General features: G+C 39.2%; 2 protein-coding genes and 2 non-coding genes across 6 annotated transcripts; 3 read left to right on the top strand and 1 right to left on the bottom strand.

The window, feature by feature from the left end:
* Positions 1-9,981: 9,981 nt before the first annotated feature.
* NBEA (neurobeachin) lies at positions 9,982-673,850 on the bottom strand. 3 transcript variants are annotated; one of them, XM_056109115.1, is made up of 57 exons: positions 673,590-673,850; positions 574,589-574,820; positions 571,066-571,166; positions 570,727-570,822; positions 568,432-568,553; positions 564,740-564,866; positions 555,869-555,988; positions 552,734-552,880; positions 528,570-528,767; positions 527,705-527,838; positions 507,660-507,768; positions 496,272-496,424; positions 493,925-494,093; positions 492,138-492,217; positions 491,454-491,516; positions 491,267-491,364; positions 486,321-486,413; positions 470,725-470,833; positions 465,718-465,799; positions 465,381-465,504; positions 464,201-464,393; positions 461,176-462,189; positions 459,318-459,535; positions 456,013-456,166; positions 448,979-449,159; positions 444,960-445,090; positions 440,318-440,425; positions 434,811-434,979; positions 433,258-433,353; positions 426,615-427,053; positions 416,243-416,379; positions 414,007-414,133; positions 403,242-403,369; positions 378,323-378,384; positions 356,231-356,295; positions 329,867-329,975; positions 323,368-323,534; positions 278,231-278,355; positions 262,617-262,760; positions 232,698-232,834; positions 143,483-143,600; positions 143,076-143,178; positions 137,370-137,485; positions 124,553-124,665; positions 103,944-104,084; positions 93,490-93,609; positions 80,115-80,267; positions 63,139-63,306; positions 43,382-43,471; positions 39,771-39,963; positions 38,033-38,104; positions 35,571-35,726; positions 34,899-35,069; positions 19,394-19,495; positions 17,405-17,601; positions 16,497-16,648; positions 9,982-11,824 (listed from the first exon to the last, which is right to left on the bottom strand). In XM_056109115.1, exons 1-57 carry the CDS (start codon positions 673,848-673,850, stop codon positions 11,734-11,736), a joined length of 8,778 nt encoding a protein of 2,925 aa, XP_055965090.1. In that variant the 3' UTR covers positions 9,982-11,733. The 3 variants fall into 3 exon arrangements, with proteins under 3 accessions (XP_055965090.1, XP_055965081.1, XP_055965098.1); XM_056109106.1 differs by having other exon boundaries at positions 416,225-416,379; XM_056109123.1 differs by lacking the exon at positions 433,258-433,353 and having other exon boundaries at positions 416,225-416,379.
* MAB21L1 (mab-21 like 1) lies at positions 228,971-230,151 on the top strand. The gene has a single exon (XM_056109166.1). The coding sequence runs from the start codon at positions 229,066-229,068 to the stop codon at positions 230,143-230,145; it is 1,080 nt and encodes a 359-aa protein (XP_055965141.1). The 5' UTR covers positions 228,971-229,065; the 3' UTR covers positions 230,146-230,151.
* LOC130019456 (U6 spliceosomal RNA) lies at positions 622,106-622,212 on the top strand. Its single transcript, XR_008791785.1, has one exon. It is a non-coding gene; the product is annotated as a U6 spliceosomal RNA (small nuclear RNA).
* A 270,648-nt stretch (positions 673,851-944,498) lies between the features above and the next one.
* LOC130019587 (U5 spliceosomal RNA) lies at positions 944,499-944,611 on the top strand. Its single transcript, XR_008791873.1, has one exon. It is a non-coding gene; the product is annotated as a U5 spliceosomal RNA (small nuclear RNA).
* Positions 944,612-1,153,433: the final 208,822 nt, after the last annotated feature.

Below are 1,153,433 nucleotides of genomic sequence, written 5' to 3' on the forward strand. Positions count from 1 at the left end.
AGCAGTACTAGCATCCTTGTAAGAGGAGCCAGGAGGTAAGACTCAGTGGTAGGCCAAATGCCTGGCAGTTGTGAAGACCCGAGTTCAATCCTCGGATCATTCCACAGAGCTGGGTGTCATCCTAGTACCTTGCGGGGATTACGATCAGTGAAAACTTGGGCCACAACAAGTATGGTTTCCTTGGCACCACAACCACAGAGTTGAGGGAGGAATATGCTCAGAGACCCTCTGTTTACCTCCAGTGCTCAGAGAAAAGGCCACAAAAGGACACTCAATCTCTTACACACCTGGAAGATAGTTCACACCTGGAGACCCAGGATGCACTCAATGTTTGACTTAAAGCTTCCAGATCTTGAACAACTATATTTCCATTGCTAAATCACTGGGACTAAGATTGGTTCATCAGACTGACTGAGTTCTGTTGGAGAACCTTGACTAGGGGCTGCTCTGCAAACTTCAGCCCATGGGAAAAACCAGCCCCTTGCTCTTATTAGTCTCCTCTATTTCACTGCGCAAGAGGCCTTTATGTATGCCAGAAGCCTTCCGAACAAAACCTGAAGGGTATTTTTGTTTAGGGGGTATATCTGGCATGCTTACACTTTCTTCTCACTCTGTGCTCAGGGGTCACCACTCGCAGTGCTGGGGAACCATGCAGTTGCAGGGGTCAAACCTAGGTCTCTTGCAAGCAAAGCCAGCACATGGCCCCCAGAGCTATCTCTTCAGCTCCTGAAGAAGGTTTTAAACTTGAGAATTTGTAGAAATGGAACGAGAAATCAGACATTAGATGACTAGACACACATATGTCAGTGTAGACCATAACTACAGCATCATAATCACAAAATGAGAAATGGGGCCAGGGATACGCTCCGAGAGGAAGAGAACATAACTCTAATACATAAGGTCTTGACTTTGACCCCTGACCCTGGATAACCTCTGAGCACTTCTGGATGTTGCCCTGGTGACCTCCACAGCTCTGTGCTATCAGGCCTCTAACCACCACCCAAGCATTGCTGGGAATAAAAGGTAAAGGTAAAGGCCCTCCCGCTGATCGTCAATTTGCTCGAGCGGGCCCAGTAACGTCTCCATTGGAGACTTTGTTGTTACTGTGTCTGGCATATCGAATACTCTCGGTAGCTTGCCGGGCTCTCCGAGAGGGGCGGAGGAATCGAACTCGGGTCGGCCATGTTGGCCGCTTGTAAGGCGAACGCCCTACCGCTGTGCTATCGCTCCAGCCCTGTTGACTTCTAGTATTTGATTGATTTAAAACTTGGTTGAAAAGAAAAACAAGAGTTCTTCCCCAAGTGGGATTTAGGCTGTTCCTCTGATAAAACCTCAGTTTTGCCTATTTGTACCTCTATCTGGACGCCTAAACAACACAGAAGCAATGGGAGGTTTTGATATCAGAATGTGTTTTTCTGGCAAAAGAATTTAGTCTGAAGATGTATAATTTTAGGACTCATGTTCATGTCAATATTATTTTTTAAATTTTTTTCTAAAGTCCGTGGGTCACACTTGACTGTGCTCAGGGCTTACTCTTGGCTCTATGCTCAGACATCACTCTTGGCCAAGCTGGAGATTGAATCCAAGTTGGCTGCATGCACTATTACTCTGGTCCCTGTTTCAACATTATTTCTGAGTTCTTCAGGCACTTAAAGGAGATTTTATTTTTATTTATTCATTTATAATTTTAATTTTTTAAATTTACTCACCATAAGATAAATAGGTACAAAGCTGTTCATAATCAGGTTTCAGTCCTATAATGACCCAACACCCATCCCTCCACCCGTGTCCATTTCCCACCACCAGTGTTTCTCTCCTGCCACCCCCACCCCAGTCTGTCTCTATGGCTCTTTGGCAGGCACTTTCCTTCTCTCCCTTTTTGTGTACCCATATTTCTGTGGGCTCCTCGTGACAAAACCCAGAAAACAGCCCGATTTTTATAAATCCTCACTCCTTTCTGAAAAGCCGTGGGAAATGTAAGCAAAGCAATGATAGTTTTGTGCAGGGTCTTTTTTCCCTTCCAGTCCTGAAGGTCTTTTCATTAGACATGCACCTCACTCTTCTAGTTCTTGCTTTAGTAACAGCCACACAAAAAAGCCAGAGGGAGCAGAGTTAGAGGCCGAGACATATCAGGTTTATCGCCCAGGAAGCTTAGTAGTTTAGAACTCCTAGTTGTTTTTCTAAGACAGCTTAAAATGTGTAATACATGGCAATGGGAGGCTTTTGTTTTGGGGGTTGTTTATCTGTTTGGTGAAGCTCAGGGCTTACCCCTGGCTCTGTGTTCAAGGATCACTCCTGCCAAGGCTGGGAGACCAAATGGGATGCCAGGGAATGAACAGGGTTGGCCATGTGCAAGGCAAATGCCCTACCTGCTGTATTATGCTCCGGCCCTTGACTCTGGGATTTTCAAAAATAAATCAGATGGAATTGCGGGCATAGTCAGATGCAGCAGAGTTTCAGGAACAGAGAATGTTGTCAGAGAGATTTACACTGACCGCTGTGAGGGTGAACTGAAGCCCGAAAGGGAAGCTTCTCTCAGCTGATCAACACCTCAACCGCACCAAATCCTGAGATGAGAAATGGTACATTTAAACTATTCAGTGGCTTGGGGCTGAATCAATAGCACAGGGGGTAGGGCATTTGCCTTGCACGTAGTCAACCCCGGGGTTCAATTCCCAGCATCCCATATCATCCCCTGAGCATCACCAGGGGTAATTCCTGAGTTCAGAGTCAGGAGTAACCCCTGTGCATTGCCGGGTGTTACCCCAAAAAGAAAAAAAACCTATTCAGTGGCTTGCTTTATTTCCATTTTATATGGGGGGGGGGCTTGAAAGTTGTGGGCAGGAAGTTCAGGGGCCCCACTAACAATTCTCAGCCAACCAGGCCTTCTGTTCAGTGCAACGTCCTGAGGATTCTACATTGGTGTCTCTGTGCTACAGAGAGAAGATAATGTAAAGTCACCAGTTCCTTCACAGTCCAGGAAGGAACCAACCTCCAGACACCTCCATCTCTCATTTTAGCTCACAGAACTGTAAGAAAAAGAATGTCTATTTAACACATAAAAAATTAATAGTGAAGCCTGTATAGACCCCCATTTGTGGTACTTTGCTGTTGAAATTGGAGAAAGCTAATCCAGACACAATTCAGAACCTTTCCCCACTTAACAGAATATAACTGTCCATTACTTGATTTTCATGTTTATGTTCACCCCCCGCCCCCCACTGGACTTTCTTCTTGCTTTATTAAGACTGTGCTTGATTAGATTTATGTATGTGTATATTACAATAAAAATTTCTTCTTGTGTCTCATACTCTAACCAACCAAATATCAATATTACACATTGGAAAACTGTCCTTGTCACAAAGCTAAAGGGTTAGTTTGTCTACTGTTCATGTTTCCCCCAAAGATCTATTGCTAAGAACAGTCTCCCTCATTGTAAAATCCTTCTTCAAAGTCTACTCTTACTTTGTTTAGGTTCAAAGGTAAGACTCGGTGAGTCAGGGGACCAGCCCACAGTAGATTTTATACTCAGGACATAACTGGTCTACAGCCCATCCTTCCGTCCCTCTTTTCTTCCCTAGAAAAAACCTTCTTGTGACCGTGCAGTCAAGTTGGTTGTTTTGAGGACATGGGAGTCCAGTGTCCAGTCTCCGTGTTGCCGATACAACTCCTTCTCACCCCGCTTGCAGCAGTCCCCAGCTGTATCCCTGGACTGGCCCTTGAGTGGAGTGGAAAAGGCACCTTCTTAGTCACAGTAAGAGCTGTTGTAGATTCTAGTATTTTTCCAGGAAATGAATACATGCTCACTTGGAAGAAAGGTACCCATGCACAATTGGACATATGTCCCACGTCTAAGTTCCCAGGGTATGTTTTTGAGTGTGGTGAAGAGCAAGGAGGCTGGAGGTTGAGAAAAACTCTAGTGCAGTCCACTAGGGTGGCCTGGAGTTCTCATCAATGTAAACATATTCTTTTTATATATTTTTGTTTTTCAGGCCATACCACTGATGCTCAGGGGTTACTCCTGGCTCTGTGCTCAAGTTCTTGGGGACCATATGGGATGCTGGTGACAGAACCTGGGTTGGCTGCATTCAAGCAAATTACCTACAAGTTGTACTATAGCTTCAGGCCAGCAAACATCTTGTTTGTTTGGTTTGGTTTTTGTGCCACACCACAAGGTGCTCAGGGATTATTCTTGGCTTTGAAGTCAGGAATCATTCCTGGCAGTGCTCAGGGGACTGTATAGGATGCTGAAGATCGAACCCAGGTTCTGCCGAGTGCAAGGAAGTGTGCTATCCACTGCTCTGGCCCCCATCAGAAAACATATTCGTAAAATTGAATCTGGCCCAATGAAAGCCAATAGAAAACAGTGGAGATAGTTGGTCACTCCCTCTAACTCCAAGTCTCAGGTCAGTCTTTGTAGTTTATATCTTTAGGCCATGCCTGGAGGTGCTTAGGGATTACTCCAGGGAACCACAGTGTGTGACAGAACAAACCCAGTCCTGCAAGGCAAGTGCCCGAACTGCTGCGCTATGGCTCAGGCCCCTCAGGCCAGTCTTTTAGTTTTTCCTAACCCCAGAGGTAAAGGTAAAGGTAAAGGCCCTCCCGTTGATCGTCGATTTGCTCGAGCGGGCCCAGTAACATCTCCATTGGAGACTTTGTTGTTACTGTGTCTGGAGCGATAGCACAGCGGGGCGTTCGCCTTACAAGCGGCCAACATGGCCGACCCGAGTTCGATTCCTCCGCCCCTCTCGGAGAGCCCGGCAAGCTAATCGAGAGTATTCGATATGCCAAACCCCAGAGAGTTGTTCTAAATTGAGGGATAGGGTGGAGCAAAGAGAAGGGTAGAGTTTCAAAAATCTTTGACAATCTCTTTTACTGTCTGTCCTGCATGCCAGGGCAATTGCTCAGGTCTATATTTCAGTTTGCTAATTTTGTCTTCAGCAGATTCTTGTCTGCTGTATAAACTTTATACTAAGCTTTTTATTTTACTAAATGCATTTAAAATTTTTCCTCGAAGTTTGATTTGGTTCTATTATTTGTTTGTTGGTGGGGGGACACAGTTCAAGGTGCTTTGGACTTCCTCTTGGCTCTGTGCTCCAGTGGACACTTGATGCTGGAATGGAGAGGGATCCTTAAACTCCCCATGGATCTCTTGTGCCCGAAAGACCTGCTTCCCACTCAGGATCTGGAACCTCAGTCATCACAAGATTCAGGAAATGATTGGAGTGGAACAGTGTTTGTTGAAAGATACCAGCTAAGAGTCTCCACCTTAGTGGAGAGCACAACCTCCACTTCTTGTGGTCATGATTTCCAAAGCATCTAGATTCTCCGTTAGCACCTATGTGTGTGGGATTACCCCCAAGGCCTTTTGGTGTCAGTGGTGGGGCTTACCTGCCCTCCTGTATTTTGCGGAGTACTAACTGAGACCAACTAACACATGCGATTTCTAGGACACTGCAAGCCTCAGTCCTGCTAAGTGAACAGTTGCAACCCAGCTTTCAGCATATGTGGCTGGTGTTGACCCAAAGCACAGGAGGAGACATCTAAAGCTGTGTCTGCTTCGTCCTCTATAAGCTCTGCTCCTCTGAGTTCTTAGTGTCCCTCAAAGAAAGTTGAAAAAAAATTATGAATTTAATGGGAGGCAAACTACGTATGTGTGTTGAATCTCTCTGGACCTGAGTTTTCCGAGAGGAAGCACTGGGAATGAGAACGTCTCCTGCATGTGGTTGAGGATAAGACGTGATGCATGTAGGTCATAGAGCCAAGGGTGCCCCTGGAGGCCTGACTGTTGTTTATAATGCCCGACTGTTCCAAATTTGCTTTCCCCTTTTCTTTGGGGCTGTCAGGGGGCTCACCATGAGTGAGACATTCAGTTGAACTTCAGGGATGCAGTTATCCTATTAGTTGGCTTGTCTTCTAGGTGCCTATTGTTCTTTTCTAAGTCCTTGTCTTATGAGTCTTACATGTAATGTGAGTGTTATCCTTACTCCCAGGCCCTCTATTGGAACGCCTTCTCCTCCAACAAGGAAAGCAATGAAACAACGCCAAACCAAATGCAAATCTGCATGGAACCCTCTAACAGTCATGCCCCCATGGACCTGTGGACCTGACCAGGGTCCGGGGCCCTCACTGGCTGGGGTCTCTCTTGCCTTTTCTTTCTTTCTTTCTTTCTTTCTTTCTTTCTTTCTTTCTTTCTTTCTTTTTTTTTTTTTTTTGCTTTTTGGGTCACACCTGACAATGCACAGATGTTACTCTTGTGTCTGCACTCAGGAATCACTCCTGGCAGTGCTCGGGGACCATGGGGGATGTTGGGAATCGAACTCAGGTCAGCTGCGTGCAAGGCAAATGCCCTACCTGCTGTACTATTGCCCCAGCCCCACCTTTTTCTCGCCTGGTTCCCCAAATAACCCTTTGTAAGTGCACCAGGCTACTCCCTTCTACTCTGTGAATAGTTTCTGGAAGAAATCTTTATTTCTGGCTAGCTCAGCAATTCGTTTAAACTATGGCTCTTTTGTTTATTAAAGAGTCCAGTTGCTGGGGTTGGAGACATAGCACAGTGGATACGGCACTTGTTTTGTATGTGGCTGACCTGGGTTCAATCCTCAGAATCCTATGTGGTCCCCCAAGTACCATGAGGAATAATTTCTGAGTGCAGAGTCAGGAGTAACTCCTGAGCATCATCAGGTGTGGCCCCACAAGCAAACAAACAAATAACTCCAATAAAAAAATAGTTCAAAAGGGCATATCTACACCATTATTCATTGCAGGACTCAGTACGGTAGCTAAGATTTGGAATCAACCTAGATGTCTAACAACAGATCAGTGGATCATGAAGATAGAGTCTATATACACAATGGAATATTACAAAATTATAGAATTTGCTTAAGCATGGATGGAACTGGAAGATATTTTGTTAAGTGTAGTAGGCCAGAAGAAGGACAAAGGATGATATCACTTATATGTGGTTTTTAGAGTAAATGGATGAGGAAATGCAATGGTTTGGGAGGAGGGGGGATGCTTACATCACTCTGGCCCCAGAGTATAGGAAGGAGAAGGAAATAAATAGAGTGAAAGGGAGAGAAGAAATAGATGAGAAGCAACAGGGGCAGGGTTCAAGGAAATTCAGGTACATCAGTGGCTTTTAGGAATGATAGAGCTAAATATCTAAACTACGGTGTCAACAACACTGAAATCATTAGATCACGAGACCCAACTCTAATTACCAAATGTAAAAGGTGCCTGTCAAGGTAGCAGGCTGGGACTGGAGAGAGGTGCAGAGATGCTTGGAGGAGAACTGGGAGCACCGGTGGAGGGAAATTGACATTGGTGGCAGGTTTGGTGATAGAACATTGTATGTCGAAATCCCAACTATGAATAACTTTGTGGCTCACAGTGCTTTAAAAAAATAACATTTGGAAAAAAAATTGAAAAGGATTCCAGGTATTTCACTGGGAGGGGTCTTCCCTGAGTCTGGCCATCACACAGCCCGAAGGTGGGGAAGGATCCTTTTCAATGTCTGCTGAAGAAATCATTTTTCTGGTTCATGTTTCCTTTGTTGTCCATACAGAGGATGACAGATTTGTACCAGTTGAGAGTTGAGGCCCAAGACTCTTGGTTGACAAATGTTGGGGCTCTTTACTTTGCAGGACCTTATCGCAATCGCAAATGTGCTTTTTCTCCAGGATAGAGAATGTGGCTGCTTAGCAGTCCTGGTTTTTAACTAACAGAGTAATTACAACAGAAGAAAGAGCTGGTGCCTCTTGCTTACTCCAGAATATACAAATTTCAGGATCACAATGTGACTTAGAGGTCACAAAGCGCTTGCTTTGCACGTATGTGAAGCCCTGGGTTCGTTATTGGTACTCATGGCCTCCCAACATAGAGCTGAGAGTAGGCCCAGGGAATGCCAGGTGTGGCCCCAAAAACAAAGTATGGGGAGGAGATGGTGGAAAAAAGGAGACCATACAAATCTATACAACTTTGGGGCATGGGAACTAGTGACCCATGACTCAGGCCACCAGAATAGAGGTCTAAGCATGAGTCCTGGAAAGGACTGGGGCTGAGTGAACCACTGAAGGAAGGTGAGGATGCATCACCTCCCCAAAGATGCCTGTCAGATAAAGACAAAAAACAAAACCTGAGATGTGAGGGTGGAGGGCACGGGGCAGCTGGATGCCACCGAGACCACTTCTCTCCCAATAGGTGTTTGACACACGCTGTGAATTTTGATGCTCAAAACAACACTCTTAACATCCCCCCCCCCCCAATTTAATGGACAGATCCATTATAATTAGTTTTCGAGTGAGGAGCATATTTTACACCCTTTACTCAGGCAGCCTAAATTGGTCAGAGATGATGCAGAAGACAGGTAATACATGACCAATGGGATTCTGCTTTGAAGAGATCAGTGCATCTGTCTTCTTGAGTCCATTCTCTGTGAAAATGGCCATGAGATCACTGAAAATGGTACTGGGTTTCCTCATACTCATGGGAGAGTTTCTTAAGTGATTTTTGTACTTTCTTGTTAAAATGTCAAGGTGCTTGATCACAGGGTATCACCACAGGGGTCAGAAATTAATCTTGGGAACTGCTTTCATTGTTATAGTAAGGAGCTGTGGATGGAGGACCACCTTGATGCACTAGGAAGCCTATGCATCTCCAAAGCACTTTTGTTTAACTTGCACAAAGTCCAGGCAAAGATGCAGGCAATCTGATGAGTATTTTTTGGTAAAACATTTGAGGGCAGAAGGCATGGTGGGTGGGGGTGGTGAGGGTTGGGGTCCACAAGGACTTGTAAGCTGTAGGTTTGCTACACCCAGGGGTAAGGGTGAGAAGAATGTTTCTCTCTTGAAGGATTTCTAAGTTCTATTGAATTTGTACAGTGTCACCAATTAGTATGGGTGAAAATGTGCCCAGAGATGACCCACATAACATTACTGGAGGGATGGGAGCCCTCGATCCTGCTCTGAAACATAAGCTCAGTGTTGGAGAGATAGTACATGAGTAAGATGGTCACCTTGCACATGGCTAACCCAGGTTTGATCCCCAACACTGCAGATGGTTCCCAGAGCCCCTTCAGGAGTGATCTCTGAACACAGAGTCAAGAGTAAGTCCTGAACACCACCAGGTGTGGCCCAACCCCTTCCACAAATAAGAAGTTACCTCCTGGGGTGACGTTTCACCTTCCAGTTTTTAAGAATGTTGGGAAACCACTCAGCAGCAGATGGAAAGCTGGATGGAGCCAGTTTCCAGTAGCAGGCTGGATGCCTGGACGCTAGTCAAGAGGGGTTAAGTGAAAGTCCAGATGATGGGTTGGAAGAGGGAAGGTGGGTGGAACCACCAGACTGAAGCCAGGGTGACTGAAAAAGGCTTGTGGAGGGGGCAGGTCTGGTCTGGGATGATTGACAGGTAGGGGGAAAGGCTGGAGACTCACCCAGTTCTGGGCCCCTGCAGCCCCTGCCATTTCTGTCCCGAGAATGTGTCTGAAGGCTTGTCTGTCCCCACCACTAGCTGGAGACTAAAGCTTCCTTTGCAGGCCTGCCCGGCTTAGGCACCAGCTGCTCTGCTCCTCAGGATCTCTGCTGATGTCATGCCCAGCTGATGATCAATTCAAGTGTGTGATTCCGAGGCCTGTCTCAGGCATCCCACATGGAACAAGAAATTACACCCTTCACCATCACCTGTCCTTAGTTCCTTCTAGACAAATAAAAGGGAATGAAATGAAAATAGCTTTCAAAGTGGATTATGTGGTAGAAACAACAAAGGTTGTTTCTCTCTGGTCACTACTGCCCCAAATCTCTGCCAGATGGTCAAACAAAGTGGCTCACATTTCACCAAATTACACAACCTCATTAGGACTGTAGTTCATGGTCTTAGGCTGTTGTTGGTCATTCTAGGAGGTGATGACGACTTCTTAAAACACATTCGAGAACACAATGAGTGCACACGAGTGATGTGGCCGAGGACACGTGAAACAATCAGTGAATTCTTTGCATATTTTATTTTTCTTTTTTGATTTCCAACTCACACACATCTGGCATATTTTACATCTTTGCAATAAAACATGGTTACAATAGCTTAAGGAATTTATATATCCAAAATATTTCACCATGATCTCAAGATGAAATGAACTTGTCTTCCAGATGTTCAGTATCCTTCCAATTCTAAGCTACAAACTCAAGATATTGCGTACAGCCTGATGATGAATAACTTAATCATTACGCCGATTCCCCAGAATTTCAGAATCTCATAAATACAAACAACGATGAAGAAGGAATTCAGTGCTAAAACTTACTAGTACAAGGTGGATAACAAAGAAGTAATCACGTCAATAAATAATGATATGTTTCTGGTGCAAAGTGCCAATACAAAGAACCCATTATCTTGTTTTATCTTTTTAAATAAATGACTGCAAGTGAGTGTAAATTCTGAGAAAATTACATTCCTGTAACATGCCTCATAGCCCTACCGACACGATATGTACATCTATGACAATACAGTCACCAAATATACAAAGAAGAAACATGAATAAAGTGTATATACCCCTGGGTGTATAACTTGATCAGTACAATGTATGGAAAATCATTGGAGAGCCATCATTTTATATCAGAAAAGATGAAGTGCCTTAGGCTAAGAATGTGGCTTTAGGTGAGAATTTCACAAGAACCTAAAAGAATAATCAGTTATTGTTATAATAAAGTCCAACTTGTTATTAAAGAAACTAAGCTATTTAAGAACCAAAGAGGGTGGGGGGACCTCCAAAAAGTTAGCGTTGGATTCTCCTCTCCTAATGAACACACGTGATGCCAGTAGCCTCACACTGGAAGATATGTCCAGGATTAGGAAGTCACTTCTACGGAATTAAGGATCTTGGCTCCTATTTATACAAGAGAAAACCCAGAAGCTCATCCCCAAGCCCCTTTCTGCTGTCTCGTCAAATGATGAAGGGCAGGGCTGACTTTCCTTTGTATAAAGTACCCCCAGTGGCAGATAATGGCTTAGTATCCAAATCTTTGTGAGCAAATTTTCGCTTAGAAGGGATGAATTTAGAGTTAAAAAGTGCAAACTATATTTTGGTGAAAATGTCAAAACCCTCTGAGCCCAAACTTGACCCTTTCTCATAAGCGTTGCCCTTGGACGGGTTGTTTCCCAGTGTGATCAGCCCTGCTCCACCAAGACGTCAGGATTCAAGAACATGCAAGTTGTAACTCCACAGTAAAATTAAGAAACTTTTTTTGTTCTTTATACAAGGTTTTACTTTTACAAAAGTATCCCTTTAAATAAGATGCATCTGATGTACAAAGTATCAAACGTGTTTGTTTTGTTTTGTTTTGTTTTTCTCAGCTTGAAAAGAGGCTGGAAATGGGATGCAGGTTCGGTTCAAAGCTTCACCTTTGTGACAACTGGACACAAGGTTCCTCAGAACTGTCTGAAAGTCTCTTGTGACATGTCCTACAGCCTTTTCTCAATAAACAACGATATATGAAATAATTACCAAAACATCTCCTAATTCATATAATTTACATGATATAAGCTGGCTTGGTAGCAGCTGGTGTTCAGTTGAGAAAAAACACAAAAAGGAAAGTGGCTGCTGACTACAATGTACAGCTATTGCTGGGTGGGATGGAATGTACAAACGGAGGGCGATGGAGACTTTTTTCCACCAGAGATGTTGCCTTTCCATGCAGCTTTGTGCTCTCGGCTCTGACGTGGCTTTTGGTTCATCATCTGTCTTCAGTATCTGTTCTGATGCTCGTAATGCCACCGATTAAAATCTATATTGAAAGCTACGATACTACCAGAAGCCATGCCCGTGATCAGAGTCCTGGAAAAGCAGAGACAGGAGTTAAGAGGGACCAAAATCGCCACTGTCACGTGGTCACTTGACACTGGGCCAAACACACTCTCTATGCTCATCACATCTTAATATGGCAGGATGGAAACTGATTCCCAGCTCTCCAGAGAAAAGCCCTCTCCATCTCTCAACACCTGGACCGTCAGATCAAGTGACGTTTAACTCGGCAACTTGTTAAGGAACTTGTTAAGTACCACCTTTTGCACTTATAGCTTCAATATCTACCAATATGTACCTATGTGCATGTGTTACTACTGCAACATGCCAGGGCATTACAATACAACAGGAACTTAGATCAAGGATGAGATTAAAACTGAAGCAAAAACGAGATGAGCAGCTTTTCTTCACCCACCTTTGATATTTCCTCTGAGAGACTTTACACTTGATCTGTGAAAATTTACTTTTTATGTCTTTTAAAATTTAGTTTTTAGTTACTAATTTTTGGGTCACACCCAAGACTTATTCCTCTGTCCTCAGGGATCATTCCTGGTGATAAATGGGGGACTGGATGTTGTGCCAGGGACTGACCTTACAAGGCAAATAACATACCCACTACCCACTTGTTCTGTCTATCTGGGCCCTATTTTTCTGTATCTAAAGCATATTGCTTTACCCAACCACCCAAGCTTATTTGTTTTTTAGTTTTTTTTTTTTTTTTTTTTTTTTTTTTTTGGTGGTGGTCAGGGATACCTCTGGGCTGCTGATTAGGGGGATTGGTTGCAGAGACTGTTCACAGTGTTCACAGTTTGTGTGATGCTGGGGATCAAACCTGGGTCTACCCAATGCAAAGTGATGCTACAGCTACTTGTGCTATCTCTCTGGCCTCTAAAAACCACTATTCTCTTACAGAAGTAATACTTCATTATAAAGTTACACGTGTCTGATGCATATCATTGAAAATGAACTAAATATCCTATAGCAGTGCTCAGAGCTTACTCTTGGTCCTATCCTCAGAAATCACTTCCGCTGGTGCTCAGGGACCAAACCTGTGTTGGCTGTGTGCAATCCCTGTATCAACTTTCTGGCCCAGGAATAACATTTATTGTTGAATAGTATTCAACATTTTTTTTCTTTAATTGGTTTCTGGGCTGCACAACCTACAAAAAACTCCTTGATCTTAATGAATAAAGATTTTTCCAGAGCCTCTTTTATCTTCACCAACTCAAGAAGAGTTAATCCCATACTTCTCTGTTATTCTATTCCTGCTTTCCTCACTTGTAATTGTCCTAAATATTTCATCTCTTTTGTGTCACTAATCTCATTACACAGTCTCAATACTATGCATAGTGTTCAATCTATATTGCTGGCTACACAGACATATGAGTAAATAATAATGTCAGGGAGAGTACAGAAATTACTTTAGAAAAGTTATTTTATTTAATTAATTAATTTTTTTATGTAGGAGTAGTGCTATGTATTCAGCCACTGATTAGCTGATTGAATTGTGCATGAACTCCACCTTACTTTTTTTTCATTTTTTATAATTTTGTTTATTGAATCACCGTGAGAGCAGTTACAAAGCTTTTGGATCTAATTCTCGATCATACAATGAAACACCCGTACCTTCACCAGTGCCCATTCTCCACCCCCAACAATCCCAGTATACCCTATCCCACACCCTCCCCCGACCTGTGGGACAGATGATTTTCACATTACTCTCTCTCTACTTTGACCACATTCAATATTTTGATACCAAACCCACCATTATGCTTTGAGATTTTACCCCAACACTCAGATCTGCTGAAAAGGCAACAGTAGACAATTTGTTTTCTATTCCTGGTTATGAATAACATATGATGTCGCGTGGCTGCAGTAATGGCTGTGCGATTTTGAAATTCCAAAATTTTAACACAAATCTGGAGGGATTTCTGCCAAAGCCTGCTGGGTTCCAAGGTTTGCTCCTGAGTCTCTGGTATCATGGCCTTTAAGCAGCTTGATCAGGAGCCAGAAAGGCCGCTCGTGGGCGATGACTTGGAGTCTCGTTGGGGTGGGTAGGACAGGACCGGCTCCACCCTCATCCCGTGAGGCCCAAAATGTCTTGTCACTGTGGGCCCAAACCTGACTGTCCGATGGCCTCTGGAGGATGACGGCCACCGAGCTGCCAAGGGGGAGCAGGCGGAGTGACAACACCCTTTCCCCCCTGGGGTGGCCTGGCAACAGTAACCTACTGCATGGTCCGGACGCATTTCTGCCAAAAGCCACTGGGTTTCGAGATTTGTTTCTGAGTTTCTGGGATCATGGCCGTTAAACAGCTTTACCAGGAGCCAGAGAGGCCGTTCATGGGCGATGACTTGGGGTCTTGTTGGGGTGGGGAGGACAAGACCAGCTCCACCCTCACCTCATGAGGCCCTGTGTGTCTCGTCACTATGGGCCCAAATCTGACTGTCTGGTGGCCTCTGGAGGATGGCAGCCACTGGGCTGTCAGGGGGAACAGGCCAAGGCACTAAACCTATTCCCACCTGGGTTGGCCCAGCACCGGTAATGTACTGCAGGGACTGGACGCATTTCTGTCAAAAGCTGCTGGGTTTTGAGATTTGTTTCTGAGTCTCTGGGATCATGGCCATTAAGCAATTCAATAAGAAACCAGAGAGGCCATGCCTCCAATTATATAGCTGAGCCAGAGGTAGGTGTGGGTGTGTTTCCACATACCTAACTTTTGGCCGTTCACTTTCTTGGTAAACTTTGCCCCAAGTTTTTGGGGTCTGGCCAAAGACACAGCAGCAATTTTGGGGTATCTGGAAGTCTAATGGCGCCATCAGGCTGCTGATGCACTCACCTCACAGGTAAAGATTGACCTGCTGGCGGCACCATACCCCCAGAAAAGTTATTTAAAAAAATTTAGAAACTCACATACATGAACACATAAATACACAATAAACCATCCCCATTTATTCATGAATATGAACCACAGTATTCTGGAGTAGTCTAAATGGCCTGCATAAATTTTCTTTAAATTTTAGCCTTGCTATAAATCAGACATTCCTTCCCCAAACTAAATCACATTATTATTATTATTATTTTTTGAAAGGGGGCACACCTGGTGATGCCAGGGCTTACTCCTGGCTCTGCTGTCTGCTAGGAGTAATAATCACTCAGGAATTATTTCTGGAAATACTCAGGGGACCATGTGGGATGCAAGGGATTATTGGGTTGGCCACATGCAAGGCAAGCACCCTACGTACTCTACTATCTCTAGTAATTTTTAAAATAACTTCAGCACACCATGACTAGACTCTGATGCTACTTTGTTAAATTAATTACAAAAGTCTCAATATTTATATTTTAAGACCAACATGCTTATAAAGTACACATATATGTAGTTCACTCTGCAAAAAATGAGACATTGCCTCCATTTTAAACTTACTTTTAAAATTTAGAAATTTGATGGGGATGGAGAAAGACAAATGGATTGAGTGCAAGCTCTTCAGGGAGGAGGCCCAGGCTCTATCTCCAGTACTGCATGTGGTCCTTTGACAATCCTCAGTGAGCCAGGACTAACACTCCCCCCTCCCCCACCCCAAACTGGAGCACCATCAGCTGTGACCAAAATAAAAAAAAATAAAAGTTCCAACCTTAATACTCTAAATATTGTTTTCTCTTTAGAGTAAGTCTCCAGGCAAATTCTAGGAAAGACAAAAGTCCTTTCCAAACTGGAGAAGGATAGAAAATCGTGTCAATAAATTAAAAATGTCATTAATTATTCCCAAGGAAAGAGTTCATGTCTTAGGAAAATACACAAAAACTATACAATAACACATATGAGACATATATGAATGGGAAGATGGGGGTTATTTTAAGTAACAAGTGAGTGCCTCTAAGCTTTTAACACAAACGCTATGGCCAGATAGGGCATGCTTTTCATGAAGAAGTTTCCTGATTTTGATCCCTGGCACCAAACGCATGCTTCCCTGAACCACTGGGAGTGACCCCAAGTGGAGGGCTGGGAAGGCAGCAACTGAGACTTCGAGGTGTGGTTCCCCAAACAAAGTCAACTAAACAAGAAAAATCAAAGGTGAGTTATGTTCTGCATTTTGCTGGAAAGAGGTAGCTGAATGTATTCAGCTCAATCTCTATGGAACCTCTACTGAGGTTCCTCAACCACTACTGAAAAGCAGCTGTGTGCATCACTTAATGATGAGAAGTTCTGAGAAGTTCACTGTTAGGTGATTTTATTGTGTAAGGAGCATACAGTGTGATTAATTCTACAAACCAAGATGCTTCAGCTCATGATACACCAGGGCTATTGGATCACTGTCACAATATGTGGCACGTTGTTGACCCAAATGGCAGTAGGTGGCGGTGATAAGTGCATCTCCCTCACCCAATGTAGCCCAGGGAGCCTGACTGAGGTTAGGTGAGAATTGGAGAACAGAGAAATTCGGGCATTTCTATGTTGTGGGCTGTGTCTGGACATACCTACTCTTCCTTACACCCATTTCTCTCTCCTCCCCACACACATTCTTCTCCTCGGCTCCTCCTGACCAGAATTCTTTCTCACAGCACTTCTTGGCCTCCATTAGCCCTTTTCAATGAAGTCATTCTTCCATTTAGATGCTATTTACCGCTCATGTTCCATGGGACAGTGTCGGGAGCTTTTGAGGATGGCTCCCCAATGATGTCATTGCTCCTTAATGCGACTCACCTCTGGTCATGGGATAAGTCCATTGCTCTAATGCCAGCATCACATCCAGGGTAAATGTAGAGCTGCTTGAAGTCGCAGGCTTGCCAGACCTCTACCACGCCATTGTCCCCTCCAGTCACCAGGTTCTGGCCATCGCTACTCAGGAGAATGGCCTTCAGAAAATAAAGGAAGGTGGACATTTTACTCAGATGTTCTCATGCGGTCAATGGTCACTACTACTGAAAAGCACCCAGTGCGGTTCCTTTCAAATTATGGCCCCATTTGTTGAGGTTCTCTAAAATCCAGCTCACAGAATTTCCATTGTGAAATTCATCAAACTGCTTACATCAATAAAGGATGTGATTAAAACTAATTTATGTTATAGAATAACAGAAGTCCCAAGGAGATCACCCATCACCTCCAGGAAACCGGAACGTTCAAAATATTAACAATGTTAAGACTTGCAGAACAGATGTAGAAGCCCCCTCAAAACCATTTATTAACCATAATCCAATAACTACAAATTATTTGTGCATAAAGGGTAAACTGGTCCATTTAATTCTGGTCAAGGGTTCAAGAGATAAGACTCTAGCAATGGGAAAACTTTTAATATCATTGGGGTGCAGTGTTAAAACAGTTGCTTTTTAAAAAGGAGCTTCAGGGGAGGAGGGAAAAAAAAAGAGCTTCAAAGGAAAAAATCTCTAATCAAACAGCAATTCACTCAGATGTTCAAAATTTAATGCATTTGGTTCATTACTTAGGGTTATATGATCTTTGAGTTGTTCAAAGCAGTAACCTACATGCTTTTAAAACCAGCGTACCCTTGCCTGGAATCCCAGAGAAATTCCATTACGAATCATTTAAGGTAAAGTGGGTAAACTTAAACTCTTGCCTTCGGTCCCAAGTTAGCACACAGCATGCAGATTTACCCGTGTTGAATCACTGATCTCCATTTGAGCCAGGAGTTTCCCATTAATGCTGAAATTGCTGAATCGCCCTCGTTCGTAGTATATTATACAGTGGCCTTCACTGGAGACGGAGATCAGGCGTGGGAACAAACAGTTTTCAGGTCCTTCGAGGGCTCTGAGTAAATCTCCAGTGATGGTGTGGACGAGGCAAGGGCCCTCTGCAGGAGAGGAGACATCACAGTCAGAATCATTGGTGATGACAAGTCACACACTAGCTCTTACAAATCCTCAAACCATACTACAATATGAACAAATATTGTTGGAGGTAGGAAAAAAATATGTGGCAAGGGTCAAGAGCTGATGTCAAAAAAATAAAAAAGCTGATGTCAAACTAGAGCATATTTAATTTATCAACGCTCTTGGTTTTATTTTTGTTTGGGACCATACCCAGCAGTGTTCAAGGCTTACTCCTGACTCTGCACTCAGGCATCATTCCTGGAACTGGGTCTCGAGATTGACCTCAGATTGGCTGCATGCAAAGTAAGTGCCTGTCTGTATTATATAACTCAAGCTCATCTCCCTTACCAACTTTTTATCGTAGTAAATGCTTGGTCTTTTCTTCACAAGATAATATGAATAAAAGATACATATATATGTATATATATAGTTCATAGATTACACAAAAATTAAAGATCACCTGTTCTAGAAGTCTGCTTTTAATGTGGTTGCAGAATAGTTTCTTCCAATTTCAGTAGTTATTTAAACAATTGCTAATTTATTTAATATCATCCAAATGTTAACTTTGTACCACACAAATACAGTATCATCAAATCATAAGTTTTATGAATTGCAAAAGGTGCCTGATCAACTGATCAAGTAATCCAGAATACAAAAACATTTTTGTCTCGAAAGAAATGAATAGTGAGGTCAGACTACGGAGGCCGGGTGGGAAATGAACCTGAGGCAGATGCTTGCAAGGCAAGCACCCGGCCCACTGTACTTCCTATCTGATCCTCTGTATGGGTCACTATTCTCTCATATAACAAAAATGGAAGGAAGATATTACTACTTTCAGACACTCGATCAGTTTCTCATTAGTCCATCAGAATAAGGGCCTAAACTGCAATTCTGGTCCTTTCATTGACATGTGTAAAAAACATCAATGGCTCCTCACCATTACTGTGATAAAATAAATATCACAAACACCACCACTGGCCCTTCACCTCTTCAGTATTTTCACTCTTTCCTTCCGCACTCCCTCTCCCATGCAGCCCCTTCATCTTCAGCTTCTTGGAAGCATGCAGCTCCTTCCTGTTCAGCCTTTCCAGAGAGAACTGGTATTTGAGTCAGAATTAGAACCTATGGTCTCACTTCTTCTTGAATCCTTAGTTCTTCCATGAAAGGAGTCTGAGGAATCAAGGACTCACGCTTTCCCCTTCCTACCTTCACACAGTGCAAGCTTGCGAGGGATGACTTGTGGATGGCACAAGGCAAGAAGGCAACCTGATGAGCAACCTGATCTTCTACTCCACACAGTCTCACATCAACTTTCCTCTTGTCTTTAAAAGTTATTTTCAATAACTATATCATAGGCCATACTGAAGTTTGATTAGTTAAAAAGGCTGCTGACCACAAAGTACCACATAAAATCTCCCCCCCCCCCCCCACACAGAGAAAGCTAGTAAATACAAATAAAATGCCCAACTGTTGTAAAGAGAACAGTGGTTATGAGGAGCCTCCTAAATGAAATAAATCAGGGGTTGGATGGTGGTATAGTGGGCAAGACATTTTTGCCTTGCATGTGGCTGACCTGAATTTGATCCCTGGCATTCCATATGGTCCCTTAACCTTGCCAGGTGTGCCAGGTGTGATCCCTGAGTGCAGAGCCAGGAGTAATCCCTGAGCACTGCCAGGTGTGGCCCCAAAACAAATTAAATAGAATAAATCATCAATCAAGGCTAGCCTGCGAAGATGGTAACATTTTGAAGAAGGGAAAAAATATTTTCTGACCTTTAGCACCACTGATGACAAGTCCAAGTTCTGCGCAGACAGAAACACAGACAACTTCATGGTCATGGCCCGTGAGGACAGCTCGAGGTGCAGGATAGTCACCTGCAAGGAGATAGCATTATCAAGTCTCTCCTGACGAGTGGCAGAAATAGAACAACACCATCAGATCAGCCACTCACAATAACTGACACTGCATGTGGACAGCTTGGGTCTGTTGCCCGGAAGGTCCAAACCAAAACTTAACATTATTGTTTCTGAAGGGCATGGACTTCCCCACAACACTACGAGTCAGTTACTTAATCTCTGTTATTATTTTCTCATCTATAAAATACCTATCACACAGGTTATTTGGATGATGAGGGAAGTTGGCTAGTGTGACAAGCTTGGGACATGGTGGTGACAACTATTTTTTTTCTATTGTTATAAAACAGATATCAGACCCAGCCAGGACTTTATGAATAACTATTTAGTTAGGGCAACGTTTATATGAAGTGGATACTATTACCTCTGTTTCAAAGAGAAGGTCATAAAGGTATTCAACATGTACAAGCTCACTTATCTAAGTGTTGAGATTAGTGAGCTCGGATCTAATTAATCTTGAAACCCACCCTCTTATCCATTTAGAAGTTATCCCTAAGATCTCCCAGACAACAGGCTCAGGCATCAAATTTTGACAGGGGGTAAAGCAGCAAAGAAAAGAGATGATTGTTTTAATTTTCCATTTGAGTTAAATGAGTGCACACCATGCTAAGGTCCAACTAAATTATATGCTAGAAGTGGTCCCTAAGAAAGGTCGGAAAAGGCAGAATGTAAACTATTTAGATCACATCAAACTACCACGGAGGCGCTCAACAAGTATGAGGAAGAACAGATCTACATGTGCAGAGTTAAGGGGGTGTGGGAAGGAAAGTTGTGTATGAACAAGACAACAAGAGTATCTGATGAACCCACTGCACGAAGACAGTGAGAAATATCAGCAAAGCTGAAAATGTGTCATGCTCAACATCACCTGAGTGGGGAAAATCTTTGGAATGGAAGGAGGCATCTTGAAAATTATGGGTCACAAAAGGTGCGGAAGAAAGGAACTGATAAAGATAGAGAGGAACTTCGGACTGTGAACAGGGTATGGTGTCATTCTGGGTAGGGTTTTGAGTGCTTCTTTGGCAGAGGAGAAAAGGTCACAAACTGGGCAATACATGAGGATGGGAAGGGCCACAGACTTGCATTCCTCTGAAGGCACAGTGTTCATGATGATGGCTAATGGACCACTTCTTAACAATGCAATTAGGACCTGGAACCATCCAATCTAATTCAACAAATTCTTCTTGATGCAATGTAATACTCCATTCTTTCTAAATGGAAAAGTTTCCATTTTCCATTAATATCACACTCATTGAAGTGATATGTGGTCTATCTCTAAATTTTTAAACATTTCTAGCTGACTCATGTATTCCATGACACACTAGTTTAAAATTGAATTTTTTTTCATTTTTATTAGTGAGACATCATGAGGTACAGTTGTTGACTTACAAATTTTTGTGCTTGGGTTTCATAAAATTGAATTTTTAAGTTGATGATCTATGGTATCATCTTACAAAGAGGATCACATATAAATTTGCCTTTGTGCATATATAAAATGCCATTATTTTTAATTACCATCATCACTGACCATTCCATTTCTGTTTGAGGTCACCTGGACTTATAACTAAAACTATTCTTGCAATTCCAACAACTAAGGATTATTGGAATTTATTTAACTACACTACAGGTATTCTGGTATCTGTGGGTATTTTCTTTTTTTTTCCCTTTATTTTATTATTTTTTTTTACAGTTGTAGATTTACAATTTTTTGTGCTTTGGTTTCAATTACACAATGATCAGATACCCATCCCTCCACCAGTGCCCATTTTCCACCACCATGGATAATATCCCGCCCACCCCCATCCCCCCAGCCCCCCTGCCTCTGTGGCAGGGCAATCCCCTGTGTTCTCTCTCTCCGTTTGGGTGTTGTGGTCTGCAAAAGAGGCATTGAGTGGCAAACATGTTCAGTCCATAGTCTACTCTTGACATGCATCTTCACTCCTGGGAGGATCCTCCAAACATCCTTTATTTGGTGCTCCCTTCTCTATCTGAACTGCCCTTTCCTCTAGGATACCCGGCTGGCCTCTAAGTTATGGAGTAATCCTCCTGGTGCTGATCTCAGCTATTCTTGGGTATTAATCTCATACTTTGTTACTTTATATCCTCCAGATGAATGCAATCTTTCTATGTCTATCCCTCTCTTTCTGACTCATTTCGCTTAGCATGATACTTTCCATATTGTACCACTTGTATGTAAATTTCATGACTTCATCTTTTCTAACTGCTACATAGTACTCCATTGTGTAGATGTACCAAAGTTTCTTTAACCAGTCATCTGTTCTTGGGCATTCAGGATTCTTCCAGTTTCTGGCTATTGTAAAGAGTGCTGCAATGAACAAACAAGTGACGATGTCATTTCGACTATACATTTTTGCCTCTCTGGGATATATTCCCAGGAGTGGTATTGCTGGGTCAAATGGGAGCTCAATTTCTAATTTTTTGAGAATCGTCCATACTGTTTTCCAGAAGGGCTGAACCAGTGGACATTCCCACCAACAGTGAAGGAGGGTCCCTTTCTCGCCACATCCACGCCAGCATCGGCTGCTTTTGTTCTTTTGAATGTGGGCCAGTCTCTGAGGTGTGAGATGGTATCTCATTGTGGTTTTGATCTGCATCTCCCTGATGATTAATGATGTAGAGCATTTTCTCATGTGCTTTTTTGCCATTCGGATTTCTTCTTTGAGAAAGTTTCTGTTCATTTCATTGCCCCACTTTTTGATGGGGTTGGATGTTTTCTTCTTGTGGAGTTTAACCAGTATTTTGTATATCCTGGATATCAACCCCTTGTCAGATGTGTATTCGGTGAATATTCTTTCCCATTCTGTAGACTGTCTTTGTATTTTGGTCACTGTCTCTTTGGAGGTGCAGAAGCTTCTTAGTTTAAGATAGTACCATTTATCTATCTCTGTTTTCACTTGCTCGGCCAGTGGTGTGGCATCTTTGAAGATACCATTAGCTTCAATGTCATGGAGGGTTTTGCCCACTTTATCTTCAATGTACCTTATGGTTTCTGGTCTGATGTTGAGGTCTTTAGTCCATTTTGAGCTTACTTTTGTACATGGTGTTAGGCAGAGTTCTGAGCCTATTTTTTTGCATGTATCAGTCCAGTGATGCCAACACAATTTATTAAAGAGGCTTTCCTTACTCCACTTCACATTACTTGCACCTTTATCAAAGATTAGATGAGCATATGATTGAGGGGAGATGTCAGTGTATTCAACCCTGTTCCATTGGTCTGCAGTTCTGCCTTTGTTCCAGTACCATGCTGTTTTAATTATTACTGCTTTGTAGTACAGTTTGAAGTTCGGGAGGTTGATTCCTCCCATTTTCTTTTTCCCAAGAATTGCTTTAGCTATTCGTGGGGGCTTATTGTTCCATATAAATTTCAGGAGTGTTTGCTCCATTTCTTTGAAGAATGTCATGGGTATCCTTATAGGGATTGCATTGAATTTATACAATGCTTTCGGTAGTATTGCCATTTTGACAATGTTAAGTCTCCCGACCCATGAGCAGGGGATATCTTTCCATTTCCTCATGTCCTCTTTTATTTCCTGAAGTAGCGTTTTGGAGTTTTCTTTGTACAGGTCCTTTACTTCCTTAGTTAAGCTGATTCCTAGGTACTTGATTTTCTGGGGCACAATTGTGAACGGGATTGTTTTTTTCATGTTGCTTTCTTCTCTCTCACTGTTTGCGTATAGGAAAGCCATGGACTTTTGGGTATTGATTTTATAACCTGCAACTTTACTATACGAGTCTATTGTTTCTAGGAGTTTTTTGGTGGAAGTTATTGGGTTCTCTAAGTAGAGTATCATATCATCTGCGAATAGTGAGAGCTTGATTTCTTCCTTTCCTACCTGAATGCCCTTAATATCTTTTTCCTGCCTAACCGCTATTGCAAGTACTTCCAGTACTATATTGAACAGCAGTGGAGAGAGTGGGCATCCCTGTCTCGTCCCTGATCTTAGAGGGAAGGCTCTCAGTTTTTCCCCATTGAGGATGATGCTTGCTGTAGGCTTGTGGTAGATGGCTTTATGTTGAGGAAGGTCCCCTCTATACCCATTTTGGCTAGGGTTTTCATCATAAAGGGGTGCTGGATCTTATCAAATGCTTTCTCTGCATCTATTGATATGATCATATGCTTTTTATCTTTTCTTTTGTTGATATGGTGGATTATGTTGATTGATTTCTGAATGTTAAACCATCCTTGCATCCCTGGGATGAATCCTACTTGGTCATGGTGTATGATCTTTTTGATGAGTAGTTGGATTCTATTTGCTAGTAGTTTGTTGAGGATCTTTGCATCTGTGTTCATCAGGGATATCGGCCTGTAATTCTCTTTCTTTGTGGTATCTCTGTCTGCTTTTGGTATCAGTGTGATATTTGCTTCGTAGAAACTGTTCGGAAGTGTTTTTGATATTTCAATTTCGTGGAAAAGCTTAAAGAGCATTGGGAGTAAGTCCTCTTTAAAGATTTGGAAGAATTCACTAGTGAATCCATCCGGGCCAGGACTTTTGTGCTTGGGGAGACTTTTTATTACCATTTCAATTTCCTTGATGGTGATAGGTCTGTTCAGGTATTCCAGGTCTTCTTGGTTCAGCCTTGGGAGTCTGTAGGAGTCTAGGAATTTATCCATTTCCTCGAGGTTTTGATGTTCCGTGGCATAAAGCTTCTCAAAGTACTCCCTGAGGATCCTCTGAATTTCTGTGGTTTCTGTTGTAATGACCCCCTTTTCATTTCTGATTCGGTTTATTAGGGTTTTCTCTCTCCCTTTCTTTGTGAGTTTTGCTAGAGGCTTATCAGTCTTGTTAATTTTCTCGAAGAACCAGCTCTTGGTTTCATTGATCTTTTGGATTGTTTTTTGGGTTTCCATCTCGTTAATCTCTGCTCTGAGTTTTATTATTTCCTTTCTCCTGTTCGGGTTGTGCTCCTTTTTTTGGTCCTTCTCCAAGCTCTTAAGCTGTAAGGTTAGGTTACTTATGTGTGCTCGCTCCTCCTTCCTGAGGAATGATTGTAGAGCTATAAACTTTCCTCTTAACACAGCCTTTGCTGTGTCTCTGTGGGTATTTTATAAGGAATAAAATGTTCTATAAAAAATGTATTTCAGATTTTCACTCTGAAGATACTGTAAACCATTTGTTAACCAGAAAAAAAAGGACAAAATTCTCTTTTTTCTGAAAATACATGCTGTGACAATTTAACAATGAATTATTTTTTAAAACATAAGGTGAGTAAATTGAGTGTTTCCTAAGATACTGATCAGATCAGATGGCCCCAAAACATTCCTTTTATCAGGGTTTGGTTTTGTTAATTTTATTTTTGTTCTTTTAAAGAGGTCAGTGCATTAGTCAAATTTGAGGAACATTACTGTGAACAATTTTATTTTTCTTCCAAATTCACAAATTCAAGTTGGCATTTCTGCAGAGCTGCTGGATTTGCCTCTGCTTTTCGAATTAAATGATTTTTTAAAAAATTAGCTACACATTGACTATTTATAAGAACTGTATAAGATTAAGAGACCACAATGAAGTTCTCTATAAATCTGCTTAGATTGAGAAATGCAGAACATTGCTAGTGACCTTAATGCTCCCTTTCCTTTATCTTGGAGAATATTATGCCTCTTAAAATAAGTTCTATATGTTCCTTTTTTTGAGGGGGGGGGGGATGAAGTAGTTTTATTGAGGGAGGACATCAACTCCAAGAAGGGCGGGCGTGTGAAGTACGGGAAATCACACACCTCAAACTTGAAGCTGGATGCTGACAACTCCACCACAGGGCTGCAGGTTCTCTCCAGGATTGCCAAAGTTCTGTACGTTTTCCTTTGGCACCTTCTCTTTCCCCATGTTGCTGAGTTTATGATCTCCCACACAGACTGCTGGAGGTTCCTCTCCCTCTTAACTTGCTTTTCCTTATGATCTTATAATCCTGAGGGGGCTGACCTCCTTAACCCCCCACCGTGTCCCAGGAAAACCACCTATACTTTTGTCTTGGCTCTCCTCTCTGAGGGCTGTCTCGGAAATCCTGTGGTCGCCTCTGTGGAGGGGATGGGACAGAGATGGAAACACATCAGGGCAAGTGCGAGGAAGCGGAAATGATCATGGTTGCGAGAGATAAGGGAAGATACTGGGTAATGGAGGAGGGAAGTGAGCAGCCTAGTGGTGGCTGTGGTGTGGGAATGCTGCACGCATGAAACCCGACGACTGACAGACAGCATTAGTCACACTGTAAAGCATCATGACTAAAATGTAAACACACAAGAAGAAACAGTGATCAGGGAAAGGCCAGTCTAGCTCAGGGGAAGCTCAGTAGAAAAAAGGCATAACCTGGAGCCTCACTCAGCAAGGCAACTCATACTCTCCCCTCCAGCCCGTCAACATGTCCCTCCAACGTGCCCACTGTAGACCTAGCCATCTATTATCTCCTCAGGAATATCTCGCGAGGTTTTGTCTTAATGTGTATGTGTGTGTGTGTGTGTGTATGTGTGTGTGTGCGTGCATGCGTGTGTTTTCAGATTCATCAGCGTCCATTTTGCTTTTGCAGCATTTCTTCAGAGGAGGATGGGAGAAAAGGGTCCAGTGGCCCAAGTTAGTTTGCTATTTATTCCACATGTAAGGATATTGCTATTCTGTATTTCAACATGGTAGAGGTGGCACCTGTACTGGTCAGTCATCGTGGATTTTCCTGAAGCCCATTTGTATGATGTATGATTTATAAAAGTATTCTTCAAAGACAGCCCAAGTTCTCTGATAAAACTAAGTACTGGTACAATTTCATAGTAATATCACCATTTGTTAAGTGACAGTACCTATCTTTGAAAGAAAACTTCTGAAATTTACAAGCTCGATGAAGTTTATAGAAAGGGTTCTCCGTGCTCTGTGCCTGGTAGTGCTTGGAGCATCATATGCGCTGCCCAGGATAGAACCAGGTTTGGTCACGTGCCAGGTAAGCACCTTAACCCTATACTAAATCCAGCCCTAAAGGGTTCTCTAGACCTTTTCTGTATGTTGCAGAAAAAGTAAAAAGAAATCTAGTCCCATATTTTGAAAGGCTTTTTTACTCAAAGACAGAGAGAAAGAAAAAGAAGAAAAGTGCCTGCCAGAGACTGGCTGGGGTGGCGAAGGGGGGCAGGTGGGGAGGGAGACTGGGGACATGGGTGCCGGGAAATAGACACTGGTGAAGGGACGGGTATCAGAACACGGTTTGACTGAAAAGCAATCACGAACAGTCTTGTAACTTGCCACTCATAGAAAATGTTTAAAAATGTGGGTTTGCTTTTTCATTACAAGTTCCCAGATCATTTGGATGAATGATGATCAAGTATCTTGTTTAGGGCTTCTGAAAGCAATGACTGTCTTTAAGCTACAGAAGACCAAATAAAATGTAATTTAGTGCTTTGGAGATGAAAAATATGCAGCAGGGAAAAGTATTTTCTATCTATTTTTTTTTCACTGCCAGGGACAGATGTCACACACCCCAACAATCACTGAAAATCTTGGGAATATTCTGTCACTGTCACATCCCAATTGATGGATGGAGCGGAGGGTCAAAGGGCCCAGTGCAGAGGGAGGTGCAGGTGAAGCCCCCTAGAAGGGCCCCAGCTCCAAAACCCCTCTCTCCCTGGCCATTTACCCCCAGAGAATGTCTGTGTGAAGGAATTACTATGAAAGAAAAAGATTACTATGTGGATCCGCACATCCGATTTTGAGGCTCTTTTTTAGGGCAAGCGTTTGGAAACTTCAAATAGAAGAGGTTTAAAATAAGCAGATCCCGTCTCATTTTTATCCAGCCATTTCAACATATCTTAAATGGTTGATGGGAAATGTATACAGGCTTTTAAGGCTGCTATTCACATAGAACTGACAAGGAGAGAGCATGCACGTGAGACTGTCTGCCTTTCAGAGAAACAGAGTGGTCACTGCTGTACCTGTTACTTTAATATTCATGTGTCACTGTCACTGTCACTGTCCTCCCGTTGTTCATCGATTTGCTCGAGCGGGCCCAGTAACGTCTCCATTGTGAGACTTCTTGTTACCGTGTTTGGCATATTGGATACTCTCGGTAGCTTGCTCTCCGAGAGGGGCGGAGGAATCGAACCTGGCTCGGTCAGGCTGGCTGCGTGCAAGGCAAATGCCCTACCGCTGTGCTATCACTCCAGCCCCTCCAATATTCATGTGTGGGGCTAATAACATGCAGGGGGAGTTTTGGTCCTTATGAATTATAACTGAACATTTTTGTTATTTTTAACAGTTTCAGTGTTCTCTAATCCTCAAAATAGTTCTGTTGGAGATGGAAGATGAACCTCTAGATTGTGTACAATACTAAAATTTTGGCTAGAACTTTTTTAGTCATTTAATAATCACTGTTGAAAATACTTTCATTCTGTCTATACCTCCCTATCTGAAGTCAGATTTATAACCTTTCCCCTCAGAACAGGAGACTTAATCAAAGGGTGTAGTAGTTTCATCTACTCACATTCCAAGATTTATCTTGCCATATTGGATAAGGACTATAGAGACAGCTCAAGTGGTCGAGTACATGACAGGCGAGACAAAGTCCTGAGTTGGATCCATGGGGATACATGTCTCAATCTCCAAGCACTGTGAGATATAGCCCTGGTTGTTCCTGACACTGCTGGATGTATCCCCAATTTAAATTTTTAAATCTTGTTAAATCTTACTTGCACAGCTCAAACTGTGCCTGTGAGGAATGCTTTATCCAGGGCCTGTGTCCTCAGCCACTTGCAAAGATTTGGCCGAGGCCCAAACACAACTGGGCCCAGGTTCCCACAGGTCATAAGGCGGCTCTCCTGAAAATATGGCACTGGGGTGGCGATGGAGCACGCATGTTCGGTGGGAGACAGGGCATGCTCCCCATCTATGAGGCCTGGAGTCTAATCTGTGGCACCATAAAAAACAAAGCAAGTGAACAAACAAAAGGTATTTCAGGCTGGGCTGCAAAATCTCCCATATTTCGTTTAATCACGAGCATAGAGTACTCCATGAACAGTAGACAGATCTCGATTTCTTTCTTCTTTGTTAGTTCATTCATTCGTTCATTTCTTCCCTTCATTCCTTCCTTCTTCTTGAGTTAATACTGACTTCATTTTTTTTCAGCCTTTAGTTCTAAACCTGAATTTGGGCTGCAAGTGGGGCTCTGTATAATTCTCTCCTCTCCCCTCCCTTCCCTTCTCTTCCCCTTCCTTCCCCTCCCAGTCCTTCCCTACTCTCTTACTGCTTCATATTCAGGTCAAAGGCTCTTGCAGCCTCTGTTCTATCGATGCAAAGGAAAAGCAGGGACCAAGTCAAAAGTCTCTTTAATGGAAAGTCTACTACTGTTAGGCGTAGGGGCCAAGTTTATTCAACTGCAGTGCAGGCCCGTTCCTGGGATATGACATTCTCATCTGTTCTTCTGGAGGTGCCATAGGGAAGCTATGCTTTCTCTGACGCTGAAGGAAAGGCTGACTTAACATTTACTAAAACCTAGATAAAATTCTTCACTCTGAGAAGTGAGACAAAGTCATCTAGTTTCCATGTGTGTGGACGTGCACTCAGTGAGACGCACAAGCCCCACACTATGTGTTTTCATCTCTGGTGGTGCCACTGGTTCATGGTGGTAGCAGGAGAGTTGTTTGAAAAGCAGGGTGGATGAGAACAAAGAGAGGGATGTGGTCTGGCAGATGTTTAGTGACAGGCTGTGGCTGGCAGGAGGGTCAGTGTCCAGCGCTGAGGCACAGACAATGGGAGCCCAGGGAAGAGATGTGTGTACAGCTGGAGTCGCCTTTTCAATGGGCTCCTCATTCATAGTTTGCATAATGCTACACGTGAGCTCAAAGACTTGTTCGGAGCACAACAGCAGCGTAAACACACAAACAAAGTCAGACATATGAACGAATGAATGAATCTGTACATTTCTTTGGACAGCAAATTCTCCTTTGAAGTTTCCTATTGCTATGAGGTTTGAAATGTCATATGGATGCATTGACAAGCTCTCTCTGGAGCACTTCAAATCTGATATAAACAGTAACAGCACACAATCTAAAAGCAGATTGAATTTTGAGCTGAGGTCAGTCCAGATACAGTCTAAGTGTCTGTGTGAGAGACGACAATGTTGGTGTACTCATCTTGTGACTATCTTGTTGGAAGTGATGGCATATAATGAAAAATGTCAAGTCCCAAGATCAATGAAATTTGGGGCTCTGGGGATTCAACAGGAATAGCATTGATCCTTTTAAAGAACACCAGTCAGAGATGGGTTGTAATATATTGCAAAGAGAGGCTCTGGAGGGTAAGGGGCCAAGTCCAAGATACCAACCTGACAAAAAATTCAATCAGCTTTCCACACAAATTGCCTGCGCCACTTGCCTTTCTTCCAGGCAGTGGGCTGCTTCCAATTAAACTGCGCAAATTAATTTTTATCACTTCTAAATTAGTTTTGGAATTTGTGTAAAAGTCTGTTTCAGATGAAAGCATCTGTCCCTCACTTCTCTGCGGTCTTTTATCTCATCAGGGACCTATTTAAATCTCCAAGAAGACTTTTCTATGTTCAAAGCTTAGAGAGAGTAACAACTTAGAGAGAGTAACAAAGACATAAGATAGTCTTATAAAATATATTCAAAAATACCCAACAATAATTCAATTGGAAACTGTGCTAGATGCCCTTTGCTTATTTCTTTTATGATATGAAATTATGATAATCTGAAAAATTTCATTGTCTTGTGGCAAGTTCATCCAAGCTCTCAAAACAATTAGGAGAGGACTATTATTTCTGATATAGCAAAATTAGTTCCAACAATATATTTGGCACAATGGCTCTGTAAACTCTTTCTATTTGTATCTTAAAAATCTACAGACATTACCTATATTTTGTCTTTATGTTACCTATATATTACCTATATCTCTGTGGCTTTAATAGAGCTATACATTATAGAGAGTCATGTCCATGAAAAAGGAAAATAAGGACACTAGAGCTAGTTGTATTGATCTTGGGAAAGTTTCAGTAACTTGTACAGCAGAGAAGTCAATGAATTATTTCATGCAGGTGTACTGAATATACACAATTCAGCCTTTGCCATACAGAGCAATTCAGTGTCCACTCCAAGACTAGACTGTGCATTCTAATAACTACTGGGACATTATTTTTCATGCTGGGACTTCTCCCTTCAAGTCTAGGTTAATATATACAACCCTCAAAACCTAAGGGCATTGTGTCACATGCTTTAATATGCATTTAGACATTACTAGCTTCTCGGTCTTGCATAGCCATGTATTTTGAGACAGAAAACATATCACGCCTTATTCTCTGACCTGTGAATTGGTACTGAGAATAGATTAAACTAGAGTAGAAAAAAATTCTTTTTTTTTTCATTATGTGGATTTTCTGATGGGCAGACTAGATCTGTGTCAGCCCCCACAACTGATTCCTAATGTGACAGTGAACTGTGCTGCCTTTACAGAGAAGTGAGCTAATGGACTGGGAATGGAGCTCCGTGTAAAGCATCTGCCTTGCATACAAGGGACCTGGATTCAATTGTAAGCACTACAAAAAAATTTGACCAACATACACAGCCTCTTCAGTCATGCATATATGTTTGCTAGGTTGACGATTTTAAGAGACTGAGTCATAGATCAGTCCAGTCAAGCAAATATTGAATGTGACTAATTACGAATATACTTTGCTGTAGTCAAACAACTGGGTATGAGAGCAAGAGGGAATGTGGCTGCCACAGAGGCAGAGGGTGGGAAGGGGTGGGGGTGGCAGGAGGGACACTGGGAACAACTGGTGGTGGAGAATGGGCATTGGTGGGGGGGATGGGTACTCGAACATTGATTGAAATGTAATCATGAAAATTTTCAAGTCTGTAACTGTATCTCACTATGACTCATTAAAATAAAAAATAACAGTATTTCTACAGCCATTATAGCAAGAAGCTAAAATAAATTTTTAGAGTCATCATTTTGTACCGAAGATGTAACAATGTAACACTCAGGTGCTTACAATACCAAATATTAACTGACAGCAATTCATGACTCAGATAATGAATATACTCAGAACATTTAAGTAGGAAAGTAGTTTAGTGATCAGTTCATAATAGAAATTCTTGGAAATTGCAGAAAGTCGGAGACTTTGACTATCTAATATGTTCAGTTCTTAAGACAGTGCAAGCGCATAGTAGACATTCCAACTATGCTTGTTGTTCAAGACTAACACTAGTACTAGCGACTGAGCCTGGTTACTCTACAAGAGTACTCAACCCCTTATGTTAAAGATAATGGCTGAAACAAGGCCACTGTATTTCCCACATTATTATGTCCAAGATGGGTTTTTGGGCCACACCCAAACAGCACTGAGTGCTTACTCCTGGTTCTGTGCTCAGACATTATTCCTGGCATTGTCTGGGAGGTCATCTGTAGTATCGAGCATCAAAGTAGGGTTGCAAGTGTGCAAGACAAGTGCACACCCACTGTTTTATATATCCAGCCCTCAAAGTTTTTGACTAAAATATAAACCTCTAAAGACAGTAGAAGTACTGACAAATATCTATGGATAACATACTGTGGTAATTCGTTAAGGATATTATTTAAAGTTTAAATAAAGAGCTCTGTATTAACAAATAAATATTCACAATTTTTTCTTAAGGAGTAACACGAACATTTGTGGAATAAGTAACATGAACATTTGTCTTTACACAGCTCCTGTTATAAAGAATTTAAAATACTACAGATACTTACACTTTATTGTCAGCCAATAGAACAAAACATCATCAATTTTTAGCCATCTTAAGTTTAAAATATTATTAGGAAATACATGCATAATTATTAAAATCACAATAATCACATTCTTCTTTAAAATTACTTAATTTCTTAAGTAATTACTTAATTACTTAAGAAATATTGCTGCTACAAGATGGAAATTTAAGAAAAATAATATTTTGGAAAATAACATTTTCTGCATTTCTAAGTTTCATTTTAAAAAACGTTAACCACTTTCAAATCTATTATGCTTTAATTCTTTTAAACTAACAATACTTCTATTTTTTTTCTCAATATACATACAAGACAGTGTAGATTTGCAGCTTACTCGAACTTTTCTAAAAAAAGATATAGTACTTACAAATGCAAAAATCAAAAAATATGTGAAAATGTATGAGATAATATATCTATATATACTGTATTATACTTGAGATTAATAAAGCCATAGGTAGTGGATAAAGTGTCTTATATACACACACATTCTTCCAGGGATGACTTTTTAAAAAAGAATACAGATTTTAAGGACAGAGAATAAGGAAGTTAACTTAGTACAGAGTATGATGTTAGCTATAACCAAAAGTTGGTAGCTATAACCAAAAGTTGGTAGCTATTTTTTGATTTGGAAATGAAGCAACACTGAATATTTTTTCCTTTCAAATTGAAGCCCCATCTTAGTTCACAATTTACAGCAAAGGCTGAGCAATAACATGTACTATTCTTGTTAGCATCTCTGTCCAGTGACATTACTTCCTAGGACACTTCAATTTCTTCATCCACAGTTCTTCAGCTTCAATTTTGGGTCACAAGAATAAACGTTGATGTAACTCTAATGCGACCACCTGGTTCTATCTCTCACTATGTACCTTTTCTATATTTTCCTCTGTATTTTGATGGTTTCCTAGAATGAGCAGATGCCATTGGGCTACACTAGCACGTGACAGGGACGAATGGAGATGTTACTGGCACCTGCTCGAGCAAATTGATGAGTAATGGGATGTCAAGTGATCAAGTGATTTTGGTGGTTTCTATTTCTATATTTTTCTCTGCATTTTGATGGAGCCTTTGCTCTCGGTTTGCTGAAAGCTATTTCCCTCTTTTTAAAGAAAAAAGAAAAAAATATTCGTTTTCCGTATTTCTGGCAAAATGCATGTGCTGGGAATTGAAGGGCAACTATATGACCCTGTGTTTATTCTAAGATACCTCCTAGGTGGGACTGAAGAGATAAATATGGGTTAAGGCATATGCCTCGCAAGAGGCTGGCCCCAGTTCTATCCCTGGCGCCATAACTTCAGCTCTGGAGTTCTTAGGGCACCATTGGGGGAAGTTGAGTGCATAGTGACACTGTGTCTTCAGGTCTTCCTGCTGACACTGGCCCGGTTGGCTGAGATCACTGGGAAGGTCCCCATGGTCTCCTAAGCACCATCTGGGAGGACCCTCCCTGCAAACACATCTCACTGGCTGGCAGAGAACTGGGGAGACAGCCTCCAGTCACACAACTGGGACTGACACAACATCTCGCAAACATCTATTCTAAAGATCTTTCAGTGGCAGACACATGGAGCTCCTGAGAAATTCTTCTCTGTTGTGTCATAAATGTCCCTCAAATTCCTGGAATGACAGTTACTTTGTCAGGACCATGTATGAATTACAGTTTGAATAACCTGCCTCAGACTTGCCATTATCAACACATAACAGAACCATTCTCTTATTTTCTAGGAACTATGAACACTTAAACCACAAGAAGCCCCTGAAGTGCAAACAGTAATCATTTCTAGGCCATCCTGTATTGTGTGAGTTCGTCAGACATTTAACAGGATTTCTGGAAAACCCTGTGTGCCCATGTGCTAGGAACCAGCCACTTTTCTGAGAAAAAAGGTTTTCCTCAGAATAAGTGCCTTCAGGAGTAAGAACGGCTCTTCCATACAGGAAAGGGTTGCTGGACAAGCACTGTCAAAAACTGAGTTAATCTGGTACTGATCTGCTTGAAGATTTATTTGTGAAAGCCTTAGGATTGATTTACCATAGAGAGTGAGAGCTGTATGCAGCATTTTCCAAAAATCATGTGACTCTGGAATGCCCCCCTGCAGCCACCACCATTACTCCCCACCACAGGTAATCTTAGGGAATGCCACAGATTAAAAATAAATTATAATCATACAACATGTAGACACTATTTCAAAGAAACAATCTTTTTGTAGATCCCTAACGCTGTTGAGATATTTACTTTTCTGTATGGCACAGAGTGGCGGGTGCCCTCACTGAAGCACAAACAAAACCCTACAGATATCTGGAGAAGAAAGAGGATGTACTCAGTTGAGAGGAAAACATGGAAGATTTACCAGACCAGGTGATGTTGAGGGAAACGCCCACAGGATGGAGACGTCTGGAGCCTGAAGAAAGTCACGGGGGAGGGAAATAGTATTGCTTCGGGCCAAGGGTTAGAGCTGTTGCTCTTTTTTGACACTGAACACAGCCAAGTCCAGAGAGGATTTCTGTCACTTAAGCTTCTATAATTTAAAGTCCTTTTCACCCCGGGAAAAACAATTAGGAAAATAAAAGAGGCAATATGCACTGAAATGAATCTGGAGTCTGATGAGACGCTGCGGGGCAACACTTACTGCTGTTCGGGTTGTCCCCTATGATGTGGTGTCGGCCGCTCCAGTACCAGAGCAGCAGGGTGGCGTCGCGGGAGCCAGACACAATGTAGCAGTCGCCTCCGATGTACGACTCGGACCTGGCCAGGCAAGTGACCACATCCCAGTGGCCAAAAACAATCTGAGTCAACTTTCCTGAAACACAGAAGTGGCAGGTGGAATTTGCTTGCTCTGTTTCTTTATATGGCGATAAGCTTAACTTAATTTTACTAGATTTATGAAACGTGACTCCACAGACTGAGTTTGTAAGGTGGTTTGACTCTAGCAAAAGATGGTTCTTAAAAATGACCCATACATGTCATGGGATTCTTTGGGGGTGGAAAAAGACCTATAAAATAGCACATTCAAAATGTTTTTCTTCAGGGTTTGTGCCAGACTAAGGTGAGATTTAAAGGTGTTTTCCTGGATTTTATTTGGGGGAAAGGAGACAGTAGGCCCAATTGTTTTCCAAACTCAGGGCTCATTCTAAGACCCAGAATGAAATGCATTATAATTATTTATGGATATATATAAACATTAATTTGACTCTTGGTCACTCAGGATAAAAATGCATACACTGTTATATTTGATTTTATGTTGTTCAGGTGTAACAATAGGCCTTTTGAAGCGAATAAGGTATTGCATTATTAGGGTTACCTGTTTCTGTTGAGTAAACTCTGAAGCTCTTATCCCAGAATCCACAGATGAGAATATAACGATTATCTGCTGTGACCACAAAACAGTGCGCATTGATCTGGATGCTCTGGTCAACGAGGTCTGTGATCTGCCGTTTGTTCACACCAGAGTTATTGGCTAAACATAAAACAGAACAAAGCATTTAAACAAAGAGCCCACAAGAGTTCCACCCATCAGTTGCAGAAGGATCCTTTCTGCTATTCATTTACCTAGATTCATGTTTTTAAGGCTTCATGATGACTATTTTAGCACTTCCCTATAAGAACATACAGATTCTTAATAGCTGTGTGCGAGGCACACCACTGATTAAAAAACTGCCATAACATTCACTGGTGGCAGTACATTGGTGGAGGGATGGGTGTTGGAATATTGTATGACTTAAACCCAATCATGAACAACATGGTAACTGTGTATCTCACAGTGATTCAAAAATAAGAACACCAGAAAAAAAAGCCCTATACTTTCGATCATGTATTAAATATTTTAATATCTTATTAAATATTTTCAGTAATGTTTAAAAAAACTGTTTGAAATTAAAGTTCTTCCTCTACAACTAAATAAACTTATCTAAGGAATTCAAGATAATGGCTTTACACAAATATTTAAATGCACTTAATTCTATAGATGTGCATTGTGACCAAGTTTATTCGTGTCCAACAAATTCATTAATAATAAAAACTGTCTACGGGATGTTACATAAGGAAAAAAAATGCCTGGGATATGTATCTGCCCAGCCTGTCATTTTGGGATGGCATTCACTGTTCCTGCGAAGGGATGTGAGCAGGGTAGAGATGTGAGCAAGGGATGCTGTTATTTGGACAGCCCCGCAGGGAACTCAGGGTCAGCAGCTTTAAAGATCTGGATTGTCAACAAACAGCAGGCCCTTCCAGAATGTGCTGGCAGGGGAGGAGAAGAATAAAATAGATGGGAGGGGGCTTGGGGAGGAGGGAGTGGGGGAAGGAATCAGAGGCGAGCACTGGGACTGTATCTGAATAAAGTCAGGAACTCAGACACACTCTGATTTCCCTAGTGCCTGTCTATACGCCAGCCTGTCCCTTGCTCCGTGCCATCCTTTCAGGCGAAATCCCTGGACTGTTTTCTTAAACAGAAAAGGCAGATGTAGAAGATCACTGTGACTCTCTAACATCAATTAAGTCAAAGTACTACTCTTTGTAAATCGCCATTCGCACCAGCAGAATCATTTCCAGAGAAGGTAAATGCAACAAAAATAAAATTACACCCCTCCCTCCCAAAAAAAGGTGCAAAGAAAAAGAAAAATCTAAAGTTCTCGAGTCACTTAAAGTTATACAATTTATCCTCAATTAATTAGAATACAGTTATTAATTTTTCCATGGTTATAGCTTATCTCCAACGGACACTGTGATATCTGCCAGAGAGAAAAATAACTCAAAAGATTCCTGTTCCCAAACCTTGTATACTCACTTATAACCCTGTACAAAACATCCATATTTTGTACAGGGATATAAGTGAGTAAATGAATTGCTGGCCTTTCATCTTATTTCTGAGTTCATAGACAAATGGTGAGTTAATCTAGGGTTAATATTAACAAAGATTCTAAAATATCATTACTTGTATATGGCTCAACATCTCATACAATTTTTTTAATTTAGTCAGATTCAAAATCCCATGAAACAGGCAAATAGAAAGTTTTATAAGCTCTCTTATAGATATGAAATCGAGGCCTAGAAAAATTGAGAAATTTGTTCTGAATCCTATGGCTAATAAAATTAATGTTATTATATTAAAATATTTTTAATGTTTACAACAGAGGCATAGCTATGATTTTTTGATTTATATAAACATGTTTTAATTCTGTGGAACAAAGAGTTCTAGAAAAGATGTTTTTCAGTATTAGTTTTCTTTCAATATCTAAGTTCTTGTATTTTAAATAAAACAGAATTGAGAAAGAATGTTGTTTTTTTAAATTTTTTAAAATTTATTTATTGAATCACTGTGGGAAAAGTTACAAAGCTTTCAGGTTTAAGTCTCAGTCATGCAATGATCAAACACCTTTCCCTTCACCAGTACTTAGGGAAAGAATGTTTTTATGCTGAAGGATAGGCAGTTTGGAATTACCTTCCTTGTTTAAAATCTACGTAAATGACATCCTAAAGTGTCGCGAAAATGACACAAATAGTTGCTTTAATACTAAAAATACCAGTCAGCAATGCATACTATGATTACATGACAAATGTGTGGCATGTTGTGACCATATTATTTGTTTTCACAGACAGTTTCGAATATTTATTTACTCAACAACATGATGGTAATTTGATAACATCATCTGCACATTAAATTTGTGGCAGCAAGAGTATGATTCAGCTATATTTTGCGATAAGTAGCTACAAAGGAATTTGTAGACTGTCAGTATCCATAAAATCCAATTTTTGTTGCTGACCTACCAATTAATGGGTCCATTTCAATGGGAAGATGATGGGCTTGATCCAAGGAATATCCCGGAGCTCCCCTGAGGCCTGTGAATCAACAAGAAGAAAACATTGCCACAGAATACTCAGGAATGAGAAAATTCCACCCAAGAAGTGTTTTGTGGTCGTTAGACACAACGTATATGTGCTTCAAAATTTATCTGATAAAAAAAAACCTGTAAGAATGACTGTATTATAGTACAGGCTTTCACAAAGAGTCTTCAAATTCCATCACAATTCCAATGACTGTTTTCTGCTGAAGCCATATTAGACTGGACTGTCCTCATCCTAACAAGAGAAAACTAGGGAAAACAGAAAACCACACCATGTCCTGGGCCCACAGAGAGCTAAGGTCACCGGCAGTCCTAGAACCTGCTGAGTGGGAGCACATGGTCTGGGGGCCAGGGCAGCGGGAGTTGGGTTCCCTGCCCCAGTGAACATTCCCCAGTACAGGACAAGACAATGGAATGCAGACAAATGAGCCACACCTAAATTTTTTACCTCAGTAAGAGCTACTTGCAGCAGATTAAACTTAGGACTAGGCTGAGTCACACTTTTTTACATGTGATTATATTACATACATACATACATGATGATTTTCCACAACTCTAAAGAAAAAAAATTATTTCTTTCAAGTTTGCTCCCAATGCAAGACATCTCTAGAGGCGAAGACTTCTGAAAATAATGAAGTCCCATTTCCCCTTCAGATATTTGCTGTATATTTCTGATTGAAAGCAAGTAGTTCTACCCCAAGTTGATAACATCACACACATTTATAAAATAAGTTCATTTAGAAGCCCTATGAAGTTGAGCTAAGGTATAAATCACTGCTTATTATTTTATTTATTTATTCTTTGGGGCCACACATGTCCGCTCAGGGTTCACTCCCGGCTCTGTGTACAGGGTCATTTCTGGAGGGATTTGGAGGTTTATATGTGGTGCCAGGGATCAAATCAAGTCAGCTGCATGCAAGGCATACAAACGCCTTACCTGCTGCACTATCTCTCGAGCCCTTCTGCTTTTGTTTGTTTGTTTAAGAAAACAATGGAGAAAGACCCAAGTTGATTTTCTGGCATTTGCTTGCTCAGTCCTAAAGAGAGCAAGAGACCTGGGGCTCCCGAGAGCTCCTAAGTGGTTATCTGGGCCAACTAAATCACAGGTCACAGACATTTCCGTCCTGGTTAAACCAACACCAGGATGTCTACTTTAGAAGACACTATTATGTCATTTCAAAATACAGTCGAAAGAACTCTCAGGAATGAGGCTGGTGGAAACACAAACGAAATCACCACACTTATTAGAGTTTGTTTCTTCTCTTAGTTCTGTAAGGAGAAGGAGGGTGTTTATTCGGTTCACTGCTGTATTCCCAGCGCTCAGGACTCTTGGATGATTCAGATATTTCTACTGAGATGGAAGAAAGAGGAACTGAAGTTACCATCCAGCAAGTTCAAATTCCAACTCACTTTTATTCAGTCTGGGAAGAAAGTGGCAGGGTGGTGGCAGAGCTGGTGAGAGAAACGGCTTCAGTCTGGCAAGCGCTAAGGGGACAGCAGACCACCAAGCCCTGCCTTCTGTGAGGCACTAAAATGCATTTCGTTGGTTTCTTTTGATTGACAATTTCTTTTGGTGTACAATTTAGTCCTTGGCTCACTTATCTTACATGAACTAGTGGCTACTCTGAAGACCCTGCCAGGGACGGGCAGAACTCACGTACCCACTGTGTTGTGCCATCGGTTCACTGCAAACAGTCTGCTGCAGGTCACGGTCACCACAGCGGGGATGGTCAGGTGGGGAAGTGTGTTGGCTGCGACGTGGGTGACGGGAGAATTCGATGGGAACTTCAGCACCATGATCACATCCTGCTGCATCTGGTCCTTAAACATGAGTGGGCTCTGTGGGAGGAAACACTGTTCAATAGAAATGGGGGAGAAGAAGAAACGGGAGAAGGGTTAGCGAAGACTCTGGGCAAGGAAATGCAATGAAAGCAGATGAGGCTGAGAGACGAGACAGAGAAGAGAACGACATGCACTTGCCCGCAGTGATGGGGACCGAGAACCCTGTGCAGTCGTTGAGTGGTGGACACTCAGTGATTCACACTCAGTGCCAGCCTAAGAAGTTCAGCAGTACGTCTGTTCTCCAGGTGCGACACAGTGACTGAACGCAACTTTAAAAACCAATTTGGTGGGAAAATCGGTCTGAGCTGCTGCTCACATTGTTTATTTTACATGAAGTATAAAGTGGACTGACTGACATTCTTCGCTTGATCTGGGATCCCCGCTCCTGTCTCAGTAATGAAGACAGGCTCCCAGGACAGAACTTTGCAAACATTTGTTGTCAACTTCTGTTGGTTTATGACTTACACAATTTTTCCCCTTCTAAACTGTGAACTACTAAGCTTACTGATGGCTAATGCTATTTTTTCCTTTATAAATCTTTTTTTCTCAAACATCTTTCATCTAACTTGACAGTAAAAGGTAAAAAGGTAAAGGCCCTCCCGTTGATCGTCGATTTGCTCGAGCGGGCCCAGTAACGTCTCCATTGGAGACTTTGTTGTTACTGTGTCTGGCATATCGAATACTCTCGGTAGCTTGCCGGGCTCTCCGAGTAAGTAGACATTATAAGTATGACTAATAAAACACAACAAATGCTACACTATAAAAACAAAAAAAATGTCACTATTTAGCACTTGTACCTGTTTTGTGATTATTTTCTGTGCACATGAATTCTCTATTACATGAAATTAGAAAGCTTGGCTTTTCTTTATGAACAGTTTCATGCCAATTTAGTTTCTTAACCATCTCCCCTAGGAGAGCAATGAATTCTGACTGGGCGTTCCTCCAGGATAAACATTATTATTATTATTATTAAACAGAGAAAACTAACGTGGGAATAAAACTCTCCTGCCATTTCATAAAACAAAGTGTTAGTGACGTCCTTCTGGACAGATCGTTGGAAAGGCTTCATCTTCAGGACTGGGTGCCCAACTACATCTCCAAGTCTCGGCTGTGACTCAGTGTTGGAGTGGGTGGGAACAGCGTGTTTGGTGCCAACCTTTCTGCCCATCATGCCCAGGGACGGGCTGAGACCAGGAGCTTTCATCAGTGACTACGAAGAGTGCACGAGACTGCGTGGTCGGGCGATTATAGAGAGGAAGGCAGCACTTTCACACACAGGCGCCTTGGTTTCACTCCAAGTTTGACTCTCCGTGCCCTGAAGGTAGAGGAGATACTGTTCTCTGTTTTGGCAACGCTGAATATCATCTGCCACACAGATGGGCCTTAAGCCAAATCTTGTTAAGTGATTTGGAGAATAAGGGAAAGGTGTGAAATTGATAGAAACCACAAGATCATATGATCACAAAAGTTACAGCTAAGAATATTTGTTTACACATATAAAAGGTCTCTTTACTTTAAAACTAGGATGTTTGTTGCCAATCTAGAAAAAGGAATGAACCGCAATACCTTCTGCAGACACTTTTACTCTCTGGAGAGAGCTTGTCCAATACGCAGGTAACCTCAGCTCGACCCCTCATACTGCCAACTATGATCACTGAGCAGAGAGCCATGGATAAGCCCTAAACAGTGCCAGCTGTGCCCCCTCACCCCCCCAAAAAAACACATACATGAAAATTTAAAAGGCATTTAAAAATGTTCAAGCAATTTTTAACTTCATTTAGTCAAAAATCACAATCTAAAAAATAAACTCTAGAAGGCTTATGTAATAAAAAAAATAACCCTAGAGAGATAGTACAAGGGCTATGCACCTGCCCGCACGTGGCCACCCTGATCTGACCTCTGGCAGCCCCTGATCCCCTGAGCATCACTGGGTGTAGGCTCTGAAGTCCCTGAACACTTCAGCGTCACCTGGAAAATCCCTGGCACCACAAAGCCTGTAGCACTGTCCTCCCATTGTTCATTTATCACATTCTGGGGCTCTTGTCTTGAACAGCCAATCTGACTGGCTGAGGACTGCGGGGAAGGGCCCCAGGCTTCCTGAACACCACTTAGAAATATGCCCCCACTGTAAAAATAAAAGAAGTTTCTCTTAAAAATCGGGGAAATTGGGGGTGGCAGTGGAAAGGCAGTACAGTGGGCAGGGCACTTGCCGTGAACATCGCGGACCCAGGTTTGATCTCTGGTATCCCATATGATTCCCTGAGCACTGCCAGGAGTAATTCCTGAGAGCAGACCCAGAAATAACCCTGGAGCATTGCCACGTGTGGCTCCCCACCCCCCTAAAAAATTTGAGGTGGGGAGGGCTATTTCCAACTGTGCTCAGGTCTTACTCCCGACTCTGGGCTCAGGGGTCACTCCTAGTAGTAGCACTGTAGCACTGTCCTCCCATTGTCCATCGATTTACTTGAGTGGGCCCAGTAACGTCTCCATTGTGAGACTTGATATTGTGTTTGACATATCGAATACGTCACGGTGAGCTTGCCAGGCGTTGCCTTGTGGGTGAGATACTCTCGGGAGCTTGCCAGGCTCTCAAGAGGTGCAGAGGAATCAAACTCTGGCAAGGCAAACGTCCTACCTGCTGTGCTATCCCTCCAGCCCACTCCTAGTAGTATTCAAGGGAATATATGCGCATATGCAGTGCAGGGGATAGAACCAGGATTGGCTGCACTTACGGGAAATGCCCTGCCTGCTATACTCTCTCTCAGATGTCTTAACATTTAAAAAAATAACGCTTTCTCTCATAAAATGTGAATAAAAGTCGCTGATGGTGACATCACATCAGCTAAGACCAAGGAGATGTTGGTCTAAGTGGTGAGTACCGCGGTGAATCATTATATCCTCGGGTTGGTACCAAGGGTGCCTCTAGGTTACGGATGCTGTAAGAGAAGTTAAACACCTTGTGTAAAACACTTATGATGATGAAATATGATGATGGCTCAGATGATGGGTTGGTGTGTGACTAAAGTCTAACTCTGAAGCCCTCGCTCACAGCCCTCTGGCTTGGCTGTCTCCATGCAGTGAACATTTTTTACTTTCTCCTTCTTAAAGGAAATGACTCCTTGACTTTCCCCCCCAAAATTAAATAGGGAAAGATCACTTTCTGTTTATATTTTCACTCCAGTTTATAAGCATAATTTTGATATCGATGTCTGGGACTCTGTAGCGTATGAATGAGCAAAAGCAGAGACATAAACGATTAGAGAAGAAGACTACTTCAGTGGATGCAAACTGACTGTAAGCTTAAACATTATGCACTCAGGAGTGAAGAGTTAACCAAAAATTTCAGCACTTCTGCTAAAAGATCATAGTTTTATCTAATCAGCATCCAGATGGAATGGATGAAAACATTTCAACAAGCTGATGGTCTTACCAGGTGCATGGCGGAGCTCCGAGGCGGATGTGGCTCAATAAGCAACTGGGATGGCGTTTGACCAAAGTTTTGGATCTGTGCCTCCATGGCCTGTGGCGGGAGGAGAGCGACTGTCATGATCAATCAGGAGAGTGACTGTCACAAATAAATCAATATGCATCAACAACAGAGGTGAGCACAATCTGACAGAGCTAGTGTATCCTAAGTCAGCCATGGAAAGTCTAGAAAATTCACCAAGGCCTCTTCTCTCAGAGGGCAATGTTATCCAAGTGTTAGCATATTGGAGGCAAGTTTGATTCTCCTTCCGAACATGCTTCTATTAACCAAGACGTTCTTAAGCAGAAGCTGGGGTTAAAGGTTAACCTGTGAGGACATGCAAACAGCTGAAGATTCAAGAATACTTTCCTCATTCAGTACAACACTTATACCTTAATAAAATCCTCTGTAAGAAGGAAGGTATGGGGATCTCTAATGAAATACGCTTCCGGAATCTTCGTGGGGAAAAAAGAATGGCATATGAAAAAAATAGTCCATTAATGATGCAAAATAAAATTCAAGAAATCTGCTCCAACCAATTCAGAGGGTCACCAGTGAAAAAGAAAAAAACAACACAAGACTTTGCATATCAATTTCACTTCCTTCCCTTCCCTTCATTACGAAGTCAACATTTTCACTATGAAAATACGCTTTAACACGCTATGCTATTTTAAGGTGTATGTTGGTATATTATTTGCAAAGCACAAATTCATTTCTCTCAAAGTTTTTCTCATTTTAGAAGTCCCAAAAAGGGGCAGAAATTGTGTGGACATCCTGAGCTATATAATATAATATTATTGAAGCTAATGTAGATTTTACATTAATGAGATTTTATAGTCCCCAATGAATAACAACAGTTCTAGACCTCAAAATGTTTGGACTGCATAATATACCGTGTATGTGTGTGTGTGCATGTTGTTTGACACAAAGAAGAAATCTTTAAAAATATTTACTCATTTCTTGTCTACATAAATTCTATAGGCAAAAAAATCGCTATATTAAGCTAGACAAACAGAAGTATTTCTCTGAAATATTGTTAAATACGTAATTTAAGTCAATGAAGAGAAACATAATATTTACAATGATCATTATTCTGTTACTGTGCTAATTTTTCCTCTAAAATTGTGTGCTATTTGGTTGCACATAAAAGTGAAATACGAAACTCACTGCAGAGCCCTTAAGAGTGCAGGTAAGTTGGTAGATGGCTCCTGAGCACCGCCATGAATAGTGCCACTCTCTACAATTCTCATTTATATAGTACTTAAATTTAACAATCTGTCCTCGTAGACTGCATTTCTAGAAAATGTTTATCAATAAAAATGTGAATTTTCAAATTTATTAGCAATATTAAATGCGAATGCATCATTATGTGCCATATTTTAGCATCTGTATGTATGGAGTTTGGGTTTTCTATTTGCAGAAGCAATCGGATGAATTATTAAATCAGTTTAACTGCTGTCCGATTTTAATGTATACATATATTTTCATGTTGTCCACTGATATGCAAAATTTGACTGAATTATACTCTCACAGAATCATCAGACTTTGTTCCCCAATGCAAGATTTATGGTTATAAAGAGGGGAACAGACCATTTATGGATCACACCACGTTATTAACAATAAGCTCTTGAGGATTGTTTGATAAAAAAAAAAACAAGTTATTTTATTGCTAAAGCCCCAGTGGTTAAAAAAAATCTACTATGTACCTTAACATATCAGGCACAGCTATACTATCTTCAAGAATAGATAGTAATGTTTCTGTTTTTAATTCTCTAGAAAGAGGAAAGAGTGGAGGTGGTAAAAATGCAATATATTTCAATATCTGGATCAATGTATTTTCCCTTAATAGGAGGCCTTTAACAGTTCAAAGAAGGAGTCGCAAACATGTTTTGCTTGCTTTGTATTTTGATTCTGAAAGCAAATATGAAAACTGTATTAGAGAATGTTATGCAACACGTGTTTTCTAGAAATCTTCTGTACAGTTCTTTTCAGAATTTCCTGCCACTGACCCTCAGTGGACTGAAGTAAAGTACACAAGCATAAATATTTAAATGACTCCCAAGTGTCTCCTCATAAATTTAAACTTGTGCTTAATCTCATCCTTTCCTTAACACCCTATCCCAATCATGCAGCCCGCCTCCCTCCCTCCCTCCCTCCCTCCCTCCCTCCCTTCCTCCCTCCCTCCTTCCTTCTGTGGCATCTTTCTTGTCAATGAAAAAGATCCTTGTATGGGAAAATAGCTGCATGTTCTAAAGTGCAGTCCATTCTGCAACTGGGGAAGCATAGCAGCCGAGAGATAGTGTGTGTGTGTGTGTGTGTGTGTGTGTGTGTGTGTGTGTGTGTGTGTTCATTCCTAATCCTTGGTAGCCATCACCCTTATCAACAGGGTGAGACATTGAATAGAATTGTAAGACCCATCTCATGATCTGAGCAGCGGTTTTGTAGGTGTTTACATATAGAAACATTCTCTCTTGCTCTTCTCCAATCATTCCCACTCCCCAACATCTGCCAAGTCAACCACATTATTTTTAATGTTCATCCTCATGTTCTTTTCTTATCCGGAGCTTAAGTCACACATCCCCTATTTTGCAGGTGTTTGTGTGTGTGCATGTGTGCGTGTTTGCATGTGTGCAATAGTGGTCATGCCTTGCTGTGCTTGGGGGCCACCAGGGCTACATGTGGTGATACCTAGGGACACATGCAGTGTCAGAGGTAGAACTCAGGGTCTCGCACAGGCCAGGTACGTGCTCTACCATGGAATCTATCTCCCTGGGTGCTTTCTACCCCTGCCCTGCCTGTTTCTGATTGATTTTCATGGCAGTGATATTAGGGCTTACTATTTTAAGCATCAACTGTTTCTTTGTTGTTTTTGTGTTGTATTCCACAGAATTAGTCAATTATAATACATCAATTCTCCTCCTGGATATCTGAATAGTTTTTGTTTCATATGAATAGTTTGTTATAACGTTCTTACACACGTTTTGATGGAGAGGGTGACTTCTCATTTGTAATGTGGGGCTGGATTAGCCAAAGGTGTGGCACAGTGCTTATTCCTTTGACATTCTTCACCTCCTGCTTTATTGCTTATTAATATTTTTTTCTTTTTAAACCTTCTGGCCTTTTCTTTCCAAGCAAGAAAACTTTGCTTCTTCTGTTGATACAGATACATAGCTGTGATTAAATCCTCAAAGACAAAGCCAGATGCCATGGGTGTTGTATTACTGGTAGGCCTACTAATTTGAAAGACTTCAAAGGTGAGGTAAAATGAAATGCAGCAGTAATAGGTAAGTCATACTTGAGAACAATGTTCAAACTTATGATAAATTAAAAAAAAAACAAGGTGCCAGAGAGATAGTACAGGAGTTAGGGTGGAGGTCTTATAAGCAGCAGACCCTGGTTCTATCCATAGCATCACATGGTCCCCTGAACACTATCAGGGTGGCCAAAGAACCCTTGGACCCTCACATTGAACTCTGAACCTCATTTCTGGGAGGAGCCTGGGCTCTCTGAGAATCACGTGGGAGATATTCTCCTACCTCCCCCCCCCAATAAAATTTTAAAAGGAAAGTAGACTTTAGGTGAACTTTCGTGCTTTCTTCCTCTCTTTGAGCTCACTAGAAATCCTTATACAGAGTACTGGAAGGTGGAAATAGAGACTGTGGTTAATCTTGTCTCTTCCACAGTGCAGGTCAATTTTAACTCAGGCACATTTTTCTCCTGCAGAATTTTTACCAGTGCAGTCTTTGGTTTTAGTAAATGTAACTTATCATTGTCTTTCAGATGAAATGCAATCCAATCTATGTGCCACAAGACAAACAGTATGAGGAGGCTAAAAAGGCTATTAAGTGACTGATATCAATTATTTCCTTTGGTCTGTACAATCTCTTAAGTTATTTCTCAGAAACATCAGAATTTTGTTGAGTACCATAGGCTATGCTAACCACACTGATGAGTCTAATATCCAGTTTACTCACCAATTATTGACAATTAGGAGCTGGAGCGATAGCACAGCAGGTAGGGCGCTCGCCTTACAAGCGGCCAACATGGCCGACCCGAGTTCGATTCCTCTGCCCCTCTCGGAGAGCCCGGCAAGCTACCGAGAGTATTCGATATGCCAGACACAGTAACAACAAAGTCTCCAATGGAGACGTTACTGGGCCCGCTCGAGCAAATCGATGATCAACGGGAGGGCCTTTACCTTACCTTACCAGAAAATACAAGCAAAGTTGTAACAATAGTTATCTGGGTGGATGGAAAGTATTTTAGTTTTAATTTTCTTAGATTTGTTTATGCCACAATACAGCACTTACTTAGAATAAATTTCATACTTGAAAGTAGATTCTTTTTGTGTTTTCTAGAAAATGTAACTTTGACAATAAAAAATCTTCCATCTTCTGTTCTATTAATTCAGTACCAAATAGGAAAACATTAAAAAAATGGAATTTTGAAAAGTCTGAAATGATGAAAGGAAGGATTCCCTCCTAGTAGCAGACTGCATTTTAACCAATAAACTTTGCATCTGGTTTATTGTTGTAATAAAACAAGATCTTATAAAGCATTATTTTTTAATGCTGAAAAAATACAGTGAAAAATTAATCAAGCAAATATTATCTGCACTTTATTATTTCCTGCTTTATAAACATTAAGCTATATGAAAAATTAAAATGTATTTTTTATACTCAACTGCTTCTAGTTTTTCATTGAAAGCACAAAATAGAACAAACATTTTTCTCTTGTTTAAGCAATCAACTGCATTAAGGCTACATCTATGCTATCAAAGTTATCAGAATATGCAAATATTTGGCAACTGAAGTTAAAAAAAAAACGGTAACCCAGGGCAGTGAAAAGAGAATGATAACCATTATATTCTGTAACAAACTTTAAAAAAAGCCCTGGAAAAAACTGTGTTTTAACCATCAGCTGAAGACACAGCTCAAGAATAGAGCTCTTGCCTGGAGGCGAGGGTTTGATTCTTAGCACCATGAATTAAAAGCAACAAACAACCCAGACTATATCACATCAGCACTCCTCAACCTTTTGACATGTTCAGACCAGCAGTGATCAGTGGACAAGTGGTTGAAGAGACAGTATTTGTTAGATAATACTTGAAGGAAGGCATTCTGGCTCGTTCAGAGTTCATTTGCTAGCTTTGCTGTTTGGTTTTATTCTGGTAGCATTAACCTAAATAAATAGAAGACATAGTCCTCCTGCTTATTTCCTCACTGGAATGATGAATTATGATAATATCACATACGTGACTTAACAAATGCATGTGAAGAGAAAACGAGCACCATTCCCCCCCCCCCCCCCCCCCCCCCAGAAGAGAAAGCCCTGTCTGGAACATGTTTTCTTCAAATTAGGTCAGTGTCATCAGTATCTGTTTTGTTCGATTTTCCTACTGAAAGATAAAAATGAATCAGCCCAGGCTGGGAAAGTGCGTGTACTTTATTGTTTTGGTTCTGGGGTAGTGCGGAAGCTACTCTTCACTGTGTTCTAGGTGGCTGTTGCTGTAGGTCTCCGGAGACCATTTAGAGCTGGAAGCTGGGCCTCAGACAGACACAGGCTCTGTAAGACTCAGCCCATCTGTATCTCACTTGCCCAAGAGCGTGTATCCTAACACAATATGGAATGTTTGTTTAACCCTGATGCCTTAAGTGAGTTTGCTATTCCCAGAGCAGCTACGTCAGGGGAGCAGAGAGGTATGCTGGACGCTGGCCTTCCGGGGTGCAGCTCTGCATCGCTAGCCTGCCTGGCTCCCCGCCAGGTTCGGCCAAGGAGAGCTCAGGACAGGGCAAGGAAGGCACAGACCCCACTGCGGGATCCCTCCTGGTCAGATCCCAGATGGCAGTGGCTGAGATGCGTTTGCCCTTTCTAGCAAGGGCGCCCTCTCTTGAATCCCTGGCCCTAAAGGGAATGTCAGATTACAAAATGGTCTCCGGATGGTTAGCCATCCAGACAGAATCCCCAGCCGCTCTCCCCCATATTTTGTTTATAAAAGTACTGAGGGAGGGTTGAGTCTCACCTGGCGCCCTCGTCTCTGTGTTTAGAGACCACTGCTAGAGGGCCTTGAGGGACCATATGCAGTGACAGGACTGAAATGGAATTAGCCCTATATAAGGCAGTAAGTGCCTTGGCCCCTGTACTATCTCTCTGGTCCGTCACCTGTCCTTGTTTATCTATTTTACCCTGTGCATAGCTGTACTAATGGGGACATTATTAAACTTACTTCATTACCTCTTAAGTTGAATTGTGTCACTATCACTGTCCTCCTGTTCTTCATCAATTTGCTCAAGCGGGCACCAGTAACGTCTCCATTGTGAGATTTGTTGTTACTGTTTTTGGCATATTGAATACGTCACGGGTAGCTTGCTAGGCTTTACCGTGTGGGCGAGATACTCTCGGTAGCTTGGCAGGCTCTCCGAGAGGGGCGGAGGAATCGAACCCGGGTCAGCCATGTGCAAGGCAAACGCTTTACTTGCTATGCTACTGCACCGGCCCGAATTGTGGTAAAACACATATTACATACATACATAACATTTACCATCATACCTTTTAAAATGCACAACTATTTACATGGTTGCACAACCATCTCTAGAACTCTTTCCATCCTGCAAATCTGAAACTTTATAGTCAGTAAACAGTTCCCTATTTCTGCTTCTGCCACGTCCCTGAACACTGCCTACATAAGTGTCTTAGTAATTGGAAAAATACAGCAGTTTTCTTGCTCTAAATTGCTTATTTCACCTAGTTTAATGTCATCAAGGAAATGGTTTGGTACATATAAACCATTTTCTTTAGCCATTTGTCCTCTGAGTAACATTTGCCTCTATATTTTGATGTTACCCTCTGACTACAGTGACTACGATAACGCTAAATTAAAAATGGATATACAAAACACTTGCTTAAAATCTCACTTCCAGTTCTTTTGGATAGATGCCATAAGTGAATGTGCTTAATATAAGTTTACATATTAATATAAGGGCCAAAGAGATAATACAGTGGATAGGGTACTTGCCTTGCATGCAGCTGACTCGAGCTTGATCCCTGGCATTCTATATGGTCCCCTAAACACTGTTAGAGGTGAGCACTGAGAAACATTGGTGTGGCCCAAAAACTATAAGCTTAAACAAACATATCCCTATATAAGTTCATATTAATCTGTATTGATTCACATTTCCTGAATAGTTAGTGATGTTGAACATCTTTCCAGGAGTTTGTTGGTCACTTGCATTTCTAGTTTTTGTTTTGGGGGCCATATCTAGCAGTACTCAGTGCTTACTCTTGGATATGTGCTGAGGGATCACTCCTCGCTGGTACTGCAGGACCCCATGGCATGACAGGGATCAAACCTAGGTAAGCGACATGCAAGGCAAATGCTTTCATACCTGTACTATCTTGTCTTTCTTCTTGAAAGCCTTCCTGGGGGTTGAGAGTCTGACTAATACTAACAGAACTGGCAATGGGTAACAATGGCTAGCTTTTAATTTGAATACTGGAAAAATATGATCGCATACAATACACATTTTTACTAAGAATTCAGAATATTGAAGAGGGTGAAACAATTCTAAGTTTCCAGAGGGAGGCCATGGGTCTCTTGCAACCTATCCTGTAACAAACTAAAAGGAAGCCAAAACATTCATTTCTGGATGATTGAGAGACTAACGTTGCACAGAAGCAAGGATTTCAGTACAGGATTTCTAAGGATTCTTCCACATTTTTGGTTCTCAGTTTATTTGCGGGCTAGGCATAAGTAGTACACAAGTAGAGGGCTCAATTCAGAAGTGCTTAATGATATTTGAGAGGAATCAGTATAGCATCTGTGGCCAATTCTCCCTGGTTGAAAAAGTTTATATAAAGCAAACTCACTGCTGGCTGACTGAGGAAGTGGTAATGAGGAAGACTGGGAGCTCGCGGTTAAAAAATATAATAGAAATAGTGAGCCGATACAGATTCCTTTGGCATACAGAAGGAAATCAAGACAAAAGTACACCAGGTGGTGGTATAGATATTCCAAAATAAAATGGTACATTTTTATTCAAGTAAATTCAGATTAAAAATCAGACTGCATATATATAGCAGAACAAAAATACTCTCCTTTGATTCTGATGCAACAGGAAAAATAATTTAGATACATTAGATTAAGATTTCAAATTTAAGTAGTTTACTGTTGGTGTGTCTCATTATTAGTATGTTTAAAGCCTTTAAAAAAGGATCTTAAGCATCTATCTGGAATGCTTGGATACTTAGACTGAGTAATACTTTTGTCAATAAATTGAAGAATGAAATATGTTTTGAATAACTGCTAATTTATGCTTCGGTAATAACTGTGGAATAGAACTAAAATCTATGTTAATCGAAGATAAAGCACTCCCTCCAGGCTCTTTCTATTACAAACAGCGAGCTGCAATTTTCACCCTTCTCCTTGTGAAAACTATAGATGCTTGTGAAAGTATTTGCTGTTAATTTCTGAAAATCAATAATTAGCACCTCTCAACACCACACAATAAAAGTAACAAAGAACAGCAAACACACGTAAATGACATAGTTCCCATTTTGATGAGCTGCATTATTCATGTTTTTCTAGTGCACGATTGATGACTATGGACTGGAGAAAGCCTACAGGAATTACGAAGAGAAAGATACACCTAAATTAAAGATTTATTCACTAATCAAAATTAAATGGGTGTCATTAATTTCCTTGATACTAGTTTATATATAGAAACTTTATTCATGGAATCTCCATAATTCAGGCATTATTGCTATTAAGGAACATACTACTTCTCTTGTGTCTGCTAAGATTTTTTTAATGTAAGGAATATGAAATTTTTATGCATACTCTGAAATTTAAAAGCTCTTTTTTTTTTTGGTTTTACATTTCTTAATTTTTTCATTCTGTAAGCTTCCAGGAAGTTTTGTATGCTTTGGTGTGTGTGTGTTGGGGGCGAGGGGGGGGGCGGGATTAAGGAATCCTGGTTGGTCATTTTGTCTATCAATTATTTTAAATATATCTCTGAATAATTTTCCAGGAAAAAAACTTTAGATATTCCCCCTCTAAAGTTAATTAAGCATCATGGCTATAGTAAATGGACATCATTGGGCTGCAAACCCAATCCTACAACCCAGAAGGATACCAAGGGTGTTGGTATCCCTTGTCAGATCAAAGTTCAAATGGGGAAAGGAAAAGACAAGGATAAAGACTCACAAAATGGGAGACTCACACCCAAAAATAGTAGAGATGAATACCAGGAGGATTGCGCCACGGCTTGGAAGCTGGCCTCACATGCTGGGGGAAAAGGTAGCTCGGATAGAGAAGGGACCATCAAGTATGGGGTGCTCGGAGGGCTCGCTCGGCATGGGAGATGTGTGCTGAAAGCAGACTACAGACCGAACATGATGGCCACTTAATCCCTCTATTGCAAACCACAACACCCATAAGGAGAGAGCGAGCAAAAGGGAATGTCCTGCCACAGAGGTGAGGTGGGGGTGGGGGGTGGGGTGGGAGTGGTGGGAGGGATACTGGGATCATTGGTGGTGGAGAATGGGCACTGAATGTAATGTAATGTAATGTAATGACTGAAATGTAAGCATGAAAGTTTATGTCTGTAACTGTACCTCACAGTGACTCATTAAAAAACAAACAAAAAGAAGAGCAATGATTTTGGAAGCCACCAACACTATCACTATACACCGTCCATATTATAAGATTTCCCCCTTACACACTTTGTGAATTTATCCTTAAGGAAAATCAACAATGCAGCGACTGGGTTAAAGCCACTTCTGTCTTGTAAGCTTTTTGACGGTCCTATCATGTCAGTTCCTATAGTAGCAAAGAATAGTTCAACAAGAAAATAAAGTCAAAGCTGAATGATCTATCCGCCTTCCCAGGGGCATATTTTCACTCTACCAGATTCAAATGAATGTTTCACTATTCCTAGTAAGTCAAAGAAAGATGAAAAGAGAAAATACAATCTAAGAAGATGTAGTAATATTAGTAACAGAAAATTAAGTCTAAAAATATCACATGTATCACACTTTTATGACTACCAGTAATATTAAAATATAGTGAACTGTTTAAATATTTCTAGAATAGATAAATGGGTACATATGTATAACTAAATAATACTGTGTGGCCCATATGTTATACGAGTTTGCCAGGAAAGCAATCTTTCATGACAATTTTATGTGCAAACCATTCACTATTTAAAACATAAATAATTTAAATCATATTTAAGTTTGGCAATATCAGCTGCAGATACACCGAGATAGTTCTTTTGATGGTGATTTCAGGTAATAATGATCAATATCTCCATTATGCTTTATTGTATAACAAGTATCTTCATATATCTTTTCTCGTATTATCCTCAAATACAGTTCTACAAGTTGGGTATCTTTATTGTTATCGTTTCTTGGTTAGGGTAAATAAGGGTGACATAAAAAGAAAGGATTTCATTAACATCACTCAAATAATAATCATGGGACTCTGATATGACCAATTATCTGATTTCTATCTTTCTATCACCTAGACTGAAAGATAGAAATAGTTTGCTACAGACAATACAATCAGAGGCCAGGGCTATCAGTTTGAATAATTTTTATCTACTACCCTCAGTGTCATTAAAATTTTTGGTCATTTTTGGGGGGTTTTACTTACCCTCATTAGAAATCCCAGATTATGGGCCCGCCAGGATCACCAAGGTTTTAGAATAAAATCTTTTCTACTTATTATAAAAATACAGTAAGACACCTGTGGTATACAATTAGTAAATTCTCCTACGTAATTCCTGACTAGGGCATAATGCTGGGATTCCTTTTCAAGCAATCAGAGCAAACAATAAGCAAAATGATTCATGGAGGTTTTTTTGCTGTTTTAAGGCCACACCTGATGGTGTTCAAGGGCTACTCCCAGCTCAGTGCTTAGGGGTTAAAGGTTGCTCCCAGTGATACTCATGTGATCACCAGTGCTGCTTACTACATATAGGCCTTTGGCATGTGAAATATGCGCATGAGCCTTCTGAACTGTCTCACCAGCCCTGATACAGATTTCTTAAGATCCTCTTAAATTTCTCCTACACAAGTAACTCATTGTTTTACTTTCAGTTCATTTTGTTAAAAATGATGTATGGGCACGCGTTGTCTTTTTCCGTATTTCAATTTTTTTCTAAGGGAGCCGCATATTGCCAGGGACCCACCCTGGGCTCTCTGCAGAGAAAGCCTGAGCTCCAGCTCTTTGAGTTCTCTCAGGCCACTGAGGAAAGTCCCAACAAATTCCAAAGTATCAATATAATAGGAAAAAAATAAAAAAGCTTACCGTTGATTAAAATAGTGAAATGGAAATCCAGATAAGATTTACTTAAAAATTTTATGGATCACTTTGGAGGTAAGATTATGTTCCATAAAACTGCAAGCCTTAGTAAATCTTTTGCCACTTTGAAATTCTTTGAATGTATCGAATGGGGTGGAAGAAATCCTGACTCAAGAATTAGGATATGTCTGCTCACGGGTCGGGAGACTTAACATTGTCAAAATGGCAATACTACCGAAAGCATTGTATAAATTCAATGCAATCCCTATAAGGATACCCATGACATTCTTCAAAGAAATGGAGCAAACACTCCTGAAATTTATATGGAACAATAAGCCCCCACGAATAGCTAAAGCAATTCTTGGGAAAAAGAAAATGGGAGGAATCAACCTCCCGAACTTCAAACTGTACTACAAAGCAGTAATAATTAAAACAGCATGGTACTGGAACAAAGGCAGACCTGCAGACCAATGGAACAGGGTTGAATACACTGACATCTCCCCTCAATCATATGCTCATCTAATCTTTGATAAAGGTGCAAGTAATGTGAAGTGGAGTAAGGAAAGCCTCTTTAATAAATTGTGTTGGCATCACTGGATGGCTACATGCAAAAAAATAGGCTCAGAACTCTGCCTAACACCATGTACAAAAGTAAGATCAAAATGGATTAAAGACCTCAACATCAGACCAGAAACCATAAGGTACATTTAAGATAAAGTTGGCAAAACCCTCCATGACATTGAAGCTAATGGTATCTTCAAAGATGCCACGCCACTGGCCGAGCAAGTGAAAACAGAGATAGATAAATGGGACTATCTTAAACTAAGAAGCTTCTGCACCTCCAAAGAAACAGTGACCAAAATACAAAGACAGTCTACAGAATGGGAAAGGATATTCACCGAATACACATCTGACAAGGGGTTGATATCCAGGATATACAAAATACTGGTTAAACTCCACAAGAAGAAAACATCCAACCCCATCCAAAAATGGGGCAATGAAATGAACAGAAACTTTCTCAAAGAAGAAATCCGAATGGCAAAAAAGCACATGAGAAAATGCTCTACATCATTAATCATCAGGGAGATGCAGATCAAAACCACAATGAGATACCATCTCACACCTCAGAGACTGGCCCACATTCAAAAGAACAAAAGCAACCGATGCTGGCGTGGATGTGGCGAGAAAGGGACACTCCTTCACTGTTGGTGGGAATGTCCACTGGTTCAGCCCTTCTGGAAAACAGTATGGACGATTCTCAAAAAATTAGAAATGGAGCTCCCATTTGACCTAGCAATACCACTCCTGGGAATATATCCCAGAGAGGCAAAAATGTATAGTCGAAGTGACATCTGCACTTGTTTGTTCATTGCAGCACTCTTTACAATAGCCAGAAACTGGAAGAAACCTGAATGCCCAAGAACAGATGACTGGTTAAAGAAACTTTGGTACATCTACACAATGGAGTACTATGTAGCTCTTAGAAAAGATGAAGTCATGAAATTTACATACAAGTGGTACAATATGGAAAGTATCATGCTAAGCGAAATGAGTCAGAAAGAGAGGGATAGACATAGAAAGATTGCATTCATCTGGGGGATATAAAGTAACAAAGTATGAGATTAATACCCAAGAATAGCTGAGATCAGCACCAGGAGGATTACTCCATAACTTAGAGGCCAGCCGGGTATCCTAGAGGAAAGGGCTATTCAGATAGAGAAGGGAGCACCAAATAAAGGATGTTTGGAGGATCCTCCCAGGAGGGGAGATGCATGTCGAAAGTAGACTATGGACTGAACATGTTTGCCACTCAATGCCTCTTTTGCAGACCACAACACCCAAAAGGAGAGAGAGAACACAGGGGATTGCCCTGCCACAGAGACGGGGGGATGGGGGGATGGGGGTGGGAGGGATATTATCCATGGTGGTGGAAAATGGGCACTGGTGGAGGGATGGGTATCTGATCATTGTATAATTGAAACCAAAGCACAAAAAATTGTAAATCTACAACTTTAAAAAAAATAAAATAAAATAAAGGGGAAAAAAAAAAAATCGAACACTTCCTATACAAAAAGCAGATTTCCTCATGTGTTCGATGAATTCAGAATTTGATGATTCAGAATTTGCTTCAAATGGTCATTAAAATGAGCTTAAAGGAGAAAAAAAAAAAAAAGAAAAGATGAAGTCATGAAATTAACATACAAGTGGTACAATATGGAAAGTATCATGCTAAGCGAAATGAGTCAGAAAGAGAGGGATAGACATAGAAAGATTGCATTCATCTGGGGGATATAAAGTAACAAAGTATGAGATTAATACCCAAGAATAGCTGAGATCAGCACCAGAAGGATTACTCCATAACTTAGAGGCCAGCCCGGTATCCTAGAGGAAAGGGCAGTTCAGATAGAGAAGGGAGCACCAAATAAAGGATGTTTGGAGGATCCTCCCAGGAGGGGAGATGCATGTCGAAAGTAGACTATGGACTGAACATGTTTGCCACTCAATGCCTCTTTTGCAGACCACAACACCCAAAAGGAGAGAGAGAACACAGGGGATTGCCCTGCCACAGAGACAGGGGGGACGGGGGGATGGGGGTGGGAGGGATATTATCCATGGTGGTGGAAAATGGGCACTGGTGGAGGGATGGGTATCTGATCATTGTATAATTGAAACCAAAGCACAAAAAATTGTAAATCTACAACTGTAAAAAAAAAATAAAATAAAATAAAGGGGGAAAAAAAAAAGAATTAGGATATGTCTCCCAAAATCTGGTTTGAATCTGACACAACTGCTGTACTTGGAAACATTATTTAATAACAGTGTAGGGTTACAATCACCTAAAGTGTATATGAAATGCCTAAAGATTTTTTAAAAATTCTATTTATTTATTATTTATTTTCTTTTTGGGTCACACCTGGCGACGCACAGCGTTCACTCCTGGCTCTGCACTCAGGAACTACTCCTGGCAATGCTCAGGGGACCATATGGGATGCTGGGAATCGAACATAGGTCGGGCGCGTGCAAGGTAAGTGCCCTACATGCTGTGCTATTGCTCCAGCCCGATTTTTTTAAAAACAAAATAAATATGCTTGAATCCTCTCTCTGCATATTCTATGGGCAATGGCGGTAAAGGAGAGGGGAGAATGAAATGAACTATTAGTTTCAAGGGTGAAGCAGAATGTGGCCCAGTATTTAAAAGTGGAAGCAGGAAGAGGAATGGAGATATAGAAGAAGGAAGAATTAAAATTTTGAAATTGGGTGTACCTACATGGACTTTCATTATAGCACTTTATTTTTTGAACGTGGGGGGGGGGGAGGGATATAGAGGCTTTCCATCAGAGTTTAATACAGCCTCAGTAAATCAGTGCTCCAAATCCTGGAAAAACCTTCCTAAACACCTGATGTGACTGAGAGGCCCAGGAAGGCCTGAAAGAAATTCTAACAACTTCTCAGGGCAGACTGACACTGGTGGCCTACAGATCACATTTGAGTAGCGAGAGAAAATTTAATGATAATAATAGAAAACCATGGGACAGATAATTTAATAATAATATCCTACTTTATAGGATCACAAGATGGAGTTTCTCAATCACCATTCAGTAAGTAAATACATAAAGAAAACGTCCATAATTTATATTCTTATGTGAAACGGATAAAGAAGGACTATTCATTATCATGCTTAAAAAAATACTCCTCAAATAGCTGAGCTCATATATGAAAAAAAAAATGTCTGAAAGATTATGATGTAAGCCAAGACTTCAAACAATTTAAATAACATTTACTATCCAACAGATCTAGTGTTTACATATTAAGAAGAGCTTTGTTCCAGAACTATTCTGTCATGTTTCTGCCTAAAGGCTGTCATGATAAAGTTTGTTATCAATTACTACTTTACACGTTATAAAATCAGTTAAGCTGTCATATTTTTCTCAGCCAGAAATCCCAAGCTGTCAAAGAATGTCAATTTAAAATCTGACATGGAGAAGAAAATAATCTGTTTTCTGACCTCTAATTTTGTGACATTTTAATGCCATAATTGCTGTGGTTAGCACGGCCTCATGATTTTACCTGTCAAGGAAGAATGAATCAATAACCCAAAGCTATTTTTCAAGTTTTAGCTCTAACTCCGAAGCTCAAAGTAACAGGCTGATTGTGGATTTTTTAAGAAAGGAAAAAGACATATCCATTGATTAAGTATTTATCTTTCAAAGAAGCATACAAGCATTCAAAACACATAATGTAGTAAGTCAAGAATAGCTAGCCTTCCTTTGGTTTTCTTACAGTGAAATGATCTTTCTCAGCAAGTTGTGGCCTTTAGAACTGGAAAAAATGCTACAGTAAACATCATCAAGTGGAAAGAATGCCTTGGACTCACTGTAAGGGTTAACCTTTTGAACACTGATTTTTCTAAGGATTTGGACCCTTAGAGCTTCAGTCACAGCTCTACACTGCAGGCGTGAGAATCTCACCTTTGATGTTTCCATAAAAGGTCTACATCGCCCAGTGGGTTTCCTCACAGGGGGAGTGAGAACGTCAGGGAGTAGAATGACAACCAACTAATGAAGAAGCTATACTTCATGCCACTTATCTACAGGGTGACTTTCTTGTGACCGGAGATTCCAAATGCTTTTGTGCTGGCAAACATATGTTCTAGATTATTCGTCCCTTATATAGAGTGAGAGAGCCGTTGAGGTGGAGGGGGAGAAAATGGCTTGGCCACGTTACAATAACTCACTTGCAGATTATTCTCACGGGTGGCCCCTGCTCTGGGGCAGATTCTTAAACGTTTGTGCAGGACCTTTCTTGTGTGAAAAGGATACATTCTTGATAAAAGGAAGAAGTAGGGGAGAAGGATGATTAATTCATAGCTCCTGATAATAGAATGTAATCTGTTCTAGGGCTGGAGCACAGCGGTAGGGCGTTTGCCTTGCATGCAGCCGAGTTCGATTCCTCCGCCCCTCTCGGAGAGCCTGGCAAGCTACTGAGAGTATCTCGCCCGCATGGCAGAGTCTGGCAAGCTCCCCGTGACGTATTCGATATGCCAGGCACAGTAACAACAAAGTCTCCAAAGGAGACGTTAGTGGACCCGCTCGAGCAAATCAACGGGAGGGCCTTTACCTTTACCTTAATCTGTTCTATTTACAAGCACTACGCCATTCCCTAGTGTCCAGGAAGAGAAGAGGCTGTCCTTGTCAACAGTCCTGTGTTGACCGAGGGCCAAAGGTCAGGCTAAACGTCTCTGCTTGGGTGCGCAGCTGCCCGGGAGCGTACGCAGTCAAGTTCACAGCCTTCTGTGCTGCTTCTTCGCCTGGTATTCTGAGAACTGACACAGGAGTTACTGGGTCGAAGAGGCAGGTGAAGGACTCGAAGAGGAAGAACAATATCCAAGTCACCAAGACACTTCTCCACGGGAGCTTGACTCCTCGGCAGTTACAGAGAGTGGGAGTGCTGGGAGGAGTGGGCACTGGCTTGAGGAGCTGCACTCACCATGCTGCCTCCAACCGGGAGCTAAAACACATGGCTCAGACCACCTAGGAAAAAAACACTGTGGCTGGCTCCTCCCATCCAGAAAGCGTTTTTCAGAGAACATGTTTTCATGTCATGTTTCATCTGTTAGGAAGTCCTGCTGTCTCCCGACTAAGGCCTAAATAGAGCTGGATTTTTTTCCCCTCTCACTGTCCAAAGAAATGGTATGATGCTTTGTAGGAGCAGGTATTTTTAAATCATTTATTCTTGGTTTAAATATGAAACTTCAGGAACTGAACTTCACATGCTTCTATGGTATATAGTACTCACTACATCCACCACTGAAGTTTCAGGCCATCCATCACCTAAAAGACCCCTTTTCTCACTGCACCCCCTTTCCCTTTCATCACCATCAGTTTTTACTAATCCTGGCTCTTAGCTTTGTTGACTTTTGCCCACTCATTTGCGTTAGCTATTCATAGTCCACATACGTGTGAAACTGTTGGTAATTATTGTTTGCTGTCTTACTTCACAATCACTTCAAGGTCCAACCACTCTGTCCCAAAGGCACAATCGTTTTTAATGGCAGAGTACAATTCCACTGAGGATACAGACTTCACAGCTGCTGCTTCCATTTTTTTTTATTTTAATGGGGTTTCCCAAGCAGCTCTTAGGGAGCCTCAGGGGGCCCCTCCTGGCGATCCTGAGCCAGAAAGTTCAATACTGGGGTTCAAGAATGTGCTATAGCTCAGGTCCTGCATTTCCAGAAAGTACCAGAGCCACCGTGCAGGGCATGTGAGCCCTTCTTAAGGGCTCTCTACGGTGGGAGAGTGGGGTGCTGGGGCTTATACTGGGTCCCTTAGCTCTCTCCCTCCCACCCCCCAGTGCCTTCAGTTAGCTTTCAGAGGGCAAGCAGCCTGATCCCGTTTTTGGCGACTGTGAATAACGTTGCTATTAACACACAGGCTCAAACATGCTTTCATTTTAATGTTTCAATTTCTTTCGGATATATGCTCAGTGGTGTCCTGCTGGCTCGCATGGAATTTGAAGCAGGCATTTTCAGAGAATTCAAATAACAAATACTATGTAGAGGTAAACAAATTGCAAATTCATGTTCCAGTTTCTCTTAATTCTCCTCCATTTATTCATTTATGTATACCAAAGAAGCTGTTTTTGCAAAGTCCAATGCAGCCTTGCACTTTCGTTAGGCACATTATATTTATTTATTTATTCAGGTTCTAGGTTTTATTTATTTAAAAATTTTTTTACTAGTGAAACACCTTGAGGTACAGTTGTAGACTTACAAATTTTTGTGCTTGGTTTTCAATTATATAATGATCGAGTGCCCATCCCTCCACCAGTGCCCATTCTCCACCACCACTGATCCCAGTACCCCTCCCACCTCCCATCCCCGCCACCCCACCCTGCCTCTGTGGCAGGGCATTCCCTTTTGTAGGCACATTATATTTAAAGTATTTGTATTTCAACTGCAAGAAGGACCGACTCCCAGTTTTCATTATTAGAATAAAACCTCACAACGGCTACATATGTATGATAAAACTGTCAGGAGCAAAATGTACATAGTGCCTGAAAGTCAAAAAACAATTTAGAATTGGTCTTGGCACAGAAAGGTAAGTTATTCCAATTAATTTCTCTTTTCTGGTTCTAAAGGTATTGGCTTTAAAAAAAAGAATATAGTTCGTAGAGCACTAACAGAACTGGGCAAGACTTAATAACAGCAAAGGCTTATTATCGAGAATATAATTAAGCTCAGAATTATTTTTTATAAAATAAAATAATCGGAGCATATTTTGTAAATAACCAAGACTGGGAGAGTGCAATATGGTTTACAGTTAAAAAAAATCCCTTCTTTCATGAACCAATTTTATAATATCTGGCTTCTTTCATTCAGTCATTCTCCGTCTCTATCTTTCTCCTAGCTTCAGGCAGTAACTCCATTTCCAGGGCACAGAATATGGTATAACACAGCACCTAATCATGTGCTTGAAACCTGTTCTCTGAATATTCAGCCCTAAGGGCTCAATGATCAATGATTGTGAGGCTCTTTCCTATCTTTTCCCCTTCTCCACTCGGAGCTGTATGAATGGATTCATTTCGCTTTTATAGCGGTACATAAGAAATAACTTTATGGATGCAAATTTTTCGTGTACAGCTTAATCTCTCAAATCAAAAGTTCTCCACCTTTAAAATGAAAATAAAAACAAATTTAGAGAGCATTCCGCTGACTCAAAATGTAGAAATGATGACTTGCTTTGCATACGGCAGATGGCAGCTATCTGGTAGAAGGAAGACCAGGATCGAGCTTCCTTGAAGCAACCAGGAAGCAGCTGTTGCCTCTTACTTTTTTCACCTACCCAAAACCATTTGCAGCAATGTGGAAGTGATTTAACTAATATTTTATACGACTATTTTCACTGAAAATATGTATGTGCACATTATAGTATATAATTCCCAACTGTTTGCTATAAACACTTCAGAGTAAGAACATATGGAAATAAAATATGATCACCTCATTTATTTCATAGCTGCATTTTAAAGTATTTAGTCCAAAAGGTTGTGATTCTGTTTTTATTAAAAAACACACTGGCAGATTATTTGAAACTGAGCTCTTCTTATTTAAATATTCAACAAGGCTTCATTAATTCCTAATACTCAGGAGACACTAAGCAGATTAGCGAAGATGATGAAGTAAAACAAAGAAAACAGGGCAAGCGAAGGGCATGACATACGTCTGCAGCTTAAAAGGGATCGCATTCTGGTCTCCACTTGTTTTTGACACATAACATTCATCTTTCCACATCTGTCAAGAACCTGAAACCTATGTTTTGTGAAAAGTTATGTTGAAAGGGAACTTGCAGAAAGAGACAGAAAGCTACATTTGTGTTGAAGAGCTGGTAGAGAATTTTAGAATAATCTGAGGCGTAGTACCTACCTCCTTGAGTACGGGGTCAGTGATGCTATCCAGGTTCACAGAGCCTTCATAGGTCAGATAGTGGAAAACGTTCAGTGCACGGACTGCTTCTGGGCCTCGCTGTTTGTAGCCAAATATTAGGTCAATCCATTGATGGAGCTGGCAAGAAACAAACTCACTTTCCAAGGCCTACAAAGGGTCAAGCAAGAAATAAGACATCGGACAAACTTAGCAAAGCGCTCTGAAATATTCTATGGAGATAAGAGGGACATGATTTATGTGCCTATATTTCATTTATATGCATTAGCTGTTCTTTTTCTAAAAATAGCAGAATATCACCTCAAATAAAAACAAAGACCAAAATGAAAATTTTCTTCTAGATGGCGAAACCTGTTTTTGGTTCCTTTATATTTATTATAGGAATTTTAATACTGCATAGGTATTTTACAGACATTCATACTTAAAACAAAGATATTTTTAAATGCCCACTGTAAAGCACTTTTACAATAATTTCATTTCATTTAAAATTAAAATCAATGTCATTTATTTTATTTTGTTTCTTTGTTTTTGAGTCACACCTGGCGATGCTCAGTGATTACTCCTGACTCTGTGCTCAGGAATTACTCTTGCAGTGCTAGGTGGACCATACAGGATGTCAGGGATCGAGCCTGCGTCTGCTGTGTGCAAGGCAAACTCCCTCTCCGCTGCACTATTGTTCTGTTCCCTCGATGCCATTCATTTTATGTTAAACAATTTTGCTGGACAAGTTTGTATATGTGTATTTTCCTGCCCCAAGTCCTAACATTTACCTCTTAACACTACAGTAGGGGATGCCTTCCTTCTGCTCTCAATTAACTCTGCTGCTAACCTGTTTTTGAAGCAATGCGTAATTTTACATGTTTGCTAGCTAATACTTGTAAATACTTGTATTTTCCACTTGCTAGTAAATTACTGAGAGCTAATGACCATTCTAAGTCAATGATAATCTATCCTTTAGAGTCAGAAAAAGACTCTTTATTTCCTAAGATTCCATCATAAACTGCAACTTTTACCATCAATTCCTTCTTGATTTTAAGAGAACACTGATTTCAGCAACATGAACAAACAGTATAGAGCTTGCCTTTAAATTTCATCTCTGTAATCAAATAAACGATTTTCCAAATTACAGCTGCAATTAAATATATGAATAAAGTCTTTATGTGGCTGCATGTCCCTTATTTCTAAGGTAAAGAAATCAATCTGAAATTGACTTCGTTTATAATTACTTCTGAAATCAGTCCTCAGAAAATTGCATTTTTTAAAAAAAATCTATATCTGGATGATAATTTTTAACCTTTTCTGTTATTACGTTGAACTAATAATTTATTCTCTTCTACTTATTTTTTTCTTTCAAAGTTTTTGGTATTTTTTTATAATTACTCTGAATACTTCTCATTCCTAAATATGGAAAAAAAGATTTTTCTGGAAGGACATTTTCCACTTCTGACTAAAACATAGGAAATGAGACCAAAAAAAATGAGAGATTGGTTATACTGGTTATATGTTATATCTATATTGGTTATATATCTATAGCTACATACAGAATTGATTTGGTCAGTCTGTATAAATGATTCTGACTACTCAGAATTAACAAGTTAATGAAAATTTAATAGCCGTTTCAGTGCTTGATTTAACAAATGATAGGATAAGAGAATGAGTAAGGGCTGTCTTTCATGGGAATTCAAAATAGTTGTAAAATCAGATGTATTACTTAAGAAAGATATACAAGCTCATCAGTTAAGTGAAATTATTTCAAATAAATCCTAAAGAAACCATCAATCATACTTCAAAAGAAAGGATTGATGAAAATTCACCATTCTGTTAGAGAGTGAGACGATTATTAGATGAAATGCTTTGAGTGGGGGGTGGTGCTTCTTGAGAGAGCACGTGCCTTTTATGTTCTGGGTTTAATACCCAGTTCTGAGGGGGGGAAAGCCTAAAGATCCTTAGGCACGGAGGAAATTGCTTTTCACTATTTGAGGTTTATTTTTCTTAAATTTAAACACCACGGTTTATGAAGTTGTTCATAGCACGCTGTTTCAGGCATTCAATATTACAACACCATCCCACCACCAGTGTGACATTCCCTTCACCAATGTCCCCAGTTTACCACCCACGCCTGTCCCCTTAGCAGGCACAAACAAACTGACTTCATATTACTTGTTACAACAACAACAAAAGAGGCAAATGGAATTATCATAAAGCAGATCAACAGAAGTCAATTTTTGATCACTGTTATATCTCACTATTTTGAGGTTTGAAAATTTATGTTTTATTCTTTTTATCTCCATCTAGAACTCAACTTTCATTTATTTCTTCTACCACAAATAAGAATTATAATGTGTTCTGATGCTTCTCCATGTTTTTATTTTTTTATTTTTTTTACTTTTATTTAATTAAGTTTCACTCATACAATGATCAAGTACCCATCCCTCCACCAGTGCCCATTCTCCACCACCAATGATCCCAGTATCCCTCCCACCGCCCCCATCCTATCCCTCCCCTCCCCACCCCACCAGAACTCTGTGGCAGGGCATTCCCATTTGTTCTCTGTCTCCTTTTGGGTGTTGTGGTTTGCAATAGAGGTACTGAGTGGCCATCATGTTTGGTCTATAGTCTACTTTCAGCTCTCATCTCCATCCCGAGTGGGCACTCCAAGCACCCTTTACTTGGTGGTCCCTTCTCTATCTGAGCTCTTTTTTCCCCCCAGCATTGGCCTACTTCCAATCCATGGAGCGATCCTCCTGGTATTCATCTCTACTATTCTTGGGTGTTAGTCTCCCTATCTGTTACTTTATATTCCAAAAATGGGTGCAATCTTTCTATGTCTGTCTCTTTCTTTCTCATTCATTTCACTTAACATAACACTTTCCATGTTGATCCACTTACATGCAAATTTCATGACTTCAACTTTTCTAACAGCTGCATAGTATTCCATTGTGTAGATGTACCAAAGTTTCTTTTATCAGTCATCTGTTCTTGGGCACTCAGGTTTTTTCCAGATTCTGGCTATTGCAAACAGTGCTTGTCTGCATGCTTTTAGAAGACAATATTTATCTTTTGTGTCTATTTTTGATTTATAAAATGGTGTTTGGTTCCACATGACTTTTCTTACTTGTCAGAGTATCATTGCTTTCCAAGATTATCCTCTTATATAGTAACCCCCAGCATGTAATAGTTATAGAGAGCTCCCCGGCAGGGAACACTGCAACTTCTAAGAACGAGTCAGTGATAAACATTCTCTTTTGCATTCCTTTTTGTATTTTTTTGAGTATTTCTTTGGAACTCAGAATATGAACTGGGAACACGTCTGTGATAAACATTCTCTTTTGCATTCCCTTTTTAAAATGTTTGTGAGTGTTTCTTTGGGACTCAGAATATGGACTACCTGACAAGATGGGCATACATGTAGAGTCACTGGCACCAGGCCACTCTCCACATGATTGAAGCCCTGACTGCCACTTCTTATGGCAGCTGCAGCACACGGAGTTCTCCATACGTCCACTTCTCTTTCTACTTTTGGTATTATCTTTTACAACTTTAGCCATTCTAATAGGGGAAAAATGACTATATTATTAGTTTAATCCTTACTCCAAGGAATTTGGCATCTTTTAAATATGTATGTTGGCCTTTCCTTTTTTTGCCTATTAATTTCCTGTTTGTACCTTCTATCCATTTTTTTTTTACAAAGGTTCCTGACTTTATGTAGATACTTTGCAAAAGTTCTTTATATGTATTAGAGAATAGCTTTTTTGTTTGAAATATCTTTGCTATTAACCTCTTCACAGACGGGTATCGGGTAAATAATTTTTCCCATTCTGTGGGAAGTCTTTGTATCTTAGTCATCATTTCTTTTGAACTGCAGAAGAGTCTTAGCTTGATGTAGCCCCGTTTGTTTTTTTTTTTTTTGCTTCTGCTTGCTTGGTCAGTGGTGTTTTATCTTTAAAGATGCCTTTAGCTTCAATGGCACAGAGGGTTCTGCCTGTTTTCCTCCATGTACCTTATGGATTCAGGTCTGATACTGAGGTATTTTATTCATTCTGATCTGACTTTTGTGCCTGGCATTAGAAAGAGGTCTGAGTTCATTTCTTTGCATAAAGCTGCCCAGTTTTTCCAGCACGACTTGCTGAAGAGGCTTTCCTTACTCTACTTCATATTTCTTGCTCCTTTATCAAAGATTAAGTTATCATATATTTGAGAGTCTGGGTCAGGATATTCCACTCGTCTGCGGGTCTGTCTGATAGCATCTCACACCAAAGAGACTGGCACACATCAAAAAGAACAAGAACAACCAGCACTAGCGTGGATGTGGGGAAAAAGGGACATTCATTCATAATAAGTGGGGATGTTGACTGTTCCAGCTATTTTGGAAAACAGTATAATCATTCCTCAAAAAATTAGAAATTGAGCTCCCATTTGATTCAGCAATACCAGTTCTGGGAACAAGCCTTGGGGCCCCAAATCATACAGCAGAAACACCATCTGTACTTCTATATTCATTGCAGCACTATTTACTATGGCCAGAATCTGGAAACAATCCGAGTGCCTGAGAACAGATGACTGAATAAAGAAACTACAGAACATTTACAGAATGGAATACTGTATTCAGCCACCAGGAAAAATGAAGTAATGAAATTTGCTTATAAATGGGTGGATGTGGAGAGTATCATACTGAGAGAAGTAAGTCAAAAGGAGAGAGACAGACATAGAATGATTGGACTCATCTGTGGGATATAAATAAGTATAATATGAGACTAATACCCCTGGACAGTAGGAACAAGGTCCAGGAGCAGGAGGACTGGTCCATGGGTGGAATATTGTAGGAGGTTGCGGGCGGGGTCAGTTAGCACAGAGAAGGGACCACTAAGACAATGATAGTTGGAAATGGTTACTCTGGAAAAGAACTGAGTGCTGAAAGTAGGTAAAGGGACAAACACGATAATTTCTCAGTACCTGAATTCCCATAATTCCTAAAAGGAGAGAGAGATTGAAAGAGAGAGAGAGAGAGAGAGAGAGAGAGAGAGAGAGAAGTTGCTGCAACTTAAGGAAGTGGGGCAGAGTGTGGACAGGTGGGGAGGGGGCTGGCAGGAGGGAAACTGGGGATGCTGGTGGTGGGAAGTGTACCGGCGAAGGGATGGGCATTAGAACATTCTATGACTGAACCCCAATCGTGAACGACTTTGTAACTGTGTATCTCACAGTGATTCAATTAAAAAACTTAAATGTTTTAAAAATATCACATTATATAAGTATGACGATTTTAAAAAAAGGTTAGGGTTCACATAATAAAAGCATAAAGGCCCATATGAAACTGAAATGTGAGACTCAACAGTATTCCAAACAGTTATTAGTCTGTTTTAAATATAGTGATCTACTTATTTGTTTTTTGCTTTGGCTGTTTTCATGCACAAGCCATTTTGGATTTTGAAGACTTCAGTGAAAATCTTTTGATTGAAAAATATAAAGAAGTATTCGATCACTTAGCTATTAGGGTTATAATGGTTTTAATAGCTTGCTTTCCTCCCTACTTGTCTATCTAAAAACAGAAGCAATTGCTTTAAGCCCAGATAAACCAATTCCCAATCCATAACTCTACCCTAGGGACTCTGGGAGGAAGGAAATAGAGATTTAAAGCAGAAAGGATATCCCTTAGATGGATAATAGTTACCTAATTCCAATTTCCATATTGTCCTGTGGGTATTGGCAGGTTTAGGCTGACTCTAGGCTCATAGAATTACAAGTATGAAATAATGTAACCTTTTATTTAAGAATACTGAACTCCTGTCCCCTCTTTTAAACTAGAGCAAGAATATTTCCCAAGTGCTCCCTTTCTCTATTTGCCGCAAAAAGAAGCGTCTGATATAAAAAGAAATGATCTAAATAGAGTTGTCTATATTCAAGGAGATTATCAGAAAATGAATCAATTATTTTCAATGAAGATACCACAATTTTATATTCATTTTGGGGGGCTTAAGCGATTCAATTATGTGATGGTTTCAGGGGGGATAATGTGCAGGATTATTTTCCATTCCCACCACCCTAGCCCTTGCTCTTGGTGCGCTCTACGTGGGCCAACTACTTTCTCTAATCCAACCCATCTTGCACACGGCAGGTGGAACAGACTTCTAAAACCATCATGCTCATACTGACATCCTCTATTTCAAGTCTCCCTGGGTTCCATCTAGCATAATACGTGCAGTGTAAACTTTACCTGACCCCTAAGGCCATTCAAACCTTGATCTGACCCTCCCCCTCTATTTCTTAGAGCTTTGGGATACATATCATTGGCTCCAGTAGCACAGATCATTCCCAGCCTGGGCACAGAGCAGCTGGTGTGACCTTTGAGGCTCTGTTGCTCCTTTCTCTTTAAGATGAAAGCATTTTATCTTCTTGCTTCTTTTTCAAGTCATAGCCATCCTTCTTACTCAAGGCTAATATTGGTTTTTGAATTCTTTACCTCACGCTGATTTCTTCTATAAATTTCTATGACATTCATCATCAATACCCTCCTCTTTAATGTAGTATGATAATGCATACAAATTTACTTGTGAAAATCCATTTACATATGAATTGTGCAGTGCTATCCAGAGAGATGGGGTTATTATCAATTAGTATGTAATTGTTTCAGAGCTGCTATAATGCATTTTCAATTAGAATATAAACTTTGTGACTGGGTTTATACCTAATACACTTCTTAGGGATTATAGCTAATACTTTTGTGTTTTCCCATAGCTCCTAACCTAGCATGGTTAAATAATAAGTGTTAATAAATATTAATCAGCTAGATAATTAAGCAATGGGGAAAATGTGTTGATTACAAGAGGAAGAAAGAAATGTTAGGAAGTGAGGGTGGAGTAGGGAAAGAGCTTATTTATTCACTCAGTAAATATTGACCAACCATCTTCTCTGTGTATTCTAAGAGTTAGGGTTACAGCAGTGAGTAAAAGAATTAAAATCCCTTACATTGAACTGGGAGGAGGCTGGGGGGAAAGAAATTCAAAATTAATTAGTAAGAAATACAAGATATCAGAAGAATATGGTGAAAGTTAAGAAAAAGGGCATGGAAAAAGTTACAGAATATGTAAGAATGAGGAGGGACGTATTAATTTAGAGGAAGCAGTCATAAGTTTTCCTTAAATTTGTGAGAATTAAGGGCCATGACAAGAAAGTGAACTGTAGGGACATCTGAAAAAAAAAAAGAGGACTTCCGAGGCAAAAGTCCGTCCATTTGTTCATCCGTCCGTCCATCCATCCGTCCATCCACTGATACAGTATGTTGAACCTATTATGTGCCAGGGGCTGGAGCGATAGCACAGCAGTAGGGCGTTTGCCTTGCACGCGGCTGGCGTGGCAGAGCCGGATTTGATTCCTCTGCCCCTCTCAGAGAGCCCGTCTCGCCCATATGGCAAAGCCTGGCAAGCTACCCGTGACATATTCAATATGCCAAACACAGTAACAACAAGTCTCACAGTGGAGACGTCACTGGGCCCGCTCAAGCAAATCAATGAACAACAGGAGGACAACAGTGACAGTGATTATGTGCCAGGTACCTTTTTAGGTCTCAAGTATATTATGAGATATAAGACAAAAGTTGATCTTAAGGAGTACATCCCAATGAAATGCAAATCAAAAAGTTAGTGATAGTTTGATCTCTACATACTCCAATTATTCATCATTTACCATATGTCAGACATCAACCCTGGAAGATGTACAGAAGAATGAGTTCTATGTCCTCAAGAAGATCACAGCCACATGAACTTGGGCTTTTTTCTTATGAGTGAAATTCTGCTATAACTCTAAGCTGAATAGACAAAATATCCCTAATTCCCAGATGAATGAATACAACAGTCGGTCTACCTTTGCAATTCTCGTTCTCTCTATTCTGCACAGTTGTCCTCTCCCTGCTATCTGCTTGTGTAAGTCTAAAGTAGTCTGAGAAAAAGTGGGCCCAGCTAGAAAAATGGCAGAGGGAGGGAACTGGTCTTAACATAATAATAATAATAATAATTATTATTATTATTATTATTATTTGGTGTGTTTGTGAGGCACACACAATGGCTCACTACTAGCTCTGCCCTCAGGGATCATACCTGGCAGGCTTAGGGGCTCATATCAGGGTGCCAGGTCCGCTAAAATTAGAACAAGTGCCCCATCTGCTGTACAATATATCACTCCAGTTATTAACTTTAAAATATATACTCAGAATTGCTTCAGTTCAATGGATCTTCATAAATACCATCCCTGGACGCAGCCTCCATCATCTCTCCATCCCTTCTAGCAGTGGATTCAACACTCGCGTATCAACAATTTTCTTCGAAACTTGCAGGCAGAGTAATACATTCAAAACAGGAAACTTCTGCTCAAAGGACTGCAATGATGCCATTTCAAGTGCCTACAAAGACCTGATACCATCTGCTCCCGGGGTGGCGGGGGGATGGGTCTCAGACCTCTTCTCCTACTGTCTATCTTGTGGGTGCTTTTACCTAACTTTACCTGGTCCATTGTTTCCTTGCCAAGCACTCTTGTCTCCGGAAGTCTGCTCTGATTTTTTTTTTCCTGCCTGCAAAGCTCTTTCCTCAAGAGAGTTGCTTTGTTCCCTCAGCTCCTTCAAGTCTCCGCCTCCCAGTGAAGGAATCCTGACCGCCCTCCCCTGGCTTTCTCATCCCTTTACCTTGCAACATTTGCCCCACTATGTCATTTTTTCAACATTAGACATTTTACTTATTTAGGGACTGTTGGCTGTCTGTTTCCCCTTGGTCAAACGTAGACTTTCTGAGAGCAGGGATCCTATCCTGGAAAGAAGGCCTGGAATACTCAATAGTATCGACTATGTGAATGGGTGACAGTGATTCTCAGAATTTACTGTTTGCTTGTCTGAACTGTTAGCTATAGTATGAGATCCTGAGGGGCAGGCATGGTGTGGCTCAGTTTTGAGTTTCTGAGGCCAGGGCAGTATGCAGTATGTAACAGGGTCCTCATGACTGAGATAAATGAAGAAATTCCTCTACAGTAGCCTTTTAAAGGGAAGATCCATGTCAATCTCTGCTTGGTGGCTTTCCCTTTGACTTTTTTTGGAGCTGGCTCTCAATAATGGTTTATGAAATGAGCAAAACTCTAGTGTTTGAGATAAGACACTAAAGGTGATTTAAATGGCTCTCTTTTCCAAGATGGGACTTAAAGGAGGCTTTCAAATTCAAGGTATCTCTCTCAAGATCATGAGTTACTACAAAAGGTAGCCAACAATTCTTTTAAATTCTGATCTTGGGATCAGATCTGCCAGTGCTTGAAGGACTATTCTTGGTTCTATATGCAGATGTGACCCCTGGCAGTTCTCAGGTGATCCTAACTGGTACTGGGGTTTCAAATCAGGGTTGGCAGGATGCGAGACAAGACCCTTAATCACAGTATGATCTCCAGTCCAGGACCAACAATCCTTACATTGTGCTATTTACTTAAAATTCGTGTGTGTGTGTGTGTGTGTGTGTGTGTGTGTGTGTGTGTGTCACATTCAGAGATCCTCAGGGGTTACTCCTGCCTCTTCACTCAGGAATCACTCCTGGTGGTGCTTGGGGGAACATATGGGATGCCAGAGATTGAACTCAGGTTGGCCGCGTGCAAGGCAAATGCCCTCCCCATTGTACCATCTCTCCAGCCCTTAACATTCTCAGGGTCTGTATTGCAAACCATAATGCCCCAAAGTAGAGAGACATTATGGGAAATAATATCTGCCATGGAGGCAGGGGGAGGGTGGGAAACGGGGGTTATACTGGGGATATTGGTGGTGGGAATGTGCACTGGTGGAGGGATGGGTGTTTGATCATTGTGTGATTGTAACCCAAACATGAAAGCTTGTAACTATCTCACTGGTGGAGAGATGGGTACTCTATCATTGTGTAATTGAAACCCAAGCACAGAAATTTGTAAGTCTACAACTGTACCTCATGGTGTTTCACTAATAAAAATTAAAAAAAGTAATCATACCTACAAAAAAAATTCTTTTTAAGCAAGGTGTGTCTTAAATGGAATAGTTCCTAAAGAATGTTATCTATCTCAAAGAGACTTTTATTTTAAAATTTGTAAACAGTATAGAAGATTGAGTAAAAGCAAAACCACAGTGAGGTCCACATTTTCTTGAGTAAAAGCAAACCACAGTGAGGTCCACATTTTCTGAGATGGAGGATGGTCTGCGCTTGGTTTGGAGCTCTGGAATTCTTATGGGCCGGGCCTGGATGAGACTAGCTGTGCACAGTCATGAAAAGCCTTTCTCGAAAAGAGACTTTGAAAAAAAAAAGGGGGGGCAGATTATGATTGATGAACCCAGTATTAGGGTAACGCTATCAGGGATACTTTCTATATCTGTCCTTTTGTGAGGTCAGATTGTAATCGTGTTAGAACTGAAACAATATCTTATTGAGGTTTCATGAGTAAGTCAGTTGCAATCAGCCTAGCTGGGTGTGGAGAAATCAAACCCAATTTTGATGCATGAATTTCAGTGCATTAAGGTTTTACTAAAATGTCCACTAAAAGTATCTACAGCATTTTCCCAGGCTTCTAATGAGACCAAATTTTAATTTCAGTTCTTCAGTGAAACACATTATGTCTACAAAATATGAATGATTTAACCAATTACATATACTACTGCCCACATTAAAAAATAACTGTGGTCTAAAATATTTCAGTAAAAGTTAAGGCACTGTTTCATGTTTTTAAAAATGATGACAGGGAATTAGGTTGTAGATATGTAAAAGTTTCTACAAAAACACAAAAACAGTGAGAATTTCTCATTGAGGTATGGGATAATAAACCAATCATACATGAAACCTCCCCTCTTAAAAATATTATTTTGTCTTCTTTGGCTTGACTTTCCTAATGACAGCTTGAAAGAACAAGGGGGGATAATGATGGATACAGAATACTAATACAGAGTTGAAGGCTTTTCACCGCTGTAAATGTCATTTCTTCAGGATACATGACATATCCCTTCTATACCCTAGGCTCATTACAAAGAAATGGTTCAAATAACTGAAGATGATCCCAGTATAAATTATAAATACACTAGAGCACATTTTCTTTAAATCTGTTTCATTAGAACTACATCCTACATGAGCTACTCAGCCAGCATAGAGTTAGGAACTTTCTGTAAGACAATTCTTTAAAATGGAAAGTGTATCCCCAGAGTTCATGGAAAATTTAAACACTTTCATATTTTCTAGTACTACTTAGGCTTCGTATATTAGCGATATACTCATCAAATAAATGTTTCTGCAGCAAAAAACAACACACATGCAAAACTGGGAAAATTTTCTAGTCTTTACACAGATGCCTGGCATAATTCCCACATGCTACAGTATGACTATTTCCCATCAGATGACTGACTAATCATTAGCCAGAACAAAGGATCCTGTGAACAGAAGTGGAGTTCACTTTATAAGGTGTAGTGAGAAGTGTGTGGCTTAAGACCCTGAGGTCTAAGATTACCCTCAGGCAGCAGCTGTGGTCTGTCCATTAGCTCCAATCTTGATACAGCTAAGAACGGGGGCTACAGAGGCATGCTCTCGTTGAGATGCATGATTTTCTTTTTTTCTAGCCTGCAAAGTACCATAAAAGAAAACCCAGGCAAAGAAGCTATTTTCCAAGTCCTCTATTTTGTGCTGGTCAAGCACTTTACATGACTGAAAAAAAAAAAAAACAGCAATGCTACTCTGTGCGGCAGAGAACTAAGATTATGTCTCCTTTTCCAAATGTAAATATTTTTGTGTGAAAAAGCAAAAATATAGTTCATAAGACTTAAGGATCCAGTGACTTTTAAAAAACAGGTTTAGGTACCACCTTGCATTCTGCCAGTCCTGGTTCATTAGTGGCACCAGATGTGGTTCCTTGAGTATACCTGGGGGTCACTCCTGAGAACTGAGCAAGAAATAGGCCCTGGGCACTGCCTGCTATGGCCCCCAAACCAAAACAAACATGGCAAGCTTGAATTTTTTATAACAAAAATGTACTATTGATTTCTGAGTGTTTTATGCTATTTTCAGAGGTATGTAAGTACGTAACTGTCGTGTTTCAGTCAGCTAAAATTCAGTCGGCTATTGATTCTTTAGAATATGTGAAAGCAAATCTTTGAGAAACAGTCACTTCACCATGTTATACTATATGCAATCTTTATAGTTCTTAGTTCATGCACATACCTAGCTTGAAAAACACAGATTCACAGAGACAAGAAATAATGATATTTTCCCAGGAGTGGTATTGCTGGGTCAAATGGGAGCTCAATTTCTAATTTTTTGAGAATCGTCCATACTGTTTTCCAGAAGGGCTGAACCCAGAGAGGCAAAAATGTATAGTCGAAGTGACATCTGCACTTGTTTGTTCATTGCAGCACTCTTTACAATAGCCAGAAACTGGAAGAAATCTGAATGCCCAAGAACAGATGACTGGTTAAAAAAACTTTGGTACAGCTACACAATGGAGTACTATGTAGCTGTTAGAAAAGATGAAGTCATGAAATTAACATACAAGTGGTACAATATGGAAAGTATCATGCTAAGCGAAATGAGTCAGAAAGAGAGGGATAGACATAGAAAGATTGCATTCATCTGGGGGATATAAAGTAACAAAGTATGAGATTAATACCCAAGAATAGCTGAGATCAGCACCAGGAGGATTACTCCATAACTTAGAGGCCAGCCGGGTATCCTAGAGGAAAGGGCAGTTCAGATAGAGAAGGGAGCACCAAATAAAGGATGTTTGGAGGATCCTCCCAGGAGGGGAGATGCATGTCGAAAGTAGACTATGGACTGAACATGTTTGCCACTCAATGCCTCTTTTGCAGACCACAACACCCAAAAGGAGAGAGAACACAGGGGATTGCCCTGCCACAGAGACAGGGGGGATGGGGGGATGGGGGTGGGAGGGATATTATCCATGGTGGTGGAAAATGGGCACTGGTGGAGGGATGGGTATCTGATCATTGTGTAATTGAAACCAAAGCACAAAAAATTGTTAATTTACAACTGTAAAAAAAAATAAAATAAAATAAAATAAAATAAAAAGAAATAATGATATTTTCAAGGACTGAATTTTTTTTTTGCCTTCGTTGAAGTTTTTTTTTAACCAACATTTCAGTTGTCAAAAAGGCAAGATATGAGATAAAGGGCATATACACAAGTCAGTTTTTGAACTGACAATGTAGTATCAGGAGTAAAGGATCTCTTATACTTTATTTATGTGCAACAGACATACTTGAAGCAATTACAAACAGAAATAATTTGTTACTCAAAAATTTTCATTCATGTATTTTATTATCTCTTATTGAAATGTGACTCATATACTTCAATTTTCTTTTCTCTTTAATCTGTGAAACCATATTTAATTCAAAATACAAACAAAGTTACAAAGACTATTGTGGGTCTGAGGCACGGTACAGTCTAGGCACCTGGCAGGGTAAATGAGAAAGAAGTACTTGAGCTAAAAATTTGTGGGTCAGTGGGCCTCTCGGAGGTCAGTCTTCTCATTTGAATCATTCCCGTTTGAAACTTCTCCATGTGACTATCAAGGGGGGCATGGAAACTACTGCCCTTTCTCCCAGAGCGAGAGCTGGAGGACCTGGAACAACTGCTGCTGGCCTGTGGGAGTTGGTGTTCCTCAGCTATGCAGCTGAGGTTTTGTTGGCTGAGGAAGGGAATGTCGCAGGATGAAGGCTGAGGTAGGAATGTCAGAGGGCAGAACTGCACAGCTGTCGGAGCTAGAACATGCTGGCTTGGGGGCAATTCCTACCCATCTTTTTCTTTTCTCAGACTGACCTCACAGGACGGATCTGTGGCTAGATGACCTATTCCCTTGCCCCCTACCTTGTCCAAGTTCCTCAAGACAGCACTTACTCTGCCCTGCACACTGGATGAGAACAGTGGATAAAGTATTATTTGGCAAGACAGTTTACTTAACTGGCATTCAGGGGATAATTCTGATTTCTCAAAAGGATAAGTCTCACAAGTGATTCTAAGAAGTGAAGCATACAAGAATGAATGTGTGCTTTATGCGCCCATGCTTTTTTGGCTGTTGTTGTGGCTATTTGGGGGTCACATCTGCCTGTGCTCAGGGCTTACTCCTGACAATTACTGAGGAACCATATGCAGTGTGGGAACCTAATCTGGGTAGGCAGCATGCAAGACAAGTGTGTCTTACCCTCTGTACTATCTCTGACTCTATGATTCTACTTCAGTGAAGTCTCTGGAAAAGGGAAACCTTCAGAGAGAGAAAACAGATAAATGTTTCCCTGAGGAAACAGGGAGTATCTGCAAATGATGTTTCCAGGGTGTTGAGAATGTTCTAATATATTGTGGTGGTCATGTTAAATTCAAATATAAAACTGTAAATTTGCATAAAAATTTAATCTGTATACTGAAACAAATAGATTTTATAATACATATTTTAAAAAATAGGTCCTGAGATGTTTCAATATTTTCTGGATGATGAAGTTAATAAGTTGAAGAGCTCAAATTCAAGAACAAGACCATTTTGTTTCTTTGTTTCTGAGTCACCCCCAGAAGTGCAGGGGGAATACAATTCACAGGACTCTGGGGTCACACCTAGTTGAGCCTAAAAGGCTATACATACAGGGAAAGCATACACTCCAGTCCTTTCAGCCATTTCGCTGGTGTAAGGGCAAAACATTTTTGTTTGTTTTGCTTTTTGGGTCACACCCAGTGATGCACAGGGGTTACTCCTGGCTCACACACTCAGGAATCACTCCTGGTGGTGCTCGGGGGACCATATGGGATGCTGGGAATCAAACCCAGCTAGGCCGCGTGCAAGGTAAAATGCCCGACTTGCTGCTCCAGCCCCCAGGGCAGAATATTTTTAAACTCCACATCTTTCTCTGTACAATATACCAATTGGAATTGATTACTAGCACCCACATGAGAATGTATATTCATTCAGTCAGTTGAATTCAAACAGCATGAGGATTCATCCAGTTTGATTAACCTGAACTTAGTGAGACAACATATTGAAATCAATGGCTGTTACACAGAGATTTCATTCATTCACTCTGCAGATATTAAACTGGCATAAATACTTGTGCCAGGCAGTTCTGAGCTCTGGGAATTTTCAAGAGATACATGTAACTGAGAAATACTTATATACTAGAGGTTTTCTAGGGTTGCATTTGAGATCTGGTTCCTTATGATGATTTGTGATCAATATTCAAATACGTAAGGTTAGGGTGGTAACGGATTACCAATTCTTTCTTCCTACTCAACAGAAAAGTTTTATTTCTTGTAAGGTCAAATCGACCAAATCCAAAGCCTTACTTAACAAACAGAAGGGGCCACTTTAAGTACGAGATATTGAGATCCAAGACAGACAGTCAGGGGCAGGAGATACTTCAGCTGTAACTGGTTCATTACCAATCACCAGATTCAACTGGTAATGGCCTACGAATTCTAAAGCTAAGTTTAGATCTTCAGATGTTCACACAATGGAAAGATAAATCCTTCACATTAAACATATGAACTGAGAAACCAATATGAAATAACTTCATGTACCTGAAGGTGCTAGTTTGTAAACTGAGTTGTAGGAGCACTCTTACACAAAATTTGTGTATACATTGTAGGGAGATTACAGATTGCATGGTGCTTGAAAACAACATATGTTTTGTCAGCAGTAGCTTTCTAGGATCAAGTTTATTGAAAGAAAACTATTTCTCAGAGAAAGAAAATACACCAAACAGAAGAGATAATATGACTGAAAGTGAAGTCTAGAAAAGAGATATAAAAATCAGAGGGTAGAGGGAGGAATCTCATATGAAGTTGTTTATATTACATGTCCAGACTAGGCAAATCTGTAGAGACAGAAAGATTATTGGTAGCCTCGGGCTGCTGGGGGAAATGAGGAAATGGGGTAGTCATTAAAGGGTATTGGGTTTCTTTATGAGGTGATAAAGAAGTTCCATAATTCTTTGTGGTAGTGGTTGTGTAACCCCATGAAAAGACTAAAATTCATGGATTTTTTTATCCTTAAATGGGTGAATTATATGGCATGTGCATTACATTTGTATGATATATGTGAATTATACAGATCTTATTTTTAAATGGGATTAAGGGATATGTGAATTCCATTGCAATATGTGGACCTTACTAGAATTCTGATTTGAATAAATAAGCTGTAAAAACAAAATAAGACCTTATTTATGAGATGGCTGGAAAAAATTGGGAGTAAAATAGGTTAAAAATCTATTTTGGGTTACTGTGTTTATTTATATGATCACTCGATTGATCAAAAACAGTAATATACTAAAGAGGTGATGTTACCTTATAAAATGATTCATTTCTGTATTTCAAAACCACATTGAGATAAAAATCTTCTTAAGTATGGATAAACTGAAACATACAAAAATCCCATGTGCAGACATTCTATTTATACACTTCTTATGTGAATACCAAGACATCTGTCATACAGATTTAAAAAGTAATGAAGTCCTCTACCTATGAATGCTTCCTAGATGGGCGATATAAGTCAAGTATGTTATGTTTTTAAAATAATGTCTTATAGCTTCTACTTTCCGATATAAAAATATGATCTAAATATGAATTATTTTCCTTTGAATATTTTACAAGTGGAAAATAGTACATATTTTGTCAGTAGACAAAAGAAAAAAAATGGGCATTTACTTTCAGGCATTTTAGAGTATGCTATATTAGTCAACAGATGCTCCACTGATGGTCTTCTCCTAAGGGAACAAATGTAACCGAATTACCATTCCTTAATTAGTCCCCATGCAAAGAAAATCTACTTTACAATAAAGAACACTGTCAAGAACAACAATAAAATACTTCTTTTTCCCTTAAAAATTCAACCCTAGATTTATTTATTAAATAATGACTTGTTAATAGTTAGAAACAAAATAACTGAATATTTTTATTTCTTGATTACCATTCAAGCAAAAGCAAAATCTCTCTTACCATCCTGTTGATGCGTACAAAGTCTTCAGGCTTTTTTGCCCAAGGGGGAAGGTCAACATCATTTACCACCACTTCATCTTCTCTGACTCCGAGATTGTATCCGTTACTGTTGACAAACATCTCTGGTAGGTAATAGAACTCTGGAATTAGTTCCTGCCAGGAATGAAAAGTGTAGCATTTGAAACCATTTTAAGAATCAGTTAAAACTATTCACCATAAATAAAATTTTAAAAATGTCTTTGCTTTAAAATAACTTATTTCATTTTAGTTTTTCTTCTTAGTTAAGAGTTTAGGAAGAGAAGCAAAAGTTAAGATCTCACTTATCACAACCAGCCAAGAGAGAGGTGTATAAGAATATCAGCAGTTCGCAGAACATTAGTGGATAAATATGTAAATCTATATATATATAGGTACATAAATCTATGCTGACCCACGATCTTTAAAAATTTTTATTAATAAACCATAAGCAATTTTAAAAAGCTCTTCCAGTTGATGGTTAAAAATAATGTAGGACCTTATTTTTGATTGCTCAGTGGTTAGGGCACACACTCTGGATTCTGAGTTTGAGTTCCAGCATTATGCATCCCTACCGACCACCTGTGGGTGGCCCTAGCACCGACCACACCTTGAGTAGTCCTGTATGTTCTAGTTTTAGCCAGGATTGCCAGACCTGGGTGGTCAACTCTGCTGGCAACTATGACCCATATCTTTTTCAGAGATACTCAGTTTTATTTTGTTATTTGGCAAAGTAGGTTACTTATATAGTTATATGTAATACAATAAAGAAACTTCATGCAATATGTTAAATTAAAATTATTAACTCAACTGTCAAGTTCTTTTCTTTTTTTTCTTTGCTTTTGTTTCTGGGCCACAATCAGTGGTACACAGGGCCTGCTCCTGGCTCTGTGCACAGGAGATGACTTCTGACAGGGCCCTAGTGCCCTAGTGCTCAGGAGACCATATGTGGTATCAGGAATCGAACCCAAGTTAGCAACATGCAAGGCAAGTGACAGACCTGCTGTATCATCTATTCAGTTGAGTTACTTATACGTTATTAGCAGCTGGGTTCAAGGCAAAGTTGTACTTATTGCACAATGTCTAATATAAGTTTTAGGTTACTTCAGGATGAATATTTTATAGAAAATAACTCATTCTATGTCCCTAAAGTTTTGCTGACCCTTAAGAAATAGTTGTGAGAAAATAAAATAAAAAAGTTATGGTGGTTTTTATGCATACCATGAGTACTATGAAAAAACTACTGAAATTCCTAGTGATTAAGGTTTAATGAGTCTTAGCTACACTGTGAAAAAGTATAAGGACATTTCTTTGTGTAGTCTGACCAGCACCAATGGCATATTATTGGAGATTTGAATCTCCCTGTGGTCTTTGCCAGGGATATGCAGAAAATGCTACATAGTGAGATCTTCAAACAAAATCGATTTCTAACTTTTTTATTTTTTTGTGAAATACACCATGGGGTACAGTTGTAGATTTACAAATTTTTGTGCTTGGGTTTCGATTATACAATGATCAAATACCCATCCCTCCACCAGTGCCCATTCTCCACCACCATGGATCCCAGTATCCCTCTCACACCCATCCCCTCCCCATCCCACCCTGTCTCTGTGGCAGGCCATTCTCCTTTGTTCTCTCTCTCCTTTTGGGTGTTGTGGTCTGCAAAAGAGGCATTGAGTGGCAAACATGTTCAGTCCATAGTCTACTTTCAACATGCATCTCCCCTCCTGGGAGGATCCTCCAAACACCCTTTATTTGGTGCTCCCTTCTCTATCTGAGCTCTCCTTTCCCTTAGAATGCCTGGCTGGCCTCTAAGCTATGGAGTAATCCTCCTGGTGCTGATCTCGGCTATTCTTGGGTATTAATCTCCTATTTTGTTACTTTATATCCCCCAGATGAATGCAATCTTTCTATGTCTATCCCTCTCTTTCCTACTCATTTTGCTTAGCATGATACTTTCCATGTAGTACCACTTGTATGAGCGATTTCTAACTTTTTAAGAAAAACACACACAAGTTCTCTCTCCTGCTAAAACTAATACTCATCAGTCATTGCATTTGTAGGTGTTGATCTAGTGATGCTGCTTAAAAATATAATCTTTATAATCATTACTCACTCTTTTTCACTACTCATTTTTATGATTAATGTGAACAATCAGAAGGAAATGGAATATTTGCTTTATTTCTCATTATGGAGCATCAACAGATTCATATGAATTAACTGTTTTTTTTTCCTGAATAAGTGGAACCTATCCTAAGTTTCTTAGGAACTGCAGTTTTTCTTTTTAAATCATTCAAATGGAATTAAAAGTACATTACATACATCCCTCATATGTATATATCATATTTATATATATAAATGATCCCTCATATATTATATATTATAGAAGGGAGGTAATGTACATGTATATATGTATACATATTATTTTTCTACAGAGTAAAGATTGAGTGTCAGGCACTGTGATAAGTGCCAAGGAAACAAAAAATGAACAAGACAAAGTTCTGCCTTCAAGGAAGTCACTGTGTGGTCTAGAGTTGTAGATTATTACGTGAAAGGATATGCAGAGTGCAAGGAAGCACATAAGAGAGAAGGAACCTCTGAGAAAGTCACAAAGACTCCATTGGAGACAGGATATTTCAGCTTGACCATAGCTAATACACAGACAGGACAGAGAAGGGAACACGGAACTCTATGGGGATATTATCAAAGTGCGCAGAGAACTGAGTTTGGGTGGAGGAAAAGATATATGGGAGGGGGTGGGGCATGACACAGATCATGATGGAAAATGAGAATGTGTCGTATATAGTGACAGATGATGAAGCTTATGCAGGCTAGATTACTCGGATTTTGTGTTATCAGTAACAATTTTAGAAAAAAAATCATAACAGGATTTCTGGTTAAAATGAGGGGACAGAATAGGTAGTCGTGTGTGGGGACTGGAGGAGGCTTGGGCAACAGCAGCAGTGAGGAACACAGCGGGGAAGAGGGAAGGGCAACTGGGAGAGTGGGAAGGAAGAGGGAACATTGTGGAACTGTGTCAGAAAGGTGCTTTACAACAGAGGATGAGGAAACGCAACTGTGAATCCAAGCATGAATGAAGAGGAACGAGATGGCTCAAATGATGTGAAAGACATCAAGGCCACGATGAATTATGAGAATGAGGCAATGGGGCCGGAATGATAGCGCAGTGGGTAGGGAGTTTGCTTTGTGCACACAGCTGACTGACCTGGGGTCAATCCCCAGCATCCCATATAGTTCCCCAAGCTCTGCCAGGAGTAATCCCTGAGGCCAGAGTCAGAGGAAGTATTGAGCATAGCCTAGGTGCACCCCCCCCCCGTTATCACCCCCCCCCCCAAAAAAAGAGAGTGCAGCAGTACAGGGAAATTCATAGAATAAGAAAATTCCAGTGACTTAGATGTGAAAGTAGAAACTAAGAATAGGCTGAAGAAAAACTAAGCGGGGTGGTGGGGATGGGGGCGGAGAGACAGCACAAAAGGCAAGGTGCTTGCTCTGCAAACAGCCACTGGGTTTAGTCCCGGGCACAGCTTTTGGTCTCCTAGCACTGCCAGGAGTGAGCCCTGGGCACAGAACCAGGGAGTATGTTCAGTATCTTTCCCCATCCCCGCCTCCAAAAAAAAAAAAGAAAGAACAAGTAATTGGTAAACATCCTTACTTGCATAGCCTAGTTGGTATATAGCTCTGGAGGAATAAGAAATGCCGCCATACCACTCAGTCAACAACGGCTATGGCTGAGTTTGATTTCTGGGCTGGGTGAGTGCATGGGGACAGAAGAGAGAGCCAAAGCAGCAGTCTGGGAGGGTGTGAGGTCACTGACTAGAAAGCGACATCCAGCATCAACCAACAACATCACCCTTCTACACTCAATCAGAATGCACAGGGATGTTCCAGTGCTCCTGAAAATTCTGATGCTGAAGTCCTACCCCTGCCTCTTGATGGAATCTGGGCTTGAGGTTGTTGGAAGACAACTGGGATTAGACGAGTTCAGAGGGGGAAGCCCTCAGGAACATGGCCAGTGTTCTGTGGAGAACCCAAAATGAGACAGCAGCCTTCTAGAAACCAGCATGCAGGCCCTCATCGGACAGAGGCTCGACCACGGGGCTCCTCAATCTGAGAATTCCAGCCTCTAGAGCACTGAAAAAAAGATTCCCACAGTTTGCAGGTCACTTGGTTCATGGAAAAAAATAGCAGAGAAACCCAAGGTCACCACCATAATAACTTCAAATGATTTCCATGCGTTAGGCTGAAACATACCATTTTGTTTTCTCTTTCCTCTGTTTGGGAAAACATGGGAAGCCAGCAAAGGGAAAAACTAAAGTACTGCTAGCTGCAGACCGTCTATTGCTTCATCTGCAGCACTGAAGAGCAGCAGGAGTGCAAATACTTCGGCAGCAGGAGAGGAAGTGTCTGCGCCTGCAGTTGCGCCGTGCAGAGGGTGATTTATACGGAACAGACTCTCATAAGTCAGGGGTTTCCCTCGCTGCCTTTCATCAGTTATTTGTGTTCATGTCTTAGCTCTGGAACTAGACTAAATAAGCTTCCTAAGGACAGAGAGAGAAATATATCCACACGACATAGCAACATAGATTTATTTTTTATTTAAACAGCTCCAAGAGTCTCTATTTGTCTTTCACTGTCTCGAAGGTCTTCAATGCTTTACATGCTGACTGTGTCCCCCTCTTCCTGCGATACAGCGCCCTAGAAGGCACATGGCTACTATTACCTATCTACCGCCACAATCATACTTCACTAAATGTCATTCAATTAAGTTCAGAAAGGCAGAAGGAACCTACAATTTTGTGTTAATAATGACCTGGGCAAGAATAAGTCTACTTATGTGGAGTTTATATTTTGTCGAATCACTGTGGCTCTTGGTGCTATACTTTGCATGAAATAGGTACTCACTAAATATTAAATCACTGCATATGTTAGTTACAATTATTTTAATATCACAATATGCAGATGGCTGGAAATTTGCCTCAAGATCAGAAAAGGACCAAACAGTTTCATAGATAAAAGAATGAACCCAGAAATAAAATTTGTTCATTTTCCAGGAGACAACTTTTGCAGCTTTAAAAACAATCTTGCTAGTTAGTGGAGTTTAATTTTAAGCTTAAGACTGTATTAAGCATTCACATGCATTATCATATGCATTATTGCACTAAATACTCAAAGCATATCAACAAGATGAAAAATATATCATCTTGTTAGTCTGTGTATACACGGGTCATGAGAGTTCTACCTGAATCTATTCAAAGCTTGCTTTAAAGCTGCTGGCAAAATAGTCCCCAAACTATGTCAGTGGAGAATCTATTTTAATTTCTGTACTTTGGGACAAAGGACTTTTCTGACTGCCACCAAGAACATAGTAACAGGGAATGATGGCTCAGGATGTTCTTTGTTCTTGTTTTTGTTTGTGTTTTTATTTGGCGGAGGACCTTCCAATCCTTGCTCAGGAGGCCGGGGTGCCCTCTGCCATCTCGGATAACTGGGCATGAGGGTGTGGTGCTGCTTTGGTCTTGCAGTGTTGGGGGTTTACTGGGCCATCCTTGCAGTGCTCAGAGGCCTTCAAGCTGCACCCTAGGATGCTGGGGTGTAGGATAACACTCTTTTGTCCTTCCTCAGGTAGCTTAGGTTTGTCAGGTCACACCCATCTAAGGACACTGAACTTGTATTGTAAGCAATGTCCTTTCTGTGTGGACACAGGAAGACAGTTAATATTATGCTTTGTAACTTGGGAGTTGATTGACTCCGAATAATATTTACTTCCGGGCATCTGATTTCTTGACTCAGTTGCCCTCAGTTCCTAGCACCCCAAAAGCAGGGTCCCGACGAGGGACTTAATGAACCCAGGGCAAACAGTGAGCTACCCTGGCATCGAAATGGGCCAGGCCAAAGAGCCATGATACTCAACTATAAGTTGAGGGCATGATCATGGACATATGCTGTCATGATCCAAAAGTAAGTAACGACGAGACTAGGACCTTGCTGGAGCTAGGAAGATTAATCTGGCCTGAGGACTGCGGAATGTATAGCGAGATGCTCTCAGGAAGAACCAAACTAAATTTATATCTCTTACTGTGCTCATACAGAATGACATTGCTAGAAATATTAGAAGTACATTTATTACAACTATTTAAGTAGATTACTAAGGGAAGAACACACCCTTGTTGGGATCCCACCCTTGAGCAGATCTCCTAGTAATCTGGAGTAGTCTCTGTAGATGAGATTTTATCCTTGAGTTAATCTCCTGGAGGAGTGGTCTTACCTCTCTTTGTTGATTCGTCAGTATTCAACCCACCTTTATGTCACCGCCTTATGTGACTGCTAGATAAACTAAGACGTAAGCTCGGAAAAGAGAGAAGCGAGAGAGCTCGGGCTCCAGAGATCCAGAGTCAGAGCCAGAAGGAGAGAGCTTCCAAGACTGGGGCCCAGGAGAGAAGGAGGCAGAGAAAGACAGGAGTGAAGAGGATTGGAATAAACTACTATTAATATAGACCGGCCTGGCCCTTGTTTCTTCTTCCGTCTGCCCTTGGCCAACAGCTGTTCCGATCCAGGCCACACACAGCGGCTCAAGATCCAGGCCACACACAGCGGCTCAAGAGCAACCGAACGCAGGAGGTGAGACAGTTCGGCGTGATAAGATTTTGCACTGGGGGATCAAGTGGTGCTGGGGACGAATCCGGGCTCAGTTGCATGCCAGGCAAGCACCTTCACCCCTTTCCTATCTTTAGCCTCTGGGTGATTATTCAGAGGAGCAAGAGGAAAATGCTTGAGGAGAACTGTCCTCAAAGCTGTCACTGGGCCTGGCTACATGCTGAAGCAGCAGTGCTAAGGGCTTCAGGACAACCCCTGGAGGCAGGAGATTTCTAGAAGCCTGTCAGCCCAGCAGGGTATGATCCTACTCTGCTGTTAAGCAAGATGCAGGCAAAAGTTGTTAAGTGGCTTGATGTTCAAGGCATGAAGAAACACTCAGATTTATTCTAAAAATGCTAATGGCCACACAAGAGATATTTTGGAAGAAAATATCAAGAAAGACCCAAAGTATAGCTTACTGGCAAAGCTCTTCTACGTTTGGAAACACAACAATTTCTGAGGACCTCTGGCGGTTTGACCCTCAAGTCTAGTTTGCAACTGGGGGAAGTGCAAAGTTTGTTTCCCTAAGAGGGAGGATGAGAGTAAAAATCAAAAAACTCAAGGCAGAAGGGCCTGAGGAAGAAGAGCCAGTCAACTCAATGTTTTGGTCTTACTCCTTAAACACCTCATTTCAAAGAGTTCTAATTTAAAACTTGTACGTAAATGCAGACTATTATGCTATGATTTATATGAGCATATATTATTTAAAAGATTTGCTTGTGGGGCCAGAGATAAATTACAGGGCACAAGGCGTGTGCATTGCAAGCAGCCAATCTGAGTCTAATCCCCAGTCCCACATATGTTCCCTTGAGCTCTGGAATGATCCATGACCACTGAGCAAGGAGTAAGCTCTCAATATATCCAGTTCTGGCTCAAATCCCACTTCAACTAAATATTTCTTATTTTAAAAAACTGTAATAAGAGTATTTATCAGATTCAACTATTCTGCTGAACTGTGCTATGGCCTCTCTGCATCATGCGCTCACATTCTCTATTTTGCCTTTTTGTGTTGCTGCTTGTTTTGTTTTGGGTCATGCCACCAGGTACTCGAGGGTTATTCCCAGCAGTGCTGGGGGCCCCATTAGTAGAGAAATATTCCTAGTGGTGATTTAATCTCAAAAGAGCAGGTAGTACAGCACTATTCAAAGTGCTTCATGCTAATTTTCTGAATCTTCACAAAGCCTGCATAAGGTAGATGTCCTCATTCTTTCCATTTAACAAACAAGAACAATGAGTCCAAAAAGGGTGAATAATTTACTAACAACTACAAACAAATGATATAGTCAGATATAAGACCTAACCACTTTAAATCCAGCGTTCCGAGCTCTTACATTCCTACTTTGCCTTTTTGGGGTTTACTTTGTTTTGGGCCATGCCACCAGGTGCTCAAGGGCTGTTTCCAGCAGTGCTGGGGGTCCCATGCCATGCCACGAAACAGTGAACCCAAGTCACTCTTAGTGGGAATGTCCCCTGGTCCAGCCTCTATGGAAAAACCCTATGGAGATTTCTTTTAAAGTAAGAAGGGAGCTCCCATAGGATGCAACTATTTCATTTCTACATGTCTGTCTCTAAAACAAAGAAACATTCATTTGAAATGATCACTCTGGATAAGAGATGCATGCTAAAAGTAGGTAAGGAACAAACATGATAACCTCTCAGTACCTGTATTGCTAACTATAATGCTCAGAGAGAGACAGAGAGAAAGACAGAGAAAGGAGAGAGAGGCGAGAGAGAGACAGAGAAAGACAGAGTCAGAGAGATAGAGATAGAGACAGAGACAGAGAGAGAGAGAAAGAGAGAGAGAGAAAAGAAAAGTGCCACCATAGAGGCAGGCTGGGGTGGTGTGTCAGGTGATAGGAGGGATACTGGTGGTAGGAAACGTCCACTGATGGAGGGATGGGTATTGGGACATTGTGTGACTGAAACCCAACCACGAACAGCTTTGTAAACTGTGTATATCCTGGTGATTCAATTAAAAAACAAACAAACAAAATAACTCTGGGTATTAGCCATTAGCTGGTCTTCTTAAAACAACAGCTTGCTCCCTTCCCTGTGAAAGATTCCTGTTAATTGGTGTTTCTTTAAGGAACACTTGTTTACAATTTCCTAAATGAAAAACACTGCAGAAATACATCAAGTCTTATCAAAAGCATGTCAAGATGAATATTAACACAGGCATTTTGGGTCTGTAAATGTGATTTCTAGTTATTTTAACAGCTACACTAAAACCCCAAGGTACAGTTAATGCTATCATATGCGTTCTGTAAATAATAAGAAAATATACTCAAACACAATTTCTAATTTACAGGCTTATGACAAGTTCGAGCTGTTGGGAAATTGGACTTGAAAGTATGCCTAAGAATGATAGAAGACCACTATTAACACTATCATAATTGTATACCTATTGCATCAAATCTGACATTTCAGTTTAATATATTTTGCTGAGAGAGCATACCATTTTATGGCCTCCTAGTGAAATCAAATCCACCCCAGACATTTTCACTTTTCTAACATGATTCACTGCAAGGGTTTTAAAGCTGCCATCTAGATTTTTTTTTCCTCTCCAAAGATTGATGTCCTGGCATTCGTTAATTCCACAGGAGCTCATAATGGGTCACCAAGTCAGTGGTGAGCACCTCCATTAACTGTATTAATTTACACTGTGTCACCTTAATGACATTTTGTCACAGCTACCTTTCCAGACATCTTTATGGCTATTCAAAAGTGATATAACAACTTTTGAAGGTATTAAGAAAATTAGTGGAAGAATTTCAGTAAGTTCAGTGTCATTGTTACCAAGAGACTGCTAGAGAACAGAAAGTAAAGATGAAAGCTACTGGTATGACTTAAAGGATGTTTTGCTCTGAGAAGACCACTTCATCAACTCCCTAACTCTACCCAGTGAGTATTCATGACCATAGGAAGAGACGAACAGCGATAGAGAGCCAGAATAAAACTCTCTACCCTTTTAGACTACTCCAGAAAACCATTATTTAAGAAGTTAGGAGATACTGTGGATATACTTTTCATCACTGTCACTGTCCTCCCGTTGATCATCTATTTGCTCGAGTGGGCCCAGTAACGTCTCCATTTTTTGAGACTTGTTGTTACTGTTTTTGGCATATTGAATACGTCATGGGTAGCTTGCCAGGCTTTGCCGTGTGGGCGAGATACTCTTGGTAGATTGCCGAGCTTTCCGAGAGGGGCAGAGGAATCAAACCCTGCTCGGCCGGGCTGGCTGCGTGCAAGGCAAATGCCCTACAACTGTGCTATCGCTCCAGCCCATAGTTTTCATCAGAAATGAAAAATATTTTCTTCAAATCATATCCAGTCACTTATTTTTACAACTGAAGCTAAGAAATCAAAAGGGTTGAAACAAAGAATTAGCAAACTATCATAAGTTTCTGTAACCCGATCGTCCATGCAAAATATGGTAATTATCTCAGCAAGGATAACGCTATATGCTATAATCAATATGAAACATTTACATAAATTTAAAAACTCTTAAACTCCCATTAATCCTACCTAATGTTTCATTACTAAAGACCCCCAAATGCTAATGTATTAAAAGAAAAGATTAGAACAAACACATACAAAACCTACAGGAACAAAACTGAAATATAAAAAAAAATAGGACCAAGAAACCGTACTTGCATAGCAACTTTCTATAAATTTTAAAGTTCTTCAAGGCAATCACATTTTTTTAATCCAACTAAAAAAATGGGCAAGAGATATGAGATTTAATAAATAAGTGTTCACTTAGCTCATTCAATGAAAACCAAGCCAAAGCAAAGATAAATCCATCTTTTCACTTCCCAGATTAGCAAAGGTTACACTATTTATTATAAAAGTGATAGGAAGAAGATGTCCACATACAGTATTCTCGGGAGCAAATTGGCATATTCAGGAATGGGGGTCTAGCAAGATTATTAGAAATTAGGAATATAGAGAGCCTTTGAGTCAACTTTCCCATTAATAGCAACTGTCCTTTAGATAAGATTACTTGTTGTGTGTGCTTGGAACTGAATCCAGGTAAACTACCATTGAGCTGAGAAAGAAACAGAGAGAGAGAGAGAGAGAGAGAGAGAGAGAGAGAGAGAGAGAGAGAGAGAGAGAGAGAGAGAGCGAGCACTAGATATAGAGAGAATATCCATCCATAAGGGATTATCTCCAGGAATTACTATGTATATATAAACTATTCATCAAGTGGGACTTTCTCCATGAATAACTTTGTATACAGGCAATATGCAACTGTTCAAAAGATATGGTAGGCATGAGATATACTATTCAAGAAGTATACAAAATATGTAAGTTTAGGGGTGCTGGGAGGAGGCACCTGTAAAAGAGAGAAATCTGTGCAATGCCAATTATGAGCTTCTGAAGTAGGGGTGGGTGAAAAAAAGGTACTAGTTCACGCTCAGGGCAGCTGCTTGCGGATGAAAAAAAAATCTTCTACGTTGGTGATCTTTATTCTTGATTATGTGAGCAAGGAGCCAAAGGAATATAATTAAAAACAAAAGGTAAGAGTTTCTGAAAAGTTTCAGAACAGGAAAACGGTTGGAAGAATTCCTGGCACTTTTAGAAGAAAAGACTGGAACTAGCTTGATCACCAAGTAAACACATGGAGCTCAAATACTCAGGTACCTGGTGATCAAAAGCACCAATGATGTTCTCTGAGTAAAGAGTGAAGTCCAAACTGTATCTACACTAGTGAATTCGAATGACAGACTTCAGTAAATTGGAGATTGTGAGGGTGGATCTTTCAACTGAGTGGATTAGGATTGTGTGTGTGTGTGTGTGTGTGTGTGTGTGTGTGTGTGTGATGTCAAATTAAAGTGAGCAAACATTTTCACCTGGAATAGTTTGATATAATTTGATTATGGCTCCAAATTTAGATGTAAATACTACAGGCTTCTCCCTTTAAAAAAACTTTTAAAAAAGAGATAAAACACTCTCTTTACATATAAAGGATTTATTGAAGACTTTCAGTAAGTCTTGTGCTAATGCTAGAAGCCGTCATACGTCTCATTTTGCTATGTTAAATCTCAAAATGTTATTAAATAAGAAACGGACCCCCTCCTGACATCATCTGTTTAAATGATGGTCAAGGGGTATCTTAGAGGTGAACTCCCTAAGGAAGTTAGAAAGCAGTTAGGAGGAAAATGTGGTATCTGGAAGTTTAATGTAATAAGGAATGTAGCACTGTCCTCCCGTTGTTCATCGATTTGCTCGAACAGGTACCAGTAACACCTCTGTTGTGAGATTTGTTGTTACTGTTTTTGGCATATCAAATAAGCCAGGGGGAGCTTGCCGTGCAGGCTGGATATTCTCAGTAGCTTGGCGGGCTCTCGGAGAGGGACAGAGGAATCAAACCTGGGTCGGCCAAGTGCAAGGCAAATGCTCTACCTGCTGTACTATCGCTCCAGCCCGAATGCAGTAAGAATATATGTTAAATGATCTTAGTTCTCTATTTGAATATTCGGTATATAACATTTTTACTTATGAAAACTTTAATGATAACAGATGAAAGGAAGATCTCCTACACAGAATTTGGATATATTTTGTTTTCTGCTTGGAAAAAGAACTCAACAAAAATTGTATGCAAGTTTTCAAACAGTTCAGTAGAACTACAACTGACTTTTAAGAATGTTTGCAATAGATAAGCATAACTATTAACTATAAATAGACTTTAACTTGCCTCCTTTTGTTGAATTTGGGGCCTGAAAACTGCAATGTCATAACACTGGCATACTTATTTATCATTCCATTTTTTGAGGTACTGGGATTTAGAAAACTGGTACTCACACTTTTCATAGATACACATTTTTCAACACCATACCTATCACCACAGAGAGCTGCTTACACTGGTATATTTAATCATAGAAGTGGCAGTAAACAGGAATTTTTTTCAACAAAGTATAATAAGAACACATTTCTATGTAATACTTTGATAATGTCTTATCACCAAAATGAAAAACACAAAAGAAGAAATGTATTTTACTGCTGTAAGTACAACCCTTGTACAAAACAAAAGCTCATATAAATGAATGCCAAATCTTTGTGTTTTAACAGCAGAGGAGTAATATCCATGATAAAAGTATTCTTCTGTGCTAAATCTGAATATTGTGGATTTTGTGTGTGTGTTTGTGTGTCTGGGTTATTCCTGCATATTGTGTGCAGACTTCTGTGCTGCTTTAATCTAATGTGTATTGTTGTGTAGCACCCTCAGGCATAGTCAAGAAAAAGCTAAGGCTGTATGGAAAGCCTACATTTTAAATGGGTCTTGTCATTAATGCTTTATTAATTGCCTCAGGCTATGTAAACCCAAAGCTGGGCAAGCTATAACAATATGACACATTAAGGTCAAATCCAATTCCTGCTGTGTTTTATGGAAGGGGCCAAATATTGAGTTAACAGCAGGAAAGGCAATTTATGGGCTTTTCTTCCATCTCTTGATTATTTAATCTAAATTAGATAGGGATTTTTAAAAATAACAAAATCCCTTTAACTGAATTAACAGAAGAATAATGAATCAACTTCTGTGATGTTTAAAATGATTTCCTTTTAGATGGACCATATAATTTTAAAATATAACAAAACAGAATTGTAGCAGAAAACATATTGCCAGTTGCATTAAAAAAATCAAACTTACGACCTATCTTCAAATGAAATTAATAGCAATAAGGCAAGAGATCAAAGTGCCTACCTTTACATCAGAAGTATCTCTCTGACTAGTTCTCCAAGACCTTGAAACTGACGAGAAGGTTCGATCTGGATGGTCAAATTTTCCATCATTTGCATTGAGGAAGAAGGTTGTAAAAGGTTCCTAAGGAAAAGAAACAAGAATAGATGATGTAAGTATTCGATCCTTTAAACACAGCCATCATTTGTGGAAGATGTGTGGAAGATGGCTATCTCTGAAAGTCTTTTGTGGCAGAACGGGCAGGATTCTGAAAATACACCCACACCACAAAGTCACAAACACCACATTAAGTCCCCGCCACACTGACACTCTAGCGTGTCATGTTGCTCCTTTCTCATTTGGGGGGGGAGGGAGGGAGGGGGGAGGTTTGAGAACACAGTGATGCTCTGAGCTTACTCCTGGTTCTGTGTTTGGTACTCAGGGGATCATTCAACGTACCAGGGATGGAACCCAGATTGTCTGTATGCAAGGCATGTGCCCAACTGGTGGTACTATCCTTGGGCCCACCATGTTGCACTGTGAACTCCAGGAGATCTGTAAAATGGTGACATTCTGGTGATCAGAACTCCAGTGCACTAAGCTTTTATGCTGATTGTGCAACATTGTCAATTAATAACTCAGGTGTTCTGTCTCAGTAAGGCTGTACACAGTGGCACTGCAGTAAGGAAGTCACCTGCCACTTCACTAAGTGTGGAAAGGGCTAGGGAATGCTCCTCTAGGCTGCCTATGAAAGCCAGCTCAAGTGCTTGTATCGCTTTATGGTGCTATAACCTGGTTTTGGGTGGGGAGGCTTCTCTGTAGCGCAGAGGCTGGGGGCCATCCCTGGTGCTACCTTGCCCAGGCTGTGCCAGACCTAACTGACACCTGAGTGTTGCTGGGGACCCAAGGACCAGACCCAGGGCTGCTCAGGACCCACCAGGCCACACCAGATGGTCCTCAGAGGGGCACATGGTGCCAGGACTGAAGTTGGGCCCTTGAAAACACCACACACACTCTGTTTAGGGCTACTGCTTCTGCCTGGGCTTATCTGTTTGTTTGTGAGCCACATTTGTCTGAACTCAGGGCTTACTCCTGGCTCTGTGCTCAGGGCTTGCTCCAGGTGGGACTCTGGGAATAGTACATGGCACTGGGGATCCAAACCAGGGTCAGCCACAGACATGGAAGGGAGTGCCTTAGCCTCTGTACTATCTCTCTGGACCAAAGATATTTTTTCAAAACCAGGGGAGCAGAGAGGTCAACAGAATGGAGAACATAAGTTTTTCTGGTATTCCTATATCTTTTATTGAATCACGGTGAGATGCGCAGTTACAAAGTTGTTCATGATTGGGTTTTAGTCATACAATGTTCTAACACTTGTCCCTTCACCAGTGTATATTTCCCATCATCAATGTCTTCAGTTTACTTCCCATCGATAGCACAGCGGGTAGGGTGTTCGCCTTACAAGCGACCAACTATGGCCGACCTGAGTTCGATTCCTCCGCCCCTCTTGGAGAGCCCGGCAAGCTACCGAGAGTATTCAATATGCCAGACACAGAAACAACAAGGTCTCCAATGGAGACGTTACTGGGCCCGCTCGAGCAAATCGACGATCAACGGGAGGGCCTTTACCTGGGCTGGAGCGATAGCACAGCGGTAGGGCGTTCGCCTTACAAGCGGCCAACATGGCCGACCCGAGTTCGATTCCTCCGCCCCTCTCGGAGAGCCCGGCAAGCTACCGAGAGTATTCGATATGCCAGACACAGTAACAACAAAGTCTCCAATGGAGACGTTACTGGGCCCGCTCGAGCAAATCGACGATCAACGGGAGGGCCTTTTACACCCCACACCCCTGCGACTCCCTTTTTCCTCTCTCTCTGTCTCTCTGTCTCTCCACCCCCCCTTGGAAATTATAGTTTGTAATGCAGGTACTGAAAGCGATCATGTATATCCCGTTACCTACTTTCAGCACTTGATTCTAATTTAGAGCAATCATTTCTAACTATTATTGTCCTCGTGGTCCCTGCTTTATCCATGCCCTCCATCCGTCCCGCAACCCCCTCTCCCCTGCAATTTGTAGCTGGCTTCCAAATGTGAACCAGTCCTCCTGGGCCTTGTTTCTTCTGTCCTTGGATATTAGTCTCATACTACTTTTTTTTTTATATCCCACAAATGAGTGCTATCACTCCATGTCTGTTCCTCTTCTGATTCATTTCACTCAGTATGATACACTCCATGTCCATCTATTTATAAGCAAATTTTATGAATTCAATTTTCCTTATGGCTGCATAGTATTCCATTGTGTAGATGTACCATAGTTTTTTTTTTATCCTATTGTCTAGAGAACATAATTTTCATGTAGGGGGTCTGGACTGATCTCCAGATTTACACGGTCAGCTGCGTATCGAGGGGAGTGATGCCTGAGCTCTGAGTTAGGAGATCCTAAGCATCACAGGAGTGGCTCCCAAAGTCATCATGAGAATGTCCAGAGGACTCAATTTGTCTTGCAGGATCCTGACTGATCAGGAATCTCCTTAACTCCTAACTCTGCTCTCTCACCATCCATGACTTCACATGGATGGTCTTGTCACACGTTTTGTCCCTTCCTATCCCTGGTCATGTTTATAGTTTTGATTAATTATCCTTACTTGGCTAAGTTTTTCTTATACTATAAATCATGGTCAAAACGTTATTTTCTCCTTGAAAAGCTTTCCTGGATTTGCCAAGTTCTACAGTATGCTCAGAGAACAGCTTATATTTTCTCAAAAACCACAGAGCTTTTGTTACATGGTTTTACAGTTTAGTGTTAAATGGCCCCTTTCCTCTGAATAGGCTTCCAATACTTCGGACACTGTTGGTCCACAGAAATTGCTTTGCGTCTAATCTGTGCGAGAATAAATAAGATACATTAAGAGCAAATAGGACTAAATACTAATCCTTCTGACATTTTGTAACCATTAGCTTATGATAATGTGGAAACTTAGCAATAGTTTTATCACAAAGTCCTATTGCATTTATTTTTAATGCCTTTTCTGTAGTTTTTATGTTGGGGTAGTGACATTATTTCTGATGTCAAGGAAACTGCTTCCAAATTTAAAAGGACTAAGTAATTTGTTCTTACAATTTCTTACTGAACAATAAGTATAACAAAGATAAATATGTGTTTTCTCCTCAAGCATCTCAAACATAAAATGAATGACATGCACCTTTTGGTTCAATAATAATAATAATAATAATAATAATAATAATAATAATAATACATATATGTGAAATATTCATAGATTTTTCCCCTAAAATATACAATTCTTTGTCAAGATTTTATATCTGTAAAATACTACAAGGTTTCTTTAAACTAATTCTTCTCCACTCCCATCCTTTGCTATTAGCCATAAGGTCTGGTGGTTGGACAACAGTGACAAATACTCTTCTTCTTCAGTATCTTCATGAAATTCCTGAGGCTGCATGACATCAATTTCATAAGTGTGTAATGCATCATCAAGGACTCTTTTTCAGTGTTAAATGACACAAAAGAATGATGGAGGAGACAGATGAAGAATCACAACGTAGGTGAGCGGGAGTTGGATACTACTGATTCATCTGAGCAGTCAGAAACTTCATATTATTATTGAAGATTTTAAGTAATACTGAAAACAAATAAATGTTATCAAAAGTAAGTTAGGGGAAAAAGTTGTGAGATGCCTTTACTAGTAGTTTGCTTCATAGATTTTAAATTCACTGTTGCGATATGGCAGTAGATGAAGTAGATCTCATTATGAAATTATACTAATTAAAATGGGTCTATAAAATTTCAAGAAGTGGCTGTGATAAGTTGAATGGACTTTGACAGATCTAAGTTTGAATCTTGGTGGAACCATTTACCTCTCTTAGGAAAGTTACTTACCCTGAGTGATTGTGTTAAGTAACTGTACCTCAGTACCTTTATCTACGTTAATTGAGAATGACAATGCCTTGAGGGAAATGGCATGAATCAAAAAGGGCTAAATGATATTGAGAAAGCTTGGAATAGCCCCATGACTCAGTGATGAAACTCATTCCCAGCTTTATGCACAGTACTGCAAGATTGCTGGTTCACTGAACAACATACCAGGCACTGAGCAACTTCGTGGATTCATCGAGGTACCCTGAGCACCAAACAGAGTACTTGGTTCATAGTATTTGATAAATACTTGCAGAGCACATCTAAGCAGACAAGGCATCATCAGGAGATGGAGAATGGCTGGGTAAGAGTAAGGTCTATTTTTCCTGTTAGTCCTTAATAACGGAAAAGTTATCTTTGGAATTTATTTCATCATTCTAGGATGCTGAGGTACAGCATTTATTCTTTATCTATGGGCAGTAAGAAGAGCTGAATTCAGAGGAATCAGACGGTCTCTAAAATTTTATTAAATATATGAGTGAAGAGTCACTGATATATGAGTGAATATATGTGAGTGAATATATGTGAGCCGCTGATATGTGAGTGAATATGTGTGAGTAAAAAGCCTGCGACATCGCATCATCACAAAAAGTTGAGCTATACACCAAGTGGATGATAATGTACCCCTACAAAAAAATTTCCGTTCTGATCAAAGACATACCAAGAATTGCAGAGATGGGTAAGTGGATGAACATAGTGAAACAGTATCTGAAATCAAATAGCACTGCACTGTAGCACCGTCCTCCCATTGTTCATCAATTTCCTCAAGCGGGCACCAGGAATGTCTCCACTGTGAGACGTGTTGTTACTGTTTTTGGTATATCGAATACGTCACGGGGAGCTTGCCAGGCTTTGCTGTGCGGGCGAGATACTCTTGGTAGCTTTCTGGGCTCTCCGAGAGGGGTGGAGGAATTGAACCTGGCTTGGCCGCGTGCAAGGCCCTACCTGTCATGCTATCGCTACAGCCCCTGAAATCTAATAATTATTTTTATTTTCAATCATAAAGTTTATACATCTGGTGGTACCCCAAAGCACAGCATACTGCATAATCCCATGTTTCACAGTTTTAAGGAGCTTTTTAAAGACATCTGATGAACTGTTTTTGGAGTCATCACTGACATCTATTCTCATTATTCTTGAAAGTCTCTGGCTGCTAAGGTGGTTAGGTACTAATACAAATTGATACTCTATTTGTTATAAGCATGATCTCTTAAGCTCAGCTTACTGAGAAAATTGCCTTTTTCTATTTGTTTTTTTCCCACTAACTTCAAGGTTTTACTTTTACTAGACTCGTAACTAATAGAGAGGATGACCCAGAGCATTGTTAAGCACTAGGAAACTTCATAGTACTTCACCTAACACACGTTGACTGAACTATTTTCTATGTGTGCTTCACCGTATTTGAAAAGTCAGCATTGTACAAGAAACCCTTCAGTCTGAAAGGTAAGATGCCCAAACAACTAAATATAAAAGAGTAATTTCAGAAACAAAAATACTGGTTGGGCTTTAAGAATTGCAATATAAATGGCCAAAGGCAGAATTCTTCCTAACTTTATCTCCCATAAGATCATACCATATCTTCCAATCCCTTTTCAGTGCTAGAAAAGAAGATTAACCTGGACTGTGCTAAGTAAACTGTCCTACTGGGCTTCATAAGAACCTTTAAGAGTCTATTTCCTTTCAATGTTTACAGACCTGTTAATTCCATTCTCTTCCCTAGACAATCATTTCCCATTCCCTAGCCCATCTTCTCTTTATCCAGCTCTTTTATCCTTCTAGCTTACATGAGTTTTGTTCCATCGTCACATGAATAATTTTTCTTCTAGTTCTTATCCTTCACTTGAAACAAACCCCATCTACGGGTAACACTGGTGGAGCTGGGGACAGTAACTATCTCAAAGAAAAGATTCATTTTGATGCTACCAAAGGCAAATAAGTACCGGAAGGAAAGGAACTGATGAGTCATGGGAGTCCCTTTCTGTGCTCAGCACCGTATTATCTCAGTTAATTCCATCCTTACTATTATCCTTCATTCTTATTTTATTTTGGAAAAAATTGAGGGTCATTTTCTGAAAATTGGGGAGAGCATTTTGTTGGACTTTGCCTAACTCGTGATGTTTATTTCTAGCATTGCTCTTGAAAGAACCCAGGTGCATCATTCAGAACCTTCTGAAACTCTCAATAAACTTATCTGGGTTCTACACACCAGGCTCTTGATAAAGAACTCATCATCTTCCTCAGAGCAAGTATGCATTGTCCTTAAGCATTATTATTCAAGATAAACATGGTATTTTATTTAGCAGCATTATTTTCTGGTTTTAATTATAGTACTTCCAAAAGTGTTATCTGTGCATAACAAATATATATACATATGTACACACATAAAGATATTATGCTTACAACAGGTTTTCATAAGTTCTCAAATCACAAACTTTTAAAAGTTCCAAATTAAAAAATTTAATTTACAGGGCTAGAGAGATAGTATAGCATGTAAGATTCTTGCTTTGCATGTGGCCGATGCCGGTTTGATCCCTGACAACACATACAGGTCCCTGGGCCCAGAACCTGAAGTAAGTCCTGAACACAGCCAGTTGTGACCCAAAAACCGCAGACTCACACACACACACACACAGCCAACAACCTAATTGATAAATTACTTTTGTTGTACAAGCCACTAACTTCTAAGAATTATATGCTGACATTTCACACGTGGGTTTTGAACAGTTAGGCAGAATAAACTGAATGTGAAGGATGATTAGGTTGCTAAGAGATATACAGATCAGAGAGTAAAATTTAATCACTTCTGTGAGTATATGTTCTGCATAAGATTTAAAGTAAGATCATTTCATATAAAACATGTACTTCTATTCTAACTAGTATCTCAAAAAAAATCCAAACTCTGTTCTAATAGTTTCTTTGTCGCTTGTCTAATGGTACCAATTAATGAAGCAGTCTCTTCAGAGTTTAGACTTAAGTAGGAGTTTGTCTAAACACTAAGCTTAATTTCAAGTAATGCAATGACTTGGATATAAAATTAATTTGCCTTTTGAAGCACTGTCACACTAAGTATACTGTTGGAAAACAATGACAAACTGAAAGACTCTGGGTCTGAGAGGCTTGAAAGGCAATGGACAGAGACTTATTTTAATCTGTATTTTGTTTTCTTGAACTCATTCTTAGAGACACAAATTTTAATATACTTTCTACTTCATAAACTCCTTGGAATGAGATTGAGAAAAATCACTAATACCTGGACCATTAGGTCAATCACTTAGGAAGCTATTAGAACACGATAGTTCTGTTTAAATGAGCTGTTTGGCTAAGTGCAGCCCCATAAAAATAAGTGCTGGTGATGGCCATTTTCCATTCAGTAGAGCTGCTAGTCACAGCGGCCACTGAGAGTAGGATAACATTGGTTTGTCCTTTCTGCCTTGCCACAGGGAGCTTAGATTTCTTAGGTTACTTCCATCACAGTGCTCCCATTCCTCTATGCTTATTTGTAACCTCTTTCTTTGTGCTCTGCTCTTCCAACTGGTCAATCACCACCTCTATCTCCTAATCAGACTCTCTGAACTTGTAAATATTGCTTTTCTCTTCTCCGTAAGTGCTTTGCATAGTTAATTTAGAGCAAAGTCCTTTTTGAATAGACACAGGGAGACAGTTAGCTTTTGTAACTTGGGAGTTAATTGACTTCCAACAATCTCCACTCCTGGGCATCTGTTCTCTCGACTTAAGCCTCAGTTGCCCTTACTTCCTAGCACTGCAAATGCAGGGTCCCGACGAAGGGACTGGATGGACCCAGGGCAAGCTGTGAACTATCTTGGCATTGAAATGGACCATGCCAAAGCGCTGTAATGCTTAACTAGAAGTTAAGAGAATGATCATGGACAAATTCCGTCATGATCCAAAAAGTAACTAGATTAGGATCCTGCTAGGGTGAGGAAAGACTAATCTGACCTGAGCACTGTACTCTGAGATCTATAGAGAGATGTGCCCAGGAGAGCATTCCTACAAGCTTAATGTATCTCTTACTGTGTCCATACAAAATGACTAATATTAAGAGACAGAATTAAGAGGTTAATTAAGAAGTCAATTAAGTTACTGGACTAAGAAAAGGAGAAAAATCCCTAAGAGGCATTATGCCCTTGAGCCTGATCAGGAAGGGCTTTGATATGTTGATTGTGCTACAGGACCTAGGTGAGTGGTTGCTACTCCCCAATGCTGGGGAGAGACTAGAGAGAGACAAGGCGGCGAGTCGGAGCGTGGAGTGGAGAGATGAGCGAGGGAGACAGGAGGAGATGGGAACGAAGGGCTTAGTGAGACTGGAACAGGCACGTGGGGAGAACGGAATAAATGGCACCTGATCACCAACCCACCTGGCCCTCACTGCCTCCTCTGTTCGTCCATGGCATCAGCTGTCCTGGGTAGGGAAGCAGCACGAGACCACCGAACGCAGGCGGCGAGAGAGAGCCGCGGGATTTCCCTGGTCGCGTGGTGACTACACAATTGAGTACTTCAGACACGGTAAATTCAAACTGAATGCACTACCAATAAAACGTCTATTCTGAATTAAGACAACTTGGGCTGGTCACATGTAAACTATCTCTTTAACAATTTTATATTGGTCATATGCCCCAAATGATAACATTTTGAATACACTGGGTTACCAAATCCCTACCAAATCTGTTAAATCTCACCCTTTAAAAACCCCTAATGTGACTCCTAGACAACAGAAACTTCCCAGTAAGCAGTGTGCATTGCTGCAGACAGCACTAGAAAGGCACCTGCAGGCCTCCTGCCACACCATGGGCAGATACAGATTCATGCACGTCTCACTGGAAAATGAAATTAACCTAAGGGTGAATTGTGATTTTTGTTTTTGTTTTTGGGTCAAACCTGGCCGTTCTCAGATTTCCTCCTGGCTTTGTTCTCAGGGATCATTCCTGGCAGGGCTTGGGGGACCCTAGCAGATCAAACCCAGATCAGACTCATGCAAGGCAAGCACCCTACCCGCTGTATTAACTTTCCGGCCCCATATGATTTGTGATCTGGGTATGCTTAGCTTTTCAGGCAGGCACGGATGAATATAAAAATCAAGTCAAGCAACTGATAAGTAATTTTAAGGCCTTATCTTGTGTATCTGACATGAGGCTTATTTAATTACAAAAAAGTCAGTTTACATCTTTCAAAACACACACACAGACACACACAAACAGAGACACGGAGACACGGAGACACAGAGACACACACACACACACACACACACACACACACACACACACACACACACACACCACTCTGAACTCCATTTACCTATGAAAAGTGTTTTTATACAGTCCCAGCCCCCCCAACTTTGCCTAAGGCCCTGGCTCCCTAGCCAGGTCTGTCCCTACTGGAGCCTGGGATGAAATGGAAAGAACTTTCTCAATTAGTGTCTTTGTGTTTAAGTGCTTTCTAAAAGATTCCTTCTTTTACCATCTTCAAAGTCTTCTAAAGTGACATGACGTCACTTGATGAAGTCACACCACCCCCATAGCTTAACAATTCTATCTCCTGGGCCACGCAAGCCAGATGGGGCCTCTGGTCTCCACACAGCCTAATGGTAAACGGAAATTTAATTTTTCTAGATTTCTTTTTTACCCCTTTGGCAGATTTTTTGTTCCTTTCTATTTCACACCCGGCTACTAAATCCTTTCCATCTGCGGCACGAATGACTAGGAATTTGACTTTATAAGCGAACCTCTGAGGATTAAAGAATCAGGTTTGTTCATCTTTCTGTTTTATAATCTGCTTGTTGGTGATCCCATTAGGAAGATATTTTAGGTCCATTGTAAAGGATGCCAGCCTTTTGAATCCTGCCTCATAAATTTTTGTGTTTAGTTTTGATCTGGGGCTAAAACTGTAATATAGAAACTTTCAGTTCTTTGTATACCTGCTAAACTTTATTTCTTTTCTTTTTATCCAATTAATGTGAGCTATACAGTTACAAAGTTGTTCATGATTAGATTTCAGTCATACAAAGTTCCAACACCCAGTCCTCCACCAAGTACATTCCCACCACCAATGTTTCCCCTACCCAGCCTGTTTCTACAGCAGGCTTGCGCGCTCTCTCTCTCTCTCCCTCCCTCTCTCTCTCTCTCTCTCTCTCTCTCTCTCTCTCTCTGTCTGTATCTGTCTATCTCTCTCTCTCTCTCCCTCCCCCCCTTCTTCCCCTTTTGGGCATTATAATTTGCAATACAGATACTGAGAGGTTATCATATTTGTTCCTTTATCTACTTTCAGCACGCAGTTCTTATCTTCAATGCAGAAAAATCACCAACAATGTATGGTAAAAATTTTAAGGACTTGGTTCAGAAAGACAATACAGGGTTTAAGGTGCTTGCCTTGCATCTAACTCCCTGGCACCATGGTCCCCGGGTGCGTGAGTAGGCGACACTCCTGAGCATACAGCCAGGAACAGCCCCTCCCGAGCAATTGTGTATGGGGGAGGGAGACTCTCAAATAAAAAAAAGCCTCAGAAGTGTAACTTAATGAAGATACTCACAATCCGAACAAGCCAGGACAAGGTAGATGTTCCTGTTGAATAATGAGTATTATAGTGGTAGGGCGGGCTCTGCTCATCTTCCCAAGTCTCGTAGCGCTCTGCGTAAAACACAGCTCTCTTTGGATTCAATGCGCCAATTGGCTATTAAAGCAAATCAAGAAAAGAATCATTAAAAAGTTTAGTTGCGATATTAAAAAAGAATCAGAGAAAATTAGTTGCTATAGGATACAGCATAACTCTTTATTCTGAAAGTATGCATTATTAATTTATTTTAACCACAAAGTATGAATTATCTTGTATATTCAGAAGATCTGATTTTGCCTTTAATTACAAACATTATACTTAATAAAATAACCAAAGATGATGATTTATGTAGACATGGTTTCTGTATTTTACTAAAAAGTTCAGCAAACTGCATCACCAAAGGCAAAGTGGTGTTAACTATTAAGATAAGAATCAGTGTTTTATGATATTTTCCTCCTTACTTAACAATAATCATTTAGCGGAGGCATAGGATATCCAATGAGGATAGAGTGAAGCAGTTGACCGATATTAGACTAAACATTGTTTGAATTACCTGCTCTCAAGAGTGAGAAAGGGAATAATCACCCACATACAATTGCTGTTGGAATGTCAGGATCATTCTATTATTGCACAGATGGAGCATGAATCTTTTTCAAGTCAAATTACACAACTTGGGCTGAGAATGTACTCTATAGACAATTTGAACTAGAAAGTACTTGCTAAAGTCATAAAACCTTCCCTATCAGTACGATGACACTTTCATTTATAAGGGTAGATTCTACAACAGAGTCTACATTACATTTCTCAAAAGATAAAATATACATATATAGTCAATAAAAATATGTGGATCACTGTTTCAAATTTCTTACAACATTTACCACTAACAATTTCTAGGATTTTTAAATAGCAAACTCACTTAAGCTTTTGTTTTGATTTTGGTTTAATGGGACATGGAGTCCACTCCTAAGACCTAGTAGCTATGCTATTTTGCTTTAGATTGCATACTAGGCAAACAAAATGTTTATAGGGAAAATAAAAGATGAATACTAAGTATGATATACAACTCCTTTATTTCAAAATTTAATATTATTAGTTAACTATAAAGTTCCCCCCAAGGCTTAATTTTAACAAGAGAAGTAGTAGAGAATTAGTGTTTCAGTGGGACAAATAATGATACACAAGAGAGAAAGATTCATTTATAAATTGCTTGTAAGCTTTTTCTTTTGGTCTCCAGGGGCTAATTCAAAGAACACAATGCTGTCAGGAGTTAAAAGTCTGTTAGAATCACCATAATAAACTCCTATTTGCGAGGGTTCTTATTCTGAATATAAAAATTATTTGCATATTGTGTGTATTTTTTATTTAACTTAATTATAACCTAAGGAAGACTAAATAACAGAAGTTTTGAAACTCTGGTTAAATATATCCTTAAAACTTTTTAAAATTTCAATTTTATTTTGATTAAATCTCACTGGTTATCACTCAAATATTTTTACATATGTGAAAAATGGAACTATAATTTCATTCTTATGTAAAATAATAATATTGAAAAATAAGAGAGTAAATTGTAATTGTAATGGAGTGCATGTGAGTTACATAGCACTGACCTCCCGTTGTTCATCGATTTGCTTGAGTGGGCACCAGTAACATCTCCATTGTGAGACTTGTTGTTACTGTTTTTGGCACATCAGATACGTCACGGGGAGCTTGCCAGGCTTTACCGTGAGGGTGGAATACTTTTGGTAGCTTCCCGGGCTCTCTGAGAGGGGTGGAAGAATCGAACCCAGGTTGGCTGTGTGCAAGGCAAATGCCCTACCCCCCTACCCACTATGGTATTGCTCCGGCCCATGAGCTATATAACTATATTAAAATATATATTTTCCATTTAAGATTAATAGTATATTTTATACATTTTTACATATACAGACATGCATTTAGTAACTCAATAAGCATTGCGTTTTTCTTTTTTTTCTCCCCTTTTTTTGAGGGGGGGGCTCATACTCAGCAATGCTCAGGGGTTACTCCTGGCTTTGCACTCAGGAATTACTCCTGGCAGTGCTCAGGGGACCATATGGGATGCCGGGGATCGAACCCAGGTCAGTTGGGTGCAAGGCAAACGCCATACCCGCTGTGCTATCGCTCCGGCCCCAATAAGCATTACATTTTTCAAAGCATTTGACATGATTTATACTTTGCTGTTTTATACTTAATGTATAGATCTTTCACTTGCATAAAATAATTGTACAACCTCTCAGAAATAATTTAACTTATTATTGTTTAGTCAGGATGGCCTCACAAAATGTTCTTAGGTTTTCCTTTAATCTATTCCAACCTTACTCTAAACAACTTGCTTCATTAAAATTTTACCAAAGTCATTTTGTCTTTTACAGAATTATCCTTTGTAGAAAAGAGCTTCAATGCATTAAAATCTATATTGGTAACTAGCTAAGAAACATGTCTCAGCTTGAAATTTTTAAGACCGTTAGAAATAAATTTTGCAAAACAGAATGGAAATGACTTGATGTGTACTCATTAGCATCATTGTTTGGTTGCTAAGAATCAAGAGTCAAAACCATCTTTTGGAAAAATGATCCAAGTGTCCATTAGGAAATGAGAATACAATCATAGATGATTTATCCCGTACTTCCACCTAGAAGGTATTCCATACTTTCTTATGGAATATAAACATATGAAATTATTATCAATCTTTATCCTGATCATCATGTATGTTATCAATGAGTTACTTGTATGTATGAATTGAGATGGGTGTCAGTTTGTTTTCCTTCTGAAATTTGAGCAATTAATGCAATGTCAATTCTATCTAGGTTTGGCACATCAATAAGGTAAGAATTCTAGTGTAAAAGTATACTTCATTATATTTATCAATTTATTTTGCAATATGCCTCATGGTTATTTCCTGTTTATTTTTTACTTGAACTGTATCCTTTCTTTTATTTTCATAATAGCTGTTACATTAATTGAACCAGCAGTCCTTGGAATACACTTTGGAAAATTAGGATTAGAATATGTGTAGCACATTTTTATATTTTATAAAACCTTACACTTCTATTTTCTATTTTATAAAACCTTAGCAAGTGATGTTTATGGAATAAGTCTGTACATTAAGCAGGATAGGAAAAAATAAACACTACAATTTTAAAATAAAATTATACACTGTATAAATTACACTGTCAGAGTCATTAAAACTACTTTAGAGAACACAAAAGTCTGAGGTTGATTTTAATAAGTAAACTTTAAAATGTGAACAAATTTGAGGACCTCAAATGTGATCATTTGAGTCATGGCCAATGATATTAAACCAGATTACAATCATTGGGTCACACCCAGTGATGCTGAGGGCGTCTTCCTGGCTCTGTGCTCAGGGATTAGTCCTGGAGATGCTCAGGACTAAAATACAGTGCCGGAAATTGAAACAGGTTCTGCCCAATGCAAGGAAAATGCCTTAGTCCCTGTAATATCTCGCCTGCCCCCAGATCTTAATTTTGTGAAAAAAGAATTAGGGAGAATCAAGTTCTAATTAAAGTAATAATACTGAGCTTATTTATTTAAAATCTTGAAATTAGGCCCAGTAATGGAATGTTTCTAATACATACTGATGTGTTCAAAGATTAACTATTATTTTAGCAATTTCTAATGACAATATATAACTGCATAAGATACTGTCTTCACATTTGTTTTCTAGACTGAGAAGTCTCTGACATGGGCAAGGTATTATGATGAACCTCAATTTATGATAAAAAAACAAGTACCTTGATTTCCACTCTTTTTCTAACACTACATAACTTTTTCACTGCAAATTAGAAAATGTTGCTCTTGATAAAGATTTTTTTACTTGTTTACTTAATACTCATCAATCAGAGATTCTCAGAAATGAAACTTATAGGCTTATTAGTCTTGCTGTATTACACTATAGATGAGGACAACAAAGAAAAGTCAAATCAAGATCACTTTGCTAGTGTCTATACATTTTACAGAATAAGATGAGACCTTGTGCTGAATACAATCAAGGTGAGTAATTTTGATGGATTTGTTTCTTATTAATATTGTTTATAGTTTTCTCAACATATTTTAAAAGCAAAAATAATAATCAAGGGGCTTGAGAATACTTCAGAAAGATTTCTAGAATACTTGCCTTTAATGTTATTTATTCAATCATGAGTCACATATCATCATTCAAAACATTTTCAGTTATTACAATATAAATTTATATCTATAGATGATTATTGAGCTCAAGTAAATTTTTTTACCTCCCGCTTCTTATCTAACTTCAACTCATTCTTAAGGAAGCAGCTCAAATTTCATCTGTGAAGCCTTATATGACACCATCTGGGAACAGTTAGGCCAGTTTGTAACTTCTTTTATCTAGTAGACTAACCCTTCAAGAGATTATCCTGTTTGATTCACCTCTGGATTCTCAGCACCTAATACAGTATCTGAATTCTTTTAGATGTGCAAAAAGTGAGGAGTGAATGAAGACAGATGGATCTGATGATCCCATCTTTTACATTTCCACGTGAAATCTTAGGCAAATTTCAAAGCAAAATGTATTTACAAATATGATAAAGGGCTAGTTTCTTCAAAAATTGTTCTTAAAAAACAGTAAGAGTATTGAAGAGTAGATGCGAGCATACAGTGGAATAATGAGGCCATGCCTAGATTCCCTGTGATCCCAGTGTATCAGGAGGATTAAAAAGAGAGAAGGGCTAAGCGAAATGAGTCAGAAAGAGAGGGATAGACATAGAAAGATTGCATTCATCTGGGGGATATAAAGTAACAAAGTATGAGATTAATACCCAAGAATAGCTGAGATCAGCACCAGGAGGATTACTCCATAACTTAGAGGCCAGCCAGGTATCCTAGAGGAAAGGGCAGTTCAGATAGAGAAGGGAGCACCAAATAAAGGATGTTTGGAGGATCCTCCCAGGAATGGAGATGCATGTCGAAAGTAGACTATGGACTGAACATGTTTGCCACTCAATGCCTCTTTTGCAGACCACAACACCCAAAAGGAGAGAGAGAACACAGGGGATTGCCCTGCCACAGAGACAGGGGGGATGGGGGGATGGGGGTGGGAGGGATATTATCCATGGTGGTGGAAAATGGGCACTGGTGGAGGGATGGGTATCTGATCATTGTATAATTGAAACCAAAGCACAAAAAATTGTAAATCTACAACTTTAAAAAAAAAAAATAAAGGGGAAAAAAAAAAAAGAGAGAAGGAAGAGAGTCAAGAAGGTAAGAAAAAAGATAAAGAGGGAAGTGACTGCGGTAAACGGGCCACGGGCCTTGGGTACATTGGTAATGCCGAGGAGCGGTACACATCCACTCCTATATATCCAAAGCCTAGACTCAACAACACTGAAAATGTAATATTCAAACTACAACTACCAAACTTTAAAATGTGCCCGTGAGCTAGCAGGTTGCAGCGAGGGGAGCAGGCGGGGAGGTTAACTTGGGGACGTTGGTGGAGGGAGGCCGACACCGCGGGTGGCACTGGTGCTAGGATATTTTACGTCTAAAATTCAACCATCAGTGACCTCTGTAAACAACAGTTCTTTAAATAAACACATTTTAAAGCAAGAGTAATGAACAGTTCAGTGAAAGAAGTGAACTTAGTGAGATGAAGAGCGAACTTGGATGAACCGCAGTATACATAAGAAAAAATCAGCTATTATAATGTGACGAGTGTCTTTCCTATGTCTGGCCTGGCATTCGTTACTCCGTCCTTTCTTACATTTCTTTCCCAGTCTTGCTCTGCCTTGCTCAAGTGGGTTCACTACATTTACCTGACTCCCGGCATAGGTATATCCTCGACAGCATCACTCTCTCTATGTCGTTGGATTCCTGATGTCTCACTACCGAAAGCAGAGGCTGACTGTGAGAAAGAAGCCCATAAAGGAGAGCAATGGGAGCGGCATCCTATGACACCAGGCATATTCAATCCAAGTTTCCTGGGCCAACCCACCCCTAAATTTCTTTAAAGTTACTCAGACATATAAAAATGCGGTATTTAAAATTTAAAGGAAGTTTAGGTTGGTTTTCCATTACTTGTAAATAAGAGTCAAAAGTTCAATGATAATTCTTAACGTCAAAGAAAAACCAACTCCATTCATTAAGTTATTAAAAAATTAAGCTCTAAGATTGGCTATGGTACTGAAAGAGGGTATATCATAATATTGTTGATAGAACTATGTGTGTGTGCATACATCTGTCCATATATACGTATATAAATACACACAGTATCTTATGAGGTAACCCCATGGTTTAATGTTTTTTTAAAACTACACACTTGATTTTGATCCAAGAAATCCAAGAAGAATGTTCATTTCAGAATTTCTTTTATTTTTTGGGGGGTGGGGTAGGAGTGGGGGTGGAGGAGCTGTCTGTCTGTTTCGGAGCCACACACAACAGTGCTCAGGGATTAATCCTGACTCAGTATGGGCTCAGAGCTCACTATGTGGTATTACGGTCAAACCAGAGCAGGCGAAGTGCAAGGCAAGTGCCTCAACCCTGTACTCTCTCTCCATTATGCTCTGTATTTATTGAAATGGCAAGAAGCAAGGCGAAAACCTCAAACTGGAATGAGTCTAAATGTCTAATCAATGATGATACAGTCACACTGCTATTTACTGTGCAGCTTAATCAAGAAGGCTAACATGAAAATGTTTCAGGGTAGATTTATTCTTACTGAAAGAGGGTCTGCTAAGTGTTAACAAATTATTCTAGCTTCCTAAATAGGATAGAACAGTTGTTCTCATGAAACTTGGTTTCAAATATATGTGAGTAAATGTGTTCCAACTATGTGTATGCATACATGTGCCATCTGTCTACAGAGGCAGAAATAACGATAGCACAGCGGTAGGGCATCGGCCTTACAAGCGGCCAACATGGCCGACCCGAGTTCGATTCCTCCGCCCCTCTCGGAGAGCCCGGCAAGCTACCGAGAGTATTCGATATGCCAGACACAGTAACAACAAAGTCTCCAATGGAGACGTTACTGGGCCCGCTCGAGCAAATCGACGATCAACGGGAGGGCCATATATTAAGCAAATGAGAAAATATCAGAAAAAATTGTTCTCCTGACAAAGTAATAATACAAAGCAGTAAGACTGAAGCAACTGAGAAGCCAGTCATAGGAAACTTAGAAGTAAGAGAATTCAGTGCGGAGGAGGAAGCTAGCACAAGGGTTGGGAATGAATGGGTGACATATATTGGGGATTACAGGGGGAGGTGAGATGTCTGATTTGTGCCAGTGACAGAAAGACAGTGTGGCTAAAACAAAGTAGATAAGAAAAAGGCTTTATAAGATGCAGTTAGAAAACAAGTAAAGGCACATCGGCTTCGTAGACCGTGGTGATGAGACACAGCTTCTGCTAAGGTAGTGAAGTCACTGAGTGATTTAAAGCAGAAGAAAAACAAGGTATCTGGTAGACTTCAGGAAGGTACTGCCAAATTTTTGTCTTTTTTGAGAAGGGATTATAGGCAATATAAATTATCAGCACTGCACTGGTGCTGGAACTGAAAAAGGTTCTGCTGAAAAAAAAAATGACCACATAACATTATAAAAGTTCCTAAAAATCACATAGCATGAATGTATTTTTGCTAAGAATTTTCACAGAAAAGATTCTAAAGAGCATAGACACAAAACTGGAATAAAGTTCTAGCTTTGCTAACACCTCTGGGGAGTGACAATAATGAAGACTTTTAATGCGTTATCAATTTTACTGTCAGATCAAAACTTGGGTCAATTTAAGTCTATCATTTTTGTTTGCTTCTTAAATTATGTGATCCAGAAATATCTTTCAAAGAATTTTAAAAACTTTAATAAGCAAAATTATAATGACTATATTTAGTCATTATTTAGCAAACAATAAAGTCAATATATTTCTAAGTAAAATTTCTGCCATCAATTTTCCCTGATATTGGAATTACCACAAATTAAAACAAGATAAATGGCAATTATGAAGGATTCAAAAAGACAAATCCAGGAGGTAGATATTTTATAGGAGACTAATAAACTCTTTTCAGTAAGTTGGTATATCATATAAAAAAGGTTGAAGGAGTGGGGAGAAAGTCCAGCTTAAACAGACACTTTAGAATCAGATGTATTGTGCAATCCTCAACTGATTTCTGACTGGAACAAATCAAATTTTAAAGACATGCCACAGAGGCAGGGTGGGATCGGGGAGATGGGGAGTGGGAGGGATACCGGGATCCGTGGTGGTGGGAAATGGGCAATGGTGGAGGGATGGGTACTTGATCATTGTATAACTGAAACCCAAGCACAACAGTTTGTAAGTCTACAACTGTACCTCATGGTGTCTCACTAATAAAAATTAAAAAAAAAGACATAATAGAGATGGCTGGAAAAATTCTGAGTATGTGCATAGTGTAGAATAGTATCAGGAAATTATTAAAAACTTGTTAAGTGTGATGATGGTATTTTGATTACACAGGAAACATTTGTTGCATATTAAAGTACTATGAATAAAGTCTAATATCTTTAATTTGCTTTAAGACATTTCAGCAATACAAAAATAATAAAAGTGCTGGTAATTATACCATCTAATGTACTCTGTAAGTGAAAACTATAATTGGTACTGTCACAGAACCAAAACATAAGAATAATATAAAATTTTCAAATTTAAAGTATGTCCCTCCTAGGATGCTTATGTTTGACGTTATTTTCACAGAGAAGAACATTAGGGTTTTCTTATATGTTTTGGGTGCCTCAGGGCTTATGCTTGGCTCTGAGCTCAGGGGTCACTCCCTGTGGGGCATGGGGTACCATATGGAGACTAGAGGTCAAATCTGGGTCTGCTGCATGCAAAGCAAGCACTGAACCCAATTTACTATTTCTCTGGCCCAATAAGAACATTTTAATTCACAGATTTGCATTTCTAAAATGTGTGATTTTTTTCTCTTAAATAGATGAAACTGCCCTTTTTTGCAGGTTTATGTGAACTATTATTACATTGCCAAATATGTCCTTTTATCATTACACAAGCCTCACCTAACTATTAAACACTTTCCTTATTCTTTAGGGACGATGTAATGACGTATGAATAAAAGGAAGTGTGGGCCAGAGAGATAGGACAATGGGAATGGCAGTTGCCTTGCATGTGTCCAACCCAGGTTTGATCCCAGGTTTGATGTGCAGAATTTGTTAGCGTCTCCTATAGGTCCATGCACAGTGCAGCTGAATCTCCAGAGGGACAGAGTGACTGACTCAATGCGTCTCTTTGGTCTTTCTGCTCATATTGGACATGAGTATCCATAGCACAGGGCACACCTGAAGATGCAGGGCATTTTGGAGAAAAACTCACCTTTTGTTTCTAAGAAAACTTTAACTTTAGAATACAAATGAAAGTTTTCTATACAAAATGAATGCCTTAATATTTCAAGTGCATTAAGGCATGACAAAGAGGTCACTTTACTCCTTCACCAACATTTCAGTTTCACTTTCCCCCTCCCAATTATTATTATTTGAGGTGGGGTGGGTCAGACGGGTGACATTTAGGTACTATTCCCAGCTCTGAACACAAAAGTGATCCCTGGCAGTTTTCATGGAATGGTATGTGGTGGCGAAGATTTGAACTAAGGCTGCAGTTGTGTGCAAGCCAAGAGCCTTATCATCTATCCCAGGTCTCTGGTGCGCCTACTTACTCCCTACTAATCACGAAAAATGTCCTGATCAAATGGTATCATAACGAACACTCTAAATAAAAACAAGTCCTTTAAAGGCAACTATCTCCAGTGTTAGTTCTTGGCATAGGTGGTTTTCGTGGCATGGAGTGGTGTGGTTCAAAGTCCCCATACTGAATGCCAGTATGACTGGTCCAGCCTTTTTGGAGAACAATAAGGACGTTTCTCAAAAAAAAACTAGAAATTGAGTTCCCATTTGATGCGGCAATACCACTTCTGGGAATATACCTTGGGGGGCACAAAAGCACACAGCAGAAACACTATCCGCACTCCTGTGTTATTTGCAACACTATTCACAATAGCCAGAATCTGGAAATAACCTGAGTGTCCAAGAACAGACAAAGAGATAAAGAAACGGTGGCATATCAACACAATGGAGTACTACACAGCTGTAAGGGAAAATGAAGTCATGAAATTTGCTTATAAATGGATGAATATGGAGAGGATCGTACTGAGTGAAACGAGTCAGAAGGGGAGGGACAGATATAGATATAGAATAACTGCATTAATTTGTGGCATATAAAATATATATGTGTATATACAGTAGAATATATATGTATATATAGTAGAAGACTAATATCCATGGCCATGGAAAACAGGGGTTAGGAGGACAGGTCAATGGTTGGAACTAACCACAAGTTGTGGGGGTGAGGCTGGTAGGACAGAGAAGAGACCAGTCTGACAATAATAGCTGGGAATGATCACGCTGGACAAGATCTGAGGGTTGAAAGTAGGTAAAGGGATGTTCTTGATAACCTTTTAATATCTCAATATCTACATAGCAAACAGTGGCCAAAAGGAGGGAGGGAGGTAGGGGGAGAGAGAGAGAGAGAGAGAGAGAGAGAGAGAGAGAGAGAGAGAGAGAGAGAGAGAGAGAGAGAGAGAGAGAGAGAAGCACCTGCTAGAGGCAGGCAAGAGGTGGGGGTGATGCGAGGGAACCTGGGGACACTGGTGCTGGGTAATTTACAATGGTGGAGGGATGGGTTTTGGAACACTGTATGACTGAAATCCAATCAAGAAGAGCTTTGTAAGAGTCTATCTTACAGTGATTCAACAAAAAAATTTAAAGGCACTAGAGCCTAACTATCATTTTCAATTTCAACAAAAACAATGACAAGCCTCCCACATACTACACATCCCTCCTTGAAACCAAGGAACTGATTTAAAACATTGAAAACATCATCTCATTAACTGCCTTGGACAAATTATAAGATATAGTTTGGAAAGGCATTCAAGCACCTGAGCACTTGGTGTTGAATTTCCTTGGGCATTACCTTAATCTGAGGTTCCCTAACGAGGATGCTTTCATTTGTGACTACTGCAATTCTTTCCCACATTTTTGGTTATTTTACTTCTCACGTTTTAAACAAAAGTGCCACACATCTTAAATACTTTAGCAGAAGATACTATATCAGAATCTGTTTCTGCACACTGGATCTGTATTGGTTTTACTAAATGAAGATTCGTGTAAGTGCCTTAAGTCATTAGTGGATGAGCCTCATTCATAAAATAAAACAAAGGCTTGTTCTCACATTTCATAGCCTTCAAAGCTATAATATCTGTAACACGGCCAAACTGAGGATACAGGGGAAGGATGAAGAAAGGGAGGGAGGGAAAAGAAAGAAAGAGTGAAGAGGAGGAGGGAAGGAAAGAGAAAAAAAGAGAGGGAAGGAAGGAAATAAAGAATGAGAGAAAGAAACAGGCAGGAAGGAAAAAAGGAGAGAAAAAGAAAAAAAGATGGAAGGTAAAAAAGAAAGAAGGAATGAATGAATAACACTATTAATCTTAACAAGTCCTAAAACTAGTGCCTCTTGGACTTCTCTGCTTGTAAGGTATCTCATTATTCCGGAAAATCAAAACAGTATCTAACAACCGTCAATAAATACCTTGCCTTAACATAGTACTTCTCATTCAATGTTGCAATACAAGCATGGCTAAAAAATTTTTTTTCCACATTAGGTTATATGTCAAGGAACTAGTTAATATACGTTAAAAAAACTTTTGAATTGGGGAATATATTTTTCTGTGTGTGGTAAATGATTCAATTTACATATTCAGTTTTCTCTTCTCCAGCTTGTTTCAGCTTTATTATTTTTTTTAACTCAAACATAAGTGCCGGCTAGATAATATACTACAGTAATTCAAATGAATCACACTTTAGGTTTACTTAGGATGCAAAGGGAGATAGAAATATCTGTAGAAACTTTCACTGCGTTGCCCAGAAAAGCACTACCTACCTTAGCAGTGCAAACCCTTCTCTAAGCGGGATACAGACACTGGGCTGCAACAACCAACGGCAGAAAGTTGGACAGTGTTCACACTCCAGTGGATCTATTTGCAGTCTCACATTCTGAAGCCTCAAGGCATTATCACTTCCTTCTTTTAAATGGCATAATAATTTGGGGAAATGGTTATGCTTATCATCATCTGTCAGTCAAACAACTTCAGTGTTAACAAAATTTATTTTTTTCCACTCAATGATTGGGCGTGTGTGCGTGTAATGTCTTACATGCATGTCAATGTTAGCTGGACTTGCCTTTGTGATGATATTATTTCATTTATCAGAGGGCATGACTGGGAAATAGGAAAATACCACTTACACTTTAATGAGCAAAAGATGTACGTTTCATGTGAAAGTCATGTAACCACTGTAATTTAAGAGAAAAGTGTATGCAATTAAGTAAACCGATAATATATACCATGATTTAAGATAGATTTCACCACTAGGAAAAAATTGGTTAATCAGAGGAAAATGCCTCTACACTCTCTGTTGACTGAGTATTAAAAAGATACATCAATCACAGCTTCTTTCATTTGCAGCCAGTGATATAAAAATTACATATAAATACACTGTAAATAAAGCTTGACCTTATGATTACTAATCAAATGAGCACTTTAATTGTTCAGTTAAATGGGCAAAGGAGGGGCTGGAGCAATAGCACAGCGGATAGGGCGTTTGCCTTGCACGCAGCCGACCCGGTTCAATTCCCAGCATCCCATAGGGTCCCCTGAGCACTGCCAGGAGTAACTCCTGAGTGCAGAGCCAGGAGTAATCCCTGTGCATCGCCGGGTGTGACCCAAAAAGCTAATAAACAAATAAATAAATAAATGGGCCAAGGAATAATAAAGCATTATATATATAATAAAATTTAAATTTAAATGTATATTTCAAGTGCAAATAAACATTAATTTAACTTTAGGTTTTTGGTATTTAAGGTTTCTATAATTAAATAATTGAGTAAAATAAAAACCTTAAATAAATTAAATAAATGAAAATTCATTTCATGTTTGCTTTTGTGTTAGAAAAATTAAATATCACACTTTAACTTTTTTTTCGTTGATATGAAAGACAGTGAATCATAAGCTCACAAATCATGGAAATTTGCTTTTGGTTACTAGTCACTGCATGCCAGGCCTCTATAATGGGCATAGTAATAAATAATTTTTTACATTACTGCATTTAATAACTTCTTTGATCTTGGGGGCAGGATACACCCATAGGTACTCAAGGGCTGTTTTTGTCTCTGTATTCAGGAGTGACCCCTAGCGATACTTGGGGGATGATACTTGATCCTGGGAATGAACTGGGGTCAGCAGCATGTAAGGCTGCTGACCTTACCTCTTATACTTTTGCTCTGGTCTACATTTAGTGATTTAAAAAACTTTATTTTGCAAACACTACCTCCTCATTTATTTGTTTGGTCTCTAAATGTTTCTAGGAATTATTACTTATGTTTCAAACCAAGATGGTTGGAAAGAACTTCTTTTGGTAAAATTTTTTGTGTTCCTGATTAATAATATCATCAAATTACCTAGTTCTTCCTAAAGCCTTTGGAGGATAGCTTTTCATTTAAATTTTATTTGTGTGTTATTTAACTTGAAATGGAACTGTAAGATATCACTCCAAACCTGAAATGGGCACACAGCAAAAAGTACAGATAAAACTAGTGTTGGCATGAATATGGGGGAAATGGATCTTTATCCACTGTGAGTGAGAATGCTGACTGATTCAACCTCTGGAAAATAATATAGACTCTTCTCAAAAATACTCAGACTTAAAACTTCACCGATGAGCAATTCTGCTTCTCAGCATCTACCCAAAGACACTATTTCAAAAAAGATATTTGCGCTCTGATGTTCACTGTAGCACTGCTCAGAAGAGCCAAGGTCTGGAAACAACTTGAGTGTCTAAGAACAGATGACTGGATAAAGAAAATGGAAACACATTCAGAAATATACAAATAGGAATATACACACAGGAATACTACTCAGCTGTAAGAAAATAGGAAATCATGCAACTTGACATTGTGTAGATGGAACTGGAAGATATCTTGCTGATATCCTCTGACTAAAGTCAGTCAAAGGAGAGGCACAGATACAGAATGGTTTCTCAAAAGGACTACAGTATGGGGGTATCAACTGGTCAAAGAGAGCAGAACTTGAGAACTGGTTTACAGAACTGAGCTTACCAAGGGCAAGGGATGAGTATGGCTGGGAAGGTAACCTGAGATAATGGTGGAGGGAATGCGATACCCTGCTGCTGAATGCAGTGGAATGTTGTATGCACAAAACCCTATTATTAACAATACTGTAAATCACAATGCTTAAAATTAAAATAAAGAAAAGAAAGAAAGAAAAAGAAAAGCAGACTTTTAGACCAATGATATACAATTATGACCCTGGAAATACCCCCCGTCCCCTGCTCCAGATGTAGCCCTGTAGCACTGTAGCACTGTTCTCCTGTTCATGGATTTGCTGGAGCAGGCACCAGTAACGTCTCACAAGTTGTGAGACTTGTTGCTACTGTTTTTGGCATATCGAATATGCCACGGGGCGCTTGCCAGGCTCAGCCATGAGGGCAAGATACTCTCGGTAGCTTGCTGGGCTCTCTGAGAGGGGCGGAGGAATTGAACCCGGGTCAGCTGTGTGCAAGGCAAATGCCCTACCTGCTGTGCTATCATTCCAGATGTATGAACAGTTAATTAATGACAAAGGAGCTAGGTGTTTCAGGTAGAGGAAGGAAGGCCTCTTCAACAAATGATGTTGGGAAAACTGCATAGCTACATGCAAGAAAGGGAAACTGATCATTACCTCATTACCATCCACAAAGATTAACACAAAGTATATTAAAGATATACACATTGAATCCAAGTACATAAAATGCATCAAGGAAAACACAGGCAGAATTTCCAATGAATTCAACCTCTTAAGTTTCTTCAGTGAATGACTCAACTCCACTGGCAAAGAAAAATAAACAAATGGGACTACGTCAAACTACAACTTTATATGTATGTGCCTAGACTCTAGTTCAATGTTCAGCACAACATGGATGCCTATTATAGCTGGGTGCAGCCCTGGAGACCTCCAGAGTCTGTTGGCTGGCTCTAGTGAGCCTCAGAGCTGCAGGGACTGAACAGAAGTTCATCCTTGGACCCAAGTACTGAACCTACAGCCTGGTTACTGTACATATGGCTGAAAGAAAGAGAAAGATATTCTACCGAAAGAGAGAATATTTGCTAATCCTATGTCTGGATAGCACTCAAAATATATAAAATATTCACAAAGCTCAGCAACAACAAAAACCCTAACAATTCCACCAAAAAAAAAAAAAACGGGAGAGGAGGGGCTGGAGCAATAGTACAAATGGCACTAAGAGTACAAATGGTAGGATGCTTGCCTCCATGCAGCCGACCTTGGCTGCAAGTGTCTCTTGAGCCCGCAATGAAAGAGCCCTGAGCACAGAGCCAGGTGTAAGCCCTGAGAACCACTGTGTGCGGCCTTTTCTTTCTTAAAGAAAACAGATGGCCAATAGAATTATGAGAACATGTACATCATTACTTATTACCCAGGAAATGTAAATAAAAATGACAATGAGATATCATCTCACCAGTGAAAATGGTCCATAACAGAAATAATAGAGGGCAGGGAGACTGTATAGGCTAAGTGTTGGGTGCAGCTGTGATGACTGGGAGCCATCAGAATGACCCTGTTGGTTCCCGTTACAACAGGGCCTGAGTAGTACTGCACCCTCAGGCCCCAGCACTGATCACTGTCCTGCTGGCTGAGTATCACTGGGGACAAAAAAAAAGAGCAGAAACAGAAACACTCAGTGCTGGAGGGGATGTATGAAAACAGAACCCTCATTCCTCATTCACGGTAGGGGGAATGTCTAGTTCAGCCTCTATGGAAAAACAGTATTAAGATTCCTCAAAAATTTATGATTACAGCTCCCAAACTACCCAAAGATCCCACCCGTTGGAATCTATCCCCCCTCCTCCCATTAAGCCATTTGCATACAAATGAAAGCAACACAAATGTCAACAGGAGACAAATATACAGAGAATACGCTGTGTCTCTATTCAATGGAATACTACTGAACTACAAGAAAATATGAAATTTCATCATTTGATTCAACGTGGATGAAGTTTTATGGGTCATATTAAATGAAATAAAGCAGGGAGAAGAACAAATTCCAGATGATCACCCTCCTAGCAATATAATGAAACAAAGCAAGGGAAGGGCAGTATCCAATGGTAACAAAACCTTGGACTTTAACTACAAAACTGAGGTTAGAAGTGGTGGAAGGAAGACTGTGGTGGCGGTGAAGGAGATACAGTCTAATGTGACTTGAGGCCAATAGAGGAGGGTCTTCAACACTTTGCAGGAACATTGTACAGCACCAACACTATTGTAATCAAGTCTCCTCAATACTATTGATTGAAACTATAAAAATGTTATGCTATCTGAACATCGATTAACTGCAAATAATATTTCATGATTGGTAGTTTTTCCTTGCAATTATATTATTGTACTTCAAAATTCATTTTCCCAATAGGCACATACTATGATATATTTTCATATATTAAAATCTTGTCTAGCAATGATTTCTGTACAGGATAGTCTTGGGTTTCTAGCCCATTTGTAAGAAGTTCTTATTAAGAAATTCAATGAAGCATGGGAACAATATAAGAGTAATTTATTAACATATCAAGAGGATTTAATTTGCTAACATTTTCCTACACGGTAGTCTGATAGAATATAAAAAACAAATTGCTAAAGCATGGAACATAATACAATTGGGAAAAAATTCAGTTTTTAAAGAGTTATGGGTTCAAATAGTCACAACATAAAGAATTTTATGCTTGTAAAAGTATAGCTAATGCTCACATTTATTTATCTAGCCATTCCTACTAATTTAAGACTATATAAAATTAGGAGTGCACATGTGATCACAAGGCAAAAAGTCCTGCTGAAACGAATACTGATTAAGCAGATCAATTTAAAAGACTTGGAGAATCTATACATTCCGATTACTTTAGAAAAAGTGAATTGCATTATTTATATTTTTTACATGAATAATCTAAAAATATGCAATTTCCAGCAAATCTTTCACTACATGATTTTTATAATACGTGTTGGTCATAATAAAGACCATATATATTTTAAGCTGGGACTGTGTTTCAATAATAGTTGAGTCAAATTTCTTAGAGAACTTGAGAATTAACTACCCATTGAATATTCACTATTTCTTTCATCATAAATGCTGCCTTGAAGATTCTGGGTAACTATCTGATTTTCATCTCAGTTATGTACTGGACTCTTTTCAAGGTGATAGTGACTAGCTCTGTTCTATTAGTTATTGTTCACCCTTGTTTCAGGTACCGTTTCTAACATATAGCAAGTATGTGATACACACACACACACACACACACACTGACCTCTATATATATATCTTCTGTTTACTGAATGGCACAAGGAAGAATAAATAAGTGGAAGAAACTTTGGCCTCTAAGCTACTTTTCAACATAATATCTTAGTTTATTTAGAAGAAAAAGGACCTGCTTCCTGCTTAAAAAAATCTCAAAAAGTAATAGCATTAAATGTCAACACTATATTCATTCTACTTATAAATTTAAATTTATATTTAAATTTCTCATCGGGATTATATTTTACATTACCTATTAGATAATAGTTATTCAATTAACATAAAATATATGCACAAACAGTTTTTGTCCTTACATTGTTAAGTTAGTTTGGTTGTTTTCCACCCAAAGATTATAGCTCAACATTGGCAAGTTATATTGAAAATGAACATTTAAACCCTCTAAAATGAATATAACAGTATATTCTATCATCATTAGGAAGACAGTCGAAAGCACATAACCCATATCAGTGATTTATTACATTATCTTTATACACTAATACTGTTATGCCAGGTGCTACTTCAAATTTCTTGACTCACAAAATGCTCACAATTCAATTATCACTGTCCCCATTAAGCAGTAAAGAAACTGAGTAAAAGAAAATGTAAATAATCCTGTTAAAACACCAAAGCCAAGGCAAAATTGGGATTTGAATTCCGGCAACTTAGCTGCGAAATTCTTTTTTGTCGTAGACCACTACTATATAATATGTGTTATATTATAACTCAGGTGCTCAGGGCTTACTCCTGACTCTGTGCTCAGGGATCATTCTTTCTGAGTTTTGGGTGACCAGATGAGGGCAGACAACTGAACTCTGGTCGGCCATGTGCAAGGCAAATGCCCTACTGCTGCATTATCACTTTGGCCCCAGCAGAGTTCTTTCCACCTACTTACTGCTTCTCATATCTTTATTTATGATATAGTAACTTATTATTGACTTGTGGAGTATACTCTAATCATTCAGATAATCTCTAACTAGATTAGTTCATGAAGAGCAGGTTCCATGATATAATGCTTTTCTCTACGTGAGCCTGAATAAGTATTTGCACATGACAAATGGTTAGAGGTTTATATCCAGTTCAACTGTACTGGAAAAATTACTATCTTTGAAACCAAATTACTATATTTGAAACCATTCAACTATTTACTTTTTGTCATCTTGTGTGACTGCATTAAGAAAGAAGCCAACTGTTTCTCAGATTTCTTTAGTACTTTTACTATCAGAACAAAAATTAGCTATGAGCAGCAACTTGATTTTATTTTTTACATAAAATTAGAACAAATGTAGAGAGTAAATACAACAAATGTGAAAAATTTAGTACATAGATTTCAAAGACAAGCTGAGAAACTCTCCATGTGTAGTAAGAATAGCTAATATTATTCCACTGCTTCTTTTATTATTTCGTATTTTAAACTTACCGAGTTCATGTGATTTTACAATACTGTTAATGATGGTCTCTCCTACACATAATTCCAATACCACCCCAATTCGTAGGGTGCCCACACCCCTCCTCCATGGATCCCAACACAAGATAGCAACAAAGGGTCAAATGCAGTGCTTCCACATAACATATTCCATAAGTTACTTTCATCATCTTGATACCAGTCTGCAATCTATGTTAATCAAACCACATTTACATGTGAACCACGGTGGTACATGTCAGCATCAATGTATTAAAGGCACTCATCATTTACTCTTGATAACTGTGCCTGGTAGGATAGTATCATTCTCTTATTACAACGGAAAAAATGAGCCTAAGACAAAGGAGCCTCACGTCACATCTAGAGTGAGCAGAGAAACTGGACTGCAGTTCTCAGTGATGTACTGTAGCTAAGTTCATGTAGCCGGTCTAGGTTTTCAGAAAAAGAGAAGAGGCAAGAAAAGGTGTGCTGGATTAAAAGCCACCTGTGGGAATAATTTTATTGATTTATTCATTTATTTAAATTTTTAATGGAATCAACCTATTGAGAGAGACCCTTAGAAAGCTATTCATGACTGGATTTCAGTCATAGAGTATTCCAACCCATCCCTCCACCAGTGTACATTTCCCAGCACTGTGGGAATAATTTTTAAGTGGCCAAAATGTATACCCCCTGATTGACAGATTATGATGCTGCAACTATCCATAAGTCCTCAGCCCACCCCTCACCAAAACCAACCATAAACTCTTACTCCTATGGAAAGATGAACCAGACCACTAAGTATGAGAGAATAGAGAGAGAACTTAAGAAATACTCTAAGGTATATGTTGCTGGGACTTAACATGGCTAAAGTATAGAAGCTCTAAGACCTGGTTATGTTAGTTATTGAGGTGGGAGAGAGACTTTGGGGTTTTCAGTTGTTAGTTCTTCACTGCATTTAAAATAATTTAATTTATTCATATTTCTATAAATAAATTACTTTATTTCCACCATGTCAATGAGGCGAGAGAATGACAAATTTGCTTTTGATTGTTCCTTATCTTCCTTTTTTATGTCATTTTATTTTAAAGGCCAAACTGCTTTTTCAAAAGACAAATCTCATTATTCCTTGATCAATACATGAGTCCACATTTCTTTTTTAGAATTAAGATCCCATGGGTTGTGTATGTGTATGTGTGCATGTGTGTGTGTGTGTGTGTGTGTATGTATTTTCCAGTCAACATGTCTTATTACCTCATATATAACAGAAATAATTCGCCTCATTATGTGTGCTAGGTTTCTATCTTGAACTGCAAAGCATTGAATGAATAATCTGATTTATGAATAATCACACATCAAATATATGATTTGCTGATACTAGTACTAATTTGTAATCTTGTAGGTTAATAAAAAAAAGTCTTAGGGTCCTCCACAGCAGTGCTCTGGCTCACTAGGGAACTGCTCTACCAGCAGTGTCTGGGATGGGACAGTGTATGATGCTGGGGACCCAACTCAAGTCCTAGAGCATGAAAGACACATTCCCCACTCCTTGAGCCAATTTCTGGGTCCTATTTTTATATTAACTAAGGACCGATGGATTCTGATATAGATGCTGATACAGAAGGAGAAGATCCCAACAATAGCTGTGAGCATATAAATTTAAATAAACATATACAAATACATAAACCCTGTTAGTCATGTGTTTTAGCATACAGTTTTGTGAACATAAATTGACTTTCACATATTTACAGTTACCTTTGATAGGTCCCTGAAGTTTCCTGGAAGAGTCAAGTCCAATTCCTCTGATTCGTAGTTGGTTAATACCCAGGGAAACACAGGATACTGGTTCAGATCATTATATGTCCGTCCTAGAAGAGAGACAAACGATACATGGGTAACCCCTAAGTGCTTATAAAGCGGCTCCTCTTCTGCAAGAGATCATCCAATTACGGAATTTCAGAAACAAGTTGCATACTGAACTTTAAGTTTAATGAAAAGTACGCCAATAACGAGATTTCTTTAAAGCCGAAAGTAGCAACCAATCACTTTTCAGAATCTAAGTTTGTAGTACGTACTGCTAGTTGTTCAACATCGTTTAGTTCTCACCTCAGGACAGAACACAATGCTTAGCATTCCTTCCAAGAAGTTATGGCCGAGGGGTTTAGTTGTAAGCGGCATATGGAGAGCAGAAGTTAGAAGTGACATTTGCTGCTTGGGCCACTAGAATTTGGCCCACGAGTCCCGCCAGACACCACTTTTCTCCCTCTATGGTGAACAGTGCCATCCTGGAAGCTATGGTGAGGGTCCTGAGAGTGATGGTGGGAGGAAGTTGCTTGGCTGCCTTGCACACTGATCAACTGTGATAGTGCTCTCCGGCGGCGAGCACATTCCTCAAAGCTCTACCTCTGGCAACAGCATTTCAGAGTGAGTTTAGCACTAATCAGTGTAGACAGAAATACTCTAGTGCTAGTACATTAAAGTAGAGATGCACACGCCACAGGCATTTGACCCCACTTTTTAAAGTGGTCAACGTGAATTTTCTTTTTGTTTTGTGTTGTTTCCCTTTAAAGCAGTACACTTGGATCTGCTGTTTATTTACTTCTCTTCTGGGACTGTTCCCTGCAGTGCTGGGTGGTGTGGGCCTAATGTTTTCAATGGCTTGGTATGGGGGTGGCAGCATTTGGGAGCTACCAGAGTCATACCCAGAAGAGCATGAGTGCCAGGCAGGGCCATACCTGGCATGCTGATAAAATTATTTATTTTTGTAAAAATGCTCATGGATAACTTTATAAATTTTCAATCAGATTCCTACAAAAAAGTTATTTCACCATATTTATTTTTATGCTTTATTTATTTTGCTTTAGAGTCACATGAAGTTTTGTTCAGAGCGTACTCCTGTTCTGTGCTCAAGGATCACTCCTAGAAGTGTGTCGAGGAACATACAGAGTTCCAGGGATTGCAACAAAGTCTGCTGTGTGTAAGGCAAGTACCCTACTCACTATGCTATTGCTCTGGTACTGTATCTCACCAATATTTATTGACAAGGTTTTCCCCTATTCGTGGTGCACACATCGCTTATAGCATTAACAGCAACACAGAAATTGCATGCAATCGCTTGTTCATTATCATCATTTGACATCACACGATATCTCTTCTTGAGCACCTGGGAAATGTGGCTGTGGAACAGAAAAAAAACAAACCACAATCTAAGTCATAGCTCAGTGTGTAATAAGTATTAAATGAAATCCCCATTTCTTTAGTAGACATGTATTTGGTGACTCTCTTGTCTGATTATGGGTGTACTTAGAGTTTCCAACAAATCACATAGTTTCAGTGTGTACATCAACATGGGTATCTATTACGTGTGTTGGTGGTTGACAGAGGGCAGACTGCTGCTTTCACTTGGTGTTTCCTAATATGTGGTAACAGTAAGGTGAGGCTGGTCCCTTTGTTCTCTTGTCATTCTCCCACACTGGTACTTAGGCAGATGTGTGAGAGCTAATATGCGTCACTGTTTACGTGTCTGTCTCTCCAAAGGTTTGTAAATTCATGTAGAGTCTGGGTATTTGGTGTTCTTAAAGCTCTGTTTGGGGTACATACCATTTGCCTGTTAATGTTTACTAAAAGAGTGAAGATGATGTGATAAAAAGCCAAGCTTTTTTGAAAAATGAAACAAACATAAGTCAGATAAAGAAGAAAAATATCAGCAGAGTTGGAGGTAAGACAGCAAAAACACAGAAGCACACATAAGAGAGGGAGGGCGGGGGTGGGGGATAATTTATGAATGTCTATGTTAGACCAGCAGGAAATGTCTGCAGCTCGTAGCACAGAGAACTGAATTCTTCAATGGTGAAGAATAATGCTGAGAAAAATAAACTGGAACTAGTTTTTGTTTTTTTTCTTTTTTGCACACGAAAGTGCTAGGCTAAAGAAGCACATTATAAAATATAATATTTAAAATTATAAAATTTATTACTGATAGTTGGGGATATATTACTTCAGAACACATTATTATTTTCAGCATTTCCCCCTCTCTCTATAAATACAGAGAATGTCTGGCTTGGCTAAAAGACATTATTTTTTTGTGTTCTAACTGGGTCTATGATATGCTTAGCATGTTTTGTCATTTTTATGGGTTCACCATTCTATATAAATATCTGTGATTTCTAATGAAAAGTAGGTCTTATACTACTTAACAATATTTTTATTAGGATAAATTAATTTTATAATCTATATTTTAGTTCTAAAAATCAATAGATGAAAATTAGAATGCAGTGATTACTTTTAAATCCTTGTTTTATAAGATGTGCTAAGGGAAGAACTGTGTCAAACAATTTTCATTAAATGAGAATTTAAGTGTATCACATAAATGCTAACAGCAGAAAAATAAAGAACATACTCGAAAACACCAATCTTTTGATGAAAACTACTTTCTAATCAAGAAGAATATATAATGGTGTTTGGGGGAAGATTACATAGACTGGGGGAAAAACATTATTTTTAAAACATGCATAGCAATCAATTAATGCAATGACAGCTCATGGCAATTGTTCTGTCCCGCATTTTTGTCCTTTACTTTTAATATGCTGAAAAGGTTCTTTGAAAATAAATGCTAAGTAAAATTTAGCACTTAAAAAAATACCAAATCTCAAGACACCATTTAAATTACAATAAATACAATGAACTTTGTAAATAAATGTACTCACACAGTGTCATTATATCATTTTAAGATAAAATTTTCTACATAAGACTTACATATGTATTCATATGTACATTAGAATTTATTATGTATGTATATTAGAATTAAAAAGTACAATTTATTTATATATTAGAGTAAAAATGCATAATGTATTTAAAAATCACACAGATTAAAAATGATTAGGTGTTTCCAATTTTGTATAAGTCTTAGCATTAATTAGCATTATCACTTTATTTTATTGAACATCCTTGAGACAAAAGACTATTTATGAAACTAACGCCCCCACCCTAGGAAAAAAAAAAAGAAAAGCAAGTCATTTCCAAAGTAGTATCTTCTAGGTGCTGGCACATCTGGGTATAATTTTGTCAAAATTTTCTTTAGGCTAACTGAATTTTAATAAATAGCCCTGTGCTGTAATTGGTAGAACTGCTTTCTTTCTCAGCAGTAAATGTGCAGATTTCTCTCTCTCTCTTTCTCTCTCTCTTCCTCTCTCCCCATCTCTCTCCCTCTTTCTCTAACTATACCTACAAGGATATATCTTAAGAGGTGAATATTAAATATTGCAAATCTATGACATTAATCTACTCAAACAATAAAAGTGAAGCACAATAAATGAGATCTCAGAAACGGGATATGTTCCTTCATTTAAAAAAAAAACTTTTTAATTAAACCATCCAATTTAATGTTTTTATATGGCACTTTAGTTTTGAAGGTAAAGTGATCTAGAGACAGCTGACAAAGAAATTATAACTGCAATTCCTTGGTGAAAATGTTAATGACAGCAAAATATTGTTTAATTAGATGATTGCAGCATCTGGATTAACACTCTTTAAGAGCGATGTTCCTGTGCTTGTCTGCTTCTTCACACTTTACAGACATTTTGTCATCTCTAGGTCATTAGGAAAGAATTTTTAATGATTTTTCTAGAAGCAAGCAGTTCAAGTTACATCTAATTAGATGACAATAATAAGCCTAACACATGCAGTAGCTAAATATATACATAATTAACCAGGGAGGGCTTGTACATCACGGGGTAAAAAAGTGGAAAATGCTAAACAGGAGAAAAAGGTTGGGGTTGAAGAAGTTCTGTTGAATTCATTAGCCGATCATATGGGAAAAAAAAACAACAACTCAAAAACCTTTTTAAAAAAATCCTTGAACCCAATGGGATGATTTACACTACGCTATGGTAGCAATCACTCAATTTTTTTAAAAAAACAAGAGTGTCAGATTTTAATATCTTGTTCATAGTATAAATAATAAAGTCTAAAATGAGGTATAGGCCCTATCAGAATACAATTAAAATGAAATTGGTTCAACTCTAGGAATTGGAGGTTGAAACCCCAATTCTAGTGGAACTCTAAGCATCATTAAAATTCTTTCATAGAATCTTCAAAAACAATGTCCTTTGAAAAGCAAAAAATGATATAAAGCAAAACCCAAAATTCAAGATAATTAAATCATATCACCATCATAGCTTTTGTGCAGTTAAAAAAATCACACCATCAAAGAATATTAAATGAAATGAAGCACAAAAGTGGATGTGAACTTTTTATTATTTTTTTTCTTTTTGGGTCATACCCGGCGATGCTCAGGGGTTACTCCTGGCTCATGCACTCAGGAATTGCTCCTGGCGGTGTGCGGGGGACCATATGGGATGTTGGAAATCGAACCTGTGTCAGCCATGTTGGCTGCATGGAAGGCAAACGCCTTACTCGCTGTGCTATCACTATAGCCCCAAATGTGAACTTTTATGTATTGCAGTTTTTCAATGACAAACTGTACACAAAAAAATCACTAAAAATGTTTACTCTGGTATTTATTTATGCTGATGTGTAATTAATATTTAAAATTATACTTTTCCATAATTTACATTCAACAGTAATCACTTATTAATCTAATCTTATAAATAAAATACCGTGAACATCTTGTATTTTTAAAAAAAACTAGTTTACCTGTATACCTAACAAACTTCCAAATATATGAACATGTTATTACAAAGTCATCATACATACAGTGAAATCTGTTTGTTTATATGCGAGTATATATATATATGTACATGTTTGTGTGTGTATATATATACACATATACATAGATCACATTAGGGTATAAAAATCTAAGTAGTGCAATAATAGAGGACACTACTACAGTAAGCTTTATAAAGCATCCCTATCCCCCTCCAGCAGATCCAAATGTTCTGTTACTATAAAGCATTACTATCTACTGAATACTGAAAAGTGAACAGACGTGTGTAACTAGCACCCAGACCAAAAGGCAGTATTACCAGTATCCCATTGGCTTTCCCCCAGTTCTTTGTATTGGTCATTGCTTTGAATCTCTACCAAAAAAAAATCATTCTAAAACCAAAGATCAGTAAGTATGCATCTCTATCTCATACTAATGCAGACTTCTTTATATATGACTTCTTTTGTTCAACATTTTGTATGAATGATTCATCCATTCATCCACCCTCCAGAACTCAGGATGCTCCTCCCAGATGGGAGTATAAAATGAGGCTTCCAGAACTATGCCATCAGACTCTGTGACAAGCTGTGGGGTGGGTGAGAGCCCTCCCCACCCCAAGGGACCCAGCCCCGGCAGCCGACCTCCACTACCAACCACTGCCAAGCTCCAGGATGCTTTCCGGATGCTCAGGCTGAGCTTCACACAAGGATGAAGTCCCACGGAACCCAGATAATGTGGACCTTCATGACCTTGGACTCTGGACTCAACGGGACCCCAGAACAGAGATCCTCTACCTGCTGTCCCCAGTCTCTGGCGACTCAGGGATCACACCCATAAACTACACCCTACTGGCACCAGATAATCTCCTCATCGGCTACCCTCCAAAACTCAGGATGCTTCTCCCAGATGGGAGTATAAAAGGAATCTCCCAGAACCATGCCACCGGACTCCACACCAGGCTGTGGGGCAGGTGAGAGCCTCCCTACCCCAAGGGGCCCAGCCCCGGCAGCTGACCTCCACTGCCCAACTACCACCATGCTCCAGGATACTTTCTGGACCTTGCAGCCACAAAGCTGCCGCATGACACATTATAGGACACTTCCTACCCATTTTCCACAATTACTACACCGTAACACCGTATCTGATGGGGTTCAGACAGTAGACAATAAATCATAGAGAAGAATACATAAATATATGCCTCTCAGAGAGCCCGACAAGCTTCTGAGTATCCCACCCACACGGGCAAAGCCTGGCAAGCTCCCCGTGGCATATTCCATATTCCAAATATAGTAATAACAACAGGTCTCATTCCCCTGACCCTGAAAGAGCCTCCGATTATTGGGAAAAGACGAGTAAGAAGAGGCTGCTAAAACCTCAGGGCTGGAGAAATAGAGACTTTACTGGTGCCCACTCAAGTAAATCGACTATCAACGGGATGACAGTGACACAGTGATACAGTGATTCATCCATATAGATTCATATAGGTCAATTTTATTGCTGCCTAATATTCTATTGCATAAATGTATAATTTACTGAACCACTGCATTGTCTAACACCATTACACTGGCGTTAGGTATTTTCCAACTTGGGGGAACTAAAATAAAAGCATAACGGATGTTCCAGATGTGCTCTCAGCACGTGCTGCTGTGCATATGCTTTTAAGATGTGCTCATTAACATAGACAAGGATTTTTGTTGGGGGTATCCGCAGGAGTGAAAACGCCAGGTTCCAGAGTGGAAACACATACAGCTTTCCCACATGCTCCCTTGGAAACAGCAGAGTTATTGATGCTTCACATGTTTGCAACACTTGAGTTTGTCTGGTATATTTTTACACCTTTGTTCTTATGGTGGGTATTTTGATCATAATTTCATTATGACCTTTAACTTTTTAATGATTACCTTTTACAATAGTACCACTCGTTTTATATTGTATAGTATGTCCTAAATGATTGATAAATTATACTATGTTTCACTACTGCAAAATCCACTTTATTGCCTCTTTAATATTTATATTTGAAGTATTTCAATATCCACTTTGTATTCCTACTGAATTTCTTTAGTCATTTGTTCTCAGTGAAAGCATCTAGAAAGGAGAAAAACAAAATTGATAAGGTATGAGATATGTCAAGAAATAGAAAGCAACAGGTGGATTATAAAATGTATTTCATGCTGCAAAGATAAATCAGAGGGTAAGGCATAGTAAACAAAATAGTTTCATAGTAAACATGGATTAGCTTATATTGATGATCTTTAAAAAACATGAAACCAACATAAAATACTACTCTACTGTAAGAAAAGAAAAAGCCATACAATTTTCTGTTATGTAGATAAAACCAGAGGGCACTGGGCTGAGTGAAGTCAGTCGGAAGGAGAGGGACAGACACAGAATGATCTCTCTCATATGTGGAATATTAAAAAAAAACACAATAAGGAAATAGAAAGTGGCCAAGAGCAGTGAAACCCAGAGAAGTGGTCTACAGAACTGAGCTTACCAAGGGTGCAAAAATGGGGGTGTCTGGAAAAGGACCCTGAGACAATGGTGGAAGGAAGCGGATCCTCTGGCTGAGGGTATGTGTTTGAACACCATTTGCTATTATTAACAGTATTTCAAATCAAGATGCTTCAAATAAAATTATATGTTATATGCATTACATACCTACATTGTCTGTTAACATACAATGTATGTAGGTATATAATGTATATACTGTATATAATATACCTTATATAATGTATAAGGTATATACTGTTGACAGACATTACATGTCTATGTACACACACATATAATGCACATATAAATTTTATACATCATAATGTAGATATACATATACATTATATATATACACATAATGCTATATATAATGTCACTGTCCTCCCGTTGTTCATCAATTTGCTCGAGCGGGCCCAGTAACGTCTCCATTTTGAGACTTAATTGCTACTGTGTTCGGCATACTGAATACGTCACGGATAGCTTGCCAGGCTCTGCCGTGCGCCCGAGATACTCTCGGTAGCTTGCCGGGCTCTCTTGAGAGGGGCGGAGGAATCGAACCCGGCTCGGCTGGGTTGGCTGTGCGCAAGGCAAATGCCCTACCGCTGTGCTATCGCTCCAGCCCTTGCTATATATAATACTATAAAATATATTAATATTACATAATGTGTGGTACATTATAGATGATAATATATGATGTATATACACATATACATTTTATGTGTATAATAATGTATATAAAGTATGTATACATAAATATTTTATGATGTATGTAAATTATATATGTATAATTCATGTGTGACATATATATTATAAAATCCTCATCCAAATGTGTAAATGGAAAATACAGTCTTCTCGATCAGATTCCAATTCTTTATTTTTTCCTCTTTAATTAGAAGACTTAAAGGATTCTAGTGAATTCACATAATAGATCCACGAAATCATGTACACAATTAAAGAGTACACACATATACACATTATATTGGGTATTTACTAATAAAATCCTCCCTCCCCTCCCATCGCACCATACCAAACTTGAACATGATAAGACAAAGCTTTACGGTGTTCAGAACATGCCAACTAGACAGTGCTAGAGAAGAAGGCTACAGGAGTGTATCCCATAAAAGACCATACCACTCTGTTCTTCAGACCTTTCAAAGAATAACGGAGTAAGGCAGTTATATGCAAAACGTCGGTGCTGGACCACTGGTACCGGCCATGTGGGGACTTGTCAGAAATGAAACTCTGCATTTTAAACCAAAACCTATGTAAAGTGGACATCAGTATACGTGTCTCAGGAAGACTTCTACGTCTGTGTTGACAGTATTTGCTAGTGTTGTGGCTGATGAAGTCCAGCCAACTCCCTGTCCTGTGATAGCCCACTCACCCAAGGCCCTGTCTGCTCCCTCAGATCTTGCACCCCATTCATTCTTTAAGCCACTACTGTACCAGGAGTAGTACACCACATTTGATGGGGTCTAAAGCAGAAGGTAACCACCAATATCAATCAATCAATCAATCTATCAATCAATCACTCTATCTGTCTACATGCACATAAGGTTCAACCTATAATAACATGTTAGCAATCCTTTTGGATCATTTTTAGCATATTATTCCTAACAAGCAATACAAAATAAATTATTTAGGATCTGCCTGTGGGGCAGGCTTGGGTGATGGAGAAAAAATTTGAAATAGCAGTGGTGGGAAGGTGTGAAGGAGGTGGGGTTGGTGTTGGAATATTGAATGTAATAAATTACTGTGAACAACTTTATTAAAAAAAAGTATCACTTCAGAGCTGATAACTGCAAGCCAAGCTCTAGAATTAGAGCATCAGAATTTACAAGAGTCTCAGAACTTAAGTGCACTCAGAAGATTTTTTTGGTGAAGCAAAAATTACACAAGTTGTTTTCGAGAATTCATAGTTTGGGTATTCAGAGAGTCAAGTACTCATTCGAGTAGTTCCTGACAAGCAGTCATTCACTTCATTTGCTAACAAGACTTCTGTAAAAATCGTTTTCCAAATGATCAATGCTGGCACTCAGTACAAACACCAATCCTGATTGAACCTTGAGGATGATAGCTGGGGAAGAACTATCAGAAACATCCAGGGATGACTTCAGGATATTCACAGCTTCCTTCAATTCCATTCTACTTTTTATAAAGGCTCTTTTTGCCTGGATAATCACCTACAGATGACAGTAAGCCTTTACAACTTAATTTAAAGTTTATCTTTTCTATGAGGCTTCCCTTGATTAGACTATCTTATATTAATCTAGGAGTTCTCTAAATACACTCTTTAGCTTTTGCAACATTCACTATTTATAGATCTTACTCAACATTTAGTGTCAGCTGTTTTAACTTGTCCTTATGTATATTTTATTTACCCATCAAGTTGTAAGTGCTCTGAGTTCCGAGTTCTTGTTGTATACTTATTTTCTATTCCATAATTGACAGACTTAATGCTTACTTATCACGGTAAAGTAAATACACATACATTCTTAAAAAAATCAATGGCTGCATTTTCTTTGATTTTAAAGAGAGTAAGGAGATATTTAAATTTCCTTTACTACTTGTGTTCTCTGGCTCAAAACCCCAAAGACTGTCCAATCAGAAAATAAGGAACATAGAGATGCTCATAGGGGAGAATAAAGGATCTACATACAGTTCATAGGATACCTTTCTGAGAGGTCATAATGTGAACTCTGTGCAGAGTACAATCTTTCTAAAGTCAGAGAAAGAGATTCCCGGGAAACAAAAGACATGAAACAGGTGGTACCTATAGGTGGTATTGTACAATACACTGTGGATCAAATTTCAGTCATGAAAAAAAATCAATTGGAAGGGATGCAGACAGAAAAGTTCTTAAAAACAACTTTGTAGTGTTATCCGAAAACATAGAAAGAATCACATCTTAGAACTGAGAACCACTTAAGTGAAACCAACTGGACTGGAAGCTGAGCTGGAAGGGAACTATGTCACTCCATCTTCGGTTTTACATTGATAGCTCCTAATATCTCTAGTACCACCCAAAGAAAAAAGAAACCTAGGCTCATCCATGACTTTTAGTGGATACTGAGTCTGGGAAAAAATCATGAATAGGTCATGGAAAGGTTGAACACAGGGTATATATATATATATATATATATATATATATATATATATATATAGAAAGATACTGCAGTAGAATGTGAAGATAATGCTATTCTGAAAATTCAGAAAAAGATATATCAAGCTGATAATTTCACGCTGAGTTAACAACAAGAAAATTTAACAGCATTAATCCTTCTAAATATGCAAAGGAGTTTGAATCCTGGGGTAATAACATTGACAAGAATAAGCAATGAGGTGAAAGATCTTATCTTACATGGGAGTGACTGGACATGTCAATTCATTCTTTTTGTTCAACGTGAGAAAAAACATTAAGAGGATTCAAAAAAGCATATATATACATATATGTATGAGAATAAATAACAGGATATATAAATTCCAAATCACTAAAAAAATTAATTTAGGCATAGTTCATATGGCCAAGGAAAACAAAATTTAAATAGGAAGAAATATTAAAAAACATTAAAATGAAAAATAAAATTTTATTAAACCAAACATATCTACTGTTACAACAGATTACTAAACATATTAAACACATAGCTGTTGAAAGAGGAAATACCTAAGAGATTACAACTAAGAACTCCTCCTCTGCTCTAGAATATAAGGTTGGCAGATCTGGACTGCAGAAATACAACAGAGGGTAGGACACTTGCCTTGCATGCAGCCAACCAAGTTCAACCCCTAGAACCCCATACACCCCCTGCACTCTGCTTAGAGTGGTCCTAGGGCATAGAATAGAGAATAATCCCTGAGGACAGCTGGGTGTGACCAAAAACCAAACCAAAACAAACAAAAACGGTTGGCAAATTTGAGATTCTATTATTCTTAGCTTTGAACTTAAGCTCTTTCTGTTGCACTATACTGTTTACCTAAGCATGCTAACTAAATAAGTTCTTTACATTTCAGATACTTAAGTTCATTCTCTTTATAGGCAAATCACATGTGTTTAATAGTATGACATATTTTACATTCATACATGTATGTATATACATACACACACCCACACTTTGGGGAGAATGAATGGGTTTCTTTAAGAAAAATACATTATAAAAATAAGTATCTATAAAATACACCACAAAGGCATATGAATATAATACATTATAATGTATATAAAATCTATTATAAAATTAACATTGTATAATTGAAACCCAAGCACAAAAATGTGCAACTGCAACTGTACCTCATGATGTCTCACTATTAAAAATTAAAATAATAATAATACTTAAAAAATTAACACATGGAATAAATATGCTTTGATTGTACATCTCGTATACTCATATTAGCAAAAGAATTAACACTAGAAAATAATGATTAAAATGCAAGGGCCAGAGTTCAACTGGTTGAGAACATGCACTCCTGGCACACTATAATCCCCTGAACTCCGCTGGGTATGAGACACCCCCATCTCCCCAAAGTAAAAACCTATTTCATTTTTACTATATATATTTCACTTCTACATGTAAGTAGCATATTCACACATATACAATAGCCTAGAGGGTAAAATCATGCACTTTAATACTTAAGCAATGATTTAGAAAACACTGCTCTATATTCATGCTACTAAGCATATACAATTAAACAATAACCAAAGGAGATTTTAAGGCTCCAAGCAGTTAAAATTCTATGATCACAAAAAGCTTTTTGCAAGTCCTTATTAATAAAACTTCAGAACCAAACATAAATTATGGCTTTTAGAGAAAAACATAGGGAAAAAAAGAACTCCATACACTTCCTACTACATGTTTAACCACTATAAACAATGATATGGTAGAAAAACAAAAGCAATCCTTTCTTTTAATTCACAAGCATGGTGCTGCTGAGGCTGTTGGCAGTTACTCATCATCTAGAAGTGTAATCTGATTTTATATTTTTATTTGAAGATTCTTAAGGAAAAAAAATGTTGTAACCCAATCATGTCATAATCCAGGTGACATCTGTACTAGGCAGAATCCTGTTGTTATTCTCCTGTCTAGCTGCTATTGTTGAGAATGACAAAGTAGTGAAATTACATTTTCCCATTATTATTTCCAGACACTCTCTGCAATGGTTTGTTGACTCTAATAAACCTTCAGACAAAGCTGTCAGCAAAGGAAATGGCAGAAGGAGAGCAAGGAAAAGACTCTTCAACAGCAAATGCATCTAAAACCTTGGTACGAGCTTGTACAGCTTCTGATAACATTTAATGTGAGTGCTCCAACATTTATCCTAAGGCTATCTGAATTCTGATGAGAAAAATATATCCCATCAAGTCACATTACCAATGACTTTGATGAACATAAGCATATTATGAGATTAAAGAATGAGATGTCTTACCTGCTATCGTATTAAGAAACATCAAGTATTCGAAGTTTGAAATTTCCCTTCTTTGCCAACGCTGTGTCATGTTGGAAGATTTATAAAGCTGTCGAGGAGTGGCCAGTGATATCCTCCTAGCAATTAAATAAGTGACAACAAATAAAGCATCTTTTGCTTCATGACTTTAAGAACGCTAATCTTAACTAACACATTAGTATACTACGACTCAATATAGAATGTTCTGTTTTCCTTTTTAGATAAATTATAATCTATACTGTAACTGCAGATGTTAGTAATTTTAATATTCATTTAAAGACATATTATATGTAAATATATATATGTATATATGTACGTACTAAATGTACAAACCAGTGTAAAAGTTCCCAACTGTATAATATGGCTACACTGCGGGATTTTATCAGTCCTGTACCAAAAAGATGAAATAACGCTAATACATAAAAGTAGCTTTTAAATAATAGTACAAATCTGCTTCATGGCTGTTAGTGAGGCAAGTAGGTGGCTGGACCTGCCACTGAACTTGTAGCATCAACCTCTCCATGGAGTGTCCACATGCACATAGCACCCTCCCCCCCCCCGCCCCGAAAACAGCTCCCCCTCATGCTGGGAGAAAAAAAATAACTGAACTTCAAAAATATGAGAAAGTTCTGAAGAAGGTCCATTTGACCATATTAAAGGAAATAAACAGGATGGCTGTGTAAATGGCGAAATGTCGGAGCTTCGATGTGTTTATCAAAAACATAACAAAAGGTAGATATTCTGCAGAAAGTCTGGTCAGAGGGCTGCCTTGAATAGGATCACTATTTAAGAGAGAGTTTCCCCAACCTCCTCAATTCCTGCCATCTTCAGTTGTAGGGACTTTATTAAGTTCCACCCCCAAGTCTTGACCCCTGCCCTAGCCCAAGGTAACAAACCTGACCTATCTTTTTTTTTTTTTTTTAATGAAACAGTTTGGTCTAAACAGTTTAGTAATCACTGTTAAAAAATAGAAACACACAGGCACCACATGGCGTGCTAAGATAACCAAGATTTAACACCTAACTCTGGTCGCTCCCTGCACAGGGGCCCTCAAATCTCAGCCTCCCCAACGAAGGCAGTCTTAACCAGTTCTATGGGAATTTTCTGGATAGCACTAATTAGGGGTCAAATTTTCATTCCTCCAAGGAGACCACCTGCCACGGGACCTTTCCCAGTCCCACGGGTAGGTTCCCATGGCTGAAGAAATTCCCCTTCCTCATCCTTCTTCAGCATGCCTTTAAAAACCTTCCACCGTGTACGCCTGTTTGGGGCACCTTTCTACTTGCTAAAGAAGTGCACACTGCCCCAATCACGAATCATTTAATAAAGTCAATTAGGTATTTAAAATGAACTCAGTTGTCGTTTAACATTTGGTAATACAATTTTTAACAATTTAGTAGTGATTTGAAAATACAGTATTCAGAAACTGACATAGAAAAGGCCATTTTCAGTTGTTCAGTTGATTCTCTCTCCTTCCCTCCCTCTCCCTCTCTCCCTCTCCCCACCACTTCCCCAACCTGCCCTACCCCCCTCCTTGTCCCTCTCTCTCCCTCTCCCCCACCCCCAAGCTCCCTGCCTCCTCCAGTGTTTTCTAAATCATTGCTTAAGTATTAAAGTGCATGATTTTACCCTCTAGTGGGGTCTCAATAAGTACACATGGAATGAGTTGAATGGTTGGTCAACCATCTTAAAGAAAACATGGCTAAGGGGAAATATAAACCTGAAAATATTAAATAACACAATTATCTAAGATTAAAAAAGGGGGGGAGGAGAGTGTATCATTGGGACTGTTGAAAATATCCTATGAAAGTTTAGACATTGGAATGAAGATATTGGTATATACTTAGGCTATTACAACACATTTAGAATTGGGGCACAAGATGAAGACAAGATTTCCCTCTGCAATAAAAAATATTAAGCACTCTCTCAAATGATGACCCTACATAATAATCAGCTTTATGATTATTATGGTATATCCCTCATGAGTGAAAATGCAATTAGGTACAAGATTGTATTGATAGAATAGAAAACATACTACCAAATAATGGTAATCAGTGGAACTCTAGAAAATGGTCCAGTATGATGTGCTGACATTTTTCATCATTATGCGAGGGTGAAGATACAATTTCTAAGACAAATGGGGGTCACCGTGCCCAAAGACATGGAAACAAAAATGAAGAGTGGGCTCTAATCTTGGGCAATAACCCAATCCAAATTTTCCAACAAGTGAAATGGGATTAGAATGAATTGTATTGAGAACATGGTTACTTTAAGAATTAAGGAGACAGAACATTTCCTTCTACTATGTGAGGATGTGGTAAAAGTTGGTCATTCATCATTCAGGAAACTGACTCTCCTCAGGCACCAAACTGCAAGCACCTTGCTGTTAGATTTCCCTGGCTCCAGAACTGTGTGATATGGTTGTTGTTTATAAGTAAAAAACTAAAGAAAATAATGTGATAACACTTCTAGACTAAAATAAGTATAGGCCCTGACTCCCAGAAAGTGCTCAGTAAAACACAGTTATGGAAGTTTATTAATTAAAGGCACATTCATTTCGCTAGGATAGCCTAATGGAAATTGTCCTTTGTTCTGAATCTTTGCTCATTAAGCAACAATCTAATTTGTCACGTGATCTCTTTGTTCAACTGTGGTTCAAAAAGTGGTCCACATTATTTGTGAAGTGAATTTCTGGCGGGAGAGCTGCCTTTAAGCTTGATAATTTTGTTCATGTGAAAATCAGTCTCTGCTGGGGTTTGCTTAGAGTGAAGTCGCTCCCGCTGGAGGTACTCTGCTTAAAAGCCAAGGGCTAGGAAACAAAGCAAAGAATGAAGGCTCTGGTGATTTTGCCAAGGCATTCTCAGTTTGAGGGCTTCTACTCCGGCCAGCGAGACAGCATTCTCGTTTAACCATCCTCTAAGTAACAAGCGGCTCAAAATGACGGAGCACAAGCTGTGTGAGCGGAGGACCCCAGTTTGGTGCTCAGCACCAGCTGGGGGTGGCTGCGGCAACTTCTGATCAGCACAAGTTGACCAGCCTAAGCACTGAACGACAGAGTAGGGCCGAATACAGTTGGGGCTCCTCTCCCGGTGTCCTGAGCAGTGCTTAAGAGCCTCCCAAATGGGATAATATAAAACAAAAAAATAAACAAGATCTTGATGTCACAAACCATAAGTTTATGGACACATTTGTAGATCGATTCACTTACAGACCTGCCCACCTTACCCCTTACCTCTATCGGTACATGCACATATGTGCATACACTGTGACATGTGTGTTTATGGTTTTCGAAGTGTCCTCGGTGTATGGTCTCAAGCCATACATAAATGTGTCTTTTCAAAGATACAAGTTCCAATTGAGAGCAAATGATTATCATTCCTTTTGTGTCATGTTATTCATTTTTTCAACTAAGACATACTGCATTTCTTCTAAGAACTTCTATTACCTATGCTCCAGAAAGTAATGTCAGTCCTACACCTATTCTCAGCATCCCCATTGTTCTCATGCTCACTGCCTGACCCCCAACTGCGAGTTCTAATGAGGTCACAGAAAATACAAAAAACTGAACTTGTGAGAATATTCTTAGAAATCGAAGAATGAGTTGAGCTCTGAATGGAAAAACAAGGATACTGAAGGAAACGTTCTAGAGAATGGTTGTATAAAGTAACAACAGAAATCAAACCGCCGAACCTCTAATTTGTTTCCAGTTCCTCCACAGAGAAAAATGATCTTTCAAAATTAGTCCAAGACCAAATGTGGTTATAAGGGAATTGATACTAATAATGTTGTAAGGATGACAGTTAAAAAAAGCTTCTGGTTGTCTTAAAAAATTAAAAAAAAGCAGGCTCAGACAAGTCCAAGACTGTGGGAGGAAATTGCACATACTATTAAAAAATACTTTTTGTAATCTTGGAATAATCATAATCATTGAGAAAGATATCTGGAGACAGGAGATTATTTTCCAAAACGAAAAAGTCAGCCTTATTTGTAAGCTTTAATGTCAATCTTGGAAATATTCTTGAATTGATGATGAACCAGTTAGTAAGCACTTGGGAAAAGAAGCTGTGGTTCCTACGTATCCGTTTTACGTTCAATACAATCAAGTCTTGCAAAATTAACTTCATTTCTTTGTTTGATAGATTGAGTGCATTTTTCCCTTTCACCTAAGATTTTTTTTAAATAAGTACTTCATTATCTACCAATGTCTTAATTTAATCTTGTCATTCTGCTAGCAGATACTTTCGGCATGTACACACGTCAGTGAACTGGTCTTACACGGAAGCTTAATTTGAGAAGAGATTCTTGCAGCTCCATCTGAGTAGCACTTAGAAAGCACCTCTGCTATTAGCAACTGGGCTAGGTGTTGCTGATTAAAAGATAAGGAAGATACAGTCCCTGTCTTTTAAGTGTCTGTAGCCTATTTAAGGGAAGACAGACCCAGATTAGTCTGCCTTTCCATTCATAAAGTGCTGCTCAATAATAACCAGGGACAAATGATCTATGTGGAAGAAATGATCTGTGCTTGTTTGCCCAAAGCTGATTATCTCTTTCTTCCTTGTCAACAGAAACCCTATTATGTTCAGGTAGGAGGTGGCAAGGAGTTAAGGCTTGTTCTTTCCCCTGATTTCCAGGGGATGATTACTCAAAGACAGTAAACTCATTAGAATTTGGCAGTGACTGTTTCGTATGTGGGAAGGTGACCTCATTCTGGTCAAAGGGACTTAGGGTTTTGAGACATATATTCCTTCTTAACAAATGGAAGTTCGAGGAGAAATATTTTTGTCTTTGTACTTGCAATCAAGTATGTGAAGTGATATTTAGAGCAGTGGTGGTGATTTTCTGAATATCTCAATTCGGCTGCCAATCAAGAGTTCTCATATTGGAGATCACTTAGATTTTCAAAAAAAGGCTGAAAAGCTCTTATGCAAAACACACGTTTGGTTAAGTTTTCAGTTCCTAGGAGCCCAAACCTGACATACCATATTCCATATTTTCTATTTCCTACTTAGAGACTAGTAGCTTTGAATGAAACAATATTCAAAATGATGCTTTAAAAATATCAAAATGGGGCTGGAGAGATGTCTCAAAGGGTTGAGACAATATTCTTTACAAGGAAGTCCGGCACTCCATATTCCCGGGAACATTGCTGGGAGTGACTTTCCCTGCACTGTGCCAGAAATAGACCCCAGTACCACCAGTGTGAATCAAAGTAAAAAATAAAGAAATAAAACACCAAGTTAAAAGGTTAAAAATGAAATAGTTAAAGACGCATCCTAATTAGTGTTATCAACTACTATAAACTCTTAAGAGTTCTAGTACTTGAAGCATTTGTATACAGCCTTTATAAGAATAACATATGCTATTACACAACAATTAATCACAAATAACATAGGCTTTTGGAATGCTTCTTCCAAGATCTTAAGTAAAAATGTGTTAATTATGTGCTAGCTGTGCTATGCAATCAATTTTTTTACTTTCTCCCGTGTATGTGTTAAATTAATTATGCCTTCACTAGTCTGCAGTTCTTAGAATATCTGTTCTCATGACCTCTTTCCTATAAATGCATTACAAAGAAAGACAATTTCTTGGATCAAAAACATTATAATGATATGGCTCATTGACATTTATGGCATATTAAGATTGAAAGATGTTAACAATCACAGATAAAGTGGAATATGATATAATTACCTGGCTTGTGGCAAACCATAGCTGGTCCCTACTCCAACCCGAGGTAAGCTATAGACAACCTTTTTTACTGTTGCTTGATCAGGAAAATTAAACATAACTGAGGCTGTTGTAAGAAGGGGAAAAAAAAAGATGATTTAGAATACCATAGGAGAGCTAACCATTAGTTTCAGAAATAATTTTCAAAAGTTATTTGTAAGGTAATGAAATCTTCATGGAAAGCTTTAAAAATATGACTTAATCCATGAGAAGTCCAAGATTAACATTCTAAAGTAAGATAGTCTTTTTAATTTTTATGAGGGCATATCAAAGAGATAGAGCTTGGGAAAAGCAAGTCAGTACTGCACTATGCAAACGAATAATATCCGAATATGAGAGCATTTTTTCCTCAAATATATAAGGGGACTTACTTCGGTTTGCCATAAATACTTCCAGAGCAGTGTTTTGTAGAAGGTAACGTCTTGAAAATACAGCTCGTATCTCGCTGAACATCCATTTCCCATGAAGTCCCTCCGTGTATGCAAGAACCTAAAATAAACAGTTTCAAAGGAAGTGCCAGTCAGTAAAAGATGTCTCTAAGACTTAGCCTGACAATATCTTAGACAGCGTCATGTACAAGTCAGTAAATTAGAGGTTAGCTCCCTGAATTCACAATATATCACAACTCTGTCAATCATCTGATTCTATGTATTTGCAGATTTTTTCTTTTCTAAATTTTCTTCGTTGGCTCTTGAGAAAATGAAGGGAAAAAGTTACATATTCAAGGTGACCCAGTGATGCAAAACAGAAAAATGTGTTAGAACTTTTTAGTCTTGTATTAACTGGTTGAATCAGATGATCTGATGAGACTTCCTGTTCTTTCCACGTATCCCTTTCTCTTTATTTGCTTAAAGGAAAACTCACCCATAAATGCCCATGTGATCAACCCATGGAATGGACTATGATTTTATCTAAGCCAAATACTACTCAACTTTGTGACTGCAGTGTGGAAGCAGTAATAAACAATGTGTAGAGAAGGAAAAAAATGAGCATAGTAGCATTCCCATGAAATTTTATTAACAATGAGAGAGGTGGCTTCACTTTAGTTCTGAAAGGGTGGCTGAGCCATGGCTTAGACCAAGGGATGGCAAGGTTATGTTCTGCTTTCCCAGATTTCCTTGCCAATACGGCTGAAGACTTGTGACCTAGGCACTGGATAATGAGAAGAAAACCAAAGTCAGTCAGGATGTTTCAGTGAAGCTGATATAAAGTTATATGTAGTTGGTCCATTCTCCTTCACCTTTTTGCTTGAATGGAGATGTGATGGCAGAGAGATTGATGGCTCTAATAATGAGGAGGAAATCCAAGGGAATAGCACATAGGATGGCTCTAATATTGAGCTACTGAAACAATCTCAGCAATCACCCATATCCGGACTTCTTGTTACATGATACAGGTAAGTCACATTTGATTAAGCCACTGTAGTCAAATCTGTAACAAATTCATTCTTTTCTGATAGACCAACATAGGGTAATAATATATAAACACATTTCTATCTGCAATGGTATAGTCTGTATAATCTGCTTACCTATAATTAGTTTTCATAAAAATGGAAATTGCTGAGCTGGTATATGTTAAGCTTATATATATAAAGGTAAAGGTAAAGGCCCTCCCGTTGTTTGTCGATTTGCTCGAGCGGGCCCAGTAACGTCTCCATTGGAGACTTCGTTGTTACTGTGTCTGGCATATCGAATACGTCACGGGGGGCTTTCCAGGCTCTGCCGTGTGGGCGAGATACTCCCGGTAGCTTGCCGGGCTCTCCAAGAGGGGCGGAGGAATCAAACTTGGGTCAGCCATGTTGGCTGCGTGCAAGGCAAACGCCCTACCGCTGTGCTACTGCTCCAGCTTATATATATATATTTTGAAAATAAGTTATAAATTTCTTTCCAACGTTTATTTTCTTTACACAATTATAGATATTTATTAACTGTGATTCTATATGCATATACATGCATATGTGTGTATCTAGATATATCAATATCTACATATTGCTATACAAATGATCTGTTGGTCTTTTCATTCCTTGAAAATTACATTTTCTAACTTTCCAACTCAGTTTCTGTATTTCTCTAGGTACTGGAAGATTTTTGGAGAATGTTAGATATCTACTCAAATCCTAAAATATTTGAAGTCAGACTCCCATTTAAGTCTTAGCTCTATATTTAAAAAAAAATTTCATTAGTGAAACACCATGAGGTACAGTTGTAAACTTACAAAATTTTGTGATTGGGTTTCAGTTATACAATGATCAAGTACCCATCCCTCCACCAGTGCCCATTCTGTACCACAATGATCCCAGTATCCCTCCCACCCCTCATCTCCCCCATCCCCCCCACCCCCAGCCTCTGTGGCAGGGCATTCCCTTTTGTTCTCTCTCTCCTTTTGGGTGCTGTGGTTTGCAAAAGAGATATTGAGTGGTAATCATATTCGGTCTATAGACTACTTTCAGCATGCATCTCCCATCCTGGGAGGATCCTCCCAACACTCTTAATTTGGTGCTCCCTTCTTTATCTGAGCTGCCTTTTCCCCTAGCATGTGCAGCTGACCTCCAAGCCATGGAGTGAACCTCCTGGTACTTATCTCGGCTATTCTTGGGTATTAGTCTTCTCTTTTGTTACTTTATGTTACCCAGATGAATGCAATATTTCCATGTCTGTCCCTCTCTTTCTGACTCATTTTGTGTAGCATGATACTTTCCATGTAAGTAGCACTTATATGTAAATTTTATGACTTCAACTTTTCTAACAGCTACATAGTATTCCATTGTGTAGATGTACCAAAGTTTCTTTAACCAGTCATCTGTTCTCAGGCACTCAGTTTTTTTCCAGATTCTGGCTATTGTAAACAGTGCTGCAATGAACAAACAAGTGCAGATGTCACTTCAACTATACTTTTTTGCCTCTCTGGAATATATTCCCAGGAGTGGTATTACTGGGTCAAATGGGAGCTCAATTTCTAATTTTTTGAGGAGCGTCCATACTGTTTTCCAAAAGGGTTAAACCAGTCGGCATTCCCACTAGCAGTGTGAAGGAGGGTCCCTTTCTCACCACATCTGCGCCAGCACCAGTTGCTTTTGTTCTTTTGGATGTGGGCCAATCTCTGTGATGTGAGATGCTATCTTATTGTTGTTGTTTTGATCTACATCTCCCTGATGAATAGTAATGTAGAGCATTTTCTCATGTGCCTCTCTGCCATTTGGATTTCTTCTTTGAGAAAGTTTCTGTTCATTTCATCGTCCCATTTTTTGATGTGGTTGGATGTTTTCTTCTTGTGGAGTTCAACCAGTACTTTTATGTCCTTGATATCAACTCCTTGTCAGATATGTACAGGGCGAATATCCTTTCCCATTCTGTAGACTGTCTTTGTATTTTGCCACTGTTTCTTTGGAGGTGCAGAAGCTTCTTAGTTTAAGGTAGTCCCATTTGTCTATTTCAGTTTTCACTTGCTTGGCCAGTGGCGTGACATCTTTGAAGATACCATTAGCTTCAATGTCATGTAGTGTTTTGCCAACTTTGTCTTCAATGTACCTTATGGATTCCGGTCTGATGTTGAGGTCTTTAATCCATTTTGATCTTACTTTTGTACATGGTGTTAGGCAGAGATCTGAGCCCATTATTTCGCATGTAGCCATCCAGTTTTGCCAGTACAATTTGTTAAAGGCTTTCCTTGCTCCACTTCACATTTCTTGCTCCCTTATCAAAGATTAGATGATCATATATTTGGGGGGAGATGTCAGTATATTCAACCCTGTTCCATTGGTCTTCAGCTCTAACTTTGTTCCAGTACCATGCTGTTTTAATTATTACAGCTCTAACTTTGCTCCAGTACCATGCTGTTTTAATTATTGCTGCTTATAGTAGAGTTTGAAGTTAGGGAAGTTGATTCCTCCCATTTTTTTCTTTTTTTAAAATTAAAAAAAATTTTTTTTATTAGTGAAATACCATGAGGTACAGTTGTAGACTTACAAATTTTTGTGCTTGGGTTTCAGTTATGCAATGATCAAGTACCCATCCCTCCACCAGTGCCCATCCTCCACCACCATGGATATCAGCGTCCCTCCCACCCCCCGTCCCCCCATCCCACCCTGCCTCTGTGGCAGGGCATTCCCTTTTGTTCTCTCTCTCTCTCTCTCTCTCTCTCTCTCTCTCTCTCTCTCTCTCTCTCTCTCTCTCTCTCTCCTTTTGGGTCCTGTGGCCTGCAAGAGAGCCACTGAGTGGCAATCATGTTTGGTCTATAGTCTACTTTCACCATGCTTCTCCCATCTGGGAGGATCCTCCCAATACCCTTTATTTGGTGCTCCCTTCTCTATCTGAGCTGCCTTTTCCCCTAGCACGTGTGGCTGGCCTCCAAGTCATGGAGCAAAATTCCTGGTACTAATGTCGGCCACTCCTGGGTGTTAGTCTCCGATTTTGTTACTTTATGTTCCCCAGATGAATGCAATCTTTCTGTGTCTATTCTGTTCTTTCTGACTCATTTCACTTAACATGATCCATACTGGCCGACTGGTCCAACCCTTTTGGAAAACAGTATGGGACGATTCTCAAAAAATTAGAATTTGATCTCCCATTTGACTCAGCAATACCACTCCTGGGAATATATCCCAGAGAGGGAAAAAAGTATAGTCGAAGTGACATCTGTACTTGTTAGTTCATTGCAGCACTCTTTACAATAGCCAGGTAAAGGTAAAGGTAAAGGCCCTCCCGTTGATCGTCGATTTGCTTGAGCGGGCCCAGTAACGTCTCCATTGGAGACTTTGTTGTTACCGTGTCTGGCATATCGAATACTCTCGGTAGCTTGCCGGGCTCTCCGAGAGGGGCGGAGGAATCGAACTCGGGTCGGCCATGTTGGCCGCTTGTAAGGCAAACGCCCTACCTGCTGTGCACAATAGCCAGAATCTGGAAAAAACCTGAGTACCCAAGAACAGATGACTGGTTAAAGAAACTCTGGTACATTTACACATGGAGTACTATGTAGCTGTTAGAAAAGATGAACCCATTTTATTTTTTCCAAGAATTGCTTTAGCTATTCGTGGGATTGTGTTGAATTTATACAGTGCTTTGGGAAGTATTGCCATTTTGACAATGTTAATTCTCCTGATCCATGTACAGGGGATATTTTTCCATTTCCTCATGTCCTCTTTTATTTCCTGAAGTAGCGTTTTGTAGTTTTCTTTGTACAGGTCCTTTACTTCCTTAGTTAAGCTGATTCCTAGGTACTTGATTTTCTGGGGCACAATTGTGAACGGGATTTTTTTTTTCATGTAGCTTTCTTCTCTCTCACTGTTTGCGTATAGGAAAGCCATGGACTTTTGGGTATTGATTTTATAGCCTGCAACTTTACTATACAAGTCCATTGTTTCTAAGAGTTTCTTGGTAAAGTTTTTAGGGTTCTCTAAGTATAGTATCATATCACCTGCGAATAGTGAGAGCTTGATTTCTTCCTTTCCTACCTGAACACCCTTATTATCTTCTTCTTGCCTAACTGCTATTGCAAGTACTTCTAGTACTATATTGAACAGCAGTGGAGAGAGTGGGCATCCTTGTCTCATTCCCGATCTTAGAGTGAAGGCTATTTTTCCCATTGAGGATGATGCTTACTGTAGGCTTGTGGTAAATGGCTTTAATTATATTGAAGGAGGTCCCCTCTCTAGTCATTTTGGTGAGGGTTTTCATCATAAAAGGTGATGGATTTTGTCAAATGCTTTCTCTGCATCTATTAATATTATCATATGGTTTTATCTTTTCTTTTGTTGATATGATGGATTATGATGATTGATTTCTGAATGTTAAACCATCCTTGCATCCCCGCAATAAATCCCACTTGGTCATGGTGTATGATCTTTTTGATGAGTTGTTGAATTCTATTTGCTAGTATTTTGTTGAGAATCTTCGCATCCATGTTCATCAGGGATATCAGCTTGTAGTTTTCTTTTCTTGTGGTGGCTTTGTTTCCTTTCGGTAATAGAGAGATATGGGCTTCATAGAAACTGTTTGGGAGACTTTCTGTTTCTTCAATTTCCTGGAAAAGCTTGAGAAGAACTGGCAATAGGTTCTCTTTAAATGTTTGGAAAAATTCGCTAGTGAATCCATCTGGACCTGGGCTTTTGTTTTTGGGAAGATTTTTTTATAACAGTTTCAATTTCCTTGATGTTAATAGGTCTATTCAGGTACTCTAGATCTTCTTGATTCAGTCTTGGGAGATAAAAGGAATCTAGGAATTTATCCATTTCTTCCAGGTTCTCTTGTTTTATGGCATACAGACTTTCAAAGTAGTCTCTAACGATCTTCTGAATTTCTTTGGTTTCTGTTGTGATATCCCCCTTCTCAGTTCTGATTGGGCTTATTAGGGTTCTCTCTTTCTTTGTGATAATTGCTAGTGGTTTATCTATCTTGTTTATTTTCTCAAAGAACCAGCTCTTGGTTTCATTGATCTTTCGGTTTTTTTTTTTTTTTTTTTGGTTTCTATGTCGTTGATTTCTCCTCCAAGTTTTATGATCACTTTCCTTCTGCCCGATTTGGGCTCCTTATGTTGATCCTTTTCTAAGCTCTTGAGCTGTGAAGTCAAGTTGTTTATGTGGGCCCTTTCTTCTTGAGAAATGCTTGCAGAGCTATAAAGTTTCCCCTTAACACTACTTTAGCTGCATCCCATAGGTGCTGATAGCTCGTGTCTTCATTCTCATTTGTTTCCAGGTATCTTTTAAATTTGTCCTTGACTTCCGTCCTGAACCACTCATTGTTCAACATTGAGTTAATTTCCAGGTGTTTGATTTGGTTCTCCATGTCTATGTGTGATTCACTTCTATTCTCAGTGCATCGTGGTCTGAAAAGATTGTTGATACTATTTCTATCTTTCTGATTCCATTGAGGTATATTTCGTGTCCTGGCACATGGTCTATTTTGGAAAATGTTCCGTGTGCACTGGAAAAGAATGTGTATTCTTTCTTTTTTGGGGGTAAAGCCCATCTCTCTTTTCTATTTTTTTTCTTCAAAGCCAATGTTTCCTTGTTGAGTTTTGTTCTTGTTGATCTATCCAGAGGCTATAAGGCAATGTTGAAGTCTCCGGCTACTATTGTGTTGTTAGCAATGTTCTCCTTAAAATCTGTTAGCTGATCACAGCGCCCAGGAGGAGAGAGAGAACAGGGGGGAATGCCCTGCCACAGTGGCAGGGGGGGATGGGGGGATGGGAGGATGGGGGGGGAGGGATATTATCCTGGTGGTGGAAAATGGGCACTGGTGGAGGGATGGGTATTTGATCGGGGTATGACCGAGATCCAAGCACAAAAATTTGTAAATCTACAACTGTACCTCATGTCGTTTCACTAATAAAAAAGAAAAAAAAATCTGTTAGCAATTGTTTTAAATATTTAGCTGTTCCCTCATTAGGCATGCATACATTTAAGAGTGTGATTTCTTCCTGTTGTATGTATCCCTTGATGAATATGAATAGAAAATGGACTTCGCTGTCCCTTCTAATCTTTTTCAACCTGAAATTGATGTTGTTGGATACTAGTGGCCACCCCAGCTCTTTTGATGGAGCTGTTTGCTTGCAGGATTGTTTTTCATCCTTTAACTTTGAGTCTGTGTTTACTCTTACTGTTCAGATGAGTTTCTTGTAGGCAGCAGAATGTTGGGTTCTGTCTTTGAATCCATTTTGTCACTCTTTGTCTCTTAATTGGTGAATTTAGACCATTGACGTTGAGAGAGATTATTGTTATGGAGTTTTGTATCATCTTTCTGTAAGGGTCTGCTGTGCTTGTAGGGTTTGTCTTGTCTTATAGTAGCCCCTTTAGTCCTTATTTTAGGTTTGTTTTTGAGTCTATGACGTTCCTGAGCTGCTGTTTATCTAGGAAATAGTGTACCATTCCTTTGAGTTTGAGTGAGAGTTTAGCTGGATAGAGTATTCTTGGTGAAGCATTCATTTCAGTGAGTTTTTTCGCTATATCCAACCATTGCCTTCAGGCTTGGAGAGTTTCCTCTGATAGGCCTGCTGTGAATCGAAGGGGTGCTCCTTTGTATGTGATTTCCTTCTTTGACCTTGCAATATTGTATCTCTATCAACAGCATCGATCATTCTAACTATAATATTTCTTGGAGTGTTTTTGTTAGGGTCTCTTTTAGCTGGTACCCATTGGGCTCCTTGAATCTGGTTGGCTGCATTGTTGAGCTCTGGGAATTTTTCATCAATGATTTGTTTGACCGTGGCTTTTTCATTGGGATTGTTTCCCTGAGCTTCTGGTACTCCAGTGATTCTAATGTTGTTCCTCTTGGAATCATCTCCTATGATTCTGATTCACTCTAGAGCTATTCTGAGGTCTCTTGCCATTGTTTGTTGTTGCCTGTAGGCTTCATGTAGCTGATCTTCTAGCTCACTGATTCTGTCTTCAGCTGTGGCCATTCTACTGTTGAGGGCACAGACTGAGTTTTTTATTTCATCTATGGAATCTTTTATTCGTGACATTTCTGTGCATAGCCTTCCAATGTCTGCTCTCATTTCTTCTGTAATTTCTCGATTGTTTCTGTCATGTTACTGGATATCTGTCTGACTGTTTCACTGAGTCAATTGAACATCTTCATGACTTCATATCTGAATTCTTTCTCAGAGAGGTCTTTTAGGTGAGTAGCACCTATTGAAGCTTCTGGACTATTTTCATTGTCCTCCCCACGTGGTTGGGATTTGGTGTTGTTTCTTCATGTTCATGTGGAGGTATGGGACTGAGCTGTTACACAAGATTTCTTGGTATGACTAAACTACCTGTGGCTGCGTGAGTGTCACCCCGCCTAAAATTAGCCAACGCCCACTTCTACAGAAGCCACGCCCACTTCTGAAGAGGCCACACCCACACAGGTACGTGGGTGGTGTGTGGGGCGGTACCAGCTGGGAGGGCAAGACCCCCCAGTGTTGGGCAGGAACAGGAAGAGGCTCGGGGCTGGTGCACAACACAGGGTCCTAGAGGACACCCAGGGAGCTCGTGTGAAGAAAGCCAATTCGTGGGTTCGAGTACTGGCAGCTTAACTGACTTGGGTGGGGAAAAAGACTGGCACAGTGTTGGAGATGAACGGGAAGAAGTTCAGGTCTGGTGGGCGACCCAGGGTCCTAGAGGATACCCGTGGGGCTTGCGCGAAGAAAGCCAATTCCCGGTTCGAGTACTGGCGGCTTAACTGATCTGGGACAGGAAGAAGTTAGCTCTACTCTTTAGAAGACTTTGAAAAATGATTTAACTCAATCTGAAAAAAATGTGGCAATAATATCTATTACTGGTTAGTTTAAGTTGAGAGAATGAATGTAAAGTATATCCTTGGCTATTATATTTAAGCTCTCTGAATATTATATTTATGCTCTTACTGTAAGTGCATATGTCTTTGTTGTTGCACAAAAAGGACAACTGGTTTCTAAATCCAAATATTTTAGATATTTAACAAAAGCATTTACATCATACAATTTATATTTATAAATTCTTACTTGAGTACAAGGGCTGGAGCTGTAGCACAGCGGGTAGGGTGTTTGCCTTGCATGTGGCTGACCCGGGTTCGATTCCTTTGTCCCTCTTAGAAAGCCCGGCAAGCTACCAAGAGTATCCTGCCCCCCCACCCCCAGCAGAACCTAGCAAGCTCCCCGTGGCATATTTGATATGCCAAAAACAGTAACAACAAGTCTCACAATAGAGAGATTACTGGTGCCTGCTCAAGCAAAACAATGAACAACGGAAGGACACTGCTACAGTGCTACTTGAGAACAATATTTTCCAGAATTGAATTTCATAAACTAATATTCAAAAGGGAAAAGAGAACTAATGGGGTTGATAATTTTGGCTTTTGTCAGTAAGAAAAATGTTAAATTCATATTCTTCCTTATTTCCCTCTGTGAGAGACATCAAGCAATTAATCTGTAATCCAGTACCCTTTCCATAACCATGTTAGCTTATTTTCCTTATTATTTACCTTAGCAGAAAACTACCTTTCTGCTAAGGTAAATAATAAATACCCCGAAATTAAGACTTCTTTAATCACGATCACGATCACGACCACCCTGTTGTTCGTCGATTGCCTCGAGCAGGTGCCAGTAACGTCTTCTTCGTCCTAGCCCTGAGATTTTTTTTTTTTTTAAAGTGCCATATTCAAGGCTTTTTTCAGGGTTAGGAGAATGAGACCCATCATTGTTACTGGTATTTGGCATATTGGGTATACCACGGGGAGTTTGCCAGACTCTGCCGTGTGGGCATGTTACATTTGGTAGCCTGCCAGTTTGACCGAATTAGGAATGAGATGATAAGATGATAAGATAAGCTTCCAGGAGCTGAGTGTGATGATCTCTGGATCCTGGCCGTTGTTGGAGTTACACGGCAGTTGGTGGGTGTAACTGTCTAGTTACTGGCAGGTCCAGTCCCAAACTGTACAGGCTTGGAGATCTCAGCCCCGGGTCCCACACACCTGGGTTCCTCTGTCAGTTCTTTTATGCGTGAGGCTCATCCAAGTGTGTGGAGAGTGCTCCCAGCAAGGCCTTGGCTGGGCCTCGGTGGTCTTCAGCTGTTGGGCCCTGGTGGAGACAGTCAGGCATAGGGTAGGAGACTCTGTCTTGTTCTCTCCCAGGAGCTGAGTGTGATGATCTCTGGATCCTGGCCGTTGTTGGAGTTACACGGCAGTTGGTGGGTGTAACTGTCTAGTTACTGGCAGGTCCAGTCCCAAACTGTACAGGCTTGGAGATCTCAGCCCCGGGTCCCACACACCTGGGTTCCTCTGTCAGTTCTTTTATGCGTGAGGCTCATCCAAGTGTGTGGAGAGTGCTCCCAGCAAGGCCTTGGCTGGGCCTCGGTGGTCTTCAGCTGTTGGGCCCTGGTGGAGACAGTCAGGCATAGGGTAGGAGACTCTGTCTTGTTCTCTCCCAGGAGCTGAGTGTGATGATCTCTTTAATAACTTCTTTAATGTTCCAGATAAAACTGTCTTTCCAACTGTGCCAGTTGGTATTGTTTTTCAAATCCATCAAAACTGCCTGTTCTGTGAAAATGAATTTACACCTTTTGTTTTTCCTTTGCTAGCTTAGGGAAGGATACTGAAGAGAAAATACAGGAAGAAGGAAATTTTCGTTTTGAATCTGGTTTATCCACTCAGCAGTTCCTTTAAATCAACAGAGCCCTGAAGGGTTGATATAGACAAAAGTAGTCACTAACTAGCAGGTTTTCCCAGCACAATTCCTATCCCAGGAAGCTTTGCAGCTGAGCTTCTTCGGTGAAACTTCTCCCATGAACTGCTTGACTAACTCTGGATTACTGGAGAAGTCAGAGCTCCAGCAAGCTCTCTGACCTGGGTACCAGGATGATTTTTGCAGGAGCAAGGCTTCCCCTGCAAGGCCTGGAGGGCTTCTTCCTTGGATCCAGCATCAGCTCTCATGGCAGGGTCTGGACCTTATAGGCTGTTTCGAGATTCCTTTTCATTTCTTACTAATAATTCCCCTGTCACTCCAATCTCCTGCTATAGTTTATACTGCAACTAATTATAATAAACTTCTGTCTAAATTGCTATGTGGTTTTTTACCCCTGATTGGATCCAGACTGAAACACATACTCAGACACTTCTCCTACCACAACTTTCTTGGCTCCAGAGTGGAACCACAACAGCCCTCAGGGACCCTTGGGAGCAAGAAAAAGGAAACTGAGTAAGGCAGTAAAAAGAAAGGCAGTAAAATCTGGAACAAGGAATAAAAAGGAGATGAATAAAATTAAGGAAAGAAACAGAGTGAAAGGGAAGGGAAGAGATAGATGAGAAGCAACGGGGGCAGGGGTCAAAGGAATCAGGTACATCGGTATTGTTGAGGAATGACAGAGCTGAATATCCAAACCAGAGAGTGAACAACATTGAAATCTAAGACCCAAACTTTAATAACCAAATATAAAAGAAGCCTGTCAAGGTGGCAGGGTAGGGGTGGGAGGTGGGGTATGAGAGGGAACCCGGGAGTAATGGGGGGGAATTTGATTGACACTGTGGCGGGATTGTTGATGGAGCACTGTATGTCAAAAATCACACTATGAATAACTTTGCAACTCACAGGACTTTAATGAAATAGAATTTGGGAAAAAACTAAAATAAAATAATTTTCTCCAGCAACTAGTAAAATAGCATAGGAATCAAATTCTAAGATATAAATCCTCAAGTTCAAAGCTCTTTTGAAGAAGGGCAGCATATCTGAATAACTTTACAATTCTTATCAAGGGCAGTATGGGAAAAATGTTACTTATATATGCATATTTTTATATCACTTTATAAAACATAGCTATTTTAAAATCACCCACATTATATGTAAGTGCTAAAAATTCTCTCAGAGGGTCCAGGAATGTAGCTTAGTGGTAGAGCACGTGACTTCCATGTATGATGCCCTGGGTTTAATCCCTGGTACTACAAATTTTTTAAAAAAGGAAGAATTATTTAAAAGGACTAATAAAAGGCAGTGCTCTGAACAGATTATAATTCCTGATGGAAAATCCAACAGTATCTTTTTAAATTTTCAATCTGTCACCTGATTTTCTCTTCTTATTTCTTTCAAGAATGGCTATAGAATAAAAGTATCCCCTACTTTTTAAAATTAAAGAATGGCTTGATATCCCTTCCTATGAGCTGCCTTTCCTGGAATCCAATTTATAACCCCCCAGTTCTACTAACTACATTTAATTCTGTGCAGGGCTTGGGTCTGTCTGTCCATTCCGTCTGACATGAGAGTTCCATGAGAACAGGGCCTTCATGCATCTTGTCTGCCTTCTAACTCACAGCACCTATAACTGTATCTGGAACATGTGGGCTCACACACATTTTCTTATTGAATAAATATCTAAGAAATGAACAGAGATAATATATGGAGTGGGGGCAATTGCAAAGGCTTACAAAGTGCATACATTTTTAACTCCTTTGCAGAACTGAAAGCTTTCAAATTTGATTTACAGACTTCTCATGTTTATTATCTTCATGGTTAGACCACATTTCTAATTTTAGGTTTAATCAAGACCTAAAATAAGCAACTGAAACATAGCAAGTGGTTTCTCTTATCATATGTTGCATCCTTACAGAAATCTAGACTGGTTATAATCCATGCTGCAGAATTTTGTCACTACCAAAACAGACTTCAATCTGTAAGATTTAGGAAGGTGATAAGATAGTCATTTTGACTCTTTATGTATGATCCACCAATGGATCAATTTCCCATCACCACTGTCCATAGTTTCTTCCTGTAACTCCTTTTTATTTCTGAAAAATAACTACCACTTAAAATAGTAAGATTAACAGAGATGCTATATATACATATATATATACACACACACACATATTTGTTAAGGGGGAAAAACTCATTAAGATTCAAATACATTTTGGGATTGCCATGGGCAACCTTTGACTACAAATCACAGTGTCCTTTCCTCACCTCTGCTGATGGACACAGGGGAAGCCCCGACATACCTCCTGAGATATTACTAGCATGTTTCTGAGAAGCATGTGGAGGATGAAGTAAAGGTTTAGACAAAAGACAAAGCTCAGTATAATACAATTCCAGGTCTTAATTTATTTCTATTTCAAAAAATAAAGGGATGTCACTTAGAGTTGATTAAGTACTTGGTTTATGGTATATTTTTTCAAAAAATTGGGGTATAATCCCAGAGAGTCTCCTGCCCCCGCGCCTGGCTATCCTCACCGGGGCCCCTTGGAGGGGGGAGGGTTGAGTTTCTCTCCCCCTTCCACCTCCCCCCGCCCCAAGCAGAGCCCCAACAGCTGAGGACCTCCGGAGCCAGCCATGGCCATGCTGGGACCACTCTCCACACGTCCGGACGGGCCTCATGAATGAAAGAACTGGCAGAGGAACCCAGGCATGCGGGTCCCGGGGATGAGGTCTCCAAGCCTACTTGGATTGGGACTGGGCCTTCTCCACCCAGACCCATCTTCCAGTAGGTAGGCGTCACACCCACCAGCTGCTGCCAGCGCCAGGTTGGTCCCACCAAAGGCCAAGACGCAGAGACAATAAAACACAGCTCCCGGAAGTGCATGGCCGCATTCGCAGCCTCGCGACTACTTATTATCTTATTTTTCCTTTGGAGAACCTGGCAGGCTACCAAAAGTATCCTGCCTGCACGGCAGAGTCTGGCAAACTTCCCGTGTCGTATTCAAAATGCCAAATACCAGTAACAATGATGGGTCTCATTCTCCTAATCCTGAAAGAGCATTGTAATGGCTCTTTTAAAATCTCAGGGCTAGGAAGAAGGAGACGTTACTGGTGCCTGCTCGAGGAAATCGACGAACAACAGGATGATCGTGATCCTGAATCCCAGAGGTGAAATACACTCAAACACTGTATTTTACTTTTTACATTTTTTTCCTAAACCATGCAAGGACTTTCATCATCTTTGAGATCATGACTTTGTTATCCTTCTTAAGCCAATACTTCCATATTATCTGGATTATGCCTATCTCTTTCTCCAAATTGTTTAATATGTTCTAAAATCAAATCAACAAATACTAGTTAGCTCCCCCATATTTTTGAAAACATAATTTTTAGTACATCATATAGTCGATAAAGAAGAACCCTAAAGAATCTTGATCTCAAATCTTATAGGTTATGTAGTTTCCTTAAGTGAACACTAAAGTATTTTGAGTTAATAGCTTAATGCCCCAAAGAAAGAGGGAAGAAAGTGTTCACACTGGCTTATACCCCAAGGTCTGCCCCACACGCTTATCAATTGAAGCCCACTGGAAAGCAATAAAATAAACAAACGAACAAAAACCCAGGTATCAGAGGCCCCTGTAAACTACTTCACCTAAAAGTGCCCTTAACACATATTATTTGATAATGCAGTTGAAGACAAAGAAGGTTTCTGTGCACTCATGTGTATCAGACGTGTACATGTCACAAACATGCTTTTTTCCCATTTTAAGTTAACTAATATTGTACAATCTCCAAAAGTACTCGTTTAGCAATAGCATCTATGATCTCAAATTATCTAAAATGTACATTTGAACAAGAATTACAAATGCGTCTTTCTTTGAATAGGAAAATCTCTTTTTTGCATAAAGGAAAAGTTTCTGTTAAGACTGATGAAAAGAGGCATTCTCAGAGATACTGTGTGTGTTCATGAGGTTGTCATTGGCACCAGACACCTCCAGCTTGAACAGCTTCATTAAAGGGTTTTTACAAGCAACAAAAAGCTAGAAATGCTCATTACTTAAGTAAGTCCTATAAATGATCACTTATCCAAGAAATGTATTTGAGACGGATTAATGCCATGTATTTGAGGTTGAGTTAATGCCAACCTTAACAGTAATGTAAGGTTGGCACTCACATCTGATAGTCCGTGCTCTTTCCCCACATGCCAGCAGAGCTTGGAGGTTCTCAAGTGACCATGTAGGTCAGGTCTCACTGATAGTATGAGGATGTGAGGAGCTGCAAAGAGTGAGGTACTCAAAAGTCTTCCCAAAGGGTTCTCAGCACTGGTTCTGGTGATGCTATTTCTTTACTGAAAGCCTAAGTATAAGATATACGAAGGAATAAGAAGTGTAGCAATAACTTTTTAAGACGTCAGTCAGGAACTTAACAGAGTAAGTCTCTAGAACCTCAACTTCTGAAAACTGATTCAACTGATACTGAGCCCTCAGAGGACAAGTTCTCTATCCCATTCCCTTTGTCTCATGGTCTTAATTCTACTTAAATAAAATAAGACAAAACAAAACAAAGTCACTTTTCATGGTATATTGCTTAAGTTAGACAATCTATTGAGGATGAGGGGCATCAAATCAAGTTACTGATGCAGGAGCTGTGTACATGCCCTCAAAGACTTTATTTTTAAAAATCCTTTTGGGGCCCTGGAGATAGAACTGTGATCAGGGTACCTGCCTAGCACGAGCCCAGCCTGAGTTCATTTCCCATCACGTGGTCCCCAGCTTTGCAGGTACAACTCTGGAGGCTCCTAGCACCACCGGCTGGCCCGGGTCTTCCTGACACTCAGGGTCTGGGTCAGCATCTCCCTGGGCCTGTTTCTCACAAGAAGGAAATCTTGAAATGAACAACAGCAAACAGATCACTATTATAGTTGATTCCATTGAGTATATATGAAAAATTATGTAACAATTTTACTAGACCAATATTTAGAAAATGTTGGATGTCACATGTCATGTTTTAAAATGTTTATACTTGTAAAAAATACTACCTTAAATATGTGTGATGTGGCTTACAAATTTATAGTTTATAATTTTTTTTTTACTGGATGAAAAGTGTTAGTGACCAGTTCCACACATTAAAGAAGTATGTTGGTATCTGATGCTAAAGCCTTACCTTAGGTATTACTCGACTATAATGAATGCAATTATTGAAAATAAACCATCAAGCAAAGGGCTGGAGACCATGCTTTGCATGAGGAAGGCTCAATTTTTGGCACAGCGTGATCCCCTAAGCAGATTGAGAATGACTCCCAAACCTTTCTGGGTGTGTTTCCAAAACTACAAACCAAATGGACAAAATAATCAAAAATGTACACAGAAAATGATGAGCTATGAGGAAAGCAATAAATTCAGTAATAAGAATAAAATAATGAGAAATTACTTAAACGTGAGGTAAAAAAATGACTAAGAAATCAAGCTTACAAAATTAAGATTTTTTCACAAAGTAAATTCTCAGTCAAAATAAAACATTTTGAGAATACACAAAGTCATGATTAGTACGTGAGTTGAATTTCAGGGTCGAAATACCTTATTATATTTATAGTTTTCTTTTTTTTGGGGGGGGGGGGAGGCCACACGTGGCAGTGCTCATGGGTTACTCCTGGCTCTGTGCTTAGGGATTATTCTGGGGTTGACCCCATGGAAGGCAAAAGCATCCTAGCTACCATACTCTCTTTCCCAACCCCCCAAATACCTTAAAATTGAGAGAAATATTAGCAGCCTTGTTTTATTTTGACATTGAGAGCTTTTTATTTAAAAAGCGTCCAGTTTACTCTGATTCACCTATTTATGTACCTGAATAGGATAGATGTAAAGGCTCCTTAGACTTGGCCTCTCCTCTTAGGAGCTGTGAGAGCTCAGGTAATTTGTCAATTTTCACTTCTTTGGTTACTAATCCTAAGATTAGTAAAACGACAGTATCTAAACTTCTTGGGTAGTTTATGAGAATTGGATTAGATAACACACTCTCCCCTGCCCTCTGCCACCCCCCCACCCCTTTAAACGCTTAGTACCATGCCTGGTCCACAAGAACAGGTGAATAACACCTAATGACTGTGATTATAAACTCCTTTACTTGCATGTGATCAGAAGACACACACACGAACACTACTGCAGGTAAGGAAGCAGAAAACTAGCTGGTAATAGCAAAGGACATCAGATATCCACTTGTGGAAGTAACAATGTGTGTTGTTGGTAGTGAGGGAGCAGCAGGGAAGAAAGTGTCCTTGGAAGAAGGAACATTAAAAATGCCCAAATGGTTCTTTGTAGAATGGTTCTAGATTGTCTTCCACATATCGGCAAGAGGAAAGAAGTGAAACACAACATCAGAGTAACAGAGATGGGTGTGCCTTGGCACGAGCAGCATCATTCTTCTCTTTAAAGCTGTGTACTTTGGCCTGAAAACAGCTAGAGAGGAGAGACACTATGTCAAAGAAGAGGTGGATAATTAGGCATTAGAAACCAGGGTTGGAGGAATAGAGTAGAACCTAATTGGACTAGAGAAGAAGGGCAATGGTCCAATACACCATGCAGATGTTATTTAAAGTAAACTGCGGATACCACAAAAGAGTGCTATTTGGGGCCGGAGAGATAGTACAGCAGGTAAGGCGCTTGCCTTGCCCTCGGCTGACCCAGATTCAATCTCTTCTATCACATATTGGTCCTGCTATAAGGCAGCACCTCCAGGAGTGATAACTGAGTGCAGAGCTAGGAGAAAACCCTCAGCATTGCCATGTGACTCAAAACCAAAATTGAAACAAAAGTCTTGATGCTATTGTACCTCTCCAACAGTATCTCTCTGAAAGTGATAGGTACTAGTAAATGCATCTATTGAAGTTATATATATCCTCTTTACCAGCGTTCCTCAAGCAAGGGCCAGTCGGGATTTCCAAGGATATTCCAAGGAGTCAGGGGCCATATGATCCCTCCTGAATATTTTATAAATTCCATAAATTTCATTTCATTTATAGACTTTACAACAATTCACAAAACCCTCATAAATGAGGGGCACTTGAATAGACCTGAGATGGAGAATCAACTGGCAGGATGGGAAGGGCCAGAAAACAAGATCTGAAGGGGACCCACAGATTTTTTCACAAAGAAAGACTTGACTAAAGTGTTGCGCTCTGAGGGTGATGATGAGGTTGTATTCTGCTTTGTATTTCTTACAGAATCTGAACATGGAAAAAATCCAATCAACTTCTATTAATATATATAAACATATAATTTATATATAATACATATTTGTGTGTATATATATATAAACATAATATATAAACAAACTTTTTTGTTCCCCTCAGGAATCCTTTGTGTCCATGTCATCTTCAAAGGTGCGCCCTCGAGATTTTGGTCAAATTCTCAAATTTAAAAACAGCATCGGTCAGTGTGCTTTGTCCTTCCAGGATTGTCCCCATATGTAAGAACCATATATTTGACCATGTTCTTCTTTTCTCAACTGGTAAACTTGAAAATCTGGTACTGTTTTCTCTGTTACCACTTTTAAAAGGAAAGGGAGATATATATGTGTGCATAACTAGAAAGAAAGTAATTTCTGATTTCTAGCACTTACTTTCATTTTCAAACTGAAAATGAAACATAAACTCCCCTTGTTTATTCTGCATAGTGACCATTTTTTATTCTTTCTGCCTATCTTATGTTTAAATTTATTTTCTTCTTTATTAGGTCACTTGGGTTTTCTGGATAAGTTTCTCTCTCTCTCTCTCTCTCTCTCTCTCAAACCAAAACAGTATTAAGAATTTGATTTTTGTAGCAACGGTAAATTGTCTGCATTAAATGTTTTTTCTTTTTTGAAAATATTTTATATCAAAGTGACAGGTAGAGTCAGTAATGATTCAGGATTAGGGGTTGGGAGTTGTGTTATTAATGCAATAGTGAAATCATTCTTACGTTACAGAGCAGATGTTAAAGAAGCTTTTCACTGGAGATCTAATTAAGCTACAAGATGAATTTTTCAAACATCAAAAACATTTCACGAAAAAATTCAACACATGTGAAAGTTGGGAAAATACGTAATGAGGAGAGAAACCTTAAATTTTTTAACTTAAGGATGAAACTATTTTTCTTTGAGTCTGTTTTGTCAACCTGGAAATAACTGCGTAAAATATAAGTCACAGTGAACTTTTCAATTTATATCAGAATTTCAAGAGCTAAGCCGTATTGTACCCAATTATTTCACAAAAAATCAGGATGTATATAGAGCATATGTGCTTTTGGTAAGAAGTAGGTATATAAGAAGTGGCAACTGTGATCAGTAGTAGCATAAGATCCACTGTTTAGCCACAAATGCGTACTCTGCCCAGTTTTTAAATTCTAGCTGCCCTGAACACTCTCAGGTCCCAAATGCTCCAGGCTCTGTCACGCTTCTGTGCTTCTGCACATGGTGTTTCTTCTGCCCGGCAGACTCCTTCCTATTTTGTTGCTCTGATTAACTTCTATTAATGACTCAGCTAGAATAGCCTGCTGCCCCCTCGGCGAACCCTGTGCCCTTCTTCTCACCACACTTACCAAATCCTACTATCATCAGAGGCTTACTTGTTGGTCTCTCAGTAACCTGTGAACTCACGGGAGGCAGGAACTCCCAGAACATCTCTGCCTCTTTATTCTGAGAAGAGGCCAGCTCACAGCAGTAACTTAACAGCAGTAATTAATTCTGGTTGCATTTGTAGTTGTGTATTCAGTAATAAAATAGGCAGAAAAGTTGTCATTTTATATGACTTGTGTTCCTTGAAAGTACTCATATGAAAAGACTCTGGAGTTGATGCTCACTTCTGACCTGGATGCAGACGCTGTCTTTCCTTCTTTACTTACTTTGCACCAGGCTGACTAAGTCACTGTGGTGGCCACAATGGAATGAACCTGGACGAAGCTCTGGTATGTTAGTCACCTGGGTAGGAAAGCCATAAGGAGGCAGAAGAGCAACAGTGGCTATGAGACCCTTGTCCATCAGAGCCACATTGTCATGAATGTGGGCTGGTTCACCCAAAGAGGTAATTTTCTGTGATGATTTGAATGAGAAATATTAGGAGATTAGTGTATCAGAAAGTTGGGAAGAAGCCTGAAGGGTAAAGGTAGTCTACCAGAAATCCCAAAGCCGCAGGAAGAGGCAGCTCTAGCGCCTGCTGTCACCTCTCCTATGCTTTGGACACACATCATCATGTCATGCCATTCTGCCCTCTCTCCTGGTTCTCACCATGAAGGATTCTGTCTTTTTACAGCTGTTTTCCATCACCAAACCAATACTCATGTTCCTCTTTCTCTGTAAGCATCTTCCTTCCCAAACTGCTTGTCTACTCACCCTCGATTTTTTTCATACTTTGTTTTATCAACTGACCTCTTTTGCTAGGTAAAATCTCCCTACAGCACTCTCTTAGCATTATGCAGAAAACATGTTTCCTTCATAACGATGAACACAGGCATAATTTCCCAACTATATTACTAAAACATTTATTATTTACCCCTGATCCCTTGTTTCTGTCAATTATTGTATCCTTGTTTTTTTGCATTGGGACACTTAATGTTATACATGCTCAAGAAACAATTTGGCGAATGACTGACTTGGAGGCATATGGAGGGTCAAATCACTCTGAACTGGCAAAGAGATAAACGAAGGGATAACTGACACTGTGGTGATAGTGGCTATCCATGGTACAGGGAAGCACTAAAAATTCAACTAAAACAGTGTTACTGGAAAGCCCACTTTTTCCGAAAAAAAATTCCCAATCAGGGTCTAGGGAGATGGCTCAAAGGGCTGGAGCACATGCTTTGCCGACACAAAGCTCTGATTCAATCTCCGACCTTGCATGATTCTCTGAGCACTACCAGCAGTGATTCTAGAGCACTTGGCAAGGAGTAGCTCTTGAGCATTTCTGAGCATAACTCAACCTTTCATCCCCCCCCCCCGAAATTTCCCAATCATACTGATCTGCCATTTTCTACAATAAATTCTGCATAGAAACTACTATTTACCTTTTAAAAATCTACTTCTGCCTAGATGTACGCAGGGGCAGAGGTGCTTGGGTCATACCTGGCAGTGCTCAGGGCTTCCTCTGGGCTCTGCATTTAGGGTTTTTTTTTCTTTTTGGGTCACTCCCAGCAATGCTCAGGGGTTACTCCTGGTTACTCAGAAATTACTCCTGGCGGTGCTTGGGACTATATGGGATGCCGGGGATCGAACCCAGGTCGGCTGTGTGCAAGGCAAATGCCCTACCCGTTGTGCTATCACCCCAGCCCCCTGCATTAGGGATTTTAGGGGTTACTACTGGCAGGGCTGTTGGGGAGGGCAATATAGGTTGCTGGGATTATACGCATGTCAGCCAAGTCCAAGTCCTTACTCACTGTATATTATCAGTGATAATAGATCCCCAACTCCAGTCCAACTGATATTTTGTTTTGTTATGTTTTGGGGCCACTATTGGCAGTTCTCAGGGCTTACTCCTGGATCATTCTCCTGAACTGTCGCTCAGGGATCATTCCACTTGAAGCTCAGGGGACTGTATATGGGTCGGGGATCGAACCTTGGTCAGCCATGTGCATACAAGTGTCCTACCTGTTGTAATATTTCCCCAGCCCAACTGGTATACCCTTAAGATTCATGATAATTTGTCTTTCTCTTTTCTCTCTTCCCACCCACTAGCCATGTCCCTAAAGAGGCACAGAATGACAGCCAATCTACACACACACACACACACACACACACACACACACACACACACACACGGCCTTTCTGCTTTGGACATACTCTAAACCGACTCGATGTGAGCCCTGCCCTTGGCATAGCTCCTCCTTCAGCCTGGGTGCAACCTAAGCACATACAAACTATAAGCACTATATCTTGGTGAACTGTGATCATTTTCATATGTGCGTAGCCCATGCTGCGGAAGAAAGAACTTGGACACGAGAGGATGACAGACAAGCAGAAGTTGATGCAGCCACTTTCAAGGTGAGCAACCTAGGGACATAAATTCCCTAATACTTCCCAGCAATTTCTATTCCCGAATACACCTGTGGCAAGTCTCCTCTCAGTAAAACAAGAGCAACCGCTTTATAGGGTTGCTTTGGTATTATGGGAATACAGTATACAGTCGTAGAAAGGCAGAACATCCACATGTGTTGATTAAATAACCCCAGAGTTCTGAATCCCTGGGTCAGGAATGAGGAGAGCTGTCCTGAGTCAGGAGTGAGAACTCTCAGCCCACACCTATTTTTGTGGCGTTAGTCCCTGAGCCAAACTGTGGTTCCCGGTGGTTCAGTAAATTTGCTTATTTCCTAGAACTTCTTATACACTAGTTACATTGTGAGTTTAAAATATTCTACCTGCTGTGATTCAGATTTTATATTTAGGGGGAAAAATTATACTGTTTCGAAGAGAGACAATTCCTGTTGTCAGAATACATCTGCATTTTCAGTAAATGCACTCTGAAAACAAGAGGGGGGATACACTGGAAATCTGAGTTAAGCCTGTAGGAAGTGAAGGATGACATTTCACAGAGTTGCACGAGCAAGAAGAGAAAGGGAAAGCTAGTAGACATAACTATGAGACAGACGGAACAGGGATTGAGTGGCTTTGTCTGACTTTATGCTGAGATAAAGGAATCAAAAGAATTAAAGTTGTTGCAGGAATTTGTCTCCAGGGTTACTTGCAAATGGCTGACACAGGTTTAATCCCTGGTGCCACATATGGTCCCTAAGCCTGGGCAAGAAATGAGTCCTAAGTACAGAGGCAAGACTAAGACCTGAGCACAGTTCAGTGTGGCCCCCAAAACAAAACAAAATGGAAAAAAATATCTCCAGTAACTAAGTAAATGGTGTTCTCTGCCAGGGTCTAGGTTCAGAATTACCAGTAGGCTATGAACATAGTCAAGGCAGACCCTAGAAACTCAGAATGAAAAGGCAAGCGAAGGAGAGAAATAGAGGGTGGAAATTAGAAGGGGAAGGTTGGAGGAATCGAGAAAAAGATCCTGGACACACTGGTTAGTAGGTGTATCTGTACATATGTAAACCAGAGAGCTGTCAACACTGAGCATAGGACCCATCCACAATAGTTAAGCTTAAAAATATTTTGTTAGGGGGACTTAATGGAGGGAGTTGGAAGGAACTTGGGGACATTGACACTGACACTGGTGGTGGGATTGGTGCTGGAACACTATGCCTGGTCACCTTAGTAAATTATGAACACATCTGCAAATCATGGTGCTGAAGTCAAAACAAAATAAAACTGCACACTTTTGGAAAAAGGAAATAGACTGGAGGCTCATTGCTTCGCACTGGGTTGGGGGTGTGGTGTCACCCTGCATGGTATCACCCCCATAAATATGAACTTGTACAAAGACAACCATGAATCAACTTACATTTGGCTACTTTAAGGACTTTAGGGCTGGAGCGATAGCACAGCGGGTAGGGCGTCTGCCTTGCACGCAGCCAACATGGCCGACCTGAGTTCGATTCCTCCTCCCCTCTCGGAGAGCCCGGCAAGCTACCGAGAGTATCTCGCCCGCATGGCAGAGCCTGGCAAGCTCCCCATGACGTATTCGATATGCCAGACACAGTAACAACAAAGTCTCCAATGGAGACGTTACTGGGCCCGCTCGAGCAAATCGATGATCAACGGGAGGGCCTTTACTTTTACTTACTTTACTTTAAGGAAATGAAAATCAATGCATATATGAATTGAAGTATCTAATATTTATTACTTCGCTCCATTAATAATATAAGCAAACCTAGTTAGCATGCCTTCCGCTCTCTGGAAAGTCTGGGTCTCAATCCAAGTCACTGAACATTCCCCCACAACTCAGCATAGGAAGGGAGTGAAATGCCAATGTATGTTTGGGTAATATTCACATTTTAGTAAGAAATTAAAATTTACAACGGATACCTACTTGGAAAACTATAATAAAGAGGTACTTCTGGCAGAGAATTCTGTATTGTAAATCAACTATGTAATAATCATTTACCAATTATCTGATATCTTAAATATGGTCAAATAAGATGTCTTTAAATTTTCTTTTACAGGGGAAACTCATGGCAAAGTTCATGGTGTGATATGGCACTTGACTCAGCTGAGCTTGGAGAGTATCAGGGTCAAACTCAGTTAGCCAATCAGTGCCAGGGATGGAACTCATGGCCTCTCACGTGTTAGGCATGTTTTCTACCTTAGAGCTGTCCCACAACCAAGTTTCCTCTCAGAGCAAAAAGATGCTTATTGTGCAGGTCTGTGAATTGAAAAGACTTGCAGCTTCATCATTAATACCACTAAAGTCTGGAAGGGCATTCCATAGGGAATTAAGAAATTAATCAGGATGGGAAGCTGGGAAAAAGCAAGATACACACATAAATGCATAATTTTCATAATACACACCTAATGCACAAAAATATATACGTAAGACATACTGTACAAGTTATCCACAGTCACTTTATACAGACATTGCCATGCATACATCGCATTAAAAAGTGAAACATAAATCACAAAAAAAGAACAAATGCCTTTCTTGACTAAAATTATGATTAACTTCATCCACAACAAAAGAATTAACATTAAGTGGAGAATAGTCTCTTTTGTCCTTAAGATTTGCAACAATTAGTTTGATATTACTAAGCCTATTGTGAGAAGAACAGACACTCATGAGCCACTAGCAAAAGTGCAAATTGGTAAAGCTTATACTGAGAAAAACTGACATTAACTATCAAAATTTCAAATACACGTTACCTTTAACCCTGCCATTTCATTTCTCGAAATCTATCCTGTGGCTGTACTTCATAAAAGCAAGATGAAGAATGAGGGAGATTCTTCTTTTTTTTAACTCTTAAACTTTTATTTAAAAAATTCTTTATTTTTTATTTTATTTTTATTAGTGAGACACCATGAGAGGGAGATTATTCTTTGCAGCATTGTTTAAGTAAGTAAAGAATGGAATGACTGACCACCGATGGGGAGAGTTAAAATAAATCATGAAATAAGCTTGATGTTTCTGTTACTTGGGCTGCCTTTCTGAGAATCAACTCATACAAGTAAAATGTTAGCTGTGTAGGTTAAGGGAAAATAAAGTCTCTGCAAATGTTGAAGCCTGAGAACTTAAGTCTATTGGGCTGGAGAGATAGAATAGTCGGTGTGGCGATTTCCTTGAATGCTGCCAACCAGGGTTCAATCCCTGGCACATCATATGGTCCCCTAAGCAACTCCAGGAGTGATCCCTGAGCACGGAGCTAGGAGTAAGTCCTGAGTAAGGTGTGGACACAAAACCAAAAAAGAAAGAACAAGTCAAAGATATTTCCTCTCAGATCTCTAGAACCAAGTAAGTGAACTGAGATCTCACATTCTTGTTCGTGTGTTTGACTGTTTTAGCACTACACCCGGTGGTACGCATGGTGTACTCCTCACTTTGTGCTCAGGGATCACTCCTGGCTGGATTCAAGGGAACTAACAGAGTGCAAGGGGTTAAACTGGGATCTGCTGCAAGTGAGGCAAGGGTCTTAAACCTCAACCTCTATCACTGGCTGCTCAGCCTCCTTATTGCTTTTAATTTTTTATTACTTTAGTTTATAGGCCATACCTGGTGGTACTCAAGGATAACTCCTGGTGCGGCTTAAGGAGCCAGATGTGGAGCCAATGACTGAACCCTGGCTGTCCTGTGAATGGTAAACACCCTGCCCTCTGTACTAGCTCTCTGAGTCTGACCCCACTTACTTTAATAAAATACTTAATATCCAACATTATATTTAAATTAAAAGGCCTTTGACTAAATGATCCTTCATTATGTTTATAATTAAAAAAATACCTAATACTCAACACTATATTCAGCATTATATTTAAAAGATCTTTGGCTATTCATGGAAAAATTCATGGAAAAATACTTTACTCCCCATTTTAAAAAAATAGAAAAGATTCACATGCTTGTGTTTAGCTGTCTGAATTAACTTTGCCTGAAATGTATTTTTCATGGGATGAGGAAAATAGATCTCAAAGTCTTTTGAAATAATAAAAAAAAAGTCACCTTGTAATAAATGCCCAGCTAAACAAAAATGAAATCCAATGGAAAATCAAAACTAAATAAAAACTGCACTTCCTTCAAGTCTTTAGCTTCAAGATAAGGTTTTGAAAAGTGATATTGCAATGGACGTTTAGAATATGATAGCTGACAATCTCGAGCTAATCCCTGCTCTGCTTTCTCTTTCTTATACAAATTGAAAAGCTCTAAAGGTGGCCTAAGATGAATCTGGGGTCCAGTTCAAGCTTCTCCAGCCTAATTAAATGGTTCTAAAAAAAATATATATATATATAACGGACAAAAATATATACATATATATATATATTAAAAACACTTGCGTGCTTCACTTTTACATATGGCAAAATAAATCAGCAGAAGACTGAAAAAAAAAAAGAAGTGAGCTGTTCCACAGGGGCAGGTAAGTCTGATGCCGCTGCTTTGACTTAAACATGGTGACAGTGTGGAGGAGAGAAGCCTCACTGGCTGCTTTAATTTCTCCCTGGAATAGCTCTCTCCCAACCTTCTGCAGCACATCAAAGTCTCTGGAGCTCAATTAAAATTGGATTATATTGAAATGCTCCATCTATGGGAACCGTGTGCTCACTAACACTTTTCTCTCAGTAATACTCCAGATGACAGTTGCCCATCCCAATTTAAACAGTTGTCATAGAGACAGGGAACTAAAGCAGCAGAAACTAACAATGAAAAGGAAAGGTAAGAGCTAAGATTTCTGTGAAGGAGAAGCTTGCTTTATTCCAGCAATTCTGTTGATTACCCCCAGGACAAAATGCACCATGCCACAAACAGCTTACATTTTGTATCTCTGTGTGTGAATGAAAACAACACTAGTATGTCAATATAGAAGGTCAAACGTTTTCAATTGGGCATTCTTACTAGAAATTAAGATCAAGCGTTTATCCCAGTGGAAAACAGCTACCAGAAATTATGATAATCAAGAGAACAAGCTAGTAAGCCTGTAGTGGAATGATGTCAATATCTACTTTGTGATTTTAGGTTCAACCCAGAAAAAAATTTTTTTTTCCTTTTTTGTTGTCGTTGTTGTTGTTGTAGTTGTTTTCTAACAGTATACTGTCAAAAGTTTAAATCTGGGCTGGAAAAGGATAAATCAGATTTGTGTGTGTACATTTCAAATGCACACTGATTTGGCAAATCCAATTAGCCTTTAAAAAGAACTCCTTATCAATGACAAAGAAACACAGTTGCAAATTTAATTTTTGAATTTATTTCTTGTTTTAATTAGCAGGTATCCTATAATCCTCTATAATTTCTCTCACTGACATCAAAGCTTATCAACATGGGGGTGGGGGGACTGTCAGCTTCCTGTAAAGTCCAAGAACGAAGGTAGCTTACATTTCAGCAATGCATCTGCCAGGGCAGAATGTGAAGCATGATCCTATGTTCACATGCAGATGGCATGTTTCTGTCACTATACAAACACGGAACCTTTCTTGTCATTGCTTACCGCAAGTCCCAAGCTTGTGTACCCCACCAATTGTACAGATTGCCATGGAAATAAACTAGTCATTGCTATTTTATGGAGTTTTGTGCAGTTAATTTTTTTTTTTTCTGCTTTCGTTGGCTGCCTTTGAACAGAAATCTCAATACCTGGGATTCTTTTCCTCTTGGGAAGACTATGTTAAGATTTTTTGAAGCAGCAACAAGGCAGAATGTACAAAGTGCAGGCCAAAGGGGGAAAAAGGCAACCAAAATCTGTCAGAAAAGTCTAAAAACTGCACAGATCAAAATTTGTCAAAACAAGGCCCCGGTTTAAACCAACAAGAAGGGCCCTCATCCAGCTCGGGCCTTGACAAAGCACCCGCTTTTATTTATTTATTTATTTTTAGCTCAGCTGTAGAAAACACCATCTAATGAACCTGTCTGGAGCGGCTGTCCCTATCCTGTCAGGCATGTCAGGAAATGACAAGCACTGGGGACAGACCGCCGCCAGTCAGAGACAGGCCTGCCAGCTGGAGGGTTCAACCCCAATCTAATCACACCACCAGAAAATAACTTTCACGCTTTCAGCTTGACAGGATGGACTCGAGGAAGACGGGGGGAAAAGAAGATGGGAAACAATGCTTTGGGTTTCAATTCCATATGATTTTTGCACAGTAATTAAAAGGTATCTACCAATACACACAATCCAATTTATTTCAGATTAAAGCAGCAAAGTGTAAATATTATGAGAACAAGAGCGAGTGAGTGAGGAAGCGAGTGAGAGAAAGAGAAAGAAAGAGAGAGAGAGAGAGAGAGAGAGAGAGAGAGAGAGAGAGAGAGAGAGAACAGTTCTAATAATGCCACAGAGAAAAGGAATTGAAGACCCGTTTCACTTTTCTGTCCATGAGCTATCTTGCATGGAAAATTTAACTTTGTTTTCAATTCTGCATATTGATCCTCTCATCTCTAATTTTCAACGAATTCTCATATAAATAAAATCATTGGGTGGGAAGCAGCAGTGATCAAATTTGCTGAATTTATTACAAACCAATTATGAAGGAGGACTGTGGTGGGATACAACTAGCATTTTCACTTGGCAACCGCCTATTGTCATGTTGGTGGAAAGGACTCACTACTTGGACCACATTTCTATCACATAACTCGACACCAGGGACTAGTGAATAAAGCGCTGTGATCAAAAACCCCACATTCTGCTTAAATAAGTTATGAGAATTAGATGACTGTTTTGGTTTTATGCAAATGATTATCAAAATTTGATCTACGATCATTTGGCTCACTTTATACGTAACTTTCAAAGTAAAACTGAAAATAATCTATGATCACTGTATGTTCACTCAATCTATAACTGCTATAGAGATTTGAAATATGATCATTTAGCACACTTAATACATGACTTTTCAAAGTAAAATTGAAAATAATCCATGTTCACTGTATGTTCACTCAGTCTATGAGTGCTTGGTTCACCGTATGCTGACGTAAAAAACAAACGATTGTATAATAAAATATATCTTATAACTCCATAACATTTTCCACTTGATTGGAGGATAGCTGGCACTGAAGCCATAATAACAGTCAAATATAATACTCTTAAGAGTATTTGAACACATCTAAGTTCATAAACCAGGCTTAAAATAATGCATTCTGATTACTGAAAGTAAAATTCCACTTATATTTGAAGTTATGAAACACAGGTTTTAATAAAATAGAAGCAATGGTACTTTACCACTGTATCAATTGTAAACATCACTTTAAACATCGATGTTTTTAAATAGCAAATGCATCAAATTTGTATGAAAATAAGCACATTATTGGAAATATTTACTACTGGAAACATCAGTTTGGCATGTGATAGTCACTTACTAACCTAGCCAATTCGGTCAATCTACAAGACCTAAGTTTATTCTTCATATACAAAATGGAAAATGAAGCCTTGAGGAGGTGCTTAGGCAGTGAAAATATCACATCAAGTGCAATGTTAAGAACACAGTGCCTGGTGAACATTGTTTTCCTGAAGGGAGTCAATAGAAGAGAATACAGTTCAAAATTAGACCTCCTGTTTATAAACAGTACTCTTCATGGAGCACTATAGGCTGGATATTGCTTCTAATGCCCCCAAAACAGGTTTTTTTTTGTAATAACCTGACCACAGTTACACCATCATAATTAAACAGAAAAAGTGTAAATAAGGACTGGAATGAATATGTCTAAAAGAAGCTAAGCACCCTCTTCTTCCCAAGAAGGATCATGATGTCCTTAACGAGAATACAAGATAGGCTTTAGTCTTCTTTTCATTTTTTAACTTAAATTAAAACCATGTTTTAATTAAGGCTTTGTGATTTACATAGTTCTTCAGAGGGCAGTTTCAGGCACAGGATGCTCTAGCACTCACCCCTCCACCACTGTCAACTTTCCTCCCCCAGTGTCCCCAGGTTCCCTCCCTCACTACAACCTGCCTTCTTGACAAGCACATTTTCGGGTCTGGCTGTTGTAGTTTGGATCTTGTGCCTTCAGTGTTGCTGGCTCTATGGTTTGGATCTATAGATCCACCACCCCTATACACAACAGATGTGCGCATAGCCCCTGCCCTGCCCCTGCTACTTCCTGTCTGCCTCTCATTACTTCCTCCTTGATTTCTCTCCTTCCCTGTTCTTCTCCTTTTGATGGTTTAGGGTCAAGGGTGATAGAGGCATCTCCCCGCCCCCTTTCATACCTGGCATTCCCTCCTCCTGTTATTCTACATACCACAGATAAGTGAGATCATACTGTGTTTGTCCTTTTTTCTGACCTCAAAGCCTTACTTTTTCTTTCTCAAGATAATGGAGGGGAAGTGGACATGCATTTAAAATTCCATATTTTCTTATACAAAATACATGCCTCTAGTATATAATGACTGCATTCGAGCTTTCATGTATAATGTTGTCATTAGTTTGCTCTGTACAGCTTTATAGTATTATGTAATTCATTTCAGTCATGTAGGAGCAAGGCGAGCTATGGCCTAGTGACCTCAATTTTCACTTAAAGAAACAAATTTCCTTTCTGCAAACTAAGACAATTTTTCTCCTGTCAACCTTGTTTTAAAATATTAACCTTATTCCTATTATAGTAAATATTTATAGTTGTCATCCAGATTTGCTTACAATTGCAGCTTTAATCAAGTTATAAAATTGCTTCTGTTCATATTTTATCTATCCCAAGAAAAGATGAAATGTATGTGTTTTCAATAAGCTATCTTTGTTACTGTAAATGTACTTCAAAAAATGTCTTCTTTATTGTCTTGCCATCAACTTACATAGAAAAGTCGAGCAAACCAAGGCACTGTGCCTGATTATAGGATTACTTGATGATGACAAAATACGGTGCTTCTGAAAACTGACCTGCCCTTCTGTTAAAACCATCATATAGATGTACTCATACTCCAAGTTAAATTGTTGCATTTAAAAAAAACCTGAAAAATGAGTAGAACCTAAAAGGGGTGTGTTTGAAAAACTATAATGTAGCCACAAGCGAGTGAGCACATGGTACAGCCTGTGCCTGTAATATATCACTTGATAAGAATGGAATAATGAAAATACAGGAAGAATTTTAAGATACTGTATACATGGTCACATTGATTTGTTTTCTGTTGAATATTATTTCAAAGTGAGAGCATTTAAAACTGTTAAAATTTAAAAACGTGTATGTAATACACACATTTTATCTTTATAGGTTTTTTTTTGGTTTGTTTGGTTTTTGTTTTGTTTTCTTTTTGGGTCACACTGGGTGATGCGCAGGGGTTATTCCTGGCTCTGCACTCAGGGATTACCCCTGGTGGTGCTCAGGGGTATGGGCTGCTAGGACTCAAACCTGAGTCACCTGCGTGAAAACCAACGCCCTGCCCGCTGTGCTATTGCTCCAGCCCTATCTTTATAGGTTTACAAAGCATTTTTAAATATTCAACCTTAATCATCAGTAACTCACTATTTAAGAGGCAGATGCAGAAATATTCTTTCTAGTTTATCTGCGAGGAGGAAGCTTATTTCAAGCAAGACGGCAAAAAAAAAAAATCTGAACTCTGAAGTAGCTCAGTATCATGCTTCAGAGTTCCTAAACAGAATATGCTTTCCCAGTAACATTTGGGGCACATTTCCTAAAATTAAGTTCATTAATATAGTAATCTGTCTGTCTGTCTGTCCTCCCGTTGTTCATCGATTTGCTCAAGCGACCCAGTAACGTCTCCATTGTGAGACTCCTTGTTACTGTGTTTGGCATACTGAATACTCTCGGTAGCTTGCCAGGCTCTCCGAGAGGGGCGGAGGAATCGAACCCGGCTTGGCCGGGCTGGCTGTGCACAAGGCAAACGACCTACCACTGTGCTATCACTCGTGGCTGAGTGGCTAAGGTGATGGACTTGAAATCAATATAGTAATATGTAATAGGATTTCAATAATCATTTAGTATGTGTCTTGGGAAATATCTGATAATTTGACATGCAAGGTGGTAATGCAAAGTAAGTGCATTAAACAATTATATTTAATAGCTTTTGCTAGCACCTCATTTTAGATGAGCATTAGTTTGCTTCAAAATATTTTGCCTTTTTGGGGGTATGGTGCCACCAGCAGGTCAATCTGTGTGAGGTGAGTGCATCAGCAGCCTGATGGTGCCTTCAGACTTCCAGAAAACCCCAAAATTGTTGCTGTGCCTTTGGCCAGACCCCAAAAACTTGGGGCAAAGTTTATCAAGAAAGTCAACGGCCAAAAGTTAGGTTTGTGGGAAACACACCCACAAACCACCTCCGGCTCAGCTATATAATTGGAGGCATGGCCTCTCTGGTTCCTGATTGAACTGCTTAATGGCCATGATCCCAGAGACTCAGAAACAAATCTCGAAACCCAGTGGCTTTTGGCAGAAATGCATTCAGTCACTGCAGTAGGTTACCGGTGCTGGGCCAACCCAGGTGGGAATAGGTTTTGTGCCTTGTCCTGTTCCCCCCCGGCAGTCCAGTGGCCGCCATCCTTCAGAGGCCACTGGACAATTAGGTTTGGGCCCCCAGTGATGAGACACGAAGGGCCTCACGGGATGGGGGTGGAGCCGGTCCTGTCCTCCCCACCCCAACAAGACCCCAAGTCATCGCCCACGAATGGCCTCTCTGGCTCCTGATCAAGCTGCTTAATGGCCATGATCCCAGAGACGCAGAAACAAATCTTGAAACCCAGCGGCTTTTTGGCAGAAATGTGTCTGGAACCCACAGTAAGTTATTGTCACCAGGTCACCCCAGGGAGGAAAGGGTGTTGTCCCTCTGCCTGCTCCCCCCAGGTGGCTCGGTGGCCGTCATCCTCCAGAGGCCATTGGACAGTCAGGCTTGGGCCCGCAGTGACAAAAACAAGACTTGTTGGGACTCACGGAATGGGGGGGAACCGGGCCTGTTCTCCCCACCCCAATGAGACCCCAAGTCATCACTCACGAATGGCCTCTCTGTCTCCTGATCAAGCTGCTTAACGGTCATGATCCCAGAGACTCAGGAGCAAATCTCGAAACCCAGCGGCTTTTGGCAGAAATGCGTCCAGACCCCACAGTAGGTTACTGTCGCTGGGCCACCCCAGGGGGAAAGGGTGTTGTCCCTCTGCTTGCTCCCCCTTGGCGGCTCAGTGGCTGTCATCTCCAGAGGCCATTCGACAGTCAGGTCTGGGCCTGTAGTGACAAAACTTGTTGGGCCTCACGGGATGGGGGTGGAGCCGGGTTTGTCCTCCCCACCCCAACGAGACCCCAAGTCATCGCCCAGGAACGGCCTCACTGGCTCCTGATCAAGCTGCTCAACGGCCATGATCCCAGAGACTCAGAAACAAATCTCGAAACCCAGCGGCTTTTGGCAGAAATCCCTCCAGATTTAAGTGTTGAAATTTCAGAATTTCAAAATCACATGGCCCTACTGCAGCCAGGCGACATCATATGTTATTCATAACCAGCAATAGAATACAAATTGTCTACTGTTGCCTTTTCAGCAGATCTGAGTATTGGGGTAAAATCTCAAATAATAATGGTGGGTCTGGTGTCAAAATATTGAATGCGATCAAAGTAGAGAGAGAGTAATGTGGAAATCATCTGCCCCACAGGCAGGGGGAGGGTGTGGGATGGGGGTATACTGAGATTTTTGGTGGTGGAGAATGGGCACTGGTGAAGGTACGGGTGTTTCATTGTATGACTGAGACTTAGACCCAAAAGCTTTGTAACTGCTCTCACGGTGATTCAATAAATAAAATTATAAAAAATGAAAAAAAAAGTAAGGTGGAGTTCATGCACAATTCAATCAGCTAATCAGTGGCTGAATAAATAGCAGTGCCCCTACAATAAAAAAAAATTTTGCCTTTTCGTTTGTTTGCTTTTGCCACACACAACAGTGCTCAGGACCCTTTCCTGGAAATGCTCAAAGGATCATGAATGACCATGGACTGACCCTGCGTCCCTAAATGCAAAGTGTACATCCTCCAGCCCTTTGGGTTATTCCTCCTGGAATCCTTTTTTAAACTTATTTTTTCCTGAAATATGGTAGAAAAATAAAGAGTAATTAATAAAATTTGTCACTCACCATTTTAATAATGATATCAATTTTCTCTATAAAAGAAAAGGGAATTAGAATTGGGATTGGGCCAGATTGAGCCCTATTATTATAACACTGTTTAGATAAAGGCTTCATAATCTTCATCCAGGAAGACTATTCTCAAAATACCTTATTTTGAGAATACACTAATCAGACACATCCAGACAACTGTCTCAGCAGTGTTGCTTAACTAAGTAAATACTGAAGTAGAAGAGAGTTGCTTTATGCTTTTCTATAATATGCACATCTGTCATTATTGCTACTGAAAAAATACTTCATATTCAGATATACTAATTCATGTCAGTTTTAGTATTATAAAATTCAGTAATATAAACCCCAAACTACAAAATAAAATGCCAACAAAATCTATGTTGGCATTTCTGTTTTTCTTTGCTTTGATGGCTAAGGATGACACACTCAATGTAATACATTAGATGAAATAAATTAAAAATATTTATTTCGATGTTGGATGCCATAGAACTTGACACCCAAACTTCCTCTAATTGGAATAAATAATTGAAAACATTAATATGGTGTCACGGTGTCATGTTAGAAGGAAAAAGCAGTCTATATAGGAAATGCTACAAGTCTATATAGGAAATACTTGGAGGATGGGAGAAAGGGAATGAACAGGAGATGGGAGGTGGGTGGGAGGCCTGGGAGGCACTGCATGGTGGTCTGCTCTTCACTCAGAGCTCATTTCTCACTAGTTATTTGGAACACAGTCAGAGGATTTAATTTGTCCCTGTAATTTAATTTCTCCAAAGAGAAAAAATTTTTTCTGTACATGTAGTAATTTTTTTCATCTTTAAGCACAGTTTTGCCTTATAGATGGCTCACTGGGCAACATGTTGTGAAGAAACTAGAGGTCCTGCATTTCCCTGTAGACTGTGTTCTGAAGAAGGACCTTATTACCACAGGCATTCCAACAATTAGATGCATTTTCACTATTGTCATTCTTTTAGCAATGAGCATGGCAAAGCCTTTCTGAAACAATGAATATTAAAATAATACCAAGAAATGTGATAAAAAATAGACTGTCAACCTTTATTTGGTGTTCCCTTCTCTATCTGAACTCCTTTTTCCCCTAGCATGTGTGGGGTATTGGGAGGATCCTCTCAGGATGGGAGAAGCATGCTGAAAGTAGACTATAGACCAAACATGATTGTTACCCATTGCCTCTTTTGCAAACCACAACACCCAATAAGAGAGAGAGAACAAAAGGGAATGCCCTGCCACAGAGGCAGGGTGTGGTAGGGGGGAAGGGGGTGGGAGTGATACTGGGATCCGTGGTGGTGGGAAATGGGCACTGGTGGAGGGAAGGGTATTTGATCATTGTATAATTGAAACCCAAGCACAAAAATTTGTAAGTCTACAACTGTACCTCATGATGTCTCACTAATAAAAATAAAATAAAATAAAATATGGCTAAGTAAAAAAAAAAATACTGTCAATATGTTCTTAGTTATAAATCCTTTCGACTACCAGAAAGGAAAAAGGACACACCTGGATTTAGTACTCAACTAAATCTTAAGAGAAAAGAAAGAAGGGGTGGAGAAGGGATGGTGTGTGTGTGTGTGTGTGTGTGTGTGTGTGTGTGTGTGTGTGTGTGTAGACATGCCTTTCACATGGAATCCTGGGTTCTGTCTGGGGCATAGCAGGGGCCCCAACCCTTCAAGAACTGCCAAGGGAGACCTCCAGATAATAATAAAAAAAAGTTAAAGGAAACTACAGAATAAAAAAGTTTCAAAAACAGGACTGGAGAGAGAGACACAGTCAGTCTTAGTCTGATCCCTGGTGCCATGTTCCTGAGGTACCTCCAGGTGTGGTCCCTGACCACTGAGCCAGGAATAAGCCATGAGCACAGCCAGGTGTGGCCCACAAATTCAAACATGAAATAGTCTAAGAAAAAAAAAAGTCGACGTTTTAAAAGCCTGAATTTTGGAAAGACCAGGAACACAAAAGAACTATGGTAATATCCCCATTTAAATACACGATGAATGTCCTTTTGCAAAGAGATAAAGAGCTCATAGCTCAAAAGTGAGGCTATTTTAACTGACAGTAAAAAGCACTTCCCATTAAAGAGGAATACTCTCAAAATGGTGCACTGCACTGCACTGTCCTCCCACTATTCATTGATTTGCTCGAGCGGGCACCAATAACGTCTCACAACAAATTGTTTTTGGCATATTGAATGCGTCACGGGTAGCTTGCCAGGCTTTGACGTGTGGGCGAGATACTCTCGGTAGCTTGCCGGGCTCTCCAAGAGGGGCAGAGGAATAGAACCCAGGTCTGCAGGGTCAGCCGCGCAAGGCAAACGCGCTACCCACTGTGCTAAAAATGGTAACTATTTAAAAGTAATTTGGTTTATGATGTGATACAACTCTGAGCAGTTGCAGCAAATGAGTGGTCTCTTGAAGAGATTTCTACCACCCTAAGTTTACAGACCACAGGCCAGAGTCTGTTAGAGAACTGCAGCTAAATGTCTCACAGAAAATTCTGTGAAGATGCCTAAATTGAAATACGTCGGCTTCGAGACTACCTTTTTTTGATTTTTTTCTAAAGAAAAGTAAACTTAAGTGTCTGATCATTCTAAAACTGAGAGAAATGGGAGGGAAATATCAACTCTACATTTTATGAATTATGTCAACACATGCAGAAGTGCTTAGGTGTCAAAGACTTGTTGTAAGGCCTTGGGTAAACCTGGGAGGGTGGGGCTTTTCTTTCATAAGAAACAGAGAGGGGCCTGTGACCTGGAAGAGGATAACATGCCTAATGGCAAGTTTGGGAGCCCATGGGAATGAGGCCTTGGTTTGGTTCAAAATAATAGGTGGGGGCCAGAGAGACATTGCAGTGAGTAGGGAATTTGCATAGACCCGACCCAGGTTCCGTCCAGCATCCCAGAACGTCTCCCCAGAGCACAGTTAGTCTTGAGAAATTCCTGAGTGCAAACCAGAAGTAACCTCTGAGCATTGCTGGATGTGGCCCCAGAACAAAACAAAAAACAGTGGGTGGGACTTGGAAGTAACTCAGGCAAATAGAAGGTCTTTGAGCATTTAGGCATTTAGCTGTGGACAGATCATTTGTTTTTTTAAAAAAAAAAGCAGCAGCTTTGGTAAAGAGCCAATAAAGAGGTGAGATTCCTCCCTCACAGCTGATCTCTTGTCTCAAATCCTGAACAGAGACTCCTGGGAAGTACTGGCTGAGAAAAAGAGAAAAAGAGAAAAAGAAAAGCCATGAAACCAGGCCACAGAACCACACTCGAAGTTCCTCAGCCTCTGTGGGTCCAGGGCCTGACACTTGTACTGACCCGAACAATAGCAAAGGTGATACAAATTCCGAGAGGGACGAATTGATTAAATAAAATCATGAATGGAATGCTCTCTCACGTTTTGTTTTCCTGCAAGTATTCACGAAAAAGGCTGAGAAACAGTAAGTTGCTATTATTAGCCAAGAGAATGACACCAATACTTATAAAGTAATCAAAGTAACAAATTTGGGATTGGGTCCGAGAGATAGTACAGGGGTGAAACATCCCGCTGAGTCTGGTTTGAATCCCCAGCACCAGGTAAATCTCCCAACCATCTCCAGTGGGTCACACCTGAGCACAGAGCCAGGAGTAGATCAGAGCACCAAAATAAACAACAACTAAAATTAATCTAAATATTTTTGCTACTTTATTTCTTATATTTGACTGACAGCTAAATCTTGTTGATGACACTTCCAAAGTCTTTCTCAAATCTGCTCTCTTCTCTGTTATTTCCACTACTAATGCCATCAAGTTGGTTACTGCAGGTCTTTTGACTGGTTTTCAAATGCCCTACCAGCTTTTGGGTTTTTTTTTGGCTTTTTGGGTCACACAGGGGTTACTCCTGGCTCATGCACTCAGGAACTGCTCCTGGTGGTGCTCGGGGGACCATATGGGATGCTGAGAATCGAACCCAGGTTGGCCGCATACAAGGCAAATGCCCTACCCGCTGTGCTGTTGCTCCAGCCCACCCCCCCCCCCCCCACACCAGCTTTTAGAATGCTCCAGATTCTTACCCCAGTCTCTCTAGTTCCCCTGTTGCTGGATATCAGTCTTCATGGTGACTCCCTTCAACCCTTCCCTCACACACTCCTACGTTCATCTCTGAACCCCATGTGCTGATCCCTTCTGCCCTTGCTACGCTGGCAATCTTGTTCCTTCTATAGATATGGAATATTCTCCCTTCTTGGTCTGACTGTTGACTGGTTCATCTTTGGAGGTCCTGCCATGCATGAAACCGGGCCGGTGTTGCTTCCTTCATTAGGAAAGAAGCACTAGGATCTTTATTGGAACTGAGTTCTCAAGAGTTGTGGATCCCAAGTATAGCCCTTTTGTCTGAGAAGATTCTCCATACTCTCGGGAGTGGACCCTGTAAACCATGTAGACATGTTTGTGTCATGTGCTAGGTTCCCCCCAACAGCTGTTGTAATTTAGCTCGGGGTGAATGCCTGCTGCAGGAGCTAGTCACACAGATTCTATATCCCTGGAATCTGAAATTAGAACATGACTTGGTCTGGTTGCATCAGTCAATCCTAGAGAGCTGAGGCAGTTACTTCTGCATTCTAAGAAAGATTCAGAGAAATCTGATCCATGAAGAGAAACAATGAAGCCGAAGCAAAGAGATGACCAAGAAAGGTAGAAATTGAGGCTTTCAATCCTAGAAATCTTGGTTTTCCAATGCTGAGTTCCAGTCTTTCACCGCATTCTGACTGTATTTGTCACTGAAGGCTACGAACTACTCCCGACTGCTTAAGATAAATGATATTTTCACTTAAGCTAATTTGAGTTCTATTTCTTACAAGCAAGTGATTCCTGGCAGCTCATACTTGTCATAATAATGGAATCGGGATTAGAATTGGTGGGTGGCATTTCTCTGCTTGAATCCTTTCAAATACGGCTTTCTCCTCTAGGGTTCTTGACTTGATAATACATGACAAAGAATGATGATAAGTGTGAAACTAAGAACTAAGAAATACACTTAATAGCTGATCTTACTCTCTCTGGAAAACATCTCTGGCAAGTATTGGATTGAAAAGTTGGGTGGATTTGAGGACAGAGTGAGGCTGGTACTATTCAGCAAAACAAGAAATCTTTGTGTACACACCCCTAAATATTCCTGCATGGAAAAATTTGGCTGTGCTTTAAGGACTCGATTTAAGTTGATAATTACACAGAATAAAATGGAAGAAAACAGGCCAGCCAGCCCACCGAAAGGGATCGCTTATATCCAGATGTTCTTTCCTCATTGAATTATTGACAATGAATAGTATTATTAATCCCATCCATTGTGAATGTTTCTGGACTAATGAACAATTTAAGCTCTGGAAATAAGAACAGGAATTCCTTTCCCATGTAAAAAACCAATAAAAACCAGAGCAGAAGTTGCTTATTCTCTCTGAACAAAGCTGAGAAACTAAACAAAAGGATTTCTCCTCCAACAGAAGTCTCTCATCTGTAAAAGTCTGTCACAAAAACAGACAAGCTAGGTTTATACTACTTATAAGCAATGAATTTTAGCAGCAGGATCTTAAGCTGAAATCAATACAACATTTAGAAACTGTTGGCTTTGGAGAGATAGTGTAGTGGTTATGGTACTTGCCTTCCACACAGCTGACCCAAGTTCATTTCTTGCCACAACATATAGTCCCTTCTGAACCCTGCCAGAGTGATCCCTGAGTGTGGAGCCAGGAGTAAGCCCCAATAATCAGTGGTATGGAAAAAACTAACAAATAAAACACAGAAAAAAAACCCTGAAAACCAAAACAAAGAAGCAAAAATTGAGAACCAACCAATGAAACAAACAAAAAATAGACATTTCCATAGATTTTACACTGGTGGTAGGGAGATGAGAATTTTGAGAAGCTACACAACTATTTTCTTTTGCCCTGTGGTATCAAAAATGAAAATTAGGAAAAAGAAACATGATACTACAGGAAATGGGAGAGGGGAGTGGATTTTAGGAGTTAGCAGGGAAAACAGAAAACTGGTCTTTTAGTTGGTGTCACTGAGTGAATCATGCAACTGTAACCTCAGGGAAGTCATTACTGTCATCACTGAAATCTCTCCCCTTTCTACCTCTGTCTCAGCCCTCACCCTGCTTAAAACCTCTCAGGGCCTTGGAGTCAGGGGGAAGAAATGTTCCAATCCCACCAGCAGAAACTGATGCATAACAGGTTTTCTGTATCACCTAAGTATTGTTATATACAAGGATTGTACTTCTGTTAGGATATTAGCCACCTTTATGCAGGACTTCCCACCTAGCTAAGTCATCAGATTAAGTTATGCTTTTCATTTCTTCTGCAAAGCATACTGATTCATGTCTATAATAAACTGTATACAATTTGGAAGACAAACTGTCTTTTAAAAATAAATGTAACTAATATTTTATTCATGGGTGACTATGAAATCTGAAAGTTAAATGAGATTGATTCTCAAAAGCGTCACCTCTGAATATTTGGGAAAGTCAGTGTGATGAAACCGATTAAAGGGAGCAGTGGGTATGGTACACATAAAGGAAACCGATTAAAAGGGAGCGGAGTGATTCCACCTTTAAATTTTTATATTGAACCATAAGATTAGAATGATCTAATAGGTGCAATAATGTAAGCGGCTGAACAAAACTACAACTCTAACTTTTCTGACACTAAAGAATGTTCTTCGGTGCATTAATTAGAAGACAAGAATTTTGAAATTTGAATAATCTGAGACCAAGTGAATATTTCTACATTTCCTCTCCAAAAAGATTGGATTTGACAACAGCATACAAGAGAAGACAAAACAAGCCTTAATAATTAAGGGGCATTTATATTAAAAACAAAGAAGAAGAAAAAAATCTAAGTTTAACAAAAATCTAAGTTTGAAAGGAAAGGAAACTTGCATTTGTCAATCTATTGATGTTTACTTCTTACTTCCACAGTGACATTTGCTCAGAGCAAAGCCAGAACAGAATTCTGCCTTTTTTTTTTTTGTCATTCTGAAGAATTAAAATGGGGGTCTGGTGAGATAGCTCAAAGGGCTGAAGTTCTTACCTTCCTCAAGTGAGGTCCTGAGTTTGACCCCTGGTATTGCTTGGCCTTCTGAGGACTTTCAAGTGTCATCATGGTGGCCTCCAGTACCCCTGGTTCTGAGCAGTAGAACTTAAGGCCTGAGAACTGAACTATGAGTCCCACACAGTACAACTGAACACCACTGGTGGCAGCCCTCAAGGCCCCTGACAACTACTTGAGATGCAAAAAAAATAATTTAAAATAGAAAATCCATATGATTCAGCAGTGCCCCTCCTAGGCATAAATCCAAAAGTACAAAAATGCTAACTAAAAAGGATATTTGCACCCCTATGTTCATAGTAGGGTCGCTCATGATGGTGCAAATATGGAACCAACCTAAATAGCTCACCAATAGGTGACTGGATAAGGAGATAGCAGAATGCTAATTTGCATTTACAGAGGATGAAGCCGGGCCTTTGGGGAGAAAATGGTGGAATTTGAGGTGACTATGCTAAGTGAAGTAAGGAAATGAAAGAGGATATTTTGCACAAATGGAAATGAACTGGCAAGAAACACATCAGTCTAACTTCTAGACTCAGTGAGAACTCAGGTGATTACAGCGTAAAGGGGAGTGTGGAATGAATAATGGAAGAATGAGTAAAGGGGTCTCTGTGGGGTGGGATGACACTGGAATCGGTGGTGGGAGTGGTACCACAACCACTTTAATGTCACACATTTAATGTCACACACAGAGGCATGACATTAAATCCCTGAAGTTCTGTAATGCTGTAGACTAATGGCAAGTCAACGACATAGATAAAATAATAAAGAAAACAATCCCTTTCACTGACACATAAAGAACTATTCGGAAACACAGAAAGGCATAAAAGAAAAGAGTATTAAATAAATCTTGGATCTACACAGGTCCCTGTTACTTCATTGCTTCTGTACCACGGTGCTAGTACTTTTGACCCTAGAGCCTATTTCCACATTTGCAGAATGAAGATCAAGAGTGCCGTCCTTGTAAGAAGCTAGGATTAAAGATAATAAAGATGTAGATATTCCAAAGTAAAATAAAGTGCTCTCTAGTCCTCTTTTCCAACGTCTTCAGAGAGCATCAATATAACTGCCTGCGAATGCTGCGTATGTACTAAATTTGATTCAGGGACCAGAGTGATATACAGCAGGTAGGGTACTTGCTTTGCACGTGGTAAACCTGAGTTCTATCCCTTCACCACACAAGGTCCCCAGGATCTGTCAAGAGTGATATATGATTGCAGAGCAGGAGGAAACCCTGAGCACTGCCAGGTTTGGCCCCCACTCCCCAAACAAAACAAAACAATAAATACATGAATTTTATTTAAACCTTGCGTGAAAAGTACACTAATGACTCCGACTAAGAGGAAACTTTTGTACAGAGGACTTGTTTATGTGGTAGAGGCAGAGCTGAGTGCAGTCGCCTGGTCGGTGAAAGGCATCTTGGACAATGCCTTCTCTGACCTTAGCTCCCTCTTGGTGAAGTGGTGGTCGGGGACGCAGCTCATTTGCCTGCATGTACCAAAGCGGGTAAAATACTGCAAGTACTTCATATAGGGCCTGGTCCATGTGAAGGAGATGACAAATATTCACTTCTTTCCCCCCATTCTGTGGAAAATAAAGGGCAAAAGATACTTTTGTGAAAAAACCATTTATGGGTAATAAAAAAGATGTACATGAAAAGTAGCCAAATATGGAAAAGATCAGAGTGTGCCATAAATAATCCACTGAAAAATGAGATTCTGAATAAGAGTTTTGAAAGAGATCAGTTTTATTTCTAGGAGTATCGTTTGCAATGGAATTACTTGAATGAACTCATTTAACTTTCTCTGCTCCTTCGTTTTCCCATGTATAGACCTGAAATAGAAATTCTAGCTCTGTCCATCAAAAAATTATTTTAAGGGCCAGATACGATCATGTACAGAGGAAGAAAGTTTGACAATTATTATATGATAGAAAGTCAGTCCACATCTAGGACTTGGTAACATCGCTGCGATCTATGTTTATAATGTATCTGGAGATTAAATACTTGTTTGTTAATTGGCTATTAGCCTGGAGTGATTCTCAGTTCTCACTTATATCTAAATTCCACTCCCTTGTTACCTTTCTTGAGTATAATATCCTCTGTGTAGATAGGATAAATTTTATCCAAATTTAGGCCTCTTGTTCCCAAGATACTCTTCATCTCTGAGTGTCACCTTTGGGAACATATTTAAGCTTGTAATTTGACCACCTGACTCTCTTACTAGATCAGTACTTGGTAATACACTTTTAGAGTTTCTCCAATACTTAAAGTTAACTCTGTATCAAAAATAAATTATAGTCAGTAGGGAATTCCTGCCCCAAAAGGTTTCTTAGATTCTAGCAGAACACCTGTGTTTCAACCAGAAGGATAATAGTTGCAATATTATAATTACATCTTACTGTGTGACATAATATGGCCTTTGGAATAATTGATCAAATGGGAAAAAATACAGAAAATAAAGGAAATTTAATGAAGTCTTTGAAATATGCAAGTCTCACACAGAATAATATTTATATATATACACACATATATAGATACACATATATACATATATGTGTATATGCATATATATGTGTCTATCTATCTATCTATCTATCTACTTAAATATTGCTTTTAAGGGCATAACTGATAATGAAAGCTGCTTCCATAAAATTGAAGAAATAGTTCACTGGATTTAACGGTGGCTTCAGCGCGTTTACAGGGTGGTGATGATGTGGCTTCTGATACAAAGGGAGGTGACTAAAAAGTGTCTTGTCAGTTTTTTTTTACCCCTTTGCCAGATGCATTAAAATGCAGCTCTGAGCACCTTTCCCCGCCAGTCTGGAATTTCGGGGGCGAAGAGTACAAAAGAGCTGATGAGCAATGAATGCTTCACCCTTCCTCAATTAATCTTGTCTCTCTACCTTTGCTTTTGCTTTCCCTCTACATGAAGGTAATAATGACACCCTCATCCATTATCCTTTTATCCCTGTTATTCTCGTGAAATTGCTTAATAATATGTTACAGATTCGTCTTCACTCACATAATTCTTCCTGTCATTTGCAGTGTATCATCCTACAAACATACAGCCCACTTTCACTGGCCGGTCTTTGAAGATTATTGTCGGTGACATCTTCAGGATGCGTTTGGAATCTAGAGCATCATTTCCCTTGCAATGGGGAATTACACTGACTTATCTGTCATTGCCAAAAGCACAACAAGCAATTCAGTGTTAATGTAAAGGTAACACAGGTTTTTATCCTGCCACCAGAACAAGAGCTCTTGTAAATTTATGCTAATAAGGCCCTTTTAGAGTTTAATAACCTCTTACCCTGCTGGAAAAAGTCCCACACATACACAAATGCATAAAACTCCACCACCCCGATATTGGAAGGATGGCTGATCAACTGGTAATTATCTAAAACCATTTTCCCCCCAACTGAATGCTAATTTCACTTTGAGTATCATATAGAGACACTTCTGAAAATAACAGCAAAAGGTTGCGTTTCAGTGGAATCTTCAAACTGCTGCATGTTGAATGAGAAAAAAAAATTTGTAAGTCAAACAATTAGTCCAAGTTCCTCTATGACTGTTGTTTTCGTTAGCTTTTTCTAGCAAGAGTTCAAGACCACTACAAATGAGCAGTTTTCCCTGATTGAAGGTGGCATTCCAGAGGGACCCAGGCAATCTAGCGTTCATGCCAAGTCTGACAACACATGACAAGCTGGTCTGCGTGCAGTCATTTGACTAATTATCCCGGATTAGAGCATATTAATGCAAGCTGTTTTCGCCAGAGTTAATGACCTGCTGACTAGGTTCTGTTAGGCCCCACTAGGTCTACAGACAGCTAAAAAACAAAACCCTGTTTTGTAAGCCCTCGTCATTTCACATCAGCAAATGAGTATATCAAACAACTGAGCAGCAAAATGTAAGCGACATTTTGTCTGCTATAAACTCATGCAGCCTTCCTCAACTTTCCACCAAGGGCTTCTTTTATATAAAATTGATGTCAGTTTCTTTTTTAAAAAAATGGGGACTAGATGAGAAGTAAGTTCTGAGAGGAAAAATATTTTCAGGTGATATTTCATATGCTATTATGTAGGGGGAAGGGAGGCTGCTTTTTGGAAATCGTTTACATGAAAACAATTAATTATATATGTTAATTTTATTTACAGATAGATCTTCTGCACAAGAAGAATATGCTGTAGTCATGCATGCTTAAGAAAAATAGTAATGTAGATTAATAATTTCTCAAATTTTAATTCAAAGATATTTCTAATGTCACAAATTTTTTTAAGAAAGAATCTAGGTAAAATTACATAAATACCAAAATATACACCATCTTAACAAGTTCAAATATTTATTTCTTTGAAATAACTTCACATTGAAATGAAAACTAGCTAGGAATCTTCATTTGTTGCTGATTATAGTAAAATTGATATTATTTATCTCTACATCTTGCTTTCACAAAGACCATTAAGTAACTTAAATAGGTATGTGATGTAGGATTTAAATTAGAAATACATGGATAAACAGGTCAAAATATATCTAAAAAAGTAATCCTAGAGGTAATACTGCTAAAAAATTTTAAAACAAACCATGGAGACTTTAAACTATCTTATATTAGGTTTCCAATAGCCAGTATGAAAAAAGAAATCATAATCTCCCTAGGTTAACAGATAAACCAATTTTGGAATAAATTACACATTCATTCTTAATACCAAAGCTAAATGAATTTATGTCAAGGACTTTTACCAAATGGGTACTATATGGTATAACAGACAGTCTCATCAGTGTCCTTGTTCTTTTTCCAGGCTTATGGCACATGCCAAAGCACAACTCAGAAGCGTGAGTCCTAGAGGGAGACGGCATAAGGGACTCCGCTTGCCTTCCGAGAGACAGACTCAGGCACAGCTTCCTGGGATGCCCCTGGCCAACGAGACACTTCCCTTTAGGCAGAATCAACAGCAGCCAGTAGTTTCCTTTGCCAATACTCAACGGTTTCGGGCCTGGCTCAAGAACAGGAACAAAGTGAATGAGATTCTCTACAGAGAAGTAGAAACAGGAACCAGAGAACAGACTGCGGGAAGAGCAGCAGGCTCTGGAGCCGAAGTGTCAGCCTATAAGGTCAGGGAAACCAAGATGGAACACAGGCAAGCTGAAAATCCAGGAGAACCAAGTCTCTATAAAAGGCAGGAAACTCACTTGCTGAGGGAGAAGAAAAGGATATTCAGAGATCAGCAAACCAACTGAGTCAAGAAAGGGGGACAGAGGAAGCAAAACATCGTTAGAGTTGACTTAAGTTCTTCACTTTTTAAAGTTTAGACAAGATATACATAGATACCCTTATACAAGCGCTTATTTATTGGGGGGGTGTCTCTAGAGAAGCTCCAGGGCCAAAGGGGCCCCACCAATGACAGTCCCTCTAGTTAGGCAATTGGGCCTGGTGGTGCTGTGACCACTAGGGCTTTGTGGCTCTGGGGCTCACACCTGGGACATTTTGCATTCCGGACACGCAAACCAGTTCTTCATGGCCCACGCCTCCTGAAGTAGCTGGGATGAGGTCTAACGAATGCACTCAAAGAAGCTAAGCAGGATAGAGACCAACACGATGGTTTAAATTCATAGTTTTCCAAGTCAGTTTTAATCCAAGAGTACAGAAAATTGAGGAATGACCACACCTTTAGGAAATCCCCTAGAAATAATGTTTTCCTTGGCCAACACTTTATTTGATAGTGAAGATTTTGCTGCTAGTCATGCATCTGTAAGAACAACTGCTGATGTGTTGTGATATAAATACAACACTACTGCTTTCACTGACAGTTCAAGACAATCAAGACAAGGAGGGATGTGTTTGGCAAATTTTTCTAGAAACCCCAATCCTGTCTTGTCTAAACAGAAAGTCATTTGATTTCCGCTGGTTAAATTAAGTCTGAGTCAGCTCTAGTGCACATGTACTGAGAGTAGGGCCAGGAGCAAGTCCTGAGCACTGCTGGGGATGTTGCCAAATTTTTTTCCCCTCATCTTCACATTTACTTCCATAGCAAGCAGTCATACAGCGTTTTGCTTCCAATAAAGAATCCGCACAATAAAGACATACACTTACAGGTATTAAAGTGTCAATGGTGGACATGATTGTAAGGTTGGGTACAGGTATCTCCAGGTGGAGCAATTTCAAATCTACAGCTTCCCAGGCACCATTCTAGAGTAAGTATTTGCAAACAGTGCCTTCAGATAATTCCTCTTCTCTGTGACAACTCTAGGGTAAGTGATCCAAAACCCCTGCAGCATTGTTGCCTACCAAATCACTCTGCATAGTCTGAGTAATTCTTAACAAGAAAACCAAATCTGCCTCAAACGCATGAATAGTCTCCCTTCCTGAGGGTACTTGTAAACTTCTGAAAAGAACTTATGATCTCCCTCAAAAGTCTGTCCTTCACGCCCTACCGAGGTCACCAGTTGCCCCCCACGAGCGGCTCTCCGGCAAGGCCATGGCCCCAGAAGCACAAGGATTTAGCGCAGAAAACCAAACCAAACGCTTGGAGCAGAAAAGCAAATGGACTATGTGTTAAACCGTGCCAGCATGCCTGCCCGGAGGGGAAAGGGTGTTGCCCCATTCGCCCTGGCCTCTCTGGAAAGAAATATGGCGGCCGCACGGGAGCCTTGTGGACAGCAGGTTTGAGCCGGGGTTGGGGGCGGCAGAGACCTCATGGGAAGGGGGGTGTTCCGGTCCGTCCTTCACGCCCTACCGAGGTCACCAGTTGCCCCCCACGAGCGGCTCTCCAGCATGGCCACGAATCCAGAGCACAGAAACCAATCTCTTAACTATCTAACTTTTAATAGAAATACTTCCAGGGTTAATAAGTAAAATAGCAGAAATCCAAAACCATCATTTAATTCTTAAACCCAGCTGTAAAAAGCAAATCGTTTCACAACGGTTTTTCAGCATGGTGCATCTTTAATTGAAACAATAAATCTAGTCAAAGTAGATAGAGTGTTAACTAGAACTCACAGGAATTGGGAGGGGTGGGAGGTGGGGTTCTATTGGGGTTCATGGGTAAAACTAAGTATTGGTAAAGGGAAATGTGTTTGATATTTACATGACTGAAACCTAAACCTGAAAGCTCTGTAACTTTTCCCACAGTGATTCAATAAATAAATAAATTATAAAAAAACTAAAAAAAATAAAAAAGAACTCAGATAATAATTTCAACTCAACAAAGTTTGGCAGCAGGAGCGAGAAGTACATGGGATTTTGATCCCTGAACATTTAGATTCATTTAGAGAGAATAAAACTTTTCTTACAACTGAAAAAAAACTGATTCTTTTCATTTTTCATTGAGTTTCTGGGTGACGCCCATGATTCTCAGAGTTAATTTCTGGCTTGCAAGTGGTTGCAACATCATCGACAGGAAGAATGAGTGGAAAAACCCTAGTGGGACCATAGCTAGGTTTAAAGGGGTTGGTTTATTTCACATTTATGGATACCAGAACCAGAGCGATTGGTGGATTTTGCTTTCCCGAGGTATAGTCCTTGTTGTGGAGCTGGAACAGTGGACAGTGGCCCTCACAAGCCCAGTGCACTGGAAGGACAGTGTTTTTATGCGTCAGGAAGATAAATCAGGTTAAAAAAAAGGAAGAAAAAGAAATGACTTTTGGGCAAGGGAAAAATAAAAACCCAAAAACACAGCCAAGAAAATATAATCAAGAAACAGTGAAATCATTTCTCTGCTTCATGAAGAGAGCCTAAAACTATCCTGAAAGTTTCCTTCAAAATTCCCTTTCTTTTTAGGTGCCTTTCTCTACATGTTATCTTATTTAATATACTCCTTGTAAAATGTATTCTTGCATATGTTTGTAAATGTTGAATCAGCACTTCATGCAAATCTTTTTAGTTCTTTAGAATTAAAAATTAAAGTACATTTAAAAATATATATATTATATATTGTAAATATATATATATATATATATATATATATATATATATATATCTCAAGGGTTTTTTGTTTGCTTGGTTTGGTTTGGGGGCTGCCCAGGCTGTGCTCAGGGCTTAGTTCTTGCTCTGAGCTCAGGGATCACTCCCGTTGGGGGATGGGAAACCATAATGGGTGCTGTGGACAGAATCCCAGTTGGCTGTGTGCCAGGTAAGCACTGTCCTTGCTGTACCACCTCTCTGGGCACATAATAGATATTTTAAAAATACTTTCTTTGAAGATCTTCTCTGATCTCGCAAACCAGATTATATCCCCCAATATGACATTTAGGTGCTTAATTGTTTCCTGTATCCTCACTACACCAAGAGGGACGGATGTAATTTTTAGCTTTCTCAAGCATACAAAATGCACAAACTGGTGATTCTAAAATATTTTTTATGTATGGGGGGTTTAAAGTGATAGTACAATGGGATGGTTTTGGCTTTACTCATAGCAACCAGATTTGATCCCCATCACCATACATGCCCCCCCTGAACCTGCCAAGAGTCATTCCTGAGCACATAAACCCTGAACACTGTAGTGTGTGGCCCAAACACAAACAAAATTTTTTTCCACAAATGAACAATTTTTTTTATTGTAGAGAGATGTTTGTATGTGTATACACACAGGTTTGAACACAAACACACACACACACACACACACGGGACAGAGCCTAGCAGAAAACAAATAGTAAAATTTTAAAAGAGAAGAAATTCAGAATTTAAAAGAATTAATAACCCCATCCCCCACTCCCACTCCCACTCCCACTCCCTCATATTATTGGAATCTTGGTAGATAGAAGAGAAGTTGAGGAAATGGAGCTAGGTTGAAATGCATGGGGCTAGTATTAAATAGTCTGTCAACAACAAGAATTACATTTACCATATACTGGTTCTTGAGAATAGCAGGTGGTATTCAAAAGCAGCAAGACGTGAAAAAAATGTGAAGTGGATTATTAGCACTAGAAGTTCTTGTGTTTAAGGCTACATTATTCAAACATAAAGATGTAAGTTAGCTACTGCATATAATCTAGCCTGATTACTATCTACCAGACTCACTCTCAGTCCTCAGGAAATTTAACAGTAAAAATATGATGCTATGAGGAAATGGAAAGATATCCCCTGCTCATGGGTCGGTAGACTTAACATTGTCAAAATGGCAACACTACCGAAAGCATTGTATAAATTCAATGCAATCCCTATAAAGATATCCATGACATTCTTCAAAGAAATGGAGCAAACACTCCTGAAATTTATATGGAACAATAAGCCCCCACGAATAGCTAAAGTAATTCTTGGGAAAAAGAAAATGGGAGGAATCAACCTCCCGAACTTCAAACTGTACTACAAAGCAATAATAATTAAAACAGCATGGTACTGGAACAAAGGCAGAACTGCAGACCAATGGAACTGGGTTGAATACACTGACATCTCCCCTCAATCATATGATCATCTAATCGTTGATAAAGGTGCAAGTAATGTGAAGTGGAGTAAGGAAAGCCTCTTTAACAAATTGTGCTGGCATCACTGGACAGCTACATGCAAAAAAATGGGCTCAGAACTCTGCCTAACACCATGTACAAAAGTAACATCAAAATGGATTAAAGACCTCAACATCAGACCAGAAACCATAAGGTACATTGAAGACAAAGTTGGCAAAACCCTCCATGACATTGAAGCTAATGGTATCTTCAAAGATGCCACGCCACTGGCCGAGCAAGTGAAAACAGAGATAGATAAATGGGACTATCTTAAACTAAGAAGCTTCTGCACCTCCAAAGAAACAGTGACCAAAATACAAAGACAGTCTACAGAATGGGAAAGGATATTCGCCGAATACACATCTGACAAGGGGTTGATATCCAGGATATACAAAATACTGGTTAAACTCCACAAGAAGAAAACATCCAACCCCATCCAAAAATGGGGCAATGAAATGAACAGAAACTTTCTCAAAGAAGAAATCTGAATGGCAAAAAAGCACATGAAAAAATGCTCTACATCATTAATCATCAGGGAGATGCAGATCAAAACCACAATGAGATACCATCTCACACCTCAGAGACTGGCCCACATTCAAAAGAACAAAAGCAGCCGATGCTGGCACGGATGTGGTGAGAAAGGGACACTCCTTCACTGTTGGTGGGAATGTCGACTGTTCAGCCCTTCTGGAAAACAGTATGGACGATTCTCAAAAAATTAGAAATTGAGCTCCCATTTGACCCAGCAATACCACTCCTGGGAATATATCCCAGAGAGGCAAAAATGTATAGTCGAAGTGACATCTGCACTTGTTTGTTCATTGCAGCCCTCTTTACAATAGCCAGAAACTGGAAGAAACCTGAATGCCCAAGAACAGATGACTGGTTAAAGAAACTTTTGTACATCTACACAATGGAGTACTATGTAGCTGTTAGAAAGGATGAGGTCATGAAATTTACATACAAGTGGTACAACATGGAAAGTATCATGCTAAGCGAAATGAGTCATAAAGAGAGGGACAGACATAGAAAGATTGCATTCATCTGGGGGATATAAAGTAACAAAATATGAGATTAATACCCAAGAATAGCTGAGATCAGCACCGGGAGGATTACTCCATAGCTTAGTGGCCAGTCGGGCATTCTAGAGGAAAGGGCAGCTCAGATAGAGAAGGGAACACCAAATAAAGGGTGTTTGGAGGATTCTCCCAGGAGGGGAGATGCATGTCGAAAGTAGACTATGGACTGAACATGTTTGCCACTCAATGCCTCTTTTGCAGACCACAACACCCAAAAGGAGAGAGAGAACACAGGGGATTGCCCTGCCACAGAGGCAGGGGGGATGGGGGGATGGGGTTGGGGGGGGAATATTATCCATGGTGGTGGAAAATGGGCACTGGTGGAGGGATCATTGTATAATCGAAATCCAAGCACAAAAATTGTAAATCTACAACTGTACCTCATGGTGTTTCACTAATAAAAAAAAATATGATGCTAGAGGAAAGACATTAAAATTGAGAAAACATTTAAAATTTTAATAAAAAGTCCAAATAATATTTTTAGAATTAATGGTTATGTCACCATGACAGTAAGTTTTGAAATAGGAAAACTATGTTATTAAGAAGCAATGAAAATGGTTCACAGTACAGACAAAATATTTAGTATTTAGTGGTATTTCCAAACACTGCTCCAGTGAAAAAGGGTAAGCGGTTAAAAAAAAAGTGCTTCTGAGAGTTTTCAACCATATTGTACAGAAGTCACATCAAATTAATACTGAGGACCATTTAGAGCCTTTATTCTGGAAAGCTTTTGAAAGGGGATTAAACTATGAAAACTCTCATGATACTAAAGTACCTATTAATGGGTTGAAGAGGTAAGAAAGGAACAATGAAAGTGTTATTTTTAGTAAGTCTTTACTTTGTGTGGAGCAGTGCAAGCTCCACTGAAGGACACGGCCAGCAGTCCCTCAATGACGTCCCATGCATGGAAGTGCTGATTAGAGAACCTTGTTGTCTTTTCTTGGAAGAAAGAGGTCGCTTTCTGTAGGGCGACACAGCTAGGGACCATTGACACACATAAATAAAACTGGGATGGCAGGAACAAAATGAAACCAGAGTCATTCTAAATATTGCACTGCTGAAAAGCCGAGGACGAGCAGTCTGTTTTCTTGAGGAACAGGTAACTCATCTTTGCCAGGCTTCCAACAAAGGACTCAATGCATTTAGTTTCCAGTTCCTAGGATAATACTTTACAGGGTGACCATTTTTTTTAAAAGAAGGAAGCAGGAAATAGCACAAGGGGGTGTGAACACAAACCCAGATAGTTGTCAGCTCATCAAAAATAATGAATGCTCAAGAGGTTTCAACTTCATGTCTTCCCACCACTGGTCCAATCACAACAGGCGATCCCAAAGAGAAAAGAGGGTGAGAGCACCGGCCCTCTTCATCAGCTCCAGCTAGCACCTGTAACCTCCCAACAACTATGTACCAGCAGATTTGACAAAGCAACGACCCCCAAATTCCTGAAAATGGGGCCTGCTTGCTAAGCTTCCAGTGGGAGGGCCACAGCACATGGCCACGGCAGATGGGAGGTGTCTTTTTGTTCGTTTGTTTTTAATTTTATTGAATCGCCGTGAGATAGTTACAAGCTTTCATATTTGGGTTACAACCACACAATGATCAAACACCCATCCCTCCACCCACCACCAATACCCCCCGTATAAAGCCCCCTTTCCCACCCTCCCCCTGCCTCCATGGCAGACATGATCCCCCATAATCTCTCTCTACTTTTGGGCATGATGGTTTGCAATACAGACACCGAGAGGTTATCGTGTTTGCTTCTTTATCTCCTTTCTGGATGGGAGTTTCGAGTTTGCTCCTCCTCCACGACCCACAGCCCTGCGGCTCCGTAACCGCCTGCCAGCTAATGATGCAAACACAAAGTGTAAAGTCTCCTTAATTTGACCCTTGTTAAACTCCTAATTGGATTGGAGAGTGGAAAGCAAGCCTGGATTATGAGGGCAAGCGCTCTCCAAAATGAAGGCCAAATTACAAAGGGCTGCGCTGGCCACCGGACATCACAAAGAATGGGCAATGAATTGCAGCTGTCACTTAAGTTAAAAATCTAATCAATTGCCTTTTTCCACCAGGTAACTTTTGAACACAGTTTCTTCATTGTGATACTCTTCAGAGTCCGCTTGACCCAAATTTAATCAGCTGCTATTAAAGCAGAAGGGCAGCTGGAGCACGAACACGGGGAAAGGCCGCCGTGCATTCAGAGTCTTAATGATTTTAAAATGACTACAACCATCGCTTCATTCACGAGCAACAAAGCGCGCGCTCTCTGCCCAGCAACGTCTTAACACAAACTGTCTGGGCAGACAGCGTTCATTTGTCCTTTATGAACTCCAGGGGTCAGCCGGCATTGCTGAAGATATCCCAACGGTTTAATTGTTTCTTCTGGGCGAAATCTGTGGGAAGAAACTTAGGATTCCTGGTGTATGAAAACTAGCCTTTCTACAAGGCAACATACAGCTTAAGTACAGAGACCAGGGGAGGGAGGGAGGTGGGGGGGAGGCGGCGATGATATGCAGACAGGTGTAAAACATGAAGTAATTATAGAAGCTCAAATTAGTTCTGAGGCCCGAGGCCAAAGAGAGAACAGTGCCTTGACAAAAGGGAATAGCAAATAAGGGGAGCAAACCAAAAAAAAAGAAAAAAAAGAAAAAAGGCTTGAATGTGTAAATTAGCAAAAAAAATGAGACAGAAAAGCAGCTTTACTCTACTATTATTTCCCACATGAGAAAAGAGCAGCTGAACATGATCAAGAGGGCTCCGGAGGAGAGAGGCGGCATCACTGCAGAGGGGCAGCCGGAGTGGCAGCTCCAGGCTTTCTCCACAGCCCCTCATTATGTGCCTGCATGCTCCTGAGAAGTGCCTCTTGGACTTGACCTATCATCTTACTCCTTCTGTAAACACATAATCCCTGCTTGTTAGGTGGTGTCAACACTCACATTCATTCTCTATGGTTGTCCTTTTGTAAACAGACACTTTTGAGGTGCTGCCAAAACCAAAGCATTGACACCAAAATAAAACAATTGGAATTTCAACCAGGTAAATCCATCTTCGGCTTTTCTGCGAAAGACAACGTAAAGAGCATTGCATCAGTTTTCTCTCATTTGGAAAAACAAAACAAAATTGCCTGCTTATGACAAAACTGTATTTCCTCCAAGTGACTGGGATGGGCTGAAGCTGCCAACCGGGATGAACTATATCTAAGCACTCCAAGAGCTTCAATCCGACCACTAGAATATGATAAAAAAAATCACAACAGAGTGGGCCTAATTTACTCCAGGGGTGTAATTCATATTGAGAGTATACAGTAAATGAAACGATATTACTGAAATCCTTTTGAAAACCCTAGTCTCCAATTATGAAAACAATATCTTACAGAAGAGTGAATGTCTGGAAAAATAGATCTACATTTTGTGTTCATGTCTGTATCGTGTGTGTGTACACGTGTGTGTGTACATAGAAATCACTTGCAAGAGGCACACTTCCTCAATCACCCCACAATTTTTTTGGAATTTTGATGGAGTGACCTAAGTGACAGTGCCTGCTACTTATGAGACTGATGACTTCTGGGGAGGAGGGTTTGGGACACACATGGCTGTGCCCAGGGATCAATTTTTTGCTGGAATTCGAGCATGTTGCGTGCTGGCAGGGACTGAACTGGTAAGTTGCATGCAAGGCAAGTGCCCTACAAGTTCCTTGTCTCATCTCTTGAGATAGTGATCTGGAGGTGAGGCTCAAGACGATGGTCTGACCTTGAGGGGACTTTGGGTGTTCCTATCATTCACATCCGCTCATTCTGCATTTTTCAAGATTCTACATTAATACTCAGAAACATCTGAATTGCTACTGCACTTAATTCATAGTTTGTATGATTGGAATATTGCCTTTTAAGAGTTGCTCATATGATTCTCTAGACATTCTGGTAATTAGCGGCTAGCTTCAGAAGGGAAGGAAGAAAAAGTCAATGACGAAAAGGCAGTTTGGAAAAGGGGTTGGAGTGATAGCACACCGGGTAGGGCGTTTGCCTTGCATGCGGCTGACTCGGGTTCGATTCCCAGCATTCCACATGGTCTCCTGAGCACTGCCTGGTGTAATTCCTGAGTACAGAGTCAGGAGTAACCCTGTGCATAGCTGGGTCTGACCCAAAAAGAAAAAATTTAAGGTAAAGTTGTAAAACATGAGGAAGGTGCTAAATTTCTTTGTTGTTGTGTATCTGTTAGGGGGCAATTGTGTGTGTGTGTGTGTATGTGTGTGTACGCGTACACACACACAGGTTAGTGCACAGTCAGCAATGCTCAGAAGCTAATATTGCTCTGCTTTTAGGAGTGATCTCTGGCAATGATGGGAGTGGGGGCACATCTGTGGTGCTGAGGGTAGAATCAAGGTCAGCTGCATGCAAGGCAGGGCAAGCACCTTAACCTCTGTATTACCCCTCTGGCCACAGAAATGTCTTAAATTTGTTGGGGGGGGGGGGGTGGAAACCATGAAGTGAAGTGAAATGACCTGACTTGTTTTTGTTCGCTTTTTTTGGGTCACACCTGGCATTGCTCAGGGGTTACTGCTGGCTCTGCACTCAGGAATTACTCCTGGTGGTGCTTGGGGGACCATATGGGATGCCAGGGATCGAATCCGGGTTGACCACATGCAATGCAAATGCCCTACCCACTGTACGATGGGTCCAACCTGAGACATGGACTGACTTTGGTTCTAAATTCCACAATCTTGGAAGGGTCACAAACTACTGCTGCTATTGATGCTTTTTTAACTTGACTTTTTCAGAAAAAAAAAGAAGATATTTCATAGAAATGATGTTAATTGTTTACATAGTCAAGATGGAATCCATTTTAAGGTACCATTATGAGTTATTGCTTGAATATTCTATTAAAATACATTTAAAGAGATACAACAAAAGAAAATACAAGATTTTTTTATCTTAACGGCAAATTCTATTGGCATGTTCTTTCTTATTTTGTGCTGTAAGTTGCATCTATTTATTGGTCTGACTTTTGTACTCTGGGTGATTATATAGAAATACGCTCCTTATTATAAGAAGTAGGCTTTTATTGTATAAATTCAATGCAATCCCTATAAGGATACCCATGACATTCTTCAAAGAAATGGAGCAAACACTCTTGAAATTTATATGGAACAATAAGCCCCCACGAATAGCTAAAGCAATTCTTGGGAAAAAGAAAATGGGAGGAATCAACCTCCCGAACTTCAAACTGTACTACAAAGCAGTAATAATTAAAACAGCATGGTACTGGAACAAAGGCAGAACTGCAGACCAATGGAACAGGGTTGAATACACTGACATCTCTCCTCAATCATATGCTCATCTAATCTTTGATAAAGGTGCAAGTAATGTGAAGTGGAGTAAGGAAAGCCTCTTTAATAAATTGTGTTGGCATCACTGGACGGCTACATGCAAAAAAATAGGCTCAGAACTCTGCCTAACACCATGTACAAAAGTAAGATCAAAATGGATTAAAGACCTCAACATCAGACCAGAAACCATAAGGTACATTGAAGATAAAGTTGGCAAAACCCTCCATGACATTGAAGCTAATGGTATCTTCAAAGATGCCACGCCACTGGCTGAGCAAGTGAAAACAGAGATAGATAAATGGGACTATCTTAAACTAAGAAGCTTCTGCACCTCCAAAGAAACAGTGACCAAAATACAAAGACAGTCTACAGAATGGGAAAGGATATTCACCGAATACACATCTGACAAGGGGTTGATATCCAGGATATACAAAATACTGGTTAAACTCCACAAGAAGAAAACATCCAACCCCATCCAAAAATGGGGCAATGAAATGAACAGAAACTTTCTCAAAGAAGAAATCCGAATGGCAAAAAAGCACATGAGAAAATGCTCTACATCATTAATCATCAGGGAGATGCAGATCAAAACCACAATGAGATACCATCTCACACCTCAGAGACTGGCCCACATCAAAAAGAACAAAAGCAACCGATGCTGGCGTGGATGTGGCGAGAAAGGGACACTCCTTCACTGTTGGTGGGAATGTCCACTGGTTCAGCCCTTCTGGAAAACAGTATGGACGATTCTCAAAAAATTAGAAATTGAGCTCCCATTTGACCCAGCAATACCACTCCTGGGAATATATCCCAGAGAGGCAAAAATGTATAGTCGAAGTGACATCTGCACTTGTTTGTTCATTGCAGCCCTCTTTACAATAGCCAGAAACTGGAAGAAACCTGAATGCCCAAGAACAGATGACTGGTTAAAGAAACTTTGGTACATCTACACAATGGAGTACTATGTAGCTCTTAGAAAAGATGAAGTCATGAAATTTACATACAAGTGGTACAATATGGAAAGTATCATGCTAAGCGAAATGAGTCAGAAAGAGAGGGATAGACATAGAAAGATTGCATTCATCTGGGGGATATAAAGTAACAAAGTATGAGATTAATACCCAAGAATAGCTGAGATCAGCACCAGGAGGATTACTCCATAACTTAGAGGCCAGCCGGGTATCCTAGAGGAAAGGGCTATTCAGATAGAGAAGGGAGCACCAAATAAAGGATGTTTGGAGGATCCTCCCAGGAGGGGAGATGCATGTCGAAAGTAGACTATGGACTGAACATGTTTGCCACTCAATGCCTCTTTTGCAGACCACAACACCCAAAAGGAGAGAGAGAACACAGGGGATTGCCCTGCCACAGAGACGGGGGGATGGGGGGATGGGGGTGGGAGGGATATTATCCATGGTGGTGGAAAATGGGCACTGGTGGAGGGATGGGTATCTGATCATTGTATAATTGAAACCAAAGCACAAAAAATTGTAAATCTACAACTTTAAAAAAAATAAAATATAATAAAGGGGAAAAAAAAAAAAAAAAAAAAAAAGAAGTAGGCTTTTTAGGGGAATCCGTTAAGCCCTACCCTATTCCCATTTTTACAATCCATACCACGTCTCTTCAGTCAGTTTAAACTAGCTTAGTTTCTTTCAGTCCCAAGACACAGTTTCCGTATTATTTATTAATCTTACTGTCGAAGTATTTCAACTCAACTTTTTATACCTACATATTGATTTTCTATTACATTCCTTGTGTTGGAGAAAATTATTTGTTTGACCATAATCCCTTTATACTCATAAAAGCTTTTTAAAAAGTGACTTAAATGGATGGTTTAGCTGAACATTAATGTGCACTAGAAAAGAAAGTTGATGGATGGAATGTGTCATAGACATATGTGTTGGATCTGACTGGCTTATGTGTTCAATGTGTTGAAACTATACAAATGTTATGGGAAACTGTCTTCTTTGAATTCTGTCAGGTTTTGCTTTCTGCATTTAGATTTTATTAGATACTTAAATAACTGTTATGACTTTCCTATATATTAACTCTCTATGTTACAAAACGTCTCTATTTCTAGTGATTTTTTGTTTTTTCTTTAAGTGTATTTTTGCTCTGACTTTAGTATTACTCACTCCAGTTCTTTCATAGCTGTTGTTTCCGTGATCTATATTTTCCTTTATTTTCAACCTATCTTTCTCTTTGGATCTAAATTAAATCAATGGATCTAGTTGATAGATTACAGAGAGAGAACACATAATCAGACGTTCTTTCAGTGATGAGTCTGTGAGCCTTGCTTTTTGATTAGATTGTTTCATCATTTGACATTTCATTGTATTGATAAGGTTTGAATTTTTGTTTGTTTCTGGCAGTGCTCAGGGTTTATTCCTGGCTCCGTGCTCAGGGATACTCCTGGTGGTGCTTGGGGGACCCTGTGGGATGCCATGGAACCCGGGTTGGCTGCATGTAAGGCAAGCGCCCTAGCCCGCTATACTGTCACTCCAGTACTTTAGCTGGATTTTTGTTCGCCACTTTGCTTTATGTTTTATACAGGGTCCATGTGTCTTTTATTCATCTATTCCTAATCTAGTGTTTTCTTAGCATTAAATGCTTTATTATAAAAACTGATCCTTTTGATAATTTTTTGGGGGCTTCACACCTGGTGGTGCTTAGGGCTTTCCCTAGCTCTGCTCAGGGATCACCACTGGTGGCATTGTGGGTCCAGAAGGGGTGCTGGGGAGTGAACTCATATTGGCTTCATGCAAAGAAAGTATTTTACCCACTGCACTATCTCTCCTGGCCCCCCTCGCTGATTTTTAAAAACTGGGTCTTATTCTAGGATTAATAAAATATATCTTATCAGAAAAAAGTTATTTAAAGTATTTAAAAAAGTATTTAAAATTTTTATATTCACTTTGTTTAGCAATAGGGTTTGAGGAAGTCTTGAAGTTTTCCTTTTAAGTGTTCACCACGTCATTGAAAACATGACTGAACACAAGGGTGCTGAGTAAAAGATTTCTTAATATTTTGCCTCTATTTGGTCTACTGATTCTCTAAAATCCCTACATCCTTCTAGTGCCTTATTGACACTTATTCATGTGATGAATTGCTTCCTATTTTCTTAGTTCTTAATTTTGTTCTAATCTTGCCCATTTGCCCTTCTCAAAGCTACCAACAGACACCTGTCTTCTAAAAAGATCAACTAAAAATTTAGCTAAGAGTTATACTTTACAACATTATGAATAATATGACACAGTAACTTGTGTGTAAAAGATGAGGGATCTTTCAAGAATAAATTAAAATGTATTTCAATATAATTCATACGATAAAATAGTTCACTGCTATATTGTTGAAACATATCTCTGTATTTGATGCAATCAGCCTTCAAAGGTAATTCTGGTTTTTTTTTTTGGGGGGGGGGAACTGAAATTGAAAATACAGAGATATCAATAATTTTAGAAGGGCATGGGTATATCAGGCTTTAGAAATTATCTATTTTATGAGAGATAGCACAGCGGTAGGGCGTTTGCCTTGTGCACGGCCGGCCTGGTCAAGCCAGGTTCGATTCCTCCGCCCCTCTCAAAGAGCCCGGCAAGCTACCAAGAGTATCTCGCCCGCATGGCAAAAGCCTGGCAAGCTACCCGTGACGTATTCAATATGCCAAACACAGTAACAACAAGTCTCAAAATCGAGACGTTACTGGGCCCGCTTGAGCAAATCGATGAACAGTAACAATAGTGACAAGTATTCTGATCACGTAAGACAGAAAACTTGGGAGAGAGGTAACTGAAATTAGCTAAGATCATATAATTCATTTGAAACACAGCAACCCCTAGAATCCAAACATTTTGGTGCATGTGTGCATGCATGGATGCATGCATGTGTATGTCCCTGTAGTACCAGAGACTAACCCCAAGGCCTTCTCAGTTTCTACTCACAGGCTTTTACTATTACTACTAAGCAATCACTCTACTGAAAAAACAAGGGAAATGAAGTAATATCCAAAGACTTGCAGTCTAATGTTAGCAGTTTTACAAACCCCAAACAAAACAGCTATAACTGACTCCTCTCAAAATGAAACTGTGAGACCAGACTGCCAACCCAGGGTCAACTTCCAGCGACACACATCATCCCAGATTACCACTAGTAGTCCCTGAGCACAGAGTCAGGAGTAAAACCTGAGCGTTGCTGGGTGTAGCCCCCAAACTCCAACAAGAAGAAATGGAATTATGGGTAATGTTGTAATTTTGGGGTTGGCCTGAAATAAACTTTCATATGCATCAGGGACTTCTAAAAAAAAATCTATAAGTGCCCCAGTTACAAATCTCAACTTAGTCTAGTATTTAGCTGCTGTCAATAATAAAACTTTCATTAAGTAGTTCCAAAATACTTAGAATAAAAAGAGGAATGGTTTTGTGAAGTTGTCTTTTGGATCCCAATACATGGAACCCTCCTAAGCCTCCTCGCTTGCTTTTGAGCATGCCTCTGAGATTCAGCCAATGATTTTCTTCCCCTCCCTTTCACTCTGTTCTTCGTGTTTCTGCTTTCCCAAAAATTCTCCTTTCCATTTCCATCCCGAATCTTGTCATCACTTTGGTCTGTTACGGCCATCACTAGCCATCCTCTGTTTTATGCCGGTTTTCTGCATCCTGTCTTTAAACTGTCTTGGTAACTATCGCATGTGGAGTTTTACTACATGTATTATTCATGCTCATCTAGGTTTGCCAGCTAGTGTATAGGATATTTGTTTAGATAAACAATAAAATATTTATTTGAAATTAAAATTTAAGTGACAGTTTGTGTTCTCATATGCTAAGATTTGGGTTAGAAACGGAAAAAAAATTCTTTTTACGTGCTAACTGGAAATCCTTAATTTGCATGTACAAAACCCAGTAAGACTTAAAATTTCTTCAGCATTCTATTTTCTTTCAGGGTTATCAACTTGACTATACTTTCTTTTCTCTAGTTTAAAACTAGTCGTCTATTAGTCTACTAGTACTAATACATGGTTGGATACATACACTTTTCTTCTGCTACAGGCTCACCATAACATATACTGAAATTACTTTTTTTCACCCTCTACTAAATGGATGAGTGATATAGGTAATTAAAATTTTTTTGAATTGACTTACAGTGAGATGTACATTTATAAGTTGTTCATGATTGGGTGTCAGTTCTATAATGTTCCAACATTCATTCCTTCATCAGTGTCTATTTTTCACCACCAAAGTCCCCAAGTTTCCTTCCTGCAGTCTCCACCCCAAGGCCCCCTGCCACCTGCCTCTGTGGCAAGCACTTTTCTTCTCTCTTTCCTTGTGGATATTATGCGATGCAATACCGATTATTAAGATTATCATGTATATCCCCTTATCTGCTTTCAACATTCAGTTCTTGTCCAGAGTGATCATTTCTAACTATTACTATCATACTGGCTCCTTCTCTAATGTAGGTAATTTTGACTTCATGTAAACTGAAACTATTTCAAATTCATGATTTTCATATTGGTGGGCCTTGGATATTTCTCTCCAATATTTTACTTGTTTTTATCAGGATATAATATACTATTGTTATTGATCATTTAAACAGTCAAGTTCCTCCTCAATCCTTGCCTAAGTCCCAATACTATTTTTGAACCAAAAAACTTTAAAGCCTAACTACTCTGTATAAGCTGTTCATACTATACTTCGTCCACAATTATCTTTCATAACCCAACAGCCTCTCTCTAGCTCTCATATTTTATTTCAATTCAATGTTCTTACCTGTGTATTTATTGTTTCATGTGGAACCCAATAAGCAACAGGTAACAGTAATGACTGTACGGAGTTTACCTTCAAGAAAAACTAAGTCATCTCTCAATTGTCTGTATTCTGGAGAATTACAGCATTTCCTTCTTAGAGTCGTGGAGACGGGTACTCCTGAATTCATCCTTTCCTTTTTTTTTCTTTTCGGGTCACACCTGGCGATGCTCAGGGGTTACTCCTGGCTTTGCACTCAGGAATCACTCCTGGCAGTGCTCAGGGGACCATATGGGATGCTGGGAATCGAACCCAGGTCGGCCGTGTGCAAGGCAAATGCCCTACCCACTGTGCTATCATTCCAGCCCCTCCTTTTTTCTTTAACCTCTCTTCTATTGTTTCTTCCCACATGTCCTCTTTATGCACAAATCTCTTAAAATGTACATAATTCTATTATTATCATAACGCCTCTTGCATGTCCTTTATATTAAGTTTTCTTGAAATTATACTTCACTTTCCCCTCTTTTTGCTCTTCAACTCCACTAAAATCAGCCTTTTCTCTGTAACACTGAAACTGATGTGATAGCTTAACTGTTGTCCACAATTTTCTACGACAACTGTTTTTTTTCTTTTTTCTGGTCATTCTAGTGTTATTTCCTAGTTTTTCTCTTACTTCACTGAATGTCAATTTTTACTCATCTCCCTCCTAGCATTTTCCATGGTAGGGGTTCTTTGATAATGTTCTCAATTCTCATTTTATACTGTCATCGTAGTGTCTTTCAAATATGTTTTTAACTCTAGAAAATATTATGACAGATTTCAGATACTTCTCCAAAGATTTAGAGTTAATACACTTAGCTGCCTTCTTGCCTTTTACATATGAAAAACCCTTGATGTAACCATTAAAATTAAAACTTGTCAATCTACTCAGGACCTATTTTTACTCAATGATCTCTGTATCAATTGGTAGTTCTGTTTTTCCGTGTTCAAGGCAGAAAGAGAAGGATAAATGATCTAGTTATAAGTCAAATATACTTCTATGATTTCTCGTTTTCCTGCAGCTGCCTTTCAGAGAGGAGGATGTGAGCCTCAAATACCAAAAAAAATTATAAACATAATGGTAGAGAACAGAGGGTAGAAGGAAGAAAATAGTGTTTTCTTATGACAATAATAATAATAATGAGTTTCCAGGCTTTTTATTAAGAAAGTTTGCATTGTTTTTACATGTTCTCTCCTTTAAGATCCCTAGTAATTTCCTCTTTTCAAACACTCATTACATGATACACAGAATTCTCCTGAAGAAATGTTTTATTTCATGTTTAAGAATCTCTGCAGCTGTTTTTTTTAAAAAATTGCATTCTAAACAGAAACAACTAGAAATGGAACACATGCAGTTTTATGCTCATAGCACAGCACTGTAGCACTGTCCTCCCGTTGTTCATCAATTTGCTCGAGCGGGCACCAGTAATGTCTCACAACGAATTGTGAAACTTGTTGTTACTGTTTTTAGCATATCGAATACATAACGGGGAGCTTGCCAGGCTTTGCTGTGCAGGCGAGATACTCTCGGCAGCTTGCCGGGCTCCTCGAGAGGGGTGGAGAAATCAAACCCGGGTCAGCTGCATGCAAGGCAAATGACCTACCTGTTGTGCTGTCACTCCAGCCCTTTATGCTCATACCAAAGTAAAATGACCATCTGACATCAGCAGTCAGATGATAATTTTCGAACACTGCTTACATATATTTGATTCTGGGCATGTCATAATTACTGAAGACACTTTTTAAATCACTCAGAATTCCTTGAATAAAGACTCCAATTTGAGCTCTGTAGGAGAGTATTTTCAGGGGAAAACCAGTAGTGATAACACAAGATTCAGTGATAGGAAAGAGGTCCAAGTGTTTTTTTTTTTTTTATTGTGTAGTCCTCCGACATCAAGTTTCCAGTGGAATCTTAGGATGGCTTCAAAGAATCTTAATCTTCTTTCCCAAAATTAAAAAAAAAAAAAACTCTTAAAAAAAAAAAACAGAAGTCAACCAGATTATTTGTCTCAGTATGTAATAGTATTATAGTACTCTTTGACAAAATGGAATTATGAAAATTAGTTTGCCTAATTTGTTATCCTAGAGAAGAAATGGCTAGTGTGATCATTGCCACCAGTTTTTCATACTTAACCACTAACTGGTTCTGATGTTCTTCTCTATTTTTAATTTTACTGGTTTCTGAACCACACTGAGATGTGCTCAGAGATCACTCCTGGAAGGCTCAGGAAACCACGTGTGTTGCCAGGGATCAAATCCGGGTTGGTCCCATGCAAGGTAAGTGCCTTCCCTGCTACGCTGTCTCTCAGGTCCCTATTCTCTATTTTTTAAGAATTCACTAGAGGTATCTGATGACCAGGAGTCACTCTCGGCTGTACCTGGAGCCCTCACAAACACAAGGCCGAGGAGGCCTTTGAGTGAGCTCCCTGGCCCTTCCCTGTCTTTTTTTTTTTGATATCTTAAGATTACAATAAGTCTATCACTCAACATTTATGTATTTTTTGTGTGTGTAGTCTCTGCTACCCATTTTGAGGTAAGGGTATAAAAGTTTAGCAAAGTTTTACTATCCAAGAGTTCTGAATAGATTTTAGGGACAAAGGTATTTACTACTACAAATACTTTTTATTTGTTTGTTTTTGGGCTAGGCTGTGCTAAAGGATAATTCCCACTAATCACTAATCACTTCTAGTGGGATAGGGAGACCATATGGGAGACCAGGGATTGAACCCAGGTTGGACATGTGCAAGCCAAGAACCTTACCCGTTGTACTATCTCTCCAGCCCGTTAAATCTTAAATAAATAAATAAAATAGCATCCACCTATACTATGCAAATAGAAAAGTCAAATGGTATATGATTTACTAACTGTGAAATCTTTTGTTTTCCTTTTGGTTTTGGGGACTCACCCAGAGGTGGCCAGGGTGAGTCTCCAGCCCAATAAAAGTGGTATTAAAGACGGAATGAGAGAGTACAGCAAGCTTTGTTCTGGATTCCATCCTTGGAACTCCATGTAAGTTCTCTGAGTCCTGCCACCATGAATGACTTCAGAGTACAGAACCAGGCGTAATCCTGAGTACTGCTTGGTAGGGTCCAAACACAGACCAAAAAAAAAAAAAAAAAGACCAGTCTTGACTGTTAAAGAGGTAGAAATCAGAGAAAAAAAATCAAATTTAAGAATTGTGATTAAAAAGTTATTCCCCAAAGAAGGCAGGGACAGATATCACAAACTTACTATTGCGACAGCATGCCCTAGCCAGACCAATGCTCCTTTAATACCAAAAGAAAATTTGAGGCCCTCTTGCCCTTTTATTCTACTGAAAACTGTGGGTCAAACCACATTTTGAACAGGGACAAAGAAATAGGACAGGTGTAAGGCACATGGGTCGACCCAGTTTGATCCCTGACACCACAGGGCCCCTAGACTCACTAGGAGTGGCCCTGGGGCGGGGGGGGGGGGCACCAGCACCATAGGGGTGGTTGGGTAACTCTCTGCCCCACAGGGCGGCTGCAGCATCCCCACATCCTTGGAACCCTGCACCAGTCCTGCTGGCCTAGAGGGTCCCCTGAGCACCAACTAGAAGGGTGCCCCATAAGACGTTTAAGAATTTTGAAGAGGGGAGTAATGTGAGAGATGCGGTAAGTGAAGAAGTCAACTCAGCAACATTACAATTTTTTTTTTATTGTGAACAACAAAGGAAAAAACAGAAAGAGGAACAACAATCCCTAACAAAATGATAAAGACATGAGGTAGGATGAAGGTGGTTGGTAAGAATGAAAGTGAAAGAGCTGAAGAGTGAAAATCTATATGATGTCTTGGTAAACAGAGCACAGGGAGGAAGAGAAGGAGGAAATGAGGAAGAGGAGCTAAGCTGAAGACAAGTGAGTGCCCTGACAGTCTCTGGAATCATAAGGTTACCTCAAGTCAATGATAGAAACAGTGGGGGGATGGGGGAAACAGGCCCTGAGAAAAGCTTGCAACTTCTCGAGAGAATGAGGTAATACAGACAAGAGAGAGGGCAGGAACCTTACTCTGGACAGGGCCTACCAGGAAGCAGAAAATATACAATGCTTAACGAGGAGGTCAGAACTGTAGCTAGAGTCCTGGCACAATCTAAGCAGAGAAGAACCAAGTCTCTATGCATGAGAAGAGAAAACCTATATAGTAAACTCATACTGAAGGAGCTAAAGAAGAAAGAGAAAAGGGAGCTCAGTTAGAGATAAAAAGCCAGTCAGTGAAGAAGGGCAAGCAGGGTGCCAAAGGAAGGGAGTGAGCCAGCACAGACTTGGCGTTACAATCAAGTCCCAGTTCTCATTAGATTACCTTCAGTTGCTTCTCTGAACCTCACGTTTATTATTTCCAAACTTCAGATTAATACCCACTCCTCTGAACATTCATCTCCATCCGAGAGGCTATATATATGCTTGTTTATGTTTTTTAGCTTAGTCTTTACACTTCGAAGGGAAGTTTCAATATCTAGCCTCAGTTGCTTTTCCTTCTTTAGAACTTGGACACCTAAAAGAATATTCTACGAAGTAGAGATGCTTCTTGCTCTCAGCTCTGGGTTTCATATGCCAATTCTGGGGCCACAAGAAAAATGACATTCAACTATCTGCTACCCAGAAAATGTTATATAAGTTTCCAGTATCAGCAAACATGCAAACATAGAATGAGTTAATTCCTTTTGTCAAGAGAAAATTAAAAAAAAATACAATAAAAAAAAAAGAAGCAGAACTCAATGATGCCAAGAGCGGTTTAAGAATCATGAATTATCAAGGTATGATAATCTTTAACTATAGTCTCAAGGGTGTTATCAGAGATATAATATTCAACACAATTAACTTCTTTTTATTCCTTTCTTTTTCATATTCTCTGTCTTTACTTCTCTTTCTGTTTCCATTTATGCAGATATTAAGTATTATAAGAAAGGCCCTGTTTTAGATTCTAGGTATGCAACAATGGGAGGCAATAGTTGCCCTCATTAAGAACTTAGGTTTGGAGCGGGAGATGCAGTACTGGGCAGGGCACTTGCCTTGCACGTGGTCAATGCTGGTTTGATCCCCAGCACGTCATATGTCTGAGCACCACCAGGTGTGACCCCTGAGTACAGAGCCAAGAGTTAGCCTTGAACATCGCAGGATGTGGCACAAAAAGAACAACAAAATAACTTAGACTTCCTTGCTTGTTATTAAATCACTATTTTGTAGATAGAAAACTATTTTATTTGCTGTTACTGTACTGCACTGTAGCACTGTCCTCCATTTGCTCATCAATTTGCTTGAGCGGGCACCAGTAACATCTCACAACAAATTGTGAGAATTGTTGTTACTGTGTTTGAAATATCACATACATCACGGGTAGCTTGCCAGGCTTTGCCGTGCAGGCAAGATATTCTCGGTAGCTTGCCAGGCTCTCCGAGAGGGGTGGAGGAATCGAACCCGGGTTGGCTGCATGCAAGGCAAACACCCTACTTGCTGTGCCACTCAAACAGTCTTGTACCTCCTGTGTAATGCAAACTGTTTTATGTCTTTCATTTCAGTTTGTTTGTTTATATAACAAAGTATGTTTCTAGTAACAAGGATAAAAAGCGTAAGTTAAATTGGGGAAGGGAGATGTTAAATGTGATAAGTACACAGTGACAGTGGGAGAAGGAAAGAAGTTAAAGATAGAGGAGGGAGAATGACTAGAAGAGGACGTACTTCGATTTTGAACATGGCAAACACTTGAAGGGCAGACAGGAGAAAGGCAGGCAGATAATGCAGAAAGTTCCCTACAGAGGTATCAGAAAATGCAGAGTGGGTGCCAGTGTGCTCAATGGAGACAAAGTAATTGTGACAGCAGCAGACGATGTCAGAAGGGCAAGGATGGAAAATAGGGTGGACAGAGGCTAATTGTAGGGCTAATTGGTCATTTCAAAATTTAGACATTTACTCTGATGGGGTACCATTAGGGAATTCTGAAAGTCAGGGTGGCATGATCTGAATTTCATTTTTGGTGGGTCATTTTGGTTGTCACTTCCAGAGAAGGATGTCAGGTGTACCGCAGGAATGAGCAAAGGAAGGAAGTCAGGGTGCCACTTGAGTCACTAGTCATACACATTAGAAGTCATGGTAACTTGAACAGGAAGAAGCTATTAAGTTGGTGAGAGATGATCATATTACGGAGAATGTGTTGATGTATTAGTTGTGGGCTATGAAAACAAAAAAGCAAGAAGGGCATCAAAGATGGAAGCCAAGCTGTTGGCTTATGCCACTGGACAAAAAGAATCACCATTGGCTGAGGCCTGGGTGAGTAAGAGGAGCAGGTTGGGGCTGACAGGCAGGTATTCAGTTTGGATATATTGGGAGAAGATGTAGGGGAGACAGCTGGATAGATGAGTTTGGAGCTGAGGGGAGAGGTCTTGGCTGGAAATATAAATGTGGAATCTATCAATGTACTTTATTGGGGAGAATAGGGTGAATACTCACTCACTCACCATGGAGCATCTGTTGTGAGCTGTCAGAGCAACCAGCAAAATTAACAAATTCTTCCACTGGGAAGTGCAGGACAGATGATACTCATTTAATTATTCATTTAACAAATATATCCCTAAGCACTACGCTAGATAAGCTCAGGGGCCGAGGGACAGAAAAAGCGGTGGGGTCTTGAGTAGTAAACACACGCCAGAAATACAAGGTGAAAATGTTTCATGTACATTAGTTTATTTAATCCCTGCAAATACCTTGTGATATCGGTGTTAACATTCCTCTTTTACATGTTAGAAAATAAACTTAGAGAGGACACGCTTATTGTGGTGAGTGAGCACTGAAATTTGAACTACAAAAATGTGCCTCAAAGATTTCATTCATGAACTCCCTGAATTCTAGAGTTAGAGGCGTTACTGAACTTCTCATTTTCTCAGTTCCCTAAGACTGAAAGAAGTAAAGAGTGGCAGTATCAATTCTGAGCTGATGTTGAGAAAATGAAAGCATAATCTAAATCAGGAACGCAGAATACAATAAGAACTTAGTATTGCCTCATTTTATAACTCATTCTATGGCCCCTTTAAATGATGTCTACAAGTACAAGCAACAACAATAACCTGAACTTTTTTTGTTTGATTAATTCCTTTGAGATTCTAAGGCATTTAATTTGAGTATTTAGCTGACTTTCAGGCAATCAGTGAAATAACTGGTGAAAGAGTAACGACTAGATTCTACCAGAGCAAACAATGATTTTTTGTGTTTGTTTTGGGACTACCCCGGTGGTGCTCAGAGATCACTCCTGGTGAGGGAACCCTCTGGAGTGCCGGGGATCAAACCTACAGGTTAGAGGCATGTAAAGCAAGCACCCTACTCTTACCTTCCTCTTGCACTCTCTCTCCAGCCCACAGCAATGAATACTGCATAATGAGAAGTAACAATCTCCAACTGGTTCCTTGGTCGATACTCAAGTCAGCTGGCTACCTATAATCTACTTAAGGTATTTAAGTGAACTTAAAAGGAGAATTTGTTCTCAAGACATTTATTATCTGGGTTCTAGGGTATGCTGGATATTAAATACTAAGATCAATAGATGAAAACATTTTCTTTTACTTTTGCACCACAGCTGGCTGTGTTCAGCGCTTACTCCTAGCTCTGTGCTCAGGGAGTCACTCCTGATGGCGATCAGGGGACCATATATGGTGCTGGAGACTGAGTTGTCTGTGTGAAAGGCAAGCAACTTAACTTGCCGTACTATTTCTGCAGACCCCCAAGCAAAAATTCTAAGGGCAAATGCCGCTAAGACAAAAGGAGACCAGACAGGAGATAGGGAACAGAAATCCACTACACGAAGACTTCAGTATCTTATTTACTGAGTGTAAAAGGCTTTAATAAAGTTACAGTCTCCCTTCGTTGGCAGCTGTATCTGTCCTTGTTCTAGCATGCCCTCAGTAAGCTACAGATCTTAACCTTCACAACAAAGTGCCACTCATGGCAACAGTTAGAACAGGAAAGTAAGTTGATGGGGTTTAAAAAGTTACAGGCTGGGGAGTCTCTGCATCGAGGGTGAAGGCAGGCAGGAAATGCCATTCTCAACACTGAGGACAGTGAAACAGTATTCACGATGCAGCTTTGAAACATGATGCCTGTTCATAAAGATTTTAAAAAGTTTTCGGACTTTCCTATGAAAATTCATTCAGAAATAGAACCCCATGAATAATAATTCTCAAATATGTTGTTTGTCGGGTTTTGCTTTCCAGTTGGTATGTTTTCGTAGGGCATTCTAATCCTGTGATGTTTTCTACCCTACTAGCTACTTACAGTGCTGGAAACATTTTTAGAGAGAAACAAAAATCGAAGGTGGTGAAGAACAGACAACCCTTCAGCCAGCCCTGGGGAATGAATGAAAACATAAACTTTTAAATAGGTTTTCCTCAGTACTTCAAAATACCTCACTTATTTCTAATGCCTATCAAACATGTACCAAAATAGAGTAGCTGTGTCAACACAATGCTGGGGGAAAAATAGCTTATGATTGGAGGCAGTCTTAGGGATTAGACAAGAGGGTAAATACAAATCATTAACTGTGTTCCAGGCTTCATTAGTTCTAATTATCCCCCAAATATGCTCGGCAGAATGCACTGGGGTCAGCTGGGACTGACACACAATGGAAAAGGCAACTTATAAACTCCTCAAAGCTCAGAAAGAGTTCATAAAACAACTGCTTGCACATTTAGATGCATGTGATAACACCACTTATTGCATAAGCCACCAGATGAAACAGATGGGGCAGCTCCTCACTTGAGAATGTGCCTTTTGTAAAAAGCACTGGACTTCCTTACTCTCCATTCAGGACACAAAATGCATAAAAGCCAAGTCAGAGGCAGGCTGGCTTTGTGTTCTCTTGCCGCTATGTCACAGCAATAGGAAATTAATGAAATGAACAACAAAAAAATCGTTTTAGGGGAAAAAAGTTGGCAAATAAAACATGTGCCTTCACTTACTGAAATTTAAGGCTTTAAAATAAATCACACGCTCACAAAATTGAGGGACTTTCTATTTTAAAACAGTGAAATAAAAAATACTTTGTGTTTTCTCATTTCCTCACTTAATATGGGCTACTTTAGGTTCCTTAATCTTCTGATTATATTTTGCAGAAAACTTTTTGTTATTGAATGGAAACTTTTTCACATTCACTAATTCCCTCTAAGTTACTATATGTGCAGTTCAGGCATTCCTTTTGAAGAAAAGAATACGAACAGACTAGATCTTCTTGACAAGCTTTCAAGAACAAGTGTTTATCATACTGATTTCAACTTATGGAAGATATTCCTCTTAACAGCATTTACCTTTGCTCTACTACATAAGTCACTTTCACTATCAAAAGGTTAATTTGATTAATGAAAATAAAAGTCATCCCTATAATATTGTAAAAATCCTCTTATCCAAGTAATTTGTATTTAATATTCTTGTGCATTGTTTAAGCACTTTGAAAGCATTTGCACTCCATTTGCATACAAAGCATGTATTGTGAAAGAAAAACTGATAAATGTAAAAATATATTAAGTATTTATTTTATTCCAAATGGTGTTCGGTTATTAGCTATCTATCTGGATAAACTCATACTAAACTTGCATTAGGATTTTAAGTGCTTCTTTATTACTATTTTTGTACAGTTGGGGATGATACTCTGGCCTCACACATAGGGAGCACATACTTTTCTACTGAGCCACATACCTGATCCCAGGACTTTAAGAGTTTGGCTAAAAAAAATTGTAAAATATGGAATAGTAAATTTAATCTGTGGCTGGAGCGATAGCACAGCAGTAGGGTGTTTGCCTGGCATGCAGCCAACATGGCCGACCCGAGTTCGATTCCTCCGCCCCTCTCGGAGAGCCCGGCAAGCTACCGAGAGCATCTCGCCTGTACGGCAGAGCCTGGCAAGCTCCCCATGACGGATTCGATATGCCAGACACAGTAACAACAAAGTCTCCGATGGAGACGTTACTGGGTCCACTCGAGCAAATTGATGATCAATGGGAGGGTCTTTACTTTACTTTACTTTACTTTATTAAATACATTAGCTTGGCATACTTAGGCTTGGTAAAACTGAAAATTTGTTATAGTTAAATTCTGCCTTGCTATGAATGCTGCATATGAAGCTTATGGCAAATATTTTCAAAGGAATTTTATGCCTATTTACTATTATTTAAAACTGTGACATATAATTTGTTATTACCAGTTGAGCCATAAAAAATTAGCCAGGAGAAAAAGATAAATGAGACAGAGAAAAAATAAAAATCGTGTAATTAGTACTCCAGCAACATAAAATTAATGAAATAACTAGGATATTGGTTACTACATGGCTCATTTGTTATTTGTTTATTTGTTTATAGATGCCCCTTGTCCTCCCGCTCCCCCCCAGAGGAGAAAGCAACCTAATATGTTTTGTTTCATTTAAGCAGTGTCTCTTTCCAAGTTCATTCATCAATGTATTCTGTAAGGAATGGATTTTAGGCACAGCTGTTGAAGTAAAAGTGGTGAAAGAATCAGACCTAAAATGTGAAGTGACTTAAACTAGGCGATAGATGAAATGGTTTAAAGGTCAAAGAATATCCAACTTCGTAACTTAAATACTGAATTTAAGGAACCTACTTCTTTCTGTCAAAAGAAGACAGGGTCAGAAATATAGTAGAGCAGGTAGGGCATTTGCCTTGCATGCTTTGACCCAGGTTCGATCCCCACATGGCATATCATCCCCTGAGCAACCCTGGGGATAATTCTTGAGTGCAGAGCCAGGAGTAAGTCCTGAGCACCAGTGGGTGACGTCTACAAACAAACAAACAAAATAAAGGAAGGAAGGAGACAGAAGGAAAAATAGGCATCTAAGGGTGGATATGTGGGACCGGGGAGATGGCTTACAGGGCTGGAACATTCTGCATGCACAAAGTCCTCAGTCAGGACTCAGTGGTCTCCCAGGGCTGTCCAGGAATAACCTTGGAGCACTAAGATGGAAGGAAACCCTGAGTACCGATAGGTGTGAACCAAGGCCATCCTACTGCTCTTGCAGAAAAGAGCAAAGTTTCAAGGGAAAAAACTTTGGTTAAATATCAGGACAAGCTTTCTAACAATTGAAGCTGTCTTAATGTGCAAGAACTATCTGAGAAAAAGAATGAATTTCTCATGAAAGAATTCAACAGTAAAGGCTAGAATGATAAGAGAGTCAAGAGTTACATCATATTTTTTTCTGAAGTTCTCACCAGCCATGCTCTAAAATGACTTATGAGGTAGAATCTTCCCATTACTAGTTGCAAGATAAATTTTAATAAAGTGCTCATTGTCAGCACTGTAGCACTGTCCTCCCATTTTTCATTGATTTGCTCGAGCAGGCCCAGTAACGTCTCCATCGTGAGACTTGTTGTTACTGTGTTTGGCGTATCGAATATGTCACAGGGAGCTTGCCAGGCTCTGCCGTGTGGGCGAGATACTCTCGGTAGCTTGCCGGGCTCTCCGAGAGGGGCAGAGGAATTGAACTCGGGTGGGCCAGGTTGGCTGCATGCAAGGCAAATGCCCTATCCGCTGTACGATAGCTCCAGCCCACTCATTGTTAATTCTATAAAATTTATATATGATGAAACAGTTATAATTCATTAAGCATTTGTAATGATTAATGACTCTAAGTAGTACTTTACGATTAAAATATGCAAGGACAGAAAATTTATAATTAGATATATAGAAGGATCTTATCTAAAAAAAAATCTTACACTAAATTCCCAAAGAAAAGTTTAGTAAGAAATGATAACAACTGGGGATGGAGTGATAGCACAGCAGGCAGGGCGTTTGCCTTGCAAGCGGTTGACCTGGGTTTGATCCCCAGCAACCCATATGGTCTACTGAGCACCACCAGGAGTAATTCCTGAGTGCAAAGCCAGGAGTAACCCCTGTGCATCACCGGGTGTGACCCCAAAAAGAAAAAAAAGAAAAAGATAAATAAAAGCCAAAGCAAAAAAGAAATGAAAACAACTGACATTCACAAAAATGTCTTGGAAATCACTCTATTTCCATGTATTAACATTCATGCTAATAAGGAGTTTGTAAGATGTTTTGAATCATAATCTATACATCATTATGATTTGTATTAATGCCACAGACTGAAGACAAAAGCATAAAAAATACACTACTCAAGTAACTACTGAAGTAATCCAACACTTTTATAACTGGATTAAATTTAACTGGGTTGATAATAAAGTGGCTCTTCAGTCCAATCAGTCTAATGTGAAATTTATTAAATTCTGTATCTATACTTCTCCAGAGATGTTTCAGAGTCTCTCCCTATTCACGGGAAAATATATAACAACTCATAGGGTATTATACTAGTTACATGAAAATTATAGAATGTCTCAATATATAATTACAATCCTTGTTAAAGCACTTAATCTTTAAAATAAAATCATATTCTTAGTGTAAATTCAAGCCCGTAGTTGATTTTTTTCTCTTAGAATAATACTTATACCAATAGCAGCTGTTCAAAAATTTTTCTGGACAAAGACAGGAAATCACATATGCATTCATGCACATGCATATACACATCTAACTCTATTACACATAGTCTAAATATTATAGGGCTTACAGATTTTCCTGTTAGACAGGGCTAGTTCTGTACTTACTTGTGTGACCCTTATTAAGATACTTAACTTTTCTAAACCTCATTCTTTTTATTGCTAAATGAAAGACTTACAAAGTAATAACCACTATTCTTTATCATCTATTTCTCTCAGCTAGAGTTATCACTATTAGCTTCAATAGGGGCCAACCCAGCAGTGATGGGAGAGTCAAGGGAAGTTCTGGGGATGCCTTAAGTTTTGGTTCTAGGGCCATGTCCACTGATGTTGGATTTGGTGGATGGGACACATTGGGGCCAAATTGTACTCAGAACCTCGAACATGCGAGGCATGTGTTACACAGTTCTTGAGTCATCCCAGCCATCAGCTCAGAATTATTTTATCAAATGAGTGAACGTATATTAAAGTCTTTTGTAAATAAAAAAGTGAAAGCTGAAATTTTCAACTATTATTTCATCTAACAGGCAGTATATTCCATGTGTGTTTTTTCTGGTTAATGGTGGCTGTTATTGTTTTTAAAAAAACATAGATTAAGTGTATCATAAGAGCAAATTTCTAATGAACAAATTAGAACTTAAAGCAAAAGGTCAAGTTTGAAAATAGAAAAACAATCATTAGCAACCATTAGTCTTAATTGTTGAAATCATTCACAGATATTGAAGGAAATAAACATTTACTTGAAATAGGCTGGGACTATACACATAGCAGGAAAACAGATACTTTACCATTCAGATGATGAGAAGGGAGCCATATATGCTCCCTCAAAATCTGATTAGTCTGTTTTCTGGCCTAAACGATTTGGAAGATTTTCTCAACCATTCACTCCACTTGGTTATATGGAGTTTTTGTTTTGTTCTGTTTTGTTTTAGGGCCACAAGCAGCTGTGCTCAAGGCTTACTGCTGGCACTGCTCAGTGATCTTTTCTGGCAGGCTTGAGAGACCAGATGCAGTGACAGGGATCAAACCCAGGTCTGCTGTATGCAAGGCAAGCGTTTGCCAGCTGCACTCTCTCTGGCCCTACATACAGTCCAATTTGGTTGGGAAGTCTAGTTTACCTGGAGTTTCTCGATGAAGAACATTTATAGCATTCCAGGATAAAGCCGTGTAAATCATACAAAAATGGGGGCGGAAGGGAAGCGAGTGAGTGTTTCTGATATGGTTCTGACTTTTGTTTCTTCAAGATACAGATATTGAAACTCTCACCACTGATAATTTCATTCTGACATCAGTTTAAAAGGTTAAGTTCCTATCTGAAGAAAGGTAATCTGGTTGCCTTTCGCAGCAGCCTGCAAGCTCTGCAATCTGCATAGAGAGGGGCATTTGTCATCATTAGCTAAGCTGTGACAGCTGGTACCCAGGGTGTCCCAGAATCAAGAAGTGGCAGAGACGCTCTGGGTTTAGGTTGCCAGTAAGTACAGTAGGTTTCTGGAGGATCAAGTCTACTTTATGAAAAGCTTTGTGATGTAAGTAACAGCAGTGAACATATTTGAATTTTCCGTAACATGGATAATACAATGATAGCACATAATTAGCAGGTTGCCTCTAGACAACAAGATGCCAGATTATGGTATGAATGGTTTATCCACTGCCTGCCACTTAGGAAGCACTGTTTTCCGCACCCAAATAATTCCAGCACATTGCTTCCTGAGCTCTCCTTCCAAGGCTGGATGAGAGTGATCAATTAATTAAGGATACACAAGAAACGGAGGAAACAGATATATTTAAAATTTGGTAGCAAGAAGTGATTAAGACACCAGGAAGGAGGCAAGACTGCAGCCACCCAATATAAGACCTATCTTTTTGATAACATGTCTAAGAAACTTAAATCGCTTATACAGGTGATCATTCCCGTAGTTTGAGGGGTCTGTAACTGATGAAATAAATATTTTAAAACATTCCTCAGCAGAAGTTTAAGAGCTGAATATTTTTTAACCCCCAAAGTTCTACTCTTTGTTTGAAACAGCATGCTTGCTACATATTGAAAAGAAATCCTTAAGCTTAAAAGTTTAATAAGTGTTTATCTTATTAGTACCAAGCTACAAAAAACAAAAGAAAGTTTAAATTAAGAAATAAGTTGACCAGTTCTCTGAAAAATAAGAGTGCTTTAAATCCTTTTAAAAATCATCAATGCTTGAAAACATAATCAATAACACTCGGCTTTATATTATTATGTAAACTAGTTTTCCACAAATAAAACTAATTTTTGTGTTAATGTAAAATCTATGCAAATACATGCAGTCATTTATCAGGAAAGCTGACAAGCATTCCATATTGGAGGGGGAAATGAAACTGCCTCAAGAATAGAGGCAATTAATTATTTCTGTATTTTTTCTTCTTCTGTCTTGAGGCACAAAAGTTATCCATCCAGTTAAAACAGCAAATGAAATAAAGAGATTTTTTTTTATTTAAACACATATGGCTTTTGCCTGCAATACTGATCACCACAAGGTCTACAGATGCCCGTGGCTAAATTGTACACTGGCAGATGCACACAGGGGAAAACTGTGCTAATGCAGCGTGGAGAGCAAAACAAATGAAGAACTGAATTTGCTAGTAAAGGGGGAAAAAAACACAACAAAAACACACCAACCCCCACCCCCTAGTCTTTTCTCTGTCCCCTTGTGACTAATGCAATTTGCTTATCAAATACAGGTTCAGGTTGCAAAAAATTTAACCTTGGTCTGTTATAAAAGAGCGAAAGCCAATTCGGAATCAGGAAAATGTTTTTATATGTATGCAAACATATTATGCATAAAATATTTGTGCAGTATCTTTTGCTTTTATAGCTAGCAATATTTAAACTTTTCTATTGCACAATTAAAGGCTTATGACATTCAAGACTGCCATCCGATAGACTCCAGTATAAATGCTGTTGGAATTTCTAGTTATTATATTTGCAAAGCCCATTATGTTGGGATCTCTTACTGCATTACTGAAATCTATAAGATGCAACAATCTTACAGATGTGGTATTACTTCTGGGGGGTAACAAGAATCCTATGTTGAATAGCTGTTTCCCTTTAACAGGTGAAGACAAAAATAACATGGAGAATGATTCAGTCTTTTACTGGCTGCAACCCTGCGCTTTTCCTATGTATATGTTTTGAATGTGTGTGTCTGTGTTCGTACGCGTATATGTAAATGTAGGCTGCCTGCACAGACTGTCTTGCAAATTCCAAAGAAGGTTTAAGATTCTTTAGAAAGGAATAACTTCTATCTTAACAGGCCTGTAAACATAGATAACATCAAAATTTATTTTGTAACTACCAAATTAAAGAACAGAAAACATTTACACATAGTGGAGAAGACATAGAAGGTAAGTTGTATTATTTCAATGTATAAAAGGGAAAAAATCTTGAAAGAGCAACATTATCATGAAAATGCTTGTATTCTTCCAATTTGAGAATTCTCCTGAGTATTTATAACCACACAAATTTAAATGACACAACATATTTATATAAAATTAAGGTTATAAACATATGCTGCAAGACTGTATATGTATTAATTAATATTTGCTCTAATAAACTCCTTACATCCCCTAACTCAAAGGAAGGATTTACTGAAAATCTAAAGTCAAACATAATTTAAATACTAAGCAGATTTAATTCTCTAGTGATAGAAATCTAGTAATATTATATACCTCAAATATCACTAACATATATTAGTCCCTGTTTCTTACAATATTGATATGCAAGGTATAAATTATGTTCGTAGGAATAACATATTCTTGCAAACATAAAATTTGAAATTAACTTGAAACTGGATCTTTACCAAGTATTATAGTTTTATAACTTGATAACTAAGCAATTTTTATGCAAAGTAAAATTGATAAAGTTATTGCAGTATATCTAAACTACCGTTTTATATCTTGCCTTTTACTGTGTTTGGATTAAAGCTGGTCTTAAGATAGAAGCATGATAAAATAAATTGTTGCTTGATAAATCTACTGATTTTTGTATCGAACTAGAATAATTCAGATACTCATAAAGAATCATATAATGTACAAAAAAGAAAACAGGAACACGAGAAAACTTTTTGTGCAGGCGGAAGCATTGTGTGTCTGTGCCAGATGTGATTCAAACTATATTTGTCAGAATTTGGAGGATGACAATTTATACCAAAAATCCACAGAAGAGTACTATACACAGATTATATAGCAATAAACCTGACTTCAACTAATGAAAAATGTGTTTCATCTAAAAATAAAGCTGCACCTATTTTACTGAGTTCGCTACTTAATGTACTCAACACATTGTTTTTTTTTATTAGAAACAGAATATATTACAAATTATTCTTTCCATGCTTTTGATTTGATCTAGGTGGCTGATAAATGAATGAAGATATTGAAGACTAAAAAAAAGTATTCACCATTTACTACCACTTTTGGCTCAATATTTCTGACAACATAATAAGGAATAATGCACCTTTAATAAGTAGTACATGTTGATATACTATTAGAATGTGTAGAATAGTGAAAATATGTAAGAGTGAAAATAAAATATTATTTAGGTGATCTGTTCTCATATAATATTTGTAATTTCTCTCTATAAAGGTATAAAGACGTTTTTACTTATTAACTGATTTTCCTTTTTTCTATGAAGCATGTTATTGCACACACACACACACACACACACACACACATATATATCTAGCTAAAAGGTCTTTTATTTAATGTAATTATCACTTTAAATTGTGACTCCAGTGACTGATCATTAAAAATATAAATCCAGTTTAGCAGAATTGCTTTGTTCATTACAAAACTGAGCTTCAAAGTCATACATTAGAAATAGGAAAGGTTATTTTAGATGTACAATCACTGGAAGCTGATTATCTACATACCATCTTTTAGTCTCAAGGTCACTTTGAATATTTTCAGTGACTTAATCACATACAGTAAGAGACTGTAATGAGACCAATGTAGGCCTGATGACCTATTACAGTTATATAGATTAACAAACACTAACTGCAACTGATTTCACTGTTTTCTCTAAGCGCAATAAAACTGAAGTTTACAAAGAATACTCAGGATGTATTCATACATGCAAATGCCCATACATCCAGGTTAGCTACAGATAAAGAAATATCTGGCTTTCACATACGTAATCATGTAGAAAAGATGCATATGAACCAAATAATCTTCTCTCTATAATATCTAAATGAAAAATATAAGCAAAAAATTGGCAAAATGAGTTTTAGATTTATAGAGTGTAAACGTAACGGTGATGTTCTAAAGGGTGCCTGAGAAACTGGAATACTGGAATCAGCTTCACTGATACTCAAAAATGATGACGGATTCCAGTACCCTTAAGCATTTGGGAAGGGTTATCTGTCACAACTTATTTTGAACAATAAGACAATCTTTCAGTTGGTGATTCCCCCACCCTAATTTTTGTGTACTTAAAACATCCTAGACATATGTATTTAAATGAAGTGAGGTGTTTAAATGAAGTAAGGCTACTGAAATAATTATCTAAATGATCCAGGGTTTAATTTTCCTGGAATATCAAAATAGAATTATTCAGAATTAGCTCAAATCTGCAAATTAGGCAATGGCAAGAATTCTGTTAAGGTATGCTTACAACTACATATGTAATCTTAAAGTTATGTTCTTTCTCAAGTACATTAATACCTATCATACATTTACTGGGCAACACTTTAGGAAAAAATGTAGTTCCCACTATAAATATGAAAATGATGGATATATTTAAAAAAATAATCACAATTAGCGGGATGTTCTGGTTAAAGGAATAGAACAAGGCTTAAATGATACAAACAGTGACCTCAACCATCTACTTTTGTAAGGAACCTGGTTTTAAATATATTTTTAAGCAATTGTTGAAATTTTTGAAGTTTCCCAACTATTTTGCTTCAAGTATTCTTATACCAAGAGTCACAACAGGAAGAAAAAGGTACAGATGCCATCAAATTAGATTACCAGAAAAATTTTCTCTATTTTACTTTATTTAATGTGACACATAAAGAAAACCTCGCACAAATATCTGTCTTTAATTTCTCTAGTGTAAAAAAGGAAATATATTGGGTCTGGCAGAATGAAACAGATGAAATAGGCTGGATGAATTTTTCAAAAAAAGGAGGAGGGGAGAGAAATCAGATGCATACAATGAGCCTTCAAAGCCACTCCAGCAGTAGGGATAAATAATTTAATAAACTCAACTTCATATTTTTTTTATCTCCCCAGTGTAATAAGCACATATTAAAAAAAATAAAACTTTAAGTTCATGAATACTCGTGAATAGAATAGCAACCAGCCAGATTTTTTAAAAAATCCACAAAACAATATCTGTGTGAGCACTTAACATATGTTTGAATATTATCTAGACAAATGGTCACAATTTCTTAAATTTATGAACTTGTAATTCAAATTTAAATTAGATTTAAAAAAACAGAACTTTTCAATCCTAAATTTGTCAACATAAGAGACTTTCTTTAAACCTAATAAGGTCACTATCTGCCCATTACTTTGGTAACCCACAGGAGCTAAGTAGGTTTACAGAGGGACTATCTAAGAATTCACAGTTCAGGAAAGATTTCTTTGCTACCATTATTTTAAGTCCGTCAATATATTAAAGACTATGTATCTTAATTACATTCATTAGTAGTACTGAAATTATAGTGACCACGTGCTTCAGACTTTTTTTTTCTTTTTCTTTTTCTTTTAAATGTCCATTTTATAGCAAGGCTACCTAGCAAACTAAGAAAGGAAACTGAAAAAAAAAAAAGAACAAAAACCCTTTAGAGCTGAAAGTCTCAAATACCATTCAAACGGCGAGCATCTCAAAATATCATTAAACCAAGAGATTCCTGGGCCTTTTTCCTTCAATTAGGTCAGTTTTCTTCAATTATCTTTCTATTATTAGCTCACGTCAAAGATGCCTGCACAACACAACACTGAAAACAATTAGGCACTTATGAAGCATGGAACCCCCACAAGCTTCTAGTAGGAACTACTATACGATTCTATTTATAGTTTTTAAAAATAATATGAAACTGGGGTCATTCGAGTCGTTTCTTAAACTTTCCACGTCGGTAAACTGCTTTTCCACTCTCTCCAGGTATTTACAACCATCGGAAAGAAACAGTTCAATGGGCCCCAGCATAATTTCCAAAAACTGAACTAGAACATAGTTGTGATTCCTTTGAAAAAGTCTATTTCCCAAACTTAGGTCGAGGTCGGCGGAGCTACAGCCCCGCCTCCCAACTGTGCCAGAGTCTAAATTTCTCTCTCTAGGTCATTTCAATTAAAGACGGAAAGCAAACTCCCCGGAATAGTTTAATTTCCCCTTCAACAATGAGCGGCCGACGTCACTGAAAGGATGCAGCTCCAGAGGCAATTCATTTCACGTGCTCAGTGTAATAGAAAATCGCCGTGTTGCTGCGACAAGCAGCACTGGCGCCCGAGTATTATTCCCGGGCGCCCGGTTCACCCGGGAGGGAAGAGCGGGCTGGTGCGTCCTCTGTTATGGAAATCACTGTCGACTCCCAGGGTGAGGGTACCGAGGGAGGCAGCCCCGGAAAGGGGGAAAGAAGTCTGGGCTTCCGAGAGGCCCAATGATTTCCCTTCCCTGCAACACTCCGGGGTTAACGAGTATTTTTTTTTTTTTTGTCCTTTTCGCACCATCCATTTTTCTTCTTTAAAGTGCAAATCGTTAGTGAAGAGGCCCCAGTTACACCAATTAGTCTGCGCCGAGTGCTCCGGTGTTTAGCTCCGCTTTAACCCAATTAAGCCGCACAGCCAGCCCCGAAGATGCGCCACCTGCGCGCCTGGCTCGGGCGAGGCCGTCCCGCGTCCCCTCGCGCCCTCCCGGCGAGACCGCCCGCCCGCCCGGCCGCGCTGCCCGCCGTCCGCCACCCCAGACGGCTGGGGACCCGGTGGCGGGGAGCCCCTCGGTGGCAACTGCGGGGAGAGCGCGCTGGGCCGCACCCGCTCGCCGTCCTAGGGGGAGAGGGAGAGAGAGAGGCGGCTCAGTGCAGCCCACGTGGGGCGGGGCGGCGCGCAGGTCCAGGGGCGCGGGGACAGAAATCGGGGCCTGGCGCAAATCTGGAAAAATCGGGGACGCGGAGGAAGGTCCGAAGGAAGCTCGGACGCAGGGCAAAGCCGGCGGGAGCAGGGGGAGCGGGCGGAGAAGGCAGAGCACGGCCCGGGAGAGCGCGGGGCAGGGGCAAGGAGGCCCGTGGGGACCCGCACCGGGTGAGGTCCGACCTGGCATGCCCTGGACTGCACATCGCCTTCGCAGCTACGGCTCTCTAGGCTCTGACTCGCCTTCTCTCCCTCTTCTGGGCACGGCCTGCGGAAAGGAAGCGGAGCAAGCACCAGCGACGCCCGCAAGGTGGGGAGGGATCTGCGGGGCAGTCCCCCAAACCGCTCCTAAGGTAATGCAGGAGATTGCTGCCAAGAGCCCCAAATCTAAAGCTCTCTTTGAGGCGAAATCGGAATGGATTGCTCTTGGGTAAGGAGGAAGCAGATAATAGGGGGCTTGGTGTTGTGCTATCGGACCTCTAACAAAATAAATAAAAATAATAAAAGCAAAAGCTTGCCTGTGGCTCTGAAACAAAGTGGTCGCAACCCGCGTGCCGGAAATTTTGGTAAATTCTTTAATTCGAAAGAGATGGTAACTGAATGAAAGGTAGGCAAATTAAAAATCGACCTAGGTCTAAAACCACGGCCGAATCCCTAAGTTATCTGTTCTTTCCTTTGCTGAATATATCTGGTCAAAAAGGGGTGGGGGAGTGTTTATATAAATGAATTAACACCCTCCCCCAATCTGATGAGAAGGTTTCAACAAATGTTGATTCTTTCAAAATTTTGTCAAAATGATATTTAAACCGTAAAATCCTGCGGTAGGGGTACAAATTGTTATTCTTCTTTTTAAAAATCATGTTTCTACTTAATCAAATGAAACCCTAGAAGAGCAAAGGTCAGGTCGCCAGTGAAGATACTATCTGTACATCTGTAAACAAGCTCAACCGCCCACACGTGTATATTTCCACATAGCTGTGTGGCAGTGGGTCTCATCTCAGAGACCCTTCTGGAAGCCCATGTATTACGGTGCAGCTCATCAGAAACTCACATTTCAAATCAGGTCTTGATCACAAAGACCATTTACTTCTCAAACATTTCTGAGAGTGCTTTAAAAACAGCTCTACACTTGAAACACTGGGCGAGGCTATTGAAGAGTAAGAGAACACTGGACAGGGGAAAGGTGTTCTAAACATGTCTTGGCACCCCCCTTTCAACTGGACAGATCGCACTGAACACGCAGCAACCTTTTTCGGATTCCTTTCCAGCGCTGCCAGTGAGGAAAAAGCGGAAGCAAAACACCGCCCAATGGGTGACTTTGTAAAAAAATCATTCTAACCAACAGGAACATCCAGAAAAGCATGCAGGTACTTCCCCCCTCCTATCTAAGGACACCTTGCATATACTTGACAGGGCAAACCTGAAACCTACGTTTAAGAAGACCTCTAGGACTAACAGGCATTAATTATCCTATGGTAAATGCAAGTTAGTGACTTTTGTTCTAGAAAGCCTCCTCTAGTTCCCTCCTTGATGGATGTGCATTAATACACCTGTATTGCATTTCCACGGTAAAAAGACAAACAGGGTTTTCAGCCCAAGAAGAGAATCGCTTTGGCAAGTCTTTTCAAACTGTCAATATGCTTCAAGTTAGACCAAAGCCGCGAGATTCCTCTCGATTCCCAACACTGTCTAGGTGGCCTGGGTGGTTTTGCGCCGGCAAGCAGCCTCCCACCTTGGGTCTGTGTGCCTGTGTCCACGAGGGGGGATTAATTAGCTGGGTCGGAGCTGGAGGAGGCTGCCGTGACGAGCCCAGTGGCGATTGGCCGCCAGCCTGCCTGGCCCTGCCTTTATAATTTCCACACGAGCGCATCTGGGCTCTCAGGCAAACCAGCTTCTTCTGACATACACACAGGCACACCCGACCCGACAGGGGCTGCACACTCTTCCTCCGCCGGACGAACAGTCCTGCACACACAATGGTCACGGGGACACACAAATAAACACGGAAAGGGGCGCCTATTCTGACTGCCGGAGGAGCTCCGCGGGTCTCGGCGCAACTTCTGTTTCCTCGGCCGGGAAGGTGATCTCCCGGGAGCGCTCTCGCGGCGCGCACGCACGCAGGCCCGCGAGGACTCGTTCTCCGAGGCAAGGAGAGGGAGCCGGGGGCGGGGAGCAGCGTCTCTCCCCTAAGAGGCCGGCCGGCTCCGCGACCCGGGCCCGGGCCGGCTGCCGCTGAGCCCGCCGCGCGCGGCGCCCCTCGGCCCAGGCGGCTCTGCCTCTCGGCTGCAGCCGGTGCGCGCCGGCCGGCCGGCCGCGGGCCCGATTCTCCGCCGAAGTTGGCGCCAGCGCCCGCAGCCGCATTGGATCCCAGCGCCTACTGCGAGACTCCGGTGTACAACCCGGATCTCTGCCCCAACATGATCGCGGCGCAGGCCAAGCTGGTCTACCACCTCAACAAGTACTACAACGAGAAGTGCCAGGCGCGCAAGGCGGCCATCGCCAAGACCATCCGCGAGGTCTGCAAGGTCGTCTCCGACGTGCTCAAGGAGGTGGAGGTGCAGGAGCCGCGCTTCATCAGCTCGCTCAACGAGATGGACAACCGCTACGAGGGCCTCGAGGTCGTCTCGCCCACCGAGTTCGAGGTGGTGCTCTACCTCAACCAGATGGGCGTCTTCAACTTCGTGGACGACGGCTCGCTGCCCGGCTGCGCCGTGCTCAAGCTGAGCGACGGGCGCAAGCGGAGCATGTCCCTCTGGGTGGAGTTCATCACCGCCTCGGGCTACCTCTCGGCGCGCAAGATCCGCTCCCGCTTCCAGACGCTGGTGGCGCAGGCCGTGGACAAGTGCAGCTACCGGGACGTGGTGAAGATGGTGGCCGACACCAGCGAAGTGAAACTGCGGATCCGAGACCGGTACGTGGTGCAGATCACGCCGGCGTTCAAGTGCACGGGCATCTGGCCCCGGAGCGCCGCGCACTGGCCGCTGCCCCACATCCCCTGGCCGGGCCCCAACCGGGTGGCCGAGGTCAAGGCGGAGGGCTTCAACCTCCTGTCCAAGGAGTGCCACTCCCTGGCCGGCAAGCAGAGCTCGGCCGAGAGCGACGCCTGGGTGCTGCAGTTCGCGGAGGCGGAGAACAGGCTGCAGATGGGGGGCTGCCGGAAGAAATGCCTTTCCATCCTCAAAACCCTGCGGGACCGCCACCTAGAGCTGCCCGGCCAGCCCCTGAACAACTACCACATGAAGACGCTGGTCTCCTACGAGTGCGAGAAGCATCCCCGGGAGTCGGACTGGGACGAGTCCTGCCTGGGGGACCGGCTGAACGGGATTTTGCTGCAGCTCATCTCCTGCCTGCAGTGCCGGAGGTGCCCCCACTACTTCCTACCCAACCTAGATCTGTTCCAGGGCAAACCTCACTCGGCCCTGGAGAACGCTGCCAAGCAAACGTGGCGCCTGGCGCGGGAGATCCTGACCAACCCAAAAAGTTTGGAGAAACTTTAGACGGGGCGATTTCGTCAAGGGCCGGAATGTGATCCGGCTCCCCCGGGTCCTGATTCAATCCCACGCATCCCCGCTTCCCCGCTTCCCCTCTCCTAAGATTCCACTCGGCAGTGCAAACAATCTCTTCCTTGAAAAGGAAGAAGAATGCAAAGTTCAGGCACCATCTCTCCCACCCTCCAAGGGGGTAAAAGAAGCAGGGGCAGTGGATGGAGAAAAACCCGAGCCCACAAGTATCAGAAGAGTTCTTTACAAAGGATTTCATATCTCCCCTGAAAAACACACAATGACACCTAGACAACACCCCGGCTCTAATGGAGACCCCAGTGAACGCTCTGCCTAACTATCAAAGGATTAGAGCAATCCTTGTGATTTAGGTGCATCTGTCTGTGAGTAAACACGATTTGGAAATGCCATCAGAGGAGGAAAACTGTAATGTATATTTTGATTTGTAACAAATATCGTGATCTCACATTGTCTTTGCAAGTGTGGATGTTGGTGTTTTGTGATTTGGTGAACAGAATTCAATTCAGTTGCCATTTGGGATACTTCCAGACATTTTCCACTAACAAAGATACCATTGAAAGGTAGATTTCCTCCTGGTACTTTTATCTGTCTTTGAAATTGTCTGAACTTTTAAAAAGTTTACATTTTGTTTGAAATATATTGCTTGTTCTATTTCTAACATTCCGTAAATATACTTGAAATGTTATTTAAATATATCAAAGAAATTTGAATTCAGCTTATATAATAACGCTTGAAGAGCTGAATTATATATTTGAAAAAATGCACTTGAAATACACTGGAAAATTACTTTTGTGATTTAGATTTTAATTTCTGTTGCTGGTTTTTATTTAATTAGAAGCTAATAAATGAGTAAAATAAAAGTTGTTTGTGTCTCACTTTAAATTGTTTCTCTAGAAAACGATGTCATATTTTGTTTTGGAAACCAAGCCCACTTGAATATTTCATTCATCATGAGAAATAACCTTACGAAATTATTAAAATGAAACTTTAAATTACGAAAAGTAATTTTTGTATAGTTACAGAAGATAATGATCGCTCTCAGTTTCTGACATACAAGACTAACTCCGTTCCACAACAGACACAAAAACCTTCAAAGCTTGCCCCTCCGGGTTAGAACTCTGTAGCGTTGTTGATAATATAAGGGAAAATCTACCATGACAGTAAAGAATGCCAAGTTAGAAACCAGAAGAACAGACTGGATGAGGGCATAGGGAAATTACCAAAAACTGCAAGTGAAAATTAACTGTGCTACTAATGAAATAAATAATTACAATTTCTTACTGATTTTTGGCCAGATCTTATTTTTTATGCAGTGAGGTACCCGTTTACTAAATCAGGAATTCAAAATTCTTTCTAATTTTATAGGGCAAACTAATAAAAGACAAACTTAAATTATCAAAACCCAAATATACTACATTTGGAAACTTATCTTTAAAAATTCAGAGCTAGAAGTGAAGGAAATTTCATGTCTAGCATTTGGAGTATTTTAATAGTCAACAAGTGCTGAAGGAGCTGATCACGTGTGGGGATTAAGGAAGCTCACTGAGATGTGGGTCACTTTTAAAATTATAGCTGCTATCCCTACAGTGTATTTCATAATGCTTTATCTCTCTATATAAATTAAATAGGATAAAATTCTGAATATGAGAACATTCATCTTTACAATAACTACTCTGTAAAAAAAACTTTAAAGAAAATCATTGCAAAATAATACTGAATATATCTGACACTTAGGTTCTTGATTTTTAACGTCAGAAAGAAAGTTAACAAATTACACAGGAAGATAAAAAAATAGTAAATCTGACTTCAGAAGAAAGTGAAGAGGCACTGAATTTTAAAAGTTTTGTAACAAGACGCACTAAACAAATATTTTGTGCATTTCATCCAAACTCACATATTTCCCTGCCATACACCTACAGAAAAATATAACCTTCAAACATTGATCACTAGTATGTACAATGCACACACATTTTGAATAGAGGCTTCTCAGAGAATAGGTTTCTCTCCTTCTTTAAATTCTCATGCAAGACCCATTCTTATTTCAGTACATGAAAAATGATTGTAATAATGGAGGCAAATTTATACATAAATGGCCCCTTCTTTCCTCAAAACCTCAATGAATAACAATTCATGTTAGTCTACACTTTTCGAAATTATAAGCGATTCCAGTAAAAATAATTCCATAAGATCATTCCTACGTTTCCCAGAGAGAGAGTCTGAGATGTTTTACCCCAGGGACTCTGGAGCAATTGGCTTAACTACCAAATCCTGGTAAGTGCACATAAAGGCACTTTTAGAGAGATCTTTAAAATATGGATGCTCCGCGGATACAAAATTAACAATCCTTAATATATTCTTAGATGCTATGAAATAGAGCCTGTGTTATTTTCATTCATTCTATTTTCTGGGAAAGATGAGAATGGGATTCCCCTCCCCCCAACCCTCCACTGTCATTAAAAACCAAGCAAAACTGCAAACCACTTCCGGCCACAAAAGCCATCACTGTATACAGAATCACTTGGACTCACTTTCGTGTCGATCTTCTTGAAGGCAGGATCATCCTCATCTACCTCAAAGTAGATTTCTGTCGTGGTGATGGAGAGTGTCCCCTTGGCCACCACCACGGGAGCGATGAGCTGGGCAGGAGTGCTGAGAACCACTGGGCCTGAAAGACAAGGGCACCAGAGTCAGGTTGAACCCCTCTGCCCCCTTGGGCTCTCTTCCAGAAGGGTACCAGCGCTCTCGATTTTTTTTTTTTAAAGACGCACAGAGACACGCAAAAGGTGCCTGTTAAAGTCCTTTTCAGGTTTGATGCCACCTTTTTACACTGAACGAGATTGGAGAGAAATAATTCTGTAAAAAATCTTAGCGGTCAGGTCAGCCCATAGGAGACCCTTCCTAAAACGGGCTTGCAACCTCAGCCTAGAAATCCTACAAGGTCGGTTGGGACGCGCCTTTCAACTTAAAACGGCAGAACGGACTCCGGAAAGCTCCGGATTCTCCACTCAGCACCACCAGCTTCTCAAAAGAACCTCGGTAGTCAGCACTGCCCCCCGCACCAGTGCTGGTGCGAAGCCACTCCACTCCGCAGCGGCTTTCCCCGAGGCGGGGCAGGAGGACTGCAGATCAGGGGTGCAGAGTGTGAATACCTAAATTCCGCCGCACCAGCGGGTCTCAACCTTGCAGCTGTAGAGAGATCCGCGGCCCAGGGCTCGCCGCGTTCTTCAAGACACGCGCGCGGACCTGCAATACCTCTCCGGTGCGAAAAGGTGCCCGTCGGGGCCCAGACACGCTCGCCGAGGGCCAAAGGGGAAGAAAAGAGTCAGAAAAGACGTGTCCTCGACGCCATTTCCCAACTTTGTAAACCGGAGGGCCCGGGTGTCAATAAGGGGAGTGGGGAAGGGCGGGGGAGAAAGGTGTTGAGGGAGTGCCGGATTAAGGTGCACGTTAGGAATCCTTGAAAATGAGCTTCACTTCTGGGGATACTGGGGCACTCAAAGGGATCATCTGCCCCTTTAAGATTCCTCGAAGGGGAGGTAGTCTTTGCCGTCTGGGACTTCAAATGCTGACGTGGCGATCGGAAAGAACCTAAAGTCTTTTTTTTCTTCCCCCCCGGGCGAGGGCTCCGGGGAATCCCTTCCATCCCCCCGCCCCCGCTCCCACCCCGCCAATGCGAGTCGCGGGGAGTCGGAACTCGAGCAGGCCAAAGGCCACCACGCAGGCAGGCCCCGAGAAGATGCAGGCCCGGGGCCCTCGGTGGCCGCGCCCGCCGGGGGTCGAGTCCGCCCGCGCGGCCACGGCCACGGCCCACGGCGAGCAGGCCCGGTGCGGCCCGGCGCTGAAGACGAGGCGCCCTCCGCGCCCCACGACCCGGCCCCGAAGGCCCGGCCGCTCTCCCTGCGGGGGGACAGGGCCGGAGGCGGCTTCCGCGGCCCCCAGTCGGGGTCGGAGAAGGCGACGGGCCGGGGTCCGCCTTCCCCGGTCGCCGTCGCCCGGGGTCGGACCCCAGGCCGCGTCCTCCCGGGCCCCGGGTTTCCCTGCGCCCCCGGCCCCGGCGCCCGCCGCGGCGGGAGGCTCCAGTCCCCGGGCCGGGCTGGCCGGCGGGGGCCTCCTCGGGCGGGCGTCTCCGCCGGCCCCGCGCGCTCGGGTCCGCTCGGCTCGGCCGGGCCGGCCGTGGCCCAGGCGCGGCCGCGGTCGATCCGGAGCGCCACGTTAGAGGCTCATCAATCTTAATCTCGGTTGCTCAAGCAATTACGCCCGAATCTCTCGCACGATTACAAGTGGATTTGGGTTTCTATTCCCCAGGCCCTCCTTTGTGTTTATTGGAGAGTCTGTGTGCGCGCTCGCCGGCGCCTCCAGCCCCCCGCGCTCCGCGGAATCCCCCGACGCCGGACCGGTCCGAACCGCTCCTTTAACCCCCGAGCCGCCGGCGCTCCTCCCCGCCTTCTGGGACAAGCCAGGCGGGTCGCCGCGGGGAGAAAGGGCGTGACCCCGTTCCTTCCCTCTGGAAACGAAGGGACTCCGGTCCGGGACGGACTTGGTGAAAGGTTACACGCGCGCGCGCAGACACACACACACACACACACACACACACACACAGCAGACTGTATCCTTCTCTTGAAAGAATCTACCATGTTCAAACAATTAGACTGGGAAAACAAACAAAAACCACGGCGCACATGATCAATATCACATACAGAACTAAGGATAAAAGAAAGATTTTTATGAAGCACACGATCAATATCGCACAGAACTGCCGATAAGTATCACTGATTCTGAATACACACTTCTAACAGACAACACATTTTCCCTCCTCGATTGTCTTCATTTGAGAGGAGAGCCTATACTTCCTTTTGATTTCATTCAATCCCCTTCTACCGAATCGCGATTTTTCCAGGGTTCATCAAAGGATGGTGTCCCCTTTAAAAAAAGAGGTCACCTTGTAAAATATTCAGCTTTATTAAGAGTGTCATTTTTACCCCCTTGCTTTGGAAATCTCCAATTACAATGTCCAATTCCATGGAATGTTTCAGGAGCACTGCATCTTTGTCCTTCTGGGAGCAAACCAGCCCCAAAGAGAATTCCGAGTTAATTCACTCTAGTAATAGAGTGAGGGGATTATGTTTAATCCCTTTTGGAGGAGATTTTGGATTTGGGGACCAATATTAAAATGTTTACACAAGCCATAATCACAGACCAACGGATCTTCCATATGGATCTGGTTATTTGAAAAAGTGGATCTCTATTCAAATAAAATTAGTTTTAAAAAGGGAGGTGCCTCTTATACCAGAGAGTTGTTGCGTATGTTGACTGTGTTCCAGAAGATAACTGGGTTATTTTACTTTGTTAACAATTTTAGAATTGGTTACAAAATTACTAATTTCACTTAACTTTGCTTGGTGTAGAAAGTTGGGGACTAAATGCAGATACATTAGCCATTGAAACCACTATAACTGCAAAGAATTGGACATTAAAGTATAGTTTAACAAGTGGATGGGATTTTATTGTGATGCATACAATGGTTTAAAATCCCACCAATTAAAGATGGGGAATTAAGATGAAAGTAAATGCTATTTACTGCATAGAATTTGAGGATATAATGTCAAAGTATTACCAATTACAACTTTGAAATAACAGGAATATTACTTGCCATTATTTTTAAATGCCATTATGAAATCTGAAATAGAATATCACCTAAGTATAATGAAAAGAACCTTTAAGGGGTATGAGATTCTCTTTAGAGAAATTGCTTTTTAATCATTTGAGATGACAAACCTAGAGTAGAAATACATGTGTTTTATATTTGAAAAGAGAACTATTTTTTCACATATATTTAAAAAGTAGACTGTCAAAAATACTTGTGGGTTGGATGATTCTGCTGAAAACAAAATTCCAGGCATAGAAATTTTAATAGCAATAATACGTCAGGTTTTAAATAGAACTGTATAGTTTGTAAAGGTCTCTTTTACTTAACTATTAGTTCAGTGCTTGAAACCTTGTGATTAGGAATGTGTCAATATCCTTCGGTCAAGGTCTGTGAGGAACAAATCCATCCTTGGAAAAGTTGCATTATTGCTTACTGCAGTGAGGGAGATTTGAGAACCCTGGCCCGCTTGAGTCTGAGCGTGGCCGAAAGAACTGGTAGAATCTATGTGGGTTTTGGTTAAGTGACTTAAGGATTGTTCAAGGAAGCAGGGCTTTACTGTGAATGAGGATCTGTGAGGAAGCAGGAGATAGTTCTGTGATTGAGTCCTTAATACATCTTATCAGAGAGGAAAGCTTACATCTTGGCAACGGCTACAATTCACAAAATATAGCAGAGTCACTCACATCAACCACGATTGGGGGATGTTTGGTTTCTAGGTGCTATGCAGAGTGAGTGACCTTCTTTTTGTCTGAGCTGAGAACAAGTTACAGAGTTGACTTTTTGCCTCACATCATTAAGTACTCATGGAAGGTCACTATTCTCTGCGGCTGTTGATGTCCAATGGAACGCCACCTTCTAATTGGGAGATCCAGACCAGCTCCTGGTAACATGCAAACACCCACTCCTAATAAGCATCAGGCCAGTTTCCAGTGGTCAGGACTGCTTTTCTTTATCTCACATATAGGGTTGATAAAGAAATATAGTTCTTTGAAGAGGCAGTAAATGTAGGTATTAAAAATAAGTATGGCAATTATATTTTCACTGTCAATCTCACCAGACACAGGCACAAAGTTGAAGTTTAAAATTGGCATTATGACGATTATTCGATGGCTTTTAATTGAGTAAATTATACTGAACATGAAATTACCATGTATTTTAGAATAGTTTCAAAGCATAGTTAAATACTAATAGTAGTTCATAATAGCCATGTGTATCTTTTTTCCCACCTTAATTACTCTAAAAGCCAAACTTGGTTGCTTTTGGAACAAGGAAAGAACATTATTTTAAGGTAATAAACAGTGAATAACCTTCGTTAAACTGTTTAAACTTAAAGTCTTCCTAATCTTTTTAAATAATGAAACAAACCTAAAATCCCTTGTTTTATACAAAAGGATATCATTCCCTCCCAAAAATTGTAGGCAAAAACCTAAGAAAACAGGTTTCTATAATTTCTGTGTCGAGAAAAAATTTGCAGAAAGAAAACAGCATGATCTAAAACAAGATATAAAATATTTATAACTTCTTTGGATTTACATTGTTTTTAAGCATACCACTATGAATTTAAAGAAAAATGTTTCCTCCACAGAATTGAAAGAAAATGCTTTTTTCCAAAACATCTTAAACAAATTACTGAAGAATATAAGAAAGTTGGTATGGTACACTCGTTTGGAATCTAAGGAAAGCTTTAAGATATTAAAAAAAAAAACTTGTTTGTATAGAAGACTGGATGTGAAGAAAATGAGGAGGAAATACTGCTCAAGATCTTAGATTTCTATTATCCAGGACAGTTTCCTGGGATTCAAACATTTGAAATGCCTAAGGAGAAAGAAAGCATAGTAATAAAATCTCTACTTTACTTTATATACAACAAACATTGATTGTGGTCCAACTCTATTATCAGAAGACTGATCTTGTGGAATTCTCAAAAACTTGGAATTTTTAAAAGCTATTTCTTGTCTGAAATAGAGAATATTTTTACTTGAATCAAAAAATATTTCAATGAAAATTCAAAATACTGAATGTAATTAATTACTGTGTACTCCTTGAAAATAAAATTTTAAAAAGGCTGTAGCACTGTAGCACTGTCCTCCCATTGCTCATTGATTTGCTCGAGTGGGCCCAGTAATGTCTCCTTTTTGAGACTTGTTACTGTGTCTGGCATATTGAATATGCTACGGGTAGCTTGCCAGGCTTTGCTGTGCCGGTGCGATACTCTCGATTTGCCGGACTCTCCAAGAGGGGCGGAGGAATCGAACCCAGCTTGGCCAGGCTCTCTGCATGCAAGCAAATGCCCTACCCGCTGTGCTATTGCTCCAGCCCTTAAAAAGCTATCCTAAATCTATCTATCTGTCTATCTATCTGTCTATCTATCTGTCTATCTATCTATCTATCTATCTATCTATCTATCTATCTACACACACACACACACGCATATCTGAGCACCAGGTAAATAAATCAAATAGACTTACAGCATTAGTCCCTCCCTACTATACTCCCCAAAACTCTCCCCCTCACAAACCAGCAAGTCAAAGTAAATCTAATTTTTAAACATGTTCATTCTGCCCAAGAAGTAGTCTCCGAATGAGCTTTGGTTACTTTTTGAATACAGGCCACACTCTTTCTCTATTTTTGAATATTGGGACATACACAGTGATGCTCAGGGGCTATACTGGCTGAGTGCTTGGCAGTTACTCCAGGCAGTAGTTGGGGTCCATGAGGTGCTAGGAGTAGACCCTGATCACCTATATGCAAAACATGCTCAAGCCCACTGAACTATCTCTTTAGTCCCAATCTATCTTTAAACTGAGAATTAAAATAATCACCCCTATCATGCACTGTTTTCCTTAGACTACTAGTATACAAATAGAGTAAGTCTCTCTAAGCACATAATTCATAAAGTTCCACGGAAGCTTAAGAGCACGGTAATCATTTCTCATCTGCATAAAACAAACTCTGAAAAACCTCAACTTACCCAGGTTGAAAATAAAAATAAAACAATAAAGTTCTCTTTGTAAGAACACTGAAGATAAAAATTTAATGTAACATCTGTTCATCATAGCAGAACATATACTCATGCATAGTAACATCAATATTACCAAATGCATTATCTCATTGAACATTTGTGTGTATGAAAAGAAAAGTTTATTTGGGAAATAAGAGGACTAAAAGTAGCTGGGCAGAGAGGCAGAGGGAGACAAAGTGGGGAGAGGAAGAGGGGGAGGAGGAGGACATAAGGGAAGGAGGGCCTGAAGGAGGGTGGGGGACACGCATGGACTTCTCCAGAGTGGGAAAAACAAAGGTCACATCCCATTCTGGGATGAGCAGACCATCTCCCCAGAAAGGGGAAATGCACTTAAAATCAGGAAGCCCACATCTCAAGAACAAATGTGAGCAAATGTGCCCTTAATATGTCTATAATTGATAATTTTTGAAGTACGCAGACAACTGAGTACTTGGGCCCTCTGGTGCAGGAGATACCTGGGCCACCCCAGAGGCCCTCCTGAACCACTGTATGATATCCTGGCCCTAGAAAATCCTTGATGGTAAAATAAATTTTTTTTAAAAAGAGTGTTTTCTGCCAAGGCTATGACTTCATACAAGAAACTTTCAAATCATGCGGATTAGAAGATCAGCTACTTTCTAGCATAAACATATACTACATCAGTGGTAGTTTTACTGCTCATGCGATCACTGCACTGTCTTCTGACCCACTAGGTGAACCTGCTGAGATCTGTGTTTCTAGTTCTTCACATTCAGTTTGACATATGGAAGACATTTTTCACTTTCTAGAAAGGTATTGACTCTTTTATGGTACTGCAATATCATTTAATGACCAAGAAGAGTAAATTTCTACTAGATTAGATGATTGAATAAACCAGAAGATATGATTTAAGTCCACTAAACTCAGAGAACTGAGTCTCTGTATCCTTTGATTGGAGTGCCTTGCCTTACTGATCCCAGTTTCTTGAAGAGATCCTTATTTCAGCACTAGAATATATTGGCTCCAGCTCCATTTGTTTAGAAGTCTGTTTCTCCTACATGGCACACGTTATTTGAAGACAGGGGAATTCTTTTATTTATTTATTTTTCATCAAACACAGTATCTGTGACACAGTACAATATGTGATCTCTGTTTATGAGACTGAGTACTGAAATTGTAGCATTTATATATAACAGTACAAAGGGCCATTTAAGTAACAGATGATAACTTTTATATTATTCTGGAATTGATCTCCGATTATTCCTTAAAATTATGAAGGACAATGCATTTTAAACAAAGTATAAGTTAAAAACATGTTGAAAAGCAATGAGAATTTTTACTATCGTTGGTCATCTAGATTATTATCTTTTTAAATAAAATTAATTTCATAGCTTCCATATTTTCCCTAGAATACATAAACTGCTTCCTCTTTATAAATTACATAAGTAGAGAGACATAATGTAGTACTCATTTAAACATTTAATAAAAGTTATTCACATTTTTTGTTATGAAGAGAAAACGCACTAGTATATAAAATGTTGATTTTACCTGCAAAAAGATTATAGTATGTTGTACAGATAAAGAAATATACAGAAAAAATTATCATGATCAAAGGGTAAAAATATTTTTCTAAGAGTTATTTAAAGCATGTTTTATAAATTATTCTCACTTATTCCTTGTAACAAATTGGAGAAAAGCATGCTATTGTCTCTATATTACAAATGAGAAAATGGTAGAGTAATTGATAGGAAGTCAGATGGCTACTAAATAATGGTCTCCAGCTAGAAAATTTAACTGTTCCCAACTAAGAAAAAAATGAACAAAAATAAAATCACTGCTATTTGTAAAGCTGTGATGGTCCTGTCCGATCTTTATGGGCTGGATCTGAGATACAGTTGGAATGGGATGATGGCAGTGGTAACTGAAGTGAATATGATGAATCTGAAGGATTTGGACGGTAGATGGGAAGAAGAGCACAGTTAGTCGAGAGAACTGCTGGATAGAAGTAAGGGTAAATAAATGACCAAGGATTAGGATTGTGAAGGGGAGCAGCGTGAGATGAACCTCCAGAAAGCACACAAAGTTCTAATTTTTTGCTGTTGTTTTTGTGCCACATTTGACTGTGTTCAAAGCTGACATCTGGCTCCGTGCTCAGGGATCACTCTTAGCAGGAATCAGGGACCATACGGAGTACCAGGGAGTAAACTCAAGTTGGCCAGATACAAGGTAAGGTGCCCTACACGCTGGACAGTCACTCTGTTCCCTACCCACAAAGATTCTGAGGGTTACTCTCTAATCTAGGATTTAAGCAAACACTGAAACTTAGTAAAATGTGCAGGAGTAGTATCTTTTTTGGGGGAAGGTCACATGCATATCTCTGAGAAATATATGACACCATCCTAGAAAAATTCACATATCCATGCCGTTCATATGAAATAAATGAAAAATATTCGTGTTAGGGAAAATTAAAATGTCATCTATTTTTAAGCCTTTAAAGGTTTTACTGCATATGCGTTTATTATTCTCTAGTTTCTCCCTTTAAGAAAATAAATTTTTCATTTCTTTTCAAGCCAATTATTTTATCGGGGCATGAGTCCTTTTCTCTTCTCTCTCCTTGAACTATCTTTGTCTATCTTGGTTTGGCTTTTATATGTTATTGCCCATGATTATCATTAATTCTTCACTCATTTTTTACTTCGTGACTCCACCCTCACCCAGTACTACTTACACCAAAGTAGAGGGAAAACATGTTGCTCTTTCAATATTTTAACATTTTATTAATATCATGGAATATCATAAATATCCATTCAAAAAGCATGAACTCAGAATTCCCTGACTTTCACCAGGGCATCAGATACTCTTGTCCCTTTATTGCTGGACTTGCTTCAAGGTTTCCTGATGATGTCTCCTGCTTGGCTGCCATTAACCTTGTTGTTCCATAGGGGCTCCAAATCTCGCCCACTGATCTTCTATCTTATGCTTTCTTAAGTATCTTGGGAGATTTCAGTGGTTTTAATTGGCAACTGTAGGACCATTTGTCCCTAAATTTCAAAACTTTGCGTCATTTGGGAAACTTTAAATATTCAACATCGTTGGATGCTGATCAGATCACCTGCATCTTATTCTAAACACATTTAACAGCAACTATTCTGCTCCCAGAAATACCTCACCCTTACTTCTCACGACTGATCAACTATCACAATCTTCTACCTATTTTCTCTTATTGTTATTCTTTTCATATCACTATTATTTATTTTTAGAGTGGCCCCTACTCCTGGATCTCATTACCAGAGACTTGGACATTTATCCTCTGACTTCAATTCTGAACACCTGCATAACATAATCTATACAGTCATCATTTGAAAAAAAATAGAGTGTACCACTTCATTATCTCTAAAACTCCTCATGGTTTCACTGTGGTCTTCAGGATAAAATCCGGACGCCCCTACACACGGAAAGTGTTCTTGGCAGTTGCAGCTTTGTTGCCTTCATCATACTTTAGTGGAATTGTTTAGAACTATTACAGTTTTACATAGAAGGTGACATTTCTAACTGAATGCCATAATTCTTTAAATCTTTCTAAATCTTTGACAGATGCTTCCAGACTCAATACTGGAAACCCCTTTCCCAGGAAGACTTGCTCAAATCTGCATGGCAGCCAGGAGCCCTGTTCTGTGTTATCATGGTTTCCTTTGTATATCTATGTCTGTTTGTTTTCTTCCATTATCTATTTTTCCTCTAGACTAAAACTTCCTCAAAAGCATGAACTTTCAATCATGTGCCTTTCTACTGTAAGCACTTACCATAATGTCTTTGTATATAGTAGACATTCAATATGTATATTTGTTTTGCTGAGATAATCACACTGAAGTGAATCAAGTTTGGATTTCGTATCAGGTTAGCAGGAACCAACAGGTCCTTCCAGTTCTTATCTTTACGATGATGACTTCTGACTTTTTCTGGTTGAATATATTTATTTTTGCTTTACTTTACAAATGATGCTTGTGATAACTCACATAAGTGACTTGTTAATCCATCAATGGGTTACAACTTGGAGTGAAAAATACAGTGATAGCTGGAGCAATAGCACAGCAGGCAGGGAATTTGTCTACATGTAACCGACCCAGGTTCAATTCCTAGCATCCCATATGGTTCCCTGAGCACTGCCAGAAGAAATGCCTGAGTGCAGAGCCAGGAACTGCCCCTGTGTATTGCCAGGTGTCACCCCAAAAGAAAAAACAAACAAACAAACAAACAGACAAACAAAAAAACCACTGATGTTGTTATTTACTAATAAGGCCTTCTGGGTACACAGAGAAAAGAGTTTAATTTTTGGACTGTCTCTTTGTCTGTGACTATGAATATATACCCTAATCTCTGAACCGTAATTTTTCACATCAGAACATGGAAAAAACACCTTGTTCATTTGCTGTAATTACCCTGAGCTATTTTCTCTCAACATATATAAACTATATATTCTAGCTTTATTTGCTCTTCCATGCCAATGTTTCATTACTTTATCAAGTTTTCTTTTCTTTCTTTCTTTTTTAACTGCTTGTAAAACTGGTGAGTAGAGCATCTATCTTAGATCTAAAAGGAATTTTCTTTTTTTCAGTTTTCTGTAACAAATGATACTTAGAATTTCTGTTTTATATGTAAAATTATGTGGTATAGCATTGCACGTATTTGATTCCTCTGTCCCTCTTGGAGAGCCCGGCAAGTTACCGAGAGTATCCCGCCTGCCAGTCTGGCAAGCTCCCTGTGGTGTATCTGATGTGCCAAAAACAGTAACAACAAGTCTCACAATGGAGACATCACTGGTGCCCACTTGAGCAAATTGATGAACAACGGGAGGACAGTGCTACAGTGCTACACACACACACACACACACGCACACACACGCACACACACAAGCATTTTTGGGGGAGAGGGTTACCCAGTCACTCCCAGTGAGACTTGGCTGTGTCTACCAGTAGCTCAGTTCTAGGGCCCAAGGATGTGGTGCTTCTTGAGCCCAGTTTGATAGCTGATGGTACTCAGAGGTCTTCAGAAATGTACTCTGATATGAGTGGGAGACTACATGGCCCCAGGGATTGAACCCAGGTTGGATGCATGTCCTCTAACCCCTGTACAATCTGTACATCCCCAAAGCTACTGTATTCTGTGGTCTTATCAGTCAGTGACTTAAAATCAAGGGGGGGACCCCTAGAAATTTGAATGGAATAATCTAAAACGTTGCAATCAGTCATCTTTACAGAATAAAACTGCCCATGCATTTTATCTAGAAAAAGGTAAACAATTATGTGGGGGGCAAGCCCAGTCTGACTTTATATTCTTGATGCTGACGAAAGGTTCTAGGGCTTCTTTTTCACTAAACTATGGTGCAGTGTCCTCTGGTATCATTATTCACAAACTGACTGCCATGTACATACTTACCCTTGCTGATGACTGTTTATGTCTCAGTATACTGTGCAGGGTCTTCCTCTGGCTCTGAAGCACAATGCCACAGAAATACATGCAATGAATATTTCCAGAAAGTAGAACACCTTACTAGTCTCTGTGCACACTGCACTGTTCTAAGGCAGTGGTAGAATCAGTCTGCTGTCCGGCTTTATCGGTGCCATGGTCCTCAGGAGAGCTCCAGGGCTCCCACGTGTGCTTGTGGCAGTGACAGGGTGACAAATGCCTCTCCTCTACCTCCTCTCCAAGTTGATGACAATCAGAGTGTGGCAGTAAGAAAACAGTTTTGTTATCTATCTTTTCCCCTCAACTGTGACAAACGAGACGGCCTACACATTTCCAGTAGGTGATTAATATCCCCATCCATTCACTTTTCTAAAAACATGTTCCATGAAAGTTTAGTTCTCCACAAATAAGAGAAAGAGGGCTGATTGATGAATCAGCTGGGTTGTTTATTGCTCCAACTTTTCAGGTTCAGAGCAAGTAGAACTATAAATGTGTAGAATAATTATTTTGGCAGAAATTCTCAGTATGGAGCAAAAAGGAAAACTAAAAATCACTTTCAACTGGAATACTGTACTCAACAGAATAAATCTCAACACTGTGGTTTGTGAAATTCTCTCAGCCTAACAAAGGATAGTTTATTCTTAAAAAGAAAATGATGCTAAAATACCATATACTTAACTATAGTAGACGTCGAATAAATATAGTTGAAATACGTACTTTTATTATGTTTTAAATTCACACAGCTCTGTTAGCAGAGATGTTGTTACAACTAACAGTCCTTTAAAACTTTTTATTGACTATAAAATTCATTGTTGAAAGGGACACTTTTTTGAAATACAGAAATATGAATATAATAAAATATTTGTAGATTTTAAAATGGCATACAGAAACTTAACATAATGAAGAGGTTAGGAAGACCAGATTTTTTTCTTTATAACTATGATAACATTTAAAAATTAGGTTAGCAATTTAAATATTTTAACTTTTACAAGAAAAAGGGCTGTGTTAATATCTCGAAGAGCTTTGTGAATTCTGTTTGAAGCTGAACATGAACCTTTTGGGTATACTATTTATGACTGGCAAAGAGACTTTCTAATTCAAAGAGAGAGAAAGAAAAAAAAAACTATAAAGCCCCATAAAGCTTTTTCAACATCAAATGGCTTTTACTAAACAACATTTTGATGAGTTAAGTGTGAGTGAGTCAGGGACATATGGATTAAATTTCCCTTGAAATACACATGGGCTTAAAAATTAAAGAGAAAAATTCTGAGCAAAACGCATTTTCCAGAATTCAAAACTGTTTAAAAGACAATTTTACATTATTCATATATATGATTATGTGTGTTTGTGTGTCTATATATATTATACATATGCATGCATGCACATTTACACACCACACACTTTTATGTTAGGGTTATTCAATCTCAGCTATGTTCTATAAGTAAAACTTTATAAAAATAGTATGGGGGAAATCTCTAAGATAAAAACAAAGTACTATCCTGAAAGGCTATTTATTAGTTATATCAGAATTTCTCTACAGACTAGTTAGCTAAAACAGACATGAAGTCAGAGTTTATTGTCATCGTTATGGCACAGAATTTCTCTGAGGTATTTATTTTCTTAGTATGTTTCACATTTATAGCAAAATATTTCTGAGCTTTGGTTTATAGCTTTTCTTTTTTGAAGAACGGTTCTCTGGAAAATTCTCAGCTATTTGAATTTATGATTCCTTTAATTTTATTCCATTTTTCAAAAACTTGAATTTTTCTTCCATATCTTATCTCTATTTTGTTTTATACTTGTTTTTTAGTTCAGTTTATAGGAAAAAATCATTTACTTATAAACAAATTCATTTCTGCTACCTAAACATTCAATGTAAGAACATTTGAAGGCCCCTAAAATAAAGATCTGATCATCTTATCAACCTAGGTTTACTAGGGCAAACATACTCTCTGCCTTAGAACTGAGTTGCTGGGAGGTAGTAGTAGGGAGGCCAATTCTCCTGATGATTTCTTTTTAATCAGTACAAGTCCCTGCTTTATAAACATTCACTAATTATTCAATAAACAATAGTAAGTAAATGAGTGAGTAAAGGAAGACACAGGGAGATGCATGCACCTCCCATCATTTGAAACTTGCTTTCACTTTGACTTAGTAGAAAATAAAGTCTGGAAATAGTTTGTCCTCTAGACATCGCTGAATGTGTAGCCGGGAACTGTGATGAACATCAAGGTGAGAAAAGTAGGAGAGCTGACAGGAGAACTACCTAGTAACTAACTACTTTGTACTTCTATTAGTGAAACTCTGTATTTCTGTATTTCTCATTCTTAAATTCAGAGTGTATACATGCATACATGCACTCTGTGAATTTAAGAATGAGAAATCAAATCAAATTCTTTTGATTTCCACAAGGATGTTGGCAATTGTGTGCGTGTGCCTTTCTCTGTGTGTGTGTGTGTGCGCGCGTGCGCGTACGTACGCGCACACGCATGGACACATTTGTGTAAAAGCTGATAAATCAACAATTTTGTAAAACCCACACAGAAATTCCAACTCACTGAGAAAACTGAGTAACGTTAGATCTGAAACTATAAAATATATTGACGAAAACACAGGCAAAACAATACATGATACTACCATGTGTTTCAAGGATGCTTTAACTCCAACAGTAGGCAAAATTAAAACAAAAATAAATAAACGGGGCTATATGAAACAAAAAAAAAAGGTTTCCAAACAGTGACACTAACAACTATGAAACAAAAGGACACCCTGGTGAATGTGAGAAACTATTCACATAATAAACATTATGCAAAGGGCAAACATGCTATATAAGGAACTCTCAAAGTTCTGTAACAACAAACAACTCCATTAAAATGGGGGATTAGTTGAACAGATAGTTTACTGAAAGAAGTAGAAATGGTCAACAGGGAATGAAAAAATGCTCTATATCACTCATTGTTAAGAGAACGAAAATTAAAATAACAGTAAGTTTTATGAGAATGGACCATGGGGAGGGGGGAGAATGCCAGAAACAAGTGCTCAGGAGAGGGCAGCGCACTGCAGAGGAAAAAGAATTCGCATACACTTTTGTCGGAATGCAAGTTGGTTCAGCTTCTGTGGAAAATGGTATGGGTATTTCTAAAGACTTCAGAAACAGATCTGCCAAATAATCCACTAACTAACTCTTCTCTGAAGTCACTATTCAAAAGACAAAGCAGCGCTAGTTCTAAAGTATGTCTGCACACCTATGTTCGTCGTAGGACTATTTACCAGAGACAAGCTCTGCAAACAATCCAAGTACCAAACAGTGGATAAGCGAATCATGAAATTATGGCACTTATATACAGGAACACAACGCAGCTCTAAAAAAATATGAAATCTTGCCCTTTTTTATGGGATGGAGTGATAGCACAGCGGGTAGGGTGTCTGCCTTGCACATGGCTGACCCAGGTTCAATTCCTCTGTCCCTCTCGGAGAGCCCGGCGAGCTACTGAGAGTATCCCGTCCAGATGGCAAAGCCTGGCAAGCTCCCCGTGGCATATTTGATATGCCAAAAACAGTAACAACAAGTCTCACAATGGAGACGTTCCTGGCGCCCGCTGGAGCAAATTGATGAAAAACAGGAGGACAGTGCTACAGTGCCCTTTTTTTACAACATGGATAAAATTGCAGAGGCCTCTGATCAGTGGAGTAAGTCTGAATGAGGAAAACAAATGCCACATGGTCTCTCTCATATATGAATATAGAGAAACAAAGTAATGAAGCAGTGATAATCAAATAAGACCCTTGAACTCAGACAACAAAACTGAGATTACTAGAAAGGTATAGAGGAGAGAGGAAGAAAATGGGGAGCAATTAATGGCCTGTGAGTGGATTCTGGTAGGTATAGTGTGGTAACATACATTGGAAAAGCAATGAAACTTGATCCCTAAAACATATTTTAAGCCAACCTAACCTTAATACAAAATTTTTTAAAAAATTAAAAAATTCTCACTTATCAGACAGCGATATTTCCCCATCAAGGATGCTAGCTTACTATATTATAATTACTTTTTAAAATATCAAAATCTTTGGCATCAGAGAGAGAGAGTAAAGTTAAGGTACTTGTCTTACTTGCACCTCAGAATAGATTGCTGGCACCCTATATAGTCAGTCCCCTGAGCACCAAAACCAAGAGTTAAGTCTTGAGCACTGCCATGTGTGGCCCTGAAACAAACGATCATGATCACGATCACGACCATCCTGTTGTTCGTCAATTGCCTTGAGCAGGCCACAGTACCGTCTCCTTCGTCCTAGCCCTGAGATTTTTTAAAAAGTGCCATATTAAAAGCTCTTCCAGGGTTAGCAGAATGAGACCCATCATTGTTACTGGTATTTGGCATATTTGGTACACCACGGGGAGTTTGCCAGACTCTCCCATGTGGGCAGGTTACATTTGGTAGCCTGCCAGGTTATACAAAATAAGAATGAGATAATAAGATGTCCGGGAACTGGGTTTTATAGTCTCTGAGTCTTGGTCGTTGATGGGATTACACGGCGTCAGGGGGCCAGTTGGTGGGTGTGACCCCCGCCTGCTGGAATTTGGAGGATCTGGGTGGAGGATGCTCAGCCCCGATCCGAGCAGGCTTGGAGAGCTCAGCCTCGGGACCCGCATGCCTTTGTTCCTCTGCCAGTACCTTCATGCGTGTGGAGAGTGTTTTCAAAAAAACAAAAATATTAAAAAATCTGGGGCTGAATTATGAGGCTGGAGAGGTATCTCAACAGGCTGAATGCTTGTTCTGCAGCGAAGAGGCCTGGATTTTAACACTGACATTGTGTGGACCTTTAAGTGTTATTGGGAATAAAACCCAAAACCGGAGCTGGAGTAGTCCTTAGCACGACTATGTATGACACACCTAAAACCTAAAGAAGAAGAACAACAAAAACTCTATAATCCACTAGCTATAGAATATATTTTCCTGTGTCATGACAGAGAAAAATCGTTTAAATTCTGATGTACAGATAACGTAAAAAATTGGGAACTGAGAAGACATTTAGTTAAAAAATGACAAAATTTGCAGAACTTGAATTGGAAAAAGATTAGGATAATTGGAAAAAGATTAGGATAATTTTGGGGAGACTTGCCCTAGAAAAATCAAATAAGAGTAATCATTTGAATAATTAAAGTAGTCTGTACAAACAGTCTGACAATTTAAGCCCTATAATTATTTATTTAAAAACTTTGAAGTAAGTTTTGCTAATTGTTGGGTAAATAAATTAACTAAATAAATATCTCAGGTCTCCATTTTATTTACACTTCCTTTTGCAGTGGAACCCTCTGAAGAGCAAGTAAATCTGTTCAAAGTTTCATTCTTGTTTCACTGATAACTTTCTTTTTTTCCCCACATCTTTTCCAGTCTTGAAGGTTTCTGTCAATCTTATTGCCCTTTCAATAGATCCTTATTTAGGCTTTGCTCAGAGCTTACGTCAGGCTCTGTACTCAGGGATTCTGTGCTGGCAAAGTCTCATGTAGAAGCAGCAGAGTCTTGTGCAGGCAAATGCCTCACTCCCTTGACTGTCTCTCTGGCCACTGCAAGTATTTAAGTACTTTTAAATGCCCCTAGGAAACATTTTTCACCGTTCATGCATGAGATAGAAATAAATCATTTAATTTCTAAGTATTTGAATGGACATCCTGTGGAATCCAGTCGGTAACGGCTTTAGTCCAGCGGTCGTCTCCAAATCACATTACGAGTCCATCCCATCTGGCTGGATTCCACAGGATGTCAAAAGAACGCCTGGCCGCCCACCTATGAGATGGTTGAACTTCTCTGTCAAGACTCTGAATGGATGGTTTGATGCTCTTCGTGTTCCTGGAGTGAGCAGACACCACTGGGCTACACTAGCACGCTTCCTGGCGCCCACGTAAGCAAATCGATGAGCAATGGGGATGAAAAGTGATAAAAGTAGTAAGTAGTTGAAAATCTGTATGCTATTATATACAAAATTTTAAAATGTTCGAATCACATATTTTGTATGAATTCTATTCATTTTATTTGTGGTGAAGAGGGTTGGGCCACATCCAGTGGTGCTCAGGGATTACTCCTGGCTCTGTGCTCAGGAATCACTTATGAGTAGAGCTGGGTGAGGGTGAACATATACAGTGCCAAGGATTGAACTGAGGGTGGCTGCATGAAAGGCGAATTCCTTAATCCCCATACTATCTCGCCAGTCCCTGACTTACTTAAGAGAAAAATAAAAGAAGAAAGACAAAGGCACATAGGCTATTGAAGACACAGTTACTATCTTTGATAAATTACAGTTTCAAAGGAAATAAAATATATATGAAAACATATACAAGAATTTATGTGGTAACTGTTAAGAATGACAATAAAAATTGTATGGGATGGTTATAATAAAAGTAAGAGATAATAATGACTATTGGGATGTATTCAGAAAAAATGAGACCTGGGAACACTGCTGATGGAGAAGTAAATGATGCAGTTCTTTGGAAAACTATATAGCACAGGTCCATATAAAATTAATGTCCTTAGTAACAATCCTAAACTCCAAAAGGTTGTAACAGAAATGTCCTGTCAATGAACAGATAAACAAAATGTGACAGTACATCTATACACCACAACATTATTCATCATATTCAGGATATATGTGCTGCATCGGGGATGAACCTTGAAAACATTACGCTAATTAAAAGAAGCTAGTCAGAAAGACTGTGTGTTAAGAGTCCAGTATCTGAAATATCTAGAATCAGAAAGCCATAGAACTTAAAATAGATTGAGGGGGGATGAGAAAACTGGGAATTCAGAGTCTTAGGTTTCTTTTCTTTTAAATGTCACTGTCACTGTCACTGTCCTCCCGTTGTTCATTGACTTGCTTGAGCGGGCCCAGTAACATCTCCATTGAAGACTTTGTTGTTACTGTGTTTGGCATATCAAATACATCACGGGTAGCTTGCCAGGCTCTGCTGTGCAGAGAAATATTTATTTCTTTTAAATATTTTTGGATAATAGCGGTGTTCAGGGTTTACCTCTGGAGATGTTTGGAGAACAACATCCAGTGACAGGGGTCAAAGGTCTCACCCCCTCTGAACAGAGCTTCTCACATGAAATGGATGGGTGAAATGTTGGTAATAATAAAATCAGCATTATATATATCTACAGAATACAAATACATATGTAAGCATATGTACACAAAAAGAATTACATTGATAATTTACAGAAATGATAATGAGCACAAAAAGAATTACACGATAATTTACAGAACTGATAATGATGACACCATTTTCATTAACCCTAAAGTCCCTAAATTCTCAAAATCTGAATATTATAATAATAAAGAAAGCTGTGTGAATTTCAATCCTTTGTGAAATTTTCTATTGTTACTCTATGTATGTACAGAACTTGCATTTCTAAAAGACAACATACATTATTAGGACACAATTCCCCTCATTGAATTAAATCATTCCCTTGCCAATTCAGATACATTTTATTTAATATTAAATTTTACTTTTCAACAATTATTTGAAGATGTATTAAAAGCTACAGCTGAAATTAAATTATTTTAAATTAAAATAAGATATGATAATCAATTTCAACTTTTAAAGTAACAATTAGTAAATTGAAAATTTTTGTTATATATGGAATTGTACGTGCCAACTTAATTTTTGAATATCTATGAAGTAAAAAAAGCAAAGTAAGTGAAGTTAGGTGTTATTAATATAATAATTATGTAAGTGATTAGAATCCTTATGTGTTATAATTATATTAGAAATTTGCTGAATTTGAGTATTTAACAAGAACATATTTAACTTGCCTCTTGAGATGAACAGCTTGGGAAGTAAGCGAACTACAAGTGAAAGAGAAAACTGTATGACATTCAACGCTGTATAACTTTATGAAACATTTTACCTCAAGACTAAAAAACCCCAAAGAATATGGAGAAAAATGAGAAGGCACTAATATATTTTTTAAATTGTGCTAAAGTATTTTACTTAACAGAATTTTCTTTAGCTTACCAGAGTAACTTTTGCCACAACACACTTATAATACTAAAATTAGTTATAAGTTAATTAAATACACGCACATGCACACGCATATATAAATCATATATAAATCATAGAGTTCTATTCAGAACTGAGTATTCAGTTGAGAATATTGTTTTGACATAGAAGTCTTATATCCACATATAGAAACATACTGAAATATATTATCTGATATATGTTAGTTCAAACTATAGAGCATATATTTTAATAGAATTTTTTATGTAATATTTATAGCAAACTTTTTAGCCTCTCATAACTTTTATACTTTCACTTATAAAAAAAGGTCAATAATACTGTTGTTCTAATGATTAGTTTTTGCACATAAATTTTACCGAATTGCCTTCTTCCTAGCTTGCTATTTTTAAATGGCATGGCTAGCTATTTTTCTTTCTCATCTTCATTTTGTAAACAAAAACTGATCCAAGTATTAAGCTAAGAACAGAATCAATCTTAAATTAGTATTTCCCATTAGTTTTATAGTCTAATATATTTCCCTTTTAAATTTAATGTAACTATTAAGTGATGCTGTATGGTGACAAATTATAGTAAAAGGTTTCCTCATCTGTGGGTCTGCATCAAACAGATCTGCTTGGTTTTTTTGATGGGGGGGGGGGGTCACACCCAGGGGTTACTCTTGGCTCTGCACTCGGGAGTAACTCCTGGTAGTGCCTGGGGGATGGTATGAGATGCCTGGAATTGAATCTGGGTCGACTGTGTGCAAGGCAAGCATGTGCCCACGGGACTATTGCTCTGGTCTCAAAACCAGGGCTTGAAAAGCCAGAAAGTGAATTAGGAAATCACCAGGTTTATTCTTATTGTTATTCTTACAAAAGCGGAATATTCATTGCGACAAATATAAAATCTAAGAAATTATATCTAGTTATGTGGTTACGTTTTATATGCACATAGTTTTGGTATACACCAGTATATATTCGAAGGGAATTTCCTAGCCCCATTCGGGAGACGGAGGGGCAACTCCTGGTGACACGCCTTGGCAATGTGGGCCTGACTGTCCCTTGACTCAGTGGTGCTGGGGCTTGAACTTGAGACCTCACATATGATTTGCATGTGTTTTGCCCCTACAGGCTATTTCCCTGACCCCTCTTTTAGATGTTAAAAATGCATTTCTTCAACAAAACATAAGTAATCCATATCACTACCTTTGTTAAAAAGTTAACAGGTACTTTTCATCCAAAGGCAGGTATATCGGGACGTTCGTAAGCAGGCTCCCAAGCAGTGCTCAGGGAGCCGAGGGCCACTCTCAGGAATACTTAATTAAGTGGGCCGGAGTGTTGAATGTTTGGTCAGGGAATGTGGGGCCAGTAGGGCCGGCCAGGCCATACCTAGTGTGTTCAGTTTGGAAGGCAGTAGTATTTTCTGATTTTTAATGCGTTATTGATACTGTGCTAAGATTTTTACGACTGCATGGATTTAATTTGGATTTATACTCATCTTCTTTAGCAAAGATATTGAAGATCATTTCAGGGTGTTAGCATGACAACAAGTGATTTAGAATGGCAAATGAAAAACGAGGAAGACAACTTAAAATCTGGGAGTGGTGAAATAATTATCTGAGAAACATTTTTAGAATAATAAAAGTTCTATATTTATATGGTTGATGTGTTATTTATAGCATTTTATCTTTATAAGTAACTTATAAAAAGACTATTACGTGACATTGTCACCATCCTACCAGTTCAGATAAACAGGCCTCAGCGTTTACAAAACAAATTGATATATTCCTATAACTAGGAACACTATTTTTATGGCCCTATTAGTTTCTTTCAAAACATACATTCTCTGTATCCCTTCTTTTCTGTTGTAAGCTAAGTTTTGGCGGGGGGGGCACTTATGGCCAAGTGACTTTAGAAATGATCACTCAAAGTAGACAAACAACATTTTAAGAGACTTTGTAAGGATCTTTATATAAAAGCATCAAAAACAAAACAAACAAAAAACAAACCCCAAGTCAGAAACAGGAGGATATGAATAGATAGAGCCACTCAAAGGAAAATTCTATGAAAAGAAAGAACTGCAGGCCAGGGATAAGCCTTGAAGGCAGGAGCACCACCTCGTTCCTAAATTTCAGCAATTCCACTCGAAAGGAGAGAGATAACAAAAGGGAATGCCCTGCCACAGTGGTAGGGTGGGATGGGGGGAAGGATGATGGGAGGGATACTGGGACTGGTGGTGGAGAATGGGCATTGGTGGAGGGATAGGTATTTAATCATTGTATAATTGAAATCCAAGCACAAAAATTTGTAAGTCGGCAGACGCCTGAAGAAATGCAGCCGTGAGCTTCTGCCGTCCCCTCTTCACTCCTCACGCGGCGCCCATCTCATCTCAAACCCAGTTTTCGTAGAGGTGTGGCCTCTTCAGAAGTGGGTGTGGCTTCAGAAGTGGGCGTGGCCTATTTTCCAACCGGCGGCCGCTAACGTGGCCACAGGTTGTTTACCCATTCTAAGGAACCTAGTTCCCAAGGAATTTAGTCCCCAACCTACTTACTCAGCAATATGAAGAAACAAAGAAAATCCCCATCACAAGTGGAGGACAACAACAACAATCCAGAACATTCTGTTAATACAGCTTACCTAAGGGACCTCTCTGACATAGAATTCAGATACGAAGTCATCAAGATGTTCAATCAACTCAATGAAACAATCAGACAGACAGCCAGTAACACCACAGAAAAAATCGACAAATTACGCGAAGAAATGAGAGCAGAAATGTCACGATTAAAAGATTCCGTAGATAAAATGAGAAACTCAGTTTCTTCTCTTAAAAATAGAATGACCACAGCTGAAGAGAGAATCAGTGAGCTGGAAGATCAGCTGCGCCAAGCCAACACGCAACAACAAACAGTGGCAAGAGACCTCAAAATAACTTTACAGAAAATCAGAGTCCTAGCAGATGATTCCAAGAGGAACAACATTAGAATCATGGGACTACCTGAAGCTCAGGGAAACAATCCCAACGAAAAAAACACCGTCAAACAAATCATTGCTGAAAAATTCCCAGAGCTCCGCAATGCAGCCATTCAGGTTCAAGAAGCCCGAAGGGTGCCAGCTAAAAGAGACCCCAACAAAAACACTCCAAGACACATCATAATTAGAATTATCTATGCTGCCGATAGAGACACAATACGGCAAGCAGCAAGGGCAAAGAAGGAAATCACATACAAAGGAGCACCCCTTAGATTCACAGCAGACCTATCACAGGAAACCCTGCAAGCCCGAAGGCAGTGGCGAGATATAGTAAAAAACTCACTGAAATGAATGCTTCACCAAGAATACTCTATCCGGCTAAACTCTCCCTCAAAATCGAAGGAACAGTACACTATTTTCTAGATAAACAGCAGCTCAGGAACTTCATAGACTCAAAACCAAACCTAAAGCAAGGGCTAAAGGGGCTACTATAAGACAAGACAAACCCTACAACCACAACACACCCGCACAGAAAATGACACAAAACCCCATAACCATACTCTCTCTCAATGTCAATGGTCTAAATTCACCATTTAAGAGACACAGAGTGGCAAAATGGATACAGAGACAGAACCCAACATTCTGCTGCCTACAAGAAACTCATCTCAACAGCCAGAACAAACACAGACTCAAAGTCAAAGGATGGAAAACAATCCTGCAAGCAAACAGCTCCTTCAAAAAAGCTGGGGTGGCCATACTAGTATCCGACAACATTAATTTCACGTTGAAAAAGATTAGAAGGGACAGTGAAGGCTATTTTCTCCTCATCAAGGGATACGTACAGCAGGAAGAAATCACACTCTTAAATGTATACGCACCTAATGAGGGAACAGCTAAATATCTAAAACAACTGCTAACAGATTTTAAGGAGGACATTGCTACCAACACAATAGTACTTGGAGACTTCAACATCGCCTTATCAACTCTGGATAGATCAACAAGAACAAAACCCAGCAAGGAATTATTGGCTTTGAAAGAAGAAATAGAAGAGAAAGGGCTTATAGACCTATGTAGGGCTTTATACCCCAGAAAGAAAGAATACACATTCTTCTCCAGTGCGCACGGAACATTTTCCAAAATAGACCATGTCAAAACATACCTCAACAGAATCAGGAAGATAGAAATAGTATCAGCCATCTTTTCAGACCATGACGCACTGAGGATAGAAGTGAATCACACACTGACACGGAGAACAAAATCAAACACCTGGAAATTAAACAACTCGATGCTGAACAATGAGTGGGTAAAGAACGAAGTCAAGGACGAAATCAAAAGATACCTGGAAACAAATGAGAATGAAGACACAAACTACCAGAACTTATGGGATGCAGCGAAAGCTATATTAAGGGGAAAATTTATAGCTCTGCAAGCATATCTTAGGACTGTAGAAAGGATGCACATAAACAACTTGACCTCACAGCTCAAGACCTTAGAAAAGGATCAACAGAAAGAGCCTAAATCAGGCAGAAGGAAAGAGATCATAAAACTTAGAGCAGAAATCAACGACATGGAAAACAAAGAAACAATGCGAAAGATCAATGAAACCAAGAGCTGGTTCTTCGAGAAAATAAATAAGACAGATAAACCACTAGCAACACTCACAAAGAAACATAGAGAGAGAGCCTTAATAAATTGAATCAGAAATAAGAATGGGGATATCACAACAGAAACTAAAGAAATTCAAGAGATCATCAGAGACTACTTTGAAAGTCTGTATGCCACGAAACAAGAGAACCTAGAAGAAATGGATAAATTCCTGGATTCCTATCATCTCCCAAAGCTGAATTCCCAAAGCTTTTCCAGGAAATTGGTAAAGGTAAAGGTAAAGGCCCTCCCGTTAATCGTCGATTTGCTCGAGCAGGCCCAGTAACGTCTCCATTGGAGACTTTGTTGTTACTGTGTCTGGCATATGGAATACGCTCGGTAGTTTGCCGGGCTCTCTGAGAGGGGCGGAGGAATCGAACTCGGGTCGGCCATGTTGGCCGCTTGTAAGGCGAACGCCCTACCGCTGTGCTATCACTCCAGCTCAGGAAATTAAAAAAACGGAAACTCTCCCAAACAGTTTCTATGAAGCCCATATCTCTTTAATACCAAAAGGAAACAAAGACACCACAAGAAAAGAAAACTACAGGCCGATATCCCTGATGAACACGGATGTGAAGATTCTCAACAAAATACTAGCTAATAGAATTCAACAACTCATCAAAAAGATCAAACATCATGACCAAGTAGTATTCATCCCAGGGATGCAAGGATGGTTCAACATTCGGAAATCAATCAACATAATCCATCATATCAACAAAAAAAGATAAAAATCATATGATCATATCAATAGATGCAGAGAAAGCATTTGACAAGATCCAGCACCCACTGATGATGAAAACCCTTGCCAAAATGGGGATAGAGGGGACTTTCCTCAATATAGTTAAAGCCATCTACCACAAACCTACAGCAAACATCATCCTCAATGGGGAAAAACTGAGAGCCTTCCCCCTAAGGTCAGGGACGAGACAAGGATGCCCACTCTCTCCACTGCTGTTCAATATAGTACTGGAAGTACTTGCAATAGCGATTAGGCAAGAAAAAGATATTAAGGGCATCCAGATAGGGAAAGAAGAAATTAAGCTCTCACTATTCGCAGATGACATGATACTATACTTAGAGAACCCTAAAACCTCTACCAAGAAACTCCTAGAAACAATAGGCTTGTATAGTAAAGTGGCAGGCTATAAAATCAATACCCAAAAATCCATGGCTTTCCTATATGCAAATAGTGAAAGAGAAGAAAGTGACATGAAGAAAACAATTCCATTCACAATTGTGCCCCAGACAATCAAGTACCTAGGAATCGCCTTAACTAAGGAAGTAAAGGATCTGTACAAAGAAAACTACAAAACACTACTTCAGGAAATAAAAGAGGACACGAGGAAATGGAAAAATATCCCCTGTTCATGGATGGGGAGAATCAACATTGTCAAAATGGCAATACTTCCCAAGGCACTGTACAATTTCAATGTAATCCCTATAAGGATACCCATGACATTCTTCAAAGAAATGGAGCAAACACTCCTGAAATTTATATGGAACAATAAGCCCCCACGAATAGCTAAAGCAATTCTTGGGAAAAAGAAAATGGGAGGAATCAACCTACCTAACTTCAAGCTCTACTACAAAGCAGTAATAATAAAAACAGCATGGTACTGGAACAAAGGCAGAGTTGCAGACCAATGGAACAGAGTTGAATATAATGACATCTCCTCCCAAACATATAATCATCTAATCTTCAATAAGGGGGCAAGAAAAGTGAAATGGAGCAGGGAAAGCCTCTTTAGTAAATTGTGTTGGCAAAACTGGACGGCTACATGCAAAAAAGTGGGCTCAGATCTCTGCCTAACGCCATGCACAAAAGTAAGATCGAAATGGATTTATGACCTCAACATCAGACCGGAATCCATAACGTTTATTGAAGACAAAGTTGGCAAAACTCTCCATGATATTGAAGTTAATGGTATCTTCAAAGATGTCACACCACTGGCCAAGCAAGTGAAAACAGAGATAGACAAATGGGACTATCTTAAACTAAGAAGCTTCTGCACCTCAAAAGAAACAGTGACCAAAATACAAAGACAGCCTACAGAATGGGAAAGAATATTCACCAAATACACATCCGACAAGGGGTTGATATCAAGGATATACAAGGTACTGGTTAAACTACACAAGAAGAAATCGCCCAACCCCATCAAAAAATGGGGCGAGGAAATGAACAGAAACTTTCACAAAGAAGAAATCCAAATGGCAAAAAGGCACATGAGAAAATGCTCTACATCACTAATCATCAAAGAGATGCAGATCAAAACAACAATGAGATATCATTTCACAGCACAGAGACTGGCCCACATCCACAAAAGCAACAGGTGCTGGCGCGGATGTGGCGAGAAAGGGATCCTCCTTCACTGCTGGTGGGAATGCAGGCTGGTCCAACCCTTTTGGAAAACAATATGGACGATTCTCAAAAAATTAGAATTTGATCTCCCATTTGACCCAGCTATAGCACTCCTGGGAATATATCCCAGAGAGGCAAAAAAGTATAGTCGAAGTGACATCTGCAATTGTTTGTTCATTGCAGCACTCTTTACAATAGCCAGAATCTGGAAAAAACCTGAGTGCCCGAAAACAGATGACTGGTTAAAGAAACTTTGGTACATTTACACAATGGAGTACTATGTAGCCGTTAGAAAAGATGAAGTTATGAAATTTACATACAAGTGGTACTACATGGAAAGTATCATGTTAAGCGAAATGAGTCAGAAAGAGCGGGATAGACACAGAAAGATTGCATTCATCTGGGGAACATAAAACAATAGGAATGGCTGAGATTAGTACCAGGAATTTTGCTCCATGACTTGAAAGTCAGCCACATGTGCTAGGTGAAAAGGAAGCTCAGATAGAGAAGAGAGCACCAAATAATAGGTGTTGTGAAGACCCTCCCAGGGTGGGAGAGACATGCTGAAAGTGGTCTGTGGACCAAACATGATTGCCACTCAATGCCTCTCTTGCAGAGCACAGTACCTAAAAGAAAAGAGAGAGAACAGGGGGGAATGCCCTGCTACAGTGGCAGGGTGGAACGGAGCGGGGGGAGGATGGGGGGTGGGAGGGATGCTGGGACCCGTGGTGGGGGAGGATGGGCACTGGTGGAGGGATGGGTACTTGATAATTGTATAACTGAAACCCAAGCACAAAAATTTATAAGTCTATAAACTGTACCTCATGGTGTTTCACTAATAAAAAAATGATAAAAAAATAAAATGTTAAAAACAAAAAAAAATTGTTAAGTCTACAACTGTACCTCATGGTGTTTCACTAATAAAAATTTAAGGAAAAAAAAATTTCAGCAATTCCAGTGTGGCCCCCAAAATAAATAAATACTGATAGAGCGAATGATTTAACATTCACAGAATTTGATTTTAATTTTTAAATAATTATCTCAAATGGGCAGCAATGACAGCACAGCGGGTAGGGCGTTTGCCTTGCACGCGGACAACCTGGCCGACCCGAGTTCGATTCTTCCGCCCCTCTCGGAGAGCCCAGCAAGCTACCGAGAGGATCTCGCCCGCACGGCAGAGCCTGGCAAGCTACCCATGATGTACTCGATATGCCAAACACAGTAACAACAAGTCTCATTATGGAGACGTTACTGGGCCCGCTCGAGCAAATCAATGAACAATGTGAGAATAGTGCTAGAGCTATCTCAAATACCCCCTGTTCCTAATTAGGAACTTTCTTTTTTTCTTTTTTCTGTGTTTTCTTTTTTACTTCTCTTTTGGGGCCACACTGTGGTGCTTGCGGTTTACTCCTAGCTCTGCTCAGGGATCCCTCCTGGCAGTCTTGGGGAACTGTATGTGGTGCCAGGGATCGAAACCCAGGTAGGCTGTGAACAAGACAAGTACCCTACCCACTGTCCTGTCTCTCTGGCCCCACTTACTAGGTATTTTCCCTAATTATTTGGGGAATTTTATACATAGGCATGAATTAATAAGAACTTCAACGGGCCTATTAGTCTTTATAGGATTTTGCCTCTGGTATAATTGGGAAGATTTTATTATAACTTCAAGGGACTAGCCAAATTTTTTTCATTAATTATTTTAAGTTGCAACTAAGGATTAGAGAGTTTAAAGTCAATCTTGCAAATATTGAAAATGACCTCTGGCATATGTGAATGAGACAAGAACACGGACTAAAGGAGTAGGTAAGGAGCCCCCTTTGTGACTTTCTTTACGTTCAAGAATAAAATCAGGTGGACAGAAAAAAATTTGTGGGGAAATTTGATTTTAAATTTTAAATTATTATCTCAAGTACCCTTTGTTACTAATTAGGGATTTTCTTTTTTTTTCTTTTTTTAGATAAATTAATTTGCCTAAATTTCCAAGTGGCTTCAGTAAAACAAACACATATAAATACAAAAGAAAAGCAAAACTTAAATTTACTTAGAAATTCCAGGCAGACATTCATTCATATTTTTAATCAAAACATTTTTATGATTCAGAAATGTTATCAACAAGAGATTTATTCAGGAACTGATGTCAGGTGTTAAATTACTAATTTTTCTAGAAGGAAGAAAAATTAGCTATCTCCAGTTGAACATTATCAATAACATCTTCATTTTGACAAAGAAAATAAATTTTTTTATGGGTAGAAATATCATTTGAGGTCTCCATAAAGCATCCCGGATCACTTTCAGTAAACTTCTGGAAACAGAAATGGTATTAACTTGGGTGTATCCGGGAACTGATGCCAAGAGTTAAATTACAAATGTCTTCGAGAAGGAAGAACAATTTGGTATCTCCCCTTGGACATTATCAACAATTTCTTCATTTTGGCAAAGATGATATCTTTTTCACTGGCAGAAATATCATTTGAGGCCTTGATCAAGCATCCCAAATCCTATCTGCTCACCATACATGCTGCTCTGAGACCAGGCCAAGATGAAAACCAAAAGTGGGGAGGGACGCGAGTGGTGGAGACCAGCAGTGTGGAGATGCACATTAAGATAAGAAGGAGAGGGATATTCTAAAAAATGACAAGCTAAAAGGAAAGAGCAAATTTCGGTGATCAGATGGCTGTGGAGGTAATATTCATAAGCTGTTAGCACATCAGAATCAGATGCAAGTAAAGACTCATTAGCATCAATTTCCCATCTTGATTTTCAGGGCAGGTAATGAAAACAATTTTGCTCTACATTATCCTCTATAAAATGTTGCTCTTCATTCATAGATAGTTTTTTTTTATTTTGCTTTTTTTGGGTCGCACCCGGCTATGCACAGGGGTTACCCCTGGCTCTGCACTCAGGAATTACCCCTATGGGTGCTCAGGAAACCACATGGGATGCTGGGAATTGAACCCAGGTTGGCTGCATGCAAGGCAAACGCCCCACCCGCTGTGCTATTGCTCCAGCCCCAAATGTTTTTTGTTTATTCTTAGCAAAACACATTTGTTTGGGCAACACTCCGGGATGATTCCTGGCAGTGCCCCTATCACGTGAGAGAGAACCAACAAGGAATGTGTGCAAGTCAAGCACCTTACTCACTGTGCCATCTTTCCAGGACTTAAAATACTACTGTAGATATATATTTTCCTCTTTTTCATACCAGAAGTTAATGTCCTTTCTTCAATACCAGAAATGAGAGAAGGTAAGTTATCAACATTCACATAACCAAGAATTTCAACAATCACTACTAGTACACTTTCTCACCTAGCAGATTGAAGTTAGATTCAGTAACTTTGTGGTTATTTAGTAGCTAAGAACCAACAGACAAGAAATTAAAGACTTACCTGCAAGATTGTCGATTTCTTTCTCTTGCAGCAGACTGACTGCGTCATCATCTCCTTCCAACATAAGCTCTGTCTCCGCATTCTGATTCACTATTGCTTGACTTCTGAAAGTTTTCTTCGACTTTATTACATCTTCTTCAGTGCCTAATGACATTAAAAATATAATAACTTAGATCACTGGGAGTGTTTTGCTTCCCATATATATTAGAAACAGCTGCTTACTCTCTCTCTCTCTCTCTCTCTCTCTCTCTCTCTCTCTCTCTCTCTCTGTGTGTGTGTGTGTGTGTGTGTGTTGGGTCTTCTAAATCAGTGGTTTTCAGCTGCTGGTCTGTGGTGCTCAGCCAGTTCACAGGTGTAAGAGAATTCAAAACCACTGATCTACGAAGTCGAACTGGATTTTCATCCCTGTTCCATAGACAGTTGCTGGTCTACAGATGTATAAAGGTTAAAAACTGCTGTCATAAAAGTGAGAAAGGCAAGGGCTGTGTAATCACCTGCCCTTATTTTAATAAATAAGGAAATTGAAAATAATGATACATGATTTGTTGAGTGACCTAGTAGTTGTTGGTGATAGAGAAAGGATGACCTATAAGCCATCTCATGGACTCGGGGATCGCTGCATTTTATTAAACATGTGCACCTTCACCACAGATTTGTATGTCTGCGCCAGAGAATCATGCAGTATCATACAATTATATTTTGGTGTGAATTATATCTGAGTTATCTCCACATGGTGTGAATTAGATCCGCACGGCAAAGCCTGGCAAGCTACTCGTGATGGATTCGATATGCCAAACACAGTAACAAAAAAGTCTCACAATCGAAACGTTACTGGGCCCGCTCGAGCAAATCGATGAACTACGGGAGGACAGTGACAGTGACAGTGATTTATATCACTAATAGATGAGATATTTAAAAGGTACAGATAGGAAGAAAATAAGAAAACTTCTACATCTGAAGAGAGACGTGGCTGTCCTAGGGAAGTTACAGAACGATGGAGTTAAGAATTGATGCAAACATAAAACCTATTTCACAATACTGATTTTCTTAGTCATGGGTGAAATAAATGTAGGCTTTCTACAATGATATCTGTATGCTGCAAAGTTTAATAAAATAAAAGGCCCAAAGCCAAAAAGATAATTTAGAAACCAGAAGTACAGCAGAAATTTCACCTAGAATCAACAGGACCATCAAATATTCCAATATTTACATTTGAATACATGCTTTGGCAAGTAACAATGAATCTAGAATAATTTGAAATGGAATTAAAATTATATATAAATTATTTTCTCTTTTGAAATTTGTTAGGGGCCACAGCTGGCAAGTGCTTAGGGCTTACTCCCAGTGTGTTCAGAGGTTGCACTTGGTGATGTTCAGGGGACCATATGGAGTACCAGGGACAGAACTGGGATTGACCGTGTGCAAAGCAAGTACCTTTCTCCCTGTTCTATGTCTCTAGCTAAGAAATACTTCTATTTCGTAGTCTATTTCATATACTTGAGTTTGGAGCCAACCTGAAAGAAACGTAACCGACAGCCTTCAAGAAATAGCACTTCTTAGCATGAAATAGGAAAATATTTTCGTATCTCATTTGATATGGTAGATGCACTCTTGAAAATAGGAGCTTGATAAATCAGTTACATCTTTTCTTCCATTATAGTTTAGAGGATGCTATGTTGATGTGTATACATGCAATCTCACTTTAAATTTTATAATACCTATGGCAAAAACTCTCTCCAGTTAACGCTTTATAATACTTTCGGCCAGTTCTTGTCCTATCAGGTTAGGTCTTCTGATAGACCATAACTAGCCCTGTTGATGCTGTTCAACTATTTTCTTGGTAGTGAATCAAGCTGCCATAAAACTTATATTGTGAAATAATATTGGCTTCTTTGTGGCCTGCACACTTCTTCCTGTCAACAACTCAGATCTGATTCTGTCTTGGAAGAGCAAAAAGCACAAGCTGGGCAATGCTACTGCTCCGGTAGCACAACAGAAAGCATGTTCAAATAAGATAGGCTCTGGAACATATATTAAGTTTTCCAATTTGTCCCCTCTAGTTTTAAAACAGTCTAACCACTATGCCTTTAAAAGATCTAAACTAATCGAATCAAACACAGAGATGAGCGTTCGTGTTTAAATGTTACCAGTTTAAAGATCGGTAAACTTCCTGATTTCATGGTACTGCACCAAACATTTATCAAAATTAAAGTGTGAGAGATCCAAAGGTGCTTTTCAATCACAATATCCTTTATGAATTAGAGTTTCATTCATCAAAATTACAGGCAAAGAGAGGTAAGGTCTCAAAGGGCTGTCTCATTACAAGGCTTATAAACACTGTCCTTAGAAAGAATTGGTTTAACACCCAACAAATCAAAATCTGATTGGGAAGAGAATTTATTTGAGATCATCTATCTTCTGAAGACATGCTGGACTGAGTGCACTGCGTGGCCTCTTTAGCCATTCATCAAGAAATTAACAAGCGAATACCACAAACCACCAGAATGCCTCCGATGTGAAAATGTGAAGTATGTGTAAAGTTGGATAGGAAACACAGACAAGCTATTCTAAGAATATATTAAAATGCCTCAAACTTATAAAGGATTAGAATTTAAAAATACCACCACAGTGTGGATAAATGAAGCAAAGGCTAAATTTACAATGATACAAAGAATGAATACATATATCAGGCTTCCTAGTGTGCATGTATGTATGTATGTGTGTATGCGTGTGTGCGTATACTTGAATTTCAACATATTAAATTATTGTTGGTATAGAGTACAATTACATGAACCCAAATAAAGTTTATTTTTCCATAACATTTTATTAATAAAAAAGGATCTTTGAAATAAAATTGTTTTAAGAGTGAATAGGAAAATAAATGTTCCTATCACGTTATATCCTAGTATCAGTAATACTATGATTGTATTTTATTGTCATTTAAAATAACCTTGTTGTTTTAAATAAATATAAGTTATGCTACTCAGAGACTATATAGTTGGTTAAGTCTGTTTAATTAAAGAAAGACAGCAAAGAAAGAATAATTTCATTTGTTAATTAAATGTCCTTTCCTACTGATATAAAAAGCTCATTTAAAGAAAAAGATTATAGTAGTTTATTTAAAAAGGAGTTATTCTAGCCAAAAATCTTTTTATGGCAAAAAGTGAAAATATAAACCCATATAAGTTCCATTTTAGCACAGAATCAACTTCTTAGTAGTTTTATATTATTATTTATTTTCATTGAGTATGGAAATAGAAATATACATTTCTCAGGTGTTAGAATAGTGTATGACTGAAACCCACAATCTTGTAACTCTGTATTACATAGTGATTCAGTATAAAAAAAATTAAAGAAATATACACTTGTATGTATACTCATATCTACTTACCTACATTTTATGTGCATCACTTATGTAAAACTACACTTTTAACTTTATTTGATCTCTGTCATCAAATACACAGTTAACAACTAATAATATAGTCCCTGCATATTTACCAATCACAATATTTTGCCAATCTGATGTTGTCCCTCAGATTCCCCAAAAGCTGAATGCTGTTTCCATACATGTCATGATGTTCACACCTGTAATTCTGACACATGTAATTTCCTTTACACGGAATTCTCTTACCTGACTTGTCCTTCAACATTCAGTCTATTACTCCTTTCTCTGTATAGCCTTTGTATTTCAGAAATTAATTACAACAACTATTATGATTTGGGGGGGATTTTTAGTAAGTATTTTTATTAGTCTTTACATTCTCTGTGTCAAGTGTCAAACAAAATGATAAAAATGTTTGCTGAGTTGGTACATAAAATACATGAATATATATGAATATGAGTATTTATATATGATTAATACAGACATTACTGAAGTTAATTTTCTCTTTATGTCCTTTCTACTTTCCTAACAGATGAGGAAATAGGGCTATGTGATTTGAAATTACTTAGTTTTTTCTTCTACACCCATTAAGAAGAACAAAGACCAGAGCGAGAGTACCACAGGTAGGGAGCTTGCCTTGCACATGGCTGACGCAGGTTCAATCCCAGGCACCCCCTACAGTCCCACAGCCCCACCAGGAGTTTTCCCTAAGTGCAGAGCAGGATTAAGCCCACGTGTGACCACAAAACCAAAACAATTAAAAAAATTAAAAAAGAACATACTCTAAAAAATCTGGACCAATCTTGTAACTTCAGCCTTTCCAGTCATGAAAGAAAAATAAGTATTTATCAATTTGACTCTCACAGACCTATTGGTTTATTGAAACAACACACTCGGATGATACAGCTTTACATATTACATGCTTTCAAGATGTTAAATGTATTACTAGGAAATCCCAATGATTCTAACAGAACAGAGAAAATCAGTTTTTTCAAATAATATAATTATTTATTTTATTTTTGGTTTCTGGGCGACACCTGGCAAGTGTCTAACCTGCCATACTATCTCTCTAGGTGCAAGAAGTTACTATTTTTTTTTGAAGAAAATCTTTTCAATATATACCATCTCACAATATTATTATTTATTTATTTTTGTTTTAGGGCCACACCTGATGATGCTCAGGGATTATTCCTCCTGGCCCTGTGCTTAGGGATCTCTCCTGGATGTGCTTCAGGGTCCACATGGGATGTCAGGGGATCAAACCCAGGTCGGCTGCATGCAAGGCAAGTGCCCTACCTGCTGCACCATCTCTCCAGTCCCTTCACAATATTTTCAGTTTGTAAAATATTTTATTAAAAAAGGAACTTTATGCAAGTAAGATAAAGTATTGCAATTAATTTTCAAACCTAAATGTTTCACCCTGAAGTATGAAACATATGAGTACTTTGGGAAATTTTAAAATAAAGATTATTTTCTCACTAAAGCTCACAGCAAAACAACAAATAAATAGCTCTACCAAACAGCTTTTAGTAACTGAAACTCTATCAGTTTAATTTCCACTAAAAATGACTTTAAAATAAATATATCCTTGACAAGTTACATTAGATATGGTGACATATTTCATGCAATATGTATACACCTATAATTAATCTATTGCTAAGAAGTTACAATTTTGAAACATTGGGAAACCATGAAAGAATGCTTATCATACAGAAGTCATCTGTTAGAATATTAAATGCTGAACATAATGTGAGATAAAAGCAGTATATATGTATCTATGTATTATCTATATATAATAGCATATCTAATACAAATAATGGTTTTTATTTATTATTTTAAGAACACTTTAAGTAAAAATCTGATTAGCTACTGAATTCAAAAAGCACATGAAATTTCAACAGGTCAAGCATCAAATTCTTCTTTGATTAATTGTAGGCTTTCACTTTGAAAGCACTGCTTTAACTATGATTCCCACCTCAATTGATTTTTGTTGTTGTTGTTGACAAAGAATGATTAAATCAAGAAGAATATACACTAAGCTATCATAATATTAAATTTCCAAAATAATAGCTTTAAGTTTATATTGGACTTGATCAGAAGTTTTAATCTTCATACGAATCAATAACCCATGCTACCTTATGGTTAATTTTAAGTACATCATTTGACCCCTGAGAATACAGAATCCTTTGTTTTTTAACTAATGAGAAACTTGTATAGGCTTCTGATCTTTTACGAATCACACATAAACAGTCTATCTGTGCTAGGCTGTTCTTCGAACAGCTGGAGGAAAATATTTACACGACCTAGTTAAGTTAGAGAATTAACAATCTGGGCATTAATTAAGATAAAATGTTCACAAAAATGACTGTAAGTGGCAATTTCTTATTCAGATTATCTATCCTTGTAGATGATTTACTGGATTCTAAGAAATAAGGGAAGAAAATGGCTACCTAACATCAATAGTTATTGCTCAGTGGAAAAGGGCATCGAGGACACTTGCAAGTAAAAGAATTGGATCAATATTAACGTGATTTTCATTTCATGCTTCCCCAACTCCTGTAAGCTGACAATATACTCTGATTATGTGAACTGCCGCAGAGTAACACAGGAAAGGTTATTAGAGCAAGAGGTGGAAATGGAATGCGCTTTTTATATTGACAGGCCTGCTAATAGACTATACTGATTTTCAAAGACATGCAATGCAGTTTTACAATTTGGTCCTGGCAGCAAAAATGGAGTTTCATTTATTCCTCATTCAAAATATTCATATGTAAGCAATATTTTTAGAGAAGATCAACAAAGGGGCATTCATAAACAATCTTTTAAAACTAAAAATGCAATTAAAAAGGTGCTAGAAAATATTATTGAATTTAAGTGCAGAATTACTAAGCATGCAATGTTCATTTAATTAACTGTTTTTATGAAGTGAAAGACGGAAACTGCATTCAAATGCTTTTTAAAGTATATATGATAAACTGTTTTAAAAGTATATGTGGTAAATGTAGACTTTCTGCACTTAAGACTAGATATTAATTGATAAGATTGTATTAGCCACAAAGCTAGTCTCATTTTTAACTATTTTAACAGAATTTCATTGTAATTAAAACTGAGCATAAAGTGCTAAAACACAGAAAACTTGGACCCGTTTGTGGCCCTTTAATATCAAAGAGTACTGGAAATGAATTATTTCTCTGACTGGATACAAAGCATAGTATCTGGTCCACATGCTTAGAAAAAGAACAGTTTGAGATATAAATGCATCCTATTTTTCACCGGCTGTCTATGAGCTCTCTCTGGGAGAAAAACTTTCTCCTTTAAACTTACTTTTTGACATTTTTTTAAGAGTTACCACAAGTCTATTTCTTTTCTAGAAAGAAGGAACAGAAAAAAACAAAGAAGCCTTATAACCTTCACCAAGAGGAATTAATGGCTAATAAGTAGCAGCAAGAAAAGACCTTTGGTAACTCTTTGCACTAAAGAAAACAACAGCGCAAATTGAATAACAACTGGGTGGGGGGGAGTGGTGATTCCTTCAGCAGTGAGTGGCCTTGACCAGAAAAATTTCTTATATTCAGATTTTTGGGGATACGCCCAAAACCTCATAGGATCAAGTGGATCAAATATGAGCTCACTGCATACAGAGCATCTGTACTAGTCGGCTGAACTCTCTGGGGCCCCTTTATTATTAGCTTACAAGCAATCTCAACTCATACATTAGGAATTTATGTTTGTGTTTTATACACTGACGTCCAAACAGTTCCCAGAATGTCTCTGACAGTTAAATCCAAGTACGTGAAGTTTTTGTTATAAAGCCCGTCACAAAACTCAGTGTGGAAAATAATTGACTTTAAAACAGTGAGAAATGGAAGTGTGAGTGGTCTTGACTAGTTCAGCCAGTTAGAGAGCAACTAGTTCAGAGACAGGAATGAAAGAATCAACTAAGAAAATGCTGTCTTTAGTGAAAAACAAATAATCAGGGGACAGTCCTGGTTGATTATTTCAATCATTACAAAACCAAAGTAACTACAATGTATTCATGGGCACTGGTGGAGGGATGGGCAGTTGATCATTGTATAATTGAAACCCAAGCACAAAAATTTGTAAGTCTACAACTGTACCTCATGGTGTTTCACTAATAAAAATTAAATATAAAGAAAGTAACTACAATGCTTTTACAGATTCATGAACAGAAATAAGTTCATCGCTAAGGATCCATAACATCAATGTATTTTTATGGATGACTGGTTGCAACAATAAGACAAAATCTACTTAAAATTCTAACATAAGATTACAATGGTGGAGATATTTAATAATTTATCTTGCAGTCAAGAAAATTCCCAAAAGCAAGGGTGGGTGGGTTGAGGGGGTCCCTTGGACAACGGTGATAGTGGACACTCTGGTGGAGGGTGTGATGCTGCAACACTGAATGCATGAAACCGTTATCATTAATTGTACTGTAAATCATGTGGTCTAAATTAAAAATAGTTGTACAAATTTATCACAGCAACTCATCATTGCAAAGTAGTAGTATTCAAACAGCTTCTTTCCCATCTACGGCATGTCACTTACTTCTAGGCGTGTCATCATCTCAACTAAAACTGGGAAGAGTGCTCTCTGTGGACGCTACTTCCATAGTACAGCTGTTTCATTTTTGCATTGTCTCTCACACCACACTGTGCTCCAGTCTCCAGCCCCATTTTCCATTCCCTAGAAATTTGTGATGTGCCACATGTTTCCTTTCTCCAGATTCCCACCACTTCACCTACTGGCTTAAGAAAAATCTTCCATCGACTTTTCAAGGGAGGTGAACCTGTATTTTATCAGTCAGGTAAGTTCTTATGCTCATCTCAAACGGCACTTGGAGGGGAACGCAGTGGTCAGGAGACCAGAGAGGCAGATGGGGATTAGTAAATTTCAGCCAGTGCAGTTCAATGCAAGGACCTGAGGACACAATACAGCCAAGTGACCCACAGTGCTTGGGGACCTCCAGAACTGTGCCCAATGATACTTAGGAGGCCAGGGATTGAAAACTTAGCTCATCAGCATGAAAGGCTTTAACCCCTGTATGATCTCTCCAGCCCCCAGCTAGCACCGCACCACAAAGGCAATTGTATACATATTTTATGAAAACTAGTTTTAAAAGAATTTAAGGTTCTGAACAGTTCTATGCTATTTCGGAATAAGTTCAGCAACACGTGTTTGTCGGTTCTGACATCTTGTTTGTTAGATTTTGGGTCATGCCTGGCAGTGTTCAGGAGCTACTCCTGGCTCTGTGCTTGGGTACACTCTTGGCAGTGCTTGGGGCGCCCACGCATGCATGGGACTGAGGTCAGACGCAAACCAGGCAAGTGCCTTAAACCCTGTAATATCTCTCTGTCCCCAATTCATGTAACCTGAATGTAATTTTGTTAGTTCCTTTGTTACTTTAAGTAGAAATAAATACACGTGGAAATAAAGTACAAACTTAATTATTTTCTCCCAAATTTGAAAATACCACGTGTAGTCTTTTCTATATAGTCTATCCATCATTCAGTGCTGCCACCAAATTGGTGAATGAACAGACTTACATAAGGTTAAATTCTATGCATGTTTCTTAAGGTAAGCCAATGATCAACGACATTTGAAAAATAGCAAATGTTTCTAAGTGTACAGAATTTAGAGAACACAGATGCTCTAAGCAGAACTGACAGCAGAAACAATTCCTACCCGCAAGTATTTTCTTGACTTCAGAATCTAAAACATCTAAACCTAAGTATTTTAGGAAAATTTTAGAAAGAGACGTTCCATCGAGTGAACCCTCTGAAAGGCTGATAGCTCTCCTCACCTTTTCATTTTTCTGTATTTTATTTCAGGAAAGCACCGTGAACTAATAATTGATCCTACCACCAGGTTCTCAAGCTGCTCCACCAGATTTCCCAGGTTCCCTCTCCTAACTCCTGAACTCCTCCCCCATCCCCCAGTCTGCAGTCTGCCATCTCCAGAGGTGCTTTTTAACGTTTGACTATTGAAGTTTGGTTCTCTTGATTTCAATGCTGTTGCCTCAGTGGTTCCGATTATTTAGCTATATCATTTCTTAACATCACCTATGTACCTTGACTCTTCCTGCCGCTTCTTCTTTACCAGGGCACCTTGGTCATTTCTGTTGTTTTCTCTGCTCTTTCCTGCTCACCTGGAGAATTCCTAATCTCTCTAGGTGGATGGTTAAGTAATCTTAGGATGCCCAATCACGTGCGCTCACTGTTTCTATGTGAACTACCATCGCCCCTTTCCTTCTAAGAATACTCCACACTGCCACTGTCCCTGACCCTGTCACTGTCCTCCCGTTGTTCATCGATTTGCTCGAGCGGGCCCAGTAACGTCTCCATTGGAGACTTTGTTGTTACTGTGTCTGGCATATCGAACACGTCACGGGTAGCTTGCCAGGCTCTGCCGTGTGGGCGAGATACTCTCGGTAGCTTGCCAGGCTCTCCGAGAGGGGTGGAGGAATTGAACTCGGCTCGGCCATGTTGGCTGCATGCAAGGCAAACGCCCTACCACTGCGCTATCGCTCCAGCCCCCGTATCAAGTATTTCCAAAGAAAGTATCTGCACACTGGAGCCAGGTTTTGGTTATCACTGCTCTGAGGAAGCATCCTGTGCACAGAGGATAATCAGTCACACCACAATAGTGCATTTCTGCCTTCACAGAAGTGGATAAGTGGAAGCGCTTTAGTATAGACTAAACTGTGCTGTCAGGAGACAAAAACTGCGTCTCTGTCTCCGAATCCAGCACAGACAGGGAACACAGGAGATAAAGAGATACTTGATAAAAAAAATGCCTGCCAAAGACAGTAACAAGAAGTCTCACAATGGAGACGTTACTGGGCCCGCTCGAGCAAATCGATGAACAATGGGAGGACAGTGACAGTGACAAAAAACACAGGGTTTTGAATTTCTTGCCGTCTATTACGAACCAAAAACAGGGGAACTGGAGTCAGAAAGGCAGCATGGGGGATAATGTTTTGCATGCATAAGTCCCTGGTTCTAGTCCCAGCATCACATGGCTTCCTCGAGCACTGCCAGGCAGAGCCCCCAAGCAGGCACATCACGTCCTTCCGCCGGACACTCAACAGTCTGCCAGTTGGCTGCATATCGCTGGGAGTGGCCCAGGGTTTCCAAGCAGCGCTTGGGAGGCTGGCCCCACCTTTCCCCACAAGAGACAAGGCAACCAGGGAAGTGGCTGGGGCATCTGTTTATATGAAAATGTTGTCTAAAATCTGTTATACGTGTTTTATAAGTGCACATCATGACATTTAATATAATTCATTTATTTTAAGACTATGTCAACCATGCAGTGAAGACAAGACTGTTACATCAAAGTCAAGAGCCAGCATCAAGAGCTGCATGATGAGTTCTCTCTCTGTTTTACTCTCCCAAGTTTCTTTTAAAAAATACATTATGGTGGTAGGGGGCAAGGAAATGCTCTGATGACTAAGCATGTGTTTCGCATGCAGGAGCCCTGGGTTTGATCCCTGGCACCTCAAGAGTTTGTGAACATGCTCAGGAGTGACCTCTGGGTACCACTGGTTAGAGGCCCTCCCCCCAAAAAAATATTTTAAATGCCCGTATTAAAAATAAAACTCTTCAAAAGACTAGTTTATTATAATTAAGTTTATTATAAATGTATAAATTTTATGTTAAACTTTATAAAGTAAGTTTATAAATAAGACTAACTATAAATTAACAAATTTTGTGCCAAGTATGGAGATTCAATTAGCAATAAACCAACTAAAGGGAAGCTATTAACAATAATAAGGTATTTTAAGAACCTCTATCTAATATGTAGAATAGGTTATGAGGGAAAAAATACACAAACTTTTTCAAATGTTGGAATACATGCAAATACTTTAAAAAAAATGAAGCCAGCGGATTAGCTAGTTTTCTTTCCCTCGACAAATATGCAGGACAGAAGCATTCGTATTCTATCCTTAGAGCTTTTCCTTATTTTGATGATGGCTGGTAGCACATTCCAGTAGGCATGCATACACCATCAAAACTAATTTAATCTCAGATTCATTACAGAGCTGCTTTTTATTCATCAAGGTCATATCTTGATGGTTTCACAAGCTTAGATAAATCAGGTGTTAAGCAGACACATCTCTGAGGAACCTACGGATGCTCTCATTTGCAGCTCTCAGCATATCTTATTATTTATTGCCATAGAAATGACAGATTAACTTTGTCATCTTTGCTCCCTGTTTTTTTAAATTCCTTTCCTTAGGCTGAAGCCACCTGCCCTCTTTTGTGATGTCTGATCAGACCTATTTAAGATGATGCGTTTGATCACAGGCATGGGGAAGGCTTGTGTAGTCAGGCTTTGATGAAACATTGTTCCATTGCAATTTCATGGAATGGAAATAGAGTCTTAAATGATAATTGACAGTCAACAATGACAACCAAAGTTATTAAAATTTTGTACTATTCGTTGACAGCATAATTTCAAGTACCAGAAATGCAACAGAAATGGACTAGTCTAGGGTTTTTTTAAAAATATATAAACACTATACAATCCCCTCCCCCCCTTTTCATCTTTTACTTATTAGCTCATTTGCCCTTAAGAAGAAAATCTCAAGGACAGGAGCTGAATGCATGAGTTTTAAAATACTCTTTCATTGCCATGGCCTACAAAATTCCCATAAGCAATTAAAACTTACATGAAATTTTACTATTAGAAAACACCAAAATAACACATTCAATACATAGAAAATCAGAACATGGGATATCAGGGAAAAATTACATGCCTCTAGGTTTTTATTAATCACAGTCCAACACCAGAGGCTGAAAAGAATATCAAATCACACCAAATCTTTTGCACATGACAAGCTCATAAATTATTCAACTCATTAGTCTTACTAAGAAGCATGAAAAATCTCCATTAGTGCTAAGGATGTTTTCTAACTGAAAAAGGGTAACCAAAAGTTGTAATAATAAAATCAAAAGGAAAGCTTTTCAAAGAAAATATGATATAAGATCATTATCCTTTTATATCCTTTAAGTTATATTCAATTATGATTAATACTTAAAAAAAATAAACACTGTCAATATCTGTTTGCCGTTTCAATGTAGTTCCAAATAAATTTCCTGCAAGGAATTCCTGAAATCTAAATCATATCTAAAAGTTTTATACATCACAGGACGCTTGGCTAAATTTAGAACACAATGAAATGACTCAGTATTAACAGGTGAAATCTGCTGAATCAGTTTCATTTCTATTCCATTAAGGATAGGTTTACATCCTTGAAACACAGTAAACTCCATAATCAGATAGACTTGACCAACAGAATTGAAATCCTAGGGATTGCCTTGACAGCTATGAAAATATTCCCCATTTAAGTGAATTAAGATAATCCTCTCAGTGTGTACAAGTCCTTTAAAATCTCTGAAAACTCTGATCGCCAATTCAAAGACTTAGAGCAATAAACTTACAGTTTTCTCAAATCTATAAATTTTTGCTATAAATAAAGCTCTTTATCTATATTCACATAAAACAAAAGATTCAATTATCTGTATAACAACCTACAACATTTCCAGATTTTAAAGTAGTTGCAAGTTTAAAAGTTAATGGCAGGTAAAATGACCAGAGCTGATGGCTGCCTTATTTTTCCACTATTAATGAAAATCTTGGTAGTTTGCAAATGTAAATGCATTAAAACATATATTTTTATATATGTTTTCTTTGCAGTTATATCCATTTTCATTGGATGAAACACTTTATTATTTATTTCCTATAATGTGTTAAGGAATATTTCATAACTAGGCTACAAGTCAGAGAAGGAGAACGAAAGAAGATATGAAACTCCTTTTCTATTGGCAGTTTACAACTCCTCCTTTTTCTGTATTTTTGGAAGCACTTGCAGTCACACTTGTCACATCCACTATATTCTATTTCCTACTTTCCGCAACTCACTGGTGAAAGGCCACAGAGGTGAAATAGATTTGAAAGGTGGTAACAGTTGGAGAGGAGCAGGATTAATCCCCACTTCCATCCCAGAGTCAACCTTCCTACTGAAGGCAGTTCTCCAGCTCTTCATTTCTATTGCCACTGGCCATCTGATATTCCCCTCTGAGATTTCTGTATGTCCTGCATGAGAGAGGGATCATTTTGGGTCTTTTCCTCTCCTGCCTATTGATCTCACTTGACACAGTAATCTCAGACCTGTCCATAAAGGTAAAGGTAAAGGCCCTCCCGTTGATCGTCGATTTGCTCGAGCGGGCCCAGTAACGTCTCCATTGGAGACTTTGTTGTTACTGTGTTTATTGCAGCAAATTGCATGACTTTATCTTTTCCTATGGCCTAGTAGTAGTTCATTGTGCATAAGTACCAGTTTCTTTTCTTTTCTTTTCTTTTTTTTTTTAGTTTTTGGGTCACACCCGGTGATGCGTAGGGGTTACTACTGGTTCATGCACTCAGGATTTACTTCTGGGGGTGCTCGGGGGACCATATGGGATGCTGGGAATCAAACCTGGGTTGGCTGTATAGCTCTAGCCACAGGTACTAGTTTCTTTATCCAGTTATCTGTTCTAATTTCAAGTTGAATGCAAGACTAATTGGTGAAAAGGTCTAATTACTAGGAAAATGAACTCTTGCAAGGGCAACCCTTACCCACTGTACTTCATTTCAGTCTTGACCTGTACTTCATTTCAGTCTTGACAAAATTATTTTTAATCAACAGACACAAATATACAATAAAGGACAGTATGTGGTACAGTCCCACTACAGTAAAATCTGATGGCATATTTAACACGAATAATTCTTAAAAACTTTATTGGCAACCAATTGGAAGTTTGAGAACTTAAATGGCATATGGAATCAGGTTTCTTTTTGATTAGAAAGAATAGACTGGAATAGAATTAGAATAGCAATAATGTTAGTGATTAAACATTTGTTATAGAAAAATACAAATATGTGTGTATACATATATATATACACACGCATACTGTATACATGCATACATATATATTTATGTGGATATTTTGTAGTATAAATAAAAACGTTCTTCTTCTGGGAGCTGGTTTTTATAGTCTCTGAGTCTTGGCCGTTGATGGGATTACATGGCGCCAGGGGGCCAGTTGGTGGGTGTGACCCCCGCCTACTGGAATTTGGAGGATCTGGGTGGAGGATGCTCGGCCCAAATCCAAGTAGGCTTGGAGATCTCGGTCCCGGAACCCGCGTGACTTTGTCCCTCTGCCAGTACCTTCATGTGTGCGGAGAGTGGTCTCAGCATGGTGATCCTGCCCCGGCGCCTGACTGTCCTCACCACTGGGGCCCCTTGGAGGGGAGCGGGTTGAGCTTTCCTCCCCACCCTGACCAGGGCTCCAGCAGCCAAAGACCTCCAGGACCAGCCACCACCATGCTGAGACCACTCTCCGCACACATGAAGGTACTGGCAGAGGGACAAAGTCACGCGGGTTCCGGGGCCGAGATCTCCAAGCCTACTCGGATTTGGGCCGAGCATCCTCCACCCAGATCCTCCAAATTCCAGTAGGCGGGGGTCACACCCACCAACTGGCCCCCTGGCGCCATGTAATCCCATCAACGGCCAAGACTCAGAGACTATAAAAACCAGCTCCCGGAACCAGCATTCGCAGCCGCGCGACATCCTATTATGACATCTTATTATCTCATTCCTACTTTGGACAAACTGGCAGGCTACCAAATGTAGCCTGCCCACACGGCAGAGTCTGGCAAACTCCCTGTGTCATACCCAATATGCCAAATACCAGTAACAATGATGGGTCTCATTCTCCTAAAGAGCTTTGAATATAATCTCAGGCCTAGGATGAAGGAGACGTTACTGGGGCCTGCTCGAGGCAATCGACGATTAACAGGATGATTTGTGATTTTGTGTTTGTGAAATAAAAACGTAAGTTTCAGTATCTGGTTTAGGCTGAATATTATTTTTTATCACCTAGGACCTTGCCTGGGTCACTGAAGTTTGAAATACAAAAGATATATAGAACTAATTTTCATCTTGTTTAGGATACATGAGAACGAAATTTGGTAAAAAGCAATTAATGTGGAGTGTTTTAGTGAAAAATAGTTGAAAGATCTCAAATCAGGGAAATACAAGGTTGCGTGTAACCTAAATTTAACCTAAGTGGTGATGAAAGAGACTTTGGGAAAAATGAGCCATCATTCATGAGCATCATCTCTTAGACATACATATTTGTTGGTAAGGGGCGTTGGTACTGACCATACTCAATTGCAGCTTTCAGCAATGCTTCAGCATGAGTGGAGCCAAAGGCATTACGAACGAAACGTCTTCTTCGACGAAGGTCATCTTCCCAGTAATCCAAGCGCCAGAAATCATGCAATTGGCTAATTATGGGAAAATTGAAAAAAGAGTCATTATTACTAACAATGCATAACTAAAAACACTTTTTTAAAATTAAAGCTCTAATTGTTTTGCTCTATTGAAAAATTAAGATAATTTTTGATAATCCTGTATAGATTACAACTGGGTTTATATAAATGTTTCCCCTAAAAAGGAGCAAAACTTGAAATAGCACCATTCCTATATTTTAGGCATTATAACACTCACTCTGCTTTCTTCACAATTTTCTCCCTTGTACTACAACCATTAATCACACAGAGCTTAGTAACAAATGCAGCATCAAATTACAAGTATTAATGGCACAGTTTGCATTCTTTTACACTGTTTTTAACAAGGCTTGTAAATCATACACTAGACCTCACTACAAACAGTTTCCAACTTAATGACCAGGGTTTCTTAGTAGACTGAATTAAGAACTATAAAATATTGCTCCCCTAGATTTGGTGGAACAATGATTAAAATAATGTGCTGAAATATTCATTGAAATAATTCCCTGCTGCCCACAGCAACCTGAGAAAAGTGCAATTTTATCCATTATTAATAATACTAAATTAGGGCTGCAAAAAATTCCAGTATATGGTAATTGTCTTGGTAAATTATTACTCTAGCTCTAACAGAGTCCTAGGATGATTTTACAGTTTTCAGCTAATACAAACCATTAGCAATCATGGCCATCATTGGTAACAGTGCCAGAGCCGTGTTACATTCTAAAAAGTGTTAAAATTCCACAAGATGTGTCAGAAACTACTTAAGTATGCTCACCGTATATCAACAAAAGATTTCATGATATCATTTTCATTCTCAATTTAATTTCAATAAATATGGTGATAAATGTCACTGCTTAAGAAGTCTAATTTTCTACAGCACTTGGAATAATACACTCAAAAGATGATTTTCTAATTTTACAAGGAGTACTATTCATAAAAACTATAAAATGCCTTCTAGATTTTGTTTCACTTTCTATCTGAATGTTCTATTGCAGAATGGGATTGATTAAGGCAAGAACACTATCAATTTTGCTCATCATCTCTCTAGCAAAAGGACTTCAACAGATTGTATTTAAAATAAATATTCTATTAGTTTAACTGGTGGTACTCAGGGCTCCTGGTTCTGTGCTCAGAGATCACTCCAGGCAGGACTTGCGGGTCTATATATGGTCCTGGGATGGAAACTGGGCCAGCTGCACTCAAGCAAGTGCCTTACCTTCTGTAATATCTCTTCAGATACATAATAGGTATTTTAAAAATCACTTCTTAGAAGATCTTCCCTGATCTCACCGACCATAACATGTCCCCTGATAAGACGACACGCAGAGTCTCGACTTTGTAGATGTTTGTGTACTTAATAATTTCCTATCTCCTCACTATACCAAGACAGATGTAAATAATTTTTTATCCTTTTAAAACATATTCAAAGCACTTAGAGGTGATTCTAAGATATTTTCATAGAATGAAGAGTCCAAGGATTAGAGAGATTGTCCCATGGGTAGGCCGCTTGCCTTACACGTGACTGACCTGGATTCAATTCTCAGCATTCATACAGGCCGCAGAGCATTGCTAGGGGTTATTCCTGAGTGCAAAGTCAGGTGTAACCTCTGAGCATCTTCCGGTGGGTATGGCCCAAACATACACCCCGACCAAAAAAAAAAAAGACCAGAAACCAAACAAACCCAGACGTGTAGGATTAGTTAATTTATGACAAAGGGTCAAGCATATACAACAGGGGTGGACAGGGCAGTCTGCAACAAACGGCGCTGGGTCAACCCGACAGTCACATGCAAATGAATGAACCGAATTACTATTTCAGACATAATAAAAAAGTCAACTAAATTTTTATTAAATCTTGAATGGAAGTCCAAAAGTCATACGATTCCTAGAAGAACACATAAAGCCCTGAACACTGGTTTTGGTGATGATAGGTTTGACTTGGCACCAAACTCAAAAACAACAGAAGTGAGACTCATAAAAAGGTTCTGCACAGAAAAGTAAAAACCATCAGCAAAATGACAAAGAAAACCTGCAGAATAGGAGAAAATATTTTAAAATCATTTATCTGATAAAGAATTTTATTAGGAAGTTAAAAGAAAGATGTACTGGCACTTTGTGCCAATTTGGAGGCATTATGGTAAATGATATGTTAGAGAAAGAAAATATCATACATCTCACTTATGTGTGAAATCTAAAAACAAAAACACCAGGTGTGGCTCAAAAAATAAATAGAACAGAAAAAAGAAAAATTCCAGAGACAAGTAAAGATGGTAACTAATTAGAGAAGGGTAAATCTGTGAAGACATCGGTCTCCAGTGCATACAGAAATATAGAAATATGCACAAATGCATACATCTCTCTCTATATATATGAAAATAGAGCTACACAATTATCAAGCTAAAACAAACAGAACCAAAAGAAGCACAAGTGTGTAACTATAAGATATATGTGTATTCTCATTTTCAAACAATAGAACGTCTAGCAAAAAAAAAACCCTCAACGGAGATACAGAAAAAGCTCCATCACCATCAATCAACATTTTTAGAATACTTCAACTACCAATAGAATATTCATTGCTTCCAAGTACCTCGGAGTGGAAACCAAAGTAGATCATACTCTCGGCTATATCACAAAAGAACTGAAACCATCATGATTTCTCCTACAGATACAGAAAAGAGAAAATGCCAGAAATACAGCAGAAATATCCCCCCAAACTATAGTAGTACACTTTTAAAAAATGCCTGAGTAAAAAAAAAAATAATTCTCGAAGTACAAAAGTTACTCGATGTCAAAGAGAGTTGATTGTTAAAACCAATTATTGTCTCTTCCTCTGGACATATTTGACATTGACATGCCAATGTGGCTTCCTTCAAGTGTTATCATAAGCTCTCTTTGACATAAGTATAGCTATCAAACCATTTTACAAAAGAAATGAAATCTAGGCTGAGAAGGAATGTGCCCCAAATTAAGTAACCAGTAGGTGGCAGAGTAAGATTTTGTTCTCAGGCCATGCAACTTTCCAGCTCATGTCTACTTCCTCTATTAGAAAAGTCAGCCAAAAAGGAACTATCTAGAGGATAAAACACTGAAAGTACCAGAAGAGCAGTTTTATGTTTCTCTGGAAACAGAAATAATTACTTGATGAAAATATTAACTATGGAATACAGAGGAAACTGCTGATTAGGTTTATTCATTCCTATATCCAACCAATATGGAACATCTCCCATGAGTGAGGTTGTGGGGACGTATGAATGAATAAGCCAATATGAGTCCTGACTTGTGAAGCTTTCAGCCACTTCATCTTCTTTCTGGAAACGAGCTCAGAATCTCACATATGTAAGGCAAGTGCTCTACCAATAGAAGGACATTTCTGACCACACTTTGAGTATTTTATAATACAAATAAATAACTAGAGATGATATTTTTACTAAATATCAAGAAGAAAAAGAGATGAGGTATGGTCTTGAAAATGGGGGAACCGATTTAACACGCAGGTCAAAATTCAAATGTATGCAAATGAATAGGCTAATTAAACATGAGTGCAAAATGTGTTGATGCAAGAAACTTTGCTATTTGTTGCAAACTTAATTTTACTCCATAAAAAAACAATCAGTCCTCATAAGAGACAGGAATGGTCTTTTTTTTTCTATTTAAGGGGGGTGCATACCTGGTGGTACTGAGGGGTAACTCTTGGCTCTACACTCAAGAATTACTCCTGGCAGTGCTTCAGGAAACATATAGGATACTGGTCACTGGACCCAGGTTAAAACTGAAGGCAAGAGCCTTACCTGCTGTACTATCGCTCCAATCAGAGATGGTCACTACTTAATGATCAAGGGATAAATACAGCAAGAACCCACACTGCCAAACATATGCACCTAAGGGTGGACCATCAAGATATTTTAAAATACTGCTAAGGGATCTGAAGGGGAATGCTCACAGCAATGCAATAGGAATAGGAGAATACTACTATCTTATTTCTACTGTATAGATGATCTAGGCAAAAACTCAACTAGGAAAAACAGAGGTCAGCAGGAGGTCTTCGCAAGGGTTAGAAGCTCCAGAAGTGTGTGGGAAAAAAGGGGCAGTTAGGACAGAGATGGGATCGGTATGACAATAATACTTAGAAATAATGGGATGAAGCGATAGTACAGCGGGTAGAGTTTACCTTGCACTCGGCTGACCTGGGTTCCATTCCTCCGCCCTTCTCGGAAAGCCCGGCAAGCTACCAAAGGTACCTTGCCCGCATGGCAAAGCCTGGCAAGCTCCCCATGACGTGTTTGATATGCCAAACACAGTAACAAGATGTCTCACAATGGAGATGTTACTGGTGGCCCTCTCGAACAAATCGATGAACAACAGGAGGACAGTGCTAAAGTCAATAATACTCTGGACAAAAAAATGAGTGTTGAAAGTAGGTAAAGGGATAAACATGATAGCCTTTCACTATCTATATTGAAAACCATAATGCCTGAGAAAGAAAGAGCATACACACAAAGAGATTGAGAGAGGGGAGACTGACACAGAGGCAGGCGGAATGGGGGGGGTGGAGAACTGGGGACACTGGTGGTGGGAAATGGACCCTAGTGAAGGGATGGGAGTTAGAACATTATATAACTGAAACCAAATCACGAACAACCTTGTAACTACACTGAAAATAAAAAAAAAAGAAAAAAAACCCTTAATGATAAAATGAGAACTCCCAAAAAGACCACCAATTGGGAGCTCTTCGGCACTACTGAGAAGATGGGAAGATTTGGCAATATGAGAAGATGTCGCCCTTGACAACCAACATTGACGAGGAATACGATCGATCGACTGATTCAGCACCTCCATGATTGTGCAAGGAACGCCAAGAGAGAGATAACCACAAAAAGACGCCTGTCTTTGAAAACTCTTGAGCTCCTTTGTCAACATGGCTTCGTGCAAGCCTCAGGCAAACACAAGCGAACATTTAAGTTTCCAAAGCAATGCAGAAAAGCAATAAAGAAAGACCTCAAAGAGAGAGGAGCAGCAGTGCTGCCAGATGTGGCAGAGCGGGGAGGGGGGGGAGGGAAAGCATTTGCAATACCTGCCTGTCCTTCACCATCTACAAGACCAAGATGACTGCCCCCCGACGTCCTGACGGATTTAGCACATCTTCTAGAACGGCGATGGAGAAGATTTTTCATGCCTTGTACTCAGATCTCTTTGATGGCCATGTCTACCTGCCCACATACCAAATTCTGCAGGATGGACATGTTCTTCCTAACGTTCTCCCTTCCGAAATCTGACACACCATTTCGTCAGTAAAGAAGCGAACAGCACCTGGACCAGACAAGGTCGTACCCCCACACCTGAAGAATCTGCCCTCAGTACTCATCAATATATTGGCTCAGCTCTTCACACGCTACCTGTCTGAATGCAAGATTCCATCCCAATGGAAAACAAGCAGAACTATTCTACTGTACAAGAAGGGAGAGATCCACCACATTGGCAACTACCGTCCAATCTGTCTGTTGTCTGTCATCTATAAGCTGTTCACTCGAGTCATCCTGAATGGGATTGGTAGAACACTAGATAAAGGACAACCATGTGAGCAAGCCGGGTTCCGAAAATGATTCAGCACGATTGACCATATCCACACAATAATCAAGCTCATTGAGGTTTCTTGGGAGTTCAAGATGTCGCTCAGTCTAATGTTCATTCATTTAAAGAAGGCCTTTGATTCTGTTGAGACTAAAGTGGTCATCAAATGCGAAACAGGGCATTCAAACTCAATACATCAGTATCCTCCATGAGCTGTATTACGGATTCACCACCAGGATCTCACCAATCTACAAAGAAATGATCATCCATGTCCAGAGAGGGGTTTAGCAGGGTGATACCATTTCACCAAAACTCATCAATGCCACCCTCAAGAATGTCATGCGATGACTAGGAAGGATTGGGAGTGAAGATAGATGGTCGGCAACTACACCACCTCCGCTTCACTGATGACATTGTTCTAATAACATCAAACATTAGCCAAGCAGCACAAATGCTGGCCAACTTTGACTGTGTGTGGGGAAAAGTTGGACTACAGCTGAATCTCAGGAAGGCAATGTTTACATAAGACATTGTCATATAAGACAATATCTCATTTCTGATGTTCCATTCGCTCTCAACTGAAAGAATATCTCCGAATGCAACAGTTATGTATACCTAGGTCGAGAAGTAAACATGATGAATGACCTGGCACCTGAGTTGTGCAGGAGGAAGAGAGCAGCTTGAAAGGCATTCAAGAGCATTGAAGAAATAGCTAAGAGGTTGAAGAACCTCTGGTTCTGAGCACATCTCTTTGATTCCACTGTTCTTCCTGCATTAACATATGCGTCAGAGACCTGGGCCCTATGAAAACAGGATAAGAATGATATTCGGGTCTCCCAAAGAAGAATCAAAAGAGCTATGCTTGGAGTATCACACTTCACTCAAGTGAGAGAAAGAATTCGGCGTTCCGACCTCTGTCAACAATCGAGAATCAGGGATGCTGTCTCGTTTGCCATGGCGTCGAAAATCAGATGGGTTGGACAGTTAATGAGATTTGGAGATGACCGCTGGAGTAGAGCCATTACCGATTGGATTCCACAGGAAATCAAAGATTGCGTTGCCGCCCACCGACGAGATGATCAGACTTCTTTGTCAAGACCCTGAAAGATCGGTTTGAGGCTCTTTGTGTTCCTGGAGCAAGCAGAAGCCACTGGGCTATACCAGCATGCGACAGGGACGAATGGAGACGTTACTGGCGCCCACTCGAGCAAATCGATGAGTAACAAGATGTCAAGTGATCAAGTGAATGATAAAATACTAACCGGGAAGGAAGAAATGGAAGAGATGGGCCTGGTAGATATATACATGGCCTTTCATCTCCCAAAAGTTGAATATACGTTCTCCAGTGCACATGGGACATTCTTCTAGACAGACCACATGCTGGGTCACAAAACATACCTCCATAAAATCAAGAAAATACATAGCATGTCAATGATCCTAACAACATGATGCTTTGAAAATAGAAATTAGTCATGAACAAAAACAAGCTGAAAACCTCACTTAGAAATTAAACAAAAACTGTAAAATAAATAAGGATTTTCGGAGTCAAAATAATTATGGTAAACCCACTGAAAAAACCAAACTAGTGTCCAACAAATGGAAAAAATATAATTTATTTAGTATGTTTCGTGTACTATTCAGTCAATTGCTAGTGACAAATAACTTTTGGATGAAAGTGTTGTGCCAAAAAAAAAATAAAGTGTTGTGCCTGAGTGCAATGTGCATGCGTGCGCGCACACGCACATACACATACACCCACACCCACACCCACACCCACACACACACTCTCTCTCTCTCATGAGTCCTATTTATCTACTCATATGTTTGACATGTATCATTATTGATTCCTACTTTCAACCTTTCTTCCTGAATATCACTGAATACTTCTTCCAAGGACTTCTGTTTTTCTCACACTCTTCCATCCTGCATGAGAATGCAATTTAAATTACAAAGTGATAAGTGAAACTCCTGAAAAATCCATCAACTCTGCCCTTGGCAAATGTCCTCTCACAGTCTGACCCTTAAAGTCACTGTTCAGAAAGGCAAATCCTTGTCTTCTACACAGTCTATAAAAGCCAGGCCAGACTATTTCTCTCTTCCTGGGATTACTGAAACTGGAAAGAAAGAATCCTTACCCAGCATCCCAAAGACATCATAGGAGGTGATCTAATTTTTCACCTCCATCATTTCTTCCCAGTGGGAAATAGTTAGACTTAAAGATGAAACTTATCCAGGTCTCTGAAGCATCTGGATTCATAGACCCAAGAGAAAGAGTGACTGATGAATGTGTGTGAATGGGACAAGGCTTCGAACATACTATAATAAAACTTGAGATTTAAAATATAGTGAATACTATTAAAAGGGAAATTTAGACTGTACTAGCTATTTTTTAATTATTAATATTGGCTTTGGGCCACACCTGGTGGTGTACAGAGCTTACTCCTAGCTTTATGCTGAGGGATCTCTCCTTGGGGGACTTGACGGACAATATATGGTGTCAAGGATAGAACATAGGTCAGCTGCACGCAAGGCAACTACCTTACCCTCTGCACTTTCTCTCTGGCCCTTGCATGAGCTTTTTTTAATAATGAGAAGTTCTGCCACCATCAAGTAGTTAGACACAGTGAAGGAAAAAAGAAAAAAGAACTTTTTGCCTAAAACTTTGTTTTAATTTTAACCTGTTACTATCTAAATTTTTGCTTATGTTGTTGCTTTCTGAAATGACCCCTTCCTCCTTCTCCCCCATACAGTTTACATAAACAATGATCCATTACACTTCATGGTATCACCTTTGCTCTAATTTACTTCTTTGTGAGAAAGAGAAAAGGTAATAACATTTGCTTAAAATATGACAATATAATTTCGGTCACCTAACAAGAAAATCTAAATCTTTTGGCATAAAACATACAATCAGGACTGGTTAAAGAAACTTTGGTACATTTACACTATGTAGCTGTTAGAAAAGATGAAGCTATGAAATTTACATACAAGTGGTACTACATGGAAAGTATCATGTTAAGCGAAATGAGTCAGAAAGAGCGGGATAGACACAGAAAGATTGCATTCATCTGGGGAACATAAAGCAACAAAACGGGAGAGTAACACCCAGGAATGGCTGAGATTAGTACCAGGAATTTTGCTCCATCACTTGAAGGCCAGCCACACGTGCTAGGTGAAAAGGAAGCTCAGATAGAGAAGGGAGCACCAAATAAAGGGTGTTGTGAGGACCCTCCCAGGGTGGGAGAAGCATGCTAAAAGTAGTCTATAGACCAAACATGATTGCCACTCAATGTCTCTCTTGCAAAACACAGTACCCAAAAGAAGAGAGAGAGAACAAGGGGGAATGCCCTGCCACAGAGGCAGGGTGGGACCGGGGGGTGGGGGGATGGGGGGTGGGAGGGATGCTGGGACCCGTGGTGGTGGAGGATGGGCACTGGTGGAGGGATGGGTACTTGATCATTGTATAACTGAAACCCAAGCACAAAAATTTATAAGTCTATAACTGTACCTCATGGTGTTTCACTAATAAAAAAATAAAAAAAACATACAATCATAACAAACTATTTCCAGCTATTCACAGAGAACTTGCAAAAATCTTTAGTATAATGAGCTACAATAGACATGTAAGACTTCTTTTTGAATGTTAGAGAAATAAAAGTCCTTGATTAAGTACTGATGGTCTGGTCTAATCATTCTATTTAATTTTATTCCATTTTGTTTTCAGAAAAAGTGGATTTCTGAGAATAAAAAATGCTTAGAAGTATCGTGTTTTGCCTTTTGGCCACATCAGTATTTCCAGAAGCCAGAATTTCTGGTATTTGAAATAGGAATACAGTAAGTGTTTAAGACTCAATGTGTAAACAAGAGCTGAGGGAATTAAGTCCGTAAGTATCGGGTCAGAATCTGTCAGTTACTGAATGAAGGAGGGCAGTTAGTTACTGATGGTGGCTGTCTAGGAAACTGGCCCTGGTTCTCACAATGTAAATTTTAAATAACAAACAAGAGTGGGGAAAAAAAACAAGAGTTAAATGCACAGATAGAGCAGCAGAGTTGCTGCGTGAATTTTCATTTAACTATTTTCTTTCTGTTGTTGTTTACTTTGAGGTCACACTTGCTGGTGCTCAGGGCTTTCTTCTGGCTTTGATTAGGGATCACTCCTGGTGGGACTGGGCGGGGGGGGGGGGGGGGGCATATGGGATGTCGAGGATGGAACCCAGGTTGGAAGTGTGCAAGGCAAACTCCAAACCCACTTTCCTATCACTCCAGCCCATTGCTTTAATTATTGTCAAAGAGGAAGCTCCCCCTGGTGAGTTTCAAGTAATGAAAAATTTAGGAGGCCCGAGAAACATTTCTTATACTGGTCAAGCTTCCTTTCCCCTCTTTTGGTTATTATTTAAGCACTGTGATTTACTTATTATTTAAGCACTGCTAACCACAGAGTTCGAGGCATACAATGTTGGTCAAGTTTTTCAAAGTGGTTGCCAGGTGTAACTGCATAAGAGATTTGGTTGGAGTGAGGCTACAGAGGAGAGAGAGAGAGAGCGTTTTCAAATGTAAAAGCAAATCCTATTCCACAAGCTATGACCCAAATGACCAGCCAAATATTCACGGTTTGTCTTTGTAACCAACTCTTCTCCTGAACATCTCTCCACTTCTTCTTTAGGTAATTACTCTCTAGAGCTAAAAACTCCTTTTCCCACTTACTTTCATTCCTCTTTCAATTGAACTTGATTCTCAATTTAAAACAATCTTAAGGAAGAATAATTACTTTAATCTTAATTTTAAAAAAGTGCAAAAGTACTTGTGAAATGTCTACTCTATACAGTGATTATACCACTTCAAGAAAGTAGATTTTCTTTTTTATCCTAATAACTGCTGTGGTGAATAGGCTTAAGTAAGTTTATGCATTATATTTAAAAATATTTCTCCAGAAGACATCAGAAATTGATCATTATAAGGCAGTCAGTTTGCAGAAAAGAATTTACATAACTTTGAGAAATATCATTATGTTAAGTCACCTAATTTTCAATTATTTTAAAGTCATCCCTACAGTTAAAAATGTGCCTTTTAAATAAATCCCATAAAGCGTTTTATGTAAAAGATGTCTTATTTGTTTATGGAATATTTACTTAGTTGGTATAGCCTAAAATTTATAAGTCTAATTTTCATTACTTCATTCTCTAAGTCTCAGAGCCTTCATTTGTGAGATGAGAAGAAATAAACCTCCTTCAAAGAACTGCGGTAAAATATGCATGTAAAATGTTCAGTCCTGTGCTAGGTACATGTAAGCAGGCATCAGCAGGAACAAAAGGCAGAACAACCTGAAATACATTCAATTTCCAACACTGCTGCTTGCTAGTTAAATGACAAACCATATGAATATTTTCTTATCTATTCCAGAGTCATATTCATTACTGATGCTCTTAGTCTAAAGCTTGTTATATAATGATAATTATATAAATATTCATTATACAAGACAAGTACAATTGCTCTGGCTCTTCTATTGAACTAGAAGTATAAGCTTCCCCAAAATGTAAATCCTTCCTGTGATCTGAAATTTTCAACGCAATATTTGACTGAGATGATATATATATGCACATATATATGTATATATATAGTAGATAGACACAAAATAGAGCAAATATTTTAAAACTATTAAAATGCAGCAAAAAATTAACCTTGCCTTTCAGATTCCCTAGACTGGCCCAACTGAAACACCATCACTTCCATGGCATCCTTTCCTGCAAGTTTATGCTCCTCAACCCTCTTGTGTATTATTTCTCTCTTTAAAATTTTCATGTTTTCATAAGTCTGATTTTCATTACTTCATTCTCTAAGTCTCCACTTGACAATCAAGTGTGGACTGTTCTTCACTACGTTTCTTTGTTATCGTGTATCTTCTAAAACATTCTTTCATGTAAACTGGAAGCTAATCACTTGACTGCACTTTTAACACCTCAGACACTTAAACCTGGATTCATTTATTAGGCTGAAAAACAACACGAAATCTGAACATTTGCTTACGCAGCTCTGCAACCATATAGAACTTAGAACAGCATTAGAAAATAACAGGCACATGTGGCATTTCTATGTGCCAAAAATAGATTTAACATTGAAAAGAAAATTAAGACAAAGACAAGTCTTGGCGAAAAAGTTATTAATTATTAAGCAAGCGGGCGAATTTATACAAAACCATGTATGACGTACTTGGCTTTCTCCTTAATACACACTTGGAGTAAATTTATGTAACACACTACCGATAATGGAACCAAAAGTATCACTTTCATAGTAGCTTAGCATTCTTCTGTAGGAGGGAATGATTTGCCACTAACATATTTAACCCAAATAGGAAAATACAACATAGTAAATTAAGAACATGGTGACAATTTAGTCTGCCTTTGTAAAGTTTGCTTTAGGCTATGTAATCATTTCAGTAATCAAATGCAAGCTGGTCCATTTGTATTTGATTCTTTGTGACATTTATGAGGCATGCCAAAGAAAAATGTTTCCATCCAAAAAGTTACCTAACATATTTACTTTTGAACTAATTGAAACAACATGCTTACTAGTATTATAATTAACTTTCTATTTATAAAAGCGCTCAAGTTTGTTGACACTAAACATTTTCCATTCAGAAAACAACTAAATTGTACACCCAACCCTCCTCCACTCTGGCTCTTCCCATATAAATATTAGCCCTTAAAAATATAAAGCCAATTAAATGTAATTTTCTCATAGTGATTTATATTTGTCACACTATGAGTCTGGTAATAACAGACAAGAAAGAAGAGCACATTTAATGTTCTACCCATGCTTTCTGTTATAAACTTACATCCTCATTCTCACTAAGACATAGATAAATGTAGATAATTTAATAAACATTGTATTCACAACAGAGGAATAATTTTGCAATTACTTAAAGAAATACATTCAGGGGCTGGAAAGATAGTACAGTGGGTAGGGCACTTGCTTGACATGCAGGTGGCTCTGATTCTATCCCTGGCACCGCACATGCACCCTCCCCCTAACTTGCCAGGAGTGATCCCTGAATGTAGAGTCAGGAGTAAATCCTGTGCACTGCTAGGTGTGACACCAAACAACATATATCGACATATAATGTCTAATTTCAACTCATTTTTATTAATGTACAGTATGTTTTATAAACATGTACATTATACTAAAGTATCTATAGTACCCTATATAGAGGGTAGCAAAATGTACATTCAAATACTTCACTCAATGTTTAGATATTTACTTAGGTAGTTGGGATGAAGCAATAGCATAGTGGGTAGGGCGTTTGCCTTGTACGCGACTGACTCAGGTTCGATTCCTCTGCCCCACTCGGAGAGTCTGGCAAGCTTCCGAGAGAATTCCGCCAGCACTCCAGAGCCTGGCAAGCTCCCCAGGACATATTCGATATGCCAAAAATAAGTAACAACAAGTCTCACAATGGAGACGTTACTGGTGCCCCCTCCAGCAAATCGAGGACAGTGCTACAGTGCTATTAGGTAGTTAACATTTGGGCCACAGTTTTCAGGAGTTACTTTCAGCTCAATTCTCGGACATCTCTCCCAGAGGTGCTCAGACCAGGAAGTGCCAGGGATTGAACCTGAGGCACATGCATACAAAACCAAGTGCTCTATAAAATCTCTTTGGCCCCCAACCATAAAATTTATATTTCTGTTACTAAAATTTATTAAGACAAATTTAATTGTTATGTGATATTTGAATTAAAAAATTTACTTTTTGAGAAGTTTTACTTTTTGAGAAGTTTCAAACTCTTGTATGAACAGTTTCTTGGCACTATAGGAATTCTTCTCTTGCAAACATTAGCTTGACATGCCACTGCTTATAAACAGTGCTTGTTATAGCACCTATTTTGAGTGATAACATGGTTTTTTAAAAAATTCTGGAGTTATGCCAACAGATATTAGTGAAAAATATTCATTTAGATGCTTATAGTCTTGTAGAAAGGAGGGAAAACATATAGACAATATTATGTTGTGACTTAAATTTGTAAGTTCACACAACTTGTTCTGGGTTTCATGTTAAAGACTAAATAATTCAGCTGCAGATCAGGGAGAAATGATCCTCTGCAGGATGAAGAACCTGCAGGTGAATGAGGAGAGCAGAGGAACTCACCGGGCGCTACAGTCACACTAGAAAATGAGTGAGCCTGAGGACACACACTTAGAAAATACGACAGAATAAATTGTACCGGGGATGGAAAAAACATTGAAAAGACAAGTAGAAACCAACTAAATATCCTGTCCAATTTACAATGAGCGATAGCACAGCGGGTAGGGCGTTCGCCTTACAAGCGGCCAACATGGCCGACCCGAGTTCGATTCCTCCGCCCCTCTCGGAGAGCCCGGCAAGCTACCGAGAGTATTCGATATGCCAGACACAGTAACAACAAAAGTCTCCAACGGAGACGTTACTGGGCCCGCTCGAGCAAATCGACGATCAACGGGAGGGCCTTTTACGAAGGAGGATGCCTGATCGACCTTAACTGCTGAAGCTATGTGGCCCTAAGTCTGCTGGTCGAATGACGACAGTGTGGTTAAGCTGGAGTGACAGCACAGCGGGTAGGGAATGTGCTTTGCACGCGGCCAACCCGGATTCGATTCCCAGCATCCCATGTGGTTCCCCAGCACCGACAGGAGTGATTCCTGAGTGCAGAGCCAGGAGTAACCCTTTCGCATTGCTGGGTGTGACCCCAAAAGGGAAAAAAGAAGCGTTAAGAGTCACAGTCAAAGCAAACTGGAGAGACATAGCAGCACACAGGTTGGGTCAAGTAAGTGGGATGCCAAGGTCAGAGTTGTACTCAAGTCTCAAGGGCTGAATTCAAAGATCTCAGATGCTGAGTAAAGGGCAGAGACACAGAGAGTCTTCCAAAGTTTGATGTTGCGACTGCACACTGAAGTCCTGAGATTTTAGCAGGCACAATGGGGCTGGGACCCTTTTCCCTTTTTGCTGGTTATCTGGGACAGCCTATCTTCAGAGCTAAACCACGGTAGCTGCAATCTACAGATGTGCCTGGTAGTCCAGAATCACCAGAGGAGAGTGCTCCAACAGTGCAAATGGTAAATGAAGCACTGGGAAGATGTCAACTCTGGGGCCACTGAAGTCTTCCAAATTCACGAAGGTGCTTAACAGAGTAGATAATCTGTGTCACCAGTCAGTATGGGTGATGTGGCAAAACTCTGAATCCCAGAGATTCTGGACAGAGGATAAGTACCCTAGCCCTTGACTTAGATAGCTAAACACATCTGGCTTTGGAAGAAATTTTTACTAGAAACCTGCTTGAAAGACGTATCTGGAACTACAGACTTGATTCTGAAACGAGAAACCAGTCTGGTTTTAGTAAGAGAGGCTGAATTTTACCCTTAGGTGTTCCCCTTTCTCCTAAGATACTGATTAAGAGAATCTGCTTACAAACTGATGCCTCTCAGCGTCAACCCAAGTCCTGGAAAGCGAAACAGAAATACAGACCTTGCACCAGAGCGCCTCCTACTGAAAACCCGAAGCAAATATCAGAAATGGCAAAGTCCCATGACAGAAAGAATTGTCAGTAAAACCAGAAGGAAGATATTCAGATCATTCTGAATCTCTCTCTCTCTCTTTCTGTCTCTCTCTAACACACACACACACACACACACACACACACACCAGTATAATGAACAGTTCACTGAGAGTAACTATTGTGAGGAAAATCAATGCATTCTAATACAGAGGATAACACTGATTAAATGAGAAAGAAAATTCTTCACCCAAGAGATTAAAGTGTAAAAAAGACAACAAACATTAAAGTATATAGAATAAAATGAAAACTTCAATGAAAACCATAGCAAAAAGGATTATCTTTGAGATGAAATATAAGGAAACTCCAGATAAAATTTTGGATAGTAACAGGGCCAGAGATTTAGCTCAGCTGTAGAGCACATGCTATGCACATATGAGGCTCTGGGTTTGGTCATACTATGTTTTTTTTTAATATCTCACAAATAAGTGCAGTCATTCTATGTCTGTCTTTCTCCTTCTGGCTTATTTTACTTAGCAAGATACTCTCTATGTCCATCCATTTATAAGGAATTTTATAACTTCATTTTTTTCTAAGAGCTGGATATTATTCCATTGTGTAGATATGCCATAGTTCTTTTTTTAACCAGTCATCTGTTCTTGGGTGTGGATTTGATCAATCGCAACATTTTCCCATAGAATTCCAGCAACGATTCAAAGAGAAAAGAAAGCAATATCATTTATGAACAGTGAAGAACACTTTTTAGAATTATCATCTACCGTTAGAAGCAAAAAACATAAGTAAGATGCTTATATCAGAAAATGGAGGAGAGAAGAAGAAGAAAACAAAGCCTATTCAAAGAAAGTAATAGCAATAATTTCACAAACCTAAGGCAAGAACTAACCATGGAAATCCAATAAGAGGGATAACACCCAGAATTCTCAATGTAAAAAGATCTACATGAAGACACATCATTATAAAATTTTTAAAATCTAACAATAAAAATATGTAAGTTGCTAAAGAAATTATAACATACAACATCCTAACAAGGCCACTATCACAGTTCTTAGCAAAATTTCTGTTCTGTAGAGGAAAGTGAAATGATACAGTCAAGTATCTAACAAGTAAAACAATTCATCCAATAATACTCTATTCTCAGCATTTAAATATGATGGAAAAATAAACTTTTCTTTTTCCTTTTGCTTTTTGTGTAGCACTCGGTGATGCACTGAGGCTATTCCTGGCTTTGCAATTAGGAATCATTCCTGGCAGTGCTCAGGAGACCACCTTGGATGCTGGGAATCGAACCCACCCACTATACTCTCACTCCAGGCCAACTTTGATAAATAAAAGCTAACAGAGTTTACAAGCCTCCAGCATCAGTTTAAGAAGTGTGCATAGTTCTTTTGTGTGAAAAGAATAAAACCAGAGGATTAATTCTTGACCGTGGTGCCAAATAGTAACACAGAATCAGAAACATCAAAAGAAAAAAATAAGATCATGAAAAGAAATGAGATGGGGGAAAAAAAAAGACAAATTGATTAGACGATGATGGTGAGTCAACATGATGGCATAGCCATGTGCAAAGCAAGCCCTTGCCTTGAACATGCCGAACTTGGGTTTGATCCCTGGCATCCCTTATGGTCCTCTGAGCAAAGTCAGGAGTGACCCCTGAGCACAGAGCCAGCAGTAAGCCCCGAGGACATCTGGGCGTGGCCCCCAAACAACAACAAAAATAAAATAAAACAATTTTCAAAAAATAGTCTGAACGCTGAAATTTTGGCAAGCAATGTTTTGCTACAACGATGCATAACAATAGACCACAGATGGAAAACTGGAAAGATTTCAAACAAGTATTGACTTACCAGCATGCTTTTCTAAAATTATTAAATCAATGAGAAAAAAGTTACTCTAAAACAATAAAAATGAAGAGAAGAGCTAATAGATCCTGTAGGATACCGAAAACTCAATATGAAGAGGGAATTTCATAGTGATAGCCAAGCAGAAAAAACACCAAGAAAGAAAAGTCCTTCAAATCTATTGCAATTAAAGAATCTGAAGTTCATGTTAAAAAAAGTCCTTAATAAACAATCTAACTTGATAAGAACCAGAAGAAGAATGAATGAAATCAGAAGTCAGTAGGAAGAAAAGAATAAATTTTGAGAGAAAATGTAATCAATGCTTAAAGGGTTAAACAAAAGACTGATGAAGGACCAAAGAAACAGTATAGGGATTATGCTGCTTTGCTGTGCACATGGCTGACCCTAATTCAATTCCCTGAGCACCACCAGGAGTCTTCTCTGAGCACAAAGCCAGGACTAAGTCCCAACTGTATTCTGTATGGTGCAAAAGCAAATAAACAACCAAAACAACAAATATCAATGAAACCAATTACTATCCTTTCAAAAGCAAACCGAGGGCCATAAAAAAGGACAGGAAGTAGGGAGCTTCTCCTGTATATGGCCTACTGGGGTTTGCTCCCATCACTACATATGGTCCAGTGAGCTGCACTAGGAGTGATCCCAGAATGCAGAGCCAGATCCCAGAATGTAAACCCTGAGCACATCCAACTGTGGCCCCAAAACAAAGAAGCAAAGAAAACAAAACAAACAAGCAAAGGAGAAAGAAAAGAAAGCATTAATAGAACTGACAACCTTTGAAAGACTGAAACAAGTAAAGGGAATATAGCAATGGTGGTTCAGAAGCATATAGGCAAACCTCTCTGCTTAAGTACAACCTGAAATAAACTACATATCGTAGGAAAAAAATATTAGCCTGCCCCCGCCCCCGACACACACTTAGACATAAGAAGGTAGGTACCCAGGGCATGGAACTGGGGGAGTTGGGTGCTTAATTGGTCTGTGAAGATCATCTTATGGTGTCATGCATCAGCTATCACTACTCTTGAGTGACCTGACTCTACAAGGAGACTGAAATACAATTCAGAAGAATGCAGATCAAAGACTATGCCAGCAGGAAAAACAGCAAAAACAAACAAACATCCCTCCCTCCACCTCCCTTCCCCTCTCCCCCACATGCACCAAAGGGCGGCCAAAAAGAAAACCTGAGTTGTGATGTTTCAGGCTAGCAACAGCTGGACCAGCTGAGATCCCTCTACCCTGCAGAGTGCAAAGAATCCAGGGCAGAGCCCAGAGGCAAAGAACTGTAATGCAGACTCCTGGTAGAAATGGGGCTCAGGGCTAACTGCATCACAGGAAGGGCAGGGCACACCCTCTGGGATGCTCCACTTCACCTGCACCCTCACAAACACAGACTCCACCTGGGAACACGTTGATTCATCCAGATTTTTGCTCACCTCATCACTATTACCCTTCCCCTCCTTGCCATGGCAATGTATAGGCTAATCCCAACACTAATGTCGCACTGCCACCTGCAGGAAAATAAAAGAAATAAACCTAAATATATCAGCAGAAAAATTCTGCCAACAGTTGTAAAAATAGAATTCCTCAAAGAAAATGACTATTCTCTAGAAATTAAAATCGAAGATAATGTAACAAAGGCTTAAGAGCCATAATAATAGGGATTAAAATTAGAATCTGCTTCATATACATAATTTTTTATATACTGAGAAACCTGTCCCGTGGTTCATCGATTTGCTCGAGCGGGCACCAGTAACATCTCCATTGTGAGACTTGTTACTGTGTTTGGCATACTGAATATGCCACAGGAGCTTGCCAGGCTTTGCTGTGCAGGCGAGATACTCTCAGTAGCTTGCCGGGCTCTCCAAGAGGGGCGGAGGAATCGAACCCGAGTCAACAGGGTCGGCCACTCGCAAGGCAAGTGCCCTACCCGCTGTGCTATTGCTCCAGCCCAAGAAACCTACAGTATCTCAACTAAATACAGAAAAGCAGTTCTGACATATCAAAAAGAGTTACAAGAGCATAAAGATTTCTTCAACAAAGAAACTGAAGATCTTTTAAAAAAAATTCTAAACAGAACCAATTTCCAAACAGTGTGAGGAGGTGTGGGGAGAAGAACACCAGGACAGAAGAGAAGTAAGGACAGTGGTGGCAGGTTGTGGGCACATTGATTAAGGTGCGGAATACTGATTTCATATATTAATATGATAAAAATAATTTTTAGTACAAAAAAGTGATGATTTTTCAAAACTCTTGTCAGGCACTTTTCTAAAAATATGTACATTTGATATGCCAAACACAGTAACAAGTCTCACAATGTTACTGGGCCCACTTGAGCAAATCGAACAATGGGAGGACAGTGACAGTGACAGATATATATTAAAGAGACATAGAAACATAGCAGTCACCTTAGTAGAAGACCCCACAGCACAATTTTTCATGGATTTCTATAACAAATCACTATGAATAGAACTTTTCTAAAAATGCCATTATTTCCAACACTGATGAATTGGAAATATTAATAGTTTCAATATTAAAAATGGCTTTGCACGTGATATTCACACATTCAAGATAAGAATAACTTCCATACTATAGAAAATTAATTTATAAGATTAACAGATATGAGTAGTTAAAGAAGATTTAACTTATGGCTCAGGTTGAGAATCAATGAAAATTTTCAGTCAATAAACAGAATTTTTTAAAACTTACTATTCTGGATATTTTAACAATAATTCTTATAAAAGAATTACTCAGAGATAAAACTTCTTTTGTGAAATGCCTCCAGGCTCCACTTTTCCACGATTGTTATTTATCTATAAATACTTTATACATATGCTGTTCTAATTTGTCAGAATATCCATGTAAACTATAAATGCAGATATACTCTGATTACATTATTTTTAATCAAAGCTAGTTATTAATGTGAAGATCATTAATGAAACAAGGTAAACTTGAAGAATGCATCATAAATGTGTACTTCTGTTGTGATTTTTAGGTCACACATAGCAGTATTCAGGGCTTACTATTGACCATACTCAGGGGACAATGTGTGGTGCAGGGGTGTGAATCTGGGTCAGCTGCATGCAAAGCTAGCACTGTCTCTCCAGGCCCATGTGCAGTGTTCGATACCCTAAATCACCAGATTTTTGTTTCTTCTTTGAATATAGATCCTTCTATATCTATATAAACCAGCACATAACTTCAATAACCAACTCTCTGATACGTACAACATAAACAAGATCATTAATTCAAAAATTAGAACAGGCACATTCTTGTACTGAGTTATCCCTGGAAACCTTAAACTATACTTAAAGCTCTCTCTTGATATATGACAAGTGATGTAAAACTTGGGCTGGCGCGACAGCACAGCGGTAGGACGTTTGCCTTGCACACAGCTGGCCCGGCCGAGCCGGGTTCAATTCCTCCGCCCCTCTTGGAGAGCCCGCAAGCTTCCGCGAGTATCTCCCCCGCACGGCAAAGCCTGGCAAGCTCCCCGTGACGTATTCGATATGCCAGACACAGTAACAATTGTCACAATGGAGACGTTACTGGGCCCGCTCGAGCAAATCAATGAACAACGGGAGGACAGTGTTTGTTTAGTTTTGATGTAAAACTTGAAAATCATTGCTGCTACTCAATTAGACCTTTCTATAGAGTAACAGTATAAGAACAGTATGAACACTGATAACAAGAAATACAATAAAGCAATAATAATGTGACTTGAAAAATTTTAAAGAAATGTAAACCCACAATTTAAAAAGTATTGCTTCTTTTGTTACTTTCATTTAAAATGTTTTTCAAAAAGTTTTCTTCAAGGCCTGTATATTCAAGATACCTACTGGTACAACACAATTATTAGGTCATCTTGTTTATCAGGAAGTTGACAATTTCTAAAATAGTTTCACCATCCTCTGTTCAGTGCTTCAGACTTCTGTCTACTGTCTATTGTCTACTTGTAACACTAAGTGCTCAGTTCTTTTTCCTCTGTTTTTTTTTAAGTCATGGATTTTGTCTTTTATTTCATCTAATAAAACTTGCTATTTCGCTTGTTGCTAGTCTAGAGAAATAACATGATAATCTACAAAATTTATATCTTACAATCAATTAGTTATCATTATTTTTTGTTTTGGGGGTCACACTAAGCAATGCTCAGGGTAACTCATGACTCAGCATTCAGGAATTACTTCTGGCAGTGTAAAGGGGACCATATGGGACGTTGTGGATTGAACCTAGGTTGGCTGCATGCAAGGCAAATGCCCACCCTGCTACAGTATCACTCAGGTCCCACAATCAATTTATCTTTATTTCCTATCCAGCTCCAAATAAATGAAAATATCAAAAGAATTAAAGTGTTTTTCAAGTTCATTTACTTTTGTCTTCGAGAAATTAGGAAAGATATAAAATATATTTACTCTGAGTGCTGACTATTCTGATTTTGACAGAAAATGTATTAGCACTGAACAGGTCTTGAGTCTGCCAGTCTTCTGCCAATCAGAACTATTTTAATGGAACTAGAAGAGTAGGCACACATGTATTGAATATGATTAATAATGAATTAATTAGCCTATATATCAAAAGTTTTGAGGATAAAGTAAATTAATATAAAATGTTATCTTAGGGAAGACAGTGTACAGATGTAAGGAAAACTCAAAAACAAAGGCTACGTATGAGAGAATAGCAGTAATTACTTATTTGCAAAAGTTCCTTCTTTCAGAAAATGCTAATACATGTGTATATATACAGAAACCCTACAATAAACATACCATAGGAAAATCAAACAGAAAGGTTATTTATTTAAGCTATTATAGTTTTAGTCACAAAATTTACTAAGTGAAAGGAACTAAGATAGAAAAATAAAATTAATATGCTTAACTAGCAATGGAACCATTTACAAACCAGGACCACTTTATCGGTGCTCTTTTTTTTTTTTGCAGAATCTAATAAACTGCCATTATATTCCTTCTAAATGGTTCCATTACAAGATTCTATAACAGCAGCCTAATCTCTTGATAATTATAATAAATGCTTGTAATCAAAGTAGGCACCATTTAAAATAGGAAGGAGAGAGGCTGTTTTCCATCAAACTCATTGTAGTTTTGTGATCTTTGAAGCATTCAGCTACAGTACAGTTTTCAGCTCAATCTTGTTCGAAAGATATTTAAGAAAGGACAACGAGAATTTAGATTGAGAAATTTCAGTACTGTCTGTTTTAGATGTGTATTAACATTAAAAGGGGCATCGTTGCTTAGAGTATTAATTTTTAGATTTAAACTGATCATCATTCTCTTCAAGAGAACAAAAGCAATAATTAATTTAGAAAGCTCTGTTAGCAAGCATTCAGTGCTTATAGCTTTCAGGAAGGATGATTTTCCTAGAAGGACAGCACATCAAATCAGATAAGTTGGGAATTTATTTACTTTGAATAAAAATAATTACCTTCTAAATAATCATGTATGGAAACTGAAGTCTGATAAAGTTACAGGAAATGACTTTATATGATCAGAATGACTTTCATCTGCATTTTGTTAGACCATGCATTGATTTCACTATTCAGCTGTGAACAGCAAGAGGCCAGCTGTGGTCAGAATAGGAGCAAACTATGCAGTAGGGTTACACTGGAGGGGGAATTTTTTATAAAGCAGTTGTTCCTTTTTTTTAATGACATAGCAAAATACACACACACACACACACACACACACACACACACACACTTTACTCTTTATACTCAGAAACACACACCCAAACTCCAACCTACTCTTTGTAGTTGCTTAGAGAAACACACCACACACACACACACACACACACACACACACACACACACACCAGTTTTCACAAACTGTCAAAGTGGTGGATCTAATTTATGACAAAATGAAACATTTTTGCTCAGTTGAGGGAATAAACAGAATTATGAGAAGAAAATAAACAGAAGGAAAGTATAAAATATACTGCCTTCGAGGCAGAAACAACTACATTTTACTCTGTATTCCCGCAAGAGCTAAGAGGAAATTTATGACAGCACAATGAAAAGCAAGATTCCCTTTGTGAAACCTTTCACATTTATTTAGCTAAGCACAATCATTGAAAATGACCTTTATCCAAACCCTTCACAGCAGCCTTAAAATGATCTAAAATGACTGCCAGATATTCTTTAAATAACATTACTTAACCAAAAGTCATTACCCAAGGGCAATATTAAAGTACTGGTAAGTAAATACAGATCTATTTTCAGCAAAATATAACAGGGTTAATGAAAAATTGATAACACATTAAAATATCATTGTCAAAAGCTACAGAATAATACAAAGTACCTGAATGTTTCAGAACTCATAGGGAATATAATTTCCTTACACCCAAGGCCTCTTATTTCCTCTTACTATATATAAAACATAAAAAAAATTAAAAAGGAAAATAGCTCCATATTAACATCATAGAAGAAAACGTGCTAAAAGGCCAGAGAATGTTCTCTAAAACATGTTTAAATTAAATAAATCAAAATTGTCTGTTTCTCAGTATAGAAAATTTCATAACACTAAATATCATTTGCTGGATTCCTGCTACTCAAATAACTATGTTTGACCACCTCAGTCTTGACTTTTCTTTTTTAAATTAACATTCAGTGTAAGAATAAAGATTAGTTAGCAGACTGGGTAAGGAGTAGGAAAAACCATGGGCTGGGGATAATTGATAGCGGATTGAAAAGATAGATACTTGTGGGTTCTAATTTTTAAAAATTCCATTATTTGATAATACACTTCTGATTCGGTTAGCAAAAACTGGACAAACTGGCCGGGGGAGGGGGGCTCTCCTCTATTAAGAGGATGATTAGTTCAGTAAATCATGGCTTTGAGATACAGATGATTAGTCTATCTCCATGACGGGAAAAGGAGAAGGGTAGAGGAGGTTCATTTCACCACAAAGCAATTATGCTGCGCCAGAGCATTACCATTCATCATGGCTGAAAGATGACACTCACTGCTAGCCAAGAGAAACTGCTACTCAGATACTCCCAACGAAATCAATATACCATGTTTTTTTTTCCTAGCTAAAAGTAATTATACAACAGAAAGTTCACAATCAATACCTTCTCGAGACAACTTAAAGTAGGCTGCATGGGCTGGGAGGTATGGCACAGCCAGCTGTCACCAAGGTCTACCCCATTAAATCCAAATTAAGTCCATTTTTTCTGTGCTGTTAATCAAATCTTTCCCTGTGCTATTTCCAGTCCTTTATATTGGTTTCTTAAAAACAAAGTTGTTGCCAGGTTTTACTATTGTTACTAAAGCCACCGGGATCCTAACGATAGAAAAATTGCTATTACCCCATTGCAACTTTCAAGAAAAGAAAAAGGGAAGGCTAAGCTCGCGAGGAACAAGAAGTGAATGTCTTCGCCCAGCACAAACTAAGATATGAGCAAACGTGTTTCTGGGTCTTCCAGTTAAGGCTTTGACCGCTGGACTTCCGAGATCCATCGAGAGAAAGAGAACAATCTTTAATTTCCTATATGCAGCTGAATTTTTTCTCAAGATGAAAATCCAAGGCTGATCAAGCAGCATGCTTACTTTCTACCCACGGATGAACACAGATGTTGACAATCACTTTGAAAATCTATCCAAATGCCAATTTGACAACTGCTTTCAGTAAGATAGAACTCAGTCTTATAAACCAATCTAATACATCAAAAAAGGTTAAAGGGCATGGAAAAAAATCACTCCTGCAGTGAAAAAAATTTTGACATCCAATTTTCAAGCTGATTTATCAGTGGAAAGCTAAAATTGATAGGTTGCCATTATGGGGGAGTAGCCTGTCTAAGAAAGCCGTTACAAAACCTCTCATTTTGATTTAGCCGCATTAATCAATACAAACCTATACTGTTTCAATTTTTAAAACATTGATCTTCTGCTATAAGCTTAATTCAGCCACATTTATCAACAATCATAAAAAAGATCAATAGTTTTTGAACAAAGGTTCAGAAAATAAAATGCTCAAATGAAATTCAGGTTTACTTGCCTTGTGGATTAATCACCAATACCAAAAATAGTTTAATCTAGTTTATAGGAAAATTGAAAGAAGCCCTTTTTAAAATTTAGGAACTAGTTATACTTTGTATTTTGTTCTCAATTTTACCTAGACCAGTATCACCTCTTAGGGTTTTCATTTAGTTCCAGTTTCAAAGTAGCCTAGATTTAGTATATTGTTACTCTAAATATTTACAACAAATTGGATAATGATTACATCATTATTTAATATACAAAAATATTTTTACTTGTAAGTTGCTGAAAAATAATGGCAGAGAACAATAAAAACAATTGAAGGAATTTCAGACTATGCTGTGGAAATATTTTGGAGTCAGAGGAGAAAGATATTTTACTTCACAAAGATATGATTAAAAATTCTACTGATAAAACAGGAATTTTACTTCACCGTCTTCTGGAAAAGTAAAAGAGAGAAACATACACCTCAATATACTTTGCAAACAAAATGCAGGTCCTACCACACTAATAGTATATTTTGTGAACATTCTTTAATCTATAGGAAATATATCTATGTAACACCTTTACATTTTTCTAAATAACTGTTTTCAAATTCAAATAATGTATTTAGAAAAATTATGTATTTTGTTACATATTTAGACAGTCATATGATTTATGAAAATATAGAATACCACATAGGGCTGCACAAATTACATAAATTGTTATGGGACATAGGGAAGGATGGGGAAATGGTATACATCAAACACATTAGCTGCTGCTTATTAAAAAATTCCATTTCAAATGTGTAGGCAACTTTGGCGAGCTTTATATAAAGTCAGATAAATGGACTCAGACCCTGTCTGAAACAGACAAAACAACAAAGAAAACTTTATTGTATCAGGCAGTGAATGAAGATGAAACATTTCCAACTAAGATACTAGGCAAAAGGAAAATACTAATTTCTTTGTTTCTTTGTTTGGGGGAGGGGATTGGGGGGGGTGTTAATTTGCAGGGGGGGGGCACACCCAGTTCTGCTCACAACTTATTCCTGGATCTGCACTTAGGGATCACTCCTGGTGGGACTCAGAGAGACCATACGGGACATTGGGGTTCAAACCCAGGTAAGCAACCACAGCTATACTATCTCTTTAGCTTATATCTTAAAGGTGGAAACTTAGAAACATAATATGCATATTTTAACCAGGTATAAGTAAAACGGCTGACAAAAGATAGGCAAGACAAAATCAGTTACTTAAAAAATTTTCTGTGAAATTAAAATAAAAAAATAATTATTCTCGTCCTTCACGCCCTACCGAGGTCACGAACTGCCCCCACACCAGCGGGCTCTCCAGCATGGCCACGGCTCCAGAGGCACAAGGACTTAATGCAGAGCCCGGCAGCTTGCGGCGGAAAAGTGAATGGACTATGCGTTAATCCACCGCTCCATGGCTCTAGAGCCACAGAAACCAATCTCATAATCATCTGGCTCTCAGCAGGAATACTTCCAGGCTTATTAAGTAAAATATCAGAAATTGCTTAATAAGTAAAATATCAGAAATAAGTAAAATATCAGAAATCAGTAAAACATCAGAAATCACGCGACATCATTTGGTTCTTGTAACCAGCTGTAAAAAACAAATTATCTCACAATGCCTTTTCAGCAGGTCTGATTTGGGGGTGTAAACTATAAACAATAATGGTGCATCTTTTGTCGAAACAATGCATCTAAATCAAAGTAGATAGAATGTTAATTAGAATTCTTCTGCCTCACAGGCATTGGGAGGGCCGGGAGGGGGGTATATTGGGGTTCTTGGTAGTGAAAAATAAGTACTGGTGAAGGGAAATGTGTTTGATCATTGCATGACTGAGACTTAAACCTGAAAGCTTTGTAACTTTTCCCACAGTGATTCAATTAAAAAAAAATTATTGACTGTTAAGAGTAGCCTGAAGATATTACACGCACACATTCACACCAACTTTAACTTACTACAGTCTAAATTCATAAAGCCATCCTACTGTGAAATATCACAAAGGAATTTGCTGAGGGGCTTTTGGGGCCACATCGAATGTTGGTCAGGGCTTATTCCTGGCTTTGTGCTCAGGGGTCACTCCTGATAGGCCTAGCGTGGAGGGATATGCTCAAATCTGGGCCAGCTGCGTTTAAGGCCAGTGCTTAATATCTGCATTACCTTTCCCGTCCCAAACATATACTTAAAATTGTAATATAGCAGACTCAGGCTTAATCCTAAACAAAATTAAAGTCAAAAGAACATGTAAATTAGTGCAGAGTTTCGAGCATAAGACATCGGAAACAACAGCATCGGGGCTACTGAAAGGTTACTTAAAAATAAAAAAAAAATCTTCAAATCCAATTTTGCTTAATGCAACACTTAATTCAAGAATGGCAAAGTTACTTTCATTGCTCGTGTTGCTGGAGTCACAACTGGGAATCACATATACTTGGGTGTGAGGCTCACATCCTCGACTGTGGTGTGCACTAGGAACTGCATGCTTTAGTGGTGCTGCGTGAGCTGTGGTGTGCTGGAGATGGCACAGGTTGATGGCGGTGCCAGAGATGGCAGACGGCACTTATGCTGGGCTTGCACTCTGCATGTGTGTGGGGTCACCAGTGGAACTCAGGGACTCATGGCTGTAAGGGAAGATCTGCATCACTGAGAGTCCCCTTGCCCCCCGCAAATTACAGTCTTGTATCACCAGAAAAGATAATCTTTTTTTTCCCCCTTCGGAAGGACATAAATGAAAATGAACACATACTTTCTGTAATTCCAGACTGAAGGTGCTTTGGGTCACAAATAATATTACTGATTATTAAAAAGAGCCAAGTCATACACAAAAATAAACTATAATCTTTTCAGTCACTAAACTGTTATTCCTTAAGCACCAAACACTTTGGGAATTATGCAACATAAATCTCAAGAGTACTGCTTGAGATGTAATTTGCTGTTCAGCAATTTTTGCTAGAAGTAGAATCTACTTGGTATAAAAGTGAAGCAAGAGTAAATAATCTTCAGAACATAAAAAATACAGCATGGAGTACCGACATCAAATTAACATTTAAAATTAATACTTATAATGCTCACGGTCTTCTCTTTAAATTCTTACTCAGCAAGCTACATGTGGTTATAGTCAATAATATGTTTGAAAATTGGTCCAGAGTGTTCAAGTCTTTTTTTTTTTTTGCATTTTTCTATGATAAAGTTTTTTTTTTTCTAATTAGTGAAACACCATGAGGTACAGTTAGAGTCTTACAAATTTTTGTGCTTGGGTTCCAGTTATACAATGATCAAGTACCCATTCCTCCACCAGCGCCCATCCTCTACCACCATGGGTCCCAGCATCCTTCCCACCCCCCATCCCCCCCCCCCCCCCCCGCTTCTGTGGCAGGGCATTCCCTTTTGTTCTCTCTCTCTCTCTCTCTCTCTCTCTCTCTCTCTCTCTCTCTCTCTCTCTCTCTTGGGTCCTGTGGTTTGCAAAAGAGGCATTGAGTGGCAATCATGTTTGGTCTATAGTCTACTTTCAGCATGCTTCTCCCATCCTGGGAGGATCCTCCCAACACCCTTTATTTGGTGCTCCTTTCTCTATCTGAACTTCCTTTTCCCCTAGCACAAGTGGCTGACCTCCAAGTCATGGAGCAAAATTCCTGGTACTAATCTCGGCCACTCCCGGGTGTTAGTCTCCCATTTTGTTACTTTATGTTCCCCAGATGAATGCAATCTTTCTGTGTCTATCCCATTCTTTCTGACTCATTTCGCTTAACATGATTTTTTCAATTTTATTTCAGTTGGTTCTAGGAACCACCCTAATTCTGGGGCTTGATTTACTTTTTAGGTGGACTCACAATGTATGGTTTATTACCTGGCATGGTTGCTTTTCGCAAATACAGAAGAAAAATCTTTCTCTCCAACAGAAGAATGTTTAAATGACTAAAATTAGTTTCCTGTTCACTGAAAGAAGTTTCATCTGGACTGGAGGGAGATGGGACAGGGGAGAGAGTGCTTGCCTGGCACAATGCCAGCCCTAACCCTGCACAGCCAGGAGGGATCCCTGATGCAGAGCAGGAGTAAGCCCTGAGCACTGCAGGGAGGGGTCCTGCTCCCCGTGACCCCCAGGCCCCGACAAAAAGGTTCTATCAATATTCACAAAGGTGAAATTTAGGAAGAACTTCGATCATTTTCTCTGCTTTTTGTATATTTACTATTTCTAGCCACACAGTTCCTAGCAACCGAGCGATGTATAATAGAGCTTTTTGGTGACTGTGTCTAGGCTCAGAGTCTGTCTGTTCTAGGACAAGTCACATTTGATCACCTCAATGCCCTCACCCATGGTGGTCTCCTGGGCATTTTTTCTTGGTCTTTTCCCTGGTAGGTCTGAAAGTTCATTTAGAGACCTTCTTTCCCAGCACACACACTGACAATTCCCCTGAGTATGCAGGGCTCTGTCATTCTCTGGATTAGATTAAACTTTTAAAAATATAATTGACCCCAGTGACGTATTTTTATTATTCGTGACGGTTATGCTCTTTTACAAGACTATATGCTTTTATTTGAGCCTTACTCTATCTCATTTCACATAATTGATGTTACTTATACAATATGTTAAAGCCTGACTAGACCAACATTATTTTTGACATTAAACAAGATACTCTCTTCTAGTGTCAACTCTAGCTACTGTTAAGAAATGCTACCAGGCATCTAATGTCCCTCATTTATAAGACCACCTAATTTCCAAAGAAACTTATGTTCATATGCCTATCATTTAAGAAAACACTGAGAAAACGGAATAAAAAAAAGTCATCATGAATACATTCTATGCAGATTCTCATGGCTACTATAGAAAAACCCAGTTATCATGTCATCCAAGTTTCAGCGCAATGATAAATATCCTGACTAGTCCCCTCTATAAGATATTTCCCCTCGCATTCATCACGCAGGGATACTATATTGCTTGTTTCCTTTTCACTTATGCCCTCTGACCTCACTTTAACATTCAGTATCATATGACATGAATGCCTGTTATATCTGTCATGGCTAAAAAACAACTCTTCCCCAACTCCTCATCAATTCAGCTTTACATCTGAGCTTTAAAACACAATTACACATAGAGGAATATAATTTTTTTAAAAAAATAGTAACAAATGATTTCAGGAATATAAAGTAGCGCTATTACAATAATTAGTCAGATAAACCATTAGGGAGGGGTGGGAAATTTCATTAAGGATCAAGAAGATTACATCATTTTCCTTATGAAGTCCCAGAACTGATTCAATATCACTGCAGACAGGTCATGACCCCTCAAGACTTATTTTCTTATCTGTTAAATTGAGTTGCCTACACAACCAGGTCTAATCTTTAGCTGGGCATTCAAGATTTTCCCTGATTGAATTTGAACTCTATTTTGCATTCTTATCTTGAATTACTACCATTCTACTATTTTATTCCACATAAATGAGTGCAACAAAACAAGGCTGATTCAGCCCTATGCTAGTGCTTGGAACTGGGAAGTCTGAATATCCACTCCTTTCTTTATAAGGCATTCATCCTTGTTAATGTTCATCTCCAGTCTTACAACATATTGCATGCTATTAATCTGAGAAGTGCCTAAGAAAATGTTATGATCTCAGAAACTAGAGCATGTAGTTCTTTGGCCAAGACTGATTTGTACATATTTTTGTATTTTACACAATTTTGCTCGAGTGGTCTTCTGTTTGTCATAATATATATTAATTCAGATGAAAGAAGATATCCTGCAAGTCCCTCCTCCATGACTTATGAATGAACTACCAGTTATCAAACAAAAAGAAACCTATGTGCCAAATGTATTGTCAGACTATGGTCTCTTAAATTCTTGAGAATTTGAAAAGCTTTCTGGCTTGCCAGCCCTTCATAGGTTAATATGATTGTACCTATCAACTGAATCACTAAAGTAGTAGAAAAGAAGGAACATTATATAAACATATTAAAAAAGAAAGAGCATATCAAGATTCATATACCTATTTAAGATAATAACTTTTAACAAACCTTAAATGGACAGGAAAGTTTCTTTGGAAGCTATTATTCATCAAAAAGAAAATAAACAAAAAGAATTACTCTATAGCAAATATTGCAATTATTTGAAAACACCTAAAATTTTCCTTTTGGCATTAGAAACAAAATAAGAATGCCTGCTATGAAACTTAAGCATTGAAAGGAAGGCCCTAGTCAGTAAAGGAAGGGTTTAGAAAACATGAGAAAATGTATACTAAAAAAAAAAAACTATCATCATTTGCAAATAATATGATTATAATCACAGGAACTCATAAAGAATTAGCAAGTCCTGCAAAAGCATTGGAAAATCCTCGTGGAATTATATAACTGCTTTAAATATCAATATGAAACTCATAGTCGGGACTGGAGTGATAGCACAGTGGATAGGGTGCTTGCCTTTCATGAGGCCAACCCGGGTTCAATTCCCACTATTCCATATGGTCCCCCGGGCACCACTGGGAGTAATTCCTGAGTGCATGAGCGAGGAGTAATCCCTGTGCATCGCTGGGCGTGATCCAAAAAGCAGAAAAAACCATAACTCATAGTCAATGTTTGGTATTTTATTGGGGGCCACACTTGACAGTGCTCAAGGCTCAGTCCCTGCTGGGTTTCCAGAAATTACTTCCAGCAGTGCTCAGGTGACTATAAGATAAAGAGGCATTTATCATATAAAATGCATAATTTAAACTTCAGTATTTTAAAGATATCAATTCCCTCCAACTTATACTACCATACGGTGCAATTTTCATAGAAAATTCTGATGCTTATGCAGTTCACAGAAATTAGCAAGCTGATTGAAAAAATAAAATTGAAATGCTAATGATAAAAATCAAATCAAAACAACAGCCACATCAATAATCAGAGAGAATTACAAAGCTACATACTTTGTGATTTAATACTTAATGCTTTCCTGTGTATTAGAACCTATTTGCAAAGCAATACCAATGAAGACAGTGTGGGGGAGAGCAAGAATATACAAAAAGAACTGAAGAGAAAGTCCAAAAGAGTACAGAGACAGATCCAGACACTGTGTGTGTGTGTGTGTGTGTGTGTGTGTGTGTGTGTGTGTAGTGGGGGGGGGGGGTGGAGAAAACAACTGCAATAAATATCCTGATCAAATGGATATAGATAAGAAAAAAACATTAATCTTGACTTCTATACAACTGGACATACATAATTCCAAATGTGATTTATATATGAGTGTAAAAAGCACAGCAATACATCTTTTAGAAAACTTAGGAGAACATCTTGGTGATGATGGAAACAAAAGTCACTAACCATAAAGGGGAAATTTTTATATTTAAATATAATGTTGTAATATATTTTGAAAATAAGTTCAATATCAGCCAATATCATGTTTTGAATATAATTTTAAAACACAGTATTTGAATGTGATATTTTGAAGACGCAGCAAATAATCAAAAGTAATCTACAGTGTGAAAAGACATGCAATATATATACCCCACAATAGTATCAGATCCAGAATATTTAAAAAGGCTTTATAAATCAGTCAGAAGAGAAGATCTAATAAAATAATGAGCAAAAGACCAGCAGGGACATCTGATAAAAGGTACTAATAAAACTTGTATCATTATAAAGGGGAGTGCTAATAAAACTTTTATTATAATAATAAAGGGGACTGAATTTCTTTAGTAATCAAAATAATGTAAATCAAAACTATAATGATATATGATTTATTTCCATTCACCCAAATGGCTAAAATAGTAACTGAGAAGCTTCAAATCAACTGAACATGCTGGAAAACTATTAAAACAATGAAGAAAACAAGTTTACAAACATACCAATTCGAATCCTAGATGCTTATGCAAATATATTCATTTTAATGAAAACAAACATGCTAAGATGCCTACAGCAATAATAATCATAATAGTCAAAATATCCAAAATAGACATATTTGGGTATACTAAGAAGGCTAATTACAATTTAGCATTGTGAATAAACCATCTAAAACTGTAAAAATAAAAATAAAACTATACTAAATAATATAACTACATTTCATATGCATGATACTGAAAAAAATAAATCTTATGGTAGTGTCGATATTATATAATTCTATGTATATAAAAATGAAAATAGGCAAAAGATTTTTGTCTTTAGGATTTATGCTAATGTTTTTCCTAGTGGTCAGGTTAACTGCTAAGATACTCAAAATGCCATCTTTCTTTATGTAGTGTAATAAATGCATGAAAATCACTATTTTGAAATTTACCTAAACCTTTGAATTATGATATATTTAGTTTTTGTATGTTTCACAATTAAAAACTGCACTGTAGCACTGTCCTCCCATTGTTCATTGATTTGCTCGAGCGGGCTCAGTAACGTCCCCATTGTGAGACTTGTTACTGTGTTTGGCGTATCGAATACGTCACGGGGAGCTTGCCAGGCTTTGCCGTGCGGGTGAGATACTCTCGGTAGCTTGCCAGGCTCTCCGAGAGTGGCGGAGGAATCAAACGCAGGTCGGTCAAGCTGGCTGCATGTAAGGCAATGCCCTACGGCTGTGCTATTAAAAATAAAAACAAAATTAGTTAAGTCTTTTAGGTTATCTTCTTTCATCATGTTAATTTATGATCTATTTCATTTGATTATTTGAAATCCCAGTCTATCAATGTGATTTGCAATAAAATATAATCTACCCCAGATCTCCTCAAATCTGACTTTTGATTGAAAACCTTACCAACCAAAATGTAACTGATCAGCTTCAAGAGTTGAAACTCAACTGACTTCTGAAAGACTTTACTGACAGGGGATATTTGGCATATATCTCCCTTCACTATCTCTAATGATTAAATTTGCTTCTTTAGACTCAATCTAGCTAATGGTTCAGGCAGGAGATAGTATATTACCAGCCACTATCATAATGCTGTTTAAATACACCAAGCATTCTCCAAAATATGTTCAGAAAGGTCAAGTATATTTTCCAGAATCTTCCAGAACCTTCAAAAGATTGATCCTGTGAATTAGCAACCTGTCTCTAGTTCTTAGACTTTGGTAGTGAAAGAGACTATGTGCATGAAAAACAGACAGTTTATTACGGTTTTGTCTCTCAGAGGTCATACCAATCAACTGAACCAAAAAAAAAAAAACAGAGGCTTCTGATTGAAGCAAAAATAAATTACAATTAAATTTAATTACTATTTGTCCTTTCCTCGGTATAAGAGTCACATAGAGACAAATATCTAGATTTTGTTCGTTCTCAAGACTAGATTCGTTGTAGCTAATGAGGTGCTGCAAAGGGCTGGAGCCAGAGGCTCGGTCCATGGCAACTCATGGTCCTCAAACACCTCTGCACACAGTCTGGGAGAGTTGCAAGGTATGGCTAATGCCCTCCCCCCACAAACCCCTCAAGAGAATAAAAAAGAAGAAGATTCAATGGTTATACTTTGATCTATTAATTTTCTGTTAGTTCTCTCTCTCCTCTCTTTCTCTCTCTCTTTCTCTGTCTCTCTCTCTCTCTCTCTCTCTCTCTTCCTCTCCCTCTCCCTATCTCTCTGTGTGTTCCTAGTTTAGTGATTAGGAATCTCTTTTGATGCCCAAGACGAATGGTGCAGGGAATCAAACCTGGGGCTCGATTTCCAGCCCTTTTATCCAAATCCTTGGTATTGAACTACTCTTTAAAGTGATTAAAGAGAGTTTTGAAGGTCATGAATAAGACACGCCAGTGAAGACATCCAAATGAGTGTTTTTAAATATTGGAAGGAAGTGAGTTTATGTACTTCTGTGTATCTGTGACTTATTTGCTAGGTAAAAGAACTGTATGTAAAAGAGAGGTCATAGAGACAGGATTGGAAAAGTGGAGAGTACTGAAATTTATTGTAAAATTACTGTGAAGGCAGAAGTCAATGATGTCTCAGATGATATATTTAAAAAAATCTTAAAAATTAGACCAAGACATAAATATTAGAGACAACTAGAAGGTTTATAAAACAAGAGTCTCTCTGTGCTCTATATATGAGCTAAAGGATTTTTTAATGTTAAAAAAAAGTAATAGAAAAGTTCTAAAAGACTATGGCAGTAAGAGGCACATTAGAAAGCATGAGAGTTTCAGATATCAAGGTCTGAAAACAGTTGTATTTAGAGGATATTTACCATAGAAACTCCAGAGAACAGAGATTCTGGCTAAATGAAGAAACGATGTTCTGTCAAATCATAATACTCACAGAATAATTCTTTCCCACTGCCAAGTTTTAAAAAATGGAATTTTATTTATTTATTTACTTACTTACTTACTTATTTATCAGTGCTTTACTAGCAAGCTACCAAGGGACTGGGTTCCACAATATACTTCCTGCGTTATTTGTGTTTACACTAATTTCCTTCCTATCCTGCTATTAGTCCTTGTTGCCCATTTATCTTATGCCCTTAATCAAATTCAACAGTCTTGACATCACAGTGCCTGACCTCAGCAGCTGGGAGAGCAGGCCATCTTCTGCCAACTTTGGTAAAGAAAAGAAAAAAGAAAAGAAAAGAAAAGAAAGTCACCACCAAAGTAGTAACATCTCAAAGCATAAACCTGTTTCTGAGAAGCCCTCCCTATTTGTTAGCCCTTCACAACAAAAAAATCAAAGGGTATAAGGTCTACCACCTGATTATCACCTTCTCCCCTCTCACCAAGGATGGAAGGAAACCAGAAACCCTGCTGAGAACAACTTCAGCTCAGGGCCTCTGATGGAATGAGCTCCTCACCCTGCTAGGCAGGGAGCCAGGCAGTTAGCACTAAGCATTCTTGTGACCAAGGTACGGCACTCTACCTGCCTTAGGACATGTGCCCACCACCGGACAATATATCTCCTTAATTACTCTAATTAAGAAACCCTAAATATCCTTTTCACTCTCCAGTCGAATCATCCAAAAGGATACGCCAAATAGGGAAAACCATATTCTTTCCATCATCATTCTCATCCTAATATAATAGGCTCCTGGAAACTATTCCTAACAGGAACCCTAAACCTAACTTTAATCATAACCATAGCTCTAACCCAAACCTTACAATAATCTTAGCCGAGTCCTGGACTAAATTAAACAATAAGCCTAAAAGGTAACAATCACCCAATGCTTAAATTTCACATTAAAGGTTGGACTATGCATAAATGGAAGTATTATTCAATACTCCTACTCCAGCAGCCACAAGTCTATTGCAAGAGATAAGCACATTCCCATAGCTATAAAACACTGAGGCATAATTGCAAAATAGCAGTATCAATCATATAGCAGACACATCATTTCAAACATAAATTAGGCCATGTTACTCATGCTTTAAAGCCCTTAACTGCTTTATATGCCTTTAGGATAAAGTCACAAATCTTTAACGTAACACACAAATCATTAAATCATCTAGTTTATATGTTATTTTCCAAACTCACTTTAAGCCAGTATCATCATTGCTGACTAGGTACCAGTTACATCAGCCTCCTTTGTGTTCGTTACATTTCATGTCTGATTCTTTGTGGTATTTTTCTTCTGAACGCGTTGTACTACATCCTTTGCTTAGTCCCACTGCTTATCAACCTTCAGACTTTTTTAGGGGGTTGGGGGTTAAGGCAGGGAAACTACCTAGCTCTGCACTCAGAAATTACCCCTGGCAGGGTTCAGGGCATTATATGGGAAGCCAGGGATCAATCCAAAGCAAGAACCCTACTCACTGCATTCTCTCTCCAGCCACTTATTCCTTCAGATCTTAAAGAGTTTTGTCAAAGTAGACTTGTTTGGTCTCTAATCTAAACTAAATTCTCATATCATTTCTTAAGCACTCCTTCCGATTTTCTATACAAGAATTTATCAAGGATCATATTTATATCTTTTATCAGTCTCTGCTACCAAACTTGCAGAGAGCCTCTGTTTTGTTTACTATTGTGCTAACACTTATAGGAAATCACAGTACCTGTTCATTTACTAAGTTAAATATTAAAGCTATAACTACAAATTGTGGTTAGAGAATGATTAAATGACAAGGGAAATTTTTAAAAGGCTCTTTGGAAGAATAAAGGTGTTAAAACCTACATTAACCTGACTTCCAAATTAGTCAAAAGATACAATAATGAGGATAGACAAGGGCCAGGGATGTATCTCAGTGATAGCCTTCCTAGAAGACAATAGGAAGCCCTGGGTTTGTTTCCCAGAACCATACGGTTCCCCGGGCCCCGAGTTGGAAGTAGCACTGACTGCTGGGTGTGGCCCCCAAATAAAATAAAACAACAAAAGATGATAACAAAGAAACCAGATAAATTCTGGTTTCTAGGCAACTTATAAGTAAAACAAAGCAGGAAAGGGAAAAAAGATGCACTCCTACATGAAATGTGGGAACATCTGGACGTGTGCATGAAAATGATGTATAAAAACCTCAAAATAGATCACAGACATAAATGGTAAACTATGAAAAGATGAGAAATATGAAGCTATGAAAATATTAGAAGACATTATGAGAAAATTTATCGTGAGTTTGGTGATACATTTTAGGTACATTACCAAGGACAGGCACATTGAAAGAATAAAATTAGTAAGTTATACTTCATCAGCATTAAAAAATCCTGTTCTGAAGTAGGGTGGGATGGGAGAAGTGGAGGGTGGGAGGGATGCTGGGACCCGTGGTGGTGGAGGATGGGCGCTGGTGGAGGGATGGGTACCCGATCATTGTATAACTGAAACCCAAGCACAAAAATTTGTAAGTCTACAACTGTACCTCATTGTGTTTCACTAATAAAAAAATCCTGTTCTTTGAAAGATAGTATCAAGAAAATGGAACAACAAACCACAGATCGGAAAAATCTATAAGCTAAAGACTCATCTGTTAAAGCACTGTTAACCAAAATATACAAAGAATAAGTGTAGGACAAAAAGGATCCCATAAATGTTACTAGTGGGAAGGTAAATTGGTTCAGCCCTAAAAGAATCAGTATGAAAAATTCTCAAAATATTAACAACAGATCTACTATATGATAAAGCAATTCCACTTAGATATCTAGCCGAAGAACATGAAAATACCAAATCGTAAATATATACACAAACTTAAATTCACTGCAATACTGTTGACCATAGCCAAGACTGGCAAACTAACCAAATGCCCAATCCCTGATGAGTGGATGAAGAAAATGTGGGATATCTACAATGGGGGGCAGGAGACTGCGCTCTTCTCCTCTGGGAGCTGGTTTTTATAGTCTCAGAGTCTTGGCCGCTGATGGGATTACACGGCGCCAGGGGGCCAGTTGGTGGGTGTGACCCCTGCCTACTGGAAGATGGAGGATCTGGGTGGAGGATGCTCAGCCCAGATCCAAGGAGGCTTGGAGATTTCGGCCCCGGAACCCACGTGGCTTTGTCCCTCTGCCGGTACCTTCAGGTGTGCGGAGAGTGGTCTCAGCATGGTGGTGGCTGGTCCTGGAGGTCTTCGGCTGCCGGGGCCCTGGCCAGGGCGGGGAGGAAAGCTCAACCCGCTCCTCTCCAAGGGGCCCCAGCGAGGAATAGCCAGGCACGGGGGCAGGAGACTCTGAGACTATAAAAACCAGCTCACAGAGGAGAAGAGCGCAGTCTCCTGCCCCCGCGCCTGGCTATTCCTCGCTGGGGCCCCTTGGAGGGGAGCGGTTTGAGCTTTCCTCCCCGCCCTGGCCAGGGCCCCGGCAGCCGAAGACCTCCAGGACCAGCCACCGCCATGCTGAGACCACTCTCCGCACACCTGAAGGTACTGGCAGAGGGACAAAGCCACGTGGGTTCCGGGGACGAGATCTCCAAGCCTACTCGGATTGGAGTCGAGCATCCTCCACCCAGATCCTCCAAATTCCAGTAGGCGGGGGTCACACCCACCAACTGGTCCCCTGGCGCCGTGTAATCCCATCAGCGGCCAAGACTCTGAGACTATAAAAACCAGCTCCTGGAACCGCGCAGCCGCATTTGCGGCCACGCAACATCTTATTATAACATTGCCACGCCGTCAACGGTGTCGCCCGCGTAGCAACCTGCTAAGGTGACCTGGGCCTGGCCCAGGTCCCGCGGGAAAGGGAGGTTCGCGACCTTTGGGTCTATGCCTCCGGCGCCCCCTTTTTCTTATCCTGCTTTGTGTGCTTCTGTGGCACTTTGGTATGTGGCTCTTCTGCATCCCGGATGGAGTTTATAATGGTTGCCTGCCAATTCTACTTATAAGTTAGGTATTTAGAATTAATAGGTAGAAGCTTTGTAGTTATAGTTTGCTTTTAATCATTGTGAAATCTGTAGGAAACTAAGGAGATGTTAGGTTCGACAAAGGTCAGGAGTCATAGTGAAACCAAACAATAACAGGAGCCAGAAAAACCGCCAAATATTGTGGCTGAAACAATTAGATCCTTAGCATACAGTACAGCCCTCAATTTCAAGCAAGGGTGCCTAACATAAAAGAAAACAATAAGTTACCGTATGAGAGAATGAGGGACATTGTGAAACCTCTATCCCCCCATACAAAAACTGATTCAAGCACATACACCCTGGAGTTTATTAACAGAAAAACAAAGTGTTGCAAACCAATATATGGGAAGGTCCGAGACCCTTCCTGGATTGTGATGTGTGGTTAAGACCCTGTCAGATGAAAACAAAAGTTGCTGAAGAAAAACAATGATAAAGAACTCTGTAGAAAGGGGAACCATGGTTAGACATTAAATCCTGTGTAATCACTGTAAAGAATTCATAGGTAAATGTTTTGTCCTAATTTGAAGCAGGAAGTGTATTAAGAAAGTGTTTTTGTCCCTCGATATTTTTTGGAATATGTCACCAATAAGTGACCACGATATGATGTAATGTCCGATTGTATTTTGGCCCTTTGTTCTATGATTTTGCCTTGACTGTATAAAAAAGGAACTCTGTGCTCAGTAAAATCGCAGCAGCACTCAACCTCACTTGTGTTGGTGTCTGTCTGTCATCGCCGAATCTCCTGCTTTCCTGTAAACCTTCTCCCACGTCCCTCAGCCTGGTGGTTCCCGACCAAGCCAGTCTGCGGCATAACATCTCATTCCTACTTTGACAAACTGGCAGGCTACCAAATGTAGCCTGCCCACACGGCAGAGTCTGGCAAACTCCCTGTGGCAGTGGCGTACCCAATATGCCAAATACCAGTAACAATGATGGGTCTCATTCTCCTAAAGAGCCTTGAATATAACCTCAGGGCCAGGATGAAGGAGATGTTACTGGGGCCTCCTCGAGGCAATCGACGATTAACAGGATGATCTGTGATCTGTGATCTACAATGGAAAACCACTCATCAAGATTAAATCTTGGAAGTCTGGACCTACTTGCTTTTCCTGCAGGAACAATACCTCTCTTCCCTGAGGCTACTGCGTCCCCAAAACTCTGGGGATGCCAACATGTCACAGAGACCAAGTGGACCTCAAGTCTAGTACAGAGTGAAGGCTGCCCTGGGGGTTGGGGGGTTCTAGTGTCCAAGCTGTGTGGACATACTTTTTCCAGTCCAAACAATCTCCCTGACCCCCATCCCCCAACACCCTCTCTGTCACCTCCACAGGAAGACTGAGGGAGGCAGGACACTCCCTCTCTAGAATGTACTACCTCTCTGGTCCTCCAAAGCTCCCCCGATCACAAATGGTGAGACTACATTTTCCCTTGGTTGAGACAGATAGAATGGCAAGCGGAAGCTGTCTGGTGTCTTAGGAGTTTGGTTTGGCCATCTAAAAGGATACCCAAGTAGGTAGAAGATGTGAAATGTGTAAAATTAAGGTAAATCCAGAGTAGAGACAATGTATTTAGAGTTACTGAAAAACGTAGTTATTTTTAATGGTACCAAATTAGGAGAAATAATGCCTTAGAGCGAATAAGACAAAAAGAGAGAAGACTTATTAATCAAATACCAAAAGAGATTATGGAGTACAAAAATGACCTTCAATGATAGAGTTCAGCGACCCAATTAGGAAAGTATGTCAAGTGTTTTTCAGTTAATCAGCACTAGAATTCTTTTTCTTGCTTTTTGGAGGTCACAAGCAGTGGTGCTCCTGGTTTATTCCTGGATCTGAGCTCAGGGATCACTCCTGATGGCCTCAGAGGAACCAAATGAGGTTCCAGGGATTGGACCCCAGGCAGCCACATACAAGGTAAGGGCCCTAAATGCTGTACTATCTCCCTGGACACTGCACTGAGTGATCCTGCTCTAGTATTTCAATCCAAAAGATATTCTGACAAGATACAAAGAGCAAAGAAGAGCAGGGGGTGCATCTGACATGGCCACGTGACCATTTTTTGATGGTGAGTTTGGGTTCCTTCAGCTGTATTTCAATTACACACCAAACTCAAAGCCTAACCATGGACAGGCTATTGCGTTAAAGCAATATTCTGAATATTCACCTGAATTATTAGTAATACAAAGCTATATTACTTAACTATGCATAATAAAGCAGACACATCCAATTCATATAACACAGAAATTTATACCACATTTCTATAGCGGAGCTAAATATTCTTCTTTTATTATTAGCTTGAGTTTGGGGCAATTCTGCAGTGCTAATAGCTTATTTCTGGCTTGGGATGATGCCTGGCTGTGCTCAGGGGACCACAGGTGATGCCGGGGACTAAACTGGGCTCAGCTACATACAAGGTCTTAACTCCTCTGCTATCTCTCCAGTCCTTACCTGTTCATATTGCTCTTATTATGCCATTCTATATGATGGATATATTTCTATAAGTTAGATACATTTTAAGTGATGAACTTGGCTAGACTATGTACTCAAATATTGGTAAATACTATTCCCAAAGTTGTTGTGAAGATGATTTGAACATATAGTTAGCTTCACTTTAATAAATCAAATATTTTAATTATTTTGTGCTTTAATTCTCTCACATACAATGTGAATGGGTTGATCTAAGTAACTGAAAGTCTTAAAAGACTGAAAATCCCTAGGAAGGAAGACAGCCGCAAGATTTTAACGGAAGTCTTCCTGAGTTTGAAACCTAAGGGTCAGCTTACACACTCTGTGATCTGCACATAAATGTGAGTTAAGTCTTCACCAATAAAGCAACTGTATCTATGCCTGTATCCTATTTACAAATCCATATTCCACATATCCTACTAGTTGATTCTTTTTTACTCCAGAAAGAAGACAGTCTAAAGAAATACTCCTATTTGTGCAAGTGTGAATTATTTAAGTTTTGCTTAACCGATGTCAGCTTCAGTTTTTTTCTGAGTCATATGTAAATCATTTCTTTATCAATCTTAATGGTTGAGTTAATACATGTAGAAAGTCCTTAGTATTGTGCTTGGAATATAATAAATGTTCAGTAAATGATAGATTTCCTGATTGACTACTTTAAAAGATATTACACTATAATTTTACTTGAAATGCAAAAATAGTTACTTTTTTCCTCATCAATATTTGAAACTCCAGGACAGTTGGATACATACTATCCTGTAATACTTCAGACATTCTTTCCTAACTAACAGAATCACATTTCCCAGATTATTCTTGTAGTATCGGCACAAATTTAATTAACCTTTAACTGACACTAGTAGACTTAATAAAATATGCATTGAGATGCCAGAGTGATAGTTCAGTGGGCAAGACATTTGTCTTGCATGTAGCTAACTCTGGTTCAAACACCAGCTTTGCTTATGGTGTTCTGGGCACTGCCAAGAGTGTCACCTGCGCAGGGGGGGCAGGAAAAGTTTCCAAGCATTGCTAGGTGTGGTTTAATTCCTTCCCACTTCTCCCCCAAATACACTGTGGTTAAATAAATGCAGGTTTTTTTAAAAAATGAAGAGTATAAGCAATATATAGATAGGGTCCTGATTCTTTTAAATAACTTCAAAATACAGGAGTAAAAAAACCAGCCAAAACAGTTTAGGAAGACAGCTGCAATTCAAAAACAACCAATTTGGGCCTTACTTGTACTATAACGTATGTCATTAAAAAAAACTTTCCTAATAAAGACTGATTAGAAATAATACAGAAGAAAAACCTTTAAATAAAATCACGTCTTCATTGTGAAAGATTATTATTTTACTTTTATATAAGAAAAATTAAGAACGATGAGACTCAGCAGTGAAGAAACCCAGCAGGCATTACAGCACCACAGAATCCTCCGGGCCCCAAACTGAGCCGATATCACCGGTGTGACCCAGAGGGAGCGGGTGCAGTCTCCCCGCCTTCTCCAGATGGAATCCCAGCGACCATGAGCTTCTACAAGCATGGCTTCAGTATGTGGGGCCCAGGACTATTTCTCTGAACCCCATGGGGGCACTGAACCTGATATACAAAGTGGGCAATGGGAAACAGATGATCTAGCATCTGCCCCTACAAGGCAGGCTTGAATGGTGGTGGGAACACCCAAGTAAAATATAATGCCCAAAACTATAGAGAGAGTATCGGAACAATTGTCTGCCGTAGAGGCAGGGTAAGGACTGAGATGGAAATGGAGAGGATAATGGGGATACTGGTGGTGGAAAGTTTGTACTGGTGGAGGGATGGGAGATCGATCATTGTATAGCTGAATATCAAACATGAAAGCTTTGTAACTATATCTCACGGTGGCTTGGTTCATGCTTCTGGACTGTGACTTAAGCTACAGCCCCATGCCACCCCGGGTGGGGAAAGTGTGTTGTCCCTTTTGTTTTCTTCCCCTTGGCGGCATGGTGACCGCCATCTTTCAGAGCCTAATGGACTGTGAGGTATGCTCCTGTAGTGATGAGACACGCAGGGCCTCATGGGATGGGGGCTGGAACCAGACCTTCTCCCTGCCCCGAGGAGACCCCGAGTTACCACCCACAAACAGCTCCTCCGACTCCTGAATGGCCATGATCCCAGAGGTACACAAATAAATCTCGGAACCCAGTGGCTTTGGGGAGAATCTCTCAGGACATAATTACTAAAATATCAGAAATCTAATATGCTCTTCATTATCAACAATAGAAAACAAACTATCTAATGATGCCTTCTTGGCAGGTCTGAATGCTGGGGGAAAATTCCAAATAATAATGGTAGGTCTTCTGTTAAAAAATTGGATATAATCAAAGTAGAGAGAGAGTAAAGTGGAAATCATCTGCCCCACTGGCAGGGGGAGGGTGGTATACTGGGGTTCTTGGTGGTGGAAAATGTGCACTGGTAAAGGGATGGGTGTTTAATCACTGTATGACCGAGACTTAAACCTGAAAGCTTTGTAGCTGTTCTCATGGTGATTCAATAAAAAAAGAAGAAGAAAAAAGAATGATGAAAAGTTTGGGCCAGGAAAATAATAAAAAGGATGAATAGAGATGAATTTTTGGGTTCAATCCTGTACATCACTGGGAACATGTCTGGGAGTAGCTGAGAAAGCCCCCCCCCCCCCACACACACACACAAATACAAATATGGGTTTTTCCCTGGGAGCCATCAGCAGGTCTTCCATAGTCCCTGGTGCAGAGGGCCAAACAGAACCTCATCCCTGGGCACTAGCATCCCCTGAATAGTCTTCCAGTTGGCCCAGAATCACTGGTGCCCCTGAGTCCCCCTAAGCACCTTTTGGGAGGCCACCACCAAAAGTAATGATACAAATTTAATAAGAAACAAAAAGCCAAGAGGTTTTGAAAAAGAAATTCACCCATTCTTTTTAACATGCGTGCATGGTATATACAGGAGACAGCAGCTAGAGCTCTTTAGGGAAATACAAAATATATTCTTATGTACCATTATGAAAGCGCTTACCACCACCAGAAGTGATTCTAAAAACTGAGGCATTCTTCTAAGCCATTCTAGAGAAACATTATAAAAGACCTGGAAAAGGTCAAGTCTTCTCAGAAGAGTTTAAATTGTTTTTCAAATCATTTAACACTGGACAGCTATGGGGTGCTTGCCTTGCACATGGCCTGGGTTCGATCTATGGCACCCTATAACCTCTTCCAAATCTCTACCAGGAGAGATCCCTAAAGGCAGAGCCAGGAGGAAGCCATGAGCACAGCTGGCTGTGGTTCCCAAACCAAGAACAAATAAATTTTAAAAACGGATAGTCGCCTTTTCTTCCATTACAGTTTGCTGTGGGTATTTAGTTACTCGAAAGTCCTCACTGCTCACCTATGCGAAACTGCTCCCCAGGCCCCGTGCTTGTTGGTGAGGATATTGAGTATTTTCTGCTTCAGCTGGTTCGCAGTCACATGGTCTCGATGCTTCGCGGCGCTGATGAGGTGGTCACACATCTTCTCCTCCTCTCTGCGGTCAGCAGCATACTGGGCGCACTGTGACTATCAGAAAACATAACGCATGATGGCTGAGAAATGACACACGTCGGAGAGGTGTGAGGAAGCAACAGAACCTTACGCTAAGGGTGAATAGTGAAGTGTAAAATCATAGGTGGTAAAACCTGTGGAAGGCTCAGACAACACACCTTAAAAATATAGCATTTTTACCCTTGAAGCGAAGGAAAGAAAAAAAACAAAGACAAACCCCCAAGAGACTCCCCCATTAAAAAAACAAAAACAACCATTCTTAACACAAAGTGCAAGCCAAAGCGACAGCACAGGATTGAAGGCGCTTGCTTGCTCTCCAGCGGGAGCGACAGAAGAGCGGGCTGGGCATTTGCCTGGCATGCGGCCGACCCAGGTTTGATTCCTCTGTCCCTCTAGGAAAGCCTGGCAAGCTACCGAGAGTATCACACCGCACGGCAGAGCCTGGCAAGCTCCCCGGGGCATATTCGATATGCCAAACACAGTAACAAGTCTCACAATGGAGAGGTTACTGGTGCCCGCTCGAGCAAATCAATGAACAACGGGAGGACAGTGTTACAGTGCTCCACAGGAGGCTGATCTGGGTTTGATCCCTGGCACCGAATATGGTCCCTGAGCACTGAGCTAGGAGTAATCCCTGAGCATCATTGAGTATAGCACAAAAAGTAAAATTAAAAAATCAAAACACAAACATGTGGAACAAAGAATAAATGCATTATGTCTAAAGTTAGACAAATTATATATCTGAGAAATAAGAAAAAGAACACACATAGACCATTTACTTAAAAAGTCCCTATTTTTAATGTGCAGAGGTGATTTTTACCACAGGTTTTCTTCTTTCTAAAGAAGAAATCTTTCCATGAACCTAGAAATGTTTCCATGAGCCCAGAAGAGCAGAAGCCTTCGCTCAGTTCACAACTCCTGCCTATTCTGTAGGTCGACTCTTAATGGGAGTCTGCATATTCTGTTCATAACATATTCTAAATGTTAAATATGGTAGGGAAAGGGCACGTCTACCTGTGCTTGGGTTTACTCCAGTGCTGTGCTCAGGGATCAGACCTGTGGTGCCTGGGGATCCATGTGTTGTATCAGGGATCTAACTGTGGTCTGCTGCACATAAGGCAAGCTGGACTCTCTCCAGCCCTCATGTTTGACTTGTATCTCAGGGTCTGCATTTCTCTCACACCTAGGGGACATCCTACTTCAGTAAACCCCAGATGTAAATGCAGTATGAGCAGTCAAGGTTTTTGGAGCCAGCTGCCAAAGATAGCACTGCGTGACTTCTTAAACTTATTTCAAATGAAAATTTCACCTTATCTTTACTGAAGGTCAGTAACCTGTTTTGACAGAAAACTATAATAAACAAAATTGTGAGCTTTTATTAGTCATTTTTATTTTGAGGGCTCACATCGGGAAGTGCCCAAGGGTTACTCCAGCTGCTTACTTGGAGGTCATTCCTGGAGGTGATGGGCACTGAACCTAGGCTTCCTGCAGGCAAGGCCTGCCTTGAGACCTTCGAGTTAATGCTCACAACCATAAAAGTCTGTGCTTTAAATTAAAAAAAAAAGAAACTTTGCTTTAAAATTCAATTTCTTCTATCAAAAGTGCAGAAATGGTTTAAACTGACACTTTCAAATAGAAAAAAAGTGTGGATTTTATAGAAATATATGACAAATGTAAAATAATTTGGATAATGCTAACTAAAGTAATGACTTAAGTATTGTCTTGGTAAAAATTATGATTTTATTATATTCCAAATATAAGTTACTGTCACTGTCCTCCTGCTGTTCATCGATTTCCTCGAGCGGGCCCAGTAGCGTCTCCATTGTGAGAGTAGTTGTTACTGTGTTTGGCATACCGAATACGACACGGGGAGCTTGTCAGGCTTTGCCGTGCGGGCGAGATACTCTTGGGAGCTTGCCAGGCTCTCCGAGAGGGGCAGAGGAATCGAACCCAGGTCGGTCGGTCGGCCGGCCACGTGCAAGGCAAACGCCCATCCGCTGTGCTATCATTCCAGCCCCCAAATATAAGTATACTTGATATTTTAAATCCAGATAATATATTCAATGAAAAGAGGAATTGTGTATATGAAAATTTTATGTATGTTGATAACATTATTTATGTCTGAGAATTTATGAATGGAAATTTTGTATACAAGGAAATGTAGTAGATTAGGAGCTTTACTTCATGTATGCAAATTCTCTCTTTTTTTATTGTACTATTTTATATTTGTAAGATGAGATATGGGACAAGATTTTCTCTACAGTATTTCCCAACTGCAGAATTTAATGTCTTTAATAGTCTCTTGACAGCTATTATTTTATTCTCATGTTCTCTATCTTCACAGTAGTGACTTAACGGTGAAGTACTCATTTCTGATCAAACATACATTTTTTCTCTTACAGTATTATATGGGAGCTACGAAAAAATTCTCAAAATGTTCAAGTGGAAGACAAGGACTTTGATGAATCTTTTGTAATTTCAAAAGATTGTCCAGTCATTCTCACTGTTATTAGCAAGAGAAGAAATCAATTATTTTGTATCAAAAGATCCAACAGAAATATAAAGATGAAAGTTTCTTGGGCTGAAGAAAGTTCATGAGACTGCAGTGCCAGCTTTGAATGTGGAAGTCCATGGTTTGAGCCCCATTACCATAGGGTCCCTGAGCACTGCCACAAGGTTCCAGCACTATTCTGGGAGTAGCCCCAGGTACTACTGGGTATGGCTTTGCAAACACAAAATCTCCGAGAATATAAATATTGCTTTTAATAGTAACTATGGTATGCTATGTAACAGTATCTGTACAAGGTAAATTGATTCATATTATGTATATTTTGAATTATCAAGTGTGTAGTATGAGCCACTTAACTAGTAGGAAAAGAGGTCTGAAATATTTTAAAAATACGTATAACTATTGTACATCCATCAACGCTACATAAAAATCTATTTCATGGAGGGTATTCGAACATATCCTTTTAAAATAATGATACAGACCATGACTACAAGTCATCCTTTTCAGAAAAATAACCTAACAGCAATCTTGGAAGAATTAATTCTCCAATTTATCTTTTTGTACAGGGAATCGCCAATTAGTACGATGATCGGCTTCCATAATGAGGTCAATATTTCATTCGCTCATTGGAGAGTAAAATCAAATTTTCATTAATCTTCTTTAAGTATCACAATGTTTAACTACAAAAATACTGAACTGTTAAGTACCCATTTCTGATTAAATATGTATTTTTTTCTTTTGTTTATAGTATTATATGGGAGCTAGGAAAAAAATCTCAAAATGTCCAAGTAAAAGACAAGGACTTTGATAAATCTTTTGCAATTTCAAAGTACTATATATTTGTAAAACTAAGCACATAAATGAACTTTAAAGAACAGATGGAACAATTTTCATTAAGATATACATTCATTAAGTAAAAATAAAACTCTAAAAATCAGACTTATATTAGTATTTAATGTGTACACAATCTAAAAGAAAAAGTCTTTTTGTGGCATTCATAGCTTCTCTTCAGCTGTGACCTTGCATCCTCATAAAACAGCTATAGATGGTGAAAATGGGAATTTTACGGAGGGAGGTGAAGAAATTATTTTTCTGTATAAAGCCGAGATGCATATGCAACCAGCACACACACACACACACACACACACACATATACATATATATATATATATATATATATATATATATAACATAGGAGGCAATAACATATCACTGGATGTGAGCTAGAAATACAGTATCTGTGGGTCAGGCACTTGCTTTATATGCTGGGTGACTGGGTTCTATCCTCTGCAATGCATATGGTCCTCTGCATTCTGCTAGGTGTGATCCCTGAGCACAGAGCCAGGAGTAGTCCTGAGAAACACTGGCTGTGACCCCCCAAACAAATGAAAAATAAAAATATCACTGGGAGAGGTACGATTAGGACAGAAATTGTTTTAAAAGAATCAAAAATTGTTTTAAAATTGTTTAGTGAGGCAACAAAGAAAAAAAGGGTGGGGACACTGGCCTTATCTTAATACGCCTCCTTAGAAGTGTGTGAATGCTCATGACTAATATTTACTTTCTTGAAAATCTATTTTAAATATTTTCACATAACGGCAGAGCCTGGCAAGCTCCCCGTGACGTATTCGATATGCCAAACACAGTAACAACAAAGTCTCCAATGGAGACGTTACAGGGCCCGATCAAGGGCCTTTTAACAAATATAGATCCATTTTTACCCACTCAAATATGTTGATCTTCATGGGAAAAATACAGTTTACTTAATATTGTTCCTGCAGAGAATTTTTTTAATATTCCGAATCTTATATACTTGTGGTAAAAGTTAAATATTATTCTTCTAATTTTGGCATATATTATATTTAAACATAATTTCCAATGAACATGGCACCAATGTTTTTTGGGTTATTCTGATTATTGGATGGCGTGGCTAATATAGGGTTATCCACCATAGAATCAATATGCAACTTTATCTTGATGATGAACGGTTGTAGCATTTCTATCAGAAATTTAAAATATCTCTTATACTTTTCAGGATGCTGCTCTCCGTATGACAAGTGTGAGCCATCTCATGTAACAGGAAAATAGAGTGATGGGTATCAAAGCAACAACAGCTGCTTCCCTACCTCCACCTCTATAGCCAGGTCAGAGGTCAAGAGACCGCCGGCACTGACTTCCGCGATTAAGAGACAGGTTCACTGAGATCAAATCCTCATCGGAACTGAATCTGCGAGTGCCCTACTCCAGCCATGCACACTGCTTACGTACTGCACCAGGAGAATAAGCTGGCAGACTGACTTGTAATTTTCATGGCCACTGAGAGCCTGAGACAAATCAAACATCAGGTTACCTAAATGTTTCTAAATTAAGTTTCATTTTGCAAAACGAGTAACCAGAAGTAACCACTACATTAAGAATACTGAAATCAGGGCAATTTTTAAAATGAGAGCAATAAAAATAATGCCAAATAATTATTAACATGCAATAAACATAAAAAAAAAGTTTTTCCAAGAAAAAACCATTAGCATGAAATATATTAGCATTTTAACATTTTTTAAATTGTGTTAAAAGAGCTGTTTTGTTTTTTGGGCCACCGCTGGTGGTGCTTAGGGCTTACTCAAGGATCTGTGCTCAGGGACCACTCGGGGTGGGGCTTGAGGAACCATATGCGCTACCAGGAATGGAACCGGGGTTCACTTCATTTAAGGCAAGCACTCTGCCGACTGTACTATCACCCCAGACCCACATTTTAACATTCTTTAGTGCTGGGGTGTCAGTAGTGGGCCTGAGACTGACTAAATCCCCTGACCCTGAAAGAAAGAGCCGGCCCTGTTGACAGGGGCCCAGGGGCTTGCTTCAGCACTCCACACACATACACACTCTGGTTGAGGATGCGGGATGTAACAGTTGCCATTTGCCTGAGCTAATACACCCAGCCCTGAGAGCAGGAGGTGTAACTCATTAACATCTGCGTTGAGCCTGACAAGGTAAGCAGGATACACATGGTGTGCCCCCTGAAATGTATGCATAAAAAGCCCTGTGCGAGAGATAATAAAGGATTGCTGCTTGACCACCAGCTGGTTTCCCCCTCCACGTGGTTCTTTTTCAGACGTGGCGGGAGTCCACGGGTGCGTGGAGGGCCAGGGGAGAGGCATCTCCCCTTCCCATTCCCTCTCCTATAGGGAGGAAGTCCGGTGACCAGGGGGATGGTACTCCAGTGTGCCGGGGTCGACTGGCCAGGACCCCAACACTTGAGCTGCTTAAGATGTCATCAGGATGGGCTACTACAAGCAAGGCAAGTATCTTGACCCCTGTGCTATCTCTCCAGCCATCCTTACCTCTATCATAACTGAAAAATGAGTACACTAAAAAATACTACTAAAGTGATGAACTGAAAAAGCCATATGCCTTTAAGAGTAAGTTGAAACACTTTTACTATTCCAAGTGGTTACTCACAAGGCTGGAGTACCTCTTTCTATTTTAAGTGAGATGAAAATAAACTAGTGTTTTAAAGGTGCTTACTATTTACTTAGGTTTTATTTTTATTTGTTGAATTTAGTTAGTTTTGCTTTTTGCGTCACACCCAGCATTGCAGAGGGGTTACTCCAGGTGGTGCTCATATGTAATGCTGGGAATGGAACCTGCGTCGGCTGCGTGCAAGGCAAACACCCTACCCACTGTACTATCACTCCAGCACCTCACTTAGGTTTTAAACACAAGAAGTGACAGCCCTTCCATTCAACTCTCCTGTTTAAGAACACATAGTCTGTAAAGTCTCCACAGATGATGGCTGACTAACCATCGACAAGTACATCGAGACCCACTCCCAAGAGCTTACCTCAAACTCTGCATGTTTATGGACATCCTCAGCTCTTTGTCTGTTCAAAATAAACTCAGCTTCATTTGCAACACGGACTATGTGATCCTTCATAGCATGACATAGTAACCTAGGAAGAAAAATATCTTTTGAATTATTGTTTTGGATGATTCATTGCATTTCCACTAATTCATTGCATTTCCACTAATGCAACAGTTGCAGTAAGTAAATATCACTATTTCAAATATTATGTAACAATTTCAGGTAAAATTTTTTTAAAAAGTATAATCTGATTTATAATTAAATGACATTTTAAAGTCTTAAATTTCATAAAATTTTTCTGTTATGCTTTTAAGCCGTGTGTTCCATGAAAGACTCAATTCAATAAAAGATAATACAATAAAAATCAACAAGCTAGAGGAATCACTTTCCAAAGATTAAAACAACCGACATACTATTTAGTAAATAATTTTTATGCAAAAGCTGTATGACTAAATATCAGGGAATTGCTAGTTGTTGGAGTACACGGAGCTTAGGTTTATCAGATTGTACCCATCACAGTGCTCCCGAGTCACTCCCATTACTTTGTCTGTAACCTCTTCTATGCTCTCTTCCCCAACCAATTTGTAAGGTCTCATCCTGCTTAGACACTGAAGCTGTACTGTAAGTTAATATTGCCTTTCTCCTCTCCTTATGTCTTTTGAGCAGTTTACTTTAATGCAATGTCCTTTTGTATGGATACAGGAAGACAATTAATTAATATGCTCGGTAACTTAGGAATTGATTGGCTTTGAATATTATTCACTCCTGGGCATCTGCCTTCTCAACTTAAGCCTCAGTTGCCCTCACTTCCTAGCACCACAAGGGCAGGGGCCCGACGTGGGACTGGATGGAACCAGGGCAAGCTGGTAAGTTATGTGCTACCCTGGCATCGCGATGGGCCAGGCCAAGGTGCCACGATTCTTAACTATAAGTTAAGAGGTTGATCATAGGCAAATGATGTCATGATCCAATAGTAACGACGAGACTAGGGCCTTGCTGCTAGGAATAGGAAAGATATCTGGCCTGAGCACTGCAGTCTGAGATCGAGATGGCCCTAGGAGAGCAATTCTATAAGCCCAAAGTATTTCTTACTGTGTCCATACAAAATGATTAATATTATGTATGCTTATATGTTGGTTGGACAAGGAGAGGAGAAACACGTCCTAGAAGCAGTTTCCTGTGTGTCCTGACTAGCTTGGATGAGACTGCTTTCTCCCCTTCAAACTGTCTTCAGTAAATGATTCCAGTATATTGAGACAGTTTCCCCTTTCTCTCAGAACCCTAGCTGGTCTTAGATATGCAGATCTCAGGTGGTAGCCAGGATTGATCTTTGGGATGTAGATTCCCAGCTCTAGCCAGGCTGGTCTTTGGGATGCAAATCAAGGTGCTTGCAGCTTGTGAAAGTGCTTGTGAAAGGTTTCAGCTTGGCTTTGTATCTTCTTTCCCGAGGCCAGTATTACTGGCCTGTGGATGTAAGGAAACAATGTGGATGTAAGGAAACAATGTATGGTTTGCCGCCTCAATGTTCTTTCTGTAACTCCTTTTGATGACATCACTATATTGCGCTCTTTAGAGGTACTACGATCTATATAAGGGAGATTTCAGGGCTCTGGGGGGACACGTGCATCAGAGAATCTGGGAAGATGGGGCTGTGGAGAGAACAAAGGTGCGCACGTGCTTGAGGATTCCTGAGGCCTCCATGACATACATCTCTTCCATGTAATAAACGGCTGCTAAGACCAACCAGCTTGGCCTCGTTTCCTTCCTTCGCCTGACCATCACCATCGACCTCCCTGGAGTGGGGAAGCGGCCTGACCGCCGGCCTTTTATTTTTTGTGTGTTTACACAACTGGCGTCCCCGGGCCAGCATGAGCCTCCAACCGGTGCACAACTAAAGGTAAGAACAGCGTTCGGTACACCCCCACTCTAGAAAAGTTTAGTGGGAGAACTTAGATTTTGTGGTGCGGTGAATTAAACTGCTAGCTGTACTCCTCCACTAAGATGGGACAAAAACAGAGTCGCGTGAATTCCTCTAAAAATTCTTCACGCCAAACTGATCGTGGCCATTTTTTTATTGAATTGATTAAGCATTTTGCAAAGAGAACTGGACATAGTGTTTCTCGGGACCAACTCCGGTCCTGCCCAAAAACTGTTTACAAATTTCATCCCTGGTTTCCAGATAAGGGAACTTTGGTGCCTGAGGTTTGGGAAAAGGTTAAAGGTAATGTCTTCAGGGAATTTAAGGGAGGGGTTCAAATCCCTAAACAATTCTGGGTAACTTCGGAAGTAGTCTATTCTTAAGGCTTTGGAAGATAGCTCCGAGGAGGAGGATGTTAGATATACTATGGAAGGCTTTCCTCAGGAGCTAAACAGAGAGAATTTTAAGGTTAAGGATGAAATTAAGAAAGTTCCCACTATTGAGAGAGCCTTACCCTCGGCTCCTCCCATACCCAAGCCTAGAAAGAAGCCTGATGCTCAATGCTTGACTGCTCCTGTACCCAAGCCCCGAAAGCAGCTCAAGGCATTTCCAGTACAAACACGTTCTCAGAGCAAAAATCTCTCTGCTACTGATGAATTAACGTTCCCTACTGATATCAAGCCAGAGAGACCCCCAACTCCTCTGTACGACTCTACTTCTAGTGCGTCAGAGGAAAGTGATGCATATGATGAGCCAGCTACCACTTCCTCAGATTCTGAGTCTGAGAGCGGCTTGGTACAGATTTCTCATAGGAGCCGCCGCTCCTCAGCCAAGAGGCCTCCAGGCCGCTCGGGACACGCTCCCGATAGAAGCTTATAGCTGAAACCTCTCGACCATAAGTGGTCAATCCCACCCAGACCCCATGAGCTCCGTCTCTTTTTTTCCCATCCAGCTGGAGGAGAATCAGTCTCCGTCTTATGAAGGGTTAAGAATGGATTCACTCAGTAATTTCAAAAAGGCCTGTGCCCTGTATGGACCTACATCTCCATACTGTAAGGAGTATCTTACAGGCTGGAGTAAAAAGGCTCACTGGGTACCTCAAGATTTTCACGTGGTAGCTAAGACATGCTTAAGCCCTTCTCAGTACATCCAATGGAAGATGTGGTTCAGTGATGAGGCTAAGGCAAAACTTCAGAGCCTAGGCCATGCTGGACGAAAATTTTCAGGAATTAAATTGACTTATGAGATGTTAATAGATGAAGGGAAATGGCACGACCCTAAGAAGCAAGTTACCTTGCCTCGTGCTATTTTTGCTCATGTCCGTGACGCCGCCCTGTGGGCCTGGGAGAGGATTGATGCAGATGCTGAATTCAAGGGAAGCTATACAAAGATTATTCAGGGTGCCACAGAGCCTTATGCAGACTTCATAGGAAGGTTGATGGAAGCCATTGAAAGGAAGGTTAAGGGTAAGGAAACGCAGGAAATTTTGTCCAAACAATTGACTTTTGAAAATGCTAACGAGGATTGTCAGGCCATTCTGCGCCCCATTAAGGAGAAGGAGGACATAATGGGGTACTTGAAGGCATGGACCTCCCTGGAGTGGGGAAGCGGCCTGACCGCCGGCCTTTTATTTTTTGTGTGTTTACACAGCTAGTGTATTCTTGGTGATTTTAATGCCAAGACAGGACCAAGAAGATCAGCTGAGGAACTCCATATCGTGACCCATAGCCTAGAATGGAAAGAACAGGGTGAGAGACTGAATTCATCATGTCGACCAAGACCATCCATGGCAAGTCACAGTTCCAGAAGGCCGAACCTAAATGTTGGACATGGAAATCTCCTGGTGGATGGTTCCACAACGAAACTGACCACATCATATTCAATCGATGGTTTAGCCTGACCGATGTTGCTGTTGTCCCAAAATTCCAAACGGGATCAGAACACCATCTCCTTCATGCAAAATTCTACTTCACAGAGCAGGGAGAAAGGACAGCAAAGTTTAAGAAGAGAACTCCCAGAATGACCACCAACTGGGAGGTCTTTGGCACTATTGCTGCAACATGGGAAGATGACGTCATTAACAACATTGACGAGGAATATGATTGACTGGTTCAGCACATCCATGACTGTGCGAGGAACGCTGAAAAAGACAGTCACAAAAAGACGCCTGTCTTCGAAAACTCTCAAGCTCTTTTGTCAAAGTGGCTTGGCGCAAGCCTCAGGCAAAGACAAGCGAATGTCTGAGCTCACAAAGCAGTGCAGAGAAGCGATAAAGGAAAACCTCAAAAAGAGAAGAGCAGCAGTGCTGGCTGATGCGGCAGAAGCTGGGAAAAGCATTTCGCAATGCCCGCCTGTCCTTAGCCAACTACAAAACCAAGATGACTGCTCTCTGACATCCTGATGGATCTATCACATCTTCCAGAAGGGCAATGGAGAAGAATACTCATGACTTCTACTCGGATCTACTCAATAGCCATGTCTACCTTCCCATATACCAAATTTCGCAGGATGCATATGTCCTTCCCAACGTTCTCCCTTCCGAAATCCAACATGCCATTTCGTCAGTAAAGAAGCGAACAGCACCCGGCCGAGACTAGGTCAGACCTGAACACCTGAAGAATCTGCCGTCAGTACTCATCAATAAACTTGGCTTGGCTCTTCACAAGCTATCTGTCTGAATGCAAAGTTCCGTCCCAATGAAAAACCAGCAGGATGTTCTACTGTACAAGAAGGGAGACATCCATGACATTGACAACTATCACCCAATCTCTCTGTTGTCTGTCATTTATAAGATGTTCACTCGAGTCATCCTGAATAGGACTGGCAGAACACTAGATGGACAACCATACAATCGACCACATCCACATGACAACCAAGCTCACTGAGGTTTCTCGGGAGTTCAAGATGCCGCTCTGTCTAGTGTTCATTGATCTCACCATTCTACAAGGAAGTGACCACCCATGTCAAGAGACAGGGTGATACCATTTCAACGAAACTCTTCAGTGCCACCCTTGAGAACGTCATGTGATGAATGAAATGGGAAGGAATGGGAGTGAAGATTGATGGTCGGCAACTATACCACCTCTGTTTCACTGATGATATTGTTCTAATAACACCAAATATTAGCCAAGTGTCACAAATGCTGGCCGACTTTGAGTGGGGAAAGGTCGAACTACAGCTGAATCTCACGAAGACAATGTTTATGAGAAATGGACTTGTTCCTGATGTTCCATTCGCTCTCCATGAAATGATCATCTCCGAATGCAACAGCTATGTGTACCTAGGTCGAGAAGTCAACATGACGAATGACCTGGCACCTGAACTGCGCAGGAGAAAGAGAACGGCTTGGAATGCCTTCAGGAGGGTTGACAAAATAGCTAAGAGAATGAAGAACCTCCATTTCCAAGCACATTTCTTTGATTCCACTGTTCTTCCTGCATTAACATACACCTCAGAGATCTGGGCCCTACGAAAACAGGATGAGAACGCTATCCGGGTCTCCCAAAGAGGAATCGAAAGAGCTATGCTTGGATTATCACACTTCACTCAAGTGGGAGAAAGAATCCAGAGACCCAACCTCCATTGATGATCGAGAATCTGGGATGCTGTCTCATTTGCCAAGGTGTCAAAAATCAGATGGGCTGGACACATAATGTGATTTGGAGACAACCGCTGGACTAGAGCCATCACTGACTGGATTCCACGGGACATCAGAAGATTGCATGGCTGCCCACCTACAAGATGGTCGGACTTCTTCATCAAGACCCTGAATGATCAGTTTGAGGCTCTTTGTGTTTCTGGAACAAGCAGACCCCATTGGGCTATACTAGCATGTGACAGGGACAAATGGAGAAGTTACTGGCGCCCGCTCGAGCAAATCGATGAGTAATGGGATGTTAAGTGATCAAGTGATTCTTGAACCAATTCAGATGATGCAACTAAATACTACCTAAAACTCACTTAAATGCTAAGATCCTGAATTCTAAGTTGGAACTAGAATAAAATTAAATTAAAAAAATATAACCGTGGGGAAGGGCAACTTTATTTTATCAGTAAAATGTATCTGAGAATCAGAGAGACAGTGCAGCTGATAAGGTGCCTGCCGGCGTGGTTGTACCTCAGAGGAACTTTGTCCCAAACTTGAACTCCTTAGTGCCAGCTAGTTAGGAAAATCTGCCCTTCCCAACACTAGATTTTGACTATGTCTAATACAAGATATTATGTCTTATAGCTTTGTGTGGTCCAGGAGAGATGACAGTTGTCTAGGATGTGAGTCTGCGGCCTTCCAAAGGTCACTCGCAGCTACCAGTCTTTTTCCTACCACCTGTCTCTAGAGAGAGCAGGTCTTCCAGTAAGAGTGGTACCACACGTTCCTCTTTACAAGTTTGCCATTGCAAACTTGTTACTCTCTGCACATAGAAGAGGCGAGGGAGATTACTTGTCTTGAAATTTCTAATTTATTATTTAAATACATTTTTCAAAGCTTTTCAGGGAGCCAGTACTGAACTGACTTCTTTCTACCGTGCTCAGGTTGATTTACATAGTGCTCAAGTTTAGTAACTGTGGTTTGGGTGTCACACCTGGTAAGAGGGCCCAGGGTTACTCGCAGCTCTGTGCTTGGGAATTATTCCTAGTGGTGCTCAGGGGATGAAATGGGATACTAGGAATGAAACCCAGGTCAGCCATGTGCAAGGAAAGCAGCAACCTGCTGAACTATTGCTCTGGCCCCCAAGTTTAATACCATTTAACCAGACTATCTGGGTTTTGGCAGAACATCTACAACAAAAAACTGCACGTGAATCATCTCTATATTTTCCATTTTATTTATTTATTTTTGATTTGGGGGCCATTCCCAGGCAGTGCTCTCGGGGCTTTGTGCTAAGTGGTCACTCCTGGCAGTGGTCAGGTGCCTACATGACATCCCATGCAGCAAACCTGGGTCAGTTGTGTGCAATCAAATGCCCTAAGTGCTATCACTTGGGCCCCAGAAAGATCTCTTTATGAAATGTAATGGTGTACGTTCTTTCCGTTGTCTGTTTGGGGCCATACTGTGCTCAGTGCTTACTTCTGGCTCTGTGACCAGGGCTCCATCCAGCTTAGGAGATTGAGCCCAGGCACATGTCATGTAATGTAAAAGCTCTACCCGCCATACTATCTTTCCACCTTCCTATGATGTAATTACTAAGTAGCACTGAATTCAAGAACATTCTCAGAGACCCCTTTTGAAACTCGGCAGTTTAGGGTGTGACAGGTTTAGCTATGCCATGATAAGATGTAGATTAAGTAAAGACTCATATTCTTCGACAAGCAGAAATTGCCTAGTACGTGACATAGCAATGACATTTTATACAGCAGTAGAGTAGGTGGGAAACACAATATAAGAAAATAAGGCCACACTCTTGTTTGTTAGTTGAGAGGGCATATTTCGGTGGGGATATTACCTAGTTTTCAGCACAAAAGTTAGCATCAGAGAATACAGAGATTGGAGGAATATGTTAGAAACCAAAATGCTCGGGGTAACAAATCCCTCTATAAGCAATGCCAAAAGGCAGAGAGGCACATACTTCATCAATATAAATCACTGAGAAAGATGAATAAACAGAAGTCATTTTAAGAAAGACTGCAGAGGCTGAAGATTAGAAATAGATGTTAGAAACAGCACGCCACCAACCCGGGTTCTATTCTGGGTACACATGGTCTCTGAGCATGTCCAAGTATTGCCAGGAGGCCCCCAGCACCACAGGGATGGCTGAGGTAGTGCTGGTACCACAGGGCCCCAGCAGCATCCTCGCACCCTTGCATTGAACTGCTGGCCTGACCTGCTGAGAACCTCCTGTTGCAGGGCTGGGCCTTCTGAGCAAAGCTTGAAGAGCTCACTCAAACGCCATGCTACGAAGACAACTGGAGTAAGCTGCAAATGCTGGCTTTGGATTAAATCAGTGCTTGGCATATATCTAAGGCTTCAAAAGTGACTGAGACACTGTTACTCAATTTAATGGCTTTGCGCAGTACAGGGAGGCGGAAGAAAGTCAGGAAGCAAATCAGTGCAGATAATGAAATCTGATTAGATTAACTGAAATGGGCAGAAAGGGAAAAGGCTGGCCTGGGTCTGGCTGGTTAGCAAATACTATTCTCAGGAGCAAAACACTGGCCTGGCAAAGCCAAGGGGCTTGGTGAAAGAAGAGGGGTGGGTGGGGAACACTCTTGTATCCGAAATATCAGAGAAAAACTGCACCACTGTCTTAAAGTCTGTAATCCTGTCTGATGCATATCTACTAAAGTTTGCAGTTTGATTTCCAAGCAGATCTCACTGAACTTACTTTTCCTATCATTTCTGAGTGGCATCCATGTTAACATGGAAAAGCATTCATCTCAGTCATTCACACCTTTCTTAGGACCGAAACTCTCTGCCTCTAAGAGCCTGCAATTCTGTTCCTGCTGTAAAACATATTCCATCACTTAAAAATAAAATTAAGGCATAAATACAATACCAAATTGTAATAAAACTAGGATATAAATTAATGAACAATAAGAAAATCAGTAGTCATGGGATTTATAGTCTAGGTCTAATAATTCATTCATACTCAATTTTAAGTAATTATTAGTAAGCAAGGACCCACTTATTTTGTTATGTTTTCTATGTGTCTTATTCTTTCACTACAATTTTCTGACTATTCTTTTAATATATAAATATTTGTAATGAATAATTGTAGCTATTTCTCATTTTAAAAATTGTTTCTTATTTCCTCCCTGGCTATCTTTTAGATTTCAACCTATTAACTTTTAAAATCCTACTTTGGCTTAATACCAAGTTAATTACAACAATTAATAAATTTTGCTTTTGTAGATGTATTTATTTACCCCTGCATATGTTACTGAGACAGTATAAGCATTTTATATTGTATGTCCCCCAAATCTGTCTCAGAAATACCTTATCATGTAATTTTCTCTTAAATTATACAGGAGAAACACTGAAAACAAAAAATGCATAAATATTGATAGTATTTTTTACAGACAGTTTTCTTGTGTTCTTTATTTCTCCACATACCTTCCTGTGACTGTACAGGGTCCTTTGTTCTTAGTCTGAAGGATTTCTTTCAGTATTTCTGAAACTTCCTTGGCTTTTGTTTATATGAGAACATCTCTATTTTCTTAGTTCTGCTGGGTATAGTTCTTCTGTCTTTCAACACTTTGGACATTGTGATCCCGCTGCCTTATGTCCTTTACGGCTCCTAATGATCTCTTAATCTTATGGAAGATTCCTTGGATGTGAGCAACGTCTCTGGATGATTTTAAGATTCTCTTTGTCTTAGGCTTGAATCAAAATGAGTCTGGACCTATTTAAGCTTTTAACACTTGGGGTTCATTAAGATTCCAGAACTAGCAGATGAGTTTCATATTTGAAAAGTTTTGGATCATTATTTTCCAATAATCATCCTCCATCCTGTCTCTTCACCTGTGGAGCCTGAATGCTATGTTTGTATACTGAAGACGTATTCCACAAGATGATGCAGCATTATCCAATCTTTATACTTTTGTATTTTCCTGTTTCTTACACAGGAAAGTCTCCCAATTTCCAATTTAATCATTATTCTGCTATTCAAATTCACTGTGAACTGCATTAATAAAAAATTCACTTTTGCCTATTAAACTTTTAGATTCCAAAATTTCTATTCATTTGTTTTCCACCTCTTCATTCATAGGCTCAATTTGGTTAGATATCTCTCATGTTTCTTTAAATACATTTAATCATGGAACATTTTTGAGAGTTTGCCTAAAGTTTAATATCTTTCCTAGTTCTCCAAAATACAAAGTTTCCTTCCTCCCTTCTTCCCACCCTTCCATCCTTCTTTTCTTTCTTGTTAAAGCACCATGAAATAATTAGTTACAAAGTTGTTCATGATTGGGTTTTGATCATACAATGTTCGAATACCTGTTCCTTCACCATCTATTCTTTATTGGGAAATAGGTATAAGAAATTCTACTTGCTTTCTTTGAAGGCTTTATAATTTTTTTTGGAAACATTGACAGTGTGAATATTAGAACATCATTTGTGTCTGGAGCGACAGCACAGCGGGTAGGGCATTCGCCTTACACGCGGCCAACATGGCCGACCCGAGTTGGATTCCTTCGCCCCTCTCGGAGAGCCCAGAAAGCTACCGAGAGTATCTCGCCCGCACAGCAGAGCCTGGCAAGCTCCCCGTGACGTATTCGATATGCCAGACACAGTAACAACAAAGTCTCCAATGGAGACGTTACTGGGCCCGCTCGAGCAAATTTGTGTCTAAATATAATTTTTTCGCTCAGGATTTGTTTTTGCTGTTATTTTCTGTTAAGTGATTTTTCTGAACCAACTTTATTCAGTCTGACTTAGTTTTCATGTAAAGCCAGTGACAATTCTAGTTCTATTATGTTTGTGAAAATCTAATAATTAGAAATGTTCTCTCCTTTCAGCTTAAGCAATAAAAGTTTGTTGTGTTTTGCTTTTTTTGATCACACCACTGTGCTTAGGGCTTACACCTGACTCTGAACTGGGATCGCTCCTGGCATCGTCTGAGAGTCATATGGGATACTGGGACTACATCCAGGTCTGTCGTGCGCAAGGCAAGTGCCTTACCCACTTTACTATCTTTTCAGCTCCCAAGTAATAAAAAATGATTGAGAACTTCTGCCTCTTCACTTGAAGAAGGAACAACAGTGTCTACAATCACTGAGAAATCACATATAGACTGAAACACTCTGAAACACCTGGGTCCAAAAAGATTCTTTGCTGACTTTCAAAAAGAGTGGAGGCATCCCCCAATTTCTCAAATGATCCAGACAATGTAATATGAATCACATTATCAAATGAATTGTCTTGCTTTCTTTGATGGCAAGTCTCTTTCTGTCTCAAATAACGAAGATCCTTCAAAGGGGAACTTCAAATAAATATTATTTTTTCAAATAAATATTTACTTATTTATGTAATCCTCATGGCCTGCATTGTGCCTTTTATAAATTATGGGCTCACTAGTATTTTACAGCAAACTGTTTAATGATTAAGTAGGTGCTAGTTTACTATTTAGAAAGAAGAAGACATAGAATTCTAGTTACTGAGGTACTACTTTTCTATTTTCTTGGGGGACTCTCAAACAGTGCTCAGGGTCTGGCAACAACTGAGCTGTTGAACTGAATGCTAGGGTTCAAAAGTGCAATGTCTGGATCTTGAGGTCCCAGGGATGACCAGGGCCACCAGAGTAATACACAGAGCCCACTGGGGCTACATCTGGCAAGTTTTGGGAGTCGCATGCTGCCAGAGATCCAACTGGAGTGGTACAAATACAAGGCATTGTCCTTAACCTTTGCTTTCCTCAGATTCTGAGGTACTTTCTTTCTTTCTTTTCATTTCTTTTTTTTTTTGCTTTTTGGGTCACAGCCGGCAATGTATAGGAGTTACTCCTGGCTCTGCACTCAGAAATAACTCCTGGCGGTGCTCAGGGGACCATATGGGATGCTGGGAATCGAACCCGGGTCGGCCGCGTGCAAGGCAAATGTCCTCCCTGCTGTGCTATTGCTCCAGCCCCTGAGGTACTTTCTTAGGACTATAATATTTTGGACACTTTTAGCATGTAGAATATGAGGCAAATAAAAATATGAAATTTAACAATATTTATAACAGAACACATAATTTTCCTGCAAAATCTATGCAATAAAGTATATTAGAGGTGGTATTCAACTTTTAAAAGAAAAACATGACAAGAAAACAATTTGCTTAATCTTATTCATTCTTACTCTAAAATAATTGTTATGATTATAAAAGAGTTGTCAGAAGACCAAACATATCAAATGTTATGCAGTTTATTTCAAGTTGCTGTTCTTTGACATGACACTCTTGAAATCCTAAATTTTAAACTCAAAGAATTTCTGTCATTTGATGGAAAGATGTTAATAGAAAAGTCATTAAAAGACACTGGATAAAGTATTCTCAGCATCTGTGGATGAAGGGACAAATGGCATAACTAGATAATATTTAAGTTCTTTCTCTTTCATTAACTTTGATTAAAAGAAACAAATAATTTAAAAATTAATAAAAGGGATCTTCATTAATTCAAGACAAGCATTTTTAAGTGCCACACTTTAATGTCACTCCCTTTGACCTCAAATTCTCAAAAACAGTCTCTAGTGACCCGTCAAGGCAGAGTCTGCCCAGATTAGAGAAACTCAGTTTTTTCAGTAAGAATATTCCTTTTTTTTTTTTTGGTCTTGGTTTATTTTTGGGAGATAGCTGGTTGTGCTTAGGGGTTAGTCCTGGCTTTGTGATCGGGGATCACTCCTGGTAGTGCTCAGGAGAGCATACGGGACGCCAGGCATCAAATCTAGGTAAGCCATGTTTAAAACAAGTGCTTTATGGCTTTACTCACTGTACTACCTCTTGGTTCCTAAAATACTTTTGTTTTTATTTGGGGGCCACACCTGGCTGTGTTCAGGCTTCCGACTGGTTCTTGGAACTTGGATGAACATACGCTGGGCATAAATTCTAGATGGGCCTGTGCAAGGTAAGTGGCCCACCTGCTATATTATACCTCCAGCTGGCCCTCGTAGGCTTATTTCATTAATCGATTGTTTTAAAAATTCAAAAATATAATTTAAAAAATTTAACTGTTGGAATATGCTTACAAGCTTTGGGCTCTCTACTTTTTTCTCTCTACTATTAATCTGGTGCAAGTAAGTTAGTTTAACCTGTTACGTGTGTGTGTGTGTGTGTGTGTGTGTGTGTGCGCACGCATGCTACTATTTTTAAAACAACATGCAAAGATAGTGAGACAGAAGTGAGAGTGAAAACACAGAAGACCCACTGGGACTCCTAGAGAAAAGTTATGTTATTCTAGGTTCTCGTAGCTTTGGCCAGAATCTCCAAAACCCAGCTCAAATGCCACTTGAATATAAAAAAGAAAAATGCCATTTATTGTATTCTTCATACTAGCAGTGCTAAACATTGCTTGCTTATAGGAAAGTGCATTATAGGTATTATTTTGTTTGATTCTTACTTCATTTGACATCTTATTAGCTGCACATACAAAGAAACTAAGGTTTAGAGAGATTAAGTAACTTGCCTGACATCACAGCAACTGGCAACTTGCTTGACTTGTTCGAGAAAGGTAATCAGTTTAATGTGGCTTCTACCAGACCACTCCAATAAGTCAGAGGAAGAGTGTCAAGTTAGACTTTCATTCACTCAACAATAATTTATGATGTTGGTAAATTACAATCAAATGTAACTGGGTAAGATTAGAGAGGATTCTAGGGATAAATTTAGACTATCCAGTCATGGAGGTACAGGCCATATAAAAAAAGTCACATTAAGAGTTTAGACATGAGGACTGAAGTGATAGTACAGTGGGTAGGGCATTTGCCAAGCATGTGGTGGACCTGGGTTCAATCCCTGGCATCCCATATTGTCCCCGAGCAACACCAGAAGTAATTCCTGAGTGCAGAGCCAGGAGTAGCATTTGAACATCACTGGGTGTGACCCAAAAAGTGAAAAACAAAAGGAAAAAAAAACCAGTTTGGAAGGTACCTCAGTCCCCTGGGTAGCCATACCAAAACAAATCACTGTATCACTGTCATCCCATTGTTCACTGATTTCCTCGAGCAGGCACCAGTAATGTCTCCATTCGTCCTAGCCCTGAGATTTTAGCAAGTGCCACATTGGAGGCTCTTTCAGGGTCAGGGGAATGAGACCCATCACTGTTACTGGGTTTCGGCGTATCAAATACACCAATGGGTAGCTTGCCAGACTCTGCCGTGAGTGCAGGATACTCTCAGTAGCCTGCCGGGTTCTCCGAGAGCGAGAACTAGACGATAAGAGGTCTTCTGGGAGCTGGGTTTTATAGTCTCTGGGTCTTGGTCATTGATGGGATTACACGGCACCAGGACCAGTTGGTGGGTGTAACTGCCTACCTACTGAAAGACGGGGGATCTGGGTGGAAGAGGCCCAGTCCTGATCCGAGCAGCCTTGGAGATCTCAGCCCCAGGTCCCGCACACCTGGGTTGCTCTGTCGGTTCCTTCGCGCGTAAAGCTCATCCAAGCGAGTGGAGATTGGTCTTAAGCATGGCTGTGGCTGGTTCCAGAGTCTTCAGCTGCCAGGGCTCTTCTCGAGGTGGGGAGGGAAACTCAACACGCCCCTTTCCAAGGGACCCCGGTGAGGACAGGCAGGCATGGGGCAGGAGACTCTGCTTTGTTCTCTTGCGGGAGCTTGGGTTTATAATCTCTGTAATCCCCTGTTGATGGGATTACACGGCACCGGGGGCAGTTTGTGGGTGCAATGCCTAGCAACTGGAAGATGGGGGATCTGGGTGGAGGAGGCCCGATACCAAAATAAAATATAATTTAAAAAAAGACTTTAGTCATAGACACGATCCACACCCTTCTCATCTTTTCTTATAGTTCAGTGGGATTCATTAGTTTTCCACAACTTCTTTAGTTATTCACCCATATTTGGGATTTGGTGGGTTGTTGCCATATTCTGACTACTTCATTTAGTACTGCAATGGACCTAAGTGAGCATATATCTTTCTGAATTAATGCCATTGTTTTTTGGGTTGGATTAGATGCCAAGAAGTGAAATTTCTGGGTTATAAGGAAGCACCATTTTTACTATTTTGAGAAGTTTCCATAATGTCTTCTATAAAGAATGAACCAGATGCCATTCTAAACAGCAAAAGTATCCTTTTTCATCAGATTTTCAGCTAGCTGTAGTTGCTTCTAGTTTTCGGATAAAGGCCATTCTCAATGGTATGAAGTGATATTTCACCATCATTATAGTTTGTATTCCTGCAAGTCAGTGTTGCTAAACAGTTTTTCATATGTGTGTTGGCTATCAATATGTCTCATTTCCCCTCCCAATATTTTGATGGTGTTGCCTGTTATTTTGTTGAGTTTCATTTTCTCCACCCCTAAATATGGTCCCCCAAGTACCTCCAGGAGTGATTCATGAGCACCGATCCAGAGTAAACCATGAGCATGTCCAGGCACATTCCCCCCCGAGTCCCTAGCCCCAAACAAACAAACAACAAAAAAGGTGGACATTGGAGAGATACACAGTGGCTAAGGTGCTTGCCTAACCTGGATTTAGTCCTTTATCACAGCGGGTAGGGTGTTTGCCTTGCACACAGCCAACATGGCCGACCAAAGATCGATTCCTCTGCCCCCTCAGAGAACCGGGCAAGCAACCGAGAGTATCTCCCCGCACTGCAAAGCCTGGCTAGCTCCCCATGACGTATTCGATATGCCAAACACAGTAACAACAAGTCTCACAATGGAGACGTTACTGGGCCCGCTAGAGCAAATCAATGAACAAGGGGAGGACAGTGACAGTGACATATATAAAAGCACACAAGTATTTTCTTATATTCAATCACTTGATCACTTGTCATCCCACTGTTCATCGATTTGCTCGAGCGGGCTCTAGTAACGTCTCTATTCGTCCCTGTCACATGATAGTGTAGCCCAATGGCATATTGGGGGCTCTTTCAGGGTCAGGGGAATGAGACCCATTATTGTTACTGTTTTTGGCATATCAAATACACCACGGGTAGCTTGCCAGGCTCTGCCATGTGCGATACTCTTGGTACCTTGCCGTGCTCTCTGAGAGGGATGTAGGTGTTGAGGGCAGCCTCAAATCTTATATTCAATAGAAAGTCTTAATTTTAGCAGTTTTTTCTTTTACTCTGCAAAACCTTCTTAGTTTGACATAGTTCCATTTGCTTATTTTTGCGTGTTTTCTTTGCCAGTCACTTCAAATATTTAAAAATATCTCTGGAAGTAATATAATTACTATCATTTCTTTATTCAGTCATCTGTTAATGGGCATTTAGGTTGATTCTAAAGTCTGACTGCTGTGAATAAAGATGCAATAAATATAAGGATGCAAATATCCTTGATATTCAAATTTTTTGAAATTTCATATTCTTTGGAGAATGGTAGATATTCTAAACAAAGTTTTTAAAATAAGGGCACAGTGCTAAGGATACCGTGCAAGGGTTCAGGTCTATGCACTGGTTCTAGGTTTAATCCTGGCACCACGTGGCCTGCCAAGGTGTCCCTAACCATCTCCTGGAATCGCCCTGGTAGTCACCTTATTACAGACCAAACAACACCGTATCCACAGACTCAAGTACTGAATCATAGACAGTTTGGCCAAGTATCACAGGAGTGGCCCTGAGGTTCCTGAGCAGTGATTGGAAGGCAGTGGCCAAATCAAAACAAAAATAAAGACACAGATCATTTGTACTTTGGCATTCCTTGAAATAAATGAATAAAGAACAACAGTAAAAATTAGAAACAGGAGGATGTAGTAAAAAAATAAAAACACCAAGGGGTGGAGAGATCGGAACTCTCCCTTTTTCCCTCCCTCCCTCCCTCCCCTTCTGGGCATTATGGATTGCAATATTAGTACCAAGAGGTTATCTTACGAAAGTTTAAAAAAATTTTACCTAGGAAGAAAGCACCAAGTTCACTCTCACAAAAAAAACTAATAAATATATGCTTATACAAATATACTTTAAACATAATTGCAAATGTAATACAAATAAAATATAGAACCTCTAAATTCCGAGGTATATTCCCAATTGCTAAAATCCAGCCAATATTAAATGGCACTTGTTTATTTGATTTTAGATAAAGTAATATTAGATTTGTCAGAATATTCAAGATTATGCCGATAAAACAGCATTATTGTTTACAAGCTAAAAAATAATTCTGAACAAGAATTACAGGTTTTCTAAAATCATATCAATCTATAAAATTGGTTATTTTAATTATTGCAACAACAGAGTAGTAAAAGCATATAAATTCTGTAAGAGAGTCTTTTCCAGATTAAACCAGAATTTTGACTCTTAAGAATAAAAGAGTTCTTTCTTTTATTAATGGAAGTCACTGTTTTCTAAATACACTTGTTTGTCAAATTGAAGACATGAAACATTCAAGCAAACCAGAATATATGTTTTATTGTCAAAAAGCCTTCCAAATTAAATAAGCCATTTGTACATGTTATTTGGATACTTTTTATTTCTTTCTCAGAAAAAACAACTAAGATAGGAAAGCTATATGTTTTCCTTACTTTAAAGAACCAACTTAAAAATCTTGTGAAATCTTGTGAATTTTGGGTTAAATTCAGTGCTAAACACAAACTTATCATGTCTTGTACGGGTATTCACTAATTATCTTCTCTATGCTTACAGAGAGATAAAGGTTTATTTTAGGTAAATGATTAATTTATTTCAAAATATCACTCAAATTCCATAATCCAAGTCATTCTTATTTGCTTTATAGTTCAATTCATATTTTAATAATTTAAAATCCAATTATTATTGCCAAGATATTACAGGCAATTTTACATCTCATTAACCTTGCTTTGTTTTAATTATAAAGATCCTTTGTTAGATTCCTTTAAATGATCCAGTTATAATTTTAGCCTGTCCTAGGGAGTACTTTAATTCAGCTGCACATTCATCAACTGTTTTTGTCCTGTTAATTGTAGTCAACTGCACAATTGCTTTCTCCAGCTATGATTGATGAATTATATTCCTGTTAAGTAGGATAAACATTTATAACAATTTCCACTTAAAGATTTTTATCTTCCTATCCACAAGGACAAATTAAAGGCTGATATTCTAACAACCCAGAGTGCTGCTGTTTTATTCTAAATTAGAAAATAAAATTAAAAATGATGCTCACGCATGTGAATGGTACAGAAGCACGTATGAAGTTACCTTCTTCACACCTAACAGCAGGCTGCAGAAAGTAAAGGCCAGAGAAGCAGAGTATGATGCTCCTTTACAATAATGGCATCTCAACTGCCTAAACATATTTTTAACTAAACATTCCAATTAAAACTTTATGAAAGAAGAACCAAATATAATTGCCACTCAACGTCTCCTTTGTAAACCACAACATCCAAAGGGAGAGAGAGAACAGAGGGGAATTCCCTGCCACAGAGGCAGGGTGGAACGGGGGGGGGGGGGGGGTGAGAGAGATACTGGGATCCGTGGTGGTGGAGAATGGGCACTGGTGGAGGGATGGGTATTTGATCATTGTATAATTGAAACCCAAGCGAAAAATTTCTAAGTCTACAACTGTACCTCATGGTGTCTCACTAATAAAAATTAAAAAAAAAAGAAAAAAGAAAAAAAAACTTTATGAAAGCACTAAATTGAAGCGATAAATGAATCGAATTAGAGGACAGTGTCAGTGAAATCATAAAGATATGTAGTAACAAAAAGATCTTCGAGTTTTAAATAGGTATTGTTGTATTAGGTTTAGTGAGGCAAGAAAGATGTCACACAATTCCACAAATTGAAACAATAAGGGAGATAGGAACTGGTCTCTGGTCTATAAGAGGATTGGCACTTAAATTTGGTACATGGCATATAAATATACCCTATACCTATACAGGCATTACGGGAATTAAATTCCCTGCCAATTAATAGGCACTGCACTAAAGCGTGATAAGCATAAACCAGGAGAAAAGGAAACTGTCACCAAAACAGAGTGTGTGTCTTAAACAAATGGCCACGTTAGCACTGCAGAATGCTGAAGAAAAGACAGCGAGTGATGCCCTCAATCAGGTTCCCCAAGGATTGTGGCAAGTCCCCTAAATTTCTCAGTATCTTTTCCTTCCCTGTTCCTCTTCACCATTCATCTTCAATATCCTCCAATAGGACATCCAGCTCCCCAAATTTCCTTCATTCTCTGCAAGTGGTTCTGCCTACCACTCTGCAGAGAAAAATGGGGGAGACCTGATCCAAGAACCCCTCTGCGTCCTGACACAAACTGAACTGCCGCATCTTTGTTCTGTACTCCTTCCATGAAAACCAATCCTTGAAGCTTTGTTCTACCCCCTCAAGGTCTATTTTCTCAGTAGAGCAGAAAAAGTCCCTCTTTCCATCCTACGATAGTTGGCTTTTGTTCCCCACAGTGTCAAAAAACACTTAGGTCTTTGTGTGTGTGTGTGTGTGTGTGTGTGTGTGTGTGTGTGTGTTCGTGCGCGCCCCGTCTCTAACCAATAAAACTAAAGGCCTTATCCCCCTCCTGCATCCCCCTACCTTAAATTTTTTTTGGTCACAAGTCTCATCACCGTGTGTAGTTGGACTCATTTTACACTCACTCTTCACCTTAAAGCCATGAATCCCCAACAATCTATTTAAATCACTCTTTTAAAATGCGTTCCCCTCAACTATCTGCTCCCAAAGCATTTTCTGCTTGTCCTGCTGACATATCTCTTCTCATTAAAATGGTTGGAATCTGTGATCTTTAACTGTATCCATAGCATTTCCCTTTCTAAAATTTCACATACTTCAAGTCATGCAGCATGTGCCTTTGCATACTGCATTCTTCATTCAGTAATAGGCAACCAGTCATTTGCTTGCTTACCTACTAATGCTAAATACGTTACATTTTCTAGATGTATCATAAAAACTAATTGATATTTATTCATTTCCCTATTGAAAGACATGCTGGTTGATCCCAAATTATGAGACTCATGAATAGAGCTGCTATAGTATAAACTTCCGTGTAAAATACACGTTTTCAACTTCTTTATATAGATGACAAGAAGGGTAACTGCTGTAGACTGTGGAAAAGATCATTTAGTTTTTAGATTTTGTTTGGTTTCGGAGGTGGGGGGCGGGGGAGGTCACACCTCTGGTGCAGGGGTGGGGGAGAGGGAGGGCTGCTCTCAGTGACTGTGCCTGGGGGAACTCTGCAGTGTCAGCAATTAAAGTAAGGCCTCCAGCAGGCAAAAATGCTATGCGCATGCTCAGCCCATTCTCTCTCTGGTCCTGTACTTAGCTTTTTCTCTTTTTTCTCTTTAAACAAACTGTGGCTGGAATCTGACTTTCCAAGTGGCTCTCCCTGTTTGCCTTTCCACCAGGAGTGAATGAGAAAGTCGCTCCTGCTCCCCAACCCTGAACAGCATTTGGTGCTGATGTTCCAAATTGCTGCTATTCTAACAGATGTGTAGTGGGATCTCAGTGTTGAAATTCGCCTTTTCCCGCTGATATATGTATGATTTGCGCACCTTCCCCGTACATAGTCACCACGTGTAGATTATGTTGAAGTGTCTGTTAAGGCTTTGGGCCAATTTTTAAGCAGGCTTTCTGATTCCTTACTACTCAGTTTGGAGAGGTTTGGGGAATAGTTTCAGAACAATCCTTCTGCTTCTATTGCACATGTATTCTCTGACGGTGGCTTGACCTGGATTCTCTTGGCAGTGCCTTTCTTTCATGGAGCAGAAGTGTTATATCTTAATGATGTCTAGATCATCAATTCTTTCTTGCATCCAGTCATTGGTGACATCATTTAAGCATCACTAGACCTGTGACTAAGTTTCCTCCTCGGTCATCACCTGGGGCAGCTATAATTTTTGAAATTTACCTGTAGGTCTGTGATCAAATTTTTAGCTGTTAAAAATATAAATTGTATACATGTGCAAGTGTACAAACATATATACACAGATACAAAATATTTAATGATTTTTTAAAAAATACTGTTATAGAAAATTTTTTTTGTTTCCACATCTTGGCTACTATAAGTCACTCTGAAATGATCATAGATATGCATTATCTATGCCCCTTAGTGTTTCTGTATTCTTGGGATTGGTATAGAAGCACAGACTCTTATAGTCCTTGGTATTTCTGTGGTAGCTGTGGAAAACACGTGCTTCCATTTTCTGATCATATGTATTAGGAATTTTTCTTTTCTCTTTGAGTCTAGCTAAGAGTATTCAAGTGTTTCAAGGGGACACCCAGTCATGCTCAGGAGCTGCTTGGACCATTTGGGGCTGGGGCTGAATGCAGGGCTCCTGCACCCAAAGCTGTCTCCAGCCCTCTTGTTTATTATGTCAAAGAGGTACATCTTGGTTTCACTGACTTGCTTTTTAACACCTTATTAAAATTTTGACCTCACTTATTACTGCTAGAATTTTTATTTCCTTTCTTCTATTGACTGAGCTTCACACATTGTTTTCCAGTGCCATAAGGTGGGAGGTAGATAATTTATTTTCTTGCTTTGTAATGAACTCCCTCTTAAGTAATGCTTATGCTATGTTCAGTATGTTGATCATTTGTGTCTTCATTCCTACTTGTTTCCATGGATATATTTACTCCACTTTTTCTTTCTACACTGACTTAATATTCAATAGCATGTTGTTTTGTCTCAAAATGTTGAGTGTGACCAAGCTTTCATTTCCTGATGAATTTCTACCCTCCTAACACTGTGAGATGAAAACACACTTGGCATAATTGTCATCTTCCTGATTTACTGACACAAAAATCTATTGTTTTGTGTTACAGCATGTGGTTTATCCTGAAGAGTCCTACATGGACTGGAGATCTGGGTTTGGGGAAGATGGGGAAGATCACTGAACCATCTTTTAAACAACTTTACACAAACATATGAAACATCTTTAAGCAACCCCTTACTTAAGATGGTTGTTTTCTTTTTCTTTTTTTTTTTCTTTGGCTTTCTGGGTCACACCTGGCAATGCTCAAGGGTGACTCCTGGCTCTGCATTCAGGAATTACTCCTGGCTATGCTCAGTGGTTGATATGGGATACTGGGAACTGAACCCAGGTCGGCTGCTTGCAAGGCAAACACCCTACCCGCTGTGCTATCGATCCCGCTCCAGGTTGTTTACTGATCTGTTCAATGGTAAAAGTGGAGTGAGTATTAAAATATCCTACTACTTTTGTGTTGCTGTCAATGTTTCTCTTTAGTTCTGGTAGTATTTGCTTTAGGTATATTGATGTCCCTTCATTTTGTACATACATATATGTTAATGACAGTGAAATCTTCTTGGTGTACTGATCTCTTATTAACTATATAATGCCCATCCCTGACCCTGATTCTGTTTTGTATAGGTATGGCTGTCTCTTCCATTTTCAGATTGCTGTTTGCCTGTAAAATAAAAATAATTTTATTTTGAACATATTTTTTTTAAAGTGTAAGTTTTATGGCTGAAATTTGTAGGTTTCTTGTAAACAGCAGAGTTGGGTCTTTTTTTTGTAAAGTGAATCACTGGGTTTGGGTAGTTGGTTCTGGCTATTCACATAAGTTATGATTATCAATATAAAGGAATCTGTTTTAATTTTTCTATATGGATTCATAAAGCTTTAATAAATATTTTTTGCCTTCTATCTTTTCCCCCTATGTACTTTAGTCTCTGCCAAGTAGGCAGTGAGAAATTTTCATATGTATCTCCTAATTTCTTTCTAAATAGTTGGCTTTTTGGAGTGAGAGACCTATAAATGTCTATTAAGATCAGATATTGCAATTTCTCATTTAAGGCTATTGTTTTGCTATTGATTTTGTCTCTAGCTGATCCATTTAATGGTGAGATATAAAGTCTTCAACTATTATAGTGTCGCCTTCAAGATATCTCATCAGGCCTGTTAACAGTTGCTTAATATATTTTGATGCTTTTTTATTTGGTATATTTAGTTAACAAGTTTTACGTCCTCTTGTAGTATTGATCCCTTAGTGAATATATAAAATCCATCCCTGTCTCATTAAATTTTTCAAACTGAAATCTCTTTTGTCATGCAAGTATGGCTATGGAGGCCTTTTATGCAGTCAACTGTTTGCCTGTACTACTGCTTTCTACTCTGGGCATTGAAGGTCAAGTGTTTGTTCCCCAAGCAGCAAAAAGTTGCAAAAGGCAGAGTGGTCAGATCAGAAAACGAAAGCTAATCTTCTACTCTTTCTTAATTTATTTTCTGCTACTGAATGTTATTTCCGTGCTATTTGTTGAATTATTTGAGAATTTTTGTTCCATTGTATTAGTTTTGCTTGGATGTACTTTTCGAATATTCTAATAATTCTATCACCTAGAAAATGAACCATGTATTATTAAGTCCCGAGTTTTATAGTGGTGTCTATATATGTGTGTGTGTATTCATTTATATTAGAGAAGAACAGAAATTAGTAAAAATTTATTGTGATATATATATATATACCGCCTCTAATACAGTAATTTTTTATTAATTTCTTTGTTAATCTCATTTGTTTTCTCTTCAAAGGGCAGAAACATGTTCAGCTCAAACTCCTTTCTTCAAAGAAAACAAACTCCAGTTTCATTCATGTTGTAGCAAGCAAATTGTATGACTTCATCATTCCTTATAGCTGTGTAGCATTCCATGTTAAATGACTTCATCATTCCTTATAGCTGTGTAGTATTCCACGTTAAACTCAGAATAATATCACTTATATGTGGTATTCAGAATAACTGGGTGAGGGAACCTAATGCTTTAAAGGGAGGATGCGTACATCAACCTTGCTCCCAGAGTATAAGGGAGGAGAGGGAAGAAAGAATGGAGAGAAGTGAGAGAAGAGGCAGATGAGAAGCAATGGGGGCCAGATCAGGGGATTAAGGTACAATGGTGACAATAAGGAATGACAGAGTCAAATATCTAAACCACCAAGTGAACATCACTGAAATCAAGAGACCGAAACTTTAGCAACCCAATTGAGAAAGGTGTTTTTTTTAAAAAAAATTAAATCACCATGAGCTACAGTCACAAAGCTTTCCTGTTTGGGTTTCAGCCATACAACGCTTGACCACCCATCCCGCCATCAGTGTACATTTTGCACCACCAATGTCCCCATTATCCCCCCCCCCCCAACTCTTCCCCCGTCTCTATGGCAGACAATTTACTTCTTCCTCTCTCTCTACTTTCGGGCACCATGGTTTGCAACACAGATACTGGGAGGTCATCACGTTTGGTCCTTTATCTACTTTCAGCACACATCTCCCATCCTGAGCGATCCCTCCAGCCATCATTGACTTTGGGATGCCTTCTCCGCTGCAGCTGCCTTCTCCCCCAGCTCAGGAGGCAGGTTTCCAACCATGGAGCCATCCTCCTGGCCTGTGTTTCTGCTGACCTGGGTTGTTAGTTTCATATTGTGCTTGTCAAGAGGGCAGGCTGGAGCGGGTGGGGAATATGGGAGGGAACCCGGAAGATTGGTAGACGTGACACTGGTGGTGGGATTGGTGCTGCAATATTGTTATGTCTAAAACTCAACTATGAATAACTTTGTAAGTCATGGCGCTTTCATAAAAAAATAACTACAGTGAAAAATACAGTAGCAAATTTCCTTCCTCTTGATTTAAGACAATAAATATAATCTAAAATGATCTCTAACATTCTGTGTTAAGTAACTCTTTAGTAAGGCATTTCTGAGTTTACTTTCAACGAAATAAATTAGCAATATTAACAATATGTAAATTCAGATATTTATGAATATAAAACTATTACGACTATGAGTACTCTGGGAAGTGCTTATTTAATGACCTAAACTGTCAACGTCACTGGCCTCCCGCTGTTCATTGATTTGCTCGAGCGGGCCCAGTAACATCTCCATTGTGAGACTTGCTGTTACTGTGTGTGGCATATCAAATGCGCCACGGGTAGCTTGCCAGGCTTTGCCATGTGGGCGAGATACTCTCGGTAGCTTGCCAGGCTCTCTGAGAGGGGCGGAGGAATCGAATCTGGGTTGGCCTAAACATGAATAAATAATCTTATCAATCCTATGGGACTCTTCTGTCTTTGCGGTGCTGAGAATAAAACCAGTCTTATGCTTTCCGGGGGGGAAAGCATCCGCTGCTGCTCCACGTCTTCGCCTTTCTTAGAAAAAGCTTCAGTCAAAAATGTTTTAAAACAGATCATGTTATTTTGATGCAAATTTCATGCTTTTTATAAAAACTTGTATTTCCTGCAAGACAACTGACAACTTTCAGAGTGAGAGTAAAGTGACTGTTACAAAATGGTATGTGCGTAAATTTTTTCTTTGGTTTTGGGACCACGCCATGTGGTCCAAAGAATGGGCCCCTCCTGCTACTCCTGGCTCTGTGCCGCAGGGCCATGCCTTGTGGTGCTCAGGCTTTATGTGGTGCCAAAATTCACCCAGGATTATGTGGTGCCAAGGTTCAAAGCAGTGGCTTGGCCATAGCCACATGCTAGGTAAGTACCTTAATCTTTGTTCTCTTTTGAGCTCTATTTTGATAAATTTTATAAAACGGGATATTTCTCAGAATATTGATAAAAGCATTGATGTTAAGAAGCCCCAACCGCTGTGCTATCACTCCAGCCCTGAGAAGCATTCATGTTAATAAAATATTATATAACATATCTACTTTGCAACTATCCGAATTCGATTCCTCCGCCCCTCTCGGAGAGCCCGGCAAGCTACCGAGAGTATCTCGCCCGCACAGCAGAGCCTGGCAAGCTCCCTGTGACGTATTCGATATGCCAAACACAGTAACAACAAAGTCTCCAATGGAAACGTTACTGGGCCCACTCGAGCAAATCGATGATCAACAGGAGGGCCTTTACTTTTACTTTACTTTGCAACTATATGTAACAATATAATGTATATGGTTATTTAAATAGGTTATAGACATATATGTATAACACATACACACACATATGTTACTGTGAAATACCCAGGGTTGTTCAGGTAGTCTCAAGGGACCATATGAGGTGCTGGGAATTGAGCCCTGGTAGACTGTGTGCAAAAGAAAAAACTTTACGGAACATTTTATACCATATTTTTTCATAACACCTTCCTTAATCAACTTATATACAAAGAGCATTATTTTTAACCAATTTCATTAAATCAGATTTCAAATAAGAAACAGATAAATTCATCTATTTCAAGTAAGAAATAGATAAACTGAAATAGATAAATTCTATTTTTCAAAGAATAGCCTATGGCAGACGAGAAACCCGAGCTGTTAAGGATGCAGGCCTTTGGCTCACAGAAGTTCTACATATCAAAATGCTGAGCATTACATCTGCCTTAATGTGTCCTCCGCCAAGAAAATATAAAAAATATCATAGTGAACAACTGTCAGAGAGTGATAAATACAACAGCGTGCTCTCACATAATTCTACTTACAGCATCATTTTAACAATGATACATGCAATTTCCTTACCAGACGCTAGTTTCCTATATTTAACATCCTTGACATTTTCAGCTGGATACCAGATAGCATGACACTGTCAGATCAAACTCTTTCGCATGATCTGATATGTGCTGAGGAAGTAAACACTGAGCCTGGCTCTGCAGACAGATGGAGCGGCAGATGGGGCTGCGGATTGGGTTCATTTGATCTGTATAAAACAACTTTCCTACTCTGTAAGATGAGGCTCCAATCTCAAAAAAAAAAAAAAAAACTTAAGAAGTTTAGACTTGTATTTCATGTTGTTTTCTATACCCCCCAAAATATTTAACACGTCTAACTTAGTTTTCCTTTAAAATTTCACTACTTATGTGGACATTATTTAACTATATTTTCAGACACATCTTTGGAACAGATGGCAAGAAAAAGCAGTCGGTCACCCAAAGGAATAAAATGTACACTGATTAAAAATCGTAAAATTAATTACCTTCCTTCATTGATGAGTTCAATAAATGCAAGTCCTGCATTTTTCTGAATAGAATTCTGCCATTCCTAAAAAGAAAAAGCAAACCAAGTGTAAGAAAAATGAGCATGTACATGGAAGTAGCATCTGGTTTAAAGAACACACTGACAATTCTAGTGACTGCTACTTATTATTCCTATATATTTCCTCAATATTTTAAACAAATGTTACTTTATAAGAAACAAAGCACCGAAAGAAACCCAATATTTACTTATTTTTAACAATGCTTTTGAATTTCCTGTAACTTGACAACTTGATGCAAAGTGAGATCACACCTACCAGTTTCCTTCCAAAAGATAACAAATGATTGGCAATGTAACTCTGCAACTTACAGATCTACCTGGAATAGAATTTAGTTCCTAATACAGATGTTTTTAAATAGTGAAATGAACAGCTGAAACAAAAATAAGCTCATTTATATTAATTTGTGACTCAAATTACTTTATATGAGCAATTCAAATGAATGAAAACTACTAAGGAAAAGGTTATTAAAAAACTTTTAAAATGTGTAAGAAAAAAAGTAACATTAAAAGAATATCACAGGGGCTGGAACGATAGCACAGCAGGCAAGACATTTGCCTTGCACGCGGCCGACCCGGGTTTGATACCCAGCATCCCATATGGTCCCCTGAGCACCGCCAGGAGTAATTCCTGAGCACATGAGCTAAAAGTAACCCCTGTGCAACAACGCCGGGTGTGACCCAAAAAGAAAAAAAAGGTACATCACAAGGCCAGAGGAACAGAACAGAGGGTAAGCCACTTGCATTCCATGCAGCCTCTATGGTCATAGCCCGCTCAACACCACTAGCAGTGGTCCCTGAGCAGAGGGAGTCAGGAGTAAGTCCTGAGCACTGTTGGGTGCAGCCCAACCCCACCTCCAAAAAATGTATAGATACATAAAATCTCTCTTTTCTGAATTATATTCCAATTTTATTTTCCAAATTAAGTTAACACTGCTTTTTAAATTTTTTTTGGGGGGGTCATGTATTGGGCGATATCTGGTGGTATTCAGGGTTTACTTCTAGCTTTGTGCTCATGGATCATGCCTAGCAGGGCTGTCTGCACCATATGAAGTGTCAAGGATCAAACGTGGGTTGTCTGCATGCAAGTCAGGTGCCATCCACAACCACTATCCTATCTCATCTGCCCCAAGACTGCTTTACAAGAGTAAATATTTATGTTTCAGGTTGCTGCACCACACCCATATATTTGAGAATCTGTCAGTTCCATTATTTTGTTATTGCAAGTGACTGCTATACAGTGTTGTGTTAGGCAAGGATATCGTTTGTTCTGCACTATTTCTATGGCTCAGTTATACACTATTTGGGGGGAGGGATGAACGGCTCATTTTCAAAATCTTTTCATAGCTGGTAAATTAAAAAGTTAAACTGAAAATCATTTCATTGACTTCCCAAATATGTTCTCTGTGAAAACTGTATTGATCGCCCATGCCACACTTGAAGATATGCATTTGTACATATTTTTAACCAGCTAAAGTGCTGGCTACAGAAAGATGATAAGCTGTCTACACACAATTCAGCTTTAGAGGAAAGTTTCCAGGTCAATAAGTCACTCTACTACTGTTCACCTTCCCATTTAGTTTTTGAACACAAAATAAGAATAAATGCAGTACCCAAAGCAGCTACTTTCTATGTAAATAGCTTCTGCTCTAAGAAAAAGTGTGAAGAATTATAGGAGGATTATGGAATCATAAATCTGTATTTCCTAAGGAGAACAAAGAATTTAAGAAAAGAGATGTATAGCAGCCTGGGGACAGTAAAGATTCCATAAGAGATAAAATGACATTTTCAGCAAAGTCACTGCTTTCTAGGTGTTGTAATATGCAACTAAAATTCATCAGAAGACAAGACTGTTACTGTACTTTACAAAGCTCTTTTAAGCTTTCCATCATTTAAAAATCAATTCTAGAGAACCTTCTGGCATTTTTAAAAAATGACTTAATATCTTTAGATAGATACAAGTTTATTACATATTGGTCATTTATAATAATTTACAATCTCACAATAAGCACATCAAATGTAAAAAATTCTCAGGAATACTACTGTGATGCTAGATTTAAAAAAATTTTCTTACCTAACAATACCAACGCCTGTTAAGACCTTCCTGAGTATGATTCACTATATTACTTAGCTTGTTTTGTGTTTGTTTGTTTTTTATTGAACTGCTGTGAGATCGTTAGAAAGTTGTTCATGATTCAGTGTCAAAGAATATTCCAATACTGATCCCTTCATCAGAGTACATTTCCCACCATCAATGTCTCTAGCTTCTTCCTGGCACCCTCCCTATCTGACCCCTGACCCCCACTCCAGCCTGCCTCTATGGCAGGCACTTTAGTTTTATTTCTCTCTCTCATACACACACTCTTTGTCTCTTTCCTTATGGGCGTTACGGTTTGCAATGTAGGTACTGAGAAGCTATTAAAGATATCCCTTTATCTACTTTCACTCAGTTCTTGTCCAGAGTAATCATTTCCAATATCCTAATCCCCCCCCCCCATTGACATTACTGTTTCTCAAAGCTCTTTTTTTATCAATATAAATATGAACGGACTTCAAAAAATACAGATTAAACCTTATATATTAATTAAAACGTATCAATATAACCACACCAGCATGCAATCATAAAATTTTATAATACCAGGGTTCAGGATAAAGCTAACAAGAAAAAATATTTATATATACAGCGAAACATGAACCACAATGACACTAGACTTCTGAATAGTAAAGCTGGATGTTAGAAGAAAGAGAATACTATGGAAATTATGAAGCATCACTTCTGAACACATAATCTGGTCAAACTATAAAATAAGATGGGAAGAAGAGTTACATCTTTGGACATGCATAAACATTTTTTCTCCATCCATTTCTTCAAGAAACTTCTCACAGTGTGCTTCCTCAAAATGTGAAAATACAAGTCACAAGAAAGATGGGATAAAACTATGACATAGTTCCCCCAATATCAAGGACTTAAAAACAAAACTACACTACAGCCCAGGTTCCATCCATGACCTCTGGCTATGCGTCTTCATCCCCTCCTACTCAGGAAGCCAGAAGATAATCACTTAATCACTTAACTTCCCGTTAGTCATCGATTTGCTCGAGCAGGCGCCAGTAACGTCTCCATTTGTCCCTGTTGCGTGCTAGTGTAGCCCAATGTTATCTGTTCGCTCCAGGAACATGAAGGGCCTCAAACGATCGTTCATGATCTTGACGAAGAAGTCTGACCATCTGGTAGGTGGGCGGCCACGCAGTCTTTTGACATCCCATGGAATCCAGTCGGTAACAGCTCTAGTCCAGCGGTCGTCTTGGTCGTCTTTAAATCTCATTACGTGACCAGCTCATCTGATGTTCGACACCTTGGCAAATGAGACAGCGTCCCTGATTCTTGATCGTCAACGGATGTCAGAACTCCGGATTCTTTCTCTCATTTGAGTGAAACGTGATATTCCAAGCATAGCTCTTTCTATTCTTCTTTGGGAGACCTGAATGGCGTTCTCATCTTGTTTGCGTAGGGCCCAGGTCTCTGAGGCTTATGTTAATGCAGGAAGAACAGTGGAATCAAAGAGATGTGCCCAGAGCCGGAGGTTCTTCGTCCTCTTAGCTATTTCTTCGACGTTCTTGAAGGTTCCAAGCCGCTCTCTTCCTCCTGCGCAGCTCGGGTGCCAGGTCATTTGTCATGTTGACCTCTCGACCTAGGTACACATAGCTGTTGCATTCGGAGAGGGTCATTCCATTGAGAGCGAATGGGGCGTCAGGAACAAGGCTGTTTCTCATAAACATTGTCTTCGTAAGATTCAGCTGTAGTCCTACCTTTCCACACTCACGGTCAAAGTTGGCCAGCATTTGTGCCGCTTGGCTGATGTTTGGTGTTATTAAAACAATGTCATCAGCAAAGCGGAGGTGGTGTAGTTGCCGACCATCTATCTTCACTCCTATTCCTTCCCATTCCAGTCGTCACATGATGTTCTCGAGGGTGGCACTGAAGAGTTTCGGTGAAATGGTATCACCCTGCCGCACCCCTCTCTTGACATCAACGATCACTTCTTTGTAGAATGGTGAGATCCTGGTAGTGAATCCGCAATACAGCTCACGGAGGATCCTGATGTAGTGGGCTTGAATGCCCTGATTGGCTAGGGCTTCAATGACCGCTTCCGTCTCAACAGAATCAAAGGCCTTCTTTAAATCAATGAACGTTAAACAGAGCGGCATCTTGAACTCCCGAGAAAACTCAATGAGCTTGGTTATTGCGTGGATATGGTCGATGGTGCTGAATCCTTTGCGGAACCCGGCTTGCTTGCATGGTTGTCCTTCATCTAGTGTTCTGCCAATCCTATTTAAGATGACTCGAGTGAACAACTTGTAGATGACAGACAATAGGCAGATCGGGCGATAGTTGCCAATGTCATGGATGTCTCCCTTCTTGAACAGTAGTACGGTCCTGCTGGTTTTCCATTGGGACGGAACCTTGCATTCAGACAGGTAGCGAGTGAAGAGCCGAGCCAGTGTATTGATGAGTACTGACGGCAGGTTCTTCAGGTGTTCAGGTCTGACCTTGTCTGGGCTGGGTGCTGTTTGTTTCTTTACCGACGAAATGGCGTGTCGGATTTCGGAAGGGAGAACATTGGGAACGACATATCCATCCTGTGGAATTTGGTATGTCGGCAAGTGGACATGGCTATCGAAGAGATTTGAGTAGAAGTCATGGATAATCTTCTCCATTGCCATTCTGGAGGATGTGATGGATCCATCAGGACGTCGGAGGGCAGTCATCTTGGTCTTATAGTTGGCGAAGGACAGGCAGGCGTTACGAATACTTTTCCCGGCTTCTGCCGCATCTACCAGTACTTCTGCTCTTCTCTCTTTGAGGTCTTCCTTGATCGCATCTCTGCACTGCTTTGCGAGCTCGGACGTTAGCTTGCGGTTGCCTGAGGCATGCGCCAAACCACGCTGGCGAATTAGCTCAAGAGTTTTCAAAGATAGGCGATTTTTTGTGGCTATCTCTCTCTTGGCGCTCCTCGCACATTCATGGAGGTGCTGAACCAGTCGATCGTATTCCTCGTCAATGTTGTCAACAATGGCATCTTCCCATGTTGCCGCAATAGTACCAAAGAGTTCCCAGTTGGTGTTCATTCTGGGAGTTCTCTTTTTGAACTTTGCAGCCCTTTCTCCCTGCTCTGTGAAGTAGAATTTTGCATGAAGGAGACGGTGGTCCGATCCCTTTCGAAATTTTGGGACAACAGCGACATCAGTCAGGCAAAACCGTCAATTGAATATGATGTGGTCTATTTCATGTGGAATCGTCCACCGGGAGACTCCCATGTCCATCATTTAGATTCTGCCTCCTGGAACTGTGAGTTACCATGAATGGTCTTGGTCGACATGATGAACTCAGACAGTCTCTCACCCTGTTCATTCCATTCTAGGCCATGGGTCCCGATGTGAAGTTCTTCAGCTGATCTTCTCGGTCCTATCTTGGCATTAAAATCACCCACAATGATCTTGTAGAAGGTGTGGTCTTCTTTATAGAACTTCTCCAGCTCCATGTAGAACTTCTCGATTTCTCTTTCATCATAATGAGATGTTGGTTTGTAGACAACGAAGATAGAAACTGCAGGCAGTGAGTCACAGTGGACACTACTTCCACTACCCAGCCATTGCCACACTCCAGGACGCTTTCTGGATCCGCGCGGCCGCTTACACATCATAAGCACTAAATACCTGTCTTCCGGAATTGTTGTACCATATTTGATAGGGTTCAAATATGGTAACACCTACAAGGGTGATTAGAGGTCGCCCCAAAAGCCTCTATCCCTCTCGGAAAGACTGGCAAGCTACCGAGAGTATTCCGCCCGCACGGAAGAGCCTGGCAAGCTATCCGCTGTGTATTCGATATGCCAAAACCAGTAACTACAACTGGTCTCATTCACCTGACTCTGAAGGCTTCACCGACATGGCAGCACTGAGAAGGATGAGAAAGGAGAGGCCGACAAAATCTCAAGGCCGACGTAGGTTGCCTCAACGAAGGAAGACAAAAATGATCGTCTGTACTTCAAATGCACGTACGCTAGCATCAGATGCATCCATTGAGGACCTGATGGTACAAGCGCGAATGATCAAGTACGACATCATTGGTCTGACCCAGACAAGAAGGCATGAATCTCACCATGCCGTTTTCGACACTGGAGAAGAATTGTTCCTCGGAACATGCGATAAAAGAGGTGTTGGAGGCGTCGGTGTCCTTGTCAACACAAACTTGGCCATGAGCATTGATTCATTCGAATGCCTAACAACCCGAATTGGACGTTTACATCTGAATAGATGTGACTCACTGCCCAGAAGATAAATATACAGATAATGATTTAGATGAAGGGAGAACAAGATGGGTTTAAGCTTCACTGTGGTCTTCTGACTTAGATATCCTGAATTACATAGTAATGCCATTTAAAATCCTAAAATCATTTTAGCATTGGTTTTTTGCAGAAAGGTAAATAATATAAGGTAATATTCATTAGTGAAAACAGTATTAGCGATTTTGTGGGTAAGCTGTAATTCACCTCTCATTAGACAAGAGGTGATCTAATAGAGACTCAGTATATCACGGATATCACGGTCCTCCCGTTGTTCATCGATTTGCTTGAGCGGGCCCAGTAACGTCTCCGTCATGAGACTTTGGCATATCAAATACGTCACAGGGAGCTTTCCAGGTTCTGTGGTGCAGGCTCGATACTCTCGGTAGCTTGCCGGGCTCTCCGAGAGGGGCGGAGGAATCGAACTCGGCTCGGCCATGTTGGCTGCGTGCAAGGCAAACGCCCTACGGCTGTGCTATCACTCCAGCCCAATAGAGACTAAAGTTTCTTAAAATGTTTCCACGGTGTACCTTAGTTTCTTTAACCAGTTGTCTGTTCTCCAGCGCTTGGGTTGTTTCCAGATTCTGGCTATTGTGAACAGTGCTGCAATGAACATACAAGTGCAGATGTCTTTTCTGCTGTGTATTTTTGCACCCCTGGGGTACATTCCATGAAGTGGTATTGCTGTGCCATATGTAAGCTCAATTCCTAGTTTTTTGAGGAATGCCCATATTGTTTTCCAAAAAAGGCTGGACCAGTCAACACTTCCACCAACAATGAATGAGAATTGCATTCTCCCCGCATAATTCTATAACTTAGGAAAAAAGAAGTCATGAAATTAATTTATAAATGAATAGACATGGAGAGTATCATGCTGAGTGAAATGAGTTAGAAGGAGATCGACAGGCATAGAACGACTGCACTCATTTGTGGGATATAAAAAACACAATAGTATGAGACTAACACCCAAGGACAATAGAAACAAGGGCCAGGAGGATTGGTCCAGTGTTGGAAGCCTGCCTCACGTTCTGGGGAAGAAGGCAGTGGGATAGAGAAGAGACCACTATGACACTGATGGTTGGATGGGATCTCTCTGCGGATGGGAGATGTATGCTGAAAGTGGGTAAAGGACCAAACGTGATGGCCTCTCATTATCTGTATTGCAAACCATAATGTCTGAAAGTAGAGAGAGGGAGAAAGAGAGACAGAGAGAGAGAGAAAGAAGAAGTGTTTGGCATAGAGGCAGGCTAGGAGAGGAAGGGTGCTGGGAGAGAAACTGAGGGTGGTGGGAAATTTACACTACTGAACTGATGGTGTTGAAACATTGTGTGACTGAAACTAAATCAAAACAGCTTTGTAACTGTGTATCTCACAGTGATTCAATTAAAAAAAAAAGTTTCCATGGTGGGGAGTAGGGGTGTCTGCAGAGAACACCCAGCAGAAGCTGTGGTGTTCCAATGTTGATTGCATGAAATCCATCATGAACAGGATTGCAATTCACAGTACCTCAAATAAAATAAGTAAAAAAGAATGTTTCTACTAGGGATGCTTATCACTGGTTTTACATCAGCTGATTTTTCAAATATAAGAATCTGACATTAGCTAAGTATTTCCCATAGGTCGCTAAAACCTGCTTACTTTTTATTTTATTGTGCACATTGCATGATAAAATTTTAAGTACCATATGGTTAAGGAAGAGCCATTTTATATTCACCCAAGGTAACTGTAGGGCCAGAAGAAATAGCTGACATGATTTCACAGAAAATAAATCGCAGCATTAAGGCAACACAAATTTAATCCTATAAGTTTGCTAATTTGAAATAGAAAAGTTCCTCATGATGAAAGTTTCTTATTTAGTAACACAAATATATCTCATCTAGTATTAGGTTCTATTCATTATTTGTCAAACAATAGTATTTTCCTACTGTGAAAGTTTACAGTTTAATGCAGTAATGTGAATGGCTGGGCATACCAGAGCAGTTTTATACACCATTATATAAATAAGGGCCTACATTGATATCACCTAACAGTAACAGAGTGTAAGTTAGTTTTGGAATGTTTTCAAAATTACTGCTCAAATAGCCAATCTGCATAATTTCAACTTAAATCAATTTTGTTTAAATCATTAACAACTTTCACGTTTTAAAATTGTTGACAATTGTTCTTTTAAGAAAGAAGGTTAGCATTTTTATTTTAAAAACTGGGTATAAGATATAAAAGTCCATGGAGAAGATGTGGGAAGGAAGACTCTCATCTATACGTGCCTGCTTCCCTCCTTCCTTTGTTCTTGTATGTACAGATGGACACATTGTCCTGGTATCAGAAAGGGGAAAACATTTAGCGATGTTGTTCACACCAATTAGCAAAGGTGTAATAACAAAGTGTAGATCTTAAAGCATGAGGACCCTCCTTCGGTAGAAGAGATACCATAATTCAGATGAGTGTTATCAAACCTAGACATTCAAACAATTCCCATTAGCTATTTTCCGGGATTTCACTAGAAGGCTCTCATTGTGTACGTGAATTTTAAATAAATGGATCTTGAAAGGCAAATAAGAAAACACAAGATTACTTAACTATAAAAAATTAAAATGGAATAAAAAAGGAAAACAAGGCATTCCAAAAAAAGGTATACATTCATTTCTAGATCTAATATGGCCTATAAAGCTTGTTCAGTAACTGCTGAGTGATGGTAAGTGATTAGTTGAAATGACCTATTTCTTTGCAGTCGTTGGAATGTAAAGCACAGTGAACAGCAAAGAGTAGGAAATAAAAATTTGCAAGCACAAAGGAAAACTTGGATGCGAAAGAAAAAGCAATCTAGAGAAAAGAACATTAAAACTTTTTGATAGAAATGTGTCCCCTTCTTATCCCAAGGAACGGATTTTTTTTTTCATTACTCTTGTGGAAAGGGCAATACCATAACAATTTATTTTTAGCATTTTAGTTATTCTAATAGATACTAGAGCATGTAATACAAGTCTAATACTTTGGAAATGGGATCTAATCTAGTTATTTTTCTGAGTATGTAGCATTAGCTTTAGTATCCACAGAAAGTTACCTCCAAAATAACGTTTTTCATTTGTAGAGATCTCTGTTTGTATCTGTCTCCCACTATGTCATAAGTTCCTTAATGAAGGGAAGGCTCTTCCATACTCAATGAGGTAAAATAATTTCACATGGACAGTATATGGCTCTCAATTCAGGCTGAATGAGAGTCAAAGGAAGAATTTTTGAAAAATGAAATTTTATCATAACAATCTCTAAGTACAGTGCCCTGGCATTGGAATTAGCATTTTCCAAATGATTTTGATGTGAAGTTGGTATTGAGAACTATAGAGATAAGTCATTTCTCTCTCCCAGTTGGACTGTATGTATGTAAAACTCAACAGTTGCTAACAAGAATAGGGTAATATCATTGTTACAAAATGATGTGTAGTTTCCTTCGAGCTATTTGGTTATTTTAACTTTCTTCTATTCATTTGTAAAATAGTATGCTACCATATATAATTACACTGCTAGAATAAGGTCATTCTTAAGATCTTGGCAATTGCCTTGCATTCTCTTGAGTGTAATTTCAGTAGCACTATAGTACTGTCTTCCTGCTGTTCATCAATTTGCTCGCGCAGGTACCAGCAATGTCTCCATTGTGAGACTTGTTGTTACTGGTTTTGGCATATCGAATACACCACGGGGAGTTTGCCAGGCTCTGCCTTGTAGGTGGGATACTCTCGGTAGCTTGCCAGGCTCTCCGAGAGGGATAGAGGTATCGAACCCGGGTTGGCTGTGTGCAAGGCAAATGCCGTACCCGCTGTGCTATAAATGATAAAATTGTAATGAATGTATAAATGTGAAAAGATGAATTAAGTTAGGTACCTAATACCTTATTTATACATTTATACTGACAAACGTTTGTCTTTGTAATCTGAAAATTTTTTCTTAAACGCTTGTCACTATGCAGCTGATTTCAGGAATTTGATCTTTGGGTCATTTGTCTTTGGGAAGGCCACACCCAGCTGTGCTTAAGGCTTACTTCCAGCTGTGTACTCAGGGATCACAACTGGTGGGGACTGGGAGGGGGGGGCATATGAGGTGCCAAGGACAGAACCCAAGTCGGCCACGTGCAAGGCAAACACTTTAATATGGTTCCTGGCCCATGCTTCTAAGAATCTGAAAGGAATAATTAGGTAAAATATTTAAAAGGGAGATATGCAAAATTTCACAATATGAAAAGCATTGTGTATGGTGGATGGGGAATTAACAATTTGTCTTCTCTGTAACTGCTGAGATATAAACTACAGTGAAAGCTCCTAAACACACAGGAATGGAATACTCCTAGAAATCACAGTTCTCCTTTAGGTCTGAGTGTAGCCTGAGAGAAATGACTTAAAGCAAGGGAAACGAATATAAAAGAATGGACACAGAGTCAATCAAAATTACTGTCATATAGACAAAGAAAACATCTTTGTAAAGACAGAAAAAAGAACCATTCAGAAACCTGATGTGCAAATCATTTCAGAAAGGTTTTGCCACTTGAGAAAACAGTCACAGACATACTCAGTCCACTACAAAAGAAAACGTAAAGTCACAAGAAAAGCGTAAATTAAACATGAGCATCACAGCTTTATTTTCATGAGGAAACATAGTAAACTGTGTTTGAGTGCTTATAGAGAGCAGTCAAGTTTTTAGACAATTGAGTCACAATTTTTTCAAGTTTCCTACATGGCTGCATGAAAATTTCCTCAAGATGAAGGACTTTTTCAAAGAATTGGGTATCAAGTTAAAGATCCTTTGAAATTAAATACTTTGAAGAGAAATAGGTTCCAGAAGGATGACAATGAACTCCCTATGTTTTCTTCACAATCACTTTATGGTAGTTAGATTACCTAGCAAAAATCTCAGATCCAGGACATTTTTCCCCACTACTTGTTCTTCCTATATGTCAACTCAATGCACATTTTTAATTCCATTTGCTGTGCTTACAATTAAGTAAGCCAATTTGGTGTATCTTTAGAAATTCAATCCATGTAAAATTTTGTGAAAATACAGAAAATATCTGAAGGTAAAAGTTAGAGGTTAATTCAAGATTTTAATTCTTCTTGAACACCAGTTGACATTGTACTTCCTATTTTCTTAATGACTAATTATCATAAACTGCCACTAAAAGAAGTTTGATCATCAAATGTCTTCATTTTGAGAGTTAGTAACTCACATACTAAAAATTCTGTGCAGTAATTTAGAGAAGTTAATAAAAATTGAGGAAAATAACATTCTATATAGCCTAGGTATCATTAAAAATTTGACAGCCTATTTTATGAGTTGTAAAAAGGTATGAAAATTAATGCTAAACACTAATAAAACAGTATTTTTTTACATGAAGGTCAACCATAAAATAACATTAGATAACAAGGAAAGTCAGTTGGTCACTGACTGAACATTATATCAAGAAAGAATAAACCTAAGGAAGTTTCACAAGTTATTAATATATTGTTAAATTATGTCAGAATACTTAGCACTTTAAAAAAGAGAATGTTCCTCTCTTTGAAAATCATGCTACAGATCCACAATATTTAATAATGAAATTGAATCCTTATCTCACACCATATGAAACTTCAACTGAAAATGGACCAAAATCCAAATTTAAAACCAAAAATCTATGCAGGAACTGGAGATAAATATCCATGAGTCAGTATTTAGTCATGAGTTCACAGATGTGCTATAAACACACACGCAACATCAGCAACAACAAAAGAGATAAACTGAATGCTGTCAAAATTTAAAACGTTAGGGGCTGGAGAGACAGCACAGCGATTAAGGCATTTGCCTTGCACGCGGCCAACCCGGGTTCGATTCCCAGCATCACATATGGTCCCCTGAGCACCACAAGGAATAACTCCTGAGTGCAGTGCCAGGAGTAACCCTTGTGCATCACTGGGTGTGACCCAAAAAGCAAAAAAAAAAAAATTAAAACATTAATGAATCAATGGATTCTGTCAAGAGAATTAAAAATGACTCTCAGAATAGGTGAAAATCTTTGCAACTAATATGGATCAAATAAGGGTTAATAGAGGATCAACATCACTGAACATTAAGGAAATACAACTTATACTAAAACCATAATATGATATACACTTAGTGCACTTGGAAACTATTCCGTCTCTCCAGAATGGTGACAGTTAAAACAATAACAATTAGGTTTTGAAAGCATAATAGGAAACTACAAGTATCAGAGAAAGTGTGAATAAACTGGAGAACTTGCTCATTCTTAACAAAATTTTAAATCTGTGCAGATACTTAAGGTTAGAAAAACAGCACAGCAGGCAGGGCACTCGCCTGGCACATGGCTGACCCAGAATCGATCCCTTGCATTTCATATGGTCCCCAAGCCAACTGGAGTTACCTCTGAACACAGGGTCAGGAATAAACCCAGAGCACTGATGTATGTGTCCCCAAACCAAACCCAACAAATTAAACAAAATAGAGCTGCTGCTGTAGAAAGATAAAAAAAAAATATCACACATCAGGAACTGTACTCCCAGATATATGTCAAAAATAATTGAAAACGGAATCTCAAATATTCACAGGGTGTTAACAGAATTATCGACAGTAGCCAGAAAGACAAAACAACTTGAATTCATAAAAAAGTAAGTGGATAAACAAAATGCAGTATTACATATAGAGTGCAATATCACTCTACCATGAAAAAAGCATAAAGTCTTCTTTATCACAAGCAGCAATAACTCAAGTTTTGGACAGGGTATGAGAAAAAAGATTCTAATTTGCTTTTCGGAATGTAAACTTCTGCAATTATTCTGGAAAACATTATAAAGCATCCTGTTGTAACAAAAAATAGAATTATCACCTGATCCAGAAAACCCACTTTTGGGTATAAAACTGAATGTTAGAAAATATGAATACAAATAACCATACAAATCCATGTTTACATTATATACAACATTATAGAAAAGAACAAAATATGGAAGCAATTGATAGACGGCTAAATGGAGATTTATACGATGGTATACTTTTGCTATAAAAAAGATGAAATTTTATTATTTGCAACAAAACGGAAGAGGCTTATGAGAATTATGTAAAGCAAAACAAGGAAGCGAATTCTTGGATGATTTTTACCAATGTATGCAATATAAGACTATAAAACTGATGAACAGGCAAAATAAAAATATATCCCAGTGAACAGAAGTAACAGAAGTAGCAGAAGGAAGAGCTACTGAGAAGGAGGCGGGGGTAAGAAAGGTGAAGATGCAAAAATAATTCTGGAAAACAGTAATAAAATTTGCGTACATGTTACACTGGATGAATCCAAAAATATAAAGTGAAATAAACGACATAACAGCACTTAATGTAAGATTATACATGAAATACTGAGAAGAGGAAAATCACAAAGACTAACCCAAAATGCATTAGCAACAGCAGGAAAGCTTAGGGACTTAGTCCTGAGTGATAAGGAAGCTTTGAATAAGGAAGATACAATGCTTTGGGAATAAAAATGGAAAAGGTTATACAATACTAACAATATATGAAACCTCCTAAATGTATTTTAAGAATATACATATAAAATAGTTGAAAGGCACAATTCATATTATAGATGTTTTATGACAAAATATATCTATGTATAAAAACTGTTCGGTCAGGGGTTAGAGACTTGGCTCCGTGGGTTGAGTCACTTCAAAGCAGTTTCACATGCTGGAGGACCCAGGTAGGAATCCCAGTCATCAAAGGTCCTCTGAGCACAGCAGGGTGCGAACCCCAGCAGAGGCCAGAGTGGCACCCAAGCATAGTAGGTGGCCCCAAAGCAACAGAACAATCTATTGAATCATTTTAAGGACTGTATTTTCCTTTGATTCAGAGAGTCATTTAGAATGAATAAATACCTGTGCAATATATGTGCTAGCAGAAGATGCCAGGGGCAACAGGTCTTGAACACAAATCACGATCACGAATCATGACCATCCTGTTATTCATCGATTGCCTCGAGCAGGCCCCAGTAACGTCTCCTTCATCCTAGCCCTGAGATTTTTAAGAAAGTGCTATATTCAAGGCTCTTTAGGAGAATGAGACCCATCATTGTTATTGGTATTTGGCATATTGGGTACGCCACGGGGAGTTTGCCAGACTCTGCCGTGTGGGCAGGTTACATTCGGAAGCCTGCCAGTTTGTCCAAAGTAGGAATGAGATAATAAGATGTCATAATAAGATGTCTGGTTCCGGGAGCTGGTTTTTATAGTCTCTGAGGAACAGAAGCAAGCGGGTCCCAGGGCCGAGATCTCCAAGTCTACTCAGATCGGGGCTGAGCATCCTCCACCCAGATCCTCCAAATTCCAGTAGGCGGGGGTCACACCCACCAACTGGCCCCCTGGCGCCGTGAACATCAATTTTGCTCTGGTATAAATGTGTAACTGAAGTGAACAGCATCCACAAAATGACCTTGGGCAACTATAAAGCTCTACGGCATCCTTAAGTTGCTTCCTTTTTGAATTGTTCTAAATAAATATTCTATGATTTAAAATACTCTCAAGAAACACCAAGTAAGTATACTAATGAGACAAAATAAGAAAATTAAGCCTTCTCTCCTATATATAAGCAGGTATCTATATTTTCTATCTAGACTTATGCCTTTTAAATATTAAGGGGATGGATGGAATAACACAAATAACAATAATCCAAAAAATAATATAGTCAAGGCTTCATGAAACAAAGCGTTTGGAATAATTGGGGGGAAAATCACAGCAGTAATTTTGTATTTTTACAACAGTGGTTGGTTACATCAATGCAAGCCACTCAGAACTGTGCAAATAGATCAAAGCATGTTAACAGTATTGAAAAATGAGAAACATTTGCAGTCTTTTGTTTGTTTTAGCTCCTGGGATCATATGGAATGCCGGGAGAAGAAGCTGGGCCCATTGCATGCAAGGCAAGCACCCTATTCACTGTACTAACACTCCAGGCACTGCAACCTTTTTAACAATAATGTCTCAACATTAATTTCCTGGTTTTCACACTATATTTCATTCACATATGACAGTCCACTGAAGGAACCTAGGCAAAGGTAATGGGACTTCCTATACAAACGGGCAGCTTTTAGTGACCCTGTGATTATTTAAACTACAAAACCACAGGAAACCATCCTCAGGGTGGAAAGTGCAGCGGAAGAATAAAAAGTCACCTGAGCATTACGTCAATGAACATAAGCACACTGACATATACATTCGAAAGGGAAAACAAATCTACCAAAAGCAAGAGAATGCAGAACAGTATTACTGAGAAATAAAAACACAATCATTTTACTATGATTCCAAAGCTGTTATAATGTGCCTAAAAGAATGTATGTGAACAGAAAATTACAAGCAAGTAGAAACAAGCAAAAATAACAGGAAAGAAAGCAAAAACAGTGGAAATAACCAAAGACACGAAATGGGCATTTGAGGTCAGGGTGATGGTCTGTCAGAGGTCTAGAAAATTTGTTTACGTTAGAATCGACTTCATTTCCTCTTCTCTCCAAAAGAAATGGCACCGTAAGGATTATCCTACAAGTGGACAAGACTCACTGAAATTTTGGGGTGTGTGAATCCCATCTTTCATAGAAATAAGGGAATTCACATATAAAGGCCTCTTGTCATTCTTTTATAATTTTCACATTTTTAAATTGAATTTTAAATTTTTTAAATTTTTGATTCATCTACCTTTGTCTGTTTATAATTTGGATTGATATAAATGTGAATGAGTACAAATAAGAACAAATATGTAAAGACTGAAATTTTTTAACATAGCTGGAGCAATAGCACAGCGGTAGGGCGTTTGCCTTGCATGCAGCCAACATGGCCGACCCGAGTTCGATTCCTCCGCCCCTCTCGGAGAGCCCGGCAAGCTACCGAGAGTATCTCGCCCGCACGGCAGAGCCTGGCAAGCTCCCGTGATGTATTCGATATGCCAAACACAGTAACAACAAAGTCTCCAATGGAGACGTTACTGGGCCCGCTCGAGCAAATCGATGATCAACGGGAGGGCCTTTACTTTACTTTTTACTTTATCTGGGAAACAAACATATTACAGGTAGTTTAAAAACGTAAAAGTGGGGCTGGAGCAATAGTACAGTGGGTAATGCACTTGTCTAGCTGGCGGCCCACCTGGGTTTCATCCCCAGCATGTCCTATTGTCCCCTGAGCACCACCAGGAGTGATCCCTGAGCACAGAGCTAAGAATAATGGGCACAGTCAGGTATGGCCCCCAAACTGAAACAAAGCAAAACAAAACATAATAATCAAAAGTGCCCTGAATTAAATGCTCTTTAAATAATGATTAAAATTTCTGAGTGAGATGCTACGAGATAACTGTGTAAGTAAGAGAATTGAGTCTGTCCTCCTCTCCTGCTACCATTCTTCAGCAGGCATTCTCTCTAAACACATAAAAGAGAAATCTTCTGTTTCTTTCACATTTATGTTCTTCAGTCTTTCAAAATATCTACAATTAATCATCTCTATATTTTATAAGAATTTTGTGAAATACAATAAAACAGTATGATCCATACTGACAATTTTTATGTGCCATCGCACTTTCAATCTCCTGCTTAATGTTTGCTTATGCTCAGGAGCTATTATAGACTTTATAGTTTGCAGTACAGTAGAATCATAATAACTTCAAAAAGCTTTAATGAAAAACAACCAATTTGCTCTTTTAACTTTGAGATGATATTATGCCGCAGAAAGGAATTGGACTGTTTCAAATTCATGCCTAATCCCCTACCCCCGAACCCCCATGCCCAAAACAGTCTTCATTCCTTCTAAACAGGCAGAGCAACAGTAAAAGAAACACTATGAATACAAGTTACAAATTTCTCATCACTCTTAGTTCAATCCTACTAACACACTATATTAAAATACTGTTCCACGTATTCTAGGAAGTGGGCAGTTCTCAGCAAACAGAAATTCAGATAAATGTATTATCTGGATCCTGAACTGCTGATGTGCTCCAAAGGAAGCTGGTTACTGTGTTATACATGGGGAACAGGTTCATTTTCTTGATCTTTGCTCATACTGGTTCTTTAGTCTGACATTTATCCTGTTTATTCTGTGTAGGAACACTTATTAGCATTAAGGGTGTACTTCAATAAAGCCTTCTAGGAAAATCTCATTGCTGGTTCATAGGATCGATTTTATAAACAATCTATAAAATCGTCTTTAATGTAAAAATATTATATCACAAGGCCGAAAACATAGTACAGCACTCAGGGTGCTTGGCTTGTATGTACCAGATTGGGTTCAATCCCTTGCATCACATATGGTCCCCCAAGAACTGGCAGGTATACTCCTAAGCACAGAGCCAGGAGTGAGCCCTGAGCGCTCATGGCGTGGCCCTCTCCACAAAATATAGCCAAACAAACCAAAAAACCTAAAACATTACATCACAACTTTTAAATTCTTTAATTATTTCAAATTCATGGGTATGTTTTTATAGACCTTTAAAAATATAAGAATAAAATAAAAATATAAGAACGTAGAGACATCACAAATATAAGCAAAAAATCACTAGGTTATTAAAAATTAAAGATGATGTAATTTCACATAATTTAGGATTTCATGTTTACAAAAATGTTTGGGAAAAATCTAGTCTGCCCCTAATTTATTTAAATGTTTGATTCCTAAATACATGATTAAACACAGCAAAAATCTTTTCAATTCATGGGTTTTAACTTACAAATTAAAAAAGGTTAGAAGGCCTGAAAATTCATCTCTTCTATGTTTTTGTATCTCAACTCTCAGTTTGTCACAGGGAAAAAGTATGTCTTTTTTCTTTTGTGCTGTACAAGTAAACTGTATCAAATGGGAGAAAAATGAAAAAAATATAAATGTTCAAAGACCAAATCATCTGAAAGGAAGACTACTCTTCAGTTGTGGTTCTTTTTTTAAGTGCTGTGTTCAGAAGTCCTGGTCTTGATCACATCAGTGAAATCACCAAAATCTCTTTTATTTAAGTCTACTAAATACTTAAAAAAGAATAAAGTCAAACAAAGCCACAAAATAATTTATGTAAGTAACTTCATACACAGATCCCAAGGAGACTTCAAGGCTGACTTTTATTTTATGTTACTTATATATTTGGATTTTTTCTATATGAATAAAAATGATTTATTAAGCATACATTTGCTTAATCAATGCTTTAAGTCAGAAAGTACTTAAGTACTGAGACATTAATTTTTACATAGAAGTTTCCCAATTTATAAAAAGTTTTCTATTGACAGATAAGGCGTAGAAAAATGCAAGTGACATCTGCTAAGCTTTACTTATAAAAACTTAAAGAAATCCTATGGGATAACATCACTCAATTTTTCCTGGAGAACCTCTGAAGGAGACTTCCTAAAAAATCTGGAAATAATTACAAACTATTATAGTACCTACAAAAGTTTGCTTGAAAACTAAATCTGCTATTCATCAAAGAACACAATACAGTCATAATAATGTAATGGAAAAATAAGATAAACATATAGAATCATGTAAAATATCTCAAGCACATCTGATTGTAAACAGTTTAAAAGTCAGAAGGCAGTAACAGAATTGTGAAGAATCCAGTAAGTAACTTTGTGCCTATATTTAAAAAAATATATATATATATAAAATTTTGCTTCAGTTCATTTTAATTCCAAATAAAGGGAAATGTTTCATATATATGTATATATACATACATGTATGTATATGTATGTGTATATATATTTTATCTGTGCTGTGTGCAACTTAAACACAGAGAGAAGGACAGTAAATCTTTGTGTCATAAGATCTACATGTAAAAGAAGATGATACAAAATAGCAAATAAAGTAAAAGAAATTAAATTGTTATTAAATATTATCAGCTTCTTAAAATTAATTTTTGTTTTTAGAGAGACCTAAAATTCCACTAGGGAGCAGACTGGATAGCATGTCCCCCGGAGTGTAAAAGGCTGCCCATATGAACTGCATTATCCTTGACAACTACCTTCAGACACTTGTAAGATGATCTCATGTAAATTTAGACCATATTTTGCACACAAACTTTCACCAACAGTAAGTTTATCGAGAAGCTCAGATAAGATGAAAATGTGATACCCTTGGCAATATGCACTATTATCAATATAAAATTTTGAAATGGAAAACATAAACTAGAAAATCATCTAATTTGTTGTAGCAAATAAAAGAAAAAATTCAAGAGTTGCTCCATTTTTCTTTTCCATTTTGATTTTTAGCTGCCCAACCCTTTCCAAACAAAAGGTTTATCTAAATTTGAAACAAAGGAAAGCACTATTTAAGCAAAAAAATAAATGGGCAAATCCCATTTGCACTGAAAGCTTATTTTAACCAAGAAACAAAACACAGATTTTTTTCCCACAGATATACTTTTTAATGTGAGAAAATACAATAATTATATTTAAAAATATATATGCAGCATTATCAAGGTCATTATTCAAATTTTATACTATTTTAAAATAACTGTCCATGATAATATCAAGCTATCAATATTTACAAGGGCTGCTTGAAACAAAAAAACAATTGAGAACTTGGCAAGCTCTCAAGGTTCCTTAGGACTGCTTCTGCCCTGGCACAAAGAGCTCCTAGACTGAGCTAATTCTACAGGGATCATCTGAAGAGATGCATTAAGGTCCATAGAAGAAACCCAACTTTGGAAAGTGCTATGCCAAGCAATCTCCATCACACCATTAGCATTATTTATTTTTCTTTATCAGATATCAGCTACTGCTATGGTTGTCCTGCTAATGCTTAAAAAAGGACCTAAATCATCCTGAATTTGAGTAGCACACAATTTTAGAAAAATAAAAATAAATAAAATAAAAAAATAGAACTGGACTATTCTATTTTTCTGAGTGTCCTAAAGCAAAGGTTTTATAAATACCTGAAGGAATTACCTACAAAGATGATTTCATAAAGCAACTTTATAATACAACACCTGGATGTTATAGAAAAAGAGAGTGCACACTTATTTCTTTAACAGTATTTTGTGGAATTTAGTAATTATGGAAACAGATAATCAGTCTAACAAACAATAAAAGAAATTACTTTTTATTTTACAAACATACATTTTAGGTCATTTAAATAAGATATGTTTAATGAATCGGCCACGTGAAATATTAAACACACTAAATTATTTAAAAAATTCAAAAGAAAAACTCAAACTGGAGACATGTTTATAACACCGCTCTGCTGAAACATTGCAAGAAAGTGCACTGCATAGAGAGCTTAAATTTCTCACTCTTCCTTTCAATCAATATCTGAGGCAAAGTTTCATCTCTGGGGCCCTTAATGGCAGGAATTCCTGGAGCCAGCAAATGAGTAATGTTAAACCTATGATTAGATGATGAGGCCATCAAAGACACGAGAGCCTAATGCTAAATTCCTCTTTATTTCTCTGAACTTCAGTGAAACCCAGAGCTAAGGAAGAAGAAATTTCATATCTATCCATAATATTTCTTATAAAATGTGCATCACCAAGAACCTAAAAGGTTCAGACAGACTTCTCAGAACATCTCTTGAACTCAGGATTCTTTAATAGGAAATGAATTTCAAATGCTCTGCATAGGAACATATGGACTAGTGATGTTGTTTGGTTTAACTTGCTCCATATTCATATTCTTCTTGAAGAAAATGGGAGCAGTGGACTGAATGACCACCCTACGAATATACTCTGGATGAAAGTGCCCCTGGGTACTGGAAATGCATCGGTGAGTTTTGTTACTTTGCTTCTGTTTATATTTTAAAGGATTAAATATGCTTGTTTCGTGGGAGGTGACTGAAGTATCAGGCAGATTCCAGGGTGGTCACTAGTAAGAGTTTAAATATGTTTTCTTCTGTATTGGACAATTGAAAGGCATAATCTCTTTTTTGCAAACATATATAAGCTACTTTTACAATCTCATGCTTTAAAATTTCTGATAGTCACATAAAGATCAGGACAGTGAGTTATGATAGAACTAGTGAGAGTATGGACTATTCTATTGTATCTCTATAGTAGGTAATTATCAGAAAAACCAAGCATATATTTGAGTAGGACTTCTTAAAATTTCTAAAAGTAAGTAATGCAATATATCTACAGTTCTCATTTTTAATTATTATTAGTAAAGTAATTATAAAGTATTTAACATATTCAGACTTTTAGAATTTAAATACACACATATGTATACATATTACACATTATAAAAGCAGAAAAGGATCAATCTTATCAAAGACCACTCATTGATAAATTTGTTCTATACTTTGGCTATTGTGTGCGGGAAGAATTTGTCTTCACTATTTCAAATCCAAGAGATTAACCCATGAAGTTAGCAATCAAAATCAAAATTTACATTGTACTAAATGCTGCTTGAATGGTGGGATGTAAAAAAGGTACTAATGAACTGTGACAAATATATGTACATGTGCCTATATTTTTAGAGCCTGAAAGACAAGCATAAAGATGGTGGGGAAGAATGAGATAGCGAAGGGGAACAGAAAAAGAGATGGAGAGAATAGTTACTTGGGAAGACAATAGGCATAAAATGTATCAATTAGAGTGTCTACTTTAGTTTGGGGGATTATAATATATATATATATATCTTCATAAGGCATAGATACCCCTAAGTAAACATACACTCTATTCTTCCTGCCACCAAAAACCTCATGTAATTAATTAAGACAGCGAGATTCCTGTACCTGAGAACAAAGCAGCATAACAAGCTCAACCACAGATGTGCTGGACTTCATGCAAACAAGGCCTACAACAAAAAAAGGTTTAGACAAAGTCAGTTCCAATAGTAGAAATCAGCCATTCAACTCAACTCAATACACATTTTTATTTACACAAACTCTCCTTTAAACTGTAGCTCCTAAATAAAATGAATGGAAACATTAACACATGCTTTTTAGAATTGATCTTTAAATATTATGATTCAAGAAGATGTTCAAAATACTCGGCAATTCACTTCCTGCCCGGGTTAATTATTTGGTCAGGGCACTGTTACATTTAAACACAGTGGACCATAGTTATCAAAACTGATAAGCTAGTTAGAGCTGCTTTATACTCTCGTAGCAGTTGATTATGTCTCGGAGTACAGATCTGCCCATAGTTTCTTCTAGGAAACAAAACTCAAATACCGTATTTGATAATCCCATGTACTGTCAGTTATTAAGTGATTTTTAAAAAAACCGAAAATAAATTTCACAATTAATGTTCACTTTGTTAAATCCCATCCTTCTGCTCCCAAATCTTCAAAAAGACTAAGAAGAAAATAGAATTTGTTGTAATAATATTTATATTATAATGTCTACTAACAACTCTGATCACTTACAGCATGCTATGCATTATGGCCTGTGTCACATACACATGGTCATATTTAAGATTCATATATACTCTGTGATGTAACAGCATTGATTTCATTGTGCTAATAAGAAAATATTCTTCTTGGGGGTTGGAGAGATAGCACAGGGCTAAGGAGATTGTCTTGCTGGTGGCTAGACAGGGTCAACTCCCCATACCGTCTCCCCCAGACCCTCCAGGAGTGATCCCTGAATACAGTCAGGAGTAAGTCTTGTACATTACTGGGTGTACTTAAAAATGAAAAAAAATTCTATAAACAATTAAAACATTAGCTAGTTGATTTTTTAAAAAATTTTATTGAATCACCGTGAGATAGTTATAAGCTTTCATGTTTGGGTTACAACCACACAATGATCAACACCCATCCCTCCACCAGTGCACATTCCCCACCACAAGTATCCCCGGCATACCCCCCCCTTTCCCACCCTCCCCCTGCCTCCATGGCAGATATGATTCCCCATAATCTCTCTACTTTTGGGCATTTTGGTTTGCAATACAGACTCTGAGAGGTTATCATGTTTGGTCCTTTATCCACTTTCTGCACACATCTCCCATCCTGACCAGTTCCTCCAGCCATCTTTTTCTTCGTGATCCCTTCTCTATTCCAGCTGCCTTCTCCCCTTTGCTCACGAGGCAGGCTTCCAGCAATGGAGCAATATATCTGTCCCGTGTATCTACTATCCTTAGGTGCCAGTCTCATGTTATGTTGTTTTATACTCCACAAATAGTTAAAATTTTTTTCAATTAAAAGAATATCTGCTGCATTACTTTTGCATATGAAAAGAAATGATTACTAGGGTTTTTTTCCTTCTTTCCTTTTTTTTAAAGGTGCCAATATAGAAAGATGAACCAGGATAGTAAACAATCTTTGGACAAGATCATACCAATGATGATGTTTACTAATTTTGACTTTTTTCCCTTAATCTCATGTCATGATGAATTGAGACTACCCTTATTATTTCTGGGTATGACCTTAGAGGCCCCCAGCAACTCCCGGGATGCTACACCACGGGCCCAGTCGTTGAAACTTCATGGCTATGAGTGATAACGCAAGGAATGCCAATGGACTCCTGGCCATGGTGGGGAGGAGCTCTCCCAACCAAAAAGTACTTACATTTCTTTCCTTGCAGAGAAATGCAATAAGTGAAATTAATGTAGGAGACAGGGTGATAAAGTCTTACACTAATGATTACTAAAAGGGCAACTAAAGGGATAGGAGTTTCTTTTTCTTAAGGCAATTTCAATAACCAGCTTGAAAAGCAATTTCAATAACCGGTTTCAAAAGCATTAAGATTCATTATTAGTAGGTATCTGTGTTGTAGATAGTGAATAAATGCCCACTGGTGTCTCAGTCTGCTAACAACCCTATCCTTATTATACAGATGGACACAACAAGCTGTAAAACTGTACTAGTATTCCATCTTCTCAGATCTTTGGACAGTTAACTAATGAAATCCGAGGTAGAGGTGAAAAGCTCATTTAAGAACAATTGTTGTGATTGATTGACAATCTTGAAGCTCAGGAGCCCCAGACACAGAATGATTAAGGAGACATTTATCACCTGTTGAGTTGACTACTCAACTATCTGACATAGAGAAATTAAGTGAAACTCAAAAGTAAGAACAGAAAAACATCATACTGAACATATCTGCTCATTATTGATTTAAATATTAGGCTTTAAGGCTACATGTGGTAGGGCGTTTGCCTTGCACGCAGCCAACATGGCCGACCTGAGTTCGATTCCTCTGCCCCTCTCAGAGAGCCCGGCAAGCTACCGAGAGTATCTCGCCTGCACGGCAGAGCCTGGCAAGCTCCCCGTGACGTATTCGATATGCCAAACACAGTAACAACAAAGTCTCCAATGGAGACATTACTGGGCCCGCTCGAGCAAATCGATGATCAACGGGAGGGCCTTTACTTCTTACTTACTTAAGGCTACAAGAGAATGATTATATTTTAAGGCTACATACTGACTATATAAAGAATTATTATGCACCGTATATTTTGTCTTTTAATACACACCAATCGGAAGTAAAAATTCCGTTTCAAACAAATTACACTGCACATTTAAATGAACTCTTAAAAAAGCCCTCTGCAAGAAGAACGTTCACAAATCTTACAAATACTATCTTTACATCCTAGGAAAAATGTAAACAGATGTTTCCTTGGTGCTTTGTTGACAGTGAGAAATGAAAGAGCTGGCAGAAATGTAGTCTTCAAACACTCTCCCAAAACTTTGAAGGAGGTCAGTGAGCTCACCTCCACAGACACATCTTTATTGCTTCGTCTAGTCTGTTTTGAGCAGAATGAACAGTCTCTTCAAAAGGGTGTGTGGGGGAACCAACGGGAACAAAACTTGAGGCAGTTTTGGAAAATGTAGAACATCAAAGATTACATAATTATGGGCTTCTTGGAGAGAGAGTATAGTGGGTCAGATGCTCGCCTTGCACATGACATGGATGACCTGGATTTGATTTCTGGCACCACATATGGTACCCTGAGTATGACAGGAGTGATTCTTGAGCACAGAGCCAGGACCACCTGAACACTGCCAGGTGTGGCCCCCCAAAAGCCGAGGAAAAATGTGAGTTTTTATGTATTTGTATTTATGCAAATATATTCATAATTTTTAACAAATTATTTAACCAAATAAGTAAAAGTCAAACATCATTTTTATGATATTAGAAACAGTCATTTTCAGATATCCCTTATACATATAATCTATTGTTTTTTGAATAAAATATCACCCACATTTAAAATTTTAAGATCAAAATAAAATCCCATCATTTGATACACATCGGTTATATTACGTATCACTGTCACTGTCCTCCCGTTGTTCAACAATTTGCTTGAGCGGCCCCAGTAATGTCTACATTGGAGACTTTGTTGTTACTGTGTTTGGCATATTGAATACGTCACGGGGAGCTTGCCAGGTTCTGCCCTGCGGGCAAGATCCTCTTGGTAGCTTGCCAGGTATAAGACAATATTTTTAACATGTATGCTCCAAACACTTGAGTTTTCCGTTTGTTTCTTGAAAATTAATCCATAATCAGATAAAGTCATTTGGCATTTCCTCTAATAAGCAAAGTACAGTGTTAGCATTCAAGGGTTTACAGTACTAGACTTTATCTACACTTCCCTGAAACTTCCTATTTTAATTTTTGGGGGGAGGCGCTTTTTGGGTCACACGTGGTAACAATGCTCAGGAGCTACTCCTGGCTCTGAACCCAGGAATCAGTCCTGGTGGTGGTAGAGGGACCATCGGGGATGCAAGACAAAACTAAAATGATCAGCCCCCAAAATTCATATTTTAAGACAAAACTAAAGTCATCAAACACTTAATTCAAGGCTTTATCACTATGAATTGTTTTGGAGGAAGGGCAGGAGAGACAGTACTGCAGGTATGGTGCTTTCCTTGCCCATAGCTGACCCAGGACTGAGCACTGACATCCCATATCACCCTATGCACTGCCAGAAGTGATCCCTGAGTACACTGCCAGCCCTGAGCGCTGCCAGGTATGGCCCAAGACAAAGAAAAAAAATCATTTTGGGAGATTGGTAGAGAAGGGTGGAGTGACTTGTGTGCAAGGCAAGCGCCTTAACCCTGTGCTCTGTCTCTGGTCTTTACAAATAACTGTTACATGTACCTTGTCATTTGATCCTCTTAACAACTCTTTGAATTAGGTATTATAAATGAATGAGGTAGATTTTTAAAAACTGAAGATTCATCGTCTGGTCCAAAATGTTTCACTCATTACCTGATGAACCTGGACCCTCAATCCAGGCCATCTAATTCAAAAGACCAGTTTTGGTTTCATTGCAGAGCAACATCAATAATTTAACATTAATAACACAGCAGTAAATGAGGAAGAAAGAACAAGAAAGGCTATAATGTTCATTTCAACTGGTAAGATTCTGAAAATGTTTTCTGCACGAGAAACATTAGCTCTGGAGCTAAAGTGATAGCTCAAAGGGCTAAAGGCATGCTCTGTACAGAGGAGACCAGATTCAACCCTGACACTGCATGGTCCCTGGAGCAGCGCCTGAAGACAGGAGCACTCCTGGGAATGATTCCCTGCCTCAAACTGAAAGAAAAAAAACAACAACAAAGCTAAACATAAACTTAAGCAGAAAGAGCTGAGAGAGCAGGGCTGGGAATGTGGTTCTTGAAAGTGGAACTGGAAGACTACGGTAAAATCGAGAGTTTAAAGAGAAAGGTAAAAAGAAACGAAACAATAACTGCTTTTGAAAGAATAAGGAAGAATGCAAATCAAATTACAACATGGGAGAAATAATACTAAGGGTTAGCCACGGCTTTACATTCTATTTCCACTGATTCTGAGAAAGTCCCAGAGAGTGACTGCCTCTCCAACAAAAACTGACAGGAATGTCGGCCAATTAATAGAACATTTTCACCAATATGATATACTCACCATGGTAAAGTCAGACTACAAATGTTAATAGTGCATATATCCCATATTTGAGTACAAATTAAAAGCCTGGGATTGTGAAAATAAATGTGTGAGGGGAGCAGCTGTGTATCTGGGAGGTGCTCCAATGAAGAGGGAGGCTGGTGAGGGATGTTCAACATAAAAAGTGCTGCACTGTTGAAAGACAATGTTAGATAATTGAGTGGGGATACGATAGAAGTACTTGAGATGATTAATTACATGGGCAGACTTGGGAGAGCCAGAGAAGGCAGACTATCAGGAATAGGCATAATTAAGTAAGCCATCACAAAATATAAAAGGCATTTGGGGTTCAAATTTTTAAGGTGGGAAGTCAGCCTGAACTTTTATAACTATGCTTCTGCAGTATAAAACAGAACAAAACAAAACACCAAAAAAATTCCAATAAATTCTCAAGGTGAAACTGCAGTTTGAGAGTCTGACCTTGGGGACAAAGCTATATTTAATACGGGAACACTGAAAGATACAGTGATGCTATTTTAATACACGGTTGTCAGATTTTTGAGCCAATTGTTGGGCATGACTATGCATATGTAAGTATTAAGAGATAAAGTAAAAAATGAGAGCTCCGACGTTTTGGAATACTGGGGAGAATTTCTCTCTGATAGGATGTGGCTCTCAGTGGGAGTGAGAGGTCAGGAAGATTTCAATGACAAGGAGAGAATAAGACATACAAGAAGGACTTATCTTGAAAGTGACAACTGAGCTTTCTCTCACAAAGGAAATCTCTGACTAAGGAAGTGCTCTAAATAAATTTTCAATAGATATCAAATGAATAAATCTAGAGACCATCATTCATTCATTACTTTATTTATTTAAAAAGAAAATAAATGACTAAGAAATTGAGTAAAAATGACGACTGTTTTTATAGGGGCCATAACAAGGAGTGTTCCTGCTACCGGGGTCAGACCGAAGAGTGCTTGGGAGGCCAGGCAGTGGCGGGACTCAGCCTCAGGACCACACATACTCTAGGCATGTACCCAACCAAATGAGTCCTATCCAAACATGAGCTTTCCCACCCCCCAAAATAACAAGGGACCAATTCACTCAAACAGTATTTATTAAGCTTCATGTTTAACATGGCAGGCACCATGCCAGGTACTCAATTTAAAAAGAACCAAAGAAAGTGGAAGAGACTACATCAACAATCACGATACTCCAGGAAATTCACTGAGCACAAAGAGAAGCACATACAGAAGCCCACAATCAACTGAGAAGAATTTATAGGGCAGGGGCCAACGGACTTGGATAATATGGGTCCTAGTGAGAGTGAATAAAATAAAAAAAGGAACATCTTCCAAAGTCACAGAAAAATACTAGTGGCATAATAAAACAGAATGGCTAGTAAAACTGAGTTCGGATGTTGGGGAGCAGAGAAGATGGGAGGGCAGGAGTGGAAATTAAGGGTGACGGGCAACGTCCACACTGTCCTTACACAAGGAAAGCACTCAGGTATCATGAGTATTTCAAGCAGAAGGCAGGCAGAATCAGATCTATTTTGGGAAGACTACAGTCAGTGAAATAGAAAGAAACACAGCGGCAAAGTCTAGCTGGCAGTTTGTAAAGATGCTATGACTTATTTAAAAGGCATTTTGGAGTGGGACAATAAGTATTTTTATGACTGGGTATAAGTTTCAAGGTTAAAATAACGAAGTATGAATCATGGTATTATTAACTGAGACAGGGAATACAAATACGGGGACATTTACAGAAACAAAGAAGCATCATTTTGGACCATACTTAGAATATATGCCAAAATTTAATTTGGAGATTTTGGAGCCTTTGCTTTTTGGATGCTAGGGACCAAATCTGCATAGGCTGCATGCAAGGCAAGAGACTTAACCAGAGTACCCTTCAGCCCTCTCATTATACATTTTAAATGGAGGTAAAAAAGCTTTCAGAGATTTTAGTGAAAAATATTTTCAGAGAAAACTATTCACCGTGGAAGCAATGAGAATTCATTTGCTTTGGTTCAGTTCAGTAAGTTCTCATAAATTTAGGGTGTTTGCCTTGCATGTGGCTGACCTGGCTGACCGAAGTTTGATTCCCCCGCCCCTTTGGGAGAGCCCAGCAAGCTACCAAGAGTATCTCGCCCACATGGCAAAGCCTGGCAAGCTACCCACGATGTATTCAATATGCCAAACACAGTAACAAGTCCTGCAATGGAGATGTTACTGAGCCCCCTCGAGCATACTGACGAGCAATGGGAGGACAGTGCTAGAGTGCAGTGCCACAATACAGGAAGGCTACTGATGCTTCTCGTTATGCCTCACACATTTTTCTGTAAAGGATCAAATAAAATTTTTATACTTTGCCAGGGCAAGGAGTATATGTTTCTGTGAAATATACTCAACTCTGTCACTGTAGTTTTAAAACAACACAACAATACTTAAATAAATGAGCTTCCTTCCAGTGAAAACTTTTTACTTGTTCCATGATTCCTGTTTACTAGGACATAAGATGAGAGAACATTTACACATGCAAACGACTACAAAGATCAACAATTCATTGAACTACAGATTAAATTACAGTAAATGCACATCAATTCTGCTTTTTAATTTCAAAATTCATTCTGCAGAGACCTTTATTAAAGAATGCTATAAAATCAATTATCAAAAGTTTTTATCTGAATACTAATGTAATGTCATGTTCATCCTTTATTCTCATTACTGGTGTGTATATCCTTAAGTATTACTGGAGATACAGTAATGTGTTCAATTAATGAGATACCTCTGACTCCCCAAAGATGCTAAAAAATAAAAAAGACACACACACAGTGGTACCTATTAGCTTTATTTTTTTTTTAGACGCGGGGGTGGGCATACCCAGGAATGCTCTGGACTCACTCCTGGCTCTGTGCTCAAGGATCTCTCCTGGCAGTGCTCAAGTGACCATATGGGAGTCCTGAGGATTGAACCTGGGTTGGCAACATCCAAGGCAAATGCCCCACTTGCTGTACTATGGCTCCAGACCCCTACATTTATTTCTTCCTTCTTATTCCGGCATTGGGATCATCTTTCAAGCAAGGCTCAGGAAGCCTGGAGGCCATTCTGGCAGTTCTTGGCCAACCAAGCTGTTTGTCTGATTGGATGCTAGGTCTACAGATGCCTTGCTGCTCAGAATCTGCAGGATAGGGGCCATCAGAGGTATCTGGGCATTGAGCGGCCTCCTGGGTGATCCCCAGCAATGCACAGGTGACAAAGTGGTGCTGGGGGCAGAAACGAAGTTTGGTATATGAAGGGCATATACTTTCAACCCTGTGCTCTCTTAAATTCCCTTCTGTCTGAATTACAAAGCATACCTGACTCTATGTAGGTGATTTCTTGCATCTATTCAAGTAAATGTGACTGAGATTGAAAAGTCAGCGATTGCTATTATTGTCTTACTTGAAATATTTTGAAAGTTATCATAGTAAGGTTCACTGTCACTGTCACCCTGTTGTTCATCGATTTGCTCGAGCAGGCCCAGTAACATCTTCATTGGAGACTTTGTTGTTACTATGTTTGGCATATCGAATACGTCACGGGGAGCTTGCCAGGCTTTGCTGTGCAGGTGAGATACTCTCGGTAGCTTGCTGGGCTCTCCGAGAGGGGCGGAAGAATCAAACCTGGGTCAGTCAGATCGGCCACTTGCAAGGCAAACGCCCTACCCACTATATTGCAATAAACTGCAATGTAAAAGTCATTCGCTATTATACCCCTCCCCCATGGAAATATTGTTCATGGTCAGATCAACTAAATATCAATGCCTGTCTGTGACTATTTGGCTCTTAAATTGCCAATCTATATTATTTAGTTTGCTCAGTAACAGAATTAACTGTAACTGCAATAACTTAACAACCAAATAGTCTTTTTGGGTCAGTTTTACTGAAACAAACTCTAACTACCCTCTTCCTCCTTTTCCCATCTTAGTCACTGGGTTGATACAGTCTAGGAATCTTAATTGACTTTTAACTTTTAATACTTTATAGTTTTGCTAAGATGTTTAGTATCGCAGTAGAGCTAAAATTGTTAAAACTCTTCAAAGTTTCTTCCACAGAATGATAGATTACAATTAAAAACTCAAATATAATGATAGTCACTATCAATCTGTAATACGAATTCTAATGTCATTATAATTAGCACCTATTAAATATGAAATGTATTCACAGATTTATTCTTGTTTCTAATGCTTTAAAAAGCATATTTTTTCTAGCCCACAAAACTGCGATTGAAAGCTATTCTAGCAAATTCTATATTTTTTTGAAGTGTTGCCACTCTTTTTCTGTCTTCCCATGGCTTTTCCTTGTTTGAAGGAACACGCTATGCAGAAACATCATGCTTCATGTACACATTTTAAAAATTAGGTTACAATTACCATATCACTAGGGACTAATTACATTTTGAGATGGTTGCCCTTTAAAACAATTTCACTTAATTTGAGCAACTATTAGAGAACCGCAAGTGCATGCAGCGATAGGATGCACTTCTCAACTTGCTTATGACTCAGTTGTAAAAATAAGACATATAGTACATAGCTATGGAATATAAAGTACTACCTGAAAAATTACAGTAAAGCAACATACTTCAGAATGTCAAAAATAGTTATTTTGCTTTTTAAATATTTCTCTATAGTAAAAAAAAAATTCTCTATAGTAAGGGTTGGAGCGATAGCACAGCAGTAGGGCGTTTGCCTTGCACGCAGCCAACATGGCCGACCCGAGTTTGATTCCTCCGCCCCTCTAGGAGAGCCCGGCAAGCTACAGAGAGTATCTTGCCCGCACGGCAGAGCCTGGCAAGCTACCCGTGACGTCTTCAATATGCCAAACACAGTAGCAAATCTCACAATGGAGACGTTACTGGGCTCGCTCGAGCAAATCGATGAACAGGATGACAGGGACAGTAATAGAATCAACTCTCCAGCACAGAAGTGACTGACCTGAGTGTCCTGCCCCTGTCCTTGACCTCCTGATTAAATCATAACAGCAAGGACTAAGAAATAAGAGACAATTTCAATATTATAAATCATGCAGATCCATCAGTTCTCTTTGGGTTAAATTTAACTATTGAACTGCTATTCCTCTGCTCCAATGTTCTTTTCTTCATAAGCTCCTTCACATTCCAATAAACTTCAATTCTATAAAAACTCAACTATATCTGGTTCAGAGTCTTACTTACTCAAAAAAGATTCTGGTCTCTGGTGATAAATAAAAAACAATATACACGTTCTAACCACAAGAATCACTAAAAGTGTTAATGATACACACACACACACAAACACACACACACAAAGGAATATAAAGTCAAATAACCATATTATTAAACAACTACAGTTGAATAAAAATGCTTATACTAATGTCTTTATATCAGCAATAAAAAGAAGCCATTAGGTAGAGAATTCAAGTTATAAAGCAAATTGTCAAGCATCCCTGAGTTTGATCCATGGTATTACATGGATTTCTAAGCATTGCCAGGCCTGGACACTGTTCGGCTAAAGCACAATCAGAGTGGTTTGGGGCCTGTGATCACTGACAGATGTGGCCCCTACGGAAAAGTCAACAGTAAAAAGAAGTCTTATAATCCATTCAAAATGGACGTGGAGTGGTATAATTGGTAGGGTTCTGATTCCAAACTACTCAACATATGAGTTTCAGTTAATGACATCCTCTAATAAATTGTTAATTATTTTGTATGTATATTAAAGCAATTTTAAATGTGCTTTTTAAATAAAATTAAATATAATTAACTTCATTAATCAATCAGAGAAACACTGGTATAATTTTCTTTGAAATACCTGAATGCAGCATTAAATGCTGCATGTCACTCATTACTGCATTCATGAAGAGCAATAACTGATTCGGGTGAGAGTATGCATGAACAGAGATGAGTAAAAGAAAACTTCATCTAGCTTTTGTAAGAATATTAACTTTACCCAATCATTATAGGCCTAAATTGTTGAGGTACTCTTACAAAACAATATAGAACTTTACAATGCTCTTAGTTTAGATTAAAAAGAATAAATTCACTAATTTGCTGTTTTTTGATTTATAATATAAAGTATGTTATCAAGTATTCGTTTTTATTTTTTTGGCTTTCTGGATCACACCCAGTGAGGCACAGAGGTTACTCCTAGCTCTGCACTCAGAAATTACTCCTGCACATGCAAGGCAAATGCCCTACCCGCTGTGCTATCATTCCGGCCCCTCAAATATTAAAAACATTTGAATTAATAGTAACAGTACAGTTTATCAAATTGCCACATACATGGCTATATATAGGTATATATTATGTATTATACATGTTAAGGATGAATCTACTGTTGGCCATTTATGTTAATAATTTCATGCGGGTACATATAAATTATCAGGAGGCATAAGTATAGTTGTGACTATTTTCTCTGCTTCCAATAACGATTCTGAACTTGGAGGAGTGGAGCCAATGAGCAGTTATCAATTCCTGTCTTTTAAGTATCTGTCGTAACGTTCTATCTAAAATAAAATGTATACCCTTTTTATACCCTTTTTATGAAAAATAAATAAAAAGAATAGCTATCTTTTCAGAATGACATGAACCGGGAGAAGTAAAAACTAGGAAATACATAACAGGATCAGATAGAAGCCACAAAAATGTCTGTCCACTCTTAGAGTGAGAAGTCAGTCCATTCCAGAGTACAGATATTGAATGAGTCAGTGCTAAAAACAACATTGCCAGGACACAAATTTGAAACAGACACATGCTGTGTGCTCAAGGAGTCTACATGCAAGAAAGGACACGGGCGGATAAACAGACCGGTCCGATGTGAGGAGGGCAAGTGCTATCTTGAAGCCATTATAGGACACTGATTTGGTAAGCGAGATAAATGATGTCATTAAAGTAATTCCTCTTGTGATTACAAGAGAATGTGGAATTAAGAAATAACAACAGGAAATATCTGGCTTGTAGTAATACGGTCATAACTTCCAGGGAAAAATGAGAGAGCACTCCAAGATCATTAATCACAAATGTTATTATTCAATTTGTAAAATACAATCTCTTACTTGAAAAAAAATTACCTTCCTCTACTCAGAATGAAAAGAGTCTGGAGGTTTTTCTCTAGATCAAAACAAATACAGGAACAGAAAACGTAATCAAAGTCAGAGTATTTTCTGTTTCACATGTTGCAAGATGCTACTGTGGCACTAACCTGTATAAACTTAAGGAGTAGTTTTAAAGTTAAAACAATGTGATTCAGGGGTACAGATACAGTACAGTAGGTATGGTGCTTGCTTTGCACCCAGATATGGTCCCTTGAGCATTGCCAGAAGTAGTCCCTGAACACAGAGCCAGGGGTACTCACTAAGCACTGCTGGTTGTGACTCCATTCCCCCCCCCCAAAAAGTCACAAAAATAAAAATTAATATCAACAATCAGAAGACTACTTATGTTGAACTGAGTGTAGCTAGAATAGCCATTTTGTCGACAGAGAACATTTTAGGTGTGGACAATGTCACAGACTGTATTTTCTATTTGGCTGGAAGAATGATGCCACAAGCATTTACAGCTGGACTCTAAAAGTAGCTCTCATGGATCTCATGACACAGGTTAAGAGTTGATTTTTATTTTACATTTAATCCAGTAAATTCTGTTAAATGAAGAAGGGAAAATAAAAGGAAAGGAAATAAAAATTAAAGTACTGACTAGTGTTGAACAGCAATGTACACATAAACAAAGAAGTGAAAACAAGTTACATTAAAAAAAAAGTATTGGGGAGGGGCATCCCCAAGAATGCTCAGGAATTACTCCTGGTTCGGTTCTCATGACTCAATTCTACTTGCACTGCTCTGGGGATCATATCTGGTGCTGAAGTGGGGTCAGTTGAGTGCAAGATTATCTGTCTGGTCCTAACTTTTAGGAATACTTGAAACAGAGGTAAAAATGTTCACTGTCACTTATCTGGGAAGTGTAAATCAAACAGCAATGAGATATCATCACATACTGTAGCACTGTCATCCTGTTGTTCATCAATTTGCTTGAGCAGGCACCAGTAATGTCTCCAATTGTGAGACTTGTTGTTACTGTTTTAGGCATATTAAAAACGTCATGGGTAGCTTGCCAGGCTTTGCCATGTGGGCGGGATACTCTCGGTAGCTAGCTGGGTCTCTGAGAGGGATGGAGGAATCGAACCCAGGTCTGCCACATGCAAGGCAAACACCCTACCCACTGTGCTATCATTCCAGCCTATCACATAATAATAAGACTATAAAAAAGACAAGAACAACCATGTTGGCTGAGTTGCAGTTAAAGAGAAACCTTCATTAACTGTTGCTGGGAATGTTATCTGGATCAGCATCTATGGAAAACAGCATGGAAAAGTCTTTAAAAATTAAGAATGAAGCTCTTAAATGACGCAGCAATCCCACTTCTTGGCATGTGTCCCAAGAGCAAAAACACAGTAATTCAAAGCAATATACCAGTAACAAAGTTCACTGACACACTTAGTTCATCATCTGGGATATGAAAATAGCCCAAATGTCGAATGATAGGTGATTGGACACAGAAATTGTGAGATTGTGTGTGTGTGTGGGTGTGTGTGTATGCAAGGAAATATACAGCAGCCAAAAGAAATGATGAATTTTTGTCATCTGCAATGAACTAGAAGACCTCATGTTACGTGAAATACATCAAAGGGAGAATCAATACAGGGTGATCTCATGAATCTTGGTATATAGAGAAACAAAACAAAGGGATGGGCAATGATCAGTGAGGACAGACCCTTGGCCTTTGCTTGCAGAACGAAGAGTCAGTGGACAGAAGAGGGAAAGGTTCATGGAGGATGGAGGCGGTGGACAGAAAACAGAGATGGAGGGTCTGGGACTCCAGGTGGTATGAAAATGCGGTATCGTTGTTCATCAAAACCATGAAAGTTAACAAGACTGCAGTAATATTACCTGCACTAAAATTTTTTAAAATAACTTTTAAGGAAAAGAATTTTGAAAGAGAAAATACTTGTTGGCCCAAATCTCAGTTTTAAGTCCTTGTTTGCTTTTTTGTGGAGTTAAAAAACAAAAGATAAATTATGATGGCACCATTCTTTAAGATAATGGTACCAAACAATTTAAAGCACATTTTGAGGGACATAAAGGAATAATCTAAATGATCTGTGTTATAATCAAATTACTGCTGAATGCACATAAAACTTTATTCTTGTTTATTCTACAACTGATACTGAAAGACTGCAAAAGTAAGCCATAAAGTGATTTTTGTTTCACTGCCTGGGTAACTGTTAACTCTCAACGATACTTACATTTAGTCCCTACCTAGCCCTATTCATGTGTATTTTAGAATAATATATATTCTGGTTCTGAGGTGTGGAGAGCACCGTCGAGCCCGATAGCCCAACCCCTTATTAAAGACTGCGTTATTTTTTTAAAAAATCATCTCTTTGGAGCCAAACTTAGGGGTGCTCATGGCTTCCTCCTGGTTCCGCACTCAAAGATCACCCTTGGCAGGACCCAGAAGACCATATGTGATGCTAAGAATTGAACCTGGGTTGGCCACATGCAAAGCAAGTGTCCTCTCAATTGTACTCTAACTCCAGCCCCTTCTTGTTGACTTTCTGGATGGGTTCATCCACTGGATGGTAAAAGGTTTATCTTCACTGCTTCACTGTCTCTTCAAGTAAGGTAATATTTAATTTATGTAATTTGATACTTTTTCATTTGGTTGAGGCATGTTAGTGAATGCTGAAAATTTTTGATAAACAAATGACAATTATTATATAGCGTAAGTTCCAGTCTTTTATTTTGCTGTTGGGCCACACCCAGAAGTGCTCAGACACCACTTCTGATGGTGCTCAAGGGATAATACATGTTGCTCTGGATCAAACCCAGGTCAGCTGCTTACAAGCCACACAGCCTATCTGATATCACCTCTCTGGCCCCTTGTTATGTTTTCAACTTTGTTTTTTGGTTTTTTTTTTCCTTTTTTCTTTTCTTCTTTTTCTTTTTTTGTAGGAGTACTGCTATTTATTCAGCCACTGATTAGCTGATTGAATTGTGCATGAACTCCACCTTACTTTTTTTTCCATTTTTAATAATTTTATTTATTGAATCACCGTGAGAGCAGTTACAAAGCTTTTGGGTCTAAGTCTCAGTCATACAATGAAACACCCGTACCTTCACCGGTGCCCATTCTCCACCACCAAAAATCCCAGTATACCCCCATCCCACACCCTCCCCCTGCCTGTGGGGCAGATGATTTCTACATTACTCTCTCTCTACTTTGATCACATTCACTATTTCGACACCAGGCCCACCATCATTATTTGAGATTTACCCCAACACTTAGATCTGCTGAAAAGGCAACAGTAGACAATTTGTGTTCTATTGCTGGTTATGACTAACATATGATGTCGTGTGGCTGCAGTAGGGCCATGTGGTTTTGAAATTCTGAAATTTTAACACTTAAGTCTGGAGGGATTTCTGCAAAAGCCACTGGGTTTAGAGATCTGCTCCTGAGTCTCTGGGATCATGGCCGTTGAGCAGCTTGATGAGGAGCCAAAGAGGCCATTCGCGGGCGATGACTTGGGGTCTCATTGGGGTGGGGAAGACAGGCCCGGCTCCACCTCCCCCCCGCCCCCATCCTGTGAGACCCAACAAGTTTCGTCACTGCGGGCCCAAGCCTGACTGTCCAATGGCCTCTGGAGGATGACAGCCACCAAGTTGCCAAGAGGGAGCAGGTAGAGGGACAACACCCTTTCCTCCCTGGGGTGGTCCAGCGACAGTAACGTACTGTGGAGTCCGGATGCATTTCTGCCAAACGCCGCTGGGTTTTGAGATTTGTTTCTGAGTCTCTGGGATCATGGCCGTTAAGCAGCTTGATCAGGAGCCAGAGAGGCCATTCGTGGGCGATGAGTTGGAGTCTCGTTGGGGTGGGGAGGACAAGCCCGGCTCCACCCTCATCCCGTGAGGCCCTGTGTGTCTCGTCACTGGGGGCCCAAATGTGACTATCCAGTCGCCTCAGACGGATGGCGGCCACTGGGCCACCAGGGGGAATAGGCCAAGGCACGAAACCTATTCCCACCTGGGTTGGCCCAGCACCAGTAGCCCAGACACATTTAGCAGAGACCAGACGCATTTCTACCTAAAGCCACTGGGTTCTGAGATTCGTTTCTGAGTCTCTGGGATCATGGCCACTAAGCAGTTCGAACAGGAACCAGAGAGGCCATGCCTCCAATTATATAGCTGAGCCGGAGGTGGTTTGTGGGTGTGTTTCCCACATACCTAACTTTTGGCAGTTTACTTTCTTGGTAAACTTTGCCCCAGATTTTTGGGGTCTGGCCAAAGGCACGGCAGCAATTTTGGGGTATCTGGAAGTCTGCAGGCGCCATGAGGCTGCTGATGCACTCTCCTCACAGGTACAGATTGACCTGCTTGCGGCACCATACCCCCTACGTTTTCAACTTTGTTGTAACACTGATTTTTTCACAAGCAGCTGCCATGCTTGTCAGGGATCACAGGCTGGCTGGAGGGCTCACACATTTAACTGCGGTGCATAAAGGGTGCCATGCAGCTTAGATTCTGTTCATCACTGGAGTGGGGTAGGGGTCACGCCCAACTTGGCACCGTATGCAAGCACTTACACTCATGTTTTGGCGCTGGGGATCACAATGGGAGTGCTGCTGGGAATGCTACAGTAACACAGGCGGGTGGCACCAGGCATCTGACTAGCGTCACTGGACCTCTCAGGAAGTGCTCTATCACTAAGCTACACCCCAGTGTCCCCCCTATTGTTATTTAAATGTTTTATTTTATTTTTTGTGGCTCTGCTCAAGTAGCAGTTCAACAGGCTGAGCAACACACGCGCTGCAGGCTGGAGGCCAACTGGATGGCCAGCACTGCATGGTCCAGAGCACAGGTGCAGCCCCAAGCTCATTCTGCGGGTAGCATGCAGACACCACGGGTGGAATCCCCAAACGAGCAACAAACAAAATTGCTTTTTTTGGCTATATTATTTAGGCTCCTCTCACTTCCCAATGACCTCCCCTTAATAAGCCCAGTTCCATAGACAGACTTAGAGTGCATCATTCCTGAGCATTTTTGAATACTCGAAGTATGTTTGTACTTCGAATACCCTAAGTACGTTTATACTCCACACATGAGAGATCATTCGTTGGTCATCCCTCTCCCTTTGACTAACTTAACTCTGCATGATCCCCTCCAGTTTCATCCATGTAGCATGAACTGCACGATTTCACCTTTTCTTTTTTCTTTTTTTCTGGGGGGGGGGGTCATACCCGACGATGCTCAGGGGTTACTCCTGGCTTTGCACTCAGGAATTACTCCTGGCAGTGCTCAGGGGACCATATGGGATGCTCGGAATCAAACCTGGGTTGGCTGCGTGCAAGGCAAATGCCCTACCCACTGTGCTATCACTCCAGGCCCTAACCTTTTCTTATAGACAAGTTTCTTAGAGCCAAGTGCACAGGACAATTTTTTTGTCCATTCATCTGTTCTCAGACACTTGAATTGTTTTCAGATCTTGGCTACTGTGAATAGTACTGCAGTAAAATAAAGGAGTGCAAAAGCTTTTCCAAATTACGTTTTTGTGCTATTAGGTAGGAGCCATGAAGTTTAATCACCAAGTAACATGCAAACTCAATTTTTAATTTTCTGAGATATCTCCATACTGTTTCCCATAGAGGCTAAACCAGACAAAATTTCCACTAACAGTGAATGGGGATTTCTTTTCCCCCAATCTCCTCTGACAAACTTTTCTCTGTGTTATGCCAATCTCATTGCAAATCAAGATGAACCTACGTATTTCTATTTTGAAATCACAAGGCTTGCATTAATCTTAGAGTAAATTTTTAAAAAAAAATCTGAGTTCCTAATGTTGCATTCATTCTCTCCTAAATTTTGTGATTTTTTTTCTTAAGTTTGATTTTCCTTCTATGGAAGTCTAGTATTTATTGAGTGGCCAGTCTAGTAATGACAAATTTCTTTAAAATTTGTCTTAAGAACTATTTATTCCCCCCACATCTACAAGGGATAATCGGGCTAAGTATTCTTGGTTCGAGGTCTTTTAAAACTCAGAATCTATACAGCTACTTCTGTCCGTCAGGGTTTCTGCTGAGAAGCCTGCTCAAAACCAAGTGGAGGGTCCTTTGTATATAATTCACTGCTTTTCTTCAGCTACTTTTAAGGTTCTATCTTCAATACTTATAATTTTAATTACAGTGTGTCTTGGTGTACAACTGTTTAGGTTTAGAACTCTTGGAGCTACCTGAGTATGTGCAAAAATATTTTCTCAACTTGAGGAAGTTTAAAGTTAGTTTATTTTATCATGTAAGACTTTTACTCCTTTCTCTTCCTCTTCTCCCGGAACCCCTATGCTGCTAATGTTGTACTCTCCTGACATTGTCCCAAAAAGGGCTTATGTCATCATTTCTTAAAATTTGTTCATCTTTTTGCTGGACTTTTTAGGTGGTTACCACTCCTCTGAGTTTGCTGATGCAACTTGCAGTCTCTTCCTCCTCTTCTCTTTTACTTAGTTACTCTGTTCCTTAGCTGTATGATTTCTGTTTGCATTTTTCTCAGAGTTTCTCTTGGTTGAACTTCTCATCTATTGATTTCACTATAGTGAGCATCATTGGGGCTGCTTTTCGGTTTGCTGTTTTTTTTTTTAAATATCCTCCAGGAAACCCTTTGATATTAGTTCTCATGTGTTCAACTTAATGCGTCGGTGGGGGAGAAGTTCTCTGTCCCCTTACGTCTGGTGCTCCACACGCACCTATGCAGTGCCAGGGCCTGGTTCTGGGCAGTTCTGAGCCCACCCAGTGTTTCATGCCTTTGCTGCCTATACTGAGAACATTGCTGGGCTGAATAAATCTGGGCAGCATCCAGAAGACACAAGGTTACAAATGCCTAGAAATAGCCTTGGGCCAATGTCGAACAGCCATGCCACAAGTTCTGAGCTGTCTCTAATGTGTCAAGGTCATGAAGAAGAAACTGCACTAGGCAGATCAGAGATTAAGATAGGGCCACTGCCCTAACCAGTGACACAGCAAGCCACAAGAGTTACTTGAAAATTGTAATGCGATGTCTAATAAAGTATCACTTAAGTAGCATATTGCAATACACTTCAAGTGATTATCTGTTCATACAACAATGAATCTAAAGAACTGTTTAGAAAAATAAAAAATAATTTACATACAATATAATTTCTTCAGTAAAATGATCAAATATAAATTCCTAAAATGTTTCTGAGTTCATATGAAGCAATAATTGGAATATATAAAATATTTTCCCCTTAAATACTTAATACACTGATGGGAACATAAATGTATTCCCTGAGGTGTTCTTAAACACACATGTAAAATAGAGCTAGCATTTGTGAATATGTAAAACAACACTAATGTCTGAACATTTTTCCCTAAAATGTTAGCTTTTTGCAAAATAACATCACTATCACTAACAAATGTAGGAAGTCAGAATACATATTACTGCTTAGGCAAATTATGTCAAATAGGGAACAGTACTTTAGTGTCACTGACAAAATCTGTCATTGGCAATCAATATCCCAACAAAAAGATAAATGCTTCCTATACTCGGTGTTTTTCAATCACTTTTGGTGGCTGGGGATGGGGGGACGTAGGAGGACTCTAAGTGGAGCTCAGGGGGCTCACGAGCCTCTTCCTGTGACACTCAGCCAAGAGGTTCAGTGGTCAGCTACCAGGGTGCTGCTCTGTCTCAGGTCCCGTAGTGCCGGGGATCCCGGCCGTGCTCAGAGCGCTCTAGGGCCACACAGTCAGTTCCGCTCAGAAGGCCAAGGGGGTGCTGTAAATTGAACCCAGTTTAACCAGGCAAGTATTTATTTACCCTAACACCAGGAGTACCTCCCTGGTCCACATCACAGTTCAGTATTAAGTCAATATGGCACAAAACTGTGCTAAGCCTAGAAATTAAAATAACAGCAATGAATTGTGCTAAGACTCTAGATTAAAATAACTGAGCTTAGTTCTGAACTGAAAGAGAGACGGGGAGAGAGAGGGAACAAAAGAGGGAAGGAGGGATGGATGGAACGAGGAAAGGAGGGAAGGAGGGAAGGACAGAAGGCAGGGAGGGACGGAGGGAGGGAGGGAGGGAGGGAGGGAGGAAGGGAGGAAGGGAGGCCGGGCCGGCGGGCAGGCAGGCTGGGGCCGGGGATGCAGCTCAAGTGGGAGAGCACGTACTTCACATGCCCAAAGCGCTAAGTTTGATCCCCCATTCCGCATGGCCGCCCACCACCTAAGCCCCACTGCAAACAGCACCTATATTTTTTTAAAGAGAGAGATCACATTTCAAGGATATGAAGTATTCAGGATCCTATGTAAAGATTAAAATAGAGGAAAATATCCTCCTATAACCATTTATTAAGAAAAGCCTCATGAGTGCTTATTACAGAAGAAATATTGATTGTATACAAAGTTTTCCACTACATACTACACACAGAAACTTTGGTACAATGTAACCCCACAGTTACTTTCAATAAAAATTTCATTAAAGGCAAACATACTCAAAGTTACATTGTACCAAAGTTTCTTTAACCAGTCATCTGTTTTCAGGCACTCAGGTTTTTCCCCTCAAAAATAAATAAATAAATAAATAAATATCAAAGTTGCATTGTGATAAAAGCTCATTATTCTCTCTCTCTCTCTCTCTCTCTCTCTCTCTCACACACACACACACACACACACACACACACACCTCACACACACACACACAAATGTACCCTGGAAGTTATCTGGAAATAACAATAATTAATTTAAAAAGATTGGGGGGCATGATGCCGCCAACAGGTCAAGCTGTACCTGTGGGGCAAGTGCATCGGCAGACTGATGGTGCCTTCAGGCTTCCTGACACCCCAAAATTGCCACTGTGCCTTTGGCCGGACTCCAACAACTCGGGACCAAGTTCACCAAGAAATTAAACAGCCAGAAATTAGGTATGTGGGAGCCATGCCCACAAACCACCTCGACCAGCTCAACTATACAAGTTCATTTATTGGCCTTATTTCAAAGACCCATAGATAAATCTCGAAAGAGACCAAAAGGTAAGGTTAATCTCGGACTTGCGCATGGCTGAACAGACGGGTAGATCAGAGGGGGCAGGTTGGCCTTGCTTGCCCAAGCAGAGCCCCAGCAGCCTCTTATTCGACAACCCAAAATTGCTGCCATGTGCCATACTCCACACTCCACTCCCTGGCCTGACTCCACAGTCTCAAGACAGACCTCAACACGTTATTTTCTGCTGGAAAATTCAGGTATGTGGGTATTGTGACTGAAATCTCCAGGCTTTCATGAAGTTGGGCTGGGCTACCTCCCCCCACTTCCCAATACACATGGAATCACTGGCAGTCACCCTCACAAACCAACTCCAGTGCCACTCCATAAATTCTATTATAGGACTTACTTCAGAGACCCATACGTAAATCCTGAAAGAGATCAAAAGCCAGAGACACAACAGCGAGTCCCAGAAGATACCACAGAACTAGAGATCTCTTCAGGCCCCATATGGAGCCAGTTTCACTGGGCACCCCAGATGGAGCAGGTGCACTAACCCCGCCTACGCCACATGGAATCCTGGTGACCAAGAGCTTCTACAAGCAAGGCCCAGGCATGCAGGTTCCAGGACTAAATCTCCATGCCACATGATGGCAGGGGTGCCATCTGTCCCTCCCTGGCTCCCACCCATTCATCGGCCTGGCTGTCATCCCACAGCGTGCCTCCAGGCACCACCTTAGTGCACCAACAGCCCTGGTTCAGAGATACAGTAAGGAGTTCCAGAAGACATCACCGAGCCAGAGATCTTTCTGGACTCCATACCGAGCCAATTTCACAGGGGACACCCTAGATGGAGCAGGTGCAGTCTCCCTGCCTACTCCAAATGGAATCCTGGCAATCAAGAGCTCCCACAAGCAAGGCCCAGGTATGCGAGTTCCAGGACTAAATCTCCATGCTGCATGGTGGCTGAGGTGTCGGGCTGTCTTTCTCCAGCTCCCCGCCCACTCTCTGACTGTCACACCCACAATGAGCCTCTGGGCACCATCTTAGCGCACAAACAGCCCTGGTCCAGAGATGCCAATTGAATCCCAAAATGGATTAGTGCCCTACAAAAATGTTTCTGGAACCCAACCATTTACAATCTAGGATTCCTGAAGTGCACAGTTATGATACCTAAGATATTTAAAACGAGGAAGAGACAATAAATGACCTAGCATCTGTCCCTGGCAGGCGGGCTTGAACGGTGGTAGGAAAATTCGAGCAAAACATAATGCCCAAGAGTAGAAAGAGAGAATATTGGGGAAATTGCCTTCCATGGAGACAGGGTGAGGACTGGGATGGGGGGGAGGGGTATAGTGGGGACACTGGTGGTGGAAAGTGTGCACTGGTGGAGGGATGGATGTTCGATCATTATAAGACCGAATCCCAAACATGAAAGCTTTTTACCTGTATCTCATGGTGGTTCAATAAAAAAAAAAAAAAGTAATAATAGAATCCATGCCCAATTCAATCAGCTTCATCAATGGCTGAATAAAGGGAAGTACTCCTACATTTAAAAAAAATGGCCCTGGAGCCACAGTGACCTCAGAGGGCCAGAGTGTCAGTAGGGCATGTGCAAGGCTACCAGTTCAATCCCTGATACCACCCTTGGTGGCCCTCAGCACCTCTCACCAGGCCCAAGCAACAAACTCAAGACTACCACGCTAAGTCAAGTACCTAGAGAGGGGTATCAGAGCCTCATGTTCTGCTGAAGAGACCTCCTCAGCACACAAAAAGATACACATTATTTTAGCTTATGTCTTAAATATTAAGACATCATAAATAAAATAATAAAAACTAGTATTGATTTGCTAAGGTAATTCTTCAACAAATACATATGTGAATTAAGAAAACATGAACATGATAATAAAGCTATAATTCAAATATAATTTGATTACATTAAATTTAGAGTAAATGTTTATTTTCATGACATTTAAATATTTAATTGCTAAATTCAGCTTCTCTCTATTATACATTTAGGTAGGAAGTCAAAAGTAATGAAAAGCATTTATGACAAGACCTGTATTTTGCAGGGGAGCATATGCAGCAGTCCTCAGGAATTACTCCTGGCTCTGTGCTCAGGAATCATTCCTGGTGTATTTGAGGGATTATATGCAGAATGGATAAAACTGGAGTTGGTCTTATGTAAGGCAAGTACCTTAACTGCAATAATCTCTCTCCAGCCCCAATCACTAATTTAAAAAACAGAAATACTTTATAACTACAATAAAGAAATCACAATCAACAAATTTTTTGGATCACAACAGTTCAACAGTTTTTCTTCCCAGATGAAAGAAATAAATTAGAGAAAGAAGGAAATAAAGTTTATAAAAGAAAGAATAATCAAGTGTTACATGTTTAAAACTTGTTAAAATGTTTTTTTCCCCTCCGGACTAGGGTGAAGAGAAAAAACAGACCTTGGATAATAATAGTAGCCAATTCATGAGCATGAATAACTTATCTATAATGTCATCACAAAAACAAAAATTCGCCTGTCTTCCTATATTTTCAAAAATTTCAATAACATTTAATGTCTGACTTAAGAGAAAAATATATAATTACCAATTAAGCTATATAATGTATATATGTATATTTCTTACTTATGATACTGAAAAATAATTTTATTAGTATAATATATAAGATACCACAGAGCACTGACAAAGCAGAGACAGAGCAGGACTCATACCTAATATGAGATGATTGCTCAGTGCATTTGTACTTATTTTAACCCATTGTTTATGTATTAGGAATTTATTCTTCAGATTTCTTAAATAATTTTAGAAAGAGATACTTTGGTATACTTTGCTATACTTTGGTATACTTTGGTATACTTTGGTATAGAAAATAGAGACTTACAGGGAATAAGAAATGGCTAAGATTGATTATTTTCAATAACATTTATTGAATTTTTAAAATGAAACACATCATGGAAATGTATGAAAACACATATATCAATGGCCAGCATTTGAGAAACTCAGAAGAAAGAAAGAAAGTAAAGAGTCAACTGATAACCTATAATCGGAGTCCATAACTAAAGGGCCCAGTTTTTAGCTAATGTAATATCTACTCTTTGTGAGGACACCTGTCAACATGGTTTGACATAGACTATAGACAACTAAACTCCAAATCAGTATTAGTAAACAAGAATTCTTTTTCCTTTTTCTTTGGTTCTGGGGACACAACCAGAGGAGCTCAGGGTTTGCTCCTTCCTGGCTATATACTTAGGGAATCACTCCTGGTCAGCTTGGGGTCACCAAACGGGGTGCGGGGATGGAAGGTGGGCCAGCTGCCTGCAGGACAAGGACCCTATTGCTCTGCCCCCCTCTGTAAACTGCTGCTGATTCTAAGACAGTTTCATCAGCTCAACTTCAAAAAGTGTTTCTTCATATTTCAATGGCTCTTTAAGAATATTCAAATAAGGGGTTATGTGACCAAAAATAAGTTGCCTGACCTTTAAGCTGGCTCTTCTGAAGACATTTCTTAGTAAACACACCATCTGAATGTAGCAGCTCTAACAGGCGAAAATCTTGAGTCCAAGTCTCTCCCTTCAAAACTTTCTCAAAGTTCTTCATACTGCTATTAGTTGTGACTTGCAACATGTAATTTACAAAATACTCACAAGGAAAAGCCCTTATAGATTCTTTTGTCAATGAATATTACCCTGGAAACACATCATGGCATGATAATAGATACATTATAGAAATTTAAAATAATAAGAATTATTTTAAAATAAAAAGAAAAATCATACCTTCTATTAACAGTTCTTGTCCATGACTGCCAAGGAGTGTACGAGACAGGAATGGGGCAAAGTCTACAAAAATTTCACGAAGAAGAGGAGCAACTTTTTCTAAAGCTCTTTCAAGTTTTGCAGTGATGCTGTTGAAATTAGAACATAAAGACTAGTAAATATAATTTAACAAATACTGAAAGCCAAATCAGCTTTATCTCTAAAGCAAAGACTTTAAAAACTATCACAAAAGTAAAAGGCAAATCCATGAAATAAACAGGGCTTCATGTAGAAGGGACACCCTGCACAGAAGAATGCAAGGCACGAGGTGACCAAAGGACTGAAACCAAATCTAAGCCTATACCGTGAAAATAAACGCAGGTTTGTTACTCCAAAGGGTTCCAGACTCTCTCCATAGCTAGTAAGAGCTTCAAAGAGACAGTGTCTGGAAATATCGTCACTGTGTAATCTTTCCAGTAAAGAAAACTGTGTAGTCTGTAAACCAATGGATCACTATGCCAGGTACAAAGAACCAATCTTTGTCGTCAAGTGTTCCCTGGAAAGTTGCTTTAGTGCTGGCCATATCAGAAAATAAAGATAATTCAGTATAATACAACTGAATTACTCTGCTAAAGAAAACGACTTCTGTTTCATAAACCCTCTCACTTTTCTCTATCAATTCTACATTATTTAACTAGTATCATCATTACTATTATGATTTTGGTTTGCGACAAAGCTCAGTGGTGTCCAGGGTTTACTCCTAGCTCTATGCTCAGAGATAACTCCTGGCAATGCTTGGTAGGCCATAAGCAGTACCAGTAATTAAACTGGAGTTGGCAACGTTCAAGGAAAGCACTTTAATCCCTGCACCATCTTTGTGACCCCTGCATTATTGTGTATGCTGTTTCTATAAAGCACTATTTGACACTTTGAAAGTCCTAAGTATAATATATATATTAACACATCTATGTAACATATATGTTTTATATATATATATGTAACAGCGATAGCACAGCGGGTAGGGCGTCTGCCTTGCACGCAGCCAACATGGCCGACCCAAGTTCGATTCCTCCGCCCCTCTCGGAGAGCCCGGCAAGCTACCGAGAGTATTCGGTATGCCAGACACAGTAACACCAAAGTCTCCAATGGAGACGTTACTGGGCCCGCTCGAGCAAATATATGTAATATAGGACAGAAATTCTTCTCAGGCCAACTGAAAATTCTGGTAGTATCTATAAACTGCTTTTACAAGTGCTTTTAGCGTTCTTCTAGCTGGACTGAAATTCTGGTTCTACAATATGCCACCTAAAGGTTCTTAAGATACTAGATATTTCCTAAGCCTGCAAAATAAAAATGGATGCTGCACCTATCTGGCAAGGGTCAAATGAACTAAAGTACTAAAATAGGCAAAACGTAATAAAGCACAGTAGAAATGACATCTGTATGTTCACTGCAGCACTGTAGCCAAAATGTGGAACCACACTGTAGCCAAAATCTGAAGCAACCCAAGTGCCCGAGAACAGATGACTGGTTAAAGAAACTTTGGTACATCTACAGAAAGGAATACTATGCAGCTGTCAGGAGAGGTGAAGTCATGAACTTTGCTCATAAATGGATAGACGTGGTGAGTATCATGCTAAGTGAAATGAGTCAGAAAGAGAGGGGCTGACATAGAAGGACTGCACTCATTTGTGTAGTATAAAACAGCATAACATGAGGCTGACACCTAAGGATAGCAGATACACAGGACAGGTGGATTGCTCCATAGCTGGAAGCCGGCCTCATGAGCAAAGGGGAGAAGGCAGCTGGAATAGAGAAGGGATCACTAAGAAAATGATGGCTGGAGGAATCAGTCGAGATGGGAGATGTATGCAGAATGTAGATAAAGGATCAAACATGATGACCTCTCAGTACTTACATAGCAAAACAATGTCCAAAATCAGAGAGAGAGTATGGGGAAAATTGTCTGCCATGGAGTCAGGGGGAGGGTGGGAAAGAGGGGGTATTCCGAAGATTTTGGTGGTGGGGAATGTGCACTGGTGGAGGATGGGTGTTTGATCATTGTGTGATTGTAACCCAAACATGAAAGTTTGTAACTAACTCACGGTGATTCAATAAAATTTAAAAAAAATCTAAAAAAAAAAATTGGCAAAATGTAACAAATTAGTAATAGTTCTTTAACAACTAAATTTATCATAATTTTTTTATTCTCAAAATGTATATCACCCTGATAAAGTACTTTTTTTAATTATTCCACTTTTACAGAGAGACAGTGCAATAGATAGGGCTTTTGCCTTGCAAACAGCTAGCTCAGAGTTTGATCCCCATGATCTCGAACCAAGCCCCTGCCAGAAATGATCCTGGAGCACAGAGCCCTGAGCACAGGTGTGGCTCAAAAACCAAACTGGTGAATGTACTACTATGTCAGATGAACACACATACTTCTGCACAGGAAGCAGTGCAATCAGGCAGCAAACAGTGACTCAAGAAGAGTTTCACCATGATGCTAACACTTTTTTTTGTCTGTACCTTAACAATAAAATATACTTTACAAGAGACAAAAAGATAGTCACAGAACAATTTGCCATCTATAGCTATTACTGACAACAGTGGTCACATCTTTTAAATGAGTAAATGGGAGTTTGGGACTCACACAGCAGATTTTGCCTAGTTTGGAAACAACGTGATCTGAGCCCTGGCATTGTGCGTGCCACAAATGTAACCATCAGCACTTCTACTGAACTTGGTCTTCTCCAAATCTGGGTCAACAACATTAGAGAAAGGAGAAAAGAGAGACTTAGGTATCTCCACAAACAAAAAACTGAAGGCAAGAAAAGGGACTTAGGGGCTGGAGAGACAGTTCAAGCGGGTAGGGTGTTTGCCTTGCATGCAGTAGACCCAGGCTTGATCCCAGGTATCCTTACGGTTCCCCGAGCCCGCCAGGAGTGATCCCTGAGGAATGCTGCTATGGCCCAAAAGAAAAAAAGAAAAAAGGGACTTAGGTGGGACAGACACGCGTAAAGATGGTTTTCAATGTTCTTCCTTACTTTGTTATGTTTGAGTTAAGTATAACCTGGGCAGGTTTACATACAGACTACTAAACCCTAACCCTAGCTTTTGCAGACCTGAGTGTGTAGGGCGTTTGCTTTGCACGCAGCCAACATGGCCGACACAGGTTCGATTCCCAGCATCCCATATGGTCCCCCGAGCACCGCCAGGAGCAATTCCTGAGTGCATGAGCCAGGAGTAACCCCTGAGCATCACCGGGTGTGACGCAAAAAGCAAAAAAAAAAAAAAATCCTCACTACTGTGGCTGGAGCGATAGCACAGCGGGTAGGGCGTTCGCCTTACAAGCGGCCAACATGGCCGACCCGAGTTCGATTCCTCCGCCCCTCTCGGAGAGCCCGGCAAGCTACCGAGAGTATTCGATATGCCAGACACAGTAACAACAAAGTCTCCAATGGAGACGTTACTGGGCCCGCTCGAGCAAATTGACGATCAACGGGAGGGCCTTTACCTTTACCTTACTGTTGATCTAGGAAACACCTTTTGAGAATAATTAAAATAGTCAGAAAAGGCTAACTTATATGATGGCACCACCATCAATAATGTGATATCTGGGGCTTAGTAAATAGAGACAGACTGTTTGGGGGGGTCACTACTCCATTTACCCCTTTCAATCACCAGGATCTTGTCCTACAGCTATTCCCAGCTACATCAATTCCCTCTAATAAAGACAGACAAGATAGAATGGTACGGTTAAACCTATGAAGTAGAGAAAAATCTAGAGAACTACTAGCGTGTGACTGCAACTGAATTCTGAAAAAGGCAAAAGTATGGAAGTTTGTTTTTATTTAAAATTAATAAGAGATGGGCTAGAGTGATAGCAAGCAAGTAGGGCATTTGCCTTGCATGAAGCCAACCCAGGTTCCATCCCTGGCATCACATGTGGTTGGTCCCCCAAGTTCTGCCAGGAGTGGTTCCTGAGTACAGAGCCAGAAGTGTCCTTTGAGCATTGCTGGATGTGGTCCAAAATAAATTTTGAAAAGTTGATCAAAATTAATGAGAAAATTCAAGATTTCTAAATGTTCACACCACAGCGATATGACAATTATAATTCATTACTGTCGAAGTAAGGCCAGGAATATGTCTTATCTTGGTTAACTATCCCTGACCCCATATTTTACATTGTCCTACTGAATTAAAGGCTTCCAAATTGCAAAGTCACTAATTCTTCTCAGGGATGGAACTTGAGCTGGAGTCTCACACCTGAAAGGCTGGAGCCCTGCTGAGAAGCCACAATCCAGTCTCCTATAATGATCACCAAGGTCTATTCAATTAATATTAAATAGAGACTTCAATTAAAGCAACAAGTAGTATGTGTGTACCTCCACATGTACTAATTGCCTTGATTTAAGGAAAATGAACAAAAACAGCCTATTTTCTGAGTGAATCTCTAAGATTTTTCAACTATGTCCTAATAGTCTTAAAAAATATGAAGTAAGCATATGGTGAAGAGGGTGTAATAAAAATTAGAAAAAATATCAAATGAAATTTAAAGCAGTTTCTGTTATTTTTGAAATACAGCTAAAATTGTGTTCAGACTAAAGTTACAGCTTTAAATATTCACAGGAGCAAAGAAGAAAAGGTAAGCAAGAGGTGAGCAAATATTTTTCATAAAATAAGAGTAGTTATTTTAATCTTTTAGGGTATATAATCTGTTACAATTACTTAACTCAGCCACTTGAATGTAAAAGTAGTCACAGATGATATGTAAACTAATGGTCTCACTGTATTACAGTTAAACTTAATATATATAAAAACTGCCAAAAGATAGTTTGGGCCCAGTTGGCCTAGGCAGTGATTTTTGATCTACAGATCTAAGTTTACAACCTAAGAATCTAAGAATTGCTAGAGAAGAGCTAGTAAATCGGAAATGATAAAAGAAAAATTAGAGCAAAATTTATGTAATAATAAAAATGTCATGAATCCATTAGCTACGTTGTTGTTTTTGTTTGTTTTGGGGTCAGAGCCAGCAATGCTCAGAGTTATTCCTGGCTCTATACTCAGGAATCACTCCTGGCACTGTTCCAGGGAGCATATGGGGTGCCAGGGATCGAAACCAGGTCAGCAGCTCACCCCCCACACACACACACCTCAAGGGGTACTTTTTTTTTCTTCTTTTTTTCTTTTTTCATTAGTGAAACACCACGAGGTACAGTTACAGACTTACAAATTTTTGTGCTTGGGTTTCAGTTATACAATGATCAAGTACCCATCCCTCCACCAGCGCCCATCCTCCACCACCATGGGTCCCAGCATCCCTCCCACCCCCCATCCCCCCATCTCACCCTGCCTCTGTGGCAGGGCATTCCTTTTGTTCTCTCTCTCTCTCTCCCCGTTTGGGTTCTGTGGTTTGCAGGAGAGGCATTGAGTGGCAATCATGTTCAGTCTATAGTCTACTTTCAGCATGCTTCTCCCATCCTGGGAGGATCCTCCCAACACCCTTTATTTGGTGCTCCCTTCTCTATCTGAGCTTCCTTTTCCCCTAGCACTTGTGGCTAGCCTCCAAGTCATGGAGCAAAATTCCTGGTACTAATCTCGGCCACTCCTGGGTGTTAGTCTCCCATTTTTCAACTTGTACTTTTAAGGAAAAATCTTAATATTAAAAAACTCAGCAACTATCCTGATTATAAATTAAGAAAGATGATAAATTAACAATGCTAATAATGAAAAGGAAACATATTTTCCACATGTTTTAAAATAAATACAGTGAGAAGCTTTATGGAACTGATGAAATAACTTAGAAAAATGATTAAATTTCCTAAATGACCAAAACATATGCAAAGAGAAAATAAAGTCTGACTAGTCATTTATCTACTAAAGAGACAGAAATTGAAATTCTAATATTTTTCAGGAAAATCCTACGCAAAAGTGGTTCCACTGGTAAATTCTCGGTTCTAAAATATTTAAACATACATATCAGTAAATATTTAGTATGAATATTACAGATATTTTTATATGAATACAAAGCAAAAAATTAGTAAAACTGTTAAGTTGAAGAAGTTTAAATCATCTATCAATGATATTAAAATTAAGTGCATTAAACAAAGAAGCAGGATTTAAAATCAACTAATGGGAAAAAACCCTGCATTTTGATACATTACCAAAACAATTAAAATCTTTGTTCTTTTCCTAAACTTTTCTGGGGTATGACTGGCAAGAAATTATCAATTTTCACTAAAAACAATAAAATTTGGGTCAAGAAAGAGAATGCAGAAGGTAAGGAGGAGCTCGCATTATACAAGACCAGCCCAAGTCCGATCCCTGGCACCACACAGGATCCCCAAGCACTGCCAGGAGTGATTGCTGAGCAGAGAGCCAGAATAACTTCTGAGGATTGCTGCTTATGGATAACACCCACCCCAATTAAGTTAAATTTAAGAGAATAAAAATTAATTTCATAATTTTATAAATTAGATGTATGCAATGTTTACTTTCCTTTGGCATCTAACTCAAAGTGATCAGAGGCATGAAATAAATAATACCAAAAATAAGTATATTTTTTTAACTTCAAGTGAAATAAGGGCTAAAGAGAGTTTAGCAGATGTTGCTTGCTTTGACATGCTTCCAACCCAGGATCAGTCCCCAGTACTGCATTCGGTGCCTCCAAGAACCTCCAATAGCGATCCCTGAGATCAAGAAAGCAAGGAAGCCGTGAGCACTGCCCAGTGGAACCCAAAATTCTCACAAACCTTCCCCCAAAACACAAGATTATTTGCTAGGTGAAATTAAGGATCTCACTGAATAATGAACATATAAAATACCTATAGATTCAAAGACTCAATTTTATTTATATTGATCATCTCCTAGATTAAAGACAGAACAACATTCTTTCTTGAAATTTTAGCAGGACTGAAGCTGCTTTCAGAAATTGACAAATCAGTTGACAAAGTCAATCTCTCAAGAAAAGTCAAAATAGTGCAAATAAGAATAAAGTTAAAGAGTTTATGGTTTTGCTTTGAAACAGAATTGGCAAAAGAGCAGCTCATACAGCAGTACAGAGTCAAGAAATATATTCACGTGTGTGGCAAACTGATTCAAACAATTTAAACACAATAAGCACTGTCCTCCTGTTGTTCATCAATTTGCTCGAGCAGGCCCAGTAACGTCTCCATTGCGAGACTTGTTGTTACTGTGTTTGGCATATTGAATATGTCACGGGGAGCTTGCCAGGCTTGCCAGGCTTTGCCATGCGGGCGAGATACAGGCTCTCTGAGAGGGGTGGAGGAATCTAACCCAGCTCTGCCTGTCAGCCTGTCAGCAAGGCAAACGCCCAACTACTGTGCTAAACACAATGAGGTCATTCAGTGGTGTTGAAATGCTGAGATACATGTGGGTAAAAACAAACACCAAAACTATTCTTCAATACATCAACTTCAACTCACCTCACCTAAGCCTACAAGACTCCCACTCCCACCCCCTGCCCTCCCTCACCTCCATTCCCCACATCTGTGTGGTCTCCAGTGAGATGGAAAGATAAGGGTTTTTTTGCTTTTGCTTTTTGGGGGGTTACATGGAGCACCTGCTCAGAGCGTACTTCTGGGCTCTGCACTCAGGGATAATTCCTGGCTCAGGAGACCATACTGGAAACCTGGGTCAGACTTCTTAAAAGGCAAATGATCTAGTCATTGTACTACCTCTCTGACCCCCTTAAAGCAAGTTTTTTCAATAAATGGTACTGGATCATCTTAAGCTCCATTATCACTTCTTCTTTTGGGTTTTTTTTTTCTTTTAGGGTCACACCTGGCAATGCTCAGTGCTCAGGGGTTACTCCTGGCTCTGCACTCAGGAATCATTTCTGGCGGTGCTCGGGGCACAATATGGGATGCTGGGAATCGAACCCAGGTCGGCCACATGCAAGGCAAATGCCCTACCCGCTGTGCTATCGCTCCAGTCCCCTCCATTATCACTTCTTCCCCATTAAATCCATAGCAATAAATTTCTAATGGACTGAGCATCTGAGTAAAAATTAAAATCACAGAATGAGGCAGCCAGAAAGAGGCATCACAGAAAAATGTTGATAAAAAATTCATCTATAAGAAAATTCTGTCACTGTCACTGTCCTCCCATTGTTTATCGATTTGCCCGAGCAGGCCCAGTAACGTCTCCATTGTGACACTTGTTACGGTGTTTTGGCATATCGAATACGTCACGAGTAGCTTGCCAGGCTTTGCCTTGCAGGCAAAATACTCTTGGTTAGCTTGCCGGGCTCTCAGAGAGGGGCAGAGGAATCGAACCTGGGTCGGCTGGGTGGGCCGCGTGTAAGGCAAATGCCCTACCCAACAAAATACTAACAAACAAAAACTTTATGAGGGGCTGAAGCCATAGAACAGTGGTTAAGGCACTTGCTTTGCATGCAGCCAACTCAGGTTCAATGCCAGGCAGGCATCCCATATGGTTCCCTGAGCACTACCAGGATTCCTGAAGGCAGAGCCAGGAGTAACACCTGAGCATCACCAGGTATGGCCCACACACACAACCAACCAAACAACAACAACAACAACAACAACAACAACAACCCATAAAAAAACCTCTATGAACTGAAGTTCATTTACTCTGTGGATCAAGATCAAAAAAGACCATACAGGGTTTGGAGAGCTAGTATAATGGGCAGGCCACTTGCCTTCCATGTGGCCAACCGTAGTTTGATCCCTGATATCCCTTGAGCACCACCTAGAAAAATTCCTGAGTGCAGAGCCAGGAGTAACCCCTGAGCATTGCTGGTTATAATCCCAGAACAAAAACAAACAAAATACCTAGACAATACGAATAGTTTTGAATAAAATGTTCAATTTCATAAACTTGAAAAAACATGCATAACATATAATAATCAAATGACTCAATTTCTAACTGTTTAAAAAATTTAATAACTATGTTATTTTAAAAAAATAGGATATACAGGAAAAGTTAAGATCCTCAAATTCATTAATTATCAATAAATGCAAATAAAATACAGTGAAACACACTAGGCATTCAAAAAAATGTAATATATAAGCACGAAAATTCTAAGTATTGCCAAGTTGCATGAAGTTGCAGAAACTCTTAGATGTTGCTGCTGAGTTAGTAAGCTTGCATAAGCACTTTGAAAACTCATTTAGCATTATCTCCTAAAAGGACATACTCAAACACCATGAATCAGCAATTCCTATACAAAGTATTTATCTAACAGAACTGCATATGAATTCATAATGCACCCAAAGGTAATGTACAAGTATTAGTATATAAAAAAGCATCAGTTTGTTATGTCTCAAAATGGAAAACCCTAAAGATTATCAACAGCACAACAGGTTAGAATATACACACATATATAAACACAAAAATTTCATCTACAACAAAATACATGCCTTGCATATAACCAACCTAGGTTCAATACACAATATAGGTCTGCATAGATAGTATGTATGTGGAACAAGCATACCAATGTACAATATACATACCAATAAATAAACGTGGAATGAAATTAAACTACTGGTACATGTACATGAATGAATAAAAAAATAATGCTAAACAAAAAAGTCACAGTTTAAAAATTACAACTATAACAGATGTAGCGAATGCTATTCAAGTTACATTTGAAAAAGAGCAAGAATACAGGAAAGGAACAAAAGGTGAGGGATGGGTTTTTTAAATTTTCTTTTGCTTGGGTGATGATTCATGAATATGGTTATTCTCTCACTGGATTGTCATAATCTACATTTGTGAGATAACCACATTAAAGATGAGGACATTCAAGCACTTGCGTGTATATGCAATTTTAACTTCAAAAATATGAGCCTATCGCTAGGAATGCTCTTTTATGTACTTCTAAAAATCCTTTTTCTCTGTTGCTATGATGGAAAAGATAATGTTAGATTATTCAAGTTACAGGGCTGGAGCGATAGCACAGCAGTAGGACGTTTGCCTTGCGTGCAGCCAGCCCGACCAAGCCAGGTTCGATTCCTCCACCCCTCTCGGAGAGCCTGGCAAGCTACCGAGAGTATCTCGCCCGCATGGCAAGGCCTGGCAAGCTCCCCGTGACGTGTTTGATATGCCAAACACAGTAACAAGTCTCATGATGGAGACGTTACTGGGCCCGCTAGAGCAAATCGATGAACAATGGGAGGACAGTGACAGTGATTCAAGTTACAACTATATATGTTATGCTTCGCCAGTTGATTTAGGAAGCTTACATATAAAACTTTTCAGCATTACTCCCAAAATGCTATCACTTGAGTATGTTTAAACTTTATTAGCGGGGCTGGAGCAATAGCACAGCAGGTAGGGCATTTGCTTTGCACGTGGCCAACCCGAGTTCAATCCCCAGCATATCCCCAGCATCCCCAGGTACCGCCAGGAGTAATTCCTGAGTGCAGAGCCAGGAGTAACCTCTGAGCATCACTGGGTGTAAACCCCACCCCCCAAGAAAGCAAAAAAGTCCCCAACAAACAAAAAAAAAAAAACTAACAGAAACTGTAACATGTCTTATGAAACAAAACTTATAAATTCAGCAGTCAACAGTTGGAAACTGCTCCAGACCTTGAGTTAGAATCTGAAATGCAACAACTAATTTATATATGACAAGTGAGTCACTAAATATATAAAAATAATTCAACCATACAGTGTTATCCCTAAAAAACCGAAACGTTCTCAAAAAATTTTAAATGCATTTTAAATTCTGTACAGTTTCACCGTGCTTGAAGTGAGCAAGGAAGCAGATGGAGAAAAGACTAAGAGTTCCATATACCTCATGTTTTCAGCTGAATCTTCAGGCATCGGAGCCACAGTCTGTACAGCTGGAAGGTTTTTGCTGGTAGCACCATTCACAAAACTAGAAGAAGAGGAAGAGGAGGAGGACCCTGAATCCACGGCACCTGTTCCCAAAATAATAATTTTTAGCCTTAAACATAAATTTGATAGATTTAATTACATCATTATTACTATCTGACTTCAAAAGGATTATTCATGTGATCTAAAACATTTTACAATTAAATATCATCTAGCACTCTACGACTGTAAATGACCATGGGTGAATTAAAACATAGCTGATTGACTTATTCTGGTCTTACAAACAGTGTATAAATAGAAGACATTGATAAATGAAAGTTCAGATAAATGAAGCTGATAAATATGCAAATTTATATGTGAAAACTATCTATACTGCCATATAGTACTAACTTTTCCATTTCATCTAAAATAAAATTTAAAATGGATTGCTTAAACCTAAATTTGTGGCATTATAACATCAAATCAAAACTTGTTATTACACAAGATTGCTTCAAAATAATCATAATTGGAACTATTATAATTGAGTTCAAAAATAATAAGTTTACAATGATATAAGAAGCAATTTCTGAGCAGACTTTTCTATAACACACTATGTAAGCATATCAAATAGATGTGGAGTTGAGGGACATCTAGTGTTCCTAAGTATTATCTTATATAAATTCACATAAAAGATATTGCTTATTAAGATTCCACTACAACATGTGCAGAGAAGCTAGGCATCATCCTGCAAATTGGGCCCAGTTTACATGTTAGCCCACAACGTGTGTGAATTCCTAGTATTTCTAAGGCAGATGTTTATTACTCATTTCCTTTTTCATTACATTATACACTTTATCCTATCACTTGACTGCCAGATGTCATTCCTTACATCTCAGGAATTTATGAAAAAGAAACTTAAAAAATGTGCAACTTGCTCCAGAAAAAAATTAAAATTTTCATTTACCTATGTCTTAAAAATAAGAATCTATTCAACAGACATCAAATACAGATTATTTTCTAAAGCATTAACAAATTTAAAACTTAACTTTTTTTCCTTCATACATACTTTAGTAAAAGAAAAACAGCTTTAGAGACAGGAAGTATAAAGAGTAAAAGTGTAAACTCTATACGAAAAATACATTTATTCATAAATAGAAAATCCACAGGTGCTATGTTCTTTAATACAAGCCAATGATGATGCTCATTTACGAATATAAATATGCTTGATAGAGTACATTCTACTTACTACAACCCCATAAATGTGTTGTTCATGATATGTCAGACTCAGGTGGTATGATAAACAAGATAGATACAGCAAGCACAAAGGAGAGCTATGAAATTAATAAGAATGGGTAGAATCTAAGTCATGATAATAGATGGAAAAGTGCTATACAGTTTGGAGAAGAGAAGACTACTATAGTCAGGGAAGAAAAGTCAGGGATCATCTTGCGTTGTATAAATACCTAAAATGGAATCACAAAGATTTGGGTAAGGATTTATTTTGCTAATAATCAACAGGAACATTTCTGGAAATTTACAAAAAATATAGTTAACTCAGGCTTTTAAAATTTGTAGTGATTTGGAATTTTCTGTTCATAAAATCAACAGGAAAATGTTGGACAATGATTGAATATAATTATAATCTAAGTATGTAATTCAATCTCAATGTATTTTTTCAAAACATGCAACTTTCATCAAATTGAGGTGCTTAAATATTGTCAGTGTTCTTAGGGGAGCTCTGACTTCCCTTCAAGAATTTAGCAAAAAAAATATACACTTGATTAAACTGGTAAATAACACTAATCTATTTTGTCACTAACTGATTCACTACACCTTGATATTCTTCAATTCATTATTTTTTTTACAAATCAAATTGCAATGCTCAAATTGTCTTTGGCTTTGCTCCCCAAATACCTTGCAAGTATCTGATTTCACTCTGAAGGCAAACACCACTGTGTTTTCAGAAAAGTCAAAACAAAAACCAATACTATCCTCTAAAACGACCACTAAAAAAGAGACCCCAGAACTACAAATTCTGAAAGATAGTAACATGAAGTAAAAGTTTCTAATAGATTAAGAAAATCTCCAATAATCAGGGTCTTTTCATTTTAAAGATCAAGTAAAGCAGGGAAAAAAAATGAAGATAGAGAAAACAGAAAGAAAAGATGAGGTATCACAAAAATAGATAAGGACAATACCTGTTGTATTAATCATACTTTTTGGTGTAGCTCCAGTAGCAGCGAATATATTGGAAGCACTGCCTGTTGGCAGCCCACTTCCAGCAGCACTGGCCCCCACGGTGGTCACAGCTAAACTGCCAGGCGGTGGCTTCTTAACAGGCACCACGACACTCCTGCAAGGAAGGAGAACCAAACAGAACACGAGGTTTACCAGGAGCACCAATCCTGCCAGAACAGACACGAGTCGGCTCCACCAAATTTCCTTTTCAGTTCTTGTTCTTGTGTTTGTTTTTAACTTTTGAGTTAAACTTCATTGGAGAAAAGCATGTAGAGATGAAGATATATCATATATACTATGAGCTGACTTCAGAGACAGCTCATTTAGGCATGAATAAATAACTGGAGTTTGCGAACTTGAGCGATATGTGGACAAACTCATGGGTCTGGGAAACGTGGGCAAAGGCATGCTCAAATTAGAGCAATATTTCTCATCCGGGGCCAAGTGGCCCCTGGCTGGTCCCCAAGGTATTCCATAGGAGCCACTGGTGAAAAGTGTGTAAATGAGGGTCACAGACGAGGCTAGGTGGCCAGCTCATAGAACAGGGGTCATAGGAGGGAACAAGGTAAGTAGAGGCCAGGGTTGAAAAAGGGGTTGAGAAACACTGAGATAAATGCATTCTGCATTTTTTTTAAAAAGGACTTTTTGATAAAATGTATATAAACTTTCTACCTTAACTAAATTATACCTTCCATGTACATAATGTTAAAACATACTTTAAAAAATGTTGAACGCTAAATTATAAGGTTTCTTCACAGCTAAAATTTAAATCAGGGAATTTGTTGAACAGCATCAAACAGCCTAAAGTCTAAATTTTACTTTTCTGAACAAATCTGAGTTGTTCTACACAGTAGGAATATTCTTACAATGAAGCAGACCAGAAACAACGCATTACAATATACGAGACATTTGAGAAATGGTCTGCTTAGCTTCTTTTTTTCTTTTTTTTAAAATTTTTGCAGGGAGTCTCCAGGCCATGGGGCGACATTAGGTGACACTCAGGTACTTTAGCATAAAGATCTGAGTAAAAGGTGGTTGCCTGAGCTCTGTGGTGCTGAGAACACCAAGGCCACCAATGGCATTCAGTGGGGACCAGTAAGAATAACCAATGACACTTGGGAGATCACTCTTGGCACGGGGTTGGGGGGACCATAAATGGTACTTGGAATGGAACCTGAGTCAGCAGTGTGCAAGGCAGAAAACCTAGCGAATGCACTTTCATCCAGGCCCCATATTTAAATGTTCCAAAAATATTTAAAGTTGTTATTTGGAAAAGAATGTGAATATCAATCCAAATTAGTAATCAACATGGCCGACCCGAGTTCGATTCCTCCACCCCTCTCGGAGAGCCCGGCAAGCTACCGAGAGTATTCGATATGCCAGACACAGTAACAACAAAGTCTCCAATGGAGACGTTACTGGGCCCGCTTGAGCAAATCGACGATCAACGGGAGGGCCTTTACCTTTACCTCGTATAAAATCTACCTTTATTTCCTTTCGATTAAGCTCAGTTCTCAAAATCTGTAACACCGCAATTTTAATAAACTTTCAAGTTTTAATCAACAAATACATTAATCTTAAAAGTATGAGATGAGAATTCAAACATAATGCTTGAAACACATGAGTCACAGTATACATTTTCCAATCCTTAAGTGAGATTTTTTAAATATATGTGTATTTTATTTTTCTCATTATAAAGCTCAGCCTAAAGGAAACTATAATTCTAAAACAAGTTGATGATCCAAACTTTTCCCAAAGGAACATTTTTAATACCTTTAATGACTTTCATGGTATCAGAAACCTAAATTTATTTTTTTTTAAATTCCCTTTATTCAGTTTTAAGCATACTAAGATAATTATCTCATGTAATTTATGTGTGCCATTTTTTTCCATTATTTGTGAATATTTTTTTCTTTGTGGACAAGAGAATTCATTAAACTCAACCTTGAAATCTCAATTACCTATTAAATTACCAAAAGAATACATTATGCTATCAATCTCTTAATCACACCATGTAATACTTGCATTTATCTCCTTCAGAGACCAGGTGACAGTTAGGGAAAAAATAAAATAAAAGGTAGCAGTGTAAGATAGAAGACAAAGTTACTTCATTGAGAAATCATGGGACATTGTGAAAAAAAATATTAAAAAAAAACAACCTAGACTTGAGAACCAAATCACTCTCAAGTTTTAGGATCATAAATTTTAGTTTCTCTGTATAGTCTGCACTGCACAAAGGACAAAATAAATGCATTTACCTCATGTATAACTAGTTAAGATTCAATGAAGTTATACTTAAAAGATCTGCTCAATTTCAAAATGTCTTTGGTAATAACTGTTACCACTGTCTAAAGCAGAAACTTCCAAATCTCTGATACCTTCTTTAAAAAAGAAGAAAATACTCAGTGCCCTTCTACGCAAACAATCATAGAGCACTCCCTACTGTACTCGAGATGAGTGAGCTCATCATTCCAAGACCCAGGGGCATCCTGCGTGCACTGAAAAACACTAAAATAAAATACTTATCTGCCTAAAAGAGATGAGGCATCTGAGCTATAATGATTAAAACAAGGTTTTTGACAGAAATTTTATTTATATTTATAATTTTTTTCCAAAGTTCTACACTATGTTGAGATGAATATCTCATTGGTTATATAGCAAAACAAGATGATCAACTTACATTTAAAAATAGAGAAAAACTGTAATACTTTCTTCTACATTTCTATTAGTGCCTATAATAATAACACATAGCATACAGATCATGTTGTTATATAAATTATTAGCTGGGAGAAAAATTATTATCAAATATCCTAATTAATGAATCTTTACCATTTTTAGAACTTAACTCTAATAACAAACTATTGTAGGTCTTTTGTCTATAGAGCAAAAACTATGAGAAGTTATATTACAAAACTTATACGAAAAGGAAATAATTCTAAATCTCAATAACCTGCAATAAAAGCTTGTAAATAAGTGCAAAAAATATTAAATGCTGGTCTACCCAACACCCTCTCCCCACAAAACAAAAACGAAAACAAAAACACTAGAAGCATCTAATTTATCTGTAATTGGCCCATGCAGTTCATTGCAAGGTCAAAGTTTTTTCCCTTACAGTGGAATCAGAAGCACTAAAAAGCTTATACAAAGGGTCTTAGGAAATAATAGATTATATCCTGTTGAATAAATAATGTTATAACCAAGAGTGATCTCAGGTTATAACAGGATTGTTGTGAGATATAACACATATGTTGAGGATATGATTGAGTTGGAATAACCAGACAGACAGACATTGGTTAGGAAAATAGAAACACCTAAGCAAGGAAAGATAATTTGGATTTGAATAAACTTTGGTACATTTACACAATGGAGTACTATGTAGCTGTTAGAAAAGAGGAAGTCATGAAATTTACATACAAGTGGTACTACATGGAAAGTATCATGTTAAGTGAAATGAGTCAGAAAGAGCGGGATAGACACAGAAAGATTGCATTCATCTGGGGAACATAAAGTAACAAAATGGGAGACTAACACCCAAGAATGGCCGAGATTAGTACCAGGAATTTTGCTCCATGGCTTGGAGGCCAGCCACACATGCTAGGGGAAAAGGGAGCTCAGATAGAGAAGGGAGCATCAAATAAAGGGTGTTTGGAGGACCCTCCCAGGATGGGAGAAGCATGCTGGAAGTAGACTATAGACCAAACATGATTGCCACCCATTGCCTCTTTTGCAAACCACAACATCCAATAGGAGAGACAGAACAATAGGGAATTCCCTGCCACAGAGGCAGGGTTAGATGGGGGGATGGGGGGGTGGGAGGGATGCTGGGACACGTGGTGGTGGAAAATGGGACTGGTGGAGGAACAGGTATTTGATCATTGTATAAGTGAAACCCAAGCACAAAAATTTGTAAGTCTACAACTGTACCTCATGGTGTCTCATTAATAAAAATAAAAATAAAAAAGTGAAACTGAAAAAAGAAGTGTGTCAAATTTGGGCAATAATGAGAAAAGAGAGCAAAGGGTTTTGTAAAATTGTGTATGTGGGTCTGAGAGAAAACTGAAAAACAATGTACCAATTTTGGTCTGAAGTATCTATAAGACACAGTGGTTGTGGTAGTTACAGGGCTTGTTGTTGTTACTAAATAAGCAATTAGAACTCTTAGTAGGCAACTGGAGATATTACTCTCTAGTGAGTCATAAATTCAGTAACCACTATTTGCTACTTAATGGCAGAAAAGACATACATTACCAAAGAAGTAAGGGCAATTCTTTTTTTTTAAATTTATTTTTATTTTATTTATTTATTTTCTGCTTTTTTGGGTCACACCCGGCAATGCACAGGGGTTACTCCTGGCTCTGCACTCAAGAATCACTCCTGGAGGTAATCAGGGGACCATATGGGATGCTGGGAATCGAACCCGGGTCGGCCGCGTGCAAGGCAAACATCCTACCCGCTGTGCTATCACTCCAGCCCGTAAGAGCAATTCTTAGTTTTGGAATATACTTTAACTCGTTATATAAGTATGGTAAAAGTACTACTTATTTATCTGTCCCAAGTATGAAGTGATAATAGAAATGTATTCTACAACATGATAGATTAAGGCAAGTGAGTTTTATAAATTCACGTGAAACCAACTAGAAATCGCTTTATTCCTTCTGTTCTCTCTTTTCTGTAACACTTACTGCAAACTCACAGGTTAAGAAAATAAAACTGCACATCAACAAGTATAGGGAATACATAAGCCATACCTAATGAGACACATGATGAAAATACAAGAGACAGACAAATCAACTGTACAATTAACTTCAATAATTCTTCTAATCAGAATTCCAGGCAGGATCTTCTGGGAACACAAAGGGTATACATTATCAGTGACGAGTAAAAGGATCAGCAGAAATAAGCTGAGGGAATTTCTTTAAAGTTCAACAAAAAGTTCAGTACAAAAAAAATGCAACCAAAGAGTAGAGTGAAGAAACTGCCAATAGATTCTAATGATTGGTAAAAAAAAAAAAAACCAAAAACAACAACAGCAACAACAACAACAACAACAACAAAATGAGGACTTTCTCTACCAAACTGCTAAGTTCACAACTTAATGTATAATAATAATACTAATACAAAATTAGTTCAGAATCTTGATCAGTTTTGCATTTGAGAAAAAATGTCTCTGAGTGATTAGTAGTACATTAAGAGAAACATCTCAAAGTAATGAGGTGAGATAGGAGAATAGAAGGAATCTACTTGAGGGAGGTAAGACCCTAAACCAGGGATGAGGAATCATGTGGTTGGGCTGGTACATGACAGAACAGACATGAGTGCATAGCATTGGCTTCCTGTCTGTCTCTATTCTGTGGCCCTTGAATGCTGTTATAAATACCCAAATGGCCCTTTTCATGAAAAAATAATCCCCACTAATGCCATAAAAGGAGGCAATAGGTTTGGGAAAGGGTAAATTATATCTTTTGAGGTATATATTGTCCAATAAAATTCAAAATTAGCCACTGACTACTTTTATGAGATGAATACAGAGCTACCTCATCTACTATAGGATTGTGAAAATTTTTATATATGATAGATTTACAGGATACATTATAATAACAAACACATTATTCTACATGGATTTTTCTATATGTTGGGAAGCTGAATCTTGGGGAGCCTAAAAATAAGGCTACCTAACCAGTGACAAAAAGACCCACAATTAACAATTTTTCTAATTTCTAGATTACAACTCCCATCTGTCAAGGATATCGAACATGAACTTGAAGGAAAAAAAAATAACTTTGGAGAAAACAGTTGCTACTGATTTTAATGTGATGTCACAATTTACTTACTGCAGTTCATCAGAAATCATGAGGCAACAACATTTTGATCTATTTTGTAAAATATTTAGACTAGTAATACAAAATATGTATACAGATAAATTATTTTATTTATTTCCACTTTAAAGAAATGTACCACTTTTAATTTACTAAGATTTATAAAAGTTAGAAGAAACAAAAACAACAACAGTGGGACAATTAGGGTATACCATGCTTGGTCAAAACTACACTGTGTAACAATTGATCTTAAACCTCCCAGGGTACTCAAACATAATCAAACCTGAAATTTCAGTGTTTAGACAAAGATAATCTGAACTGTAAAGATTAGCAATTCAAAAATCTGGCTTACATTTATTGTGCATATTTTAGGGCATATAATTAAAATTTTTCAAAATTTGAAAATAAGAACAGAAACTGGAATTTATAGTTTAAATCAATAAAAGAGAGTAAAATCACTACTACAGAGTCATTATTTACTCAAATTGTCATCCCTTATGCTAATATTGAAAATGTCTGTTTTAAAACATAAGTACCTAGATTGAGCTTACACTTCAGGCTCTATGATACTAAGGCTTCTTATTATTTAAATAACATAATTCAATATAAATATTTCTATAAGAAATAACAGTATTACATATTATACAAAGAAATATATTTAACTCTCATAATATTAAAACAAGTCGACATTATCAACATACTGGATTAACATTTTACTTTAAAGTATAAAGATAATTTGGTGTTTTTATAGAAAACAACTACCTCACCCTAAAAAGTGATTCTTAAATAAAAGCACAGCTCAGTTAGAATACTTAGGTCTGTAGAATACAGGTCTTAGAATACATAGGTCTGTAGAATTTGTCAGTAGAGAGAGTTTTTTAGGAGAGTATAATTTGATTTGAGTTCTGTGCTCGTAATATGAGTTTCTGTTAAGAACAAACATATTTCTCTCTGCTTTATGAAATCAGAACATTAGTAAAGCGGTCAATAGCTTCACAATTTCACTTTTTCTATGTAGATGGTTTTCCTTCACCATAGAAGAGTACTAGAGCACCTCTAAGAGATTTAGTACTTTACAATTCACAAAAATACAGTTGTTAAGGACCACTTGGAGCAATCACAGGATAATTAATTTACATAGGTAACTGGAAGAATGGGAAGAAAAAGAATATGCATATATGTAGATACAACTATAAATATCAGGATAAAATCTGATAAGAGACAACACAAAAGGGAAAGAGGTTTAAGCAGAAATATTTCTAACACATGATGCTGCAATTTATCTAAAGAAAATGATATTAAAAACGTCAAGACACTGAAATTTATCAACACTCCATCTGAAATGAGATGAAACACCCTATTTGGTAGTTTAAGGAAGTGATTTATAAATTCAAAATAAATAGAACATAATAGTACAATAGAATAGATATAATAAACAGAACAGAATAATGTAGAATAAAAGAATAAGTATAAGGAATGTACTGTTAGCCTATCTGCATGAGGAAAACCAATAAACCACTGTCTAACCAAAGTAAACAAAAACAAAAGGTGACTTCTACTAGACTGCACAATGTTATAGGAACTATGATTTAGTTACAAAGAAATGAGCCACTGAGTTTATATCTATGTTCCAGCTTAAGACACACAAGAAAAATACATTATTGGTGGAGTAAGACCCAGGATAATTCTGTGTCTGAAATTGGTAGTCCTCACAACTTGGCTTTCTACAGCTTGTCACCTTGGTTCCTATTTTCCGAGAGTTCAGTCTGATGCTAAAAGACATGTCATAACTTGGGTTTCATACTTCAGTGCTTCAGAAATATGTTTATATACTTTATAATATAATTAGAGGCAGCTTAAGACAGATAAGGCAAATGGTAGCAATATATTGGAAATATAATTGAAAAATGCAGTTGTCCAGAAGCACTGGTGGGGATGACGCCTTGGAAAAGCTGCTCAGAGCTCCAGAGTTTCAAGTTAAATTTTTGATGTTGTCACTCTCAATCTATTGAATAGCTGACAGACAATCAAACCCGTCTGGCTCCCTGGCAGCTCATTTTGCTGGCAGGTGGCAAACAATTAGACACACCAATTTGTGCCTCCTGATGACATTAAAGCATGAAACTAAGTTGTATGCAGGGCCTAGTGATTTGTGTGAAAGCATTTCAAAAATAATACTCTTTGCCGTGGCAACTCATTTCAGACTGCCACCTCCCATTATGGCTTTGAGCGCTGAAGACGACAGACTTGAGTTACGCACAGTGCAAGGCCGCTTCTGTTCAATCCGTCACTGGCGCCCCCGGAGACCTCAATCCCCTCCTTTCATCAATATCACCTCATCATTTACATTTGATAGTACTTGAGCAACTGCATATATTAGCTATGCTGAAGACCCCTTTCCTAAAAAAGCACTCAAATATGCTTTGTGTACCTCGACCTCATTCCAACTTCTGTAATTTACAAAAGTGATTCCACTTTCTCTCTCCATTTTGCATAAACGCTATCAGGAACAAATGAAAAGTTACCTATTTTTCTAAAGCCGAATTCTCAAAAGCATGATTCACTTTGAGGACCTAAGAACCTGCTCTTGGGTAACTGCTTTGTTAAGTTTTAATGAAAAAAATTTGTTCTAACAATAGTCCAAATTCAAAATATTTCAATCTTTTTTAAAATTCTCATTTGAAAATCCCAGTTATTTTTCAGTTGAACAAAACTTAAGTGTGATTAAAGATTAAATAAAAGACAAAACTTTATGAACCTAAATTAAATTATATATTTATTTATAGGTATTTACACGATTTTACAGATACATATTTATGTCACAAATGCAAATACATAATTCCTGGGGATGTAAGCCTAATAGATAAAATAGATGATATTAATATAAAATGGTAATATGGAACACTGAAATAACAATCAATGAATATCCTAAGAAACTGTTACTACAAATTAGTTTAAAAGAAGTATTTTCTTACACTGTGTGGTCACTCCATTTTAGCTTTTAAAAACCAGTACAAGAAATTTTGTCTTAAATATCTATTACCTGTAAACACATATAAATGTATTTTATAGATATGTATTTATATATATTAAATGTATAGAATGCAAAGTTGATTTTAGTCATCTTTATACCTGACATGATTCATATGCCATTTAGGCTTTTACCATAGATGTTCATAAGATTCTCATAAAGCACTGTTTAAAACGTTTGCAGAATAAGTTTGAAATATTATGTATAAAAATAATAATTTATTCTAGAAGAAAATGGCTTTACTGTCCTACCTTTGTACCCCTAAGCACTAAAAAATCATAGTCTTGGGTTCAGAAAAGAGAAGTCCAGCAGTTTATGAGAAAATTAATATGAAACAGACATGAAATTTTGACTATATAGACATATTTTGGATAATACAGTTTGGGAATCATTTGATTTCTTAATTTGATTGTTTTTCACAAAACAAACAACTAGCCACTGCTCATACACATTCAGGGTTTTATAGGGGGAAAAGTGTTTTAAATGTCAATAATGGTCTATCTCGGAAGGCAAAGAACAACATTCTTCATACAACAACATGTTAGTATCACTGAAACATGTGTCAATCCCAGTGTCATAGTACTAGATTAATAATTACATACTACCTAAATTATTTTCTAATACTGCAGGCATATTTTTTAAGGTTGGATGTAGTTTATATACAAGCTATTTGTTACTAAAATATTTTACATATTAGGACTTAAAGAGCCATTGTTCTTAACTTAAAATTCCTAGGAAGACTTAACATTTAAATATAAACATACTATAAAATTTTGAAGACTAAAATTCTTTCAGTATTCTTTTCTCAAACACATGCCTCAAACTACAGCTTACACTAATGCCTCAATTTTCCAAAGGAAAAGGGTTGTGCATAATGAAAAATGTTCCCTTATACTTGCATTGAAAAGTTTCACTACATAATGGAAGCCATTTTCATTACCCACTATTTTACTTTCCATAATATTATAATGGAATTTGACACTAGATTTTCACCTGTCCACTCACATATTTGATCACAGAAAAATTAAGCCAAAAAAAGAAATGATGTCTGGATGTACTGGAATCATTTAATGATGGTTTTGAATCATAACCTGCATTTCCTTATTTCCAGTTCAATGTGTATATATATCATATCAAAACACCTTGCTTTGATTTATTCATATAATGCATTTTATATGAGTGCAATCAATTTGACCTTGCACCCTGATATTCTTTGTAATATGAAACTACATATTTGGAGCTAGAGAGGTAGGACAGCAGGTAAGATGTTTGCCTTGCGCGTGGCTGACCCAAGTTCGATCCCCAGCACCAATGTGCACTGCCAAGAGTGATTCCTAGTACAGAGTCAGGAGTAAACCCTGAGCACTGCCGTGTATGATGACCCGCAAAAAAAAAGAAAAAAAACTAAATATTTTAATATAAATTTCAAGACCCTCGTAACATTTTCAAATTAAAGAAACTAATCTATTTTACGGCACAAGGAACACCAAGTTTGGCACCCACCTGTCGAAGGAATGAAACTGCATAGGAAGAATAGCTTGCGCTTCTCTTTTCAGAGCTGGATCTGGGTACGGGACAGGTTCAGGGCCACATTCTGTTATTTCAACGGGGGCAGCCACAAGACTCTTTAGTATTTCCTTTACATTGATGCCTTTGGTTTGACTAATGCTGGATATGGACGGGGCTGGCTTCAGTATCTCACTGGGGTTTTCAGTTAAGCTTTCTTGTGATTTTTTGACTTCAGATGACAAAGTAGAGAGCAGTTCACTCATGGCATCTGGGCCTGCACTAGGCTCTAATTCTGCTCCATTCAGGATGCTTGCCACTTGTTCCTCCCCTATTCCCGAATCCGTATGAGGAATCGAACTTTCTACCGCCATTTCTTCACCTGGAGTTGGTGTTTCTTTGTCCTTAACAGTGTCTGGAAATGCAGCAGGTGTTTCTGTAATGAATGAAACAGATTTAGAATAAAAAGACTCACAAATAAAATCCAGTATTATTAATATTCTCCTATATTAGGGGAAATAAAAACATAAGAGAAGGTATTTTTTTTTTGGTTTTGGGGCAATGCCCAGCTGTGCTCTGGGCTTACTCCTGCGTCTGCATACACAGATCACACCTGGTGGGCTCTGGTGATCATGTGGGATGCCAGAGATTGAACCCAGGTTGGCCATGCATAGGGCAAGTGCCTCACCTGCTGAATCATCTCTTCAGCCCCCAAAAGCAAGTATTTCTACTAAACGTATATACATAGCAATATGGTTCTGTTAAACCTGTGGTTCAAATACAATTATCATTTGGTCATTACGCATTAGCAGAGAACTGTTCTGTCTTATCTGGGGGCTGCTCCCAGCAGAGCTCAGAAACACTCCCTGCTTATCCGTGGCTAGGACTGAACCCAGGCCTCTCACAAGCATGCACTCCGCCTGCTGATGATGAGTCAGCCTGTTGCTTTTATGAATCATCTGGAATTTAAAAGCTAATGAGATTATAAGGTAAAGGTAAAGGCCCTCCCGTTGATCATCGATTTGCTCGAGCGGGCCCAGTAACGTCTCCATTGGAGACTTTGTTGTTACTGTGTCTGGCATATCGAATACTCTCGGTAGCTTGCCGGGCTCTCCGAGAGGGGCGGAGGAATCGAACTCGGGTCGGCCACGTTGGCCGCTTGTAAGGCGAACGCCCTACTGCTGTGCACGGAGAAATAATTGCAATAGAAACTGAAAACAGAAACTTAAATACAAATAAATTGAATAATGAAAAAGTTTCCTTTATATTCTTTGTTACTAATTATAAAACATACAAAAGAAATTCTTACACATCTCTTAATATTTTCCTTTAAAAAGTAATTTATACCTTTTTTGGTGCCTATTTGAACATTAATTAAATATCAAATTAAAATATTTTAGCTATTAATATTTTACTGTAAAATTACATCTACACAATTCATAAAATTCTGAAGAGCTAATTGCATAAGGTAAGTAAAATGATTAGTTGAAAAGGATAAATACTTTGTAGAATAATGTCCCCTTCTATTGTAACTTACATGTACCTTTATAAATATTTTAGAAGGGTCATGGCCATTATTTTGTAAATTAAGTACAAAATGAAAAAAGTGAATAGAAAGTATATTTATGAATGCCTGTATTTAGGTATACAATATCTATGTAGGCATAAACATGTGAAATATATAATACTGCCAATTAAAGTAAATAAATCTACAAAACCCAAATTTCTAGCAAATCTCACTATAAGGGCTAACATAATGGCCACAAAATTAAAAGCTATTAATAAATGCTATCATGAAAAAATGTATCTGATCTATGTAGCGTAATAGTCCTTAAGAAGACATCGATGTGTCTGGAGAGAGATAGTACAGTGTGCAGGGTGCTTGTTTTGCAAGTGGGTGACCCAGTTTTGATCTCCAATACTACAAATGGTCTCCTGAGCCCTACCAGGAAGATCCCTGAGTACAAAGCTAAGAGTAAGTCCTGAGGGGCTGGAGTGATAGCACAGCAGGTAGGGCATTTGCCTTGCACGCAGCCAACATGGCCGACGCGGGTTTGATTCTCAGCATCCCATATGTTCCCCCGAGCACCACCAGGAGTAATTCCTGAGTGCATGAGCCAGGAGTAACCCCTAAGAATCGCAGGGTGTGACCCAGAAAGCAAAAAAAACAAAAAACAAAAAAAAAACAGAGTAAGTCCTGAGCAGAGCTGAGTGTGACCAAAGGAGAAAAAAAGAGATATACATAAAGAAAATAACATACATGTAAATTACTCAAAGGCTATGCAAAATGTAAAAAGATAATCAGTGGTAGTTCTTTACACTTCTTTTCATACTTAAGTTTAAACTTTTTGAAAACGAGAACAGTAATCTAAATTACTTCCAAGATGTCCTCAAAAGTGAGTTCTTGTAATCTGTAAATCCTGTAAGACTATCATTAGTATTTTTGATGCTGTCAATGTTTTATATTTCATTACTTCTGTTTTGAAAATTTGATACTGGAATTTGAAGGTAGTTTTACAGTCGTTTATATTTTTGATTTAAAAAGACATCCAACAAAACCTTTGGTGAAATGACCAGGGAAAACTCTAAGAAAAGTTGTACTAATAATACTATTGTCCTATGGGATTAAAACTTCCTGAAACTTTTATACTAATGTGCTAAAAAAATTAAAGATATTAGATAGGGAGTTCCTTAGTAAAAGCATCCAGATCTTACTGCCTATTAGAGAGTATTTTATTTCTGAATGCCATAACATTGAAGTTTACTGAAAATTTGAATTTATTAAAGTTATCAAATTAGTTTCAGAATAATTTTTTCAAAAAACTTAAAGAAAATGCATTTCTGGTATTGTTCACATCCCTTTTATGATGAAAATTGTACTAAATGTACACTTTAACTTGTAAACAATGTCTTCATACCATTCAATCTTTCCAATATACAATGTTCATTTAAACTAACAAAAGTGGATATACATGTCTCATAATTCAGTGTTAGATTGCAATTTCCTCATTCTTATTAAGCAGATTTCTCCCTTGCTTTTTTGTAGAAAAGGATACTACTCATTAAAAAAAAAAGGTAATATGAACAATACTGCACTATTACACTGGATGACCATTGTAATGAGTTTTAAACTGACTCTCATTGAAAAATAAACACCAACAACTCACTAAATACTTGAAAATTCAAAATAATTACAAAAGTATGCACTAAAATTTATGGAATTTTTACTAGTAATAAATCAGTTAAAAAATTCAGTAATAAATAAAAATAAACAAATCATTAGCCAAAACACTTATTATACAATAACATCTTGGCCAGAATATGCTTTCAATAACATCAGCATAAAATTTAGCTTAGTTTACGTACATGTGACTTAAATAGGAAGTTAAACATAAAAAGAGAAAGAAAAAGTGATTGTTTCTAAGCAGGTTATATCAGTGACAGTAGAATTTAAACTTTTCAACAGTTTTCAGCAAGGTCCATAGCAATATCCCATGTCAGTACACAAAGCAGAAACATTAGCCTCACTGATATGAAAGTTCTCAGAACCAGGCAGTTGGAGACCAGATGCCTCTCTTTCTTGGTAGGTGTCCTTGAACCAAATGTGCTCTTATTCCACATTTTGGCAAAAATATGAGGTAAGTTAAGCAAATCAAAACTAAGTTCCATTACCTAATTTAAAAAACAGATGCAGGGGCTAGAGCAACAGCACAGCGGGTAGGGCATTTGCCTTGCACGCAGCCAACCCAGGTTTGATTCCCAGCATCCCATATGGTCCCCCGAGCACTGCCAGGAGAGATTTCTGAGTGCATGAACCAGGAGTAACTCCTGTGCATCGCTGGGTATGACGCAAAAAAGCAAAAAACTAAATAAAATAAAAAATTTAAAAAAATAAACAGATGCAAATTCATGCTACTGGAGGAATACAGTTTCTTCTTGCTATAGGACTAATGTCCCCTCATTTACTGGTTGGTTGTGAATGAGGCAGTAAAGGTAAAGGTAAAGGCCCTCCCGTAGATCGTCGATTTGCTTGAGCGGGCCCAGTAACGTCTCCATTGGAGACTTTGTTGTTACTGTGTCTGGCATATCGAATACGTCACGGGGAGCTTGCCAGGCTCTGCCATGCGGGCGAGATACTCTTGGTAGCTGGCCGGGCTCTCCGAGAGGGGCGGAGGAATCGAACTCAGGTCGGCCATGTTGGCCGCTTGTAAGGCAAACGCCCTACCGGCTGTGCTGTCAAATCCCTCTCACATATTCAGAGATAGCTCAAAGAGCTGGAACACATACAGGAGGCTGAGGCAGATTCCTGGCACCACATGGTCCCAGAGTATCTGCAGGAATGAGGCGGGAGAAACAAGCCAGGGATAGCCCTTGAGCACCAGTGGGTGTTGCCCCGTGATTGTTTAAAACTTCTCATACTCTGAGTTTTTCTGAGTTCCTATATCTGAGACTGACTTGAGAAAACCCTCTAACTTCTCAAGTCCATGTGAGATTACTCAGGGTTACCTAATAATCACCTTTTCTTAAAGGCAACAGTGTCATATAAACTAATAATAGAAGTAAAATCCACTCAATTCACAGTCTCAGGAATTATGTCAGTCGACTACATTAGGAAAATCTGTGTGTGTGTGTGTGTGTGTGTGTGTGTGTGTGTGTGTGTGTTGGGGGGGTGGTTTCACAAAATTCTGCTTACTACAATCCTTTGTTCTGCAAAGACTAATTTTATGCTAACCTTACCCAAAGATACTATTTTAATTTTTCATCTTTAAAAGCTATGAGGCTGGAGTTGATAGTGTAGCAGGCAGGGTGTTTGCCTTACCAGTGGTTGAATCAGGTCTGATACCTGGCATCCCATATGGTAGCCCAAGTACCCCCAGGAATGATCTCTGAGTGAAAATCCAGGAGTTATCTCTAAGCACCACTATGTATGACCCCAAAACCAAAAACAAACAAACGAAACAAAAACAAAAATTAAAAATGGAAAAAAATTAGTGTTAGCGATTTGGTCAAAAACAAAAAGCTCTCCTTGATTACTGTTACAGAGAATGCTTTCTGGTTAAAACAGAAACAGTATGGAGAGTCATTCCTCAAAAAAGGTAAGAATGTAGCTCCCATAAGACCCAGAAGTTCCAATTCTTGGCATTTATTCCCAAAGTACAAAAACATTAATATAATGCCTTCCTATATTTGATGCTGTGTTTAGTAAGATGCTGCGCTAGGATATGGAAAAAATGTTCAATGACAGATCAATAGATTTAAAACATTGTGGTATTACATATTCACAATCTAAGAAAAGATAAAATCATGTAGTTTGCTACACCTCAGATGAAAGTGAAGGATTTCATGGCAAATGTAATAAATCGGAGGGAGAAGGCCAAATATCAGATAATCCCACTGATCTGTGGAATACAGAGCAAAAACAAGAGAACAGATAGTACTGAACAATGATAAACTCTCGGCCTTAATTACAAAACCGTATTACCACACAGTAAAGGAAGAGGCCCAGAAATGGGTGTGAGAGGTGAAGTATCACAGGACACTGGGAGAGAGTATTTGACACTTCAGGTGAGGTACAGAAACTTTGCACATAAAAAATATGAACGCTAACATTAATATGATCACATTACCTAAACTACAATAATATAAATTAAAATAAGAAAAGTAAAAGCTGCCTAAAAAATAAAACTTCCAATGAGTTTGTCAAATTTTTCCTTTTTTAATTTAGTGTTAACTTTTGTCTTTAAATTAAAAAACGTCTTGAACAAATTCACATTAACCTTCTTTTTTTTAAAAAAAAAAAAAAGCTTTCGGGGCTGGAGCAATAGCACAATGGGTAGGGCATTTGCCTTGCACACAGCCAACCCAGGTTCGATTCCCAGCATCCCATATGGTCCCACGAGCACTGCCAGGAGTAATTCCTGAGTGCATGAGGCAGGAGTAACCCCTGTGCAACACCGGGTGTGACCCAAAAAGAAAAAAAAAAGCTTTCTCAATTCTTTTATGAAGTTAAGCACAGTACAAACTACACAAATGTAAAGAGAAAGCATAATAAAGTCCATGCTTTAAAGTCTTTATGTGATAATTCTACCATCTCTATGGGTACCATAATCTATTTTTCCTGTGGATTTTTGTTTCGGTCCTACCTATCTTTAATATCTTCCATCATGCTTAAAATTTTTTCACTGGATGAGTTAAACTTTATTATGTCTGGCTAATGACATTTTGTGCTCCTTTAAAGGAAGACAGAATTCTGAACTACAAGAAAGGTTAAGTAACTCATAGAATAGTATGATGCTATCAAAGCTTATTTGTAAATATTTACTCTGAAAGTTTAAAATTGCTGTCTTTTTAGAAATAGTCTCACTAAATTATTACCAAGTTGTCACTCTGCCACAGTCTCTTTTGACTGCTGCAACTAAGAATATTATTATACATAGATTAGGTAGCCTTAATATTATATGACACTTTAAGAAATAAAACAAAAAAATTGTATTTTGTTCTCAATATATAGGGGTAAAATATAACATGTATCTCCAGAAACCTGAGATAGATACTTGTTTAAAGACAATTACACTATGGATTTTACATAACTGATGAGGAGAAAATATCCAAACAGGCCAGGAGATGAGGTCAATATTACCTTTGTAAAATGAGGGGGCAAAGCTCTGCTCAGGAATTAACTTGGCAAGGAATCCGTGGTTCAAACTTGGATGAGGGATAGATGGTATGACCACAACTGTGAAGAAAATCATGGAATCAAATTTGAACCAGCATCTAACAATCTGCAACATGGCCCAGCAGAGTCATGACAAGTCTAGATTATTACGACATGCAAACAACACTAAGTAATAAGGATAGCATATCAGAGGGAAGCAAAGGGATTATGAATTAAGAGAAGGAAAACAATATACTTGTAGAGAGCAATTTTCACAGTGTACACAGAGACATAGAAACAAACGAAATCAGAAGGGAGCGTTCAAATATAGTATTTTTCATTTTAGACAGAGATGACACATATGAATACTTTAAAGTGACAAAAAGAAGCTATAATTTACAATAAAGACTTAGTGCTTTTTATGTCAAAAGACAAACTGGAATGGGAGGATATTAATGTTAAATTTGAAGGATAACATTAAGGGCATACTAGATACTGTACAATATGGTATCTTTTGCACTAAAAGTAAATATAACATGCAATAGCAAAGCATCATGATTACAACATAATACATAATTTCCAGCAGCAATAGAAGGTAAATGAGATATGATATGCCTAAAGAAAACATAATGCAGAGATTTGACCACTAATTTCTTTTTCATTTCTTGAAATATTCACTCCTTGTGTGTATGACTTATCCATTGGAAGATCCATTACATGTGTGTTTGTGAATATGTATCCCATTCACTGCTTAGGAAGACCATTCCAACTACAAATTCAGTGGTATGTAAAATAACCCCTGGGTTACCAACATTGTATTATAATGAAGACGCAATCTTGATATAAACACCTGGCAAGAAATGTAATTGGTAGAAGGTGCCCCCATGATACAAAAAAAAATTACCTGCCAGAAAGTATGTCTATCGTTTGCAAGGAAAGAGGCCAAAATTATGGTGCAAGGAATCCTGCACCACGAGTATATTCTGTAGGTGAGGAAGAACGTGGCCCTGGAAATTTCATTCTTCTCCATTAGAGCTAGCTTTCCACACTTCTGATAATTGAAGCAGTGTTGGTATAACATTTGGCAGTTATGTTTATCTATAAATCTACACTAGAAAAATTCTAATACTGAAAATATTATGCACAAAGAAGAAAGCAAGTTTAAAGGGTGAGGGAGAGAGGAGGAAAGATTTAAAAAAAAGGGGAAGGAGAAAATTTCATTACTACATTTGGCTATAAAAATTTATAACTTCACTTATATATGGTCTTCAACTAGTCTATAAGAACAACTTCCTTGTTCATAAAAGGTAAAAATATATGTAAAATAAATTATCTGCACACTAAATATAAAGTATTAAAACAAAAGTACACTGAGAAAATGACAATGCATCAACTTAATGGAAACAGTCACTAAATAGTATTAAACAGGCATTTCCACAGCCCTTATTTATAAACATCTGTTGTGGCTATGAGTAGGGCAAACTATGGATATCAAAATCTAGAAAATGATGAAAATTTAAATAATTTAAAAATATTACCTGTACTTGTTGGTGAATTGATTTCCTGTCTGATGTTTCTACCCGTTTGGCTTCCTGTTCTTGCAGTTTCTCGCTGGGGTTCTAAGATGTCACGATACTTGGAAACCATCAGAACCGAAATGAAGTAAACAACAGCTAGAGCTAAGAACTGGGCCTGCTTGCTATCATCCTGCATAAAGTAAAAAGGCAGTTTCACTCTCAAAGACTTTAATGGATAAGTCCTTAGAGCATAAGGAACAATTCCAATTATCATTTTCTTTATGGAAAGAAAATAAGACCATGTATTTCTATTAAAGCGTACTAAGTATCAACTGACATTTAGTAATTGCCATATAAGTACACACATATAAAATCCCTGAAAGATACTATCTATTGTTATATGCTGAATTATAATTTCAAAATAAATACAAGAATGTTCACATTTTGTATAACATGCCACTAAATTCTGTCTTCTTCACCGTTTTTTCTGTTGCTTTCATAAGGACATAGTGTATATATATTGATAAGATGATGATGGAAAGGCTATAATTTACTGTCTACATGAAAAGAAAGAACTTCAAATATTTTAGCTGAGAAAAATAAAAGTACAACTGGAATATAGATATAATTCCATTACTCCCTGAGTATAAAATGAAGGAATATCAACAAGGAAGTTGTAAAAGCACATTTCATACAAGCCTAAAATGAGTTAATCAATATGGCAGCTTAAGAAAACCTAATGTAATAATTTGTAAACAGGCAAATGTAAACAGATAAAATGAGGCAGTTTTACTATTCTGAACTGGTTACGAACTCTGCTAATATCTAAGCCTCCTTTTCTAAAGCTCAAATACAAAATGGAATTTTTACAGAACAGGATAGCCACATAAGAATTAAGAAACAATATTTTTAAAAAGCAGAATGTAGTAAAACAGCAAAAATAATAAAATAAATGTGATTTGTAAAAATCTTAAGAGCTGCAAAAACTATTAAGAGTTCTACCTATAGGGGCTGGAGCAATAGCACAGCGGGTAGGGCGTTTGCCTTGCACGCAGCTGACCTAGGTTCGATTCCCAGCATCCCATATGGTCCCCCGAGCACCGCCAGGAGTAATTCCTAAGTGCATGAACCAGGAGTAACTCCTGTGCATTGCCAGGTGTGATCCAAAAATAAATAAATAAATAAATAAATAAAAGAATTCTACCTATAAAGCCTAGATAACTGATTTATAAGAAAAAAGCATTAAGAAAGAAAATGTATATTGAGGCTACTTCCAAACTAAATTGTATCTAAGGCATCATATTTGTTTTATAAATTGAGGAAACTGCACCACTTCAAATCAAAACTATGATTACCATGAACTAGAGGTAAAACAGATTCAAATAAGGAAAATGAATGTATATTCAACTCTATTAAATCCATTTCAGGCATTTGTTCTATTAATTACTTCATTTGAGTACAATATAAATAAGATTTTGGATTCATATGCCATTTGTAAGAAAAAGGGCAAGTCAGAAATATTTAATGATCATATAATAGTATGAAAGAGAATTCTAAGCCAATGTAATAATAGCCAGATAAATAAATTGTTCTAAACTACTATAAATTTAGTATTTCTGTTTTGTGGGTAACAGATAACTTCCAGAGATAAAACTTCTTGGTAAGTCTGGAAAGTATAATACTTGATTTACTATGCTCATAGAATTTGTAATACAAAATATTAAAATAGCAATTAGAAAGTAAAATAATGCCAGTAAAAGGTGCCAAAGATACTGACTGAATAAATTTAAACACAGCTTAAATAGTGATAGACACAATATCTCACAACAATTTCAGCACTGGAAATGGATAGTAATTAGGATGTATTCAGCAAATATGTGTGCAATAAATGTATACCAGATACCAAAAACAGAGTTGAAAATAATAGGTATGTCGACTGATGGGTCAATTAAACTAAAATATCCCTGAAATGGAAAACAGAGAACCAAAAATCAGCTGTCTTTTATATTTAAATCTAAATTCACAATCTGCTGGTGCTTCTTATTCTCAGTTCAATCTTTGGAGATAAAGCACAATATACACAGAAGCAAAACATCTGGAACAGTACCAGTTAATTGACTGGGTACTTTATTATAAAGAAATAAATTCTATTATGTTTTTCCCATCTGCTCAAAAAATGGTGTCTCCACTATTTAATCTTGAGTCAGTACTATAATTAAATCTGAAATTCTTTAACAATCTAAATAATTCAACCGGGATGTTGGAAAACTTTTCAATTCAATTTTTAAATATTAAAATTATAGCAATTTATGCAATTTTTTAATTGAAATGGCAGCATAATGTAGGCTTTCAAAAACTTGAGAAGCAATAAATTTCCTTTCAAGCTTTGTTTTATAAACCATGTGTTAGTGTTAACATAAAGCAAAATTTATCACACAACTATTTCCTCTATATCTGACAGTATATATAAATTTAAATAAGAAAAAAATCTCATTACAGAAAAAAATGAGAATAAGATTAGGAAATTTTTGACATTTTATCGTATGTTGCTCCTGCCATGTCAGCTGATATCCACTGTCTTCAGTATGAATGACACTAAGTAGCCCGTGAAAGCCATGAAAATCTTATTTCTTAAATTTAAGAGTTAATGTCAGAGATCTTACTAGAAAATTATAAACGTAAAAATTAAAACAGTAGGAGTCAGAGACATAGTACAGGGGTTAAGGCGCTTGCCTAGCATGAGACCAACCAGGGTTCAATTCCCAGCACCCCATATGATGTCCAAGTCCACCAGGAGTGGTCCGTAAGCGCAAAGCCAGGTGTAAGCTCTGAGCACCACTGGTTGTGGTCCAATACTCCCCACCCACACAAAAGTAAAACCGTGAAAAATATTATAGGAGAAAGTTTGTAACCTGAAGGTTACAGTATACCAATTAGTAATCTGACCTGCATACAAATACAACACGGACAGTTATCTGTGTGTGTGTGTGTATATATACATATATATGTGCATACATTGCATACAGAATGTTATATATCATGTCACAGCAGACATGATGTAATGCTATGAATATACACATTAACATGCATGTTCCAGAATACACTATAATATACATTTATATAATGATTGCTATGCCATATCTAATAAGCACACATGTATATATACAATAAACAATATACATGCTATTTCTTAGAAATAACTATTTCTTAGAAATAGTGACCAAAATAACTACAAAAGATCAAAGTAACATACAGCTCTTGTTTATTAAATACTACTAGTTATAAAATGCTTAAAATTTAAAAGAATCAGGTGGGAAAAAACTGTCCATGTATCTATAAAAAAAACTATTTTTCACAGATAATCATAGATAATTATTCATAAACTATTTTTTTCTTGCAGTGTCAGGAATAGAATCCAGAGTCTCACATGTGTAAAGGAAGTGCTCTAATGCCGATTCACATTCACAGAACCAAAAAAATAATTCTTAATTCAACTTTTTTTTGTTGGGGGGGACACCCAGCAGTGCTCAGGAATTACTCCTAGTGTTGCTCATGGGACCATATGGGATGCTGGGAATTGAACCCAGGTTGGCTATGTGCAAGGCAAGTGCCTTACTCACTGTACTATCACTCTGGTCGGTCCTTTATTCAATATTGAGATAAATAATTTTCAATTCAAAACAAATACAATTAATTCTTATTTTCAAAGTGTAGACTAAAATCCAGATTAGACTCTTACACCACATTTTTATATCACCATGCATTTATCAATTTAAATGCATGTCTATTTATTAATAGGTCTATTATAGGTTTATTCCAAAATAGGTTAACTATAGAAAATTTAAAAATATAAAAAATTTAAATAGACAAAGCACAGAAATGGATTATCAAGAATTAACTAAAGTAACATCACTGTATACATCTTTCACGGTCAGGTTCTCCCATTGTTCATCGATTTGCTCGAGCGGGCCCAGTAACGTCTCCACAGTGACACTTGTTACTGTGTTTGGCATATCGAATACGTCATGGGGAGCTTGCCAGGCTTTGCCATGTGGGCGAGATACTCTCAGTAGCTTGCCGGGCTCTCCGAAAGGGGCAGAGGAATCGAACCTGGCTCGGCCAGGCCGGCTGTGCGGAAGGCAAACGCCCTACCCCTGTGCTATCGCTAACCTTTTTTTAAAATAAAGGTGTAACTATGCATGTTAACCTAGCACATGAATGTAACAAGACTTTGCTATATAGGTATGTTTGTATGGTGCTGCCAGTATTTTTAAAACATATTGTGGACATTTTATCACTTTTCCCAAATTTCCCTCCAAAGTAGGATTTTAATGGCTGGGCTGAACAGTATTCTTTTGATTGAACACACTGAGCTATTTTAAGATAAAAGTCTATTGTTGGACATGTAAAATATTGCCAATTTTCCTCTAGGCATCTCTGATGAGCTGAGAATAATTGTGAGTACAATAAATAGGCCACAGGACAACAACATTTGTAGGAATTTTAACAAATACAGCTGAAGAAGTGGACAAAGGGTTATGTGACATATATATGATAAATGACAGTGCAAACTTCAATACACCTTGAAGAAAACGATTATTAAAAGTTTTCAGTTCATTTAATAGTCATAAACATATTGCTGTTTTAATTTGCATTCATTTAAATACTGGCAGTAAGACTTCTTGTCAAGTTTTTCCACTTGCATATTTCAGGCATACTATTTTTCTATTGGTATGTTAATAGTTTTATTAGTCACTTATAATAACTAATAAATATTAGTGATCATTTTTTCTCCCATATATTGATATGAATTATTACCATGAAATGATATGCTTTATGATTTAAATATATCCAACATTTTTTGGGGCTTTTTTAAAAATTTTTATGAGTGAGACATTTTTAAAAGCACGAAGTCCTCAATTTATTGTTAAATTTAAACTTCCATGTATGTTTTGTAAATTATCAACTACAGCAAAAAGAATAGAAAAAAGTTACTGGTAACCACTAACTGAATTTGTGGTACTATTAATAGCAATTCTGCTGTGTATCATTTTATATGTTTCTTTACAATTTGTGAAAAAAATGAGCAGGTCCTATTTTTACTGATCTTGTGGCAGTGACCCTCACTCTGTATTTCTTAGAATATGAATTGTTTATCAAAATTATTTCACCTACAAAAAGTAACAGTCAATGACACCTTCAAGTGTTTTTATCAATAATGTAAGAAACACGTAATAACAAAAGTAGTCAGTAACTAGAGATGAAACAAAGTTTCTAAAAAATGGGCAAGTTCATGAAAAATGTAAATTATAATTTTCCAAGGCTATCCTTATATTACATACAAATGACATCAATATTTTATATCATTGAAGAAGGTCAAGCATTTAACCACTGAAAGTACTTCACACACTCATGATCCGTCACACTGGGACATTAGGTGTGAAATTAAATTTTCTTATGAAATTTAAAATACTTCAAACAAATGACAGTGTAAGGTTTTTACCAAAAGTCAGTTCGTCACAACTTACCACATCCCGAAAAACAACAGCACGAAGCCGATTGATATCAACATCCTGAAGAAGTCGATCAGGATCCTTAATAGGAGAAAGGTTTCCAGGAACATTTTCTAATGGAGTCTTAAAAAACAAAAAAAATACTGAGAGTTATAAAAAAAAAAATAGTACAGTACTGAAAAGTATAGAGTAGCAAATTTTTGATACTCTTATTGTAGGCATTAAACCGATCAAGTTTATTTCATCCACTACTGATAATATCCATCACTGACATCACTCTTTTATTAGGTACTTTTCTGTTTTCTGTTCTTATCACTATTATTTCCCAAGATTTGGCTTTTTTGTCTGTACAGGTACTTTCACCGCAGGAAAAAATGTGGTAGAATGCTTATTCTGAAATATAGTTAGTGGAGTTCCAGTCACTTATTTGATCTTGCACTACCTACTAAAAATTTTTGAGCCCCACTTACTCTACTATTTCTAGTTGGTAAGGCTAGAAGTATCACTGAATCACCGGTTTCACTTATTCAATGTAGTTCCATGATACATGACATGATATCACATGATCATATTAAAATTTTATATGTACAAAGATTTCATAACATATAAATTTGTAAGACAAACTTCTCCCAAACAAATCAGTAATGGTCTTAATAATACTAAAGCTGAAAGATATCCATTAAAGATCATTATGACCAAATGAATTTTATACAGTTGAAAAGAGAAAAATTCATTCATATCAGGAATTATGAGAGACAGAATCCCTGAAACTGGATTTAGCACTTTCCACTGACAGAATACACTAAGGATAGTACAAATAATTAAGGGTGTTACGATGGGCCAGAGAGAGAATACAAAGATTTCGGTGTTTGCCTTGTATAGTATTGGCCCTAGTTCGATCCCAGGCACAACATACAGTCCTCTAAGTACCAACAGGAATGACTTCTGAGCACAGATCCAGGAGTAACCCTGAGCACTGACTCAACACTTCCACTCTATTTGCCCCCAAACCAGCACCTCACATGCAAAGGGAGTGGACTGAGCCTTTATGGAAAATGACATAAAAATTTCTTTAAAAACATTAAAATGGATTTCCATATAATCCAGTTATGCCACTTCCAGGCACATATCCAAAGGATATGCAGATAGCAATTTAAAATGTGTTTGCACCTCTATGTTCACAGTAGTATTTTTCACAACTACCAATAGACTGGTACCATTTATAACAGCCAATAGAATAAATGCCCAACAGTTGTCCTGATAAAAACAAAAACCCTTCCATATATTTCAATGAAATACTACTATGGCATTGAAAATATGAAATTGTGCTTTTAGAATCAAATGCATAGCTCTTCAGATAATTGTGCTAAGCAAAATAAAAAATTAAATGAAAGACAACTGCCAGACAGTTGTCCTCATATGTAGAGTATGAAGAACTAAAATCATAAAAACAGGTAATAAAGTTTATGGTGGTTATTGGATGAATATAAGCTGGAGCGAATAGCACAGCGGTAGGGCGTTTGCCTTGCACGCAGCCAACATGGCCAACCCGAGTTCGATTCCTCCGCCCCTCTCGGAGAGCCCGGCAAGCTACCGAGAGTATCTCGCCCGCACGGCAGGGCCTGGCAAGCTCCCCGTAACGTATTCTATATGCCAAACACAGTAACAACAAGGTCTCCAATGGAGACGTTACTGGGCCCGCTCGAGCAAATCGATGAACAAGGGGAGGACCGTGACCGTGACCGTGACTGGATGGAAAGTAGAGGCAGGCAGATTAATTGATTTGAGGTGTTTTTTGGGAGAGGATTGGCAGTAGTCCTTATTGCTGTGTATGGCTAAAACAAGACGACAGTGCTTGGGATATATCAAGTTCCTGGAGGTGAATGCAAGGCATGCTCAAAACATCACGCCAACGCCTGGTGTCACAGAGTCCTGCAAGCAAGCAATGCCTGGCAGAGCCCTGGTGATTCCCACAATTTCTGGTCCAAGCAGTACCCATCATCTGGTAAAACGCCTCTGAGAACTGTATCTCTGGGAGTATCTCTGGACCCCACGGATGCCAATGACTCCCAGTGGCAGCAGAGCCTACAGTCTACCAGCCATTCAAACTTATGTGATTCACTTAATCCCTCTTAACATCAGTGGTTCTCAACCATTGTATACTTGTGGACCACTATATGTTCATGTATCCGTCTGTGTACTAGCAGTTAATACTGACTGTTGTCAACTTTTGTATGCCTGAGAAACAGCTCTGATGGATAGACCAGCAGGCTAAAATTATGTATCTAAATAACAGGTGAGTACTATTTGAAAGAATGATTAAAGAAAATAGGAGATTATATATAACATAGTTGACAATGTTTAGAAATATTTTAGATATCATATTCCATTTCACAAAATTATTTCTCTACTTGGGGGGTAAGTCCCACCCGTATTTCTCTATATATTATCAAAGTTTATCCTTATAAAGAGTTTTCTTTATAGGAAAAATTTGTGTCACTTCTTCTACAAAGTATATAAAAAAAGAGAGACTCAAGAAAGATGCAAGACTCAGGCAAGTTCCAATAGGTTGGTACCATACCAAAAATGAAGAACAATTTCCTTACTAAAATGATACAAAGCATGCATGAACATAAGAATGAATATCTCACCCACCTGGTGCTTTAATTCTGTGTCCTAAAATATGTCTTGCCAACCAATCAATTTTCTCCAGAATATTTTTCAATCCACATCTTATCAATTTTTCATTGCCAACATTCTACAGTTTGCTTTACTCAACTAAAACTACACGTCATTCTCATTGGGTTTTCCTGTCCACTAAGAGCAACTGGAATTGTACTTGGGTTGATTAAAAAAAAAACAATCCTTATTTATCTACTGAATTAAGTCAAAACAGCTTTAAGAAAGAAGATTTTAGAAATTTTGATTTATCAGTCCATTTTATGAGTAAATTGGAATTAATATGCATATCGCGTTATTAACAGTGAGAGGAAAAAAGTATTAATTGAATGCTCAGTGTTTAGAAATTTCTAATACTTCAATATGTTATTGCTTCTTATGCAATTAACAAATAAGATGTTAATTAAAACCTATACCTATTGTAAGAAAATCAAGACATAGAAGACTGAGAAATCTGTCTCATGTCACAAAACCAATAAGCAGTGGTTACAGGGTATCAATGCAAAACTCAATTCCAGAGTTTGCATACATTTCTTGATGAAGTACTCCACACTTACAAATGCTCTGGAATTACAAAGATATCTAAGACATGGATATGTCTTCAAATTACTTAGTCTATACTGTCTACAGAAGTAACACAGGCATGACTGTACTTGTGTTTAATTTATTTTCTCAGCAATGAATTTGTTTCTGAGTCTTGTGAAAAGTAAAATCATCTATTCTTAATTGCTATAGGACTGCCCTCTAAAATTGGTGGAAAAGAAATCAGCTGCAATATGACTGAGAGCTCAGGGAGTATCACAAAGACTAAGGGAACATGCGCCGCATGCATGGGACCCTGGTTCTATCCCCAGAAGAGCCAAGGCCCCTCATAATTCTGGGGGTTGTCCTAGAGGTTTTCCAGCACCGTCAAGGTGGTTCTGGGGTCACTGGCACTACAGGGTCTGAGACACACTGCCGCCTCAGCCCTGGCATTTCCAGCCATCTAACTTGGCTCACTGAGCACCATGGGGGTGACCCTGGACCTCCCTTAGCACTGCTTGGGACACCCAGAGAAAAAAAGAAGAAAAAAAACAAAAACACAGAAAATCTAAATGTGAGGTCAGAGACTCTTTATATGGTTAACTTCCATTTCATGCACAACAGGAAGCAAGAGACCACTGTGTTCTTATCACGCAGCTTATTAAAGAATAGTCGGCAACTAGAGACACGTAAGATTTTTAAGAGAATATCGAGGAAAGGAAAGTAAACTGCCATCTACCCAGGGAGTATTAGAAAACACTCCCCTCAGAGAACAAATCTTAGGGCAAAAGAAAGTTGAACAGATTTCAGCTGGGTGTAAAACTTTAAAAATGCAAGAAATGGACATTTCAGTGAATAGAAACTATATGAAAAGTCTAAAGGTTAAAAAAAAATTTGGCGAAATGTATGATAAGGCCTACAGCTGGCAAAGTAAAGATACACAGCACCAGGAAGTTAAACTTTGGATGAGTAACAATGAGTCAATAGAGACAGAGATAGAGACAGAGGTCAAGAGGTAGATAGAGACTAGAAATAGCAATTTAGGATGAGGACTAACAGTATAATCTAAATTAATCCACACTGCTCTTCAGATGTGCAGTTCATATATTTAGATTAAACATACTGGGACTGTTGATCAGCAAAGGTGTAGCCACTTAAAAGAGCATGATTATATATTAAACTGAAAATTCACATAACTATTAAAAACAGTAACTAGACTTGTATATGAGCTCAATGAAACAGAAATTATTAGTGTCTGTTGAATAACTGGATGTTATTTGATAAATTAAAGGCTCTAAGTCTACAGAAATTCTGTATTCTATTAGGACAAGAAGCAGGCAGCAGAGCGTAAAGATGGCTGATTACCAAGCCCTTGCTCCTTCATTAAGGCAGACCAGTGTTCCTTTGTTCTCGTAAAAGTAAAATGTCTTATTTATGACAGAAAATATTCAGTTACCTTTGAAGCCGCACTGGCCGCCACACTCTGGGGCACCTCTTGCGGTTTGCTGGTTCCGTGAGAAGACTTGCTCCCCCTGTCCCTCTGTCTCTGTCGACACTCTAAACAGTTTCTCACGGCAACACAGCAAACTGTTGGAAAAACATCAGAAGTACATTAGTAATGTTGACTACAATGTGCTGAATAAAGGCACTGGCTTCTTTCCTTCTTTCCCCTCCTCCATCCCTCCGTAAATATTTTTTACATTATGGGACACGCATTCAAAACATACAATAACAAGTTAAAAACAAAGCATTCCTAGACCTCAAACCAGCTGAATAAACAGTAGAAACAGGATCTTTGAAGTTTCTAATACACCATTTCCCACTGTATTTCCCTCCATCCTTCACGATTCTAAACATCACAGATAAATAAAACTTCACAAAAATCAGTATTTGATCAAAATATTAAGTAAGACCTCCCACATAAGCTAATTATCATGATATCTAGATGGAGTACAAGTTCCCATTTCCAGAAAGAATGGAGAATATCATCAACATCCATTATCCTTTCCCGAGTCCCAGTGCCCACCTTTCTTTGTGTTTGTGGGGCTGGGGAAGCACTCCCCGCAGTGCTCCAGGAGTCAGAGAGGGTGCTGGAGACTGAACAAAGGGCTCCCACATGCAAAGACTGAGAGCTTTCCTTCCCTTTCCCCTATCTACCTTTCTTCCAAGTGGGAAAGTTTGTCGCCTTTGTCAATACACTCTTTCGAAGTAAAAGCTTCTTCACTCATTTACCTTAAGGAGGAGTGCAGTAAGTGATATAACAGAAACACACTGGGACAATGATGGAGGAAAGTGGACACTGGTGGACAGTGTGGTGCTGAAATGTTTTACACGTAATGCCCTACTGTTAACAGAGTTGGAATCATGATTCCTAAAATAAAAGTGGAAAAAGAAAGGCAGTATACTAATAAACAGCAACTATTCTGAAATCGAACCACCTGAGTTTGAATCCTGGCTCTCCTGCTTACAAGTTGTATGATTTGGGGCATCTGACAGAAATGTCTGTGCCTAAGTTTCCTTCAAGGTAAAATAATCATAGAAATAGTGATTCCCCAAAGGACAGGTATAATAATTAATCAATACATGTAAAGTGCTTAGAATAGCAAATGCCACACAGTTATATATTATTTTATGCTTATTACGTATAAAAATTTCTATTTTTTTATTTTTCTATTCTGTCTCATTTGCCAAGACATCAAAAATCAGATGGGCTGGACACGTAATGAGGTTTACAGACAACCGCTGGACTAGAGCCATTACTGATTGGATTCCACGGGACATCAAAAGATCACGTGGACGCCCACCTACAAGATGGTCAGACTTCTTCGTCAAGACCCTGAATGATCGGTTTGAGGCTCTGCATGTTCCTAGAACGAACAGATACCATTGGGCTACGCTAGCACGCAACCTGGATGAATGGAGATGTTACTGGCACCTGCTCAAGTAAATCGATGAATAACGGGGATTAAGTGATTAAGTGAAGTGACGTATAAAAATTTCTATGCGCAATTAAAAAAAAAGAACCCTAAGGGCTAGAGAGCTCTTCAAGAAAAAGGCACCAGCAAAGCATGCAACTGGACCAGTTCAATCCTGGCACCGCACATGGTCCCCCTATGTCATCATCAGGTCCATGCGCTGAACCACTGCTTGGCTGGCAAGAATCACCAGAAGGGGCTCCTGAGCACAGCCTGGAAGCACCCATCTCACCCATCCCCAAACAAAGCCCCTCGACTGGTCAGGAATTATTAGGACAAAGTTAATTCAACAGGAAAGATTCTAAATGTACTGTAAAATAAAATAAAAGCTTCAGATAAACAAGTAAGTGCGGGTTGCAAGATTTCAAGAAATTTTCAGTCTCTTTCCATGAAGTGAAATCTGTCAGAAATCGCTCAAGAGTGGGAAGGTGTGATGTCACATGCCCAGTTGAGTCCCTGGAAACACATCTAGTCTCCACATGCTATCACTAGGTCACTGTGTTGAACCACTGCCTGGAGGTTCCTGAGGGGCTGCTGAGGCCCCTGAGTACAGACTTCGAGCATCCACTCTCTCACTTGGGGTCGGAACAATAGTAGAGGGGGCAAAGCGCTTGCCTTACGTACAGCTGACCCAAGTTCGATTCTCATCACCCCAGAAATGATCCCTGAGAGCAAAGCCAGAGTAATTCATGAGCACTGAAAATGTGACCCCAAAATAGTAGGAACAGTAACACTATAAAATAAAAATGTCTCTAAAACTCTAAATGGACCAGGAATTATTAGAATCAAATCAACCCGGCAGTAAAGTTTTTTAATATATCTTAAAAGCTAAAAGCTCAGGATGACCAAACAAATGCTGGTTGCAAAATTTTAAGATATTTTCACTCTCGGTTACAAACGGCAATCTGTCTGGTACTGTTAAACAGTGATGCGTGATGTCCCACTCTGAACTGCCCTGTGTCCCTCAGAGTTAACAGTCCAAAAGAATTCAGAAATGGATTTATATTAAAATCACTTAAATTAAAAGTGCAATAGAACTATTCCTTTGGAAACAAAATATATTTTAAACTGTTTTAAATTAGAGCCCATTGAAGGTGATCAATTCTGCAAAACGTGTCCTAGGAAGATACTGTAATTTTTTTTATTGATATGTATCACAAAGCAGCACAAAACCAACCAGTAGGTAATTGCTCACCATTATATTTAACGACAGACTCTACCAGGCTGTGTGAATTTGGGCCACCCCATGACCCACATGAACCCAACACCCACAAATCCACTCCTAGATTCCACATCATGCTCACAGAAGCACTGTTAGATGTCAGCAGCGGGAACCAGCAAAAATTTCATCATGGGAAGAACCACGAAATGGAAATCGTTCATTAAGGAAAACAAGTGAGGCCTGAGGACCGTGCAAAGAACCGTGACTCCATCTTGCTGATGGAGAGCCTGGAGAGGGTGGTCCATGGATTAGAGCCATCAGAAACAGCGCCTTCCCCAGACAGAGCAGAAACGGGGGGACGGGGGTCTGGGGAGGGAGGGACGGCAGCTGCAAACGAGTCATTTTGGGGAGAGGTGGGGGATGTTCTGGGACCAGACAGAGGTGGTTGCAAAAAATGAGAAATCTCTTTCATATTCCTTATTTGTTCACTTTAGAATTATTAATTTTATGTTGCACAAATCCACGACAAACAGGTAAAGCCTATTAGTAAGAAGGAAATACAAAGAAACTAAAAGTAGGTTCTACCATCCTTAAAGAGTTTATTCTTTCCTCATTGCAAAAATAAATCCCCCATTGAGATGATACATGTATTAATTTTTACATCACCTAAAATTATGGATAAAATTATATTAGAAAGTTTTACTCCCTATCTAATGCGTTACTTTCTGACATTTTACTCCTGCTGAAAAACAAGCAAAACATCGGTCCCGGGTAAAGTCTAAATAACATAAATAACTCTCCTTTAAATAGGAGGCCTGGTGAGAATGGCTCCCACCTTAAGAGCCTGTTCAAATACAGTGAGGGTTTTTCACGCTAAATTTTTCTTGGCAACACAAGATTGTTATAACACTAGCAATATTTATCGATGGTAACTGTGTGTCCTGAGAAACACAGATGTAAATTATATCCTTTAGGGCTGAAAAGTATGCCACTCATTTTCTGATATATGGTGAAGGAGCAGGACAAGTACTCTCTGTATTACTTTACCAAAAAGAATTCAGAGATGGATTTATGTTAAAATCACCTAAATAAAAAGTGCTACAGGCCTATTCATTTGGAAACAAGTAAAATATATTTTACATTGCTTTGAATCATAGCCTGTTAAAGGTGAGCGATTCCATAAAATGATGGGGAGATACTACAACTTTTTTATTTGGTAATTTTGAATAAAGATGATCTCTATATGAAACGACCTTGTAGCATTAGTACTTGATGTGTCACAAAGAGCATAACACCAATCTGTAGGTAACTGCTCGCCATCATTCTCAACAGACTTACCAAGCCTCAGGCACTGGCGCATTAAGCCTCCGGATGACATGTTTTTTTCAGCTTCTATTTCGCTGAAGTTTAGAGAGCTGGCAAAGACAAGGACATCAACCATAGCCATCAACCGGCTGAGGAAAGTCACTGCCGTCTCCGCTGACATGCCTTGCGTCACTTCAATGTTTTCCAACTCCGTCTTCGAAAAAAAAAGGAATTCTAAAATGTGATATTCAAAAATGTAATGCCTTTACACAATACACATTACAGACAAAACAAAAAGAAACAAAATAAATTATGAATAACTTGTAATACGCCTGGTAAACTATTAAAGAAAAATATAAATAATTCCGTATGTGATAAAGGTTATCAGTCTAAAGTTTACCTATGAATTTTCCCCCAACAATGGAAAAGTCTATTTTTAAAAGTCTACTTTTAAAGTTGATATTAGAGCTAAATATCATTATTTGTAAGAATTACATTCTACACTTAAGATCATTTCACAAACATATTTAGAAATAACTAAACAAAATATTTATATACTTATCCCTAGTTAGAAAAATAAAAAAATGCTATTTCCTGAAATCCTTACTCCCCTGTATAAAAATATACACTTCAATCTTTCTAGTGTATAAATGTATATTACGAAATATATATTTTGCATCAAAATTTGATGACAATCAAGTTAGAATATGACAATTATCTTATTGATTTCAGAATAAGCTGAAACTACCCATTTAACTTATGTACATTAAAACTCCAAGGTGAAAATTATCAAGATCATTAATTCCTCCACAGATACAATTTTGCAACCGACAAGTAGCAGTTGATAAGAAAAACAGGAAATAATCTAGATTGAAAAAATGAAAATTTCACTAAAATACTGCTATGATAAAATAGTTTCCTTCTTTCCAAAGGAATACTACAAAGTTTGTTCCTTAAAATATATAACTTCTTATTATATGAGCAACAAGCAGTATTTTTTGATTTTGCATCAAGTATCAACACTCAATTCTTTTTTCACTATGACTAAGCCCATTACTGAGTTGCCTTAATAATCAGAGAAAGCAAACAGTCAATAAATAAAAACATGCCTTTAAAATTTTCTGAAACTGTGCACGCTGGCTATAGTCATTAATCTTATAAATCTACAAAATGATGAATATAACTACAAGGTAGCATATAAGTAGCTACTCCTATTTATATTTCTATTTTGGCATTGTTTATATCCATTATATAACTGTATCCTTGCTCACATAAACATGGAAATGAAAACAAGCAAAAGAAAAACTTCTGGGAAAAAAATCAAACGCTTCTTGTGTACAGATTAGATAATAGAAATGATAGGTGGCACAAGCATTCTTTAAGGAAACGCAATGCTAAATATAGTACAGTGTAAAAAAACTGTGTTCAAAGCTAGTTTACAACAATCACAACACTTTAGTATCTCTGGTTCTACAACAATAATTAACTGTGTTTTAAAATGAAAATTCCATGTCCTATAATACTGTACTGTTAAATGGCATTATTTCATATGAACTAAAAATTTGCGAAATGATACAGTATTATAAAAACTCTTATCTATTACCATGTTATCAATATAAGTAATTTATAATAGGATTGAAGATCTTGTCATTGCTATCAAATTACCTGAATATATTTTCAAAACATTGTATTTGGAATGTTGTAACTACAGTCCTAAAGAAATTCTATAATGTTTTGAATTATTTGTGAACTATAACTACTTTGTTAGTTATAGGCCTTATTTTTTAATATTTGGGGTTTAAAAGGCATCAAAAGTGTTTTTAAATTTAGGTGAACTTACAAAACTCACAGGCAACTATTATATGTAGCAATTTAAAGAAAACTGTTAAGACAAAATATATTCATAAAGCAATAATCCAAAAAAATTATATACTAATTAAGTTTAATTTATAAATGTGATGAAATGTCATATAAACATAACAGGTTTAAAAATAAAGAACACTCATAATCATTATTATTAAATACTCCCATCATGAGTATTCCACGCAGTTTAATTTCATTAGAACCAGATAATAGGTCAGTGTACATATGACTAAAATAGCACTTCATTACATTATCACAGATTAGTGTGAATATTATTTTAGGTTTATGTTAATTCTTGAGAAAAGTATCTTAAAGAACTTTTTAAATGTACCAACAAAATGACTAATTTAAAGGTGATATGAAAACTCAAAATATAACCAACCCAAAAATTTCATAAATGAGCAAAAATAAAATTTAAAACTGAAAACCTGAAAATTACTGAGGTAATACTAACCTTAGAACCCTGGACATGCATTAGACAAAACAGACACAGACCAAAAAAGTACAAGAAAAAGAAATCATTAAAATTAAATGAAAATACAATGTAAAATTGAAACAAAAAATAATACATTTTAAAATCACACTGATATTTTATTAAAACCAAAATTTTAGGAAATATTAATTTTATAAATTATATGACTAAGAGTAAATATCAAATGGTTAGCAGCTATTTTTCATGAGTATTTTGACCCCAAAATATACATAAATATAATTCATATAATAGAAACTATGCATGCAGTCTTTGACAAAATAAGCATATTTCTCTTGTAAATGGCTGTAAAAAAGTTTAATAAATAATAAACAAAATAGTTTTGTGAAAATCATTTATACTGAGCTGGATAGAAATGACTCTGAAAATAAGCTATTAATAGTAACCACCAACAATTTTCATTAGGTAATACTATAATTCCAAAAATCTATTTTCAAATGTCAAATATTTGAAACCCCTCTAAAACCCCACAAGTTAAGAATAAATTATTAGTGGCTATAACTAGGAAAATGCCTTATAAACATACTAAATGAGTTCTTGATGTAACTAAGACAATTATATAATTTATATAATTACTAAAATTAGATACTGTGCTAAACTTTAGACTTAGTAAAAATTATATTCAGTATATTCAAAAATCTGAGTAAGATTCACAATAAAAGTCAGTAGTAACTATTCTTATTCTGAGTTTTGATAATGAATATATTTGAACATAAAACTCGGAATACATTCTTTTCATAATACAGTTGATAGGAAAACAAAAAGAAGCATTCTACGACCATCAAAGTTAATCACTCATAAAATTTAAAATATAAAAAAAATCAATGTTTTCCCCAAATCTATCTGTTATGCATGTATTACCCTACAACAATACAATCTAAGATTAAATTGTAGTCATTATTTTTGGGAGAAAGAAGCAGCTCTTCTTTCTTTTTTATTTTTCTTTGTTTCTCTTTGTTTTTGAGCCGGGGGTGTCTGGGGCCTCCTCAGGGCTTCCTATGGCTCTGAGCTCAGGGATCTATCACTCCTGGAAGGGCACTGGGAACCATCTGTGGTGCTGAGAATGGGACCAGATTGGTTGTGCAAGGCAAGCACCTTGCCTGCTGTATTGTCTCTAGACCCTATCTGTCTTACAGTCATGAAACTATCACAACAACCACAAACATAGGACTGGGAAAGAGCTCAGAGAGGTGGAGCACATTGTTGCGTGTGGCAGGCTCAGAGTTCGATCCCTAGTATCATATGTGCCAGACGTGGCCTTTGCAGCCCCTGAGCACCACTGGACCTGAGCTACCTCCTTGGGTCAAAGTATTGAACGGCCCAGCCCAGTTAGCTATCACTGAGGCAACTTCTAGGCTCTTAACAAAACACATGAAAGAAAATAAAATAAAAAGCCAGAGATATAGATGTCTATCATTTTTATGTACCATGAACACAAACTATACGTGATACTAAATTAAAATCTAAATATGCAGTGTTCTGAATAACTAAATGATCAACCGGAACCACAAATTAATATACAATTCGTGATTGACCCACATTCTTTGCTTGTCTTCAATCTTTTAATCCAACTCCATGAATGACCAATTTGAACAGTGTATAAAAAACAAACAAGTAAACTTATCCATCAAATCATGGCAACATTAAATACCCAAAGCCAAAAACAAAAAAGAATGTCACTTTACCAAAGCTAAATTGGTCAAATTATACACTAAGATTTTTTTTTCGCTCATGAATGGTAAAGTAACCCTTGTTTATCTAGTTTGATTTAAAAATCTCTTTCACGACTTACTTTATAAGCTACATGAGTTTAAATAACATAAAAAAAATGAAAATTCAGCACTGTTCACGTTTTCAATAAACCAAATAAAGTTCAAGGCTTTTTACAATATAAATACTGCAAAGATATCCTTTTATTCTTTAAGGCTTCCATTAAAATATTTTCACAAGAAAGATTTAAACAGTGAAAACTGTCTTACAAGATATTAATAATAACATCTTATTATCAACATAAAAAAGATAATGTTTTAGTTTATTGTGACCAAATCACAATTTAGTCTTCTGCTATAAACCGTAAACAATGAATTGGTCTCAAATATCTTAAACATCACAATCTTAATATGATACTTATTTTATAAATGGGAAGATAATATCATGAAAATCCAAAAAGGTGAAAAGAAGGAACTATCTATTCATCAAGAAATTTCTTAACCTAACATATTTATATCCAATTGAATTTGTACAATTCCCGCTGGTATTAGCACAAGTAATACTTTAAACAACTACATTGTTGAGTTTATATAGCTTATTAATGGAAGAACTCGAGTAAATTCCATCTCAAAATAGCTCATACTAGAAGCTTACATTAAATTAGAACTCCACAGGGGTCACTGTCTGAATCTCATCAAAATTAAAGAATAACTTGTATTCGATGAAAAGATATGTGACTCAAATCTTTGTGCTGGTTTTGTTAAATGCAGTGCTTAAGGAATAGTAAATATTTACTGAGTCTCTCAAATACAGTCTCAACATTAGAAACAACAAAAATGTAAAAAGTAGTATGGCTACCTGCAAAATATTATGTATCTTTAATAGAATGCCACAAATTTTACTGAAATGATCACAACTTTCAGTAAAATTGTTTCTGAAATGTTTACTGTAATAGATATTCACTAAGTCAAATTCAAGTTATGGTGGAATAGAAGAGAACACACTTATTCTAAGTTCTAATTTGAATTTTCAGTGGTCAGTAATAAGTAGTAAAGTTTATGTAATAAAATATTGTGCATTCATACTTAATTATGTCATGTATTATATACATACATAGTATAGTGAAGGATAGTGAAGGAAAAAAAATTTTCACTGCTTCATTAGTAGAATGCAGTTTAAAACTCATACTCAGATCTCAGTTTACTAGAGTTCGGTGCAAATCACCAGAGAAAAATCAATTATTAAGGGGAAAAAAGGATAATCTAAGCTTATGGATTAATTCACCCTCCTCCATTCTTTGCAAACATTTAACTAATAGTCTTCCTGTTGTGTTTCCTGGGTGAGCTGCTAATTCCATTAAGGTCCTAAGGATCACAACCTTTGCTGTACTCCACCTGCCTGCCTGCCTAGCTGCCTGCCTGCCTGCCTGCCTGCTTGCCTGCCTGCCTGCCTGCCTCTACATACAGAGTTCTTGAAGGAAAGAGAAGTCCAAGTGCCTGGGAAAGTGAAGGAGAAGGAGCGGGGAGGCTCCCTGGGGGCTGCTCAGTCTTGCTGTCGCCTTGGGAGTCCTTGGGACAAAAAGCACCATGAGAGAAAGTTGCCCAGAGAAAGCATGTGAATGCTGAAATAAAGTGAGAGATCCCTCTGGAAATGCTGCCACACCAAGTTAAAGGTGCCCAAGAAGGCAGGAGACACCTCTCTGGGGGGAAATTCGAACGCTTCTAGACAGGCTCCAATGCGGCAACACAGAAGAGTGCCAACCAGGGAAGCACGGGGCTCTAGCCTTTTCTTTCTTTTCTTCCCTTTGTCTTTTTTTTTGTTTTTATTTTTGTTTTTCATCAAGAACCTTCTCTGGCCACACCAGGCAGTAGCCAGGATTTACTCTTGTCTCTATCCTCAGGAAACACTCCTGGTGGGCAGGGGGACCAGGTGCCAGGGATCGAACCAGGATGGCCACATGCAAGGCAGACTCCCTACCCACTGGTTTGAAACTTCGGCCCCTCTACCTTTTCCATGTGAGCACGTAACTATGGAGTACCTTTTGAATATGAATCAGAAATATTTAATTAGGCAAATAAAGTATGAAATTAATATTGATTTATTTTAAATGATACAGGTGCTCTTGAAATAAATACTGATGTATTTTCATTTTGCATATGGATTTAATACTACATTTTTAAAGAAATAAATGTTGAATCGTTAAAGTGAAATTAAAGGACATTAGAAATCTCTTCAAGGTTTGCAGGAACTGTCAAGTTTTTCAGACAAAATAAAAATATAATTACTGTCACTTTTCTACGTGAAGTGCCTACATTTTAATAAGCACTCAAAGGAACTACTTTGGTTTCCCTTCTGAAGGCAGTTATAATCAGATGAAGGGTAAATTCCAAAGAAGAGGAATGTATCAGTCCTGTATGAACTTCCAAATAATATACTGAGGTGAGGGGCTTTGAGGCCATACCCATGTATACTCAGGGCTCACTGCTGGCTATATTGGGGATCAAACTGAGAAGCAGTTGCAAGTCAAGCACCTTACCCCACTGTGCTACCTCCCAACTCAAAGTTCTAAATAATATTAAGTAAAAATTAATTTCAGGCAACTGATATGAGACTGCCTATCTAATTTTTCTAAATTTACATTTAAGATATTATAAAATAATCATGTGCTTATTTTTAGAACCCCAATATTTATAGAGAAAAAATCTAACTATTACACTATATATTTGAAGACATTTATTTAGATAATATATAAAATGACAAAATAGTTATAGTTCATTCAACAAGTATTCATCAGGATAACTAGAGAACTCTTTCATAATACCTCTGATAGAATATGCCGGAGCATACATCTCGGTTCAGATACAGGTATGGACGTATCACACACATATTCGAGTGTATATTTGTGTGGCTAAAAGGTTCCTTAGAATCCTTGTTAGAATCCCCGAGACAAGGTCTACTCATGTAATTACAGAGTGCAACCACTAGATGGAAGCAAAGTACTTACAGTTGGTGATGTAGCAGCGGAGAGCAAAGGTAAAATTCCTCCACAAGCAATGATGATGTTGTCTACCATTTGGGAAATGAGGTGAATTGTATTATGTACAAAAATAATATTTTCATTGCTATTGACAAAATCCATTACAGACTTTGTGGAATGGCTAGAACAGCAGAAAAACAAAACATACATGGTTATTTCCTTGGAGTAAGTCTAAGATACTTATAAAAACATATTTATAAAAACATTTCAAGTGAAAAATAACAAAGAAGGCAATTTGGAAATGGAGTCATTAGAAGAGACAATCATTTTAATTTAAAATATACAGCAAATACTTAGAATTCACCTCTTCAGGGTGCTTTTTGTGTCCAATTATATTAACTGATCATCATTACAATTATTAATATTCTGACTGCAAATACACTGCATTAATTAGATTCAATAATAAAAGATAAGGATCGATGACTTTTTTTTTAGGATCAATGACTTTGGCTAAAAAATATTACTATTTTGTTTGACCTGGTTTTGTATTTTCAAAGATGATTATTTTATGTAAAGTAAAGGCCCTCCCGTTGATCGTCGATTTGCTCGAGCGGGCCCAGTAACGCCTCCATTGGAGACTTTGTTGTTACTGCGTCTGGCATATCGAATACTCTCGGTAGCTTGCCGGGCTCTCCGAGAGGGGCCGAGGGGCCGAGGAATCGAACTCGGTCGGCCATGTTGGCTGCGTGCAAGGCAGACGCCCTACCCGCTGTGCTATCGCTCCAAATGACTGGATAGTTTTTATCTTTAGGGGCATCTATAGTATTACTAGACTTCAACCCTGTATTTGATCAGTGCCACTGAAAAATGTATAGCTAATTCTAAAGATCTTGGATATGACAAATAAATCTATAAAAATTAAAAAATTTACTGAGATAGAAGGGTAAGTAGACCTCAAAGTAGGTCAACAGTACAACTTCCCCATATAAAACATACAATGTGGAGACCCAAAGAAATACCATTTTAGTTTAGTGTCAGACAAAAATACATAATAAAAATTATTTCGTTCTATGAACAAATGAACAAATTTAAGTCAATTAATTCTCACCTTTTGAGAATTGTTAAATATTATCTATGTATCAAAATATTTTCCTCTGACCTGACAACAAAATGCTGTCTTTAAAAATAATTAAGTTACAGAAAACTGTTCAAATTTTATAGATATGAAAGAAAACTTTTAAAGGAGGGGAAACTAAATACTGTTCATTTGGGGGATAATAATATCACAATTAGTAAATTATATGTTCCTATATATTGATATGGGGCTGGAGCGATAGCACAGTGGGTAGGGTGTTTGCCTTACAGGCAGCCTACATATCTGACCCGAGTTTGATTCCTCCGCCCCTCTCGGAGAGCCCGGCAAGCTGCCGAGAGTATCTCGCCCGCATGGCAGAGCCTGGCAAGCTCCCTGTGACGGATTCAATATGCCAAACACAGTAACAAGTGTCACAATGGAGACGTTACTGGGCCCGCTCGAGAAAATCGATGAACAACGGGAAGACTGTGACAGTGATATATTGAGATAGGTAAGGTAAAGGTAAAGGTAAAGGCCCTCCCGTTGATCGTCAATTTGCTCGAGCGGGCCCAGTAACGTCTCCATTGGAGACTTTGTTGTTACTGTGTTTGGCATATCGAATACTCTCGGTAGCTTGCCAGGCTCTCCGAGAGGGGCAGAGGAATCGAACTCGGGTTGGCCATGTTGGCCGCTTGTAAGGTGAATGCCCTACCACTGTGCTATCACTCCAGCCCATTGAGATAGTAAACCAGAATTATTTCATAGAACTTTAGCTTTTTAACAGTCCTGAGACTTAGTACAAGACAGTATTAGAAACTGATCAGCTACTGTTCATAAAAGTTACTAGGACAACGACTGTAAAATATTTTGAGCAAAATCAAAAGTAAAAACTTTCTCTGATAGTCTCTCTGGCTGCTTCCAAGACAAACTTTCCTCAGTCCCTGAGAACACAACCTAGAACTCTGTTCAATTAATTATATTGAGCTCAACTTGGAGACAGCCTTCAGCTCAGTCCTGTGTCACCGAGCAAGAGAAGGACCATTCCAAGTGGGACAGTCCCTGTCATCCCAATCTGTCTAACTGTGAGAGGAGACAACATGCCAACCTGCTGGCATGAGAGAGGGGGGAATCAACTGAGGGGCTTCCCTGAGGAGATCAATACGAGAAAAGGAGAATAATAGGCAGGAGGAAAGGAAAACTGAGGAGTACAGAGGAAAAGAGGAAAAAGAGAAGAAGGAAAAAGGAAAAGATAAAGGAAGAAAGGGCTGAAAAGGAAGAAGCAGTCTGACTTCTGATTCTGGAAAGTTTCCTATGCTAAATGATGTGGGAAGCTGAAGAACTTGAAATCTTAAGGGAAAAAGAGTAGACGCAGAGAAACCCTTCTGAGTATGGAAAAACATATGTGTCATGGAGTAAGTCGTTAATGGCAGGTAATTGCTTAAAATCATCAACTCTAATTTATATACATGCTCATAGGTTGATTTGCTCCATAATTTATACTTTTATCCAGATTTACTCTTACAAAATTAAATGGAAAATACGCTAACAATTGAATCTGTATATTTAAAAATTTAATTATTACTGCTCTATAAATGAATGTATTTGAACCAATACTCAATAACCCCTTAAATGGTATAAATTCTAAAAATAGGTATGTTAATTTCCTATTTAGTTTTTAATACTTTATTATAAACATAAGATCAAAAAGACATTTAGCGGTATATAACTTCAATTTCAACAACTAAACTTATACACTGTTGTTAAAACCCTTCTTCACGTAGAACAAGCAATGCAATGAAGGATTTCAAAATTTTGATTTTGTTAAGTCAGAGCAAAATTCCCTTTAGTTGCTTAAGTCTCAGTTCTTAGATTTTTTTTTTAGCTGAAACCTAGGAAATACAACTTTTGGGGGGTGGAGGTGGGGAAATTCTAGAACACACCCAACTGTGGTCGAGGCTTAGTCTTGGCTCTGCACTCAGGGATCACCCCTGGCAGGCTTGTGGGACCATATCGGATGCCAGGAATTGAACTCAGGTTGCTGATGCAAGACAAGAACCTACCTACTGCACTCCTCCTCCATCCCGGCAACACACTCTTCATGAGGATGCTTACTACCAAAAATTTCAATGTCTGATTACTTCTAATTAACTGAATTTGTGATACAATTCTCTTATAAATCAAGCTGATGCCAGTAATTAAAGGCTCATTTTCTTAAGAGAAAGTCCTCTTATTTAGAGAAATTTAAAAAAGCGTCTACCTCCTCCAAACATGGACATCTGTTTCTAAGGCAAAGAGCAGATCAGTGAGGAGGCGCTGGTGCATCGGAGACCATTTAAACTCAGGAATCCGAAACATGGTGGTGCGTGGACCCGGGCTGAACTGGCGTCGCTGCTCCTCCGTCATTGGCATCCCTCGGAACCCTAGATCCACCCGGAGGTCTCGGTCTTGTTGTGTAAGAGACCGACCCTGTACAGCCTAGAAAAAGAAAAGGTCAATTTCTGCAGCAAGCAAAAGAATTGGCTAATTTCAGAATGTTAATGGTCATAGTGAAGTGAGTAGAGCTTTCTGCATGTGATGCTAGTAAGTTGATCCATTGGACAGAAATCATTCACTTGGTTCCTGCACAGGACTCCTGAGGAGCCAAAGAGGTGACTTTCACTGCTTTCGAGAGTAATGATGCAATCAAATATCTAAGTTAATACAAAAGTTCAAATGGGAAATTCTCATTGCAATGGGTTTTATGTAAAAGTAACCATGTATCATGCCAGTACACGGCAGGAGCATGTACTCAGAGCAAACCGGATCTCTGTCGCCACCTAGATTAGACTAGGCATGACTTGAACAGATTCAAGCTAACTTCAAAGTCTTGTCAGTCAAAATACTCCCATTTAGAAGAGAAATGTGTGTGACAAGAAAAAAATCTAGGGAAATGATTATGAACTCAGCAGAAACAAGGCAAGTCTAGTGATTACTGTGTTAGTGTCCCATGCTTTCCTGTATTATAAATGTGTGCCTAATTCAATATTGCCATCACCCAGCAATTATCACTGTAACACAATGGCCACAAAATATGGAAACTGGAGTCAGTAGAAAAAAATAGTTACCATATTTAGTATTTAAAATTTTCCACAGAATATTATCTGTAAAGATTCTCATGAGTGAAAAGAAATCAGTAAGGCAAAGTTTACTCCTTAAAATTCTAGTGAAACATGTTAAACTTATTAAAAATACAACAGAAAGGCAAATCGATAAGGTAGAAGTATCATTATAATTTAACTCAGACACAATTTATTATATTTAGCCCAGAAAATAAGGCCGTCTTGTAACTCCAAGCACAACTCCTAAAACCCATTTTAAGTATCATTTCTTCCAAGCTTGATCTGTTGAGAGACTACACAAAAACTAACATTTCCTCATCACCAGCCCTACAAGCACTGAATTCTCTCATAAAAAAAAAAAAACCTCCCATCTAGGTTGTTGTAAAGAAAATTCTCACTGCTAATAATTCCAAATTTTCTCAGCCTTATTACCTACCTCACAGAGTTGCTGTGAGGACTGGATCTGAAAATAGACTGCACAGTGCCTGGAACAGAGTGGGCCCTTGATAAATAACACTTCCCTTCTCCCATCCCCTTCACTTCATTTATCAGTTCAATCTGAGCGCCAAGTCCTCTTTTCTACAACCACAGAACAAGGGTGGGCCTGAAGCTTAAATGGTTAAAATCAATCAAGTATTCAGAATAAAGACATTGAGTATAAAATGTGTAAATGTAGCCCCAGAATCATAAAATGTCAGAACTGGGAGAGACCCTGATGGCCCTATTTAACTCCAGTGCAGCCTCTTGTCCTGCACGAGGGAATTCAGGCCCAGTAAGGCTAAGCAAAGTTACACAGACCACATGGACACAACTGGGTACGTAATTCAAATATTGCAAACTTCTTTTCTGTACACCACCAAGCCACTCAATGGTATAAATTACTCTTCCACCACAAGTGAACAATAACAGGGTGTGACTGATAAGAAATTCCTCTGCCTTGCTAACAACTCTATCTTCACCAATGTTTGGGGTTTGGGGCTTTGGCTTTTTTTTTAGAGCTGATATAAGGCAACTTACTTGTGTTGTAGTTGTCGTCTGGATTTTTCGGATTTCCTTTCCTGATTCTTTGCCATCGTCTGATCTCTCAGTATCTGAAATGATACTTCCAGCATCAATATTTGGTGCCGTTTTACTACTCGAAGACTCTGTCTCCAGAGTGGTAGCAGTCATTTCTGCATATTCTAACCCTTTAGATGATGCCATGTCTCTCTCAGAAATACTGCTCATCGCATCGGAAGTCGTATGGATTTTGAATTCTTTTTCTTCGATTACATTTGATGTGCAAGTTAAATCTACACTACCAGTCATGTGCGCAAGCAATCCAAGATCATCACTAACACCAAGGTGAACCTGTGTGTCCTGAATATTGGAAATAATGTGATTGCTAGAAAGCTCCGGGAGGAGTTTCTCCTCCTGTTTGGGCATTTTATCGAAGAGAAATGACGTGCTGCTATTGGGGAGCTCATCCTTCTCGTCTGCTAGTGTTATCAGGGGGCCATTGTCCTTGTCTTCGTTTTCCTTGATGATCCCTACGCTGCCATGCACGTTGCTCTGGAGTTTCTCAACAGCAGCGCTATAGACGTCGTCCAGCAGAGACTCGACCTCCACGAGAGCGCCACTCGCCCCCCCGACCAGAGTCTCTGGCGAGAGATCCATGTCATCGAGCTTGACTTCTGTCGCCTCCACTTTCTCGGCCTTGATGTCCACAAGCAGATCGTGCACTTCCACATGCACACCACTCCCCGGCCGATCTGGATTCCCGAGGATGCCATCGGGCACTTTGGTGGACATGAGCAAGTCTCTGGTGTCGGAACTGACGGGGTAATCGGTCTCGCTCTCGGGGCTCTGGCTCTGAGAAAGATCTTCTATCTCCCGAATCTCCATCCCACCTTTGGCTCCCGTGGCCTGTGAGGAGAGACCGGAGATGGTGCTCACGTTCCCTTTCTTGCCCTTTTTAATATTTTCTTCCTCTTGTCTCTGATATTCTTCATACATTTTGGCGAGGTATTCCTTATGAGCTTCATATGTGACCTTAGGAACGGAAGGAAGAAAACAGTGAGGGATATGGCCAAGAAGTTTCAAATATCACAAATATAATGACGAGCAAAAGGGGTGTAAAGAAATCTAAATTTTCATACACAGCAAACACTACTTCTAGGAAAAGGAAATATTTCTAACCTTTCAACAAGTGGTTAGAAATATGTAAAACGTATCAACTAGAAGCTGGAGAAATAGCTGGACTGGTAGAGCACAGGCTTAGCAAGAGCAGTCCTGGCCCACCACACTGCCTGCCAGGAGTGGCTCAGATGGGCACCCCCCCCCCCCCACACACATACACACACTGACAGGGCAGCCCCCAGGCGCAGTCGGCTGGGGAAGCTCCTCTGAGCACAGTGGCCTGCTTACTCCTGAGCAACACAGACCCGCAGGCCTGGCAAGACAAGCTGTGAAGTGAGCAGTCTGAGACCCCTGCGATCCAGACACTGGGCCTGATCAAACCCAAAGACACCACAAATATGTCATCTATTACGACTTATCCAGAGACTCAGATAAACAAGCAAAACCAAAGTTTTAAATAACACACTATTTTACTTGTTTCAATAGGATCCAGTAATTTATGTATCAGTTGGACACAATGCTCTCAGATTATCTGAACTCAAAAGAGAGAACTGACTAATAAAAAAATACAAAGTACTTTATCAACTACTCATGGATGTCTGCTGCAACACAGAATGAAAACCACATATATCTACAAGAACATACAAATGTCAACTGATAAAACACAGCAATTTTCCATGTGCAGAGCCAGGAGTAACCCTTGAGCATCACTGTGTATGGCCCAAAAAGCCAAAAAAAAAAAAAAAAAAAAAGAAAAAACAATATTCTCTATGCAAAGACTGCTTTGTTACATAGACTTGAACAGCAATTATCCAAGATACACTCTTCTAAAAAAAAAAGTGCCTTGGAAAATGTAAAAAATATTGATATAATTTACATTAACATAATAGTTCCTCTAAAATTAACAAGGTTCAAAATCCTTTCTCACAGATGTGAAAGGTGTTAACGCAAAACTGCTAAAATTAACACAATTTCAAGTTAGCAAACTTCCTTTATAATTTATGTTAATAAAAAAGCACCTTCATGCTACCAAAAAAAAAATTTCAAATTTCAAACACAGAGGTTGATAAACTGATAAGTCATACCATCTTATCAGACGTTTTGGTGTACTAAAATATATCAAATATTAGAATACAATCATGCTAATTTACACTGTCTGTGGCTACTTTCCTACTATATAGCAAAACTGAGTAGTAGCTGCTGAAACTATATACCCCAAAATAAAAAATACTATCAGTACCTTCAAGAGTATTTATTTCCAATCCCAATTAAAGACAGAAACATGTCTGCGGCATAAAAGCCAAATTTCAGCAAACCACATTTTTCTTACTATATCACACAAAAGAATACATTAACTTGGAATAACCAGAATTTTATGTAGTAAAATTACAAATCTTATTCATTATTTTGGACAAAGATCACGTGATTTTTGAAATAGTCATGTAGACTAATATTAAAAATAAGATAATACAATGTAAAACACTACTAAATTTTTAAAAACTTTAAACATATAAATGATTACGTAGAAAATGTCAAAAAAATGGATGAAAGTACATTTCAGAATATTTTATGTAATATGCTTATAAAAACCAAGTAGGTACACTTTAGTCAAGAATTTAGTGTATACAAGTAGTTTTCAGATCTTCTATAAGACACGCATGGGGTCACTATAGCCTTAAAGTATTATACACTAAATTTTTAAATTAAATGACCTATAAAAGTTTTCATGATCTACTACTGCAGTAACAAAAGAGTGAATAACAGAAGGGAGAAAACTAGAATAAAGTAATCAGTCATGATGCAAGATGCCCACAAGATGGCACCAAATGAGTGTGCAGAACCATCTAATCCAAAAACTAAGACTGTTTTCCACTATTTTTGAAAACAGTCCACGCCATGGAGTTAGTAGCAAACCCCTGGTTACCTTGGAATGTGCTATTGAGAGTGTGTCCACCCAAACTCTCCAGCCGCCCCACTCATATTTTATTGCATGGTACAAAAGAATCCGGAAGATATTGTAGACCATCTCGGTAATCTTCTGTTCTTCAGAATTTTTAGGGTTTATATAGCCAAGAGAGAACATCCAATCCTGCCACACTGAGCACTGCAATAAGCATCTAGTAGGAGAAACACATTTCACTGAACTATCCAAACTATGTCTGAATTCACTACTTTGAAATTTAACATGCAGTGGTATATGATTCGCCTTTTAAAGCAAGGCATACTATCATCCGCACATTCTGTTTGACACATGGAAAGATATTTTCCTTTTTCTTCTACCCAGAAAAATCCAGATTACATTTGAAAGTGCTTCCTAACTTCCACGGTCCAATTTAGTTCTCTACTTCTTCATCACATGTAACACTCATAATGTACTTAAAAATTATACAAAATTTACGAACAGTTTTGTTCAATTTTGTTTCCTGCATGACTGTACTATGACATTCAATCTGTGCTGCAAAGAGTTTTATATACGACAGACACTCAACTAAATTTTGCTAAATTAAGGATTTAGACAGCAAACATGGCTTCTAAGAACATCCCTTTCCTATCCAACTACCTTAAAATTGCATGACAATAATCAACTGTCAGAGAAAATTTTTAAAAATCACTGATAAATATGAGTAAATGAGCAGATACTAGGTATCAGCAAAAGGAAACATACGTTTGTATAGATATAGATACTGAAATGTAATTAAAACACACAAATGTAATTAAATAAAAGCAAACAGAACAGGTATTATGAGTTCATATTAAGAAAACATACAAAACCTTTTCTAAAGATTGAAAGTGTTTCATAGTATAGGATTTTAAAATATTCTCCTTGAAAGTAAAGGAGAAGAGGGACCGGTGAGAGAGGGGTGAAGGCACTTTCCTTGCATGCAGTCAACCCCAGTTGAAAGCCTGGTACTACGGATGGTTCCTCAAGCACCCCCTGGACTGATGCCTAAGGACAGAGCCGGGAGTAGGTTCTGAGCACCACAAGGAGTTATAAAAAATAAAAATATATAAACAACAACAATAAAAAACGGGAGAAAATAAAATTTATTATGGAAAACAAAATTTGTTAAAAAAAGATTTACTATAATTTTCAGATTTTTTACCTTCTATTTTCACGGCTATTACTGAAGAGTTTTATCATGTCAGATAAAAACAAACGACGAACTTCCATCAGTTCAGCACTTGGCGTAGAGTTTTTTAACAAAGTTGCAACCACTTTAAGAATCACTAGAAATGAACAACAAACCATACACAGTAAATTTCATTAATGCACAATACATTACACTCAAATAGTAATGACTTCAGTTGAATGCACTACGGGAGTTGGAGGTGTCATGAACTCTGCAAAGATCATAAAGACTTATGTGGTAAGCAAAGGTTTGGATCTCACAAACTGCCATGGAACTCTCACATGACAATGAAAAACTGCTACTTGCTCACTTGGATTCTGAATTTTCACAGTAGAATCTGGCTCCGGATGTGGTTTGTGTACGACTTGAGTACACACTTGCTCTGTCAAGATCTGAAAGATAAGAAAATAATTTATTTAGAAAATAATTTAAACCATACTTTAAAAATCTATATAAAAAAATTTATGGCAATAGCCAATTCATCCCAAAGAAAACATGGAAATAGGGCTTTTAGTTAATTCCATATATTTCTAAGTTAACTCTGTGGCCATCAACTTTTATTATTATTATATACACAAGAATATTAAACAGGAGATCTAAGCATCTTGTTTGAAATCCCCTTTCAGTTTACATAGTTCACATATACATTGCAGACTGTAAACACTATGCTTACAGTCTAAGGTGATATGTAAACCTATGGATATCCTAGCTTTTGGAGGAAGTACCAGGACAGCCTTTGTAATGCACTGTCTCAATTTCATTTGTTAACAGCTTATAATTTTTTAAAATTTTAAAATAAACTTTCAAATAAAACTGGCAAATTCGATTTAAAAAAGGGCAGAATTTACTATTATATCTTACATCTCACAGGATTCTCTACTCTCTTCACTGCAAAATTCTTAGCTATGAGCATAGTATCTGACATTATGCTTACTGCCAATGCTCAATAAATATTCATTAAATATGAGAATACCTAAGTGATGTAGAAATAATGAATATATGACTTTTTAGCCTGCAGTCTGTGCTTACCACTATTCTTGAAAATGTAAAAAATGTGAAGAGGCTGTCTTTAATAAAGGCCTCTTCACATTTTTATTATTATTAGTGGCCTAACTTCCTTTTTAACAAACTAAGCTGCGATGCTCCTTTTGAAATAGTTTAGTCTAAAGGTCAAAACATTCTGGGGAAAAGATAAAAGCTTGGGATAAAGTTAATTTATTAAGCAACACAGGTGATTTTCTCTAATTAGAAAAAAAAATTGTTGTTTTGCTTTTGAGATCACAACCAGCAATGCTCAGGGGTTACTCATGTCTCTGCACTCAGAAATCACTCCTGACAGTGATTGGGGGAATGACCATACGAAATGCCAGGGATCAAGCCTGGGTGGGCTGTGTGTAAGGCAAATGCTCTCCCCGCTAAACTATCACTGTGTCCCACTCAACAAAATATATATTTTTTTTTTGCCTTTTTGGGTCACACCTGGCAATGCACAGGGGTTACTCCTGGCTCTACACTCAGGAATAACTCCTGGCGGTGCTCAGGGGACCATATGGGTTGCTGGGGATCGAACCCGGGTCCACTGCGTGCAAGGCAAACACCCTACCCGCTGTGCTATCGCTCCAGCCCCCAAAATATATTTTTTAAACGTGACACCCAGTAGTATACTTTTTATCTTTCTTCTCAAACTTGTAAAAAAGAAAGAAAATATAAGAAGTGTGGTTAAGTGCAATAGGAATGTATATCAAAGTGGTATTCACTTGATAAATGTGAACTTGATATTACTAAAACGTTAAATTTAAGGAAGAGTCTCATTTACCACATCTTTATTGAAACCAAATATTTTCTTGGAATTAAAGTGTCTTGAAATTTTCTAAAACAGAGAATTCCATACATGCACTACTACTAAAAAAGATGAAGTTAAAACACAGAATTAAAATGTTTTTGAAACCATCGAATAATTTATGTTCACATAGGCTTGTAAAGAGTTTTCAAATCATTATGTCCAGTCTTTTGTAGTATCTACATAAACCCAGTGAACAAAACACAAAAATATTCTGGATATAAATAAAAATATTCAAGATAAACACAGGCAAATCTGGAAGAAATTAGGTCAGACACATCCACGACACATACTAGTCGAGAATTCCTTACACCAAATAAAACAAATTTCAGTGCATAGAAAGCAAAATTTATTTCCCAGAATCTCATTTATATTTTGACTTTATCAGTGCCTGTGTGACTATCTAACAGTGAGCATAATAAATATCTTGCCTCTCCAATCAAGCTGTTAGAAACAACAAATGAGGCTCCATATGTAAAAATGCCTTTAAAAACTATAACATATGTAAGTTAGGTTAAGTAAATTACAAAAGCGTATTTTAAAACTAAATCAGCAGGCCAGTAAAATCCCCAGTAAAATCTAGTGAAGTGTACATGTCTAGAAATGGGAAATACATAGTTGTTGTATTTCTATATGATTTAACATTACAGAGACAGACATGCCCCATTAAGTAAAAAAACATGACAGACGGTCTACTGTTCAAGATCTTAAGTTTTAAAAACTGGTGAAGCAGCATGAGATCTACCTACTGTTTATCTATTGTTTATCTCTTGATCTATTGCTTTTGGCGACACCATCTATGCTCAGGGCCGACCCTGGGGAGTGGAAGGGTGGCGGTGAACAAATGAGGGGGCTGGCGCAGGGTCACTGGCCGCGGCAAGGCGGCACTGTAAGCCTCGGGACTGTCTGTCCAGCCCCAGCTGCAAACCCTCCGAATGAAATAGGAACTGAAAGAAACTGAAAGGTGTCTGAGGGGGCTCAGACATGCACTGGAGTTACTCTACACTCTGCACAAGAGAGTTCAGAGTTCGGAAGCAGACAGGGACATGAAGTCCAACTTGTATCTGACACTACAGCACATCACAGTTCATACCAGTCTCAGCTTGTTTTCAGAGGCCACCGGCTATCACACTGGACAGCACTCGAAAACAATATATCATAAATATGGAAATATCTCAATGAATGTTCTATTGATAGGCACAGACCTGATCCAAGAATTCTACCTTATAATTTTATTTTATAAACGGCACAGTCTCTTAATTCATGGGTCACAGAGGTATTATGCCTAAGAGCAGGGACTCTGGAAGCTTCCCCTCGGAACTACTCGTTCCAGAGCTTCATCCTGGATACATAAATTATTTGATTTTAGTGGCCTCAACCTTTGAGATAAAAGTGGTGCCAGTCATTTCTTGAAATGGCAAACTATTGACCCCACTGTTAAGTCTAACTGCCACTGTAGGAATTGAGGACTCAGAGAATCTATCTTTATCGTTTGTGTAAGCCAATTCACTTTCTGACATTCAAGCTTCTTCTTTCGTGAAAAAAAGTGTTTGAAAAGATGATGGATAACATACTTCTCACCTAGGGATTCTATAACCTTGAAAAAGAGACTTTATGGATAAGCTTGATGGTTGGACAGATGACAACCATCTCATAAAACGTCATGCTTACAGCTGACAATGCAGTGCAGGGGTCAGAGGCACATGCAAAGCATGTGCAAGGATTAAGTTTGACCCTTGGCTAAACAGACTCCCCTTCCAGGAGTAGTCCCAAGATACAACCCCCAAACACCATTGAGTGGCCCTGGTGGTCCTTGGTACTGCTGAGCACAAGGAGTGCCACCTCAAAGGCCCTCACACTGAACTGTTGGGCTGTTTAGCCAAGCATCGCCAGAAGGAGCCATACAGCCTCCTGAGCACGATACAGTAGCCCCCCCCCCGCCCCCGACCGACGCTTAAAATTCTGTATTTCAGAGCCCAGAGAGATAGCATAACTGGTAAGGTGCCTGCCTTGAATGTGGCTGACCCAGGTTTGATCCCTGACACCGTACGATACCCCACGCCTACTCAGAGTGATCCTCAAGGGCAGAGCTGGGACAAAGCCTTGAGCACCACTGGGTGTGTCCCAAAATAGGAAACAATAAAAATTGTACCATTATAGTAGAAGATACTGTAACTATGATATATCCTTCTTTTAAAAGCATGTCATTATCTTGGTAAGAAACTGAGATCTTATGACAAGGTCTTACACCTGAGTGCCTCCATCTCTACACTAAGTATTAAATGAATTATTGGAATTGGATGTAAAGAGAACTAATAAACCCAAGCGTATAAAGTGAAATTAATATCACATTCAACAAAGTAATAAATCACACAGTGTTACTGAGATGTACAAGCATAATAAATTTTAAAATCTTGTGCCTGTTTCAAGGCATTTCTAAGTACAGTGAAAGTTCTTAAAAACATTATAAAGGACTACAAATCTTTAAGAAAGTAAAAAAGTAAAAATTTGAAGATGAGGTGAGCAATAAAAACAATGAAGCTGTAGATAATTTTATAATCTCCAATGGGAGGTAGGGCCTTTGGGAAGTGATAAGGGCCTAACGTTCTCATGACGTGTCCAGTATCCGCATGGGAGATCTTCAAGAGTTCCAATGCCCTTTGTGTCAGGTAGGACACACAAAATAAGCTTCATATCTTAATGTCTCTTGCAGCTTTTATTAGTGATAAAACGAACAAAAGTGAATAAACAATGGCAGTCCCAAAAAGTCACATTTGGCAATACCTGCAGTACGTAAAATATGGTGAAGGTTCTGTTTTGCTGTGATTTATAATGCACCCGAGAACAGAGTGCATGTTGAAGACCTGAGATTCATTTCTTGTTGCAACTACTCAACTCTGTCACTATAACACAAAATCAGAAACAACTTAAAATATAAAACCTATCCTTAGCTCCTGACCACATGAATAAAGGTGATTTCTACCTTTCTTTAGGAAGTTTACTATACTTAGCATTGAAGAGCTATGATCACTGAAAATCAGTATCAGGAAAGCAGAATTAAGGTTAATATAAAAAATTTCTTATATCTTATTAATAGTTTTGAAAAAATACTACTTTAGGGGGTACTACCCATCTCACAGAAAATAAAGACTTCAAGTTGAATCGATCTGTTAGAAATGATGACAGGGTCTCTGAGTTGAAATTATGACATGTAAAGGTATTTTTAAGTCATTTCTATGTATAATTAACTCTAAGTTAATGTTGGCAGTTGCTACGTATCGAAGCTACTGAGAAAGAGGGAAAGTCCTGGGGCCAATAGTAAAAACTCACAAAGAATCAACATGAGTATGTTTTAAAATATATGTTCATTTTCTTTAAGACCAGTAATGTTCAGATTTAGTAACTATTAGTCTCATCATACATAGGGGTTCCACTACATACATTTTAAACTGTAATCACACATTTTTTAATTTTTACCTCATAAAGTGTGTTGTATGTGGTGACAGTCACAGTGTTTGTATGCAACATCAGCCTTTCTCCAAGAAGAGTGAAAAGACTATGGGTATGCATAATTTCGACTTTCCTCCTAAAGAAAGAGAAGGGAAAAACAAAATGCTATGAAACACAACAGATTTCCTAGTCACAAGTTTGGGATAAGAAAGTATAATCTATGAACAGACATAGAATCACACAAGCAATAATTACATAGGCAATTATTTTCTAAAGTCTCAAGACTACTAAAAGTGTCTCAACTATTCTTGTAAACTAAAATATGACCTACACAACTTGTGAAACATCAACATTAACAGCTATCATTTTCAAATTTCTCATCAGTTTAAAATAAGTAGTACTCCTAAAACAGATACACAGAATTTTTAAATTCATTCAATATAAATTCAAAAATCAACAGTCTGTGACAAAGTTTAAATGTCAATAATCACAAATCATGGTTAAAAAGTAAATGAGTATCTTGATGTTGGGATCATATGCACATTAATTTGACATAAGTTGTAAGAGATTCATTACTGCTTGTCTTTGATGTATTTCACCGGACTTAGAGGATGGTGGGGGTGGGGGACACATACGGCAGTGATCACGGCTTACTCTTGGCTCTCTACTCAGTGCTCATTCCTGGCGGGCTCAGGGACACATGGAATGCCAGGGATTGAACCCAGGTCTGTCATGTGCAAGGCAAGTATCCTAACCAATGTACTCTAATTCCATATTGCGGGTCTACACTAAAGTCTCTCCATTTTGGATTTTTAAATATTGGTAATTTACCATTTGTTTACATTATAACAATTCTAGAGTAAAGATTCACCCTGCTATACAGGAATAAGCTTTACTGCTCTCAACCACCCAAGTTCTAGTGCTATTGAATTCAAACCATAAAGAAAACCCTTCATTTACTTCCCTTAATGCTGACTCATTTAACTGTTGACCCTTCAAAATCGTAATTGGGAGATAAGGATCTACCAAAGAAGTTTGGAACACTCAGCTTTAGCTTAGAAAAGGAGTATGCTAGTCTCATCTTTATCACTTTCTTTTTGTTCTGTTTTTGTTGCTTTCGGCCCTCACTGGCTGTGCTCAGGGCTTACTGCAGGTTTGGGGCTTACAGATCACTTGCTACGTTGTGCAGGGGACTATATGTGGTATTAGGAATCAATCAGGTTCTGTAGCAAGCAAGGCAATTTTGCCTTACAATCTTTCTGTGGATACTGCATCAACTATTTTATATCAAGGTTTGAGCTGCCCTAGCTAACAACCCTCAGTGATTTCATTTCTTACCTGGATGTTCTAGGGTCCCCACTTTGGACTTTGCAACTATCAAATAAACTGACTGGATAATCACAAAATTCTCTTTAGCTATATTCGTGAGGTATGATCATTGAACTAAGTGCGAGCCAGTGGAATTTGAAAAAAAAAGTTGTGAGCCATCTTAAGCCAAGAATAAAGGAAAAGTTTGTCATCCATGGCTTTCCCCAAGAAAACAACATAGGAGCCATACGAAGAAAACAAGAAAACAGAGCACGGAAGCAACAGCCCTGTCTTCTATCACAGCCTGCAGAGAATCAAGTGCTGAAAAACACTGCTGAAAAAAAGGTATTAAGTCATTATGGAGGAAAAGGTGTTGATGTTTTGCTACATCTCTGAAAAGTTTTCTTGTTTCTGAACAGGAAAATATAAAGGTCAAAGGATATACCTTGATAAATCTATCCACTGATACATGCTGGTGGAGAGGCATTTAAATTGGGTTTAGAGGGACTTTTTAAAATTTTTTTATTAAAGACCCATGACTTACAAAGCTATTGGTAGTTGAGTTTCAGGCATATAATATTTCAACACCAATCCCACCACTGGTGTCAACGTCCCTCCACAGGTGTTCCTATCCTACCCCAATTCCCACCCTGTCCCGGCCTGTCAACTGGACAAACACATTAGAAGTTTGAGTGGTTGCAGCTTGGATCTCATGTTTTCAGTTTTGTTGAGCCTGTGTTTTGGATATGTGGCTATACTACTCACACATATAATGGTTATAAACTGAAGCTCGGAATGCCTGTTCATCCATTACTTTTGGTTCTCTTCTTCTCCCTTGACTTTTTTTCTTCTCTGTCCTCTCTTACAGTGATCTCTCAACTATCACTACTTCAGTTACAAAAGAAACTGATATCCATATGATCAACTCCTCAAACTGTTCAAATTGAATGTTCACAGAGCAGTTTAATTCTAGCTTTGGGAAACATGGTTTAAATAATATCATCCACATCAATACACCATGGCAGAAATGAATCTATCTCCTACTGCAGTTTGCTTTAAAATACTGCTACAATAAATTTTGCAGAATACTAGTTGGAAGATAAGCACAACTGCCATTCATAGCGAAGGCAAAGAGTGTGTACACTGCCTGTGAACAAAACATTTGTTTCCAACCTGAATTTCTAATGCGTCTTCTAATGAAAAGATCTATCTTGCAGTGCTCAATTTAGGATTCACTGGGACACACACTGAAAGAAGTAACAAACTAAACATGGCTTAACTTTAAAAGTTAATCAAATAAATATGCCTATGTACCGTTTATCATTTCAGATTTACATAATTTTTGCCAAATAATAGTGCAGTCTATCTTTTGTTTTGTTTTGGGGCCACACTGGTGATGCTCAGGGGTCACTACTAGCTCAGCACTCAGGGATTACTCCTGATTGTGTTCAGGGGATCACATGGGATGTCAGGGATTGAACCTGGGTCAGCTGCATGGAAGGCAAGTACCTTACCTGCTATACTACTGCCCCAGCCCCAGTAATGTATTTAAGAGAAATCTTCAAAACTAAATAATTTCACTTATATTTGCTTTCTAAAATTTCAATGAAAAACTTTTTTCCAATTTCCTCACAAAACTTTTGGAGGCTGTTCAATGAAGCACTTCTTATAACAAATTAAACACTGTGTAGTCAAGTAAAAGAAGTAACTCTGTAACCCAGAGATATTATAAATCAAAAGTTGTTACTCAAAATTAGTTGTGATGTATATAAACATGCTGGCAGAGAGCAATAGATTATGGCAATATAAAATTCTATATAAACTAAACTGCAACTTTATATATTATCAATATATTGCCATGAATTTTCATAACCATTAGCTATAACAGCAATTGAAGAGCAAGAGACGATAAAGAATTCTGTCTTCTGAATTTGATATTTTTTTAATTGGTGGGAGTAGAGGGTTGAGTCACAGATGGTGGTGCTGATGGTTTACTCCTGGATTTGCACTCAGAAATGACTACTGGTAAGCTTGGGGAACCAGATAGGGTGCCAGGGATAAAGCCAGTTTGACTGCAAGCAAGGCAAGCTCCTGTCCACTGCACTATTGCCCCGGTCCTCTGAATTTGTGTTTTCGTTTATATACTTAACTATACGGCAAGATAGAGCATTCTTGGGTCACATCTCTCAGAACTTGTTGATACTAACAACTAATCAGTGAAGCTGACACTATTTTGGTTCTTTCAGAAATTACTTTTTTATTACCAAACACCAATTTACACCTTAATCTCTTAGTGGCAAACTTTACTGAATGAACATGACCTTTTTATATACAGATCAAGACTTTGTTTCATGGAAGTCTTACTGTTTCGTTTGTTTCTCTCCCCCAAAGAAACTAGAAAACTTTAGATTAGATACTCTGTCCTCACTTTCTCTATTTTTTTCTCATAAATCATTCTTACTGGGTAAGAGATGACTCAAAAGGTCTGAGTGTACAGGACAAAGAGACAGTCTACACTGTAAGACTTTGCATGTGGCTGACCTCAAGTGGAACCTCAGACCACATAGGGTTCCCTAAACACTGCCCAGAAGTAATCTCTGAGCACAAAACCATGAGTGAGCTCTAAGCACCAGTGTGGCAAAAAGGTGGTGGCTGTCTGAAGGGTTGGGGTGGGGCTGGAATGCATGTTTGCATGGAGGAAGCCCTGATTTAATCACTAGAACCATATGCTTCCTCACGCAGAGGACCAAGAAACCAGGAGTAGACCCACAGCACTGCTGGATGTGCTCCGAACAACTACAACACAGAAGGAAGAAGGAAGGAGGGGGAGGAAGGGGAAGAGGGAAGAGGGAGGAGGGAGGAGGGAGGAGGGAGGAGGAGGAGGAGGAGGAGGAGGAGGAGAAGATGATCACATTTACTGAAGTTATTACATATTGTAAACTAGGTCATCCATTTGTTCCTGTATTTCTTGAAAATCTTTTGTCATCTCATTTTTTGTGATTTTGTCTTTGATTATTGTAACTTATTCTGCTGCTTCAAACATCATAGAAAATGACAATAAACTCCTCAATTTATACTATGTTCTGGAATAAATTCATCTGTCTTTTATTCATCTCTTTCCGTTTTCCTTTTTAAACATCACATTGGCATCATTTACATTTTTTGTCTAAATCTTACTTATATATATATCTTATTTATACTTTTGTTTTCTTCCCACAAAAGTTGATAGCATGGATCTTTACAGCATACAGCCGCAGAGAAGGGCCACATGGAGGGCTGGCTCCACAGCTCCTGGAGAAGACAACAGGTTCCAAAAAGAGCCGAGATCACCGGGAAGTCCCAGATGGGGGTAGGTGCCGCATCCCGCCTCCCCCAGATGGAACCCCGGTGACCAGAAGCCTCTACAAGCATAGCTCGAGTATTCGGGAACGAGGACTTTTCCTCCAAACCGGGTGGCCGCTTGCGCGACCGGGCAACATTGCTGTATATACAAAGTGATCAATAGCAAGTAAATCACCCAACGTTTCTCCCTGAAAATCAGAGTTAAGGTTGGAGCACAGCCACAGCCCCAGAAGCACACGGACTTAATGCAGAACCCAGCAGCTTGGAGCAGAAAAGTGAATGGACTATGCGTTAATCCAGGCCATCATGTCTGCCCGGAGGGGAAAGGGTGTTGCTCCCTTCCGCCCTCCTCCCTCTGGAAAGAAAGATGGCGGCCACATGGGAGCCTTGTGGAGAACAGGTATGAGCCGGGGGTGTGGGGGCGACTAAAACCTCATGGGAAGGGGGGCGTTCTGGTCCGTCCTTCATGCCATACCGAGGTCACCAGGTGCCCCCCACAAGCGGCTCTCCGGCACGGCCACAGCCCCAGAAGCACAAGGACTTAATGCAGAACCCAGCAGCTTGGAGCAGAAAAGTGAACGGACTATGCATTAATCCAGGCCATCATGTCTGCCCGGAGGGGAAAGGGCGTTGCCCCATTCGCCCTCTCCTCTCTGGAAAGAAAGATGGCGGCTGCATGGGAGCTTTGTGGAGAGCAGGTATGAGCCGGGTGCTGGGTGCGACTAAAACCTCATGGGAAGGAGGGCGTTCCGGTCCGTCCTTCACGCCCTACTGAGGTCACCAGTTGCTCCCCACGAGCGGCTCTCCGGCACAGCCAAGACTCCAGAGCACAGAAACCAATCTCTTAATTATCTGACTTTCAGTAGAAATACTTCCAGGGTTAATAAGTAAAATAGGGGGAATCCAAAACCAACATTTAATTCTTGAACCCAGCTGTAGAAAGCAAATCACTTCACAATGCTTTTTCAGCATGTCTGATTGGGGGGGGGGGTAAACTCTAAATAATAGTGGTGCATCTTTTATTGAAACAATGAATCTAATCAAAGCAGATAGAGTGTTAACTAGAATTCATCTGCCTCACAGGCATTGGGAGGGGTGGGGGGTGGGGGTGTATTGGGGTTCTTCGGGGTAAAAAATAAGTATTGGTAAAGGGAAATGTGTTTTATATTTGCATGACTGAGACCTAAACCTGAAAGCTTTGAAATTTTTCCACAGTGATCCAATAAATAAATTATTAAAAAAAATTTTTAAAACAGTTGATAGCCTTTAAATTTTGTTATTTTTCCTCCGCCCCTCTCGGAGAGCCCGGCAAGCTACCGAGAGTATTTAATATGCCAGACACAGTAACAACAAAGTCTCCAATGGAGACGTTACTGGGCCCGCTCGAGCAAATCGATGACCAACGGGAGGGCCTTTACTTTACTTTACTTTACACGGACTTAGATGTTCGCTTTGCCAACTGAGTTATATTTTCAGTTAGCTTCTCATATCCTATGGATTTTTTCCCAAGTATTAAAGGCTTAATAGGGACAGTTTACTCTGCTTTCTTTTAGCTATTACTGACTATCTATCCCTGTAAATATTCATCTCTATTCTTGAACCATAGATGTTTTAACTCCAAAATAAGATTATTCTCTCATATGTAATTTCTGATTCTTTCTACTTTATGATTCTTAACATCTTCATAGCTAAAAATTTTTACCCTATTTCTTTTTATGATTTCTAATTTTATTACACAATAATCAGAAAATGGCTGCCAGTAAAATTGTGCCTACATTACTCATTTTATAGCCAAGGATGACTTTTTTAAGTTAATGTTCTAAAGTCACAAATTTTATTCCCAGAAAGATGCATCTACTGAGTCATTTTACACAAATAAAATCAATCTCTATATTGTTATTTATCCAACTGGTGTATTCCGAGAAAGATGCTTGCCTATACTTTTACTATATTTTTATTACATTTATATTATATTTTAAATTGGATTTGCTTTACATATTTGATGCTTTAGGTTGATGAACAAAGCATCAATTACTTAAATCATAAGTCTTTCATCAACAATTGACTCTGCTCGGACTTTCTGTGATTATTGTGGCAAGATCCCACAGATGCGCAGGAGTCACTATAAGTGCTGGGGACCGATCCAAATGCCACTGAGTTGACTCGATTCCCAGGTCCTGTTTTGAACTTCTAACTTCAGCTCATGCTCTTCTGTACTCTCAAATCCATCTGAGTTTTTATATAGTCAACAAATTTTTTCTTCCTCTTTTCCCATTGACCACCTTTTTTTAATAAAAGAGAAAAATCTATGATACTAAAAGAGCCACCCAAGACTTTATGAAGTATGTAAACAAATACCTCTGGGTACTTCCTCACAATTCCATTCTTTTCATAATAAAGCCAGAAGCCACTTAAGGCTTTATCAATAACAGAACTCAATTATGAAGTTGGCCTCATTATGCAGTCGACATGTTATAATCTATACTATCTGGATTTCTTTAAGTAGACTCTGGTATCTGCATGCTAATGAAATTGCCTAAGAGCACTTCTCATACCAAATCCCTGTATTAGGCATGAATTTATTTTCAGACAAACATATCACAGGTCTTTTTTTTCAGACATGCATCCATTTCTAATCTACGTTTCTTTTTGCTTGTTTTGTTTTTCGGGGGATCACACCCAGCAGTTCTCAGAACTTTCTCCTGGCTCTAAGCTCAGGGATCACTCCCGGCAGGACTTGCAGGACCATACTGGGGTACCAGGGATCAAACCTGGGTATGCCGCTTGCAAGGCCAGCATCCCACCTCCTATACTATAGTTCCTGCCCCCAATTCAGATATTAGTGAGGTTTTGACTAACATTGATTTATACCAATATACATCACCGTATCACTGTATCACAGTCACCCTGTTGCTCATCGATTTACTCAAGTGGGCACCAGTAACATCCCTATTCCTCAGAGCTCTGAGATTTTAGCAGCCTCTCCTGACTCATCTTTCCCAACGACTGGAGACTCTTTCAGGGTTAGGGGAATGAGACCTGTTATCGCTACTGTTTTTGATATATCGAATACGCCACAGGGAGCTTGCAAGGCTTTGCCCGTGCGGGCGGGATACTCTCAGTAGCTTGCCAGGCTCTCTGAGAAATTTTATATATAAAATTTCCTGCCTTTTGTGGCAACATGTATAAGCTTTATGAGGATTTATGGTAGGGAAATAAATCAGAGGAAAAAGACAAATGCCTGAAGGTTTTACTTAGGTGGGACATATACTAAACAAATTGACAAACACATTAAATAAAAAAAAAAAAACTAAACAAAACTCAACTTTACAAAGAACAGAATAGAGGTTTTTATAAGGGAAGGTAATTGGAGGTGGATTTAATAGGTAGTGAATCAACCATGGTGTATGGTGACTCATAGAAAGTAGATTTTTGTGATGATCATGATGTAGTTATGAATGGCGAACATTCCTTAAGGTGAAAGCAAGAGAACACCATCTCTCAAGCTGTGATGCAGATGGCTCTCAGAGACAAAAAATGCACCCTGATCAAGTTGAACCATCAAGCTGAGATGCAGCATGCATTCCACTCATCTTTACAAAACTGGTTCAGAGTTGAGCTTTTTCCAACTGCCCTGCAGCGGGTTTTCTATGAAGGTTTCTAGGTCATTGCTAATGGGAAGAGCCTGGGAAGCTCTTTTCATATTCTTAAGGAGTTCTGCTTGGAACTTCTCCAGAGAAGAGATCCACCCTGCCCTGGGTGGTGCCTCAATTTCTGCTGCTGGTGTCATCTCATCTCTCCCTGTTCAGGGTTCAGTGTTTGCACTGAAAAGAGGTGCAGCTTTCCAGCTACAGTGACCTCAGCTAATGACTGGGCATTGCTAAAGGAAAAATTCATTACCTGCCCCCATCACACCCCGTCTATCCTACCTGCAACATTATCTACCCCCTACAGATTTTTTAATCTTTAAGGGGTATGTGGGCAATGGTACATCTTTTATGGCTGCAAAAGGCATGTATGTAAGGTTGTAGATCACATTTTCCTTATTACTTCAGCATTAATGTACACTTGGTAATTTTGGTATCTTAGCAAATGCAAATAATAGTCAGATGATACAAATAATTACAATGTGGTATTTTTGAAATTCAGATAAATGGCATCTTAACTACATGTCCTTATGCAAAGCACTTATTAGATTTGCAAAAGTTATTTTCTGCACATTCTTTTGAAAATATACTGACTGCACTGGCATACCTCAATTTTATCTTAGTTAATGTGGGACATAAACTAAGCAAATGAATAAACAGATACATGATCACAGTCAATTTATATTATGATGTTTCTGTTCTTTCCAACTTTTTATTATTATGATGTTGTATTAAACATACAATATACAACCAGAGCGATAGCACAGCTGGTAGGGCGTTCGCCTTACACGCGGCCAACATGGCCGACCCGAGTTCGATTCCTCCGCCCCTCTCGGAGAGCCCGGCAAGCTACCGAGAGTATTCGATATGCCAGACACAGTAACAACAAAGTCTCCAATGGAGACGTTACTGGGCCCGCTCGAGCAAATCGACGATCAACGGGAGGGCCTTTACCTTTTACCTTATACAACATAGTATGCAATTTATACAAAGGAAAGAATTAATGCAAAGGAAAGAATCATAGAGTAAGAGTATTTTCAATTATTAGGACACTGTCAACATTATTCTCCAATGATTGAAATACTGATCTAATCCTACCCATAATTTGAAATTTTCCCTTTAGTCCATCCTTACTGACAACACTATCAAATCTTTTTAACTTTACTATCCCAATGAACATTAAATGTAATATGTTTCATTTTTACTTTCTTGAATTGCTCCTAAAACTGAACCTTATGCCATATGTTCATCATTAATTCATTTCCCTTCAGTTTTATTCTTAAAACTTGAAAATTTCCTTTTTTCGATTTTATGCATAATATTTCAAATGTTCACAATACATATTCATTGTACTCTAGATAAACTAAAAAGAACTACTTTTAAACTCATTTAAAACATATTTTTAAATGTGAAATGCGTCAATTCATTCCCTGTGTAATTCATGCTTATTTTAGGAATTCATAATCAAAGCTGATCAATCACACTATTGCCTTATGTCTGTGTGCACGTGTGTGTGTGTATTTGAGCTAGAGCCATGGCCGATTCCTAGCTCTCCACTCAGGAATTACTCTTGTTCATGCTCAGGTGACCACATGGGATGAACCCAGGCAGTCAGCCTCAATCAAGGCAGATGCCCTACCTACTGCACTATCACCCCAGCCCTGTCCTATACTTGTTAGGAGTTCCAATTTTTTTCCACACTTTCACTGGTTATATTTGGTCAAAATGTATAATTGGTCACAATGAAATAAAAATATTTCAATCACATGTAAATATAAAATTACCGTAGCTTTTTAGACTGTGGAGTCATGCATCCATCACCACTATCCAATTAGAAAACATTTTCATCAACTAGAAAGTTCCCTTGTGTCCACTTGGCGTCAATCCCTATTCATATTGCGAACATCACATAATCAGTAAATTGCATAGTGAACATTTTATATAACAGAATTCATACAATATTCATTTGATTCCTTCACTTAGCAGAATATTTTCTACCTTATTAATGCCATAGTACACATCAGTCAGCCATTTCCTTTTAATTATGCAGTATTAGTCCATTATATGCATACATAATAATTTTTTAATCCAGTCACTGATGGAAGTTTGGGTTGCTTCCAGTTTTTGTTATTATGAATAATGGTACTAAAACCTTTCAAGTACAAGTCTAGGTGTGAACATTATGGCTGTTGTTTCCTTTGGTAGATATCTAAGTTTGGAAATGACACATTATATCATTTTTAAATTATTTTTCTAAATCTAAGCATCACACCTGCTGTGCTCAGTGATTTACATTGGTCTGTGCTTAGCGGGTACTCCTGCTGGTGCTCATGGTACCAGATGTAGTGCTGGGGATCTAACCAGGGTTGATCACAGTATAAGACAAGCAGTTTGCCTCCTGTAATCTCTCAATCCTACTCACTGTTTTAAATAATTTAGTAATTTCAAATAGCCTTTTGAAGCATGGTTGGAGCATTTTACGTAATTATCAGCAAGCTATAAGAATTCAGTAAATTATTGCATACTGTAGTTTTAATTTTATTCAAATTAGCTACTTTGATTTTCTTTATGATTTCTCTTTTCATCCAGTAATTATTTAGAAATATGGGGTTCCTTTCCAGGTACCAGACTAGCAGTTTCCCAAACTGCACAATCTCTCTTGAATCTTTTTCTTCTTCTCTCTTCTCTCTTCTCTCTCTCTCTCTCTTCTCTCTCTCTCTCTCTCTCTCTCTCTCTCTTCTCATTTTTAGGTCATACTATGTGATGATCAGGACTGACTCTGGGCTTAGTGTATGGGGGATCAGGCAGCGCTGGGGATTGACTCCTTTCTACTATACGTGTCACAGGTCTTTGAAGCTATCTTCCTATATTATATTCTTATTGAATTTAAGCAAATTTCATTGTTGTCAACAAACATGTTTTGTTTGCTTTCAATTACTTTAAATTTTTTGAGACTTGTTCTATAATCATATACTGTTGAGAACACAGCACATACCTGCCTGTGAATGTCAAAATTCTGTGGATTTATACTGAACAGAGGTAGTTTTTGTTTTTTGTTTTTATTTTTATTTTGATGTCACACCCAGCAGTTCTCAGAGCTCACTTCTGTCTCTGTACTCATTTGGTCCCCACAAAAGCCTTGGGGGCATAAGGGATGCCAGTGACTGAACCCAGATCAGCCACAGGCAAAGTAGATACCATGTCCCTCCATCCCTTCTTTGCCAATTTTAAATGGGATTCTTCAAAGCGTATCAGTATGAGCTTCTGTTAAGTGAATCATTTACATACCATATGAAACTTTTACCATTTACAAATATCTTCTATTCCATAGGTTGTCTTAGCATTTTGTTATCGTTTGCTTGCATAATACTTTCAATATGATACAGTATCATTTGGTTACTTTCACTTTTGTTTCCTTTGGTTCTTATGCCAATATATTTTTTTTAATTCACACTCAAGACTGAAGTGAAGGAGCTTACTCCCTATGTTATCTAGACATCTGATGATATGGAGTCTTAAACCATTGATTTCAATTTTGTGTTCGACTTAACACAAGGTACAATTTCATTTGTTAGTGTGTGGGTATCCAATTTGCCAACATCTTTTATTGAACACTGTTCACTCTCAATTTTACATTCTCGACTTCTTTGTCATAATGTAACAGAGTATACACATCACAGGTTTTTCTCTGGGCTTTCTATAATATTTGATCAATCTCTGTATCTACTTTCATGTCAATCACATAATGTTTTGATTACAAGCTCTGTTTGTTGCACGGTTGGTTTTGTGGCCACACCAACTTAAGTGTGGCATAAGCTCCTTAACGTCAGGGCTAACTCTTGATTCTGTACTCAGGGATCATTCATGATTCAATCCTGGAGGGCTTGAGAGATCATACAGTGTTGGATATTAAACCCAGGTTGGCTGCATACAAAACAAGTGCCTTTGTCCACTGCACTATCTCTGCTATCCCAAGCTACTATAATCTTTCAAAAAAGTTTGAAATCAGGAAGTATCACATCTCCAGCTCTCTTTTCAAGTTTACTTTCCTGACACTGTACTATTCAGTTGTTCCATATAAATTTTAAAATTAGTGAGATATTTCTATTTAAAATGTCATTGGAATTTTATTAGGACTGCACAGAATCTGTAAGACCACTCTGACATTTAAACAGTATTAATAGAAGAATTTTCCTCTATTTTTAAACCATTATATTATCGCACATGTTGTTCCAAGTTATCAGTGAAAATCAGCCCGTACATTCATTCTGCCCCAATGAGAGTGTAGAATAGCTCTCATTTCCTAATATCTACTTCATTTTTTTCATCAATGTCTTGCAGGTTTCAAGGTAGGTACAGATGATTCATTTAAGAGCTAAATTTATTCCTTGGTATTTTATTCTATAAAAGCTTTTATTTATATCATCTAACCACTTTTCTTGATTGTTCTCTCCGTCTTTGGTGCTACATGCTAAGTAATTTCTTCATTTTTAACTTCCAGCTCACAACTGTTTTGTAAATTTATTCACTGTTTAAAATGTAGCTGTTAATTTTTATGACTAGTTTTCAGTTATGAGTTATTCCCATTATTTTCCTAAAGCTGCATAACTCCTTTCAATATTTTCTTTCTTTTTAGTAACTCATGCATTGCAAGTGACTTCCTTTCTTGGTATACAAGAACTCCCCTTACTCATGTCTGCAATTTTTTTAAGAAATACTCAGAAAAACAGTATTTGAGTCATTAAAATTCTTTTACAGTATCCTTATCAGTCTTTTTTCCTTAAAACTATTGCCTCAGAGTTTTTACTTGTCATTTTCTTAATTTAAGTTGTAGAGAAGTCAAAAGACAGATTGATTTTTTCCCTATATTTGAACACTGCCAAACAAGAAATTCATTACTTATATTTAAATCTAATAGACTCGTTCTTGCTGACCATTGCAGAAGAAATCTCTGGCACAAATCATGTCAGTCATTTTCTATCCTGTTAATCTAAACTCATATTTTCCTTTATACATTTTATCTAGTTTTTATGTTTTCTTCTGTATATCTCATTATGCTACCCACAATTTGTCTTCCTTTGAACTTCTTGCATCTTCAATTTTATATGGTTGATGTTTCTCTCCTTAAATTTTTCCCCAAATTTTTGTCAGCTCAAACTAAATGATGCAAGACTTCCAACACTTCCTTAAAATTTATTCAACGTTTTGAAATTCTGGTGAATATAAATAGCTGTTCATTGTTAAGGGCAATTTCTTTACTTTTTTTCCTGTTTTTATTGTTTTTTTAGGCCACACCTGGTGGTGCTTAGAGCTTACTCTTGATTCGGTGCTTACTTATACTTAGCAGAACACATGTGGTGCAGAGATTGAATCTGGGTTAGTCATGTGCAAGGCAAATCGGCTCCTTGCTCGAATATCTCTCTCAGCCCTTCACTCCTCATATTTGCAACGGAGACACACACACACACACACACACACACACACACACACACACACACACAGAGAAAACAGAAAGACAAAAAGGCATAGAGTCAGAGAGAAACAGAGAGAAAAAGAGACAGAGAGAAAGAGAGAGCGCGCATGAGAGAGAGAGAGAGAGAGAGAGAGAGAGAGAGAGAGAGAGAGAGAAGAAGCAGAAAAGTGCCTGTGAGAGGCAATGGGGGGGGGAAGGGGGTGATGGGAGGAAACCTGGAGAAACGGGTGCTGGGAAATGTACACTGGTGGAGGGATGGGTGTCGGAATGGGGGATACATGACTGAAATCTAATCGTGAACAGCTTTCAGTGACTATCTCATAGTCATTCAATAAAAAAATATAATTAGAAAAAACAGTCACCATGATGATGTATTTCACAGTGGTATTTTCCTAGTGAGTGTGTATCTACTGTATAGCTTTGCTTACCTTTCCCATGTTTTGTTACATAACGTATGCACTCTTGACTTTGGAGTGAAGAGAACTGGTCCACACCTACTGTGCTCACTGCTTTCTTCCAGCTTGGTGGACAGTGCCCGAAATCATTATCCAGGGTCAGCTGCATGCAGGGTAGTTTCCTTACCCTTCTTGTACTACCTTACTAGCACAATTTTTGTGTTTATGTGTGTGTGTGTGTGTGTTGTGTGCATTTTAAAAAGGTTATTACACATAGGATTAAAGTCCTTGAACTTTCCCCTACTACTTGATTCCTTTCATTTAACCAAAGTTAAATGAGTACCTCATTTCCTACTGAAAGAAAAAAAAAAATCAACGCTTCGCTGAGTATTCAATCACTGGAAAGTATGCTTCAGGTTTCTCTTATGTGCATAACTCTGCTCTAAATCCAGTCTTTCTCTGAATACTTCCTTACCTCTGATTATTAATTTGGTGGCAAAAGGAAAATAATACTTCTCTCAACTATATGGATTTTTAAATAAGTGAGATTTTCTTTATTTGTTTTTTGGTTTTATTAAGTTCAATGGCAGCACGCTTACTTGTACGAGGCAAGTGCCCTATCCAATGTAATACCTCTGGTGCATAAAATAAGTTTTAACTGTATTTTGTGTCGTTTTATCAGAGTTATCAGTAAACTCTTTCTACAATGTAAACAGCAAAAATCATTAGATATAGTGAATTTCTAAAAGGAGCAACATCTACATATACTTGTTTAATTACTACCTCTTGACTTATGAATATGAAAATGAATGTAAAAAGAATACAAATAAGAAAACTGATTTTTTTTCCTTTTTGGGTCACACCCAGCGATGCACAGGGGTTACTCCTGGCTCTGCATTCTGGAATCACTCCTGACAGTGCTCGGGAGACCATATGGGATGCTGAGAATCGAACCTGGGTTGGCCGTATTCAAAGTAAACACCCTACCCATTGTGCTATCACTCCAGCCCTGACTTTACATCATGAACAGTGGGGGAGAAAGAGACATTCTAGAATATTTGATTCATAAGAAATCACTGTCTCAATGTCAATAAAATACTGACCTGGCACATAAGAAAATAAAAACCATCTACCAAAGAGATCTCAGCTTATATAGTACTTACTGTGAAGAAACTTTTTGTTGCAAATATCCATATTCTTTTATTTGAATAAGTATATTATGACACAACTAGAGAATTTCCTTTCAGGAGGCAAACAAAATTATTTTACTTAAATTGTGATTTAGTTTTACATCCATTAATAAATAATTTTACAAAACATTGTCAAGCTCTGTCATAGGAGGCTATTATTTTTACACTCATAATACAAATATCACATTTCACTAGGTACAAAACTAAAAATGTAAGCATAAAATAAAACAGCTATTTTTACAAATGGTTTTGAAAAATGTCAACTTACTTGTGACCTAAATGTTTCAGAAAGTATCCCAGAACCTTCAAAGCTTGAACCCAAATACTCTCACTTTTAGAAGCCAATAATTTGTAGATTACCCTGCAATTACATAAAATATTTTAAAAGCCAGTAAAATGTTAAAAATATAAGCACTGTATGCAAATAAACTATGCATATATAAAATATCTCACAATTTAAAATACTGGGAAATAAGCACTATTTGTTTCATTTTCCCTTAAACTTACCCTTTAAATACTACTAAAAAAAGCATCAGTGACTGGCCATTTACTAGCACACCAAACAACTTTCAATTTTAAAATTCAAACTTAAAAAAATAATAATAAAATAAAATACAAACTCAATTGAGCCACATCTCTTCTTTCAGAATTTAACATTTTTATCTGACCTTTCCCCACTTGATATTGCTATTTAGAATATGGATAGACAACTTCCTGAACATTTCCAATGAGGTATGAGAAATAATATCACGCAGTCCTTTTTGAGCTTTTCGATCAGAAAATGCTTTAAGAAAATTTACGGGGCAATTTACAAGGCAACTGTGTTGATCAGAAGCAACCCTATGTATACATGGAAAAATAACTATGAAGAACAGCAGAAAAACCAAACACATTTCTGATAACATTCTGATCCTTTTCCTTACTCTACTAGTATTACTATAACATTTTTTTCAACTTAGTTTGAAAAGTTTCATTAAAACGAATATTTTCCACATAAAAATAATTAAATGTACATATAAATGTGTCATTCCAGTGCTAAATTCCTAACTAAGAAGCGTAATATTCATTATAATATGTACAAGTACTTTGAAACTTTTACCCAGTATTTTTCAGGAAATAAAAGTACTTTTTCTAAGAAAGGGTGAAAATTAATCATATTCTTTCACAATTTTAAAAATTTAGGTGTCCTGTGGAGATGGTGTAACTGTAAAATTGGGTTACATTTTTACTATCCTTTTAAATAAAATGTCACTTTCTCTTTTAAAGGTAAAATAGTCTAAAGAAGAAAAACATGCTGATAATACAGCTTGTAGTATAATTTCCATATCATTCAGTGACATTAACAAAATTAAGCTAATGAAAGCGATTTCCTTTTTAATGTAGTCTATCTCTGTATGCATGACCAATGGTGCACAGGAGCTAACCTTGGCTTGGTACTTGAAAATCCCTCAAGGGCTCAAACTGGGCCAGTGATCAGAGCTGAGCCTCCCAATACAAAGGTTTCCCTGCGAGCCAATGAGCTATCCCCCACCCCCAGTAAACTATGTTGGTAAAATATATACTGTTGATCATGTTTTCTTTGGTGCATGTAATCTAACAGATTATAAGAGAAAATTTTTAAAGTCATTATTTATTTTAGCAAAAACTTTTTAAAAAATCCCAAATAACAATGTATTTAAAAATGAAATCAATTTTCAGATTTTTTTTTTTTTTTTGGCTTTAGGGTCATATCTGGTGATGCTCCGGGTTTACTCTTGGCTCTTCACTCGGGAATTACTCCTGACGGTGTTCGCTGGACTAAGGAATGCTAGAGATCAAACCTGTGTCAGTCAGTTGCTAGGCAAATGAACTACCTGCTGTACTATGGCTCAGCCCCAATTTCAGAATTTTAATGGATCACAACCAACAATGAACACAGAGGATTTTGAGAATAAAAATGTTGTGCACGTAAAAATATGTGGGAAATCATGAGAAACTTATTAACAAAAACATCATGAAAACCAAAGTAAAAGATCACAAACCTAAAAAATTGACTATAATCAGTTATGAATCAAAATTCATATTCTCTGGGCATAACTTTGATTAGAGAAAAACTTTCTAAAAAATTCATACGGGATCAACAAAAATTATGACTATCATTTGAAACATAGAAAAATACATGAAAAAATATTTTTACAGTATATAAAAATTAAACATGTGGTTATTATAAAGCAAAACTAAGAACTGCAGTAGATTAGTAAGAGCTAATTTACTGATATCTTTATTTTCCATTTTTAATTTTTAAATTATTTTATATATTTTTACAACACTATTAGTAATTACTTCTCATGGGCATAACTCTAACAACACACCCATCACTGTGTACCTGACTCCCTCTCCCAAGGAGCCCATCCGCCATATCTCTGATCTTCCCCAATTCAATTTTGTAAGTCAGTTCCACTGTTACGCTGCTTCTGAATCTTTGCTGCTACCTCACTGTGTGGTATCTCTTACTTAATGAATGGTTATTTGCAACGTGGTACAAGACTTACATGAACCCTAATTTCTGAGCTTACCATGATACACACACACACACACACACGTGCGCACACACACATACACAGAGAGTATTCCTCGACCCTTCCATGTGACCCCTTTAAACCTGTTTCCTTCATGTGGACCCTGTCCTGGCATGGGCTGGCCCGAGTATCCTGACATCGCCCCTTCATTTATGGAATCCTCATCTTTGGCCATCTCAGAATATTCTGGGTAGCCACATAGGGGTCCTATAGACACTGACTGAGAGACACTAATCTCAGCTATTCAGCTATTTATAGTAAGTAGTTGTCTATTCTTCTCTTCATCTATTTCTAGCCTTAAGATATCATATTTTCAGCAATTCACTTCTCAACAGTTTCCTTAAATTTAGCTAATTATTGGGATTATTAATTAGTTTTGTTAATTTATCACTTTGGATGAATTACAATTCATTAGAATTTTCTCTAGTAGAGATCTCATATAATATCCTTTAGTACCTATATTTGTAACAGGACTTCTTAAAATTTTCCACTCACAACCACTTTTCTCTTGATGTAACAGAGGCAAGCAGATTCAGAGTGTGTTGCTTATGTATTGTTTTGGCAACTGCATACTCAGAACCTTTTACTGTCGCCACATTTTTCAAATATCCCTCATCAATTCAAACCACAGTTTTAAGAAGCTAAGTTCTAGGATGTATACTTTCCAATTCTCTATTTAAAAGGCCTACTTCCACCAAGGGGCTGGAGTGACAGAACAGTGGCAAGGCGCTTGCCTTGCATGCGGCCGGCTGGGCTGCAACCAGGTCCGATTCCTCTGCCCCTCTTGGAGAGCCCAGCAAGCTACCAAGAGTATCACGCCTACATGGCAAAGCCTGGCAAGCTAATCGTAATGTATCAGATATGGCCAAGAATAGTAACAAGGCTCACAATGGAGACATTACTGGTGTCCTTTTGGGCAAATTGATGAACAACGGGAGAACAGTGCTATACAGTGCTACACTCCCATCAACACCATCACCCTTAGCAGAAAAAGAGCCTACAGTTTATCCACATGTTTTTTGTAAAGTGAAAAACTGCAATAGCAAAGAAAGGTGACCTTCCATGTCTCAACTCTTCTGAACACACTTGGAGCAATCAGAATGTTCAACTAGTTACTGACCATGAACAAGAAGCCCTTGTATTCACTGTGACTAATCAAACATGTTACACATACCTTTAAGACACAATTTGAAACATAAAGATCTTACCAAAAAGCACTTACCAAATACCATAATCATTTATGCAGTATGTCCAAATAATTAAGAATTTATCTCTACATCTCAACATATAATCTAATCTAAAACTGGTATTATAAAAGTAGAATGAAAATGCACAATTGATTTAATAGATCAATTAATATAATTATTACTAAAGTCTACAATTAGCGATATTAAAAGTTTTTCACAATATGCTCTAAAATTAATTTTCACCTAAAATATTACTAATTATGCCAAGCCCTGGATCATGAAAAGTGAATATAGTCTTCTGAAAAAATAAATAAATAAAAATTAAGAAACCTGTATGACTAGTATATTATTAGTTACAAAGTTTTTGTTGTTAACAACTAAATGTATAATTTTCTTCTTTAAGTATGTTAATAGCCTTATAGGTTATAAAATTTAAAGATTATATAGTGCTGTCACTATATTAGCAATGTAGCTGAATATCAATGTAAAAATTAACTCACTGTTTGACTCATTTGATAAAGTCTTTTGTGAAGAGAAAGTATTTATTAATGCAACTGGACAAATGATAATAGCACAAATATAATCCCTTGACAATTACTGACAAATTACCACCAAATTTTATTTACAAACTGGAAATCTGTTGTGTTATATAAAGAATTTGATTAAAGGCCTTACCTAGATGTTTTGCTCATTAAAACAACTAAAACTTAAAGAAATGCAAAATAAAGAATACACAAGGATTAAGGTTATAGATTTCAGTTCATCAGAATATCAAGCAATATTTTTTTTATTGATCTAACAATTACCATATAATTACCATAAAAAGTTTTTCAATTCTTCTGGTAATAGTCTCCTATAAAGAGCACCTTTCATCTATAGACATAAATTCTCTTTTAGAGTTCTCATAGTCTGCTAATATTTTAGCTCATCATTCCTAATAATATTTAATAAAACTATCACTAAACAGATTTGGCTAGATCAGCTTTGTCCTCTCTATCTCATTTTCTATACTGCCAACACCAAATCCACAAAATGGGACTCCAACTAAACTGCTTTCATATTCTAAAATTTTTACACTGTCCATAAAATCTGAACTTCATGCCATGAAACGAACTATTCAAAACTGCCTGTCTACTAGATATATTGGAAAGTACTAAATCCAGAATTTTCTTGGGCTCTCGTTTTTGCTAATTTGTATTATGCTCACTCATCTTGCAAAACAAGAACTGTTGTTTTTCCCACTATTTAAAATGTCTTTAGTATGCAGCAATTTATTCTTCTTGATACAGACTCATTTTCTATATACTTTATATTTCCTTTAATATTAAATATTAATAATTAAGTTTTCTACTTATTCCCTTATGCATAAAAAAGTTTTAAATGTTCAATTCTTTCACAGAAAAGTGTTTATTTTATGGAGCAAAGCTATATTTAAGTAAAATTTATTAATCATACCAGTATAATCATACCTTATTCCATTTCTTTGATCAAATGCTGGTATCATTGAGGCTGGATGTTCTGACATTAAGGCCACCAGTAGCTGTAACACATCATGAATATTTTCATCCTGGATAATAAAAATGATAAATATTTCTTTATACTTTTATTCTAAGACTCTAAATTATATAATTAAAATAGAAGACTCAAATGCCCTACCTCATGCATTGTAAGTAAATAATTTAATATACTCTGAAGTTCATCTTCCTTGACTCCTCGATCCTAAATTTAAAAAATTATTAATTTAACTGACAATCAAGATAGGCATCAAAATGAACATTTTAAGTAAAAAGAAAAATTTAAAGAGTTGTTTCAATTAATATATCAACAGGTATAACTCAGGTAATCTTATTTAAGATAAATGAGTAAATAATTAGAAAGGCATAGTGTTTCTTTAAAAATTGCTATTATTTCAGGACACTTCACAATTTCTTCTAATGACACGTCTAAGTATCTGTTCTTTTTAAATAACCTAAATTACCACAAAAACTTGACAATATTGATTCTATTTTTATCATCCTGTGTTAATCTTCCACAATTTCTACTGTGATAAAACTTAACGTGTGCCTTCTATAGAAATAAAAAACATTTTTCGAATAAAACCTTTATGCTCAATTTTCATGCATATGCTCCTTCCCCACACCTCTACATACTTTATCACAGAAGGTATCACTGAGTACTTAGAAGTTAAATGCAATGAAAATTAATAGCTATGACTTACTCTTGTAACAAATTTAATTAAAAATTCAATTACTTTACTTATTTACTCCTAATATTAAAATCACTGTAAACTAAAAAAATTACTTCTACAAATTATGTCTAAAATATAGAATACCAATTTACCTTAAGTATAAGTTGTTTCAGAAAAAGTAGCATAAATGCCCGTAACGATATAATTTCTTTTTGTGATGGCCGAGGACCATCTAGAACAAAATAGAAAACAAAAAAGGGGAAAACAATTATAATCAATTTTTGGATATTTGAGAATTTCAAATGATTGCTAACTGTCAGATTTGTGACAGTTTTGTTTTTAAGTTATAATACTATCACTAATAAACATATAATCACAAGGACAGTTTCCCTACTCTTACTAACTTAATGTATTCCCTTTTCCTCCCTCAAATGCAATTTATCCAAATAATCTTTCATCCTCATTATATTTAAAGTTTCTCTTAAGTTTTGCCATTCATAAATTATATACCAAAGCATAACAAAACATAACAAAGCAATTGCAAAATAGTTTGTTTTCCAATTTTTCTTTAAACCACTTATATACACAAAGAAATATTGATGCTCAAATTCTTATTTAACAATGAATGATAAGCTGAACACTTAAATTCCATCACAACTGTTGACAAAATAATTAGAAATACCAAGTTAACAATAAAAACAACAATATGCACAATTTGTGTAACAAAAACAGAGAAACTAAGTAAAATAATATTACAATTTTTAAAACAGGTAACTAGACCATAAAATTCATTAAATATCAACTATTCCTTGAAGCAAAAAGGATTTTTACGGCCTGTTCATGGTACCCAAATCATTGATGTATTGATGTATAACTTACACTTCTCTGACTTTTTTTTTATTTGTTTGGCTTGATTTTGTTTTTTGAGTTTCAGAGACATACCTGTGTTAAGGGGTTATTCGTGGCTTTGTGCTCAAAGATCACTACTGGCAGCTCTTGGAGAAACATACTATAACGCCAGGATCTACGTGAGCTGGGCCACGTGTAATACAGCATCTTAACCTCTGTAACACTACTTTTTTAGTTAAAAACACATGCTCCTGAATTACAATAACATATAAACTAAAAGGAATAATGTAATTTATTTTTGTCTATCTACATTCCAAAACTTTATTTCTAGAAAACCATTTATTCCCAAATAGTTCTAAAAACGATGGATATTATGAAATTGCAACCCCTTAATATTTTTAGTAAGTTATGATTGAAGTACAAGATGAAATTTCGAGAAGTTAGTCTCATGACTTCAAATATACTTCAAAATAATTATTCCAGGTATGTGGGTAGGACATTTGCCTTGCACGTGGCCAATCCGGGTTAGATTCCTCTGTCCCTCTTGGAAAGCCCGGCAAGTATCCTGCCCGCACAGCAAAGCCTGGCAAGCTCCCCGTGGCGTATTCCATATGCCAAAAACAGTACAAAACAAGTCTCACAATGGAGACGTTACTGGTGTCCGGTTGAGCAAATCAATGAACAACGGAGGACAGTGCTATGTAAGTGCTATGTACTCACAGATTTTATATGATTCTCAGCCTTCTGTCCACGATATCATGCCCCCAATTCTAAAAGCAATTAAAACTAGAAAACAATTTAAAACTAGAAAGATGTGAACCTCTACTACAAAAATTCTTAATATGCCAATATAATATTCTATTCATGGCAACAGTATAATAGAGGAGAGGCAACAGTTCACGGAGCCAGAAAAAGAGCCCAATGGAGAGACGAAATTCAAGCTATGTTTTGTTTTCAGAAGACTGAGTTCAATCTCCACTACCTTATAGTGAATATGCGCTTCCTTACAGTGAACCTCAGTTCACGGGAACGTAACTCAAAAGGTGGAATAATCATAGCACAGTGTAAAACAGGTGTAGTGCATACTTACCCAGTCCTTTAGGAGTGATTCCACTACTATCAGCAGGATTGATGACCCAGTAGTAGTATTTTAAGGTATGCATTAACTGTAATACTGTTCCTACTCTGCGGATGGTAGTATAAATGGTAGCAGTTCCAATAAATTCAGCAGACAAATATGTGTACAGGGAAAGTTGAACCTAATAACGAATATTAAGAGAATTAGAGAACTAAAAATAAATGTAGGTAAGATTTCTCAACTGCCTGAATCATAAATATGTATTCTATTCTAAACTAAATGTACATTTGGAAAGGACAAGAAAGGGCCATTAATATAAGACCAAAAATAAATCTTTAGTGTTACTTTAAAAGAAAAGAAACTAACCTGTAGTCAATAAATTTTAATAAAAATTTACTAAAGAAATGTTATTAACAAAACATTGTAAGTTATTCAATAATTCACAGTAACCTGGGCTGGAGCGATAGCACAGCGGGTAAGGCTTTTGCCTTACACACAGCCAACGTGGCAGACCCGAGTTCGATTCCTCCGCCCTCTCGGAGAGCCCCGCAAGCTACCGAGAGTATCTCGCACGCACGGCAGAGCCTGGCAAGCTACCCGTGATGTATTCGATATGCCAAACACAGTAACAAGAAGTCTCACGATGGAGACGTTACTGGGCCCGCTCGAGCAAATCAATGAACAATGGGAGGACCGTGAACCTGGAGGAAAGGTTTCTGGTAGAAAGATCAAATATTGTAAAAAGCTAAGTAGATTAAAGTGATGTAGAGTCCCAGGCACTTTGGTGGCAGACAAGGAGGGGCTTCATAACTCTTGCATCAAAACCACAAATGTTGACAATAATGTAACCATAAACAATCATTTTAAAAATCTATATATTTCAACACTTCAATGTGTATGAGTTTCTTCATAGGAACATAATCACAAAACTATATATCTGGGAAATATGTTTATTCTCAAATATCATAAAAGTTCACTGGATTTCATTGTTTCTTAATCTAATACCACAGAATAAGAATCTAACCAAAAGCATATAGAAAGGACCATTAAGGTACTATTTAAAGAATGAATAATTCAGGTTTATACACAATTATATCTAATAATATTCAATAAAGCATAACAATTAAATCAGAAAAAATAAATATGAGAAATTAAATTAAATTAAATACTGTTGAGCCAAAATTATAAGATTTTAAAATTGTAAAAAGGAAGCTGAAATTTATGAAAAATGTATACCATAGCTGATTTTCCCTAGATTATACCAAGCCTAAATTTAGGTAGAAAAATCTGTACAGGGGCTGGAGCGATAGTATACCAGGTAGGGCATTTGCCTTGCACACGACCGACCCAGGTTCGTTCGATTCCCAGCATCCCATATGGTCCCCTGAGCACCGCCAGGAGTAATTCCTGAGTGCATGAGCCAGGGAGTAACACTGTGCATCGTGGGGTGTGACCCAAAAAGAAAAAAAAATCTGTACACGTATTATGCTCACTTTCAGAAAACTGACATAATGTTTGTATTTTACTTTATTATAAATAACATTTAAATGTCATGCTGACTACATTCACAATGCAAGCAATTTTCTATCCCAAATAACACAGTTACCACAATAGTTACTATTATGCTTTTTCTTTGGTTTAATTATGTCTAACAAAATCTCAATTTTATACTTTATGTATCATATTTAACAACTTTAGAATTCAGTACTATATCAACCTTCATTTTTTCTAATTTACTTCTTAGTAAATATTAAGGCACCATAATTTACAAAGTTATTCCTAGTTAAGTTTAAGGGATACAGCACTACAACACCAAACCCAACTCCAGTGTCAGCTTCCCTTCAATATGTCCCGGACTCTATCCCTGCCCTGCCCTGCTATTTGTCAAGCACACTTTTAAGTTTGGTTACCATACCTCCGATCCCATGCTTGCTGTACTGTTGGCTTTGCAGTCTATATATGCGTGCCAACATATATACCACAGATATGCCAATGCCATCACTCTACACAACCAGTGTGATCAAGGCACCCAAGTTCTACACATTACCTACTGGCCGTATTTTATACTTCTCCTCGCTCTTTCCTTCCCTGTCCTTTCTATTTCTGTGAATAAGAGTCAAGGGTAATTTGGACAACCCACTTTGCAACCACACAGTTCCTACATCAACCTAAATTTTTAATAAAATTTAATTTACTTTAATATACAAAATTTTAAAATATTTTATTTCTGACCTCATCTAATAAAACTCTTTGGATTGACTACAAGATGTCTGAAAATATCAATGTTTTCTACTAAATAATTTTGATCTAATAACTACTATTCACAGCATTTCACAAAAGTGAGGGAAAAAAATCATACCTTTGCAGGTGTATGTATCCAGATGGCTGGGTTGAATAGAATGTGATCACAAAGCTGCTTCAGCAAAGGGGCTCCATGAGATAAGCCATCGAGGTATTTTGCAAAGGATAAAAACTGCTCCAACACAGCTCTAGTTATATGAACTCTGGATGACTAAGAAAAGAAAACAGAAACTTAAGCTAAAAACATCAAGAATACCAAAGTGCAAAACTGCAGGACTGCAGGACGTCACATCTCTCTGAATGATCACTAACTATCAACAGCATGGAGATAAACAAATGAGCTTCCAAAACTTAAAGCTGCACTATACAACACTATACAAAACAGTGGCCACTATCCCTGTGAATAACTACTAGTCCTTGAAACGTGACTAATGCAAAGTGGTATTTGTTCTACGTATACATTGGTCTTTAAGGTTTAGAACAAAAAATAATATAAAATATCTGTTTTTTCCTTTTAACTGAGATTATGCTGAAATGATAAAATTTTGTATAATCCAGGTTAAAAATGCATTTCACATGAAAATATTAGAGCAAACCTCTTCTTAAAAATGGTTAATTTAAACTAAAATGTCAAAACCGGATCGTCCTATGGAAACAGCTGTTGGATCTAAATATAAAAGCAGTGCAATTCCATACTTCCTTATGAGAGGAACTCAGATGGTCACAGTATGCAAGTAGTTAGCAATCCTGTATGAATTAGAATAGGAAACAATAAAGGGTGGTAGTCTTGCTCAATGTTCCTAGTGGAAATACGAGGTCACGGTCAAGGTCCTCCCTTTGTTCATCGATTCGCTCGAGCGGGCCCAGTAACGTCTCCATCATGAGACTTGTTGTTACTGTGTTTGGCATATCGAATATGCCACGGGGAGCTTGCGAGGCTCTGCCATGCCGGCGGAATACAGTAGCTTGCCGGGCTCTCTGAGAGGGACAGAGGAATCAAACCCAATTTGTATATATGTATACTACATAATTTATTGAATATTGAATTCTGAATGGTTTCTATAAGGAAAAGAATTCCATTCCAATGTGGATTCCCAGGATATTCCAAGAGGCCTACAGGAGAAAATCCTGTGACTTGTGGACTATGGCATGAGCCTAGGGAACCACTCCGTGGGAAGTGGGGACATGGAAAGGAAACAGCATTGAGAAGGGGGCTGTGGTTGGAAAAAGTTGAGAGCACCGTTGCCCAGCGCCATGAGATAACTCTGTGTTACAGCTCTGTAAAAACTGTACAAATTCTGTCTGAAATGAATAATACTAGTTTACCTTAAGTATAAGTTGTTTCAGAAAAATTGTTTGGATAGACTTTCTTCTAGCTTACACTTTCAAATGTATCTAGCTATGCCTAACATTGAACATCTTATAAATTATGTGACCCTACATCACAAAGAAGTGATTTAATTTTGTTCAAATCACATTTTAACTTTAATGACTTAGAACCATATATTATCATCATGAATTTATTTTCAAGGTAGCTTTTCTTGAGAACATAAAAGCAAATATCACAACCGCACAATATTTGAAAGCAATTAGTGAAACAATTTTAGTTTGGCTGGCTGTTATCTTTCATCATCTCCTGATTGATAGTTCCTTATGCCTATCTTATCCTTATTCTGTTCTTGAGTTTAATATATGTTCACCAAAACATTTACTGAGGGATTACAGTAGGTACCAGACAGAAGTCTTATTTGATCACTGCCCTTTCCTATTCAGGAAAATTCAGGGTATAATATTAACGTAGGGCAGAAGGAATATGTGGATCTTCTACTGATGGGGATATAATCTATTTTATGCTTAGGCTTTTGAGATCAATTTAAAAAATAGGAAAAATTACTTCCAAAATAACCATAGCATTCTACTCTGAGAAAGCGATTTTATACATTTTTGTACATTAATTGTAATTGAGATAACTTGTATTTCTAAATATAACTAAGTTTCAGGGGCACCCTATTGTTACCACACTGCACACTGTATCCCTTTTACCTTCATAGTGTCAGTATCCATCTTATAGCCCCTTTTTTTGGTGAAAATATTTACATTTTTATTTATTTTTGTTTTTTAAAGATAAAAGGCCCTCCCGTTGATCGTCGATTTGCTCGAGCGGGCCCAGTAACGTCTCCATTGGAGACTTTGTCATTACTGTGTCTGGCATATCGAATACTCCCGGTAGCTTGCCGGGCTCTCCGAGAGGGGCAGAGGAATCGAACTCGGGTCGGCCATGTTGGCTGCTTGTAAAGCGAACACCCTACTGCTGTGCTATCACTCTGTGCTTTATATTCTATATGTACAAAGACTGTTGTTGATTATCTTTTTTAAAAATTGAATCTTGTGAGATACAGTTACAAAGCTTTAATGATTGAGTTTTAGTCATACAATGATCAAAGGACCATCCCTCCACCAGTGTACATTTTCCACCACCAATGCCCCCCTGTATCCCTCCTGCAACCTCCACCCCATCCTATCCTCTGCTTCTATGGCAGACAATTTCTTTCTTACTCTCTCTCTCTACTTTTGGGCATCATAGTTTGCAATACAGATAATGGGAGGCCATCATGTTTGGTCCTTTATCTACTTTCAGCACACATCTCCCATCCTGAGGGATCCCTCCAACCATCATTGACTTTGTGATCCCTTATCTATGCCAGCTGCTTTTTACCTCAGCTCTTGAGCCAGGCTTCCAATCGTGGATCAATATTCCTGGCCCTTGTTACTACTGTTCTTGGGTGTTGGTCTCATATTATGTTATTTTATATTCCACAGATGAGTTGCAGTCATTCTATGTCTGCTGTTCTCTTTCTGACTCATTTCACTTAGCATAATACTCTCCATGTCTATCCATTTATAAGAAAAGTTTATGACTTCCTCTCTCCTAACAGCTGTACAGTATTCCATTGTATAGATGTACCAAAGTTTCTTTGACCAGTCATATGTTCTCGGGCACTTAGGTTGTTTCCAGATTCTGGCTATTGTGAAGAGTGCTGCAATGAACATATAGGTACACATGTCATTTCTACTGTGCTTTTTTGTGCCCTCGGGATATATTCCCCAGAGTGGTATTTCGGGGTCATATGGAAACTCAGTTTCTAGTTTTTTAAGGAATGCTCATATTGTTTTCCAAAAGACTCGATCAGTCAGCATTCCCACCAACAGTGAAGGAGCATCCCTTTTCCCCCACATCCACGCCAACACTGGCTGCTTTTGTTCTTTTGAATGTGTGCCAGTCTCTGTGTGAGATGATATCTTATTGTTGTTTTGATTTGCATCTCCCTTATGATTAGCAATGTGGAGCCTTTTTCCATGTGCCTTTTGGCCATTTGTATTTCTTTTTTGAGGAAGCTTCTGTTCATTTCTCCTCCCCATTTTTTGATGGGGTTGGAGATTTTTTTCTTGTACAATTCTACTAGTGTCTTGTATATCCTGGATATTAATCCCTTATCAGATAGGTATTGGGTGAATCTTCATTCCTATTCCATGGAATCTCTGTATTTTTGTTAGTGTTTCTTTTGAGGTGCAGAATCTTCTAAGTTTAATGTGGTCCCATTTGTTTATGTCTGTTTCCACTTGCTTGGTCAGTGGTGTTCCATCCTTCAAGATGCCTTTAGCTTCAGGGTCATGGAGGGTTCTGCCTACAATTTCCTCCGCGTACCTTATGAATTCAGGTCTGATATTGAGGTCTTCAATCCACTTTGTTCTGACTTTTGTCCCTGACGTTAGACAGATGTCGGAGTTCATGTCTTTGCAAGTTGCTGTCCAATTTTCCCAGCACCATTTGTTGAAGAGGCTTTCCTTGTGCCACTTCACTTCTTGCCCCTTTATTAAAGATTAAGTGATGACGGCCCTTGTCAACCAGCTTCCTCACTCCTCTGTAACCTCAACTCTGTAGCTAGAGTGTTAGAGTCATTTTCACTTGGCCTTGTCTGTTCCTTTTAACTTTTCATATTTGAGTGAGATCATCCAGAATTTGTCTTATTTTGTCTGGCTTCTCTGAACAAAATCGATTTAGTTCCAATCATTATTATATCAAAACACATTCTAGCTTTTCTAATAGTTGAGTAGTATTCCAGTTGGGTACATATGTAGCACAGCAGGTAGTGCATTTGTCTTGCACGTGGCCCACCTGGGTTCTATTCTTTCATCCCTCTTGGAGAGTCCGGCAAGCTACCCAGAGTATCCCATCTCTACGGTAGACCCTGGTAAGCTTCCCGTGGTGTATGCAATATGCCAGAACAGTAACAACAAGTCTCACAGTGGAGACGCTACTGGTGCCTGCTCAAGCAAATCAATGAACAATGGGAGGACAGTGCTACAGTGCTACATATAACACAGTTTCTTTATCCACTCATCATTCGGAAATTACCTTTTTTCCAAATATTGGCTATTATAAATAGTTTTCTGCAGCAGATACAAGAATGCATTCTTTTGGATTACCATTTTTCTTTCTTTGAATCAGTCAGTTGGAGTGGAATTTCTACATCATCTGGTAAATCTGTTCGAATTTTTTGAGTGATTCCCATGAAATTTTCTAAATGCTGAACCAGCTTATATTCCCACTAACAGCGGTTTCATTTCTCCTCCAACCATCACCACCACTTGTAGTTTCTGAGCTTTTGATAGGTTATTTTCAGTGGCATAGATAGCTTAATAGTTTGCTCACTCTAATTTTAATTTGTATTTTCACGGTAATCTGTAACAGTGAGCATGTTTTCTCTCTCTTTTACCATTTTTTGATGGGGCGGTTTTGCTGTCATTTTGTGAGTACCTTATGTATCTTGAATATTAATGCTTTTTTAAGAAGTTTGGTGGAAAAATATTTTCTCCTATTCACTAGAATGTTTTTTATATCCCATTTATTCAGCCTTACCATTGTTTCCCTTATTGGGGCCAAATTTCTTCTCTGATCACAGAACCAGTATAATACTATTTGTCTATTTTTTGTTTGTTTTGTGAATTCATATCTAACATCTAACTAAGTCTTTAATTCATTTTTTCATAGTCAATATTATGTAATCATGAAATATTGGCATGACATAGTGTTGTGATTTTATTTCTTTGCAAGTGTCTTATCTTTTTTTTTCAGCATGATTTATTGAAGAAGCATTTGTTTCTTGTTTACTTTATTGTCCCAGTTTTCATAAATTAACTGTTAATGTGTGTAAGAATTTAATCCTGGACTCTAAATTATTTTCCAGTGATTTATTTTTGACGCTTATACCTTACTGTTTTTGATTCTAACTATTGTAGTTGAAGGATATATTAGTTGGGGAGCATAATACTTCAAACTTTAATGCTAGCTCTTTGGTTATATTTTCCTTTAACTACCTATCCAGAAATTTTGCTATCCTCTTCAATTTCTAACCTATTTATTTTATTGACGTCTAATTTGTTATATAATTTGCATTTTTATTTATTTTTTAAAATTTTATTAGTAAAACACCGTGAGGTACAGTTGTAGACTTACAAATTTTTGTGCTTGGGTTTTAGTTATACAATGATCAAACACCCATCCCTCCACCAGTGCCCATTCCCCACCTCCAATGCTCCCAGCATCCTCCTACCCCTCCCCCCCCACCCCCATCCCAACCCACCCCTATGGCAGGGCATTCCCTTTTGTTCTCTCTCTTTTTGGGTGCTGTGGTTTGCAAAAGAGGAATTGAATAGCAGTCATGTTCGGTCTATAGTCTACTTTCAGCATGTATCTACCATCCTGGGCAGATCTTCCCAACACCCTTTATTTGGTGCTCTCTTCTCAGTCTGAGCTGCCTTTACCCCTAGAGTGTGCGGCTGGCCTCCAAGCCATGGAGTAAACCTCCTGTTTCTTATCTCAGCTATTCTTGGGTGTTAGTTTCTTATTTTGTTACTTTATGTTCCCCAGATGAATGCAATCTTTCTATGTCTGTCCCTCTATTTCTGACTCATTTTGCTTAGCATGATTCTTTCCATGATACTTTCTCACTTGTATGCAAATTTCATGACTTCATCCTTTCTAACAGTACTTCATTGTGTAGATATACCAAAGTTTCTTTAACCAGTCATCTGTTCTTGTGCACTCAGGTTTTTTCCAGATTCTGGCTATTGTAAAGAGTGCTGCAATGAACAAACAAGTGCAGACGTCACTTCGACTATACTTTTTTGCCTCTCTGGGATATATTCCCGGGAGTGCTATTGCTGGGTCAAATGGGAGCTCAATTTCTAATTTTTTGAGAATTGTCCATTTATTTTATGTTTTATATGTCCCTGCCATTTCCTTTTTTAGAATATTGAGTTCTCTGAGGGCAGGGACTTTATATTTTTGGTTTCTCATCCCAAAGTACCTAGAACAATGAGTGGCAAATACCTTGTACTTAATAAGTATATTTGATGGATGACAAAATGTATTGAATTCTTAAAAGGGAAAAAAATGCATGCACAGTATTTATTACAAGTTGTGTATTTGCATTAGGGCTGGAGCGATAGCACAGCGGTAGGGCGTCTGCCTTGCAGGCAGCCAACATGGCCAACCCGAGTTCGACTCCTCCGCCCCTCTCGGAGAGCCCGGCAAGCTACTGAGAGTATCTCGCCCGCATGGCAGAGCCTGGCAAGCTACCCGTGACGTATTCGATATGTCGAACACAGTCTCACAATGGAGACGTTACTGGTGCCCACTCGAGCAAATCAATGAACAACGGAAGAACAGTGCTACAATGCTACATATACATGTGTTTGTGTGTGTGTATATGTGTGTATGTAAATAGTATTTAATGGCCAGAGCAACAGTAGAGCAGGTAGTGTGCTTGAACTTGCATGAAGCCAACCCAGATTTGATCCCCAGCACCACATATGGTCCCGCAATCCCTGCCATGAGTGGTCCCTGAAAACAACTGGAAGTACCCTGAGCACTGCCAAGTGTGGCCTAAAAAAACACAAAACAAACACCTACTGTTATCAGCAAAGATATATCAGAAACTAATGATTATCAATATCTACTAACTTCTTATCACATCATCAGAACCATAAAGGAAATTAGCTCTAACTTAAAATCAACACTGCAGGTAGCAAAATAGAGATCTGGGCAAAATAAGGGTGTTTGATGAACTTGGGACACAAATGATACATTCCTGAAGCCCAACATACTAATGCGTTTTACTGGCTGTATTGACCCACTGTTCCACTTTTTCAATACAATTTCAATACTTGGGATAATTGCTTGCCTACTTGCTTCAATCTGTATATTATCAGCTGGAGAAACCAGCAGGAAATTATAGCACAGGAAGGGAGGTTGTCATTTTCTAGCACCGTTTCGTCAATACAATATAATTCTTTATCCAAATTCACACGCCATATAGATACACGTCTCCTGGAACCATAAGCATTTTCCATGGGAGTTAATCTAATATTCTCATCATTCTTTTTTTTGAAATTTACTTTATTAATGCCCCATGACTTATAAAGTTATTCACAGTTGAGTTGCAGACACACAGTTTTCCTGAACAAATCCCAACAGCAGTGTCAACTTCCCTCTACCAGTGCTCCCAGGTTCCTCCTCCACACCCACCAACACCATCTTTACCTTCAAGCTGCTCTAATTTTCCTTAACAAAGTTAACAATTTTACAAAATAAATCTTAAATTCTTTTCAACCAAGAAATATGTCATCTATTTTGGGACAAAACTACTCTTGATAAGCGAACGATCTACCCTCAGAATCCCATTTATAACTAGCAGGCATAATTGAAGTTTAATACATTTAAATCAAATATCTTACTAGATATAATGAAGCAACACAAACTTCTCTTAAAACTGCTGGTATAGGCTAGAGCAATACTATAGTGGATAGGGTTTTTGCCTTGCACACAAATGACCCAGGTTCGATCCCCGGCATTCCACACCATAAGATCCCTCCCTCTACCGCTCAGCAGCACCAGGAATGATTCCTTAGTGCAGAGCCAGGAGTAATCCTTGAGCATTGCAAAGTGTAGCCCCCAAAACAAAAAAAAAATCACAATCTCCCAAAAATATGTACTAATAGTCAATTCACAAATGAAAAGGTATTCAACATCATTAGCTATAACAGAAAAGGTAGCTTATTTTAAGTTATGCCATATCCTACCCAACAAGAAAGCTATAATAGAGAAGACTAAAATTTCTGGCAAGAAATGTAAATTTATTTCAAAGATCATCTTTCAAAATGAAAAAATTAATTTTCACCTTAAATTGGGCTGGAGCGATAGCATAGTGGTAGGGCGTTTGCCTTGCGTGCAGCCAGCCTGGCTGAACTGGGTTCGATTCCTCCGCCCCTCTCGGAGAGTCCGGAAAGCTACCAAGAGTATCTCGCCCACGTGGCAAAGCCTGCCAAGCTACCCGTGACATATTGGATATGTCAAACACAGTAACAAGAAGTCTCACAATGGAGACGTTACTGGGCCCGCTCTAGCAAATTGATGAACAAAGGAAGAACAGTGCAGTGCAGTGCACCTTAAATTAAAGGTAAATTATTTAAAACTTAAAATACTCATTATGGAAAGTATAACATACATCATTTTCTACTTCAGAAAGCAGTAAAGTATAAATAAAGAATTATAATAGGACATAGTAAATCAACTCTTACATATCTTCTCAAGAGAAATAAAAAGAACATATCCACACAAAATTGTGTACATGGCCATTCATTAATATGTATATTAGCCCAAAGATAAGAATAAAAAAAGTCTGCAGAAAATAATGAGTAAGTAAAATGTGTATATGCATACAGGTCTATACTACTCAGCTTTAAAAGATTTTGATATATGCAATAACATGAATCTTGTAAATGCCATGCTAAGTGAGGTAAGTCATATACAGAAATAAAAAATCATGATTTCACTTAGAAGAAGAAATATTTTAATATGCATAATCATGAAGATTAAGGTAGATTACAGGCTGCCTAGGAGTATGGACCTTAGTTAAATGGAAAAAAGGAAAACTGGCATAAGAAGATACACAATCACAACACAAAATAGGAAAAAATAAATGTTCAATAAATACATGAAAATAAAGCCAGTCTTGTCCAAAACCATTAAAAAAGTAAATTGAAACTTATGTTACATTTTTATTACCCAACAAATGAACAATGAAATTTAAACACAGTAATTCTAATAAAGAGGAAGAAGTGATTATGTTCTTTTATTTAAAGTGTTTTCATAGAATTTGAGCTCCCATTTGACCCAGCAATACCACTCCTGAGAATATACCCCAGAGAGGCAAAAAAGTATAGTCGAAGCCACATCTGCATTTGTCTGTTCATTGCAGCACTGTTTACAGTAGCCAGAATCTGGAAAAAACCTGAGTGCCCGAGAACAGATGACTGGTTAAAGAAACTTTGGTACAGTTACACAATGGAGTACTATGTAGCTGTTAGAAAAGACAAAGTCATGAAATTTACATACAAGTGGTACTACATGGAAAGTATCATGCTCAGCGAAATGAGTCAGAAAGAGAGGGACAGACACAGAAAGATTGCATTCATCTGGGGAACATAAAGCAACAAAATGGGAGATTAACACCCAGGAGTGACCGAGATTAGCACCAGGAATTTTGCTCCATGACTTGGAGGCCAGCCACACATGCTAGGGGAAAAGGCAGCTCAGATAGAGAAGGGAGCACCCAATAAAGGGTGTTGGGAGGATCCTCCCACGATGGGAGATGCATGCTGAAAGTAGACTGTAGACCAAACATGATTGCCAGTCAATGCCTCTCTTGCAAACCACAGGACCCCAAAAGAGAGAGAGAGAACAAAAGGGAATGCCCTGCCACAGAGGCAGGATGGGATGGGGTGGATGGGGGGTGGGAGGGATGCTGGGACCTGTGGTAGTGGAGGATGGGCACTGGTGGAGGGATGGGTACCTGATCATTGTATAACTGAAACCCAAGCACAAAAATTTGTATGTCTATAACTGTACCTCATGGTGTTTCACTAATAAAAAAATAAATAAAAATTAATAAAAATAAAAATAATAAATAAAAATAAAGTGTTTTCATATTATTTTTAATATAAAGTTTAAGCATAATAAATCTTCACATAAAAAATCATGCTCTGATAAAAACTTCAGGAAATGGATGAGAAGTATGTTAAAGAGGAGACCTCATGGTAATCCTTAAAGCACAGCAAAGTTGCAAAACACATTTAATGGTTATGATCCTAAGCACAGTAAAGTTACAATACTTACTCCAAAAGTGTTTCTTAATACTTAATTCATGTAAGGGTAAAGGAAAACAGCTTCTCATGAGTAAAGAATCAACCAATCTTAGCTAAGTTCTTAATGCTACTGGGAAAATATCTATTAATAAGAAAATAAAGCGACTTACTGATTTCTTAATAATCTGTTACTGGGGCTAAAGAGAGAGATTAAGGTACAGGCCTTGCATGTGACCTTTAGAGTATGTTCCCCTCTAGTGCAGAAGGCCCGTAAGCACTACCGGGAACGACCCCTGAGAACTGAATCAGGAGAAGCCCAAGCACGGGAGACTGTGGCCCAATACCCTGCCACCCATATACCATACTATTAGACAAAAAGAAAACACTCATCCTTCCACAAAGAAGAGCACGAGTTTCAAATAAAAACTATGTTCAAGGAATTCAACTACAGAAAAGAGATGAAACAGAACAACTACCAAAAGTCTTCTCTGTTTTCACTTCCCAAGGAAAAAATAAGTTTACTTTTTCCTTTATTTCACCAATTCATTTTCATAAAGGTTAGAAATTGTTTAATGAGGGTGATCAATTATGTCTTTAAATCAAAAACCACAATATTGCCGTACATAAAAATCATTTTGTTTTTAAAGTAAATAATATAATAAAACATTTGTGAGACTATAACAGAAATCCAGTATTCATTATTATAACAACGCAGCTGCAATTAAAGTAAAGGTGGCCACATAGAATACAAATATTTATACTATGACACAATTAAAGAAAAGCTAATTTAAATATCTCAGAATACTAAAAACATAGACAAAGAGCACAAAATAACATTTGTTACTAAAAAATAACAGATTTGATATTTAAGAATAGTGAAAATATTAAAGAAAACACTATTAAAATTTTGTGAAATAATGAAATTCCTAAGAATATAAAGTCAAAGACAGTATGATAAATATTAGGAAAACACAATACACAACACCCGTAACATTAAATAAAAAAAAGCAGCTGAAAGAAACTATCTTCAGTTTCGAAATTTACTCGAAATTTCATAATTATACAATTTCTAACACTGATCTAGTTTAATGTCTACATTTAATCTAAGAGCACAATAGCGATGGTTGATAACTAGCAACAGTATGGTCTTGGTGAGATCAATGGAGAGAACCTAGAGTGACCGTAAATATTCTATCTTGAAGGCTACACACTCAAACCATAAACATACATTCCTTACCTTTTCTAGTAAGTAGCCAATGACTAAAAAGCCTTTTCCACCCAGCATCTGTTCTTGCATGGCTACTGAACTTTTAAGTAGTTCAACCAGGAATGCCAAAAGAGTAGCACTGCATGTAAAGGACAGAAAATTCATTATGTAATTACCAAATTTGATTATAGATACAGTATTATATTTCCATATTTTATTAGGCTAAAATATTCTGAGCATTTCAAAACTAGTCTTCATTTTGCTGACATTAACTTTTGCAGCTTAAATCCACACAAAAATGTATTTTCCCACTTTTTGCATAAGAAAACTATGTTTGTCTCCATAAAATTTTAGCAGAAGCAAACTAGGTTTCTCACTATGAAAATTAAACATCATGAACTGAAATATTACTATTAAGTTTTTATATTACAAGGCAAAGCCTCAATGTTTATATACAAATGTATTACCAGCTTCAATTAATCTCAAAGAACAAAACTGACAAATACAATTTCTCACAATACCTTCAAAGAACCATGCATACATAAAAATTTAAATATGTACACAAAATTTCATTGTAAGAACATATTTAGTAAACATTTCCTTTAGATCTGCTTTTAGAAAGGTATTTGTCTAAAAATAATCTATAGAAAGATGCAATATAATCTTTACACTTAGATATGCCCTCAGAAAAGTTAATGAGAGCACAGAACACAAGAGTTATATATGATAGTGAAATTAAAAGTGGCAATTAATTACACAACAGATACACAAACACATAAAATCACACAAAGATGAGTGTCAACAAAGATAAAACTTTTCCTATGTCTGTTAAGTGCAGGAAGAAACAAAAAGAAAACAAATGATTGCATTGAATAATAATGCATTACTTTGCAAAGTTACAGAAAGATTTCAACCAGCAATTCTCAGATAAGTCTAAGAAAACTATGCATTCTTTCATCATATATTATTATTTAGATTTTTATCAGCAGTGCACTGTTTTAAACTGTCCCCCTAAATTGCCTACTTATAGCCACAAAAAAAGGCAGAACCACACATTTCTAAGTGTATTTTAATGCATAAGTACTCCATTCTCCAAGAAATCAAGGACACTGGATAGCCAAGAAAACTTCAAAATTATTAGACTCAAAAGAATTCTATTATTTTCTATTCTCTGATGTTATTATATGTCTTTTGGAGTTAATATATTTGACAAATAATGCACTTCTCAGATAAGGTGGCTATTCTTATCATACATATTCTTATAAAATAATAGCAAAATAATTTCATTATTATGAAGATTAAGTTTAATGAATTACATGATATCAACTAAAAATATAGTACAACTGAGTGAAAAAAGCATTCACTTACATAAAATGGAAGTTCTATCACAATGACTGTCCTAGAGCTTTCAACCACAAAAGAAAACACTAGTATTACAAATCAATATTTTTTTAATTTGTCCTAGGAGGTAAAGATAGATATTTACAAGAAAAAGACAGTTCCCAAGGAATCCCTTGAGATTTCCTGAATGTAGTTTCCATAATAAAAAGAACAGCTACTAAGCAAACTAGTCCATTTTTAATGAATCGAATCATTAGTCAATGCCACTTCACAAATAACTGTTTAAGCTCTTTTACACACAATACCTCTATGCAAATATATGAAATAAAGGTAAGAAAACTACTGTATAGGGATTATACAATTCCTAATCTGTTCATGGAATTCTGTCATATATCTATATTACTGAATAGAGGGAAACTTTACTAGAATTTATAAACATCAGCACAACCAAAATGAAAGACTGAAAATTCCTAGCTGTAGTCTCTAAAGTTCATACAAAAATAAAAAAGCAAAGAAAGTATTTCTTATAATAATCACCCTCCTATGTAGAACTATATAAAAGGATGCCATAGCTATGCTAATTCTTTTAAGATGGCAGCTATTTCCAATAATAATGGATTATCTCAGATTTGTAAACAGAGTGGAGTTCCATTAAAAATCAACAATACTTATTGTATCAAAAGCTTATTTATCCCACTTCAAAAATAACTAGTCATATTCATCCATTAAGAAAAGTATTTTTAGTTTACACCTAAAACCCAATGCAATAGCAATCTTTTTAAAAAAATATTATTTAAAATAGGAATATTTGACATGGTGGACGTAATCGTAAATAGATGGCCATCTTCGAAGAGGTACAGTTTCAAACAGAATTTAACAAACTTACCAGTAACTAAAATGCATCGGATTGCTGCAGGGCTCACAATAAACTTGCAAAATTCTGTGTACTGCCATACAAAATTTCTCTCCATTCTTGCCTATTTCCAACTCCCCTAGATACAAAGGCAAATATAAAGGATACTTCAGCCCATTCCTATATCTCCTACAAGCCACTTCCTGTCTAGACACATCAGTCAATCTGCAGAGGATCTAATTGTATAGGATAAACCAAAAAGCAAGCATCTGTTTCAGCCAAAACTAGCATACACAATATAAGACACTCTCTTGAAAAGTATAGCAAGACCTACAAACAAATTTTCAGAGAAATATTTCACTTAATAAGTTAAATGTACACTGGGTTTTATCAAGTAATATAAAATTGCTAAACTTGTCCATAGACAAAATTAAAACACATTTTCTGAAAGTAGCGATTTCTACTTCAAGAGTGCTTAAGATTTTGAATCCTGTCTCCTTTTAACATAGATGCTACTTGTTATCTAAAGGCTCATTCCTAAAAATCAATGACCAAACATCTAATTATTCATACGCCTGAATTAAATAAAAGAAAAATATTTTAACATTTATACTAAAAATGAGCTAAAATTTAGAAAAACAAAAGAAATCAACTGATAACTAAATTCAGGTTATTTAAAAATATAACTACATTTAAGTTCCACACAAATTTTATAAAGTTTTATTTGAGTTTCTCTCTTTTTTTTTTTTTTTTGGTTTCTTTTTGGGCCACACCTGGTTGTGCTCAGGGCTTACTCCTGGCTCTGTACTCAAGGATCACTCCTTCCTGGCAGGGCTCAGAGACTATCTGTGGTGCCGGAGAAAGAACCAGGTCAGCTGCATGCAAGGCAAGAGTGTTACCTGCTATAGTATTGCTCTGGCCCCAAGCTTTCTAGACTTTATCCATTTCAATTTTTATTAATTAATTTTCAAATAGCTAAGATGAGTAACTTACGAAACATGCCCCCCAAATTCTTGTTAATTTGAAATATAGTTTAAAGATAAATCACACAGAACTAATTCGTAACTGACATAACTGAGACTGCATATAAAACCTCATTTGAGATCAAAGGGTTTCTTTGTTTTCCAGTCCAAAACTCTTCAAAGACAAAAGCTAGCTTTTCCATTTGCTTTGTCTTCAAATGAGTAAAGCACCACAGTAACTGACATGTTTAAATATTTAGTAAGAAACTGAAAGTAATGCAGAAATTAAAAGACTTCCCATATTCAACATCCTCTCTCCTTTTAAAAGAGACATTTTCATCTCTTCAGAAACATTCCAAAGCAATTGTCAAAATTAATACATTAGTATATTGTTTCAGTAAGATTTAAGGTATCAGTAGCACGTAGCACTGTCCTCCCCTTATTCAACAATTTGCTCGAGCAGGCAACAGTAACGTCTCCACTGTGAGACTTGTTACTATTTTTGCATATCCAATATATCAGGGATAGCTTGAAGGCTTTGCCTTGCTGGAGGCGGGGGATACTCTCGGTAGTTTGCTGGACTCTCCCAGAGGGGCTGAGGAATTGAACCCGGGTCAACAGCACAGGGGAGGGGAGGGCGTTTGCACTTGCAAGTAGCCAACCTAGGTTCAAGGTAGCAGTAAGAGGGTAAATTCATTTTAAATTTTTTGTAAGGTTTCATCTCTTAAGTACCTATTTTCGTTTTGAAAGATACACTCAACTCTTGAAAAAGATGATGAAAATTATTGTTAAAAAATGGGATGCCACAGATTTTGTGCTATTTTTTTAATTATAAAATTCTAGATTATAGTGAACACAGTAGGAATAAAATCAGCAGTCCCTAACTAAGAAAGTTTAAACTGGAGATGACTTACATCACATACACATGCACAGGCGACACACACCCACCCTCACAATTAGAAAGGACTTAAGCAAAAGTTTCTAACTCCAGAGGCATTTTAAAGTCAAATTGAGACAATGTATTTTTGAAGACAAGATCTAAAGGCCTACCTAGACAACTGATCCTGTTACAACAAACTGACACATTCATCAGTTCAGAGAGAAATGGAGATACACATCAAAAATTTTAAAATGCAATGATAAGCAGAGATAGTTAAGGAAAATGTGAAATGCAGCACAGGAAAAGTAGAAATACTGATCAAAGAACAGTGTGTATCTATATATAAATGCGGTAGGGTGTTTGCCTTGCACGCAGCCAATATGGTCTACCCGAGTTCGATTCCTCCGCCCCTCTCGGAGAGCCCAGCAAGCTAAGCTACCGAGAGTATCTCGCCCATGACGTCTTCAATATGCCAAACACAGTAACAAGTCTCACGATGGAGACGTTACTGGGCCCACTCGAGAAAATCGATGAACAACGGGAGGACCGTGGTTCTATATAAAGGTAAAGGTAAAGGCCCTCCCGTTGATCGTCGATTTGCTCGAGCGGGCCCAGTAACGTCTCCATTGGAGACTTTGTTGTTACTGTGTCTGGCATATCGAATACTCTCGGTAGCTTGCCGGGCTCTCCGAGGTTATATATATATATATATATATATATATATATATATATATATCACATAAAATCACCAATCACATAAAATCACCAACTGTCCTCAGCCATAAAATCTCAGTGATTCCTACTTTTCGTTTTAGACTGATAAGGAGACAGGCAACTTACACAATGACTATTCTCACTTTCACAGATATTAAGCAGCATTCTTTAGTGATCCTATTAAAAATTAAACAGGTTATTACATATCCACACCTCCTTACTTTGGTGACAGATTTTTATTTTATATTTTAGCAACCTATTTTTTTAATTTATTTTTTGTAATGGATCCCCGTGAGATACAGTTACAGACTTATAAACTTTCGTGTTTATGTTTCAGTCATACAATGTTCGAGTACCCATCCCTCCACCAGTACCCATTCTCCACCTCCAGTGATTCCAGTTTGCACCCCCTACCCTCCCTGACCTCATCCCCCCCCCACCCTGACCCGCTTCTGTGGCAGGGCATACCCTTTAGCTCTCTCTCTCTCCTTTTGGGTGTTATGGTTTGCAATAGAGGTATGGAGTGGCCATCATGTTTGATCTATAGTCTATTTTCAGCACGCATCTCCCATCCCGAGCAGGCCCTCCAAGAACCCCTAACTTGGTGTTCCCTTATCTATCTGTACTGCCTTTCCCCACCAGCATGTGATCCCGGCTTCCAAGCCGTGGAGCAATCCTCCTGGTGTTTATATCTTAGTTTATTTTTGTGTGTCAGTCTCCCATTCTGTTACTTTATATTCCACAAATGAGTGCAATCTTTCTATGCCTTCCCCTCTCTTTCTGACTCATTTCACTTAACATGATACCGTCCATGTCACTGTCACTGTCCTCCCGTTGTTCATCTATTTGCTCAAGCGGGCCCAGTAACGTCTCCATTGTGACAATTGTTACTGTGTTTGGCGTATCAGATACGTCACGAGGAGCTTGTCAGGCTCTGCCGTGCAGGCGAAATACTCTCGGTAGCTTGCCTGGCTCTCCGAGAGGGGCGGAGGAATCGAACTCGGGTCGGCCATGTTGGCCCGCTTGTAAGGCGAACGCCCTACCGCTGTGCTATCACTCCAGGCCCACTGTCTATGAGCAACCCATTTTTATTTGACAAAGTATAATACCTAAAATCAATTTATAAATGAAAATATATCAAAATTTACATTATGAAATAATTTCAAACCCTGTAATAATTAATCAGTTATTTCCAAATCAACTATGACAAATGTTAGTATATACTACTGTTTACCTACTAGAAAATTAAACAACCTTTGATCAGGTCTATCTACAAGCCTTTGTAAAAATAATCAATAGTTACTGAAAATGCACCAGTGTTAGAAATAAATCTCAGGTTCTAACAGTTCTGCAATAAAACACTAACCATCATACCAGGTACAATACTTGAACTATCCACCTACCTTTACGAGTATTTACTGATACTTAACGAATGTCAGTATCACTGTATTAACAATACATAATCCATTGATATAATAAATGTTACTGCTGTAATTTCCAACTCACTAAGAAGCTCAAAGTCAGAGAAACAGCTCCGCAGGCTGGAGTACATGCTTTGCAGGCAGCAGGTCTGGTTTCAAGCCCAGCATTGCCTGGTCCCTAGACAGCTCAGGGAATAACTCTGGAGCATAGAACCAGGAGTATCTGGTTCTCCTGAGTACCACTGTATGCCCCAAAATAAAAATTTCCAGGCAGCCTATTCAAATAAATAAGAATAACTATTAGGCCAAAACATGCCAGAAGAAGGAAGGCCAAATGGAACAGGCTCTACTTTCAGCTGATACTTAACCCATGTAATAGATGCAGAGCCAACAATATACCCTAGGAGTGCTAGAACTAGGAAAAACAGGAAGTACCAAGAAAACAAGCTGACTATACAGAAAGCTGAAAGAATTATTTAACCCCTGGGTGTTGCTCTTTTTGTCCTCTTTTTATACATTGTTTTTATAATTATGCATTAAATTTGCTGCAAGCTGTAGGAATTGGCAGATACCATGCTGAGTGAAAAAAGCCAAAAGAAGGACACAGGATGATCTCACTTTTCTATGGTATATAGATTACCTGACAAGAAAATGTCATGTAGAAGAGGGAGGATGCCTAGATCACCCATAATCCCAGAGTATAGGGAGAAGGACAGAAAAGAAACGACTTCGAGGTTGGAAGAAATAAGAACAGAAAGGGAACTAAAGGGGCAAGAAGGATGAGGGGTCTCAAGTAAACTCAGAGATGTGTATACATACACACCTATTTATTTGAATAGGCTGCCTGGAAATTTTTATTTTGGGGCATACAGTGGTACTCAGGAGAACCAGATACTCCTGGTTCTATGCTCCAGAGTTATTCCCTGAGCTGTCTAGGGACCAGGCAATGCTGGGCTTGAAACCAGACCTGCTGCCTGCAAAGCATGTACTCCAGCCTGCGGAGCTGTTTCTCTGACTTTGAGCTTCTCAGGGAGAGTGGTGTGTATGTACACACACACACACACACACACACACACACACACACACACACACAGAGTAGAGAATCAGCAACACACACAAAAAAATGAGATCAAACTATAATAAGCAAACTCTGAAATGGCCTGTCAAGGTAACAGAGAGAGAGATGGGGCTTGGGGGGCAGCAGGGAGTATAGGAACATTGGTGGTGGGATTAGTGCTAGAGCATTATGTAACTAAAACTCAGTTATCGAGTTTATAAATCTCACGGTCATGGTCACGGTCCTCCCATTGTTCATTGATTTGCTCGAGCAGGCCCAGTAACACCTCCATCATGAGACTTGTTGTTACTGTGTTTGGCATATCGAATACGTCACAGGGAGCCTGCCAGGCTTTGCTATGCGTGCGAGATACTCTCGGTAGCTTGCCGGGCTCATGGTTCTTAAATTAATTTTAAATTTTTTAATAAAATAATCGTACATTAAAACTAAATCTATGCTTCAGTCTACATGTGTATATTATACTAAGAATGTTAATATATATTGGTAAAACCACTACCACAATTAAGATAAATAACTTCATCTCTCTCTCTCTCTCTCTCTCTTTCTCTCGCTCGCTCTCTTTTTCACATACATACATACCGCACACACATACATACACACACACACACCCCTTATTGTCTTATTCTTTGACACTCTTCAACACCCATAATATTGGTTAATTGCTTATTTCTTCTCCATTAGGTTTTGATTTTTCTAGAAAGCTGCATAAATGGAATTCTTCTAAGACTCTATTCTTGACCTCAGCATATTGTCACTGAGATTCAACCAATTTAATCAAGAACACATTCCTTTCAGCTGATTAATAGTATTCCTTTGTATCAATAGATTTTAAGTTTTAGTAATTATAAATAAATGCCCACATACTGATTTTAAAATAAATACAGTTCCCGATTATTCCTCATAAATATAAAATCAGATGTAAGAAAAATGAATCATATTTTTGAACGTATATTTAATTTTGTTAAAATATGGCAAAACAGATTGGATCACATGATAAAATTACCAATTATGTATTCCAAGTGTTCCTCAACATTAGCAGCATTTGGAAGAATAAGTATTTTGTTATTTTGCCCATTATACCAGTATGCGGAAGTACTGCAGTATGATTTTACATAAATTTGCCAGTTAATGACTAATGATAGAGTACATACTTTTATATACCTACATACAAGTGAAATGAATGACTCAATGACACCAAGAAGCCTGGGGGAAAAATTGGACTGCTTTGTTATTACATATTACTGATTATACCTATAAAGTAGTAGTACCAGTTGAAAGTGAACTTGAGCTACTTAAAAGCTCTATGAGAACTATTAGAATAATCTTTAAAAGCAGAATTATGGGGCTAGAGTGATACTACAGCGAGTAAGGCATTTGCCTTGCATGCAGCCGACCAGGGTTTGATCCCCAGCATCCCATATGGTCCACCTAAGTATAGTGCCAGGAGTAACCCCTTAGCACAGCCAGGAGTGGCTCAAATGCCCCAAAAAATTAAAAAATAAAAAACATAGTTCATATGTTATTAAATAAAACATAGTTATAAAAATGTTCACCAAAATTATAAAAAGAATGAAAAGAGTACAAGACAAAAGACACAGGAACAAGGAAGGCATAGAGATATAGAAGTGCAGTTAAGGTCTTGCAAGCAGCTGACTCAGGTTCAATCCCCGGCACTGTATAAGATTGCCTGAGCTCACCAAGAGTGATCTGGAGCAGAGAGTCAGAGTAAGCTCTGAGCACAGGTGGGTATGGCCCATCGCTCGACCACAACCAAAAGTGGTAGCAAGACAACAAATAGAAGAGAGTAAATAATATGGTAGACTCTAATCTAAGTACATACATAATCACTTAGGTTGTAAGTATTTGAATTCACAAGAAACAAAGGTTATCAAAGTAGACCAAAACCACAGTACAAATATATGTTATCTATAAGACACCCATTTAAATATAAAAATATACACAATTATAATAAATGGATGGAAAAGCCCATATGCCAGATAGGTCAGAGAAATGTCTTAAGTCAAAAAGTACATGCCTTGCATGTGCATGGTCTGGAATAAGATCAAACTGACCCCTTCAGTACTGCTAGAAATAGAACCCATGATAATAATTTTTAAAACTGGTAAAGAGTGGAAAGGGTGGAGTGCAAGCTATGTATTTGGGGGCCCTGGATTTGATCCCTGACACTACATGGTGTTCAGTGTAAGAGCAGCCCAGAGCCTAAGAGATGTATAGAGGATTAGGTGCTTGCCTTGCATGCATTTGACTCTTGGCTAATTCCCCAGCACCAAACACAGTCACCCAAAACTACTGCCAGAAGTGATCCCTAAGCACAAAGTCAGGACTATGCTCTGACCACAGTCAGAGTGGCCTAAACCTCCCCCTCCCCACAACCCAAAAAATAAAATAGGAGCAGTAACAAATGTGGATGCATGTGCCCCTCAACCCCTATACATATGTATACACACATAAGGTATACACACAAATGCATATATCATTAATCAAAAGGATTAAAGTTTAAAGATCAAAGTTTCAAGAAGTAAAAATCCTTAAAGTATAAAGCATCTAGTAAGAGAGCACCAAACAACATGCAGTAAAAACCATAGTGACAGCTGGGAGAAATGAATGAATATGCTAACAGAGCTCGTACTTCAACACCCTTCATTCCAAAAGGGACATACCCAGATGTCAAAAACACAAAAATACTGTTGAACTAGAAATATACCAATAAATCACTGCAGATAAATGACATTTGTTCAGTACTTTATCCAGCAACAGCAGAACACATAATCATCTCAAATTCACATTGAACATTTGAACATTCATTAAGAAAGACTGCAGTGTGGTTCAATAAACCACATTCTACACATCTGAAGAAATAGAAATAGCTCTTATTTAGGGAACATTGTTTTATACACTTTAAATGTATTTCAGAGAACAGGCCTAAGTAGAAAGTAGCGGTTCTGGCATTTCAACCTAGGTAATAAAACTACAAACCAAGAAACTTAAGCATCATTAGAAATAAAAGACAATGACCTGCAATACTCAAGTACCTAGACTCCTGATGGTGCTTTATAACTTGTTAAAGATTCTAGTTACTGGACATAACAGTCATTATACTCAAGGAAGAGAAAGTGAATTGAGTCCAAACATTTTAGAGATATGTTGTACATCACCGCTCTTTCCATTAATACGTTCTGAAGGACCAGAAAGATTTCAAAAGACTGGATGTATGCTGGCAAGCAGGAGGTCTAGATTCAAGCCCCAACACTATCTGGACCTCTGAGTAGTGCAAGAATTCCCAAGCACAGACCAGAGCACAGACCCTAAATTCCTTTAGGTGTGGCCCACCCTCACTAACCTTGCCAAAAAAGAGTAATATTCAGGGACCCTTCACCTAATTTCTCTTTAAAAGGAATGCAAAGACATAAAAAAAAGTTAAGTTTTAAAAAGTTAAGTTAAAAAAAAGTTTAAGTTTTTATAAAAACTTAAAGGTATTCTAGGAATAAAGTAACAGTACCTACAATAAAAGGATATATGACTTATATACGTAAATAACAGAAGATATGGACATACAAATTATAAGAATACCAAGACTACATATTCGATAAAGATACAGTCACGGTTGTTAAATTTTCTTGCAACCAAATAATTTGCATGAATTTGGCACCATAGTTAAAGTAGAAGCCATACTTTAAAAAAATTATAAAACAAAGATAAGTATTAAAAGCTAAAAGCCCAAAAAGACAAAAATAAAATTAATATTACAAAATCTGAAAGAATTTGTGTAAGTCGTAAGAACAGTGTTGGGGGGCTCTTTGGAACACTGATGGTCATGATGGTATACAATAGCCTTGAACATCTAAAACATCAATGCTGTTGGAACCATGTTACTTCAGTAACAATAACAAAGTTTTTAAAGCAACCACTTCTTATGGAAATAACTTTGTAGCAGACAGTAGAAAAATAGGTTATTTGGAAAGTCAGTGAATTAGTCATAAATCTGAAAGAAAAATGTTCTTTCCTGTTGGCAACTGACACACTCATTAAATGACTAGGGATTTTCTATAAACCCTATGATTGCATTATTTGTACAGATTTTGCCATGAAAAAATAGAAAGGAACTTGTTTGGCAAAGAAGAGAAGGAAATTTGACACGTTACACTTTCCCTGTTTTAAACCTACTGGATTTTATTTTCCATTCGGCAAAAATTAATTTGTAGACTTGTGAGATAATTCAGAGGGTAAAGGTCATGTCTTACAAGAACCAAGCAACTAATTTCACAGCTGGTCCCACCTGCCTCTCTGAACAATACAAGATGTCGCTCTAGCACCTGCAGTGAGCCCTCAGGACTAGAAACGTATGTGCCCTGGCGGTTTCCATCAGCATCGCATCACTAGTCGAGCACCACTCTGTCCTTCGGATCCCAAATTCAGTTGGAAGAACCACAACAAAATAGATAAAATAGAAATTGTATAGTGCCCTAAGAGAAAGCCCCAGTTTCCTCAAGCTTATCATTATAGTTTCTCTACTCTAATAGCAGTATTCTACGCAAACCACAAACAGCCTCAGTATCTGTTTCACTCCAAAGAACGCTTCTTTGGAGGCTGGACAGATATCTCAACAAATTACGCATGTTCTTAGCACACAAGTGGCCTGACTCCAATCCCCAGCAATGCCTGAGAGACTGCCTGGGCACTGCCAAGAGAGACTCTGAATACAAAGTCAGAAACAGCCCCTGAGCATTGCCAGATAGGTTTCCATCTCCCCCCATCTCAATGTTTCTTTAACTAGTTTAATAAACCAGAGTGACTGTTCAGTGGGCTGAGTGCCCGCAGTGTGTGCGGAGGCCTGGGTTCAATCTCTGCCACTGCGTTTCCCCTAGGCACAGGTGGGGTTGACACACAAGCACAGAGGCAGGAACAGCCTCAGAGCACTGCTAAGCACGCCCCAGGACCCAAAAGAGAAACACAAAGCAAAACAGTCAATAGGCATAATTAGGAAGTAAAAGATGTCAGATCTTTTCTGGAAAATGTAAAATAAATAAAGGCATATGCTGGGAAAACTGGAAAACTATAACCTAATTGATATTGACATGTAACCTAAATGCAAGAACAGTCTGCATAAGAGAGACGATTATTACAGAAAGTACAGATTTCACTATAGCATCTTAAAAGTAATCACATTTCACTTTTTACAGCAGTTGGACTTAAACTGTATCATAAAGGGATTTTTTAACCGTTTTTTTGTAGAGAAAATATGAGTTAGATAGCTAAACACAAAACACCTAAACTTCAGATAATTCTATGGATTTATAATTTATGCTAATCACAAGTCTTCAATGACATTTTTAATTACATGGGGGCTGCTTAGTTTTTGAAAAGGCTATAACTGCTGAAATAATCTTGCTGAGATAGGATTTTGAAAAAAATGTTGAAATTTACCAAGCAAATACATGAATCACAAATATTTTTGTGGCTAAAAATCATCAATGTTCCAAAAGTCATGCCCACACCCCGCACCCCAGCGCCATCTTTACAGCACACAGCCTCAGAGAAGAAGGGCCATGTGGAGGGCTGGTTCCACAGCTCCCGGAGAAGACACCAGGTTCCAAAAAAAGCCAAGATCACCGGGAAGTCCCAGATGGGGTAGGTGCCGCATCCGACCTCCCCCAGATGGTACCCCAGTGACCAGAAGCCTCTACAAGCATAGCTCGAGTATGCGGGAACTAGGACTTTTCCTCCAAACCACTCGGCCGCATAAGCGGCCACGCAACATCTTCATATATACAAAGAGATCAATGAGAAGTAAATCACCCAACGTTTCTCCCTGAAAATCAGAGTTAATCTTGGAGCAGAAAAGTGAAAGGACTATGCGTTAATCCAGGCCATCATGTCTGCCCGGAGGGGAAAGGGTGTTGCTCCCTTCTGCCCTCCTCCTTCTGAAAAGAAAGATGGCGGCCACATGGGAGCCTTGTGGAGAGCAGGTATGAGCCAGGGGTCTGGGGGCGACTAAAACCTCATGGAAAGGGGGGCGTTCCGGTCCGTCCTTCACGTCCTACCGAGGTCACCAGTTGCCCCCCAGGAGCGGCTCTCCAGCACGACCACGGCCCCAGAAGCACAAGGACTTAATGCAGAACCCAGCAGCTTGGAGCAGAAAAGTGAACGGACTATGCATGAATCCAGGCCATCATGTCTGCCCGAAGGGGAAAGGGTGTTGCCCCATTCGCCCTCTCCTCTCTGGAAAGAAAGATGGCGGCCGCATGGGTGCCTTGTGGACAGCAGGTATGAGCCGGGGGTCTGGGGGTGACTAAAACCTCATGGGAAGGGGGGCATTCCGGTCCGTCCTTCACGCCCTACTGAGGTCACCAGTTGCCCCCCACAAGCGGCTCTCCGGCATGGCCACGACTCCAGAGCACAGAAACCAATCTCTTAATTATCTGACTTTCAGTAGAAATACTTCCAGGGTTAATAAGTAAAATAGCGGAAATCTAAAACCAACATTTAATTCTTGAACCCAGCTGTAGAGAGCAAATCATTTCACAATGCTTTTTCAGTATGTCTCATGGGGGGGGGGTAAACTCTAAATAATAGTGGTGCATCTTTTATTGAAACAATGAATCTAATCAAAGCAGAAAGAGTGTTAACTAGAATTCATCTGCCTCACAGGCATTGGGAGGGGTGGGGGGTGGGGTTTTATTGGGGTTCTTTGTGTTAAAAAATAAGTATTGGTAAAGGGAAATGTGTTTGATATTTGCATAACTGAGACCTAAACCTGAAAGCTTTGCAACTTTTCTCACAGTGATTCAATAAATAAATAAATTATTTAAAAATAAAAATTTAAAAAAATAAAAAAATAAAAATCATCAATGATAATTTTAATCATAACATACAGCACAGCGGTAGGGCATTTGCCTTGCACGCAGCCAACATGGCCGACCCGAGTTCGATTTTTCCGCCCCTCTCGGAGAGCCCGGCAAGCTACCGAGAGTATCTCGCCCTCACGGCAGAGCCTGGCAAGCTCCCCATGACGTATTCGATATGCCAGACACAGTAACAACAAAGTCTCCAATGGAGACGTTACTGGGCCCGCTCGAGCAAATCGATGAACAACGGGAGGGCCTTTACTTTACTTACTTTACATACATACTTTACAAGATTTCTATTCTAAAAAATATCGTATGTTCCACCAAGCAGACAGACCACCCACATATATCAGAAGTAGAGACAAAAATATCACCTTCCTGATAGGCTTATTTAGTTATAAACTTCATTTTGGAGTCCTGGAGGCAGGCTCTGGGGTCACAGGCCTGGATGGGTGGAGGTACCCAAGTCCAATCTACAAGGTCTACCAAGCCACAAGGGTGTGGTACAGGAATGCTCCAAGAAGTGGTCCATTCCTGGCATCAAACTATTTTGTTTGGGTCTAGTATCAACTGAGTGGCCCTGGGTTTCCAGTGTATTGTTTAGGAGAAACCTCTCCTCCCTCAATAGATAATTTTTTAAATTTCATTTTAGGAGTCAAGGCAATGACACAGTGGGTGGAGCACTTGCCTTCCATGCAGCTAACGGGTTCGATCCCCATCATCACATGTGGTCCTTGAGCCCACCAGGTGTGATCCCTGATCACAGAGCAAGGAATAAGCCCTCAGCACTGCCAGGTGTAACCCAAAGTCAAAGACAAAGAAAGGATTCATTTTAGGTGGAGGAGCTAGTATATCAGTTAAAGACTCTAACCCAGGTTCAATTCCTGGCACCAGAAGGTACCCCAAAAATCACAGGTGCAGGCTTGAAGGTCACACGACTACCACTGGGTGTGGCCCCGGAAACCCCCAGCAACACCAGGACAACCTGGTAATTCTCAACACTACATGGCTGGAACAACATCTCACTGATCCATCCACCAGCTGGAATTTTAGATGGTAAATATGCGTCAGAATAGCCTAAAATAAATTGTAGTAATGCAAAATTATGTCAAATCAATAGACTATTGCCTGTTGAAGACAGTAGGAAGAAAATTGCCTACTATGTAACAGAAACTATGATGCATACTTAAACATATCATCCTATTTTATTCTTATTGTAAAAAGTGATTCTCATGGTTGTCCTCTCTCTTTGTCATTACGGCCCTGAAATTAGGCATTCAAAATTGGAATGCGTGACTTGTCACTTATCTCTGTGTGACCTCGAGCTAGTTATTTCCCTCCCCTCTTCGCAAAGATTAGATGAACTATGCAGCATAAAGTTACTGAATGTAGTAAGTACACAGCAGGCACTGAGTAACAATTACAATATGTAATATCAAAACAAAGGCACAAATATTCTCCTGTGCAAATAAGTTTATTTTAATGAACTACTGCTACAAACTCACTGCCATCCCAACCTCAACGAAGAACAAATGGTATATAATAGGGTAATGGAATCAAAAATCAGTCTGATGCTGAAAGAATACTTGTCTATTACAACACACTGTCTCTAATGAGATCTCATCTTAGTCCATTTTTTCATATACAAAATTTGTCTATACCTTTTGCCTGAAAACATGCTTTTCCAAAGCAAGTTGTTCCTGACACAACAAGGAATTTGTTGATGTTTTTTTAAAAAATACTTTTCCTTGCCTATAGAACTTATAGAACTTGCGTGCATTCCTTTGAAAAGAGAATAGAGGTAAATCTGAGAAGTACAAGTGTATGAATACCCCTATCAAATTAAATTACTAACTTACTGACTCATCCTGAGACTCAAAACATATCAATTTTTCAATTAAGCAATGTTTCATGATACAATTTATCATTTTCTCTGTTTATTCATTGTTGCGTTTTGCACCACACCTGATGTGCTCAGGGGTCACACCTGGCTCTGCACTCAGTCATCACTCCTGGCAGGCTGTGAGGACCCTGTGGGGTGCTGGGTGTTGACCCTGAATCAGCTCCATGCAAGACATGCACCTTGCCTGTTGTACTATCTCTCTGGCCCCTATCATTTATATTTCATCATAAAATTTATCAAATATCTAGTGAACAATAATTTTATTACTGCTCTCAATGACACTGGACTGCAGTAAACATGTAGCAGCTTTGTAGTTCCTCAGCAAAGACAAAACAGCTCACCTGTTTAGATCACTTGGGTTTCACAATCAAGGTAATCAATCACTGTGCTTAAGAGTCACAACAGTCACTACAAACTGCCCTAGTTTCCTTGTTCCAAAGGAACCGCAGAAAATGCTTCAAGTACCAGAGCGCAGGCTTTGCATGAGCAACCCCCCAAGTCCAATAACCCCAGCACTGTGCTCCCCTGAGCACACTGGGCATGGCCCCGAGGGTGGCCCTGCTCCCAGCGCTGCTAACCAAGGACTGCAACAAGTGGTCCTCCCTCTCTCTGGAGAGCTTCCACCCCACCTTGTCTCCCCCCCCAAAACAAACCAGGTCAAAAAATAAAAATTTGTTTTTACCACAAGTTTATTATCTATTCTGTTTTGCTGGCTAAATTTTATACCATGATAAACAGCTGCATGCCAGCTTTGAAAGACAATAAAAAGCATTTTCCCTGGAGATATAAACACTCTCACTATGTAAAATTCAAACGCCAGACAAAGGAAAGGTCACCGTATATCCTTTCAGGTTTCTATGACCTATTATTGCAATGTGATAATGGTAGAAAAAATTAATTTTATACTCATTATATATTATAATCTTATCATTGCTACTACTAAAGAGTAGGGCTTGAGCTCCTCTTTCTAACATAGGCTTACATAGTAACAATTACAATATGTAATATCAAAACAAAACAAAGGCACAAATATTCTCTTGCACAAATAAGTTTATTTTTAATGACTCCAGAAAATAAGATTATTTAACCAATAAATGAACTCTACCTGGAATAAGTAATCAGTAATAAGTAAAGATACCTCATTAATGTTTATAGCAATGCTGAACCTGCCAACAGAGAGAGGGAAGTCTCAAAGAAACAAAAGGAATTTCACAGAAAAGGAATACTGAGTAAATTTCAGGAAAGAGATGCTTTAGTTTGAAACAGAGACAGCATCACTTATTTATGCAAACAGATCTTTCAAAGAAATGTGTATCAGTGTGAGTGAGAGTAAATAATTTCAAATTGATTACTGTTCATTTGAAAGAAGTTAATAAGGACTAAATATAAGATAATATGTCCTATTTCACATCTCATTCATCTACGCTAATCTATGGTATCAAAATAAGATAAATTCAGCAACCTTTCTCCTGTACTTTCTACATCTAAAAAATATAGAATTTTTTAAATAGAGAAAAAAATCCCATTTAATCATTGAAAATCTTTAATATTTTAAAAATCCAAAGTCTAGGGGCCAGGATACCTGGCCACGCTCCAGTCACGCACCAGATCTGAGCTAAGTCTCCAGCACCACACGAGCTCCCGAGCATCCCCAGGTGCATAAAGCTCTGGAGAGCCCTGAGCATCACCAGGTTGGTCCAAGTGGTCCCTGGTATACAGGGCCCAGAGAACTCCATCCTTGAGTCCCACCACAGACTCATCTCCCAGGTGGCTGAGTATCACTTAGGAATGTCAGCCTTCGGGTACACTGAGCACCACTTGGGAGGAGAAAGAAAAGACAACATAGAAAAAAGAAAGAAGAGAAAGACAGAAAAAGAAACAGAAAGAGGGAAGGAAGAAAGGGAGGGAGGGAGGGAGGGAGGGAGGGAAGGAGGGAGGGAGACTGAAAGAGCACTGCTGATGCAAAACCTTGTATCCAACCCTTCCAATTTTAAAATAACAAAAGATCGTATTATAAAAGTCCACAAACAATCCAATGTAAGTTGAAAAGCTTTGAAAAGTTCAAGAAAGAGAGACATGGCTGCTTAGAATTACATAACTGCTGTTATAGAGGATAGTGATCAATTTCATATTTTTCTACTGATAATAAACTAAAAACATGTACCACTAAAAGACTGTGATTTTTACAGGAAGATATATAAATGGTATTTTAAAAACTAAGTATGTCAAAGTGAAAATCAGAATGTGGATCTATCACATTCCCTTCAACTACATAATAAAACAAATATAATCTTAATACAGCAGAAACACCATAATGAAATTTGAAATAAAAATAGCCATGTGTCTGGAATGAATGGACCAGATAACATATTTAGAATGATTTGGGCAATATATTCTTATAACTATTCATGGTAATATAAATTGCTGAGGTAATTATTTTAAATTGCATATTCCTACCAATTTCTCTTTGTAAAGCAACAAATTTCATTTCAGGTTAAAATAATCATGAATACTGTTTTAATTCCACAAATAACATCTAACTGCATATAATGTTCTGCCATTTCTTAAGTGTTAAACCACAGATCCCAACGTGCCCTGGTTTACTTAGATAATAAAAAGCAAAACATTTTTAACTAAAATCTAGAAGGAAAATTAAAAGGTTTGGGCGCAGGAAGTGGCTCAAGTGGTGGGATGCATGCCTTGCTAGGGTGAGGCCCAGAGCTAGATCCCTAAAGTTCTGGCTACTGGGTGTCACATAAGACCCTGGGAGCCCGAAGCACATGCAAAGGGCTGGTCCCAAGGAACCAAGCACTACCAAGTGTGGTTCCAATAACCTATCAATAAAATTAAGTTTCCGAAAATTTTAATTTTTTACTCTGATGATGTGTTTCCTAATAAAATGATTTGAGATCTCAAAAGAAAGGGCAATCACAACCAGCAGGGCATTACTTTCACTCTTCAAAGCCATTTTACTCCAAAACTCTCAACACTGCCTATATTAATAAAAAAAGAAAAGAAATGAAAGCAAGCATGTTCCATGGCTTGCTTTACAGCTCATGTTGTGAATACAAATGTCACATTCACGTTTGCCCTCTCCATAAAGATGTTTCCAACAGAGGAACATGATTAGCAACACTACCATCAAAGTTAGAGCAAATTTAGGTAATATGACAAAACTTTATTACATTTCACTGGATTCAATATTTTGCCATCCTATCTTCATCCATCCACTAGTTCTCAGATCAATTCAAAATTGGATGATCCATGAATTTCATATATATGTGTTCATACTAATAAAATATCCATATTACTTTTAATAAAATATGAATGTTTACTATATAACTTCCATTAACTATCCAAACTTAAAAATATACAGTCAAAACAGCTGTTAAAATACACATTTAGTTTCTTATAGATAAGGTTCATAAATGAAACATGGAATCAGAGCTTGATGCTTGAAGTATTTTTTAATTAAAAAGACCAAAGCTAAAAGTTGTATGTGAAATCAACCTTATTAGGAAATATTTAAATTTTATGTGATCATGAATATGCCAGTATATTTGGGTTCTCAAACATGAACCTCATAAAAAGGAAAGGTAATAGCAATTAACATTGTGTTAGTATTCTTATAATAATATCACACAGTCATACCATCATTTAGGATATAAATTATATAATTTTTAAATATAATTCTTGCCAATAAAATTTATTCTAATAAGTTTTTTAAACCTGACATGATTTCATACACAATCTAAATCATGAATATTGTGAAGGAGAAAGTTAGGACTAAAGTTCAGTTGCATAACAATTGTTATGCTGCATTTGTTAATAATATTTTATTCTGAAGGAAGTAACTCATTTATGGTTAAAAATTGTTTCAGGGGTGCTTTTTCCTTTTGCATAATGTAAATATATAGACATGTACATGTACATATACATGAGTCTTATTCCTCTAATTGACACATGAAAGAAAAAAAATATGATACACTTACACCATATTGAGTGTAGCCTGAGTGGAAAGGAGGTACCAGCAATTACATATTCTAAGAAAACTTACCAGACGGTCGTTTCCACTTGACTGTCATTGAGTTGTCGATTGTCCAGTTGGGCAAAAAGTGGGAAAAGCACTTGGATTCCTCCGATTGAATGAATTGCACTATGAATTGAATGTGTTACTATAGCTTTCACATCCTATGTTGAAAAGCAAAAATAGTACATTTATGTAGCATCATTTCATTAGTTCTCTGTTCCAAGTGTCTTTGTAAGAGAATAACAGTTAAGGCAACTTACAAATCCTCAAATGATGTATTTCTCAATATATTTAAGAAAAAAGAATTACTTTTGTTATCACTATTCCATAAATCTGAAGTAAAAAAAATTAACAGGGGTTAAGACACATGCCTTGCATGCAGTTAACAGCTTACTTGCCAGCACCACCTGCCTAAACCCTGAGTATCACTGGCCGTGAAGTCCCCAAGCACGGCTGGGGAAGCTCGGCTTTCACTCCCAAGTACTGCTTGAGACCAGTCCCCACACGTCATTTTTACAAAGCAGTTATATATCAAAAGATACTTTAGAAAAGGAAATTTCATTGACAGATTGAAGAACATTCAGGTAATTTTATGTTAAAGAATTATGCTAATACACCCTAAAAGCAAAGCAATTTTTTACTTCTGACAACTGTCAAGATGACCTAATGGCTTTTTAAAGGATTTATATAAGGTAAGAGAAATGACATAACTGCCTGATGAGGAAGAAAACTAACGTAAAGCAGACTGTAAAAGTAAAAACAATGTTGCCATACAAATAACTGAAAAAAAACTAGAGGAACAATACAGAAGCCATAGATTTAAAGAAAAAGTGTTTAGTGTGAAACATAAGAATTACTTTTGATGAAAAAGAAGTAATAGGCTGTTACCCACCTGAAGCATTAGTGCATGTGGGGAATGCACAAAAATGGACGCATTTTCCTTTGGTGACGATTCCAGGCAGAGCTGGGCATCAGTGGCTTTAGCATTATATGTAAAGGCTATACTACTTGCAAGCTTCCCATCATACAGAACTTGCTTATGATGTTCTGCCAAATGAATGTCACTCTCAGATTTAAATTTGAAGGTGCTCTGAAAAAATAAAACTAAATTGAACACTCTTTGAATAGAACATAATAAAACTTAAAGCAGGGCTCCTACTTAAGACTTCATAACAATCTTCACTTTTTGTTTACGTTTCAAAAGCATATATAAGTAAACAGTATCTGACACATGAGTTACTTATGATGATTACAAGACAGAACACCTACATGAATACTTGTCCTGATTAAAAAGCCTATCAACATACTGAATACCAATGATATTTCAAAAGTCATTCTAAAAGCCATGCAGAAAGTGAGGTTTATTAAACATGTTACCACTTTAAACACTGTATCATATTAAATATCAGCTAATTCTGAAATTTAATCCAAACACAGCTTTTGGGAAGGGGGGGGGTCTGAGTAGGGGAGAGGTTTGAAGCCACACCCAGCATTGTTCAGGGTTTCATTGTTGAAAACTTTTAAGTTTCTTATGTACTAGGACATTAGCCCTCTGTCAGATATATTCAGTTGTCCCATTAAGGACAGCCTGTTCACAGCGAAGATGTCTTTTAATAATTGGATATAATTCTCTCTTTTGGTTCCCTTCTGAGGAGACAAATACTCATTAAGACATTTTGTCCAGGTTTTCTCCAGTACATTTTATTGTACACCATCTAATATCCAGGTCTTTTCTCCATTTTTAAATTTTAAATTTATATACAATATGAGACAGGGAGTATATTTCACTATTTTCTGTATAGCTGTTCCAACACCTTTCAGTTCTCCATTTTATGCTCTTGGTTCCTTCATCACAAAGCAACTGTCTATGTGTGTAATAATCTAATTCTTGGATCTACATTATATGACATTCATTTGTATGTATATTTTTCCAATTATCATTTTGTTTTCATTATGATGGCTTTAAAGTACAGTTTGATGAACATCTATAGTTTGAAGTTAAGAAACATAATGCCCTCATTCTTTTGTCTCATAACTGCTCTATTTGATATCTTTTATGGTTCCATACACATTTCAATGTTGTCTATTTTCTTGAAGAATGCCGTCAGCATTTTGGTAGGTACTGCATTGACTATAAGGTTTGGGGAGAGAGCCAGTTTTAAAACGTAATTCTTCAATAAAATAAAATAGTGTCAATCTTCCTGTGCCTTATATTGATTTCAATGGCAAAAGTTTTCTGTTCATAAGTTATTTCATCTCTCTGGTTAATCTATTAATAGACATTTGCTAATTTTAAATATTAGAAATGGTATTTAAAATTTTTCTTTCTCTGAAGTTCATTGCTTACAGTAAAAATGCATATTTTTGTGCACTGACTTAATAATCTGAACTTTATCATATTGGTTTGCTATTTAAAATATTATTTTAGTAAGTTTAGAATGTTCTAAGCATAATATAATGGCATCTGTAAAACACGATAGTTTTATTCATTTCCAACTTGGATCCCTTTTATTTTCTCCTCTACTTCTACAGACAGAACTGAAAGCAAAATATTCCTTCAATTAATTGTGGACTAACCTACTAAAAGCACAGTTCAATGTGTTTTAGAAAACAAATTATAATTTTGACTCTAAAAAATTTTATGGTTTTTATACCACTGTATAGAAATTGCGCATGTAGAGTACCAAATGCATGCCAAGGTCAGAAATGTTGGAATAAAACACTTCTTTGCTTTGGGAATCACTTTTCATATCACCTTGGTGAGCTTGAATCCTTTGCTATCATGTATATTACAGAGTTTTGGGTAGTTGGAGGTCAAATCATGTCCCAAAAGGTTCTTAGAAAGATAAACCTCAAAGTTACATATTCACTTACAAAAGGAATGAGTTACTCATTTCTCCCTAGACTAGTATCTGTCATCACCTCAATATTTACTGCTGAAAACTCTCACAATATGAAAATCTGTAAAATTTTAAGTATAGTTCATTCTCAACAGCAACATGGCGGCCGCCTCGGAACTTTTTGGAAAGCCACGTATGAGCCAGTGGTGACGGGGCAACTGAAACCTCATGGGAAGGGGGGCGTTCCCCTTCACGCCCTACTGAGGTCACAGGTTGCCCCCACGACTGGCTCCCTGGCACGGCCATGGCTCCAGAGCCACAGAAACCAATCTCATAATTATCTGGCTCTCGGCAGAAATACTTCTAGGCTTACTAAGTAAAATACCAGAAATCCAAAATCGCATGACATCATAGGGTTCTTGTAACCAGCTGTAGAAAACAAATTATTTCACACTGCCTTTTCAGAAGGTCTGATTTTGGGGTGTAAACTCTAAACAATAATGGTGCATCTTTTGTCGAAACAATGAATCTAATCAAAGTAGATAGAGTGTTAACTAGAATTCATCTGCCTCACAGGCATTGGGAGGGGCGGGAGGGGGGTATATTGGGGTTCTTGGTGGTGAAAAATAAGTACTGGTGAAGGGAAATGTGTTTGATCATTGCATGACCGAGACTTTAACCTGAAAACTTTTCCCACAGTGATTCAATAAATAAATAAAAAATAAATATAGTTCATTGACAATAATAAAATCTAGAAACAACTTTTCCAGAAAATGAGGAATAAACTTACTTATTAAAAAAAAATCCATGAAAAACCCATAAGAAATAACATACTCATTGGTAAAGAAAAACTCAAAGTTTTCGTGCTAAGATTAGAAATAAGACAAGGCAGTGCTTACTCTATTCAATTCTGTTCAATATTATGCCAGACATTTTAGCTAGGCAATTATACAAGAAAATAGAAATAAAAGGCATTCATATTAGAAAGGAAGAAATCAAATTATCTTTTATTTTCAGAAAATATAATCATAAGTATAGAAATGCAAATTAATCTTCATTTATTGCTAATAAATTAAACAAGATTACAGGACACAGAATCAAAATAAAATCGTTTTGTATCTTATACCGATAGAGAAAACAGAAACAATAAATTTAAGAATGATTACATCTAGGGCCAGAGAGATACTACAAAGTGCTGACCCCAGTTTGATTCCCAGAACCACATATTGTCCCCTGATCATCACCATGAGTCCCTGAATTCAGATTCAAGACTAGGCTCTGAAAACCATTTAGCATGGTCCAAAACTAAAAACAGGATTTTTTTAATGACATCAAATAATGTTAGAGAATAAACGTAATAAAAGAAATCTAAATCTTTGGGCATTTGACATGTCAAAAACCTCAAAACATCTGTAAAAGAAATCATAGAGACCTACGTGAACATAAAGACCTGTAATGCTCATGGATTATAAGATATAACATTGTTGGGATGGAAATATCTTACAGCCTATCTAAAGAATTAACATAATCTAGAAAAATTCAAGATGCATTGTATGTGAGCGTGCACGTTTGTGTGTGTGTGTGTGTGTGTGTGTGTGTGTGTGTGTGTTTAGGTGTTTTGTGAAAATGGATTATATGATTCAAAAATTTATGGGGAAATTAATGACTCTCCAAAAAAAGAAAACAACTGGAGAAAGAAAAAATATAAAATATATTTCCCTACTTCAAAATGCATATGAAACTCCCACAGATGACAGAAAATTGAATTATGACTTATTTGTGTATATATCTATAAACTTGTATCCAATATTATATCTAAATGTACCTAAATATGTCTATTATAAAATTAACATAGTAATCTTTAAACACAAGAGACTGTTTAAGTCTGGAGTAGGGGCTGGATGAAGGGAAAGACAATAGCAAAACATTGGTTTCTCTTATAATGTTAGGAAAATGTTTGACATTCAACAACAAAAGAAAAAAAAATATCAAAAGATGGGTAGGAGAATGGAACAGACATGCAAGAGGTAGAGATGGCCAGTGGATTATGAAAAAGTCTTTATCATCACTGATAAGCAAAGAAATACAGATCAAAGCAACAATTAGGTATCATCACACTCTGAGATGGAAATGATCTATATCAAAAATATGGTGACAAAAGTTGTTCAAAAGCTAAGTCATAGGCCAGGTAGTGGTGAAAATAGAAGCGATATGCATTGTTCGTGGGCATGTTGTCTGGTCTGGTTCATCCTCTAAGAAAAACAGTACAGAAACTTCTCAAAAAGCTAAAAATAGACCTTCCATGTGACGCGACACCTCCCTCCTAGGTACAGAACCCAAGAACACAAAAGCATTACTGGGTTACGATATATGCACACCTTGTTCATTGCAGAACTAGTTAAAATATGTGAGACCTGGAAACATTCCAAAAGTCCAACAGCCGATGAGTGGATAACGATACTACGGTATATATATATATAGATATAGATATAGATATAGATATATAGATATAGATATAGATATATATGGTGAAATTTACTAAATTTATTCAAGCTATGATAAAAGATGAAATCAAGCATTTCAACTTAAACTGAAATAAGCATCATGTTAAACAAAGAGTGTCTGATGGAAAAAGACAAATTCCAGATGATCTCACTCATGCTGAAGGCAGTGGTGATAAGAGTAGGAGGTGGAAGATAAAATATACTGGGGACAGTGGTAGAGCAACTGTCACTTTGGACTTAGAGTAGCACTGCGAGCATAAACCAGTAGCGATATGGAAGGAAAAAATAAAAGTGTAGTAAAAGCTTTTAACTGAATAAAATCTTAATAAAAAGCCTTCAGGGGTCAGAGCAATAGTTCAGCTGTCAGGGCAATTGCAAGTTGCCTTGCAAGTGGCTGACCTAGGTTCAATCTCCGCCATCTCATATGGTCACCCTTTGCACCACCAGGAATAGTTCCTGAGTGCAGAGTCAAGAGTAATTCCTGAGAATCGCCAGGTAGGACCCAAAAACAAAACAAAACAAAAAAAGCCCATCAAATACTTGTAATAAAATCACTGTCACTGTCCTCCCGTTGCTAACGGATTTGCTCGAGTGGGCCCAGTAACATTGTGAGACTTGTTACTATGTTTGGCATATCGAATATGTCATGGGGTGGAGGAATCGAACCCGGCTCAGCCGGGCTGGCTGCACACAAGGCAAACGTTCTACCGCTGTGCTATCACTTCAGCCCTGAAATAAAATATACTATAAAATTATTTTAATGTATATTTTAACTGGGGCTGGAGGGATAGCACAGCGGGTAGGGCATCTGCTGTGCACATGGCCAACCCAGGTTTGATTCCTCTGCCCTTCTCAGAGAGCCCGGCAAGCTTCCCAGAGTATCCTGCCTGCACAGCAAAGCCTGGCAAGCTCCCTGTGACGTATTCAATATGCCAAAAACAGTAACAACAAGTCTCACAATTTGTTGTAAGATGTTACTGGTGCCCGCTCGAGCAAACTGATGAACAACAGGAGGACAGTGCTACAGTGCTACTTTAACAGGGGCTGGAGCAATAGCACAGCAGGTAGGGCGTTTGTCTTGCACGCAGCCGACCTAGGTTTTATTTCTCCGTCCCAATCAGAGAGCTCAGCAAGTTACCAAGAGTATCCCGCCCGCATGGCAGAGCCTGGCAAGCTCCCCATGGCATATTTGATATGCCAAAAACAGTAACAACAAGTCTCACAATGGAGACATTACTGGTGCCCACTCGAGCAAATTGATGAACAGCGGGACGACAGTGCTACAGTGCTATTTTAACAGATGAATACGTGAGTTATTTATCTGAGTATTATATATATGCTACACACACATATATAGCATAATATATACATATTATGTATGTGAGTAAAGTCATCAAACATCCTTTCCCTATCCTTCCTCCCTCTCTGGTAATGAACAAGGCCAGCTTACATAGCTGACTTAGCTTCTAAGTAAGATCAGAGCCAGCTGTAGGGTTGATGGGAAAGACTTGGAGGGAGTAGCCAGGTGGAGTGGGGTCCAGACTCGAAGAAGTAGCATATTCAGAGGATAATCATGGTGTGATTATTCAATAAAGGTGAGAAGGGTGTCCCTACAACAACTAGCAAAGACTTTGGAGCCAAAAGTTAAACAAGGCAGTCTGGCAAAAGGGAAACAAAGCCCAAGGATAAAGGATCAACATCACAGTAATTAGTTCTGGGTGTCAACAATGAGGATAAGAGCAACAAAGGAGTGTGCATGTGTGTGTGTGTGGGGGGGGGGGGGGAAGGGGAAGGGCAACTGGCTGCAGGCATTGAGCAGAAGCAGGGGAGACAGAGACAGACATCCTGAAAGAAAGCCTTTGAGGTTGCCTGTGTTCTAAGGAAGTCAAAGGGCTTTGTGGGAGAATGGAGTGCAGGAGTGAGTGGATGTCAGATTCGGGGTCAGAAGGGCGCTCACAGAGCAAGGTTGCAGGGCTGACTGAATGTGGAAAGAGCCCAAGAAATACCAAAAAGGGGAGAAGGACGTCTACTTTGCTGAAAGGGTGGTTAGCACGGGGAGTGAAAATTGAGTGGGAAAGCATTCAGAGCAAGGGGTAGCTTGGCATGCTGAGGGAGCAGATTGAAGAACGTGGACTTAGTCAAGGAGGCTACTTGGCATAAACTGACGCGGCCTGGGATGACGAGGAGCGCACCGAGACTGAGAGACAGACGGCCGGGCAGAAGTTGGGAGAACCAGAAGCAAAGGAGCACATCTGCTTAGTGAGTGGCCGGGGCACCCGGCAGGATGGAGGAGGGTCACGCACGGGTAGGAGAGGGGGTGAGAGGAATGGCTGGGGATAGCTGCCCGGGCAAACCCTAAAATCACAAATGAGCTACCTAGAGGCAACGAGAGAATACTCTAGTTCAGGAAGGAGAGATGATCAACACTGGGGCTGGACAGAGGTGTGGGGGTGAAGAGACTGATGAGAAGCAGCAGGAGAACAGGCACAAAGGTGGTGTTAAGGAATGAGAGCGCCAAATACCCAAACCACAGCGTTAACAACATTGAAATTAACCAAAGACCCAGACTTTTAATAACTGGACTTGGAAAGCTGCCTGTCAAGTGTGTGTTGGGGGGGGGGGGGGATTGAAAGAGAAACTGGGAATACTGGTAAAGCAAAACTGATATTGGTGATAGGATTGGTTCTGCAATATTGTATGTCTAAAACTCATGAATTACTTTATAAATCATAGTGCTTCAATAAAAAATGTGAAAAGGGAAAAAAAGAGAGAAGAAGAAAAAGGAGGATGAATGAGGCCCAGTGTGGGAGACTGGAGCTGAGGCAGAGGGGAGGAGGTGAAGGCAGTCAGCAAAAGATGGCAAAGCCAATCTGAGGGGAAAAGGACATCTATAAGGAAAAAGAGGCACAGAGAATCCATTTCACTGAGCAGAGATGAGATACATTACAACAGGTACAGTGATGAATTGGATCTTCCTATAAAGAACATTATTTGACTGACCATTAGCAAAGGATAGTAGAATCCGAGAGTCAAATGGTAGTAATTCACTGATGTTCATAATCGTGTGAAAGAATGCTGTTGTTTTGTAGGATAGCAACATACAGAGTGAATGAGACATGCAAACACTGGTTCTCAAATGGCATGAGACAAAATGGCTTACCATGCATTGCATTCTATTTTTAAATTCAAAGTGAGAAAGAATTAAGGTCATGTCCTAAATATGGACAAAACAAATCAAATGTACATGGTTAATTCTCTGAAATTAAAAAAAAATGAAAATGGAAGGCTAAAGTATGCACAAAATTTCTTAAGACATAAAAAGATGCAAAACCACACATAGAAAACGTACACTCTTCAACCCCAGATGACTCAGAATGACTAGTATCTAAAGTGAAATGTTTTAACTTAAAGAAAAAGGATAAAAATCCTCTTAACGTGTATAGAAAAAAGTCTAATGGCTTTTAATGGAAAGGGTAACAGATTACTATCAAACTTTTAAGAAAGGTAAAGGTAAAGGTAAAGGCCCTCCCGTTGATCATCGATTTGCTCGAGCGGGCCCAGTAACGTCTCCATTGGAGACTTTGTTGTTACTGTGTTTGGCATATTGAATACTCTCGGTAGCTTGCCGGGCTCTCCGAGAGGGGCTGAGGAATCGAACTCGGGTCGGCCATGTTGGCCGCTTGTAAGGCGAACGCCCTACCGCTGTGCTATCGCTCCATGCATTAATATAGAAGGAAATCTGTGAGATATTTAGACTTGTTGATGAAAAAGTAAGATCTTCAATTATCTTAGTGCCAGGCAAATGACTTACAAGTGTTAAGGTGCCCGCTAAACTAAGCTGAAATACAGTTTTCAAGCAATGATTGGCATGAACTCTTCCGGAGAAATCTACTATAAAAAGAATTTCAAGTAGACAAACCCATCAATATATAGAATGTAATAAGACTGCATACTAAGACAACTATAACAAAGTCAGAGCTGAAAGAAAGAGGCCAGAGAGAAGGAACCGCAAGTAAGGTGCTTGCCTCACATGCAGCAGACACATGTTCAACCCCAGCCCCCAGTGTGGTGTCCCAAGCATCGTCAGGAGTGAACCCTAATTGCAGAGCCACGAACAAGCCCACACCCTTCAAAAATGAATGTGATTAATGGCAATGTGCAGTCAGGTAATACCTTGTCTTAGTAGGTATGACAAACCTTGTCGGGGCTGCTGTAACGAAAGCAGAGCTGGGTAACATTACAGCAGATTTGGGTTTGGGGGCTTTTCACTTTTTTTGGGGGGGGCGATTGGAGAAATGGTGAATATTTTAAGTTTCGGAGATTTAAGTTGACGATCAAGTAGCTTTTAGAGTTGGTTTTTTCTAATGCCTCTCCCTTTGGCTTGCAAATAACTACCTTCTCCCTACATTGTTATATGGAAGAGTATTTTTTTAATTTGTTCATAATTTCATCTTCTGGGGTCCGGAAGAGAGTCCAATACCCAAACACTTGCTATGCCTTGTGAAATGCCCTGGTATTGGGGGGGAAAAAACCATACATCTTACAACTGCAGCTATAGGGCAGTGGTAGAGCACTTGCCTTGCATGGGTGAGGCCCAAGATTCAATCCCTGGCACCAAAATATAAAAACAAATTCATCTTTTTAGAAGACCAATTTCAGTCAGAGCCAACCTACTGCCTTCACTTAATCCTAATTAACACCTTAAAGATCCTATGTGCAGGACACACAGATGTTTCTCGAACCCAAGCAACTTGCTGCAGAGATGGCTCTGGACTTAGCAATAGGCCATTTTTGCCTGGACACTCCAATTGGGGGTAGGCGCTGTCCCTCCACCTGCCCTCTAGTAATCCCAGCAGATGCCATCCTCTAGAACTCAGCGAAAAGCTCTCGGTATGGGTGGCGGCAGCGGGAAAAGCCAGGTCTCACAGGACAGGGGAGGAGCTGGTCCTTCTTCCCCTTTGCCTTGCCCCAATGAGAGTCTGAGATGACCCCTACACACGGCCACAGTCTACTTAAGCTCCCACATGGCCATGATACACAAATGAATCTCAGACCCAAGCAATTGGCTGCAGCAATCTCTCCAGACCCTAATTATTAACATTTTAGAATTCCTAGATTATAGATTATATTGTATCCATAACAAGCAATACAAAACACATTGTCTAGCATTGCCTTTGAGGCAGGTATGAGTACCGGTGGGACTGGGCTCAAATATCAAAGGTAACCAAAGTAGAGGAAGAGAGTGTTGTGCAAATTGTCTGCCACACAGGCAGGGGTAGGTGTGGAATGGGGAGCGGGAACGGGGACTTTGGCGGTGGAAAACGTGCACTGGTGAAGGGATGGTGTTTGATGATTATATGATTGAAGCTCAAACAGGAAAGGTCTGTTAATGTACCTCATGGTGAATCAATACAAAGGGGGATGGGGGGGATCCTATGTACAAATCTTACGTGTGTTCTTAAACTTTTCTAATTGCCATTTTCTATGTACTTGAAAACTAGGAGTCTCAATGTAGAAGAAAGGAGGCATCTGTTCATTTTTATATACACACAATCACCATGAAATACACAGTCACAAAGCTGTAATTGGGTTTCAGTAATGCATGTTCCATCACCCACTTCATCATCGGTGCACAATTCCCACCACCACTGTCACCAGTTTCCCTCCCTCCCATCTCCCTCCACCAAGAACAGCTTATGGCAGACACCTCTCCTCTGCTCTCCTCCCCTCCCCTCCCCTCCTCTCCTCCCCCCCACCTCACTCTCTCATCCCCCTTCACTACCTTTCGGGCTTTATGGTTTGGAGTTCTCAATACAGGTACTGAAAGGTTATCATGTTTCGGTCTCTTTACCTACTTTCAGCTTGCAGTTCTAGTCCTGAGTGATCCTTTGCAACCATCTCGGGTTAATGGTCCCTGTAGCTCCTTCATCATAGACGCCATCCTCCCACCACCACTTGTGGCAAGCTTCCAATCATGGGCCAATTCTCCTGACCCCTATAGCCACTGTCCCTTGGTACTAGTCTCATACTTCGTTCATTCACATCCCACAAATGAGTCCGATCATTCTCCTTGTGAATCGTTTCACTCAGAAGAAAACAGCCAATCCCATCAAAATATGGTGAGGAAAAATAAATAGAAATTTCCTCAAAGAAGGAATATTTATGGCCAAAAATACATATTTTTTCAATGCACGTGAAAAAAAAAGCTCTACATCGCTTACCATCAGGGAGATGTAATCAAAACAACAATGAGATATCATCTCACACCACAGAGACTTGGACACATCCAAAAGAACAAGAGCAAGCAATGCTGGTGTGGATGCGGGGAGAAAGGGAAGACTCTTCTTCACTCTTGGTAGGAATACCGACTGGCTCAGCCATCTTGGAAAACAATATGGGCATTCCTCAAAAAGCCAGATATTGAGCATGACCCAGCAATACCTCTTTGGAAATATACCCCAGGGGCCCAAAAGCACACAGCAGAAAAGCCATCTGTGCTTCTATGTTCATTGCAACATTATTCACAATGGCCAGAATCTGGAAACAACCCAAGTACCTGAGAACAGATGACTGGATAAAGAAAACTATGGTATATCTACACAATGAAATACTATGCAGACACCAGGAAAAAATTAAGCCATGAAATCTGCATATAAATGAATGGACATGCAGACACCTCTTTATAGGAAGGAAAGTTCAAACACACTAAACCCAGAGTTTGAATACAAAATATATGAATTCACAGAATCACAAAATATGTGAATTCACATTATTCACAAAATAATTATCAATTTTTTACTGTTTACTTCTAACCACAGCTTGCATTTATCATGCAGATAGTTTGTTATCGGGTCAAGGATAGGTGGTTTTTATTGCAAATCCTGAGCTCTTTTCCTATTGCTAGATTTTCATAATCATTACCTCTTGTTGACAGACTCAACCAGGTACTTGTAAAAAATGGTAAGCAGGTATTTACTCCACCATCCTAGCTTCTGAGCCCTAAAAGAAAATAAGTTTTCAGCTGGGGAACCGGCTGCTGTTGTCTTTGCGGGCGACTTGATGCATAATTATATTTGCGTAAGCACTCATTTTAAAATAAGCTGCTGATCTTGGATCTCATCTGCTGTTTCTCCATAGACTCCTTGTCTTCTCCTGTCTCTTTAGCAACAAACTCCCAAAGAAATCTTGGCTTATTTTCCAAATACATATTCTGCCTTACTGTTCAACCTTGTTCTGCATTTTGGTTGTTGTCCTCCTCCATCACTTCTCCGCACTCAGAAGGACTGGAATATTGAACTAATTTCCCACAGTCTCCCTCCAACTACTTAGCGGGGATTGTTAGAGTGGTAGAACCAACACTGTGAGGCTTGGCCTTCGAGAGCACCCTACACATGCAACCTCTTTCCCCTACCCTGTGCTAGTCTTTATGCTAGTTATTTCATGGCAGAGAACTCAAACTGGGATAATTCTACGAAAGTTCCGATCTGTTGCATATTCCCTGCCCTGCAATGACTCTGTTAGGGTCTGCAACACTATTGCCTTTAGACTATTTTCTCCTTTCAATAACACCAAACTCAGTCTCACCATCTCCTACAATAGAAAGATACTCCTCAAGGGGTGCATTTAATTTTTCGGTAAAGAAAAATGATTTGAAGTTAATGCTTGATGAACAAATACCATGAAAGAAGAGATGATCAAAGATATTGCATATATCTAAGTTAATAATGACGGTCTCCTTTTTTCAATTAAAAACTTACCTTGCAAGCAATTACAAAAGAACTGCAACTAAGTAGAAAAGTGCAACTTTTTAAAAATATGTTAATGTTTTCCAAAAGACACTGGCTAAAACGGAAATTTTTTAAAAACATGATAGCTAAAAATAAAATGTCTCATGTGCCAGGAGCCATAGTACAACAGGTAAGGTGCTGCCTCGCACACGGCTGACCTATGTTCAACCTGAAGCGCCACATGTGGTGCGGCAAGCTCTCTCAGGATGATCCCTGAGCGCCACCAGGAGGAATCTCCAAGCGCAGAGCAGGAGTAAGCCCCAAGCAATACTAAGTGTGGCCCCGAAGTCCGCTTGAAATTTAAAAAATTTCAAAAGTCTCATGACTTTTCGAAAAATAAAGGGATAGGCAAATAAGTACAGACGCATAGCTTCAATTTACATAAAGTCTTTATTTACAATTAGACATAAATGTATAATAAAATAAAAGCAAATGAGATCACAAAAAAACCAGCTACAGTTATAAAAAGGAAAGGAAAATATGATGTAAACAGTAAAGGAATATAACAATGGAAAAGATAATGTCCATTATGAAATATACTACACCAGTACAAGCAAAACAATTACAAAACAATTATACTGTTTCTCTTTGAAATAGAAAGGCCACTAACATGTTTATTCAACAGAAACCAGTAAATGAAAGGTTTTCTCCTCCCACCTTAACTAATACATGAGTCATAATCAGGATCACCCAGGACTTCTATGCTGCTAATAAATTCAACAGCATTTTCTCAATCCTTAATTCACTCAATGGATCAGCAGTATTTGGCTTTTCCTTTCAATACTTTAGAGAGGTGTTTCGCAACCAGGAACCGTTATAGGACATATCCCTCCACTAACCCCAAACACAGTTCAAGACTGTGACAGGTGAAAAGTGCACAAGCGGCAGACCAAGGCGTAAGACTTGGGGTGTGGAAGATGGCAATCAGTAGGACAGGGTGACCACAGGAAGAACACAAGGGGGAAAAAGGGTACCACGGTTGAAAACAGGTTGAGGGAAGCAATGCTCTGAACACAACTCTCTAACTTTTGTTCTTTATTCCCTTGTTCTCTGATTTTATTTTGCAGAGTTTTTCTCAATCTCCAACTCTATGGCCCATTATTCGGTCAGCTACTGCACTAAATTCCTTTCAGTGGTACTAAATTCAGTCTTTTGGCTTTAGATTCTGCCTATATCCCGCCAATACTAAATTCTTTAACAAGCTAGATTCCTCCCCACTGAATGCCACATTTAACCTCATTCACTTACTTAAATTACTAATATTCATCTCAGGTGTGCGAGACCCGGGGCTGAGATCTCCAAGTGTGCTTGGATCAGGACTGGGCTTCCTTTGCCCAGATCCCCCATCTTCCAGTAGCTAAGCGTTACACCCATCATCTGCCCCCAGCGCCATGTAATCCCATCAACAGCCAAGATCCTGAGACTATAAAACCCAGCTCCTGGAAGCTCGTGGCCGCATTTGCAGTCTCGTGACCTCTTATTGTCTACTTCTCACTCTCAGAGAACCCGGCAGGCTACAGAGAGTATCCTGCCTGCACGGCACTCTGACAAGCTCTCCGTGGCGTATTCGATATGCCAAAACCCAGTAACAATGATGGGTCTCATTCCCCTGACCCTGAAAGAGCCTCCAATGTGGCATTTGCTAAAATCTCTGGGCTAGGATGAATGGAGACGTTACCAGTGCCTGCTCAAGGAAATCGATGAAAAACAGGATGACAGTCAAACAGTGGTATAGTGAATAATTATCTCAAACTAAACTCTTTTTATTGGTTTTTGTTATTAATTTTGGGGTGACACGCAACAGTGCTCAGGTATTACTTCCTGGCTTGCCACTTAGGAGCTACTCCTGGCAGTGCTTGGGGACCCATATATGAGACGCCGGGGATTGAACCCAGATCATCTATAGGCAAAGCAAGTGCCTGACCCACTGTATTTTCTCTCAGGCTTCCAAGACTAAACTTAATCTTTCACATTACCCTTACCTACCCCAAAAAACAACAACAAAAACATTAACAACACAACAAAAACAACAAAACTCATAAAAATAAAAGTATTCTTTATAAGTCTTCCATGTCTTACAATATGATGTCAATCAATATGATGGTTTAGGACTAAAATGAAGGTCATCTCTGAACCCCTTCTTAGTCCTGTAATCCCACATTCACAGTAACAGAAAAGCCTATTCATTCAGTATGCAAAATAGATCTGAAAGCTCACAGATTTTAATTTAGGATGATGTTATCAAAAGTCCAAAGAAGTCTCATTACTTTCCACTATTATTTTATCTGAACATGAATAGGTAAGAAATATGTTGGCTATACTACTAGGTAGGAAATAACCAATATCCTTCCAAATTTTCATTCTACTCAATATTGCAGACAGAGACTGAATGACGTTTTTTAAATTGTATCAGGCCAAACCACTCACAATTCTCTAAAGACTTTTCCATCACACTCAAGACCACATTCTATCTACCCTAATATCAGGATGTAAAAGAAAACATTGCATCCCTCTGTGGGTTCTTCATAGACTAAGATAATCAAACACATGACAGATTCATAGAAGAAAGTTAAAAATAAATTTATTAGTAACATACAAACTCCCTTTATATATATATGAGATCCATAAGAACTGAGTAACACATCCAACATAGCATTAGTACTACTTTTAAATAATCCCAGCTTTAAAAAAATGGATACTGAAGAAGAAAAAGGAAGGGTACCAGGAAGACAGAGTAGGAATACTAAAGTTCTACCTTCCCACTTAAAAAAAACTTAAGAGAGTAGATCTTCCAAATACAGTGAAGGTGATCTCATCCTTCTACATGAAAATATGTTCTAAAGCAACCTTCAAGTAATCTTCAGGGACCCTAACAGAAAATAAACCTTCCACAATAGATATTTTTGAAGTGCCAGGTCTTTAGCACCTTATACCAGTCACAATTAAAGAGTCACAATTGATCACAAAGGGAGAGCATGTGAGAGGGAGCAAGCACACACAAGCCAGGCTAGAGAGCAAACCCAGGGGACAACTGGTGAAGATTTTCGTTTTTAAACCCGAGCAGTTAATCTACCAAGTAAGGACCCGCTAAAATATATCTACTCTCCCATTTGCTTTGACAGTTCGACCACAGATCCACCTGGCTATCATCAATTTCATTCACTGAGGCCTTCATTGAGAACTTCTTTGATCATTTTTCTTTCTTCCCCGCCCCATCCCATCTTGCCTCTGTGGCAGGGCATTCCCTTTTGTTCCCTCTCTCCTTTTGGGTGTTGTGGTTTGCAAAAGAGCATTGGGTGGCAATCATGTTTGGTCTATAGTCTACTTTCAGCATGCTTCTCCCATCCTGGAGCGATAGCACAGCGGTAGGTCGTTCGCCTTACAAGCGGCCAACATGGCCGACCCAAGTTTGATTCCTCCGCCCCTCTCGGAGAGCCCGGCAAGCTACTGAGAGTATTCAATATGCCAAACACAGTAACAACAAAGTCTCCAATGGAGACGTTACTGGGCCCGCTCGAGCAAATCGACGATCAACGGGAGGGCCTTTTTACCTTTTTACCTTTACCTCCCATCCTGGGAGGATCCTCCCAACACCCTTTATTTGGTGCTCCCTTCTCTTTCTGAGCTCCCTTTTCCCCTAGCATGTGTGGCTGGCCTCCAAGCCATGGAGCAAACCTCCTGGTACTTATCTCGGCTTTTCTTGGGTGTTAGTCTCCTATTTTGTTACTTTATTTTCCCCAGACTAATGCAATCTTTCTATATTTATCCCTCTCTTTCTGACTCATTTCGCTTAGCATGATGCTTTCCATGTAGTACCACTTGTATGTAAATTCCATGACTTCATCTTCTAACAACTACATAGTACTCCATTGTGTAGATGTACCAAAGTTTCTTTAACCAGTCATCTGTTCTCGGGCACACAGGTTTTTTCCAGATTCTAGCTATTGTAAAGAGTGCTGCAATGAACAAACAATTGCAGATGTCGCTTCGACTATACATTTTTGCCTCTCTGGGGCATAGTCCCAGTAGTGGTATTGCTGGGTCAAATGGGAGCTCAATTTCTAGTTTTTTGAGAATCGTCCATACTGTTTTCCAGAAGGGCTGAACAAGTCGGCATTCCCACCAGCAGTGAAGGAGTGTCCCTTTCTCGCCACATCCGCGATCATTTTTCTTAAAACTGAATTCTGCCATTTTCCCTCTCATATTGCCTGATTCTTCCAGTTAACACTTATGTCTATACAGCAGAAAATGCAGTATCTTTACATTTTGTGTCATGTGTTCGTTCCCGTCCTGTCATAATGTAGACCTCACTTCTCTCCATAACAGATGTGGGTACTTGTTGAAAAGAACAAATCAGCAAATGCTTCTGAGAACCTTGTATCCAAGGGTGTGTATTATTTTTAACTTTGTGTTGAGTCTTTGTTGAATACAGGTTATATTTGGTTTGAGAGATGTCTGCAGCAAATGAGGGGGCAAAAATCTGCCACCCAGAAATGCAGTTTTAGCAAAAGGTCAATTTTATAATGGCGATCTGAAGGTCAGGGAAGAGGCTGCCTTGGAAACATCATGACATGTACATCTCTTATATAAGGGCATATCCCTAAAAGAATTACTGCCTTATCCCTTTTCAATGGAAAAAACCAAACCCTAAGTCCATTTACCCCTGTGTTAACAGTGCTGTCCTTCTACCATCCCTAACTGACCTCCCTGCTCTGCCTCAACCAATTAAAGACAGCTTCTGGAGTCACACAGACCAATTATTTAGCACTTCTGAGTCTTTTCCCATATACACAAACGGTATATATGGTGTTAATACATTTCTCCTAACTTTTTCTCCCATTAGTCTATTTGGTGCGTCTTTTCTTATTTTCTAGTTTCTGGTGAAGCAGGACGACAGAGCTACTTTATCCTTGAGCACTCTAGAGATGGTCCCAGACCAAAGACAAACAAAATGGTAACTGAATCATCTGCTGCTGAAAAACTGAGTTCATTTCATATCCTATCTAAGTATTGGAATGAGTAATGGTCTGCACATATCATCATTATTATATTAATTATATTATTATATCTCCAACACAGATTGTTCCCAGTTTTATTGAAATATGCTATTCTCACTGATGTGAGATGATACCACACTGTCATCTTGATTTCTATTTCCTTAATAATAAATGATGATGAACACCTGCTTATGTATCTATCAGCCATTTGTCTTTTTCAGAAACGTGTCTGTTCATTTCCTCTTCCCATTTTTAGAGTTTGTGAATTTTGTTGTTGGTTTTTTTGACTACTGCATATATTTTACATATAAACCCATCACATAATGTGTTGGATATAAACATTCTCTCCCACTAAGTCTTTTAGTTTTAAGCTGTGTTCCTTTAGCCTTGCAGAAACTTTTGAATTTGATGTATTCCCATTTTATTTATTACTGTTTCTGTTGTCTTTGCCAATGGAATCACTGAAAAATCTTTAAGGCCCAAATATTGGACTCCTCTACCAATATTTGCCACAACACATTTTATGGATTCTGGTCTACTCTCAAGATCCTTGATACAATTTGAACTGACTTTTGTGTAAGTTGATACTGATCCAGCTTCAGTTTTTACATGTGGCCATTCATTTTACTTGTTTGTTAAAGACACTATCTTTATTCTATTTCATGTATCTTGCCCTTTGTTGAAAATTAGTCGACCACAGATCTGGAGATTGTGTCTTTGGGTACTTGACTCTAAACCAATGATCAGAGAAAGTGTCCTTATTCCAGTTCTGTGTTGTTTTGATCACTATAGCTTTAGAGTTTTGTTTCAAATTAGGTATTGGAATACCAAGCAATTTCTTATTTCTTAGTATGGCATTACTGATTCAAAGTGTTTTAGGATTCCATACAAATATAATTACTCACTGGCTCTTTGTCCCTCTCTAGCAATGCAACTGAATTCCTTTCTTTTCACATTGTTTTTAGAATTTTGTTCGTGCTGATAGTGAAACTTTAGATTGCTGATTATCTGAGTACTGACCTGGTTCACTATTTTACACTAACAGGCAATTGTCCATGCCTCTGCTGTTCTATTTCCTTTGTCGTGTTATGGTATTTTAGTGGGACAAACAGGTATAGATCTAGTTCCTCCCTTTGCTGGTACTGAATTAAGACCCTACAGGTTCCCAGCTGGCCTTAGTGTATGTGAGGTGAGTAAGGCAAAGCAGGCGCACAGGCTAGGGCTCTGTTTCTCCCTGGCACGTGAAAGAAGGGACAGGTTCCCAGGCCTCAACAGGACACGCTGGACTGGGGAAACTTAAACTAATAGCTGCTGGACCAGTCCCAATGGCTGAGAGTTGGGCACGTACAGAAAGGTTCCCAGCAGTCTTTGCAGTACCTGGGCCTTAAAAGCTGTGTGGTCTGGAATAAATTCTTTGTGGGCTAGTGGTAGGGGGCACGCCCAGAGGTGCTCAGAGCTTATTCGCAGTGGGCTCAGGGAACTAGATGTGCTGCTGACGATTGAAACCAGGTCAACCACATACAGAGCAAGTGCGTTCCTTCTGTATCTCTCTCGCCAAGATTAAATTTTTTTAAAGATAGACTTCAGAGACTCTGCTGGGACATATTTTCTAGAACGTCTTTTCTGAGGTGGTCCATCATTCTACATATAGAATGGCTTCTCCAATGCTTTAACCCTTATTTTTTGAGACCAAATTTTTTTTTTAATCAAACCAAAAAAAGGGGTTTGGGGGAGGAATTCAACGTAATCTGTTGATTTGTTTCCTGCAATTGCTTACTTCCAAAACCTATTCCTATGCAATGTTCAGAACCCTCGGAGACATGTTTTCTGTGTCATTTCCAGAGTTTTTAAGTGACTACTGTAGAGAAGATTAGTTTCTTAGAAGCTCACTTTCCAATATTAATACCAGAATCCTTCAAGGTGATTTTTAATTTGGGATGTTTATCTATTTTTCTCATAACCTGGACCTTTACCATTATAAAATAAATTGAAAAAATCATTAGGTCATCATTTTTAAAATAGAGAACAGAACAAAAGCTAAACATTGCCCAACTGCCAGAAACATAAGGTTATAAAAAAACAGAAAATGTCTAATAATAATCACAAAATATGAAGTGTTAAAATGTGTTTTTGCAAGCTTTTATCACACTTTTACGTTAAATTTCACTCAGTAAGTTTCACTATGCTAGACAAAATCAGTGTAATATTTCTACATTTTGCAATTATCTTCAAAATTTACTGACTAGAAATGCCATCTCTTATTTATTGTTTAAAAAATATTACCAATTACAATAAAAGAGGACATGAGGAAATGGAAAAATATCCCCTGTTCATGGATGGGGAGAATCAACATTGTCAAAATGGCAATACTTCCCAAGGCACTGTACAAATTCAATGCAATCCCTATAAGGATACCCACGACATTCTTCAAAGAAATGGAGCAAACACTCCTGAAATTTATTTGGAACAATAAGCCCCCACGAATAGCTAAAGCAATTCTTGGGAAAAAGAAAATGGGAGGAATCAACCTACCTAACTTCAAGCTCTACTACAAAGCAGTAATAATCAAAACAGCATGGTACTGGAACAAAGGCAGAGTTGCAGACCAATGGAACAGAGTTGAATATACTGACATCTCCTCCCAAACATATAATCATCTAATCTTCGATAAGGGGGCAAGAAAAGTGAAATGGAGCAGGGAAAGCCTCTTTAATAAATTGTGCTGGCAAAACTGGACGGCTACATGCAAAAAAGTGGGCTCAGATCTCTGCCTAACGCCATGCACAAAAGTAAGATCGAAATGGATTTATGACCTCAACATCAGACCGGAATCCATAATGTTTATTGAAGACAAAGTTGGCAAAACTCTCCACGATATTGAAGTTAGTGGTATGTTCAAAGATGTCACGCCACTGGCCGAGCAAGTGAAAACAGAGATAGACAAATGGGACTATCTTAAACTAAGAAGCTTCTGCACCTCAAAAGAAACAGTGACCAAAATACAAAGACAGCCTACAGAATGGGAAAGAATATTCACCAAATACACATCTGACAAGGGGTTGATATCAAGGATATACAAGGTACTGGTTAAACTACACAAGAAGAAATCACCCAACCCCATCAAAAAATGGGGCGAGGAAATGAACAGAAACTTTCGCAAAGAAGAAATCCGAATGGCAAAAAGGCACATGAGAAAATGCTCTACATCACTAATCATCAGAGAGATGCAGATCAAAACAACAATGAGATATCATTTCACACCACAGAGACTGGCCCACATCCACAAGAACAAAAGCAACAGGTGCTGGCGCGGATGTGGCGAGAAAGGGACCCTCCTTCACTGCTGGTGGGAATGCAGGCTGGTCCAACCCTTTTGGAAAACAGTATGGACGATTCTCAAAAAATTAGAATTTAATCTCCCATTTGACCCAGCTATAGCACTCCTGGGAATATATCCCAGAGAGGCAAAAAGGTATAGTCGAAGTGACATCTGCAATTGTTTGTTCATTGCAGCACTCTTTACAATAGCCAGAATCTGTAAAAAACCTGAGTGCCCGAGAACAGATGACTGGTTAAAGAAACTTTGGTACATTTACACAATGGAGTACTATGTAGCTGTTAGAAAAGATGAAGTTATGAAATTTACATACAAGTGGTACTACATGGAAAGTATCATGTTAAGCGAAATGAGTCAGAAAGAGCGGGATAGACACAGAAAGATTGCATTCATCTGGGGAACATAAAGCAACAAAACGGGAGACTAACACCCAGGAATGGCTCAGATTAGTACCAGGAATTTTGCTCCATGACTTGAAGGCCAGCCACACGTTCTAGGTGAGAAGGAAGCTCAGATAGAGAAGAGAGCACCAAATAAAGGGTGTTGTGAAGACCCTCCCAGGGTGGGAGAGTCATGCTAAAAGTAGTCTATAGACCAAACATGATTGCCACTCAGTGCCTCTCTGGCAAAACACAGTACCCAAAAGAAGAGAGAGAGAACAAGGGGGAATGCCCTGCCACAGCAGCAGGGTGGGACGGGGGGGGGGGGGGGGGGGGGGGAGGGATGGGGGGTGGGAGGGATGCTAGGACCCGTGGCGGGGGAGGATGGGCACTGGTGGAGGGATGGGTACTTGATCATTGTATAACTGAAACCCAAGCACAAAAATTTATAAGTCTATAAGTGTACTTCATGGTGTTTCACTAATAAAAAAAAAAATGATAAAAAAAAATATTACCAATTACAGAATATTTACTGACAAGCTACACTGCTCAAAAACATAGATCTAAAACTATCTAGCAGTCTCATGACCCACAAGTAGAAATTCCTTGGATAGTCTCATGGTAAAATTTTATGATATTAATCGGTAGGACGTAGGTGCCCAGATATGCTATCTACATTAAGCTGAGCACCGCGGTGAATACTGTATGACCACAATAATTACAAAACAGGTCCAAGACAGTGTTATTACACAATCAATTTTAGCTTGATTTGTGATTTAAATAGAATATCAAGTAGTTATTATATCACATACATTTTTAAAATTCTACTGCAATCCTACCACTCATAAAATATGAACTGTCTTCTCATAATCAAGAAAATCAGGAGTACACTGCATAAAGTACTTCAGCTTTGTTCTTAATACACTATAATCTTCAGATTTTGTTGCTCCTTTCCTTCATCTCTTAATTTCCACAAAAACATTCGCGTCAAAGTTTCTAGCAGGGGCTGGAGCGACAGCATGACCGGGAGGGAATCTGCCTTGCATGTGGCCAACCTGGGTTCACTTCCCAGCATCCCTTACGTCCCCCGAGCACCAGGAGGAACCCGGTTTGCACTGATGGGTGCAAGACAAAATACGATAAAGAAATAAATGAATAAATAAATAAATTTGAGAAATATTCACTTCAAAGTTTTTTGCAGATGTTCATAAAGTTAGTAATTGAACCTTTAGCATTAACAAGGGTGGAAAAGCAAGTATGGATCCATGAATTTACAAGTAACCTTCAGTAACAAGAGACTATGTTGTTAACAGGCCAAACTTGAAAGCATGAATATTCATTCATTTACTATCCAAAATGTGGAGGTATTTTGTTTAGAAGTGTTAATTTCTTGAAAACACTTTATTGCTTCTGTTATATACTAAGAATAGTTTCAGTTCATATGTAGTAACTGTATAACTTAGCAACAAACTTACTATTTATTTTTACTATTCTATGAACAATGTTCATGGAAAATATATGACAATTACAAGAAGTACAAGTACATTGGCTCAAGACAATGTTTGTTCTTTCCTGAGTGGGAAAATTCTATGCTGCTTATAGATATAGTCTTTGTATTTTTATTTTGGCTGCCAGAAAGCTCACATCAATTATAAAATTTAACTATGGGTTATGCATTAGTGGGTTTTTTTAGTTTTATATAATTATTAATATTTCATTTGTCTGGTTCTTATTCCACTTAATATTATTCTTCCATTAGGTCCTTGAAATAATCCACTTCAATTATAGTATGAATGAGGGAAAAAATTTGGAAATTAAGTAGGCTGCATGCTAATCCAAAAATATGAATTACAGAAAATATTCTCATGGAAACAGCACATGGAAGAATTAAGATTCAAATTCTACAAAATGATTACTGGAGAGAAAAAAACGGATCAACAAGCACAAATTTACTCCTAGGTGTAATAAGTAAAGCCATATGAAAAAATGATAATATCAAGTATTGCCAATCTGATAGAAAACTCACAGAACTACAATTATTTGTTATTTTCCTTATTATTGATTAGTTTTAATAAGAATAAGTTCAAGTATTATTTTTATGCCCAAAGTAGAACAAAAACAGAAAGAAAAATGGAAAATGAAAGACAAATGAGCAATAATTTTAATGTTTCTAATTACTTTTCTATAACATAGTCTTCCGATTAATAATTAAACAATAATTTAAAAACACAGTGGTTCTATACAATGCAAACCATGTATATCTTTTGAATTAAAAATATTTTGACTTATTCTGAATAATTTTCTCTCAGTGCCAAAGAGTTTGGGTAGACAACAATCTCAAAGGAACAATTTCAATATGATTTATATAATAATCTTTAGATATTTTATTTCCCTACCTATGTGTACTGGGCATCAAATGCTAATTCGATATGTTGTTTCTTGCCTAAATACATCATTGTTTCAAATGTTAAGGAAAGAACATGATGATTCTATTAAATACTTAGATTTTATGTCTGCACCTACTTCATCAACCATTACAAAAAACAAGCATAACTGAAAGCTAAAACAATGATTTTAGATACCAGAAATATTTTATACCATTTTCCTTCCAAATCCTTATTCTTTTTTGTTTTAGTATTTTTTATTGGAGGGGAAGTGGTAATGGGAGTGGGGAGGCCACACTAGTACTCGTCGTGGGTTTGGTGCTCAGACATCACTGCACAGGAGTACCCAGAGTCCACACAGTGCCAGCACTAGGGAGAAGCCCAGGTCTTCCGCACACAAAGCATACCTCTAACCTTCCAAGCCTCTCCCCTGTCCACTAAAACATTTGATAATCCAAGTTCTCTAATTTGAAATGTAATCACCTCATCTTTTAAGAGCATGATTTATATATCTGGTTCTTCAAATATAATTAACCATTATAGTTTTATAAAATCCATTCTTTCATAATCATGTTAATAAAATGATTAACAACCTCTTCAACAGCAAAAAAAAAAAAAATTCTAAAAAATAAAAATAATCCATGAAGGAAAAACAGAGAATAGGCATCTCTGAAACAAAAGAAAACCTTTTTGTAATTCAGGTGTATTCTAAACACCTGAATTACAAAAAAATTGAGATGACTGTCAAACTCATGAAAGAAATATATATCGCATCACATTTGACATCAGAACTTTCTTTAGAATCATAATGAGATAGTTATTACTACCTTATATCCAGGTCCTAACTGATGAATTGCAAATATCTGTGCAGGGTTGAGTGCTTCGCTGAATACATACACGGCACCAAGTTGACCACAAAATACTCTATTTGCATCCGCAGTTTCTGAAGATCCAAGAAAGCACTTGTCATAGCTCTATTTTAAAGACACATAAATAAAATAAAATTATTTTGCAATGACAAATATTTAAGAATTACTATCTTCATTGTCACGAATACCGTGCATCAAGGCTTTATGCAATACTAATATAACAAAAGTCAGATTTTTTAGAAAAAATAAAATTCAGTCAAATATTTCACATTTGTTGGTAAGCAAAGAAACTATAACCTTGTATTGAGTAACTACTAGAATACTTCCTAAACTTTATAATTAGAAAGAAAAAAGTTCATAACAATGTACTTAAAAAGTAAACTCACCTTGAAACTAATGTTTTTTGATTATCTGGATCTGGATTCATCTGAATCTAAAAAAATGACTATTCCAATATTCATAATAAATAGGGCATAACAACTTTTTAATTTATTAAACATATTTGAAGTTTTAACTGATTTAGTATATCTCCTTTCTACCCATTCCCCTTCTTTGCTCCTTGCTCCCACCTGTATAACCCCAACTCCATCAGAGTCCAAGTACTTACTTTCATTTACATCGTCCATTCCCTCTAATTCCTTACATACTGTATATGAGTGAGATCACCTAGCATCTGCTGTTCTTAAGGACTACCTTTTGGCATTATTTATGTATGGAATCCATGTGGTCATTCAATAAAATAATAATTCATTTGTGAAAGGAATACAAAATCAGAAACTCCTTATTATATACCCAATACTTAAAATATGGAAAAATGAAATTCATGTACAATGTATGAATGCAGAGGCATTATTGTGCAAACCTCTCCATTTCCTGGGAAAGTACTGCAAAAAAAATTTTTTTAATAAGTTGAAAGTTTCCTTCAAGTATAACTGCAGAGTTAATAAGAGTCAATGAAGCTACTAGACTTGCTTGCAATCTCTAATAAAAAGACTCTTCCCTCTGGAAGCAGAATTTCAGCTGCATATTTAACAAAATGTATAGCAAAATTATTCTCATACATATTATTGATTGTAGACCAACTATGAGTTTGTAGAGCAGAAAAAAAAACACTATCCAATAAAGTTACAGATACTGAATATTTTAATCTGTATAAGCCACACAGTTTATGTTCCATATTCTTTTATGATTTTTATTTTGGGTCTTCAAAAATTTATTAAAAAAATGTGAAAACCAATATACTTAGCTTGCAGGTAAAACAAAAATAAAGGTCAAGGGTCAGATCTGGTCCATAAGATGTATTCTCTCAATACTGATCCTACTCTATGTTTATTAAGGTACAATATGTAGACTGACTCTGGACAAAAAGCTACTTAGGAAAAAAAATACAAAACTAGAACCAATTTCTCCCCTCAGGAGAAAACAGTCTTGAGAGACACAGAGAAAACTGAAAACTATATTTTTGGGGGGTGAGAGAGGTTGTTTATTTTGGCTCTTTAGATCACACCCTGCGATGCTCAGAGGTTACTCCAGGCTCTGCACTCAGGAAATACTCCTGGCAGTGCTCGGGGGACCATATGAGATGTTAGGGATTGAGCTTCGCACTGTATTATCACTCTGGTTCCCAAAACGGGATTCTGTTAAAATGAGAAAAGTTGTTGTAAAATTAAGTGCTGAAATAACTGTATATCTTTGAGACTGGTGATGACTTTCTGTAGTAATAGAACAGAATGATAACAAAAGGAAACTAAAGAAATAAAGTTCTTATGGATTTAACTCTCCCTCTAAACAGAATCCGACTGCATTAACTAGATTACTGCTAAATTGCTAGTTAAAATTAAAATTGTCCTTCCTTGGTTATTACTGCAGTGAATCATTAATTTGATCTTCCTAGTTCTATTTTTATTTTGTTATATTGTTTTATTGTATATACAAAATATACACAGTTTTATATTAATGGTTCTTTTGTTACTTCTTCAGAATATTTTCAACACTTAAGACTGGACTTCCCCTTTAAATATATATACATATATATATACATATATATATATGCATGCTAGTATCAGCACAATTTTGCTAAGAATCTTCTGAAGATCTGGTTGCCAGGCAAGATGGTAAAGATCAGATTCTATGATGTTTCCACATAAGGCCCTATAAAATTGACTCACTGATGGCTAATTTTAAAGTAAGTAAGGCCCTCCCATTGATCATCGATTTGCTCGAGCGGGCCCAGTAACATCTCCATTGGAGACTTTGTTGTTACTGTGTTTGGCATATCGAATACGTCACGGGGAGCTTGCCAGGCTCTGCTGAGCGGGCGAGATACTCTTGGTAGCTTGCCGGGCTCTCCAAGAGGGGCGGAGGAATTGAACTCGGGTTGGCCATGTTGGCTGCATGCAAGGCAAACGCCCTACCACTGTGCTATCGCTCCAGCCCATGGCTAATTTTCTTCTTTAAAAATTCCTTCCTTCCTTCCTTCTTCCTTCCTTCCTTCCTTCCTTCCTTCCTTCCTTCCTTCCTTCCTTCCTTCCTTCCTTCCTTCCTTCCCTCCCTCCCTCCCTCCCTCCCTTTCTTCCTTCCTCTACTCCAGGCAAACTGGCTGTTTTGTTGCTCAATACATTCTCCAATTATTCCTCAAAGTCTTTTTACTCACTCATTCCACTAAATGGGAATACTTCCAACAGACACTCATGTGGAATGATCCCTCAACCTTTTCACTAAGATCATCTTTGAACTGTCTCTATAGTCACCCAAAATATATGTTTTCTATATTCATTTTCCACCTAATTTTACTCCACAGCTGTTAGTCTAAGTACTATTAACACTTACTCGAATTAAGATTTCCCTTTCACATCCAAAAAAGACAAAAAAATTAAGTTTATGGAAAGAAAAGAATGCTGAGTTAATATTCTTTTCGCACTACTTAATAATCTGTCCAAATAATTTTTCTTTAATTCTTGGATTACCAATTAAGTCTTTTAGCAATTTTGTTACAATAAAGTCAAAATTTAAAAATACACGTACTAGGGAAAAAAGGATCTTAAACTGAAAGACTGTATCATCCAACACAATGAAACATAAAAACAAACTTACATCATTTGTATTAACATGCCAAGCCATATCACCATAGGATACCAGCTGTCCATTAACGTAACACCGAATTTCACTGTTCCTCCATCGATTGTAAATGTGAACGATGCTGATCATATACCACTTAAATTTAAAAAATAAATACATCAACATGTATTATTTAGTTATTAATGTCTATAAAGCATTCATAATATTTATACCACACAAAAGATGCTTGAAGGAAATAATAATATCTACTACAAGTTCTAAGGTTCACCCTCATTTGAAGATCAATACTTAAGAAGAAGAAATTTGGGTTAGAGAACGAGAACAGGCATTAGGTGCTTGCCTGCATATATGGACCACAGATTGATCCTTGGCTATTTGTGCAGTCAGTCTATTCAAAATACTGTAAAGCAGAGAATATAGAAGAAATTTTCCTTTTAAAAGAGAGCGAAAATTCAGAGAGGAAGAGAGAGAACCAAAGAGATAGCACAGCAGGTAAGGTGCTTGCCGTAAGTTCAAGTGATTGGGGTTCAATCCCCGGTGGCCCGCATGGACCCCCAAATCTGCCCAGAGTGAGTGACTGCTGAGAGTTAGAGGGTGTGGCCCATACATCAAAAAGAAAAAAGAAAGAACAAAAGAAAAAATGGGTAAATTATTTATATTTTTAAAAGTATGAATTTAGTTCTAGGGAAAAAATTAGTTTCTCCCCCAAAACAAGAACATATAAAATGCAAACTGTCCCCAGACTACTTGAAAACACTCTTCTATTCAATCATTTCATACATATTTTGAGAAATACACAACTATAATAGTAATTCTCAACCATTAAAATATTAGTTTTTTAAGTAGATTGAATCTCCTGAATAAAATTCAATTTCACTCATTCTGATGTGAAGATAAAGAACTCATGGGTAAAAATAAGATACAAAACAACAGTTTCTCAATTATTTTTTAAAAAAGGCCCATGAGTGGTGCTGGGAATTTAGCTCAGTGGTACAGTGCTTATCTTGCATGTCTGAAGCTCTGCACTCAAACGCCAGAACTAGGGTGGCGGTGGGGAGCGGTCAGGTACAATCCCTAAGATGCATATAATTTTAAAAATGTTTACTGTTGAGTATCCTTTAATTTAATTCAACCTTTCACTTGATCAAAAATTAGCACACATGTTAACCTTGTAAAAAATGATAAAATTGGAACAAGAACCTTAGGTTTGTCATTCAATAACTCCTTTCTAAATATTACAGTATTGTTAAGAAAAAAAGCATAAAAACTAAGCTTTAAATAAAGCTGAGAAAATTTTTGTAAAAGTTAACATATACAAGAATTAAGTTGTATCTACATTGTTATCATAAGGGCTTACTACAATACTCACTAACACAACTAATACAGAAAAGTGCCCTTTCAGTAAATGACTATTGAATCATTATTACTCTGTATCAGATCACTTTGTATATTAGGCAGGATAAACAGGACATTCATAAAGGCACAAGGCACAAGTTATCAGAATTATAACCTGGCAAATTACTTTTCTCTAAACAAAGAGTAAAAATAATGCCATGCCTTGTGAAACAAGAGTGGATATTTATATATGATTTTTAAAAATAATGGAGTTCAAAGTATTACATGTCACATTATATATTTTATTAGCTAACTTTCACATTTTTTTCTATCTCCTCAAAGAAAATAGAAGACTATCTCCTCACAGGGAAAAAAATTGTTTTTTTTTATTTTCTATCTCCTTTTTCTATCTCCTCTCTCTTCTTTCTTGGTTAAGAAAGAAAACAAATTCACTCTCAAAGTAATTCATTCATGCAACAGTATTTCTGAGAATCCACTTGATAGCAAGCAACCTCCCTGGCCAGTATTATGAACACAATTAGAGAAATATCTCAATAATACTTAAGGGGGGGGGGAATCAGTTATAGAAACAAAAAACAATTATAAACAATAGAGAATAACTGAACACTGAATGAAACTAAAAAAATAATGAGTAGGGGGGGAGAGGGCACAGATAGACAAAAATAGAGAATGAAGACTTACAAAAAGGAACTAACTGAAAGAGTAAAATTAAACTCAAGAATAAGCTCAAAGAATAACTAGGAGTTGTTCAGTAAAAGGAAAAAACAAACATTATTAGCAGAGTAAACTTAAAACAATAGTGCAGATAGCACAGAGACTTGACAAAAATTTTCCCAGTCTTTTGGCCTAGTGGGTGGCTCAGTGGGAAAAACAAAGTCCATACTGCAAAGAAGTCTGCAGGGTACCTAAAAACAGCAAGTCCCTATTTTGGCTTTGTCTTCCACAGGAAATAAACTGGCAATATGGCAAAGACTCGGATTGGAAAAGCATAAGAACCTAAATTAAGACAAAGACTTGATAATTTCCAAAACATGGGATAGTTCGATTTGCTCGAGCGGGCCCAGTAATGTCTCCATTGGAGACTTTGTTGTTACTGTGTCTGGCATATCGAATACTCTCGGTAGCTTGCCAGGCTCTCCGAGAGGGGCGGAGGAATCGAACTCGGGTCGGCCATGTTGGCCGCTTGTAAGGCGAACGCCCTACCCGCTGTGCTATCGCTCCAGCCCATCAGCTAACAGTACTGGAATTACTGATAAAGAAAAGGAAAATCTAGGGTAGTTTCCAATTTTTCACTTAGATGGATAGTGGTATCATGAACCTAAATTATACAGCTTGATATCCAGCTTATTAGCCAGGAAATTATGCTAGGAGCCACAGAGTTTACTTTTGGACATAACATAAAAAAATGCCAAAATTAAATGAATAAACATACATCAGTATACACCCTACAGTAATAGATAAAAGTAACTTTTCACTAAAAACAGAGCAAGTTTTGAATTGGTATTCTTAACTAAAGAAAATGAGAGTAAATTTAGAAATAATACATGCATACTTAAATGTATACTAAAGTCTACATTCAGCTTAAAATCTGAGAACAGAGCTGAAAAAAAGATAAAGGCACGACTCCACTAGGAACACATGAAAGTCACATAATAATAACTCATCATCTACCAGCACCAAGCCGCTCAGTAAATCCTTAATCAATGAATTTAGTAACACCATTGTGAGATATAACAATTTTCAGAAATTTTCTATTTTTTCTATCATTCTATTTGCCATTTTGCTGTAATAAGCAAATTTGTTTGCCATTATGTTGTGATAAGCAAAGTAAATGACTTTGCACCTGCTAAGTGGAGATGCTGGAGGGTTGGGTGGGGAACTAGGGACACAACACGAAAGGAAGGCAATGCTGATGGTGGGATTGTTGTTGGAATATTGAATATCTGAAACAACTCAATAATGAGCGACTTTGTGAACCGTGGTGTTCAAATAAAGTTTTAAAAAAGAACTGATCGGAAATGTTTAATACTGCATTTATACAAACATCAAGCGCTTACCATACAGATGCTGAAAGTTCTATTGTCACAAGCTTAAACTTTTGTTGTTTCTGCTAACACCCTCAGAGTCACTAATACAGAACTGGTACAAACAGGGATGTAATAGACTTATGCGGGGGAGGGAGGGCAGATCTGTTTGCTCCTTGGTTTGAGCCCCACCAAACTGGGGGTCAGGGCTTAGTCCTGGTTCTGTGCTGGGAGATCCCACCTGGTAGTGATCAGTGGTACAGAAGAGAACCAGGGTTAGTTACAGATTAGATAAGCACATTAACCCTAACACTATCTGTCTCCAGCTGCTAGATAATAATCTTATTTTTTTTCAAAAAGTGTTGAGAGGGGGAATGGTGCCGCCAGCAGGTCAGCCTGTACCTGTGAGGCGAGTGCATCAGCAGCCTGATGGCACCGTCAGACTTTCAGATACCCCAAAATTGCTGCTGTGCCTTTGGCAGACCCCAAAAACTTGGGGCCAAGTTTACCAAGAAAGTAAATGGCCAAAAGTTAGGTATTTGGAAGACACACCCACAAACTACCTATGGCTCAGCTATATAATTGGAGGCATGGCCTCTCTGGTTCCTCATCTAACTGCTTGATGGTCATGATCCCAGAGTCTCAGATATGAATCTCGGAACCCAGTGGCTTTTGGCAGAAATGCGTCCTGTTCCTGCAGTAGGTTACTGGCACTGGGCCAATCCAGGTAGGAATAGGTTTCGGACCTTAGCCTGTTCCCCCTGGCGGCCCGGTGACCGCCATCCTCCAGAGGCCACAGGACAGTCAGGTTTTGACCTGCAGTGATGAGACAGCGCTGGGCCTCACCAGATGGGGGTGGAACCGGCCCTTTCCTCCCCATCCCAACGAGACCCCGAGTCACCACCTACAAAGGGCCTCTCTGGCTCCTGATCAAGCAGATTAACAGCCATGATCCCAGAGACTCAGAAACAAATCTCGAAACCCATCGGCTTTTGGCAGAAATGCATCCAGACCGCATACAAGGTGACTGCCGCCTCAGGGCTTATTGGAAAGCCAGGTATGAGCCAGCGGTGACGGGGCAACTGCAGTCCCATGGGAAGGGTAATGGTACCAGCTCGTCCTTTATGCCCGAGGTCACAAGCTGCCCCCAACAAGCGGCTCTCCGGCATGGCCATGGCTCCAGAAGCAAAAGGACTTAGTCCAGAGCTTGACAGCTTATGGCAGAAAAGTGAATGGACCTTATGTTCATCTAAGGCGCCATGCCTCCCCAGGAGGGAAAGGGTGTTGCTCCCTGCCACCTTTTCCCCCCCGGCAGCAAGGTGCCCACTGCCTCAGAGCTTATAGGAAAGCCAGGTATGAGCTAGCGGTGATGGGGCAACTGCAGTCTCAAGGGAAGGGGGCGGGGGCGGTACCGGCTCGTCCTTCACACCCTACCAAGGTCACGAGTTGCCCCCAGGAGTGGCTCTCCGGCATAGCCATAACACCAGATGCACAGAAACCAATCTTGTAATGATCTGGCTCTTTGCAGAAATCCAAAATCATTATATGACATTACATGATTCTCATACCAGCTATAGAAAACAAAATATTCACAATGCCTTTTTGCAATTCTGATTGTAGGGGGAGAAATTCTAAACAATAATGGTTGATCTTTTATCGAAATAATGAATGGAATCAATGTAGAGAATAGTTAAGTGCAAATCATCTAACTCACAGGCATTGGGAGGGTTGGGGGGTTGTTGGTGGTGAAAAATGAGTACTAGTGAAGGGAAAGGTGTTTGATCACTGTATGATGGAGACTTAAACTTGAAAGCATTGTAACTCTTCCCACAGTGATTCAATAAATAAATATAATAAGAAAAAAATAAATAAAATTATACTGTCCTCGATTTGCTCGAGCGGGCCCAGTAACATCTCCATTGGAGACTTTGTTGTTACTGTGTTTGGCATATCGAATACATCACAGGTAGCTTGCCAGGCTCTGCCATGCGGGCGAGATACTCTCAGTAGCTTGCCAGGCTCTCCGAGAGGGGCAGAGAAATCAAACTCGGGTCGGCCGTGTTGGCTCCGTGCAAGGCAAACACCCTACTGCTGTGCTATCACTCCAGCACAAATAAAATTATAAAAAAAATAAATAAAATAACATAAATAAAGTGTTGAGAAAAACAAGGGGATTAAAAAGAACTGGGAAAATAATAAAATTTTACTTTTAATTTCAACTTTTAAATTTTGTACTGATTAAGGAAAAAAACTAATTTTAGTTTTTTTCTGATTTTTCTTATTCATACTTTTAAAACATGGTTTCCTAAATACATATGGTGAGGAAAATTACCTACACTATTTGTCAAAGACCTACCATTTCCAAGTTGAAAACTACAATTCCAAAAATCTGTATTTCAAGTCCCACTAAAATTTAAAATTGTTTGGCAACTCTATTTGGAAACAATACCACATTTAATATATCAGAATTTCTAAAGAAGAGACAGTAGAGTTTCTATGAAGATGCCTGAATATGTATCAAGGAAAAAAATCTCCTTTTTAACAAATTTACTTATATTTTTAAGCTATTTTCAAACATACATTAAAATTGAATGATGGTTAAATTTGTATTCTAGCATAAATTAAATAATTTGTATTCTAGCATAAATTAATTTGTATTCTAGCATAAATTTATTTGACCCATGAAAAAATTTTAAATCTAAAAATTTAAAATAATTTTTCTGTTGCAAAACACAATAATCCAGATCAAAAAGCAAACAAAAAAGGCAAAGAAAAGAAAAGAAAGTACTTCCTCAAACACATGTAAACTCCTCATATCTGCTATGATTATTCCTGTGGTTTAATATTACACGGCAAGAGAGTATAAGCATTCCTGGAAAAGATGCATAATCCGACTGTCTAATCTCCTGGGTCCTGGAAGGGATATCTGGATTATGGGTATTCATCTTATTTTGTTCTATGTTTCAACCACTTTGAAGTTTGAAGTCTAATCTTGTTGATATAAAGATGCAGGCATAAGTATTGTAAATAGGTAATAACATCTTTGAGAAACCTCTATTCAATGCTGAGTGAATTTCTTATCTTATACACTTGTAAGGTAAAAAAAGGTAAAGGCCCTCCCGTTGATCGTCGATTTGCTCGAGCGGGCCCAGTAACGTCTCCATTGGAGACTTTGTTGTTACTGTGTCTGGCATATCGAATACTCTCGGTAGCTTGCCAGGCTCTCCGAGAGGGGTGGAGGAATCGAACTCGGGTCGGCCATGTTGGCCGCTTGTAAGGCGAACGCCCTACCCGCTGTGCTATCGCTCCAGACCCGTATTAGAATTAAATCTAAATATATAATTGTACATTTATTTATATTTTATTATACGTTATCTATAGAACAAGTTTTTAAAAACACATTTCAGAGCCAGAGAGATAGTATAGAGGTTAAGGCACTGGCTTTGCACACGGTGAAACCTAATTGCATCCCCAGCACCATATATTGTCTCCAGAGCTCCACCAGGAATACTCTCTAGGCACAGAGCCAGGAATAAGTCCTACACAGCACCTTGTGTACCAAATGAAAACAAATACAATTAAATTAAAAATACATTTTAACCTGGCCTTTCCTATTTTTGTAGATAGTAAGTAAAGGTATACTTCATAGACTGAAATATTAAGAGTAGATCAACATCCGTTACCCTGAAGCTGGCATAGTTGATGAAGTAGATATTTATAAATTAGAAAATGATATTCAGGTCCATTTGTATTAGCGGAATCACTCTCAAGTCCAGCCCTGCTGGATCACTAAGTCTGGAGGTTTTCCATTTGTCTTGGAAAAAAAGCTAATTATTTGTGAGTGCACAGTGCAAGAAATATACGCATACTTAAATTACTTTTCTCTGGTCTGTATCTGATTCTACAACCTGATTGTTCTACTTAATCCAAATTAGGTTTGGAAAAGAGCAAAAGAGCAAGAACAAGGAAAGAGAAGAAAAGGAGGCGATTTGAATAGACAATTAAGAGACTGAGATTAGAATGGGGAAAAGAGAAGGGAGAAAAGGAAGAAAAGGAAGAAAAGTACTATAACACTTCTGATTTTCTTCAAACATGATTCTTCAGAACTACAAACAAAGTAACATAAACTGATATAAAAGTTTGCCTATAAACTTCAAATATAATTATTAAAATATTTATTATTATCAAAGTAAAGTAGAACATTTAAATGGCAGGCATAAATTATATAAACTACAAAGCAAACTCATAGCATACATATTTTGATATGTATAAAAGGTAAAAGGTAAAGGCCCTCCCGTTGATCGTCGATTTGCTCGAGCGGGCCCAGTAACGTCTCCATTGGAGACTTTGTTGTTACTGTGTCTGGCATATCGAATACTCTCGGTAGCTTGCCAGGCTCTCCGAGAGGGGCGGAGGAATCGAACTCGGGTCGGCCATGTTGGCCGCGTGTAAGGCGAACGCCCTACCCGCTGTGCTATCGCTCCTTAGGGAATATGTACTAAATGTTTAGGATCAGAATAAACATATAAGAAGGTGTCACCATTAAAAAAAGACAATCTAGCTGGGGGCAGGTTTGAGTGGTGGTGGGAAAAATTGAAGTGATAGTGATGAGAAGGTGTAATGGTGGTGGAATTGGTGTTGAAATACTGAATGTCATCAATTATTGTGAACAACTTTATGAACATTAAAAATTAAAGTAATAGAAAATCTAGTATGTAATGTTGACCTTTATCACCTGCTGTGCCCATCAGTCAAAATATAAAATGTAGTCTCATATGCTGTTATTAAAACCCATGCCTGTATGCCCCCAAATAAAGCAAAGAGCATATTTATAAAAAGAGACAGACATACATAAAAAGTGTAGGAGCTAAAATTGATAAGAAAACAAGTCAAAGAAGAGATGACAGCAAAGCCAAGAGACATGACTTCTTACGACGATGACAGCCCTCTTAGTCAAAAAATAACTCCAGTGAAAATCAAGACCGGAGACAGGAAATTCCAAAGCTCTTTCATTCTAATGTTGAAAACCAGAAAGTACTATCAAGATTGCAGCACCACGTACACTGATGAGACTGAGAACATTCTTGAAATGCTAATATTAAAACACTATCTTGACAATGAACAAAGATTTCCCCAAAATATACGCTCCATAAAAGCTGAGATACTCTTATACCTCCAATACCCACGAGTTACTGTAATAACTATAGGTACTTAATAAAAAACATAAAAGTTACTAAATAAACTCCACAGAATAGACCACAGCAAGGGAGAAATTAAAGCCCACATTAAAGAATAGAAAAGTTAGATATAAGAAGTCGGTGAATAATGCAAATGGTTAAAAAGGAAGCATTAGAAGTCATAAGAAAACATTACATTAGTAATGTAGTAACATAAGAAAAGAGAACATTCATAAGAAAATATTACCTAAGTCACACCAGGTTTTTTTTTAAATCAGTGGGAATGGCAAATTATATAAATCTCTATAGAATTATATACTTATACATACCTTGCGTGGTTGAAAATCATATTTCACACAGTGCTGAAAACCTTTTCCTTTGGACTTCAGTGATGTGACTATGAGACAGTTGCCAACAAAATGGGCAGAATAACCAACTCCTTTACTAGTACGAAAACTGGAAAGAAAACCAAGGCTAATATAATATAACCAATGACAAGAACTAGGTATATAAATAAAGCTTAGTGCTGTAGCACTGTCGCACTGTCCTCCGGCTGTTCATCGATTTGCTCGGGCGGGCCCAGTAACTTCTCCATTGTAAGACTTCTTGTTACTGTATTTGGCATATCGAATACGTCACGGACAGGGTGCCAGGCTTTGCCGTGTGGGCAAGATACTCTCGGTAGCTTGCTGCGCACTCCGAGAGGGGTGGAGGAATAGAACCCGGGTCACTCGGGTCAGTAATATGCAAGGCAAATACCCTACCCGTAGCATACATTTTAGAATACATTTATACATAGATACAGAATACACACATATATATATAAGAGTATATATATGTACATTTAGCTTTAACTCAATACTGATTTTAGTACCCCAAAATGATTATCAGATATCTGGTGAAAAATGTGGTTTACATACATATATAAAATTTTCTTAATACACAGAACTTTCTTTTCATACATATTTATATGTGTATCTATATTTACTTCCTTGCAGAGAAAAAGGGTATTGAATGAGCCAAATAAAGATTAAAACAAAAAGTTTAGGAAAACTGAAAGATAAAGAATTGAAATTTGGAAAATAGAAAACTATAAAACACTTTATAATTTCAAAAATACATAAAAATATAACAGTCAAGTTGATTTCATTGACCATTAATAATTATATGGGTTTAGAAAAGACAAAAATCTAAGCCAAATCATTCATATAGCTTGTTTTCAAAAAGTTTTTTCTCTAATTCTATTTACCTTTACAAATAAAATTTAAAATAGTCAAGCTTGATAAATAAGTTATGTAATCAGAACATTCTAATCAAAAGGGAAAAAGACATGACTATGGAATACAGCAATTTTTTCTATTCCTAGTTTTACATTCAATCACATTTTAAAATACATTGAAAAAATAAGACATTATTTTTATTTATACAACAAACGTATTATCTCCCAAATCACAATAATGAAGAACAACACACTAATGGTTAAAGATTTAGCTGTTTACAATTCCCTTGAAGGCCAGAGCAGGTACCATAGCAGGTAGGGTACTTGCTCTCCAAGCAGCCGACCTAGATTCAATCCGTGGCATCCCTGAGCATCCCCAGGACTAATTGCTGAATGCAGAGCCGGAGTTTCCCCTGATCACTGTGAGTATAACCCCCAAATCTGATAAAAACTTAAAACCTCACAATAACACAGCGGATAGGGAGTTTGCCTTGCATGCGGCCGGGTCAGTCGACCTGGGTTCGATTCCTCTGCCCCTCTCGGAGAGCCCAGCAAGCTACTGAGAGTAATTCGCCTACCCGGCAAAGCCTGGCAAGCTACTTGTGAGGTATTCAATATGCCAAACACAGCAACAAGTCTCACAATGGAGACATTACTGGGCACGCACCAGCAAATAGATGAACAATGGGAGGATGGTACTATAGTGCTTATTATTACCTACATAGCAGGTACGCTCGCAGGCCCGGCCCCCAGAGGTGTCAAGCCCAGGGAAGCAGCACAGGTGAGTGGGGTGCGCTGGCGTGGTGGTGCTACTGAGGAGCCACTTGGTGGCTTCACCTAACACATAGGAGGCCTGGGGCAAAGGAGGGTGCTCGCGGGGGGGCCCGTGGCATTGGCTGTGTGCAGTGGCAGGGCGGGGGTGGGGTGGGGGGGTTGGCATATGCCATTGTGCTGGGCTGCTTGCACTCTGGAGTCCCGAAGGGGCTCCCTGCTGATCTGGGGTAGAGGTTGGGAGCCTGGTCCTGTCGAGGCACTGACTGGGAGCAGATTGAAGGTGTAGCCCCTGACTTTGGGACACCAGAGACAGCAGGGAGTGTCAGCGGTTAGACTGAAGGACATCTGGGCAGCTCAGTCTCCCTGAATATAGCATTTTGTTGTATTCATCACAGTATCCTATTCTCCCTGTGTTACTCCCTAGTATTTTTGAGGTTTCATGGGCCAGAGCGATAGCATAGCAGGTAAGGTGTTTCCCTTGCACGCGGCCAACCGGGTTCAATTCCTCTGCCCCTCTCAGAGAGCTTGGCAAGCTACCGAGGGTATCCCGCCTGCACGGCAAAGCCTGGCAAGCTACCCATGATGTGATGTATTCGATATGCCAAGAACAGTAACAAGTCTCATAATTTGTTGTGAGACATTACTGGTGCCTGCTCAAGCAAATCGATGAACAACAGGAGGACAGTGCTACAGTGCTACATAGTAGGTAATTACCCAGTTACTAATAACCATTTTTTAAATATTAGTACTAGCTAATTTTTAATAGCTAGTATTAGTACTACAAGTACTTTTTTCTTTAGTCAAATTTCTGAACCAGTCACTATAACAAAAATACATTAAATATTATTTTCTCATGCAATATCTTACACGTAATAGGTACAATTATCAATATTCTATAACTGGATACACCAAAGCACAGTTTTGGTAAATAGTAAGCAAAGAAAAGACAACTGAAACTCAGGCACTGGTATTTCAGAATACGGAAGGCAGTAAATGAGTTGTGACATGAAATCACTTAGGATACTTAGTAATACTGGTCCTTAAATTAAAAAGGTAGGAGAAGGGGACATGTACCCCACTCAGTGAAAAGTCTACATATTACTACTAACTCACAGAAATCCTAAAACCTAATAATAACCCTAACTACTTATAGCTTCTGTTAACTACAAACTTTACTCATCATACAGTTGGTCAAAACATTTTGAGGTCAGAGAGATAGCTCAATAGCATGCAGAAGTAAAAAGAAATCAACCCTTAGCACCAGATGTTCTCGCAAGTACTATAGAAGTCTCTCACATAGCAGTGCCAGGTGTGGAGCAAAAGCAAAAATAACCATCCCACCATATTCTGTATATTACAAGTAATATATACTATATTGCTACAAAAAAGCTAAAGGATGGAAAATGTTCCTTTAGAAATAAGAAAATGCATTTTTAGCTCTCAATTTTATCCTTTTATTTTCATAAGTATGTCACTTGTTTAAAAGAAAACTTAGATAAGCAGACTTGTACATTCAAAGCCGTGTTCACCTGGTCGACTGTCTATACAGAAGGTCAGCCAATGAAAGTTTGTTATTACTTACAAGTCAGACCTTATATGGCAACCCATTATTAAGTTCAATAACCCATTCTATTTGTAATCACAAAGTAATTCATTTTATCTGATTATAATTCCTTAATGGTTATTACTAGTATTTTTAAATATATCATAATTATGTTCACAGATTAAAGTAAAAAGGCAAAGAAAAAGATCTAGGAGTTTTGATAAATACCTTTGGAAAAAACACAAATAATATCTTTATTGAAGTATACAGGAAAGAGAAGTTCTATAATTCTTGATTTCTGAATTGTAACTGAAAAAAATAATTTTAAAAAACAGCAAGGCAAGCTGCCTACAATCAATAGGAAAATACAATCTATCATTAAATTTTACATAGGTATTTTTAATTTGTTTCTCTATTATCTTGACCCTTATCTATAACACTGAAATATTTTTAAAGTCCTAAAATTAAATTTATTGCTTACTTACCAATAAAGATAAGGTTTATCCTTATCAACATTTATGTTATTTAATGGATCCATACGAAACCAAGTGTTTAGGGTAAAGCCATTCTGATAAGGCCACTTTGCAATGGGAGGCAACGCAATTGCCTGCAAAACATTGAAAAGAAGATAAAAAAATAATACTTTAAGAAGATGTGATGGTAGGTAACACAAGTATACTTTTATAAAAAAAAAAAGTCAAAGTACTTGGGGAAATATTAAAGAATTTAAACTATCTCAAAGAATCTACATGTATTATGTTAAAATAATAAATTCATAAAGAATCCACATTTCAATACAACGAGGAATAAAGGGTCAAAGAGATAGTGCAGTAGCTAGGGTGCTTTCCCTGCAAGTGTACGACCCAGGTTTAATCCCTGGCACTCCATATGTTCCCCAAGCCCAAAGTGGTAAGCCCTGAGCAGAGCTGGAATTGACCCAGAAAGAGAGAGAGAGAGAGAGAGAGAGAGAGAGAGAGAGAGAAAATAAATATGTAAAAATCTAAAACTACTATCAACATATTAATATTTCTATTAACATAGTAATGATTTATAAACCACAATAAACTGAAATCAAAAGACAAGTCCTCAACTTGACACGAAGTGTGTTTTAAAACCTAATGCTAATAACATATTTGATGGTGAAGCATGCAAAGCTTCCCTAAGACTAAGAATAACTGAGGTTTTCTGCTATTTAATGATGCATTGGAAATCCTAGCTACTACAAAAAGTTAATAATAAAAAAAGGCATGCGGAGTGTATGAAGTAAGAATAGCTTTATTCACAGAATGAAAAAAAATTCTATGAATAATGTTAGTAACTCCACTTTGCTTTTTAAAAAAAGAAAAAGGAAAAAAAGGGAAGGAAAGAAAACCACTAGGAACAGCAAGATAAACTAGGATACAGGATATATAAGGGCAAATGTATTTTAAAACTCAACTGCCTTTCCATTTACTAGCAAAGTAACAAAAAAGAATTGGGATAACATGGAAAAAGATACTAACATAAGTAAAGATTTATAAAATAAAAGAACAATAGAAATCATCAAGTGAAAAAAGTAATATAACTATTACTAGATTTAAAATGCCATAATGAAAAATCATTAAATGTACTTCACCAAATTTATAATCAGTTGTGCTTCAAAGAGCAGTGCTAAGAAAATAAAGAGGCAGGACACAGGTTGTGAGAAAAAAATTAACAAATAATCTCTAAAAATCCATTTGTACCCGAAATACAAAGCAAACAGAAAATACAAAAAGAAAAATAAGATTGAAAGCAGTCAATAAACACACATACAAAATACCCAATATCATCAATCATAAAGAATACACAAAATTTAAAAAGTTCAAATTTAAAAAAGCAGGAACAGAAGCTAATCTTTCCTGGTCTGGGCACTGAACCATTTGGCCAGTCTAATCAACGATCAGCAGTGTGGATCACCCAACATGCTGAACTCTGCTGGGATGGGTCCCCTCCCCACTAAAATAAGAGGCAATTTTCATATAATGCTGATGCAAATGCAAAATTTTTCACTATAGAATACAACTGACTTTGTGTGTGTGTAATACACACACATATGTGCGCGCCTGGGCTGGAGAGAGCACAAAAATGAAAGCACGCTAGCCTTGTAGCCCACTGATCCTAGTTCATACACCCAACACCACATATGGTCTGCTAGACATCACTAGAAATTAGACCCAAGCACTGTGTATGGCCAAAACCACCTCCTCCATCAATATTTTTTTTTAAAAAAACCACTTCTCTGTATGTGTGTGTGTGTGTGTGTGTGTGTGTGTGTGTGTGTGTGTGTACACATATGTATGTACACAGACACACAGAAGATCTAAGTTTTGATGTTCACATCAGCATTATTTCACCAAAGACTGAACACTCCAATATCCATCAACTACAGGTTCTGGCAAAACTATGGAATACAATATTGCTGTTTTGAATAAACTACTGACAAGGTAAAACATGCATAAGCTCAAAGGTATCAAGATTGAGTGAAAACTACTTGACAGAAGAGACTACGTACTATATGGTGCTACTATATATAGAAAAGGCAAAATGACAGGAACCAAGGTGCAGGGGCTAGGAGAGAGGACAGGCTTCAAAGAGGCACAAAAGCACTTAGTAGAGTAACAGAATTGCTTCAGGGAACGACTGTGGTAGTTGTAAAGTAATTCAAAACACATCAAACTGCACTTTCAATATTAGTGGGCTTAATTATATGTAAAATATACCTTAATAAACTTCAAATAAACAAAGTATTTAAAACTTACCGCAGCACTACAACCAGGGAAATTGAAAAAAGTATCAGGACCATGTCTTTGTGGCATCTGATTAAGAACTGATAACAATTTTACTGCATGTCTTGGCTGAGGAAACAAGAAAATAAAGGAAGTATCACTGTACAAATTTATCAGTAGTATCTAACATATCACATTAGCCACCAGACTTTTTCTAACTAAGAAAAAAATTAATTTTAAATCATATAATAAACTCACTGAGGGAATAATTTCTATTACAAACTCAAATTTACAGCTCTCTAGAGATAAAATGAGAAACATCAAGTGCTGATGCTCGGACACTGACCACCTTTCCCTCCCGCTGCAGCTTACCCAGACTCCACTTTCTCCTCGAAGCATGCTGAACAAAAGCTTCAACTCCTTGACAGTGATGCTGTAGCTGGCAAGAACCCCCAACATATCAACTAGAAGATCTTCAAAGGAAAACAAAGTTATTCTGAACTCTAGTGTGAGCTGCCATCAGTCAAGATAACATACTTTTTAAACAAGCAAACATTAACTGTTAGCATTTCTCTTTATAATGTGCTTCAAATATACCTAAATGTCATAATTAACAACGTGTTTATCAATAAATTTTGGCATGAGATGAAAAAAAATACTACATGATGTTTTGGATTTTTTCCCCATTAGAGTCTCCACTCTATTCTGCTTGTATCAATGATAAAAAAGCCAGAGTCTATGAATTTCCAGAAAACAAACATATTACAAAAAGACACAAATGTGCAGTATGTAGGGAAACAGAGTGAAAGTACTCACAGGTACAATGATGTAATACTGTAAGTTACCAATTTTCAATGAAAACGTTTTTTATGTTCTTTAGAAATTATGGTTTCAATAAAATGAAATGTTCCTTGCTTTATTAAACAATCACTCTAACTCTTCTTTGGTTTACAAATCTATGAAATTTAGTTTGCAAATATTTTAAATAAACATAACAAAAACATTGCCTAGAAACATATTATAGTAAGTATAGATAGACTCAGGATTCAAACTAGACAGTATCACTCCAGAGCCATCAGTCTTCCAAATTAGTCCTCCTAAGCAGAAGTACCCATTTAAATGCATTACTGATGCTATTCATTATCTGAATTTGTTTACCTGAACATCACCAAATAGGTAAGTTACACATTTAGTCTCTCTCCCGTTTAATTTATCATCTCCAAATTTTGTTAGTACTACCACTATCAATGGTTACTTACAAAAAATTAATCATCGAAGTATTTGTACTTCTTTCATTTCTAAAACATTTCCCAACTTAAAGATACCATACAGTGATATATAAAAATGAAAATGCATGTGCATTCTAAACAATTTACAGTAAATAGATTTGGTGATGAATATGGTCTAGTAGGTATATAATATATCCAGCTTAAAATATGTCACAGATTAGTAGCTAATATTCAAAAACATTACAAATATTTTTTACAAATTATATTGTATATATTTCAAATTAAAAACTTCTAGCAAGACTTAACTGATTTTGATCTGTGGCCAAAAAAAATACGCAATCTCTACAATAAAATTTTGATTGTGCCTATGTCATTTTAGGGGATAACTTAATAAAACATTTTGTCATTCAATTAACAAAAACTATTTAGTCACCATATAATACTCAGAAGACTGGTTTATAACAAACATTTCAAATAAAAATTAAGTGTCTTTTAATAAAATAAAATTAAGTTCAATTTTATTTTTCATTAGTTTCATTAGTCTTTTTTATACAAGTCTTTTTTATTCAAAAAGTTCTATAACCATAATATCTTCCTAGAATTATTTTTTAAACACTTTGTAGTCATTATTAGCTAAAAAGCACCTGTTTGAGCATACCATGCAATAAGTGAGAGAAAATTTTAGTGGTTAATATCTTATCAGTCTGATGTTATCTAAATTTTAATTTACCTACTTAAAATTAAGACATTTTTCTGACACTCAATACTTAAAATAAGTTTTGTATCAATTTCATAATTATTGGGGATAAGAGAATCAAGAGCAACTATATATTGAAGTTTGTGAAAATAAGAACTTCTGCCATCATAAGTAATAATAAAAATAACTAACAAAATACTTGTTCTATTATAAATAACAATTCATCAAATAATAAGTAACCCCACAAGAATTAGTTCCTTACATCTCAATTACATCTCAGTGTTTGTGGAACTACTATGCATAAGTTTATGGCTCAATTCATTTTGTAAGATATTCTATAATGTGGTAGTCATTGTATTTATCAAACTTAGAAACAAAAGATTAAAGACTGAAGTTCTAATAGGTTTCAAGGATCACATGACGGGGGCTGGAGCAATAGCACAACAAGTAGGGCATTTGCTTTGCAGGCGGCCAACCCGGGTTCAATTCCCAGCATCCCATATGGTAACCCAAGCATTGCCAGGAGTAATTCCTGAGTGCATGAGTCAGGAATAACCCCTGTGCATCGCCAGGTGTGACCCAAAACGAAAAAAAAAAATCACATGATGTTTCAAACAATCCCAACACATTATGCGCGTATATGCATTTATATATACATTAAAATCCTATTAAATAATTGAGGAATTTATAGATATGGTACCATAAAGTCACTTAAAAGTGTTTAATATAATTTTCATCAAGTTAACCATTTATTAGTAGTCAATATAGAGAATGGTAAATTATTCAATACGTAACTATACCTCCTAAAGCAATTAGAAATAATTTTAGTATACCCATATGGAAAACTCTCAAAATAGTATTAACATTTATAGAGCATTTAGCTTAACTTCGCATTACTTACATTCTTTCTTGTTTAAGTTTTGTTCTACTAATTCTAAAATTCATCAAATGCACATCAAAATTCATAAGAGTCTACGATATATAAATTACAGTGGGCTGTTTTTGTTATTTTTGTTTGAGAAGGGTGGGGTTGATCGCACACATGCCAGGGCTTACTCCTGGCACTGTCCTCATGGGTCACTCAGATTGTATGTAATAATCAAACAAGAGTCAACCACATGCAGGCAAGTCATACAGCCTGTACTATCTCTCCAGCCTCTCTAAAGTACTTTTCATCAGTAGACAGAGTAACACAGGGAATCATATTCGCACTTCTAAATTTATGAAACACAGAAGAAACATGCTGACAAGTCCTGGTTAAAAGACTCAACACTTTAAACTCAAAACTTATTGGGGAATAGCTATTGCTCTGGACCCATCATTCCAAAAATTTCTACCAAGGTCACCTAATCAAAGAGAAGAAGAAATCTGCAGGGAGATATAGAAATAACAATGAAGAATCAAGCATTCAAATTATTTTTTAGAAAATTATATAATATAGAATTAGTATTCCAAAATTTCAGGAAATATTATATTCTAATAATGTCTCCAATTTGCAGTTTGGTTTTTTGTGGGGGATCATTTTATTAATAAAAGTTTCAATAAACGGTATCAAAATCAAATGGAAAATTACAAAAAATATGCTTATCTAAGGCATTTATTGTACCTCCTGTCACATACTTCCATAGATATCTAAGAGTAGGAAGTTCAGATAATGTGGTAAATTGTTCGCTATACATATCTTAATATCTTAATAGATTTAATAGCACAATACAAACAACTGTGATTTTCTAAAACTAAGAAAACATAACTAGTGATGATGTTTGCCGAGTAAAAAGTCACCTCGATTTTCCACATTTCCCTTTACTATCATGCCTATTTTTCCATTAATGTATATTAATCCATTTTAAAACAAGTAGCTTCAATACTTCAAAAATCAGGTTTCTCTTCAGATCGCATAAATCTACATTAACAGCAGAATATAATGAAAAGCACTAAAATTGTAATTTCCCATCAGATAGCCTCATACCTGCTATCATGTCATCTACAGCACTCATTTTCAGCAATACTTGTTCAATTAGTCCAACTTCTGTGCTAGTCTGTAAATTACGAACACTTTTTCGTAGAATGGCTGTAAACATACTCCATATTTCGGCTTGACATGTTACATCACAGTGCTCCAAAAGCTCTGTCATACATGTTATACTCTCAGCATCCTGAATAATAAAGTTCATCTCCAAGTCAAATTCTCCACCAACCAGCTGAAAAATAAACAGAAAGAAACAATAATGTAGACCTGGTGCTTACCGTCAAACCTTCAAAGTTAACCAAAGTAGTTTACAAAATTTCAAGCATCTAATTTGAAATTAAGATCACAAAAAGACTGAAAACTACACAGAAGTAAAAGGTGCTTTAAAAACTGAAACTAGAAAAAAAATAGTTTGTTTTAGATGAAAAGGTATTTCAAATCTGAAAATTATTGAAGCATATATGATTACTGAGTGTAACTCAGGGGAAATCCATATTGAGAGGGCTGTTTGAGTATTATGACCAGGGAAATAGCACAGGGACTAGAACACTCCTAGATCCCTACCAGAGCATGGCCTAGCCCTGGGGCCCTCTGACTCAGATGGAGCCCAAGTGGTCCCCCAGCTCTACCATGCCTGAATTTAATCACACCTTCAGGCCTTACAATTTGCCACTATGCTGGTTGGCCCAATATCAAATGGGAGTTAGTTGCCCCTGACTCCCCTGAGCACTACTTGAGAAGTAAAAATATATATTTTATATCTATAACATATGCAATAAGTATACATATACACTCCCTGAATACCACCAGGAATGAAACCCTGAGTGCAGAGCCAGGGGTAAGCCCTTAGCACCACTGGGTGTGGCCGTCCAAACAAAGAAAAATAAAAACAAACCATAAAAAAAAGGTTCAAAAGATAAAAACTTTTCATCTCAGAATGCTTTCAAAATATGAATTAAGGAAGTTGATATAACGGCAGCATATCTTACTTGTACAACTATTCCAAGTGAGTAATACTTCCATGTCTGCCTTCCCCAAATACATACAGCATGATGTAAAACAAATTCACTTTAGACTAAAAGTATAAAGATATTCATATTCTCTACTGATCACATCATTCATGAATCACCATTATTGAGTTAGAGACCAGATTCTAAAAGAATACTGACAGGTTATCTTTATAGATTTGAAAACATTCTTTAATTTGGGAAAAATAATATTAAATACTAAATATATGACAAAGTTGAAGTCATTTATTCATTCCATCATTCACCAGTTTATTTATTAGACACTAGAACTTACTATTCAAAGAAACTAAAGATGTTTCCAGACAAGGAAAAGCCCATCAACTAAATTACGGGGGGGGGGGGGGGGGGAAGCATATAAATGTGTATACTTTATCTTACTCCAAAAATGGTGCAGAGAAGTCTTACAAAAGATATAAAATATAAAAGAAGACATGAATTTTCAATAGTTGAGAAAGAAGATACAAAGAAAATATTATAATTGGGGACAAGAAATTAGATTCAAGAAGTAGAATTAATTTTCTTTCAATAAAAAGTGCTCATAAATATGAATGACTATTAATAGGAAAAGCAATACATCACCTAACCTTACATGACAATATTATTCTAAATACTTTACATATACCAAATAATTTAATTCTCCAATTTATGAGAAAGAAGATACTATCTTCATTTTACAGATAAAGATTCATATCAAAGAAAGTCTACAAAGGTGGAGAGCCCAGGGCCAGTAAATATGTCTTTCAACAAGTCCTTGTAAACAATAAAATCTCATGTAAGAACAGCTTCACAGTCCTCTAGCATTCCAGACATCGGACTGCAGAGACAGTACAGTAAGTAAAGCATTTGCCTTGTTTGCAGCTGACCCAAATAGATCCCCTGCATCCCATATGGTCCCCCAATTCCCCCGGTAGTAATTTCTGAGTGCAGAGAAAGGAGTAACCGCAGAGAACTGCAGGTTGGCCCAAAAACAATCAATCAATCAAAAAATGTCAGTAACTTAAAGGTATTTGTTTCTAATTTTCAATACTGTATTTTGCATATCACTATCACTGTCCTCCCACTATTCATCAATTTGCTCAAGTGGGCCCAGTAACCTCTCCATCGTGAGACTCGTTGTTACTGTGTTTGGCATATCGAATACATCACGGGGAGCTTGCCAGGCTCTCTGAGAGGGGCGGAGGAATCGAAGCCAGCTCGTCTGAGTCAGCTGCGTTCAAGGCAAACGCCCTACTGCTGTGTTATCATTGTAACAACACTAAAACATCAACTTGAGAAACTAGTCCAGGGAAAGGTGGGGAAAGGATATAGTACAGTGGCAGAGCAACTGTCTGCTTGTTTTGCCTGTGTGAGGCCCTGGGTTCAATCCCTTGCTGAAAGGAAAGGAGAGAAAGTGAGGAAGGGGAAGAAGGAGAAGAAAGGAAGGCAGAAGTGAAATGAAAAGAAGGGACGCAGGAGTAAAGGAGATGACAACTAGCCCTTAAGCTAACATTTGATGTTTAAAGATGACAGATTCTCTAGTTAATGCTAGTTTTATTTCTGTGTATGAAACACCTCTCTTACCATTTGTAAGTAATAAACAAAAATAACTGGTTAAGGGATTAGCTCAGAATTCAAACTTCCTAGATTCACATTTTAGTTACAACACTTAACTATCTGGCCTTAATGGCGCCACTTTCTCTCAGTCACTATACCTACTGTATGTAACGAAAAATCATAGTTCATATAGTAACTTTGAGTACTAAATTGAGTAACTGGGTTGTTAGCACTTGGGAAGAGTTAGCCCTGTAGGTAATGATCAGTTAAGCTTTGCTATACCCCAAGTTTTAAACTAAAAAAGTAGATCTCAGATCAAATACATCTTAGTACAATGAAATGGCCAACTTAAAATCCTCCCAGAAGGGGAGATGCATGTTGAAAGCAGACTATGGACTGAACATGTTTGCCACTCAATGCCTCTTTTGCAAACCACAACACCCAAAAGGAGAGAGAGAACAAAAGGGATTGCCCTGCCACAGAGGCAGGGGGGATGGGGGGGATGGGGGTGGGAGGGATATTATCCATGGTGGTGGAAAATGGGCACTGGTGGAGGGATGGGTATTTGATCATTGTATAATTGAAACCCAAGCACAAAAAAATTGTAAATCAACAACTGTACCTCATGGTGTTTCACTAATAAAAAAAAAAATCTTAGAGTATTGACTAAATTCCTGAGAATTGTGCATTTTTTTAGATTTTAGTTGTCATTCATCATGACAAAGTCAAACAACAAACATTGTTCATCTTACTTAAACAACTATTTAGGTATGTCCCATTGACTTGAGTTACTATTATGAGCTGTGTACACCAAAGACAGATAATTCAGAAGGGCTTCTCTGTAAGTGAACCACATAAAGAAATACAAAGATTTGAAAATCAATGACAAGGATATTTACTGAAGTAACAGAAGCAAAAATCAAGTTTATGCCTAAGAGCTTCTAAGTAAACCTATGTAGTAAGTGGGTGAACAATGAAGAATTTTTTAGACTGAGTTTAAGAGCCTTCAGTTGAATCTGGTATAGCTAAGAAACACTATAAAACAGATCAGTAAGAGAAATGGTCTCACAGGGAATAAAATTGATTACCTTTTTTTGGTCTATGGGGGGGACAGGCCACTGCACAGCCAGCAGTGTTCAGACATCACTCCTGGTAGTGTACAGAGGCCATACAGGATGCCAAGAACTGAGTCTGAGTTAGCTGCATCTAAGGCAAGAGACTTATCCACTATACCATCTCACTGTCACCATAAATAATTTGCTTTTAGTGGAATCAACATTTAATATGTGCAATTCTAAAAGTCATGGGGTCATACATAAGGTCTAAGTTTCCATATTGCACCAATTTTTAAAATAGAATGCTTCTTTCATAAACTTTTTTTTTGCTTTTTTGGGGTCACACCCAGCAATACACAGGGGTTACTCCTGGCTCATACACTCAGAAATTACTCCTGGCAGCGCTCGGGGACCATATGGGATGCTGGGAATTGAACCAGGGCCGGCAACGTGCAAGGCAAATGCCCTACCCACTGTGCTACCGCTCCGGCCCCACCATTCAATTATTAAGAAGTAAAATGGCTCTCATTTCATTGCCAGAATTTATTTAAAATAGTTCACATTTTATAAAATGAGTTTTATCATTTTATGTGTCCTTTCCAAGCTTTATCTTAACACAATACAACAGTGTTAAATGAGGCTCACAGCTGAGAAAATTTTCATTTGAATTTAACTATTTATAATAAACAGCTCAATAAAAGTTCAATATATATCAACTTAAGCATAACACAAAGCAGAAATAATTCCCCTTTAAACAATTTTCTAACAATATTGTAAAGAAAAGGGAGACTTGTCCTGTTAGAAAATTAATATAAATGAGGTTAAGTAACAGGACTAAAGTCACGCATCAGTAGCAAGCTTAAGATCTTAATATACATTAGAAAATACAAGGGAACACCATGCTACTTAGTCTGAGGTGCAGAATTATAAAAACAGAGGAAGTACATTTAATACTCACTCTAAAAGAATATTAGTGTATGAGTACAATGGTTAAAGCATTTGCCTTACACACAGCAGACCAGAGTTCAATCCCAGCACCCTTATAGTCTCTTGAGCCTGCAAGGAGAGATCCCTGAGCACAGAGTCAGAAGTTAAGGCCCTCTGTACCACTGTGTGTGGCACAAAAGCAAACAAAAATAATTAATTAATTAATTAAAGTAAAGTTCAAAATTACAGAATTTTCTTTACTCAGACCCTCCTATAATTCTAAAAGGTATTTCTTCTGCTTAAGAAAACTAGATTACAATGGTATCTTCAAAGATGCCACGCCACTGGCCGAGCAAGTGAAAACAGAGATAGATAAATGGGACTATCTTAAACTAAGAAGCTTCTGCACCTCCAAAGAAACAGTGACCAAAATACAAAGACAGTCTACAGAATGGGAAAGGATATTCACTGAATACACATCTGACAAGGGGTTGATATCCAGGATATACAAAATACTGGTTAAACTCCACAAGAAGAAAACATCCAACCCCATCCAAAAATGGGGCAATGAAATGAACAGAAACTTTCTCAAAGAAGAAATCCGAATGGCAAAAAAGCACATGAGAAAATGCTCTACATCATTAATCATCAGGGAGATGCAGATCAAAACCACAATGAGATACCATCTCACACCTCAGAGACTGGCCCACATTCAAAAGAACAAAAGCAACCGATGCTGGCGTGGATGTGGCGAGAAAGGGACACTCCTTCACTGTTGGTGGGAATGTCCACTGGTTCAGCCCTTCTGGAAAACAGTATGGACGATTCTCAAAAAATTAGAAATTGAGCTCCCATTTGACCCAGCAATACCACTCCTGGGAATATATCCCAGAGAGGCAAAAATGTATAGTCTAAGTGACATCTGCACTTGTTTGTTCATTGCAGCACTCTTTACAATAGCCAGAAACTGGAAGAAACCTGAATGCCCAAGAACAGATGACTGGTTAAAGAAACTTTGGTACATCTACACAATGGAGTACTATGTAGCTCTTAGAAAAGATGAAGTCATGAAATTTACATACAAGTGGTACAATATGGAAAGTATCATGCTAAGCGAAATGAGTCAGAAAGAGAGGGATAGACATAGAAAGATTGCATTCATCTGGGGGATATAAAGTAACAAAGTATGAGATTAATACCCAAGAATAGCTGAGATCAGCACCAGGAGGATTACTCCATAACTTAGAGGCCAGCCGGGTAAAGGGCTGTCCAGATAGAGAAGGGAGCACCAAATAAAGGATGTTTGGAGGATCCTCCCAGGAGGGGAGATGCATGTCGAAAGTAGACTACTGCCTCTTTTGCAGACCACAACACCCAAAAGGAGAGAGAGAACACAGGGGATTGCCCTGCCACAGAGACAGGGGGGATGGGGGGATGGGGTGGGAGGGATATTATCCATGGTGGTGGAAAATGGGCACTGGTGGAGGGATGGGTATCTGATCATTGTATAATTGAAACCAAAGCACAAAAAATTGTAAATCTACAACTTTAAAAAAAATAAAATAAAAAAAAAAAAAGAAAACTAGATTACAATGGTCCTTCAAACTCAAAAACTGGTCAAAACCCATTTTTAGAAACCAATGCTTATAGTTTATATTTCTTACATTTTTACTTCATAGTTCTAGAAAATCCATGATCTGAATTAAAATGAGTGGAAACATCTAACGGGTTTCTCCACTTTTGCATCACTGACAACCCAGCCTGGAGAATAGTTCTGGAAAGCTGTGCATTATAAAATGCTTAGCAACGTGACATACTCACCGAATGCCCATAGCATCCCTTAGCCCACCATCTTCCCTTTGAATCACAGTCATTCATTATTTTAAAATATTATTAAGAACTGGTCTCAAAAACTCCAAAAATGCTACGTTTTACTGGCAGTTGACATTTTTGATTTTACTCTGCTCACTGGAATCACATAAATTAAACCTAATCTTTCTTTTTTTCTGATAGATCTTCATAAACTTGACACTAGCCATCAAGTCTTCCTAAAATAATTCCTCTTCTTCAGATTAAGAATCGAGGTTTCCCTGGAAGTAACCTGAATGCCCAAGAATAGATGACTGGTTAAAGAAACTTTGGTACATCTACACAATGGAGTACTATGTAGCTCTTAGAAAAGATGAAGTCATGAAATTTACATACAAGTGGTACAATATGGAAAGTATCATGCTAAGCGAAATGAGTCAGAAAGAGAGGGATAGACATAGAAAGATTGCATTCATCTGGGGGATATAAAGTAACAAAGTATGAGATTAATACCCAAGAATAGCTGAGATCAGCACCAGGAGGATTACTCCATAACTTAGAGGCCAGCCGGGTATCCTAGAGGAAAGGGCTATTCAGATAGAGAAGGGAGCACCAAATAAAGGATGTTTGGAGGATCCTCCCAGGAGGGGAGATGCATGTCGAAAGTAGACTATGGAGTGAACATGTTTGCCACTCAATGCCTCTTTTGCAGACCACAACACCCAAAAGGAGAGAGAGAACACAGGGGATTGCCCTGCCACAGAGACAGGGGGGATGGGGGGATGGGGGTGGGAGGGATATTATCCATGGTGGTGGAAAATGGGCACTGGTGGAGGGATGGGTATCTGATCATTGTATAATTGAAACCAAAGCACAAAAAATTGTAAATCTACAACTTTAAAAAAAATAAAATAAAATAAAGGGGAAAAAAAAATAAAAAAAAAAATAAAATAAAAAAAAAATAAAAAAAAAAAAAAGAAAGTATCATGCTAAGCGAAATGAGTCAGAAAGAGAGGGATAGACATAGAAAGATTGCATTCATCTGGGGGATATAAAGTAACAAAATATGAGATTAATACCCAAGAATAGCTGAGATCAGCACCAGGAGGATTACTCCATAACTTAAGAGGCCAGCCCGGTATCCTAGAGGAAAGGGCAGTTCAGATAGAGAAGGGAGCACCAAATAAAGGATGTTTGGAGGATCCTCCCAGGAGGGGAGATGCATGTCGAAAGTAGACTATGGACTGAACATGTTTGCCACTCAATGCCTCTTTTGCAGACCACAACACCCAAAAGGAGAGAGAGAACACAGGGGATTGCCCTGCCACAGAGACAGGGGGGATGGGGGGATGGGGGTGGGAGGGATATTATCCATGGTGGTGGAAAATGGGCACTGGTGGAGGGATGGGTATCTGATCATTGTATAATTAAAACCAAAGCACAAAAAACTGTAAATCTACAACTTTAAAAAAAAATAAAATAAAATAAAGGGGAAAGAAAAAAAAAGAATCGAGATTTCCGAGGAAATGGATAAATTCCTAGACTCCTACAGACTCCCAAGGCTGAACCAAGAAGACCTGGAATACCTGAACAGACCTATCACCATCAAGGAAATTGAACTGGTAATAAAAAGTCTCCCCAAGCACAAAAGTCCTGGCCCGGATGGATTCACTAGTGAATTCTTCCAAATCTTTAAAGAGGACTTACTCCCAATGCTCTTTAAGCTTTTCCACGAAATTGAAATATCAAAAACACTTCCGAACAGTTTCTACGAAGCAAATATCACACTGATACCAAAAGCAGACAGAGATACCACAAAGAAAGAGAATTACAGGCCGATATCCCTGATGAACACAGATGCAAAGATCCTCAACAAACTACTAGAAAATAGAATCCAACTACTCATCAAAAAGATCATACACCATGACCAAGTAGGATTCATCCCAGGGATGCAAGGATGGTTTAACATTCGGAAATCAATCAACATAATCCACCATATCTACAACAGAAAAGATAAAAAGCATATGATCATATCAATAGATGCAGAGAAAGCATTTGATAAGATCCAGCACCCCTTTATGATGAAAACCCTAGCCAAAATGGGTATAGAGGGGACCTTCCTCAACATAATTAAAGCCATCTACCACAAGCCTACAGCAAGCATCATCCTCAATGGGGAAAAACTGAGAGCCTTCCCTCTAAGATCAGGGACGAAACAGGGATGCCCACTCTCTCTACTGCTGTTCAATATAGTACTGGAAGTACTTGCAATAGCGATTAGGCAGGAAAAAGATATTAAGGGCATTCAGGTAGGAAAGGAAGAAATCAAGCTCTCACTATTCGCAGATGATATGATACTCTACTTAGAGAACCCAATAACCTCCACCAAAAAACTCCTCGAAACAATAGACTCGTATAGTAAAGTTGCAGGTTATAAAATCAATACCCAAAAGTCCATGGCTTTCCTATACGCAAACAGTGAGAGAGAAGAAAGCAACATGAAAAAAAAAAATCCCGTTCACAATTGTGCCCCAGAAAATCAAGTACCTAGGAATCAGCTTAACTAAGAAAGTAAGGGACCTGTACAAAGAAAACTACAAAACGCTACTTCAGGAAATAGAAGAGGACATGAGGAAATGGAAAGATATCCCCTGCTCATGGGTCGGGAGACTTAACATTGTCAAAATGACAATACTACCGAAAGCATTGTATAAATTCAATGCAATCCCTATAAGGATACCCATGACATTCTTCAAAGAAATGGAGCAAACACTCCTGAAATTTATATGGAACAATAAGCCCCCACAAATAGCTAAAGCATTTCTGGGGAAAAAGAAAATGGGAGGAATCAACCTCCCTAACTTCAAACTTTACTACAAAGTGGTAATAATCAAAACAGCATGGTACTGGAACAAAGGCAGAACTGCAGACCAATGGACAGGGTTGAATACACTGACATCTCCCCTCAATCATATGATCATCTAATCTTTGATAAAGGTGCAAGTAATGTGACGTGGAGTAAGGAAAGTCTCTTTAATAAATTGTGTTGGCATCACTGGACGGCTACATGCAAAAAAATAGGCTCAGAACTCTGCCTAACACCATGTACAAAAGTAAGATCAAAATGGATTAAAGACCTCAATATCAGACCAGAAACCATAAGGTACATTGAAGATAAAGTTGGCAAAACCCTCCATGACACTGAAGCTAATGGTATCTTCAAAGATGCCATGCCACTGGCCGAGCAAGTGAAAACAGAGATAGATAAATGGGACTATCCTTAAACTAAGAAGCTTCTGCACCTCCAAAGAAACAGTGACCAAAATACAAAGACAGTCTACAGAATGGGAAAGGATATTCGCCGAATACACATCTGACAAGGGGTTGATATCCAGGATATACAAAATACTGGTTAAACTCCACAAGAAGAAAACATCCAACCCCATCCAAAAATGGGGCAATGAAATGAACAGAAACTTTCTCAAAGAAGAAATCCGAATGGCAAAAAAGCACATGAGAAAATGCTCTACATCATTAATCATCAGGGAGATGCAGATCAAAACCACAATGAGATACCATCTCACACCTCAGAGACTGGCCCACATTCAAAAGAACAAAAGCAACCAATGCTGGCGTGGATGTGGCGAGAAAGGGACACTCCTTCACTGTTGGTGGGAATGTCCACTGGTTCAGCCCTTCTGGAAAACAGTATGGACGATTCTCAAAAAATTAGAAATTGAGCTCCCATTTGACCCAGCAATACCACTCCTGGGAATATATCCCAGAGAGGCAAAAATGTATAGTCGAAGTGACATCTGCACTTGTTTGTTCATTGCAGCACTCTTTACAATAGCCAGAAACTGGAAGAAACCTGAATGCCCACGAACAGATGACTGGTTAAAGAAACTTTGGTACATCTACACAATGGAGTACTATGTAGCTCTTAGAAAAGATGAAGTCATGAAATTTACATACAAGTGGTACAATATGGAAAGTATCATGCTAAGCGAAATGAGTCAGAAAGAGAGGGATAGACATAGAAAGATTGCATTCATCTGGGGGATATAAAGTAACAAAGTATGAGATTAATACCCAAGAATAGCTGAGATCAGCACCAGGAGTATTACTCCATAACTTAGAGGCCAGCCGGGTATTCTAGGGGAAAGGGCAGTTCAGATAGAGAAGGGAGCACCAAATAAAGGGTGTTTGGAGGATCCTCCCAGGAGGGGAGATGCATGTCGAAAGTAGACTATGGACTGAACATGTTTGCCACTTAATGCCTCTTTTGCAGACCACAACACCCAAAAGGAGAGAGAGAACACAGGGGATTGCCCTGCCACAGAGACAGGGGGGATGGGGGGATGGGGGTGGGAGGGATATTATCCATGTTGGTGGAAAATGGGCACTGGTGGAGGGATGGGTATCTGATCATTGTATAATTGAAACCCAAGCACAAAAAATTGTAAATCTACAACTGTAAAAAAAAAAAAATAAAATAAAGGGAAAAAATTTAAAAAAAAAAAGAATCGAGGTTTCTTCAGCCATATCTTATCTGGCATCATCAAGATTCCTCCAAGCTTTGTCATGATGCCCTAAATTCAGACCACACATAATGCTGTTTCTCAGGGTCCGACAAAATAGATTTGGGTTCCCAGACTCCATGTATTCATATTTCTGGAATACAACCCCATATCATATAGGCTTTTGGGGGGTTGTCTCATATAATATCAGTATTTTATTAATACTGAAATAAAGCTCCTATTTGAAAAGCAAAAAAAAAAAACTGGTCAAAACCATAATTCAAATTATACAAAACAAAGTAGCTGGGCCCTTTAAATGGCAAATAAAACAATTTTACTCTATCTACATAATAGATAGTCATAGGAAAATCTATGAAGAACAAACGCTTTCCTTTTCCTCTTATTCTTTCTCCTTGGATTCAGTCACGTATAATTAGATAAGACATCAGCTGATCACCTATTAACAGAACAGACTTTAAAGGTGGCAAAGAGTGCAGATCTCACAAATAGAGTTCACAAGGTGGGAAAGACCCAGATTGGTTGGGGTCAAGAGAGCAGAAAAGGTAATAACGTGAGAAAGCAGGCCAGCGACTGAAACAAAAATCAGGTCAGAATTAAGCACAGAATATCGTCAGGGCTCTGATAAAAAGGAAAACCTAGAAAGATGAGCTGCCATTCCCTACAGATCCTCTGCTGTGGAACATGGGTAAACTGCTAACACAGCGAAGGAGCACATTCCCCAAATGGGGGTCGGATGCAGAGGGACAACAGTTGGACACAGGCATGTGTCCCCAGAACCAAGTGGTTGTACAAATAGGTTGAAAGATAGCAGAGGTGAATCAGGCTCTAGCCACTGCAAGCGCTAAGTGGACCACTGGGTTAAAGCTAACTGAGAAGCCCCATGACAGCAAACCCTTGGCAGGGGTTCAGAGGCACACAAATCAGTGCCAATCTGTCAGAATCTTCAAACAGAAATCAGTCACTGCAATCCAGGCCTGCGCAAACCCGACCCTCACCTTATCTGCCATAGAGCACCCCAGATGCAATGAAGAAATGTGGTAATTAATATGCAATGGATGAAGACAAAAGCCCAGGAAGGACCCAAAACCCAAGCACACAAGAGTTCTCTATACTGCCTGATAAAAGTCTTCAAAGTAAAATTGGTGAAGAAATCCATTAAATGAGAAAAAGAGAAAACAACTCCAATGAGGGGAGAGAAAGTATGAAAAAACTTCAACAAAAAAATTAACCAAACTATAGAACATGAGGTATGAATCAGTTGGCTCATAGACAAGATTGATGAAGTCACCCAAAAAAGCAGAAGGGAGAGTAAACAATCAAGAAAAATGAAGAAAATGTTAACAACCTAATGGGGAAGGAGAGGGGAAGTAGCATTGGTGGAAAATATTATAGCCAAGAAATTCCCCTGAGCATCAATAGTAATACAGGCATTCTCCACAAAAACAAAACAAACAAAAAAACCTCAATTACTCAATAAAACTTCACATATCAATTATCTAGAAAAATAGTTACAAATGAAACCCAAAGAGCATCAGGGTGGAATCAATAAAACATCAAGTGAAATTAATGCTATAGAAATCACAAGCACAATTCAGAAGATCCATGAGCCCAAGAAAATGAAACTGGAAGGTGAAGAATGAAAAGAATCCTAGGAAGAACGGCAGAGGGACAAGCACTTGAATGACAGGTGTGGTGCAGAAGCACTGTAATCCTAAAACAGCATGGTAATGTGGTATCTGTAAATGATAACTGAGTAAAATTATTATAGAAAAAAAACTTTAAAATTCTAAGAAATACTGTCACTGTCCTCCCATTGTTCATCGATTTGCTTGAGCAGGCACCAGTAATGCCTCCATTGTGAGACTTGTTATTACTGTTTTTGGCATATCGAATATGTCATGGGGAGCTTGCCAGGCTTTGCTGTACAGGCAGGATACTCTTGGTAGCTTGCCGGGCTCTCCGAGAGGGGTGGAGGAATCGAACTCGGGCCAGCTGCGTGCAAGGCAAACGTCCTACCCGCTGTGCTATTGCTTCAGCACAAAATTCTAAGAATACAAATAATAAAAGTAGTTCAGAACAGTCACTAAGCAAACAGCAACCCCTGACAAAATCAAAAAAGATACAAAATTCCGAATTACAAAGATACAACATTACAATATGCAAAATGTTCAGTTGCCAACAAAATAAAAACTATTGGATAAGAATAGAAAAAGTTAATGTTTCAGTTGACTCTTCTCCTCTATGCTGTCTATTTCTATTTTCCTACTCTTACTCCACTGAAGTCACTTACTGAAAGCCAATCAAATTACTTTTACAAGCAAATTAAATGCAAATTATAAATTCATCATATCACTGATTTCTAAACAATGAGTCCTCAAGATGAAGCTATTATCCCTATAGTTTTATGAATAAAAGTGAAAATATGATCATTAAGAACACAACTTTTGCTTGATGAGTACTTGTTGGGATTCAGGTAATCAATGTATAGAGAGTCGTTTAACTCAAGTGCCTCTGATATAGGTCTATCAAAGAAGGAAATAGATGAATCAAATTAAGTTAAATAAATTGTTTAAAGCCCCAAAGCTAGTGTCAGCAATGTTGACAATGGCAGAAACTGTTCTTGTCAACAGCATCAATATCAGAATTAAGAATTCTATTAATCCTAGCCGTAAACATCCAGAAAATATAAATATGCATATTCACAAGTCATCTAACCTTCAAAATCTGTTGTACATTAGTATGTATAATAAAAGTATTTTATTTTTATGAATAGTAGATACATGCCATTTGAATGTGAACATAATCAAAGTTAATGATCCAAAAGCTAGCTGACAACCTAAAGAGAAAATAATAGAAAATTACTTGCTAGTTTCCAATTTCTTTCACACCAGTACTTTCAACAAGTAATTCATTCCTACTGGCAATCTTTCTATAGTACAGAATTAACTATACCCATGAGTATAACAAATGCTATTACAAATACAGTACACAAAAGCTCTAGGGAAGAGAGAAGAAAACAAAGGAAACAACTATCAGACAAATAAGTGCCTTTCTTAAAATATAAAATAAAATTGGATAAACATGCAGTTTACTAAAAAGCGCATAACCACTTTTAAAATACTTTATATGATATAATAAATAAGTATACCTAGCTGCTAGATGGCAAGTACAATAGAGTAAAAAATTAAAGTATTAATTTCCAAACCACTACATGTTTTTGTATTCGAACTCCCAGCCCATTATTTAAGATCCTAATCTGCTTCATACTTCATATAAAAAAAAATTCAGGGAGATAAAGATTTATAATATTCTGTATTTCACTGCATAATCACCACAAATTTTTTGTTACTTATTATTTATTCTTTTTTAAGTGAGTATTTTGGTCCTCTTTATTTTTTTTCCTTAAATTTTTATTAGTGAAACACCATGAGGTACAGTGTGGGAAGCCAAGAGCCCTCTCATAGACCCTGGCCATGGTTCCCATGTTAGGAACTGCTTGGGACAGACATTGGTGACAGTCTCCCAGGACTTCCTGATCTCAGCAGATACCAGATCTATAGCCACACATCAGGCTGACAGCTTATCTGGCCTTATCTATAGTAACCTCCAGGATGCATCTACTCCCTAAGACCCTTTGATATACAAATGTAAAGCTCAGGATGCACCTACTGCCACAAGACCCTTTGATGTGCAAATGTCTACCTTGAATGTTAGGTAAAGCTCTTGTTGCTGACCTTACCATATATGGTTATATTGCCTCTGCTCCTGACTGAGCTGCCCAGACCCTATATAAACAGCCTGTATCCCTCAATAAAGCCTGTCCCTTTTTCTCTCTGTTTCTAAACTGTACTCTGTCTCTTGTGTCTCGTGTTCATTCGGTTGGTCCCTCCTTGCACCATCGGATCAATCCTCGGGCCACCTCCGCGGGCCGGAGAGTGGTTACCGGGGCCCCCTGCAACTGGCGCCCAACGTGGGGCACGAACCCACGACCCTGAGATTAAGAGTCTCATGTATAAGTTTCCTTATTTTCCTAAACAGTGGCAATTTATAGGATAACAATTGGATTTGTTCATTCTTCCTTGATACAAGGAGCTAAGGTTTATCAGGCTACACCCATCACAGTGCTCCTGAGTCACCTCTATTCCTTTGTTTTTCAGTAACCACTTATATATGCTCTCCTCCCCAACCAGTTAATCAGCTTTTCCCCTAGTCAGAATCTGTTAATTTGTAAGATCCGATCCTTCTAGGACACTGAACTTGTATTGTAAATTGTGAGTCAATCTGCTAAGTGAGAATCTGTCCTAGAAGAATGTCCTGACTAGTTTGGATGAAGCTAAACATTTTTTCCCTTTCAAACTGCCTTCAGTAAAAAATTTCAGTATACTGAAAGAAGCAGCTTCCCTTATCTCACAGAAACCTTGCTGTTAGAGGCAGCTTCTCTCACAGAGAGATCTCACTCAGGTGCTAGCCAGGCCTGATCTTTGAGATGTAGATTGGTCTTTGATGTGCTAATCCAAGTGCTTGTAGCTTGTAAAAGGTGAGGCCAAAATTACTGGCCTGCAGATGTAAAGAAGCAATGTATGTTTTGCTGCCTCAATGTTCTTTCTTCTTTTGATGACATCACTATATTGCCCTTTTAGAGGTACCATGATCTATATGAGGAGATTTCAGGGCTCTCTACTAGGAGGTCTGAGAGAACAGGGGAAAACATGTTTGAGAGAACCTGAGTTTCTTTTATGGGATATAATGAGACTGTAAGAATGGGCTGGGAGAGGCAGAAGAGATACAAGAGTGAATGAAGAGAGGATTGGAATAAACCGCAACTAAGGTCAAGCAGCCTGGCCATAAGGTTTCCTTCCTTTTCCTGCCCATTGCCATCCACCTCCCTGGAGTTGGGGACACTACTGAACGTGGGCGGTGGGAAAGATAGATTGCTGCCATCCTTTTTGTGTTCACACAGCAATTCAAATATTTTGTTTTCTTATGCTAATATCAAAGTTTGGTTAAATAATCCAAAGGGTTTTTTCTGTGTCTGAAAGCATGTTTGTATTTTTGTGAATTGTTATCTCTGAGACTCTTCGTAACTAAAATTTCTAGAACTTCTAAGAGTTATAAAGTGGAATAATCTCAGATGTCAGCCTTCTGTAATGGTCTCTGTCTGAGAATGGAGAATTTCATGGAAAATGTGGGAAATTTTACTAACTACATTGTTAATCAACCTGTCCAGTGCTTGAAAGTACATGCTATTATTTATTTCATGCAAAACCCTGTCACCAGGTATCAACCTAGCCCTGTTTTTCAGAAAGCTTTGTACACAAGTGTGAAATACTTAATGTTTCATAATAATCTATGAGTGCTTTAATCTTTTGTATTTGTGTTTTCCTGGAAATCAGAATTTTAAGATGTCTTCTGGTTGATTTCTAATGTAAAGTGATCTTTTGCCCAGTGAACATACCTTGTAAGAGCTTTAATTGTGAGCATTTTTTAAGGCTTTTTGAGTATCTATGGAAGCATTGCAGAGTACAGTTTTTGTTAAGTGAGATTAAGATAAGATCAGCACCATTTCTGCCTCCTCTCCAGTCTGGCTCTGCAGACACTCTCTGGGCCCTAGTGGTTGCCTCCTTTGACCCGACTGAGGATGCCTGGTGGCTCTACTTAGTGACAGGCCTGACTCCTCATTTTGCTGCCTCTGTTTTCGACTCCTCTTCACAGTTCTGTATGACTGTTCTGGTGGTCCCCGTATTTTGTACCACCCAACTTCCACCCTTTATGATTACTGGTCCCGGCGCGATGTTGCCACACCCCACCGTCCACCAGGAGCCTGTCATCGCCCTCACCATCTCTGCCCTGTTCACCCTTGGCCTTGCGGGCACCGGTACGAGCATCACCACCATGACCTCACAGCACTCCGGTTTAGCTACACTTCGTGTCGCCGTGGATACCGATTTAGAGCGCCTTGAAAAATCCATCTCTCACCTCGAGGATTCGCTAACGTCGGAGATTGCCCTTCAAAACCACCCAGGACTGGACTTGCTCTTTATGAAAGAGGGGGGATTGTGTGCTGCCTTGGGGGAGGAGTGTTGCTTTTATGTTAACCACAGTGGAGTGATTAAAAACTCCATGCTTGAACTAGGGAAGGTTTGGAGCAGAGACACTGGCAACCTGAGTCTTCTAGCTCTGGGCGGGCCCTGCACACTCTACTTCCTTACTTGTTGCCACCCTTGAGTCCCCTGACTGCCCTTTTATTGATTGCTACAGTTGGCCCCTGCATTTTTAACCGAATTATCGCTTTTGTTAGACAACAGATAGCTTCTCTATCTACCAACCCCATATAGGTGCACTATATTCGCCAGGCTATGGAAGATGCTAGGCTGTCACAGGCCTCCGCTGGGTCAGTTGAGCTCTCCCGCCTGTCTATCGAATGGACCATCCCGTCGCGGGAGTAGTGGCGTCGGACCCACTCCCTGCACCCCCTTTTTTTTTCGTTTTGGAGCCCGTGAGTTGCAAGGCAAAGCACTGCAAGGGATGGCCCTGTGGCCAGTTTCCGACTCCCTGAGAGGCATGCTGGGTCTGCATGGAGGTTCCTCTGTCCCTGCCTTTTTCCACAATTCCCTTCTAGCAAGGAGTATTGAGGGATGGGCATCTCATCCTCCCCTCCACAAAACAGAGGTATTTTGCAGTCTCGGGGGGACCCAGCCACTACCTCCCTGAACGAGGCTTTTATATAATATCGAAGGGGGAGATGTGGGAAGCCAAGAGCCCTCTCATAGACCCTGGCCATGGTTCCCATGTTAGGAACTGCTTGGGACAGACATTGGTGACAGTCTCCCAGGACTTCCTGATCTCAGCAGATACCAGATCTATAGCCACACATCAGGCTGACAGCTTATCTGGCCTTATCTATAGTAACCTCCAGGATGCATCTACTCCCTAAGACCCTTTGATATACAAATGTAAAGCTCAGGATGCACCTACTGCCACAAGACCCTTTGATGTGCAAATGTCTACCTTGAATGTTAGGTAAAGCTCTTGTTGCTGACCTTACCATATATGGTTATATTGCCTCTGCTCCTGACTGAGCTGCCCAGACCCTATATAAACAGCCTGTATCCCTCAATAAAGCCTGTCCCTTTTTCTCTCTGTTTCTAAACTGTACTCTATCTCTTGTGTCTCGTGTTCATTCGTTGGTCCCTCCTTGCACCATCGGATCAATCCTCGGGCCACCTCCGCGGGCCGGAGAGTGGTTACCGGGGCCCCCTGCAGTACAGCTGTAGACTTACAAATTTTTGTGCTTCGGTTTCAGTTATACAATGATCGAATACCACACATACCTCCACCAGTGCCCATTTTCCACGACCACTGATCCCAGTATCCCTCCCATTAGACTGAACATGATTGCTACCACAAATTTTTTTTAACTGGTACGTGGAGCGCAACCATTTGTGCGTGTGTGCATACGCATGTGCATATATTACATAAAAGTCACTTATTACTAACTGTCCTTGGTATAAGATTAGAATACACAGAATACTTGTGAACATGCATAAGATTTTTTTTGTTTGTTTGTTTTCTGTTTTGTTTTTGTTTGTTTGTTTTATTTTTATTTATTTTTTTACAGTTGTAGATTTACAATTTTTTTTGTGCTTGGGTTTCAATTATACAATGATCAGATACCCATCCCTCCACGAGTGCCCATTTTTCACCACCATGGATAATATCCCTCCCACCCCCATCCCCCGATCCCCCCCTGCCTCTGTGGCAGGACAATCCCCTGTGTTCTCTCTCTCCGTTTGGGTGTTGTGGTCTGCAAAAGAGGCATTGAGTGGCAAACATGTTCAGTCCATAGTCTACTTTCGACATGCATCTCCCCTCCTGGGAGGATCCTCCAAACATCCTTTATTTGGTGCTCCCTTCTCTATCTGAACTGCCCTTTCCTCTAGGATACCGGGCTGGCCTCTAAGTTATGGAGTAATCCTCCTGGTGCTGATCTCAGCTATTCTTGGGTATTAATCTCATACTTTGTTACTTTATATCCCCCAGATGAATGCAATCTTTCTATGTCTATCCCTCTCTTTCTGACTCATTTCGCTTAGCATGATACTTTCCATATTGTACCACTTGTATGTAAATTTCATGACTTCATCTTTTCTAACAGCTACATAGTACTCCATTGTGTAGATGTACCAAAGTTTCTTTAACCAGTCATCTATTCGTGGGCATTCAGGTTTCTTCCAGTTTCTGGCTATTGTAAAGAGTGCTGCAATGAACAAACAAGTGCAGATGTCACTTAGACTATACATTTTTGCCTCTCTGGGATATATTCCCAGGAGTGGTATTGCTGGGTCAAATGGGAGCTCAATTTCTAATTTTTTGAGAATCGTCCATACAGTTGTCCAGAAGGGCTGAACCAGTGGACATTCCCACCAACAGTGAAGGAGTGTCCCTTTCTCGCCACATCCACGCCAGCATTGGTTGCTTTTGTTCTTTTGAATGTGGGCCAGTCTCTGAGGTTGAGATGGTATCTCATTGTGGTTTTGATCTGCATCTCTCTGATGATTAATGATGTAGAGCATTTTCTCATGTGCTTTTTTGCCATTCGGATTTCTTCTTTGAGAAAGTTTCTGTTCATTTCATTGCCCCATTTTTGGATGGGGTTGGATGTTTTCTTCTTGTGGAGTTTAACCAGTATTTTGTATATCCTGGATATCAACCCCTTGTCAGATGTGTATTCGGTGAATATACTTTCCCATTCTGTACACTGTCTTTGTATTTTGGTCACTGTTTCTTTGGAGGTGCAGAAGCTTCTTAGTTTAAGGATAGTCCCATTTATCTATCTCTGTTTTCACTTGCTCGGCCAGTGGCATGGCATCTTTGAAGATACCATTAGCTTCAGTGTCATGGAGGGTTTTGCCAACTTTATCTTCAATGTACCTTATGGTTTCTGGTCTGATATTGAGGTCTTTAATCCATTTTGATCTTACTTTTGTACATGGTGTTAGGCAGAGTTCTGAGCCTATTTTTTTGCATGTAGCCGTCCAGTGATGCCAACACAATTTATTAAAGAGACTTTCCTTACTCCACGTCACATTACTTGCACCTTTATCAAAGATTAGATGATCATATGATTGAGGGGAGATGTCAGTGTATTCAACCCTGTCCATTGGTCTGCAGTTCTGCCTTTGTTCCAGTACCATGCTGTTTTGATTATTACCGCTTTGTAGTAAAGTTTGAAGTTAGGGAGGTTGATTCCTCCCATTTTCTTTTTCCCCAGAAATGCTTTAGCTATTTGTGGGGGCTTATTGTTCCATATAAATTTCAGGAGTGTTTGCTCCATTTCTTTGAAGAATGTCATGGGTATCCTTATAGGGATTGCATTGAATTTATACAATGCTTTCGGTAGTATTGTCATTTTGACAATGTTAAGTCTCCCGACCCATGAGCAGGGGATATCTTTCCATTTCCTCATGTCCTCTTCTATTTCCTGAAGTAGCGTTTTGTAGTTTTCTTTGTACAGGTCCCTTACTTTCTTAGTTAAGCTGATTCCTAGGTACTTGATTTTCTGGGGCACAATTGTGAACGGGATTGTTTTTTTTCATGTTGCTTTCTTCTCTCTCACTGTTTGCGTATAGGAAAGCCATGGACTTTTGGGTATTGATTTTATAACCTGCAACTTTACTATACGAGTCTATTGTTTCGAGGAGTTTTTTGGTGGAGGTTATTGGGTTCTCTAAGTAGAGTATCATATCATCTGCGAATAGTGAGAGCTTGATTTCTTCCTTTCCTACCTGAATGCCCTTAATATCTTTTTCTTGCCTAATCGCTATTGCAAGTACTTCCAGTACTATATTGAACAGAAGTGGAGAGAGTGGGCATCCCTGTCTCGTCCCTGATCTTAGAGGGAAGGCTCTCAGTTTTTCCCCATTGAGGATGATGCTTGCTGTAGGCTTGTGGTAGATGGCTTTAATTATGTTGAGGAAGGTCCCCTCTATACCCATTTTGGCTAGGGTTTTCATCATAAAGGGGTGCTGGATCTTGTCAAATGCTTTCTCTGTATCTATTGATATAATCATATGCTTTTTATCTTTTCTTTTGTTGATATGATGGATTACGTTGATTGATTTTCGAATGTTAAACCATCCTTGCATCCCTGGGATGAATCCTACTTGGTCATGGTGTATGATCTTTTTGATGAGTAGTTGGATTCTATTTTCGAGTAGTTTGTTAAGGATCTTTGCATCTGTGTTCATCAGGGATATCGGCCTGTAATTCTCTTTCTTTGTGGTATCTCTGTCTGTTTTTGGTATCAGTGTGATATTTGCTTCGTAGAAACTGTTCGGAAGTGTTTTTGATATTTCAATTTCGTGGAAAAGCTTAAAGAGCATTGGGAGTAAGTCCTCTTTAAAGATTTGGAAGAATTCACTAGTGAATCCATCCGGGCCAGGACTTTTGTGCTTGGGGAGACTTTTTATTACCAGTTCAATTTCCTTGATGGTGATAGGTCTGTTCAGGTATTCCAGGTCTTCTTGGTTCAGCCTTGGGAATCTGTAGGAGTCTAGGAATTTATCCATTTCCTCGAGGTTTTGATGTTCCGTGGCATAAAGCTTCTCAAAGTACTCCCTGAGGATTCTCTGAATTTCTGTGGTTTCTGTTGTAATGACCCCCTTTTCATTTCTGATTCGGTTTATTAGGGTTTTCTCTCTCCCTTTCTTTGTGAGTTTTGCTAGCGGCTTATCGATCTTGTTAATTTTCTCAAAGAACCAGCTTTTGGTTTCATTGATCTTTCGGATTGTTTTTTGGGTTTCCATCTCATTAATCTCTGCTCTGAGCTTTATTATTTCCTTTCTCCTGTTCGGGTTGTGCTCCTTTTTTTGGTCCTTCTACAAGCTCTTAAGCTGTGAGGTTAGGTTACTTATGTGTGTTCGCTGCTCCTTCCTGAGGAATGCTTGTAGAGCTATAAGCTTTCCTCTTAATACAGCCTTTGCTGTGTCCCATAAGTTTTGGTAACTCGTGTTCTCATTTTCATTCGTTTCTAGGAATCTTTTGATTTCCTCTTTGATTTCCTGTCTAATCCACTCGTTGTTCAATAGTGCACTGTTTAATTTCCAGGTGTTTGATTTAGTTTTCTGTTTTTGTGTGTGATTTACTTCTAATTTCAGCGCATTATGGTCTGAGAAGATTGTTGATACAATCTCTACCTTCTTAATTTTATGGAGGCATGTTTTGTGGCTCAGCATGTGGTCTATCTTGGAGAATGTTCCATGGACGCTTGAGGAGAATGTGTATTCAGCTTTTTGTGGATGAAGTGTCCTGTATATATCTACTAAGTCCCTTTCTTCCATTGTTTCCCTCAAATGAAGTATGTCCTTGCTAAGCTTGAGTCTGGTTGATCTATCAAGAGGTGACAAAGCAGTGTTGAAGTCTCCCACTAGTACTGTGTTGCTATTGATGTCTTTTTCCAAATCTATGAGTAGTTGTTTTAAGTACTTTGCTGGTCTCTCATTAGGTGCATATACATTTATTATTGTAAGTTCTTCCTTTTGTACAGATCCTTTGATCAATAAGAAATGGCCTTCACTGTCTCTTATGACCTTCCTCACTCTGAAATCGATGTGGTCTGATATTAGGATGGCTACCCCAGCTTTTTTATGGGAGCTGTTTGCCTGTAGGATTGTTTTCCAGCCTTTGACTCTGAGTCTGTGTTTGCTTTGACTATTGAGATGCGTTTCTTGCAGGCAGCAGAATGTTGGGTTCAATTTTCTAATCCATCCTGCCACTCTATGTCTTTTAATTGGTGCATTTAGCCCATTGACATTGAGAGAGATTATTGTTATGGGATTTTGTCCCATTGTTCTGTTAAAATTTGGTGTATTTGAGGGGCCTTTCTTGCCTTAAAGTAGCCCATTTAGTTGTTCTTGTAACCATGGTTTTGAGTCTATGAAGTTCCTGAGCTGTTGTTTGTCTGTGAAACTGTGTGTTGTTCCTTCTATTATGAATGAGAGTCTTGCTGAGAAAAGTATTTTTGGAGAGGCATTTATTTCACTGAGTTTTTTCACTATGTCCCACCACTGTTTTCGGGCCATGAGGGTTTCATCAGAAAAATCAGCTGTGAATTTTAAGGATGCTCCTTTGTAAGAGATTTCTTTCTTCGATCTTGCTGCTTTCAGAATTTTGTCTCTGTCTAAGGTTTTGGTCATTTTGATCAGAATGTGTCTTGGGGTATTTTTATTCGGATTTCTTCTAGCTGGTACCCTTCGGGCCTCCTGAATGTGGTCACAAGTTTTCTTCAGCTCTGGAAATGTTGTAGCAATGATTTCTTTGACAGTTTCTTCTTCATCGAGGTTTTCTTCCTGTCCCTCTGGGACTCCAATAATTCTTATGTTACCCCTCTTGGCTTCAACACGATCTTCTCTTGCCATCTGTTCCCGAATTGTGAGTCTCTTTTCCATTTTCTGCTCTTTTCTGGAGAGTCTCTGAACTTCATCTTCGAGTTCACTGATTCTGTTCTCAGCAGCTGTTACTCTGCTGCTGAGGCCTTCCACTGGGCTTTTCAATTCGCCTACGAGATTTTTCAGGTCTGATATTTCTGATTGCATTTTCCTCATTTCTGCCTTCAGATCCTCTTGTCTTCTATTGGCATTGCTTTCCATTGTTTCTTTTAATTCCCTAAGCATCCTAAGTAGCTCCCTCCTGAATTCCTTGTCAGAGAGGTTGTCTAACACTACAGTACTGTTGGTGTCATCTGGGCTAGACTCTTCAATATGAAAGTTTGGTGGGCTTTTGCGTTGCTTTACCATTGTGAGAGGTGTGGTTTAGTCCTTCACGTTCACTGTTACTATTCTGCTTGATATGCAGTGTGAGTTAAGATAGGCTTATGAGTTATTGGCTACTGTGTTTCTAGTGGCTGAACTAAACTAGAGAAGTTTCCATCTAAGAAGGTAGCTTATGGTTCCTAAGGCATATGTAGTGGGAAAATATTTCCCACTCCGGAAAGAGTCCCTGGCACTGGCGAGGAGTTGGGAACGTCTCCTGTTTGGAATTGGAGCCATTCAGCTTTGTTGCCCAGAGCTGGGCCTCCGTGCCTGTCCCGCGCAGCTCAGGGGTTGAAAACCGGCTGTCTAGGGGCTGGATCTACGTGCGCATGCCCAGAAAGGGTCCCAGGCCTTTGGAGGCGGGCTGTACCTGTTTGAAATTGGAGCCGTTCAGCTTTGTTGCCCAGAGCTGGGCCTCCGTCCATGCATAAGATTTTAATAATCCAAATCAATGTGCATCATTTCTTTGTGTCAGTTTAGCAAATATTTTTCTCATCTTAAAAAATAAAGTGGCAGGAGAAAGGAAATAATGAAACAGAGCAGATATCAGCAAGCTGGAATCCCAAAGAACAATCCAAAAGATCAACAAAACCAAGAGCTGGTTTTTTGAGAAAAAAAACAGGATCAATAAACCTCTAGCAAGAATCCAAGAAAACACAGAGGGATAATCCTAATAAACCAAATCAGAATTCAAAGAGGGATATCACAACAGAAACTATAGAAATCCACAGATCATCAGACATTACTTTGAGAATCTTTATACCAGGAAACAAGAGATCCTTGAAGAATCTTGAAGAAATGGATAAATTTTTGGATTCCTATAAACTCCCAAGACTTGAACCAAGAAGTTCTGGAATAACTGAAAAGACCTATCACCATCGTCGAAATTGAAATGGTAATAGAAAGTCTTCCCATAAACTAATGCCCAGGAACAGATGAGTTCACTAGTGAATTCTTTCAAACCTTAAAAGAGTGCCTATTGACAATCTTTTTCAAGAATTTCCAGGAAAATGAAGGAATCTAAACACTTCAGTTTCTATGAAGCAAATATCACCTTGATTCCCAAGCAGACAGAGACAGGAAAATAAGAAAAGAAAATTATAGACCAATAGCGCTGATGAACACAGATGCAAAGATCCTCAACAAAACGCTAGCAAATCCAATCCCACAATTCACCAAAAATATTATATACCATGACCAAGTAGGATTCAGCCCAGGCATGCAAGAATGCTTTAACATTCACAAGTCAATCAACATAATACACCATATTTTAGGATAACATTAGCATGTCCTTTCTCCCTTGCACAAGGAGCTTAGGTTTATTGGGTTACACCCATGACAGTGCTCCCAAGACACTCCCATTCCTTTGTTTATTGGAATATAGCTCTAAACATTTTTAGGCTTAACACTGGTTTGTCCTTTCTTCCTGCTGCTGAGAGCTTAAGTTTATTGGGTAATACCCAACACAATGCTCCAGAGGCATTCCTATCCCTCTGTGTTTATCTGTAACCTCTTTCTTTGTGTTCTGCTTCCCCAACCAGTCAATCACCTATATCACCTAACCTGTTAACTTGTACGGTCACCACTCCTTCTAAGGACACTGGACTTATATTCATAAATCAAATAATGTGTTTCTCTTCTCCTTACGTTCTTTGCATAGTTACTTCAAAGCAATGTCCTTTTTTTATATGCACAGTAAGACAGTTAATGCTATGCTTTGGTAACTTGGAAGTTAACTGACTCCAAAAAATATTCGCTCCTGGGCATTTTCTTTCTCGACTTAAGCCACAATTGCCCTTAGTTCTGAATGCCTCAAAAGCAAGGTCCCGATGAGGGACTGGATAAACCCAGGACAAGCTGTGAGCTACCCTGGCATCAAAATGGGCTAGGCCTGTGCCATAAAACTTAACTATAAGTTAAGAGCACAGCCACGGAAAAATTTTGTCATGATCCAAAAAGTAACAACTAGATTAGGACCCTGCTACGGTTAGGAAAGACTAATCTGGCCTGAGCACTCCAGTCTGAGATCTATAGCGAGAAGACCCCAGGAGAGCCATCGTTTAAGCTTAATGTATCAATGTCTCCATGTAAAAATGACTAATATTAAAAATGTTTATAAGTTTGTTGTTACTGTGTCTGGCATATCCAATACTCTCGGTATTTTGTTGGACTAAGGAAAGGAGAAACATGCCCAAAGAGGGACAGTCTCTTGCTGAATGAGAATATATCTAGAAGCTTTCCCTGAGGGAAGGATTTTACCTCTATTGATTGTATGACCACTGTATCACTGTATCTCTGTCATCCCATTGTTCATGGATTTTCTCCAGCAGGCACAAGTAATGTCTCCATTCGTACTGGCCCTGAGATTTTAGCAACTGCCAAATTGGAAGCTCTTTCAAGGTCAGGGGAATGAGGAGCATCATTACTACTGGGTTTTGGCATATCAGAGGGCTGGAGCGATAGCCCAGCGGGTAGGGCGTTTGCCTTGCACAGCCGACCTGGCAGACCCAGGTTCAATTTCTTCGTCCCTCCTGGAGAGCCTGGCAAGCTACCAAGAGTATCTCGCCCACACAGCAAAGCTTGGCAAGCTACCCGTGACGTATTCGATATGCCAAACACAGTAACAACAAATCTCAACAACAAGTCTCACAATGGAGATGTTACTGGGCCTGCTCAAGCAAATCAATGAACAATGGGAGGACAGTGCTACTTTGGCATATCAAATACACCATGGGGAGCTTGCCAGACTCTGCTGTGTGGGCAGGATACTCTCAGTAGTCTGCCGGGTTCTGTGAGAGCTAGAACTAGACAATAAGCTTGAAATAGACAAACTTCCGAGAGTTTGTTTTATAGTCTCAGAATCTTGGCGGATGATCTGATTACACGGTGCCAGGGGCAGATGGTGAATGCAACTGTCTAGCTACTGGAAGAGAGAGGATCTGGGTGGAGGAGGCCCAGTTCCGATCAGAGCAGGCTTGGAAATCTCAGGCCCGGATCACGCACACCTGGGTTCCTCTGCCGGTTCCTTCATGCATGAGGCTTGTCTGAGTGTGTGGAGAGCAGTCTCAAGCATAGTTGTGGCTGGTTCCGGAGGTCTTCAGCTACCGGGGCTCGGGGTCGAGAGGGAAATTCAACCCACCCCCATTCAGGAGGCCCTGGTAAAGGCAGCCAGGCATGTGGGCAGGAGACTCTGCCTGAGGGTGATCATTGTATCACTGTAATCCCCTTGTACCTAGATGTATTGAAATAGCACCAGTTAACGTCTCTATTCTTCCCAACCCTGATATTTAGCAGCCTCTCCGAACTCGTCTTTCTTAACAACTCTTCTTCCAGAGGAATCAGACCTGTTATAGTTACTGCTTTTGAACATCGGACATGCCACGGGAAGCTTGCCAGGCTATGTCCGTGTGGGTGTGACACCCGGTGGCCTGCCAGGCTCATCAAGATATAAAATATATATATATATGTATATATATTTCTCTCCAAATTTGTTGCCTACTATCTGAACCCCATCAAACATGGTGTGGTAATTATGGAAAATGGATAGAAAGTGTCTTATAATTTGCAGCCGCACAGTCCAAACAGCGGCCTAGAGCGTGGCGGCTGGTGGGTAGTGGATGTCAGCTGCCAGGGCTGGATCCCTTGGGGTGGGGGGGCTCTCAACTGCCCCCTCCGGAGTGCCCCAAGTGAAAACAGCCTGGCATGGAGTCCAGTATGACCACACCTACGTGCAATTGTTGCCCCAACCCCTCTGATTTGGGATATAACTATGGCAGTGAGAGTGGGCAGGAGAGATGAGGAAGTGGAATGGAGAAGAGATTGGAATAAACTACAACTGATACCAACCAGCCTGGCCTTCGTTCCCTCCTTCATCCACTCATCGCCACTGGCAGTCCCAGGGTGGGAGACCACCAAATGCAGGCAGCAAGAGAGAATGCCGCGGCATTAGTATTTATTTTTTGAATACGCCATGGTCACAGTCACAGTCCTCCCATTGTTCACTTATTTGCTCGAGTGGGCCCAGTAACATCTCCATCGTGAGACTTGTTGTTACTGTGTTTGGCATATTGAATATGTCATGGGGAGCTTGCCAGGCTTTGCCATGCGGGCAAGATACTCTCGGTAGCTTATCGGGCTCTCCGAGAGGGGTGGAGGAATTGAACTCGGGTCAGCCATGTTGGCTGCGTGCAAGGCAAACACCCTACCCACTGTGCTATCGCTCTAGCCCGAACACGCCATATTAATAAAAAAAAAAAAAAGATTAAAAACCCCTGATCATACCGAGAAGCAGAGAAAGCATTTCACAAGATCCAGCACCCATTCATGTTTAAAAACTCTCCATAAAATGGGAATTTCCTCAATATAGTTGAAGCCATCTACCACAAGCACAAGGCAAGCATTATTCTCAATGGGGAAGAACTAAAGGATTTCCCCCTAAGATCAGGCACAAGACAAGGTTGTCCACTCTCACCACTTCTATTCAATATAGTACTAGAAGTACTTGCCATAGCAGTTACGAAGTTTATTGCATAGTTTTCCTTTATCTTTAATTAAAACTACATATAAAAACCCATGGCAGAGCCTGGCAAGCTCCCCATGGTGTATTCAATATGCCAAAACAGTAACAACAAGTCTCACAATGGAGATGTTACTGGTGCCGGCTCGAGCAATCGATGAACAACGGGAGGGCAGTGCTATAGAGCTACATATAAAAATCACTAGCAACAATTTTTATTAGATCATCTGTTTGCTTTACAAAGCTCTTTGCTTTAATGCTATTCTATCAACAAATGTTGTCTTCATAAAATTCAGAATGCCGTGTACTATGTAGCTGTTAGAAAAGACGAAGTCATGAAATTTACATACAAGTGGTACTACATGGAAAGTATCGGGTTAAGCGAAATGAGTCAGAAAGAGAGGGATAGACACAGAAAGACTGCATTCATCTGGGGAACATAAAGTAACAAAATAGGAGACTAACACCCAAGAATGGCCGGAATTTTACTCCATGGCTTGGAGGCCAACCACACATGCTAAGGGAAAAGGGAGCTCAGATAGAGAAGGGAGCACCAAATAAAGGGTGTTGGGAGGATCCTCCCAGGATGGGAGAAGCATGCTGAAAGTAGAATATAGACCAAACATGATTGTCACCCATCACCTCTTTTGCAAACCACAACTCCCAATAAGAGAGAACAAAAGGGAATGCCCTGTCATAGAGGCAGGGTGGGAAGGGGGGGAGGGGTGGGGGGTGGGAGGGATACTGGGATCCGTGGTGGTGGGAAATGGGCATTGGTGGAGGGATGGGTATTTGAACATTGTATAATTGAAACCCAAGCACAAAAATTTGTAAGTCTGTAACTGTACCTCATGATGTCTCACTTATACAAAAAATAAATTAATTTTAAAAAAGCGTTAATGTTTAAAAATTAAGTATCAACAGAAAAGAACATAACTTATTCAAAATAGTCAATAATTTATATTAAAGGGGATCAGGATTTGCACCCCGATTTGCACCCCAATTAAACTATTTTTATACAGGTATTATTTCAAACTGAAGGCAATTAAGACTGAGCATACATATGAAGAGTTCAGTGCATTCTCCCTATTGGCCTAAACGTAGGACAGACATTTCCCTTTCCTCAGATGAGAAGAGCAAACTTTTATCACTGGAGATTATGACCCAACACAAAATGAGTCAACGCAGAGAAACTTTACTAAAAGAAATCTTTTCTTTTATTCTCACTGCATTTTGTTCCTAATGCACTCCCACAAAGTATTATCCTTTGACGTTCTTAACCTCTTTACTTACTCAAGAAGTATCTGTAAATTCTAAGTTTACCTATTTTCTGTATACTCCGTCCAATTAAGTAAAAAATATATTTCAGTGAGAAGCATAATGGCCAGGATATGGACACAATCCACATGTCCAGTGACAGATGAAGGGGCACGGATTAATGTCCAATGGCAGATCAAAGTCATGGTTTATATATACGTAAAATGAGATTTCGGTTTTTTTCACTTAAGAAGGTTTTGGCTATACCAGGCAGTGTCCAGTAGCCCTGGCAGTGCTTGGGGGATGACACACAGGTCTAAGAATTGAACTGGGCTCTGCTGCATACAAGGCAAGCACCTACATGCTCATATTATGTCAAAGGCCTTACACAATGGAATATTACAGAGCTGTCAGAAAAGATCAAATCTTTTTAGTTTGCTGCGACTTTTAAGAAATGCCACTACAGTGAAAGTCAGAGAGTTAATATTGAATGACTTCCCTCATCTATGATATACAGAAAAACAAAACAAAGGAATAGTCCTAATAAATAATGTCAAATCCTTGACCTTGGGCTGCAGAACTGAGATTAACAGGCAACGGAGGAAGAGAATGGGAGAGGAATGAAGAAGCAGATTAAAAATGAAAAAAAGACAATGGCAGAGAAAATGCAGTAACTCTGTATACCCCAACATAAATGTTGCGACTAAAGAGATTAATATAGCAGCTGAGGTGCTTTCCTTACCCAGATTTAATCCCTGGCATCCAATATGATCCTCTGAGCCCACCCAGAGTGACCCGAAACTAGGAGGAAGCTCTGAGCACTGCCCAGATGTGGCCGAAAAACCAAAACAAAATAAATACACGTTTAGATTATTGCAATCATGACATAAACTACAATAAACATTGAATGATATATATGTGCATGTGTGTGTTTGTGTGTGTGTGGGTGTGTGCGCACAAAAAATTTAGTATTCCTTTGCTCCTTTTAAACTGCCTTTATCTTTGAATCTGCCAGACCTAAACCTCACAGGATAAATAAAGGTTTTCGTCCCCATGAACATTATAAAATAATAGTTTAACAATTAAGATTTTCTCAAGCTCGAGCGGGCCCAGTAACGTCTCCATCGGAGACTTTGTTGTTACTGTGTTTGGCATATCGAATACGTCACGGGTGGCTTGCCAGGCTCTGCCGTGTGGGCGAGATACTCTCGGTAGCTTGCCGGGCTCTCCGAGAGGGGCGGAGGAATTGAACTCGGGTCGGCCATGTTGGCTGCGTGCAAGGCAAAGGCCCTACCGCTGTGCTATTAATCTCCTTCCATTTATAAATAAGAAAGTTAAACCAGCTTCTCTGTCATTCTACATTCCCAATCCTATTTATTTTCCAATATAACTGTTTCACCACTTCACTATTTAAAATTCCACTCTCAATTCATAGCAACTCCCCATTCTGACGGGGATGCAGATCAAAAACTCCAGAATCATTCCTGACTTTTTTTTTACCTCACAAGTTCACACCCTGATATGTATCAAATTGTTAGCTGCACCTTTAAAAAAGTATTTATTTTGGGCTGGAATGATAGCACAGCAAGTAGGGCATTTGCCTTGCACACGGTCAACCCGGGTTTGAATCCCAGTATCCCATATGGTCCCCTGAGCACTGCCAGAGGTAATTCCTGAGAGCAGAAACAGGAGTAAACCCTGTGCATCACCAGGTGTGACCCAAAAAGAAAAAAAAAGGATTTATTTAATATACCTATATATTTTAATATATGTACGTGCTAAAATCTGTGTATTTAGTTTATGAATTTAACATATATTTTGCCTTGCATGCGGCGAGCCCCGCAAGAGAGTATCCCGCCCGCAGGGCAAAGCCTTCAAGCTCCCCGTTGTGTATTCCATATGCCAAACACAGTAACGACAAGTCTCACAATGGAGACGTTACTGGTGCCCCCTCGAGCAAGTTGATGAACAACGTTCATCAATATGAATACATCGTGGGTAGCTTGCCAGGCTTTGCCATGCAGGCGAGATACTCTCGGTACTTTGCTGGGCTGACCGAGAAGGGCGGAGGAAACGAACCCAGATCGACCGGGCTGGCCACGTGCAAGGCAAACGCCACACCACTGTGCTATCACTCCCTATATGTATGCAATATATATACAAGTACATCATATGCACATATGTGCATATAATCTGATCCATTTCTAATTATCTGAAATTATCTTTCAAGCCTGGGAAACGGCAAGAACCTTGACAAGGATTTCTCCGACCCTACCTTCAAGATCTAGGGTTTATTCTCAATATTTTTAACACATGGAATATAAGAGCTATGCAGATTATGCTTCTACTCTGCTCAAAACACAACATGGCTTCCCAAGTGAGTTCTATGAAAAATCCAACTGTTACCATTTGCCAAGATATATCCGTTCTCACCTACTAATCTAGTGCTGCAGCCATACAGTCCTAAAACTCTCCACTCACGCTTCATGGTCTTTCTACTTACTGTTTCCTCTACCTCAGTATCCAGATAGCTCTTTCCCTTCAAGTCCCCCGAGATGTCCTATATCAACAAGAGCTTTCCTAAACTATTTTACTTAAAATAATTCTCAAGGAGCTGGAGAAATAGCACTGTGGTAGGGTGTTTGTCTTACATGCGGCCAACCCAGGTTTGACCTCCGGCATCCCATATGGTCCCCCGAGCACCACCAGGAGTAATTCTCGAGTGCAGAGCCAGGAGTAACCACTGAGCATTGCTGGGTGTGGCCCAAATAGCAAAAATAATAATAATAATAATAATAATCTCAATTCCCCTGAACTCTTTCCTCTGTCTGAACATTATTTTCTCCATATAAAGCTCCTGATATACTCTGCATTTTAAGTTTTTTTTTATTTCACAGCACATGTTCCACAAGTATAGCCTTCTAGGATCAAAATTTTTATCAGTTTCATACAGCTTCCTCCAGCACCTGGCACGTATTTGCCATTCAATAAACACTGTCTAAATAAATTATTTTAGTTCCTCAGAAAAACTGACTATACACCTGCTGGGAATAAGAGATGGACATTTTTAAAAGTATCTGCAAGACAATAAGGAATTCAAAAAAAACAGTATAGAGGCATATTGGAAGCTTAGAGATGATAGGTCCCAGTACTATATCGATTTTTATGCCCTCAAGGTAATGCCCATTGAAAACAGTTAAAAGGCTGAGAACCTAGAAAACTAAATTTATTTTAATTGAAGAAGTGTTATTTAGAAGGTGATCATACTTGAGTTTCTGCTAAACAATACTCCAACACCAATCCTATCACTTGTGTTAAGTTCCCTCCACCAGTGCCCTCAGGTTTCCTCCCACCCTCCAGTCTATTGTCTTGACCTAGACCTTGTAGTGGGGATCCCATGCTTTCAGTTTTGCTGGCTCTGCAATTTAGGAATGTCTCTACACTGTGAATAGCCTGAAACCTTTGCCCTCTGCCCTTGATTTTCTTACTTGCCCTCCACTTTTCAATTTCTTTCCTCCCTATCTTCAGTTCTACAACCCAGGGACCAAGGTGATGGAGGTATCCCCAACTTTTACTACCTTTGTCCTGTTATTCTACATGTCATAGATAAGTGGAAGTATCCAGTATGTGTCTTTCTTAACGCCATACCTATGCAAACCATGAAACAAAAGTATGGTTCAGAGTCTTAGAAAGAATGAAGTGTTGCAAACACACCCAACCTTCTTATTTGCAACCATAGAAACCTACTCAGCGGGGAGATACGGAGCAAACATGTCAGGATAGACCCCAACTGATTCCACTTAAAATAGGAAAATCACCCAAGGGGAGGAGGGATGAGTAGATGGGAGAGTCCTTCTGAGCTGACGAGCAATTATTCTCTAATCAAAGAATGTGATGTTTAAACAACACGGAAATAGGAAAAGCCATTCAAGCATGCACTGCAGAATGGTCACAGTGGTGAATTACATATAATGTGAATTTTACATTAGGAATGAAGGGAAGGTATGAAAGAAGGAAAAGAGGGAAGCAGGGAGGAAAAGAAGGAGGGAGTGAGGGATAGAGGCAGGGATGGAGCAAATACTGAAAGTGCCCTAATCCCTAGTTAGATTTGTCTGGGGGTCACACTCACTGTGGCCAAGGCAAGCACCTTACCTGCTATACTATCACTCGAGCCCCTATTCAGTCTTCTAAGTTAAGTCCGCCACCATTTTTCACAGCCAACTTCTTTTCTTCTCCCAACCCTGACCTCTCATCTTCCAGTAACTTTAGGCTCTATCCTCAATGGCCTCTGATATCTTATGTCACTTGGCGTGCTCAACTTTAAAATCAAACACCCCAACTTAGAGGCAAGGTATCTCCAAACTATATTTTCAAATTCAGAAATGGAACTTTAGGACTGGAGCAATAGCACAGCGGGTAGAGTGTTTGCCTTGTATGCGGCCAACCCAGGTTCGATTCGCAGCATCCCATATGGTCCCCCGAGCACCACCAGGAGTAATTCCTGAGTGCAGAGCCAGAAGTAACCCCGTGCATCGCCGGATATGATCCAAAAAGAAAAAGAAAAGAAAGAAAAAGAAAAAGAAATGGAACTTTATGCAATTTCTATGAAATGACCTTAAACTAAGAAAATAACGCAGAATAAAGTCAGTGAGGGAGATTAAATGCAACTGCCTTCCCAAAGTTTAAAGCATATTCAAGCACAGTTTAGGAGAGTGATTTAATTCCATTCATTTTTTATGTAACAATCTAGATTCACCAGCACCAACTCTTGTCTTTTGTTTGTTTTCCTCCAATTCCATTCACATGACAGCACTGTAGCACTGTCCTCCCACTGTTCATCAATTTGTTCGAGAGAGTTCAGTAACGTCTCCATTGTGAGACTTGTTGATACTGTGTTGGGCATATTGAATACGTCACGGCTTGCCAGGCTTTGCTGTGCAGGTGAGATACTCTCGGTAGTTGTCAGGCTCTCCAAGAGGGGCAGAGGAATCAAACCTGGGTCGGCCAGGCCGACCGCGTGCAAGGCAAATGCCTTATCACTGTGCTATCGCTCCAGCCCATCACATAACAGAAAACTGTATTTTATCTTTTTTTTATAGCTGGGGAGTGGTCTATTCTTGGTACCTGGGGTTATTTCCAGATCTTGGCGATTATGAATAGTACCACAGTGAAGATAGATGCACAAAGGTTTTTTTTTTTTAAGAGCATTTTGACGCCCATGGGTTAGATACCAAGAAATAGAACTCCTGGCTTACTGTATAGAAGCTCATTCCTTAGTTATTGAGAAGTCACCAGGCTGGTTTGTGTTTCTCCTTCTGACTTATGTCACTCAACAAGAGTCACTCTAGTTCCATGTTTGCAGTCAAAAGCTGGATTTCATATTTTCTTACAACTGAGTATTATTTTGTTTGTATGTGCCAGATTGTCTTTATTGACTCGTCTGTTATGATATATTTGTTTTTTACATATCTAGGATATTTTAAATAGCACCAGAATCAACATGCACACAAAGAAATCCTTCTATATTAGCAGTTTTGTGTTCTTAGGATAGATACAATTCTAGAATTCAATTCTAGACAGGGAATTGAAGACTAGTCACATTGTAATTCTACTTTTAATTTTTTGAGATTTCACAGAGATTAAACCAGTTTACACTGCCATTGAAACAAAATGGATTTTGTTTCCAAATACCTGCCAGTATATGTTTTTGTTTACCATTTTTGGTGAGGGGGCTTCTGTTTTGATTGGGGGGGGAGCTGTTTTATATATGCCCTTCATACTGGTGTGAAGGGACAGATAGTTGCTGTTTTCATTTGCATTTCCTTTATTGCAAGCATTTCTTTCAAGTACCTGTTGGTAAGATGTATGTCTTCTATACAGAGATATTTGTTCAACCCTTCCTCCATTTTTTTCTATACCTTGTATATATGCCTTTTGTCTATGTATGTTGTCTGAATGATTTTCTTTCTGAGAGAAACAGAATGTCTTTTTGTTTCAGTGATAGTTTCTGCTGCAGTGCAGCATTTACATAATGATGTAATCCAATTTTTTGGTTTTCATTTTGCTTGCCAAAAGGAGTCAAATCACACCTCTGACACCAGTAACAAGGAGCATTTTGCATATATTTTCTTCAGTATACTTTGAGATTTAGCATCTAAATCATTAACCCATCTTAACATTCAAGCACAGTTTAAGATAGTGGTTTAATTTCACTTATTTTTTATGTAACAATCCAGTTTTACCAGCACCAACTCTTGTCTTTTTTTTTTGTCTTTGCTTTTTTTGTTGTTGTTGTTCGTTTTCTGTGAAGCGGGAATGAGTGAAGGGAGAGGGTACCAGCTGTGTTCCGGGGCTACTCCTCGGTGGATAATCAGGGATGATGTTGTGTGAGGCATCTGAACCCCAGCACTCCCACAAGCACAAAATGTACTCCAGTCCTTTGAGTTATTTCCCAAGTTACACCATTTCTTGTCTCTATTTAAACCCTTGAGTTCTTTGTAGCAAATTGACTATCCATATATCTAGGGGATTATCTCTGTATTCTTGATTCTAGTCTATTAATCTGAAAATCTGCTTGTATTCTATTACCACATTGTTTTGATTACCATAGTTTTATAGTGTAATTCAAATGGAAAGTTAGGGAATATTGCTTCCTATATTCTTTTTTTTTCCTTTCCAGAACTGTTTTGGCTATTGTGGGGAGAGGAGTTGTGGGGAGGGGTAGTGGGGTCAATTCAAATTTTAGAAATAGCTTTTCTACATTCTTGAAAAATAGCATTCAAATCAAGGTTTTGTCTTTATAATAGTGCTAATTTTAACAGTGTCAGTTCTTTAACCTTTCATTCTCTAACAGTGTCAATTCTTTAAATCCATGAACCTGGGATGTTTGTCCCATTCCCCCGGTTTCTATTTCTTTTCAGAGTTAAACTCTTTTCATTTTCTTTGTTGATTCCTATTTGCTTGATTGCTTTAGGAGACACTGCAAACTGGATTTCTAAAACTTCTAGTTCACTGTTTACATACAAAAATGCAACATTATTTTTGCATGTTGATTTTGTAGACTAAACCTTATTTTAACAGAGGTTTATTTATGTCTATTATCTGTAAAAGATAATAGACATAAAAAGACTAAAACCCAGCTCCCGGAAGAGAACAGCGCAGAGTCTCCTGCCCCTGCGCCTGGCTCTCCTCGCCAGGGCCCCTTGGAGGGGGGCGAATTGAGTTTCCCTCCCCGCCCCGAGCAGAGCTCCAGCAGCCGAAGACCTCCAGAACCAGGCACCACCATGCTGAGACCACTCTCCACACGCATGAAGGTACCAACAGAGGAACAAAGACATGCAGGTCCCAGGGCTGAGATCTCCAAGCCTGCTCGGATCAGGGCTGAGTATCCTCCACCCAGATCCTCCATCTTCCAGTAGGCAGGGGTCACACCCACCAACTGCGCCCCAGCACCGTGTAATCCCATCAATGGCCAAGACCCAGAGACTATAAAACCCAGCTCCCGGAAGTGCACGGCTGCAACATCTTATTACCTCATTCTTACTCTGGACAAACTGGCAGGCTACCGCATGTAACCTGCCCATACGGCAGAGTCTGGCAAACTCCCCGTGGCATACCAAATATGCCAAATACCAGTAACAATGATGGGTCTCATCCTCCCAACCCTGGAAGAGCCTTGAATATGCCACTTTTTAAAATCTCAGGGCTAGGATGAAGGAGACATCACTGGGGCCTGCTCAAGGCAGTTGACAAATGACAGGATGATCGTGATCTTGATCTGTAAAAGAAGCTTAAAAATACTTTTTTTCCTTCATAATTTTATTTTTTCTTATATTTATTGAATCACTGTGGGAAAAGTTACAAAGCTTTCAGTATATCATACAATAATCAAACACCTTTCCCTTCACCAGTACTCATTTTTCACCACCAAGAACCCCAATATACCCGCCCTCCCACCCCTCCCAAGGCCTGTGAGGCAGATGATTTCCACTTAACTCTTCTCTAATTTGATTACATTCATTATTTCGACAAAAGATGCACCATTAATTTTCAGAACTTCCCACCCAACAATCAGAATTGCTGAAAAGGCATTGTGAAATACTTTGCTTTCTATACCTGGTATGAAAATCATGTAATGTCATATAATAATTTTGGATTTCTGCAAAGAGCCAGATCATTACAAGATTGGAGTCTGTGCATCTGGTGTTTTTGCTGTACAGGAGAGTCACTCCTGGGGGGCAACTCGTGACCTCAGTAGGGTGTGACGGATGAGCCAGTACCGCCCCCCTTCCCATGAGACTGCAGTTGCCCCATCACCACAAGCTCATACCTGGCTTTCCCATAAGCTCTGAGGCGGCAGCCACCTTGCTGCCTGGCTGATGCACTCGCCTCACAGGTACAGACTGACCTGCTGGCAACACCATACCCCCCCCAAAAAAATACTTTTTAAAAATAGTTGTTAAGTGTTCTTTAGTACTTTTGATGCATGTTATGTCATAGGAAAAAGGTGGCAGGGAGCAACACCTTTTCCCTCCTGGGGAGGCATGCCATCATAGTTGAACGCATGGTCCATTCACTTTTCTGCCGCAAGCTGTCAGGCTCTGGACTAAGTCCTTTTGCCTCTAGAGCTATGGCCGTGCCTGAGAGCCGCTCGTTGGGGGCAACTTGTGACCTCGGGCATAAAGGACGAGCTGGTACCGTTACCCTTCCCATGAAACTGCAGTTGCCCCATCTCCGCTGGCTCATACCTGGCTTTCCAATAAGCCCTGAGGCGGCAGTCACCTTGTATGCGGTCCAGATGTATTTCTGCCAAAAACCGATGGGTTTCGAGATTTGTTTCTGAGTCTCTGGGATCATGGCCGTTAATCTCCTTGATCAGGAGCCAGAGAGGCCATTTGTAGGTGGCGACTCGGGGTCTCATTGGGATGGGGAGGAAAGGGCTGGTTCCACCCCATCTGGTGAGGCCCAGCATGTCTCATCACTGCAGGTCAAAACCTGACTGTCCTGTGGCCTCTGGAGGATGGCGGTCACTGGGCCACCAGGGGGAACAGGCTAAGGCCCAAAATCTATTCCCACCTGGATTGGCCCAGCGCCAGTAACCTACTGCAGGAACAGGATGCATTTCTGCCAAAAGCTTTTGGGTTTCGAGATTTGTTTCTGAGTCTCTGGGATCATGGCTATTAAGCAGTTTGATCAGGAACCAGAGAGGCCATGCCTCCAATGTATAGCTGGAGGTGGTTTGTGGGTGTGTCTCCCACATACCTAACTTCTGGCCGTTTACTTTCTTGGTAAACTTCGCCCCAAGTTTTTGGGGTCTGGCCAAAGGCACAGCAGCAATTTGGGGGTATCTGACAGTCTGATGGTGCCATCAGGCTGCTGATGCACTTGCCTCACAGGTACAGACTGACCTGCTGGCAACACCATACCCCCCAAAAAAAATACTTTTTAAAAATAGTTGTTAAGTGTTCTTTAGTACTTTTGATGCATGTTATGTCATCATGGTCAGGTAGAGAGAGTGTTTTGAATTCTTTTCATTTCTTTTTCTTGGTTAACTGCTGTGATTAGGATTTCCAATATCTCCCTTCCTCCCACCAGATGCTGAATCAGTCTGAGTAATAGTGGTGACAAAAGATCACATTTGGTGCCTGATTTTATAAAAAAGGCTTTTAGTTTATCATGCTGAGAGAAGCCAATTTTCAAACATATTTTTGTTTTGTTTTGTTTTTTTCTCATTGTAACGATTTCATTTCCTAAATGTTAAACTTGTTGTTTTAAATATTACTCTGATTCTGTGTGCTGGAGAGATAGCACAGCAGTAGGGCCTTGCGCGCAGACAGCCTGGCCGAGCCGGGTTCAGTCCTCCACCCCTCTCGGACAGCCTGGCAAGCTACCGAGAGTATGTCTCCCACACGGCAAAGCCTGGCAAGTTACCCGTGACGTATCCAATATGCCAAACACAGTAACAACAAGTCTCAAAATGGAGACGTTAGTGGGCCCACTCAAGCAAATCAATGAACAACAGGAGGACAGTGACAGTGACTCTGATTCTGAAATATAAAAATTTCTAATATACAATAATAAAGAAGCCTCAGTTTTCCATTGCCAGATGCTGAATAACTCCATTTTAGTTGTCTTCATCCTACATTTTTCACATTCCTGCAGATTCCTGGTTCTTTCTGACTAATGAGAAGTTAACAACTCCCCAAGATCATACATTTTGCTCCAGACCTTTGCCTCACATAAGACCAAAAGATAGTGAGCAATACTTGGGCAAATAGAGAACCTAAAAGGTCCTAAACTAGCTAGACCACTCTGTAAAATCCTTACACATACACACACACACACACACACACACACACACACACACCCCAAGCCACATTTATTTAGTCCTATGCCAAGCTTCTCCCAAACTGGGGAGTTTCTTTCTGTTCTATTTTCCAAAAAACTTTTTTATTTTCTAACTCTACTTTCTAACTCTGAGTCTGAGCATCTTTATTATTCAGTATTTTTAATTCTTGAGAATACCAAACAACCTGCCACCGTGAACCAACACAAATGCGCTGTCACCACTCCTGCATCAATAATTGTCCGATTATTAAATTTCTTCACTTTAAGGAAACTTTTTTTCAATTGTGTTCTAGTTAAGGTAACATGTTTAAAAGGTAAAGGTAAAGGCCCACCCGTTGTTCGTCGATTTGCTCGAGCGGGCCCAGTAACGTCTCCATTGGAGACTTTGTTGTTACTGTGCCTGGCATATCGAATACGTCACAGGGAGCTTGCCAGGCTCTGCCGTGCGGGCGAGATACTCTCGGTAGCTTGCCGGGCTCTCCGAGAGGGGCGGAAGAATCGAACTCGGGTCGGCCAAGTTGGCTGCGTGCAAGGCAAACGCCCTTTGGGGTCTGTGTGTGCAGTCACTCTACTGCAGCACCACAAAAGTGCCAAATATCCTTCACCACCAATGTCCTTAAGGTAATTCTAGTCTGCCAGCTCATAATCAATCATGTCTCTGTAATTAGGCTAACAGAGTGGGAGTTAAAGGGTGGAGCACCTGGTGAACTACGCAATTTAGTTGGTCAATTTAAATCTTGCCCATTGAATTCTGGGATTGCTAAGGACGGTAAATTAGAACAAATAAAAGGAAGACCCACCCAAGCTTGCTCTCTCTTCTCCCTCTCCCTCCCTCCCTGTCACCAGCCCCCCTCTCCTTCTCTTCTCCCCTCTTCTTTCTCTTCCTTCCTCTTCCTCTCATCTTTTCTCCTTCTTCTCTCCTGTCCTGCTCTCCCTTCCTCCCAACAGATGCAGAATCAGTCAGAGCTTGAGAAAGAACAGGAATATCGCCCACATGCACATGGTGATGGCCAGTGACTAAGAAAAACTGAGATTTCAAGGTACAGTCCAAGAGAGGCCCAGCAACAAGACTGCAAACTAGGAAAGTGAATACTGGATATTCACTTTCCAGAACAGGATGGGGACAAGACCAGGGCATCGCGTGCTGAAAGTGAACAGATGACAAGAAATATAATTTACCTAGGAAGTAGAACTTTGATTGGCCCAGCATCAAGCGACAGGATGGGTGGCATTGAACACAGGTGAGAGAAGTGACCTGGACATTGGGGAAAGACTCGAACTCATGGACTTGAACTTTACAATCAACTCTAACTTCTTAACTCTCTGAGGCAAATCTTTCTGCAATACTCAAGAACACACCAACACAGAAAAATACACCTTTGTGTTAATAAAGCCTCCAAAAATAAAAATCTTAAACTAGATTCCAAGAGCTTCTGAATCTGAGTGCTTCAAATATCCAGAATATTTTCTTACTCCTTGCCCTATCATCTATCTGACAATTCCTAAATTATACCTTTTAAAATAATCAATAATCTTGTAAATGCAGAAAACGTGCCACTACAAAATAGGTCTTTGAGTAAAGGTCAATTTCATGGAAGTAACCCTCAATGCAAGAGATGCAAATGTGGCCTTTATAAAGACAGGCGATTTACACATAAACATCTCTTATATTTACTTCTGAAAGATCTTACCCAATTTAAATCTGCATACCCTTGTTTTTATTCTGCTTTCTTTGGTAGCCTCCCTGGGGTCTATTTCCTCCTTTCCCAACAATATCCTCTGCTCTAACTAATCTTGCTTACAGACAGATGGCTTCTCCAGCAGCACAGAGTGAGTTACTAGGTTGTTGTGGTCACTCACACTCTACAGATGTAATTAATGAACTCCTTTTTAGGGGGAAGGGTCACTCCGGGGAGTGCTGAACGGATCTGGTAACCACTCCTGGCAATTCTCAGCCAATTTGGCTATTTGGTTAATGCTACAACTGATGGATGCAATGCTGCTTAGTCCCACAAGTGCAAGGGATCACGAGGACCACCAAGCAGCATTCGGGACCTCCAGAGATACACTTGCTGGCATTTAGAATACCATATATGCTGGTGATGGAGCCTAGGTTAGGCATGTGCAAGGCTTGCACAAACTCCTATACCATCTCCCTGGCCCCCTCCTTAATTTTTCTTTGATCAACCTGCCTGATGTTTGTTCTTTGTTTTTTCCCCCATCAATATATAATTGAAATAATCAGAGGAACACTGGATAATTTCCTTCATGTCCCAAGATAAGTAAAAATGATATCAGAGTTCTGTGAACAACCCTGCAAACCAATGAGGGGGTTGTTGAGACCTTCAATCTACAATTTCTTAGAAACTTGAGCAACAAGCTGAACTTGTGATTGTCTTCAAGGGAACAATTTTGGGGAAGCCCTTAACATATAGGTTCTAACATCGTCTCCAGACAATGTTAGTTAAATGCTTGGTGTTATGGGGAGGGGGGAAGAAGGTATGAGATGGAAGAGTAGGTATGAGGCGGAACAGACACGAGAACTGATGGTAAAATTGTAGATGGTGGCAGAGAAGTGAAATTTGCTAAAATATACTTACTTAGGCATACTGACAAAGCTGTTACTCTGTTAATCATAGTCTGGAGCATTCAAGCTTCCATCTCTTAAATCATGACCACTAACAGTCTCCCTAATGTCTCAAAGGCTCCATCCCACTCCCCACCCTGCCTCTTGAGCAAACTCTTTTTTTAAATGGAGACATTATAGCTTGGATGACATGTTTATAATAGTGTTGGTTCTTAAGTTTTGATATATAGTTACCTCTAAACTAGCACCATGTACAAGACCCCTGATTAATGCTCCTTTATTACCACTAGTCTGACTCTTCTTGGGATAGCTCTGACTGAGTGAAACCCAGAAAGAATAAAAGCATTTGGGGTGAGGGGAGGAAGGGGGAGGGCATGGGGTGAATCCTGATTCCTAAATAGTCAATGCTCACACATTCTATGGTGTAGTACCTTTAACTACAGTTAGTACAAAGTTAACAAATTTAGAGATGGTTCCAATTCCCAGAGACCTGGGTCAGTGGAAGAGTAAGGAAATTCAAACTAATAAGGAAACTAATACGGAAACTAATAAGGAAACTAATAAGGAAAAAGGAAAATTTATCATTTCTTCCTTATTGTACTTATAACAACTAAATTAAAAAGAGTGCTGAAAGACACTTTATGCTAGACCAAACTCAGATTTCAGTCAGAGATTTAACCAGTTATATAAACCTCATGTCCTAAAGGGAAAATTATTCAGGGAAAACAGAAACCCTAACGCAAAAACCTCTAGCCACATTGGGGAAGAAAAAAAAAAGGCACTCAACATTGGAGGAGGGCAAAAAAGGAAAGTACTAAATGTGCAGGGTTATAGCGTGAAGGAATCGTTCTTTTTTGTGAATCAGTATCAAGAACTTCCTGTAGCATCTATACTAAAATAGACCGAGCGTGACTAATATAGGAGTGGCTTTGGTTGTGAATACTGCAAAGTGGAAAAGCATATCTGAATTGACACATGAGCTCCATAGTGATATAGCTCTCTATAGAACAGTCACAGATGGCTCTTTGTGATCCAGATATACAAAAGGTCATTCTTACGGAAAGAGGCCAAACACCCCAAAGGAAGCAGCTGATGTGAATCACACGCAAGTCCTGGCAGACAGCTTTAGGAAGGCCAGGTTCCGTGGCATACACAGATCACCTAGGTCAGAAGTGTCATAATGATGGGAGGCACCATTTCATTTGGGAACCCGATGTAATCTATTGGTAGGAAAGAGAACAGGTCAGTAAGTTTTCTAATTTTGCTTCACCCACCACCCTACTGGATCTAATAAGAGCATTAGGTTAATTAATAGAGAACGGGAAGATGCAGAGAAGTTATAACCAAAAAACTGGAAAGGCTGTTAAGGGGTAAAATAAAACAAAAAGGAAAGAATCACTGCATTAATACCAGCAAGATGGTAATTTTTATTTTATTTCATTTTATTTCATTTTATTTTATTTGCTTTCTGGGTCACACCAGGCGATGCACAGGGGTTACTTCTAGCTCTGCACTCAGGAATTACCCCTGGCGTGCTCAGGGGACCAGATGGGATGCTGAGAATCAAACCCGGGTTGACCGCGTGCAAGACAAACGCCCTACCCACTGTGCTACTGCTCCAGCCCCAAGATGGTAATTTTTAACTGGTTATTTAGAAATGTGAAAAATAAAAGACAATTAAAAACAAAGATTTTAATTCAGCAAATCAAAAGCTTGGTGGCCAAAGAAACCCCTTGTTAATCCCTCAATGTTAAAATGACAACAAGCCCATTTACCCACAACGTGGGGAATATTCTTAAAAGCCAAATAGTAGAAATTATAGTGGAAAACTTTTTCCACAATGTCGTGAGACAGTAACTAGAAAGATTCATCAAGAAGAGATATGCAAATGGGCTGGGAGCCCTTGGTTAAATTCCTGAAGAAGAAACCAAAGTGAAATTTGCATTAAGAGTGGGTAAAATGGTCAGGGGGTGAAAAACAAAAATAAACCAGACTCTTTTATGTAGGGTGTCCCAAACCCACTGGTAAAGTCCTGACATGAACTGAAATGAAACTGAGAAAATATAAATATGTAATGACTTATATCAAGCTACATATGCTATAAATGTTGAACTATTTAAGCAAGTGTTATAAAAAAAATTGTACTCTGTCAATGTTTCATGGGAATGTACATTATATCTAGGCTGGGACACATTCTATCTAGTATAATAAAACCAAACGATAGGTTAAGTCCTAACAGAAGTTTACTCTGGCCACACATAAAAGTGATAGAATTAAGGCTAAAGCTCCGAGGAGAACGGGTATGTTTGAACAGGTTTTACTCAAAGTGTCTGCATCTCTTTATTCTAATTACATTAGGAATGGGGAATATCAGGATGGGAAATGTTTCCGCTGTATATCACATTTCCCTGCTAAAGTAATAAATGCTCAAAACATTTTCCACAAAAATGAAAGAGAACCTCAATTCTAGACTGCTTATCTGTCCTTCAAATTCTCTGTATGAAAGAACTGTAAGGGGAGTTGGGGCTTAAGGAAAGAATCTGTTTATATTACCCAGTAACAACTCAAGTTTTAGACTAGAAATTTCCATTTGAGGACTATGTACCATTGTGCGTTTGGATATTAACTGAAGATACACTTGTGATTGAAAGATATAATGACCTGAAGCCTAAAATAGCCATAACATCAAGGATGATCACAGAGAAACACTATAATGGGGTAAGCAATGATCAGAAAGGTTTTAAAATAAAACAGAAACGTCTTGTGCAAAACTCTGCTGCCTAAGGAAGAGAGGAGGCAAATCTCAGAAGCAGAGAACATTTTCTCTCTCAACCTGAAGAGAACAAAGAAGCTGCTGGAATTTGCCATCACTTGGGAAACAGGAACTTATTTTTAAGCAATGATGGAAGAACCAAACAAAGGTTAAGAGCTACTCTAATTGGGTTTTTACTAACTTCTGAGCAGTGGTCAACTCTGTGGCCATATGTCCAAACAGAAGAGCAATGGAAGTCAGCCTGATAAACGGATGTCCAAATGGGACACAACCCTATGGGTGTTCCAGGGTTGCTTTAAAGTTCATCAGAACTCCCAGATTTAGATAATAACAAGAACGGACAAATACCCTGTGAGTCCATGAATGGCAGACCACTGAAATGAGTAGACATGTAGCACTGTGGTAATGGAGACATGGGCTGAATCTGGAACTATTCCTATGTAAACTCGGAGGCTCAAAACCACTAAGCACTGGACTATCTGCCAGCAAGAGAGACAAGAGAGGAAATGGCAACATGACCAATTCCCTTGTTGGAAAACCCTTCCCGTGGCTCACAAAGCAGACTGATGCTAATGGGGTGGCAAGAAAAGGAGGTACAAAAAGTTCTCGATGAGAATACATCGACACTTACTCAGCACTGCACTCTTCCTACCCAGTAATTTATGAAAAAACTCAGGGGCTAGTGGGAGGGAAGGAGGAGATAGGGAAAATGCACTAATTTGGACGGCTTCCCATCATTTCTTCATACCAAACAATATGCTTTATAGCCCATACTAGCAAACAATGGCAGTGCTCTTAAGAGGAATAGTTTGGTATGGCAGGTTGGAATGCTTGATTCAAACAATGATTCTCTAAAAGAAATAAAGGGTGCTGGAACATTGTATGACTGAAACTGAGTCATAAGTTGGTAACTGCATATCTCACAGTGATTAAGTAAAAAAATTAATAAAAATATAAATTTAAAATAAAATAGAAATTTCAAATTAAAAATTAAATATAATGATGCAACAAAGCAAGTTTTTTTTATATTACAAACTAAGAAGACATTTTAATGCTCTATTTAAAAAAAAAACTTACATACAAACTCAAAAGTATAAAAACTAAGTACATGTGTATCTATCTTATCTATCGATCTATCTATCGATCTATCTATCTATCTATATACACACATACGAAAGAAATTACAATAATTAAAAAAGGACCTATCTATCTATCTATCTATCTATCTATATACATACATATGAAAGAAATTACAATAATTAAAAAAGGACAGTTATCCCTGAAATGAGAAAACGTGCAGAATCCGGGTTTCTTCAGGCCAGCTGGCCCTCAATCTTCACAGCATTGTCAGCAAACTATCTTCATACAGGCCCACTGGTCATAGGCAACTGCCTGCCTGCATCCCTAGGATCAGAGACAGCCACAGCTCCAGGATGCTCACGAGAAGATACACCAGTAAGTTAGAGTCCATCAGTTCTTGGAGTCAGCAGAACTACATTTCCTTACATACAAATGGGAGGACAGATCCCAATAGTGTCCCAAAGTTACACAGGGCGCAAACACACGGTGAGTTCATAGTTTGTTACTCAAGAAACACTTATACACAGGTTTACTTGATGGCAGGATGGGAGCTGCTTCTTGAAAATGCATAAAACAAAGGGAGGGAGAATGAAGGACGCTGCAGACAGAAGGGCAAAGTCAACCATGATGGCACAGCTAAGAACATTCACCCAGCATTTCTCAAGGCCCCCGTCCTGCGAGAAGGTGGATTACTGAGAGGGCAAATGACCTGGAGAAGTCAACACTCGGGACAAGGGTCAGAGAGACAGTACAGCTGGCAAGGCAACACACCCGACCAGGCTTCCATACCTGGCACTCCATATGGTCCTTCACCCTGCCAGGAGTGATCCCTGAGCAAAGAGCCAGGAGTAAGCCCCAAGCACTGCTGGGTGTGCCCCACCCCCCACCCCACCCCCATACACACTCCGAAAAAGGAGCCAGAATAAACAGGTAGTACATGCACAGTATAGACTAAGGCTTGGCAGGAACAGACTTGAAATATTCTCTTAAGAGAGTCTAGAGTTGTGCCAGAGTGACGGTACCACAGGTAAGGTGCAAAGCAAGTTTTAACAAATTCTAAAATATTTTTAACAGAAGAATGAATAATTGTACATACATATATCCCAATAAGGACAACTTGATTCTAAATTTTTTTTAAAAAGAAACAAAGGTACAAAAAACTAACTTAAGCAACTTTTATGTATTCTCATACTCAAGGAGACAGATAAATGGGTGAATCATAGATTACACAGATGCCGTATAAAATGTTTATGAAGTGCTCAATTCAGCAGCACATATACTAAAATTGGAATGAGACAGAAAAGATTAGCATGGCCCCTGAGCAAGGATGACACGCAAATCTGTGAAGCATCCCATATTTTTAAAAAATGTTTATAAAATCTTAGTATAGGTAGTATCAGTTTTAATTTTCCAGCTCAATCTACTGCTGGCAAGTATATCTTCTTCCAAAATGGATTAAAATGATAATTTTCTATTCTGTTCTTCACTGCATTTCTCTCCCAATTCCCATGTAATTTTTCAATTATATTTAGATTTAACAGTATGCCTTGTTACTTTTTTGTGCATGATTACATCTTACATCCCACTCTTTTTATCCTGGTTCACTGTTCTTCATGCTGGAGTACACATTAGTAATTATTTCAGAAATAATCAACGGACAGGACAGACTCTGGGTATCTGAAAATTTGAAATTGTCTACTCTATGTTGTTCTAAAATGTCAATTTATCTAGATAAAACATTACCCTATTTGCAGTGACTGTTCCCCAGCCATTCAAAGTATCGGTCTTTATGTTGGGCTTCCCAAGCAGTAATCAAGATGCCCAGGAGCCCCACTGGCAATTCTCAGCTGGTCACAGGTTCACAGCCAGAGTCCCGGCATGCTTCTGCTCTGCCCTGGCACCTAGTGTCAGAAGACAGCCGGGCCACCGAGGTGGTGCTGGAGCACTCAGAGGCTCTACCCAGGAGGTGCTGAAGGTGACAAAGGCTGGGCTTCAAGGACTATGCCTGGTGATATTCTACAAGCCGGCCTTCTGGCTCTACCCAGTGATGACTGGATGACCATTTGGTACCAGGAATCAAACTCAGGTCTAGTACATTCTAAGTATGCGCCTTAACTAATACACTATCTTCTGGCCCCAGAGGTGTAGTCTTATGGAATACGCTTATGCTGTGCTGGCATTGTGCTTGTTTGAAATACAATGCTCATCTGATTGATTCCCATAGAGAAAGTCAAAAAGATACAGTCATACCCACGGACAGTAGGCAACAGGGCCTAAATTCCATACTTTTAATAACTAGTGAACATGAGTCCTGTAATGATGAAGACTCTGGAATTGCATAAACTGGCACTTACTATACAATAGCTTACACAAAGTTACTTGGGGAGAGGTGGGGCAGTTGTGGATGGCACACCCAGGAGTGCACAGGAACTGTTCCAGGTTCCATGCTCAAGAATGATCTCTTAACAATCCTCTGGAGACCATCTGTGGTGTTAAGGATTTGAACGGGGGCTGATGGGATGCAAGGCACAGGTCTTAACCCCTATACCATCTCTCTGACCCTAGGCAGGTTTCTTCAATAAAACTTCTGCTCAGCTTTTTTCACCTGTACAGTATAGATAATGATAATTATCTATCCCATTAATGTTGTTGTGAGCTTTAAGGGAGACAAATTATTCATTCAACCCCAAGACGCTGAATCAAAAGAGAAAAAAATAAAAAGAACAAAAAATTCACATGCAGACTTCTCTTTTTATAACATTTATTAAAGTTTTAATTAACAAAATGGTTAAGATACACATATTGGTAAACCATGTCTAAAAATTACGAAGATAATATTGACAGAATTAAACTGGTGAAGATGAGAATAATGGGTCTATGGGGTAAAATGAGCAACCTGAACAATATAGATATTATTCAATATCACAACTTGGTAGGCAAAGCCATGAGTTTATTATTGAGATTGAGAAATGGGTAAGGAACAGATAACTAATTACAGAACATATAGGTGATTATGTCTATAGAATAGGATTTGTCTTATCACCAAGAAGAGAGATTTGCTATCATAAATAGCAAATCTAAAAGTATGGTAGCACATACATAAACTAGGCATTCTCAGTTGAGAAACTGTAACTTTTTTTTGTATTTCCTAATTTTTCCATAATACTGACTACTCTTATAATAAAAAGCAATCACTGAAAAATACTAAAACACTACAAAGCTAAAAACTTGAAAACATGAATTCCTAACCACTCGATCACAGTGATTATGTGTTTTACCCCTGTATTGCCAGGCAAATATAGCTAGTGGAGATGAGAAACGAAAGAGAAGTAAGGAGAAAAGTGTGCTTGTGGTCTTATTTTTAGAAAAGGAGTATCATATGAAATACACTGATAACTCTAGCATATGTGAATAATTAGTTTTCAACTGGATCTGAGCCCAGTAGAAAGAATAAAGAAATTTTAAAGAAACCAGATGCTCCAATGAATGCAAGATTATTGGGAATAAGTCATGGAAAGATACATTAATATCAGAACAAACAATTACAACATTAAAATAATTTTAAATAATAGTTCTGGCAAGTTCATGTTCAATGTCTGATTATGTATGCTGATTTCTAAAGTAGAGTGAAAACACAGACCATTGGGATGAGAATGAACTGGGAGGCCCATTACAAAAGAAACAAAAGAAACAAGTCTGATAAGATTATCCACCATGGTAGTGAAAGAGATTACAAAGTAGAAAAAGTTCTATAAAATCATAAGTAATGACAATAAGCATAGAAACAGGCACTACAGCACTGTCCTCCAGTTGTTCGAGTGGGCAACAGTAACAACGAATTCTGAGACTGTGTTGTTACTGTGTTTGGCATATTGAATACTTCACAGGAAGCTTGCCAGGCTTTGCCATGCGGGTTGCATACTCTCAGAAGCCTGCTGGGCTACTGAGAGGGGCAGAAGAATCGAACGCAGGTCAGCTGTGTGCAAGGCAAACGCCCTACCAGCTGTACATTAAAGACAAACTGCTATAAAAGCTTATGTTTTTTAAAACAAGAACCTAGAGGCAAATACAGACAAACTGTTTATCTTAAAATACAACAAACTTGAAAATAACATAAAAGCAATTAGATTTCAGTTAAGAAGGTAAAAGAAAATATCAGATTTCGTTGTTACTGTTGTTGTTTTTTGCCACATCTAGCAATGCTAAAAGCGTAGTCTTGGCTCTGTGCTCTGGGATCCCAGTAGAGCTCAGGTGAACATATGGGGTAGGGAGAGGGGGTGTGTATCAGGAACAGAACTGGGGTCAGCCAAATATACCCATTATATTAAAAAAAACAGAGGAAAAGGGTGAGACTACTCTTTTTTTTTTTAAGAAAAAAAGCCAATACTGAACAAACAGGACAGTAAAATAAAAGGCCATGTTATCTTGCATTTCTAAGCTGCATATGTTTGAAACGTTCCTTTTTTAATTCCGTTGATTTGGCTGACAAAATTTAGCTTAGGAATGACTTCTCCTGAGACTATTTTTGAACTCATTTCCTGAGCATATCTCTTATGCCTTTCTTTATGAAAGCATTTATTACACTTTAATGTTACCATTTGATTATCAGTCAACAAGATTCAATTAATACAACTTGGATGAATACCACCTATTAATTGCTCTGACCCTTCATAGCACTTTAACAAGTACTGAATAAAATGTGACCACATGCTGAATCACTGTACTATCTCAAGGTTATGGAAGAAGAAAGTTGCTTACAGGTTTGTGTCCTCAAAATGCTCATGAAAAACTGACAATGAGAATGGAATGAGGTGACAAGACACAGAATTAGATTCACAGTGCAAGGCTAGGTGAGCAATTGTCAAACTCAATTTAATTTAATTACTAATGTATTTTGGGCTGGAGCGATATAGCACAGCAGTTGGGTGTTTGCCTTGCACGCAGCCAGCCTGGCCGAGCCGGGTTCAATTCCTCTGCCCCTGTTGGAGAGCCCAGCAAGCTACCAAGAGTATCTCGCCCACACGGCAAAGCCTAGCAAGCTACCTGTGACGAATTCAATATGCCAAACACAGTAACAAGTCTCACGATGGAGACATTACTGAGCCTGCTCGAGCAAATCTATGAACAACCGGAGGACAGTGGTGTTGTGTTGACACTGTATATTTTAATTCTCAAATCCATATATTTAAAATGCACTACACTTAAATGTACTACATTTTAAACTTAACAAAAACTAAAGTATACATTTACTCTAATATTCATTACTATACTAAAAGTAAAAGGCCCTCCCGTTGATCATCGATTTGCTCGAGTGGGCCCAGTAACGTCTCCATTGGAGACTTTGTTGTTACTGTGTCTGGCATATCGAATACTCTGGGTAGCTTGCCGGGCTCTCCGAGAGGGGCGGAGGAATTGAACTCGGGTCGGCCATGTTGGCTGCGTGCAAGGCAGACGCCCTACCCGCTGTGCTATCGCTCCATTACTATACTAAAATTATTAAAATAATATGCTTAATTCCTATGTGCTGATTGACATTTAAAATGTTATTCTTAAAAATAAGTTATTGAGTGATGGGGTAGGTGCCGCATCCCGCCTCCTCCAGATGGAACCCCGGTGACCATGAGCCTCTACAATCATAGCTTGAGTATGCGAGAACCAGGACTTGGACTTCTACTCCAAACTGCCAGGACTGCCCCGGCTCCCAGGTAACCTCTGGTTCAGGAAGTCATGCCCACAACCCATGCCCCAAAGCCATCTTTACAGCATGCAGTCGCAGAGAAGAAAGGCCGCTGGGCGGCTCCACAGCTCCTGGAAAATGCACCAGGTCCCAAAAAGAGCCGAGATCACCGGGAAGTCCCAGATGGGGTAGGTGCCACATCCCACCTCCTCCAGATGGAACCGGTGACCATGAGCCCCTACCAGCATAGCTCGAGTATACGGGAACCAGGACCTTTACTCCAAATCTACATACAAAGTGATCAATGGAAAGTAAATCATCCAACGTTTCTCCCTGAAAATCAGGCTTAACTCTATACAAACCACAACACCCAATAGGAGAGAGAGAACAAAAGGGAATGCCCTGCCAGAGAAGCGGGGGGGGGGGGGGGAGGGAATGGGCCCTGGTGGAGGGATGGGTATTCAAAATAAATTAATTAATTTAATAAAAAAGAAAAATAAAAAAAGATTTACTAATACAGTTATGAACAGCTAATTATACTAAATATAAACATACTTGTCTTTCTACTTACAAATACAGACTTGAATTCCCAACACTGTCCCCAATCCGAAATACTGTCTTTTATACACTATTTTATCACTATTATCTGTTGAGTATACCCTGATATGTAAAACACATTAATAAACAAACACTATCAAATGCTATATTCCAGATATAAAAATAAAATCAATTATCAAAAAAAAGTTATTGAGGGGCCACAGCAATAGTACAAGTGGGTAGGGCGTTTGCCTTGCACACGGCTGACCAGGGTCGATCCCCAGCATTCCCGTATGGTTCCCAAGCACCGCCAGGAGTAATTCCTGAGTGCAGAGTCAGAGTAACCCCTGAGCATAGCTGGGTGTGACCCCCAAAAAAGCAAAATAAATAAATAAAAATAAGTTATTGAAGGGGGTGTGGTGTCCCACCAGGTCAGCCTGTACCCAGGGGGCAAGTGCATCAGCAGTCTGATAGTGCCTTCAGGCTTCCTGTGCCCCAAAATTGCCCCTGTGCCTCTGGCCAAAGCCCAACAACTCAGGACCAAGTTTCTGGAGAAATTAAATGGCCAAATGTTAGGTATGTAGGAGCATTACCCAGAAACCACCTATGGATCAGCTACACAAGCTCATGTATCAGCTTTACTTCAGAGACCCACAAATAAAATCTCAAAATAGATCAAAAGCCATAGTTAATCTTGAACCCACTCAAGGCTGAAGAGACCAGGGTAAATTGTAGGGGGTGCGGGTCAGCTTGGTGCCCACAGAAGCAGAGCCTTCAGCAGCAATTTGCACCCATAACACAAAATCACTGTCCCTGACCTCACTGAGATACAATCTGCTGAAAATCTGGTTATGCAAGTTTTGTGAGTGAAACTGAAATCTCAGGCTTTCTCGGGGTCAGGATGGGCTACCTCACCCCACCTCCCAGAAGCCTCAGCAGTCAATGTCCCCATTCCAAAGCTGCCACCTAGTTAAAAAAGCTACCCCAACCTTACTTTCCGAATAAAAACTCTGAATGCTCTTAACAAACATGATGACCACTTAGCACCTTTGTTGCAAACCATAATGCACAAAATGAGAGAGTGAAAGAAGAAAAACCCCTGCAATAGAGGCAGGCTGGGGTGGGGATCGGGGGAAAGAGGTGTTGGGGAATGGTGGGAGGGAAACGGGGCACATTGGTGGTGGGAAATGTACATTGGTCGAGGGATTTGTGTTGGATCACTGTATAACTGAAACCCAATAGTGAACAGCTTTGTAATGGTCTATCCCACAGATATTCAATATGTTGTTAAAAAAACGTTATTATAAAGTATAGACTAAATTTTCCTCCAGTTTTATTTTTCAGAATAAGTATTTACAGTATTTTCCTACTCCTACTGTAAGATAAGAATTTTTTAGATACTTACAAGGATCATACTAAAACAGATCTGATAAGCAGAAGACTGATAATTGTGTGTGTATTCTCACACTGTCTGTGGCACTGTCCTCCCGTTCTTCATAGATTTGCTCGAGCGGGCCCAGTAACATCTCCACTGTGAGACTTGTTGTCACTGTGTTTGGCGTATAGAATATGTCACGGGGAGCTGGCCAGGCTTTGCCGTGCGGGTGGGCGAGATATTCTCGGTAGCTTGCTGGGCTCCCCAAGAGGGGCAGTGGAATCGAACTCTGGGCTATGCTGGCCGCGTGCAAGGCAAAGGCCCCACCACTGTGCTATCGCTAACTGGATGCCTGAGAAATAGCATAATGGATAAGCACTTGTCTTGCACACCCCGTTTGATCCCTGACTCCAAATCAACCTTAAGTGATCCATAAGCACAGAGCCAGGAGTAGAGTAGACCTGAGCATTGCAGGGTGTGTGGCCCAAAAATGAAAGAGAGAGGAAGAGAGGAAAAGAGAGATTGGGACACAGAGAGAGAGAGAGAGAGATAGAGAAAATCAATTGGAAACAAACCAGAGAAAATAAAATAAAAGGGGTCTGTCACTACTCTGATTATCTAAGACTGATGAAGTTCTATCAATTCACAAGCTTTCATAGTCACTAAAAATGAAATCTTTTGGTCATATTTTTCAAAAAGAAAATATTAATCCAACTGGCTCTCCGAAAAAGATAACACTATCACACTGGTTTCATTTTCAGATGGAGTTAGCTCTAAATAGGAAAATTTAAAACTCTGGGGATTCTAAACAACCCTCTGATAGTACTTAAAGCTACTGGTTACAGACTCAAGCACCTGACAGTGGGGACAGAGGGTAGTAACTACCTGAGGTTACAACAATGACACAACAATGGCATCAGTGTTTAACAGCCTTCATTCAACCTCAAAATCGTAATCTGACAAAGAAGCGGGTGCAAGGTGGGGTAACAGTACAACAGGGTTGGAAGAAAACTGATAACACAAAGAACACTTTTATCTGTCTTTCATCAATAGACTATTAGACAAAAATGTGTGAAGAATATATCATCTGTAGTTCATAAATTATTTATGCTACACAGTACAAATAAAATAAGTATATTCATATTCAAGAGTTTTTGATATATTAGCTTGCCGATCCACATAGAAGCAAAATAATAACCATTTGGAGAATAATAATAATAATAAACAATGGCTTTACATAATAATCTGCAGTGAAACAAAATATCACCATTTTAAATCTGAGAGTCTTTTATACTCTCTATTCCAGTTGCCTGCTTCATAGAGACACCAGGTCTTTTAGGTCAAATGTGCGAAACTCAGCATACTTTGGATTCTTACAAAAGTCTAATACACCATCGTCTCCAGATTTAATGTAGGTAAATTCAGCATTATTTACCTCCTTGGAAATCAAAGTAATATTTATATATAAATATAACTGAGTAGAAATTAGGAGAGAAGGGAGAGTAACAAAAGGGATCCTTTATGATTCAGACTTGGTAATCATAAAACCTAAAGTGAACAGTAAAAGTAACAGAAGTAGAATATCCATTTCCTAGTCTGAAGGCCAGAGGTCTTGTCTCCACTTCAGATGGAATAAAGAATAGAAAAAATGGCATTAACACACACCTAAGTGTTTACAGTGACTGTCAGATATTTTTTCAGATCATCTGCACTGAGCACTCTTTGGTTTGCGTGTTTTATCCCAGCTCCTTTTAAGACTTTAAACTTACAACGGCTCCTCGCACAGAAAATTTGTATTTGGTTCTTAGTTTTGGTTTTCTGAGCAGTCCAGCACCACTAACACGGATACTCCATCTAGCCAGTAAAATGAGTCTGGAACTGCCAAGAAACGTAAATCTCAAACAGCTGAGACAATCCAAACTGAGCAACAACCCTTAATGCCAAGAGTTTGATAAAATGATTGGACAAAGACTAGATGCTGACTGCTCAACTGACTAATACTGAATCTATCAATTTCTACCAAGAGCTTGTTACTGATCAACAAGCCATAATAGGAGATAGTACACAAGGCAGGGTATTTGCCTGGTGTGCAGCAAACCCAGGTTTGATCCCCGAAATCACAAACGGCCCCCAGAGCACCACCATGAGTAGTTCCTGAGTGCAAAGCCAGGAGTAAATCCTGAGCAATGCCTAATATGGCCCAATTTCCCTCCCCCGACCCCCAAGAAAATAGCCACAAATCTCGCTGTGTTGTATCAGCTGCTTGATATCTAGCCAATTTAAGGACAAGATTAAAAAGCAAATGATAAAAAATCAAAAGTGACATAATCAAGAATTAATGTCACTCTTCTCCCAATGCCACCAATTTAAAATATTTGTAGAGCACACAAAAGAACCTTTGTTGGTTCACATCTGAATGTCATGAAATATTGGGGAAATAACCCAATAATTTCAGTGAAATGACTCATAAAGTTAGACGTAATATAAGAAAGGGCAAGAGATTTTTTAAATTTTTATCAATACTTGGCACTGTATTGTATTTCACATTTCCCTATTTCACATTCTCTTTCATCCTTATACAAAGAATAAACCTTGACTGTACAGTCATCTTCCCACCCAGCCTCCCTCACCACACACGCTTACCTGGTGATGCCCAATTAATACTTCCAATTCCAAGCAGAATATACTGCTTCAGAAGAATGCAGACTTTAAACCCTCCCCAGTATCATGGCCATATTCATATTCCCTTGCCCCCCCAGGAATAAAACATACTTTAGGTTTGCTACTTCATTTCCAAGTATAAATTTCTACTTTTGTGTTTATCATGTTTTTCTATTTCTGTTGCTTTCAATAATACGAAATTCCCAATAAAAGGGTGTGTGCCTTTAATATTTGCATATTAAGGCCTTTTATGGCAGAACGTCCTGGCCATGGGTCAGGATGTCTTCACCGCACCTCGGAGGGGGGTGAGTTGAGTTTTCTTTCCCGCCCCTAGCAGAACTGTGGCAACCAAAAGCCTTCAGAACCCAGCCATAGTCACGCTCAAGGCTGCTCTCCACACGCTCAGACGAGCCTCACCTATGAAGGAAACCTGCAGAGGAAACCAGGTATGTAGAACCAAGCTCACTGGAAACAGGACTGACCTCCTCCTCCCAGCTCCCCAGTCTTCCAGTAGCTTGGCAGTCACACCCACAAACTGTTTCCAGTGCCATAGAATCTCAACAGCCAAGACCCAGGAACTATGAAATAAACCTCCTGAAGTGCACAACCGCAAATACTCTCTCCCACTGATGTACCAAAAGTAGCACACATTTGTTTGGTTTTAACATGTATGTTTGTAATCTCCTATATAAGGGCTTCAATGGCTTTAGGATGAAATACAACAATCTTCACACACTTTCTTTCTCTTATGGTGGTGGGAAGGTTCACTGTGGTAGCATTGGTGTTTGAATATTATCTGTAATGAACGACTGTGAACAACCTTGTAAAAACAAAATTTTAAAAAAGGCTTTTCATATACATATAATGTTTCATGTAATGATTACTGAGTATAATAGCAGCACATTTTTGTTTTTTAGCTCAAGATATAGCCAGGGATGTGATAATGATGGGAGCGGCTCTTAACACAACAAATCACTTCACTTAATCACTTAACTTCCCCCTTAGTCCTCGATTTGCTCAAGCGGGCACCAGTAACGTCTCCATTTGTCCCTGTCGCGTGCTAGTGTAGCCCAGTGGCATCTGTTCGCTCCAGGAACATGAAGAGCCTCAATGATCTTGATGAAGAAGTCTGACCATCTGGTAGGTGGGCAGCAACGTGGTCTTTTGACATCCCGTGGAATCCAGTCAGTAACAGCTCTAGTCCAGCGGTCATCTTTAAATCTCATTACATGACCAGCCCATCTGATTTTCAACACCTTGGCAAATGAGACAGCGTCCCTGATTCTTGATCGTCGACGGATGTCAGAACTCCGGATTCTTTCTCTCATTTGAGTGAAACGTGATATTCCAAGTATAGCTCTTTCTATTCTTCTTTGGGAGACCTGAATAGCATTCTCATCTTGTTTGTGTAGGGCCCAGGTCTCTGAGGCATATGTTAATGCAGGAAGAACAGTGGAATCAAAGAGATGTGCCAGGAGCCGGAGGTTCTTCGTCCTCTTAGCTATTTCCTTGACGTTCTTGAAGGCGTTCCAAGCCGCTCTCTTCCTCCTGCGCAGCTCGGGTGCCAGGTCATTTGTCATGTTGACTTCTCAACCTAGGTACACATAGCTGTTGCATTCGGAGATGGTCGTTCCATTGAGAGCGAATGGGGCGTCAGGAACAAGGCTGTTTCTCATAAACATTGTCTTCGTAAGATTCAGCTGTAGTCCTACCTTTCCACACTCACGGTCAAAGTCGGCCAGCATTTGTGCCGCTTGGCTGATGTTTGGTGTTATTAAAACAATGTCATCAAGTGGTACAAGATGGAAAGTATCATGCTAAGCGAAACGAGTCAGAAAGAGAGGGATAGACATAGAAAGATTGCATTCATCTGGGGGACATAAAGTAACAAAATATGAGATTAATACCCAAGAATAGCTGAGATCAGCACCAGGAGGATTACTCCATAGCTTAGTGGCCAGTCGGGCATTCTAGAGGAAAGGGCAGCTCAGATAGAGAAGGGAACACCAAATAAAGGGTGTTTGGAGGATCCTCCCAGGAGGGGAGATGCATGTCAAAAGTGGACTATGGACTGAACATGTTTGCCACTCAATGCCTCTTTTGCAGACCACAACACCCAAAAGGAGAGAGAGAACACAGGGGATTGCCCTGCCACAGAGGCAGGGGGGATGGGGGGGATGAGGTAGGGGGGATATTATCCATGGTGGTGGAAAATGGGCACTGGTGGAGGGATGGGTATCTGATCATTGTAAAATCAAACCCAAGCACAGAAAATTGTAAATCTACAACTGTACCTCACGGTGTTTCACTAATAAAAAAGGTAAAGGTAAAGGTAAAGGCCCTCCCGTTGATCGTCGATTTGCTCGAGCGGGCCCAGTAACGTCTCCATTGGAGACTTTGTTGTTACTGTGTTTGGCATATTGAATACGTCACGGGGAGCTTGCCAGGCTCTGCTGTGCGGGCGAGATACTCTCAGTAGCTTGCTGGGCTCTCCGAGAGGGGCGGAGGAATCGAACTCGGGTCGGCCATGTTGGCCACTTGTAAGGCGAACGCCCTACCCGCTGTGCTATCGCTCCAAATAAACTATTGAAAGAAAAAAAAAAACGTCATCAGCAAAGCGGAGGTGGTGTAGTTGCCGACCATCTATCTTCACTCCCATTCCTTCCCATTCCAGTCGTCGCATGATGTTCTGGAGGGTGGCACTGAAGAGGTTCGGTGAAATGGTATCACCCTGCCGCACCCCTCTCTTGACATCAACGATCACTTCTTTGTAGAATGGTGAGATCCTGGTAGTGAATCCGCAATACAGCTCACAGAGGATCCTGATGTATTGGGCTTGAATGCCCTAACTGGCTAGGGCTTCAATGACCGCTTCCGTCTCAACAGAATCAAAGGCCTTCTTTAAATCAATGAACGTTAAACAGAGCAGCATCTTGAACTCCCGAGAAACCTCAATGAGCTTGGTTATCGTGTGGATATGGTCGATGGTGCTGAATCCTTTGCAGAACCCGGCTTGCTCGCATGGTTGTCCTTCATCTAGTGTTCTGCCAATCCTATTTAGGATGACTCGAGTGAACAACTTGTAGATGACAGACAATAGGCAGATGGGGCGATAGTTGCCAATGTCATGGATGTCTCCCTTCTTGAACAGTAGTACGGTCCTGCTGGTTTTCCACTGGGATGGAACCTTGCATTCAGACAGGTAGCGAGTGAAGAGCCGAGCCAATGTATTGATGAGTACTGACGGCAGGTTCTTCAGGTGTTCAGGTCTAACCTTGTCTGGGCCGGGTGCTGTTTGTTTCTTTACCGACGAAATGGCTTGTAGGATTTCCGAAGGGAGAACGTTGGGAACGACATACCCATCCTGTGGAATTTGGTATGTCGGCAAGTGGACATGGCTATCGAAGAGATTTGAGTAGAAGTCATGGATAATCTTCTCCATTGCCGTTCTGGAGGATGTGATGGATCCATCAGGACGTCGGAGGGCAGTCATCTTGGTCTTGTAGTTGGCGAAGGACAGGCGGGCGTTACGAATACTTTTCCCGGCTTCTGCCGCATCTACCAGTACTTCTGCTCTTCTCTCTTTGAGGTCTTCCTTGATCGCATCTCTGCACTGCTTTGCGAGCTCGGACGTTAGCTTGCGGTTGCCTGAGGCATGCGCCAAACCACACTGGCGAATTAGCTCAAGAGTTTTCAAAGATAGGCGATTTTTTGTGGCTATCTCTCTCTTGGCGTTCCTCGCACATTCATGGAGGTGCTGAACCAGTCGATCGTATTCCTCGTCAATGGTGTCAACAATGGCATCTTCCCATGTTGCCGCAATAGTACCAAAGAGTTCCCAGTTGGTGGTCGTTCTGGGAGTTCCCTTTTTGAACTTTGCAGCCCTTTCTCCCCGCTCTGTGAAGTAGAATTTTGCACGAAGGAGACGGTGGTCCGATCCCGTTCGAAATTTTGGAACAACAGCGAACAAATTGAAAAACTGAACAAATTATCCCTTTAAATAAGCTCTAAAAAGACTAGGGAAAGCAACTTATGTAAGGTAAATAAAATAAGAATGTACATAGGGGTAAAAACCAGTGGAAGGTACAGGAATTCAGGCTTCAATCCCTGGCACATCATGTGTTCAGGCAAGCACCATCAGAAAGTGAATCCTGAGCGTAAAACACAGAGAAAGTACTGACAACTGCTAAAGAGTGCCTCCCTCCCCACTCAAAAAAAAAAAAAAAGTAAAAGAGGAAAAAAAGTGATGATTTTCCAGTATACAGCAGTTTTTTTAAATACTTTATTAACCTGTTAGAAAACATTAGAAATTTCTGACATTTTGAAAAATTGAGATTTACATGAATGTGTATTTTCAAAAGGTACAATTTCACAACTCTTCAAATAAGTGCTTTTAAATTCTTTAAGTTTGAAAAATAAATGTCATGAGTTAAAGCTAGAATTTCTAATATACTAAGTACACTCAAAATAGCATACTTATATGCATACACTTAATGTATGTATAATATGAATTTATTTACTTACTATAGCATTAAACATTTTATTCACCATTTAAAAATTATTTTATTCACTAAAATGAAGAGTCCTTTATAAGTGTTATCTTATAAAGGAAAGATATAGTACATATGAAAAATAGCAGAAGAATAGGGAAATGACCACTGTACCTTTATGACCAAAAGAGTCCTATTATTTTATTAATTCTCTTTTTATTTCAAGCACGGTGGTTTCCAATACTGTTAATGAGAAGTTCCATGATTAACTGAAATCCTTTTTCCTCTAAGATCAGGTACAAGAAAGAGTTGTCCACTCTCACTATTATTATTCAATATAGTCCTGCAAGTCCTTACCATAGCAATCAAACAAGAAGTGATACTAAAGGGAATTGGTTTTGGAAAAAAAACTCAAAATTATCACTATTTACAGATGGTATGATACTCTTCCTAGAGAATCCTAAACCATAAAAAAAAAACCTCCTACAAACAACAAACTTATACAGTAACATGGCACCCTACAAACCAAATACAAGAAACCTTGCCATTGCTATATGCAAATAGTGAAACAGAAGACAATCAATGCCTTTCTACAACTGCACCTCAAAATACCAACCTAAGAATCAGCTTAACCGAGATAAGTACCAGGAGGTTCACTCCATGGCTTCTAGGCCAGCTGCACATGCTAAAGAAAAAGGAAGCTCAGATAGAGACGGGAGCACCAAATAAAGGGTGTTGGGAGGATCCTCCCAGGATGGGAGATGCATACTGAAAGTAGACTATAGATTGAACATGATTTCCACTCAATGCCTCTTTTGCAAACCACAGCACCCAAAAGGAGAGAGAGAACAAAAGGGAATGCCCTGCTGCAGAGGCAGGGTGGGATGAGGGGAAGGGGGGTGGGAAGGATACTGGGATCAGCGGTGGTGGAAAATGGGCACTGGTAGAGGGATGGGTACTCGAACATTGTATAATTGAAACCCAAGCACAAAAATTTGTAAGTCTACAACTGTACCTCATGGTGTTTCACTAATAAAAATTAAAAATATTATATATATAAAAAAGAATCAGCTTAACAAAAGACATGAAAAACTTATAGAAAGAAACTGAATCACTAAAGAAAAAAAACCATAGGAAATGGAAATTCAACTCCTGTTCCTGAATTAGGTGGATTAATATTCTCATTATGACAATACAACCCAAAGCATTAAATAGATTCAATATAGTCCCTATAAAAAATGCCTACTACAGGGGCCTGAGAGATGGTGCAGAGGGTAGAGCACTTGCCTTGTACATGCAGTCAACCATATATGGTCCCCTGAGCAACTCCAGGAATGATCCCTGAATGTAGAGCCAGGAGTAAGCCTTGAGTACAGCTGGGTATGGGCCCAAAACAAAAAAATAGCACCAAAACAATGTAAATGTCTGTAACATTCTGTAACATGTGGAGTAATAGAAGCTTCCAAATAGTCAAAGCAATGCAAGAAAAAAGGAAAGAGAAATGGGAAGAAACAAAGAAAATGGGAGGATTCTCTTTCCCCAACTTTAAAGATAAAGTCACTTGTCACTTGTTGTCCCATTGCTCGTGTATTTGCTCGAGTGGGTGCCAGTAACATCTCCATTCATCCTGCTGTTTGCTAGTGTAGCCCAATGGCGTCTGTTCGCTCTAGGAACACGAAGAGCCTCAAACCGATCGTTCATGATCTTGATGAAGAAGTCTGACCATCTCGTAGGTGGGCGGCCATGTGGTCTTTTGACATCCCGTGGAATCCAGTCGGTAACAGCTCTAGTCCAGCGGTCGTCTTTAAATCTCATTACGTGACCAGCCCATCTGATTTTTGACACCTTGGCAAAGGAGACAGCGTCCCTGATTCTTGATCAGAACTCCAGATTCCTTCTCTCATTTGAGTGAAACATGATACTCCAAGCATAGCTCTTTCAATTCCTCTTTGGGAGACCCAAATAGCATTCTAATCCTGTTTGCTTTGGGCCCAGGTGTCTGAGGCATATGTTAGTACAGGAAGAACAATGGAGTTGAAAAGATGTACCCGGAGCCGGAGATTCTTCGTCCTCTTAACAATTTCTTCGATGCTCTTGAAGGCATTGCACACCGTTCTCTTCCTCCTGCACAGTTCTGGTACCAAGTTGTTCATCATGTTGAGTTCTCAACTCAGGTACACATAACTGCTGCACTCGGAGATGTTCATTCCATTGAGCACAAGTGGAACATCAGGAACTAGTTCGTTTCTCGTTTGTCTTCGTAAGATTCAGCTGTAGTCTGACCTTTCCACAGTCACGGTCGAAGTCAGCCAGCATTTGTGCCGCTTGGCTAATGTTTGGTGTTATTAGAATGATGTCATCAATGAAGCGGAATTGGTGTAGTTGCCGACAGTCTATCTTTACTCCCATTCCTTCTCACTCCAGTCGTCACATGATGTTCTCGAGGGTGGCACTGAAGAGTTTTGGTGAAATAGTATCACCCTGCCTAACCCCTCTCTTTATATCAATAATACAGCTCTCAGAGGATCCTGATGTACTGAGTTTGAACACCCTGTTTGGCTCGGGCTTCGATGACTGCTTCCATCTCAACAGAACAAAGGTCTCCTTTAAATCAATGAACGTTAGATGGAGCAGCATCTTGAACTCCTGAGAAACCTCAGTGAGCTTAGTTGTGGATGTCGCCCTTCTTGTACAGCAGAACAGTCCTGCTGGTTTTCCTTTGGAACAGAACCTTGCATTCAGACAGGTAGCGTGAGAAGAGCCAAGTCAGTGTATTGAGGAGCTACTGGTGGCAGATTCTTCAGGTGTCCGGGTCTGACCTTGTCTGGGCCAGGTGCTGTACGCTTCTTTACCAATGAAAGGGCATGTCGGATTTCGGAAGGGAGAACATTGGGTATGACATATCCAGCCTGCGGAATTTGGTATGTGGGCAGGTGGACCTGGCTATTGAAGAAATCAGAGTAGAAGTCGTGGATAACCTTCTCCATTGCCCTTCTGGAAGATGTGATAGCATGTGGTCAGAATATATTTCAAACTAACATCAGGACGTCAGAGGGCAATTTCAAGACCAAGATGACTGCCCTCCAACATCCTGATAAAGATAAAGTAATAAAAAAAAAAAATATGGTACTGAAATAAAAGCTGACTCGTAAACCAACGGAATAGAAATAAGAGTCCAAGGATAGGCTCTCAGATATATGGAGAGCTTATATCTAAGAGACAATGGAGGAAAGACAGGAGGAAAGATTATCAAGAGGAACAAAAAAAAAACTTTTCAACAAAAGGTTTTTCAACTGGTCAGTCAAATGTAAAATAAACTTTGATCCTTATCTCCCACCATGTACAAAAGTCAATTTAAAATGAATTAAAGCCCTTGGTATCAGGCCCGATTCCTTAAACTATATTGAAGGAAACATAGGTAGAAAGAATCCTTCATAACACTGAGTTAAGAAGCATCTCCACGGATTCAATGGCATGCAAAGGAGAGCAAATAAGAGGAAGACTTAAAATTAATAAGTTTCCACACTGCGAAAAAAAATAATACAGGAATAATAAGACACCTACCAGACTGGGAGAAAGTATTTTTCCATCATTCATCTAATACAGGGCCAATAACCAAGATATATAAAGCACTTGCAAAATTTAACATGAAGATTTCTATTTTTAAGTGAAAGCTTGTCAAAAGTTAAGTATGGACATTAATAACAATTAAGAAGCCAGGAGGATTACTCCATAACTTAGAGGCCAGCCGGGTATCCTAGAGGAAAGGGCTGTTCAGATAGAGAAGGGAGCACCAAATAAAGGATGTTTGGAGGATCCTCCCAGGAGGGGAGATGCATGTAGAAAGTAGACTATGGACTGAACATGTTTGCCACTCAATGCCTCTTTTGCAGACCACAACACCCAAAAGGAGAGAGAGAACACAGGGGATTGCCCTGCCACAGAGACAGGGGGGAAGGGGGGATGGGGGTGGGAGGGATATTATCCATGGTGGTGGAAAATGGGCACTGGTGGAGGGATGGGTATCTGATCATTGTATAATTGAAACCAAAGCACAAAAAATTGTAAATCTACAACTTTAAAAAAAATAAAATAAAATAAAGGGAAAAAAAAAAAAAGAAGCCACTAAAATAAGGAAAGCAAATGCATAAAGCATGCCTTAAAAAGCTGTTAGATAAAATTATAAAATCCAATTAATCAAAAAGCTGGCAGAGGAAAAAAAGTACAAAAAAGGTAAAAACATCAGAGTACACAAATATTCAATAAATAGCAATTTCAGAGTAGCCTTACTTTAAAGTATTAATGACAGCATTAAGTTATACTGGAAATAAATATCCCATTTAAAAGGCATGTGGTCAGAATATATTTCAAATTAAAAAAATAAAACTAGCTATATGCTGTTCATTGTAACCATTCAGAAATTAGTAACAGAATAGAAAAAGACTTACGACCCACATTCTAATAAGAACAGATTATACGATATAACTTTTATACAGATTCAAGACAGCATTATATAAGACATTTCATAACAAAATTTATGACAAAGTTAAAAACCTCACTTTAAAGATTAAATTTTACTATGAGATTAATACCCAAGAATAGCTGAGATCAGCACCAGGAGGATTACTCCATAGCTTAGAGGCCAGCCGGGCATTCTAGGGGAAAGGGCAGCTCAGATAGAAAAGGGAGCACCAAATAAAGGGTGTTTGGAGGATCCTCCCAGGATGGAAGATGCATGTTGAAAGCAGACTATGGACTGAACATGTTTGCCACTCAATGCCTCTTTTGCAGACCACAACACCCAAAAGGAGAGAGAGAACAAAAGGGAACGCCCTGCCACAGAGGCAGGGTGGGAAGGGGGGGGGGAATATTATCCATGGTGGTGGAAAGTAGGCACTGATGGAGGGATGGGTATTTGATCATTGTATGATCAAAACCCAAGCACAAAAATTTGTAAATCTACAACTGTACTTCATGGTGTTTCACTAATAAAAAGAAAAAAAAGATTAAATTTTACAAAGTTAAATGAGAATGAATGAAGTAGAAGGAAGAAATTAATTAAATAAGTAGCATTACAAAGCCAAACTTGTATTTTTAATGATTAAATAAACTTAAAAGATACTAACTTCACTGAATGAAAGAAATAAGTAGTAAAAATTATCACTATGTGGAATGATTCATCTTTCCAAATCCTACAGAGATTAAAAGGACACTACAGAACTGTTTATGAAGGATATGCCAATAAATCTGATTACTTAGATGAGACAATTTCATTGCAAAATGTAACTTCCTAGACATACACAAGATAAATGAAAACATGAATTCCCTGTATTTATTGAAAAGTTAAATTTTATTACCCAAAATACTCCAACAATAAAATTATAAACCCAGATCGATGTTTTCATAAAACTGAGAAAAAAAGAACATCTTCTAACCCATTTTATGATAATCCAAATAGCAAACAAAAACATTACAGGAAAAAAATATAGACCAAAATCTCTCAGGAGCACAGATTCAGAAATTCTTTGGGAAAAAAAAAATTAAGGAAGTCTAGTCTAGTAATACATAAGCTGAAAAATACAGAATTATTCTAAGAAAGAAAACACTCTAAAATTAGTGTAACATTACCACTGGGGAAATAACATGACACATTCACTCCAGAAAGTGGTCTGGCAGTTCCGAACACATATTAGAGATTTACTTCATGATCTAAAAATCCTGGTCCTACAAAACTGTGTATGTAAGGAATATATAAAAATCCATGTATGTCTAAAAATATACACATATTTATGCACAAGTATTTGTAAAAGTCATTAAACATTAATAAAAGAAAAAACCTGCAAATATTTCAAACTTCCACAAGGATAATAAAAATGTGATAATCCATGCACAACAGAAGATTACATAGCAATAAAAAGGAACATGACTAAGTCCTTTCAAAAACCTGCTAAATGAGAGCGGGCATACAGGAAAGTTGAAATGTGTGGCTCCACTTATACAAAATATTCGGGACATGTAAATTAGTGATTGTGAAGGTTGGTGGCAGAAATGAAGAGTGACTGTGGCAAGCATGAGAAAGTTTCCTTTTAAGGGTGAGAAAGATGTCCTAAAAGCATGTTACCAGTATAACTGAATGACTGCATAAAAATACTGAATCTCCTTGACTTACATACTAAAACTAGGTGAATTCTGCAATTCATAAACTATACCTTAAAAAGTCTGTTGTGCTAAAACATCATTGGCATATTAATGACCATAATACCATGAGAACTTATCAATGTAAAAAAAATCATATGACGAAACACACCAATGCTTAATAGAAACACTTTACCACACTAAATATTTCCTCACCCAGACAAATGTTATATTAATAAAAACTTCTAGCATCTTAATAGTGACTATTTAAAAATCAAAAAAAAGCTGAAAAAGTTAAGGAAGTTATCTTTCCTCATTTGTATTCAACACTAATATTGAAGATCCTAGCTTATGTAATAAGGCATGAAAAAAGTAGCAGTTATATAAGAAGCAAAACTTTTTCCTAAAGACATATAGAGAAATCAGTTTATATGAAAGTTTCAGCTACATAACACCTAAACAAAAAAATGCAATTTTACAAAGTCAGAAAACAATGATCAATACACAAAAGATCAATTTTATATGCACACTAATCCAAAATTTTTTCAATTTTATTAGCACTGTAGCACTGTCCTCCCGTTGTTCATCGATTTGCTCGAGTGGGCCCAGTAACGTCTCCATTGTGACACTTGTTGTTACTGTGTTTGGCATATTGAATACGTCACGGGTAGCTTCCCTGGCTTTGCAGTGCAGGCAAAATACACTCCGTAGCTTGCCGGGCTCTCCTAGAGGGGCAGAGGACTTGAACCGGGCTAGGTCAGGCCAGCGGCTTGCAAGGCAAATGCCCTAATGCTGAGCTATTGCTCCAGACCAACAATTTTATTAACTTAGAAAAATGCATCACAAAAAAATATACACTATAAATTACAAAACAATATTTCCTTACAGATATAGAAAGAAACAGCCGTTAAAAACTGATGATTAATATATTATCAAAATTAAAAAGTGCTTAATCAAAGATATCTTTGGTAAACAGAAAATTTAAAACTGAAACATTTCCAGAAGGGGCTGGAGCGACAGCACAGCAGGTAGGGCATTTATTTGCCTTGCACGCAACCAACCTGGGTTCAATTCCCAGCATCCCATATGGTCCCCTGTGCACCCCAGGAGTAATTCCTGAGTGAAGAGCCAGAAGTAACCCCTGTGCATTGCCGGGTGTGACCACCCCCCCCACCAAAAAAAAAAAAAAAAAAGCAAAACATTTCCAGAAAAACACTTCTCTGACAAAGGTGGAGTATCTGAGGCCATATAAAGAATAAAATGGTTATACCTAAATCATGATAAACAAAGAATTCAATGATATATAACACTTTTTTATTTAAAATGTAGTGAAAGGTCATTTTCGGGCTGAGAACTCTGGGGCCTTCTCAGAGTGAGGCAGGGAGCCTCTCCCCACTCTCCCTTAATGATGGAAGCCACCAACAGCCACACCCACACCACACAGCAGGTCAGCACAGCTTTGGGAATAATCTCAGAAGGAATGCCAAATCAAGCGGATGCAATGCAAGGCACACTGGCCTTCAGGCTGAACACTCCATGGGGTGGGGGGGTGGGGGGGAGGCTCAGGAGGGATTAAGAATCTTCCCAGTTCTACAGATCCTGGAGTACCTGGAGCAACACCTACAGATTCCACTATACTGGCAGCCCAGTTGGGAGCACACCAAATGAGATGAGAAAGCAGCACAGGAGATAGCCAAGCTCAATACACAAAAACAGTAAAGAGAAGATTCAACAAGCCACTAACAGAAACTCTCAGACAAGGACTTTAAGACCCCATTGTGAGATGAGTATTTTTTTGTTGATTCCATCAGCCATTTTGTTGCAACAAGCAATGTAAAACAAATTCTGTGCTTGTGCCTGAGAAGAGGCAGGATTGGGGGTGGGGGTGGGAGGGAACTGGGGACAATGGTGGAGGGAAGGTTGTCACAGTGTGGTGTGGTGGGACTGGTGTTGGAACACCAAATGCCTGAAAGAACTATAGTAGAATGATGCTGTAGTTAAAATACAATAAAGAAAATGTGGTAAAAGGTTTTAAAGGTATTTTGTTAAAAGTTTTAAAATAGCTAATAAGGGCATAAAAAAAAGTGCTACACAATCAATATTAGTCGCCACAGAAATTCCAATTCAAACCAGAGTAAATATCACAAAAAAAAAAGAAAGAAAGAAAATCAAGGAATGGATAAAAGAACCACACCACTAGAAAAAGCTGGTAAGAGTGGCATCTTCACAGTAAGAAGCACAAATGTAACACTGTAGCACTGTCCTCCCATTGTTCATCGATTTGCTCTAACGGGCCCAGTAACGTCTCCATTGTGAAACTCGTTGTTACTGTGTTTGGCATATTGAATATGTCACGAGTAACTTGTCAGACTCTGCCATGCGGGCAAGATACTCTCAGTAGTTTGCCAGGCTCACCAAGAGGGGTGGAAGAATCGAACTCGGGCCAGCCGGGCGTGCAAGGCAAACGCCCTACCCACTGTGCTGTTGCTCTAGCCCAAGCACAAATGTATGGCCACAATAAAGTTCAAGAAGGTTCTTGTGAAATCCAACAAACTCCTCTCTGACCCAGCAATTATATCTTAGGTACAGACTCAAAAGAAGTAAGATCCCCAATAAGCTTGTTAAGAATATTCAAGTAATTTTTAGTCATAATGTTCCAAACCCAATACTACCTAGAGTTCCATCAACATATTTTAAAATGAATTAACTATGATAAATTCAGCTGATAAACTGTTACTCAGAAATAAAGAGGAAAAATGTGGTGATATACACAATAATGTGAACAAACTGCACTATGTTAAAAAAAAAGTATACTCAAGAATTCATGCACACTGCTAAACTAGATTTACACAAAATTCTACAACAGCAAATATTAATGGTGTTTGTTAAAAAAAAAAACTAAAGATTGGCTACCTCTGGAGAAATTAAAAAAAATTTTTCTGAGGTTACTATAATGTTCAATTTCTTGACAGATTTGGGTTCACCAGGTTCAACATTTGCCCAAACTCATTAAATTTTTTGTTAATACTCTTCTTTTCATTGTATATAATTTGAATCAGAGGTAGGTAGTGAAAGACTATATAACCAAATACCAAACTAATATGCATATATTAGAATAACTTAGCTTGAAATGCATGTCCAAACACATACAGAAAAAAATAATCCAAGATTGACGGATGGATGCATAAAAAAACAAGCTCCTGATAAAATGTGAAATGTAGACTCTGGGTTTAGATAAGTATGTATCTCCACTGTAATATCTAAATTTTTTTACCAGTAAAAACTGACCATCATAGGCATGTGAGCTAGCACTAAAGCTTGTCCTCACAACTATGCCTGATTCAGTTGGTTCTGAATATTCCTCAAATACTATTTAAGCAGCACTGCTGGGAAAATGGCAACCAAAGGATTGAGGCAAGTAATTAAAGCAGAGATTTTCAACCTTTTTAACACCAGAAAACCAACACCAGTTTTTCCCCTGTGATAGACTAAGTTAATAACCTAAGTGGTAGGCCAGCTTTCCTTTTCCATTCTTTTTAGGGGGAGGGGTGGGGTTAGGTTTGGGGACACACAGGCAGTGCTTAGGGACCACTCTGGTTATTTTCAGGGGTACTGTTACTCTTGGCAGTGCTCAAGGCACCGTACATGAAGCTGGTATAAGCACCTTAAGCCCCACACAATCTCTGCAGCCCCTAGACCATGATTTTATAACCGTTTTGCATGAGAGCACCAGCACAAGTCTGCAAGAAGGCAGTTGAAAATCACCAGATTAAAGAACAATTTTAAATTGGTTCCTTCTACAATTCCCTCCAGTCTTTCACAAATACTGACTGAGGGAACACAGCATGACAATATTCAAAACATGAAGCCCAATTCTGAACTTGTGAACTTTTCTCTGAAAAGGAGAATGGCTCAAATTTCCAAGGTAAGTATGAATTAATGCTAGCAACTTCTCTGCTTAAAATGATTACTGATAGGGGCCGGGAATGTGCTTCAATGTAAAGAAGAGAAAACTGCTGAACAGGGCAGGAGGAGCAACTCAATCAGTAAAGCACAGAGAAGCATGTGATGAGCCCTGAGCTTGACACCTGGCAGCACACAAATCATTTCCCACCTCATCTCCTGGGGTAGTCCTGGGGACCCAGATACTACACACTTAGCTGTGAGGGCTCACTGCAGAGCCCAGTGAGCGTCACTGGGAGTGATCCTAGGCCTATACACATTAAAAGTGGCCCCTATAAAAATGCTTCACAATACTAGGCTTCACAACATAGCAAATCATGTATCAGAATGGGTAAAGGAACTAACCTGATGCCTCACATACCTATTTCAGGCCCTGGGCTCAATCCATGAACCACAATAAAAGTAAAATAAAAAATGAAGTCACTGTCACTGTCCTCCCGTTGTTCATCGACTTGCTCGAGCAGGCTCAGTAACGTCTCCATTGTGACACTTGTTACTGTGTCTGGCATATCTAATATACTCCTGGTATCTCTCCGAGAGGGGCTCTCCGAGAGGGACAGAGGAATCGAACTCGGGTTGGCCATGTTGGGTTGGCCGCTTGCAGGGCAAATGCCCTACCCGCTGTGCTATCGCTTCGAGACAGAGAGGCAGGCTGGAGTGAAAGCACAGCAGGTAGGGCGTTTGCCTTGCACACAGCAGACCCGGGCTCGATTCCCAGGTAACTCCTGAGTGCAGAGCCAGGAGTAACCCCTGTGCATCACTGGGTGTGACCCAAAAAATGAAGTCATTATGATAATATGGAGTTCACTTAAGTACTTATGCATAAACACAAAATCAGCAAAATACAATGGTACAAAAGTCCTCTAGAATCAAAACACCAAAACTAGAAATACTAAAAAAACAAAATTGAACAAGTTTTTCCTAGGGAAAACAATAATAGTAAATAGTCGTGATAGGCAATGCCAAATCAATTTTATCACTCAGGTAACTCTTAATGTGGTAACACTTTCTCTGAGGGTCTGCTCCTCCCCCAAAAAATCTGTTTTCTTTTAAAAGTGCACAATTCTTTGTATTTCTTTATAGGATGTATGAAATCCGTCTCTGTTTAAAAGGCCTGGGCATCTATCTATATCATATAAGGTCAGTTACTTAATCTTATTTTCTCAGATATAGCTGTAAGACTATCTCAAAATACTAGCATAAGAAATATTATATTTACATACAAAGTGGAATGCTATGCAGCTGTAAGGAACGGCGAAATGTAATTCACTGCAACTTGGATAGAACCAGAAGGGAAGATATAGTATTAAGTGAAGTAAGGCAGAAGAAGGAAAAATAGAGGATGATTTCACTTATCTGTACTATATATCATAGTTGGACAAGAAGCATTCCTAAATCACCCTTGACCCCAGAGTATAGGGAAAAGAACATAGCAGGAAAGAAATCAAGAGGGAAAGTAAAAATAGGCGGGTAGGAAGAAATGGGGGCAAGGGCCAAGGGTTTATCCATCCAAACCACGGTCAGTAACAATGAAAGGAGGAGGTCCAAATCACAACAAAACCTGAGAAGAGGCGGGCTAGGAGCTGTGAATTGTCTTTCTCCAACTATCGGTAGTAAATACAGCATTGGAACAATGTGTCCAGTTTCACTAGCCACAGCAAAACTATAAAGGGCGGAAGCAATAGTACCAGGGTAGGGTGCTTGCCTTCACTGTGGCCACCAGGGTTCAATCTCTGGTACCGCACATGAATCCCCAAGGGCACCAGGAGTGATCCCTGAGTGTGGAGCCGGGAATAAACCCTGAGCACCACCCCAGGTATAGCCAAAAACTAAATAAACAAAAGAACTATAAAGGGTAAAAAAAAAAAAAATCTAAAAAAATAAAAAAGGTACCCTATGGGCTGGAGAAATAGCACAATGGTAAGAGTGCTCTCCTTATGCTCACCCCTACCCCCAAAAAATTATATTCCAGAAGTTTCTCCTTCCATGCTACTCAGAACACCATCTAAGGAGGAGGGTAAAGAATATGAAGCAACACACTGCATCCTTCTTCAAGGAAGTTCTGTTATGGAAAAATAATTTTACTGGAAACAAAATGTACTTAGTGACAGCGTGAGATTTGTGTACAAAAAAATTCACATACACAGGCCCTACTTGAGAGAAGAGGAGAATCCCATTTATTCCATTTTTCATATATAAAGATTGTATGAATTTATATGAAGCGGATATAATATAAATACAGACAAAGGAGCAGCTCTGGAGATATAATACAAGGCCCAAGACTGCAGAGCAAAGATAGAGCTCAGCCATAACCCGAAGGGCAAACCTTCACAGAAAATCGGGATACCAAAGATGATTATCCTCAAATAGCATTTACACATTGACACATAAACCTAAGTTCTGAGAGTTGCATGCACCAGCTCAAGGCTTTAAAGAGCCTAAAAGAAGCAGGCACGAGCTGGAACAAGCACGAGCAGGCACAAGAAGCAGCATCCACTAATTGGATAAACTTCACAAAGTAGGCTGTCCTTTCTGAGCGATCCTGTGTTTCAGGGAGGGATCACAAGAGACACTTCAAGAGTAAGAGAATATTAGTCTATCTTATCAGATCAACTCACAAGCAATAAATATATTGATTTGCTTAATACAGTCCCTTGATGAAACTTCTCCACACTATCCAAAGTCCTTAGCATCAAATTCAACCAAGCGTCGCTTTTTTTTATGGTGAGAAATATGGGGATGTATTGCCAAGATTATATAATCAAGTGAGTGTTTTAACTAACATTTAATTTCCTTTATTTTTGAGACCCATTTTATACTCTAACCTTCCTGAAATCAACACATCACTCATAATGTATACACTCAACTTGGTAGTTTCTTCTTTGTCATCAACAGCTATTATTAAATTAATAGTAGTCAACAGACTAGCAGCATACCTAACAAAATCTTATTAACTTATTAACTTATCATTATTCTACTTGATGCAAATAAACAATATATGATTCTTCTTTGTTCTGTGAACAGCTGCTCTTCTGAACTTTTCCTTATGAACTTTTCTCTCTCCTTACCCTTTGCAGTCTCAAGTCTTTGATTTTACCAACTACAGTTTTGCTAACCACATTACATTTCACATCACTCCCAAGGCTGCTGAGAGATTAATTTATTTACAAAGTGCTAATGGAATGCAAAATTGAAAATGCTTAGCCTCAAAACTCTGTTTTAAGTTTAAGACACAGAACAGAGAAAGAAACTAAGCTAGTGCTAAAGGATAGGCAAGAATCTGATAGAAAGCTCTGCTTCTAATATACTATTCTGAATCAAACATCCATATCTGAAATACCCTTACTTCACCCGGCCTGCCAGCAAACTCCTTCAAGTTGTTCATCCTCCAGAGTCAATTCCGAGAGCTCCATTTAAAAGTCTTTCATGACTCATGCAAAATGGCTGCCACATTTCCTGCTGAAAAACTGCTACTAGAATATACTTCTACACAAAATAGAAAAGGCAAAGTCAGGACCTAAATTCAGGTCAATCATTTTTAAAACAGGTCCGATAGTAATATTTATTAACTTTTTACTAAATGAGATCTCATTAAAATTTAAAGTCTTGTAGGAAAATCATCATTTTTCTCATCCTCCCCAAGTATGAATTACAGTGCCTAGACATGAAACATAGAAAGTCATTAAAAATATATTTGCATCTTCTCTCCATCAAGTTAGCAGAAATCTTTTCAATTTAAGACCATCCAAAAAAACTGGGTCAAAGAAACAGTACAGTGGATAGGGCATGTGGCCTTGTACACAGTCAATCCAGCACAACATATGGTCCCCTGAGCCCCATTAGGAGTAATCAGTCACTGAGCAGAGTCAGAATAAAGCCCTAAGCACAGATGCACGTGGCCCAAAAGCAAAAAAAAAAAAAAAAAAAAAAAAGGCCAAGAGTAATGCTAAAGTATACACTCCAAGCTTCCAAGGTCAATCATCCCTAAATTTTTTGGCTGCTAGTTCTACTCTGGACACTACTGCAGAATACCCAGCAGCTACTAACAGAAGTCCTTTACCTAGTCCATGATGCCCAGCATCTCTCTTGGATGGCTAACAATTTGATCTAAGCAGGGCCAAATGTCCACCTTACAATCAGGAACCTTCCCTAATGCTCTTCCCTTTCACAATTATGCCTCGATTAAAGAGTGGTTCACTAGATGCAAACAACTATTTAAAGATTCTTTTCAAAGCAGCACATGCCTGCCTGTGAATACTTCCATTCTTGGTATTTAAGCATAGTTATTTTGGGGGCCCTGTTATTCTCAAATTGCAAAGACAAAAACAAACTCATCTTCGATCATTTCTTAATAAATGATCAAGAACAGTTTCTGAAGGGAACTAAGGATTATGTAGAGCTATGAGAACACTTCATAGCTATGAGAACACTTCTAGAAGATGAAAATAGCGGTTTGCTAAAAAACAGGTAAAGGTAAGGTAAAGGCCCTCCCGTTGATCGTCGATTTGCTCGAGCGGGCCCAGTAACGTCTCCATTGGAGACTTTGTTGTTACTGTGTCTGGCATATCGAATACTCTCGGTAGCTTGCCAGGCTCTCCGAGAGGGGCGGAGGAATCGAATTCGGGTCGGCCATGTTGGCTGCGTGCAAGACAAATGCCCTACCGCTGTGCTATCGCTCCAGCCTAAAAATATATTGGGTTTATAGAGAAAATGTCACTAGAAAGTGTCACAGGCAGATCATGATAAATCTTATATTCCATACTATCAACCATGGTGTTTCTGTGTTAAATGAAGAGGAGACACTGAATAACTTACTGTATGCAGACAGATTTTTGCGGGCCTAACCAATCAAGATTCCAATATATTTAAACATTCCAAGCTAAATGTGCTGCATGTTTTTCAGAGTCACCTCAAAAGTTATGAGCACATGATGCTATTTCCGTATCTTAATTTCAGGGAGACTACAGTGAGGATATGAGACAGCAGCAAATTGAATTCTTAAGAATTCTGGAGGAAAAAAGAGGCTGTAGGCACAGTATTGCTTCTGTCTGAAGCCAAATTTAACACTTACTAATTTTGAAATCCTGGAAACATTATTTATCTTTAAACCTTAATTTCCTCATCTGTAAAATACTACTTAGGCATACAGGACTGTTGTGAGATGCCTTCCTGGTACGGAACAAAAGTACATTATTTTCGTTATTACTATTATTAAAGGAGAAAGAAGACCACAGTTTTTTTTATTTTTAAGAGCACAATTTTCAATAAACATTGCAACATATATATGTATACACACACACACACACACACACACACACACACACATTTGAGTCCTGTGCAATCAGCTGGCAAAAAATGTCAAAATGTATTGGGGTTTTAAGTGACACATGCAGGTAAGCAAAACTTTAGTATGCAGAAACATGAATTAGAAAAATACATGGAAAAAAGGGGAGGAATGATAATGTAATTCAAAGCAAAGAAAAAGTTTACATAATGAAGATAAAAAAATTCTAAAACAGCACTTAAGTAAAGCATGATCAATTGATTATACATCTGTATCACCATCATTTGTTTTATCCTAAATTCACTTTGGGCTGGAGCAATAGCACAGCAGGTAGGGTGTTTGCCTTGTACATGGTTGGCCCAGGTTCAATTACTCCATCCCTCTCAGAGAGTCCAGCAAGCTACCAAGAGTGTCTAGCCCATACAGCAAAGCCTGGCAAGCTCCCCATGGCGTATTCAATATGCCAAAAACAGTAACAACAAGTCTTACAATGGAGACGTTACTGGTGCCCACTTGAGCAAATTGATGAACAACAATTGATGAAGGACAGTGCTTCAGTGTTACAGCGCTAAATTCACTTTGGTTAAGACCAGTTTTCTGGAAATGTTTCAATACTGACCCTGAAATTCTCAAAGTCTACATCTATATGAAGACAGGATTCTCGACAAGAAAGTATAACAAAATGAGGTCCTATGGGAGATGTCTAATCCACAATGGCCAGGTCCTTACAAAAAAAATAAAATAGAATACAGTCACACAGAAAAAAGACTTAAGGAAAAGGGGCCCAGAGAGACTGTATGAGGGTAAGGTGTTTACTCTGCACAAAGTCAACACAGGTTTGATGCCTAGCACTCCTTACTGTCCCAAGTCCTACCAGCAGTGTGCCCAAGTGCAGAGCCAGGAGTAGCCATGAGCACTGCTGGACATGACACAAAAACAAACTAATAATAACAAAAAGATGGAAATGAGACATCCACACATCAAAGATAAAGGTTTAAAAGTAACCAATTCAACAAAATAGGAGATTAATACCCAAGAATAGCCGAGATCAGTACCAGGAGGATTACTCCATAGCTTAGAGGCCAGCCAGGCATTCTAGGGGAAAGGGCAGCTCAGATAGAGAAGGGAGCACCAAATAAAAGGTGTCTGGAGGATCCTCCCAGGATGGTAGATGTATGTTGAAAGTAGACTATGGACCGAACGTGACTGCCACTCAATGCCTCTTTTGCAGACCACAACACCCAAAAGGAGAGAGAGAACAAAAGGGAATGCCCTGCCACAGAGGCAGGGTGGGATGGGGGAGATGAGAGTGGGAGGGATATTATCCATGGTGGTGGAAAATGGGCACTGGTGGAGGGATGGGTATTTGATCATTGTATGATCAAAACCCAAGCACAAAAATTTGTAAATCTACAACTGTACCTCATGGTGTTTCACTAAAATTAATAAAAAATAATAATAATAACTACTTTTACTTTTTTACTTACTTAATAATAAAATAAAAGTAACCAACTCTTCCAACAAGTAACCAGAATGGTGAGAAAATTAATACTGGTTATGTGGGCCATACTGCCTGTGCTATTTGTTACAGCAGCTCTAGCAACTAATAGACCAGTCAAACCCAAAAGACTCAAGAAGGGATAATTATTAGAAAAATCAGAGACCTGAAATGTAGTCTCACAGCACAGCAAAATAAAAACTCAGTAGTCCAGATTGTAAATAAGTGACATTTTTGTATCAAGTTTTCCAAACTTTGAAAACCAAATAGTTTTCAAAAATTTACCAATGACTTTTCAGAATTCAACTCAGAGTCCTGTTAAAAATATGGCAATTCTTGGTAGTTCAGACCAAAACGAACAACCTAAATACACAAGGATTTTATTCTGACAAATTAAACTTTATTATAATCTCACAATGGTGAGGTTACTGGGCCCGCTCAAGCAAATCGATGAACACCGGGAGGACACTGACAGTGACAGATACATGCATATATATGTACACACACACACACACACACACACACACACACACACACCACGTGCTTTCATAAAAAAGATTACTTCCCAATGTCTGGATTTTGGCAAATAGGGCAAACATGGATTCCAGGAACAGTGTTTTCATGCATGTTTTTTAAAATACTAACACAAAGAATTACTATAAAACAATATAGCTAGTAAGATAAACAAATGTGCTGAAAATAACAGTACTCTCAATTATAAACAAACTTCTACACTTTACTCTAATTGTTTCTTTAACTCTACAATATTCCTAATGTCTTCTAAAGTATTTGCCCACAATAAAATGCATTTTAATTTGGTGCCATATTGATTCTCATGAATTATTAAGTCAAGTTTTACCGGAAAGTAAAACAAGGTTTCTCCCCAGTGATATGTGGTTTTTAAACTGCCTCTATGTCAATGCATTACTTACAGTGAGGTTTACTGTGAAGAAGAGACAAAATGTGGCGACTCAAACAATGTTCACATTTGACATTAGCTTTGTTGCACACATCTATACTATACATGTACACAGGGGGTACATAATCACATAATGGAACCATGCTAGACAATTTACTGTATTTCAAATGCTTCATTTAATTTGTTGTTAAAAATGCCAACTCTAAACCATGAGCATATAATGCAAATATAATGTTAAGACAAATGTTATTTTTCTTCTGTCACATTAAAATAAAAATGCACAAAGAAATGAACTTTGTATTTTATTTCACCAATTATATCTACAATAACATCTCGACATGTAATTAGTCTTTTAATGATTAGGATATTTGACATTGTATTCTAAATTTCAAATCAAGTATGCCTGTGGACAAAACACTTCAAATGGTCATTAGTGACATGGCGCCAATGGCTACCACACAGTTGCTCATCTCGAACCACTTTCAAGAATTCAACTCTCACACCACCACCTTTATCAAACTGTTCTCAATCCCACTGCTAGTCCTCCTTTCAGTGAAATTCACTATACCCCTATTTCTAAAAAAAAAAAAAAAAAACTTCCACATTTCAAGGCACATATTTCATCCAACAATACGGGTAGGGCGTTCGCCTTACAAGCGGCCAATATGGCCGACCCGAGTTCGATTCCTCCGCCCCTCTCGGAGAGCCCGGCAAGCTACCGAGAGTATTCGATATGCCAGACACAGTAACAACAAAGTCTCCAATGGAGACGTTACTGGGCCCGCTCGAGCAAATCGACGATCAACGGGAGGGCCTTTACCTTTACCTTTTACATATCTGTTATCCCCTAGAGTACCGCAAACTCCAAGGGAAGAACTTGGTCTTGCCACCTCAGCACCTACCATACACACATATGTAAGTACTTAAGACATAATTTTTGACTATATAGAAAGTATTTGGTAAAGCAAAGGATGAGGACAAAAATGAGAAGGGGCAGAGAGATGGTGGAGGAGGTTGGATGGCATTCCTTGCATGCAGCTGCCCCTCATTCAATCCCAATGACCAAGTGGTCTGCTCCTCAAAACACTGAGCATTTCTGTTATAGATTCAGAGGCCTGTGAGCACCCTCAAGACAGCCCAGGTGATCCTCAGCCACACAGAACACAACAATGCTACATCATCAGGCCCTTGCACTGAACCGCCAGCCTAACTGGCAGAGAGCTGCCAGGAGGGATCTCCTGACATCCTGGGCACACCTTGGGAGACCCTTCCCCTCAAAAACAAGAATCTATAGCCATACTTACAAAACTAATACTTAAATAATGGGGAGAAGAAAAATATGAAGGAAAGCACTCATAAATAGAAGAACCACATAAGCTCTGAACTTAATCTAATAGTAGATCTTGAAAAATTATGAAATGCTAATGAAGTTAACTACAGAATTATGTATTTTAGTAACAGATTAAACACAAATATCTTAAATGAACTCTCAGAACATTTTCTTGAGGCCAAACAGATTCCCTGAACAGCACCAGGCATGATCCCTCAGCACAAAGCCAGGACTAACCATAGCGCACAACGGGTGTGGCCCCCTGCTCTGTCCCCCAAAATAAAGATCACATTAATATCATCTTTCAACCAACAGCTAATAAATTAGGTCACAACAGTAAGACATCTACTAAAACAGTATTACCAATACTACCCATTAAAATATTTTCATTTCTTTTACATACAAAAATAAGTCTAATATATAGAATATATTATCACAGCAACGTGGAATCCCAACCACTCTTACCACTGAAACTGAAAGGAATCTCTGTTGTAAATGTCTATATTCTATATTTTCTAAGCAGGCTATCTTCCATTTAATTCAAAGCTTGGCAGCATACTTTTTCAATGCAACTGGGTTCGGCTGTCATGCTGAATGACAATCTGTCATGCAGTAACTGAAATGAATTAGTTTACCTTTCAGAGTGCAGCTCACTAATCAGGTCAAATATTATTTCTAGAAAAAAAACCCCAATATAATTAATGAATAAAAATCAGCAAATCTGAGTAAACTTAATTTATTCAACATATTTTCTATTTTAAAAATCTGAGCCCTTTCACAGAGAAAAATGTTTCTTCATAGCCAATTAATACAGTCCTAACAATACAAGAAGTCAAACATTCTAAATTAAATGTATTTTATCATAAAAGCTAGATTAGAAAGTATTCATAGTAAGGACAATTTCATGACCATTCAGGCAATTTTTTTGAACTGTGACCAAAATAGTCAATCTCCCAGTGGTACTAATGAAACCAAGAGAATGAGTTCCAGTACCACTTCAGTTTAAACTTAGTATACAGTCAATGTGAAAGACAGCACCAGAAGGTCCAATCAGTTAAGGCTGCACCCACCAGGTGGATCTATGCCACAAGAATGGCAATAAAATAAGCCTGTAATCACCTAGGGGAAAAAATACAAAATTTACATCCTAGCATAATTTATTCATAGGAACAGATATGCCAAAGAAACATGCAATGTCAAAGCCATGCCCTAGTAAAGATGAATTATTAAATCTCAACTCAAACATGGTAAATTCATATATTACCTTAATCATAGCTGCTCCACTTTGAAATTACTACCATTATTATTACTACTACTACTACTTCTATTTATTTGAACTAACCTCCAACATTTTCTTGGCACATTCTTCCAACTGTTTTTCCAATTCTAGGGCCACACCCAGAAGTGCTCTGAGATCACTCCAGGTGGGGCTGGGGGTTGGGGGGAGGTTCACATAAAGTGCCAGGGATCCAATCCTGATCAGCAGCAAGCATTTGTAAGGCAGATGCCCAACCTGCTGTACTATCACTCCAGTCCCCATTCTTCCAATGTTTGAATACTAGTATATAAAGGAGTGTGATTTGATTTGCTGAAATAAAAAAGAGTCCCTTTGATAAAATATTGCCCAAAATGATATAAAATAACAAAATATGAGATTAATACCCAAGAATAGCTGAGATCAACACCAGGAGGATTACTCCATAGCTTAGAGGCCAGCCGGGTATTCTAGGGGAAAGCGCAGTTCAGATAGAGAAGGGAGCACCAAATAAAGGGTGTTTGGAGGATCCTCCCAGGAGGGGAGATGCATGTTGAAAGTAGACTATGGACTGAACATGTTTGCCACTCAATGCCTCTTTTGCAGACCACAACACCCAAAAGGAGAGCGAGAACAGGGGGGAATGCCCTGCCACAGAGGCAGGGTGGGATGGGGGGGATGGGGGGAGGGATATTATCCATGGTGGTGGAAAATGGGCACTGGTGGAGGGATGGGTATTTGATCATTGTATAAACAAAACCCAAGCACAAAAATTTGTAAATCTACAACTGTACCTCATGGTGTTTCACTAATAAAAAAAATTAAAAATATATATATTGCCCAAAAATGACCCAAAAAATTCAAGAGTGATAGTAAAAAGATGACAAATTGTTTGTTAAAAATACAAAATGAGGGGGGCTGGAGTGATAGCACAGCGGGTAGGGCGTTTGCCTTGCACGTGGCCGAGCCGGGCTCAATTCTCAGCATCCCATACAGTCCTCCGAGCACTGCCAGGAGTAATTCCTGAGTGCATGAGCCAGGAGGAACCCCTGTGTATTGCCAGGTGTGACCCAAAAAGAAAAAAAAAAGATACAAAATGAAATAGTAAAATGAAAATTATCTTTAGATACTACTGCATAAATTGAGCTCAAACATTATGTGCATATGCAGTAGGGCTTGTAACTAAAGATGAAAGACAAGTTTTACATACAGCTTTCTAAGTTTTTTTAATAGACTAAGTACATTAACAATCTCTCAGGCAAAAATGAATTATAGGTTTGTTTTCTGGTTTTTTTTTTTAAATGATGATCTAAGGCCTGCTGCAACATCACTGGTGAATATTCAATTAGGAAACTGAAATCACTGCAGCAAACTAATTACTACCTTACAGAAATAATTCTTTAAGTGGTAAGATAAAAATTATTAATCATGTGCTTTTCCCTAGGTCAGCTCAAGTGAATTCCAGCCTGGCATTCTCAGCCTCTTTTATTTACTTCACCTTGGAACTAAATTCCTGTTTAAAATGAAGATTATTTGTAAACTTTAAGGATATTAAAAAAAATACCAGGAATTGGGCTGGAGTAATAGCACAGCGAGTAGAACGTTTGCCTTGCACGCGGCCAACCCAGGTTCAATTCCCAGGATCCCATATGGTCCCCTGAGCACTGCCAGGAGTAATTCCTGAATTCAGAATCAGGAGTAACCCCAGTGCATTGCTGGTGTGACCCAGAAAGAAAAAAAAAAAAACAACCAGGAATTTATGCAGCTAGGAGTGGGTATTGAAAGTTTTTCAAACAAGTTTTAAGGTGGGGCTGGAGCAACAGCACGGGGGGTAGGGCGTAAGCCTTACACGAAGCCGACCTGAGTTCAAGTCTCAGCATCCCATATGGGTCCCAGAGCACTGCAAGGAGTAATTCCTGAGTACAGAACCAGGAATAATCCCTGTGCATCATCAGGTGTGACACAAAAAGAAAAAAAAACTTAAGGTAAGAAAATCAAGACACTCTCTCCCCCGCCCACACACACACTATACCATATAATCTCATCAACGGCCAAGATTCAGAGACTCTAAAATAAAGCTCCCAGAAAGGGAGATGCAGAACGTCTTTATCCTGGGCCAGGCTGTCTTCACCAGGGCAACTCAGAAGGGGGCGGGTTGAGTTTCCCTCTCGGCTCCTGCAGAACCTCAGCAGCCAAAAGCCTCCAGAACCCAACCACAAGCAAGCTCAAGACTGCTCTTCACAGGCTCCAATGAGCCTCAGCCACGAGAGACCCTGCAGAAAAAGCCAGGTAGGCAGGACCTATGACTGAGATCTCCCAGCTCACCTGGAGTGGGAATGGGCCTCCTCCCCCCAGCTTCCAAGTTTTCCAGTAGCTTGGCAATCACACCCACAAACTCCCCCTGGTGCCATATAATCTGATCAACGGCCAAGGAGAGTGACATAGGCTTTACTCATGAGTGAATGTGCTCTATAATCATACTCCAAAACTCAGAATTCCTGGAGCGCATGCCCTGTCATACTCTATCCCACTGATGTTCCAAGCAGCACACATTTATGTGGGTTTAACATACATGCTTGTAATCTCTTATACAAAGCTTAAACGGCTCCAGGATAAAATACAACAGTCTTGACAAACTTTCTTCTTATGGTGGTGGGAAGGTGCATGGTGGTGGAATTGTCTGAATATTAAATGTAATGAATTATTGTGAACAACTTTATAAAAATAAAATTTAAAACAAGAAAACCAGGATCACATTACAGAAACAAAAGTATATGAAAGGAAATTACAAAATTTAAAGAAATATCACATTATATATACATATACACATATATATGCATACACATGTGTTATATACATCCCTAAGCCACAAAAACTCTGAAGAAAAAGAAGATTCTAAGCCACATAAAAATTACTTTTGTGGGCTGGAGCGATAGCACAGCGGGTAGGGCGTTCGCCTTACACGCGGCCAACATGGCCGACCCGAGTTCGATTCCTCCGCCCCTCTCGGAGAGCCCGGCAAGCTACCGAGAGTATTCGATATGCCAGACACAGTAACAACTAAATCTCCAATGGAGACGTTACTGGGCCCGCTCGAGCAAATCGACGATCAACGGGAGGGCCTTTACCTTTACCTTAACATAAAAGTACAGCCGCAGAGTACATGACATGTGTTGTGAATAGATACTACTTTGAGTCAAAGCCTATTACTCATTGAAGACATATTCTCAGTAAAATAAGGACAAGTATCAAATGATTCCACACAGATGAGACACCTCCAGTAGTAAAATTCCTTGAGACAGTCAGTTGGGGGCTATTACCAAGGGTGGAGAAGGAGACTGGGGAATGATTGCTATTATGTACCTCTTCCAATAGAGATGAAATTCTGAAAATGGATAGTGCTGATGGTTGCACAACAATGTTAATATACTTAGTGCTACTGAACTCCATTTTAAAATGGTCGATTTGGTAAATTCTGTGTATTTTCTCATAAAACTTTTTAAAAGACAAAAGCTTTGAACAAGCTGGGAGAGCTTTAAAGTAAACTAAGCATTTGAAATGGGAATAAAAAATTGCATTCTGACTTTTGAGCCACATTTATGACCAATATTTAAAATGCAATTCTTTATCATACATCTCATTTCTGTTTGTTGAGAACAAGCTTACTGAATGTATAACAATATTTAAAACAACTTGCATGATAACATAGTAGTGAATATAGCATAAAAGTTAGTAACAAAATCATTACTTTGGAGACATTCACTTACAGTTACAACACTTATGATATAGTGTTGGTGATATAGAAAAGAACAATAATTTGAAATGTTACAGTTTCATGAAACTACCATACTAAACTAACGTTCTTCCTGCTAGAGGTTATCTATTGTGTTTCCAATAGTAAGGGGGAGAGTACGAAAAAGGCAATTTTAAAATAAAAGGAACCATAGGTTTTAGAAAATACCTTAATAGCATCACTCTGGATTCTATTCTATTATCCTATTCTCATGCATATGAATACAAAGTTTTAAAGAGAGCTCCTCTAGCAAGAACTCAACTAAATTAAAACATGTAGATGAATATTTTGGAGGGAGGAAGTATAGGCCACACACAAACAACAGTGTTCAAAAATCATTCTTGGCATTCTTGGTGGGTGGCAAGGGGACAAAATGTGGTTGAGGGAACGAAATTGGGTCAGCTGCATACAAAGCAGTCACCTAAACCCTTTATTTCTCCAGTCCTAAAATAAACTACTTTTATGCACAGTTCTCCTAAAGCGATGCATCAAGTCCACGGACCCTAACATTCATAGAAACTAGGTTAGCATTACCAACTTACTTAACCATGACTTCACTCTGGGATGGGTGTGTCCCAAGGGTGGGAGTAAGGGTTGTAGATTTCTCCAAAAATTAAAAACTTTAACCTCAAAGCTGAGACAAATAAAACTATGGCACTGAAATAAAATGAAGAGAACACTGGACTACGAGTTGGGGATGTAGAAGCTAAATCTTAGACGATGAAAAGTCCTGATAATCTCAACCTGGTCCTATTTTCACCAGCAATGCAAGTGACAGGTTATTTCCCAGATCTGAAAACGTCAAAACTACTCACTTAATACTACATAATAAAAGAATTAGAACGCCCTGCACAGATAAGATATTTATCCATGCAGATGTGACCAAAGCAAACTATACTAAAGGCACAAAAATCTTCTTTCACACAAAAGTTCACTAAGCAGCACAAAAGTCTAGATTGTACATTACATATTCATGATGCCAAGGTAAAAAAAGGCTTTGTTCTGATGTCAAGAGATTCAAAGTCTGTAGAGTAATCTGAGAAGTAAACAAATAACTGAAGTGAGCAAGTACTAAATCTGAGACAAAAACAAAATGAAATGGGAGAACACTAAGAAAAGATAAGAAAACATTATAGAGGGAGATGGGAAAGTTCTCACTTATGTAGTGCAAAGTTCTCACTTATGTATACTGAAAGGAGTTCTTTATAAAAAAGATGGGAAAACAATTACGTAAGAAAAGCAGCAATTACTTAGCAAGTACAATCAATACAGTATAATAAAAAAATGATTCCATTAATGACATATACCTCAGGGTTTGTTTTTAATTTTAACTAATTTAAGTACTTAATTTAAATACAAGGACTTTGAAAGGGTAATCATGTATGGAAATTAGTGCAAATAAAATAATTCTATGGCATCACAATACTACTTAAATAATTAGACTTGAAAACATTTTAAGATACCAAAATAGCTATTTTTTTCATTGAAAATTTTACACTTCCCGGACAAGATGATAAAATCAGAGTACATATACTATATGTTTATTATAGAACTTGGCCTGTAAGGGCTTAATAGCATTTCAACCTTGAACAATCCCTTAAATTCAGCCTTAATGTATTAATTATATTAATGAATACCCACAAACTACTCCAAAGAGGTTGGAAGAGGATATTAAAAACATATAATATGAAAGTAAATCTGACATATAAATGACAAATGCCTTCCCATATTTGAAAAAATTATTCATTTTAAAATAACAATCTCTGTATCAGCAGCAGAATATCTTCTTCATAACATGAAAGTATCTGCTAAAGAGAAATGTATCTAAACATTCACATAAAATTTATGTTAATCAATGTTGTCCCCTTCGGTAGTTTGAGAATCAAGATTGTATGTACAAAGCTCTGGAATAATTCCTCCAATAATATTCATTTGTTTTGGGACCACACCCAGCAGTCTCATGAGTTGCTCCCAGCAGTGTTCTGGGGACCGAGGAGAACTGAGTATTGAACCTGGGTCTCCTTCTGATATGCAAAGCATATCCTTAGCCCTCAAAGCTATCTTTGCTTCTGTAATTCATTCTTAATCAAAGCAAACATAGATGTTGTGTTTCATACGACGAATGATAATAATTATTTGTCCATGAAATTATATTCTGTTTTACTATATCTATTCTAATTCAAAGTAATACTTCAGTAGGCACATTTTGCCCAGTGAAAGGCATAAAATTCTAAACCAGCCACTATTTATAAAACTATATAACCAATTATTCCTACCAACTCAAAACTGAATAATCCATATTCTCATTCTTGCTAAATCATTTGTTATATCACAATCACAAATCACAAATCATCCTGTTAGTCGTCGATTGCCTCGAGCAGGCCCCAGTAACGTCTCCTTCATCCTGGCCCTGAGGTTATATTCAAGGCTCTTTAGGAGAATGAGACCCATCATTGTTACTGGTATTTGGCATATTGGGTACACCACAGGGAGTTTGCCAGACTCTGCCGTGTGGGCAGGCTACATTCGGTAGCCTGCCAGTTTGTCCAAAGTAGGAATGAGATAATAAGATGTCATAATAAAATGTCGCACGGCTGCAAATGCGGCCACGCGGTTCAGAGATCTGGTTTTTATAGTCTCTGAGTCTTGGCCACTGATGGGATTACACGGCGCCAGGAGGCCAGTTGGTGGGTGTGACCCCCGCCTACTGGAATTTGGAGGATCTGGGTGGAGGATGCTCGGCCCAAATCCGGGTAGGCTTGGAGATCTTGGCCCTGGAACCCGCGTGACTTTGTCCCTCTGCCAGTACCTTCATGTGTGCGGAGAGTGGTTTCAGCATGGTGGTGGCTGGTCCTGGAGGTCTTTGGCTGCCGGAGCCCTGGTTGGGGCGGGGAGGAAAGCTCAACCCGCTTCCCTCCAAGGGGTCCCGGTGAGCGAGGACAGTCAAGGAGAGTCAGGCGCGGGGGCATAAGACTGTTATATAAACCTATGAAATCATTCCCGCATTTATTCCTTCTTGTCAATAGTTTTGTTTACAGGCAGCATTCCCCACCATAGAAGCAACTAAGGTTGGCTGGTCCCTACCCTTTCAATAATAACTCTTTTCCCCAAACGACAGCCTTTATTATAATTTTTCTAAGTATACATATTTTGCTTATTAACTGAAAAGACTCTGATTCTGGTATCTGAAAGCGTGGGTCCCAGCTTTACTACCTTATACACAATGCTGTCTTATTTCACATTTCCTGCACACTTTTCCACATCTGCAGAGAATGAATGGAATCTGAAAAGGAGGTTCTTTAGAGAACTGGTTAAACAGAACAATTTCACAAGTGCACTATAAATAAGTAGCATTAAATATATGCTATACAATATTCTAAAATGACTGATTAAAAATGATCTTAAGGAATATTACACAATGAACAACACAAATTTTCATCTCATGGAATATTAATGTTGTATTTTGAAATAATGATAACTTACAGAAAGTTGCAAAAGGCAGCAGAGTTATTCTATGTATCTTTCCCTCTTTTCCCCCATGGCTACATAGTACCTCATGACAGGACATCTAATTGCAGTCCTATGCCACCTTATCACATGGAGACACTCTAGTAACCATCACTGCAATCCGGATACAGGATTATTCCACCCCCATAGAGATTTGCTGATGGTGACCAGTTTGATCATTTGACCAGTTTGAATGATTAATTGTCATTAAGGAGTGCTATAATATTTGCTTCATCGAATATAATGAAATAATGCAAAAACATAGTTTTAACATCTGAGAGAAGGCACAGGAGTTAGGGGCTCATACTGTACTTTCACAGGACCCTGAGAGCATTGACTCTAAGACCAAAAATATTTAATAAAATATTAATAAAAACTTGGAGGGGAGTGGGTTTAGTTTCCCTCCCCGCCCCAACCAGGGCTCCGGCAGCCGAAGACCTCCAGAACCAGCCACCACCATGCTGAGACCATTCTCCGCACACATGAAGGTACCGGCAGAGGAACAAAGGCAAATAAAAACTTAAATCATTTTTAATATTCTGACTTACTCTACTAGGCTTAATATGCAATACTTACTTGTTTAGGAGACACCTAAACAAGTAAGCTAGGGGGCTGGAGTGATAGCACAGCGGGTAGGGCGTTTGCCTTGCACACTGCTGACCATCTTTCAATTCCCAGCATCCCATAAAGTCCCCCGAGCACCGCCAGGAGCAATTCCTAGGTGCAGAGCCAGGTGTAACCCCTGTGCATTGTCAGGTGTAACGCTAATAATAATAATAATAATAATAAACAAGTAAGCTAATACTCTTAACCGGTGATCTAGTTAACTAGAACAATATCCAAGTTCTACCATATCTATGTGAGAAATCCAGCCACAAAAAGACATCACCCTATTCCTTCCTCTGCGTTTTTATCCTCTACTCAATATAGAAAAGTACGAACAACTACCCTGACACTGTTTAAGACTATGCAAAACTCAAAAGAACAGCCCTCCTACATTTCATCTGGTGATCATGGTCTGTGGGCCACAATCCCGTCTGACCTGAGATGCCCTTCTCTGACAAGTTCACAAGGCTCAGGCACTTCAAGGTGAGAGTTTCAAGGCAGCTCAGCCTTAGTTACATCGTGTTCATTGTATGACCAGAGATTTGATCTTAACACTTGAAATAAGAATAAAACTAACAGGGCCAAGGAATTTGGTGTCATAGAAGATCACCTCCCTCATAACATGAGATCTCTTGTTCAGCCCCTGGCACTGTCCCACAGGCTAAGTGTCTAGTGCCAAAACGAAACTATGCAATCTCCAGCACTCAACAACTCAGTGTGCATGGATGCCATAACTGAAAGGTCTGACTACCCCCCACAAGACTTCGACTGAATGCATGAGCACAGCAACCAAGAAATTCAACCCTACAAAGCACAGCAACTAGGTGTGTGCACACCACAAGCAAGTGTACAATTGCCCAGACCCAGCAAACACCAAAACCAAGAGTGTTCAACCACAGCAATCAAGGGGCCACACCTCCTCACAACCACAATGAAAAGGGAGGCAAGAGTTAATGTAACCACAGTAAATAAAACATGCCAAATGTGTTCGCTGTGCACCAAGCACTTTATATAAATCAATTCACTTACTGTGCACAACCACTTTGAAAGTAGATAACCCCCTTTACATATGGACTGAGAGACATGTGGACATTTTGATAGTTCTTAGGGTGAATGCAAAATAATATACTTAGCTCATTTCTAGAGCTGAAAATTTACGTTGTCACCAATTCTGTTTCTGAATAATACTACCTTTAACCCTTAAAGGTGTCCACAGATCACTTTTATTTGACATAAAAATTATGGGTTAATGTAAAGAATCCTTTTATATTTCTTGATATATTATTAAAATATGCCTAGCTATTAATATTTTACATGCCTAAACTTCCATTTTCCCCCTAAACATTTCTTTTTCAAGGTATCTCATTGTTGATTCCTGCCCCTATATAGTGAAAATTAAGTTTATAAACTATAATAGGTATATTTCAAGTTTTTTGCCAAGCTAATATAATTTGATAATTAATCTGAAAGGTTTTGTTAACTATTAAATTTATCTTCATTTAAATTGAGGTAGTTTTGGTTTATTGTAGAGTATTCATCAAAAATCTTTGGCATTCAAGTGCAAGAAACCTGACTCAAATTGACTTAAGAACAATAGGAAGTGTATTTAAACACTGAAAAGCCAACCAATACAATGGATAGGAGAGACTTCGAAATGCCATCTGCAATCTATCTCTTGATTCTAGGTACTTTTGAGATAGTTCTATCCTTAACCTATGTTCTGCCTTCAAAGTAACAGACCACTAGTCATATCTACACTTACATTCTAATTTCTAAGCAATTCAATGATAATCATCTTTTTATTTCTGCAGAAGAATAAACGAACTTATCAGGCTGTCTCAGATGTGCAGATAAATTTTCAGCCATTAAATATTATTTATGGGCTAAGTCCATTTTCAGTTTAGTCCATGGAAGAATAACGCCACCCACAGAAATCCTAAACCATACAAAGCAAGAATCAATAAGAGATTAACTCCCCAAAGGTGTACCTAAAACTAGAACTGTTTACAGCCAAAAATAACTAAAATTTGAAACATCCTAACCCTTGTTTGCCCCTTCACCTTATATACTCTTTCTTTCAATTTATACAACTTTACTTTAAATATCCATGTTTAGTAATACCACTATTTTAGCCATAGTGAATTATATACTGATCAGCTCACAATGGATGGAGGGGTGGCATCGAGGGAGTAAACACAGATATCAACTTACTGCATCCAGCTTCAAGTCTGAAATCTGTATTATGAACATCATCTTCATCAGATCTAAATGTGTTTTATTTCTGACAACATACTGATAGAAAAATTAATTTGAATATGATTTTATAATACATAATGGCAAAAATCGAGTACATATACAACAATAATAAATCTGATTAGAAGAGTAAAAGTAAGCCAATATCACTCTTTGAAAGCACAGACCGGCAGAACAATGATTCCTCATTCTGGCAATGGAGTTCTGGAGAGCCAAGTTATTGCACTCATTACTATCATCACAGAATACCTTACTAATTCTCCCATAATAAGAAGTGTTGGAGAGGATAAGAAAGAGAGGGAATTCTTATACATTGTTGGTTGGGAATGTAAATTATTGCTGCCATTACGGAAACCAGTAGAGTCCTAAAATAATTAACACTAAATGAGCAGTTAGAGAATATAACACAAAGAGATAACTTTTTCTGTTGAACACTGTATCAGTACAGTAGTCAGAGTAAGAAACAACCCATATGCCAACAGTAAACTGACTAGGGCGTTAGCACAGCGGGTAGAGCGTTTGCCTTGCATGAGGCCGACCCAGGTTCAATTCCCAGCATCCCATATGGTCCCCTGAGCACTGCCAGGAGTAATTTCTGAGTGCAGAGCCAGGAGTAATCCCTGTGCTTTGCCGGGTGTGATCCAAAAAGAAAAAAAAAATAGTGAACTGATGATTTAAAGAAGATGTGTTTATATACTCAAAGAAATGCTACTCAGTTATTTAAAAGATGAAATCCTACTTGAAACAACCGAGATGGGCTACGTTAGGTTACTATCCTCAATGAAGTAAGTTAGATGGTTAAAAATGAATACCACATAATTTCAACTATGCAATACATAAAGAAACTAAGTAAATAAAGCAAAAACAAACTTTTAGACTGTAAAATCAAATGAGTAGGAATTTACCAAGTCATCAATAAGAAGAGCAAAGCTACAATGAAGGAAGAAGGACTTTCAGTGGTAAACTTAATGCTGTCCATACAGGTGTTCATTTAAAATGGCATAATTTTAAACCTATGTGCTATAAATCCATGTTAAATAAATAAAGGAAATTAAAATATGCATTGAACTTGAATCTTTTTTCCCAGAAAAACCTCACTTGCCCCTTATCCTGCATGCCTTCATTGTTCCCTTCCAGCAGCCACAGTGCTACAGAGCATCTCTACTTCGTCTACTGTTGCCTCAGAAACTTCAGAGTGAAAACATTGGCTTTTGCTTGATTAGGCTTCAGATTTCTCCAGTAGTGGTTTTCCTAAAAGTTTCCTAAGCATTTGGTCAATTTACTTATGTCAACTTGTTGAATCAGAAACAAAAGCGAGAGATGACTGCAGGAGTCAGTCACGGTCAGGTCCTCCCGTTGTTCATCGATTTGCTCGAGCGGGCCCAGTAACGTCTCCATTTGAGACTTGTTGTTACTGTGTTTGGCATATTGAATACTCCACGGGGAGCTTGCCAGGTTCTGCCGTGCGGGCGAGATACTCTCGTAGCTTGCCAGGCCCTCCGAGAGGGGCGGAAAATCGAACTCGGGTTGGCCAGTTTGGCCGCGTGCAAGGCAAATGCCCTACCACTGTGCTATCGCTCCAGCCCTCAGGAGTCAGTATACCAATCTAAATCTCTGCCCTTTCAGAGTCACAGCAATACTGAATCTTAGTGTAATAGGCATCCGGGTACTTGTCTCCTTATCCCTCAACTTAATTTCTTTGAAGCAACAGAAAACAATAACCTGGGTGAGGAGACAGCTTTTCTATTACTTATTCCTGGCTGCACCTTCAAATAAAACTCTTGATAACCTGGGAGTAGAGGGGGAAATGTGCTTGCCTTGCATGTGACCATCCCAGTCCAATACCTAGTATCATATATGATTTCCCCAACGCTGCCAGAAGTGATCCCTGAGCACAGAGTCACAAGCAAGGCCAGATGCCCTGAGGTAAGGCAAAAACACAGTGAACCATAAAACAACCAACCAACCAACCTCTACAACCAGATTGTTTCTTTGGTCATCAAAGTCCAGCACAAGGATCATAAGATGCTTGAAAGACAGTACAACAGAACTGTACCTGTTTCTAATTTAATTGCCTGCTTTACTCTTATTAATTTTAGCTTCAACTATAAATAATAATAATAATAACAACAACAAAAACAGTGGTCTTTCCAAGCCTCAAAGTACTTGATATTTGGATTCCCAATTAGAAGGTAACCAGAGGCAGAAAGAGCCTTCTTAAAGACAATATTTTCTGCCATGTCTGCTTTTAAGCATGGGAGCTAGAGGCAAAGTCAATTTCTCTCAAATTATCGTCAAAGACTCCCCAGGATGTGGTCATAATATTCCACCATCCCTACAGTTCTTGCCTCAAGAGTTGCAAGGAAAAAGATAATGCCAGTTAATAATTTAGACAGCTTTGCTGTAAGAAGAATCACTAAGTGAAAATTGCTAAGGAAGTAAAGGACAACTACTGAGTGGTTTCACTCACATGGTAAAAAACAGCAAAAGTAACTCCAAGACGCTGTGAAAACTACGATAGCTGTCAGACAGAAAGGGAGAGGGCTTAGAGTATGAATAGAGGGCTCTTCTTGGTGGTGTGATGGCAAAAGAACTTTGGTAGGAAGAGTGATGATTAGTATACATTTAGAAGTGTGAAGCAATACCCTTCAAGTTCATTGCTATTGTAAACCAAAGACAAATCAACAACAACACAATTATAAATTAAAGGAACAGCTAGAAAAAAGCAAAGTCCTCAGTGCCTTGTACTACATTTTAACATGCTTCTTAGCGTGTTCCATTTCCAATTACAAATGACTGTTAGTATGGATTGTTTCCATTTAGAAGTTACGAAAGTCTAATTTAAACTGACTTGTAGCTAAGAGCAACAATAATAAACCATAAAAAGAGATTGCAATGGTTAAAAAAATAATCACCAGAGAATTCCAGGTGCTCAAACAGAATCAAGAATGCATTCCTCTGAACTTCACATTCCATCAAATTCTGATACAGGTCCTCAGAGAGAGAACATGAGTCTACCAGTTCAGCATCTTCAACAGAGAGTTCAGCACAAGACCTGTGACTGACCCTGTGGCTCTCCAGGGATTGAAAGTTCATACCTACATCAATCAGCTGATTCGAACTTTGATTGGGTTATATGCCAAGACTGGCCAAACCTGCAGAACTCAGAAGGGAGATTGAAGGGTTCATCAAAGGAAAATCAAGGGAAAGGGTATGCTAGACAAACACAATGGATGTCTATATTTATTTTTACATGACAAATGCCAAAAACATTATTTCAATCTTATTCATGTGTTATAAGCACGGGTGAATGTGTCTGTATTACAGACATACATGTGCTTACATATTTAACATGCACATGGATTAACTGGAAATCAGTTTGTACATGATGACATCTTAAATACGGAATTTACATACATACTATATAAAAGCCACACATATTCAACACACTCAATAGTTTTTGAAAGAGGCAATGATATTATCTTTACATAAGTCTAATTCACTTCTTGACTCTGGTAGAGACCCAACTACTGAATAGAATTTCAGAAACTGCTCCTTTTCAGGTTAATAGTGCTAAACTGCATACTCCAATGCACTTGATTAAAATTAACACAACTTAATCTAAGCCTAGATATTAAAATTTGCTGCTTTAGCATACTTACTTGACTACATCAATATTTCTGCGAAAAACTCAGAACTCTTTAATAGTTATTTTATAGTCAATACTTAAACTTTAATAATTAATAATAGGAATAAGATAATATGTGGACAAAAAGTCTGACATGTCATATATTAAATGTAGAAATTACTATAAATGTGGTTTTATTAAGGCTTGTTGCCTCTAAGATACAACCATTTCTTTTTTCAATAATTTAATTCAAATGTGGAAAACATCTTTTGCTTGTGAAATTCTGAGTAATTTTCAAATAAAAAATATTTTAGGAATCATCTACAAATGAAAAAACTCTAAAGATGAAAGGTTGCTATTTTATTCAGATAGAAAATAACAAAAGCTCCTTTTAACAAAAACACCATGATCTACATGGCAACAGAAGAGAGGAACCCACAAAACCCTCTCAAGATATATGGCATAGTACGCCACCTAAAATGGAAAAAATACTAAACTGTCAGGAAATAGTACTTCCTACAACTAAAGATACTCGGACAAAGTACACATTAACTGATGGTTGGGGGCGATCCAAATTACAAGCCATAGAATTATACAATCTAAGATATATAGTTGTTCAAAAACCCTATTGTGAAATTTTTCGTTAAGCAAATATTAAGCATCTGTTCTATCTTTTCCAAAATGTTTACATAAAATCAGTGACAGAAGATACATTCATTTTGTAAACAAAAATACAGGATATTTACGTAGCATTTACTGCAAGGAAGGAAAAACCTTACATAAACATGCAATAATTGTATTTACAAAGGAAGTACCAGATTAAGCACTATGTTTTGTAACTGAAACAACCAATAAAATTCCTCTGTCTATATTAAGACACTAATATACCTCTAATTAATTCTTTCTAAAGTCAAAGTTTGTCAGTTATCAGTTTCTTTCACGGGTAAAACTACCTTGCAAAAAAAGTCATACTCATTGTACCATTATTTTTACAAAGTGGTTTCTTTACATTCCCAATAACTATTCAGCTCATATTTGAATCAAGGATATCGTTAAATGAAAAATATACATCTACAATAAAAAAATTATATTTCTTGATGCATGGGTAATTTTAAAACAAACTCCCACAATCCACCGAGTAATGGCATCAGATTACTACCCTTGGCAAACAGAAGCAAAAAAATTACAGGCAGGGCTACATTAGTTTAGTATTTTACTGACTTCTTGAACTTCAGTCTGCCAAACTTCTAATTTATTGGGCAAGGTATGTGAGAAATAGCACCTAAAATGCAAGTATCAGTATTCTCTGAATAGAGAGAAAGGCCATACAGAGGGAAAGAAAGAAATATCTTAAGACAAAGATGACTGAGAGAGGCACCCCTAAGATGTGTTCTGAAGTTTTATTCGTTGCTCTTTTTGTCATATAGGGCACTACAAACAATATTTCCACTATCTCCATGACTTAAGTTTTTTAAATTATGATTCAAAATTGGAAAAACTCATTTTAGAGATAATAAGAGACTCCAACCTCTATCAATTTTCACCTATTTTTATCTTGAGTCTACTGAAAAGAAGAAGCCCCAAGCAACAATTCAAGATATTTTACACTTCAGATAAACAACCCTTAATATATTGTAATATATTTAACAACTTCTTCTAGCACCTATTATCCGTCCCCCAGCCTCAAACAACTTTTCAAAGATTCTCTGAAAGCTTTAAACACACAAACACAAAATCTAAACCTAACTTCTTCCAATTCCAAAAAGTAATGCAAGTACAAATTTGGGATATGACATTTCAATATCATCTTAATTCTCACTGCAATTAATCTGTTTAATGGTGAAATTATCTCAACTCAATGTTTGTATACTGAGACTTCATGCCAAACTTTCACTGTGTTGAAGAGAGCTAAATTCCTTTTCTATCTCAAACCCTTCTTAACCTACTATAGAGCTATAGACGAATTACGTGGTCAGTGCTGCAGAGACAAGCTAGTTAAACATTCAAATCAGTTTGGATCTTCTGAGCGCTCCATTGCCTCCCATCACTTTACATGTATGAAGCATAAAAATACTCATTACGATAATCTAACTGCACAATCTCTAAGGTGAAGAATGGCAAGAGGTGAGCAAAACCTGGAAAAGATGTGTTCTTTTACAATTACAGAAATGCAGTGCCTGCCAACATATTAATGTATTTTTAGACCTCATCGATTTTAAAAAGAAAAAAAGGGGGGGGCAAGTACTAACCCACATACAGCTGGTTACTATTTAATCTGCCCAGAAAATTATTCCTACCATTTTTTGGAAGAATTTGGTTGCATCAACACGATGACATTCCCCAAAACTCGTGTTGACTTTTGTGATTTATTAGAAGGGTACACAAAAGTCGAATGACATTCCTTGCACTTAAACAGTAACAAAAATAACAAAGCAAAAAGAAGTAGTGTTCTATCAATGATTTGAACTATTAGTCAAAAAGGGGAGGTGGGGGATAATCAGCTTTAACTTGTTGGTGAATTTAAGAGGTTCCTAAACAGTCGACATTAGTCCATGCCTCGGGGTAGCACTACTGTAGCTGCAGCTTTGCTCTTCACTTTTCCAACAGATCAAATAAAAATAAATGTTCAGACACCCCCCTCCCAAAAAAAAGCAGCTTGGGTGTTATAAAATCTCCTAGCAAGCATATTTTTCTGTTACTGACCCCACGCCAAATACAACAGTCAACTGATTGCTCCGGATGCAAGCCTTGCCTGCCTTCCTAAAGCAAACCTTAACAGTACAGCGTTGCGGAACAAACTGTTTAAAAAAGCTTTGCTGCGGCAGAAACTGCATCCCCAGTGCATTGAAAATGAACTAGTCCCAGTTACTCTCAACGTATGCTTCTCCTCTTTATTTATTCCCGTTCCTTCCCCTGACATCTTGGAAGCGTCTGAGCCTATCTGTAGGTAGCGCAAAACATTAAGTCATACACAGTTCTGCAGTAACTCTTTCTTAGCATGAAAGAAACCCTAACCGAGGGGCTGCATTTAGCAAGCACCTTTCCCGTGAGTCTTTGAGTATCCCCTGCCGAGCTTTCTGAGGGCAACCACAGAAACCAACCTGTATGATCGGGTGTCCTCACATTTCAACACCATATGCGCACAAAACATGCCTAGAACAGGTCGGTAAAATTAGGGGCAGCTCCGCAGAAAAACAAATAAATAAATGGGGGGGGGGGCAGAACGCCTTTGCAAGAAGAGGGGGGCGGGGGAAGGTTGGCAGTCCCAGGCTTCTCCATCAGAGCCCCGGGATATCATTCAATGCCAGACGCGAAACTGCATCACTTCCCTCCCGTTCGGAAAAACATCACACCCCAGCTGCTCCTCCAGTCGGCGCTCCCACGAGGCTCCTCGCGTTTCGGCAGCGCCGGGGAGGGAGTCGAGGCTCCAGGGGCGAAGGCGCCGATCCCCGGAGAGCGAGCGACTCCCCGCAACACAATTAAAAGAGTGTGGGGGGGAAAGACTCCCTGGGGGGGCTGGGGGCGGGAAAAGAGCCGCCGCTTCCCCTCCGGGCGCTCGACTCTCAAGCCGCCCCCAAACTACGCGACCCCTCGGAGTGGCGCCCAAGTGCTGCTCAAGCGGGGAGAAGTTGGGCACGGCGCTCCGGCGACGGCGGCAGAGGGACGGGGCAGCGGGAGGCGGCGCGGGCAGGTCACCCGCTGGGCGAGCCCCGGGCCGGCGCGCGATCCGGGGCTCGCGGGGGTCTGCAGAGGTGGGCGCGCGCGGCGCGGAGGGAGGCTCCGGGGGCGGGGGGGAGGGCCGCGAGGGCAGCGCGCCCCTTCCCTTACCAGGTTGAGCACGGTCTCCACGATGTCCCGGTTGCTGACCTCTCCGACCTGTATGAGTCCGATCAACACGGCGAATTTCATCCGGATGTTGCGGATCGGCACCGAAGGGTTAATCATGCCCGCGGGCAGCACCACCGAGCCGGGCCCGGACGCCCCTCGCGGCTCTGCCATCGCGCCGGCCCCGCCGCCGCCGCCGGCCCCGACGGCGAGGAGCCCCGCGGGCTGGGGCTCGAGCCCCGGGCCCGGCTTCTCGCTCGCCATCTGCCCCGCTCCCGGGGCCGCGGGAGGAGCCGCGCCGCCGCCGCCGCCGCCGCCGCCGCCGGGACCGTTACACCTGCCTCGGCCCCCGCCCCCCGGCCGGCGCCTCGGGGCTCCGGCATCCACCGGCGCCGCCGCCCGCGCCTCGGCCCAGCCCGCCCCGGCGCCCTCCCCGGCGGCGGCCGCCGCTGCTCCTCGGGCTTCTGCACGGCGGTGCCGGCGGTGCCGGCGGCGCCCGCGAACCGCTGCCCGGCGAGCGGCGGTGCCCGCCCAGCTGCTGTGGCCGCGCCGCCGCCGCCGCCGCCGCCGCGCTCCTCCTCCGTCCGGGTTCGGCCGCCCGGCCCGCCCCCCGCGCGGAGAGGCTGCAGCCGCCGCCGCCCCGAGGGCGCTGGGGCCCGGGCAGCCGGCGCGGGAGCTCAGGCGCTGGCCGAGGCGACGGACGCCGCCGCTGCCGCTGCCCCGGGCGCCACTGTTGTTGTGAAGCCCCGACGCCGCCGCTCACGCCGCCATGTTGCCGCCCCCTGCCTGCGGTAGCGGCGTGGCGCCTGCGCAGAGCCTCGGGGGCGGAGCCCCGCGCGCACCCCCACCCCCCACCCCCGCCCGGCCCGCCTCCCCCTCTCCGCGGCCGCCCGCCCCCGCGCCCTCCCGCCCCCCCCCCCCCCCCCCCCCCCCCGGCCCGCAGACAGGTGAGCAGGTGCATGGGGACCGCGGGCAGGGCCGGGCGGCGGCTGCCGCTTCCTCCTAGTTTCCCTCGGGGTCGACTTCTCCGAGGGGGAAGGACGGAGTGAGTCTGTGTGTCCTGTGTTCTCCCCAAGGAGGGTCCGTGTGTTTGGGTCTCTGCTCTGTGTGTGTGTGTTTCCGTGTGTCTGTGTGCTCTCCCGACGGGGGATGATGGTGTGTCTGTGTGTGTGTGCGCGCGCGCGCCTGGGTGAGTTCTCCCTAGGGGAAAAGACAATATGTGTGTGTGTGTATGTGTGTGTGTGTGTGTGTTCTTCCTACTGGGAAGGATAATGTGCGTGTATTTGTATGTGTGTGTGTGTGTGTCTGTGCGTGCGTGCGTGCGTGTGTGCACTCCGTAGGGGGCAGTACAGCCACTGTGTGTGTGTTCTCTGTATGGGGAAGAGCAGCGTGTGTCTGTGTGTCTGTCTCCCCATGATAAAATGCACTCTGCGTGTGTGCGTGCTCTTCCTATGAAGAAAGACACTCGGTACGTGTGTCTGCCTCACTGCCGACACCCCCTCTTTCCCTTCCATCCATCTACTTGCTAGCTGGGAGGTCAGCGTCTTCCTCCCTGTATCCAGCACCAGCTTCTTTCTGCCAGCGGCCGCCACGTGCCCTATAAAGTAGGGGCGCTGCAGACAACCTCTTTCTGTCCCTCTGTGCCCTTCCTTCCTCTCAGTCCTGCCCACCTCGCCCCCCTGGAATTTCCCGGAGATAAATAAAAAAAAGGTGGGAGGGGGCTGGCAAAGCAAGAGAACCATCGCACTTCGAGGCGAGTGCCTGCCTTCTGGAGGAGAGGGCTACAGAGTGAATGGAACAGCCTTTCTCTACTGCCACTGAGAGCCTGACACCTGCGCTCACAGGCACGACTTAAAATAGAACTTGTCCAGCGGTGATCCGATCTGGATGCAGCTTTGAGCCACGAGCAGCTCTTGAATTCATCACTCAGCCGGCTACATCTGCACGGTGGGGCGGAGGATGCAGTGGGCAGTTAAGTGGGAGCAGCAAATCCCACACTTAAAAAATCCATTTTGGTCTTCATGTATGATGCCAATGGACCATAACTCGCTTTTTCCCAGGCATGCACAGTTTATAGAATTTTAAGATTACCTTAAAATAGAGATGATTCTCCCTCCTAGCCTTGATCTGTGACAAAATTAGACTTCTATCTCCACAAATATAGAACGAAAATACTTACAGTTGAAAAGGATTAAAATGTGCACTGTAATCTTACTGCTAGTATTGAATTAAAAATAGTCTTGAAAGCTGTTTTCTTCCTCAAACTGAATGACATAATTTTCTTTAATATTAGATGTCCTTTTCAGTTGATATATTATGTGACACCAAAAATATTGAATATCTTGAGGTGTATTCAAATCATTTTAATTGTCATCGAAAATGAAAACAGGCGATTTGCACTTGTATTATAATCTGGTTTGTTATTACTCACATGTCCAACTAATCAGTTAACATTGGAACATGACAAAATTCTGAAGCACATATTACATACAACATATATAATAAATTGCCTCAAAGTGCCTAGGATTAGTTCTTGACTGTATATGTTCATGTAAACCAACAAACTAATCAAATAATGGAAAGTAACAATTTCTGAAAGAGATGGTAACTAGTATGTCCATTTAAATTTAAAAGCCATTGAATGATAAAGTAACAGAAAAATTGAAATTTTATGGGAAATCTAAAAGTCATACTAGTGTGGAATAGATGTTCTAGAATTGAAAAATCCTGTGACATATATAGGAACCTATAGGTAGCATTTTATCACTCCCAACTATCAGTACTTTTACTAGAACTATTTTCATTAGCATATTGAAATTAGATATCTATCTTAAAAGGGTGAATTCAGAGTTCTTCACATTTTTTTCACTTCACTTGCGTATACGTGTACTTGTATATAACATATAGAGATCTATAAACCAACAAATTCTACCTCTTGTTAATTTTTATATTTCTTTCTGTTGTGTTGTTTTGGGGGCACACCCTGTGATGCTCTGGGGCTCTGCACTGCGGATTCACTCCTAATGCTACTCAGAGACCATTTAAGATGCCACAGATGCCAGCAGCACACAACAGAAGTAATTACCCTATACCCTGTACTGTGTCTGGCTTCACTTATTTCTGTCTTTCATGAATGAGTCCTTGAGAGATAATGACAAGCCTTTCTATACTGTTTCCTTTCTTAATAAATAACATAAGTTAAATTTTTTCCTTTGTATTTTTCCTGATGGGGCTCTTGTGAAGTGTGTGTGTATGGGGGTGGGGGGGGTGCACAAGTGCATGTGTGTGTTTGTGTGTGTATGTGTATTTGTGTTGGCTATGGCTTCTTCCTTGTTTGTTCTTTTCCTTTGGTGGAGATACTATTTCAAGATAGGAAAATTCCCTATTCCCTTTTTGTTGTATACTTAATTCAAAACAAGAACTACTTAAAGAAAGAAGCAGATTTCAAAGCTTTCTCCAGTACACCTATAGCTCCGCTGGGATACTGCAGAAAGTGCACAGAATTCTGAGCCATATTCACAACCCCCTACCTGTTTATTCACTCAAGTTAGTGAGTTCAATCTCCTCACTCACTAACCAGGAAATAATACCTATCCCTAAGGAAGTGTACATTCAATAAAGTAACTTCAGTTCAGCAAACAGCATTGAATTTGTCTTTGTACTCTTAGTATACAGGTAACCAACTTTCTCAATTGACAGTTTAGTAATATAAGATCAATTATAACCATTTACAAATCTTTATATTTGCACAGTTAAAAGTTTTTAATACAGGACCATACCTACAGTACAGCATGTCGGGTGCTTGCCTGGCACATGGTTGACCCAGGTTCCATCCCCAGCACCAGATATGGTCATGCCTGGAGTGATCCTTGAGCACAGAGCCAGCAGTCAGTCCTGAACACCTCTGCATGTACCCCCCCCCCATAAAAAAGTTTTCAAAACATAAAATTTCTTTACAAAAAGCATGAAAGTTAAAAAAGACAATCACAGATGTTTCGTTTTAGTTAACAGAGCCTCTTTCCTGGCAAACATACAAGCAACAGCATTTGCATGAAGACTATACTGAAATAAAACAATAATAGAAGCTAACGAAAAGGAACCCAGGTAACGCGGAACTCTGGGCTCAACAGGACCCAGAAGCAGAGATCCTTTGCCTGCTTCCCCCAGTCTCCAGCGACCCAGGCGTCACACTCATAAGCCACCGCCTGCCAGCACCAGAAAATGTCCTCATCTGCCACCCTCCAGAACTCACGACTGCCTCTCCCAGAAGGGAGCATAAAATGAGGGCCCCATAACCATGCCACGGGACTCCACACCAGGCTGTTTTCACTCAGGGTGTCCCAGAGGGGGGGCGGGTGAGAGCCCTCCTCTCCCCAAGGGACCCAGCCCCGGCAGCTGACCTCCGCTACCCAATTGCCACCACACTCCAGGCCGCTTTCCACATGCTTGGGCCAAGCCTCATGCATGAGAGAACATATTCCTGGATGTCACGTGACACATCATAAGACTCTCCCTACCCATTTTCCATAATTACCACAACATATTTGATTGGGTTCAGACAGTAGGCAACAAATCCTAGAGGGATATATATATATATTACTGTTGTTATGTCAGAGAGAGCCCAGCAAGCTACTGAAAGTATCCTGCAGAGCCTGGCAAGCTCCCTGTCACATATTCATATGCCAAAAACAGTAACAATAACAGGTCTCATTCCCCTGACCCTGAAAGAGCCTCCAATTATTGGGAAAGACGAATAAGGAGAGGTTGCTAAAATCGCAGGGCTGGGACGAATGAAGACGTTACTGGTGCCTGCTCAAGTAAATCGATGAACAATGGGATGACAGTGATACAGAACTAAAAGGGTCATTTAAAAATCTCCATAATAAAAGAAAGGGTGTAGCTAATGTATACTTCTGTATATATATATATATTTTTTCTGTATATATATATATATATTTCTAGAAGATATGTACCGTCATGCATCCAAAGCACAATTCTGAAGGGATTAGCCCACAGATCTGAGGTCATTTTCAAGAGGCAGTAGTGCCTAGTGCTTGAATAACATAGTGCTTGAATACTTCATGTGGGGCCTAAGATGGCATCAGTTCCACCACCCGCTTATCTGTGTGATCTTGTGCAAAGGACTTCTCTTACCTAAGCCTACAGATCATAGGATTAAAGGATAAAAGAAGTGAATACATTTAAGGTGCTTAGTGTGCTAGCAAATGCCAGCAAATAATTTCCCTTCATTGACTGGGAAAAGGCAATATTAGAGCTATTTCATGTGTGTGTTTCTAGCCCTTAACCCAACTGAGTGGTGAGTTACACTTCATAATGTTTGTTCAAAACAATGAAATCAGCAGTTTTCCAAGCTAAATATCCTCACTTCATTCACCTGCTCTTTTGAGATAGCAGATTTCTTTAAATAAACAGATTGCTTTCCTGAAAACTTATTTGAAAAGAGGACAAGGAGGTCCTCAAATAATATCACTTTGTTCAGGGTCATTTTGTTACAAAGATAATGAGGAAAAAGAAAATCCTGACTGAAACTGAACAGAACACCATTATTTGAGGACTATTTCATTAATATATGATTTTGCTTGAAATTGCAATTTCCAGGAATATATTCATGACATTAAGCGATGACTTAAAATACTCCAAAACCCAGGTAGATTTAGACTAGTATAAAACAGAGGGAAGGGCCTGAGTGAGAATACAGTTAGGTAAAGCATTTGCCCTGCAAGTGGCAGAACCAAGTTCCATCCCAGGCACCCCAAATGGCCTGGAAGCCTGGCAGGAGTAAACCCTGAGAGCAGAGTCAGTCCTGAGCCCAGCTGTTTTGTGGCCCCAAAACAAAAATAAACAAAACAAAATGAAACAAAACCAGAAAGAATGATGCCTACCATGTGCCTGATGAGGTTTCAGGTTTGCAGGTATCACAGGGTCCCTGGAGCATCCCTGGAACAACCTTGTGGTCCAGAGGGAATCAGAGCCCCGCTCAGATCCTAGCACTGAATGCAACTGCTGTAGAATGACCATTGCAGATGGAGGACTCGCCCTCTCAACTCCTCCAGCCCCAAGCCCGAACAAGCAAACAGAAGGAGAGGGAAACTCTTACCTGAACTCAACCTTGAACAGTAAGATGTTTGTTGCTGTTGTTTTTGTTTAGGGGTCACACCTGCTATGCTCAGGCCTTATGCCTGGCTCTGCACTCAGGGATCATTCCTAACAGGGTGCAGGGGAATATATGAGGTGTGGAGGAATTGAACCTTAGAGGCAGGAATGGAAAATATTGCCCTACCAGCTGTACTAAAGCTCTGGACCACGAGATATAATTCTTGATGTTGTAACACCAGATCAGGTTATTTCTTTTGATTTCTACATTTCTGAGTTATATAACAATAATGGCTGTAATTATTTATGTTTGGCCCACAATGGCCTCTCAGGTACTTTGGATCCATTCTCCTAACACATTAACGTTAATATCAACTGAAACACCAAGGTTTGGTTTTGTTGTTCCTGTTTGACTCTAGATGTGCATCAGCATAGGTCCAAAATATAAAAATATCAGTACAAAATTTTACATATCTGCTTATATTTAATTTTATTTTTACTTTATTAAAAAATGACTTAATTTTTACCTACAGGAATTTTAACGCTGATTATTTCTTGTGAACAATCTGCTTTACTCTTATTATCTACAAATTTGAGACTTTTCCTTGTAGTATTCATTCAAATATTGGATTGAACAGGATAAAAATAGTTCTGTGATAATTAGAAACATTCTGTTTGAAACAGGCTCCCATATTTCAAATTATAGACTTCAGCTTAATAACAGTCATGAAATGGGTTTAACAGTTTACAACTGACAATTTAAAAAAAAAGAATAGAGTAATGCAAAAATTAGAAATATCAAAGCGCTTTTAATTATGAGACATATGCATACATAGACATGTACATGCAATATGTAACTGTATGATAGCAAATGTATTTCCTATTGAAAGTTATGAAGAGTTGGAAAGAGTGAGCGATAGTATTGCAGATAAAGCGCTTGCCTTGCTGGCAATTGACGTAAGTTTGGTTTCTGCCATGCCATGTAGTTTCCTAAGCACCACTACAAGTGATCCTGAAGCACAGAGCCAGGAGTAAGCCCTGAGCACAGCTAGATATGTCCCGGACACCAAAACCAAGCAAAACTCAAAAAAGATTTGGAAAACTCTTTCACATTGTTTCTAAGCACCTTTTTAATATAATTCTTCAACTCTTAAATGTCACCATCCTGTGTTAATAGGTAGTTCCATTATTTCCCCAACTTCCCTAAATATTTATCATAAAGAAACTTAATGACTGTCTAGTTAGACACTGGGTATACTGTGTCTCTATATCTGAACTAAGCTACAAGATATAACTAAGTGAAAAATAGATGTGAATTGTTACCAATTTTCAATAACTATCAAAAACCAAAAAATGTGTTTCACCTGATAAAACAGCTTACTGGTTCCCGGGCTAATAAATGAACCATCTACAATCTCACCTAGAGGTAATATGAAGCTTACTTGCTGTGTGTTTTCAAGAATTTATCGCTTCCTCCTCCCTTTGGAACTTTAATCCTCTGGCACTTCTACTTCTCTATGACTCCTCAAAGACCATTAAGAGTTGTTCAGTGATCTAGTTTTCAGATTCTTTCTGGATCAATGGATATAATTTGTCATGCCTTGGGGACTTGAAATCGTTTAGCTAGCTAGGTGCCTATTTGCAATTTCTTCACCACACTTAAGCTTCAGTTTTCTCCAATGTCTATTAGTTCTACCTTTGCCACTCCACTTTTTTCCTAAACAGAAAATATAGGCACAAATCAGAAAACAAATACTTGTTAACAAGTTTGACCCAGTCTTCAGACTGGATAAGCTGTTAATATTTACAAACGGTCAAATAGCTGAGGGCTTTCTATAGTCAAGAAAGTAAACTACTTAAATGATTTAAAATTTTCCACTGAGAGGAATACTGTGCTTACATCCCAGAAAGTTAACCAGAAAGCCAATACGTGAAAATATCAAATGGATTGTACAGAAATAATAAGTACTTTGAAACTTCACAAGAACTAGAGATCAGGCAAATGCCTGAAAGCATACACATTCCCTCAAATATTCACTCACTCACATGTACTCATTATATTAGTCATACTTCTGCCCACTCTTTTATGGCAGTGCCTCTAGTACCACACCCGTTCTTCTATTCTCGTCATAATTCTGATGCAGATCTTAGTTACTTCATACCCTATCAGGTCTCTTGTCTCCAACTGGCTAAAAATTAAGAACCTCCTCTACATGGAGTAATAGTCCCGAAAGCTCCATCTTGATGGGTACATGTAATAAATACAAATTTTAACTTTGTTAATTATGATAGCTTCAACATATGAGCAAAACATCAATTAAAAAAATAAAAATAAGCCATCAGTAATTCTTCTTACCTAACAAATTGACCCCCAAACTCTAGAGGGAAAAACCCCTTCACTAAACTTTAATCTAGCTAGGATAAAGCTCATGGAATACTGAAGCATGAAGTTTTGTATTAGAGTCTTTCTCTACTGATGCCAGCAGAGATAAAGCAGTGGAAGAACGACTTGAAATTATCACTTCATTGATCAACGAGCAGGTGGTACAAGGAGACAAACTGAAATGTATGCATTGATTTCCTCTGACTATAAAATATTTCAACAGGCAAAAGAAGGGTCATGATCCAAGAAGAGAGGTAAAAAAATGAACGAGAGTATCTACACTTCCACCTTCTACCTGCGAGTTTGGACTTCATGTTTGCTTTGTTCTGCATTTCGTTTTGGGGGCGCATCCCTGGCAGAGCTTAGGACTTACTCCGGGCTCAACACCCAGGAATGACTGATGGCAGAATGAGGGACCAGATGGCAAGCCAAGGATTAAACCTGGGCAGTCAAGTGCAGGACAAGTGCCCAGCCCTGCCTGAGAGTTTAATCTCATACATTTTCTTTTTGCATGTACTATTTTTATATCCGCTTTATTGTTAATATGAAAATAAATATTGATTATTACTAATAATCATAAGGTTAATGGAAACATGAGAGTATCAAATGACATTGACTGGGTATCTTTAAATACACATATTTAAAGTTTCTGGCTCCTCTGTCTCCTGAATGGCCATGATACCAGAGGCACACAAACCAATCTTGGAACCCAGCAGCTTCTGGCAGAAATGCATCTGGACTGTGCATTAAACTACTGCACGGTGCCACCCTGGGAGGGGAAAGGTGTTTTTCCCTCCGCCTTTTCCACCCGATGGCGGCATGGTGGCCACTGTCTTTCAGAGCCTATTGGACAGCCAGCTACGAGACTGCAGTGACGAGACACGTGGGGCCTGCTGGGAGGGGGGGTGGAACTAGTCCTTCTCCCTGCCCTGAGGAGGCCCTGAGTTGCCACCCACGAACAGCTCCTCTGGCTCCTGAATGACCATGATCCCAGAAGCACACAAACCAGTCTCGGAACCCAGCAGCTTTGGGCAGAAATCCCTGCAGACTTATTACTAAAATACAGAAATCCAAGATCACACGACCACTGTCACAGTTGCACAACATCATAGGCTCTTCATACTCAGCAATAGAAAACAAAATTATCTAATGATGCCTTTTCGGCAGGTCTGATTGTTGGGGAAAATTCCGAATAGTAATGGTGGGTCTTTTGTTGGAATATTGAATGTGATCAAAGTGGAGAGAGAGTAAAGTGGAAATCTTCTGCCACACAGGCAGGGGGAGGGGTAGGGCGGGGGGTATACTGGGTTCTTGGTAGTGGAAAATGTGTACTGGTGAAGGGATGGGCGTTTGATCATTGTAAGAGTGAGACTTAAACTGGAAAATTTTGTAACTCTTCTCACAGTTACACTCTATCCCAAGAATTAATGCAATTCTTATTATATGTCAAATGTTAAAGCTTTATCTGTTAACAACATAAGTCAAAATTGGCAATGAAATTTTTATTTGCTTTTCATGAGCTATATGGAGAAAAAAGCATATGATAAACCAGAATTCTTTCCTGAAACTTTATAAGAATTCAAAAATATGAGCATGCAGATAACAAAAACAAAACAATCCTCTCTAATTAAAATACCTATAGAAGTAACAGACTGTTAAAATGCAGCTGAGGATTAAAGCAGACATTCCTTTTGTTTCAGTGTTTCTCTACTTTACATTTCCATTAAAATTTTCTATGTAATTAAATTATTTTAAGTTCACTCCAAGACACATAACTCTAAGTTTTTATTTTAAATGGAAATTGAGATTTAATGGGATTAATTTTTCTTAATCATTTCTTAATTTTGTGTGTTAAATATGCGTTTAATGTTTAATTTTGTTTAATTCTGACATTGACGGGCAGAAAACCACAAAACTAATAATCTCATATGTATGACATTAACTTCCTTGCTGTTAAGATTATTCATATCTTAGAGTTCTTAAAATGTGAATTAACAGTGAACATCTTTGTATCTCCACTTTCATTTCCTATCTATTATTATTAATTTTCATAACATAGAATATTTATAAAATTTATAATATCTTTTATTATCTGAATACCTCTACAAATCATTAAACTAAAAAAGGTCTAAAGTCGTTGTAACACATATTGACATTTAAGATATAGATAGAACTATTTATTATTTTAAAAGGCTTTTGCTTTGTTTGGGACCATGACCAGCAGTGGTCAGTGCTTACTCCTGGGTCTATGATCAGGTTAGTACTCATGGCAGGCTGGGACCACGATATGCAGTGTCAGGGATCAAACCCTAGTCAGCCCACATCCAAGGCAAGTGTCTTACTCCTGTACTATCACTCTGGCACATGCTAATTATTTTTCTTATGTAGGAGTACTGCTATTTATTCAGCCACTGATTAGCTGATTGAATTGGGCATGAACTCCACCTTACTTTTTTTTTCATAATTTTATTTATTTATTAATTTTTCCTTATATTTATTTATTGAATCACTGTGGGAAAAGTTACAAAGCTTTCAGGTTTAAGTCTCAGTCAACAATGATCAAACACCTTTCCCTTCACCAGTACTCATTTTTCATCACCAAGAACCCCAATATACCCCCCTCCCAAGCCTTCCAATGCCTGTGAGGCAGGTGATTTCTACTTAACTCTTCTCTACATTGATTACATTCATTATTTCGACAAAAGATGCACCATTATTGTTTAGAATTTCCCCCCCAACAATCAGAATTGCTGAAAAGGCATTGTGAAATACTTTGCTTGCTATAGCTGGTTATGAAAATCATATAATCTCGCGTGACCGCAATAACGGCCTCACGATTTTGGATTTCTGCAAAGAACCAGATAATTACGAGATTGGTTTCTGTGCATCTGGTGTTATGGCTATACCAGTGAACCACTCATGGGGGGGCAACTCGTGAGCTCAGTTGGGCGTGAAGGACGAGCCGGTACTGACCCCCTTCCCATGAGACTGTAGTTGCCCTGTCACAGCCGACTCATACCTGGCTTTCCAGTAAGCTCTGAGGCGGCGACCACCTTGCTACCAGCGGGGGGGGGAAAGTGGAAGGGAGCAACACCCTTTCCCTCCTGGGGAGGCATGGCGCCGTAGTTTAACGCATGGACCATTCACTTTTCTGCCGCAAGCTGCCAGGCTCTGAACTAAGTCCTTTTGCCTCTGGAGCCATGGCCGTGCCAGAGAGCCACTCTTGGGGGGCAACTCGTGACCTCGGTAGGGCATGAAGGATGAACCGGTACTGCCCCCCTTCCCATGAGACTGCAGTTGCCCCCGTCACTGCCAGCTCATACCTGGCTTTCCAATAAGCTCTGAGGTGGCGGCCACCTTGTATGCGGTCCAGATGTATTTCTGCCAAAAGCCAATGGGTTTCGAGATTTGTTTCTGAGTCTCTGGGATCGTGGCCGTTAATCAGCTTGATCAGGAGCCAGGGAGGCCATCTTTAGGAGGCGACTCGGGGTCTCATTGGGATGGGGAGGAAAGGGCCAGTTCTACCCCCATCTGGTGAGGCCCCATATGTCTCGTCACTGCAGGCCCAAACCTGACTGTCTAGTGGCCTCTGGAGGATGGCGGTCACCCGGCTTTCAGGGGGATCAGGATAAGGCAAGTAAACTATTCCCACCTGGAGTGCCCCAGCACCAGTAACCTACTGCAGGAACAGGACGCATTTCTGCCAAAAGCCACTGGGTTCTGAGATTCATATCTGAGACTCTGGGATCATGACCATCAAGCAGTTAGATGAGGAACCAGAGAGGCCATGCCTCCAATTATATAGCTGAGCCATAGGTAGTTTGTGGGTGTGTCTCCCAAATACCTAACTTTTGGCCATTTACTTTCTTGGTAAACTTGGCCCCAAGTTTTTGGGGTCTGCCAAAGGCACAGCAGCAATTTTGGGGTATCTGAAAGTCTGACGGTGCCACCAGGCTGCTGATGCACTTGCTTCCCAGGTATAGATTGACCTGCTGGCAGCACCGTACCCCCTACCTGCTTATTACTTTTAAAATTAAAGAGACATTGTCCCAATTATATAAATTTTAAAATGTTATATATTTGATATTTGAGTAAATAGAATTACTTATAACAGATGAACAGTAGAAATGTAATGGGATTTTATAGAGCAACAATAAACATAAAAGTCGAAAAAATTGAGATGTATACTCTGAAGTTTCTAATCATCTTCAGCACAATAAATAGCATAAAATGAAGTTTCTTATAAGTCAATAATCTAAGACCTTCTTGCTTCAATACTATTGAATAAATAGAACTGTATAGCACTGTCCTCCTGTTATTCATCGATTTGCTGGAGCAGTCTCAGTAACGTCTCCATTGTGAGACTTGTTCTTATGTTGTTACTGTGTTTGGCATATTGAATATGTCATGAGGAGCTTGCCAGGCTTTGCCATGCGGGCGAGAAACTCTTGGTAGCTTGCCGGGTTCTCCATAAATAGCTCTATAATATTTCTTTTAGGTTCATCAGAAAACTAAGGAATCTCAGATAATAAAAATTCTTGAAATATGACAGATTTCAAAGGATATTAAATGTTTCTGAAAGTACTTATTTGTTGCTTAATAAGTTAAAAGAAATGTTTATTAAATATTATAAAACAAAAGACTTGTTATATAAGTCTCATTTTTTTTAAAGTTTTGGATTAGGGGTACAGTTTAAAGGGCTAGATCACATACCTCGTATACCAGAGGCCGGAATTCTATCTCTGGTTCCACAAGAGCCCCCACCACCACCTGGAGCCCCCCAAATACCATCAAGGTATGGCACTGATGGATCCTGAGAATTCCATATGGTCCTACTACTCGACCTAGCAGCACTGTGTCTCTGGGCCCCAGCATTGAACTATCTGTCACTGTTGGTAAAGTATTACCAGAAATAAACTTCCTCCAAGCCCTGAGAATTATTTGGGAGACTAAAAAGAAAATTTTAACTCAAAGAATCTAAAAATTTAAGATGAATGCATTACATTTGTCTATTTAATAAACAATCTTGGTCCTGAGAGCTAGTAAAGTGAGAAGATTTGCCTTGCACACAATCAACCAAGGTTTGATTCCTGGCACCACAGGTGGTTTCCTGAGCCCCACCAGGAGTGATCCCTGAGCACAGCTGATGTGCTCCCCACATACACCAAAAGTAGTCTTTAACTACTAGAAACATATTGATTGAATTTTTATCTATAAAAGAAAACTATTTTATTCCTTATCACACATATTCTGCAAGTGATGTAAATCATATTCTTGGGCTTATAATCCCAATGCAAAAGAAACATCATAGTCAAAGTCCCTATCTTCATGGAACTGCCAGTCTAGTACAACAGTAGAACGGATTTACATGTGAGTTTTAAGATGAAAGTTTTAAGTGTCGATTATCTTTATTTTATTGTGTTGTTATAATGTAGGTAATATGATTATCACTTATCACTTAATCACTTAACTTCCCGTTAATCGTCGAATTGCTCGAGCAGGCGCCAGTAACGTCTCCATTTGTCCCTGTCGTGTGCTAATGTAGCCCAATAGCATCTGTTCGCTCCAGGAACATGAAGAGCCTCAAACCGATCATTCATGATCTTGATGAAGAAGTCTGACCATCTCGTAGGTGGGCGGCCACGCGGTCTTATGACATCCTGTGGAATCCAGTCGGTAACAGCTCTAGTCCAGCGGTCATCTTTAAATCTCATTACGTCACCAGCACATCTGATTTTTGACACGTTGGCAAACGAGACAGCGTCCCTGATTCTTGATCGTTGACAGATGTCGGAACTCCGGATTCTTTCTCTCATTTGAGTGAAACATGATATTCCAAGCATAGCTCTTTCAGTTCTTCTTTGGGAGACCCGAATAGCGTTCTTCATCCTGTTTGCGTAGGGCCCAGGTCTCTGAGGCATATGTTAATGCAGGAAGAACAGTGGAATCAAAGAGATGTGCCTGGAGCCGGAGGTTCTTCATCCTCTTAGCTATTTCTTCGACGCTCTTGAAGGCGTTCCAAGCTGCTCTCTTCCTCCTGCACAGCTCGGGTGCCAGGTCATTTGTCATGTTGACTTCTCAACCTAGGTACACATAGCTGTTGCATTCAGAGATGGTCGTTCCATTGAGAGCAAATGGGGCATCAGGAATGAGGCTGTTTTACACAAACACTGTCTTCGTAAGATTCAGCTGTAGTCCTGCCTTTCCACACTCATGGTCAAAGTCAGCCAGCATTTGTGCCGCTTGGCTGATGTTTGGTGTTATTAAAACAATGTCATCAGCAAAGCGGAGGTGGTATAGTTGCCAACCATCTATCTTCACTCCCATTCCTTCCCATTCCAGTCGTCGCATGATGTTCTCGAGGGTGGCACTGAAGAGTTTTGGTGAAATGTTATCACCCTGCCGAACCCCTCTCTTGACATCAATAATTGCTTCTTTGTAGAATGGTGAGATCCTGGTAGTGAATCCGCAATACAGCTCACGGAGGATCTTGAGGTATTGGGCTTGAATGCCCTGATTGGCTAGGGCTTCAATGACCGCTTCCGTCTCAACAGAATCAAAGGCCTTCTTTAAATCAAGGAACGTTAGACAGAGCGGCATCTTGAACTCCCAAGAAACCTCAATGAGCTTGGTTATCATGTGGATATGGTCGATGGTGCTGAATCCTTTGCGGAACCTGGCTTGCTCGCATGGTTGTCCTTTATCTAGTGTTCTGCCAATCCTATTTAGGATGACTCAAGTGAACAACTTGTAGATGACAGACAATAGGCAGATCGGGCCATAGTTGCCAATGTCATGGATGTCTCCCTTCTTGAACAGTAGTATGGTTCTGCTGGTTTTCCATTGGAACGGAACCTTGCATTCAGACGGGTAGTGTGTGAAGAGCCAAGCCAGTGTATTGATGAGTACTGACGGCAGGTTCTTCAGGTGTTCACGTCTGACCTTGCCTGGGCCAGGTGCTGTTTGCTTCTTTACTGATGAAATGGCGTGTCGAATTTCGGAAGGGAGAAAGTTGGGAACAACATATCCATCCTGTGGAATTTGGTATGTCGGCAAGTGGACATGGCTATCGAAGAGATTTGAGTAGAAGTCATGGATAATCTTCTCCATTGCCATTCTGGAGGATGTGATAGATCCATGAGGACGTCGGAGGGCAGTCATCTTGGTCTTGTAGTTGGCAAAGGACAGACAGGCGTTACGAATACTTTTCCCAGCTTCTGCCGCATCTACCAACACTTCTGCTCTTCTCTCTTTGAGGTCTTCCTTGATCGCATCTCTGCACTGCTTTGCGAGCTCAAATGTTAGCTTGTGGTTGCCTGAGGCATGCGCCAAACCACATTGGCGAATAAGCTCAAGAGTTTTTGAAGACAGGCATTTTTTTTGTGGCTATCTCTCTCTTGGCGTTCCTCGCACAGTCATGGAGGTGCTGAACCAGTCGATCGTATTCCTCGTCAATATTGTCAACAATATGATTATAATTTTTTTAAATCTGGAGGCCATACCTGATGGTGCCTAGGACTTATTCCTGGGTTTGTTCTCAGGGATCACTCCTGCTCAGTGTTGGCCATGTGTAAGGTAAGCACCCTCCTGCTGTACTCTGGCCCCAGTGTTTATGATTTTGTTGTAGTTATATGTGTTGGTTATGGGGAAATAGTTCAAAGGAATGACAAGAAAGCTTTGTATGCTTCTGGTCTCAAGTTCAATCCTCAGATCACTATCCCCCTTTCACCCCAGCCTAACCAAATGCATCCCTGGTCACCCCTGACCACTCCTGAAAGTTCCATAAAATGTACCTCAGACACTTATTATTTTTTGTTATTTTTTCCTCATAAGATTTACAATCACCAGAAGTCAGAATCTATGTTTGCCTTTTAAACAAAATTTTCAGCAACACAATGTTAGCGACAAAATGAATAGAATATTAAGTCCTCAAAAAAATTTAGAAAAAGAAAGGAAATATAACCTAATTGGCATACTTTTAACAATTCAGTAAATTGAACAAGTTAATACAATTCACTTGCAAAAATAAAAAAACTTTAAATCGGAATAAATTCATTTCTCTAATAGGACTGTTGAATTCCTTGAAACTATTTTTAGGTGTTAAATTCTTCAAAATGAGCAGTCAGATTCTTATATCTTTTCCTATTTAGAATTACAAAACCATTTTGTTCTCTTTGAGTATCAGCTCAATTGACAATGAACAACTTTATTATATAATGATATTATTGTAAGCACAGGAAGAAGATAGACTGTGAAAATTATTTGAAAAGTATATTGTTGCAGAGAAAGCAATAGTAATAATTCTGGCAGTGATCTGCATTCAGTTCTAGGAATGCAGACAGTAGAGTATCATCACTGCAGAATGAGAAGAAGAAATTACGTTTTAAAAAATCTATTACATGTTGGGGGTCACTGTGGAGAAATGGGGAGCTTTGCTGCCTCTATTCCTAAACAGAAATCAAATTATGAGGACTATAGTAGGGGAGACAAGCTGTAATTGAGACGAACTTGAAAAGCAAAGTCAAAGCAAGCATGAATCCTCAGAATCCTCAGAAAGTAACAAGAATGCAATGCAAAGTTAGGCAAACAGTAAAGAATCTGCAAATAAGAGTGAAATGAAAAAGAAATATGATATTGAACTTGAGATCTCCAAAGGCTTTAAAGCAACTTTTAAGCCTGTGTCAGTTGATTATTACGGTTCCTTTGTAGGAAAGCTTTGGTCCCAGAGGGATGGATGCTTAGGAGTACATGGCAAGGGAATATAGGTGAAACTAATCAGCTAGTTTCTTTCAAGAATATTCTGCTGACAAATCATTTGTCTACTTCTTAGAACTCCTCCCTACAGTTAATTTTCTAATTGAACAGCAAGTTAAAGGTCTGTCAAATATTTAGAAAAATATTCCTTAGATTTGCAACAAGTTTTAAGAATACTGAGGGTTTTTTTCTTTTTTTTTAAAGAATCGCTGTGAGATACACAGTTACAAAGCTACTGATGGTAGGTGTTCAGTCATGCAATGCTCCAACACCCATTCCTACACCAATGTACATTTTCCACCACCTTGTAAGTATTTTTAAGATTAAAAAATTGTAGGTTACTGACATGCACTCATTATTATATTCTCAGTATGTTTAATGTCTATTGGGACTGAAATTTCTGACTACTATTATTTCCATGAACTGAGTTTATTGAATTATTGGCCAAAGTTAATTGATCTATAAGTTGCTTTAATGGAGTAATGTACATGTGAATGCAATACAAAACCTTTGTCTTGTGAGTTGGGGCAAATTAATGTCAACAGGTAACTACCTGCATTCTATCTCTATATTCAATAAATAGATGACATTGACATTTGCAGTGATCACCAATAAATCTCAGACCAAACTCAGTCATAACTCATTTTCTCTGGCAAGGAGTGGAATACTAATATTAGCCTGTTTTCTTCAAGACTACATTTCCTCTCTAAATTCTTGGAAATTGTTTTTAGGCTAAGTGTCGAATTAATGACCAAAGGCTCATAGACATTTATTTTATTAATTTTGATCTTTACATTATACGTCCCTAGTAATTGAGTCTCTGAGTACTAGTGACCCTGTTCCAGCATCACACATAAATACATCACGGTCACGATCATCCTGTTGTTCGTCAATTGCCTCGAGCAGGCCCCAGTAATGTCTCCTTCGTCCTAGCCTTGAGATTATAAAAAGTGCCACATTCAAGGCTCTTTCATGGTTAGGAAAATGAGACCCATCATTGTTACTGGTATTTGTCATATTGGGTATTCCATGGGGAGTTTGCCAGACTCTGCTGCGTGGGCAGGCTACATTCGGTAGCCTACCAGGTTGTCAAAGCAAGAATGAGATAATAAGATGTTGCACAGCCGCATTTGCGGCTGCAAGCTTCTGGGAGCTGGGTTTTATAGTCTTGGCCATTGATGGGATTTTACGGTGCCTGGGGGGGTGGGGTGGGCGGCAGTTGGTGGGGGTAACCCCTGCCTACTGGAAGATGGAGGATCTGGGTGGAGGATGCTCAGCCCCGATCCGAGCAGGCTTGGAGATCTCAGCCCCAGGACCCGCATGCCTTTGTTCCTCTGCCAGTACCTTCATGAGTGTGGAGAGTGGTCTCAGCATGGTTATGGCTGAGTCTCCTGCCCCCGTGCCTGGCTGTCCTCGCTGAGGCCCCTTGGAGGGGGGCGGGTTGAGTTTCCTCCCCGCCCCGAGCAGAGCTCCGAAGACCTCTGAAACCAGTCACAACCATGCTGAGAATAATTTTAGTATAAGTTTAACATCTTCAAGAACTTGGTTACTATTTTCCATCTTCCACTGGAAAGATAACTGTAACACTGTAGCACTGCCCTCCCGTTGTTCATCAATTTGCTTGAGCAGGCACCAGTAACATCTCCATTGTGAGACTTGATGTTACTGTTTTTGACATATCAAATATGTTATGGGTAGCTAGCCAGGTTCTGCTGTGCAGGCGAGATACTCTCGGTAGCTTGCCGGGCTTTTCGAGAGGAATGGAGGAATAGAACCTGGGTCGGCTGCGTGCAATAAGATGAATGATATTAAATAAAATATTAGTCAATAGCTAACTAATATATTATAAAATATGCATAAAATATATACTCCTGAAAATTCCTACAACAAAAGAAATAATACATAGGATCCAGTGGTTATGTTTAGAAAGGGATTTCTTTTCATTTTGTTTTAATTTTTTCACTGAGGTGGTAATGGTTATAAGGCTATATGATCCCTGATGTAATGTACTGAGAACTGCCAACCCTACTCCGAATTAAACAACAACAAAAAAAATTTGTTTACCTTTTAAAATTTTTATCTTGCCTGCACGGCAGAGCCTGGCAAGCTACCCGTGATGTATTCATTATGCCAAACACAGTAACAACAAGTCTCATGATGGAGACATTACTGGGCCCGCTCGAGCAAACCAATGAACAACGGGAGGACCATGACCGTGATTGTGATTAAATTTGAATGCTTTGTGCCACACTTTGCAACGCTCAGGGACTATTCCTGGCTCTGTGCTTTGAGGTGAATACTGACGGTGCTCAGGGGACCTATTATTTGGTGCCTATGATCAAACCAGGTTTAACCACAGGCAAAGCAAGTACCTCAATTCTTGTCCTATCTTTCTGCCTTCTTTTCCTTTTATAAATTATTGCAGTGAGTTAATTTGAATGGAAAAATCAAATTTAGTTTTTTTTTGGCTTTTTTAAAAATTGAGAAATGTTTGTGTTGTGATACGTTATAAACTTATATGTGCAAAATAGAAACTGTCTTATGGTCACAATTATTCAAATTTTCTGGATGTGTTTGACTAAAAAGAAGTACGTTCTTTTACTGCATTCACATATAGCAAGAAAAACAGCAAGAACTACGAGCAAAACTTTTATCAAATGTTTGCCTTTTACCTATTCTCCTAACTACCATATTACACGTATGATATCATACAAAAGCTGAACAATAAATTTGAAGTCAGAGGGGCTGGAGCAATAGTATAGCAAGTTTGATGCTTGCCTTGCACTTGGCACCTGCCTGGGTTCTATCCCTAGCACCCCTTATGTCTCTCGAGCACTGCAGGGAGTAATTCCTGAGTGCAGAACTAGGAATACACCTGCGCATCACTGGTTGTGGCCTGAAAAGAAAAAAAAATAACCGAAGTTAAATACAGTAGTTTCTTATCTACTTTGACACTCACTATACTCAGGAAAGTTACTATCCCTGGTGCTGAAACTGCTGTGTAATTCTTATGTAAGTTCCTCTTGGGTATACAATTTTATTGAAACTATTAATTGAATAGATGTTTATGTCTTAAAGGAACTATCAAATTTCACATATGATAACATCTTGATTAATGATTATGAAATAAATATTTAAGCTTCTGTTTATTCTTACTATCTTTATATTATTGGATTTTTTTCTCTAGAGGAAAATTAGCAGTTTTAAAAAATTCAGTACACAAGATATTGAAATGCTTTACACATATTACTATACTCAAAGGCTGACTTTTTTCATGTTAACTAGCATTTCATCTAATGTGTCAGAATTAAAGGATTTGTTTTAAAAATAAATACCTGCAATCAAATTCTCTGAATCTATTACAACCCACTTGATTACAGGTAGTTAGTGCTTATTCAGTGCTTGTAATACCTTAGAATTATGATAAAATGGGCTTTCTACAAGAGATTTGCTTTCTTAACTTTGAGTTGGGTACCACAAGCCAGGAAATGGCTATGCTTTTATATATTCCCATAAATAGAAACTTTATAAAGAATTGGTGTGCTTCCCTTAGGTATATCTGCCCAAAATTATGGTCATTAGCATAGCAAGAATAAAAAATTATATATGTGGCATGATCTTACGTTTTTCTGTCAATCCCATCTGCATCTGTGAGAACAGTTGTATATTTTGAGATCCCAGGGACAAACCCTATGCTAGGATGTACCACATATGTTCAAGCGTGGTATGACCAACCGATTTTGCACTCTTGATTAATAAATCCACAAATTGTAACTTCTGTTTATTTTATTTTAATTTTTTTATTGGTTGAGTTTCTGTGGTTTACAAAATTATTAATAATGTTTTCCCATGGACATCTTTCTAACACCACACCCATAAAGGTCTAACCTCTATTCAAATATTATTCTGTTATAAATTTGAGACTTACTTATCATAATTTTGAGGGATTAATATATAATAGTTGAATGTAAATAATATTAGACTTATAGAATAAAATAACTTTTGTGACTAAATAATAAGAAATTTCATTTATTTGTAACACTAAGCTATGCAAGATTATTTATGTGACTCTTTCAAAAACAACAGTACAGTAATTTGTGACTGGATATATTAATTTTCTTTGTCTGGAGTGGAGGAAAAGGGCTTTGGTCCACATTACTGTAAGACAGAGGTTAGGATCTACTCCTGTCTCTGTGCTCAGAGGTCACTCCTGACAATTCTTGGGGGTAATTATATGTAATACCATGGATAGAAATAGGATTGGATGCATCCAGGTCAAATTTCTTACCTCCTATGCTAATTCTCTGATACCTGTATATATTAATTTATTTCATTGTTTTAAAAAGTCATGACAAGTATATACGATCCTTTTCCCAAGTTTACTTCTCCTCCTATATACCTTTCTCTGCACCTGACACCAATTCTAGTCTACCTCTGCTTTCAGTTAACCAAGTCCTATTGTTACTGCTTCCTATATATTTCTCTAGACCTATCTTTCCTCTTTGTCACCACCAACTCAGTTCAAGTTTAGATTCTTATAATATCGTCCCACATTGGCACTAATCAGAGAATTGGTCTACTTCACTCATATCTCTGTTTTTCTTATCTGTTCTTAACACTGCCAATTTTGTCTTTCAAAAAAAGAGCAAATAAGCATATTCACACATAAACATTGACTTTAAACCTTTAATAGTGTTACCAATTGTATAAAATGAAAGGTTCCGCATGAACTGACCTCGACTCTTCAATATAAATGTCTCCTGCCATAATTTCTCTGGTTCATTTTAGCTATTTCATAATAGTTAGATGTAATATTTATGGCACTTTTCTAGGTTTCAGCCTTTGTGCTAAAGTACGTCACATAACTTATTTTATTGAATCCTCAAATACTCTTAGGTAGGTACATCAGCGGGTAGGGCGTTCGCCTTACAAGAGGCCAACATGGCCGACCCGAGTTCGATTCCTCCGCCCCTCTCGGAGAGCCTGGCAAGCTACCGAGAGTATTGGATATGCCAGACACAGTAACAACAAAGTCTCCAATGGAGACGTTACTGGGCCCGCTCGAGCAAATATTTCATAAGGGGAAAATAAATTCCAAATATTTTCCAAAGTTACACATCCATGAAGTGTAGAATTTGGGATTTGAATATAGAATCTAGTGTCTTTTATGTTCTAAAATAGTTGTAACTCCAAAAACTTGACATTGCTCACAAGCCATCATGTCTTTACATATCTTTTTTCATTGTCTGAAAAGATTTTCAGGATAGTATCTACTTGTTGAACTCATACTCACTCCATAAAACTAAAGTCAGCTGTCTGTAATGAACGTATCTGTTTCCCTAGGCAAGGTTAAGATATTAGTTCCCATGGCCTATGCACCAAGATACTGCGAATTAATGAACTTTGGCACCCAAGATATTTACTCCTAGAAGATGCCACAGAGGAAAAGGCAGGGAAGGTCATTATAAATAAACAAACAAGATCGAGATATTCAAAATAAGAAATCTCACTGCTACATTTCAGACAGATTTAATTGCTTTTCTCAGAAATAAGCCATAGATAACCATCGACAAGTTGAAATTGATCACTTGATCACCTGACATTCCATTATTCATTGGTTTGCTCGAGCTGGCACCAGTAATGTCTCCATTCATCCCTGTCACATGCTAGTGTAGCCCAATGGTGGCTGCTTTTTTCTAGGTAGACGAAGAGCCTCAAACCGATTCTTCAGGGTCTTGATGAAGAAGTGTGACCATCTTGTAGGTGGGCAGCCACGCGATCTTTTGACATCCCGTGCAATCCAGTCGGTAACGGCTGTAGTCCAGCGGTCGTCTCCAAATCGCATTACGTGTCCAGCCCATCTGATTTTCGACGCCTTGGCAAAAGAGACAGAGTCCCTGATTCAGAGGTTGGAACTCCGGATTCTTTCTCTCACTTGAGTGAAGCGTGATACTCCAAGCATAGCTCTTTTGAGTCCTCTTTGGGAAACCCGAGTAGCATTCATGTTCTGTTTTTGTAGGGCCCAGATTTCTGAGGTGTATGTTAATGCAGGAAGAACAGTGGAATCAAAGAGATGTGCCTGGAGCCAGAGGTTCTTCTTTCTTTTAGCTATTTCTTCGACGCTCTTGAAGACTGATCACAATTTCTAAAAATAATTTTATGTAAATTGACTATGTAAATATAAATTATTTTAAAAAATGAATGGTAAATTCTCAGAATGGCCTGTCATATGTCTACAGTAAGAAAATGAATTCAGGAGCAAAATTCCTATGAAATGCATTCCTGGTTCTCCAGTATATTCTGTTTTTTTTTTAAACCATCCATTATGTTCCCAGTATAAACTTTTTTACTATGAGTCTTGTACAAATCCACTATAAAACCTTGTGATCACCCTCACCCCCCAATTACCTTGTGATTCCCTGTAAGTTTCAGGAGAAAGCCTGTGGGGGCGAGGAACTTGAGCGTTCAGTGGCCAAGAGTCATTCCCCTAGCTGACCCACTGCGACAGATGGACAAAGACCTGGGGGAATGGAGAAACAGGGCCATAGGCTGGTCGGTACTCGGTTTATTTCTCTCTCTCCTCCCCACCATAGTCCAGTCTCTCCCCTAACAGCCCAATCGTAGTCATAGTTTTAGTCATAGACTCAGTTGTCAAAGTTTCATCATCCTAGTCTCCTCGTAGATCTCAAAGTCCTCTACTTCCAGTCATCATCATCATCTAATTCCCTTTTCAAGACCCCCCTTTTGGGAGAGTTAGGAAGTAAAGGCAACTGAGGCTTAAGTCAGGTAAATATGATGGATACCCAGGAGTAAATATTATTTCAGAGTCAACTAACTCCCAAGTTACAAAACATAGCATCAACTTGCTTCCTGTGTTTATACAAAAAGGACATTGCTAAATAAACCATGGAAAAGACATAAAGGAAAGAGAAAAAAATATAGTGCCTTATGAAATTGGGTGTGCCTCGGGGACACTGTTGTGGGAGTAGCTCAATAAACCTAAGCTCTTGGAGAAGAGCAAGGACAACCCAATGTTATCCAACACTTCCCCATGCCACACCCTCCCCAGCCCTGCCCAATTGTCCCTTCAGTCCTCGGATGTTAAAAATAGTCAAACAATCCCAGCTTAGTTCTGCAACACTTCAGTGCAGGGTGAAGACAGGCTGTGAAGTGCTGCACATGATAATCATAGTTCTCTGCTACTGATTGAAGCCCATTATCCTTTCTCAGATACATGCACTGACTAAAACAGAAGATGAGAAAGTATGAATCCAAGTAACTCTAAGTGTATAAAAGGTCATTAACTTAAATGAAAATTACAAGCATCCTCTAATACAAAATGTACAATCTTCATTCTCAAAGAGTTTATGTTCTAGTATTATGTCAGTCCCATGTATAATTTATTTATCATGAGTGCCCAGGGAAATATAGATTGAGGGATTCATTTGGCTAGAAAACTGAGAAACATTAAATTCAATAGAGGAAATTTGTAAAGCAGCTTCTCATGGCAGTATTTAAATGAAAATTATCCATGACATCTTAAAATGCAAGCCTGCCTAGAGAAAGAGGAAATGATTAAAAAGCTGTTTTTCTATAAGTTCTGTTATTAAGAAGTATTTTGAAAAGAAAATCAAATCCCACTCTTCCTATCTCTCTGACTGCTGCTTCTCATTTCTGTCAGACTATAACTCTGTCAATGGTTTGGTTTCCATGGTTGGAATGGAAAAATTCATATACATTTTATTCAATTTTCCAATGCATATAAGTTTTAAATGAAAATTAATGCTATCTAAAAAATGTCTCTGTATCAGAGTAGGTAAGAGTGATTGACTGAGAGTTTTTTTGCAACCCAATGACTAAGTTCTGCTAACCCAGAATGTTTTGTGTGGTTTTCTACTTCCCACATGATTTCTCAGTAATCATGTGATCCAGTTTGGTGCTTGGTGTGTGAATGCTAGTGAATTGGGCCCTTTTCTTTACTCTGGCTAACAAACAGATGTAGTTTTGAACCCCTTTGAAGCACAGAGTCATGGATGATTCGTTGAGAGGAAAAACAAAACAGGGCCAAAGTACTGACAACCATGTAAAGCTGTACTCCATCACCAGCTTGTTCTATTATATATATGTATGGGGAGAGAATAATTTTCCCCTCATTAAAATTATTCTCTGGGCTGGGAGATAGCATATTGGTAATCACGATCATGATCATCCTGTTGTTCGTCGATTTCCTTGAGCAGGCACCAGTAACGTCTCCTTCTTCCTAGCCCTGAGATTTTAAAAGAGCCATTTCAATGATCTTTCAGGATTAGGAGAATGAGACCCATCATTGTCACTGGTATTTGGCATATTGAATACAACACAGGAAGTTTGCCAGACTCTGCCGTGCAGGCAGGATACCCTTGGTAGCCTGCCAGGTTCTCCAAAGAAAAAATAAGATAATAAGATGTTGTGTGGCCACAAATGCGGCCGTGCGCTTCCGGGAGCTGGGTTTTATAGTCTCTGCATCTTGGCCGTTGATGGGACCAATCTGGCATTGGCGGCAGCTGGTGGGTGTGACGCCTACCTACTGGAAGATGGAGGGTCTAGGTGGAGATGGCCCAGTCCCAATCAGAGTAGGCTTGGAGACCTCAGCCCCGGCCCCTATATTGATAATTATCACTATATTGATAATAAAGGGGCTGGAGTGATAGCACAGTGGGTAGGGCATTCGCCTTACACGCGGCCAACATGGCCGACCCAAGTTCGATTCCTCCGCCCCTCTCGGAGAGCCCGGCAAGCTACCGAGAGTATTCGATATGCCAGACACAGTAACAACAAAGTCTCCAATGGAGACGTTACTGGGCCCGCTCGAGCATATTGATAATAGTGCATGATAATTTGATTCCCAGTACATATTACTCTCCAAGGATTGCCAAGTGTAGTTCTGGAGGTCCCTAACCAAGAACCACTTGATGTGACCCTAGAGGCCCCCAGTGCTTTCTAGTGGTGGCTTGATATTGCTGGATGTGCAGAATGTCCACAGCATCACATCCTCAGGCCCTTAAACTGAACCTGGTTGGTAATGAATGCTGGTGGGACCCACAGATCTTCTAAACCCTGCTTTGCCCTCAGCGAAAAAATAACCTCTTATTTTGAACCTCAATACTAGCTATTAATCCTACATCACAACTAATAGAGAACCTGATACCTTGAATAGGAGGTAAACAGAACAGAATCTGAAATGTGCATCCCTACATTAGAGTTCCCTAGAAGGTGATTGGGCTAATAGCTGCTGAAACTTGCTAGGAATGAAAGATATATCATTTAGTAAATATCAAGCCCACCTGATTCTGGAACGCCAAAGAAAATGGACAGGTATATTTCAGATCTTTCATGTAATATTTCAGTGGCCACTTCTTACCACTTTCAACAGATTTCAACAGAGCAAAGAATTCTGGCCACAGCAGTTAATGAGAGGCAGAGCAGGAAAGGGTCACAGTCCAAAAGAGAAGGCTCTCTGGGCTTGCCTGGTGGGATCTTCACAGTCACCCTTTCAATATTTCTGTGCACTGAAACAGATACTGTGCATAAGAAGTCAGCAGAACCCAAGATAAAATTGTAGCTACATGTGCTGGCAATCAAACAGTAAAATCCAGCTCAAGAGTAAAGAACTAGATTTAGGATGTTGCTTTCTCATTCAAGACAATTTTTTCACTTGACTTCATATGGCTGCTAAATTGGAGGCAGGACAGAAGTGGGATAGTGTTCAAGGTCCAACAAGAAAAATCAGAAATTTCTCAGGCTTAGGTAGGGCGTTTGCCTTGCATGCGGCCAACCTGGGTTCGATTCCTCTGCCCCTCTCGGAGAGTCTGGCAAGCTACCAAGAGTCTTCTGCCTGCACGGCAAAGCCTGGCAAGCTACCCATAAAATATTCGATACGCCAAAAACACTAACAAGTCTCACAATGGAGATGTTACTGGTGCCTGCTCGAGAAAATCGATAAGCAATGGGAGGACAGTGCAGTGCTACAGTGCTATACATCTTACTTAAGTTAGGCATTTGGTTTGTCAACTTGCTTATAAAATCATCAAAAGAAAATATATTTGGAGTCTACTATAATTTGAACAAATATATGACCCAAGAAATAACAAACATGCCTTTGAAAATGGAATTGAGTCTTAGATCCCTAAAGCAAGCTCTAGATGACAAACTTGCACTGCCAGGAGGTATTCTCAAAAGCTGTGTGATCGTATTAGCCCTGAAGGATCTGTTCCTATACCTAGTTCAGATATGACCATAATGGAAATGGACTTTGAATACCCATTGAAATGGTTTTGGATCAGAGAACTAACACAGAAGTTACAGTACTACCCTGTATGAAGCAAAGCCCAGTTCCATTTCGAGCATTGCATATGATTCCCTCAATACCATTAGGAGTGACCCTTAAGTACAGAGTCAAGATAAGCCCTGAGTGCCATCAGGTTGACCCTCAAACAAACAAACAAACAACAACTCGTGGAAAATAACCCTGATAGGCAAGTTCCTCAGAGAACAGAACAGATCTAGAAATTGAACTGAAACACACATGTGCACGCACTCACACACACGCACACATACACGCACACACAGACACACACAGACACACACATAATATATTTACATCCAGGGCAGAAATTCAGAAAATGTGATAATCTTTTATAGGAATTATTCAGAAAATCTCACAGTTTCCAGGATTGTACTATTAATATACAGCACAGGTATGTGTATATTTCCTAGCATTCCTTCTCCAAAAGAAAGTTTTCCTTTATTCCCTAGTAATAGAAACTTAATATAGAAGCAAACCTGTATTGTATAATTATGGTATATGGTTGAATATGTGGAAAAATTGGTAATATTTTCTTTAATTTATAAAGATCCTCTAGACTTTGTAGAGAGATATAACATTACTATAAGAGGCATAAATATATGTAGAGTTTAGGAAGAAGAGAAGGCATGGATGTTTAAATCACTAAAGAGGGTATATGACAGATAGTTAAGTGTCCATTGTTATTGGTTCTCCCTTTTCTTTATAGTAGTAGAGTTTTAGTTGTCAGATTTTTGGCCCCTTAAAATGTGCTAGCTCTTGGGGCTGGAGTGATAGCACAGTGGGTAGGGCGTTTGCCTTGCACGCGGCCGACCCAGGTTTGATTCCCAGCATCCCTGAGCACCGCCAGGAGTAATTCCTGAGTGCAGAGCCAGGAGTAACCCCTGTGCATTGCCGGGCATGACCCAAAAAGAAAAAATAAAATAAAGTTTAAAATGTGCTAGCTCTTCTTATCTTTTCTTTGCAATTGTAATATCAAAAGCCACAGATTCACTGAAAACGAGCATAAGTGAGTTGTTGAGCTTCTAAGTTGTTCAGCTTCATATTTGGGGTGTGTGGGGGTGTGAGAACCACACCAGTAGTGCTTTGGGCTTACTCCTGGCTCTGTGGTCAGGGTTCATTCCTGGCAGACTCGGGAGACCATCTGGAATGCTGGAATTGAACCCAGATTGGCCCCGGCAAGGCAAGCCCCTTAAAAGCTGTACTATCACTTCGACACCCTGTTGAGTTTTTTGAAGATGTTTCCCTTTTCCTTGTCAATTCAGCTAGTAGAAAAGTAGAGAGCCTCTGGCCCTGCAGATAAGGAAAATAACCAAGTCACAGAGAAACAATTAAAGGCTTGCTTCTCTCAAGACTCTGAAACTGAATCCTAATACCAACTTGCATTGTTTAAACAAAAAAGAAGCAAACGTCTATGTTAAAAACTTACTGTAAATTCAGACATTCAATATAGCAGCCAAAAATTCTATTTAAAATATTTCACCAGAAAGGCTTTATAAGACAGAAACTTCTCATATTAAGTTTTCCAGTGTTTGGGGGAAGGCTATATTATTTGGGTTATATGGCAAACTTGGGAATATGAAAACACATAATTGTATACATTAAAGTTATAAACTCATTAATTGAAAATTGACCTCGTTTAGGGAAAGAGAGATGTATCAAAGGACCAGAGTGTATGCCTAGCATGAGGGAATCCTGGGTTCAAATTATGGTGTCTTATGGTTCCCCAAGTATCCCTGGTGCACCCTCAAATAATTTTGTAGGAAAAAATCACCACTTTTAAATAAAAATCTATTTGCTATAGATATATGTGTATATATGCACGTTTTATATGTACATATATAACATAACAAAGCATATATATATATACACACATATATAATACTTACTGAACTTCATAAAATAAAATAAAAGTTTCAACATTGATATCATATATGGATAAAGATTTCAGAATGTAAAAATATCCTTCTAATACCATCTATTACTCAGAGCTTCCTGGCTCTGTGCTCAGACATCAATACTGGTGGGGCTTGTGGGAACCATTTCTGACTCTGCTCCTCTCTCCGAATTTACATTCATACTTTATATAGCAATCATGTAGGATAGTGACACAAAGGTGGGCTGAACATTAACAAATCAGCAAAGAGAGGTAAGACCACTCCTCAAGGAGATTAAGTCAAGGATAAAATCTCATCTAAAGAGATTACTCCAGATTACTAGGAGATCCACTCAAGGGTGGGATCCTAAAAAGGGTGTATTCTTTCCTCAGCTAGCAATCTACTTACATAGTTGTAATAAATCTACTTCTAATATTTCTAGCAATGTCATTCTGAGTGAGCACAGTAAGAGATATAAACATCTCACTATATATTCCGCAGTCCTCGGGCCAGGTTAATCTTCCTAGCCCAGTAGGGTCCTAGTCTCATCATTACTTACTTTTGGATCATGACAGCATTTGTCCATGATTATGCCCTCAATTTATAGTTGAGTATCTTGGCGCTTTGGCCTGGCCCATTTTGATGCCAGGGTAGCTCACAGCTTGCCCTGGGTCCATTCAGTCCCTCATTGGGACCCTGCTTTGGGGGTGCTAGGAACTAAGGGCAACTGAGTCAAGAAAGCAGATTCCCAGGAGTAAATATTATTCAGAGTCAATCAACTCCCAAGTTACAAAGCATAATATTAACAGTCTTCCTGTGTCCATACAGAAAGGACATTGCTTACAATACAAGTTCAGGGTTCTTAGGAGGATCTGATCTTACAAGCTAACAAAATCTGATTAGGGAGAAAAAGTGATTAACTGGCTGGGGAGGAGAGCACAGAGAAGAGTTTACAGATAAACAGAGGAATGGGAGTGACTCGGAGCACTGAGATGGGTGTGACCTAAGCTACCTGAGGAAGGACAAAACAGTGTTATCCTACATATTCTCAAGGCTCAGGTTATCAAGAATTTAAGAAACAAAATGTTAGATAGAAAATCACATGGGCATGGAAAGCAAGCCAAATTAGTAGACTGGGATATATAGGGAGTTCAGAAACTTAATGTGATGGTCATTCTAAGAGTCTATAGCCAAATGGAAAGGATCCCAATCTTTCATAAGTAATGTAAAGAAAAAAGCAGACAAACTCACTTCCAAATCCTGTGATAGCATAGTCTTTGGGTTATGATCACCTCCATTAAATGCATTAAAGAATGCATTTCAGGGGAAGCATGTCTCTGTAACTGAATTTTAATGAAAACAATTAAGTGGAGTGCATGGCCATTGATGAGGTTCCCAAAAGTCAGAGTGAAAAGGTTTGAGAGGAAAAATGTTTGATATACATGTTAGTAACAGAGACATATCTTGGTGACATTGAAGAGCATAAGCAACTAGGGGGAATTCCAAAAAATAATACCAGGACAGAATTATTTTGTGTTGTCTATTGTCCTCCCTGGTAGTTCTTGAAGGGAGGCCTCTAAACAAATCCCAGTGACTGCTATTGTACACAAGATAAGTGTATTTTCAAGAACTCCTCTTATAAGAACTTATTACTTGACCTAGGGTGGGAAACTGAATATAAAGTACAGAAAAGCCTACCACTGATTTGTTCTTGTAAAGAATAAAATAAGTTTACTTTGTGAATAAAGTGGAATCTTTTCTATAAGGAGCAGTGACCCAATGTCAATTTTAGAATCAGTCTTAAAATTTAAAAATACTTTTCCCATCACACTTAACTGTGGCTCTTTCAGAGAAAATAGCGTGCTGTCTTCAGGGAGAAACTCTCTCAAGAGATTAGTAAGATCAATAAAAAAATCCAATGTTTATTTGCCAGGAAAGACACGTGAAGCTTGATGGGCCTTTGGAGACTAAACCACTAGCTAAAGATCCTAAAGAAAAATTAAATGGAAAAGTGGACACCAAAAATCCCAAGAGATATCTGAAGAGTGAAAGATATCTATGGAAGATAGTACAGAGGTAATTGATACCTTTGCATAGCCCACCCCAATACTATCAGTTCCCGTACTGCATATGGTCCTTGAACATCTCCAGGAGTAGTCCCAGAGAAATGAGCCAGAAATGTGGCCCTGAGCATCACTGGATGTGGCCTCAGAAACAACACGAACAAAATAAAGTGTAAATAAATAAATGCAATTTGAAAGGAATATTTAAAAATATTTAGGAAAATTAGTCTTTCATAGCTACCATCAAGATTGGTAGTTTGATAAGTATCCCAAACATATTATTTTATTAAAGAAAGCTAAATATTCCAACTCTTGTAAATTAAAAGCTATTTTTTGCATTTTAAATTTAATTTTATTAAGTATTTGAAACTATTTTTAAACATCTATTGAATGTTCCAGATTCCTGTTTCTAATGTTACGTGTTGTGAAACACACATGACATGTTGCCTTTCCTTAGAATCCACTGTGCCTCAAAGGTTGTTTTTTTTTCTTACCCATAGGCAATAAACTGTAACCTCTTTTTGTTAGAATCATTAAAGAGGAAATATTACTTACTTAAAGTAAAAGCCCAACTTAAAGTTAATCCTTTGTCACAGTAAATGGGATCACCCTAGCAACTCTAAAGTATTAAGAAATTTAGCACAGTTTAAAAGTGGGTAGCACAGTTTGAGTCCAGATTTAACTAGGCAATTTACAAACTGTGCAGTCAGAATACTACAGTGCCTTGGTCATGTCTTACTGGAGGCAGCAACAATTATAGTACATATGGTTCTGTCAGATGTTCTAACCATTTTCCTACTATTGTAGAGGTGTTTCTTGAATCTGCAAGGCCGAAATGCCTATTTTTATTCATATTACATGAGCAGCACTAACAAGATATAAAATCTCCAGCAAAGAGATTCTAGAACAAATCCAGCCTATAATTACTGAAATTGTATTCACAGGACTTTTGCTGTGAAAATAGAGAGCTGGATCTCTGAAACTTTGCCTTAGAATTAACAAAAATAAAAAATCTGAGTGGAGAGAGAAAAAAAATGGATGTACACATTCAGTCTTGTATTATTTTGTAAGTTTTTACATGTAGGTTTTATATTCCTAATATGAATTAGAAGCTCCTTGAAAGTAAACACTAACTTATTATTTATTGCATTTCTTGTTATTCTTGGAATGATCTTCTACCTTAGAAGTTCTCAGCTGGGGTGCTGAGAACCTTGACAGATATGCCACCAAATCTTCACTATGTCACTTTTTTTTTTTTTTGCTGTAACAGTATATCACATTATAGTAATGCTTAGGGAGGAAACAATTAATTATGCCTATAACATAGAATAAGATATAATTGAAGAGAAGTTGTATAAATTAATTACACAATTACAGCCTAAAGTAATATCTAATATAGAAATGTCCAAATTTTCACATTGTACCGACAAGTTGTTGATAGAAACATGGATCTTAAAGGACTTTCTGGTAAAATTTCAGTCTCCAGGAGTAGGTCATCGGAAACTGAAGTAAAGGCTCTCCTTGTGAAGTAAACGGCAGTTAATTGGCTGACTTGTGTCCTATTTCTTTGAGGAAGGTAGACGCTACTTAGCTGAGAGGATTTCTAGGCAGAACTTGAAGGTACAGACAGGCTCCTCGTGACATGTTATAGTAAAGTGAAGGCAGAGAGATACATTATGCAAAGAAGAACAAGAATTTAAGGACTTGAGAAAATAATCTCTTGATATGTAAAAGTTAAGAAAATCTGGCAACGGGATCAGAAGAGGACACCAAGCATAGGAGTGGAGAAAGTGATTATGTGATTATATGAGCTGAAACTACGCCAGTTTGACCTAATGAGAACACACAGAACAGGGCACAGTTTCTTTGATTTCATTTTAGGAAACAGACAAGCATTCAGTTCACCCCTTTGCAGAGCCGTGGGGTTGGTGTTACTCCCTCAGTTTTGCTCAGGGAAGGAGCTCAGGGGAGGACATTGAACTAAACAGTAGCATTATTCTGAATTTTAAAGTCAAATGGATTTGCCTTGATAGTTTTTACACTTGACTTGGAGTCCATACTATCTGTTTCTCCAATGACACTTTTTGGAAATGATAATATCTCTCTTAAACCTGTCCCCCATTAAGTTTTGGAAGCCTATAACTTGCTTGACTTTATAGATTCACAACTGAAGAGGTAGTGAAACTCAAGTTAATTCTCATTCATACCTAATTTAGATGCTATCTAGATGAGATTGTCAACTTCAAGGTCTAACCTAGAAAGAGTCTTGAATTTCTGGGACTATTGGGGGTACAGCAACACTAATTTGCATATGTAAGGGATAAGATTGGGAGGCATAGGGTGAAATGCTATGGATTAAATTGTGTTTCCTCAAAATCCATATGTGATCAAATGCCCAGTGTGACCATTTTGGAATACAAGGTTGTGACAGGTGACAAGATTAAACTGTTTTACAAGTGCAAGTGCTTAATTCAGAAGAACTGGTACCCTTAGAGGAAGAAATGACACCAAAACTCTCTTTTCACCAGGTAAGCACAAGTCAGACACAGCCATCTGGAAGCCAGGAAGGTATCTCATAAAGGAATTTAATCATCTGTCACCTTGATCTTGCACTATCCAGACCCTCAATAATGTGAGGAAACAAATTTCTGTTATCTAACCACCCTTCCTGTCACTGACAACCCAAATAGACTAACTCATTAATTTAGATAGGTTAATTCGATTCTTGCTTGAATACAACTGATATAGAAATGACAGTGGTTCACTGTCAAACAAGAGTGAGAAGGCACCTGCAGTTTGCAAATAAGACCATGCACCTCTAGAGGCACAGGGATATTGATGGAGTGAAAGGGATTAAGCTAGCACTGCCAAAGTAGGTAAGGTAGAACGTAGTTAATTTAGACTTCATTTTTTAAAAAATCTCACAGAATTACTAGAAGTTTGTGGGCAAATGTATTATGTATGTTTACCACAACATAATATCAATGTTGCCTTGGAGTTTATCTAGTGATCAATAAAATGTTTTCTATAAGAGTATAAAGAACATAGCACTGTAACACTGTCCTCCTGTTGTTCATCGATTTGGTCTAGAGGGAACCAGAAATGTCTCAGAACAAATTGTGAGATTTGTTGTTACTGTTTTTGGCATATAGAATTTGTCACAGGTAGCTTAATATGTCATTAATTACAGTCTATCAGCAGATTGAGAATAGTTAAAAGTACTTATCCTAAAAGTGAACCTAATGGTTAGAAGAAACCTTTGAATTGAATTTAAAGTAGCATAAGTTCTTTTTATTGAATAAGCTAAATTGAAAGCATTATGAACGAACAGAATTTATATCACAGAATATTGAAAGTTTAAAACAAAAATAAAAATACAGGCTTGCTGAAAATTACAGTTTTTGGAGTCTAAAACTGAATGGCTACAATATAGCCAAGGACTAGGAAACTGCAGGAAAAGAGATGTAAAAATGCTTTATATAAGCTATTAAAATGGCTGGGTGCACAATCCTTCATATTTAAAACATGTGATTTTGTTTGTGGACTCTCTAATACCAATGACAAATAACTCATGTTTTTTATTGGCAATATTTTTATATCACTTTTTTATATATTTTTATTGTAGCATAATTCATATGCCATAAAACTGACCTGCCTAAAGTATATGATTCAGCCGATTTTAGGATATTTACAAGGTTTTGTATCTATTACTAAAATATAATTCCAGAATATTTTCATCAGTTCAAAAAGAAACATGTACTCATCAAAGTTACTCCCCATTCTTCTAGTCTCTGTCAACCAAAAATCAATGTTCTGTTTCATATTTACCTATTTTGGACATTTCATATACATAGCATTATAATAAATAAGACTTTTATATCTTTTTTATTCAGCATGCTACAACCTATATCAGTTTTTTAATCCTTTAAATGATCATGGTACATTTTCTACTACTGACATTATGCAAATGTCACAAAACTAGCTTAATAATGATAATTTTCTTGATATTTTTTCCCGGTTGATTCCCTTTACCTAGTAGTCCTTGGCCATTCTGACATATGCAGGCAGGATACCACTTAATTTTTTCCAAAGAATGCTGAAAAATTTAGGGCAAATATTTTCCCTCACCTTAAGGTATTACATCCCTTCCTCCAGCAATACTCCTTAATTCCATGATTAAAAAAATTACTACACTGTTACAATAAGAGCTTCGTTGGAAAATATAAAGGTCTTAGAAGTTTATTGAACTGTAGTCATAAGTTGATTGGTTCAGTTTTATCACTGACAGTTTGTTAACTGTGTTGCTTCGAAGTTTGGGCTTTTAAGAAAGAAATAAGTGAGATAAGAATAAATTTGTAACAATGTTCTTTAATAAGCAAAGGTGATTTTTGACATCTGTGCATATGATGAGAGGAAGTGATTTTGCTCCTTACACAATAATTTGTTGATCCCTCATTCAACAGTGCCAAACTTTGTTCATAGAGTTGAAGGCACAATGTTGTATCCTGTACTTGAAAAACCCAAATTTCTTTAAAATATGTTATTGATCTGCAGGACAATGTAATCTGAAATATAATTTTGTACTTTGTTATGTATATAGTCCTTACTACCCACTGACAAAGTTGTAGGGAATCATACTGTCAATTTGATATCTACTCTTTCTTAACATGCCCTCCATTATTCTATATTAACTATCAAATTACTTTTCTTTTATCTTTAAAAAAATACTCTAGGTTGCTATAATAGTGTTAAGGTCAATGGTTTATTTGATAGCATTACTGCATCCAGCCCAACCAGTGTGCACCTGACGTCTGGCAGTGATCATACATCACCAATAGCATGATCTTCTTTCCCTTTTTTCCCTACACTCTTAAGTAAATTTTGTGAACCAAGGTGTAGGGTTTGTCATTGAGAGTGACTATCCAGTTGTCTAATCTCTCTATATTTCACAGATTAGTGAGATTGAGTGGTATTTGTTTTATTCCCTAGATTTATTTCGCTCACGATACTATCCTCCAGTTTCATTTATGTTGCTGCGAATTACAATATTTTATTCTTTATTAAAACTGCATAGGGGCTGGAGCGATAGCACAGTGGGTAGGGCGTTTGCCTTGCACGCAGCCAACATGGCCAACACAGGTTCGATTCGCAGCATCCCATATGGTCCCCCGAGCACCGCCAGGAGCAATTCCTGAGTGCATGAGCCAGGAGTAACCCCTGAGCATCGCTGGGTGTGACCCAAAAAGAAAAAAAAAAAACCCTGCATAGTATTTTACTCTGTATATATATATATGCCACAATTTCCTCTTATTCTGTGTTTGGATATTTGGTTTGCTTTCATTTTCTTTTGTATTAAGAGTGAAATAAATCTAAGAAGTCATATTTTTTTCTAATTACTTTTTTTGTGTGTTTTTTGGAGGTATATACCAAGACATGGAATTTCTGATTAAAGTTCTGCTTTATTTTTTGGGGGGGAAGTCTCCCTACTGTTGTAAAGAGAGGCTGAGTGAGATGAAATTCACACCAACAAAAGTTCCTTTCTCACCACATTTCCACGAACACAGATTTTTTCCAGTCTTTTGAGATATGCTATTCTCACTGGTGTGCTCAAAGATGATAAAGTGTTATGCATGAAACTCTATCAGTAATAGTATTGTAAACTATGATCCTCAAAGGGAAAAATAGAAAGTGCTTGTCATAAGAGACAGGCTGATGGGTGGGAGGCAAACTGAGGAGAAAATTGTTCAATATTAGGGAGTATTGGAATATTGTATGCCTGGAATTTGGTCATGAATAAGTATAGATCATGGTGCCTCAATCGAATCTTTTTAAAAAATGCAAAAGCTAAATGTTTTCCTTTAAATGTCTGAGTGATATGACTTTTATTATATATATACCACAGTGTCTTTACCAATTGATAGCTATCATTGCTCATTGGATTGATCCCACATTTTGGGTACTGTGACCATTGCTGCTATTAACATAGGGTTGTAAATATTATTTCAAACTTGTGTATTCAAAGACTTCAGGTAAGTGGTGATGAGGGATACTGCTGGATCATATGGTATTTTTATTTTAAAATTTTAAATGGATCTCACTATGTTTCCACTGTGGCTATACTAATTTACATCGCCTCTACGGTTATATGAAATTTTCTTTTTTCTGTAATAACTTTTGTTATTTTCAGTCTTTGAATTACTTGTTATTTCATGTAAGGTGGTATTTCACTGTGGTTTTGATATTCATTGTTCTACTAACAAGTGAATGTTCATCATTTATTTTTCATATACCTATGGTTCATTTGTATGTCTTCTTTAGAGCAATGTCTATTCAGACTAGCACAGGGGAAGCTAAATTAGACTGAAGTGGAAAATTAAAACAATATCTTCTGGAAATGTAAGCTTTTCAAACTTAGTATTTAGGGGCAAAGACATTACACAGAGGAAGAAACATGGTAAGAATGTCCAAAAGAAAGAAATAAAAAGGTTTTTTTACTTTATGAGTTTTTATAACAAAAGGAAACTAGACCAATATGGCAAAAGAAAAAATAAGAGAAGCATTAGAAGAATGGGGAAAATGATATAAAGCATCAAAAATATTCCCACTGCAGCCATAAGTACCTTATATGCCTGTCTCATTTAATCCTCACAACAATTTCATCATATAAGAGGTAGTCAACGTATCTTTTTTTCTCTTATCTCTTAATACTAATTTTTTTAAAAAAATTTCAGAATAGTCTGCATATATATTACAAAGCATTGTTTATGATTACCTTACCAGGTAATAACAAGCATCCTAAAATATATCACTGTATCACTGTCATCCCGTTATTCATCCATTTGCTTGAGCAGGCATCAGTAATGTCTCCATTCGTCCCAGCCCTGAAATTTCAGCAGCCTCTCCTTACTCCTCTTCCCAACGGTGCCGTGTTGGAGGATCTTTCAGGGTCAGGGGAATGAGGCCCATTATTGTTACTATTTTTGGCATGTCGAATATGCCCCGGGGAGCTTGCCAGGCTCTGCTGTGTGGGTGGGATACTCTTGGTGGCTTGCCGGGCTCTCTGAGAGGGACAGAGAATGTATATAAGAGAATACAAGCAAGTATGTTAAAACCAAACACATGTGTGCTGCTTTAGGTACATCAGTGGGCTAGACTATAAGAGGTAGCGCGGTGGCCTCGAACTTCCAGGAGCTTTGTTTTTAAAGTCTCTGGATCTTGTGGTTTAAATTTAAAAAAAAAAAAGTTTTTATGTCTCTAATTGATTTCAACTCAATTGGGCAGTTCTTCCTGCACCTGGGGATAACTGGACAGCTGACTTGCTTTCTTAGTGTCATCTTAGAGACTCTGCACAGTCCCTCCTAGAGGCAGATCAGGGTTCCCAAGACCATTCCACATTGCTTTCAGCTTCTCTTGTGGCTATGTCATTCGTTGGCTTGTGACTTGTGTTTTACCTCCTCTGTTCTGTGAGCATAATATCTCCTCTCCTGTGTCCTATCTCTATTTATGCAATAGAGGAAACCAAGGCTTAGAAAGGTTAAGTAAATCTTGTGCATTCTTATAGCTCTCAGCCACTGTGTGTGAGGCTGAAGAATTTAACCTTTATCCTAAAATTGATAGGAACTTGAAAGGTTTTCAACAGAAAGTGATCTTATATGAGAAGATATGGAGTCTTAGAAAAATCATTCTGGACACTGGGTCAGAGAAAAGAGTTGTATAGTTTGGAAGCTTAGAGTTTAATAATCTGGGCTAAATAATAATGCTAATAATAAGAACCTAAGGTTATGACAGTGGGATAGGAGAATAAAACAGAACCTTTATGTATATTTGAGAAGTAAATATATTATGCACAAGTTAAAAGGACTGAAGTCTATGATGATTGGAGTACTTACTATGTCATTGGATGATTGTTTATGCCTTGAACCAGGGGGACAGAATAGAAGGAATAGGGGGTTACATTCATGTCAAGTAAGAAGTGGTTGGGCACTTTCAAGTAGATATGTCAAACATAGAGCATATTACGTGAGTTCATAGTCTGGAAGTGGTGGCTGAGCCATATATCAGGAGGCAGAGACCTGGTTCATAAAATGTTGCTAAATAAATAGGGACTGAAGCAGGGTTAGTCAATGACAGAAGAGCTCAAATACTTTGAGACCCTAATACTTTGATGAAGTCATGGCAGCATTATTGAGCCTTCACTGGCAGAGTCATTGCAAGAATTTGAAAAATGATCAGAGCAGGATGTGGACAGTTAGGCAAAAATGGTGTCACTAATGTTAAGGTGAGCATTCAGGAGGGAGTGGATAGCAGTGGCAAATGTCACGATGAGGTCAATCCAGATCAGTGCTTAAGCTGTCATTGAATCTGACAATATTAAGATTTATGATGACTTTATAGAAAGGGGCCTAGAGACAAATTTCAACAATGACTGAAAGTGAGGAGAGGAAGTAAAGAAAGAATTACTCTGCTCTAAACAGTTTCATAGGGAGCTGGAGCGATAGCACAGCAGATAGGATGCTTGCCTTGCATGCGGATGATCCGGGTTCGATTCTCATCATCCCATATGTTCATGAACACTGCCAGAAGCCATTAATGAGAGAAGAGCCAGGAGTAACACCTGTGCATCACTGGGTCACTGTCACTGTCACTGTCCTCCCATTGTTCATCGATTTGCTTGTGACCCAAAAAGCAAAAAAAAAAAAAAAAAAAAAAAAAAAAAAAGAAATTAAAATAAACAGTTAAAGAAAAAGTTAGTAGAAAAGGATGAAAGGAACAGAAGTGTGTATTTTATTCTGACTGTGGCTAAACATAGAAATTATTCCAAGATTAATTCCAGATTTAGTCTGGAGCTATAGGACAATTATTATTGTTATTATTATTATTAGTAGTAGCAGTCTCAGTAGTGGGGGGTGGGGGTAATTGGCCGTGCTCAGGAATTGCCCCTGGATTTCTGCTTAGAATCTCTCCTGGAGAGGCTCCGAAGACCATATGTGGTATTGGGGATCGGTACCGGGTATTGTACCAGGTCTCCTGCACTCAAGGCAAGTGTCCTAATTGTATAGGCCAATTATTAAGAAACTACTTACATAGTTTTTATAGGCTTTAGAGAAACAGGATATGTAGATCTCTTACTGCCTTTAGGGCACAAAGGACTAATGGGAGGATCATATAAACAAAGAGAAAGCAAAGATCTTTTCATGTACTGGGGTGATCACTGACCAAAACTCCACCTTATAGGGTAGCTCAAGATAAGAAGCTGCCCAAGGCCTTTGTAGGCTTCTGAGGAACCACTTCACCAGATGTCAGTGTGCACATGATTTTAAATCTTAATGTTAGGTCTTACACAACACAGGTGATAATTCAGAGACCTCTGAGAGGTCTCCTGGGAGACTGTCAGATAACGTTTTAGTATTTATGGGCTGCTGCATAAATTATCGTAGTGTGAGAAGCTTATTAAATGCAGAAATTTCATTTATTTCCTACAGTTCTGCAGGCTAGTGGGTTCATTGTCTGTGAGAAACTGCTTCCTGATTTATAGATAACTATCCTCTATTTCCTCACATAGTATAATTGGGCTTGAGAATTCTCTTGGGTGTTTTTATAAGAGCACTAATGTTCAAGGGCTCTACCCTCAAGAGTTAATCACTTCTCAAAGACCAAACTTCATACTATCATCACTCGGGGGATGAGGTATTAGCAGATGATTGAGGTGGGGGCCCAAATATTCAGTTCCTTATAGAGAGGGAGAATTGTAGACAAAGAGAGTACTGAACTAGTAACTGTTAATAATGATACCTATATTTGATTGAGCATGTATTTGAGCAATGCTCAATTTAAAATCAGAAACAACAGAAAAACGTAATCGTCTGGATTGTATTCTGATTGGATCAAATTTAGCTTTTCTGCTATGAGCAGTGATAGGTCTTGTCAAGGAAATGCGTGTGTACTCATAAAAATAAAATGGGTTTTATGTTCCTGCTGAGCTGATTGGTGACATCCAATTCATACTCACTATTCCCACTGTTAAAAGTTGCAAAGAGGCTATTGCAAAAGCTAGAGGACTCCCAGAAAATGCTAAAAGTCTTATGGGTGACATTACCTTGGGTAAATTTAGCAAGATCTCCTGTCTGGCTCTCAGTCCTGTCAATTTCTTAGAGCTGAAAAGCCCAGAAAAGATGAAGCATGGGTACTGCTCACAAGAGGCCTAAGTAATTTACAGTGTAAGATAATCAATTCTGGTTGCTGAAATGAACTTATTTCCCATCTGAGACATTCTTTTGCTGGAATTAGGGCACTTAAGAAGATAAACTAATAATTAGAGAATTGATTAGTGAGCATTTTATAGTCAGTGGCAAGGTCCAATATGCCTGTCATCTGCACCTCACTTACAGAAATGCATTACCATGACTAGAAAGCTCATATTGGCCACTTTTGCTGTTTCTCTGCAGATCCAAAGGAATTCTTACTGTCCAGTTACCTCTTAGCCCTTCCCTATGCTTTTCCTGACCCAGACTGGGAATCTATATGCCTTTTATGGGGCCTCTCGGTATTTCTTAATCATCTACACATTAGAGTATATTTCAATTGTCTGTTTGCAGATATCTCTCCTTAAGATTGTAACATCTTAAGGGTAGGAGAGTAGAGTTGTTATTTTTCTATTTTGCTTCAATATCTAATTTCAGACTCAACCTTCTAGGATAACACAGTTGTGTCCTTCCTGCATAGCCTCAGGTAGTTTAGGTTTATTGGTTGCTCCCATCACAGTGCTCCCATTCTTCTGTGTTTATTTGTAACTTTCTTTGTGCTCTGTTGACTAGTAAATATTGTTTTTCTCTTCTCCTTAAGTCCTTTGCATAGTTTATTCAGAGCAATGTCCTTTTTATATGAACACAAGAAGACATGCTTTTGTCATGTGACTCTCAGTGATATTTCCCTCCTGGGCATCTGTTCTCTCACCTAAGTCTCAGCTGCCTTTACTTCCTAGTGCCCCCAAAAAGCAGGGTCCCGAAGAGGTACTGGATGGAACCAGGGCAAACGGTAAGCAATGTGCTACCCTGGCATCGAGATGGGCCTGGCCAAAGCGCTATAATGCTTAACTGTAAGTGAAGAGCTTCATTATGGACAGATGCTGTCATATGATCCAAAAAGTAATAACTAGATTTGGACCCTGCTAGGGTTAGGAAAGATTAATCTGGCCTGACTGTTGTAATCTGAGTCTGTGGCAAGATGTTCCCAGGAGAGCTGCCCTACAAGTCTCAATGTTATCTCTTACTATGTCCACACAAAAATAGCTAGTATTGATATGTTGATAGTTATTGGACTGAGGAAAAGAGAAAATCACCTTAAGGGGTATTTTACCCTTGGGCAGGCAGGAAGGGTTTTGAAATAGCCTAGGTGGTGTTCCCTTTGAACTTGGAGGGCCCCCAGGAAGGACTTTCTTATGTTGATTTGGCTATCTGACTGGGGGCAGTGTCAGCCTGGAGAGATAAAGGAGTTGGAGAACAAGAGGGCTGGGGAGAGGAGCAAGCAGGGCGGCAAGATGGACCTCAGAGAGGCTAGCAAGGGGGACAGAGAGAGAAGAATGTAGAAGAATATGGGAGCAGGCACGTGGAGAGAGAGAGAGAGAACCCAAGCTGCGAGATGGAGCACGGAGTGATGAGCAGGAGAGACAGAAGGAGACAGGAATGAGGAGCAGTGTGAGACCAGAATAGGAGCCTCAGAGACACTGGGACAGATGTGTGGCAAGAATGAAGTAAATGGCAACTGATCAATCAACCGGCTTGGCCCTCATTTCCTCCACCATCTGCCCCAGGGCCACCCCGAACCTGGGCAGCCAGGGAAGAGCCTTCAGGGCCACTCCCTGGCCACTGCCTGGGACCCTCGGACCCTTGAAAGATTTTTTTTACACAAACTCTGAGAGGATATAACCCTTGTTTTTACAATTCTCCACCCCCCCACCCCCCCCTCCCCGCCCTACACACACACCATCCCTCCCTCTGAGAGACTAAGTTTCAGGGAGGTCAATTTGTGCTTGGATTAAAGACACTCTTCAAAAGTGAGACTTATACTAGATCCTGGGTTTGATAAACAAATGTGTTACTTTGCTCAGACTACTCTCACCAAATACCACAGATTGTATGACTTAAACAGCAGATTTTTTTTCTCACAGTTCTGAGGCTGTTGGTCCAAGATCTACAATCATCAGAATTAGTTTCCTCTGAAAACCATATGAAAAAGATGTGTATAGTCTATCTTCTTTGCCTCCATGTAACTCGTGTACCTTTCTGCATCTTCGTGGGATCATCTGTCTGTGTAAGGTGTCCCTAAACTTTCTTCTTATAATGATAGAAATATTGGATTAGAACCCTGCCCAAACGAACTCACTTAACTGAATTATCTTTGTAACTCCAAATATGTTTAAATTATGAGGTACTTGGGATTGGACTCCAAAATAGGGATAATGTTGAGGGGTTACTCATTTTATAGCAATTAATAAAACTGAAACAGAGCAAGCACTGACATTTTTTTGTTTTACTATTTTACATAAATTATTCGTATTGCTTACTATTGTTAGGGCACGGATCATGATCTCCCTTTAACGACAAAGAGACTCCAGAGACTGCAAACAGCAAGCAAGGTTTATTGTAAGACTGGCTAGCCAGGGTCAAGCCGCCTACACAGACACGCAGGTCAGTTAGGTGAGGCAAGACCCCGAACTTCTTCAAAGGGGATCTTATATAGGCCTTCACTGGCCGTTACAGCAAAGCCCGCGCATTTCATAGCCAATAGATTTGTAACAACATATATTTTCTTAACCAATCCATGTAAAAGTACATCACTCCTTAGCCTATAGATTCAAAGATCAGCATTTACGTACATAGGCATTGTGACTAGTAACTTGTGATCAGGTAACTGGGACATTTGGTTATCACCTGGCTTCCTCTGATTCTCAGCCCTGCATTCCGGAGGTGGATAAGGGAAGAGTTCCTAAGGGAGGTAACAGATAAGGAGGGCAGGAAAGGGAGAGTTAAAATTTATAGAGTTTTAACTCTGGAATCTCCCTCAGGGTCCCTAGGGACCTAACACTATATTTTGTTTTGGGGCTACAACTAGTGATTCTCAGGACTTACTCCTGGCTCTGCTCTTAGGGATCACTGCACTTTAGGGATCATATGAGGAGTGCAGGGATCAAACCTGGGTCATCCTTGTGCAATACCTTAGCCAGTATACTGTATTTTTGACCCCTCTTTGCTGTTTTTTTTTCAATATTATGAAATAATATTTTAAAGAGAGAAACAAAAGATAACCTGGTAGTTCTAAAGTATGCTCTTTGGAAACAACTTCCTGAATGACAATTTTTATAAGATCAGTAAAATTACGAAAATAAGTAGGATTGATAAGCTATCTTCTGGTAAATGTGGGTATATATTAGCATTAATTGCCAAGGATTGCATTTATAATCATCTGATATATAAGATCTGCTAGAGGCAATTTTTAAATAGAGATAAAAATCATGATTCTAATACATATATAAGCAAATGTGTTCCACACAGTTAATTATTTGTTTACTCATCATTAATTAAAACACTAAAAATTATTAAGTTTTGGAGGGTATTTTTGTAGTGGTGGTTATATTATCTTTAAAAATATCTAGACTTTGTATTAAAGACGATTTAGATTATATAGTGAGACTCATTTGGTGAATTAAAATTATGAAATATCAATAAAGATTAAAGTAAAAATTTGAAACCTGATTGGCCTAGAATTCTGAGAAACTTTGCTCTAACATTTTTACATTATAAAGACTCAATGGCACATATCTTAGGGATCTGACAATCAAATTGACAATCCTTGTAACTAGAGTGATAGCAAAGGAGTTGAAGCACTTGCCTTGTCCTCAGGCAACATGCATGTAATCTCAAGCATCACATATGGTTCCCCAGCACCATCAGGAATGATCTCTGAGTTTAGGGTTAAGGATAAGCCCTGAGCACCACTGGGTGTGCCCCCCCCAATAAAACAAATGAACAAAAAAAGAACAAACAAAAACCCCACCAGACCTATCTCTATCTATCTTTTTCCTTTTGTATCCTTTTCTCCATCTAAGAGTTGAATATGCTGGCCTGATCATGAGTTAGAAGCAAAGACGCCTGATAGGCAGGACTGTGTACTCATCAGAAGTCACACTCCAGCCTACCTAGACTTTTGGAGACTTGAGTGAAATATCCCTAAATTCAAGAGTTAAAGAAGTAGGGGCAGCTGAAAACATTTATTCTATCACTTCGGTACTAAATCATCATGGAGTTGTCCATGGACTGGCAAATACAAGCCTTATGAACTATCATTCAACATAGATAATTTAATACAGATTTTTTTTTTTTTTGCTGACCCAGAAATAGCTTCAGCGTCCTAAACCCTAAATACTTGGACAGCCATGACTAATAAATCAGACTTGGCATGCATTTAGAAATCATTCACCACCCTAGCGCCAGCTCTTATTTTTGAGTTTATCTCCCATGAATTTCATGAAATAGGCAATGACTGATGGAACCAAAGATAGTTGTTTCAGAAGTCACAGGAGATCTCAAGCAGAGCTCAGGCTGCAGACAGATTTTTGTTTGGTCTAATAAAATAGTGGTTTTGTTTGATTTTTGAAATTTATAGGGCTGGAGCGATAGCACAGCGGGTAGGGTGTTTGCCTTACACGCGGCCAACATGGCCGACCCGAGTTCGATTCCTTCGCCCCTCTCGGAGAGCCCGGCAAGCTACCAAGAGTATCTCGCCCGCACGGCAGAGCCTGGCAAGCTCCCCGTGACGTATTCGATATGCCAGACACAGTAACAACAAAGTCTCCAATGGAGACGTTACTGGGCCCGCTCGAGCAAATCGACGATCAACAGGAGGGCCTTTACCTTTACCTTTACCTTTTATAGTTGTCAACATTAGGACCTTAGATAATTTTATACAAATAGTCAAATTTCTGTCATTTTTGGCAACACTGGGCTTCTCTTGCAATCACTCTTCTTTAAAGATATGCAAGCTCACAAGGTCGCTGCAGATTTCATTGATCCAACTTGGCTCATTTATGTGATGGACTTAAGCAGCACATTCCTCTTTTTTCTGCAGTGACTCTACATCCCCGTGGTTTTTCACTTTTCTTAATCTCAGAACCTGGGGATGGAGAGTAAGGAGTCATGTCTATTGGCTCCTTTGGGTAGCAAGGCAGCTACAGTTAAGAGGGATAATAGCAATAGGAACTCCTGTAAGCTATAGTTAAGTCTATCAAAATAGGACATGGATTTTCCAGCCTTCACCAAGGGCCTTTTTGGTCAGATTGGCACAGGATTTGCTGCTTTGCAGCTATAAATGAGGTGCCACCTTTAAGTAATACAAGTCATGGTGTTGGTGTTTGAAAAAAATAAAGCAACAAAATTGACCCAAAGTTGTGCAGTGGTTGCCCTTACAATAGACTGGCCAAAAGTAAGAGAAAAGTTCAGACCATAATGCGCTGAAATTAGAAGTAAATCACACACAAAAACAGAAAACTAAATCAAACACCTGGAAATTAAACAGTGCACTATTGAACAACGAGTGGATTAGACAGGAAATCAAAGAGGAAATCAAAAGATTCCTAGAAACGAATGAAAATGAGAACACGAGTTACCAAAACTTATGGGACACAGCAAAGGCTGTGTTAAGAGGAAAGTTTATAGCTCTACAAGCATTCCTCAGGAAGGAGGAGCGAGCACACATAAGTAACCTAACCTCACAGCTTAAGAGCTTGTAGAAGGACCAAAAAAAGGAGCACAACCCGAACAGGAGAAAGGAAATAATAAAACTCAGAGCAGAGATTAACGAGATGGAAACCCAAAAAACAATCCGAAAGATCAATGAAACCAAAAGCTGGTTCTTCGAGAAAATTAACAAGATCGATAAGCCTCTAGCAAAACTCACAAAGAAAGGGAGAGAGAAAACCCTAATAAACCGAATCAGAAATGAAAAGGGGGTCATTACAACAGAAACCGCAGAAATTCAGAGGATCCTCAGGGAGTACTTTGAGAAGCTTTATGCCACGGAACATCAAAACCTCGAGGAAATGGATAAATTCCTAGACTCCTACAGACTCCCAAGGCTGAATCAAGAAGACCTGGAATACCTGAACAGACCTATCACCATCAAGGAAATTGAAATGGTAATAAAAAGTCTCCCCAAGCCCAAAAGTCCTGGCCCGGATGGATTCACTAGTGAATTCTTCCAAATCTTTAAAGAGGACTTACTCCCGATGCTCTTTAAGCTTTTCCACGAAATTGAAATATCAAAAACACTTCCGAACAGTTTCTACGAAGCAAATATCACACTGATACCAAAAGCAGACAGAGATACCACAAAGAAAGAGAATTACAGGCCGATATCCCTGATGAACACAGATGCAAAGATCCTCAACAAACTACTAGCAAATAGAATCCAACTACTCATCAAAAAGATCATACACCATGACCAAGTAGGATTCATCCCAGGGATGCAAGGATGGTTTAACATTCGGAAATCGATCAACATAATCCACCATATCAACAAAAGAAAAGATAAAAAGCATATGATCATATCAATAGATGCAGAGAAAGCATTTGATAAGATCCAGCACCCCTTTATGATGAAAACCCTAGCCAAAATGGGTATAGAGGGGACCTTCCTCAACATAATTAAAGCCATCTACCACAAGCCTACAGCAAGCATCATCCTCAATGGGGAAAAACTGAGAGCCTTCCCTCTAAGATCAGGGACGAGACAGGGATGCCCACTCTCTCCACTGCTGTTCAATATAGTACTGGAAGTACTTGCAATAGCTATTAGGCAGGAAAAAGATATTAAGGGCATTCAGGTAGGAAAGGAAGAAATCAAGCTCTCACTATTCGCAGATGATATGATACTCTACTTAGAGAACCCAATAACTTCCACCAAAAAACTCCTAGAAACAATAGACTCGTATAGTAAAGTTGCAGGTTATAAAATCAATACCCAAAAGTCCATGGCTTTCCTATACGCAAACAGTGAGAGAGAAGAAAGCAACATGAAAAAAACAATCCCATTCACAATTGTGCCCCAGAAAATCAAGTACCTAGGAATCAGCTTAACTAAGGAAGTAAAGGACCTGTACAAAGAAAACTACAAAACGCTACTTCAGGAAATAGAAGAGGACATGAGGAAATGGAAAGATATCCCCTGCTCATGGGTCGGGAGACTTAACATTGTCAAAATGGCAATACTACCGAAAGCATTGTATAAATTCAATGCAATCCCTATAAGGATACCCATGACATTCTTCAAAGAAATGGAGCAAACACTCTTGAAATTTATATGGAACAATAAGCCCCCACGAATAGCTAAAGCAATTCTTGGGGAAAAGAAAATGGGAGGAATCAACCTCCCGAACTTCAAACTGTACTACAAAGCAGTAATAATTAAAACAGCATGGTACTGGAACAAAGGCAGAACTGCAGACCAACGGAACAGGGTTGAATACACTGACATCTCTCCTCAATCATATGCTCATCTAATCTTTGATAAAGGTGCAAGTAATGTGAAGTGGAGTAAGGAAAGCCTCTTTAATAAATTGTGTTGGCATCACTGGACGGCTACATGCAAAAAAATAGGCTCAGAACTCTGCCTAACACCATGTACAAAAGTAAGATCAAAATGGATTAAAGACCTCAACATCAGACCAGAAACCATAAGGTACATTGAAGATAAAGTAGGCAAAACCCTCCATGACATTGAAGCTAATGGTATCTTCAAAGATGCCACGCCACTGGCCGAGCAAGTGAAAACAGAGATAGATAAATGGGACTGTCTTAAACTAAGAAGCTTCTGCACCTCCAAAGAAACAGTGACCAAAATACAAAGACAGTCTACAGAATGGGAAAGGATATTCACCGAATACACATCTGACAAGGGGTTGATATCCAGGATATACAGAATACTGGTTAAACTCCACAAGAAGAAAACATCCAACCCCATCCAAAAATGGGGCAATGAAATGAACAGAAACTTTCTCAAAGAAGAAATCCGAATGGCAAAAAAGCACATGAGAAAATGCTCTACATCATTAATCATCAGGGAGATGCAGATCAAAACCACAATGAGATACCATCTCACACCTCAGAGACTGGCCCACATTCAAAAGAACAAAAGCAACCGATGCTGGCGTGGATGTGGCGAGAAAGGGACACTCCTTCACTGTTGGTGGGAATGTCCACTGGTTCAGCCCTTCTGGAAAACAGTATGGACGATTCTCAAAAAATTAGAAATTGAGCTCCCATTTGACCCAGCAATACCACTCCTGGGAATATATCCCAGAGAGGCAAAAATGTATAGTCTAAGTGACATCTGCACTTGTTTGTTCATTGCAGCACTCTTTACAATAGCCAGAAACTGGAAGAAACCTGAATGCCCAAGAACAGATGACTGGTTAAAGAAACTTTGGTACATCTACACAATGGAGTACTATGTAGCTGTTAGAAAAGATGAAGTCATGAAATTTACATACAAGTGGTACAATATGGAAAGTATCATGCTAAGCGAAATGAGTCAGAAAGAGAGGGATAGACATAGAAAGATTGCATTCATCTGGGGGATATAAAGTAACAAAATATGAGATTAATACCCAAGAATAGCTGAGATCAGCACCAGGAGGATTACTCCATAACTTAGAGGCCAGCCGGGTATCCTAGAGGAAAGGGCAGTTCAGATAGAGAAGGGAGCACCAAATAAAGTATGTTTGGAGGATCCTCCCAGGAGGGGAGATGCATGTCGAAAGTAGACCATGGACTGAACATGTTTGCCACTCAATGCCTGTTTTGCAGACCACAACACCCAAAAGGAAAGAGAGAACACAGGGGATTGCCCTGCCACAGAGACAGGGGGGATGGGGGGATGGGGGTGGGAGGGATATTATCCATGGTGGTGGAAAATGGGCACTGGTGGAGGGATGGGTATCTGATCATTGTATAATTGAAACCAAAGCACAAAGAATTGTAAATCTACAACTTTAAAAAAAATAAAATAAAATAAAGGGAAAAAAAAAAAGTAAGAGAAAAGTTAATAGAAACTTCTTTCACCTTCTGTGTGCTAGGGAGTTAAGACAGTTCAGTGATCTTAGAGGCAACACTGGTCAAGAAAGCTTAGGAAAATAAAACACATTGTACTTTAACATTAGGTCACATTTTGCTTGAGTAAAACATTAGTTTTTGAGAGATGTAAGTGCTGGCTTCTGGGGTTTTTTGGCCCTTACTGTTCTGATCTAACTTGCAAGTGTGCTTTGTCTAAAACCTTCACTTGCTCTCTTGTTGCCTGCAGTTCTCTTCCCTTAGAGTGTTAGTGTGTGATTTCACACTTCCTTCCGTACACGGTCACAGTCCTCCCATTGTTCATCAATTTGCTCCAGTGGCCCAGTAACATCTCCACCTTTAGTACAATATGTTATAAATATCACCAGCTCTCTTCATCTCCCTTTCCTCCTTAATTTTTCTTCCCATAGACAATGGTTATCTTATCTGTCTGTCTGTCTGCCTATCCATACATACAGGCATCTTTTCCGCTTCATTTACAGTGGATGTTGAAATATATAGGCTCCCCCCAAAAGTTCCAGTAGGTTTAAGGAAGATTCCATTCAAGATGTCCAGAGAGTAGATTTTTTCTAATATGTGTCACATTATCATGAGGAAATAAGCTTTGTGGCTTTCAAAGAAACTATTGTGCTACATTAAAGAAAGAAGAGTATCCAGATTTAGGGGCTTCTCCAAAAATAAATTTTATTCAAAAAGTTTCTGAATTATGGTTTAGGTAATATGGTTGCACCAGTGATGTCCAAGGTTACTGTACCTTTCCACCACTAAAGTGCAAATAACCTTTCACCTCTGTCCCTGTGTCACCTCTGGCCCCATCTTTGTTCCCTCCCTGCCAACTGTTAATCAATTTTTTACTCCAAGAACAAGGGTTTGTCACTGTTTGATACTGTCCTTTCTTTAGTTCTCTGTCTCTCCATGTATTCCACAGATGAGTAAGATAACATTTTTTTTTAATGACACAAAGCTACCTTAATGCAGGGCAAACAACTACACTCATGAGTTTTGTTCTTCAAGTCACTCTCTTTCTTCTCTCCATGATATTCTTGATTCCCTTTCCATTCCTTACTCAGAATACTAACTCTGTCTATCTTTTGGTTGGAGCGATAGCACAGTGGGTAGGGCGTTTACCTTGCATGTGGCCAACCCAGGTTCAATTCCTACATCCTTCTTGGAGAGCCTGGCAAGCTACCGAGAGTATTCCTCCCGCACAGCAGAAGGCAAGCTCTTTGTGGCATATTCGATATGCCAAAAATAAAAAAAAACAAGTTTCACAATGGAGACGTTACTGGTGTCCGCTCGAGCAAATCAATGAACAATGGGAGGATAGTGGACAGTGCTACATCTTACTTTAAAAATCTTTTGTCATATAAAATTTGTACTTGTATATAATTAAATTTGTTCTTTTTCTCTTATTAATCTATCTTATGTGATTTTTTTTTTGTTCAACCTGCCTGAGAAGTTGGGAAGGGGGAATTTACCCTCTGTATCTCAAGTGTTTTTCCACTCATGAGGGAAGCCTTTTCTTGTTCATAGATGTTTTCCAGAAAGAGTCAGTTCAAAATAAAGACCAAACAGTTATTGAATGGGACCAAAGCTCAAATGTAGTAAATGCATGTTAATAGTCCTTAGCGATTATACCAGGTTTTCCAGGTTCATTATTTTTTTTTTATAAAAAAGAATAGGAGCAGGCATGGTAATTTAATCTCAATCTCTCACATTCAAAACCATTTTTATTTGGTGGGAGATGGAACTTCAACATAGTTTCCAGACAAACTTTATTTTGGAGACAGTTGTAAGTCATGCAAATATAAAAAAAGACCTCTTAAAACATAGATGTGGGTCACGGAAGCTTAAATTGGTTTAGGAATAAAATTGTGACAGGGAGGAAGCTTATAAGAGAGAGTCGTTGCTTCCTTTCTTTAAATGATAAAGGTAAAGGAGGTTTGTTTGTGAAATGTAAAATAAAACATTAGGAAAACAATCAAAGCATGGGAGTTTTCTATACTTTTAGTGGTGAGGAAAGCTACCGGCAAACCAAAAGTCATTTTAACCTTCCTGTTTACCTGGCTGGGTAACTGGGGGCTGAAGTTGCATGTGGAGTCTGAGGTTTTATCTTTTACTTGCTATGTATTGAACTTAACTTCAGAAACTGCAGCTTCTCTCATCAAGATCAAAGTGGTAGCTGTACTGTGCTTTAGCTAAGAAAAGTTGCTTGAGTACACTACACTCATGAGTTTTGTTCTTCAAGTCACTCTCTTCTCTCCATGATATTAAAAAAAGATTGCCTCTAACTTATTTGGAAATTCTACTTGGACAGATCTATGAAAGTGAATCATTTTGTTTTATAAGTTGTAATTATTCGGCATCCAACCATCCAGCAGCAGGTAAAGCCTTTTGGAGGACTGAAAAATAGACTCAAACTGATGTATCCATCTATTTTAATATACTGTGCAGTGATCATTATAAGAGGTTAACAAGAAAAAAATCAAGCATGACTATAAAAAGAAATTACTGCATTTGGTGTTTCAAGCCTCTTAAGATTCTGTAAAGATGATATAGCGGAGGAAGTGAAATCATTTCATCAGGATTTCCTTTTCTTAATATTTGGCCTTAAAAAGTGTCAGCTAAGATCCACAAAGAAATAGGCATGTTCAAGACCCTATGCCTGAGTATTGTAACATAGAATATACTTAGAAAGGGAATGCAGAGACAACAACAAAATGCAGTTTCTAGGGAAGAAACTGTGAAGCTGAAATCATTTCTGAAGGCTGACCTATGTGTGTAAAGTGTCGATAGACTTTCTGTTCTTGGAAGTAGTAAATGACAAAAGGTTGATTATGAAACAAAATTACCTATGACCATGAAAGAGATGTCTTTGACAAACATTGCTTACTGCTTATAAATTACCACTTGCTTGTACAGTAATACTAAGGATGAACTTTCAGAGGCCTTGAAAAGTAGTAATAAAGCATGAAAAAATCTAAGTAGAGTGGTGAGGAGATGGTACAATAGTTAGGATATTTGTCCAGAATATGCCCAGCCTGGGATGGATTCCTAGCACTGCATACTCCCTTGAGTGTCTGTGGGCACTTGATAACCCTCAGCTGCAACGGAATCATATCCTCAAACCCTAATATTGAACTACTGACTCGGTTGGATGCTGATAATTATTTGTGGGAACTCAGATCTCTCAAGCATGGCTCGTGAAGCCACTGGTGCACAAATATCAAAAATAAACTAACTAGGAAAGTTTTATGCCATAAAAAAAAACAAACAAACAACAAAAACTCTCAGTCCAGAGAGAGGACAAGGGTTAAGATACTGATACTAGTTTTCCACATGACTGACCCTAGGTTCTATCTCGGAATAGCGTACGATTCCCCAAGCACTGCCAGGATTGATCCCCTGAGCACAGACCCGAAATAAGCCCTGAATACTTTGGTTATGACCCACCTCAAAAAGTAAAGAAACAACCTGAAAGAAATTCTATTAAAAGATATAATTATTACTAATAATTATTGGGCTGGAGCGATAGCACAGCTGGTAGGACGTTTGCCTTGCATGTGGCCGACCCAGGTTCAATTCCTCTGTCCCTCTGTGAGAGCCCAGCAAACTACCAAAAGTATCCAGCCCACATGTCAGAGCCTGGAAGGCTCCCCGTGGTTTATTCAATATGCCAAAAACAATAACAAGTCTCACAATAGAGACGTTACTGGTGCCCGTTCAAGCAAATTGATGAACAACGAAAGGAAGTGCTACAGTGCTAATAATTATTATTTGTATTATGAACATAATGAAAATATTTAAAGTATTAAATAACATTTGGGCTGGAGCGATAGCACAGCGGGTAGGGCGTCTGCCTTACAAGCGTCCAACATGGCCGATCCGAGTTCGATTCCTCCGCCCCTCTCGGAGAGCCCGGCAAGCTACCGAGAGTATTCGATATGCCAGACACAGTAACAACAAAGTCTCCAATGGAGACGTTACTGGGCCCGCTCGAGAAAAATCGATGATCAACGGGAGGGCCTTTACCTTTACCTTATTAAATAACATTTAATAAAGTTCTATGAAATACTTTTTATGTGGGGTGGCACAATCTGATGGTGCTCAGGGCTTACTCCAGGAATTGTGTTCAAGAATCACTTCCGGTGATGCTCAGGAAAAATACCATATGGTACCATATGGTGCCAGATATTTGATAAAGGGTCTACTCTTTGTAAAGTAAGTGCCTTAGCCTGTTCTATCTCTCCAACCATATTTTTATGTTCTATTTCTGTTCTATTTCTCCAACAATTTTTTTAATAGCACAAATATATAAATAAAAAATCTAAAGAATTGAGAAGTCTTATAAGGAATAATTTTAAAAGTTTTCTTGATATGGAATAACACCACATCAAAAGGGTATCTAGACTTACTGAAAATATTAAAGACAAACAAAATATATTTGAATACTTAACTGAAATATAAGCAATATTGAAGGAAAAGTAACAAACCACATAAATGATCACAAATCACAATCACAAATCATCCTGTTATTCGTCGATTGCCTCGAGCAGGCCCCAGTAACGTCTCCTTCATCCTGGCCCTGAGGTTATATTCAAGGCTCTTTAGGAGAATGAGACCCATCATTGTTACTGGTATTTGGCATATTGGGTACGCCACGGGGAGTTTGCCAGACTCTGCCGTGTGGGCAGGCTACATTCGGTAGCCTGCCAGTTTGTCAAAGTAGGAATGAGATGTCATAATAAGATGTCCGGGAGCTGGTTTTTATAGTCTCAGAGTCTTGGGATCAGTGGATGGGATTACACGGCGCCAGGGGGCCAGTTGGTGGGTGTGACCCCCGCCTACTGGAATTTGGAGGATCTGGGTGGAGGATGCTCGACTCCAATCCGAGTAGGCTTGGAGATCTGGGCCCTGGAACCCCGAAGACCTCCAGGACCAGCCACCAGCCACATAAATGATAAAAATGAATTATTTAGGTGCTGGAGCAATGGTACAGTGGGTGGGTAGGACATTTGCCTTGTATGCAGTTGGCTTTCCTCCGCCCCTCTCGGAGAGCCTGGCAAGTTACCGAGAATATCTCGCCCGCATGGCAGAGCCTGGAAAGCTCCCCGTGACATATTCGATATGCCAAACATAGTAACAACAAAGTCTCACGATGGAGACGTTACTGGGCCCACTCGAGCAAATCGATGAACAACAGGAGGACAATGCTACAGTGCTACAGTGCAGTTGGCTTGGTTTCAATCCCCAGCATCCCATCTGGTCTCCTAAGGCTGCCACGTGTAGTTTTTTGAGTACAGAGTACAGTGATCCCTAAGTACTGTCTGGTGTATCTCCCCCAAACTGTCCCCCTTCAAAAAAAAGAATGTATGATTGTATTATTTTAAAAAATAAATTTCTGCCAATTTTATATGTGAAAACTTTAATAATTTAAAGTTATTAAAGTTATTAAAAAGTATGTAAGAAAGAAGTGGTTCAAGATTAGGGCAGAGAGATAGTACAGCAGTAGGACATTTGAGATCCACAAGCTCTCCAGAAACGATTCCTGAGTGCAGAGCCAGGAGCAAATTTTTAGTGAAGCTGGGTGCAGCCCAAAAATAAATATTTTAAAAAGTGGCAATGAGGTTAAAAATAAATCTTAGAATCTTAATCATCCTGTAGCGATAGCACAGTGGTAGAGCGTTTGCCTTGCACTCAGCCAGCCCAGCTGACCTTGGTTCGATTCCTCCGCCCCTCTCAGAGAGCCTGGCAAGCTACTGAGAGTATCTGGCCCGCACGGCAAAGCCTGGCAAGCCACCCATGACGTATTTGATATGCCAAACACAGTAACAACAAGTCTCAAAATGGAGACGTTACTGGGCCCAATCAAGCAAATCGATGAACAATGGGAGGATAGTGCTACAGTGCTACAATCTTAATTAACCAAAGAGTAATGATATGTATGATGTGTTTCCTTGTGTGTATGTGTGTGTGTGTGTGCACATGTGTGTGTGTTTGTGTGTGTAGACACAAATACCTGAAATGGGAGGAGAAAAGATTAGGGCGTCTGTGTTACAGATGTCTGGCATGAGTTTATAAAATAGCCTTCACCTGTTATAAAAAAGGGATGGATGTTCCTCAAAAAATTTTTTAAAAATTTTTTAAAATTTTAATTTATTTTTTAAATGAACCACCGTGGGGGGGTACAATTACAAAGTTTGATTGTTTTTCAGTCATACAATGACTGAACACCCATCCCCCCACCAGTGTACATTTTCCACCAACAATGTCCCTAATCTTCCCGCAACTCCCATCTCACCCCACCACCTGCCTCTATGGCAGACATTTTTCTTTTTTACTCTCTACTTTGAACATTATGGTTCTTCAAAATATTTATGCAGAACCCTTCCTAGCAGCTTGACAATCTGTGAAGGAAATAGGTTGTGTTGTTGATGGCGGATATGCAGCCAGAAAAATAAATCAGATTTTGACACAAAAAAAGTTAGGCACAAAATGTTCAAAAAAAGTATAAGCTTTTCTAACTATTAATATGTAAATTGATAGTTTTAAGAGACAATAAATTTGCAAAATTAATAAAATAATGTTATTTTGAAAGTACATAGTATGTCAATGAAAAGCATGTTGAACTGTGGAAGCGCATTTGCATGACAAATGGGTAAATTTATATATATGTGTATATGTATATGTAGTTATACACAAAGAGATATTTTGTGATTAGAAAACAATGCAAGTAACAATACTTCAAAAACGTTTTTGGCTCTACTCTAGTAAGTTTTATTCATCTTTGGCACTTTCTATTCCTCTATGCATTGGCTATAATTCTGAACATAATAATATAGTAAAGGAGGGCAAGAATATGGACGAAAATATCACAGAACACAAAAATAACTCCATTACTGTTTGGGTGATGTCCATGCTGACTGGACTTGAGAACATGTTTCCCTGAGGTAAATATCACTGAAATGCTTCAGAAATTCTTGAGATGATTTAAATCAAACCCTTGAAATTCACCCTAACGACTCATTTCACTTTTTAAAAAATTGAGACATCATAGTTTACAATAGTGTTGAAATCATGATTTACATTAGCAAAATACATATTGTTTTCTAGTGACATTATGCCACAAGTATTTTGATACTTTATTTTTGTTATTTATTTATTGATGGGTTATCAAAAATGTTTGAGCTCAGAGCTTACTACTGGCTTTGCACTCAGGGAAACACTCCTGGTACTGCTTGTGGAACCATATGTGTTGTTGGGGAAAACTCGGGTCAGTGACATTCAAGGCAAGTTTCTTATTCACTGTTCTCTCTTTCTTTCTGACTACTTACTGTTTTTTTAATTTTGGGTATCATGATTTATAATACGGTTAAGGAGAAGGCTTATTTCATATACTATCCCAATAGCAGTGTGTCTTTCTCCTCAACCTACTTTATTCCCATGTCTTCCACCTTTATAACCTGATCACTTGATCACTTGACATCCCATTACTCATCGATTTGCTTGAGTGGGTGCCAGTAACGTCTCCATTCATCCCTGTCACAAGATAGTGTAGCCCAATGGTGTCTGCTCATTCTAGGAACACGAAGAGCCTCAAACCGATCATTCAGGGTCTTGACAAAGAAGTTTGACCATCTCGTAGGTGGGTGACCATGTGATCTTTTGATGTCCCGTGGAATCCAGTCAGTAATGGCTTTAGTCCAGTGTTGCTCTCCAAATCTCATTATGTGTCCAGCCCATCTGATTTTCGATGCCTTGGCAAATGAGACTGTGTCCCTGGTTCTTGATCGTCGATGGAGGTGGGAACTCTGGATTCTTTCTCTCACTTGAGTGAAGCCTGATACTCCAAGCATAGCTCTTTTGATTCCTCTTTGGGAGACCTGAATAATGTTCTCATCCTGTTTTTGTAGGACCCAGGTCTCTGAGGTGTATGTTAATGCAGGAAGAACAGTGGAATTGAAAAAATGTGCCTGGAGCTAGAGGTTCTTTGTCCTCTCAGCTATTTCGCTCTTGAAGGAAATCCAAGCTGCTCTCTTCTTCCTGTGAAACTCAGGTGCCAGGTCATTCTTCATGTTGACTTCTCAACCTAGGAACACATAACTGTTGCATTTGAGATGTTCGTTACACTGAGAGTGAATGGAACTCAGGAATGAGGCTGTTTCTCATACTGTCTTTGTGAGATTCAGTTGTAGTCTGACCTTTCCACACTCACAGTCGAAGTCAACCAACATTTGTGCCACTTGCTAATGTTTGGTGATATTAGAATGATGTCATCAGTGAAGCACAGGTGTAGTTGCCAAATATCTACTTCACTCCCATTCCTTCCCATTCCAGTCGTCACATGATGTTCTTAAGAGTGGTACTGAAGAGTTTTGGTGAAATAATGTCACCCTGCCGAAACCCTCTCTTGACATTGATGATCACTTCTTTGTAGAATGGTGAGATCCTGGTAGAGAATCTGTAATACAGCTCACGGAGTATCCTGATGTATTGAGTTTGAACGCCCTGATTGGCTAGGGCTTCGATGATCGCTTCTGTCTCAACAGAATCAAAGGCCTTCTTTAAATCAATGAACTTTAGGCAAAGCGGCATCTTGAACTACTGAGAAACCTCACTGAGCTTGGTTATTGTGTGGATATGGTCGATGGTGCTGAATCCTTTTTGGAACCCGGCTTGCTCGCATGGTTGTCCTTCATCTAGTGTTCTGCCAATCCTATTCAGGATGACTTGAGTGAATAGCTTGTAGATGACAGACAACAGGCAGATTGGGCTATAGTTGCCAATGTTGTGGATGTCTCTCTTCTTGTATAGTAGTATAGTCCTGCTGGTTTTCCACTAGGATGGAATCTTGCATATCTTGCATTCAGACAGGTAGCGTGTGAAGAGCTGAGCCAATGTAGTGATGAGTACTAATGTCATATTCTTCAGGTGTTCGGGTCTGACCTTGTCTGGGCCGGGTGCTGTTTGCTTCTTTACTGATGAAATGGCAGGTCAGATTTCGGAAGGGAGAATGTTGGGAACGACATATCCATCCTGTGGAATTTGGCATGTGGGCAGGTGGATGTGGCTATCTAAGAGATCCGAGTAGAAGTCATGGATAATTTTCTCCATTGCCCTTCTGGAAATGTGATAGATCCATCAGGACGTCGGAGGGCAGTCAACTTGCTCTTGTAGCTGGCAAAGGACAGGCAAGTGTTGTGAATGCTTTTCCTGGCTTCTGCCGCATCTGCCAGCACTGCTGCTCTTCTCTCTTTGGAAAAGTCTTCCTTGATTGCTTCTTTGCACTACTTTGTGAGCTTGGGTGTTCACTTGTGGTTGCCTGAGCTTGCGCCAAGCCACGTTGGTGAATGAGCTCAAGAGTTTTCAAAGACAGGCTTCTTTTTGTGGCTATCTCTCTCTTCTTGTTCCTTGCACAATCATGGAGGTACTGAACCAGTTGATCGTTTTTCTCGTCAATGTTGTCAAGGACGGAATCTTCCCATGTTGCTGTAATAGTGCCATGGAGCTCCCAGTTGGTGGTCATTCTGGGAGTTCTCTTCTTAAACTTTGCAGCCCTTTCTCACTACTCCGTGAAGTAGAATTTTACATGAAGATGGTTCGATCCCATTTGAAATTTTGGAACAACAGCAACATCAGTCAGGCAAAACCGTCAATTGAATATGATGTGGTCAATTTCATTGTGGAAACGTCCACCAGGAGACTTCCATGTCCAACGTTTAGATTGGGCCTTCTGGAACTGTGAGTTATCATGGATGGTCTTGGTCGACACCATAAACTCAGACAGTCTTTCACCCTGTTTGTTCCATTCTAGGCCATGGGTCCCGATGTGGGTCCTGATCTTCTCGGTCCTATCTTGGAATTAAAATCAATGATCTTGTAGAAGGTGTGGTATTCTTTATAGAACTTCTCAAGCTCCATATAGAACTTCTCAATTTCTCCTTCATCATAACTGGATGTTGGTGCGTAGACAACAAAGATAGAAACTGCTGGCAGTGAGCCACATCTATTCAAGTGTAATTGTCCTGCCCTCTCTGTTCCCAACAATCTCTGGCTATCCAGGGATTACCCACAGAAGACCCACCCTACTGGTACCAGATAAATACCTCATCAGCAGAACTCCACTACCTCCCCTACCTCCACTACCCAGCCACCGCCACACTCCACACCACTTTCCAGAGACATCATAAGACACTTAATACCCATCTTCCAAGATTACCGCACCATATTTGAAGGGGTTCAGATATGGCTTTAACCATGGGAACACCTGCAAGATCAATTAGAGGCCATCCTAAAAGCGTCATGCCTTTCAGAGAGCCTGGCAAGCTATCTGTGGCGTATTTGATATGTCAAAACCAGTAAATACAATGGGTCTCATTCCCCTGACCCTGAAAGAGCCACCAAATATGGCAGCACTAAGAAGGATGAGGAAGGGGAGGCTGATATAATCTCAAGGCCGAACTAAACTGCTAAAACTAAGAAAGACAAAAATGACTGTCTGTACTTTCAATGCACGTACGCTGGCATTGGATGCATCCACTGAGGACCTAATGGTACAAGCACAAAAGATGAAGTATGCCATCATTGGTCTGACTGAGACAAGAAGTTATCAACCACATCATGCCATTTTCAACATTGGAGAAAAACTGTTCCTCGGAACATGCGACAAAAGAGCCATCGGTGGTGTCGGTGTCCTTGTCAACATGAATTGGCCATGAGCATTGATTCATTCAACTGCCTAACAACCTTTATAACTTCAGTTCCAAATAGCTAAAATAAAAGAAACTGAGGACTGTTCTACAGAATCTGATATATGATTTAAGAGAATAGTTGTTTCAACAATTTTTGATTACAAGAAACATTTATTATCTTTGTATGTTTATTTATTTGTCAAATACACAAGGTATAACAAGTGTTCTGATAACTGTTATAATTAAGAATAAATACTAGAAATTAACATAGGAAACATGTTATCAAATGATAGATATTATTTAAAAAATAAGCAAAATTTCTAGAGTAAATAAAATTAAAACAAATAATTACCCTTAAAAATTTTATGCTTTTTGCTATACTTTTTACACCTTTGATTTTGTTTTGTTTTTATCCAGACTTAAATTGAGAATTCTCTACAGGTAGAAGAGAATACACAGAAATAAAAATTACAAAAAATAGATATGAAAAATCCATGAGATGGAAGAAGTTGAAAGCTGAATGAAACAAATAACTTGGCAAATAAATACAACGTATCCTGCTGAGGAAAAATATAGTTGCAGATTGCATTTTTTTAATTTTAAGAGTTAGCAAAACCTTAGTGAAAATATAGAAATATTGGTCCAAAGGGAGTCATAAGAAAATCTTGAGTAATAAAAAACAAATACAGAGGAAATCCACAAAGAAAAACATGTAGCAACAAGTCTTAAGATGACATTTGTCTATCTACATTGTCAACACATATGCTCAATAAAGCCTGTTGGGACCTTAAAAAAATCAGGCAAATCACACTGAAATTTGAAGACTGAAGATTTAATATTGAGATAATTTACATCTGAAAAAAGGCAAATATGAACTATGGTATAGTATGAGGAATAGTAGAGCTGTAAGTGTTTATTTTTGCCCAGAAATATTTGTAAAATTCCTTTCTATAGTTTGCACTGGTATTGTTTTGGGCAGAGTGACCTAAAGGTCTTCTCATAGACTAGAAGCTTGACAAATTATTTTTTGGGGGGGGTGACAGCGACGATTCACAGGTGGACTCATTCACTCAGTAATTATTCCTGGTGGTGCTTGGGGACCACATGGGATGCTGGGAATCGAACCCGGTTTGGCCGCATGCAAGGAGGCCCTACCTGCTGTGCTATCACTCCAGTCCCACTTGGTAAAATTTTAAACTTCACTCTTTGCATTAACTGCATCTGAATTTCTGAATTTTAATTTGAAACATATAAAATGAAGGCATAGAGGTAGATGATTTAGCAGGATATTCTTGGGTGCAGTGATATATATATATATATATATATATATATATATATATATATATATACCAAAATTCCAAACGGGATTGGACCACCGTCTCCTTCATGCAAAATTCTACTTCACAGAGCAGGGAGAAAGGAATGCAAAGTTTAAGAGAACTCCAGAAAGACCACCAACTGGGACCTCTTTGGCTCTGTTGTGGCAGCATGGGAAGATGCCGTCATTGACAACAGTGACGAGGAATATGATTGACTGGTTCAGCACCTCCAAGATTGTGCAAGGAATGCCCCCCAAAAAAATCGCCTGTCTTCGAACACTCGAGCTTATTCACCAACATGGCTTGGTGCATGCCTCAGGCAACCGCAAGCAAACATCCAGGCTTGCAAAACAGTGCAGAGAAGCGATCAAGGAAGATCTCAAAGACAGAAGAGCAGCAGTGCTGGTAGATGCGGCAGAAGCTGGGAAAAGTATTCGTAATGCCCGCCTGTCCTTTGCCAACTACAAGACCAAGATGACTACACTCTGATGTTCTGATGGATCTATCACATCTTCCAGAAGGGCAATGGAGAAGATTATTCATGACTTCTACTAAGATCTCTTTAATAGCCACGTCCACTTACACACATACCAAATTCTGCAGGATGGATATGTCGTTCCCAAAGTTCTCCCTTCCAAAATCCAACACACCATCTCGTCGGTAAATAAACAAAGAGCACCTGGCCCAGATAAGGTCAGACCTGAACATCTGAAGAACTTACCATCAGTACTCATCGATACACTGGCTCGGCTTTTCACACACTACCTGTCTGAATACAAGATTCTGTCCCAGTGGAAAACTAGTAGGACTATACTATTGTACAAGAAGGGAGACATCCACGACATTAGCAACTATCGCGCAATCTGCCTATTGTCTGTCATCTACAAGCCGTTCACTCGAGTCATCCTGAATAGGATTGGCAGAACACTAGATAAAGGACAACCTTGTGAGCAAGCCGGGTTCCGAAAAGGATTCAGCACCATCGACCATATCCACACAATAACCAAGCTCAGTGAGGTTTCTCAAGAGTTCAAGATGCCGTTCTGTCTAACGTTCATTGATTTAAAGAAGGCCTTTGATTCTGTTGAGACAGAAGCGATCATCGAAGCCCTAGCCAATCAGGGCGTTCAAACTCAATACATCAGGATCCTCCGTGAGCTGTATTACAGATTCACTACCAGGATCTCACCAATCTACAAAGAACTGATCATCGATGTCAAGAGAGGGGTTCGGCAGGTTGATACTATTTCACCGAAACTCTTCAGTGCTACCCTCAAGAACGTCATGCGATGACTGGAATGGGAAGGAATGGGAGTGAAGATAGATGGTTCGCAACTACACCACCTCTGCTTTGCTGATGACATCATTCTAATAACACCAAACATCAGCCAAGCAGCACAAATGCTGACCAACTTCCACCGTGAGTGTGGAAAGGTCGGAATACAGCTGAATATCACAAAGACATTGTTTATGAGAAACGGTCTCATTCCTGACAATCCATTCGCTCTCAATGGAATGAACATCTCCGAATGCAAGTTATGTGTACCTAGGTCGAGAAGTCCACATGACGAATGACCTGGCACCTGAGTTGTGCAGGAGAAAGAGAGCAGCTTGGAACGCCTTCAAGAAATAACTAAGAGGACGAAGAACCTCCAGCTCCGAGCACATCTCTTCGATTCCACTGTTCTTCCTGCATTAACATACGCCTCAGAAACCTGGGCCTTACAAAAACAGGATGAGAACGCTATTCGGGTCTCTCAAAGAGGAATCAAAAGAGCTGTGTTTGGCGTATCATGCTTCACTCAAATGAGAGAAAGAATCCGGAGTTCTGAGCTCCATCAACGCTCAAGAATCAGGGACACTGTCTTGTTTGCCAAGGCATCAAAAATCAGATGGGCTGGACACGTAATGAGATTTAGAGACAACCGCTGGACTAGAGCCATTACCAACTGGATACCATGAGATGTCAAAGGATCGCGAGGACGCCCATCTACGAGATGTCAGACTTCTTTGTCAAGACCCTGAACGATCGGTTTGAGGCTCTTCGTGTTCCTAGAACTAGCAGATGTCATTGGGCTATGCTAGCATGCAACAGGATTAATGGAGATGTTACTGGTGCCCGTGCAAGCAAATCGATGAGTAACAAGATAGCAAATGATCAAGTGATATATATATATATATATATATATATATATATATATATTGTCTTTTGATGGGCTGGAGTGATAGCACAGTGGGTAGGGCATTTGCCTTGCAAGCGGCCAACATGGCTGACCTGAGTTCGATTCCTCCAACCCTCTTGGAGAACCCGGCAAGCTACCAAGAGTATATTGCCCACATTGCAAAGCCTGGTAAGCTATCAGTGACATGTTCGATATGCCAAACACAGTAACAATTATCAAAAATGGAGATGTTACTGGGCCTGATCGAGCAAATCAATGAACAATGGGAGGACAGTGACAGTGATTGTCTTTTGATTATCTGACTAAACTTAAACAAGCTCATTTAATTTTAAGTGTAGTTATAGAGAACTGACCTGAATATACTGAACTTTGTTTATGAAATCAATAAACAACCTTCTAAATGGAGGGTTTTTTTTTCTTTTTGGGTCACATCCAGGGATGCTCAAGGATTATTCTTGGCTTTGCAAGCAGGAATCACTTTAGGCAGTGCTCAGGGGATCATCTGGGATGCTGGGAATTGAACCCGGGTTGGCATGTGCAAGGCAAATACCCTACTTGCTGTGCTATCTCTCCAGCCTCCTGGAGGTTCATTTTTAATCAACAAACAGTGGGGGTGAGGAGAGGTCTTTGTGTGTGGTAGAGCACTTCTCTGGGGTGGGGGGGGAGTCATTTTGTACATCAATAGTATAAACTTAAACATGATTGTAGCCATATTATCTAAGCTATAATAAATATTTTCTAGAAATTAATTGAAGGAAGGCCTATTGCATTACTTTTTGGTGACAGTGACAAATCAAGCCTAATATTTTCAAATAAAGGTCTAGGACTGCTATTGTATACATGGAGATAAGTCACAGATATTCTGCAAATATCCATGGAACACAGTACTTAATATAATCATCTAGATTGCTCAATTGTAAACTTTTCACCCTTAGCTGCTTAAATCTCTTTAAATCCTTAAACACATTTAGTTTTTTTCTGGTTAAGTTCCAGAGTTCAATCTCTTGTATTTAAGAATCAAAATTATGTACTTTTCAGTTAGTGATCATGAGTTGAATTCTTTACAGCAATCTTAAACCAAATGGCACACAACTTTTTAGTACTTAGATTTTAAAACCACATCAGGTTACATAAAGAGCATCTTTCATTTAACCTTGAATATTGAGCCTTTATCACAATACTTTATCCTTTATTCTGTTTGGCTTACTATAGTTCTAAATTTGTATTGGCTTATTTTTGTCTTAAGGCTACTTTCAGTGATAATACACTTATACTCACATATAAAAAAAGCTTATCAACTCTTTATTCCCTCCAAAAAACTGCAAAATCTTCTTTTTCTCTGGTCTTATCTAGTCCTCCATTCCTAGTGGCCTGAGTTGGCCATCATTAAAGGATGAAGAAGGCAGATTAAATGCACTGATAAAACTTAAGAGTTTAGATCAATGTTTTTCAACCTTTCCCTACCATACCGCGTTGTGACCTTGTTACCATTCTGTGCCCCTCCCCCCGTCTAGCCCCATCCTACTGTTGATCTCTATTATTATACCTTGGTCCCCCATTCACATAGCTTTCACCTGTGACCCTCTAGGAATATCCTTGGAATCCACAAGAGGCCCCCAAACCATAGGACCTACATTTGAGAAATGATGGCTTAGATTGTTACAAAATTTTGACTAGATCTTATATTTAACTCTGATCTTAAGATAGTCATATTATGTTTTTATCATTGTAAAGGGGGAAAATATTATATCTTTATTTAAGGAAGCATTTTTTTCTGGCATTAAGTTCTGAGAAAAAAAATTTGTCACTCCCAGTTATGCTAAGGGCTTACTCTGAGCTCTGCGCTCGAGAAAGCATCCTCAGGTCAGACTCAGGGAACCATATGGGTGCTAGGAATTAAATTCAGATAGACCACATGCAAGCACCCTGCGTGCTATTTAGCTTTCTGGCATATGAGCAACATTTCTCAAGTGTGAAAATTATGCTGAAAAAATGTCCCCAAGTACAGTGTGGATTTTTGAATTTATTATTCTTTCAATATAAGTTGAGAAGATAAAACTCAAGTATAGCTTAGTAAAACATTCTTAAGGAACAAGACTAATACTAGCATATGAAGCTTTCTCTGCTCTGATCTTTCCTAATATATGGAAAAATGAAAAACTTTTCTTTAAGCAGTCTTCTACATTATTTCTCTCAATGAGGGTTTTGACATAAATTGATTAGCAAACTTTATGAAGTTAGTCACAGCTCTACTTTTCATTCCCCCAAATTATGAACACACACTTCTTTAAATTTTCATCTTCTATAACTTTCTCCTCTACTCCTGATGCTGCTGGACTAATATCTCTCAAACTTTTCCTGAAACACTTTTTCCTACCCTTAGTCTACATACTTTGGCATATTGAATACTCTCGGTAGCTTGCCAGGCTGTCCGAGAGGGGCGGGGGAATCGAACCTGGGTCGGCCAGGCTGGCTGCATGCAAGGCAAATGCCCTACCGCTGTGCTAAGAAGTCTCATAATGGAGACGTTACTGGGCCTGCTCGAGTAAATCGATGAACAACGGGAGGACAGTCTACATACTTATTATTCTCTTCTTTTCTTATTTTTGATCCTATATCAAGTTCCAAATAATATATCTGGCAAAGACGAAACTTCCTTGGAAGGTGAGGAAGAGGGAAAATGAAATAGAGAAACAAGATTCTTTACAGCATAGCAGTTTGTGGCTAAGAGTCATCTCTTATTAAATTTTACCCAACCACATATATTATCTGTTAGACTTCACAGTACTCAGTGTGATGTTCATTGTTGTTTTGTCTTCAAGTAGGAAATGAAGTTTAGAGAGTTTTGGAATTTGCTCACAGTTTCATAAGTTGCAAATGAGTCAGCTGGAATTGTGAACCCTAGTCTGAAGAGCTCCAGAAGGGCAAGTTTACTGTGAGACTGGTTAGGCCAGATCCATGCCTATAAAGACTGGAAGAGACAATGGCGATGTTGATGTCCTTCGATCAAAATAAGAGGGACTGAGTAAGGCTGTCATAAACGCCAATGAATTTTCCATTTAGACATGCTCTTGATGACCTTTCACATCTCTATATACCTAAAAGAATCTAATGTACAACAGCAAAGGCAACCACAATTACACACAGACTCATTGGAGAAATCATTACACACACTATATTTTTCAATCATGGTATATTTGCACATATTTGGGGGTTCCCAAGACGCAGTTCCAGTGGTTTGCAAAAAGGATTCTTGAACCTCAGAAAAGCTAAAATATCCCAAACTGTTATATCACAGTCCAAGAATACAGATTAAATTCAAAGAATAGATCATAGGATGGAATCCAGAAATCACAATCATGACCATCCTGTTGTTTGTCGATTGCCCCTAGCAGGCCCCAGTAACGTCTCCTTAGTCCTAGCCCTGAGAGTTTTTAAAAACTGCCATATTAAAAGCTCTTCCAGAGTTAGGAGAATGAGACCCATCATTGTTACTGGTATTTGGCATATTGGGTACACCATGGGGAGTTTGCTAGACTCTGCGGTGTGGACAGGTTACATGCGGTCCCTGCCGTTGATCATCGATTTGCTCGAGCGGGCCCAGTAACGTCTCCATTGGAGACTTTGTTGTTACTGTGTCTGGCATATCGAATACTCTCGGTAGCTTGCCGGGCTCTCCGAGAGGGGCGGAGGAATCGAACTCGGGTCGGCCATGTTGGCTGCGTGCAAGGCAAATGCCCTACCCGCTGTGCTATCGCTCCAGCCCTTTTTTGTCAAAAGTAAGAATGTGATAATAAGTTGTCGCGTGATAATAAGGTGTCGCACAGCCGCAAATGCGGGCGCGCTTCCGGGAGCTGGGTTTTATAGTCTCTGGGTCTTGGCCGTTGATGGGATTACACAGCGCCAGGGGGCCAGTTCGTGGGTGTGACCACTGCCTACTGGAATTTGGAGGATCTGGGTGGAGGATGCTCAGCCCTGATCAGAGCAGGCTTGGAGATCTTAGCCCCGGGACCCGCATGCCTTTGTTCCTCTGCCGGTACCTTCATGCTTGTGGAGAGTGGTCTTCAGCATGGTGATGGCTGGTTCTGGAGGTCTTCGGCTGCCGGAGCCCTGGTTGGGGCAGGGAGGGAAACTCAACCCGCTCCCTTCCAAAGGGCAACCAGGCGTGGGGGCAGGAAACTCTATCCAAAACTGTTCTATCACAGTCCAAGAATGCAGATTAAATTCAAAGAATAGATCTTAGGATGGAATCCAGAAATAACCAAAAAAAAAAAATCCAAACCCTACTAGTTGTCCTTTCACAGTGAATCATTAATTCCGTAGAAATGATATACAGTATTATACACAGTTACCCACTAGGATATTCACTTAGGCCTTCACATCTAGAACTTTTGGGGGGTTGGTCACATAAATACAGAGTTTTATCTGACTGCTCTGATACAGTATGGCTCCAAACCCTCACCATAAATACATTGTTTATCAACTAACTGGCAAGGTATACAGTATACTCCAGGCTTAAAAAATGCTCTTGGGAACATTTCAAACCTTAGAGGTTTTCTCTAGAAACTGGTCAGTGAGTTCTTTGAAAGTTGCATAATTTTTATATCCCAAACTTGCTAAGTTAACTCTGTACTGCATAGTTAAAATAGTTATAACAGGTTTATGTAGAAACTAGATCACATAAAAATTAACAACCCAGGGAAACACAGCTTCTTAGAGGAATTTTATTTTGTATTTGCTTTTCGTTTGTTTTATTTATTTTAAGAATTCTATTTGTTTTATTTATTTTTATAGTTTATTTTATTTATTTATTTATTTATTTGGCTATGCTCAGGGTTTGCTCCTGGCTCTATATGCTCAGAGATCACTTCTGGTTAGTGCAGGGGACCGTCTGGGGTGCCAGGGATTGGACCTGAGTCTTCTATATGCAAAATAGACACCTAATCCACTGTACTATCTCTCTGACCCCCTAAAAATTTAAGAAAAAATTAGTGGGGTGTGTGTGTGTGTGTGTGTGTGTGTGTGTGTGTGTGTGTTCAGGGGTTAATCTAGGCTCTGTGCTCACGAATCACTCCTGGCAGGCTTAGGGACCATATGGTTGCTGGGGATTAAACCTGGGTCAGCCACATACAAGGCAAATACCCTACCTATTGAACTATCACTCTGGTCCCCCTTAGAAAAATTTTAATCACTTTCATATTAAATAGTTTTACATGGGGGCTACTTACAACCTTGCTCAATTGGGAAGTGGAGGCCTGATGGTACAATGCTTAGTAAATGCAGTGCTGCTTAGTCACTGTTGTGCTGCTAAACTCCATGAAAATTGGGTTCATCAGGCATTTTTTTTGGCAGTGGTTGCGGACTATGCAGTGCCATTTAACCCAATGTGTTGATCATGCTAGCCTAGTATGTTATCGCTTGAGCTATTTTCAAACCCATTTTTTTTCAAGGTAGCCAATTTATAATGCATGTTAAGGCAACCCTTCCAAACTGAATGCAGCAATTCATTTCATCTCAATCTGCAGAGTAAGGACCAAAAAGGATCAGAGTAGAACCAAAAAGATTAAACAGCCTTTTGAGCACTGGCTGTAACAAAGAGGTTAAGAATCTGTTGTATGGAGACTAGGGAGACAGCCATTAGAGCTTCATACTTTGCCTGAGCTAGGACTCAAGTTCAAAATTGGCAACACACACTTGTCCCCCGAGCACTGCTGCACAAAGCCCTAGAGAACCCCGTGCAAGTCTAAGGTCATTTTAGTAGCCCCAAGTACATCAAGTCCTGAAGATTTGTTCTTCTTTGCACTGAACTGGCTCAGTTGACCAAGCATTACTAAGAGTGATCACTGAGTCCCCTGAATACTCTGTTTGGAGCCCCCTTACTAGTAATTTATTGTTTATTTGTTAAAAATAAATTAAGGGGCCGGAGATAGTACAGTAGGCAGGACATTTTCCTTGTGGGTGGCAGATTTTGGTATTTGTTCCCCGGCGCTATATATGGTCCCACAAGTCCCACCAGGAGTGATCCCTGAGCACAGAGCCAGGAATAAACCTTGAAAACTGCAGGGGTAGCCCCCAAACCAAAACAACAAACAAACTTACAGGGCCGGAGTGATAGTACAGCAGGAAGGAAGCATGCCTTGTATGTGACCAACCCAGGTTCTATATCTGGCTCATGGTCCCCTGAACCTGCTCAAGGTGATTACTGAGTGCAGAGCCAGGAATCAACACTACCAGTGGTGCATGGCCACAAACACAAATATAAGTAAATAATTAAATTACATTTGCCAAGGGGGCTGGGTGGAGGTTTGTAAAGGGATCTCGGACCCTGGTACTCTGACAGTGCTGTGGAGTTGGAACATTGAATGCCTGAAACTATTTTTAATCGTCTTGTAAATAAAAGCTGAAAATTAATAGACTAAACTGAAAACAAGGCGAACCATTTTATAATTATGGGTGCTTTAAGTGAATTGCGTTAGTTAATAACAGCTTTTTAAGATATATCTCCTAAGAAACAACTCTTACCAAATCATTAAGACTAACTACCTTAAATGCATACATCTCAAAGTTTGCCAATGACATCTCAATAAAACTATGGGAAGAAAAAGAAATAGCCTGCTTAATAAAATGAGACTTCTGGAAACTGAAAATCTTTGCAACTGCAGTGATGGGGCTCACATAAGCAATTTTGCTGATTTGAGTGAAAAGAAAATAGACAGGTAATCCCTTAATCCTTTCATGTGCTCAATCATTACCCCCACTGGAATGGGGGTGGAGTTAGAGTGGTGAAGAGTGTTTTTAGTAGTTGACTTAAAATTTCAAGGTAATGGGCAAAGACTGAGTAGAAGAAAAAAATCCACAGCTCTGTAGTCAATATTAATAGGCCTAGCACGGAATTTATTGAATGTTAAGTTTAAACTCCAATCAATTAGCTATTGCTCTATAACATTCATTTTAAAACCCAGAGGAGTAGTCAAATAATTGACACCTCTATCTGCAGGTTAGTGGGAGGTTGGGCTTGACTGGGGCGACTTAGGTTCTGGTGTTTTTCATATTAGTTAAACCAGCAGAAAGGCTTTAGAGCATGTTTTTCAACAGAAGAGGTTTGAGTTCAAAGGGAAAAGTAAAGTTTCTAACTGCTGAGGACTGGCACTGCTTCTTCCAGTCATGGGTCACTGAGTATAGCAAATTACCTGTGAGTTATTTTTCTAGGATTGCTATTAACAAGGTGCCAAGAATTTGCTGTTAGAACAATGGGAATATATTGTCTTTTGCTATTAGAGTTTAAGAGTTTAAATTTAAGGAAGGATATCAGGAAGAAAAGCTCTCAAGCTTCCCTCCTTAGTTTATGGATGGTCATCTTCAAATTTACACTGTGTTCTTGCTGGGTTTTCATGACTGTCTTCAAATTTCCTCTTATAAGGACACCAATCATACTAATTTAGGGACCATCCTAGAAGCCTCATTGGAATTTGATTTTCTTTGTTAAAAGACTTCTCCAAGTAAAGATACATTCTGAGGTATTAAAATTAGGACTTCAATTTGTGATTTTATGAGCAGGGGTAGGGAACAGTGCACAGCTATTGGAACTCGGGAGCTACTCCTGGCTCTGTGCTCAGGAATAACTCCTGGTGGTGCTCGGAGGACCATATGGTATGTAGGGGATTTGAACCAGGGTTGCAACTGATACAGTCATGTGCAAATCACTCCAGCCCATTTAATTTTTTTTTAAATGGGAAAGAGGTCACAGTTTAACCCAAATACACATTCTATCCCAAAGTAAAAGAGTTATCATAAACTGTATCCATAAAAAGACATGGAAAGAATTTAGATGCTGAAAAACATAAAGAATGGGGCCTGAATAATTTAAAGTAAATAATAATATTGTTGGGAGGGAGGGGTGGTGATGTCGGGCTACACCCAGTGGTGCTGAGGGTTTGCTCTTACTCCTGGCTCTGTGCTCAGGGGTCACTCCTGGTAGGCTCAGGTGACCATATAGGATGCTGGAGATTGAACCCAAGTTGTCCACATGAAAGGGAAATCCTCTACCTTCCGAATTATTGCTAGAGTCCCAAAATTGAATAATAATACTTAATAGTTTAAGTTGACATGGTGAATGGGGACTTGATAACTGTGTCTGAAGGGCCAGATTTGGCCTGCTACCTGTTATTATAAATAAAGCTGATAGCACAGTGGTAGGGCGTTTGCCTTGCACGTGGCTCGGCCGAGCCAGGTTCGATTCCTCTGCCCCTCTCGGAGAGGCGGCAAGCTACCGAGTGTATCTCGCCCGTACGGCAAAGCCTGGCAAGCTACCCGTGACATATTCTATATGCCAAACACAGTAACAAGTCTCACAATGTTACTGGGCCTTCTCGAGCAAATGGATGAACAATGGGAGGACAGTTTTTGTTTGTTTGGAACATAGACATGCTTATTTTAAAATGTATTAACTCTATTTGATTTTGGGTTGCAGTGATGTAGTTCAGCGATGTGAAAAGGTTTTTAACCTGACAAGTCTGAATGGCCTGGCTCTTTATAGAAGAAAAGTCTGGATCCCTGTTTTTTGCCAGAACATTAGGATCTATAGATGGGGATTATTGAACTCTTACTGAATTCAAATCGTCAAGGAACAATAGGACAACAAAAACCCTCTTTTTAGAATAGGAGTGTCTTTTTTTTATGACTTTATTTTTTCCCATCAGCTACCTCTGTTAAGGAAGACTCTTAACTTCCCTGTCTGCTTCTTACCTCGAAAACCAGGGAATGGTCATGTGATCTATCTAGCTTCACTACTCCTTACTTATAGCCAGAGAAAAGATCTTTGGTGACTTCAAGTACTGCATTTCACTGCTCCAAAAAGTTTAATTGCAGAAAATTATAATTTTCTCCCTTGGACTTTACTATTTAATAAAATTAAATGAATTTTTCCCTGATTTGGCAATCCTTCTATCCATGCAATTAAATGATAATTAAGATTCTTTTATCTTCTTTTCGGATTTTTTTTTTTTTTGCTTGCTCTTTGGATCACACCTGGTGGTACTCAGGGCTTACTGTTGGCTCTAATCTAAGTGATCACTCCTCACTCTGCTCAGGAGTCATTCCTGGCATTGCTCATGGGACCATATATGATACTGGGGATTGAACTTGGCTTGGCCGTGTGCAAGGTAAGTGCCTTATCCAAAATACTATCTTTCTGGCCCCTGGACAACAGAATCTTAATGTGCTGCCTGGGAGGCCACCAGGTACTACTACCCATACATAATAACTAGAAACCTTACCTGAGGATATTTTGAAGAATTAAAGGAATGTGAAACTTTCTTTTAGTAAGATGGCAACTCCATCCTGAGTGCAGATTGCAAAAAACAGTGTCCCTGTATATTTCTTTGCCTCTAAGAAGCTTGTAGTATCTTTCATTTTTCTACTCCTTGATTTTTATTTTGTTCATATTCTGGAACTTAGGCTTCAAAGCCCCTGGAGCTTTTGACTTTGTTCTCTGGGTATGTTCCTAAGGCTGTCATCTCAGGAAACTGGTTTAGGCTACTAAAGAATGAGGACCAATGTGTAAAAGTACCATGGCTGGCCAACTGACAGCTAACACAGGCTTCCTGTCATGAATGTGACTATTAAAAAGCTCTGGTTCAATCTGGGTTATTTTATTTTATTATTTTTATTTTACTGGGCTACTTTGGTGGTGGTGGTTGTGTGTGTATGTGGAGGGCACCCCTAAGTAGTCCTCAGAGACCCCAGAGACTTCAAGGAATCATGTGGCACCATTGACTTCACTATTTTAATAAAATTAATTTTTCTCTGATTTAGCAATTCTTCTATCCATGAAATTACTCTGTGATCAAGGACTATCATTTGATCTTCTACAAAAGGAAACTTTAAAATTTTTTTCTATAATATACCCAAAGCCATTAAATGCAAATCCTTGAGGATGCTGTTCTGCTTCTTCAGTGCTGTCAAGTCTTCAGTGGTGCTCAGGGTGCCCTCAGAGGTGCTTAGAGGAAATTTTGGTATTGGAGATAAAATCAAGATTGGCCAAGGATAAAGCATGTGCCTTAACCCCATCCCCTGTTTGCTTGTTTGGAGACTCCACATTGATTCTCCAGAGCTATGTTGGCACATCGTCTCCCTGTGATCTGTCTCCCCAGCCCCCATCTGAATTATTTTTTTGTGTGCTCCATATTGCTTTAGTCGTTTACCAGGTTCCCCAGCAGCTCTACCTCAGGTTTTTATTTTCTATATATTATAGAAAAAACTCTAAAGTTTCATTCAGTAGGAGATCAAATGATAGTCTTTAATCAACATTTATCGATTAATTTCTTTGGAAATCCTGGTTTTCTTCTAAATATGCTTTATATGATATGAACAACCTGTGTTGGGTAATCGATGGCGTTCTGTGATTCTGGGGTATCTCGAACACATAGTTCTATATTCCCTTTGCAGGATACATACACATTTTATTGTAGTGATGGGAAGGTTATTTATATCCTTGGAGAAAAGAATAATTTCCTGCTTGGTGTCTGAGCTGAAACATAGCTCCTATTGTGTTAAGAATGTCACAGATTTCATCTTGTCTTCTAACTCTGATTTGTGGTGACTGCCTGTAGCAATATTAAGAAATAATGCAAGGCCACATACAGGATCAGTTATAACTGATTGGCAATGGCTTGCCTGAAGCAGAAAATGACCCTATAAATACCAAGTATTCCTTACCATTGACCATTGTACTTTCAATGGAAATAATTAAACAGCTCTTTTCATCCAGTGCGGGATGCATTAGGGTATTTCTGTTTAATCACTTTTTACCTTATAGCATGGTTTATAAAGTTATATTAGCTAGTATAGATGAAGTTTAGCGAAATTTGCTAATAATTGACATCTTTAGAGATGATAATGTCACTAAATGTTGTGCAGAGGTTGTTATATTTTGTTTACTTCAATTTATGCAATTTAAAAAATAATTATGTATCATTGTTTTTCCTTATTTAATCCATAGCCGTGTTTTGACAATAATTGATATTTTTATTAAACGTGGAATCAAGAGCTGGAGAAGGACAAGGGTTAAGGCACTTGCCTTTCACGTGGCTGATCCCAGTTAAAGCCCCAAATCAAATGATCGCCTGAGCACCAGCCTGAGTCTTCCTTAAGCATAGAGCCAGGAGTTAGCTCTTTGGGCAAAGCACAAACAAACAAGAAAATAGAATTGAGAGATGATGAGCTTCAGTACTGGAAAACTACAGCCAACTACTGGAGGGCCAGATTCAACTGCCACATGTTTTCATAACTAAAGTTTTATTAGAATAATTTATGTATTCAAATGTACAGGGCCATCTGTTTCATTTTGTTTATGGCTGTGTATTCAAAGGCAGAATCGAGTAGATGAGATAGAGATGAGCAATGTTGAATAGTAGTGACCGAGACCTCCTGGACTGTAAAAGCTGAAATATTTCTTACCCAGCATCTCATAAAATAAAAAATTTGCACCCTCTAATGGACTGAAATGACTAGCAATCATTTATTCAACATGTGATGACCATTCTCCATTGTCAGAGCCATGACTGGCATAGACAGTAATTTTAAGGACTCTTACTCTTTTCTATCTTAAAAAAAAGTCTGTAAGGGAAATGGTGTTTTTAAATCCAGTCTTCACATAAAAATCATTTCTCAAAAATTACTAAGACTGGGATTCAACCTCTATGGAAACATGGATATTGTATTTTTTTGAAAACTGCCCAGAGGGATCTAGTGTGTTGTATGGTTCCAAAGAAATGATCAGGGCTAAGCATTTTGTAGTTCAGCTATTTGCTCTTCTAGATGTTATATAGTGTAACTATACAATTTGATGTGTAGTGGTTCACATATGATCCTCCCGTCGTGCATCGATTTGCCTGAGCGGAACCCAGTGACGTCTCCATTTTGAGATTTGTTGTTACTGTGTTTGGCATATCGAATACATCATGGGGAGCTTCCCAGGCTTTGCCGTGCGGGTGAGATACTCTCAGTAGCTTGCCAGGCTCTCCGAGAGGGGTGGAGGAATCGAACCTGGCTCGGCCGGGCTGGCTGTGTGCAAGGCAAACGCCCTACTGCTGTGCTATCACTCACATATGGTAAACTTAAAAAAAATAGCCAAACAAAAAGTGAAAAAAATTAAGGAATGTCCCCTTAACTGTAGATGGGGTGTACCTTTTAGATATTCCCAGACAATAGAAATTTTATAGATCTAGTTGTATTTTTTGTAAACTAATATGCTCCCTTCACAAATATCTAGATTTAAAGCAAATTGTAAATGTAACAAAAAGTGATTTACAAAAAGCTTTTAAATTGCTTAATTTTTATGTGTCTAATATCTTGGAATTCTTGCAGCATCAACTTCAGAAAATAATATATTTTGCTGTTATTTTAAAATTTTATTCTCACATCATGATGCTTGGAGTATATTTGAAAAATTGAGCAAAATACATGAAAATTTAGCTTTTTTTTTAAAAAAAAGAATTCAACATATGCACCCCAAAAAGGATCTCTCAAAATGAGATCAGAAAGTTCTCAGAGCTCTAATTTTAAGTGACTTAAGGATATACATTCTCACTGTGTGTCCAGTATGTCATTAAATTTTTTTAGGTCTAAGTAATTATTTTAGCAAATCATATGCCAATTGGCATTAGAAAGGGTGGGTGGGGCCAAGGCAGATTTTTCAGACTGATGAAAATGTGATTTTGGCAAAATGGATGGAAATTTTCATCCCCACAGATGCTCAAAGTTGCTGTTGGGTTGTAAAAAATTAAATGATAAATATGGTATTTACTAGTGGTGTATGAGTGTCCCTACATAGTTTTTCAGGTGTATGTATGGGATAAGCTTACGAAAGTGTGAGTCTACCTGTCTATTTGTGCAATAGACGTTTGACTTGTGCAATTTTATTCTCACAAATCTTACTTGCAGACATCTATGAAAATTTTTGCTCTATGATTTGTTAAAATAATCTTTTGTTACTATTACCTCTAAGTCTGATTTTCTCTTTCATCAAATAAGGAAAACATGCAAATCTCTGTTACTGATACTTTTACAGATCCTTAAAAATATAATTCAGATAGAGAGATTATAAAAGTGAAAATCTCGTCATATTTAAAAATTGTACTTTATACTTTATACTCTTTGATTTTATTTTACATAGAATTGGCAAGGCCACCATATTCGTTCTTCTCATCGTGGTTCATGAATATCTGTTTTTTACTGAGATTAAATTTTCTTTCAAAGCCACATAATACTTTCTCCCTAACAGAATACTTAAAACTGTTACATGTGCTTCTTTAAATCATCCCTGTAGTACAATAGAAGCCCAGACGCTATGTATATATACTTATATACACACATAAAATATATAATATATTACATGTTTATAGTGTTTAGCATACACACATATAATATATACACATATAACATGTTATATAACATCATATATGCTATATATCTCATATATGATATGTTTTTATATAAAATATTTCCATTTTAGAATAAAAAGGAAAAATCAAGTATGACAACATACCAGGAAAATCTTAAATATTTATGTAGTATCTAATACATGCAAAATATTGATAAACATTTTTCCTGTTACTTTGTCATCATCACTGTCACTGTCACTTTCCTCCTGCTGTTCATCGATTTGCTCAAGCGGGTCCAGTAACGTCTCCATCGTGAGACTTCTTGTTACTGTGTTTGGCATATCGAATACATCACGGGTAGCTTGCCAGGCTCTGCCATGCGGGCGAGATACTCTCGATAGCTTGCCGGGCTCTCCGAGAGGGGTGGAGGAATTGAACTTGGGTCGGCCATGTTGGCTGCGTGCAAGGCAAATGCCCTACCGCTGTGCTATCGCTCCAGGCCCCTTTGTCATCATAAAGAAACAATTATGTAGGAATCATCTCCCTCTTTACTGATGAGAAAAAAAAAATCTCAAGTTCACATAACTAGTAAGTAATCTTTTTTTGAACTAATATATCAAACAGTGACCAATCAACATTAATTATAAATCAGTAAATTCTGCTGAGTCAACGAGTTTTTGTTTATTACATTAATTTTGGAAGATCACCTTAACTTCCACATAATGTCTCAGAATATAGTATTTCCATTTCCAGATGAGAGGTAGTGGTGACTTTCCAAAAATATCTCCCACTACTTCTGGAGAGAAAGTCAGCTCTCCTTGTGAAGTCAATCTTCTGAAGCTAAGGCTTTTTTGCCTTAGTTGAAGGGTGTAACTTTGAAAATTACTGCAGTTTAATGTCTTCTAACTTCTTGCAGTTCGCTGCAAGTTCAGACATTTGCTGCAGTGAACAGAGTACAAATGTAGCTAAGTGTTAATTAAAAAGAACATCTTGAGTGTAAACATTAAAAATTGATCACCTTCTGTGAGCAATTTAATTTATGAGCATTAACATATTCTAAGCTGATGTCTTGAATTTTACTTGAACATCTCTTGGTGCATAATGAAGGGGAAGAAAGGAGAACCCCTAATTCGAATGCATTTAAATCTCTCTTCTCTGCCACTGTGGGTGTGCAGATTGTGAGGACAGGGAGGCAGCTAATTCTGGAGCTCTCCAAAAGCACAGCTGCAAGAACAGCAGCGGCCTCAGCATCCAACCCCCTGCAGTAGGTTCACACTGTTGTCAGTCCTGCACCACTGTAATCGTTTCTGGCAAAGTGGGGACCTGTGGCGTGACTCTGGCAGCTTTCCTTTCCTTTTGGGTTATCCTAAATCATTAATGAATGCATTTATTTATTGAATTCTCAGCTTGTTCAGCAAGGTGTAGCAGAGTGTGCATAGGAGAGAATAGAAAGAAGGAATTAGATATCATTGCCAAAGTCAGCCAACTATCTCCAGGAGCTTAATTAAGGGAATCTATTATCCATCCCTGCCCCCTTCCCTTCAGTTCTACAGTCTGTTTTCAATGTCACAATCCTGCCAGTACATTTGAAATTATGATTAAATATAGCTAATGCTGTCTGAAACAAGGAGCCAGTGAAATTACTCACAGGTTTTGTTTTTGGTCCTTTCACAAAAGGTCCCTCTAGCTTAGCCCCTTTCCTACTCCCAGGGTTTTTCTAATACCCACCAGAGCTCCTCGAAGAGTCATCTATGCTGCTGTACATCTCTCTTCTCTCTTCTACAGAAACACAGTGGTTTCCTGTTCTATTCTTTTAGTGTTTCACTCTCCTAGAGAATCAAATTTGTTAGTCTATGGCCAGGTGGTAAGAGTTGAGGATAACAGGCCAAGGAGCAATAAAGATCTCAGGTGGTTTTCAGAGATTTCAATTTTGAGAAGTGAGAATCATCAAACACACTGACTGGTCAGTTTCTTAGTCTGTGAGAAGACCAGATTCCACAGTGCTTATACTTTATATCACGCTTAATCTTTGTGTATGCAAGATGGTAATACATTCAGAAAAATTTTGAAATAGGTTTGTTTTATAATAAAGTAAGAAGTATTTTCAGAATAGACTTAAAAATATTTAGCTTCTTTTTTTTGCATCATATACTAAAAAGAGAAATGTCTTGATGAAGAAATTATGGCCCAAAAAAAAGTATTTAATTTGGAAGATTTAGTAAATGTCAGTCTGTGTTAAAATGTCAATATTAATTTTTTAAATAAAGACTTAATAGCGCATGAAAGTAGAAATATATTAAGTGGAACTCTGGCTTATTTTAGCAGGTGACCTAGTGGTGGACTGCAAATACATAATTTCTAGTGTCATTCTTCAAAGACTGACAAAAATGACAAGATAATATTCAAATAGATTTCTAAGGGATAGCACTGCTCTGTCCTCCCCTTGTTCATCAATTTGCTCTAGCGGGCCCTAGTAACGTCTCCATTGTGAGACTTGTTACTGTGTTTGGCATATTGAATACATTTTGGGGAGCTTGCCAGGCTTTGCCGTGTGTGCAAGTGAGATACTCTCAGTCCGAGAGGGGCGGAGGAACCGAACCCACCTTGGCCAGGCTGGCGGCTTGCAAGGCAAATGCCCTACCGCTGTGCTATTGCTCCAGCCCTCTAAAACTAGAAAGAATTTAGCTTATAGGTTGTCAATAAAATAAAGTGATTTATTTTATTATAAATTTGATGATCTGTAAAATTTTAAAATAAATAGTGTTTTAAATAGTACAATTCAAATGTCATATTTCCTTGGAATGTTTTAAGGTAATGCAACAAAAATGATTACCTTCTAAAATCCTACAGCTTTAAGAACTAATCTTTGACAATACGGAAAATTTTTCTTGAAAAAATAAATACATGAGTTTCTGTGTTTATTTTTAGCTCAGAACTGAAGTATATTAAGAAAAGAAATCTGGATAACAACAATCTCTCTGTCTATCATCTTATGTTACATCTTTGTGATTATTACTGTAACTATTTTCAGATATTTTTTCAGTTTCTAAACACATCTATTTATTCTCTGCATTTAAATATATATAACTTGGTGTGATTTAAAGTTATGGGGAAGTATACCATTAGCATTAAATTTGCATATGAAAATTAAAGTCCAACTGGGAAATAAAATGTATGATCTTAATTCCTAAAAAATAGCTGAATGTATTACTAATTTCTAGGCATTTTCCCTTTTGAAGCTCAAAGGACTAGGGCTGGTGCAGGAGACCAATTATAGTGGGGCTGGCAGTGGGGAACTAAAATCAAGGGGAATAGGAATTTGGGATGTGGAATGATGCTAGAATCACACTCCAAGTACCAACTCAGTCACTTTGTTCCTTCTCAACTTTCCTTCACAACTGAAAAAATAAGAGCACCCATTTAATGGAAAATACAGGGATCCATAAAGAAGCTGTGCAAGTAGCAATCAAATCGCAAATGAGTTATTCCCTGGGAAAGACAGAGCAATCATTTTTGCTGTCCTGATCTCCCCACTTTATTAAACTATCTTGGTCAGGCATTTTTATGAATAGCAAAGAATTATTTAGAATTGCTGCATTAATGGGGATACTTTGTTTTATAGTGGTAGGGGGGCTACCAAGTGATGCTCTCAGTAAGCCCATGGGCTCCTTCCAAAGATTCTCAACTAATGGCAAGCTCAGCTGATGGTTTAATGGAAAGACTGGAGGAGTTGGGACTGCTGGAGACCTTTGGTGTCTGGGATTTCCTTGGAAGTGCTCAAGGGCCTCCAGGGCCACAGACAGTTGTGCATGGGCCTCCAGCTGCAATTGGTGATGCTCAGGGCACAGTGTAGTGCCAAGGATAGAGTTAGGGTTAGCAGCATGCAAGGCATGCAACTTAATCTCTATATTCTCTTTACCCCTAAGTTATATCCTTTTAGTTGTTCGTTCAAGTAAGTCATATTATAACTTAATAAGGAATTTAGTCATTCATGTAGTTAGAAAGCCTTACATACGCTTTTAAAAATACCATCAGGTGTCTGCTGCTTTCTACCTTCTTCTTCTTCCTCCTCCTTTCTCCTCTTTCTTCCTTCTCCTTTTCTTTCTCCTTCTCTCTTTCTTCTCCTCCTTGTCCTCCAGCTCCGCCCTCTCCCTCTCTCTCTCTCCCTTTCTCCCCTTCCTGCTCCTCCTCTTCCTCCTCCTCCTCCTCCTCCTCTATATATTTCTTTTTGCTTCCTTCCCCTATATCTTCATGTTCTAAGTTTAAAAATTGAGAGGAATGATTTTCTCAGCTCCATACAAACAAAGAAAGTCCTTTGCTGGAGCTCTAAGAAGTCAAAGATTCTCTTTCAATTTTCCTATCAAAATTTCCCACAAAGGATTCTTAGTCACTCAGCATTGCTTGTGTGTGCACCTCCTACTAGGAAGAAAAGGTGTAAATCTTGAAACACCAGCACCCCAAAGGTATACTGGTTTAAGGCAGAAAAGCGCTTATATTTGGAGGAGTAAAGAGGACTTTCATGGATACCAGAGAACAGGAAACAACATACAGCGGAGCCACAAGCCATTACAACTGACAGTTTACCCTAAGGTTTGGGTATGCGGAACTCCCTGGCTTTGTGATTCCATAGCACACTTTACTGTCACAACACTTGTGCCATTTCACGACAACCAGAGCTCATCCGTCCTTATAATACGTTCACCATTTCCCCCCTGAAAGTACCTGTCTAAGAAATTGTGCCACATCTAACATTGTTGCTGGAAGCAAGGCCCTTTTGCCAGGGCTCTGAATGGTTATACCTGAAGATGTCTGTGCGTGGGAGACACAAGGCTGTGACTGGCAGTGCTTGGAGGCCACCAGAGCTGCACATGTGGTGTGCCAAGGCAGGAACCAAGTGATGCAGGATGGAACTCAGAACCTTGCATGTACTCTAACACTTCAGTTATCTCCTAAGCCAGAAAGTCATTTTAAAAAAATAGTATCCCCAACTGCACTGGATATAGTCAACAATTCAAATTATTGTAAGTTAAGTGATCGTTACTTTATTTATGTTATCATATATCCTGTCTTCGTTGGAAGTTAAATCTCTGTTCAACAGCCAGCTAGTTATTTTCCTTTCTATAAATAGTTTATTCATTTGTGATTCATGAATTTGTATGAGTGCGTTGTTAATGAAAGTATTAATCTGACATATATGTAGGTTTCTCCAGAAAACCAGAGTCAAGAAGAGATAGACAGATGGGTGGAAAGGCATATAATAAATATAGTGTAAAAACTGACTACACACTGTAATGGTAACTAAAAAGTCCCATAATCTGCTATTGTACCAAAGTCAGTGGTATAATTCAGCCTGAACCTAATGTCTAAGCTCTTGAATGTCTGTAGGGAGGAGAAGGTGGATATCTTGGATCAAGAAGAGAGAATTTGCCTTTCCTTTGATTTTTCATTCTATCCTGATCCTTTTGGTAATACGACATCTACCAAATTCGTGAAGTGGTGGGTGGATATTCTTTATCCTCTGATTCAGATCTTAATTGTTTTCTAAAAGCATTGTTTATAAACCTAGACATGATCCTTTTTTTTTTTTTTGGTGGGTGGTGGTGGTAATAGGGATTTGGGCCTCGCCTGGCAATGTTCAGGGGCTGTACTATCTCTCTGGCCCAGACATAATGTTTTATCAAATTTGGCATCCCTTGGCTTGGTTAAATTGGTGTAAAAGTAGTCATCAAGGGTCAGAGAGATAGTAGCTCAGTAGTTGGAAGGTCACTTGCCTTGCAAGTGACTAACTTGGGTTTGATTCTTTATACTCCATATGGTCCCCTAAGCACCACCAGGAGTGATCCCTGAATGGAGAGGCAAGAGTAAGCCCTGAGTACAGTTCGATATGGCCCCAACCCCCATCCCTCAAATAAAATCATCATACTTAGTGAAATACACCTTTTTTTTTTCACTTTAAGAATATTGGACTTTCAGTTTGGTTTTTTAAAAAAAAGTCTTTTGAAATCTTCCTTTGTACATGAAAAATAAATTTATTTTTATGAAAGTAGATTTTATGTTACTTTTAACTTTTAATCTCTCATCCATTTAGAATTCTTTTTTTTCTTTTTAAGCACTATGGGCTGGAGTGATAGCACAGTGGTAGGGTGTTTGCCTTGCATGCAGCCAGCCCGGCCGAGCTGGGTTCGATTCTTCCGTCCCTCTCGAAGAGCCCGGCAGGCTACCAAGAGTATCTCGCCTGCTTGGCAAAGCCTGGCAAGCTTCCCTCGACGTATTCAATATGCCAAACACAGTAACAAGTCTCAAAAAAAAAAATGGAGATGTTACTGGGCCAAAAAAAAAAAAAGAGGAGACGTTACTGGGCCCACTCGACAAATCGATGAACAACGGGAGAACAGTGTGACAGTGTATGTTTTTAAGCACTGTGTGAGATAGATCTTAGTTTATTTCTTCCAAACACTTAATAAATGTTGCAACATTCTTATTTGTTTAAATTTACTTTTCACAGAATTTTAATGTATAATGGCTATTTATTATGCATTAAATCACCCTACATAATTTATATATTTAAATTTTTTTCTGTTCCATATTTCTAGTTGGCCATTTCTATATCGTTACTCTACTGTTTAGTTATAATGGTTTATAATGCATTTGAATGTCTAGTCAGACATACCCTCCTCCTAATTGCCCATATAACTTTTCTTCATACTCTTGGACATTTATTCACCCATATTGACTTTGATATTATGTTATCCAAATTCTTCATTCTTTAAAAATTTGAATTAAAATTTGAATTAAATTTTCTGCAATTATTAACTTGAGTTTGACATTTTAATGATATTAAGTGTTGCTGTCCATACAGATCTCAAAGCACTTAAAATATAATTTACTTCCATTTTATAGTTTCTTCATGCAAGTCATATGCTTTTGCCAAACTTTTGAAATGTTTTATTTATTACTTTTTGTCATCTTGGTGAATGAAATATTTCTTTTTTTTTCTTGTTCTTTTTGGGTCACACCCGGTCATGCACAGGGGTTACTCCTGCCTCTGCACTCAGGAATTACTCCTGGCAAATGGTTTGCTGGAAATCGAACCCAGGTCAGCCGAGTGCTAGGCAAACGCCCTACTCGCTATACTATCACTCCAGCCTCCTGTGAATGGAATAGTTCTACTAGTATTTCTAGTGGACTGAAAATGAATTACCTCTGGTATATTTATTTGCATTTCACCATCTTACTAAATCTCTCAATAAATTGTGGTAATATTTTACTGGGATTTTCTGGATTCCTTAGGCTCACAACACTATTACCAACAAATAAAAACAGAGTTTTAAATAATTTACTCTCCAATTTGTGCTAGTTATTTTTCTTGTGTTATTGCATTTTCTAAAACTTTAAGACCCATATTGAGTAAGAATAGTGTCAAGTATTTCTATCTGAATTAATGAGAATGATTTTGTTTCATAAATGAAATGATGTTTTGCAATTAGTTTTAGTAGGTAGTGTTTATCATATTTAAACCCTTCCATTTATTGTTAGAGTTTTTAATTAAGAATAGCTGCTGACTTTATCAAAGGCTTTTCAGCATCTGCTGTTAAAATTATCTTTTGCCCCTCTGTTATTTATGTAAAGAGTTGTTCATATACAAGAGCATATAAACTTTCACTTGTGCCATAATACTCAGTTAGGCTATCACTGTCACTGTCCTCCCATTGTTCATTGATTTGCTCGAGCGGGCCCAGTAACGTCTCCATTGGAGACTTGTTGTTACTGTGTTTGGCATAAATTTTCTGTTGACATCTAGAGAAGGGATGTTGGAACATTATGTGACTGAAACCCAATCATGACAACTTTGTAACTGTGTATCTCATGTGATTCAATAAAAAGATCAAATATAACAAAAGCAGTGTAAAATTAATACAAAATGGGACATTCATTTAATTTAATTTAATTTTATTTATTTTTAAATAACTTATTTATTTATTGAATCACTGTGGGAAAAGTTACAAAGCTTTCAGGTTTAGGTCTCAGTCATGCAAATATCAAACATTTCCCTTTACCAATACTTATTTTTTACCATGAAGAACCCCAATAAAACCCCACCCCCCACCCCTCCCAATGCCTGCGAGGCAGATGAATTCTAGTTAACACTCAATCTGCTTTGATTAGATTCATTGTTTCAATAAAAGATGCACCACTATTATTTAGAGTTTACCCCCCCAAAATGAGACATGCTGAAAAAGCATTGTGAAATGATTTGCTTTCTACAGCTGGGTTCAAGAATTAAATGTTGGTTTTAGATTTTCGCTATTTTACTTATTAACCCTGGAAGTATTTCTACTGAAAGTCATATAGTTAAGAGATTGGTTTCTGTGCTCTGGAGTCGTGGCCGTGCCGGAGAGCCGCTTGTGGGGGGCAACTGGTGACGTTGGTAGGGCGTGAAGGACGGACCGGAACGCCCCCCTTCCCATGAGGTTTTCGTCGTCCCCACACCCCCGGCTCATACCTGCTGTCCACAAGGCTCCCATGCGGCCGCCATCTTTCTTTCCAGAGAGGAGAGGGCGAATGGGGCAACACCCTTTCCCCTCCGGGCAGACATGATGGCCTGGATTAACGCAAAGTTCGTTCACTTTTCTGTTCCAAGCTGCTGGGTTCTGCATTAAGTCCTTGTGCTTCTGGGGCCATGGCTGTGCCAGAGAGCCGCTCATGGGGGGCAATTGGTGACCTCGGTAGGGCGTGAAGGATGGACCAGAACGCCCCCCTTCCCATGAGGTTTTAGTCGCCCCCAAACCCCCGGCTCATACCTGCTGTCCACAAGGCCCCCATGCAGCCGCCATCTTTCTTTCCAAAGGGAGGAGGGCAGAAGGGAGCAACACCCTTTCCCCTCCGGGCAGACATGATGGCCTGGATTAACGCATAGTCCATTCACTTTTCTGCTCCAAGCTTAACTCTGATTTTCAGGGAGAAACGTTGGGTGATTTACTTCCCATTGATCACTTTGTATATACGAAGGTTTGGAGGAAAAGTCCTAGTTCCCGCATACTCGAGCTATGCTTGTAGCGGCTTCTGGTCACCGGGGTTCCATCTGGGGGAGGCGGGATGTGGCACCTACCCCATCTGGGACTTCCCGGTAATCTTGGCTCTTTTTGGAACCTGGTGTCTTCTCCGGGAGTTGTGGAGCCAGCCCTCCACGTGGCCCTTCTTCTCTGAGGCTGTGTGCTGTAAAGATGGCGCTGGGGGGCGGGCAGTGGGCATGACTTCCGGAATCAGATGTTACCTGGGAGCCGGGATGGTCCCGGCAGTTTGGAGGAAAAGTCCTAGTTCCCGCATACTCGAGCTATGCTTGAAGAGGCTTCTGGTCACCGGGGTTCCATCTGGGGGAGGCGCATTCATTTAATTTTAAATACACACTACAGGTTAACTATTCACTCCTGCATTCATTCATAGTCAACTTTTCTTTCCTTGAAGACTTCCTTATTAATTTACTAATTGTAAGTATATCTCTAGTACTCTTTTGAATAATTCTCTGAATTCCTGACTTTTGATATTTTTCTTAACCAAACAAATAAATTATTTTATGGATAGCTTCAGAATTCTATTGTAGTTCCTCATTCTCTAGGTTAGTTTATAGGATACTCTCATTTTCATCTGTTTTAAGCAGATAACAAGTCAGATTTTATTAGGTTTTGTTCTTAAAAACTTTTTCATAAGTTTCTCACATTTTTATTAAGTTCAGTTTTTTTCTGGGAGGTATTAAATATATGTCCTGCTTTTCAATGAGAATTTCACATTTACTGTATTCTCTCATTTCAGGATCTTGAGTTTCCTTCTGATTTTGGGCAGAGAAGCTCCCTTTTCCTTGATTTCATAGTCCTTGCTTTCTCCAACTAAAGAATTATGTCGAATTGTAGATGAAATAATAGCAGTATCTGAGTGTGGTTCATAGGAAGGGAAGATCATTAAAAATGGGGGTAAATGTGAACCTGGAGTGATAGTTCAGCGGATAGGGATTTGCCTTGTTCGTAGCCCACCTGGCTGTAATCTCCAGCAACCCATTTGGTCCCCGAGCCTGGACAGGACTAATTCCTGAGCATTCAACAAGGAATAATCCCTGAACACAGCTGTATGGCACCAAACAAAAAGAAAAAAGTGAAAAAAAAAATGAAACTTTATTACAGAAATAGTTTACTTAAAAAAATGTGAGTAGATTTTACAGAGGAGTAAAGAGTAAAGACCCCAGTTATTTTCCTTGTTTAGGAATACATACCCACACATTCATATGTAAGGATATATATATGTATATATATATATTTGTGTGTGAAATATGTAAGAGTATTTTGTCTTTCTTTGTTTTGGCAGCCTAGTTCGGCCTTGAGATTTTATCAGCCTCTCCTTCCAGATCCTTCTCAACGCTGCCATATTGCTGACTCCTTCAGGGTCAGGGGAATGAGACCCATTGTATTTATTGGTTTTGGTATATCGAATACACCATGGATAGCTTGCCAGGCTCTGCTGTAAGAATATATATGTTATGTATGTAAGAGCATATATATTCTATATGTAAGAGTATGTATGCAATATATATATGCAATGTATATATATATATATATATATATATATACATATAGCACTGTAGCACTGTCCTCCCATTGTTCATCGATTTGTGGGCACCAGTAAAGTCTCCATTGTGAGACTTGTTGTCACTGTTTTGGGCATATTGAATACACCACGGGGAGCTTGCCAGGCTCTGCCATGCGGGCGGGATACTCTTGGTAGCTTGCCGGGCTCTCTGAGAAGGATGTAGGAATTGAACCCGGGTAGGCTGCATGCAAGCCCTACCCGCTCCAGCTATGTATTATATATGAGTATATATGTACATATGTGAGACCATATATTATAGATATATGTATATGTACGAGTATATCTGTGGACTTCTTCATGTTCCCACACAGTTCTGGCTCTGGAATGGCACCCAGATAATCACAAATGCTGCCTTACCCAAATTGGGAAGCCATATGTCCAGAGTCTGTTTTCTTTTACATTCTTTTTGCCCCTAGCAGTCAAGTAGCCCAATGGAAGTTAGTATAAAAGTGATGCATATTTTATTATTTTTATTTTTATGTATTTGTTTATTTATTTATTTATTTGCTTCTTGGGTCACACCCAGCGATACACAGGGGTTACTCTTGGCTCATACACTCAGTAATTACCCCTGGCAGTGCTCGAGGGACCATATGGGATGCTGGGAATCGAACCCAGGTTGGCCGCGTGCAGGGCATACACCCTACCCACTGTGCTATTGCTCCAGCCCCAGTGGTGCACATTTTAAAGGAGCATCTCTTATTATTAATTTCAGTGATTTTTTTTTTGGACGGGGGGAGTGGTGCACCCAGCAGTGCTCAGGGCTAATTTTGGCTTTTTATTCAGAGGTCACTTCTGGCAGTACTCAAGGGGCCAGCTATAGCAGCAAGCATAAAACTTGGGTCAGCTACATGCAAGGTAAATGTCTAATCTGCTGCACTACCCCTCTGGTCTGTAGTGTGGGTGATTTTAATGAGCAGACCATTCGTGTATAGATATTTCGTTCATACATATTAGGGACTTTCCACTCATAAATTTTTAGGGTCTTTTTGAATTTTACCACCCTCAAGACTTTTAGGAGCACAGTAAGTTTCCTGACTCTAATGCATTTTATTCTTTGGATCCCTTTTTTGGTTATAAATCCTTTTGGGATTCCTTCATTAAAATTTCTGTCTTCTATAAAGTTGGATGTGCTCAAAGTTATTTTAGTCATCAAATATTCTAGGGTTTTTTCTCTATTAATACTCCTGGTTATGCATTGTTCCTACTTCATATCTATATAAATAATTAATTTTTCCTTCCCAATCTGTAAATTTATCTTCCTGGAATTCCTGTCTTTTTTTGTGATTTGTCTTCTGGATCTGTCTACTATGTCTCATATGTTTCTGACTTTGCAATTTTTTGTGCCAGAAATTCCTTCTACTTAATCTCCCATGCTACTCATTTTACCTCATTTTTAAAATTCTGAAAGTTATAGATTTTATTTCCCAAATGTTTTTTGTTTTAATATGTGTTGAATTGGAAATTTTTCTGTAGTACTATTACTCATTGCTAGTTCCATCATAGCATCTTCCTCCTCTTCTTCTCTCTCTTCTACTTCTATTTCCACCACTAGTATTTTGAGCTGGGTTGACATCTGTCCTGTTTTGCAGTTCCATTTTGCTAGAAACCCTTTCTTCTGAAGATTGTGAACAAGCTTCCTCTGTTTAGCTGCTGCATCATACTTCGCTATTTTCATTGCCCTCTCCCTGGGTCTCAGGTCATATTGCTGGGCACCGAGAGTGAACTTCTTTGTTCCCAGGTCTCCTTAACTTTCATGACGAATGTTCAGTCTGTCTTAGCAGAAAAGAGGATTCAATAATAAAGAATAGTTTCTAATGTTGAAGGTATGGAATTCAGGTGAGTAAAACTAATGCATGTATTTCTGAAAATTCACAAGTCTAGATAACTTCGCACCTTACATATTCTAGATATGTTACTGAGTAGGACTGAGTAGGACTGCAGTTAGCTTTTAGCTGCATATTACAGTTTCCTAAACAAAACAGAGACTAAACTCCAGGGACTGGTTCAAGTCCAGTTTCTAATGCTAACAACTGAGGTTGGACTGTTCTTTAACTTCAGTTTGCCCCAGTTTTTTCATCTTTAACAAGGGATAAGAATACTTGTCCTACTTCCTTTATGGGCTTGTGAAACTAAAATGAAATAACAAATAAAATTGAAAGTACAATGCACTATTATATTATCATAGACTATAGTTAAGTGCATTGTAAATATAAAAATGTAAGAATTTATTTTTATGTGAGGTTTCTACATATGAACTATCTATGTTCTATCACTAACGTCCTCATACTCCTATATTTTAGCCTACAAAATAAACATATATAAATTATTTATTAGATGATAAGTAGACGATTATAGTGATTATATAAGAGAGTAAGATGTACTATATTCTCCCTTTTACAAATATAGAAATGTTAATATGTCACACAGCAAGAATTTGAACTGACCTCTCCAGACTTCCAGTTTGTGTTGGTATATTGGTACTTGTTTTGTATTTGCTCAGAGCTACTATAGTTGATCTCTTACTTGTATTTCCTATATGCCCCAGTGCCATGTGTCTGCTCCACCTTGGTTTTTATGGCTGACTTAAGAATGTTCTCTGATTATTGATTATTCTTCTTATACTATCTCTCTTCATCACCTATACTACCTCACCTACTTTTGGTCTCTTATATCACAAGATATAATGGTGGATCTCATTCTCCTAACTCTGAAAGAGCCTTAAATATGGCACTTTTTTTTAAAAAATCTCAGGGCTAGGACAAAGGAGACGGTACTGGGGCCTGCTCGAGGCAATCAACGAATAACAGGATGGTCGTGATCGTGATATCACAAGAAAGGTTAGTAAATCATTTCTGCACTTGGTTTCTCTTTTTTGTACTTCTGTTTCCATAGCACATGGAAAAATTTCATAGTGGAATTTCATTTCCATTCTTGCTGTTTCATTGAAACTGTTAGCTAAAAGAGAACCAGTGGCTTTCAACTAATGGATGTGTTTCAAAGACAGTCGTTTTACTTTCCAGCAGTATCCATTGTGTTACTTGACTTCATATTAACTTCAACAAGTTACTATCCTGATTAATCTCATTGCTCTACTTTAAAATTTATTGGTATTTTATAATTTTATGCTTATATTCTGATGATTAGAAATACATGACTTGTTCTGGTTATTCATATGGAAACTTCCAGGAAGATCCTAGTTTAGTTATTTATATAATGATGATACTGACGTTCTTTTTCTCAGTCCAGAATTTTCTCTTGGTCTCCAAACCAAAATATCCAAACTACTGGACACATCCACAGAAAGGCCTAAAGAATATCTGAAAGCCTAGAATCATTCATTCTTATTGTTATGTTCCAGTAACGTGGTTCTAATAGTGCCGGTGTTCGTGCTTTTGGTACAGTGTCTGCTCTGTCCCATCACCAAAGTGCCAAAGACATTCCACCACTGACCCTGTTTCTTCTCTTTGGGGTTGGGGCTACATCCCATGATGCTTGTGGGCTACTCTTGGCTTTGTGCTCTATGGTCAATCCCATTTTTTGTTTTGAGGACCATACAGTGCAAGGGTTTCTTCTATCAAAAATGTTATTTTTTAGGGTCGTAACCACATTATTTTTATTTCTTTCTTTCAGTGATGTTATACCTTACCTATCACTGGAGTGCTGTGATGCTTCCATCATCCCAAGTTCCTTCCCCCTCTTAGCATCCTTAGATCACAGTTATTTGTATCTTATCTCAGTATTTCTTTCCACTGTACTTTATCTAATCTCATGCTTTGTTTCTTTATACTCTGGCTGAGACCATCTTTTTTCTTTCTGACTTCATTTAGCTTAACACCCTCCAGTTACATCTGAGTTGCAATAAATGCAAGATTTCATCTTTTTCCATAACTGGGTTTGGAATTCTGTGAGTTGTAATGGGTCTTTAAGTTCTTCAGGATCCTTTGTTCTAAACTCCCTTCCTTGATAAATGTCCCCATAGATGTATCCAATTGTTTAGACTAAAGCTTGAAAGGCTTCCTTGACTTTTTCCTCATCACTAATTTTTATTGATTCTCTAAATTCTTTATTAGAATTTAATTGTCCTCAAATTTATTTGACATTCTTCACCATAGTACTTACCTAGTCAACGGTAAACTTTGCCTGCATACCACTCTTGTTATATTTGAATTCATTATTCACTCAGAAATGTTCAGAATGCACTTTATAAATTACAGATCTTCAAAATATCAGCAAAAAGGGTCAATTTATTTTTTCAGGGGGCAAATAGATAGAGTTAACACTTTTACCATCTGGTCATTTAAGGCTGGAGGCAAGGGAGAGAAGCACTGAACACAGTGGTTTCTACTATTGTTATTACTTAAGAAAGTCAAAATATTCCTGAGGACAAAGGCATGGATGACTGTGAAAATGTTTTGAAAAAGATGGAATACTCATTCTGGTCCCAGAAGAAATTACAGGAGCACTGAATGTGAGTTTTGAATCTTTCTTGTTTCTGAGACTGACCATGTGTGAGCTTCTCTGCCTGAAAGCGTTCAGGAAAAGAGAGATTCAGTCCTGCCTCAGTGATAGAGCCACTTATTAAAATGAGCATGTCTTTCATCATCAGAACTTATTGCTACATTTATTTCTAGTTAAAAGCAGTGTAATCTATTTTATTTACAGGTAAAGGACATCATTTTAAATGAAATACAACACAACAAATGTCTTTGTAGCTTCCGTACTTTTACTTCTTTCCTCTCTTCTGCCCATAGGAAAGCTGCCCTCCAGCCTCTTTGGTCAATTATTCTCTCTCCTTGAACTCTAAATAGCGTACACTTTTTAACACTTTGTGCTTTTTTGTTTCAGTTTTTTAAATTTTTATGAAAAAAACATGAATTCAAAAGTTATTTTTAGCTGTTTTAGATATTTACTGTTCTGCAACAGTCTGCACCCACCAGTGTAAATTTCCCTCCACCCATATTTCCAACCTCCCTCCCACCCCGCTGCCTGCCATCTTGGCAGGTATATTGAAAATCTTGGTTGTTGTCATTTGAATCTCACCTTCTCAGTGTTGTTGACTCTGTGGTTTGGACATATACCTCTACCCCTCCCCAACATTACCAATGTTCTAGAAGCTCTTGACCCCTGCTCCCCCAGTACTTCCCTTCCTCATCTTCTTACCCCATCCCCATCCCCATCCTCTTGATTTCTTTCCCTCTCTGTTCTTCTCCTTCCTACACTCTGGGACAAGGGTGATCCAGGCATCCTGCTTTACTGTGTTGTATTTCCTCAAACAGCTCTTCTATTTACTACAGAAAAATGAGTTCATCCTGTGTTTGTCCCTTGACATGATATCCCCCCACTTCCATTTAGAAATAGTCATTTAGAATAAAGTTATCTCAGAACATCAACTTCTAAAAGAGGTCTTTAACAATTGTCTTAAATTTCTGTCTATAATCCATTTAATTTCCTCTTCCCCTCTATGCCCTAATATTCCAGATTAATCTGAAGAACGACTCTTTGTTTATAGAAAGTTCCAAGGCCCAGACTAGTCAAGATCCTCCAACATCTCTTCTACCTTATCTCACTATAATTTCCATATTGAGCAACTTAGAATCCCTAAATCCATTATTCTTTCTGTTTCATTCATCTTTGACCTTACCTTTTTTATTTTAATAACATTGTTCACAATAATTTATTACATTCAGTATTCCAACACCAATTATACCACCATAAACACCTTCCCACCACCATTATTTTGAATTTTCCCACCACCACCCAAGCCTGCCCCCAAAGTGGTCCTAAATAATATATTTTGTATGACTTGTTATGAATAATGCATTAGAAATAATCCAAGAAAGTATCCTAAGAAGGAAATGTGTAAAGATTGTTGGAACCTTTAAGCCCTCGCATAAGAGATTACTTGTTACATGCTGAGCGTTGTGTAATAATATTTATTTATTTTTGAATCGAGATCCATTGCCTTCTACCTTAACATACTAAATGTGGTATGCTACTCTTGGCACATCAGAGGAGTATTCATGGCCATGTGCTTCAGAGATTTTAAAATTTTGAATAGGGTGATACAGCTGGAAGTGACTTTAGGATTCAGAAGCATCTTTGCAGTTTGTGGCTCTCTTCTGAGATTTATTTGTGAGTCTCTGGATCATGGCTGTTAATGAGGTCAGATGGCACTGGAGGAAATTTGTGGTCAAGGCTACCAGGCTCAAGGAAAGACAGGTAAATGGGGGGAGGGTGCCCATTTCCAACTCCGTGACAGCCTGGAGACCTTATCCATTTTTTTTACTCCATCTAAAATTTTCCTCCATTGTCATCATCATAGCAAAAATCTTAACTGAAAGACTCAACTCAACGTTCATTCTGAGGAGCCTTCCCAAATCTTGTTATGTCTGACCACTCCACTGATGTGTTATTATCTCTACTACTGCATTGGTCAGACTTGATGGACATTCGTTTTTGTTAAAATTCTGTCTTTAACTAAATTGAAGTCTCTCTGAGTGCTATATGAAAACTGACACAATAGTAGTAGATATTCAATAAATGTTAATTTAATTATATATGATATATAATACATGTATACATTTGTGCAATATGCAAATGATATTTATTGTTAATTATTATTAGAATATAAAATATTTATATTAATTTATATATAATATAAATTCTAATAAGACCCTCATTAAGGTTATTCTCTCAGTCACTATATTCTGTAAATTTATTAATCCAAAATCTAGCGTGGCATTTATAACAATTCTTAAGTTCACATCATTTCTATTCATGAAAAATGGTTGGATGTGATCAAAATGAGGATTAAGACAGAAAGGAGGGGAGGAGGAGGGAATTCCCTAAGTCTGCCTTAATAGTGTCACAATTCCATTTCAAAGGAGGCCTGTTATACACTGATCATTTGTCCATATAGGAAAATAATGCCATTTTTTTAAACTTTCTGAGCAAACCATACAGAGGTGTTGCATATACTAATGAAGAAGTCATCATCTCAAGGCACAACGAAGTTTCTGTCTCATCAAGAATCTATGCATTGATTAGAAAATGTAGCCCCACACCTGATTGTACAGTCTAGGCTTACTTCTGATTATTCCATTTCTGTATCTTTCTGTGCATCCAGGGGACTCAGAAGTTTGCTGTCAATTATGTTCATCTTCCTGTTGTTCACTGAGCCTAACTGGTGCCTTGTGGACAGTAATCTTAGGGGTTTAGCACTGTAGCACTGTCCTCCCTTTGTTCATCGATTTGCTCGAGCGGGCACCAGTAACGTCTCCATTGTGAGACTTGTTGTTATTGTTTTTATTCCATGTCACATCACATTCTTTCTTGTATGCATACATTTGAGGCGCTACTTATATTAATTATTATTATTAATTAATTATTTATATTAAGCTTCTAAATTTTTCCAAAGAAAAAATTACTGCCTAATGAAGAAAAATAGATTACCATGTTAACACAATTACAGTATTTATATCAGGCTTAGTAATTTAGCTTATATGTTTCACCTAACTTTCAACTAAATACAGACCAAGCTCTTTCATGTCATGAGACAGAAACTTCTTGAGCTTAGCAGTTTTTAATGTTGATTAGTTTGGGAGGGTCACACTTATAGGTGACCAGCTCAGGGACTCACATGGCTCTATGCTTGGGCGTCCAGTCTTTTGAGCTATTTCCCTGGTCCTCAAAACAAAAATTTAAGTCAGTAACCTGGAAATAAAGATACTTCCAAAAGTCAGTTTTGCACAGTGGTAGTATTGTAGCCAATGAGATTTATCTGAGGTGTGATTATTGATTACTGAAACAAAAATGATTCAATGAGGTCCACTACAAGTCTGGTCCTGCTGTTCTTTTGTTCGTCTATGAATGACCAGGTGCAGCAGAGGGCAAGCATTTGTTAATTGGCATCTAGGAATATTACTATATGCAAGGAAGGAAAGATAAAGGGGACAATGTCATGATATTTAGGGGTTCTGGACTAGAATAGGGGCATAGCCTTGGCTTATTTAGGCCTCTTCCCACAAAAAGCCTTTCTCTTTTTAAAAATTTTTAAAAAATTTTATAAAGTAAATGTGGTGTAGTACTCTTAGAGTATGGGTAGGCTGTGTGGTCTAGGAATAGGTTCACTTGTGGGTGAGGCTTGGCCTGGCCATGAGCATGACAGTGGTTGAGTTCTGAAGGTTTTTGGCTGCCAGGGCTGGGTCCCTTGGGACCCCCCCTCCAGGGTGCCCCGAATGAAACAGCCTCGCGGGGTTCTGGCGGCACGGTTATTGCGAGTGTCATGTTATGCTCCTTTCTGGGAGAGAAGGACATGCGACTGTAGATGGTGGCTGAAGATGAGATTATCTGGCGCCAGCCCACAAAAAAACCTTTCTTAGTAAGCCCCATCAAATACCTAGATCTCAAACAAAGATCATCTCCACTTTAGGAACTAGTGGTTCATTTTACCCTAATGTTTACCTCAATTTTCCTAGGAATGTGAATGCAGATTAAAGGAGCAGAAGAATGCAAACATCAGCTTTGGGTAAAGCGACAACCTCACTTATTGTGGTCAAGTGCGAATTAACTGCAAAGATATGGCCAGAATGAATTTTAGTTGAGAAAACTGGGCAAGGCTCCAGGTAATCACCCTCCTTCAAGGCTCTCTAAAGTCAGCACTAACCTCTTGCTTACCCTGGTCCACTTGTGAAATTTGGACAATCCCACTGACCTTAATTTTAGAAACTCAAACTTTTGCCTTTTTGCCTGCTGCTTACTATCCCAATAGTGAGCACTGGGAAAGATTTGTGCCTTGTCGTTCTGGATGGAAACCTAGTAGGAAGTCTTGACTTACTTTTGTCTTACACATCTTGCGGGTTTTTTTTTTTAAAACTCAGTTTATCCTCAGACAGCATGAACTGGTAGAGGAGAGTTGCAGGGTATTTTCATATTACAAATATGGAACTACTAAATGAGACTGGAGAAAACCACTTGTCTCTCTTCACAGTGCTAATTGCAGGCAGGTCTTCACCCAGGCTCTTTGTCTCTGTCTCCTCCTGAAGCTTCTGATGTCATTCTGAGATTCTGTCTCATGCATGCCAAAATTCTGGCACAAAGCCACTCTCCCTTCCTTCTTGTTTACCTGATAATTACTCTTTGCAAAGCAAAAAAAAAAAAAAAATAACCCTAGAGATTCAAAAATATGAAAGGGAGCTTGAAAAGTGGGATGACTCAGCAGTATGTAAACTAGTTTTAAGAAAATCAGAAAATTTAATTCATTGTAAAACTGACACTTTCAACAAAGGTCTGATTAGTTCCAGGCCCTTTGGCTATTTAGACTGGCAAAAATTGATTCTTTTTTTAGGTCATTCACAGAAATCTTCTTTCAAGTGCTTGGATTTTCACAGCAGACAAAAAGGTCACATTCTTATTCAAAACCAAGTTTGAAGTGATTTAGCACTAATCTATGCTCAGAAAAATAGTCCTAACTCGAATAATATATTTACTTTGTGAAAAAAGAAATGGAGTAATCACCTAAAAATCTTAACTATATTAGCCTGGGTTTTTAGGCCTCTACCCATGTCCTAGTTAGTACGTGTAACATTCTAATTAGAAAAATCTCGGAAAATTCTGAAAATTAGATTAATACCAACACATGTTGTTCTCAATGTAGAGAACTTGAAAAATATTTAAAAAAATTAACATTAATGTCACATTTACATATCAGCAAGGTTATAATGAACAACACAACTTGAATGTGCATGCACACACACACACACACACACACACACACACCATTTCCTTCCTTATAAATAGGAGGAAAAATAATGCAGATGTGTAGATATTGTGCGTGAATGTTCCAGCTCACCACATTCTATACCCATGGTATTAGAAAGATGATGGTCTTTCTTCCTGAGCTGAGATGCTTATTCAGAATAGCCATCATCATGGCAATTTAGACAGCACGTAACAATTTTTTTCAAAAGTTAGTCCATGCAATAAAAGGAAAAAAATCTTAAAACCTTCCTACAATTTTGACCTATTCTCTTTCCCTCTTATTTTTACGAGTGTCTGAAGTTAAAGCAAAAATAAACTGATCTGAGGTTCAGTGTTGGAGGATGTGACAACTTCTCTCTGGAAGACGCTACCTAGTTACATTCTTTGATTGAACCGAGATGAAGTTTACATACACTATTTTGTGGTTTTTTGTGGGGAGGGGGGCGAGGGAGCCATATATGGTAGTGCTCAAAGCTTACTCCTGGTAGGTCTTTGGGGATCATATGTAGTGCCAGGGAAAATACCTGGATCAGCCGTATACAAGACAAGTGCCATACTTGTTATACTATTTCTTGGGCCTTCCATTACCTTTATATTGAAAAGGATCCCAGGACCCCTAGTTTGACAATAATCATCAAGGAGAGACCAAACAAAGGAGCCCTTCTTCACCTACAGTCATGTGTCTCTGCATTGAAATATCCTAGAACACTCCTAATGACCTTTCTCCACCATGATCAGTGCACCATGATACTCGCTGAGTGTTCGTCAGCTGCTCAGGCTCTTTTTTTTTTTTCATTTTTATTAGTAAAACACCATGAGGTCCAGTTGTAGGCTTACAAATTTTTGTGCTTGGGTTTCAGTTATACAATGATCGAGTACCCATCCCTGCACCAGTGCCCATTTTCTACCACCATGGATCCCAGTATCCTTCCCACCCACATCCCCCCCATCCCACCCTGCTTCTGTAGCAGTTCAGCCTCACTGTTTATACTCAAAATCATGAGTGACTTTCCTAAAACATCACTGAATATGTGTAGGCTGCTCTATCATACTAACTCTATCAGACATAGAGCCAGGTCACCATTTCACCTTTCTGAAGCTTGCCCTGCAAACTGTGCTGGTTAGATATGCTTTGCAAGCTACGTGTTTGTCAACAAAGTCCCTCTTTTCTATATAGTTGTTCCTATGTTTTTTGAATGACACCTTGTATCTTGAATTTTTTCCTATCTATTTTGATCTAAGTTTCTCTAAATCATTATGAGCTATTGTAGTTTTAATAATTGCATAGTATTCGAAGATATGTAAAAGTATGCAATCCTCATTGTTAAACTGTTTTTTTCAAAACATTTGTTATTAAGTAAAACTGTTATATATTGTACTTCAACTTTTAACTGAAACTCTGGTTATTTTCTGAAGAAAATCTCTAAGTTTTCTACAAGCTTCTACTGAATCAAAGTACGGAAACATTTTCTATGAACTTATATTTTGGTAGTCGAAGCATGTTCCAGGAAAATTGGGCCACTATCATAAGTGGATATAACAACCTTGCTTTTAATGATACTTCACCATTGTCACCGAATCCATGTTTCAAAATCTTTGGTAATTTGCTGAGGGGAAAAATGGTATATACCTTAAATTTATGATTCCTTTTCTCTCCTAATTAGGCACATTTTATATATTTCTTTTGTGATGCTAACATCTAATTTAGTTATGTGTATAAAATATCTGTGTATTATAGGAATAAACACCTTTGAATGATAATTTTTCTCAGTTTTAATTTATGTTGTTTTCTAACAGCTGGAAAGTGTCATTTTTTACGTAGACCAATTTTAATATCTTATTTTGGTGTTTATTTCTTTATTCTTAGAAGTTTTCCATCAAAAGAGAAGAAATATACATAATTGTATTTTCTTCCAGTATTCTAGTTGCATGACTGAAGTATTTTCAAAAGAAAATTGTGTTTCCGTATAGATTTGTAGTCAATAGATCAGCTCCTGGGAGAAAGTAGCCTCCACTGTATTGCAGTAACTGAACTGGAAAACTCTTATTTTGAAATGATACTTTCCACACCTATCATTACATTACTACAGCATTATTTTTTGAGACCTTGAGTTTTTTTGTTATGTTAGGTATCCATTATTGAAAACATCATTTCAGATTTTTTTGTTTGGTTGGTTTTTGGGGGGCCACCCAGCAATGCTCAGTGTTTACTACTGGCTCTGTACTCAGGGGTCACTCCTGGTGGGGGTCTAAGGACCATATGTAGTGCTGATCATATCCAGGTCAGCCCCAATGCAAGGCAAGTTCTCTAGCCACTGTGCCATCTCTCTATCCACTCAGAATTGTTAGGTAGCATGTAAATTATATTTTGAATAAACTAAGGGGTTTTCTTACCCCCTAGTAATTTGTGCTGGTTCTAGTAAAAAGGTATACCTAGAACTTTTATTACTAAGAGAAATGAGAGTTAACCATGTTAAATAAACTCCAAAGGAAAAGATAAAAATTGGTCTACATAAAAATTGGCACTTTCAATGGTTAGAAAACACCATAAGTTCAATTAAAACAGAGAAAAGTGATCATTCAGGGTGTTTATTCTTATAATATATCAATATCTTATGCATATAATAAAATAAATACTAGAATTTGGGAAATAACAAAAGTATAGGTTTTTATTCAACCTGGTAGTATCTTATTTTACTTAACAATGAACAAACTCTGTGATGAGTCAGTATAGTTTATTTATCTAGATAATTTTTTTTCTTTTTTTCTTCTTTTTTATTAGTGAAACACCATGAGGTACAGTTATAGGCTTACAAATTTTGTGCTTGGAGTTATGAAATTTACATACAGGTGGTACTACATGGAAAGTATCATGTTAAGCGAAATGAGTCAGAAAGAGCGGGATAGACACAGAAAGATTGCATTCATCTGGGGAACATAAAGCAACAAAACGGGAGACTAACACCCAGGAATGGCTCAGATTAGTACCAGGAATTTTGCTCCATGACTTGAAGGCCAGCCACACGCTCTAGGTGAGAAGGAAGCTCAGACAGAGAAGAGAGTACCAAATGAAGGGTGTTGTGAGGACCCTCCCAGGGTGGGAGTTTATTTACTCCTCATGACACCTATATGGGCTGGAGCGATAGCACAGCGAGTAGGGCGTTCGCCTTACACGCGGCCAACATGGCCGACCCGAGTTCGATTCCTCCGCCCCTCTCGGAGAGCCCGGCAAGCTGCCGAGAGTATTCGATATGCCAGACACAGTAACAACAAAGTCTCCAATGGAGACGTTACTGGGCCCGCTCGAGCAATATGGTATTATGTTTGATATTATTGTCTTGTCCCCGCGCCTGGCTGTCCTCGCCGGGGCCCCTTTGAGTTTCCCTCCCAGCCCCAACCAGAGCTCTGGCAACCAAAGACCTCCAGAACCAGCCACCACCATGCTGAGACCACTCTCCACACGCATGAAGGTACCAGCAGAGGAACAAAGGCATGCGGGTCGCGGGGCAGAGATCTCCAAGCCTGCTCGGATCGGGGCTGAGCATCCTCCACTCAGATTCTCCATATTCCAGTAGGCAGGGGTCACACCCACCAACTGGCCCCCTGGCGCCGTGTAATCCCATCAACGGCCAAGATCCAGACTATAAAACCCAGGTCCCGGAAGCGACATCTTATTATCTTATTCTTACTTTGGACAAACTGGCAGGCTACCGAATGTAACCTGCCCACATGGCAGAGTCTGGCAAACTCCCCGTGGCGTACCCAGTATGCCAAATACCAGTAACAATGATGGGGCTCATTCTCCTAAGCCTGAAGGAGCCTTGAATATGGCACTTTTTAAAAATCTCAGGGCTAGGACGAAGGAGACGTTACTGGGAACTGCTTGAGGCAATCGAGGAACAACAGGATGGTCGTGATCGTGATCGTGATTATTGTCCTAATTCTGCACATAAATTTATGATTTTTAGAGTGACAAAATTATATAACTTCTTTTTTTAAAATTTTTATTAGTGAAACACCATGAGGTACAGTTGAAGATTTACAAATTTTTGTGCTTGGGTTTCGATTATACAATGATCAAATACCCATCCCTCCACCAGTGCCCATTTCCCACCACCACGGATCCCAGTATCCCTCCCACGCCCATTCCCCCCATCCCACCCTGCCTCTGTGGCAGGGCATTCCCTTTTGTTCTCTCTCTCCTTTTGGGTGTTGTGGTCTGCAAAAGAGGCATTGAGTGGCAAACATGTTCAGTCCATAGTCTACTTTCAACATGCATCTTCCATCCTGGGAGGATCCTCCAAACACCCTTTATTTGGTGCTCCCTTCTCTATCTGAGCTACCCTTCGCCCTAGAATGCCCGGCTGGCCTCTAAGCCATGGAATAATCCTCCTGGTACTGATCTCGGCTATTCTTGGGTATTAATCTCCTATTTTGTTACTTTATGTCCCCCAGATGAATGCAATATTTTTATGTCTATCCCTCTCTTTCTGACTCATTTCGCTTAGCACGATACTTTCCATGTTCTACCACTTGTATGTAAATTTCATGACTTCATCTTTTCTAACAGCTACATAGTACTCCATTGTATAACACACTTCTTGAGATGTTTATGGTATGTCTTCCTAATCCTAGCACTTTTTAAGACAATTATCGCATATATTGTCCACAGCAATTTTCTTAGGTATAGAGAATTAGAGGCTTAGGAAGGTAAGTGTCTTGCTCCACATCATACATAACTAGAAGATGTAAGAATTGGGATTTAAATTCAGATACACAAACTTTTTGGATAAAAGCCTTCTCACAGAAGCTGTTGTGCTAATAAGTAGAAAATTTAGATTCAAAGTCAGGTCAGCCAGCTTTTCAACAGGGGAGGCTGAACAGATGCATTGAGAAGCCGTGATGTTTACTAACACTTGTGAATTGTGTTGCATCACATACTGATTAAAGCTTATCATTACGGCATGAATTTTGGTTGGTATTATACTTTTATATCAACTGGGATAAATTGAATGTTTCTTATAATGTCATTTTACTCATTTTCTTTCTAATATACCTTCTTGAATAGTAAAGGAAGAGAAATTTTGCTCAGTTCTGTGAACCAACATTCTAGACAGTTCAGAAAAGGGATAGCATATCTCTGCTTTACAATATTGTGGTTTCCTCAATGGTTGGTGGTTCAAATTATTTTACAGTATTAATTTTCAGTGTGGTCTTTTCTATTTTGGGTGGAATTTTACGTCACACCTGGTGGTACTCAGCAGCTACACTTGGCCCTATTCTCAGAGTTTTTCTTCCCTCCCTCCCTCCCTCCCTCCCTCCCTCCCTCCCTCCCTCCCTCCCTCCCTCCCTCTGTTCCTTCCTCCCTCCCTTCCTTCCTCCCTCCCTCCCTTCCTTCCTTCCTTCCTTCCTTCCTTCCTTCCTTCCTTCCTTCCTTCCTTCCTTCCTTCCTTCCTTCCTTCCTTCCTTCCTCCCCGTCCTCTCTCTTTCTTTCTTTCTTTCTTTCTTTCTTTCTTTCTTTCTTTCTTTCTTTCTTTCTTTCTTTCTTTCTTTCTTTCTTTCTTGCCAGATTTGGTTATGTTCAAAGATTTCTTTTGGCTCTGCATTCAGGGATTACTCCTGGCTGTGCTTGGGGGAACATGTGGGAGGCTGGGGATCTAACCCGTTGAGCCATATGCAAGGCAAATGTCCGACCTGCCATACTATTACTCTGACCCCAGTTAGAGGTTGATTTCTGAACAGAGTGGAACATGCAGTGTGCAAATCATACTGCGGTTGGCAACATTCAAAGCTTGCACATTACTTCCTGTACTATAGCTCTGGTGAACGTTATTCTGATTTTTAGCAAGCTCTCCATTGACTCTGAATAGGAGAACCACTGTTACAGAGACGTGTTCTCTCATGGGTATCTCGGTTTTCCAACTAGGATGACTCTAAAGAGTTAGTTAGCGATTTTAAGCTTTAGCACACATATGTGTTCTCTCCACCCAGGCTTGGCCTTCTTTGGTGGGGTTCCTAGGGTTCTGGAGAGGGTTTTCAAAAAGCTACCTTGGAGAGAAAAAATTCAAAAGCAAATCAGTTGTTCTAGTCTAGCTTCAGAAATAATTTGGTGTCACTTTCACTTTATGATATTGAATGAAGCAACCCCTAGCTCACCCCAGATTATGATGGTTTGGGATGAAAACCCACTTTTCCATGAGAAAAATAAAATAATATGGAGTAAATGCAATTTGAAGTTCATATTTTTCCAGGCTTTTTAAAGTTCGGTGGCACTTCATAGAGGCCCAAAGGAATGTGATGTGTCATGTATCATGAATATATTATCATGAACATATTGTGATTACAAACAGATGGAGGGAACCACAGACAGTTCTGGGATAAGGCTGCTTGCCTTATATATGGCTGATCCAAGTATGAGTCCCTGGCAACACATATGGTCTCTCAAGCAAAGTCAGGAGTCCTTCCTGAGCACAGGGCCAGGAATAGCCCCTGAGCACCACTGAGTGTGGCCAAAAACAACTAAACAATGATAACAACAAAAGATGAAGGACAGGAGGGATAGCACAGAGTATAAAGCCACCCCTGCATATGGCCAAACCTGATATGATCCCTAAAACTGCATATGGCAACCCAAGTATAACCAGGAGTGATTTCTTGAGAATAGTCAGGCGCAAGCCTTGAGTACTTCTGTGTGTGGCCCCCAAAACAAAATGAAAATATATCAAGAACCATTTCTCTTAATTGTTTAATTATGGCTCCTTGAAGATAAAATATATTTGAGTGTGGCACTCTGACATATATAACTTAAAAAACTAGTGTAAGAAGGGCAAACACGGGATTCTCTTACTTATCTGTGGCGTGTAGAACTACAGGAAGTGGAAATGCAAGGTACTAAAAGGGACATATCAATATCACCCTTGATTCTGGGATATACGAAGGAGAAGGACAGGGAAGGGAAAATATCCAGTGGCGAAAGAAGAAGGGCCAAATGGTGAATAACAGGAGTAGAAGTTAGTTGGCCATGGGCACACCAGTCATTGCAAGGGTGTGGAATGTCTATATATATAGATCACTGAAGACACGAAATCTAAGTTTTGTGTTTTAACCCAACTTAAAAATATCACTGTCGAGTAGGGGTGGAAAGGAGCCTGGGGACATCGTGGACAAAAGTTGTCATTGGTGGTGGGATCAGTGCTAGAATACTGTGTGCTTAAAACTTAATGATGAATCACTTTATAAATCAAAATGCCCTAATAAAATGTTTTTAAAGAATCAACCTAGGGCTTAAACATACAAAAATCACATAGCATGTAAGCTCAGTGAAATATTCTGTAAAAGTTTATAATGACATATTTCTATATTTCATTACATATATATCCATGTATTTTTGTATAATGTTTACTCTTTTTCTCTATATTTATGTATTTATTTATATTTTTGCCTCACAACTGCCAATGCTCAGAGGTTACTCTTGTTCTGAACTCAGGAATTACTCCTGGAGGTGCTAGGGCGGCCATATGTGATTTCAATGATCGAACCCTGGTCAGTCACATGCAAGGCAAAGGCCCTCCCTGCTTGATTGTTGCTCCAGCTCCTTTTTTTCTCTGTTTAACAAACTGCAACAAAGTACAAATCTCTCTCTCTCTTTCTCTCTCTCTCTCTCTCTCTCTCTCTCTCTCTCTCTTATTGAGGTACTGGGATTTTTTATAATGCTAATTATATTTTTTTCATACATTATTCCAACACTGCACCTACCACCAGAGAGCCTGCATCCCACCACAGGTGTCTCAAGGGCTCCCCCATGCCTCCTCCATGTAAACTCAGTTTTATGGACAAAATATCAAATTTGGACGACTGTATGTCTTTTTCACAGTTATATAAATTAAAATTTAGCATTATGAGTAATTTAAAGGTAATATACACTTTAATATTTTCATGAACAGTTTCAAGGCTATGAATGCCCCAAGCCTTTGTCCTTGAAGCTCTGTATCTATCATTTCTTCAAATCAGAATAAACTAAACTAGCTGGACAGAGAATTTTGGTGAAGTGTCCAGTGTCTTATGAGTTGTGGAACACATGATGTAGAGAAGCTGTTGCAGTTCTGTCTCAATGCTGTATTTCTTATAAAAGAGTATTTACTTAAAGAGTCAGTCAAAGGAGGCAGCTAAATTAGTGCAGTCTGGGAGAACAGACACTAGTAACCAATTCCAAGACCATTTTAGTGACTATAAAGCATTTATATATAGGGCAAAAAAGAGAATACAGTGGGTATGTCATTTGCCTTGCGAATGGCTGACCTGGATTTGATCCCAGCACCCCAAACTGCTCCGAAAGCCTGCTAGGAGTGATCCCTGAGGGAATATAGCCAAGAGAAAACCCTGTGCACTGCAGGCTGTGACCCCCATACCAAATGCCAAATAAAAGTACTTTATAGTCACGTTTAGAAATAATCTTAGTAGCAATTTACATTTACCTTTCTAGGGTTTATACATGAATTCCAGCTATTCCATTTTCATCCTAGTTCTCAGTCTGATTTTCCAACACAATTAAATGAGGAGGTCCAAAAATGTGCACCAAAAATTCATTCCATGTGCAGGATTTAACCTGGGGCTTTGTCTTCACAGTGCAAGAAAACTCTAGTGTGATTGTTCTTACTATTAAACAAATGGTTCTATTTCCTTATTTTGTTTTCTAGTAAATATCCTCTGAATTTCAAATAAAGCATTTTTAGATAATTCATTAGGATTGCTTTCTGTGCTCTAAAAACAATGCGTCACTGTTTCTCCCTCAAGTTAACTGAATTAATCTCTTTAATTCTTAACACATTATTTCATTTGAATTGCTGTTTTCAGGGACAATATAGAGGTTTACATGTATGGAGTTAAGAATATATTTTTAAAAATTATTTTGTATTGTAAATAATACATTATATATTTAGTTATATAATATAGTGATATTAAAATAAACTTAATATATTTATTGCATAAGTTGCACAAATGAACATGGACTGCCATTGGAGAAAACACTGGAAAATTAAATCTCTTAAGAGAAAAGGACATAGGGATTAGAATTTGACTGAAGTATTCAGTAATCATAGGGGTTGGCTTTACATGGAGACCGAATTGCAAGTTTACTTTATATAGGCTTTGAGTGATTTCTACAGAGATTTCAACCAATGCACAAAGAATATTGTTTAGTGCATTTTTGAGCTAATGCACATTAACTGGACTTGTAAATGAAGAGCATGAAATACCTTAAGCCATCTATAGTGCTACACTGTGTGTTTGTGCATTGGCTTGCTAATATGTGTGACCATGTTAAAGAAGGCCAGGAGGTTTGAGCAGAACAAAATATGTAGCGTAATGTTTCTTTATAATTTGTTTAATAAGGTGAATCAGATTTTTCGGTCTCAAAGAGTTTCCATTAACTTTTTACTTTTCTTTCATTCTTGTCCATTAGCTTCAAATAAGAGAAGCTATTTCTTTAGCAACCCACTTAATTGTTCATGCACTTACTCACATACTCATACATATATTCATCCAGATAATGCTACCAAATGGAAAACTGAAGGTATAAAAATAAATAAGTCATGGTTTCATTTTCCAGAGGTACATATATATTAATCAGATAAATTCAAATTAATTAACCTACTTAGTGAAAAAGTATATTAGTATGCATTAGAGCAATGATGATAGAGACAAAGACCAGAAATGGGATTGGATGTTTCTCTTGTGCTGCACTGGGCTAAGGAATGATAGGTTAAAGGAACTCTGCAGAAGTTAAAGAGCTGAGTTGTATAAGAATTGAAGAGAATTTTGTTTCTCCTTGTTTGGGGTGGGAGGGGTTCTCCCAATCAGTTCTCAACAGGCTCAGGTTAATCTCAGCAAGTTTCAGCTTGGCTGGGCCTGACAATTCAGTGCTCAGCCCAACCAGTGCTTTGGTCCTTTAGGGTCAAACTTGGTAGTGCTCAAGGGACTGTGCAGTGCCAGGGATCAAACTTTAGGCCTAATACATGCAAGGCATGTGCTCTAGCTCTCTGAGCCATCTTTGCATTCCCTTTAAGATCATTTTGGAGTACAGGAGACCTACTGGGAATTCACATTGTACTGTGGGCAAAAAAAAAAAAAAAATCTCAGTTTTGATTTTGTTATCTAGCACAGTGTCCCTTTTGTTCAGTGATCTTTCTGTCCAGTATCTACTTATCTGTTGTTCAAAAATATTCAACAAGGGTAAGCTAAAAGCAAAATGAACTGAGGCTTACTACCATAGACCTCCCTCCATTATTTAATCAGCCTTCCAAATGAAATTATCCTTCAATCCACATTTTTACATCAGGCATATTACTGAAGGCTTCTCAAAAGCTTTTCTGTGACAAATATATGTTGGTAGTAATCAAAATACCTTTGGCTGAAAAATAATAGGAAATCACAATTGATTTATGTTAAATAATAAGAATCCATATTATTAGGGTTAGAGAGACAGTATAGCGTGTAGAGTGTCTACCTTGCAAACTGCTGATCTAGGATTGATACCTGGCACCCTGTAAGATTTCCAACACCCCACTGCAAATTATCTTTTTGTTTGTTTTTGCTTTTTTGGGGGGTTACACCCGGCAATGCACAGGGGTTACTTCTGGCTCTGCACTCAGAAACTACTGCTGGCGGTGCTGGGGGACCATATGGGATGCTGGGAATTGAACCCGGTTGGCTGCATGCAAGGCAAACAATCTACCAGCTGTGCTATCGCTCCAGCCCTGCAAATGATCTTTGGAGCACAGCCAGGAGTAAGTCCTGAACACTGCTGGGAGTGCCTGCCAGCCAATTACATATTAATTTAATAACCAGAAATCTAGAAACAAGGTAGATTAATTCAGTAATATAATGGTGTTGTAATCTGGATTTTGTCCATTTTTATGTTCTGCATTCTAGTATACTAGATCATCTTTGTGATAGCTTTCATCTTGGTCAAAAGATAACTGCTGTAGTTGTAGGCTTTTACTCAGACAAACACTATGTAGTACAAGAGTGTGTCCTTTCTAAATTGTTGAGAAGAGTACCAAGTGGACTTTCATTCAATATTTCATTGATCTGAATTTTGCTCTATGCCAGTTTCTAAACTAGTCAGTGGCAAGGGGTTATTATGATTGGCATGTGTTAGTATTTACTCTTCAGGACATCATTCTTTCTAAGATGGTGACTAGAAAAAAGTAGTGTTGGCAAATGAAATAAATCAAGGGTTTTCTATGGTTGAGGAGGAGTGAAATTTTTGGAGAAGAAACATAGGATTTACTATGCCCATAGTAGAGCATGTGTTCAATTATAAACAAATGGTGTACTTCCTATATAATGTGAAGAGTTTTGTGGAAAGAATGTAATTACTTATAAGGAATAATAAATGTCTTACTAGAAAATAAATTCTTGCTTATCTGTACATGTCAATAGAAATAAGTATAAAAATATTTATTTTTTAATTTTATAAATATTTTATAAATAATAATATACTTATTTTATAAATAAGTATAAAAAACTAATATTTATTAATATTTTATTAACTTCCAGGGGTTGATGGTAGAAGACTGATTATGGAGAAAAGGACTTTTGCACGTATATATAGTATATATCTAATACATATTACATATACTGTATATATACATATATAGTAGAAAAATTCTATCTGTTGGCCTAATTATTTTATGAAATCAGTAGTAAAATTTTTTGTTATAGAATACAGACCCATCATATCACAGCAGTATTAACTATAGGACAAAGTTATTTATTAATAATTATTATATCTTAAAAGCATCTGCTTCTTTTACGGAGGAAAGATCTTAAGACCCAACATTAAGTTTAGTTAAAGAGTTTATACTTAGGATACTAGCACATATAAGAATGAAAGATTTTTAACATTTGTAACCATAAACTTATAAAGCAAGTATACAGTTATATGAAAACCTCAAAGTAAAACAAAGATCATTTCTAAGTGTGGAATTTGAGATGTCAATGAGTAAAAATGAGCTTGGTTTAGTTCTACACCATATAACAATCACCTTCTCTACTCGTTGAATAGGGATAATCTCATTCAGGCTGCTTACAGTGCTTACAGTTACTGTTTTTGGCATATCAAATATGTCACAGGGAGCTTGCTAGTCTTTGCCATGTGGGCAAGGTACCCTCAGTAGCTTGCCGTGCTCTCCGAGAGGGATAGAGGAATCGAACCTGGGTCGGCCATGTGCAAGGCAAACGCCTTATCCGCTGTGCTATCACTCCAGCCCACAATTTGTTGTGAGACATAACTGGTGCCTGCTAAAGCAAATCGATGAACAACAACATGAGGACAGTGCAACAGCGCTACAGTGACCAGGAAAGACCTTGATTGTTGAGGCACATTGGCGTTTCAAACTCCTATAAATTTTGAAAAAAATTATTCTGTATTCAGAAAGCCAATTTCTTTCCCCCACTCCATTTGTATCGTGATGGAAATGAAACAAACAAACATCCAAGTGATTTCAACCCCTCTTTGGAAGCTGAATGGTTGCTGATTACTGCAATCTGAATTTTGTTTTATTTATTTAGTATTACTGTTGTTACCAGGAGACCACTTTTCATCGTTCAGCATCTTATTGCAAAAATGAAAATCCAATTACTGCAAAGGTATCTTGCCATGTGATTAGCCTTTTATGTTTAAAACCTTTGAATGTTTTTCTGAAAGTCATTTTATAATCAATTAAGTGACGCATAGCATCTTTTAAAAGACAATTTGTATGAGCCACACAAAGGCTGATTTATAGTTTGCACCTTGACTAATTGATCTGTTATGTTGAAATATATCAAAAAGTTTTCCAAGACTTTAGAATTTCCCAGTTAGCCACTGAATAGTTTCAAAATCATTGTTAGAATCCTTTCTACTTGCTGTTTGGTTCTGTGTACTTTTTGAATGTAAACTGTACTAACCCTAATCTACTTACTGTATTCAGTGCAAAATTCATCTGGATTCTATGACTCATACAATTTATTGCCTTGACAATAGAGTATACAAAAAGCTATGTAGTCTTCTGGAAAGCTACAAGAATGGATTAATTTCTATATTTTTGGCAGAAATTTCCTATAATATCACATGAGTTTGCATGTCACATTTGAAACCCTCTTATTTCAGAGTACTTTCAGGATAAGATTAAACTGATTCAAAGTAGGTTTTCCCTTCTTTCTTTTAATATGTGTTTATAACATGCTACATATGACAAGATTCTTTCTCTCATTTGAGGGAAACGTGATATTCCAAGCATAGCTCTTTCAATACCACTTTGGGAGACCCGAATAGCGTTCTCTGTGGCATATGTTAATGCAGGAAGAACAGTGGAATCAAAGAGATGTGCCCGGAGCCAGAGGTTCTTCGTCCTCTTAGCTATTTCTTCGACGTTCTTGAAGGCGTTCCAAGCAGGAATCTTCATCCTGCGCAGCTCGGGTGCCAGGTCATTTGTCATGTTGACTTCTCGATCTAGGTACACATAGCTGTTGCATTTGGCGATGGTCGTCCGTTGAGAGCGAATGGGGCATCAGGAATGAGGCTGTTTCTCATGAACATTGTCTTCGTAAGATTCAGCTGTAGTCCTACCTTTCCACACTCACGGTCAAAGTCGGCTAGCATTTGTGCCGCTTGGCTGATGTTTGGTGTTATTAAAACAATGTCATCAGCAAAGCGGAGGTGGTGTAGTTGCCGACCATCTATCTTCACTACCATTCCTTCCCATTCCAGTCGTCGCATGATGTTCTCGAGGGTGGCACTGAAGAGTTTCAGTGAAATGGTATCACCCTGCCGCACCCCTCTCTTGACATCAACGATCACTTCTTTGTAGAATGGTGAGATCCTGGTAGTGAATCCGCAATACAGCTCACGGAGGATGCTGATGTATTGGGCTTGAATGCCCTGATTGGCTAGGGCTTCAATGACCGCTTCCGTCTCAACAGAATCAAAGGCCTTCTTTAAATCAATGAACGTTAAACAGAGCGGCATCTTGTACTCCCGAGAAACCTCAATGAGCTTGGTTATCGTGTGGATTTGGTCGATGGTGCTGAATCCTTTGTGGAACTCGGCTTGCTGGCATGGTTGTCCTTCATCTAGTGTTCTGCCAATCCTATTTAGGATGACTTGAGTGAACAACTTGTAGATGACAGGCAATAGGCAGATCGGGTGATAGTTGCCAATGTCATGGATGTCTCCCTTCTTGAACAGTAGTACGGTCCTGCTGGTTTTCCATTGGGATGGAACCTTGCATTCAGACAGGTAGCGTGTGAAGAGCCGAGCCAGTGTATTGATGTGTATTAAACACAATAAGAGACAAAGATCCCAACATTTAGTTCTCTGAGCTGAAAGCAAGTCTTTTATTTATTTATTTTTAAAGTAACAAGTATTTTGTTTTTATTTATTTATTTGTTTATTTATTTTAATTTTTATTAGTGAAACACAATGAGGTACAGTTGTGGACTTACAAGTTTTTGTGCTTGAATTTCAGTTATTCAATTATCGAGTACCCATCCCTCCACCAGTGCCCATTCTCCACTACCAATGATCTCAGTATCCCTTCCATCCCCCACCCCCCCATCCCATTCCGCTTCTGTGGCAGGGCATTCCTTTTTGTTCTTTCTCTCCTTTTGGGTGCTGTGGTTTGCAAAAGAGGCATTGAGTGGCAATCATGTTCAGTTTATAGTCTACTTTCAGCATGTATCTTCCATCCTGGGAGGATCCTCCCAACACCCTTTACTTAGTATTCCCTTCACTGTCTGAGCTGCCTTTTCCCCTAACATGTGCGGCTGGCCTTCAAGCCATGGAGAGAACTTCCTGGTACTTATCTCGACTATTCTTGGATGTTAGTCTTCCAATTTGTTACTTTATATTCCCCAGATGAATGCAATCTTTCTATGTCCCTCTCTTTCTGACTCATTTCGCTTAGAATGATACTTTCCATGTAGTACCACTTGTATGTAAATTTCATGACTTCATCTTTTCTAACAGCTGCATAGAACTCCATTGTGTAGATGTACCAAAATTTCTTTAACCAGTCTCGGGCTGTTCTTGGGCACTCAGGTTTTTTCCAGATTTTGGCTATTGTGACCAATGCAGCAATGAACGTGAGAGAGAAGAAAGTGACATGAAGAAAACAATCCCATTCACAATTGTGCCCCAGAAAATCAAGTACCTAGGAATCAGCTTAACTAAGGAAGTAAAAGACCTGTACAAAGAAAACAACAAAACGCTACTTCAGGTAATAAAAAAGGACTCGAGAAAATGGAAAGATATCCCCTGCTCATGGATCAGGAGAATTAACATTGTAAAAATGGCAATACTCCCAAAGCATTGTACAAATTCAATGTGATCCCTATAACAATACCCATGAAATTCTTCAAAGAAATGGAACACACACTCCTGAAATTCACATGGAACAATGAGCCCCCAGGAACAGCTAAAGCAATTTTTGGGAAAAAGAAAATGGGAGGAATCAACTTCCCTAACTTCAAACTCTACTACAAAGCAGTAATAATTAAAACAGCATGGTATTGGAACAAAGGCAGAGCTGCTGGCCAATGGAACAGGTTGAATAAACTGATGTCTCACCCCAAGCAAGTAAGTCTTTTAACACTCAGTCCTCTGGGCTCTCAGAGCAGACTAAGTTCTCAGGCAAGTTCAGCCTGTCCTTTGCCATGGGGGTCTGTCTCCTAGGTTGTAACAGTTTACATCATAATAACCATGCATTTATACTTTCTAGAATGGTCATTTCAATGCCGGGTAGCTTTGGCACTTGCCCTGGGTCCTTCCCAGTCCCACAGTGGGACCTCCCCTTTAGGGTGTTAGGAACTACAGAAACTGAAGCCTGAGTCAAGTAACTTGACCAAAAAATTATGCCCAGGAGCACGTGCATTTCAGAGTCAGTCAGCTCCCAAATATTAGGACCATAGCACTAATGGTCATTCTGTGTTTAACCAAAGAACATTGCTCTATAATAAAATATAAAAAGGCTATAAGGGAAATAGAAAAGCAGGTACAAATATACAGCACTTCAAATACAAAGCAGTACAAATGCAAGTTCAGAATTACCAGAAAGTTTTGACTTACAGGTAATCAAGACTGACTTGGGAATGTGACAATGAGAGGTAAAATACAAGGGAAAGGTTAAAGATAAACTTCAACTAAGCAAGAGCCTGTTAAACTTCTCTGGGAGGAAGAAGGGGACAATTCACTGATGAAGCCTATAATATCCAACACAAAGGAAAGGTTGACTTTAACCAGATTAGGGATATTAGCAAGGGTTAAACTTCTCTAGGAGGAACAAAGAGGCAATTTACTGGTGAAGCCTAAAACAGAGTTGATATCCAATAGGAGATATATAAAATATTTGTTTTCAATCAGTGACCACTTAAATAAGTATAATTTAAATACTTATTGAATATCTACAGCGAAGCAAGTTCTGTATTATGCTGTAGTACATGTCTTTCATGTATGTTATATTATTTAGTGCTCATGTGGAGTTTCCAAAATCCGTTCTAACTCTGGGAATGTTAATTCCTTAAATGCCTTTTATCTAGATTACATATGTTTGTAGGGGATCTAATTTCTCCAAATAACATTAGTTAGCCATTAATATTTATTCTGATTAAAAAGCAGACCAGTAGCTCTAAGTTTTATAAATTAAATGATCTTTTTGAAAAGTTTTATTAGGATTTACATAAAACTGTGCAGAGTTTTATGTACATACTAAGTCAAAATCTTAGTATTTGGTATAATAAACAGTAGTAGAAATGAAATATTAAAAGACACCTTTTCCGGTAGTAATCATTAGGGACTACTGACAATCTATACGAGTCTCATTAATTACATGAAAAGGAGGGCTATTACAAAACTGCCATTTCAGGTCGTGAGTGTGAGTGTGTGTTTGTGTGTGTGTGTGTATAATAAACTGCAAGTATACAGCTTTGACTCTTTGTATTTAGAATCTTAAGGAATGGGCTGGAGCGATAGCACAGCGGGTAGGGCGTTTGCCTTACAAGCGACCAACATGGCCGACCCGAGTTCGATTCCTCCGCCCCTCTCGGAGAGCCCGGCAAGCTACCGAGAGTATTCGATATGCCAGACACAGTAACAACAAAGTCTCCAATGGAGACGTTACTGGGCCCGCTCGAGCAAGGAATGGCTATGTGCAATCTGTAGAATTGTGATTGCTGATGCATTAACTATAATCATTTAATGTACATAGCAAAACAAGAGGAAAAATACTGTTTCTCCTACCAAATATTCTATATCAAAACTATGCTGATCACTATAGGAACGTTTTTCCCATAAGTGAAACTAAGAAAGCCTCAATATTTAGTTATTGAACTTCTATAATTTATTAAATTCATTTAATAATTATTTCTAAGTATCAACTGGCAACTACTATAGTTGATTTGGAGGAAATAATAATAAATAAGAAATGTCTCTTGACTTAAGAAATTTTTAGTGTGAGAAAGACAGACACATAAAATAAAGTTAGATGTAAATAAACTCACCAGTAAGAATTTGATACCCTTACCAACTCAGGCACAAGACTAAGATATCCAGTCTCACACTGTTACTCAGCATAGAATTGAATTTCCTTGCCATAGAAATTAGGCAAGAATTTTACAGGCTCCTATGTTTACTGCAGCACCATTTACAATAGATAAGATCTGGGAACAATCAAAGTGCCCAAGAACAGGTGAGTATATAAAGAAGCTGTGTGGGATATAAACACATTGAAATGCTACTCAACTATAAGAAAATATGACATCCTGCAGTTCACTACAACTTGATAGAAACTGGAGGGTATCATGCTGAGCAAAATGAGTCAAAGAGAGGACAGATAGCAAATGATCCCACTCATATACAGTCTATAAAGAAACATAATCAGGGAATAAATGATGTCCAAAGGTAACAGACCCTGAAAATCTGCCCAAAGCACTAAGTTTACTAAGTGGGGAGGGTTTGTGTGAAGGAACTGAGAGAAAGTGGTGAAGGGATGCTGGTACTTCAGGGGTGGGTGTGGCATGGCAACGATCTATTTTTAGAAGTTAATAATAATAACACTATAAACCTAAGAAAGGGCAAGGAAGGGGAAAAATACCAAAAAAAAAAATAAATAAAAGGTGTCTTAAGAAAATAGAAATGGGATCCTTTTCCAGCATGATGACTGGGTATTCACACAATTGTGTGATGTGTGCCACCCTAATCTTAAATTAGCTATGTTCTTGCTCCAGTGGGTCCAGTAACATTGTGAGACTTGTTACTGCGTTTGGCATATTGAGTATGTCAGGAGTAGCTTGCCAGGCTTTGCCATGTGGGCAAGATACTCTTGGTAGCTTGCCAGGCCGTCCGAGAGGGACAGAGGAATCAAACTCAGTTCAGCCGTGTCAGCCACGTGCAAGGCAAGTGTGGCATTTGCCTTGCGGGAGGCTTGCCCGGCCAAGCCGGTTTCGATTCTTCCCCCCCTCAGAGAGCCTAGCCTGGCAAGCTACCAGTGGCTTATTCGATATGCCAAACACAGTAAAAAACAAGTCTCACAATGGAGATGTTACTGAGCCCACTGGAGCAAATTGATGAACAACAGGAGGACAGTGCTACAGTGTGCCACCCTAAATCTTGTTACACATTTGAAACATTACTGGTCTAATGTGAAGATAAAAAAAAAAAAGAAAATATATGGATTTTTTAACCTTACATATACATGATAATCTTACTTCTATCACTAAGAGTTATTTGAAATATTAAAAGCCAAGGATAAACTAAGAATTTTCACAACTATAATTAATATATGTAACCACTCTGGGAAGCGCTACAAAGTCAACAGACTAAGTGGAAAGAACACTATGACAATTTCCAGGTCCAAGCCATCAGAAACCAACAACTTAACGCCCCTCCCCCCCAACCTTCCTGTTTCCTGAATGCTCACATTCTTATCCAACTCCTGGACCATGAAGAGGGTCTAGCCAACTGCAGGAAGATGGACATGATTGTAGCCACACTCCAAGATGAGCTGGTGGCCACTACCAACTTCTCTTCTTCAAAGTGATTCCTCCAGGTTTCCGTCAAGCAGCCCCAGAAGATGCTGTGGATGTGGAAGGACCTGGGAGCATCTTGTGGAGTGAAATTGTTCAGAGGGAGAGAGCAGACACAGAATTATCTCTCTCATGTGGGGTACAAAGAAAGATCACAGTGGAATAAAAATGTCCAGAGAAAATGGAGACAAAGAACATGAAAACTGGTCTTCAAGTTAAGCATGAAAGTTTATAAGTCTGTAACTGTACCTCACGGTGATTCACTAAAGGTAAAGGTAAAGGCCCTCCCGTTGATCGTCGATTTGCTTGAGCGGGCCCAGTAACGTCTCCATTGGAGACTTTGTTGTTACTGTGTCTGGCATATCGAATACTCTCGGTAGCTTGCCGGGCTCTCCGAGAGGGGCGGAGGAATCGAACCTGGGTTAGCCATGTTGGCCGCTTGTAAGGCGAATAATAAACTAAAAACCAAACAAACGAACAAAAAAACTGGTCTTCAGTAGGAGACACACCATTTGGAGAAGTTGGGGGATAGAAAAGGGAGAGGGGCTACAACCACGGTGGAGAGAAGTGTTCAACTCAGAGGAAGTCAGGGTGCTGAAAGGTGGTAAAGTGTCATGCCTGAAACTCTACAAGCCATAGTGTAAAAACTGAAGGAAAAAAAAGAAAGGAAGAAAAAGAAAGAAAAGAAAAAAAGCGCCTCTCTCACAGAGACAGACTATTGGGTGGGAAGCAAATGGGGTGCATTGGTGGAGGGCAGTGGGCACAGGAGAAGGGATTGGTGTTGAAACACCGTGTGCCTGGAACCCAATCACGATTAACTTTGTAATTTCACAGTGACTGAGAACAATAATAATTTTAAAAAGAGAACCATGTCTTTAAGGCCCCATTCTGAGCAAAATTGTTTGTTATTCTAAGCGACCCATTTTGAAGTAAATTATTAATACCACAATGCGTGATCAGAGCAAATTTTGGCAGCCTAGAAAGGGGTGATGCTGTAATGAAACAAACTCATGTGGGATTGGCTTTGGGACTGACGTGCAGTCAGCAGTGGAAAAGGCCTTGAAGGAGGAATATCAACAGAATATCCAGGGGTGTGGAGATGGTGTTTGCAGAAGTCTAGGAGACCTGGGGGCAGGAAAAGCACCCCTGACCCCAAAATGGTTTATATCACGAAAAGAAAATGACTTAGGCCTCTTCAGTGGCTAAAGGCAGAAGCAATACTTTTTCTTTTGTTTGTTTCTGAGCAAAAGTACCGTGCCTTCGTTCCAGTCTGATATCACATGGCAATTCTTTTGTTTTTTTTTTTGGTTCCTTTTCTTTCTTTTCTTTTTTTTTTTTTTTGTTAGTGAAACACCATGAGGTACAGTTGTAGATTTACAATTTTTTGTGCTTGGGTTTCGATTATACAATGATCAGATACCCATCCCTCCACCAGTGCCCATTTTCCACCACCATGGATACTATTCCCCCACCCCCATCCCCCCATCCCCCCCTGCCTCTGTGGCAGGACAATCCCCTGTGTTCTCTCTCTCCTTTTGGGTGTTGTGGTCTGCAAAAGAGGCATTGAGTGGCAAACATGTTCAGTCCATAGTCTACTTTCGACATGCATCTCCCCTCCTGGGAGGATCCTCCAAACACCCTTTATTTGGTGTTCCCTTCTCTATCTGAGCTGCCCTTTCCTCTAGAATGCCCGGCTGGCCACTAAGCTATGGAGTAATCCTCCTGGTGCTGATCTCAGCTATTCTTGGGTATTAATCTCATATTTTGTTACTTTATATCCCCCAGATGAATGCAATCTTTCTATGTCTATCCCTCTCTTTCTGACTCATTTCGCTTAGCATGATACTTTCCATATTGTACCACTTGTATGTAAATTTCATGACTTCATCTTTTCTAAGAGCTACATAGTACTCCATTGTGTAGATGTACCAAAGTTTCTTTAACCAGTCATCTGTTCTTGGGCATTCAGGTTTCTTCCAGTTTCTGGCTATTGTAAAGAGTGCTGCAATGAACAAACAAGTGCATATGTCACTTCGACTATACATTTTTGCCTCTCTGGGATATATTCCCAGGAGTGATATTGCTGGGTCAAATCGGAGCTCAATTTCTAATTTTTTGAGAATCGTCCATACTGTTTTCCAGAAGGGCTGAACCAGTCGACATTCCCACCAACAGTGTCACATGGCAATTTTTAACTTTGCAAGTAGTCTCAGTTGTATGATCCTCTTTGGTACCTGAAACAGCAGATTGAAGCAAGCAGTTGAGCTATTACTTATGATCCCATTAAGATAAGCAGATCAAGAGGTCAGGCAAAAGTCACAGTTCTCCAGGGGCAAAAGGTGCATGCAGATCTATCTTTTAGTTCTGATCCACAGATGGTGATTTCCCACCTTAGGTGGTAATTCAACACTTGCCTGCATTTACACAGAGCCAGAGATAGTATGAAGGGCAGGACAAAAGATGCTACTAGGCAGAACTCCATTTGACTGCTTTTCAGTATTTCTCTTTCAGAACACACATTCTGGGAGAAACAGAACATTGTGGCCGTATTGAATTGTTTTTCTTTCCTGTCCTGGCTCTTTATATTCTGAGTGTAGTTCCCAATAAATGTTTCAGGTTCTGAAGGGCTGGTTTTTGCTCCAAGAACTTCAATATTTGACAAGCTTGGAAACGGAGAAGCTGATAAGAAACACTTCCAATACAAGTTGACATTAGATGCCTGTTTCTCTGAAATTCTTCTTACTTAATGGTAAATTCAAGATAGAATTCCTGCCTCTAATTATACACGAGGCTTCTTTTTCTAAATAGGAAGAACCCACAACAAAGGAAGCGATGATTTGTGGATTGGTCTTTAAACAGTGACCTTTTACAGGGCATCTGCTTCTTTAAGATGCTGTAAGACTACATTAGACTAGGTTTGTTTTTCCCCTCTGAGGTAATGCAAATATGATAACAATCATTCAAGACTTTTATCCACAGTGGAGATCTCAAAATGTTTGAAATAAGGAAATACAATAGTCTTTTTAGAGACCAGAGAGATAGTACAGAGATAAGGCCCTTATCTTTTACATAGAGATCCTGGATTGATCCTCACCTTCATGTATGGTCGTTTTGAGCTCTGTCAGGAGTGATTCTTGAGCACAGAGACAGGAGTTAGCCCTGATCACAGTATGGTGTGCTTCCTGTGTCCAATAAAATCAAACCAAGCAAACAAAAGAAGAATTTTTTGAGCTTAGATCTCCAGGAAACAAGAGAGCTTCTGAATTTTATTGTCATCTTTGTCTTTCTCCTTTTCTTTAGGATTAGATTAGCTTCTCCAGTCCCCTGACTTCCCAGCTACCCATCCTAACTTATTAGGATCCTGTAAGTTAATATTAAATCCTAGGTTACTCTCCTGCAGCAAACAATGGAATTCCTATGGGGTGATTTTTATCAGAATGAAATTGAGTCACATGTCTTTTGTCTTAAGAAAAAAGTAACATTGGTTTCAGCAGGCTATTGACCTAAGGATAATGGAGATGCAACAGGAATAATAGTAGAGCAAATTTTGTTTAATAAACATGACCTTGCTCCACTAAAAAAATTTAAAAAATAATCTGGTCTTACTAAGATGTTCCAAAATTTCAGGTGATAGTTGTGTTGACTCTGGAGCTAAGTGCTAATATTGCAATAAAAATCAAATATGAAGCCAGAACCATTAATGATGTTCCCAATATTAAACGAATGAAGGTGATGGCATTTGCTGAAAAGTACTGAAAGGCAATATGCCATTCCAAGTTTAGTTAAGTAAAAAGTCAATAAAAGATCTCAATTCCAAGGGTAGTTTGTGAAGCAGTGTCTGTACTTTTGCAGATGAGAAAATGAGATGAAGAAAGTGATTGGAGATTTTTATCTCCTGTTGCACCCCTTGTGTTGCCCTGTGTGTTCACTTGACCCTTTGCCATGGGTATTGGGCCAAGATAAACATCTGCTTCAGGATTGGTCCACACAGAGCATGCCTGTGACTTGGGGCCTGAGTGAATATTCTAACTTGACAAGTTGAACAACCACAGTGTGAATTTGGAATAAGAAACAAACAAACAAAGAAGAAAAGAAAAGAAAAGAAAAGAAAAAAGAAAAAAGTAACTAATGTTCTCTAGTCCTAATGAGGATGCTGCCATTTATAGTCATTTTAAGATGGCTAAGAAGAGACTGGTGAGCATAGACAACGGGAGGCTGAGCGTGAGACACTCTACCTAGGAAGTGATAGGAAAGAGACAGAAACTGACATAAAGAACAGACAAGATGAGATTAAGGAGGTGTTTCACTAACAAAAATTAAAAAAAAATGTAAATGGAGAATGGGCACTGGTAGAGGGATGGGTACTGGATCATTGTATAACTGAAACCCAAGCACAAAAATTTGTAAGTCTACAACTGTACCTTATGGTGTTTCATTAATAAATAATTAAAAAAATATGCCCCCAAAGACAGGCAATTATCAGTATGGAATGGCACAGGGTGTCCTAGGTGGTGGCTGATAATCTGAACAACAGAGACCATATGGGAAAGAGGACCAACATAGACCTATGGGATAGAGGACGAGAAGATGGTCATCTCAGCATCCTCTCCCTGGTTTTAATAGTTCAAATTCTCAGAACACAATACAAAAATGCTCATCCCTTCGTCCCTTAAAAAAAAAAGTACAAAAGGGGAAAGGGGGCTTCTGCCTTTCTCTAGAACCCTTCTTCAGCAGACCCTTCCTACAATCTGGGAGCTTTTCTGCATTCTTTTCTCTTCCTTTCTCTTGCCTTAAATGAAGTCTCTTCTGAATTTGGCCATTGAATCTCCAGTCCCTTGCTTTTAGGCTTGAGGATAAGAACCTGAGCTCCAGCCACTGCTAAGACAAAAGCACAAAAATAGCCACAGAAATAGAGATTAGGAATGTTTATCCTGGATTCTGTACAGCCTATGACCTGGGTGGGTATTTTTCCTTGATTTCTTATGATATTTTACTGATTTTAAAATAAGTTGTCTTTAATTTCTTAAGAGATTTGGATGATTTTTTTAACTTTTAAGACCCTTAAACAGAAAATTAATTTTAGCTGAAGATTTTAAAGCTAATTATCAGGGGACGGAATTCTGCCCTACCCCTACACCTGTCTGGAAGACTGAGAGATATTATCACCAGTAAGGCACTTGCCTTGCATGTGTTTGACTTGACTTGACCTCCACACCCCTTATTTTCTGATCCCTATCAGAAGTGATCCCCGAGCACAGAACTAGGAGTAAGCCCTGAGCACTGTCAAGTGTGACCTAAAAAACTAATTTAAAAAATTCCTCCCAGGTAAACTAAGCTCTATCTTTTCTCTCAGAATATCTTCAATATTTACTTGACTACCCCAGAGAGGCTCACAGATTGTGTCAGATTTTGTGGATTGTAAATACCAAAGCACTGAAAGATAGTCTTGACGTAATCTTCAAATTACACCACATATGCAATCATCTACTGGCTACAGCTATTGTGTTGATGAATACTACTATTTCATTGGCTTTAAGGTAAGTATGATTTAGATAAATGCTTAAAAGAACATTGTAAATGATCACTTCACATTGTCTTTCAAGAGCAGCATTTCTCTCTTTGGTAGAAACCAGAGCCTTCCAGAGAGAGAGGGTGCCTGCAGTAACTGCTCATGTATAACATCATAGACTCTTGTATCACTTTTGTTGTAATGCAATCCAGTTCATGTTTATTCTATTTTACAATTGACATGGGGAAACAAGGAACAGCTGAACTACTAGAATGCATTAAATCTATAAGAAATTTTTCATCTTAAATTTATTCTGGTGTGGATTTAATTAAATTTCTGACATAATTTGAATTAAAGATTTGTGAACAACAGTTGTTGTTAGTTATAATCAGGGGATTTATTTTAAAATATTAAAAAATTTAGTGGCCCAAAATATTTTTGACCTGTTAAAAAACATCAATTTATAATTTTATGATTATTACCAAGATAAAATACAATGTAATTTGAAATGGCAGTTTATTATAAAAATCAATTTTTTCTCATTGCCTTTTGGATCTTTACTTGCAAAGATCACACTAAGGTAAAAGATTAATAAATATACTTTTATAGATAATTGATATGACATATACGTCAGATATGTGAGAATTTGATGTACATATCATACATTCATTTTGTGCATAATGGTAGAATTATCTTAATGCCTTTATTAATCCTCAGCAATTTTTCATCTATTATTTTAAAGATGGTGTGAATGAGAACTACTATGTAAAAATGACTTCACGATTGATGGCTTCATTCTCTAGCATATACACAGAAAATTTCTTCTTGAACATTTAAAATGATTCAGTGAAAATTCAATGTACTTGTGCAAATTCATTTGGATTTTTAAAAAGAAAATAAACTAAAACAAAACTCAAACATTTTACATCAGATAGATGTTTTCCACTCTTCCTAACAAACACTGTCATTTCCTCAGAGATTATTTTGGCTCTGCCTCAAGAGAGAAGACTAAACATTCCTTTATTCATGCCCTCACTAAATTGCATTAAGATGCTAGTTAAAGCATATAAAAGAGAATAGAGTTATTACATGCATAGAAGAAGGTAATGGAGGCTGAGGGGAATTAATAATGAGTAAATTCAGTAGAGGATTTCTGAAAGTTTGAAAAGTGGAGGGATAATACTGAGGAATAAACTAGACTGCTGGGTACTCATCTCACCATGCTCAAAGCCTAAACTGAAAAGAAGAACAATCCCTCATACTAGATCTTTGAGGTAGCATACAGACAGAACACAGTGTGTGTGTGTATGTGTGTGTGTGTATTCACTGAAATGATTAGTTGAAAGGACACCATTAGAACAGACATGTTAGCCTTGTCTGTTTCCACCATCTTTTCTTCCTGCTTTCCTCTATCATTAATAAATAGAATTCCTGGATTTTTCCTCAAGTGAAAGTCAGAGAATTGCAGTTTAAAGATTAATTACTCCATGGCGGTGAGCCATTTTATCTTGGTGAGGGGCGTGATTTGGGGTGGAGGTTGGGTGTGGTAGAAGTATGAACAGTCTGTTCCATTTCCAACCACCTCCCAGAAAGCTTGCTTGCAACCAACACCCCCATTAAGATAAACCAACCTTTGTTCTTTATCGGTTGTGCCACCAGGTGTCTTCATTTATAAACACAAATAGATGTTTCAGAATTGCCAGATAATGGGAGGAAATAAACAGCACAAAGGAGAAGCAGCAAAACCAAGGAACTCCAAAAGAAGCAAAAACAAACACAAACAAACAAGCAAGACATGGGCAAAAAGAAGCTAAAAAAATTTTATTCAATGTCCAGTTAAGAAATGTTTGTTAGCTTTGAAGTACATTCCAGGCATTGTTGTAGCCTTTGAAGCACATCAGTAAATAAAACAAATATGTTTGACTCAGCACTTTATGGGCTAGAGCAGTAGCACAGTGGTAGGGCGTTTGCCTTGTAAGCCACCAGCCCAGCCAAGCCTGGTTCGATTCCTCTGCCCCTCTCGGAGAGCCTGGCAAGCTATCGCGAGTATCTCGCCTGCACAGCAAAGCCTGGCAAGCTCCGTGTGACATATTCAATACGCCAAACACAGTAACAACAAGTCTCACGATGGAGACGCTACTGGGCCTGCTCGAGCAAATCGATGAACAATGGGAGGACAGTGCTACAGTGCAGCACTTTATAGTCTAGCAGGATATATACACAATAAATAAATAATAAGCATAATGAATATTCAATTTATCTAAAAATGGTAAAAATGAAAACAGAATGCATAAAGTAATAAAAAGAAATACATAATTTTGGACAGAGTAAGTGAAGCAAAAATGAATTACACTTTCAGATGGGATGTCAGGGCAAGTCTTCTTGAGTTGATAATTTTAAATAATGAATGGGTGAAAGTCAACATGTTTTTCATTACAACAAAGTTTCATGTGCAAAGACTACCACAGTAGTATTTCTAGTGACCTTCAGATAAACAAGAACATATCAGTATTGTTTGCAGCACAGGTTTAAGTCAGAGTAATAGAAGAGGGACATAGCCCAGGTCAGATGTCTAAAGCTCTGCTGGTATTCATTCTGTGTAGAATGGAAAAATTTGTTTGGGTTTTTTTGTTCGTTTGTTTTGCTTTTTGGTCACACCCAGCAAAGCTCAGGGGTTACTCCTGGCTCTGCACTCAGGAATTACTCCTGACGGTGCTTGGGGGACCATATGGGATGCTGGGAATCGAACCCAGGTTGGCCGCATGCAAGGTAAACGCCCTACCCGCTGTACTATTGCTCCAGTCCCTAGAATGGAAAACCTTTGAAGGAAAATGAAAAGCGAAGTAGCATGCTCTAAATTCAAATTTAAAAGATTCTTTCTGGCTTTTGTAGAGACCAGTCCAGACCCAAAGGAAACAAGATGATAAATTAGGCTAGGGTGTTAGCAACAGCAAATGCAGGACATGGCTGCATTTAGAAATATTTATGTAGAATTTTCAAGCTCCTGGTGGTGTATTAGATATGCCAAAAACAGTAACAACAAGTCTCACTTCATGTTCCTGGAGCGAGCAGATGCTATCGGGCTACACTAGCATGCAACAGGGATGAATGGAGACGTTACTGGTGCCCACTCAAGCAAATTAATGAACAACAGATGACAGTGCTATATAGAGGTTACAGTGACCTGATGAAGGAAGTCTGTGCCCAAGCATGGGACAGGAGCTAATTGATGACTTATAAAAAGGACTTCATTTGGGCCAGAGCCATATTAGCACAGGTAGGGTGGTTGCCTTACATGCAGCCAACACAGGTTCGATTCCCAGTACTACATATGGTTTCCCAACCGGACCAGCTACACTAGCATGCAACAGGGATGAATGGAGACGTTACTGGTGCCCACTCAAGCAAATTAATGAACAACAGATGACAGTGCTATATAGAGGTTACAGTGACCTGATGAAGGAAGTCTGTGCCCAAGCATGGGACAGGAGCTAATTGATGACTTATAAAAAGGACTTCATTTGGGCCAGAGCCATATTAGCACAGGTAGGGTGGTTGCCTTACATGCAGCCAACACAGGTTCGATTCCCAGTACTACATATGGTTTCCCAACCGGACCAGCAGTGATCCCTGAGTGCAGGATCAGGAGTAAGTCCTGAGTACCAAGAACTGTGGTCCAAAAAAAAAAAAAACAAAACAAAAACAAAGACAGTCCACAGAATGGGAAAGGATATTCACCCATCCAACAAGGGGTTGAGGTTATACAAAGCACTGGTTGAACTCCACAAGAAGAAAACATCCAACCCCATCAAAATATGAGGTGACAAAATAAACAGAAACTTTTTGAAAGGAGAAATCCGAATGTCAAAAAGGCACATGAGAAAATGCTCTACATTACTAATCGTCAGGAAGATGCAGATCAAAACAACAATGAGATATCATCTCACACCACAGAGACTGGCCCACATCCAAAAGAACAAAAGCAACCAGTGTTGGCGCGGATGTGGCGAGAAAGGGACCCTCCTTCATTGCTGGTGGGAATGCCGACTGGTTCAGCCCTTTTGGAAAACAGTATGGATGATTCTCAAAAAATTAGAAATTGAGCTCCCATTTGACCCAGCAATATCACTCCTGGGAATATATCCCAGAGAGGCCAAAAAAGTATAGTTGATATGACATCTGCTGTTTTATGTTCATTGCTGCACTATTCACAATAGCCAGAATCTGGAAAAAACCTGAGTGCCCAAGAACAGATGACTGGTTAAACAAACTTTGGTAATCTACACAATGGTAATCTACACAATCTACACTATGCAGCTGTTAGAAAAGATGAAGTCATGAAATTTACATACAAGTGGTACTACATGGAAAGTATCATGCTAAGTGAAATGAGCCAAAAAGAGAGGGACAGACATAGAAAGACTGCACTCATCCGGGGAATATAAAGTAACAGAATGGGAGACGAACACCCAAGAATAGTTGAGATAAGTACCAGGAGGTCTGCTCCACGGCTTGGAAGCTGGCAGAACATGATGGGGAAAAAGGCAGCTCAGATAGAGAAGAAAACACTAAGTAAATGATGTTTGGAGGACTCGCTCCGGATGCGAGATGCATGCTGAAAGTAGACTATAAACTGAACACTATGGCCACTCAATACCTCTATTGTAAACTACAACACCCTAAAGGAAAGAGTGAGCAAAAGAGAATGCCCTGTCACAGAGGTGGGGCGGGGTGGGGGATGGGGTGGGGGGTGGGAGGGCTACTGGGATCATTGCTGGTGGAGAATGGGCACTGGTGGAGAGATAGGTACTTGATCATTGTGTAACTGAAACCCAAGCTCAAAAGTTTATAAGTCTACAACTGTACCTCATGGTGTTTCACTGATAATAAAAAGATACTTCTGGATATTAAAACACAACCTATATTTTCAAAATAAAAATTAATAGATTTTCTAAAGAAGACATCATCTACTTCTAAGATTTCTGGAAAACAAGTGAAAGATAAGCTTACTCTGCAGGATTAAAAGCACGAAAATTTGAAATGAAATATATAGAATTTAAAAATAAGTTCAGTGAGCATATTTTGTGAATAATAGAATTCCAAATATTGGAAAAAATATATATAGGAGTTGGGGAGAAAAGTAAAATGTTTTCCAGAAGAAAGCCCCTCATTGTTAAAAAAAAAAAAGTATGAAACAGATTCAATGTTTTATACTGAAAGGATTTATAAGGCAGTAAAAAAAATCCTCTTCTAGGCAAACCCTGTAGCACCGTCTTCCGGTTGTTCATCGATTTGCTTGAGTGGACACTGGTAACGTCTCGTGAGATTTGCTGTTAGACTGTTGTGAGACTGTTTTTGGCGTACTGAATACGGCACTGGGATCCTGCCAGGGTTTGCCGTACGATCGGGATACTCTCGGTAACTTGCCGGGCTTTCTGAGAGGGATGGAGGAATCGAACCTGGGTTGACTGCGTGCAAAGCAAACACCCTACCCACTGTGCTATAGATCCAGCCCCTAATAAATAAAATTCCTGAATTCCAAGAATGTGTTTTTAGATTTCTAGATTTAAAGGATAAAAACCTAGTATCAGAAAATCCTACTTTCTACACTATTGGCTGAAAAAAAAAAATTTTTTTTTTTTTGAAATTTGGCTTATGGCTCGCTCCTTGTTGTGCTCAGGCTATTGGATAGTATCAGAGATCAAATCTGGGAATCTGAAACATATGCTTGCACCCATTGGCCCCTGACAAGGACTCTTTAAAGAAAAATAGGTCTTGATGGAAGTTTTGTATACGTTGATAAAGTATCAGGGAAAATTGAAGGTATACCTCTTATGTACAGTAGTTGAAGAAAGGTCTTAAGAAAAGTACCAAGAAGAAAAGTAGAGTTAATTCCATTTAATAGATTGCATTATTAGAAAAAATACATGTCAGATATAAGTGATAGGTTTTATAAAGTAAATATTTTCTGTCTCAACAAGAAAAAAAGACCAGTATCTGCCTATCTAGCTCAACAGATAAATTAATATTACTGGAAACTAACAATGCAAATACTAAGTAAAATATAAACTAAAAGGAACAAATTAAGGAAAACTAAATAACCACTAGATCAGAAAATCTACAGCATTTTGGCAAAATTCATGAAGGAGCTGAATGCACAATGAAGAAAAGGGAGCTTGAGTTGAAAAGGAAAACACTGTCGTTTTAAAATTGTGGTGCGATAGACAAAATATCTTGGTGGGGGTAATGGTTATTAAATTTTATATACCATCAGCCACTTTGAAAAGCACAGAAGAACTTCGAAATTACTATCCAGGGAGAGGGAAGATAATAACAAAAAATTGGTTCAGACAACAAAAATGAGAAATTGGATAAAAGGAAAAAACAAAAGCGAATAGTAAAAACATAAAATGATGAAAAGTAAAATGGATTAAATTACCTTGAATATAAGCTAATCAAATGAATTTACAAAACTGGAGAGGAAAAGAATAAATTGGGACTAAGCAGTAAAGCCAATTGTGATGCTTTGAAATAACACACATGGGTCAAAGTTATAAAGAAAGGCCAAATATAAATCTAATTAAGAAACAGCAGTACAATGTAGGGTCTGGGGACTATGACTCAGTGGTAGTGCCCTTATCTTGCATTGGTGAGGTTTGAATTTGATCAGGCACTGCCCCACAGAGCCAAATGTCATCCTTGATTGGCCACGAGATTCCTGACACTCTGACCAAGTATATGATCCCTGGTGCACCATGGCAAAGACAATTAAAATACAGCAAAGGGAAAGGGAAAATTCAGGCAACGTTTCTCCCCTTTTCAATGAACTAGGGATTGCCTATTTGTGCTTAATAATTCCCATAAGTTGTTCTAGATGCTCTGATACTAACATCCAGTTTGAAAGGAGTCCTAAATACTAAATTAACCTTGGAAATTCTAAGCACTTAATCTGACCAGATGGTGTAGAAACAAATCAGAGATCCTGTAGATGAGAAAAGTAAAGTAGAGTTAAACCATCAATTTGTAGAGATCTACTCTATCAGTGAATTTTACTAATAGAGAATTTGGCCTGGAGCTCCTACCTTTATATTTCTACATTTGAATATAAAGATTTTCATTAACCATGTTCAGATGAGAGCTCAGAATTGGTAATGTTCATAAGCTCCATGATGATTCACAAATTCAGTTTGGTTTTAGAAACTCTTCCTCTTTGTTGAGTGCAGATGATGTCAGTACTGTATGTTATACTGAATATAGAACAGGAATGGCATTGACTTGAACTGTAGATGAGTAATCTTGACAATCCAAGAATATGCCCTTATGTTTAGCATATACAGGAGATGTGTCTCATGCATCAGCCTGGCAAGAGACTAGATATCTCTCTGGCATGATAGTTGACAATTGCACTGTATCTGCCAGGATCAGGCTGCAGAACTAGAAAGCATACTTCTGCTTCCTAAACGTAGGGACTCAAAATATTTTAGAATTACTGCAAGTAGGCAGCAAACCTCTGCACTATATTGCCTAAATTAAATTGACTTGCCAAAGACAAAAAAGAGACAGAAAATGTATGTTATAAAGCTATTTTTTATTCTCCATGTGAGTTGAGTGCATGCTGACATCACTTTCTGTATTCAAGGAATCATTGGTAATTCCAGTGAGTTCCTTGACATGCTCTAAAATACATTTTAATTATACATTTTTTTATTGGCCTTTGCCCTCCCAGTCTTTTTACAAAACACAGCAGGAGCATCCACAAATATTTAATCTTGCTTTTAAGATGCTCTCTAAGAACTAGCTGATTTACCAGCATGCAGTAGTAATACAAATTATACTTAGCTCTGTCCACGGATACATTTGGGTGGAAAGATATGCATTTAAGTCATTAAATTTCATTCTTAGTGTCCTAATGGATGAGGAAGGGCCAGAGAGATACTCTAGTGGTTAAGGTGCTCATCTTGCATGTCGTCAAATCTGGTTTGATCCCTAGAACATTGCCAAGAGTGACCACTGAGCACAAAGCCAGTAGTCCCTGTATATTGTCAGATGTAATTCAATTCCCTTTTAAAAAAATGAGTGAGGAAAAAAATAATCATAACTTCTTAATATTCTCCATAATCACAACCACGCCAAAGTCTTCTTTTTCAAATTTTATTGAATCATCATGAGAAAGTTACAAGCTTTCATGTTTGGGTTATAATCACACAATGATCAAACATCCATCCCTCCACAAGTGCACATTCTCCACCACCAATCTCCCCAGTAGAACCCCCCTCCCCACCCTCCCCCCGCCTCCATGGCAGACTATATTCCTCATACTCTCTACTTTTGTGCATTATGGTTTGCAATAGAGACACTGAGAGGTCATCATGTTTGGGCCATTATCTACTTTCAGCACACATCTCTCATCCCGACTGATTCTTCCAACCATCATTTTCTTAGTTATCCCTTCTCTATTCCAGCTGCCTTCTCCCCTTTGCTCATGAGGCAGGCTTCTAGCTATGGGCCAATCCTCCTGGCCGTTATTTCTACTTTCCTTGGGTGTCAGCCTCATCTTATGTTATTCTATACTCCACAAATAAGTGCAGTCCTTCTATGTCTGTCCCTCTCTTTCTGACTCATTTCACTTAACATGATACTCTCCATGTCTATCCACTTATAAGCAAATTTCATAACTTCATCTTTTCTAACAGTTGCATAGTATTCCATTGTGTAGATTACCAAAGTTTCTTTAACCAGTCGTCTGTTAGAGCACTTGAGTTGTTTTTAGATTTTGCTATTGTGAACAGTGTTGCAATGAACACATACGTACAGATGTCATTTCTACTGTGCTTTTTTGCATCCTCGTGGTATATTCCCAGAAGTGGTATTGTGGGGTCATATGGAAGCTCAATTTCTAGTTTTTGAAGGACTGTCAATATAGATTTCATCGATTTGCTCGAGCGGGCCCAGTAACATCTCCATTGGAGACTTTGTTGTTACTGTGTTTGGCATATCGAATACGTCACGGGGAGCTTGCCAGGCTCTGCCATGCGGGCAGTTTTCCAGAAAGGATGGACCAGTTGTCATTCCCACCAACAGTGAAAGAGCGTTTCTTTTTACCCACATCCACACCAGTACTGTTTGCTTTTGTTCTTTTGAATGTCTGCCAGTCTCTGTGGTGTGAGATGATATCTCATTATAGTTTTGATTTGCATCTCCCTGATGGCTAGCAATGTGGAGCATTTTTTTCATGTACCTTTTGGCCATTTGTATTTCTTTTTTGAGGAAACTTCTGTTCATTTCTTCTTTCCATTTTTTGATGCGGTTGGAGGTTTTCTTCTTGTACAATTCTACTAGTGTCTTGTGTATCCTGGACATTAATCCCTTATCAGATGGGTATTGTGTAAATATTTTTTTCCATTCTGTCTCTCTCTCTGTATTTTGGTCACTCTTTCTTTCTTTCTTTCTTTCTTTCTTTCTTTCTTTCTTTCTTTCTTTCTTTCTTTTTTCTTTCTTCTTCTTCTTCTCCTTCTTCTTCTTCTTCTTCTCCTTCTCCTTCTCCTTCTCCTTCTCCTTCTCCTTCTCCTTCTCCTTCTCCTTCTCCTTCTCCTTCTCCTTCTCCTTCTCCTTCTCCTTCTTCTTCTTCTTCTTCTTCTTCTTCTTCTTCTTCTTCTTCTTCTTCTTCTTTAAATAGATTTTATTTGGAGGATCTTTGAAGGTGTGGAGGAGGAGATAGAGAGAGTACTGTGCTCAAGAGAGAACATGGACTTCTCCAAGGGCGGAGAGAGCCTCTAGAAACATCCCAGCATTGGACACAAAAGCATGAAAGTACACATCTCAAGAGGAGAGATGCAGGTGCCACATGTGTTTGGGCGCCACATGTGCTTGGCCACAGGGGTGCCAGCAACACTCGGGCTCGGGCAGCATATGTGCTCACTGTTTCTTTTGAAGTGCAGAAGATTCTTAGTTTGATGTAGTCCCATTTGTTTGTGTTTGCTTCCACTTGCATGGTCAGTGCTGTTTCATCCTTAAAGATGCTTTTAGCTTCAATGTCATGGAGAGTTCTGCCTACATTTTCCTTTGTGTACCTTATGGATTCATGTCTGATAATGAGGTCTTTAATTCACTTTGATCTGACTTTTGTGCCTGGCATTAACAGAGGTCAGAGTTCATTTTTTTGCAGGTAGCTATCCAGTTTTCCCAGCACCACTTGTTGAAGAGGCTTTCCTTGGTTCCACTTCACATTTCTTGCTCCTTTGCCAAAGAGTATCCCACTTCCATGGCAGAGCCTGGCAAGCTCCCTGTGACATATTCAATATGCCAAAAACAGTAACAACGAGTCTCACAATGGAGATGTTACTGGTACCCACTTGAGCAAATCAATGAACACCAGGAGGACAATGCTGTAGTGCTTGTCAAAGATTAAGTGGACATATATTTGGGGATCTGTGACAGAATATTCAACTCTGTTCCCTTGGTCTGCAGGTCTGTTTCTAGCCCAATACCATGCTGTTTTAATTACTACAACTTTATAGTAAAGTGTGAAGTTGGGAAAGGTGATGCCACCCATCTTCTTTTCCCCAAGGATTGTTTTAGCTATTAAAGTGGGTTTATTGTTCCATATGAATTTCAGGAGTGCTTTGCCTAATTTTTTGAAAAATGTCATGGGTATCCTGGTAGGGAATGCATTAAATTTGTATTGTGCTTTGGGCAATATTGCCATTTTGATAATATTAATCCTCCCTATCCATGAACACAGGATGTGTCTCCATTTCCTGGTGTCCTCTTTTATTTCCTGAAGTGGCGTTTTGTAATTTTCCTTGTATAGGTTCTTCACCTCTTTGGTTAAGCTGATTGGATTCCAGTGTACTTGATTTTCTGAGGTATTATTGTGAACGGGATTGTCTTTTTAATCTCTCTTTCTTCCCTTTCATTACTTGCATGTAAGAAAGGCATGAACTTTTGGTTGTCGATTTCGTAGCCTGCTATTTTACCAAACTAACCTATGGTTTCTAGGAGCTTTTCTGTAGAGTCTTTAGGGTTTTCTAAGTATAGTATTGTATCATCTGCCATGCCAAAGTCTTATACTTCCCAAAAGCAATGATTATAAACTCTGACTTGTTAGCTCTTTGGTAGCAGAATTCTATAACTTCAGGAAACAAGAAGTCTCCCACCTTATGTGTTTTAATTATTAGATTATTTTTACGTGACATGTTAATAAATTTGCATATTCAAAATAGTCTGTCAGCAAGGTACTACCATTGTTACTTATTGTTTTCCTAAAGACCAATCTAAGAATTAAAAAATAGTGGAATAATCAGACATATCTTTCCTGATGTAATCAATCTGAAATACACAGTGTTGCTACAAAGTATTTTTGTTAAAAAATGTTTAACAGAATAAAATCAAGGTTTTGGTTCCAAGTTCTGCTCTACATTAAATATAGGGTAAAGGAAAAACAATTACATAATACTGTATATTCTTACTTTCCATCACCCATCATTATAATAATGTCTTTTTCTTCAGCCATAACCCCCTTAACCTTTCCTCTGTTCATTTTACTTGCCTGGCAACACCCTACTTTGGCTAAACCCAGTGCTTTGTCCTTTGGGCAAACTATACCTACACCTAAGAAGTTGCTTATAGCTGATAGAAACCACACATCTGTGGTACTGATTTCATTTTGAATCTCTGACCACAAGCCTCAAGTCAGCTCTTGGGACTGTTTGGCAACTTCCCTCTCCTCCAACCTCTGTGACCACTTTCCTCTACTTCACTCTCAGCTGATTACTTCCTTTCCCATTTGACTGAGGAGATAAAAGCATTCATTAAAGAGCTCCCTCCTTTTCCAAACACACTATCTCTACTCCTATATTCTGCTTCATCAAAAAGGCCATCTTTCCTGATCAAGGGTAGACAAACGTACCTGGATTCCACCTAGGTCCTTTCTGCCACGGGACCCATCCTCTCTCTCTAACCCTCAGAACTTGTTTTCTGCAACTATTCTTTCTTATTGTCATGGGTATCAGCCCTGTCTGTATGGGTGGTTTTCTTGCTACTTCTGCTTCATCTTATTTAGGCTTCACAGCCATTTCCCTTACATAGTTATTTATTGATTGACTTATGTATTTGCCACCAATTCCACCTTGGGACCTGCTTCTTCGAGCTCCCAAGTAACACAGACCCTACTCTGATTTTGTTGATTTCCTTTCATGCCAGCCTTTCTTTCTTTCTTTCTTTCTTTCTTTCTTTTTGGGTCACACCTGGCGATGCAAGAGGTTACTCCTGACTCTACACTTAGGAATTACTCCTGGCAATGCTCAGGGCACTATTCTTCTCTCTCTCTCTCTCTCTCTCTCTCTCTCTCTCTCTCTCTCTCTCTCTCATATTATTATTTTATGTTACTAAACATTGTACATAACCATCTGTAATATTCTTTTTTGCACAATGATACTTGATTAATATTAATCTTTGTTGAATTATGCAATTTATTTTACTGCTATGTCTATACGCTATATATGCAAAAATTAATAATTCTATTAATACACATGTGTTTCTCATACCTTTTGCTATTATAATGTAATGAGCACAGTGCTTGCACTTTTTACTACACAAAATTTTATTTTAATATCTCCGAAGTGGTTATTTTAATTTTCACTGATATTAGTATGTTAGATGATCTTGTTTCTTTAAATTCTTGCCATTTTTTGTAATATCAGGGTGCTTTTTTTCTTTTAATGAAAATTTTCTCAGACCCAGAGCAATAGTACAGTGGATAAGCAGCTTGTTGTGCATATAACTAGCTTAGGTTTGACCCTTGGAGCTACATATAGTCCCGTGAGCACTTCTCCAGGAGTGATCCCTGAGCTCAGAGTCAGGAGCTAGTCCTGAGCAAAGCCAGGGGTGGCCCCAAAAGGAAAATATAAAAAATCAAATACTTAGTATGGTTTAATTCATATTTTCTTCATTATTTGTGAGTTAGAGAATCTTAATATATATTAAACATCTCAATATATACATTAATATATATTAAGCATCTTAATATGTGTGTGTGTGTTTGTGTCTTGGTGATTGGGTCTCCTCTAATTTGAAGCAGCTTTGAAACATCTATTGAAAACTCAGCCCATTTATCTGTTTGGTTGTTTGCCTTTTTGATAAGAGAATTTTTTACAAAACCTGGATATTAACATTTTGTCAGTCATATTATTCTGCTCATGACCTGTCTTTCACTTTGCTTATGATGTCTTTTCAATGTCGTAACAGATTTTATTTTACTTTTCCTTCTTCCCTTCTCTCTGTTGCTCTTGCCCTGTCGATGACAGGAAGTCACATACACTCTTGGAAGTGGTATGTACCGGGGGTCACACATCAGGTTTTGGTGCTTGCCAAACTACTTTGGTGCTTGTCACACTATTTATTGTGGTTTTCTCTGAGAGTTTCTCGGTCGCTCGCTTTTGTCATGATACCGACATATTTGCCAGAGATGGTCGCACACAGTGCTCACAAATATTTTTGTTGTCGTGCTGCTTAAGGGAAGTCATGTCTCTTAGACGTGGTACATTCACATACCTGTGAACTCACTAGAGTTAAAATGGCTAGAACTCACTCATGGCTCTGGGGAATCTCAGACTCCAGAGCAACAAACTACAAACAAATGAGCTGCTAGGGTAGTGCTTTTTTAAAAAATAGGTTTTGGCCATACCTGCTTAGGAGAGATGCTTGCTCACTCAGAAATTACTCTTAGCGATGCTCTGAGATAAAGGAGATCAAAACTGGGTGGGCTACTTGTAAGTCAAATGCACTACCACTCTACTGTAGCTCCAGCCCATGCCAGGATCATGCTGGATGCATTTCTTTTTAATTTTATTGAATTACCGTGAGAAAATTACAAGCTTTCATATTTAGGTTACAATCACACAATGATCAAACACCCATCCCTCCACCACCACCAATATCCCCGGTTTACCCCCATTTTCCCACCCTCCCCCTGCCTCCATGGCAGACAATATTCCCCATACTCTCTCTCTACTTTGGGGTATTACGGTTTGCAATACAGACACTGAGAGGTCATCGTGTTTGGTCCTTTATCTACTTTCTGCACACATCTCCCATCCCAACCGATTCCTCCAGCCATCATTTTCTTAGTGAGCTGGGTACATCTTGCATCTTGCAAATTCAGGCTGCCTCACACTTGCAAAGTAGGTGTATTAGCCATGGAGCCATCTTTTGATTTCATCTTTTCTTTTATGGTTTTCTCTCTTATTTTCACTGTATGCTGAGATTCATATTCTTTCTTGCTCATTCACTCTACTTCAGACCATGATTATATTTTCACAATTTATTTAGAGCCTAAAGTTTTTCTTATGTGGTTGGGTATCAGTGTAGCTAAAATTGATTATTGTGTATAGTCAGATAACCGTTCTTTTTTTTTTTAAACTTTGACTAGTTTTTGACCAAGTACTCTATTGAGTGGTTTATTTTTTATTTTCTTATTGGTTGTTACTGTGTCTGGCATATCGAATACTCTCGGTAGCTTGCCGGGCTCTCCGAGAAGGGCAGAGGAATCGAACTCGGGTCGGCCATGTTGGCCGCTTGTAAGGCGAACGCCATACCCGCTGTGCAAGTCTCCAATGGAGACGTTACTGGGCCCGCTCGAGCAAATCGACGATCAACGGGAGGGCCTTTACCTTTACCTTTACCTTCTTATTGGTAATGATTTATATCAGGTATCCATCCTTAACTACTCTGTTTCTAAGCTTTTTATTCTAACTAACTGATATATTTGTCCATATCTCCATTATTATCAGACCTTTAAAAAACTATTACAGTTTTATGAGTTATGCCTTCTTTTTACTTCTTTGTAACTTAGTAATTCTTTGACTTTTTAAAAAAATTTCATGTACATTTAAAAATAAGCCTTCCATGTTCTTTGAGAAAATTTGTTGAGAATTTAGAGTCAAATATGCAGAAACAGAGGGATAACTCATCTGGCTGAGCACATGCATGCTTTGCATGTGAGGAACTTGTGTCAAATCATCAGGACCAAATGGTCCTCTGAGCACCACTGGGATTTATTCCTGAATCTAGAGTTGGGAGAAGTGAAGCTGGAGCAATTATAGGGCATTTGTCTTGCTCCCAGCTCTCTCAAGAACCTGGGCTCCCTGATCTCCATCAGGAAGAATTTCTGAGCACAGAGCTAAGAGTAAATCCTGAGCACCACTAGGTGTGGCCCCCAAAACAAAACAAAAATCAAAACTAATAAACAGCTGAGAGCAGTCTCTAAACATTGACAGTTTAAGTTTCATCATATATATATATATATATGTATATATATATATATATATCGTTTCTTTTTTTAAAAAAATTTATTGAATCATCGTGAGATAGTTATAAGCTTTCATGTTTGGGTTACAATTACACAATGATCAAACACCCATCCCTCCACCAGTGCACACTCCCTACCACCAATATCCCCGGTATATCCTCCCTTTCCCACCCTCCCTCTGCTTCCATGGCAGACATAATTCATCATAATCTCTCTCTACTTTTGGACATTATGGTTTGCAGGGTTTGCAGTACAGACCCTGAGATGTTATCATGTTTGGTCCTTTACTTTCTGCACACATCTCCCATCATGACTGATTCCTCCAGCCATCATTTTCTTAGTGATCGCTTCTCTATTTCAGCTGCCTTCTCCCCTTCGCTCATGAGGCAGGCTTCCAACTATGGAGCAATAGGGACAGACATAGAAGGACTGCACTCATTTGTGGAGTATAAAACAACATAACATGAGGCTGACACTTAAAGACAGTAGATACATGGGACAGAAAGAGCATCTTTTCAATCCTGATTTTATATACATAGGCATGGTTTTTCTCTTGGTTTATTCGGGCCCTTAATATCTTTCAATAAGGTTTTATTATTTTATTCTTAAATGTCTTAACATTGTTGATATTGCAAATAAATTTTGAAAAATCATTTTTCTGTTAATTTTCGTGTATAGCAACCCTAATGATTCTTGAATATAGATTACTATATTTAGAAATAATGCTGATCTTATTTTCTGATTATAATACTTTATACATTTGTCTTATTTTCACAATTACATTGTTTGTAAATATAATATGAAAGATACTTGGCAACATTTTGACTTCATTTTCTTTTTTTAAATTTTTACTTTATTTTTATAAAGTTGTTCACAATAATTTATTAAATTCAATATTCCAACAGTATTTCCACCACCATTACACCTTCACACCACCAATATTTTGAATTTTCCCAACCACCACCCAAACCTGTCCCAGTAGTGGGAACTTAATAATTTAGTTTGTATTGTTTGTTATGAATAATCTGCCAAAAATGAGCAAAAACATTTCCTTAGGAGAAAGTGTGTAAAGATTGTTGTAGCTCAGCCTGGAGTCATTAAGTCCTCATAAAAGAGATTTACTAACATGTTGTTACAGGTTGAGCCTTGTATGCTAATACACACACACATAATTTTTTAAAATTTAGATAAGTTGCCTTCTACTTTGGGCTGGAGCAATATTAGCACAGCAGGTAGGGTGTTTGCCTTGTGAGTGGCCAACATGGCCGACCCGAGTTCGATTCCTCCGCCCCTCTCAGAGAGCCCGGCAAGCTACCGAGAGTATCTTGCCAGCACGGCAAAGCCTGGCAAGCTACCCGTGACGTATTCGATATGCCAAACACAGTAACAATTGTCACAATGGAGACATTACTGGGCCTACTTGATCAAATTGATGAACAATGGGAGAATAGTGACAGTGCCTTCTACTTTACACCAATGTGGTGTGCTACTCTTGGTATATCACTGGTATAGAGTATGAGCTCCAGGAATTATAAAATTTTAAATAGTTGATAGAGCTAGAGTTAAGTTTGTAACTGGATGGTGACTTTGGGGTCTAGGTGCATCGCTACAACTTGTTGCTCTCTTCTGAGATTTATGTGTGTCTCTGGATTATGGCCATTAATGAGCTTATATGGTGCCAAAGGCAGTTCATGGGTGTAACTGCCAGGCTCCTGGCAGAACAGGGAGATGGGGGGAGGTCACCCATACCTCACTCCATTAGCACCTGGAGATTTCGGTCACAAAACCTGCATACCTGAGTTTTCCAGCAGATTCATTCATGATGAGTCTCTTCCAAACCTGTGGAGATCAGCCATCAGCATGCCAGCGATTAAGTTCTGGAGGTTTGGGGCTGTCAGGACTCTGTTGGGGTTGGTGAATCCCTCTACTTGCCCACTTCTGAGCTACCCCAGGTATGAAGTTCAGCCTGGGAGGTCCAGGGGTATCTCTGCAACTTGTTGCTCTCTTTTGAGGTTTATTTGTGAGTCTTTGAATCATGACTGTTAATGAGCTTACATGGCTCCAGAAGCAGTTCCTGGGCGTGACTACCAGGCTTCTGGAATAACAGGGAGATTGAGGAGGTTGCCCATCTCTGACTCCATTAGATCTTGGAAATTTCACTCACAAAACCCTCATACCTGAGTTTTTCAGCAGATTCACTGATGGATGAGGCTCTCCTGAGCCTATAGAGACTGGCTGTCTGACTTCATCTTCTATAACTTCTTTATGTCTACCTCTTGCAGAATTTTTGTGCCAACTATTGCCTCTGCATGAAAGGGTATTTTTAAAAAAATGGGGGGAGGGGCTGGAGCAATAGTACAGCGTGTACGGCATTTTCCTTGCTCACAGACTATCCAGGTTCAATATTCAGCCCTTCATATCACTGTCACTGTCACTGTCCTCCCGTTGCTCATTGATTTGCTAGAGTGGGCCTAGTAATGTCACCATTGTGAGACTTGTTGTTACTGTGTTTGGCATATTGAATACATCACAGGTAGCTTGCCAGGCTTTGCCATGCAGGTGAGATACTCTTGGTAGCTTGATGGGCTCTCCAAAAGGGGCAGAGGTTCACCCAAATCCTCTAGAAGTGATCCCTGAATGCAGAGCCAGGAGTAAACCCTAAGCATTGCCAGGTATGCCCCCCCCCAAAATAATTCTTTTAAAATTTTATTAAATAACTGATCTACAAAGTTATTGATTGATAGTTGAATTTTAGACATGAAATAACCTAGTACTTATTTTACCATCAATGTCAACTTCCCTCTACCAGTGTTCCCAAGTTACCCTTCACTCTCTCTCCTCACCCCCTGCGCCTTGACAGGCACACTTTGAAGTTTTGTGGTAGTAGTTTGCATCTTACTTTTTAATTTTGTTGAGTCTGTGCTTTGGATACATAACTATACCACTCCCCCACATTACCTGAGGCCCTTAATACTTTCTCCCTTACTACTTTGATTTCTCATCTTCCTTTTAAAATTACTTAATCTTTGAATGAATCTTTCTTACTTACTGTAGATCTCTATTGAAATATAAACTCATTAAGAGAACTTGAAGAGCATTTTCTAATTCTGTGGTTCCTGTCCATCTTCTAATTTCCCTTACATTTATATTTATTTTTTCATAGTATGTACTTTGACAAGCATTTTCTATGGTTACTACTTGTGTCCTTGAGGAAAGGTGCTTTCTAGATGTGTAGTGCTATATTTATCGTGTCTGGGGAAATACCTGTAACACAACAGAGATTCAATAAGTGCTTATTGAATGAATAGATGCATAAAATATATAGACAAATGTCCTCATATATGTATCCACAATGTCCTTATAAACATACACATGCATCATTTCCTATCTTTGACCCAGGTGTCTGTTAATAGAACAATTTCTTGTGTCCTTTGTTTTCATATCAAGTTCTCCATCTATTGGAATAAACACATAATCTTCCTTTGGTCACAGTTAAATAATAAATATCTCTAATCATAATGAATTCTATCTGTAGAGTTTAATTCAGATCTAAAACACTTCCTTTAATTCAGAATTTTAATTTATGTCAAATACTTGATTAAGAAATTGTACAATGTCAAATTAGATGGTGTACATGCAAAGAGTTGACTGCTCAGAATGTGCTCTTAGAGAAAATATTCTATATGAAAAATCATTTTTCTAAGAGTTTTTAGACCACAGAAATAAGATGACTGTTTCATAACTCAAAGCCATGCTTTAAGAAAGGAGTCATAATGTTTTCCTTTTTGCCACTGACTCATTCTTCTGAATCCAGTGGACTCAGCTGTTAGGAGGAAAATCTCCAGGTGGTCTTATTGCTTTATGGAGTCATGCATAGAGAATTTACAGGTTTTAAGATCATATAGTAGTCAGTCAGCATATTTACTTATACTCTGACTAAAATATAGAAATAATAGAAAAGGTAAAAAATATAGAAAAGGTAATTTACTCCTAAAATTGTTACCTCTTACATAGATTTAATCAACATGGAGTCTTCTGATTCAAAGAAAGTCCTAAACTGATCATGATTTCTCATTTTCTGTAGGTTTAATGTGATACTATCAACAGAGTGATATCTCTGCAGAGCATGGATGGTTTTAATTATGACTTTTAAAGCCTTCTATTAATTTATTTCTATGAATTATTGAAAAGGTTGTCACTTGAAGATAAATGTTCAGACTTGAGAATTCTTCTCTATAAATGGGAAAGTCTTGTTGACTCAGGATATAGGTCATTGTGTTACCTTTTGGATCTCTACTCTCTTTGTGCCTTGATAGGGATCTTTTTTGCCAGCCACAGACACTATCCTGGAGTATCTGTTTCAGGTATCTATGGGGTATTTAGCTAGAATATCTCTGCTGGACTCAAGCACCTGAGATGTTGAGATATTTGGGCTCAGTGGCTCCTCCCTGTGAAGGGCCATGTCTAAGTTTCCTTGCCTCATTGCATTTCTAGGGATGATGCAGTTTTATTCTTTATATAGTAATTTCTAGAAAGTTTTCTGGTTCAGTTCTCCTATCTGGCTTCATTTTATTTTTTTATGACAATAGCTTTAAATCATAGTCTCTATTTCCTTCAAATACATTTACTCTTCTTGCCTTTGGACCACAATATTAGAATTCAGAAAGAGAAGCCAGATTTTCAATAATAGGTGATTAAAAAATCACACCTTTTACACTTTAAAAATAATTATATTAAACTATTTAAATGTATTTTATCAAAACACTGTGCACTACACATTGAAGTTTTAGCCTCTAAGCTATTTAATACAGGACAGATAATCATATCTCAAAGTACTATTAAGAGAATTCAAATAAAAAAAGACTTGGATGGAGCCTGTGAGAAAGGCCTATCTGATAGATACTGGTTCAAGACTAGTTTATTGCTTTTTTTCTCTCTGTGGGTAATAGAATGTTATTTTCCCCCCTAGAGCATGAATTGTTTTACTTATGAATGTTTTAAAGGTGTTTGTTATTAATTTCTTTTCATAAATGATTTAAAAGGCCGTATCTTTTCTCTGTGCACTTAGTAAAAAAGCCTTTTATCCTTAATGTAGGATCTGCAGAAGAAAGTGTTTGAAAGAAGAATTGTGTGCAGAAAATGCCAAGAAGCTATTATTGGTTAAGTAACCTGATACTCAATGCTATTAAGACTCACAATGCCCCATGTCCTCTCTTGAACAGTTATTTCTCTCTTCTCCTCTTATACTTTTCTAAGTAAATTTCTTTCAATAGAAACTATTTTGCTTCACTAAAAAAAAGACCTCAATATTTCATAATCATCATCTCACAAATCACCAGAATTCTTTGTCAAATAGAAAGTGCCTTATTTATTTATTTATTTATTTATTTATTTATAAGTGCCTTATTTTTAATATGGAAACAAATGAAAAGGGTTGTAAGCTTTTCCCAAATGAAGGCAAGTTAAATATTTAAATAGAAACAGTCTTTAGTGATTTATAATCTGGATTTATACTTGGCTTCTATAGGAAAAAATTTGCATTTCATTCATGTTTGAACTTAATAGGAAAGTAGATGATTTTAATTATTTTACAGTTTAGGGCTGGATAATGCTTGTTTCAATTTTTGGTATTTGATGAAAGTGAATAAAATCTGTAACTCAAACAAGGAAATAATAGTGTTAGGCAAAGTTTCCAGGGGCTTGTACTCAACCAATTCCCCAGGGACTTACTTAAAATCCATCAAACGTAATGTAGGCTACAGATAAAAATGTTAAGACTGGAGAGGCAGTAAAGGGAAGGGTGCTTGCCTTGCACTATTTAAACCTGATCAGATCCTCAGCATCCATATAGCCACCACCCTCAGTAGTGATCCCTAAGCACAGAGCCAGGAGTAAGCCCTAAGCACAGCAAAAATGGAAACAAAGAAAAAAAAACTTTAAAAATATTGGAGAGAGAATTTGTGAATAGAGATTATTATAATCACTATTATAATTGTTCTATAAAATTATTATGATTACTAAAGGAAAGCTGTATGAAAACAAAGTAACTTCTAGAGATTGTAGAGTTTGAAGAAACAGCAAATGTATTTTGCCTTCTTTTCCTTGGGAATAATCAGCCAATGCTAGACACTGAGGTTCCCTTAACTGATTTGATATTTTCTTCTTAATGGAAGTAAATTGGGTTTGAAGGACAATTGCCAATTGTGAAGTGTTGACAATTCTTATGGGGTGGAAAGAATGCTTAACTCTATATTTGAAAGGCAGAGGAGACATTTGAAATAAAAATTCAATGTTGTGACTTCTCCTCCAGAATGGAACAGAGAGTGAATTCTTAATGACCAGGGTGGGTCACTCTCAGAATAATTCAATATATATTCATTAGTCAATCAATTGTTCCTTCAACAGGAACTGTGTATGTTGCGCGCTGAGGATATAGAATAAAACACAATCTTTTCCTTCGAGGATAAGTTTTTATGCCTGCAAATATTACATGGAAGGAGTGGAGTGGCTAGGAAAATTAAAGAGGATTCCACTGGTCTGAAGTATGAGAGCAACAGCTAGGGTCTCTGATTGAATAAATAGGATTTTTGTTAAAACAGAATTTAAAGCATAAGTTTAGAAGGAGAATCAGAGCCCTTTTGCTCAATCTAAGGGGTATAATAAGTATCATAATAAAAATATAACAAAATGAAAGATGATGAATTTGAAAAACAGAGGACATGTCAACTGGTCTAACTTCTTCAAGGTTTTAGAACAAGTCCTAGAGTGACCACTTCAACAGACACCGGACTCAAGAAGTGTTAGGGTATTTCTCACAGTTAGTCATCAGTTAAATGAAGTATACTTATTTAGATATATTGGGAATATTTAGATGGTCATGAATATGCCAGAGGATATATAGCAATCATTTCATTTTCAGTCTTTATGAAAACATTCTTCTAAGATTTTCTTCAAATTCCAAATAGGCACTTGGTATAAAACCAAGTATAATACTATCATGCATGTGTGTGGCAGAATTTCAAGGGATAAAACCAGAAATGTTGATTAATCATAAAATTTCACAAATTCCCTTTCATCAATCTACATATTTACCATCATTGTATATGTTTATAAAGTATCTTCTGCATCCCAAGTATTGTGCCAACAGCCAAAGATATAAACATGAACAAGACAGATAGGTTATATATTAAGAGAGGTTGGAGTGTTACTGACCTGGTTATTTGAACTAAGTGGAATCAAAAGAGAAAATATTATATTATCCATCTCTGTCGAGCTCTGTCTATTGTAAATCTATCTACTGTATATCTATTGTGAGATTTCACTATAATACTGATAAAAGATGAATTCTCTTTGTGTTGTCCTATCTGCTTTGTAGGAACTGAGTTATTCCCTAAGAGGTCTCAACATTAACTGCGTCTTAGAGATAATTTGTGTCTGTTCATGTGGACTCCACAGTTCTTTCCCTTTATAGTGACAGAGGCTTTCTTTTTCTACTCAATTTAATAGTCAAAGATCTGTTGCATATAATTTTGTGTAGGCTTCCAGTAACCACCTTAACTTTTCTACAGTTCATTGAGAAATTAGAAGTCATCATAAGAAAACTACTTTGCCCTTTCAAAACCATGTCAGTCTCTTTCTTATCACTATTATAAATGAACTCCCTCAATTTCTATTTAAGGTTAACTTCTCCACTGATCTCTTTCCATTAACTCACCAATATGACTCTAGTTATTATTGCTTTTCTTTTCAGCTACTCTGTCTTGTAAGTCTTCCTCTCTCCTAGACCATATTGACCTATATTAAACTATGCCTTCAAGTAGCTAAAGAGAACTTGCATGTAGTAAGGGCTTAGATCATTGTAATTATTAATACTATTTTACTATCATAGTCTCCTTCAGAATCAGCATGTATGAATTTTTGTCTTAGTTATAACTATTTGACTTTCCATTGTCAATGAAAATATTTACCCTTGTGATCTCTCTCCTGTACCAACATTTAAGTACTCAAGAATGAATGTAAGGAACAGGGACTTAGTCACTGTCACTGTCACTGTGCTCCCATTGCTCATCGATTTGCTCTAGTGGGCCCAGTAACATTGTGAGACTTGTTACTGTGTTTGACATATCAAATACATCACGGGTAGCTTACCAGTCTTTGCCGTGTGGGTGAGATACTCTCAGTAGCTTGCCAGGCTCTCTAAGAGGGGCAGAGGAATTGGGTTGGCCATGTCAAGTGCGTGCAAGGTAAACGCCCTATCTGCTGTGCTATCACTCCAGCCCAGGGACTTAGTATATGTGATTATTCTTTTAGGAAATCAGAAGACAGACAAACTGACCACATAAGCTTACTATGCTCATGTGTAAACTCCACTAGAAAATTTGTAATTTTAAGTGTAATTATTATGAAATTTATTTTAGAGTTTTCTTAAAATAAAATTATAAAAAAATAGCTTACAATCAGTGTAAGGAGAGGAATTGATAGTTTACATTTGGAAAGTGTTAGGAAAAGCTTAGGAATATTAAAGGAGTGGTTTTAAACTTTATAGCTTTGTTATTATTTTTATAAACAGATTATTTAGAAGTGGATTCTCATTCATTATTTCCAGGACTAGGTATAAAAGATTTCCAATTTTGGAGAAAATCAATTTTACATAATTTATGTTTAGTTTTTATTTGAAATTGTATCTTCAGAAGCTTTGAAGTTATGTTAAAAATTTTAGAATCTTGCCCTCTCCTCTCTGGAAAGAAAGATGGCGGCCGCATGGGAGCCTTGTGGCCAGCAGGTATGAGCCGGGGGTGTGGGGGTGATGAAAACCTAATGGGAAGGGGAGCGTTCCGGCCCGTCCTTCACACCCTACCGAGGTCACCAGTTGCCCCCCACGAGCAGCTCTCTGGCACGGCCACGACTCCAGAACACAGAAACCAAACTCTTAATTATCTGACTTTTAGTAGAAATACTTCCAGGGTTAATAAGTAAAATGGCAGAAATCCAAAACCGCGCGGCCACTATTGCGGCCGCACGACAACATTTAATTCTTGAACCCAGCTGTAGAAAGCAAATCATTTCACAATGCTCTTTCAGCATGTCTGATTTGGGGGGTGGGGGTAAACTCTAAATAATAATGGTGCATCTTTTATCGAAACAATGAATCTAGTCAAAGTAGATAGAGTGTTAACTAGAATTCATCTGCCTCACAGGCATTGGGAGGGGTGGGAGGTGGGGTTTTATTGGGGTTCTTCGTGGTAAAAAAAATAGGTATTGGTAAAGGGAAATGTGTTTGATTTGCATGACTGAGACCTACACCTGAAAGCTTTGTAACTTTTCCCACATTGATTCAATAAGTAAATAAATTATAAAAAAAAAATTTAGAATCTGTGTGGAGCTGATTAGAAGACATGCTGAAATTTTATGGGAGTAAATGTAGAGAGGATACACTGGGAACCCACATATAGACAAGGTCCCTTCCAGCATCATGGACCCCAGTCTTAATACAGGAATTTTTGTGGCAACTACATCTCAATATCATTTACATCTATAATGTCACATCAAAAAAATCACTGATTCAATTGGATTTCAGAAATAGTACTGTTTGTATATTTTTTTGCTTAATTAGCTACTCAACATATTTTTAATGTTAAAAAAATCATTAATCAAGCCCAAATGATTTGTGTCAGTTGGAACCAAAGAACATAGTGAGAGATATTCCCACTCCAAGTGAGGGATGAACTAGCAGTGTTGCTATACCACAGATTCAGGGGAATAAGACAACCTTTCTCATGAAATGGTATTTTCTGGGGGCATCTGATTTGAGAAATGCGGTTAGAGGCCATACTTACTACCTTTTTTTTTTTTTTGAGCAATAGCACAGTGGGTAGGGTGTTTGCCTTGCATGCGGCCAACCAGGTTCAATTCCTCTGCCCCGTTTGGAGAGCCGGCAAGCTATCGAGAATATTTTGCCCAAAAGCCTGGCAAGCTCCCAGTGGCATATTCGATATGTCAAAAACAGTAACAACAGGTGTCATAATGGAGATGTTACTGGTGCCCGCTCGAGCAAATCGATGAACAACTGGAGGACAGTGCTACGGTGCTACCTGAATTTGATCCTTTAATTCTTGGGTTAAGTTGGTAATGATTGTGCAAGGATTTGGCAAGAGTTAGGAGAAATATAGCAATTTTAATTACATTTAGAGAAGTGCTGTACATATAACTGTTGATCTACTATTTATGATAGATCAATTAAATTTAGCAAAATTGGCTTTTTAATAGAACACTTAAAACTAAGACTATCTAAGTCACCATTTAATTCTACAATGGCTCATGTAGTAATAAAAGATCAAATGAGAGTAAAAACTAAAATACTTAATATTTTTTCTGATGCACTATGTTATAATATGTATATGTTGACCTAACCAAACATATATTTGTTGATCTAACAAACCAGTGAGGTTTGGATTTTTAATTGATTTCAACACATCATGTGACCTATATGTGACCTATATACATTCTTTCATGAAAAATCTTAACTGTATGCATTAACTGTATTAAGATCTTAATCCTACATAAAAGAATATCCCTCTTTACCTAACAAAAAAGGATCACATTTGTTCTCTTGGTAGAAAATAAAGCCTGTTATAGTTTTAGAGTCAGACTCTGCCAATGAACTTCTGTCTCTATAAATCATCATAGACAGTGATTCCTTGCAAAACAGGTTTCATGTAATATTTATGTAAACTGCACATGACCTTGATTGAAAGCAAGAGTTAGTAGAAACAGTGTTCTTATTGTTGAGCAAATTACTTCACCATTTTGTCAAATATTATTTACGTGGGTCATAAATAAATTTTAAATGTAATACATTTTGATTTGTTAAAAGCTTGGCTGTGGGGAAAGTGTGACATTTCTTTTTAGAATCAGCACTATTTTGTCTTGTACTTGTAGATAACTCCTTTAAGCAATTCGAACAAATTTGGGTATATAATGGAGGTGGGTAAGTAGAGCACTGAAATGTCTATTTACCAATCAGCCATTCAGAATTTATTCTGGAGATCATCATAAAAGAATATGGGAAAGGTCAGATGTTTGAGTGGTAGGGTGCAGATCGCTGTCTCTGATAAACATGTCTCTGAACTTTGTAGCTTCAAAGAATATCTGTATATTAAAGAGAGACAATGATAATGGGTTTGAGCATGGTATGAAAAATTTATTAGTTGTGTGGGCAATCCATTTAACTTCTCTGAACTTTCCATAAACTATAATAGAAAATCCTTATCTGGATTCTGGAGCGATAGCACAGAGGGTAGGGCGTTCGCCTTACAAGCGGTCAACATGGCCGACCCGAGTTCGATTCCTCCGCCCCTCTCGGGGAGCCCGGCAAGCTACCGAGAGTATTCGATATGCCAGACACAGTAACAACAAAGTCTCCAATGGAGACGTTACTGGGTCCGCTCGAGCAAATCGACGATCAACGGGAGGGCCTTTACCTTTTTATCTGGATTCTTACATTATAATGCTTTTACTACCTGTCCTTGATGACTCCGTCCTTCCTAGAAATTCTTAATCCCAGTCATACTCTGGTCCACGGCAATTTCTTTTATTTTTCTTAAAAATGATCTTGTTCATGTTCTTTCTTATTTATTTTTTGTTTTTATTACTAGGAATTTAATTTTTATCATGGGACTGGGTATTATTTTTGCCATAATGGCATTGTTTTAACCATAGGCCAAGCTCTATAGCAACGCAGAAAATTAACTGGTACATAAAAATTGGTGGGTGACTTGGATATATAGTCACTGTCACTGTATCACTATCCTCCCATTGTTCATCGATTTCCTTGAGTGCGCACCAGTAATGTCTCCATTGTGAGATTTGTTGTTACTGTTTTTGGCATATTGAATAAGCCACTGGGAGCTTACCAGGCTCTGCCATGTGGGCAAGATGCTCTCAGTTGCTTGCTGGGCTCTCTGAGAGGTACAGAGGATATACAGAACAGCAAAGTCTCCAATGGAGACGTTACTGGGCCCGCTCGAGCAAATCGACGATCAACGGGAGGGCCTTTACCTTACCTTAATTTAACATAGTGTCTTAAACAGGTACTAGTAAGGTAAGCCCATATTTGAAGCAGCATTATTCATTTATTCATAATAGCCTATTTCATAATGGTGAAAATAACTCAATTGTCTACCTGTGGATACATGGAAAATATAATGGAATATTATATAATCCTTAAAAGGAAAAATTCCCCTTTCCTTTTTTTATTTTTATTGAATAATTATGAGTTATAGTTACAAAATTTTCCTGTTTGAGTTTCAGTCATAAAATAATTGAACACTCATCCCTCCATTAGTGTACATTTAAAAGAAAAAATTCTGAGAAATAATGCAACATTCATGATCATTAAGGACATTATCCAAGTGAAAGAAATAAGATCAATAAAACAGAAACTGCATCATTTCACTTATACCTAGAGCAGTTTAATTCAAAGAGATAGGATACATAAAAGTGGTTGTGTTTGGTTGGAAAATGGAGAATTGGGACCCATTATTTTACTACCAAGCAACAAATACCAAATTAGTTGTCTTTTAATGAATTTCCAGTTCAAGACCTTTATACACACAGATTATGGTCAACATCTGTGCTAGCTGCTTCACTTGGGTAAGAAGTTATGATAAATGTTCTTGCTTAGTAAAATTTTTTAATTAAAGGACTGCGGAGTCTTGTGAAGGGAGGAAGATAGCAATAGAAATTCAATAAATAAAAGCAGTTCAATTTAATAGTGTTGTTGTAAATTTGCAATACAGTGTCAAAAATGAGCCCAGAAAAATAAAAATGGGGTAGGTGGAACATTGGTCAAGAAAGGCTATTGGACCAAGGTAGTTTTAATAGAAAAAGTATCATTTATTTTACATATGTATTTAAAAATGAATGGGAGAGCTGGAGAAACAGTACTGCAGGTGGGTAAATAATACAGCACATTGCTGCAAGGAACTGATCTGAGTTCAATACACTATGTCTTTTTTTATACATTTTATTTTTATAAAGTAGTTCACAATAGAAAATATTCATTACAGATAATATTCAAACACCCACCCCACCAGCAAGCATCTTCCCACCACAATAAGAGGGAAGTGTGTGAAGGTTGTTGTTTTTTGTTCTGAAGCCGTTTAAGCCCATGTATAAGAGAATATAACCAAGTATGTTAAAACCAAACAGAAGTGTGCTACTTTAGGTACATCACTGGGCTAGAGTATAAGGGGTTGCATTTGCCGTGTGCTCCAGGAAATACTGCATCACACTCTTCAGGGAGCTTTGTTTTATAGACTCTTGATCTTGGCCATTGATGAGATTACATGGTGTCGATGTGGGGGGTGGGAGAGGCAGATTGTGGGTGTGACTGCCAAGCTACTGGAAAACTGGGGATCTGGGTGGAGGAGGCCCAGTTCCAATCAGAGCAGGTTTGGAGATCTCAGCCACAGGGGCCGCATACCTGGGTTCCTCTGCTGCTTCTTTCATAGGTGAGGTTAGTCAGAGCATGTGAAGAGTGAGCATGGCTGTGACTGTGTTCTGGAGGTTGTTGGCTGCCGGGGTTCTGCTTGGGGTGGGGAGGGAAACTCAACCCACCCTTCTCCAAGGTACCCTGGTGAAGACAGCCTGGTGCGGGGTCAGGAGATTCTGTCAATACCCTATGTCTTGAGCCTTTATCAGGAACAATTCCTGAGCTCAGAGCCAGGAGTTTGCCCTGAGCACCACCAAATATGTACTTAAAACAGAAAAACTTAAAAAAGGATTGAAAAAATTTCTACTAGAAAGGAAAGATTTCTAGTAGAGAAAGTGGGAAGATACTACAAGAAAATTAAATTTTAGCTATATAATTATAAAATAGATAGGGCAAGCCTCTATCCCTATCGGAGAGTCTGGTAAGCTACTGAGAGTATCCCGCCAACACGGCAGAGCCTGGCGAACTATCCCTGGCACATTCAATATGCCAAAACCAGTAAATATAATGGTTCTCATTCCCCTGACCCTGAAAGAGCCACCAATATGGCAGTGTTAAGAAGGATGAGGAAGGAGAGGCTGATAAAATCTCAAGGCTGAACTAGGCTGCCAAAATGAAGAGGACTAAAATGAATGTCTGTACTTTCAACGCACATATGCTGGCATCGGATGCATCCATTGAGGACCGGATGGTGCAAGTGCAAAGGATCAAGTAAGACATAATTGGTCTGACCAAGATGAGAAGTCATCAACCACATTATACCCTTTTTGACACTGGAGATGAACTATTCCTTGGAACATGTGACAAAAGAGGCATGGTGGTGTTGATGTCCCTGTCAACATGAACTTAGCCATGAGCATTGATTCATTCGAATGCCTAACAACCCGAATTGGACAATTACACTTGAATAGATGTGGCTCACTGCCAGCAGTTTCTATTTTCATTGTCTATGCACCAACATCCTATTATGATGAAGAAGAAATTGAGAAGTTCTACATGGGCTGGAGTGATAGCACAGAGATAGGGCATTTGCCTTGCGCACAGCTGGCTGGGCAGAGCCAGGTTTGATTTTTCCACCCCTTTTGGAGAGCACGGCAAGCTACCAAGAGTATCTTGCCTGCACAGCAAAGCCTGGCAAGCTACACATGACGGATTCAATATGCCAAACACAGTAACAAGTCTCACGATGGAGACATTACTGAGCCTGCTCAAGCAAATCGATGAACAACAGGAGGACAGTGCTACAGTGCTACATGGAGCTTGAGAAGTTCTATAAAGAATACCACACCTTCTACAGGATCATTGATTTTAATGCCAAGATAGGACCGAGAAGATCAGCCAAAGAACTCTACATTGGGACCCATGGCCTAGAATGGAACGAGCAGGGTGAAAGACTGTCTGAGTTTATAGTGTCGACCAAGACCATCCATGGTAACTCACATTTTCAGAAGGCTGAATCTAAACGTTGGACATGGGAGTCTCCTGGTGGATGGTTCCACACAAAATTGACCACATCATATTCAATTGATGATTTTGCCAAAATTCCAAACAAGATCAGACCACTGTCTCCTTTGTGCAAAATTCTACTTCACGGAGCTGGGAGAATGGGCTGTAAAGTTTAAGAGGAAAACTCCCAGAACAATTGCCATCTGGGAGCTCTTTGGCACTATTGTGGCAACATGGGCAGATGCCGTCATTGACAACATTCATGAAGAATATGATGGACTGGTTCAGCATCTCCATGATTGTGCGAGGAATGCTGAGAGAGAGATAGCCAACAAAAGATGCCTGTCTTCAAAAATTCTCGAGCTCATTTGATAACGTGCCTTGGCACGAACCTCAGGCAACCACAAGCGAACGTCTGAGCTCACAAAGCAGTGCAAAGAAGCGATAAAGGAAGACTTCTGAGAGAGAAGAACAGCAGTACTAGCCAATGCATCAGAAGACAGGAAAAGCATTCACAACACCTGCCTGTCCTTTGCCAACTACAAGACCAAGATGACTGCCCTCCCACATCCTGATGACATCTTACAGAAGGGCAATGGAGATTATCCATGACTTCTACTCGGATCTCTTTGATAGCCATGTCCACCTGCTCACATATCGAATTCCTTAGGATGGATATGTCCTTCCCAAAGTTCTCCCTTCCAAAAACTGACATACCATTTGGTCGGTAAAAAAGTGAACAGCATCCAGCCCAGACAGGGTCAGACCCGAACACCTGAAGAACCTGCCATCAGTACTCATCAATACACTGGCTAGGCTCTTTACACATTACCTGTCTGAATGCAAGGTTCTGTCCCAGTGAAAAACCAACAGGACTGTTGTTCTACTGTACAAGAAGAGAGACATCCACAACACTGGCAACCATAGCCCGATCTGCCTGTTGTCTGTCATCCATAAGCTGTTCACTTGAGTCATCCTGAATTGGATTGGCAGAACACTAGATGAAGGACAACCATACAAGCAAGCTGGTTTTTGAAAAGGATTCAGCACGATTGACCATATCCACAAGATAAACAAGTTCAATGAGGTTTCTTAGGAGTTCAAGATGCCACTTTGTCTAATGTTAATTGACTTAAAGAAGGCCTTTGATTCTGTGGAGACTAGAGTGGTCATCGAAGCCCTAGCCAAACAAGGTATTCAAACTCAATACATCAGGATCTTCTGTGTTTATTACGAATTCACTACCAGGATCTCACCATTCTACAAGGAAGTGATTGATCATCAACGTCAAGAGAGGGGTTTGGCAGGGTGATACCATTTGACCAAAACTCTTCAGTGCTACCCTCAAGAACGTCATGTGACCACCGGAATGGGAAGGAATAGGAGTGAAGATAGATGGTTGGCAACTACACCAACTCCGCTTTGCTGATGACATTGTTCTAATAACACCCAACATTAGCCAAGTGGCACAAATGCTGGCCGACTTTGACCGTGAGTGTGGAAACGTCAGATTACAGCTGAATCTCACAAAGACAATGTTTATGAGAAATGGACTTGTTCCTGACGTTCCATGCACTCTCAATGGAACGAACATCTCCAAATGCAACAGCTATGTGTACCTAGGTCGAGAAGTCAACATGGCAAATGACCTGGCACCTGAGTTGTGCAGGAGGAAGAGAGCAGCTTGGAACGCCTTCAAGAGTGTCGAAGAAATAGATAAGAGGATGAAGAACCTCCGACTCCGGGCACATCTCTTTGATTCCACTGTTCTTCCAGCATTAACATATGCTTCAGAGACCTGGGTCCTACGAAAGCAGGATGAGAACGCTATTTGGGTCTCCCAAAGAGGAATCGAAAGAGCTATGCTTGGAGTATCATGCTCACTCAAGTGAGAGAAATATCTGGAGTTCTGACCTCCACCGACAATCGAGAATAAGGGACGCTGTCTTGTTTGCCCAGGCATCGAAAATCAGTTGTGCTGGACACGTAATATGATTTGGAGGTAAGTGCTGGACTAGTGCTGTTACCGACTGGATTGCACGAGATATCCAAAGATCGTGTGGCAACCCACCTACGAGATGGTCAGACTTCTTCATCAAGACCGTGAACAATCTTTTTGAGGCTCTTCATGTTCCCAGAATGAGCAGACGCTATTGGGCTACACTAGCCTGCTACAGGGATGGATGGAGACGTTACTGGTGCCAGCTGGAGCAAATTGATGGGATGTCAGGTGATGAAGTGATCAAGTGATAGGGCAATCAAGATGTATGTTTTGTTATGCATGTGGGATATGCTCGAGCTCGAGCGGGCCCAGTAACGCCTCCATTGGAGACTTTGTTGTTACTGTGTCTGGCATATCGAATACGTCACGGGGAGCTTGCCAGGCTCTGCCGTGCGGGTGAGATACTCTCAGTAATTTGCCGGGCTCTCCGAGAGGGGCGGAGGAATCAAACTCGGGTCGGCCATGTTGGCTGCGTGCAAGGCAAACGCCCTACCGCTGTGCTATCGCTCCAGCCCAGACGTTAGGGAGCCAAGGGGAAAGTCATATATCTCATGAAGATTACTTGGGCAGTCATTTGTGGAGTAGATGTGGGGGGGAACTATGGTGGTAGGATTAGAGAAGATTTAAGAGCTTTTTGCAATTAATCCGAGGAAAAAATTGCGACATTATGGAAAAAAATCATGGAGATGAACAGATATATTATAGAAATATTGTAGTTGTTGCCCACAGCAGGAGCCAAATAAACATTAGCTCAAAGGAATTCAGTGGGGAGAAAGCTTAATAAATAAAACTTAATAAAACTGAAGAGGGCTGGAGCGATAATACAGTGGGTAGGTCGTTTGCCTTGCTCTCAGCCTCCCAAGTACTGCCAGGAGTAATTCCTGAGTGCACGAGCCAGGAGTAACCCCTCTGCAATGCCGGGTGTGACCCCCAAAAAAACCAGAATTAAATTAAAATATATATATAACTGAAGAATTCTTCACTTGACCCAACAGTTTTAAGATGGTAAAAATAAAATAAAAATTTAAAAAATAATAATCTATGTTCAACATATTCATTTACTTTTCTCTTTCCATCTGTCCTTTAGTCAACAAGTATTTTTTGAATACTGTTAGTTGGTTGACACTGAGCAGGCATTGAGGATTTCATGTTGAATTAGGCTACTTCCTGTCTAAGTGAGACAGCAGATAAAAACCAAGTAATAATAGAGTAATTAATTACAGTAAAGAAGAACACTATGAAGGATAAGTTATACAACGTGGAAGATTTAGGATTTATGAACCAGACAACGGGATACTGTGAAATAGCAAGAATTATCAGTGTAGGGCAGCTAAAAACCATTTTTTTCTAATGAAAGCCATATTTAAAAACTTTATCATGCTGTGCCAGAGAGATAGCACAGTGAGTACCCTATTCAAACTTCCAAAATATTATTGTTTTTATATACTTAATGGATTAATTGATGGTGTCATTCGAAATCTTTCTCTGTGCAGTACAAATATTTCTCTTCTGCTGCTATTATTAGAAACTATTCTGGTAAATTATTAACAAGCAGATGCATCTCTAGAACACCACTCTAAGTGGTAATGTATTAATGAAGATGGATTTGAGGTTCTATTCATACTTCTTGAGGGAAGAAAGTTGGACTATGCTGGCAACCAATTCCATTAATCACTTCTGTTAGATTTACTATGTGATTTAGTTTGTTTTTCAATGGTTGATTCTTTTCTCCATTTGAAAATAGATAATCACAGTAGATAAAAGAAGTTCCTGTAAGATTTACAGTGACAGAAATCACAGTAACTTATAGAGAAAGCTTAAATGGGTTACAAGGAAAAACATTTATGGGTTAGTCAATCAATATACGTCATATAATTGATCCTGGCTATCACTTTTTTAATGACATTCTATCTCTAGGTGTATCAAATTAAATGAAGAAAACTGAGGTAAAGTACAACACTTAATCGGAGCAGAGAACTCTTTCAGACTATAGATTGCAGCTCATTAGTGGCTCCTGAAATAAATTAAATGGATTGTGATCAAAGTTTTTTAAGTGACAAAATAGAACAGTAGCAAAAATTACAGGGAATATTGTACCTAAACAGAGCAGATAATGATTGTAAAATTTATGCATATATACCTATAACATACACATAGAATATTATCTGTAGTATATGTGCAGATACATAAATATATACATAAAATTCTTCACATATATATGTATGTATATAAGGTAAAAAGGTAAAGGCCCTCCCGTTGATCGTCGATTTGCTCGAGCGGGCCCAGTAACGTCTCCATTAGAGACTTTGTTGTTACTGTGTCTGGCATATCGAATACTCTCGGTAGCTTGCCAGGCTCTCCGAGAGGGGCGGAGGAATCGAACTCGGGTCGGCCATGTTGGCCGCGTGTAAGGCGAACGCCCTACCCGCTGTGCTATCGCTCCAGCCATGGGCTGGAGTGATAGCACAGCTGTAGGGCATTTGCCTTGCACAAGGCTGGCCCGGCCAACCGGGGTTCAATTCCTCCACCCCTCTCGGAGAGCCTGGCAAGCTACGGAGAGTATCTTGCCCGCATGGCAAAGCCTGGCAAGCTACTCGTGACGCATTCGATACACCAAACACAGTAACAAGTCTCACAATGGAGACATTATTGGGCCTGCTCAAGCAAATCTATGAACAATGGAAGGACAGTACTACAGTGCTATATATATATATATATATGGTAACATAAAATGTCTAAGACATTTAAAACCTACCTATTTGGAAAGAATTCTAGAAAGACCCTTTTAATCAGATTTTTCACTAATATATTAGACAAAACTCTTTGTGCTTAAAATAATTTGAAATTGCTGGAGCTTAGAATGAGGAGGTAATTTTAAATTTTAAATTTCTAACTCTGAATGAACGCTGAGTTAAGCAAGAGTTAACATGGTAATCTTGGTTCATTATAAATCTGTGTTTTATATACAAAATAAAAGTATTTTAAACCATCAGATTTTTAATAATTTATTTTTTAGAGAGATTTCTATTTCTTTTTATATTCAAGAAATAATGTATCAAATATGCAGGATGCCCAGATTCAATCCTGGCACTGCCTGTTTGGTTCCCTGAAGTGTGTTTTTCAACCCATTTCTTTTTTTTTTTAAACTTCCTATTTAACAGTCATTATTTATTTATTTTAATTTATTTTTACTTTTTTTTAGAGCATTATAACATTATAAAGCTGTTCATAATTGGGTTTCAGTCATAAAGTATTTCAACACCCATCCCTCCCCCAGTGTATTCAGTGTCCCAGCACTCAGTGTCCCCAGATTCCCATCACCCCCCACCCCCACCCTCCACCCCCTGCCTGCCTCTTTGGCAGATACTTTTCTTCTCTCTCTCTCTCTCTTTCTTTCTCCCTCTTTCTGTCTCTCCCCTCTTCCTTTGTTTTTTTTTTAAATTTATTTATTTATTGAATCACTGTGGGAAAAGTTATAAAGCTTTCAGGTTTAGGTCTCAGTCATGCAAATATCAAACACATTTCCCTTTACCAATACTTATTTTTTACCACGAAGAACCCCAATAAAACCCCACCTCCCACCCCTCCCAATGCCTGTGAGGCAGATGAATTCTAGTTAACACTCTATCTACTTTGACTAGATTCATTATTTCGATAAAAGATGCACCATTATTATTTAGAGTTTACCCCCCCCCCCCCCAATCAGACATGCTGAAAGAGTGTTGTGAAATGATTTGCTTTCTACAGCTGGGTTCAAGAATTAAATGTTGTCGTGCAGCCGCAATAGTGGCTGTGCGGTTTTGGATTTCTGCTATTTTACTTATTAACCCTGGAAGCATTTCTACTGAAAATCAGATAATTAAGAGATTGGTTTCTGTGCTCTAGAGTCGTGGCCGTGCCGGAGAGCCGCTCGTGGGGGGCAACTGGTGACTTCAGTAGGGCGTGAAGGACGGGCCGGAACGTCCCCCTTCCCATGAGGTTTTCATTGCCCCCACACCCCCGGCTCATACCTGCTGCCCACAAGGCTCCCATGCGGCCACCATCTTTCTTTCCAGAGAGGAGAGCGCCAACCCATTTCTGACTGCACCCCTTTCCAACCTTGCATTCTTCCTGTGGCCCCTAATCCACTTCACAGCAAATTGCTTTGCGGTCTGTGAATTTCCAGTATTAATACCTTGTCTCTGACCCATAATTAGATGTACAATATTAATTTTATATGTGGTATTCTGCAAATATCTATTTAATGTAGAATATAATGAAGCAGTCAGGCAGGTAGATAGAGAAGGGCCTCCCATGGGAATGAATTCTTAGGAAATAATAAAACAACCCTAAGGCTGCTAAAAAAAAACCCACCTTATAAGCCTAAAAACTAAGGTCTGATAAGAACTTTCCCTGATGCCAGCACAGACCCAGGGGATGATGGATCCCAGTCTGAGAGAAGCTCCAGTAGGAAGAAAAGCTAGAAAAGGAATATCAAAGACCATTAGCTACTCCCAACTCTATGCCTTGGCAACGACGCTAACAAGAGACTCTTAACTAGGTACAAAGTCCCATATAGGACAGCTTGGGAGAAACCCTATAAAAGCCAACTTAAACAAAGGAGGCACATGCATATGTTGCCTAGCCTATGTGGTGTCTGTGCCCATGTGTTGCTGCCAAGTGTAGTGTATGTGGTGCCCAAGGATACGTGTCACCAGAATCTCCTCTTTTGAGATGTGTACTTGTGCACCTAATGTGGGGCTGTATACTGGGTATACTGCCCCACATTAAAAAGATGAAAAAGATATTTCATCTTTTTTTGTTTGTTTTGTTTTTGCTTTTTGGGTCACACTCGGTGATGCACAGTGGTTACTCCTGGCTTTGCACTCAGAAATTACTTTTGGCAGTGCTCAGAGGACCATATCAGAGGTTGCTGGGAATCGAACCCGGGTCAGCAGCATGCAAGGCAAACGCGCTACCCGCTGTAGTATCACTCCAGCCCCCTCTTTGCATCTTTTGGAAAAGCCCACTCTCTTATTTGATTTCTCTCTCCTCCCACCCCTCCCCTCCCCTCCCACACCCACCCCGCTCCCTCAAATTTCCAGATAAAACCTGTTTTAACTTCACTGCTCGTCAGCTCCTGAAATTCTTTTCTGTGAGAGAGAACCCAAAAGGCCCGGGTAAGGTCTAGAAACGAATTTCCTTTCAAGGAGCAAGGTTCATAGTACAAGGTTTCTCCATCCGTACCCGGGACAGCAGAAGAGGACTGAGAGAAAATGGCAGATTCCCTTCTTGAGGCTGCCACCTCTCCCCTACTTCACATAAGTCACCCCACCATCATCAATAAGAATCACAGCAGTTTTAAAACTATACTCATTGGTCTATTTTCAGTTTTTACCATATTCAAAATGCAAAACTGCAGTTATTGTTCTATTCCAAAGAAATAGTATGTACGTTTTTTATCTATGTTATTTTATGGCTATTCTCCAAAGACTAATTCTATTGATATACAGATATTTTAATTCATTACTTTGTATTATAACTCTCATTGTTTTCATTCTTCATTACCTGATCTGGAATCAGACATCAATACAACAATCATATCTGATAAACCAAGTGAATGTTTTTAATATCCTAGATCTTATTCTTTCCAGAGTATGCAAATGCTATTTATTTTTTATTACTTACCATGCTATTTTAGCTACTTTTCCCCTCATATAATCCGAGAGCAATATTATGATGTGCCTGACCAAGCTAACAAAGAAAGGGTGGGATGTAACTCTAATTGTGTATTAAAATAATTTTGGGGGGGAGATTTGGGGCTGTACTTGGCTGTGCTCAGGCCTTAACCATCCCTTGTTCTCAGTGATTACTTCTGACATTGACTCAGAGAACCATATGCAGTGGCAAGGATTTAACTCAGGTAGGCTGCATGTAAGACAAAATCCTTATCCTGTCTTATCTTTCAAATCCCAAATAATTTCATGTGACCTTGGCTCAGGAGCTGCACGTATTCCTCACATATGTGAGGTCCCCAGATCTGTAAAGTCCAGGGTTAGGTATATAACTTAATGATAGAGTACTTTTCTTACATGTATAACTCTCTAGATTTGATTCCCACCATTGTCAAAACAAACAACAGCATCACATTTAAAGAGCTAGTGTGGGAATCTTTACCCTGGAACATATAAATCGACACAAATCAGCGATTCAGGAAAGAATCAACAAGAGTTTTAAAGAGAAGTTAAAAAAACTAGAGACCAGGGTAGAGAAGCAGGATAGAGAGAAGCCGTGCGGCTCTGAGAGTCTAGAGCAGCTTCTAACTCCACCTCCCTGCCCCACGCGAACCGGGCTGTACTTACAGGTCACCATTTGGAAGCAATAAGATAGTTACAGAAATCCGGGCAACTAGTGATGCAGGAGTGGGCACGGTAAAAAAGTATTGAGCAATAAAGATGCTCAGACTCAGAGTAAGACAATAGAAAATTTATTGGAAAGTAGAAGAGAGAGGAAAAGGAATTCTCCACATGGGGAGGGACTTAACCTAGTTAACTATGGCTCTTTTTGTGGAATTTTTATAGGAAGATTGGGTTTTTGTGTTTCAGAGAATGCAGGGATATTAAAGATAAGGGATTTTTGGTGTTGACTTTTTTCTTTTCTTTTCTTTGGATTAAAAAAAAATGCAGAATGGGGCAGTCAATAAAACTGCTCACTGCAGCTGTCAAGGAGAAACTGAGGTTTCATCTTTCACTAGTGCCGATGGAACGTGACATTTCATTTTGCTGCCCCTTACTTTCATTCTTTCCTCTACACTGATAACCTGTACTGAGCAGACCCACCTAGATATTTCAACAGATACACTCCAGGTGGTCAGACATGAAATATCCCTCACTCCCACCCCAATCTAGTGCTGATGACACCAGGCTTTTCCTAAGAGAATTGAAAAGAACTGAATGAGTGCCTCAAGCTACCTGAAGAGAAGATGTTTTTATAAGGAGCACCCAGACCTCTTTTCCCACGACTTTCATGTCTCTTAAAAGTCTCTCTAGGGGTCTTTGTTTTGGGGCCTTTTTGGGGACCATGTCCGACTGTGCTCAGGGCTTGCTCCTGGCTCTACTCTCAGGGATCACTCCTGGCAAGCTCAGAGAACCATTGGGTGCCAGAAATGAAACCCAGGATGGCCTCAAGCAAGGTAAGTGCCCTATTGGCTGTACAATGTCTCCAGCCCCAGTAAACCTTGTATTTTGTTTCATTTTGCTCCCAATATTTATCACTGATCTTTCATAAATGTTGTTTTCTGGTCAACTAATAAAACCTATATTGAGTTCCCTACAAAAAAAGTTTGTGTAGAGTAATGTAGTTTTGGGCAGGGATTGATTTTTCTCTAGAGATCGTGTAACGAAGGGTTTGGATTCTACTGGCTTCTCTTCCCCCTCCTAGGTGGAAAGGTTTCACTTATAATTTAAATTAATTGCATAAAAGCTCAGTTTGGCGTATGGTGAATGATAGAATTAAACTTTCAGTGTTGAGTATATATAGTATGTGTGCACATGATGATCTTCAACAGTGCACACATGAAACAATGTAATAATGGAATGATTTTTCGATTTAAGGGCTGGAGAGATAGCATAGTGGGTAAGGCGTTTGCCTTGCACGCAGTCAACATGGCCGACCCGAGTTTGATTCCTCCGCTCCTCTCAGAGAGCCCGGCAAGCTACCGAGAGTATCTCGCCCGCACGGCAAAGCCTGGCAAGCTCCCCGTGGCGTATTCGATATGCCAAATACAGTCACAAGTCTCACAATGTTACTGGGCCCGCTCGGCAAATCGATGAATGGGGTGACAGTGACAGTGATTTCGATTTAAATACTTTTTCATTGTTCATGACATCACTGTGTAGCACTGTTCTCCTGTTTTTCATGGATTTGCTAGAGTGGGCACCAGTAATGTCTCTATTGTGAGATTTGATATTGTTTTTGGCGTATCGAATATGCTACGGGGAGCTTGCCAGGCTCTGCTGCATGGGCGGGATACTCTCGGTAGCTTGCCAGGTTCTCCGAGAGGGATGGAGGAAATGAGCCTGGGTTGGCTGAGTGCAAGGCAAATGCCCTGCCCACTGTGCTATTGCTCCAGCCCAGACATCACTGTGTATTTTCCACACACAGTTGTAGAGAACTCTATTGGATACATAGATGATACTTAATAAGTACCCAATTTAGAATTTACATCCAAATCGTTTTTCAGCTGGTTCTAAAATATTTTCAGATCCAAGATGGAGATCTTATTTGAAATAATGTGACATCTGATAAAAACAGTGACATATGTAATATTTTTATATTTATTGGGGTTTTCTATTTAAAAATATAAATTGAGGGAGCAATGTGACTTACAATACTGCTGATGATACAGTTTTCACATGTATAATTTCTCATCACCACACCAGAGTGTCTGCTTCCCTCCATCACTGTCTCACAGTTCACTCCTATTTAACCCCCGCTGCCTACTCTCACTCAGATGCTTGATACACTCAGTTGTGTTGCCTTTGGCCATTCATATACTAGGTTTCTTTATATCCCACAGATGAGTGATCATTCTGAAGCAGGCAGGTAGGTTGGGAAGGCACCCTTACCCCATGCAAAGAATTCCTGGGAAGCAATGCAGTCAATAGCCCCAAGGCTGCCAAAGCCCAGCTTGTGGACAAAGGAACTGAGGCCTGATAAGATCTTTAACTGACTTTGCAGACCTAGAGAAGGCTGCCCTCCCCCCCACCCTCCCCAGAAAAGCTCCAGCAGGAACAAAGTCCAGGAAAGGAATTTCAAAGAAGAATATCAACTCTATTCCTTGGCAACCACCCTAGCAACAGACTCTTATCTAGGTAGAAAGCCCCAGAGTTAGGGCAGGTTGGGAGAAATCCTATAAAAGCCAACTTGAACAAAGGAAGCGCACACGTATACTGCCCTTAGTCATGTGCCACCTGTGTCCATGTGTTGCTGCCCGCACAAGTGGTGCCTAAACACATGTGTCCTGCATCTCCTCTCTCCCCTCTTGAGATATGTACTTTTGTATCTAATGCTGGAAAATTTACTGAATCTCCCTCTCTACTTTGGAGAAATTCTCATTCTCTCTCTCTCTCTCTCTCTCTCTCTCTCTCTCTCTCTCTCTCTCTCTCTCTCATCTCTCTCCCCTCTTCCTCAAAAACTTTCAAATAAAATCTGTTACACTTCACCACTTGCCTTCTTTTGAATTAATTTTCTAAGAGAAAGGCAAAACCCGAAAGGCCCGGGTAAGGTCTAGAACTGACTGTTTTCCTGCAAGGAGTGAGGCTCACAGTCCCAGATTTCCCCACTCATTCCCTAGTTGGCAGAGGTGGAGAGAGAGAAAAGAATAGATTCCCTTCTTGAGACTGCCATCTCTCTCCTCCCCACTTCATATGTCACTTGGACACAGCCCTGAAATCAGTTTTGAATCTGTTCCTTTCCCAACTGACTTCGCTCAGCAGATACTCAGTACCACAAGACACATGGAAACTGATAATAGGAAACAGGAGGGACATAAGCAAGCAGTTAGCGTCTGGGAAGATTTCCCAAAAAGTGCATCCAGAACAAGAGGGCTGATTGGACCTGAACGAAACTGTAAGGCTGGCCCCTATCAGAATACAATAGAATCCAGAACCACATATGTGGGGGTGTGGACTGACTGTTTTCCTGGGCTCCTTTCACACGCCCCCATCCCACCCAGCTCTGTCTCCCCACTCAGAGTGACGTCGGTGGGCCCCACGGGTGACTTATCGGAAGCAGGGAGGAGAAAGACAGTCACTTTCTCTCCAACCGCCTCTGCCACCCGGGACCCAGGGTTACGGGGTTCTTGTCTCACCTCGCAGAAAGGAATTTCAGGAGTAGACAAGCAGTGAAATAAATAGATTTTATTTGGAGGAGTTTTAGGGTGTGGAGGGGGAGAGAGTGAGAGAGTAACGTACTCAAGAGAGAATCCGGGCTTCTCCAAGGACAGAGAGAGCTCCTACACACATCCTAGCATTAGACACAAAAGCAGGAAAGTACACATCTCAAGAGGGGAGATGTGGCTGACACATGTGCTCAGTCCACGTGTGCTCGGCCACGTGGGCTCAAACAGCACATGAGCTCGGGCAGCATATGCACGCCCTTCCTTTGTTCAAGGTGGCCTTTATAGGATTTCTCCAACCTTCCCTCACATGGGGCTTCTTCCTAGGTAAAAGTCTCGTTGCTAAGGAGGTTACCAGGGAGGTTGGGAGTGTTGATGGTCTTCTTTGGGCTGGATCACATTTTAATCAGATTAAGGGAGAGGTCCCTTTGAGGAACTTCATGGGAAGGGGGCCTATATCCTGAGGGTCTGCTTTTATCAGGTTTTTGTTTATCAGGTCTTTGTTTTCTGTATCCACAAGGTGGATCAGTCCTAGAATTCTTCTTCCATGAAACTTTGTTAATCCAGGTTTCATTGCCAAGGGCCTTTCCCTATCTACCTGCCTACATCAAAAGGAGTTCCCTAACAATAAAGTTTTTTAGTGGTTTCAGCACACTGGCATGTCAGTCAAATTCTTTATGGAGGATTCTGGGTGGAGCCTCCCCCCCCCCCCCCCCCAGAAGATCATAAGGTTATCTCTCATTTTATTTGCGGCTGGTTCCCCTGAAACAGTTCAGCTGTTTTTGGTCCTTCCCTGGGGGTATCTGTTTAGCAGTATGCACCAAAACAGTGGTTGCCATTGTTTCTCCATAGCAACCCATCCCGGTTTCAATCACACCCATTTCTTTATCGGACAGAGTCATTTAAACAACAGCACAGTTAGAAATTCCAGTGGTTTTAGATAAAATTTTGCCTTAGAGATGAAGCTGATACTTGGCAAAATGGTCAGCATCTTAAAATTAGATTTTATTTTTTAATCTTAAAATTAGATTTTATTTTTTAATCAACTTCTAATCTCTAAGAATTTTTATTTCAAAATTGCACAATATATTGATAATGACTAAGGTCACTGTCACTGTCACTGTCACTGTCCTTCTGTTGTTCATCAATTTGCTTGAGCAGGCCCAGTAACATTGTGAGACTTGTTACTGTGTTTGGCATATCGAATATGTCACGGGTAGCTTGCCAGGCTTTACGTGCGGGCAAGATACTCTCGGTAGTTTGCCGGGCTCTCCGAGAGAGGGGCAAAGGAATCAAACTAGGATTGGCCGTGTCGGCCGCTTGCAAGGAAAATGCCCTACCCACTGTGCTATTGCACCAGCCCAATGACTAAGGTAGACGCAAATATTAGCTTTGTAGAAAAATTAGTTCTTTTTAGCAAACATATATTTACCTTAATTATTGTCACTATTGTCGCTGGAGCGATAGCACAGCGGTAGGGCGTTTGCCTTGCACGCAGCCAACATGGCCGATCAGAGTTTGATTCCTCTGCCCCTCTCAGAGAGCCCCGCAAGCTACCGAGAGTATCTCGCCCGCACAGCAGAGCCTGGCAAGCTCCCCGTGACGTATTCGATATGCCAAACACAGTAACAACAAAGTCTCCAATGGAGACGTTACTGGGCCCACTCGAGCAAATCAACGAACAACGGGAGGGCCTTTACCTTTACCTTATTGTCACTATTTAAAATTTGAATACTGAGATTTTTTTTTTTGGCCTAGGTAAGCATTACAAAATAACTCTTCTCAAAAAGTCTAATTGTTCTGCTTTATATTTAAGAATGATTAATAATAATCAATAAAAACTTCTCTTCTAATCAAATTACAGTAATGATTCTCATGGGGAAAAAAAACCCAGACTTTTAGTACATTCATCAGATTTTTTTCAATATTTCAGAAATCTTAAGTAATTCTATTTTATTGAAGCCTTTTGGTGAAGAATGTAGGAATAAATAATTTTGGGAAAAGGTACTGGCATTTATGAAGTGCAGTTTATACTAACTAGGTAGCACTTATTCTGTGCTTTCGTTGATCAAGAGTTCTTTATGGTGTATCTATATTTTTGGAAAGGTCTTTAAAATTTCTGAATTTAGAATTTTCCTCTGTTGGGCCTGTAAGAATGTAGTGGGTAAGGTTTTCACCTTGTAAGCAGCCGGGTTCCACCTCCAGCAGCCCATGTGACCCACTGAACCCCGCCAGGAGTGATTCTAGAGTGCAGAGCCAAGGTATAAACCTTGAGCACTAACACTAGTGGATATGGCCTAAAAACCAAACCAAACCAAACAAACAAAACAACAACAAAAAAATTTAACTATATTAGAGATCTATGTTTCATTGACCTTAAATCAGTTCTTTTTCTCAATGTGTATTTAAAATTTTTTCTATATAGAAAATAGGGCTGGACCTACAGCACAGCGGGTAGGGCATTTGCCTTGCACGCAGCCAACATCGCAGACCCGAGCTCGATTCCTCCATACCTCTCGGAGAGCCCGGCAAGCTACCGAGAGTATCTCGCCCACATGGCAAAGTCTGGCAAGCTATCCGTGATTGCCGGGTGTGACCGAACGAAAACTGTCACTGTCACTGTCCTCCCGTTGTTCATCAATTTTCTCGAGCGGGCCCAGTAACGTCTCCATTGGAGACTTTGTTGTTACTGTGTTTGGCATATCAAAAAAGCAAAAAAAAAAAAAGAAAAGAAAACTTCCTTACTTTTATGGGGAGCAGAAGGATTATAGATAGGATTGAAAACAGTAGATACACAGCTTTACATTTCTGAAGGAGGTGGTTATTTGAATTTATTATATACGTTATTATTATGCTATCTGTTGAGTAGCTAAAATTCACCTTATTCATAGTCCATAATTGTGTAGTTGAGAAACCAAATCATTGCTGCATTTTAAGTGTCTAGTATAAAGGACTAGAATATTTAACTCCAGAGAATCCGTTGAGCCTAGTTGTTAATAGATCCACATAGAAATGAGCTTTGTGAATGAGATTGATGAAGTCCATTACACTAGCATATCAAAAATAATTATTCCACTCTTAAGAACACATTACTGAAGAACTAGTCTTGTACATAGCAAAGAGACAGAGACAGCTGGGGGCTCTGGCAATTCATTTAAATTCACTGCCAAAATCTGGCCATCACTGAAAAGTCTTCCCTTTATCCAAAGAGAAGATTTTATCATTGCCTCTGTTTTAATCTCTTTTTTGGTCACACCCGATGATGATGCACCAGGGTTACTCATGCACTCAGGAATTACTCCTTACTCCTGGCGTTGCTCGGGGGACCATAAGGGATGTTGGGAATTGAACCCGGGTCGACTGCGTGGAAGGCAGATGCCCTACTCACTGTGCTATCGCTTCAGCCCCTGTTTTAACCTATTTCAAGTACAGCATCTTGGATCACATCTTCATTTCCATCATATAACATATGGTCCTCTTGGTATTCTGTTTTTAAGAAGCATACTATGTCCATTTATGAACCAGAGAAAGTGTTTGATGTATTATATAGCATGAACCCACCTTATATTTTTAAATAGTTTTTTAGTGTCTGGAAGCAAAAATGAGCGTGCTGAAATAGAAATTCATAATAGCACAGTGATGGAGACCAAATTGTGCCGATTGCCAATATGCTGTGGTGAAGATAATTCTAGAGGTGATTCCTGAGCTGAAAATTACATTCTTTTTATATTTTATTTGTTTGTTTTAAAAAATGATGAGACAACTGTCGGAGACCATGTCCTTCACCCACAGCCTTTCTCAGAGAAAATGCATTTGCTCTGCTCATTTAAAATGAGAGTTGTGAGCTTGCCAAAGGACAAGACTGGAATTCCCCCGAAGCAATAAATATTCTGTGGATTAAAGAAAGAAACATTTCTATTCTCAAAGTGCACTCTTTATAAATAGGCAGCAGATGCAGCAATAGAAGAGTGAGATATTTCTCTTTCTGGGAAGAGGAGCTCAGTTGGAACTCCGTGACATTAGAATCCAGAGATTAAGGCCAAAAAGGGGTCGATGTGGTCTGAGAGCTTTTCTCTAACAAGAGATATTCACACAAGGCAGTAGGCTCCTCTCTGTATGGCAAATATCGAAAAGAATATTTATGTTCTTGATAGAAGGCATATTGTCTTGCCAAGAATGACGAAGGGAACTCATTGCTTGGCCATTTTTGTTCAGACACTTCAGTTTGTTCCCAGACACTGACAAGGAGTCCTTTAAACTGGCCGTGAATTATAAGTACTTTCTGATAACCAACATGCAAATGAGCACCCCTAACACTACCTGCTCCTGCAGAATTCATGTGGGTTGCTTGGAGTGCTTGTTTGCATGTTAATCTCTATGGTTTTACTAGTCAAGATTATTTCATTTGATAGCAAGATTTTCATTCAAGGGGTCTAGTAGTGACTTTGAACAGCATTGCCATTGATTTGGTGTCTCTTCTTTGTCTTTTTGATAACATCCTCATTGGTTACCTTCTTACAGTAATGTAAACATTATTCCTGACACACGCCAAAGAATTTCAGCTGTTCTAGTTCAAAATCTGTTCTGGTTTCCCCTTCTCTTTATTTTACTATCTGCCAAAATTATGAAGAGCATTTATAACTCTGGAGGTGTATCACATGGATATGAGGCATGCTCCAATTTCTACAGCAACAGGGAGAGAGGAACATCTTTTGTTCTCCATGATCAGCCCTTTTTCAAAGATACCTGAATTTATGTTAATGAGATGGTACTTGGAGGTTGGAGGCTGGTTGCCAAAGGAAACAAATGATGAGAGGGCGGGAACTTTCACCCTTGCTCTATCTTTGCAGGAGAGAGTGGCTAGAGTGTGAACTAATTACCAACAGACAATTATTTTACCAATTGAGCTTTAATAAAAATGCTAATCCTGTTCAGAGAGCTTCCAAGTTAGTGAATGCATTTGGAAAGGTAATGGCTACCCCGCTTCATGGGACACTACGCCAGAACTTATGATTCTTATGGGTCCCATCGTCTGTATTGTTTTAGATGTTCATTTAGATGTTCATTTGTATTCTTTACTGCATAGTTTGTAATAAACTAGAATATATATTTTTAATTCTTTGCGCTATTCTAGTAAGTTATAAGATCTGAGGAGGAGATTGAAGATTGTATAAACAAGCTTATAGCAAGTTGTCTAAGAGTGCTGGGAACAACTTGGGCATGAGACTGGTATTTGAAGTGGAGGTTATTAGGGCAGGCAGAAATCTGTGGAAGCAACTATATGTTGTTTAAATCATCATCATCATCATCATCATCATCATCATCATCTTGAAATGATGATATAGTAACCTCAAATGTAGTAACTGTAAAATTTAAAATAAATCAACTTTTAGCAATAGCTCTAAGTAAATGTTCATATGACTTTAGGGTAGTTTTAAAAAATGTTACTATGAAGAGGATTGAATGGTTTCATTATACTGATATAGGAATTCTATAGATTGAAACCCACAACACACTACATAGAAGTTAAATAGTGTATTTATGGCAAAATCATAAGATGTGGAACAGGAAAATGATGAAGGCTTTGAAATTACAGAAGAAGATGACTAATTATACAGAAACTTTCAAACACACAAAATAAAGACATTTATCTTTGTCTTTTCTACAAGCTCCACCAAATGAAAATAAAGTGATGTAACAGAATGGTCCTTTGTATAGCGAAGAACAATAAAGCAGCAAAGTATCACACTGATAATGAGAGTTGTCAATAAAATTAATCAGAAAACATATTAAAAGTGCAAAGTATCTTAGCATAGCAGGTAACTGATTAAACTGACTAAAAGATACAGAGAAAAGAAGTGACAGTTGACTTTACCATAGCACCTGGGAACTGGTAACAACCTCAAGATGATATTTTTCTAAATTATGAAAGAAAATGTGATAACCCAGATTTATGCGCAAACTGTAAACCAGTAATGAAATGAACACCAATCTTAAATATGATACACAAAATTTTATGCAAAACCATGGATTCTTAACTAGTATTCTGGTTAAGTACTCATCAGATTTTTATTGAGCTGCATATAAAAAAGGACAAATCTGCTGGAATGACTGCATTTATAAAAATAAGTATACTCAATAAGAGTATAAGGGGGCTGGAGCAATAGCACAGCGGTAGGGCGTTCGCCTTATAAGCGGCCAACATGGCCGACCCAAGTTCGATTCCTCCGCCCCTCTCGGAGAGCCCGGCAAGCTACCGAGAGTATTCGATATGCCAAACACAGTAACAACAAAGTCTCCAATGGAGATGTTACTGGGCCCGCTCGAGCAAATCGACGATCAACGGGAGGGCCTTTACCTTTACCTTACTCAATAAGAAATTCTAAAATATGAAAGGGCTAGTCAATGAGACTAAGAGATCATTGATGAATGTTTTGTATTAGTTTATACGAGCAGTGCCTACACAATTGTTATGAATTATAGATACTGAAGAGGAAACAAAGGGCTTCTCTATATACCCAGAATATTAAAATATCAACAGTATTCTAGAAAAACTCACAATTTATCCCCATCAGTTCTTAGTTTTATGTAACTAATACTTATTTTGCTTGAGTCTAGGCTAGTGATCTCCCGAATGCATAAGTTTCTAGACTATCCTTTTGTCAATCTGGACTCATCCTCATCTATGTTCACAAGTTGTTTCAATGGGAACATTAAAATCATCTGCCCTGGTGAATCTGATACAATCTTTTCTATTGGCTTAAAGATGACTCCTTTCAGTAAAGACAAAAAAAATCGGTAAAGATCCTGATTTGCAGCTGCTTTTAAGGAAATAAAGAGTAAATGAGAATATTTTTATAGTTCAATTATCATTAATAAGTTTTAAAAGTGCAAGTTCTGAGCACAGAGCCAGAAGTAAGCCCAGAGAACAGAGATGAGTGTGGTCTAATCTGCCAGATCCTCTCAAAATAGTGAATGAGAATTCATCAAAATAACTAGATGGCAAGAAAATTGATTTCTGTAGAATGCAAAGCAATCTCATCAATTCTTTACAAAACGTGTTTTCGACAGTAGAGCCCATGAGTAGGTCAGTAGTAGTGTGTTGAAGGCTTGAAGTATTGAATTGAATCCTTAGAACCTTATATACTCAGTGGCACACTAAAGGTACTGCTATTTGTGATACCCAGCACCACAACAAAGTGTACAATCTCGGGGTTAGCAATCAAGTGTGTATAAGCGCCACAACTAAAGTGTTTAACTCCTAGCCAGCAGTCCAAACACCAAGTACAAGTATGCAGCACTGTAACCAAATGTACAATCACTGCAGCAATGTATGTGGTCTATGTGTTTGTATCAGGCTCTGTGCTTAGGAGTTACTCCTGGCATATAGTGCCAGGAAGTAACCGAGGACCTCTCATGTGCAAAGTATGTGCTCAACCAATTGAACTACTTTTCTGGTCCTGAACTTGGATTTCTGAAAACTTGGAAGTAGTTTTATTAAGTATACCATTAAAAACATTTTTAAGTACACTGAAATTACCATAAGTTTGGTTTCTATACTTTCTGGGAGTTTTTAGGATTGTTTTATGTATGAAATACTTATTTTCCCTATATGTCAATCAGAATAGAACTCACTAAGTTGAAGTGATTTTAAAATCTATTAACATGCATCATGAAATTTAGTGTTTTCCAAATTATAGAAATATAAACAAAAAGGAAACATGTATAAACATACTTATAGGCTCACAAAGGAGATTACAAGGCCCAGAAAGTACTCAGTGACTTAAAATTTGCTAGCAAACACCAAGGCTGTAGATTTAGATCCCAAGGGAATCTTTGCACCCCCTTGCCACCTCTCCTCCCCTACCCCCACCACACACACACCAAGGTGAAAGGGATCTGCTCTCTGAGATCCCAGTGAGAGAGAACCAAGAAGATGGTTGTAGCACTTGAAGCACCAAGTGTGAACTGATAAGCTTAATGCCCAGTGCTACACACCACAAATCACAAATCACAAATCATCCTGATATTCGTCGATTGCCTCGAGCAGGCCCCAGTAATGTCTCTTTCATCCTAGCCCTGAGATTATATTCAAGGCTCTTTAGGAGAATGATACCCATCAATGATGCGTGCTACACATATGCAGAGGTTAACCTGATCATCCTATGAGCTAAGGTCTCCTGTGAGCGAATTTATGAGAGTTTTAACATTGCAATAAATTGTTAGGCCAAGTAGCACTCTAGTTCTGTCCTCCCATTTTCATCAATTTGCTCGAGTGGGCACCAGTAACATCTCACAACAAATTGTGAGACTTGTGTTTACTGTTTTTGGCATATTAAATACACCATGGGTAGCTGCCAGGCTCTGCTGTGCGGGCGAGATGCTCTCAGTAGCTTGCTGGGCTCTCTGAGAGGGGCGGAGGAATCAAACCCGGGTCAGCCGCATACAAGGCAAATGCCCTACCCGCTGTGCTATCGCTTCAGCCCTATAGGCCTGTAGGCCAAGTATAAATACAAAAATACAAACACAATGGATAGTCTAGATATTTACTTCCCAGTTGACATGAAATTCTTTTTTTTTCCTTAAATTTTTATTAGTGAAACACCATGAGGTACAGTTGCAGACTTACAAATTTTTGTGCGTGGGTTTCAGTTATACAATGATCGAATACCCATCCCCCACCAGTGCCCATTCTCCACCACCACCAGTCCCAGTATCCCTCCCACCCCCCTTCCCCCCATCCCAACCTACCACTGTGGCAGGGCATTCCCTTTTGTTATCTCTCTCCTTTTGAGTGCTGTGGTTTACAAAAGAGACACTGAGTGGCAATCTTGTTTGGACTATAGTCTACTCTCATCACACATTTCCCATCCTAAGAGGAACCTCCCAACACCTTTTATTTGGTGCTCCCTTCTCTATCTGAGCTGCCTTTTCCCTTAGCGTGTGCAGCTGTCCTCAAAGCCATGGAGTAATCCTCCTGGTACTTATCTCGGCTTTTCTTGGGTGTTAGTCTCCTTTTTTGTTACCTTATGTACCCAGATGAATGCAATCTTTCTATGTCTATCCCTCTCTTTCTGACTCATTTCACTTAGCATGATACTTTCCATGTAGTACCACTTGTATGTAAATTTCATGACATGATTTGAGCTCAACATTGAGAACCCAGAAAATGTCTTGAACTTGCCTCTTCTAATACAGATCAGCAAAGTGAAGCCCATGGACTTTCAAAATTACTGCCCCTCAAGAACTTTATTTTTGGAGAAAAGGATATTTAGATACCTTGGCAAACACACACACACACACACACACACACACACACACACACACACAGGAAGTTCAGTCATTCAATTCTAAACCAGGTCATAAAACTCAGATTTTTGAAAATGTTTTTGAAATTAATGTATAAAAATATCAAAACATTACTTATTATTAGTTTGGGGTCTATACCTGGTGGTAGTCAGGGGTTACTCCTGGCTCTGCACTCAGGAATCACTCCTGGTGGTACTCAGGGGACCATATGGGAAACAGGCAAGGCAAGCACCTTATTCACTGTACTATCTCTTTGGCCCTAAAGTCTTATTTATTTGAGCATAAATAAAATGTCTTTTAAAAAATAAAATGCATTCTTAAAATATGAAGAGGTTGTACCTCTAGCCCAAGTGGTAAAGCACATGCCTGCAACACGTGAGACCCAGAGTTCATCCCCAGCATAGAGTTGTCCCAGACTTCTACTAGGAGTAGCTTTGGTAGCCCCCTGAGGACAACTGGGTCAGACTTTTTATGGCCTCTTGTTGTCCTAATTCAAATTCTGCTGGAAGTGGCCCTGGGTGCTCACCACCGCCAGTGTGGTCCCTATTTTTAACAAAATGGAGAAAATTGAGTATTGGTAACAATTTATTAGACAAAGAACACTGGGTTGTGCTAGGGAGTATGTGTGGCCTACCCGTAGAGGTGATCGGTCTTTTAAACTGCACCAATAGTTGTAAAAGTCACTTTATAATGATGCGTATCATATGGGCTTTTTTCCTCTTTTGGGTGAGGCTTTCCTTCCACAGCTAGGGTGTCCCGTAGCAGTGGGACTCCAAACTTGAACCCCTCTCCGTTAATTTCCCACTGCATAAAAATAGTGAGGCTGGGAAGATTGGCTTTCATCCCAGAAAGACGATGATAAAAACAAGAGATGAAATGAATGTGTCTATTTGGGCCGGTTTGCACAATAGTCAAACTTACTCCTGTTACATAGCTGGCAAAATGAGGATAATAAACTCATAGGGTTTTAGAGAGATTAAAAAGATAATGAATGTAAAACATTTAGCACAGGGTCTGGCACATAATCAGTGCTCAGTAAATGATAGCCAGTAATGGTATCTAAAATGATGTTTTAAATTAAATTATGGCAACAGAGAGCAAATGTCTGGGAAATGGCATTTCACGTACAGAGATGCCTTCACTGTGTATCATTCGATCTTCAATCTGTAAGTCAACATATATTTTGTGCCAAATACTAGGTTCTAGAGAGGAAATTATGGTGATATAGACACAGTCCTTGTGTTCACCTATATACAGGTTAAAATACGTTTCAGAAAGTTATATATATGACCACATAAAATAATTCAGTCATGGTCCTCCTGTTGTTCATTGATTTGCTCGAGCGGGCCCAGTAACATCTCCATTGTGAGACTTGCTGATACCGTGCTTGGCATATTGAATACGTCACGGTTAGCTTCCCAGGCTTTGCCGTGGGGGGGAGATATTCTCGGTAGTTTGCTTGGGCTCTCTGAGAGGGGTGGAGGATTTGAACCCGGATCGGCCGGGCCAGTTGCCTGCAAGGCAAATGCCCTACGGCTGTGCTATTGCTCCAGCCCACAAAATAATTATAATTAATAAAATATAAATTATGAATTTGAAGAACTCCTTAAGTTTATTGTACTAGCATTTTACATTTTTGTTTAGCTAGCTTTCAATGTTCTCTTTTCATTAAAAATATTTAAAAATGGTCTTATTGGTGATGAGAACTCTTTTAAAAAACTATTTTGCATCTTCTCAAATTTTAACTTTTTTGGAGGCTTTCCAATCATTACTCAGGGAGCCCAAGGGCCACCACCAGTTACACTTGACACAGTTATATGAGCCTGAGAGTTTAGTGACTGACCAATGATGTGGAGCTTCTTGGGCCCATTGGTGCTTGGCAATCTTGAGAACCTGAAGAGTCAGGAGGTGTCAGATCTAATTTGGTATCATGATTTTCCACCCTCTGCACACCATGCTCCCCGCCCCTGTTTAGACCTTTATTGATCCTTTTGGTCTTTATTAAATCAGAATTGAAAGTGAAGACTATTACTGGAAAAAACGTTTTCCAAAGGTCCATAAACTGTACTATGTAGAGGAACTGAATTTAATATCAATCATTCTCCTATGTTGTTACAGTTAATTATTTCTGAGCCTGAATTATGAGAAGCCATGCTTTGCATTTAGGAGAGTATGATTGCGAAGTTGATGCTCAAAAGAATTTACAACATGACTCATGTTCTGTATGCTTACAATGCTTTACTGTAGAAACAAAAAGCTTCCACAGAAAATTATTTTCTGCCTTCCATGTGATCTTTCTCTTGCCACAGCACAAACTTTAATTTGATGTTTTTTGTTCTATGGTGGAGGTGTTTGTAAGCGGGAGGTAACTGATAGTTACACAAACTGTTTTGTTTGGTAGCCTTTTCTATTCCTGTAAGGAAAAAGAAAATAATTCAATTTTATTTTTATTTAAAATGTGATTTCTTTAATCCCAGTAAATTTGAACCTTTTCCCCCCTTTCACTTTGTTATAACATCTGCCTAAGACAAAAAAAACTTGATATTTTAAAATGGTAAGGAAGATTGTGTTTATGACTATCTTGATAGGTGTCCAAACAATTACAATAAGAGAGAAAAATGGAGCACACCTCCAGCTACAGCAAGGATAGCTGGGTTTTATAGTCCACGGGGTAATTGAAGAGACAGGTAGATCCACAATTACTAAGGAGAGACAGTAAGGGCGAGGGATTCTCATGAACCAATTTAAGAGGAATCTTGCTGAGGAATTCTTGCTGGCAGCAGTTCAGAATAATGAGCTATCAAAGGTGGGGGTTCTCTCCAAAGGGACTTGCAGGATTCTTGCTGAAACTGTGTGTGATGCTGCTGGTCCAGCAAGCATTAGAACTGAAGCCTAGTTGAATATATAGGCCCAGAAGCACTTGGCTAAAATGCGGTCACATGATGAGTATAACCCTAAAGCACATTCATTTTTATACCAGCATGAGTGACTTGATCTTTTCCTACTTTCTGAAGATCATCATCATCACTCTAATTATTATTATTATTATTTTTAATAAACTAGACCAGCAGATCAGTGTCAGAGTCTAAGGATATAGTGTTGCTCAGGTCCCACGAAGTCACTGTTTGTGTCAGCAGAATTAGGTGGAAATATTCCCTGGACTTGAGGCCCATCAGGGGTGCACCTAATGCCTGGGGGACTGTGTACAATCAAGGATCAAATCAGGATTTGCCATGTGCAAACATATGCCTTTGTCTCTAGTCCCTGTGCACTCTCTTCAGTCCCATTAAAATTACATATATATATACATATATAGATATACATATGTATATATCACTTGTTTTACTTGTCCTCCCATTGTTCATCAATTTGCTCAAGTGGGCACCAGTAATGTCTCCATTTGTCCCTGTCGTGTGCTAGTGTAGTCCGATGGTGTATTCAAAATGCCAAAAACAGTAACAATAACAGGTCTCATTTCCCTGACCCTGAGAGAGCCCCCAATACGCCAATATATATATTAAAATTTCTTTTCTTTTGGTGTTGGGGCCACACCCAGAAGTTCTCAGGACTATTGATCACTTCTGGCACTCAGTACGATCTAGGGTGGCAGGAATCAAACCTGAATCGACCATGTACAAGGCATATGGTTTATCCCCGTACTATCTCTCCACACTCCCTCCTTCCAATTTATCTTTAATACAGTCAAAATTTTTCTTGTAGCTTGCCAAATACTTTCATAATATATAAGACAATTATCTTTTTAAAATTCTGCTATTTCAGCAGAAGGAGGAAAAAAGGTACGTTCAGTTTTATGACAAAATCATCAAGTGTTAAATGACTCTATCTTCTCAACAACTGAGTTACGTTCATTTGAAAAAAATTTCGAGGACTCTCCATAGGTACTTGGGGGGGCCCAGGGGTCACTTCTGGCAATAGTCAACCCAGCGGTGGAGAGCTGGTGACTCACTGCTCATGCTGGCATGGCAGGGCTGCGTGGCTGAAAGGTCATGGGGCCCCCACGAGTCACTCTGAGCAGTGAGGGGGGCAGCATGCAGTGCTCGGGATTAAATTCGGAATGGTGACATGCTGGGCATGTACTCCAGCCCTTTGAGCTATTTCCCCAGCCCTACATCACTTTTCTCATCTAGCAATCAAACTGAGCAAACTCAGTTTTAATAAAAGAAGAAAATAAAGGGGAAGACACTTCATGTAAATTATGCATAAAGAGCATTCACATAAGATGAACGTTTCAGGAAAGAGAAGATTTTAAATGTTGATTATGCTAGTTCCATTTAGTAAGAAAATAGTTACCATGGAAATGGAGTGTGTACATGGTATTTTTCACTTCCACATTAAGGCAGCTTCTAAAAGGAATGCATTTAGTGAACACTTGTTCTTGACATAGTTTGAAAGTAAAAGTGACTAACAAAAAAAAAACATGGCATTTCAATTTAGAGTCATTATACTGGGGTGGCTGTTTGATTTTCCTCAATAAATGATAAAACAAATAAACTGGACCTGTTTAAGGGAATTTTATAACCCTAGAAATCAAAATATATTATGCATGTGATTTTACTCACAAAGTACGTCTATAATATTCTTTGATAATAGAACTTTCTTTACCAATCTAGGTATCATGTTAGCAACTCGGAATATTTAAAGCTAATCAATTTGAAATTGTTTCACAAAGATGCTGCCCCAAAGTCAGAGGACACCTAGAATGTAGGAGTACAGACTAAGAAACTGCATTTCCTGGAAGTGTCCAGACTTGTTTAATCCAAAAGCTCAGCCCCTCATTTCCTCTCTTCCCCCTTCTCTGGCAATGGCCAGGGCACAGTTGTAAGAATGGGCTCTGCTGGAGCTGCCTCGTTCCACTTTGGTTTATCTTGCAGGTTCCTCACCCTCCCCGGGGCTTCCTTTTCTCATCCATCAGGAGCACTTGGTTGCTCTCCTCCATATCTCTGCATTATGCTGAGAATAATCGCTCATCTTAGCCCGGGAATATATCGATTGTGGGTAAGTGAGTAACTATTAATTTCATGGTTTAACACTAATGCACCTTTGGGGATAAAGATGGATTAAAACATGACTTCTCTGATGTTCTATAGATCTTTCACAGGCTGTTTTAAATATTTACAAGTAGATGCCAAGTTGAGACATTAGCAGTAGTATAGTGTGTGAAAAGTATACAACTAAAAGACCAGAAAGGATCTAGTTCTAACTCTACTACAAATTAGCGTTGCAACCTCAGTAAAATACCCAATTACTTTCACAAAACAAGAAGACAGGAATATGTCTTTGACATAATTATTGCATGAATTTTCAGAAGGCTCTTGATATCAGAATAGAAAAAGACATTAACAACAACATAAGCCAAAGTCTACACCTTGCAAAAATTTATAGCTTATGATTTCTTTTTCCATAAAAGCAATTAACATAAGAGGGAAGAAACACAATCTACCCCCTAATTACTTGTTGAATCTGCCACTGCTAAATTTCTACTGTCAGTGCTCTACTTTGCTCATTCCTATATTTTCCCCTTAGCCCAACTATTAGCTTGTTCAGGGTTCTCATTTCTTCTACAACCATGTCTCCCTAAATATGTACATTATAAGACTTTCCTAATGTCAAGTCTTTGCATCCACTTATTTCCTGGATGGTAAGCACTTGTTTCTCAGTTTATTCATTATATTGCTCAGTATTTCAGATGAAATACCTTGGCTAACTTCCTCCTCTCCATCTTACTTAAGCCACCCATAGGGGCCCACAGACTTCAAATGCAGGACATGAATGTTTGCAGCGTAGATAATACAAAGCCAAAACTGGCTTTTATTTCCACTCCCACCCTATTCCAGAACTTTTTCTATTCTAGTTAATTATCACTACTTCCACTACCCAGCCGTCGCCACACTCCAGGATGCAAGCGGCCGTGCGACACATCATAAGACACTAAATTCCCATCTTCTGGAATTGTCGTACCATATTTGATAGGGTTCAAATATGGTAACACCTACAAGGGTGATTAGAGGTAACCCCAAAAGCCTCTATCCCTCTTGGAAAGACTGGCAAGCTACCGAGAGTATTCCGCCCGCACGGAAGAGCCTGGCAAGCTATCCGCTGTGTATTCGATATGCCAAAACCAGTAACTACAACTGGTCTCATTCACCTGACCCTGAAGGCTTCACCGACATGGCAGCACTGAGAAGGATGAGAAAGGAGAGGCCGACAAAATCTCAAGGCCGACCTAGGCTGCCACAACGAAGGAAGACAAAAATGATCGTCTGTACTTTCAATGCACGTACGCTAGCATCAGATGCATCCATCGAGGACCTGATGGTACAAGCGCGAATGATCAAGTACGACATCATTGGTCTGACCGAGACAAGAAGGCACGAATCTCACCATGCCGTTTTCGACACTGGAGAAGAATTGTTCCTCGGAACATGTGATAAAAGAGGTGTCGGAGGCGTCGGTGTCCTTGTCAACACAAACTTGGCCAAGAGCATTGATTCATTCAAATGCCTAACAACCCGAATCAGATGTTTACATTTGAATAGATGTGGCTCACTGCCTGCAGTTTCTATCTTCGTTGTCTACGCACCAACATCTCATTATGATGAAAGAGAAATCAAGAAGTTCTACATGGAGCTAGAGAAGTTTTATAAAGAAGACCACACCTACTACAAGATCATTGTGGGTGATTTTAATGCCAAGATAGGACCGAGAAGATCAGCTGAATAACTTCACATCGGGACCCATGGCCTAGAATGGAACGAACAGGGTGAGAGACTGTCTGAGTTCATCATGTCGACCAAGACCATTCATGGTAACTCACAGTTCCAGAAGGCAGAATCTAAACGATGGACATGGGAGTCTCCCGGTGGACGATTCCACAATGAAATAGACGACATCATATTCAATCGATGGTTTTGCCTGACTGATATTGCTGTTGTCCCAAAATTTCGAACGGGATCGGACCACCGTTTCCTTCATGCAAAATTCTACTTCACAGAGCGGGGAGAAAGGGCTGCAAAGTTCAAAAAGAGAACTCCCAGAATGACCACCAACTGGGAACTCTTTGGTACTATTGCGGCAACATGGGAAGATGCCATTGTTGACAACATTGACGAGGAATACGATCGACTGGTTCAGCACCTCCATGAATGTGCGAGGAACGCCAAGAGAGAGATAGCCACAAAAAATCGCCTATCTTCGAAAACTCTTGAGCTAATTCGCCAGCGTGGTTTGGCGCATGCCTCAGGCAACCGCAAGCTAACATCTGAGCTCGCAAAGCAGTGCAGAGATGCGATCAAGGAAGACCTCAAAGAGAGAAGAGCAGAAGTACTGGTAGATGCAGTAGATGCCGGGAAAAGTATTTGTAATGCTCGCCTGTCCTTCGCCAACTATAAGACCAAGATGACTTCCCTCCGACGTCCTGATGGATCCATCACATCCTCCAGAACGGCAATGGAGAAGATTATCCATGACTTCTACTCAAATCTCTTCGATAGCCATGTCCACTTGCCGACATACCAAATTCCACAGGATAGATATGTCGTTCCCAACGTTCTCCCTTCCAAAATCCGACACGCCATTTCGTCAGTAAAGAAACAAACAGCACCCGGTCCAGACAAGGTCAGACCTGAACACCTGAAGAACCTGCCGTCAGTACTCATCAATACACTGGCTCGGCTCTTCACCTGCTACCTGTCTGAATGCAAGGTTCCGTCCCAATGGAAAACCAGCAGGACCGTACTACTGTTCAAGAAGGGAGACATCCATGACATTGGCAACTATCGCCTGATCTGCCTATTGTCTGTCATCTACAAGTTGTTCACTCGAGTCATCCTAAATAGGATTGGCAGAACACTAGATGAAGGACAACCATGCGAGCAAGCCGTGTTCCGCAAAGGATTCAGCACCATCGACCATATCCACACGATAACCAAGCTCATTGAGGTTTCCCGGGAGTTCAAGATGCCGCTCTGTTTAACGTTCATTGATTTAAAGAAGGCCTTTGATTCTGTTGAGATGGAAGTGGTCATTGAAGCCCTAGCCAATCAGGGCATTCAAGCCCAGTACATCAGGATCCTCTGTGAGCTGTATTGCGGATTCACTACCAGGATCTCTACATTCTACAAAGAAGTGATCGTTGATGTCAAGAGAGGGGTGCGGCAGGGTGATACCATTTCACTGAAACTCTTCAGTGCCACCCTCGAGAACATCATGCGACGACTGGAATGGGAAGGAATGGGAGTGAAGATAGATGGTCGGCAACTACACCACCTCCGCTTTGCTGATGACATTGTTTTAATAACACCAAACATCAGCCAAGCGGCACAAATGCTGGCCGACTTTGACCGTGAGTGTGGAAAGGTAGGACTACAGCTGAATCTTACGAAGACAATGTTTATGAGAAACAGCCTTGTTCCTGATGCCCCATTCGCTCTCAATGGAACGACCATCTCTGAATGCAACAGCTATGTGTACCTAGGTCGAGAGGTCAACATGACAAATGACCTGGCACCCGAGCTGCACAGGAGGAAGAGAGCGGCTTGGAACACCTTCAAGAACGTCGAAGAAATAGCTAAGAGGACGAAGAACCTCCGGCTCCGGGCACATCTCTTCGATTCCACTGTTCTTCCTGCATTAACATATGCCTCAGAGACCTGGGCCCTACGCAAACAAGATGAGAACGCCATTCAGGTCTCCCAAAGAAGAATAGAAAGAGCTATGCTTGGAATATCACGTTTCACTTAAATGAGAGAACGAATCCGGTGTTCTGACATCCGTCGACGATCAAGGATCAGGGATGCTGTCTCATTTGCCAAGGTGTCGAAAATCAGATGGGCTGGTCACATAATGAGATTTAAAGATGACCATTGTACTAGAGCTGTTACTGATTGGATTCCACGGGATGTCAAAAGACCGTGTGGCCGCCCACCTACCAGATGGTCAGACTTCTTCATCGAGATCATGAACGATCGGTTTGAGGCCCTTCATGTTCCCGGAGCGAACAGAAGCCATTGGGCTACACTAGCACGCGACAGGGACAAATGGAGACGTTACTGGCGCCCGCTCGAGCAAATCGACGACTAACGGGAAGTTAAGTATTAAGTGATCACTACTATTAAGTGTCCTCATCCTTACTATTAGTTTCCCTCTCTTGTTAGTGGCTATTACTTCAAAGTCACAGTAATCTCTTCCAGGACTTACAGCTTCTGATCAGGAACCCCCTCCCTGTAGTCTTTGCTCTCTTTCTTTCTTTGCTCATTATTCTTTATAATTTCTCACCTACAACATCCTAGCCCACACTTCATGCTATTTGCACTCTGGTTCTGTGCCCTGATGCTCACACTGATTGGGTTCTGTGCTGTCCGTTGGTCAATACTCTGTCAGTGAGCTCTGTGTTCTGTTTCACGCTGCTGGTGTTTGATGCTATCCGCCCCTTTGGGTTTTCCTTTCATTTCCATCTGTATTTGTGAGAACTGCTGCTTTTCCTGCTGTCCTCTCAGGGCAGAGGCTTGGGGGTTAAACAAAGCTGCCTTTTTCATTCTGCATTTTGCTGGGGAACACATTTGAGGTCAAAGAAGATGAACCTGCCTCATGACCCTATATATGTGCTACTGATGTCGGTGGACCCCACGGGTGACTTATGTGAAGCAGGGAGGAGAAAGACTGTCACTTTCTCCCCACCCGCCTCTGCCACTCGGGACCCAGGGTTGCTGGATTCTTGTCTCGCCTCGCAGAAAGGAATTTCAGGAGTAGACAAGCAGTGAAATAAATAGATTTTATTTGGAGGATTTTTAGGTATGGAGGGAGGGAGAGAGAGTGAGAGTAAAGTTAGACACAAAAGCATGAAAGTACACATCTCAAGAGGGGAGATGTGGGCGACACATGTGCTCAGGCACCACATGTGCTCGGCCACGTGGGCGCAAGCAGCACATGGGCTCAGGCAGCATATGTGCGCCCTTCCTTTGTTCCAGGTGGCCTTTATAGGGTTTCTCAGCCTGTCCCCACGTGAAGCCTCTTTCCAGGTAAAAATTTGTTGCTAAGGAAGTTACCAGGGAGGTCCAAAAAGAGGAATTTCATGGGGAGGCCTATATCCTGAGGGTCTGCGGATGGTCTTATCAGGTCATTTTCTGTATCCACAAGTTGGGTCATTCCTAGAATTCTTCTTCCATTGCAAAGGGCCTTTCCCTATCTATCTGCCTCCATCAAATCCCCCCTAGAGATTCTACCACCTTGAATCTTTAAGGGAGAATGGCAGAAGGTCCATCTTCTGGAGCTGCTTCATGCTGACAATGGCACGCTGGCCCTGCCTACACAAGGAGTGAAATCTCATGCTACCTCAGCTTTTTAGTGTCTCTCAGCAATGAATTGGTTGGGTTCCTGAAGTTATCTGAAAGAAAAAATCAGTTCGATTAGACTGAGGAATATCACTTTGAAGTGGTTAGACCCTGGGAGGAGTAGAAGGTCCTTTCTGACCAAGTAAGGACAGAGTTGTTTGCTGTCTTAAAAAACAAGAGTTAAAGCAACAGAAACCAGAGCAACATAATGCCATACCCATATCTATCATTAAAATAATGGAAAGGAATAACTCTACCCACAGGTTTGGCTTATAGAAAAATGACTTCCTGTGTCCAGATTTTTCTACTGGACACAGAAACACCAAGGCATTCTCTGGCTTTCTCAGTGCAGATTGGAAAAGCTTCTGCCCATACACTGAAGCTATCAATAAGAACCAACAGATATTTATACCTTGAACATATGAGCATTCGATCATTTGCATAAGGTCAAGCTGCTGATTATCCTCTAAGTTCCTTGATGCTGAACAGGTGTTATGAGAGGAGGATCAAGATTTCCACTAGGTTCATTAATGGCACAGAAAGCACAGGTCTGAGTTACATCTGCCTTACTTCCTGTTCAGTCCCTTCCCATGGAAGATGGTTCTCACTAGTGTTAAAACATAACCCTTTTATAATATTCCATTGCATTGGTCCAGGAGTTAGCAACTTTCCTTGTTGGGCACATCCATCAACTTCCTTTTGGAAACCTCCAATGTCCATCGTTCCTCTTCTGCAGAGCATTCTGGCTTAGAGGAAACATTCTCTGGTGTTAATCCCACGATGCAACAAAAATTAAGAGCTATTAATATCCTTGTTCTCTCCAAATGACTATTCACAGAAAATGAGATGCAATACAGAAAGTATAGAAAGAAATTTCTCAGTATTTTAGAACTAGATATTAATCCATTCTAATTTAACCAGTTTAGATGCCCTTTCTTGACACTTTGGCCAATTCACAAACTGGAGGAAAGCAATTCTGCACTTTGAGATGAGCTTCACCTTAGTAAAGCTCTGGCTTCCTATGCTCTGATCTGACTAGTAACAGCATGTATAACATTGAATTCCTTTATAGATTAGGCTGTTTTCCTACAGAGAGTAAACCAAGTTTTATCTAAATTTCCCCAAAGAGGGTAACTTTTTGATCAAGATTAGGATACATTTATTCAATCACCTCTGTAGAATTAGAATCTGATTCTTACAAAGAGCATGTTACTGAAACATGGTTTTCTCTGCACCTTCATTTTATTTTTTTATTTTTTTTTCCCCTTTATTTTATTTTATTTTTTTTAAAGTTGTAGATTTACAATTTTTTGTGCTTTGGTTTCAATTATACAATGATCAGATACCCATCCCTCCACCAGTGCCCATTTTCCACCACCATGGATAATATCCCTCCCACCCCCATCCCCCCATCCCCCCGTCTCTGTGGCAGGGCAATCCCCTGTGTTCTCTCTCTCCTTTTGGGTGTTGTGGTCTGCAAAAGAGGCATTGAGTGGCAAACATGTTCAGTCCATAGTCTACTTTCTACATGCATCTCCCCTCCTGGGAGGATCCTCCAAACATGCTTTATTTGGTGCTCCCTTCTCTATCTGAATAGCCCTTTCCTCTAGGATACCCGGCTGGCCTCTAAGTTATGGAGTAATCCTCCTGGTGCTGATCTCAGCTATTCTTGGGTATTAATCTCATACTTTGTTACTTTATATCCCCCAGATGAATGCAATCTTTCTATGTCTATCCCTCTCTTTCTGACTCATTTCGCTTAGCATGATACTTTCCATATTGTACCACTTGTATGTAAATTTCATGACTTCATCTTTTCTAAGAGCTACATAGTACTCCATTGTGTAGATGTACCAAAGTTTCTTTAACCAGTCATCTGTTCTTGGGCATTCAGTTTTCTTCCAGTTTCTGGCTATTGTAAAGAGTGCTGCAATGAACAAACAAGTGCAGATGTCACTTCGACTATACATTTTTGCCTCTCTGGGATATATTCCCAAGGAGTGGTATTGCTGGGTCAAATGGGAGCTCAATTTCTAATTTTTTGAGAATCGTCCATACTGTTTTCCAGAAGGGCTGAACCAGTGGACATTCCCACCAACAGTGAAGGAGTGTCCCTTTCTCGCCACATCCACGCCAGCATCGGTTGCTTTTGTTCTTTTGAATTTGGGCCAGTCTCTGAGGTGTGAGATGGTATCTCATTGTGGTTTTGATCTGCATCTCCCTGATGATTAATGATGTAGAGCATTTTCTCATGTGCTTTTTTGCCATTCGGATTTCTTCTTTGAGAAAGTTTCTGTTCATTTCATTGCCCCATTTTTGGATGGGGTTGGATGTTTTCTTCTTGTGGAGTTTAACCAGTATTTTGTATATCCTGGATATCAACCCCTTGTCAGATGTGTATTCGGTGAATATCCTTTCCCATTCTGTAGACTGTCTTTGTATTTTGGTCACTGTTTCTTTGGAGGTGCAGAAGCTTCTTAGTTTAAGATAGTCCCATTTATCTATCTCTGTTTTCACTTGCTCGGCCAGTGGCGTGGCATCTTTGAAGATACCATTAGCTTCAATGTCATGGAGGGTTTTGCCAACTTTGTCTTCAATGTACCTTATGGTTTCTGGTCTGATGTTGAGGTCTTTAATCCATTTTGATCTTACTTTTGTACATGGTGTTAGGCAGAGTTCTGAGCCTATTTTTTTGCATGTAGCCGTCCAGTGATGCCAACACAATTTATTAAAGAGGCTTTCCTTACTCCACTTCACATTACTTGCACCTTTATCAAAGATTAGATGAGCATATGATTGAGGAGAAATGTCAGTGTATTCAACCCTGTTCCATTGGTCTGCAGTTCTGCCTTTGTTCCAGTACCATGCTGTTTTAATTATTACTGCTTTGTAGTACAGTTTGAAGTTCGGGAGGTTGATTCCTCCCATTTTCTTTTTCCCAAGAATTGCTTTAGCTATTCGTGGGGGCTTATTGTTCCATATAAATTTCAAGAGTGTTTGCTCCATTTCTTTGAAGAATGTCATGGGTATCCTTATAGGGATTGCATTGAATTTATACAATGCTTTCGGTAGTATTGCCATTTTGACAATGTTAAGTCTCCCGACCCATGAGCAGGGGATATCTTTCCATTTCCTCATTGCACCTTCATTTTAAAACTTTGCAAGATAGCTTAACAAATCTGGCTTGTTCCTTTGCATAAAAACAGTAGGATTAGAGAACTCTCCATTTGGGATACCCCATTATTTACTGAGAAGTCCTGGGGATCGGCTAAAGACAGGAGACACACCAAAAGTGGCATTAATCTTATCTGGCACGTCAGAGCTACCCAGGCCTGGCCAGAAGATGTCCCGCGATGAACTGGATGTATGGCCTCGAACCTTCAGATTGAGCTAGATGTGGCTTTGGTCCTCATTTTCCACAGAGATGTCCTGGCAGAAAGGAATCCATCTCATCCCTTCTTCAGGGCTGGGAGAAATCCTGATTTCCAGGTTTTTCTTGCCGCTGAGAGTAGGCCCAGACTGAGATAGTCATTGCAGAGTCCTGGATTCCTCATTCTCCATAGCAGTGATGATTTCCAGTCTTTCCTTGAGCTGGCCTGCCTGTAGGGTCGCCCTGAGGTTTGTAGGGTACATGAAGCAGTACCTGTTAAATCCCTGCTCCTGTCATTTAGACAGATCCCCTGACTGTTCCCTGGAAGAGGGCTTTGGGGTCCCATAGTTGGTTTTTCCTGTCTGCATGAGGGGTAGACCCTATTACAGAGAGGAAAGACTTATCTGAATTTATGCAAACCAACATAGTGCCATGAAACATCAAAAAACATACTGAAGATACAAAAGAAGAGAAAAGCATGCATTTCACTTTACTCACAGAGATGTAATACACCTGTTGGCTGTGGGTCCTAGTCAGAGAAGCTAAAATCTGTAGAGATAAAGCATACCATTTAACATGTTTTCAATACACATGAAAAAACTTTAACTTCCCATTAATAAGAGCACTGTACCAGGAGTCCAGTGTACAGTTTAACATGTCTAATTAATTTAACCCCATGTCAAAAACCCTTGATGTCCTGCAGCTTTTGAAAAATTCAATTATCTTAAGAGCACTGTAACAGGAGTCCGGATAATCCATCCAGTATCTTTCCCATAGATCTTACCAAAAATTACTAGAGCAATTCTGTACGTGATTTAAAGCATTTCTTATAATAGTTTGACCATTTCCTTTTCTTTAAAACAACCTCAAACCTTCTACACATTCCTTAACATTCATTCTGTCTTGTAACTTTCCTTCATCTCGTTTCAAAACCATCTTTACTTTAACAGAATTCCTTTCCTTTTTCCCTCTGATATCTCAATCGATTATCTTTCTGACTTAAGACACATGTCTATATTCCCAAGAGTCATCCCACAACTGACTATCTCCCAAGTTTGGAACACTAGTTATCAATCATCTCATTTAACATTGACAAAAATGCTCTGCAGTACCATTTCAAAAGCATTATATCAGTTCTATAGGTATGTAAAAAGGCTTTAGAAATGCTCACAACTAAAGATCTTACGACATACATTCACTGGGCACAAGTTCACTTCACATTAGAAATTAACCAAGAGACATCTTAGAATTCTGATTTCTAGGAAAACACAAATACAAAAAGATTAAACACTCAGATTACCATAGAACAGAAAGCATTTCACACTTGTGTACAAAGTTCTCTGAAGGTCAAGACTAGGTTGATACCTGGAGACAAAACTTGGCATGAAATAAAGTTATCATAATAATAGCATGCATTTTCACATACAGGACAGGCTGATTAATAGTCAGTAAAAGTTCCCACATTTCCATGAGATTCTCCATTCTTATCTCAAACTCTATACCAAGGCACAATGCTATGGCTTAACTCTATCAAGATGACATCTGAGATCACTTATAATTCTTTGCTAAGTACCTCTAGAAATTTTAGTTACCAAAAGTCTCATAGATCAAATAAAAACACTGATAGGATAAGTTTGGCAGCCAACTTTATAACTCTAGAAACTCATATTTTAAAATAAACATGAACCTGTTTTTATGTACCACATTATTTCAACTCACAAGATTTTATAGGTCAAATATTCTAATCCAATGCAGATACAAATATGTACATTGATATAACGGCATAAAACCCTTGAACCACCAATTAATATAAAACATGATAAAAACTTCTTTGACTTAATTTCAATAGTTCTTGTCCCTTAGTTATTTAAATCACAAGCTTTCTGCACCAGATACTTTTACCAATTCCACAAGAATACAAACATGTTTTCAGACACAGAAAAAGCCCTTTAGTTTTTTCAAACTTTGATATTAGCATAAGAAAAATCACTTGGACTGTCAATGTTTACGGAAACATAAGAAAACTATTTATGAATATGAGGAAACTTTATTTTAGTGGCTTATATATCTCTGTTGTTTGTAAAACAGCTAAATTCCTCATTACAATAGGCTGAGGCTTGTAAGATAAAGCCTTGCATTCTCTGAACTTTATTTCACTTTAGTTTCAGGTTCTAGTTCCACAGCTCTTCTAGATAGTACAGATTCTTAAAAGAATTACAACTGTTAACCATTAATGTTCTTCTAATAGGAAATTTAGATTGAGAATTCTGCTTTCTCTGTAGGCTCAACCTTCTGATAAGAAATCTTCATTTAAACCTTGTCGAGCAAGTTCCAAAAACAACTGCATCCCTTAAATCACTGAGTTGCATATCACTGACTTCTCTAGAATTTCTACTTCTGATTTCAACCTGGTTCCAGCACTCGAGTGTTCCAGACAGGCAGACAGACAGACAGACAATGAACTGACTAAAGACCACCAAACGTACATGTGCATACATCTGCAGTTGACCGATCTGACCCTTCAAAAATGGACTGAGAAAGGGCAAAGATGCCCTGTCGGCCGATTGGGTACACTGCTTCCCGTTTCCCAGCCTGACCAGCCAGTCTCCTGTTTGTTAAAAATGGGTCAAGAAAGCGCTTTTGTTGATATAAGCCGGCAAAATAAACTATGACAAAGATGTTACCATATTTTGGCCAAGGCTAGTTCTGAGGCAGAGAGCTAGTATCATGATCTTGCATTTTTCCTGCCTCCTCTGCTTTGATAATCCTATTGTTTTGTTACCTGCAAAGATCTGACTTCAAAATGATCTGGTAATGCAAACTGCCATTCACTGTATATCCTTCCCAATATTCTAACTTATACTCAGGCCACGTGGTGTTACAGAGGTCAACAAGATATTCCTTATTTAAACTTTTCACATACTTGGAAGCTCTTCTGGTGTTTTAATGAGCAACCCAAAGAATATTTAGGTACTGATGTAGAATTTCCCATATTTCCTAATTGCAAGCAATAATCTATGAAAAAGATGGTTCCTTGGCAAAACTTTTCTTCAGGTCTATCCAAGGGGACTCGAACCCCTCTACTCTGGCCTCTCCTGAGTGGACTCTAACCCCCCGTAAATTGGCCTTCGGCTTCTCCTAAGGGGACTCTAACCCCTCGTGGATAGGCCTCCACTTTGGCTTCTCCCAAGGGGACTCTAACCCCTCGTGGATAGGCCTCCACTTTGGCTTCTCCCAAGGGGACTCTAACCCCTCGTGGATAGGCCTCCACTTTGGCTTCTCCCAAGGGGACTCTAACCCCTCGTGGATAGGCCTCCACTTTGGCTTCTCCCAAGGGGACTCTAACCCCTCGTGGATAGGCCTTCACTCAGAGGCTCATTGGATTTGGACCGTCTCCACCAATAGCCTCTGCTTCCACCGCAGGTGTCCCTGGGCGGACCTGGCATCAGGCAGACCCACAGCTATGTGCCCGAGCCTAACCTAGTGCTGTGGTCTTAAAACTGCTCCTTGAAAAAGTTCTGCCTTTTCTTAGCTTGCTACATCTTCCCTGCTTTTTGCTGGTTTGCTGCTTTTCTCAGGCTTCTTACCTGCCTTTTACCCTTTTTTTTCTTTCTGCCTTACCTCTGGACTGCCTTCATTAGCATTTCGAATGACCTCTAGCTGATTTTCTAGTTAGGCTGTGGAAAAGGATTTTCTAGTTAGACTGGGGAAATTTTCTGTCTGGAAATTGATCTGCTTTAGTTTCCCAGAATCTGCACACTATTGGGCTTTCCTCTCATTCCTCCCATAGTGGACGGTGACGCAAGACAGACAAAGGAGGGGTGCCTCTTTGCAGAGACCATTCAGATGCATGCCTGGCTGGTGGAGAACTTAGCCTTAGTGGTTCAGTATTGTGACTTGCGACTGGCATCTATGCCCGTGCCACCATTGACCGTATGTTCTCCGTGGAATCGCAAGCAGCCCATTCGAGCTCCGTGACTTTAGAGGGACTTTAAGAGTGCCAGGTCGTGGAGCTACAAAATCACGCCTGATAGGAGGACCTATCAGGGTGCTCATGCACACACACATTCACACAGAGGTTATCACATTCCTCCCCCTTCCCCCCTAGAGATTTCCAAGGGAGTGTACCTCCACAGCAGATTTTCCACAGATTACCTCCTTCCTCGTGGATTTCTTCACTGCCAGTCCCTTCGTGGTTGCCAACTGATGTCGGTGGACCCCACGGGTGACTTATGTGAAGCGGGGAGGAGAAAGACAGTCACTTTCTCCCCACCCGCCTCTGCCACTCGGGACCCAGGGTTGCTGGGTTCTTGTCTCGCCTCGCAGAAAGGAATTTCAGGAGTAGACAAGCAGTGAAGTAAATAGATTTTATTTGGAGGATTTTTAGGTGTGGAGGGAGGGAGAGTGAGTGAGAGAGTAAAGTTAGACACAAAAGCACGAAAGTACACATCTCAAGAGGGGAGATGTGGGCGACACATGTGCTCAGGCACCACATGTGCTCGGCCACGTGGGCGCAAGCAGCACATGGGCTCAGGCAGCATATGCGCGCCCTTCCTTTGTTCCAGGTGGCCTTTATAGGGTTTCTCCAGCCTGTCCCCACATAAGGCCTCTTTCCAGGTAAAAGTTCATTGCTAAGGAAGTTACCAGGGAGGTCCAAAAAGAGGAATTTCATGGGGAGGCCTATATCCTGAGGGTCTGCGGATGGTCTTATCAGGCCATTTTCTGTATCCACAAGTTGGGTCATTCCTAGAATTCTTCTTCCATTGCAAAGGGCCTTTCCCTATCTATCTGCCTACATCACTACCTATCTCTTCCTTCAGCAGAAATTATTTCCATTATCTGCTTGACTACACTTCACGTAGAGGAGGTGTTTAAAATGACCAATTGGTTTAACTAGATTACCTGAAATTCCACTTCCATCATCCTTATCTTCACTCAACATCCTGGATAATCAAACTACTGTCATATTTATCTTTTTCTCATTCAGTCATATGCTCTTGAGGGCAGAGACTGTTTTGTGACTTCTGAAAGAGTACATAGCATATATATCCTGCTCTTGGTAGGACCAAAGAACTGTTGGAAGACCAATGAGCTGTGGGACATTTAGCAGAAAAGGGTCTGAGAGTTGAGGGAGTAGTTGGGGGCTGAAAAGAAACTGAAGTGGTGCATTTAGGTCAGACTTTGATTGGCCCCATTTCTGAATTTTTTCTTCTCCTGTTAGTAGATGTTGTTTGGCTATGTTGGTCCAGAAAACAATGCGGCAGACCATCAATGCAATGTTTATTTATTTATTTATTTATTCTTTTTTGAGAAGGAAGAAAAATGATTTGTTTCTTCATTTGGGAAAAAAAATCTGTTAACAAAGGGAGTGGTGGTAAACAATAGAATTAATTGCTTCTCCTAGGATTGTTAGTTAAGGCTATTTAAGGCTAACAGATTTTAATCATTCTATTATGTGCCTTATTTGCATAAATTTACATGCGTGTATGTGATGCCTTTAAGAAATGACTTAGGCTGACTGCAAGCCTTCCTTGGAATTTCCTTGGAGTATCTCTGAAATGGAATGGGCCTTTTATTTATTTTTAATTTTTTAAATTTATTTATTGAATTACTGTGGGAAAAGTTACAAAGCTTTCAGGTTCAAGTCTCGGTCATGCAATCATCAAACACATTTCCCTTCACCAGTTCTTATTTTTCACCACCAAGAACCCCAATATACTCCTCCTCCCAACCCTCCCAATGCCTGTGAGGCAGATGAATTCTAGTTAACACTCTATCTACTCTGATTAGATTCATTGTTTTGACAAAAGATGCACCATTATTATTTAGAGCTTACACCCCCAAATCATACCTGCTGAAAAGGCATTGTGAAATAACCTGTTTTCTACACCTGGTTACAAGAACCAAATGATGTCGCATGGCCGCAATAGCGGCTGCGCAACTTTGGATTTCTGATATTTTACTTATTAAGCCTGGAAGTATTTCTGCCGAGAGTCAGATAATTACGAGATTGGTTTCTGTGGCTCTGGAGCCATGGCCATACCGGAGAGCCACTCATGGGGGGCAACTTGTAACCTCAGTAGGGCATGAAGGACCATCCAGGAATGACCCCCTTCTCATGAGGTTTCAGTCGCCCCGTCACGACCGGCTCATACCTGGCTTTCCAAAAAGCAGCCGCCATCTTGCTGTCCAGAGGGAAGAAGGGAATGGGCCTTTAAAAATACCTTACAGAGGTCCAAAGGAGGTATCTGAGGGCAGAGATATGACACTGGATCAAGGGTTCTTCTCTAGTAGTCTCTCAAGAAAACTGGGTTTGGAGTTCCAGAATCTCCCTCACGTACACATCTGCAAACCAGACACTGGACTAGCCCAGTGTCTTTTTTTTTTTCTTTAAGGAGAAAACTCCTTAAAGATTGGGCTAGTCCAGTGTCTGGTTTGCAGATGAGTAAGTGAAGGAGAAAAAGGATTGCCCCTTGGACTGGACTAGGTTATGATAAGACTGAATTTAATTCTTTCCTTTCAGTTGAAACATGGGCTGCCTTTCAGGTCTGATTAAGAGGCATATTATTTCATGTCAATATTTGTTTTTGTGACTCTGGGTTAAGGATTCATCCAACTAGAGTCTCATAAGGGGACATGATGCAGAAACAATCAGTGGGGAAACCACGCTTAGCTGGAAAAAAAATTAGTGTGAAAGAACCTGCTCCTATTGGGATATCTTAGTACTAAGCAGTCTTTTTAGAGAAAAGAGAAAAGAAATTCACACTCATGAGATGAATGAAAGACGTAAGGAGATAAAGTTAGGAGAGGAAAGAGGGGTGTCAGAGGTGTGAGGAAAAATTGTGAAATGGAATAAATAAATGTGATGATGATTTTGCCTAGTGCAGCCTGCAGGATTACCTCTATTTTTACTGACTTTGAAATAGAACTCTTTAAGTTGTAGATAGCTGCCAATACAAATGACTCTATCTATAAGCATGAAAACAAATTAGCTCTAGTGAAGAGACAATTTATCTCTCCCGCCTAAATAAACCAATGTGCAAAACAAATGCCAATTTTTGGTCAGCATCCTTCTTTTCCACATATGTATTGTTCTTTGAATTTTCCTTTGACACTACTGGAATATGCTGCTGGATCTCACTAATGAATACATGAAATAAAAAATTTTTATATGTTTTCATTTTGCATTTCTACAAGAGTTTTGATTTTTATCTGAGAAATATGATAAAATATCTTTAGTACAGGTCAGGGGAATTTTCAAATTTGTCTATAAACCACCTTAAGTATTATTTTTGATCACTGTTTTGGCTTGATTAATTTATGTAAGTTCAGCAAGTAGTTTCAAACATAAGAGACTCTTTGAGTATGTTTAGCAAGTATAGGCTTATATCCTTATAACATAAACAGAAAAATAAGTTCTGTCTGATAGTTTCATTGAAAAACTTAGGTGGCATTTTCAATAGCCTGTTACCCCAGAGCTTAAATTTAAAAATTCTTATCAATTTTTGTTTTTCTGACTCTAGAAAACCAAAGCCAAGAAAATAACTTTAACAGTTTTATATACAGATCATATAAATTAGGTTGAATTCTTTCTTCTGAAAATCTCCACAATTTGCTTAGTTTTCCACTTCTGCCACCCTGCCATCCCTTTTCTTTCTTTCTTTCTTTCTTTCTTTCTTTCTTTCTTTCTTTCTTTCTTTCTTTCTTTTTTTGTACCGTTAATATGTCTAAGAACCAGAAAGTCATAGAACAGGGATATTATTTGGGGACATGTGGAATGATTTGTATTTGTTGTATGCATTGATATTTAATGATCTTGAGTGTAAGTTTCCAAAGAGAAAGCGTGGGGGCATGAGTGACTCAAACATTTGGTCGCTGAGTGCCCCCTCCCCAGGCCCGATGATGGTGGTGGCAGATGGGCCCAGGCCCAATGACGGTGGTGGCAGATGGACAGACGAAGGACCAGGGGAATGGAGAAACAGGAACCAGGCTCCTAGATGGTCTGTAGGCACTTTATTTCTCTCTCCTACCTGGCATCATCCCATCTCTCCCTTGAAGCACAGTCATAGTCGTCATTTTGGTCATAGTTCCAGTCATTAGAGTTCCATCATCCTATTCTCCTTGTAGACCTCAAAGTCCCCTTATTTTTTTTTTTATTAGTGAACCACCATGAGATACAGTTGTAGACTTACAAGTTTTTGTGCTTGGGTTTCAGTTATACAATGATCGAGTACCATCCCACCACCAGTGCCCATTCTCCTCCCCCACCAATCCCAGTATCCCTCCCACCCCCCATCTCCCATCCCACCCCGCCTCTGTGGCAGGGCACTCCCTTTTGTTCTCTCCTATTGGGTGCTGTTGTTTGCAGAAGAGGCATTGGGTGGCAATCATGTGCGGTCTATAGTCTACTTTCAGCATGCATCTCCCATCCTGGGCAGATCTTCCCAGCACCCTTTAATTGGTGTTCCCTTCTCTATCTGAGCTGCCTTTACCCCTAGAGTGTGCGGCTGGCCTCGAAGCCATGTAGTGGACCTCCTGGTATTTATCACAGCTGTTCTTGGGTGTTAGTCTCTTATTTTGTTACTTTATGTTACCAGATGAATGCAATATTTCTATGTCTATCCCTCTCTTTCTGGCTTATTTCGCTTAGCATGATACTTTCCATGTAGTACCACTTGTATGTAAATTTCATGCAAAGTCCTCTTCTTTGTTATATCCTCTTCCTCATCTCTACTTTCAGTCATCATCGTCATCACTTTCAGTCATCATCGTCATCTGGTTCTCCTAGTCCTTGCAGACCTCAAAGTCCCAAAGTCTCACTTTTACTCCTCATCTTCAATATCTCATCATCAACTTTCTAGTCTCCAATGTCTAGTCTTCAGTATTTACTCTTCAGCATCTAGTTCCCAACATCTTGTCCCAACTTTCTTGTCCCCAGCATCTAGTCTCCAATGTCTTCAACATCTTGTTTTTTCTTACCCCTTACCTCACAGTGATATAGAAATCATGAAAGGTGGGGATACAAAGGTGGGGTTGAACATTATCATAATAACAAAGAGATGTAAAGTCACTCCTTTAGGAGATTAACTCAAGGACAAAATCTCATCTGAGGATTCAGCAATCCAGATTACTAGGAAATCTGCTCAAGGGTGGGAATCCATCCAGGGTGTCTTGCTTTCCCTTTCCTCAGCTAGTACAGTCATAGTAAATTAACTTCTTAATAATATTTCTAGCAATGCCATTTTGTATGAATACAGTAAGAAATACATTAAGTTTAGAGGTTGGCTCTTCCTGGGGACATCTCTCTCTACATTCCAGACCAGGTTAGTCTTTCCTAAGCTCAGCAGGGTCCTTTTTCAGTTATTTTTTGGGGGATCATGACATAGTTTGTCCATGATCATGCTCTTAACTTATAGTTAAGTATTATGGTGCTTGGCCTGGCCAATTTTGATGCCAGGGTAGCTCATACCTTGCCCTGGTTCCATTCAGTCCCTTGTCAGGATCCTGCTCTTGGAGTGCTAGGAACTAAGGGCAACTGAGGCTTAAGTCAATTAAATATGGATGCCCAGAAGTAAACGTTATTTTGGATTCAATTAACTCCCATGTTACATATAATAGCATCAATGTCTTTCTTTTTTTTTTTAATTTATTTTTTATTAGTGAAACACCATGAGGTACAGTTGCAGATTTACAAATTTTTGTGCTTGGATTTCGGTCATACCATGATCAAATACCCATCCCTCCACCAGTGCCCATTTTCCACCACCATGAATAATATCCCTCCCCCCATCCCCCCATCCCCCCCTGCCACTGTGGCAGGGCATTCTCTTTTGTTCTCTCTCTCCTTTTGGGTGTTGTGATCAGCAAAAGATGCATTGAGTGGCAAACACATTCAGTCCAGTCTACTTTCAACCTGCATCTCCCCTCCTGGGAGGATCCTCCAAACACCCTCCATTTGGTGCTCCCTTCTCTATCTGAACTGTCCTTTCCCCTAGAATACCCGGCTGGCCTCTAAGCTATGGAGTAATCCTCCTGGTGTTGATCTCAGCTATTCTTGGGTATTAATCTCATATTTTGTTATTTTAAATCCCCCAGATGAATGCAATCTTTCTATGTCTATCCCTCTCTTTCTGACTCATTTTGCTTAGCATGATACTTTCCATATTGTACCACTTGTATGTAAATTTCATGACTTCATCTTTTCTAAGAGCTACATAGTACCCCATTGTGTAGATGTACCAAAGTTTCTTTAACCAGTCATCTGTTCTTGGGCACTCAGGTTTCTTCCAGTTTCTGGCTACTGTAAAGAGTGCTACAATGAACAAACAAGTGACGATGTCATTTCGACTACACATTTTTGCCTCTCTGGGATATATTCCCAGGAATGGTATCGCAGGGTCAAATGGGAGCTCAATTTCTAATTTTTTGAGGAACGTCCATACTGTTTTCCAAAAGGGCTGAACCCGTCAGCATTCCCACCAACAGTGAAGGAGTGTCCCTTTCTTGCCACATCCACGCCAGCAACGGTTGCTTTTGTTCTTTTGAATGTGGGCCAGTCTCTGAGGTGTGAGATGGTATCTCATTGTGGTTTTGATCTGCATCTCCCTGATGATTAATGATGTAGAGCATTTTCTCATGTGCTTTTTTGCCATTCGGATTTCTTCTTTGAGAAAGTTTCTGTTCATTTCATTGCCCCATTTTTGGATGGGGTTGAATGTTTTCTTCTTGTGGAGTTCAACCAGTATTTTGTATATCCTTGATATCAACCCCTTGTCAGATGTGTATTCGGCGAATATTCTTTCCCATTCTGTAGACTGTCTTTGTATTTTGGTCACTGTTTCTTTGGAGGTGCAGAAGCTTCTTAGTTTAAGATAGTCCCATTTATCTATCTCTGTTTTCACTTGCACGGCCAGTGGCGTGGCATCTTTGAAAATACCATTACCCTCAATGTCATGGAGGGTTTTGTCAACTTTGTCTACAATGTACCTTATGGTTTCTGGTCTGATGTTGAGGTCTTTAATCCATTTTGATCTTACTTTTGTACATGGTGTTAGGCAGAGTTCTGAACCCATTTTTTTGCATGTAGCCGTCCAGTGATGCCAGCACAATTTGTTAACATTTCTTGCACCTTTATCAAAGATTAGATGATCATATGATTGAGGGGAGATGTCAGTGTATTCAACTCTGTTCCATTGGTCTGCAGTTCTGCCTTTGTTCCAGTACCATGCTGTTTTGATTATTACCGCTTTGTAGTACAGTTTGAAGTTAGGAAGGTTGAATCCTCCCATTTTCTTTTTCCCAAGAATTACTTTAGCTATTCATGGGGGTTTATTGTTCCATATAAATTTCAGGAGTGTTTGCTCCATTTCTTTGAAGAATGTCATGGGTATCCTTATAGGAATTGCATTGAATTTAAACAATGCTTTCGGTAGTATTGCCATTTTGACAATGTTAAGTCTCCTGACCCATGAGCAGGGGATATCTTTCCATTTCCTCATGTCCTCTTTTATTTCCTGAAGTAGCGTTTTGTAGTTTTCTTTGTACAGGTCCTTTACTTCCTTAGTTAAGCTGATTCCTAGGTACTTGATTTTCTGGGGCACAATTGTGAACGGGATTGATTTTTTCATGTAGCTTTCCTCTCTCTCACTGTTTGCGTGAAGGAAAGCCATGGACTTTTGGGTATTGATTTTATAGCCTGCAACTTTACTATACAAGTCTATTGTTTCTAGGAGTTTTTTGGTGGAGGTTATTGGGTTTTCTAAGTATAGTATCGTATCATCTGTGAATAGTGACAGCTTGATTTCTTCCTTTCCAACCTGAATGATCTTAATATCTTATTCTTGCCTAATCGCTATTGCCAGTACTTCCGGTACTATATTGAACAGCAGTGGAGAGAGTGGGCATCCTTGTCTCGTCCCTGATCTTAGAGGGAAGGCTCTCAGTTTTCCCCCATTGAGGATGATGCTTGCTGTAGGCTTGTGGTAGATGGCTTTAACTATGTTGAGGAAAGTCCCCTCTATACCCATTTTGTCTAGGGTTTTCATCATAAAGGGGTGCTGGATCTTGTCAAATGTTTTCTCTGCATCTATTGATATGATTGTATGCTTTTTATCTTTTCTTTTGTTGATATGATGGATTATGTTGATTGATTTTAGAATGTTAAACCATCCTTGCATCCCTGGGATGAATCCTACTTGGTCATAGTATATGATCTTTTTGATGAGTAGTTGGATTCTATTTGCTAGTAGTTTGTTGAGGATCTTTGCATCTGTGTTCAACAGGGATATCGGCCTGTAATTCTCTTTCTTTGTGTTATCTCTGTCTGATTTTGGTATCAGTGTGATATTTGCTTCGTAGAAACTGTTCGGAAGTGTTTTTGATATTTCAATTTCGTGGAAAAGCTTAAAGAGGATTGGGAGTAAGTCTTCTTTAAAGATTTGGAAGAATTCACTAGTGAATCCATCCGGGCCAGGGCTTTTGTGTTTGGGGAGACTTTTTGTTACCATTTCAATTTCCTTGATGGTGATAGGTCTGTTCAGGTATTCCAGGTCTTCTTTGTTCAGCCTTGGGAGTCTGGAGGAGTCTAGGAATTTATCCATTTCCTCGAGATTTTGATGTTCCGTGGCATAAAGCTTCTCAAAGTACTCCCTGAGGATCCTTTGAATTTCTGTAGTTTCTTTTGTAATGACTCCCTTTTCATTTCTGATTCGGTTTATTAGGGTTTTCACTCTCCCTTTCTTTGTGAGTTTTGCTTGGGGCTTATCGATCTTGTTAATTTTCTCGAAGAACCAGCTCTTGGTTTCATTGATCTTTCGGATTGTTTTTTGGGTTTCCATCTCGTTAATCTCTGCTCTGAGTTTTATTATTTCCTTCCTCCTGTTAGGGTTGTGCTCCTTTTGTTGGTCCTTCTCCAAGTTCTTAAGCTCTGAGGTTAGTTTATTTATGTGGGCTTGCTCCTCCTTTCTGAGGAATGCTTGTAGAGCTATAAACTTTCCTCTTAAGACAGCTTTTGCTGTGTCCCATAAGTTTTGGTAACTCGTGTCCTCATTTTCATTCGTTTCTAGGAATCTTTTGATTTCCTCTTTGATTTCCTGTCTAATCCACTCGTTGTTCAATAGCACACTGTTTAATTTCCAGGTGTTTGATTTAGTTTTCTGTTTTTGTGTGTGATTTACTTCCAATTTCAGCGCATTATGGTCTGAGAAGATTGTTGATATAATCTCTATCTTCTAAATTTTATGGAGGCATGTTTTGTGGCTCAGCATGTGGTCTATCTTGGAGAATCTTCCATGTACGCTTGAGAAGAATATGTATTCAGCTTTTTGTGGATGAAGTGTCCTGTATATATCTACTAAGTCCCTTTCTTCCATTGTTTCCCTCAGATGAAGTATGTCCTTGCTAAGCTTGAGTCTGGTTGATCTATCAAGAGGTGACAAAGCGGTGTTGAAGTCTCCCACTAGTATTGTGTTGCTATTGATGTCTTTTTCCAAATCTATGAGTAGTTGTTTTAAGTACTTTGCTGGTCTCTCATTAGGTGCATATACATTTATTATTGTAAGTTCTTCCTGTTGTACAGATCCTTTGATCAATAGGAAATGGCCTTCACTGTCTATTATGACATTCTTCACTCTGAAATCGATGTGGTCTGATATTAGGATGGCTACTCCAGCTTTTTTATGGGAGCTGTTTGCCTGTAGGATTGTTTTCCAGTCTTTGACTCTGAGTCTGTGTTTGCTTTGACTATTGAGATGTGTTTCTTGCAGGCAGCAGAATGTTGGGTTGAATTTTCTAATTCATCCTGCCACTCTGTCTTTTAATTGGTGCGTTTAGCTCATTGACATTGAGAGAGATTATTGTTATGGGATTTTGTCCCAATGTTCTGTTGAAATTTGGTATATTTGAGGGGCCTGTCTTGCCTTAAAGTAGCCCATTTAGTTGTACTTGAAACCATGGTTTTGAGTCTATGAAGTTCCTGAGCTGTTGTTTGTCTGTGAAACTGTATGTTGTTCCTTCTATTATGAATGAGAGTCTCGCTGGGTAAAGTATTTTTGGAGAGGCATTTATTTCATTGAGTTTTTTCACTATGTCCCACCACTGTTTTCGGGCCCTGAGGGTTTCATCAGACAAATCAGCTGTGAATTTTAAGGATGCTCCTTTGTAAGAGATTTCTTTCTTCGATCTTGCTGCTTTCAGAATTTTGTTTCTGTCTAAAGTTTTGGTCATTTTGATCAGGATGTGTCTTGGGGTATTTTTATTCGGATTTCTTCTAGCTGGTACCCTTCGGGCCTCCTGGATGTGGTCACAAGTTTTCTTCAGCTCTGGAAACATTGTAGCTATGATTTCTTTGACAGCTTCTTCTTCATCAAGGTTTTCTTCCTCTCCCTCTGGGACTCCAATAATTCTTATGTTACCCCTCTTGGCTTCGTCATGATCTTCTCTTGCCATCTGTTCTCGAACTGTGAGTCTCTTTTCAATTTTCTGCTCTTTTCTGGGAAGTCTCTGAACTTGGTCTTCGAGCTCACTGATTCTGTTCTCAGTCGCTGTTACTCTGCTGCTGAGGCCTTCCACTGAGGTTTTCAATTCGGCTACCAGGTTTTTCAGGTCCGACATTTCCGATTGCATTTTCCTCATTTCTACCTTCAAATCCTCTTGTCTTTTATTTGCATTGCTTTCCATTGTTTCTTTTAGTTCCCTAAGCATCCTAAGTAGCTCCCTTCTGAATTCCTTGTCAGAGAGGTTGTCTAACGCTACAGTACTGTTGGTGTCTTCTGGGCTAGTCTCGTGAATAAGAAAGTTTGGTGGGCTTTTCCGTTGCTTTGCCATTGAGTCCAGTGTGGTTTGTTCCTTCACGTTCACTGTTACTATTCTGGTTGAGTGATGAGAGACTGCCAGGAGTCGTTCAGCCTTGCTGCTAGATGGGCCTCTTCTTCCTTTCTGAGTCTGACCTTCTTCTCAATCAGGCGTCATTCTTTGTTTTATAACTGTCATTGAGTGAAACTTTTGGAGGAGGTGCTATTTAGTACTGAGCTTATACAGCTATTTTCAAACAGGACTTTTGTTGGAAATGGAGTAGGCGAGTGGGATGTTGTTGAATTGTAGTACAAGAGGTGAGAAATTTTTGGTTGGTATTAGGTGACAAGTTGATGAAAAGGATGAAAGGATGAAAGTCTAAATTGCTTGGAGTGAGTGATATACCTGTGGCCGCATGAACGCCCGCCCGCCAGGAAGAAGACCACGCCCACTTTTGGGAGGCCACGCCCCCTTCTTAGAGGCCACGCCCCTAGCCAGTCCCAGGCCACTCCTTCCCAGGATCCTGGATGGGGGGGGGCCGATGGACTGCTTTGCCGGTCCGGGAGCTGGACGCACGGTGGGGCCTCCATGCTGTCCTTTGGCGGGGATCATCAATGTCTGTGTCTATACAAAAACTTTGTTAAATAAACGATGCAAATGACATAAAGAAAAGAGAAAAAAGCAATATAGAATTGGGTGTGCCTCAGGTGCACTGTTGTGGAAGTGGCTCAATAAACCTCAGACTCCTTGCAGGAGGAGCAAGGGCAACCCAATGTTATCCAATACTTGAGTAATTGAGATGTGTGAGCATTTGGGACAGAGCCACTTAGATTATCAATTTCAAAAGAACTAGTTCGCAGAGACTGACAAACCGATATGTGCAACAGGAAGGAGAAGATTAAAAACCTAACTGTGTTTCAGTACCATGCTGTTTTAATTATTACTGCTTTGTAGTACAGTTTGAAGTTCGGGAGGTTGAACTGCAGACCAATGGAACAGGGTTGAATACACTGACATCTCTCCTCAATCATATGCTCATCTAATCTTTGATAAAGGTGCAAGTAATGTGAAGTGGAGTAAGGAAAGCCTCTTTAATAAATTGTGTTGGCATCACTGGACGGCTACATGCAAAAAAATAGGCTCAGAACTCTGCCTAACACCATGTACAAAAGTAAGATCAAAATGGATTAAAGACCTCAACATCAGACCAGAAACCATAAGGTACATTGAAGACAAAGTTGGCAAAACCCTCCATGACATTGAAGCTAATGGTATCTTCAAAGATGCCACACCACTGGCCGAGCAAGTGAAAACAGAGATAGATAAATGGGACTATCTTAAACTAAGAAGCTTCTGCACCTCCAAAGAAACAGTGACCAAAATACAAAGACAGTCTACAGAATGGGAAAGGATATTCACCGAATACACATCTGACAAGGGGTTGATATCCAGGATATACAAAATACTGGTTAAACTCCACAAGAAGAAAACATCCAACCCCATCCAAAAATGGGGCAATGAAATGAACAGAAACTTTCTCAAAGAAGAAATCCGAATGGCAAAAAAGCACATGAGAAAATGCTCTACATCATTAATCATCAGGGAGATGCAGATCAAAACCACAATGAGATACCATCTCACACCTCAGAGACTGGCCCACATTCAAAAGAACAAAAGCAACCGATGCTGGCGCAGATGTGGCAAGAAAGGGACACTCCTTCACTGTTGGTGGGAATGTCCACTGGTTCAGCCCTTCTGGAAAACAGTATGGACGATTCTCAAAAACTTAGAAATTGAGCTCCCATTTGACCCAGCAATACCACTCCTGGGAATATATCCCAGAGAGGCAAAAATGTATAGTCGAAGTGACATCTGCACTTGTTTGTTCATTGCAGCACTCTTTACAATAGCCAGAAACTGGAAGAAACCTGAATGCCCAAGAACAGATGACTGGTTAAAGAAACTTTGGTACATCTACACAATGGAGTACTATGTAGCTCTTAGAAAAGATGAAGTCATGAAATTTACATACAAGTGGTACAATATGGAAAGTATCATGCTAAGCGAAATGAGTCAGAAAGAGAGGGATAGACATAGAAAGATTGCATTCATCTGGGGGATATAAAGTAACAAAATATGAGATTAATACCCAAGAATAGCTGAGATCAGCACCAGGAGGATTACTCCATAACTTAGATGCCAGCCGGGTATCCTAGAGGAAAGGGCAGCTCAGATAGAGAAGGGAGCACCAAATAAAGGATGTTTGGAGGATCCTCCCAGGAGGGGAGATGCATGTCGAAAGTAGACTATGGACTGAACATGTTTGCCACTCAATGCCTCTTTTGCAGACCACAACACCCAAAAGGAGAGAGAGAACACAGGGGATTGCCCTGCCACAGAGACAGGGGGGATGGGGGGATGGGGGTGGGAGGGATATTATCCATGGTGGTGGAAAATGGGCACTGGTGGAGGGATGGGTATCTGATCATTGTATAATTGAAACCAAAGCACAAAAAATTGTAAATCTACAACTTTAAAAAAAAATAAAATAAAATAAAGGGAAAAAAAAAACCTAACTGTGTTAATAATTCCAGTTCAGAATAAAATACATACATGGTCCTGATAATAAACATATAAAATATTGTATAAAGTTAGGCACCAAATTGGGGCAATTTGAGATACCTGAACATTAATCCCTGAATTCTGTAGAGAGCTTTTGCTGGAAGACATGGTTCTCCCTTATTAAAGAAGGGAAACTGAAAGTAACTTTGTAGACCTGCCCACCACCCACCTGTGTGCCAGTTTCTGGAGCTTGGCCCAGTGATTCATATTCCTCGCTACTTCTAGTGCCATTCAAATTGTACATTATCATGTGGCTTCTCCCCAGTAAAATAATATTGTGACTACATGTGATGGGCTTATGTATAAGTGAAGACTTTCCACTTGGACAGGAGTCAGCACTTTTTGAGATCCAAACTGTAGAATAGGTTTTACACATAAAGTAGAATTCTTATTCCTTAATGACGGGATTGTCAGAGAATGTGAGATTTGTTTTATTCTCAAATATGGTATGTTGGATACAGTTCTGATTGCAAGCATTTTTTAAGACATTTCTTTGTATTGGGATGAAAGGATTTGCATTGACTTTATACATAAGACTACATTGCTATAAGGAGAAATATTGAATAAGACTTCTAAATTATGAAGTTCTGAATTATGAGAACCATATTCCACTTAAAAAACTCTCAAATACTGGTTTGTAAAAGCATGATTTAATGATTAGAAATAGACTTTAAAGACAAAGGGTTTCCTACATATATTTTAGAAAATTGAACATTAAGAGTAATTCCAAGAATATTTTCAAAACAATTGTTCATGAAATTTTCCTCATTAGTTCAGCACATCCTGTTTTCATTTGAAAACTGTTCTGCTGGATTTGGGCCTGCAGAATAATTTTTCCTAAAACTCCTCTGATTCTTGACTCAATATCATACAGTTCCAGGAATTAAAAGTTTAGTTCTCTAATACAGTTTTATGGTTGACTAAGTAATATTGAATTAAACTCTAAAACCTAGACCAATCAGTATGTTTCTTGAAATAGCAATATTAATAATAGCTGGTGCAGATCTTTCCTACTCTGTGTGTGTGTTTGTGTGTGTGTGTGTGTGTGTGTGTGTGTGTGTGTGTGTGTGGTCGGTGGGCAACACTTCACTGCTGGACTGTGCTCGGGGCTTACTTCTGACTCAGTCTGAGGGATCATCCTGGTGTTACTCAGGGGACTCTACATGGTTCTAGAGATGAACCAGGGTCAGCCATATGTACTGTAAGAGCTTACCCTCTACTCTGTCATTTGTGCTTCTCACCTCTAGAACAAATACATTTGTATATGGGTGTCTAAGTTTGAAATAGCGTATGGTGATTGGTTACACTGGCAACAGGAAATTAATATATAAGTTAAAAAATTTGTTGATTCCTAAGAGCTCTATGAAAATTCCTAAGGATATTTTAGGTAAAAATAAAATATCATAAATCTACATCCCCCCCCACTTTAGAAATCTGATTTTGAAAAAACAAAAGTAAACTCAGAAAAAAATTGATCACTTATTGAGAGAAAAATTCATGTCTGAGTACATAAATGGTTTCAGTTATTCTACCTACTAATCTTATATACTAAAAATGGTATATATTGAAAAAAGTGCACAAGTTATTATGACTTTAGCTCTTTTAGTAAGGACTTAAAAATAACTCAGCATAGAAAATTATTCTAGAAAAATATGGAATCTCAACCACTGAGCAGACTGCAGATGGAAAATAATAAACTTTTCCTATTCCTTGTTAAGAGCAGATAAAATGCTCTAAGATCAATTTTAGCAGAAAGAAAAAAGCTATTATAAATTTACACTAACATACTTGCATTAAACCCTTAGGAATTTGATAAAATTGTTATTTTATCAAAACAGTCTTAGTCTGCCAAATTTGGACTGTTATTGAATATTTTAGTTTTGTTGATATTTATTATAAACCAAAACAACAGTATCCTTTTTTTTGCTTTTTGGGTCACAGACGGCAATGCACAGACAGGGGTTACACTTGGCTCTGCACTCAGGAATTACCCCTGGCAGTGTTCAGGGGACCATAGGGGATGCTGGGAATTGAACCCGGGATGGTCACATGCAAGGCAAATGTCCCACCCACTGTGAATGTGATTTTATCATCAGTTTAATATTTAACAGGATATAAGAAGCCAAGCAAATTTGTGTTCTATCCAATAAAATAAATCACAGAAATAAATTAAAAAATACACACAGTTATATTTTTCTGTTCTTCTTGTTTCTACCAAAGTGTGTGTGTGTGTGTGTGTGTGTGTGTGTGTGTGTGTGTGTGATGGGGAAGGTGGCTCCTATACATGATGGTGCTGAGGATCACTCCTGGCAGTCCTTGGGCACCACATGTGGTGGTGAGGATTTGATTCAGGCTTGGCCACATGCAAGGCAGGTGCCTTACCCACGGAACTATCTCTCTGGCTCCTCTACCAAAGTCTTAATCACCCACACTAATTTTAACTTTTAATTCCAGCAATGAACTTCTCTACTGAGACAAACGATAGAGCTACAGGGAGTGGAACTGACAAAGTGTGCATTACATAAAACCACTAGAAAAAATCTAATAGGACTCCCAAAGTCTTGCAGATCATTTAATCATATTGCCAATATGACAAAATAGCAACATCTTGATTATCACAATAGTTCTCAATTTCTCCTCCTGTGGATAGTCCTTAATGATCAGAAACATTTTTGATTGTCATGACTTGAGGGGGTGGAAAATGCTTGTAGCACTTAGTGAGTAGAGACCGTAGACATTAACTCAGGACAGCCACCCACAACAGAGAATTGTCTAGATCAAATGCTAATAGTACCTCTGTTGAAAAATACTACTTTAGCATGAATTAAAGGTAATAGATGTATTTTTGTCAATTGTAACTTGTGTGGTGCTGCTTATGACAATCACACATAATAAGTACTACTATATGATTCTAAGGTGTCTTACAGTTTGGGCTTGATTTTCAAGTCACATTAATGAAAGTTATTTTTAGAATTGTAAACTATATTTGGTTAATTTTAAATAATAAAACCTTTTTCTTTTGGGTTTTGCAGTCACATGCTGCAGTGCAACAGGGCTTGATCCTGGCTCAAGAATCATTCTTGGAATTGTTCAAGAGACTATATAAAGTACCAGGGATTGAACCAGGGTTGGTGAAATGAAAGGCAAATGCTTACCTCCTTTACTTTCTCTCTAACCCTTAAGTAATGAAAACATTTCAGTAAAAAAAAAAGTGCCATCTTCTTTTAGAATTTGAAAACTAGAATCACATAAATATTTTTCACTTCCTGTTTAAGCTCTTTGGGGAGAAGAAAAATGATGATTGAAAAAGATCTTAAATTACACAGTGCCTTAATTTTTTCCCTTTCCTTCATGAGTTTGTGTGAAAGTAAAGTACCTCTGTCATTGATTTTGGTCTCAAAATCCTCAACTTTTCCCACAATTATATTTCATTTTCTATGCAAGAAAAGAACCACTTACACTTTTGTATCTGTCTTGCAGAGAAGAGTGGAAATATTAATTGCAAATGTTTCGGTCCAATTGGTGTGTCTCTGAGAAATGTCAGTGATAGGCAGCATGTCCTGATGAAAGTGGTGAGTCAGCAGAAGAATCTTAAATAGCAACAGTAATCGAGAGAAGGTACCAGAGGGTAATTGGTGACGTTTGGTGGGTGGTGTACTAATTAACTAGCTAATATGAAGTAGATATGTCAGAGGGGATAGTATTTCAGTCACACAAATGGAGCAATGCAGTCTTAACACAGCTCTTTCCTAGTTTTCAGAGGCACTAGATGACAGCCTCTGTACAGTTCTGAATCAGTGGTCCAAGAGGAATTTCAATTTCAATTAAAATTCCTACTTGACATCAGCCTCTTCTCTTTGAAAAACAAGTAGACACAAATTGTTTGTGTACTTATACTATAGGATTTTTGCACTGTAAGGAATACACTAGTGCATTGTAGCTAGGCAGCCAATGTTTGTTGAATTAACAAACAGTACTGTCACTAAATCAAATGCCAACCATGGTCACTGATCATGACCATGACTATCATTGAATGTCATGTGTACATTGCTAGATACTGGAAAAAGTGATCTGTAGGTGTGCTCTTAGCTGACTCTCAGCAGATTTAGAACTGAACATTAAATTTGAATCTGTGGCTGAAAAAGATAACTGATTTGTCCAAAGCTGTGTGGCTCTTCTAAATCCAGTATTTGGAATTTGAATCCTCTTTCCAACTCAATTACTACTCTATCTTAAGATATTCCTAGCTACTTTTTTTTAAAGAATCAAACAAGCACAAGGAAAAAGTAGAAAAAATATTTGAATATTATAATTTCAAAGCGTCAAATAAGGTAATAGATAGAATATTTAGTGTAGATGGAAAATTAAGTACTTTTTATGTTTATAATCATGCCTCACTTAAAATCACTTTTCATATCACAAAAGTAAATTTTGTGAAGTGCTAATTTTATTCAATTGCATCTACATTAAGTACTCTTAGTCCTCTTCTTACATATTTTGTTATGTAATCCTCCCCTTTGAAAGCTAGACCATACTCATAAGGTTTAGACCTGGGTTACAGTTTCATATATTACTTCCATATAATACCAGATTGCTTCTTCCAATGTCAAATGTTTTCTTCTGAGCATTATACAGAAGCACCATAACAAATAAAAATACATGTATTTTGATTAAGGTAACAGTTTATAAGACACATATTTCACTAAAAATTAGTAAATCTTAGGTTCTTTTGACCTATGAGAAAAGTTTGCTTGTTCTGTGATTTTTCTCCTAACATGGAGAAAATTAAGAATTTCAACAATTGCTAAGCTGTGAAGAAGTTTAATGTATAATTCCTATAGATTACTGGAATAGTACTCAATACAAATGTTATTGTTTCATGAAATTTTTTTTTCTAAAACCTAATGACCTGATTTGCTTTTTTCCCCTTTTTTTCTGATTTGCTTTAAAACAACCTTTTTAAAGTTTAAAAGTGAAGAATTAGCTTTTTCTGGTGGCTGCCATCTTCCAGAGGCCATTGAACAGTGAGGTTTGGGCCCACAGGGACGAGACACGCGGGGCCTCACGGGATGGGGGTGGAGCCGGCCCTTTCCTCCCCATCCCAACGAGACCCTGAGTTGCTGCCCACAAACGGCCTCTCTGGCTCCTGATCAAGCTACTTAATGGCCATGATCCCAGAGTCTCAGGAACAAATCTCGAAACCAAACAGCTTTTGGCAGAAATGCATGTGGGCCACACAGTAGGTTACTGGCTCTGGGCCACCCCAGGTGGGCATAGGTTTTGTGCCTTGGACTGCTCCCCCTTGGCGGCTCGGTGGCTGCCATCCACCAGAGACCACTAGACAGTCAGGTTTGGGCCCGCAGTGATGAGACACGTGGGGCCTCATGGGATGGGGTAGAGCCGGCCCTTTCCTCCCCACCCCAACAAGATGGCGAGTTGCTGCCCACGATCGGCCTCTCTGGCTCCTGATCAAGCTGCTTAATGGCCATGATCCCAGAGACTCAGGGACAGATCTCGGAACCTAGCAGGTTTTGGCAGGAAATCTCTCCAGATTTAATTGTTAAAATTTCATAATTTCAAAATTGCGCAGCCACTACTGCAACCACGTGACATCATATACTATTTATGACCAGCAATAGAAAACAAATTGTGTACTGTTGCCTTTTCGGCAGATCTGAGTGTTGGATAAAATCCCAAATAATAATGGTGTGTGTGGTGTCGAAATGTTGAATGTGATCATAGTATAGAGAGAGTGATTTGGAAATTATCTGCCCCACAGGTAGGGGGAGGGTGTGGAATGGGGGATATTGGGGTTTTTAGTGGTGGAGAATGGGCACTGGTGAAGGTATGGGTGTTTCATTGTATGACCGAGACTTAAACCCGAAAGCTTTGTAACTGTTCTCATGGTGATTCAATAAATAAAATTATAAAAAATGGGGAAAAAAGTAAGGTGGAGCTCATGCAAAATTCAATTAGCCTAATCAGTGGCTGAATAAATAGCAGTACTCCTACATAAAAAAAAAAAAAAAGAATCAGTTTTTTCCTTCAGCATCAACTGGGAAATATACATTTAGTTCTATTGGTTAGAGTCCAGGTACTTTTCAGCAGATATAAATGAAAATAACTTTTTCTTTAGAGGTACAAATATTTCACCTGAGGAGTTCTGACACTCTGTTATTGTTAGAGCCTTCATTGCCAGCTAAGCAGTGTTTCTGCAAGGTTCCTGCCCTGACAAGTTGTTCTCAGTCAATATACTTTATAAAAGAGTGTTGAGCCCAGATGAATTGAGGAACCCATAGTGAGGCGGGGGGTGGGGTGGGGTGGGGGTGTCTAGCACTGAAGGATGCGCAAGATTAGGAAAGCCAACTAAGTTCTCAAAATTTTCATTAGGAGCTTCTGACAGATGAAAGCAAAGAGAAGACAAGCTTATCTGAACATGGGGTCATGTCTGAGGGAGATCCCCATCCTTTAGTAGGAAGCTGTGGGTTGGACAGTGTCTGCCAACTGCACACTGGCTGTCACGCAGCTGCAAACCTGAATTTGATTCACCTACCATGCTGGTTTCTTTTCATGGGAATTCCAATGGGCTGAATCTGAGCAGAAGGAGGGAATTTGGAAATTGTATGGACATGACACATTCCTGCTGAGGCTCCTGTGGCTCAGGGGAGGGTGAGGGTGCAGCCAAAGTGGCCCTGTTTCAGGCCTAGGATTTATCCTCTCGATACCATTAACATTTTGGGTTAGTTATTCCACCCGCCCTCCTGCCGGTTGGAGCTGGTGGACTGTCTTACATATTTAGGAAGGTGAGGATCACGCCTGCCCTTCACTCATTAGGTACCAGTAGTTCTGCCTTTCTCCATCTTTGGCACATTACAAATGTCTACAAATAGTGTCACATATTCTGTGGGGAACAAAGCTGAACCTGAGTGATAGCCACTAGATTAGTGTGTTTGAAGTAGGTTTCTAAACTCCAGGTCGATCCTGTTCATTCCCTGATTCAAGGAAAATGGTGTTGGTTCTCCTACCCACCTCCTTTAACTATTGGCAAAGTGTGATGACAGGTATTAAAATTACAAAAAGTAAAAGACATGATCTTGCTTTCTTCAAGCTTACCATATTACAGAGGAAGGCATATAATTGGGCTATTATCAATAACAAAGTTAAGGCCTGGTAATATAATGGAAGTTGAAACAAAGTGCTATGGAATCACAATTAAATCAAAGAGGTGTCAACTGTCAACTCTCCAAAGAGATCTTGGGATTAAGCAAAGCCAAGTTTATTAGACGGACTTAAATGACCAGGGTGAAATTTGTGACACTAATAGTTTTGGATTGGTAAGCTCAATGAGACGAAGGTACTGAAATAAATCTTGATGAGCAAATTGTGTCTTTATATGTAGACTGTTTTAAAAGGCCATGGTTGTATCTCCAGGAACACATATTTCCTGGAGTTACTTTTGCTTGTCTCAATATTTTTAACATTGTCACAGGAAAATACGCTTGGTCCTGGGATTATTTAACAGTGCAACTGAAATTAATATAGTTTCAGTCTCAGAGTGGAGCAAGGAAATAAACATTTATTAAACATCAATTATCAACCAGGTATTACTGTATTCTTTAAATTCTTACATTAGCCCTGGGAATTGAGGTATTGTTATTCTTACATTACAGGAGGAAAGTTAGAATAGATTGCTCAAGGCCACAAAGTAACATATTTGATTTTCCTATGGGTATGTAGAGTTTGGGAATGATTCTAAAAGGAGAGAATATTCTAGGAAACCCCAAAGATGAATAGTATTTCAACAGTCAGGGAAGTAAGATTGGTGGGAATGAATTCTGGCAAAAGGAACAGCAAGAATAAAAATGCCAAGTTGAAAAATGCCTGCTATATTTTAAGGTATGAGTTACAGGTTGTGGAGATTGATAAAAATGAGAGATTCATTAATTTAAAAGAGAGTCTATAAAGAGAGACACTTTACTTTCTCTCTTCACATTCCCTCTTATAAAATAAGGATTCTACCAACAATTCTACATTCTTAGAGTTGTATAGGAAAAGTAACTTCAACTGGAACTTACCCTCTCCTACAGGAAAACCTGGCCACTCATCTGCTTGGTAGAAGAGATCAAAATTTCCACATTTTCTGGACCCTTATTCTTTCTCTGAAAACAGAATGTATTCTCCTTCCATTTCTCTTGGCTCTGTTAACATCTTTATCCAGAAAGGAAGTCTTACCTTCTTGTTTATTGTTCTATCCCTAGCTTGGAATTTTATCATATAACATTTATATCTTCTATGATAAGTGCTAATTAAATAAATGATGATGTGGATTATGAAATAAAAGTATAACCACTTTTTATTGATCTTTCAATGATGCAAAGATAGCTGTATCTCATTCCAGATATGTGCTTTTTTCCCCCCCCTTTTCAGGATCCAGAACTCTTGATGAGATTGATTGTGCTTTTGTTGGTTTGCTTGCTTTCTTGCTTGCTGTTGTTATGTCTTTTAAGAATGAATATCTTTGTGATACTATTTCATTGTTAACCTAAACAGTCTTCATTATTTGTTTGCTCCAGCTGTGGAGTTCTACAGACTTAAAATAATGTAGGTATCAGGAAAAAAAACCTGCATTTGAAAATCATTCTGATTATTCTTCAGAGTCATAAACACATCTCTTGTCAAGCTTATTTCTTTACTCATGTCTCTTCTAGGACTCTCTTTATTCCTTTCCATCTCTCTCTTCCATGTCCATTCCTCTTTTGCGTAACAGACATGCAGAGACATGAAAAGACATTCTACCTTTGTGCTCTCTCTCTCTCTGTCTCTCTCTCTCTCTCTGTCTCTCTCTCTCTCTCTCTTTCTGTCACACACACTCACTTGACTTCTGAAAGGTCTATGACAGGAGATTGCAATTTCTAGAAGCAACAGTAGCTTTTCATTGTAGCTTTTCATTGTTTCATTGGTTGAGGTAAGCCTCAGGGTGGGGCTGTTGGCAGTTTGATTTTGGAAGCTTGCTTATTCTCCACTGGCTGTCTTTAGGGCTCTTTGTAACCTTCTTGTGCAATAGTATACCTGCAGCCCTTTCTAGATCCATTCATTTGTTTTTCCCTCCTTGGTAAGAGAATACAATTGCTCATAAAACAACCATGGCTGTTGTTGTCAAAGTAATTAGCTGTGTTACAGGCATAACTAGAAAATCAATCAGATAATTGCTAGTTCACAGCATGTGTACCCAAAGGTGATTTAATCTGGTTTTTCTTTATTTTCAGAAACTAGTCATTTAAATATAAAGCCCTTAGAAGATTTAGGAGACCATACTAAAGCTCAAAATAATGTCCTGACTGTGTTTATGAAGATAGTAAAAAATGGTCTATGGGTGATTATCTGGTTAATTTAACCAAGTCAGGATGAATTGTTTTGAAACTATTCCTTATATTATCCTTTAGGAAGATGGATGTAATTTTCTGCTCCCAAATGTGGATTCTTATGGTCTCTCTGACTGTAATTCAGTTCATCATCTCTAAGAGGTAAATATCAAGTATGCATTTCCTTTTGTAAAAAATGCTTCTGTATTTTAAAAAGTCATTTTAGATTAACTTCATTTGTAGCAATGAAAACTTTTTCAACAGTAACTTAGTTATTTTGTTTAGGAAAGCCATTGGAGGCAGTTAATTATGAATGCACTGGGAGCTGAGCTGTTTCCAATTCAAGTGGGTAATCATAGATATTTGGGAGAGACATTCACCAAGCTATAATAGGAAGATAATAGCAAACATTATTAGGCACTTACACATTTACTTAAATAAAGCAATGCTCTGTTTCCAGGAATAAATATTTACCTAGAACAAACGTATCTTTATTTGAACTTTGAACTTTGAATGTCAATGAATTAAAGTTCCATTAATTGTGGGTTTTACAGGGATCTTCAAGCAGTTACTCTTATTATTCCCCTTTTACAGGTGAGAAAACCAAGGTTCATCTCTGATTTTTTCTTAGTCTTGTTTCTGAAAAATTGGATTCATTATTTGGGACTTCATGGGATCCTCTATTGAGTACTACTTACTATCGAGAAGAAAGCTTTTCTTTAATTTGTGGAATTTGTGAAATCAGCTGAATTCTAACCTCAAGGGTTGAACAGGGCTTTGCCAGGTAATAAGTTCTTGTGATATTTTTCATTAACTTAAGATTGTCTGGAACAGGAAAGATAGTATAGTATCCATATCTCTTGTCGTGATCGAGAAAGTTGGGCTCAATCCCTGCCACCACATATTGTCCCCTAAATGTAACAGGTGTGATCTTTGAGCACAGAGCCCAAAGTAAGCCTCGAGCACAGCCAGGTGTGACTGCAAAACAGAAAAGAAAACGGAAAAGAGAAATTCCCTGATATATAAGTGTCCTAAATAAATGAATATAAATGTCCCAAGAATGTACTTGTGCAGGGAAACTGCACACGAATAAGCATTTATATGTTGTTTACACCAATATAAGTGAAAATATACTTATGGCAATGGTAAAGGTAAAGGCCCTCCCGTTGATCATCGATTTGCTCGAGCGGGCCCAGTAACGTCTCCATTGGAGACTTTGTTGTTATTGTGTCTGGCATATCGAATACGTCACAGGGAGCTTGCCAGGCTCTGTGGGGGCGAGATACTCTCGGCAGCTTGCCGGGCTCTCCGAAAGGGGCGGAGGAATCGAACTCGGGTTGGCCATGTTGGCTGCGTGCAAGGCAAACGCCCTATCCGCTGGATAAGAACATCTCATTTCACTTCTTCCCTATCCCTCTCGGTGTGTTGCTTCTGCTGTGGCACTGAGGGGGATTCCACACTTCACTGATGTTGGCTGCATACCCCTCACTGTGCTCTGGCCATTTCACTCTCTTTTGTGCTCAGGATTGACTCCAGGTGGTGTTCAGGGGGCCATACGTATGGCAGTGCCAGGGATGGAACCAGTAATAGCCAGAAATGACTGCAAGGAAAGTTTGTTACCTCCTCTCTTAGCTGTCTGTGCTCTTGTCTTTTTAGACAGTTGCAAAATATTCTGCTGTATGAATGAATCATAATTTATTCAACCATTCACCTCAGATAAATAGACTTTTTCCCCTCTATTTTTTTCACATCAAACTCTGACACATTTTAACTTGCATCATTTCTCAGCTCTACTAGGTCTCAACAATCTATGTGTTATATGTTTACTTTCCTGTACTCCCACCATCTCAAATTCTGTTTGCCAACATACTTTTATAATGATTTGAAGATTTGGGATCTTTGTCATCTGTTGAAATCCAAGTTGAGGTTCGCTGGTCCTAGAATCCTGAAACACTGTTCACTAAAATGATTTTCACATTGTCAGCTCTGCCCAAGTAGAGTTCAGTAATTTTCCACGACAGTCTCAGTCTGGATGAATGATATAATTCACACAAGTTTCAATAAAATTTCTTATTCGTTTTGGTGACAACTTTGTCGAGTCAGCATTAAACATTAGCATGTATATACCTGCATTATGACAACGCACTGCAACTTATTTTTAGTTCAGAAAACACATTATTTGTGCTATTAATATTAGTAGGTCTTGTGGGAAGATACAAAGATAAATAGGGCATGGTTTTGTCCTCAAAGGGTTTGAACTAAGCTTTGAGAGCTGGAGTCAGAAAACTTGTAATAATTTAAATTTTTTCGAGATGAAGTCTTGATTGTGTCTTAAGGGGCTTTGCATTTCTTAAAAGCTTTTATGTAACAAAAACTTTGTGAAACCAAAGTAATTAGAGTCAAGGTGGATTATCTCAACCACCTTAATTATAATAATCCCCAGTTCAGACCTATCTAATGCTGAATTACTTTGCACAAGCATTGCTATCTTCTGAGAGCATAACAATGAACAGTTTCAGAAATTACAAGAGGAAAGACTCAGATAAAATTACAATGATCAAAACACAGGACTTAATAAATCAATTTAAAACACAACCAAAAGTATAAAAGTGAGATAAATTAAAGTTAATATTGGATTTGGGTGAAAGAAATGGAAGAATCACAATTCCCGAATCCGGGGATTTTCAAGGCTCATACATTCACAGGTCATCCAAGACTGTTTCTCTGTCTATGGTTTTATCTCTGCTTCTGTCTCTCCCTCTTTCACTCTAACGTCCTTTTTCTCTCTCCCACATCTCTCTCCCTATTAATGGTAGATTACGAGGGGCAGAGTTGAAGATCTGAGGTTAGGGTTCATAGATTGAAGAGGCTCTGGGTAAACGATAATGTACATATTCAATTCCAGATCCTCAAGACCAAGAACATCTGATTGTACCTATAGCTTCTTATTCAATCTTTTAAACAGTCATTAAAGAAAACTTTTTGTATTGGGACCATACCCGGTGATGCTCAGGAATTACTTCTGACTCTTTGCTCAAGGATCTATATTGGTGGGATTTGGGGGGCCATGGGAGGTACAGGGTATTGAACCCTGGTTTCAGCATGTAATGAAGCACCCCACCTGCTATACCATGGTATAGACCTGCTCCAGCAATTCAAAATAAAACTCTTGTTTGTTTCATTGTGACTTTTATCTTTTTTTTGTTCCTGTTCTTATAAATTTTCAATTAATTGTCTATACCTGTTACTTGCTTACATATTATACTTATACACACAAACTCATACTATGCTCAACCTATCCAAAGAACCCAGTTTGTTGTTTTTCATGAAACAGTTAAATATTCTAAAATAAGATAAAGTTCACATTAAAGGTTCTTGTTCTTGTACTCTAAGTTCATATTCCATTTAGATATTGAGATTCAATTCAAGTAATTGCAAATTGGACACATCTTTCACTATGAAAACTTCCTTGGAGATTATTCTATAAAGAGTAATGGTATGAATTTCCATCTCAATTTAAAGTTCTCTTTACCTCTTCCATTTGTCAGAATCATCAGAGGCTTTTACTTCACATCTTAAATGTTTTATCATCTCTCCATTTCCACTATTCCAAGATTTCCACTAGCTGCAACCTTATTTATCTACAGTCAAAAAGACAATTCTTGACTTTCTATCCAGATCTTTTCATTTCATTATCTCATCCTGGATAGTCATTTTTTTTGTCCTGGATACATATTTAGCCATATGATCTTTTCATACACAAATTGTTTAATATTTAAGTTATAAATAACAAGAAGTTGCATAAATGACACAAAGAAATCTTATTTTCCAATTTTGTTCAAAACATTTCTTCCTTCCCTTAATTACTTGATTGAGTCTTAATCACTCTTTAAGATTCAGCTTTGATAACATAAAATTCAAAACTCTCTCCCTCAATCCTAAATGAATCACTTCCTCCTTGAAATGGATTTTCACCCCATGTAGCATCATAGTCATCTTCTCTGACAACCATGACCTCATGAGGACAGAAACCATGTGTTATTCATCTCTTAACTCCTGGGATCTATCTAGCATGATACCTAGTAAGCAACCAATAAAAACGTGATAAATAATATAGACTATTCTTCATGTTAAGAAAATGGGATATCCAAGCCTGCTTGGGTCAGGACTGGGCTTTCTCCCCCCCAGGTACCCAGTTTTCTAATGGCTTGACAGTCACACCCACAAAGTGCCCCCTGCACCATGTAATCTCATCAATGGCCAAGATTCAGAGACTATAAACTAAGGCTTCCGGAAGAGAATGACGACACAGAATTTCCTGGACATTATATTCTATCAATAACAAGCAATAGTAAACAAATGGGTGGGACTGATGCAGAAATATGAAATGTAACCAAGGTAGAGAGAGAGTATGGGGGAAATTTTCTGCCACACAGGCAGGAGAAGGGTTGGAAGGGGCATGGGGGGAGAGTAGAATACTGGGAATTTTGGTGGTGGAAAATGTGCCCTGGTGAAGGGATGGGTGTTTGATGATTGTATGACCAAAGCTCAAACATGAAAGCTTTGTAATTGTATCTCCACGGTGAATCGAATAAAGGGAGGAAAATAATAATAAATTAATAAAATAAAATGAACATTCTGAATAAAAAAAAGTAATGTGGAGTTCATGCACAATTCAGTCACCTTAATCAATGGCTGAATAAATAGCAGTACTCCTACATTATAAAAAAAAAAGAAAGAAAATGGGATAAAACCATCCAATTCCAACCAGATGCACTTAATGTGTAGTGTTGTAATGATATATATTATTATAAATTTCAGCATATTTCCTAGAGGTTTTAAAATTAAGTTATTTTCAAAAAAATCATCATTATTATGCTTGTGAACTTGTCTGCTAAGAAATATGATATTAATATTAAAAATTATTCAATGAAAAATAAAAATCTTTAAAATTCTCTGTTCATTGTGCTGGAGTGATAGTGCAAGGGTGCTTGCCTTGCCTTGCACATGCCCTACCTGGGTTTGATCCCAAGCAATCATATGGTCCCCTCAGCACTGCCAGGATTTATCCCTGACAGCAGGGTAACTGCTGAGCATCGCCAGATGTGGCCCCCAAAACAAAATTTTTCTCTGTCCTTTTTGTTACTATTATGGAGAACACACTGGCTATGTTGAGGATTCTGGCTCTTCTTATTTCATTGTCTCCAGCTTCATTCTCTGGTATCAAAGTTTCAAGTGATGAAATACATGCGGGCCTTTTGGGATTTGAGTATGGATGAGGAGGCCACAAAAACACATTGCTTGACCATAGTCCTCAAAGTCTTCTTGTTCTTACTTGAACCCTTGACCAAAATCTCAACTATTTCCCATCCCAATAATTCTCCAGAAGGAAGTAGTTGGCCATAGTGTTGCCTGTTTGCACCCTTTGTGGGAACATTGCTGCATTGCGTTCTGGACATTGAGAGTCACTGAGAGCACTTCGTGCTGATGTCTGTCCTTATCCAAACTGTCACAACTGCACAGAGGGGTGGCAGAAACAGTGACTCCATCCTACTACATCTCCAAAAGTGTTTCAGGAAAAGATATTACCTTGACATTGTGGCCATTTATGCTATTGTGGCAGGAATGTGAAGAAATTAAAGTGGTACAGGTAGAGGGAACCCAAAAATGTGGTACCTTTCATGTGTTGGATATGACATCCAGAGCTCCCATGCATAAAGGTCCCCCCCGCCCTCCGCCACACTTTTCCTTTCCTCTGGCATTTTTGCATTTTTGCGGCACTCTATCTTGTCATCTAGTTGTAGCTCAGAACTTGCTGATGACACATTTTGTCCCTGAGACTCACAACCTTGTGCTCAGAGTCTTTTGTTTTCCTCATTCAAATGGCCTCCCCATTCTTATCTGAGCAAGGTGGGGACCCAGTTCTAGAGATTGGCTGGGAATAGATGAAATCTTGTCTTTGCATTTATGTGTATATGTGTTTTCCAATTTTCTTTTCTTTTTTTTTTTTTGTTGAGATCACAGTACACATTATTCTTGTCTCCAGTGATCTAAATACTAAAAACAAAGCCCAAACAAGCCCCCAACCAAAAACCACATCTGTCACTCCTCATGACACTGTACATTAAGCACAGCTGGAAGATCCTGCTACAGGTTGATTAAGTTGGAGGTTGGAGGAAGTATTGTTATTCTTTTTCTTGTTTTAGTAGAGTTTGGGTCACACCTGGAGATGTTCAGGGATTACTCTTGGCTCTGAACACAGGAATTACTCCTGTCAGTGCTCCAGGGACCATATGGGATGCTGGAATCAAGCCTGGGTGGGCCACGAGCAAGGCAAGTTCCCTACCCACTGTACTATCTCTCAGTCCCAGGGGTACTTTTATGGCAAGGATTCTCAGAATATTTAATAAAGATTCTTTTTGCCTTTGGTCTTTCATTAAACTTTAAAAAAAATTAAGTGAATAAGAGTTTGTGTGTGTGTGTATGTGTATGTGTGTGTGGATGAATTTGTGTGTGTGCATACAAGTGAAGGATTTATCTTTGAGTTAGAAAAAGAGAAGTTAGACTCTATGTCTTTTTCAGTTCAGTGACAACTGGTGTTTTTGGAAAATGATCACACAAGCATTTCTACTTCTTGGACATTGGAATGACTTTTTTCTCTTTTTTTGTTTTCTGACATCTTATAATAGAAAACAGGACTTTGGTTTGGGGACAAAGGTAAGGAGCAATGAAGTGACACAGCACTCTTATTCTTGGCAAGTCTTGACATCAGTGAGAGTGAGAGACATGTGCAAGAGAGCCTTTTAGGATGAAATCCAAAGGACTACTTTTATGCAGGGTCAGATCTCTCCATCCTGAGTAAATCATTCCAAGCAACAGCGTTGGAGGCAAGTGGGCATGTCAACCAGCACGTGCTGCTTGTTATCACATTCTGTTCTCTTCAGAAGAATTTACAAAAATAGTGAATCATTTAATAAAATAATTCATTAAGATATAATTAGAGCATCAGGAAAGTTACTCAGCATTTTAGCGCTGGTGCAGTGAAGAAAAAGTACGTTGTGGTAAGTTGTTTTCGAGCTCACATTCTAAGAGATTATTTTCATCATGCATAGAGAATGTATTAATTCAGAACATAAGAAGAGATTTGTCTAACAACATCCTTTTTTACTTTCTATGGTCCATAGCTAGCACCCTAGACTATGAAAGGGAAACACTAAAAAAATAGTTTTCCTCCAAAGAATCTAAGGTATTAAACTTTTGTTCTTTAAAATGGCAGGATTGATAGTACAGCAGGTTGGGCATTTGCCTTGTATGTGTCCAACCCAGCTTTGATCTCTGGCATCCCATATGACCCCTCGAGCACCTCCAAGAGTAATTCCTAAATGTAGAGCCAGGTGTAACCCCTGAGCATTGCTGGGTGTAACCCGCCCAATATAAAATGGCTGCTTTTGGTCAGACTTCACCCCAAGTGTACTAATATCTACACGTCATGATTCTCTGGTCAATTCTGGTGTTTTGGATCATTCCTTTCATTTTTTTCTTTTAGGATAAAGTTTATTAAATATGGCACTTCAAAATCAAGGCAGCTATGTGGAAAAAGTTTTCCTTTTTTTTGTTATATTTATTTATTGAATCACTGTGGGAAAAGTTACAAAGCTTTCAGGTTTAAGTCTCGGTCATACAATGATCAAATGCCTTTCCCTTCACCAATACTCATTTTTCACCACCAAGAACCTCAATATACCCCCCAACCCAACCCTCCCAATGCCTGTGAGGCAGATGATTTCTACTTAACTCTCTACTTTGATTACATTCATGATTACGACAAAAGATGCACCATTATTGTTTAGAATTTCCCCCCAACAATCAGAATTGCTGAAACGGCATTGTGAAATAATTTGTTTTCTATAGCTGGTTATGAGAACCAAATGATGTCGCATGGCCGCGATAGCGGATGCACGATTTTTGACTTCTGATATTTTACTGGAAAGTCTGGAGGGATTTCTGCCAAGAGCCAGATAATTACAAGATTGGTTTCTGTGGCTCTGGAGCTATGGCTGTGCCGGAAAGTTCCTCATGGGGGGCAACTTGTGACCTTGGTAGGGCGTGAAGGATGAGCCAGTACCACCCCCTTTCCTGTGAGACTGCAGTTGTCCCATCACCGTTGTCCCATCACCACCGTTGTCCCATCACCGCCGGCTCATACCTGGCTTTCCAATAAGCTCTGAGGTGGCGGCCACCTTGCTGCCGGGGAATGGGGGTAGAAAGCTGGAAGGGAGCAACACCCTTTCCCTCCTGGGGAGGCATGTTGCCATAGCTTAACAATGGAATGAAAAGTCCATTCACTTTTCTGCCGCAAGCTGCCGTCTCTGGATTAAGTCCTTTTGCCTCTGGAGCCTTGGCCGTGCTGGAGAGCTGTTTGAGAGGGGCAACTTGTGACCTCAGTAGGGCGTGAAGGACGAGCCGGTACTGCCCCCCGGATCATTTCTTTCATTACCAATAGCTAACTAGCACACCCTGCTCTGTGCTCCAACAAAATATTCCCAAATATTCCCCCCATAGAATCAATAAAATCAAATTGAGAAGAACAAGAGAACAATAGGACTTGAAAAACATTGTATTTCAATATTTCTAATTGGATTTTTCAATGTAAAATCTGTGATTTGGGTTAGGCAGAATTTTTCTTTTTTACTCTTGCCCAAATATCTAGTACAATATTTACATTCACTGTTTACCTGTGTTGTGGTGGTAGGTTTCTCACTCAAAAGGTGAGAATTGTCTCTTGGGAAGACCATACCAGAGGTACTCCAGACTAGCATTACTGTCTAAAAGAAATATAATTTAAATACTCTGATAGCTAAAGTAGAAAAGATAAGACAAAAACACATAAATATTATTGGTACATTTTATTCAATCCCATGTAAATAAAATATTGCCACCTCAACATAAAATGAAATACAGATTTTTATACTTTTTTGAAAATTGTATTAAGTCTTCAGTGTTGAGTGGTTATTTAATGATCCCTAAATTTGGATGTCACATTTCAAGTGCTGCACTTGAAACTACAGTTAGTAGTTACCAGCTTAGATAACCCAATTCCAGAAGATAAGTGTGATAAACTAGCGCACATTCTAATTATATGCAGAACTATATATATAATTGTAAAACTTTTCACACTTCCAACAATGTTGTTTTTTTCTGAACATAAATATCCTGATTTTAATTAGATTCTGAAATCTCACAGGTGTTAAGACAGACTTGTTAGAGTTGATGGGTAGATGAAATGAATTTAATTTAAAAATACATGAGAATATATGGGCTAAGTATTTTTCGGTATGGATTTATACACCCATGTTGACTGAATTTCTGTCTTAGCTATGATCAATCACTATTAGTCATTTTTTTTTCTTTTTGTCATTTGCTTTTGGGACCACACCTGATGGTTCTTGGAGACTACTCCTAGATCTTTGTATAGAGGCTGGTCCCTGTGATATTCAGGAGACCAGGTGGTGCCAGGGATGGAATTCAGCCCATTGAGTTATCTCTCTGGTCTAGATCAATGCCTAGCTTTCCCCTTCCTTACCTTTATCTCCTCTCTGCTCCCCTCCCCTCCTCCTCCTCTCTCCTTCCCTCACTTTCCCTTTCTTCCTCAATGTCCTTTCCATCTCTTAATGGTTCAAGATATTTCTTAGTATTGTCTGTTAAAAGTATATTGAAAAAGTGAAAATTTAAATGCTCCACAAGGGTAGAACTAAAGTTACAAAGTTTTTCTCTAACTTTGGCTGTCCACTTCTCATAGGTTTGTTTTTTAGTTTACCGTTAGAAACACAATATTTTTTTCTGATTATCTGACTGCTATTGAGACTGGAAAATATTCTCCACGAGTCTCACCTTTTCTTTCCATTTAAAAATATGTGTAAATCAAAATTCCTTTTGAAGATTCATCTGGCCTCATATTTATACAGTTCTGCAAAAATATACATGTTTGAGGTCTTTTGAGTAGGCTCCTATTCATCCTTTCTGATACCTCAGCAGATATTATTAATAATCACAGCTTTCTTTCCCAGTGAACTCAGACCTGACTAACAGATTCTCTGTATCCCCTATGTACAGCTTCTACCAATTAAGATGAGTTGACAGGCCATGAACAATTTTTGGTTTAAGGTCTTACCATTCTTGATTTTGTGTCTTTGATATATAGATGGCTACATGGCAGCACTACATTAAATTTTTTTTTATTAAATGTCCACTCAACTTTCATCAGAGATTTTTTTCTTATTACTATTTCCCAAAACTTATACAAAGAAATGGATCCTGGGCTACAGAGATAGTTCAGTGGGTGGGACACTTGGCTCTCATGCTGACCCAGTTCAATCCTCAGCACGTCTTATCATCTCGTAGCACCACCAGGAATGATTCCTGAGTGCAGAACCAGGACTAAGCACTGAGAACAGCCATGGATGGTCCCCAAACAAAATCAAACAAAAAATAAGTTTACCCTCAGCAATATTGCTGCAGTCTTTCAAGGCTTCTAGAACCTTTCAAATTTTATAAAATGGATTTGTCATTGTGGAAAATAGGATTTGAAGATTGCTTTAGAAGGCATCCTTATTTTGGTTAGGCTACAAAGAATGATGCAGCTATCTTTGTAATATTTTCACATTTTCTGCTTTATATAAAGCTTTATATGAGATCCAATATGTTGACTTTATAGAATATTTTTCTAGATTAATATAAGAGATATTTTGAATTCTTTTAGTGTAATCTGATCTATGAGTCTATGAAGTTATATCATTTCTCACTCTTTTTTGTATCTTTATTCATCCTAAACGATGGACATGGGAGTCTCCCGGTGGACGATTCCACAATGAAATAGACCACATCATATTCAATCGACGGTTTTGCCTGACCGATGTCGCTGTTGTCCCAAAATTTCGAACGGGATCGGACCACCGTCTCCTTCGTGCAAAATTCTACTTCACAGAGCGGGGAGAAAGGGCTGCAAAGTTCAAAAAGAGAACTCCCAGAATGACCACCAACTGGGAACTCTTTGGTACTATTGCGGCAACATGGGAAGATGCCATTGTTGACAACATTGACGAGGAATATGATCGACTGGTTCAGCACCTCCATGAATGTGCGAGGAACGCCAAGAGAGAGAGAGCCACAAAAAAACGCCTATCTTCGAAAACTCTTGAGCTAATTCGCCAGCGTGATTTGGCGCATGCCTCAGGCAACCGCAAGCTAACGTCCGAGCTTGCAAAGCAGTGCAGAGATGCGATCAAGGAAGACCTCAAAGAGAGAAGAGCAGAAGTACTGGTAGATGCGGCAGAAGCCGGGAAAAGTATTCGTAAGGCCCGCCTGTCCTTCGCCAACTATAAGACCAAGATGACTGCCCTCCGACGTCCTGATGGATCCATCACATCCTCCAGAACAGCAATGGAGAAGATTATCCATGACTTCTACTCAAATCTCTTCGATAGCCATGTCCACTTGCCAACATACCAAATTCCACAGGATGGGTATGTTGTTCCCAACGTTCTCCCCTCCGAAACCCCACACGCCATTTCGTTGGTAAAGAAACAAACAGCACCCGGCCCAGACAAGGTCAGACCTGAACACCTGAAGAACCTGCCATCAGTACTCATCAATACACTGGCTCGGCTCTTCACTCGCTACCTGTCTGAATGCAAGGTTCCGTCCCAATGGAAAACCAGCAGGACCGTACTACTGTTCAAGAAGGGAGACATCCATGACATTGGCAACTATCGCCCAATCTGCCTATTGTCTGTCATCTACAAGTTGTTCACTCGAGTCATCCTGAATAGGATTGGCAGAACATTAGATGAAGGACAACCATGCGAGCAAGCAGGGTTCTGCAAAGGATTCAGCACCATCGACCATATCCACACGATAACCAAGCTCATTGAGGTTTCTCGGGAGTTCAAGATGCCGCTCTGCTTAACGTTCATTGATTTAAAGAAGGCCTTTGATTCTGTTGAGACGGAAGCGGTCATTGAAGCCCTAGCCAATCAGGGCATTCAAGCCCAATACATCAGGATCCTCCGTGAGCTCTATTGCGGATTCACTACCAGGATCTCACTATTCTACAAAGAAGTGATCGTTGATGTCAAGAGAGGGGTGCGGCAGGGTGATACCATTTCACCGAAACTCTTCAGTGCCACCCTCGAGAACATCATGCGACGACTGGAATGGGAAGGAATGGGAGTGAAGATAGATGGTCGGCAATTACACCACCTCCGCTTTGCTGATGACATTGTTTTAATAACACCAAACATCAGCCAAGCGGCACAAATGCTGGCCGACTTTGACCGTGAGTGTGGAAAGGTAGGACTACAGCTGAATCTTACGAAGACAATGTTTATGAGAAACAGCCTTGTTCCTGACGCCCCATTCGCTCTCAATGGAACGACCATCTCCGAATGCAACAGCTATGTCTACCTAGGTCGAGAGGTCAACATGACAAATGACCTGGCACCCGAGCTGCGCAGGAGGAAGAGAGCAGCTTGGAACGCCTTCAAGAACGTCGAAGAAATAGCTAAGAGGACGAAGAACCTCCGGCTCCGGGCACATCTCTTTGATTCCACTGTTCTTCCTGCATTAACATATGCCTCAGAGACCTGGGCCCTACGCAAACAAGATGAGAACGCCATTCAGGTCTCCCAAAGAAGAATAGAAAGAGCTATGCTTGGAATATCACGTTTCACTCAAATGAGAGAACGAATCCGGAGTTCTGACATCCGTCGACGATCAAGGATCAGGGACGCTGTCTCATTTGCCAAGGTGTCGAAAATCAGATGGGCTGGTCACGTAATGAGATTTAAAGACGACCGTTGGACTAGAGCTGTTACTGATTGGATTCCACGGGATGTCAAAAGATCGCGTGGCCGCCCACCTACCAGATGGTCAGACTTCTTCGTCAAGATCATGAACGATCGGTTTGAGGCCCTTCATGTTCCCGGAGCGAACAGATGCCATTGGGCCACACTAGCACGCGACAGGGACAAATGGAGACGTTACTGGCGCCCGCTCGAGCAAATCGACGACTAACGGGAAGTTAAGTGATTAAGTGATTCATCCTGAATTGTTCCCTCAGGCAAGGCTGTACAATTCAGATCTCTTATGTACAGTTTCTCATCGGGTATACTGATTATGACTACTATATATGGAATCCCTCATCAATAGGAATTGTGGATGGGGTAGGAGAGATAGTACAGTGGGGAAGGTACTTGCCTTGCACGCAGTTGACCAAGGTTGATTCTCTAGTACTAAATAATGCTCATCCCTGAACACAGTACCAAGAATAAGCCCTGAGCTCAGCTGGGTATGGTCCTCAATCCAAAAACAAAACAGATGGAAGGTTAAATCAGATTAGCTTATTGTTTTTATAGCAGAAAAAATGTCTCAACAAAAGTAAGTTCAAGGGAGACAAATCATAGAGTTAGAAAATCAAAAACTATAATGTCTATGTCTAAGAAGATATTCTTTAAAAAAGATTTTAAGATATGATATAAAGTTCCCATTAAAATTCTTTGAGTCCTTCAAGTATCAAAAATTATGGCTCTTTCATATGAAAGATAAAATTAACAGTTTAGTATAATAAAGCAAAGGAAATTTTGACAAGAGACGTTTCTTAATTCAGCTATTAATTAATGTTAAAAGTTTAAGATGACACGAAAGAATTTTCCTTCCAGTTTAATCTTCTAATCTGAGGGAAGAAATGGAAAGCAAATAAAGTATGTGAGAAATTTATGACTACAATCAGATGACAGAAAGTGATTTCAGGATGGTGATGTTGATCAATGCATGGAGCTTCATTTCCCAAACCTTGAGAAATTGTATCAGGAAGACACAGAGATGACAAATCCTTCATACTAACACCAGACCAGAGAAATGATTACCAGTACAATCGCAACATTAGTACATCCTTCCTGGACTTACTGTATTTTGTATCCAAAATGGCCCAATGAAACTCTTCTGGATAAATAATTTACATTAGAAGTTTTATTTGATTCCTTTTAGTTCATTGTATTCGAAGGGGGATTTTATTTTGACATGAGGCCTTTTCTGAGCATATTTGGCATCTCATGTCAAGACCATCTCTCTGCTAACCTGGTGTCTTCCATTCTTTTAATTCCAGACCCTGAATACCTCTTTCCCTCTTTGTTTTGTTTTGTTTTTTTTTTGGGGTCACATCCACGATATTCAGGGGTTATTCCTGGCTTTGCACTCAGGAATTACTCCTGGCGGTGCTTGGGGGACCATATGAGATGCTGGGGATCGAACCCAGGTTGACCGTGTGCGAGGCAATTGCCCTACCTCTTGTACCATTGCTTCATCCCACCATATCAGCTCAAGATTTTATTTTATTTGCAAAATAAGGTGAGTTTTACATTAAAGTCTGAATTAAAGACCCATAAAGTTCCTTTTGTAGATTCATATATATATATGAATGCTGGATGAATCTTTACCATGAATTAGATAACATGGTACCAGACGTAAAAAAAAAAGTCAAAATCATGGTCCTCAGAGGCCTACCATATAAAGTGGAAGTCAAATTAATGAACAAATCATTTCTGCACAGCCTGTTCCTCTCCCATAAAAGCAGGCTCTCTTGAGGAGATGGTGTTGAAGTGGCTGGAAGGGCTTTGGGGCTGAAACAACCTATGTATTATATTATAGTAAAGTAAATATGCTTATATTAAAGAGTGTTTGGACCTTTGGTGTTTTTGTGCATCTAGAACAAAAAGGTGAGGCGAAATGTGTGGCAAGGAATCTATTCAGTTGTTCAGTAATTATTAACTAACTGGGACATGGTGCACAAACTTTAAAGTATAGCAATAAATGCAGTTTAGTTCCGGTTCTTGAGAAAGCAGCAAAGGAGATATGTTATAAAATTTTAATGGAAGGAGGGTGTGTAGTGTGTCACAAGGCAAGAATAATCATTTTCTTGCTCTTGCTCATTTGTTACCAAAGATGTGAGTGTTTGCTCTGCTGAAGGCCCCGTGCTGTTGGGTGGCCTACCTGCAAAGGTGACTAATACAGGGCCTGATCACAGGTGCCACCTAATGGAATATGCCTCAGATATTCATCAAGTAGTAACAGCAACCTGTAGGTACCAGCAACTGTCACAAGAGCCATCCAGAAGGTAGGAGTTCTGGAGAACCAATAGTGTGAAATTGGTTCTAATTTGGGAAGGATGGGGAAAACATATTTACTTCTACTCCTCTAATTTCTTCATGCTTATGTTCTTAATTTACCTCCTTTGGACATTTGGAGTTCAAGTAATTTTTAAATAATGTTGCCTGGGTAACAGCTTGTCAGAGCCCTTATGTATCGGAGAATACTCACCCTCTACTTTTATAAATGATCAATAACAATTCTATTTAAAAGTCTTAAGTTACAACTACCCTGCCCTACAAACTCTCTAGAACTTGTCGTTGGACAATGTGAATTAGAGTTGATAGATTGCTGCTGTTTTCTTTGAGGGAATTTTTTTCTATTAGCCTCTTTCGTTTTTGTTTTTATTTTACTCTTGTTAATATTTAATAAGACTTGGAAGATATAAAGCTACATTATATTAACTCTTTGTGTCAAATAGTAAGTGAATGTAAAATCATTACATCAATTCAATGAGACAGCTATTTAAAGACAGAGATACACCTGCCACAGAGTAGACATGGAAATATAAGTTTAAAATCAAACATTTGCGTTGTGTTGAATTTAAGTGAAGAACAAAACAAAATCTTCAAAGGTTAATGCTACTTATTTTATCTTTTCATTGAGCTAACGTTGGTTTACAAGAGCCTAAATGTTTATATGTGTTAGGAGTTAAATGTCAGCACATTTCCCTTTACTAAAATGCCAATGTCTCTCCATAGGTCCAAACAATAATGAGCTGTATCTTTTTACAAAGCATTTTTTTGGTGTCCTAAACTATTCTCAGAGGTTCTTGAATTTTTCCTAGTGATATTTGATCTATTGGCCTAGAATTTCATTGCAGGGCTAGACAGTGTGAGGCTTCTTGGGTTGAGCAGGACTGGGAATTACCAGGTTCACAGCTGGCAGTGCTTGGAAGCCTCCAGAGGTATTGCTGGCTGTGCTGAGGTAGGGGAAGAGCATGCAGTGCCAGGAACTCAACTCAAGTCCCTTCCCATGTAATGCATGTGCATTGAATTGCTGACTTGGCTTACCCAAGTTTTCCCTGGCACACCCTGTAGTTCCCTGAGCCTGGTCAGGAGTAAGCCCTGAGCACAGCTGGGTGTGGCACAAATGACCAAAGAAGCAGTGCTTGGGAGACACCCTTTCTACAGATGCTCTTCCATATGCACACACAGAGATACAATTATGCTCGTGCCTTCTATAATCCCATATGTAGACATGCATGTACTTATAACTTCGAACCCAGTTAACTTTTATACAATAACCTCCCTACATTTTACCATTGTTTATAAAGCATGTAAAAATATTTCAGCTTCACTGGCCACCGTCCATATCAAGCTTCCTTCTCGCCCAGAAGGGAGCAACATGATGCTCTCCATAACCATGCCACTGACACAGAGCCAGGTTGTTTCACTTGGGGCACCCTGGAGTGGGGGGGGGTGAGACCCCTCCCTGCCCCAAGGTATCAGCCCTGGCAGCCAAAAATTTCCACAACTTAGCTGCTGCCACGCTCATGGCCACTCTCCACACACTCGGGCTGAGGCTCACCCACAAGTGCATCTATTCTTGGATCATGCAGCCACATTGGCGGCTGTGTAATATGTCAAACCAAATACTCCACCCATACTCCAGGATTACTGCACCACTTTTGACAGGGTTCAAAATAGGAGGCAACCAATACTAGAGGGAAATATACATATCTTTACAGATAGCACTGTAGCATTGTCCTCCCATTGTTCATCTATTTGTTCAAGTGGGCACCAGTAACGTCTCCATTGTGAAACTTGTTGTTACTGCGTTTGGCATATTGAATACACTACCAGGCTCTGCCATGCGAGCATTTTTGCATATATATATATATTTATATCACAAGGCTCAACCTTTAACAACATGTTAGTGATCTCTTATAGAAATGCTTAATGGCCCCTGGATGAAATACAACAATCCTCTTACTCTTTCCTCTAAGAATACTTTTTTTTATAGCATTCTCAGCAGATTTTCATAACAATCACAGTTTTGTTTTGGGGCAGGGATTGGGCTTTGGGATGGAAATATTCAAAATATGGTGGTAGGAAGGTATAATGGTGCTGGAATTGGTGTTTGAATATTAAATGTAATCAAATATTTTGAATTACTTTATAAAATAAAAAAATTAAAAAATATTGTGACTTTTCCGTGCTGCAAACTTTACATAGCTCTCATTCTTCGAATATACTTAATGTCATCCAAAACCAAAGTTACAGCTAATAGACTTCTCAAAGGACTCTCAATGACTTACATTCATTGAGCCTTCTGTGGACTCTCTCTCTGGAGCTTTATCCTTTGTCCCTTGCAGTTTGCATACCACTTTCTTCTCTGTCCCAGGACCTGCTCTATTAGCTGGCAGTGCTTAGAGGCCTCCAGAGGTATTCTCAATTGTAGGTGAACTCTTAGCCCTGGATTACAAAAATTAGAATGTCGAGGACGGGGTTCTATCCACAGACACACTCCCATTATTCCCTAAGCAATAGTAATTCAGGCTCTACTTCTATTGACTTCTATTATATATTACAGGAGCAGTGATAACTTAAGTTGAGGATCAAAAACTAGAATACATGGAAAGTGCTCAATTCCAGCATATAACATGTATTTAACAACTGCCAAACTGATCTTTCTTACTCTTTTAATCCCAGACCCTGAATACTTCTTTTGTCTGTTCTATTGTTTATATCAGCTCAAGGATCATTATTTAATTACAGTTTTATTTTATGAGCATAGCTTATTTTGTGAAGATAGAATTGTAAATTTAATAAATTCTCCTGGAAATCAGAATTCTGGAAGTCAGAATTTATGACTCTAATGTTAGGACTTCAACAGGCAAAACATGTAATATCCAGAGCATGCATGCAGGCATTTTATTTATTTATTTATTTATTTATTTTTCAATAAAAATATTATCTTTACTAAATTTTAATATCATCGAGTTGCCCCATACCCACCATGTTTTTTTTTTTAATTTTTATTAGTGAAACACCATGAGGTACAATTGTAGACTTACAAATTTTTGGTTTCAGTTATACAATGATTGAGTACCTATCCCTCCACCAGTGCCCATTCCCCACCTCCAATGCTCCCAGCCTCCCTCCCACCTCCCCACCCTCCCATCCCACCCCACCCCTTTTGTTCTCTCTCTCCTTTTGGGTGCTGTGGTTTGCAAAAGAGGCATTGAGTGGCTATCACGTTTGGTCTATAGTCTACTTTCATTATGCATCTTTAATCCTGGGAGGGTCCTCCCTCCTTTATAACAAGTAAACACCCTTTACTTGGTGCTCCCCTCTCTATCTGAGCTGCCTTCTCCCTCAGCATGTGTGGCTGGCTTCCAAGCCATGGAGTGAATCTTCTCGGCCATTCTTGGGTGTTAGTCTCCCAATTTGTCACTTTATATTCCCCAGATGAATGCAATCTTTCTATGTCTGTCCCTCTCTTTCTGACTCATTTTGCTTAGCACGATAATTTCCATGGAGTACCACTTGTATGTAAATTTCATGACTTCATCTTTTCTAACAGCTCATGCAGGTCTTTTTAAAATATTTTTTGTCACTTAGGCACCAAGATTTACAGTGCTGTTGATGACAGAACTTCAGACATACAATGTGCCAATACCACACTCTCCACCAGAGACAGAGTCCTTCCACTGCTGATTCTGGGCTTCCTCCTATCCCTTACCTCGCCTCCTTATCCAACCTGTTTTTTTAAATTTGATTCTTATAGTTTGGAACTCATGTTGACAATAGTGTTTACTCTTCCAGTTTTGATGCTACCTCACCTGTACACCTCTAGAGTGCAGATGTCCTTATTTGATGCCCCTGTTACCATCAGTCTGTATTCTTTTATCTTCTCATTCACCCCCTCCTCAATGTTCGTTCTCATTTCTGTAGCCCAGGGCTAAGAGTTCACCTGCATTGATACCTCTGATTCCCTTGTCAGGCTACTCACTATATCACAAGTAAGTGAAAATATCTTGTCTTTATCCATTCTCTTACTTACTTTGCTCAGCATGATACCTTCAGTTTTATCCATATTGTAATAAATTGCATGATTTCATTCACCATTGTGACTACATTGAGTTCAATTGTGTACATTACCACAATTCTTTATCCACTAATCTTTTGTTGGACATATGGGTTGTTTTCACGTCCTGGCTATCATACTAAGTGCTACAGTAAATATGGGTATGCATATATAACAAACAAACAAACAAACAAACAGATTAGTGTTTGTTTCCATGTCCTGGTCATCATACTAAGTGCTGCAGTAAACATAGGTGTGCATATATATATATATATGTATACACACACACACACACACATATATATATATATATATATATATATATAAACTAGTGCTTTTTTTGTTTGTTTCAAGAAGTGGAAGAGTTGGGTCAAATGGGAGCTCCATTCTTTCTCTTTTTGAGAACTCTCCATACTTCTTTTCATAGTAATGGAACTTCTTCTTTTTTCTTTTATCATAACCATACCAAACTGATTGGTTCTAGTTTTTTTTGAGAGAGAGCATGCAAGTCTTCTCACATTACATAAATAATGCAGAAAAACAGGTTTTAATTGTTATGAATTAAACTAAACTATTCATTTAGCACATTCTTTTTATATGTTTGTTATTAACATACCTCATAAATAATATGAATTATTAGGCCCTTTGAAAGATCTTGAAAATATAGCAAGTTAGTACTATACAGTCAAGGATGCTTGGCACTGATATAGAATAACGCTGCAATATCATAAAATATGTTATATTACAGACATAAACTGAAAAGACATTTCTTTAAAAAGCCTCTCCTTGGGAATGTGAAGACTTTCTCTATCCTTTCACTTTTGAATCCTGTGACATTGTCTGTCATATTTGCTCTTCAAGTTCCAAGTAGTAAATGTCATCCTTGGTTTCTAAGGACAGAGGTGCATTTTATATGAATGCAACACATTTACTAGCTTATTTTTTCTTCCTTTATTACTAACAAACAATATCAATGACTATTGCTCATCCTGAGTGATAATACAAAGAAATGGGATGAAGAGATTCCTGCCTTTCTAATAGTTGTATTACTGAGTAAATTGGGTTTTTTTTTTTTTATGACCTCTGGGAGAAGGTATAGTTGTTCAGAGGTAAAGTTGAAAATTTAGGTTTGTTAAAGACTAAGACTAGTATTTTAATTTCTCTTTTATTGTTTGCATTTTAGAAGTGGTAACAAATTTCATATTATTGATGATTTCAAAGTTTGCTTATTGGCCTGTTCAGGTATTCCGACACTTATATTGATTAGTGGTGAGAGCAGCTAATTTATATAGAGTATTTTCAGTCCCAATACAGATATGATAGTCTCATTATTTTATGTATGTAAAACCATATTACTCTGTTTTTCATATTATGGGAAGAAGCAGACTGTTCTCTTAATTCTCATAAGTTAAATTTTTCCCCAAAAGAGTCATTATGAAACGTCATGTTGAAATGTGTGGTGTCATTACAAGATTGTTCTCCCTTGGCAACAAGCAACAAATGGAGAAAAACGTTTCTAACAATTTCTGAAATGTGATCATTAGAAATAACTCTGAAATTAATGAGATGCTTGAGAAAGCCAAGAGTTTAATAGATCATGTATGCAAGTTGATGAAGGTTTGAAACACGAATGAGATTATTAGCCAAGGGAAGACGACAGTTTTCATGATCAACTACTTTCTCATGACTTCTGCTTAATGAAAATTGAGCAGATCCACAGATAAACACAGGGACATAATTACAGAATATTCTCATCCCGAGGAAATGATGTGTAATTAAATAGACAGTTAAAGCTTTAGTTTTTTCCTATTGACAGTCTCATATTTATTTATTTTAGATTAGGAAACATTAAACAAATCACCTAGGTCAGTGATTTCACCCAAGCAATCCAATTCCTTATTTGTGGTTCCTAGTTTTCTCCCATGTGTTGACTCCCAGTGTCTCACCTGCTGCTCCGGGCCCCATGTAGCCTGTATGGGATTCTTACCTGTGTGAGTGTGTGTGTGTGTGTGTGTGTGTGTGTGTGTGTGTGTGTGTGTGTCTGTGTCTGTGTGTCTGTCTGTCTCCATGGAAACAGACTGCTTCAGAGGGAGGAGCCCTGCATGGATTCTAGCTGAGAACCTCCTTGGTCCCTCCCAGGCTCATGTAGTTCTAAAAAGAAATTACCCCGTTTCTAGATGTCCCAGAATGTATTTGGGACCTAAATTCTTCCCTCCGTGTGATTCTGCAGATGAAGCTCGATAAAACCCAGAGAGGAGAGACTGACGCCATCTGTGCCATCTGCTCCCCTGCTTCAATGTCAGAAGAGTGGTAATCATGCCAGGGAGGACCCAAAAGGAAAGAGAAAGGCCCAGAAGAGAATACGGATAAAATTAAATGTCTACTAACAAACATATACCAGCCGTCCAACTGTGCAAGGGGAAACAAATCTGAGAAATAGATACAGCAACTCTGTATATAGTCCTCCATAAGTACACAATTATTCTGAACAGAAAGAGCACTAAAATCCTTTAAAAATTTATCTCTTAATGTCTAAAGGAAATGGTCTATTCAATAGGAAAGTAAAGAAAAGAGCTGATGTTACATAGAAGTCACAGGCTTATGGGAAGGCATAAAAAGCCTGTTGCTGGGTTGTTTCAAACGTTTCATATGCCAACTTTTTATTTGTTGCTACTACCAGTGCTATCTGCATGGAAGCACAACTGAAAAATTTTAATAGTAGGTTTTTTAATCTGAAGACTCAACTTGCAAATATATTGGATAATATTTTTCTTTGTCTGCTTACTTGTTTTGTTTTTATTTTTGTTCCGTGCCATACCTAGCAGTGATCAGGGATTACTCCCAGGTAATCAGGGATCAATTTAGGGATCATTCCTGGCAGGGCTTGGGAAACCATGTGGGATCAAACCCTGGGTCAAGCATGTGCAAGGTCAGCACCCTGTCTGCTGTTCTGCTCTCTGGCCCAGTGTTGGGTAATAGTTTTTTATTTTTTTAAAGAAAAATGTTAAGTCTTATTATTCTGGAGGTCAAAAAGCACTCTGAGATTGGAGACCATAGAATTAAGAACAAATTCTTTAGTTTTCTAGATAGAAAGCCATGATTATCTTCCTGGTATGCACTGGTATTTGCTGACTAAATCCAGATTTGATTTGCAGTCACCCCATTGCACTGGAACAAACCCTCTCAACTTGCAGTGATAGCACTCTGAATTACTCCTTTCAAACTGGGTTGATCCCTAGCTTTACGATTTTACCTTTCGAATATGCAGAGAGAAATAGCTATAAAACAATACAGGATAATGTGTATAGATTGTCTACTGGGTTATAGAAGCTCTTGGGACTTACCTAGTTTCATTTGGGTCTTATAGGAAAGCTGAGAGGTGGGAGTAATTATTATAATCAGTTCCCAGAAAGATTAAGTGATTTGCCCAGGGCCACACGCTAAAGTAAGATCTAGATCTCAAACCTAGTTTGTTTCCCTGCAGATCCCATATAACCTTACATACTTGCTAACAGTTTGCTAATGCTAAGCACAGGCGGCAGTGTTTTCAAGAGTCACTCAGAAATTAGATTGTGAATCACTCGAATACAAACACAGAATTGTACATTTCTCAGAGAATGGTGCCTCACACTTTTGTCTTTAGGATACTCTTTAGGACAAAGGATATCTTCCTGCTATATTCATCAATAGCAAGTTATGATTACTCTGAATATATTAGGAATAAATGAAAACTCTTCAATTTCACTACCATTTTATTTCTTTTGGAATTTATGCAGTACTTGCCAGTAGCAAGAAACCAGAAATAAATGAGCCTGAGAATCCTGAAAATCTAAAAAAGCTACTTTTTGCTTTTTATTGGGAGGAAGAGAGCAAGAATTACTGGGGTGGTCTTATTTAGGATGATAAATGGCTTCATAGGTTAGAATGCCAATCAGGTTTTCCATGGGGTTAGGGTCCAAATCTGGGCTAGCAATTCCCATCCTTTGATTAGTAGAGTCAGTAGGCAACAAGAAAACCTATCCATGAGCTTATTACTTTAGCAGGGAGTTTTCTTATTGTTAATATTTGGCAAACATTAATTGAACACTTACTGCACCAAATATTGTGCTCAGTAGATAAAAGGAACAACAAAAACAATATCCTTAGCATTCACAACCTTATGGTCTAGTACATTTACCACCCTTAGAAATTTTACCATCTTACCATGAATGACTATAGAAGGGAGTTTGAAAAAGAGAAGCTGCAATACTGAGGTCATTAAATGTGGTTATTTAAAAGCACACAACCTGTGAGAGAGCTAGAAAAGGGATCTAATATGTTCTTTGGCTGATCTCCACTCAACTACCTGGCAAAATGATTGCATCATTTCAGGATGAAGAGCAACACCCATCATTGGCTAATTTTGGCTCTCTGTGCTTCATTATCAAGCAGACTTCCTGAGAGTTGAGTATTTCCTGGTTTAAGTGTAGCTGATGACGTACTTGTAACCAAGGAACTCGGCTCAGTACAAGTGCTTCTCAGACTAATGGGAACATGCCAAGGAAACAAGACTTGATTGTGTTATGTCTAAGAGGAAGAATGCAAAGATCAATTCAGTGGTTCTAAAATCTTTAATTCAATGATTCACAAACAAGCAATGCCATTTGGATTTTAGTAACTGTAATGGTATAACAGTTGTTGACTTTTATTAGTGCGTAATTAATCCTGTAGTGTGTCAAGATGACAGTTGCAATTTTCTCTTTATTCGGGAATGCTCACAGGCTGCCGCACTCTCATAGATCCTGCCACACTTTGGTGACTGATATCTGTGATCAGAATGATAGTGGGCCAGGTGTAGCTGCAAATTATGAAAAAGAATTAATTAAATATTCACCTGGTAAGAAGTTCAAAGGCAAAGAAAGCTTCTGTGTGAAATTTAGAAATAACTATGGCAAGGGTGAGGGAGAAACATGGCTGGGCATCCAAGCTGGTGCTCTGAGTGAAAACCTGGAGCTGGCCAGTCCAATGTCTTTCCAAAGATGATCTGAGAAATCTCCCTTCCCTGAGGCCAGTCCTGAGGATCCGAGTTACCTTCCTTTATGACAGTTCCTTGCTGTTTCAGGGCAGCTAATTCCTAAGTACTCTAGCAGTGTTCTTCCTGGCAATGATCCCCTTGTGATCTAGCTTTATTCTTGTGCCTTCCTGTCTCGTATATACCATCACTCACCCCCCCCCCCCCCCCGGGTATTTTCATCTATGGCTCCCTTGAACTGTCCCAGGACCCACAGGGGGCCCTATGCAGTTTTTCTCAACCGGGGACAAAATGACCTTGCTGCTAGTCCAAGATATTCTATGGGGACCACAAGTGAAACAGTGTACCTGTGGGGCTGGGGGAGGGTCAAGGCATGAGTCAAGGTGAAGAATGCTGGTTATACGAAGAAAACAAGATTAGAAGAGGGGGTTGGGGCTGGAGTGATAGCACAGCAGGTAGGGCGTTTTGCCTTGCTTGTGACCGACCCAGGTTCAATTCCCAGCATCCCATATGGCCCCCTGAGCACCACCAGGGGTAATTCCTGAGTGCATGAGCCAGGAGTGACCCATGTGCATTGCTGAGTGTGACCCCCCCAAAAAAAAGATTAGAAGAGAGTCAAGGTCATAAAAATGTTGAGAAACACGACACTAGAGCATTGATACAGTTGCAGGTTTTTTTTTGTATATATCTATGTATGTATGTGCATGCCTGCATATATGAGCATACATGTACACACACACGCATGCATATATGTAAGTATATCTGTCCATGTATATATATGTGCATGCGTGCATGCATGTTTGTGTATGTGTGTATGTATTTCTTGTCTCCCAAGCAATGTTGGGGGTGGGGGCTGAGGTTCAGGAGTCACTTCCAGCAATACTCAGCTATCTGAACCACCATGGACGCTCTGAGGGCACTTGGCACGAGAGGTCAAAGTTGAGGACCTTGTATAAAAGACCACGACTACTAGCCCCTCAGCTATTTCCTCAGCTTTTGCTTTCAGTTAGTCCTGGAACTGTCCTCTCCACACTAACGTAAGGTCTAAGTCAGGCCACAGGATGAACATGGCTGCTGTGGGGGTTCAGGGCTCTCTGTGTCTGCAGCCAGGGCTAAGTTTCTGTTCCCAAGCATCTACATTCTCAGCCCTCTCAGCTCATTCACCTCCACAGGCCTTATGAGGTACTACGTACCCTGTCGTACCTCGCAGTGCAGACACAGAACAAACTAGCCACATACTTTGCCTCTGTTTTATTTCAGAGTCATCCTAAAAGTCCAAGGACACCCACCACAGTCAGACACAGGTATTGGTCTTAACTGGGATGCTGAGTAAGGGATATGTGCTTTCATTTTCTCTCTTTTTAAAGAATTTGTTTCCTGCTGTAGTAGAGTTCTTGCATAATTTCCATCTCTGTAAGATGGAATTCCCTCCTTCTAAAAGATTAGGACCACACACAAATAGTGATTAATTTCCAGGTTTGGGCTAGCGAGATAGTACAGAAAAAAGGTACAGAGAAAAAGCACTTGCCTTTCATGCAGCGCACCATATTTGATCCTCAGCACCACACACACATATGGTTTCCTTGAGTATTGTGAGGAGTGATCCCGGAACACAGAGGTAGGGGTGAGTCTTGAGTTCTACTTGGCATAAGCCTAAAACAAGTCTCCCCCAAACCAAGCTCAAAAACAGTCTACACTCTCTAACTCACAAAAGTGTTCACTGCAGATTAGAGAGTTGTTCTTATAGATAACAACCCCAGTGTGTAATCTGTTAGTAATCATAGAAGATAGTAATCATAGAAGATAGTAATCATAGAAGATAGTAATCATAGAAGATAGTGGTCTTGAAGTGAACATTACTGGCTTTAATTGAACTTGAGACTTGAGATTGGAGCAAACAGAAAGTGATTCAAAACAAGTCGGTCAGATTTCCCGAATGCTTTGGGGATCATTTGATAAAAATGAGGAGAGGCAGAAGCTCACATTGTTTTCTGAGGAACAGATCTTTTTACAGGCTTTATTTTTTTCCCTTTAGTGCAGCTTGAGAACCACCTGACAGTAATTAAATTATTCTAACATCTCACTCCCACCTCCCACACACATTTTCCCCTTTTGTTTTGTTATTTGGCGGTGTGTGCAATTATCTTCTTTAAAGAAACAAGCACAGCCACCCACAAGGACACGTGCAAACTGTAAATCTGAACTGTGGCGATGGAAAGGAGGCATCCCTGTGCCTTCCCCTCACAGGTTGTAAACTGGTTATTCATATTCTCTTTGATGAAAATTTTAAGCACGCAGCACTGTCTTCACAGGCACACATGGCAGATGGTTCGGAATAAAGTGTGATAAGGAGAGCGGGCCAATTTCTTTCGTTATGTTCACCTCCTGAACATGTTCCAAGAGAAACGCAACGGCATATTTTAGGGAGTGTCTTCACAAGCCCTCTTTCCTTAAATACGAATCTAATTTGCTGATGTATTCACTTTGAGATGGATTCATTTGGGGGATGTCTCTGCAGTAAGTGATCTTGTAGCATTTCTCTATAAAATTAGACTTCTGTTGAAAGCTCTCCTGGGTGTTGCTGCCTAGGAATTAACCCAGCTGTTCCTTTTCTTCATTCAGGAAGACTATGAAATAAGAGGAAATGAAGCAAGATATTTAGATGAGCTCTAATGTCCCTCACACCCATTATCTGGGAGGTGAATCATCTGCATGGAAGAGGAGACCCGTGTCCAGATCTCCCTACTGCTGTGTAAACCGACTCCACCATTGACTAGCTTGAGGACCTTTGGCCTGACATTATATCCAATAAAAAAGGAGATAAACTCCTTATGTTGCTGTGGGGAACAAAAGACAAAGGAAACACTTTTTTTCATATCAAGTCATGTCTTTAAAAAGTAGTGAGGATGGTGTATCAGTGATGGACAAATATGAAGACACAGGAAGTCAGGAAGGACTTTCTTGCTGCAGAGACATCTCAAGGATACCTCTTGGGGAGCATCCTCTGATAATCAGCCACATCCTAGGGGATGGTGTGTTCATCAGAGATTAAAACTGGATTTATATCTCAAGTAATGATGGGCTGCAGGCCCTTCTTGACTTAGACATCCAAAGAGCAGGCAGACTAAAATTTTGGCCACTGAATTGTAGCTTCAGGGGAAGGGTTAGAGAGATGAGTGAGAGAGGCTCTCAGTAGGAGTGCTGGTCATGCCAAAGAATGTAAACCTCCAAGACACCTTTGGGATATGTACTGATTGGGAAACAGATCACTCATTATTATGAATTATTATGAATTGATCAAGAGTGCATAAACTTACCCAGTTATGTAGCTATTATGTCATAATGGTTTCTATGAGTATAACCAGTTTCAATATGTTTGTGGGACTTTTGTGTGTGTGTGTGTGTGTGTGTTTGTGTGTGTGTGTGTGTGTGTGTGTAGGAAGGACACACCAGCATTGCTCAGGGTTTAGTTCTGGCTCCATGATCAGGGGTCACCCCTGTTGAGACCTGGGGGATCATTTGGAGTGCCAGGGATGGATGTGAAAGGCAACACCCTATCTGCTATACTATCACTCTGGCACTGAGACTTAAAAAAAATGAAGCCCTTCTTACCTCCTGGTTTTAAATATAAGTATGAATTGTTGGAGCTGGAGATTGAACCTAGGCTAACTCACATGCAAGATAAGTACTCTTATGCTGAGCTACATCTTATCCCTTCATTGTTGAAGTTATAAATTTTTTTGTATAATGGAGAATATACTTACACACACATATGTTTTTTTCCCTGCAGTGTTGGGAAATGAACCCAGGACTAGTACATGCAAAACATGTGCTTTAAGTCTCCTGATCTTAATTTTTACTATTATGCATTAAGGAATTTTTGATTCTCTGCTCAGATCAACTCATTCACTTATATATGTGTGTCTTATAAAGATAAACTACAACTTTATATTTGTATATTCATTGTATAAAGATAAATTACAACTTTTTGAAATGTGCTTAATTTAAATTTCAAGATTTGCCTTTGCAGCCATTCTTATATATAAATACGTTTTTATATTGCCTCTAGTAATTAACTTTCGAGATTTTTTTATTTGTATGTCCATTTTGTCCAATAGTTGTAGATGAATACTTTTGCATTTAAAATGTTTGGATCAATTTTCCTTAAGTTTGAAGCGCTGGTAATTTACGCATAAAATGTCAGTATTAAAAAGAAAGGATAAGTTACTTTCAAAATAAGCAGAGATATTTAGAAGAAGCAAAAAACAAAACATTTTTATTTTTGTGGATAATGATTAATAAATAGATGCAAATAAAATTTCATTGGAAAGTTAATAACTTTTTTAAAAATTGCAATTCTTGGAAATAATTCCATTTTTCTATGTTTGCTTAGTGTAAAGTTGCTCTTCCTTCCATCTCTGAATCAGTTAAGCCATTGTCAAAAAGCAGATAATCTTTGTATTATAAAAACTTTGAGTTAGTGTCTCAGGTAAAGTAACACAGACTTCAGTGGCAGTGCACTAAAAATTGTGAAGTAGGTGAAGAGTGAGGCTGGCTTATTAATTCTCAAGTCATACTCTCCAGTGCAGTAGCCACTAGTTAAATGTGGCTATTCAAGCAGAGGCTAATTAAAAAATTTAAATGGCAAATTTACCTGTATTAACTACATCCACGGGCTGGAGCAATAGCACAGCAGGTAGGGCGTTTGCCCTGCATACAGCCAACATGGCCGACCCAAGTTCGATTCCTCTGCTCCTCTCAGGGAGCTCGGCATTCTACCAAGAGTATCTTGCCTGCACGGCAAAGCCTGGCAAGTTACCTGTGAGGTATTTGATATGCCAAACACAGTAACAAGTCTCACAATGTTACTGGGCCCACTTGAGCAAATCGATGAACAACGGGAGAATAGGGACAGTGACAGTGACAACTGCATCCACATTTCCAGAGTTCAATACTCATATTTGACTGATACCATATTAGAGTGTGCAGAAGTTACATGTCCATCTTGTCACAGTTTCATTGGACAGAAATATATTCACTCCAAATATCACTTGATCACTTGACTTCCCGTTAATCATCGATTTGCTCTAGCGGGCGCCAATAAAGTCTCCATTCGTCCCTGACACGTGCTAGTGTAGCCCAATGGCGTCTGTTCATTCTAGGAACAAGAAGAGCCTCAAACCGATTGTTCAGGGTCTTGATGAAGAAGTCTGACCATCTTGTAGTTGGGTGGCCATGCGGTCTTTTGAAGTCCCGTGGAATCCAGTTGGTGATGGCTCTAGTCCAGCGGTCGTCTCCAAATCTCATTACGTGTCCAGCCCATCTGATTCCAAATATATATCTAGGATAATAAATAAGTTATTATTTCTGTCCAATGTATGTGCATAGGGATTGTTATAAAGAGTCATAAACCATAGAACAGTGAGGAATAAGAAACAAAAGAACAACGAATACACTTATTAGTGACATACACTGCAAATACCAAGAGCCAAGATATTTATACAAGGAGTGGCAGAGTGCTGAGTAATAGGTTTTTGCAGGTGGACAAGGTGAGAAGGTAATATCCTGACAGGCAATCTGCAAGAGTTTCAACTAGGGTTTACACTAGGGTTTTGTGGCATGGCAAGTCTATCAGTAAGAATACTTGGAAGCTGACATTCCACGGATAGTCCTCATTATCATCCCCAACTTTCTGATTCTGAAACTACGTTGGGTGTTTAAGCCTGGATAGGAGTGTGAACTCAGGGGCTAAAGCTGAGGTGGATATGTGACGGATCATTGCCTGGAAGATTCATTGACAAAGGTGTGAGGAAAAGGTAGGGCAATTGGATGCGGGGATGGGGGTGGGGAAAACACTTGGAAGATCGATCGTTGATCATCAGTCTGGGATGTACAAATATGAGTTAGAAAAGTACCCGAGAGCCCACTTCAAAATTTTTACCTAGCCCTGGGTAGATTAAAGACTGAAAAAAAGATCAAACTTTTGTTTGTGTTCAGGGCTTATTCCTGGCTTACAGAGATCACTACTGGCAGGGCTCATTTATGGTGCAGGTGATCAAACCTGGCTCAATGCTGCGCAAGGCAAGTGCTCTACCTCCTGTCCTTTTACTTTAGCTTCAAGATTAGAATCTTATTAAGACCACTGGAGAATCTTTGCTTACACTGCACTTCTTTTTGGTTTGATTTTGGACCACAGCTGGTGGTACTCAGGACTTAATCACCAAGGGACCACACATATTGCTGGGAATCTAACTTCTTCAGTGGCATGCAAAGCAAATCCCAGCACTACAATTCTTTGGATAGTTGTGAAGTATTTTTCAGTCTGTTTCTGGATTATTTATTCATTCTCTCACTTGCTCATTTATCTGTGTTAATGCATTTAGTAGTTATATGTCGAATACCTATGTACCAGGGGCCACGGTAGAAAATACACACATTTTTTAGCTTCAAAAAGTTTATATGTTAGTGCAGAGAAAAAGACAACAAACAGATAAGAGTATCTAGAAGAGTTGATAATAAATGTTATACATAAAATAAAACAAGCAAGGAGTTGAAAAATTGTGATTTTAGTTAGGGATCGCACAGTGGTCATAGAAGAACTCAATACAAGTGAAATATGGGCAGAAACCTAGAATAGCCAAAAAGCTCTATGTTCTAGAGTCACAGATAGGTTACTCAATTTCATGATTTTGGCCAGTATCCAATTCAGCTTTAAAATTAGAGGTGCATGAAAAGAGTTTTCAAGCTTCAGGTTCAAAGACAGCATTCAGAGTGTCCTAAAATTGCTTTTAATAACTACAAACAAAGATATTACCGAAAAGGGTATTAATATTAGCATTATTTGCTAGTCTTTTTACAACATTATGTAGGTTAATGAAAGCTACTAGTTTTGATTGTTCTTCATATTAAGGGTTATTAGAATTTCTTTTATTTTTCAGGCTTGTTTATTGAGACTCCGTGTCTTACAAAGTTGTTCATGGAAGAGTTGTTTCAGCCCATACAACATCCAATGCCAATCCCACAACTGATATCTCTGGGTTCCCTCCCACTCCTCAGTCTGCCTCCTTGGCAGGCATATGACAAACTTATTTCATTCTTATCAATAAAATTGATAAGAATGGCAAAATTATCAAACAATAAATCAATAAAAGTCAATTTGTGATGATTAATCACTATGTGTTTTTGACCTTTCTTAATCTAGTAGAGAACAATCACATTCACCATTAGTGAGCGCCATGCTCAATACTACATGATGAGAAGTTTCTCCTGTGCTTTAAAGGAACTCTTTTATTTTTTTGTGATTGATAAGATACTTTTATTTTCTGTATATCAATTTTATCACACTGTAGTAAATAATTTTTTAAATCCTTCAACTCCCTTAAACAGCTTTCAATGATTACAGAGAAAGCTGAGGTTCCTCACTTCTGTCCCCAGGTATCTGTACTCAGGCTTGTTGAGCTGACTTTTTTTTTAATTTAGATTTTTATTAGTGAAACACCATGAGGTACAGTTGTAGATTTACAAATTTTTGTGCTTGGGTTTCAGTTATACAATGATTGAATACCCATCCCTCCACCAGCGCCCATTTCCCACCACCACGGATCCCAGTATCCCTCCCCCACCTCGCCCCCCGACCATCCCACCGTGCCTCTGTGACAGGGCATTCCCCCTTGTTTTCTCTCTCCTTTTGGGTGCTGTGGTTTGCAAAAGAGGCAGTGAGTGGCAATCATGTTCTGTCTAAAATCTACTCTCAGAACGCATCTACCATCCTGAGAGGATCCTCCCAACACCTAAAGGAACTCTTTTAAGGCTTCTTGCAAAACTGATTTCGAGGCAGTGGATTCCCTAAGTTGCTGCCTGTTCATAAAGCTCTCCTTAGTTTCTTCAAATATGAATGATAAACTGGAATGATAGAATATTCTTGATGAGGTGTTTATCTCATTGCATTTTTAACTATATCTTTTCATATTCTTTGGCTGGTAGAGTCTCATTTGATCAGCTGTGCATCTTATGGGTTTTCCTTTGTGTCTGTTGCTTTTTTGATCTTCCTGTTTCTCTCTGAATTTTGTCATTCTGATTATAATATGTCTTGGAGTTTTCCTAATTGGGTCTATTTTCACTGGAATCCTTCAAGTCTCTTGGATCTTTGTACCTAAAATCCTCAACTCTGGAAAGTATTTATTGGTAATGTCTTTTAACTATTGTTTATTCATCACAATTTGCCTTCCTGTTTTTCAGGGGCTCCACTGATTTTTATATTGTTTCCCTTGATCTCATCTCATAGTTTTCTGATATACTGTTCATTTTGTTTCAGACTATTTTCCAACGTCTGCTGTTTCCTAGAAGTTTTCTCCACATTTTGGCTATCCTCAATCTTGTGCTCAACTTCCGTGATTCTGCTGCTCAGAGCATCTATTAACTTTCTTTTTCTGGGTATATTTTATCTAACCTAATATATCACCAAACTACATCTGTTTTTAAAGCTAAGGCCATTCTGAACTTTAGACAGTTTGGTGTTTTACAGGTACATGACACTAATTTGTCAATATCATTGGTTACATGTAACATTATTTCTGACACAGTGGCACCCAATAAATATTCTTACTGTTGTTATTATGAATTTACAGGCTGGAGAGATAGCACAGCAGGTAGGGCATTTGCCTTGCACACGGCTGACCTGGGTCAATTCCTCAGTCCCTCTTGGAGAGCCCTGGCAAGCTACCGAGAGTATTCCGCCTGCAGGGCAGAGCCTGGCAAGCTTCCTGTGGCATATTTGATATGCCAAAAACAGTAACAACAAGTCTCACAATTTGTTGCGAGACATTACTGGTGCCTGCTCGAGAAAATCGATGAACAATGGGAGCACAGTGATAATTTTTTTCTCATATAAGGATCACAGAATTTATGCACATGTGACTTAAAGCCAGGGTTTTTAGTGGAACTCACAGAAGAACTGAGTTTAATACGTGGGCAAACTCTCTTGAACAGTGCATCAGAATTCTTCCACACAAGGTGCTCAGTATATGTTTGCTAAAGTTTTACAGAAGGAAATTTTAGTAAATGAGAAAAAGACTATTTCCCTTTGACCTCTGAATGAACCGTACTACATCTGTGGGTCCCATTTCACTTTTTTTGAGGGGAGGCTTTTTGGGTCACACCCAGCAATGCACAGGGATTACTCCTGGCTTTGCACTCAGGAATTACTCCTAGTGGTGCTCAGGGGACCATATTGGATACTGGAATCGAACCTGGGTTAGCCGCATTCAAGGCAAATGCCCTGTCTGCTGTGCTATCGCTCCAGCCCCCAAGGCACATTTTTTACCAAGCTATGGGGTTAATTAGCTGGCATAGTCAAATTCTAGGAAACCTAAGCCTATTCTTTCAAACATAAATTATATTTGTTTTCATAAGCTCCTGTTAAATAGGGTTTTATGTTTTATATTTTGTTTTGTTTTCTAACTTTAGATTTGGGGCTACACTTAGTAGTGCTCAGTGATGACTTGATGTGTAAATCTATCTGTGTTTGTTAGATAAAACCTGGGTCTTCCTCTTACAAAGCTTGTAGTCCTGATCTTTGTGCTGTCCTCTGGACCCCAAGGGAGGAATTTTAATACTTCATTTGTTTAAAAATATTTTTTAGTCACACGAAACATTTCTGTTGTTTAAATTTTATTTTCATAAAGTTGTTCACAATAAAAATTTGTTTAGATTCAACATTTCAATACCAATCCCACCACCATTATTAGAATTTTACTACCATCACCTAAGACTGCTCCATAGGCAGATGTAAAAAATTTATTTGGGGTCCGGAGCATCATTGTGGCATGCTGCTTTCTTCTGAGGTTCATTTATGAGTCTCAATCACGGCTGTTGATGCACTTAAATGGTGCCCAGAGGCAGTTCTTGGCGGTGACTGCCAGGAAACTGGAAGAGAAGGGAGATGGGGAGACGTCAGCCCATCCCCAACTCTGTGAAGCCTGGAGTTTTTAGTCATTTGTCCCACATACCTGGCTTTTTCAGTGGATTCATTCTCATATGTGGGGGCCTTGGGATGAGTCTGTGAAGGCTGGCGGTGAGCGTGGCAGCAATTGGGTTCTGGAGGTTTGCAGTGGCCAGGGTTCATTTGGGACAGACGAAGGGACACACCTGCCCCATTCTGAGGTGCCCCAGTGTCTCAGCCTGTGCCAAGGTGGGGAGACGGGATGATGGGATTTATTTCTGAATTTACTTCTGTGGCTTGCTGCACTCTTCTGAAATTGGTTTGTGAGTCTCTGAATCATGGCCATTAATGAGCTTACATGGCCTGCTTTTCATCTCTTTCAAGATTTATTTATGGGTCTCTGAAGCAAGGCTGATAAATGAGCTTGTATAGCTGAGCCAGAGGTGGTTTGTGGGTACCACATGCCTCACTTTTGGCCATTTAATTTCTCGGAAAACTTGGTCCCAGGTTGTTGAAGTCTAGTGAGAGGCCAAGCAGCAATTTGGGGTATCAGGAAGCCTGAAGGCACCATCAGACTGCTGATACATTAACCCCACAGGTACAGGCTGACCTGCTAGGTGGCACTGTACTCCCTGTTTTAAAATCTTGTATCTTGAGAAACACTACAGGTATGAAATGATCACTCTAGCACTGCACTGTCTTCCCGTTGTTCATTGATTTGCTCGATCGGGCACCAGTAATGTCTCACAGCAAATTTTGAGACTTGCTCTTACTGTTTTTGGCATATTGAATACGTCACAGGGAGCTTGCCAGGCTTTTCCCTGTGGGCGAGATACTCGGTAGCTTTCCCGGCTCTTTGAGAGGAGCAGAGGAATCGAACCCAGGTTGGCCATGTTGGCCACGTGCAATGCCTTACCCACTGTGCTATCGCTCCATCCCATGAAATGAGAATGAAGGTTATTATTCTGGTCAGATAATTAATGTAAAGTTGTTTTAATCTTGTTTTAGTTATAAATATAGTGAACTTGCTTCTCTGTTTTACTCTCAAGAAATTCTGCCTGGAAGGAAAAAATCATTTCTCCTAAGTAAGAAAATCTTACAATACTACTCTATTGAGGTGAGAAAACTAGTATCTGTAAAGAGGAAATACTGTAGATTAATTATATCATGGAATTAGTGCTTGGTTAAATTAAGTTAATCTTTTAGTATACTTTATCTCACTTGAAAGCAAGAATAATTCTAAATAACAGGTGCATTATTCAGGAATTTAATGACTCTGTACAATTTAAAGTCCTATGAAGAGAACCATCAATGTCCCTTAATCTGTTGTGTGTGTGTGTGTGTGTGTGTGTGTGTGTAGGGGGGGGGCAGTCGCACTTAGTGGTACTTAGAGCTTACTCTTGACTCTGCACTCAGGCATTACTTCTGACAATGCTCAGGGGACAATATGGGGTGTGGGGATTTGGACCCAGGTCATCTGTGTGCAAGGCAAGTATAGTATGTCCTTCCAGCTATACTCTCTCTCCAGTTCTAATTCCCCTGAATCTTAAGAAAAATAAAGTAGTTTTTATCCAGAGAACACATACATTATTTTCTCCTTTTTCAATGTTCAGCAAAATTTATGTGCATACTTTTGTTGTTGTGTGTTTGTGTGTGTAAAATGAGTCATTTTCAGTATGGTAACTTAATAGAATCTTGATTCATTGGCTTCAGATCTGCTTGTGTCACTGTCCATTTGTCCAAGACATCTTGATCTGAATTTGCATTAGGGATAATAAATCTTCAGACTGCAGAAACTTCTCTTGTACCAACTATAGATTGCTTATGTTTGAAGAAGATATTGATACAAATCCACACTACATTTCCCTCATGACTAGCATATTTGATTAGAAGAGTAAGATTATGTGCCAAATCATGAATGAATTTACATTTATCTAGCAAGAAATGTAATATGCATCTTTTGGTTTTACACTAACCATGCATTGATTTAGATATTTCCATTTTTCCTTATATATGATCTACCCAACTATCTTTGGCATTTGATCATGAGCATAGGTATGAGATGGTATATATATACCACTATTTATGACAGGTGATACACTTAAATTTTTAAGCCTTTCCTCCTTCCCTCTTTCCCTCCTTCCCTTCCTTCCCTTCCTTTCCCCTCCCTCCCTCCCTCCCTCCCTCCCTCCCTCCCTCCCTCCCTCCCTCCCTTCCTTCCTTCCTTCCTTCCTTCCTTCCTTCCTTCCTTCCTTCCTTCCTTCTTTCCTTCCATCCTTTCCTGTTATCTGCTCTCCTCCTTCCCCTCTTCCTCTCCTCTTCCTCTGTGCTCTGTACCTGTCTCTCTCTGTCTCTTTTATGTTTGTCCTAGTGACGCAACTGACTCTTCTGGCATTCAGTGTAATTAAAGATAACGATGGTAGAACAGTTCTGAGTCAGCTTACCTGAGCTCATTCAGGACATGCTGGTGATGGATAGACTGCTGTCTCTGCCAAGTCAGTGGAAGCAGGAGGTTATTGTAGAGAAACATCCTTGTTTCATGATCCACTTAAGTCTGGATCTAGAAAAAAGTAGATATATGGAAGAGTTGTTTTTCAATTGAATAAGATATGTTTCATATTTGTTTCAGTCATTTATTTGAAGCAGAATAAGTTGTACTTTGTTGATGTTCATTTGTACCTCTTCCCTGTTGGAGCTGCTTGTATTTTATTATCTAATCTTTTGAGGAAAATAATGTATTGTTAACTCATATTTTAAGACCTAATTACTATTATTTGCTTGAAGAATATTAATTGATAAAATATATGACACTTGAACAAGCTAAGTATGAATAGGACTTATGAACCAAATAAATATCTAATAACAACAATTTAGATATAATAGAGGCAGAATTTTTTTTCAAGAAAATCTACTTGATATCTTCATATAAAATTGCTTCCTCTGATAATAACTAAATTAAATATCTCCTTTGTAGTCTGGAATGCAGGGAAATTTAGTGTTGAGATTATTTTAATCTGCAGAAGTTTGGAAAGGTCCATTTGGTGTTAAGATTATTAAATGCAATACAATTATACAATGCAACTTAAAAATTAGCATGGAAATTATCAATAACTTTTTATATGCTTAAAAATAAAATTAAAGGCCTCTATGTACATGTAGTAGATAGACTCTAAAATAGGCTTCAGAAATTCTCACCTCTCAGTATATATGCCCCAGATTAAATTTCCTATTAGCTTATTTTAGATTTAATGGACAAAAGAGCATGATGGGATTTACTTCTGAGACTAACTAGACTGTCAAGACATATATTTCTCTAATTGTGTCTTTTCTTTTTGGGAGTGGAACATCTAAGAAATACTCAGGGGACCTGGAAAATACTGCCAGCAATACTCAACTTAATGCTGTTGGTCTGAGAGTTCAGAGCTAAGGAACACCAGGGCCTGGTTTATGCAAATCATGTGCTCCAGCTCTTAGGGCTTTCTTCCTGTCTCTCTAGTTATCTCATATATTGCTCACTCTGGAGGAAGCTGGCTAATAATCCTGGCATAAAGCCATGGCCTATATACAACCCATGCGCATGAATATAGAGTGGGAATTCTCCTCTCCCTGTTGAGCCTTGGTATAACATCTTTGTTCAACACCTGGCTTACAGGTTTCTGTAAGAAACTAAATAAGAATCACCCTAAATTAGACACCCAGTTTAGGCATTCCCAGATTCCTATCCATGGAAATCATTAAATAACAAATCATATATTTTTTAGCCATTAACTTTTGAAGCAATATTTTGCCCAACAATCGGTAACAGTTATGCATATTAGGACTTCCATTTGGGTACAAATAGTAAAGAATTTATTAATCTGTTTTCAGTTGGTTTCTTCTCACTTAAGGGCCCATAGTAGCTTTGTATATTGAGTTGTATTGAATTAATTTGATCTCTGAATTGTGTTAAATCAATTTTTTTATTAATATGTATTATGCGATATTCTGAGGCACTCTTCTAGACCCGGAGGATACTGCAGGGAACAAAGCAGAGATAAATCTTTGTCCCCATGGAACTTATATTCTTCTTGGAAGAGAAAGATAATAGGAAAACATGTGTTGTGTGTTGTGATAATAATTTTGGTAACAACAAACCTCAAAGCCAAAAGCTTGAAGCTACCACTCTCTATTAGCTCATCTCATATATCTAATGATTGCCAGGGTTGGACTTGCCTGATTCCACCTGAGTTTACTCCTGTGTGTAGATCTGGTCTGAGTTGAAACTTGATTTTACAGCAAAAATTGAAGCAAGAAACCGCAAGGACATAATGCCTCTTAAAGACTTACTCTGATTTCCTTTGCATTCAAGTAGAGTAATGGACTTACTCTGATTTCCTTTGCATTCAAATGCTCAAAACAAATGACCAAACCAACCCAGGTTCAAGTGGGTGGAGAAACATATTCTTCTTCCTGATAGAGGAGCTGTTAAGTCACTTTACTAATATGTGAATACATAGGGCTGAAATTGGGGTTATCGGTGTAATCAACACAATTTCAATCTAAGAAACCCCCCCAACATTTTGAATCATGTTGCATGCAGAAAAACAAGGCAGACAATGGAATAGAAAGTAGAGAGAAATGACATTTAGTTAAATCTATGAAGAAATAAAAAGACACGTATACTGGTGAAGGGAACGTTGTTGGAACATTATAGGACTGAAACCCAATCATGAACAACTTTTTAACTGTGTATCTCACAGTGATTCAATTGAAAAAAAGACAGGCTTTGGCTGAGTAGAAGTTTGCCTGGCAGAGCAAATCAAAGAGCATGAAATAATTATTTGACTGGCATGTGGAATCGTGTGTCTGGAGTATGGACAATGCAGTCAAGGCCACTATAAGAGCTCAAGTGCTTAGAAGGAAACTATTGGTGAATCCTTTTACCTTTTCTTAATTTTTTTTTTTATTTTTGGGTCACATTTGGCGATGCTAAGTCGTTACTCCTGGCTCTGCATCCAGGAATCACTCCTGGCAGTGCTCGGGAAACCATATGTGATGCAGGGATCAGAGCTGGGTCGGCCACATGCAAGGCAAACAGCCTTACCCACTGTCCTATTGCTCTGGAACCCTATTGGTGTATCTTAAGGAAAAAATTGTCACAGGTGTTCTAGAATAGGCTTAAGGCTCTGTTAAGAATAGACTATCACACAGGCAAAGGAGAGCTGATGTAAGATTACTATAGAAATGGGTGTGGGGAAGGGAGACTATTGTGGTTGGTCTACAGGGAAACTATTGTGGTTGCTTTATTATGGTGTTGGTAAGGAGTAGTAAATTTCTGAAAATAATTTAATGGTAGAATTCATGATGGTAGATTTTTTTGATGGTAGAATTCAGTAACTCAGTCATTGGTATATTTGTTTATAAATAGAAACATCATCATAGCCAGCTGAAGGTGTCTGATGTGACTCAGTTGTAGAGTTGTTGTCTTGCATATAAGAGAATGAGTTAGATCTCCACCAGGGCACAGCATCATAGAGCAAACTCCCTGGATTCACTCCTGGCATGAGTCTGGGCACCACACAAAGCACCACAAGAAGTTTGTGATTCTTAATTAGCAGCACAATCAAATGTGAAATTCCAAGACATTCCCGGTAAGAACAAGAATAAATGGAAAGAAGGGGAAAGATAGGTCAGTTGATTGCTATATTATTTCTAAATTTTATTTGTTTTGAAGTTATTTGCAAATATTTAAAAAATTTCTTTTAAATATCTTTTAAGTACTCTTTACATTTAAATATCTCCCAGTATCATAAGCAAAATATTACTTTTGTCATTTGTTTTATCTCTAGCTAACTATCCTTCAAACTACGTTTTAAAATCTAACTGCTCTCCTAAAATAGTTTGTTATTTTATCAATCATACTTATTTCATATAACAAATGTAAAATATCTTAACTGTGTCATCCATTTAAAAACAAAGTAAAAAGATCATTGCATTTGTCTATACTAAAACATAAAAGATGTTAGGACTATCATACTATCTTTACTATTTTAAAGCATTGTTTAGTTATTAATTATAATCAATGACACATATTTATTTTATTTTATTTATTTTTAAAGAAATTTTCATTAGTGAAACACTGTGACGTACAGTTGTAGACTTGAAAATTTTGGTGCTTGGGTTTCAGTTATACAATGATCGAGTACCCATCCCTCCACCAGTGCCCATTCTCCACCACCAATGATCCCAGTATCTCTGCCCCAAATGCCCCCCATCCCCAGTCTCTGTGGCAGGGCATGCCCTTTTGTCCTCTCTCTCCTTTTGCGTGCTGTGGTTTGCAAAAGAGTCACTGAGTGGCAGTCATGTTCGGTCTATAGTCTACTTTCAGCATGCATCTCCCATCCTAGGAGGATCCTCCTAACATCCTTTACTTGGTGCTCCCTTCTATATCTGAGCTGCCTTTTCTCCTAGCACATGCGGCTGGCCTCCAAGCCATGGAGCTAAATTCCTGGGACTAATCTTGGCCACTCCTGGGTGTTAGTCTCCCATTTTGTTACTTTTGTTACTCCCCAGATGAATGCAATCTTTCTGTGTCTATCCTGTTCTTTCTGACCCATTTCCCTTAACATGATACTTTCCACAGTAGTACCACTTGTATGTAAATTTCATGACTTCATCTTTTCTAACAGCTACATAGTACTTTCTTGTGTAAATGTACCAAAGTTTCTTTAACCAGTCATCTGTTCTCAGCCACTCAGGTTTTTTCCAGATTCTGGCTATTGTAAAGAGTGCTGCAATGAACAAACAAGTGTAGATGTCACTTCGACTATACATTTTTGCCTCTCTGGGATATATTCCCAGGAGTGGTATTGCTGGGTCAAATGAGAGCTCAATTTCTAATTTTTTGAGAATCGTCCATACTGTTTTCCAAAAGGGCTGATCCAGAAAGCATTCCCACCAGCAGTGAAGGAGGGTACCTTTCTCGCCACATCCACGCCAGCACCGGTTGCTTTTGTTCTTGTGGATGTGGATCAGTCTCGGTGGTGTGAAATGACATCTCATTGTGGTTTTGATCTGCATCTCCCTGATGATTAATGTTGTGGAGCATTTTCTCTTGTGCCTTTTAGCCATTCGGATTTCTTCTCTGAGAAAGTTACTATTCGTTTCATCTCTCCATTTTTGGATGGGGTTGGATGTCTTCTTCTTGTGAAGTTCAACCAGTACTTTGTATATCCTTGATAGCAACCTCTTGTCGGATGTGTATTCAGCGAATATCCTTTCTCATTCTGTAGACTGTCTTTGTGTTTTGGTCACTGTTTCTTTTGAGGTGCAGAAGCTTCTTAGTTTAAGATAGTTCCATTTATCTATCTCTGTTTTCACTTGCTTGGCCAGTGGCATGACATCTTTGAAGATACCGTTAGCTTCAATGTCGTGGAGGGTTTTGCCAATCTTGTCCTCAGTGTACCTTATGGATTCCAGTCTGATGTTGAGGTCTTTAATTCATTTTGATATTACTTCTGTACTTGGTATTAGGCAGAGATCTGAGTCCATTTTTTTCTGTGTAGCCATCCAGTTTTGCCAGCACAATTTGCTAAAGAGGCTTTCCTTGCTCTACTTCACATTTCTTGCTCCCTTATCAAAGATTAGATGATCATATGTTGGGGGGAGATGTTAATGACACATATTTAAATTGTGAGACCATAGCCACATCAGAATATGCTTTCCCAAGTTCTCTTGTATTCTTTCATAATTTTTTCTCTTCCTCCCTCTTCTTGAACTCCCCACTCAATCAAACATTAATGTGCTTAAAGTGATTGTAAGTTAGACTTTCCTATGTTTTTATATATTTATAATCATCTGTATGCATCTGACTTTTCTCTCCTTATTTCATTAATTTTTAAATTATTTTTAATTCAGTTATGCTGTCTCCAGCATACAAAGCATATAAAGCTAATTCCTTTTTTAATTGCATGGCATTAAAATTTGCTCGTTTGTCTGTTGATAGATATTTGCATTTTTCCAGCTTTCATCTTTTTCAAATAAAACTATAAACATTTGTATCAAAGTATTAGTATGAATTTATACTTTAATGGGCTGGAGCTATAGCACAGTGGGTAGGGCATTTGCCTTGCACATGACTGACCCGGGTTCGATTCCTCCACTCCTCTCAGAGAGCCTGGCAAGCTACCGAGAGAATCCCGTCCGCATGACAGATCCTGACAAGCTCCCTGTGGCGTATTCGATATGCCAGACACAGTAACAACAAGTCTCACAATGGAGACGTTACTGGTGCCCACTCGAGCAAATCGATGAACAACAGGAGGACAGTGCTACAGTATAGTGCTTATACTTTCATTCATATATGATAAAATCCTAGGTATGAGATGGTTGGATTATATGTTATAAACTAGTAAATTTTATTCAAAATGATTTGACCATTTTACATTCCGCTAGAAGCACATGTAAATTTTATTTCCCCCCCAACTTTATTTAAACACTATGGTTTACAAATTTGTTCATCATGATTTGTTGCAGGCATTCAATATTCCAACACCAATCCCACAACCAATGTGACATTTCCTCCACCGCTGTCAACATGTTCCCAACCACCCCTCATGCCTGCCCCCATAGAAGGCCCCAAATAATCTATTTTATATTGCTTGTTACTATGAAGTAGCTAATGAAATGATAAAAAAATTATGCAGAAGAAAATGTATAAAAATTATTTTATCTCACCATGAGGACATCTCCAATATCTGTGCTCCCTGAGGGGGGCAAAAAAGACAAATTGATAGATTATGTCAATAATCTAACAGACAAATGCTGACCTTGTAGAATGAGATGTGAGCTAATCCCCTCTGTCTGATTTTTCCAGAAGTTTTATTTCCTTCGGAGGTTAGGTAAAATTCACCAGTGATTCCATCTAGGCTTGGAGTTTTTGTCTGTTTGAGGGTCACATCCAGCAATGCTTAGGGCTTATTCCTGGCTTTGCATTCAAGGATTACCCTTTGTGGGCTCCGCCACCAGAGTGGTGCCAGGGATCAAACCCAGGTCTGTCACATTCAAGGCAAGTGCTCTACACACTGTACTATTGCTCTGGCCCCTATGTCTAGAGATTTTAATGTGAGGACTTAAATTATAAATTTACTTTAGAAAATGTAGGTAATTTACAATTTGAGAAACTAGATAAATAATAAATTAAACATAAAATAACAAGTTAGAATGTATGTTAAAAGTTCAGGCAAAGCTGAAGAGACAAAAATTGTCTTTTAAAAAAGAATAGAATTGACAAACTTTGCGCAGGAAGGACTACAAGAGCTAGAGAGATTATGCAAAGTATTATTCTTCTTAAACGATTAAAGAACCATGATTTATAAGGTTATTGATTGAGTTTTAGGCATGCAGTGTTCCAGCACCAATCTTATCGCTAGTGTCAACTTCCTTGGACCAATGTTCTCATGTTCCCTCCTGCCACCCCTTTCCTCCATAGCTTGACACATCAACAGGCACATTTTAAAGTTTGGTGGTTGTAATCGGAACCTCAGGTTCTCAGTGTTGCTGAGTCTGTGCTTTTATTACATAGCTATACAACTCCCCCACATTACCTGTGTACCTGAGATCTCTGACCCTTATGTCCCCAATGCTACCCGTCATCACCTACTTCCTTTAGTCCTAGATTTCTTTCCTTCTTACCCCTTCTCCTCCCTATACTTTGGAGTCAAGAGTAATATAACCATATTTCCTTTAAAACATTGCATTCCCACATCCACTTATTCTTTTAATTACAGATAGGTGATACCATCTTGTGTTTGTCCTTCTGGCTTACTTCACTTAATGACATCTTCCAGTTCCATCCTGGTTTCAGCAAATTGCATGACTTCATCATTCCTGGAAGCTTCATAGTATTTCATTGAGTATAACTTCCACATCTTCATAATTCATTTTTCTGTTGTTTGACATCTACATTGAATCCATATCTTAACTATTGTTCTATATGCTACAATAAATAATGGTGTGCCTGTGAGAAACATTATGGAGGGTTGTCAGTAAACTTCGAATTTGAGCTGCACATTACCCAGTAGTTCTACCTTTGGGTTTCTAACCCCAGAATATAAAAATTATTCAAAACGTAAAATTATTAAATTACAAATTAAGGTGGGGACATCGTTACCAATTCTAAAGAATAAAAAGGATTATGAGAAAGTTTTATGAGCTATCATATAGCAATTAAGAGGATATCATAGATGAAATAGAAAAATATCCTAAAATGCAAACCCTGGCAAGACTAAATTGTGTCTGAACAGGTTGAGCATATATTCTACATGTTGAAACTGAAAGCAGATTGAAATGAAATCATATAGTAGCAACACACTATACAAACCCAACAAAGACATATAGAGGGAAAAATGTGGAAAACATTTCAGCTCTGACTCATGCTCAATCTGTGATTTACAATTGTCCTGAATTTTATCAACCAGTCCTTTATTCCATACTTGTACCTTCTCCCACAACTCTCTCCCTTCAATCTAGAAGGAATACCTCGGACTAAGGTTCATTGAATGTTCAACCACCTCTAATTCTAACGTTACACTTAAACAGAAATGCTGGATTCACATTGAAGTCATTGGTATACTCTGGTCCTGAGTATGTGGTTTTCGATTAAATTATTATAAGTAGTGGGAAATCAGATAAGCTTACTCTCTTTTTGAATTTAAAGTAGGAAGAGGAAACAGTTTTATTTTTATGGCCTTAGCTTCCATCACTTTCTAGATGCTGCAGCTGTGTCCTCATTGTATTTCATAGCAAGAAAAAAAATTCACCCCTCAGCAGTTCCTATAATTTCAAATTTATAACTATGTCTAGGGTAATTAACCCATAAGCCAACCAGAAATAAAAATAGAGAATATAGGCCCATCTGTTGGAGTAACTTCTTAACTGAAGAAAACATTTTCATTTCTTTAAAAGCAAAGCCATAAAACCTGTATAAATTCCAATTTGTAAACCATGAAACTCTAATTTTTCCACTTCTCTAGTCACTTTAAGTAAATGATTTTACATGTATGGGTTGTCAAAAATCAAAATACTCCAAGGGAGTGTGAGAGATTGATTTTTCACTACATAAAATTCTTTTAAGTGATAACAAAAGATTCTTCAGGTAAGTTATTACCTCTCAAAATTTTCTGATATTGAAAGATCTGTATCATCAATTAGTATTTTTTGTGTTGTATAACTGAATTTAAAATATTATTTTATTTTAAATCATATTGTTTTCTTAGTAATTAAAAATTGATCTTTTCTCAAATCTTTTGTCTTTGTTAAAAGAAGATCTTACTTTGAAATTCTGATAGGGCTGTATAGCCTGGTAAAATATTTAAGGAGATAAATCTCTTATACTGAATAACTCAGACAAGAGTAATTGTTTTGCTAAAATATTCTGGCACAATTTCATCAAATTTTCTTGTAGTCTGGTAAGATAAACTTGAGTTGGCAAAAAAACTGCTGTGTGTTTTATGGAGAATGTGACCTTGATTCCTTACATGGCAAATCAAAGGTAAGTCATGCAGAGCAGTCATCTCTTGTTCAGCAGGAGCTCCTCTGATTGAAATCCACACACAAATACTCTGTGAAATGAGAGGTTTTACCAGGAGGACCACATAAGGGCAATGCTCTCACTTTCTACATGCCAGTAAAAGCAAACACAATGAAGCTCGAGTGCTTTTCCAATAATGTCTTACACCACCACACAATCAATCATTCCCTATCAGTCTCAAATCTCAATTCAATGAACCAGAAGGCTGGGAAACACCAGGAGGCCAGGCTACAGGCACACTCACACCACTAGTATAGATGACTGAGAAGTTCTTCTATTTTGACGCATGCCATCCCTACTCCTAGACGTTTGTAGCTTGGTGGGAGTTTTAGCTGAGCAAGCCTGTCAGAAGTCTGAAGCAAAGGAGGAAATTTGGTTATACTTACAATCAATAGTTATTTAACAGTCAACTTATGGAGAATTATGGTACTAAATTAAATTTTTGTTACCCAGATGACTTCTTTCCAATGTTCAGTTCTATATTATTTTTCCTTATCTTTTAATATTGCAATGCCTCTATTACTTGGAAGCCCTATTATGCAGCAGAATTCAAAGCCATCTGAGGTTTTATTTCTCCTTTCCTTGCTTTTCAAAATTTGATTGAGTTAAGAATAATTGAATTCACATTATGGATTAAACTTTCATAGACCTTCTATATATATTTACTTATCTGTCTACAATAAGTATACGTATAGTAATCTACAGTTTCTATAATGATTTGTTTTTCTGTTTAGTTTGAATATCAATTGCAAACTTTTCTCTCTGGAACTCAAATAAATTAACAGATAGAACAACTGGGCTTAAAGCTGAAACCATTGAGGGAAATTCTTCTGAGGGCCTAGTCAGGGTTACTAACTAGTAGGAAATATTGCAAATAAGGGAAAATGTCTCCTCATCATCTTCTGTAAGTTGTGTCCCTTCTACCTTTCATGGTGATTTTTTCCCCCAGATCATTAGAGTCGATTTGCTCGAGCGGGCCCAGTAACGTCTCCATTGGAGACTTTGTTGTTACTGTGTCTGGCATATCGAATACTCTCGGTAGCTTGCCGGGCTCTCCGAGAGAGGGGCGGAGGAATCGAACTCGGGTCGGCCATGTCGATGGCGTGTAAGGCGAACGCTCTACCCGCTGTCATTAGAGTCAAATGCATAATTTGTCTTAGGAATTATTAGGAATTTGATATTAGTTATTTCTACTTTTGTGTGAATTTAGATTGTACAGAACAATTTGCATGTAAATAAGATTTCAGGGAAAAGACCATTTTATTAAGAAATTAAAGAATAAATGTGTGGGAGAGGTATTTTGGAGATGTGGCCTATTCCCAATAGCAGTGTCTCAAAAAAGACTTTTTAATGATTAACCCTTAAAATACCATTGACTAATGGCTTAATGTGCTAATTAATTTTCCTTTTTTGACATACAACTAAGCCTTATCATTAGCACTATATATTCAAAATCACTAGTTATTGACCAGACATCTATGGATAATTATGGTACTAAATAAGATTTTTACTCTTTCCTAAGACAAATTCTGCTATTATTTGTATTTTCTTATAAAGCAGTATTTGCAGGAAGCTCTTGGATAGAATACTAATTTCTCAATTAGTGCAGAATACATGATTTGCTATAGATCAAAAACTGATGGCAAAGATGCTTACCAGATTGACTTCAAGGAGATAATGATTGATTGTAATTAAACAAACCACACATCAAGCACTTAATCATTAAAATCTTACAGCAAAGGAAATCTGTACTAGGGCATAATTCTCATTGCACTTACAAACCTGTTATTCTGTTTTTGTCTTCTTTTGTTTTCTAAAGAATTACTGGAATTATATTGGAAAAATGTTAGTTTGAAACTGATAACATTCCAACAGCCCTGACTTCTTATCAAATGTTTCTACAGGAAGTCAGTTTCCTGTAAGAAGAATTCTGCTATCATTTAACTGCATATAAATCCTCTAATGCTACTTAATATAAAAAACTTTGTGCCATTTTGTATTTTGCTGCCATATGTAGTGCCTAAACTAATGTTCTTAATTAATGTTTCTAGAGAACTAACTAAAAGTATGAATATTGAGAATCAATATAAAAATATCATGAATACCTACACAGAGAATATGAAAAAACAACATAATCAAGGAACAAATTAAATAAAAATAAAATAAATTACACCTATCATAAAATATGTTATCTACATCACTCTATGAGATCCTGAGTGAAAAAAATTAAAATTTCTCAAATAAATTGACATCTCAACATAACTTGCAGCTAGGGACTAATTATAAGATAAGTAATTAGATTTTCCATAGGAACATAATTCTCATATTTTCCTTATACAGACAATTTGTTCATTTCTCTTAAGGAAACAATCGCTAAGTTATGTTTCACATTTTCAATTTGTAGGACAAAGTACTGATTTTGTAGGACAAGGGCAAAGGAATAGAAAACAATTTCTATTTTGAGATGCTCATGTCATTTGGGGGTAAAAATAGTATTACAAATAGAAGTAGAATATAAGAGAAGAGAAAGAATATATACAGTGGGAAATAGATTTCTTTAGGTTGGTCCTACCTTCTTACCATCGACTTTTCTGGAAAGCTATCACCTGGGAAATTTTGAACTTAGATGAGCTGTTAAAAATTGTTAGAGAAATAAAATTGTGTAATCACAAGCCCCCTTGACTTTTCCTTCACTTCAACTATCATATTTAATTTTTTGCAAGTCTTCACCTCCTTTATTATCATAGCACTTTGAATACATTCTTGCTTCAACTTCAGAATAAAAGAAGTAATCTGCATCACCACAGTAAGAGAGCAAGTACATCCATCCATACAAGACTTTTTTGTATACCAACAAAATTAGAGTCATTAAGAGAAGTAATCTATCATGGCTCATAATAATGCCACAGACAAATGTTATAATTTACTTATAAGTTTTCTTCCATATCATTTATATGGTTTCCTGAATCTCCATTCGCTTAATTTTTTTAACTTTTGTTTTCTAAATGTGTTTCAAGTTATTTTGTAGCTGATCCACCCGCCTAACAATTTGTCCTTAAGTATTGCTTTTTATATATTTCATTATGTTAAAATGATTTTCATCCCTTTCGGTAGTTAAGAATACTAAGGTGTTTGTAAATAACAGATAATTGAGACATTATGCTAAATACTTGAGTCAACATGAAATGAAGCACTGAATATCTTAACAAAGAGCTAATGGGTCATAAAAAATAGATCCTTTTGGATTTGCAAATTTTCTCAGCCTGTAAAGTTTTAAGTATGAAACCATTTATTTGAGCTTTAAAACTTCAGAGTCCTGTGGCATGATACTTGGAGATATGCTTGATAGTTTTATGAAACCAGGTAAATATATAGATATTTTTAAATCATGTGATCAAAATCAACTTTCTACCCTGGCTCTTACACTCAGCTTCTTTTCTTCCATCTGCTTTAATAGAATAAATCTGCAAGTGTTATCTATGGATATTTTTCTAGACATAATTTCTGTGTTAATGTCATTGAACATATATTTTTAATTACTCATTCCCTTTCCTCTTACCTAGAATTTTAGTTGATCTGGTGGTGTGAATAACATATCAGACTTTCTGTTGCTTATAAAGTTCCTGTCTCGTTAAGACCTACACAGTGGCATAATAAGGGAGTAATTCATTTAAAATATAATGCTATACTTATAACTGTAATTTAGGAGAAAAAAATAGTATTCTTCTGTGGATCTCTTTTATCTTAGTTGTATTTCAAGTGATTATAATTTTTTGTTTGTTTTGTTTATGGACCACTTATGGTGGTTCTCCTTGCTCTGTGCTCAGCAATCACTCCTGGTAGGCTCAAGGGACCAAATGGGACACTAGTGATCAAATCATGTTCGGCCACATGCAAGGCAAACACCCTACCCACTCTAGCCCCAATTGGAATATGTTTGATAGACGAAAGAAAATATTTTTAAAGATTTTTTGGAGGGGGCACACTGGCTATGCTGAGTGATTATTCTGTGTTCTCTGCTCAGGGTTTACTCTTGGCGTTGCTTAGGGGACCATATGTGGTGCTGGGTATCGAACCTGAGTTGGCCATGTATAAGAAAGTGTCCTTTTTGCTGTATTCTGTCTCGATCTGTAAAATATCTTTATCTATGTAAATGTGATCAGCTGGAGAATGACTGACAATAAACAGAAAGTATAAGGAACAAAGATGAAAAAATACACCAACTGGAGGAAAATTGTTAGAATTTGTTGAATTTCATTCAGTAGCAGGGGATATCTTTCCATTTTCTCATGTCCTCTTTTATTTCCTGAAGTCGCGTTTTGTAGTGTTCTCTGTACAAGTCTTTTACTTCCTTAGTTAAACTGATTCTAGGTACTTGATTTTCTGGGGCACAATTGTTAATGGGATTTTATTTTCATGTCACTTTCTTCTCTCTCAATATTTGCGTATAGGAAAGCCATAGATTTTTGTGTATTGATTTTATAGCCTGCAACTTTACTATACAAGTCTATTGATTCTAGGAGTTTCTTGGTAGAGGTTTTAGGGTTCTCTAAGTATAGTATCAAATCATCTGTGAACAGTGAGAAGCTTGATTTGTTCTTTTCCTTCCTGGATGCCTTTAATATCTTTTTCTTCCCTAATCACTATGGCAAGTACGTCCAGTACGATATTGAACAGCAGTGGAGAGAGTGGGCATCCCTGTCTCGTCCCTGATCTTAGAGGGAAGGCTCTCAGTTTTTCCCCATTGAGGATGATGCTTGCTGTAGGTTTGTGGTAGATGGCTTTAATTATGTTGAGGAAGGTCCCCTCTATACCCATTTTGGCTAGGGTTTTCATCATAAAGGGGTGCTGGATCTTGTCAAATGCTTTCTCTGCATCTATTGATATAATCATATGCTTTTTATCTTTTCTTTTGTTGATATGATGAATTATGTTGATTGATTTCTGAATGTTAAACCATCCTTGCATCCCCAGGATGAATCTCACTTGGTCATGGTGTATGATCTTTTTGATGAGTTGTTGAATTCTATTTGCTAGTATTTTGTTGAGAATCTTTGCATATGTGTTCATCAGAGATCTCAGCCTTCAGTTTTCTTTTTTTGTGGTGTCTTTGTTTCCTTTTGGTATTAGAGAGATATGGGCTTCTTTGAACTTTTGGAAGAGTTTCTGTTTCTTCAATTTCCTGAAAAAGCTTACGAATAACTGGCAATAGGTCCTCTTTAAATATTTGGAAAAATTTGCTAGTGAATCCATCTAGACCTGGGCCTTTGTTTTTGGGAAGACGTTTGATTACAGTTTCAATTTCCTTGATGTTAATAGGTCTATTCGGGTACTCTATATCTTCTTGATTCAGGCTTGGGAGATTATAGGAATCCAGGAATTTATCCATTTCTTCTAGGTTCCCTTGTTTTGTGGCATACAGAATTTCAAAGTAGTCTCTGATGATATTTTAAATTTCTTTGGTTTCTGTTGTGATATTCCCCTTTTCATTTCTGATTCGGTTTATTAGGGTTCTCTCACTCTCTCTTTCTTTATGAGTCTTGCTAGTGGTTTATCTATCTTGTTTATTTTCTCGAAGAACCAACTCTTGGTTTCATTGATGCTTTGGCTTGTTTTTTGGGTTTCCATGTCGTTGATTTCTGCTCTAAGTTTTATGATCTCTTCCCTTCTGCTTGGTTTGAGATCCTTTTGTTGTTCCTTTTCTAAGATCTTGAGCAGTGAAGTCAAGTTGTTTATTTGGGCCCTTTCTTCCTTTCTGAGTAATGCTTGCAGAGCTATAAAATTTCCCCTTAACACAGCTTTAGCTGCATCCCATAAGTTCTGGTAGCTTGTGTCTTCATTCTGATTTTTTTCTAGGAATCGTTTGATTTTGTTCTTGACTTCCTTCCTGACCCACTCGTTGTTCAACATTGAGTCGTTCAATTTCCAATTGTTTGATTTGGTTCACTGTTTCTGTGTGTGATTCACTTCTATCTTCAGTGCATCGTGGTCTGAAAAGATTGTTGATACTATTTCTATCTTCCTGATTCTATTGAGGTATGTTTTGTGGCCTAGCACATTGTCTATTTTGGAAAATGTTCTGTGTGTACTGGAGAAGAATGTGATTTCTTTCTTTTTGGGGTGTAACACCCTGTGTAGGTCTATAAGGTGCCTCTCTTCTGTTTCTTTCTTAAAAGCCAAAGTTTCCTTGCTGAGTTTTGTTCTTGTTGATCTCTCTAGAGATGATAAGGCTATGTTGAAGTCTCCGGCTACTATTGTGTTGCTAGCAATGTCCTTCTTAAAATCTGTTAGCAGTTGTTTTAAATATTTAGCTGTTCCCTCATTAGGTGCATATACATTTAAGAGTGTGATTTCTTCCTGTTGTATAGATAAATAGAATAATAATTTATTTTATATATATATAAATATATATATAAAATAAAAATAATAAATAAATAAATAAATAAATCCCTTGATAAATAGAAAATGGCCTTCGCTGTCCCTTCTAATCTTATTCAACCTGAAATTTATGTTTTCGGATACTAGTATGGCCACCCCAGCTTTTTTGAGAGAGCTGTTTGCTTGAAGGATTGTTTTCCATACTTTAATTTTGAGACTGTGTTTTCTCTGGTTGTTCTGATAGTTTCTTGTAGGCAGCAGAATTTTGGATTCTGCCTATAAATCCATTTTGCCAGTCTGTGTCTCTCAATTGGTGAATTTAGACCATGATTTTGAGAGAGATTATTGTTCTGGGTTTTGTGTCATCTTTCTGTAAGGGTCTGTTGTGGTTGTAGGGTTTGTCTTTTCTTATAGTAGCCCCTTTAGTCCTTCTTTTAGGTTTGGTTTTGAGTCTATGACGTTCCTGAGCTGCTGTTTATCCACAAAATAGTGTACTGTTCCTTTGAGTTTGAGTGAGAATTTAGCCAGATAGAGTATTCTTGGTGAAACGTTCATTTTAGTAAGTTTTTTTTAGCTATATCCCACCATCGCTTCAGGCTCTGAGGGTTTCCTCTGATAAATCTGCTGTAAATCTTAGGGGTGCTCCTTTTTGTGTGATTATCTTCTTTGACCTTGCTGCTTGCAGTATTGTGTCTCTCTCCATGGCATCCATCATTCTAACTATGATTTGTCTAGGTTTGTTTTTGTTAGGGTCTCTTTTAGCTCGCACCCTTTGGGCTCCTTGAATCTGAATGGCTGCATTGTCCAGCTCTGGGAACTTTTCTGCAATGTTTGTTTAACTGTGGCTTTTTCATTGGGATTGTTTCCCTGACCTTCTGGTACTCCAATGATTTTAATGTTGTTCCTCTTGGAATCATTCCTAGGATTTTGATTCACTGTAGACCTATTTTGAGGTCTCTTGCCATTGTTTGTTGTTGCCTGTTGGCTTCGTGCAGATTATCTTCCAGCTTACTGATTCTGTCTTCAGCTGTGAGCATTCTACTATTGAGGGCACAGACTGAGTTTTTTATTTCATCTACAGAATCTTTTATTCGTGACAGTTCTGTGCGTAACTTTTCAATTTCTGCTCTCATTTCTTTCTGTATTTTCTCGATTGATTCTCTCCTGTCCTCTTTTAATTTACTGGATATCTGTCTCATTGTTTCATTGAGTTCATTGAACATCTTCATTACTTCATATCTCAATTCTTTCTCAGAGAGGTCCCTTAGGTGAGTAGCACCTACTGAGGCTTCTGGACTCTTTTCATTGTTCTTCCCTTGTGGTGGAGATTTGTGTTGTTACTTCATTTTGCTGTGGAGGTATGGAGACTGAGATGTTACATGAGATTGCTGTTATGAGTAAACTACCTGCAGCCACATGAGTGGTTGTCAGCCACAAATTAGGCCACTCCCACTTCTACAGAGGCCACGTCCATGCCCACTTTTGAAGATGCGGCGCCCACTACAGGTACCTGGTGCATGGGGGGCGGGTACAACCTGGAGGAGAAAGAAGACTGGGCACAGCATTGGGGACGAAGAGGAAGAGGCTCAGGGACGGTGAGCATCCCAGTGTCCTAGAGGACACTTGGGGCGCATACACAGAGAAAGCCAAGTTACAAATTTGAATACTAACTGACCTGGGGGAGGAAGAAGACTGTGCACAGCGTTGGGGACAAAAAGGAAGAGCCAAGTATTTTTTAAAATTTTTTATATTTTATAAAGTAGTTCACAATATTTGATAACATTTAATATTCAAGCACCGATCCCACCACCATTTCAAGCTCCCACCTCCATGTTTTGGATGTTTCCATCCTGAACCCCAATCTCTGACCCAAAACAACCAAAATAATATATTTTGTATTGTTTGCTATAAGAAAGCACTAAAAATGCTACAAAAAATGTATCCTTAGAGGAAAGGGTGTGAGGATTGTTGTATTTCACTCAGGGGCCATTAAGCCCTTTCTTAAGAGATCACTAACATGTTATTAAAGGTTGAGCCTTGTGACTGAACAACAACGTTTTAAACTGTTTTTGCCTTTCTGTATGTCAGTTTATAGTGTTTTTGTAAACAAGTGGTTATCTTTTTAATTGATACAAATTTCTCCCTTGGAATTGTCCCAACATCTCATTAGACAGGATCAGTGCAATGTCAGTACATTTAACAGGGTTGGGGTAGAGAGCTGACATGAGGAAAGTCATCTGAAAGGGAGAACAGAGTGGCAGAAGAAATAATGACTGGTGATGAAATTCTAAGTACTATTAACAACCAAGTTATTCACTGAAAAAATAATCAGGATGTTGTGCTGAGCAACAAGTATGTCCTTTGATTTCACAATGATTTATTTATTGTGCTACCACCTTCATTATCTAAAACAGAACACTTCAATTTCATATGCCATCTGTGAACTCCAAATGGTCATAATTAACAATCACAACTGTTCTAGAAAGGTGATGTGCTAAAGATAGTCCTATCGTGCTTGTCATCAAGCTGCTTCTGTGGGTACCATGACATTAAATAAAAGAATGATTATATTTTGTTTTGCCTTATGTGATCTGAGTTCTTATACAGATTATAAAACTATGAGAACTTCTTTCAAATTAAACATCTTAAGGTTTAATATTTTGATGATAGCTAATTAGAGTAAAAAAATAGCATGATCATACCAAAAAGAAGTTTCTTTCAAATGAGATCACCTATAGGAGTAGCTAGATTATAGTAAGCTTCCACTCAAATGCTCAATGAATGGAACATTAATCACTTCACTTAATCACTTAACTTCCCGTTAGTCATCGATTTGCTCGAGCGGGCGCCAATACCGTCTCCATTTGTCCCTGTCGCGTGCTAGTGTAGCCCAATGGCATCTGTTCGCTCCGGGAACATGAAGGGCCTCAAACCGATCGTTCATGATCTTGACGAAGAAGTCTGACCATCTGGTAGGTGGGCGGCCACGCGGTCTCTTGACATCCCGTGGAATCCAATCAGTAACAGCTCTAGTCCAACGGTTGTCTTTAAATCTCATTACGTGACCAGCCCATCTGATTTTCGACACCTTGGCAAATGAGACAGCGTCCCTGATCCTTCATCGTCGACGGATGTCAGAACTCCGGATTCGTTCTCTCATTTGAGTGAAACATGATATTCCAAGCATAGCTCTTTCTATTCTTCTTTGGGAGACCTGAATGGCGTTCTCATCTTCTTTGCGTAGGGCCCAGGTCTCTGAGGCATATGTTAATGCAGGAAGAACAGTGGAATCAAAAAGATGTGCCCGGAGCCGGAGGTTCTTCGTCCTCTTAGCTATTTCTTCGACGTTCTTGAAGGCGTTCCAAGCTGCTCTCTTCCTCCTGCGCAGCTCGGGTGCCAGGTCATTTGTCATGTTGCCTTCTCGACCTAGGTACACATAGCTGTTGCATTCGGAGATGGTCATTCCATTGAGAGCAAATGGGGCGTCAGGAACAAGGCTCTTTCTCTTAAACATTGTCTTCGTAAGATTCAGCTGTAGTCCTACCTTTCCACACTCACGGTCAAAGTCGGCCAGCATTTGTGCCGCTTGGCTAATGTTTGGTGTTATTAAAACAATGTCATCAGCAAAGCGGAGGTGGTGTAGTTGGTGGTTTAGAAACTCTGGTTTCTTTTCAGATCGTATAAATCTTTCGCCTTTTACTAAAGATTTCCGTGGAGAGGAACAGTATTTGAGTTTTAACTCAATGGAACATTATTTATCAATTATTTGAGTATGCTTGTAGCCAATATAAAGGTAATTTTCATTGTATTTTGAACCATATTTTATCATTCCTTTTGATTATTTAAGAAAAATCTTTTGGTTATATCATAGTTTAGTGCTGAAGGAAAGTGACACCCTTTTTAGAATTTGAATGCACAAAGCCTGGAAAAGTGGGCTGGACTCAGCAAATTTAGAACTTAGAGAGTTGGGATTTAAATTTTCACTATTATGGAAAACTACCCTTATAATGCACACTTTTGATGTCCTAAACTGCTACAGTCCATTGTAAAAGGAATGGGTCCAAAAGTGATTCAATTTCATTAATTGAAGATGATTATGATTGGGCAATGCACTAATACTTTTACCATTATTATATATGCTAATAAGAAACATGAAACACTTAAAATTAAACCTTAACATGAAACTTCTGTATAATTTTTTAAATAATATATTTTATATTAATGTAATGAATGTCTCTTTTGTCATTATTTAACATAGTTAAAAATTATGCATCATTACTTCTTTGAGGAGGAAAAGCATTCAAGATGGTTAAAGTATTCCTAAAACTCTTTTATTCATAGTCTAACTTTCATAAGAGCCTTTGACTCAGATTCATCAATACCTATATTTCTTCATTATCTATGCCCATTAAAAGACTCAATAATTTAGCACTCTTTTTTTCTCTATGACTTTTCTTCAATCTACAAGCAAGTTTGATGACATTTTATTGTACTTATTGTATCTCTTTATACAAGTCTCAAAAACATCATGCACTAATTATCTTCATGGGTTTTGTGGTGCTTTAAGGCCTCTGGAATTTAGCTTACAGGCTTCCATATGTCCAATTATCTTTCATTATTTTTAGGGTTAGTAATTTTCAGGGAGAAGGGAAAATGTCTTATTCTAAAACTTTTATTCTTAAAATTAAGTTTGGCTTCAAATTTTTGGCCATTAGTAATTTTGTAGGTGTCAGAATGACAGAAAGCTTTAGGCTGATTAAACCTAGTTATTTTTAGTTTTTGGTTTCATAACATTATCAATACAATTGATAAATACCTCATCGGCCGACCTCCACTACCTCCACTATCCAGCCGACGCCACATTTCAGGCCACTTTCCTTACCACTCGGGTCAAGCTTCACGCATGAGTAAAGAAGCCCCACAGAACCAGGTAAAGCGGAACTTTGTAACCTTGGACTCCAGACTCAATGGAACCCAGAAACAAAGATCCTCAGCCTGCTTCCACAAATCTCCAGCGACCCAGGGATCACACTCAGAAGACCCACCCTGCCAAAGCCAGATAACTCATCGACCAATCTCCACTACCTCCACTACCCAGCTGCTGCCATGCTCTAGGCTGCATTCTGGACCAGGTGGCCGAGAAGCGCGAAGCAGCTGCATGACACATGATAAGATACTTAATGCCCATTTTTCATTATTACTGCACCATATTTGATGGAGTTCAAATATGGTTTGAACCATGGGAACACCTGCAAGGTAATTAGAGGCCACCCCAAAAGCCTCTATCCCTCTCAAAGAGCCCGGCAAGCTACCAAGAGTATCCTGCCTACATGACAGAGCCTGGCAAACTACCTGTGGCATATTCGATATGCCAAAAACAGTAAATACAATGGGTCTCATTTCCCTGACCCTTAAAGAGCCCCCAATATGGCAGAATTAAGAAGGATGAGCAAGGAGAGGCTGATAAAATCTCAGGGCCGAACTAGGCTGCCCAAACGGCCGACCTTCACTACTGGTAAATCAAAGAAGGACTAAATTGACTGTCTGTACTTTGAACGCACTTACTCTGGCATCGGAAGCATCCATCGAGGACCTGATGGTGTAAGCGTGGAAGATCAAGTATAACATCATTGGTCTGACTCAGACAAGAAGGCATTGATCACATCATACCATTTTTGACACTGGAGAAAAACTGTTCCTCGGAACATGCTACAAAAGAAGCGTCAGTAGTGTCAGTATCCTTGTCAACATGAACTTAGCCATGGGCATTCATTCATTCAAATGCCTAACAACCCTAATTGGACGATTACACTTGAATCGATGTGGCTCACTGCCAGGAGTTTCTATCTTCATTGTCTATTCACCAACATCCAATTACGATCAAGAAGAAATTGAGAAGTTCTACATAGAGCTGGAGAAGTTTTATAAAGAAGACAACACCTTCCACAAGATCATTGTCGGTGATTTTAATGCCAAGACAGGACTGAGAAGGTCGTCCGAAGAACTTTACATTGGGACCTGTGGCCTAGAACGAAACGAACAGCGTGAAAGACTGTTGATCAAGATGATCCAGTTCCAGAAGGCCAAATCTAAATGTTGGACATGGGAGGCTCCTGGTGGACAGTTCCACAATGAAATTGACCACATTATATTCAATCGATGGTTTTGCCTGACCAATGTCACTCTTGTCCCAAAATTCCAAATGGAATCAAACCACTGTCTCCTTTGTGAAAAATTCTACTTCATGGATCAGGGAGAAAGGGTTGCAAAGTTTAAGAAGAGAACTCCCAGAATGACCACCAACTGGGAGCTCTTTGGCACTATTGTGGCAACATGGAAAGATGCTGTCCTTGATGACATTAACGAAGAAAATGACTGGCTCAGCACCTCGATGATTGCATGAGGAACGACGAGGGAGAGAAAGCCACGAAAAGACACCTGTCTTCAAAAACTCTCGAGCTCATTTGCCTACGTGGCTGAGTGCAAGCCATAGGCAACCACATGCTAATGTCAGAGCTCGCAAAGCTGTGCAGAGAAGTGATACAGGGAGACATTAAAGAGAGAAGAGCAGCAATGCTGGCTGATTCAGCAGAGGCTGGGAAAAGCATTCGCAATGCTCGCCTGTCCTTCACCAACTACAAGACCAAGATGATTGCCCTCTGATGTCCTGATAGATCTATCACTTCTTCCAGCAGGGCAATGGAGAAGATTATCCATGATTTCTACTTGGATCATTTCGATAGCAACATCCACCTGCCCACATACCAAATTCAGAAGGATGGATATGTTGTACCGAACATTGTGCCTTCTGAAATCCGACACACCATTTCGTTGGTAAAGAAGCAAACAGCAGGGGCTGGGGCGATAGTACAGCGGGTAGGATGTTTGCCTTGCACGCGGCTGTCCCGGGTTTGATCCCCAGCATCCCATATGGTCCCCTGAGCACCACCAGGAGTAATTCCTGAGTTCATAGCCAGGAGTAAATCCTGAGCATCACCAGGTGTGACCCAAAAAGAAAAAAAAAGAAGTGAAAAGCAACCAGCCCAGACAAGGTCAGACCAGAACACCTGAAAAATCTGCCATCAATACTCATCAATACACTGCCTCAGCTCTTCACACGCTACCTGTCTGAATGCAAGGTTCCATCTCAATGGAAAACTAGTAGGACTGTTCTACTGTACAAGAAGGGAGACATCCAGGACAACTATTGCCCAATCTGCCTCTTGTCTGTCGTCTACAAGCTGTTCACTCGAGTCAACCTGAATAAGATTGGCAGAACACTAGATGAAGGACAACCATGCGAGCAAGCTGGATTCAGAAAAGGATTCAGCATGATCGACCATATCCACATGGTAACCAAGCTCATTGAGGTTTCTCGGGAGTTCAAGATGCCACTCTGTCTAACGTTCATTGATTTAATGAAGGCCTTTAATTCTGTTGAGACTGAAGTGGTCATCAAAGCCCTAGGCAAACAAGGCATTCATACTCAATAGATCAGGATCCTCCATGAGTTGTATTATGGACTCACCACCAGGATCTCACCATTCTACAAGGAAGTGATCATCAACATAACGAGAGGGGTTTGGCAGAGTGATACCATTTCACTGAAACTCTTCAGTGCCACCCTTGAGAACATCATGTGACAATTGGAATGGGAAGGAATGGGAGTGAAGATAGAAAGTCAGCAACTACACCACTTCCGCTTTGCTTATGACATTATTCTAATAACACCAAACATTAGCCAAGAAGCACAAATGCTGGTCGACTTCGACCATGAGTAAAAAGGTCAGACTGTAGCTGAATCTCACAAAGACAATGTTCATGAGAAACAGACTTGTTCCTGATGTTCTATGCACTCTCAATGGAATGAACATTTATGAATGTAGTAGTTATGTGTACCTAGGTCCAGAACTCAACATGACAAACAACCTGGCACCTGATTTGTGCAGGAGGAAGCGAGTGGCGTGGAACGCCTTCAAGAGTGTCGAAGAAATAGCTAAGAGGATGAAGATCCTCTGACTCCGGGCACATCTCTTCGACTGCACCATTCTTCCAGCATTAATATACGCCTCAGATACCTGGGCCCTACGAAAACAGAAAACAGGATGAAAACGCTATTCAGGTCTCTCAAAGAGGAATTGAAAGAGCTATGCTTGGAGTATCATGTTTCACTCCAGTGAGAGAAGGAATCTGGAGTTCTGACCTCCATAAATGATTGATAATCAAGGACGCTGTTTTGTTTGCCAAGCATTGAAAATCAGATGGGCTGGACACGTAATGCGATTTGGAGATGGCTGCTGGACTAGAGCCATTACCTGCTGGATTCCACGGGATGTCAAAAGATCGCATTGCCGCCAACCTAGTAGATGGTCAGACTTCTTTGTCAAGATCCTGAATGAATGGTTTGAGGCTCTTTGTGTTCTTGGAGCGAGTTCCTGTAGCCATTGGGGTATACTAGTGTGCAACAGGGACAAATGGAGATATTACTGGCGCCTGCTTGAGAAAATCAATAAGTAACGGGATGTCAAGTGATCAAGTGATCAATATAATTTTAAAACAATAATGACAAATACTGCTAAGGTTTTATTACACTTCTTTTTAACAAAAAGTAAATCATTTTTATTGGAAGTTCAGTAGCTGCTCTTCAAAGTCAGATTAGTGTCTCTGATAAGATATTGTTCAATTCCTCAATTCTAATTCTGCTTGTTGTGTGAACAGTTCACCGAAAACCCTCATCACTATGAAATTTCTTTCATCCATCCTAATGGTTTTTCAACATATCATAGATTTATGTTTTCTTTCTCTTAGTTCTTACAATACATAGTTCTAGCAACAATAAACTTGGTTATTGTTTATAAAGAAAATACAGAATTTCAATTATTCAATGACAGATATTTGCTCTTCTAAGACCAAATCAATGTTCCTTAATTTATAGAGAATAATTTTCACATCAATGCTGAATCATGACATCATCTTCCTGAAAACATTTTTGAAGGCAATTCAGCTCATTAGTTTATATAGTAGCACACATTACTGAAATGAATTGATGACAGATGACAACATGAACACCTCTGGTCAAGTTTGTAAGATAAAGCTACATCACGAATGACTAAGGTCTAGTCTAAGATATAATCAGTGCAAGGCCTACAGTAGAGATGAAGAACTTTAGGAAAAAAATGTTTCAGCCATATTTATGAAGAAAGAGTGGGTATATCCAAGGACGGGAACGGAGATATGAGACTAAGAGCTGGGCAGCAGAAGTCAGATTGCAGAAAGGGATAATGAAATCCCTAAGGGAGAGCTCCCTTATAAGGTGTGGTTAATATAAGCAAACTCAAATTCAGTATAAAAAGCACATTGGCCAGTGGAGAGACCTCAATCATTCTGCTGTGTGGAATCCTTCAATTCACCCATATAATGCACAGAACAAGGGGATTCCGTATTTTAAGTAAGTTAATGGACTCGTAAAGATGGAGATTAGCAATATCCATGGTCAGGTTAGGGACTTCTCGAAGATAGTGCTGCTTGGTGGCACATCTTGACTCAGGACAAAACAGGTTACCTGAAGTCTGTATAATTCAGAATACAAGATAGCATCTTTTGTATGCAATGTCTTGTGTTTTATAAAGACCTAAAATTCCTGCATGAACCAAATTCCCTATGGATCTAATCAGAGTATTAATATAATGTGGCCTTCCCTATAGTCTCTCATCTGTCATTGGACACCTAGGTTGATTTCCTATCTTAGCTATTGTGCTAAGAGATGCAGTGAATAATTGTGTTCATGTGTTTTTTTGAATAAATGTTTTTGTGTCCTGGGGGTAGATGAGCTCTCTTTTAGAATCAAATTATCCTCTGAGAGGATAACACAATCAATTCTAGCCTCTCAGAATCTAGTCTTTAATACCAGCGCATGGGGCCAGAGAGATAGGATAAGTGCTAAGGAACATACTTTGTATGTGATGAACCCCCGGTTTGATCCTAATCTCTAGAAATCACCAGAGAGATCCCTGGGCACAGAATGGGAGTAAACCAGGTGTGAAAATTGCCAGGTGTGGCTACAAAAATCAAAATATTTAAGTACATAAGTAAACCAGACTGTGTAGCCCAGGGGTGACCAAGTGGTTTAAAGCATATGCCTTGCAAACATGAAACTGTGAGTTTGCTCCCTGGCCTTACATGTGGTAAGCATGAACGGGACATCTCTGGGATTCGACTCCTCTGTCTGAATGCTTCCTGGCAACATCAAGAGGGTGGCATCTCTGGCACCACTGAAACCGTGTGTGTTTGAGCATCACAGCTGAGGGGTGCAACTAGAGAGACCAGGGCAATGGCAAAGATATATGAGCTGAGTGTTCAGGAGTGTGACCCCTGTGGTGCATGTGTTTGCTGCAGTTACCTCAGTGATGGCCACAACCGAGATGCGCAGGAGCACCACATCCACACCCTGGAGAGCACAGTCGAATGAGTGTGAGTCCAGCAGAGTTGCAGACACTTTACTCAGATGGACAATCTCCAGAGAAAAGACACCTTCAGAGTGCAGACATCATGGCTGGGCATGTGTGTGATCCCTAGGCATTGTGACAGCAACCACTATGAAGGGGGGAGGCAAGAAAACTAAACAGATAAAGATATTTTTAAAATACATAGTAACATTTTGACAGATGACTGTTCTCTGGGATGATGGGTGGACACAAGTGAGGCCTTACTTTGCTTTCAGTGTTAAGTATATGTGAACTTGAGAGCTGGTGAGGAGTCGCTGTAACAAAGGCATCCCAGAACTCTCTCCAGAGATGATTTCTCTTTTACATAAGTTTCAAGGTGAAATGTTCAGGTTTATGAGCTGAAGTGCCTTGAATGTTTATTATTTAGAAACTATGTTTCTTTCATCATGGAGCTGCTGTTATCAACTTGAGTGTTGTTCTTAAAATCTAGTTCAAGTCACAAATACCTCATTTAAAATGTAATGCTGGACAATAGAACTTCTTATAATGATGGCAAAGTTCATAATCCACACTTCCTAATGAGGTCTAGACTCATTGGACTAGACTAGACTCAAGGCACTCCTTAGCACAAATTTGGCTAGCAGGGTAGATTTCCTTGAGCGGACCCAGTAACGTCTCCATCGTGAGACTTGTTGTTACTGTGTTTGGCGTATTGAATACGTCAGGGGTAGCTTGCCAGGCTTTGCCGTGTGGGCGAGATACTCTCGGTAGCTTGCCAGGCTCTCCGAGAGGGGCGGAGGAATCGAACCCAGCTCTGCCAGGCCAGCTGCGTGCAAGGCAAATGCCCTACCACTGTGCTATCGCTCCAGCCCAGCAGGGTAGATAAACTAAATTTATATTCTATTTAATTTAAATATGAATATTTACCTGTGGCTAATGGTATCATATTAGACAGTGTAAAATTGAATAGTAGGCAGATATACTGAACACAGGGGCTGAGCTAACTTGTTCCCCAAACCTCCCCATTTTTCATTGTCTTTCCTGGCATCTGAACTTTGAGGAGAAAAGGGTTCATGTTTTTATCTTGATCTTGCGATTGACTCAGATTTGATTATCAAACTTTAATTTGTTTGGGCAGGGGCAAAGATGTTTAGTAAGAATGTATCTCGTTCATTGTATAATTGAAACCCAAGCACAAAAATTTGTAAGTCTGCAACCTCATGATGTCTCACTAATAAAAATAAAAAATTTAAAAAAAAGAAAAAAAAAGAATGTATTTCATGTACTTGAACTTCTAGCTCAGCTACTCTGGTGGCAGGTCAAAGTCTATAGGTGATAGAAGTCTGAATTTATCTATGGATATATGTTGTTGTTGCTGATTTCCACTCTTCTTTATATTTTCTCTGAAAAGAACTCATAAAGTAATTAAAATTAATTTTATTAATTAATAATGGTTTACAATGATTTACATGATTTAATCATGATTGATAATTAAGTTTTAGACATATAATATAAAGACTGTTATTAAATCATTATTTTTAAGGAAAGGCCTTGTTAAAATATTCAAAGTAGGTCTTTTCAATGTGAGCCACTTTAGCATATGAAATATTTCAACTCAAAATCAACTGAAGCCCTACAGACTCATGAAAATCTTTACTCCTCCCTTAATTATATGTTAGGATAAAAAAATCAGATATTACCCAGAGTTTGATTTTGTGTGTGTTACTTCATCCCCAGAATTAGAGTTTTAACAGTTCTATTATAGAAGACTCTTTTGTATGGCAAGACAAAGTTTTAATTATAGAGTATCTGATTTTTATCCTATAAATCCCCCTCTGTGTGTGTGCGTGTGTGTGTGTGTGTGTGTGTCTGTGTTTGAGCCACATCTGGTAATGTTCAGGGGTTACTCCTGTGTCTGCTTAGGAATTACTCCTAGGATTGCTTGGAGAACATATGGGATACTGGGAATTGAACGTGGGTTGACTGTGTGCAAGGCAAATGTCCAACCTGCTGTACTGTTGTTTCAGCCTTAATACCCCTCTTCTTCTCACATGAGTATCTTCTTTCCTTGAAGCCCAGGGTTCTATACTATTATTTAGATTAGGACATATAGATATAGATGTTGATATAGGTACAGATATAGATAGATGTATATATAATAATATATCACTGTCACTGTCCTCCCATTGTTCATCGATTTGCTTGAGCAGGCCCAGTAACGTCTCCATTGTGACAAATGTTACTGTGTTTGGCATATCAAATACGTGATGGATAGCTTGCCAGGCTTTACCGTGCAGGCGAGATACTCTCGGTAGCTTGCTGGGCTTTCCGAGAGGGGCAAAGGAATTGAACTTGGGTCAGCCATGTTGGCCGCTTGCAAGGCAAATGCCCTACTCGCTGTGCTATCGCTCCAGCCCATAATAATACATATATATATATAAATATTGTTTGTCCTTTGAATCTACCTATTAAACTTGTTCATCTCACCTTAATAATTTGTCAGGTGTTAAATTTGATTGCTTGGCCGGCCTAAAAGGAACCAGGAGGAACAGGGGTAAAGGAATTTCTTCTCCAGCTCATCACTTTCATCATATTACTTAAATTGACATGGCAAATCAAGGTTATGCTTTGTGTTGTAAACTGTTAGAATCACTTGTGTTTTATTTTAATGTAATTTTCACACACACAAAAAATTCTATTAGTATGTTTTGTATTAAAAAATCAGCATAGTTCTTTAAGGACATAAAACTCAAAGCACTATTTTGGTGAAATCATAGTGAGATAGAAACTGGTAGTTAAAATTAGACTTCTATGAAAATTTGGTCTGCTACATGACAAAACACAGTGCTTTTTTTCATTACTGTAAATAGTTTAAGTGGGCAGTTTCCTATAGAAAATCTGTATCAAGGTTACACATAAATAATTACTAGAACTATAAAACAAATGTTCTTATTAGAAAAGCTAATTTCCCTTGTAGCAAACAAGCTGATACAAAACCTAAAGAATTACCTTTACCTACATATTGGATTTTAGGATAAAAAATACATAAACTTTAATCTTTCCTTTCCTTTTTCCACCAATTTTTGGAGAGCTACTCCTGGCTCTTGTTCTTTTTGTTTTGTATTATAGGCCAGACACACCCTGAAGTGCTCAGGACTTACTCCTGACTCTGTGCTCAGGGATCAACCCAGGCAGGACTCAGGATATCACATGTGGTGCTGGGGATTGAACCTGGGTCAGTTGCATTTAAAGAAGCGTCCCACCCACTGTGCTATTGCTTCAGCCCTGATTAATGGCTCTTATTCTTGAGGGTCACTCCCAGTGATGCTCGAGGTAATGAACAGTTCCAGAGGGTAGAACCCAAACTTCCTGCATTTAAAGTTTGCACTCAGTTCTTTGAGCTAATTTCCCTAAACTTATTAAACTTTTGCCCATCTAGTAAAACATAACGGTGAGGAAATAAATCCATTACCTTTTCAGAAAACCTATTTGAACTATATTTTATTGCTCTAAAATATTCGTTAGCTCTGTAAAACTGTTTTCATTTGTACTTTTTTTGACCACATGTGGTGATGGTCAGGATCTATTCCTGGTTTTGTGACTCAGGTATCATACCTGGTGGGCCTTAGGGGATCATTTATGGTGCTGGGGATCTGATCTGTGTCCACCACATAGAAGACAAGAACCCTACCCACTGCAGTATTTATCCAGTCCTCAGGTTATAATTTTAAAATAAAGGCTATATAGTATTTTGGAGAAATATTCCGCATAACTAGAAAAAAAAGAACAAATGCAGTGAGAGACAATTTACTTAACAAACGCAATCACATGAAACGGAGGAATGACATTATGTAATTCTGAAAGTAGAAATCAAATCTCACAGATTTAAGTCAGATGTAAAGAATCAATGTACGATGATAATATATTCTCAAAGACATCATCATTTAAAAAATAACAGAAATATATATAGAATAAATTCAGAATGAGTACGTAGGAGCATAACTCAAATTAAGAGGACAAAGAGGTGGCAAGAAGGGCTATAGTTCCTGCAGGCAGGAGCAGCGAGTTTGAAGCTAGGCAAAGCTTGGTCCTATCCAAAGCATGGCACTATCTGGAGGAACTCTGTGTGCAAGTGGGTAGAGTACCAGAGCATTTTCTGGGTGTGACCACAAACAAGAGAATGAAAGACAGAATATAGACTGCTTTACATTTCAATTTCAAATGCAAATATATTTCCTTCTTAGATATCACAGCGGTAGGGCGTTTGCCTTGCACGCAGCCAACATGGCCGACCCGAGTTCAATTCCTCCGCCCCTCTCGGAGAGCCCGGCAAGCTACCGAGAGTATCTCGCCCGCGCGGCAGAGCCTGACAAGCTCCCCTGACGTATTCGATATGCCAAACACAGTAACAACAAAGTCTCCAATGGAGATGCTACTGGACCCACTCGAGCAAATCGATGATCAATGGGAGAGCCTTTACTTTACTTTAGATAATAAATTTAAGTGTATTAATGAATAAATTAAGAAAACAGAGCATCTTCATCACATGCCCTCAATTCTACAACCTACCCAAAGATTACTTCTATTACATTTTCCATATTCCATCCCTTTTAAACCTTTTGTAATGCATTCACAAATCTCATTAATTCATAAGACAAACAGACTAAGATAGTCATTTAGCATATTTTAAAAACTTCTCATGAACAGATTTTAAGTTGTTTCCAAAACCTTGTTATCATAAATAATGCTTCAGTTGTAATTTTCTCACAACAGTATTTGTGCTGCTGTGGGATATTTGTATGAGAAAGATCAAAGAAATATAGTTGTTGAGTCCTAAATACAATCTGATGCAGCATTGTGTTTGACAAGTAATTCTCATGAAGTGTGAATAATATATGCATGCTATCAGAAACAGATATATGGATCTATTTTTCAGCCCAGCACAGCATGTGGTACACAAGTACTTAATTTGATCCCCACATTAATAGCATCCCTTCTGGTTCTCCAGGTTGTTTGTCTGCCAGTCACCCATTATCAGATTAGCGATTATGATTAAGGAAAGTAAGACTCATTTAAAAGTGTGATCGAATTCATTGATAGTGCCTTATCTTTTATTTTCTCAATCAATTAGTGTTTAGGTAAAATTTCTCCAACATGATAGCTGGGTGAAACATTAAACATTTTTTGTCATTTTTCAAACTGATCTATGTTTTATCCATCTTTCATCTGCTTATGTAGGTTTTCTAATGGTAAGATAGCTTGCAATAAACCTTATTTTTTGATGAGTTTCTTTATCAGTTTATCAGGGTTTAGTATTCATGATTTTTTTCAATTTTTTTCCATTTTCTTTTTTTTATTAGTGAATCTTGAATCACCGTGAGGTACAATTACAGGATTACAAACTTTCATGCTTGCACTTCAGTCATACAATGATCAAGTACCCATTCCTCCACCAGTGTTCATTTTCCATTACCAATGGTCCCAGCATCCCTGCCACCACCTCCACCTCGTCCCCTCCACCCCCTCCCTGCCTCTCTGGCAGGGCACTCCCTTTTGGTCTCTCTTCCTTTTGGGTGTTGTGCTTCACGATAGAGGTATTGAATGACCATCATGTTTGGTCTATAGTCTACTTTCAGCATGCATTTTTCAACCCGAATGGGTTCTCCCAACATCCTTTACTTGGTGCTTCCTTCTCTATCTGAGCTGCCTTTCCCCCAGCATGTTGTATATTATTTTAGATAGAAAACAAACTATTTATTGTTCAACTCACTATGCATTTGCATTGCATTCATGCATCAGGTAGACTATTTTCTTTTTTATTTTTTTCCTGTGTTTGTTCTTATGCAGTTTGGATATCTAGTTATTATATCACTGTCACTGTGTCACTGTCATCCCATTGATCATCAAATTACTCTAGTGGGTGCCAGTAACATTGCTATTCCTCCCAGCCCTCAGATTTTAGCAGCCTCTTCTTACTCATCTTTTCCCAACGATTGGAGGCTCTTTCAGGGTCAGGGGAATGAGACCTGTTGTTGTTACTGTATTTGGCATATCGAATATGCCAGGGGAGCTTGCCAGTCTCTGCCCATGCGGGTGGGATACTCTCATTAGCTTGCCAGGCTCTCCAAGAGGCGTATATTTATATATCTTTCTCTAGGATTTGTTGCCTGCTGTCTGAACCCCATCAGATATGTGTAGTAATTGTGGAAAATGGGTAGGAAACGTCTTATAAAATGTCATGTGGCCCCTTTGCTTATGGGTGTGATCCCTGAGTCACCGAAGATTGGGGGAAGCAGGCGGGGGAATCTCTGTTCCGGAGTCCCATTGAGTCCAGAGTCCAAGGTCATGAAGTTCCGCATTATCTAGGTTCCGTGGGACTGCATTCAAGCGTGAGGTTCTGCCTGAGTGTCCGGAAAGCAGCGTGGAGCATGGGGTAGTTGGGTAGTGGAGGTCCGCTGCCAGGGCTGGGTCCCTTGGGGTAGGGAGGGCCCTCACCTGCCCCACAGCCTGGTGCAGAGTTTGGCGGCATGGTTCTGGGATTCCCATTTTATACTCCAGTCTGGGAGGAGAATCCTGAGTTCTGGAGGGTGGACTCCGCGCCAGACTGTGGGGTGGGTGAGAGCCCTCCCGACCCCAAGTTACCCAGCCCCAGCAGCCAACCTCCACTACCCAACTACTACCATGCTCCAGGCCACTTTCTGGATGCTTAGGTTGAGCCTCACACATGAATGAAGTCCCACGGAGCCTAGATACTGTGGAACTTCATGACCTTGGACTCTGGACTCAATGGGACCCTGGAACAGAGATCCTCTGCCTGCTTCCTCCAGTCTTTTTATTTTTTAAATTTTATTTTTTAAAAATCAACTTTGACAATTTCTATTTCCCAGTATAGTTTATGAACTGCCTTGAAACTTTAGTAAGTTTTATATGAAACATTCCCATTTTATTTAATATGTTTTATTTTTCTTTTAGTATAAGTGCTTCTAAGAATGTATAATTTTCTGTTGTGTAGCTGGGCTGTTTTATTTGTCCTGCTTCTCTTAAAATGCTGTTAAAAATTTGATTAGTGGGGGCTGGAGCAATAGCACAGGAGGTAGGGCATTTGCCTTACACACGGCTGACCCGGGTTTGATTCCCAGCATCCCATATGGTCCCCTGAGCCCCGCCAGGAGTAATTCCTAAGTGAAGAGCCAGGAGTAACCCCTGTGCATCGCCGGATGTGACCCTCCCCCCAAAAAATAAAGATTTGATTAGTGGAATACTTCCTAACATTCCTTTTTTTCTGGAGGAGGCATTTGGGCCACACTCGGTTGTCCTCAGGGATCTCATCTGGGAGTGCTAAGGGGAAGATGTAGGGTGCTGGGGATTGAAGCAGGTCAGCCACATGCAAGGCAAATGCCTTATCTGCTAAGCTATCTTGCTGACTCTAGTATATGTGCTGTCAGAGTGAGATTAAGTTCCTAACTTTCCAATGGGAATATCATTTTAATAATATTTTAAATAGTGAGCTTCACAATATAGGATTTTAATACTTATCAAATTGAAAAACTAATATTATAAATGCATTAAATAGTACTTAACATATGCATTTGCATAATCACAATAGAACCTAATACATTTGAAAAATACTAACGCTATTTATGTGTGGGTGTGTTATTTGGTACTATCCTCTCTCCCAGGAGCTGGACTCTCATCTATATTTATAGACTTCTTGAAATGGCAATAAAGACCTTAATCCAGTCCCACAGATGGGGAATCAGCCACTCTGATTCTTCCTGTCTCATGCTTGTTTCCCGACTCCTTGCTATTTTTATCAGCATTGGATAGGAATGCTCTAAGTTTTCATACCCAGAGTTTCTGGGATATAATTGACATATAACCATGTAAGTTTTAGGTACATAGTGTGTTGATTTGACACATACGTTTATTATGAAATAATTACCACTGTAACATTAATTAATACATTGTACACATCACATAATTATTTCTTTTGTTGTTATGACACAATTTAAGATCTCTCTTAGCAACTTTTAATTATATGATGCAGTTCTGTTTTCTTTGGTGGGGGGGAGGGTATGGTTTGCAAGTGGAGCCTGTGAATGTCTTCTTGCCTGGGTTCTCTGGGGTTGGGATTAGCCTGGGGTTCCAGTGCTGTGCTCAACAATGCTTGAGGACCATGTGGGACCAGGGATTGGTGTCAGCAGGAACTTTAGCTCCTGCTTTCACTTTAGCCCATAGAATACAGTATTCTGAATACAGTCACTGTACCTATATATCAGATTACCAGAATTTACAGAATTGCATATGGAAGTTTGTTCCCTTCTTTCAGCACCTGCCCATTCTCTCTGCTTCTAACTTCTACAACATTCTAGTATTATTTTGAGTCTGACTTTTCAAAATTCCTAATGCAAATGATATTATACAATTTCTGTCTTTGTCTGACTTATTTCTCTTAGTAAAGTGCCCTCAAGGCCTAACAAATTTGTCCCAAGTGACAGGATTTTCTTTTTTCTTTTTGTAGAATAATATTGCAATGAATTTGCATGTGTATCTTACATCTCCTTTAACCATTCATAGCTACAATGAGATGTCCATTCATATCTGTTTGAAGGGCTATCATCCATCAGTCACTATGGAAAATGTTATGGAAATTCCTTGACCATGATTTGATGCAGCAATCCCATTTCTGGATTTGCATCAAAAGGAAATAAATACAAGACTGCCATATTACACTTTTTTTTGGTGTCGCAGCACTGGAATGCTCTTCTCCCCCTTCCCCCCCCCCCCCCCCCCCCCCACGGGATAGGGGTTTATGTAATCTCCAGGCGACTGGGAAAGTTCTGCGGCTCTCTCTTGCTTCCTGCATTTGGTGGTCTTGGGCCACTTCCCACAAGGGACAGCCAATGCCATGGGTGGACAAAGGAGGAAATGAGGGCCAGACTGGTTGGTAATCAGTTGTCTTTTATTTCATTCTCCCCATGCTCCTGTTCCAGTCTCACCTAGCCCCTCATTCTAGTCTCACACTGCCCCTCATTCCCCTCTCCTCCTGTCTCACCCACTCATCTCTCCGCCTCCGACTTGCTGCCTTGGCCTTGGTGTCTGTCTAGTTTCTCATCAACTCCCTGCATTGGGGGGTAGACATCACACAAGGGCAGAAATACCACCTAGGGATGTTTCTCCTCTCCTTATTCCAATAACCTAATTAACATCTTAATTCTACTTCTTAATATTAGTTGTTTTGTATGGATACAGTAAGAGATGCATTAAGCTTGTAGGGTGGCTCTCCTGGGGACATCTTGCTATAGATCTCAGACTACAGTGCTCAGGCCAGGCCAGATGCATTTTAAAATCAGAACTTAGCAAATAAGAGTCTGTTGGTGTAATCTTCTTTCCTTCCTTCCTGTTTTTTTTCACCTCTTAAGCTAAGGATGGTCTCGACATTTTTAGGTGATTAAAAAATTTAAAATATAATATTTCACAAGCTGAAAAATCCAACTCCAGAGACTTAAAATTTTATTGGAACATAATCACACTCTACCTATTATCTATTGCTGCTTTTATGCTACAGCAGTGGAGAAGCTGCAACAAAGACATATGGTCTGCTAACCCTAAAATATTGACTAGCTGGTCTCCTACAGAAAATGTTTGCCAATCCCCATTTAAAACTCTGATGACTACTAAACTCTTTATAATAACAGCATCTCTCTTTTGTAAAAACATATTCACCACAAAATTACAGTTATTCATGATTTCAGGCAATGTTTCAACAACTATCCTTTTGTCAGTATGTACTTCCCTCCATCCATGTCCTCCACCCTCTTTGGTTCCTGCCCTGCTTTTAAGAAATACTTGATTTTTTTAAATACATTTTTGCAATGTGACTTACAGTACTGTTGCTGTTAGAGTTTAATAGTCAACACTTTATCACTGTTCAGGATCACTTTCTCCTCCTGCTGAAGCTTCTCTCCACCATAGATATTGCTCACTCGTTGTCATAGCCCCAGCCTCTTCAAGTGGTATGTTTCCTATTGAACACCAGTTCTAATGTTCTTTTCTTCTAGTGACTTGAGTATCTATTGCTCCACTCCCATTATATTTTTTATATCCACATATGAGATTACTCTTTCACTCCTACCTCTGATTAACCTCACTCAGCATGATACTCTCTAGGTCTCTCCATGTACCAGAAATTTCATGACTCAATGTTGAACTTATTGCCAAGTACTATTCAGCTGTGTGTATGCACCATAGTTTCTTCATCTAATCATCTATTCTTGTGCATTTGAGTTGTTTCCAGAGTTTAGTGACTGTGGATAGTGCTGTAAGGAACATAGGTATGCAAATGTCTTTTATCTATTTTGTTTTGGAGCCTTGGGAGTATATTCCAAGAAGTGTGGCTGCTGGGTCAAATGGAAATACAATTCCTAGACTTTTAGGGATGTTTATACTATTTCCCAAAAAAGGCTAAAAAGTCAACAATTTCACCAGAAGTGAATGAGGGTCCTTCTCTCTCTGCATTGTATAAGCAATGGTTGTTAGTGTTCTTTTTTATTATTATTTAAAATTCTTTTTTATAATTGAATCACTATGAGATACAGTTACAAGCTTTCATGTTTGAGTTTCAATCATACAATGATCAAACACCCATCCCACCACCAGTACACATTCTCTACCATCTATGTCTCCAGTATACCGCCCCTTTACAACCCTCTCTTTGCCTCATGGCAGAAAATTTTCCCCATAATCTCTACTTTAGGGCATTATGGGTTGAATTACAGATACTGAGAGGTTATCATGTTTGGTCCTTCATCTACTATTAGCATACATCTCCCATCTCGAATGATTCCTCCAACCATCATTGACTTAGTGATTCCTTCTTTATTCCAGTTGCCTTCTCTCCCAGCTCATAAGACAGGCTTCCAATATGGGCAGTATTCCTGGCCCTTGTGTCAACTGTACTTGGGTGTCTGTCTCACAGTATGTTATATTCCACAAATGAGTGCAGTCCTTCTAAGTCTGTCCCTCTCTTTCTGACTCATGACACTTAGCATGATACTCTCCGTGTCCATCCTTATGATTATTTGATCACTTGACATCCTGTTACTCATCGATTCACTCAGGCAGATGCCAGTAACGTCTCCTTCGTTCCTGTCGCGTGCTAGTGTAGCCCAATGGTGTCTGCTCATTCTAGGAACATGAACAGCCTCAAATCGATTGTTCAGGGTCTTTATGAAGAAATCTGACATTCTTGTAGGTGGGCGGCCACACGATCTTTTAAAGTCCTGTAGAATCCAGTCAGTAATGAATCTAGTCCAGTGGTTGTCTCCAAATCTCATTACATGTACAGCCCATCTGATTTTCTACGCCTTGGCAAACAAGAGAGCGTCCCTAATTCTTGACCATCGATGGAGGTCGGAACTCCAGATTCTTTCTCTCATTTGAGTGAAGCGTGATACTCCAAGCATAGCTCTTTCGATTCCTCTTTGGGAGACCCAAATAGCATTCTCATCCTGTTTTCATAGGGCCCAGGTTTCTGAGGTGTATGTTAATGCAGGAAGAACAGCGGAATTGAAGAGATGTGCCCGGAGCCGGAGGTTCTTGGTCCTCTTAGCTATTTCTTTGAAGCTCTTGAAGGAGTTCCAAGCAGCTCTCTTACTGCTGCGCAACTCAGGTGCCAGGTCATTCGTCATGTTGACTTCTTGACCTAGGTACACATGAAGGTTGCATTTGGAGATGTTCATCCTGTTGAGAGCAAATGGAATGTCAGGAACAAGACTGTTTCTCATAAACATTGTACTTGTGAGATTCAGTTGTAGTTCGACCTTTCCACACTCATGGTTAAAGTTGTGCCGCTTGGCTGATATTTGGTGTTATTAGAACCATGTCATCAGCGAAGCGGAGTTGGTGTAGTTGCCCACCATCTATCTTCACTCCCATTCCTTCCTATTCGAGTCATCGCATGACATTCTCGAGGGTGGCACTGAAGAGTTTTGATGAAATGGTATCACCCTGCTGAACCCCTCTCTTGACATGGATGATCACTTCTTTGTAGAATGGTGAGATCCTGGTAGTGAATTCGTAATACAGCTCATGGAGGATCCTGATGTATTGAGTTTGAATGCCCTGTTTGGCTAGAGCTTCGATGACCAATTTGATTCAATCTCAACAGAATCAGAGGCCTTCCTTAAGTCAATGAATGTTAGACAGAGCGGCATCTTGACTCCTGAGAAACCTCAATGAGCTTGGTTATCATGTGGATATGGTCGGTTGTGTTGAATCCTTTGCAGAACCCAGATTGCTTGCATGGTTGTCCTTCACCTAGTGTTCTGCAATCCTATTCAGGATGACTCAAGTGAACAGCTTGTAGATGACAGACAACAGGCAGATTGGGTGATAGTTGTCAATGTCATGGATATCTCCCGTCTTGTACAGTCTTGCTGGTTTTCCACTGGGATGGAACCTTGCATTCAGACAGATAGCGTGTGAAGAGTTGAACCAGTGTATCGATATGTATGACAGCAGGTACTTCATGTGTTCGGGTCTGACCTTTTCTGGGCCGGTGCTGTTTGTTTCTTTACTGATGAAAGGTAAAGGTAAAGGTAAAGGCCCTCCCGTTGATCGTCGATTTGCTCGAGCAGGCCCAGTAACATCTCCATTGGAGACTTTGTTGTTACTGTGTTTGGCATATCGAATACTCTCGGTAGCTTGCCGGGCTCTCCGAGAGGGGCGGAGGAATCGAACTCGGGTTGGCCATGTTGGCCCCTTGTAAGGCGAACGCCCTACTGCTGTGCTATCGCTCCAGCCCTTACTGATGAAATGTGTCGAATTTCAGAAGGGAGCATGGTGGGAACGACATATCCATCCTGCAGAACTTGGTATATTACTATCATATGAATGTTAATATCAGCAACTTCAATTTTATCTAACACAGTAGCCTGCCAACTGGTCTCTTTTTATGTCTGCTAACTCTCTGACCATTCTACAACTGGAGTTATCCTCATAAAACAGCAACTGAGGCATTTGCTTCATTTCAACATTAGCTTTTGGTGGAGAACTTTCCCATATCCTGAAAGTTGCGATCAGTTCAATGAAATTGTAGTGATGTAATGAAGGCAGGTGATTACACCACTTTTCTAGGTATTTGAGTCATACAGCTGATACTCCACACTTGTTACATACAACAAATTTTCCGTCTCTTTGATCATCAATGGTTGTGATGAAAAAATATAGCCATATTTTTGTTGGTTGTTTTTTGTTGTTATCTTATGTTTGGAGTCACATCTGGAGGTGCTCAGGCATGCTCCTGGTTTTTTGCTCAGGAATCACTCCTGGCAGTGCTCATGTTTGTCTTTGACATTCTTAAGTTTCATTAGGTTAAATATTGGTTGCCTGGGTTTATCCCCTAAATTGAAGCCTTGTTTCTGCTCTTGGCTTTTGTACTGGCTAGTACTTAAGTCCAAGAAAGTCCACATGTGTTGCTGAGAACCAAATCCAATCTATACATGATATTTAGAATTAACCCTGGTCAGTGTGCAAGACAAGTGACTCAACAGTTGTATTATCTATCTCTTGGGCCTCATCTTTCACCAACATGGTTAGATGCCGAATGGTGATTTTGGTGTACTTAATAAAATCCTGCCACGTACTTCAGACCATGGCTGTATCTCTGGGTTATTTTCTGAAAGGCTCTGCAGATACATTGCTGGCCTAAATACTTAAGTACTATGTTTTCAGTTTTGTTGTTTGTTTGGTCAGTTGATCTCAGAAATGAGTTTCTATCACTGGTAGCACTGTCTCATACCTATCTGGAATGTCAGATTTTATGTCATAAAATTTCTGTTTTCCCCTTACATTCAGGAACAACAACATTGGTGGGTTTGAACTCTGTACCCCAGATCCCTTCTCTGGCCTCCTTGCAAGTTTTGTGTAACTACTGCCTGACAAGTGGTAGAAGCATCTCTTAGAAGACTAAGGCTGTGAGATAATGATGTTTTCCTGTGAGAGATAGTTTATTTCTGGCCTGTGTTTTAGTGAGGATTTGTGCCTGCCAGTATCTGTTCCTTCATTTCTCTGAAAGTTTCTCAAGAGTTTGCTTATTTATTTACTAAGCATTAGTGTCTATTGATACTATTTGTATTATAATTCAGTGTTTTTGATAACCACAGTGTTATGATTTCTTTCCTTTGAAGGAAATCATGTTTTCATCTTTTGGAAGTTGTTAAATTCAGGTTTGTCCTTGACAGTCTAAAATTTCATGAGGAAAAATATTGGATACCTGGCTTTATCCTCTAAATTAATGCCTTGTTTCTGCTCTTTTGTATAAGCCAGTACTTTAAGTCCAAGAAAAAGTAAGCCGACATATATTGTTAAAGGATGAAGTTGCTTGAGATTTCCATTTGCCTTGTGGTCAAAAAAGAGATTTTAGATGGGATAAATAAGAGCTGTCAGGATCAGAGTGGGAACATTTTTAAGAAGTTGGCAGCACAAAAGAGGTATGGGTCTTTACCTCAGGCACACAAAAACCTGAATATAAGCCTGTTCTTACTTAACTAATTATAATGGATTTCACTTTTTCTGTCTACAAAATTGTGAAGTGAAGTCATACAACTTTCTCTTTTCTTTTTCATGTTTGGCTTCTGGGCCGCACCCAAAAGTTCCTTCCTAAAGTTAGGCTTATTCCTAGAGGGATATTACTCCTGGTGAAATTTGGGATGACAGGAATTGAACCAGGGTAGGCCAGCGCCCTACCCACCAAGAGCCCTGTTTGCTATACTATATCTAGCCATGAACGCTTTATGACATTTAAGTCTTATTTGAGGAATTTGAATTGCGACTGTTTTTTTGAGGGGAGTTTTTTGGGGAGAGGGGGAAAATTTCCATCATAATTGATGATTGTTTGGGAGAGCTTTTGGATTTTCACGTCTGAAGTCTGAAAGTCACTTTTGTCTTTTAGTACGCATGTTTCAGGGATTACAAATATCTTAGAGCAAATGGGAAAAGCCTTGCTAAAGAAAGAATTATCCAGAAACAAAAAAGTCAGTATAAATTAACGTAAGAGAAACTCAGACACATAAGAAACTGGTCCTGTGATTTTAAGCTTTCCAAAGTTTATTCCTCCCTCCCTTCCTCCCTTCGGTTTGTTTTTGTTCTTTTGGCCCAATGTAGCTGTGCTCAGGGCTTACTCCTGACTCTAGATTCAGGGATCATCCCTGGTGGGCTTAGTGGACCATATGTAGTGCCAGAGATCTTACTTGGGTCACCTGTGTGCAACGCAAGTGCCCTTCCCACTGTACAATATCACTCAGGTTCCTCTTCATCACCCTTCTTAACGGGGTGAGTGTTTTGACAGGATTCCTCTAATCAGATGACACAACCTTCTAACCTTGGCTGTAGTTGAATTTTGCTGCTGCTTTGCCTATCCCTATTTGCTTGAAATGAATCATTCCATTTTCTCAACTTATAAGTCTGGGCTTCTGTCTTTCTTTATAGATCAGCATAAAACTGATGCTACACTGTCAGTTTCCCTGTTCTGGTGTCATTTTTCCTACCTGTCTAGATATGCTCTCTCTCTCTATATATATATATACATATTTGTGTGTATGTATGTGTATATACACACATATATGTGTGTACACACATATATGTATATACATATACATATATACACACATATATACATATGTACACACACGTATATATGTATATGTATATATATTTTTCCTTATTCAAGCCACTGAGTCTAATTGAAATGGAAAATGGAAAAAAACATGGTGTAAGAACTTGTTCTTAATAGTTGGAACCTGGGGAATATCAAGTGTGGTTTATATTAAGGAGTTTTCTAAGCAGGACAAGGTCTTTGGCATAATGATTTTGCATTTACTCAACATACCCCAGGGAAAAGAACTTCAGATTTAGTACAGCAAAGCACAGAAGGTTAAGAACTACTAATTGGGTCTTGCCTTTGCTGTACTGTCATTAGCTTTATAACTTATATTGACTTAAATATAATCTGAAGATTCACTATTTCATCTTAAAATATGTGCTTTGTAAGTTGAAGTTTGCTCCTGATTTATTTAAATCCTCCTTAGAGATACGTTTTAAGTGAAACATGATATTTCAAGGGAAATTTAATTATTCAGGAATAAACTTTTATAATTTTCTGCATAATAGGACTTGGATATGGCAACTAATGGCCATGCCACTTACTCCTTAATCAAAGTTCTAGTTGTCCTGAACTGTTCTGGGTGTCCCTGGACTATGACCCTAGCTCCCAAACCATATATATCTCAAGGCCTAACTCCTGTATATAGCTATTATTTCTAATCTTACACCCTTTAAGGTATACATGATTAACCTCTCTTTTTTCAAACTGGTCTCATGTCACAAAAGTTTTATCAATTCTGGTTATTTTCTTCTGAATAATTTAGTCCCCATTGCTACTCTTTCTGCTGGGTAATCAGCACTGATTCTCCTACCCAGTTAGATTAGGAATCATCTTTCCAGAAATCTTCCTTTCTGTTCCTAGAGCTACTTCTATGATAACTCTTGTTTTGGTGTGCTCTAAGCAAATCTTCATAAAAGTGTAGATCTTTGGCCTCTAATCCTGACTCCCTGAATCAATGATCAAGGAGTGGCTGAGGAATAAAGTTACCCATATTTTAATGAAATATTTAGCATTTGGTAGCAGTCTTTTTTAATTTAAAACTATACATTTTGAAGGTCATTAACATTGTGTATTTCTAGGTACAATGCTAAAAAGTATTTTATACATAATAGAACCCAAATACACATATTTTGGCTCTTCTTGAGGTAATCAAGAGATTCTTTTAAATATTTAACACTCTGTTTCCACTGACTTCATGTCCTTGAATCATACACGATAGATAGTGTAAAAAATAATATACCAGTGACTAAAAAATAAAAGAAATAAAACCCTTCCTTGAATTTAAAAGTTCCTTTTATCACTATTTTTTCAAGCAATTAAGAAAATTTTCACTTGTTAGATTAATGCTGTGGATTTTTGTGCCTTTGGATTTTCATAGCTTTTGAGCAAGTTTTTTTTTGATATAGTTTGTTGCATTATACTGAATGGGGGTTTATACATGAAGGACTTTTAATACATAGAAGAGTCCTAATACTTTAGAATTTCTAGTTGTTTTTATAAGTTTGTAAGCTGAAGTGACAGGCACTTGCAGGAAGCTGTGAGATGGTTCAATTTCTGTATTTGTCAGAGTGCCAGGTTGGAATGATGACAACTATGGTGCCACTACTTTGAAAGTGGAAATGGTCTTATATTATTTTGACTTAAAAATGTTTCTGACTTTATGTGGTCACCGCCACAGAATATGATAGACATTTATATTGGTCATTCAAGTTTAATCTCTATCACTTAATCACTTATCACTTAATCCCCGTTATTCATCGATTTATTCGAGCGGGTGCCAGTAACGTCTCCATTCATCCCGGTTGCGTGCTAGCGTAGCCCAATGGTATCTGTTCGTTTTAGGAACATGTAGAGCCTCAAACCGATCATTTAGGGTCTTGACGAAGAAGTCTGACCATCTTATAGGTGGGCGTCCACGTGATCTTTTGATGTCTCGTGGAATCCAATCAGTAATGGCTCTAGTCCAGCGGTTGTCTGTAAACCACATTACATGTCCAGCCCATCTGATTTTTGATGTCTTGGCAAATGAGACAGAGTCTCTGATTCTTGAGCGTTGACGAAGATCAGAACTCCGGATTCTATCTCTCATTTGAGTGAATCGTGATATTCCAAGCATAGTTCTTTCGATTCCTCTTTGAGAGACCCGAATAGTGTTCTCATCCTGTTTTCGTAGGGTCCAGGTCTCTGAGGCATATGTTAATGCAGGAAGAATAGTGGAATCAAAGAGATGTGCTCGTAGTTGGAGGTTCTTTGTCCTTTTAGTTATTTCTTCAATGCTCTTGAAGGCATTCCAAGCCGCTCTCTTCCTCCTGCGCAACTCAGGTGCCAGGTCATTCATCATGTTGATTTCTCGACCTAGGTATATATAACTGTTGCATTCGGAGATGGTGGTTCCGTTGAGAGCGAATGGAGCGTCAGGAACAAGGCTGTTTCTCATAAACATTGTCTTCGCAAGATTCAGCTGTAGTCCGACCTTTCCACATTCACGGTCAAAGTCGTTCAGCATTTGTGCCGCTTGGCTGATGTTTGGTGTTATTAGAACGATGTCGTCAGCAAAGCGGAGGTGGTGTAGTTGCCGACCATCTATCTTCACTCCCATGTTTTCCCATTCTAGTCGTCGCATGATGTTCTCGAGGGTGGCATTGAAGAGTTTTGGTGAAATGGTATCACCCTGCCGAACCCCTCTCTTGATATGGATGATTACTTCTTTGTAGAATGGTGAGATCTTGGTAGTGAATCCGCAATAGAGCTCACGAAGGATCCTGATGTATTGAGTTTGTACGCCCTGATTGGCTAGGGCTTCCATGACCGCTTCCGTCTCAACAGAATCAAAGGCCTTCTTTAAATCAATGAACGTTAGACAGAGCGGCATCTTGAACTCCCGAGATACCTCAATGAGCTTGGTTATTGTGTGGATATGGTCGATGGTACTGAATCCTTTTCGGAATCCAGCTTGTTCACATGGTTGTCCTTCATCTAGTGTTCTGCTAATCCTATTCAGGATGACTCGAGTGAATAGTTTGTAGATGACAGACAATAGGCAGATTGGGCGATAGTTGCCAATGTCGTGGATGTCTCCTTTCTTGTATAGTAGTACAGTCTTGCTGGTTTTCCATTGGGATGGAACCTTGCATTCAGACAGGTAGCGTGTGAAGAGTCGAGCTAATGTATTGATGAGTACTGATGGTAAGTTCTTCAGGTGTTCAGGTCTGATCTTGTCTGGGCCAGGTGCTTTTTGTTTCTTTACCGACGAGATGGCATGTTGGATTTCGGAAGGGAGAACATTGGGAACGACATATCCATCATGTGGTATGTGGTATGTGGGCAAGTGGATGTGGCTATTAAAGAGATCTGAGTAGAAGTCATGAATAATCTTCTCCATTGCCCTTCTGGAAGATGTGATAGATCCATCATGATGTCGGAGGGCAGTCATCTTGGTTTTGTAGTTGGTGAAGGACAGGCGGGCATTACGAATGTTTTTCCCAGCTTCTGCTGCATCTACCAGTACTGCTGCTCTCCTGTTTTTGAGGTCATCCTTGATGGCTTTTCTGCACTGTTTTGCCAGTTCGGACGTTTGCTTGTGGTTGCCTGAGGCACGTGCCACGCCACGTTGGCGAATAAGTTCAAGAGTGTTCGAAGAAAGACGGTTTTTTGTGGTTATCTCTCTCTTGGCATTCCTTGCACAATCATGGAGGTGCTGAATCATTCGATCGTATTCCTCATCAATGTTGTCAATGACGGCATCTTCCCATGTTGCTGCAACAGAGCCAAAGAGTTCCCAGTTGGTGGTTGTTCTGGGAGTCTTCTTCTTAAACCTTGCATTCTTTTCTCCTCGTTCTGTGAGGTAGAATTTTGCACGAAGAAGACGGTGGTCTGATCCCGTTTGGAATTTTGGGACAACAGCAACATCGGTTAGGCAAAACCGCCGATTGAATATGATGTGGTCTATTTCATTGTGGAACCGTCCATCGGGAGACTCCCATGTCCAATGTTTAGATTCAGCCTTTTGGAATTGTGAGTTACCATGGAAGGTTTTGGTTGACATGATGAACTCAGACAGTCTGTCACCTTGTTCGTTCCATTCCAGGCCATGGGTTCCGATGTGGAGTTCATCGACTGATCTTCTTGGTCCTATCTTGGCATTAAAATCACCGACAATGATCTTGTAGAAGGTGTGATCTTCTTTATAGAATTTCTCCAGCTCCATGTAGAATTTCTCAGTTTCTTTTTCACCATAACTGGATGTTGGTGCGTAGACAACAAAGATAGAAACTGCCGGTAGTGAGCCACATTTATTCAAGTGTAATCTTCCGATTCGGGTTGTTAGGCATTCAAATGAATCAATGCTTGTGACTAAGTTTGTGTTGACAAGGATACCGACACCACCGACGCCTCTTTTATCACATGTTCCAAGGAACAGTTCTTCTCCAGTGTCGAAAACAGCATGATGGGATTGATGTCTTCTCGTTTCGGTCAGACCAATGATGTCGTACTTGATCTTTCGTGCTTGTACCATAAGGTCTTCAATGGATGCAGCAGATGTCAGCGTACGAGCATTAAAAGTACAGACAATCATTTTTGTTTTTCTGCGTTTTGGCAGCCCATGTCTGCCTTGGTGTTTTATCAGCTTCTCCTTCCATATCCTTCTCGACTCTGCATAATCAGGGTTAGGGAAATGAGATCCATTTATTACTGGATTTGGCATATCAATTTGGTCTATTTGGCATAGATCACGGATAGCTTGCCAGGCTCTGCCGTGTGGGTTGGATATTTAAGGATATTTAAGGTATTCTGAAAATTATTAAATAAATAGTCGCGCGGCCGCAAATGCGGCCGCGCGCTCCCGGGAGCTTATTGTGATAGTCTTTGGATCCTGGCCTTTGTTGGGGTTACACGGCAGTTGGAGGGTGTAACTGTCTAGCTACTGACAGGTCCAGTCCCAAACCGTGCAGGCTTAGAGATCTCAGTCCCGGGTCCCACACACCTGGGTTCCTCTGCCAGTTCGGTTATGTCTGAGGCTTATCCAAGTGTGTGGAGAGTGGCTCCAGTAAGGCCTTGGTTGGGGCCTGGAAGTCTTCAGCTGTTGGGCCCTGGCGAGGATAGTCAGACACAGGGTAGGAGACTCTGCCTTGTGCTCTCCCGGGAGCTTGTTGTGATAATCTTTGGATCCTGGCCTTTGTTGGGGTTACACGGCAGTTGGAGGGTGTAACTGTCTAGCTACTGACAGGTCCAGTCCCAAACCGTGCAGGCTTAGAGATCTCAGTCCCGGGTCCCACATACCTGGGTTCCTCTGCCAGTTCGGTTATGTCTGAGGCTTATCCAAGTGTGTGGAGAGTGGCTCCAGTAAGGCCTTGGTTGGGGCCTGGAAGTCTTCAGCTGTTGGGCCCTGGCGAGGATAGTCAGACACACGGTAGGAGACTCTGCCTTGTGCTCTCCCGGGAGCTTGTTGTGATAATCTTTGGATCCTGGCCTTTGTTGGGGTTACACGGCAGTTGGAGGGTGTAACTGTCTAGCTACTGACAGGTCCAGTCCCAAACCGTGCAGGCTTAGAGATCTCAGTCCCGGGTCCCACACACCTGGGTTCCTCTGCCAGTTCGGTTATGTCTGAGGCTTATCCAAGTGTGTGGAGAGTGGCTCCAGTAAGGCCTTGGTTGGGGCCTGGAAGTCTTCAGCTGTTGGGCCCTGGCGAGGATAGTCAGACACAGGGGCTGTTGGGCCCTGGCGAGGATAGTCAGACACAGGGTAGGAGACTCTGCCTTGTGCTCTCCCGGGAGCTTGTTGTGATAATCTTTGGATTTAATCTCTATAGCATTTTAATATTGTGATTTTTTTCAAAAGTATGTCTAGATGGGGTAGCTGTGAATTGTTGAAGCAATTCTAAATTGCTCATTAAGCTCAGTTATTTTCCCACCATTGTACTTGAAAAAAGTTCTTTTGAGTTTTACCAGAAATGATCTGTCTATTTATGGTCACGTTGGCTCTTCATAATCTAGTCAGGTTTATTTTTTGTGATTGTCTTTTAAGTGGCTTATTTAGCTTATCAAGTGTAAATGTAATGGACTGGGGATTTCTGAAGTGTCTAGAAAAGATATACATCTTGTTTTCTGGATTCTGCGTATCATAATTGTTTCTAAAGCATGGGGCATTGCTTGGGTGTATAGTGTTGCCTTTTGCTAATTGCTTATTTGAAGCTTCATACCAACCTGACAGATTTGAGGAATATAGAATGGCAGGTATGAGATTATTTTGATAAATCTTACTACTGATTTAGACAATAAATTGGACACCAAAGTGAGTAACTTTCATACTGGTTTATGCAAATAAGTAAATGACTGTACATAGAGTGAACAATTTTGCAGTAACTACCAGCATGCAGAAAAATCAATACATCAAATTGTACAAAACGTTTTAGAATAAATTTAATTTTTTATGTGTTGAAACTGTGATGAATAAAAAAACTATTTTATTACAAATTCTTTTTAAGTTAATGATAATAAATAAGTGAAAGTATAGGAGATGTATATTTAGAAAGAATACACATTTTATAATTTGTGTTTATTGAATACTAAAGAATATTCAGCATAATAACTTCATAGGCATTTATCATTATTTCAAAATCATGTAGATTCTGGAGTAATAACTTACTCATTGCTGAAAGAAGTGTCTAATCTTCAAAGTTTTCATATAACAAGTAATCATGGTTGAAATATCCCTACATGAGCTATAATTAAATCTTGATTTTTAATTTAGTGGTGTTTCCTTGGTGGTGAACATTCAGTAAAAGGTACTTGGGCTGGAGTGATAGCACAGTGGGTAGGGCGTTTGCCTTGCACGCGGCCAACTTGGGTTCGATTCCCAGCATCCTATATGGTCCCCTGAGCACCGCCAGAGATAATTCCTGAGTGAAGAGCCAGGATTAACCCCTGTGTATAGCCAGGTGTGACCCAAAAAGTAAAAAAAAGGGTACTTGATGTTTATGAAGGCATAATCACTAGTGTAAAATGATCTATTCATATTAATTATTAAATTAATGAGATTTTCGGGTTAATCTAAGTCATGTGTAAAAATATAGCCCAGAGACATGGGATGTAAAGATTCTTCCTGATTATTTTTTGTATTCTTGTTTAACATGTACATAAATACCTTTTTGGAACAGAGAGGACCATGGTCTTCATTCTCAAAAGAATAAGTCTACACAGAAAGCATATGACTTGTCAGTTTAATGCCTCTTCTTATTAATTCCATTGCCATAAGTAAGATGATAGCACTGTGAAGATACATACAATGATGATGCCACAAAGGATCTAAGAGGTTTGAAAAAAATGAAGTCTAGTCATTGAATCAGAAAATATGTACTGGATGGAGAAAATAAAATGTTTGGTAAAATGTTTGATGATAAAGATTTTCCACAAGTCAGTTCAGTTTTCACATATTTGAGTTTATCACGCCAGACAAAATAGTCTAATAGGAGATCCTGTGTGTTAGCACAGTAGTAGGGCGTTTGCCTTGCATGCAGCCAGCCCGGCTGAGCTGGGTTCAATTCTTCCGCCCCTCTTGGAGAGCCTGGTAAGCTACTGAGAGTATCTCGCCCGCATGGCAAAGCCTGGCAAGCTACCTGTGATGTATTCAATATGCCAAACACAGTAGCAACAAGTCTCTAAATAGAGACGTTACTGGACCTTCTCAAGCAAATTGATGAACAACGGGAGGACAGTAACAGTGTTTTTCCACATCAACCATATTTGAATTATGTTTTTGTTGGGAGATACATTAATAATTTGAAAAAAGAACTGTTTTACTAAGGGTGTGCAATGAGTCCATGTTATGCAATTAGTTTTGTTGCTAGGCAGCCCCTCTAAAAAATAGCAATTTTGATGTGTAATTTGCTTGAAACTATTAAAAGAATTTTGCTGCAGGTTTGAAACAGGCTGAATTAGCCTTAGAGAGCATTAGAGGTTGCTATTTTAATGAACTCAAACTTTGAGTTTGAGATTAAGTTTAGTGAAACCAAAATAATTTGGCACTTTGGGAATTGAAGTATATTGAACAACATTGAGAGGACTTTAATATTCACTGTGTCTCTTTTGATTTCTCAGCCTCTGCCCTTAGTATCTCCCCATATCTTAATTTGGGAATGTCTTCCCTGCCCCCCACTCATAAAGTGCACACGCACGCTGTACAACCTCTGGTTGAAGTCTTCCCTCTGATAAAATATTCTCCGTCCTTGCTTTCTTTAGTCCCATTCAGTAAAGTTTAACAATATTAAGAGATATATCAGGAAGTTTCAACTTTTTCCTCAAACACTTTTGTTTTGTTGCCTTGGAGGAACAAATCTTGGTGCTTGGAGGGATACACCAATTTCTTTTACAGCGTTTTTTTTTTGTTTGCTTGTTTTTGTTTTGAGGCCACATACAGCAAAGCTCAGGGACTACTCCTGACTCTGCACTAAGGAATCGCTCCTAGAGACTCCTAGTGGTTCTGGGGGGGCAGGTGTGTGTGTGTGTGTGTGTGTGTGTAATGAGGTGGAGGTGGTACAGAATGCTGGGGATCAAACCCAGTTGGCTGTGTGCTTCTACAGGGCTTGAGTCGGTAACCAAACCATTGATTTGCTTGATACAGAGATTTTAAATTCTTCTATTCTAGGAAGTTTTCTTTGATCAACTCCATGTTTCTGTTTTAACAACTCTGACCCACATATCCCAACCTTTGTCAAGTTCCTAGACTCTTAGTTTTAGATATTCCAGGAGAAAAACTACTCAGTTAATCTTTGTTTTATACTAGAATGGTTTTTAAGATAACTCTTGGCCTTGGATGATCTGTAAGCCCCTGCTAATTCAACTTCTAATCTTTGTGGTATTCAGACCACTCTGGTCTATAAATCAAATAATGTTTTTCATTTCATAAGTTTATTCTCGAATTTATTTATTTATTAAATATTTCACTAGTAACAGTTGCATGAATAAGATATTGATCACTGCCAGTCTCAGATTTTGCTATTTAAAGATAAAAATTTACCACACACATGGGTTATACTTAATTGAGGCATGTAAACGTATGATCATGTAAGGATGTGAATATTATAAGGCATACCTTTTGAAAAAGTTGTGTATTTTTTTAGTTTCCTCAGAAAAAAAATTTTAGTGTTCTCAGGAAAAAATGAAAAAATATAAGCATAGATATGATCCATACAAATATACACATATGTGAGCATGTAGATACGTTACACACACATACACACACACGCACACACACGGGGGTGGGGAGAGATGTAGAAAGAGAAAGTGATTTTAACAGTAATTTTTGATGGAGTAATTTCATATAACTTATAATTTTTTTCTAATTGTAAGTACTATATCACAAGTGTGTGGAGCTGGAGCGATAGCACAGTGGTAGGGAGTTTGCCTTCCACACAGCCAACATGGCCGACCCGAGTTCGATTCCTCCGCCCCTCTCGGAGAGCCCAGCAAGCTACCGAGAGTATCTCGCCCGCACGGCAGAGCCTGGCAAGCTCCCCGTGATGTATTCGATATGCCAGACACAGTAACAACAAAGTCTCCAATGGAGACGTTACTGGGCCCGCTCGAGCAAATCGATGACCAATGGGAGGGCCTTTACCTTTAAAAGGAAAACATGTAAATTTATTTGTATTTAAATTTATAAACCAACCAGTGGAACTGGTACTATTGATATCACAGCGTGGCAAAATTCAAACATTTCTGAAAATATTATTTTAATGAAGAAATTGGGAGTCCTATCAGAATAGAACAAGTGGCAGAGGCAACCAAAAGGGTTAAAATTGTAGAGGGTTTAACCTTTACCTTATAAATTGAGATTAACCTCCTGATCCTGGAAAATAGAAACCATTCCTATATCACCTCTTTGTGCTATTATTTCCTATTCATAAGGTAAGAGTCCAGATCACAGATACCAAGCAAGTATTCTATGAAATTATCTGCAGCAAAGGTACTTTATATTGTGCTATGTAGCAAGATTCCACAATCTCCAATCACTACCCTCCACAAATGCACACAATGCTGAGATGTAGAATCTCAAGGCAGAGATCCTAAGTTAAAAAAAATCGTTTAAAGAACACAGTCTTAGTGTGAATGAACAATATACGTGTCTTGACACATCTCCCAGCTGCATGTTCATGGAGTAACTGGAGGGGAAAAAATCCATGATTTGCTGAGTACCAAACTATTTCAGCACTGTATTCTGACTCTCCTCAGAAGTTTCCAAGAAGCACTCCAAATCACACGCACGAGAATTTGCTGGAAGAGAAACAGAGGCAGTAGTGGGTGTCCTCTCTAACTATGGAGCTGACTGCTCCATGTATGAATGTTGACGTGAATTACCTGTTCTGGGCTGCCCTGGTGCTGGGCTGTTCCAGGTCTGGATGTTCCACATTGGGAGATTTTAAGGGGTGTGTTCAACAGGTACCCCTGGCTATAGAGCAGAGGTCAGGGTATTCTGTACCTATATATATCATCATATATCATCTGAATAACACTGTCACTATACCCAGGCCAGCTATTTTTCTCCCACCTTTTATAGTTCAATGTCTGGTCTGCAACCAGATCTTCACCTGTTAATAGCTAAGGTTCAGGAATGCGGAAAGCTCTTGTCGCTGGAGACTCAGGCATTGAACTGTGTCTGTGAAGTGTAGTTCTGCCCTTCTGCTTTTTTGACCAGTATCTGACAGCCTTCTTTCTTCACTGGGCTCTCTTGCAAATTGGGGAAGCTCTTCCACTTTGGGACTAGTGGGAGAATCTGGTCTGTCCTGGATCAGTAGGTCCACGGAGGAAGGAAAACGAAGAGACAATCTCTAGGTGGGACTTCTGGGAAGATATTTCACAAGATTCCGATTCCAGTACATAAGCCCTGATAACCTTTACCTGGAACTAGCACAGACCCAGAGATGGCTGGAACCTTCTCAGAGAGAAGCTCTGGCAGGAACAAAGACCAGGAAAGAAATTTCAAACAAGGTCATCAGCTGCACCTAACTATCTCTGTGGCAACCGCCATAGCAATGGATTCTTACCTCGATAGAAAGCCCCACCTGGGGTAGCTTGGGAAAAACCCTATGAAAGTCAACTTGAACAAAGGAAGCTGGCATGTGCCCAGCTGCCTGAGCCCAGATGCGGCCTGTGTTCATGTGTTGCTGCTGAGCACATGTGTCATCCTCTTGAGATGGGAACTTTCAAACTTTCATGTCTAATGCTGGGATGTGTGCAGGGGGTCCCTCTTGGAGAAGCTCATGTTTTCTCTTGAGCATATTCTCTATCTGTCTCTGTTTCTGTCTGTCTGTCTGTCTGTCTGTCTGTCTCTCTCTCTCTCTCTCTCTCCCCATGCACCTGCTCTTTTCTCAAAACTTCCAAAGAAAATCTGTTCTGCTTAAAAAAGAAAAGAAAATTCCTTTTCTTCAGCCCAATAAATGCCAAGCTTTGTTGAAGAGTTACTAGAATTAGATGCCTCTAGGCAAGGCTGCTTTGGAGACACACTGGATCAGCACTCCTGTTGTTAAGAGACAATTGGGGAGGGTGAACAAAACTGTACAAAATAAAACAAAACAAAACCCTGATGAGATAGACTGTAAGAAAGACTAAGAATTAAGTGCCTAGAGCAATATGCAGATCTCCAGATGGTCAAAGTATTCCTTTAAATCAAAAGGCAAGACAAAATGAATTACCCCTATGGTAACAGGAGCCAGCCAGTCTGATAGATTGAGGTAAAGTGTTTTGTTTTAAAAATGTGGTCTACTAAATATTTTGTTTCTTAACTTTAGTGGAGAAGACCAGTGTTTAATCTAGGTACAGCTGATAAAGACTCATTGTATTATGAAAATGAATTAAAAACAGAGGCGAATATTTTGATTTAGAATTAAAACTAATATAATGCTTCATGTTCTAAAACTAATGAGATATAATAGTGAGTTGAGGTGCTTATTTATCTACTAGAGTGTAAATTCCCCAGAACTAAAATGTCTCAGGTTACAATATATGCGTATACTAGTTGGAATTGACTGGGCATTGCTTCCAAGTTAATCATTGGCTGAAATAGAATGGTACACACAATTAGTAATTCTTGAAAAGAGCATAAGTAAAAAGGAGAAGAGTGACTTCATTTTAATAATTACATACATTTATATTTTCTATGTAACAAAAAATATTTTATTCACATTTGGAGTTTGCTATTATATCATTTGCATTATGTAAATGATTATAATGGAAATGGATAAAATTTATGATTTTGACCTCTGTAGCCAGATTTTAAATTTTCAGTGTCAGTGTTGGATAAGGTTTTATTTTATTTTTGGCAATTAACAGTGCTTTATTTGTTTGTTTTTTACTATTCTACAGTGAGACCTATGAGCCCTTGGTTGGTACCAAACTTGTTACCCTAGTATTAATCCACAGTAGATATTTAGCAAACTTTTATTCTAAATGATGTTATTTAAAGCAATGTAATGTGGAGTCAAAGTAGTTACAGTATAACACCTCTTTTCCACTGAAAATGACCTCAGTGGCAAATAAATACACTGAATTCTAAAACATTCTCGTTAAAAATGTCTTTTTCAGAATAAGTTATCCACATCTTTAAGTTGGTGACTTAGTCATTCTTCAAATAAACAGCTTTATGATATCATATAAATACAGGCAGAGCTTGATTGTCCAGCCTTTCAAAACGTGATGAATCACCGCTCTCCTTGAGGGCTGAATAAATCATCACAACCTCATAAATCTTAGTAATCAGTTTTCTCTTAGATTTAAGAATATCCATGAATAGCTCTCAGGGGGTCCATTTTAAACCAACATGGCAGAAGAGAAATAAAGAAAACAAGAAAGTAAAAACTAAAGTTAAAGTGGAAAAGAAGAAAAGTGTTGGCAAGCCATTATGTGTGCCTAGTTAATGTATATGTAACATGTTCTCTATACTACCTTTATAAAGTGGTGTTTCAAAATAAGCTCCAGTAGGCGGGACCTTAACTAGTATTGTATTTGCCAGGAAAGGATTCAGTTCGAGGCACTTTGGCTAGTTAATTTATTGATTCCCAGGAGAAGCAACCAAAGAGATATCAGAACCTAAAATGCATAAGAGGTGTGAGTCTTTGAAGTCCCAAAGCTCATTTTTCTATTAGCATTTTCCTTTGGTACATGAAAGCACTACCATGCAGTGTTATGTAATTTGTATTCAAAGACAATTTTGTTTGTCTTTTGGTTATCCTTTTGAGATAGTTTATTTGCTTCTGTAAGTTTCATTTCTCAGAAGTGGCAAAAAAAGGAAGCAGTGAAATGAGTGACACTTTTGGAGGGGACTATATCTATCATGTTCTTGATTGTGTTTTTGATTTATAACTGAGTTCTAGAAACCAAAGTGTTTGAATTTTTCTTGTAAATGATTATATGGGTATTTTCAGTCATCATTGATTTAATTGTGCCAATGGAAGAATTTAGCTAAAGCATTCTCAACTGAGTATAGGCTTTCATTATTTGTTTGTATGTACTAAAGCAATCACTGTTCCACCCCCTTCTTTTATTCAATTGTATTCGTTGAACAAAGTGAAGCATACAAGTTTGGTGATTTTTTTCTTTCAATACTTTAATTACATAATTATTCCTCTCTTTACCTCAAACTCATAGTCTTATTAGGATTCATGTACTATAAGGAGCTTTGATTCCTCTTGATAGTTTATTTTATTTTATTTTATTTTATTTTTTGAGGCAGTCTCCTAAGCAGTGCTTAGGGAACATAAGTCTACTGATATTTGACCAACCGGGAGAGAAAGAAAAATACTCAGGCCTAGCAAAGCTGGTGTCAATGGAGGCAGACCCAGAGGTGTTTAGAGATCTTTAGAGCTATGACTGACAGTGTTCAGAGGTGCCATGTGAGGCCTGGAATTAAGCATAGGGCTTAGCACTTGTACTGAACTTTCTCCATGGTTCCTTAATGCTTTTTAAATTGCTAATTAATTCTAAATTGTGGAAAGATTTATTAAAATGTACATTGCAAAATATGATTTCAGGTTAGTTTTGGAGAATCTTCTGAGCTTCATAAATTTGCATGTCCACTCTTTCTTCAGACTTGGATGCTTACTTCTTATCCAGTACTTCATTTTTTAAAAAATTTTTATTAGTTAAACACCATGAGGTACAGTTGTAGACTTACAAATTTTTGTGCTTGGGTTTCGATTATACAATGATCAAATACCCATCCCTCCACCAGTGCCCATTTTGCACCACCATGGATCCCAGTATCCCTCCCACCCCCATTCCCCCCATCCCATGCTGCCTCTGTGGCAGGGCATTCCCTTTTGTTCTCTCTCTCCTTTTGGCTGTTGTGGTCTGCAAAAGAGGCATTGAGTGGCAATCATGTTCGGTCTATAGTCTACTTTCAACATGTATCTTCCATCCTGGGAGGATCCTCCAGACACCCTTTATTTGGTGTTCCCTTCTCTAGCTGAGCTGCCCTTTCCCCTAGAATGCCCGGCTGGCCTCTAAGCCATGGAGTAATCCTCCTGGTACTGATCTCAGCTATTCTTGGGTATTAATCTCCTATTTTGTTACTTTATATCCCCCAGATGAATGCAATCTTTTTATGTCTATCCCTCTCTTACTGACTCATTTTGCTTAGCATGATTTTTTCCATGTAGTACCACTTGTAAGTAAATTTCATGACTTCATCTTTTCTAACTGCTACATAGTACTCTATTGTGTAGATGTACCAAAGTTTCTTTAACCAATCATCTGTTCTCGGGCACTCAGGTTTTTTCCAGATTCTGGCTACTGTAAAGTGCTGCAATGAACAAACAAGTGCAGATGTCACTTCGACTATACTTTTTTGCCTCTCTGGGATATATTCCCAGAAGCGGTATTGCTGGGTCAAATGGGAGCTCAATTTTTAATTTTTTGAGAATCGTCCATACTGTTTTCCAAAAGGGCTGAACCAGTCAGCATTCCCACCGGCATTGAAAGAGTGTCCCTTTCTAGCCACATCCACACCAGCATCGGTTGCTTTCATTCTTTTGAATGTGGGCCAGTCTCTGAGGTGTGAGATGGTATCTCATTGTGGTTTTGATCTGCATCTCCCTGATGATTAATGATGTAGAGCATTTTCTCATGTGATTTTTTGCCATTCGGATTTCTTCTTTGAGAAAGTTTCTGTTCATTTCATTGCCCCATTTTTTGATGGGGTTGAATGTTTTCTTCTTGTGGTGTACAACCAGTACGTTATATATCCTTGATATCAACTCCTTATCTGATCGCTCCAGCGCGATAGCACAGCGGTAGGGCATTTGCCTTGCATGCAGCCAACATGGCCGACCCGAGTTCAATTCCTCCGCCCCTCTCGGAGAGCCCGGCAAGCTACCGAGAGTATCTCGCCCGCACGGCAGAGCCTGGCAAACTCCCCGTGATGTATTCGATATGCCAGACACAGTAACAACAAAGTCTCCAATGGAGATGTTACTGGGCCCGCTCGAGCAAATCGATGATCAACAGGAGGGCCTTTACTTTACTTACTTACTTTTATAATAAATGAAGCATATTGAAGACCAAGCACTTTATCAATCCTTTTTCACACTGTATGTATCAATGAGAGCAAATGTTTAAGACTAAAGGCGATTCGTTCCATATGGTTATAATAGAGGCATTCCAGTTGAAAAAAACCTAAATTTTGTTCCTCATTTATTAGTGTATAAAGAAGTCACAAACTAATGGTTAAAGGGAAACACTAACTCACTGACTTCCTCCTGCAAATTACTTTTGGGCTTTATTATCAAATGCTTGCCCACATATTTAAAACAGTATCAACTGGTAGACACTGTTTCTCTTATTTTAATCAGAAAGTTACACACCATCTATGATGTCTTTGTATTAATAAACTATGAGGATGTCTAGTTCTACATAGAGATACAAACAAATTTCAGATGTGTAGAGAAACCATGACCTTTGTTGAAAAAGTATGCTTAAGATATCAAAGGACAATAGGTATACCTTGAACATATTCTCTATAAAATAAGCCTTACTTCAAAAATAACACTTATAATTTAGCTTGCATGAAGTATTTAAAATAATAAAATGTATATCAAGTAAAAGTAACTGATGATTATCAGGAGTTGGAGAGAGAGATAATTATGGTTTAAAATGTGTACAATTTAATTGAGAATTATGAAAGATTTCTAGAATTCAATTAAGGTGATAGGAACACAAAAAATGTGAAGGTACTTAATGATACTGAACTGTAAACAAGGAGTGGTGATTTTTTCATGCATATTTTATTCACAATATCCCCCGGTCGAAGACAGTAAAAAGCACAACTAAGTAGATTTAAAATGGGTGTCTACCCTGGAGTTGGTACATGTGACTTCTGCTTAATCACTAAAGCCCATGCTTTGATATAACAGCGTTTTCTTTTTATATGTTTTCTTTTTCTTTCTTTCTTTCTTTTTTTTTTTTTATTAGTGAGACATCATGAGGTACAGTTGTAGACTTACAAACTTTTGTGCTGGGGTTTCAATTATACAATGATCAAATACCCATCCCTCCACCAGTGCCCATTTCCCACCACCACGGATCCCAGTATCCCTCCCACCCCCCATCCCACCTTGCCTCTGTGGCAGGGCATTCCCTTTTGTTCTCTCTCTCTTATTGGGTGTTGTGGTTTGCAGAAGAGGCAATGGGTGACAATCATGTTTGGTCTATAGTCTACTTTCAGCATGCTTCTCCCATCCTGGGAGGATCCTCCCAACACCTTTATTTGGTGTTCCCTTCTCTATCTGAGCTCCCTTTTCCCCTAGCATGTGTGGTTGGCCTCCAAGCCATGGAGTAAAATTCCTGGTACTAATTTCGGCCATTCTTGGGTGTTAGTCTCCTATTTTGTTACTTTATGTTCCCCAGATGAATGCTATCTTTCTATGTCTATCGCTTTCTTTCTGAGTCATTTCGCTTAACATGATACTTTCCATGTAGTACCACTTGCATGTAAATTTCATGACTTCATCTTTTCTAACAGCTACATAGTACTCTATTGTGTAAATGTACCAAAGTTTCTTTAACTAGTCATCTGTTCTCGGGCACTCAGGTTTTTTCCAGATTCTGTCTATTGTAAAGAGTGCTGCAATGAACAAACAAGTGCAGATGTCACTTCGACTATACATTTTTGTCTCTCTGTGATATATTCCCAGGGGTGGTATTGCTGGGTCAAATGGTTATATGTTTTCTACTGCATTAATATACCAATTGCAGTTGTGCCACACAAACCCTAAAAGAAATAGATCAATGGAGAAATTTAAGCCTCCCCCTTGCCATCAAACACTGAACTCAAAGAGGAAAGAAAACATTCAGTACAGGTGTATCATTTTCCTTTGCTTACGTTACATATAGATAAATTTAAGGCTAAACTAGATGAGGAATAGTTCATTGAAAAGTATCAATCATTACCTAATAGATCAAAATACAGCTTACTACAATGTGCAAATATTTTTTTAATTCTATTTTGGGCAACATTTTTTTCCTCTTTTTTGGGGGGTCAAACCCTGTGATGTACAGAGGCTACTCCTGGCTCTGCACTCAGGAAGTACTTCTGGTGGTGCTCAGGGGACCATATGGGATGCTGGGAATTGAACTCGCGTTGGCTGTGTGCAAGGCAAACAACTTGTGCTATTGCTCCAGCCCCTTGGCAACATTTTTATGTGAAAAAAAATGGTCTCTTTTAGCATTGGTCACATAATGCTGTGCTTCATACAAGCACTGACCTATTAAACAATTAAACTGAAATTTTCCTGGTTAGTGCTACAGGCACCCCAGGAAGTGAATCCCAGGAATTCTGGCAGCTCCTTTCACACTTCTGTCTATAACATGATTTTTCATGAGATTCAGTGGCTTGCAGTTTGTGGTGTCAAAGAATTACAAATCAGAATTCTAAGCAGGAAGGCACATCATTCTTCACTCTTGAAATTTTTATTTGGCCCCCAAAGGGCAAGGCTGTCAGAACAAAACCTAGCTGGCCTTCCTAGCTTCTCCAGAATGTTTTATAGATAATTGTCTACCCTCTTAGGCCCTTTACTTAAACAGAATCTTCTTTTAGCTTCTGTTTATCTGTTTAAATTCTAACCACCCCTCAAACTTGCTGGAAGCTTTGTCAGCATCATGACCCTTTCTTTGTTAGTCCAAGTCATCTGTGTTATTTTTGTAGAGCTTAATCATTCAATAAAAAGGATTGTTCGATGAATTACACATATACTTTTTGAAAAGATAAATCTGCGGTTGCCAAATTCTGAGATGGTGCGCACCTTTTGGTTTGACACATGTGGTTCACCTCCACACAGGAGAGGGGTATGAGCAATAGGTAGCATGTCTTCTCTAGTAACACGGATTTGTAAGAGACCTCAGCTATTGTCTTTTACTGGGGGTGTTCTCTCTCTCTATCTCTCTCTCCCTCTCCCTCCCCTCTCTCTTCCCCCCTTGATACACCCCCACTCAGGTGAGGAAAGCCAACTGTCAAGTCTGTGTGGAGTGGGACAGAAGGTAAGAAGTGACGGGTTAGCAGTCAAGGGAAACTGTGGTCAGACACCAGTGATGTGATAGAACTTGGAAGGCTTTCCTTTCTAATTTGAGCTTTTGGACCTCAGAAAGGGCATCCTCAGGAGACAGCGTCACTGAAAATTTTTCACATAATATAGACCAGACGCAGCCAAGCTTAACTCCTTGGTCTATAGAAATTGAGAGGTAATAGAAACTAAGTAGCTAGGCTTGGGCTTATTTGTCATGCAGAACTGGATAATTAATATGTTACTATTCTGGCTAGTCTCTGAGCATCTTGACAAAATATTCTTAGCTTCTTAGAATTCCTTATGGAACCCATACATGTATACTGAATTCAAGACAGAAATATGGATAGAGATATACTTTACTTCCATTTAACCTTTCAGTTACTATTCTGAAGAGTATTTTTAAATGTAGGTAGCAGAAAACAAACACTACCAAATTTATTGCAATGTGATTGAAAAACTGTAATATAATCATTGTCTAAAATGCTTATCAAGACCATGATTTAGAATATATGTCACTAGTCCTTTTTAAATCTTTCATGCATAAGTTTCCTGATAGTCTATGACAGCATATTCTGCTGTAGCATCAACTGATTCTTTTTCAGGCACTGCTGTCATTAACCTGTTCCATGGTGTTTAAGTACCACAAGCTCTGAAACCGTGTATAGTACCACTAGGAGCCTGAAAATGCAGACTGCAGGTTGGAAATTGCTGGCCAATGGCACAATGCACTTACAATTTTATTTTATTGTTGAGGTTCTGTAGCTCTGGAACACCGTCCTCACATTGTTCATTGATTGGTTGAGCGGGCCCAGTAACGTCTCCATTGTAAGACTTGTTACTGTGTTTGGCATATTGGATATGTCAAGAGGAGCTTGCCAGGCTTTGCCATGCAGATGAGATGATCTCGGTAGCTTGCCAGGCTCTCCGAGAGGGATGGAGGAATCGAACCTGGCTCAGCCGGGCTGGCTGCATGCAAGGCACATGCACTACCACTGTACTATCGCTCAGGTTATATGTTGAGGTTATATGAGAGGTTATATGAGAAATATAACATATCAAAGCTATTTTAAGAAAATGAATCATGTGGTGTCATAGAGAAATTTCAGAAGCTAAACACTTAAGAGTATGCACTCTTCTTCTTTATCTTCAAAGTGTATCCAGGTGCTTTGGCAAGAGAGTTATTTTGGGACAAAAGTAACTCATATTAGGACCATGTGTTGGTTTGCTATATGCATGAAATATAAATAATAGCAGCTAGTTGCTATTTATAAACCCAAACATGTTTATCCTGGTTCTTTTGAACTCTTTCCTATTCTTGGTTTATCAGCTGCAGCCATTTGAATAATTAATTGCACAACCAAACTCCATTTAAAATTTTGAAATGAACATTTCCTGCATGATCTGCATGTGGAATTTTCTCATTTATACTTGGAATGTAATGGAATAATGGTATTTTGTTTTTTGCTTTTGAGCCACACCTAGTTGTGCTCAGAGGCTACTCCTGACCAAATGGTCTGTGTTCCTGTTGTACTCAAGGTATCACGCAATTTCAGGGTTCAGGGATTGAAACAGGAGTCCTGCATGCAAAGCATGCAGTCCTGTACCTCTGATTTCCACTGATTATTTTTGAGAGCTGACATGAGGGGCGAGAGTGATAGTACAGTGGGTAAGATGCTTGTCTTAGTGTGGCAGACCTAGTTTTGATTCCCAGCACCACCTATGGTTTTCCAAACCCCATCAAGAGGGGTTCAACTCGTTGTTAAGTAAGTTAGGCTTAGTTGTATCCAGGATACCATTCTGTTCAGAGTTTCACTTTCTACATAAGAATAGAACACTTCTTTCTATAGCCAGTAATTCAACTGATAATTAGAAGTATTTAGAAAATCAAAGGAGAGGGGAAAATGGAAGGAAGAGAGAAAAAGATAGAGACAGAGTTGTTTTGTTTATGTGGCTACATGTGAATAATGCAATGAATGCAATGAGCATGGTTTCCCTTATCAGATCTGGTCAAGTCTCTATCTTGTTAATACAAAGGGAGTTGAGCAGAAAGAATTAGTTTTAAATGTCATAGAAGTTCAGGAAGGTATAATCAGTTCTCATTACCACCTTATTTATTTCAGTTGAAAAGTACTGATTCTCATTGGAGTACCAGAAGCTCAGGGAAACAATCCCAGTGAAAAAGTCACAGTTAAACAAATCATTGCTGAAAAATTCCCAGAGCTCGACAATGCAGCCATTCAGGTTCAAGGAGTCCAAAGGGTACCAGCTAAAAGAGACCCTAACAAAAAACACTCCAAGACAAATCATAGTTAGAATGATCGATGCTGCTGTTAGAGACACAATACTGCAAGCAGAAGGTCAAAGAAGGAAATCACATACAAAGGAGCACCCCTTAGATTCACAGCAGACCTATCAGAGGAAACCCTCCAAGCCCGAAGGCAGTGGAGAGATATAGTGAAAAAAGCCCACTGAAATGAATGCTTCACTAAGAATACTCTATCAGGCTAAACGCTCACTCAAAATTGAAGGAACAGCACACTGTTTTCTAGATAAACAGCAGCTCAGGATCTTCATAGACTCAAAACCAAACCTAAAAAAAGGGCTAAAGGGACTACTATAAGACAAGACAAACCCTACAACCTACACCCTTACAGAAAGATGATACAAAACCCCATAACAATAATCTCTCTCAACGTCAACGGTCTATATTCACCAATTAAGAGACACAGACTGGCAAAATGGATTCAGAGACAGAACCCAACATTCTGCTGCCTACAAGAACTCATCTCAACAGTCAGAGCAAACATAGATTCAAAGTGAAAGGATGGAAAACTATCCTGCAAGCAAACAGCTCCCTCAAAAAAGTTGGGGTGGCCATACTAGTATCCGACAACATAAATTTTAGGTTGAAAAAGATTAGAAGGGACAGCGAAGGTTATTCTCTATTCATTAAGGGATACATACAACAGGAAGAAATCACACTCTTAAGTGTATACACACCTAATGAGGGAACAGCTAAATATTTAAAACAACTGCTAACAGATTTTAAGGAGGACATTGCTAGCAACACAATAGTAATCAGAGACTTCAACATTGCTTTATCACCTCTGTATAGATCAACAAGAACAAAACTCAGCAAGGAAACATTGACTTTGAAAGAAGAAATAGAAGAGAAAGGACTTATAGTCCTATACATGGCTTTATACCCCCAAAAGAAAGAATGCACATTCTTCCCTAGTGCACACGAACATTTTCCAAAATAGACCATGTGCTAGGACACAAAACATACCTCAATTGAATCACGAAGATAGAAATAGTATCAAAAATCTTTTCAGACCACAACCCAGCAATTCCACTCCTGGGAACATATCCCAGAGAGGCAGGAAAATATAGTCGAAGTGACATCTGCACTTGTTTGTTCTTTGCAGCACTGTTTACAATAGCTAGAATCTGGAAAAAACCTGAGCGCCAGAGAACAGATGACTGGTTAAAGAAACTTTGGTACATCTACACAATGGAGTACTATGTAGCTGTTAGAAAGGATGAAGTCATGAAATTTAAATACAAGTGGCACTACATGGAGAGTATCATGCTAAGTGAAGTAAGTAAAGTAAAGTAAAGGCCCTCCCGTTGATCGTCGATTTGCTCGAGCGGGCCCAGTAACGTCTCCATTGGAGACTTTGCTGTTACTGTGTCTGGCATATCGAATACTCTCGGTAGCTTGCCGGGCTCTCGGAGAGGGGCGGAGGAATCGAACTCGGGTCGGCCATGTTGGCCGCTTGTAAGGCGAACGCCCTACCCGCTGTGCTATCGCTCCAGCTCCGCTATCCCTTGGAGCGATAGCACAGCGGGTAGGGCGATAGCACAGCGGGTATCCCTTGGAGCGATAGCACAGCGGGTAGGGCGTTCGCCTTACAAGCGGCCAACATGGCCGACCCGAGTTCGATTCCTCCGCCCCTCTCGGAGAGCCCGGCAAGCTACCGAGAGTATTCGATATGCCAGACACAGTAACAACAAAGTCTCCAATGGAGACGTTACTGGGCCCGCTCGAGCAAATGCTAAATGAAATGAGTCAAAAAGAGAGAGATGGGCATCGGGCATAGAAAGATTGCATTCATCTGGGGAACATAAAGTAACAAAATAGGAGACTAACACCCAAGAATGGCCGAGATTAGTACCAGGAATTTTGCTGCATGGCTTGGAGGTCAGCGGCACATGCTAGGGGAAAAGGCAGCTCATATAGAGAAGGGAGGTTAATAAAGGGTGTTGAGAAGATCCACCCAGGATGGGAGATGCATGCTGAAAGTAGACTATAGACCAAACATGATTGCCACTCAATTCCTCTTTTGCAAACCAAACACTCAAAAGGAGAGAGAGAACAAAAGGGAATGCCCTGCCACAGAGGCAGGGTGGGATGGGGAGATGGGGAGTGGGAGAGATACTGGGATTAGTGGTGCTGGAGAATAAGCACTGGTGGAGGGATGGGTACTCAATCATTGTATAACTGAAACCCAAGCATAAGAATTTGTAAGTCTAAAACTGTACCTCATGGTGTTTCACCAATAAAATTTTTCAAAATTTTTTATTCAATTTTATTTGTATTCCAAAATGATCATAATAATGTCTAGGGGCAATATAGTCCATCAGACTTTCAGAGGTTTTCATCATCTGGTCAAGTATTGTAAATTATTGAAAAATAGCTACTCACTTCCCATTAATGCATTTACAGTTTCATTCTAAGACAACTTTTGTATAAGGAATTTTTCATTTATCAAGAATTTTCTCACTGGTGGAGGGATGGTATCTCATCATAATAGAAACCTAAACACAAAAATATGCAAGTCGACAACTGTCCTTCATGGTGTCTCACCAACAAAAATTAAAAAATTAACAAAAATTTAAAAAAATTTTTTCTTAAATTTTTATGTATATAAGTAGATTTTTAAAAAGAGTATCTATGATACAATAGCATTTCTATTGTTTTTTTTTTCTGCTTAAGTGAAACACCATGAGGTGTTTTTGCTTGGGTTTCATTCATACAATGATCAAGTACCCATCCCTCTACCAGCGCCCATCCTCCACCACCACAGGTCCCAGCATCCCTCCCCCCCTGCATCCCCCCCTCACCACCCTGCCTCTGTGGCAGGGCATTCCCTTCTGTTCTCTCTCTCTACTTTTGGGTCTTGTGGTTTGCAAGAGAGGCATTGAGTGGCAATCATGTTTGGTCTACTTTCAACATGCTTCTCCCACCCTGGGAGGATCCTCCCAACACCCTTTTATTTGGTGCTCTCTTCTCTATCTGAGCTTCCTTTTCCCTTAGCACTTGTGGCCGGCCTACAAGTCATGAAGTAAAATTCCTGGTACTAATTCCGGCCACTCCTGGGTGTTAGTCTCCCATTTTGTTGCTTTATGTTCCCCAGATGAATGCAATCTTTCTGTGTGTATTCTGCTCTTTCTGGCTCATTTCGCTAAACATGATACTTTCTGTGTAGTACCACTTGTATGTGAATTTCATGACTTCATCTTTTCTAGCAGCTACATAGTACTCTATTGTGTAAATGTACCAAAGTTTCTTTAACCAGTCATCTGTTCTCGGGCACTCAGGTTTTTTCCAGATTCTGGCTATTGTAAAGAGTGCTGCAATGAACAAACAAGTGCAGATGTCACTTCGACTATACCTTTCTGCCTCTCTGGTATATATTCCCAGGAGTGGTATTGCTGGGTCAAATGGGAGCTCAATTTCTAATTTTTGATAATTGTCCATACTGTTTTCCAAAAGGGCTGAACCAGTCGGCATTCCCACCAGCAGTGAAGGAGTGTTCCTTTCTCGCCATATCTGCGCCATCATCAGTTGCTTTTTGGATGTGGGCCAGTCTCTGTGGTTTGAAATGATATCTCATTGTTGTTTTGATCTGCATCTCCCTGATGATTAGTGATGTAGAGCATTTTCTCATGTGCCTTTTAGCCATTCAGATTTCTTCTTTGCGAAAGTTTCTGTTCACTTCCTCGCCCCATTTTTTGATGGGGTTGGGTGTCACTAATAATATTTTTTTCAAAGAAAAGTACTGATTCTGAATACTTTCTTTTTTGAAAAAAATTATTAAAGACTATCAGAGGAATTACTTCTAAATTCAACTTTTTATTCAAACATTAGTGAAAAATATTAATGTCAAACTATTATTAATGGAAATGGAGTATCATTCAGCAAGAGTTCAGAGCAATAAACCATCAAATTTGTCATTTGCTTGAGTAGACATATAAATGGAAACAAAGTGCAATATACTAAATAAATCTTTTAAAGTATCTCCCCCATGCTTGAAAAAATTATACAGCCATAAAATACACTGCTGAATGTGAAGTTCTTAATCTGTCTAAATTATTTTAAAAACATAACAAGAGAAGGGGTCGGAGATATCGTATAGTGGCTAAGGCACTTGCCTTGCTTGCAGATGACCCAGGTTAGGTCCCTGACACTGCATATGGTCACCTGTAAACTTCTAGGAATGAAGTCTGAGTTAGGAGTAAGCCATTCACACTGTCAATTGTGGCCCACAAGTAAGAATTTAAGTGGCTGTATTGATGTTCAGAATTTAAGTACGCCATAAAAAAAATGAACATTTAAAATCTTGTCAAAGATACCTGTACTTTTGGAAGGATTGGGGTTGGTTTAAAAGTGCCCTTAAATTATTCCTATTGACAAATACCTTGGATTATTTATCCTGTGTAATATGAAGGCAGATAGATTAAAACTCAACAAAAATTCAATTTCTCCTTTCTAACTGTAATTTCTACTTGCATTTTAACTATGGCTTTATTATAACTCTTAGATTCTGAAAGTCAATCTTTCTGCTAGAATTTTCCATTCTTTAATACATTTTCAAAATTACTCAGTAATTTTTCTATTAGAACAAGTATATATTTTGTGTATTTACACTGTTCTTCCTGCATTAACATATGCCTCAGAGACCTGGGCCCTACGCAAACAGGATGAGAACGCTATTCAGGTCTCCCAAAAAAGAATTGAAAGAGCTATGCTTGGAATATCACGTTTCACTCAAATGAGAGAAAGAATCCGGAGTTCCGACATCTGTCGACGATCAAGAATCAGGGACGCTGTCTCGTTTGCCAAGGTGTCAAAAATCAGATGGGCTGGTCAGGTAATTAGATTTAAAGACGACCGTTGGACTAGAGCTGTTACCAACTGGATTCCACAGGATGTCAAAAAACCGCATGGCTGCCCACCTACCAGATGGTCAGACTTCTTCATCAAGATCCTGAATGATCGATTTGAGGCTCTTCATGTTCCCAGAGCGAACAGATGCCATTGGGCTACACTAGCACGCGACAGGGACAAATGGAGACGTTACTGGCACCCGCTCGAGCAAATCGACGACTAACGGGAAGTTAAGTGATGTTAAGTGACTCCTAAATATTAACTGCTGCTATATTTACATATATTGAGGTAATGAAGATGATTTTATTATATCTTATTGGCCTTAGCACATATTTTGCAGTCAGAAGACTGTGCCTCTCTATGTGGTCTTTACTAGGAAAACTTTTGTAAAGGTAATAACAAAGAGGGTAAGAGCATAGATTTAAAATAGGTAAGGCTGGTAGAAGTGGAAGAAGTTAGGGGTTAAGGACACATTTCAAGAAGTTATCACCTCAACATCGTAACTCCTGTGGTCTTCCTTCTTAAACTCAATGAAAAGTACTCATCTTCCCCTTTGTGAAAAAGATCCAAATGTGAAATAGTTTCTGCGTTTCTTTTGACTCTTGCTTAAGGAGACCCCTCCCATAATCAGAGCTTCCTTGCCTTCTTTTTCTTCATTCCCTTTTCATAAAAATAAATCCTTTTTGAATATGGCTAAAGCAAACAGATAAATAAATAAAAACAAGAATGAGGAATATAGACTGAGAACTATCTGGGCTCAATAAAATTCAAGACCTACAGATTATGTTCTGTGGAGTTCTGCATATTTCACTCAACTTGTTTGTTTCAGTTCTCTCAAAAATAAGTGAGGAATTAACTATACCATCAATTGTATAGTATTTTTCTGAGATATAAAACACATAAAGTTTTTTTTTATGTAGGAGTACTGCTATTTATTCAGCCACTGATTAGGTGATTGAATTGGACATAAACTCCAAAAATACATAAAGTTTTGAAAGCACCATTTTCACAAACATAATATAATCAGCTACAATTTATTCTAGTAATTATTATTATTATTATTAAAAACCCAAATTTCAGCTTTTTTATGTGCCAAATGATCTAGCATATCTATGATTTTTATGAATTTTATTTTCGGAAAGTAGTTCACAATAGTTCACTACAGATAATATTCAAACACCCACCCAGCCAGTGAGCATCTTCCCACCACAATAAAAGGGAAGTGTGTGGTGGCTTTTTTTTTCATTCTGGGCCCATTTAAACCTGTATATACAAGAATATAAGCAAGTATTGAAACCAAGCACATATGTCCTGCTTTAGGTACATCAGTGGGGATCTAGCATATCTAAACCTTTGATCTTACCATCTCTAAAATGATGAAGATAGGACATACCAAACTAAATTATAATGAGAATTAATATTCAGAATCTATATAGAAAGGTAGTATGAATTCCCTTATTTCAAAAATTCTACTCAAGAACAATGGCCTGACTCATAAATCAAAAGACACGGAGTAGAAGAAACAAAACCCAACCTTTTACTGTGTACAAAACATACACTTGAACTGTCATGATAAACATAGGCTCAAATCAAATGTTGTAAAACAATCAGACAGGGAAATGGTAACATAGTAAAAGATTGGTACAACTATACTGATGTTAGACAATGTAGGTTTTAAATAAAAATATGTAGTAAGAAATGCAAATAGGCATTATATAATGATTATGATTCAATATCCAAGAAATCTTAGCAGTCATTAACATATGCTAATCAAAGAGCATAGACGTATATAAAGCAACTACTAACAGGTCTGAAGAAAGACATTTTCCCCAACACAATAGTAGAAGATCTCTTAAATCTCCTTTCACCACTGGATAGATTAACCAAGCCAGAAACAAATAAAAAATAATAATAATAATAAGGAAACATTAGTCATAAAGAAAACTACGGAATAATTAGAATTAATAGGCAAATATAGGACCCCTCAGGCCTCAAAAGCTGGGTACACAATCTTTTTCAGTGCATTCTTCTTCTATTCTCAAAATAGAAAATGTGTTGGGACAGAGTCCATAATATCACAAACCATATATCAAACACCTTTTCAAATGAGTATGAAAGGTAGATAAAATCCTGGGGACAATCCAAATAATCTGAAACTAAATAACATACTTTGAACAACTATTAGATGAAATGAGAATAAAAATATAAAATGACTTCTATAAACAAATGAGAACAAAGGCAGATTATCTGGGACACATAATAGCTCCACTAAAAGGGAACTTTGTAGCCATACAGGTTTTCAACAAGAGCCAATAAAAGGTTCAAATGATCTTACTTCACAATTTAAGAAATGATAAACCAGACCAACCTCAAAGTAGGTGAAAGAGAAAATAAAAACAGTAAATGTTACATATAATGTAGAATAATAGCAGAAATCAATGATATAGAAATTTTAAAATTTGAAAAATCAACTAAGCCAAGTCCCATGGTTTTGAAAGAGTAAACTCAATTTAATACTTCCTAGTGAGACTTATGATAAAACATAAAACTCTAATAAATTGGGTAAGAAAAATAGGTGACAGAGCATAGAAACCAATTTCTTAACTATCTGACTTTCAGTAGAAATACTTCCAGGGTCAATAAGTAAAATAGCAGAAATCCAAAACCAACATATAATTCTTGAACCCAGCTGTAGAAAGCAAATCACTTCACAATGCTTTGTCAGCATGTCTGATTCGGGGGTGGGGGGGTAAACTCTAAATAATAGTGGTGAATCTTTTATTGAAACAATGAATCTAATCAAAGCAGATAGAGTGTTAACTAGAATTCATCTGCCCCACAGGGACTGGGAGGGGTGGGGGGTGGGGTTTTATTGGGGTTCTTCATGGTAAAAAATAAGTTTTGGTAAAGGGAAATGTGCTTGATATTTGCATGACTGAGACCTAAACCTGAAAGCTTTGTAACCTTTCCCATGGTGATTCAATAAATAAATAAATAAATTTTAAAAAAAAGAAAAGAAAAATAGGTGAGACACTATGGCAGAGAAAAAATATATACAAAGGGTCATGAAAGGTTACTATGAGTAATTCTATGCTACAAAGTTGGAGGACCTTGAGAAAAGAATAGTTACTTTTGTAATCTTAAAATATCTTCAAACTGAAACAGTAAGAAGTAGAAAATTTGAGAAGACCAAATATATCACTGGGAAACAAGCAGCAACTAAAAGATTTTCCAAAATCAAAAGTTTAGGTCCAGACAGGTCGACTACCAAATCCTTCAAAACCTATAAAGACAATAAAGTACCTAGCTTTCTTAGTCTCTCCAGAAATTTCCAGAAACAGAAATTCCTCAATTCCTATGAAGCAAAGTTTACTTTGATATCAAAATCTGAGAGGTCACTAAAAGTAAAATTATAAATACTTATTATCCGTGAACATAGATGCAAAGATCTGAAACAAAATCTAACAAACTGAATTCAACAATACATTGTAAAATTCACACTATGATAAAGGGTGATTTAATAGGGCGTTCGCCTTACAAGCGGCCAACATGGCCGACCCGAGTTCGATTACTCCGCCCCTCTCAGAGAGCCCGACAAGCTACCGAGAGTATTCGATATGCCAGACACAGTAACAACAAAATCTCCAATGGAGACCTTACTGGGCCCGCTCGAGCAAATCGATGATCAACGGGAGGGAAAAAAAGAAAAAAAAAAGAATCTAGGGATATAAGGATGGCTGGATATGCAGCAACCAAATCATGTGATATATCACAATAATGAAAGAATTGTTAAAAGTCATATCAATAGATGCAGAGAAAACTTTTGATAAGATTCAGTACTCATCTAGGATTAAAAACTCTCAGCAAACTAGCTATTGAAGGAATTATATAGAGCTAAACTCATATTGAGAGGTGAAAAACTGACAGTCTTTCATCTAACACATGCACTAGGTAAAGATTCCATTTTCACCACTATTATTAAACATAGTAGTTAAAGTTCTTGCCACATAAATAGGTAATAAAAATGAAAGCAATTAATATTGGAAAAGAAATCTGATTATCAGGATTTTTAGATGACATGTTATTAACATAAATTGAAAATTCTAGGATTAACCAAAAACTTCTAGAAACATATTTGTAAGTGGTAGATTATAAATTCAATACACAGAACTAGTTTTTATTTTATAGGAAAACAATGGTGTGAAAGAGAAACGAAAGGCAGTTTACAATTATGTGAAAATACGTGAATCAGAAGAATTTAATATTGTTAAAATGATCATTCTATCTTAAGCATTATGCAGATCATGGCAATCCCTATGAAAATTCAATGACATTTTCAAGGACATTGAACAAATGCTAGTAAAATTTTTACAACCATAAAACTTCACAAATAGTCAAGAGCAATTTGAGAGAAAAGGCCAGAGGTATTGTATACCCTGAGCTTAAACTATGCTATAAATCTGTAGAAATAAAAAAAAATAATAACGTGGTGCTGGGTTACAAACAAACTGTCATGTTGTGCAATAGAATTGAGAGCCCAAAAGCAAACTCTCAGCTGTATTAATACTTAATAAGGACAAAGGTGCTAGCCAAAGCAAGTGAAGAATAGGAAAACTCTTCAGCAGTGTTATGAAAACTAGATAAGCCATGCAAATAAATAAAATAGTATCCCTATTCTCACATCACATGAAAATGTTAATACAAAATGGACAAAAATTCTCAATATGATAATTGTTCCCAGAAAACACCATCAAATAGAACGAAGAACTCTCCATGATATTGGCTTCAGAAGTATTATCAATGATTAACTCCACTAGCAAAAAACTAAAAGCAAAAGTAACAAACTACATCAAATTGAACTTTTCTGAAATGCAGAAATATGTTGCTAAAATAAAATATATACTTAATAATAGAAGATATTTGCACAATGTACCTTTGACAGGGGCTGATATATTAGATTTAAAATTTACAGTGTGAACGGCTCCAATTCCAACAGGTACAGCCCGCCCCCAAGGGCCTGGGTTCCTCTCTGGGCACGCGCAGCTAGAAACAGCCCCGAGACAGCCGGTATTCAACCCCTGAGCCGCGTGGGACGGGCACAGAGGCCCAGCTCTGGGCAACAAAGCTGAACGGCTCCAATTCCAACAGGTACAGCCCGCCCCCAAGGGCCTGGGTTCCTCTCTGGGCACGCGCAGCTAGAAACAGCCCCGAGACAGCCGGTTTTCAACCCCTGAGCCGCGTGGGACGGGCACAGAGGCCCAACTCTGGGCAACAAAGCTGAACGGCTCCAATTCCAACAGGTACAGCCCGCCCCCAAGGGCCTGGGTTCCTCTCTGGGCACGCGCAGCTAGAAACAGCCCCGAGACAGCCGGTTTTCAACCCCTGAGCCGCGTGGGACGGGCACAGAGGCCCAACTCTGGGCAACAAAGCTGAACGGCTCCAATTCCAACAGGTACAGCCCGCCCCCAAGGGCCTGGGTTCCTCTCTGGGCACGCGCAGCTAGAAACAGCCCCGAGACAGCCGGTTTTCAACCCCTGAGCCGCGTGGGACGGGCACAGAGGCCCAGCTCTGGGCAACAAAGCTGAACGGCTCCAATTCCAACAGGTACAGCCCGCCCCCAAGGGCCTGGGTTCCTCTCTGGGCACGCGCAGCTAGAAACAGCCCCGAGACAGCCGGTTTTCAACCCCTGAGCCGCGTGGGACGGGCACAGAGGCCCAACTCTGGGCAACAAAGCTGAACGGCTCCAATTCCAACAGGTACAGCCCGCCCCCAAGGGCCTGGGTTCCTCTCTGGGCACGCGCAGCTAGAAACAGCCCCGAGACAGCCGGTTTTCAACCCCTGAGCCGCGTGGGACGGGCACAGAGGCCCAGCTCTGGGCAACAAAGCTGAACGGCTCCAATTCCAACAGGTACAGCCCGCCCCCAAGGGCCTGGGTTCCTCTCTGGGCACGCGCAGCTAGAAACAGCCCCGAGACAGCCGGTATTCAACCCCTGAGCCGCGTGGGACGGGCACAGAGGCCCAGCTCTGGGCAACAAAGCTGAACGGCTCCAATTCCAACAGGTACAGCCCGCCCCCAAGGGCCTGGGTTCCTCTCTGGGCACGCGCAGCTAGAAACAGCCCCGAGACAGCCGGTTTTCAACCCCTGAGCCGCGTGGGACGGGCACAGAGGCCCAACTCTGGGCAACAAAGCTGAACGGCTCCAATTCCAACAGGTACAGCCCGCCCCCAAGGGCCTGGGTTCCTCTCTGGGCACGCGCAGCTAGAAACAGCCCCGAGACAGCCGGTTTTCAACCCCTGAGCCGCGTGGGACGGGCACAGAGGCCCAGCTCTGGGCAACAAAGCTGAACGGCTCCAATTCCAACAGGTACAGCCCGCCCCCAAGGGCCTGGGTTCCTCTCTGGGCACGCGCAGCTAGAAACAGCCCCGAGACAGCCGGTTTTCAACCCCTGAGCCGCGTGGGACGGGCACAGAGGCCCAGCTCTGGGCAACAAAGCTGAACGGCTCCAATTCCAACAGGTACAGCCCGCCCCCAAGGGCCTGGGTTCCTCTCTGGGCACGCGCAGCTAGAAACAGCCCCGAGACAGCCGGTTTTCAACCCCTGAGCCGCGTGGGACGGGCACAGAGGCCCAACTCTGGGCAACAAAGCTGAACGGCTCCAATTCCAACAGGTACAGCCCGCCCCCAAGGGCCTGGGTTCCTCTCTGGGCACGCGCAGCTAGAAACAGCCCCGAGACAGCCGGTTTTCAACCCCTGAGCCGCGTGGGACGGGCACAGAGGCCCAGCTCTGGGCAACAAAGCTGAACGGCTCCAATTCCAACAGGTACAGCCCGCCCCCAAGGGCCTGGGTTCCTCTCTGGGCACGCGCAGCTAGAAACAGCCCCGAGACAGCCGGTTTTCAACCCCTGAGCCGCGTGGGACGGGCACAGAGGCCCAGCTCTGGGCAACAAAGCTGAACGGCTCCAATTCCAACAGGTACAGCCCGCCCCCAAGGGCCTGGGTTCCTCTCTGGGCACGCGCAGCTAGAAACAGCCCCGAGACAGCCGGTTTTCAACCCCTGAGCCGCGTGGGACGGGCACAGAGGCCCAGCTCTGGGCAACAAAGCTGAACGGCTCCAATTCCAACAGGTACAGCCCGCCCCCAAGGGCCTGGGTTCCTCTCTGGGCACGCGCAGCTAGAAACAGCCCCGAGACAGCCGGTTTTCAACCCCTGAGCCGCGTGGGACGGGCACAGAGGCCCAACTCTGGGCAACAAAGCTGAACGGCTCCAATTCCAACAGGTACAGCCCGCCCCCAAGGGCCTGGGTTCCTCTCTGGGCACGCGCAGCTAGAAACAGCCCCGAGACAGCCGGTTTTCAACCCCTGAGCCGCGTGGGACGGGCACAGAGGCCCAGCTCTGGGCAACAAAGCTGAACGGCTCCAATTCCAACAGGTACAGCCCGCCCCCAAGGGCCTGGGTTCCTCTCTGGGCACGCGCAGCTAGAAACAGCCCCGAGACAGCCGGTTTTCAACCCCTGAGCCGCGTGGGACGGGCACAGAGGCCCAGCTCTGGGCAACAAAGCTGAACGGCTCCAATTCCAACAGGTACAGCCCGCCCCCAAGGGCCTGGGTTCCTCTCTGGGCACGCGCAGCTAGAAACAGCCCCGAGACAGCCGGTTTTCAACCCCTGAGCCGCGTGGGACGGGCACAGAGGCCCAGCTCTGCGCAACAAAGCTGAACGGCTCCAATTCCAACAGGTACAGCCCGCCCCCAAGGGCCTGGGTTCCTCTCTGGGCACGCGCAGCTAGAAACAGCCCCGAGACAGCCGGTTTTCAACCCCTGAGCCGCGTGGGACGGGCACAGAGGCCCAACTCTGGGCAACAAAGCTGAACGGCTCCAATTCCAACAGGTACAGCCCGCCCCCAACGGCCTGGGTTCCTCTCTGGGCACGCGCAGCTAGAAACAGCCCCGAGACAGCCGGTTTTCAACCCCTGAGCCGCGTGGGACGGGCACAGAGGCCCAGCTCTGGGCAACAAAGCTGAACGGCTCCAATTCCAACAGGTACAGCCCGCCCCCAAGGGCCTGGGTTCCTCTCTGGGCACGCGCAGCTAGAAACAGCCCCGAGACAGCCGGTTTTCAACCCCTGAGCCGCGTGGGACGGGCACAGAGGCCCAGCTCTGGGCAACAAAGCTGAACGGCTCCAATTCCAACAGGTACAGCCCGCCCCCAAGGGCCTGGGTTCCTCTCTGGGCACGCGCAGCTAGAAACAGCCCCGAGACAGCCGGTTTTCAACCCCTGAGCCACGTGGGACGGGCACAGAGGCCCAGCTCTGGGCAACAAAGCTGAACGGCTCCAATTCCAACAGGTACAGCCTGCCCCCAAGGGCCTGGGTTCCTCTCTGGGCACGCGCAGCTAGAAACAGCCCCGAGACAGCCGGTTTTCAACCCCTGAGCTGCGTGGGACGGGCACAGAGGCCCAGCTCTGGGCAACAAAGCTGAACGGCTCCAATTCCAAACAGGAGACATTCCCAACTCCTCGCCCAGTGCCAGGGACTCTTTCCGGAGCCGCGGCCGCTAACGCGGCCGCAAAATATTTTCCCACTACATATGCCATAGGAACCATAAGCTAACTTCTTAGATGGAAACTTCTGTATTTTAGCTCAGCCACTAGAAATACAGTTGCCAATAACTCATAAGCCTATCTTAACTCACACTGCATATCAAGCAGAATAGTATCCCTGAACGTGAAGGACTAAACCACACCTCTCACAATGGTAAAGCAACGCAAAAGCCCACCAAACATTCATATTGAAGAGTCTAGCCCAGATGACACCAACAGTACTGTAGTGTTAGACAACCTCTCTGACAAGGAATTCAGGAGGGAGCTACTTAGGATGCTTAGGGAATTAAAAGAAACAATGGAAAGCAATGCCAATAGAAGACAAGAGGATCTGAAGGCAGAAATGAGGAAAATGCAATCAGAAATGTCAGACCTGAAAAATCTCGTAGGCGAATTGAAAAGCTCAGTGGAAGGCCTCAGCAGCAGAGTAACAGCGGCTGAGAACAGAATCAGTGAGCTCGAAGATGAAGTTCAGAGACTCTCCCGAAAAGAGCAGAAAATGGAAAAGAGACTCACAATTCGGGAACAGATGGCAAGAGAAGATCGTGATGAAGCCAAGAGGGGTAACATAAGAATTATTGGAGTCCCTGAGGGACAGATAGAAAACCTCGATGAAGAAGAAACTGTCAAAGACATCATTGCTACAACATTTCCAGAGCTGAAGAAAACTTGTGACCACATTCAGGAGGCCCGAAGGGTACCAGCTAGAAGAAATCCGAATAAAAATACCCCAAGACACATTCTGATCAAAATAACCAAAACCTTAGACAGAGACAAAATTCTGAAAGCAGCAAGATCGAAGAAAGAAATCTCTTACAAAGGAGCATCCTTAAAATTCACAGCTGATTTTTCTGATGAAACCCTCATGGCCCGAAAACAGTGGTGGGACATAGTAAAAAAACTCAATGAAATAAATGCCTCCCCCAAAATACTTTTCCCAGCAAGACTCTCATTCATAATAGAAGGAACAACACACAGTTTCACAGACAAACAACAGCTAAGGAACTTCATAGACTCAAAACCATGGTTACAAGAACAACTAAATGGGCTACTTTAAGGCAAGAAAGGCCCCTCAAATACACCCAATTTTAACATAACAATGGGACAAAATCCCATAACAATAATCTCTCTCAATGTCAATGGGCTAAATGCACTAATTAAAAGACATAGAGTGGCAGGATGGATTAGAAAATTGAACCCAACATTCTGCTGCCTGCAAGAAACGCATCTCAATAGTCAAAGCAAACACAGACTCAGAGTCAAAGGCTGGAAAACAATCCTACAGGCAAACAGCTCCCATAAAAAAGCTGGGGTAGCCATCCTTATATCAGACCACATTGATTTCAGAGTGAGGAAGGTCATAAGAGACAGTGAAGGCCATTACTTATTGATCAGAGGATCTGTACAACAGGAAGAACTTACAATAATAAATGTATATGCACCTAATGAGAGACCAGCAAAGTACTTAAAACAACTACTCATAGATTTGGAAAAAGACATCAATAGCAACACAATACTAGTGGGAGACTTCAACACTGCTTTGTCACCTCTTGATAGATCAACCAGACTCAAGCTTAGCAAGGACATACTTCATTTGAGGGAAACAATGGAAGAAAGGGACTTAGTAGATATATACAGGACACTTCATCCACAAAAAGCTGAATACACATTCTTCTCAAGCGTACATGGAACATTCTCCAAGATAGACCACATGCTGAGCCACAAAACATGCCTCCATAAAATTAAGAAGGTAGAGATTGTATCAACAATCTTCTCAGACCATAATGCGCTGAAATTAGAAGTAAATCACACACAAAAACAGAAAACTAAATCAAACACCTGGAAATTAAACAGTGCACTATTGAACAACAAGTGGATTAGACAGGAAATCAAAGAGGAAATCAAAAGATTCCTAGAAACGAATGAAAATGAGAACACGAGTTACCAAAACTTATGGGACACAGCAAAGGCTGTGTTAAGAGGAAAGTTTATAGCTCTACAAGCATTCCTCAGGAAGGAGGAGCGAGCACACATAAGTAACCTCACCTCACAGCTTAAGAGCTTGGAGAAGGACCAAAAAAAGGAGCACAACCCGAACAGGAGAAAGGAAATAATAAAACTCAGAGCAGAGATTAACGAGATGGAAACCCAAAAAACAATCCGAAAGATCAATGAAACCAAGAGCTGGTTCTTTGAGAAAATTAACAAGATCGATAAGCCTCTAGCAAAACTCACAAAGAAAGGGAGAGAGAAAACCCTAATAAACCGAATCAGAAATGAAAAGGGGGTCATTACAACAGAAACCACAGAAATTCAGAGGATCCTCAGGGAGTACTTTGAGAAGCTTTATGCCACGGAACATCAAAACCTCGAGGAAATGGATAAATTCCTAGACTCCTACAGACTCCCAAGGCTGAACCAAGAAGACCTGGAATACCTGAACAGACCTATCACCATCAAGGAAATTGAAATGGTAATAAAAAGTCTCCCCAAGCACAAAAGTCCTGGCCCGGATGGATTCACTAGTGAATTCTTCCAAATCTTTAAAGAGGACTTACTCCCAATACTCTTTAAGCTTTTCCACGAAATTGAAATATCAAAAACACTTCCAAACAGTTTCTACGAAGCAAATATCACACTGATACCAAAAGCAGACAGAGATACCACAAAGAAAGAGAATTACAGGCCGATATCCCTGATGAACACAGATGCAAAGATCCTCAACAAACTACTAGCAAATAGAATCCAACTACTCATCAAAAAGATCATACACCATGACCAAGTAGGATTCATCCCAGGGATGCAAGGATGGTTCAACATTCGGAAATCAATCAACATAATCCACCATATCAACAAAAGAAAAGATAAAAAGCATATGATCATATCAATAGATGCAGAGAAAGCATTTGATAAGATCCAGCACCCCTTTATGATGAAAACCCTAGCCAAAATGGGTATAGAGGGGACCTTCCTCAACATAATTAAAGCCATCTACCACAAGCCTACAGCAAGCATCATCCTCAATGGGGAAAAACTGAGAGCCTTCCCTCTAAGATCAGGGACGAGACAGGGATGCCCACTCTCTCCACTGCTGTTCAATATAGTACTGGAAGTACTTGCAATAGCGATTAGGCAGGAAAAAGATATTAAGGGCATTCAGGTAGGAAAGGAAGAAATCAAGCTCTCACTATTCGCAGATGATATGATACTCTACTTAGAGAACCCAATAACTTCCATCAAAAAACTCTTAGAAACAATAGACTCGTATAGTAAAGTTGCAGGTTATAAAATCAATACCCAAAAGTCCATGGCTTTCCTATACGCAAACAGTGAGAGAGAAGAAAGCAACATGAAAAAAACAATCCCATTCACAATTGTGCCCCAGAAAATCAAGTACCTAGGAATCAGCTTAACTAAGGAAGTAAAGGACCTGTACAAAGAAAACTACAAAACGCTACTTCAGGAAATAAAAGAGGACATGAGGAAATGGAAAGATATCCCCTGCTCATGGGTCGGGAGACTTAACATTGTCAAAATGGCAATACTACCGAAAGCATTGTATAAATTCAATGCAATCCCTATAAGGATACCCATGACATTCTTCAAAGAAATGGAGCAAACACTCTTGAAATTTATATGGAACAATAAGCCCCCACGAATAGCTAAAGCAATTCTTGGGAAAAAGAAAATGGGAGGAATCAACCTCCCGAACTTCAAATTGTACTACAAAGCAGTAATAATTAAAACAGCATGGTACTGGAACAAAGGCAGAACTGCAGACCAATGGAACAGGATTGAATACACTGACATCTCTCCTCAATCATATGCTCATCTAATCTTTGATAAAGGTGCAAGTAATGTGAAGTGGAGTAAGGAAAGCCTCTTTAACAAATTGTGTTGGCATCACTGGACGGCTACATGCAAAAAAATAGGCTCAGAACTCTGCCTAACACCATGTACAAAAGTAAGATCAAAATGGATTAAAGACCTCAACATCAGACCAGAAACCATAAGGTACATTGAAGATAAAGTTGGCAAAACCCTCCATGACATTGAAGCTAATGGTATCTTCAAAGATGCCACGCCACTGGCCGAGCAAGTGAAAACAGAGATAGATAAATGGGACTATCTTAAACTAAGAAGCTTCTGCACCTCCAAAGAAACAGTGACCAAAATACAAAGACAGTCTACAGAATGGGAAAGGATATTCGCCGAATACACATCTGACAAAGGGTTGATATCCAGGATATACAAAATACTGGTTAAACTCCACAAGAAGAAAACATCCAACCCCATCCAAAAATGGGGCAATGAAATGAACAGAAACTTTCTCAAAGAAGAAATCCGAATGGCAAAAAAGCACATGAGAAAATGCTCTACATCATTAATCATCAGGGAGATGCAGATCAAAACCACAATGAGATACCATCTCACACCTCAGAGACTGGCCCAAATTCAAAAGAACAAAAGCAACCGATGCTGGCGTGGATGTGGCGAGAAAGGGACACTCCTTCACTGTTGGTGGGAATGTCCACTGGTTCAGCCCTTCTGGAAAACAGTATGGACGATTCTCAAAAAATTAGAAATTGAGCTCCCATTTGACCCAGCAATACCACTCCTGGGAATATATCCCAGAGAGGCAAAAATGTATAGTCGAAGTGACATCTGCACTTGTTTGTTCATTGCAGCCCTCTTTACAATAGCCAGAAACTGGAAGAAACCTGAATGCCCAAGAACAGATGACTGGTTAAAGAAACTTTGGTACATCTACACAATGGAGTACTATGTAGCTCTTAGAAAAGATGAAGTCATGAAATTTACATACAAGTGGTACAATATGGAAAGTATCATGCTAAGCGAAATGAGTCAGAAAGAGAGGGATAGACATAGAAAGATTGCATTCATCTGGGGGATATAAAGTAACAAAGTATGAGATTAATACCCAAGAATAGCTGAGATCAGCACCAGGAGGATTACTCCATAACTTAGAGGCCAGCCGGGTATCCTAGAGGAAAGGGCTATTCAGATAGAGAAGGGAGCACCAAATAAAGGATGTTTGGAGGATCCTCCCAGGAGGGGAGATGCATGTCGAAAGTAGACTATGGACTGAACATGTTTGCCACTCAATGCCTCTTTTGCAGACCACAACACCCGAAAGGAGAGAGAGAACACAGGGGATTGCCCTGCCACAGAGACGGGGGGATGGGGGGATGGGGGTGGGAGGGATATTATCCATGGTGGTGGAAAATGGGCACTGGTGGAGGGATGGGTATCTGATCATTGTATAATTGAAACCAAAGCACAAAAAATTGTAAATCTACAACTTTAAAAAAAATAAAATAAAATAAAGCGGGAAAAAAAAAAAAAAATAAAATAAAATTTACAGTACTCAGCTTCAAAAACACAAACAACCATCAAAGTACGTGGAGAGGAATTGAGCAGACAGATCCTCAAAGAAAACACACAGATGGACAACAGAATATAAAAAAGTTTATTATCACTTATTATCAAGAAAGTTCAAATTAAAATGACGATAAATAATTACGTCACATTAGTGAGAACAGCCTATCTCAACAAGTGCAGAAGCAGCCAGTGCTGGCAGGGGTGTGGTGAAGGAGTCCTGTATTCACTGTTGATGGGTTTGCCGTCTGGATAGGCATCTTTGGAAAATGCTATGGGAATTGTTCAAAAGTGCCAAAATAGCCCTTACCCTCCATACTTACTTCCAGAGCCCCAACAGACGCACCCATTTCCCACAGTTGCTGCCATGTCTGCTCACCCACTGACCCTGCTTTTCAGATTCAGGAACTAAATCTCCAAGGAGACAAAAGCCAAGCAGCTAAAATTCACAGACACACTAATCTCCCAGTATAAAACTTTGGGAGGGTAGTGGGCCAACTAACCACACCACCAAAGCCCTAACAGCCACACCTACAACCCACCACTACCACCTTGCCAATGGCCCAACTCCACACTCCAATAATCTCCGCAGAGACACCACACTGTGAAAATTCTAAGTACTCAGTGTTCAGACTGAGAACTCTGAGATTTTCTTTGGAATAGCAGTGGGCAATTTCCACCACCTCCCGCACTTTTGGAAACCCCAGCAGCCTCGCCTGCCTTCTCCAGTTGCTGTCATGTCAAATCATCAGCCAAGTTCTATAGATCCTGAAGTTTCTGGATTGCTCTGCCATATATATGGGCAAATTCCACAATATTGTAATTCCAATGGGAGCACACCAAATGAGATGGGAAAGTAACTTGGAAGGCAGGTAAAGTAAACAAGTAAAACCAATAACATAAGGCTCAACTAGCAATAAATAGCTTCTACATCCTCAGTCAATGACTTCAGTAACACCATTGTGAAATGTGAAAAATTTTAAAAAAATTCTATGACTTAACTATTTTTTAGATAAATTTTAAAATTTAAAATAAATTTATAAAGCAGAGTCTCCTACCCCCGTGCATGACTGTCCTCACCAGGGACCGACAGCTAAAGACCTCAGGGACCCAGCCAAAGCTATGCTGAGACCACCCTCCACACGCTTGGATGGGCCTCACGCATGAAGGAACCAGCAGAGGAACCCAGGAGTGTGGGACCCGGGGCTGAAATCTCCAAACCTACTTGGTTCAGGACTGGGCCTCCCAGTAGCCAGACAGTTACACCCACCAGCTGCCATTCACTCACGGCCATGCGACTTCTTATTCTCTAGTTCTCACTCTCAGAGAACCCAGCAGACTACTGAGAGTATCATACCAGCACATATGCCAGAATAGGAACACCTGTAAAGTTTACTTGTGTTTTAGGCTACCAAGAATATACCACACACACAGCAGAGCCTGGCAAGCTATCTGTGGTGTTTTCGATATGCCAAATCCAGTAAATACAATGGGTCTCATTCCCCTGAACCTAAATACAGCAGTGTTGAGAAGGATGTGGAAGGAGAGGTTGATAAAATCTCAAGGGTGACCTAGGCTGCCAAAATGAAGAGAGACAAAATTGACTGTACTTTCAATGCACGTACGCTGGCATCTGATGCATCCATTGAGGACCTGATGGTACAAGAGCAAAAGATCAAGTACAACATCATTGGTCTGACCAAGACAAGAAGGCATCAATCACATCATGCCATTTTTGACACTGGAGAAGAACTGTTTCTTGAAACATGCAACAAAAGAGGTATCAGTGGTATCGGTGTCCTTGCCAACATGAACTTAGCCATGAGCATTGATTCATTCGAATGCCTAACAACTCGACTTGGATGTTTACACTTGAATAGATGTGGCTCACAGCCAGCAGTTTCTATCTTCGTTGTCTATGCACTAACATCCAATTATGGTGAAGGAGAAATTGAGAAGTTCTACATGGAGCTGGAGAATTTCTATAAAGAAGATCACACCTTCTACAAGATCATTGTCGGTGATTTTAATGCCAAGATAGGACCAAGAAGATCAGCTGATGAACTCCACATCGGGACCCATGGCCTAGACTGGAACGAACAGGGTGACAGACTGTCTGAGTTCATCATGTCAACCAAGACCTTCCATGGTAACTCACAGTTCCAAAAGGCTGAATCTAAACGTTGGTCATGGGAGTCTCTTGGTGGATGGTTCCACAATGAAATAGACCACATCATATTCAATCGGTGGATTTGCCTAACCAATGTTGCTGTTGTTCCAAAATTCCAAACAGGATCGGACCACCATCTCCTTCATGCAAAATTCTAGCTCACAGAACAGGGAGAAAAGAATGTAAAATTTAAGAAGAGAACTCCCAGAATGACCACCAACTGGGAGCTCTTTCGCTCTGTTGTGGCGGCATGGGAAGATGCCATCATTGACAACATTGACTAGGAATACGATGGACTGGTTCAGCACCCCATGATTGTGCGAGGAACGCCAAGAGAAAGATAAGCACAAAAAAAGCCTGTCTTTGAAAACTCTTGAGTTTATTCACCAATGTGGCTTGGTGCAAGCCTCAGGCAACTGTAAGCAAAAGTCAGAACTTGAAAAGCAGTGCAGAGAAGGGATCAAGGAAGATCTCAAAGAGAGAAGAGCAGCAGTGCTGGAAGATGCGGAAGAAGCCAGAAAAAGCATTCGTAATGCCCGCCTGTCCTTCACCTACTAGAAGACCAAGATGGCTGCCCTCCGACATCCTGATGGATCTATCACATCTTCCAGAAGGGCAATGGAGAAGATTATTCATGACTTCTATTCAGATCTCTTTAAAAACCATGTCCACTTGCCCACATACCAAATTCCTCAGGATGGATTATCATTCCCAACATTCTCCCTTCCAAAATCCAGCACAATATTTTATTAGTAAAGAAGCAAACAGCACCTGGCCCAGACAAGGTCAGACCTGAACACCTGAAGAACCTACCGTCAGTACTCATCAATACACTGGCTCGGCTCTTCACATGCTACCTGTCTGAATGCAGGTTCCGTTCCAATGGAAAACCAGCAGGACCGTACTACTGTTCAAGAAGGGAGACATCCATGACATTGGCAACTATCGCCCGATCTGCCTATTTTCTGTCATCTACAAGTTGTTCACTCGAGTCATCCTGAATAGGATTGGCAGAACACTAGGTGAAGAACAACCATGCGAGCAAGCCGGGTTCCAAAGTGAATCCAGCACCATCGACCATTTCCACACAATAACCAAGCTCATTGAGGTTTCTCAGGAGTTCAAGATGCTGCTCTAACATTCATTGATTTAAAGAAGGCCTTTGATTCTGTGGAAATGGAAGCAGTCATCAAGGTCATAGTCAAACAGGGTGTTCAAACTCAATACATCAGGATCCTCTGTGAGCTGTTATGGATTCACTACCAGGATCTCACCATTCTACAAAGAAGTGATCATCCATGTCAAGAGAGGGGTTCGGCAGGGTGATACTATTTCACCGGAACTCTAGTGCCACCCTCGAGAACATCATGCGATGACTGGAATGGGAAGAAATGGGAGTGAAGATTGGCAACTACACCACCTATGCTTTGCTGATGACATTGTTCTAATAACACAGAACATCAGTCAAGAGGCACATATGCTGACCTACTTTGACGGTGAGTGTGGAAAGGTTAGATTATAGCTGAATCTCACAAAGACAATGTTCATGAGAAAGTCTTGTTCCTGACATTCCAATGACTCTCAATGGAATGACCATCTTAGAATGCAACAGTTATGTGTACCTAGGTCGAGAAGTCAACATGATGAATGACCTGGCACCTGAGTTGCACAGGAGAAAGAGAGCGGCTTGGAATGCCTTTAAGAGATTTGAAAAAATAACTAAGAGGATGAAGAACCTCCAGCTCCAAGCACATCTCTTCAATTCCACTGTTCTTCCTGAATTAACATATGCCTCATAGACCTGGGCCCTAGGAAAACAGGATGAGAACGCTATTCGGGTCTACCAAAGAGGAATTGAAAGAGCTATGCTTGGAGTATCATGCTTCACTCAAATGAGAGTAAGAATCCGGAGTTCCGACCTCTGTGAATGCTCAAGAATCAGGGACGCTGTCTCATTTGCCAAGGTGTCAAAAATCAGATGGGCTGGACACGTAATGAGATTTAGAGATGACCGCTGGACTAGAGTCATTACCAACCGGATTCCACGGGACATCAAAAGATTGCGTGGCCGCCCACCTACGAGATGTTCAGACTTCTTCGTCAAGACCCTGAATGATTGGTTTGAGGCTCGTTCCTAGAATGAGCAGATGCCACTGGGCTATGCTAGCATGCAACAGGGATGAATGACGACATTACTGGTGCCCTCTCGAGCAAATCGATGAGTAATAAGATATCAAGTGGTCAAGTGAAGTATTTTTTAATAATTACATTTGCCATTTCATTGTAGAAAGCAATATAAAATAAATAATTTTTGTTCCTGCTAAGCTGGCATGCTTGAGAGGTGGGTGGGAATCTGGGGAAAGAAGGTCACTCTTGTGGTGGTATTGATGTTGGGACATTGAAAGCCCATAACAATTGTGCCATGAACAACTTTTTAAACCATTGTTTAAATATTTTATTTAAAAAAATATGTAGAACCAAACTCCCATATGATGTAGTTATTCCACTATTTGAAATCTCTGATTAAAAATATAAGGAAACAATAATTGAAAAATTTATATGCACATTTTCATTCATCACTGAACTATTGAAAATAGTGAATATCCAAGTTTGACTCAAATACCCCACAACGGGTAAGTAGATAAAGAAATAGTAGTATATATGCATAAGTGGAATGCTACTCAGCAGAAGAGGAGATAATATCATAACTCCTGCTACAGCTAGCCTGAAGCTGGGAGTATCCCCTGATTATTGTTAGGTGGCCCCCAGAGAACAAAAACAAAAACAAAAAAATAAAATAGGAAAAAGTGCTGACCATATATATTTCCTACTAAGATGTAGAGCTAGTACAGAGGTAGGGCACTTGCCGTTCATGAGAAGGTTTGGTCCTCAGCACCTACATGGTTCCCCGAGCCCTGTGAGGCCTGATCCCTTACTGAAGAGCCAGAAAATAAGCCCTGAGCATTGTCAGGTGTACCCTCATCTCAAAAATATATTCATTCACTAACATAAAAATGCAAGTCAAAAAGATATGGTGTCATCTAACTGATATTATCTAGTGAGAATTGTCTCTATAAAAAGAGCTGGGAACAGCCAATGTTGGCAGCAATATAGTGAAAAAGGAACCTTCAGTTACTATTGGTTGGGATAGAATCTGATTCCATCTTTATGGAATCAATCAGTATGGCGACTTCTTAAATATGAAAATAAGCTACCATAAGATCCAGCAATTCCATTTCATGGCATATATCCCAAGAAAACAAAATGATAATTTGGAAAGATATACGCATACCTAAGTTCACTGCAGTGTTGTTTATTATAGCCAAATATGGATCAATGCAAATATACATGGATGAGTGAATTAAAAAATGTTGTATGGAGGGCTATAGAGAGAACAGAGGGTAAGGCACTTGCCTTCCATGTCGTTAATCTGGATTTGATTCTGTGTGCCCTATATGGTTCCCTGAGCCGGCCAGGAGTGATTCTTGAACGGGGAGCCAGGAGTAAGCTCAAAACCAAAAATATTGTGGTATACACACAATGGGAATTCTACTGAACTGTAAGAAGATATTAAACCAATTATTTCTCTGTAATTTTGATTGTACTAGAGTATGATTTGTTCAACCTGATGGTTCAGAAGGAGAAAGAAAAGTACAGGATGATCTTCCTCATATGTGGAATACAAAAAAAGTAAGTGAACAGAAAATGGCCAATCAAATCAACCCTTATACTCTGACAACAGAACTAAAGTTATTAAGCAGTGGTCAAGGATTGAGAAGTGGAGAGTTGGGGAAAGAGAGGAGGAGGAGAAAGGATAAGATAGTGGTGGAAGACTATCGGAACTTGGTGGGTGTAGTTTAATTCCATTTTATGTCAAACTACATAAATATTAACACTTTCAAATCCTGCTACCTCAATAAAAAATTTAATAGGATCATTCTAGTTTTGACTGTCGGTTTCTGTTTGCTTGTATTTTTTCCTTCAAGTTTTGATTTAGACATTGTGACTTACACTATTGTTAATGGTAGGGTCTCATGCATAAAATGTGACAACACCCTCCACTACAGTGCTCACTTTCCTCTCTCACTGTGTCCGTGGAACTCCCCATCCAATCCTCTCTATTCCCCTGCCATGGGAACATTGCTACTGAAGAACAATATTCAGTTTCTTTTGAACATTTATTTCCTTACTATGCTTTAAAAAAATCTTACTTATGAGAGAGATCATTCTCTATTTGTCCTTATTCTAACTTTACTCTAACATGACCCTCTTCAGATCCATTCATGCAGTAGCAAACTGCAGGATTTCATCTCTTCTTATAGCTAAGCAGTATTCTATTGTGATATGTACCTCAGCTTTTTTATACAGTTACTTTTTTGATATATGGGTTGTTTCCAGATTTTGGATATTGTGAATATTGCTGCAGTGAACATAGGAGGCCAAATGTCTTTTCGGAATAGACATTTTGGATCTTTGGGATCAAGAATTGGAATTGTTGGGTTATATGGATATATTTGCAGACTATTTTATTACTATTACTATTATTATTGTTGTTGAATAATCACGAGATTGAGTATTCATGATTGCATTTCAGTCATACAATGTTCTAACACCCATCCCTCCACCAGTGTAATTTCCCATCACCAGTGTTCCCAGTTTCCCTTCCTCCTTCCTCCACTCCCAGATTGCCTCTGTTGCAGGTACCTCTCTTCTCTCTCTGCATTATAGTTTGCAATACAGATGCTAAAAGAGTATCATGTATGGGTGTAATTTCTTTTCTTTTATTTTTTTTCTTATGTAGGAGTACTGCTACTTATTCAGCCACTGATTAGCTGATTAAATTGGACATGAACTCCACCTTACTTTTTTTTCCATAATTTTATTTATTTTTTTATTTTTCTTCTTGTACTTATTAATTGAATCACTGTGGGAAAAGTTGCAACGCTTTCAGGTTTAAGTCTCAGTCATACAATGATCAAACACCTTTCCCTTCACCAGCACTCATTTTTCACCATGAAGAACCCCAATATGTTCCCCCTCCCACCCCTTCCAATGCCTGTAAGGCAGATTATTTCTACTTTACTCTTCTCTACATTGATTGCCTTCATTATTTCGACAAAAGATGCACCATTATTGTTTAGAATTTACACCCTAAAAATCAGAATTCCTGAAAAGGCATTGTGAAATACTTTGTTTTCTATAGCTGGTTATGAGAATTGTATAATGTTGTGCAGCCACAATAGTGGCCATGCAATTTTGGATTTCTGCAAAGAGCCAGATAATTACAAGATTGGTTTCTGTGCGTATGGTGTTATGGCTGTGCTGGAGAGTCACTTGTGGGGGGGCAACTCGTGACCTCGTAGGGCGTGAAGGACAAGCCGGTACCACCCTCCCTTCCCATGAGACTGCAGTTGCTCTGTCACCGCTGGCTCATATCTGGCTTTTCTATAAGCTCTGAGACGGTAGCCACCTTGCTGCTGGGGGGGAAAAAGGCGGAAGGGAGCAACACCCTTTCCCTCCTGGGGAGGCATGGCGCCTTAGATGAACATAAGGTCCATTCATTTTTCTGCCGCAAGCTACCGGGCTCTGGATTAAGTCCTTTTGCCTCTGGAGCCATGGCCATGCCAATGAACTGCTCGTGGGGAGCAACTTGTGACCTCAGTATGGCATGAAGGACGAGCCGGTATACTGCCCCCCTTCTCATGAGACTGCAGTTGCGCCGTTAGCACCGGCTCATACCTGGCATTCCAGTAAGCTCCAAGGCGGCGGCTACCTTGTATGAGGTCCAGATGCATTTCTACCAAAAGCTGTTGGGTTTTGAGATTTGTCTCTGAGTCTCTGTGATCTTGGCCATTAATCAGCTTGATCAGCAGCCAGAGAAGCCATTTGTAGGCGGCGACTCAGGGTCTTGTTGGTATGGGGAGGAAAGGGCCGGTTCCACCCCCATCTGGTGAGGCCCCGCATATCTCATCACTGCAGGCCCAAACCTGACTGTCCAGTGACCTCTGCACGATGGCAGTCACTGGGCTGCCAGGGGGAACAGGCCAAGGCACGAAACCTGTTCCCACCTGGAGTGGCAAGCACCAGTAACCTATAGCAGGAACAGGATGCATTTCTGCGAAAAGCCTTTGGGTTCTGAGGTTTGTTTCTGAGTCTCTGGGATCATGGCCATTAAGCAGTTCGATCAGGAACCAGAGAGGCCATGCCTCCAATTATATAGCTGAGCCGGAGGTGGTTTGTGGGTGTGTCTCCCACATACCTAACTTTTGGCCATTTACTTTCTTGGTAAACTTGGCCCCAAGTTTTTGGGGTCTGGCCAAAGGCTCAGTAGCAATTTTGGGGTATCTGAAAGTTTGATGGTGCCATCAGGCTGCTGATGCACTCACCTCACAGGTACAGATTGACCTGCTGGCGGCACCATATACCCTGTAATTTCTTTTAACCACAAAATTTTTCTGTGCTTTCCTGATATTATACTCTCATTAAGTTTGAATTAATTGTCACACTTTGGTTTGGGGATGAATTTTATATACATTGTGTTTCTCTACATTTTGAGCTACACCTAGTGATGTTCAGGGATCACTCCTGGCTCTGCACTTGAGAATTACTCCTGTAATTCTCAAGCTATGTAATTGGAGGTATGGCCAGGGACTGAACCCAGATTGGCAGCCTGCAAGGCAAAGGCCTGACCTGCTGTACTATCTATTTGGCCCCACATCCTGTTTCTTTGATCATCACAAATTTGTATTTGATCTCTCTGGCCATTTGTTTTGTATTTCTCAAACTCAATTCCAAAGACCACCCCAGTATTTCATATTCTGTTGGAGCAACCATTACTAAACTTACAGTTTCAAAATATATAATTAGTAGAAGTTTAAGAAGAAACCAAATATGGAATTTGCTAAAATTGTTCCAAGTTAAATTTAGTGTTTGTTCTTTCTATTCTGAATTGATGTAATCACAAATGTCTGGGTAGAATGATTCAGACACATGAAGTAACATCTGGGAAACAAAGCCATGTAAGTACTCATTTGAAGAGCTTGAAAATATATTAACAATGCATAAGACAATTATGCAAATAAATATAGTTGCTTAGTCCTGGGTCAAATTGGAAATAGCCACAAAGAAAATTGATTTTGGTTTTGAACAAGAATTTTAATAAGTCTTTAAAACATTACCTATACTTATTGACCATACAAACTTGCTCCTTTTAAATATCTCCTTGCCTTTAACCTCGAACTAAAACGACTAATATAAAACTAGTAAATTTTGAATGTCTATGAGTATTATTGTTAATGCTCTAAAATTTAACAGTTGGTTATCCATACCTATGTTTTATACTCAAAGTATCAATTTTTAGAAGTCATTTCTGAAACTATAATCAGCATGGGAGGGATATTTACATTACATGTATTAGCAAACACAAAAATTATGACTTGATTTATTGTTGTGATGATCACTTTGACATTAATAATATATAGGTATGCCTCTCAGACGCTGGGAGAAAAGCAGCCCTGAGCCTCTGCCTCTTCCTTTTCATCTCCCAAGCTGTGCTGATCTTCTCCGCCACCCAGGTCAGTTTATCTGCCGGTACTCGAACCCAGGACTTGGATTTCTCCCTGCAAGCCCTCCAGGTGTCCTCTCTGACACTGGGAGAAAAGAAGTCCTGAGCCTTTTCCTCTTCCTCTTCATCTCCCAAGCTGTGCTGAACTTCTCCGCCACCCAGTCTTTACCTCCCCACCACAACCAGGTTTCCATGGAGGAGTGGCCTCTTCAGAAGTGGGTGTGGCTTCTGTAGAAGTGGGCATGGCCTAATTTTTGGTAGGCCAACGCTCACGCGGCCACAGGTAGTTTACCCATACCAAGGAACCTGGTCCCCATACCTACACACCAGCATGACGAAGCAACTCAAATCCCCACCATGTGGGGACGAAAAGAGTCCAGAAGCCTCACTAGGTGCTACTCACCTATAGGACCTCTTTGAGAAAGAATTCAGATATGAAGGCCTGAGGATGTTCAATCAACTTAATGAAACAGTCAGACAGATATCCAGTAACATGACAGAAAAAAAATCGACAAGTTACAGGAAGAAATGAGAGCAGAAATGTCACGAATGTAAGATTCCGTAGATGAAATAAAAAAACTCAGTCTGTGCCCTCAACAGTAGAATCGCCGCAGCTGAAGAGAGAATCAGTGAGCTGGAAGATCAGCTGCACCAAGCCAACAGGCAACAACAAACAATGGCAAGGGACCTCAAAATAGCTCTAGAGAGAATCAGAGTCCTAGGAGATGATTCCAAGAGGAACAACATTAGAATCATTGGAGTACCAGAAGCTCAGGGAAACAATCCCAATGAAAAAACCACGGTTAAACAAATCATTGCTGAATAATTCCCAGAGCTCCACAATGCAGCCATTCAGGTTCAAAGAGCCTGAAGGGTGCCAGATAAAAGATATTCTAGCAAAAACACTCCAAGACAAATCAAAGTTAGAATGATCGATGCTGTCAATAGAGACACAATACTGCAAGCAGCAAGGTCAAAGAAGGAAATCACATAAAAGGGAGCACCCCTTAGATTCACAGCAGACCTACCAGAGTAAACCCTCCAAGCCCACAGGCAATGGTGGGATATAGTGAAAAAACTCACTGAAATGAATGTTTCACCAAGAAAACTCTATCCTGCTAAACTCTCACTAAAACTCAAAGGAACGGTACACTATTTTCTAGGTAAACAGCTGCTCAGGAACTTTATAGTCTCAAAACCAAACGTAAAACAAGGACTAAAGGGGCTACTATAAGAGGAGACAAAACCTACAAGCACAACAGACCCTTACAGAAAGATGACACAAAACCCCATAACATAATCTCTCGCAACATCAACAGTCTAAATTCACCAATTAAGAGACACAGAGTGGCAAAATGCATTCAGAGACAGAACCCAAAATTCTGCTGCCTAAAAGAAACTCATCTCAAAAGTCAGAGGAAACACAAACTCAAAGTCAAAGGATGGAAAACTATCCTGCAAGCAAACAGCTCCCTCAATAAGCTGGGGTGGCCATACTAGTATCCTACAACATTAATTTCAGGTTGAAAAAGATTAGAAGGGACAGAGAAGGCTATTTTATCTTCATCAAGTGATACGTACAACAGGAAGAAATCACACTCTTAAATGTATACGCACCTAATGAGGGAACAGCTAAATACTTAAAACATCTGCTAACAGATTTTAAGGAGGAGATTTCTAGCAACACAATAGTAGCTGGAGATTTCAACATCGCCTTATCACCTCTGGATAGATCAATAAGAACAAAACTCAGCAAGGAAACATTTGAAAGAAGAAATAGAAGAGAAAGGGCTTATAGACCTATACAGGGCTTTACACCCAAAAAAGAAAGAATACACGTTCTTCTCCAGTGCGCACGGAACATTTTCCAAAACACACCATGTGCTAGGCCACAAAACATACCTCAATAGAATCAGGAAGATAGAAATAGTATCAACAATCTTTTCATACCATGATGCACTGAATAGAAGTGAATCACACATAGACACAGAGAACCAAATCAAACACCTAGAAATTAAACAACTCAATGCTGAATAAAGAGTGGATTAGGAAGGAAGTCAAGGACGAAATCCAAAGATACTTTTAAACAAATGAGAATGAAGACACAAGCAACCAGAACTTATGGGATGCAGCTAAAGCCGTATTAAGGGGAAAATTTATAGCTCTGCAAGCATATCTCAGGACGAAAGAAAGAATACACATAAACAACTTGACTTCAAAGCTCAAGATCTTAGAAAAGGATTAACAGAAGGAGCCCAAGTCAGGCAGAAGGAAAGAGATCATAAAACTTAGAGCAGAAATCAACGACATGGAAGCCAAAGAAACAATCCAAAAGATCCATGAAACCAAGAGCTGGTTCTTATTTATTTAGAAAATAAGATAGATAAACCACAAGCAACACTCACAAAGAAACAGAGAGAGAGAGAACCCTAATAAACCGAATAAGAAATGAGAATTGGGATATCACAACAGAAACCAAAGAAATTCAAAGGATCAACAGAGACTGCTTTGAAAGTCTATATGCCACAAAACAGGAGAACCTAGAAGAAATGGATAAATTCCTGAATTCCTATAATCTCCCAAAGTTGAATCAAGAAGATATAGAGTACATGAATAGACCTATTAACATCAAGAAATTGAAACTGTAACCAAAAGTCTTCCCAAAAACAAAAGCCCAGGTCCAGATGGATTCACTAGTGAATTTTTCCAAACATTTAAAAAGGACCTATTACCAGTTCTTCTCAAGCTTTTCCAGGAAATTGAAAAAACAGAAACTCTCCCAAACAGTTTCCCTGAAGCCCAATCTTCCTAATACCAAAAGGAAACAAAGACACCACAAGAAAAGAAAACTACAGGTCAATATCCCTGATGAACACTGATGCGAAGATTCTCAACAAAATACTAGCAAATAGAATTTAGCAACACATCAAAAAGATCATACACCATGACCAAGTGGGATTCATCCCGGGATGCAAGGATGGTTTAACATTCAGAAATCAATCAACATAATCCATCATATAAACAAAAGAAAAGATAAAAATCATATGATCATATCAATAGATGCAGAGAAAGCATTTGACAATATCCAGCACCTGTTTATGATGAAAACCCTCGCCAAAATGGGAATACAGGGGACTTTCCTCAATATTATTAAAGCCATCTACCGCAAGCCTAAACCAAGCATCATCCTCAATGGGGAAAAACTGAGAGCCTTCCCCCTAAATTCAGGGATGAGACAAGGATGCCCAATCTCTACACTACTGTTCAATATAGTACTGGACGTACTTCCAATAGTGATTAGGGAAGAAAAAGATATTAAGGGCTTCCACGTAGGAAAGGAAGAAATCAAGCTCTCACTATTCACAGATGATATGATACTATACTTCGAGAACCCTAAAACCTCTACCAAGAAACTTCTAGAAACAATAGGCCTGTATAGTAAAGTTGCAGGCTATAAAATCAATACTCAAACGTCCATGGCTTTCCTATACGCAAATAGCAAAAGAGAAGAAAGTGACATGAAGAAAACAATCTCGTTCACAATTGTGCCCCCAAAATCAAGTACCTAGGAATCAGCTTAACTAAGGAAGTAAAGGACCTGTACAAAGAAAACTACAAAACGCTACTTCAGGAAATAAAAGAGGACACAAGGAAATGGAAAAATATCCCCTGTTCATGGATGGGGGGAATTATCATTGTCAAAATTGCAATACTTCCCAAAGCACTGTACAAATTCAATGTGATCCCTATTACGCTACCCATGACATTCTTCAAAGAAATGGAGCAAACACTCCCGAAATTTATATGGAACAATAAGCCCCCACGAATAGCTAAAGCAATCCTTGGGAAAAAGAAAATGAGAGTAAACAACCTCCCTAACTTCAAACTATGCTACAAAGCAGTAATAATTAAAACAGCATGTACTGGAACAAAGGGAGAGCTGTAGATCAATATAACAGGCTTGAATATACTGACATCTCTCCCCAAGCATATGATCATCTAATCTTCGATAAGGGTGCAAGAAAAGTGAAGTGGAGGAAGGAAAGCCTCTAACAAACTGTGTTGGAAAAACTGGATGGCAACATGCAAAAAAGATCTCTGCCTAAAGCCATACAAAAGTAAGATCAAAATGGATTAAAGACCTCAACATGAGACTGGAATCCATAAGTACATTGAAAATAAAGTTGGCAAAACCCTCTATGATATTGAAGCTAATGGTATCTTCAAAGATGTCACACGACTGGCCCAGCAAGTGAAAACAGAGATAGATAAATGGGACTGTAAACTAAGAAGCTTCTGCACCTCAAAAGAAACAGTGACCAAAATACAAAGGCAGTCTACAGAATGGGAAAGGATATTCGCCGAACACACATCTCAGAAACTTTCTCAAAGAAGAAATCCAAATGGCTAAAACGCACATGAGAAAATGCTCTACATCATTAATCATCAGGGAGCTGCAGATCAAAACCACAATAAGATATAATTTCACACCACAGAGACTGGCCCAGATCCAAAAGAACAAAAGCAATCGGTGCTGGCATGGATGTAGTGAGAAAGAGACACTCCTTCACTGCTGGTGGAAATGCTGACTGGTTCACCCCTTTGGGAAACAGTATGCAAGATTATAAAAAAATTAGAAATCAATCTCCCATTTGACCCAGTAATACCACTCCTGGGAATATATCCCAGAGAGGCAAAAAAAGTATAGTCGAAGTGACATCTGCACTCGTTTGTTCATTGCAGCACTCTTTAGCAGCATTCTTTAGCCAGAATCTGGAAAAAAACGGAGTGCTGGAGAACAGATGACTGGTTTAAGAAACTTTGCTACATCTACACAATGGAGTACTATGTAGCTGTTAGAAAAGATGAAATCATGAAATTTACATACAAGTGGCACTACATGGAAAGTATCATGTTAAGCGAAATGAGTCAGAAAGAGATGCATAGACATAGAAAGATTGCGTTCATCTGGGGAACATAAAGTAATAAAATAGGAGACTATCACTCAAGAGTGGCCGAGATTAGTACCAGGAGTTTTGCTCCATGGCTTGGAGGCCAGCCACACATTCTAGGGGAAAATGGAGCTCAGATAGAGAAAGGGGCACCAAATAAAGGGTGTTGGAATGATCCTCCCAGGATGGGAGAAATATGCTGAAAGTAGACTATAGACCAAATATGATTGCCACTCAATACCTCTTTTGCAAACCATATCACCCAAAAGGAGAGAGAGAGAACAAAAGGGAATGCCCAGCCACAAAGGCAAGGTGGGATGAGGGGATGGGGTATGGGAGGGATACTGGGATCTGTGGTGGTGGAAAATGGGCACTGGTGGAGGGATGGGTGTTTTTTCATTGTACAATTGAAACCCATGCACAAAGATTTGTAAATCTACGACTGTACCTCATGGTGTTCAACTAATAAAAATTTAAAATAATATATACGTATGCTTATATATGTATATTTATTTTTCCTGATATTAATCCGTACATATTGGCTCACTACTTCCCAGTTTATTTTCTGTAAGCTTAATTGAACATCTTCACAATATGGAAGCTGACTTTTCTAAGGCAGGGAATGATCCAAAAAGAGGACAAGAATGGAAGCTGCAGTTTTTCATAAATCTGATCTTGGAAATCATGCAATATATTGATTACTACAGTGTAAGCCATTTTCAACATAGGCGTACCTAAAGATATAATTTCCACAAAGTCAAGGAACACTGGGGACTTTCTGATTCTAATTATATGTATCTCCCCAACGTGCAAAATAAGACCCTCTTGAACACTCTAGAAATCTCATTATCTTTACGACCTCAAAATAAACTTGAGAATTCTAGCAACTGTACCAGGTTCACACAAAAGTTCCTCTGGTGTAGTTTCTTAGGTACAATTCTTTGAGTACAACTACTCTTATCTGAACAACGGTAAACAGATATAGAACTGATTTCCCTTTATTCACTGAATAGGTAATGAAGCAATGGATATAAGATAACTTTATTACCATTCCTGGTTACGTTATGGAAAGAAGGAGATATACAAGCAACCGTAATAGTAATCTAACTGGGTATATTTTGGAATTTGCTTGATTTGAATGTTGTCTTACATCACTATGGTTCTTAGATCTTCCCTCTAGTCTCTTAATTGTATACTTTGAGTCACTCATACTTTTCCATGAAAGGCTAACCCAGATTTTTCTCCCCTGATCTGCGCAGGATGGGAACGGAGGCCCAGCTCTGGGCAACAAAGCTGAACGGCTCCTATTCCAACCAGGTACAGCCCGCCCCTAAGGGCTGGGACTCTCTCTGGGCATGCTCAGATAGCTCCATCTCCTAGAAAGCGGGTTTTCTCCCCTGATCTGCGTGGGATGGGAACGGAGGCCCAGCTCTGGGCAACAAAGCTGAACGTTTCCTCATTCCAACCAGGAGATATTCCCAACTCCTCGCCCAGTGCCAGGGACTCTTTCCGGAGTGGGAAATATTTTCCCACTACATATGCCATAGGAACCATAAGCTACCTTCTTAGATGGAAACTTCTCTAGTTTAGCTCAGCCACTAGAAACACAGTAGCCAATAACTCATAAGCCTATCTTAACTCACACTGCATATCAAGCAGAATAGTAACAGTGAACGTGAAGGACTAAACCACACTTGTCACAATGGTAAAGCAATGCAAAAAGCCCACCAAATTTTCTTATTGAAGAGTCTAGCCCAGATGACACCAACAGTACTGTAGTGTTAGACAACCTCTCTGACAAGGAATTCAGAAGGGAGCTACTTAGGATGCTTAGGGAACTAAAAGAAACAATGGAAAGCAATGCCAATAGAAGACAAGAGGATTTGAAGGCAGAAATGAGGAAAATGCAATCGGAAATGTCAGACCCGAAAAACCTGGTAGGCGAATTGAAAAATTCAGTGGAAGGCCTCAGCAGCAGAGTAACAGCTGCTGAGAACAGAATCAGTGAGCTCGAAGATGAAGTTCAGAGACTCTCCAGAAAAGAGCAGAAAATGGAAAAGAGACTCACAATTCGGGAACAGATGGCAAGAGAAGATCGTGATGAAGCCAAGAGGGGTAACATAAGAATTATTGGAGTCCCAGAGGGACAGGAAGAAAACCTCGATGAAGAAGAAACTGTCAAAGACATCATTGCTACAACGTTTCTAGAGCTGAAGAAAACTTGTGACCACATTCAGGAGGCCCAAAGGGTACGAGCTAGAAGAAATCCGAATAAAAATACCCCACAACACATCCTGATCAAAATGACCAAAACCTTTGACAGAGACAAAATTCTGAAAGCAGTAAGATCGAAGAAAGAAATCTCTTACAAAGGAGCATCCTTAAAATTCACAGCTGATTTTTCTGATGAAACCCTCAGGGCCCGAAAACAGTGGTGGCACATAGTGAAAAAACTCAATGAAATAAATGCCTCCCCAAAAATACTTTACCCAGCGAGACTCTCATTCATAATAGAAGGAACAACACACAGTTTCACAGACGAACAACAGCTCAGGAACTTCATAGACTCAAAACCATGGTTACAAGAAAAACTAAATGGGCTACTTTAAGGCAAGAAAGGCCCTCAAATACACCAAATTTCAACAGAACAATGGGACAAAATCCCATAACAATAAACTCTCTCAATGTCAATGGGCTAAACGCACCAATTAAAAGACATAGAGTGGCAGGATGGATTAGAAAATTGAACCCAACATTCTGCTGCCTGCAAGAAACACATCTCAATAGTCAAAGCAAACACAGACTAAAAGTCAAAGGCTGGAAAACAATCCTACAGGCAAACAGCTCCCATAAAAAAGCTGGAGTAGCCATCCTAATATCAGATCACATCGATTTCAGAGTGAAGAAGGTCATAAGAGACAGTGAAGGCCATTTCTTATTGATCAAAGGATCTGTACAACAGGAAGAACTTACAATAATAAATGTATATGCACCTAAATGAGAGACCAGCAAAGTACTTAAAACAACTACTCATAGATTTGGAAAAAGACATCAATAGCAACACAATACTAGTGGGAGACTTCAACACCGCTTTGTCACCTCTTGATAGCTCAACCAGATTCAAGCTTAGCAAGGACATAATTCATCTGATGGAAACAATTGAAGAAAGGGACTTAGTAGATATATACAGGACACTTCATCCACAAAAAGCTGAATACACATTCTTCTCAAGCGTACATGGAACATTCTCCAAGATAGACCACATGCTGAGCCACAAAACATACCTCCATAAAATTAAGAAGATAGAGATTATATCAACAATCTTCTCAGACCATAATGCGCTGAAATTAGAAGTAAATCACACACAAAAACAGAAAACTAAATCACCTGGAAATTAAACAGTGTGCTATTGAACAACAAGTGGCTTAGACAGGAAATCAAAGAGGAAATAAAAAGATTCCTAGAAACGAATGAAAATGAGAACACGAGTTACCAAACTTATGGGACACAGCAAAAGCTGTCTTAAGAGGATAGTTTATAGCTCTACAAGCATTCCTCAGGAAGGAGGAGCGAGCAGACATAAGTAACCTAACCTCACAGCTTAAGAGCTTGGAGAAGGACCAACAAAAGGAGCACAACCCGAACGGGAGAAAGGAAATAATAAAACTCAGAGCAGAGATTAACGAGATGGAGACCCAAAAAACAATCCAAAAGATCAATGAAACCAAGAGCTAGTTCTTCGATAAAATTAACAAGATCGATATGCCTCTAGCAAAACTCACAAAGAAAGGGAGAGAGAACCCTAATAAACCGAATCAGAAATGAAAAGGGGTCATTACAACAGAAACTACAGAAATTCATAGGATCCTCAGGGAGTATTTTGAGAAGCTTTGTGCAAGGGAACATCAAAACCTCGAGGAAATGGATAAACTCCTAGACTCGTATAGTAAAGTTGCAGGCTATAAAATCAATACCCAAAAGTCCATGGCTTTCCTATGCGCAAACAGTGAGAGAGAAGAAAGCGATATGAAAAAAACAATCCCGTTCACAATTGTGTCCCAGAAAATCAAGTACCTAGGAATCAGCTTAACTAAGGAAGTAAAGGACCTGTACAAAGAAAACTACAAAACGCTACTTCAGGAAATAAAAGAGGACATGAGGAAATGGAAAGATATTTAGCCTAAGCTTCTTAAAAGTTCTATTATTTGAGTTGGAGAAATTGTTCAAAGGGCTGAAGGTATGCCTTCCACCATGTAATTCCCTGAGAATGAGATGTGGAGAGAAAGAAAAAGATATTAATTTGAATGAACAATTCTCTAGGGTTCCATAGGAGTTTATAGCCATGCTTTTTATTATTATTAGGTTCCTTTTGATTCATTTATTGGGCCATACCCACTGATGTTCAGTGTTGACAACTGACACTGCCATCACAATCACTCCTGGAAGTGACAACACAACATAACATAAGAACATACATAGAACACATAAGAACATAAGAAGGTAAGAAGTGGGGGCTGGAGTGATAGCACAGCGAGTAGTGTGTTTGCCTTGCACGTGGACAACCTGGGTTCGATTCCCAGCATCCCATATGGTCTCCTGAGCACTACCAGGAGTAATTCCTGTGTGCAGAGCCAAAAGTAACCCCTGTGAATCACCGAGTGTGACCCAAAAAGAAAAATAAAAGAACATAAGAACATACATTTTTTCTCTTCACTATACTTTAGGCTTTAACTAACACTCCTTCCACATATTTTGCAACTTTTGACCTCTGCCTTTTCCAAAGCCATTTACATATTTTTCATTATTTGTTACTCTGATATTCCCCTTTCCAGTAGCAAAGTACTAAAATCTGTTTTGGTTATCTGATGCTGTGTAACAAATTACCCCAAATCTAATGACTGAAATTTATGAACGTTTTATATTCTCATCATTTCTGTGAATCAGAAATCCAGAGAAGTTAGCTGTTGATTCTGACTGAAGATTACTAATGAAGCTAAAGTCAATTTTTGGCTTGGGATGAAGTCAACTAAAATTTTATTGGGTTTGGAAGATAAGCCTCCAACATGATTCATGTACAAAGTTGTTGGCAGGAAACCTCAATTTTTTACTTGCATCTTGGCAGGAACTCTCAGTTCTTTACCTTGTATCCTATCCTAAGGGTTGTTTGAGTGCCCATAGCAGCCGGCTTTTCACAAAGCAAGTAATCCAAGAGAGAAAGAAAGAATATGCTAAGCCTTTTTATTTTTTACTTTTTTCCTGAGCATTCAAACACTGCAACGGTGAAGATCTCTGCAATAGTACACTGGTTTGCATGAATGAACCCCATTCAAGGCAGGGACAGGAATAGCAGGAGGAGGCAGAGATCAATGGAGATTATCCTTTGGACTGGCCACTAAGATTTTTAATATCTGCTACTGAAATTTACTCAAGATGCCTTTATCCTGTGGCTTCCCAAATAAACCAAAACAAAACTAAGAAGCTGTGTTTGACAACTGATTAGATTCTAAGAATTCCTGAAAATCCAAGAGAGGTTATGCCCTTTAAATAAACCCATGTATATAAAGAGTTTATTAATCTGCCTTGAACTACATAATCAATTTGCTCTAGCGAGCCTAGTAACATCTCCATTGTGACAACTGTTACGGTGTTTGTCATATCGAATATGTCACGGGTAGCTTGCCAGGCTCTGCCATGCGGGCGGGATACTCTCGGTAGCTTGCTGGGCTCTCCAAGAGGGGCGGAGGAATCGAACTCGGGTCGGCCATGCTGGCTGTGTGCAAGGCAAACGCCCTACCCGCTGTGCTATCGCTCCAGCCCAGAACTATATAAAAGGATAAATAATATTTTTCTTATCATACTTGTTTTATAGCACTGTAGCACTGTTGTCCCATTGTTCATTGGTTTGCTTGAGTGGGCACCAGTAATGTCTCCATTGTGAGACTTGTTGTTACTGTTTTTGGCATATTGAACATCCCACGGGGAGCTTGCCAGGCTCTGCCTTCTGGGCAGGATACTCTCGGTAGCTTGGCAGACTCTCTGAGAGGGACGGAGGAATCGAACCCTGGTCGGCTGTGTGCAGGCCAAACGACCTACCCGCTGTGCTATTGCTGCAGTCTTGTTTTATAGATTTGGATTAATTTCTAGTCTGGAAATGTAAGTAGCAGTTTCTGACACAAATATGGAGATAACATGTTCCTTTTAATAGAAAATGGATTGCCTGTTTTATCTGGTCTTCTACAAAAGCTCTTTTGCTAAGTCTCTGGGTGTTTGGTCTGAGGACTCTCATGGTGATTTTTTTTTTCCCCTCTAAACCAATGACTGGCCTCTAATGTTTGAATCAAATTTCTGCATTCCTATTTCCTCCCCATTTCCCCTAAATGCTATTTTTCACTATTCTTCATCTCTGGTCCAAGTGAACTCAAGTCTTTAAGTGCGTAATCCTTGAGGTTCCACTCTAACTTTAGGAGCCTTGCTGGGACATGCTTATATTTTATTTGGGACATTTCACATTGCTGATGTTAATAGGCGCTGAACACTGTGAGTCAAAGAGAGAGCTAAGTTTAGGATACCAAACTCTTAGCTCACAGAACAAGCAATGTATGCTCTCTGCTTACGAGGATGCCTCCTTCTTGTCTCACTTACTGCTTCCCTAGCTTACTTCTGAGGAATTATAATCAACTCAAAATCATGAATGATATTCAGATGGATGTAGTTTTCAAATAATATTTTAAGGCAAAAGATATTGCCTTGAAAGAAATTCTTCTGTTTGGTGCTAGTTTCAAATTAGAATGAGAACAAGGAAACATGGAATTGTTTGAAGGATTTGACATTAGAAATTAAAAAATCTTTTTCTTTTTTTAAACTTTTTTATTGAATCACTGTGAGATAGACCCTTAAAAAGTTGTTCATGATTTCATTTCAATCATACAGTATTCCAATACCCATCTCTCCACCTCCACCAGTGTACGTTTCCCAGTATCAGTGTTCCCAGGTTCCCCCATCATCCCAAGTCCACCCTGTTTGCCTCATGGCAGGCACTTTTCTTCTCTCTCCCTCTCTGTCTCTTCCTCTTTCTTTCCTTTTAGGCATTGTGGTTTGCAATAATAACACTGAAAGGTTATCAAGAATATCCCTTTGCCTACTTGTAACACTCAGTTCTTGTCCAGCATGATCATTCCCAGTTATTATTGTCATACCATCTCTTCTCTACCTTACCTACCCTTGCCCCCCCCCCACACACAATTGTGGTTAAGCAGTTATTCAATCAAATAAAGAATGCTGCTCAATGTATTACTTAAAAGACAGTGAAGCTCTGTGGCCAGAGCAGTGGATAGGGCACTTCCCTTGCATGTAACCAACCTGGGTTTGATACCTGCACCCCATGTGCTCCTCTGAGCCCACCATGAGTGATCCCTAAGTGCAGATCAGGAGTAAGCACCAAGCACTGCTGGGTGTGGCCCCAAAACAAATAAACAAGACAGTTGAGCTGTAATTTTTGGAACTCTCTTTTCATGTGACTGCCTCAACCATTCCATACACAGTGATTCTATTTATTTAGTTAGTTAGTTTTATAATACTTTGTGGAACTCCCCTCTCCCTTCTGAAAGCACTAAACTACAATCATAACACAGGAAACAGATAAAAATATAACTTTCTTAAAATAATGAAAGCAATCACTTAAATTATAGTTTACACAGATAAATACTGCAATTATTCAAAAATGCCCAAATAATAAATTATTATTTTAAAAAAGCAAGTTAAAATAGTTTTATAAAGGTGGAAATAGAGAGGAATTTGTGGTTGGGAATAAGATAAGCACTGACAGAAACTATGATTTATCGTTTGATCTTATCATTTAAGTTGATGATAATCTGATCAGCCAGAGGTGATCAGCTCCTTAAACAGCCTTTGTAGGCATTTATGTGAGGTAGACTCTGTTGGGTTCAGAGGAAGGACCCTGAGAACTTAGAAAATAGGATGAGGATACCATGTGTGAGAGAAGGTTAATAAAAATTGGAAAAAACATCCTGAAATACAAAGATGTAGGTTTATCATGGACATACAGGAGGAAAAGGAGACCAGGAACTTGCTTATAGAAGTTAAACCCTGACATGCAGGAATGGTAAGGCAAGGTAAATGTGATAATTTCCCTTTAGTGGAAGTAAATTAATTTATTTACTAATTTTTACATTATTAGCAAGCTTTGGTCTGCTACTCTGTTTCAGGTTTTGTGCAAGCTCTTCAGAACCAGTGCCATTAGTCAAGACTTTAATAGTTCAAAGCATTATCTATTCACATAATTTGTTAACTTAAATATGAAATACAAACTCCCATCGCAATCTGACAACAGTCAAGAGTGCAAGTTTTCCAATTCAAAGACACGAGGGAGGGAGAAAGAGTGGGAAAGTGAGGGGGGGTGAGGAGAGAGGGGGGCAAGGAGAGAAAGAGAGAGATTGGAGAGCAGAGTGCTTCATTTATATTTCTTTAAAAAGCAGGCTTCAGGAATTTGACACCTCAAGGGCAAAAAGAAAGTGGGAAGTCAAAATAAAGAGGATAAACTTTGAAAACGTATCTTGGGGGTTACATTGAACTAGCTGTAGAATGAGAAGTGGTGCTGATATTTGGTCTTGAGGGGTCATAGCTGATTTTCAGCCTGTGTCCCTGAAATACTTCTCACTTTTGAGATGGTTGCAAGTTCTCTGTAAGAGGCAAATGAATTTCCTTTTCTTCATCTCTGATTCACTAGCATTAGCAATCCTTTACGTCTGTGTATTCTTCTTGGATCTTGTGCCTTAGAAATATCTAGTAATAGATGCTCCAGTAGCACAAACTCACCTCTTTCCTTGACTTGATCTTTGCTCTATGTGATTTTATTCTGTATCACTGTCACTGTCATCCTGTTGTTCGTAGACTTATTTAAGTGGGCGCCAATAAAGGTCTCTATTTGTCCCAGCCCTGAGATTTTAGCAGCCTCTCCTTACTTGTCTTTTCAAACAACTGGAGGCTCTTTTAGGGTCAGGTGAATGATACCTGTTATAGTTACTGGTTTTGGCGTATCGAATACACCACGGGGAGATTGCCAGGCTCTACCTGTGTGGGCGGGATACTCTCGGGAGCTTGCCAGGCTCTCTGATATATATATATATATATATCATATATATATCATATATATATATTTCTCTATGATTTGTTGCCTACTGTCTGAACTGCATAAAACATGGTGTGTTAATTATGGAAAATGGGTAAGAAGTGTCTTACGATGTGTCACATGGCCGCTTCATGACCGTGCGTTCCGGAAAGCGGCCTAGAGCATGGTGGCGGTTTGGGTAGTGGAGGTCTGCTGCTGGGGCTGGGACCCTTGGTGTGGGTAGGGCTCTCACGCACACCACTCTGGGGCACCTTGAGTGAAAACAGCCTGGCGCCGAGTCCAGATTTTTACGGATCATATATAAAGTATATGTCTTTATTAAAGATTAAAAAAGGCAATAGGCAAAACCAAAATTATAAATTTGCATAGCTATTTAAACTAAAACAGATGTTAGTCTTTTGAAACCATTTTCCCCAAAGAAAGAGAGCTCTGTGCAACTGAAGCCAGGCACTTTTTCTCTGGAAAAAGTGAGCCACAGGCTCTATGGTGGAGGGCGTGAGCTGCCAGAGGAGGCCTGGATTCTCACACCTACACTGTGTGGGATGGTGAGCCGCAGCCCTGGGAAGTTTGCATTGTTACAAAATGACAGCGTGGAAATGGAAGAGAAGAGCTATTTCAAATGTGCTATAGATAATATTCTTTGGGTGTAGGTTCTAGAAAGCTATGTTTTTGAAGCATAGGGAAAAACTTCCCGACTTGGGATATACTTTTTGCCACCAAGTCAATTTTTCTATTAATTGACACCTTAATGGTATTTGACAAGCTTTAAAGGGCTATCCAGGATAGGAAAGGCACAGCTTCTAACTATTCTGCAATTCTGATTATGTAACCACCCACACTTTCTAACCACATTCTAGTTAGTCATGCTTTTCATTTCCAGAAAGGTGCTTAATTTCATCTCAAGCAGCTGAAAGTTTTATTATATGAGGTAAAATTTGCAACCTTATTTCCTTTTATTTTTAATGGCCTTGTTGAAAATTATGCAAGTCAATGTGTCAAAAACAATATGGTTCTGTATGTATATAATAAGAAGGAGCGATTACCTCTGAATTTGAAAATATCAAACAATTAGCTAACTGTCATTACTATGCACTTAATTCTACTTCATGTTAATAAGTATAATAAACTGTGAAGGATTCCACAAAAATCCACATTCATTATTGGAAAGGTCAGAGAAGAATTTGACCCAGCTGAGAAGTTGAATCAAATATCAGCCCTGTGCAAGTATATTAAAGAGAATTTTAGGGGGTGTTGGGGAATCCCAACATTTTGGCACTTATGTGTTGGAAGACTTCCAGGTTGTTTAATTTTGCTGTTTTTCTTAGACAGAAATATACCCTAGGCAAAGACAATTTGTTTTTGGTAATTTTTCTGCATTGGTTTTCTATGATTAAGTGTTATTCTCCAGCTATTTCAGCTAATTATCATTGTCTCCCCAAAGGCTGATGAAACAAGGAATCTGAGCAGAATTAGGCTAATTTGACTCCATGGCTTATTAGGCATCCACATGCATGTGTTACTATGCTAAATACTGTATCTAGCAAGCTAAACAGACATTTCTCCTGCACCTATGTCTACGCAATCACCACCTGAAACTCGCCATGACAACATGCAGAAGGGGCAGGAGAGGTCGACAGTCTTGGTTCCATGGCTCTTGGTTTCCACATAACCTGTGCTGAGAGAACTATGGTATGCGAAGAAAGGAGATTACAGTGAACAAAGAAGTACTGGCATTATTTGCCCCTTTGCATAACCAGCCCTCTTGATTCTTTGTGTTTTTGTTTTTGTTTTTTTTTCTAATTTTTTATTTTCTTGAATCATCATGAGATAGACAATTGTAAAGCTGTTCATTAGTGTGTTTCAGTCATACAATATTCCAACACCCATCCCTCCACCAGTGTAATTTCCCAGCACCAGTGTCCCCAGTTTCCCAAAACAGTGCAAGTTTTGAAAGAAGGAGGGAGTGCCTGGCCTGGGGAAAGTTGCCTGTTTTATCATTTCACTTACAAGATATGTATGTTAGCTTGGACTTCATGAATTTTTCTATGAGCGCTGATACTTCATTTTGCATGTGTGCATTCTCCATTCTCTCTGTGGATAATACTTTTCCTGTATGTTGAGCAATGATGAAGCTATTGGTTGAAAAGAATAAATTTTGTTTTCTTAATTTTGCTTGGCACCCCGTCTTTGCCTTGCATGTGATAGATAATCTAAAATGAACACTTCTCAGAGCACACTCTTTTCAAACATGAAAAAATGGAGAGGGACTGGAACCATAGCACAGTGCGTAGGGAGTTTGCCTTGCACGCGGCTGACCCAGGTTCAATTCCCAGCATCCCAGCATTCCATATGGTCTCCCAAGCACCACCAGGAGTAATTCCTGAGTGCAGAGCCAGGATTAATCCCTGAGCATCACTGGGTGTGACCCAAAAAGCAAAAAAAAGGGGGGGGGCAGAAAGTCTTAATTATGTTTTGAAGTGTTATTGTTAGCAAATTGAATTGCACTCTCAGCCAAAAATACAGTAATTTTGCATATTACACTTTCTAAATAAAAAGAACTCACTAAGGATATAAGGAAAAGCTGAAAAGTGACCCATTGCTCTTTTTTGTTGATCAATAGGTCCTTTCCTTAATGAAATGGATTTAATTGGCTTGGGGTGTGCGCTAGACAACATTGTATTTTTGAAGTTCCCCTGAAGACTCTAATATGCAGCCAGGTTCAGAAATACTTTAGCAGAGAAATTAGATTCTATTTAAGTATATACAGTATTATGATCATTAAGTGTATTTTTCAATTATAGTGATTCGTAGAAAGACCTGAGACAGATTTAAAAAATGACAAGTTTAAATGCAACAAATCCTGCTCACTATAAATTGTTGTTTGTTACATCAGTGATTTTATTGTATTACACTGAAGTAATATAGCAAAATTAATGAAATTAAAATGAAAAGTTAAAAGATTCTATGATTTTATTAACTGAAGAAATAGACCTTAAAAATACCTAGTTCCCCAATAAATAAATAAATAAATAAGTAAATAATACCTAGTTCCCTTACATAGTTACCATCAATAAAAACAATATTATGCATTTACTTTGTTGTTTAAATCAAGGGATAAGCATTTTCCCTTTTCCTATTAGATGTTTATTATACTCCATTGCATTTTTTAGACATTGACTCTTTTACACATTTTTCAACAAAATTTTTAGTTCTCCATGAGATGACAAATGATATTCATTTTTTGTGCCTCACTCTTGCATTCCTGGTGCCTAGGGTAGTCCTAGTGTGTGTAATAAATAATATTTGTTAAGTATGAACAATATTAGTACACAATTCAATGCAAAAACCCCAGGATTTGGTAGTGATTGGCCTCTGCCATTCTGGGAATCATGCAGACAATTCTGATGGTCCTCAGTTCTCAGGGACCTCATTACCTCATTACACCTGACTATACTCAGGCCCTCACAGCTGTACTCTTTGGTGTCCAGTGGTCTATATTTTATTAGGGACCCAGCTGTGATGTGCTGAGTGCAAAGTTAAGTGCCCGCTCGAGCAAATCGACGATCAACGGGAGGGCCTTTACCTTTTTACCTTTATTTATTTATTTATTTATTTTTGACTAGGGTACTATGCAGGATGCCGCATATTGAATCTAGGTCATCTGCAGGCAAGACAAGTCCCCTACCCTATCTGGCAAGTTCCTTGTGGCATATTCGATATGCCAAAAACAGTAACAACAAGTCTCACAATGAAGACGCTACTGCTGCCCACTTGAGCAAATTGATGAACAATGTGAGGACAGTGCTACAGTGCCATTATCTCTCTAGCCCTACATTTGTTTTCTTAAAGTATGTACCTCTTATAATTAGGAGGGTTAAAGTTGTTTAGTATTTTAGGCTGGAGCAATAGCACACTGGTAGGGTGTTTGACTTGCATGCGGCCCGACCCGTGTTGGATTCCTCTGTCTCTCTTGGAGAGCCCAGCAAGCTACTGAGAGTATCCCACCTGCAGGGCAGAGCCTGGCAAGCTCCCTGTGTTGTATTTGATATGCCAAAAACAGTAACAACAAGTCTCACAATGGAGACGTTACTGGTGCCCGCTTGAGCAAATCGATGAACAATTTGAGGACAGTGCTACAGTGCCACAGTAATTTAAAGCGACATGTAAGCAAATGAAAGGTGCTTTATATTATTAACAATGTGTTTAGTTGAACTTGGGTCGGCCATGTTGGCTGCGTGAAAGGCAAATGCCCTTAGCACAGCGGTAGGGCGTTTGCCTTGCAAGCAGCCAACATGGTCGACCCGAGTTTGATTCCTCTGCCTCTCTCGGAGAGCCCGGCAAGCTACTGAGAGTATCTCACCCGCATGGCAAAGCCTGGCAAGCTACCCGTGATGTATTCGATATGCCAAACACAGTAACAACAAGTCTCACGATGGAGATGTTACTGGGCCCGCTGGAGCAAATCAATGAACAATGGGAGGACCGTGATACCGTGTGTTTAGTTAAGATTCAATTATTTACTATATGTCAAGAAGTATTCCTGTAGCCATATTATTTTTCTATTGCTTTTAGAAATCCAAAGCTAAATATGGCAATTTAAGTTTGTGGTGATCAATTACGTGAAGTTAAACCAGATATTTGTGGAATCATTAGGTTTCAAATTGGTGTGAGACTTTGCTTGCAAACTCTCATCATGAGTTCAACTTTCTATTATAAAATATTGGGGAGGGGAGGGCATGCACACCAGGAAGTGATCAAGGGTACTCCTTTGTGCTCAGGGTTACTCTTGGAGGGTTCAGGAGACCTTATGGGTGCCTGGGATTAAACACAGTTGGCCAAGTACAGGGCAAGTGCTCTACCTGCTGTATTGTTGCTCTGGCCCATGAATTCAACTTTTATAGTGGCCAACAGGAGGGCTTCTGAATGCTCCAATCTGTATCTAAATTTCTGAGCTCACTTTGAATAAGATAAAAAATAGTATTGTGTGTCTCTTTGAAGAAACAAGGCAAGCACAGCATTTCACTGTTCTGCAGCAGCATCTGTTTATTAGGGAGACTGTCATATGCACAAGTGAACATTCATTCAGAATAGCTCCAGAGGGGCTCTATATTTTTGTCTGTTTAGACTCATTCAGATTTCTAATATGTGGGAACTGAAGTAGAAACATTTCTTCTTAGACTTGCTTCTACTTAAAAGAAAAAAGCTATAAAACATGTGAAGGAGTACTTAAAATGTTAATATGATAAAGCATATGTGCTACTTTGTACCATACAAATAATATTATTTTACTCTTAAAATTAATGTTATTGGCATTGATTATAGGAGAAGATAAAACATACCTGTTTCATTTTGTATGTAAAACAAATTACATGTTTTTAGGAAAAAATATTTGCTCCAAATGCATTTCTGAATAAATCTCTTATTCACAGGCAATACTTGAGACACATTAATTTTATTGATACTCATAATTAATTAACAAATTTTTCCTTACATTTTTAATTAGCATAATTTTTAATAATTAAAAATTAAACATAATTGAAAGTTTTATAAAACTTTAAGTAAGTTTAACAAAAATGTGGTTTTATTAGAAAATGTTTGAGAGGTTGTTATAGACTAGTATGTAGTACTTAGCCATAACTTAACTCGGTGAACAAAAGAATGATATGGAATAATAAACCAGTTTAAAACCAGTTTACATGTTATATATACAATCTGTATGGATTTTGTAAGTTTTATGGGAGTTCAGTATTTCCCCTTGGCTACAGATTTGGCACTACTATCCTATTGCTGGTTGAGGTAAACTATTGTCACAGAGGTCAGTGTTATTTAATATTTATTTAATTGTATAATATTGACATTGTGGAAAATGCTAATTAATCATGATCTTTCCCCATTGAACTTGCACTCAGAATACTAGATTTTCTCACCCCCATTTCAGGGATGCACTACAAATGAGTGCATTTGGTGGTCATGAGCCTTTTCCCCCTGACCCCGGCCTCCCACTGCTGCCAACAAATGCATGAAGGAGGAAGCAGGGTTTCCAGGCTAGTTGCTGATCAATTGCCATTTATTCAATTCTCCCCACATGCCTGTTCCAGTCTCACGAAGTGCCCCATTTCAGTCTCACACTGCCCCTCATTCCTGTCTTCTCCTGTCCCCCATGCTAGTCTCTTCTCGCTCCATCTTGCAGCCTTAGTGTCTGCCCAACCTCCAAGCAATTGGGGTAGCGACTACACCCAGGTCAGGTAGCACAATCAATGTATGAAAGCCCTTCCTTCTAGGGAAGCTCTTCTAAGATAAGACAAAGGTCTTCTTCAGCCAGGAGATCTACTTAATGTTGAAATATCACTTAGGGGTGTTTCTCCTTTCTTTAGTCCAACAACCATTTAAACATTCATCTTAATTCTACTTAATATTAGTCATTTTGTATGGACATAGTAAGAGATACATTAAGCTTGTAGGGTGGCTCTCCTGGGTACATTTCACTATAGATCCCAGACTACAATGCTTAGGCCAGATTAATCTTTCCTAACCCTAGCAGGGTCCTAATTCAGTTGTTACTCTTTGGATCATGACAGAATTTGTCCGGAACTGTGCTATTATTAACTCATAATTAAGTATTATGGCACTTGATTTGGCCTATTTCGATGCCAGGGCAGCTCACAGCTTGCCCTGGGTCTATCCAGTCCCTTTTGGGGTGTTAGGAATGAAGGGCAACTGAGGCTTAAGACAAGAAAACAGATGGCCAGGAGTGAATATCATTCAGAGTCAATTAACTCCCAAGTTACAAAAGCATAGCATTAACTGTCTTCCTATGTCTATACAAGAAGGGCTTTGCTCTGAAGTAAACTATGAAAAAAACATAAGGGAAGGAGAAAAGCAATATCTCACAAATTGAAAATCAGAGACTTCTGAGGAATTTGACTTTACAAGTCACAGGAACTGCTTAGGGGAAATGATTGATTAATAGGTAGAGAAAGCAGAGCCCAAGGAAGTTAAAGATGAATACCAAGGAAATGGAAGTGTTTTGGGAGCTTTGTGATGCAAGGCAAATACCCCAGACCTAGGGCTTAAAAAACATTTTGGGAAAACTAATTTAAAATATTTTTTGTTACTTGATCATTGTGTAACTGAAACCCAAGCACAAACCCAAGCACAAAATTTTATAAGTCTACAACTGTACCACATGGTGTTTCACTAATAAAAATTTAAAAAAATTTTTGTGTTAATATATGTGAATCATTCTAAGTATTTGTAGAAAAAATCAGCTAATGTCTTAATTTTTTTAATTTGAGAATCTGTAACACTGGATATTGGTTATTTTTTAAAAATATTTATATATCTCAACTATAAAATTAATACAATAACACCATCTTACGTATGACTAAATGATATAATGCCTATAAATCATTTTGCAAAGTACATAGAAATTACTCCATAAATGTCATTCTTGCTTTTTTTGTTATTCTTAAGTATGACTTGAGGGAAAAATATCCTCTATTGCATAGTTTAAGCTTTCAACAAAATTAACATTTTTCTGTGATTCAAATATTTTTTAAATCCTGAGAAATATTTACTACATTTTTTTCCTAAAATTGAATCACCCTGACAGCTGACAGAATGACAAAACTGTTCTTATTTGGATTTCAGTTATACAATGTTTTAACGTCCATCCCTCCACAAGTGTGCATTTTTCACCACCATTGTCCCTAGTTTCCCTTCCATTCCCCAACCTCTACCTCTAGTCTGACTCTATGGCAGGCACTTTTCTTCTCTCTCTCTCTCTCTCTTTCTCTCTCTCTCTCAATTTCTTCCCCCCGCCCCCTTTTAGACTTTATGGTTTGTGATGCAGATACTGAGAAATTATCCTGTTTTTTCCTTTACCTACTTCAGCATGCAGTTATTATCCAAAGTTACTATTTTCAGCTTTCATTGCTATAGTTGTTCCTTCTCTATCCAAACTGCCATTTCCTCGAGCCGTGACCAATCCTTCTGGCCTGTGTTTCTACTGGCTTGAACTTTATCGTCCACTAAGGTGGAACTTGCATTTAACTCTTAGTGTGGAACTTAAATTGATTATATTTCCCAGAACTTTTGCTTCATGGATTGTTCTGGCAATAGAATCATTTAGCACAATATATGGAAGATGGAAGTAGAGAAGGCATATTTTTATTATTCCAAAGATTAGTTGTAGTTAGACACTCAGGCAATTAACACATTTTGTGGTCATTTTTCTTATCACTACTGGAATTAGATGCACCAAGACCTGCAGTTTCAAAAGCTATTGAGCATCTCAGAATACTGAGCACATTTATGCATTTGCCAGCAGTTGCCAAATTTTCTTTTAGGTATCATAGCCAGAAAATGAAATTGTTAGAATCATGAGTTCTAGCTTTATTTGTGGACTAATGTGAATCCTTGTAGGTTTTAACTTGTCTTTGTTTTCATCCATACCCAGTTTTCTCTCCCACCTGCTAGAGTGGCTGAGTTGTAGAACCTTTCCATTCAACATTAGATGCAGAGAAAATCCACTCTTAGGCATTGTTCTATTAATTTCCACAATTGTATGATCTCATCCTATAATAAATCTCTTAGCGTATATTATTTGAGTGGTTGTGCTTTTCTGATTAAAGCAGAATTGCTGTAAGAAATTAGTACAAGAATTATTTCCAGAGGAATAAAGCCTTAGACAGGGATGGGCCTCGAATGACTCTGGGTTGTAAGAACTTGATTAAATTTAAAGGCAGTAATGACCTTGTTTTCATGTGTAAACTGAGGGTATACTAGGGGTCATGTCCTGCAGGGAAAAACAATTACTGAAATGACTTCCTCTTGTAATCAAGTCCCTATACAAAGAGGGCAAACCTTTGGATCATCACATTTTTATTCCTATAGAATATTTTATTATGAATAAAGAGTATAATTGTTGCTTCTCAGTTCACTCGCTAGTGAACTTGATACTTTTTGAGAAATAAAATGATGAGCTCAGAGATTTAAAAATGCAGAAAAGTTACTGGAAATCTTTTATGTTTTCCCTAAAAGACTTTCTTGTCTCAAACTAGAGTGATGTATAGTGGGTATGGCACTGGCCTTGCATGCGCCTGACCTGGATGCATCATCAGCATCCTATACAGTTCCCTGAGCACCCGCAATAATGATTCCTGAGTGCAGAACCAGGAGTAACCTCTGAGCATCACCAGGTGTGACCCAAAAAAACTAAAAAAAAAAAAGATTTCTTTTTTTCTTTTTTCTTTTACATAGTCAGAATTCTTAAAAACAGATTCAGAGTTTAATTAGGTGATGATGTGACTATTTGAAGATGGTAGGGAAAAATGACATTTCAGGTGAATAGGTTAAACTTTATTGCATGCCATACCATTGTACTTCAAAGAAAAATAATAATTCTGGAGAGATAGTACAGTGGGGTAAGTTGCTTGTTTTGCATGTGATGACCTGGGTTTAATCCATGTCACCTCATATGGTTCCCTGAGCAATGCCAGAAGTGATCTCTGAGCACAGAGCCAGGAATAAGGCCAGAACACCAGCAGGCGTGGCCCAACCCCACTAGATCTTATTTTTTTTACCCCATTTTTGGGACACACCTGGCAGTGCAGAGGGATTATTCCTGACTTTGTTCTCAGGACTCCTGGCAGTATTTGGGAGGGTCATATGAGATGCCAAGGATTTTACCCAGTTTGGCCACATGTGAGGCAAATTCTCTACCTGTTGTACTATCACTCTGGCTCCTAACTCTTACTATTATAATTAGTAAAACACTTCCAGGAATTCTATGTAATTTTTTTTAAAGTTTGAGATAATTTAACATTTAATAGACCTTACAAATAATTACATTTATAAATTAATGAAAAGATAAATCTTAGATAAAGGGGAAGTATATACCATTAATGAAGTGGAGACAGTGTTCCAAATAGCTTAGCTTGTTATATCAAGGCTGTGACTAACACAGGGCAGCCTTGAACACAAAATGCAAAAATATAAGTGACAAATCAAATGAGTTTAATAAATGGATTCTGGTGATATACTGTAATAGAAGGGTCATACTGAAGACACTTAATGGTTCTAAGTAGTATGAAAAATGAGCAAGATAAGGTGTAGGGTGCTTGATAATGGAAAAGAGATGGGAAGCATTGGAGCCAGACTGACCTTGTTTTGGATCTGGGCTCCAACATTATTAGTTGTGTAATCTTTGACAAGATACTTAATTCATGCCATGTAAAAAATGGAACGAATTCTACATTGCAGGGTTTTAAATGAAGATCAAACGAGATAAAGTCTAAAATTGTGCATATGCTATAAACTTATTTCTCCAATGTATTGCTTGAAATTTCTTATTAAGTATTATTTTTGGCAATTAAGGATAAAATGGAACACATTTAGCTATTAATTTAATAAGCACTTCTCAAACCTGGGTAAATATGTTTGATTACCCAGTATCTTGGCTAAATGTTGATCTGTGCTTCAGGAGACCTGGGTTTGGATCTGAAGTTGTTTTTTCCAATGCATTTCCATTGCACTAGAGAGATACTACAGTGGGTAGGGGGCTTGCTTGCTTGTAGTCAACCCAGGTTGGGTTTCCAGCACCCTATATGGTCCCTGGAGAACTGCTAGGAGTAATTCCTGAGCACAGAGCCAGGAGTAACCTCTGAGACTTGAAAGGTGTGACCCCTAAAAGTAAAAAAAATAAAGAAAAGCAAAATGAAGAAGAGCTCAATGCATGTTCATGGAATGTAAGCTCTGTATACCAGAGACCTCCCTTAAATAGTCAACACTCAAATCATGTCATTGCTTTTGTAACACAAGGAGGATGTCACAGTTACTTCCTGTTGCAGTAACTGGCTGGATTTCAATTTAAGCTCAGCTTTTGCAGTAGTCTCCTTGATTACTATATAGTCACTTGTGATTTACGTGAAATATTGAATACTTGACTGAATGGACCAAAAATTTACCTCAAGTACAGTCTGCCGTTTCTGAGTAATCAAAACTTTAACTCTCATTAGGAAAATGAACCAAAAAAGATAAGCTTGTGACATTCTCTCACTTTAAATGATTTTTACTCTGTTTGAAATTTTTGTTTTTATAATATAAAACAGTGTGTACTTTCTGTTGCTTCATTTACTGTCCTTTTGTTTTATGCCTTGACAGAGTTAGTGATGCAGTTCAGGACCTTCAGAGAGCACAAAGTCCAAGTTTCAACCGAGTTTTTTTTCTAATTTTGTATTGCAACCTTTTTTATTTCTCTTTGGAGTCTAAGTTGCAGAAGATTAGTTATGCAAAATAATTTCATGGTTTATGATTGAACATAAGGCATTATTCAATTGTGGGCAAATAAAAGCTATTTTAGCTGGCTAGCACAATGAAAATTCCTAATATCTAGGCAAAAATAAGGCATTATTATTTCTGATAGCAGCAGAAATATTTGCAATCACCTAGTCATTAGTTTTTTTTAAAAGTCCATCAACTAGTGGAGAAGACTTAATCTATGTAATGTAGGAAGGAAAAGATTACTGTGAATTGAGTCTTTGAGGGCAGAGATTACTAAGAGGAAACTACCATGCTTGCTGGGAAATCATCATCTTAAAAATACTAGAGTCAGATGAACTCTATAAATATGAATGGGATGATTTTTTCATGAGGCTTTCTGCTTTTTAGTTGTAATCTTTTGAACTTTCCTATTGCAGCTAAATTTTAGCTACCTTTTATTTCTGGAAGAAAAAAACTTAAAAGTAAAAATAAAATTTAGAAAGATGGCCATGATCCAAGTTCCAAATGTATTCTGCAAAAGAAAAATATTAAATACTAAATCTCCTAGCTCAGGGCCTCCAGTTGCTTAACAAAGTTCACACATTTCCTAAGGGAGTGTACAAATTGTAGCCACATGGCTTCTCTTCAATCTACTTGACATCAAACATCCAGGTGGAAGCTGAAAGCTGGAACATTGCATCAACAGTTTCTTTCAAAATAATAGTAGAAGCTTCTTACTGGAATAAATTTCAGAAGGTCAATTTTTTTCACCACTTTTCCTTTGGAGATCATCTTGTCAATTTAACTTTCAATTGACTTAAAAAATTACTAGCTTTAAATGTTAACATTTTAACTTTGAAAGGAGCAGTCTAAGTAGTCTGCCAGGGAAAGTGTGTTGCTCTTTGTAATGAAAAATTAAGGAAAATTAACATAGTTCTTTAGGCTTTTCATTAACACAGATTATATTTACTCCAATAATAATTTATTACTGAAATAAATTATTCCAGTGTTGAGTTCTTCAAAAGCATACAACATTCAGTTGATTCCGTTCATAACCCTACCATTAGCAAAAGAATAGAAAATGAAGATTTGAATAGCCAGTTCAAGTTCCAGTTTGATTGGTTCCTGGTTATACACCAGTTATATGGTGGCATCTCCCAGTCCTACAGTTTGCTAATTTATGTAACAATAATGCTAAAAATAATGAAGCAACTTAGCTAACAAGTCTTATGAAGCAAGTAATAAGTAACAAATTAGAATGTCAACAGCTCTTTTAATTTCTAAGTTTGTACTCTATCTCTGTGATGTTCTTAGGTAGGTGTATTAGTTTATATTTTCAGCTTTAAAATGATGTGAAACTATTTTTTCCACCAAGAAATGACTACCCGAACTACCAGGAAAGATGGATTTTAATCCTGTTATTTGCAAAAATGTATTGGGGAAACAGCTATGATAAAAAAATTCCTTGTTATAAATAGATATTTTTGATCTAATTTCAGAACATCTCTTTAAGTATGCCTACTTATAACTGGGACACTGTGTTACTTGAGTGAAAAATAGGCTATCTTATAGCCTATCTTTTCTAGGATAATTATTCTGATTTTCTCTTTTACCTTCACAAATATTCGTCTTTCTAATAGCTTTGCTGCAATTTCTCCTCCCTGCAATTTCCATTTGCTCCTTTTAACATCTCTGGTAAAAAGTATGTGTTTATTTCTTTAATATACATTTAAATTACATATGTATATTGTGTGTTTACATCAGAGTGCTATTTCATGTATTAAATACCAGAAATATAAAAATGCACAATTCTTCTAGAATGAATAGACTAGTAATAAAGACATACAAATAACTGATTATTATAAAATTAAGCATGATGACTTTATCTAAGATATGCTACACAAATATCAAAATGATCTAATTATCATTCAGCAAAAAAAGGGGGACATTCTATATAGAAATAAATGCTTGAGATGAATCTTTAAGGGAGAAGAGGAGAAAGAATATTTGGGAAAGCCAGGGCATCATTTAAAGCAAAACAAACCCAGCAGGTCAGGATATAGAGCAGGTAGTTGGGAATGACCACCTTAAAGACTCCTATCAGAAATGCTAAAAAATGAAGCAGGAGAGAGGATCTGAGTTTAGGTATTAATGTCTAATGTATTCAATAGAGTATAGAAACTTAAGCCTCAAAACTTTGCACAACAAGAGAAAGATTTAAATCAGGGTAGTGATATTAATAGATAGTTTGTTTCTAACAAAAGTTTTGAGAAAATATCAGGAAAGATTAAAGATGTTTTACTTTATTTTCCCCAATGTTCTGCAATGTTTCCTAATGTTTTACAATATTAAGGATGACATTTTCCATTTTTATATTAATAATTATACCAATACCACTGACATCAGCAGGGAAATTATACTTAGAATGAAACTATTTGTAGAAACTCTTTCTAGAAATCAACCATTTTCTCCCCATATTAATAAGCAATAATTGAATTTTATAGACTAAACATCTACCATGTAAACTATTTGATATATCTTCATAAACCACATAATGACTTTTCAGTCAGAGACAAACCCATAAATAGTGGTGATTCCTAAATTCTTATGGCCTAAAGTCAAGGTCACATTTTTATGACAACAATCTCATGCATTGAAAGTTTACCATTACTGTCGGAAACATTACTTTGTGTTTGATTGAACCTCGTGTCATTTTGTTTATCATGGTTCCCATGTATGCACAATTCACACTAATGTTTACAATTCAAGAATACATTGGCCAATGACCTAGAAATAAAATTAGTGGCCACCAAGTTAACTCAAAGTGCAGAGTAGATACCTCATTTGTATGAGACTTGTTAGATCTTCATCATTATCTGTATTCCCCCTCTTCTTAGACTAAGCCTAGCTCTATTGGAGCACAGCCACTCCCCGCCTGAGTACCACTGAGAGTGACCGCTATATAAAAACAGAAATTAAGAAAAATTTATTGAGGAGTATTAAAGAGGAAACTTATTGTTGGGAATTACTTGGCACAAGCAGGTCTCATTACACTATAACTGCCATCTTGAAGAACAATTAAAAAGTGACTAGAGCTAGTAAAGAATCATTGAAAGCAGTAAGACTAACAAAAATTTGAGAGAACCATATATGAGGGAGAAAAACTTCTAATGACCTAGATTAACGACCAGAAGCCTATCTCTCTTAGTCCAGCGATAATTTTCACCAAAGTAAGTTTGTGATGTTGAACAAGAATTTGGACCCAATTTACATTTCCTCTAGAATATTTGCCTATGTGTAAAATTATCTGATGACATGATTTATTTTTCAGATAGATTGGTTAGTAAAGCATGGCTGCAATCTCCCTGCTCTATATTAGATTCCCAGTACTTGTTTATTTTGTAACTGAAGGTCTATGAAATTCGTGTCTCCTTTGGCCCATTTCTTTCACTTCCTCTGCCTTTGGCCATCAAAAATCTACTAAACTTCAATGAGTTAGTTTTTTCCCCTGAAATTTCACATAAAAATATAGAGATCATACAGTACTCATCTTTCTCTGTTTGACTTATTTCACTTAGCATAATACCCTCAGGTTTATCCATGCTGTTATAAAAGGTATAATTTCCTTTTTTTAGTGATTAAATTATAACCATAAAATATTTTAATCTCACATTTTAAAGAAATTTTGTATATATATGTAATCTCAGATTTTCCTTTCTTTGACTACTGTAAACAGTGTTTCAGTGAACATAGGAGTGCACAGAGATTTTGCAGAATGAGGTATAAGTTCCTCTATATAACCATAAGTGAAGTTTCTAGAGCATATGGTGATTCTATATTTAACCTTTTGATAAATGTTGCTGTTTTCTATAGTGTCTGTATCAATTTATAATCCCACAAATATGTTGAGTATTTTCTATTTGTTAATAGCCAAGACCTCACACCTTTTTGTTAATAGGTGTGAGATTATCTTTATTTGTGGTTTTATTTATATTTGCCTATTGACTAAACTTGAGAAACTTTTTAGTCATCAGAGTACGTTATATATTTATTAAAATATAAAAATGTGTATATATATTTGAAAATATATGTTCAGTTCTTTCCTTCCCATCCACCCTTTTTCCTTCCTTCCTTCCTTTCTTCCTTCCTTCCTTCCTTCCTTTTTTCCTTTCTTCCTTCCTTCTCTCTTCTTTTTTTACTATGGAATTGTACATGGTCTTTTGAACATTAACCTTTATAAGGTACATGTTTTGAAAGTATGTTCTCTTACTCTACAGGTTGACTTTTTATGTTGCTAATTTCTTTTCAATTTGTTATAGTTCTACTTGATTAATTTTTGTTTGTGTTTTATGGTGTTTTGTTATACCAAAAATCATTGCCAAGGCCAGTGTCAACTCTATTTCTCTCTGCTTTCTTCGTTTGATTTAATGGTTTTAGATTTTTCATATTTATGTTTTTATTTCATTTTGTATTAGTGTATGTGAATAATGTAAGAAGTTCAGTTTCATTCTTTTTCAATCAGATGATTTGATCAGTTTTCAAGTACACAAAAGGGTCAGCGATGATAGGAGAAATTGTCAATGGAGAGATTTGAGTCACCTGGAAATGCTCAAAACCAAGCCTGAGACACTAACTTACCTGTTGGTTTCACTCTTCATGTAGATAATCACTGTTTTATTAGAAAAAAATTTGACTTGATCCAGTTCAGTTCCCTGTCCAACAGTACTGTATCTTTGGGTGGAAAATTGGGCTGGATGATCTGAGCTGATTATATTCATAGTGACACACATGGCAATTTTGTTTTTCAAATGGGGGTTTTGCTGTTGAGACGAAGGTCTCCTGCAATATTATTTATTTTCCAGAATGCACTCAATTCTATTACAGAAGAACATTCAAAGGCATTGTCTTCTGACTTAGCCATAAATATAAATATACATGTTTATGTATGTAGTACTCAAAATGTAAAAACTCAAATTCACGAAAACAATACAGATCCTAATCACAATGTCTAACGTTCTAATTTGAGAATAAAATCTCAGGAGTCATCGTAGCAATTGGAAGTATCAGATGCTCTCTTAGGTTTGTGAATCTAAATCGTACCCCTTGCCTTCAACTGAGATTTTAAGCACTCACACTTGACTATCTTTGTCTCAGAGCTAAGCATGGAGCAAAATTCAAAACCTACTCATAACATTGTGTAACTCCCGGCTACATATACTGGTTATTATAATAAAACTATTGTTATTATTATTATTTTGTTTTTGGAGGATTCCTCATGATGTTCAGAGCTACTCTCAGCTCAGTGTTTGTGGTCATTGTCATTTCTAGCAATGTCCAGGGAATCGTGTGATTCTAGGGATCAAATCCAGGTCTGCATGCAAAGCATGCACTCCAATCCGTTTTGCTAGCTCTCAGGTTCTTTTTCTTTACTGTTTGGTTTGGTTTCTAGTTTTTGAGCAACACCCAGTGTTGCTAAGGAATTGTTTTCATCTCATTACTCAGGGCTCACTTCTGGTGGGGTTCAGAGGATTATATGGTGCTGGAGATTGAACCCAGGCCTCCAGAAGTATGTGTGCCAGTCTGTTTAATAATATATCTTGTCCAACTGTTTGGATTGATTGAAAGAAGAGTTCCTGTGTTAGTCACTCAGGTCCTGGAAAAGTGACTTGACCCAATTAACCCTAATTCAAGGTTTAATAAGATATCATATATCATGAGGAATTATTGAGAAAGGAGACTAAGAGGTCAATGGAACCAATATTGCATCTTGAAGCACACAGTTGCTGGAATTAGTACCTTTTCCTTTTTTTAGATGTTAGGGACAAGGAAAGAGCACAGTAGACAAGGGAGGGGCCACACGTAGCATATATTGTCACCAGCAAAGAAGTTCAGCCCCAAACTGATTTCTTTCAGGACCTTCAACTGGCCCATCTGAAGGAAGCCAGCATGGTGGTAAAAGTGATTGATAGACATCAGCATTCTCAAACTAGGCAGGAAAGGGACATGAAGGAAATTTATACTGTAGGGAAATTAGAGAATAATCACAAATCTTCCTGTTAATCATCGATTGCCTCAAGAAGGCCCCAGTAACGTCTCCTTCATCCTAGCCCTGAGATTATATTCAAGGCTCTTTAGGAGAATGAGACCCATCATTGTTACTGGTATTTGGCATATTGGGTACGCCACAGGGAGTTTGGCAAACTCTGCCGTGTGGGCAGGCTACATTCAATAGCCTGCCAGTTTGTCCAAAGTAGGAATGAGATAATAAGATGTCATAATAAGATGTCATAATAATAAGATGACTGCACTGTTCTCTTCCGGGAGCTGGTTTTAATAGTCTCTGGGTCTTGGCCGTTGATGGGATTACACGGTGCCAGGGGGCCAGTTGGTGGGTGTGACCCCCGCCTACTGGAATTTGGAGGATCTGGGTGGAGGATGCTCGGCCCAAATCCGAGTAGGCTTGGAGATCTCGGCCCCGGAATCCGCGTGACTTTGTCCCTCTGCCAGTACATTCATGTGTGCGGAGAGTGGTCTCAGCATGGTGGTGGCTGGTCCTGGAGGTCTTCGGCTGCCGGAGCCCTGGTCGGGGCGGGGAGGAAATCTCAACCTGCTCCCCTCCAAGGGACCCTGGCGGTGAGGACAGTAAGGCGCGGTGGCAGGAGACTGCACTGTTCTTCCTCCGGGAGCTGGTTTTTATAGTCTCTGAGAATAATCATGATGGTATAAATTTCCACTTCAACATCTTCCATTATGGCTCCATCTTCCTCATGTCAAGAAATCTGTGCATATCAAAGTCACAAGCATGCTCTTTGCTGCTGAATCATAAAAACATTGTAATCTTTCATTTCTTGGAGCATTTTGCATGGTTAAAGATCTTCATAAGGTACCACATTATAATTTCTTTCCCTATCCAACATCTAAATGATTGAGTGGATCCTGGCTTAGATTCTCAAGCTTATCTGTAGGGTTCATTACTTAAGTAAAAAATACTCAAGTATTATGTATCCAATAAATATTGAGAATGATATGGAATTACAACAAATTTTACAACTTTTATAATTGCCATAAACATGAAATCCAAAGCAACAAAATATGTTTCAAAATTAATTAACAGTATTACATTGCTGGATAATACTGTTTGGGCTGCATATCTTTGTCCACCTATATACATATAACATTTAGTTTCCAATATTTAATATCTTCTATACAGAAACTAAAAAGTTAATACTTTTTGGCCTAGCCAAAATTGCTTTATATTATATTTTATTTAGTGATTTATTCTACCTTTAAAACATATTATTGATAGTACCACATAAACTTGTGCAAATTCTGTCAAGTTTCTTTACTATGTAACCTCTAAGAATTTATGACACTGAAAGTTTTTATTCAGTAGTTCATCATAATTACCTTGAAATGATACCACTCATTACCATTCATCACCAATGTCTTCGTTATAATGAGATAATATGAGAATCTTGTTATCTTGTGCATCATTAATACATCCTTCCAAATAGCAAAAGCCAAAATTTATTCTAAAATTTACTCTTCCTTGTTAATGGTATTATAAGCAATTTAAAATATACATTTTACATCTAGTGTAAATTTCTTTCCCCTTAATGAGTAATTGTCTTTTAATATGTGGTATTCACATCGGGACCCATGGCCTAGAATGGAACGAACAGGGTGAGAGACTGTCTGAGTTCATCATGTCGACCAAGACCATCCATGGTAACTCACAGTTCCAGAAGGCAGAATCTAAACGATGGACATGGGAGTCTCCCGGTGGACAATTCCACAACGAAATAGACCACATCATATTCAATCGACGGTTTTGCCTGACAGATGTCACTGTTGTCCCAAAATTTCAAAAGGGATCGGACCACCGTCTCCTTCATGCAAAATTCTACTTCACGGAGCGGGGAGAAAGGGCTGCAAAGTTCAAAAAGAGAACTCCCAGAACGACCACCAACTGGGAACTCTTTGGTACTATTGTGGCAACATGGGAAGATGCCATTGTTGACAACATTGACGAGGAATACTGGTTCAGCACCTCCATGAATGTGCGAGGAACGCCAAGAGAGAGATAGCCACAAAAAATTGCCTAACTTCGAAAACTCTTGAGCTAATTCGCCAGCGTGGTTTGGCACATGCCTCAGGCAACCGCAAGCTAACGCCCGAGTTAGCAAAGCAGTGCAAAGATGTGATCAAGGAAGACCTCAAAGAGAGAAGAGCAGAAGTACTGGTAGATGCAGCAGAAGCCGGGAAACGTATTCGTAACGCCTGCCTGTCCTTCGCCAACTACAAGACCAAGATGACTGCCCTCCGATGTCCTGATGGATCCATCACACCCTCCAGAACGGCAATGGAGAAGATTATCCATGACTTCTACTCAAATCTCTTCGATAGCCATGTCCACTTGCTGACATACCAAATTCCCCAGGATGGATATGTCGTTCCCAACGTTCTCCCTTCCGAAATCCGACATGCCATTTCGTCGGTAAAGAAACAAACAGCACCTGGCCAAGACAAGGTCAGACCTGAACACCTGAAGAACCTGCCGTCAGTACTCATCAATACACTGGCTCAGCTCTTCACTCGCTACCTGTCTGAATGCAAGGTTCCGTCCCAGTGGAAAACCAGCAGGACCGTACTACTGTTCAAGAAGGGAGACATCCATGACATTGGCAACTATCGCCTGATCTGCCTATTGTCTGTCATCTACAAGTTGTTCACTCGAGTCATCCTAAATAGGATTGGCAGAACACTAGATGAAGGACAACCATGCGAGCAAGCCGGGTTCCGCAAAGGATTCAGCACCATCGACCATATCCACACGATAACCAAGCTCACTGAGGTTTCTCGGGAGTTCAAGATGCCGCTCTGTTTAACGTTCATTGATTCAAAGAAGGCCTTTGATTCTGTTGAGACGGAAGCGGTCATTGAAGCCCTAGCAAATCAGGGCATTCAAGCCCAATACATCAGGATCCTCCGTGAGCTGTATTGCGGATTCACTACCAGGATCTCACCATTCTACAAAGAAGTGATCTTGATGTCAAGAGAGGGGTGCGACAGGGTGATACCATTTCACCGAAACTCTTCAGTGCCACCCTCGAGAACATCATGCGACGACTGGAATGGGAAGGAATGGGAGTGAAGATAGATGGTCGGCAACTACACCACCTCCGCTTTGCTGATGACATTGTTTTAATAACACCAATCAGTCAAGCAGCACAAATGCTGGCCAACTTTGACCGTGAGCGTGGAAAGGTAGGACTACAGCTGAATCTTACGAAGACAATGTTTATGAGAAACAGCCTCGTTCCTGATGCCCCATTCGCTCTCAACGGAACGACCATCTCTGAATGCAACAGCTAATTGTACCTAGGTCGAGAAGTCAACATGACAAATGATCTGGCACCTGAGCTTGCGCAGGAGGAAGAGAGTGGCTTGGAACGCCTTCAAGAACGTCAAAGAAATAGCTAAGACGATGAAGAACCTCCGGCTCCGGGCACATCTCTTTGATTCCACTGTTCTTCCTGCATTAACGTATGCCTCAGAGACCTGGGCCTATGCAAACAAGATGAGAATGCTATTCAGGTCTCCCAAAGAAGAATAGAAAGAGCTATGCTTGGAATATCATGTTTCACTCAAATGAGAGAAAGAATCCGGAGTTCTGACATCCGTCGATGATCAAGAATCAGGGACGCTGTCCTATTTGCCAAGGTCTCAAAAATCAGATGGGCTGGTCACGTAATGAGATTTAAAGACGACTGCTGGACTAGAGCTGTTACCGACTGGATTCCACAGGATGTCAAAAGACCGCATGGCCGCCCACTTACCAGATGGTCAGACTTCTTCGTCAAGATCATGAACGATCGGTTTGAGGCTCTTCATGTTCCCAGAGCGAACAGATGCCATTGGGCTACACTAGCACGTGACAGGGACAAATGGAGACGTTACTGGAGCCCACTCGAGCAAATCGACGACTAATGGGAAGTTCAGTGATTAAGTGATTAAGTGATGTGGTATTATCTTTGTTACTATTTGTATTTTGGGGTTCATATAATTTCTGTTAATTTCTTCATAATCTCAATTGCTTTTGTTTCATAACCTGTTAGCATTTTACTTGAATGTCATTTTCAATTATTCAGTATTGCACCTAAAGATAATGAACAAAAGAATTTTTCATACGAAGTCCAACTCATTGTACATTTCTTCACTTATTAAGATGTCATTCAAAAATATTTTAATGTTTTATGAAACATTATTAACTTTTTAAATAGACATGTTTGTTTTATGCTGGAGGTCATGCCTCTTTCACAATTCTTCAAAAGCATGTCTTTGAAAACCAAAATTTCATTGTGTATGCATTGTAAGGTTTTATGATTAGCGTACTCATTGTTCATTTTTAGGACTCATTTCTTAGATTTTTTTCCCTTATCCATTCTCCTTCTGCTTTACAAACTTATTCAGTTTAACTCGTTCTTAATTCCATTCTACATTTCAATATTATAGTTATAGATATTGACAATCACCTACTTTGCAGTTGTACTTAAATATCCAATATTCCTTTCAATCTTAGTATTTCAAAAATGAAGACTTTGATAGTCATCTACTCAAACTATTTCCTTTGTTCCCAGTGTCCCTGTTTGCCTAGCTGCTTCCTCTCCAATCTTCCTTTTCTTGGTTGAATTACCTCTATCCATAGATGTTCTTAAGCTTCAAAAGTGGGAATTTCCCTTCTTTTCTTCCCTTCCCTAGTATGTTTTTCAACAGTATTTGAACACTTTTGGTTTCATTATCAGTAATAGTCACAGATTTTATTTCTCTGTCCTGCCAATATAATTTATCCTTGATTTTTCATTTTCGTCTTTTCCTAATCCTATCTCTCTCCTCTCTCTCTATCTCTCCACACACCAACACACATACACACACACACCCCATAAATTAATCAGATTATCTGTTTCTACTTTGCACTTCTTCCGACTTTGAAATCCTGATTGCTGTTGTTTAGAAAGTTCTACCTCATTCCACTCTCCAATTTATATACAAAGTAAACAGCAATATCCAGATCTTCTTAAGTGGCTTAAACAGATTGGGTCTTTTTATCCTTTGGTAGCTTGTTTTTTCAACTTTGAATTGGAATAATTTAGTACAGTGGGTAAGGTGTTTGCTTTGCACGCAACTGACATGGCCAACCCAGGTTCGATTCCTCTGCCCTTCTTGGAGAGCCTGGCAAGCTACCGAGAGTATCTTGCCGGCACGGCAAAGCCTGGCAAGCCACCCATAATGTATTCAATATGCCAAAACAGTAAGAAAAAGTCTCACAATTTGTTGAGACTAGTAATGTCTCACAACAAATTGTGAGACATTACTAGTGACTGCTTGAGCAAACCAATGAACAATGAGAGGACAGTGCTACAGTCCTTCTTTTTAAGTCTCAGGCAAAGGTTACCTTTGTCAGAGACATTCGCTTATTCTTATATCTAATGTGGCTTCCCGGGAACTTCATTTCACCACTTTCCCTTTTTTCTTTATAAGACACTAATGTTATTGTGGTCTATTTTTTAAAAAAAAAAATTCCACATAAGCAGTATGGAAGTAGAGTCTTGGAATTGCTCACCACTGTTTTCTCAGAGCCTACATACATGTTTAGTAGTAATTAGCAAAGATTACTTTATTAAATGACTGTCTAACTCTTATTTTCTTTCTGAGTAGCACAGCCTGTACATTTCTTACATAAAAAGAATCAGTGGAATCAATAATAGGAGTTAAGTATTTTTTTTCTTCGAACTGAATTTTTATTCTTAAAAATAAAATTCTTCCCTTCTTCCTTCTGTTCTTTTTCCTTCCCAGTTCGTTACTCCTGTGTCAGAACTCATTACCATTTCTCTCTGGTCTATATTTATAGTCCAAATTTCCTCTCTGAGAATATGAAAAATAAATATTACCTTCATATCAAAATTTTCTTTCATTTGTATTAATAACATCTGCATTTCTGGACCAGAAAGGTAGTACAGAAGGAATACACTTGCTTTGTTTAGCTGAAACCCTTGTGCAGTTCCTGAGACCACATATGGTCCCCAGTATGCTGGTAGGAGGGAGCACTGAGCACAGAACCAAGAGTATCTCTGAGCACTGCTTGGTATGGCTCCCAAATCAAAATCAATGAAACAAAACCCAAGCCAAAATGAAAAAACAAAATGAAATCTACATTTTTTGGGAAATACTCAAATATTCTAATTCTCTGTTTTTACCTTTCAAAAGAAACTGGTTAACAAATCTTTTAACCAGTATGCATTGATTGCTTTGTGTTTTCAGAATTTCTGCTCAAATCCAGAACACTATTCACTGTTTTGGGTATCAGGACTTTTAACATGTCTTTTCAAATCCAATAGTATCCCCATCAACTTATTATCACAATTGCTATCTACATAATCTTTTCAAGAATTATCATTGATATTTCCTTGGTCTTAAAGTCTTTGAAACTTTTGCCTAGCTTCAGAGTATAAATGCTTAATGAATTCTTTAAGGCTATTTGTAATCTACTTTCAATCCATTCTTGTCTTCCTTTTGTCTGTAACCCTTTACAAATACACTCAGGCACAGTGGAAATACCTGAGATTCCGTGTTTTCGGTAGTGTCCACTTAATGATAGTTTGACTTACAGTTTTCAACTTTACAGTCACACAAAAGCTATGCACATATGGTTTCTATTGAACTCATATGTCAAAATTTGAAGTTTGATTTTAACACAGGTTACTATTGTCTCATATCTCACTCTGCTATGATGGTGGGCAGAAGTGAGCCACAGCAGTAAAGGGATCACAAAGGTCAATAACTAGTACTCTAGAATATAGAGTATTCAATATGTCATTAGAAAATTGGCATTGCTTTTACAATGATTTTGTCCATCAATAGGCTAAATCAAGTGTTCAAAATGTATTTCACATAGGCTAGACTAAGCTATGATATTTGGTAGGGTTGATATGCTAAATGCATTTTAGTTATAACATTTTAAATTTACAATGGGCTTATGGGGTGTAACTCTATCATAAGTCAAATAGGACTTATGTAGTTTTATGTGTATATATTTATATACACTGTATATGTACTCCATTTTGTATATATACTATATCTTCTTTTATCATTTGTCTATGGATTTTTTTATAATATTTATTAGTGAGACATCTTGAGGTACAGTTGTAGACTTACAAATTTTTGTGCTTGGGTTTTAATTATACAATGATCAAATACCCATCCCTCCACCAGTGCCCATTTTCCACCACCACGGATCCCAGTATCCCTCCCACCCCCCATGGCTTCATCACGATCACGATCACGACCACCCTGTTGTTCGTTGATTGCCTCGAGCAGGTGCCAGTAACGTCTTCTTCGTCCTAGCCCTGAGATTTTTTTTTTTAAAGTGCCATATTCAAGGCTTTTTCAGGGTTAGGAGAATGAGACCCATCATTGTTACTGGTATTTGGCATATTGGGTATACCACGGGGAGTTTGCCAGACTCTGCCGTGTGGGCATGTTACATTTGGTAGCCTGCCAGTTTGACCGAATTAGGAATGAGATGATAAGATGTCGCGCGGCTGCAAATGCGGCCGCGCGCTTCCGGGAGCTGAGTGTGATGATCTCTGGATCCTGGCCGTTGTTGGAGTTACACGGCAGTTGGTGGGTGTAACTGTCTAGTTACTGGCAGGTCCAGTCCCAAACTGTACAGGCTTGGAGATCTCAGCCCCGGGTCCCACACACCTGGGTTCCTCTGTCAGTTCTTTTATGCGTGAGGCTCATCCAAGTGTGTGGAGAGTGCTCCCAGCAAGGCCTTGGCTGGGCCTCGGTGGTCTTCAGCTGTTGGGCCCTGGTGGAGACAGTCAGGCATAGGGTAGGAGAAAGAACTCCTAGGCAAAACTACCCCAAGTTCTTTCTACAAACTTGAAATACAGTAAATGTGTTAATAATCATGGGTTACTAGTATATTTGGTTCTGGATAATTCCCACATTAATAACTCCTCAACTCTTGGATTAAATATTTGTTTCCGGTATTGTTTTATTGTTAAAGAGCAATCTCCTTCTGCAGCTTTGCATGTAAAAGGATGCGATCATAATATCACTTTAGTAGCTTTACTTCCAATCACATGGCATCTACAAACAGAAGTTAGCTGCTCCCAGTAACACTGCCTACTACATGAAGAATGCAATTGGCTAAGAACTTCATGGAATCCCCTAACCAGTTACTCCACTCCATCACTTTGTACTGCATTCAGTACCTAAATCCTGAAATCCCACAGAAGCAAATCCCACTGAAACAGTGACTCTGACCTTTGTACAGGAGGAATATAGAGCTGACTAATAATATAAGTTGAGATTTGAATGCAAATTTCTTGAAATGCATGGAAGAACATTGATTTTCTATTAAAATAGGATGAAGAAGAAATATCTGCAATTTGAGAAGCATTTAGAAAATGGAAATCAGGACGACAAAGGAGGAAATTAATTTAAATTAAAAAGAAAAAAATAGAAAGAATAATATCCCTAAATGAAATCCATTAAATAACATGGAATAGAGATGGATATCACTTGAAAAGATTTGAGTCCACTTTCCTATTACCAAGGAAACTATTTCATTGGGAATTGCAAAACAACAAGGGAGAAGCAATAATAATTGGAATATCAAAACTAAATGAGGGCAATTTTTATACAGATGTGAATTTAATAAAGAAGAACATGAAAAACTGCTTCGTTCAAATAAACCTTTGCTGGTAAGCAAAGGAAAATGTATTTTCAAAATTTAATATTTTCTTCTATATTGTAAAATAAGCATGTCATTAAAACTGTGCATTGAATATTAAATTCTGCTAAATACATATGTAAAATAATTCTGGTATTTTCTCTCAAAGATATTTCATACATAATGACATTTAATACTTGTATGTATATTTACTTATTTACTGTGGTGTCAGACATGGTTCCCAGGTTTTCTACATGTGATCCATATGCTCTGTCATCACAGCACAACCCAAGTATGGTTTAAAATTTATTAAACATTATATGGTGTTTATAAAAATATTTCTTTCCTCTCAGAATTTGAATGTTAATGTAAATAAGTGGACAGATTGAACAATCCTTATTTTTCTTTGTTATGTTTATAGAAGGAACTTAAAGAGTTTGTACTAAGAACTCACATGAACATTGCATGAGTATGTGATATGTATTTAAGATTGTAACCTAAAGAACAAAATAAGAGGTTCATGGTATTTTGAAGGATAATGAATAATTATCACCTGATTTAATTGACAGCCACATAGGAATCAAGTGAATTTATTTCATCAGGTAATTTGAAGCTTTCGTCAGGCTATGAACAAATCTTAGACTTTCCCTCTAGGAATTTCCTCCTGTTCATGAAGCCAACAGTAACTGAACTATTAACTTGAAAGAATTTTAGTGCCACTGAGTGACTTCTGGTAATGTTGTATTATTAGAAGCGTGGTCCAGTATTGGATGTCTTTTATCACTTTAATAGCATCCTCACTGATGTATTAACCCCAAACTGTTGTCATCCATTTGGGCTTCTGTAACAGAAATGCTATAGACTGGCGAGTTAAAAATAATAGAAATAAATGTCACAATTTTGGAGGTTAGAGATTCGAGATCAGGGTTTCAGGATAATCCAGGATACTTATCCTGGTTCAAATTACTGTGCAGGGATGGCAGATTAGAGAAAGAAGAGAAATGCTCTCATGTCTCTTTCAAGAGAATGAATCCCATTCATGAGGATACTACCCTCATAACCTCTTTAAAGCTGACGAACTCCCCACTCTTTTGAGAGGGCACACCAGCAGGGCTCAGGGCTTATTCCTGGTTCTGCACTCAGGGATGACTCCTGGCAATCTCTGGGACCTGTCTGTGGTGCTGGGATTGGACCTGGTCAGCAGCGTGCAGGGCAAGTGCAGTACCAGCTGTTCTATCACTCCAGCTCTTGGCAGTAAACTGATGAACTCCTTTAAAACCTCATCTCCTTGCTAATCCGGTGGGGTTTGAGGTAACACCATATGAATTTTGAGGAGACTTGATGTTCAGTTCACAACACAAGCTTTTGAGTCCATTTTTTTGCATCATGGAAATTCAATGAAAATGCAATCTGTAGTTTTGCAGAACAGAAGCCCATAATTCCAAGGTGTGGGAATACTGCATCAGCAATAACTGAAAACAGCAAGAAACAAGGGATCTAGGAGCTGTGCGGATCTAAAGCAACTACTCTGGGAATAGCTGCTTTCTCTGGGTAGGGCTGGAAGCATCTCCTGAAACGGCAGAAAATGACTGGAAACCATTGTCAGCACCACCCTCACCTGCTTTCTCGTTATGTCTGTGCCGCACCACAGCTCCTTTGGTTCCTGGCTTTGTTTTTGCTTTTAAATTTTCAGAAACAGCCCATTCTGGTAGCTGATAGCTTGTCTGAGACCATTGCTGTGAAAAGTACCCACTTTGATTTTATTGATCTCCCCTTTACACACTAGGTAGTGTTGAGGGCTGAGAAATTGTATTGCAGGTAGGGAGAGCACTCATCTTGCATGTGGCTAACCGGGTACCACATATGGTCCCTGAGCACTACCAGGAGCAATTTCTGAGTAAAGAGCCAGGAGTAAGCCCAGAGTACAATTTGATGTGTCCCCACAACCAAAATATACAAATAAAAAAGCTTCATCCTTGTACAAGAAACTATTCAATCTTAATATCTTTGTGACTGATTTTTGGTCCCCCTGAACTTTTGTAGAACCCATCTACCCTTAGCATTAAATAATCCTTTTCCTTCTGAAACATTCTCAGACTGAGTGCTTACAGTAAGGCAAAGATTTATACATGCATCGGAAGTCACCAAATTGAAATATCTCTCCACTACCAAAATATTACTTTAATATCACTTTAATTTGCCAATCAGACATGCTCTCATTATTTGGTCTTTTTCACTTGATAAAATTCACTCCCATTCTAGTATGCTAGAAATATTTTTTGTTTATCTATTTTTTATTAGATCACTGATACAGTTACAAACTTTCATGATTATGTTTCATACAATGATGGAGCACCCATTCCTCCACCAGTGCACATATTCCACCACCATTGTTCCCAGTGTTCCTCCTGCCACCTCCCCATCCCCGCTTACCTCTGTGGCTGATACATTGCTTACATTGCTTCTTACGCTCTCTCCAATTTGAGGTGTTATAATTTGCAATACAGATACTGAGAGGCCATCATGTTTGGTCCTTGTCTACTTTCAGCACACACCTCCCATTCTAAACGATCCCTCTAACAGTCATTCACATAATGGTCTCTTCTCCATCCCAACTGCCTTTACCCCAAGCACATGAGGCCAGCTTCCAAACTGTGGAGTGATCCTCCTGGCCTGGCCCTTATCTCTACTGTCCGTAGGTGTTAGTCTCATATTATACTACTTTATTTTCCACAAATGAGTGCAGTCATCCTATGCCTGTTCCTCTATATCTGACTCATTTCACTTAGCATGATACTCTCTATGTCCATCCACTTAAATGCAAATTTCATGATTTCATCTCTTCTGATAGCTGCATGTATTCCATTATTCCATTGTGTAGATACACCAAGGTTTCTTTAACCAGTCATGTGTTCTCGGGTACTCAGGTTTTATTCCAGATTCTGGTTATTGTAAACAGTGCTGCAATAAACAGACAGGTACAGATTTCCTTTCTACTGTGTTTTTTTTTTTCATCTCCTGGATATATTCTCAGGAGTGGTATTGATGGGTCATATGAGAACTTAGCTCCTAGTTTTTGGAAGAATGTCCATATTGTTTTCCAAAAAAGACTGGACCAATTGGCATTGCCACCAACATGAATGAGAGGCCCTTTCTAACCGCATCTGTGCTAGCACTGATTGTTCTTGTTCTTATTGATCTGTGCCAGTTTCTGTGTCGTGAGATAATATCTCATTGTTGTTTTGATTTGCATCTCCCTGATGATTAGCAATGTGAAGTACTTTTTATGTGCCTTTTGAACTTCTTTTTTGAAGAAGTTTCTGTTCATTCCTTCTTATTTTTTTTTATGGGGTTGCAAGTTTTTTTAAGCCCCTCTCTGATGGGTATTGGGTAAATATTTTTTCCCATTCCATGGGCTCTTTCTATATTTTAGTCACTTATTCTTTTGAGGTACAGAATTAAATTTAGTTTAATGTAGTCTCATTTGTTTATATTTGTTTCCACCTGCTTGGTCAGTGGTGTCTTATCCTGGAAGGTGCCTTTAGCATCAGTATCATGAAGGGTTCTGCCTACATTTTTCTTCATGTACCTTATGAATTCAGGCCTAATATTGAGGTTTTTGATCCACTTTGATATGACTTTTGTGCTTGGCATTAGACAAAGATCTGAGTTCATTCTTTTGCATGTAGCTGTCCAGTTTTCCCAGCACCACTTGTTAAAGAGAATTTCCTTGCTCCATTTCACATTTCTTGATCCGTTATCAAAGATTAGCTGGAGTGATAGCACAGCGGGTAGGGGTTTGCCTTGCAAGTGGCCAACATGGCCTACTCGAATTTCATTCCTCTGCCCCTCTCGGAAAGCCTGGCAAGCTACAGAGAGTATCTTGCCCACATGGCAAAGTCTGGCAAGCTACCTGTGACGTATTTGATATGCCAAAAACACAGTAACAATTGTTACAATGGAGATGTTAATGGGCCCACTGGAGCAAATCGATGAATAACGGGAGGACAGTGACAGTAACAGTACTTGAGAGGCTGTTTCAGAATATTAAACTGTTCTATAGGGGCTGGAACAATAGCACAGCAGGTAGGGCATTTGCCTTGCATGCAGCTGACCTGAGTTCTATTCCCAGCATCCCATATGATTCCCTGAGCACCACCAGGAGTAATTCCTGAGTGAATTAACAAGGAGTAACTCCTGTGCATCCCTGAGTGTGACCCAAAAAGCAAAATAAATAAATAAATAAATAAATAAATACTGTTCTATAGGTCTATGGGTCTATTTCTAGTCCAATACCATGCTGTTTTAATTACTAATGCTTTGTAATACAGTTTGAGTTTGGGGAAGGTGATGTCACCCATCTTATTTTTCCCAAGGATTGCTTTAGCTGTTCTTGGGGGTTTATTATTCCATATGAATTTCAGAAGTGTTTTGTCTATTTCTTTTAAAAATGTCATGGGTCCGCTTGGAGCAGAAAAGCAAATGGACTTGTGTTGATCCGCGCCACCAAGCCTGCCCGGAGGGGGAAGGGCGTTGACCGGCCCGCCCGCTCCTCTCTGGAAAGAAAGATGGCGGCCGCACGGGAGCCTTGTGGAAAGCGGGTTTGAGCCGGACTCGGGGGAGCGGCAGGGACCTCATGGGAAGGGGGGCTTTGTGGGCCATCCCCCACGCCCCACCGAGGTCGCCAGCTGCCCCCCACGAGCGGCTCTCCGGCACGGCCACGACTCCAGGGCACAGAAACCAATCTCTTAACTAGCCAACTTTTAATAGAAATTCTTCCAGGGTCAATAAGTAAAGTAGCAGAAATCCAAAACGGCGCGGCCGCTATTGCGGCCGCGCAACATCATTTTATTCTTAAACCAAGTTGTAGAAAGCAAATCATTTCACAACGCTGTTTCAGCATGTCTGATTGGGGGGGGGGGGTCGTAAACTCTAAACAATAATTGTGCATCTTCTATCGAAATAATCTATCTAGTCAAAGTAGATAGAGTATTAACTAGAACTCATCTGCCTCACAAAGAATTGGGAGGGGTGGGAGGTGGGGGTCTATTGGGGTTCGGGGTTAAAAATGAGTATTGGTAAAGGGAAATGTGTTTGGTATCTACATGACTGAGACCTAAACCGAAAGCTCTGTAACTTTTCCCACAGTGATTCAATAAATAAATAAATTATATTAAAAAAAATGTCATGGGTATCCTTACAGGGACTGCATTAAATCTGAACAATGCTTTGGGGAGTATTGCCATTTTGAGGATGTTAATCCTCCTGATCCATGAGCAGGGGATGTGTCTCCATTTCCTAGTGTCCTATTTAATTTATTGAAGTAGTGTTTTGTAATTTTCTTTGTATAGATCCTTTACCTCTTTAGTTAAACTGATTCCAAGGTACTTGATTTTCTGAGCCACATACCCTGGAAATCTTGATGAATTGAAAATGAAGGCAGAGCTATTTCTCATGTTGCAAGCTTATGAATAAATAACCATTGTTAATTTTATCTCAGACTCCATTATGCCTCTGACACTTTCAGTTCTGCTGCTGTCATTTTGTCTATTTATTTTAGCTTTGCCTATAGTTTCTCTGCTTCACCTTAGGCATATATGCTGTCACTGTATCTTTTGTCTGGCTGTAGTGGATATCAGAGTCAACCTAATTTGGAATTGCAGTCATGAATGCCCTTGTAAACTAGTCATATTCAGTCCAAGGGTCAAGAGGGGTACAGTGAGTTTTCTCTCCATTCCCTTTTTTTGCTATTTTTATGGGTACTTCCCTGTACAAGAAAGTGAGGAACTATTCTGTCTGGATATCTTCATGCCTGGTTTACTGATCTCTCTGAACTTGTGGACTTTGATTAAATCTCTTCTCTGCCTATATTAGGCTAAGTTGTGTTGCATTGCTTGCCAAAAACCTTCCAGTAGATAGTTTCTTTGAAATGATGAAGAAGCAGATGTCCACTTTTCTTGGCCTCCCCGGGCATGCTGCTTCCTGAAAGTGCTGACCTCATTCCTTAAGGGGAGAGATAAACATTTATTCTTATGATGGGATTTCAAGGAGTCTGAAAGCAGAGTACTGTGAAGAACAGGGCACAGAAGGTACATCCAAGGGCTTTAGAAACTTCCCTTAAGGCCTGTCCAGCTTCCAAGAAATGCAGTCCTTAGGAGTTGAATGATGTGGATAACTTTGAAAGCTCAATATTGCATTAAGTGACTTTCCCATACATGAGTTATTTGTCTATTGGAAATAAATCTATCAGAATGTGGTATTGATCTTGCAGGATGAGCAAAAATTTCAGAATTTAACCACTGAGTGTGATTCTGGGTCATTAGTTTTATAACATGATGAGTTTTAAAGATGCCTTTGGAATTTTGAAGAGGAACAGATAGATCTTCAGTGGTGCCTCGACCACAGCTGCAGAGAAATATTCTGTTTGGCCCTTAGGACTCAGAACTATGGTTAGTATAAGCCTTTCCTTCAGGCTGAGAAGAACATTACAACACCTGAGGCAATATTCAACTCCAGATTAACATACATTATACCCACTGATAGTTGAACTTGCTCTAAAAATGTGTAGTGAAAGATTCAAAGCAAATCATAATAATGACATCTTTGCTACCTGTAAAATACTCAGAATATTGAAATAAAAGGCAACCAAAAATAAATAATCCCAATTTTATTGTTTAACATTTATCAGTATACTTTAACTATTTTACTGAAAGTAAGATTATTTTTCACAGCATTTTATTAAATATCCAGTATTGGAGCTTGGTTTAAGGCAGAGTGAAGGAAGAAATTATGTTAGAGAAGATAATGTTAGAGTGTTAGTCATATGAGGAACTTACACTTGATTATTCACTTGCTTGGATTTTGTTATGAGACTCATAAGGCATATTATCTAAACCAATGACTTCACTTTCTAGAATAAAATGACTGAATTGTGTTTTTATGTTTTCAATCAATTCCCTTTTTAATAAAATCTGTGACATGAGAGACCTGAAATACAGAAAGAAGCAAACAGGGGCTTCACTGACATATTTCCTTACCTGACTTATTTCCCTACATGTATTTTTAATGTTATATGTCAAACAAACTGGGAATAAAGCACATTAGGTGTTTTAAACATAAAGTTGTAGAAAACAAAGACTTTGTGTACTTTGGAGTACAAAGCTACAATATAGTATTCATCTCTGTATTGGGGCATTTGGGTAACATACTATCTGACATGTAATTGGCACTCAGCAAATATTTAAATAAATGAGTGTAATGATTTTCTGCATTTCTAACATATATCTGGTTTTCAAATTGTCTTACAACCTATTCTTCTTCCTGTGTCCTTTTAGTAATTTATTTACAAAGATGGTTGAAATAGCAATTTGGTAAGACTTATAGGTCGTATTGAGTCAGAGTGGACCTTACCTTTGGGGTCTGGTTCTTCATTGATGGAATTTCCTCTGCTACAGATGTTACAGGAAGATTATAGTTATGACTTTTGGTTGAGGTAGTTTTGGTTCTGACTGCTACCCAAGAAGGGGTGTGTGATTCAGCATTTGAATTTAAATACTTTGGAAACAAAGATTTCATGCAAAGGTAGACAGAAGAAAGGAGAAAAAAAAGTTTCTGTGAAACAAGTTAAACTAATTAACTAGAAATAAGAGAAACTAAGGGACTCCAAAGCCTTAACGAGCATTCATTCTGTCCTATGATCCAGAGCCTATTACTGTGATTGCAAGCTCTTGAAGAGTGGGTGTCCTCCTAAAAAGATTTTGTTAATTAATAACAGAGCATGCTACTAAGAACCCTTGTTTAGATTTTGTTTATTCTAATTAACTAATCATTTTTTAGATAAAGCAGGGAGAATTGTTGGCTCTTTATTTTCTATAAAATGAGAGAAAGAGAGGGAGGGAGAGAGAGTTGGTATTGCTGCTTCCGTTGAACAAAGCTTTGTAATTTAGTTGACCATCTGAAGCAGATTTCAAACATAATCTATGATTCAAAGTAGAATACACATTTTTAAAATAAATGAAATGATGTCATTTGTTGAGAACACAATCCTGTTATTTGCATTCTTTTAAAAAATCTATTTCTGACTTGCATTTCCATTTCTTCTTTGTTCTTAGTCTGTTGAAACTTATTACTGAAACCCACAGTCTTCATTTTCCCTTACTCCAACCTTGCTGTTTCCTTTCTTCCATAAACCTGACAATCTCATCTATGATATTCTACCTACCAATCTCAAAAGACATTAACAGACCATTTTTCAAAATAAAATTTTTATATCTAACCAGATTTCAAGAGCTCTAATTCTATATAAAATTATTTGAATTATTTTTGCCCACACTCCTTTATTCATTTCTTTTCTTTTATTTTCTCTTCTTTTCTTTCTTTTCTCTTGTCTCTTCTTTTCTTTCCTTTCTCTCCTCCCTTTTCCTCCTCTCCTCTCCCCTATCTTCTCCTCCCCTCTTCTCCCCTTCTTTCCCTTCCTGACTCTTGGTTTTGGACCACATGACTGCTATGTAGTAGTCCACATAACTACTATGCTTAGGGTTTATGCCTGCTCAGGGATCATTTCTGGCCATTTCAGGGGACCATATGTGATAATGTGGCACCAGGGTTCAACTGAGTCTGCTACATTCATGGAAGGTAAGTGTACTACCCACTGTATTATCACTCTGTCCCTTGCTTCCATTCACATTCCTATCATCCTGCAGTCTCATTTCCTTTTGCCTAGATATTTTAATATGTTGACCCAATCCCCCAGTTTCTAGTAGCTTCCTTATCAGTTCTATTTTACATATTAAAATTAAAGTAATCCTTATAAAGCAAAACTGTAATCATATAACTTCCTGCTTTCAAATTTGACTTTATCCATTTCAAAACAATTCACTAGATTACCACTGTGGGCTTCTACATGTGAGTCTTATCTCTATTTAAGAATTACTTCCTACTATTTCCTAAGATAAAGTATTTGTTCCATCAAATTGGAGTTAGTTATTAGTATTGAGCAGTACCATCTAATGTCACTATGAGTAGTGAGAGAACAAACATACAGGTCGTGCAAGTTAAAAGAACTAAGTTAAAACAGTTAATTTAAGACAATTGAGAATAGAACTCTGGCCCACCAGGTGCAGCAAACAATCTAGGAAGCATGGTCTACAGTAACCAGCCCACACTGAGCAGTTAGACATGTAAAAAACAGACCATTATCTCTAGTGAACATTTCTGGAAGCAAAACAATAACACTTGGAACAATCATCCAAAGGTGATCAGGTCTAGACTCATAATTGATGACTTTCTTAATTTTGCCTGTATATACAACTTAGGAACAACCAATTAGAGAAAATCAAATGTGCACCACTTTCTGGTCATGTTTGATGTCCTGCTTCTGATTGGCCTGCCTTGGGTTCACTATACCGTCAGGGTAGAGAGAGTCTTCTCTTTTCCACCATCAAGCTTTTCCTCTCCTCTGCCAGCCTTTGAGTCTCTGCCAAAAGCCAAATAGACCGACTGATTCTTGTGCTAGAGCACCTTCGGAGTAAATAATCTTAACCTATTTTCGTTTGGTTTGTCTTTGGTTATTTTCACAGTGGATATTTAAGTTTAAATTAATTAAAGTTGTGCAATTAAAAATTTAGTTCTTCACTATCAAATTGTAAGTGCTCAATATCCTCATTTACTTGGTGGCAGTTTCACTGGACAGTGAAGATTTGAAACATTTTCATGATCTAAGAAAATTTTATTGGACAACCATATGCATGCCTAGGGATTTCCAATAAGATGCTGCACTTTCTGCTTGTCGTCTTCTACTTTTTTTACCTGCCAAATGCCTATCAGTCCTGAGCTTGCTTTCTTTGGAAGACTTCACTGATTCCTCTAGTTACATAGTCTTTCTCTTTGTTTACGTATACCCTCCTTTCTACAATCTTTCCTTTCCTGTTGTAGATGCCTTCATCTTTGGAAACAGGCTTAGAGAAAAAAATAAAGATCTGATCGAATTACTTTAAACAAGAGAGGGAATGACAGATGGAATTGGATTTTATGTTTTTCATTTAGGACATAGAATGAACAAATAGCATTACACATGGCTTTGTTCTTTCCGTCCTGACTGCATCTGTTATCCTCTCAACAGCTTCATTTAATACTGGTAGGATCTTTATAAAATTAGTTGGGGATTGCCTCAGAGTTTACCATTGCTGTTTCTCAAAAGTCATGTTGGCCTTCAGAAATATTTTCATAAAACAGAAAGTAAGGAGGAAGCTATAGGTCTAAGACTCCCAAAATGCTTTAGAATGGACAATTTTTAATAATGTTTTCAATACACCTAACAGATTCATGCCTTTGTCCCTTGCTCACATTTTCCCCTGGTTGGAAATCTAACCCTATGTTTTTCTACCTGTATATTTTCTCTTTTCTGGCAAACTTTTTTTATATACCAAGTTAACTGTCGCACTGTTTATAAAGTCTTCCTCAATCTCATCAAGTGGAGTTATTTTGCTCTGTTTATTCGTATCTGATTGTACATTTTTATTCACCCAGCAAGATGGATAATTTTAATTACTTTTTTTTTTGGCTTTTTGGGTTACACCCAGCGATGCACAGGGATTACTCCTGGCTTTGCACTCAGGAATTACTCCTGGAGGTGCTTGGGGGACTATGTGGGATGATGGGAATCGAACTTAGGTAGGCTACCTGCAAGGCAAACGCCCTACCCACTGTACTATCACCTCTGCCCCCTAATTACTTCTTAAAGAAATGTTTATTAGGAATAATATATACTGCTAGTGGAAGAAAATGATCTCACTTATACTTCTTTTTTGAAGGTTGTTTTTATTTTTATACTTAGATCCTTTAGGATAAAAATTGCTCTAGCTCAGAATTAAAAAAAAGACTACTGTTTTCACTACCTAACCACATTTAAGAAAAAGTTAGGAGTTCACAATTTTCTAGGGCGAAGAGAGGAAACATTCATTTTAATTTTGTGCATCAGCAGGAATTGTGTCTGGGAGAAAGTATCACTTATTCAGTGGGTGTCTGAGGTTATAAAATTTACAAGTAACAGGACTTGTCCTGAATATTGAGATTTAATTTTATAAAGGTGTGGGGTGGAGATTCCTAGCTTAGAAGGGAGGCTGTGACCTGATCACTAATTGGGCATGAGATTTACAAGGGAAGACTATAGGAAGAAATGGAATTTAAAAAGAAAATGAATCACCCATGTAGGATAGCTTCGAAAGGATTAGGTAGAGGGTCCTCTTCCTTTTGGGAGTGTAAAAGGAAGGTGACTATTAGCATAATAACTGAGTCCAAATTTTGTATTTCTCCATTACTGTCAGTTTAGAGAAAATTCCTGAATTCTTCAACAAATAGCTCCTTACTCTTCAACAAGTTTTTGGCAGTATTTGGGCAAGAAGGCATTTATGATATGTGGAGATACACTGGTAATTTTGTATTCACCAAGCATTGTTTTACACTCTCACTTTAGGATACTGGATGCAAGACATGTGGATGAATAATATGTAAGAACATTTATCCTTCTGTTACTAAGTTTAGATGGTGAAGACAGAGAAGGAGAATTTTCCTCTTAGCAAAATTATTCCAATCATTACAATATCGACTTAGTCAAAAACATTTGGAATAGATTTTGGAAGACTTGTTGCCTTGAGCTAAACTAAGTAACTTGAATGCAGATGTTCTGTTTTATCACTTTATAATTCTGAGTACAACTTCAGTGTCTGATATATGGTGAGTGCTTCATAAAAGTTACAAAATGGATTACCAAAGCTGTTGATTTATGAGGCTCAATTATTGGCCAAGAAGCAAATGCACTACCTATTCTAAGAACTTCTTTTTTAATACTCCTGCTCTTTTTTATAAGATTGGATTTAAGAGGCACAGCCATGGCCAGGATCGTCTTGTGAAGACAGAATGTAGAATGATAAGATCTCAGAGAGTCCTGAAACCCACCCTTTTTATTTTGTGGATGAAGATACTGAGATTTAGATAGAATTTCAGAGTCTTGTAAGAATTTGCTTAATTTAAAGGTTTGGGGCTTTGTAGTTCAATTTCCCATTGAATTTCTCACAGTTGAGGATTGCTTCTCTCTCTGGTCTAGGTGTAGGTGTGGTTCTCCCTGTTTTCCACCATTTCCTCCTGCTTCTTTCAAGTCACTAACTGAGAACTCTGCTCAGCTCCCTCCCACCTTTTCTGTCACAGACTCTGGAAGAGATGTCAGCTCAAGGACTCCCTCTTCATTTATCTTTTATGATCCCTTAGCTCCAATTTTCCCCAAACTACAGAAGCCTTTGGAGAAGAATATTACCAAATTATAAAACATATAGGTTTTTATTTCTCATATCTTCTTTTTTAATGAAAAAAAACTTTTTAAAACATGAAAGTGTTTAAGGAACAACTTTTTATCTGCTTTACAAGATTAATCTAGAATTTCCTGAGGCTATTTAAGAAAGTAGTGGGAGAAGCTGATTTGCATCTATTTATGAAGTGAGATAGGTGAGAGCTAAAACTTAAATTGTATCAGGTGTTGCTACTCTTTCTGCTATGATTTTCCTGGGGTTCAGCAACTGTGTTTGGGGTCTCCCATGGTTGTTCCTCCAATCTAGGTTGTTCTGTTTGCTGGAATATTCTATGAGAAACTATAAGCCGTTTGGTACAGAAAGATGGGCGACAACGATCCTGAGGGTTGTCTCAGGAGAATGAGCAGGAGACATTAGTTAGCTCTCCTTTCTGTTTTGCAGAATATTCAACCCACAGTGGCTTAACCAAATGAGGATTTACTCTTTCTCTAATAACAAGGAATCTTAGTGGTGAGTGAAGTTAAGTTTGGTTCAGTGACTTGGTGATGCTGGACTTCTGGAAGGGGAAATTTTTCTTAGAGCAAATCAAGTGGAGTTGAAAATATAAAAGCTGGCAAAAAGAATTGGAAAGACAAATAAATAGGAAAAGAGCTTATTGCACAGACACGCAGGAGCACCATATACAGCATGTCTCTTCCAGGATAAAAGATTTCTATATTAGCAGAATAATTGTGTGGGTCTCTGTGTGTGTGTATCTGTGTGTGTGTATGTAATAGGGAAGGGCAATGAAAACACAATTTCTCATCAAAGTACTAATGTTCATGGTCAATCTCTTTCTTGCCTGGAATCTTCTTGGAAGAGGAATTTATGGCAGCAACACTCACATTCTCTCAGTGCTAAGGGTGAAGTTTCTTTTCTTTTCTTTTTTATGGGGGCTAAGCACTCCGGAACTCTGTTAAAACAAGGAAAGCTTATAAAAGTTTAGAGCAGGATACTGCAGCAATGATCTTCTGTTCATTGTCTTTCAGGCCCATTCTCTGACATTTTTCACATCCATTAATTTTCTTCTGATCCATTTTTTCTGCAGTCTGACTATACTGATTCCTCTGTGTCCCGATATCACTTCCACCTACATGTGGATTATTTAAGCTGAGGTCAGTGGACTGCTGGAGGCTTCAAATGAAACTATCACCACTCCCTTAATTACCTAGGAGAATGAAAATTGGGGCTCTGACCCAGATGTGGGGTTATCTCTAGAATTAGCTTTCCTACTAGAGAAACCTAGCTATATGGCAGGGTAAATATCTAGAAAGCAGCTACTTTTTAAAAAATCATATAAAGTAATCCTTTCTTCTTGGAGTTCCAGATCCCTATACCATTCCTTTACTTAAGATGAAAATGTTTAGTTTGTCCTACTTACTTTTGATTCTCCATACATGTATAATTAGTTTTTTTCTGCTCTGTTGTTAATTTGCCTTCTCAAATATCTTGAGAATAATCCAGTAGGGTGGGTAGAGTTTTTGCTATGTCCATATATTTGCTTGTCCTACAAATTTGAGGTGTGTGTATGTGTGTGTGTGTGTGTGTGTGTGTGTGTTATGAAATGGGGCAAAGTGTCTCGGCTCTGCAGCTATAAAATCATACCACATCAGGGAGCTACTCCAGAAGGTAAGAAATATCTATGAGTAATCTCTTCACAGAGATGCCTGATACTATTTGTACTGTGCTAGCTCCCTGAGTACTTGAACACTATGTAGGTTGTCCACTCAGAGTAAAAATTGATTCTGTAATTCTAATGCTCTGTTGCTTTTCTCAAAGCTTGTCTGTAATGTATGTATGCACCGTGTTTGTATGTGCATTTTGAGCTTGTTGAAATTTCACAATTGAAAATAAGGTTGCAAAATCAACTCTATCTTCAACAAGGTCATTATATTATTAATATGATAATTTGGGGCATGAAGGACACTTTGTATTCATTTTAAGGTTTTAGTTTAGTAGGATTGATAGGGTTTCTTTGGGAAAATGTGAATTTTGACAGGAAATGAGAGACTCAAGTTGAAAGCACACAGGGACAGTGAAAATACTAGGCAAACAATGCATGCCAATGATTCTGATTGGCAAAAAACTCTGGTTTGGAACTCAAAGGATGAAGAAGAGAGACAGTACAGTTGTTGATCTGGGGTCCAAGGGGGTGGGGGGGGGCGGCACAGTTCTGTTAGCTTGCCTCTGACTCCACAGTCACCTCAGCCTCTTTGCCCCTGCTTTTTCCTCTAAGATCGCGGTTACTCCCTTCTTTCAATGAGCTCATTTGTGCAAAGTACTGAATAAATTGCGCAAAGAAATTCTTGATTCACAACATGGGATGAATGACTAAAAGAGATGTAGTGGACAGTTAAGAGAGTTACCAGGAGGGGTTTTCAGCCCTGATTGAAACTCCTCACTACAGTGCTCCCTTTCAAAGAACAAAAGTGATATTCCCTGCACCCTAGTTAGCTAAGGGAGGCTGGGGCCTCACTGTGAGTCTCTCCTTGACTGAACTTCCATCAGGTCTTCCCAACCAAACTCAACTTTGAGACTTTTAGGAGCTTCTTCACATAGTACAATTTTTGGTCTGATTTGGTTTTGCTTTGTCCTTCTGAGCAGTAATCAGAAGACCCAAGAGCTACTCTCAGTGATTCTTGCTGAGTTGGCTGATGATTATGTTAAGGACAAGTCCTGTGCTTCTTCTCAGTCCACAGTGCTGGGATCCATCAATGTCACCCTAGTGGTGCTCAGGGGCCTCTTGAACCACACCAGGCTATGCTCAGGGGGACGTGAACCTTTATGCACCTTGTATGCACCTTGTATGAACCAGGGACTGAACCTTGTATGCACCCTACCCCTGTACTAGTGCCCCCAAACACAATTTTAACAAGAATTTTTATAAATTAGTTCTCCAGGAAGCTTCCATTCTCCATGTCCTTGATAGCTGACAGGGTTTTATTCTTCACCAATTTAGGTTTTCTAACCCTGTGGCCTTCCTGTAGTAGAAATACTGAAAGGTTCAATCAGGTTCAAACTCCCCACTACCTTTCTTTTAGTCATTCATCCTATGTTGCGAATCAAGAATTTCTTTACCTTAGCTTCCTTAGTTATTTCCAATCCTTATGCACCTGTATCAGTCTACAAACTAGTGATTGAAAACTAGTGAAGCAAGTAAGCATGATCACATGTAATTAATAAATTTCCCTCCTCCCAAACTCTCTTATCACATTCTCCTTGGTTATAAATTCCTGTGATTTCCTGTCGTATTTTGACTTGTGTCTAAGCAGTCCTTCTTATTACAAAACCCATTTATTTGCCTTACCATTCTTCAACGAGTGTCATGTATAATTTTTTCCTTAACTTCTTATTATTTTCTCAGAGACAGCACTGTTGTTATCTCATTTCATGGATCAATTTGACATCACTACACTTTTTTCTTCCACCTTCCTGTGCAAAAATGCATATATGCAGTGAAATAACTTTTATCTCTATTACCAGAGAGAAATGTAATTCAGACTATTTGTTCCTTCAATCTGGTATAGCTATGAAAGGATCTAGGTGATAGAAATGTAAAATTAGTCTATTCTTTGGACAGTAAATATCTGTAAGAAGGAACACAAAGATGTCTACTCAAGCCGGCCTAAGGGAAAATGTAGATCAAGATGGAGTGGTAGAATGTGAATTGCTTCATCTAAAAATGACACAACCATTTTAGTATAATTTGGGTTGGCATCTTCCTCTTATAAGCCTGGGTTGAAGAGTATTTACAATCCAGTGCTTCTGGAATCTTGAGAGATTTTACTCCACACTTGGTGGCTTTCTAACATTGATTTTTCTCACTCTCCTTACCTTTTCTCATCACAGGTGGACTGTACTTTAAAAAATTTTAGATGGAGACTGTTCCTAGTTCTTATTTTATTTCTATGATCATGGAGCATCTGACAAGTCTCAAATTAGTGAAACAGCTCATTTCCCTGAGATCTGCAGAAAGATTTAAAAAGCAAAGTGTGTGTGTGTGTGTGTGTGTGTGTGTGTGTGTGTGTGTGTGTGTGTGATGGAAATGGAATTTTGGTAGCTGTTGTTTGCTTATTCCCACACCAAATCTTGACCAGAAAGTGCTGAGGGAGACCCTCAAAATCCACGGCTTAGGGAAGAAGCAGGCCGTGGGGTGGGCGGGAGGGGAGCAACGCCACTGAGAACTTCACCTGATGTAATGTATCCGATTCCTCACACTGAATGCTTCTTAAGGGGCCAGCCTTTCATATAGGACAACCTTGAGTCCTTTAAGTGTTGGTAGACGTGCGTGAAGCTCGCTAGCTAATGATTTTTTCCCACTTTACCACAAATGCAAATTTACTTTCCAATTGCTGTGTTTGTTTATGATTCCAAATTAATCTCATGTTTAAATTCATTCCAATTCCTTAGCTGCTCTTGGCTCTGAAACAGACTGAAATTTGGAGTGGAGGATTTTCTGTCTTATACTCTCTCCCCGCACAGGGAAGCTCTCCTAGTAAACAAATGGCACTGCAGGGAGAGGGTGGTGGGGAAATTGTTATAAAAAGCCCCTTCTCGATAATTTGGAAGCATGAACACCGAAGACGTCTGTCTGGAGCAAGGTGGGAAGTCTCATCCTTTGTGACTTCCGTGTCTGCCCAAGCGATGTTCAACCAGCAAGCAGCTCCGCGGAGCTCCCACGTGCTTCTGCTGCAGCGCTCAAGAATTTCAGGGCGTCCCAGCGTCGTCCAAAAGGCCCATCGGGGTCACCTTTGCAGATCTCCTTCTTAGGGTTCCAACGGGGGACGTGAATGTAACAAGAGTCGCTTCTCCTGGCACGGTCATTTTTAGAAGCATCTTTTGGTGACAGGACCTCTGTGCAAGTGTGCCCATTATGCTCAGAGGTGACCTTGGGGAGGCGTGTGCTTTAATTATTTCCGCGAAGGAGGACTGGCCTCGCGGTGGTTGGACACTCCTAACAGGGAGGCAGTCAAGCTTCGCTCTCGGGCTCCTTTGTGATCAGCGAAACGCGGAGACTGAGGGGCACTCGCCCACCCAGCGAGCGGATCTAAGCCCGACCTTCTCTCATTAGCAGCCTGACCCAACCAACCAGAGGAAAACCTGCCTTCGATTCCGCGGGCACAGATGGAGATGTGCCGGCAACAGCAACGGCCGCCTGGGTGCGACTCCAAGACGAAACCCTGCTCCTCTTTACAGGACGTCGATCAGAGAGACACGTGAATGTAGGACTGCTTTCACTGTCTTTTCCGGCTGCGTGTATCTCACCTCTCTAATTAAAATGCCAAAATGCTCCGGTCACCCAGCAATTTAAGTAAATGCAAGCAACTTTGCAGTCTTTATTTTCCCTTTCTTCAGAAAGGCCTCCAATGCACTCAAAGATGTATTTTGTCTAGATCTTAGGTTTTTATTAATTTAAAAAAAATTTTGGGGGGGTCACACCCGGTGATGCGCAGGGGTTACTCCTGGCGGTGCTCAGGGAACCATATGGGATTCTGGGAATCCGGCCGGGTTAGCTGCATGCAAGGCAAACACCCTACCCACTGTGCTATGGCTCGGCCTCTAATTTTTAAAAATTGTATATTGGAAATAATTACAGGATTATCAAGTTTTGAGTCTAAATCCCATTCTGATATTGTTCTTATTGTCCTGTGTTCTTGTCACTGTTGTTTATAATCTTTGATACTTTTAGATTATTTTGGGGAGCATAAAAAGATTCCAACATGGGGTAGATTAGTAATGATATTTATTTCCAAAGTTAAATTGAATATATGTATATATATATATATATATATATATATATATATATATATATATTCTGGATTTGCTCGAGCGGGCCCAGTAATGTCTCCATTGGAGACTTTGTTGTTACTGTGTCTGGCATATCGAATACATCACGGGTAGCTTGCGAGGCTCTGCCATGCGGGCAAGATACTCTCAGTAGCTTGCTGGGCTCTCCGAGAGGGGTGGAGGAATCGAACTCGGGTCGGCCATGTTGGCTGCGTGCAAGGCAGATGCCCTACCCGCTGTGCTTGAGCCTTACAAGCGGCCAACGTGGCCAACCCGAGTTTGATTCCTCCGCCCCTCTCGGAAAGCCCAGCAAGCTACCGAGAGTATTCGATATGCCAGACACAGTAACAACAAAAGTCTCTAATGGAGATGTTACTGGGCCCACTCGAGCAAATCGATGATCAACGGGAGGGCCTTTACCTTTACCTATATTCTGGATATCCAGAACCATTTTCTTTTCTCTCTTCTTCCATACTAGGGTTTGCCAGGAACATCCATAAAAAGTGAACAAAGCACAGGCCTAATTTTAAGAAACGCAATGCTGAAAGTAATGGGGTGGCAGAGACTTAGATTGCAGACTAGAAGTACTGGCATTTTGGTTAAATGCGCTACTGGAGTCAGGAAAGGTCGTGCCAAAGTGGCATATTGATTTCTTAAGGTGAAAGTAACTTGAGAAGTGTTGGATGCAGGAATATACTCAGATCTTTCCCTCTATCCTGGACGCAAGGAATAGTGAAGCTCCCACATGCAGACTATATCCTCACTGGACTTGATAGAGAGACATAACCTTATCAATAGAGAAAGGGTATTTGGCTATTTGGCTTTCAATTTCATTTACCCAAATCACGTAAACATATTAGTTAATATTTGCTAATTGTTGGAGAAGTTCAAGGATTGGGTTTTGTTTTCAGTCTGAGTTCTTCACAAATTATTTGATATTTTTTTGTCTGAAAGATTTTGTGTATATATATATATATATATATATATATATATATATATATACAAACACATGAATGCATATACCCACTGCTTTGTTCAACTGTGCAGTTCATTTTGTATACTCACGGGAACTTGGGGCAACAAATTGACTTCTTTTCACCCCTATTAAACTGCAGTTTGTTTACAAGGGTCTCAGCTAAAAACCTAGAAGGGCAGTGGGAAAAGTTTTGTTCCCTTAAAATTTATTTATCTGGAAACTACAAAGTGGAAGCCAATGCTCATTACAAAGTTTTGAAGTAAAATTAGAATAAAGATTGAAATCTGACAGAAATTAAGTTTAATGCAGAGGTTTAAATGAATCAATTTTACCATCTGGCTTTTATCGCTGTAGATTCTAGTTAGGAGTTTAGAGTTTCCGGTTTCTACAAAAAAAAAATTACATGTGCTGAATATGAACGTGATCACATAGGTGTCTTTTTTAGTGAGACACAGAAAAATCCATACCATGCCAGTGTGGTGGGGGCCAGTGCATGGAGGAGCTAGGAGAGTCTCCTTTCTGATGGCGCTAGATCATGATTATAGGTTTGTTCTTCTGGACATAAACCTCAGTTGGTTGGGAAAGGGCAACCTGGTAGGTAATCTGTTACACCTTACAAATGGTTAACAAAAGAGTCTCATAAGTTATAAAGTCAACTTTAACCAGTATATGATAGATTTTTCTGTTCTTGGCAACTCAAAAAGTTTCTATAATTGTCATTTCTCAGAATATCTAGAAGGAATTTGATGCATGTCTTCATGCATTTTCAATGCATTATTTTGAGAAAAAATATATACATCATAAACTGTTTTTACTGAAGAGGTCACTTCATCCTATTGTGTACAAATAAAACACTGAAATAATATTTTGCTAGATACATATTAAGATTTATGAAAAGGAAATTTTTCAGGGGAATAACTTTCAGAAACAGGAAAAAACAATTCAGGATATAGATATAAGATGCTATGGAATAAATATTCGTTATTTATTTCAGTGGAGATTTGATTTTTACTCTGACTATGTAAGAGAATGGTAAGAAGAAATATACCATTAATTTTACTGTGCTGAGTTATATATCTGCCAGATGATTTATGAGCATACTAAAGCACATTCTGGTCTACTTGAGCTCTTTCTTCCTTTCTATACTGATTTGGCCACTTCTTTTATCTATTTTTGTTATAAGGCTGAATGGACCTGGATTGGAGATCAATGAGACTAATGATGGCCAGTCCAATGACTCGAGAGCTGTCATTGCCAAGGCTTCCTAGGAAAGCTATGAGTTCCTGAGAATCCATTTCTATCTTCCCACCTCCCTTTGCAAAACAGATGTGCTTCACAAGACAGTTCAGTCCCCATCCCACCCACCTCAACAACCGATTTGCTATTGAGAAGGTGAGCAATCACTGTTTCCCACCAGGGAAACATCACGTGCCATGTTTAGCAATCCCTGTGAAAGACAACAAACTTGTCAGTCATTAGATATTATAAACGTATTTCCTTCCAAATCTCTAGATAGGTAAACATATTTTCAGCTATTGGAAATCCAATACTCCTCATAAGTGTTAATTAATAGATAGGACAATCTTACTTTGTTTGAAAAGAGGAAAAGCATCTTTATAACCTGCTTAAATTGAATTCACACCAATATTCATAAAAAAGATTAAATTAAGTTCAATTCCATTAGCAAAATGGCATGGTATTTACAAATTAATACACCAGCTGGGGTCTGAATAGTTCTCTCCATCCCTTCCCATCGTTTTTTTTTCCCTTTCAATATACTTTTTGAGAATTATTTTGGACATTGAATGATGTTCAAAAGATATGAATCTACCAATACTAGATAATTGTTTCCTTGTTTCCATAAGACAATTGAGGAAAGGGGTAATTGTCCAAAGGGCTGGGGCACATGCATGACATGGCCTAGGCCCCAAGTTTAACCTATGGAATAGCATGGTCTCCTTAGCATCACTGTGTGTAACCCGGTCGGTCCTCAGTCATCACTAGGACCACTACTGGGCCCAAGTAGAACCACATTGCCAGGTTGAACCCTGAAACAACCACTTGGCAGAGATTGCAGGAAGTGACTCAGAGGACTGCCTAAGACCCCCACCCTAACTCCAATAAACACATATAAGAACTTTTGACTGTACTTTTTTCTATTTGATTTGAGCTTCCATAAAAATTATTTATCAGTAACCAAAGAGGATTATATAATGTAAATGCTACCACTTGTCACATGGTGAATTGCAACACTAGAAATAAACATCAGAGATGTTAATCTCCCCTTCACTTTTGTCTGTAAGGCAAAGGTATACTTGTAGCAAACTAGAATAGATGCCCTTGAATGTAGAGGGAAATACAGGCTGTTTCTGGTGAGGGCTGAGATCCACACTGTGGACAATCTGTGGCCCTGACGCTCTACCACTGAAGACACAAACCTTGATCTTAACTTCCTACTGGTGTCCTATAGCAATTCTGGGTCACATTATTTAAATGAGCTACAGTTCTTTATCCTTCTAAACCTGAATTTGAGAGCTTTTATCTTAGGAAATTTAGTTACCAGCTAGCTTTGAGGAAGCTAATTTAATTTAGCTTCCAATTTAAACTAGAGATTGTAGTAGATAAGAAATCCTGGAAGATACAACATCTAAATTATTCTAAATTAAAAAAAATATTGCCAGTGAGGAAAAGAAAGAACTACTCATATGTATGGCCCCAGAAAAGGCCATTTTGGGGTACAATATGTTAGCATTTTAAAAAAAACATGGAAACTAAAACAGGAATGCAAATCATACCCGTAATATAATGGTATCTAAAAAAATAAGAAATTCATACTATGGGAAAAAACCCACTATAGTTAAAAAAAATTGCACACAAAAGCACTGCACTGTAGCACTGTCCTCCCATTGTTCATCTATTTGTTCGAGCGGGCCCAGTAACATCTCCACTGTGAGACTTGTTGTTACTGTGTTTGGCATATCAAAAAAATGTTAAAATATCATACCAGTAAGGTTAGAATGTGGATGAATTTCACTTCTCACTTTTCAAAGTTCCCACACTTTCTAAAATAAGCATGAGTTTATTTTCATAATGAAACATAATCAACTGAGACATATATATTCATAAGTACATACACTAAATTATATTTAAAAATTATTTTAAGCTATAAAGTTCTAACTGTTGGGTTTATGTGAAGTCAGGAATTCTCATAATGCCACTTTGGATCACATGTATTGAATTCAGGATCATCTCATTTTAAATTAAAAATTGTTACAGAGTAGAATGTAATACTAATCCCCTAACATATCAGTATAAAAGTGTCTCTAATTTTCTAGACTTACATCATGTACCTGGTAGTCCTCATCTACCACTGGATTGGAAATCACCTTCTCAACAGCAAATGGATGGGTGAGGTGAGTGGGATGGAAACTGAATCAAATTTTAAGGACATAGGTGATGTACAGGTGAATCCTGATGAAGAGAGGCTCATGTTTTAAAAATTTTGATCCCTAGAGGGCATAACTTTCCAGGTAAATAAATATTTGGGAGGGCAATAAAAAGGATAAAAGTTCGTAATTCATTTTCCAGTACTTTATTGCTAACTTTTCTGAAGGAGACCAATTGAGTTCTTTTGGGGGGGGGGATATTAGCACTTACATAGGGTCTTACAGAATTGAATTGGAGTAAATTTGAAGTCACTAGTTCAGAGAATCAGTTGAAGTCACCTTAGGAGTTTCTCAGTGGGGTTGGGTGGGTGGTCGTTTAGGATATTTCCAGGAAATTTCAAAACCGCCATGATGAAAACATACAGAAATGAGAAACCACACCATGAGAAAAAAGGGCCAGCCAGTAGGACAGAGATGCCATAAAACAAAAAAATAAAGTTGGAAAGTGGCCACAGTCAGAAAAAGGTTGCAAAATGCTGACCCACTGATCCTTACCATCGCCAGGGCTCTAAATGCCCAGTTTCAGATCTCTTAGCAAGTGTGTTCAATCAGATCTCTTTGTTCAGTATAGTCAAATAAGATTGTCTACTAGGGGTCAAATTAACTGAAAATAAGCTCTGGAAGGCTGACAGCTTTAATTGTCATTTAATAGACCTATTTCCTAAACTCCCTAATATCTTGTGTTGATTGTGATTGTCGGGGGTCCCACGAGTAAATCTAATTTGAATTGATGCTCAATTTGGCCAGGATTAAGGAAAGACTGGGTGGCAATTGCTGAACAAAACTGGATAAAATTCCTTTCTTCTGTTGTTAGTTAAAGTATTTGAACTTTAATAGTTAAAATACAGCCCACATGGAATCCCTAAATGGAAGTTCTATTCTCAAGAAAATATTTGAAGGTCTCTTTGTCTCCCACTAAAGGTTTCAAGAGGCAGCCAGCAATTAATAAATGAGCTCATTGACAAAATAAAATTCTTTTTTAAAACCTAATTTTAATAGGCTCATATCTCAACCTTGGCTTAGTAGTGTCTGGATGAAAGGATGCTGGTTATTGTACGACCTCTGGGAGACCTATGATGATCAGGGGAAAGAAATGATAATCCTTCAGCCATTCAAGCTCGGAAGATTACTTTCAATAGGCACATAAATTATCCACATCATGCTTTCCTTTGGGGGGAACATTTGGAGCTTATTACAGTAACCAGAAAGTATAATGGATTGATATTTTCTCTGCTGTTTTTGTTTTTGTACTTGTGATGGTTGTTCCCCACTTCCCTCATTACCTATTTGGGTCATTCTTGTCAGTTAAAAAAAGTCTGGATACATATTCTTCACAAGGCAATCCTCTGCTATTCCTGGGCTGTCCTCAGAAAAACAGATGCCAAGCTTACTTTTTTACTGTTCGAGACTCTAATTAAACTTTCACATGTGATTGAAACCTGACACATAAATTAGTGGAGTTTCTCTGAGACCTACTTAAAGATTATGTCCTTTTTATTGCCAGCAATCCAAAAGCAGGTTAATTACAAATATAAGTCAGACAGGGGACACTAGAGTATATTCCCACCAATAACCCTTGTGGCTATTTCTCCTACTTTAAAGAAAATGTAGCTTCTCGGTCATGCCAGGGCTGATAAACCTCTAACCTCTGAAACCCTAACACTCATAAATTCTTAGGTATCACAGGAACATTGTAAAATTCACTGTCAAGTTGAAAAGTCTTTTTAGGATCAGTGACACAGCTGTCAAAAGTGCTGTTCATAACATCCTGCATTACAAAAAGAAGATAAAGAGAACAGAAAAAACAGAAACATTAATAGGCAATATCTAATGTAGAAGATAAAACGAGTTTTGGGAAAATAGTTTACTTATGTAGTCTGGGCACTTTTTGTCCCCCGAATTTGCTTTTGAGTTTTTTTGGGGGAGGCCACACCCAGCGATGCTTAGGGGTTACTCTTGACTCTGCACTCAGGAATTACTCCTGGCGGTGGTTGGGGGAGCATATGGGATGCTGGGGATTGAACTCAGGTCTGCAGTGTGCAAGGCAAATGCCTTACCTGCTGTACTATCTCTCTGGCCCAATGTCCTCCAAATTATGAATAGACTGTAAGTCCTTTTACAAAGTTACAACAGTGATTTAAATATAAAGTCATGAGAACTTGTTGTAATGAAAATCATTATCCTCATATTGATTGAATACAAGACTAATTTATAAAGGAATCATCTAATATTTACCTCTGAAGTAGAAGAAAAATTTGAATCTAAAATAACATTTATTTTTATAATTGTGGGGGGAAGAAAACTAGTATAACCCTGTGGTTGACAGAGATATTATAGCTTCTTTCTTTTTTTCCTTTTTTCTTTATTAAGATTCAAAGCCAAGGTCTAAGAGTTGAAGCTAGTTGCTCATTTGAAATAAATTGCTCTGACAGTTCATAAGAGAGAGAGGGGCACCGAGATAATTGAATTTTAAACAAGTGTTTGGAGAATGGAAGCAGGATGTTTTTGTACAGATTAAAAGATGTGTAAATGAATGATTGGTTTAAAGCTTGCAAAAAGTACAACCTGCAAGGCATATCCTGGAAATGGTACAAATTGGAATTCAGTTAGAATATGAAAGATCACAGATCACAGATCATCCTGTTATTCATCGATTGCCTCGAGCAGGCCCCAGTAACGTCTCCTTCATCCTAGCCCTGAGATTATATTCAAGGCTGTTTAGGAGAATGAGACCCATCATTGTTACTGGTATTTGGCATATTGGGTACGACACAGGGAGTTTGCCAGACTCTGCCGTGTGGGCAGGTCACATTCGGGAGCCTGCCAGTTTGTCAAAGTAGGAATGAGATGTCATAATAAAAATGTCGCACGGCCGCATTTGCGGCCGCACGGTTCCAAGATCTGTTTTTTTTTGTCGTTGTTGTTGTTATTTTATTTATTTATTTATATTTTTATTAGTGAAGCACCATGAGGTACAGTTGTAGATTTACAAATCTTTGTGCTTGAGTTTCGGTCATACAATGATCAAATACCCATCCCTCCACCAGTGCCCATTTCCCCCCACCCCCCCTCCCACCCTGCCTCTGTGGCAGGGCATTCCCCTTTGTTCTCTCTCTCCTTTTGGGTGTTGTGGTCTGCAAAAGAGGCATTGAGTGGCAATCATGTTCAGTCCATAGTCTACTTTCAACATGCATTTCCCCTCCTGGGAGGATCCTCCAAACACCTTTCATTTGGTGTTCCCTTCTCTATCTGAACTGCCCTTTCCCCTAGAATATCCGGCTGGCCTCTAAGCTATGGAGTAATCCTCCTGGTGTTGATCTCAGCTATTCTTAGGTATTGATCTCATATTTTGTTGCTTTATATCCCGCAGATGAATGCAAATTTTCTCTGTCTAACCCTCTCTTTCTGACTCATTTCGCTTAGCATGATACTTTCCATATTGTATCACTTGTATGTAAATTTCATGACTTCATCTTTTCTAAGAGCTACATAGTACTCCATTGTGTAGATGTACCAAAGTTTCTTTAATCAGTCATCTGTTCTTGGGCACTCAGGTTTCTTCCAGTTTCTGGCTATTGTAAAGAGTGCTGCAATGAACAAACAAGTGCAGATGTCACTTCGACTACACATTTTTGCCTCTCTGGGGTATATTCCCAGGAGTGGTATCGCTGGGTCAAATGGGAGCTCAATTTCTAATTTTTTGAGAAACATCCATACTGTTTTCCAAAAGGGCTGAACTAGTCGGCATTTCCACCAACAGTGAAGGAGTGTCCCTTTCTCGCCACATCCGCGCCAGCATCGGTTGCTTTTGTTCTTTTGAATGTGGGCCAGTCTCTGAGGTGTGAGATGGTATCTCATTGTGGTTTTGAAGGATCTGGTTTTTATAGTCTCCGAGTCTTGGCTGCTGATGGAATTACATGGCGCCAGGGGGCCAGTTGGTGGGTGTGACCCCCGCCTACTGGAATTTGGCGGAGCTGGGTGGAGGATGCTCGACTCCAATCTGAGTAGGCTTGGAGATCTCGGCCCCGGAACCCACGTGGCTTTGTCCCTCTGCCGGTACCTTCATGTGTGCGGAATATGAAAAGGGTAATACTATTTTTAAATGTATTTAAATCCCAACTCTCCACTGTGTGCATAGCTGTGAATGTGTTGAATTCAGTCACACACTGTGTCAAACTTGGTTGTGGAGTCCTACTTGTAGGCCTACTATTCTCCAAAGGTCAGTGTTCATTTTGTTTGCAGATGCAGCCTCTACCAAAACTTGATACTTTGAACTTTCAGGTCTCTCTGCCAGAGCTTGTTGCTTGACTGGAGTGTTACCTGCTTGAGGACTCTGTAGGTCAAAATTCGTGTTAGGAAAGTCTTAGAGAGAACCTCAAGCCATGAGGGATATGACTTAGCAGATGAATGTGTCCTCATAAGACATTTCTGTTTGTGAGACACAAGTCTTTAACTGGAATAGGTGAAGTTGTCCCCTGAGGTAACCACTCACTAGAACACCTTGCGTTTGCTTTTGTCTTCTTGTCTTGCATCTAAAGCAACACTCAGTTTCTCAGAATCATATCTCAAATGAACTACTTGGTCCTGAACTGTTTCTCAGGCCTTGCTTTGGGGAGATTCCAAACCAAGATATGTGTTGATTAAATACTTGATGCAGAAAAATTCTGATACACTTTAATTTAAAAATACAAATTTTATTTGATTAAAAAGATCATTTAGAAGGTGATATTTTAATAGGAATTGAGAGTACTTTGATGAGAGAAATATTTAAAGTAAATCAGAAGCATACTCCCAGGCACGTATTGATGTAATTTATATGATGTAATAAAAATGTGCCTTGTATTAAGGTGCTTAGCTTTGGGGAGGTTTTGAAGGATGTGTTACCTATAATAATTGACAGTGAAAACAGAAATAAAATAAATATATTTTTGGAAAACCCAGCAAGGAACAGTAACTGTGAAGTCCTTAAAATTTTAGATCTTTCCTTAAAGTCACAATTTTATATTATTTCTAATAGGATTGATCAAAATATTTACATGCAGAAGGCAAGGAGATGGATGGCACAGGAAGTAAGATGTTGCCTTGCATTCAGCCAGTCCTGGATCAATACTTGATGTTGCATATGGCTCCCTGAGCACTCCCAAAGCCAACAGTGAGCCCTAAAAACTTCCAAGTGTGCTCCCTTCCCCCACAAAAAAAAGGAAAAGAAAAAAATACAATATTCACATGCATACTTGTACCTACACATTTTCCTTTAGGTAAAGATCAAGGTGGGGAAATGACTGTTAGGTATTCCTGGCGTTTGTGGAGGCACTAGATGACCCCTGCTCTGTGATATGCAACTGTGTTTGTTCTCTGTTCAAACATCTCAAGATTATTGGAGATAACAAAGGTGCCTTATTACAAAATAACATCTCTCATATACTTAAGGTAGATAAGGACACACCAGTTATTTATTCTAATTAGTTTCTTAATTTAATCAGATTCCCTTGGCATTCATTGATATCCATTAACCAAAAAAATTTTTTTAAACTGATGATACAACTTCTCATATATTTTACATTTTCTCAACTTAAGCTTTTTGCAATTTCATCATTCTAGTTTGAACTAACAAGTTTATCTTCTTGAGCCATCTCAGTGAGTTTCTGACCCATGGGGTCCTGGTCTGCGTTTTTGTGATTTGAGTTAAAAGATGACAGGTTAGCAACAGTAAAGGGAAGTGATTTCCCCACCAGCCTTTCTCACCATCTGATGTGTGGATATTTTTCCAGCGTTCACAGCTGAGGCATTGCTAATTGTTGAATTTGCATTAAGATTGTAAGCTCTGGCAAGCCTGAAATTCATTTTGGCTCATTTCCTCAGCCTCATTCCACAAATAGTATCTCCAGCCCCAAATGTCGAGGCCAAGGGAGAAAGATCCCGAGCAGGGGAAGGCATAACTTTGTCCTTTTTCTTCTAGCAGAGAGTTTTGATAGAAGTAAAAATAATTTTAAAAATTAGAAAAGGTGCCCTGAGCAATATTTTTATAGGTCATTGTAGACGAAATTAGTTGGCATTCTTTGGAGGTTGGACAGATCTTTCTATCTCAGGGTAATTTGGGCAGAGGGCTAATCAATCCTTTTTGGGGAATTTTGATCATTTTCTACCAATCTTCTCTCTGTTCTCAAAACAACTCAGAGTTATTGGCTATGTAGGAGGCTGATCTATGTTTAAATCAACACTGATTCAATAATACATTCAAGCTTTTCTTCAGAATTCATCATGTGGTGATAGCAAAAACAATTTCAAGGGCAAATGAACATTTTCTTGATAGTGAGGATTTTTTTGACACTACAAATACTACATTAAGTGATTGTGCCTTTCTTTATAAAAATCTAACATGGACAGTTTTAAATGGTATTTTTTCTCTCTATAATTTCAATTGCTTTTATGGAAATGGTGTGCAAATGTTTTTGGGAAGCGTCACATGGCACACCCACTCCCACTTCCTTTCTTCTTCATAAACACACACAGTTGTTTTCCCAGGAGCAGTAAAGATATGCCACCATTTCTCAATCTGAAAAATCTGAAAATTCAGTTTTAAAAGTATTCATCTATTCATCTATATTCAAAGATTTGATAAACACATCCAACATCAACTACTTACAGGATCATGAAGTTATTAAATTTGATTCTTTCTACACTGCATATCTCCCAGTCTGATCTATTATTATTTTAGCTTTTTTTTCTATTGAGTGAAGTGAAATTAAATGTCAGTTATCAATTTAGCAAATAATCCACTCTAATAGCCAAAATTAGGTAAAGGTTAAAACAAAGCAAACGTTCCCCTCCTCCTAAGGAGAAACTCAACATAATATAGTCTGTTTAATAGAATCTGGGAGAAGAGAAAATTGAGACTAATTTACCAACTGATTTTTATTCCATAGTTTTGGATTTTGAATTGTCAGGGATAATGTACATGCAATTGTAAACAGCTGGGCAGTGAGTTTAGTCCTTAAAATACTTTCACACAAATGGGAGAAGATATGAACATGCTAGGATTATCTATTTCTTAAAAAGAGAACAAAAAAGGGTTCTAAGTCATTGTGATAAGTGTGTCTGGATGCTTCAGTTTCAACTCCAAAGTTTCCATCAAGGGAGAGTAATAGAGAAGGAAGTCAGGCATGAGTTAGTGGTGCGGGGGATGGAGGGGGGTGGTCTGTGGAGGGGTTATGCAACCAGAAGAGATTACCCTGGGCACTGGGAAATGCTGACCCAGACAAAGTCTCCTGCCATGTAGGATCTCAGAGTCCCGGAATGCCAACCAATAGGAACCATAAAGGTAATGCTTCCTGGGGAGGAGTGTGCTGCTCTCCACCGAGTTTTTCATCCTAAAGAGGCAAGACCATTTGATGACTTTATAGGATTTTCTTCCCCTGGAAGCAATAACACAGGAAGGTAAATTAGGGAAACACCCAACATTAGGAACAAAGAAATATAGTCAAATAAAAACCTATGCAGAGTATCTAGCAAGACCTATTTCATGGGTCATTCTGCTCTGCCACCTCCAGGAGCACTCTACTTTTCTGTTTTTGGTTTGTTTGTTTGTTTCTATATCTAATAAAATCTCTCACTATCCCAATGTGGGTCTCCTGAGCGAATTCTTTCCTCTCTTGGGAGACAAGGGCTGAGAGACAACACAACATGGCCTTTCCTGGTGAGGAGAGGACTGAGTTTATAGGCCTAATTTTAAGCACTCACATTTGAAGCAGAACTGGGGAGAGCATGTGGAGAATAAAGGATAATGTGAAAGCATTATAAATCACCACAGGACTTACAGGCTTAAAAACCATTTTATACATTTTGAAAAATTTTGCGATTTGAGAAATCAGGAAGGAACTAGATGGGAGCTGCTGACGTGGATTTCAGTGGTTGGAGTTGTAATAGAGAGAGATGTTGGATTAATTGGCATAGAACTGGGCATTTCAGAGCGTAAGTTCTGATACTTCTCATGAGCTTTTCACATGGGTGACTTTGGGCTTCCTAGTCACATAGGAAACACAAGTGGCAACTCACATGGTAGTTTCATAACTACGCACAAACCTGTTGATTAGTCAAGGAAAGAGGTAGTAGAAAGCATCTCTTGTTAGCGGGCTGGAGCGATAGCAAAGTGGGTAGGGCATTTGCCTTGCATGCGGCCAACCAGGGTTCGATTCTTTCATCCCTCTAAGAGAGCCTGGCAAGCTACTGAGAGGATCTCACCTGCCCCGCAGAGCCTGGCAAGCTCCCCGTGGCATATTCAATATGCCAGAAACAGTAACGATTCTCATAATGGAGATGTTACAGGTGCCCGCTCGAGCAAATCGATGAACAATGGGAAGACAGTGCTACAGTGCTACAGTTAAGGCAGTGCCACATTTCTAGAGAAACTTCAGAATAGGAAATACAGGCATTTCAGTTAAGGTCACCTGGCTTTGCAGGGCTTATGGCAGAAATTTAGGACTTGCTCCAACGCTTACACAGCTCTTGTCCTGAAAGGGCTCCATGCCTGGTGGCATTTTTGAGGACCCAGGTTGGGAGTGAGTCCTCTAGAGTCTGTGTATGTAATGCCTCCTGTGTGTTTGCTAATCCTAGGGGAAATAGGAGGCATATGGGTGGGACCTTGGGGATGGGACTGGGAGAAAAATAGTAAGATCAAAGGACTTGTGCTTATCTGCTCCAGGTTTACAGAGGTCGGACAGCTTGTGCTCTTCCCTCTAAGTGAATGCTCTAAGACTGTGGGGTGTCCCCCTCTGGGTGCTTGGGTGCTGCCTCTAGTGATATCGGTCCCATAGTTTCTGCCCCCTGCAATGAACTCAGCGTCTGGGGAGTATGGATGGGACTTTTTTCCCCACTCTCGGAAGAAATCCAGACCCACAGCTGCCCCTTCAGAGAGCTCTGAAAGCCCTGAGAGAGAGGGGCCCCTGCTGCTGCCCTGAAGATAAGCCATAACAGCCTGCCCTAGGCAGAAGAGGCCCCGCCCCCTGCGTGAGAAAGAGCCAGAGGGCTGTCAGCTTAAGGAGCTGATAGCTGGTGTCCCTTCCCTGCTGGGGAGCTGCTACCTTCTGACAAGGGCCCAGAGAGGGCAGAGGAAGTTGTCTGCTCCCGACCCTGTGAGAACAGGGGGGGACCTAAGACTGCAGGGGGCTGAAAGAAAGAGCTGAGAGAATCCAAAAACTGCTCGCGAGCTAAAGGGCAGATTGTTAGGAGGCAGTTCAGTCTAAAGCCCCCCACTAGCTCGTCTCCTCTGTTGCCTTGATTCCTGGGACCAACCGGCTGTTGGACAAACAGAAGACAAAGAGGAACACCCACCTCGCTCCACACAGGCAAGACAGAAATAGGGCCCCTACACTCTTGCAGTTGCCTTGGGAGAAGTACAGTGTACAAGAGCAGGGTAAAAGCAAAGAAAGCAAAGCCATGATTTTTCCATTCAGTCAGTTACACTCTGCATGCCTCCTCTTTTCTCTCGAATCTCTCTTCATCTGAGGGGGCAGCTTTGGCTTGTTGGCATTTCCTAATTTTAATTTTGTAGAAATCTTGATCTTTTGGAAACCTAGAATTTCCGGAAGTCTAGAATATTTTCCTGGTTGTGATTTTGTGCAAGTCAAGAATTGGCCCCTCCTATCAGCTTCCTATAAGCTCCCTGGCTCAGTGGTTGTTGTCTTAGCCCTTACTCTTGAGGGAAATTTTCCCTTCCTCTACATTATTTGGCCAATCCCTGTTGCCCAAATGAGTGATGTGGAAGATTTGGGTGAGGTATAATAATGACTGGTACTAGGAAAAAATAGTTTTTGAATAATGCACGAATTACATCTTTGAAGAGTTGATGAAGATAATGAGGGGGGTTGAGGGAGGGAATAACAAAAGTTGAATTTGTCCCAATGTAGTACTGTAGCACTGCCCTCCCGTTGTTCATGGATTTGCTCGAGCCAGCACCAGTAATGTCTCCATTCTGAGACTTGTTGTTACTGTTTTTGGCATATCCAATAAGCCACGGGAGCTTGCCAGGCTCTGCCATGCGGAGGGATACTCTGCATAGCTTGCTGGGCTCTCTGAGAGGGACGGAGGAATAGAAACTGGGTCGGCCACATGCAAGGCAAACGCCCTACGCGCTGTGCTATCACTCCAAGGTAAAATGTTGTTCCAATAATAAATGTTAAAATAAATATGTTAAAAAATGTTAAGAAAAATAAAATGTTAAAATGATAAAAGCCCTAACATTTAGCTAATCCAGCCTGCACTTCACTTGTGAGAGAATTAAGGGTTTACTAAATTCTTACAAAACTTACTAAATTCCTCATCAATCCTAGCATCAGACATTTCTGTTAAAGTGACCTGGCTTCTTTGGAGAAACACTCTGGGAAGAAATTGCTCATGCCAAATGCCAAATATATAGTTACTACCAATACACTTTCAAGTTTTTATTGTTGGGACTGGAGAGATTGTACAGAGAGTACAGGGCTTGCCTTGCTTATACGCAAACTCTGGCTTGGTCCCTAAGTACTTGCCTGACCAAAGAATCAGAAGTAAACTCTATGCACCAGGCCACCAAAGAAAACAAACAAGCAAACCAAAATAAATATATAAATAAATAAATTATACATTGTTTTTATTTTTTGAAGAAACTGTCAGTGAGAATTGGATTTTTTTTTTTACATTCTGAGGAAAGAGTGTTCTCAGTCCAATAAGTAAAGAATCACTTTGCTACCTTGGAGTAGCAAATGGGAACAGATTCTTTCATCATGAATTGATTCCACAAGGGAACCAGGAACACTGGCACAGTTTTCAATTTCTCGTCCTTAGATTGGTTCATCTAGTTTCAGAATTAGCTAATACCCGAGGTTTGGCTGACATCAGTGAGAAAAGTGATACATCTACATTCTATTCTCTTGGAACAAATTTTCTCTAGAAACGCAGCCAAAACCTGGAACACTTTTGAGTATGAATCTTTAGTCAGAGAGCCCTTTGGTGAATCCCCATCATCAAGGTCTGGTTAATAGGGAGATTGCAGGGAATGTGAGCGGCTTGAGAATTCTCTATGAACCTCTGTCCATTACCCCTCAATGTTTTTCGAAGAAAAGGGGTGTAAAAATGTGGTCATGGTTTCCTGGGATAGTATCTGATTGGTTTTCTCAAGGAAATTCAGTAAGATAATTGGCTGTAGGTAAATGTTAAACACTTAAATGCGAGGTAACTATTCCAGTGGCAGCAGATTATTGTGGATAAAACATGGCATTTAGAATCGGATCCCCAGTAATCCAAATTAAACCATATTATCTAATGATTAAACAAGCTTGGTAATAAAGTTTTTCCCTCTAAATTTTCAGTTTCTAGGCTATAAAATGAGATCTAAGCTGATGTGGTCGAACTGTGTCCTTTTATTTCACATTTGTCTGATGTTCTAACTTCTTCTCTTCTTTTTATGGTTTTTGAACCATACCCAGCTGTGCTCAGTGATCACTTCTGGTGGAGCATGGGGAACTTATGCTGTGTCTAGTGTCAAATGAGGGTGGGTCATGTGCATGACCTTGTGCATGACCAACCCTTAACCTTTATACTAACCTTATAGTCCGTGAAGTTCCAGGATGTGATTATATTTGGAGATAGAGTCTTTAAAAATTAAGGTAAATTGAGGTCATATAAGTGGCTCTAATGTAACATGACTAGTATCCTTAAAAGAAGAAATTATGATATAATACACACAAAAGGGAGAATGTAAGAAGACCCTCAAGGAAAGCTGTCACGCAGAACCCCAGGAAAGAGGCATTAGGACAAACCATGTCAAAACCATCATCATGAATTTATAGCATCCAAAATTGTGAGAAAAGACACTTCTATTATTCACTATCCAGTCTGTCTTATACTGTAACAAGTAGCCCTGACAAACTAGTTCCTTCAAAGATATTTTCAAAATTTTAAACAATTTCCCTTGGATAGCACTGTCCTCCCATTGCTCATTGATTTGCTTGAGTGGGCCCAGTAATGTCTCCATTGTGAGACTTGTTGTTTCTGTGTTTGGCATATTGAATATGTCACGGTAGCTTGCCAGATTTTGCCATGCAGGCAAGATTGCAGGTAGATTGCCAGGCTTTCTGAGAGGGGTGGAGGAATCAAACCTGGGTCAGCTGGGTCAGCCGCATGAAAGGAAAACACCTTACCCACTGTGCTATCACTCCAGCCCATAAACAACAATATACACACAAAAAATTATTAGACAAATAGCTTTACTAGCTATTACCCCATTTTGAAATAGTAGTATCTAGGGCCTTGGGCACATACAAAAATAAATAAATAAAATAAAAATATTTCTATGGTGACTACTCTATAATTCTAATAATCACTTGAACACTTGGTCACTTGACATCCTGTTACTCATCGATTAGCTTGAGCGGGCACCAGTTATGTCTCCATTTGTCCCTGTCCCGTGCTAGTGTAGCCCAATGGCATCTACTTGTACTAGGAACATGAAGTGCTTCAAATCAATCATTCGGGGTCTTGACGAAGAAGTCTGACCATTTCGTAGGAGGGAGGCCACACGATCTTTTGATGTCCTGTGGAATCCAGTCAGTAATGGCTCTAATTCAGCAGTCTCTCCAAATCTCATTACGTGTCCAGCCCATCTGATTTTCAACACCTTGGCAAACGAGACATTGTCCCTGATTCTTGATCATCGATGGAGGTTGAAACTCTGGATTCTTTCTCTCATTTGAGTGAGGCATGATATTCCAAGCATAGTTATTTTGATTCCTCCTTGGGAGACCCAAATAGCATTTTCATCCTGTTTTCATAGGGCACAGGTCCTTGAGGCATATGCTAGTGCAGGAAGAACAGTGGAATTGAAGAGATGTGCCCAGAGCCAAGGTTCTTCATCCTCTTAGCTATTTCTTTGATGCTCTTGAAGGTGTTCCAAGCCACTCTTTTCCTCCTGTGCAACTCAGGTGCCAGGTCATTCATCATGTTGACTTCTCAACCTAGGTACAAATAACAGTTGCATTCGGAGATGCTCGTTCCATTGAGAGTGAATGGAACATCAGGAACAAGACCATTTCTCATAAACATTGTCTTTGTGAGATTCAGCTGGAGTCCCACATTTCCACACTCACAGTAGAAGTCCGCCAGCATTTATGCTGCTTGGCTGTGCTTGGTGTTATTAGAACAATGTCATCAGTGAAGCAAAAGTGGTATAGTTGCCGACCGTCTATCTTCACTCCCATTCTTTCCCGTTCCAGTCATCGCATGATGTTCTCGAGGATGGCACTGAGGAGTTTCAGTGAAATAGTATCACCCTGACGAACCACTCTCTTGACATGGATGATCACTTTCTTGTATAATGGTGAGATACTGGTAGTGAATCCATAACACAACTCACAGAGGATCCTGATGTATTGAGTTTGAACGCCCTGTTTGGCTAGGTCTTCGATGACCACTTCCATCTCAACAGAATCAAAGGCCTTCTTTAAATCAATGAACGTTAAACAGAGCGGCATCTTGAACTCCTGAGAAACCTCAATGAGCTTGGTTATCATGTGGATATGGTCAATTGTACTGAATCCTTTTTGAAACCCGGCTTGCTCTCATAGTTGTCCTTCATCTAGTGTTCTGCCAATCCTATTCAGGATGACTCGATTGAACAGCTTGTAGACAACAGACAACAGGCAGATTGGGCAATAGTTGCCAATGTTGTGGATGTCTCCCTTCTTGTACAGTAGTAAAGTCCTGCTGGTTTTCCACTGGGATGGAACCTTCCATTCAGACAGGTAGTATGTGAAGAGCCGAGACAGTGTATTGATGAGTACTGAGAGCAGGTTCTTTAGGTGTTCGGGTCTGACCTTATCTGGGCCCTGTGTTGTTCGCTTCTTTACGGATGAAATGGCATGTTGGATTTCGGAAGGGAGAACCATGGGAATGACATATCCTTCCTGCGGACTTTGGTATGTGGGCAGGTAGACGTGGCTATAGAAGAGATATGAGTAGAAGTCATGGATAATCTTCTCCATTGCCCTTCTAGAAGATGTGATAGATCAATCAGGACGTGAGAGGGCAGTCATCTTTGTCTTGTAGTTGCCAAAGGACAGGCAGGCGTTGCAAATGCTTTACCCGGCTTCTGCTGCATCTGCCAGCACTGGTGCTCTTCCCTCCTTTTTTTTTTTTTTTTTAAATGTCATTGCATTTATTTTTTCACTCTTCTGTAGCCTTTTTAAGCTGAGTATTTTTTTTTTATAGCTCATAAATGGTAGATTTTATTTTTTTTTTATTTTTATTTTTTTATTTTTTTCCCCTTTATTTTATTTTATTTTTTTTTAAAGTTGTAGATTTACAATTTTTTGTGCTTTGGTTTCAATTATACAATGATCAGATACCCATCCCTCCACCAGTGCCCATTTTCCACCACCATGGATAATATCCCTCCCACCCTTCTTCCCTCTTTGAGGTCTTCCTTTATCGCTTCTCTGCACGGCTTTGCGAGCTCAGACATTCGCTTGTGGTTTCCTGAAGCTTGTGCCAAGCCATGTTGGCGAATGAGCTCAAGAACTTTCAAAGACATGCATCTTTTTGTGGATGTCTCTCTCTCTCGGCATTCCTTGCACAATAATGGAGATGCTGAACAAGCCGATCGTATTCCTAGTCAATGTTGTCAATGAAGGCATCTTCCCATGTTGCCACAATAGTGCCAAAGGACTCCCAGTTGGTGGTCGTTCTGGGAGTTCTCTTCTTAAACTTTGCAGCCCTTTTTCCCTGCTCTGTGAAGTTTTTGCATGAAGATGATGGTGGTCTGATCCTGTTTGGAATTTTGGGAAAACAGAGACATTGGTCAGGCAAAACTGTTGATTGAATACGATGTGGTCAATTTCGTTGTGGAACCATCCACCGGGAGACTCCCATGTCCAATGTTTAGATTCAGCCTTATGATATTTTGAGTTACCATGGATGGTCTTGGTTGACATGATTAACTCAGTCTCTCACTCTGTTCGTTCCATTCTAGGCCATGGGTCCTGATGTGGAGTTCTTTGGCTGATCCTCTTGGTCCTATCTTGGCATTAAAATCACTGACAATGATCTTGTAGAAAGTGTGGTCTTCTTTATAGGACTTCTCTAGCTCCATGTAGAACTTCTCAATTTCTCCTTCATCATAATTCGATGTTGGTGCGTAGATAACGAAGAGAGAAACTGCTGGTAGTGAGCCACATCTATTAAAGTAATCAGTATGTAAAAAGATTGTTTCCAGATCTGGCATTATTTTACTTTTTTAAATCTTATTTCAGTTACTGTGATTTACAGTACAGTCAATGATAAGGTTTTATGCATACGACACTCCAACACTGCAGCCTACCTCACCAGAAGGTTCCTATTTGCCTCAACTATTGTCTCAGCATCCCACCCCTACAATAAACTCCATCTTTCCACCATAGTTACTTCAGTTCTGTAGACAAGTTCTTAGATTGTTCCTTTCGGTCATTTATTTATCCCTTGCTATTCTTCTTTATATCCCACATATGAGGGAGATCATTCTGTATCTCTTTGGACTAATTTCACTCAACTTGATATTCTCCAGACCCACACACATAGAACCAAATTTTATAATTTTGTCTTTTTTATAATATTTATATATTGTAGTTTTCAGATTGTGTATAGTGCTGCAATAAACATAGCAGCACAAATGTCTTTCGTTAATGTCATTTTGAGGCCTTTGGAGGCTTATAATTTGGAGTACAGGCCAAAGAAATTGAAGGACTGGGTGATATAGAAGTTTAGTTCTAAGTTTTTGAGAAGTGTTCAAATTATTTTCTCTAAAGGCTGTACCAGTTGACATTCCCATCAGACATGGATGAGGATCATTTTTTTCCTCACATCTATACCAATACTGGTTGTTTCATTTTCTTTTGTTTGTTCTTTTCCCTTTTTTTTTTGGTAGTACGTGATAGTCTCACTGTTCTAAAGTGATATCTCACTATTGTTTTGATTGCATTTCCTTGATAAGTTTTGCAGAGCAATTTTTCATATTCCTATTGGCCATCTACATGTCTTCCTTGAGGAAGCTTCTATCTCTTCTCCCCCTTTTTTGATGGAGTTAATTTTTTTGTTAAGTTTTACCATTGATTTATTTATCTTGGATATTAAAATTTTCTCAGGTGAGTGATGGATTAATATTTTTTCCTCAGCTCTGGCGTGTCTTCTTATTCTGGCCATTGTTTCTTTTTATGTTATAGGAGGCTTATAATTTGATTAGTCCCATTTGTCTTTATTTCTGTTTGCTTTGCCAACTACATTGAATCATTGAGGCTACTTCTAGGTTCAATGCCATGAGAGGATATGCCTGGTTGATCACTTGATCACTTGACTTCCCGTTAATTGTCGATTTGCTCAAGCGGGTGCCAGTAACGTCTCCATTTGTCCCTGTTGCGTGTTAGTGTAGCCCAATGGCGTCTGTTCGCTCTAGGAGCACAAAGAGTCTCAAACCGATCGTTCATGATCTTGATGAAGAAGTCTGACCATCTGGTAGGTGGGCGGCCACGCGGTCTTTTGACACCCTGTGGAATCCAGTCAGTAACAGCTCTAGTCCAGTGGTCATCTTTAAATCTCATTACATGACCAGCCCATCTGATTTTTGATGCCTTGGCAAACATGACAGAGTCCCTGATTCTTGATCGTCAACGGAGGTTGGAACTCCAGATTCTTTCTCTCATTTGAGTGCAACGTGATATTCCAAGCATAGCTCTTTCAATTCTTCTTTGGGAGACCTGAATAGCCTGGTTAGGTCAAAATAATTTATGGATTCAGAACTGATATATCACTGTAGTACTGTCCTTCCATTGTTCATTGATTTGCTGGAGCAGGCACCAGTAATGACTCCATTGTGAGACTTGTTGTTACTGTTTTTGGCATATTGAATATGCCACAGAGAGTTTGCCAGGCTCTCTGAAAGGGTCAGAGGAATCAAACCTGGGTCGGCCATGTGTAAGGCAAACACCCTACCTACTTGTGCTATCGCTCCAGTCCCAGAACTGATATAGAGTTATTAATCTATTTTAAATCAACTTTGTAAATGATGTGAGATAGGGATCCAAGTTTATTTTTCACACGTTAACTGGCCAGTTTTCACAATACCCTTTCTTGAAGAAGCTTTCATTGGTCCACTACATATTCTTAGTTTCTTTATTGAATATTAGCTATCCCATTGGTCTGAGAGTTTGTTTTTTCAAGTAACACACTGTCTTGCTCACCATAGCTTCACAGCATAATTTGAAGTCTGGAGAAAGAAGTCTGCCATTTTCTTTTTTCCCTAGAATTTTTCTGGTTGTTCGGGAACATTACTATTCTACTTAAATTTCAACAACATTTGGCTAATTTGGGCTTCTTTAATTAGAAGACATAAGAGAAATGGAGTCAAACTCTGTTAGGAAACATACACAGAAAAAATGAAAACTTGCTTCTTGCAAACACTACTGACTCTTTTGGACTAGGGAAATACATTTCTATCTTATCTCATTATCATTCAGAATTTCTCCATCATCTAGGAAAAGATTTTGAGCATGGGATAAAAGTGTGGTTAGTATTAGATAATGGAAATCATTTTAGATTTTGTGAGGGTTAGAATAAGTTTGCTCAATTTTAGATATTTATTTTATTTTTATAATTTTTAAAGCATTTTATTTGATAAAGTAGTTAACAATATTTGATTACATTTAATATTCAAACACTAATCCCACCACCATTACACCTTCCCCCCACCAAATTTCAGTTGTTTTCATCCTGAACCCTAATCCCTGCCCTAAAGCAGAACTGAAATAATATATTTTGTATTGTTTGCTGGGTTGGAGGAATCGCACAATGGGTAGCGCATAGAGCAAATCAATGAACAATGGGAGGACAGTGACAGTGACAGTGTATTGTTTGCTATGAAAAACTGCTGAAAATGCTACAAAAAAGTATTCTTAGGGGAAAGAGTGTGAGGGTTGTTGTATTTCACTTAGGGGCCATTAAGCCCTTCTATAAGAGATCACTAACATATTGTTAAAGGTTTGAACCTTGTGTACTTTACATATATGTATCTGTAAAAAAACTTATATTTTCCTCTAAGATTACTTGCCTCCTACTTTGAACCCTATCAAATGTGGTGTGGTAATCTTGGAGTATGGATAGGGTGTGTGGTTTGAAATATCCCCTGCTTGCAAATGTAGGCCACAGGTCCAGGAATAGATTCGTTAGTGGGCGATGCTTTGTCGGAGCTTGTGGAGAGTGGCCAAGGGCATGGCAGCGGCTGGGTTCTGGAGGTTCTTGGCTGCCAGGGCTGAGTCCCTTGGGGTGGGGTGGGGTCTTACTGCTCCCCTCCAAGGCACCCTGAGTGAAACAGCCTGGTGCGGGTCTGGTGACATGATTTTGATGAGCTTCATGTTATGCTCACTTCCAGAAGAGGGCATACAATCTGAATGGTGGCTGATAATGAGATTATCTGGCGTCAGACAGAGGTGGCTTATGGGTGTAACTGCTGAGTTGCCAGAGACAGGGGGTTACGGGTGGATGATCTCCGTTCCCCATCCCGTTGAACCCAGAGTTTTTAGTCACAAAGTTCCTCACAAAGTACCTCACAAAGTCACAAAGTACCTGTCTTTTCTTGGAAATTCACTCATCTCCTGCCCCAGTACCAGGCTGTCTTCACCAGTGCCCCCTTGGAGGGGGACCCCTTGACTTTCCCTCCCCACCCAAAGCAGAACCCCAGCTGCTAAAAACCTCCAGAACCCAGGTATAACCATGCTCAAGGCTACTCTCCACATGCTAGGACCTTCACATGTGAAGGAGCCCACAGAGGAACCCAGGTATGTGGGACCTGTGGCTAAGATCTCCAAGCCTGCGCAGATTGGGACTGGGCTTCCTCCACCCAGATCCCCCATTTTATAGTAGCTTGGCAGTCACACCCACAAACTGCTCCGACACCTTGTAATCTCATCAACGGCCAAGATCCAGAGACTATAAAACAAAGAGAGCAATGCAGTTTTTCCTGGAGCCTCCGTCCTCCTTGGAGAACCCAGCAAGCTACTGAGGGTATCCCACCCACACAGCAGAGCCTAGCAAGCTACCTGTGGCATATTTGATATGCCAAAAATAGTAACAGTAATGGGCCTCATTCCCCGATCCTGAAAGAGCGTCCAATACAGCAGCGTTGGGAAGGACAAGTAAGGAGAGGCTGCTAAAATCTCAGGGCTGGGAAGAATGGAGATGTTACTGGCTCCTGCTTGAGAAAATCGATCAACAATAGGAAGATAGTGATACAACAGTGACAGTGATACATTCATGGATTAGGCTCGGCTTGAGCATGAGGAGAGCGGCTGTAGACATGGTAGATATTTATTTTAATTCATTTTGTATAGAAGTAATTTTTTAGCCCATGCTCTCAATTCATTGGCAACTATCACCCAATCTGCCCGTTGTCTGTTGTCTACAAGCTGTTCACTCGAGTCATCCTGAATAGGATTTGCAGAACACTAGATAAAGGACAACCATGTGAGTAAACTCAGAATTCAGCAAGATTGACCATATCCACATGATAACAAAGCTCCTTGAGTTTTCTTAGGAGTTCAAGATGCCACTCTGTCTAATGTTCATTGATTTTAAAGAAGGCCTTTGATTCTGTTGAGATGGAAGTGGTCATCGAGGCCCTAGCCAAACAGGGCATTCAAACTCAATACATCAGGATCCTCCATGAGCTGTGTATGGATTCACTACCAGGATCTCACCATTTTACAAGGAAGTGATCATCCATATCAAGAAAGGGGTTTGTCAGGGTGATACCATTTAACTGAAACTCTTCAGTGCCACGCTCAAGAACGTCATGAGATGACTAGAATGGGAAGAAATGGGTGTGAAGATAGATGGTTGGCAACTACACCACCTCCGCTTTGCTGATGACATTGTTCTCATAATACAAAACATTATCCAAGCGGCACAAATGCTGGCCGACTTCTACCATGAGTGTGGAAAGGTCAGACTCCAGCTGAATCTCACAAAGACAATGTTTATGAGAAACATTCTCATTCCTGATGCTCCATTCACTCTCAATGGAACAAACATCTCCTAATGCAACCATAATGTGTACCTAGGTCAAGAGTCAGCATGATTAATGACCCGGCACCTGAGTTGCCCAGGAGGAAAAGAGCCACTTAGAACACCTTCAAGAGTGTTGAAGAAATAGCTAAAGGACAAAAAACCTCTGACTACAGGCACATCTCTTCAATTCCACTGTTCTTCCTGCATTAACATGTCTCAGAGACCTGGGCCCTATGAAAACAGGATGAGAATGCTATTCGGGTCTCCCAAAAAGGAATTGAAAGAGCTATGCTTGGAGTATCAAGCTTCACTCGAGTGAGAGAAAGAACCCAGAGTTCCGACCTCCGTCGATGGTCAAGCATCGAAAATCAGATGGGCTGGATACGTAATGAGATTTGGAGATGACCGCTGGACTAGAGCCATTACCAACTGGATTCCACGGGGCGTCAAAAGATTGCGTGACCGCCCACCTATGAGATGATCAGACTTCTTCATCAAGACCCTGAATGATCAGTTTGAGGCTCTTCATATTCCTAGAACGAGCAGACACCATTGGGCTACACTAGTGTATGACAGGGATGAATAGAGACATTACTGGCGCCCACTTGAGCAAATTGATGAATAACGGGATGTCAAGTAATCAAGTGATCAAGTGATACTTTCAATCCAGTGATAATTTAATCAAACTTCTGGAGAACAAGGCACTGCCCAGAAAGCACTGTGGAATAGAACAAATATACAGAAGTCATGAGTACTTTGTTTACACTCAATGCAACAAAATCTTTGTGAGAAGCAGACAGAAATAAGGCAATAACTCGTCAATTATGGTTTAAGAAAAATAATGTCAAAGTAGGATACATTGAGTAAAATTTCTGTAACATTGTCTGAGTTGGAGTATGTATTTTAGTATTTGTGGAGAAGAGTCAGTCATTTTTTATTTTAAAAAAACAGAACATATAACTAAAATTTTCACAACAGATTTTAAATTGGTAATATTGTCCCCTTCTTTCCACCCCCCAACACTTCCCAAATCAATTCTATTCTCCATTTTTTGTGTACTGTTCATGAATTCTGACAGGGACAATAGCAGTGAGAGTCCAGTATAAGGCTATCATTTTGAAAGCTGAGTATGAAAAAAATTAAATCTTAAAGTAACATTATTGTGACAGTATATTTGCAACCCAATTTTCACACACACAACCCCCCAAAGCTATAAATAAGAGTTTCACTTAGTAATGAGCAATGCCAAAAGAGTGAATCAGAACAAGATATCACTAACGGAGTGCTTTGAATAACCTGAGATGAAGGCAATTTGTAACTATAAATGTTTCCCTTTTAATCATATTGATTGTGCTGTTCTGCACTGGGGGTGAAAGCTGAAGCATGTGAAATTCAGGATATGTAATGATGGTAAATATTACCCAAGAAACAATTAGCTTGTCAAATTTGTCATGGCATTTCATTTGTATCACTTACAGAAACAATCATTTCATTAGGAATTTTATTGCTATTTTTTTCTAAAAATGAATTGTTTAGGTAAAGATGAGTTAAAATAGATTTTATAGAAGAAGGCATAGACTCGAAAATGAGTTATCAGGTTATAACTCCTTGAAGTCAGGGCAAGGTGAAATGTGTAAGTAAATTAGACTGAGCTAGGATGCAGACTTAGGTGAGTTCTAGTCTGAACTTTGAAGATATATACATAGAGATTCTCTTATCTATGGCTATACCTCTGAAACAATTACTTCTTCTTCTGAGGAAATATCCCTGCCATCTTTCCTTTGCCTCTGGTCCCAGAAGTGAGGTGCGATGGTCGATATTTGTGAGTCTGGAATGCTGTGACTTTTATGGCTTAAATAATATACCAAATATTTGATGGTTTATAGAACTCTTTAGAGATGCTTGTCTTCTAGACAGCAGTATGGATCCCCAGAATCGCATATGATTCCTTGAGTACCACCAGAAATGATCTGAGTGCACACAAGAAGTTGTTGTGTCTCCTCCCCCATGCCTCCAAGTATAAAAACAAGAAGTTTCAGATCCCCAACTGTGGAGAGACCAGGTCTACACAAGATAATGCAAAAGCAAAGAAATTTTATTACTAGCCCGAGCCAGTACTGGCTCGAGCCAGGGTCCAAGTCTCATCCAACACAGTGGAGTCTTGACAAGGACCCCGACTCCAAATCACAAGCAATTTATATAGGGTTCAGAGTTAAGAGGCAATGTATATACTGTTCTATTTTCAGCATTGGTTCTAATACAATGGTAGTCAGTAATTAAGCAGTGGTTAGTAACAATTTCTAAGGAGGGTACAGTGACCCTTCATGAACAGCCAGGCTCAACTGATCTGTTCCTTATCTCGGCAAATTATTCAACTGGGACTTTGCCAGAAACTGCAACTCCTACTCTGGGGAAGCAGAAACTGAAGCCTAGTTGAGACTTAATATTAGCTGCAGCTTGTCATGGCATTAGTTTTGCCCTCACAAAGTAAGTTCAGAGCACAAATGACCATCCCCTCCCCCACACCTCCAAGTATAAAAACAATTAGCTTGGAAAGAGTGAGTTTCAAGTCCAGACCAACAGATGTGAAATTCCATGTTCCTGGTTTAGAATTATTTAGCAATTAGCCAGTGTTCTTATTTTTTTTGTCTCTCTGAAATATTTATTCATTTATTCATTTATTTTTTATTAGTGAAACACCATGAGGTACAGTTGTAGATTTACAATTTTTTGTGCTTGGGTTTCGAATATACAATGATCAGATACCCATCCCTCCACCAGTGCCCATTTTCCACCACCATGGATAATATCACCCCCAACCCCAGCCCCCCAGCGCCCCCACCTCTGTGGCAGGGCAATCCCTTGTGTTCTCTCTCTCCTTTTGGGTGTTGTGGTCTGCAAAAGAGGCATTGAGTGGCAAACATGTTCAGTTCATAGTCTACTTTCAACATGCATCTCCCCTCTTGGGAGGATCCTCCAAACACCCTTTATTTGGTCCTCCCTTCTCTATCTGAGCTGCCCTTTCCCCTAGAATGCCCGGCTGGCCTCTAAACTATGGAGTAATCCTCCTGGTGCTGATCTCAGCTATTCTTGGGGATTAATCTCATACTTTGTTACTTTATATCCCCCAGGTGAATGCAATCTTTCTATGTCTATCCCTCTCTTTCAAACTCATTTTGCTTAGCATGATACTTTCCATGTAGTACCACTTGGTGCAAATTTCATGACTTCATCTTTTCTAACAGCTACATAGTACTCCATTGTGTAGATGTACCAAAGTTTCTTTAACCAGTCATCTGTTCTTGGGCATTCAGGTTTCTTCCAGTTTCTGGCTATTGTAAAGAGTGCTGCAATGAACAAACAAGTGCAGATGTCACTTCGACTATACATTTTTGCCTCTCTGGGATATATTCCCAGGAGTGGTATTGCTGGGTCAAATGAAAGCTCAATTTCTAATTTTTTGGGCATCATCCATACTGTTTTCAGAAGAACTGAACCAGTCGACATCCCCACCAACAGTGAAGGAGTGTCCCTTTCTTGCCACATCCGCGCCAGCATCTGTTGCTTTTGTTCTTTTGGATGTGGGCCAGTCTCTGAGGTGTGAGATGGTATCTCATTGTGGTTTTGATCTGCATCTCCCTGATGATTAATGATGTGGAGCATTTTCTCATGTGCTTTTTTGCCATTTGGATTTCTTCTTTGAGAAAGTTTCTGTTCATTTCATTGCCCCATTTTTGGATGGGGTTGGATGTTTTATTCTTGTGGAGTTTAACCAGTATTTTGTATATCCTGGATATCAACCCCTTGTCAGATGTGTATTCGGCGAATATCCTTTCCCATTCTGTAGACTGTCTTTGTATTTTGGTCACTGTTTCTTTGGAGGTGCAGACCTGGAATACCTGAACAGACCTATCATCATCAAGAAAATTGAAATGGTAATAAAAAGTCTCCCCAAGCACAAAAGTCCTGGCCCGGATGGATTCACTAGTGAATTCTTCCAAATCTTTAAAGAGGACTTACTCCCAATCCTCTTTAAGCTTTTCCACGAAATTGAAATATCAAAAACACTTCCGAACAGTTTCTACGTAGCAAATATTACACTGATACCAAAAGCAGACAGAGATACCACAAAGAAAGAGAATTACAGACCGATATCCCTCATGAACACAGATGCAAAGATCCTCAACAAACTATTAGCAAATAGAATGCAACTACTCATCAAAAAGATCATACACCATGACCAAGTAGGATTCATCCCAGGGATGCAAGGATGGTTTAACATTCAGAAATCAATCAACATAATCCATCATATCAACAAAAGAAAAGATAAAAAGCATATGATTATATCAATAGATGCAGAGAAAGCATTTGAGAAGATCCAGCACCCCTTTATGATGAAAACCCTAGCCAAAATGGGTATAGAGGGGACTTTCCTCAACATAATTAAAGCCATCTACCACAAGCCTACAGCAAGCATCATCCTCAATGGGGAAAAACTGAGAGCCTTCCCTCTAAGATCAGGGACGAGACAAGGATGCCCACTATCTCCACTTCTGTTCAATATAGTACTGGAAGTACTTGCAATAGCGATTATGAAAGAAAAAGATATTAAGGGCATTCAGGTAGGAATGGAAGAAATCAAGCTCTCTCTATTCGCAGATGATATGATACTATACTTAGAGAACCCAATAATCTCCACCAAAAAACTCCTAGAAACAATAGACTCATATAGTAAATTTGCAGGCTATAAAACCAATACCCAAAAGTCCATGGCTTTCCTATACGCAAACAGTGAGAGAGAAGAAAGCAACATGAAAAAAACAATCTCGTTCACAATTGTGCCCCAGAAAATCAAGTACCTAGGAATCAGCTTAACTAAGGAAGTAAAGGACCTGTACAAAGAAAACTACAAAACGCTACTTCAGGAAATAAAAGAGGACATGAGGAAATGGAAAGATATCCCCGGCTCATGGGTCGGGAGACTTAACATTGTCAAAATGGCAATACTACTGAAAGCATTGTATAAATTCAATGCAATCCCTATAAGGATACCCATGACATTCTTCAAAGAAATGGAGCAAACACTCCTGAAATTTATATGGAACAATAAGCCCCCACGAATAGCTAAAGCAATTCTTGGGAAAAAGAAAATGGGAGGAATCAACCTCCCGAACTTCAAACTGTACTACAAAGCAGTAATAATTAAAACAGCATGGTACTGGAACAAAGGCAGAACTGCAGACCAATGGAACAGGGTTGAATACACTGACATCTCTCCTCAATCATATGATCATCTAATCTTTGATAAAGGTGCAAGTAATGTGAAGTGGAGTAAGGAAAGCCTCTTTAATAAATTGTGTTGGCATCACTGGACGGCTACATGCAAAAAATAGGCTCAGAACTCTGCCTAACACCATGTACAAAAGTAAGATCAAAATGGATTAAAGACCTCAACATCGACCAAAAACCATAAGGTACATTGAAGACAAAGTTGGCAAAACCCTCCATGACATTGAAGGTAATGATATCTTCAAAGATGCCACGCCACTGGCCGAGCAAGTGAAAACAGAAATAGATAAATGGGACTTTCTTAAACTAAGAAGCTTCTGCATCTCCAAAGAAACAGTGTTCTTATTTTAATCTCTCTCAAATTTCTTTAAGCAATGAGGCATAAACTTTGGTACTTGTGTGTACCAGGTTTTTCTAGCTTGTTTTTTTTCTCAGAACAATATTTGTCTCAATAAAAAGGAGGATTACTAAAAATTTCCTTGAATCTTGCCTGATATACTGCCACCAAACTAATTTGATAAGCGGGATGGAAGGAAAATAGAGATGCTGTCGATCCTGCTATAAATGCCTTGGAAAAACACTAGTATATAACTTTAACATAAGAGACCTTGATAAAGAAATGAGGAAACATTGATAGTCAAACTTAGTTAACCACCCACCTAAAGCATCACTTAATCACTGATCACTTAATCACTTAATCCCTGTTATTCATCGATTTACTCGAGCGGGTGCCAGTAACGTCTCCATTCATCCCAGTTGCGTGCTAGCGTAGCCCAATGGTATCTGTTCGTTCTAGGAACGTGCAGAGCCTCAAACCAATCATTCAGGGTCTTGACGAAGAAGTCTGATCATCTTGTAGGTGGGCGTCCACGAGATCTTTTGATGTCCTGTGGAATCCAATCAGTAATGGCTCTATTCCAGCGGTTGTCTGTAAACCTCATCACCTAAAGCACGTGCTGAAAAATTGTTAATCCATCTTATCGTCATTATTATTTACTCATACAACAAAAAAGTTTACATTACTTTATAATACTTAGTAAATAGAGATCAGCAAAAATAACTTGAGAGAACTGAAAATCTTCCCCTGAAGGTAACTGCAGATAACATTTTAATACTCATTCGTCTGATCTCTTTTTCTTTTGGAGATACTTTTATAGATAATAGAAAAGACATAATTAACTGTGTAATAGTTTATTATAAATGTTGTCATTTATTTAAGTTTTCATAAGTCTTTCTAGAATAGTATTGTTATTTATTTGTATTCTTATTAATATATTTTTGGTTTGGAACCCAAACTTGAGGGTGCTCAAGAGTTACTCCCAACTCAATTTTTATGGGTCACCCTGTTCAGGAAAGCGTGAGGTGCTGTAAATCGAAGCTGGGGCTCCAGTATGCAAAGCATATGTTATTTCAGAACATTAACCAGGCACAATTTATATAAACAGCACTCCTTTGTCGAACATTTCTATTGTTTCTAATTTTTTTATTTTATTTTTTTGTTATTTTATTTTTATTTGATTTTGGTATCGCACCTGGTGATGATTAATGATTTCCCCTGGCTCTGGTATTTCTCCTGTCTCTTAGATCAGGAATCCCAGCTGGAGGTGCTTGGAGAACCAGATGGGTTACCAGGGATAGAATCTGTGTTGGCCACATGCAAGGCAAGCACGCTGCCCACCCTACTATTGCTCTGCCCCCTAATTTTCTTATTTTAAACCATATTGCCCTCAACATTTTTGTAATAAATTATTTGTGTGTGTCACTGATTACTTAGGATAGATCCCTAATGAAAATTTATAACTTCTAATACATAGAGTCAAATCAGTCTTCTAAAAAGTTGCATTCATTCATCATACCATGGACATAAATTCACTATTTGACTGCTCTGTCTGGCCCCAGAGTTGTGCTACAAAACATATATATATATAAACAGTGAAAATGCCAAAACACAACCACGTCCTGATGGTACTAGCCATTGAATATGTAAAGAGCAGTGATAAATGTCATACAAGAGGAAGCCTGAAACCTTTTGGAGTATGTGGTGCACATGTGTCCTGGAGCCCTTGTCAACACATTCTAATATTATTTCACTCATATTTTACTTGGAAGTGCACAGAAACAAGAATCAGAAATAGAATTATGCTGCACAACTAATTATGCATGTTTACAGTAAAAAGAATGTTACAACCCTCTACTATCTCTGCCCCACTTATGATTCGAGGTTATGAAGTAACTTATTCAAGGATTTAATAAATAGGGCCAGATAGTCACAGAGGTTAAAGGTTTTGCCTTGCATGCAGCAGAAGCTGTGACAATAGCTCAAATCTGCATAAAGTCCCCCTAGAACTGCTAGGTATGGCTTCCCTCCAAATAAATTTAATAAATAAATCAGGTACTGTGGAGTGGATATCTTTGTCATTTACAGAGCTCAGTCACTTCTCAACTTGATGAGGGTACATCCTTCTAAGCAATTAGATGTTGGGAGGGTAACAAGCTCTTAGTCATTCTTCTCTTAGGGGATGTTGCTGAATACATTATATGTTTATTTTTCTGTTTTAATAAATAGTTTGTCTTCCTTCATTTTGGCAGCCTAGTTCAGCCTTGAGATTTTATCAGCCTCTCCTTCCTTAACCTTCTCAATGCTGCCATATTGGTGATAACCTCAGGGTCAGGGGAATAAGACCCATTGTAATTACTGGTTTTGACATATCGGATACACAATGGATAGCTTGCGAGGCTCTGCCGTGTGGGCGGAATACTCTTGGTAGATTGCCAGGCTCTCTGAGAGGGACAGAGGCTTTGGGGGCGGCCTCTAATTGCCCTTGTAGGTGTTCCCATGGTTCAAAACAAATTTGAACACTATCAAATATGCTACAGCAATTCTGGAAGATGGATATTAAGTGTCTTATAATGTGTCAAGTGGCCATGCAGTCCAGAAAGCGTCCTGGAGCATGGCGGTGGCTGGGTAGTGGAGGTAGTGGAGGAAAGGTCGGATTACAGGTGAATCTTACTAAGACAATGTTTATGAGAAATAGCCTCGTTCCTGATTCTCCATTCACTCTCAATGGATCAACCATCTCCGAATGCAACAGTTATGTGTGCCTAGGTCGAGAAGTCAACATGACGAATGACCTGGCACCTGAGTTGCGCAGAAGGAAGAGAGCGGCTTGGAATGCCTTCAAAAGCGTTGAAGAAATAGCTAAGAGGATGAAGAACCTCTGACTCCGGGCACATCATTTTGATTCCACTGTTCTTCCTGCATTAACATATGCCTCAGAGACCTGGGCCCTACGCAAACAGGATGAGAACCCTAATCGGTCTCCCAAAGAGGAATAGAAAGAGCTATGCTTGGAATATCACGTTTCACTCAAATGAGAGAAAGAATCTGGAGTTCCAACCTCCATTGACAATCAAGAATCAGGGACGCTGTCTCGTTTGCCAAGATGTCAAAAATCAGATGGACTGGTCATGTAATGAGATTTTGAGACGACTGCTGGACTAGAGCCGTTACCGACTGGATTCCACGGGACGTCAAAAGACCGCGTGGCCGCCCACCTACAAGATGGTCAGACTTCTTCGTCAAGACCCTGAACGATAGGTTTGAGGCTCTTTGTGTTCCTAGAATGAACAGATGCCATTGGGCTACACTAGCATGCAACAGGGACAAATGGAAATGTTACTGGCTCCCGCTCAAGCAAATTGATATTAACGGGAAGTCAAGGGATCAAGTGAATAAATACTTGTTTATTTTTCTAAATCATGAAAATCTAATGAATAGAGATAAATTGTACTCAGAGTTTCCAAATACAGTAAATACTGAAGAGATTGTTGACAAACTTAGGGGTTAAGTGAATGTCACTTGAATGCAATTGTGTAGGCTTTTGGTGTATAGTTTCTCACCATGGGAACTGGATATGTTACCCCAAGTCCACGAACAATGTCAACTGTCCTTTACCAACTAGCTGACTCCGTTGCTTATTCCTAAACCCCACCACCAGATTCCTGGAAACCACTTCTTGCTGTCATTTAATCATTTTACTCTTTGTCGTGGCATTAATTAGGAATCTGTGCTGATGATTTAGTTCTAGTAGATTTAGTTCTAGTAGAACTAAAGCTTACTTGATGACCTTGTTATCTTTTTTGTACTTGTTTAAGAGGAAAATAACTTGTCATTCTATTTTAGTACTCTGTTTTCCTGTCGATTTGCTTGAACGGGCCCAGTAATGTCTCCATTTTTTTTGAGACTTGTTGTTACTGTGTTTGGCACATTGAATACGTCACAGGGAGCTTGCCAGGCTTTGCTGCATGGGCGAAGAGGTACTCTTGGTAGCTTGCTGGGTTATCCGAGAGGGGCGGAGGAATAGAGCCCAGCTTGGCCAGGCTGGCTGCGTGTAAGGCAAAGACCCTACCACTGTGGTATGGCTCTATTCTAACGGGCTTAAAATTCAGGTTTGGGGGAGATAATACTGCAAGTTTTATGTAAGGGGAGACTCACAGAGAAGAGACAAGGAGAAACCTCCCCCACCTGCTATAGGTCAAGTGGAAAGGTGGGAAAAGGTCTGCATGCCGAGAGGGGCAGTTTATTGGTTGATGCATGCAAAAGCTACAAGAGACTGTAAGAACTCATAGTCTCGGAGTCTCAAAGAGAATTCAGCAGAAACAATCTATTCTAGAGTCTGCAAGTTCTGAGGTGAGGTCTTGGCATAACTTTGGGGTGCTATTAGATTGCAAACAGAGTGAGAGTGGATCAGGAATTACATATTATTGGTGAATATTGTTAGGATAAGAAGGTAAATGAGGAATACAAGACCAGAGACTAGAAGCACTATGGAGTCCAGAAACTCCTCTGGTCTTGAGCCACAAGGTGCTGTGAGCCCTCTTTTCCTTATTCAATCCAACAGCACTACGAGAGAGGGTTGAAGATTTAGGAAAGATTGAGTAATTATCCCAGAGTTTAGAAAAGCGAAAAACAATTTCCCTCAGCAAAATGAAAGTTTTACCTACATCTGAGTACTGGTTTGAATCATTTAATAACTCTTATTCATTTATGATAATGCGCTGATGCTTGTGGGTGTGGTGTGGCCAGGGGGCAGTGGATGAGGGGAGGTGGCTTGCAGTCTTGACATATGTAAAAAGGCTGGGAAGACCATCTAAACTGAGACTACCTTAACTGAATAAAATCAGGAAGTCAACTTCCTCTCCTCATTATTATTCTCTGCCTTGCTCACTACTGACTTACTCACTTCTGAGCAGCTCAGAAGTAGAAACATTTTGTATTCTTTTACATTTTGACCTTTAGAGAAAAGAGATCCCCTTAAGTTTGCATGTATGGATTCTTATTATTGTTGTTTGGCATAAGTTTCAAAATTAAGTTTGCATCAAGCATCCCATTTGAACCATCTTATTTTTCCCAATTTTCCCCTCCATTTTTGTTCAGTGTCTACTCCTGAACCAAGAAACTGCAGTGAGTCGGTGATAACAGTGTTCATGGTAGCCCCATAGCAGCCATGTGTAGAGGACAGTTTCCAAACGAAAGCAAGATTGAGGGTAATGTCTAAAGAAAGTACCAACCAGACACCAATTTGACTTCAGAGCTCTGCCAGCTGTCACCGGGACATTCTAGTCTCTTGTGATCAATGTGGCATTTGGTGTCTTACTCAGGGAATTCTACAGTAATCATCCTGGCTTTCAAATTGACCCCATAATTCCCTAGACATGTGGTTCTGTCCTCTGTTGAATCTAGGCTGGTCTGTCTGAAAAATAGAACTCAGTGAAGTGAACAACTTATCACTTTGGAAGCTGGGTCTCTAAATAACAGTGTGACTTCCACTTGCTTTCATGGGTTACTTGTTCTGCTTTTAAGGATATTAAAGCATCCCTGGAAAAAGTGCAAGAAGAGAAGAATTAAAGACTCTTACAAATGGCAACACTGCTATGCCAGTCATATGAGAAGCTTCTTGGAAACCATGATTCTCTTCTTTGGATAATTACAGTGTGGCTCATATCTGACCATAGTTCATGCACAGAACAGCTCCAAGTCCAAATTTCCGTCTGTGTTCTTGATCTACGGTATTTTTTACCCAACAAATATCAAAGATAATACCTTCTAATTTTTGTAAGTGAGTGGGCTTTGGAGTAGTTTGTTCAGTATGGTTAACTAATTTGCATGTGCTACTAAGCCAATTAAATTGGGTAAAATTTACATACCTGTAATAGGTATAATGTCATGTTACTATGATAGAGAAACTAAACAGATAAATGTATGTTATTTTCCTTGTGTCCTACAGGTATTTGTCAGGAAAGAAAACAGAAAAAGGACAGAAAACAAAGACTGTGTGACATTATTTTACCTAGTTTGCCAATTTCACTGCAATAGAAGGGGAGAGGTGGTGTGTGTGTGTGGGGGGGGGGGGGGGATGTAACATGGCACACTGAAAGAGAGTAAAAGAAACCACTGGAAACTTATTCACAATATCTGTGTTTTTGCCCTGGTCTAATCATTAAACCATTTCTGTTCCAACTTCTCTATTTTCCTCAAAGATCACAAGAGAGAAGGCTCGAAAATTTTCCAACACCTTACAAATGTCACATGTCATAGTTATAATCACGAGGATAAAAAGTGTGGCTGAGGGATGCAATTAGGACCCAAGAAAAGAAGAAATAGAAGAAATGGGTGGAAAACTATTTCTTTCCCTGAAGAAATAACAGAAGGCCTTTATTTTTCATCATGTTTGAATTTTACGTTAATATTTTGTGGGAATACCTTTGTACAAGAAAAAGATATAAAATGAGATCTCAGTGGGGCCCGTGACTTTGAGAGTTGGTTTTGCAGATTCTTAATAAGTCTGTTTTCTGGCATCCTTCTGACACCTTACAGCCTAACGCAAGAGCAGCCGGATAGGAGGTCCCAGTTCCTGCTAATCTCGTGATGCTCACTGAGGTATGACTTTACCCCTCCGAATGTGTTATCCACATCAGTCTCCCCACAGGGACCCCATACTTCATCAGGTATATTTCGTGAGTGACGGTGTACCTGATGAATCTTCTAGTTTTATAGTCTGAAAGGGAATGATAAAAAGCCAGATTTATAGATATCGTTTCATTGTGCACAACACTCACGTCTCTTATTCCCATCTGCTGTGAAGAAAGGAAATTTGTTCTCCCTTTAACGTGCCATGCTGTTAAATGTATGTTGCTTAAGATCTTGAGGAGTTGAAGCATTTCTATCTACCAGCATAAAAGATATGTTGCTGTGGGCAATAATTTAAGTCAAGCAGAGCTTAACCAAAGGCGTTATAGTGCCACTGCTGTTATTTTTTTTTTTTATTTGGGGTGGGGAAGCTAAATCTTTCTGTCCTGGTTTACTAACAAAACCTGTACTCAAATTAGGATGGCTTTCTCAGATACACATTTGATTGCCAGTTCATTGTCCCCATCGATTAAGAGTGACTTGGCTCTATTATCATAGTGTGCCAGGAACTCTGCCCCAGAGCACATTTTCCACCGCAGCCTCCTCTTGAGGCTTATGACCATGCAAAATGGCTTCTGATGAATTTCAAAGGTCTGAAATAGAAGCTTCTCTCTTCTGAAACCAGAACCAGAACTTTTCTCTGCTGATCTTCAGAAGGACTGTTTTTCTTATCTCCCAAATTTCATAGGAAGGATTTTTCTATGCCTACTTTCATAGTTAGTACTTTCTCACTAGCACATCTTTTCTCTTATAAATGAATAGCCAAGCATTCATCTAACTACAACAGAGGCCCGTCAAGATGAGAGTCATCCAGATTGGTGAGAGAGGGAAAGTATAGGGAAAACGTTGTACTATTGAGATTGATTACATTCAAATAGCATTGGCATTTATGTAATCAAGGCCTCAAAATAAAAAAGTAGAGGAAGGCAAATGGCCACTGAACACCATGGGAGCTAACCCCAAGCACAGAGATGGGAGTGACCTAAGCAAAAGCAAAACAAAACAAAAACAAATGAAATAATTTGAAAAAGAAATTTGTGAAGGGGGTATAAGCATCATGGGGCCATTCTCAACCCTGCCTCCCATTTTGTAGAATGGCAATAACATCTGCCACTTCATTAGCATCACTGCGTATCCTGTTGGCATTTGGGAGGCATTGATAGATACTGCTTAGTCATTGCTTAGGTTTCATTATTGGATTTCTTAGAACTTTTATTTTCTGTACTGAGATCCTTCAAGAATCAATCCAATTTTGTTTTCAGATTAAAAATGACAAGAGTATTTGGTATATAAAAAAAGTTTGAGAATGTTTTAAAGTTTAAGTTCTTAGAAAACTGTAGCACTGTAGCACTGTCCTCCCATTGTTCATCAATTTGCTTGAGCGGGCACCAGTAACGTCTCCATTGTGAGACTTCTTGTTACTGTTTTTGGCATGTCAAATATGCCACAGGGAGCTTGACAGGCTCTGCCATGCAGGCGGGATACTCTCGGTAGCTTGCTGGACTCTCCGAGAGGGGCGGAGGAATGGAACCTGGATCAGCCTGCAAACACCTTTCATGCTGTGCTATCACCCTAGCCCCCATTTATAAAACTATGGCAAATAAATTATTTCAGGGCTGGAATTAAAGTGCAATTAGAATAGAAAAACCTAATTTCTCCCAAAATAAAAGAAAAATGGAAATTTAATGTAAGAATAATGGAAGATTTATTTCTGTTAATAAATCCCGTCCATCCCGAATCCCCTCATATAAATTGTTAGCTGGTGTATTCATGATGCCTCTCATTGCATTAAAACAACTGAAATATTTCAAATGGAGGCTGAAGAAATATGACTCTAAGACTTTTGAGAAGCTGAGAGGAAGGAGGAATGTATGAAAGGTTTAACTGGCCTGAAACATGCTGAGTCCCAAATACTGTTTTCGAATGCTGTGATTTGCTTTCTTGTCCTCTGAGTAGTTGTTTGCTGCCATGATGAAGATCTCACCCTTGACTGTTGACTTTCATTACAGTCTGTTAAAAACTTGTTGAATGAGCTCTGTGAATTTTCTCCCTATTCTTGTTATTCTTTTATAGCTCTCTAGCACTGTCATCCCATTGTTCATCGATTTGCTCGAGCAGGCACCAGTAACGTCTCCATTGTGAGAGTTGTTGTTACTGTTTTTGGTATATTGGATACCCCACAGGGAGCTTGCTAGCTCTGCCCTGTGGGCAGGATACTCTCAGTAGCTTGCCAGGCTCTCCGAGAGAGAAAGAGGAATCAAACCTGGGTCAGCTGTGTGCAAGGCAAGTGCCCTATCTGCTGTGCTATCACTCAAGCTCTCTAAAATATTCTTTTATAAGGCATGGATAATATGTGTCTAAGAGGATATGTGTACATTTATAAATATAAATCTGCCAATATTCCACTTTAATTTTGAGCAGTACATATACATATATATGCTTTTAATCATAAAATATTCATATTTATATTAAGTAGCATATTTAATTTGATTTGATGTGAATTTGCTATAGATACTATATGTATTCACAAGTTAAATACTCAGTGACCCATCAGAATGATACCAAATTTAGGAAAGATTATGTGTTTTCAAACCTTTCAAAATGTCTTATTTTTTATTTAATTGCAATCAGTATTTTAATGTTAATTCCAAAGTATAAATTATCTTACCAAAATTTCTTTAATAGCAGGAAAACTTTCAAATATTTTAATAGAGAATATTTTTAAATTCAATATTTTATAAAATATGGTTAGATAAGATACTTGAGGAATAGTTATACTATTAATCATACTCTTAATAAACAACTTGTATGTGTATTATATATGGATATATACTTATGTAATAAATAGTATTTTGTCATATGAAGAGATTTAATAGTTATTTTCTTCTCTTGTTAAACAGGTCTGATTTTCTCTAAATACTGGTATGTATTTCAAATCCTTCAACCACAAATATCTCTCAACTATTTGCAAATAGCTCAAAGTGATATTAGGAAGGTAAAAAAACAGGCAGCACAGAGTTATTAATAAGTGACCATAATAATAATGCTGGCTATTTTTCAGCACTTTCTATTTGATGGGGAAATCAGTTCTGTAGATAAGATAGGAATTAGATGAGATGACAATGAACTGGGAGTAGAGTCAGAGAACTCTGTAAAGGTGAAAGTACTTATGTCTTTGCAGTTGTTGTTGGTGGTGGTGGTGGTTTAGGAGATACACCAAATGCTCAGGGGTTATTCCTGACTCTGCATTTGGGAATTATTCCCGACAGTGCTTGGGGGACCATGTGGGATTCTGGAAAGTGAAGCAGGGATGGCTGTGTGAAGGTAGGCAACTTACCTGCTGTACTGTCTCTCCAATCCCAAGATGGCAGTCTTTGGAGGGAGTGACTGACAGGAAGATGGACAGGAGGTGGGTTTGGGCTGGACACACGTGAGTGACCTGCTCTTCCTCAGAATGGTGGCCATTCACTGAATGAGGCATCCTGACAAGTTGCAGAGTACCCTACTTTACAGGTTTTTCCCTTGACTTCTTCGATTTGAACATGATTCCATTTTCTGCTACTACAAACAATACTGTCAAACTGCCTTGATCACACACACACACCTGAGTTCTCCTATTTGTTCTCTTTTGATAAATTTCCATGTGTAGGATTCTGCCATCAAAAATTATAGGCATTTAGTTATGTTGCCACAATTTTAGACAGTCATGTCTGACTTGTAGGAGGCAACAGCTAAAGTCAAATCCAAGACTGATCCAAGTCAAATTCAAACCAGTAGGCAAATCTCCTACAGTCTAGTAAATGCCCTCCTCATTTAAAAACAAAGAAACCAAAAAAACCAATCACTTTAAACATTTGACAAACTTGCTATTAGGAATTTTGCAAATGCATTTCTATTTTTTACTAATATGCATAATACTGGTCTAGAGTGATAGCACAGAGGGTAGGGCATTTGCCTTGCACATGGCCGACCCGGGTTTGATTCCTCTGCCCCTCTTGAAGAGCCCAGCAAGCTACCGAGACTATCCTGCATGCACGGCAGAGCCTGGCAAGCTTCCCATAGCCAGTATGCCAAAAACAGTAACAACAAGTCTCACAATGGAGATGTTACTGGTGCCCGCTTGAGCACATCAATGAACAATGGGACGATATTGCTACAGTGCTATGCATACTACTAAGATTATTTTTTTTCAACAAACAACAACAACCCCCCCCCCAAAAAAAAAACTATACCCCCGGTTTTCTGTTCTGTATTTTGTCTAATTCTGTCAACATGATCCACTCACTTCTGGGGACTGGGAATCTTTCTAGCATCTGCCAGTCAGAAAACATGCCATCAGTCACCAAATCTGCCTTTTCTACCACCTCTCTGCTATCTGTCCTCTTTTTCCAGCTTCATTTTTACTGAATTTCTGCAGGCCCTCTTCATCTTTCATGTAAACTATGTTTTGTGGGATCTATATTCAAACTCTCTTGGTATTTACAAGTATTACAAGCCTCCATGCTGGTTATGTAAAAAGAAACATTTGGGAAAGGATCCGTTGAAATCTCATCTTAATTTTTTTTCAATGCTCCCTATCATCACAACTCCTACAGCATTGCATACAAACAGAAATTCTGTGTGCTGGTCTTCTGCAGGTTGGTCCAGGCTCACCTTCCCCTTCTAAGTCTGCCCTTTCCACTTTGAGTGATCCCCTGAACCCCAACCTTGCAGTGTTTTCAGATCCAGAGAATCTCTGTTGCTCTCTTCTTGATTTGGCTTTGCCCAGTAACTTTTTCCCCTTTTTTTAATCGAATCACCATGAGATATAGTTACAAACTTTCATGATTAAGTTTCAGTCATACAATGTTCGAGCACCCATCCCTCCATCAGTGCACATTTTCCACCACCATTGTTCCCAGTGTCCCTCCCACCACCCCCACTCATCCACCCCCTGCCTCTGAGGCAGGTGCATTCCTTCTTACACTCTCTCTACTTTTGGGTATTATGGTTTTAAATACAGATACTGAGAAGCCATCATGTTTGGTTCTTAGTCCACTTTCAGCACACATCCCCCATCCCAGGTGATCCCTCCAACCATCATTTACTTACTGATCTCTTCTCCATCCCAATTGCCTTTTCCCCCAGCACATGAGGCTGGCTTACAAACCAAGGAGAGATCTTCATGGCCTTTATCCCTACTATACTTAGGTGTTAGTTTCAAACAGTGCTACTTTATATTCCACAAATGAGAGCAGTCATTCTATGTCTGTCCCTCTCTCTGATTCATTTCACTTAGCATGATACTCTCCATGTCCATCCACTTATATGCAAATTCTATTATTTCATCTTTTCTAACAGTGGCATAGTATTTCACTGTGTAGGTGTACAAAAGTTTCTTTAACCAGTCATCTGTTCTTGGGCGTTCAGGTTTTTTCCAGATTCTGGCTATTGTGAACAGACCTGCAATAAATATACAAGGGCAGATGTCATTTCTACTGTTTTTTGCATCTCCGGGATATATTCCCAGAAGTGGTATTGCTGGGTCAAATGGGAGATCAATTTCTAGGTTTTTTTTTGAGGAATGGCCATATTGTTTTCCAGAAAGGCTAAACAAGTCGACATTTCCACCAACAATGAATGAGAGACCCTTTCTCCACACATCCACACAACTGGTTATTCTTATTCTTTTTGATGTGTGCCAGTTCTGTGTTGTAAGATGATATCTTAAAGAAGCTTCTGTGCCTTGCAAGAAACAGTGACCAAAATATAGAAAGAGGTCAAATAATGGGAAAAACTATTTATCCAACATCCATCAAATAGGGGCTTAATATCTAGGATATACAAGACACTGGTAGAACTTTAAAAGAAAAAAACATTCAACCCCATCAAAAAATGGGGAAAAGAAATGAACAGAAACTTCTTCAAAAAAGAAATTCAAATGGCCAAAAAGCACATGAAAAAATGCTCTACATCACTAATCATCAGGGAGATGCCTAGTTACTTTGGTTCATGCTTTAGACCTAGCTCAAGCTTTGGTTCTGTTCTGACACTTTCACTGCTCTGTACTAACTCCTTCATGCCACTAATGAATGTCACACTTCTTTAAAATACTGTCAGAACAATATGTAAAAGTGTTTCATTTCCTGGAGGTCAAAAAACAAACCTTGGTTTGAATGATAAAGAGAAGAAATAAGTGCAAATTCTTTAAGTGAATTTATGATTTGGGGACAACACAAACATTAGGAAGTGGTGTTTAAGAGACAATGAATGTAAAACCACAGTCATTCTATGTCTGGATGCACATCAAGCTTACTGTAAGCACTTTATATGTGTTAAGTGTTGTAGTTTATCTTAAAAGGGCCGAAATAACGGCTGATATGAGTTGCCCCAAGCTCTGCCAGGAGTGATTCCTGAGCACAGAGCTTAATAGTGACATACTGACTATCTAAAAATTATACAGTAAAAATGAGGGCTATTTTACAAAAAAAATCATATAATGTTTTTGTGCTTTATTTCTAGATTCTGTTAGATTTTATTCTAATTTATTTATAATTTAATAATCAATGAATATTCTATAAAAGACTAAATGGTTTCTATGAGTTATTTTAATTCTATATACATCTCTCAAGGCAACTATTTTTTTTCTCTTAAATGCCTGAAGGATAGAAAGGTCAGTTTAGGGAGGCTGATTTTCTTGCACGTTTCCAGAATTGGAAATAATAGAACAAGTGTTCAAATATGGTAAAATTCAATATGATTGAACAAGTTCTTGATGCTCTGATTCTGATCTCTGATGTAACCCTCTTGGAGATTTGCCATTGGTGTCCTTGTGCAAACGTCCTTCATCTTGAAGGTTGAGGAAACACTTCCTCAACTTGCAACATTTTCTAATTGAGGAAAATCGGGAAATATCTCCTTTAGAATTATCTATGGGTACTTTGGAAAAAGCTTTTACTGGTTGCATTGGACATATGAGAAATTTGTCCTAATACCAAATGTAGTCACCGTAGACTTTATACTAATTTGCATTTGGATAAATTTGTGGAGATTAAGGAGGTGTGAAAGCTGGCATCTTTGTAGGTATGGCATCAGTAGAAGTTCAGCAAATATAAAGAGGAGAAAATGGCTTATATTTGACAATTATAAGTAATACTAAATTGGTGGGATATTTCAGATAGCAAATGCTAATATGTTTGATAAAAATCTAAGATTGAGTATATTTTCAAGATGATAGAGAATATGCTCATAGCATACAGGGAGTAAAAACTCTTTTTATCAACTACAATTTAAATCTTCATTTTTCAATGTTAATCAACATAAAATACAGAACTTAGTTATTAATAAACTAAGTAATTGACAGTGCATCTTCTAAAATGTGCATTCTATGGATGAATATGGAGAAAATCATGCTAAGCAAAATGATTCAGAAGGAGAGAGAGAGAGACAGACATAGAATGACTATACTCATTTGGGTAAATCTGTACTCATATCAGATTAACACCAAGGACAGTAGAAACAAGGACCAGAAGATCTGGTCCATGGTTGGAAGCCTGCCTCAAGTGCTGGGGGAAAGGGCAGTTAGCATAGAGAAGGGACCACTATAACCATGATGATTGGAGGAATTGTCCTGCATAGGAGATGTGTGCTGAAAGTAGGTAACATGATGACCTCTCGGTATGTTCTGAAAAACCATGATGCCCAAAAGAAGAGAGAGAGTAAGAAGAAAAGTGCCTGCCATAGAGACAGGTGGGGGGTGAGGGATGTGGTGTGGGAGGTGTCAGGAGGGATAACAGGGACATTGGTGGAGGGAAATAAACACTGGTTGAGGGATAGGTGTTGGAACATTGTATGACTTAAACTCAATCGTGATTTAATAAGTTTTTAAACATGTATTTTTTTGCAGGAAGTCTTGGTAAAAATACCACCTATCTATAATTATCGATGGAAAGTTAATATTCTTAGGTAATTTTTATATGTGTGTATTTGTTTGTGTGTGTGTTTTCTCAGATATAAGATCTCTGTCTTGTGAAAGCCGGCCAGTGTGAATATTTGGGTTTAACTATAGTTTTAATTTTGACTTGAAAGTCAAAATAGAAATCGTTTTACTCGTACAACTTAGATCTATTTTGATGAATCCATTCTAGATCTCTTTGTCCAGAGAGTCTCTCACTAATTAAATACCAATATTTAATGGGGGTAGGATGGAGAAGCATGGGAACAAGTGCATACTACAGTTGAAAATAGGATAGTAAATGAAGTGCTCAATAGTTGGACTTTACTGCTTGCTGACTCTTATGAGAATACTACTATAATGACACCTTAAACATTTTTGGCAAGTCTTTCTTTAGAGTATATGCCTGTGAGTGGAATTTCTGGATAACAAAGTATGTATGCATTGAGCTTTAGAAGATCCTACCAGTTTTCCAAATTCTATGTTGTTATTCAATTGAACAACTGATTTCAGTTCTTCATCCTTTAACACAATGTTTTTTATATTTACATTTTTACTGTCAAGTCTTCTTATCTTACTGGATTTTATTTTGTTTAATGGATGTCACACCCTGCAGTGCTCAGGGCTTTTTCCTGGTTTTTCACTCAGGGATGGAGATCAGGGGACCATATGGGGTGCCAGGGATTGAATTTGAGTTGGCTGCATGAAAGGCAAGCATACCACCTGCTGTAAATCTCTCTGACCCCTCATCTTCCTGTTTTAGATGCAATTTTCCTGGTCATTAGCAACAATGAGAACCTTTTAAAATGCATTCTGATTTTTTTTGGATGATATCTTTTGTGAGATACTTAAACAGGTCTGTCTATCCCGATTTAAAATGTTTATTCTGTCTTTAATTCTCACTGTTTAGTGTAAGTTTTTTAATGGTTATAGATATGAAACCTTTGTTACATAAACTGCAAATATCTTCTCTCATTATGAACCTTATCTTTTCCTACTTTCAGTTGTGTTTTTAAATAAAGAACAATTTTTAACTTTATAAAATTTAACTTTTAAATATTTTTCTTAAGTTAGAAACCTTTGTATCTTGTGTTAATAAAAATATACCTACTCAAAAAGGCACATGACAAAATGCACTACGTCATTAATCATCAGGGAGATGCAGATCAAAACCACAATGAGATATCATCTCACAAAACAGAGACTGGCCCACATCCAAAAGAACAAAAGCAACCGGTGCTGGCATGGATGTGGCAAGAAAGGGACTCTCCTTCACTTCTGGTGGGAATGCCGACTGGTTCATACTTTTGGAAAACAGGATGGACAATTCTCAAAAAGTTAGATATTGAGCACCCATTTGACCCAGCAATACCACTCCGGGAATATATCCCAGAGAGGCAAAAAAGTATAGTTGAAGTGACATCTGCACTTGTTTGTTCATTGCAGTACTCTTTACAATAGCCAGGATCTGGAAAAAACCGGAGTGCCCGAGAACAGATGACTGGTTAAAGATACTTTGGTACATCTACACAGTGGAGTACTATGTAGCTGTTAAAAGAGATGAAGTAATGAAATTTACATAAAAGTGGTATTACATGGAAAGTATCATGCTAAGCGATATGAGTCAGAAAGAGAGGGACAGACATAGAGAGATTGCATTCATCTGGGGAAGATAAAGTAACAAAATAGGAGACTAACATCCAAGAATAGCCGAGATAAGTGCCAGGAGGTTTACTCCATCAGTTGGAGGCCAGCCACACATGCTAGGGGAAAAGGGAGCTCAGATAGAGAAGGCAGCACCAAATAAAGGGTGTTTGGAGGATCCTCCCAGGATGGAAGATGCATGTTGAAAGTAGACTATAGACCGAACATGATTGCCACTCAATGCCTCTTTTGCAGACCATAACACCCAAAAGGAGAGAGAGAACAGAGGGGAATGCCCTGCCACAGAGGCAGGATGGGATGGGGGATGGAGGGTGGGAAGGATACTGGGATCCGTGGTGGTGGAAAATGCGTGCTGGTGGAGGGATGGGTATTTGATCATTGTATAATTGAAACCCTAGCACAAAACTTTGTAAGTCTACAACTGTACCTCATGGTGTTTCACTAATAAAAATTTAAATAAATAAATAAATAAATTTGCATGGGGGATTTCAAAAACAATATAAATATGCCTACTATTAAAATCATGAAGAGATTTTTGTACACTCATTTCTAGAAGATATTTCCTTCCTTTCTTCCTTCGTTCCTTCGTTCCTTCCTTCCTTCCTTCCTTCTTTATTTTCTGTTAAAATTTACTTTCAGAATTATAATTTACTTAGAATTTATTTTTATGTATGGCATGAATAAGAAGAAACAAATTTTGAACTTTCATTTTTGAAATCTATATCTCTATAGGAGTGATTCTAGATTGACAGTTTTTTAAATTAAACAGTTAACATCATTTCATTGTCTTATAGATAATTAATCTGTAGTTTCCACTGAAAAATTAACCAAAATTTTTTATTTTATTTGGATGCAATGAATTTTGCACAAAGGAGATGGTGATCTGATTCTGTTTGGAATTTTGGGACCACAGCGACATCAGTCAGGCAAAATCATGGATTGAATATGATGTGGTCAATTTCATTGTGGAAATATCCACCGGGAGACTCCCAAGTCCAGCGTTTAGATTCAGCCTTTTGGAACTGTGACTTAGCAAGGATGGTCTTGGTCGACATGATGAAAAAGTCTCTTACCCTGTTTGTTCCTTTCTAGGTCATGGGTCCCAGTGTGGAATCCTTTGGCTGATCTTCTCGGTCCTATCTTGGCATTAAAATCACCGACAATGATCTTGTAGAAGGTGTGGTCTTCTTTATAGAACTTCTCCAGCTCCATGTAGAACTTTTCAATTTCTCCTTCATTATAATTGGATTGGTGCGTAGACAACGAAGATAGAAACTGCCAGCAGTGAGCCACATCTATTCAAGTGTAATCGACCTATTCGGGTTGTTAGGCATTCATATGGATCAATGCTTATGGTGAATTTCATGTTGACAAGAATACTGACACCACCAATGCCTCTTTTGTCAATTCTTCTGAGGAAAAATTCTTCTCCAGTGTCGAAAATGGCATGATGTGATTGATGCCTTCTCGTCTCAGTCAGACCAATGATGTCATACTTGATCTTTTGCACTTGTACCATAAGGTCCTCAATGGATACCTCCGATGCCAGTGCACATGCACTGAAAGTACAGACAGTTGTGTAAACACACAAATAAGGATGGGCAAGTGGACGGCAGCGGCCTATCTCTCCCGCCGCCTGCGTTCGGGAATCTCAGGCCGTTTCCCCACTCCAGGGAGGTCGATGGCTATAGTCAGATGAAGGAAGGAAACGGGGCCAAGCTGATTGGTCTTAGTAGCAGTTTATTACATGGAAGAAGTGTATGTCACAGAGGCCCCAGGATCTCTCAAGCACGTGCTCCTTTGTTCTCTCAGCTTCTGTCCTCAGCCCCATCTTCCCAGGTTCTCTGATGCACGTGTCCCCTCAAGAGCCCTGAAATCTCCCTTATATAGATCATAGTACCTCTAAGGGGCACAATATAGTGATGTCATCAAAAGGAGTTACAGAAAGAACATTGAGGCAGCAAAACATACATTGTTTCTTTATATCCACCCGCCAGTAATCTTGGCCTCACTTTTTACAAGCTACAAGCATTTGGGATTAGCAGAGCAAAGACCAGTCTGCTAGAGCTTAGAACCTACATCTCCAAGATCAGCCTGCCTGGAGGCAGGCATCTACATCCCCAAGATCAGGCCTGGCTTAGCACCTGGGATCTGCATACCTAAGACCAGCGAGGTTCCTGTGAGATAAGGGAAACTGCCTCAATATACTGAAATCATTTACTGAAGGCAGTTTGAGGGGGAGAAAAGTTCAGTCTCATCCAAGCTAGTCAGGACACACAGGAAAGCAGTTTCTAGGGCAGATTTTCATTTAGCAGATCAACCCACCCTAGAACAGATTTCCCTGGATATGTTTTTCCTCTCCTTGTCAGACCAACATATAAGCATACATAATATACATCATTTTGTATGGACACAGTAAGAAATACTTTGAGTTTATGGAATTGTTCTCTTAGGGCCATCTTGATCTCAGACTTCAGTGCTCAGGCCAGATACCTTTCCTATTCCTAGCAGCAGGGTCTTAGTCTTGTCATTACTTTTGTATCATGACAGCATTTGTCCATGATCAAACTCTTAACCTATAGTTAAGAATCGTGGCACCTTGGCCTGGCCCATCGTGATGCCACGGTAGCACATAACTTACTGGCTTGCCCTGATTCCTTCCAGTCCCATGTCAGGACCCTGCCGTTGGGGTGCTAGGAAGTGAGGGCAACTGAGTCTTAAGTTGAGAAGGCAGATGCCCAGCAGTGGATAATATTCAAGGCCAATTAAATCCTACGTTATAAAGCATAATATTGTCTTCCTGTATCTATACAAAAAGAACATTGCATTAAACTATTCAAAAGACATAAGGAGAGGAGAAAGGCAATATTAAGTTGCAGTACAAGTTCAGTGTCCTAGAAGGATGAGACCTTACAAATTGGTTGGGGAAGAGAGCACAAATAAGTGGTTACAGACAAATATAGTAATGGGAGTACTGGGAACACTGTGATGGGTGCAACCTGATAAACCTAAGCTCCTTGTACTCCAACAGACAGTCATTTTTGTCTTTCTTTATTTTGGCAGCCTAGTTCGGTCTTGAGATTTTATCAGATTTTATCCTTTCCCATCCTTCTTAATGCTACCATATTGGTAGCTTTTTCAGGGTCAGGGGAATGAGACCCATTGTAATTACTGGTTTTGGCATACTGAATATGCCATGGATAGCTTGCCAGTCTCTTCTGTGTGGGTGGGATACTCTCGGTAGCTTGCCATGCTCTCCGAGAGGGTTAGAGGCTTTTAGGGTGTTTTATAATCACCTTTGCAGTTGAACCCTATCAAATATGGTGCTGCAGACCTGCAAGATGGGTATTGAATGTCTTATGATGTGTTCATGGCTGCGCGGTCTGGAAAGCATCCTGGACCGTGGCAGCGACTGGATAGTGCAGGCAGAGGAGGTAGTGGAGGTCAGTTGGTGAGGTATTTATCTGGTGCTGGTAGGGTGGGTCTTCTGTGTGGAATCCCTGGGTCACAGTCGACTGAGGTTGGTGGGAGCCAGCAGAGGATCTCTGTTCCTGGGTCCATTGAGCCTGGAGTCCAAGGTCTCCAAGTACCACTTGCCTGGTTCTGTAGGGCTCCACTCTTCACTACTTCACAGAGAAGGGAGAAAAGGCATCAAAGTTTAAGAAGAGAACTCCCAGAATGACCACCAACTGGAAGATCTTTGGCACTATTGCGGCAACATGGGAAGATGCCGTTGTTGACAACATTGATGAGGAATATGATCAACTGGTTTGGCACCTCCATGGTTGTGCGAAGAACGCCAAGAGAGAGATAGCCACAAAGAAACGTCTGTCTTCGAAAACTCTTGAGCTTATTCGCCAACGTGGCTTGGCTCAAGCCTCAGGCAACCACAAGCAAATGTCTGAGCTTGCAAAACAGTGCAGAGAAGCGACTTTAACAGTGCAGAGAAGACCTCAAAGAGAGAAGAGCAGCTGTGCTGGCAAATGCAGCAGAAGCCGGGAAAAGCATTCGCAACACCCGCCTGTCCTTCACCAAGTACAAGACCAAGGTAACTGCCCTTTGACGTCCTCATGGATCTATCACATCTTCCAGAAAGGCAATGGAGAAGATTATTAATGACTTCTACTCAAGTCTCTTTGATTGACACAGCCACCTGCCCACATACCAAAGTCTGCAGGATTAATATGTTGTTCCCAACGTTCGCCCTTCCAAAATCCAACATGCCATTTCGTTAGTAAAGAAGCAAACAGCACCAGACCCAGACAAGGTTAGACCCGAAAACCTGAAGAATTTGCTGTCGATACTCATCAATACACTGGCTTGGCTCTTCACACGCTACCTGTCTGAATGCAAGGTTCCGTCCCAATGGAAAACCATCAGGACTGTACTACTGTACAAGAAGGGAGACATCCTCGACATTAGTAACTACTGCCCGATCTGCCTATTGTCTGTCATCTACAAGCTGTTCACTCGAGTCATCCTGAGTAGGATTGGCAGAACACTAGATGAAGGACAACCATGCCAGCAATCTGGGTTCGGAAAAGGATTCAGCATGATCAACCGTATCCACACGGTAACCAAGCTCATTGAGGTTTCTCGGGAGTTCAAGGTGCCGCTCTGTCTAACGTTCATGAGCTAAAGAAGGCCTTTGATTCTGTTGAGATGGGAGCGGTCATCGAAGCCCTAGCCAAATAGGTTGATTCAACTCAATAAATAGATCAGGATCCTCTTGAGCTGTATTATGGATTCACTACCAGAATCTCACCATTGTACAAAGAAGTGATCATCCTTGTCAAGAGAGGGGTTCTGAAGGGTGATACCATTTCACTGAAACTCTTCAATGCCACACTCGAGAATGTCATGTGACAACTAGAATGGGAAGGAATGAGAGTGAAGATAGATGGTCAGCAACTATACCACCTCCGCTTTGATGATGACATAGTTCTCATAACACCGAACATTAGCCAAGTGGCACAAATGTTGCCCGACTTCAACCATGAGGGTGGAAAGGTCGGACTAAAGTTGAATCTCATGAAAACAATGTTTATGAGAAAAGGTCTCGTTCCTGACCCTCCATTCGCTCTCAACAGAACGAACATCTCTAAATGCAACGGTCTTGTGTACCTACATTGAGAAGTCACCATGACAAATGACCTGGCACCTGAGTTGCACAGGAGGAAGAGAGCACTTGAACGCCTTCAAGAGCATCGAAGAAATAGCTAAGAGGATAAAGAACCTCTGGCTCTGGGCACATCTCTTTGATTCCACTGTTCTTCCTGCATTAACATATGCCTCAGAGACCTGGGCCCTATGCAAACAGGATCAGAACCCTATTCGGGTCTCCCAAAGTAGAATGAAAACAGCTATGCTTGGAGTATCATGCTTCATTCAAGTGAGAGAAAGAATCCAGAGTTCAGACCTCCGTCGATGATCAAGATGTCTCGTTTGCCAAGGTGTCAAAAATCAGATTGGATGAACACGTAATGAGATTTGGAGACGACCACTGGACTAGAGCCATTACCGACTGGATACCATGGGACGTCAAAAGATCGCATGGCCACCCACCTATGAGATGGTCAGACTTCTTTGTCAAGACCCTGAGCGATTGGTTTCAGGCTCTTTGTGTTCCTATAAAGAGTAGACACCACTGGGCTACTCTAGCATGCTACAGGGACGAATGGAGATGTTACAGGTGCCCGCTCTTGCAAATTCATGAGTAACGGAATGTCAAGCAATCAAATAATGTTATGAATCTGTATGATTGACTTTAGATTTCCATAGTTTTACTCTCATCTATCTATGTACTTCTTTTTGGATTTTTGCAACTTGCTTGACATTGGTAGAGCTTCTGGAAATGTTTCTCTATAATTTTATATCATTTGCTCATTTTACAAATTAAGTCAGCCTGTCCTCATATATTGCTTCTGATAATTTATTATGTCTTCTATTCTGACATTTTCACTAGTAAGCCTTTTTATTTCTTGGTGGCACATTTATGGTAGATGTACTCTTATGGTCTTTTATGAACTTTTTTTCTTATCGTTCTAATTTTATATAATTTTTATTAATTAATTGATGTTCTTTTTTTCCTGTACCATGTATCGATCTGTTTATGTCAGCCATAAAATTATTAATTTATGTTATGTTTTTAATTTTCATATTTTCCATTTGATTTTTTACATATATTATGTAAGGTAAAGGTAAGGTAAAGGTAAAGGCCCTCCCGTTGATCGTCGATTTGTTCGAGCGGGACCAGTAACGTCTCCATTGGAGACTTTGTTGTTACTGTGTCTGGCATATCGATCATCACATTGACCTCTATTAACTTAAATAGTAATTATTTATATCCTAAAATTCTTCCCTACTAACCAATTTCTGATCATTTGTCTTTTTCAATGGTTTTAAATTTTTTGATAATTTGATCTTCTTATATATATATATGATCATTTTTCCTTTACTAAAGAAGTTACTGAAAGCAGTTTTGGTTATTTGATCTTTTATGTTTGAGCAGTTGAAAAACTAGGATGTCTTTACGTTGGAAACACAAATATCTTATCCAGAATAAGTGGAAATTAAGTGTCCAGTTACAGATTGAAATTTACTTTGCATAGTTATTTTCATGTTTTCTTCTATCAGTATTCAAAGATCCAAGTTTCTTTTGTTCCACAAGTTTTAAGGCCCATGGAACTTCTCTCTTTCCTTTTGGATAATGTCAAAACACTTCAACATTTTACAATAAAAATAAATTCAATCTAACATCGACTTGTTGACTTTAATAAACACCTTTGCTAAAGTTCATCACCTCATTTTAGAATGAGATTGAAGTGGCACTTAGTGTCATGAGACTTCAACTGGCATTGACAAAAGTTCCTTTTAAATAATTGATTATAATTTAAAGCTTATTAGCCCTATTGCTTATAATAAAACTTTTAGTACTTAGTACATTGATCTTTTGGAGTGAGAGCCTTGTTTCCCACCCAGTGGTCCTCAGGTATCAGTCGTGTTATTCTCAGGGATCATGCATATTGATGGTAATTGAACTGGGCTTGGTACATTCAAAGCAAGCACCTAAGCTCTTTACTGTCTCTCTGATTGCTATTTTAATTGTTTTATTTTCAATTATTAAGCATGCGAGAGAGATGTGTATTCAGTATTATGAGGCATGGGCTCTCTCTCCACATGTGTTCAATGGCCATGAGCCGCCCCCCCCACCCCCCCACCCCGCAGCCTGCAGCAGTCACCAACAAACACAGGAAGGAAGGAACAGGGCCGCAAGCTGGTTGGTGATCAGTTGCTGTTTATTCCAATCTCTGTCCCACTGTTTATTCCATTCTCCCCATGTGCCTATTTCAGTCTCACTGCATGCCCTATGCCAGTCTTACACTGCCTGTCTCTTACTTTCCCCATACTTGTCTCCCCACACCCAGTCTTGCAGCCTTAGTCAAGAACCCAACCACCAAGGTTGAGGGTAGCAACTACACCCTGATCAGATAGCACAATCAAATTATGTAAAGCCCTTCCCTTCCTTGGGGTGGGTGGAGGAAGCTCTTTAAAGATAAAGATCTCCTCCTGTTCCACTCAAGGACAGAATTTCATATAAGGACATACTTCTTTACATAAACAATCATCTTAGAATTACTTCTTAGTAATATTTATAGTCATTTTGTATGGACACAGTAAAAGATATATTAAACTTATAGGGTTGCTTTCCTGGGGACATCTCACTATAGATCACAGACTACAGTCCTCAGGCTAGATTAGTCCTGCCTAACCTCTGCAGGGTCCTTGTCCAATCACTTCTCTTTGGGTCATGACAGAATTTGTCCACAACAATGCTCATAACTTATTAAAAGTTTTATGGCACTTGGCCTGTCCCGTTTCAATGCCAGGATAACTTACAGCTTTCCCTGGGTCCATCCACTCCCTACATCAAGACCCTGCTTTTGGGGTACTAAGAACTAAAGGCAACTGAAGTTTAAGTTGAGTAAATATGACAAATGCTCAGGAGTAAATATTATTCTGAGTCAGTTAATTTCCAAATTACAAAAGTATAGCATTTACTTTCTTCCTGTGTCTATACAAAAAGGACATTGCTCTAAAGTAAACTTGCAAAGGGAAAGAGAAAAGCAAAATTTCACTTAGAAATACAAAATTCAGAGACCTTAGAAGAATATGACCTAACAAATCACAGGGTCTGATTTGGGGATAAAGGTGATTCACAAATAAGGAAAGCAGAGCACAGAGAAGAGTTTAAAGAGGCGCACAGAAGAATGTGAGTGCCTCGGCAGCCCTGTAATGGGTGTAACTCAATAAACCCAAGCTCCATGGCAAGGGAGAAAGGACAAACTAATGTTATCCTACAGTGAAGAATCCTTAATAGTCATCAAAATTAATGATACCGGGACCCAAGAAATCTTACAAGAGTTATGATGCTTGCCTTGCAAGCAACCAACACTGCTACAATTTCCAACAACATCAATGGTCCCCTGAGCACCTGCAGGAGTTATCTGTAAGTAAAGAGCCAGAAGTAACCCTGAGCATCACAGAGACAAAAAAAAAAAAAAAACACCCACCAAAAACCTAGAAACCAAACTGAACCAACCAAAACAAAGCAAAAAAAAAAATCCCCCCAAATAAAAAATACGTACTGAGTTTTCAACCCCTGAGCTGCGCGGGACGGGCACGGAGGCCCAGCTCTGGGCAACAAAGCTGAACGGCTCCAATTTCAAACAGGTACAGCCCGCCTCCAAGGGCCTGGGACCCTTTCTGGGCATGCGCACCTAGATCCAGCCCCTAGACAGCCAGTTTTCAACCACTGAGCTGCGCGGGACGGGCATAGAGGCCCAGCTCTGGGCAACAAAGCTGAACGGCTCCAATTTCTAACAGGTACAGCCTGCCTCCAAGGGCCTGGGACCCTTTCTGGGCATGCGCACCTAGATCCAGCCCCTAGACAGCCGGTTTTCAACCCCTGAGCTGCGCGGGACGGGCACAGAGGCCCAGCTCTGGGCAACAAAACTGAACGGCTCCAATTCCAAACAGGAGACGTTCCCAACTCCTCGCCAGTGCCAGGGATTCTTTCCGGAGCCGCGGCCGCATCAGCGGCCGCAAAATATTTTCCTACTGCATATGCCTTAGGAACCATAAGCTACCTTCTTAGATGGAAACTTCTCTATTTTAGCTCAGCCACTAGAAACACAGTAGCCAATAACTCATAAGCCTATCTTAACTCACACTGCATATCAAGCAGAATAGTAACACTGAACGTGAAGGACTAAACCACACCTCTCACAATGGTAAAGCAACGCAAAAGCCCACCAAACTTTCATATTGAAGAGTCTAGCCCAGATGACACCAACAGTACTGTAGTGTTAGACAACCTCTCTGACAAGGAATTCAGGAGGGAGCTACTTAGGATGCTTAGGGAATTAAAAGAAACAATGGAAAGCAATGCCAATAGAAGACAAGAGGATCTGAAGGCAGAAATGAGGAAAATGCAATCAGAAATGTCAGACCTGAAAAATCTCGTAGGCGAATTGAAAAGCTCAGTGGAAGGCCTCAGCAGCAGAGTAACAGCGGCTGAGAACAGAATCAGTGAGCTTGAAGATGAAGTTCAGAGACTCTCCAGAAAAGAGCAGAAAATGGAAAAGAGACTCACAATTCGGGAACAAATGGCAAGAGAAGATCGTGATGAAGCCAAGAGGGGTAACATAAGAATTATTGGAGTCCCAGAGGGACAGGAAGAAAACCTCGATGAAGAAGAAACTGTCAAAGAAATCATTGCTACAACATTTCCAGAGCTGAAGAAAACTTGTGACCACATTCAGGAGGCCCGAAGGGTACCAGCTAGAAGAAATCCGAATAAAAATACCCCAAGACACATTTTGATCAAAATGACCAAAACCTTAGGCAGAGACAAAATTCTGAAAGCAGCAAGATCGAAGAAAGAAATCTCTTACGAAGGAGCATCCTTAAAATTCACAGCTGATTTTTCTGATGAAACCCTCATGGCCCGAAAACAGTGGTGGGACATAGTGAAAAAACTCAATGAAATAAATGCTTCTCCAAAAATACTTTACCCAGCGAGGCTCTCATTCATAATAGAAAGAACAACACACAGTTTCACAGACGAACAACAGCTCAGGAACTTCATAGACTCAAAACCATGGTTACAAGAACAACTAAATGGGCTACTTTAAGGCAAGAAAGGCCCCTCAAATACACCAAATTTTAACAGAACAATGGGACAAAATCCCATAACAATAATCTCTCTCAATGTCAATGGGCTAAATGCACCAATTAAAAGACATAGAGTGGCAGGATGGATTAGAATATTGAACTCCAACATTCTGCTACCTGCAAGAAACGCATCTCAATAGTCAAAGCAAACACAGACTCAGAGTCAAAGGCTGGAAAACAATCCTACAGGCAAACAGCTCCCATAAAAAAGCTGGGGTAGCCATCCTTATATCAGAGCACATCGATTTCAGAGTGAGGAAGGTCATAAGAGACACTGAAGGCCATTTCTTATTGATCAAAGGATCTGTACAAAAGGAAGAACTTACAATAATAAATGTATATGCACCTAATGAGAGACCAGCAAAGTACTTAAAACAACTACTCATAGATTTGGAAAAAGACATCAATAGCAACACAATACTAGTGGGAGACTTCAACACTGCTTTGTCACCCCTTGATAGATCAACCAGACTCAAGCTTAGCAAGGACATACTTCATTTGAGGGAAACAATGGAATAAAGGGACTTAGTAGATATATATAGGACACTTCATCCACAAAAAGCTGAATACACATTCTTCTCAAGCGTCCATGGAACATTCTCCAAGATAGACCACATGCTGAGCCACAAAACATGCCTCCATAAAATTAAGAAGATAGAGATTGTATCAACAATCTTCTCAGACCATGATGCGCTGAAATTAGAAGTAAATCACACACAAAAACAGAAAACTAAATCAAACACCTGGAAATTAAACAGTGCACTATTGAACAACGAGTGGATTAGACAGTAAATCAAAGAGGAAATCAGAAGATTCGTAGAAACGAATGAAAATGAGAACACGAGTTACCAAAACTTATGGGACACAGCAAAGGCTGTGTTAAGAGGAAAGTTTATAGCTCTACAAGCATTCCTCAGGAAGGAGCAGCGAACACACATAAGTAACCTAACCTCACAGCTTAAGAGCTTGGAGAAGGACCAAAAAAAGGAGCACAACCCGAACAGGAGAAAGGAAATAATAAAACTCAGAGCAGAGATTAATGAGATGGAAACCCAAAAAACAATCCGAAAGATCAATGAAACCAAAAGCTGGTTCTTTGAGAAAATTAACAAGATTGATAAGCCGCTAGCAAAACTCACAAAGAAAGGGAGAGAGAAAACCCTAATAAACCGAATCAGAAATGAAAAGGGAGTCATTACAACAGAAACCACAGAAATTCAGAGGATCCTCAGGGAGTACTTTGAGAAGCTTTATGCCACGGAACATCAAAACCTCTAGGAAATGGATAAATTCCTAGACTCCTACAAACTCCCAAGGCTGAACCAAGAAGACCTGGAATACCTGAACAGACCTATCACCATCAAGGAAATTGAACTGGTAATAAAAAGTCTACCCAAGCACAAAAGTCCTGGCCCGAATGGATTCACTAGTGAATTCTTCCAAATCTTTAAAGAGGACTTACTCCCAATGCTCTTTAAGCTTTTCCACGAAATTGAAATATCAAAAACACTTCCAAACAGTTTCTACGAAGCATATATCACACTGATACCAAAAGCAGACAGAGGTACCACAAAGAAAGAGAATTACACGCCGATATCCCTGATGAACACAGATGCAAAGATCCTCAACAAACTACTAGCAAATAGAATCCAACTACTCATCAAAAAGATCATACACCATGACCAAGTAGGATTCATCCCAGGGATGTAAGGATGGTTTAACATTCGAAAATCAATCAACATAATCCATCATATCAACAAAAGAAAAGATAAAAAGCATATGATTATATCAATAGATGCAGAGAAAGTATTTGGCAAGATCCAGCACCCCTTTATGATGAAAACCCTAGTCAAAATGGGTATAGAAGGGACCTTCCTCAACATAATTAAAGTCATCTACCACAGGCCTACAGCAAGCATCATCCTCAATGGGGAAAAACTGAGAGCCTTCCCTCTAAGATCAGGGCCGAGACAGGGATGCCCACTCTCTCCACTTCTGTTCAATATAGTACTGGAAGTACTTGCAATAGCGATTAGGCAAGAAAAAGGTATTAAGGGCATTCAGCTAGGAAAGGAAGAAATCAAGCTCTCACTATTCGCAGATGATATGATACTCTACTTAGAGAACCCAATAACCTCCACCAAAAAACTCCTAGAAACAATAGACTCGTATAGTAAAGTTGCAGGTTATAAAATCAATACCCAAAAGTCCATGGCTTTCCTATACGCAAACAGTGAGAGAGAAGAAAACAACATGAAAAAAACAATCCCGTTCACAATTGTGCCCCAGAAAATCAAGTACCTAGGAATCAGCTTAACTAAGAAAGTAAAGGACCTGTACAAAGAAAACTACAAAACGCTACTTCAGGAAATAAAAGAGGACATGAGGAAATGGAAAGATATCCCCTGCTCATGGGTCGGGAGACTTAACATTGTCAAAATGGCAATACTACCGAAAGCATTGTATAAATTCAATGCAATTCCTATAAGGATACCCATGACATTCTTCAAAGAAATGGAGCAAACACTCCTGAAATTTATATGGAACAATAAGCCCCCACGAAGAGCTAAAGCAATTCTTGGGAAAAAGAAAATGGGAGGAATCAACCTCCCTAACTTCAAACTGTACTACAAAGCAGTAATAATTAAAACAGCATGGTACTGGAACAAAGGCAGAACTGCAGACCAATGGAACAGGGTTGAATACACTGACATCTCCCCTCAATCGTATGATCATCTAATATTTGATAAAGGTGCAAGTAATGTGAAGTGGAGTAAGGAAGGCCTCTTTAATAAATTATGTTGGCATCATTGGATGGCTACATGCAAAAAAATAGGCTCAGAACTCTGCCTAACACCATGTACAAAAGTAAGATCAAAATGGATTAAAGACCTCAACATCAGACCAGAAACCATAAGGTACATTGAAAATAAAGTTGGCAAAATCCTCCATGATATTGAAGCTAATGGTATCTTCAAAGATGCCACGCCACTGGCCAAGCAAGTGAAAACAGAGATAGATAAATGGGACTATCTTAAACTAAGAAGCTTCTGCACCTCCAAAGAAACAGTGACCAAAATACAAAGACAGTCTACAGAATGGGAAAGGATATTCGCCGAATACACATCTGACAAGGGGTTGATATCCAGGATATACAAAATACTGATTAAACTCCACAAGAAGAAAACATCCAACCCCATCCAAAAATGGGGCAATGAAATGAACAGAATCTTTCTCAAAGAAGAAATCCGAATGGCAAAAAAGCACATGAGAAAATGCTCTACATCATTAATCATCAGAGAGATGCAGATCAAAACCACAATGAGATACCATCTCACACCTCAGAGACTGGCCCACATTCAAAAGAACAAAAGCAACCAATGCTGGCGTGGATGTGGCGAGAAAGGGACACTCCTTCACTGTTGGTGGGAATGTCCACTGGTTCAGCCCTTCTGGACAACAGTATGGACGATTCTCAAAAAATTAGAAATTGAGCTCCCATTTGACCCAGCAATACCACTCCTGGGAATATATCCCAGAGAAGCAAAAATGTATAGTCGAAGTGACATCTGCACTTGTTTGTTCATTGCAGCCCTCTTTACAATAGCCAGAAACTGGAAGAAACCTGAATGCCCAAGAACAGATGACTGGTTAAAGAAACTTTGGTACATCTACACAATGGAGTACTATGTAGCTGTTAGAAAAGATGAAGTCATGAAATTTACATACAAGTGGTACAATATGGAAAGTATCATGCTAAGCGAAATGAGTCAGAAAGAGAGGGATAGACATAGAAAGATTGCATTCATCTGGGGGATATAAAGTAACAAAGTATGAGATTAATCCCCACGAATAGCTGAGATCAGCACCAGGCGGATTACTCCATAAGTTAGAGGCTAGCCGGGTATCCTAGAGGAAAAGGCAGTTCAGATAGAGAAGGGAGCACCAAATAAAGGATGTTTGGAGGATCCTCCCAGGAGGGGAGATGCATGTCGAAAGTAGACTATGGACTGAACATGTTTGCCACTCAATGCCTCTTTTGCAGACCACAATACCCAAACGGAGAGAGAGAACACAGGGGATTGCCCTGCCACATAGGCAGGGGGGGATGGGGGTGGGAGGGATATTATCCATGGTGGTGGAAAACGGGCACTGGTGGAGGGATGGGTATCTGATCATTGTATAATTGAAACCCAAGCACAAAAAAAAATTGTAAATCTACAACTGTAAAGAAATAAATAAATTAAAAAAAATAAGTACTGATCCAGAGTGCTATTAAAGTATTTAGTTCATAGATACTAAATAATTAAGTTCTCTTAACTATTTTTACAGTTGCATAATATTTTTGCTAAGATTAAAGTACCTAATTTGACTCCTTAAAGCATCTGCTTTTTGATATGTTGAATACCAATATCAGAAACCAACAGACATGTTGAAGCTAGGTATCAGACTTTATGATTTTATTGATTTTTAGAATACATAAATCAGTATTCACACTTGTATAAGTAGATAAAACACTCAGGTTCAGGATATAAAATCTAGGACCCTGAAAAAGTAATGGAAGACAGACTACATAAAGCTCAATTAAAATAAAGTTGATGTTCCTAAGCATTTATATGTGATAAACACTTAATATTTCAAGATTCCCTTTACTCTGATCTATACAATTTGTACCACCTTTGTGTATCTTATCATTCTCTTGTAATCTCTAATTCTAAGACTATATGTATATACATATATATCTATATTTATATGCATTCATATACAGGTATGTGTAAATATGTATATTTTTAGATTGCTTTTCATGTACTCAAAACCAAACAGAATTTTAGCAGAATATGCTGAAGCTGTGTGTGTGTAGAAGCCATGACCCTCTGACTTCTGGTAAGTATTAAGTTAGAGAATGAAGATGATGATCATTGTCAAATAAAATAGTTTTAACAAAATTAAAGACTTTTTTCCTACTGATGCAATGTTCACATGTTTTTGTGTGTGTGTGTCACCCTTGCTGATGTCTCATGTATCTTAAGCTATTATCACTTTGACATCGTACCGCTGTTACATGCCATTAGCATTCTATTCCATACAACTTTTTGGGAATTTTGATTGCCTTGTAAATTGACCTAACAATTATAGCAAATGCTTTAGGAATTCTCTCATATATTTTTAGATCATCAATAGATATGTTGATGCAATGATGAGATTACTCTTTCATTCAGAAGCTTCCAGAGTTATTTATAGGAAAATGCTATCTACTCTATTGTAAAACTCTAAGTGCAATTACTCTAATATCTAGTACCCTGAACTTTGGATGGTTGAAGCACAGCAGAAATACGTTTTACTTATATTTTAATCTGACAATTCAGTTAGAGACAGTATTTTTCTGAATGTTCAAAAAAAGTCCCACTCATTAACTTTTCATAAATTATTGAAATTAGTAATAATTTCTGCCAGCTGAAGCTTCCCTCTTGCTAAGGATTTATGTTGACCATTTTCATTGTCTTTATGAATAATAAACAGAACAAAAACATAATAAAATCCATACTTTCATTTTTCTCACCAGTAACCACCATTGAGAAGATGCTTTCAACTTATGAAAACTGATTTTTTGTCATATCTCTGATGAGATTAGTACTTAATCACGACCAACACTTGAGCTTGGCAGTATTCAGAATTTTAAATACATGTTGATAATTTGGTGAAAGAAGAGACCAGGCCCAGAAAAAATACTCCCTTTTGAATACATTTTTTCCTTTTTGGTATATTTGAGACTTATATTTTTCAAAGATTCATATATTTTCAACAAAGTTCTAATCAAAAGTTTCAGAATTTTAATATTATTAAATTTTATACTCTATATCATCTATGGTCCTTCTACACTACATATATGACTCTTTTTAGTAGTTACAGTTGTCTGAACATTGAATCAGGTAGCACAGATCCAGTGTTATATTTTGATGAACTTGCTGGGATTTCTTTTCTTTTTAATTTTGAAGAGAGTTTTTGCCTTTAAAACAGTGCACAGAGGTCCAGGAGACCACTCCCAGTGATTATCAGTTAGCTGAACTAGTCGTTCAGTATGAGGGTTTGAGGACTTAGTGCTGATTTGGTTCTGTGATGGTAGGAGGCCTCACAGTGCCAGAGACTACCTAAATCAGTCTAAGGGTACTCCAAATCCTGAAGGGCTGAACGGTGATGCGGGAGGGAGGAGACAATGTGTTGCTGAGAGCTGAGTTCTTGTGACATCCCCTGGGCCCAAGATTTTGTGCTTTCAATTTTGATATTTTTTAAGACTCTAAATCTCTCTACAAGTTTTCTCATCAATAAAAATGGAATAAAAAGATTAGAGAAAAATCAAGAATATTCTGGCTAATTTTTTTAAACACTCCTTTCAGAAGAAGAGCCATAGGTGTAGAGGATACAGACCAACCCACCCCAAAGCTTCATAGTAGAATAGAAAAGAGAGGTTATGAGTAATGGACTTTCACAGGGTATAACAAATGTTCTTGTAGTATTATTACAATATGCTGAGAATTGCAGATGTTGGACTAAGTTCTTAGGAATGCATTTTGAAAAGTTTCACCAAAGAAGATGCCAAATGGGTTTGAATAGTGATTAGAGTTTTATTCAGTGAAATTTCAGTCAGAAGGAAAAGAATAAGCAAAAGCTTACGCTAGCTTAAGGGATAAAGGATATTCATATTTACTATATAAAACATATGGATTTTAAGGAATAACAGTAGATGTAATGTAAAAACATTTGGCACAAGATCATAAGTAAACAGTGGATGCATTGTAGGATAAAAAGCAATAGCTTCTCTTGCCAAGTTTGAAAGCAATATAATACAAACTAAAACAATTCCTTTAATATGATAATTCTTGCTTGGTTGAGTTCTTAATGGAAATAAAAATGATAAATATAAAGTACTTCTGTTACATATGTTGTCCATCTTTAGTGCACTATGAAATCATAGAATCAGTCATTTCTTTCAAATGTTTGTCTTATATGTTAATGTTTATCTTAATTACTTGCATTGAATTGACTTTTGAACTATCCTGGTTTTGATTCATCCTTCAGACAGTTGCTTCTTTGAAGTATCATTGTGTGAGATGTTTCTCTACTTATCTAGACTGAGTGTATACTTGTCAATCACAATATAAATCACAACTAATTAACTTACAGTCCAGAGACTGGAGAGAATCAGGTTTTCCTTCCCCACTGAGATTTGCCAAGTTGAGAAAGACTAAATTCTCTGTGAGCTCTCTGGAAGGTATACAGGGACCTGAGTATTAAAATCACTCCTTTTATTCTATTTTTTTCTTCCATGATTGTTCTGACAAGAATTTCTTAAAGGACTACTAAAGACTACAGAAGTACTACAATATTTGGGGCAACTGAATATGCTTTTCTATTTCCAAGTTCTCCATATTAGGTTGAAGCTTTGTGCTTTTAACCCAAAAACTCCCACAATGATCAGGACTGAGTTTTCTCATCATTCAAGTAATTGATTCCCTTACACAAGTGACCTATACTAAGAAGACTTCTTGATGTTTGAGGGATGATTCATGAGGACAATGAGTGGGTGCCTTCTATTCACATAGTCTGAATCAAAACTGTTTCAAATGCTCAGACAGAAATTGATTCTAGGAGTTTATGCAGAATATTCAATAGGGATTCTTATCATCCAGTCTATTTCTTAGAATTCTGGGAAGTTATGAGTGATTCTTTCTGTATTTCATCCTCTTGCTTCCTTTTCAAAGGGTGACTCTCTAACAAACAGAGACTTGGCAAAGCAGGAGAGATTGAGTGCCATGAAGACCAGGAAGCTTCTAGTTCATATTTGTTTTCCTGTCAGGTGTTGCTGGAGGATCTATTCCCTTCAAACTTCTGCCAGCTATGTGAACTCTAGCAATTTGGTAGGGCAAATAAATGATTGGCAAATACAGTACAACAAATTGTAGGTTAATAGAGAAAACTGGAGATGACTCTGTTAATGGGTCCAGCAATGTCTTTTGTCTACTGGACAAGGAGTGTAATCTAAAGCCCAAAAGGCTGGGCTTGCAGTAGAACAGAGAATCTGTAAGACAGAATTTCCCCCCACCATTTAAAGCTCTCTTTCTTTTGGAAAGAATACCCAGGCTTAATGTCCTTTAGAGAAAATGAAGATATCATTGGTGGCTCAGAAACCATAATGTTTTGAGAAATGGTTAGGGAGAAAAATAAAACAGAAGCATCTACCTTCACAATTTCACCAATTATTGTCATCAGTTTTTTTGACTTAGAAGTTATCACAATGTTCTAAAAATGTTGTTCCTTGGCTGTTCCTCACAGAAATGTATAGAAACAAGAAGTCGATATTATCAGTTTTCAGAAAGCATTACTATCATTTCCTTACCACCTTACATATTTTCCTGTAGTGTATTCAAATTTCTCTATTTGTATATAAATATTGCATTCATGCAATGTAAGTATACATTTTGCCAGTGCCAAGAATCAGGTCTAGGACTTTATTGTAAGTATCATGTGTACTGCTACTAGATAAAATTAAAATTTGGTGACATATCCCAATTCTTATTTTTGTGCATAAGCATTTAAATAATTTATTTCAATTCAAAATTATAAATATAATTTGGGCTGGAGTGATAGCACAGCGGGTAGGGCGTTTGTCTTGCACACGACTGATGTGGATGACCCGAGTTCAATTCCTCCTCCCCTCTCGGAGAGCTTGGCAAGCTATTGAGAGTATCTCACCCACACGGCAAAGCCTGGAAAGCTACCCATGCGTATTTGATATGCCAAAAACAGTAACAAGTCTCACAATGTTACTGGGATCACTCAAGCAAGTCGATGAACAACGGGAGGACAGTGCAATGCTACAGCGATTCAAGAGTATTTACTCAAAGAGAAAAATGTAGGTTACAGTTGTTTTTAGGAAAATCTGCACTATTAACATACCATTTACTTCATTAGTAATTATTGAACACTTATTATGTGTCTAGGCCTTTATTAGACATTAAGGAAATGAAGCTAAAGTGACAGTATAGCAGTGAGGGTATAGTAAGGGATAGTATAGTAAGGGATAGTATAGCCTTGCATGCAGACAATCTGAGTTTACTCCTCAACACCCCTTGTGGTGCCCTGAGCCCTCCAGGTGTGATCTCTAAGCTCACCAGGAGTAATCCCTGAATCACGCCTGGTGTGCTACAAAAAATTAAAGAAAAAAAGAATGAAGTATACTGAACAGAACAATACAGAAATTCATACCATAATGTAGAATGTTTTTTAGTGTACCCCAGGACAGAAAATCATTTATTCAAAAGAACATCTGCACACAATTAAGTATTGCAGCTCTCGGTACACTAGCTAAGATTGGAATTAACCTAGATGTCAACAACAGATAAGTGGATTGTGAAGATGTGTTACAGATACACCATAGAATACTATATAACTGTTAAGATAATGAAATCATGCAGTTTGTGGTAATAAGGTTGGAGCTTGAAGACATCCTGTTAAACAAAGTAAACGAGGAGAAAGACAAATACAGGATTCTATCATTCATATATGGTATTCAGAATAACTGGAAGAGGGTACGAAATGTCTTAAAGGAGGGATGTCCTAATCAACCTTGGTCCCGGAGTATAGGGAAGAGAAGGAAAGAAAGAGTGGAGGGAAGGGGGAGAAGACACAAGTGAAAAGCAACAGGAGCAGGAGAGGAGAGTCAGATACGGAGGTGATATTAAGAAATGGGAGAGCCAAATATCCAGACCGGAGAGTCAACAACACCAAAATCAAGAGACCTGAAATTTCAAAACCAATCTTAGCCTGTCAAGAGGGCAGGTTCAGAGGGGGGTGGGGAGAGGATAGTGTGGCATATGAAAGGGAACCTGGAAACGTTGCTGGAGGGAAGTTGACATTGGTGTTGGGATCAGTACTGCAATATTGTGTATTTGAAACTCAGCTATGAATAACTTTATAAATCACAGTACCTTAAAAAGGGTGAAAAAATATTTTTTTGGTATAAAGAGATAGAGGATCTGAAATTAAGTAAAAATAAATAGAATAATGATGGTACTAGCAATTAAGAAGGAAAATAAAGCACAGAAAAGAAATAGATTTTTGTGAATAGAAAATAGGGTGGACAGAGAAAATTTCTTGAGAAAGAATTTACACAAAATTTGAGAAAATGATGGAGCAGATAATTATGGAGTACATTTTATACAGGGGAATCATAAGTTAAACATAAAGATACTTAATCAGGAGCAGATCTGGTGTGCTTAAACAAAGAGGCTGACATAGTTAAAATGACAGGAGAAAAAGAGTGGTAGATCTCCAAATGAGATTAAGATGTTCCCCTTGGCAGAGTGAGCCAGAGATGGAAAAGTCTACAGAGCTTGGTATAAATTCATAAGGATTTTAACTTCTATGCTAGGAAGTAAAAAATACTGAACATCATGACTATTCATAATATTTTAAAAAATCAATCAAGTATAGGAGGTCATGGATAGAATGAAGGAGAATAATTAGGGAGTTATTATAGGTATGACTCATGGTAAAAGTGGGGAAAATGGAGACATAGCATTGGATTCTGAAGTTGGTTTAAGCATGGATTAATAAGGATTAATTGGAGTAGGCAGACATGGCATGGAAGACATTAGGAAGAGCTGATAGCAGTTCCCAGAGAGGAACATTATCATTAAACACTGTTGTGAGCTGGGGGAATAGGGGCCTTCGTTCTTCTAGAGACATCCTGACATAGCATTCACTACATCTATTTTTACACTGTCTGTTAAGGTTAACCAACATTAATGTTGACATTTCCATTTTACAGATAAGGAAACTGAAGTTTAGCTGGATTAAGTAGTCTGCTCAGAAGTTTCAAAGTTTCAAATGATGCATGTGAATCTCAGTCAGATAATCTGATGCCATAATTTGCTAACCCCTGTCCTTAAGCATATTACTCGCCGCAATCAGCTTGTAATAAGTGTCCATTTATTGTGTTGAAGACCAGATTCCAAGAGAAATGAAGTATGTGATCATGTAAAGCCAATGAGAAAAGCCTTGTGACATCATGCTTGATTTACCTGAAGACCTTTGGTCATGAGCATGGGTTATATATTGATGATATAGATGATATAGATCACTATTTATGAGACATGGTGTGCCTAAATACTTCAAGACCTTTCTTCCTACGTTTTCTATCCTTCTGTAATTCGTTCATTTTTCCTCCCTCCCTCCTCCCTCCCTCCCTCCTCCCTCCCTCCCTCCTCCCTCCCTCCCTCCCTCCCTCCCTCCCTTCCTTCCTTCCTTCCTTCCTTTCTTCCTTCCTTCCTTCCTTCCTCCTCTCCTCCTTACTTCCTCTATCTTTCTCATTTCCTTTTCTTTTTATTTCCTCTTTTTATTTCGCTGGAGCGATAGCACAGCGGTAGGGCATTTGCCTTACAAGCGGCCAACATGGCCGACCCGAGTTCGATTCCTCCGCCCCTCTCGGAGAGCCCGGCAAGCTACCGAGACCATGACGTATTCGATATGCCAAACACAGTAACAACAATTCTCATGATGGAGATGTTACTGGACCACTCGAGTAAATTGATGAACAACGGGAGGACCGTGTCTACCGTGTCTTTATTTCCCCTCAATCAGCTTATAACAGAGATAACTGCATTTTGTGCACAGCAAAACATGAAGTGTCATTTTATACTTTCTTTTTTTAGTTAATTGGATATAAGCATAACAACTACTGTAAGAATCTGCATATGGAGAATTGGAAAAAGAGAAGTTCTGCACTGTGAGTTGAGGAGGAGAAGAATAAAGAAGACAAGGAATCCTTACTTTGTGAGTAACTTTTACCTTGTGCCTTGCAGATGGCTAGTCTGGTTCTGTTTATGAGGTATATTTTGCATTCCTTATATGTTCTGGGTTGTGTCCTATTACCTAAAGAATAATTAGTTTCTTGGAAAAATATTCTATGTTCTTGGACTAGAAGAATGATTGTTGTCAAAATGATCATCCGACGCAAACTGCTATATAGATCCAATTGCAATACCTATTTAAACTCAGTCAACATTTTTCAAGGACTTAGAATACTCCATAATAAAGTTTGGGTGGAATAATAAAAGATTCCAAGAAGCCAAAACAATATGGAAAATAATAAACCGGGGGTGGGGGAGTTTATTTTATTATCTAATTTGAAACTAGACTATAAAGTCATAGTATTCAAAACAGTACGACACTGGACTATAGATAGACTGACCAATGGGTCAAAATAGAATATTCAAGGGGAAACAAACCCACTTACCTGGTTAGTTGGTTTTTGGCAATGGATCTGAGAGCATGAAACAGAGTGAAGACAGCCTCTTTAACAAATGATGCTGACAAAACTGCATAACCACATGGAAAATATTAAAATTGGGTCTATATCTCACCTTACAGATAAGAACTGTGTGCTGAAAATAGGTTAAGGAATAAAAAGGATAACTTCTCAGTATCTGAATTGTGAACCATAAAGACAAAAAGAAGAGAGAGAGAGAGAGAGAGAGAGAGAGAGAGAGAGAGAGAGAGAGAGGATAGCTTGCCATAGAGGCAAGCGGGAGGAGAATGGCTAATTGGGGACATTGGTTATGGGAAATGTGCACTGGTAGAGAGATGGGAGGGATGGGTGTTGGAGCATTATATGACTAAAACCCTACCATGAACATCTTTGTGCTCTGTATCTTAGGGTGATTTAATTAAAAAGTTGATCAAAGATCTTGGGATCTGACCAGAATCTATAAAATACATTATAAAAAATATGGGCAGAATTCTCTAAGATCTGGATGTCAAAGTTGTCTTCAATGATACCATTTGCAAAGGCAACAGAATCAAAAATAATGGGACCACATCAAATTAAAGCGTTTTATTTTTCTTTTTGGGTCACACCCGGCGACGCTCAGGGGTTACTCCTGGCTCATCACTCAGGAATCACTCCTGGTGGTGCTCAGGGGACCATATGGGATTCTGGGAGTTGAACCTGGGTTGGCCGTGTGCGAGACAAATCCCTACCTGCTGTGCTATCACTCTAGCCCCAAATTAAAGAGTTTTTTTTTATTGCAAATGAAACCCAGACCAAAACTAAAAGACATCTGAATGGAAAAATGTATTTGCTGTCAACACATCAGATAGAAGGTTCATATACAGGATATATAAATAAAGTACTCACAAACATCAACAAAAATACAAAACTCATTATAAATGGGAGAGAACGCCTCCCCAGATGGAACCACGGTGACCAGAAGCCTCTACAAGCATAGCTCGAGTATACGGGAACTAGGACTTTTCCTCCAAACTGCCGGGACCATCCCAGCTCCCAGGTAAACTCTGATTCCGGAAGTCATGCCCACAGCCCGCCCCCCCCAGCGCCATCTTTACAGCATACAGCCACAGAGAAGAAGGGCCACGTGGAGGGCTGGCTCCACAGCTCCCGGAGAAGACACCAGGTTCCAAAAAGAGCTGAGATCACCGGGAAGTCCCAGATGGGGTAGGTGCTAGGACTTATGCGGCCACGCGACATCTCCGTACATACAAAGTAATCAATGGGAAGTAAATCACCCAACGTTTCTCCCAGAAAAACTTGGAGCAGAAAAGTGAACGGACTATGCGTTAATCCAGGCCATCATGTCTACCCAGAGGGGAAAGGGTGTTGTCCCATTCGCCCTCTCCTCTCTGGAAAGAAAGATGGTGGCTGCATGGGAGTCTTGTAGACAGCAGGTATGAGCTGGGGGTGTGGGGGCGACTAAAACCTCATGAGAAGGGGGGCGTTCTGGTCCATCCTTCACGCCTTACCGAGGTCACCAGTTGCCCCCCACGAGCGACTCTCCAGCACGGCCACAGCCCCAGAAGAACAAGGACTTAATGCAGAACCCAGCAGCTTGGAGCAGAAAAGTGAACGGACTATGCGTTAATCCAGGCCATCATGTGTGCCCGAAGTGGAAAGGGTGTTGCCCCATTCGCCCTCTCCTCTCTGGAAAGAAAGATGGCGGCCGCATGGGAGCCTTGTGGACAGCAGGTATGAGCCGGAGGTGTGGGGGCGATGAAAACCTCATGGGAAGGGGGGCGTTCCAGTCCGTCCTTCATGCCCTACCGAGGTCACCAGTTGCCCCCCACAAGCGGCTCTCTGTCACAGCCATGACTCCAGAGCACAGAAACCAATCTCTTAATTATCTGACTTTCAGTAGAAATACTTCCAGGGTTAATAAGTAAAATAGTGGAAATCTAAAACCAACATTTAATTCTTGAACCCAGCTGTAGAGAGCAAATCATTTCACAATGCTTTTTCAGCATGTCTGATTTTGGGGGGGGTAAACTCTAAATAATAGTGGTGCATCTTTTATTGAAACAATGAATCTAATCAAAGCAGATAGAGTGTTAACTAGAATTCATCTGCCTCGCAGGCACTGGGAGGGGTGGAGGGTGCGGTTTTATTGGGGTTCTTCGTGGTAAAAAATAAGTATTGGTAAGGGGAAAAGTGTTTGATATTTGCATGACTGATACCTAAACCTGAAAGCTTTGTAACTTTTCCCACAGTGATTCAATAAATAAATAAATTATTTAAAAATTAAAAAAAATAAAAACATAAAAGGATCAAAAAATGGGAGAGAAAACGCACAAGGACTTCTCTGGGAAAGACCAATAGATGGCCAATAGGTACATGAAAAAATGCTCATTATTGCTTATTATTAGGGTACTCCATATAAATGTAACAATAAGATCCCATCTAACACCAGTGAGAAAGGCACAAATCAAAAGTAGTGGTAACAATCTGTGTTGACTGGAACTTGGTGAAAAAGGAATTCTCATCCACAACTGGTGGGAATGTTGGCTGGTTCAACCCTGAGGAGAACAGCATGGAGGATTCTCAGCAAATTAAAATTGAGTGGCCCAACATGATCCAACAGTTCCACTTTTGAGTATCTACACCCAAGACAGAAAAACATTAATTCAAAAGGATATATGCACACCATTATTCAGTGCAAAACTCATTACAATAGCTAAGATTTGGAATCAACCATGATGCTCAATGACAGATCAGTGGATCTGAAGATGTGTGTGTGTGTGTTTGTGTGTGTGTGTGTGTTTTGTGTGTATAGCACTGCACTGTAGCACTGTCCTCCTGTTGTTCATGGATTTGCTCGAGCGGGCCCAGTAATATCTCTATAGTCAGACTGTGTTTGGCATACCAAATACATCACAGGGAGCTTGCCAAGGTTTGCTGAGCGGGAGAGATACTCCTGGTATCTTGCCGTGCTTTCCGAGAGGGGTGGAGGAATCAAACTCGAGTTGGCTGTGCCGGGTGCGTGCAAGACAAATGCTCTACCACTGTGCTATCGCTCCAGCCTTAAAGTGGAATACTAAACAACTATAAGGAATGATAAAATCATGAATTTATTGCAACATAGATTTAACTGGACAATGTAATGGCAAATAAAAAAATAAACTAGAAGAAGGATAAACACAGGATGATATTACTTATATGTGATATTTATAGTAACTGTATGAGGGAATATAATGGTTTGAAGAGAGATTCTTAGAACATATTTGGTCCCACAAGAAAGAGAGAAAGACAGTGAGTGGAGGGTGGAGGGAGAAACAGATGAGAAGCAATAGGGGTCAAGGGTCCATGTACATCAATGGGGTTAAAGAATGATATCCAAACAACAGAGCCAACACTGAAATCATGAGATTGAAACTTTAATAACCAAACTTAAAACTGTTGATATGGCAGGCTGGGAAAGTAGGATTAGAAAAAACCCAACCTTGAATAACTTAGTAAATCATGAAATTTTAATAAAATAAAATTTGGAGTGGGGGGAGAGAGTTTCTGACTTTGATGACTACATGTGGCTCCTTTCTTGGCTGAGGGTACTGGTTAGCACCCCCTTTCTGAAGTCAACTCCTTGTCCCTACAGTCTGGGATAGAACTGTCTTCAAACTGACCCTCCTTCTATCTGCGTGTCTCAGACAGGACCCGGCATTGGGGTATAACCAAACAAGAGCCATGTGTGGGGTCTTCCCTCGCTTGCTAGTTCTCCTGCATAGGATTTTAGTCCCATCCAAGGTTGTTTTTTTTCACTTAGCCAAGTGAGTACAGACTGCTAGTTCCTACACTTTAAAATTTCAGAGGATGCAGACCAGCTCTAAAAGGTGAGACAGAAGCTACGCATTGCCAGGAAAACATTCTTTCCCTCCTGTTACAGAAGAGAATAGTTCCTTGACAATAGAATGATAGAAAATAAACCTTTCCCACTATGTTCATTCTCTGTTTTTCACATGCTTGTGCAGAAATATCATGAGGCAAAAAAGGAAAGTGATCTTTTGGAGTGTTTGTTCAGACATCAAGTTTGAGGAAGGTTGCAACAGTTTCAGTAGCACTGCCATGAATCCCCTGGAAGGAAGAACCTTTGAGAGAGGGTGGGAGAGAGAGACGGAGTGGGAAAATACTTCCTTTACCTCAAATAGCCAACATGGACTCAGTCCCATTTCGTGTATGACACTACCTTTGCCACTAAGTGCTTGTGTGGAAAATGACAGGGACGACAAGACTCTTGGAGACCGGGTGAGCCAGATGCTTGGAAGCTCCCCCACTAATGTATCAATTGTGCTTCATCACTGTGAAGACAAAACATGCTGATGACTTTATGAGTAGAAAAGACCTACTCAATTTCAGAAGTAATTTGTCCTTATAAGATTCCAAGAATTTCAGCTTCCAAATCAGAAATTTCACACTGAAATGAAATTGGCTAGAAGCCCAGAATTCACCATTTCCACTTTAGTTACTGAAATTCTCACGTGGGTTTACATAAAGAGTAACCAGAGTATTCAAGTGACTACTTATTTTAAAATTCATTTATATGTGACTTATTGACATGACTGTTTTCTTACCAAAGAGTTCAAATTTGGTTTTGTTATTTTTGAACTGAACTGTCCAGGAATCACATATTTATTTATTTCTAAAACATTCTGAGATCAGAAAGCATTAAAGTTATTACAAGGAATATATCTGTACATATATACATTTATAAGCATATATAACTATTGTTCATTTATTTTTACAACTACATAATTTTTGTCATTATATAATTTACCTTAAATAATATACCCAAATCTTATTAAGTAGTTAACCAGTTAAACTAGAGTTTTAGAAAGTTTAATCATCCCCAATTAGATGGGGTAGTTTAATATTTTTTCCACGTTTATAAATCATTGTGAGCTGCATAGAATAAACCAAAATTTTCTGCTCCTCATCTCTAATATCATATATATATGAGACGTATAAATGTTATCCATAGGCAGTGCTTCATGTTGGCAATGAACTTTTACATAGAGATAATACTCACTATTTTATTTATTTATTTATTTATTTTTATTATTAGTGAAAGACCATGAGGTACAGTTGTAGATTTACAAATTTTTGTGCTTGGATCTCGGTCATACCACGATCAAATACCCATCCCTCCACCAGTGCCCATTTTCCACCACCAGGATAATATCCCTCCCCCCCCATCCTCCCATCCCCCCATCCCCCCCTGCCACTGTGGCAGGGCATTCCCTTTTGTTCTCTCTCTCCTCCTGGGTGTTGTGATCAGCAAAAGAGGCATTGAGTGGCGAACATGTTCAGTCCAGTCTACTTTCAACCTGCATCTCCCCTCCTGGGAGGATCCTCCAAACACCCTCCACTTGGTGTTCCCCTTTCTATCTGAATTGTCCTTTCCCCTAGAATACCCAGCTGGCCTCTAAGTTATGGAGTAATTCTCCTGGTGCTGCTCTCAGCTATTCTTGGGTATTAATCTCATATTTTATTATTTTATATCCCCCAGAAGAATGCTATCTTTCTATGTCTATCCCTCTCTTTCTGACTCATTTCGCTTAGCATGATACTTTCCATATTGTACCACTTGTATGTAAAGTTCATAGTATGTAAAGAGCTACATAGTACTCCATTGTGTAGATGTACCAAAGTTTCTTTAACCAGTCATCTGTTCTTGGGCACTCAGGTCTCTTCCAGTTTCTGGCTACTGTAAAGAGTGCTGCAATGAACAAACAAGTGCAGATGTCACTTCGGCTACACATTTTTGCCTCTCTGGGATATATTCCCAGGAGTGGTATCGCTGGGTCAAATGGGAGCTCAATCTCTAATTTTTTGAGGAACGTCCATACTGTTTTCCAAAAGGGCTGAACCAGTCGGCATTCCCACCAAGAGTGAAGGAGTGTCCCTTTCTCGCCACATCCGCGCCAGCAACGGTTGCTTTTGTTCTTTTGAATGTGGGCCAGTCTCTGAGGTGTGAGATGGTATCTCATTGTGGTTTTGATCTGCATCTCCCTGATGATTAATGATGTAGAGCATTTTCTCATGTGCTTTTTTGCCATTCGGATTTCTTCTTTGAGAAAGTTTCTGTTCATTTCATTGCCCCATTTTTGGATGGGGTTGGATGTTTTCTTCTTGTGGAGTTCAACCAGAATTTTGTATATCCTTGATATCAACCCCTTGTCAGATGTGTATTCTGCGAATATTCTTTCCCATTCTGTAGACTGTCTTTGTATTTTGGTCACTGTTTCTTTGGAGGTACAGAAACTTCTTAATTTAAGATAGTCCCATTTATCTATCTCTGTTTTCACTTGCTCAGCCAGTGGTGTGTCATCTTTGAACATACCATTAGCCTCAATGTCAGGAGGGTTTTGCCAACTTTGTCTTCAATGTATTCTATGGTTTCTGGTCTGATGTTGAGGTCTTTAATCCATTTTGATCTTACCTTTGTACATGGTGTTAGGCAGAGGTCTGAGCCCATTTTTTTGCATGGAGCTGTCCAGTGATGCCAGCACAATTTGTTAAAAAGGCTTTCCTTACTCCACTTCACATTTCTTGCACCTTTATCAAATATTAGATGATCATATGATTGAGGGGAGATGTCAGTGTATTCAACTCTGTTCCATTGGTCTGCAGTTCTGCCTTTGTTCCAGTACCATGCTGTTTTGATTGTTACCGCTTTGTAGTAAAGTTTGAAGTTAGGGAGGTTGATTCCTCCCATTTTCTTTTTCCCCAGAATTGCTTTAGCTATTCGTGGGGGTTTATTGTTCCATATGAATTTCAGGAGTGTTTGCTCCATTTCTTTGAAGAATGTCATGTGTATCCTTATAGGGATTGCGTTGAATTTATACAATGCTTTCAGTAGTATTGCCATTTTGACAATGTTAAGTCTCCTGACCCATGAGCAGGGGATATTTTTCCATTTCCTCATGTCCTCTTTTATTTCCTGAAGTAGCATTTTGTAGTTTTCTTTGTACAGGTCCTTTACTTCCTTAGTTAAGCTGATTCCTAGGTACTTGATTTTCTGGGGCACAATTGTGAACGGGATTGATTTTTTCATATAGCTTTCCTCTCTCTCATTGTTTGCGTATAGGAAAGCCATGGACTTTTGAGTATTGATTTTATAACTTGCAACTTTACTATACAAGTCTATTGTTTCTAGGATTTTTTTGGTGGAGGTTATTGGGTTCTCTAAGTATAGTATCATATCATCTGCGAATAGTGAGAGCTTGATTTCTTCCTTTCCTACCTGAATGCCCTTAATATCTTTTTCTTGCCTAATTGCTATTGCAAGTACTTCCAGTACTATATTGAACAGCAGTGGAGAGAGTGGGCATCCTTGTCTCGTCCCTGATCTTAGAGGGAAAGCTCTCAGTTTTTCCCCATTGAGGATGATGCTTGCTGTAGGCTTGTGGTAGATGGCTTTAACTATGTTGAGGAAAGTCCCCTCTATACCCATTTTGTCTAGGGTTTTCATCATAAAGGGGTGCTGGATCTTGTCAAATGCTTTCTCTGCATCTATTGATATGATCATATGCTTTTTATCTTTTCTTTTGTTGATATGATGGATTATGTTGATTGATTTCCGAATGTTGAACCATCCTTGCATCCCTGGAATGAGTCCTACTTGGTCAAGGTGTTTGATCTTTTTGATGAGTAGTTGGATTCTATTTGCTAGTAGTTTGTTGAGGATCTTTGCATCTGTGTTCATCAGGAATATCGGCCTGTAGTTCTCTTTCTTTGTGTTATCTCTGTCTGCTTTTGGTATCAGTGTGATATTTGCTTCATAGAAACTGTTCGGAAGTGTATTTGATATTTCAATTTCATGGAAAAGCTTAAAGAGGATTGGGAGTAAGTCTTCTTTAAAGATTTGGAAGAATTCACTGGTGAATCCATCCGGGCCAGGGCTTTTGTGCTTGGGGAGACTTTTTATTACCATTTCAATTTCCTTGATGGTGATAGGTCTGTTCAGGTATTCCAGTTCTTCTTGGCTCAGCCTTGGGAGTTTGTAGGAGTCTAGGAATTTATCCATTTCCTTGAGGTTTTGATGTTCCGTGGCATAAAGCTTTTCAAAGTACTCCCTGAGGATCCTTTGAATTTCTGTAGTTTCTGTTGTAATGACCCCCTTTTCATTTCTGATTCGGTTTATTAGGTTTTTCTCTCTCCCTTTCTTTGTGAGTTTTGCTAGGGGCTTATCGATCTTGTTAATTTTCTCAAAGAACCAGCTCTTGGTTTCATTGATCTTTCGGATTGTTTTCTGGGTTTCCATCTCGTTAATCTCTGCTCTGAGTTTTATTATTTCCTTCCTCCTGTTAGGGTTGTGCTCCTTTTGTTGGTCCTTCTCCAAGTTCTTAAGCTGTGAGGTTAGTTTATTTATGTGGGCTCGCTCCTCCTTTCTGAGGAATGCTTGTAGAGCTATAAACTTTCCTCTTAAGACCGCTTTTGCTGTGTCCCATAAGTTTTGGTAACTCGTGTCCTCATTTTCATTCGTTTCTAGGAATCTTTTGATTTCCTCTTTAATTTCCTGTCCAAGCCACTCGTTGTTTAATAGCGCACTGTTTAATTTCCATGTGTTTAATTTAGTTTTCTGTTTTTGTGTGTGATTTACTTCTAATTTCAGCGCATTATGGTCTGAGAAGATTGTTGATATCTCTATCTTCTTTTTTTTCCCTTTATTTTATTTTATTTTTTTAAAGTTGTAGATTTACAATTTTTTGTGCTTTGGTTTCAATTATACAATGATCAGATACCCATCCCTCAACCAGTGCCCATTTTCCACCACCATGGATAATATCCCATCCACCCCCATCCCCCCATCCCCCCTGTCTCTGTGGCAGGGCAATCCCCTGTGTTCTCTCTCTCCTTTTGGGTGTTGTGGTCTGCAAAAGAGGCATTGAGTGGCAAACATGTTCAGTCCACAGTCTACTTTCGACATGCATCTCCCCTCCTGGGAGGATCCTCTAAACATCCTTTATTTGCTGCTCCCTTCTCTATCTGAACTGCCCTTTCCTCTAGGATACCCGGCTGGCATCTAAGTTATGGAGTAATCCTCCTGGTGCTGATCTCAGCTATTCTTGGGTATTAATCTCATACTTTGTTACTTTATATCCCCCAGATGAATGCAATCTTTCTATGTCTATCCCTCTCTTTCTGACTCATTTCGCTTAGCATGATACTTTCCATATTGTACCACTTGTATGTAAAGTTCATGACTTCATCTTTTCTAAGAGCTACATAGTACTCCATTGTGTAGATGTACCAAAGTTTCTTTAACCAGTCATCTGTTCTTGGGCATTCAGGTTTCTTCCAGTTTCTGGCTATTGTAAAGAGTGCTGCAATGAACAAACAAGTGCAGATGTCACTTCGATGTCTCTACATTTTTGCCTCTCTGGGATATATTCCCAGGAGTGGTATTGCTGGGTCAAATGGGAGCTCAATTTCTAATTTTTTGAGAATCGTCCATACTGTTTTCCAGAAGGGCTGAACCAGTGGACATTCCCACCAACAGTGAAGGAGTGTCCCTTTCTCGCCACATCCACGCCAGCATCGGTTGCTTTTGTTCTTTTGAATGTGGGCCAGTCTCTGAGGTGTGAGATGGTATCTCATTGTGGTATTGATCTGCATCTCCCTGATGATTAATGATGTAGAGCATTTTCTCATGTGCTTTTTTGCCATTCGGATTTCTTCTTTGAGAAAGTTTCTGTTCATTTCATTGCCCCATTTTTGGATGGGGTTGGATGTTTTCTTCTTGTGGAGTTCAACCAGTATTTTGTATATCCTGGATATCAACCCCTTGTCAGATGTGTATTCGGTGAATATCCTTTCCCATTCTGTAGACTGTCTTTGTATTTTGGTCACTGTTTCTTTGGAGGTGCAGAAGCTTCTT

This window comes from Sorex fumeus, unplaced genomic scaffold (assembly GCF_029834395.1).
Source record: "Sorex fumeus unplaced genomic scaffold, SorFum_2.1 ptg000008l, whole genome shotgun sequence".
In the NCBI taxonomy this organism is placed as follows: domain Eukaryota; kingdom Metazoa; phylum Chordata; class Mammalia; order Eulipotyphla; family Soricidae; genus Sorex; species Sorex fumeus.

What these genes read in the sequence shown, in the direction of transcription:
- NBEA (XM_056109106.1), bottom strand. Translation starts at nt 673,850, where the DNA reads ATGGCGAGCGAGAAGCCGGGCCCGGGGCTCGAGCCCCAGCCCGCGGGG. An exon ending in CAAGTGGAAACGACCGTCTG is followed by an intron (nt 507,769 to 527,704) that starts GTAAGTTTTCTT and finishes CTTTACATGCAG; the next exon opens with TGCTACTCTTTTGGCATTCC. An exon ending in TCAAGAAGATCGACACGAAA is followed by an intron (nt 143,601 to 232,697) that starts GTGAGTCCAAGT and finishes TGTTTATTTTAG; the next exon opens with GTTCTTGCATACACGGAGGG.
- MAB21L1 (XM_056109166.1), top strand. Translation starts at nt 229,066, where the DNA reads ATGATCGCGGCGCAGGCCAAGCTGGTCTACCACCTCAACAAGTACTAC.